At 44.6% G+C, this 856,876-nt stretch overlaps 4 protein-coding genes across 14 annotated transcripts; 2 read left to right on the top strand and 2 right to left on the bottom strand.

Annotated features, from left to right (window-relative positions):
- The first annotated feature begins 78,096 nt into the window (after positions 1-78,096).
- Positions 78,097-102,472, top strand: CRB2 (crumbs cell polarity complex component 2). 3 transcript variants are annotated; one of them, XM_032634237.1, is made up of 13 exons: positions 78,097-78,233; positions 84,562-84,885; positions 87,260-87,455; positions 87,586-87,725; positions 88,221-88,406; positions 88,581-88,694; positions 92,337-93,209; positions 93,299-93,807; positions 94,386-94,551; positions 95,334-96,117; positions 96,933-97,049; positions 97,678-97,795; positions 99,753-101,857. In XM_032634237.1, the coding sequence occupies exons 1-13, from the start codon at positions 78,140-78,142 to the stop codon at positions 99,975-99,977; spliced, it is 3,846 nt and encodes a 1,281-aa protein (XP_032490128.1). In that variant the 5' UTR covers positions 78,097-78,139; the 3' UTR covers positions 99,978-101,857. The 3 variants fall into 3 exon arrangements, with proteins under 3 accessions (XP_032490128.1, XP_032490129.1, XP_032490130.1); XM_032634238.1 differs by lacking the exon at positions 99,753-101,857 and adding an exon at positions 102,335-102,472 and having other exon boundaries at positions 78,103-78,233; XM_032634239.1 differs by lacking the exons at positions 78,097-78,233; positions 84,562-84,885 and having other exon boundaries at positions 86,620-87,484.
- Positions 102,473-104,235: 1,763 nt separating this feature from the next.
- DENND1A (DENN domain containing 1A) lies at positions 104,236-644,923 on the bottom strand. Of its 9 annotated transcripts, XM_032634248.1 has the most exons (25): positions 644,666-644,767; positions 600,490-600,560; positions 495,880-495,923; positions 472,507-472,556; positions 461,640-461,759; positions 454,600-454,656; positions 383,467-383,536; positions 364,105-364,185; positions 360,122-360,175; positions 345,025-345,135; positions 325,017-325,117; positions 308,209-308,254; positions 284,547-284,648; positions 253,265-253,390; positions 170,857-170,961; positions 170,397-170,484; positions 168,432-168,472; positions 165,999-166,070; positions 164,721-164,777; positions 156,044-156,175; positions 129,985-130,041; positions 123,595-123,683; positions 106,568-106,823; positions 105,060-105,457; positions 104,236-104,426 (listed from the first exon to the last, which is right to left on the bottom strand). In XM_032634248.1, exons 1-25 carry the CDS (start codon positions 644,680-644,682, stop codon positions 104,267-104,269), a joined length of 2,505 nt encoding a protein of 834 aa, XP_032490139.1. In that variant the 5' UTR covers positions 644,683-644,767; the 3' UTR covers positions 104,236-104,266. The 9 variants fall into 9 exon arrangements, with proteins under 9 accessions (XP_032490139.1, XP_032490140.1, XP_032490131.1 ...); XM_032634249.1 differs by lacking the exon at positions 454,600-454,656 and adding an exon at positions 109,566-109,694 and having other exon boundaries at positions 104,236-105,457; positions 644,666-644,923; XM_032634240.1 differs by having other exon boundaries at positions 104,236-105,457.
- On the bottom strand, positions 273,003-273,966 carry LOC116755202 (mitochondrial fission regulator 1-like). Its single transcript, XM_032634250.1, is given in 1 exon segment — positions 273,003-273,966. A coding segment is annotated over 1 exon segment (843 nt). The 5' UTR covers positions 273,846-273,966.
- Positions 644,924-707,059: 62,136 nt separating the features above from the next.
- On the top strand, positions 707,060-726,967 carry LHX2 (LIM homeobox 2). The gene is made up of 5 exons (XM_032635576.1): positions 707,060-707,770; positions 709,307-709,509; positions 710,477-710,880; positions 716,527-716,732; positions 726,097-726,967. The coding sequence occupies exons 1-5, from the start codon at positions 707,651-707,653 to the stop codon at positions 726,382-726,384; spliced, it is 1,221 nt and encodes a 406-aa protein (XP_032491467.1). The 5' UTR covers positions 707,060-707,650; the 3' UTR covers positions 726,385-726,967.
- The last annotated feature ends 129,909 nt before the right edge of the window (positions 726,968-856,876 follow it).

Raw genomic sequence — 856,876 nt, 5'->3', positions numbered from 1 at the left:
GCAGGGAGGCGAGCGAAATGCACGGAAACTTCGTAACTTCCGAATCTGGGAGCGGCTCCCGGCCGCCGCCGGGGCAAGCCGGCCTTTCCCGCCCAGCGCCCCAGTGCTCGGTATCCGCCAACTCAAGTAGTTACGCAAACGGAGTAGGTGCCATAATGCCTCTCCAGGTGGAGGAGGGGGAGCCCAGTGAGCTTTGACTAGTTAAAAGGTTGGAACCCAGCTTCCACCCCTCCTACACCAACCAGCTGTGTGACCTTGACCAAATTACAGAACCACTCATCCTCAGTTTCCTGGTCCGGGAAGCTGGGACAATAATTCCGATTTAGGAGCTGTTGGAGGGATAGAAAAAAGACAATAGGTGCGAATTCTCCTAGCACATTGCAGTTTAGTCAGCAACCTCCTCTCCTCCCACTCTTCATGGACCTCCCTGGGACTGAGTTGGGGCCAGGACCTCTCTGACCTCCTTAGAGTTAGGTCAGACTTTGGCTGAACCCCTGCCCAGCCTGTGCTGGGGAAGAAATGAAGGTTTGCTTTTTATTTTACGTTCACTATTCCGGCACCTTCTTGGTACCCAGCATTCTGCCAGCGAGGTGGGCCCCTACTACTGAGTACCTCATGCATGACAGGTGCTGTACTGGGGGCTGGGATGCACAGGTGAATGAGATAGGTCCTTGCCCTAAAGGAATTCCCACCCTAGGGTGGGAATGACCTGACCACACAGAGCCAAGGCTTGGAGAGCTGGGGGTACGGGAGGGATCTCCCACAGCAGCTCCATTCAGGGTGTTTCCATCTTTCTAACATACTAGGCTCAAATATTTTAACAGCTTTGCTTCATTCACAGGATAGAGTGTAAACACCCTTACTCAACTTAAAAGGCTTTGATGGGCTTCCCTGGTGGCTCAGTGGTTAAGAATCTGCCTGCCAATGCGAGGGACACAGGTTAGAGCTCTGCTCCGGGAAGATCCCACATGATGCAGAGCAACAAAGTCCGTATGCCACAACTACTGGGCCCGCGCTCTAGAGCCCACACGCCACAGCTACTGAAGCCTACATGCCTAGAGCCTGTGCTCCACAACAAAAGAAGCCACCACAATGAGAAGCCTGTGCACTGCAACTAGAGAAAGCCCACACACAGCAAAGAAGACCCAATGCAACCATAAATAAATATATTAATTAATTAAATACATTTTTTTAAAAAAAGGCTTTGATGATCTGGCCTTAAATTTCAAGTTACACGCCCTTGCCTTTGCCCCCTCCTCAGGCCAACTTGACCCTCCAGTTACAGTGAACTTGAGAACTGTGGTTGACATAATATGGCACTTCTGAGCCTCCTGAGTCAAGCGCTAGGCCCCAAATCCTTTTCTATACCCTCTCCCCACCTCCAACCAACATTCCTTTCTTTATCCTCCTGAAAAACTCCTTGGTGTTCTTATCAGTCAGCTCAGAATGTATTCTCTGCAGAACTCCTTGGCTGCCTTCAACACATTGCCTAAACTCCCTCTGCTTTGCACATAGCCCCATGAAACCATGAATTCTTATAACACTAGATTGTAGTTTTTTTGCTGTCTGTCACCTCCCTGGACTGTAAGCACCTTGAGGACAGCGTCATCTCTCTACCTTCGTGGGGTAGGAAGGACATGAGATGAGATCATTAAAGCTGGGCTTTGCAGGAAGGACATGAGTCTGTTGGGGGAGGAGAGACAAGTTGCACTAAAAAAGTCTGGGGTCAAGTGAGATAATAATATTTCATACCTAACAATATGCAAAGGGTTGTCCTAAGGATCCAATGAGAAATATATCTCAGGACCTAAGTATGGTGCTTGGCACTTGGTCAAATTTTAAACTTTTTTTAAATAGGAGGATTGGACAGAATTAAGCGTTTAATGGTATCTCTTATTCCAATATTTTTAAAAATATTTATTTATTTATTTGGCTGTGCCTGGTCTTAACTGTGGCAGGCAGGATCTTCCTTGCTGCGTGCGGGATCTTTGTTGCGACATGCGAAGTCTTAGTTGTGGCATGTGGGATCTAGTTCCCTGACCAGGGATCAAACCCGGGTCCCTGCATTGGGAGTGTGGAGTTTTAGCCACTGGACCACCAGGGAAGTCCCCTCCAATATCTTTTTTAGTTGAAGTATAGCTGATTTACAATATTGTGTTAATTTCAGGTGTACAGCAAAGTGATTCTTTTTTGTTGTTATTTATTACAAGATATTGAATATAGTTCCCTGTGCTATACAGTAAATCCTTGTTGTTTATCTATTTTATATATGGTAGTATGTATCTGTTAATCCTATACTCCCAATTTATCCCTCCCTTCTCCCCTCCTCTTTAGTAACCAAAAGTTTGTTTTCTGTGTTTGTGAGTCTGTTTCTGTTTTCTCTTATTCCAATATCTTTATTGGATTTAGAATTCCAAACATTCCTGACAAAAACATGCAAATGAAACCACAGTAAAGAAAGTAAAATTTTTCAAGTATGTCTCTTCCTTCCTGTCCCCCCTCCACTCTTTACCCCTAATCCCACCTTCCAAGGCAGCTACTTTTAAGTTTTCCATGTCCTATAACGTATGTCCAGAGAAAGAAGAAGATTGCAGAAAATTATGTACTTATAATGTGTATGTATACTTGTATTCTGCACAGAAAAAGGTTGGAAAGGATTAAACACCAGTTACTACTGTTATGCCTGGAAAGTAGAATTGGGCGTAGAGTTGGGGGACTAAACACTTCTGCACTGTTTTATTTTATTTTATTTATTTTTTCCGGTACGCGGGCCTCTCAGTGTTGTGGCCTCTCCTGTTGCGGAGCACAGGCTCCGGACGCGCAGGCTCAGCAGCCATGGCTCACGGGCCCAGCCGCTCCGCGGCATGTGGGATCTTCCCGGACCGGGACACAAACCCGCGTCCCCTGCATCGGCAGGTGGACTCTCAACCACTGCACCACCAGGGAAGTCCCTGTTTTAATTTTTTAAGAATACATGTACATTATACATAAAGCACATTTTTAAAATTTTACTGAGGTATATTTACGTATAAAATTCATGCATCTCAGGTATACAAATCAGGGATTTTTAGTAACTTTACCAAGTGGTGCAACGTCAGTATAAATCAGTTTCAAATCATTTTAGATTCCCCATAAACCCTTCATTCCCATTTACTGTTAACCCCGTTCCTACCCTTAGCCACAGGCAATGACTAGTCTACTCTTGCTCTATTTTTGCTTTTCTAGCTATACTAGGTGCATTTTTTAATCAAATAGAAGTTTTAGGAAAAGAAATAAATAAAGGTATCACCTCCTAAGCCCACCCAGTGATAGTAATTACTGTTAATATTTGTATCTAGGGCTTCCCTGGTGGCGCAGTGGTTGAGAGTCCGCCTGCCAATGCAGGGGACACGGGTTCGTGCCCCGGTCCGGGAAGACCCCACATGCCGCGGAGCAGCTGGGCCTGTGAGCCATGGCTGCTGAGCCTGCGCATCCAGAGCCTGTGCTCCGCAACGGGAGAGGCCACAACAGTGAGAGGCCCGCGTACCGCAAAAAATATATATATATATTTGTATCTGTTGTTCCAAGCTTTTCCTATGCATAAAAATATATAACTTCTACGAAGTGAGATTATAGTATACCTTCTGGGGTTTTTTTTCACTTAACAATATAAAGTAATTACACCTCTCTTTGTGTCACTGAATACTCTCTGGCATAATGTTGTACCTTAAGAATGATTTAATTAAACCAAACCTCTATGTTGGGTGTTTGAGTCTTTTCCAGTATTTTCACTGTTATAAACAGGGGAAGGTAATAGATGTTGTAAAGTTCTAGAACTCAGTGAGCTTTGATATCACACCTAAGTTCAAATACTAGCACTTCTTGTTTCATCCATTGGCTGCACAAATATATACTGGGAACCTACTATGTGCTAGTCCCTAGGGACACAAAAGCAAGCAAATAGCTACCCAGCCCTACCCTCATGGGGCTCAAGGCCAGTGGGAGAGAGACGTACTTTAATCAAATAATAACACTGAATGGCCCGCAGAGAGGGGAGCCTCCGGGCAATGGGGAGGGGAGGGGAGAAGTAGGGTCCTCTGAGGAGGCGTCTTTGGAGTATATACTTGGCATAGCGCTGTGCTATTCTTCCAGAAGGCACCTAAGAAAGGGAGGTGGATTGGCTGCCCTGCCTGAGCGATGTGCAGCCCTTCACAGTTCCTGGTGCTTTCACACTCTTAGCTCATTTGACCCTCTCATCTCCCCACAGAAGAGAAGAAAACAGAGGACATCGAGGCCCAGAGAAGGAAGTGAATTGCCCCAAGTCACCAGGCCAGGAAAGAAGGGCACAGCTGAAATTAGACTCTGGTCTGACTCCTAGCCCAGTGCTCTTGGTCTCAAAGGACACCAGCCTCTAGAGAGGGCGTTCATATTTGAAGGGCCACGTTGAGACAGAGGCAGAAAACACACAGAGCTGCAGTATCCGATACAATAGGCAGTAACTTAATATTCAATTTCTCTTCTGCATTAGATATATTTTAAGTGCTCCGTAGCTACATGTGGCTAGTGGCTCCCATACTGAATGGCTCTGATATAAAACTTTTCCATCATTGTAGAAAGTCCTATCGGTCAGGGCTGACCTAGAGGAACAATAATAATATATTCGTAGTAATAGTAGTATCTAACTTGTATATTATTTTCCAAAGCACTTGCCCTGGGAGGTACAGGTCAGTCTGCTCTCCCTCTTCTTCATTTCCCCACCATAGGCCAGTTGTATAGAAAGAAGCTGAAGACAGAAAGGTGGCTAGTCGTGCCCTAGGTCAGGGGGGTGGGACCTAGGGGATATGACATCCCTCAACTTTGTGCCATCGTGTTTCTAAATCTACATGTATCTCCAGCCATTCTCTCCTCCTTCCCTCCTTTTACAAAAACTGGCTCTTCTCAACCAAGGCCAGGTCCTTTGCCTGCATCTGGACGCCCTCCTTACCTACCCTCTAAGGAACTTCATGCCTTAATGTGCCCCTCTCTGCTGTGGTCAGCCTCTCCTGGATTCCTTCCATTATTATCCAAACAGTCTCTTCTATTCTTAAAAAAAAGGAGAAGGAGAAAAGAAACTAGATCCCCAGGTGATCACATGCACCTTGTAGTTTGAGAACAACTGACCCAAAATCAACAGCTTCAGGTGTCAATTGGAGGAGACTCAACTATCACAGCAAAATTGCCATTGCTGACATGGTTTTCTGAAAAGGTGAATAACTCTTGGTAGAGTCTGAACACAACAAGGTGTAATCTTCATTCACTTTGCATAGTATTTGCCTCCCTGGAATATTAAAATCATGCTAGAATATACTCTGTTTGAAAATGGGAGTTACTTGTTAGGTTCAGATAATTGTACACAGGACTTTCACCTATGTAAATGTCCAGTGTGACGTTCAAAAAATCACGATGGGGCTTCCCTGGTGGCGCAGTGGTTGGGAGTCCGCCTGCTGATGCAGGGGACATGGGTTTGTGCCCCGGTCTGGGAGGATCCCACATGCCGCGGAGCGGCTGGGCCCGTGAGCCATGGCCGCTGAGCCTGCGCGTCCGGAGCCTGTGCTCCACGGTGGAAGGGGCCACAGCACTGAGAGGCCTGCGTACCGCAAAAAAAAAAAAAAAAAAAATCATGATGCAGGGAATTCCCTGGCGGTCCAGTGGTTAGGACTCTGTGCATCCACTGCAGGGGGCACGGGTTCGATCCCTGGTCAGGGATCTAAGATCCCACATGCCACAGTGCAGCCAAAAAAAAAATCAATACAAAAATTCATGATGTGTAATTGTCCATACATTGCAGGGCATCTAGCATTCTGAGCTTCCTCCCGATAAATGCCATTATGCCTACCCAAACTCCACCATAAATGTCTAAAAGCTCCAAGTGAGAACTACGGCTCTAGACTCTCATTCAACAGCCTATTCAGGATCTCTATTTGGATGTCTCACATGCTACTCAACTGTCCATAAATGATGGATCTTTCCCCTAAACCCCAAACTTATTGCCCCTACTGTTCCCCATTTCAGCTCTGTTGTTGAGGCTATGATAGCTATTGATATTGAATGACCAGTAGACTGAAGGTTTCATGGGGGCAGAATGTTTCTTTGCTTTGTTCTCTTTGTATGCCTTGGAATAGTGCCAGGCATAGAGAAGTCACTTAAATATTTACTGAATGTGTGCCCAACAAGTTTTCCCAGTCCCCTTCCTCAGGTAACAAACCTCAAAGAAGACATGAAGATACCGGGGATTCCTGGTCAGAGAGTCCCCACGTCTTACAGAATGTCTTCTAATACCCCTGATACTTGTATCGGTGAAAGAAGCAAAACAGCCCAGATCTACTGCTGAAACTTTCCCAGCAAAGGAGGGAAAGACAGCCTCCCTGGAGGTTTGAGGATGAAGCCCAAATTCATCAGCTACAAGCATAAAATTTCTTTGAAGTCTCACATTTTATCTTTTAAATTCATGTACATTTCACTTTTTATTCCCATGTTTGTTTTAACATGAAAATAACATTTTAAATTACTTCCCTTTAGGAGAAAAATTCAAAGCCCATTTTTCCAACACTTGAAAAAGAAATTCACACTCTAGGAAGATGTTCCTTATCTATCAGGTGGCTCTGAATATTCCCTGGCACATCACCATCTAGCCCTGACGGTAATTATACTAACAGCCAACATTTATTAAGCACTTATTATATGCCAGCCAGTACATTAAGCACTTAACATGCATTATGTCTTTAATCCTTGCAACTACCCTATAAAGTAGGCACAGTTTTCATCTTAATTTAAGGCTCCCGGAAGGTAAGTAACCTGCACTATGTCACAGAGCTGATGAAGACCTGGGATTCAACTTGGTGTCCTCAATCACTGTGCTGTCCACCCCAGTCTGAAAAGCAAGTTTCTAGACTTTTAGAACAAGAATACTTTCAGACAGCAGGAAGGCCCTAAGAAATCACCCAACCCCTGTACTTTGCAAACCAGGGAAAGCACTGAGCTGTCTGGATCTCTGAATGGACACATTTTTAGGGTCCAATAGTTCTAACAGAAGTTTCTAAATGTGTGTCTTGGCTTCAAATATAATCTACAAATAATAATAATAAAAGCATATTCTGGATCACTGGGACAGCCATCCTGTAAATGATTCCTGACGCCCCAAATTTAGTGCTCATGTTGGTGCAAAGGTATTGCCTAAAATGATGAGTTTAACATTAAATGCAGATATCCTAGACTAGAGGTCAAATTTTCAAGCCAGCAAGAAATCGTTTCCCTTAAAACAGAGATTCTCAGCTATTTGTAATTCCCTCCCCATGCCCCCAACCCCTCCTTTAGGACATTTAGCAATGTCTGGAGACGTTTTTTTGGTTGTTACAACAACTGGCATCTAGTGGGTAGGATCCAAGAATGATGCTAAATATCCCACAACACACAGGATAGGCCCCGCCCCCCATAACAAAGGATAATCCAGCCCAAAATGTCGTAGTGCCAAGGGTGAGAAACCAAGCTTTAAAGGGAGTTCTGGGACTTCCCTGGTGGGGCAGTGGTTAAGAATCCGCCTGCCAATTCAGGGGACACGGGTTTGAGACCCGATCCGGGAAGATTCCACATGCCGCGGAGCAACAAAGCCTGTGCGCCACGACTACCGAGCCTGTGCTCTAGAGCCCGCGAGCCACAACTATCGAAGCCCGCGCGCCTAGAGCCCATGCTCCGCAACAAGAGAAGCACGACAATGAGAAGCCCGCGCATCACAAGGAAGAGTAGCCTCTGGTCGCCACAACTAGAGAAAGCCCAGGTGCAGCAACAAAGATCCAACGCAGCCATAAATAAATAAATAAATAAATTTTAAAAAATAGAAAATAAATGGAGTTTTACAGGGGCGAAAGAGAACAGAGTAGAGGGGAAAGGATTGGAAGTGAGGCTTCTCTGAATAAGCCTTGTTAGATAGCTTTGACTTTGAAATCTCATAAATGATTCATGTAAATATTTAAATCATTAAGTGATATAAAATTTTAAATAATCCCTAAAATGAAAAACAAGCCAAAACATGAACATAACTTTATATGAGTTGCTAACATGCCCAGACAACGAAAAGAATTACCCCAATTGACCTTAAAACAAAGTACTTTCAACCATACATCTTCAATGAGATATATTCTAAGGATAAAGGGAAAGAAACAATAACAAATCTTAAATTCCTCTCAATAATCTTATTGTTAGTAATGATATTAGTGTTGCTATTTTAAAATATGTCTATCATGGAATAAAACATATTGGTAATTATTATCTCTCATGGCCCTGTAGGTTGACTGGGCTTAACTGGGTGGTTCTCACTTGGGGTCTCTCATGCAGTTGCAGTCAGAGGTCAGCTGGGGCTGGATTCATCTGAAAGTTCAACGGGGCTCAAAGTCCAAGATGGTGCACTCATGCTGTTGGCTAGGAAGCTCAACTGAAATGTGAACTGGACTACCTATATGTAGTCTCTTCATATGTCTTAAGCTTCTCACAGCAGTAGCTTTTAAAGCTAGTCCCAGGACTGGCCCAGCGTCACTTTCCCTGTGTTCAATGGATCACAGTAGTCACAGGCCTGACCAGATTCAAGGGGGGGTGGAGGTATAGACTCCATGGTGGGGGAGGGGTAATATGCATGTTCAAAGAGGGAAGAAACTGACGACCATGACAGGCTACCAATACAGAGCTGAGTACAGCGACACTTCCAAAGCATGGGGAAATGGCCTTGCCCCTTGTTCCTTGCTCTATTTAAACTTCTCTCAAATCCACCCTCTTCTCTCCATCTCTCCCCACCACTACCTCTAAGAGGGTGGTGGCCTCATCTCCCCTCATTCTGTTATTCAATAATTGTTGCATACTCCCTGAGACTTTTCCAGAAGACCAGATAGCCAAGATAAAATGAGCACCTTAGTAAGGTGAAACTACTCACTGGCTCACTGAAACATTTAAAGGAAAGAATTGCCAGGAGGTCCTCTGATGCTGCCACCGCTGGCCACTATGTTCCTTTCCAAAGCTCACTTCTTAAAAACAGGTCACAGAAATCGTCCTTGCTGAGTCCCAGTGAGTTTGGATTTCTTTAAAAATAGCTTGTTCTTCAAGTGCAGAAAATAACATCTGAGACGTTTGTTTAAGTGTGAAACACACCTTTGTCATGACTCAGTACAGGCTGAACTGAAGTTTATTAAACTTTCCAAAAAGAAAAATTTCCTCTTGAACCGAGAAAGCCTGAGAGACAACAGCTTGGGAGTGGGGTGGGGGGAGCGGCAAGAAGAAAAGAGACAGACAGGTGGAGCAGGGAGAAAAGCAGTAAAAGGATCTTTCTCATCCTGTGAAAGCGGCTTTCACGTGCAGTTCCTTCCACCTTGAACAACCTTCCTCCTCCAGCCGGCCCTATAATATTCTCATCCTCCTTGAAGCCTCATTTAAATTTCACCTCTGTGAAGCCTTCTCTGACCCCTCCAGGCAGAGTTACTCCCTCCCTTTTTGTTCTCAAAACACTTTGAACGTGTCTTTATTATTAGCACATTGTATTGAAGTTGTCATTTTACAGGTCTGTCTCCCTTAGACTGTGATGTCTCATCGGCAGGGACACTGAGTGAGTCATCCATGACCCCCTCTGCCTGGCGCCAGGCCTGGAACGGACGGGGTGTTAGGAGAGGTTGTTGATAAGAGATGGTCTTGCTGGGAGCCGCCTTCAATCCTAAAGTCACTGCTTTCATTCCTCGTTCCACTTTCCAAATGCCTCCTGACTCTCCACACCCTCCTAATGCCAGATCTTTCAATCTACCTGCCTCTGAGCCCTTTCTGAGCTCTGCCCTCATTCTGGATACAAAGGAGCAACTGTCCTCGCTGCTACCTAAGGCCAGCTGCTGCCTGTGACCACTGGATCACGTGCCCTTTGTTTCTGCAATTGACCCCCTTTCTCCTGCATCATTGATAACTTTCCCTTTCTGGTAAATTATTCCACCAACACAAAAATACTCCACTTTTTCTCAGCTAAACACACACACACACACACACACACACACACACACACACACACACACACACACGCCTTTCTCTGCAATTATCCCATTCCCTCCTCATTCCACTGCATTCTGTTCCACTTAATCTTATCAAGGTCATCTGCGGCTTGGGACTTCCCTGGTGGTCCAGTGGTTAAGACCCCACGCTTCCCCTGCAGGGGACACAGGTTCCATCCCTGGTCAGGGAGCTAAGATCCCACATGCTGCGTGGTGCAGCCAAAAAAAAAAAAGTTAAAAAAAAAGGTCATCTGTGGCTTCCATGTTGCCAAATCCCAAAGGTCAGTTTTTTCTCTGCCTCAGTTTACCTCCTATCTAATGCACCTATCCTATCTTGGCACTGTGACTCTGCCAGGTCTCAGCAGCATTCAACACCATTGTTCCTGCTCTTTTCTAGAAACTTTTCTTCCTGGGCTTCCAGGACTCCACATGCCTTCCTTATCTTCCCACCTCACCGGCCACTCTTTCGCAATCTCATTGGGCTGCATCCTTCCCCTCAACCCTACTTCTAAATGTTGGAGTGCCCTAGGGCTCAGTCTTTAGATCTCCTCACTAGCAAACCTACTCTCTAAGTGATCCATCCAGTCTCAAGGTCTGACGTAGCCCTGGAGAACGCTCAGATTGCCATCTGCAACCCCAATTTGGACTCCAGACTCGGGGGCTAACTGCCTACCCAGTAACTTCACTTGGACATCTAAAAGGCATCTCAAGCTTCAGACATCTAAAAACAAACTTGTGGGAATTCCCTGGCGGGCCTGTGGTTAGGATTCTGCCCTTGCACTGCAGGGGCCCCGGGTTCGATCCCTGGTCAGGGAACTAAGATCCCGCAAGCCGTGCGGTGCGGCCAAGCAACAACAACAAAAATAAAAATAAAGAAATGTTTAAAAAATTAAAATTAAAAAAATAAAGCCAAACTTGTGATTACCCTCAATTCATCTATTCTTTCCCCAGGGGTCCTCACATCACAGTAAAGTAAATGGCACCACAATTCACCCAGCTGCTCAAGCCAAAATCTTTGGACTGCTCTTTAATTTCTCCTTCCCCCACACCCCATATCCAATAGTTCAGAAAATTCTGTTGGCTCCGTCTTCAAAATATACCTGGAAACTGATGTTTATTCACCACTTTCTCCACTACAACTGTTGTCCAAGCAATAACCTCTTAATTGGTCACCCTGATTTCAATCTTTTCAACCCAGTAGCTAGAATCAGCCTCTGGGAACAAAGGATTATGCTCAGTCTTACATACAATTCCAATGGCTTCTCCCTTTACCAAAAGTCTTTATCATGTCCTACAGAGTCCCACACCCTCTGACCCCTACCTGCCTCTCCCACCTCAGTCTTTCAATCTCTCCCTCACTCCCCGTGTCCCAGCCACATGGGACTCCTTGCCATTTCTCAGACAGATGAAGAATGCGCCTGCCTCAGGGTCTTTGCACTTGCTGGTCTCCTCCCAACCTGTAAACATCTGCGTGGTTCTCTCCCTCACTTCATTCAGGCTTCTGCTCAGATTTTACTTACTTAAAGAGGCTTTCCTGGACTACCCCATCTAAAATAGTTCTCTCTCATCCTTTATCCCACTTCATATTTCTTCACAGCACTTTTCAGTTTCACATTGTACCATAGTATTATTGTATGTCTCCCCTACCCCTAGATTGTAAGCTCCATAAGAGTAGTACTCTACCAGCATCAGCTACAGCTTTATCCCCCTCAGTGCCTAGAAAACAGCCTGATATACAGGAGGTGTTCAATAAATACTTATTGAATGAACGGCTACCTGACCGACTGAATGAATGTATTCACTTCTTTTTACTGCCCTGCCGTAGGCCAGGCTTCAGCATCTTCCATCTGCATGGTAGACCGTGAAATATGGCTAAAATTCCTCTTATCACACACACACACCCCTTTGCAATGTGACTTTGCCCTGCCTCCCATCAAGGGGTGGAGCCTCTTTCCCTACCCCTTGAATCTGGGCTGGCCTTGTGAATTGCTTTGGCGGAAGGAATCAAGCAGAAGTATTCTTGTATGACTGCCAAGGCTAGGCCTTAAGAGACTTTGCAGTTTCTATCTCCACTCTCTTAAAACACTGCCCTGAGATCACCATGCTGAGAAGAAGTCAAGGATGAAAGACCATTTGGAGAGAGGTTCAGCTGCTCCAGCCAGCCTGGCTCCCAACCAACCCACCAGCTGAATGCAGCTGCATGAGGGAGCATAGGTGAAACCTGCAGAAGAACAGCCCAGCCAATCCACGGAATCATAAGAAATAAATCATTGCTTTAAGCCACTAGATTTGGGGGCTGTTTTGTTACACAGCAATAGATAACTGATACAATCTGGATAGTTACAGTGGCCTCTACTCTAGGTTCTCTTCCTCCAAACTTATCAACTCCAGTTCAGCCCCAAAGGTCACTAGAGTGGTCATTCTAACTTGAACTCACTCTGGATGAACAATTTTGTTAAGTCTTCAGTAACTCCCTATCTTACAGGGTAACAGTGAGCCTCTGTGTTTTTGTTTTTTAATTTTAATTTAATTTTACTTTATTTATTTATTTTGGCTGTGTTGGGTCTTTGTTGCTGCACGCGGGCTTTCTCTAGTTGCAGGGAGCGTGGGCTACTCTTCGTTGTGTTGCGCGGGCTTCTCACCGCAGTGGCTTCTCTTGTTGCAGAGCATGGGCTCTAGCCGTGCGGGCTGCAGTAGTTGTGGCACTTGGGCTCAGTAGTTGTGGCTCGTGGGCTCTAGAGCGCAGGCTCAGTAGTTGTGGTGCATGGGCTTAGTTGCTCCACAGCATGTGGAATCTTCCCAGACCAGGGCTCGAACCCGTGTCCCCTGCATTGGCAGGCAGATTCTTAACCACTGCGCCACCAGGGAAACCCCAAGCCTCTATGCTGCAGTGTGTGAAACACTCTGTGATCCAGCCTCCACAGACCTTTTCAGCCTCATCTCCAAACACAGTGGCAACTTCTGCTGGGAAGAGCAGTTCTCAGATTCTCTAAGCCTCAGAATTACTCGGGGAGCTTCGAAAAATTCCAGGGCTCAGGCTCCTCCCCCAGAGACTCAGATTTAATTGGTCTGAAATGGGACCCAGGCAACAGTATTTTTTAAAAGCTCCCAGGGGGGATACTAATGTGCGGTCAGAGTGGAGAACCATTGAGCTAGAGGATCTAAAAGTGTATTTTAAAATTGCTGATCTTGCCTTCAAGGAAATTCAGAAGCTTCAAGGAAAGATTAAATTATGCTCAGTGTCCTTTTAGCATTAAGTAAGCAATATTGTGTTCTAAGTTTTGGGAAATTGGTAATAGACTCTGTGGGAACATTCTTTAATTCTCTGAGACGTTGAATTATCACTACTTCATTTCCTGCATTCTAAGACACGCCCTTTTCATAGTTTAATATTTCTGCATTCAGGCTCCATCTTATCATTAATGTGTACGTTTAATGTTACTTTATTTCACCAAAAAACCATAATTGGACTAAAGGTGTGTCTTTGTTTTGAATAAATTTATTTATTTACTTTTGTCTGCGTCGGGTCTTTGTTGCTGCATGCAGGCTTTCTCTAGTTGCAGCGAGTGGGGACTACTCTTCATTGCGGTGCGTGGGCTTCTCATCGTGGTGGCTTCTCTTGTTGCGGAGCACGGGCTCTAGGCTCGCAGGTTTCAGTAGTTGCTGCGCATGGGCTCAGTAGTTGTGGTACGTGGGCTCAGTAGTTGTGGCTCGCGGGCTCTAGAGCACAGGCTCGGTAGTCGTGGGGCACGGGTTTAGCTGCTCCACGGTATGTGGGATCTTCCTGGACCAGGGCTCGAACCTGTGTCCCCTGCATTGGCAGGAGGATTCTTAACCACTGCACCACCAGGGAAGTCCCTAAAGGTATGTCTTATTGCCAGTGGTGATCCCAATCAAGGAAACACCTTTCCGGGGCACAGCGCTGTGCATGTGCAAAGGGCTATAACTTCTTTGATCCCAGTTGATTTTCCCACCAACCTGGTGCGGCAGTTTTTAATTATGTTTTATATATAAATAACTGCTATGATTTTTTGAGCATCTCCCTTGGGCCAGACACTGTTCTAAGTATTTTGCGAATATTACTATCTCATTTAAGCCCCACGGTGACCCAAAATGTGACCACCTTTTATGCACAGGGAAACAGAAGGCTGAAGATGTTAAGTAAGTTGTTTAGGGGTCACACAGCTGAAAGGCTTGGGGAATGTGGACCACAGCCCACAGGGGCTCTGAGCATGCCATGGGGTTTTCAGGAGATGGTCCTCCCTGATTGTTTCTTAGAATAAAGGGCAAATGCCTTGACACAGCATTCAAGGCCTTTTATAATCCATCCCAAACTAATATTTCTTTTTTTTTTCTTTCTTTTTTTGCGGTACACGGGCCTCTCCGTGTTGTGAGCTCTCCCGTTGCGGAGCACAGGCTCCAGACACGCAGGCTCAGCAGCCATGGCTCACGGGCCCAGCCGCTCCACGGCATGTGGGATCTTCCCGGACCGGGGCACGAACCCGTGTCCCCTGCATCGGCAGGCAGACTCTCAACCACTGCGCCACCAGGGAAGCCCGGGCCTTTTCTTTCTGAGCCTGGCTCTTTGTCCTTGCCTCAAAGTCATCCATACTGCAGCCTTCCAATAAATTCCCTTTTTACTCATGAGCCAGAGTAGGTGTATATGACTAAGAAACCCTAACCAATTAAAGGAGTATTGCTTCTGCTTGTAGGTGAGGAGTCTGAAGATCTTAGGAGGTTAGGCAATTAAAAGCAACGCCTATTATTTAGTAATAACAACAATAGTCACAGTAGCTAGCATTTAAAAAAAATATTTACCATTTAATGAGTGCTTGCTACAAAGCAGGCTCTGTGCTAAATGATCTACATAAATTATCTCATTTAAACTTCACAACCCCCCTATGAGGTCAAGCTGGGATTTTAAATTGAGATATAATTCACATGACACAAAATTCCTTCTTTTAAAGTGTATAATTCAGTGGTTTTTAGTATATTCACAAAGTGGTATACCTATCACCACGATCTCATTCCAGAACATTTTCGTCACCCAAAAAGGAAATCCCGTACCCATTAGCAGTCATTCTCCATTCCTCTCTCTGGCAACCACTTAATCTACTTTCTGCCTCTAAGGATTTGCCTACTCTGGACATATCAGTGGAATCATGCGATATGTGATCTCTTATGACTGGCTTCCTTCACTTAGCATAACGTCTTCAAGGTTCATACACGCTGCAGCACATAGTAATACTTCACTCCCTTTCATTGCTGAATAATAGTCCATTGTATGGATATACTGCATTTTGTTTATCTAGTCATCAGCTGATGACGATTTGAGCTGTTTGCACTTTTTGGCAATTATGAATAACACTGCTGGGAAGATTCATGTACAGTTTTTGTGTGGACATCTATTTTCATTTGTCTTGGGTAAACGCCTAGGAATGGAACTACTGGGTTATATGCTAACTCTATGGTTAAACTTTTGAGGAACTGTCCAGGGCTATTATTATCCTCACATTATAGATAAGAAAATGGTGCCCAGATTGGTTAGGGCACTCAGAGCTACAAGGCTTAAAAGTGGTGGCTGGGCTTTGAGTCTGGTCTGGCTGTCACAGGAACAGAAAGGAAAGAAGTCTTTGTTCTAAAAAAGATCACAATAGGTGTGGGATTTTTCAGAAAATTTGACACCTGAGGAATTTAATGCCGCTTCAACTCTCAGCAAAACACACTTTCATCATCATCATCATCACCGTGATTATTTTTAGCTACTATTTGTTGAGTACCTACTATGTCACTGGTATTTTATACCTGTGAATGTTAAAACAGGGAAGCCTAGTGGGGGTTTTGGGGGTCAGACAGCCCCCAGGTTTGTGCCCTGCCTTGCCACTTGGGCAAGCAACGTAACCCCTCTGAGCCTCAATATTCTCATCCGTAAAATGGGAACAATAATAGTAACTATCTTATAAAATGATTGTGAGATTGCATGAGTTAGTCCAATAAGAGATCAATAAATACTAGTTTTAACAAGAGCTTGTAAAAACCTAAAGTCCATCTCCCACGCACATTTTCCAGCTGAGAAAATGGAGAAATTTGATGTAACCTATCCAGGGTCCTGAAGATAGAGGTGGAAAAGGTGATGCTTTTCATCTTTGCTCTTTCTGTTATTGGTCCATCCCTTGCTCTCCCCACTCCATCCGTGGACCACTCAGACACCTGGGATTTCTCCACTCTGCCCTCCTTATGAAAACTGAGTCAGTGCCAGCCTTTGGGGCCCCTACTGATTCCCGGCTTATGCTCCCTTTCCCTCCGCATCAGACTGTGTCTCCCAGGACATCTCCTCCCTCAGGCGCTCTGGCTGCAGCTTTGACTTCTCAGTACCTGGCCGCCAGGCATGCTCCAGGGAGACAACTTGGTGGAGCGGAAAGAGTGTAGGCTTTGCAGTCCTGAGTTCAAATTGTAGCTCCAGCACATAGAGAAATGGCTTCATTCCCCTGATTCTCAGCTTCCTCAAATGTCAAGTGGGGAAAATGGTTATACTTTGCGGGATTGCTGCAGAGATTTGAGAATGTATGTTAAGCATCTGGTACAGGTGCCTGGTGCACCATAGGCGCTCAATGAAGGCTCATTACCTTTCTCTAGCCCTGTTCCTGTCATGGGGTGGCAAGGAGAGGCTAAGGCTGCTAGAAGACAAAGCTCAAAGATGGAGCCCGCAGGGCTGGGGAAACAGCTTGGCAGCTGAGTGAGAGCAAAGGAGGATTGGGGGTGGCAGAGATCAAAGCCTAAATTATGCAGATTATTCCTTTGTTTCTTGTAGTTTGCACTTGCCTCCGTGCCTCCTGGGGCGTAAGGAGAGGCAAACTCACACCATATGCACACAGATACACAAAACCACATATGTGCAAACATGCACACAAACCCAGACGCACATGGGATACACCCTACCACACCACACACAAAAAAGCACATGGTCGTGGGTACCTTTGTTTGCTCACACGTATGTGTGTACGTACTCCAAACACATGCTCATCCACGTGCTCATGCAGTCATTCAGAAGCTCATGTTCCCATGAACACGGGTAAACCCACAACCATGTGGCTACAGGCAAGCACATGTGCGTGCGCAGGCACACGCGTGTTCACAACCATAAGCCCACACGAGAATGCACACAAATGCTTATCCATGTGTGCGCGCACCCTCTTTTCAAATTCCCAACTCTAAATAGAAGCATAAGCTGCAACATATGTGCTTCCCTGTCGATAGGAGAGAGGAGGCTTTAGAAAGACAGCTTTGCAAAATAATGTAGGGAAACTGGCAGGGGTTCCCAGCACTGCAGAGAGGGTTGAAGGGATGGGGGGTGTCCAGCAGCTGGGTGAAAGAGGACAGAGGATGAGACGGGTCTCTTAGGGAGAGGAGATGACCCCTGAAGTCACCCACCATCAACCTGAATCCAAATTGACCAAAGGTTTATAACCAGGATCTCCCAGACTTATCGATCACCACGGCTATTCACAGCCAAACAAGGCTCAATATGAACACTTAGCATCTCCAATAGGTCAGGCACTGTTCTCAGCCCTGTACGTGGATTAACTCATTTAATTTTCAACAAAAATAATGCTTAACATTAATATGAGAGTTACTAATATTATTATTCTCCTCAATTTTCAGACTGGGCCAGACTACCTGCCCACCTGACCCCACAAATGATGGGAGACCCAGATTCTGGCTTGACCTCCAACTTCTGAGCACCTCTCTGGACTTGCCATTTCCGGATTTCCTACTACGCCCCCTCCTCCCTCCTGGAGTCTCCGCTGCTCCACTGCCCTCTAAACACAGGCTGGACCTCCTTTGCTCTCATTCATTCATTCATTGCCATGCAAAACATGAGCCATTTACTCCTATTCATGGTACAGACTAAAGAAGGTTAATGTGGTTTGGGGGACTGCACATGGGGACAGAGGGAGCTCAAGACCTGCCCTACTGGGGAAGTGACCTTTTTTTCCAGCTTTGTTAAAGTATCATTCATATGCAATAAACTACACATATATTGAAGGTGTACAATTTGGTGTGTTTTGACATATATCAATGCCCATAAACCATCACCACACTCAAGATAATAAACATAACCTTCATCGCCAAAAGTAGGAGATAAATTTTTTTTTAATATAAATTTATTTATTTATTTTTGGCTGTGTTGGGTCTTTGTTGCTGTGCGCCGGCTTTCTCTAGTTGTGGCGAGCGGGGGCTACCCTTCGTTGTGGTGCGCGGGCTTCTCATAGTGGTGGCTTCTCTTGTTGCGGAGCACGGGCTCTAGGCGCGAGGGCTTCAGCAGTTGTGGCACACGGGCTCAGTAGTTGTGGCTCTCAGGCTCTAGAGCACAGGCTCAGTAGTTGTTGCGCATGGGCTTAGTTGCTCCGAGGCATGTGGGATCTTCCCAGGCCAGGGCTCCAACCTGTGTCCCCTGCATTGGCAGGCGGATTCTTAACCACTGTGCCACCAGGGAAGCTCGAGATAACTTTTAAGATGAAACAGGAAGCAGAAGTTGCCCAGGTGATGGAGGAGTGGGAAGGAGGAGGGAAGAATATTTCAGGGAGAAGGGACTCTACCAGCTAAGGTCCTTTGGAAAGAAAGAGCAAGTTTCAGCTGAGAAACTCAAGGGAGCTCCGAATTGCTGGAGTGCAGTGTTGGGGGGTAGGGAGCAGAGAAAAGGGGGCAGAAGCAGTTCCAAGGGGTCATATTACAAGCACCTGCACGGGCCCCGCCCTGTGGTCTAGAACTCTCCCAGCCTCGTCATCCTGCTACAGGTAGGTTTGGTCCCAAGGAGGAAGGCAAACTGGAAACGTTTTCTCCATGGACCAAGAGAGCAGGGCTCTCACTCAGCCAGGGAGGCTCCTGTGGCCTATTTCTAGAGGCTAACCCTGCAGAACCCATGGTAACACTTAGCTCTGAGCACTCAGCCTGAGTGTTAACTGGTAGGTTTTTGAATTTTTAATCTGTATTTCAAAATCTGTAAAGGTTTTTAAATTGGTTTTGAAGTTCTTATTTTGAAGATATTTAAAAATAGCCAGGGCTTCCCTGGTGGCGCAGTGGTTGGGAGTCCGCCTGCCAATGCAGGGGACGCGGGTTCGTGCCCCGGTCTGGGAAGATCCCGCATGCCGTGGAGCGGCTGGGCCCGTGAGCCATGGCCACTGAGCCTGCACGTCCGGAGCCTGTGCTCCGCGGCAGGAGAGGCCACAACAGTGAGAGGCCCGCGTACCACAAAAAAAAAAAAAAAAAAAAAAAAAAATAGCCATAATCCCGTCTACCCAGATATGACCAATATTAGCATTTAGGCATATATCCTTCCAGACCCTTTTCCATACCTAATTATTTTATATATATATATATATATATATATATATATATATATATATATATATATGTATTTTGTATATATATAATTTTTTAACGGATAACACCAAGGGCAGGTTTTTATCCATATTTTAAAATTTAATGATATGTTATACACATTTCCATGTCTATAAATACAGTTCTAGAACAAATAACTCTTTATTATTGTATTTTAAAAAAGTGCTGTAATAAGCTTTCTTGCTTATACAACTGTACACAATTCCTTAATTATTTCCTTAAGATATCCAAGGAACACAGTTATACATCTTTAAAATCAACTTTATTGAAAAATTATACATTTTTAATGATTTTGATATATATTGCCAAACTGCTCTTCAGAAAGCCTGACTCAAATTTTCAGTATATGAGTGTTTCTCTTACCAAACTGTTGCCAATGCATACTGTATACTAGCAAGTTTTTCCTCTAAAGTTGGTCAGTTAAAACATGGTATCACAAAGCTGCTTTAATGTGCATTTTTAATAGCTAGCAAGATTGAGCATTTTTCATGTTTATTAGTCACTTGTATCGTTTCTACTTGCATGGACTTCCTTTGTCTTTTTTTTTTTTTTTTTTTCGGTACGCGGGCCTTTCACTGTTGCGGCCTCTCCCGTTGCGGAGCGCAGGCTCCGGACGCGCAGGCTCAGCGGCCACGGCTCACGGGCCCAGTCGCTCTGCAGCACGTGGGATCTTCCCGGACCAGGGCACGAACCCGTGTCCCCTGCATCGGCAGGCGGACTCTCAACCACTGCGCCACCAGGGAAGCCCTCCTTTGCCTTTTTTTAATATATAAAAAAATTTTCATTGCTTTTTCTAATTATTAAAGCACGACATTCTGACTACAGAAAATTTAGAAAATAATAACTATAAAGAAGAAAATAAAATTTAGTCAGATACCCACAATTAACCATATTGTGGATTTTTTCCAGATAGAGAGGGTTAGAAACAGATCACATATTTAGAAAACCAAAATAGGATCATGCTCTATATAGCTTTATATACTGCTTTTAAACGCATTACAGAGCAGTCATTTTCCTATGCTATTAGGTATTGTTTTAAAAACATGATTTTAGTACGTGCAAAAATGTAGTTATACCATAATTTACTTAATAATTGCCCTGAGACATTTAAGTCCTTCCAATCTTTTGCTGTCATAAATAACAGAGTAATAAACATCTTTATCCTCAAGTTTTTTTTCATTTTTTTATTATTATCTTTAGCATAAATTCCCGGAGGCAAAATTTCTAGATAAAAAGGCACAAATAATTTTTTTTTTGTTGGTGGTGGTGGTTTTTTTTTTTTTGGCTGCACTGCACGGCTTGTGGGATTTTAGTTGCCTGACTAAGGATCAAACCCCTTGGCAGGGGACTTCCCTGGTGCTCCAGTGGTTAAGACTCTGTGCTTCCAATGCCGGGGGCACAGGTTCGATCCTTGGTCAGGGAACTAAGATCTCACATGCTGCACGGTGTGGCCAAAAGATAAAATAAAAAAAACAAAACAAAACAAAAAAAACCTTGGCAGTGAGAGTGCAGAGTCCTAACCACTGGACCACCAGGGAATTCCCACAAATAATTTTTTTTAAGGTTTCCCATAACTTAAACTCTGTTTCAACGAACACTGCCATTACCATATAAAAAAGTGCCTGTTTCTTGACACTCTTGCCAAACTGGGTATTGAAATACTAAGTGAAATAAGGCATCTCATTGTTACTTTCAGTTTTGTTCCTTTGATTACAAATGAGCCTGCATCATGAACTGACGGTGTGTCTTATTTTTCCAGTCCAGCTGGCGGTGATGGGGGCTGGAGGAAGTGTGTTCTCTAGGCTTGGGCTCTCCTCCGCCTTTTATCATAGAACTAGGCACAGATTTTTAAATGGTCTTTGTTGTTTAATTCGCATTTTTATATAATTTTAGTAACATTAATAGCTTTAGTTAAAAACATACAGGTCAGGGCTTCCCTGGTGGCGCAGTGGTTGAGAATCCTCCTGCCAATGCTGGGGACACGGGTTTGATCCCTGGTCCGGGAAGATCCCACATGCCGCGGAGCAACTAAGCCTGTGCGCTACAACTACTGAGCCTGCGCTCTGGAGCCCATGAGCCACAACTACTGAGCTCATGTGCCGCAACTACTGAAGCCCGCGTGCCTGGAGCCCGTGCTCCACAACGAGAGAAGCCACAGCATTGAGAAGCCCGTGCACCGCAACGAAGAATAGACGCCCATGCACAGCAACAGACCCAACACAGGCAAAAATAAATAAATTAAATAAATAAATTTATTTTAAAAAAAAATTATGGGTCTTTTCTTCTCTAGTTTTGCCCTCTTGTGAGTCACTCTCCGAATATCACCAGAGTGATCTTTCTAAAACATAGGTCTGATGGTGTCACCTCTTTCTAAAACCTTCAATGGCTCACTATCCCCTACCGGATAAAGCGTAAGCTCCTCGACCTGACATTTGTGGCCCCTTATGGTTTTACCTCAACCTCCCTTTCTAGACTCATCTCCTACGGACTTCCCCCAGACCTTACCTCCCCGACCCTACAGCTAATCTCTCAGCCACACGAGACTCTAACTTGCTGCTTCCCACTCAAATGGAGGGCCTTCACCCACACTGTTCTCCTTGCCCGGAATCCCTTCTCCCTCCCTCACCTGGCAAAGGTCTCCTGAGCCTTTGCGATCCAGCTGAACATCCACTTTCCTGACTCCCCAAAGAGAGACAGCTTTGGTTCTGTCCCCGTGCCCCCGTAATACAATGATCATACCTTGTCATCATTCTTTGCATGAGTCCCCAGCTCCTCCACTGCACTCTGCATCCTTGGGGGCAGAAACTTAGTGCCTACATTTCCCTCCCCTGGCAGAGAGTAAGGGCTTCATACATGTTTTCTGTTGAAGAACAGTGTCTCTCTGATAATTTAATATTTGATTATAGAGCACGCACTCTGACACAAAAGCTGTCATCAAAGATGTATAAATTAAAACACAAAACTTCTCATCAAGATGTCTCCCAGGAATGGCTGGGTCAGAGCGGTTGGCTAGCTGCTAAGGTGTTTAATAAAAAGCCCAGTTAATTAACAAGAAAAAGATTCCTTTGTGGTTTGCTTCAAGGCGGAGGACAGCCAGAAGCTGGTGCTGGAGACAGATCCCAGCTTTGCTTCAGGTTTCTTTCAGAACTTTTAGAGTTAAAAGAGCAATTTGACAGTATGACAATGTCTAACCACTTTGACCTTGCATCCCACTGCTAGGAACCCAAACTAGAGAGATACCAGCTCGTTGCGCAAGGACACGCATGTGGGGATGAGCTCTTGCTGCGTTTTTGGGGGAAAGATAAGCAAATCATGCCTTATCCAGCCGTAGAATCCAAACAAATGTTTAAAAGAGTAAGGTAGATCTGTCTGTCATGAGATGGGAGTGAAATCCTATATAGGATTCCATTTTGCAAAACAACAACAACAGTAAATTATATACATGGGTGTACACACACACATACAGAGTTTGTAAAGGTATTAGAGAAGATGTAGCTGGCTACACATCTAATCTCTGGGGAGAGAATTGTGGGGGAGGAAGGAGTACGCTCACTTTTTTACCATCCCAGCTGTGGGTGGTTTCCATTTTTACAAGCATATATTAATTTTGTACTTAAAGGGAAGATAAAGCCCTTTACAAAGCTGGCTTCCAAGTATCTTCTCAATCTTGACTCACAGGGCTTCCTCATTCCAGGGATAATCGAGTTAGAATAATCACTAACAACTGTCAGTTATGTTTTCTTTTCAAGCGTATCCTACCTGCTGCTATGTGTTTTGATTGTCACAACAAACCCATGATAGACGTCTTTATTATCACCATCATCTTACATCTCAGGAAACTTGGATTCATGAGTGTCTTGAATTTATTAAATTCACAAAGAAAAAAAATTATACAATGCTAGTGGAAATGATAGAATGGGCTCCCTGTATTCTGCTAGCAGGAGTGTAAGTCGGTACAAGCTTTCCGGGGAGCAATTTGACAATATGTATTAAAATTCTTTAAAACCTACATCCCTTTATCCTAGCAATTTATCCCAAGGATATAATTAAGGACATGCACAGAGTTTCAGCCACAAGGATGTTCATTTAGAACATGCTTATGATACTGAAAAATTAGAAACCACTGAAATACCCAAGAATAGAAAATTACTTGAATAAATTATGTTCCATTCATATGAGAGAATATTATAAGTTCATTAAATAGTGGTGAAGAAGAATATTTAATGACGGGGAACACAGTTCATGATGCATTTTTAAAAGTGGGTCACAAACAGTATTACATGAGTCTATTTTTGCTTTTAAAAAAAGAAAGAAAAAAGGAACATACGTAATATACACACATAGAGAAAAGGTGGCAAAAAGCACACCAAAATGTTAGTACTAGTGACCTCTGGGAAGTGAGACTACTGAAGATTTTTTACTTGACTCCTTTTCTTAATTGTATTTTTATAACTCCCCCTTGCTAAGTGTCCTACAATGAACGTGTATCATTTTGAATTGTATCACATTTTTTAAAGGAGATTCATCTCCTTGCTCTTCCTTGTGCAGCAACTTCTGTGCCTTCCTCCCTCCCAGATCCCTGCCCTCTCTCCTCCTGGCAAACACTGCTCATTCTGCAAGGCCAGCTCCTCCAGGAAGCCTGCCATGGTCTCTGCTGGCTTCTGGGCTCCCTAGCTCACACTCAGCTTTCTGTTCTTCTTGCATGAGACACAAGTGTCATGTGACACCGCCAAAGTACGCTGGGAAGTGGCTCATCAGCCCAGGAAGCTTAAGGCATCTCCAAAGCAAGCACTCAGTCCCCGGTCCTTTAAATAGATCTGGCTGCTTACACAGCAGGCATTTGGGTACCTTAAAGCCCAGCAGCCCTCAAAGTCCCTCCACAGGCTTTCGTCGGCGGCTCTCCCACTCAACCAGCCTCACTCTGTTCTTCATGCTCAGCTCACTAATCTCTTGGTTCTGTCCCCAAACTCCCAGCACCCTGTCTTGCCTTGCTCTGACCACTGGTCTGCCCATGCTTTGGAGTTCATCTTCTGGTTGCAGTGATGTCTGGGTAATAAGCCTTCCTTCTGGTCCTCAAACCCTTCACCAATCACTTGCACAAAGTCAGGGGTGGATAATGACCATAGCTTTCATGTACCAAATACCTACTATGTGCCAGGCACTCTGCCAGGTGCTTCACTGGCCAATCTCCTTTAACCTGCATAATCATAATAACCATAGCTGTCCTTTACTGAGTCCTTGCTCAGCTCTTTACAGGCACCCCATTCTCCCAAGCATGAAAGAGAGTCTCAGAGAGGTAGGGTGAGTTACCCAAGGTCCCAGAGCTAGTACGGAAGAGGCTGTGCCCCATCTCAAACCAATCCTCGTCTGAGCACCAAATTCATCCCCTTAACTGGTACCCGTTGCTGCTCCTACAACTACCCTCTGAGATAGGTGTGAGAGATGAGCAAACTGAGTTTTGACAAGGTTGAGTTATGGTTCAAGGTCATTTCAGCAAAGCATCAGAGGGGCCTGGGAGTTTAGCCCAGGTCTGGTCTTGGTGAGGCACTGGATGAATAGGAAGGTCACAAAAGGGGAGAGTCTAGTGGGGGTGAGGAACGGGGCTAAGGTCCCCACCAGGAAGTCTGAGATTCACTGCTGGGCTCCAATCTTGGCAAGAGAAGTAACAGCTGGGAAGGGGAGCTTCCCAGGGCTCCCCTCCACCCCAGAAACACCACCCACCTGTCTGGTACAGCACAGCTATTCTTAGATCATACGTGCCACTGTTCTCCTTGGCCTTGGGCTCCGGGATCTGCTGAGAGGGATGGAGGTGGGGTGCTCAGGGCCTTCTGGCATCTGGGGGAGCTCAGATAAGCTAGGGCTGTCACTGTTGACCTTCTAGAAAGCGAGCTGCCACGAGCAGAGGCCATGCCTCATACCACTTCTCACCCACTGGGGGCATAATAAAAAGACCCCGAATAGCCAAAGCAATCTTGAGAACGAAAAAAGGAGCTGGAGGAATCAGGCTCCCTGACTTCAGACTATACTACAAAGCTACAGTAATCAAGACAGTATGGTACTGGCACAAAAACAGAAAGATAGATCAATGGAACAGGATAGAAAGCCCAGAGATAAACCCACGCACATATGGACACCTTATCTTTGATAAAGGTGGCAGGAAAGTACAGTGGAGAAAGGACAGCCTCTTCAATAAATGGTGCTGGGAAAACTGGACAGGTACATGTAAAAGTATGAGATTAGATCACTCCCTAACACCATACACAAAAATAAGCTCAAAATGGATTAAAGACAGGAAAGTACAGTGGAGAAAGGACAGCCTCTTCAATAAATGGTGCTGGGAAAACTGGACAGGTACATGTAAAAGTATGAGATTAGATCACTCCCTAACACCATACACAAAAATAAGCTCAAAATGGATTAAAGACCTAAATGTAAGGCCAGAAACTATCAAACTCTTAGAGGAAAACATAGGCAGAACACTCTATGACATAAATCACAGCAAGATCCTTTCTGACCCACCTCCTAGAGTAATGGAAATAAAAACAAAAATAAACAAATGGGACCTAATGAAACTTCAAAGCTTTTGCACAGCAAAGGAAACCATAAACAAGACCAAAAGACAACCCTCAGAATGGGAGAAAATATTTGCAAATGAAGCAACTGACAAAGGATTAATCTCCAAAATTTACAAGCAGCTCATGCAGCTCAATAACAAAAAAACAAACAACCCCATCCAAAAATGGGCAGAAGACCTAAATAGACATTTCTCCAAAGAAGATATACAGAATGCCAACAAACACATGAAAGAATGCTCAACATCATTAATCATTAGAGAAATGCAAATCAAAACTACAATGAGATATCATCTCACACCGGTCAGAATGGCCATCATCAAAAAATCTAGAAACAATAAATGCTGGAGAGGGTGTGGAGAAAAGGGAACACTCTTGCACTGCTGGTGGGAATGTGAATTGGTTCAGCCACTACGGGGAACAGTATGGAGGTTCCTTAAAAAAACTACAAATAGAATTACCATATGACCCAGCAATCCCACTACTGGGCATATACCCTGAGAAAACCAAAATTCAAAAAGAGTCATGTACCAAAATGTTCACTGCAGCTCTATTTACAATAGCCCGGAGATGGAAACAACCTAAGTGCCCATCATCGGATGAATGGATAAAGAAGATGTGGCACATATATACAATGGAATATTACTCAGCCTTAAAAAGAAATGAAATTGAGCTATTTGTAATGAGATGGATAGACCTAGAGTCTGTCATACAGAGTGAAGTAAGTCAGAAAGAAAAAGACAAATACCGTATGCTAACACATATATATGGAATTTAGGGGAAAAAAATGTCATGAAGAACCTAGGGGTAAGACAGGAATAAAGACACAGCCCTACTGGAGAACGGACTTGAGGATATGGGGAGGGGGAAGGGTGAGTTTTGACAGGGCGAGAGAGAGTCATGGACGTATACACACTAACAAATGTAGTAAGGTAGATAGCTAGTGGGAAGCAGCCGCATGGCACAGGGATATTAGCTCGGTGCTTTGTGACAGCCTGGAGGGCTGGGATAGGGAGAGTGGGAGGGAGGGAGACGCAAGAGGGAAGACATATGGGAACATATGTATATGTATAACTGATTCACTTGGTTATAAAGCAGAAACTAACACACCATTGTAAAGCAATTATACCCCAGTAAAGATGTTAAAAAAAAAAAAGTGGTAATGAGGAAAAAAAAAAAATCCAAGTGATGGATCCTGGGTGCCAAGGGTGACATGGTAAATCTGGGCCCCAAGGTTCTTGGTTCAGCTCCTGGCTCTGTCACTAACGTTCCCTGGGGCTTTGAGCTTACTACTTTCCCCGCTGGTGCTATAATAGCCCCCCTTTGGGCTGTGGCATGATGGTGTGTGGGAAAGTGTTTTGAGATGTGGAGTCAAGAATAGCTGGTGCAGCCGTTCTGGAAAACAGCCTGGCAGTTCCTCAAAAAGTTAAACATACAGTTGCCATATGACCCAGCAATCACACCCCTAGGTACACACCCAAAAGCAACAAAAACAGATATCCACACAAAAACTGGTACACAAACGTTCATAGCAGCATTACTCAGCCCCAAAGTGGAAATAACCCAAATGACCATCAGCCGATGAACGAATACACAAACTATCCTTAAAACAGTAGAATATTATTCAGCCATAAAAAAGAATCAACTGCTGCCTGCATGCTACAAAAATGGATGAAACTGGAAAACATTATAAGTGAAAGAAGTCAGGCACAAAAGGCCACATATATATGTGATTCCGTTTATATAAAACATCCAGAATAGGGACGTCCCAGGTGGCTCAGTGGTTGGGACTCTGTGCTCCCAATGCAGGGGGCCAGGTTCGATCCCTGGTCAGGGAACTAGAGCCCACGTGCGTGCCACAACTAAGAGTTCGCATGCCACAAGTAAGGAGCCCGCGTGCCGCAACTAAGGGGCCCGCCTGCCACAACTAAGACCCAGTGTAACCAAATAAATAAATAAATATTAAAAAGTATATATGTATCCAGAATAGGCAAGTCCGCAGAGACAGAAAGTAGACTAGTGGTTGCCTGGGGCAGGGGAAGTTGGGGGGAGTGATTGCTAGTGGGTACAGGGTTTCTTTGGGATAATGAGAATGTTCTGGAAATAGTGGTGATGGGTGCACAACCTTGAGAATATACTAAAAACCACTGTACACTTTAAAAGGGAGAATGTTATGGTATGAGAATTAAAAAGAAGAGGAAGAAGAAGTGGCACTGACTTGGAGCTTACTCCTCCCAGCTCTGTGCTAAGCCCTTCCTGCATCTTACCTTAATCCTCCCAACAGCCCTCTAAAGGAAGGACTCTCATTATTGCTTTTTTGTAGATGAGGAAACTGAGGCAGAGGGAAGTTCAACAACTTGCCCGAGGTTGCACAGATCCTTGCGGTGCAGGTGCAAGGTCAGTGTGGACCCTGCGGTACTTTGTACCTTTTCCTGTGACCAGTCTCTCTGTCCATCTCCCCCACAAGGCCATGGGCACCTGGGGAGGAGATGTCTCATCCTCGGACACCCAGCCCAAGACCTGGTTCTGAGACGTTTATTGAATGGACAGAGAATTGTGCTATCTTTGCCCTCTTGGCTTCTTCACAGAGAAATCGACTTCTCACAAAAGCACAGCATCCGCTGCGAAACCTTAAGGCTGCCAGTTAGCCGCTTTGCACTCGCCCTGAGGTTGCTGAGCCGATAGGCAAGAACCACCTCAAATCGAGACAAAATGCATTTGTGGTTTCGAAGGAAAGTCGTTAGAAGACAAAGTCTGTCTTCCAAGGCCAAGGTTGCTCCAATTCCGTTTACTTAAAGTAGAAAGAAGACAATCCCGCCCCAGTGAGTCTGAGCCGGCTTGCAGGAAGGAGCGTTTTTTTGCTGAGTATCCACCACGAACCGCAGGAGAGAGCGGGCGGGAGACAGTGGGAGCCAAAGCAAACATTCTGAAGTCAGAGATAATGGGAGAAGGTAGGAGGAATGGGAATAGGTTTGGAGGCCAAGCAGGAAACAGGTCTGAAAGGAAGGGTGGGAAAGCAGGAAGCTTTCCGAGCTTTTATGAAAAGATGGCCCTTCTGAGCCTGGGGGGAGATCCGTTTGGAGCCGGGCTGTCTGAGACAGCACCGAGCCCACCCTGCTCCAGCAGCCGCCTCCCAAGCTGCCCACTCCTTGCCATCCTGCACTGGGTCCCAAGGGTTCCTTCTAACAGAGAGATTGCCCCACCCCCACCCCCCACTGCTCAAAATCCTTCCGGGGCTCCCTATTGCCTATCATTTAGAGAACCACCCAGATGAAGCGTTCCAGGCTTCTGTGTCCACACACTGGCCTCAGCCCTGCGTGTCCTTTCAGCTTTTTGTTGCCCCCTCTCTCTGTGGCACCACGCTAGGATCTAATGCATCCAACTGCATGCTCTTCCCTAAATGATCTCTACCTTTCCCAGCCTTTGTATTTTTTCTTCTTCACAGCTATGTCTTACCTCCTCAAAGAGCATCTCGAGGGACTCTTTTCTCCACTGCTTAACTCTCCCTCAGTGTCTAGTCTGGTGCTGGCCATACACCAAATCCTCAGTAATTGCCAGAAGAATTAACCAAGTCGCCAGAACGGTGGAGAGGGTTCTGGACAATCCACCTGTCTGGTCAGCTCTTTCGTAGCTGGATGTCTTACGCTGGGGTTCCCGGGAAGCAGCCTCTGAGAAAAGGACTGGGGTCCAAACAGTGCATTTTGGAGGTGAGCGTCAGTATAGCGTGCTTTCATAAGCAGGTCGCATTCCTAGCACTGGGGCTCCGTCCCACTGGGGACTTCTGGGAAGTGGGATGAAACACCAGTTAGAGTTGCTGCCACAGCAAGGGGCAAGGACTCTAGGGTATTTCCCTGCCATCGTCCTTTCGTCTTGGCTGAGGGCAGTTCTGGGGGTTTTACTCCTGGGCACCTGTGGCCTGCTCCTGGCCACACAGCTGATCATAGCAGGACCCCACGGGCAGATTCCAGATGAGTAGGAGGGGTGAGGGTGTGCGGCTTCACCTTCACAGGCTTCACCTCCAAATGTGGGCCCTGCTCTCCTAGCCTCTGCATCTCTGCCTGTGCTGTTCCCATGCCTGGACCGCCCTCTTCCGGGCCTTTCCCTCCAGCAGGTGACTTCCTACGCCCCTACATGGCCCAGCCACATGGTCTCTCTCCAGAGGCTTCTCCTGACCCACCCTGGAGGAGTCCGTGCCTCTCCCAGCGGCCCCATACCACCCAGTCTCCTTATCACTTGTGCAGGAGTTCCCACTGTACTGACCCTGTGCTATCACTGCGTCCACTAGTGAGCCCGGAGTTTTGTCTGCCTGCCCCTCTGGCCTGGGAGCCCCGTGAAGGCGGGGTCTCCATCTGATTCATCTGTGTGCCTAGCACCCAGCAGAGTGAAGGTGTCCAGTGAATGAAGAATTGAGTGAATAAGCAACAGTAATCTCAGATATTTGTTGACTGCTTACCATGTGCCTGACTCTGATCTAAATTCTTTATGCGTGATGACATTTCATCTACACGGCCACCCACAAGGGAGGAGCTATCATTATCTGCAACATACAGAGGAGACATCCAAAGCAGACAGGACTTCAGGAACGTGCCCAGGGCCTCACTGCTCTAAGTGGCTGAGCGGGGAATGATTGGGAGGAGCTTCCCTGGTCCCTCAGTAGTGTCACGCCCCCATAAACCAGGCGAAAATGGAGGCTCAGCTGGCCCAGGGCTCCTCCAAGCCACCTTGGGCTAGGAAGCCATCTGCTGGGAGGGTGGTGAGAAAGGAAAACAGAGGAGGCTGCAGAGAGGGACATGGAGGCTGCAGAGAGGGACCTGGAGGCTGCCCTCCTGCGAGCCGGGAAACCTGCCCAGGTCTTAGGTAAGTGGAGCTGAGTGTGGGGTCCTGTGAGGAGCAGCCTGGGTGGGTGTGAAGGGTGTCAGGTCACATGATTTCTGGAAGGGCAGTTGTGACAACAGACTCTCCCAGCCAGACAGCTCCTTACAGGCTTCTAAGCAGCTTCTTATCCGTGATCCCATGTGCCTCTCATGGTCCCTTCCGCAACCCCAGTGACATGGGAAGAGACGGGTCTGCCCAGGGTCACAACAGAGCTGGGACTTCAAATTAGATGTGTGTGACCCTGAGGGCAGTGCTCTTTCCACTGTGTCTCAGTCCTCAGTCAGGGTGCAGAGCAACCTTGCTTTCCTTCAGGGCTGGGGAGAGAGAGAGAGAGAGAGAGAGACAGCCAACATTAAGTCAGGCTCTCAGTACGTACCAGAAAAACCTCATTCCATTCTCTTCACAGCCTTACGAGAAAGAGATCATTACCCCCTTTGAAAGTTGAAGAAACTGAGGCCCAGAGAGGTTAAGCAGCTCAGCCAAAGTCACACAGCATGGGAGAGGAGAGCTAGGAGGGGGGCCAATTTGAAATGGCCCCAAAGCATAAAATCTAGCAGGTAGATAGGAGAAGAGGACATTGGAGGGATTGAAAATTAAGTTTTGCCAAATTGGATTCAGCAACTGCACTGTTTACCTACAACCTATTAATCTATATGCAGTTCATTCCAGAGAACCGGAGACAGGCTGCCTGAGAGACCTGCAACTCAGACAATTTACCTTACAGCAGGCATGAAGCATACAGCCAAGGTCATGAGTAAGAATAGGATACCCACCTCTCCTGTGGCCAGAGGCAGCTGAACAGGCTGGCTGCCTACATAGTGGTCCCTAAGGCTTGACCTTAAGAGGTGCTAGGCTCTGTGCAGCAACCCCTGGGGGTTAGGGAGGGGCAGACTCATGAAAGCGTCTCAGAGAACAAGAAAGGACTTTGCTAGCCGCTGAAATCCCAACTGTTTCGTGAAATTTTATTTGGCCTCTGGTGAAAGAACTAGCTGTGATCCAACAAGGGCAAAATTGCAGCTGCAGGGGCTTCCCTGGTGGCGCAGTGGTCAAGAGTCCGCCTGCCGATGCAGGGGACGCGGGTTCGTGCCCCGGTCCGGGAGGATCCCACATGCCGCGGAGCGGCTAGGCCCGTGGGCCGTGGCCGCTGGGCCTGCGCGTCCAGAGCCTGTGCTCCGCAGCAGGACAGGCCGCAGCGGTGAGAGGCTCGCGTACCGTTAAAAAAAAAAAAAAAAAAAAAAAAAAAATGCAGCTGCAGGAAAAAAACTAGTCTCTTAAAATGCAAAGGCTTGAAGGTGCTTTCCAGAGATTGCACTGAGATAAATTCAGTGGTGAAAGAGACATCCGTTCGGAAAGGATGACCATTTCGTAGGAATCACAGGTTTAGGAAAGATGTTTTTCTCAGTAATATGACAGTGAGCTTGCAGCAACCGTTCAAGTTGGCTGTTAAGGAGAGCTGGAATTCTCCTTATTACATTAGAAAGGTTTGGAATTAATAGGGAATCCACCATGCAGGGTGGAATGCACTTAACAAATACCAAAGGCATTTAAAAATTGAAGACCAAAGGTTACAGTTGTATTTTATCTTTGGAGAGCTTCCCAAACATTCTCACTTGCATTAAGTCACATGATCTGCAGAACCCTAACAGGGCAGGAAAGAGCAGCCAGCATTGCACGCATTCTTTAAACAAAACAAAACAAAAACAGCTTTTTTGAGATACAATCCACATGCCATACAGTTCACTCATTTAAAGGGTACAGTTCATTAGTTTTTAGTATACTCACAGAGTTGTGCAATCACCACCGCTATCTAATTTCAGAACACTTTCAAAAATAAACCCTGTATCCATTAGCGGTCATTCAAAATTCCTTCTGTCTCTCAGCCCCTGGCAACCACTAATCCACTTTCTGTCTCTATGGACTCACCTATTCCAGACATTTCATATTAATGGAATCATATAATATGTGGTATTAACGGGCTGAATTGTGTCTCCTCCCCACAAAATTCATATGTTGAAGTCCTAACCCTCAGTACCTCAGAATGTGACCCTGTTTGGAAATAGGGTTGTGTTGCAGATGTAATTAGTTAAAATCAGGTCTTTAGGGTGGACCGTAATCCAATGACTTGTGTCCCTATAAAAAGGGGAAATTTGGACACAGGGAGAACGCAACGTGAAGATGAATGCAGAGATTGAGGTGATGTTTCTGCAAGCCCAGGAACACCGAAGATTGCCAGCAAACCACCAAAAGCTACAAGAGGCATGAACAGATTTCCTCAGAAGAAAGCAATGCTGCCGACACCTTCATCTCGGGCTTCTAGCCTCCAGAACTAGGAGACAATAAATTTCTGTTAGTTAAGCCACCTAGTCTATGGTACTTTGTTATGGCAGCCCTGGCACTCTAATACACAGGGTCTTTAGTGGCTAGCTTCTTTCAGGTAGCATCACGTTTTCAAGGTTCATCCATGTTGTAGCATGTGTCAGTACTTTATTCCTTTGAAGACCAAGTCATATTCTATTGTATGGATTTTATTGTATGGATATATACCACATTTTATTTATCCATTCATCCATCGATGTAATTTGGGTCTTATTTGCTATTATGAAAAATGCTGCTATGAACATTCATGTACAAGTTTTTATGTGGACGTATGTTTTCATTTCTCTTGGGTATAGACCTATATTTCTCTTTTCCAGCTGCAGAAACTGAGCCCCCATGAGACAACTTGCCCAAGGTTACCAGCTAGAGCATGGAAGAACTGTCCCTCCAACTTAGAACTGTTTGATTTCAAACTCAAAGGTCTTTCAACTCTGTTAGGCTATACACACTCACATTCATGCAAACTCGTTCACACTTACACACGTCACACCCACATGACAGATAGTTCTTTGAGCCTGTTGTTTTGCCCAGGGTGCAGAAGTTCAACAAAAGCAATCAAACAGAAGTGGTGCGATACTGAGGCAGATACTGAGACTTCCAAAGGATAAGTAAGTCAGGACATTGATTTGAATATCACTGAGGGAAAGACCAAAAACATTTAAAGGGGTATAAAGAGGTTAGTGAAGAGCAAATGGCTCGAATGTGGTCTCCCGTAGGGCGCACACAACTTCTATCGATTGCGACCAAATGTAATTTACCAGAAGAATAGTATGCAAGTCAAAGATGTTTATGTGAAGAGAGCTGCATTTGAAATCTGTACGGGGCTCTGCTCTCACCATCCAGTTACTCAGTGAGGGCGGGAACAGCTTACATAAGCAAACTGCCTCCGATGGGGCTAGCGCAGGAAGATTTGATTTCACCGTTTCTGTGAGCGAACAGGATCAGAAGCTATTCTGAGCGGCCTCAAAGGAAAAGCGCCAGAAATCATAAATAAAGAAGAAGTCAAGCGTGTCCAGTGGCCATATCAAATGTGACATTCCTCCAGAATGTTTGAACGTGGTATCTTTCAAGCCCCTGATTCTTTAAAAAAAAAAATAGAAAATACCTTATTTCCCGGTGACAATAGCATTCACTACAGTTAAAACCTAGCAGAAGGCAAAGTGATTTGGGGCATAAAGAAAAAAGTAGCAAAAAAAAAAAAAAAGTAGCATTTGGAGGAGTGCAAGATTCAGCCTTTCATTTAACAAATATTTATTTTTGACACTCTCTCTGCCTGTCATTCTGTCCCCACTGTTCTCGAGTTCCTCACCCTGCTTCATTGTTTTCTTACTTTCTCATTGCTCCCTGAGCACACATTTTACGTTTACTTGTGATGGTTAATTTTATGTGTCAACTTGACTGGGCCACAGAGTGCCCAGACATTTGGCCAAACATTGTTCTGGGGGTGTCTGTAAGAATGTTTTTGGATGAGATGAACATTTGAATCAATGGACTGAGCAAAGCAGGTTGTTCTCCCTAATGTGGGTGGCCCTTATGCAGTCAATAAAGAGCTGAGTAGAAGAAAAAGACCAAGGAAGTGGGAACTTTGCCTTCTTGATTGTTTGAGCTGGGACATTGCTTTTTTTCTGCCCTCAGACTGGAACTTATACGATGGACTCTCCTGAATTTCAGGACTCTGGACTCAGACTGGAATTATATCACGGGCTTTCCTGGGTCTCCAGCTTGACAAATGCAGATTTGGGGGGTTCTAAGCCGCCGTAAATTGCATGAGCCAATTCCTTATCCTAAATCTCTTGATATAGATAGAGATATAAACACAGATGATAGAGATAGAGATAGAGGTGTAGATATAGGTATATATATATATATATATATAGGTATATATCCCATTGGTTCTGTTTCTCTGGGGAAACCTACTATATTGCCCATCTCCCCTACTGGAGTGTAAGCTATCTCACCTCACTTCAGGTGATGGCTCCAGCCTCCTAATTCATCCCTCTGGTTCTCCTTTTGCCTCCTCCCCAGTCCATTTTCCACCAGTTGGGTGTGTCATTCTCCTGCTTAAAGACATCAGGGTTTCCTCTGGGGTAGAGAAGGCCATAGAGTGAGAGCCGGCCAGGCTCCCTGTTCTGGAGACCTGACTTTAGGCGGCCACAGATGGAGACATCTGACCCGCTCTTTGACTTTTCTGCAGGTGGCCTCATGTCTCAGGGGTGCTCATCCCCATGATGTCAGCGTCACTTCCTTGGGTAGTGATCCCTTATCCATCTGGGAGCACCCGTCAGCCAAACTGGGCCTCTCTCCCTCTTTCCTCCTCACCTCCTTCCAAGAAGGCAGGATTCACCCGGGTCCAGCCCAGGCTCATCAATAGGTCAGCCCTGTCCCCAAAACCTGGTAATGAAGTGGGATCAAACGTGTACTCAGCTCACTTGCTGGCACACTGTAAGTGCTCAAGGATGGGTAGCACTTATTTAATAACAGTTTTATTGAGATTATAACTCACACACCACAAAATCCACCCCTTTAAAGTGTGCAATCCAGTGATACACTGAGTTGTGTAACAATTACCATTTCCTGTTTTTCAGAACATTTTTATCACTCCAAAAGAAGCCCTGTAAGCATTAGCAGTCCCCTCTCCTTTCTGCCGTCTCTCCAGTCCCTGGTAACCACGAATCTGCTTTCTGTCTCTATGGATTTGCCTATTCTGGACATTTCATATTAAAAAAAACCATACAGGGCTTCCCTGGTGGCGCAGTGGTTGAGAATCTGCCTGCCAATGCAGGGGACACGGGTTTGAGCCCTGGTCTGGGAAGATCCCACATGCCGCAGAGCAACTAGGCCTGTGAGCCACAAGTACTGAGCCTGCGCGTCTGGAGCCTGTGCTCTGCGACAAGAGAGGCCGCGATAGTGAGAGGCCCGCGCACTGCGATGAAGAGTGGCCCCCACTTGCCGCAACTAGAGAAAGCCCTCGCACAGAAACGAAGACCCAACACAGCCATAAATAAATAAATAAATAATCATACAACATAGGGCCTTTTGTGTCTGTGTTCTTTAATTTAGCAACATGTTTTCAAGGTTCATCCATGTTTTAGCATGTCTCAGTAATTCATTCCTTTCTATTGCCAATAATACTCTATTGTATTGGATATATACATATATTGTATTGGATATGGACATATCACGTTCTGTTTCCATCCACTCCTCATTTGATGGACACTGGGTTGTTTCTGCTTTTGGCTGTTATGAAAAATGCTTCTGTGAACACTCAGGTACAAGTTTTTGTGTGGACAAATGTGTGCATGTGGGCATATAATAGTAGTGGAATTGCTGGGTCATATGGTAACTGTATATTTTACTAGCTGAGGAAATGCCAAACTGTTTTCAAAAGTGGTTTTAGTTGGGAATTCCCTGGTGGCCCAGTGGTTAGGACTCTGAGCTTTCACTGCTGAGGGCTCGGGTTCAATCCCCAGTTGGGAACTAAGATCCCACAAGCCACACAGTGTGGCAAAAAAAAAGTGGTTGTAGTATTTTACATTCCCACCAGCAATGTAGGAGGGCTCTGATTTCTCCACATCCTCACCAACACTTGTTATTGTCTGTCTTTTTGTTTTAGCCATCCTAGTAGAGGTAGCACGTAATATTCATTGTGGTGTCTGGGGTAAATGTTGGGTACTCAGGAGCCCACCCAGCCTCCCTGTCGCCCATCCTTCTCCATATTGCCCCATCTCAGCCAACTCTGCTTCCACCTAGCATCCCTCATCCTTCTCCTGGCTCCAACCCTCACCTTCTTATGCATTGAGACACCCTTGTCTCCGCGCCCTTGGTGGCGGTCCCACTCCAAACTAGACAAACATCTAGAACCAAGTACGGCCAACTGCCTGAGGAATATGGCTGTTGTCTGAAGCCTCAGGTGTTAGGAGCCAATGTTCTTGGCTACAGAGTCCAGCCCACCTTAAGCCCAAGTATCCTGTCCCTTTAGATACTGCAAAGGGAGGAGGAGTTAGCCCTGATTAAGGTCAGTTCAAGAAACAGTTAATGATGCATGGTGATAGTGGTAATACTGGTTAACATTTATTTGTTCAGTGCTCCCCATGGGCCTGGCACAGTGCTCAGCACTGACACATATGCTGTTTATTAATCTTTACAACAATCTTATGAAGGAATATAGTTATCATTCCCATCTCACCAATGAGGAAATTCTGTTGAGAGGACAAATCACTTGCTCAAGGACACACACATGCAAACACTGTGATATAAACGCTGATCATCTGAGGCAGAATCTAAATGCTTACTTGGTATACAGCGCCTCCTTATGCTTCAGAGATGAATTAGGTGCAGTCCTGCTCTCCATTTCCAGGTACCAAAATCTGTATTAGTTTCCTATTGGTGCTGTAACAAATTAACGCAAACTTAGTTACACACAAACTTAAAACAGCACAGACTAATTATCTTATGGTTCTGGAGGTCAGAGTCTCCAGAGGGTCTTACAAGGCTAAAATGAAGAATGTGAGCTGGGCAGGGCTGCATTCTTTCTGGAGGCTCGGTGAGAGAATCCATTTTCTCATCTCCAGTCTCTGCAGGCTGCCTGTGTTCCTTTGCTCGTGGCCCCTGCCTCCATCTTCAAAGCCAGAAATGGCTTCTTTCTGCCTTTGGTTTTCATAATTTTTTCTAGGAGTCTTAAGGCTCTGCAACCATATGGACTTTTTTTTTAATTTAGCTCCCCTGAGGACCAGAAAGGGCCAAAGCTACCAAAAGGGGATTTAGGTTCTCAACCCTTATTAAAAATGTGGCAGTGTCTTGACACATGCTACAACATGGGTGAACCTTGAAAACATTATGCTGAATGAAAGGCCACATGATGTATGATTCCGTTTATATGAAATCTCCAGAGTAGGCAAATCTATAGAGACAGAAAGTAGATTCCTGACTGCCAAGGTTTGGAGGAGTTGAGGGGAAATGGTGAATGACTGCTAATAGGTACAGGGTTTCTTCATGGAGTGAGGAAAGTATTCTGAAATTAGTGCACAACTTTGAATATACCACTGGACTAGACACTTTAAAAGGATGAGTTTTATGGTACTGTAATAGGGAAGAACAAATCTGACTCCATATTGGATGTTTCTTTTACTTTAATTTTTGTATTCTATTGCTTTTGTTACAAGTTAATCACCAAAGGGACGTTGCCTATAAGCTTAAATTATACATAATGACCCATCTCTGGGAACCTGCCGCCCACGTAATGAGCATCAAGATAAAATACCTTTGTTTAGCTCATAGGAAACCCCCTTACCAGGCCCACATGTGAATGGCTGCAGGAAGGAAGAAATCAACATATCCCCTTCGGAGTCTGACTGGAACCAGGACTTTACCTCTTTCCCTTTTAGAAGCCTGAACTCTAACTCAGAGAAGATGATTCTTTGGGACACTGGTCCAGCATCTTCTCGGTCTGCTGGCTTTCCAAATAAAGTCGCTATTCCCTGCCCCAACAACTAGTCCCTAGATTTATTGGCCTGTCGTGCAACCAGCAGTATGAACTTGGACTCGGTAACTGTATGTGAATCATATCTCAATAAGGCTGTTATGTTTTAAAATGTGATAAGTGTAAAAGGTGTTTTGAGACACAGAAGAAGTCTCTTAGTCAAGTCTGGGCTTTGGGAAAGGCTGTCCAGATGATGCTATGGTCATGGCTGAAAGATGAGTTAAATGTCAAATGAAGGAAGATGGAAAGGGTATTCCAGGCAGAGGGAACAGCGTGAATAAAGATACGGAGGTATGAATAAGCATGGCATCCCCAGAGCTCCCCTCCTGGGCCCAGTCTGCCTGGATCCAGGGCTTGATAGATGATTGTTAGACAGATGAATGGACAGATGGATGAACTGACGAGTGGATGGATGGGTGAATAGATAGATGATGGATGAATGGATGGTGGGTGTGTGGATGCAGTGGCAACATAGGCACACGTAACCTAATTATCTTATCTTATCCAACACTTATCTCAGTCTTTATGGAGCACACCGTTGATGTTTGGGTCAAGAACTTAGGGAACATCAAAGATGAAAGACACAGCATGCCCCCTGGGGAGTTTGCAGTCCTAAGTGCAGAGCAAAGGGTCGGTTGTGGAGCCACAGTACTCTTGCTGCTAGGGTACTTCCCAGGGGAGGAACCAATGGTTACATTTAGGGGACGGACAGAGAAGGAGGAACTGGAGGAGAAGGTGGAATCAGAGAGATAGGCAGGAACCACTCTGAGGTAGCCTCACCCCTTAGCTCTGCAGGCAAAAAGTAGCCATGAAATAGGACACTTTCAAGGTGGCATGCTGTCTGGGGAGGGCCCTGGCCTGGGACCTAGGAGACCTGGGTGCTTGTCCCTTTTCTGCATTTGAATCCCTGTGTAACTATGCGCTAGACACTAACCCTCTCTGGACTCTACTTCCTTGTCTGTATGATGAGCTTGAAAGTTTCAAAGGCCCTTCAGTGAAACTGAGTTGGTGGAATCTTGAGACTCAGCAAAACAGGGGCAGAAACATCATTTCAAATTCGTGCCAGGCAGTGCGGTACAGAGGAAAGAGGAAAAGCGCATAATCCCAGGACCCACACCATCCTGGACTCTCATGCAGACACACACCCCTTCCTAGACCCAATGTCTTGGGCAAGTGCCTTAACTTCCCAAGTCTAATTTCCCTCACCGCACAACAAGGTTATTAACGCTTATCTCAGGGTTGTGAGGATTTAGGTAAACTAAAAACTGTATGTAGGGCACTCAACCTATGTCAGTTTTTGAAAATGTTAATTCCCATCCCCTGATTTTGTTTCTCTCTGTTTAGTGCACATATTTTAGGTCTTAATCTGCACCATGTTCCCTTTTCCTCCGAGAAGCCCTAGTACCAGGGTTGAACCCCAGCAGCCATATGAATATTACATAACCCTGTTCACTTGGTCATAGCTGATTGGACCAAGGGGGTCACCTAACCCAAACTGGGCCAATCAGATTGAATTTGGAATTGGGGCAAGAGACACCAGTCAGACTCTGCTGGGTGCTTGAGCCAGCAAGTGACACGTTTGAGAGTCAAGTTTGCTTGAGGAAACGAAGGAGGGGAGGGAGAAAGGGAGAGAATGAGGGAGAATGGGAGGAAGGAAGGAAGGTAGGAAGGAAGGAATGAAAGATTCGTTAATACCTTGATTTAATTTGATCAGCTACTAACCCAGGCTTTGGGTACATCTCCTGAGACTTATCCCTGAACTGTCCAGGCTGAAGGCCTGACTGATGTCACCACATCACAGAGGGTCTTTCCTATGGTCTGCCCCTGACAGGGACCCCTGTGAGGAAGAGAGGGTTCAGGGGCAGACAAGAGGAAGGACCCTGCCGAGATGTGCTGACATTGGCCAGGAATGGCCTCCTCCTGCTAGGCCAGAGATTAACCAGGGTGTGTGTGGCTGCCTTAAGGACTAGCGATGACTCAGGTGGTACCTGTTGAGGGTTCCTGGTGAGGATGCCCAGGACAAGGAAGACCGGAACCAAAGCCTCCTGACTCCATTTTGTGCAGACGGGGCCAGGAACACCCTTGAGGGTCCAGTGCGGTTCTGGTGCCAGGCCATGGGTTGCCGCCAGCCAAAGCTGGTCTGTTCTAGGGCCCCTGCGCTGGCTCCTCCTCTCAGCCGTCCTGTTCCCTGCCCCGCCCCACTAAAGTCTCTCTCCTACCTCCATCCCACCTCCTGGCTGCCACCACCACTTCTTATTCATTCTCGGCTTCTGCTTTCTGCTTTCTTTCTGTGTCTCTTGGCTTCTTGCCTTGCAAAAACAGAGCTCTGCCTCTCTCCAGAGGCTCCCTCTCAAGCCGCGAGAGCGAGGCATGTTGGCTCATTTGGTCACTGTTATCCGTGCTGGGTACTGGGCTCCCAGGCCACTGGCTGCCTTTGTGTCAGGTACACACCTTAATCCAGTATGCAAGGGTGGGTCACCCAGGTAGCTTTATTCTAGAAGGGGCTGTGGGCCTGGCAGCTCCCAGAGCACGACACATCTTTCTCCAATATACATGGGGAAGGAGCAAAGGAGAGTGCGGAGGTGAATGTGCATTGAAAAGTATAATGGGCCTGCTGGCACAATATATGTATTATTTACAACATTAACAAGGCCATCATGTCACTACTCAGGGATGTTTTCCTTCCCTAGAACTTGCTGGCCAAGGGCAGTGGTTATCAGTGGCCCTGGTCTTTGATTTCCAAACCCCTCTCCAGGGAAGTTGCTGGGACACCCAGCCTCCCTCCACCTCCTCCCCTTAGTGCTGCTTCACCAAGAACCCTCCTTACCTGCTTCTCCGCTGCCGCTCTGGTTGCTCCGGGCTCTCCCGAGGAGGCTCGCAGATCCCCACACTGCCTAAATGCTCCCAGGTGCTTTCACTTTAGAGCTCCTGCCATCAGCTGGGGAAACAGCTTCCTCTTCTTTTGAGCCCTGCCCACAGCGAGTTGGTCAGGGAGGCTATGGCTGTTCACAACCTTCTAGCTCATATATCTAGCCCTTTGGAGAGAAGGCCTCCTCCTCTGTCAAGATCCCAAATTCCAGAGGAAGGAGCATGACTGGTTCAGCTGGGGTCAGAGGTCCATACCTGCACAATTAGCTACAGCGTGTCAGAACCATCTCCGAAGACAGGGAAGGGGGACGAGTGGAGGGGGCCATCCAGGGCCAAGCCTTCACACCAAGGGACCCGGCACACGCCACCATGCTGCCCTGTGCCACCAGGTCCCTGATCTCTCCCCGGCGCTTGAGCCGGTGACCCAAGCTGTCAACAGTCACCTGGATCCTCTGCTTCCTCCTGGAGCGTCCTGCCCACCTCGGGCCTTGGAGACAGACTTTCTTCTCTCCCCTTTTTTGTTTGAGGGCTATTCTTTACACTCCAGGGCTGGACTCTCAGGCCCCAAATTCCCTTCACGTGTCTTGGAATCCAAGGGGTGAGGGGCAGGAAGGGCGGCCAGTTTATCAGACAGTTGGCCCTGACATCCCAGGGCTCCCAGGCTGCTATGCAGCTTAGGCCCCCTTCTCCTACCTCCAGTATATTCTTTTTTCTTCTTTTTTGGTAATAGCTATCCTGAGATATAATTCACATACAATACAATTCACCTGCTTAAAGTATACAATTCAATGTTTTGTTGCATAATTTGTATTCAAAATTATGAAACCATCACTACAGTCAATTTGCAGCATCTCCCTCCAAATCCCCATTAGCATTCCCTTTATTCACTCCGATTCCTTCCGCCACAGCTATAGACAATCCCTAATCTACATTCTGTCTCTCTCTTTTTTTTTTTTTTTTTCAGTTTTTTTTTTTTGGCTGCATTGGGTCTTCGTTGCAGTGCTCGGGCTTCTCTCTAGTTGCGGTGAGCGGGCTTCTCTCTAGTTGTGGCGTGAGGGTTTTCTCTCTCTAGTTGTGGTGCATGGGCTCCAGGGCACATGGGCTCTGTAGTTTGTGGCACATGGGCTCTCTAGTTGAGGCGCACGAGCTCAGTAGCTGAGTCACGCGGGCTTAGTTGCCCCTGCAGCATGTGGGATCTTAGTTCCCCGACCAGGGATTGAACCCACGTCCCCTGCATTGGAAGGCGGATTCTTTACCACTGGACCACCAGGGAAGTCCCTACATTCTGTCTCTATGTATTTGTCTATGCCTAATATTTCAGATAAATGGAATAATACAATATACGGTCTTTTGTGGCTGCCTTCTTTCACTTAAGATTTTCAAGGTTCATCCGCATTGTAGCAGGTATCAGTACTTGATTTCTTCTTATGGTGGAATAATATCCCATTGTATGGACAAACCGCATTTTATTTACCCATTCATCAGCTGGTAGACATTTGGGTTGTTTCTACTTTTTGGCAATTATGAATAATGCTGCTGTGAAGATTCATGGACAAGTTTTTGTGTGGACACGTTTTCATTCCTCTTGGGTATATAGCTAGGAGTGGAATGACTAGGTCATACAGTAGCTCTACATTCAACTTTTTGACGACCTGCCAGACTGTTTTCCAAAGCAGATGTGTCATTTTGCATTCCCACCAGCAGTGTATGAGGGATCTAAGTTTCCACATCCTCACCAACACTTGCAATTATTTGTCTTCTTGATTGCAGCCTTGAGAAGTTCTTACTGTCCATCCTTGAAGGCCTCGTTCTGAGGCCACCTCTTCCACGATCCCCTCCTTACTCCCTGGCTTCTTGCCTTGGAACTCCCCCGCCTCCTTATGATTCCATGTAATGGGGCCTTTATAATACTCAAATGATGCCATGGAAGGGCCTCATGCTGGGGCCACAGTCAGAACCAGTTCCCCTCTGGCATGTGGTATGATTTGAACAGAGATTAGAGAAAGCCCAAGCAAACCAGCTCTCCAGAAGCTGCTGTCACAGGTGAAAGCTTCCATTAGAGCTGTTCCTCTGGGACAGGGGGCTGGGCCTGAGCTTACTCAGGGCTGGATTTGTTTGTGAAACAGAAATTCACTCAGCACCATGTTAGAGACTTTTGGGGGGTGGGGGGGTGGTATTTGGCACTCATTCCCCATTGTTCCAAAAACAGCACTTTGATTTTTTTTTTAAAGAAAATCCATTCTTCACCCTCTCTTAGTCTACTTGGTTTAGGTGGGCCTGGACCCATCCAGAGGTAATGGCCCCTGTTTGGCCAATCACAATGAATGGTTCAGGGTGGTCACATGACCCAATCTGGGCCAGTGATAATCAGCCCTGGGACCTTTTCTAGATGAGCAAATGAGTCAGCAGAAACACTGGTCTGCAGAGGAAAAAAAAAGAAGGGGATATGCAGAGAAAAAGCAGAAATGGGAGATTGTGTGGGCTCAGGGAAAGAGATCCATAGAGAGACATGGAGTCAGAGGCAGCCTTTTCATTCCTGTGGTGTCTGATTATGCTTTCTGCAGTGGATTCTACGACATTCCCCCCCCCCTTTTTTAGAAATTTATTTATTTTATTTTATTTATTTTATTTTTGGCTGCGTTGGGTCTTTGTTGCTGCATGCGGGCTTTTCTCTGGTTGTGGCGAGCGGGGGCTACTCTTCATTACGGTGTGCAGGCTTCTAATTGCGGTGGCTTCTCTTGTTGGGAGCACGGGCTCTAGGCGCGTGGGCTTCAGTAGTTGTGGCACATGGGCTCAGTAGTTGTGGCTCGCGGACTCTAAAGCGCAGGCTCAGTAGTTGTGGCGCACGGGCTTAGTTGCTCAGCGGCATGTGGGATCTTCCTGGACCAGGGCTCAAACCCATGTCTCCTGCACTGGCAGGCGGATTCTTAACCACGGCGCCACCAGGGAAGCTCCCCCCACCATTTTATAATACACCCTATTTTTAGTTGAATTTTTTTTTAAAATAAATTTATTTATTTTTGGCTGCGTTGGATCTTAGTTGCTGCACGCGGGCTTTCTCTAGTTGCGGTGATTGGGGCTACGCTCTGCTGCGGTGCACAGGCTTCTCATTGCGGTGGCTTCTCTTGCTGCAGAGCACAGGCTCTAGGCACGTGGGCTTCAGTAGTTGTGTCACGCGTGCTCAGTAGTTGTGGCTCTCGGGCTCTAGAGCACAGGCTCAGTAGTTGTGGTGCACGGGCTTAGTTGCTCCGCGGCATGTGGGATCTTCCCGGACCAGGGCTCAAACCCATGTCCCCTACATTGGCAGGTGGATTCTTAACCACTGCACCACCAGGGAAGCCCATAGTTGAAATTCTTGATTAGTCAAGATTTATTCAATTTTACATGACAGAAGCTCAAATCAAATTAGTTTAAACAAGAAAAAGGGGATTTCCGGGCTCACAAAATTAGAAAACTCAAGGGATAAATCCAGGTATGGTGAAATTTAGGACCTCAAATTCTCAAATGATACACCAAGAAGCTGTCTCTCCTACCTTGTTAGGTAGGTTTTCCAATGAGGTAGACAAAATGGCCCCAGCAACTCCAGGCTGTGTAGAGAACCCTGAAAGACAGCAGCTCTTTCCCAGCAGTTCAGTAAGGTTGGAGACAGATTCCCATTAGGCCCTGGATCTGCCACTGCTGTCACTGCTGTTTACTTTCAGCCTAATGGGGCTGGGGGAGGGGAGGAGGAGAGAAAGAGGAAGAAAGGGCATAGCGTTTGTTTAGTATATACCAAAGTGGGGGGGGTCACTGTTCAGCTCATTTACCTGTGATGGAGTCCATTCACAACCTCAGCTGACTGCCTAGAGGATGACCTATCCTGTTCAAAGAACGCTCCTTCCTGTGCCTGAGACTTCCTGGGCTTGAATATGCAAAGATGGGCTGGGTTTGAGACAGGGCCTGAGGAGGTTGAATTGTTCTGCCTAGGAGAGTAGAAGAATTTGGAGGGGTAAATAATAATAATAATAATAATAATAGCAGCTGACATTATTAACACTCTTCTAAGTGCTTCCCGTGGATTGCTTTATGAAATCCTCACCACTAAGCCTATTCAGCTTTTATTATCCTCATTAACAGATGAAATTGAGGTTCAAAGAGGTTAGGTAACTCCCATCTTGTCACACAACTGATAAGATGCAAAACCAGGCTCACAGAGCCAGGCCATCTGGGAACAGAACTCTTGTGTTTAACTACTGGACTATTTTGATTCTCAAGGAAGAGAGATGTGAAAAGGAAGATGAAGAAAAGAGCCAGGACTGTTGTACAACACAGGGAATATAGCCAATATTTTATAGTAACTATAAATGAAGTATAACCTTTAAAAATTGTGAATCACTATATTGTACACCTGTAACTTATATAATATTGTACAGCAACCATACTTCGATTAAAAAAAAAAACAACAAGAGCCAGGATGAGACTGGGGAACTGGGTGAGGTAAAGGGGCCTGTGAAAGCTTCTCAGGGGTAGGTTGACCAAAGAACTTTTAAGAACAGCATTGTCCAACGTCCGTTTGAAGTTGTTTTCATTGTAGCACTTGAAACCATCCCTCTGACTTCCCTAAATCTCCCTCTGCCGGCCTTACACACAAATACCTTCTGTGGTGGGTTTCTGGTGGAAATAGCGGGAGGCGACGGCCACATTCCACGTCTCAGTCAGAGCTGTGTGGAAACAAAACAGCAGACCTGGGTCAGAGGCCCAATCCAGACACTAAACGAATTTAGCAGAAGTCGCCACTCTGATGCAGAGGGGAGTGTAACAAAATGTAAATCATTCCAGAACGTTCCAAAGCATTGGGGATATCTTTGCATTTCCACAGGGTATGGAATATAGATTTGAACGGATTTTTTTTTTTTTTTTGGCTGCACCGCGTGTGGGATCCTAGTTCCCTGACCAGGGATGAAACCCATGTCCCCTACATTGGAAGTGCAGAGTCTTAACCACTGGACCACCAGGGAAGTCCCAGATTTGAACTGATATTTTTGAAATCATAAGGGATGGGAGGCTCCAGCTGACAAATGAGTTCCATACAGATGGCAAACTGAGGCTTAGAGAGGCCCCAAACCCTGAGAATATCAGCTCCCCCTTTGCATCCCTGAGCCTCCAGCCTTGGAGACTCCAGTTTACGTTTGGCATGGGGTAGGCCAATGATGTATGTGAGAAAGGGACCAGGGAGATGATTGGAGTCCTTGGGTCTGTGTGTCTGATGCAGAGCATAAGCCCTCTTGTCGGAACTGACACAGAGAGGAGCTTCTAAGGGGGAGCGGGCTGGTTTTGCTGCCTTAGGTGGGAAGGGTCCCAGGGCCTGGCATGTGGCTATACCTGTAGATGGGCCTCAAATGGCTCCTGCTATAAGGAGAGGAGAGAGAGGGCCAGGGAGCCAGGCTGAACTTGGCCGGGGACTCAGGAGAGAGATTTAGACCTGCCTGGTAACCTCTGATGAGAAGACACTCTGGAATGCTGGGCCCCCCGGGGGACTGTCTCAGAGGCAGCCCTCAGCAGCAGCTAGAGCCCGAGGACGGCGATGCAGGAAGCAGGGAGGTAAACTTGTCCCGCTGCCCACCTGGGCAGACTCAAGGCCGTTAGGTTTCCCAGAGCAGCTGAGAGACGCATCTTGTCAGCTGCCAGAGAGGCCCGGAGGACGGCCAGGATCTGGCCGCTGCAGGGCTCTTAGGCGAGTTCCTGCAGCTTTTCCTCCCTCTTCTAAATGTTATGTTGGCTTCTCCGAGGCTCCCTTCTCCTCGCTGCCTCTTTCCGTCCTCTGCTTTCCCTCCAAGGCTGCAGCATCCCCTCTACCTGATGATGCCCGGGTGTCCACCTCCGGAGATTCCCCGACCTCGTGTCCACCCCCTCCCCCGGATTGCCACACACCCCTCACACCAGAGGCCCCGATCCACACTCCTCTCTGCAGCTCTAGGCGTTGGGAGCAGCACTCCTTGCTTCAGCCCCTTCCTTTCCTTACCCCCCATCCCGCCAGGAGAGAGCTAGACCTCGAGGTCAGGTCCCCCGACGGAGCCATGTTTTTCAGTGGGTGGGCGCTGGGGGAATCCAATCCCACACTTGGCCGTGCCCCCCACTTGGCTGAAGCGTTCCTCTTCCTGTGTCTTAGCATCTGTGCTCTCCCTCTGCTGCCTTCCCATCCCTGCTGCAGAGGTGGTTGGCTAAGCGTGGCCCAAGCTCGCTGCTGCAGGCTCCTTCCTCTCTGGAAGGTCATTTGCATGACCTTACTGCTTCAGGCCTGTCCCACTTCGGGCTTGGCCTTGGAGGGAGAGGCCTCCTTGGGCCTTAAACTGACCTGGGTGAGGGTGCTTGGCACTGGGTTGAGGGCAGAAGCCCAACCAATAACACAGTGACCCCGCGTTTCCTGTGATACAGCTGCCCCAGGCCGTGTGCCAACGGGTGAGTGGAGGAGAGACAGGTGTCCTTCCTGGGTCCCTCTGTCTGATACATTCAGTAACACCTCATCCCATCCTGATTTCTAACAGTCTTTCCCCTTCACATCTGATGCCCTTCTTGTGTTCCCCTTGTAAATGGTTTATTAAGGACTTTTAGGTCATTGGGTTACAACTATAGCACAGTTTTATTTTTCTAATAATGGCTACCAGCTGGACTCTGTGAACCCCTCCACCAGTGGGCAGTTATGCACCTTTGACAGTATTTGATCCAGTTTCTAACATTCAGACACTTTTGGTTATAAAAGCAAGCTCATTCTGGTTAAGATCGGGTTGTTTTAAAACTTTGGGCTAGGGCTTCCCTGGTGGCGCAGTGGTCGAGAGTCTGCCTGCCGATGCAGGGGACACAGGTTCGTGCCCCGGTCCGGGAAGATCCCACATGCCGCGGAGCGGCTGGGCCCGTGAGCCATGGCCGCTGAGCCTGCGCGTCTGGAGCCTGTGCTCCGCAACGGGAGAGGCCACAACAGTGAGAGGCCCGTGTACCTCAAAAAAAAAACACCAAAAAAAAACTTTAGGCTCAGATTTTATTCTAAACTTGCTTCTTCCTCCACAAGGTAAGGTAAGCTGGTAGCTCTGGGGGCTTGAGGTGTGAGTGTGTGTGCATGCGAATGTGTGGTCTGTCACACACACACACACACACACACACACACACACACACTCTCACACACACCCTTCCTCTGGGCTCACCCCCAGAGCCGGAGTTAGGGGAGAAGAAGGAGGGAAATGGCTGTCCCTCCAGTGGCACCTGGCCAGGCTGCGGTTCCCCTTTCGTGAGTCGCGTCTGTGGTGGAATTAGTTCAATGCCTGCAGGTCTGCTGGTAGTAGGTGGAGGCCCCCAGGGTCCCACTGACCAGGGACTTAATTCCCAGCCCCTCTCCCAGGCACTGGTGGTCCCTCCCCAGACAAACTACACCTTCCAGGGACCCCTCAGCCACATCCCTCCAGTGCCAAGACTGCAGCCCCAAGCTGAGAAGGTTCCAGGGAGCCTGCCGCCTCCGGCCCCTTCAACCTCCACCCCTGTGCTCTGCCCAACCTCTCTGCCTCCCAGGAGCCAGAACCCAAAGGACTTGACCCTGGCATTGTGCCACCACATCCCCCTCTGGGGGCCCTGGGGCAGGTGGCAGCCGATGGCTAAGCAGACATCCAACCGGGGAATGACGTGTCAATATCCCCTCTCGCAGTCACTCCCAGACCTTACAGGCAGTACCCTTGGGCTCCCATTTCTCCACTTGGGGGAGGAGAAGCACCACGGCACTTCCTCGCCCCTGCAGGGCCCTGAACGGGGCAGGAGTGTATTTTGTGATTGTTCATTCCCTCAAAAGGCGAGGAGTTTCTCCATGCTCTGATGCTCTCCACGGCAAAACCCACCAAATCTGTTGGGCCTGTCTCCCACTGGAGGCTCAGAGCCTCAGGGTGAACTCTGGGATGAAGATTCCTATCAGGACCTCCTGCTGTGCTGTTATACCTGCCTGGCTGACAGCGTCTGCCCACGCTGGCCTGGGACCCCAGAGGCCCAGGAGTCATCCTAACCACCTTCCTCTTCTTTTTGCTGCTCCATGACAAACTCTCCTCAGCCATCAGACCCACTTCTCTGCTCCCCATTCAATTGGGGCCCCACCCATTCTCACCTGGACAGGCCCCTCAGTGCTTCCCCTGCCCCAGTTCCTTCCATCAGTGGCAGTGACCTTCCTAAAACTCTTAAAATGTTAGTCTAGTTATATGCCTCCCCCTAACACCCTCTGATGGTCCCTAATACCTAGAGAATATTCTAGGCCTCTCTCAATTTGAAGTCCAGCCTCAGCTCCAGCTAAATCCACACTCGTACCCACTGCTTAGCCCCTGGTGGCTTCATCTAGTGCACAGCTTGACAACTGGTAGTGACCGGCCCCCGGATCTGTGTTGAGGGCTGTGAGGAGAGTGCTGTGATCAATTAGTGATGCCTGCCATGGGCCCAGGGTTGGCAGAACTGCAGGGTTTCTGCCACCCTGTTCTAGTTGTTCCAAACTGTGCACCTTTTCCCACCTGCAGTTCACCTTGGACTCTCCGCAGCACACATACTGCGTTATTGCCACCGTAAACTCGCCAGTTGTCCCCACCCTTGCACACGCCATTATCCCTGGCGAGATTCCCCTCTACCTGTCCTCCATCTGTCAAGTCGCCCCTCACTTTTCCTTCTTTCTATTTAACCGGGGTGACCTTGCATCTTGGTTTGCCCAGGTCTATGCTGTGGCCCCATCCCAATTATTAGCAGAATCCCTTTACTCTCATGCATGTCCCAGTCTGCACTATGAATCAAGTACGCTCACCCTGACTCTGGCACATATAATGTTAAAGGTGCCTGTGTCATTTTTAGGTCTGTCTTGCCAGTGCCCAGAGAGGGGTCTTGGACTGGAGTGGAAGTGAACTGGCAGGAAGAAAGAGAGAAAGCACACTGCAGGGTGAGAGATGGAGGGAGCTGGTGTCGATTGGCGTTGGAGTGGGGGCCCTGGGACCCCAGCGAACCAGTCGGTACCTGCCTCAGAGGAAACCGGGTCTTCCCATAAGCCCCACAACTCAGGTCCTTGGGGGGAGAGGCAGAGATAGAGACACCATGGTGGGAGACTATAAGAAACTGGCCGAGGGAAAGTAAGAGATCTAAAAATACAGCCGGCAGACAAAGAGGAAGTGGGTGCAGCCCTGGGCGGGGGCACTGGTGCCCCAGGGTCTCCACTCTGATAGTGCTCCCAGCTCGGAAGGTCCTTCCTTCCCTGGACTCTTTCCCTATCCAACTCCCCTTCTGGAAGTTCTCAGCTCCAAGGACACTTCTAGAAAGCCTTCTCTGACCCATCGCCCCTTCCCCCTACCTGGATAGATTGGTTCTGATCTCTCCTCCATGGCTCTGTCCTTAGATCATTACTTATGTGATCGTCCGACTAACCTTGACCAAAGCCCCTCATACCACGTTGGTCAGACGGCTTGAAGTCAGGCACCTGGGCTCAAATTCCAGCTGTGTGGCCTTGGGCTGCTTTGCTCCGTGCCTCATCTGTAAAATCTTTCCTCGCCTGTAAAATGGAGACAGTTCCAGCAGCCACCTTGCTGGGTGGTCATGACGGTAGTGTGCTTTGAAGCACGTCGCAAGTCTAGAACCTTCCCGGACACATTGTAAATCCCCTTGTTGTTAGCATTGAGCACTATAATTACTTGAGGGCAGGGCTGAATTGATCTTCTTGCCTCACCCTGTAGCCCCTAGTAAAGTGCCTGGCTTGTTCAGCAAGCGAACGCATTTTTGTTTATGTACCACCTGGTTCCAAAACAGACTTAAGGCCACACGATGACGTATGTTATTGAGAGTTTTGCAAATTTTAAAACAAGCTTAAACTTATTGCTCTTCGACAGCCCTGCTGTCTCCTCATGGATAACCATCCCTCCCAATCATAGTCTGCTATAGACTAGCAGGCACCCACTGGCACTGGGGCCTCCCTCCCTCCCAGAGTATCTGTTGCTGGTTACAAGAAAAGTCTGTGTCCCATGGAACTGAACTGAAATGTGCCTCAGGTCACTTCCTGCCACTGGTCCCAGTTCTGTCCTTTAGGCCTTGGCCTGAGAATACCTGCAAGAGATTTGAGGACAGAGAAGCTTGCAAATCCTGGACAGAGGTGCGTGCTGGGGAGTGGAGCAAGAGCCTGGGGAGGTGCCCTGGGCTGGCTGGCCATCCCTGCCCAGGCCTCTGAGGGCAAGTTGGGGGTGTGAGGACAACAGAGCTGTGTTTTAGTTAAACCGTTGCTCTTGCTAGAGTCCCAGGGAGCCTGAATAATTGACAGTGTGGTCAGCAGCTGACCGCTACTTCCAAGCATGGTGGAAATCAATCAGGTCGACATTTACTGCCCCAGCCCCGGGAGGCCTGGGGGTCAGAGGTGAGAAACTGACCCGTCCTAAGTCTTAACCAGGCAATGTGGATGGAGTCAGACAGACCCGTCTGTGCGCTCAGTCCTGCCCTTCTGCCAGCCTGTTTCCCTCTCTTCTGGGGGACCAGGCATCTGCCCCTCACTGGCAGGTAGAGCAGGAAAGTGCCCGTAATCAGAACTCGGATACAAACAGCGGGTGGGAGGGGGAGGGTGAAGAGTCTGGTCTGGGAGGGGTTTGAGTCTGAGGTGCCTGCCGCACAGCCGGGCACAGAAGGTCCAGTCACTGGGTAATTGGGTCTGGAGCTGATGAGAGGTGGAACTTCAGGAGTCCCCACCTCTAAGTGGTTCCCAAAGCCACAGGAGTGGATGAGAGTGTCCAGGGTGAGTGGAGAGTAAGGCGACTGGGAGGCCACTGACATTTAAGGAACAGCGGTGGACCCAGGGAGAGGAGACCCCAGGGGGACAGAGAAGGAGCTGCCAGGGAGGAGCAGAGTGGGGCAAGGTCAGAATGTGGAAAGCTGCTCGGAGGTCGGGGAAGATCAAGACTGAGAGGGGTCTGTCTTCCGGATCTAGGGGGCTTATGAGGTCCCTCTGTGAGGGTAGCTGTAGGAGAGTTGTTGGGGGGGGCCCGATTTTCCTGATATAAACAGGGCCACAGGGGGAGCTTAAGGGTGCCCAGGCACTCACTTACGTGGGTGATACCCGGATGGAGCTCTGGCATCATTAGGACCACTTAGGATTTAGACCTAGATCAGCCCCTACTTGTAGAAGTCCTAATTTCTTGTCTGATACTTAATCCTTTTCCAACCTAGTCCCTGTTGTCTTCTCTAGCCTCTTCCACCCAACAATCGTCATCCAGAAAACTCCTATTCGCCCTTCAAATCCCACTTCAAATATCACCTCCCACCCCAGGCAGTTCCTGACATCTGCCCACATAGAGTTAATCCCTCTCCCCTCTGTACCTTGGACATCCTTTCTTCTTTTGCATGTGTTCATTTGTTCATTCATTCATTGATAGGTGTTGACTGTACATCTACTATGTGCCAGGCTCTGTGAGGACCCTGGGGATTCAGTGGAAACAAGACAAATAGTGACATACTCCATTTCCAACTAGCCAAGGCAAAAAGGGGGCAACTCAAGGAGGCAATGAATAACCAGATTGCCAGGGGGGCAGGGTCACAGCTGGACCAGGGGCTAGGATGCTGCCAGCCCACTCCCCTCCCCTTCTCTTCTCTTTCTTTTTCTCCTCTCCTCTGTCTCTGTCTATCTCTCTTCAGCTTCCCTTCCTACTCAAATTGGCTTCCCCTACTTTGTGGAAAACAGAACTGCTCTTAGCTCCCGAATCCCCACCAGGGAGGGTATGACTAGTTCCCCCAGTTCTGGTTTTAAAAAGACAACTGCAGAGAAGGAGCTGGTTGGCCAGGTTTGGGTCAGGAGCCCACCCCTCCTTAACCAATCAGCCAAGCTAGAGAGTGAGGTCATGTGACAGTGTGGCAACTCCTGCTGGGCCCACCAAGCTCTTTAGGGTGGGGAGAGCAGCTGGCCCCCCCAAAAAGTAGGGATCTTTTTCCAGTAGGAACCATGCAGGGAGGATGGGTTGGTCCTCAAACCAGTAGGGGTCTCATAAGGCAAAGGAGCCCCATGTTGTGGAGGAAGGAATCCTGGTACCAGCAGTTTGGGGTCAACAGTCCAGAGAGATCCTCACCTTCTTGGGGCCCTGGAGCCCGCTGGCATCAAGTGAAGACTGTAGGCCTCTTCTCAGAATAATGGGCTTAGATGCAGAAAATAAAATACATGGGATTACAAAGAACACCAATTATGCTGGTTCTGTCCACAGCCCTCTTGAGGACCTTAACTGCGGAAGGAGTGTAAAAAGACATTAGAAATGTGCTCTGAAATCTCCTGGAGGGAAGAGATGGGAACCTTGGCCTTTCCCTTGAGGGTGGAAGCTGTTAGACCTGTCTGGGGCCTGGGATGGCCCTGGAGGAAGCTGCCAGCAAAGGAGATCCTTGCAGGGAGTGCGTTGGTGACCAGATGCAGCGCTGAGGCTACAGCAGGCAGAGTTCTTGGCAGCTGTCAGTGGAGACTGATTCTGGTTAGCCTAAAGGAGGTGTTTGGGAAAGTGTCAGGTGGCATGTGCAACTGATGGGGGCGGGGCGGGGGGGTTGGACGGGACTGGACAAACAGGCTTGACGGGAACGCAGAGTGAAGGCCCAGCCAAGGTGCCACGCTGAAGGCCATGCCTGCCAGATGGTCACCATGGCTCCTGCTGGCACCTGGAGACAGTGCCATTCTGCTGCAGTGGCCTTTAAAGTCCTGCCGGACACCGGGCCTGTGTCACTCGAACGATTCAAAGTCCCGGGAGGGTGTGTCAGTTCGCCACACTTTAGGCCATATTCTAGCTGCTGGGGGTGCAGAATACGTGCCCCGGTCAGCGTCTGTGGTGGTGGTGGGGTTCTTTCACCATCTTGGGACAAGGGTTGCTGACACCATTTGGAATGAGTTAGCAAGGACCCCGGGAGTCTTAGACTTATCATGGGGTGAGGTCTCTCTAGAGCGAAGTCATGGGCTTCCAGTGATCAATAGACCGGGCTCAAGAAGATGGGCCCTTACTCGGAACCTCAAACTGGGGGTCACCTGTGTCTCCATGTCAGCCATCTCTGCCCAGGCAGCTTGCAGCCCAGGGCCCGGCACCGAGACCCGGCCAGCTGTTCACCCGTCTGTCTCCTCTTCTTGCCGGGCACACAGCTAGGCTATACTTCCCAACCTTCCTTGCAGTTCGGTATCGAATGTGACCTTGGGTCGGCTGATGGAACATGGACAGAAGTGGCCTGAGACACTTCCAGGCCCAACATAAAAGTCTCCGTAAAGACACAGACCTACTAGAGAATGGACTTGAGGATATGGGGAGGGGGAAGGGTAAGCTGTGACAAAGCGAGAGAGAGGTATGGACATATATACACTACCAAACGTAAGGTAGTAGCTAGTGGGAAGCAGCCACATAGCACAGGGAGATCAGCTCGGTGCTTTGTGACCGTCTGGAGGGGTGGGATAGGGAGGGTGGGAGGGAGGGAAAAAAAAAAATGTCTCCGTAAAAATCCATAAAACCAAAAAAAAAAAAAAAAAAAAAAAAATCCATAAAACCCTGCAAGCCTCCGAATTCTTCCCCCATCCAGCCAAAAGCAGGTGGTTCTGAGGCTCTAGGGGAGGGTGTAGCCACAAGAAGGAGGGAGCCTGGGTCCCTGAATCACCACATGGAAGGCCCATCCACCCACCATCCACCACAATACCTGCCATGTGAGCCAGAAAGACAGCTCCTCTGTACCACAGAGACTGGGGGCCTGGCTAGAGCAGCAGCTGGGGATCACTGATACTCTCTGAAGATGGCTGCTGAACCAAGCTGCTCCATGATCCTGGACAAAGCACTGCCCTGCCCTGGGCCTCAGATTTCTTGGCTACCAACAAGGACCTACTGTATAGCACAGGGAACTCTAATCAATATTCTACAATAACCTATATGGGAAAAGAATCTGAAGAAGAATGAACACATGTACATGTATAACTGAAGCACTATGCTGTACACCCGAAACTAACACAACATTGTAAATCAGCTGCACTCCAATTAAAAAAAAAGTCACTCACACACACACACACACACACAGATTCCTTGACTGTATGAGAGCCTGGACCAGGTAGCCTCTAGGGACCCTCCCTTCTGGGGCAAGGGAGAATTTTAGCTACACACTTGCACGCACACACACACACACACTCCTTGCACTGGGGGCTGTGTCTGTAAGGATAGGCCCTGGAATGGCTTCTCGATACTACTTCTCTAAAGCACCCAAACGAGGACAGCGTTCCGGAACCTCATTTCTACCAGATATCAGTATAACAAAAACACATGCTGTAGACCAATAAAATGCGATGACCAACTCCAGCGATAAAATGTGTTTGTTTATATGTATTTTTGTACCTTCCTGGATCATAAAAGGAATTACATTCTCATCAGATGGTGTCCATGCACAGACAGCAACGCAGGGAGAGAGGAAGTGGCAGCTTTTGTTCTTATAACCTCGTGATCCTGTGGGGACTAAATGGCCACCCTTGTTGGCTGTTTTCTCTGACTCCTCCAGGGCTGGTGGGAGGAGGGGTGCGGCAGGAAGGGAAGAAGAGCAGATGCTGTCGAAGAGGACTTCTTCCCAGGCTATGGCCCTTCTCCCTTTTCTCACGGAGAGAGCGGTACCAGTGAGGCTGCGGTCTTGGGCTGGCACGTAGTCACAAAGGTCCTTGGATGGTAACAATGGCTCACACTTATCGGCCAGGCACTGCTCTCTGTGCTTTGCATATAGTAGGAACTCATTTAAACCTCATGATATATTACTTTTGCCGGGGGTGGGGCATTTTACAGATAGGGAAACTGAGGCACAGAGAGGTTGTGAACTTGTCCAAGGAGGTCACACAGCCAGTGAGTAAACAAGTTGACATTCTCACCTAGCCAGCTCTGGCTCCAGAGCTGCCTCTCTAGGTTGGGAGAAAGGTTCTGATCCTTATCATAAAAGCCACCAGAAGCAGAGGAAAGGAGTAGTAGAGTCAACACAGATTCTCTGCTGGGGGCAATTTTGCCCCCAGGGGACATTTGGCAATGTCTGGAGACATTTTTGATTGTCACAAGTGGGGAGGATGGACTGCTGACATCTAGAGGGTAGAGGCCAGGGCTGCTAAACATCCTACAATGCCCTGGACAGCCCCAGCCCCCAACAAAGAATTTTCCAGCCCCAAATGTCAACAGCACCTAAGTTGAGAAACCCTGCTCTGAGCTCAGGCAGGCCTGAGACCTGTGCCACTTCCTAGCTGTGTGGCCCTGGGAAACTGGCTCACGCTTTCTGAGCCTCAATGTCTTTAGGAGAATGTTGGGTAGTGTATTTAATGAGACAAAGCCTGACACATAGGAAGTGCTGGTTGTCTCCACCTTATTCTTCTTCCCTGCACCTCCACATCCTCACCCGTCCCAGGCCCTGTCACATTTCTTGACCAAGAAACAGAACCAGGCCCTTCCCAGTGAGCCTGGGAGAGTTAGGAGTTTATACTCCCCCGCTTGCTCCTGGATGTGCCGACGTCTTCAGCTCCTCTAATTACTTATTTAAAGGCTATCGATTCCTTGGCCGCCGCTGGGAGGCCTCGCGGAATTGCCTGTCTCGCAAAGAGCAGGTGCACCCTGGCCTAGCGACTGGGGCTGTAGCCTGACATAACCAGGCAGGGGGTTATTTGTGCCGGGGATGCTCTTGAAATATTCATGTACTGATTTAAATACTGAGGATGTCAAAGCTGGAAAGAGCCAGAGAGATCATATCAGCAAAGCTCGCCCTCATCCGGAAGGGGATGCAGCTGGGTGTGGTGGGAAGGGAGGCCAGCACATGAGCATTCAAGACAGATACCAAGGCCTCGGGCTCACTGTGTGACCTTGGGCAGGTCACTTGCCCATTCTGGGCCTTTGATTCCTCAACCGTAATGAGAAAAAGGGGGTTGTGAGGCTGAAATGAAACGGATATAGAAGAATAAACGTAGCACATCGTAGGCCTGCAAAATTTAACTGCATTTAAAGTCAGCAAGCCTCTGGGCTTTCCTGGCACAGTGGTTAAGAATCCACCTGCCAATTCAAGGAACACGGGTTCGAGCCCTGGTCTGGGAAGATCCCACGTGCTGCGGAGCAACTAAGCCCGTGCACCACAACTACTGAGCCTGCGCTCTAGAGCCCGAGAGCCACAACTACTAAGCCCACGTGCCACAACTACTGAAGCTCGCGTGCCTAGAGCCCATGCTCCGCAACAAGAGAAGCCACCGCAGTGAGAAGCCTGCACACTGCAATGAAGAGTAGCCCCTGCTCGCCGCAACTAGAGAGAGCCCGCACACAGCAACGAAGACCCAACGCAGCCAAAAATAAATAAATAAAATAAATAAATTTATAAAAATAAAATAAAATACAATACATAAAGTCAGCAAGCCTCTCTGAAACTGAATTTCCTCCTCTAGAAATTTCCTAGGGTTGTTAAAGGTAAATGAGATGACAGATGTGATCACCTTATACCAGGCCAGAGACAAAGGGAAGGCTGATAAGTGTTAAGTGTGTTTAACTATCATGTTAGTGCCCAGGTGCTGTGCTAAGTCCCAGGTACTATGCTAAGGGCTTAACAGGCACTAGCTCTCAGAATCTACCAACAGCTGTGGTGAAGGGTATTATTATCTGAGTCCCAGTGGCATGCTGGTAAACTGACTGGTGGGAGTGGGGCAGGGGAGTCCTGATTTGTAATGTTTGCCAATTTTCCTAATGTAAACACTCCCACCATGGCCAACTACCAGCATGATGTCACTGTACAGTTACGATGAGATGCAGGCTCCACTGGATCTCTATTTACAGATGAGGAAACTGAGGCTCAGAGAGGTTGAATGACTTGGCCCAGGTCACACATCATGATGGGCCAGAACCAGGAGAGTCCACACCTCCTTTCTCCCAGTCCAGTGCTCTTCCCACCAGGTACTCAGGACAGCGTTGGGGCCACCTTGTCGCCCCCTTCCACGCCAAAGCTTGTTCAGGAAGCCAAGAGAACCACACCAGCTCCAAGCTGTGCCCTGTGCCAGGTAATTAAAGAGGACATTCTCTTACTGATTGATGCCAACAGCCTGTGAGGCAGGAATTCTGATTGCCAATTAATGGAGGAGGGAAACGAGCTTAGACGGTGAAGTGTCTTGTCCAAGGCAATAGCACTGGAACGAAGTAGAATTGGGAATTTGAACCCAGGCCTCCAATGACTCTAAAGCCCACGTAACTTTCTCTCCACCATCTGGCCATACCCTCCCTCTCGACACCAGCCCCCAGACGGCCTGATCCATGGAGGGATCCATGTGGAAACTCCATGGGCATTCATAGGCCCATTTGTTTCCAGAACTCACCCTCTTGCTCTGTCTCAGTGGTGTAGATTTGGATCAACTAGGATTTTAAAGAACTCAATCAGGGCTTCCCTGGTGGCGCAGTGGTTGGGAGTCCGCCTGCCATTGCAGGGGACACGGGTTCGTGCCCCGGTCTGGGAAGATCCCACATGCCGCGGAGCAGCTGGGCCCGTGAGCCATGGCCACAATCATCAGGACCCCTGTTGGATCATTTGAATCAGAATCTCCCGGAAGAGGAACGAGAACCAAGTGGCCCTGGTGTTTAAAAGCTTTCCAGGGGATTCTGACGTGCAGCTGGTCCTGGGAACCACAGCCCTGTTTCTCTGTCACCCCCGGTGCCCCTCGGAAGAGGGGCACCGGGGGTGACAGAGAGGGGGAAGAGGGGCTGGACAAGCACACAGGGCAGCTTCCATTCTCCCCCTGACTCGGTAGCCCACCGCACTCATTTATTCATTTACTCAGCACATGTTCATAGGGTCAAACACTGGGTTGAGTGCTGGGGTACAACTGGTGACCATGGCGCACAGTACTGGCCCTCGAGAAATGTACAGACCAGTGCATACAACCAGAGGAAGAAACCTATATTCACCACTGCTAGGAATTTTCTGGCTTTGTTCAGAAAAATGAATTATACTGCAGGAGGCATGAGGGCAATGTTGATATCTTGCTTCTGAAAAGGAAGGAGAGGAAGAGAAGAAGGTAGGGCAGGAGGGAGAAAGCCTGAGTTGGGCTCAGGGGCAGGGTGATCAGAGCCAGGCCGCTGCAAGAGCAGGGTTCCGACAGCATCTGTTCAACTCACCCCACGTAGCTGCGGCGCAGACCCTCTCTGGTCTAGGAAATCTAGGGCAAAGGGCGTGTTGCTCTCGCATGGTTTGTGTGAGGGTCTCAGAGAGCTGAGTTGCACTTTGGGGTCAATACCACCCAGCTGAGGGACAAGAAGGAGAGGGGCTGGGAAAAGAAGTTTCTCTGAAGAAAGTCCAGGAATGGAAGGCTTTAGCTGCATCCAGAGTGCCCAGGGCCCCAGCTGCCGTCAGGGTGACAGGGGAAGGTGGGCTCTTTATCGAGTAATTGCCAACGTGAGGAGGCCCGTGAAGGAGCAGTGTGTGGCGTTCTGAAGTACAGAATAATGTGGGGAGGGGAGATCACAGTCACCACTGCCTGAGCAGGCCTTGTGCTCTGGATCTGGTACCTTGCATGCCATCCACACCACATCTTTGAATCCTCACCAACTTTTTATGAGGTAGCAACTATCATTATGCCCATTTTATAGATGAGGAAATGGAGGCTCAGAGAGGTGATGTGACAGGCCTAAAGGCACACAGCTGGTACGTGACAGGGTCAGGATTTGAATCCAGGTCTTTTTTATTTGCTTGTTTGTTTTGGCTGCACCATGTGGCTTGTGGGATCTTAGTTCCCCGACTGGGGATTGAACCTGGGCCCTCAGCAGTGAAAGTGCAGAGTCCTAAACACTGGACCACCAGGGAATTCCCTGAATCCAGGTCTTTGTGATTTGAAAACCCATGCTCATCACCCCTACCCTGTTGAAGCTGCCTCACCGTCTATTTCTCTTTCATTAGAAGGCCCGCAGGCCTATGTACACACAAAGAGGGGTATCGGTCCACGTTACGGCTGAGGAACTCTGGCTCAGAGAAGTGAGAGAACTTGCCCACGGTCACCCATGAGAAAGTGGCAGAGCTGGGATGGGAACCCAGGAACGTCACGGGCCAGGACTTCGCTCTGCCCCCACAGCTGTCAGAAGGTGGCAGCCCTCACCTGTCCTCAGCCTGTGAACCCCTGCTGCTCTGCCAGCGATGGGGCAGCAGGTACTCGGCCTGGGTCTCCGGAGCAGGCCCAAGTCTGGGCCTCAGGGCAAGGTCATCGGGCAGCCTGGGAGCCTGCCACCTTCCCAGTCACCCCAGGGAAATCTGTACGGGGCATCGGGTTCATTGCCTTTGTGGTAGAAAAAAGAAAAAAGACAAGGCAGGAACGCAAGGAAGATGGGGCTGATTCCTGCCGAACTCCTCCTGTTTGGCTGAGTCAGCAATGCCGAGAGGCCTCCCTGACCTCAGAACAGAATCGCAGGGATCTGCAGATAGGCTGGAGTTTCTCTGCATGGCCAGCAAGGGCAGGGGCGGTGACGGTGACGAGAACAAGGGGAAACGGTCTGCTGTTCTCTTCTAGCCCTGGTTGCTCTCTCTACCCACTCCCACCCTGCGACTTGCCCATGCTTTCGAAAGTCCACTTGTTTCAGACTTCACAGCACTCAACAGTCTAGAAAGCCCTCACAAAGAGCTCCACGGCCTCTAAAGTGGTTTATGATTCTGAAGTGCTTTTTGGATTATAAAAAGCTAATCCACAGTAGCCTCCTTAATGCGGCAACATTTACAAAACACTTTGCAAGTCACAACGTGTTCTATAGTTTGCATCGTCCTTTGCAACCCAAAAATGCTTGCCTCTCCGGAGAGACCTTTATAGTTTGCAAACCCTGGTCACACCCATCACCTCATCTGAACTGCAGAATTAGCACCATGGTGAAGGCTAATAACATCTACCCCTTGTACAGCACTTAGAGTGTGCCCGGCAGCCGTATGAAAGCTTTACGTCTGTTAACACACTTCATGGGCACAACAGCCGGTGAAGCTGGCATCCTTCTCATCCCTGTTTACAAATAAGGACTCTGGGGTACAGTGAGGTAAAGTGGCTTGCCCAAGGTCACAGGGCTGTTAAGTAGCAGAGCCTGGATTTGAGGCATTGATGTTTGATGGGATGCAGGCAGGTTTTGTGTCCATATTTCAGATGAGGAAAACAAAGGCCCAGCTCTGCCCTGCTCACTGTGTCTTGGCACATCTCTTGGCTTCCCTTTTCCTTCTCTGCAGAATCAAAGGGTTAAGCCTGCCCCGGTCTCTTCCCCGCTCCGAACGGATGTGAGGCACGGCAGTGACAGGGGCAGCTGGAGCAGGGCCAGGCCTGAGCACCCACCTTGGCCTTGCTCCCTGCGTGGCTGCCGTGTGGCAGGAGCCCTACCTTGGTTTCCCCCCTAGGGCTCGGCTCTGCTCTGCACAGAAGGTCACCTGGAGGCCTGTCACGAGACCTCCTGTCACCCACAGCAGGAGGGAGGGAAGGGTGAGGGGGATTGAGGGAGCAGGGAACTTCTCTGGGGACCTGACTCAGGGAAGGGAGCTGCAGAGAGAAGAGTGGGCTCCCTAGGAGAAACTTTACTGAGAGCCTGGGGGGAAAAAAATATCATACAGTCCAATCCCCCAACCCATTGTACAGATGGGGAAACTGAGGCCCAAGAGGCAAGGGACTCATTTACAGTCACGCAGAGCACTGGACGCAGAGGTGGGACTAGAACTTATTTCTAGGCTCTTCCATGGCCCATGAGGGGAATTGGCTTTTGATCTAACAAGGCCTCAGACATTTATTCATTCATTCATTCATTCAGCTAGTCAGTCAGCCAGTCATTCAACAAACATTCCCTTAGTCTCCATTACATGCAGACCTTGGAAATAACAGCAACGGGTACAATCATGGTCCCGACTCTCACGGAGTTTACAGTCTAGAGCCGAGCTCTCTGACCACAGCAGCCACGTGTGGCTCTTCAGCACTTGAGATGCAGCAAAATGTAAGTGTAAAAGACACACTGGATTTTGAAGATTTAGTAGGAAAAAAAAAATTAAAAAAACAATATCAGGGCTTCCCTGGTGCCACAGTGGTTGAGAGTCCGCCTGCCGATGGAGGGGGCACGGATTCGTGCCCCGGTCCGGGAAGATCCCACATGCCGCGGAGCGGCTGGGCCCGTGAGCCATGGCCGCTGAGCCTGCGCGTCCGGAGCCTGTGCTCCGCAACGGGAGAGGCCACAACACTGAGAGGCCCGCGTACCGCAAAAATAAATAAATAAAAATAAAAAACAATATCAGTGATTATCTTGATTACATGTAAAAATGATATTTTGGGTGAAATAAAACATTAAAATTAACTTCAGCTGCTTCTTTTTTTCTAAGTGGATACTAGAAAATTCAAATTAAAAATTACGTAACTGGTCATATTATGTTCCTATTGGGCAGCGCTGGCCTATAGGGAAAGTCTGAAAAGGAACAAATAACCCCATTGGCAGCCTTACCTTTATGCTCACACTGGCCAGAGGTGCAAACAGGCTCAGACCACTCGTGGAAAGCTGACCCGGGACACGATGAAGATCCGAGAGGTGGGGCCAACTTATCTCCAGTTCTTCTTCTCCTGGGGGCCCCAGGAGTCCCTTTCATCTTTCTTCCTCCTTTTTTTCCTTCTCCCGCCAGAGCCTGAGGCCAGCTCCCCTTCAGTCCCATTTCACGTCACCACATCCAGGCTCTCCAGCAGCTGCAAGGCCATCAGAGAGGAGTACCTACGTGGTAGTCACCTACTTCACCTCTCACAGGCCCTCCTGAGCAGCTGAGCCCTTGGGGGGGAAAACCCTCTGTGGCCACAGCGCCTGCGCCCGGGCCTGGCCCTGTCCCCACAGCTGCGGCCCATCACCTGTAATGACCCACCTGGTTACAGTTGAACTTCAGGCCTTGCAGGGAAAGCACGGGAGGATCTGACCAGTGCAGGAGGCCGGGAGGAGGCAGCACTTGAACTGAGGCCCCGGGGTAGGTGGATGGAACTTCTGGGAGCAGTAGGTGCCGAGGCTCAGCGTGCTGGGCCCTGAAGGGGTCCTGAGAGCGGGTCAGCGTGGCCTGACTGTGGCTCTGAAATCCTGGGCAGTGGCAGGAGGTGGGCTCTGGGAGTGGGCAGGGGCCAGATCACAGGGCCTTAAAGGCCTTGAATTTGGTCCTTATCTGGAGGGCTCTGGGGAGCCATGGAAGGTACGTAAGCAGGGGAGTTCCTGGAAGCCTGAAGCTTTCTCTGGCCCTGGGCAAGGATCAAGGGAGGCAGAGCCTGAAGCTGGCTCTCTCTTCTTCAGAAAGTTGGCCCTTTTGCAGGACTTGTTGGAATCCCAGCTCCACTGCTTCCCAAGGTCCACTGCTGTGTGACCTTGGCCAGATGACGTACCTCTCTGCGCTTCAGTTTCCTTATCTGTGAATCGGGGTGACAGTGGTGATTCTCTGAGACGGTTTTTGTGAAGACCCAGAGATGTGCCGCTTGTGAAGCGCTTGGCACAAAGTAGGTCCACACGTGGTTGTCCGCTTTCCCGTTCCCTCCCCTGAGTTCCCACCCCACCTGTCAAACTCCATGCCCCCGCTCCTCAGGCAGCAGGAAGCAGGATTGCAGGAACGTTTCCGCGCCCGTCAGAGTATTTATAGCTGTGTTCTGTCAGCTCTTTGTTTTTCGGTTGCATATATATTTTTACATTCTCCTCCGTCACACATGGTTTCTCAACGTGGCTGAGAAACAGTGTGGGTGGATGGATACACAGGGTGGAGGTGTAGGAGGTGGAGACAGATGGCCTGGACAGCACCTGGGCACCTGAGGACCTAGCCTGGGTCATTTCTCTCCAGCTTAGAAACCATCAATGGCTCCCCAGCACCCTCTGCACAGAGTCAGCCCCTTCCCTGTGGCATGAGGAGGCCCCCGGGCCCCACGGCATTTCTCTCCCCTTGCCCTCTTTGCTCCACTCCTCTGAGCCGCTTGCTTCCCTGGAAGTGCACAATGCAGGAGAAAGTGCGCTGGACTTAGCTCTGCCATTCACCGGCTATGCCACCTGGAGCAAGTGCCTTACCCTCTCTGAGCCAAGTTTCCTGTCCTGTGAAATGGGAGCAGTACTCCCAGCCTCATGGAGTTGCTGTGAGGGTTAAAGGCAAACGTGAATGAACAGTAGCTGTCGTTGAATGGGCTCCAGTCTCGTGCCTCCAGGCCTTTGCACGGGCTGTTCCCCCGCCCCGCTCCCTGCCAGGAATTCTCTCCTCCTTCTGACCCCCATCTCCACTTGGAAAAGTCTTTCAGGGCCCACCTCTTCAGGGAGCCCTCCAGGGTTCCCACAGGGCAACCCATCCTCTCTTGGAGAGGAACTCTGAGAGTTCTTTGCCCCAGTATTCTTTGTCCTCTAGAGCTAGTTTACACACTCCTTGCTTATAAAAATAACCCGTCCCCTCCCAGTGCAAAGCCTTCCCGTGCCGGTCCTATCCTCGTACCATCCCTCTGGGAAGCAGGCACCGTATCCCCATTCTGCAGATGAGGAAGTGGATTCAGGAGGGAAAGTGAGTCATCCAAGATCTCCTCCAATCAGGACTTCCAACTCAAGGCGCGTGGTCATTGCCATGAGCAGTCTTGGGCATCTCCACCTGCCCTGTGCCAGGCAGATGCCCTCAGAATAAAGGTTGGTCTAAACAGCCCTTCCCCACGGGACTCAGGGCTCTTCTCCCAGTCTTGAAGCCCACCCAGGCCCACCTCTCCGGCCTCTGAGCTTCCTTTCCCCAGCCCGGGACCCCACCTGCCAGGGCCCCAGCCCCACAGCTCTGGCTGACTGAAGTGGGGTGGGGCTGGGGGCGGGGGGGTGGGGCGTGGGGCGGTAACGAGGGCACCGTTGCTGGGCAACAGCGCGGAAAGGCTTCAAGCCTCCCTGAGAGGAGGGGAATGGGGCCTTTTCCTGGAAGCTGGAGGTGGAACAGCGGTGATGGCCTCCACTTCTGCTCCACTCTGCAAGACCAACCTCTCACCCTGGCTACTCCGTCACTCCTTCAAAACCTCACATGCTTGCTCACCTTTTCTCTCCTTTATTCCCTCATCCTGGCTCACGCTCATTTGTTCATCAGTTAGTTCATTAATTTATGCACTTACTTGCTGCCCGGTGAATCACGGCTTCACCACTTCCCAGCTGTGTCTCAGTTTTCCTATCTGTGAAATGGGGGTAATAATAGTACCTACCTCAAAGGCTTGTGGTCACATGGTGAGCACTTTATGAGTGTCTGCTCTTAGGATGATTATTCATTCACAGTATTTTCTAAGCACCAATTCTGTTCCTCGTGTCATGTGGTGACAGAGGTAAAGAAGCTCTCTGTTTAGGGCAAGAGATGGACAAGACCACAGGTGGAGCCAGTGTGGGCCTTGCCCACCCTGTGTCTGGATTTCCTCCCTTTGTTTCCAGGGCACGACAGGTGAGGGTTAAGGGCATGGGCTAATCCTTTACTTGCTAACTCTGTGCTCTTAGGTGACAGATTGCACCCCTCCTGACCTCAGTTTTTCTTTTTTTAATTTAATTTAATTTAATTTAATTTAATTATTTATCTTTATTTTTTGGCTGTGAGGTGCGGCATGTGGGATCTTAGTTTGCCGACCAGGGATCAAAGCTGCGCCCCCTGCATTGAAAGTGCAGAGTCCTAACCACCGGATCTCCAGGGAACGCACCATGACCTCAGTTTTTCCATCTGTAAAGAGGGACCTAGCAGTAACCACCTTACTGGATCTAGTGAGGAGGAAATGAGATCCAGCGTGGCCCGCCTTGGGCACACAGTAGTCAGCTTTCAACAACAGCAACAGTTACTGTTACTGGTGTCCGGTGGGACCCGAGGCTCCCCGAGGGCCGAGACCCAGTTTCCCACCGCCTTTCCTCTCCTTGCTGCACTGTCCCAGGTCTGCCTACTGTTTCCCACCTCCATGCCGATGTTCATGCCGTTCCTTCTTCCTGAAGTAACCTTTCTCCTGTCTCCTAAAGCTCTGATACAGTTCTTGGAGGCTTCAGGCCCCAGCTGGCATGGTTTGCAAAGCAAATCTTGGGGGGGAGATTTTCAAAAGGCCCCCACCCACCACTCACCTCCTGACTTACTTCCTGCTGCAGCCAAGCCCCCAGGACCCTACCTGCTGGAGGAGCCAGGTGGGCTGGCTACAGCCTCACCAAGCCAGCTGGCTCAGCTGGGGCATTATTCACACTTTTCTGGGAGCTTCTGTCCCCTGAGGCCAAGCCTACAGGGCCATCTCAGCAGGTTTCCTGCCTACCAGCTCCCTGAGGCCCAGGAAACACTCCCAGGAGAGATGGTCCCTGTTACACCCACTCACAGCGTCCTGGGCTGCTTCTTCCCAGCACTTAGCACAATGGTGATGCATTCGTTTTTTGTGAGTGTGTTTGTTTAATATGTGGCTCCTTTGCCAGCCTGTACATGCCACAAAGGGTAGGCCCTGCCCACCCTGTCCCCACACCCAGCCCAGACCTGGTACCTAGAGGATGCTCACTGCACAGCTGTGGATGGATGGGTGGATGCATGGATAGATGCATGGACGGAGGCATGGATGGATGCATGGATGGGTGGATAGATGGATGGAAGAATCAACAGTGTGGAACAGATGGGGAAAGTGGCTGCCTTAGCCACTTAGTCCATTCAGGCAGCTATAAAAAAATCCCACAGATTGAGTGCCTTTAAACAGCAGAACTTTTTCTCATAGTTTTGGAAGCTGAGAAGTCCAGGATCAAGGTGGTACCAGATTCAGTGTGTGGTAAGAGCTCACTTCCTGGTTCAGCCATCTTTTTGCTATAACCTCACAGGTGGAAGGAGCCAGGGATCTCTCTGGGGCTCCTTTTATAAGAGCACTAATCCCATTCTTGAGGGCTCCACTCTTAAGACCTCATCACCTCCCAAAAGTCCCACCTCTAAATACCCTCACATTGGGGGTTAGGTTTCAGCATACGAATTTTGGAGGATCCAGACATTCACTCTGTTGGCTATGGCCTTCATTCTTCCATATAGGTGAACAGAGGATGGAAGACTGAGTATCAGGAATTCTCAAAGTGAATCCCAGCTCTGCAAACCTGGGCAGGCGGTGTCCCCTCCCTGGGCCTGTTTCCTCATCTGTGCCATACCTATAACCATCGTGCCTACCTCAAGGAGATGGGGGTGGGAACCAGAGCAGATGAATCGGAGGGCCCTGAGAGGAGCGGGGGCCTGCCTGAAGTTGGGGTTGATTGCAGTTACACAGATTCACAGACTGCCCACCACTCTGTTCCTCACTGCCCTGCTGCCCTGGGCAGGCTCGGGGATATGGGGGCCTTTCTTTGGGAGACCAGTTCCTGCCTGAGCCTAGATCCCACAGAAGCAAAGAATGGTCCAGGGTTTGAATGCTGGTTCTGCCACAGCTGAGGCTTCCTCATCTGTCAAATGGGCGACAAGAGAACCCCACGTGGTTGTCCTGAGGAGACAGCAGGGTCGTGATGTATGATTCCGTGGTGCCCAGGACACTCCCTGCTTGAGAAAGGGCAGTGATTGTGATGTTGCTTATCATTCCTGCTTCGTATTTTTGTTTCACGAAGAAGATCCTGGTTAGCTGTTTCTGAAAATACCTCTCTGGGAAGTGAGATTCTGTGACTCCGCCGTCATGGCTGACGGGGTTGTCAGTCGGTCTCCTCCGGTGAGGTTTACTCTGGTCCTACCCTCGGTCTCAGCCAGACTCCAGTCCCTTCCTACCTCCCACTTACTGTCCCGTAGTTCTGTCTTAAGTGTCCTCTGACTTCCACGGGCTACTTGGGCTCAGCCTCCGTTCAGGCTCAGGGTTGAATCTGGAACCAGGATCAGGGCTCAGCCTAGGATCAGGGCTCAGCCTGGGACCAGGTCTATGGTTAAAGTCAGGGCTCAGACTGCGACAGACAGCAGGGCTCAGTCTGGGACCAGGATCAGAGTGTGGACCGGGGCAGGACATAGGCTCAGCCTGTAAGCAGTACTGAGTATTGGTGACCTGGATTGGGTCTCATTCAATGTTGAGGTTGGGCTCTGTCTGTGACAAGTACCTTAGGCTGGGTTCCTGGAAAGCGACTCCGAGCTGGAGGACTGTGTGCAGGTTTACTGGGGCGTGTCCACCTGGAAGGAAACGGGAAGGCAGGGCCGGGCAGAGAGAGAGAGAGGCTGACCGGTGATGAGGTTACAACAGAGACCCCTGCAGGGTTCACAGTTGTCCCAGTCTCAACTGGGAGCTGGGCCTTTGTACCCTCACATCAGTCAGGCACTGGCCTCCAGCTGCCCCGGGCAGGGGGCGTAACCCCGTGAGCCATCAGCAGCTGGGGTGGGTAATCGGCCCTGAAGGGGACTCTGGAGCCTCCAGGATCCCCTACAACCCGCCTCAGGGCTCTGGGTCAGACCAGGGTCTTAGCCGGATACTGAGAGTAGAAGGATGACACATGGAGATTGGACGTCCCCACAGGACAGGATCTCTGTCCCCAGCCTCCAGCACAGGGCCTGGCTGAGCAACACAGGCCTCAGCTCACAAAAGCAGGGAGAAGAGAAAGTGTGAAGTGGGGCCAGCTGGTCAGCCTTCCCCAGAGGCTCAGAGAGGGTAGGCCACCTGCCTGAGGTCACACAGCTGCTTAGGGCAGAGCCAGGCCTGCAATCCAGGACTGCCTGAGTCCAGAGCTTCTGTTCTCTTGACAACACCAGGCTATGAGCTTATTAGAAAGCAAAGGCTGGGAATGGGAGGAGGAAAGACGCTCTGCCCAGTTCCTGGTGCAGTGCCCCGGCGTTCGCCAACTCTGGCGACCTCTGGCTGGCCCACCAGGACCCATGCCCAGAGGAGGGAGTGGCATCTTGTGGGCGGGTGGCCCTTCTTGGGTAATGAGGCCCAGCCAGCGGTTTGAAGGCCTTACAATGTGAATAATTCATTTGCAACCAAGTCTGGGAATTAGAAACTGTTACTGGATGATTTATTTACCAGGGGCTGCTGCTGGGGAGAGGGGAGGAGGACTTTGAACTACGAGAGGAAAGTGCATGCCTTGTAGACAGATTCAGAGAGGCCTACAGACCTGGCTTCCAATTCCAGTTCTGCCTCCTACCAGCTGTGTGACCTTGAATAAGTGACTTGACCTCTCTGTGCCTCAGTTTCCTCAGTTGTAAAACAGGGATGATAGAGTTGTTAGAAGGATTAAATGAGGCAGAATTTGGAGACTGCTTCAAATCATGTCTGGCTCATAGTAGGTGCTAGTAGGTGACCAAATAAAGGAAAGCTGATACATAATAATAGGAACTAACTTAATGACCACTTGTTTTGTGCCAGGCCTCATGCCAAAAATTTTACAGGCACTATCCCACAGCACTCATATAAAGTGGGCATTCTTATTATACCTATGTTACAGGTGAGAAAGTAGGAGCTCAGAGAGGTTAAGTAACCTGCTCAAGCTCACAGAGCTAGTCCTGGAAAAGCAGGGATTTGAACCCAGCCAGGCCTCTCTGACTCCAGGGCCTGTGCACTTATCCACATTCCCATATCATGGGCCTGGCACACAGCTGGTGTCTAATAAACATCCAACTCTTATTTTACTGAAACTTCCCCTTTCTCCCCACATCCACTATTGAATTTTATTCTAATAACAAATCCAACAGGTGGTCAGGGAGATCGTGGTCCCCATTTCTCCGATGAGGAATCTGAGGCTCAGAGAAGGACGTGAATCGCTCAGTGTCCCACAGCCCCAGATGGAACCCAGGTCTCTCTGGGGCCTCGCAGCCATCGTCACAATTGTAATGTAGCAACAGCTCAGCTCTGGGTGTGCCTGCTCACCCCTGGGCAGCACTCCTGGGTGCAGAGGCTACATCTTGTTTTTGCCTGATTCACAGAAGGTCCTCATTAAATATCAGATGGAGGGAGGGAGGGAAGGAATCCTAAACCCAGGTGTGGTAGATGAGCTCTCTCCTTCCACTGTTACAGTGCCCTGCCCCGCCCCCATAGGACACACTGGAACACACCCGCTCACGCGCTCCTTTGGGGTGAGGAGGGGGTGGGGGCGGAGCCGGAGCTGGGGGCAGAGCTGCCTGCGCGCTTGCAGTGAACCACCCTGGCTCTTCCGAAGGGTGTGGTCCTTGGGCTCCCCCAGCGGGCAGCAGTTTGCCCATCTCAGTTTCCCAGGCCCTTGCCCAGGCAAGGCGTGGTCTCTGGACACTCCACGTTGACCCTGATGTGAGCATGGGATATGGCTGTTTAGCCCAGAGTGTCGGCCTGTGGCCATAGGACTGTGTGTGTCTGTGGACGAATGGGAGTCTGTGTGTCTGTTATGTGTGAGTGGTGTGTTTGTAGATGTGCGTTGAAGGATAGTTCTGAATCTTGTGTCTATCTGTAGCTATCTGCAGGGGGCGGTGTGTGTTCCATGTGGGTGTCTATACATATCTGAGCTTTAGATTTGGAATGATCAGAGGTACATGTGTGAGCACCTGTGTATGAAGGTGAGCATGTTCCTGTATATTTTGGGGTGCCCTTGGGGGGCACTATGGGGACGTCTGCACACTTCTATCCAGGCAGGTGTAGGTCTATGTGAGTGAATCTGTGAGCTTGTGGGATCTTGCATCCGTCCAGGTATTTGCGTATCTGAGTTTGTAGAGCATTTCCTGTGGGGTGTGTGTGTGTGTGTGTTTGGTGTGTGATGTGTGCAGACACACAGGAGTGTACAGAGAGAGACCCAAGCTTGGGAGTCAGGAGTCTTTGTTCCAGGTCCAGCTCTGTTGTGTGACCTCATATAGACCCCGCCCCATCTAAGCCTCAGTCTCCCCTTGGGAAGCTTTGTTGCTCATGAGGCCTCGGATTCCGGATTCCAGGCTCCTGGCTCAGCCCACGAGGCAGCTGGAAGTGAGCTCTGATGGTGTTGTGGGCAGGTTTTGTTACAGGTTATTAAAATCCTGTTAGCATTATTTTGGGCTTCGATTTGCTCTTTCCATCAGATTCAAAAGTAAATGGATTTCCTGTTTCAGTGTCTCCATTTGTTATTCATTCTTTGTTTTGATAAAAGTTTAAAAGATTGTACTATTTAGACTCAACTGGAGAGGCTGATCACTTTTCCAAAAATTGTAATTCTGCCACTCCCTTGCCTGCAGCCGGAGCGATCCTTTCACCCATCGCAAATGCCCAGCTGTCCTGGCATTGCCACCGAGGCTCCCTCCTGCTCCCTGGCGGCACCCAGCCTCCCTAATGGTGACCCATCCTCCCGGTCGCCTCTGGGCCACCCCTGCTCCCTGCAATTCTGCTACATTGCCTTCTGCCCTACTCCTGGAAACTGCAGCCTCCCCCTTCCTCCGTGCCTCTGCCCACGGACCCCCTCTGCCTGGAATGCTGTCTCCCCTGCCTCTGGGGGTCCCAGGTGATGTGGGAGGTGGCTCACGGGACCCTTCTCCAACCCCAGGATTTTGTAGGAAGGGTGGGGGGTAGACAAGTGGCTTGTACTCTTCTAGTTCCCGAGCTGCTCTGACCTGGGGAGCTCTGGTCCATTCCCATCCTCTAACTGCTGTGACAGTGGTGTGACCTTGGATGGGTCGCTCCCCTACTCCCATGGGGAGAAGGAGATGGGGCACAGAGTGCGACCGGGACGGGCTGTCAGTCCTTCTTGCTTGCAATCCCCAACCTCTGTCTCCACCTGCCCACCCTTGCAAGATGGCCCCCCACCCCTGCAAGCCAGTGGCTGGAGGACGAGGCAGGCCCGAGACTGTGAGCCACTGGGCTTGGTCCAGGCCCTGGCAGGAACCCCAGAGGCTACATCTGGGCCGTGGGGCGGGTCCCGTGCCCCTCTGAGAAGCGGGTGGAGGCTGGCGGCTGGTGGGAGAGGGGCCTGGCCTATCCTGGAGCTCCCTCTAGTGTCTCCAGAGGGGCCTGCAGCCTGTCCTTTAGAGTGGAGAGAGGACGGGGGTCTGGATCCCCCTCCCCGAGGCATCCTGCACACTCCAGCCTTCTCCCTCTTTCTCAGCCCCGGAAGACACCATATTCTGTTTTCTTCTGCCACTCAAATGCCCACTCTCATCCCTGTCCTCTACTTTCCTCCCTGTCCTAATTCAGACCCCGTGACCTTTCCCTGGAATATTTCTACTCTTGCCCTCCTGCAGTGCGTCTGCCACACTCCTCCCAGAGGACACTCTGCCACATGCAAACCTGATCATGTCACCCCCCTTCTTTAACCCCTTCTATGGCTCCCCAGTACCCCCGGCACAAAACCCAACCTCCTTGGTACCTCACAAGCTCTTCATGAGCTGTCCTCTGCTGACTCACCAGCCTCACCTCTGATCACAGCCCCTCCACATCTGACCTCGGGCAATATTCACCCGTCTGCCGTCCTGAAGGTACGATGGCACAATGCCTTCTCCCACACCTGACCTTTGCCCACGCTGGGTCTCCAGCCAGATATGTCTTCTGCCTCCCCTCTACCTGGAAAACTCCTGCCTCCTCTGGGAAGTTGCCCTCCGACAGCTGGCCTCTCTGTCCTTAGGGCTCTCACCAGGCTCTGAGCAACCACCTTCCAGCATTGTCTGTGCGTCTGTCTCTCTACTAGATGTGAGCTCCCCAAGGGCAAGGGCTCAATGGACCTTGCTTGTGTATTAACCACCTACTACGTGCCCTTGCTCAGGAGGGTACAGACGTCTATACTGGCAACTAGAACACGGCATGGTCAATCAGTCCTGGGGGCTTCGATCAAAGCCGTGGGGTCTGTGGGAGCACAGAAGAGGCCCTAACCAAGCCTGAGGGTAACCAAGACTGCTCTGAGGAAGTGATGCCAGGTCTTAAAGGATCAGCCAGATGTCAGCACAGCATTCAACCAGGGTGGGCTTTCCAGGGAGCAGAGCCCAAGAGCAAAGACTAGTCAACCAAAAGCCAGCCAGGGAGTGAGTGTGTGTGCGCGTGTGCGTGTGTGTGCGCGCGTGTGCGTGCGTGTGTGTGTGTTCAGTTGGGGTTGGGGACATGGCACAGCTGGGTGTAGGGTGGTATGCTGGTGGTATGGGGTCCGCATCTGTGGAGGTAAGCCGGCAGCTGCATGACGAGGATTTGGGCATCGGGTTCAGGAATTTGGACTTGGCCTGAGGGTAACTGGGAGTCGACAGTCTGGGATTTGGAAAAGTCCCTCTGGCAGCTGGTGTAGAACCCAGGAGCCTCCTGAGCGCCATTTGGGGAATTTGTGGGGGGTGCATTCAGTTTTCATGACTGGGGGCCCCACTGGCATTTAGTGGGTGGGCCCTGGATGCTGGCTGCCCTGCAACGTGCAGGACATTCCACACCATGGAGAAAGTTCCACGTGCCTTTTGACTTTTGAATGTCCTGCCAGACGTTCACATGAAGGAAAAACACTTGTGTCTGAGCCCAGAACCCAGCTCTGGCTTGCACAGAAATAAGAGCACTTTTGCATGAATGCTCTGAGCTTTAACATACACTGAATTTGCCAGAAATACAGCTTCCATGTAAATTGAAGGAAGATTGCTCTTTATTTTGTTCAGAACCTTACCCAGGGTTGCCACCATTTGGGAAAATTACCTACTTAATTTCAACAGTGCTTGTGGTACTTGAGTTGCCAACACCTCACTCTGCATAGGTCTGCATTTGGGGCTGTTGCATTCAGGGGGGTTCTATGAATAGGTGCAAGCTTCTCATTATTTTATCATGTCTTCTAGTGTAGTCAGTAAGAGTATTTACAACTTGAAAGACCTATCATCTTAAATTTAACCAACACTCATTCAGCTTGTAACATACACCAGGCACTGTTCTAAATGCTTCGTGAATAATTACTCATTTAATCCTGATAACAAGTCTATGCAGTAAAGTGCTGCACAGAGAAAAAACAAAAACAAAAAACTTTTTGACTGGGGAGGTAACTGAGCACAGAGAAGTTAGGTAACTTACCTAAGGTCACACAGCTGGGAAGTGGAGAAGCCAGGATTTGAACCAGTGTCTGTGCACTTCACCGCTAGCCTACAATGGCTCGCTCTGATATTTCAGTCCGGGCATTGGGATCATTTTCTGTTGGGGAATTGTATGCATACGCACGTCATTTCATTTCGGGGTAATAAGGAGTGATACAAGATATTTGTTACCAAGGGGGAGTGGAAACAGGGTTAAGAACCACAGGTAGAGGGCTCGTGAGAGAGCTGGGTTGGTCAGGAAGTTCACCCGGGGAGGGTCGTTTGAGAAGGGTAGGGGGCTGGGAGCAGACCCAGACACACCCCAACATTCTGGGGGGAAAGCGAGCAAGGAACAGCCAGGCAGGTAGGAGGGAAGCCAGGGGAGAGGGTTCCCAGAAGGAGGGAGCGGTTGACAGTGGAGAAGGAAGGCTTCGGAGAGACCCGGCCAGGTCAGGGCTGAAGGTGGCCCCGCGGCTGGCCACAGAGAGAACAGCATTACCTGAGCAGTGAGAGCTGAAGCAACAGAGGGGCCTCCGCTGCAGCTGTAGTCAGCGGTGCACCCAGTGCAGGAAGAAAGAGCGGCGGGAGCCCTCCCTGCTCCTGCTGCCTCCCCCTCCCGGGGAAGGGAGCCGTGAGGAAGGCCAGAGGATCAGCAGGGCAGAGAGGGAAGAGGGTGGATCTGGCTGGGGAGCGGGGGACAGACAGAATAATCACACAGGCCCTGAGAAGGGAGATGCAGGACCCTGGTGGGGGCATCCAGGGCAGAGGTCACCTTGGAAGGGTCTGGAGGCTTCTCCTGAGTGGGAAGCAGCCCCGCGTCACCATCCTCTCCCCCACCTGGGCCCTGCGGGCAGCAGCCCACTCATCACAGAACTCTGAGGTTGATACTGGTATTACCCCAATTTACAGATGGGGAAGCTAAGGTTCAGAAAAGTAAAGACAGACCAACAAAACCTCTGTGCCTAAGGGCACAGAGCAGAATCAGGATTCAAATCAAGGGGACTGATGCCAAAGCAGGCATTACCAAACCACTAAACTTTACTGTCACATCTCCATAAGGCTGGTGGGCACCTGCCCCAGGGCTGGCTGCCCTTGACCAGGGAGCAGGCAGCAAATAATTCCTGAGTTGAATGGAGCACAGTTAGTCAACCTACAGTCAGAGGCTGGGGAGGGAAAAGGGGTGGCATTGGGCAGCCCCCAGGTCGAATCCCACCCCTGCACTGATTAGCTGTGGGACCCTGAGCAGCCAATCTCACCTCCCCCAACCTCAGTTTCCTCATCTGTAAAATGGGGTCAATGCTGACCTTGCAGCGTCGTTGAGGAGGTAAGATGAGATTATGCTGGCTTCCTTTCCACTTCCTCAGCCCCACCCCCAGGTCGGGAGGACGGGGGAAGTGGACTCTCCTGAGGGACCACCTTCTCAGAGGGGCTGGCCCACTCTTACTGTCTCTTCTCCAGATCCAGGCTGGGAGGTGCGTCAGGATGATCGGCCCTGTCTAACCTCAGTCCTGCCTGCCGCCCACCTGACTCCCGGGCCCCTCCTTCCCGCTCACTTGTTTCCTCCTGCGGGTGCAGTTTAGTTCCCGCATCCCTCCCTCAGTGTTCTCATCGCTCGCCTGGGTGCCCCACAGACCTCGCAGGACACTCCCAGTTCTGGCCACAAGGTGGCGCGTGGCGGCTGCAGGACCCGGGCAGGGGGCAGGGGGCAGGGGGCGGGGCTTGGAAGGAGAGCTCAGGCGCCCTTCTGACCTCGGAGCTCATTGTAAAAACGTGGGTGTTTGTGTCTGTGTATCCAGAGACCCAGGGGGCTGTGGGAGCCTCGTGGTCCTCCTGTTTTCCGCTTGGGGCTGCCTGGATCTCTGAGAAGCAGAATAAAGAGAACTTGCACTGCTGCTTAAACTCATCATCACCCCCACGTTACAGATGAGGAAAGTGAGGCCCAGAAAAGGGATTCACGTGCTGGAGTCACTCCCTAGTCAGTGGTGGAGCTGGGCTCAAACCTGGATCTATTCGGCTGATGAGACTGTGCTTTTCCCAACAGAGTGGCGAGGGGCCGCCACGTGGAGGGGGATGGGCTCCTGGTATATGTGAGAGGCAGGGAATTAAAGGTGATTTGGGAGTATGGGGAGCTCCAGAAATCAAGAAGCAACTCCTACCCCAGAAGGACCAAGACTGGAGGGTGGAGATGGAGCAGGGATGTGGACAAGGGGTCCACCCAGGCCTTTGGTGTCCTCTCTGAGCACTTCCCCAGCATTGGAGAACCAGCGCCGCTGCCTATGCCCTGTGTGACGCCCACTCTTCCCTTCCTGGAAGTTCCACGGGCCGTTGCCCATCCCTCAAGCTCAGCCTGGAGCTCCACCAATTTACTCAGTTCTGTCTCTCCAGACTGTGCCCTCGAGGTGTCAGGGACACATCCAGAGCCCAGCATAGGGCCTGGGTGGCCTGAGTCCATGGTCACTGAATTGTGCCAAACAGGCACAGGGGCCAGCTGCTCATTTCAGGAAGTCCTTTCAGCAAGGGGATTCTCCTTTCACTGGAGCTGAGGGCAGTGGAAGAATGGGCTGTTTTTTGATGTTGTAGTGCCTTTGAGATGACCTAGATTCCTGGGTCCAGGTCCCCGCAAGAACTCCTCCTCTCCGCCCAAACAACATTTCCCTCTCCAGCCTGGAGCAAGCAAACATCAAGTGCAGCAGGAGACTGTAAGGTTAGACAACAAGAAGGACTTCCCAGCCAGCGGAGAGGGAAAGCTTGCTGCTTAGTGAGAGCTGCCAGTTCCATAGAATGGGCTGCCTTGGATCGTTATGAGGTTTTTGGAGTTGTAAACAGCAAAGGCAGAAGATCTAGGCCAAAGGGGAGAAGTAGAAAAGACTCAGTTTGGCGGTTGAAGGGATGGTGAGGGTCGGGGGAGCCGGGGGGCCTCATCCTGAGGGCGGGGGTGAGAGGGGCTGTGTGGGGCAGTGTGGGGCCCGTGGGAGTGAAGAGGTGGGGTGGGACTGAGGGACATGGAGGTGAGGAGCAGCCAGGAGCTCGCAGTGGATTGAAGTGGGGAGTGGGGAGCGAGGCGTCAGCTGCAGGGGGTGCTGGAGGGGGTTGGGGGGGGAGGCGGGATGCCTTCTCAGGTGGGCAGCCCTGGGAGGGAGCAGGCCGGGAGGAACAAGCTGAGTGGGAGGGGCTGGGGCTTCCAGTAGAGAGGAGGTGGGAGGGGAGCTCGGGCTGGGCTGGGGAGGGAGGCCTGGGCTAAGAGAAGATGGGGGTGGGCAGGGTGGGATCACGGACGACTTGGGAGTGGCTGGTATCATCTGGTGAGAAGAACAGCCCCCAGAACAGAAATGTCTATGAGGAGGCTGAGGCAGCAGGACCTGAGAGGTGGGAGGAAAAGGGGGGGAGGTCAGGAGGGAGAGAAGGGTGGGCCCTTGGACAAGGTCAGACACACGGGGGCCCCCAAGGCCTCATCTGGAGTCTGGAGCCCTGGGCTTGGGGAGCGGGCTGGGTCAGACCCCTCCTCTAGACCCTACTCAAGGTGGAGCCGCCTGGGAGGGCGGGGTGGGGAGGGGGAGGGGAGGGGGAGGGGCAGGCGGGAGGGGCCGGGCCTCTGTCCACGGCATTAGTGCTGGTTGGAGGGAGACGGGGGTGTGGAGCCAGCCAGGCCGCCCGTTCCCACAGCCGCCGAGCAAAGCGCTGCCATGGCGCTGGCCCGGCCTGGGACCCGGGACCCCAGGCCCCCGGCCCCTCTCCTGCTGCTGCTGCTCGGGGGCTCTGCCCTCGCCCTCCCGGTCGGTGAGTTGGGGGCCGAGCCTTGGGGGACTCAGGGCAGCACCCCAGGCCGTGGGGTGTCCGTGTGGGTGCCGGGCCCGACTGCAGGGTGCAGGGGGGTGCGCATCTGGGGGCCACTGGAGCTTGCGTGGTCACGGGGGACTTTGTGGGGGGACCGCCACCGGCCGGGGTCCGGGTAATGGGTGGGCCGTGTGTCTTGGAGGGGTGTTGGGCTGGGCTGTTCTGGCCTGTGAGGCCCGAGTCTGGGGGCTCTCATGTGAGTTGTGGGCAGGTTATGGGCTGTGGGCTGTAGGCACGTCTAAGCTGTGAGGCTGGGCAGCTGTCCCGCGCGAGCCAGGGGTTGTGTCTGAGGCTCTGTGCGTGTGGTGGGCTATATCCCAGCGCGAGTTGCGGGGTGCAACTTACTGAGTGGGTTGAACTGTGTCCTTGCTCTCGACACGGGGACGTGGGGTGGGGGCAGCAGACCCCAGCCCAGTGGATTGGGGTGGAGAAGAGGGAAGGAGACCCAGGGCTTCTGCCTGCATCCCCTCCGTTTGGCGATCACCCTGCCTGCACTGCGGGGCTGGGGGTGCTCTGGCGCCCCTGGGGAGTGGCTGGGCATCTGGGAACACATGTGTCCACCGCTGCCCCCTCCCCGCCCCCCAGCGTTCCCAGATCAAGCTGAAAGGGCTTCGTGAAGCCAGACCCCGTTCACCAAGAGGTTTTTGCTTTTGTCCAAGTGGATTCACGTGTGCGCCGGCCTGGAATTCTTCCTGGGGGGTCTGGGGATGCTTTGTCTTGGTCACTATAGCTACGGGGCCAGGCCTGGGAAGTCCTGTGCAGGAGGGCGGCCTGGGCCCCGCTGCAGCGGGGGAGCCCCCACCTCCTCAGAGTCCCAGGATGTGGGTCCAACCTCTCAGGCCCCTCCCTGGGGCCTTCCTCAGCCTCTCGCGTGGCCCGGCTCACAAAACCTTCGTCTCCTCTCCGCAGGGCCCTTGTGGAGGACAAGGCCCCTGTTTTGCAAGGGAGGAAACTGAGGCTCAGGGAAGGATGGGGGCTTACAAGCTGGGCCCCTGAGGCAAACCAAAGAGGAGCTGGGGGCCTGCTCTCTGCACAAGGGGCATGAAACCCTTGTGCAGCGCTGTCCCCTACTGTACAGTGCACACACACGTGCACTGCCCCCACACCAGCACAGTGGTGTGGCCTGTACAAGGGCACACAGAGGCGCGTGTAGACCCGCCACACACGCACTCGAGCACACACACCTAGCTGTACGTGACACGGGCCTGCACACAGGTGTGCACTCACACTCAGATGTACCTTCACATGAACCTGTGGCAAAGTGAACACCAAGTAGACGGATGCTACCGAAGGGAGCGGACGCTGATGTACACACTCACCTGCCCGCAGCCCTGCTGGGATTCCCAGGACCAGCCTTTCCCCCTGCAATGTTGGCACAGGGAGCCCCCTCCCTGGGGATCCCCGAAAGCTGGGGTGCGGTGCTATGGGTATGAACATTTCTGGATGCCAGGACCCAAGCCCTGACTGCCCAGAGGAGTTGGGCCAGGGATGATGTCACTTGAAAAGTAATTTCCATTCCAGAGGGGATGGGGGTTCTGGATGCCCTGGGCCCCTGGCTCTGCTGCCCACCCCTGCCAGGCCCTGAGCGGGGCCCCTCCCTCCTGGGCCTAGTCTGCCACAAAGGCCCGGCTGGTTGCTAGGAGAGCGCCAAGCATCTTGGAGCACAATGGGGCACTTCGGGGCTCTCACATCCTTCCCGGCCGCCTGCACACCAGGGAGCCCAGCTGACAAAGGGGCAGCAAGTCCAGCCCCCAAGTCCGGCCCCTCCTCCAGCCAGAGCTGGGTGGGGGCTTGCAGGACAGAGGCAGGGAGCAGGGAGCCACACACAAATGCTCTAACGTCAGGATTTGTTGGATAGTCAGTGTTTGCCCCAAGTAAAGATCTGTTGGCAAGTGAATAATACCATCAGCCTGTACGTGCTGCTCCTGGACTAACATGGTCGAACTTAATTCTCACAACAGCCCTATGAAGTCGACTCTGATACCCCCAGCTTACAGAGGAGGAAAGTGAGGCCCAGAGAGGGTCAGTAACTTGCCCAGAGTCACAGCTTGTGTGTGGCAGGGCCAGGATTTCACAGGCGCCTATGGGACCAGCCTACGTAAAGTCACATCTCCTCTCTGTGCTTCTGTCTAAAGGGGGCAAACCAGCTCACTCTGAGGGCTGCTACAAGAATCCGATACGAAAATGCAGCAGTTCTCCAACTTAGGTTTGGCATGGAATCCCGTTTCAAAGGAAATTTTAGAAAGGAGCCGGAAGCCACTAATAGTTAAAAGTGGCCTGCTGGGGTGGCAGGCCTGGGAACCCATCTGCCCGGTCTCACGCCCATTCCAGGAAGTGCCTCCATGGCCCCAGCCCTCTGAGACCATGGTCTGGAAACATTGGAATTTGCCAACGCTAGGCAAAGGGTAGGCAGTGGATCCGCGACAGCTATTGTGGGGGTTACCAAAATTATGTCTTTTAACCTCAGGTGATAAACATTTTTGTGAAAGACTATTCCAAACTCTGCTGCCTTATTAGAGGCATTTTAGCCCTTTCCCGATGGCTCTGCCCCAGCTGTGCTGCACTGATATTCAGTCCTACCCTTGGGGCCTCGTGCTATTAGGTGGGCAGTTTTTTCCCTATGCCAGAAGCACATCTTATGGGATCTTGGGTGGCTTCTCAGATGTATTCTCTTTTTTGCCTTGTCAAGATGAGAAGCTTTACAAAATCCACCCTCAGCAAACACTTCTCATTAGTCGTTGGCAGTTCTCATTAGGCCTGTTACAAGTGCAAATAAAGTAGGAGTAACTAGGCACGGAGTGAAGCCTGAAGCACCGTGCAACTGCTAGCAGCTGGATCTGGATAGACATAGAAGACTGCCCGCTCTGCCCAGGCTGACATTGGAAACTTCACTCTCAGGCAAGCCTTCTGAGAGACTCTTTCAGTGCCTGGGGGAGGCTGGGCTAGAATGCTCTAAAATGACAATACATGGGTGGCAATTTAGAGTTTGCAAAGTGGGAATTTCACATGCATTGGGAGATGTGGACTTCACAGAAGTCTGGAAATGATCTGCTTCTTAGTTTTTTGAGGAATGATCCTGGGCAAGTTTATCAACCTCTCTGAGTTAGAGAAACAGTTTTCTTACTGGCACCCACCTTTTCCAGTTTGAATCAAACACAATAATGTAATAATAGATGCAAGATGTGTAGCACAGCTACACGTGCACTCACGAAATGGTTCCTGTTATTATAATCCTGTCCTTTCCATGAAGAAAATTCTCTTGCCGGAGGTGGGTTCTGGGCCTTCCCAGGGCAGGGCAGCAGGTCCAAGGGGAGGGGCGGGTGTCCGTTAATCCTTTCCCCGCCAGGTCGTCCCAGGCAGCCTGAGAGGTCAGGAGGGATTTGTAAAGATAAGCACAGGCCCCTCGTCACCCTGGCAACAGGCCACGCCCCTCCAGCCAGGCTGGGAAGGCCCCTTCTCCATCCTGCCATCTTCACCTCTCCTCCCCTCAGCCCTGGGCTAGCCAGGCCTCCTGGGCTCGCTCCCTGGAGGCAGAGAGCCCAAGGTCAGTGCTTGTTCCCAGGCCTCAACGTGCAAAGGAGTCCCCAGGGAGCATGTTGCAATGCAGATTCTTGGGCCCCACGCCCAAGTGTTCTGCATCTCTGGGTCTGGAGTGGGGCCCAGGAATCCGTATCCTTTATATAGGTCCTGGGGTGATTCTGGAACCCCCAGAGTGGAGGCTCTGGAGCAGTGAGACCTGGGTTTGGATTCCAGCCCCTCCTAGGGAACTGTGAAGTCGCTTATCTCTGAGCCTCAATTTCCTCAACTGTAAAAAATGAATGATAGCTCTATCCACCCCCTAAGGTAACTGTGAAGACAGAGATTACACAAGAGAGACGGCTGTGCCTCCCATGCAGGCTTCTGGCACCACTGCAGGCCTCCTAGGGCAGACAGCTCCCTCCCTCTCTGCCTGCAGGAACTCCTTCCTCCAGTGGGGCTGGGCTCGGCCTCCTGGGGCTCCGTCCTACAGGGTCATGGCCCACCTGCTCCCACAGTGATGAAGCACCTTCCCCTGTCCCCACAAGTGCTGCCTCCTCAGCCTGCTCTGAATCAGGGGCAAAGCTCCAGACTGGGGTGGGGTCCCTCGGGTCACACAGATGAGGGGTGGCGCTTGCTGGGATTAAACGAAGGGCCTGTTGGCATAGGACCCAACAGCCAGGGCCCTTCAAGTGGGAGCTGTGGCCACTGTGCTGCCCCTCCCGAGTGTGCTGGGTCCAGGGACCCTGACTGTAATGGCCAGAGCCCTCACTGAAGGCCCGCTGGTGCCAGGGCTTCACTCACGTTCCCTCAGTGGCCCCTCACAACACTCACAAGGCGGGCACTGTTCACACCCCAGATACAAGCCGGGTCTGATGCCCAAAACTGTGTCCTTTCCCAAGGAAGCCTGATCCACTCACCCCCATCAGAGCATCTCCCCCTCCCAATCAGACCATCTTCCCACCCACATCGGACTATTTAGCCCTGGAGGACCAGGCTCTATACTGGTCCGCCACCATGGCTCAGGGTGGGAAGAAGAAAGACAAGCTGCCCATAAGCCCCTCAGAGAGGCCCAGATGGCCCCTGCCCTCACTGATGAGACCAGGCTTGGGGGAGGGGAGCTGTGGGCAGAGAGGGTCTGTGGAGCCCAGAGCCCTAGAAGGTTATCTTGGCCTGACAGTGTTTCAGACCCTCTGTCCCCTTGCCACACACCTGGCCCTGGGTGGGTGCTTGCCCCTACCCCCTCTTGGTGAGAATCTTGGAGAGTGAGCCCATGTTGAGCTGTACCAGGTGCTTTGGGAGCTGAGTGGTGGGGCTGACAGCTGGGCTCTCTCCCTGGGTCCATCGGTCGGTCGGTACCTCTGTCTCCCTGTCCCCCATCCTGCTTGGCCCTGGCTGGCAAGGGTGGGGGCTGGCTGGTGGACAGCCCTGCCTGGTGGAATGTGGATGACGCCTGAGAGGCTGTCGAGCCTTATCTGGGGGGGGGGTCTTCGCTGGGTGGGGGAGGGGAGGCACAGGGCCCGAAGCTGTTCCGGGGCCTGGTTAGTGTCTGGTTGACAACCTGGGTGGGGGAGGGGCGCCTCTCGGAGCCCCAGGTCCGTCTGAGGTGCCTCCTTCTCGCGGGCGGCTCCCGTTCCTCCATCACTTACTGAGTTCCTACCCCGAGTGGGCACTTGACTGCCGTCCCTGAGGCTCTCAATCCTTCCGTATCCTACGAGGCACATACTATTATTAACCCTCTTCAGATTGGGGAACGAAGCCTCAGTAGGAGAAATGACTTGCCCAAGGTCTCATAGCTTGTTGGCCGAGTGGGGATTTGAACCCAGGGCTGTCTGACTTCAAAGCTTCAAAAGTTCTTACGCTGGCATGACACTGACAGGCTCTTAACAAGGGAGGGTGGGAGGGAGGTGGGCTCCAGATCAGGAGATGACCCTTTAAGTGAGGGAGCTCTGCCTTGTGGAGATGTCGCAGTGGCTGGAGCCGGGAGTTCAGTCGGCTGGTCTCAATACCTGCCCTGAACCCTGTGACCCCAGCCAGTCTGGCCACTCACACTTGCTGATGGCGGCGGATACTGTGGGGGCCAGGGATCCTCTGAGAAGTTCCCAGGCCAGCAGGGCCAGGAGGGGAGGAGGGGTGGAGGGGAGAGAGGGGCCTTTGAAGTCCTCCATCTCCAGTTTCACGCAGGGATGGAGTTACCAGACCCCCAGCGGAAGCAGTGGAGTGGGCAGTGGGAGGAGACACCCTCCTGGGAGGGAGCAGGCCGGGGATCCCCTCCCCAGGTGGGGCTGGAGCACACAGACAGACCCTGAGGGCTAAGCCAGCACGAACTTGCTGTGTGACCTCAGGCAAGTCCTCACTTTCACTCTGGAGCCTGGATCCGCTCTCTTGTAAAATGGGCCTGACAGGGCCTGCTTCCGAGGGGCGCTGCGCGGGGCTGCACTGACACCTTGGAGCTAGCGAAAAGCTCACAGGGTTAGTGGGCGTCTGCTCACTAATCCTTCCCCGGGGAGCCAGGCATCCCGGGTCCTATTTCCCTGCTTTGGAGGCACCCTTGAAACCATTCCCAGTTCTGGGTGCAGATGCATGCAGCCTGCTGGCACCTGGTGTGTAGACCCCCTGGCGCTCCCTGCGTCCTCCTGAGTACTGACGGAGCCCTGCTGCTGACTCTGGGGTCTGGGGATGGGCCTGGGTGTGGGGAGGCGAGTGTCCTGGTAGCCCCCGTCCACCCTGCCCAGCCAGTTTCCTCTCTCTACAGGAACGGCGCCTTCGGACCCCCCGGGTGCCTGTGCCTCAGACCCATGTGCTCCAGGGACCGAGTGCCAGGCTACAGAGAACGGTGGCTACACCTGCGGGCCCCTGGAGCCCCGGGGCTGTGCCAGTCAGCCATGCCACCACGGCGCTCTGTGTGTGCCCCAGGCTCCAGACCCCAGTGGCTTCCGCTGCTACTGCGTGCCCGGATTCCAGGGCCCACGCTGTGAGCTGGACATCGATGAGTGTGCGTCCCGGCCCTGCCACCACGGGGCCACCTGCCACAACCTGGCCGATCGCTACGAGTGCCACTGCCCCCTCGGCTATGCGGGTAATGGCCCCAGCTCTTCCCAGAAGCGTGTGTGATGTCGACCCCATCAGTGGCTCAGAGTTGTCAAATCACGAATTCAGCTTTGACCTTAGAGGAGAGACACCCCCAGGCATCCTGGCAGCTCTAGGGTGTACCCACTCTTGGGCATGCTGCGGAATTAATGCTTCTCGGGCTAACCTGGCAGCTCTGGATAAGAGTGTGATGAGCGAGCGCTGGCACGGCGCCTGGCACACTACAGACACTGGACAAGTGTCATTTCAGTCCCTTGTAGGGTTCAGGTGGTGCTGGTAGTGGAGACACCCCTCAGGCATCTCTGGGACTAGAGTGTAGATATGCCTGGTTTGGCTTTAACGAGGACACATCTAGATAGACAGTACTTCTAGCATCGACTCACTCCAGACCCGTCAGGCTGTAGCACAGACATCCTCTGGTGGCTCGTCTGATGGTTCTGGAGCACGATACCCCGGTATGGTTCAGGTTGTCATGTGGACCCTCTCCCCTGGGGGGCGGGAGCCCCCAGAGTTCCTGCATAGAGACACTGGTGGACTTGCTCAAATTGTAACGTAGATGTACCCCCAGGGATCTCTGCTGTCTTGAGGGGGACAGTTCCCTCCTCCAGGGTATGGCCCTGTCCCAGTCCCATCCACCCTCCAAGGCGAGAGCATCCTGGAGCAACTGCCTGGAAGTCAGGAAGGAGGGCGCAGCTAGGGACAGGTCTGGGAGCGAGGCTAGGTCTAGGGCAGCTGGGAGCCTGCAGTGTGGACACTCCAGGTTCTATTCAACCCTGAATTCAGATGACTCTCTCTGAGGGCAGAGGGCAGTCTGAGGTCACCTCAGAGTAAGAGGTACAGACTTGGGGGCTGGGCTCCAGGAGAGGGGGCATAGAGTGGAGAGATGGATCTCAGCACACAGATGAAAATGAACTTTGGAAACGGGTTCCATGTACCTTTCTCATCATTTGAGAGTTCAGGTGTCTGGATAGATTAGTTGTGGATGTGAGTAGGTCACGTAAAGGCCTCTGTGTCTGCCAGTATCCACGGGTGTCTGGGATCCCTGAATGCGTTTGTGGGAAAGTCTGTGTGTGGGTGCCAGCAGGTGTGTGCGTGCCCAGATGTGCGGTGCTCAGACACTTTGGGTAATGCTTTCTGGGTGAGTTGTGGATGTGAGTGGGGGCAGCGTCTGCTGTGATTCATTTCCTCCTCCTTCCCTTCCTAGCCAGGCGGGGGAGGTTGGGATTCCAGGCGGCCTGGGCCTGTCTCCCCCTGGCACAGAGGGTGGGAGTGGGGCTGGGTCACAGGAAGGAGGGCCCCTGTTTTGTGCTCACTGAGCCAGGAAGGGGGGAAGGTTCCAGCTGGAGCCAGCTGGGTCCCCAGACCCCCACGACCAATCCCACTTAGGGGGTAGAGGCAGGGCCACTGGAGTGTACAATGACAAGCGGGCTCCACGATGTGCTCGGGCAGTACATTTCCAAACCCTGAGATCCTCCATCTCCCTTCATCTCCACAGCCCCTCCCCTGAGAGCCTTCCAACCGTCTTAGTTTTACCCAGGACTGAGAGGGTTCCCAAGACACAGGACTTCCAGTTGTAAAAGCAAGACAGTGCAGGGAAAGCCTGAAGGAGTTGGCTACCTTGGTCCAGCATCTCCCACCGGGTATGCCCCTCCTTGCTGGGGTCCCTCCTTACACCCTCCACAAAAAGCCAGCAGAGCGAAATGTAGAGAGGACTATATATCAGCTGCTTAAAACTTTTAGGATAAGCTCGGATTGTGTTACTTGGCCCCCAAGGCTTGACACTCCCCACTCCTGACCCACCTACTTCACTCTCCCCTTTGCTCCCGGACCCTCCATGCACCCCTGCCCTAGGGCATCATGCCCCTGCCCCAAGCAGGTCTTCACCAATAGTCTCTCTGGAGAGACTTACAGTCTCTCTGGAATCCAACTGCTCACACAGCCCCCTATCCTAGTCTAGCGAATGCCCCCTCATCCTTCAAGTCTCTTCTTCCAAGAAGCCTTCCCTGACTCTCAATACCCCAGGCTAAGACCCTGCCTCTTGCTGTCACAGCATCTAGCACGTACCCACTGCTGAGCTTATCAAAAGTAAAAATCAGTCCTCATTTACGTAATATTGACCTAATCCCCATCTCCTGGGCTAGACTGGTATGAGCTCAAGGGGGCAGGGATGTCTGTGTTGTTTCAACCCCACTGTTATTGCTGGCGCAAGAAACACCTGCTCTGGATGAATGGAACAACGGATTCTCTCTTTGGATCCTGACGTTCCGCTTCTGGTCAGTCTGGAGCAGGTTTCGGGTCAGCCTGGCTCGGCCTCATTCGCGCTCCCTCTGGGCGGCCATCTCTCTGTCTCGGTCCCTGTCCAGGCGTGACCTGCGAGGCGGAGGTGGACGAGTGTGCCTCGGCGCCCTGCCTGCACGGGGGCTCGTGCTTGGACGGCTTGGGCTCCTACCGCTGCGTGTGCGCGCCGGGCTTCGGGGGCGCCAGCTGCCAGCTGGACCTGGACGAGTGCCAGAGCCAGCCGTGCGTGCACGGGGGCGTATGCCACGACCTGGTCAACGGGTGAGCGGGCGCCCGGGTGCCGTCAAGCGGTGAGGCTGCGCGGTGGGCTGCGGGGTGGGGGGCGCGATGGAGACAGAGGGAGCTGGAGGTTCGGGCACGTGCTCAGCTCCGGTCGCGCGCCCCCCTGCAGGTTCCGGTGCGACTGCGCGGACACGGGCTACGAGGGCGCGCGCTGCGAGCAGGAGGTGCTGGAGTGCGCGTCGGCGCCCTGCGCGAACAACGCGTCCTGCCTCGAGGGCCTCGGGAGCTTCCGCTGCCTCTGCTGGCCAGGTGTGTGTGCGCGTGCGCGAGAGCGTGTGCGCGTGCGCGCCCGCACGCCCAGGGGGGCGGGGGCTCAGGCTAAGGAGGGCTGCCCTGGGACAACCTGGCCGTGGGCACACACCCTGAGTGGACTGAGCCAAGTGTGTGCCTGTGACTGCAACTTCTCTGAGCCTCAGTTTCCTGATCTGCTAAACAGGGCTAATCACAGCACCTGCTCCTGGGCTGTTCTGAGGAGAGTAAGAAGGTGTAGCGCCCATCAAGCCTTGGTACAGGGCCCCGCACGTGCAGAGCGCTCAGTAATGCTAGTAATAACAGTAACACGATGCTGACGCTGGTGAAGCCTGCACTGGTCGTTCCTACCCCCTCAGTGTGTCCCTCCCTCGGAATATCCGTGACCATATCTGAGCTGTTGTCCCCGCCTGGCCCTGGGTTGGCCTGGCAGCAGTGGAGGGGTGCTGCTTGGTGACCCCCTGTGACCTGACGCCCACCTGTGTGTGTCCCCAGGCTACAGCGGCGAGCGGTGCGAGGTGGATGAGGATGAATGTGCGGTGGGCCCCTGTCAGCACGGGGGCCAGTGCCTGCAGCGCTCCGACCCAACCCTCTATGGGGGCATCCAGGCCGCCTTCCCAGGAGCCTTCAGCTTCCGCCATGCTGCTGGCTTCCTGTGCCGCTGCCCTCTGGGCTTTGAGGGTGAGCTCCCTTCCCGGGAAGCAGGTCTGTAGTGTCCAGATGCGCGGGAGGGATGCCAAAGCTGGGTTCAAGCACCTCTCTCTGGCCTCAGTCTCCCTAGCTATAAGATGGGCCCTTTCCAGTTCCAGTCTGGCTCTGAGGGAGCTGTGGGAACCACAGCTGGGCTTCTTGCAGGGGACGACTGCAGTGTGGACGTGGACGAGTGTGCCTCACGGCCATGCCTCAGTGGAGGCCTCTGCCAGGACCTGCCCAATGGCTTCCAGTGCCACTGTTCAGATGGCTACACAGGTGCCTGGGGTGCGGTGGGCACTGGGGCAGGGCAAGGTCAGATGCGGTGGACCTGGGGCGAGAAGGTTCCTTCTGGCTGATGTGTGGAGGCTGGATTGATGGGGTCAAGGACATTAGGGAGGAGGTGGGTGTAGTGGCCAGGTGACAGGTAAGAGGACTGAGCTGGGACCTGGGCTTTGGAGGTGGGAGTGGGGGGAAAACCTTCTGGAGTGGAGGTTGAGAAATATTTATGAGGGGCACGCTACAGGCCCTGAGGGTTTTTCCAGGTGTGAGTGGGAGGTGTCAGGGATGCTGGCCGAGTTTCTGCCCTGGGTGACATTGGGTAGAGGATGGTGAGCTCAGCCTTGTCCATACTGAGCCTGACTGCCTGTGGAGCACCTACAGGGAGGAGCCTGGGTAGGGGCTGGTGATCTGGGGTCTGTGGCCCAGGAGAGGGGCCTGAGACTGGGGGTCCTGCAGCTGGAGTCTCAGGCAGCCAAGGTTATCCAGGAGAAAGTGTGGAGTGTTGGGCAGAGAGAGCCCTAGACACCTGACATCAAAGGGCTGGGCAGAGGCCGAGGGGCCTGCAGGGAGGACAGGGCAATTTGGCCAGGACAGAGGAGGTAAAAACGGTGGGTGTGTGGTGGAGGGAGTGTGGTGGGGGGGTGCGTGGTGGAGGTGGAGGAAGTGTGGTGGGGGGTGTGTAGTGGAGGTGGAGGGAGTATGGTTGGGGGTGTGTGGTGGAGGTGGGGGGTGAGGTGGAGGGAGTGTAGTGGGGGGTGTGTGGTGTGTGGTGGAGGGAGTGTGGTGGGGGGAGTGTGGTGGAGGTGGGGGGAGTGTGGTGGTGGGGGCTGTGGTGGAGGTGGGGGGTGTGTGGTGGATTATGGGGGAGTGTGGTGGGGGGGTGTGGTGGAGGTGGAGGGAGTGTGGTGGGGGGTGTGTGGTGGAGGTGGGGGGTGAGGTGGAGGGAGTGTGGTGGGGGGTGTGTGGTGGAGGTGGGGGGAGTGTGGTTGGGGGTGTGTGGTGGAGGTGGGGGGAGTGTGGTGGGGGGTGCAGTGGAGGTGGAGGAAGTGTGGTGGGGGGTGTGTAGTGGAGGTGGAGGGAGTATGGTTGGGGGTGTGTGGTGGAGGTGGGGGGTGAGGTGGAGGGAGTGTAGTGGGGGGTGTGTGGTGTGGTGGAGGGAGTGTGGTGGGGGGTGTGTGGTGGAGGTTGGGGGGGTGTGTGGTGGGGGGTGTGGTGGAGGTGGAGGGAGTGTGGTGGGGGGAGTGTGGTGGAGGTAGGGGGAGTGTGGTGGTGGGGGCTGTGGTGGAGGTGGGGGGAGTGTGGTGGGGGGGAGTGTGGTGGAGGTGGGGGGAGTGTGGTGGAGGTGGGGGGAGTGTGGTGGTGGGGGCTGTGGTGGAGGTGGGGGGGTGTGGTGGATTATGGGGGAGTGTGGTGGACGGCGGGGGCTGTTATGGAAACCTGTGGGCAGTGTCTGGAGAAGGATGAGCTTGACCTTTGGAGAGCTGGGCACACCTTTGGGGTGTGCTGGGCAGGAGCTGGGCCTGCAGAAAGCCTCTCCCTGCCTTGGGTACAGAGGATGCGGAGACACACAGACACCCTTCCCTGCGGATACTGATGAACCCGAGGACCTCCTCACACAGCACGTAGCGTCCCTGCCCCCGCTGGAATGCCTGTGACGCTTCCCCCACACCCGCCCGCATTCCTGCTCCGACAAGCTGCCTCCTCTCCCTGGCACGGCTGCTGGGCACAGGCTCCCCTGCCTGGGGGAAGGAGGTGGTGATCACCACCGTCCCTTCCACGCTCACCCCCCAAAGGTGCTGGGGGCTCAGCATCCCACTTCTGGGTGGCCAAAACCTCTGGGCACCCTGAAAACCCATCTCCTGCCCCCATGGGCTGAGGTTCCTTGAGTCCTTGCCCACTCCCAGGCACAGTGCCCCAGAAACAGTGGCCTCGTGGGTGCCTGGCACACACTGGGCCCACTGCAACATGCCCTGCATCTGCAGAGTATTCTCTGCATTGTTTTCCTCCTCACCAAAGCCTCACGAGGTAGGGTTCTAAATCCCCATCTTACAGATGAAGCCATAGAGGCTTTAGAGAGGGCGTGTCATCCCCCCAGGTTCGACAGTGTTGGCGGGAGCCCAGCTCCTCTCCAAGCTGAGCTCAGCTGATGGGTGGCAGGGAGGTCAGACCTCTGAGGTCAAGGACCCGGAGGGGGAACCCCGGCTGTGGGGCTGGTCCGCCCCCATCCTCCCTTGGGGTTGTGCTGGGCGTGGGGGAGGCCAGTGCCTGGCATTCCTGAGCCAGCTCTGAAGGAGGCGGCTGGCCAGGCGGGGAGCTCTGCTCCCCAGCCTTGGTGCCTGCCCACCACTCTCAGCCTGTCTGTGGGCAAATGCAATGGGGCTGCGGGCTCTGCGGACCTTCCTGGGGGTGTTGTGGCTCCTGGCAGGTATGCAGGGCTGGGGCCTTGGGCAGGGGGAGGTGGGACTGGCCGTTGGCAGGGGGAGGTGGGACTGGCCATCCCCAGAAGGAGGCGGTGGTGTTTGTGGGCTGACTGGTGCCAGGATTCAAATCCTGGTGGCTTCTCTGGGCTTGGGTTCCCCTGGCTGGGTTACATGGGCAGGGCTGGCCTCAGTGGTCTTGTGGAGGCTCTGGCTGAGCAGGGGTTGGGCTGTAGCCTCTTGACCCATGCTGGGGCCAGAGCACCTGGCGTGGGAGCCCCTGGAGGGGAGGGTGACCTCACAGCCAGTGCCAGGGCCCCAGGGCAGAGGGATGGGGGTGGGGGGTTAGAACCAGGGGCTACTCGAGTGCCACAGATGCATACATCCATCCCCACTCCCTCCTCCATTTCATCTCTCTGTCCACAAAGGCCATGCCAAGTCCTTTTCTGGGCACCAATGACATATCCAGGCCCCTGGAGGAGATCTCAGCTGAGTAAACAGATATTTTCAATACTGGGTTCTGGGGAGCTGTGCCTGGGAGTGGGCAAGGAGTTGGGAGTGACACAGCAGCTTGGAGTTGGGAGTCAGAGAAAGCCTTCTAGGGTACTGGCCATTTGAAGTTGGGCTTTGCAGGATGAGTCGGAGTTTGAAAGGCAGGATTAGGGAGAAGGAGGCATTCCAGAGAGAGCACTGAGAGCAAAGCCCCGGAGGCAGGACTTCCCAGGAAATGTCTGGAGGAACAGGCAGCTCAAGGTTTGCAGGGAGCAGGGCTGACATATGAACTCCTGGTAGGACCCAGGCCACGAGGAATCTCGAGTGCCAGGGTTAGTGATCGGACCTTAAGTAGCAAAGGAACCTGGCCAGGTGATGCTTTAGAAAGAGATCTCTGGCTACTTGTAGAGATGGATGATGGGGGCTGGTGAACTAGAGGACACTAGACTATGGCCTAGAGAGCTGGTGAGGCAGGGGAGGTGAGGTGGGAGGAAAGGGGGCATTGGAGAGTATTTAGGGGATTGAATCGACTCACAAGATATGGTAAAGGAAGGAGTACCTTGGATTCCAGCCTCTGGGGACTTCAGGGGACCTTGAGAAATCCTTTGGAAACTGGGAATGGGTTTGGTTGATAGATACTGAGGTCCCCGTCCCAAGAGGCAGCTAAGCTCTGGGTCAAGACTGTGCTTTTGGCCTTGGGTGCTGAGCCTTGGCCTGGTTTCTCCTGAAGGCCTGACATGTCAGGAAGATGTGGACGAATGCCTGTCGGAGCCCTGCCTCCATGGCGGGACCTGCGAAGACACCGTGGCGGGCTACATCTGTTGGTGCCCAGAGGCCTGGGGTGGACGTGACTGTTCCGTGCAGCTCACTGGCTGCCAAGGCCACACTTGTCCGCTGGCTGCCACCTGCATCCCCACCTTCCAGTCAGGGGTCCACAGTTATGCTTGCCACTGCCCACCTGGTACCCATGGACCTTTCTGTGGCCAGAATACCACCTTCTCCGTTGTGGCTGGGAACCCTGTGCGGGCTTCGGTGCCAGCTGGTGGCTCCCCGAGTCTGGCACTGAGGTTTCGTACTACGATACCTGCTGGTGCTTTGGCCACTCGCTCTGATACTCAGGGCAGCTTGGAGCTGGCACTGGTGGAGACCACGCTTCAGGCCACACTCTGGAGCCACGGCAACAATGTGTGCATCTTGAGGCTGCTGGACCTGCCCCTAAACGACGGCCACTGGCACCGAGTGGAGGTGATGCTCCGCTCTGGGGTCCTGGAGATGCGGCTCTGGCACGAGGGCTGCCCTGCCCACCTCTGTGTGGCCTCCAGTCCTGTGGCCCCGCCTCCTACGGCTTCCCTGGCCCCGACGCCTGCTGGGTTCTGCTCCACGCAGCTGGGTGGTGTGGCCTTTACGGGCTGCCTCCAGGACGTGCACGTGGACGGGCACCTCCTCCTGCCCGAGGATCTCGGCGAGAATGTCCTCCTGGGCTGCGGGCGCCAGGAGCAGTGTCAGCCTCCGCCTTGTGCCCACGCAGGGGTCTGCGTGGACCTGTGGACTCACTTCCACTGTGACTGCCCCCGGCCCTATAGCGGTCCCACATGTGCTGATGGTGAGGAACGAGCCAGGTGGGCCCCAGGGCAGGGGCTGTGCCTGCACCCAGCCCACAGGCCTCATGCCCGGCACCCTCTCTCCCTGCAGAGGTTCCTGCTGCCACCTTTGGCTTGGGGGGCACCCTGAGCTCTGCCTCCTTCCTGCTCGACCAGCTGCCAGGCCCCAACCTCACCATGTCCTTCCTCCTCCGCACCCGGGAACGTGCTGGCCTTCTGCTCCAACTTGCCAACGATTCAGTAGCTGGCCTGACAGTGTTCCTGCGTGAGGGCCAGATCCGGGCTGAGGTGCTGGGCAGTCCTGCCCTGGTGCTTCCCGGGCGCTGGGATGATGGGCTCCGCCACCTGGTGACGCTCAGCTTTGGGCCTGATCAGCTGCAGGGCTTGGGGCAGCAGGTGCACGTGGGCGGGAGGCTCCTCCCTGCTGACGCCCAGCCCTGGGGTGGGCCCTTCCGAGGCTGCATTCAGGACCTGCGACTCAACAGCCTCCACCTCCCCTTCTTTCCACCGTTGCTGGAGAACTCCAGCCTGCCCAGTGTGCCGGGCAGCAGGCGGTCCTGGAACCTCACCATGGGCTGTGTCTCCGAGGACACGTGCAGTGTGAGTGCCACGGGGAAAGGGTGGGTCCTTTTTCCGGGATCCATCCTGCTTCGCTGGAGGTTAGCATGTCCTTCTACTGGTCAGGTCGGCACCAGGAGGTAGAGTGCCCACCCAAGGTCCCAGTGCTGGAAAGAGACAGAGCAGGGTTCACTTTCATCTCCTCTCTGGCCAGCTGCTCTTGCCCTATGGTAGTCTCCATACCTCTCCTCTCAGTCCTAATCTGAGACAGACACCCTGACCCAGGCAGAGGGCTGCCCAAGCCTTTCTGCGGGAGTTGCTTGGGGCACAGGGACACCCAGGTTCATGAACAAAGCACCAACCAGCTCTAGGATTGGAATAGCCTGGGTGTGAACTCTGGCTCCTCTATTTACTGGCTAGGTGACTCAGCAAGTGATTTCTCCTCTCTGAGCCTCAGTTTCCTCATCTGTAAAATGGGAACGCTAGTTACTTTTCTGTTTGTTTGTGAGGAGGTAATGTATCTGTACTAGGTGCTCAGTGAAGAACCGCTGCAAGGATGGTTATGGTGGGGCGATGCTAGCCCCAGGCCTGAGCCAGTCCCTGCCCTGATTCTCCTGCAGCCTCAGCCCTGTCTCAATGGTGGGACTTGCCTTGTCTCCTGGAATGACTTCCACTGCACCTGCCCTGTTAACTTCACTGGGCCCACATGTGCCCAGCAGCTGTGGTGTCCTGGCCAGCCCTGTCTCCCGCCTGCCACCTGTGAGGAGGTCCCTGATGGCTTTGTCTGTGAGTGCCTGCCCTGGAAAGCCCACATGCTGGGTGCTGGACACTCAAGCTGGGTTAGATCCCACCCCTGCCTTCAGGACTCAGAGACAGTGGACCAGGATGCCAACAGCCCCAGCCCAGTGTGGTTGGGCCACCGCATCCAGAAGGACAGGCTTTTTGGAGGAAGAGAGCACTTGCTAGGTTTTCAAGGACAAATAAGACTCTGACAGGGCACAGGGAAGGACATTTCAGGAAGGGGGCAAAGCATGTGCAAAGGCATAAGGTTTATAAGAACTGAAACACAAGTAGAGGTATCAGCGTTGCTAGGGTCCTTGAATGCTAGGCCAGGCAGCTTGGGACTTTTTGCCAAGGGCAATGGGGAGCCATGGGAGGACCAGCAGGAGAAGACCATGGTCAGCAGTTTTAAAAGATGACTGTGTTATAATATTAAATTGATTGCAGTGAAGAGTGAGCCACGGTGATGACACAGGGCCACTTCACTAAGGAGAGAAGGAGGCAGATTTTCCAAGGTGTTATCATTGCCTGGTCTGTGACCTGGAGGGCAGGGTGGGCACAGGAGGGTAGGTCTCCCCAGCCTGGAGCTGGTTCTTTGGCGGTAGAGAGTTATGAGGTGGGGGGAACGGTTCCTGGGATTAGATGATAGGTGGGTGTGTGTGCCCCCGCCCCCAGACCGCGGAGGTGGGGGGAACGGGGGTTGGCAGGCTGGTCCCCGCATCACCCAGGTGTGCTTGGGCTGGGCTGGGTACCGATAGGCCGTCCTCTGACTCTCTCTCTCCCTGCAGGTGTGGCTGAGGCCACGTTCCGCGAGGGACCCCCGGCGGAATTCAGCGGGCACAACGCGTCATCCGGGCGCGCGCTCAGCGGCCTCTCTCTGGCCTTCCGCACGCGCGACCCCGAGGCCGCGCTATTGCGCGCCGCGGGCGCCCCCAACACCGTCTGGCTGGCCGTACGCAACGGCTCGCTGGCGGCCGGCGTGCGCAGTGGCCCCGGCCTGCCCGGGGCGGTGCTGCCGGCGCCCGGGCCGCGCGTGGCCGACGGCGCCTGGCACCGCGTGCGCCTGGCCATGGAGCGCCCCGCGGCCTCCGCGTCGCGCTGGCTGCTGTGGCTGGACGGCGCGGCGACGCCCGTGGCGCTGCGGGGCCTGGCCAGCGACCTGGACTTCCTGCGCGGCCCGGGCGGCGCGCGCGTCCTGCTGGCCGAGAACTTCACGGGCTGCCTGGGCCGCGTGGCGCTCGGCGGCCTCCCGCTGCCACTGGCAGGCCCGCGGCCCGACGCGGCCCCCGGCTTCCGGGAGCCCTTCTCGGCCTGGCCCGGAGCGCCGGTTCCGCGCCTTGGCTGCCGCGGTGCGCCCGTGTGTGTCCCCTCGCCCTGCCTGCATGGCGGCGTCTGCCGCGACCTCTTCGACGCCTTCGCCTGCGCCTGCGGCCTGGGCTGGGAGGGTCCGCGCTGCGAGGCCCGCGCCGACCCGTGTCGCTCAGCGCCCTGTGCCCGCGGCCGCTGCCTCACGCGCCCAGACGGCCGCTTCGAGTGCCGCTGCCCGCCTGGCTTCGCGGGCCCGCGCTGCCGGTGCGCACGGCCGGCCGGGGGGCGGCCTGGGTCCGAGGGGTCCGGCGTTTACGGGGCAGGGGTGGGGATCCCAGGGGCGGGGGGTGGGTCAGACTAGTCCGGAAGCCCGGGTGCGGATGTGCTGGTTCCGTGGGCCAGCCACGTCCCTTCTCTGAGCCACCGCGCTGTTATCTGTAACTTCGGAACAGCAGCCCCCTAGACTTGCCAGAAAAAATACAGGACACCCGGGTAAATTTGAATTTGAGATAACGCTGTCGTCTGGGGGTCGGGGTGGGGGAACCCCGAGCTAGTGTCGGAAGAAAGCCTAGAGGCTCTCCTGCTGAGCTGCCCACCACGGATGCCCTCCTTCGTCAGTCCCGTGGGATGGGGACAGGCAGAGATGGTCCGCGTCTTGACTGCTTCCCTTATTCAGTCTGGCCATGACTCCCCACTCCTTTCGGAGCCAAGCTTACGGAGTGGCAGAGGCCTGAATCCCCCTCTCTACGCAAAGAATGTCAGAATGTCAGGCTGCTCTTGCCCCGGGGAGACTACTTACATTTCATCAGCTCCTCGGAGGACTCAGCCTCGAAGGGTTCAGCCCGATGTTGTACACCTTGGTGGGGGTAGGGCTGGAGTCACAGAGTGGCAGCCCTATGTCCCACCCCTTCCACCCTAGAAACGGCTTCCAGGACTGACGGCAGGGTCTCCAGGAAGTGGCTCTTAATTCCTTGGATGACAATGCAGAGGCTCAGGTCACCTGAGTGACCCACGGGCGTGGGGGTGGGCCAGGTCCTAGGTGTCCTGTCCCCAGGCCAGCCTCTGTGCTTTCTCCTCAGGTTGCCTGTCCTGCCAGAGGAGTGCAGCCTGAATGTCACCTGCCTCAATGGTGGCCCGTGTGAGGGTGGGCCCCAGAGTGCCAACTGCAGCTGCCAGGAGAGCTTTGCTGGCCAGAGGTGGGTCTGGGGTCCAGGGGCCTGGGAGGTGGGCTGCTGAGTGTGGAGAGTTGGGCAGGGCGGGCCTCTGGATCCCCTCCAGCCAGGGCAGGTGAAGTGGGGTATGGATCCTTGCTCACCTTCTCAGCCCTCACTGTCGTCACAGTGCCAGACAGTGCACCTCTCTTGCTTGAATTCTTTCCCTTTGGGGCTTCCAAGACCATCCTGTGTTATGCAGACACCTGCTGGGAAGTAGTTGCCTGGTGGTGTTTCTTAGAGCTCCGTGCTCAGCCCACCTCGCACTCCTCCACCTGGGGAGACTGTAAAAATGCAGGTTCTGGGCCCACTCCAGACAGAGTCAGCATCCCTGGGCAGGTGGCTTTACACAGGCTCCCCCCGTGCTTCTGGTGGAGTGACAGTCATTCTGTCATGAATGCTGGGGTGAAGGGGCGTGGTAGGTGATGGAGATCGCTTTCAGCATCAGTCACCTGGCAGGGCCCAGCCAGGTAGGGACAGTGGATGAATGAGCTTTGATGCCAGTGTGTGTAGGGGGTGGGGGAGGGTTTGAGGAAGTAAACGAGCTGGGGGAACAAGAGGCAGCCTGGGAGGGAGCAGCTTTCTCAGCCCCACCCTTGTCCCTGCCTCCCAGGTGTCAGATCCCCTGTGAAGCCAACCCCTGCTTGAATGGCGGCACCTGCAGGACAGCTGGTGGGGTATATGAATGTATCTGCAGTGCAAGCTTCTCAGGCCAGTTCTGCGAAGTGGTGGTGAGTGATGCCCGAGGGGGTGGGTGCCCTGTTTTGGACTTTAGTGAGATGATGTTACGGGGGAGCGTATACAGCACCTGTGGAGCTGTTCCTGGGCCAGGCCTGTCACGGGGTCGGGGGGAGCAGGGAAAGGAGACTCAGGCTGCTTCCACACTCTCACACAGGAGGGGCCCCCAGCATTCCTCTGGGGGCTGCAGTGAAACAGCTGGGCTTTGCCAAGTCTGATCTGGGCCAGGATTCAGGGCCCACAGGATCTTGGAATTCTGGGATTTACGTTGGTGAATATGAGAGCCTGTAATTTCTCTTCTCTGGTGGTTTCTGAGCCACCAGAGAAGGAAGGAAGCTCCTAGAAGGAAGGATTCTAGAGTAGGAAGATGTGGGGAGCCCGGGATTCTGAGCCAGAGAAGGCTTGGGAAGGCTTGGCTGCCGTGAACGTAGCCCCTGACCCCAGGGAAGCTCAGCTGAGGAGGGGTCCGAATAGATGGGGGCCAGCCGGAAGCTTAAGCTTGAACCTCCCTCTGGCCCCCTCCCCACTAAGGGGCAGAACAGACTCTGCAGGCCCAGCGGGAAGTGAGCCCAGAGTGGGCGCAGCAGCAAGGAACGAAGCCTGGGGAGGAGCCTTGATCTCCACAGGCTTCTGGCGGCCTGGGTCATAAACCCTAAACCTCTCTGCTTCTGGGGAATGTTTCCTTTCAAGTTGAACTTTACAGCCGCTGGCACACATCACCCCACCCCCGCCCCCCACCCCGTCCCCCGCCACCCTCCTCCTAGGGAGGAAATGGCTTTACAGCTCCTCCTGAAGTGCCCAGGGCCGGAGCCTGGGGAGGGCCCATTCAGGGCTGGGATGAATTTTTCTCTACAGTCTTGGGCACCTTCCTCAGGGCTGGGGGCTGAGACTTGGGACCCAGGTCACAGTGGGCTGAGAAGTCTCATGGGACAGAGGGAGGGCCGGTGAATCTGAGGCCCTGGGCCTCTGCCCCCTGGAAGTCTATGATTCTGGAGCTTCAGAACTCCAGGTCTGTAGAAGCTTTGATGGGGGCATCCCGGTGTCTGTGACGAGCCAGAGAGGTGGTTTCCTGGGCCCCCAGAGCCTGGTCTGAGTGTCCGGGGTGGGTGGGGGCCCGCCCTGGTGGATTCTGAGCTCGCCAGCAGCCAGGTCGGCCTGCTGCAGCTCATGCCCTGCACGGGCCCCCTGGCTGGGGAGCCTCTCCTGCTACTGCCTGAGATGCCTCCCACTTGGGGGTTGAGCATGGTCTCCACAGACACTTAAAAACCCAGACTGCCCTTTGAGTTTGGGAGGGATCAGGTCCCATCACTTCAGATTGGGTGTTTATTGAGAGAGGCAGGGTGGCAGGGCTGGGCACTGAGGCCCACCTTGGCCAGTTGAAGGAAGGACCTTCAGCTGGAATTTGGGACTGAAGAATGGTGGTGTGAGCTGGGCATGGGCATGGCGTTGGGGGCGGACAGAGGGCAGTGCCAGTCCCGGCTTGACACCCACTAGTCATGTGTCTGGGGGGATCTGGGCAAAGCCTCTGTTTTCTCCTCTAATATTTATCGAGTGCCTACTGAACAGGCTCTGCTGTGCGTTTTGGGATACACGGGCAAACAAAATAAACCAAAGGTTCCTGTCCTCACGGAAGAAAGGGGGTGTCCTCGCTTCCGCTTCATCAGGTCATGTAAGGTTTACATGAATCCCACACTCGGTGCTGAGCTCCTAGTAGGCATTCAATAAATGTGTTTTCTCTCCTCCTAGCCAGAACCCCTTTGCTGTACAGGAATCCCCTTGTGGTGCCTCTAATAGGTAGCTCCCAGGCACTTGCTTGCATACCTCTGGGGCCAGGTCTCTCACTACCTCACAGGGAAGCCTCTGCTCAGCGATGCTTTTTCCTCTCCTCTGAAGGAACTGGGGGGTCTCCCCGCCCCCATGGTCTTAGGCGTGTTACTGCATCTCTTCCAGAAGGGCCTATCGCTGCCGCCGCCGTTCCCGCTGCTGGAGGTGGCAGTGCCTGCGGCCTGCGCCTGCCTCCTCCTCCTCCTCTTGGGGCTCCTCTCAGGGATCCTGGCGGCCAGAAAGCGCCGCCAGTCAGAGGGCACCTACAGCCCGAGCCAGCAGGAGGTGGCCGGAGCCCGGCTGGAGATGGACAGTGTCCTCAAGGTGCCACCCGAGGAGAGACTCATCTAGGCCCACCTGGCTGTGGCTCCAGCACCTGGGAGGTCCTCACCTTCTACCTGGAGACCGAAGGAGGCCACCTTCGGGAGCCTCCCGGGCCTCGGGGAGCTGCTGCCGGGCCCAGGATACCTGCTGGGGAAGTGGCCCCTTTGCTGGGGGCCCTTGCCCCGTCCTGGACTGAGGGGAAGGGGCGCGCTCAGGGAAGCAGAGAGAGGCCTGGCGAGGTTGTGGACATGCTCCATCCAACCGCCCGGTCTTAACCTTGGCAGGCACACGGCTGTGCCGGGAGGAGCACCTGCGGGTGCACACGTGTTCAGGAGTGTGTGAGTGCGCGCGTGCACGTGTGTTTGTACCTGGGCCTGTTGATCTGCAGGGACCAGTGAGTGTTGCGGATGGGGCTCACGGGCACGCCCACGTCTTTGCTGTTTGTGCACGTCACTGTGTAGTGAGTGCAGGTGACCCCGCGGAGGGGCAGCTGGGCAGTGGAGACCACCTTCTCAGCCCCGGGGCAGGGGCAGCCCAGGGCCACGAGTTCTCCTGGAGGCCAGGCCAGGGCTTGCCCAAGGACCAAAGCCCCGGCTCCCGCAACTTCTCCCACCTCCGGAGGCTGCCCTGGCCCTGGAGGCAGCTGGAAATCAGTGGGGTGGGGGGCATGAGCCAGAGGTTAATGTGTGAGCTCCTGGCTCCCCAAACAAGTGCTCCCTGAGGCAGGTCTGTCTCTGCCCTCTGCAGCAGCCAGGCACCCGCTGGGATGCAGGACTGAGGGGCAGACCTGCAGGAGCGGAGGGGTGGGGGGAGGGTGTCTGGGCCACTGCAGTCTTCCTCCTGCAGGCCTGTCACTTACAGAATGGGGAAAGCAGCCCTTGCCTACCTCACGGGGCTGCTGTGAGGATGGGCAGGGCAACAGTGGGGAAGGAGCTCTGGAATTCGTTAAAGTCCAGTCCGCTGTGAGGGCTGCCCGGGTCATCCCAAGGTGTCGGGAAGGGAGAGGGTGAGAGCGGGGAAGGGGCCTCCCTGAGGGGTAGCAAGGGGGCCAGAGGGCGATGATGACAGAGGAGCAACCCTCCCTGCCCACCTTGTGGTTCTCCAGCCCCTCCGGCATCAGCGCTCTCCTCTCCAGGCTGCCTGGCGAGTCCGCTCTTTCACCTGCAGACCAGTCACCTCTCTAATGGCCGCTGGGAGGACTCGAGGAGGGCCTCGCAGGAAGCCCTCAGGGTTGTTTGCTGAGGCAGGTGCTTGGCAAATGTTGGCACTGTCTCTGGGTCGGGGCTGGTCCTGCGGACAGACACAGATGAAGGGAAGAACTGGCCGCTTTGCTTCCAGTCCCTTCCCTGGTGATGCCATCACACTGGGATCTCTGATCTCTTCTCTGAGGGGCACTTGCCTGAGGGCCTGGCCTCTGAGCTTCAGAGTCCCTTGGTCCCTGACCTGGAGATGTGCCCTTCGGTCCTTCCCATTTCCCAGGCCAGCACCCGCTGTGCCAAGGCCAGGAGACCCCTTTCCACTTGTCGACTGGAGGTGGACTTTACCCATCTCCCCTAGGGGTCTCAGCCAGCTTCCAGAGGCACAGGAGTCAAATGTGAGGTGGAGGCACGTGGTGATGGAGGCAAGGGAAGGGGTGAGCGGGCTGAGACTGGGATGGGAAGGGCCCTGAACACTAGGTTACGGGGCTTGCTTGGTCCTTATCCTGTAGGAGGTGGGACCACCTTTTCCCCCATCTTTCTCCCTGACTCCTGGAAAAGTGGGGGAGAAAACATCTGGTAGCAACAACTTAGCCCCAGCTGGTGCCTTGATTAGTTTATTAAGTCAGAGATTTGGCAAACCTGTGTTCTTGCAGACTCCTAAGACAAGACATTCTGGGTGGAACCCCAATATATAAAAGCTGGGCTGTTCTTCTTTGTCCTTCTCTTGCTTCTAAGCGTTCTGGGTACCTGTCATTTTCAAGCGCAGCCCAGGGAGGGGGACACAGCCCAGGGAGCCGAGTGAAGGGCAGATAGGGGAACGGGGTGTGTCTAACACCCTCTCTGGGTGCTTGGTCCAGGTGTCCCTCCCCAGCACAGCCAATAGAGGTGCAGACTCCAGGCTCTCCCCTTGTTACTGAGAGGTCTGTGGGAGTAAAGCTCCAGGTGTCCCCTTGAACTTCCTTCCTGGAGCCTGGGTGCCTTAAACATCGTTGGTGACCTGCAGCCCTGCTCCGTGGACCCGGCAGGCCTGTGCACACCTGTAACCAGTCCAGCCCCTGGGTCCTGCTTGTAAGAAGAAGGGGCTAAGCTGAGCTCAGAGGCCCGAATGGTAACAGGCTTAGGAGTGGGCCGGGCGTCAAAGCCTCCCCTGACTGCTCCAAGCCCCGCCTCTACCTCTACAAACAGGGATGCTGAAGACGCCTGAGGCCTGGCCTCCCCGCAGAGCTTCCTCAGGACACAGGGATACCAGCCTTCTCCCCAAGAAGATTTTATTGAACGCACACACACAATTCATCCTTGGATTTTCACATTCAATCCAGCAAGTGGAGAGACAGCAGTGCTCATGTGAACATGGAGCACTTGCCACCAGGCCCCAGCAAGCCAGGGAGACCAGGGGGTGGGCTCCGCTTCCCTGGGGCCACCTGGTACCTCTTGCCTTAGACTCTGCCCACTGGGTGGGCTACCCTATACCTGATGGGGCTCAGGGGTCCGCCCAGGGTGGGTGGATCTGGAATCTCTACTGAAACACCTGAGTGTCCTAGAGGTGCCCACATGGCCCAGACATGACACGGCTCCCCCTCTTCCAGAAGCCAGAGGACACTGCCGAGATTTAGACAGAAGACTTGCCCGAGGGGCTATGACTGACGGAGGAAGGGGCTGCGTGCTGGGCCAGCAGCTCTTCACACCCCACGTCAGAGCAAACCTGAGGGGGTGGTCTCCTAGCCCCTCAGATGCTGACCAGGCTCCCCGGGGTTACGAGGTCTCCAGGAACTCCCCTGCCCCGCCAGACACCCGAGACTGTATGTCTGACCATTCACAAATAGGAAATGAGAAATGAGGTCAAAATGCTCACAATTTCCTGCATGTCTCAGATGGTTGTTTTCTTAAATGGTTGGGCCACATTTTAACTTGGTTTATTGAAACTAGTCAATTTCAAGATTCATCAAATCAATAAAGTAAAAAGGAAAAGAAAGATAAAAGAAACAATAACAAAACGTTTCAGCTTAGCTTTGGGGATGCTGGCCTCCGGGGAAATAGGGAGGGGCGGCTCCAAGCCCTTCTCCTGCCTCCAGGCTGCAACAAGTGCAAGAGGCCAGGCCTGCCCACTCCCCAGGGGCCTGGAGAGGGGCTCGGTGCCCTCCTGCCCCAAGCTGCCAAGCAGCTGGGACTCCTGCACCTCTGTGGTGCTAATCCTGGTCTTCCAGTGGGAATGTGGGTGTCTGCTCCTCAGCTCTGCCCCCTTAGACCCACTCAGCAAGAGGCCGAGTCCCACTTGAGAGTAACTCAAGACCAGGAGAACCTGTGGGGACCAGAGGGAGAGTGCGGGGCGGCAGCCTGACCCCTCCTGGTGCTCTCAGATTTACCTGTTGCCGTTTTTGTCGTCTACAGATCAGAGTTGCTGGTGCTCTCGGGCCCCACGCAGGCCTGTCTGGGGCTTGCTTTGGCTACCGGGAGGGATTGCAAGGATGCCTCAGCCCCCAAATCCCTACCAAGCCAGAAAAACGAAGTTTGGGGGTTGGGGTGAAGACTCAGGAAAGAACGAGTGTGCATATTGCTAGAGAGGATTTGGAAATGCCTTGCCAGGTAGCTCCTCCAGCCTGGGACGGGGGTTCCTTACTGCAAACTCCAAACCATGTGCATCTCGTGCAGACGAGCTCATGCCGAGGGTACTGCCAACGCCTGCGCCCATCAAGGTGGGGTATGCAGGGCTGGGCTGCAGTTGGGGCAGGAGAACAGGGCTCAGGAGGACACATCCTGAGGCGGCGTGGGGCTCCTGGTGGGCAGTTTCCAGAGGGAAGCTAGGTAGGATGGGGTCTGGGGCAATCATCGGCCCAGATGACCTCTCTAGTGCAAAACCCAATCAGGGGTGCAGGGGACGGGTGGTGGCAGGGCGGGACAAGTGCCCAGGAGCTGGGTTGATTCCCAGGCTGGAACTGGTGCCATTCTCCAGAGATGGGCAGTGTGGAGAGGAGGAGGGGCAGCAGAGAGGGCTCCCAACCCTTCCCACCAGTAGAACCTGGACAGAAACAGAGCAGCAGGGGAAGCAGGGCCGGCCAGCCGCAGAGCTGCCGCGGTGGGCAGCCGGGCCTCAGCTCGCCCCCAGCACTCAGCGCCCGCTCACTCGAAGGTCTCCCACTGCTTCCTGAGCTGCTCCACTGAGCCAGGGGCTGGGGCCGGGCTCACATCTTGCTTGGTTTTCCGTAACAAATCCTCAAAGGGGTCTCTGGCCTCTCGTGGAGCAGATGGCTGCAGCGCTGGCTCCAGGCCCTGGGGGGCTCTGGGAGGAAGGAGTGGGGTGTCTCCAGGCCTTAGCGCCAGCCCTTGCTTGGCCTCGGCGGCCCTGGCACTTGAGCGGGCCAGGGGCAATGTTCGGATCCTTGAAGGGGCGACTGCTGGGGGACCCAGGGGCTGCAGGGAGTGGGCACCCATGGGCATCTGGCCAAAGAGGTTGGGCATGGAGAGGGCAGACAGGTTGGGCTGAGATCTCTGTGGGGCACAGAAGCCAGAACTGGACAGCAGGAGGCTGGGGGCAAAAGCAGGCCCCAGGGAAGCAGGAGGGGCCCCAAAAGGCCCAGCTGGTGTGGAGACCAGGGGCATGGCAGGCAGTGTCGCTGGCACAGATGGGACAAAGGGGTTGAGTGATGGCTGTGGAAATGGGGTGGGGGTCCCCATGGGGGGGAAGCTAAACTGGGGAGTAAATGGGGTGGCTACATTTGGGGCTGTAGGACCTGGTGGAAGGGTACTGCCTGACCAGGCTGTGCTAAGTGGGTCCAGGAGGGCCAGCAGAGCATCACTGCCTGTGCCCGCAGCCCCCGGGGCCAGGCTGAGTGGCTGGAGCAGTTCGGTGGGGTCTTGGGGGGCAGCGCTGGGGTGGAGCCCGGGGATCGCGGCTGAGCCCAGGGCAGCCCACCTTTCCCGCTCCGCCTGCAGCCGCTCTGAGGAGAAGTCGCCGAGGGCAGTGCCGGCAGCCTGGAGCTTGGCCGGGCGGGCAGTGGGGGGCGGGGGCACGATGCCCAGCTCCGGGGTCTTCCTGCCCTGGGGCCGGGGGATGGTGATGCTGCCCAGTGTGGGGGTGGGCACCTCCTCCTTGTCGGTGGGGTTCAGGATGCCGTCCCGGTTCTGGGGCCTGCTGGGCAGGGCCGGGGATTTCCCAAGCAGGGCCGAGGGCTTCTCGGGGGAGGTGGCAGGAGGCTTGCTGGGGACGGCCATGTCGTCCTGGCCCAGGCTCCAGAGCTTGCTGTGTGGGTGGGCGAGCTTCAAGGCTCCTGGCATTCCACGGCTCCTCTCACTCCTGCCTAGGTCCAGCCTCTGTTAGAGGGAATGAGGGAGGCAATGACCACAGGCTGACCTTAGACAGACTGGCAGGCAGCATGTGCCCCTCCCCCCCACCCTCCTGTGTGCCAGGTGGACAGACACTGGGACTGTGGTCCCGGGAGTGTGGCTGACTAGTCCCTGGGACCCAGAGCGGTTGGGGGCTCGGCCCAGGTCAGCGGCAGAAAGCAAGCCCAGGTCTGTCTGCACTCGAGGCCGGGATTCTCTCACTGGGTGGCACAAAGGGCCTCCAGAGAAAGCTCTGTCTTTTCAAACCAGTGCTGCCAAGTAATTTTAGGAAAAGGACTCCACCTACTGACCCTCTACTGGGGTGGCCCATTTTACTTTTCAAAGCGTGCGGGCACTTTCAACCACCCATTAGCCCAAGAGGGCAAGTGAGGCTTGGGGCCTGGGTGAAGGCACACTGGCTGGGAAGGAAATAGGAGGGCTGGGCTCAAGTCCCAGCTCTGCCACCTATAGGGCCCACGACCTGGGCGTCACATCCCTTCTCCTGGCCTGAGCTCCCTCGTGGTCAGCCTGGGAATAGCAATTTCCTGCAGAGGGGCAAGCGTGAATCATCAGATACGTGGGAGCTTTGTGAATTCCACACTGTGACCCAAGGACTGCAGAGTCAGCAGCCCCCAGTCACAAGTGAGGAAACCGAGGCACAGAGAGGAGGTGTGCCTGACTGAAAGTCACAAGGAAGGTCAGGGGTCACACGCTAATGTCCAGAGCCCAGGAACTTTGATTCACAGGCTCTCCAAGGAGCCTTGGTGGGGTTGGGATCATTAATCCCAGTTCCACCAGGGGTCATAGCCCTGCCCACCTCTGATGCATAAGCAGAAGTGGGGGGGCAGATTTCCATCAGGCTCCAGCATCTTCTCCAGTGATCCCTGTGAGCGGGGTGGGGGGTGGGGGGGGCGGGTCTGGCCATTGGCCGGCCTGGCAGGATTTGCAGTCAGAGTGACTCTGAGTGTTGGCTGAGGACCTCAGAAAAGTCGCTGTTTCTCCCTTGGTGTCTTTGACTGTCACATGGGGAAATCTACCTCATGTGCAGAAAGTGCCCCCAGCCAGCGCCCCCCGCACCCCGCCCCCGCCACAGCATACCTGATAGTCAAAGGTCCCCGGCTGCTCCCTCAGGTCTTTGGGGGGCCGAAGGTCCTCCAAGCTTTTGGCCTGGCCCAGCGGCTGCAGTGGGACCTCCATGTCGAGGCTGCTGAAGACGTCCTCCAGGAGGTCGATGCTGGCAGCCCGGTCGGGCGGAGCTGGGGTGGGGCCCACAGGCTCCCGCGCTCGCTGCTCAGGGCTCTCCGCCTCGTCTCCGGCGCTGTCTGACTCCTTGAGTGTCCGATATGGCTGCGGCCTGGGAGGAGGCAGAGCAGGCTGGATTCTCCTACTCAGAGCCTCCCCGGGAGGAGCAAGCAGCCCTCACCCCCGAGAACTTCCAGGCCTCGGGGAGCACACCCAGGAGCCTTGGGAGAGGAGAGCTGTCCTGGGTCCCTGAGAGTGTAGGCGTCTGGGCAGCGGCACTCTGACAGACCTGGGCTGAACATGGCTTCTGTTCGCTCAGGGACCTTGGGCAAGTTGCTCTGGCTCTAGCTTGCACTGGGGGGCCCACTTAGTTTCCTCCAAACCACAGGACCCACCGCAGAACTGGCTAGTGGGCTCACACGCCATTCACACAAGGCGTGAGGAATAGGACACGTCTGGAGAGGGAACAGGCAGGAAGACTCAATCCTGAGCCCACTGTTTGCACTCCCACCCCTGCAGCAGGTCCTGGGAACAGCTCGTGGGAACTGAGCTGGGAGAACTCTCCCCAGTGCACCCTAGGATCCTCAGTGGGGAACCATCTGGGCCTCAGCCTGTGCAGACCTCAGTTCCAGCCCTGGTGCCATCTCTTCCTGTGGGACCTTGGGTAAATCACAACCTCTCTGAGCCTCATACGCTCCCCCATTCCAGACTGCACTCCCCTGCAGCTGGTGGTGGAGACTACATGAGCAAATACAGTGCCTGGTGCCCAGCAGGCATGCTGAGGCTGTTAGCAGCATTCATGCACCAAAACCTTGCAGTCAACCAGGTGCAGGTGACACAGGGTACCTCTTGCTATCCCTTCTCACAAGCCTGAGCCCCGGAGTACCTGGAGAACGGTGCCCAGACCTCTAGTGGAGCCCGGGCCAGAGCAGCATCCCACCTCCTCCAACCATGAGGCTCTGGCTCCTGGGTCAGGCAGAAACTGCCCACGGCTCTGGTAAAGTGGGGGAAGGGTGCCACCTGCTGGTCCCGGAGGCCCACTTGCACGGACCTGGGCAGGGGACAGTTGGCAGAGGGAAGGGGCTCAACTAACAGCCCTGACTCTTGGCAAGGACTGCATCAGACTGTACTAACTCCCTGAAGCCACACAGGCAGCCCACGAAGTAGGACTCACACCCCCCACTTTATAGATGAGGAAACTGAAGCTCAGAGAGGCTAAGTAATGGAACGTATGTCACACAGCACCTGGCAAGAGATGGAAATGGAAGCCAAGTATGAGAGACTTCTAAAGCCCCTCACTTGTTCTGACTAAGCCATCTGACCAAGCTCCTTTAACCAAGTTTGAACACAGTGAAGGAGATAAAGAAAAGCCAGTGTGCTTCGTAGTTAAGGAAGTAGAGTTCTTTAGAAGGAACCCATTTTGCTTTGAGTTAAGATGGCCACTTCCCTTTTAAACACACAAAGCCTATGCTTTTCATAGATCATGGCTCAGGAAGTGAGCATTATTTTAAATAATTAAGGCATCAATTAATTTAAAAAGAACGTGACCTGCTGGACTCCTTGGTGGGAGAGTCCATGGACATTACCTGTGTGGGTGCCTTTACCTGCAAGGTGATTTTAAGTTGATACATGGATGAACTTTTCTTATTCCAATGATGCTATCTTTACTTTAATTAATAATACAAATAACATATATTAAGCCTATGATACCCTGAATATTATTGCTTAGGACAAGGCTTCTCTTCTAGTTTTAAAGAATAAGATTCACTGTACAGACCAGGTGGCATTCCAAGCTTGGGCAACACTGGCTTAGGCCACTGCTCTAGGTGAGGACATCAGGAGGGGACTGACTTGCCCATGGTCACAGGTGAGCTGGTGGCAGAAAGGGCCAGGACCCTCCTCCCCTGGGGGGCGGGCAGTGGCAGGAGCAGAGCTGTTGGGTTTATCAGGTGCCCCGAGGAACTCACAGGCCCAGCCTCGGGGGAGAGACTGGGAGCAGGGAGATGGTGAAGGGGGCTGGGAGGGGGAAGGTGGGGGAAGAGTCCTTCTATAATCTGGCTGTAACGGTTTACTCCCCGAAGGGTCGCTGTGTGTGTTCAGCAATGGGCAGTTCCCTTCCCCTAGAGGCTTCCATTAAAAACACCATGCAAACAAATACACACAGAACCAAAGCTGTCCCTTTGCTCAGTCCCAGCCCTGAAAAGCCTGTGCGTGGAGAGGCAGGAATTGCAAAGAAAGGGCGGCCACCAAAGCCCAATTCCAGGGGCGGCTGGATCGTGGTGAACCTTCTTTTTCTTTCTTTCTTTATTGCAATTTGTAATTAGAAGAAGGCTTAGGCTATAAATAACAATGATAAAAATTATCTTAAAGTCAGGCAGGTCAGTAAAATCTTTGGACATGCCAGCATTAATATATACATTCCTCATCGGTAACGTTGTTTGAAAACTTAAAATCTGACGCTCCATCTCCATGGCTTTCCAAGATGTGCTGAGATAAAGGAAGACTCGGGCAGCAACAACCAGGCCAACTGTAGCTGAAACCGCAGCCACCAATTCCGTTAACAGCCAAGTGCATTTTCCCCAAAGGAATGAGACCCATGCTCCTGTCTCACACCTCTAGAGCCCAGTCACTCTTGTCACCTCACCCCATGGTCACAGCCCCCATGGGGCTGGCACAATGACGCCCTGAGAGGAGGCACACAGAGGGGGCGTCCGTCCTGCAAGCTGGCACCGGAAGGCAGCAGCCCCAGACCCCCTCCCCACACACAAGCGCAAGCTGGCCACCCCCAGCCCTCCAAGTGGCCCCGGAGAGTCACCAAGCCGAGCTCAGGGAAATGGAAGAAGGAAGGAGAGACCATTCAAAGGGAGCGGAGAAGAAAAAGCTTTCGGTGAAGCCAGAGCTCGGGCCCTCTTCCCGCTGGCATTCATCGTCAGAGGAGTCTTCGGAGAGGAAGACAGCATAGTGTCGCAAGGGCTTTACGAGGCTGGGGCGGAGGAAGACAAGAGAGAAAACAGTTAGGAGGCACCTCGGGACTCCACGTGGCGGGGTGGGAAGGAGGCCTGAGGCTCCGCACCTGACCCTGGCCTCCCTCTGCCGGCCGGGGAGGAGGCTGCCTGGAGAAGGCCTGACGGGCCCCACACTGAGGAAGCTGGTCCCAAACAGAAAAGAAACTGTGGGTTTGCCACCTGTGTCAAGAGCCTTAAATACATCTATGACCTTGTGATTCCATTTCCATTTAGATAACCCCAATGTAGCAACAAATTATGCACAAAGATGTTCATTACTGCTATGTTTATAAAACATGAGACAACCTGAACTTCCGCGGTAGGAATCTGGTGAGGTGAATTATGGCATGGTTGGCTGAAGAGTATCCTCCCATTAACTATAATGTTTATAAAGAAAAATCTAGAAGCCAGTGTGCAGAATTGCAGTTATACTGCATTCTCTCTTATCTGCTTATGGAAAAATGCACAGAAAAAAGACTGGAAAGGTATGTGTCTAAATGTCAACAAAAGCTAGGGGACCCATGTCCCCTGCATTGGAGAAGCCACTGCAGTGAGAAGCCCACGCACCACAACGAAGAGTAGCCCCCGCTCGCCGCAACTAGGGAAAGCCCACTCGCAGCAACGAAGACCCAAAGCAGCCCCCAAAAATAAATAAATAAATAAATTTAAAAAGCTAGTGGATTATGGATTTTTTCCCCTCTGCCAAATTTTATTTTTGTGTCTTCTCCGTTTTCTGCAATGTGCATATCTACTTCAATAATCAGGAAAAAATAAAAAATAAAAAAGGTAAAGAAGAAAGTGAGCCACGTGGAAGTGCACTCGCGAGAAGGCCCTTTTCTGATTAGCGGCCGCTCTCTGGAGTCTCCCTCAGATGCCTCTTCAGAGAGTCTTTTTCATCTGTGATGTGGAAATTAAATATTCATTGTTATAAAAAATACATCTCCCTTGTCAGCCACCTGTGAGCTCTACCTCTATAAACACAAACACATACACAGCCCAGAGAAACTCCACGCCAGCTTTTATGAATTATACACTGACCAGGGCCCGCGAGAGGTGTGTGCTTGGGAGAGGGGAGCTGGACCCCACAGCCCCTGGTTCAAATCCCGGCCCCACGGCTGCTGCTCCGGCACGCGGCTGGGGAGCAGGCAGCCCACGCCTCTGCCCTGTACAGCGGGCTGGACGCACACCGAGGATCCCAGGGGCAATGGTGGACTTTGGGGAGGTGGGTGGGGTAGGAGACACAGGGGTAACTGATGGGGGGCTATCTCCTCTCCCCTCCACCCCCAACCAGAGCAGTCTCCTTTCTTTGCCTTATATGATGCAATTCCTTTCCGGTTTCATTTCAGGAAGAGGGAACATGTCCAAAAAAGTGCATGGGAACCAGGGCTGGAGAGTAAGTGAGGGACAGCAGCTATCCCTGTGGGGATTGGGAGAGTGGATTGTGATCGGCTGCTGCTATGGTCCACCATCACCAGTCATAAGCCAGTTGTTACTCAAATATATGCTGCCCTTTTAAAAGTGGAACCAAAGCTGGCGCCCAGGGCTGTGAGTTCCCCAGCACTGTCACACCTGAACCCTTCATTTCCTCGCATTGTCCCTGGAAGTTAGCCAGGCAAAGACTTTTGTCCTCTTACTGAAGGGGAGGTTGAGGCTCAGAGAGGGGAAGCCACTTGCCCGGGGGCTGCACAGGGAGGTCACAGCGTTCCTCTCCTCTCCCAGGCTGCCTTGCTGCGTGTCAGGGACAAGACGTATCTCAGCCTGTCCTGGACTGGTGGGAGCATGGCCTAGGAGGCTCATTCTCCTCTGAACTCAGGAGAGAGGGTGGGAGGATCTGACTTGCAGAAATGTGCCCTGGCCAGCACAGGGGCTAGGCTGCCCAGTTCCTGCCTCGTCCACTGGAGGGCCACTGGAATCCTGTTCTGAATCACAGGCCTGACCTCGTCACTCTCCCGCTTCACACCTGCAAGCCTGCTGCTCTGAACTGCGGCTCCACGCGGTGGGTAAAATGTCAGCGACACTAATGTTCAGGTGTGTCTGGAACGACTTACGCGTCTGTTTAAAAGTTTGGGGGACCCGCTCTCACTCGCCAGCACTGCACTGTTCTCCCGAGCAGGGGGGCAGGCACCCCGCCTCAGGCTGCATTCTGGGGAGCTCGTGGAACACACTGGGTGGGCGGGGTGAGGGCCGCCAAGTCCAAGCTCCAAGCAGGGCAGACACCGTGCTTTGCGCCTGGCCCCGCCCACCTCTGTGTTCCTTCCCTGCCACCTCCTGCCACCTGCCCTTGCCTTTGCCTGGTGCACTGATTGCCCTTGGCCCGCAAGACTCAGCTCAAACCGCACTCCTACAAAGCTTTCCTGGAGCTCCCAGCAGAGTTTTCTCCCTAGACAGAGCTGGCTTCTCCCTGGGCTGCGTGGTTTAGCGCTTCGTTAATACAGTTGAACCTCTCGCAATTCTACTTCTGAGTGAAGGTCCTCGAGGGCAGGGGCCCTGGCACGTTCTTCTTTCTCTCCCCACCCATAGCACAGCGTTAGTGCAGAGGAAAGTTTGCTAAGGGAATGACTGGAAGCCAGCGTACTGGAGAGACTAGACCCCGCACACACCAGCTTCACCCCTCTTCTGGATCCCCCGCCAGGCACATGCCCCTTTCCTCAGCTCGTGGCTGCAGTATAAGAGGGTCCCCTCTCTGGTGTGGAGAAAAGGGAACCCTCCTACACTGTTGGTGGGAACGTAAATTGGTGCAGCCATTATGGAGAATGTTATGGAGGTTCCTTAAAAAACTAGAGTTGTCAAAAAAAACCACAAAAAAACTAGAGTTGTCATGTGATCCTGCAATCCCACTCCTGGGTATACATCCAGAGAAAACTCTAATGTGAAAGGACACATGCACCCCAATGTACATAGCAGCACTATTCACAATAGCCCAAGACATGGAAGCAACCTAAATGTCCATCGATAAATGAATGGATAAAGAAGATGTGATACATATATACAATGGAATATTACTCAGCCATACGAAGGAATGAAATGATGCCATTTGCAGCAACATGGATGGGCCTAGAGATTATCGTACTAAGTGAAGTAAATCAGACAGAGAAAGACAAATATCACATGATATCACTTATATGTGGAACCTAAAATATGATACAAATGAACTTATTTACAAAACAGAAACAGACTCACAGACATAGAAAAACTTATGGTTACCAAAGGGGAAAGGGGGGTATAAATCAGGAGTTTGGGATCAGCAGATACAAACTACTACATATAAAACAGATAAACAACAAGGTCCTACTGTAGAGCACAGGGAACTATATTTAATATCTTGTAATAAACCATAATGGAATAGAACATGAAAAAGAATATAGACCTGTAGAACGGGACCACGTCTGGGGGTGAGCGTGTTAGGTATATTGGGGCAGGTGGGAGTCTCAGAAAAATGCTTAATATCCACAAGTAGGCACTGTGCCACGGGCTTTACACAGGTTATGTCTACCACTCCCCCCAGCAGGAAGCAGAAAGGCGTCGCTGTACAGATTTTACAGAGGATGAGGCTGTCATTAGTCCATCCATCCACCTGTCCGTCTGTTCATCCACGCACCCAACCGAGAGGCACCTCCCGCGTGCTTGTAGTGAGCACTTCATGGTGAAGAGGAGAGGTGTGACCAAGCCACCCAGCCAGGAAGTGATGAGCAGGGATTCCAGTCCAGGGCCCTCTCTTTCCTGTCCTCTGGGCTGGTCGTAGATGTGTATGAGGGGGACCCACACCTCTGCTTGGGTCAAACTGAATGAGGCTTTGGGTGGCCCTCAAATCCATCTTGAATGCCTTTCCAACACCCATCCAAGCACAGCCCCCTCCTCCGGCTTTGACAAGTAAGCAGAGAGCACGGCGTGGCACATTAGCCGAATGCCAGGAATGTCTGGATTCACACAAGGGCAAAGAGCCTTTGTGCTGGACTGGACCTTGGCTTCATCAGCTCAGGCTGCTGTACCTCCCATCACTTTCAAAATCCAGTGCCTCCCACATGCGAGATCACGGAGGGCGCTTGTGGGGGAGGTGGGGGGAGACAGGGAGCCTCACTTTACAGCGCACCATTTTCCTCTCCAGACAGCTCTTCTGGCCAGGCCAGGCTGGTCGGGCAGTCTTGACTTCAAGAAGAGGTCCAGGGTGTCTCCTGGATACACCATCTGTCTCTCAAGAGTGATGGAACACCCAGATGAGAACTCTGCCATGTGGTTTGATCAGAGTTTCTTCAGGTCCAGGCTTTGGACCACACGGATAAGGATGATGACACCAGCAGTATTTCCAAGTGTTGGGCTAAATGCTGTCCGTACAGTTTCTGATTAATTACTCATCACATCCTCATTTTTCAGATAAAGCAGCCAAGGCTCAGAGAGGGGGAGTCACTTGCCCAGTGTCACACAGAAGTTAAGGGTAGAGCATGGAATCCAGATATGCCTAACTCTGAACCACTCTGCGATCCTGCCTCTTCAGTTCTGTGGACCCGAAACGGTGAAATAGGGTGTTTCCTCTTCCGCTTTTGATAAAAGGTGAGATTTCAAAATAAACTTATTTAAATTCAGCTGCTCATGTTCTCCCGTGAAACATACAGTCAGATATTTGTCAGAGATAAAGGACGAACCATCGAATATGTCCAGGTTTAAATTCTTTATTACTTAAGGCAGAATATGAAAAAAAAAAAGCGCGTACCTCTTCCCTCATTAACCCAATTCAGCTACTACCCTGCAGTCTGCCACCCACCACTTGCCTGGATTTTATTATACACAAAGAGCTGTGAAAAGGCAGGTTGTGGCGAACTTGGCTACCCAGCAAGGACTGCCGGAGTCTCGGCGAGAAAGAAAGGCCCGCTGTCCATCACATTCAGACCCCATCACCTCCCACGGCTGCTCCCGCCTCTGCCCACCTCATCTCGGCACGGAGTTCCCATGCAGATGACTCCCCGAACCCTTTCTAATGTTTGGTTTAACGTGTCGCCGGCTAGCGTGCGCGTGTGACAGTGGTGACAGGCGCGGCTGTTCCTTTTTAAATACCATGTCAGAGACACGGCGTCAGGAAGCGGGGACGTGCTCTGTGGCTCTCTGCCGTGCCGGGATCGCACAGGCTTATTTTTTAATGAGGAAGATCTGCATCTCGAGAGTTTTTTTCATGTGTCACATCGCGTGGACAAATCAGCAGCACGTCACGCTGGCCCAAAATGAAATGCTGACAAATGTAGATATTTCAAATTTAATTGACATTTAAATGTACTTGAGATAAAGAAGGGGAAAAAGTCAGCAGGGACTTGGTCTCCAGAGGTAACGAGGGGAGCTGGCGATCCTTTTTGAAAGGATCATTTCACCCCTGCACAAAGGATCTTTACTTTTAAATGTCTTGGCCGCTCGGCATCCCTTGATTACAGGGCTCCTGTGGGGCTGACAGGCAGGAACAGGCCCCTGGACGAGGCCCGTCTGTCCAGCCTTCCACCAATCCCCACGTGCCAGCCAGATGACCTCAGGAAAGTCATTGTACCTCCCTGAACCTTAGTTTCTTAGCTGCAAAATGGGGATTCTATAGCCCTCCAGTTAGTCTTACCACAAAAGTTGGATGAAAATATTCGTAAAGGGCTTTGCACAGTGCCCAGTGCCTGTTCAGTTACTACCCAGATGCCACAGTCACCTGCCAACAAAAAAATTCTGGGCCTCTTCACCCTGAGCAGAGTCTCCCCTAGGTGTTCAAGGACAAATAGGGTGGTCCCTGCTTTCAAAGACCTTCCCAGTCAAAGTCACCGGTCCCCAGCTGGGCATGTCACAGCACATCAGAATGATCTGCGAGCACCCCCCGCCTAGCGACGCCGCCATGCCTCACCTCCAGCACCATTACACAGGGCTGACACTCTAGAGCACACCTTAGCACGTGCATGGGTTAAAAACAGAGAAAAAGCCTCTGAAGCAAGTCAGAGGGGTCTCTGGGGGAAACAAGCTTGGTGCAGGACCCACGGGGGACGCTCCGGAACTTGCACTGGAGCTATTCCCTGTGTGGCCTGGGGCCAGGCTGGGACTGTTCCCAGGGAGGAAGGACTGATGACAGATATGGGAACCTGTTGGACATGGGATCTTTGTACTCAGCAGTATGTGAATATCTACTTAAGAACAGTAATGAGAGAGTCACGGCTGTAATGAGTCGTGATCACCAATGAGAAGGCGTCTTCCTGTCACATGGACTGGTCCAGAGGGGACGGGTGAGTATGAGGCCAGGTCCTGCCCACCCTGTTAGGGACTTGCTCTGCCAGAGTGCAGTGGTGGGCGTGCCTGGCTCAGGGGCTGCTGGACAAGCCTCCATTTGGGAGGTGACACGAGGCTTTTAATGTGAGTCCAGTAGAAGCCGCACAATGGCCTGGAGGTGTCTCTGTGGAGGAGGGGGCACAGGGGCTTGAGGCTGGGGTGGGGTTTCAAGAGAAGAGGCAGGCAGGGTTGGCAGGGACCAGCTGGAGGAGGGCCTCCCCCCAGCGTGAGGGCTGAAGGCCACGTGCGAGGTCAGGGGGTGATGGGGGGCTCAGCTGCCCTGATCTCTGTCTCTTGGATTGGTGGTGCCCTTTGCCTTTGCAACCTTCGTTCATCTATCCATTTATTTATCAACCCATCTCTGTCTGTCTATCTTCCTTCCTTCCACAGAGATCACTAGTGTCGACTCTCCCTGTCCACACCCACGCCCAGCAGGCTGAGAAGCCTTTCCCAGGCGCTGGGTGGACACTCACGTAGGCGCAGAGGTCTGGCTTCACTTTCCCACCCTTCATGCCCTTTGCTGGAGGGAAGACGGGGAAGGGGACACCTTGGGGGCACTTTCCCTACCTGGAAGAGCAATTGTGTAGATTGTGAGGAACTGCCCCTCACCCCGAGGACAGCCTCTGCCTGCTGAGAGCCAAAGTCTTTTCTAGGGACCGTGGCAGCAGTCGGTGGGGGCGGCTGGTGAGAAAGCAGTAGACACGGACATGGGACCCAGCAGACCCTGGTATCTGTGCTGGACCCAGGGCAGGTCACGGCACCTGTCAGAGCCTTGGTTCCCCCGTGGCTGAATGGGCTAACAGTGCCTTCACTATGAAGACTTTTGGGGAGCAGGGGGAGGTTCACCAAGATGACATATATTGAAGTACCGGGCCTGAAACAGGCACTTGGGAAATGGTGACGTGAAATCTGGAATGGGGAGGGTGCTTGTTGGGGTGGCGAAGCCTTTTGGAGGAGAATGAGCTCAATGACACCTTGAGGATGGGGCACCTCTTCTGAGGGCTTCCTAAAGGCTTGGCTTTTCAGCTGGAACTAACTCGCCCTACTGTGACAGCTCCTGGGAGAGTCCCTCCTTCCAAGCGGCAGGCAGAAGTGGTGGAGACGAGGAGGTCCTGTGTTTTCCTGGGCGGCTGCACATCCCCGGAGGCTCTGCGGCAGCTCCTGCTTTTCCAGTCTGAGCTCAGGCTCCACGCCTGGCCTCTGGCTTGGCTTTGTCTCCGGGGCCCGAACCCCACCGTTGGAGAGGGGAGGGGGCCCGAGTCAGGTCAGGAGCCTCTCACCTTGTTAACTGGGTCTGCGCCCTTCTGCTTGGTGTCCTGGCGGCTTGCCAGGGGGTAGTGCCCAGACAGCTGCCCCTACCCCCTGGGGCTCAGGGCCCAGCTGGCATCTTGGAGATTTGCTCCCGGGGCTGATCACAGTTTCTGGCTCTCACAGGGCCAGGCTGGGCAGGTGCTGGTAGCTTCAGATTCACATCCTGATCACACTTGGCTCATAGTAGGTGCTCTTTACATACTTGCGGTTGTTAACTGATACCCTCCCCCAACTCCAGGACGCTGGGCTGTAAGCTGCTCTCAGTGATTCCTTTGTTCACTCATTCAATAAATATCCCTGAGCAGAGCTGGGCCAGGCTCTGGTCGGGGAGTCGAAGAGTCAAAGCTGAAGGTCACACAACCCTGCCCTGCTCATAGGCTACCGGGGTGGGCAAGCGTGTGTGGGTGCATGCGGGTGACTCACAACACGGCAGGTCACGGTTATGCCAGAAGTCCCAGGCACGGTGACCCTGTGAGGAGGGAGCGTGCAGCTCGTGGGGGAGGTGCTGGGGGGAGGGTCAGACTGGTGAGGCCGCCGCACCCACTGCTGCTGGGGATGCCAGCGTGGCTCCTGTGGGCAGTTTCCCAAATTGTGTTCTTCGAGATGTTAACAGGCATTGCGTTAAAAAAAAAAAAAAAAAAAAAAGGAAGGCAAAGAGACTTGCCCACGGTCTCAGACTGGCATCTGGTGGGCCAGGGTGCTGCCCAGATCTGCGGACGCCCAGCCAGGCCTGCGCACCAGGCCCCCACCCTCGGGCAGCTCTGGGTCTGTGCAGGAGGGAGAGGGGTCCGGCTGTGACCCCCCAGCCAGGGGGCTGTGCTGAGCGCAGGTCTCGAGGAGGTACCACTGCAAAGTGTTCTGAGACCTGGTCTCTGGGCAGAGCTCCCACTAAGTGCTTCTGGCAGCTCCTTCTGATCTTATTTTAATCTTCTGGGGCTCTGGGTGCTGGGGTCACGCAGTGCAATTCAGATGCAGAGCCGATTCTCCAATTCCTGAGGAGCGTGGGCTGGCCGTTTGGTGCGCACACAGCCTGCCCAGGCAGTGCAACCTGCAGGCGTTCTCCTGGGCCAGAAGGATTTCTAATGCCAGCCACACGTTCCTCTGGGTCTCCCAGACCCAGATTCCCAGGGAGTCCACAGTTCTGATGGGAGTGTGAAGTGGTACAATTCTTTCAGAAAGTTATTTAGTAACACGGAGCAGAAATCTGCCTATAAGACGTTAAGGGTTGGCCTTTGGCGTTAGAGGCGTTGGAAGCTCAGCTCTGCCACTAACTAGTTGTGTGACCAAGGGCGGTGACCACCTCTCAGAGTGGCAGCTGCTTCTATAAAATAGAGCTAATGACACCTACCCCCGCCCCCAGAGTTCTTGTGAGGATTTAATGAAACAACATACGTAAAGTGCTCAGTTAATGGTAGTTGTTCTTACAGTAATATAAAACTAGAAAAAACTTGGAGAACAAGGACATTCACTTTGGCATTCTTCACATTTGTGAAAACCTGGAACAATCTACAAATCCCATAAGAGGAGCGTGGTCAGGCAGACCACACACATACACACAGTGAGATCTTCCGTGGTCACCACCAATGGGGCTTAGAGGGACATGAGGCAAGTCTGTACTGTGGGATATTGCAAGGAAGCTGGCAGCTCTGCAAAATATATCTAGAAAGAAGACTGGACAGGAATCTGCAGAAATGCTCGTACATTGTTGAGCTGAAGTAGTGGGATTCAGAATGAACTTGTCTCTTCTCCCTAACTTCCAGCCTGCCTATAAGGCTATTGGGTTATTTTTAAAAACAAACAAAATTACTGGAAAAGAGCATGTTTTTGCGTGGATCTGGCCAGGGAGGTGACAGGGCAGTGGCTTACGGGCCCCTGGTGGCTGAATCTGGACCTTTCTCACTTAGTACAACGGACTCCAAATAACCAGCCTGCAGCCAGTCAGGACGCGGGTGACTGGAGGGTGTTCTGTGCGCCACCTTTAGAGGACGAGGTGTGCATTGCAAGAGCTTGGGCTCTGCAGCGGGCTGGGACTGGGCAACGTCTCAGATCCACACTGAGTACAAGCCCCGTCACCATTAGGACTTGGAAGACAGCCCTACCCTTCTGGGTTATTGCGAAGATTAAAGAAGGTGGAGGCTGCTTGTGACTATCTCCCTCCCAACTCTCACGGCAGTGAAAGAGTGAAAGAGAGAGGCACCTGGGGACCAGTAGGTCACCCCCCACCCCCCGCCCCCGCCTTTGGCCTCTGTCTGCTCGCTGTGTGTGGTCCTGAGGGGCGGGCAGTACTTAGCACAGCACTGCCTTTTAGGGCTTGCTGTCGGCTCTTTCAAAGTCTCACATTCGATGAAATATAGGGAAATTGCCCTATATCTAGCAAGCCGAAGGGAAGATAAGCTAGGGCCTGGCAGCCATGCACGCTCCCGCTGAAATAACCAAAGCCCACCTTTAACAGGTGGGGAGCTGTGACCTCATCGTGCCTGCTGCAGCCGCCATCATCCTCACCACTCAGAGTAGCTCATAGTCATGATTAGGTTCTTAACAAAAAGCCTGGATGCTGAAGAAGAAAGGGCCAGGCCCTCCCCACTTTCCAGTCCTGAGACCTTGGGCAAGTTATGGAAAGTCTCTCTCTGAGCCTCAGTTTCCCCATCTGTTAAATGGTAAAGCTACCACCTACCCTTCATGATCTTAAGCGATGTTCAGTAAATGTTACTTCTCTTTCCTTCCCCAGATAGGAACACTCAGGCACCAGGGAACACTGCCTCCTTGGCAGGAAGAGGACTGAACAGCTCTGGTTCCCGACCCCAGGGAACCTTCCCCAGAGAGGAGGGTGGTGTGCGGGGCAAGTCATCTCAGGACACAAAGCTGTCTCCCTGGGCAAAGCCAGGAGAACAACGGACCCCCATGGACAGCAGAGTGCAATGGAGAGAATGAAACTGAGCAGCATTTGGAGTCCTGGCCATGCCGCTTTCTAACTGGATGACCCTGGAACACTGGTCAATACATTTTCTGAGCCAGCGTTCCTGTTCTGTGGAAGGGACGCCTAAGAGGACCTAGGACACATGAGGTGCTCCACTGAACTCACTGCTACCTGGCTTCTGACCCACAGCCCGAGCTGTCTGATTCCTCCTAACCCCAACTCTTACCCCAGGGGATCCTCGGGGCGTACCATCAGCCCTGTTCTGAATAATAATGTAAGTAGCTAACACTTCTTGAGGAGAAGTAGTCACTGAATATTAATTAGCTAATGTTAACAGAAAAACAGAGGGAATGTTTTCCCCAGAAGTCTTTGTAAATTGTTCTTCCGATTGCTATCACATGGTTTTGAGGGGCTAGGACACCTACCTTCCACTGGGGAAGAAAATTTGACATGGGAAAAATTTCTTTCTGGGAAAATGCAAGTCAAAAGAAGTCGGCACTGGGATTCCCTTTGGGGCCTCCTTTAAAAGTCCTAAGAAGCTCACACCTAGTAGGTTTTAGAAGATATTTGCTGAATGAATGGATGCAAGAATGGACGTGAGCTAGAAAGCAAAAAACGGACCTCAATGGGTGGAGTGGTCTTAGAGCTGCTGGCGACGCTACTGGGCTTCGACGAACTCCAGATGCTGAGCTGCTGCAGGAGGCCGTGGAGACTGTCTAATTCTTAATCAGCTCCGTTTTGCTGTCCACAAAGTTAATTACTTAATGTGCTTCTTTGGAAGCGAGAGCTGGGGCAAGAAGTCGGGAGGACTGAATCCTTCCCTCAACTTCAAAGATCCTGTGTCTCTTTCTGCCGCCCAAATCCTCTAAGTTTCCGATGCACTTTGATATTCCCAGTGGAGACAAAGATCTGTGATTCAAGAAAATCCAGGCCAGATTAAAGGGCCAGGCACCGAGTCCGTGTGCCCAACACTGAACCACCAGCAACAAAGGCCCATTAGGATGTGGCTCCTGCCCGCCAGCTTGTCTTCTTGTGTCTCCCGACACAATGCTGACAGATTGGTGGGGCTGGTTTCTTCCTCCCCAAAACAATATTTTATGAGGAGTCTGTTTTATTAAAATATTTTCCGCTGGATGCTTCCTGTGTTTCAAGAAGTTGGTCTTGCCAGCTGGAGCTGATGACAGTTGAGAAAAACACATCCAAGTGCTGTTGTGACATGGCATTTGGAAGTGGAGGAGCACAACGGGGGATGGGCGGGGGGAGAAGGCAGCATGGGAAGAGACGCAGGAAAACATCGGGGTTGCACCAGAAATGTCACTGGCATTATGGGAGAACAGCTCTGCCGGCCCCCCATGCCCCCCCCCATCACATTAAAAAAATGTGAACAGAAACTCTCGGAATGATGTTCTAAAACATACCTCCCTATCTCCTGGTGGACCCGGGTCACTGTTAGGTACGATCACAGAGAACCTGTCATTTGTTTTCTATCACTGCCAATTTGCAAACCCACTAAACTAGCCACCGCTGCTCCCTCTGGTTCATTTCAACCCCAAATGTTTCCCAAAAAGAAATCTAAAACAAGGTGTACTGCAAAAAAAAAAAAAAAAAAACCCAAAACAAAAAAACCCACAAAAAGTGGTACTGACATAGTTCTGGTAATCTCCAGAATGATGGGGTTACCAGACACTGTCTCTCTGCATATACTGATGAAGCAATTCCCTGTCACTGGGCTGGAAAAGCAACAGTGTAAATAAACGTGGTGAGGGAGTCGGAGCTCTAATCGGGAACCGGCCACAAAATGGGTAATGCTTTTCTGTAGAATGGGAAGTGTTGTTGGTCCAGGGTGTTTTCGGTGCAAAGCAAGGCTATTCTGGATTTGCATTGCAATGTCTACAGGACCATGACCCTGTATCCCAGTACAGTGTCTAAAATATTTAGTCCAGTTTTAAAGAGATGGCTCTAAAGAAAAGTGACTAAATTCATTCCCCTAAGGAGAAATCTTTGGGGTCTGAGGCACTCTGAAGACATGCAGCATTTTCTCCACAAGGGGGCAATCATAATCCATGGCAGGGAAATAGTCCTCAAGATTCCCACCGTCCTATTGTGCACAGCAAAAGTTAAGCCTACACCCAACTTCTGGAGTCCGACTTCCAAATTCTGCATCACCAAGCATCTCCCAAGACACGCGGACACACACAGGTTTGAGGGCTGTCTAGGTAGGCTGGTTCTGTAACAACGTGACAGTCTCAAGTGATACCATCCTATAAACCAGAGAACCCGGGAAGAGCTGAAGTGGACTGCAACCCGAGCTAGGCCACAGGCTGACATTTGGGAATTATTCCTTCCTTTTGGCTCCTTTTCTGGCTAGGACGTGCCATCTCCCATCTCCCTTAACTTCCTTCCCTGAGAACTTTTCTGAAAATAAGGCAGACACGAGGAGCATTCCCCTCTTCACCCAAGGGACCTCAGGGTCCCAGGGGCAAATTTTTTTTGGTTCCCCCAACAACCCCAGACCAAGACGGTTTCATGCACTTTTTCAAGGCATCACTGGAAGCCAGTGTGTAGCTGCTGAGCTGTCTGGGCAGAAACCACCGGCCGTTTGCCTTGGGGATGGAGGCACATTCCTCTGATGGAAGCAGTGCTACCTTCTCCAGCTGGCTCTGAAGTCGGGGCCGTAAGCAGCTTTAAGCCTCCCACATTCAGACAGCTCAGCCTCTGGCCACTGCTTGCCCACCTGCCTCGTCATTCCCCTCATCTACCCAATGTCTACCCAGCAAGTGATTCTAAGCTGGGCCCTATGCTTGGTACTGGGCATAAAACCCAGCACCTGTCCCGTGGAGCTCTGGGCCCAAGGGGTGGTAGGAAAGCAGAGTCATAATAAAATAAATGCTAAGGCACAGGTGAGCAAAGGTACTGGTGGGGGAGGGGCAGTGGATGAGGATAGTCCTGTGTATAAATCTGAGCTCTGGAGACCCGGGGCAGCCCAGGCCTAGGAAGGTGATGGCCCTCGTTAAGTAGGTTGCCTCCTCGACCAGGTTCCTAACTCTCTTTTTCTGACCAGCTATCTTCAGCATAATAAAAGGCCTAGAATCTTTTTCTGAGCTTGTTTGAGTACCCCTTGGGCGTCACCACTCAAAACCCAGCCCGGGTGCCCGGCTCCCTGGCCTCTGGGGCCTCCTGCTGGCTGTGACAACTGCTAGCAGAACTGACACTGAAGATCAAGCCGTGTTCCCCGACCGACCTCTTTGTGAAACACCCGCTCGGGGCTCCAGGGAAGCCTTTCAAAGGCCGGGGCTGCCACATGGTCTCCACAAAGCGCTGGCCCCGCTGGGCTCCTGCAGACACAGGGGAGGGGAGAACAGGGTACTCACTGTTCGGGGCTCGAGACGGACGTCCTCCGGCCTTCCACTGCGATGTTGCTCTTTGGTCTCTTAATGACGTGTGGCCGGGGAGGGCGCACCTAGAATGGGCACAGGGGGAAATCCCCAAGAAGGGCTCAGTTGGAAAAGCCACATAGGAACATTCTCAAGATGCAGATAAGTGGCCCTAAAACAAACGCTGAGGAATTTTCACAGCATAGGTTCAAAGGCTCTGCTTATCACGGAGACACGGCCGTTGAATTTGCAGCCGACCCGGGAATTGGAATTCTGTGACCTACTCAAAGGGGAAATGTTCTTCTGAAGGGCTGGGTGCCTCATCTGCAGGTCGGGGGTGGTACCACCTGCCTCCTCTCAGGGCTGCCGCGAGGGTTCAGTGAGACACTGTCTGTGCAGGACCCGGAACAAAGAGGCTCTCATTAATGACGAGCCCCTCTTGCCTTCTCCTGGAACCCGGAAACCAGTTTGGTAGAACAAAAAGGTTTCACTTAGACTTTGTTTTTGGGGTACATATGCCTATTTTGTTCTTTTTACAACTGAATTACAGGAGGCCTATTTTCCTCTCTAAGTGGGAGTGGGGAGACGCAAATACTAACAGCTTTAGAGCGCCAATAAAAGTCCCTGGGCATCCCTGCGTAGTCCTCCTGAGCAGGGCTCGGCCTGGAAGCCACACAGCCTGTGTGGGCACTGCACTCACCACGCGGACCTAGCTCAAGGGCTGGAGGTGGGCGTATTGACAGTGAAGTACACAGCTTCCCTGTCCACAACCAGGCTGCAGCGGCAAGGTAGTTTTTTTCTGACCTGAGGCCTCCGAAAGCCAAGATGAGGGATCATATAAAAAGACACCCCCTTCTCCCACCAGAGCCCATGATGAGAGTTAGGCTAAGAATTTCTAGGCGTCCTTAGAAGGAAACTCATTTGGTCCAGTCAACATTAGCTGGCTTTAACTCCGGCACCATCATCTGAACACCAACCGGAGAAGGACTGGAGAAAGCGAAGAAAGCCTGTCTGTGAATTTTGCTGCCAATAAGTAAGAATGAGCAGCCCAGTGCGGGGGCCGCTTTCTCTCTGCAGATGAGGGACCACGGCGGGAAACGCCACGGACGCTGAGCTTAGCAGGCAAGACAGGGAACAGGAGCACATACTCACTCCAATCCCTGCCGCCCTCTTCCCTGAACCCACCCTCCCACCAGCCCCCAACCCAGCACTGGTGGGCGACACAACACAATGGCTTCGGAACACAGATCACAGAAGTTGGCTGTGTAAGAGACACGTCTTTAATAATCTCATCAAGCCCTCACGTCTCCACGTGTCTGACCTAACCAGAGTTTTTCCTGTGGAACGGCCAGTCTGATCTCAGCCTGGTCTGGCAAATCAGAGACGTGGTAAGAGCCAAGTGCGTTCCACCAAACTTGCTGTCTGCTCTGGGATTACTGTGAAGATCCAATGAGGGGATGCGGGGAAAGTGCCGGCACGGGGCCTGGCACACAGTGGGGGCTCAATAAACGCTCACCTTGTTTCTCTGTGACCTTATCAGTAACAAAAAGAAGACGGGGTGTGGGTGTCTCCAAATTAGAAGATGGATCTATGGTGGCCTACCCTTGCCTAGCACGGTGCTCACTGCCTGGTTTACAGTGACCCCTCAGCAAGATTTTTAGAAATGGATGTTGCTGCCTGGAACCTAAGAAGTGCGTAATAATGTTGCTATTATGATAACTGTTATTAGAACAGTGCCTGCCACAAAGCAGACATCCAGTCACCGGCTGCTGAATAAACGAATGGATCCGTCCCCGACTCGTGCGAACCCTGAACCAGTTTCCCGGCCTAGAGCCGGACTCCTCTTGCAGCTGGTAAACAGGATCACCTGGTTTGCACCTGACTTTGCACCACAAAGGCGGGGTGCGGTCAGGGCAGCGCTGCCCTGTCCCGGAGGTCCCGGGGTGGGGCTTTGGGAAGGTCAGACATTAAGGCCCATTCGCCTGTCCTCGCCCACAGCTGCTCCTTGTACAATAGAGGCAGGTTAGGAATGTGAACTTGTGGCTGAAATGGGGGGATTAAGTTTGTGGCAACTTCAACTGAACTTGCAACGTGGTGAAACATGGGGAAAAAGAACAACAGAGCTAATTAGACGAGCTGAGCTGTCAGAGCGCCGCTGAATGGCTCAGCGCCAACAAACAAAAGGAATGGGTTGGCAATCAGCAGGATCGATGGAGAAGACTGCTTCATTAGGGATGATAAACCAGACAGAGCAGGAAGGGGGGGCCGGAGGGGGAGGGAGGCGGCAAAGCAGGGGAGGGAGAAAGGCACGGCGGACCCAGAGACAGTCGCCCGCGTGGCTGCAGACACACCCAGAGTCACACACACATCTGACTGGTGTGGACAAAGCAGACACAAAATAGCAGACACAAAATTATACTCATGGACAGACAACCACCCAGAGACACGCACAGGCCTCGAGATACCAACATGCCCAGTTTCACAAATACACACTCACAGAGGCACACACAGGAGGAGAAGGCACACGCACAAATCTCTCTCTCTCTCTTTCACACACACACACACACACACACACACACACACACACACACACACGGCCGCAGACGTACAGCTAGAGCCGTAACCAGGCACAGACACACACAGACAAAATGGTTTAATTAAGCCCGAATCACAAGACGATACAGACAACTGGCCTGTCATATTTCAGCGATCACATCCGTCTTTCCGGGGTGCTTAGGAAGGGCGGGGGCTGGGGATGAGGGAAGAAACCACATGCACACACAACTACGACCGGCCCCACCAGTGCTAGGATCCCAGCAGCGCTGGGGGAGAAAATGCTAAACAGGGGTTTGGAGCTCTGTTCAAGGGGGACTTGAGGGGAAAGTTGGGAAACCAGCCAATTCCCCACTGGATTTAAAACCTGAGAAATCTAAGTCGGCAGGGTTAAATGTGTATTGAATACAAAAGCACCGAGTACATTTGATTTTAATGGTGAGCAAGAAATAATAAATACAGAGCTTATAAAGCGCTTCACATGCAGCCGACCACAGCCTGCCTCTCCCCTGCACGCCCCGGCCCACTCCCCTGGGCCCACCAGACACTGGCAAGGCTTTCTTCTGCTTTTTCCTTTTTCTTCTTTTTAAAAAGAAAATGTAAATCCTCTGGTCACATCTGAACTCCAGCCACAGGTGCCAGGCTACAAGGCTCCTTCCAGAAAGGCTGAATGGCTAGCCCCCATGCTCCCACTACCCTGGGCCGATGGCCACACTTCTGCCCAGAATGTCTGCAGCTAAGTGACCCGGCAAAGCCTGGCTATGGGCCAGTGGCTCCTGACATGGGAGCTTGTCAGGCCATCTTCTTTGAGGCCCTTGAGGGGTTCCATAGCCCACGGGCCCCAGGTTCACCCCTAGTGTGCAGTGGTGCCCACTGGAAATGCTTGCGTGAATGCACTCGGAGTGAACAGACCCTGGCGCACTGGGGAACGCAAGGCCGAGAAAGCACAGAACTTCTACGGCTCCCAAATTAGTCCCATAGTGACCCTGCTTGGCAGAAGGTGTTTGGGTTGGCAGAACTGGGGTACGTGTACCCACCTCTTGCCAGGGACTGTGCTAGGTGCTACACATATATGACCTCATACCCCACCAGGTAGGTGTAGCAAGCCATTCTACAGATCATGAAACTACAGCTCAGAGAAGGTATGCGTCTGGCCTAACATCACACAGTCAAGAAGTGTCCAAGCTGTGATTCAAACCAGGACAGGCCTCTCTGACTTCCAGGCCCAGGAGAATCAGTTCTGCTAGGTACCTGCCTCTTCAAAGTCTCACAACCCAAGGGGGGTGCAGCCCTGCGTGCCGGGCTGGTCACCTCCTGCACCAGGGCGGTGGCAGAGGTAGCTGCTGCTCAGGCTTTGCTCAGGGCAATACTTGCCTTTCCAAGTCCTCAGTCGCCAACGGATATGGCTGAATTCCAGCCCCCTCGCCTCCCAGTCTATACGAGTCCCCACACTGGTGACACAACGTGAGCCCACAGTAGCTGTCTCCAGTACCTGAGTTCTTCCAAGGGGAGCAATCCTGCCCTGGATCACACTTTCTAAGGGACTCCCTGCCTGTCTTGGATCCTAGGTCTCTCCAAGGACTTCTGAGAGCTACCCTCTGGATGACTTTGGCTTGGGAGAAGCTGCTTGGTGAGGAGTGGGGAGAGGCAGGGCAGAGAGGCAGGCCTGGGCTCAAGGGCCAGCGTGGGCTCTCGTCATCTCTGTGGTCTCGGCTGCCACTTGGGGAAACAGCATCTACCTCCTCCAGGCTGTTGTGAGGACGAAGGAGCAGTCTAGGCACGTAAAAGGTGCTCAGGAAATGCCAATCCCCTTCACCTCTGCATGCCTGCCAGGATCTAACGCTGCCGTAGAGATTCCACAGGAAGCCCCAGCCGGCTGCTGATGAATTTTTTCTCACCTGAAGGCTCTGCCCCAGTCCTTTCTACTCCGTGGAGATGGAGATGAAGGGTCTGGGGAGCTTGGTATGCTGAAAAGACCATGTGTTCTAGAGTGTGGTGACCCCTTTGTGTAGTTGAGGGACTTGGGGTAAGTCACTGGGCTTCGGTTTTCTCATCTCTAAAACAGGTGGAGGCAATGCCTACTTCATAGCGTTACTGTGAGGCTCAGCTGGGTTGATGTGGCCAAGAATGATTCGCTGACTATGAAAATCCTAGGTGAATGATGATTATTAAGAAACTGGATCATTCCTTAGAAGCTGTAAGATTTAGAAACCTGTTAAGAAGAGTAAGAACTGCTACTGTGTGCCAGGCACTGTGCTAGGTGCTTTACAAATGTCATCTATATCATGCTCACCAAAACCTCCATGAATGAGGGTGTATTCGAGAGAGAGGAGAGAGGCTCAGAGAGCTTCAGGACCTGCCCAGAGTCACACAACTTTGGTCTCAAGCCTGGCTCTGTCTACTCTCCAAAGCCATGTTGCTAATGACTGTACTGAAATTCTCACTAAATCACACAAGTTTTGACCCAGTAGCTGGCTTCCTGTCCCCCAAAGCACTTTCTTTTTGCTGTTTGTGACTTCCTTCCAATGACAGCGAGCAGAAACATTCCAGCCCCTCGACAGCAGTGCTGATCACGGTTGGACTGGGGTACAGGATGGATCTGTCACACGTGGTTGGAACTGCAGTGTCACGGCTGCCTCCACCCCAGCCCTCTAACTCCCACATGCGGTAGGGAAGGGAAGGGAAACAGTGCCACAGAACTTTCCAATATCCGTGCAGAGAGCGGCCGCCCAACCGATGCTGGGTACGTGCGCCTAGGATTCAAAACAGACACAGTTCGAGAGCGCTCCTAACCACTTCCGGTTTGGTGCTGCCTGATTCGAATCAATTTTTGCTCAAATAAACTCTTAAATTAAAAAAAAAAAAAAAGCAACAGATACAGTTCCGCCTAGTCAGCTGCACCCCTGGGCCACCACACCTTTCGAGATGGACGTGGACACCGCAGTGGGGCGGCGGGAGGGAGTGGGACTCGGGCTCATGGGGAAGTCTGAGGGCCGCTTTTGCTGGACTGCAAGAGTGGTGGCCGCTTTGAACAAGAAACAGAAACTCTTCTCTTGGTAAACAGCCCTCACTCAGTGGTCCCGGCAAGTTTCCTTCCCACTTTAAGGGAACCTGCTAGAGTTATCAGGTCTCTCAGCACGACCAAAGTCAGCCCACAAGAAAAAGGACGTCACCGATGCTGAACATGGGACGCACACCCCGTATGTTCCCAAGGTATGTTCTCTTGAGAAAACACGGGTGGGTCTCTTTCCCTTGCCCACCCAATCCCAGGCGTTGGTGGGTTTATCACATCTCATCCTGCTTTTCTGCCCTTACTTGGAGCTTCGCGTGGGAGGGTGGAGGCCCACGTGAGGCCCAGGAGATGAGGCGACCCGGTCTCCATCTGAGCCGGTTCAATATTCTCTGGGCGTAGCCTCTACCCCCCAGGAAGGGATATCAAATGCATCTGCAAACCGAGATCTGGCGGAACAGACCCCTGCTGCCAGATTTCTGCTTCCTTTGTGAGGAAGAGGCAGCTGCAGCCTTTAAAGCTCATTGGCTAGCAACGTGGCTCAACCCAGGAGATGCACTCGAACGATGCACACACGGCAAAAACACCACACAGCGACCCTACTGCCTACAGCTCTGACCTGCGAGTCACCAAACTGATTCAGAAAAAGGAGAGAGAAGCCCAGAAAGTGCAAGTCCAGGGACATGCCACACAGAGGGAAGCTGAATAACCCACTTCATGGCTTTCTTTGGCAAGGCAGCTGAGTTCAGACCCCCGAGGTTTAGTCAGGCGGGGAGACGGCTCAGGCAGTGTTAGGCGGGAGGGCAGTACCACCGGCTACTCACGGGCCTCGAGCGCTGTATCTTGGGAGGCGGCGGGCGAGTGGGATGGAGTCTCTGCGGCTGCATTAAAGTGGAAACTTAAGGAATCAGTACACACGGAGATGATCTGATGCATTTCCCCACACGGCTCCAAGCATTCAGCCCCCAAGGCGGGAGCCCAAGGGCCGTCCTCGACGCCTCCTGCTGTCTCGGCCGGTCACCGGCTCCTGCACATCCCGTGTCCGAGGCCCTCCTCTCCACTTTGAGCCTGGATCACTGTAATCACCTCCAAACAGGCCCCCCGCCGCCGGATCTCCTCAGCCATTCTCCACACAGGCCAAGGGGGATCTCCTAAAACGCAATGTGACCCCGCCGCACCCCAGCTTCGAGACCTCTGCTGTCCCCTCCTGTCCTGGGGCCACACACAGTTCAACAAGGCCCTGGGCCCTGCCTTCGCGCAGGTCAGATGCTGCCTTCAGTGCTCTGACTCGTCGCTCACTACCACCACGTATCTTCCCCTCCCCACCCCCCATTCTCCTTCAGATGTTCATTTCCTTAAGGGATTCATCCCTGTGCCTCGGGAAAAAATATCTGCTCAGTAAATGTCTGAGGAACAAATAAAATTTTTGCACAAAATGCTTGACTTTTGAACTCAGGACTTGAATAAAAATCAACAGAGCACAGACCTCTTAGCTCGCTCCTCAAACCCTTTATCTCGAAAGTCAAGCTTTGTTCTGTCAATGGCCTGCCCATCTAGATGCCCTGGACAGTGGGGCGGATGGGCAGACAGAGTAAGGAGAGGAAAGGTCCACACTAGACCAAGGTCACAGACGCTCGGTGAGCCCTGGGAGGCTTCCAGTTGGGTCCTCTGTGACCCTCGCGGTTCACAGAGGTCCATCAGTACGCCACAAAGTCCAGACCTGCGCCGCCCACTACAGGAGCCAGTGGCCACACCTGACGAGTCCAAATTAAGACGCGCTGTAAGTGTAAAATGCACGCTGGATTTCAGAGACTTAGTTTGAAAAGAGAATGCAAAATACCTCAATAATTTTTTATATTGATTATATGTTGACATGAAAATGTTTTGGATATTTCAGTTAAATATATTATTAAAACTAATCTCATCTGTTTCTTTTTACTTTTTAAATGCAGTTACTAAAAAATTTAGAATTCCGTATGTGGCTTGCATGTGTGGCTCCTGTTACGTTTCTCGTGGACAGCACTTCAGAGCTTCACTTGGTTGGAGTGGTCCTCCAGGTAGTAAACTTGGCTCAGAACTCATTCTCTACAACCGGCTCCCGGAGAGACGGGCCATGTTTCAGGCGTCCCTGGATCCCTGGTGTCAGCAAAGGGCCCGTCAGAGCGGCCTATGGAGAAAATTGGCCGACTGACTTGGTGGAGAATTGGGGTCCCTCATGGCACATCGAGAGCATATGTGGATGGAAATAAAGTCTGGCTTCCCAGATCCTGTGCCGTTAGGAGTGTAGGCCAACCCGTGCTCGGTGACCCTTCTTCATCTGGAGGCTATCTGGGGTTAGGATGCCACCCAACGAGATGAGCATGGCCACCCACAAGTGCATAGGCTGCTGCCCTTGTCCCAACCCCCCGACTCTCACACACAACCCCCACTTCCCCCATCACCCTCAGCTTCCCTTGTCCTCGGCCACTCTGCTTCTGGGTGACCTCCTTCTCTAGCCCCAGAGCCCTCACCACTAGTCACCTCTGACCTGCATTTCTGTCCCTGCTGGCGGGGGTGGCAGCGTTCAGGAGGTGACCTCTGGGGTCAATCTCAGACTGAACCCCATCCCTCCACTCATCCTGTGGCCCAAGATTTAACCATCAAGCCTTACTTTCCTCATTTGTAAATGCAGGTAATGGCACTACCTACCCAAGGGGGCTGTTAGGAAGTTTCAATGAGAAGATGTTCACCAAGATCTTTAGCCCGTAGACGCCAGCAACTATCATCATTATCAGGTTTGCCTGCCTCCAGCCTCTCCCCTTCCCAATCTATCTTCCATGCTTATTCCAGAGTGGACTTAAAAAAATACACACCCAATTATGTCATTTGCTAGCCTAAAGCATCTCAGTGGAAGGCTGGCATCTCCCAAGGTGTCTTCTGAGAAACCATCCTGGGAGATGCATTGTATGAAAGAAGAAGAGGGGGTTCTCCAGCCAGACAAGTCTGGGAAGTGCTGTGTCTTGCTCCATTTGGGGATTCACAATGCTGGTTAGCACAGCAAAGGCTGCCAACCCTTACAATAAAACACCTTACCGTGAACAGGCAAAACACTATTAACTCCTTTTTTTTTTTTGTAAAAGACCCATTTCCCACATTTATTTGGATATAGACTCACTTCTCCCATAACACCCGTTAATATCCCCTGGAAAATGTTAACTGAAGTGCTCAAAGCCCTCCGGATTCTGGGCCCCACCCATAAGCCTCTGCAATCTCATCTCTGGTGCATCTCCCCCACCAACCCCGCCCCTCTCTCAGCCCCTTGCTCTCCCTGAAAGCTCAGGTGTTTTTTTAATTTTTATTTACTTTTGGCTGTGCTGCGTCTTCGTTGCTGTGCACGGGCTTTCTCTAGTTGTGGCGAGCGGGGGCTACTCTTTGTTGCGGTGCGTGGGCTTCTCATCGCAGTGGCTTCTCTTGCTGCGGAGCACCGGCTCTAGGCGCAAGGGCTTCAGTAGTTGCAGCACGCGAGCCCTAGAGCGTGCGGGCTTCAGTAGTTGTGGCGTGTGGGCTCAGTAGTTGTGGTGCGTGGGCTCAGTAGTTGTGGCTCGCGGGCTCTAGAGCACAGGCTCAGTAGTTGTGGCGCATGGTCTTAGATGCTCCGCGGCGTGTGGGATCTTCCCGGACCAGGGCTCGAACCCGTGTCCCCTGCATTGGCAGGCGGATTCTTAAACACCTTGCATCTCCTTTTGTCACACTCTTGGTGCCTCTTATTTGTCCTTCACTGTCTGGCTCAAGCACTGCCTCCCCCAGGAGGCCCTCCCTGCCCTTCCCTGAGGAGCATGGGTCAGGTGCTCTGCCCCCCATGTATTCACAGCACAAAGGTTGTAATTATCAGCTCACTCATTGCATTTCTCTGTTTATCTAGTATGGTACTGGCTAAATAGGTGCTCAGCAAAGATTTTTGGCTGAAGCTTCCTGGCACATGTAGAAACTCAACACGTTAGTTCTCTAGATTCTGTGATTAATTTATTTTGCTTTGATTGTCATCAGGAAGTGCTAGTTCTTTTGCAACTGAATTTATAAACGGTGGAAGGAAAGCAGCCTCTTGACCACATCTAACCTAGAAGCTAGTAAACCAGGGGAGTTTATAGACACTAAGAAATGGTAACGTGGTACAACTGTCCTGAGTGTGGCTGTGAGGACCCACTGCAGGGATGCCGGGTATATCACGGCAGCTCCCTCAGGGCAAGGCACACAGTGGATACGCTGCTAAGAAGCTTCTGCTTCTTGGAGGGGAGGAAGTAGTAGGGCTGTTGGGTCATGGTGGTTGCAGTTTCCCAAATGTGCTGGGTGGCATGAGAGTGGGGGACACAGCTTGCGGAGAGCTGAGTACTCTGGGGACAGTTAGAACAGCCCATAAGGGTGGAATGGTGGTAACTTGGACGGGAGGAGGGGGTGAAGAGAGAAGCTAGGGGAGAATCAACTCAACATACCGTTTTCTAGAACGTGGCTCCAGTGCTGGGGAAGCTGAATCAGGGAGTAACTGAATATGGGGCTGTAACAGGGTGAGGTGAGGTCCGACACGACTGCAGAGCTGGCCAGATACAGTGAAAGTCACTTCCGTGAGCCGGGGTCCCCACCCCCGGCCGCACTCCTTGAGGGCCAGGGCCAGTGCGCGCTTGTCTGTCTCTTTCCACGGCTCTGGTGCCAGGAGCTTATCCTTCCACGGACAAGGAGACAGACTGGAGGGGGGGAAAGTGACCTGCTCCCAGGCCGCCTGACTGCCAACCCAGGGCTCCTCCCACTGCTGGAGGAAGAGGAGACAAAACCAGAGGAGCCTTGGAGCTGACAATCAAGAGGTCTGGGCACTTTTGCAGAGAAATCATGTCACGTGTGATCCTCAGTACCCTAGATACGCTGACTGCTGATTCTTAAGCGAGCTCAGAAAGGCTGAGCCTTTGGCCATCTTTGGCTAATAAGGGTTCTGTTCAACAATTCATCTGGCACTTCGTGAGCTGAGCTGTGGCAGGAGGGATGGGGCGCCGGCACATGCCTTCCTGAGGGTCACGTGTAGTCGGGAAGAAGACTCACTCTCCCATGCAGAGTGAGGGAAAAACTACCTGGGGCCAGGCCCTGGGGATTCAGGAGACTAAGACAGACACAACCTGTCCTTAAGGGGTGTATGGTCTAATGGAATCTGACCCACATCACGGAAAAATACCCTTCTTAGAGTACAAAGAGCATTTGGGCTAAAACCCCAAGACACATACTTTGGTGGAAAGACTCACGTGCGTGTCTTGACTCTGTCATTTTCTAGTTGAGTTCAATACTGGCTCTGCCATTTGGCAAGTTATTTAATCTAAGCCTCAGTTAACCCTTCTGTAAAATGGAAATAACTCCTGAGTCACAAGCACTGGTGTGAGGGTGCTACAGGAGTGCATTACAGCTGTGGGAGGCTCTGGTCTGGCAACCTGCTGATGAAACAAGACCATCCAATCCTCTGTCCTTCCCTTAAACCCACCAGTCTTCCCAGAAGAGTCCTGTGAATGTGAGGACCTTGGTTTTTCAAGGGAGTGTGCTGTGAGCAGGGCGCTGTTGAAAGGGACTGGATTTTACTAATCTCTTCTATTTACATGATGCGTTTTCCTTTCAAAGCATTTCTACTTCCCTTCTTTCCTTTGAGCCTCACATTCCCTGGTGAGGCAAGTTAGAGGAGCGTTATTTCCCTGTAACAGAGGCAAGAAACAGGAGGCCCAGAGAGGCTAAGTGACTAGTATGAGGTCACAGAGCTAGTAGCAGGAACTAAAACAAGCAGGCATCCTTAGTCCATTGTGCTATCCTTGTCAACCAAAATTTCCAAAGTCATCTGGAATCCTTTCTGACTCGGTTCTTCTAACCCATATCCCTTCTGAAGTTGCACTATGTTGTTAAGAGATCTGTGCCTTAGAGAAAAGGCTGGTGAAAGAATGACTGACATCCTCCCTTTCCTTCCTTACTTGAGCATCTCTTTCCAGTGCTTTCCAAAGGAGATTCACGTGTTGATTCATTGAACAAACAATGCAGTATGCTTCGTACAGGCAAGAGGCACACCAGTGAATAAGACCCAGTCCTGCCCTCAGAGGGCTCCCACTCTGATGGTGGGGTTATAATACAGGTGGAAAGAGGTCTGTGGAGGCACCAAGGAGGGGCTCTTCTACCCGATGGGGGTGGTACAGAATTTAGGTGCGTGAGATAGGAACCCCAGTGATCCAACAAAACCAAGTGAGGGTGAATATGAGGATGGGGCAGGCCAGGAGGAACGGCTGGTGGGTGGGGTCACATAATACAAGGCCTTGACTGTCAGCCTAAGAAGTGTGGATTTCCTCCTGAGTGCAGTGGGAGGGATTTAGGCAGGGAGGGACATATCAGAGGCCTTGGAGTCAAAGATGGATGGGCTCCTGAGGACAGACACTCCCTTCCGGCCAAGGGGGCCCGCCCAGACCTCCATGCTGTCAACTCGCCAGCTGGCATGTGACTGCTGGGAGATGTGAACGTGAGAGGGTAAGCCCCAAAGTGTGATTGACATGGAAGTCCCAGAGAAGAGAGGAACTCTTCTGGCCTCTGACGGTCTCTGCCTGACCCTCGGCGTTTGTATCTGTCAGCCGTGTGGACCAGGTGAGTATGCTCATTGGATATGAAACCCACATTTATGAGGACAGCATCTGATTTGCAGTTAATTTGTTGATGCAGCAAAACACATTGTTTCCAAAAGGTCAGGGGGGGAAGCCGTGTTGGAATATCAACTTAATTACCTGGGTGGCATGAATGAACGGGCGCCCTACACGGGGCTGCAGGGCGGAAAATGCTTCACGGCCAGGCGTGGACGTGGGGCAGAGTGAAGCGGGGTTACAGGTGGGGGCAGCCTGCGAGGTGGGCAGAACCGAAGCTCCGGTGGCCCGCTGTCTTCTAACGCCTAACCAGCGCATTTGCTGTCCCGGGAATGAGGGTCATTATTCCATTTCACAGATGCGGGGAGGCAAAGACTTGCCCAGGGTCACACCAAGCAGTGGATGACAGGCCTTCAGAAGAGGGTCGAAGAGCTCCTCTCAAGTTAATTGTGCACTGGGGCAGGAGTCCTGTGATGGACGTGGGAGGGGCCGGCTGTTTGGGAACCAGTGCACGGATTTCCTCAGTCCCCATGGAGGACACACCTCGGACTATCCCTTTAACATCCCTTTAAGGTCAGAATCAGCCTCCCCTTTTCACGGCTGGTAAAGCAGACTCAGGGAGGGCAAACAGGCGCTACCTAAGGCCACACAGAAAGTGAAATGTCAAAGTCAGTGGGCGGACAGGCCAGACCCCAAGCGGGGACTGGTGGTGAGGGGAAGGGGGCAGAAGATGGGAGATGCCCGAGGCTACAGGGATCAAGCAGCTTCATTGAAGGCCGAGGTCTATGCATGCAAAGCTTGGGGTGGGGAGGCAACCTGCTTGAGGTGGCAGCCAGAGCCCCTGCCATTACCCTTTCTGAGGGCCAGAGAAGGTGGGGCATGCCCGATGGCGGCTGGAGGCATGAGAACGGTGGCCTCCAAGGTCAGCCTCAAAGGGGGTCTCAGGTCCTTTGGGTCTGAATGGTATTCTGAACTGTCCCTTTTCTGTCAGACTCCCATCTAGCTCACCTGGAAGAGGCCCTGGCATCCCCAAAGGGGAGGCTGGGTAGATGCTGCGGGCTTTTCTGTGCCAGGGATGTGCCCCAACCAGATACGCTTCCAGGAATGGAGAGGGTAAAAGAGAAAATTCACAATTAAACCCTGTTACTGTTTAACGAGGGAAGAGTTCACCTGGTTAATTTTCCTGGCTAGTAGCCACATCAATGCTCTGACCTGTGCATGAAACGGCCCTGGTTGGGAGAGGAAGACAAAGCTTTCTGTGGCTCTACAAAGGGCCTCTGGGCTGAGAGCAAGGCTCCTCTACTCCTCGGGAAGGGAGAGCCGCTATTATGCAAGGTATGAAAATAAAAGAGGGCTTCTTTTGATAGGCCTCCAAAAAGGAGTGTATTGAAGCTATATTTGTGTGGAGTGTCTCCTTTGAAATGCCCAACCAGCTCTCTCAGGCACAGCTCTCGCCTGTCCCCCAACTCCTGTCATTATCTTGAATCCTCCCGTCCACACTTGATAGAGCTGATCCTGCTTGTTGGGGAGGATCAAATGCTTGCCTCCGCTTCAGAGTGTCAGCAAGGATGCTGGAGAAGACTGAGCGCTGGTGTCCTACAGCACTCGCTCTGTGCCAACAGCACTGGGCAGGCCCTGGGCCCCCACAGGGGACCCTGGGGTCCTCGGGCCCTGCAGCATCCGCAGAGGTAACTCTCAGCTCCAGGCTGTCATCTGGGAGGGATGCTCATGGAAAGACACTGCAGGATGGACTTCTGCATCAGAGCTGAGGAAGAAGTTTCCATCCTGCCCGTACACGATGACAAGGTGCTTCTTATTGGGAAAGGGAGGCTGGGAGGGGCCTCATCCTGGAGCACCCTCAACGGGCCAGGTGTTACCCAGTATATCTCAGTCAGTCCTAAACCTCTGGATAGAAGCCCTGCCATAATCCCTCCAGCCCAAATTCGCACAATACATTAGGAAGCTGGCTGTCAGACTCCGGGGAGAGGTTCCCACATGCCTGCAACTCGCCGTCCTGAGGCACCCTCTGCAGGGGTGCTGGGGACTGAAGGTGGCCCTTGAAGAAAAGCTGTAGCACCTGCTGTCGGCTCTGTACGCCGTTGTCTCTGGAGAGGGGCTGCCGGGGACTCAGCCCCCTCAACAAGTCACCTTGCGAGGCCACTCTCCCTGCTGGGCCCAGGCACTCTTTGCGGCAGTGAGAGCTGAGCCGAGAGACGGTTCCTCCCGGTCCTGGGAGCAGTGCATTCTTCCCCGATGTTGACAGGAGTAGTATTTTGTAGCGGTGCTGGTTAATTTGTAGTGGCATTTGTGGTTTGAAGCCTTGTCAAGATCCCTGATTACTTCCCGTGCAAGGAGCTCGGCTGATGGGGAAGTTCACATGCTGAACAAAAGCAGCAAGGCAGCTGTGAGGGAAGGCTGCGAGGGGGCCGGGTGACCCCAGGCCGCTTGGGGGACAGAGGCGGGGGGAGGGAGGGGGACAGCAGTGGGGCGGGGGAGGGGAGCCCTTTGTTTTTAGTCAGGTGCAGCTGCTCGGTCTGAATAGGTGGCATCCCATTGGCGGCCCGAGGTCAGGCAGCAGATGCGGGCCGTGGCTGGGCAGGGGCAGGGAGCCTTGCTGACGCGTGCCATTCTCTGCCCAGACAGAAACAGGAGGCGGGGGCTTCGCTGCTACCTACATGGGGGCAGCCATCTGGGATGCCATCAAGGGTGCCTGGATGACATTCCCAGGAGGTGGGGGATGCCAGGAGGGGCTTCCAGATGTTGGGAGAGAGAATCCCCCTCTGACAGAGGCAGGGGAGCTGTTTTGAGGCACTTGCTATGTTCCAGGTTCTGTACTAGAAGCTCTACCTGTAAGGTCTCTAATGATCCCAACAACCCTGCAGAGAAGGTAAAACCCCCATTTGGGAGTTGAAGAAACTGAGTCTGCATGGCTCAGTGACTTGCCCAGGCCTCACCGCTAACAGGTGGCCGAACCAGGCTCCAGACCCAGGTAAGTCTGACCCCAAAGAAGCCCACACTCCTTCCATCAGACCCGATACACAAACGGCAGAAGGAAGATGCTGAATCTTATCCCCTTGAGAATGAGGGTGCTCCCCTCTCCCTGGGGAGTTCCTCCCCCCAATATCCTCTGAGTTTTTTGTCTTGCTAAGTCCATTCTGACCACACAGAAAGGTTTGTCTTTGCAGCCGCCTACATTTCACCAGGCCTGTGTCCTGACTTGGGGAGGGTTTGCTCGGTGCATTTAAGGGCTGGGGCCAGCTCAGCAAAACCAAGGCTAATTTATCATCTCTGGAATGGTGTCCACCCCAAGCAGTACTACCACTAGGAAATTAAAATAAAGATCTTCTCCCGATTTTGCAGTTGTACAGATAGGATCGCACAGCACCTTCCAGAAAGGGAGTCTGGTGATTACGACAGCTTCCACGCTGCTCTCCCTGCCACCAGCTCCCCCCACTCCGGTCCACCCGCAGCTCGGGGAGCTGGTCGTGTCCTGCAGACAGTTCTCGGCAGGCCATTCGAGACCCAGTCTCTGGCCCACCCACCCCATATTCCACCCTACCACAAGCAGCCCATTTTTCCAGCCCTGCAAAGACATGCCCTGCCACTCATGTGCCACAGCCCTTCACGACGCATGTGCTCGTCCTGGGTGCCCTTCCTGCACCTGCCTACCTGGTGGGTTCAGCTCATCCCTCAAGCCTCTGTCCCTTCCCTGGAAGCTACCCCTCTCTTCCTGGCTGGATAGAGCCCGGCTTCTCTCTTCTGTCCCTCCCCTAAAGACGAGGGGTTCCTCGAGAGTGCTGTGGCGTCTTGGTCACATCTGAATCCTGGGCTCTAGGCACACGGCCTGCACGCAGTCAGTTCAAAGTAAATGCTCGCCCAAGACTGTGGGACTAGACTCAAATGATCAGTAAGGCCGTTGCCCAGCATTCGACTAATGTGAACCAACTAGCTGTCATCCTATCACTGAGTCGCACTGTCCACAAGGCTGGCAATATTTCTGATCAGGAATGGCATGCTTCTGAACAGGAAAAAACTCCCAACCTAGAGATATCCTGGTCTAACAGGTTGAGCCCAAGGCCACCCTGAAGAGCAAGAGACTTTTCGAGGAGAATGCAAAGGTGGGAAGCTTAGATGTGAAATATCCCCAAATTTCCCCAGTGTCTGTTAAAGACAGTCAGGTTCGCCAGACAGAGGCTTTTTTTTTTTTTCCTTCCCTCAGAACAAATGGATGGAGAACCTGTTTTTAAAATTCCTGGACCCTGGCATACATTTCTATCTGTGTCAAAGTCTAGCCCTCCACCGCCTCAGCAGAGTTTAAAATCCTAGCTAATAGGTTAACAACTGTTTTTCTTCAGCTTCAAATGAAGAATATCAGAAGGCTGGGGGGGAATGCAGCTCTCCAATTTGTACGGACTGCACACAGCTCCCTGCAACGTGTGTTTGACAGGACTGACATTCTGTACCGCTGTGAGATGGGAAAACGTGTGACATTTTTATTCATGGTGGCGTACGCCCTTGTAATGATCAGCTCTGGTCGATGTGCTTACCGCAGCAGCCCCAGAGCCCTCCGAGAACAAACAGGAACCCAAGGTGCCAGCAGTTCGACTGCCTTATTAAACACCGCCAGGATCCTAACGAAGACCAACTGCTGGAAAATCTCACTGTCAAATCCTCAAGGACGTTGTCAGTGCACAGCTAACTGCATATATTTTTCATTTAAAATACTGAAATCCAGCATTGTGCCATTACAACCGAGGGGAGGGGCACCCACTCCAGCGGCCATTCTGTCGGCTGCCTCTTCGGAGCTCCAGATGCCCAGTGGGGTTCAGGGCTGAAAAAGGGGTGGTGGAGATGGGAAACTGACTTTCTGAAAACCCAGCCCAACCTTCAGGGTGAAAGGCTGAAAGTTACAGGGCTCTGGTGAGAGTCATTTTAACTTGGAAAGTCGATCCACTGGCTCCCTCCTAAGTCTGAGAGAATCTGCATAATGAGAAAATCCGTTTCCCCCAGCGGCCCTCTTCCTGTAGGTGCAACCCATCGCATCCTGCACCTCGGTGCTAATCAGCCTGCTGCTTGGCGGCAGACCTTCAGACATCTGCAGGAACACATGGCCGTGGTAGGTTTCACACCTTGGCAGCAAAGCTCTGGGTCAGGGTGCCCACCTGCAATCTCACCACTCGCCTCGATTCCAAGGCCTCAAGGTCAGTGTGCAGGAGGACCCCTCCCTTCGGCGGTCATTTTGAATCCGCATGCACACTGATGGATGGAAGCCAATCACATGGTAGACCCTGGAGCTTATTGTGGTTGTTACGTGGGGTGGTTTGGTTATGGCTGCACATGCTAACGTACTGTGTATTTACCTTGTAAACATGTATTATTTATGCAGTGCCTCTATTTCCATACTCCAGCCCTGATGCACCAAGACATACTCTGCTATTTATTTATGGGGTCCTTGGCATAACGGGCCTAACAAGATGCCCATGTGTGGTTCTTGCAGGTTTGCAACAAACCGTAAGTGGTTGGCTAAACAACTGGATGTTCTCCATCCATCACAGACAGAGGCTTGCATTTTAAGGGGCTGTCCGTAAAGCTGGTTTAGCATAATACTGTACATCATCCTTGGCAGAAATGCCCTGGGACGCTGAAGAGCTGGCAACCCAGCGAGAAGGAGCCCTAACCTTTCCTACCCTGGGATGGGGCATGGGGTAGATTAAGCCGTGGGTACCCTGGTTACAGGTCCCAGAGCAAGGGGGGAAAGGAAGGAGGATGGTAGACAGCCCCAGGGCAAAAGCAGGACAACGAGGGTGGAGGTGCCCTGTTCCTCTCAGCTGGCCATTCTGTCCTTCTGCAGAGCCTTTCCGCATTGACCCCGTATATCCCAACAGACACTCCTTTCATCATGGGCTGTGCCTCAAATCTCATTAAAGCATGCTGGTTAGAGGAAGAGAAATTCAGCCTGCGTCCAGCCCTGTGCCATTCCAAGGTGAACCTCAACAGTTCCCACGGAGGGCATCCGGCGGACCACGGCGTCCTGTCCCTTTGGTCCCCTGGACCTCTCTCCCATCGTTCCCTCATCCTCACATCCCACGAGCTCTCGTCTGAATGCTGGCAGCATTGTTAGTGGTCTCCTGGCCTCACCTGCTTCCACCCCTTCTAGCAGTGGCCCAGAGTGAATGTTCCCAGATGCCATTCTCTTGAATATAATCCCTCACTGGCTCCTGACACCCACAAGATATGATTCAAGCTCCCCCAGGGCCTGGCCCCTGTCTACCTCCGCCTACCTCACCAGCTGCCTCTACTAGCATTTCTCTTTCTGTATGGTTTGTTCACTGTGTCTCCCAGACAAAGAGTGCCATGAAGGCAGGACACACATCTCATTCCTTCGCGACCCTGGGGACTTGGACAGGGCTTGGAGTTCGACGTGCCTCCTAATATGTTGGATAAGTGAAGGAAGAATTAATGAAGGCATAAAAAAGTAACTCAGAGTTCTGCCTGGCAAAATACTCCAAGGCATCAGGATTTTTTTTTTTTTTTTTTTTTTTTTGTGGTACGCGGGCCTCTCAGTATTGTGGCCTCTCCCATTGCGGAGCACAGGCTCCGGACACGCAGGCTCAGCGGCCATGGCTCACAGGCCCAACCGCTCCGCGGCATGTGGGATCTTCCCGGACTGGGGCACGAACCCGTGTCCCCTGCATCGGCAGGCGGACTCTCAATCACTGCGCCACCAGGGAAGCCCAGGCATCAGGATTTTTAATCACAAAAAGCAGGGGAAGAATTCTTAGCTGGTCATCATGGTTTGGACAATGGAAAGTGTTTGGTAGATAGCTCTGGGGTGAAAGTGGCCCTCTGTCCCACCCTGTCTCTGTGGAGAGAACCATCCCCTGGTCAGCACACCTGGAGAGCCACCATCTCTGCTGATCGCTTCACTCCACCTGGCCTCCCGAGGCGCCGTCTTGCCAAGGCTCTATCTACTGCCCCTCTGGAAACATTCTCTATCAACCTCTCCAGAAAGTGCAAACAGGGATCCATCTAGAAGGCGTTAGGGAGTAGGGCATCCCTAGGAGGGCTGAGAGGTAGCTGTAACCATGGAACCATACCATGGTTATGGGCAGTAACATCTCAGAAATTCAGTTTAGACTGCTGCCAGGCAATGTTAATCGCCCATCACATTTTGCATGTTAAGTGGGATATAATCAGCGATCCCTTGGGAGAAGTCCCTTTTATACATTCTCTTTCAGTACTTTTATTACATTTTAAAATTCTTTGCAGTATGAACTAAATGTGATTCAATATTCTAGAAGACATGGAACTAAGCACACTGACAATAAAACTAAGCTGGCAAAAACAGTGACCCAAATTAGGGACACGGTCAGTGCCATCTCAGATCCAGTGTGCAGGAGGCTGGCAAGACAGCCTTTGCTGCCAGCGAGCTGCCGTCACCACCAAGCTGCCCCAGGTCAGCTGAGCTGGGCGGTATGATGGGAGAAGCCAGGGTTTTGAACCTGAATCCATCCTACCAGCCAGAGGATTAGGGCTGGACCCTAGTGAAAAGTGGGGCACTCGTGGTCCCTCCTGCATCAGCCTGGGGAAGATAACGTGAGAAAATGCAAACACCTGCTGAGCATTCTGCACAGCCCCCAGCAGGCGCTCAGAAGGGTAGCACCACTGTTGTTCTTACCCCTGGGTTAAGGAATCCAGAGCTCTGTTAGGCTTACTCTGGGGAGGAAGCAAAGTCTCAAATCCAGGAAGTAGCCATCAACCTTAGCCAGGAGTGGGGGAGAAGCAGAACAGTGACCTTGACCTCCCTAGCCACCCTAAGCCGTACTGCTGGAGTCGAAGCGTGCCCCAAACCACTGGCAGCCACAACCAGATACCCCAGGAACCAGAAGGAACTGAGGCAGAAGGCTCGATGAGAGGGGTACAGTGAGGGGAGGGCCTGGGGTCCAGCATCAGGTAGACCTGGTTTGGAAATCTTGCTCTGCCACTTACTGTGTGACCTTGGGCAAGTTGCTTAACTTCTCTGATCATCAGCATTCTCGGGAAAATAATAACTGTATCAGTCTCACAGGGTTGTTGGGAAGATGCAGTGAGATGATACTTGTGGAGGGGTTTGCATGAGAATGAAAACTGACCCGACCCATCCGATGCCTCCTCAGCCTGCCACTTCTCAGGTAGTCCTTGACACCCCTTCCCCCAGGCACGGCCAGGTTAATCATTTACCTCGTCCACAGCAGGGCTCAGGGACTGATGGGGGACAATGTGACAGGCAGCTCCGCGCACAGCGCTCCCGTGGCCACAGGGCGGGGACTCCCCACACCGGCAGCGACACTGAGTTGATTCTCCCGGAGGATTGTGCTTGTGGGATAGAATTTATTTTCAATATTTTATGTTTTATTTCCCCTTCCCTACTGGGATAAACTCTCCACCTTTGGCACATAGAATTCTAATCTGAGAAAATGCCTCCTCTGGTCTCGCTGAATCAGATTTCCTGCTCTTGTCCCGCTGGGCTCAATCTCTCCCTGGCAGGGAGCTGCATTCCGAGCTGCTCCAGCACAGACCTTAAAAGAAATGCTGTTTTTAGGCTCTGGTCAGTCCTCTGGCAAAGAGACCCTGCTGTCACACTGCTGAACGTAGACAGGCTTGGGGGACGCAGGAGGCCTGTCACGCACACACGGCACCGCACGCAGGGGTCCTCAAGTGAACTCAGGCCTGCAGACCAAGAGCCACCTCCCTTTTTTGATTTCTCCTGCTCTGAACTGACTGGTGGCTCAAGGGCAAGGGGAGTGCACAGAGCTGCCCTCACCCCCCACGACCCACCGCCTTCCGTGTATTCACCGCTCACCACTCGGTCGCTCCCCAGACTCACTGGGCAACTCATCTGCACCAGGCCCTGCAAGGGTGCTAAGGTCACGGAGATGAGGCCGACACGCTCCCTGTCTGGGGACAGTGCGTCAGGTGCGGGACGGTGCTGGCCCAGAGCGGGGACGGATGGCTCTGCTTGGAGGAGTCGGGGAGGGCTCGTGGGGCAAGAGGCGCTTGAGCGGGCCCTGAAAGGTTGACGGCATTTTGTCAGCTGGAGCAGAAGAAGAAGGCCATTCCTGGCACTGGAGACAGTAGGAGCCCATTCATCTCTGGGTTCCCCCAGCGCCCAGCACGAGGCCTGGCCTGGTGCAGACGCCCATGAGGAGCTGGTGAAGGAGTGAACACGGAATTGTGCTGGGCACTAGAGGAGAGGAAGGGACTCTGCCTGGGGTGGGGACACTTAGCAGAGTCTCACAGGGTGAGAAGGAACTGGCCAGATGTCAAGGACTGCAGGTAGCTCCAGCCCAGCAGGCCCAGCCGTGGGCAGGGGGCTGGGAGGGGGCCCTGGTGGCTGGGTAAATTCTCCTGATCATCCAGCAAGTCTGCGCCCCGGGGAGAGAATCCTGGAGAGGGACCCACATTGTGGAGGGCTGACGGGCCCTGCTATCTCACTACTTGCTGATGTCTTCTGATGCCCCTTGTGCCTCACAGACCAGTGGAGGAGAGCGACGGGTGACCCGAGGAATTTGAGGGATGTACGGGTGCGGTGCGGCGGACATCCAAGGGCAACTGGGGTGGGGCAAGTCTGGGGAAGGCCAAGGACAGACTAAGACATTGCAGCAAGTGGAGCTCATGAGGCAGGGCTGGATGAAAAGCGGACACTGGAGCTGCCAGAGCAAAGGTGGTGCTGGAAACCACAGGGGTAGCCGAGCTCCCCACTGAGTGGAGAGTCAGAGGGGACAGGCCAGAGCTGGGGAAGAGCTCTGTCCAAGGGAAGGAGGACCAAAGACAGCTCCCTTAGTGCAAAGTCCAGTTCAGACCTCCTGCCCTGCTGGACTCGACACTTCATCCATCCACCAGGCTCCCGCCGGCCAGCCCAATTTCCATGCCTTGATGTATTTTACTTGGACCTTTCTGGAGACTCTACCTTGGGCCAAAGGAGTGATTTAGAAGGCAAGAATTCTCTACTGCAACCAGCCAGAGAAAGCCATGGGGCAAGGTGCAGGGAATTCCACCTGAAGTCAGTTGCCACCCCATCCTAGAACAGGCTAGAACAGCAGCTCTGTTTGGTCTCTCAGGTTCAGAACCATCATCAGGTATCTGAGACACAGCCTGGAGAGGCTGCTCCCACCTGAACGAGGACAATGGGCTCTCTACCTAGTCCCTGAAGCTGACGGAGAGCAAGGGCAATAATTAAACATTGCATCTACTCTGCAGTGATCTCCAGCAAGTCAGCAGTGACGAGGTGACGGGCACCTCCTGAGCATGCTGGTGGGGAATCACCCCGAGGACCAAACTGGTTGGAGTTTAAAACAAACGAAAAGGGACTTTGAGATGCTCTGTGGCATGGTCATACAGCACAGGTCTGGACCTTTCAAAACCACCAGAGGGATTCTGTCCACCAGGATTAAGCTGAACCACTCACTGTGACACCGTGGTCTCCCTGAAGGCAGGGGCCTTGCGATCGTCACCGTTTTCACAGATGTGGCACAGAACAGGTATCCGTGATTATCTGCTGAACAAGTGACCTAGGTTCTTGGCTCTTTCTCCACCTCTGGGCCCTGGGTTGCAGCTGACTTGGCACACTCCACTCCCCAGAAGCTGTCACAGGCAACTGTGCCCATCTCTGTAACCTGCAAGCCCTGATTCGTACCTCCCTGCCATGCACTCACCTGTCCCCTCTCTATCTGGTGCCCTGGGTGACCTCTGACCTTGGCCCTCCACCATGTATACTCTTGATTTCAAGATCCCCACCACTCTGGGTGTGAACCTTTCTCTGCCATCAGACAAGAGGACAAGGGCCTGGGGCAATGTCTCCTGTTTGGCTTCTGTGCACATTTATCTGTTTTCCCTTCTTTTGATAATAGCCCCCTTATTTCCCTTCCAGGAACTACCCCTCCTGTGCTTCTTAGGTATGTGTTTCAGGTAGAGCCTTACTCGTGGCCAACAGAAAACCCTTGGCCACAATGATGGGTTCTAAGACAGGCAATATGATCAAAGTTGGTTCAATGAGTGAACCCATGTGGCAGTCACTAGGAAGCGACACCCTCCTGCTGGTCTCACCCCTGGAAGGATACAGTCTGGAGTTGCTGCAGCCAGGGAAAGCCTCCCTGAGAATGGTACCAGCAGAGGAGGCCAAGCCGGGAGAATGCAGCAAAAAACTGGGTCTGACTGACATGATTTAATGCCTGGATCAAGTCATACTTGAAGCTGGTATGAGTGAACAATTGTTTTTTTTTGGTCTCTTGCAATCCAAAGTAACCTAATTGATGGAGACTCCTAGTATAAGCCCTGCCCCTGGTCTCTGGGGGCTGGGCTGGCCCCTGACACCCCCAATACTAACTCCTACACATGCCCAGTTTCTATCCTGCATTCTAATCCCTCACACATATGAAGAGAGCACCCAGCATGCCTCTGGTGTCTAGTGGTGGGTTTGGTGGGCAGAGTCTACGCTGGGAGCAGAGTACTAACTTTCTTGTCTTGGTGCCAAACCGAGGCCCAGAAATGTTAAGGGAGGCCTGGGATCTGGAGGGAAGCCAGAAACAAGGCCTTACCTGTGCTCCAACATCCTGGGACCCTGGGCCACCTGCCAAGGCGCTGCACTGGCCCCATCACTGCGAGCTCAGCAGGGAACTGCCATGTTCTTAGCACAGAGCTGGAGCGTGAAGCTGGGGTCTAGTAACAGACAACATGGCTTTGAATCCTGACTGTTGCTCCTGAGCTGTAAACCTTGGCTAAGCCCCCAATCTCTCTCAGCCTGTCTCCTCTGCAAGAGGAGGTGATACCTGAGACCCAGTAGGCTGGTTAAAAGGACTCAGTGGACTCACTCGTGGGAACTGGCGTTGGAACACAGACCCCCTTTTCCAGGTCTCAGCACGGTGCCTGGCATGTGGTGAGCAATTCAGCCTCATGGCCCCCCTCCCCTCCCTCACTGCTCTTCAACCATAAGACGTGCTCAAACTGCTGTGAAGGTGCCCAAGACCTAGCAGGAGGGGGCTGGACTATGGTCCTTGGCCCTTTGCAGTCCTCCTTAACTTGTGCTGAATGGAGGTCAGGTGGTGGAGCTTAGAAAGCAAATTGCTATTTTGAACCTGGATTTTCATTTGGCCGCTGACATTTCTCAGCCCTTCCATGGCACATCAGGAGCCCCTGAGCTACCTGTGGCATCCTAGCTGAGAAGGCAACAACACACGCTTAATCAGAAATCGCCTGGATTTTTCAACCCAATCCTTATAACTGCCAGAATCTGATTTCTCTGTTTTTGACTGGCAAGTTTTTCCTCTTGAAATCGAACATGTCTGCTCTGCGGAGCAAAGCCTGGCCTTGTTAACCTGGCATCAGAAAGCTGTCTCTGGGCTACCTGGGCTATGAGAAAGTGAGGTCACCTGGAAAGACAGGATCAGCCAGCCACGCCCGCCAGAAGACCTGACAAACCCACTACCAGTTAGGGACCACACTGCTTCGGTATCGGCAGGGCACGAGTCAGAACAACTCTGCACAGCCACCAGCCTGCACTGAAGGCGGAGCTGCCTGCTGGCCACCCTGTAGGCGCACGCGGGAGCTGGAGGGAATGGAGCGGGAGGCCACCCCTGTTGTGCTCGCTTTCTCACGCAAAAATCTGGTTGAAAGAGTGGAAAAAGGGGCAATGGAAAAGGGGGCAATACGGTTTGAAAACAACAGGGCTTGAAGGAGCATCGTGCAGAGAGCTCTGCCTTGTGGCCTGTGAAGGCACAGCTGATAAGTTAGGCCAAGAAAACGACTTCGGATGGCAGACCACGACACTCACCTGCTCACTCACGCCTGGTGCCCCAACCTGCCCCCTGGCCCCTTCCCCTCACGTGTGTGAGTCAGACTTGGGCACCATCTCCCTGCCATACCCCCAGTGCCTCTCCCCCTGCCCCACGATGCCAGCCCTCCTCGGTTCAGGTGTTGACTTTCCCACAAGAGCTGTAGGCACGAGGGTCAGTTACACGTGTGCACGTGCAGGGGGGCTGCCACTGAGGGGTGTGTGTTCCGAGAGCCGCGGCGTGATGGGCGCTGGGAAGACAGGCTGACTGGGAGGCCATGTCAGCGGGTGACCGACATCTGGCTCTGCTTTTGCTCCACTGGAGAAAGAGACTGATGTTTACCGAGCGCCCATGTGTAGCGCTGATCCAGACAGACAGTACCTCACTCAATCCTTATAAAGACCTATGACGTGAGTATTATTATCCCCACCCTAAAGCTGAGAGAACTGATTTCACTAAGGTTAAGTTACGTAGTGAAGGTTACCAGCTTGTTAGTGCCAGAACTGAAATTTAAGGCCACGGCTGCCTGATGCTAAAAGCTGTGCTTTACCCTCAACCACACTGCTTTCATCAGCTGATCAGCCTCTGCCTTTCAGCAGCTCCATACTTGGGGGGATGGGGGCTGTATTTGCTTCCTCTCTCTGTGAATGGCTGTTACATATGTGCGTGCCTGTGCATGTGCATGTGTGTAGTTTTTTGGCCATACCATTTGAAAGCAAGTTTCAGACATCACCTAAATACTGCAGTGTGTACCCCTGAGGCATAAAGATAAGCCCCTAAGAGCCATGACATACATCAACAATAGCTCTAACATATCACCTAACACCCCAGCCCATCTTCAGATCTTCCAACTTTCCCAAGGATATCTTGGAAGCTTTTAAAAAAAAAAAAAATCCAAGTTCATACCTTGCATTTGGTTATATAGCTCAGTCTCTTTTACAGATAAAATCTTTACTTTTTTGATAGAATTCAAGGGACACCGGGCCTTTCCTTCCCTTGCCTGCTCTCTTCCCAACTTTCTTCCTTTCCAGGTCGACCCATCCTGGAAGTCTGGGGGTGTCCCAGTGCTCGCCTCTCTCCCCTCCCCTCCGTTCCTGGGGCATTTAGGACTAGACCTTAGGAGCTCATAAAAACACAGAATAAGACAGGATCTAAATTCCTATAATACAAATCTGTTTCTACTCGGAAACAGAACCCTTATTTATGGAAAGTGATTTGGAAGTAGATTTTGACCACTAATGGAATATTCATTTTCCTTTTTCAAATGAATGGAATTACAAGCATAGCAATGGAAATAAAACCAAGTAACCTGGACACACAACAAGTACTTAAACAATAATCAATTAATTATTAAGCAATTTGAAAATCCACATCAATAATGAAACCCCAAGACATCTACTGACTGCCAGGTCAGTGCCAAGCCCTATGGTGGATGTTCCAGGCTCACATTCTCATGGGCCTAAAGGTATAATTACAAGGCTGCGTGAGATGCACTGCATGTGCCAAGTTCTGGGGCAGCACAAACACAGGAGTGACCAAATCAGTCGGGAAGATTTACCAAAGGGACATGCTCTGAGGGTGGACAGGCAGATCACCCCGGGCCTCGCGGGCTCTGCCAAGGGTGAAGGTGGAATCTTCGGGGGAGACGGGAAGCAGGGAGGTGGCACGGCCACTTGTGTGTGAGGCTGTGTGGGGAATGCAGTGTGGGGGAGTCTGGAGGCCTGGAGGCCAGTTAGGAAGCTCTGGAGCGGTCCAGGTGAGTGATAATGCAGCCTGAACCAAAGCTGTCAGAGGCGCTGGAGAGGAGAGGGACTGGGCGGTGGCAGAGGGCAGAAGGGAGAGGCTCTGGGGCGTGGGGAGTGGACCTGAGCTTGTGGATGGACCTCGCTGTGGTGGGAGATGGAGGAGGGGGGTGAATGTGGCGCGAGTGCACATTCAGACTGCAGGCCTGTGGTGTGAGGCGTCTGGAAACATGTGAACATCTGTCTGAGGTGTTTGGGAGGCAACGGCTGAGTTGAAGGGAATCGTGTGTGACTTCCAGACTCTTTGGGACAGAAGGGGTTTCTCAGGTCGCTCAGAGCTGAGGGTGCTGAGAAGGCATTCGCTGGTTGGGCAGCTTCTCCAAAGCAGCACGAGACTGGCACTAAGTGACCCAGCTCACGCTTATAAAGCAGAACTCTCCGTATGCACAGACAAGCAGGCAACCGTATTCCAAGAGCTGCTTCTGGGGGTGTATCCAAACCACTCTGCCCCAGGTCCTGGAAGCCTGGTAGCGCTTAGTTTGAGCTTTGGTTTAACTGGCTTTTCAAACTTTATGTTAAAGAGGTTTAGAGAGCTTTGCTTAACCGGGAGAATAGACACCTTTCAATGCACACTTTTTGGAATCTAGCAGATTGGAAGACAGGCAATTACTTTGCTTGTAGGATCAACTCGGGGGGAACACGACGAAGGGGGCCTTGGAGTGGGTTTGCCCTGTCCTCCCACCTCCTGAGAAGGCCCAGCCCCTGGCCGAGGCCCACAGCATGTGGCAGCACGTGTGCAGGACTAGAATCCAGTGTCACTGGGTGCCGCTGCCAGTCCAGTACCTCAAGCCAGGGAGGGAGAGCTGCACTCAGCCGAGAGAAGCAGGGGTGCTGCTGGGGGTGGAGTATGAATTAGCTCCTAAATCAAGTAAATGTCTTCTGGGCCTGTTTCCCCAGCCGTACAATGGATATGAGGCCTTCTTCCTTACCAGCTGATGTCGATTCGATTAAACGAGTACAGAAGTGAAAGCGCCTGTCCTGTCCACGTATTAAACGCAGGGAGCAGAGCAGTTTCCATGGGGGTGCTGCCTCTTCTGATTTCTCACATGGGGAAGGGTCAAGCCAAGACGTCTGGCTGAGGGGCGCCCAGACCCTGCTGGGGAGGGCAGGGCTTCCTCACTCCTTCCCCAGCCACAGACTAGAGAGAATGTCCACTTCCCTGCCCAGGAGAGAAAAGTGTGGGGGGAGCCCTTAGCTTCTCTCTGTGCCCTCTTGCTCTCGGCTGCCCAGGGGAGGAGGAGTGCTTCCCTCTGACTTTGGGAGAAGGAACTGAGCAGGCTCTGTGCTCCCGGTGGCCCCGCCCCCACCCATCAGTCAGTCCACAGGCACCCTGGGCGCTGCCTGCAATTGTCCACGTCTCCTGTGGGGAGTAGCTCAGTCTTTTCAATTTGGAGGTGAGGTTTCAGCAAGCCCATTTGGCCTCAGGTCTAAAGCAGTATTCTCCTTTTAGCCTATTGGTAAAAAAGCTGGCATTTTTATTTCATTTGACTGTCTCCTGGGCCTTATTTCTCATTTGATTCTGAATTTGGGAGAATAAAAAAAGTTATTTATAGGGGGCTTCCCTGGTGGCGCGGTGGTTAAGAATCCGCCTGCCAACGCAGGGGACACGGGTTCGATCCCTGGTCCGGGAAGATCCCACATAACCGTGGAGCAACTAAGCCCGTGAGCCACAACAACTGAGCCTGCGCTCTAGAGCCCGAGAGCGCCGCAGCTGCTGAAGCTCGTGCACCTAGAGCCCGTGCTCCACAACAAGAGAAGCCACCGCAATGAGAAGCCCAAACACATTAGCAACCAAGAGTAGCCCCGCTCGCTGCAACTAGAGAAAGCCCGCGTGCAGCAACGAAGACCCAACGCACCCAAAAATAAATAAAAATTTAAAAATACCAAAAACACTGCTTAAAAAAAATAACAAAGAAAGCTATTTACAGCCTCCTAAACATTTTCCAAGGTAGGAACAGGTATTCTCAAGTCAGAGACTTTTTTAAAAAAAATTATTTATTTATTTATTTATTTATTTATTTGTCTGCACCGGGTCTTAGCTGCAGCATGCAGTATCTTTTAGTTGTAGCATGTGGGATCTTTAGTTGTGACACGTGGGATCTAGTTCTCTGACCAGGGATCAAACCCGGGCCCCCTGCACTAGTAGTGCAGAATCTTAACCACTGGACCACCAGGGAAGTCCCTCAAGTCAGAGACTTTTGAACTCTTTAAAGAAATCAGACATGATAAGGATGTAGAGGCCAACTAAAAATCCCTTTATTTGCCCTTGTCTGGAACTACTGACATGGCTCACGATGAGGTCTGAGGGGCGTTACGTATGTCTGCTTTAGAAAACAAATGAAATGCTAGTGAGTTCAGTTTGTTGACAAAATATCTTTCAGTTATAGGGTTCAGCTTAGGTCTACAGACAGTGGTCCTGCAGGTGAAGAGGCTGCCCCTGTGGGGCCCTCAGAGTGCCCTGAGCTTACCTCTCTCACTGTTGTCATCACTCTGAGTTGGGCTGTCCACTTGCTATTCTGTCCCCCTTATAACGCCCCACAAGTACTTTTTTTTTTTTTTTTTAAGCACATGGTAGGTCTCAATACATGGATGAATAGATGCAGAATTAAAGGGAGGAATGGTCATAGCCTTGAAAGAGGAAGCTCTGGTGCAGTAGAGGCAAGAGAGCACCTTTTCTCCCCCAGGGGGTCTGAAAAGGCCTCCCCTGGGCTCCCTGCCACCCTGCCAAACGTCTTCATGGAGTCCCCTGGCTGGCTCCATGGGCACTAGCTTTGCAAGGTGGAGGGATTAATGTAATAAAGACCTCAACAGTCTCTGCCCCGGTGGAAAGCTAACCGTTCTTAGGGAATGAAATCCGTGGGAGCACAGACTCAAGGTGAGGGTCCTTCTGAGGTCAGTGTGCACTGTCTGGCTGGCTGAAATTATTTTTCCAGGACACATTAGTTTTACTAGACATTTCAAACAGAAGCTGATGTCTCTGCTTGGTGACGGACCTGAAATGGGTTCTGAAGGTGAACTGTCCTGGGTTTCTGTGCTGGCAATGTGGCCCTGGGAAGGTCCCTGAGCTCTGGCTCTGGGTCCATAAAATACAGCTAATGATTCCTTCCTCAAAGGACTATGGCAGAGATGACACATGTTTTCCAAGAGGAGAATATGTACTGCTGGGGCTACATGAGTAGTTTAGGTGATACATGGATGGACACTTAAAAAAGTTGTTTTGGATACACCTTTGGAAAAAACTGGACCAGTACATCAAACTATGGTTTTACCAACAATCATTGCATAAGATGAGGGTAAAGTTGGTATAAATGTCAGGTTGGAGTCTGTTTAAAGAAAAATATCAAGTAAAAAAAATGGTACAGTTGGAGTACAGAGGAGAGTGTGGCAAAAAATTCTGAAATGGAACTCGAAGGACTTCTTTGAGAATACCTAGCCCCTAAAACTCATGTCTGCCGGTAGTAGGTGCTCTAGAAACGCTGCGTGTTCCGGTCAATGGCCCATCAAAGCAGGCGCCCAGGGAAGGACTGAAGGACAAGCTAGTACCAGGGCAAAGCTGGAAAGAGTTAAAAGAAAGAGGTCTGCGGTTTCTGTGGCCCGTCCCCCCTGCAGCTAATCTGTCACCTAATGAAGAAGCGGCCGGCACAAGTGAGCTGGCTGGCAGTTCACTTACAGCAAACTGATTAAGAATGTTCAACCAACAGCAGACTGTAGACCTTTCCAGAGAAAATAAATAGAGTGTAGACTGTATGCAAATGTGTTTGTCACTTTGACAGCACGTCTCAATTAAGGCATCTCGCGGCTGTGGGTAGGCTCTGCGGCTGCAGCTGTAAGGGAGAGCCCGCTGCATGGCTGATACTTGGGGCTTGACCTTAATCCACATGCATGCATTAAAAAAAACCCTGCCTTCCTGTACACTTGCATAATGCTGGCAGCCACGTGAGGGAAGTGACAAACTGGGGAAAAAAAGCCACTTTCATCCTCTCCAGTTTACAGACCTGTGAAGGCACAGACAGCTCTTATTTCAACAGAGTTTGGGGTGGCTTTTTTAATTGTTTATCCCCCACCCGTGCGCACACACGCTCTTATTCTGCATTTAGCTGGGAATGACATTAAAGCATCTCTACTTCTCGCTGAAATGGAAAGAAGGTCTTTCTCCATTTCAAATAGGGCCTCCTTTTTTGTGTTTCGAAAACGGAATGTTTAACACCATGAAATCCCTCCCCCCCCCCCGCCCCCTCTTTCTCTGTAATGGGCTCCAAACTCCAGAGAGGGGCTCTTTTCATGGGAAGGTTAGTGTGTGCAGGAATGAGGACAAAGGAAAGCAGGAAGCTGGCTCTGGAATGCCATGCTGGCGACGACCGAGGCTGTGCTTTCAGCAAACACAGCCAGGGAACTGGGGCGCAGATTTCTCCAGCCAGGCCTGAGCCCCAGGAGAAGGCAGCTCCTCAGGGGTGCAAACACTGACGCAATTTGAAGATAATCATTAATCAGATGAGCACTGCCCTGTGGATGTTTCTTTCTTGGGCTACATTTCAATTTTTATAACATCCCTTTTAAGTGTAAAATCAGAAAAGGGGGATGGATGTCCCCAAGTTTAAGACGTATGAATGTATTATCTAAAAATATCGATTACAGAGGAAGATTCTAATGTTTCAACAAACTCATCCCTCACAATAATAACCCACAGCAACAATTTCATTAGTTCCCTTCATTTCTAAATAGCTCAAAGCCTGGTACATAGCAGGCACTTGATAAATGTCTGCTAAAAGCAGGAACGTTTTAAATGCATGCTTCTAGATCATTTAGGTGATAAAATAGCATCATATTTAAGATAAAACCATGAAGATTATTTTAATCATGGGGATGGAATTCATCATCTAATAAATGGTTAAAGAATCAGGTGATTTAAGAATGAATAACCTTGCAAATTCTTGTTACAGTCATAGCTTGCTAACAGAGCCATTTCTCACAAATAAAAAAATTATGACTTTTGCTAATCAAGAGAGTTAATTCAAGAGTAGAGGAGGGTATACAACCTTTTTCAACCAAAAATATAACCACTGATAGGAAATGGATAAGAAAATTTTCAGTTTCTATATGTTTTACTTAAGAGCAAAAAATCAAACAACTGGACAATTTTTAAACGCTCAGGTCGAAAACAGTTGGTTACAGAATCGGATCATGAGAATCGTAGCGTGAGTGTTTACTCTGAGAAGCACGACACCCAGAATTGATTTTCAGGAAGTACATTAATAAAGAACTCCTAATTGATTTTTTTTAAGACTTTGCTTGTTACATTTTATTTGAAGGTGCAAAGAAGGGCCTGGGATGCTAAAGTGTTCTAATGAGATGCTTAGCTAACAGAGGCACCTTAAACGGAGTACCTTGGAGTGGGGAGGCAGCAGCTGCATTTAATGACTTCATTCAACAGTTCAGCTGGTTTACGACCAGAGCCATGCTGTCTCCTCAAAATTTCTGAAAATTCACCTTTTTGAAACATGTTTGCACCAAGCGAACTTTTGAGATGTGCAAAACTCCATGGAGTTGTTTTGTTTTGCCAGAGAGAGCCGAAATGAAAAACTGTTACATGTGCTATATCGTCTGCTGAAACATAACAAAAAGCCCAGATGGAAGGGCCAGGGTACATACCTGTCCAAAGTGGACTGTGATTGGCCTCCGGTCTTCTCGGAACTTGGGGTCCTTGGCCTCCACCAGTGGGGACGGCGCAGTCTTTGGCAGCTGCTCTTCTGTGGTGGGGACACAGCCATTCTCGGTGATGTCCTGCAGGGAGAAGCCCGGTCAGGGGGTTGGTGTCAGGGTCATGACCCCTGCCATGAGCACAGGGGCTCCATCCAACCCCATCGCTAAGAGGCCAGCCAGGGAACTCCCTCTGGGACATTCTGAGCCTATCCCCCCCACCCCCCGCTAAAGATGAAGGAAACGGAAGGCTAACTTGGCCCTTTGACTTTTAAGGAGTAGAGAAACCAAAATCATGCATATTAAATTACAAAGATAACATAATAATTCACAATAGTGTGTGGGGGGGAATGTTTCATCCTACTACCTTACATGGTTATTTTAATTTTTAAATATTCACTCTGTCCACATGCAGACATTTAAAAATTACTTGCAATCATAGCTCGTGCATAGTTTTACATTCTGTTTTTTTCTACTATAAGCATCTCCACGGTGCTCCATAGTCATTAGAATGATAATTAATGGATGCATAATATTTCACTGAGCAGATACTCAATAATTTAATAAACCATTCTTACTACTATTGGGCATTTAGATTGTTCCTAATTTTTTTTTAACTTTCTAAACATCTAAACATCACAGTGATAAACACTGCAGTCTTTCTTTCTTTTGTATTATTTCTCTTACAGAAATCCCTAGGAATGAAACTGCTTGATCAAAAGATATAAACATTTTTAAGGCTTTTTATTCATTCTACCAAACTGCTTTCCAATTTACACCAACCACCAGCAATGGATGTGTTATCCGTTTCACCGTGCGTGTTAGCCTCATCGTTTTAAAAATGTATTGCTAATTTAAGAGGTGAAAAATCAGACCTCATTGTTGTTTTAATTTGCATTACTTTGATTATTTGTGAGTGTGGACATTTTCTCCACATTTGTTTACTGATGATGTTACTGTTTGTGAAAACGATGTGTTTCTGCTCCCTCTTTCTTAGCCCTAGTCTTTCTGGCAGAGAATGAAGAAAGAGACCGAAGTCTAAGTTAGGATTCTATGACCTGGAGAGTATTTAGGGAGCCAATGTCATTTTTTTTAAATCAGAAATTTACATTTAATCTGTGCTTGTGATGAATGACGTCAAATTTTAAGGTAAAGAAAAATCCCAATGTGCCAAAGGCAGGTAATGGCTCCTTTGCCTAACGCTGGCAGCTGACTATACCCATGGGTTCTCTGGGACATGGATGGTGCCGAGTTGTGCAATATGGATCATATGGCTTTATTCAAGTCATGAAACTTGCTTAAATCTTCATTTAAGCAAGGCAGAGATTAAATGTACATGTAAAAAACATTTAAATCATTGTTTTTTTCTAAGTGAAAATAACAGCTAGAATAAAATAATAAATACAGTTTCCAATTATTTTCATTGCAAAAACAAATACACACTTTGGTCAACAAAACACACACCCTTAGTACTCATTAAATTCTGCACATAAAAGACAATTGGCTGTTCTTACTTAGTCAAATAGAGAGAACTGTGACACATGGATGAAAGTGATCCCTTACTAAATAATAATGCATTAAGGAAGAAACACATGTAACATCTTTGAGCCTCAGTCTCCTCATCTGTAAAATGGAGCTATGGCAGCTATGGGGAGTAAAGGAGATTAAACAACAGACGTGTCTTGAACATTTTTACTCAGTAGTGTCCTATATACAGGACTCAATAATAATAACTGAGTACCTACTAATAAGGGATTCAATAAACTATAGGGAGTAAATCAACTACACTTTAATAATAAAAATAAATAAACGATAGGGATCCCTCCCCCACCCCTCTTCTCTATATGTTCAACTCCACACACCCAGCTGAGTCTCTGCACTGCTTGGTAACAACACAGGGAAATGGTGACCTCTTGGTTGTGCGGGGAGGGCTTGCATCAAGTGGCCCCCCGAGTCTTAGCCTGGCTGAGGCTCAGTGATGAGAGAAGTTGCCGCCAGCCAATTAGAAACAGCTTTCTTGGAAAGGGGCTGCCCTAATGTGCTCAGGTCAAGTGGAACAAAGACGGGGAGGGGCTCCTTCTGTGTCAGAAAATAACAAAGGGCAAAAGAGGCATTTTGGATCCAGTGGGGTTACCGAGAGTACAGACATAAGAGGTTGAGTAAAGCCAAACAGAAAAAAAAATTAAAAAAAATTCACTTTTAGTTCAGGAAAAGTATTGCATGTGTGTATGATTGGTTGGGGGAAAAAATAAAGATGTGAAGCAGTAGGGTAATCTAGAAAGAAAATATTGATAGTAATGAAAACTATAAGATGATAACTATTTTTAAAAATATCTGTGGTAGTTTTGGGAAAAATGTCTTAGTTTAAGTTTTTAAGTTAAAATTTTAAGTAAAAATTTCTTAGGTTTTGTTTTTATCATTTAACTACCTGTCTGATCTTTCCAATTCACTCAACCTCTCTGCACCTATTTCTTTATTTTTGCAATGGACACCATCTGCTTGGCGAACTTCAAAGCTACTAAGAGAATGGGTTAAATGAGATGAGACGTGAGGAAGCGTTGAAAAATGTCGAAGTCCTGCACAAACTGAACGTTAGAGCCTTATTCCCTGCAAAATGGAAAAAGCACCATCTAAAAGGAAGAGCTTCCCTGTGCTGAGTGTCTACTACTTGAAGTCACTTTTCCAGACCCTTGACCTTCACTATCACACTTAGTTTCCAGAAGAACCACAAGGTAAATAGGATTATCGCTCTTTTATAGGTGACGAAACAGGGCTCAGAGAGGGCAAGTTACCCAAGGCTACACGGCTAGAAAGTGGAGGAACCCAGAGCAATGTGATTTCTGGCATTTATACCTTATCGACCCATGACCATAGCACAAGAGAAGGTGCTCAACAAATCATCAGGTGTGACCTCGTCCTCAGAAACCCCTTTGTCACACTGACCCCAAGCTGCCGTGCTGTGTGCTATCTGCACACTTATCTTATCCCTATAGACTGAATGCCTTGGGGTTCGGGTTCTCTGCCCCAGCGCCTGGAATATAGTACATGCTTTCTGACGAATCTTTGTTGAATTGAACATTTGGAGGGCAAATGTGTCCAATATACACACGTGCTTGTGCATCAGTAAGCAGCGCTGCATGCTAATTTTCTTTAGTTACAAGAGCCAAAGGTGCCCAAGGCTTCTTACAAAGTCCTGTAGATCGCCCCACCAGTCTGTTAACTTCTTCACTATTTCCTCCACCTGGGGAAGGATGGCTGCTTATTCCCAGGGTCCTAGAGAGCAGGGTGGGAGGAGCCCTAGTCAGGAAAGAAATAGGGCCCGTTTACGCCCTCTACTGTAGGTACCAGTAGAGACCTTACACACTGTAGGGATCCAAAACCACAACTCCTGGCGCTCACGATTAAAGAAATTGTGTTCCAAGAATTAACTAAGATGCCATCAGCAAAGAGTATGGGAGAACGGGCACTCTCATACCCTTCTGGTAGGAACACAAACTGCAATTCCTATCAAAACCCTAAAAGAGGTAAAGGGCCTTCGGCCCACTAATTCCACTTCCAGAAATTTATCTGGATGAAATAATTAAGAATTCCCGCATGGATTTACCTATGAAGACGTTTGCCTAGAAAAAATGGGAACTAAAGTGTCCAATAATGGGATTAATGAATGTATGTATGTCCATCAGATAAAATTATATGTAGCCATTTAAAACAACAACATGTGCAGGGAAACATTTAGTGGTCTGAGAAATGGTCAGGATACAGTTAGTGAAAATGCAGGTTATAAAATGAGGTTATTTTATTTTTACTTGCCGGATTTGTTGAATTTTCTCCAACAAACACGTTTTTCATTTGTAAATGTTCAAAGTGTCATTAAAAAAAAAAACCAAGGGCTTCCCTGGTGGCGCAGTGGTTGAGAATCTGCCTGCCAATGCAGGGGACACGGGTTCGAGCCCGGGTCTGGGAAGATCCCACATGCCACGGAGCAACTAGGCCCGTGAGCCACAACTACTGAGCCTGCGCATCTGGAGCTTGTGCTCTGCAACAAGAGAGGCCGCAACAGTGAGAGGCCCGCACACCGCGATGAAGAGTGGCCCCCGCTCGCCGCAACTAGAGAAAGCCCTCGCACAGAAACGAAGACCCAACAAAGCCAAAAATAAATAACTTAATTAAATTAAATTAAAATTAAAACAAAAAACAAAAAGAAACAAAAGCATGAATCTGGTGGGAAGTGTAAATCTGTTCCTTCCTGAAGAGTCACACAGGAGGAAGACACTAGACAGAGCTGCAGATCAGAGGCCACTGCAGGGCGGCCGATTTCTTCCCAGGAGCCTCCACAGCTCGGCTCAGAGCTGGGACACTATTAGTTCCCATCCCTCGGTAAAGCAAAGGAGTCAGAAAATAATCCGATTCGTATCACCTTCCCCAAGCTGGAATAAAAAATCATGACTGGGATCTAATTTCCACCTGTCTGCAGAGAAGGCAGGGCCAGAGTCCCCAGGAGAAGCCTGGAGGCAGGAACCCAGAGAAGGAAGGGGGCTCTGTGTGGCCTTGGGTGGGAGCTGGGGTGAAGGAGCTGAGGATGTGACTTCATGAGGCAGAGGTTCCAAGAGAATATTCCTGGCCCAGGGGAGGTAGGGAGCAGGGTGCCTGGAAGACTACTCTGTGTGTGGAGGACCAAAAGGGAGAGGATCCCACGCCAGCCATGTTCTCAAGGTTTGTGCCCACAGGTGTGTGGACAGATTGGTTGCTCCAGGTGTGGGATGTGAGAGGACAGATGGGATGGTAACTCCCACTTGCCGAGTGGCTACTACGTGTTGCTGTTTAAATCCATTACCTCTTCTAATCCTTACAACAATCCAGTAAAAATCTGTATTTCCCCTACTTACAAATGAGAAAAACTAAGTTCAGAGAGGTCTAGTAACTTACTCAATGTCACACAGTTAATATCCTACACAACCAGCACTGAACTCGGTTCATCCATCTGCCTCAGAAGCCTAAACACTACTCCACATTGCAGGGGGGAGCTTTAAAGCCTCCTGGGAGGCCGAGGCCTCCCATCTCTGACTCAGCTTGCTGGTCTCCATGTTCGGATTTGTGCAGTGCCCTTCTTTTCCAGTCTACTTCACACTACAGCAAATGCAAATTACAATATGAATATTGATATCGAAATAGTATCCAGAGTTGGAATGTCTGTGATTGAGGTTGCAGCGGAGACAGGGAGCTGACAGTTGTGTGATACGGTGTGAAAACGTCTGTTCTACAAGAGTCTACCAGGATCTCCCTGCCCCACACGTGCTTCCTCACTCTCTTCAATACACTAAGAAATGTTTAGCCGGAAACTCAAGCCTTCACTAACCCAACTGTGAGTTTGCTCCTTTCAATCACACAGACTCTAAATCAACAAGCTCAATTTATCTTTAAAAGATCAAAGATTTAAAAAGGGCTGTGAGGGAATTGCCTGGTGGTCCAATGGTTAAGACTTCGTCGGCCCTTTCACTGCTGTGGCCCGGGTTCAATCCCTGGTCTGGCAACTGAGATACTGCAAGCTGTGTGGTGCGGCCAAAAAAAAAAGGGGGGGCTGTGAAATGGACACAGTTGATTCAGTCATTTTGATTTTGACACTGAAGAAAAGAGATAATTTTTTAGGGGTTCCCCGACAGGCAAAAGAATGACATCCTTATGTAAATATCTTAACCTTTCCTGTAGGTGAGAAAGAATGTGTGTGCAGCCACTGCTTTTAAAACAGGGCATTCTGGTGCCAGCTGCGTACGGCGCTGCAATAGAATGCGATTTGTTGAGAGCCGCAAGCCCAGCCACACAGCATCCTCCTGCAGGCCAGCTCTGGCAGGGAGGTGCTCTGGACAAAAGCACTGCATTCTCCCTTTAGAAAGCGACGGCTGGGTAGCATTCTTTGCCATTTCTTCTTCTTCCTAATTTTGAGCAAGTTAAACTTCAAAGAAGGCCAAGCTATAGAAGAACTTGACCACCTTGTTCCATTTATCCAGAGAAATGTGTTATCCCTCCTTCTTTTTTTGTTGTTGGGCCGAAGCAGAGCAGGTATGGAATAAAGCCACACTACAGTCTCTATTAACAATTATTTGCCAATGGTCACACGGATACCCTGAAAGCGCCTCTTTCAGACGCTTTGAAAGTCTGCAGCACAAATGAACGAGGGATGGAGAAGGGGCCCTGCTCAGTCGTATTAGAGATGGACCCTCCACACACCATGATGACCTCTCCACAGGTCAGCCCCACATTTTCTATTTGCAATTCAAACCCAAGGCGAGAGTGAAGAGGGCAAGGTTGGGTTCTTGATTATACCTGAGGGGTCACCATTGCTATGCAGAGTGAGAGGAGGCCAGGCGGCAACCCAGTACATTTGAAAATTGGGTCTTTGTTGGAAATTGCCTCAATTTCATAGCAGAAACCAAACTTGAGATGTCTGTATTGGACGCATCTAGGGAGCCACACAGATATGTTGCCACGTAAAGGGGAAGGGGCAGAGGAGAGGAACAAAAAAGCCAAGGAAATATTTTCTACCGCACTGAGAGAGGTCAGACAAAGCCAAATCCTAAATTAGCTCAGGAAGGGGAGCTGCAGCACTGTGGAAGACCTGGTCCCATCTGTCCCAAACAATGCTAGAGTTTCAATTACAAAATAGCTCTTCCAAGAACAACTGCAAAATATCAAGTCTGAAGAAATCTGTAAAACCGAAGGGGGGGAAAAGTGAAAATTGAAAAGGGTGCACTAATAGATCTGTCAACAGTCCGATGGTGACAAGCCACATTTCTATGAAATGCCTTCACCATTTGTGTCACCTGAAATGTACTGACACTCTCTATAGAACATTATCTCCTGAAGCTATTCTTGAAAAGACTGGCAGGGGGAAGAGGAGAAGGGGGGAAAAGGCTCTGCCTCAGATACCATCAAGGAAAGGAAAGGGGGATGGCGTGAAGGAGAGTGATCTAGATTGTTTAAGTGAACCTTTGAACAACATCAAAAACCTGAGCTTAACTGGTTATCTGCAGAAATGTTACACATCATAAAAAGGGGATTTTCTTAAGGCCCGATGCTTACTCATACGAGGAGGGAGGCAATGGCCTGCAGAGAGTGGATCTGACCAAGGAGGCACACGTGTCCTCTGCTTGAGGAGGGACCCTTTCTTTGCTTACTTTAGGTAATATTCTAATACTAGCCCGATGCAGTTATCAAGGAGGGAAAACCTGGTGAGAGCTCCGCCCTCCCTGCCCCTCCATTTTATATCAGCAGTCCAATTCAGTTACATGTGACTGGGATAGGAGATAAAAAGGTATATTTAGGGACTTAAATAACATCCAAGTAAAGAATTCCACCTGCCAGTCTCTGGCAGGGTGCAACAGATCACAGTTAAGGTCTATGTGAATTTACATTAGCAAGATTTTAATTTCAGGACTTGAATCTCAGCTGCTAAAAATTCACTCTCAGCTGAAACTAAGCATTTGAAGCTTAGTCAGAACAAATTATTTTGCAATTAAAGTTAAGGAATCAATTCCTTTGACCATTTCAAGTTAATGAGAGGTCCTTTCTGACTTCCTAAAATTAAAACTGCTTTCAATTTTTAAAAAACTGCCGAGGCAGACGAAGGCCCTTATTAGCCTGGTAAATTTCGGGGGTGTGGGAATAATGAAATAAATGATCTCAAACACCTTTTGGAAAACAAAACACTTGTTTCAGGAAGGCAGTATGAAATACTATAGTGGTAAGAGCAAACACTGAGGTAGACGGATCTGGAATCGAATCCCGGCTCTGCCAGGCTCGAACAGCATGACCTTGGGCAAATTACTCCACCTTTGAACCGTGGTCCCCTTACACATGAAATGAGAATAAGACCCCCCAGTGTTGTTCTATGGATTAAATGTGAAAGCTCCTGGCCTGGACCATCCTTAGAAAGTGCTTAACGAAGGCTGGCAATGCTATTAATGACGATGATATTCATAACAATATAAAGATGCCCTCTCTGTTGTATGAACCTCTCTGTACAAGTCCAGAGAATCAGGTAGGGGGACTCTTAGTCAGGATGTAGTTTGTATGATTTTATACGATTTTACTGATGGTCCGAGAAGACAATCAGAGCCTCTCCCTGCCCCTCTGAGTCTCACACATGAACTGTGAGTAGAGCCCGAAGTGTCCTCCTCAAACCCACCCTCTGTGCCCTGTTCTGTGTGGCGGCCACGTGCATGCCAGAACCACAGCAGTCATTTCCTGGAGATGCTTCTTGGTTTTGGTTACAGTCAGCCCCAGAGCAGAGGTCAGCTGTAGGAGGTGGTGGTGCCGGGATGGGGAGGCTGAGCCAATTTGTATGGACCCTGGTGAAGCTCAGGCCCGGTGGGGCGGGCAGGGGACAGACTGACAGTGGTAACTCTGAACTTGCTTGCCTTTATGGGTTTAAGCCAGTCTTAATGTTATTTGAAGACAGTTTTTTGTCTGTGAATATTTATAACAGTGTGAAAACTCCCGGACAGCTGGTAATGCATTTTGAAGTGTGCTAACAACACTGTATCAAACAGCCTCTATTGATCACATCGTACTTTTTTGTGGCCACGCATTTCATACATGGTGCTTATACATTTTGAATAAGAACTTCAAGTACCTTTTGCTTCAAGCGGTTTTTCACCTCTTTTATTCCCATTTTTGCATGATCTTTTGCCTGCATGAAAAATTAATTTAAGTTAAGATTCCCTCTCTGTTTCCAGCAGGGACTATGCTTGATTTCAGTCCATCGTGAATCACCTTCTCTGATTACTAGAAAAAGGAAGGAAAAATGGGATCATCAAGTTGAAAACATAATGGCTATGAAAACAAATACAGTGTTGAAAGGTTAAAAAAAAAAATCCCTTAAAGAGGCTACAGAGATTTTATTTTCTGCATTTTGATGGGACTGATTTTTTTTCCCCTCCGAAGCCCTTCTTCTGCTCTCTGTAATTATTTATCTCCGCAGCCTGGTGACAGCTACCAGTAAGAGGAGAGCAGAAGCTTCTTCAGCTGCAAGATTCAGAATAGCTATTACACTTCACCAGGGCAGGGCCTCAGGACCAATTTTCTGTCCAGGCTGAACAGACACATCGCTGGGTTTCTCTGGTGCCATTTCTTAAATCTCATTTCGGCAGACACCCTGGCTTTTATTTTCTGTCATTCTAAGACCTGTGTGGTTCTCTTGGCAGCCACCCGCCCCATTAAAATAGCTACAATTTAAGCACAGAAAGGACTAACAAAATTAAAAATGGAAATAAAACAAAACCACCCCAGTTAAGTGGCTCAGAGTCAAATTAGCAAGCAAGAGAAATCATGAGAAAAAATACTTGAGGCCCGTAAAAGATGGAGCACCGGGAACTGGTGTGTTCTCTTATTTTCACTCTGCTGTGGGCACGAGTTTCACAAACAATGCATTTCCTATATAGGGCAGTGATGAGAGAGATGATGAAGAATTTGGGACAAAAATTCGGGGGTGTGTCCCACCAGGAGCACTCTTCAGTAACCTGTAAAGGAGCTGCTTTATTCTACCATTCTAACAAGGATACGTGTAGGAAAGGTCTGCCAGAACACCTGAGAGACCACACCTCTGGTTCTCAGGGATGCAGGCGTGGAGCAGCCTGAACTTTAGCCACCCTGTCTACATTTTAAAAGCTAAAACCAGTAGCCTCCCTTTTCTCTATTGCAGCAACTGTGTGTAGAAACATTTTAAATTAAAAATGTCACTGACCTGGTCATAAAACATCAATGCCAAATAATTCTAAGAGCATTGAGAGCTTTAGGAAATTACACAGCAGCCCCCGAATCATCTCTGCAACATAGGATCAGGTCTATTGAAGAGTTTCGTCATGCGAAGGAACAGATTTGTTGGGATCCTGAGACCAAGACCAGTACTTACGAACTTATAGACAGTCTTCATGGCTGGGTTTGCTTTCGTTTTTACAGTATTCAGAATTGCTCCACTTCCTTTCTATAATAAAAACGCCAGTTAGCAATTTGGACTGAAGATATAGTAGGCCAACACCAACAAAGACCTCTTCTCTTTAATCAAGTTAAGCCACATTTTGTAAGTGTGTAACTTAATTAGAGAAACAGCCCTAGATGGTGACTGGTCCCGGGCAATTAAGTTACGGCCACGGCGGAATCCCTCTGGGGGGGTATGGGAGCGGGTGGCGAATGAGGATGGAGATAAACTAGCTGAGCGGGGAAACCCCAGGCTCAGTAGTTTGCTTGGCGCCTGTCTGCTGGCTGGGAGGAAAGCTCGTCACAGGCTCTCTGAGGCAAGGGTTTCCTCAGAGTGATCTACAGCTTCTCAAGAAGTTCCAGTTACCACGGACAACATTAAGGGAAGTTTAATAACAATGGACTCTAACTAACACCGAGCCAGGGCAGGAAACTGGGGGCCCACTTGGGCAAGATTATCTGGCTACTGTGGCTACCTTAAGCCATGAACCCTTCTTTCCTCACCCTGGTTTTCTGTGTTGTTTTTTAAAAATCACTCTGGTAGGCTGCCTCCCTAACACGCACATCTTGACAAAGGGAAAGAATGAATAGCCACAGATGTTCATTGTTTATACTTTAGTATAAATCCAACACACCGATTCTTTGGCTCTGTTTTTTCAGGAGAGCAGGGGAGCAAAAGGAGGAGGGAAGGCTTTCCCAGTACACAGAGGAGGCAACGAATGTGTATGAAGCGCACAGGCTCTAGACGTTTTGTGAGGGCTCACTGTGGGGACGTCCTGGCTTAGGCTCTGAGGGTACCGAGCCACCAGAGGACCAGTCTCTGCCTTCAAAGACCTCCAGTCTGGGGGGTAAACAAGTGCAACCCAAGATGGTGAGAGCCGCACTGGCCGAGTGCACAAGGAGGGTGGTGGCAGCTCACTGTGTGGAAGGGCGGAGAAGGCTTTCGAGGATGAAATATTTGGTCCATGAAGGATGAGTAGGAGCTCATGGTGGGGAGAGGAAGGATAAGAACATTCTAGGGACAGGAAACAGCACATAAATAAGTGCAGAAGCTGCAAAGCCATGGTGTGTTCTGTGAGTAACAAGGGCCGTACATCACGGGAGGACTGGCAAGTGGGGCTGAGAGCCAGACAGGGTCAGCCCACAGAGGGCCAGCACAAGGAGTCCACACTCCAGAAGATTTTTACCAGATGCATCACACGATCAGATCTGTGGTAATTCCAACTGATTTGAATGGAGAGAGAGACCTGATCCAGTGCGTATACAACAGAGTAAGATACGCTATGTAATTATTAGGATTAACTTTTAGCACAATTTTTGGTAACTGCCTGCATTAGAAAATTTGAGCTTTAATTAAGAACTTCAAAATCTGACCTAGAAAGCATTCTCTGCTGTAGGATAATAGGAAATTTTCACCCACTCACATATTCCACACTGCTTTCCAAAATTACTCAGTATCCTATTTCAATGGTCCTTTAGAGTATTAAAACTCCCTTTATCAATCAATCAACAAGTCCTTATTGCTTGTCTGTGATTTGCCAAGTGCCATGTTTGGCCATATGAGAGGAACAAAAGAAGCCTTTCATTGAGGAATTGCTTACTCTCGGCCCACTGCAGACACTTCCAAGGAACCTGCCTTGGCAGTAGCACACTTGGCCCACAAGCAGGAGAGAATACTTGTCACACTATGTCGGAGCTGCCCGTCTATGTGCCTGCCTCCCCAGTAAGGCCGGGAGCTCCCCCAGGGCAGGGCCTGCGTCCTGCTCTCCACTGTCTCCCCAGCACCCAGCGTGGCGCCCAGCACGGCGCCCAGCACACAGCAAGCCCTTTGGTACACACTCACTAATGAACCCACGTAAAGGAAAGGCAAGCATCTGAATTCTTTAGTGGCTTCTGAAGCCCTAAGCACCTGGCTTCCAACACAATAAAAAACTGTTCACAACAACAGCGAGGGGATGAAAACTCTCAGGGATGCGCTTTCCATCCTCTCAGGAGCCTTTGCGGTGAAACACATTCAGAGCAGCAAGAGGGACGAATTTTTGGTTTTCCCAAGAAGAGTTCCCAATTGGTCTGGCCCTAGAAGGAGACCCCGCAAAATGCTCTAAGATGGCAACATCCTTTCAACACGCCTTGGCCTGCTTCCTGAGACACGGAATCTTCTCCTGGCTCTCATCATCCTCACCGAGGGATGGCTTTGGACAGTCTCATCCTTGGCCCCAGAACGGCCTGGCTTTACAAACAAAAGCATGTTCAGCTGGGAGAACAGAGTGCCCTGGGCCGAATGACAGCCTGGCGGGTGGCAGGGGAAGAGGAGGGCTGCCAGGAGGCTAAGGAGGGGCCCAGGTGGCTCTGCGGGGGTGACACTTACCCGGACTGTGGAGAGCCACTGGTGGTACAGTTTATCGCTCCCTGGGGAAGGAAGAAGCAGAGAAGCTGGTATTTAAGGAAGTCATGTGTATGCCCTCAGGAGTTCCTCAAGTTGCTTTCAGCATGCAGGACTTGGAAAGTTCAAAATCTAGAGAATCACGTGGAGGCTCCCATGTACCACTCCCCGAAGGAGTTGCTGCCACAGGTTTTCTTTCTCAAAGTGAGATCTGATCCTATCAGTGCCCCGAGTACAAACCCAAATCCTCCTCCTTGCCTACTGGATAGAGGTCGGGCCCCTTAGCAACCCTGCTCTCTTCCCCTGTCCTGTCTTGGCACTACCCACCCTCTGCCTCTCCATCCTGTGCTTCCATCCTGCACAACCTCAGGCTCCCTGGCCACACCTCCTCCAAGCCGTCCATGCCCTCGCAAATGCTGTTCCCCTTGCCTGGCCACCGTTCCCTGCTCTCTCTGCTGCAGGGACCAGCTCAGTCATTTCCTCTGTAAGTTTCTCTTACTCCTTCCTCTCAACAGCCCTCTAGAATAGGTAACACCCATTCAGAGGTCCACGTTCTCTAAAGTTCTGTGAGCCACGCCAGGGCAGGAACCACAGGGCCGTGTGTCCAGTGTAAGCACACTGCTGGACACACACTCGGCCCTTCTCATGCTTAAGCAGTGACAGGGAAAGAAAAAGGAGGTGCTGTGAGGAACTGATTCATTTTATCTGGTGGGATAAGTAGGTCTTATCAGCAGACAGCTTTTCTAGGAGTCCGAACGACTAGACTTAGTTTAGCAACACATAAAGCCTGTCTTCTCCCCAGAACCCACATTCAACTGTTAGAATGCTACTCAAAACCCGCCTCCTTTGTGAAGCCCTCATGTTATAGAGTGAGCATTAATAGAGCCCTACTCTACCTGCACAAAACCCCGTGTCTGCTCCTTTTCCTGCAGTGGCTTAGTCTGTATTTGTCTTTAGTTATGAGCTCTCCCCCATCAGTCTAAAAGTTCCCTGAGGGCAGAACTGGGCCCCCCGTTCTTACTGTACAGGGCTGTGGACACAGTAGATGTCCAGGAAATGCTCATCAACGACTCACACACCAGTTTTATTGATTACTGTGCTCTCCATGCAGCACAGGCTGGTAGGGCCTGACAAAGGGGTCTGTAGGTGAGATCACCCCTGGCTCTATGAGTTTATGGACTGCCAGTTGGATTATCAGCACAGTCGAGACCAGACACACGCCCAGCAGTAAGAGGGGGCTAGTACTGTGATTATTATTGCTTTGCATTTAGTTTTACTTTGCTGACAGAGACTGAGGCTTTGGGTCTTGGAAAGGCAGCCAGATTGGGATTCAGGAGGCAGGGTCAGCCACTAACATTTCTCTGGGCCTCAGATGCCTCCTTTGAAAAATGAGAGGATGATTCCTCTGGTTCTAAAGGCCTGCAGAGACAGGACACCCGCCATGATCTTCACATTTTAAAGAAACATCTTCTAAGCCGCGATCCTCTGCCAGGGTCTGTCCTGGGCGACTGCACAAACCTTTCCTTGGGGGTCTCTGATTTAATCTCAACAGGACTCCTGTGAGGTAGGCACTGTCACACTCCGTGCACAGATAAGAACACTTCAGCTGAAAGAGGTGAAGTGACTCGACCAAGTTCTCACTGCTGGGCAGTGAATCCTGGTCTCCTAATTCGATTCCTCATGTGCTTTCCACTGCATCGTGCAGGCCACTACGTTACCTAGACTTTGCCCACCCAGGAGAAGCAAGTGACCCCAGAACAGAGGACTTCAGATGGGCCAATGTGCCTCTCATCAGAACATGAAGAGGAATTCCAACACTTCAAGGCCAAGGTTGCAATCAGTCTCTCTAATCCCCGGTGAAGGAAAAAAGAAGTCATTGCCACTCCTAGCGAACACACCCCAATCCCACAGACAGCCCACAGCTCAGAAAGAAAAACGAAATGCCCTCACCAGCATACTCGCCCATGTTGATCTCCTCTTCAAAAACATCACTGAAGCCCTCACCGGAATTGAGAAGGTCTAATCTACCATCGATAAACTATACAAAGAAAGAACAAAAGCATAACAGCTAGTGCAAAGGAACGGGGAAAGGACGTTCAGCTGGGCTCCTCAGTAGATGACCAAAGAACCAAGACAGGAAAGGGTCTTTGGAATTGTGAGCTTAAAAAGGCGAGTTTCTGAAAAACTCGCTGCGTGTTTATGATAACTTATAAACCTGCACGGCATATTTGCAAAGGCTCCGTCTGGTGGCTGAGCTCCCTTCTCACCCGATCTCCCTCCCCAGACTCTGGGCCTCTCTGGGCTGAGGCCTGCGTTCCCCCCATGCCTGCAGCCTCAGTGCTTAGAGTGGAGGCAGCTGCAGAAACCCCACCAGGGACCCAGGTGCAGAACAGGCGAGGGTGCCGGGCACCTGTTTGAAGAGCTGCAGCTGTGTGGCGTTCTGCAGGAACTGCCTCATGGCTCCGGAGCGATAGTGGGACACGAAGGCTTCCTCGCAAAAGGTGATTGGCTCCTCCTGGGAGACAGAGATGAGATGGGGAGAGGAGGGTTAGAGGGATGGAGTGAGAGAGATCAGTGCTTGAACTCTGTTAGGTGGCACTTCTATATCTGCTGATTTATCTAATTCTCACTTACCTGTGAAGTGGCTGTTATGCTCGATGGCATTCTACTCTGGATGAGGAAGTTATTTCAGAGAGGAAAAGACATCTCCCAAGGTCGTAGGGTAAGAGGCAGGGTGGGAACCAAGGGCAGTATTCCAAACCCTGCCCTGCCCCTTCCATATTACCCACAGGCACACTCCAACAGCAAGTTAGTGGGATGTGCCCTTCGCGGGGGGCGGGGGATGATTTCCAAACTCTTCTTTTCACTTTTAGGAGAGGAACTCTTTCTCTGGACAGCACCTTAGGCAGAAGGAGACCTGCCGCATTCAACAGCCCAGCTGCTCTGGGAGGGCTGGGGGCAGGAATGGAGGCTCGGCTCTCCTTGCTGGATGGTACCCCGCCCCCCACTTGCCCCTTTGCAGTCCCTGAGGCACCAGCCGTGGAACGCGGTGTGGAAACTATTTACAGAGTGAGCTTAACCAGTAGCGAGTTATAATTTTAAAATAATTAATTATATTAAAAACCAGGGATGATCAAAAATAAGAGTTATCATCCAGTCAACTTTGTGCTTATGCTGCTTGATGAGGACTACATTTTATGAGTCAAGAAGAGACACCCTAAGCTTAAAAAAGCACCCATCTTTGTAGTCAGCACCTCACTCCTTCTTTGAAGGTATGTGGAGTACTCATCTACACAGACAAGTCTTTAATTTCAACAGTGTATTCTCAATTCTGAAAGATCAGACTTTTACATGTTGAACTAAATTAAAGGTACCTCTCCCTTCACAGACTTGGTGGCAAACACAGATGTTTGAAGCTCTACTTTTATCCTGCTTTAATGAGTTAGGTGAGTGTTAAAGTTACTGTGTAGCGGCTGTAAATTCCAAGAGTCCCTCCTGCTTAAATCCAGCCAATATTAGCTCAGCAACTGGGCAGACCTACTGCTCAAGGGTGATAAGGATGACCCTAAAATACTAGGGTGAGGGGAATGTTTATTTTTATACAGTTACACCTCACCTAATTTTACAAAGAATCTGAGGCAGCTTACATGAGCACCTAAAACAAAGAAAAAAAATCAGCGCTGGAGAATACATAAATATGTAAAACGTATTTATTTGGGAAAATAGTATCTGGATATGCAGATCCTATATGGTTTCTAAAATTCAGCTACAAAATTAGCTCTGAGCTTCCTGGCGGCCACCGAAGCAAGAAGGGAACAATGCAAATGTTATATTGTCTGTGAGGAAAAAACACATACCAGTTCCTCAGGAAAAAGGGTTTTCATGACATTTATTACTTTGGCATGGATTTATACCTTCCTTGCTGAACAGTGGAAAGATCAGCTGGTGAGAACCAACAGAAGCCCACCTGGAATTCCATTCCTGTGGCCTGGAAGTGTCGCTCCTCACCCTTGGAACCACAGCAGGGCAATTAATTCTCTCTCCAGGAGGCCTCATCCACGAGCACAGTGTCACCCATACACTGATCACTCCTGATAAACACTGTCAGCTCAGACGTCTCTTGTTCCAAACCCATAGGTCTCAATCCCCACCTGAATGGCCCACCAGAACCTCAAACTCAGAATGGCCAAAACTCCCAATTACTATCCCATCTGGACTGCACTCTAAATCTTTTTTTCTTTCTGAAGTTATCATTATCCATAGCTACTCACAGCAGACCTATCAATTCCCTAGTCTTTCCCATTTCCCCACTGCAACGTCTCATCTGTCTGTCCCCTGCTCTCTATCCCTTGGCAGGGGCCTGACTGCCATGGTGGACGTTCAGCTTCATGTCCCTCTCTTGTTTCGTTCCTCCCCGTCCACTTCAATCCTTCTGGCCAGAGTGATTTCTAAAATGCATATTGGATCACGTCACTATCCTATTCAAGAACTTTGATGGTGGAGATGTTACATTTGTGTGATTATTTAATTCTTCCACTAGACTATCAGCTTCATGGGGGCAGGAACAGTCCCCGTTTGTCTAACAGCAAGTGTCACACACGCGAGCTCCTGTGCGGGGGAGGAAAGAACAAGTCCTTGCTCCTTAGTCAGGCAAACAAACCTTTCCTAAGCTGAGAGAGTCCTTGCTTTTCCAGAGTCCTTTTGTGTCACTTTCCTATGCTCCCCCGTACACCTTATGCTTCAGAGGTATCTCCTAATCACAGGCCATGTCCTTTCCCACTTTCTTCCGTGCTTCTGCCAGTTCTACTCCTTCCACCTGGACTGTCATGCTTTAAACACAGGCCTGTGTGCGGCAGTCACTTACCCCTGCTCAGTGCTCCCACAGTGCCTTGTGCACCCTGGGTGCTGGGTAATCTTCACTGGTGTCCCTGTGACCAGAAGCTCGAGAGGGCAGAGGCCCTGCTGGATGCATCACTATACCCCCTGGGGACAGTGCAGCAGCCAGCCCCCAGGGAGAAGCTCGAGGATGTTGGTTAAAGAGCTGCAGAACGTGCTTGGCCTGGCTCCTGTCACATGAGCCCTGTGATCTCTGTGTGGCTGAGACACCGCTTAGTCTGATGGTGGAGAGGTCTCAGAGTACGAGGCCAGGCTGAGTGACGCTTATGTCCAGGGAGTTTAGAGCTGCTCAGAGGAAGTGCTCATTGGAGCTGTTAGCATTCACTCCTGGAGCTTTGGCCCAGTGTTGCCAGGAAGGAGAAATCTGCCGAGGGACCAATAAATTCAAGAGAGTTTGCAACCAAATTTGCATGGAAGAGTAGCCTGAGGCAGGCTTTAGCTGTAGGAGAGCAGAAAGAATCTCATCTTTGGGGAGACAAGAACATTTTGGGGCCTGTTGTCTACTTAATGGAGATGACATCCCCTGGTCAGATGTCTGCGCCATAAAAACGAACAGAAGGACATGGGCACGGATGGGAAAGACTCAGGGGAAACGTCGACAAGGGGGGCTCTTTCCACAGAGAGCTTAAAGAACAACATCAGCAGTGTCAGTTGGACATGGAAACGAGTACTGGCTACAGTGTTGTGCTGCTGGGCTGGGTGGCAAAATATGCACTGGAGTCAGAGAGGAAAAGGCTGGTCCTTGCAGGGCAGCAGGTGCGGACATATGACGAGAAGTCGGCACGTTCAGTGGAGTCTGGAAGGGTGAGTCAGTTAGGAGAGCCATTCCCACCCATTCAGGGCAACTGCTCTACCCTAACCCTGCACTGTCACTCAGAGTCACGTATAAAGGTCTGACCAGCAGCAGGCACAGAGGGCGCGTTCCCCTGCAGTACTCACCTTCTAAGGAAATGACAATGATCACGGCTCACCTGATCCTTACAGAACAGCAGGTAGGGTACCTTACCTGAGGTCACATGACCCGCACATGGCAGAGTCGGGGTTTAATACGAGGTGGCCTCCAAAGCTCAGCCGTCTCATGCATGGTCTGCTATAGACTTGGGTTTTCTCTGAGGCCTCAGCTTTGTTTGCTCTTGGACACCTGCTGGGGAGCACAAGCGTTCTCTTTAAAGTGGGAGCCCCTCATGTTCTCCTAGTGGACACTCAAGAGTACCAGCCCCTCAGAGACAAACAACTCCCGGGAGGGAGCAGGCGAGGCGTCGTGAAGGAGGTGCTCCTTCTGTCATGGAACCAACTGGACACCTAACCATCTGCACCCACTTGTCCACCTCCTCCTGCGGTTGAAATGGCTGCCCGCACTCTGCTCTCTGCAGCGGAGGGGAGAAGGCAAGGTGTCTCGTTAATTCCCTCCTTTACAAGAAGTGCTGATTTAGTTCTCCTGTTAGGCTCCTGTTAGGATTAAACCTTTTGTCTTCTTGGGCGACACTCTAGGCGCTGGGGTTACTGACTGATAGCGACATTAATTCAGGCAAGTCAGGCCGTGAGCGTTCAAGCTCAGATCGCATTAGTAGAGTTTTCCATCTATGACCCGAAGGACAGTTAAACACAGCTGCTTAACCCTATCAAGGACTTTGTTACGGAAAGACAAGTTTTACTCTTGGTTTATCCTCTTGACACATGGAATCAATTGGAAATTCCATTATTAATGAGTCCATCTACGTTAACAGGTGAAGTTGGTGATTCCAAAGGTTTTTGATACTTCCAGAAATAAACGGCTTTTATCCACAGCATTGTGGGTACTGGCATAAAAATAAAATCTCCCATCAGATTCCTTGGCATCTTTCCTTGTTCTGCTGATCCATACTCAAAGTATCAAATTCTTATTTTCCTTCACAAATTTAATTTTTATCAAAAATTTATGTGCACATTTACCCGGAAATTCTAAGGAAAAAAGGAGGTGTCCACTCTTTATGGACCTTGCTTAAATTTTAAAAAAATGATAATTTTGGAAGATTCATCCATCCAAACATTTTTAAAACACCTATTGTGTGCCAGGCTCTGAGTTAGGGGAATACAAAGATGAATAAAATACAGTTCCTACAAGTAATACCAATAATCAAATAACGGGTGGGAGTAGATGAAGGTATGTAGAGATGATACGAGAATGGCAGAATGTTATGTTTACAGCAGCATTATTCACAAAAGCCAAATGGTGGATGCAATCCGAATGTCTACAGATGAATGGATAAACAAAATATACATAAAATGAAATATTATTCAGCCTTCAAAAGGAAGGAATTTATGGCACAGGCCACAATATGAATGAAACTTGAAGGCATTACGCTAAGTGAAATAAGCCAGCAACAAAAGGGCAAATACTGTCTGATTCCACTTATCTCTAGAGTTGTCAACTTCATAGGGACTGAAAGTAGAATGGTGGTTGCCAGGGGCTGGTGGGAGAGACAGGGAGCTGTTGCTTAAAGGGTACACACTTCCAGTTTTGCAAGATGAAAAAAGTTCTAGAGATGGATGGTGGTGATGGTTGTACAACAGTGCGAATGTACTTCATGCCACTGAGCTGTCCACCTAAAAATGGTTGAAGTGGTAAAACTTATGTTATGTATATTTTACCATAATTAAAAAATTTTTAAATGATAGAATGTTTATGGTTGTAGAAGCTGGGCAGTGGATACATAGTTTATTTATTTTGTATATATTTGAATTTTCCGTAACAAAAATAAAAAAGAAAAGCTCCTGTTACCAAGGAACCTTGCTTAATTCAGGGAACAAATAAGTACAGTACAGCGTGACAACTGGCACACCAGAGAGCTGGTTTTGGTTTTTTTGGGGTAAAGTCATCTTTAAAAAATTTAAAAAAGAACTCTGATCCATCTGAGGTAACACAACATGGTGGGGAGAGAACATGTCTTGGGGTGAGAAAGACCTGGACTTGAACCTGGACTCTGATGATACTGGCCACGTGGTCTCAAGTGACTTGTTTTCCCTCATCTGCAACAATTACTCAAGGCTGGCCCACCTCTTAGGGTTGCTTAGAAGATTAAGACAGATGACAGCAAATAAATTTTGCACAAATAACCATTTCTTGAGGGCAGAGATTGAGTTTTACTGAGGCTGGTAACATAATTTAGGGGACCCAGTGCAAAATGAATATGCAGGAAAAAAGCACTGTTGAGTACTAAAATATGAAGCTTTCTTCTTTTTTTATGGTCTCTTTCTAGACCCTTTATGGTGTTTTTTAAGTTTGCTATTTAATGTCATTCCATGTAAAGAAAAAATAAGAATTTAAATTATTAGCATAGCTTTTATTGTTCAGCTTTTATCGTGCAATGCCAGTTCTGAATGCTAACATATGTGGAATCGTATTTTGTAAATCATATGTGCATTTGTATTTTGTTCTTACCAGACAGTGGAAATGCTGCGCAAAACTAACTCAACTGTTTTAATTTCAGTTCTTGATATACGCACATTTTATTAACACTCTCTGTCTTCGGCTTACTGATGAGAAAGGAAAAGGGACCACGGTTTCTCCACCTTTTCCTCTCCTTCCATGTCATCATTTTCGCAAGAAGCGGTTGGCTAACACAAGGATGAGTAAGGAATGTGATAGATTTCCGTGGTCATTGGTGCTTCCTAGAACACCACTGCCTTCTCTCAGTGTGAAGAAGTTCTGGTTCTGACGCAGAGTGAGGCCTCTGGGGGCTGTCAGTGCCCCGTGCCTCGGCCACAGACACTGACGCGCTTACCCTGCAAGTGAGCTCCACTCACACTGGGTGGGCTGGAGCAGCTCTGTGAGAGGAGGAAGGCAAGGCTCCTAGGAGGGTGTCTGTGCAGATCTCTGCTCCTGCACATGCTCTACTGTCCCATCGGACTTCATTCACAAAGCACAAGTTTGAAGGTAAAATTACTAAAAATTTCGAGACAGTGACGGCAGAGCATAAACCAGGCACGGGCCTTTCTGAGCGTGGGGCCCCAGTCGCACACCATACACCAGTGAGGCCCACCTGGCCTCACATTTCTCTTCTCCCCTCTCCCTTCAGAGGCTAATACTCCCTAGGAGCTCTGGTTATTGACTCTGTTTGCCATCTGATTGCGCAGGATAGAACAGCTTCAGGCAAGTTTGTGGGCTGATGGAGGTGGGGTTTCTACACTCCTGAGCATGACACTCAAGGTTCTTTGTGACCTTCCCCAGCTGATGTTTTTTTTGCTTACGATGCTGTCCACCTTTCTCCACATAACTCATTCCCTTCCAGAAATTCTGGACTGTGTCGATCACCCCCCAACCACTTTACACACTCTCACTCCTCTGGCTTCCTTCTTCACGTTACTTCCTGTGAGAACCTTACCTGATGCCCTCAGGTGAAGAGGGCCCCCCCCCGTTCCTCCTCCAAGCCTCCACACCAACACCACCTGTGCCTGTTGGCCACTCCCAGCCCACTGCAGACTCCTGGAGGCTCTGATCTACTCCCCACGGCTGGCATGCAACGGACAACAGCTGAGTCACTCCAGGAAGAGGCAGATGGGGGAGTGGGACACAGAGCTGGGTTCCAGTCCCAGCTCTGCCCCTGTGTGCAAACAGCTGCACCTCTCAGATCCCCATTCTCACCACTTGTCACATGGGAATAGCTGGGGGGGTTAAACAGGGATGAATGTGATAGTGTATTTAGCAATGCTCAACCTTGGCCATGCATTAGAATCACCCGGGGCACTTTTTCAGTAGTTTCTAAAACTCCCCAGGTGACTCTAATGTAGCCAAGGTTGAGAACCACGGGTGTAGGTGAAAGTGACCTGCACAGCACCCAGACCAATCAACACTCATATTTTAAGAATAAAGAAATATTATAAAGAAAGCCAGAGAATCTGGCCCCATTTATCACCAGCAGTCCCAACCCAACTGCATTTTATTTTTTTATACAGCAGGTTCTTATTAGTTATCCATTTTATACGCATCAGTGTATACATGTCAATCCCAATCGCCCAATTCATCACACCCCCACCCCCCCCAGCCACTCTCCCCGCTTGGTGTCCATATGTTTGTTCTCTACATCTGTGTCTCTATTTCTGCCCTGCAAACTGGTTCATCTGTACCATTTTTCTAGGTTCCACATATATGCGTTAATATACGATATTTGTTTTTCTCTTTCTGACTTACTTCACTCTGAATGATAGTCTCTAGATCCATCCACGTCTCTACAAATGACCCAATTTCGTTCTTTTTTATGGCTGAGTAATATTCCATTGTATATATGTACCACATCTTCTTTATACATTTGTCTGTCGATGGGCATTTAGGTTGCTTGCAGGACCTGGCTATTGTAAATAGTGCTGCAGTGAACGCTGGGGTGCACGGGTCTTTCTGAATTACGGTTTTCTCTGGGTATATGCCCAGTAGTGGGATTGCAGGGTCATATGGTAATTCTACTTTTAGTTTTTTAAGGAACCTCCATACTGTTCTCCATAGTGGCTGTATCAATTTACATTCCATCACCAACAGTGCAAGAGGGTTCCCTTTTCTCCACACCCTCTCCAGTATTTGTTGTTTGTAGATTTTCTGATGATGCCCATTCTAACTGGTGTGAGGTGATACCTCACTGTAGTTTTGATCTGCATTTCTCTAATAATTAGTGATGTTGAGCCACTTCTCATGTGCTTCTTGGCCATCTGTATGTCTTCTTTGGAGAAATGTCCATTTTTCCATTGGGTTGTTTGTTTTTTTAGTATTGAGCTGCATGAGCTATTTGTATATTTTGGAGATTAATCCTTTGCCCATTGATTTGTTTGCAAATATTTTCTCGCATTCTGAGGGCTATCTTTTCGTCTTATTTGTAGTTTCCTTTGCTTTGCAAAGGCTTTTAAGTTTCATTAGGTCCCATTTGTTTATTTTTGTTCTTATTTTCATTACTCTAGGAGGTGGGTCAAAAAAGATCCTGCTGTGATTTATGTCAAAGAGTGTTCTTCCTATGTTTTCCTCTAAGAGTTTTATAGTGTCCGGTCTTACATTTAGGTCTCTAATCCATTTTGAGTTTGTGTATGCTGTTAGGGAGTGTTCTAATTTCATTCTTTTACATGTAGCTGCCCAGTTTTCCCAGCACCCACTTATTGAAGAGACTGTCTTTTCTCCATTGCATATGCTTGCCTCCTTTGTCACAGATTAGTTGACCATAGGTGTGTGGGTTTATCTCTGGGCTTTCTATCCTGTCCCATTGATCTATACTTCTGTTTTTGTGCCAGTACCATATTGTCTTGATTACTGTAGCTTTGTAGTATAGTCTGAAGTCAGGGAGTCTGATTCCTCCAGCTCCATTTTTTTCCCTCAAGACTGCTTTGGCTATTCAGGGTCTTTTGTGTCTCCATACAAATTTTAAGATTTTGTTTTTGTAGGTCCTTTTCTTCTCTTGTGTTTCGCACTTAGAGAACTTCCTTTAGCATTTGTTGTAGAGCTGGTTTGGTGGTGCTGAATTCTTTTAGCTTTTGCTTGTCTGTAAAGCTTTTGATTTTTCCATCAAATCTGAATGAGATCCTTGCCGGGTAGAGTAATCTTGGTTGTGCGTTCTTCCCTTTCATCACTTTAAATATATCATGCCACTCCCTTCTGGCTTGTAGAGTTTCTGCTGAGAAATCAGCTGTTAACCTTATGGGAGTTCCCTTGTATGTTATTTGTCGTTTTTCCCTTGTTGCTTTCAATAATTTTTCTTTGCCTTTATTTTTTGTCAATTTGATTACTATGTGTCTCGGTGTGTTTCTCCTTGGGTTTATCCTGCCTGGGACTCTCTGCACTTCCTGGACTTGGGTGGCTCTTTCCTTTCCCATGTTAGGGAAGTTTTCGACTATAATCTCTTCAAATATTTTCTCAGGTCCTTCCTCTCTCTCTTCTTCTGGGACCCCTATAATGCGAATGTTGTTGTGTTTAATGTTGTCCCAGCGGTCTCTTAGGCGGTCTTCATTTCTTTTCATTCTTTTTTCTTTATTCTGTTCTGCGACAGTGAATTCCACCCCTCTGTCTTCCAGATCACTTATCCGTTCATCTGCCTCAATTATTCTGCTATTGATTCCTTCTAGTGTATTTTTCATTTCACAGTTATTGTATTGTTCATCTCTCTTTGTTTGTTCTTTAATTCTTCTAGGTGTTTGTTCTTTAATTCTTCTAGGTCCTTGTTAAACATTTCTTGCATCTTCTCGATCTTTGCCTCCATTCTTTCTCCGAGGTCCTGGATCATCTTCACTATCATTGTTCTGAATTCTTTTTCTGGAAGGTTGCCTATCTCCACTTCATTTAGTTGTTTTTCTGGGGTTTTATCTTGTTCCTTCATCTGGTACATTGTCCTCTGTCTTTTCATCTTGTCTATATTTCTGTGAATGTGGTTTTTGTTCCACAGGCTGCAGGATTGTAGTTCTTCTTGCTTCTGCTGTCTGCCCTCTCTGCATTTTGTTTAAATACCTCCAAATTCCTAATAAAATACCCAAGTCATTGGCCAAAGTGCGGCATAGCCAAAACCTTGCTCTGAAGTCTGAAGGGTGCTTCTGTAGCCTCCCCTGGGCAGCCAGTACGTCCCTACTGGCTCCTCCTCATGGGGTCAGCTGTGGTGGGGGCCAAGGAACCTGGGTGAGCTCCCAGGCAATACGGAAAAGGCTTAGTGCGATATCCAGCCTAAAGAATGCCAAATTCTTACTTACTGGAAGGCAGGGAAGGAGGGTGGGAGAGCTGGGACAGCAGGATTAGCAGGATCCAATCACTTCAAGTTAGCCAGAAGCAGGCACGAGTTTAGGGAGAGGGAGCCGATGCCAGCTGAGCACTTGCTCTGGACCAATGTGTACCTTCCCCTCCCTGAACCCTCACCAGAGCTGGGGGCGTCCATAAGTGACTCCCATTTTATAGATGAGGAAAGGACGCTCATGCAAGTGAAATGTTTTGCCCACGGTTCCAGAGCTGGTGGTCTGAATGACTCCCAAGTGCAAGCACGCTCTTCCCCAGCTTCAGAGGCACGCTGTGGTATGTGCTTGAGGGCCGCCAGGGGTACTGGAAGGTGGTCCCTGCATAGCCACGGTCATGGCTCTGGCTGGGTTGCGCTGAGCCACGTTTGGGGATGACAGGGCCAATCTGGCCTTCTGAACCATGGGTGTGGTAGTCCAGGTACACTGGGGATAGCCCCTCAGCCAGGGCCCCTGTGACTATATAATAAGCCCTAAACAAAAAATCAATGTGTCACTGTGAAGGCAGCTCACTATTGGGATGATTTAAGTCGGGGGAAATGTGGGTGCCCGACGAGGGCTGCTCGGATGATTTGCAGGGGCAGGAACAGCCGGGCTGACAGCATTCGCCCATTCAGGCGGGCCAGCCGCTCGGTACTGACAGAAGCCCCCCCACACACTCGCTAGATTACAGTAAAGACATTCAAATCACAGGCGCGGCGGCCCACGCCTGGCTCCTCTGTGCCAGCAGCCCCTTCCTTCTGCATTAACAGAGACAAACGGGGGGAAGTCAGGAAATCCTGATTAGCGCGGGATGGCAGACGAGCGGGGAGGCCGGCAGAAGCCAGCTGAGGAGACACAGTGAAGCAGGTTCTCGTGCATACCCGTGGAAGATTTCCTTCCCATAAGAATGCAGATGGAGGCGGCTCGACGGGGAAAGCAAGTGCGGCGATTAAAACAGAGGCTGCTCACTGAGCACCACCTGCCCTGGGTGTTGTCATGTGCATTATCTCGCTGACTCAAGGCAACCTGTGAGGTAGGTGTCGCCGCGACCTCCATTTTACAGATACGCTACTGAGGCTCAGAAAGGGGAAGTCACCAGCCTTAGGCTGCAGAGCTGGCCACTGACAGAGCCAGACTTTGAAGCCAAGTCTGACTGGCCCCTGAGGCTCATGTGACACAATGTTATTTAAAAGAAATAACCACGCGATAGTATTTGACCTATCAGCCGCCCCTGGGACTGTCCTAGCAATTCGGAGATGGAGCAGAAGGTGGCGATGAAGAGAGCAGGCTCTGGAGAGATGAGTGGGTTTGGGCTCCACTCCTTGCACGCAGGGGCCACCCATCCTGGAGCCTCCGTTTTCTTACCAATATGCCAGAAATAATCCCTATCGTCATCCTCTGAGCATTCACATCGTTATGTTGGCAGGTCCAGGGAGCAGCGGCTGGCTCAGTGAGAACTGGTGACCACCCCTCACTGCAGCGGAGCGCCGTGCTCTCCCCAGCAGGACACCAAACAGGGACAGGTCGAGATCTCTGTGTCAAACAACCTTTTGCTTGGCCACCAGAGCGTGCCTTGCTGTCACTGAGAGCCAGATTCTGGGTTTTTTTTTTTTTGCAATTTTTTTTTTTTTTTTTTTTTTTGCGGTACGCGGGCCTCTCACTGCTGTGGCCTCTCCCGTTGCGGAGCACAGGCTCCAGACGCGCAGGCTCAGCGGCCATGGCTCACGGGCCCAGCCGCTCCGCGGCACGTGGGATCCTCCCGCACCGGGGCACGAACCCGTGTCCCCAGCATCGGCAGGTGGACTCCCAACCACTGCGCCACCAGGGAAGCCCAGATTCTGGGTTTTAACACAATGACCCGTGCATTCCAAATCCCAGGAAAGGATGTGCCAAACTGACTAGAGAAGAGGATTTCGTTTCCTGAGAGTGAGGCGAAGACAGTTCGAGAGCGTGTACGGGAGAGCAGGTGGGTTTGGAGGGCCTGGTGGGCCCCTTTGAGAAATGTAAATCAATCTGAAGAGTGACCAGCACGAGAACCAATGTTAGCTGTGGCCATGGGAACACGGGACTCATGGATCGAAAGGTTTTTAAAGGACATGGAGATAAAACTGGAGGAACACAAATTAGTGTGTAGAGAGGAAAAATCCCAACCCCCTAGCTGAGTTAAGTGAGGGGAAAACAGACGGACCTCACGTAAGATACGCAGTCTGCCAGTGCTTGGCGACACGGCTCCGAGGGAGCTCAGCCACAGCACTGTCCACACGCTGGATTATTGGGCTCACTTACTGGGTCACTGATTTATGACCAGCCCTCTCCCGAATGTCACTTATTCAGGGCCAACCTCCAGTGTCTGGATGGGGTGTGTTGCCCAGAAGGCTTTGGCAGCAAGTTTTTAGTCATGAATAAATGGCAGCATTGTGAAGGGGAAAGGGCACAAAGAGAAGAGTTGAAACACTCGACTTGGCCTTGATTCCTTTTCCTTGTCTGGGCCTCAATTTCCTCATCTGTAAGATGGGAAGGTGCTGAGCTAACATGTGCTGTTTCTAGACACCCAACTAGGCCTTTCTAAAAAGGGCCTTTCTCTATGAGGTCACCGACAGCCCCTCACAGAGAATGTGTGCAGAGCCCTCGGTGCAGAGTTGGGAACAGGGAATGAACTCGAGTGGGAATGACCGCTCTGCCACTTACTACCTTGAGAGCACAGTGGAAGGCCCTGAGCCCTCTGAGACAGTCTTCTTATTCCCAAAATGTAAGATATGCTTCTTACCTCCTGGGGCTATGTGGGGATCAATAGGTGATTCATGTACAACAGTTAGCTCAGGGCTTGACTCCTAGAGGGGTAAGAAAAACCTGGTGTTCTACCCCAAATAGTTCTCTGCCCAGAGCATGCTTTCTGTGATTCACATCAAGGCACGTGACGTGCACTACCTGCCCAGGACATGTGTTGGGTCAGTGGAGTCAGGACCATGACGTGGAGCGAGGAGAAAAGGGATCACCGCCGCCCCGCCGCCCCCCCCGCCCCGCCCGCCCAGCTGCCTTCTGTGGATGGCGCCCCTGCCTGGCCGAAGGCTGGATCTGCATAATAACCCTATTAAGAGAAGCTCTTTATCCTCATCTTACAGAGGGACATGACTTGCCCAAGGCCACAGTGCTGCAAAGTGCCAGAGCTGTACTTGAAGCCCCTTCTACCTGCCCCCAAAGCCCAGGCAGGCTCTTCCTACAACACCCCAGGGCACTCTGAGCATGCTCAGTTGCCTGAACTTTTTTTTTTTCCCCTCTGGGTTTCTGGGGGAATTTGAGATACAGAATATGATTTCTCACACAACAAAAATCCTTTCCCACGTACTGCAGCCCCAGCCCAAGGAGTCTGGAGTCTCTAGGTGGGGATTATGTACTGCCCGGGGATTCAAAAGAGGCTCAGTGCAGCCCAGAGCTCCATGAATGGGGAAGCAAGTGAGCCTCTTTGAGCCCCGCTTCCTCATCTGTGAATTGGGGATATTACCTACTCTATATCAGGAGGTTTGAAATGGTATAATATTTGTCCAGGTGCCAATTCTGAGGGGCACACAGCAGGTGCACAATGGCAGTTCAGGTCCTAACAGCACTTTTCAGATGCCCTTTGAGAGCTGGGTGTTTCGTCTTGTGCGGGACCTTCTACCTCTTTCCCTCAACAAATACCTTTGACGGGGTGCTGGGAGAGCACAGACAGGGTGCCTATGCTGTGGCTGGGCGGGCTCCGGGGTGTGGAGTGGGGCGCGGCGCTGATATAAAAACCAAGCTCCAAGGAGGAACAGGCACTAGGTAGATGGAAAAGCGGAGGAGGCCACGAGCAGGGGAGCGGGGCCGTGACGAGGCGGTGCACATTGAGGAGGTGAAGTCCCTGGGGCTCAAGGGGCACGTCACAGATGGGGTGAGTGAGAGAGGTGCTGACTCTCTCCTTCCTTATTTGGGGGCATCTTCCCTGAGAGCCAGAGATCTGAGGAGTGGTGAATGCTGGACCCCTAGAATACACAACTGCCAAGAAAGGTGCAAAAAATAATTACTCAGCACATGCTGGTGGCTCGCCCCTGAGCAACCCACCCAGCCCTGAGCTGAGCTTCCCATGTCCGAGGAGCAGACTTCATTCACAGGGATGAAGGCCTTCATTTTCTCAGAGCCTCATCTTCGAATCTACCCCCTACACGCCAGGCTGCGGAAGTTCCCCCCTCGCCCTTCAAGGATTAACTGGGGGACAGCTGCCCTGGGACACTCCCCCTCGCCTTCCTTCTTCCTGCCTTGGTTGGGTTAGGTGTCCCTGCTCGGGGTTCCACAGCTCCTGTGCTCGCCTCTGCTATAGCCCTTCCTGCCATTTTTGCACTCCTGGCTGCCCGGGCGTTCCCTCGCTAGATGTGGACTCCGCGTGGGTACAGGCTGAGTCTTACTTGGCTCTGCATCTCCAGTTCCTAGCACAGTGCCTGGGTCAGCTCAGACACTGTCAGGCTTGTTGAATGAATTATTCACTGCAGATAAGGCAACAGGAACATTTCTGAGAAAGACGCCAACGGGGTGGAGAGCAAGACAAACAGACTGAGGATGCGAGGATGAGGGTTAGCAGGAGGAAGGGAAGAGAGAATGCGGTGTGTATGCTGGGAGGGGTAGTGGAGGGAGGCGGGAGGCCGGGAACACCATCTAATTAGACCACATGTGCAGAGCAGCATCTGGCTCAAAGCGCAGCAGTTTACACCGCTCCTGGAGTTGTCGTGGAGACAAGCACATGACCAGCCTGGAGCTGAGACTCAGGGGCAGCGATCCAGATGCACTCCTAACATATTCTGACAGAGAGCAGATGGGCAGCTATTTGCAGGGCCAAAAAATGCCAACTCCGCTCCCCTCCAGACCTGTGTGCCCTCACTGATCATTTTCATCTTGTAAAGTCATTCTTATCTGCCCTGGAACCACCAGTTCCTCCCGTGTAGGAATCAGTGTGAAAGCTGCTATTTCTGTAGTTCTCTGACCATCACAACTTCCAGCCTGCTCCTGTGGGTGAGGAAATGTCGCCACCTTTAATGAAGGGGTCCTCTACGCTGGGCTCCACTGCCGCAAGGCTCCTCCCCCTTCCAATCTCTTTCTTAGTGAAAAGTGTCTAAATTCCTCACTCTTTAGGCCCCACTAGACAGATCCTGGCTCGGGAGCAATGCTGAGCAAGTGTGGGGAGAACACAGGCTTTGTGGCTGAGCTCCTGCTGGGCCGGTACTCACCTGGGGAAGCACTGGGCCTCTCCAAGCTCCGTTTACTTCTCTGTAAAGTGGGCTTTGTAACACCTACTTTCACAGGGTTATTTCAAGGATTAAATTAAATAATCATGGAAGATCCCTGAAAATAATAAAACCTTATATACAATTTTTACCAGGATAAAAGTTCTTTATAAACTTCATTTTAGGCAGAAAGCTCATTATCATCTGAGGAGCAGAAAAATGACAAAACCTTAGGTTCTATATGACGCTTCATTACCCACGTATACGGCAAATTTCTCATTTATGTCTTTGGCGAGGTGGGAAAGCATCTAGTGTTGGAGAATCAGGTTGGGTTTGAATTCTGGCTCTGATGCTTACTAGCAGTGTGGTCTTTAGGAAGCAACTGAGAATTCTCTAGAGGCTCGGTTTCTTTATCCATTAAATGGGAATCATCATTTTTACCTCCTATGAGCTAATTCCAGTTGGGACAATATATGTAGGCACATAGTAGGCACTCAATAAACGTTTCCCTTCTTCCTGATCATTTAGCAGCATCAAGTAAGACTGAGGGTGAGAAAGAGTGTAGTGAAAAGCGTGGGTTCAGTTAGAGCAGGCTGGAGTCCCACCCCCTGGCTGTGTGGCCTTGGGGAAGCAGTCATCTTTTCTGAGCCTCAGTTTCCTCTTCTGGAAAAGGAGGAGAACAGGACATACCTGTCACGCTGTTGTGTGGTTTAACGGGAACAATGAACTTAAAGCAGTTAGTATCCAATAAAGGTAGTCATGATCCTCTCACTCTTACTGGAGAAATTCTCAACCCTTTTGGGAAAAATTACACCTTTCATGTGGGTCTAGCCTGGGGCCCATATTGCCATGCTATCTCAGGAGAAATGAGTTTCCTTTTCGGTGGACGGGGCACAAAGTGTAGTGAGGACCCGGACTGGAGGTGTTGGCTGCTTCGGGCTCCCATCAGGACGCGTCCCGGCCCAGCCTGCCGCCTGAGTGGCGTGTGGGGAGGGCTTGTCAGGTGCGTGGAGGCTTATTTATAAAGCACCGCAGGGCTTCCTGCTGCCTCACTTGCCTGCCATCGCAGGTGTGGGGAAGACCCGGCTAAAAATATTGCTAACGTGGGTTTAATGTCGCCCAGCAGAGACTAATGATTGTTTTAAGTAAATATTAATTATAAGAGTCACCCAGATAGAGTGCTGGAGTGGCATGAATATTTCTGCATCTACATATGCAGGTGAAGAGCCCATGTGGGGAGATAACTTCTCACACACCTCCTCCAAGGAGTTATTGAATGATGGGAGGACTCTAAATATTTGGGTGATTCCTGGTTAAAAGAGTTGGGAAATGTCTTAATGTGTGAGATATAGGGATTTTCCTATTTGAGAGATGGTCTTCTCCAGACCAAATAGCTGATTCAGTTCTACTGGACCCTCTACCATGAAGAATTGTCACAGTGGTGTGGAGAACCCAGATTTGGTTCAAGGCCCAGCACACTGGCCACCCGATCTGGGGCAAGTATCTGCCCAAGAGCCTGGAGGTGGGGGTCACCAGTCTGAGACGGTGTTCTGGTTCTAGTGCTTTACTACCTGTGTCCCCTTGGGCATGCTCCTTCCCTCTCTGAGTCTCAGTTTCATCACCTGTATGGGGAGCTAACATTTGTTGATCACTTTGATCAATGGTTCCTACATCCGGTATTGCAAGAAGACTCACCTAGGGAGGGTCTTTTTAATGCATATTCCTGGGCTGTGGCTCAGACCTTTACAAAGCTGCTCAGATGATTATAACGCATTTGGGAACCTGGGTGGGGAGTGTAGCAGTTAACAAGAGTAGTAGACACTTACACTTGCTTACCAGGTGCCAGGTACCTTTGTAAGCGTTTTACATGTATGCACTTATTTAATCCTCATAACAACCCCGTGAGGTAGATATTGCTGCTGTCCCTGTTTTACAGTTGGGAAATGGAGGCACAGAAATGTGAGTTAACTTTTCTAGGTTCGCACAGGCAGGATTTGACCCAGGTGGTCTGGCTCGGGTCTGTGCTTGACCTAGACTGTAAGCGCTAAGGGAAGAGCAGCTCTGCTTCTCTTCATCACCACCCTGTCCTCAGTGCCCAGTCTCAACCTCCATTGTCTCAGTTGGGTTATTAAGTCTTCCAAAGGCTTTTGGAGGTTGTCAAGGGGATTTGCATCCAGGGGATGGGCTGAAGTCTGTGCCAGGGGCACCATGGTGGCTGTGACTTCCAGCCATTTCCCTGCCTGAGACCAGTCCACAAAATAAGGACAGTTTGGTTCCCAGGAAATGGCAGGCCCCTCCCAACATGTGGCTAGCAGGTGTCTTACCTTTGGGAATATCAAATCACCATGACTGTCTTTCTTTCCTGAATAATAATAATAATTATAATTATAATAATAGTAACAGCAGTAACCATTTACTGAGTGTCTGCTCTTCACAAACAGTATTATTCTAGTTAGCGATTAACAGGCTGAATTGTTTAGGGGAAACTGTACTGATATCCGCAACTTACTCTGAAAATGCATCAAAAAACAGATGCAGGGCTTCCCTGGTGGTGCAGTGGTTGAGAGTCTGCCTGCTGATGCAGGGGACACGGGTTCGTGCCCTGGTCCGGGAAGATCCCACATGCTGCGCAGCGGCTGGGCCCATGAGCCACGGCCGCTGAGCCTGCGCGTCCGGAGCCTGTGCTCCGCAACGGGAGAGGCCACAACAGTGAGAGGCCCGCGTACTGCAAAAAACCCCCCCCAAAACAAACGAACAAAAAAGATGCAGTGATAGATGGACAGATACGTGATAAAGCAAGCATAGTAGAATGTTAATGGTACAACCTAGTTGGTAGGTATGTAGGTATTCACGGTAAAATTCTTTTGATTTTTCTGTATGCTTGAAACATTTTGCAACAAAATGTTGGGGAAAAAAACCCCACAGGGGGACATGAAATATCAGACTTCAGAGGGGCAAGGGTGGTGGCAGGCAGGATGTATTATTCCACAATCAACTAGTCTTGAGGGGACACCAAACATGACATTGGGTTATCCAATTTATTGCTGACCTAGTGACAGGGAAGTCTTTATTTATTTTGTGCGGTACGCGGGCCTCTCACTGTTGTGGCCTCTCCCGTTGTGGAGCACAGGCTCCGGACGCGCAGGCTCAATGGCCATGGCTCACGGGCCCAGCCGCTCCGCGGCATGTGGGATCTTCCCGGATTGGGGCACGAACCCGTGTCCCCTGCATCGGCAGGCGGATTCTCAACCACTGCGCCGACAGGGAAGCCCGACAGGGAAGTATTAAAAGTGAGTTATAAAAAAAAAAAAAAAAAAAAAAAGTGAGTTATAAATGAAAAACAAACTATTTATTGCACATCTACTATGAGCCAGGCACTGGAAGAGTAATGATTAAACTGGTCCGTCTCTCTCCCCTCGGAGAGTGTGGGGAGATTACCTCCCTCCCCGCCCCACTCCCCACCCCGCACACAGACGTGTACGTGACAGGCACGTGAAGGCACCCATCCTCTTTTTACAGATCTGGAAATAAAGCTCTGAAAGGTCAAGTGACTTGCCCAAGACCATGTAACAAGTAGGTGGCGGGTGAGGATTCACATCTAGGCACGTCTAAGTGTAAAGGCTCGGTTCCTTCTGCCACCTTTCAAAAGGTCGCTAACATCATCGAATCTCATCTGCTCTTGATGAGAGGAGCTACACAGAAAACTGACATTCCAAGATCACTTACAAGTTTCATTCCAATTATTCTTTTCAACCCTGCCCCTCATCAGACTGGGTCCCAGATTATCAGCAACCAACTTTTAATTCTCTTCACTTGGGAATTCTTTCGGCTTTTAAGGTGGCTTCCCAATCGTTACCTTATTTAATGCTTATGTGACCCCGAAAGATGACTCTGGAATTCCATTTGACCTGCGACAGGCTGTCTGCTTAGCCCTCCCTTCCCTCTGTCCCAGGGTTAGTGGGGGTCGGTGAGTTTGGCAGAAGGAAAAGAGAAGCTGCCCAAAGAGAGCATGTGGATGACAGAGTTTTGACTGGACAGTTCCAGGCCCTTCACTGCCCACTGGCCTGTCTGCCCCTTCAGGACCCCTAAGGCCTTTTGCCAATAACCTCTTCACAGGGACCAAACAATTCTCCCTCTTGCTCTGGTGGTACACTGGGCGCCTCTCACTTCTTGCTTCCTTTAGAAGATAACTGCAGGGTCATGTGTGGTTCCAGCCAGGGGGACTGTTAAAAGACTATCCCAAGAACCCCTGGAAAGAGCTTTTATTTGGTAATGATGAATGGGGAAAGCAAGTGTCAGCTAAGTTCATTTTACTAGCAATACATTCCCCGTGTCAGGATAGACAGGGAGAAAAGAAAAAAAAAAAAAAAAAAAAAAGAGAGCTGGTAAGCTGAGGTGCTTATGAACAAAGTTGTGTTAAGAGAAACACAAGATAACAGACTTTCTGCTGCAGGGCTTTACTTCCTAAACATCCCATCCTGCTGACCACCACCCGGAGGTGCACCACTCCCACCATCTGATCACATCACACCCGCTGAAAGCACTGCCCTGCTCCGGCTGCCTCTGTGAGGGCTCCGAGGCTCCTCTCAATCGGGCACGTGCCCAAAGGCACCTCCAGCCACACCTCCTGATACTTCCCCCTGCAGACCAGAAGTCTCAATCACTGCAAGCTGCCCGCAGCTCCCCTGCACCGACCATACTGTTTCGGACCTTCCCGCTCTTCTCTTTCCTCCCTTCTTCATCAGGCTAACTGCTACTCATCCTACAAGGCCAAACTCAGGTGTCATGGTCTGCAGGAGCGGCCCCTGTCCCCAGGGCCCCCCTCTCTGGAACTTCCGTGGGCTCCCATGGCACCCTAAGCCGACCTCTATCACCTCATACAGTTCCCTGCTCACCCACCGGCCTCCCCTTTGGGGACGTGAGCTCCTTATGGGTAGGCAGTGAACCGCCTTATTGGCCCACAGTTCCCTTAGAGAGCCTGGCACACAAGTGGCACTGAATACCTGTGTGTTAAATGAATGAATAAATGAATGAACCGTCTACAATCATATATGGGAGTGAGTCCCATGAAATGAAGCCGCTTTCTGAAAAGTAAAAGAATACCAAGATAGTTCGAAACAGACCCACACCATCCCAGAATTCTTCCTGGAGCAGACGGCTGCACAGCAAGGCTGCAATTATAGACACGCACACACACACACGAGCACACATTGTTTAAAAAAATTCATAGAATGCACTTAACACTGACTTTTTTTTTCTTATTGGAAACCTGTTTACAATCTTGTCCACTGTCAGTCTTAAATGTCACTTTTCAGAAAGATGGCTGCTGCCAGGAGAAATTTATTTTCAAATGGAATCACAGCATGTTCATGCAGAGAAGCACCTCTTTTGAATCTCTAAATTGGAGGGAATTCAGGGAAGAGAACGGGAGGTGATTAGAATCTGCACAGGCTGATTCAGGAAGAAAAATTATGAGGCTAAAATATGCACGGGTGAGCTAAACAGCAGCTATTAGTTGGTGGAAATGGTGAAGGCAGGACAGCAACTACCTAGAAACCTACCAGAACAGCGAGGATGCACAGGAAGAAGTGGAAATAGGGCTGAGGGAGTGGGAGAATGAAATGGTGGGGGAAGTCTAAGCTTCCTTCAGGAAGGAAGCGCACGTTTACTGATGCCCACCCGTGCCAGGTACTGTGCCAGGTGGCCTTGCTTGTTCAGCCTTTGCCCACTAGCTACGTTATTCCTGTTGTAAAGGTGAAGAGACTGAGCTTCCGAGAGAGGAAGAAACCCAAATAAGGAAGCGGGGGTGTGTGTGTCAGTGTCTACCAGCCACTCTGCCACCAGCTAGTGACTAAGACAAGTTTGCAGTAGGCATCACTGTCCTTGCTATTTGCCAGAGGAGGGTGATCAGGGAGGGCTTCCTGAAGGGGGAACACTTTAGCTGAAGCTGATTATGCTTCTTTGTTGCTGCTCAAAAGAGAGTTGTCAGCTTAGGAAAGTGAGCCGGACCTCAGCAAAGCCTCTTGAGCAGACCCCCACCCTGGGGTGTGTGAAGTACCTGTCCTCCACGGCAGATTCTGTGCCCCTGCTGAGCCAGCCAGCAGGTACTCTGCATCCTGGCTCTTGTACCTTTAAGCCAACTGAACTTGGGCCAGTCTGAGCCCAGCTACCTCCCCGAGAAGATGGAGCTGATGCCACCAGCCTCATGGGGATGCTGTGAGGATGAAAGCACTAGCACGTGGTTGGAATCCACTGTGAACACTATTCTTCCTTTTTTTTTTTTTTTTAATTTTATTTATTTATGGCTGTGTTGGGTCTTCGTTTCTACTAGAGAAAGCGAGGGCTTTCTCTAGTTGCGGCGAGCGGGGGCCACTCTTCATCGCGGTGCGCGGGCCTCTCACTGTCGTGGCCTCTCTTGTTGCGGAGCACAGGCTCCAGACGCGCAGGCTCAGTAGTTGTGGCTCACGGGCTTAGTTGCTCCGCGGCATGTGGGATCTTCCCAGACCAGGGCTCGAACCCATGGCCCCTGCATTGGCAGGCAGATTCTCAACCACTGCGCCATCAGGGAAGCCCCTATTCTTCCTTTTTAACACAAACATTATACACGTTTTCGATTGTTCCCTTGACCTGGCAATTGTGTACTCATCCATCAGGACCCAGCTCAGGAAACTATGCCTTTAAGAAGCCTGTCCCACACCACTGTAAAGCAATTATACTCCAATAAAGATATTAAAAAAAAAAAAAGAAGCCTGTCCCAAATTTGCACGGTGCTCCCGCCATTCTGAGAGTCCCGCAGAGGCCTTGAGTCAGGACTATGTTTTGTTCACCACTGAATCCCCAACCCCAAGGGCAGGGCCTGGCACACGGAAGGTGCTCCAGAGCTGCCGGTGAATGCCTGGCTGAGGGGCTCCTCAGCCTCTCCACCTGGCTGCTGATGACCCCCCAAGGCGGCCTCCAGGAACTCAGCGAGCAAAGCCTGGGCCTTGCAATGCCTGCTTCTGCGTGCAGACTCTCTATCTGGAAAGCTTAGGATTCCCAGCCCAGACCCGGGGCTCTGTGGGTTCCCCAGCTTTTAGCTGACCCGATACTTGAAAACTGGTGTTTGTCAGGGTCTGTCCTGCGCTCCATCTGTCGTGAAGGAAGTGCCCTCTGTTGACTATGTTCCACTCTGATGGCCTCTGAGGGAGGGTGTGCTCTGGCGGTTCAGGCTCCACAGGGGGCTGGGCGGGGCATCCCGGCTCTGTCACTCACTCTCCATGTGGCTGCAGGAACATTTTTAAGCTAACCAAGCCTCAGTTTGTAAAACGGAAACAATGCAACCTACCTCACAGCGTTGTCATGGGGAACAGACAGTTCCCCAAAGTACTTGACTCAGGGCCAGACATGTAATGGAGACTCATGGTTGGTAGTTGTTATTAATGTCCTATTCATTCCCAGTCTCCTAGGACTGCACAGTAAACGGGTCATCTCCTAGTAATTGTGGTCAACCAATATAAGCTATTAAATATTACTTTATTCATTCAAAAATCTGTCTAAATCTGGTCAGAGTGACTTGGTTGAGTTGGCAGCTCTGGTCTTTGGGAAGCCCGAGTGTCTATCCTAAAAGTTCCCTATTCAGAATCCAGGGAGCCCACGCCAGGAAACTCTTCGTGTCCCCATTCATTTAGTAAACGTCTATCTAGCAGGCCACACGGTGAAGGGAGTGGGCTTGGTTTCTGGAGACAGATGGATCTAGGTTTGAATCCCACCTCGACTCCCTAGCACCTGGGCAGCTTAGAGCAAACCTCTCATGTGGAGGCAAAGGGCAGTGATGAGGCCTTGACCCTCGGATCCCAGTGTCATCTGACCCATCAGAGCATGTGCAGACAGTGCCACCCAGGGATTCTTCCAGCCAGCCCTCTGATACTGTCCCTCCCCTGTCGTTTTTTTTTTTTTTTTTTGCTGTATGTGGGCCTCTCGCTGTTGTGGCCTCTCCCTCTGCGGAGCACAGGCTCCGGACGCACAGGCTCAGCGGCCATGGCTCACGGGCCCAGCCGCTCCGCGGCATGTGGGATCCTCCCAGACCGGGGCACGAACCCGTGTCCCCTGCATCGGCAGGCGGACTCTCAACCACTGCGCCACCAGGGAAGCCCCCTACCCTGTCTTTAACTTTCAGTGATTGTCCCGCCTTCATGGTGACTGTCCCTCCATTCACCAACACTGATTGACAACCTACTATGTACTGGGTGCTACCTAGGTCCCAGGGAGGGTGCAGTGTCATGAAGTCCGAAGTCTTCACCCTGCATCTGAGGGCTTCCCGCTCTGGCCCCTGCCTGCCCTTCCTGCCTCGCTGCCCCTCGTTCCCTGCTCCGCGGCCGTACTAAGTGCCTTCGGGTCTGTGAATGCGCACAGGGTTGCTCTCACCACTGAGTCTCTGCCCAGGTTCCTTCTGCTTGGATGGTCCTTGCACACATCATCCACCTGCCTGCCTGACTCCTGCCCCCTCTGGGGCCCTCAGTGAATGGTATGGCACGAAAGGGAGACCCTGCGCAAGCGTGGGGAGTCCACCGGCCATAGCGGCCAGCAGACCTGGCCCTGCTCAGCTCCATACCTTCCCACCTGTGGCACCTGGGGCATGTGACATCACCACTCTGCCCCCAATCTCCTCTTCTGTAACACAGAGGTGGTAATGTCTGCCTCAAAGTTTCATTTCAAGGATCACAGGAGACCCGTGCTAGGGGTGTGGTAAATGGCAGCCACTGTTAAGTGTCTCCGTAGTTTCTTGCCTGTCACTCTAAACCCTGAGCTTCCTGAGGGCAGGAGCTGTGCCTCTGCCATCTTGGGACACTCCATGTGAGGGGCAGAGTCTGGCACACTTGAAATGAGCAAGTGACAAGCCTTGGGGAAATGTGTCTCTTGACATCAAAAGCCTCTTTGGTGTTGAAGGAGTTAAGATCTGCTCATGCTTATAAACAAGCCCCACTTCAGCTCAGCACTATCACTGGGTGTGAGTCACAAGGCTTAGCAGGTGTGGGCAATAATTAAAGGCTTCAGCAATCTACCTGGGCAAGGTATTTTTGCCTCTTATTCCAAAGAGGAAACTCTCTCTATGGAGAGCAGAGGAGCTCATTAATGAGACTAATTAGGTGTAAAGGGGGTAGAGGCTGGCATCAGCTGCAGCTTGAAGGAGCTAATCATTAAGCTCTGTAATCTCCTCCACTGAGCACAAGCAGATCAGGCTCAGGGGCTGTGAGCAGGCTCCCACACCTGAGTACCTGACCACGGCCTTTGGAGAGGCTGGAAGGCCTTACCTCTCCCCCTGCCATGCTCCACCAGGAGATCACACACAGACACAGACACAGACACACACACAGATACACACAGACACACACACACCCTGCCCCCGTGGGGTCAGCTTCCAGGGAAAGGGGCCAGCTCATCCAAGAAGAGGCTTTTCTTTCAGTGTTCCCTCACCCCTGAGGAGCATGTGCTGGGAAGTTGTGCCTTGGGTTTTACAAGTTTTCCTGGATATAAGGAATGGATCAAAGAATCTCCTTCTTGGCCTCCACATGTGGAAGATGAAACTCTCATGCCTAGAATTCCAGATTTTCCAGCCACCATGAATGTTTAGCTGGCACCGGGAGGATTTCTCTTTCTGTATCCTTCTCCTCGCTGGCCTGTGAGCTCAGTGACCTGTGGGCCGGGGGCTGCTTCCCTGGGATCTTCAGTGGCTGGCACCCCAAGGTGTCATGGATACATTGGATGCGTGGTGGGATGGACGGCAGGGAGGGCAGTGGGGAGAGAACAGATGGATGGATTGTGGCACTGCCACTTTTCTCAGCTCTGTGGCTTTCGTCAGGTCACAGCCCTGAGCCCTAATTCCCTCATCTGTGAAAGGAGTGTAAGAAGATCATGGGCACAAGAGCATTTTCGAAAGTATAAACCACGTATAAAAGTAGTTCACAGGGCTTCCCTGGTGGCACAGTGGTTGAGAGTCCGCCTAACGATGCAGGGGACATGGGTTCGTGCCCTGGTCGGGGAAGATCCCACATGCCGCGTGGAGCGACTGGGCCCGTGAGCCATGGCCGCTGAGCCTGGGCGTCTGGAGCCTGTGCTCCGCAACGGGAGAGGCCACAACAGTGAGAGGCCCGCGTACTGCAAAAAAAAAAAAAGTAGTTCACATATAATTATTGTGTGTTTAAAATTTCGGTAAAAGAAGAGAGAGGCTGATCATCAGGGGAGTGGGAAAATAATTCCAATAAAGTCCCCACTCTGGGCTTGAGCTCGCCAAAGGGCAGGGCATCCCTGGGCAGGGCCATAGGGGCACAGAGGCTCTCACCTGGAAAACTGGGCTCTTGGATGCTGGTGCCGAGGAGTGTCTGCACTGTTTACAGAGCTCTCACCGGCTTCGGCCCGGCTGCCAGCCTCCCAGGAGGCTCTCCATCTCAGTGACATGCCCTCAGAGACTCCTGAGAAGCAGGGAAGGAAGCAGCTTGGCTCCTTGTCTCCCCCATGAGACCCACTCCACACAGCCCCCCTTCAACCTTCTACACCTGCAGCCATGTCCAACAGGAGCCCTCAAAGCCAGCGCCAACCAAGCAGCAAGTGTCCAGCCAACACACCCTGAGGGTCAGTTTGCTGGTGACACCCTCCTGGCCCTTAGAACCTCAGCTCTGCTATGAGCACCTTGGTGAAGTCTCCCCTGATATCCAACTCCATCCCTCTCCCAACCAATCTTCTGTAGTCCTTCCATCTTCTGGGCACCCTCCACCCCACCACTGACCACTTGTTCCCATGTTTTTCTCTCCCATTCCATCGTGAATGGGAAGTAAGAAAACTCCTTCTGGGGGCTTCTCTGGTGGTGCAGTGGTTGAGAGTCCACCTGCCGATGCAGGGGACACAGGTTCGTGCCCCGGTCCGGGAAGATCCCACGTGCCGCGGAGCGGCTGGGCCCGTGAGCCATGGCCGCTGAGCCTGCGCGTCCAGAGCCTGTGCTCCGCAACGGGAGAGGCCGCAATAGTGAGAGGCCCGCGTACCGCAAAAAAAAAAAAAAAAAAAAAAAAAAAAGAAAAGAAAACTCCTTCTTCCTAATGGAGCTGATCTTGCCAACCCCCAACCAGCCAAGGGGCAGGCATGTGACCTGTGTCTGGCCAACTGGAGGCCCCCATCCTCTGGTCAGTGATTGGCTCAGGGTGGCCCAGATGTAGCCAAGCTGGGCTAAGCAGTCTCCTCTGAGAGTTGATGCACAGACACAAGGGGTGGAGACTCATTTCAAGCTCTAAGGACCACACAGGCCCTCATGCCTCTATTGCAAAGCAAGAGAACGTCTGAAATAAAAACTAACAGGCAAAGCCAAGCTAGGCCAAGCCAAGCCAAAGAGTGATCGATGAGAGATGAGATAACATCATCTGAGCTCCTGAATCCAGCCATGGCTGTAGCAAGGGAAGACTTGGGGTTCTCAGCTATGTGAGCCAAGAAATTCTCCCTCCTGACTTTTTTGCCCAAGTTAAAGTTCTACCGTCTACAACCAAGAGAGGCCAAGCCAGGGTTTAACCAGGTCTAGGGCCGTTTTAGTCAGCCTGCAGGGTTTTTTTCCTCCCCAATATTATTGCTGCTATTGTCGTAACTAGAACAGACTCCATATACATTTCTCCCCCTCTTGCCTTTTAGTTATGAGGCAAGATCACAGTTCTAGACCAGAGACAAGCAAAGACATGGCAGGACCCGAGGCTGCTCTCAGACCAACGCCTGCGGCCTCCAAATAGCTCTCCTGTGGACATTTTCTGGCTCCACATGCTCCTTACAAAAACCACTGTTTGTTTCTCAGAGTTTTTCCCTGAGATCCCTTAGAATGTTTTCCACCATTTTCTCGGTCTGAACAACAAGTCACGAAAATATCAATAGACACAATGTCCCGTAAAATCAACAGCTTTAAAATAATTGGAATTAAAAAGGGGAGCAGAGGAGCCCAAAACCTGTTCCCAGTAACAGTATATGAAGCACTCTGAAAGGGGTGCTGGTATGTCTGGAGCTCTGGTGCTTTATGTACATATTATAATCCCCATTTCACAGATGAAGAAACTGAGGCTCAGAGAGGGTGAGTAAGTTGCTTCCCATCACACAGCTTGGCAAATGCCTACTTTTCCCCGTTTATGGCCCAGCTCGAGTGTCGTCTCCCCTGTGACCTGAAGCATTCTTCCTGGCGTCTCCAGCAGAGCTCCCACAGCCCTCCATCCAGCAGTTACCACGGGGTGTCCTCCTCATGGTTACAGGTGGGCCTCCACAGTAGGTAAGATCTCGAGGCAGAGACCTTTTCATTCATCTCTACACTCTGTCCATCAGCACAGGCCCTGGCCCTGGGCACGGCTGAAATAAATCTTTGCTGGAGTAAATGAATGGCTGAAGGAGTCGTGATTTGAACCCTGCCTGTTCAACTGTAAGCCAGACAGAGCTTTCCCTCCCCCAGCTGCCTCCGTGACTGCCTCTTGTTCTCCCTGGAGGGAGTCAGGCTGGGTAGGAGAAGTGGTTACAAGACTAGAGGGAGCATGGACAATGGTAATAAATATGTAAAACCCGGAATTCATTACATCCAGCTAATTCCAAATGCAAAAGACACCACATCCTCTGAGACAGACCCAAATGAAGGAGTCTGGTTTCTGGCTGGAGGAGTGGACCAGAATTGTTTGGTCCGACTTAAGAAATCATTCTCTTCTTGATGGGCAAGGTATCCACAAGGCTCTCCATCCTCCACTAATTCTGTGCCCAAGGGATCATGCCCCACCCCATCTCAGTTTCAGTTCTGTAAAAGACCCTCCTTTTGGTCCCTGAGAGGTCTCGCCACCTTATGGCTGTGAACTAGAGACTCTCTGGTCAGGAATCTCAAAATCTGCAAAGTGGAGGATGTTAATTCTCTTAAAGAGACAGTGTTACAGCAAGATGTTAACATTACACAAAGTAAACTCTGTCCTCTGGGGGGAAAATGCTCCATAAACCAGAAATAAAGTGAATATCCCTCATGCAGTGCACTTGAAAACAGGCACCTTCGTGTGGTGCCTGCCTTCATCTGTGAGCCCAAAGAAAGGGAGAAAGGGCCTGGCGAGCCACCCAGGAAAGACAGCTAATGCTTACAATTCAGGCAGGCAGGAGGTCTGCAAACGCTCCCCTCTAGCCTCCCACACTCAAAACATTTCCTATAGTGAGGGCTTCAAAGGTAGAAAGGGGAAAAAAGATTTCCCCTCTGCCCTACGCCAGCCAAGAGAATATCTTTCTGTTCCCTCTGACACACACACACACACACACACACACGCACACGCACACGCACACGCACACGCACAGACACAGCTACAGGAGAAAACCAAAACTACACACCTTGCTAGAAAGGAGGGGATTGGGTTTGAGACCACAGATGAAAGTCATGCCCAAAGCACGTGATCTAGAGTGAGAGGTTCAATTCCTATTTCTGAAACTTACTAGGACTAAAGGAGATTAAGCGAGAGTGTGGGAAGAGGCACTCCACGTGAACTGCTAGCACAGCAGTGGGCATACACACCTACAGATCCTGGCACTCACTAGATTGCATTGACTGGGTCTTCACTACCAACTGTAGGAAAGACCATTCTTCAGTAACAACTAATGAGGAAAGTCTTGAGGGGCACTGGACAAGGCCCCATTCCTCCTCCCCTAAGGCCCCAAACTTCTTCCCTATTGACTCTGCCTCAGTGGTATGGCTCCAAATAAAGTTCTCTGTCTGCCTGTAGTACTGAAGGTCCCAGTTAAATGTTGTATGCTCTCTTTTAAGAGACAAAAGTCATGTTCAGCCCCTATTAGTCGCTAACACTTTAGTGAAAATTAGTTAATCCATTTGGTGTCTAAAAGCAGGAGAATAAGTCATATCAGATTTTGTGTTTCTTTTCCTAATAGGTGGTGAGGTAGCTTGGGGGTAAGGCTGGGGCAGAAGGGGAGGCGGCTACTTTAGGTACAATACAGGCTGCAGTTAGTGAGACATTTGGAGAAAATCAGTCTCCATGTGGGCAAAATGGAGAAACATGGGCTGAACAACCACAGCTAAATGGTGGGTTTGTAGCTGTTATCAAAACTGTTGGCCAATGAGCTTTGTGTGTGGTAGAACTCTCTACTTTGTTCTGATGCCAACCAACATCATCAATAGCGACTTAGATAGAAGCACAGAAAACGCTGATCAAATCTGTAAAGGACATGGTGACAGCAAGGATTGAAAAAAATTCTCAGGAGACAGGAACAATGGGCTGAAACTAATAAGTTGAGATGTATTTGGGACAAATGTCATTTCCTACACTTAAGTTCAAAAAATCAACTCTACAAGTACCAGTCAAGGCTGACCCGTTTTAAAAGAAATTTGTATGGCAGGTGTAAAAGTGGCAGAATTTTATGTTCAATACATGTTCAGCAATGGCCGACAGCGTGATATGGTTCAAAAAAAGAATAATGCAACCTGCTACATTCACGGAAGTAGAAAATCTAGAGCTGCACTCAGGGCAATAGAGTCCAATAGAGATACAATGTCAGTCACACATGCAATTTAAAATCCTCTAATTTGGTTCTGGGGCAAATTTCTACCTCATCCTGCGACAAGAGAAATAAACAATTGAAAAGAAAAAAAAAATTCTCTAGTAGCATATTTAAAGAGTAAAAAAAGAAACAGGGGAAATTAATTCTAATAGTGTGTTATATTTTACCCAATAAATAAAGTAATTATAATTTCAACATGTAACTAATATGGAAAATCGAGTTTTACATTCTTTTTTCTTACTAAGTCTCAGAAATCTGTTGTATATTTTGCTCTTACAGCCCATCTCCTTTCGGCTAGTCACATTTCAAGTGTCCGAGGGCCGCCTGTAGCCAGTGGCTACTGTATTGGACACCACACGTCTTGAGTAAGAGTGGGGACAGGCCCACCAAGTTCTCTTCTCAGCAGACTGCATGTGGAATATCTGGTATTTTAGGCATTTAGGAGGGACAACGACAAACTAGAGCCCTCCAGAGACTAGCTGAAGAACTGGGATCAGAAGGCTGAGTGCAGAAGGACTTTTAGGACTGGTAGGAAAATCACAACCAAGTGATACTAGTGTTATGTGGCTACAGAGCATAAAACTAGGACTAGAGGATGAAAACTGTGATCAGAAGATCTGGCTCTTTAAGAGCGAGTTTTTCTGACACCAGGAGTGTGTAAGCACAAGCCAGCTGACCTGCAGAAGAGGATGTACATAGAAGTGGGTATCCTCTAAGGTCCCTGTCAACTCCGAGATCTAAGTGTGACCGTCAAGTAGAATGGCTGGCTGTCTAGCTGACAACCCAGAACGTACACTGCCAAAGCTGTTTTCTCCGGCGAGCAGTCTTCTTGGGGGTATATATTTATTCTGGCTGACCCTCACGGGCTGCCCGTGTGGTTCTGGTTGTCAGATGAAGGCACTGGCGGGCCTGAATTCGCATGGTCCCTGCCATCAAGGAGCTTACAAGTGAGGGTGTGCAGTGAACATTCCTCGTTAATGTTGTCAACTTGCTGGCTCCCAGCTGACTATGGTGAACAGAAGTACCGCCAGAAGGGTCTCTGTGTGAGCACTCCATCTGCCATGTCATGGGAAAAGGACACCTCCAGTTCCCCATGGACACCAAGGCTAGAGAGGCCTCCAGCCCATGGAAGATCCTGGAAAGCCCAGAGCTCTGCTCTGGACGTCTCACTACCCACCGGTCGCCTCTACCTGCATGTACCGTGGACACCCCAACATCAACATGTCCCCAACTCAACGCTTTATCTCCTACCCCCACCCACACCCTATTCCTCTGTGAGCCCAGATTTGGCTGAGTTCTCTGCTGAGCCAGTCGGCTGTCTCTGACCTGGGTACTGGCTCTCACAACCTGGTGGGAGAGGCACACGTAACTCTAATATAAAGCAAACTGGCTGGAAGAGAGGGCTTCCTTTCCTTCCCCTGACGTTCATAGGGGAACGTCTGTCAGCTTTGTACTGGACACTGGGCGCCGCCAAGGACTCTGATGGGGCTTCTGCCCTTGAGGTGACTGCAGCCTCCTGGGAGAGACAGGCACACAAATAAGGGTGCTAAAGGGTTTAGGTGAGGGGACACAGGCTTGCCTGGGCATAGAGAAGGCCTGGAAGAGGAAGGGATGGATCCCACTGGGGCTGTCATGGAAAAGCGACACAGAGGAACAGAGGGTGGGATGTTCATGCTGAGCCTTGAACCTGGTCGGAGGGAGTCTGGAGGGCGTTCCGGGCAAAGAGTGCACGAGCCAGAGCATGGAGCAGAGTAGCCCGGGGCCCAGGGCCCCAAAGAGCAAGTCCCTCCACAAGAGGATATGCGGGAGAGAGGAGAATGTGAAGGGAAGTGAAAAGAGGCAATCACCGGCCAGATCGTGAAGGTCTTAGATGCCAGGCCAAGGAGTTGAGATGCTATCCTCTACAGACTGGGGGGCACAGGAGGGTTTTAAGATCAGATCTGTCAGGAGTAAGTGTACATTTTTTTAATGCAAGAATTTTTTTTGCTCTGCCTTCATTTTAGTAAAAATGAAGCATTATGGAGCTGGCAAATCATCTCTGCATCCCAAAGACAGTGCGACATGTGATAATGACTGTGAAGCGAGGCTGGGCCTGTTAGCAAGAATGACCAGGGAGTGAGAGGCAGGGGTGGTGCATTACCCTCCGCCATAGTCTCTTTGTTTGAGCATCATTAGGAAAGGAGCCATTAGAAAAATACCAGCCAGGTAATAGGAGGGAAATAGGTCTTGGCAGGGCTGTGTTACCCATGGAGAAATTAGCAAATAAAATTCAGAGAAGGCAGGGGCTTCTGTGCTTGCCCATTGAGTTTCTTGGGGAATAACAGCACTGCCACCCGACGAACTCTTGATGAGACCGAGGACTTGCCCGGCATTCTGCAGCAGGCTTCAGGTGGGCAGAAGCAGACTTCCCAGGCAGGGCCGCGAGCCCCAGGGCCCTCCTAAGGGTTGGCCTTTCACCCCCGAACCACTCTCCCAGCCACCAGGTGATGCACCAGGGATGGTGTGATGACCCAGGAAGCTAACACTCCTCGATATGGTGGCATTTGAGCCTTGAGGGAGGCAGGGCGGGCCTGTCATCCCCATTCCACCACTGTGGGCAGTAGGGAGGGAGGGACTCGGGTTAGTCATGCATCCGTTCCCTGTCACTTCGCTGAGCCCCAAGTTCCTCTTGTTGAAGCGATCACTCAGAATACCAAGAGCGTAAAAAAGGGGAGGTGACTCACTGGTCAGAATGAAAACTGAGGGTTGGAGCTGCCAACCCTGTTTGCACGGCAAAGAGGGGTGACCCAGAGGGTGGAGCCATCACAGTGATAACTCTCTTCCCTTCCTAATTCTCTTAAGTTTCAGATACTCCTTCACCCAAGATTTCATGGAGTGCCTGTGTGACAAGCCAGGAGCCAGAGAAGAGTCACAGCCTCTGCCCTACGCCGTACAGTCCAGTGTGGCGCTTCTAACAGGGGTATGCATCCCTGAAGGAATTCAGCGGGGGCCAGGGGCCTGAGTTCTGGGGGTCAAAGTTGGGCATTCTGCCTTAGGGATGCACTGCCTTCTGAGAAGCACTGCTGGGTGATGAGGAACTGCTTAAGGGTTACAGGTGGGAGGAGGACAGGGTGTGGAGAACAGCTTGTGGGGAGAGAGCGGAGGCCGGGGGACTGGAGGGTGACTGCTTCATGAACAGCTTCTGGTTCTCTCTCCTGACAGCAGTTTGAAAGAGAAGCAGACATCTTGGCGGGGGGTGGGGGTGGGGCGGGTAGTTGGGATAATCTGTCTCTGGGACTTTAAAAACATTCTGCAAAGGTTGCTGGGGAAATCCCCTCCACTAAGGGTGCTATATCCCGGGAAAATGAGGATCTTGACATGCAGCCAAGCGCTCTTCCCCTTTCCTGGTGGGATGGTAGAGCGCATTTCTGAGTGGGCCAGGCCTGAGAGTCTCTTAGCTGACAGCTGCTTCAGTGCCAGGAATTTTCGTGTCACCTTGTACTACCTGAAGCAGTTCCAAATATGAGGTTAGGTACCCTAAAGCTTCCTACTTAGCCAATAATACCAACTTTTTACCGCTGCTTCAAAGGAAGCTGGAGCCGCATGGTGGAGGTGGGCCCTGCAGCTGGCCTCATCTGAGTGTGGCTCTTGGCTCTGACACTCCCCAGCAGCTGGGGGAGCCTGGGCAGATAACTGCACCCTCCTTAATCAAACCTGATCCACCCATGAGGCTGGCAGAGTTGGTGGTATCTCAGTTTCATTGATGAGAAAACAGGCCAAGTGACTTTTGGGGGATATACACAGCTTTTAGGGGTAGATTTAGGGCTAGAATCCAAGACTCTTGATACTGAGTTCAAGATTTTTCCATAGCCTCTGGGGAGCCTTGGCAAAGGTGACTCAAGGTTGAAGAACACACCCTCAAGAGAGCAGCTAAGAATACTATTTCAGTTTGGTCCTTGGACAGGTCATCAAGCCAGATCCTCTCTATTAAGGACACACAATCTGACAATCCCATTTCCTAGCCTCTGCATAGCTGCCCTCTCTCTAGAAGCTCCACCTCACCTCCTAACTTGTTAGCAAACGTCTACTTAACTTTTAAGGCCCGCCTCATATGTTACCTTCTCTTCAGACTTCCTTTTTTTTTTTTTTTTTGTACTTCTTCTATACATCCATCTACTCCAACCCATCACTGGTTTACTCATGTATTTTTTAAAAATGTCTGTTTCCCTCACAGGACTTGAACTCAGGGACAAGGTGCTGCACCCTATTCATCTTTTTACTGCCAACAGCCAGCAGTGCTGACACACAGTAGGAGTCAGCTGAGTGCTTCTCGAATGGACGGTCTTAGTTAGGCTGGGGTTCAGGGAGCTATAAATAGCCCTAGGAGGACATACTTTCATTAATACCCCGCAGCTCTTCCCTCCACGGGTAGACATTTGAATGGCCCATGTGGCTAAGTCACAACCCCCCAAGACAAGGCCCCTTTTTCTCCTCAAAGGAATAATTTAATAAACTATGGGCGTTCCAAACGGTCACTTTCTCCACTTTATGAGAGACACCTTGAGGAGGGGTGTTGGGGAGGAGGCAAAGGGGAGGGGCAAAATATCAGGTCTGTGTGGTCAAAGACCATGATTTTTACTTACCCTGAAAGAAGCCCTGGCCAATATTAAGCAAGCAGTGTCCCAAGAGAAGGACAATAGGTTAGACTTTTGGATTCTTTCAAAGACAAGCAAAAGTCATGCTATCAGAGACCCCTCCAGTTCCCATCCATTTCTTTCCTTCTAACTTCCCCCTCTGAGCCATCTTGCTGGCCCATGACAAGTATGGAAAGTAACTCTCTGAGAGTTTTTAAGCACTATGTTTCTATTGTTTTAATGGCCCCACTAAGGGCACCATTGTTCCTTAGCGGTATACACGCTTCATTCTATAATTAGCTGTCAGAGAGGACCCAACAGCAGCCTAGTGTTGTCCCCTCAAATCATATTAATGAAATGCAATCCACTCAAATGTCCTGAATGCATATCTGTAATTGCATTAAGCAGAGAGACTGGGGACATCAGGATCAAACTTCAGTCTCTGAACAGACCGCTACGATCAAGCACATTAATCCAATATTTCTTTAGAATCTGACAGCCAATTAATATACCAGGCCTTCATACACCAGGCAAAGGATTGATGTCCCTGTCATGATTTTGTTTTTTAAAAAAATCATTAAAATGACTGTTTGTACTCTGGGATGTCAAAGTAAATGCTGGGTGTAATGTTTCTAATCAAAATCAATTGTTCAAAGGTGGAAAGGTAAGAAACAAACTTTAGAGAAGCACTGTCATCTCTCCCAGAAAAGGAAATTTAAAGATCTGAGAGCCTCACTGCTTTCCCTGGTGTTTTTAACAAAAAAGTAGCTAAAATTAAGTACTAGTCAGAGTTCAAAAAGCTCAGCTTCATCAAGTGATTTTGAACAGGACAAGTTTGGCATGGACTCTTTTTTACTTTTAACGCAAACAGGTCTTCATTTTAAGGATTTCACTAGTATTCACAGCTTAAATGCATAAGTACACAGTGCGAGATGGCCCAGTCCTGAGTTTTCCTGCTTCAGTCCCCACAACACACTTTGTTAATTATCAAAGCTGCCTTACACACATTAGAACTTCTGCCGGACTGGGAAGGCAAAAATGAGAATAAATACCTCTTCAAATCTGCAGAATTGCACAAATGTCCTATGAATCAGACCTACTTGGAAGAGTGTGCAGGTCACTGGTGCATTCAGGACTGTGATAAAATTTAATTAGAAGCTGCTATTAGGACACTGTTACTGATGTGCTAGAGCAAGCAGAGATAAAACTGCAGCCTGTGTATTGCCTGTGCCCTTGGCGAGAACCGTCTTGCTGGGGCTGACTGCACCACGCTGAAATCAAACTCATTCTGGGTTGAGGACCAGAACGTGCACACCCCGCACGCCCCCGCCTCCTCTGGTATGTTCCAGACACACAGCAACCAGTGCTGCTCAGCTCCATGCTGGGTCCCTCTACCAATTTTCTTTGAGCGACAACCTTCAACACTGAGCCCGGCATCCCTTTCTCGAGCCGGGGTTGGTAAGCTTTCTGTGGGGCTCCGTGACCCCATGCTTCCCGCTAGTGCAGCACCTGCCAACACTGTTGTGGGAAGTGCCTGCTCCCAGGCTGACCTCCTTTACCTGAGCGTGCGCAGCTACAGCGTAGAGATGACCACCTAGTGTAGGGCCCCGCATGCAGCAGTGACTCAAGAAAAGCTTGCTGAATCCAACAGAGCCTGAGTATCTTTAAAGCTCTTGATGTAAACTGCCACGCTGCTTCCATGCTCCTCTCAGCAGCATAGCAGGGTGCCTTGTGGGAATTATTTCAATTGTTAAAAACTGGGTGTGCTGACTCTATCTTCTATGGCTCACCTCACAAATACTGGCTGTTTCTAGTTTTATTTCCATAGACCCATCTCCCTTCCACCTAAAACAAACAAACACACAAACACCTCCCCCCCACCACCAACTCCACCTCTCAAGTTAAGTCTCACCCAAACCTTGGGGAATGGGACACTGGTTTTATAAGCAACACCAAAAAAGTAGCAGTTGCCTCATCAACCCAGACCCCGCGCTGGGAGAGGGAAAGGTGGTAATTACTGTGCAAGGAGCCGTAAGAGTGGACGTGGTATGAAACAGGGTATGAAACAAGATGTGTGCAATTTTAGGGTTCATGTCAGAAAGACACTTTTAATAGAAGAATTTAAATGCTGACAACTAAGAGATGGTTTAAATATGCAAAGCCTTGGGTGAAATAACTGCTGGGAAGTTCTGATTATAAAGAAGAGTTCTGTACAACACAGGAGGGTGGGGAAGGAGAACACACCATTTACGTAGTGGCCACTAGGTGATTTTGCACAGGCTCACATTACATGCATCTCTCAGTCAGTCTCCACGACCATCCCTGTGAGGCAGGAATGACTGTCCCTGTTTTACTGAGGAGGCTCAAGGAAGTAAAATACCTTGTTTAAGATCCCCAGTGTGCTAGTCAGGGGCAGAGCTGGGATCTGACTTCAGGTCTCCCTTGTTCTAGCCCATCCTTTCTCTCCATGCCACGTCTTAGCAAAGGTCAACGATTTTTCTTTTGTGAAAAGAGTTTTAACCACCATTAAAGCAAAACTACTACTCAAAATATCCAGGAGCTTGGAAGAAGAAGCTACACAGTAAAGATGTGAGCAGAAGCTGTAACGAAGGGGGCCAGGGCTTTGAGGCCCAACAGGTTGGCGTTCAATTCCCAGCTCAGTCACTTACTAGATGCATGGTCTTGGGCAAATCACTTAGCTGTTTCCAGTACTTCGTTTCCTCACCTGAATTATGGGCATAAAACCACGTGTCATAAGGGGATCCCTATAATTTTATCCAACCACTTTCTCCTGCTTACAGGTTGATGGACGGTGGTAATTCATCCTTCAAGGCTCAGCTCTGTCACCTCCTCAGGAAAATGCCTCAGGGCACTTCTTGCCCACAGTAAACACCTCTGACTCCTCTACTCATCTCTGAGCACCAGGCAAGCATGACCTGGGTCCTCCCTTCTCTGCACCCTCAGAGCCCAGCATAGAGCAAGCATCCTCCCTTCACACCTGGGCAAACAAAAGCCCCACGCTTATATCAGCCACGTAGCCTACATGGGAGGGGAAAGTTTAATTAAAAAGCAGAAAGCCTGAAAATTTACTTATTTTTCCCCTTAGGTTTCATCATTTGTATGATTTTAAATGAAGCAGGTCACCTGGATACACCATGGTCTCTGAATGAATAAACATTTGTAAATGCCACTCAGAGAAGACAGAGGCAGAAGGCCTCTGCAGGTTCCTACATCTCAGGATTCCAATCATGTCAGGTTGGCAGGCAGGGTGGGACTAGATTTTCTTAAAAGCAAATCAAGACACCAAGAGCACCAAGAGTACCAGTTTCAAGCTCTCCATGAATTCTGCTGTTGTTCCTAAGTGGATCATCAACATTCAATCCAAGAGAGAAAAATAAGCTCAGACACGTTCCCCCTTCACAGTTTTGCAAACTCTATTTATCCTTTAAAACCCACTGTAGACACACCTCCTGTGAAACCTACCCTAACCCCTCTTCTGGGTTCCCTGAACAGCCTTCAATAACCACACTTAACATGCCGTGCTGAGAGTCCTCCACATGTCTCTCCCACATGACAGTGAGGGCAAAGGCAGGGTTCTGCTCGTGTCCGAGTCTCCAGCTCTGAGCTCAGTGGCAGGACTAGAGTAGGGGCTTGATAACATGTGCTGAATTTAATGTAAAAAGTCTTCACTCAAATCTGGGTTTCTCATCTCCAGCATCAAGGTCAGGATCTAACCATTGGGCTCAACTCAGCTCAGAGCCAGAGTACTGCTGCACCAAAAATAAAGCCTACCAACTTTCTAATATGTCTACAGAGAAATATTTCCGAGCAATTTCTTGAACAACCTCCTCAGAATTATTAAGGAGGAGTAGTGCGCAGGCTGACTGAAGTTCAGTACCTGGCTTTGCAACATCTAGTTGTGACCTTGGCTACTAAGCAAAGCCTTAGTTTGCTCATCGATTAAGCAGGGATAACACCACTTACCTTGTGGCGCTGCTGGGGAGAGTAAATTAAATAGTGCATGCAAGGTGATTTGCACAGTGCCTGGCAGTTGGTCAGGGCTCTTACATGGAGGCTTTCTGGGGCAGGCAGTACAGCTCAGTGTTAAGATCATGGACTTGGGAGTCAATTGGATGGGTTCGAGGCCTATCAGCCACGTGACTTCGGGACAGTCAACCACCCTCTCTCTGCCTCTTTCTCCTTATTCATCAAAGTGGAACAACAGCAATACCTGTCAGATGGTTTCAAGGAATAGTCGGGGAGTGTATGTAAAAGTACCTGGCACAGTCCCTGGCACACAGCAGGCCCCCAACAGATGGCTTCAGGGGACCAGGGAAACCTTCAGCATCAGTCTTTAGCAGAAGTCTTCATCTTCTGCCTCCAACCTCCTAACCCTGAGCCCATCCTGTGTCAGTCACCAATTCTATCTGCGGGCTCTGGCAAGGCTGCTAGGCAGATGACTTTGACTATCACCATCTGGCCAGCCTCCTGCCTGTAGGACTCCCGGAAGGCCCACATCCGTGGAGAAGGTGTGGATTGTATCCAAAGGGGGCTCTCCTTGAAATGCACCTTGAACACCTCCAGGTGTAACCAGGTGTCTAATCAGATACTGGTGATGCTCCCCTGCCATTCTCCCCCAGCTCCAGTCCCTCCTCCAGGTCAGAGTGATCTTTCTAAAATGCTGACCAGATCTTGTATTTCTACCAGCTGCAGCTCTCCGGTGGGACTTCCCATCTCAAGCTCTATGTCCTAAAGTTAGCTCCGCAGCATCAATAGGACTTCTGCCTCAGAAGGGTTTGATGGTTAAAAGTTTGAGAAATACTGGGTTAAACCAAATTCAGTATGGGTCATTGCTGAGCACACATAGAGTCCTTATTGTACACGGTGTACTTCCAAGAGGTGAATCAAGTCAACTGTATTCCCAGAGTCTGATGGTCACAGAACCCTTTTTATTGCAAGAACACCCATTACCACCAGTTTGAAAAACACTGGGCATACTCCTTGGAATGGAACTGCTAAGAGTCTGAGACTTTTCACAAACCTTCCTTTCTATTTTTATCCCTCCCTCTGGCCCTTCCTCAGCCCACCGCCATGTTTCAATACTGCAGAACTCATTGCTTTGCTCCAATATGTTGCACCCTCCCTTCCCTCCTAGAAAGAGTACCCCTTCCCCATTTGGTAAAACTGCACTTGCCTTTCAAGGTCCAGCCCAAATATCCCCCCCCTGTAACCCGTGCCCCTCCCCACCGAGTATGCTATAGGGATCCCTTTTAACAAAGGGATGACCTCTTTACTTGCTTTTCATACAACCCCCAGCCCCCCACCACAGGAGATAAGCTCCTGCAGGGCAGGGCCATGAATGATACAGCTTTGAACACCTGGCGCCAGGCCTACACAGGATAGGTGCTCAATTATGCTGAGTAAATACTTGCTATTCAGTCAGAAGGAGCCATTGCATGCAAAGTAACAGAATTTTTTTAATGTGGTTTAAGTGCCTTAGGTTTTATAGACTTAGACTTTTTATTTCTCAGAACATAAATCCTTAGCATCTGACTATAAATTCTTAGTGGATTTAAAAGCATCATGTACTTTCTGCTCTACTGAATACAGAATCTGAGAAAGGCAGAGCCAAGGGGCCTTCAGAGATCTGCTGACTCTGCTCTGTCATTTTAAAGATGAAGAAACCGAAGCCCAGAGAAGGGAGGGGCTCTCCCAGGGGCAGCTCTCCTGATGCCCATGCCAGCCCTCTTTCCCTGCAGCTCCGTGGACTATACAGGCAATTCCTTGGGGGTATGGAGGTGACCAATCAGGGTCTCGCAATCCAACTGCCTCCTCATGCCTAGCTGAGCTGAACTTCTCTGTAATGACACCAAAATGTGCTGCCTGGTAATTACGGACTCAACAGTCATGATAAGCTGTGGCACACATAGAAATGGCTACAAAAAAGCAGTGACAGCACGACACAAGAAAAGCCAACCCCCACCCCCGACTCCGCACCTCCAGAAAAGTTGGCTGGTGTTCACTCTTAATGTTAAATGATGGCAGTCACATATTTCTTCAATGTAACTCTGAAGGAACTTTGTGATAATTTGGCATCAATATCCAACTTATGTTACCTAGCATATTTTAAGAGCTACAACTCCTTGCATGAGATATTCTATATGGACAGATGTATGGTGATTGGTAAATTACAATATGTACAAGTACAAATGCCTCTAAGGAAACAGAACTTTATGTAAATATGTGATATTTTATACAGAATCCATGCTACCTACATACACAGGTTGCTGTAATAGATGTGTAAACAGACATATGTTGGAGAAGATAATGTTTGTCTTCACCATGACTTGGGATTATTTCTTTAAACAATGGATTGTGAAGTGGGATTTACAAGTACCCTCTACTTCGTGAGGCATGTAAGCGACACAGCTTTAAAAGAGTTAACATGTCTCTACCAGAAGTCTTAACAAATTGAATCTTATTTAATTAGATAATGTATTTGGGAGGGGGGGAATGAAAAAATTCTTTCATTAACTAAACCAAACTCCCTTAAAGGCAACAATATGTTCCTCTTTGTCAGGACAGAATGGAATGAAATCTTTATTTTAATTGGGGTCAGATGAGGAGCCATTTGGATTCAGATGCTTTGTTTATCAGCCCTGAGCTTTATGGCTGAACCGGAATGTGAAATATTCCATTACACAACCGTTCCACTTAAAAGCCCACTTTCCCAACGATTTTTCATATGTTAAATGCTGTAAATATAGCCTAAGCTTGCTTTGAAATTTAGAAATAGAATACTTAAAGATTCCCCAGCAACATGATGATCCCAGATGGCCCTGGGTCAGAGGTGCTAGTTCTTCTATCTAGCAATGTGGCTTCCCTTAGACAAGGGCCCTGTGGTGGAGAAGAGTAGGCTAGGAAGCCGTCACTGTGCCACTGCCCCTCAGCGTGCATGAGTGTGTGCCCTTCAGGCACCTGAGCTGACAGGTTCCAGATTTATCAACGAGCATTTACTAAACACGTACTACATGCCAGGCTCTGAGAGACAGCACAGTATGGTGATTAAGAGCTAGGACTCTGGAGCTAGACACTAACACTGTGTGACCTTGGGCAAGTCATTTAGTTAGGCTTTCCATGCTTCAGTTCTCTCATCCGTACAAAAGGAAAAAGAACATTATTCACCTCACAGGGTTGTTGTGAGGATAAATGATAACATGTGTCAAGTGCTTTAAGAGTGCCTGACACACACACACACAAAAAAAAAAAAAAAAAAAAAAAGAGTGCCTGACACAGAGTAAGTGCTATTATTATGATTACTGTTAATAGATATTTCCACATTTGCCCTCATAACAACTTACTGAGGTAAGGGTAAGCAAGGCCCTTTCACAAATGAGGAAACAGGCTCAGAGAGGGTAAGTTATTTGTCCAGGGTCACATAGCCACTTCAACCCAGGCTTGTCTTAAGTTCAAGGCTCTTTCCACAAAGAGATGTTGCTTTCAGGACAAAGAGAATAAACACACATTCGAACTTTAGAACCCAGAGGTGGCTCGAAATTTCTATATACTCTCTGAAAAGAAACACATACATTTCTGCATGGGTAACTGGGAAGAGGAGAACAAATTTGTAACCACTACGATTTTTTCTTATAACTTGTGTCTCAAAGGGAATTCTAAATAGATATTATCATCTACAAAAAGATGACCTACGTCATCTAATACAGTAAATGATTCAAATTTAAAAATTGGCATCTTTATTATAACTGAGGATAACATTAGTTATGATTAAGTGTATTAACTCATTCATTATGTGTTTATGTGCAAGGTTCTAGGCTGAGAGCCATTCAAGTTGATTATGTGAGATTATGATTTCCCTCCCCGCAAACAGATTAAGGCAGGAAAATATTAATATAGAAATACTACTTCTTGTCTTAAAGTAACTTAAAATAATAGTGTTCAGAGAGTCAAAAGACAGTTTCCATTTCCCCTGTGAAGTTTCATTTGGCTTTACTCAGTTCCCCATAAAATGTATTCACTCAGAAAACAACTTGCTTTTCATCTTTTAACTTCTAGCATAGAAATCCAGCTAGAGTTTCAGGATTCTTTTTCAAGCACATTGGCAATGGGTTAATGATGACATTATCTGACAGCTCCCAAATAACACAGGCAGAGAGATGGAACTAATCAAGAAAATACTGCCTCAGCTAGACTTGCCAAGTCCAGAGCCAATGTTACACTCGACAAGGCTCCTAAAATGAAAGTAGCAAAGTTTGGCAAAAGGCACATTTTTAACTTTCATTTTCAGTGTCTGCACCTGATAGGAGCGAGTCAAATTCCAGTATGTCTTTGAAATTTGCATTCATACATGCTTACAGAAAATACAGCTATTTCAAATTAAATGCATCATTCATGGTTCATAAATTCTAAGACGACACCTACGAAGTTCTCTCTCTACATTTTCCCATCTTCTGTGAAATGCTCTGCTGTGGAAAATGAAATAAAATGAGCTGTTTCTGCAACTTCACAGCAGGTAATTTAATTTGATGGCAAATCACTTTCCTTTACTATTTTCATATAATTGTGCCACAATCTTTGGACAAATAAAAAAGATAAGTGGACATCCACATGTATGTAATTCACTAATTGCACATCTTCAGTGAGGGAAAATGTTTATTTTAAAAGTTACTGATTCTCTTAACCAGAGTTCAAAGCGAAGGTGCCATGAACATCTAAATAAATGTCAAGGGAGGGTCAAAGGCAACGAAGGTGGAACCAGGTGAAGTGTGAAGTGTTAAACTGTATCTAAAAAAGTATAAAAGAATAGAGAAAAAAGACTGAATTTCCAATTATCATAATGTTGTCTTATTCCTAGCACATTCTCAAACTTGAAGAAAACACTGAAACCAGAAGAATTCAGAGGAGGGTGCCCCCGGCTGCAACCAACTACTGTAGCGGTAGTAGCAGTGCAGGAGAATGAGGCCCGGCTTCAGCGCAGACCTGGGTCTGGTCCCTGCTTGGCTGCTTACTAGCTCTGAACACTGGGAAAGTCACCTCTTACGTCCAATCCCCAGTTTCTTCAATTGAGGATGTGACCAATACTGGTACTTGCGCCTCCTCCCTGACAGTCGGCTGCATGTGTTAGGAGGGCTTTGTGAACCACAGAGCCCAAGCCAACACCAGTGATGGGTGCTGCAGGGTGAGGCTGGGATGGGGACAGGAGAGGCAGAAGAGCTGCAGTGCAGCTGGGCTGGGGGGCTGGGGGCTGGCTGTGGTTTGGGGTCCTTGGCTCTCACAACAAAACCCAGCAGTTATTGGGGCCTTGTGACTCGAGGGTCTCTGCTTTGCTCGTATGTGGAAGCTGTGTGCGGTCAATCACACGGGAAACCAAAATCAGAGAGGAAAATGACAAAGGGAGAGAGAGAGAAGAATACAGAAGATCGAGGAGGTCAAAGTGTTCCTGGAAAATAAAAGCTCCAAACAAGAGCCAGCAGAATAGCAAAAAGGCAAACAGACGATCAAAAGCAAGAGAACAAAATGCAGGCCGGGAAGTCAGTGCCAAAGAATTGATTAGTCAAACATATGAATCTCTCACGCTGAAGCAGAAATATCACAGCCCTGGCTCCTCACTGTGGAGCCCTCTCGGCATAATGGGAGCTATGAAGAAACCGGGGAATAAAGCAACTTTCATTTTTCCTCTGTGAACGCAGAGGGCCCGGCCCCATGAGGACCTCGCCTTGTGCTGGCTTCGAGGGGGAGCGTGGCCCCTGGCCACGGGAGTGGGGTGCGAGTGAATGGGCCAGCACTCGGCTCACTTCACTTGAAAGCTCGGAGGCCTCTATAGACGCAGATCTCGGGCAAGAACAGCATCCTGGGACGTGGACTTATAGATTCAAATGAGGAAAGGTGAGTGTCCTTCTTAGCACCATGGGGACTAGAGTTCCTTCGCTTCTCTTTTCAGTGCTCCTTCCTTGCTGCACGGGCCCACTGGTTACTCCAGCAGCCGGCAATGACAGAGCGCTGCAGATCTCTACAAAGCAGAAGCCAGAAACGTAGCAGAAATGATGCAACTGGAAGACTCCCAAATGTGTGGGGTGGCCCCAGAAAGGGTGTATATAAGTTTGGTTGGCAACAATAAAGAACTGTAGGCAGCTTGGAACAGTGGAAGGAGCAGCAGATTTGGAGCCAGCAGATGTTGGTTCTAATACTAGCTTTGCCATTAATGGTTATGTGATCTTGGCCAAATTACCTCATCTCTCTGAGACTCGGTTTCCTAAACTGGAAAATGGGGATAACGAATGATACATACCCTAAGGGATGCTGTGAGGATTAAATTAAACGAGATGTGAAGATGCCTCGAAGTGTGTTTGCCTCACTGCTGTGCAATTTACGTAATCTGAAGAAGACTTGCTGCCATATTTTAAAACATTTCTGGTGTTCTGGAAACTAGAGAATGAGCTACATATAACTTGTGGCTCTTCACTGAATGGGCTACAGGAACTTGGATCATTCAAGTTTACATCCATTGAAATGTCACTCTGAGGCCTGTTTACCTTTGGCCTTTCTTCTCTGGTGACCTGTGAGGCGGCCTGGCCTGAACTCTGGGATTGGAAGAGCTCAGGGCTCGCTTCTCTGTTGACTCTGATTCTCATTGCAGCCCAGGCCTCCTTGTTTACTCCACACCCAGAATGAGCCTGGCACAGGGGAAAAAGCTCAGGCTTTGGGGTCAGAGACTCAGGTGGGAAGCCCAAGTCTATCACTGACTCAGTGGTAAAGGTGTTTCTAAGTTGTCTATACACCTTGTATGCATGTGTTACTGGAAAGTTCAAGAAGGAAATACATTTTTTTTTTAGGGTCAGTCCCAATGGGACAAGTGAGATTCAACAGGACTGATGCAAGTGGCAGATTCTTTATACACCTCAGTGCTACACTGTAATTTTCTGTCAAGATCTCCACGTTTTTCCCTGCTTGCCAGGAAGCCAGCTAAGGCCCAGGGTCTGAGGACATCAGAGCTGGAAGAGTCTCTGGACTACATCCAGTCCATCTCTTCCTTTTACTGTTGGAGAAACGGAGGCCCAAAAGGACTAGGCAATTTGCACCCAGGTTACACAAGGAACTGCAAGTACTGCTTTCGGTTGGTGCCGCCCTGAGCTGGCTCCGAAGTCAACACATAGAGCGTTGCCCTTGACCACTGGTAGGAAGGGACTAGCTGGCTGCTTCATGGACAGGATGGGTTGGTCAGTACAGCTGAGCTTGCTGCTGCCTGGAAGGCAAATGACTACAGAGTAGTGGGACACACCCCTGTTGATAATTGCCTGCACTACCCACTAGGGTGTCTGCTTGAGATATATCTTAGATGAAAACTCAAAACCTTCCTCATCTCATTGCAGCCTTGCCCAACACCTACTCCCAAAGCCTCTATTCTCTAGGATGAAAAAGATAGGAAGGAATCAGCTGGGGACAAAGAGTATACATGACACTCAAGAAACTAAATGTCAAGAATCATCTAAAAGATTCCCCGACTGAAAAAAATATTTGTAAACTATATCATAAACAAAAGGCTTATTCAACCCAATACATAAAATGTTCCTAAAAAATCAAGAAGAAAAAGAATAATTACCCAATAGAAAATAGACATATAGTTTATAGAACCCCCCCCCCACAAATTACTCTTAAATGTAAGAAAAGATATTCAACCTCACTTGTATAATAGGGATGTATATAAAATTTCACTGAGATATCACTTCTTACCCACCAGATTGGAAATAATCCATAAGTTAGCAATATAGTCTACTGGTGAAGCTGTGGGATAACAGGATAGGAATGGAAAAAAATTACAACCCCTATGGAGGGGAATTTGGCAATATCTAGCAAAATTACATGCGCAATTACCATTTGACCCAACAACCTCACTTCTAGGACCTAACCCAAAGATATACTTAGAAAAATACAAAATGGTATATGTACAAGGTAATTCACTGTGACATCTAATAGCAACGTCCAAACAACATCAACATGGTACTGGCTGAAAAATACTGTGACACATCCATTCTATGGAGCATTAGGTAACTGTGAAAAAAGAATGATGACGATCCTTATACACTGTGATGGACTGATTTCCAGAAAAGATTAAGTGCAAAAAAGGTAAGATGCAGAACAATGTATGCAGCAGTTACTTTTTTTAAAGTAACAAATAGAAGTTATGGGGGAGGGAAGTATAAGGGTAGAAGGAATGGGGATGAAAGCCTGATTTCTCTGAATGAATCTTGTTATATATTCTAAATTATGTAAAGAGTTCCTAAGATTAAAAAAAAATTAAATTTAAAAGAATTCCTAAGAATTGAAAAGATACTGAAACAAATGAACCTAACTATATATTACATTGGTGACATAACCACTTGGAGAAAAGAATTACTGCAACAGACCCTACAGATAATATTCTAACTGTATATCCTCAAGGGGCATTCTTTTTTTTTTTTGCGATATGCGGGCATCTCACTGTTGTGGCCTCTCCCGTTGCAGAGCACAGGCTCCGGATGCACAGGCTCAGCGGCCATGGCTCACGGGCCCAGCTGCTCCGCGGCATGTGGGATCTTCCCGGACCGGGGCATGAACCCATGTCCCCTGCATCGGCAGGTGGACTCTCAACCACTGTGCCACCAGGGAAGCCCAAGGGGCATTCTTTAATGACGATAAGAACCAAAAAAAAAAAAAAAAAAAAAAAATCATAATTTGAAAATTATTGGCAGCAATAAATTTTATGTTTTAGTTTTAAAACTATTATCTAAATATTGATAAAACAAATAATTACATTGTATGAACATTTTTTAGGAATGAATAATTTCAAGACAGAATAATCATATAAGTATAAAATTTAAAAAGTAAAAATTATGAAATTTTAAATTTGAAAAGAAAATCAGTATGAACTCATTTTTTTCCTTCTTTTAAAAATATACATCTAGGGACTTCCCTGGCAGTCCAGTGGTTAAGACTTCGCCTTCTGGTGCAGGGGATGCGGGTTTGATCTCTGGTTGAGGAGCTAAGATCCCACATGCCTCACGGCCAAAAAACCAAAAGGAAAACAAACATAAATATATATATATATATATATATATATATATATATACATCTAGACTCTGTCCACTGAAAAGCTCTAGAAGTAATGACAGACCAGTAGCAATGACTACCCCCAGTATTCAGAAAATGGTCTCTAAATGCCACTCCCCACTAATAAGAACCAGGGCTCACTGAAGAAAGGACTGATTCCAGATCTGGGACAGGACATTTACAAGGTGAACCCGAGGCATCTTGTCATGCTGGAATATAGTCATGAGTTAACAATCAGAAAATCCACATTATGGGACATTCTATAAGACAAGTGGCCTGGAATCTTCAAAAATGTCAATGTCACTGAAGACCAAAACAAAACAAACAAAAAGCAAGGGGACCCTACTAGATTCAAGGTCACTAAAGAGACAATAACAACCAAATAAGTTTTGAGCTCAGGTATATAAAAAAAGAAAGACAGTTATAAAAGATTTTGGTGCCAACTGGGAAAACTGAATATAGACTGTATATTTGATAATATTTTTATATCGATGTCACATTTCTTGAGAGTAATAATGACTGTGTAGTTATGGTACAGAATGTACTGCTTCTGAGGAGACAAAGGCTGAAATATTTAGGAGTGAAGTATCATGACATCTGCAACTTACTTTCAAATGATTCAGCAAAAAAATAAACAAGAAGTGAGGTGTGTATACATATTTAGAAAGGTTATGTAAATGTGTAAAACATTAAGTGTTGGTGAACTTAGGTGAAGGGTTAAATGGGTATTCATTGTACTGTTCTTTCAGCTTTCCCACAGGATTGAATTTCTTTTAAATAAAAAAGTTGAGGGAAAAAGAAAATGCCAAATTCTTATTTTTTTTTACAGTGCTTACTAATATAACTTAAAATGAAATACAATACCTGAATTTGTCTTAAAATAGTTCAGCAAAAAGAGTGGGCAGAATAAAAGAGGAAATAAGTGAAAAAAATAAGACAAAATGATGGCTGTTGAAGCTGTGTGATGGATAGATAGATGAGGGATCTGTACTCTGTACTTTTGGGTATATTTGGAAATCTTTACATAAAGAGCTCACGTAAATAAAAAATACAAAACAATGAGAGCCCAGCAGATAAATGGGCAAAAGGCAGGTTTCGTAGCAGAAAAATAAGTATCTGGCTCATACACATGAGCAGAAGTTCAATGTCACTCGTAATCAAAAGAAATGAAAATTAAAACAGAATTCAATTATTTTCACACATTAAATTAACAAAGATAAAAAATAAAGACTCCTAGTTGTAGCCCAGGGTACAGTGTAGATAAGAATGGACAACAGTAAAACATTTATGAAAAGTAATTTGACAAGTATATCAAGAACCTTAAAAATATGCATATCCTTTAATCTGGCATTGAAATTGCTGGGAATTTAGTTTAAGGAAAAACTCAAATGCCAATGAATCTCTCTATATAAAGTTGTTCACATCAAACCACCAACAACAAAGATTTAAATTTCCCTCCAGAGGGGCACAGTTAAGTAAACTGTGGCAAATCTAAGCAAAGGAATTATATAGCCATTTATAAAGACACTATCTCATGGCCTGAGGAAAATCGGTATGATGAGGATCACACGAAAAAAGAAGAAAAAAAATGTACTGACTATATGAGCTCAATTATGTAAAAAGGCATAAAGACATTTGGAAAGAAATGCACCAAAATTTAACGCTGGTTGCCTTAGGGTGGTGGGAATGTGAGTGACATTTTTCCCTCATGTTTTTCTGTTTTTTCCAAATTTTCTAAAATGAAAATACATTACATTGACAATCAGAAAAAACAATATACATTACTATTTTTTGGATGTTGTTTCAACCTGGCCCTTTGCCCTGGTGTAAATTTTTATGGTTGCTACTGTTATTATAACAAGAAGAGAAACATCGTGACATGGGTAGCTCTGAGTGGCATTAGGGATTCACCTTCGTGGGTTGGATTTTATCTAGCACAAAGGACCCTATAAGTAGGAACATTCAAAGTCAATTAGCTGGTAACAATATTATAAATAGAAAAGCAGGCAAATAAATGTTTGCTGGATATCATTAATTTAGTTGTAAAATAGATTCAGTTACTCTGATAACCCCATATAAAGAAGGCACTCATTATAAAGACAGCCATGGGTTAAACAAGAAAATGTTAGATGCAGAGATGGCTCTGCTGTACACAGCTAAGATATTCCCACGGAGACAGCAGTTCTCAAAATATCACCCTCAAAAACAAAAGCTTCATCTAGGAAAACAATCCCAGTGCAATGCTAATTCAGTTGGTCCTGCCTACTTCTCTCAGAATCCAGCTCTCTTCCTCCTCGCTCTGGCTCTGTCTGAATGCTATGACCCAGTGCAGGCCACTTTTTGGAACTTTCTTATTTATAAAGTGGGTATAATAATCTACTTTACAAAAAAAATTTTATTGTATAGGAGTACAGAGAAGACTGGACAGGAGGCATGGGGACGCACCTAGCACATTGCCTGGTAAATAACATTGATCCCATCTCAAAAGAACTCATTCCCCTCCATTCCTACTGCCACCATGCAAGTCCAAGTCACCCCCATCTCCTGCGTGGGCGATCACAGTGACCTTCTAATTGCTCTCTGTGCTTCCGTTAAGGTCCCCCTCCCAGCAGCCAGCATGATTTAAAAAAAAAAAAAAAAGATTGGTTGTGTCACACCTATCTTAAAAACCCTTCACTGGATTTCCACTGACTTTAAATAAAATCCAAACTCCTTTCCATGGCCTCCAAAACCTGTGTGATCTGGCCCTGCCTAAATCTCCAGCTTCAACTCAGGCCACGTGCCTCCTCCACTGCTACATCCTGGGCTCCCTAGTTCCTTCTGGTTCAGTGCAGTGTTAACCCCTTCACTGTGCCTGGAACATTTTCTTGCCCCTACTCAACCTGGTTGGCTGATTCTTACCCTTCACCTCTCAGGTGAAAGGTCAGCTCCAAGAAGACTTCCTCAGCTACTCCATGTGAAGTAGAAGCACTGAAGTACAACTCAGAGGAAACATTTTAAATGATATAGATGTCCATCTCCTTGTTTACTGTGTCCATTTCACTAGACTGTAAGCTTCTTGAGGACATCTATCTCTAGTCACTACTATTGGTTGCCTCACTCCCTCCTCTTCTAACACAAACCCAATTTGTTCATGCCCCCATCCTCCTCCATGAGGACAAGTGTTTCAGGCCCCATCCCAGAGGCAGGGGGTGGGTCCTCACATTTAAGCCAATCCCAGTGGTCTCAATTTCCTTATCAGTGATTGGTTAGGGCATGGGCATATGACTCAATTCTGTTCAGTGATGCATGAGAAGTCACCAGGAGAGCTCTGGCAAAGGTTTTCTGAATCTTAAGAGATGCCAGGAAGAGAAGGTCCTTTTGCTGCCTTTTGAGATTGTTGTGAGGATGTAACGCCTGCAAGTGACACAGTCATCTTGAGACCATGAGGGAAGCCATCTGGTGGCATGGCCAGTAGGCTGGAATCAGCAGCCTCAAGAATGAAAGAATGGGGTACTTGATATCATCAATGAGTTGCTCAATTAGCCAGTCACAGAACTGCCTACCTCTGAGCTTTCTATGATCGATAATAAATTTCTTATTATTTCAGCCAGATTTCTGTCACCAGCAGCTGAAAACTTCCTGGTACATCAATCTGTTCTCTCCCGCCCACAATCCAGTGTAGTGTTTAGCACATAGTAGGCCCTCAATAAAACTTATTTGAATGAACGAATGAGAGTGTTTGTTGTAAAGTATTACCAAAAAAAACTCACTTCTCGAGTAGGATTCATATCATTTCTATGAGAAAAGTGTTGTTTTTGTTTTTTCCCTCTCCCACTTTTTTTTTTTAATTAAACAAACTACATTAAAAGAAAAAAGAGACAAAGAAAAAATTTTAAATACAATTCTACCATCCTAATGTAGTATAGGATTGAGCTGTTATAGTAAAGGGTTCCTACCGTAAACATGGACTCCTTGCACCGAGGCAGCTCACAGAGATGCAGTTCCCCAGTTCCTTTAGGCACTAGTGCAGTGGGAGTTAAAATTTTTTTTACATTTCTCAGGAATAGAAAGAAAGATTTCCATTGGCTATTAAGCTTCCTGGAATATTCACAGGAAAAGTTTTTAATGTATATGGAACATCCATTTCCAAATAAGCAGCCCAGTGGTTAAGAGGCTTTGGAGTGAGACCTGGATTTGAATCCTGGCTCTGCCACCCCAAGTTGTGTGACCTTGTGCAAGTCACTTACCGTCTCTGAGCTTCAACTTCCCCATCTATAAAGTGGGAATAATACCTAATTCATAGTTTGTTTGATTTTTGGTAAGATTAAGTATGATACTCATATAGACCTTAGCTTGGAGTTTAATATATTGTTAGTGCTCAAAATTAGTTATAGTTATGATGAAATTGTTCCTATGATCGTCCTTAAGTTTCATGATTCCTTAAAAGAAGCGCCTTTCATATTGACACAGGTGTTGCCTAAATGCCATGTGCCACAAGTCAATTGAGATCTGGCTTTCCAGGGTTGCCAAAGGCTGGCCACCTTCCTGGGAGACAGTGTGGCCCACTGAAAAGAGCACAGGCCTTGGAATCAGTGAGAACTGGGCTCCAGTCCTAGCCAAGAACTCAATGGCTATAACCTTAGGTCTGACATGAAATCTCCACTCTTCAGTTTCCTCATCTGTAACTGGGGTCCTACTATTCCCATCCGTACCTCCTGCCCAATGTCTTTGTGGACTGAGTGACAGAGCACATAGAAATTGTCCTGTACCTGGCACACAGGAGGGACACAACACACACTAACTCCCTTCATGTCTTTCAGTATCAGCTCTTCCTAATCAAATTCAGGTTGAAACCAGAAGTTCTCACTACACAATGAACTGGGCCCCCCCCCGGCAGGAGGGCGCGGGACTGGTAAGTTGGCTTTAAAAAGATGACTAAATTGCCCAACAATGGCACATACGTATAATAAACCTATCCCACAAAATGTTTTGTTTGGTTTTAAGGCCCTGCTGTGCCTGCATCCTACTACCCCCTTGAACACAGGGGTCTCTACGGCTCACTCACACAGGGAAAATTGGCAGACTGCTCTCCCCTACCCAGAGCTGCTTCTTGTGCCCTCTACCCGAGGATGGCAATGTCACAGGAGCAAGGGAGCTGCACAATGCCCAGAGATTTATGAAAATACGCATCTGAAAAAGGGAATGCTGTGCAGAGAGTGGTCGTGTGGGCAGGCCTGGTGCATGGGAACAATTAGAGCAGGTCTGCAACAACTCAGGGCTGTTCTATTCGATTGCTTAAAGAATTGCCATAGCAACAGCAGGCACACATAGTAAAGGAGCAGCAAGATGGAGCAAACACTTGAAAAAGACTCTCTTGTTAACCCTCCTCCCCTCCCCAAAATGAGGAAAGGGCCATCCTGTTTCTCTAAAATAGTCCTCCAATCGATGTCCATACTTCATGCCAAAGTGGGTGACTAGGTGCCCATCTTTCTTCTTCTTCTTTCTTTTTTTTGTGTGTGTTAATAACAGCAGCTACCTTTTAATGATCTCCTACTACGTCCTGGGCCCTGGGCTGATGAAAACTTCACCTAATAATTCTAGCAACTGGCATTTACTGAGTGCACACTATATCTGCACTGGGGACGTGAGACGTCCTGGACATTGTCCCCGCCTGCAAGTGAGATGGAGCCATATGCAAATCTGTTTATGAGTTGGGGTGGCATCTGAGCCAAGTCTTGAATGAACACTCAGTGGCCACTCTATGTGCTAGGGATATAGAGATGAATAAGAAACTCTCTTTTTCTTCAAAAACCTCACAATCTAGCGTGGGGGAGAAATATGGAGGTAAAGCATTAATGTGAGGCCACATCTAATTGCTTACATATGGAGTTAGGAGATCACATTCAGTAATTGACAAAACAAAACAGATTTCAGGAGGGGTGTGTGGGGAAGGTTGAGCATTTAGGGAGAGCTGCCTCCTGACAGCTGATGGGCTAGGTCCCTTAGCTACGTTACACATGGACAATATTATAACCCCTTACATGACCGGCAGATCCCCAACTGCAGGCCACGTGCTCTTCCTCGCCCTGTTGATGAGATGCTCCTCACCCAACAAGAACCACGGGAAGCGGTAATTCCAACTTCATGTGTACAATAAGATGTGGAACCAGAGCTCAACTAGCTGTGACTTGCTTTTAGGCTCATACAGCTAGTAAGTTAGAGATTTGAACCCAAGCCATCCTGATTAAAAAACCTGTCCTGTTTACTTGGTATGCTGAATAGATTCAGATTGACAGGTCACTAGTTGGAAAGTTCACAGCTAGTTCTTGGAATAGTAGAGGTTGGTACTGGAACCTAGACAAGTGGAGCAGTCTCTCTGGAGAGATTCTATGTAGAAAGGGGTTCTTTCCCCTGCTCTCAGGGCCGCTGTCAGGCACAACCTGGCCTGCTGGGTTCAATTCACCCTCACTGGCGACTGGGAAGGTGACTAAAGGAAGGAGCATAGCAAGAATTCCAGCCTCATTTTTTGAGGCCTTCCCTGAAATACGTGCTAACCGTCTAAATTCCACGAGAGAAGACACTGTTTGAGAGTTTGCCTCAGTCACCTGTGTACGTAGGTGGGTGGCAGACAAATGCCACAAGCCAGGGGGCAGAGAGAAGACTGCTTTCACCGGATCCTTCTCTTTCCGATCGATAACTCACTGGACAATAATCAGCTGGCATTATGACCCTTCTCCACAGGAGTCACAGAGGAAAAGCATTTAGGAACATCCTCCAAACACAGGACAAAACAGGCAGACCGTGGAAAGTCCACTTCCTCCTCACTAATGGGCAAACCCCCCAGCATTAGGTCAAAGAAAACCATACGCCTTCCAGGTTCACCCAGTGAGTGCTCTCCATCATTCTCTGGTCAAACCTTCTCTCCTCTCTCCAGCTGCTGATCTGTCCCTCTTGTCCCCAACCACTGCCCAACACACACACACACACACACACACACACACACACACACACACACGCCTGCCTGAACACTGCAGAGAGAACATCGCAGAGAACGTTAAAACCATCAGATGGACCCCCTTCCCCTCCCCCTCTTCCTTCGCCAGAATCCCCACCCCTCAGGCTTCCTTCCCCACTGATACTCAGGCAGAGGGCCTGTTCTCTGCTCCAAGGCCAACCTAACCACCCTGCTTTGCCAAATTCCTTCCTTTTCAGGGCCTTGGTTCTGTCAAATCCCCTTACCTCCCCTTCCTTTCTCATCAGCATTTCAATGTGCTCATGTTTCTTCCAGTGTTAAAACAAACAAACACTCTCCTCCTTGTCCCCAGTTTTCCCTCCTTCCTATAAAGCCATCTGGCTACCATGATCCCCTCTCTCCACTTCCTACCGGCCAAACTGTCCAGAGGAGTTGTCTAATCTCACCCAAGACTCCCAAGACCTTCTTGTGGCTAAAACCCACAGGAGACTCTCTGTCTTTATCTAATTAACTTCTCTTCAGTGGCTAGACACGTTTACTAAGCACTCTCATCTCTGGGCTTTGCTGTGTTAGCCTGGTTTTATTCTCATCTCTCTTGGATGTGCCTTCTCTGGCTCCTTCACTGGCTCCCCTTTTTTTGTTAGCCTCTTACATACAGACGTTCTTTGCCTCATGCTTTCTTTATCTCTTATGCCATATACTTCCCCTGGTTAAATATTTACCACCCACATATTGACATCTCTCAAATCTCTATCTCCATCCCACCCCTCACTTCTCATCTCATGGACGTTTCTTGGATGGATGTCCACTGACAAGTCAAACTCAACATGTATAGAATTAAACTCATTTTCCTTCCCAAACTGGTTCTTCCTTCATCCGAGGGAACAGGAATAGCCCTACCCAGTCACCTGGCTCAGCCTTGCTTTTCTTCTCTCTTCTCTCCATTCACTCAATTACCGAGACCTGGGGATTCTACCTCATCATGTTTCTCAAGCCCATCCACTTCTCTCCACCCCTTCAGTCCCTTCCCCAGTCCAGGTCGCCATCATCTTTCCCCTGGGTTATGGTAACAGCCTCCTGGGTGGTCTCTGCCTTCAAGCTTGCCTTCCTATTAATCGGTTCTCTTCTCACACTACCACCACAGTTGCCTTTAAAAAATGCCTGCATAGGGCTTCCCTGGTGGTGCAGTGGTTGAGAGTCCGCCTGCCGAAGCAGGGGACACAGGTTCGTGCCCCGGTCCAGGAAGATCCCACATGCTGTGGAGCGGCTGGGCCCGTGAGCCATGGCCGCTGAGCCTGCGCGTCTGGAGCCTGTGCTCCGCAACGGGAGAGGCCACAACAGTGAGAGGCCCGCGTACCGCAAAAAAAAAAAAAAAAAAAAAAAAGCCTGCATATTCATGCAGCTTCCTTGCTTTAACAACTCTTCCATCGCTGCCCCAGTGATACCAGAATTCATTTTAAGCTTCCTGACATGGCTTATAAGGTCCTCCCTGATCTGGCCCAAACCTGCCTTTAAATTTCACTTCTCACCACGCCGCTCCCTGTGCCAATGTCTGTTACCCTCAGAGGATGCCTCCCTCTCTCCTTTCCCTGGCTAACTCTCACATCTCAAGTCTCAGCTTGGATATCACTTCTCCTGGGGCACCTTCACTGAGCCCTAGTTCCTAGCTGGGTGCCTCTCCTAGGGTCCAACCTCATCCTCTACTTCCCCTTTGGAGCACCCATTAAACTGTATTATAATTGCCTATTTGCTTGTCATTCTTGCCACTCGTCTGTCTCATTCCCTGTTGCTAACCCAGTGCCCAGTGTGATTACTGAGGCATAGGAGGGGCTATTTGTGGTTAAAACAACGAACGGATGAGTGAATAGAGAGCTCAAAGAAAGGTGCATTTGTTTTTAAAAAAAGTTCATGCTGTTAAGAGTGGACGGGGCTTCCCTGGTGGCGCAGTGGTTAAGAATCTGCCCGCCAATGCAGGAGACACGGGTTCGAGCCCTGGTCCGGGAAGATCCCACATGCCGTGGAACAACTAAGCCCCTGTGCCACAACTAATAAGCCTGCACTCTAGAGCCCACGAACCACAACTACTGAGCCTGCATGCCACTACTGAAGCCCGCGTGCCTAGAGCCCCTGCTCCGCAACGAGAAGCCACCACAATGAGAAGCCCACGCACCTCAATGAAGAGTAGCCCCTGCTCGCCGCAACTAGAGAGAAAGGCTGTGTGCAGCAACGAAGACCCCATGCAGCCAAAAATAAATAAATAAAAATTTAAAAATAAATTAAAAAAAAAAAGAGTGGACGGCCATAGGATGGTAGGGAAAAAAACACCAGATTTCTGGTATGAATCAGCTTCTAACCTTGATTCTGCAAGTGACTTGCTTTGTGACCTGGATTGATCGTTTAATGTCTTGGAATCTCAGTTCCTCATCTGTAAAACTGATGTTACCACCTATCTCTCAGGTTGCTGTATTAAATGAGATGACATGTAAAAGCACCTGCCACCACGCAGGGTGCATAACAGGCATCAGAAATGTTTTTTAAAATTAAGTGAATCAGTCTAATTATTCAAAAAGAACATTCGAGGTACATGACAATAGAGCTGGCTGGTAAGACACATGACCAGCACTCTATCTGCAATGATGAAAGAGAGCTAAAGGCAGGAGTCACGAACCCAATATCAAAGCTATTCTGTGCAAAGGAGTGGATTCCTCCAAAGACGTTAAATTAGAACTAAGCTTCCACACGTTGTTCTCATTACTTTCCTAGCAAGCTGCTGAGAACGTGAAGCCACTTTTCTTGGGCAGCTTCTCTAGTACACTGTTCTTGCAGAAAACCAACGTTGGTGATTTCCTCCAGGATTGGGGGTTGCTTGACAGAAACCAAGATGAAAAGAAATATTTGCCATATTCATTGCTGGAGCCTGATGGTGTGAAAAAACTCTCCATACAGGCTCCCAAGCTGGGAGCCTAGAAGTCACCCTAGATCACTCCCTTTCCAGCTAGCCCTACATTTTTTTTTAAGTCTTTATTGAATTTGTTACAATATTGCTTCTTTTTCGTGTGTGTTTTGGTTATTTGATCACAAGGCATGTGGGATTTTAGCTTCCCGAACAGGGATCGAACCCACATCCCCTGCATTGGAAGGCGAAGTCTTAACCACTGGACTGCCAGGGAAGTCCCCAGCCCTATATTTTTTTGACTGACTGATTCTATCTCTTAACTCTCTCTCAGATTTGTTCTCTTTGCTCCATTTCCACTGCTTTAGAGTTCTGAGTTCAGTTTTTCTTCCCAGAACTATTAACAGCCTTCTCACTAGCCTCTGCTTTGGTCTCATTTCCTTCCAGCCAACTTTCTTGATGCCTTCAGAAATGCAAATGTTCCCTGCTTCAAATCCTTAAGTGGCTCCACTGACTGACTGACTGCAGGAGGACACCCAAACCTCAAATGAAGCAGTTAAAGGATTCCACAAACTGGCCCCTGCCTCCTAGCGTTATCATTCAGAGACACACCCTATAACCCAGCCTATGCGCCACGGTGAACCCATGCGTTCCCATGGGTCATGTGGAACAAATAAGTCTTTTCTAAAGGGTTACTACTCTCGCTGTTCCATCTATTTAAAGTAATCTTTTGCTTTCTGGAAAACTCTTTCAAGACCCATTTCAAGTGAGTAATCTACTCCCCTGGGAAGCCACCCTTAACGTATCCTGGCAGAGTTAATCACATCTTCTTTTGTGCCATTCCCTTATCTAGAACTTTCCTTCATGTTACTGCATTACAACTGTTTTTCATGTTTGTTTCCTCATGGGCCTTTGAGTTCCCCTGTCAAATAACATGATTAATATAATATTTTTAAAATGAATGAATGAATGACAAAATAATGTATGTGTCACCCTCATCTTTGGCTGTAATGCCCAAACTGGGTGATTGTGAGCTCCTACAAAATGTTACTGAGCTACTCGAGATAAACAGCAGATACAATATTACAAAGAAATTACAAGTGATGTGATTTGCACATAAAAGAATCTGTGTGAGTTTGGATTCTTCCTTCCCCCACTATAGTGATACTCAACACCCAGCATTCTGTGGGTGCTTAAAAAATGTTGAAAAATAACAATAGACTTTTCTTATTTATAGAATAACATTGTAAACATTTCAGCACTTTCCAGTGGCTGAAAAATTCTAAGTTTAACAACATCTGCCCAATAAAACAAAAACCAAAATTCTGCTACTGAGAAGAGATAAGTGGTACACAAACAAACCTTGGTGAACAGTCTATGTAGACAGCCAAAAGAATGGGAAAGATGGAAAATTTTGTGCACCATGAAAGATAAAAAGGAACTAAAGTTTCCTTTCTCAGAAACAACATAGGATGAAAATGGAAAAGAGGCCAAATATAACTCCTGACACTTCTCAGGTCTTCTAGCATGTGGTATCCTGCACAGGCTGAGGCTGAAGTCATATTCATCCTCCCAGTTACATCCACCCACATGACAGGAATAATGCAGTGATCTGAAGCTATTTCACTGTTTTGGGGTTTTAACTTCTGGGATGAACTCATTAATTCACAAATGATTGGACCCAGGTCAGAAGTTATGCAGATCTGGGTTCAAATCCAGACTCTTACCTCTTATTGGTTATTTTACCTAGGGTAAATTCCAATCTCAGTTTTTAAAAAAAAATCCATAAAATTAGGAGAATATCACCTATTCTGGAGATAATACTGAGGAGTTCAGTAGAATAAAGCAGAGAGAGATCAAGAGTAAAAGAAGATGAAAGAGTAGTTGGATAATAGATTGAAAAGTACCAACATATTTATATAGGAGTTTCGAGAATAAAAACCAAAACCAACCAAACAAAAGAAACTCTAGGTTTGGCAGAGAAGTAATATTTAAAAAGATAAGGGCTGAGAATATTCCAGAATTGAAGAAAGATGAGCCCTCAGACTGAAAACTGTGAGTACCAAGGAACATGAATAAACCCATCCCTAGATACGTGATAGTAAAATTGCAGAATATAAGGTGAAAGAAGTTCCCAGAGAGAAAAGATGGATTTTTATAAAAGAATGACAAGTGATTGATCACAGACATTTCACCAATAAAAACAGATGAGAAAAGACAAATTTTTCAAAGGAAGAAGGAAAATTGTCAATGTACAGTTCCATATCCAGATAAACTATCCTTTAAGAGTCATAGCAAAATAAAGATACTTCAGACATACAAAGATGAAAGGGGTTTGAAGATCCTCACTGAACAAAACATTAAAGATACGATTCAGCAAGAAGAAAAGTGAACCCACAGGGAAACAATGGTAAACACAGATGTTGATAAATTGTAAAACTACAGTCTGTTTTACTGTTAATGTTTTTTTTTAAAAAGTTAATATTCTAATAATGTTAAGATTTGTAGATATAGGTGCACGAGTATATTAAAATCCTTATATTGTTTAGGAAGAGAAAAAGGATGCTAAATAATTTAGAATTGTTAATTTATGTAACTTCCATATATGTAGGTTTTTCAGTATTCTGGGCTAGACTCCCAAAAAAATCTTCCTGGAAAAGCAAAATGTCTCCCTTTTCCATTTTGTAGATGTAGTCTTCCTATCATATTTTATAAACAGCTTGCCTTAAACTAAGCTCATGTTTCAAGCTACTCTGTAGAAGTTTTGTTTAGGATCTCTCTCCCCCTCTGCTTTGGTCTTTTTCCCAGCTGAGTCACTTCCCTTCCCTTTTAACTTCCTTCATTTTTCACATTTGAACTTCAATTAAAAAAATAGCTTCCCCAACCCTCTACTCTTTTTTTCTTTTTCAACTTTTTATTTTGACATAATTTCAGATTTACAGAAAAGTTGCAAGAATAGTATAAAGAACTCCTATTTACCCATCACCTAGATTCCCCAAATGTCAATATTTTACCACAATGGCTTTACCTTCTCTCTCTTCCCACACACATCTTATTATATTACATGTATGTTTTATCTGTATAAAATGTTTTTCTGAACCATTTGAGAATAAATTTAAGACATGATGTCCCTTTACCCCTACATACTTAAGTATAGTCAGTTCTGCTATAATGTGACATATATCTTCCTAAAACTCACCATACTTGGGGCACAATGCTCAAAAACTTCATCAGTGATATGTTAGAAATAAGACAGAAACCTGATAAAAACAGTACACCATTTTATACATGTTCAGTGGGTAAGAAATATATAAATACTACAATAAATGTCATCTTTACCTTTAAAAAACCTGAAATTTGCTGTGGAAGTGGGCATCAGAAGGACTACAGCACATGGGTAGATTCTGAAGTGGCGGAAGAAGGATAAAGAACTGAAAGACCACTGTGGACAGAAAGCGTGTGGCTCATCACACACATGGTGAACTGAGGTAGCTGTTAGAGGTGTGTACATGTGTGCATTCTGTGTACTGCTACATGTCTTGGTTAATTTGAAATTTTGGTTAATTTGGGTGCAGTTTTCTGCATTCACCTAGTATTTCTCATGGATATCATGCATAATCAAACATAATTGAACACGTTATGCTCAAATTGTTCCCTAATATATCAACTGCATTCGAACAACCTTGTGTTGTTAAAACAGGCATTACAGGGCTTCCCTGGTGGCGCAGTGGTTAAGAATCCGCCTGCCAAAGCAGGGGACACATGTTCGAGCCCTGGTCTGGGAAGATCCCACATGCCGCGGAGCAACTAAGCCCGTGTGCCACAACTACTGAGACTGCGAGCCACAACTACTGAAGCCTGCGAACCTAGAGTCCATGCTCCGCAACGAAAGAAGCCATCGCGATGAGGAGCCCACACACCACAAAGAAGAGTAACCCCCACTCACCGCAACTAGAGAAAGCCCGTGCGCAGCAACGAAGACCCAATGCAGCCAAAAATAAAATAAAAGTGAAAAAATAAATTTATAAAAAAAACAGACAAGCATTACAGCAAACTGTATTTCCTAAAATCGAGAACAGTGTCTTATATAACCACAGTATAATGATCAAAATCAGGAAATTAACAATGGTACAGTAAAAATCTAATCTACAGACTTTACTCGGAATTCACCAATTGTCTCAATAATGTCTTTTTACAGCAAAAGAAAATCCTGGCTCATATATTGCATGCAGTTGTCCTGTCTCTTAGTCTCCTTTAATCTAGAATAGTTCTTGGGTCTTTCTTTGTTGCAAGACATTAACATTTTTGAAGAGTACAGGCCAGCTATTTTGTAGAATGTTCCTCAATTCAGGTCAAACCCTCTACTCTAACTTCAATCTATCACTGTTAGCTGAAGCACTATTAACGTCTGAAATCTTCCTGAATGCAATTCAAGTGCGGAGGTAGGGTCTGCGTCTTTTATCGTAGCTCCCTTTGAAAAGTCAAGTAAAATCTGCATTGGGAAACCTAGACAATGGCAGTTATCTAACTGTCCTTAAAATAAAAATCCTTTCTTTTAAGAGAATTTAAAACTAAAAGACACATAGAAAGCCCATCTACCACAGAAGGTAATTGGCTTACCATAATCCGAAGTACAGAAGTACATGTCACTCACCGAACAGTCATTTTTAGAAGTCTGACATTCACACTAATATTTTAAGAAGGCTATTGTGACTGGAGGAGGAAGGTTGGGAACTAACATTTTTTTGAGCATCTACAATGTGGTAATTATACACATTATGGTAATATGCATTTAATCCTCATAACAGCTCTGTAAAATTGGTATTAATGTTCCAGTTTTACAGATAAGGAAACTGAGCCTAGATATGAACTCTTGCCTAAAGGCAGGAGGTATTGACATAAAATCCTACATAAAGGCATTGAGGTAACATCCTCCCCAAAGTTATAAGAAAAATAGGGGAAAGATATGTCCACAAAAATATATACTGAAAGATATGCCCACAAATAGATTAAAACTGCAAAAAATAGATTAAAAGATTTGCAAATGAATCAACAAAGGATTAATCTCCAAAATATATAAACAGCTCATGCAGCTCAATATTAAATAAACAACCCAATCCAAAAATGGGCAGAAGACCTAAATAGACATTTCTCCAAAGAAGACATACAGATGGCAATGAAGCACATGAAAAGCTGCTCAACATCACTAATTATTAAAAAAATGCACATCAAAACTACAATGAGGTATCACCTCATGCCAGTTAGAATGGGCATCATCAGAAAATCTACAAACAACGGATGCTGGAGAGGGTGTGAAGAAAAGGGAACCCTGTTGCACTGTTGGTGGGAATGTAAATTGATAGAGTCACTATGGAGAACAGTATGGAGGTTCCTTAAAAAGCTAAAAATAGAATTACCATATGATCCAGCAATCCCACTACTGGGCATATACACAGAGAAAACCATAATTCAAAAAGACACATGCGGGCTTCCCTGGTGGCACAATGGTTGAGAGTCCGCCTGCTGATGCAGGGGACGCGGGTTCGTTCCCCGGTCCGGGAGGATCCCACATGTCACGGAGCGGCTGGGCTCGTGAGCCATGGCCACTGAGCCTGCGCGTCCGGAGCCTGTGCTCCACAGCGGGAGAGGCCACAACAGTGAGAGGCCCACATACAGCAAGAAAAAAAAAAAAAGACACATGCACCCCAATGTTCATTGCAGCACTATTTACAATAGCCAGGTCATGGAAGCAACCTAAATGCCCATCGACAGACGAATGGTTAAAGAAAATGTGGTACATATATACAGTGGAATATTACTCAGCCATAAAAAGGAACGAAATTAAGTCATTTGTAGAGACGTGGATGGATCCAGAGACTGTCACACAGAGTGAAGTAAGTCAGAAAGAGAAAAACAAATATCGTATATTAACGCATATATGTGCAACCTAGAAAAATGGTACAGGTGAACCGGTTTGCAGGGCAGAAATTGAGACACAGATGTAGAGAACAAACATATGGACACCAAGGTGGGAAAGTGGTGTGGGGTGGGGGGGTGGTGGTGTGATGAATTGGGAGATTGGGATTGACATGTATACACTAATGTGTGTAAAACTGATGACTAATAAGAACCTGCTGTATAAGAAAAAAAATTAAATAAAATTCAAAAATTAAAAATAAAATAAAAATTGAGCTATGAAAAACCCCCCTGCAATCTACTATTTCAAAATGAGCTGAAGATGCTAAGAAGATTATACAAAGTATGAAAGAACAACATACATACAAATTATAAAAACTTAGAAATGAGGGGATAGAACTCAGGAAAGAATTAGAAACAAAAGAAAAACTTTTCTGAAATGAAGACTAAACTAGAGGGAATACAAGAGCATATCAACTCAAAAGATGATGCTTTAAGAAAAACAAAAGAAAAAGAGAAAAACTTCAAAAATCAAAAAGAAAGATGAGGGGCTTCCCTGGTGGCACAGTGGTTGAGAGTCCGCCTGCCGATGCGGGGGACGTGGGTTCGTGCCCCGGTCCGGGAGGATCCCACATGCCGCGGAGCGGCTTCGTCCGTGAGCCGCGGCTGCTGGGCCTGCACGTCTGGAGCCTGTGCTCCGCAACGGGAGAGGCCACCGCAGTGAGAGGCCCGCGTACCACAAAAAAAAAATAAATAAATAAAATAAAGATGAATTCCATCTCAATAATAATATAAAGTTTAAAAAGCAATTGAGATAAAGAGATTTTAAAGAAAGTGAAAAATATTGAAGATAGGCAAAGAAGATCAAATACACAAATAATTGGAGCCCCTGAAGAAGAAAAATAAAGCAAAAGAATGGAACCAATGCTAGAACCTATCATTCAAGAAAATTTTCTTGGTATTAAAAAAAAGACTTGAAATTGTATGTTTCATATATGTTGAAAGACCACATTATATACCTGAGATGACAGACCCAAAATGACCACCCAAGACAGTCTAATAAAATTACTGGACTTCAGAAGAGAAAAAAATACTTAGGCTCTAATATAAAAAAGAACATGTGATTTATTAAAGAAAGAAAATTAAGGTTATCATCAGACTTTGACAGCAACACTTTTTGCCAAAAGAAAATGTAGTAACACATTTAAGATATTCAAGGAGAGAAAGTATAAGTCAAGGATTTTATATCCAGCAAAACTGGCTCATCTAGAAAGGGCACAGAAAAATTGTTATCAACCTTTAACTACAGAGGGAATATTGTTCTCCTGAGCCTTCCTGAGGAATCTACTAGGGAGCCAGCTTCAGACAACCAGAAATGGCCAAAGAGTTATCACCATTAGAACTGGTTACAGTCACCTGAAGCCTGAGACTAAATGAGGGCTGAGAGGGAGACAGTCTAGTGTGTAATGGCTGTGTGTTCTAGCAAAGTAAATACAGTTCAACTAGCCAAAATCTACTGGGAGAATAGGGAGAAAATATGCAAAACAAAGTTAAAAGATAATCTGTAATCATGCTGGTGGTAACATTTGCAGTGTTTACTGAAGCTGCTGTATATGAAAATAAATGAGTAATTATGGGATATTGTAATTCTATTATCCCCTGTGCCCTTTAGAACCAGAATCCTCAGCACAGAAGAAAGGAAGTACCAATGTAATAGGGAAGAGGTTAAGCAAAAGGTATGTAATTTTGAATTTGGACTGGAGGTAACTATATATATATATACACATATGCACATGTATACATGTATATGTGTGTGTATCTCCCTCCTCTGTCCATTGAAAACGCCTGGAAACAATGACCAACCCAGTAGCAGTGAGTATCCTAAGCACCCAGGTTTTGGTCTCGAGACATTACTTCTCACTAAAAGAAACCAGTGCTTCCTAAAGAATTGTCTGATTCTAGGTTTGAGGGCAGGAAAGGTACAAGATGGGCCTGGAGCATCTTGTAATTTCAGATAACAAGGGAGCTAGGGTCACGTTAAAAAAAACAAAACAACTCAGGGCCAACCTGAAGAAATTCTCGCTGACCAAAATGGTACAGTGTGAGTTTCAATAACAATAATAATTGCAATGAACCCAAACCCATAAAATATGTTTAAATCCACCAGGTTATAATAATACACATACAAAAGAACTGTCATGTTTTGAGGGTGTTAGGGAACTAATTCTTATACTAAAAACTGGTAAATATAGGAAAGAATCAAGCATTTATCTTGTCTTTGCTATATGAACTGTGACACTGGGTAAGAACATATATAATAGTAAATGAAGGAAAGTGTCTCTTTATAAAAATATTCCAACCAATAGATGAAAAATAAACAATAAACTGAGAACATCATCATTTTACAACTCCCAATGAATAAAGAGATATAGGTATCAAGCATCACTGGCTACTAAAAATCACCAAAAAAAAAAAAAAAAAATGCAACCAGACTTAATATGTCTCACATAGACGTACCAAATACCACTTGCAATCTCACCAAAAAGACTGAACCTTAGTCTATCCAATCTCAAAACCCAGTCGCCAATTAGCAGGAAATATAGAGGACAGAGGAACATGGTGAAGAGCACCATGATCACGCAATCAGCATGAAAGGGCGGAGGAGGAACCTATAAGTTAAAAGAGAATTTTAAAAGCCATATACTTTTTCTTAAATGGATAAGGCTAAACTATAGCATCTAGGGATACACATTTGGGTAATAAAACTATTTTTAAAAAATTCTAAAGTCAGGATGGTGGTTACTTTTGGCAGGAGGAAAAGGATTTTGATTGAAGGGGTTTCCGGAGAGGGTGGTAAAACTCCACTTTTGTCCTGGGTAGTGTTGGTCTTTAGTCGTTTAACTGATTAAGGCAGTTTTCTTTATCTGTTTTACAATTTGTTGTACGATAGAAAGATTTTTTAAAATGTATAATGATACCTATCTAGTGGGAAATATTGTAATGATTGAATGTCAACATTTCTTTGTAAATATTGTCGCCATGATGAGAACTCTTACTATCTTTTTCATTAAAATACGCTATCTTGACTTTGAAAAAGAAACTTTCATATCAACTCCACTGTTTTCTCATAGGATAGAATGTAGAGAAAACTCAGCTATAAATTAAAGAGTTATTTTTGTCTACTTAAAAACTATTGTTGATAATGGAGGAAGCTCTGCATGAGTGGGGACAGGAGTTTATATGGGAAATCTCTGTACCTTCCACTTAATTTTTCTGTGAACTAAAACTGCTCTAAAATACGAAGTTTTTTTTAAAAACACGCCTAATATTAAGCTCTTTCCACGTGTGAGGCCCCATGCTGTATTATCTCATTTAATCTTCACAACAATCCTATGAGACAGACTACATTTGTACTCCCCCTTTTACAGATAAGGAAACTAAAGCACAAAGGGGTTAATAAACTTGCTCAGAATTACATCAATAGAAAAGTAGAACCCAGGTCTATATGACTCCTGTGGGCAGGTTCCATATTTGATCCATCTCTTGGTGCCCAGTCTCAACTTTTGGAATTAAACTGACTTACTGAATACTAAAGATCAGGAAACAGATATTAAGGTTACATAGGCTACTACCTATAGCATCACCTCTTGGAAGTGGAGAGAAAAGAGGCATGGGCTCCTTTGAGCCCGGTAGTCACAGAGAACCTCTTCTAGGACAGACTGATCTCCCCAGCACGAGGGCTTGAGTCCAAGCTGGCAAGATGCTTTCTGCATCAAGATTAAATGTGTTTGGGAAACCAGAGAGATGAAAGAAACAGCTCCGTGCTGCTGACAGCAGGGAGTGCAGCAAAAATGTTTTCTGTACCCTAGGAATGCAAAGTCACCACCCTGAGACATTGAATTATCAACTCCAGACTAAGAGGCGAGATGTTAGAGTTCACGTTTCTTCACTAGATGCTGTAAACCATCACCAAAGAGGATCAGAAGCAGCATGGGACCAGTGGAGAAAATGTTGAGTTCTAGAGGCAGACAGCCAGGGCCCCCAATCCTGGCTCCATCTCCTACCAGCATCTACCTCACCTGGGAGCTCTCTTTATCCCTTTCCTTGGCTTTCTTTTTCTGAACAACACTTATCACCACCTGATACAGTATATATTGACTTTCACCTTTGTTTCCTGTCTGTGTCTGCCTAGAATATAAGAGATGTGAGGGCTGGAACTTTATTTTGTTCACTGCTGTGTCTCCGAGCACCCAGAACAGTGTCTGGCATAGTAGGGTCTTGTTAAATGTCTGTTCAAAGTTGTTGGTTTAAATTATTTCAACTCTCTATGCTTTAAGTTCCCTATCAAACCGGGGATACATACCATGCACATTTAACCAAGAAAATATAAGTAAAGGGCAAGAAGTAGGGGCTCAGTAGATAGCGGGTATTCCCTCCCATATTTCTTTTGCCTAACATTCCAAAACGGAGGATAAAACTAATCAACTCAGGAGAAAAGTTCCCTTCAAAGGAATAGATAATGACCTTTTAAGCTGGCAACTGACTTGCTCAGGACACCCTCAAACCCACAGACCATTTTTAATGCTGTGAAGATGAGAGTAAAAGTGCATCACAGTAGGAATATGGGCAGAGAAAAGTCTCAAGCAAATGGCTCATGAATAATGCCAATGAGCTGTGACTGAGGAGAGCAGGGTGAGTGGAGATCTGCCAGGTCACATCACTAACAGGGACCAGCAAACCAAACATAAATAATCTCCAGTTAAAGGCTTTCCAAAATTCCTGCCACACTTCCATGGAATGTGACTGCTGGTGAATTGGGCATTCACTGGATAAAAGGGAAGCTGCCTCCGTAGTCTGTTGTGGATGGTGTGTGGGGGGGGATTAATAGAGAACAAGTGCTTTACATCCACCATCTCATTTAATTCTGAAAGTAATTTTAGGAGGGTGGCATTTTTATCCCCATAAAACAAATTAAAAACCTGTGGTTCAGCAGGGAAGGGCTTCCAGAGGTTTCACATCTCTTAAGTGGTGGCTTTCCTGGAATCGCAACTTTCTTTAGCCTGTACTGAACTGATAACTAACTACAACATATGCGGGGTACCTGGCCAACACTGGAATATTCCACTGCACACTTTAGAAGCTGCCCCCCACTCCAAAGCCCCTAGGAAGTGAATATATTAAGAAATTAGACATCTACGAGATAATAGTTGCTAGCTAACAAAACACCAGCCAATTCACTGAAGTCTGGAGTAGTCAATCAACATGTGCGGATTTCTAATACTCCTGTTAGTTCCAGGCTAAATCCCAAAAGTTTTAAATACCTTGTTCTTGTTTCATTGTAAAATAGGAACCAGCCAGACATATGTCAAAGATGCCCTGTGAAGGTATCATTTATGTAGAGATTCTCCTTCCTATTTTACAATTCAGGAACTAAGCTTCTTGAAAGTATAGTAACTTGCCTAGAGTCACACGGCTGGGAAGAGGCAGAGTCCAGGTTGGCACCAGGTCTAACTAGAAACCAGGTTTTTCTTTAACTTCACCATGTTGTTTATTATTTGCCAGGGGTGGGGGGTGTCACTAAATAGCCTTAATATCCAGGATCTGGGAGTGCTGATTCTGAGCCCGTCTGACCTCAGACCCACTCTCCACTTCTCTCTATTCTGTACAGAGAGCAGGCTGAGTTCCCTGGGCTCCCGAGTCAGCTGGCTTCCTGACTGGTTTGGCACGTGTGAGGTGCTGGTGGGAGATGAAGAGGAGGAGAAGAGGGAGAGGCTGAGTGTTTCTCCTCTCTACCCTGCTGGGGTGGGCTGTCCAGCAGTGGTTCACCTCCTCTCTGACCCAAGCGCCCACAACACGGACCCACAGGTCCCAGCTTTCATCAGGTGACCCTGGCCCTGGACACAGGCCACCACCTCTGCTGTTGCTAATCTCTGGATTACCTCTCTGCTCCCCTGTCAGCTGGATAACCATTTCCTTGTTTTCCCTCCTGTAAACATATGAAGGGGTTCCTGTTGTCCTGGTTAGATCCTGACTGATACACGGATCAAGTAGCTGAACTGAGGGGACAGGGACTGGTGGCCTGCGGCCCTGCGCTGAGAAAGCTGAGTGATGGCTAGGCTCTACGTCGCAAGACCACCTGTTGTCCACAGTCCTCTGTCTGACTAGACAAGAAATGCTTTGGAAAAGGAACATGCATTTTTTCCCTGAGGCTCATGGCAATGAGACTGGGGTGAAATGAATGCATTTGGTATCCTAATTCCATGGCCTAATAGCAAGAAAAATTCATCATCAATCTTTAGCTACAGCAGTGTTTTCCAAACTGTGGTGAGAAGTAGTAGATGCATGGAATGTTAATAGGTAGTCTGTGGGGAAAAGGGTTTTGAAAAATGCTGGGTTAAGCAAAGTTAACCTGATTTCTTTACAGCAGGGCTGTAGTAATGTACATTGTAAATATCTTAAAAAAAAAAGTTATAGTATGCAATATGTGACGATCACAAATTTTATGTGATCAGAAAACATATCAATATCTTGTGGATCTAATATTTCAAGGACCACTCTTCTAGAAATGCTGGTTTACGGTATTAATGCTAAACCCCTTTGTGGCCTTCGACAAGGTCTTTCACGGACGACCATGCCATGTAGTTTCAACGCCCCTTGCCTTTGCAAGGGCTACTTTCTGCCCCTGCTCCTGGGGAACTGCTATGCCTCCTGCAAGGCACCATCCCAGGTGCATCCTTCCCTGGGAAGCTTGCCTTCAGCATCCAGGTGGAAGAGACTGGTCGTGCCTTTGGATGTTTACCACCTTGTACAACGTTCCACTATAGCAGTTACCACACTTGGCGCAACTCTCTGCTTACCTTCTATCTCTGCCCCTCACGGCCCTTAAGAACAGAACCGAGTCTTACTTGTCAGTGTGCGCTAGCCAGTGCCCTGGGCAGGTGGTCTCCAGGTCAGGTTTGTGGGGTGAACAAGTACACCAAGATTTTAAATACTTGTAACCACTTCCCGCTAAGGTTTGCTTATAATTGACTTAAAATTCATGTTAAATCAAATAAAAGTTCCATTGTTATGATGACCCATAAAAAATTAACCTTATATTAGTGTAGCCTTTATTATGATGAAAATAATTGATTTTCTTAAAAATCCTAATATCAATTGAAAAACTACCACCATCAGGAATATTTAGCACCTGGATTAACACTGCTACCAGAAAGCTCGCCACTAGGTGTCAGCCAAGGAAAAGAGGAGGAAGGGCTGTACCTAAAAATGTTACTTTTTCATCCAATTATCGCCGTAAATATCAAATATTTAAACAACAAAATATTAGGCAACTAAAATTATCTATTAAAGCGATGTTTTTAAGAATACATCTAAAATTTTGAAATTTCCCCTTTGTAAAATTGTTTATAAATGGTTTTAGTTTACCTGTATTTTCAAGAAACATTTGCACAGATTAGAGACATTGACTCCTAAGAGGAGACCAGCTCAGTATTCTTCTGAAATGACCTCAAATTGTACATAACACAGACTATATGGTAATCACCATTGGGGTGAGCGGCCAGAGGAAAGAGCATGGTTGCTAGAATCAGACAGATGGGAGACAGCCAAATCTTGGCTCTGCCACTTCTTAAAAAAGTGACATAACCTTTCCTAGCCTTGGTTTCTCATCAGTAAAATGGGACCACACCACTTCCTCCATATGAGGACTGTAAAAATCAAATAAGGGAACATATATATAAAGAATGTAGCATAGAACAGATGCTTCATATTGTTTTCTTTTTCTTAGTATTTCAAGTCTCAATGATTTATTTAACAAAACTGTATTTTAGCTCCCAAACTACTAAGGACACTGTAACTAGGGACTATTCTAATTTCATTCACTCCACAGAGAGTTATCAAGCACCTTCTATGTACCAGGCTCCGTGCCAGGGATACATGAGTAATCACGACACTCCACTGTGGCTTCCATTCCTTTGTGAAAGGGTAGCATAAGGCTGAGTGTGACTGTCTATTTCTGAGACTATACCCACACCTCATAGAAGATCAGTGTGGATGCATGTCTGAGGGGTTGCGTGGTGGGGGAAGGAAATCTACAATTTTATCCCCTAATCACCATAAATACCATAATGTCCTCCACAGAAAAAACCCACTATCACTCCTCCTTACGTTACTGAACCTCTACTGTGTGCTGGGCGTATAAGAAGGAATAAGACAAAATCTTGTTCTCAAGAAGCTCACAGTCTAGCTATGTACATGAAGTCATGTAACAGTGCTTCAGGCTCTAAATTGTCAAATGTTGTAACTGCCTGAAAATGGATCAGAAAGGTTTCTTTTTCAGAGTCTCACTGAAAAAGTAAGAGACCCTAAAGCGAGATCATTTGACTTAAAACACTGGTAACAATAACCATTTCTCTTTGCCACTGCTTCCACAGAGATACAGTATTTAAAACTGTAGCTGGCGCAGTGGTTAAGACTCCGGGCTCCCGATGCAGGGGGCCTGGGTTCGATCCCTGGTCAGGGAATTAGATCCCACATGCATGCCACAACTAAGAGTTCGCATGCCGCAACTAAGGAGCCCGCCTGCCGCAACTAAGACCTGGCGCAATCAACCAACCAAATAAATAAATATAAAAACTATGTTAACAAAAATAAAACTGCCAGGATGGATTCAGCTTACTCCATTAATATACTCGCCTTGTGTATTTTCCTAACTAGAACTGAATATTTACTGCACGTGGTGATTTCACAGAGGATGATCCTCTCCAGATCCTAACTGCCTGGGGTTAGCTACCATGCAGATGCTGGTTGTGCTCGTTTTACATTTACATGTTCACGGTGTGGCGTTTGTGTCAGATTCTTCTTCTCATGCTCTACGATGAAGCTGTGGATGGATGATTTTTTAAAACTAAGTATCTATATTGTGCAACACTGAAATATGACCACCAGTCTTTCTGATGCATAGTATGAGGAAAAAGGGTATTATTCATTCATCTGTTCATCCATTTATTCAACAAACATTTAATGAGCACTTACTAAATATTAGACTATGTAAAGGACACCAAGGAGTACCAAACATGGTCCCATCCTATAGGAACAAAGTAAGGAAGGAGCCAGGATTGTTAAATGAGATCAAGTTAAAGCCTGGAATTCCTCCTGGATAGTCTAAGATACACTAGCTGTGTTTTATTTTTCAAGTATTTTAGAACATATGGGGATTTCATTTTGATCATATTCAGTGATGCTCTTTGAAATCATACAGTTAAGCTTGATCATTGTGTTGAAGCGGATTTCCTGCCAGTTCTCATCTTCTCTCACCTAAGGACCGACTTCTTACTTGGGCAGTCTACTTCTAGAACAACAGCTCTTAGTTCAGTGAGCATTCACTGTGGGGCTCAGGGTGCCAGGACTCCCAAACTGTGTTCCCAAGCCACATCAGTGTCCCTGGGAAGTAGACAGTGGAGATTTCGTGCCAATATCGAACAAGGGTCATCTCCCAATAGGCAAAAAAGGTTTTGATGAAATAGGAAAAAAGATTCTCAATTATATTTTCTCTTATGCATTTTAGAAATTAATGCATTTCTGAATTTTAAAACCTTGGTACCACCCCTCCCATTTGCCTGTAAGTGCTGGTGAGTAGTATCATGAATTAATAAATATAAAATAAATGCTGAAGGAAATAATTAAACGGGATTTCTTATAAATCCTTTATGCGTTATTTGAGATAAAAGCTGAACTTTCATAGTTAATTCAAAAGACAGGAATAAACGGGCCAGAATCTCGTGTTTCCACTGGTTCCAGGTAGCCTGACACCTGCTGAACAACTATGGCCACCACCACTGTTCTAGAATGTGGCAGTCTCATCTCCTCCCCTTCCTCCTTTACCTTATTGTCACCCAGGAAAGGTCATCCTCATTTAGTTAAAATCTCCTATCAGCAAAAAGCTACATTATTGCTATTTTTCTCAAGAGTCCTACAAGGTAGGCCTTATTTCCATTTTACAGATGAGAAAATTGAGACTCAGGTCATCTTCGGGCAGATGACTGAGCCAGGATTAAAACTCAGGTGACTCCAAAGACCACACTCTTTCCATCACACTCAGGAGCCTTCTTAGCCACTCGGAGGCACAGAGCTACAGTGCTGCTCCCCGGAGCCCTGGTGTTGGGAGCCCATCCCCTTAACCCTGCTTCACTCCCAGGACATGATCTTGACTTGGGATGAACACTGAAATGAGAAAAAATGGTAACCAGTAATTCACCAGCCCCTTCTCTAGTCTACCATATACTCCTGTGTCAATGCATCTATTTAGCTGAGGCCTGTAGGTTTTGGCTATAATACCCTACCTACTTGCCTAAAACAAACTGGGAAATAAGAAAATCTTTCACCAACTTTTCCTACAGAACATTCATGGATGGGTACCTATCCATGCTTCACAAGCATACCACTGTCCACTTAAAAATAGCATGGGCTCTGCGTGGAAACAGTTTGGTGGTTCCTCAAAAAGGTAAACATAAAATTACTATATTACCCAGCAATTCCACTCCTAAGTATATACCCCAAAGAATGGAAACCAGGGATTCAGACACTTGTACAGGAATATTCATAGTGGCATTATTCTGAATAGCCAAAAGGTGAAAACAATCCAGTGTCCATTAACAGAAGAATGCATACACAAAGTGTGGTATATACACACTTATGGTGGAATATTATTCAGCTGTAAGAGGGGATGTAGTTCTGACAGATGTTACAATGTGGATGAACCTTGAAAACATTATGCTAGCTGAAATAAGCCAGACACAGAAGGACAAATATGATATAATTTCCTTTATATGAAAATATCTAGAATAGGCAAATTCAGAGAGACAGAAAGTAGATTAGAGGTTACCAAGGGCTGGTGGAATGGGGGAATTGAGAGTTATTGCTTAACGATTCAGAGTTTCTGTTTGCGGTGATAAAAAATTTTGAAAATACATAGTGATTGGTGGATGTACAACATTGTGAATGTAATTAATGCCACTGAATTGTAACTTAACAGTGGTTAAAATGGCAAATTTTGTGTTATTTATGTTTTACCACAGTTTAAAAAAAGAAGAAAAGCAAGGGCTCTGGAGAGACAGACATGGATTTGACTCCCAGTTCGACCATTGCCAAGCTGTGTGGAGAATCTCAGAGCCAGCCCAGGGGCGTGCATATCAGCCCCTTCCAGGCTTCATCTAATTTCTCCTTTCCCTTGGTCACTTCCTTATCTCATCTTGTTTTACTGTACATATTGCTTTAAGGTTCCTCAAGCTTTTTCTTTTTTAGCACAAGATAGAGGCACAGACAAATTAGTAATATCCTTTATATGTGTTCTGGGTATACTCTGCTTGCCTCTGTGGAGGGCAGGGAGCGCACACCATGAAGCATTCTTAATTCTTTCCATTTTGAGCTGCTCCTAGGCTGAGTCAACAGAAATCTGCTTCCTAACCATGTTGTGACAAGTTAGCACCCAAAGTCAGGCTCTTGCATGCAGACTTGTATTTCTTCTACTCAGAAGACATCGAAATAAAGCATATCAAAGCTTTATTCACAAAGATGTTTGGTGGAAATATTAATGATAATCTCAAAAAACTGGGAACGATCTAAAGGTCCGACGTGAGAGAGTGTTTACAGAAATTAAGGCAGCTGTACTTGATAGACTATTCTGCAGCCGTGTAAAAAAGCCTAGGATGTAATAATGTTAAATGGAGGAGAAAAAAACTTTTAACTTAGATTTGAAAGCAACTTTGTAAAAACTTGACATAATGAAAAATAATAAGAATACACAAACTGCAGTTGAGGTAGTTGTGTTAGTTCAGTGGAACTACAGTGATATTTTAATTTTTCTAGTTTGTACATATTTTTCTACTTCTGTTACACTAAAAACATATAAATACAGTTTGGGTTTTTTTTTTTTTTTTTTTTTAACCATGAGATCAATGGTGTTACTCAACCAGGAGAGAGATATATATAGTATTTTTCTGACCTGCCCCAACATAACCCTGTCCATTCATGCTTGCAAGCCAGGCTATCAATCTGCTTTTATCTTAACTTCTCTCTCTTCAAGGGTTTTGGGTGGATAAATATGACTCAGCAGAATCATGTGACAAATCAGGGGCTGTATGGTGGATGAGGCCAGTGTACCCACAGCTGAATCTGGAAGCCGGGCCTCTTGGGAAGGACTAAGCAAGCAGCACTGGAGAAGCTGGCTGCTGCCTTCACAGCCTCCTTCGCGGTACTGATGTTGACTGCCAGTTTACTGTCCCCACCTCGGCCATCGCTCCCTGTGGGAAGGGCTGGGCTCCATGCATCCTGGGGAAGCCCAGCCAGCACACTGGCCCAGAGAGAGCCACACGAGCTTGTTGAATAAACAACTCTCACAGTGCTCCATCTATACTGGCCTTTCCACAGCTACTGGCACAGAAGAGGATGCATCTTAAAGCACCAATTCCCATCAGTTTTGCTCTTTGATCTAACATTCACCAGGGACCTGCAATGGGCCAGACATGGGAAAAGCACCTTCACAGGCACTGCCTTAAGATGATTCCACGTAGCCATGAGCTATGAAATAAGAAACTATGGACAGAAAAAAGGATGCAATTAAAGCACACAGTTCTATTTTTGAAAGTTCTTTAAAACTGAGGGCACTGTGTCTTCCAAAGAGAGGGTGGTGGTTTAGTTTTATTCAGATTTCAAGATGATATAATTTTAAACAAAGGAGTGAGGTAAAGTAAGATTCTTTTTAAAATTCATTCGTTCTCCCTAGGAGGGAGAAAGGGGACTCGAGGCAAATTCAAGACCCACACTGCTATACACATCCTCCCAAAGTTGCAATCTTCTACCCAGCAGAGAAAGGATGCTTGGCCTAGCAATTAAAATCATTTGTCTTTTATCCCCTTCCTGCCAAAAAGGACCCCAGCCCTAACTAGTTAATCCCTAACACACACTGCTACTCCCAGAGTTGCCTGGCAACTGCTAGGAGGCGTGTCAGAGAGCAAGAAAGGCCTAAATAAATGAGCTGGAGCCTGGGCTGTCGCTTGACACGGATAAAGGGGGTTTTTCCAAATGGAGCTTCCTGGCTGCTTGTGGTTCTGTCATTTAAGTGGAGAAGAACAAGTTGGCTTGGCCGATATTGTTAAATACCTTGGGCTTTGCACCTGATATTCTCTGAGTGATTGAAAAATGGGTCACATGCCCTTCTGATTTGCCTACACTCTCCCCTCTGCCAGGCAGGACCAATCTCCAAAGCCTAAAGACAGGGCAGGAGCAATGTGTATGTACTGAACAGGGGTCAAGGGCCAAACCCGGCCCCACACACTTCTCTGTTCTTCCATTTCTTTCACTCATCCTTCCAACCACTGTTCCAAAATACATACATTGATGCCTCTGCTATGCTATGACCCATGCCCGGCGCTGGAAATGCAGAGAGAGAGTTGTTAACGTGGAACACCAGGAAACCAGAACAAAGGCAGGCAAGAGGGTGGGGTGGAAGAAACCTGGGTTTTTGAGTCAGGCTGACCTGAGTCCTATTCCTGGCCTCTGCTACTTGCCAGGAAGTCAAGGCAACCTCAGGCCCTCTCCCAAATCTGTAACGTGGACAGCAAGGGGCAGTCACGGGGAATTACTGAGACTACGGATGCAAAGCAACTCAGGGGTGAAGCCTGTTGGAGGCCGCCGAGCAGGTAGGAGACTCGGCTGTGGTTGGACACCCTGGCGTCTCACTTTCTGATCCTCGGGAGGAATAGGTCACTTGGCCCTGAAGAGAGACCCTACCGGGGAGCCCACAAAGGTCCTCTGGCTCTGGGACAGGCACACGGCAGAAGGCACGGACGGAGAAGAGAGCAGCCTGGCACATGGCCGGGCCTCAGCAAGGGGGCCACCTTCCTCTTCTCTTCCAGGCAGGGGAAAGAAAATAAAGCTTGAGACTCCCCAGCCAGCTGCGTTTTAAATTTTTTCCAGTAGGAGAGAAAAAAAAGGCCAAGGAGTTGAAAATCCCAAGCAAGCTCTGGGCCGCGGAGGAGCTGTGGCCCATCTCTGCTTCTTGGGCTGGGGCTGGCTCCTCCTGAGGGGTCCTGCGGGAGCCGAGCAGAAATGAGCACCGTCGAGTCTGCGATGTTTCATGTTTTAAAAAACCCAAACCCTGTGACTTTTCAGTGACCCAGGTCCCATGATGGCAGCCGCTGGCCCAGGTGGGAAAAGCCCCCAGGCTGCACTGTGCGGTGCCCCTGCAGGCAGTCTTCGTCCTCAGCCACAGACTGTTCTCCACTTGACCTGTCCCAGAGTCTCCCCTCAAGGCTACCAACCACTTCTGGCCACCAGCTTTCTCCTTTACTTTATGAATCGAAGGCCTTAAGTGTACTCAGGTCCTTTGACCCAGTAAAACCACGTTGGGGATGCCACCAAGGGAAATAATTCAGACCATGGAATGAAGGTTTATATAAAGATGTTCACCACAGTGTGGTTTAAGATGGTGAAAGGTTACTGACAATCAAAAGGACCAGTGCTGGGATAATGTGGTGGGCCTCGGCACTGGTTTCAGATGGCAAGAACCTGATAAAAATCTCTGTGAGTAGGGCCCAGACATCTGCCTTTTTAAGAGCCCCACAGGTGATTCTGATCCACAGCCAGAGTTGAGACTCACTGGGGTCACCTGATGGGAGATGTGCAGCCAATGTTTAAGAAGAGTTTTTAGGGCTTCCCCGGTGGCACAGTGGTTGAGCGTCCGCCTGCCGATACAGCGGACGTGGGTTCGTGCCCCGGTCCGGGAAGATCCCACATGCCGTGGAGCGGCTGGGCCCGTGAGCCACGGCCGCTGAGCCTGCACTCCGCAACGGGAGAGGCCACAACAGTGAGAGGCCCGCGTACCGCAAAAAAAAAAAAAAAGAAGAGTTTTTATATGATATGAAAAAATGCTTACTATACACTAAAAGACAAAACTAAATAACAGGGAACTGGATTTCTTTGCCAGGAATATCTCAACTAACTAAAAGTAAAAAATTAAAACCCCAAACCAAAATGAAACAAAAACAACCCCAATCTTCCAACTTATCCCCCCTCCCCCTTGTATATAGAAGAGATAATAAGGACCTACTGTATAGCACAGGGAATTCTACACAATACTCTGTAATGGCCTATATGGGAAAAGAATCTAAAAAGAGTGGATATATGTATATGTATAACTGAGTTACTTTGCTGTACACCTGAAACTAACACATTATAAATCAACTATACACCAATAAAAATTTTTTTAAAAAGATGAGGAAAACAGGCTCAAAAACAAACAGACAAAACAAAACAAAATAAAACCCCCCCCAAACCCTAGAAGCTTGGTAGAAACAGGTTAACATGTTATCTCAACTCCAGATGGTAGGATTATGGGTATTTTCTCATTTCTAGGCCTGTTGCTTTATTTTATTTTTTAAAAGATTTAATTTAATTTAATTTTTGGCTGCGTTGGGTCTTCATTGCTGCATGCAGGCTTTCTCTAGTTGTGGCGAGCGGGGGCTACTCTTCGTTGCGGTGCACGGACTTCTCATTGTGGTGGCTCCTCTTGTGGAGCGCAGGCTCTAGGCGCGTGGGCTTCAGTAGTTGTGGCACACGGGCTCAGTAGTTGTGGCTTGCGGGCTCTACAGTGCAGGCTCAATAGTTGTTACTGCTCTGTGGCATGTGGGATCTTCCCGGACCAGGGCTTGAACCCGTGTCCCCTGCACTGCAGGTGGATTCTTATCCACTGTGCCACCAGGGAAGTCCCTAGTCCTGTTACTTTAAACCTTTTTTTTTTTTTTAAAACCAAGAGCAGGGTTTTTTTTTGGTTTTTGGTTTTTTTTAAATAATCAGAGAAACAACTAAAGACAATGTGGTCCCTATGCCCTCAGCACTGTGCTGCCTGTCACCCCAGCAGGCTCACCCAGTCACCGTTCCCCAGGCACCACCCCCACCATGTGGCCTGACTCTAAAACCCCTGACCCCTTCTTGAGCTCACATGCACTGTGCAGTCATTATTTTAATTAATCTCACAATCTGGCATTGGAAGTGTTGTTATTCCATTTTTTAGATGAGGAAAATTGGCTATAATTAAATCTATGGTTTAAAAACCATCTAGATAACATGGTGAGGCTTGGTCAGAAACTTTCAGGCCCTCTGGCTTCCCTCTTGGCCTTACAGAAAAAAGCCATTCTAGTACAGATAAATCAGACCAAAGCACGACAAGTCTGCCTTATTTCACTAATTCTAAGACACAAATTTCTTCACACTTTAACATCTCTGAAATCTGGATGTCTTACAATTGACGGCATCCTTCAATTATAATTGGCAGCACCCTTTCTTAATGATACATGCAATAGTGGTACATCTTATGATGGAATGACAGCTAAAATTCAATGAAATGTACCATGTTTACAACCAAACTCATCAGCCTATCCTCAAAATGCTACTTTTAATGGCTATATAATATTCTATCATATGGATATACTTTAATTTACTTAACCAGTTGTCTATCATTATGGACACTTAGTCCATTCCATGTTTTTATCATTATGAATCTGCTACTGGGGACACCTTTACTTCAAGCTTTCCCTTTTTCTACTATGGGCATCATCATTCTCTTCCTGATCCAAATCTTGGGAGATATTTTGACATTTCTTGCCCCTCATCTCCCATATTTTTTCTATTTCTAGACTCATCTAGCCATTTATTCTTCGTGGTACCTTTTCCTGATGTAACCACTGGAGGGCTTTCTTCTGAGTTCCCCAGCCGTCCCCCAGTCTCTGCTTCCAGTTTCCTTTTCAGTCCAGCACTGGATTACTGGTCAAACATGACTTCAGTCACACGTCATCTCTGCCCACACTCCTAGCCCACCATCCAAAGCTCTGTCAAATCTGGCTCCAACCTTTCCTGCAGCCCCACCTCCCCACCCAAACCCATGACTCCAGACAAAGGGGCCATGAAGGGTCCTGCCTCCAAGCCTTTGCTCACTCAGATAACCCCATGCCCACCACAGGAAGGGATGCTGCTGTCTTTCTTTCTCCAAGTTTCAGCTTTCCTATGAGAGGTTCTATGGCTCACTAGCTCCTTATAACCATCTGGAAATGCAGAATGATAGGTATGCTTATTCTCATTTCACAGTGAAGAAGCTGAAGTTTAGAGAGATTAAGTGCCCAAGTACAGAGCCAGGCTTTAAACTCTAGGACTTCCATCCTTAAATCCGATGCCTTTGAGAGCCAAGTGCAAGTACAACCATAAACGTCTCTGGAGGAGCAACTTTTGCCCGGATCACATACCCAGCAATATGTACCAGACTCAACAGCCTCTGGATTCTAGACGTATACATGACAACAATGATGTCATTGTAAGAGTGGAAATACTTCATGTCTATCAGTTCCCAGCAGCCTAAGGAAAGGACTGGGCCAGTTGTCCCATTCTCACTTTAAAGATGGGAAGAAGACAGAATTTTCCTTGAATTATACCAGCTCTCAAAACAGCACTGAACCTGACTGGTTTGGATGGGCCCAAGGTCAGGACAAAGAATCAGAGCCACCTGTCTTGGAGACAAGCAGGATGTGAGAAACTTGCTTTAAGCTGAAGGGCTTTTTAGGACCTAAGGGAAGTATTTCTTAGGAAGCAAAGAGAGTGCATCCCTTCTATTATGTGACCATGACATTGCCTGAAGCTGAGGCAGCCTAGCGAGTCAGGCCCAAGTGTTGGATGGAAGACAAGGAACAAGGGGGCATTAGGCTGCTGCTCCCTGAGCAGCCACTGCCCCAGCCACTTCACAGAGCATGCGCCCTGGGTGAAGGGAAAACAAGGTGTTTGCTATCACTCTGTGCTTCACTTACACAGGCAATGGACTCAAAATAGTGAAAAAGTACTTAGCAAGGTATAACTGTGGCTTATGAGGAAGCATGGTCAAGATTCACTGTCAGAGTCTGCACATGAAATGCACTGCCTGATATCTACTCATCTTCTGTCATTTAATCTAATAAAATGCTATGGGTTAAAACAAAAACAAACATCCTGACCTACAGGCAGTGTGACCTGGGCTGGTCCCTCACAGCCACTGTGACTAGGTTGGGTGTGGCTGCCATCTCCGCCTGTTCAGGATGAATGGAGCTCCGTGCTCCCTAGAGAAAAGGGCTGTCAGCAAGGTCCCCTCCAATGTCCTCTCCTATGCAGCGACCCAGGTCCCTGGGCCAATTTCTCCATTCTCCTTGGCCAAGAGGCTACAAGGAGGCAGATATCCGATGAAAGCTTCTCACTGAAGCTGGGAGAGCTGGTAGCTTCTTTGGTTTTAGGGATGACCTGGTGTCTTCATATCCACACTATAACTAATCACCTCACGGATGAGGCAACAGAGGCTCAGAAAGGTTGACGGGCCATGGAGGCAGAAGACATTTTTCCCCAGTCCTCAGTATACTTTGTAGTCAATACATCAAGACCACTCTGGGAACCTCTAAGAAGTGAGCCCCCTGGATGCCTTGCTTTCTCAAGTGTGGAGTAGAGGTCCCCGTGCAGGAAAAGGGAGCTGAGGCACAGTGGGAAAGCATGGGCACTGGGCCAACCTACCTGGCCCCTCCACTGGTCAGCAAGTCATTGCTTCTGTGAGCCTTGGTTTCCCCATTTGTCAAGTGGAGATGATCACTGCTACCTCAAAGGCTTACTGGACTCCTCAGTGAGAGCAGGTGTGTGTGCAGTGCTGAGCACTGTGACCCACAGAGGGTGCTGCTGACCAGGGAGGGGAGGGGCCCTAACGTTCACAGGAGCAGAGTGCGCTTCACACAGGGCAGCTCGGCTTCCTTGTGCTAAGAGGTAGCTCGAGGGGAGGCCACTCCCCCAGCCCTCCAATACACACACACACACACACAGAAACCTCTTTTGGTGAATTCAACAACCAGATGAATAGCAGGTTTCCTGTGGCCCTGACCAAACACGGATTTGTGACATGCCAAGAAGCTACTCACCGGCTCTATTTTCAGAGCGTTTCGGTAGCTGCCGAAGAAAGCGGCCTGGGCCTTGAGGAAGGCTCTGGCCACACCATCGCCAGTTGTTGTGGAGACCTTCTTCAGCCGGTTCTTCAGTGAAGAGATCTGGTGACACAAAGGAGAGAGAGGCTGAGGGCAGGGTCGGAGGAGGATGGCTGGCTACACCCAGCACACACAGAGCTCTAGAGAACCCCCAGGATGGGGATGGATTTGACACATCAACTGCTGGGAGAACAAACACACATTCAGTATTGGGGCAGGTTTTTGAAATTTAAATAAATCTTGCTCCTATTAGGGAGTATCTAATAAAAACAAAAACAAAACCACTTTCTAAGCAGTTTCAATGTGCCAGGTTAATTGCTTTCACATAAATTTTCTTACTTAATTCTTTCAACAATCCTGTAGGAAAGGGATTGTGCTCCCATCTTACAAGGGTGAAACAGTCTCAGAGAGGTAATATTACATGCCTAGTAACAAACCCAAGAAGTGACCAAGTTGGAATATTAATTGAAGTCTTATAATCTGAGCCCAAACTACACAAATTTTTTTAGTTCCAATTCCATTTCCTCTTCAGATTACTGACAAATATTAGAAATAAATGGCTTATTTATAACAGATTATAATATACCTCATACTCTAAATATGTATTTATTAAATGTACTATAAATTATATATTTATTAAATATATAAAGTATATATAATATGTATAATATATTATTTTAAACCTCATATTCTAAAGGAATAGTCATTATATAGACTTACAGAAACACACTTATATAGCTTACAGATATGCCACCCAACAGATTAAAACAAAATAGACAAGAAAGTCACGGCAAAGCAAAAAGGGAAACATGAGAAGTTGTGAGATTCTTTGGGTCCAAAGCAGTTGCACACATGGACACAAAATTTCCTGAAAGTGAGAATGAAAAGAGATTTTTTCCTGTGAGTCCTCAACGTAGGAAAGATTGTGTGACATGACGGTTGTTGCCCTCAACGTCAGAGACTACATTAAGCTTCCTGGTCTGTTTCCAATATGCCACCCATCTCAGGAAGCCATATTGCACAACTTCTGGGCACACCACTCACACTATGTTCCATGTGAAAAGTGTCCCTGGAATTGTGCAACTTGGTAGCCTTGAGTCAATGGTGATACAATGGTGAGCAAAACCAGACAAGGGTCCTCCCCTCATTAAACTTATATTCTCGTGAAGAAAATACCAATACATATGACATTGCTACCATGACAAGCCTGTGACAGAGCTCACCAAGGAGGTCAAGGAAGGCTCCCCGGAGAGAAACAGGCTTAGACTGAGATCTGAAGGATGAGCTGAAGTAATTAACTTGCAAAGAGGGGAAGGAACAGTGTACCAAACACGGGGATCAGCATTTGCAAAGACACTGTAGTGAGGAGGAGTTCAGAGACTAGGGAGAACTGTGGCTTCAGTGGAGAGAATGGAGAATATGGCTTAAAATGAAGATAGAGGGAAAGGCAGGGGTCAAGAGCTGTGAATACATTAAGAAATTCTTTCCTTCATTTTGAGATAAAGGTAAAGCTAATGACTGTTTTTAAGCATGTAGGTGACATATGAAGAGAACATTTCAGGAATCTGTATGGGGCTTAGATATAGGACTACTTAACGGGCCTGATATTATTTAAGGATAAAATTTAGGGTAAAATTTAAAGATGAAATAGGAAATTAGATGCAGGTGGTCCATGAATCATCTACAAATTTTTAATATGAATGAGTAATGATCATTTTTCTGGGTATAGGCTGTATAGCTATCCTCAGGTTCCTAAAAGTGCCTGCGAACCTAAAAATATTAAGAATCTGGGATGGATTACATATACTCTTTTTTTTTTTTTTTTTTTGGGGTATGCGGGCCTCTCACTGTTATGGCCTCTCCCGTTGCGGAGCACAGGCTCCGGACATGCAGGCTCAGCGGCCATGGCTCACGGGCCCAGCCGCTCCACGGCATGTGGGATCTTCCCAGACCGGGGCACGAACCCGTGTCCCGTGCATCGGTAGGCGGACTCTCAACCACTGCGCCACCAGGGAAGCCCGGATTACATATACTCTTGAAATGCTCCATGGACATTATTTCTTATTACCAAGCTTCTGATAAGGGAGGGGTTTGTGATAGCTTATTAAGATATATTTTACATATCATAAAATTCATTCATTTAAAATCTATAATTCAGTAGTTTTAGTATAGTGACGATGTTGTAGAACTATCACTATAATCTAATTCCAGAACACTTTCATCACCCCAAAAAGAAAACCCATCTTACTGGCAGGTACTTCTCACTCCCCACGAATCCTGCTCCCCTCCTTCCTCATCCCAGTCCTAGGTAACCACTGATCCACTTTCTGTCTCTATGAATTTGCCTATTCTGGACATTTCTTACAAATGGAATCATACAATAGGTGGTCTTTTTTTTGTGACTGGCTTCTTTCACTTAGCATACTGCTCATTATAAACATGTTTCATCCACATTGTAGCACTTATTAGTACTTCCTTCTTTTCCACAGTTGAATAATATTTCATCCTATGGAAAGACCACATTTTATCTCTTCATCAGCTTCATTATTAATAATATTAATTAATAATAATAATTAACGCTGCTAAAAACATTCATGTATATGCTTTTATGTGGAGACAGCAGAGATTCTGAGGCAAGAAACCAAATGGCAAGAATCCTCTGTTACCAGATCTTTTAAAATGAAAATAATCCGTGTTTACTGAGCGTAGGGGAAGAAACCCTGTGCTGCTGCTCAGGGGCGCGCCACATGCTTGGACAATCTAGTGAGTGAAGGTGTGATGATCTACTTCTTGGCTAAGTCAGAAGGGACGGGAACATGCGTTGAGGGGGCAGCCACCCCATCTTCACTCAGACGTGGGCCAAGGAAAACAATTTTCCTCTGGAAGCAGCCTGGAGTCCCGCCCCCCGATTCTGGCACACATGCGCCCCAGCACCACAGTGGTGAGAGCTCACGAGAAGCAGCACAGGCCACTCAGTGCCCTGGCAGTCTGTCACGGACCTCCAACTTGAAATAGCAATGTGAAAAAGAAACATGCTTTATTAAAATGTTAAAAATATTGCCCACTTCCCACCCTCCAAATAATAAAAGTCCTGCCTTTCCCAGGACGAGGGTGACATTTCCATCCTTTGAAACAGTACAAGCCAGTGTCTCTCTTTTGTCTCCTCAAAGCCCTTGGGCCACCTGTGCCGCAGATTATTCCTCACTTAACCTTCCTTGGCCTTTTGCTTTCATTCGGGAGGTGTTTAATTACCTTGGACTCACAAGGCTGCACTTCAGGTGAGCCTCTCCTAATGGCCTCATTACCATTTTACACAAAGAAGTCGCTGCTGATTGTAACTAAGCAAATAGGAGTGTGTGCCTTCCGGCCTGCCCCAGCTGCTCTGAAACCAGCCAAGTGGTCCTGGGCTCTTGGTGCCCCTGTGACCACTCAGGCCAAGACTTCTGAAGACCTCTCCTCACCCTACAACAAGGAGAAGCTTTTGTCAGCACTTCAAACTTTGAAACTTCAAGTATATGCACAACTGATAACTGGTGATAGCATACTGCCCTTTATATAAAAGTGAGGAAGGAAAATCTAAGGCTTAAATAACCCACAGTCATACATCTAAAACCCAACTTGCTCTGAGTGCTCCTGGGGGTGCTGGTCAAGTCATTAACATCAGGGATCATCAGGCATAATTTGAGGGGACAGAAAAGCCAGCAAGGGTGGTTTCCTCCTTTAACGAGGTATCAGGAGGGAGACAGAAAACAAAGGGAAGAGAGTACAAAATTGAACCTGTCAGCGTCTTAACTTCCCTCCTCCTCCTCTTTTCCCATCTTGGATACCACAGCATCATCCAGCCAGTCTCCTAGGCTAGATTCAGATGTTAGATTCCATTCTTCTCCTTCCCTTCCTACAGCCATTCTCCACATCTTACCACCCTCCTGCCAATATATCCTGAATCTCTCAGTGCCCATGACCTTGGCCCTGTGCTGCTCAGCTCTACCCATCTTCTCTGGCCCAGATCAGTGGAGTAGTTTCCCAGATCAGATAGGCTCTCTGTCTTTAGTTTTCCTTCAATGCCATCTACCCACAGCTGTCCCAGTATTCTTGGAAATATATGAATCTGATCTCTATCAAAATCCTTCAGTGCCCCTACCCTTGGCCATCACCACCTGCAGGAAAACATCCCAACTCCTCCGAGTAGTCTGTGACGCTTTCCTCAGCTGGCCTCGCTTCCCTTGGCCCCCCGTAATGGGTATTTGATTGATACTGAATTGCTATCTAGAAGCATATACTACCCTCCAGGCCAAACACATGCTGACAACTCAGATGGAGTTGTCCCTTGTCCCTTTCTGCCCTACTTGTGAACATCTATTTACCCTTTGAAAGACCATCCAAGTGTCCATGAGTAGGTGCCTATTAAGTAAATTATACCACATCCTTGAAATATTGCATAGCTGCTAAAAAAAAAAAAAAAAAAAGTGGCAGTACTCTGTGAACTAACATGAAAAGATGTCCACACACTACACCCAAATGGGGAGAAAACACAAGTTACAGAGCAATATATATAACGTGAATCATTTAAAAAAATATATATGTATAAAAATCATTTATATATATACGTAGTAAGAATCTAAAATGCCACATATCAAACTTTAACCATGTAGGGATGCTTTCACTTTCTATTTTATGCACTTCTGATTGTTTTGATTATGCTTTATAAAAAAACATGTTACTTTTATAATAAAGAATTTAAATGAGGTATTTTTCTTTAATAGTCAAATTAAACATTGCCTTGGGTTAAGGGAAAGAGGGAATCCAAATGACCCCTCCTTTGTGAAGCATTCCCTGACCACTAAGACAGGCTTAATGACGCCCGGCCTGGGCCGCCTTGGACTGCAAGTTGTCAGTGAATTGTAGTGTCTACTACCTTTCCTGCTAGACTGTGAGTTCCTAGAAGGGCCAGCAGTGGTCCAGCAGTACTTGGCCCAGTGTCATCATTCAGCACTTTTTGCTAAATAAAAGAACAGATGAGTGAGTGTTCTGACATCTTAAAAGGCATTTCCAATGGCCGAGCCTCCGTGCTTGGAGGAAAGTCTAGGATTACATTCTTCAGTGAATGATCATTGGAAGAAACAGTCTCAGCTGGGAAGGACTGGGGGAGAAATTGATACTCATCCATTTCCCTTTTGCAGAGGGTCATCACTAAGATGCAACCAAAACTGCAAGGAAAATGAAGCTCTGGTGGCTGAATGAATTAAAGTGGACAACGGGGCCAGTCTTACACAACACTGCACGTGCCACATGTCCAGTAACATATGCAGCGTTCCCCACCCCGTCCCGCACCCTCTTCCTGTTTGCCCTGGTCACTACAGGCTCTACCTCTGGGGTCTCTTGGCTTCACTTGCTCCTCTATCCCCGCGCACTCCTCAGGCAGTAGAGTGTAGAGCTTGAGTCATAAGCGCCAAGTCTAAGATTAGAAATCAGTCTTCCTTACTTTCTTAACCTTTCTGAGCTTCAGCTTCCTTTGCTGTAAAATGAGGTATTTGTAACATACATACACTGTGAGGATTAAAATATAATGGATGTAAATGGAGAACTGACATAACAAACTGCCTGGCTTTGTGTTTTGTTTAATTAGTACCTGGACTAATGCACCCGTCTTTCAACTGGTGGCCCTTCTCCTGTTTTCTTCCTGGTCTAATCCATCCTTTGCACTTTGAATTATCTTTCTAAAACAAGAGGTTGAATCATATCACTTCCTTCTCCTAAAATTTTCAGTGACTCCATGTTGCTAACATATAAAGTCCAAGTTCCTTAGCACAATATTCAAGGCCTTCTATGGGTCTGGCTCCAGCTCTGTTTCCAACTTTATCTTCTACTCAATCTCAGAGGCCTCAAAACTATCCCTAAGCCTGGGATATTCTTTATCTCATTCTCTAAAAAAACTCTTCTATTAAAAATTTTTTAAAAAGCCGCTGACTTTCTGTGATGCCCTGTCACAACAAACAGTTCTTTCTCCGGGCACATTAGTTCTGTTACTTTTGTTCATGCCTAATCTTTGCAAGCCCCATGCTGGAGATGTGCTGGGAACAGAGCTGCATATGTTCAGGGCCCAGCTCCTGAGGGCTTGCAGTCAAGCTCCCCCAGACCAGCCACAAGTTAGCTTATTACTACTTCAGAAGGGGCTCTCCCATTGTATTCATCATCATATTTAGCTTTTTTTGTATAACCAGCAGCTTACATATCTTCCTTCCCGCTACGGTGAAGACAACCCTTGCAATTTATACCACTCAACAAGTATAAGATTATTTCTTCATCACTTGGTTGCAACTTGTAGGGGGAGAGGAGAATAAGGACGGCACGCTATTCACCTAGTCACCTCTGAGACACTCCTATCCACCTCTTTCCATCAGTGCTGGCACCTTAAGATCTTTCAGCAGCTTCCCTGTTGCTCTGAGGATAAAGACAGTCCTAGCCTGGCCTGCAAGGCTCCAGCCTTTTTCAGATCCGAGGCTCCTGTACCCCCTCCATGGCGTCGGCCACACCAACCGGGTTCCAGTTGCCCTGGCCTCTCTTATACTCCAGGACCTTTGGATAGGCTAACTCCTCTGTCTGGAGTGCTCTCTCCACCGTCGCCCGCTTGCCTAGCATTCAGCACCGTGCAACAGGCCTTTCCACAGATAATCGGTCACCTGTGTTGTCCAGTGTGGTAGCTGCTATTGAGCACTTGAAATGTAGCTGCTTCGACTGAGGAACTGAATTTTATTTCATTTTAATCAATTTAAATTTAAATAGCCACGTGTGGATAGTAGCTACCATACTGGACAACCCAAGGCCCTAGATCAACTACTATTCATCCTTTAGATCTCAGCTCAAATACCACTGCCTCGGCCTGACCCCCTCAGATTAGGCCAAGGTTCCCTTGTCATATACTCTCCCTGTACCTTTCCTTCAGGGACAAACAGCAAAGTGATGATGTATTATGTGGCAGTCCATTAACGTCTGTCTCCTCCATTAGACTGAAGGTTCTAGGGAGGCAGGGACCATGGCCACCCTCAGTGCTGGCACAACACTGCAAGTAGAGGTACAGTTCTTCTCAAAATCTGACTCAAGTCATCCTGGGCAGGGGGTCCACTTGCATTAACTGCTCAGTGTCAGAACTGAAGTTAAAAGTTTTTTTTTTTTTTTTTTGATAAATCAGACACCTGCAGCAGCTGGAAGGGGGGCAATAGAATTACTTTCTCTCCCCCTTTATAAAATAGCCCTTAAGGACTAAGGCAGATTGATTCTTCCTTTTGTGAATAAACTAGACATCAAGGCTTTGTTATAAGATCTCCTGGGGAACGTCTGGGTCTGGAGAGGGGAGGAGGAACTTGCCTTGTTTTCCCATCCTCAGGGGCATGTGTATATTGGCTCCTCTGCTACCTTCACGTGGGCAATGAAATGGCACGGTGCATCTCTCTGTGCCTTAGTTAGTTCTTGCCTAAATTTGAAGCAAAAAGTCTTGATATGTAAGGGCAATCTCACCCCACTCTCTTTCCCAGTAATAGTTTCTGAGAAAACCAGGAATTCATCAGGAAAAAGGAACAGGAACTAGTATTTATCAAGCACTCTACTAGGTACCAATAGCCATGGTAGGTGTTTTCATGCCCAGCACTGTATTAAAATTTCAGAACAAGTGGGCCAGGCAGAGACAGTTATCCCCACTATACAGATGAGAAAAGTGAGCCTCAGCCCCATCTCACACAGATAGTACAGCAAGGGGCAGAGGCTAAAGCCAAGCACAAGTCGGTCTTACTCCAAAGTCTGTGCTATTCCATTAATTCTTACTGCTGCCAGGATTTCTCAGACCAGCAAATTAGATTTGTCCACGATACTGGTTTATTTTTTTCCACAACTTAATATATCTCCATTATTGCCTCCTTTCATTCCTTGCTTTTCTGTTTCTTACTTGAGAACATGGTTGTACCTTGACCTCGGTTGGCTTTAATTGCTTCTTCTGCATCCGATTTTCCCCTCAAAGAGCCTGGTTCTCCATGGGGGAGTGGGGACTGTGCTAGTTACGCGGAGCTCCAAGCTGGGGCCGGCTATGACCCCAGCGGCCCAGGTCTTTGCTCCCTCTGTCTCTCCTGACATCTTATGGGCCGAGTATTAAGTCGGAAAGTTAAGAGGTGAGCATTACAATTCTAAGCAGCTTTTTGTCAGACAAAAGGATCAATTTTCATTATATGAGTGGCTACTTAACTACATGCTATAATGGCTTTGTTGAGCATCCTGAGAACAAACTATCAAGTCCTCAGGATGACATTCTTGGAGTAAAAAAGTACAATTTAAAAACAAAAAGGTCCATTTCTACTATCTGCCAAATAAAGCTCAGGAGGAGTCTTGCACTCACAGTGCACTCCAGCCCCCTCCCTGCCTGGTTAATCCCAGTACCTCCGCATTGTGAATGGAAACACACAGGAGCAAAGATTTTTGCATTTTCCTATCTATTTGTAATACTCATCTTCCTCCAAACACATTTTTTTTTTTTGCCCGAAGTGAAACTGTCTTTGTTTTCCCTAAAAAACAATTAGTTTTAACACACCACACACACACACACACACACACACACACACACACACGCAATTAATGCAGCTGAACACTAAAGAAGGTTACAAGATTTGAGCTCAAAGTAAATGTGTATTTATAATATTAGGTGGTCATTCAATAAAGATTATTTCTATCCATATATGTTCATGCACGTATGCCTGTATATGTATGTATCCATAGAGTATTTTCAAAGAAGGGTTTTCTCCCCCATACTTCTGGCAGTTTAGGTTTAAAGGTCAGATTTAAACTATCATCATGTTTCACAATGCAATCTGTGCAGTGCTGGGTAATGAAATGGTTCAGTAAAGGTGCTCGTGGAAATTCTTTTAATTAGGTCTAAGGCTTTTCAGTTGTCAACATGAATAAACCAAGAACCAGTCTCTTGCAAACACAAGGCACAAAATACAAATGTAAGTTACCTTTGAAAAGAGAGATACACTCTTGTAAAAGGAAAGTTATAAAGCATGTTTTTTACAACATATACTTCAATTAAAAAAAAAAAATACCAGCATCTTTCAACAACAAAATGGACTGCAGATCAACAATAAAGCAGTTACTCTATTGCTAATGAACCAGGACACTAATGCTTGCTTCTAATGAAAAGTATTTGGAGGAAGACTAAAATTTTTCATACCTAAAAATTTTTATCAGGAGACTGACTTTCTTCATGAGCAAAAGCCACCTCTCCATTTAACTATCATTAATCCTACAGATCAGCGGTCTTTCACTCAGACATGTGAATGTCCCATAATGACTCCTGCAAATTGAATGATATCAATGAAAAATGCACTAGAATGCACTTTTGCCTTTAGCATTATCTGAGGCCCAAAAGATGAGCATATCACAGTAGGAACATCATCAAGACTCCTGCTTTTCAAAGCTGTGTTGACACACTAAACTATTTAGATTTGGAATTTTCAGCTGTCAGCTCAAAGCTGAATCTAGGGATTGAAATTCACAAGATGAAAACTGCAAGAAAATGGTAGGTTGCTTTGGGAAGTTGGATTGTATTTGCATTGAGCTTGATGGAAAAAGCAAAACTAAATAAATGATTTCAATCACCACCAATAGTTCATATTCAGATGGATACAAAGGTGTTCATAAAAGCCGATCAGCTGGCCTGAGACCTGACGTGGAATGGGACAACCCAAATGGAGCAATGGCTGCATGTAACGAACATGTATAATAAATCCATGCATCGATCAACCAATGAATGTATGTCTAGCAAACCCTGAGTTCAGATTCTGACTCAGCTACTTGCTATTAGCTGGATGTCTTTAGGCATCTTATTTTCTTCTCTTCATTTAACAAAAAAGGGGTAAAGTACCTCCCCTTCCCCTCAGGATTATTATGTAGATTGAATGTCAAGATTTTCAAAGCCTCTCACACAGTACCTGGCACACAGCAGGAGCCTAATAGATGCTGATTATTCTTCCACATTAACCCAACTCCAAAGCCAAAACTACCCAAGCCATTATTTTAGCATAAAAAAGAATAATGGGCTCACAATTAACATTTTCTGGGGCATCAATGACTGAAATGTCACTCATTATGCTAAGCCTAGTGGGTTTATCTAGTGACCCAAACTTATGTGTATTTGGGAGTTAATGAAGTGCTTGGTGTTTACAAAGATAAAAGCAGGATTCGGCTCAGCAACAATCCTGGGCTGAATGGATATAGATTTCCAGGCTTAGGGATGTAGCCAGGCCGGATCCATGGTGGATCACATGGATACATCCACACAGAGTGAGATATCTCCCAAGGGGATCTGGGCATCTCCACCTCCTCAGGGGAGAAAAAAAAAACAAAACAAAACAGGAAGGGGGGTGGTGGGAAGTGTGTATAATAGATGTGTTTCACAGTGTCCCTGCTGTGATGAACAACTTGATCCACTTACAGTTCCAAACACATGATGCATAAAAGAGCTGACAGAAATTCAATTCTTGCAAAGAAAAGCATCTGCTCTCTAGTGGGAACGGCCAAATATTAAGCAGTTTTAAGGCAGGGCAAAGACCTAGAGGAGCACACTTCATTATCTAGATAGCCAGAGTCAAAAACGCAGATCACAAATGAATGAAGAAGTAGCCGAGATTCCAAGCATTAATTACCCAGAGTAAAACGATTCAAGTTAAATCTTTGTTACGACAAATATTAAACCCAGCTGTGTTTATGTAGCAGTTGTGAAAAAGAAGGAAAAAAAGAAATCCGTGTATAATATCTGTGAGCTCTGCCAGTTAATTGAATTCGCTGGCAGCACTTCCTCTATCAGGAGCCAAACATCCTCAAGGATAAAATGTAGCTTTTAAACAGACCTGGGGAAAACGGAATCAAGAAATTTCAACCAATAAAACACAACTCTTAACTGGTATAAAAGTAAAGTAAAATTCAGTAATGAATGGAAGGAAGTCTCTTAAACATTTACTGCATTCCAGAGCTTGGAGTTGCGGTTTATTGCTGAGGTCTCTTCTGATGTCCCACAGTGCTTCTGCTCCAGCATCTTTAATGAAGTCCCATAAACTCCCATAAAATACTCGATTGTTGACAAATCCTACACACACACACTCAGGGCAAGGCACACTGGATCATGATGCTCCTTTCCTTCCTACATGAAATTTAGAAGTCACGGAGTGGACACTGTCATGGAGAGTGGTCCAACACAGAAGAGAGACCTACAGACAATCCCCTAAAGCATGAGGGACGAATGACTGGATAATGGTGATAGGTGATACTGAAAAGAATTCTCTTCAGCAAACTGTCCCCTGACCCAAGTCCAATATCAGATTTGGGGTGGGGAGAGCTTGGCTAGATTCTAGGAACCAGAGAAGCAACAAGAGGTTGGGTCCAACATTCCACCCTTAGTCTAGTCATTACCTGACCTAACTACCTTAGTTGATTCCCCACTGCCCAAAATATGAAGTCCAGACTTGTTTTTATGACAGAAGACCATTTCCCATCTGGTCCTTCCCATCTACTTCTTTGGTCTCATCTTTTGTCCCTCCCAAACACACACCCTGTGCTCCAGCTGGACTAAACTATTTTTCCCTGCCCAAACGCATTATACTTTTTTTGTTCACACCTCCAGCCTCAATGCATTCCATTCCCGCTCCCAGTATGCTCATCTCTCCTTTTCCAGGAACAGTGACTGTTTCTTGTACATCTTTATGTTCCTATGGTCCAAGACACTGAGCACACCTCCAGAAAACTTTGGCTGGATAAATAACCTCCAATCCTGAACTGGCTACTGATCTGCCCTTTGGGGACACTCTGAATGGTTCCTGTGGATGGAAACAAAGCTGCTGGTATAAGTGGGTAGGAGAGCGGCAAGAGATGTGCCAGGAGAGGCAGGCAGAGACTAGATTATAAAAGGCCATATTATGGAGCTTGAATTTTACTCAGAAGAAAATGAGGAACCATTAAAGGGTTTTAAGTTGAACAGTGACATTCATGTTCCAGATTATGCCTTCATTTACAGCAACAGAGAATGGTCTGGGATTGCAGAAGTGGGGGCAATACTGGCAGCCCAGCCTTCTGTTACTTCTTTTACTAACCAGCCAGTGACCTCACTGGGAATAAGGTGCATGTCTTAATCATCTCTGCATCCATTATACCCAAAACAAAGCCTGACACATAGTAGGTGCTCAGGGAATGCCTGTTTTGGTTTCTTTTGTCTTTTCTGGCTTTACTGAGGTCTAATTGACAAATAAAATTATACATATTTGAAGTGCACAAGGTGATGATTTGATAAATGTATATATTTTGAAATAATCATCACAATTAAGTTAATTAACATATTCATCACTTCACATAGTTACTTTTTCTTTGTATGTGATAAGGACACTTAAGATCTACTCTCTTAGCAAATTTCAAGCATGCAATAGAGTATTACTAACTACAGTCACCATAATGTACATTAGATCCTTGGAACTTATTCATGTTATAGTTTGTAACCTTTGACCAACATTTCCCCATAGGAAATACCTGTTGAATGAATAAACATTCTATTAGAGAATACTAACAATACATGTTTTACCGTGGCAGAAGGATCAATTCCACAAGGGTACTAAGTCTACAAGGCCTATACACATAAAGAGTTACATAAGATACTCAAGACAATCAGAGCCCGCCCATCTCCCCACTCGGCATTTTTCTTCCTATTGGGATTTTAAGAATGGGTTTTTTGCAAGGTTTACTATTAGTTCAGACATTTCCCGGGCCAGACTACTAAGCCAGACAGCCTGTGATGTCTGCTCCCTTGCTTCTGGGATTAAATGCATTGTTGACTCACAAGGTAGGATGGCACACCAGCACCTAGGAGGCCCTGTAGCAGCATCCCTAGGGTCTGAAGTTTCCGGGCCTTTGGAAAAAACATGGCATAGAGAAGCTCCAGCCAACAAAGCTGTTAGCAATGGCCTAACAAAGCAAGGCCATCTCTGAGCAGACTGCTCTCTCTCCAACCAGCATTCTAAGCGGGGGTACTCCAGAGAAGAGGCAGCAAGCAGACTCCGGGCTTATTTTTTGTTTTTTGGTTTTTTTTGCGGTACACGGGCCTCTCACTGTTGTGGCCTCTTCCACTGCGGAGCACAGGCTCCGGACACGCAGGCTCAGCGGCCATGGCTCACGGGCCCAGCCGCTCCGCAGCACGTGGGATCTCCCCGGACCGGGGCACGAACCCGTGTCCCCTGCATCAGCAGGCGGACTCTCAACCACTGCGCCACCAGGGAAGCCCTAGACTCCGGGCTTATTTGAATCTGGGCCCTCCTGAACCAAAGTTTTGCCTTTGGACTCCCACAGACAGTCACCTACATGGTATAGCCCAATTTTAATGTGATTTGAACCAGTCCTGAGGTCACAATTAAACAAGATGCTGTCATTCACTCAGTGAAAATTTACTGAGTACATGCTATATATTTAACTCAGGGGTAGATACAAACGTAAAGAAGGAAGAGTTTTTAGTCCCTACCCTAGAGGGGTTGGAAGAGAGGACACAAGAAGCCAAAAATAATTCCGATATAACATGACGAGCGCTGTAACAGAAGGATGTACCATGTGCTTTGAGAATACAAAAGATAGAGCAATCAACTACTGAGGGAGGGTCAAGGAAGACTTTACTCTAGAAAGACCAGAAAACTGATTGGAGTTAGAAGAGACTGAAGACAGGAATGTAATTAGGAAGCCATTGTCCATTTTCCAGTTTCACAGCACAGAAGAGAAGTACAGGGTCCAAGTGACTGCTGGGCCTCACACAGGTGACTGGGATAGCTACACATGCATATAGTTTCCAACAAAAAAAAAATTATATGAATTTTAAACAATTTTTCAAGAATAAGTGCTAACTTTCATGTTACTGATAAAAGTGAAAACTGGTATAATCTTTTGGGGGAGGTGGTGGTATTTAAAAGTATGTATCAAAAGCCTTAAATTTTTATATGATTCAGAAATTCTATTTCCAGCAATTCATGGAATTCAAGTAAGTGATATAGAGATTTAGTTACAAACATGTCCATCATACTGCTGTTTAAAAGAATGCAAGGGCTTCCCTGGTGGCGCAGTGGTTGAGAGTCCGCCTGCCCATGCAGGGGACACCGGTTTGTGCCCCGGTCTGGGAGGATCCCACATGCCGCGGAGCGGCTGGGCCTGTGAGCCATGGCTGCTGAGCCTACGTGTCCGGAGCCTGTGCTCCGCAACGGGAGAGGCCACAACAGTGAGAGGCCCGTGTACCGCAAAAAAAAAAAGAAAAAAAAAAAGAATGCAAAACTTGAGGGACTTCCCTGGTGGCTCAGTGGTTAAGAATCTGCCTGCTAATGCAGGGGACATGGGTTCGAGCCCTGGTCTGGGAAGATCCCACATGCCGCAGAGAAACTAAGCCTGGTGCGCCACAACTACTGAGCCTGTGCTCTGGAGCCTGTAAGCCACAACTACTGAAGCCCAAGTGCCTAGAGCTGTGCTCCACAACAAGAGAAGCCACTGCAATGAGAAGCCCGCACACCGCAACAAAGAGTAGCCCCCGCTCGCTGCAACTAGAGAAAGCCCGTGCGCAGCAACGAAGGCCCAACACAGCCAAAAACAAATAAATAAAGAAATTTATTTTTAAAAAAAAGAATGCAAAACTTGAAATTATCAGGCCGAATATATTATGGTGTATTATCCATACAATGAAATGGTAGCTCACACATTAAAAGGTATGAATTTTAATGATTAAAATGGTCACAATATATCAATAGTTTTCCTTTTTTTTTTTACTGTGTTGCAGAGTAATGAACGTATTATATTTTGTAAACCAGTATGATATGTATATTATGTATATTTAAGAGTTTCATGAATTGATGCTTACCCATATTATTTGAGATATACTCTGATATTCCTTGTTCAACTCCATTAAAAAAAAAAGCTTGCTGTGACCCACTAAGTTGATTTTATGGTTTCACTAATGGGTGACTACTTGCAATTTGAAGAAATCCATTTTTAGGGTGTAAAGTAAAATCCCAATGGCATTTAGTAATCATGACCAAAGAGTCAAAATGCTTGGCACTCAATTTACCCAGTAAATTGTAGCTGTAATGTACACTGAATTTCTCCTGTCTTTTTTAAAAAGGGAACTCTGATCTTTGCAGATCTTTGCTCTTCCAGATACCTGTACAAAGTGAAGAGTCAAATGTTGAATAAATGAGTTTTCCAAGATCTAGAGTTCAAAGCAGATTGCATATTTTGCTCACTCTTTCATTCATTCACTCATTCCACAAACACTCATTGAATGCCCCAGTGAGTCATGCATTGTGCCAGGGCTGTGTTCACAACCATGTAAAGCCCAAATGCTTAGGAGGGGAAAGAGTTATTATATAGTACATGGTATAAAAGTAGTATGGGAAAAATGTTATGAAATCCCAGTGCCGAGCTGTGGAAGCATCACAGAAGTGACAGGTGAGGAGTGCCCTATAGAGCAAATAGGTTTAGCCAAGTAGAGAAGGAACGGTATCCTAACCAGAGGGAATAGCACGGAAAGAAGCAGAGAGATGTGAAAGAGCATGAGGCCTTGGGGAATGGGATCACTCTCCTAGTGGCTGGGAAACGGGGTATGAGTACTGAAGTGATGCAAGATGAGGCTGAGAGGTTGCCTGGGGTCAGCGTCCAGCTTGTGAAGAAGCTTGGATGCAGCATAGAAGGACTGGAAACTACTCTGGCCTGGGGCACTGCAGGTGCTCTGTAAACAGTATCTTTCTTCCCTTGCCTTCTCCCCCTTCTCACACCAAGGAAGACTGCTCAAGATGGTTTCTCTCTCTTCACATGGTTAGAAACCTCTTGGATATCCCTCAAAAATTCCACCAAGGAAGAACAAGAAGTTTAAGTGATTTAAAACGCATCATTAAGTCATCTGTGATCTTTTTAAAACCAAAGTATATGGAGAAGAAAGAGAAACTACAGTCCTGAAGACATACAAACCATAAAGCCAAAAGCCAAGATTCAAGTGCTTCAGGAAAGAGGAGGAAAGATGAGTTTTCCATCATAAAACTAGTAATAATCGTATCACAGAAAATTTAGAAAATGAGAGAAAAAAATGTTAACTCATAACTTTACTATCCTAATATACCACTGTTGATAATTTGGAAGTTCTTTTAAAAATCTTACTTCTGAGTATCTGGCTGTTTTTCTTAATTGTAGTCATGGTAGATATATCATTCAATATTCTGCTTTTTCCACTGAATTGTATCCTTAGCATTTCCTGTGTTGCCCACATTCTTCATAGCAATCATTTTTAGTGACTGTGTATGGTACACTCCATTGAATAGCAGTGGAATAGATCACCTTAAACAGTCCCCTTAATTTTGGATATTAAGGTTGTTCCCAACTTCAGTTAACATAAACAATGCTATTTGGTTAGGTGGCTTTCTCCATTTAGAAGGATTTGCCAGAAAAAAACCCTTAAAAGTAGAATTATTGAGTCAAAAGGTAATACGTATTTTAAGGTCCTATTACATATATCACCACATAAGAAAGTCTGATTTAGAAGAGCACTGATCAGGTTACAGAAAGCACGAAGTAAAAGAAAGGAGAGTGTAAGCAGATGGTAAAGATCTCCACATACACGTGCATACACAAAAACCTGTGAGTTTCAGGCCAAAGAATATTAGAAAGGGCCCCGACTGAGCTCTGGGAAATCAGTGATGAGGTGTGGTATGTTCACCTCACTGGAAGCCTGGAAGCGTCTGAGCTCTCTTTTGCCAAGCTTTTAAAAAGCTCTACAAATTTTACCCGTTGGCTAAACAGTGTATACTTAACACTCTTGAAGGAACAAGAGATGTTCTTTAAATTTTAAGAGAGAAACAGATGAAGAGTGCTTGGTTAAATGGCTGCGGAGGAAGGGACATTATGTTTCTGTTCAAAGCATCCACATGGGCTTGAGATAAACATCAGCAACGAAGACCCAATGCAGCCAAAAATAAATAAATAATAAATTTATTTAAAAAAAATGAAGTCTGTAAACAGGCCTTTACACCAATAAAAGATGGACTATTCTTGCCATATTCCTTCCCCCAAATCCACAGCTAGGGAACAATACAATATTGTCAGTGAAAGCAGTACATTGCAAGTTTCATGGAACCCAGCAAAGTACAACAGTATTAACCTTGCCAACTCTTTTTTTTTTTTAATGGTACAAAAAGCTAACTAAGATTACAAAATTTAAGACTAAATTGTCTAGGTAACTAGTAGAAAGCCAGAGCCACCCTGCCTCCAAAGTTACCCCTTAACCCATGTTCATAAATCATGTGAAAATCAGCAGAGTTGTTCTGAAAGCTAATCAATATTAGAACTTCCTTTTTAAAATTAATTTCCAAGTCCTCTTCCTTTTTAAAATTTACTTTATCAAGTCATAACTAATATACAATAGAATGCATATATTTTAAAAGTACAGTTCAATGAGTTTTGACAAATATATACATCTGTGTAACCATCACCACAATCAAGAAATAGAACATTTCCTTCACCTCAGAATGTTCCTTCCTGCCCTTTTCAATCAGTTCCTGCCTTCTCCATCCCAGGCCGAGGCAACCACTGGCCTGCTTTCACCCACTCTCTTTTAGATTTTAAGTACATGAAATCATATAGTACATTCTCATGTGTCTGGCTTTTTTTGCTCAGTGTAATATATTCAAGATTCATCCATGTTGTTTTGTGTATCACAAGTATGTTACAATGAATAATGACTCATGTAGTAAAAAGTAGGGATAAAATATAGTGTTTCTCCATCTATCAGCTGATGGACATTAGGTATTGTTTACTGTGAATAAAGCTGCTATAAACACTCGTGTACAAACCTGTTTGGATATATATTTTCATTTCTCTTGGATAAATACCCAGGAGTGGGGTTATTGGGTTATATTGCTGGTGTACATTTAACTTCAGAGAAAACTGCCCAACTGTTTTCCAAAGTGGTTTTCTGTTTTATGCTCCCAATACCAGTGATGAAAGTTTCAGATCAGTTGTTCCACATCCTTCCTAACACTTGTTATTGTCAGTCTTTAAAAAAAAATTTTTTTAAGTCAGGTATGACTTACATATAGTAAAATTTACCACTTTTGGTGGCTAGTTTTATGAATTTTGAAAGATGCACATAGCCATGTAACCATCCCCACAATCAAGATACAGAACAGCTCCGTCACCCCAAATCCCCTCACACCCCTTGATAGTCAGCTGCTCCTCCCAGCCCTACTCCGGACAACCGCTCATCCGAGTTCTCGCTCAACAGTCTTGCCTATTCCAAAACGTCAAATAAATGGATTATTTCACTTAGCATAATGTGAGATTCATCCATTTTGTTGGATAGATCAGTACTTAGTTTCTTTTGATTGCCAAGTAGTATTCCATTTTACAGGCACACCACTGTCCCTCACCAGTTGAAGGACATCTGGAATGTTTCCAGTTTTTGGCAATTATGAACAAAGCTGCTAAAAACATTCACGTACATGTGTCTGCGTGTACATAAGTTTTCATCTTCTTGCGTGTATACCTAAGACTGAAATTACTTGGTCACAGAGTAAACATTTGTTTAAGATACTCATTTATAAGAAATGCAGTCTTTTTATTTTAGCCATACCAGTGGGTATACAGCAGTACCTTCCTTGTGGTATCAATTTACACCCTCATGGAACATCTTTCCCTGTGCTTACTGGCTATTGTTTTTCTTTTTTCTCTCCAAATCCTTCCTTTAATGTCAGGTAGTGCTTCAACCTAAACACACACAGGATACATACCGTAGAGAAAACGGACCTGAGGGCATCCGAGTCATGGACGGTGTGGTAGGTAAAAACCTTGGCCCAATGCAAAGGAGCAGTCAAGGGCCTGGAAGAAGGATGGTACTCTCTTTCCCCTCTCCATTTCTCTTTCCTACTGGGCTTAAACTAAAGTTTGTGGAAGAGAAAGAGCTTTCAATTAGTGGAACCAATGAGGCCCCAGGGCCTTGGAGGGTAGATTTGGTTGTACAGTATTACAAAATATATTTAAGAAAAAAAAAGCCCAGGCCTCCCAGCAGCCCAAGTGTCAGCTGGTCCAGTGGCCCGACCTCTATATGTAGGTGTTGGACCGGGAAGGGGGAGAGAGTGATTGCTGGACACTGGTGCCAGTTCATGATGGAGCAGCATAAGATTTTCCCTGCTCTGTGAACGTGCACATAAACATAGCCCCCTGCCCTCAGCCCTGCTCTGCTGCAAGGAAGCCACTCAGAGTAAGTGACAGCTGGGCACAAAGCGTTCAGTAAGACCAGTTATGGGGTCTAGTGCAGTGAAGTCAGTCATTCATTTAGGACCTATTTTCACACAGGGGCAAGGAAAAACCAGAAACTTCTATCTCACCCTTTAAACTGGGACATTCCAACCTACACAATTACCTGTAACGTGTCTCAGCTCAAAACAGGCCTTAGCGTCTGCTGAGGTCTGAAGCATGGAAAACATACAGTGCAGCTCTTCTCTTGGTCCAAGATCTAGCTTTCGGCAAGAGTGTTGCCGAAGATTTCTAACTGAGAGGCAGAAGCATCTGCGGTGAGGAAGGCAGCTATTGAAGGAATTCCAGGAGCCTGAGGCTGAGTTTGCAGAGCTGAGTGCTATCAGTTTCCTTTTCTACTGGTATCTTCTTCCTTCAGAGCAAACTTCCTCCTTAGGACCTCAGAGGTAAGCATGGCAGGGTCTTCCTCCTTCAATAAACTCCAGTTCAGGTCTTGGCTCTGCTTCACTTGGTGGAAGTCCTTTAGGATACCCATCATATCTGCAAAGCTGCTGGCCTTGGACAGAGAGACGCAGTCATCTTCTTCAGACGAGCTGCAGGTAGCTTTGTGTTCTGGTTTGCAACATTCAGGGCTGGCAGAACAAAGCAGGGGGACTGATGGAAGCTCAGGGACCTGTACCTTGGTCTCCTTGGTGATGTCACTAATGACAAAGGAAGTTGTAGAGTGGAATGAGGATCCAAAACAAGGTAAGGGAGAAGAGACATTTGAACTTCCTGCATCAGCTGACACTATTTTAGCAATCTGGCTGCGCAGGTGGCTCAGCTCATCCTGCAGCTCTTTGGTGCAGCCAAGGGCTGGCAGGGCTGGCTTCTTCAAGGCCAGAAGCCTCTCCTGCGACCCACGCAGTTTGGGCACTGAGGCATTGTGCTGAATGACGATCAGAGGGCTGGGCTTGCAGGTGTGCCTCAGGGGGCGTGTATGGCTCCTGACCAGGACATAAGTCTCCTCTACATCTGCAGGAATCCAGACGATGTCAGCCAGAGTAGGGACTGGCAGTACATGCCTCAGACACAGGTCAGAGATGTTGGGCAGGGTCTCAAAGGATGCCCGGGGACATGGCTTCAGGGGTAGGTCGGTCCCGATTCTTCTCACTATACTTTGAGCAGCCCCACGCGGCTTGTTTTGTCAGATTGGGATGGTTACATTGGCCTCCATTCCTGACATTTCAACTGGCTCCTGCACTTGAAGCACAAGGCAAGCCACAGGGCAGCTCTGGAGGCTTGGAATGGCAGGAGGCGTGAAGCCTTCGTATCAGGCCATTTTAAGAAACATCAGACTTATCTTCCTCAGGGCCCCTCCTGCCACAGCCTTATTGGCCATTTGAATATCTTTTATTGTTGAGTGTCTCTTCAAGTCTTTTGCCTACTTTTTAATTGGGCTGCTGTCTTATTATTCAGTTTAAGGGTTCTTTATATATTCTGGGGAAAAAGTCCTTTTGCAGATATAAGTATCAAGAATATTTTCTCTCAGTCTGTGGCTTGCCCCTTCATTTGTAAAACGGTGACTTTTTATTTTTTTGGCTGCATTGGGTATTCGTTGCTGCGCGCGGGCTTTCTCTAGTTGTGGTGAGTGGGGGCTACTCTCTGTTGCGGTGTGCGGGCTTCATTGCAGTGGCTTCTCTTCTGGCGGAGCACAGGCTCTAGGCGCGCGAGCTTCGGTAGTTGTGGCACATGGGCTCAGTAGTTGTGGCTCGAGGGCTCTAGAGCTTAGGCTCAGTAGTTGTGGTGCATGCGCTTAGTTGCTCCGTGGCATGTGGGATCTTCCAGGACCAGGGCTCGAACCCATGCCCCCTGCACTGGCAGGCAGATTCTTAACCACTGCGCCACCAGGTAAGTCCCTGTGCTTTATGTCTTAACTAAGAAAACTATGCTTACCTTAAGTTCATGAAGATTTTCTCCTATCTTTTCTTCTATTCATTTTATAGTCTTTGCCTCTAAGTTCAGGTCTATAATCCATTTTGGGCTAATACTTGAAAGAGGTAAAAGTCAACACTCATTTTTTTTCCATATAGATATCCAGTTCTTCCAGTAGCATTTGTTGAAGAAAACTATCCTTCCTCAATTGAATTACTTTGGCATGTTTGTTGAAGGTCAATTAACCATTTATGTGTGGGCCTAATTCTGAACTATTTATTCTGTTCTATTGAACTCTATGTTTACCTACAATGTTGATCTACATTTACTATAACTTTACTGGAAGTCTTAAAAGTAGGTAATACAAGTCCTACAACTTTGTTCTTTTTCAACATTGTTTTGGCTATTCTAGATCTTTCGCATATTCATGTGCATGTTAGAATCAGCTCAAGTTGTTTTTTTTTTTAAGCCATCTGGAATTTGGGCTGGGATTATATTGAATCTATAGATCAATTTAGGAAAAATTAACATCTTAAAAATATTGAGTCTTCCAATCCAAAAAGTGGAGTATCTCTCCATTTGTTTAGGTCTTTTAAATTATTTTCTGAGAAATGTTTTATAGCTTTCAGTATACAAATCTTGCACATATTTTGTTAAATGTATTCCTAAGTATTCTGTGTTTTGTATGCTATTTAAAATGGTACTTTAAAATATTTCATTTTTCAATTGCTCATTACTAGTATATAGAAGTACATTTGGTTTTTATATACTAACCTTATCCTGTACCTTTGCTAAATTTGTTTATGCAAATTTATGCAAATGTTTATGAGACCCCCTTTGGATTTTCCATATACATGATCATGTTGTCTGAATAAAAACAATTTTTCTTCCTTCTTTCTAACCTTTAGGGCTTTTATTTCTTTTCCTTGTCTTAGTGAGTGGTTAGAACCTCCAGTACAATGCTGAATAGAAATGGGAAGAGCTAACGTCCTTTTTTTGTTCTCATTCTCAAGGGGAAAGCATTCAGTCTTTCACCACGAAGTATGTTGGCTGTAAGTTCTTCCTAGATGCTCTTTATCACTATGAGGATACCTAGGTTTGCTAAGAGCTTTTATCAAGGACAGATGTTGAATTTTTCCTAAAATACTTTTTTGGCTTATGTTTTGATATAGTTTTCCTTTTTTAGTCTGTTGATATGGTAAATTACACTGATTTTCAAATATTTAACCAACCTGTACACATTTGATCATGATGTATTATCCTTTCTATATTGCTGGATTCAATTTGCTAATATTTTGTTAAAGGTTTTTACATCTATATTTATTAGCTATATTGATCAATATTTTTTTTTCTTGTAAATTCTTTGTTTGATTTTCATGTCAGGGTAATGCTGACCTCATAAAATAAGGTGGAAGGTGTTCCTTTCCTCTCTATTTTCTTAAAAAGTTAGTGTAAGATGTACCCTAAAATATATGATAGAACTAATCCGTGAAGCTATCTGGGTCTGGAGTTTTCTTTGTGGGAAAGTTTTAATTAATTACAAATTCAAATTTCTTTAATAGAAACAGTACTATTTTTCAACTTTCTATTCCTTCTTCAGAAACTTTATGTTATCTGTGTATTTCAAGGCATTTGTTCATTTCAATCAATTTGTCAAAATTATAGGCATCAAATTGTTCCTAATACTCCCTTAATTCCTTTTTTCTGTTTCTCTTTTTCAAAAATTATACATTTTGGAATATTCTTAGATTCACGGAAAAGTTGCAAAGATAGTAGAGAGAGCGCCCAGATACTCCTCAACGCAGTTTCAGTTTCCCATATCTTACATTACCATGGTGCATTTGTCAAAACTAAGAAACGGACACTGGTACATTATTATTAACTAAACTCCAAACTTTATTGTGATTTCACCCGTTTTTCCATTAATGCGTCTTTTCTATCCTAGAATTCAACCCAGAATTCCAATTAAAAAAAAAATTTTTGGGGGGGGCAGGGCTGCACTGCGCGGCATGCAGTATCTTAGTTCCCCGACCAGGGATTGAATCCGTGCCCCCTGCAGTGGAAGCACCGAGTCTTAACCACTGGACTGCCAATGAAGTCCCTGACCTTGATAGTTTTGAGAAGTACTGGTCAGGTATTTGATAGAACATCCCTAAATTTGAGTTTATCTGAAGGTTCTGTCATGATTTTACTGGGTTTCTGGAAAGAATAACACAAAAGTGACATATCCTCCTCATCACGTCATATCAAGTTTACAGTGATATTCACATGACATCACTTGGTTAAGGTAGTTTCTGCCATTTCTCCACTAAAGTTACTCTTTTTCCCTTTATATACACTAGTTTTGGAAGTGAGACACTAAGTCCAGCCCACACTCAAGTGGTGTGTGTGTGTGTGTGTGGGGCTGCGGACACAGCGATTAAGCTCCTTCTCCTAGACAGGACAATATCTACAGATATTAATTTGAAATTCTTTTATAAGGAAGATTTGTCTCTTCTCCCCTACCAATTCTCTTCATTAGTGTTTGTATGGTATATCTTCTCTACCCTTTTACTTTTCATCTGACTCTTTAAAGTGGAATTCTTGTAGACAGCATATAATTGGGTCTTACTTTTAAAATATAATTTAATAATCTCCAATAAGTGGAGTATTTAGACCATGTACATTTAATGTAATAATCACTATAGTTGGGTAAATCTATCATCTTGCTAACTTTTCTATTTGTTCCATCTGTGTTTGGTTCCTTTATCCTTCCCGCCTCCAAAATCTTTTGGATCTTCAATCTTGGTTTATTAGCTATATACCACTTTTTTTTTTTCCTTAGCAGCTCTTCTAAGGTTTACAATATACATTTTAAAAAATTTTATTTATTTTTGGCTGCGTTGGATCTTCATTGCTGTGCACGGGCTTTCTCTAGTTGTGTCGAGCGGGGGCTGTTCTTCGTTGCAGTGTGCAGGCTTCTTCTCACTGTGGTGGCTTCTCTTGTTGCGGAGCACAGGCTCTAGGCGCACAGGCTCAGTAGTTGTGGCTCATGGGCTCTAGAGCACAGGCTAAGTAGTCGTGGCACATGGGCTTAGTTGCTCTGTGGCATGTGGTATCTTCCCAGACCAGGGCTCGAACCTGTGTCCCCTGCACTGGCAGGCGGATTCTTAACCACTGTGACACGAGGGAAATCCTACAATATACATTTTTAACTTAATAGTCTACTTTCAAATAATATTATAACAGTTTACATATAATTTAAGAACCTTAAAACAGTATACTTCCATTCTCCCCCTGTCCTTTGTCCTACTGTTGTCATACATTTTACTTCTACGTATAGCACATAATACACTGATATTATTTACTTTAAATACTCATTTATCTTTTTTTTTTTTGCGGTACGCAGGCCTCTCACTGTTGTGGCCTCTCCCGTCGCGGAGCACAGGCTCCGGGCGCGCAGGCTCAGCGGCCATGGCTCACGGGCCCAGCCGCTCCGTGGCATGTGGGATCTTCCCTGACTGGGGCACGAACCTGTGTCCCCTGCATCGGCAGGCGGACTCTCAACCACTGCGCCACCAGGGAAGCCCTTGCCTTTATTTTTGAAGGATATTTACACTGGATATGGATTTCGAGGTTGAAGAAAATTTTCCTTCATTACTTTAAAAGTGTCATTCCATTATCTTCTGGTTCATGTTGTTTCTTACAAGAAGTCTTCCGTAATCACTTTTTTCTTTTACATAATGTGTCTTTCTTCTTTAGCTAATTTTAAACTTTTCTTTGTATCACTTGTTTTGAGTAATTATCATGATGCACCTTTGTGTGGTTTTGTTTGAGTCTATTATGCTCGAGGTTCATTCAGCTTCCTGGAACTGAGTTGATTGTTTTCATCAAAACTGAAAAAAAATTGTCTATAATCTCATTAAATATTTTTTCTGTCTCTCTCTACCCTCCTCTCCTTCTAGGATTCTAATTACATGTATGTTAGTCCTCTTGATATTGTGCTATGGGTCCTCGAGGTTCTGTCAACCTTTTTCAGTCTTTTTCCTTTCTATGCTTCATAATGGATAGTTTTTATTGCTATGTCTTCGAGTTCATTGATCATTTGTGCTGTAGTGTCTAATATCCTTTTAATCCTATCAGTGAAATTTTCATTCCAGGTATTACATCTTTCACCTCTAGATATTCCCTTTCATTCATTCTTTTTATATCTTCCATTTCTCTCCTCATTTAGTTCTAGTCTTCCTTTAAATTCATGAGCATACTGATAACTTTTATAATGTCTATCTTAAGGTTCTCATCTGCTAATTCCATCATATTGTCATTTTTGAGTTTGTTTCTGTTAACTAATTTTTCTCTTGGTTACGGGTTACATTTTTCCTGATTCTCAACATGTCTAGTATTTTTTTTTAACATCTTTATTAGAGTATAATTGCTTTACAATGGTGTGTTAGTTTCTGCTTTATAACAAAGTGAATCAGTTATACATATGTCCCCATATCTCTTCCCTATTGCATCTCCCTCCCTCCCACACTCCCTATCCCACCCCTCTAGGTGGTCACAAAGCACTGAACTGACCTCCCGCTGCTATGCAGCTGCTTCCCACTAGCTAGCTACTTTACGTTTGGTAGTGTATATATGTCCATGCCACTCTCTCACTTTGTCACAGCTTACCCTTCCCCTTCCCCGTATCCTCCGGTCCATTCTCTAGTAGGTCTGCATCTTTATTCCCGTCTTGCCCCTAGGTTTTTCTGACCTGTTTTTTTAGATTCCATATATATGTGTTAGCATACGGTATTTGTTTTTCTTTCTGACTTACTTCATTCTGTATGACAGTCTCTAGGTCCATCGACCTCACTACAAATAACTCAGTTTCGTTCTTTTTTATGGCTGAGTAATAGTCTGTTGTATATATGTGCCACATCTTCTTTATCCAGTCATCTGTTGATGGACACTTAGGTTGCTTCCATGTCCTGGCTATTGTAAATAGAGCTGCAATGAACATTGTGGTACATGACTCTTTTTGAATTTTGGTTTTCTCAGGGTATATGCCCAGTAGTGGGATTGCTGGGTTGTATGGTAGTTCTATTTTTAGTTTTTTAAGGAACCTCCATACTGTTCTCCAAAGTGGCTGTATCAATTTACATTCCCACCTGTCTAGTATTTTTTTTGATAGGATGCTAGATATTGTGAACGTTACATTGTTGGGTGTCAGATTTTTTGTCTTTTTTAAAAGAGGGTTGAAGTTTACTTTGACAGGTTAATTTTCCTGTATATCAGGTTGATCCTGATAAGGCTTAAAAAGAAATGGTTTTGTTTAAAAGTTTTTACTGAAGTTTAACATACATACATAAAAGTACACATATCATTTGTGTACAGCTTGATAAATTCTTGCCCACGTACTTGGCACTCAGATCAAAAGCCAGCACATTACCAGTATCACAGAAGATCTGTCTTGTGTTCCTCAAGGCTTGATTTTAAGCTGTGTTAGGGCAGGCCTAAAATCATCTTTACCCTAGAGCTAATTTAGACTACTACACCAAGGCATGGCCTCTGTGGGTCTCTAACGACTGCCTGAGTGATCAACAAGGTCTTACTCCGGCCAGCTGGAGCTTGCATGGCTCCTACCCTTAGGAGCTCCCCTCTACACACGGGCAGATCAGCCTACAGACTCAATTCAGATTTTTGCTGAGTAGCTCCCTCCTATCTGGTACTCTGACCGACACATTTAAACCACCTCTCCCTCAAACTCAGATCTCTACCCCCTTGATTCAGCAAGATGGTGTGCTTTGCTGGGGAGTCCCCTCTGGCAACAGGGTCCAGAAAATGCCTCAAGGCAGAAAGCCAGGGGGATCACAGGCCTCATCTCAATTGCTTCCTTTCTCTCAGGGATTATATTCCTGCACTGCTTGTTGTCCAATACGTGAAAACAGCTGTTTTCATATTTGCCCAGAGTTTTATTTGTAAATGGAGGGAGGAGAAATTCAGTTCCAATTATTCCATCATGGCTAGAAGCAGAACAAAGGCCTCTTTTAATAAAATTTCCAGCATGGATGCCATGTTTTGCAAGATTTCATCTACCAAAATAACCCAATCCACATGTCCCTTCCATCCTTCCATCTATCTATTCAGTGGCTGCTACATCCCTCGGAAACAAAGGGGAATAAAACTTGATTCCTGCCCTCAAAGAACTCACAATTAAAAGAGAAAGCCAGAAATGTGTAATAAATTATACCGCTGGATGGTAAGTATAATTTTATAAGCAATAGAAGGGTTTGAGAGGACAAAGAGAAAGGTACGGTCAAATCTACTTGGAGAGGTCAGGGAAGGTTTTTACAGACTTAGGTTTAGCCTAAGTTTTGAAAAATGAGTTTCATTTTTCATTAGTGATTGACAGATGGGGTAGGACATTTGGGACAAAAGAAACTGTATGCAAAGTATAAAGTCATGAAACAACGTGTAGGCTTGGGAGAACTACTAATTCCAAACACCTATAACATAGGGTTTGAAGCAGGGACAGGAAAGAGCTAAAGTTATGGGGAAAAAATGGGAGGATCCTATCATAAAGGAGGGCCCTGCATGCCACGCTAACCATCATCTGCATCCGTAATTCATCATCATTGACTACCACCTACAGAGCTCATAGGATAACTGCTTTATACATATTATATTCATTACATTTAATTCACACAACCACATATTGTAAGGAAACTAAGGCTCAGAGAGCTTACATAATTTTGCCCAAGATCACATGATTAGTAAGTGAAGAAGCCAGAATTTAAACAAAGGTCTGATTCCAAAGCCAACAAAAGGAACTTGCCTCTAATCTTTAGGCACTGGGAAGTTATAGAAGGATGTTTTTGTCTTCAGAACTTGTTTTTCGTTTTAAAAATTATATTGATTGATGAAATGGTTTTCAGTAGGAAGAAATAAAGTTAAATTTATGTTTTGGAAAGGGCTCTCTAGTACATGAGGAAGAAGGGCTGGAGTCTGAAGAACCAGTTCAGAGGCTGCTGGAAACAGTACAGGCGAGAAATAAGAGCTTGGACTAGGTGGTGTTTAGGAGGGATGGAGACAAGGATTTGGGAAAGTTTAAGAAGCAGAATCTGTCAGATGCAGTAAACAAGTAGCTTTGGCAAAAGGGGAGATTGTGAGGTCAACTGTGGACATGCTGATACACTGAAAGGACCTGGTTCTGTACCACGAGCAGAGGATGCAAAGGTGTACCGGACAAGATTTCCCCTCTCAAGGACTTGACAGCTCATGTAGCCTCAACGAAGGCAAGCACCTTTCAACACTAGATGGTGTGGACATCATCAGCGCCCCCTGCTTCAGCCCCAACAGACACTGGCTCTGCTGTCACAGGCCCAGCATCCAGATCTGGGACTTGAAGGGCAAGGTCATGGTAGATGAACTGAAGCAACGAGTTATCAGTACCAGCAGCAAGGCACGGCTGCCCCAGTGTGACTCTCTGGCTTCGTCTGCTGTTGGCCAGACTCTGTTTGCTGGCTACACGGACAATCTGGAACGAGTGTCGCAGGTGACCATAGACACCCACTAGAGATACATGGCAGAGCTTTAAAAATAAAAGACTGGCTTTCTGAGTTAAAAAAAAAAATCAAATCTATGAATTCCACTGAAACACAGTAAGTACTATATGGACCATATTCCCTCCTCACTACTATCTTGGAATCTTTGATGAGTCTAAAGCCCCAGTCTGGAAACAACTGCTGTGGAACATTCTCAACCCTCCACAAACCAGCTTGCAAATGGGAGGTCCTTTTCATGTGGGCTGAGAACTGTTCGGACATGGAGGGAACCAACTGTCCTCTAACTCTGGCTGTAATTATTGACAATGATTTTATTAAGAACAAATGCAGCACCATTTATCCAACACTGACAAGTGAGCACGGTGTCAAGCACCTGATGAACACCCCCATCTTATTTACCTGCCACAACGATCTAATGACAGGCCTAGCAGTCCTCTTTTGAGGATGGGAAACTGAAGCTCAGAGAGGGAAAATAACTTGCTCAAGTTTCCTTGGTTCCCTGAGGCTACCTCACTGATCACCTGAAAGGCATCTTGGAATGTGCCATCTTCAGGAAGCCTTCATTACCCTCTCCCTGGGCTCCTCTGTGCCTGATTCCTATTTTCTTTGTGGCCCCTGTTACGCTATACCCTGAGATATATGTGATTCACATGTCTGTTTCCGCCACTGGAATATGCTCTTTGAAGGAAAAGGACTAGATCTGCTTCATCTTTGCTATTTGATGCCCAGCCCTGGCTCAGAGCACTGCATATGGGATAGTCAGTCCACTCCATGGTTTCTGAGCCATCAGTCACTCATCTTGGGCTGCCTGGGGCCCCTGGCCATTCCTTGTACTTCAAATACCCCAGGCTCACTTGCCACATTTATTCAGCACTTGCAAGGTCCATACCTAAGACACCCATAACTTAAAGGGAGAACTTTTCCACTGAAAGGGAACCGGAATAGAAAGCTCAAATTCCTTGGACCAAAAAGAACTCAAATTACAGCCCAGAGGCCCTGAGACACCAACCACGTACCCTGTCCTGACATGATCAACAGCAAACCTCATAGGGTCTGGCACTTTTATTTTTCCTACGCTGTCATCTCTCTCTGCCTCAGAGTGGGATCGTGTACACGGATTGGAGGCAGCATGGGCTGGGTGTCATCCAGACTAGGCTCCAATCACAGCTCTGCCCCCACCAGCCTTATGATCTGTGGCAAGACACGTGCTCCCTGAGGTTCTTTTCTCCCTCACCTACTCCATGGGGCTAGGATGCCAACTGAGTGAGACCCCGAATGCAGAAGGCACCTAGGGGGTGGCGGGGCTCGGGGGTCTGTGGAGTGACAGAGCTGGGTTCACTTCTTGGCTCCCCCTCTTTTTAGCTCTGTGAGGTAAAGTGAGGATAAGAGAAATACCTTCCTCAGAGTTGTGTGAAGAGTAAATGGGAAGTCAGTGATGAGTGTTTAACACATAGAAGTCAATGAATTGTAACCACTGTTTAATTATGGCACAAAGGACACATCCTTACAGAACACAAAGGATCCCCCAAAATCTCACAGTGAGTTAAGAGCAGAGGAGTCTGAAACCCTGCTGCAAACCATTCACCAACAAGCAGCAATCTCTCCCAGACAACTAACCCCCAAGTGCCACTGGGACTCCTGGCAGTAATGCAGCGGCAGTGGCCACCTGCCACCACGCAAGCCCAGCCGCGCATCAGCACACACGGCCAGGAACACCCACTCCTTCCAGTCTGTAAGCCAGTGTGACTTTACAGACTTTCTCGCAAGCAGAGTTTTGGAGGCCAAACCACAAACATCAGAACTGTACTGCCCAGGGAGCCCCGACCCTCCTCATCCGTGTGAACAACGGGGGAGGCTGGGTCTACGTCGCACAGCCACCCACAAGGCAGCTCTGAGTGGCAACATGAGGCAGGTGTGTGGTCAGATGGCAGTGTGGCAAATGTGGCAGCCAGCTGCTTTTCGCTAAATAGGCCCACCTTCTGTCTAGACCTGAGGTAACTAAGAAAGATTTAGGGCACGTGGAGCCACATTCAGAGCGCTGGCAGTAGACACCCTGCTGCGTGGGAAACAGCTGCGTTTCATGATGGCACAGGAAAAAAAACGTAGGTCTGAAGTGCCCCAAATTGCTCACACTGAAGCCCTTCCACCCGCCTTCAGTGGGGTTACCCCGGGAGGCTGTCCTGCTCTCTGGACACGGCAATGGCAATGAGGATGGCAAGACCCCCAGGCTCCACAGAAAGAGGGGCCGTCTAGACCCTGGGGTCACTTCAGATGAGGGTTATGAGAGCAAAACAAGACTAAAAAAATGAACCACCTCCCAACTTCCTTCACTGAGACAAAGGTTCCAGAGGTAACAGAAACCAACCGCGGTTCTTAGGCTACAGGAAAACCACAGCTGTATCCATCCCTTCTCCTCCCCAAAGGCATGTTCACGTCCACTGCATGAGCTCCCGGGAGTCAGAACTCAAGGGCTCATTACCCACCACGTCATTTGGGAGGCTCTGGAGGTCATCAAAGGGGGTTTCCAGGGTGTTGGTGTCCACATTCAGAATCACGACATCATCCAGGGCCATGTTTCTGACTTTCTGCAAGTAAGAAAAAAATCCAGAAGAGAAAATCATTGAAGCCCCAGACATTTCTCTGGCTTTCTCTGGGAAAGGGGAGTAGGGAAGAAAAGTGACATTTGACAAAGGTATACTCCGTGGCAGGCTCAGTGCCAGGCAGTTCACATGTGTGAGGCCATTTAACTGTGACAAAAACTCTGTGAGCTTGTATGGTCATCCCCAAGCCCCAGGAGTAGAAAGGGTTTCAGAGACTAAGTTAACATGCCCTAGGTCACACAGCTAGGGGGAGAGATCTTTACACCCCAACATGATTTCTTTTCCTATATTTTCAAATTAAAAAAGAAGAAGAAGAAGAAGAAGAAGAAGAAGCTGAAGTCTAAACCTCTGGCTCCAGGAACTCTGATATACAGCTAAGGTCTTATGACAGCCCCATTCAATCCATCCCCTCTCATTTACCAAAGACTACTTGCCCATCTCTGTCGGCTCTTGGCATTTTGGGGTATGGAATACGTTGTACAGCCTAGTGTTAACACATTAACATTTCTCTTTAACATTAAGTAGAAAGGTCACACTTTCAAACTGGTTCCATTTTCCATAGAAATCCAGCTAGTGAATCACGGCTCCGAGGCTCTGGCCGTAACTCGTTATTCTACTGGTACAGTAGTAGGAAGGGTAAGGGAGACTTGTGCCTACTAGGTGCTCGTGTTTGGTGAGAGGATGAAGGTACAGTATGGAGAAAAGAAGAGCCCACCATCTGGGAGCAACTGTCCATCGTCTGTAGAAGTATAAGACTGTATGTAAGCTAGTTTTCAATCACACTGTTTACCCACCGCTAGAATCCATCTCTACTTCCCTCCTGCCTACCTACCACTTCCAATCTCATTCAATCCTCTTACCCCATCATATATCAAAGCTCATTTCTTTAGAGTCTAGAACTTTCATTTTGTCCTGATTAAGCAGAAATACCCATTTGCTAATGCCCTGGAAATGGACAACAATTAAAGTGTAGTAGATGCCTACTAGTGCTTGCTCTATGTTTTACTTACTAATTCTCATTTAATTCTTATCAAATCCTGCAAAGTGCACACTATTACCTTCATTTTAGGTAACTTGAGGAAAATGAGGTTCAGAGAGGTGAGGTGAGGTGCGTGGCAGAGGTAACGCAGCACCGGCCACCTCCACAGCTCATATTCTTGCACTGCACCTCAACCTCTTCGTCATCAGACACCCCCAGTGAAACTGACCTCTGCCATCCTTGTTGCTCTGAGCCCTAGTACCCCTTTGCCTGCCTGCCTCCCCCTGCTGGCTCCAGGAGCCCCCTCCCTCAGGGGCTCATCAGTTTGGTTCAGCACCGCATAATAACCAGCACCCAACAAAATGATTGGCACGGGCTTCCCTGGTGGCGCAGTGGTTAAGAGTCTGCCTGCCCATGCAGGGGGCACGGGTTCGTGTCCCGGTCCGGGAAGATCCCACATGCCGCAGAGCGGCTGGGCCTGTGAGCCATGGCCGCTGAGCCTGCGCGTCCGGAGCCTGTGCTCCGCAACGGGAGAGGCCACAACAGTGAGAGGCCCGCGTACCGCAAAAGAAAAAAAGAAAAAATGATTGGCACTTGGTAAGGGCTCATTAATATTGGTTGATGTTTGTTGTCTCAAATCCCAGCCTCTAGGACAGAATTTTCATACCTAAGTAAACATTTTGAGATTCTTGCCAGCAGGAGGGTTGGAACCATGCTGGTCAGAAGCCTCCTAGGGTTGAAATAACACTCCCAGAGGGCAGGATCCTGGAACCCTTCCGCTCAACAAGACCAGGAGCCTCAAATTTCTTCTGCTGTTGACTTTTCCAGCGGCTAGTCAGTCCACAAACCTATCAATCAATGCATACATTTACTAAATGCTTCCTGTGGGCTGAGAGCCACAGGGGAGGGACAGGTTTGCCTACTTAGAAGTTTAATCTTTCCTCCAAACCCCAAAACTGATATTACCTGACTGCTTTATTCACAGGGTAAAAAGCTATCAGCAAACAGCATTGATAGCTAGTGTTTCACAAAGCACAATCCCATTTTGCAGTTGAGAGCATTAAGCCTCATGGTGAATTGTCCAGGGCTCCTTAGCTGCCTCACTTTGCAGTCCAACAGGTTAAATACTTCGCAGTGCACGAGCAGGAAGTTACAAAACAGCCTCAACAAGAACCTTTTTCACTTACATCACACTTCAGAGCTCTCAGAGTACTTTCACACAGATTCTTTCATTTTCAACAGTAGCTGGAGGTGAGGAATCACCATTTCAGAGACGAAAAACTGAGGCTCAGAGAGGTGAAGTGGCTTGCCCAAGGTTATGTGGCTACTAACTGGCTTCTTCATCTGTAAAATCGAGAAGATAACTGTGACTGCTCACCCCACCCCAGCCCTCTTCCCCGGGGCTGCTGTGCAAATTAGAGGTGGTGTTTGCACAGCACAGGGCACACAGTAGGCCTTACAGTCGCTATTATTATTGCTTTTATAATACACACGTCACCCACGGCCAGTCTGGAAACTGTAGCGGCAGTGGCCTAAGGGCAAAAATCCTCTGGCCCCTCTTGGTAACTGCTGGGCTCTCACTTCAAAGGCTGAGACTGGCACTGGACACGGAATCGGAGAAGGGGCCACGAGGGACTCCGGAACTCAGCCGGTGACTCCAGGCCTTGAGGACTGAGCTGAGGGTCGCTGCACCTCACAATCGCCAATTTTGCCTCATCCGACCTCCAAAGAGCTCCAGAGAGCCCCAAACAGATGGAGGCAAGGGGCCCGGCCATTGGAGAGAAGCCTCGGTCTGAAAGGCCCAGAGACAGGGCTGTTGATTCTGGACCAGAATTGGGTGTTGTTTCTGCGTTCCCAGTGGGGGCCCAGTGACACAGACCAGCCCTTGTGGGCTCTCCACGGCTGGGCTGGAATGGGCTTTTGATTTCTTCCCACTCCTGGTTGGAGGACTTGCCGCTTAAGCTGTGTGGAGTGTTTACTTTTTGAACAATGGCAGCAGGCTGAAGAAGAGGAAAAAACCTGGCTCTTTCTTCTGACTTAGCAGGCCAGGGTCCCCTTAGTAACCAAAATGCCCGTGCACCAGGCTCCAGGAGGAGCTGGGTCGGCACAGTTTCCTCTCATAGGACAATGCTGCCCTCCTGGTGGTAAGGCCTCTTCCAAAGGGGCTGGCGTGGACTCAAGGGCCTTCCTGAAGCTCATGTTCCCAAGGAAAGAATCGGAGGCCAGCTTGGCCGGATGGTGCCCTATCCCTGAAAGGCTCAAGGAAACAAGAGGAACGAAGAAAGGCAAAAAACAAAACAAAACCCCTCAAACTGGGGGATGGAGTGGGCGGTGCTGATGGAGAAGGAAACTGGGCCATTACTGGGTGACCGCATTTAACCCTGACCATGCTATGAGGGAGGTATCACCAGCTCTGTGGTAAGGAGGAGGCTCAGAGAGGTCAAAGAAACTGGTCCAAATCACACAGCTAGGGAGTGGCAGAGTTGACTTCTGAACCCAGTCTGACTCTTCTGAAGATGTCCTCAAACCAGCTGCTCAGACTTCAGAACAAGTGTCTACGTAGGGAGTGCAGCTACACCAGCACCCTGAGGGCTTGCTTTCTCTCACGCAAAATGACACGTCTTTTGTACCATAAAAATTACATATGTTAAAAAAAAAATGGGAAAGACAAAAAAGTTCAAAGAAGAAAACTGTGGTTATCCTAATCCCTCTACCTGGAGATAATGTTTTGGTGTATTTCCTTCCACAACCCTCTGCCCCAATACCTACTTTTTAAAACACAGTTGAAACAATTCGTAATGTTTCTTTCTGATTTTCTCATTTATTACAATATAAGCAATATTTCACTTCACTAAAAGTTTTGTAAAGATCATTGCTAATTGCTACAAAATGTTCCACTTCATAGAAACAAACCCAATTAAGCCCCTTTTGTTGGCTATTTCCAGTTTTTAAGAAATTATTATAAATAATATTGTTGTGAAATCTGTAGGCATAAAGCCTTGTGCTTTAGCATGGATTCCTAGAAGTGGAATTTCCTTTCCACTTCTTAAAGAAATGTCCCTCTCAAATTCGACTTTGAGAGAGATATCTTTACTTCCAATTATTTTAAAGTCATTTTATCCACAGCTTGTGTTTCCTACTCTAAGTGAAGAAAAATCAGCAAAGACACGAGCAGATGTCAAAATAGTCCTCCAAAAACCCTACCCAATTAAAACACTTACTAGTACCGCAGCACACCGAGACAGCTCTCCGGTAGCTCGTCCCACCAACACATTCCCTCTCTTTTTAGTTACAACATATGCCAAAGCTCCTGCCAGCTGCAAACCCTCCCCCCACCAGACTCTATAGGCTTTTTCTCAGAATGAAAAAAAAAAAAAAAAAAAATGATACTGACATGCACACCAGCTTTCCAAATGGCATTTCTTACACAGAGAAACACACAAAAATGGCATCTTCCCATAAATATTATTAATCAAAAATGTCTTTCCCTTTATACTTTGTCACGGACAGACTTAGTCTGACCTCTGCCTTTCGGGACAAGAAAGGGAAAAATCAGAATATGGGAGGTGGTCAGGGCGGCTGAGTGGATACAGGCTCAACCTCATAAATTCTCCAGGTTTTCATCTGTAAAATGGGGATCACGATAGTACCCACCTCATAGAGTTGTCGTGAGGATTAGATAAGTGAATGTACGTAGAAGAGTTAGCAAGACTGCCAGGACATCCATAAGAGGCGTTCAACCAACAGCGGCTCTCCTGCCCGTCCGTCCCGTCTCCCTCAATGTTTCTCGGAACCTCAGTGGAGCCTGGCTAACCTTATCCCAAAGGGCCCGAGGGAGCAGAAAGTTTGCCTTTCCCCATGGTAGCCTATGGTTTACTCCCACAACCAGAAAAATACATCAATCTAGAGTCATTAATACAGGCATTTGACTCCTTCCCTGGTCTGTGGGCTTCTTGGGGCCACCAAGACAGATCTCTGTATTCTCAGCTCCCACCTCAATATTTGGCCCACAGCAGGCAATTTATGAATGAATGCATGAATGAACGACAGGAAGTAGAGCCTAGAGAGGAAGCCCACAGGATCCGGAAGCCAGTCTGCCTGAGTTCTCACTTAGCTCCGCCACTCACCAGCCGTGTAAACTTGGGTATTTCACTGCATCTCTCTGTGCCTCAGCTTTCTCCTCTGTACACAGTGCTTACACCTCATGTGTGTGATGAGGATTACATGGGTTAACATTTTTAAATCATGTAGACTAGTGATTGGCACATGAGGAGCTCAAGATAAAGTAAAATTTAAACGAAAGTGAATGGGGCTTCCCTGGTGGCGCAGTGGTTAAGAATCTGCCTGCCAATGCAGGGGACACGGGTTCAAGCCCTGGTCCGGGAAAATCCCACATGCTGCGGAGCACCTAAGCCCGTGCGCCACAGCTACTGAGCCTGCGCTCTAGAGCCCTTGAGTCACAAATACTGAAGCCCACTCGCCTAGAGCCCGTGCTCCGCAACAAGAGAAGCCACCACAATGAGAAGCCCGCGCACCTCAACGAAGAGTAGCTCCCACCCGCCGCAACTAGAGAAAGCCCGTGTGCAGCGACGAAGACCCAACGCAGCCATAAATAAAATAAATTTATTTAAAAAACCCCAAAGCACTGCAACAAAATATTTTTTTTAAAAAAAGGATGGGGCTTCCCTGGTGGCACAGTGGTTGAGAGTCCACCTGCCGATGCAGGGGACACGGGTTCATGCCCCAGTCTGGGAAGATCCCACATGCCGTGGAGTGGCTGGGCCCGTGAGCCATGGCCACTGAGCCTGCGCATCTGGAGCCTGTGCTCCGCAAGGGGAGAGGCCACAACAGTGAGAGGCCCACGTACCACAAAAAAAAAAAAAAAAAAAAAAAAAAAGGTCTTTTGAGGGTGATGGAAATATTCTATATCATTATTGGTAATGGTTTCATGAATGTATAAAACTCAGAATTCATTGAATCGTACTTTAAATGGATGGTTTGCTGTGTATAAATTACAGCACAATGAGTTGATAAACATATTAGTGTTATGTCCAGAACACAGAATAAAGTCATAACAGACAGTGAAAAATAACAACGCATGAATGATGGTGACCAAATGCCACACGACAAGGTAATTCTGCCCTGAACCAACACCGATGTAAATTCTGATTTGCAGCTGTGTTTGGCTCCCTGCTTCCTTCCTTTTTTGTCTAGCCTAAGGTTTTTAAAACTTTTTTTTCTACTCATACCCTTCTAGGATAAATACAGAATCCAATGCCCATGATATACATCCCTATGTAAAAGTGGGGTCCACTTGAGGATCACTATACCTTCAGTGTATCTTCTCGAGTCAAGAAGATTCTACTGAACCTTACTTTCTAAAGTTGGTTGTATGAAAACAATGGGTCCCCTCAACTCCTGCGCTAAAATATAAAGTATCAGCTGTACTTTTTCAAACCACACCAGTCCTCTGCACAGATGGGGCTCACCCTGCCTATCTAGGGAGGGGATTGGGCAGCTAGTGACAAAAGACAGGATTTAGAACCAGGTCATAAAATGAAGAGCAAAGACTCGTGCTGGTGATGCAATCCAGGGGATCCAAAGAATGGTCAGAAGCATGTGCTGTCTCCCTGGCTGAGGAAGCCGGGGGCTGCAGGTGGAGGAAAGAAGCTGGTGCTGGACCTTGAGGAGCAGGGGCCCAGATCCACCTCCGCTGCCTCAGCTGAGAACGGGGGTCCTTATCTTGTATGGGAGTTGTTGGGGGGGGGTTGTCAGTGAGGTGGCATGCATGGAATAAATGAGCCAGCACACGGTGAATCTTTTCTGTTGTCCTTTCACCAGGACCATCGTGAGGGCAGAGCTATGTCTTATTTGTCTCTGCATCCCTAGTGCCCAGCACAGTGCCTGACACAGGGCAAATGCTCATTAATTGGAGAATGAATTAAATATTGTGGCCTCTCACTCTACTGGGAGGCAGGCCTGGCACAGATGTCAATGTGAGCCCAAATGGACAATGTAAGCCCAATGTAAGAGTCTGCACAAGGAAGTGTGATGGGAGTAACAATAATAATGACAATGACAATAATCACATAAAATTATCATGATTAACGTGTGTAGAATTAATTCACAGTTGACACAGAAAGTAAGATAGGCATTACCATGGTAGCTTAAGACGTGGGTTCTGGAATGAGACAGCCAGATTCAAGCCTTGCCTCTGCCACAGGGTATCCTTCAGTTAGTTCTTCACTTTTGAGCCTCAGTTTTCTCATCTATAAAATGGGGATAATACTACCTACTGTCCAGCTGTGTTTGGAGGTTTAAGCGGGATAATACATGTAAAGAATTTAACACCGTACCTGACTGCAGTAAGTACAATGAATGGGAGGCTCTGAAAAGCGAGTTTCTATCCTTGCGATTTGAAAGTAGGATTAGAGTTCCAAGACTATACGAATTTGAACAACTGATTTTCAGACTAAAGGCAAAGGCTAATGACTCCACTATTATGATTCTGTGCCACTGAAAACTACCACCAACCTATTGTTTTTTCCTGGCTATGTCTCAGGGACATGAGCACATTCTCTGGAGCCAGACTGCCCGAGTCCGAATCCCAACTCCGCCAGTTATAATTGTGTCATTTTGGGCAAACCCTTTAACCTCTTTGTGCCTCAGTTTCTGCATGTGTCTGATGAGATTAAAATAGTACTGACACCCAGGATAATGGTTACTCTTGGGTCAGAGGGAGAATGACTACAAGGAGGCACAAGAGGGGCTTCTGGGGGCTGGTAACATTTTGTTCCTTGATCTGGTGGTGGTTACATGGCATGCCTGCCTTGTAAAAACTCACCCTGTTCTATACTTTGGATGAGTGTACCCTTCCCATAAATCTCATATTTCAGTGAAATGTTTAGGAAAAGCAAATAATGTAGATTTCACTGGATTGTTATGGTGGTTAAATGAGTTAATATATGTATAGTACTTAGAATAGTGTCTGGCATATAATAAGCACTGGGTATTGACTATTATTATTATGAAAACAACATAGCAATAATTCTATGGATAAAAAGGATTCAATCTAGAATATATCTCACTGTCAGAAAATTTGTTTGCAAAGGTAGACCCTTCCTGGACACCTACTGTTTCTCCAATCAGTCCTGTCCCCTTCTCCAGTTGAGGAGCAAAGCAGCAATATTACTGGGTACCTTCCGAGGGACATTTGCAGTCCTGAGTCAGCCTGCTTTGGGAGAGCAGCAGAACTGAGTAGGAGTCAGATTGGGCTTTGAGTTTTATCTTCTTTAATGCCTACTTACAGGACCCAGGGCAGGTTATTTAAACACAGCTGAACCTCAGTTTCTTCCTCTATAAAATGGGGCTATGACCACGTGCTACATAGGGTTGTGACAGGACTAAGTAAAAAGAAAAAAAATGAAAAAATTCATTTTATACTTATGTGGCCATGTTCCCATCTGCCCAGGGTACTGTTCTTGGCTACAGGCAGGCCCGTGCTCAGTCAGGGAGACAGCACATGCTCCTGACCATTCTTTGGATCCCCTGGATTACATCACCAGCCCAAATCCTTGCTCTTCATTTTATACAGGCAGGCCTTCTCCTTGCTGGAGTGACCCCTGAGGCCTGTAAGGAGTCTCCTCTCCTATGGCCGCGCCAGCACCTAAGGCAGCACCTCTGACACCAGCATCTAGACCACCAAGCAAAGGGCACGGGTCTACAATGACTTCCTGCAAAGACACTTTGCTTCAAGAGGAGCATTACGAAGTCCACAGAGTGCTTTGCTTTGGCTCAGAGAAAGTCCAGTGTTTGTTTCTCTCTGAAAAAGGCACACTAATATGGCTCCTGGCATTATAGTTTATGTCTCACTTAAGTATGACTTCTTGGCAGGTTTTTTTTTTTTAAGTTTTGAAAGGTAGGGAATATGGTTAAAACAAAACCAAAAATTACATCTTCATAGTTTGTCCATTTAAACTTTACCCTAAACGACTATTGCTGGCCTTCACACAGTCACCTCTTAGGCTGCCTATACTCCTGGTTACGTGTGGGCTGAGGCACAGCTAACTTCCCAGGGGCCTGCACGGCCCGGAACTGTGTTACACGCTCCGCATCCATCACGTGCCTGACGCCCACAGTAAGAAAATTAGAGCTGCTAGCTGATGTGCTCCTCCCGCAGCCCAGCCCTTACATGCCATACCATTTAACGCAACCCTCACGACACCCTTGTGAAGAGACAAGGAAATGCAGGGGCAGAGAGGTGAAATAACTTGTCCAAAGTCCTATGGCTTAGCAGCAGTGGAGCCATAGCAGTTGAACCCAGATGGACACCAAAAACTGTATTACCCAACGCACCTTACTAATTGCTCTGACACGTTGTTTCCATCACAAACATACTGAGCAACTGTAATTTAATAGATGTTTGTCAGGGACACACCAAGTGGCTTGATGGTTGGTCCGGACTCCATTAAAATTCTCAAGGGAGAGGGTTTCCTATGGAATACTGTACCCATTGGATGGATGAGGACACTGAGGCTAAAGAGATTAAACAGTTTGCCCATGTTCTCACATGCTTGTGAGAGAAAGGATTTGAATCTGGGTTCTCTCCATGTCAACGTTCTTTCTTTCCACTATACAGCCCACATCAAATGTACTCAAATGCATGCGCATGTATATGAGAACATAACAAAGAACAGCACGGGGAGCTGCTGGCCTCCTAGGAGGAAGGGAAAGAGAAATCAGAAGGAAAGTGGAAAGGACAAGAAGAGGAAAGGCAAATATGCAGGTAGTCTAAACTCTCTATTCCCTCTTGAAATCTCAGATACACACAGAGGGAAGAGTGACATTTTCCTTCCCCTCCTCTGGCCCCAAAGGTCACTGAGCTGCCAAGCAGTTGATAAACGTAGTGGCTTTTCTTTGGAGCCAGGAGTCACTGATTTGCTCCTTCCTGCTCTGCAAAATTAAAAATCTAAGCCTGACAGTTCAGAGGACCCCTGAAAACACTGCTGGAATTTCCCAGTGTGCTTTAAACAGAAACAGAAGCTTGGCAGGGGAGGGAAGTGGTGTAAGCGCCTCACAGGTCAGGCCAAATCCACTCCTCACAAGGTAGTAAGCACTGACTCTCATTAACAAGTCCAGAGATTTTCAACCCAGGTCAGCAAAGGGGCTATTTCTTCAATAGTGCTTTCCCTCCTTTCCTGACCATCCATCCATTGGACATTCATTCATTCACCCATTTAGTTAGTCATGTCAAACTGATGGATGACTAAAACATGATCTCTAAACTCAAGGGGCTCCCGGTCCACTTGTGTGTGGGAGTGTGGATAGGGGTAAATTATAATCAATAAGAAATTATAAATCAATAAGAAAAGGCACAGTCATATGGAGTGGAAAAGATCTCAATCTGGTGGAACATCTCCATTCACACAGAGCTTGCCCAGCTGCCTCCTCAGGATGGTCATGGCCCAGAGCTGCAGAGTCCCAAGGTTGGTGTCCTGGCTCACTCACTTACTAGCCAGGCAGCTTTAGGCAAGGCCCTTTGCCTCCTCTAGCATCAGTTTCCTTCTCTGTGAGACTGGGTCTTGATCCCCACCTTCAGGATTGTTGAGAAGATTAAAAGGAGTTACGGTAGGACATGTGCTTCCTAAAGGGCCAGCCACAGGGCAGAAGCTCAGTCAGTGCCAGCCAGCCTCCCTCTGAGATTTTGGTTCTGCCAGCTCGGCCAGCTCTGGGGCTCACTCTACAAGTCCACCCAACACAGCACCACCATCCACTCTGGCCTCCACTCTGGCCCCCAAAATGGAGGGGTGAGCCCATGTACATGCCTGACACTGCTGGGGTTTTGCCCCAAATTGAAACACCCTTCCTGCTGCTAGAGATTCAGTTTCCTCATGTGTAAAAAGAGGACAAGGAAGGTGTCAACACCTTTCACCACTGCTGCAAAATGCAAACGAGAGATGAGGTGGCAGAGCACTTGGTAAGCTGTGAAGATGGCCCAGACATGGATCACCATGATTATCTCCATCCTGCAAAACCCTGCTCTTCTACGAAACCTTCCTGACTATTCCTGCTCCCACAGCAAGTGGCCTTCTTTGGTTCTAAGCAAGTACAGTGGGCAACACATACTTGGATCCTCAATTAAAACCTGATTAGTGATGTTTCTAATTGGTTCATGTGTACCTGTCACTTTTCCCTTAAAGTAACTGGTTTAGCCATACTACATTTACACACACTGCAGTAACACTCACCACTGTCATCTATAAAATATCGAGTTTGAAAACACTATATTTTTAAATACCTGATTTCATTTGATCCTCATGGAATAGGCGTTATTATTCTCATTTCACAGAAGAGAAAAATGAAGCTCTTGTTCCAGGTCCAGAGTAATAACAGAGCCAGGACTTGAGCTTTGGACTGCCACTCCCCAAAGCCTGGGCCCCTTCTCTCTGTGGAGCCCCGTCTACATTCCTGGTTTAGCAAATACTGAGGACAGTGACCAGATCACATATTTCTTCTGTAACCTCCATACAGAGACTTATCATAGGCTAGATATATAATAACAAAAAGACCCTAAAGGCAGGGTCTTATTATTATTATTTGTACACACTAAAATATTTCATACAACAAAATAATTGGGTTTGAATCCTGGTCCTGCTAATTATTAGCTGTGTGACTTTGGACAAGTTACTTAACCTTTCTGTGCCCAAATTTCATCATCTGTAAAGCAAAGCCACCACTTCTATAGCACAGACTTGTTGTGAAAATTAAATGATGAGTGTAGTGCGTCCAGCAGTATTTCAAAAATAGTATCCATCCAATTTGAAATGACGGAACTTGAATTTAAGAGTTTCACTTGGGGTTTAAGGGGATGTTGATTCCCTAGTCCCAAAATGGTTTGGAGTCACCCTCTCATAAAATAGGGCCTTCCTTCCTCCCCCACAACTGCCACTTGCCATCATCCATTCATCACAAGCACAGCAAACCTGGACTCCCATCTCCACCTGCCTTTTATTTGAAATGTCAACTTTTAAAGAGTGGAGAGGTTGGAAACCCAATTTAACAAGCATGCTGAAACATTGTTTATTGCCCCCATAAACATGGCTTAGTGAGAATTACGGACTTAATCAGAGTGAACTTATCTCCCAGTGAAAAGGAACACTTTAAATTTCAGAAATGGCACCTTCACTGTGAAAATCTCTTAACTTTTCAAACAAACTACAGGGGGTCTTAAACATATGGGCAGTAAAGGGGCAGCCATTACTGTGATTTGTCTTGCCCGAGAGCCAAGGAGCCCTAAAGGTCCATAACAACTTTAAGATCTAGGAAAAATATTTGGAAAATCATATTCAGGAGACATGTCTCTCAAAACACCTGAAAGGTCTGCTGAGTGGGAAGTAATATCTGTATAGTTGCTTGGGGCTGCCTAAAAGAAAGGACCCTGTGGTCATTAGAACAGGGCCTGTTTAATAAGCAGCAGCACTGGGAAAGCTCACCTCTCATCCTGTTTGTACGATTAAGCATTTAGCAATAGGCAATATTTGGGGACCAGCTTTTCAGAAGAGAGGTGCTACATAAATCCCAAAGGCTGCTAAACAGTTTGTGTGATTTTTTTTTTTCTTTTTAAAAAACATGAGGATGAGGTCCTAGGAACCCCAACTTCCTAATTTGAGGGAGGCTTCATTAAGGCTGCTCTGATCCTTCCAGGAAAGGTTTTCATAAAGATGCCCCATTTTGCAGAGAATGTATCAGCCTGGCTGCCAGAGGCAGGAAAGGCAACAGATATAAAATTTTATTATTTCAATGCCCCAGTAGCAGCCAGGAGGACTTAATGAAATCGCCAAGATTTACAATCTGAAATAGCTATTGCACAGACAGATATGGTTAAGGAAGCTGTGCCTTCTGACCTTTCAACCCTTTGATCCTCACACAGCAGGTGGCCTGGAGCCCCCTCCTGGGCATCTTCCTTCTCTTCCGACACTGCTGAACCTTGATGTGCAATAAGCCTGACCCTACACAGGTGACTCTCACAGTGCTTATCACCAGCAGCTGCTGCTAATGGAATGGCCCAAATCACTTGGCCTCGAGATTCTAACTCAGAGATGAGGGGGAGAGGGATCTGCTGTGCAGTGTCCAAACGGTGCTGAAATGATGCCCAATAGTTCAGCCCCAAGTCCAGTTGTTTGGAAATGCTTAACGATGTCATTACCAAAAACTGTCCTAGAAATGGAACTCTGGTCTCCTCCGATTTATACTTTGAGTTAGAAAAAAAAATCACCTTTTAAAAATAAATCGCAAAGCTCAAAAAAAAAAAAAAAAAATCAACCCCGAAGTCCCAAATGCATCTCTCAGAACTTCCCTAAAACCATGTGCAGCAAATTTATACCAATGAAAATCAAAACAATTTTTGGAAACCTAAAATTGACTGTTTTCAGTTCCATGAAATTTCATTTAAAAAACCCCATATGCCAAAATGTCCAAATTCTCTTATTTTTAAAAATTGGGATGACTTCCAAAATCATAGCTATCTTTTTCTTCCTTTTTTTTTCTTCTAAAGCTAAGGATGGGTAATGTGCATATGTACTTATCAAGCTTCATAATTTAACCCGTTCGGTCAGTACAAAATACTTTCAATAAAATGCTGAAGAGGCAGGATATAAATTTATTACCACTGCATCTTTTAAAACAATTGACTCCCAGGCACCAGGGTTTAACAGATATTCTGTTTGGTTAAGGACATGTCCAGGAGTCTAGGCAGCCCTAGTTTGAAGCTTTTAGTTTTTGTCAGGTATTTGGGTTTATGGAGGAAAGGATTTTAGGCAGGGCACACAAACCATTCTGTGGGATGTTGATAACGTCCAACTTAACTGCCACTGTTGATCATACTTAGGAAAAGCCCTGAGCCCATGCCTTTGTTTCTAAACAAAAATAGTACGGTGGCCCCATTCCTTACCTGCAATGGCCTGAGCTTAGGTCAAAAATGTCTGAACCCAATGGGCAAAGAAAAAACCCACTTCTTTTGTAGCCTAAATGGCATATATTTTAAATATTCAACTTTAAATTCATTTTGAAATCAGCTGAGAATCAGACAGTATGTAGAGAGAGGTTTATAGGCTCCAATTTTAGTCACATTTTTCTCTATGGATGTTTAAGTTTAGTACGGAGAGCAGTTTATGGAGAAATCAGTTTAGTAAAGGGAAAAAAAAGGAATAGTTACTATATCACAGTTTGACCACTTTGTATAAAATTATTATTAAGTGCTCTTCTTCAGAGATGCCTATTGGAAATACTTTATTAATAATAATAGCTACCATTGGGTGAGGGCCTACTAATGTGCCTGGAACTTTAGCCATATTATTTCTAATTGTCATCACTTTGAGGCAGGTGACCCCATTTTGCAGATGGAGATGTTAAGCATACACTCACAGATGCTCGGCGACTTGCCCAAGTTACAGAGGGACAGATAGTGGAGCTCGAATTCAAACTCAGGATCACTGCCTGCCTTCTCAGCCCTTGGTCCAGCCACATTTTTCCCAACAAAAGCAAAACAAACAAAACAACAATATGCAATACCTTGTGCAGAAAATGCCAGGTTTCAGCGTGCTTACACATCGCCATGGCCCATTTAAAGGCCTTCCGAATCAATTATTTTAGGTCATTAAGAGGAAGTTTAATTTGGTTGACAAACACCCCTACTGTGGTGACCTCACATATCAACAACAAATGTCTCATGGTCACAAACCTGTACCATGAGTCTGCTGAGCATGGTGTTAAACAAAACCACATGTGCCCTGATTCCAAGTGGGATTTGACTAGGCCAAGGGCACTGCTTTTCAATCATCATGCTGCTGGTCTCTGAGCGCCCACAATGGCCCCACCCCTAATCACTTGCAAGGAGTTTGAAAAGAAGTCACCAGTCCCATGTGGCTGTATTCAGTTGAGAGTGTCTTTAAGCTAATGTTGATTTAGAAAAAGTCACTCAATAAAAACTACAAAAGGAGGCTGAAAAAAAGGGCAGGGCCAATTTTAGGTAGATGTCTCAGCTTATTTTAAAGAAAATTTACCAGTTCTAAACACACATAGTACTGATAATCACTTCCAATTACTTGGCGCCTACAACGTGTCAGGTACCGATTTTCTCATTTACTCCTCATTAAAAAACCCCTATGAAGTGGAGAATCTACCCAAGGAGTCTGAAGCTCAGAGACACCTTTACATCCCCATCTGCAAAACAGGAGCACCCCTCACAAAGGCGTGACAATGAAAAATTATACAGCTGAAGTGCCATGTATATTGGTAGAAGCTCATTCAATGGTTGATATTATTATTAAATATTTCCAATAGGCATCTCTTCAGAGGATAACATAATAGTAGTTTTGTACGGAGTGGTCGAACTGTGAGATTTAGTAGCCGTACTTCTCCCGCTGCTAAACTGATTTCTCCTTTAAACAAAGGAGCTTGTTTAAAGTCTCCCAGTAGCGGCGGACCTAGAATTCGAATCCAGGTCCCCACGATTCTAGAGCTCAAGAGCTCTTCCGCTCTGCTCCACAGCCTCCTGCATGCTGCTCCTTGTGTTAATCTGACAGGAATTTGGTTAGTTTAAGCTCCTCTTAGTAACAATTTAGAAACTTTGGGTCTTCTTTGAAGTCAGTTTTAACGTTGCTAAATTGACTGGCTAAGTGATGATAGGAAAATTGGAAAACAAAAGCATCAATGATGGTTTCACATTTTCTACTGGGACTCTCCCTCATAAATTACTCAATTTTTCTAATCTATAACAGAGGGCTATCTCATCTCACAAGAGAACATTTCAGTCACGACAAATTAGACTGAAAATGTACTGACTGCAAGAGATACTTAAATCAGCCAGAAGTACTTGTTCCCTTTGATAACATAAATTACTACTAGGGCTTTAAGTTGTTTCATATTAACTAATTCCAACATTAGGCTAAGTGCCATTTAAGAACCACACATTTTAAAAGCAGACGCCACATGAGGAGGAGAGAGCTTCCAGGGGGAATCCATCAGGCGAAATCCAGAACATTCTTCAGGCCCTAAGTTGAACAGAGCTGCTGAATTTTCACTCTGAATGCACTGGATGTGACAGATTCACATGTGATGATATCGCTTGATAACAGCACGCTAAGGAAATTCCAGCAAGACCAAGCTACTGTCCAAGTACTTTTCTCTTTATATAATTAAGCAGGCGTCAGGGTTTCATTGATCTAAACTTTGTCTCTTGTTTTTACTACTCACTATGAAGAATAATGTTTGGTAGAATTTTTTAAAAAGCTCTTCACATCCATTATATCCGTTAGCATATTATCTGAGATGGATAATATTACCTTAATTTCACTGATTAGAGAATGGAGCCTCGGAGAGGCTAAGTAACCCAGCCCCAGTCGCAAGTGTACTCAGAGCTTTCCTCTGGAGAAATATGAGGCTGCCAGACGTGAGCCCTCCGTCCCCTCACCACAGTGCTCAAGGCATGGCCTGGAGGCCGCGCCGAGAAGGAAGAGCTCAGGCAAAGGTCCTGGGAACCTCTGCCGGGACTGCGGCAGGGTTAGGCGTAACCCACACAGCCTGATCCAGGCTGGGGTCTGACAAACCCAGCACAGCGGAGGGACAGGATGCAAATTACTTTCTCTCTCTGAGCCTCAGCTTCCCCATTTGCAAATATGGATGTCTCCTCCTTGGCAGAGAGATTCTTAGGATGTGCAAAAGTGAGAACAGGTACAGCACTGGGCACTGTGTCTGGCATGGAACAAGGACACAGAAGACAGCAGTTTCTTCCCAACCTTCTCCCTTTCTTGCTAAATCTCTCCCCATGAACCTATGACTGAAACTACCAGGTGGAATTTTTCATGCAAATATCACCGTCTTACAAAGCAGGACTTTGATTACTTATCACTAACAAAGAGATCTCACATGGAGTTTCTCAATTCTCGTGAGAACACATGCACAAGTCACCACCTATACCTGCATATAATTATGGCTGAGAGTTTTGCATGAATCACAGTATTAACAAAGGCAAACTACATCTTATACTGTCTACCTGTGGAGTCCTGTGAAGAAGCAAAATGGTACAATGGTAAACAGGAAACACTCTTCTACACTGACCGTGAAACTTAAAAAAAAAAACATAAAAAAATGAACAAGGGATTAAAGACTTCCTATGCCAGAGAAAAATGAAAAGAAAAAACTAGTTAAAATGGCACCAGTTCAGCTGACAACAATTCAAGTTCTTTTAGAGGTAAAGGGGAAAAAAAAAAGTTATTTTTCTTTGTCTGTAAATAAGTCAATGCTGTTATTTTGTGTAAAAGCTCCACAGTTAAACCACTGCAGACACAGACAAATATGGCCTCTGGATCCCGGAGACGGAGAGGTGCTTCAGTGTGGACAGGGATGTGTCCCTGGAGTGGTGGCTCAGCGCTGCCCCCAAGCACTTGGTGCATCTGTAAAACCAGGCTTCCATGCGCTCCAGCTGAGCCTTCCTACATAAAGGATGGTGAGGAAGAGAGGAAAGCTGTGAGCTGGGCCTGTCTCCTCATGCCCCCATCACATGTCTCTTGAAATTGCATTGGTGGGAGAGGTAGGTAGACCCCTGTGGTACCTGGATCTCACTCCCCTGTTCCTACTGCCTGGAACTTAGCACTTAGTATATAACCTAAATTTATCCTCTCAAACTGCACTGTAAAAAGATTATCTAATTCATAAAAAGTACTTGGAAACAGAGAGGAAACAAAAATCTAGTTAAAATGGTGCTTGAAACCTCAAAGTAAGTCATCACTACAAACACCTCTGCCACAGTTTGGTAGTTTGGTAGCAAGGAAACCATTCGGAAGCTTGGGTTTGGGACGTTAACACATCTGAATTTTATGTACATGGTTGTGGTGTGTAATTTTTTTTTTTTTTTTTTGTGGTATGCGGGCCTCTCACTGCTGTGGCCTCTCCCGCCGTGGAGCACAGGCTCCGGACGCGCAGGCCCAGCGGCTATGGCTCACGGGCCCAGCCGCTCCGCGGCATGTGGGATCTTCCCGGACCGGGGCACGAACCTGTGTCCCCTGCATCGGCAGGCGGACTCTCAACCACTGCGCCACCAGGGAAGCCCCTTGTGGTGTGTAATTTTACTTAAGGATTACCTTGATCCTTACAATTTATGAACATGGTTAAGCCATTTCCAAGCATTTTATATGGAAGGACCGTGTTTCTAACGGCCCAGGAGGAGGAGGCCTGACCCTCCCCTATTTACACCCTTCAACGGCTCTCCATTGCCCTGTAAAGTTGAAACTCTTTAACACGGCTTACAAGGCCCTGGATGGCCTGGCCCTTGCCTGCCTGCCTCAGTGCTCCTCTCCCCTTCAGCTCCACGTTCCTGTCAGACACTGAACTGCTCATACTTCCTGGGAAACACCATGGTCTACACTCTAAGTCTTTGTAGATGCTGTTCCCTGTCCTCCTGGTGGAACTCAAATTTATCTGCTAGGTTTCCATTTAGGCATTCCTCTCCTCTGAGAAGCAGAGCCCACAAGGCTCAGTTCACTGTCTTCCCTACCAGAGCCTATAGCCTCTCAAATTCCCTGCAATTACTTTCTCCTTGTCTGCATATGTTCTAGACAGAACTCTGAAGGCACAGATTATGTCACATTCACCATTTTATATAGAATGCCTAGTGTGATACAATGCCTGGTACACAGAAGGCTACCAAAACATTACTATAGAAGGGGATGTGTATTGTGTACCGACCACAGGTCAGACACTGGGATATGCTGGACATATACAGGACTCATTTATTTAATCTTTACCACAATCTTAAGAGATGGGGACTAACCACTCCTATAGATGAAGAAAGTAAGATACAGAGACAAAGTACCACACCTGAAATTACTACTGTAAGGGAGTGGTCAAGCAGGGAACTGGAAGTGCATTTATCAAGTTCCTTAAAAACGCCACTCCCATCCCTGACACACTGCCCCCAGCATCGTCAACCAGAAGAAAACAGCAGGCACAAGCCAATTCTAGTGAAATTCTTTCCCTAGGGAATGAAGGTGATGAGCCCTGGAACCCAAGAGTCCCTAAAACACAATTTCAAAGGCATCAACTTAACAATGTAAACGGCTTTAAGGCCACTGAGGAAATAAAAATGGCAATGGTTGCTGACCTCTGTTGAACTCTTTATGTGCCAGGCACTGTGCTGAGTACCTGATAAGCATTATCTCACTAGATCCCTCAATGATACTATAGGGGGGAGCTATGGCCATTGCCCTTATTTTACAGGTGAGAAAACAGAGGTGCAGAGGTCCATCACCTTGCCCAAGATGAAACAAGCAGGAAGTAGGGGAGCCAGAACCCAGAGCCCACATTCTAACCACCACACTTTACTGCCTCTGTATATAGGTGGAGCTTCATTTGCAGTCTAACCTGAGCCTCTGTCTGCACTGTGTCACTGCTATAACCTTTCCTTCCTCCTTCCTGACCATTCCATCACCAGGAATGATACAAAACACCTTCTGCATGCATCCCTCATGTGGCTCTGAGGTCTGTACACAAAGCATTATTTGTGAGGCTTGGAGAGGAAGGTCTTCATTTATCAAAAAGGAAAAGGAACCCATCTACCAGAACTGACCTGGCACCTGCTACCAGACGTGGCACAGAGGAGGAGCTGCAGAGCATCTCCTGAACTCAACTGAGGTGGAGGGAATGAAAGGAAACAGTCACTGTGTAATCTGGCCGTGTTTTGGTGTTTCCTAGCTGCCAGCTAACATGATCACTCTCTCCAAGAAGAAACTAGGTCTATGCCAAAACCCTTGGCTATCCTGCTAACTTACCACCAGCCTCAAATTAGTGTTTGCTTAAATGAGAGAAAGGATATAAAAAGGCAGTGGAGGTCTAAGAATGACGATCAGCTAGAAACTTGTCACTTTAGAAGGAAGGTATACTCTTTTAGGTGACTAGGTTACCACTTAACAAATAGGACAGCCTATAAGAGCTTGAAGGCTAGAATTAGATCTTCCCCCCAAATAACCTTCTTTCAAATGAGAACAGTAGGTTATAATTTATATTTCTTTTTGTGCAACAAATTTGAGTGTCATAAAAATGGTTAAAAAGTCTTCCTATGGTAGCTTTTTCTAAACTTTTATGAACATCTGCCACATTCATTTGAAGTTTAAAAAATTCTGGCACATATGCAAAGGCATAATAAGGTGCCTATAGCTTTCAAGAAAAAATAACAAGACAGTCAAAAATAAGCCTTTTGCTGAATTGCCAGTAAGAAAACTAGTGTGCGAGAGGAGATGGGCCTTCCCAATCTCCTTCCCTAAAGAGTTTTCCTTTGGCCCCAGGTATGAGCTCCACCCCCAAGCATTATAGCCCATGGTTCCTGGAAGAAATCTTAGGGAACCATCTCTCTCACTTGAAGGTCTAATAGAACCAGATAAGCCCAATCAAAAAGCATGACCGGAGGACTCCGAGTCTGAGATGAAATCCATGGGAGGAGATCAGGAGACTGTACTTCATGACTTGGTAGTTCACAGCTGCCTCACACATGCAGGAAACGCTATTTTGTTTGGAAAGTGTCTTAGCTGGCTTCAAGAGTGGGGTAACTAGTATTTTTGTTTTTCTTTTAGTGCTGACCACATAGTAGTTCAGCATGGCAAACCCTCCCTAATTTAAATCAGCAGGGCTAAGATTTATCTTGGCCAGTGCTTCCCAAACCTTCTCATTTAAAACCCTTCAAAGGCCAAGGAGAGTGGACTTGCACCCATTCACGTAAGTGCAAAACTCTGTCTCAAGTTTTAGCTTCAAAATTTATGCCTGTTGTGCACGGCATGTTTTACTACAAAAAACCCTTGTTTTAAATTACTTACAGTCACATAAAAAGTAAAAAAATTTACTCCCTCCACCTTTAAGTAAAATTATGGTGCTGGGTTCCCTGACAACAGCAATGCCTACTGGAGGGCTCTAAATGTGTTCCAAATTCCAGCTTTCCAAGCACTCACTCAATCCTTCTTTTCAGAACGCACCTGCTGGGTATCCTGCTAGGTGCTGAGGACACCACAGTGAATGAAGCACAGTCCTTGTTCCCAAAGAGCTCCTGCTCCTAGGGCTGAAGGAGAGGGCAGGGAAGCAAACAGCTGTCATCCTGAGCAAGAGGTACATCAAGCAAAGACAACGGCCAACGGGAGGACTTCCTCCAACAGCTGGGGAAGAGAAGGTTTAGCCATGCAGGGGCGTGGGGATGGGGGTGTTTTAGAGACCAGCCAGAGCACTGGCTAACAAGGGACAGCGAGAGGACAGGAGGCTTGACAGCAGCGGGGAGCCTGAGCAGGACTCGGGGGTAGGGCAGAGGAGGCTGGAAGGCAGGCTATTAAAGGCAGAGTGACCAGAATTTCATACTCATCTTCATACCTCCATGACCTAGCAAAACGTTCGGAAAACAAGAGGCCTTGATCCTGCTTCTCGAATGAACGAATAAGGCTTTGCAAAAATCTAAGACAGCAAGGTAAAATGTCAACAAAGGCAGCGAGGAAGGAACAGGGCGAGAGACATGTCAGAGACTTGGTGACTATTTAGAGAGAAAGAAATGAGAAAGAGGACACTCAGCCATGCTCAGCGTGACCCACTTTGGTGCCTTTTCAGGCAGTGGTGCCACTCACGGGGACCGGGAACAGTGGAAGGGGAGTGGAGTAACTCGACGGGTGTGTGTGTACAGATAATAAGGGGTTTGGGGAAGACTGAGTTTGAGACATCGACAGTACATCTTGGTGACCTTCCACTGGCATTTGCAACTCTGGGCCTTAAGTTCAGAGAGAGGCATGCCAGTGTTAGAATCACAGTTGGGAGTCACTGACATTACCCTGGTGGCAAAAGCAAAAAGCCTTATAAAAGATGGCCAGAGGGCATATGGAAAAGAAAAGCAAGCCAAGACTAGAAACCTGGACAATCCTCAAGGTAAAGGGCTGTGAAACGGAGGCTGAAAAAACCCGTGCTAGAACAGCCTGGAAGGCAGAAGAGGCAGGGAAGAGCCGTGGATGCCGATAGACCAAATGGTCTTTAGATTAGAGTTTCCAACTGTACAACAATTGACACGAAAGTTCTATTAGCAAGTATTCACTTTCAATTTTTCACACAGGAGCTTTGAATACACCCCCAAACTTGACAAACAAAGGTAAAACACAGAAGAAATCTCTTCAAGCTGATCTAAATACACCATCCAAGATAGTCCATAAACTGTGTACTGTATGTGCTCAGGGCTGGGTGATGACAAGGAGGAACTGTTAACAGAATGTAGGAGCCACATGGCCGTCCTGTCAAATTAGAAATTTGAGCAGATTTCTGTGGTCTATTTTGATCAAGATTCTCAATGTCAAACAAACAGGTTTTTCGATAACCAACTTGTTTCATTTTCGTAAGCACAATAGCACAGTGTGCAACAGTGAAGAAGCAGGTGGTCCTCGTCGACGTGAAATGAAGGCAACAGAAGAAGAGAAGTAGCACTTCCTTTAAGACATGCAAAGCATCATCACAGACGGACATGGCTTTAGCTTTTCCCTCTGAGAGCTTATCTCCTGTGCAAAACAGGCAAGCCCCCTACCTCCTGCCCCATTTTGCTCTAGTGCAAATTTCAGCTCTCTCCTGAGGAGGGAAAAGCTTAGGGTTCATGTCTACAAACCAGTGGCACTTACAAAAGCACAGAAAAGTCCCTTAAAAGAACTGCTATCTAACCGGTACAGCCATGCAGAAAGCAATCTGGCCTTAGATTCATAGCTTTGACCAAGCATTTCTACTTTAGGGGTTCTACGCTAAGGAAGTTAAGTCAAGATGCAGACTAAGCCTTATGCATAAAGATGTTCACTGACATGCTATTTATAATAGTGAAATATTATAAACAGCTTTAAGTGTCCAACAGTAATAGGAAAATGGCTAAGTTGTGGCATATCCAAACAGTGGAAGGACCGGTAGCAAATTAAAAATTATTACTGAGAGTAGACAAAAGCATGTAGAAATCCCCATGCCATAATATTAAATGAAATAAAGACATAAAATTCTATACCATATCAGTGAAGTACATTTATACAAAATATATATTCACAGAATAAAGACAAGGGTGAAGAAAAATAAAATGCTAACAGTGGTTGAATCTGGAATAATGGTATTGTGGATAATTTTAATCTTCCTACTTATACTTCTGTATATTTTCTATACCACATTTTCTACAGAGAAAAAATGTAATATAATATTGTTGCAGTGTTTTAGAATAAACATCATTGTGAAAAGTGAATCATTTTCCTTCCCTCGTTCAAACCCTTAAAGAACCCTTTCCTCCTGCCTCTTTGAACCTCACTCCCTCACCCATGAAAATTGACAATCTCCAAACAAAGTGGAAAAACACTGGAAACAAGAGCCCAGTGGAAAGGGTCTAAGCTGAACGCTCCGCTCTGTGCACGAGGCGTTGCTCTGACACGCTCCCGTGTGTAGAGCTGTGAATCCAGAGACTGCGTCTTTTCCACTGCCACATAGCAAAACACAACCGCAAACAGAGGTATCTGGGGAGGAGAGGAGCCCACTTACCTCCATTAAACTTAAATGGATTCCTATGAGGTAGGGCATGGGAGCGCTGTGAAGAGAAACAGAGACACACAGCTGCTTTAATGTCTGTTGCTTCTGACAGAAAATTACACATGGTTCACTATTTGGAGAAAAACTGTTTTAATAAACGTATGCACAGTTACATTTCCTTTCACAACAAAAATCCTAATGTGACATTTTGTTCCCAAGCCTAGAAACTTCGGAAGAATTTCAACATGTGGGCAGCCTTAAAAGCATGGGTGGCGGGAAGAGTACTGACCCTGGCGTTAGTCCCTAAGTAGCAGCCATGCGATTGCACAGCCTCAGTTGCCGTATCTTTAAAATGGCACTTTGGAATCTAACTGGCAGCTTGCCATCAGAATGGGAAGATATATGTCGAGTGATTAGCACAGTTCTTGGTACAAATGGGAACCACTGTTGCCATGATTACAACAGAAAAAGCAGTTAACAATGTCAGATGGAGGGCATGATGTGCTTCAAAGAGGAATGATTTTTTATTTGCTGTTTCCTCCTGCCATCAAGAGATGTGATCTAACTGTTCATTCTGATTGGACAAAGTGCATCAAAGCCAGCAAGCATCTCCACCCCAATTGCACACATGCCATCTGATGACACTGTAATTCAAAAAGCCCCTTCCAACTGCTTCATTCCCAGAGCAATGGGCTCCCTTAGTTAGTGACTGAGCAGGAGATGAGAACCCAACTCCAGGGGCTTTAAAACCTGGGCATTATGGATTGACTTCCTTTGGTTTCAGGGGCACACATATAAATTATCATTATGATGCTACTTACCAACGATAAATGGGCTGGCCATTATACAAGGAACTTGAAATTCATCTTTCCTAACCCACACAACCTCACAAGGTAGGTATTATACCCATTTTACAGAGGAGGAAATAGGCCCAGAGAGCTTAAATCACTTCTCTAATGCCATAAAACAAGCGGCAACCCTAGGATTTGACTCCAAACCTTCTTCCTCCGTGCCACACTGAGTTTGTAATATTGGACTTAAAATCCCCAGGCCCGCCTCCCACCCAGTGTTTTTCCTTCAGGTAGGGAGGTCAACGAGTAGAGAGGAAGCAAGACATTGACAATGTTTCCATCTGTCTCTCCAGCACGTGATACATCCTGAGAAAGGTACAAAAAGGTATTTTATGAGCCCAGTGGAAAGATACCTGGCTCAGACTTGAGGTGCCCAGGTACCTTTCCTCTGGGGCAGCTGGTGGTGTGGAAGTGGACCTAGGAGGGTGGCTTTCTTGGGAACAGGGTAGGGAAATGAGGAGTGGTAAGAAATGAAAAAGGAGAGGTTTGCTTTCCACTGAATGCTGAGGAGTTTAGGCTTTATCCTGAAAGCAATGGATGGGCAACGAAGGTTTTTTAAACATCATATGTGCATTTTAAAATTGCTCAAACATTTAAAAATAAGAAAGAGCACAATTCCCTCATTACCATTCAACAAATAAAATTCTTCAAGCAAAAATCCTTCCCCAGAATATAAAATGTTCTCCTTACTACAGACCTCTGCAGTAATATATCTTGGGAGCCTGTAAAACAGTCTTGAATATTAGCAGCACAGTTTGGCAACTATTCTTCTAGAAGATTTTTGTATTTGATAATAGCCAAAGAAAGAATTAGACACAAAACTGCAGTGAAAGTGGAGTTGTCTTTCCTTTCTTCTTCTTCTTCTCTCCTTTTTAAAAAAGGTATCTGCTGTGCACATTCAGCTTCCCTTCGCTTCCAGGGGCAAGGAAATGCCCTATGATATTCTTTCCCCTTAAACTGTAAACCATTAGTTTAGCTGCCAGCTACACAAATGCTCAAACTTCCCAGTGTGCCTGGCTCTGCTGTCCAAGCTTTCTCCAGTGTACATTGAAATGAATGTGTTTCTAATTAAGTAGCTTCAGGAACACGACAGCTTCAATGTCAAAAATACAAAGTCTGAACCCTGGCAGGAAGTCTTAAGACTGCAAATGCCTCATCTAGTGGAACCTTGCCTAATGTAATGAAAGGAAGCAGGAAGAGTGCAGAATTCCAGAAAAATGGCCACTTATTAATGTGTCCAGAAGTACAGCCAAACACATAGAAGGGAGAAAACTCAAATCCATAATATTTAACCAAATCTTATAAACTTTCCCAGCTCCTACCAGCACTGTCATGCAAGTGACAAATGACCCTGAGTTTTAATTAGAATTTCTGAACTGAAACTCCAACAAATGAATTAATGTATAGAAAAGGACATTCAAACAACTGTGAGAAAAAGGTAAAAATAAATACCTACAGCAAAAGCCTCTGTATAATTTAGGCTCTTATCTGAGACTATAGGCTCTTATCTGAAAAAAAAAAATTTCTAGAATTTTAAATATCTAGGTTTTAATGCCATGCCCTTTTGTCCTGCAATAAAAATCAATGAAAGAGAGTAAAAAGGAGTCTTAGAAGTGATGGCAGATGTAGAAAGGGACAAAGTGAGACTCACTCTTCAGGTACCATTAGGTAGGCTATTTTTTCTTTTATTTAAGCCCAATAATTTACCAAAGGGTAATTATGGCCTGTCATAGAAATGTAGTTTCTTAGCCAACTTAGGGCGGCAACAGCTCTGTATTTAGAAAATATTTAAAACACATTTATTCTGAAATCACAGCACACCATGTTTTGTATGAATGCAAATTTGGACAAATACCTTTTACTGTGTCATCATTTGCTTACAAAACCTCAAATGTGTCCCTGAATCTATTGCATTTTTGCTCTGCAAATACAATGATTACAAATTTCAAGTGGGGAGAGGGAGAGAGGAAAAAAAGAAACCCCAGAGACTCCTTAACATCTGAATGTAGCAAATATGTAACTGGGTAATTCTACCTGCATTCTGAAAACAATTTGTATTCTCAATATACCTCAATAGTTTTTGCAGCTACTGAATCATTCTCTTTTGTTTGTTTTTTCTTGTTATTGTAAAGAGAAATTTGGGGGGAGGGGACACTCACCCACGATCAAGTCATCTTATCACAACTACTTTTATTTTTGTATTATTCTCCTCCAATATTAACATTAATATTTAAAAATATCTTTGAAATTATAGAGTGCATATATTTTATTGTTTTCTCACTGGCTACATTAACATTTCCCATATTATACTGTAAACTTTGTGATTATTTTAAAGACTATGTAATATTCAACCAAGTATGGATGTCCCTTAATTTGCTGAAGCCTATTGCTAGAGTTAGACATTAAGCCACTTCCAACTTTTCACTGTAAGCAACATCGTAATGAAAATGAACAACTTCATGTGTGTGAATTCCCAAATACGGAATTACCAAGTCAAAGGGCAGGACTGTTTTTAATATCTTTTGTTATATCTTGGCAAAGTGTCTTTTAAAAGGGCAGTACCAGCCCCAGTGGAAATCTTTCAAGATTGTTGCAAGGATTAGAGAGAACCCATGAAGTGCCTAGCACAGGAACAGCACATGGTAGGCTCAGTAAGCTATTATGTCCAAGTGGGTTCTCTTCACAGCCCTGGCGTGGCTGGTATGACTGGACCCATTCTCTTAGTGCCCAAAGAATGGTTTCTTGTTCCTTCCCTGGTTCTGAAGGATACCTGGCAAAGTGTTGGTGAGGACAGTCGAGACTCCGTGATGAGCGTGAGGTGTTTGACATGCATCACCTCTATACATGAGTTTCTGACCCCAAGCACACTCCCTTGTCACTTGTCTACTTACTGAGCTCAGTAGGGTTGTTTATCACTTTCTTCAGAGGGTAACATTTAAACTTGATTTTATGTACCACCCAAAATGCAAAAACCACCAAGTAAACTATGACTCATTACTTGCTTATCACACAGAATGACAAATTTGTAAAACCACTCATCACGCTTTCTTAAAAAGAAAACATAGCAAAAAATTGGTTAAGCTAGTCCTAAAAAACTTCACATTCAGAACCTGACTCTTCTGAATCATTTTCTGATTCAGAGTCATCAATGCCCTTGTTTTATCCAAGGTATGTCAGTAACAAAACATAATACTTTATCTAGATGCTATCTTCATTTGTTAGGTCCCAGAAAGAACCTGTTTATTGCTTATCAAGAAAATATCAACGCAAATATCTGTTTCACCAATAGTAAATGAACACCATGCTTCTCTGCTCTGGTGCCTTTCACCATTCACACTGACTTTACATTTCAGTGCTGAATCTGACTGCAATTTGGAAGACATTTTAAATGGCAATTAGATACAACATGTGCAGAACCAACAGTGCACATGATTAAATTAAAGGGGTGATAATATTAACAGCTACGACCAAGTTCATGCATAGGTGGGCCATCACAACCGTGTCACAACTGCCCTATGGCTGACGGCGATTGTGGGATGCCACTGTACATCTCTGAGTAGCGGGACAGGGTGTATCTGCCCTAGGCCTTTGTTCTCTGGGAATTACGGCACTATCTGACTTCATCACTGTCATCTTGGAAGAGTAAAAGCTATTCTTTCTTCCTTCTCCCCTGAAAAGGAGAGGGGTTATATTGCTAGTGTCAAGGCAGTGACAACATAATGACCTTTACCTGAAAGGTATGTTTACTTTGAATCCTCTTAAGGGGAAAAGGAACTAATATCAATTGAGTTACTATAACCCAGGTGCTTTTGTGCATCACTCATACATAATTCTTAAGGCAACTCTGCAAGGTATCACTGCTATCCACATTTTCAGATTGGGAAACAGGCTTGCTTGGAAAGGTGAAGTAACTTGCCCCAGGGTCACAAAGCTAGAGTGAAGCTGTAATTCAAAGTCAGGGCTGTTGGACTGAAAGCCTATACTGTCCCACAGCACATACTCAGAACTTAAGCCAAAAGAAAAGGCGTGCTGGAAAACCAAGGGGGCTATTCACCCAATCCTCTCACCAACTCCAGACCTGCAATGCAGAGCACTGCTCTTATAGGTAAGTCCTGCAGCATGAGCTCATTCCTAGCAATGGACAGGCATGAATATGGATACTGCAGACTTATTAATGATCCTAGAGTCCCCGTTCATTATTACTGCACTTTCTCAATTTGTTAATTCCTTTCCCCCAGATAACTAGAGCCCTTTTAATTATGTTCCCCTGAGGTGAGCGGCTACTAATTGGAAAAGAGTCAGGTGAAATAAAGGAACACTGGCTGCTCAAATATATAAAAGGCAGCTTCCCAAGACAAAGAGGGAGAGGAGGGGAGGGGAGGTGAGATGAGATGTGAAGAGAGGTAGGAGGGCCCCCACCCCCCCCCTCCCCAGGAGCAACACCTCTTTGACCTTAGTAAGGATACAGCGTAGAGCTACCCAGGGGTTTGGAAGGTCTACTCTTTTTCTTTTCCCATATTAAAGCATAGTGAGCATTACAGTGTACACATCACAGCACCCATCTCGCCTCTCAGAGGCACTCAACCTTTTTAGCCAAATACCCAGATCTGCAAAGGGAGCCCACAAGTCTTTCCTCAGCTCACTGTCTTTAAAGGAAAGGAAAACTCTTGGTCTTACTCATTTGAGCTTTCCTTCCTTCCTTCCTTCCTTCCTTCCTTCCTTCCTTCCTTCCTTCCTTCCTTCCTCCCTCCCTCCCTCCCTCCTCTCTCCCTCCCTCCCTCCCCTCCTTCTTTTTTGAAAAGAAACAAACGTGTAAACACAGTTTGTCTTACAGTTTAAAATTCTGCTCTGAAATAACAAAGCCTGGCATTGCTAGAGAGGTTAAAGGACAACAGAACGGGGGAAAGAAAGCGAACAAAGACCATACAACACACCTTGCTGGAGAACACAGATAATCCTAGTCTTCATCTTCCTGAAAGTGGCCAGACAGATGGGCCGCAGGCTAATGCGATGGCCAGTGTCGCACAGGGAGCCAGGAAGAGCCAGTGCCGTTCATGGTGCACTTGCCATAGCCAGCACTAGGCTAAGGGCTTGACAGGCACTTTCTCACTGGACCCTCAGGACAACGGTATGAGGTAGGTACCAGCACCGCCCCCCATACAGATGAGGAAACGAGGGCTGGGAAGCTAAACAACTCACTGAGGTCACACAGCAGCCCTGAGGCTAGAACCCAAGTCTGTCACACTGAGAGAGAGCAAGCTCACTGCTTCCCAGGAGCCCAGCACGTGCCCGGCTGTGGAAGAAAAGTGGAAGGAGGTTCGGAGGTTTGCTCTAACCTGCTCCCTGGGGACCCGCCAGCGGCTGTGCCAAGTCCCGGGCCCCTCCACGTTCTGTCCGAGACTCCGGCCAGCCCCTCACCACAGGAACCCCAACTTGCCTCTGAGCTGAGCCACGAGTGTCCCCGTGGGCCCCAGTCCCCGCCTCCTCTAAGTCCTACTGAACCTGTGCTGTCCGCCAAGCACCACTTCTCAGATCACGCCGGGCTTGCTAACACCTCCCTATTCAGAGGCTTTTGTCTGGGTTGCCCATTTGGCATAAAGCACACGCTAATTTGTATGGTTATTCCAGACTGTCAGTCACAGGAGAACCAAACTTTGTTTCTGATTCCCTAGAGTCCATGGCGGGGCTGTGTGCAGAGCAGGAGAATAAAGAGGCGGGTATGTGCCGATTGCTCACCAAATACCAAGGGCTGTGTGGGAGCCCTTATCTCATTTAATCCTCAAATAATACAATTTATACCATCCATTTTATAGATTAAAAAAGGGATTCTCAGAAATTTGCCCATGGTCACAGTTAATGGTGATTCCAGCCCATATCCTCCTACTTCAAGAGTCTCTTATACTACTGTTGCTTTACAATAACTTTTTTTTAACCGTTATGTTACACTTAAAAAAGAAAGGGTATTTGATAATTACAGCTGAAAAATAAAATAGCAAGTGGACATTTTGTAGCCAGAATAGAACTACATTTGCCAACTAGCTTAAATGAATTGACACCCTTTCTTGTTCTAAATAGAATTTACGGCAGTTTATAGAAATATGTTCAATACAGCAGCAAAAATAGGAAAAAAAAAATAGGGGCAAAGGGAAAAAGCATAAGCCGGAGTGAGTGAGCACTTCTATGTGTGCCATGAGGTGCTGCACACCTGCTGGGGCGGCCACAGGTTTGGCTCTGAGTCCTCCAGCTGCCAACCCAAAGAGGGAAACAGGGCTGTAATGTGATTCACGGTGTCCATAGAGAAAAATAAACTAGTCTCTCAGGAGCTTCCATTTTAAAAAGGCAAGCGGGGAGGGGAAAGAGAGAAAACGAACAACTTATGGTGCATTTACTATGTGCTCAGTGTTTTCCGTGTGCTGGTCAGTCAGTCAGTAAATATTACTCAGTCAGTAAATATTACTATATGTTGGGCACCACCTTGGGCTGAGGATAGAGGAGAGAAAAAAATAGTTCTGATCCCTACCTATTTGGAGCTTAACAATTAATAGCAGACAGCCAATAAGCATATTCTTGTATGTGTGTAGGCTGCCGTGAGGAGACTTACAAAGTGCTGTGGGGCGGACCTAAGATGACCTCATCTCGTTCCCACAGCAATCTTGAAAGGCTGATCTCCGTAATTCACAGAGGAACCCATGGCTCCAAGAGGTTAAATGACTTGACAAAGGTCACAGCTGGTGAGAGGCAGAAAATATGACTTGAAAGGTAGAAGGGGTGCGAATGCCATTAGTTAATCGAGGTTTTCTTAGGGGAAAAAGTATTTAACTTCTTGCCTGGTTTCCAACCGGCCCTCCCTGATTTATGAGCAATAGCAGAGGAGGAGGATCCCTACGTACGAGGACAGGAGCAACCCCAGATAAGGAGAGGCGGCACAGACTGCCTCATTTCCATCCGTGGTTTCGGCAGCCAGAGCATGGGGCTCACAGCAGTGGAGGAGCTGGGCGCGCTGGTCACTGGAAATGGCCTGCTAATGCGAGACACGTGTGTATCTGAGCTGAGGGTGAAAGTGGGGAGTGGGGGACGATGCCCTCCTAAGTGTGGCCCTGTGGCTTCCTGGGGTAACCTTGGGGGTTGGGAAAGCGCTCCAAGCCACCAAACCCAACCGAAACAAACACAAAAGTTATAAAGATAACGCCTGGATGAAAACCGAGAGAGGTCAACATCAAAGCCTAGAGTAGTCCGCCCTTTTGTGCCTCCTCAGTCCACCGGAAGGAGACAGACTTGGAAAACATCAGGAAGGGCTCCATGGCTAAGACCACTGCAGCAGGAGAAGTTAATCACAGAGGAAAGGTCAGGAGACAGGGCTCTCTATCGCCCCAGAGAGTTCAGTGAGAACCGTTAACAGCCAGAGCCAGGTCGCAAAAGGAAGTCTCAGGTTTGAGCCACCAGCAACCCATGAGACCCTCGTAGAAATCCAGGAAAGAATGATGTACAGAAGAAATAAGAAGAGAAAAAGAGGTTTATGGATAAATAAACCAAGAGAAAGTAACCCCCCAAAAGAGTGTAAACGTTGAAAACCCAAGTGGTAACAAGGGGGAAAAAAATCTCTTCTTGTTTTTCCAGGACTAAGATACGTCACATGCCAAGGTGCGCAGCGTCCAATTACCTTCTTAGCCTAGTCTCTCATTCTTTCAAATATTCACAGGGAAGACAAACCCACATTTGTTGAGAGATAACCCTGAGCCTAGCACTACGCTGGTGCTTCATGGATTCTCACTGTGGGAGAGGTAGCGACACGACCGCAAATCCCTGCCGCAAGGTAATCTCCTCCACAGCTGAAGCTTCTCTGAGGATGACATTACATGGTCTGTGGCTCCCGCTCTACTGGTGACCATGAACATGTGTAGAATGTCTTTGCTGCAGAGACCACTACACTATCTCTTAGAAGTTCCAGAGTTTTCTAAGTGTTGGATTCAAGGCAGGCTCCAGGTCAGGGAGGAGTGAGGAATTACATACAGGATGTATCACAAGAAATGGAAAACCAGGCCAAGGCTTGGTCATACAAGAACAGATAAGAGCCAGCTATGTCCCATGGAGGCCAGGCAGAAACTGGGGCAAGGGAGGCAGGCTGCTGCCCCTTACCACATCAGGCAGCAGAAAGGGGACTGGCAGGGTGGGACTGGCAGGGTGGGTCCAGACACTCAGATGTAGATGCTGCGGCAAAGGATGTGAAGGACCATGGGGCGGCGGGCTGCAGTCAGGAGAGCGCCCGGAAGGGTGGGTGGGCAAGCCAACAACCACCATCCCCGACTGCGGAGGGGTCACTTCCATGGTAAAGGGACACTATGTCTTCTCTAACCCTGCAAGCCTCAGCACCCTCACAGGAATGTCAACGCTGAGGCCGAATGAGCATCGTCACACACTGTACTCTTAGCATCTGTGCCAGCAGGGGCACCTTGGAGGGATCAGATTAAGGGTCTGATGCCAACCATCTACACAGACTACTCATTTTTATAGAACATTTGCTTTTTGCTTCTGAAAGGTTAAAAAGTATTATTTTAACTAATAAGGGTGGATTATTTTAACTAATAAGGGTGGATTACTTTACTAACAACGATAAAAATTAGGTATTAAAAACCTAATGGATCTGGAATTAGTGGTGATGGCTGCACAACCTTGTGAATACACTAAAAACCACTGAAATGTACACTTTTAAAAGGATGAATTTTATGGTATATGAATTACATTTCAGTTTTTTTTTTTCCCGGTACGTGGGCCTCTCACTGTTGTGGCCTCTCCCGTTGTGGAGCACAGGCTCCAGACACGCAGGCTCAGCGGCCATGGCTCACGGGCCCAGCCGCTCCACGGCATGTGGGATCTTCCCAGACCGGGGCACGAACCCGTGTCCCCTGCATCGGCAGGCGGACTCTCAACCACTGCGCCACCAGGGAAGCCCTACATTTCAATCTTTAAAAATCAAATGGAGAACTTGAAAAGGCAGTTTTCCTATAGAACCTATATAGTATAGATATAGATTCCTACAGAATCCACAGCGTAGATAATGCAAAGAGCCATCTCTTCTCTCTCCCATTTTTCCACCAGAGAGACAGTTTACTCAGAAATTGTCCAAAGCTTCCTCCAAAGGCTCCTGGCATTTTCAGTTTTAGGTGCTGCTGAAGAAAATGAAGGTGCATCTCAATATAGGGCTCAGTGACTGTCATCACCTAACAGCTTCCTTTTAGGTGCCTACTTGATGCCAGGCTCTTTACGGAGAACTATATTTTTACCTATATTCTGTGGATGAGGAAAGAGAGACTGTGTGATTCACCCAAAGACATAAATTCAGTAGGACCAGAGCCAGGATTTGGACCCAGAGCTTTGACTTCCAAGCCCGAATTATTTTCTACTCCTTACCCTCTCTGCTCAAATCTCAAGATCAAGTTCAGCCAAATCTTACTAAGGGATTTACCCAGGAATCTATAATTTCACTTTGTTCAACCAGCACACATTGTGCACTTTCTAACCATCAGGCCCAGCACAGACCCACCTTACCTCCTCCTTCTGTTTCAAACTGAAATCCTGGTCCTTATCCCCTCCTGCCTTCCCAGATGAGTTCCTGTTGCAGTGGTTGTACCCCCAGAGCAATGGACCTATCATGGCCCCTTGATGCCTCTTAGCTTAAAAAAAAAAAAAAAACCTCCCAACTCTTGCCTGGACACCTGAGTTCTTTTGTGAAGCAGTGCTTCCTCAGATCCGGAGCCATCTATAAGTTCCTATTTCCCTATGTCCAATGCCAGGGACATAAAAGGCACTCATAAATACTTGCTGCAAAATGGAAACGACACAGTTTTTACTTATGTGTTAGAATTCAATCTTGAACAAAACTTGCACAGCCCAGAGTTTGATAAATAGAAAAGAATTTCGGTCATACCTGTCTACCTAATCCACTTCCACCCTACCTGGGTCTTGTGAACTTGAATTGGATTGTTGGTTCATTTTTATATATACACATATACAAACACATACACGTTAATATATATTGACTACAAATACATACACATAGTCAGTAATAACAAAAATAGTACCTACTATTTATGGAACACCTGCTTTTTATCAGTAGCTTATTACTATTCACATTCAACAGAAGAGAAAACAGGTTCAGGGGTGTTCAGAGACCTCAAAACTAGTAAATGGGGAAGCCAGAACCGAAGCCGGGTTTTCCTGTTTCCACCACACCACACTTTGTTGATTTCTATCACTGCCACCAAGAATATCAACAATCCCACTTACTTTAGCATCAATCTATTCCCTGCGCAAAATTTCATGGCATCAGTGAAGACAGAGATTAGAATGGACCCAGCTCTGATCATCCAGCTGTCACTTCACAGCTGTGTCTGGACTGATGCCCCATCACCCACATGGACTACGCACCCTGTGAAAAGGCATATTAAGACTGTTTGCTAAAAATCCTAGGTGGAATACATGATGCAGCCTGTGGGGGTTGATTCAGAACCCCACATACAGCACAGATAAAGAGGCTAGAACTAGTACGTCTTACAGAGAATCTTCCACTCTGGGTGGAAGAATGGACTCCAGAGGCACCTAGAAATGTCAGAAAATATGAGGTGTTTTACAAAGTCGAATACAAAATCCAAACCTTAATTGTACACACTTGATTTAACTTTTCGGTTCAACCATGCCCTCAGAGAACATCAGGAGTTCGCTACTAACTTGGCTCTTGGCCTGGCTGCCTTTTTTGGGGTAAAATATGAACCTGTCCTGATCTGCTTTGGAAATATTTTATCACATACTTGAAAATATGTTAACAGGTGTCCAGAATAACCCAAATGTACAATTCAATTTGGGAACTGATTTGTGGTCCTCATTTAGGACTACTTCTGAAGGAGCAGGGAGAAAAAAGTATTTACATGGGAAATACCATATGGCTTCTACTGGGACCTTTTATTAGCAACATTTAATTAGCATAGCACAGCATAGTGCCTGGTACATATTAAGTGCTCTATAAATATTTGTTGAATGAATGAATAATGAATGATAACGTAAGTCCGAATTATTAGCAAGTCATCAAAAAGCCTATGTAAAGGATTTTTTTCACAAAATCTTGGTGATAGGTACAACTTATTCCATAACTCTTTAAAGGATATTACTAAGGAACACTTTAACATGAGATGGCCTTGGATTTCAAGCAGAGGCTCTACCATTTCTTAGTTGTGTCATGGTGGGTAAGTCACTAAACCCCTCTGAGCTTCAATTTTCTAACCTATACAATGGAGCTAGTATTTACCTTACAGTTTGATTTTAAAGATTTGCAATCATGTTTATAAAGAGCTTGACTTGCACGCTGTACTCGATAGATGGTGATTATTATTATGAAAGGGAACACTGATTTTCATCAGCAAGTTAATCCTTTTGTCCCAGAAATGGGAAAGCTCTTCCAACACTGGCCAAGGTCAGGGCTGCCATCAGCCAAGGTAGGGAACATTCTCATTTTCACTTTCAAAATCAAGAGAACGGCACAGATCTAAGTAGAAAGGAACCAGCAGCACATGTTTTTAAATATTCATAAGGGCTGGAAATGTCTTACTCCTTTCGTTTTCTCTGCCATCTGCTTTTGTTTCTTTTCTTTTCATTCTTATGCCACAGCTGCAAATGAAAACAACCATACAATAACCCAAGTTAAATAAAAAAAAAATCAAAATAAAAACAATCTGATGGGTAAAAAGAGAAGATGAATTATAAAGTTTTCCCTTGAGTTCACAAGGCAGCAGAAGCAAGAAGAACGTTTGATGTGAGTTAGACCTTCCGGAAACCAAAATCCATGCCCCATGTTTATAATAACCATAGTAAGAGCAACCACCATTTATTAAATGGCCCCTGTGTGCCACTTGATGATCAGTATCTCTAATTCCTAAAGCCACTCTTCAAAGTAGGTAAAGCGAACCCATTTCACAGAAAACGAAATGGCAGATCAGAGAGGTAAAACAAACTTTTAATGGTTACACAGCTAGTAAGAGATGAAACAGATTTGAACTTCGGTGTGTCTGAATACAAAGCCCAGGCACTTTCTTGACCACCCTCTCCAAAAATGGGAAGGAACATGAAAAAAAATTAATTTGGGAAATATTTAGGGCAGACTATTTGTATTTAATGGATTTATTCAGATAGTTAAAATCTGTGATTATAGCTCTAATTAAAGTTAACTTAAATAATTGGTTGTTGTATTTGTGAATGTGCAATTAGTCTTCCACATAATTGCAGGGTTTCAGCATCATACTTTCTATTTATTCACTGCATCCCAGAGCTTTGCTACACTGACTTCTGTTCTACCAAAGGCCGCATTACAGCTCTCGGGGTCTCTGGGTCCAAGGACCACGACCTACGATACCAATAGTAGGGTCTAGGCTCAGCCCCATTTAGCATGTCTTTGTCCAAAAGTCAATGAACACCTCATCTTCAATTGCAATGTAAAAAGCTCTTACAACCTACACTGTTGTCCTGAAAACTCCTAGCACCATGTACCTGAAGAAAAACTGGCAGCAGTGGTCTTCATGTGTTAATTACACTTGCGAAGTCTATTATGCATAGAAAGGGCACCTGCTGGCAGTGAAAATGACTAGAATCTGCCCTTCCTGTGCAGTGAGTAAATTGAGAGTTCATTTCTACAGGAGATAATAGTTTTCAGATTCCATCTCGTGTATCCCCTGCGTGGGGACGTACTTAACATTTAAATCATCTGCAGAGGAACAAACCTCCTTCAAATCTACATGTTTCAGGCTCCTAGCACATTATTTAAAATGCTAGTTATCCCTGCTGGCTCTTACCACCAAAGATTAAACTCAACGGTGGTGAAAGTCACCGAGCACAACAGAATAAAGTTATTAGCATTGACTCAAATTTCATGACATTTGTAGTTTCTGACCAAAGCAGTGGTAGTAGGCTGAAGGTGATCAAATCAAGCCTTGAACAGAGGATCTGTTTTTTCTCTTGGGGTCTTTTATTTCATCATTCCTACATCTTGCAGTTAATAAACAGATACCAATCTCCACAGGCCTGTAATCATCCTTATGTCAGATGTCAAAAAGTCCTTTCATGAAAACAAGAGATCAGGAGAGAGACTGCTATCACACAAACAGAAACTGCCAATATGGAGCCTAATCACAAACTCCACTCAGGCTCCAAAAATTACCAGCCTTAACTCTGAGTTTCTGGAGTGAAAGTTTGGGGTGACAAGGGCTTCACAGCCGTCCTTGCCAAGTCTCCCCTTCTCGGTTAGAGCTGTCAGCACCGTTGCTCTCGGTCAGGCTGGTGACAGTTCTTGAAAGGGTTAGAGTTTGAGAGGAAGTTGAAAAGAGGATCTTGGGTCAGCTTTCACGGGAAAGAGTGAAACAGCTAATAAATCCTCTAAGCAAACAAGAAAGGAGGGCTGCGACCCGAGATGGCAGCTGGAAAGAACAACTGGCCAGAATAAACACTGATTTTTTTCTTAAATGAAACTTTTCAATTATAAAAAATCTATACTTTTTCATTGTGTCGATAGAAATATTTGAAAGCATGGAAAATAAAGATCATGTGGAATTCCTCTCCTCCTCCCCAACACAAACCACTGTTAACATTTTGGTGTGTTTCCTTTCAGATTTCTTCCTCTCTATATGTATGTATGTATGTATGTGTGTGTGTGTATCTAATTTTTGTGTCATATATACACATAATTTTTGTTTGTTTTTGTAAAAATGGAATCATACATATATAACATCTATTTTAGGGTAAGTTATTAAGCCTCTAGGGGCCTTGGTTTACTGACCTATGAAATGGAACTAATAATACCTGCCTTACAGGGTTGCTGGAAAAATTAAATGAGATCACAGATGTAAGGAGATGGTCCAACGAGTGGGGGCCAAAGGAGAGATTCAGCAGTGGCAACTATTGTTATCACTGATGTTACTGACAGAGCATTTTCTTCTCCATAGTTCTGGGGCTCTAAGCTGCTGGTTTTCAACTAGCTAACAATTTGGCAACTGAAACCTTCCAAATAATGGAAAGTGAAAGCTGTACCATTAGGGAGGCAGAGGGACTCCAATGACTTTCTCAGCTCCACCAATCCCTGCACACAAAAGCCCCTGGGTGTTCCTACCTGAAGCATCAAGACACACAGGTGAGTCTCTTCCAGAGAGAACTCTAAGGTTTCCCTGTAGAGCACATGTCTGGGGTGAGGTGTGTGGGGAACCCTGAGGCACATGTCTGTAGGGAAGGGACCTCTGTCTGTGTGTGTAAGTATGGGGCCATGTATTGCGGAGGCGGGGGGGGGGTGGTGCCTGTGAAGGGTGCTGTATGTCAGGGCTGGGGCACTGTGTCAGCAGATCCTCTGTGCTTAAGGGGACTGGGTGTCACTGTGTGAGTCTGTCTTAGGGGACATATGTCCCCTTTCCCACCTCTTCTTTCTATCTCCCTTCCACCTTCCCTGGGTATGCTTGTTCTTTCTCTCCCCTTGCCTCTTTCCTCCTCTCTGGCGGCTGTGTCTACCTCTGCCCAGCCCCCCAATCTTTCATTCAAACAGAGAACTGGATAGAGAACACGGTCCTTTCCTTTGAGATACGTAACAGCAGAAAAAACCAATAGAGTTGGTTCAGAAGCTCAAAAGAAGCAACAAATCTATACAGAGAAACTGCCCTTTAATCTCATGAGAGGTAGGAGAAAGGCATGGATAAAGAGAACCACCTTGATAAGAAAGATACACACTAAAGAGAGAAATGAGCCAATTCACTTAGTGCTATGCACTAGAGAGGGCCGCTGATCTTCACTTCACGGCCCTGAGCTACAACTTTGCTGAACCCATGGCTTCTTGGGATGAGGATGAGCCCAACACATAACATGAGAAGGACTCTTGAATACCTTTAAATTCCCAGGATAATTTGGCTACCTGGGTGAACCTTTTCACTGAGAGGACTGCAAAACGGGCTAGAGATCCTGGCAAAAATTATGCCTGACCTGGACTCAATCTCTATGAACCAATGGTAAATGTCCTGAATCATCTGTTCTTAAATAACAGGGCTGTGACCCCTCAAATGGGGCCCTTTCTCCTGAAGCTCTCAATTTCTGGCAGACAGTGCAGAGCCTTTTCTATACATGTGTGTTGCTCCCTTATCAACTTCTGCTGACTTGAGCTGTACGGAGATAACGTCTTTAATCATAATACACTGGGGAAAGAAATTATTTATAAGGACATTAGATCACACAGTCTTTTTTGTTAATCTATTGGAGACAGATAGTGATGAAGATGATGATTCTGCAGAAACATTTACTGAGCATCTACTACGAGACAGCTTTTCTACATGGTATCCTTTCACGTTATTTCATTTCATCTTCACTTAATTATGTATAGAACAACTTTATTTTGCAGATGAGAAAACAAAGCTTTTAGCCAAGTGACTTGCCCAAGTGGTTAGCTGACTCTAAAGCAAGTCAGCCTCCCTCCCTCCCTCCTCCCCTCTCTCCTTCCACTAAAACACATTTCACTGAATAGTGAAATTCCCCTCAAAAGACTTCAGAGAGTTTTGAAGGCTGGTTTGTGCTCTCAAAGCACAGCTGAGGGCAAGTCTTACAAAACATGCCACGGCACGGCTGAAACTTGAAGACCTTGGGGATCTCAATTGTTCTTGACACCAGTTTCCAATGTGTCTTAGGAAAAAAAAGAATCACACAACTCCTTGGTTTCCCTACACTGAGGAATGCAGAAGGTATTATCTATCCACTTGAACTCTTAAGAATGCCATGACATATATGAAAAGCTGTTTGGAAACAAAGAGGCCATGCAATCAGGTGATCTAAAATTCAGATCACTTTGAAGTTAGTATTTTTAATTTAGAGTCACCAACTGCCTTACAAGTTATAGACCTAACTTGCCTGGTCATTCTCTGGAGAAGGAAAAGCAGAGGACAGGGTAAGCAGTGGCCTTACCAGCAGTAGTCCAGCAGATGTGGAGGCAGGACGGGGATGTACACGTGCTGCCAGAACATGGGGTAGAGCATCGCAGCAGACCCATGGATGCAGGCAGTCAACTGCAACGGAAACAAATTAGAGATTCAGAGCTAAACAATTAAAGTCAGGAGACACTGTCATTTGAGTTCAGCAATAAAACTAAATACATACTTATCAATATATTTAAAATTATAAGTTAACTCAATGACCCTAATTCAAATTTAATAAGAGCTTCCTTTTCCAAAAAATGTATTTTTTTCATGATTATGAAGCTAATTCACAATGACGGTAGAAAAATCTAGAAAATGGAGAAAGGGATAAAAGGAAAGTCTTCACCATCTGAAAATAATTTAACATTTTGGGGTATTACATGCATATGGATTTTTCTAATAAAAATCAGGATTACTGTAAAGACAGTGTTGATTTGCCCTTAAGTTAACATTATTTGCCAGCATTTTCCCCATATCTTTAAACATTCTTAGAAAACATGTTTTCATGCCACTCAATGAATTTCCCATACTATATTTAACCACTCTTCCATCATTAATTCATATAATCGGATCAGGTCAATAATTTTTATATATGGTTCCTAGATGCAGAATTTAAAGACAAAGGTTATAAATATTTTAAGGCACTTAATAAATATAATAATTGTATTAGTATAATAAATAGAGAAGGACTGAGGCTCCTTCTACCCCCCCATCCATGTACTGGAATGCTGGCCTCCCTGCACCTCACTGTACGTATCTTCATTTTATTTTTATTTCTCTGATCATGACTGAAGCTGAACATCTTGTTATATGTTCTAAACTATATTTCTTAAGTAAATGGTCTGTTCATATTCTTAGTCCACTTTTTCTAATGAGAACTAGCATTTTTTAATTGATTTAAAAGCAAATACTGGATATGCAAAGCATAGTAATCCTTTGCAATGTTTTTGAAAATAATTTATCCTTATTTAATTTTCTTTGAATTTTTGGCTAAAGAGAAGGCTTAAATAATTACATGGGCAAATATTTTCCTTCTTGATGGTGTCCACTGCTTTTATACTAAGAAAGTCCTCCAAATTTTTCCTCAGCATTTAACTCTTTAATCCAGCTGGAATTAATTTAGGTTTAAGGACTGAGGTGAGAATTTATTTTTTCCATTTAGTTAATCAAGTGCTCCAGCACTGTTTACTGACTAATCCTTCCACTCCCTCCTCTTTTGACTTGTCCCTATTTCATATTTCTTTATTTTCTTAAGAGCTAGACACTTCATACAATCAGTATTTTATATAACAGAAAAATTAGGAAACAAAGATACAATGGAATAAAATTGCTACAAAATTCAATATAGTGAAAGAAGGAAAAAAACCAACACCTTTGGAGATAGGACTATGAAGTGACAAAAGTCAACAGCAAATGTTTCTTTCTGCCTTTTTTCTTTAATGTTTCTTTGGTTTCTGGGAAGCCTGTTCCCCTGAGGACTTTGCTTCTTTTGGAAGCTGTTAACTGGCCTTTGCTGACAGAAGGACATTTACGTGGCAAAAGAGTGACGCGCCAAGGCCCAGTTAAAAGAATCCCAGAGGTTAGTGTAACATGAACAGCTTTAAACTGGATATTCTGCTGACGGTTCACAGTTGTGAGAGCTGTGTATTAAATCCAGGGCCTAAATTTCCCCCTCCTTTTCCCTCCAGACCCTGTTCTTTAAATCAGGTACATGCCATGAACAGGACCTTATCCAACAAGCTCGCAAGAGCAGTTCCCAGTGACTCTGCCAAGGCTTGTAGGTTTAATACATTTTTTCTCAACTCATTTCAGTAGGTTACAACATAACGGAGGCTGTCTGTCATAGTATACATGACTAATCTCTTTGGGCTTAGAAGAGATAAAAAATCTTTGCTGGTATTGAGTGAATGGAAAATGAACCAACTTTACTCCAACTCCACCCTCAAGTCAGGCTGGAGGGTTACCCTGGCCTTTGGCCCCAGCTCTTCCTCCCCATCCATTAACCAACTGCCAAAGTACTCTTACTAAAGTGCAGGTCCAGTCATGTAACATCCTGCTCGGAAATGTACTTGGGGGCACACCTGGAACAGGCATGTCTTCATGTCTTCACCAGTTCCCTGACTACCTGTAGAGAAGCATCTCCAGCCACAATCTCTACTACTTCCTCCAAGTTTATCCTTGGAATAAATCATTTGCAGATTTAGGAGTAGTTATGTACTCCTTTTCCTCCCTTCTGTATTCCCACTGGCCCAGATCTGTGCCCCTAGCAAACTCCTCCTGCCCCGGGTCTCTGTGCACTACCTTCCTCTGCAAAGCCTTGCATGGCTCCACTGGGCATGTGCCCCCATTATTAATGGGACTATGACTCTATGTTTGTCCTCTCACTGTAAAGTACAGAAAGACCCTGTCTCTCTTTTGCTCAGTGGCACAATATATATATACATATGCATGTATGTATATGTGCTAGATAATGCAATGTTTCTTGAGTAAATAAAAAACAATTCACACTTAGAATATATTCACAATATAAAGATAGTCAGTGGCTTGGCTTTTCATAGTACTGGACCAACATTTTCATTGAGTCTCACAGAGTAGGGTATATATATATATATGACTCAAATTCCAAAACGATAACAGCAAGCTTAGAAATACAAATATGCCACTTCTGGAAAATCAAGTCAACGGATTCATCCATCCATTTATTCAATAATATGCCTACTCTGTAACTCTACAACACAATAAATAAATAAATAAAAGCACTTAAAAATCTATATGGTGCCATACAAATGTAAGGTATCATCATCACATGTATTCATTGGTAATTCTCTTTGAAAAAGTCATTCAATAGAATGTTCCTGGTTGAGAGAGAACTTGAATACCTGCCTCTTTTTAGCTTAAATTGGTTTGAGTCAAAATCCTATTTCAAGCGACACAGTGGCAGAGATCTTATCTTCAGACAATGTTCTTTTCATGTCTCCTTAGCCTCAAAAAAAAACCCTAGCAAGCTAAATGACAAGGTTTTAAAATTACTTATCCCTCATAAAAATCAAACTTTTAAGATGACTGATCATCATTTCCATTGTGGGGTTTCTGAGGGCCAAAGCTCTGCAATTGGAGTAAAATGCTTTTACCCATTTGATTAAGAAAACAAACAAGGAGTTGTTTGGCTCTTTTCCAAAATACTAAATAGCACAAACAACGTGCATCATTTCTTGGAAATAGTGGCTAAGTGGACCACAGAAAAGTGTTATGACATACCTATGCTTAATCAGAAATAACATACATCCCATAAATTATCATTAGCCACTTACTTAAAAAAAACACAACAAAATTCTAAAACCAACCCCATTAAGAAAAAAGAAGGCTCCTAAAGGCCTATGCTCATTCCTTACAGAATACAAAATTTAAAAGTAATGAAAGTATACAATTTGGATTGTAGTCAACAAAGGAGTATTGTGAATATTTAACTGAAGTGCAAGTTGAGGAAAATGATCCTATCAAAATCTCACTCAGTGGGAGAATAGAAAGATAGTATGTGTAAAATTTGCCCAAAGTCATTAGTCACAATGAATATTCATCAGAAGCCAATTATCAATCCCATTTAATGACACCCCAAAAGATTTTGCCCTGAAGCAGCTGAATAGTCTAAGACTCCAGACAAAACTAGACAAATTACACAGCCAACAGCCAGTCTAGCCAGGACACAAATTGTAAAGTAAACCACTGGTGGGTTTTTGGACTCACTTTTCGCAAATTCTGTCCTCAATTAAAGGTACATAAGGTCAGTCTGATTTTGGAACTTTCTATATGGCTCCATAGTTTCCTCTGAGGCAAAGGGAGAGAAAGGAGAAGGCAGTGGAGGTAGGACATGAATGGAGAGCCATCAATGATAGGGTTTGAAAAATCACAAAGACACATTATTTTTTTCAGTTTGAGGTATTACTTAGGGATAATGCCCAGACTGTCACAATCTTACATACCAATTCAGCTGATTCCTCAGAGTAACTCTGCAATTAACATGGGAAAAGAAAAAAAAAAAAGGAATTTCAACAGAGCATGTGCCACGCACCACGCTGGGGGTTAGGATCTTGCAAAGTACTATTTTAGAGTTAGGCGTGTGTGTGTGTGTGTGTGTGTGTGTGTGTGTGTGTGTGTGTGTGTGTACGCACATATACACTCAACACCACATTTCACAGATAAGGAAACAGTTTCAGAGGTGAAATAACTTGCCCAAGGCCACACAGCTAGTAAGTGACAGAACTGGGACTCATATCCAGGTCTATCAGACTATAATGGCCATCTCCACAATGCATAAGTTAACTACTGTGTTGAGTGCCTATGCTGTGCCAATACATTATGCCCAGGATTCTGAGCTAGGTGAAATATTGTCCCTGTTGGCATGGCCAAATTATGTAGAAAATTATGTAGAATTTGCCTTGCTGTTAGATGACCAAATATCTAAAGCAAAATGCCAATTAACAGAAAATAATCATTTTAAAACAAACACAGAGCTGATCACTTCCTGAGGATTAGTTACATTTAAGTAAGATGGTATAGTATCTTTAATCCATAGGAAATTCTAGACAATGAGGTAACGAGTGTTAAAAGGTTTAGATTCCAATGTGGGCGCACCTACTGGAAAGTCTGGCTTTCTGTCATGTTCCTTTTCACATACTTTCATGGAGCTTCCACTAAATCTCTTTTTTTTTTTTTTTGCGGTATGTGGGTCTCTCACTGTTGTGGCCTCTCCCATTGCGGAGCACAGGCTCCGGACGCGCAGGCTCAGCGGCCATGGCTCATGGGCCCAGCCGCTCCGTGGCACGTGGGATCTTCCCTGACCGGGGCATGAACCCGTGTCCCCTGCTTCGGCAGGCGGACTCTCAACCACTGAGCCACCAGGGAAGCCCTAAATCTCTTTTTGATCTGAGCAGGTCACTTCCTCTCCTGGGTCTCAATATGGAAAACAAGAGACTGGACTACATGATCCCTGTCCCCCCTTCCAGCTTTGACAACTTTGATCTACAGCAATTGCCATCCTTTGACATAAAGAATTCTCCTCCCCTGCCCCAGCTCCCTTCCTCAGCCATACTTGACTAAGCGTAAGTACAACAGACTCAGTCTCAAAGTTGGTCTTGCTTTCTCATCTCTGCAGTCACAGGGGCGCACCTGAAATTCATGTGCTATCCAGGAACCACCACTGTTCAGCCACCCCATCTCCATCACCTGACTGTGGAGAGCACAGCCTTCCTCCATGCTTGGTCCCTGACACTCTAAGGATCTCAGAGGTAGATAATCTCAGGAGACCAAGGGCATGAGACTAAAGATGTGAGCTCCACAAGGACAGAGACCACATTTGATTCTCTCCTTATCTCTAACTATGCTTGACACAAAGCAGGTGCCGAGTAAATGTTTGGGGAATGCTAGAATGCCTCCAGCCTAACATCATGAGGAATGGTAGACAAGATTATCAGACATTTAACAAATCGCAATTGCTTAACAGATCACAACTAGAAGCTGTAAATTCTGAAGAGGTATGAGATTCCAGGTTCCAAAAGTTGAAAGAGGAAAAAAAAAAAAAATCAGAGGTCAGAGTCACTATTCACATCCAAGAACTCAGAATGTTAAAAGATTAAACTGACACCTGCTTCATCACAGAGTTAGAGCCATTTGGATTTCTCCTCTGAAAATAAACATCAGGAAACTGATAAAACAAAGAATATAGAAAGAGTACCACATTATTAACCTTAAAGACGGGTCACTTTTCAATCTACCCATTTCAACAAAAAATAATCCTATGTAGAACAATTGTAGAAAACCATATGTGTCTTAGAGAAGTTGTTAGCTTTCTCAGTTTGAGAACTAGATTCTTCTATTTAATCATAAACCACCCTTGTAGTCATAAGGAAATAAATGGTGCCATGATTCAGACAAGTGATTCAAACAGTGTTTTGATTTTTATTTATTCGTACATGTAAAACCCACTATAAGATCAGCAAAAAGTTTTAAGTAAAACCTTCAGGGACTCTGAAAGTTAATGTACTCAACCCTTTGAAGAGTATGAGAAAAACCTTTAATTATAAATGGTTAAAATTGTGTTTACTATAGTTAGTGAGGGAAGAGTTGGCTTTTTAAGAAACTACCAAAGATGCTTTAGCAGAAAGAGAAATTAGAAAGCCTCAGAAATCAAAGGCCTTCAGCTCTTCTAGACAGATGCCGGACATGTGAGTAGAAAGAAGGAATGTCCTGCTTTTTTTAGAAGTTGAAATGTAATGCTTTCTGTATTTATTTTTTGTAGGGTGGGAAGGGCAATCTATCTTCAAGTAGTTTTTCATTCAGTTGGGTGGAACTCATCATACCTCTTGCTTCTCCACTATTCTCTGGGGAAAGGGAAGGAAAAAATTCCCACAAAAACCAACACAGCAACATGGAGTCAGTCGAGTGCCCTACACTAAGAGAAAGGTCATCCAGGCAAGAAGGAAGCTTTTCCAGGCAATCACCTGCCTACTCAATCACTTCTCTTTCCGCCTTCTCTTCTTTTTTCTTAAAGCTACCTACTAACTAGAGTAATCACAGTAAGTTATTAACAAGGGTAACAAGTTTTGTGCCAAGATCTGACACTTCAAAACATCAAAGCAAATAAAACTGCCAGAGAAAAGCTTTAGCTACCAAAGCAGAGGCAGATACTGTGGTATAGTAAACTGCAGTGTAAATAAGCCTATAGCACCATACATGAGGAAGCTGCAGACTTTTTTTTTTTAAGATGAAAAAGAAAAAGGTAAAATTACATTGGGATTGATAACAATTCATTTAAATACATGGACAGCTACTTCTCCATTCTGTGCCTATGACAGATACTCTGACTGTGGAGTGAGGACATGGCCTGCGGATCCCTCTGAAAGTGCAACCATTGGCAGTGGATCCAAGCTGGCACTCAAGAAGAAATCTATTTTCATCCCCAAGTCTAGTATAAGTGGATATTTACATTTCTTTGAAAATATTTCTAAGATCATAATTTATGTTTAGCTAATTTATATATTGCTTTAATAAAGAATCTCATTTTTTAAAAGAAAGCAAGCATAACTGAACATAGAATCATGAGAACCTATCTGTCAGGCATCCACATGTGAAAAAGAAACTAAGAAACCTTCAGGTGGTAGGAGTTACTAGATTTGAAGGCATAGGGAAAAAAAAATTTCCCCTGCATAGTTTTGTCAGACAAATCCAACCTCAGAAAGTGACAGTAAATTCAGAAAGATTGAAGCTATAAACAGACACCACCATGACCACTTACTCAGCATTTACTATCTGCCGAGCACTGTTCTAAGTGCTTTACATGTACTATTTAACTCACTTAATCTTCACAGCAACCCTATAAGGTAGGTAGCATTATCGTTCCCATTTACAGATGAGGAAACTAAGATTCCTAGATGTTAAGGACTTTGTGTAAGGTCACAGTAGTGGCAGAAGTATGCTCTAAACCTAGGGAGTCTAGCTCTGGAGTTCGTGCTCTTAGCTCATAGGAAACTGCCTCAGTGCTATGATCTGTATTAATCCGACAATTACGGAGTATCCACTATGTGTACATGCCACGCCCTCAAGCAATTTAAAATAGAAAAAGATCAAAATGCGAATAATCAATTTCAACACAAACGCATTAGGAAAGAGGTGCTGTAACAGAGGTTCAACTGTGCTAGTGTATAAAGAAGGAATCGTTAATTCTGCCTGGGGCAAGAATCAGGCCTGCTTCCCAGAGAGAGAGGCAGGAGAGCAGAGCCTGGAAAGATGAAGACAGGAAGCGGTTAGTCTTCCTCTCTGGGAGGCTGGTCAGGTGGTAATGCTAGGTCAAGTGAACATAGCAGCTTCTTAGGCCACTCCAGCTCTACGTAGTGATGACTGGAGACTTGAAGAAGAAATGACAATTTAGTCAATGACTATGTGACTAGTGAGAAGTGGGTGGATATGGAAAATCTCATACGAGTTGCCATGACTATTCTCTGTTTTTTGGATTCATTCACCATCCACTCTCACCAGTTGTACTAATTAAATCTTCAGAGCTCTTCCAGGATCTCTATTGCCTTCTTTGCTTCTGAAAGTCAAATCAGACCTTACTGCCCTGACAAGGTAGGATTCAGAGTCAACATTTACTAAATGAGTAGTATGTGCCAGCAGTGGGCTACCTGCTTTCATATCTATGGCCACTGAATCCTTTCAACAACCCTGAGGCGCGTATTACTACTAACCTCTTTTTACAGAAGAGGACAGAGAGTCTCAGAAGGATTAAGTAAATTGCCCAAGGCGACGTGGCTAGGGAGGATTAAGTTACACAGGTAGAAATTGAACAAAACCATCCTGACTTGAAGTCTGGTGCTCTCTCCTTCAGCTCTGCTGTCCTTTTTCTTGGGAAAACACAGCAGAAGCAGGGCTGTCTGAATCATCTAGCTGGGAGAACACACAGATATCGAGATAGCAGAAGAGAAAAAATGTGAACTTTCACAAGGTCTATACTAGCCCCTAACTACCTAGTCTAACCTCACATCACACGACACTTGCTCACCAGTGACCACACTTTCAGTTTGCAGAAGCCATAGGAAATTACGAGTTCTTGTTCTCACTGACTCAGCACATAGTACAGCACAGCTCCAATTCCTTTAACGAAATCCACACAGATGCCTGCCAATGTGAGTGCCATTTAGGGCTTTTGCAAGTATATTAAGATGTCAGTGACTTGAATATTACCTGTTAGTGTTTTTTAGTAGAGATTTGATTCATAAGAGTCATATAAAAAAGCTATCAGTCTTATAATCTGAAGAACATACCATTTGTTTTACAAATTGACCACACTACTAAAATAATAAACAAGATACCCTGCCAATGTTCTCAATGCAATGGCTAAAAAGAAACATCACCTCTCTAGATCTATTTATACACATGTATCTAAAATTACACTGGTGGACTACATCAGCACCCAACATTACTGAGACCTTAAATAGGATATACTTAGCTCTGTCCTGTTCTAGACCTGCCAATGTCAAAACCAGAGGTCTCTCAAAGAGAAATATGGAAACAAAGGATTTTTTAGTGCTAATCTGTACTCACAAATATTTTCTAAACAAACTTAATCAGCCTCTATTACATAGTCTCAAAATGAAAAGAACTCTAATGATGCAAAATAATCAAAGAATAAATACTGTCTTAGAGAACTGTCTATTCACTGGTTCTGAATCTGCTTGTGTATCAATCATTTGGGGAACCTTAAAAAGATAGACATCCCACAGTCCCATGTTAGATCTTTTGAATCAGAATGTCTGGAGGTGGTGCCCAAGAACTTGAATTTTTAACAAATTCTCTGAGTGATTTCTAACACAACTAGTCCATGGATCAGAACTTGGGAATCACTAACAATCTGAATCCTCTGGCTAGTCCAAAACATGTGCTCAATGTGTTGAAGCAAGAGGCAGGAGAGGAAGGTAAGAACTAGTAGGGAGACCATGGCTGGTTGATGTCACAACAATTTTTAAAGTATTGCAAATTAAACTGTTGTTACTCTATATATTACATAGTTTATATAGTCTCCATAACATCAAGGTTCTTCATTCTAGTTACAGTTCAACATGAACAAGAGAAAACGAACTCACACATAATTACGTGGAGAACATAGTTCAAAAAGCAGTTAATTGTATTTACATTTAAAAACCACATAAATAAAACATACCAATCTTTACTCCTATTTCCTGCCAATGGAAGTTCCTTTCATCCATTTCTAAGTTTTTAATATTCTCTGAGCCACAATAAAATTTTATGTGATGGAGATTAGACAGGCTATGCTATTTGAAAGTTTGGCTGCAGAGTCTGTGTTTCATGCCACTTCATTACATTTTGTTAAGGATTTCCCTCTTCACCAAAAGGGATTAGTTTTCTTCTCACTTCTTTGAATACTCTTCTTAGGTTGTTAGTGTGAACTAGGTTAATCTCTCTCTTTTTTAACATATAAAAGATGAACAGACAAAATGTTCGATTTATTTTATTTTTTAAATGGAACACTAAATTTAGTCTTAGAATTCTCTGTTTGGTAAGTTTCCAGTTACAAGGTCTTGGCTTCCCTTGAGCACAGTTTGAAACAAAATAATGCAGTTTGTTCCTACGGCTGGAACATGCAGAGTGGAGTGCACAGGCAAAGAGGCCCTGGCTCTAGTCCAGTATTTCAAACCTTCTTAAACTGCCACTCTCATCTAGGCTTCAAGGGCTGCAGATAAGCAAACAGGATTAGTTACTTCTAGCCCAGAAGAGCTAGGAAAGCCTTACACACATCATTTAGATACCCAACCCACTACACAGGCTGGGGTAGTCACAGCCAGGTGGAGTTCATCAGGAAAGAAGTAAAGATGAAGCTAAATCTGAAAAACTCCCTAGCCCACAAATTGGCCCTTCTTAGGTCACAAGACCAGGTGGTGATAAGATAGTGGATGCTGTCAGTGGAAGTGGATGGGACAGGACTGGAGCAAGGCTGGGAAGTTACTCATCCCTTCACGCCAACACTGAAGTGTCTACTAAGGGTCAGACCTGAGGGCGCGGAGGGTGGGGTGGGTGGGGGAGAGACAAGTATCACCCACCACTCTCCAGGCCACCAATGTCCAAGACCTGCCCAAAGCCCACATTCTCTCGGACTAACAGGAAGACACTGACAGGGAGAAGATATTAGGTTTTTTTTTTTCCTTCTCTACATGACGTACTATCAGAAAAGTAGTAATTATTTTCACAGTTATGGGTACCACACAAATAATTAGGTGTGGAGGCTCAATTAATTAGGTAACAGTCTTGCCACTAAACTGTGCTTCCTTCCTAAGAACTTGTTTTAAAAAGCACCTGCTGAATAAAACAAATACACGTTCCTTTGTAAAGTAAATATGCTTTTGTCATCATTTAACTGGATATTCTTAGTTTTCACTTCTTGCAGCACCCCTATGTCATAGAGGGAGAGATTAGGGCCAAGACACACAGGGGCTGAAAGGAACTGCAGTACACAAAACCTGAAGCCACAGTGAGCTGGGGGAGACATGCCCCAGGGACGCACCAACGCTGGGCTCACAGCAGAGGAGCGGCACAGGTGGGGCTGGGAGAGTCTAACAACATGCAGACAGAGTGGACTGAATCTGAATGGTGCTCATGGAAATGGGGCTTTGGCCAATAGGGTCAGTATGCCAGTTAGAAATTCACATATTGGCCTTCCGCTTCCCTGGTGCCAGGCACATAGAAAATGTTCACTAAATCTGAAGTGAAAAGCTTAGGTGTGCATTCCAAGGCAATATCCAGACTGAAATTCTTTCTGTGATTTCAGATCCATGGTCAACAGAATCATACCAAAAATGTTTCTCTCGGTACAAGTGTCAAAGGGAACTCATGACAAACGAGCTACCAAGGGGGCAGTATGAGATAGTAAGAAGGGGGTTGGCTTGGAGCCAAGAGAAGGGGGTTTTAATCCCATCTCCGCTGCTCATCTTAGACAAGGCACTTCAACTTTCCAACTGCCAATATTCTCATCTGAAAAAGGAAAATAAAACCAACTAGTTCTTAGGGTTCCTGCAAGAACAAATGGGGGGAAAAAAAGATTAGCACAGTAACTGGCACATAGTAGGTGGCTCAAAAAGGTTAAGAGAATTTTTAAAGAGTGTGGGGGATAATTGGGGACCTGCCATATAAAATATAGAGCAAATCTAAAGAAGGGTGTCCTACATGCTTAATCTACAGATGCTGTCAATACGCCTTTGGTAGTCTTGGAGCTATGTACAGGCTACATAAGAAGCTTCCCTAAATACTACACAATCAGGATATACCTTTTACCCAAACCAGCCTTACCAGCTCCACCAGCCACATTATCCACCAGCTTTGACTCAGAGTATCTTTTTGGCTGTTTATGAGAACTTTCAGATTCCCTCAAGTGTGACAGATATTCTTAACAATGTGTCTCTGGTTCTTGTGACAGTTCCCACACAACGATTCTGATGTTCGTTTGAGAGGTGGCACCTGATAAACATAACCTGGTCTCCACAGCAAGCACTTTGAAGGGGCTAAGAGTCATTTGTACATGTAATTATTGCTTGGTTCTCCCTTTCCTGAAGCCGAAGGCTCCCTTCCCCTGACACTGCATCATAATGACCCACCTGCATATCTGTCTCTTCTATGACTAGGACGTGACCTTGGGCAAGTTAACCCATCTCTTTGAGTGGATGGGCCAGTCTGTAAAATGGGATAATATTGCTCTTCTAGGACTTCTGTTGCAATTAGATGATATTATCGCTACAAAGGTCTTATTTTAGACCTACTTGCTATCCAGAAGAGTTATCAAAAAAGCAATATGAGTTAAACTCAGATATGAAAATCTGTAAGAAAAATAGGACCTTTGTGTTAGAAGAAATCTCACTGAAGTATTTACATTAGAGAACAAGATGTAGTTAAGCCTTCCCTATTTATCATTTATAAAGGAAAACGATCAATATACATTAACTGCACAAAAAGAACAAAAACTTAACATTTTTCTTATACAGAATATGACAACATTATTGACCGAGAAAGCCTGAAATGAATATTACCTGACTCTGGACTAAATATGGCTGGGTTTGTCTCTATTGACGCACAGTCATTTTTATGGAAGACGGCACTCTGGGGTGTTCAACAGCTTTTATCTTTCAGATTCTTGATGGCTCTGAGAAGCATTAAGCCTACATCTTATCAAACAAAATTGAGAAAAATCTGGTTTGTCAAGGTATGACAGGCCACATCTGGATCTGTCAAGAGAGGGTCATCAGAAACTTCAGGCTAAAGTAGCCTTTGCATTCTCCTTCATCGAGAAGATAATAAAAAGCCAGTATTAAGGAAGTAAAAGACAACAATTAGAAAACTTCTTAATTCTGAAGTTGAAAGGGTCCAGAGGCTTGGATAAAACTGATGTCTGAAAAAAACCAAAAAAAACACAACAACAAAAAAACCCTGATGTCTGCTCAGCTACTTATCCCCAGAGAAACTGCACGTAACTGGTCAGGATGCTAATGATCCCATGTGAGGTACAAGGAGACCCCTCCCCTTCCCTAAAGAGATTTCTACCATCAATTAGTAAAACTCAGAACTCAGTTAAGAATCAACTGTTTGTTAAAAAAATTTTTTTTGAGTCAAAGTAATGTGTTTATAGTCTGAAAAACAAAACAAAAACTGCTAAAGGCTTATACTACTGGCAAATAGCAGTCCATCTCATGATTTCTTGATTTAAAATTTTAAACATTAGGGCTTCCCTGGTGGCACAGTGGTTAAGAATCTGCCTGCCAATGCAGGGGACACGGGTTCGGGCCCTGGTCCGGGAATATCCCACATGCCGCGGAGCAACTAAGCCTGTGTGCCACGACTACTGAAGCCCGCGCACCTAGAGCCTGTGCTCCGCAACAAGAGAAGCCACAGCAATGAGAAGTCCGCGCACTGCAACAGAGTAGCCCCCGCCTGCCGCCACTAGACAAAGCCGCGGGCAGCAATTAAGACCCAATGCAGCCAAAACAAAAAAATTTTTACACATTAACATTTGACTTCCCATTACAGATGTTAATAATTTGTCAAAAACATACACATACACCTTATGCCAGACTCTGTTCTAAGAGTTTTGCAAGTATTAATATCTACTCGTTTTATTTGACATGAGGTCACTGGTGACTGAACAAAAGCCGTTTCAGTGGAGGTGGGGGCTAAATCCTAACACAAGACAGAGGAAAGAATGAGAGGAGAGGAATTAGACAGGAAACAGAAATATCTCTCGAGGAATTTTGTTCTAAAAGGAAGAAAACAAATGGGATAAAAGGAATGTGGTTAAGGATGTTTTGTTTTGAAGTTTGGGAGACACTATACCGTGTTAGCAAGTGCCTACGAATGTACCAGTAGAGAAGAAAAAAATAATGATGCAGGAGAGAGGAGCTCAGTGCTGGAGGAATTTCCGTTAAGGTAACAGGAAGGACGCTGAAGTGTTACTTTCTCTATGAGGCACTCCTTGGCCATCTATCTGAACTGCAATCCCTGCCACCTCACCAGTCCCTATCCACTCTCCTCCTCTGCTTTACTGTACTCCTTGTACTTAGAACTAGCTACTGTACCATATATATATATTTATTTTTTTTGTGGTACGTGGGCCTCTCACTGCTGTGGCCTCTCCCGTTGCGGAGCACAGGCTCCAGACGCGCAGGCTCAGCGGCCGTGGCTCACGGGCCCAGCCGCTCCGCGGCACGTGGGATCCTCCCGGACCGGGGCAAGAACCCGTGTCCCCTGCATCGGCAGGCGGACTCTCAATCACTGCACCACCAGGGAAGCCCTACTGTACCATATATTTAATTCACCTCAGTTATTGAAGATCTACCCTACTAGAATGTAAGCTTTATATGAGGACAGGGATTTTTGCCTATTTTGTTCACTGTTGCATCACCAGTACCTATGAAAGTGCCACAAAAAATATTTGTTGAATGAAATCAGGTGGACAAGCAGAGTGGCTGGCCTAGAAAGGATGGACAGTACATCCACAATAGAGAAGGTGAGTGGAGGACTAGTGACGACAGGAGGTTGACAGGTGTGGTAGGGGCTGGTGCCACTCTCTCCTGAGCACTTCCATTAGATAAGGAGAGAATTTCAGGTTAGAAATAATTTTTCCTTAGAAGTTTAGACACTGTTTCACTATCTTCTGGTTTCTACAATTGCCATTGCAAAATCTTGTGCAAGTTTGATTCTTAACCTTTGTACAAGAACTATTTTGTCTCTATCCCTGTATTGTAAAATTTCATGATAAAATGGCTTGGTTGGGCTTCCCTGGTGGCGCAGTGGTTGAGCGTTCGCCTGCTGATGTAGGGGACACGAGTTCGTGCCCCGGTCCGGGAAGATCCTACATGCCGCAGAGCGGCTAGGCCCGTGAGCCATGGCCGCTGAGCCTGCGCGTCCGGAGCCTGTGCTCCGCAATGGGAGAGGCCACAACAGTGAGAGGTCCGCGTACTGCAAAAAAAAAAAAACCGGCTTGGTATCTTCTTTTTTAACTTTTCAAGAATTCTAAAAACTATATACATATGAAAGTATGTAGATCATATAAGTGACATTTAAAGGAGAAAAAGTTAACATGCCAAAACCCAGCACCTAGTTCAGGGTTGGCCAACTACAGCCCAAAGGCTAAGTCTGGTGTGCCTCCTATTTTTGTAAATAAAGCTTCTTGGAACACAGTCACACTCACTAGTTTACTGATTGTAAATTACAAGGTCAGAGTCCAGTAGTTGCAATATTGGACCCTTTACAGAAAGGTTTGCTGATCCCTAACCTAGCTCAAGACAGAAAATAATACTTCTGATGTCCCACATATGCCTCTTCCCAACTATACTCCTTTCACTCCCTTTGAGGAAACTACTACCTAAATTTTCTGTTAATCATTTCCCCCCTCCGTAGTTTGTATGCATCCCTAAATAACATACCATTTAGTTTTTCTTACTTGAATTTTATATTGATGCAATCATACTGTATATTCTTCTGTAGCTTGTTTCTTTTACTCAGAGTTCTGTATCAGAGACCCCACCATGCTGACAGTGTAGTTCACCTTCACTTACACAGTGTTCTACTCTATGACTATGCGACAATGTATGAGTTCTCTGTTGATGGTCATGTGAGCTCTTTCCAGGTTTAAAAAACAAAACCCAAAACAATGCTGCTATGAACATGCTCGCACATGTATCCCACTATACATGACCAAAAAGAGCGTGTAGGTATGTGTATGTACACACACACACACACACACACAATTCCACCCAGGAGTGGAACTGCTGAGTGTTGGGCATATGCAAATAGTTCTATGCCACATACTCTTCAAAGAGTAGTACATGAAATTCTCCAATACATCTGCAATATAACACTTGGCTTTATCAGACATCTAATTTTTGCAAACCTAGTGTTTTAATTACTGTAGTTTTAATTTGCTTTTCTGTGGTTACTAATGTGGTTGAGCATCTTTCCATATATTTATTAGCCATTTAGGTTTCTTCTGTGAAATGCCTATTTGTGCTTTTTGCCAATGTTTCTATTGATAGATTTGTCTTCTGCTTTTTTTTTTTTTTACTGTAGTAGTTCTTTATATATTTTAGATATTAATCCTCTGTCAGTTTTATATATAGCAAATACCTCATCTCAGCCTGTGCCTTGTCTTTCCATTCTCTGAATGGTTTTTTTTTTTTTTTTAAGATGTTGGGGGTAGGAGTTTATTAATTAATTAATTTATTTTTGCTGTGTTGGGTCTTCATTTCTGTGCCAGGGCTTTCTCTAGTTGTGGCAAGTGGGGGCCACTCTTCATCGCGGTGCGTGGGCCTCTCACTATCGCGGTCTCTCGTTGCGGAGCACAGGCTCCAGACGTGCAGGCTCAGTAGTTGTGGCTCTGTTGCTAGTTGGGGGCCTAGTTGCTCCGTGGCATATGGGATCCTCCCAGACCAGGGCTCGAACCCGTGTCCCCTGCATTAGCAGGCAGATTCTCAACCACTGCACCACCAGGGAAGCCCCTGAATGGTATTTTTTAATGAACAAAATTCACAATTTTAATCTTTTCCTTTATATGATGCATATTTTGGATTATTTAACTGAATCCATTTCCACTCCAAGATCACAGAGATTATTCTCCTATTTTGTCTTCTAAAGTTTAAAAATTTTGCCTTTGACATTTAAGTCCTTGATCCATTTGGAATTCAGTTTTGCAAGTTGTGTAAGATATAAATTATCTCCCTTTTCTTCCCCATGTGGATTATCAATTATTGAAAAGTCCACCATTCCCCCAGATTTTACAATGCCACCTCTGTTGTATATGAAGAACCCCCACACATGGTCCGTTTTTGCAATCTCTATTCCATTCCATCAGTCTATTTGTGTATCCCTATGCCGTTACTAGCATCTTAGTTACTAGAGGTCTAGAAAAGTCCTGATGTCTGGTAAAGCAAGCTTTATCACCCATTCTTTTTCTTCAAGTATATCTTGGCTCTCCCTTTGGCTTTCCATATTAATTTTAGAATCAGATTGCCAAGTACTATGTAAAACCCTACTGGGATTTTGAATGGAATTATATGTAATCTATAATATACATCATTTATACCTTTAATATAATGAGTCTTCCTATTCATGAACATGGTCATGCTTTTTCTCTATTGAAAATTCATATTGAACATTTGAATTTTCCCTTTCAATATGTTAATGTGGTGAGCTATAGTACCAGATTTTCTAGTATTATCAGCCTTACATTTCTGGAATAAAGTCAACTCAGTTATTATGAATTATATATATATATTTTTTTTTTTTTTGCGGTACGCGGGCTTCTCACTGCTGTGGCCTCTCCCGTTGTGGAGCACAGGCTCCGGACGCACAGGCTCAGCAGCCATGGCTCACGGGCCCAGCAGCTCCGCGGCATGTGGGATCTTCCCGGACCGGGGCACGAACCCGTGTCCCCTGCATCAGCAGGCGGACTCTCAACCACTGCGCCACTAGGGAAGCCCTATGAATTATATTTTTTATGTATTTGCTACTGTTTTGTTTAAGATTTTTACAGCTATGTTACTGAGTGAGATTGGCTGATAACTTTTCTTTCTTGTAGTGTCTCTTTGTGTAGTTGAATGTCAAAATTATGTAAGTGTCACAAGAAAAGCTCAGGGGGTATTCCTTCTTTTTTCTGGACTCTTAAGGAGTTTGTCTAAGATTGAAATTACCTGTTCCTTGAGATATTTGATAAAACATACCTGTAAAACCATCCGGGCTAAGTGTTTTGGAAAAAAAAATTATATATCGATTCAATTTCTATAAGTTAAATGACCTATTCAATTTTTATATTTCTTCTTAATTCAATTTTGGTAAATTATATTTTTCTGTTCATTTCACCTTAGTTTTTGAACATTGGCATAACATTGATAACAGCATTTTCTTAATATCTAAGATTTCTGCTACATCTGCTCTTTGTGCTTGTTGATTTACTCCTTTATTTCATTTTTGTTTTGGGAAGGAGCAGAAATAACTGTGTGTGTTTAATCCCCTACATTTATCTAAACAAAATCACGCAGAAGATACATTCTTCCTTATCTATTACATGGAGAAATAACAGAACCTACTACAAACTGTCGTAGTGACAATTAAATGAGTTAATAGATGAAGAGGGCTTAGCACATTGCCTGGCACATATTAAAGGCTCAAAAACACCATGGGAATTCAATTCCACTGTTATGATGTCCTACTTTTGTTCTACTTAAGTTTAATTCTTCAAAGCAACAGTAACTGGTTAGGGACTAGACTCTTTCAAATGTACTCTTAATCTATCCAGCCTCATAAAGAGGCAATGATAAATCTGGTTGGTAATATTCTCATTCTGAACCTCAGTCTGGGTGTTCAGGCCCTGAGATTACCAACTACACTTCCGAGTTTAAAACCAAATGCAAAACAAAGCAAGAGGTCTATTATGTGCTGTTTTTCCCTTGAGGGCAAGGGCCATGCTTTTATCACCTAGTATGCGTCGTAAGCCTAGCACCTAGCAGGCAATTAAAAAATTGTGCATTCTTGACAAGGAAACAATACCAAAAAAATAATAAAATTACAATGAAAACCATAAAGAAAACTCTAATGGTCTCACTAAGTTTGCATTATTAGGTGCCTTGAATTCATAGGTAAACACATTGGTAAATCATAGGCCTATGATTCTATCCATAGGAACTTCAATAGGGAAATTTCCACCATAAGAAGGTCTTTCTACCCTCTCAAACAGTCAACTTTTCCTAGTCAATATCTTTATGTAAGTTTTACCTCAAAAAGAAAAAAAAATACTGTAAACAGATATTGAACTTTAGTTAATAACAAGTTAATAACAAACATACGCAATTATTGGGGGGAAGCATAGTGATGTCTGTGATTTACTTTGAAATGCATCAAAAAATAAAATGGCTTGATGGATGGTATGAGGGATGGATAGATGGATAAAGATGTGCCAAAGCAAGCATAGAAATATGTTAATGGCAGAATCTAGATGGAATTACGTGGATGTTCACTGCAAACTGATTTCAATTTTCTGTGTTTGAGAATTTTCATAATAGATACTGGGAAAAATATAAACTCCTATACTTAGCAAGTTAAAAAAACTAACATAAAAAGAATAAGAAAAGTATTTATATTATATAGTAAAAGTTTTTACAATATAAAAAGAGCTCATTCCAATTTATTTTTTTTAAATCAAGAGCCCTATAAGATAAATGAGAAAAGACATTAACAAAATGCAAATGGGGGGGGTGGAAACGCATGGAAAATGCTGTTACCTTTAACCAAAGAAATTAAAAATAAAGCAAACCTGCAATACCATTTTATGCCTATTTTGTTAGGTAAATTAAAGCACATGTCCACGAGCACACACACACAATTCTGGCAAGGTTGCAGTGCAAATGGTACACTCATGCACAGCTGGCAGAATCCACTATAAAAAAGCACAGCCTGTTTGGGAAGCAATTTGGCATCCATAAGTCATAGCACTTATTCAGTCCTTTGACCCAGTGGTCCCAATGCTTAGAATACAAACTGTATCAGTCAAATGCAGCTGAAAGATGTTCACTGCAGTGTTAGCTACTAAAGGATTAAACTACGAACTACCTAAATGGCCATGAAGAGAAGAAAGATTTAGCAAGCGATGACACATCAGTATAATGGAATATGATACAGACATATGACAAATGACAATAATGGAAGAATGTGGAAATATGTAAAGTGTTCATAACACACGATCAAATGGGAAACTATTTATAATTGATTGTGAAACTACAAGAATAAATGAAATGTGCATTGACACTGTGAAGGAACATGAATAATTAATGAAATGACATGTTACTACCTGAGAGGATTGTGGCTGATTTCTTCTTCTAAACTCTCCTTTAATCTTTACGATACATCTTTCAATTGAAGTAAAATTCAAAAGCCCGCCTCGACTGTCTACTCACAGTGCTGAGCTTGCTGCAGATGATGAGGATCCGGCGCTCGCAGAGCATGCTCGCGTACAGATGCAGCATGTTGTTTACATCCACAGCCACGAAGTACTCTGTCAGATTTCTCTAGGAGAAAGAAGAAGGGAGGTTTGGGGATTACTTTGTTTGTTCTTATTAAAAACGGTATCTAACAGAAGCACCCGAAACAGAAAATGATCAGAAAGTATACTCCCCTCTTCCCCAGTCCTATGTTTTCTCCCTGGGAGGCCAAATCTCACTCACATGTAAAGCATGAAACGTAAAGCTGGAAGAGACCTTAGAGATGAAAGAGTCTGAGCAATCACACCTCTGGGTGGTGATTACAGTTTGCAACGTGAAGTCACATGCAGCACTGTGCTTGCTCTTCAGGTCAGCTCCGAAAGGTGAGCTGGACAAGAAGTCTGCGATCTTAAAAATGAGGACACCAAGGCAAGAGAGAGATGCCAAGATCAAAAAACCTAATGAGCAGTGAAGATGAGACCGCAGCTCATATCCTCTGACCCTGGGTCCTAGAACTTTCCCAATGCACTGTGCCATACGTCTAAGCAAAAGAAAGTACCCAGGGACCAAAATGCTTCTGGCACAGAGCCCGTTTCTGTCCAACAGGTCCCACCTGCAAAGGCCAGGCATGCTCCTCTCCTGTCATCACTGCTGGGGTCCCCTCCTCCACAGTTTACATTCTCTAAAATACCTCGGCTGGAAGTAAAGCAATTTCCAAGATCTACAATTTCCAGGTATTTCACTCAAAAGGGGGAAAAAGCCATTGAAGACAAGCAGTAGCAAGTCGTGACAAAGCAGTGTTTTAAACTAGCTTTTGTGTGTAATCCTTTTATTAGTACTGTAGATCGGTACTCTTCAGATTTCAGAAAAAATGTAATGTGTTTCATTTCTGCAACCTTTTCTATACCCACCTGACTTTAATAATACACATGAATATGCTAATTTCTTCAATGCTACAGGTTTTCAATGCCATACAATATAATCCTCTGAAAATGAAGGGGGCTGGAGAGGGAAGGATGGCTATCGCCAGGGGTTGCAGTTTATAATGATGAAAGATCCATAACCCACAAATTCAAGTAAACCAGGTGGATTTTATATGCAAAGTAGCATAAAGTGCTTTTTGACAATATTATGGGTTGGGAATAAGAATGAGCACTTATGATTTATTATTGCTTGATTTGAGTACCAGGTTAACTATCGACCTTTATAAATAAAGCATGAGTGAATTAATAGGTCTGCATACTGACTACCTACCAAGTCCCAGGCACTGGACCAGGTACTCTTAAACGTGTAATTTTAAGCAATCTTCACAAAAATCCGATGAGCTATTATTCTTTCCAACATATAGGTAAACTAAGTTTGGGAGAGATTCAGTAACTGGTACAGTCAGATTTTGGACACAGATGCAACACCATAGCCCTATACTTTCCCTTATATTACATTCTCCCTCTTAAATACTTTTAAATATCTACAATATATGAGGCTTTACATATATTATTTCACTCATCTTGAAGCCACTCCTTGAACAAACATTATCATCTCTATATACAGATAAGAAAACAGAGGCACAGAGAAGTAACTTGACCAAGGTCATATAGTAAGCGGATAAGGCATTGCTCAGTCTTGGGTGGGTTTGTCTTTAAACCTGTGTTGTTGTTGTTGTTGTTTTTCTTTTTTTTAACCACCACTAAAAATAGTAGATGAAACTTGTATTTGGAAAGAACATGCAGGATCAAAGTATGGCAAAAGAAAAAGTGTTTCTGTTAAAAATTGTTATTCCATTTATTGAGTAATCCTTGTGGGCCAGAAAATAGGTACTTTACCTGCGTTCTCTCTAATCTTCTCAACAACCCTGAGGAAGGCATTATCATCTCCATTTTATAGATGGGAAAACTGAGGCTCAGGAAGGTTAAACAGTCTTCCAAAGGTCACCCAGCTGGACAGGGCCAAGTTTCAAAACCAGGTTTCCTGAACCCCAAACTCTTGCTCTAACCGCCACACAAACTTGAAAAACAAAACTGAGCAAACAAGAAAGGCAGTATAAATTAGTCAACAAGTGTACCTCTGGCCCAGTGGACTGAGGAGTGCTGAGCTAATGAAGTCAGGGTGGGGTTTGTTCTGAAGACAGTGACATGGCAGAGTTATTCTCGCAAACAAAAATACAAGGCCCTCAGCTGAGCATTTCAGTAAAATGCTTAACTGCTGATGAATTACATGAATTTTTCTTTTAGGAGAGGATGGAAGTAAAAAGAAAATAGAAATGAGGAGCTTAAAGAAGGCCAGAAAGCCCATTAGCACTTTTGACAGATCCAAAGATAACTCTGAAGCCACCAAAACGTGGCCTCAAGAGTCTGCCAAGAAGCTTCACGCTGGGTAGAAATATGTTACACAGCTTGCCGTCCAAATAGGGAGACACAGCGTCAGAGACAAATCCTGCGCCTTATTTTGGTGGGAGAAAAAAAAAAATCACAAGGATACTTTTGTGGATGGGAAAGGGAACATTTCTGAAATAAAAACACCACTTGGTTGAGGCATAACCCCCAGGCCAACCAGGTTCTGAAGGATTCAGGTGCTTGGTCCAAAAACTCTACACAGGTATGTTAAAAATATGTAACATTTAACCAAATTCTCTCTAAACTGTCATGTACTTTTTTTGGTATTTCTCATCCCATCTGTGCTGATTACCAAGATATTTGTGTCTAAACAGAAGCTGTCTTTCTTATCTGCTTCCTCCCTGCCTCTTTCCTTCTGGGACGCCACCCGCCTAGGCAGTGGGAGTGGGTGGGAATGGACTGGAAACCTCGATCAGCCACAGGAGCACCTGTGGGGCAGAATGGACCCTGGGAACACCTGGAGGGAGCCCCTGCAGCTCCCATCAAGCCTTATCTCAGAAGAAAAGCCCTCAGAGAGAGGGGCCTCCTTCCCCCTGCCTTTAAGAATCCGGTAGCTTAAGCTACAACCACCCTCAATTTCTCAGACCTGCCATGCTTTTCACACCCCCAGGCCTTTACTTCCTCTGTTTCCTCTGCCTAGAAGGCTCTTCTCTTCCTTGAGGACACCCATTTACTTTTCATGACTCAGCTCAAATGTCACCTTCTCCTGAAAGGCTTCCTCAACTCCTCATTTGTCAAGCTGCCCTTTGTGATTCCATGACAATTTGTCTCTATCTTATAATCACTCAGTTACAAGTATGTTTTTGCCACCAGACTGAGATCCCTTTGGGTAAAATGATGTATCCCATCATCTTAGCAGTTTGATGAAAGAGAGAATCAATGAGTGGAAAAAGCAACTGACTGAAGACTACTGCTCGTTAGCTCAGGCGTGAGCAGGGTGGTATAAGAGAAACACGAGGGCCTCGAAGGGGGACAACGTGGTATGTTAGGAAGAATGGACCACTTGACTTCAGAAAACCTGGGTCTGAGTTGGATGAAGTGATCAATTACTTAGTAATGATGAAGGGCCCACAGGAAAAGAACTGACATTGGAGACTCACAAAGTCAGGTAAGGTAGCTGGAGGAGGGAGAGCTTTTAAAGGTATCAGTGGCTACATTCATTTTTGTTTGTTTATTTATTTATTTATTTGGTTGTGTTGGGTCTTAGTTGTAGCAAGCGGGCTCCTTAGTTGCAGCATTCAAACTCTCAGTTGTGGCACGCATATGGGATCTAGTTCCTGGACCAGGGATCGAACCCGGGCCCCCTGCATTGGGAGTGCAGAGTCTTAACCACTGTGCCACCAGGGAAGTCCCTACATGCATTTAAAATGTAAAGAAATAGGTGGTTTGTTCTTCAGGTAACTGGGGCAGGGGGGCAGGGAGAACTGTACACAGAGGCAGGTGTACATTTCACAGAGAGGTCAGGGGACGAGGAATAAGAAGAGAAGGCTTCCATGGCAAGTTGTCCTAAGTTAAGACTGTAGCCAGAACACACTGTGAGCTTATTATTTGTTAAAAAACACAGGTATGCCACTTTCTCCCAGCACTTGGCTTCAGTGGAACTAAGTCTTCAATCTTCCATTTCTGTCTCCTATAATCAGCCAGTCAACAAACACCTGTTTGACTCCTACTAAGTGCTTAGTACCACCCTGGGAGCTAGGCCTGCAGAGATTAACTAAACATGATCCCCATTTTCTAGGAGCAGCGTTAGACCCAGAAACCTCATATGCCAAGAACTGTGATCCAGGCTAGACATGCGCCAGGGCTGGCTGAGAAGGGAAGATTCAACTCTGCCAGATGGATATGGGGGGAAGGCTGGGGAAGACTTGACAGAGGAGAAGATACTTCTCTGGGCCTCCCAAGAGGGGCTTCACTTAGGGGACAGGGGGAGAAGCGTGTTCCAGCCAGAGGCAAGGCGGAGAGAGCAGCTCTATGCAGGTCAGTGGAGTGAAGGGCAGGGTGCAGGGGCAGGGGAGCTGAGTTCAGATCCTGTGGGAGCCTAGACTTGATAATAACAGGGAGGGAACAAGGAGCTGCTGAAGAATCAGGATGGTCCTATCGTGTTGCGGAAAGATCTTCCTAGAGGTCCTGTAGAGGATGCACAAGAGAGGGCAAGCAGGAGGCAGGGCAAGCAGCTAATAGGCTACTGCCACATTCAGGGAAAGAATGAGTACAAGCTATTCAGACAAAAGCTTTGAATATGAATGTCACAGATCTCTGTAAAGTGGAATCACAGGACCTGACAATGGATCAGACTCCGAAAGGGGGCAGGAAGCATGTGGGACAAGGCCCAGACTTCCAGGTTCCTGTGCTCCACATCTGTCCACCTGCCCAACAAGTTTTTTTTAAAGGGAGAGTCCAGTCTTTTAATGAAGGATCAATCCTCCTTCTAAAGAACCATCAATCCTGTCAGACATGGTATTGCTGTCCACCTAGTCTTAGGCCCAGTGTCCTGGGTTATAATGCCATCATGGCGAAGCCTAAATAACCATAACCACCCTCTATTCCCTGACAATTACTCCTCCATGTGACTCACTTGCTAAAAAGGAAAACCTTGCTTAGACGGACTACTTCCCAGTGTCCATGCTCAAAAGGGCTCAGTTTTCTCAGTGTTAGTAAGTTTTTAGGCTTAAGGAAGAACATTCCTTTTCTATTCATGGAGTTTAAGCATATTTTCAGTTACATATAGTTATGTGCCTCTGAGCATCCTCCTATATGCCTAGTAATTATTATTTGGGCCCACTCTGTAGGGCTGGGTAGCAGGGACACAAAGCTGACCACTTTCCAGGCCGAACAGGGCTCAAGTCCGAGAAAGGTCTCTGGTTAACAGAGAAAGAGCAGCCCGGAAGTTGAGCTTCAGAAGAGGCACGTACAAGGCTCTCCAGGCTTTTCATTTCTACAAAAGCAACAGCGCGGAAGAACACTTCCAGCTCTAACTCTCTGTGGCTCTAAATCCAGACAAAGAAGAAAGGAAGACACTTGGCAAAACCCCATTTCCCCCAGGAGAAGCCCCATAATGGCTGCTCCCTTTTAGCTGTCCCTGCTGGCTCCTGTGCCGATCCAGGTGGCTGGGGACTTCAGGCTCACTGCGATCCACGCCCCGGGTGAGGAAGCAGGTGGGGGTGGGGGTGGTGATGGGAGGTGGAATGGGCCTCGGAAGGGAGGGGATACAGTGGGGCTCAGAGAAAAAGGGTCTTAGGTTCAGTACCTTAGGGAAATGAGATAATCCCCAAACTAAAGAACTGACTCTAAGCTGGGTACTCCTTGGAGCCTTCGAAACAGATGCTAGTCCGCCCCACGGTCTGTCATTTTATTAGTCTTTGTCACTCTCAGCTTTATACACAGTATAGATGATAAAGACTTACTGTACTGTGTCTGGAGGAGGTTTCTAAGGCAAGAGGCTGGTTTTGTCCATGGGCCTTATTTCCTGAAATAACTCTTGCTCAGATTATTTTACCATAAAGTAAACCTTTAAAATCCTCAATTAATTTTTTAAAATAAGAATTTAGGTCATTTTAGTTGTGTAGGATTCTTAAAAAGAAATTATAAATTTGGATTCTAAAATAATCTGTTTGAGAAAGAATCCCACAAACTCACATAAGCAATCAAATCAGAGAAGTATCTTATAGGAAAGAAAGCAGAGTTTACCCGGAGGTCAACTTCTATCCCTCTGTATGAATGGAAAAACCATTAGAATAAACAATTACCTGACAACTCTTAACAGCAACAATGGAATTCTCTATAATCTCAGTACTTGAAAATAGGTCTTCTACTGCCACTTCAACTTTGTTTATTTTTGAAAGTCATGATGAGTTCATAAATCTTTTCTATATCATGGTGCATCTTTTGACAAAGTGGAGTCTGGGCAATGTTATATGTAACTGTCCATTCTAAATGCTTTCTTCGCATCATTAACCACTTGGTATGACACAGGCCAGATAATTAAGACAGGTTTGTTTAATATTCTAAAAGAAGGTCTATATGATTATCCATTAATCAAAAGTAAACTTCAAACCCTGGACACTAAAGAAAATTCCTTATAGAGCCAGTTTACAATGTAATTATGAATACATATCTGTTCATGATCTGTGACTTTTTTTCTAAATGCAGGTCAACTGTTTATAGAGATCTATGCTCATTTAATTATTGCCTGTATAAAATTCACTCCTACATGTGTTAACTTGATAGACAGAAAAAACCCTGAAGAGCAATTACATAGTGATAGTTTTTCAGTGAAAAAGAAGAAAATATTTTTACACAGAAATTGTAGAAATAATAAGAATTAAGTTCAACAGGGATCTGAAAGTGGAAAGACTTAATTTTCTCCATTTGCTTTTCATTAACATCTTGCAGACCCACTGGCTCAAAAGCCAAGTGAAAGGAACTGTTATTTTTCCTTCTCCTGAGAGTGAGTGCATTGCTAATTCATTCATTCATTCATTCAATCATTCAGTCATTCCGTAAATACATACTGAACATCTACTCTGTTCTAGGTACAGTGCTAATTACGGAGATGCAGTGATGAAAAAATCTGATCCCTATCCTTATGGAAGGAGAATTGATAAAAACAGTCACACAATTAATTCTATAATTTACACTTAGGATGAGTGATTTCTTAGGAAGGTACTGGGAGCCAAGGAGCAGAGGGCCAGGACCCAGCAGCGTCTTGGTGATGGAATCAGACTGACCTGAGCGTGAATGCTGGTTTAGCATTTACTGGCTGGGTGGCTAGGGGTAAGTTACTTCATGTCTCTGGGCTCTATCTCCTCTTCAGATCAGGGATAACAACCATACTGTAAGGCTGCTGTGAAGATTTCATGATATAGCAAATAGTACCTGATCTGATCCACGGTGGGTGTTGAATCAATACTACCTCCTTTCTCTCTCCCACATTAACCCTTCTCTGAAGCTGTCCAGAAGAACGTAATTATCTGCTGACAGAATCAAGTTCCATATCCCAAAGTCCTTTTACCCTTTTCTTTGCTTATTCTCTTAGTTCAGAAGTCCTTAAGAGGAGATAATCAATAAATGTGTACACAACATCTCCCACATGACAGGCACTAGAGTCCTGGACTCTATTTCTTGTACCATTTCCAGTCAATGGTGGCTGCTAAGAGACTTCTGTGGCCAAACATACACTCCATGAAAAGTGTTGCTCTTCACAACCAAAAATGTCAGCAAAAACCAAGAAAAGATAAGCTCCAAGAAGTAATGCTCCCTAGCCCTTGGCCACAACTCAAGAGAGGTTAAGACTAGAATTTTAGGAAAGCTGAAGGACAAAGCGAAAGAAAGGACCATCAAAAGCAGTATCTCTGTGGCACCAGGCATTGAACTTGGAACTTTACATGTAATAGTTCACTTGTTCCTCCCACTTTCCTTTATTAGATAAGGAGGCTTGAGAATATAAGTAAGTATCTCAAGGTCCCAGAGTGGTGGAACCCAGTGTCTGGCTGTCTCCAAAACTCATGTTCTCTCCACTACAGCAGACTATATCATATTAACAACCCCTTCGTTATTCCTTGTTTCAATTTGCAATGCAGCAATTTAGTCATTTTAAATTAATCCTTGAAAAACTGCCAAGAGATTAAAATGCAAATTTCAACATGGCTAGAGCTCAATAGCGATTCTATGTCAAAAATCACACAAATTGGTCCTACAAAAGTTCAGATTCTCCTTAGAGGAAAAGCTTTCCTGCTTCCTTTCATACTTGAAATATGAAAAATCATTTCTTTTCCTTTTTCCATTCCTCATGAATATCAAAAGTCAACTGTAGGGATGCAGGGGGTTGTAATGGAAACAAAATGTTTCGGTTCCTTACAAACCTGGGTCACTACACCCCATTTGGAAGCAGACCTTGTGCTATAACCTCAGGCCTGTGAGCCCTGGGTCCCAACATGTAAAATGAGGCTCACGTCTACCTCTCACAGAATAGCTGTAAGGATTTAAATGGAACCATGTATGTTAGGAGTCTGGCAGATTGTTTTTATTATTCTCACTTAGAAACAAACAAGGCCAGCCTTTTACTGGTCTGCAAAGGAAGATTTAGGGGACAATGGGTCATACACGGGGAATTGGTTCATTAGTGGCAAAACCAGCAGAGGGAATGCAGATTTTTTTTAAATGGCAGGGGCAGGGGAGGTGGCTTACAGTGCAAACAGGAATTGGAGGTGGGGTTATGAAGAAGATACATTTTTTTTTCCTACACTATTTCTAATCTCAGTAATTGTGGTATTGAAAATTGAGAAACTGTCAGGACTTTCAGGTACCTTAAAGTTCTTGAGTAATTCTCAGTCCTTAAAATTAAAAAATAGAAAGATGAACTTAACCTAGGCAATAATTGTTATTATAACATTATTATAATAGCAAAACATTAGAGACAATCTAAATGTCTGTTAGTAGGTGAAACACAGTTAAAATATGTGGGGATTTCCAGTAAAATATGGTGGATTAAACATATGTATTTGTTTAATACATATTTTCTCTCTCTTGATACCATGCAATCCTCACCATCCCCTGCCAGGAAAAGTCACAATGAAATAATTTTAAAAGATGTAAACCTCAAAGAACAGGAGAAAAGATAGTAATGGCAGAGAGATGTCAAATTTTTTGGAAGCCAGATGTTATTAAAGAAGTGGTTCTCAACCTGGGTCATTCGCCCCAGTGGACTTCTGGCAATGTCTGAAGAGATTTTTGGTTGTCACGCCTGGGGGGTGGGGGTGGGTACCATCTTACAGTGGGTAGAGAGAGCCCAGGGATGCTGTTAAACACCCCACAACGTACAAAACGATCCTGCACAACAAAGAATGATCTGGTCCCAGGTATCAAGAGTGTCAACCGAAACTTTAGTTGAGAAACTAAAGAAGAATGACTTGGCAGCCCAGAAAAGGCTGGGCCCAGGGCACAGGGCAGCAAGCATCCAACCCAACGCACACCACAGAGCTCCAAAAAAGTTCAGGAACTGGAGACACCGAGCACCTCTAAAGGCTAGGGGAAGGGTGCTAATAAAAAGAAGAGTAATTCGATCCCAAGATTCTCCTCTCCCAGCTTACTCAGCTAGTCAACTGGCCTTCTGGCACCCCTCCTGAGGAAAAACTGTTTACATTCTAGTAACCAGAAAGGTTTGGGAACACTAGGTACAGCTGAGGGCAGGGGATAAAGAATTAAACAAAAAATGGGAGGGGAGCTTAAAGTATACATGCTAAATGTTCATATCCTATAACTTACCAGCCACTCAGCTTCCAGAACACGTGTTATGAAGCTTACAGTCACTGGCAAGAGAAAATTGACTAATCCAAAAGAAAAGATTCTGATATTGACATTTAAAATCCTCCCCTCATCCCCAGTAGCCAGGCCTCTAAGCCATGATCTACAGTAAAGCCCACCAGGTAACAAGCCCCATTCATGAACACAGAGCTTCCAATTAGCTTTTTAAGGCCTCACGCAGATAGGATTGGGCAGCTATTTGAGGAAAGGCCTCTACAATCAAAGATACAGAACAAAACAAACAGAAGAGAGGACCTCTAAGGAAGAAAACAATGCAAAGAGAAGAAAAATTTTTTTAATTTATGAATAACAGTGTCAAAGAAATAAGAAGAAATGTTGCACCCATGAAACAAGATGCCATTAAAAAATGAATAATCTATTGTATAACACCAAAAAGCTCTTGGATATTAACAGTGATGGCAGAAGTAAAGAATTCAAAAAGGTGGAAAGATTAGTTGAAGAAAGTAGAAAGAAGACCAAAAGAGACATGGAAAATACAAAAGTTATGAAAATTAAAGGATCAACACTAGGAAGCTTAACATGCCACCATAGAGACCCCAGAGAAAGAAAAGAGAAAAAAATAAAGAATTTTTTCAAAGAAATAATGTGAGAACACTTCCCAGCTCTAAAGGACATGAATTTTCAGACTGTACGGGTCCACCAAATATCCAGCACAGTAGATGAAAATGGACCCATAGCAAGGCAAATCACTGTACAATTTCAAGATACTAGAGACAAATAAAGGATCCAAAAAAAACCCCACCCAAAATAAAAAACAAAAAAAGACCCCAGCAATCAGAATGGATCAAGACTTCTAAGCTTCAACGTGAAATCTAGAAGTCAATGGAGCTATGTCTTCAAAGCTCTGAGGGTAATGCCCAACCCTATCAAGAGTAGAATAAAGTCATTCGCAGTCATGCAAGGTCTAAACATGTTGACCCAACACTGTCAGGAAACTACTGGAAAATGTTTCACCAAAATAAAGGAATAAGATAAGCAGTAAGATGTGAAATCCAGGAACTCTTATTTGACTAATGTATAAGAAAGAAAACATATCATAATCTATCGTATGATTCAGCTTGCTCATTGAAATGTAAACATTAACTTTTGATTTAAATTTTTTCCTGAAGACAGAGAAAGGATGGCGGAGGGGAAACGTGAGTGAGAAAAGGATACTTTATGTATATGTGTGTTTCTGGGGGAGAGGGGATCAGAGGTAATAAAGACCTAAATTCATCTTCCATGAGAAAGTCAATAACTGTTATCCGAAACAGAAAAATTAAGAACAGCAATATGAGCATGTCAGGAAAAAACATGGAGAGAAATACTACAACTGCCAAAAACCTGAAGGTAGCTGCCTCTGGGGAATGGGAATAAAGGAGAATTTGGAAATTTCATCAACAATTATGTGATATTACGTGTTTGTTTAAGCCGTTAATATGTATTACTTTCATAAGAATAAAATACCACTAAACAAAAATATCACTTAACATAGATGAAAGATATGAACAGTTTTGAGAGTACAGTAAAAAAATAAGTTGCCAAACAGTATGAATAGTACTGTTTTATGTCTAAAAAATGTCTACAACACACAAGGATTCATACATTTAACATGTAAATTCATAGAGAAAGGTCTGAAATGACACTCATCAAACTCTGGATGGAGAATGGGATTAGGGCTGGGGGAGGGATGGTGGGGCTGGGATGGTGGTAATGTGGGACCTTTCACTTTTTTTAATATGTACTTCTGAATTGTTTGATTTTTTTTACAACAAAGATATTTGTAAAGAATTTTTCACAGGTAAATGTTCGTAATACATTGTCATAGAAAAAGCAGGTATAAAGGTATATAATTGATATGATCCTCCCCCATTGTGTTTTTTAAAATGTAGCTTCCAAGCTTTAAAAAAATCAAAAGAACCCTTTTATCTCAAACAAAATATTACCGAATTCCCAATTTAAGTAGATAGAAATGAACCTGCTCTGAATAAAGCAGAAGCATCCATGCCCTGGTGGGTCAGCCGTTTAGCTCCCTCAGTCCTTCCCATGTCCCAAAGAACCTCAGGCAGGGCTCCAGGCAGAACAATTTGAAAACTACTACTATCACAGAAATGAAGAAAAGAAAAACTCAGAACATGACTTTCTCAGGGATTACAACGATTTTTTCTTTTGCTTCTTTTTTTTTTTTTTTTGCGGTGCACAGGTCTCTCACTGCTGTGGCCTCTCCCGTTGCGGAGCACAGGCTCCGGACGCGCAGGCCCAGCGGCCATCGCTCACGGGCCCAGCTGCTCTGCAGCACATAGGATCCTCCCGGACTGGGGCACGAACCCGCGTCCCCTTCATCGGCAGGCAGACTCTCAACCACTGCGCCACCAGGGAAGCCCTCTTTTGCTGCTTATAATACACATATATACATACCATTCCTATGACTTGGAACAGTTTAAACAGTAATAATATCTGTTCCTTACCATGCCTATATAACCAACTAAACCTGACACATTCATAGCAGCGAGGGGTGGAGAAGGTCAATAGAACTCCATTAACCTTTCCAAGTTATGATTCTATACTCATATTTCCTATTTCTTAGGGTGACTTTGATCAGTTACATTTTTCTAGAAAATTTTATATTATCACAATTTTCAAATTTCAAATTGGCTACGTCCAAGATTATTTTGTTGTTTTTAGAAATTTAGTTTTTAAAAAGTCTTTTTTTCAATTTTACTTTAACAATATTTTCTAACTAATTACATTGTAACTTATTGTTCAAGTTTGGATTTTTTTTATTGCTATCCTTCTTCTGGCTTCTTGAATTGCAAGTCAAGTTCATGATTTTCTAAAGTTATTATTTATAATGAAAGCATCCAAAGCTATGAATTTTCACAAGAGTAGTTTTGGCCAAATCTGTTAGGTTTTTGTTGTTCAGTGTTCTAATTATTAGATAATTATTATTATCTAAATAATATCCAATTTCAATGTTTTATCTTCTTTGACCCAACCACTCCTTCAAGTAGATGAATCTTTTAAAAATCTTCATTCATCATTAATTTCTAGGTTTATTTCATTGTAATAAAAGACAGTGGCCTGTAAGAGTTTGAATTTTCCTATTTTGAATTCTTCAGTGCAATCTAGCACATAATCAATTTTTTTTTTTTTTTTTTTGTGGTATGCGGGCCTCTCACTGCTGTGGCCTCTCCCATTGCGGAGCACAGGCTCCGGACGCTCAGGCTCAGCAGCCATGGCTCACGGGCCCAGCCGCTCCACAGCATGTGGGATCTTCCCAGACCAGGGCACGAACCTGTGTCCCCTGCATCGGCAGGCGGACTCTCAACCACTGCGCCACCAGGGAAGCCCCATAATCAATTTTTATAAATGTTCCATGCCACAGCCCTGGCTTCTGCTCTTTCTGCAGGACTTTTCCAGTTCTTTTTGGGTTCCTTCATTGTCTACACCTTCTTGACTGCTCAATAACCATCTCCTTTACGTTGCAGAAATTCCTCAAATTTTCTAGCTCATGGTGGCTCCTTCTGCCATTACGTGGACATTTTTCTCCTTAATTTTATAGTTCTCTTATCATTTCAATGGAATTTTTTGAGAGATGAAAGGTAAAATTATGGGCTCAAAGTGTAGCACAATATACGAGAACTCAGTTTCTAGTATCAGAAAGATCAATGTTTGAATTCCAGTTCTACCATTTCTGTGCTGTAGGACCTTGAATATGTTACTTAAGTTTTCAGGACCTCTGTTTCCTTATATAAAATAATAATTAGGGTACTGACTACCTAAGCTTATTACGAGAGGTAAACGAGAAAATACAGGTAAAGCACTGAATACCTTATTTGAAAAGCACTAGTACTCAATGAACATTAGCTATTGTTGTTAAAATGGTAACTGTGGTGTGGATTTTTTTATTACTTAATGTCAAACAAAAAAAAAGCAATATTTTCCACCAGAGCCTAATCACGTAGATAGTAAACTTTGTGAATATCTTCGACAATCCCAGTTTATTAAGACTGTTACCTAATCACAACACTATAGCCTAACTTCATTAATTAAATGTGATTACCTGACTTATTCCAGTACTTTAAAAAAGTAATCAAGTACATACCCAAAAGAATCAAAAGGATTGAACACAAAGTTCAATCTGTACACCAAAGTTCAAAGCAGCATTATTCACAATAGCCTAAAGGTGGAAGCAACCCAAGCGTCCATCGACCGATAAGTGAAATGTAGTATGTTACGTATATATAATGAAATATTATTCAGCCTTAAAAAAAGAAGGAAATTCTGACACATGCTACAACATGGATGAACCACAAAGGCATTATGCTAAGTGAAGTACACCAAACACAAAAGGACAAATATTGTATGATTCTACTTAAATGAGGTGCCTAGAGTAATCAAATTCATAGAGACAGAAAGAATAGTGGTTGCCAGGTGATGATGGGAGGAGGAGGGAAATGAGTTGTTGTTTAAAGGGTTACTTAATGGCCACAGAGTTTCAGTTGGGAAAGATGAAAAAATGGAGATGGGTGTTGGTGACAGTTGCACAACAATGTGAATGTGTTTACCAATGAAATATATACTTAAAGATGGTTAAAACAGTAAATGTTACATTATGTACATTTTGCCACAATTTAAAGAGCAACCAAGTGCCTTAGTGGTGGTGATTCTATATTTAATTCTACGTAGTACTATTTACAATCCGAGTAAAACATTTTGAAAATACGTCTTAAGCCTAGGCTAGATAACATCATTCGGCTTGTTCAGAGGGCAAATATTACCCTCTGCTCCCTCAGACTCAAGTTCACTGCTAAGTCTTTAAGAGGTGGGGATGGGGGTCCTCACACTTCTACCCACAATTACTTTTACTTTCTTAAAAGTCAATACAGAAATGTAGTAGGAGCATAATTTTACTTGAGTATATCTACCCTAATAAAGAAATCTTTACATGGCAAGTTCTTTACATAGAAGCATTTTATTTACAACAGCAAAAACTAAAAACCCCTAAATTCACAACAGCGAGGAAGTAGCTAAATAAGCTACATAGCAAATTGAATATTATGCAGCCAACAAAAATGACTGTGAATGAAATGGCAAAATGCTTATGTAATAGGTGATTCTAACTATGTAAATAATACATTCTCAAAAGACTACAATCAGACATCAATATGTTAATAGGTGATTACCTTTGAAAAGTATGAATAATGATCTTTCCTTGTCTTTATACTTTCTACATTTTTAAAATATTCTCTATTTGGTTTTACTTTCATAATGCATTATTTTTATAATGGGAAAATATATCCTTTTATTTTCTTTCAAAATTAGTAAAAAAAACAAAGAGGAATAAAAATTTAATCCACCCCTGCCCAAGTACTCACATTCTCAGGGATGCTGGGAAGTTCTCTGGTGTCAGGCACAGTAAAATAAGAATGCTGGAAAAGAAAAACAAAAGCTATTTATTTCTGCAAAAGCATGCAACAAGCACATTATTCAGAAATCAGGTAAATGATCTGAAGATAATTCCTCACTCAGATGAAGAAACAGGGTTTCACTCATAGAGAACAGTCTATGGAATATTTCCTTAGGATAATGTTGGATTAAAGCCAGATGCATTAAATCATTCATTTGGTAGATGGAGTTCTTTTCTATGAAAGAGGAACTTCTTTGAGATACAAAAGAACAGCTCAAGGAAGTTAAAGGCCAAATTCTTTTACGATGTTTGCAGGTTTCTGAACACATGAAAGCTACAGACGTCATAATTTACTGTTCAGTGAGGCAAGTGGACACTAGGGACCAAATATCACTAGGTTCACTCAGGAATGGTCTTTACCAACCAAACCTGCCATTTCATTTCAGCACCTGAGATTATATCCATCTACAAGCTGCGGGCCAAATCTGCCCCGAAGGCCCAAGGGATGTTAAGGACAGCTCCAGCGGAAGGACTGCTGCCCTGAGACACTGCAGATGGCTAACAGTGGAGAAAGTCTCTCCACTATGCATGCTCTGCAAATAAGCCTCCTGACTTCCAGTGCAAATTCCAGTGAAGGGAGCTGGAGACTCAGTGGAGTCGAAAACCTGACCTGTTCAGAGAACTTTCAAGGAGGCATCTCCATGTTTGTAACAAGCATGTGTCTCTGAGTTAAATGAAAACAGGCTGAACTGATGACACCTCCTCCGTGCTACTAAAGACTCAGAGAACAATGGCAAGCAGGAATGGAAAGAGCCTGGTGCTGCCCAATTAAAGAAGGGATTGTGCAAAGGCCAGGAAGGGTCACATACAGAGAAAGTCAGCTTAGCCATGGTCAAAGTTCAAACCTAGACCCCCAAGTGACATTTCAGGAAGTTCTCCCCACTCCCCATTCTTGGATAATTGCAAAATAAGTAGGTCTCTGGAAAAATGAGTTGTACAGGCTTCCTGAAATGAAAGGCCTGGAGGACAACTGCAATAACGAAAATAGCAACAATAACAGTATAAGCTATTTGTCTAATATTCGGCAGATATTTATGAACACCTGCTGCATGAAAGGCTTTATATCAGGTACTTTATAAATAGTATCTCTAATTTCCACAGCAAAATTTAAGATAGATATTATGTCCATATTACAAATGGGTAAATTAAGGCTTAGAGAGGTAAAGTGACTTAAGGTCATACAGCTAGTAGGTGACAGAACTAGGATTGAAACCAGGTCTGCATAACTAGAGCTATGCTCTTTCCACGATAACAGACTGTTATACCTGTGCTTTTTAATGAGCAAATTATAGCTAAAGCCATTTGAATTAAACTAATAAAACTGAAAAGTAAAAAGAAAAAAAAATTAAAAGATAACTTAAAAAACACCCCCTGCAGTGCACTATTCCAAAATCTGTGGGTTTGTGTCAAAACATTATCTATGAAGAATTATGACAGAGATTATGTAGCATATTAGTTATGGGAAACTAACTGGAAACTAGTTAATTAATTCAAGTCAACGATGAGGATTAAAATAATAAAAGCAAAATACAGGTTAAATTTGATGCCATGAGATACCAAATTCTATACCAAATGGCTAGAAGGGAGTCCCAGGAAATGTTCAGTAATGGAAGTCCACATGGTGATGGAGTCACAGAATAAGGATCGGCACAGTGAGGGAGAAAGGACAGGGACCACAGAGTCAGACACTTAATAGTTATGTGATCTTAGGCCACTTCACTTAATAGCTCAGAACCTCAATTTTTTAACCTGTAAATGGGAATTGTAATATCTACTTCAGAACTGTTGTGAAGAATAAATGTTATATATGTGAAGTGCCTAGCATTCCATAAATGGTATTTTAAAAGAAAATTATTACTCTCTCAACTGTTAGTTTATATTCCTATTTTTCTCAATCACCTATAGAAGACACACAGAAACATTCTCTCGTGACTCAAGACAGAAAGTCCAAGACTGCATTTTATCAATTTTTCAGGCTCTATAATACAGTTGAGACTGACCCTTCAGAAATGCAACATGGAGAGAGGAATTCCTTGTGAAGAGGAAAGAAGAAAATATCTGCCTTTACAAATGCAACAGATTGTAAATAGTGAGCCTACTCAATCCCAAAACCAACTACTCCCCGGGCTGTCCTTTGAGATTCTGTCCTGCTCCATCGCCCATGAAATGCTGGGACCAGAGGAGGTCAGAAACATTCCTAGAAACCACTGGCATGAAACAGCTGCATGTCCCCCCACCCCCCCCGCAACAGTTCTTCCTGCCCCTGCGATGGCTTGTCCTTGAGGCCTGGCAGCCACTCAAAGGAAGGAGAGGCCCTTCCTCCCCAGTAGCTGGTGACCCACCCAGGCTACTCCCCAGCTACCTGTCAGATGTCATTACAGACTGAAACGGTGAGATCAAGCTGCTTAGGAAAAGGGACAGAGACAAAGGCAAAGTTGCTTCACTATGAGGCAATGACTGGGGCAGGTTTAAAGCTCATTTCTTCATCTTTTCCAGACACTCTTCCTTACACAAATTTCTGGAAAAAGGTTTCTTTCCTTCCTATGCTCCATTAAAATGAGCAAAAACCTCTACCAGTTCCTTCTTTCCTCCCTTTCTTTCAACACTCATGGCCTAGTGGAAAGAACATAGGCTTGGAAGTCAGCCCTGGGTTTAAAAGCCCCGATCTCACTTATTAACCACACGACCTTAGATGGGCAAGAATCTTTTTCTCTCTAAGCCTCAACTATGAAATGAGAATGCTAATATCTATTTGTAGAGTTGTTTTGAACACTAGAGATGCATACTTGGCATAAATTAGGAACTTAGTATATAACAGATCTATTATTAGTTATTGGCAATAATATTGCTTTCAATGTGATCATCATGAAAAAAAACCCCTATATGTTCATTTTCTTTAAGAGGGAAAATACCAAGTTAATTACCACTGAATACCAACACTGTACCTGGTTCTACTGAAGCTGAAAGACAAAACTTCTTAAACATTCAGACCCCACAACATGGGGGAAATAGCCCCTGGATAATCAATAGCTGGTCAGAGGGGATCCATCTGAGAATTCTGATGAAGGTGGTGACAAGGGTTTGACCTAGAGAATTGCAGTAACTGAAATATGGAAAAGAACTCCTTATCTGATGCCTTATCTGACAGATGAGGAAATTGAGACCCACGAAGTTAAAGGTTTTGATTAAGATCACTCAGGTCATTGGCAAAACTATGACTTGGGGATTGAAATCTCCCAATTTGTAATTCAGAGGCTTTTCCACCCTGGCACACTACAGACCACATAGCACGTACATAGAAGAGTTCAAGGAAACGATCTGGCCAGGAACTGTGCTAGACAGTCTCTATCCCTGTCCTTGAGGGCGTACAGTCCAGTGGCGGAGACAGGAAAACAGGTTGTTCCAACGTGTTTTGTGACTAAGTACTGCAAAGTGTACAAGCTGCTTGGGGCAAAAAAAGAAAACCTTAGCTAAGGGGGGTTACCCTGGTAAACAGGGGAAAGGCGGTGTTGAAGGTTCGGGGGTGGCAGGATGGGCTTCAGTGAAGGGGCAGACACAGCAGTGCTAGGGGGCTAAGCATGAGGCAAGGAGCCCCACAGGGGCTGAGGAGGCAGGGGTCAGCCATCCCATTCCAAGCCCAGCATCTGCCATTCAGGAGATGATAGCGATGGGATGACAGCCAGGAAGAGAGGAGCCTGGGGGCATTTGGGATCCATTTCTCATGGAATCCCAGAGAAAGAAAGAAATACATCTCCCTGGCCTGTCTTGAGGTCTCAGAGTACTTGGAGGTGGGGAAGGTACGGATGACAGAAGACAATCCCATTTGGCTCTTTCTTACTGTTAATTATGGAAAGGTTTCTCAGTGATTGCTAATATTCTGCCGCCACTTACCACGCTGAGATGAACAGATACTCCTGGGTCAGGGATAGGAAGTTTGTGCAGAGTTTCAAGAAGCTCATTCCACTGACTCTCCTGAAAGAAATAAAAGGCCTAAGTAACAAAGGCAGGGCTGAGCCCTTAGTCAGAGACCTGCAGGGAGGTCTGGGCACACAACAGAAATAGGTTTGATATTCAAGTAGGGTTGGACAAAAGACACTGCTTAGGCTCAATAAAAGAGCCAAACAGATCCACCCACACCAAGTTTGACATTTTCTACCTAGTGAGACACCTACCATGACCGCCTTTTATGGATCATATACCATAAGTTCTCAGCAAATCTATCCTCTCAACTCCATAGCAACAACTTTTAAATGCAAACAACCCCAGCTTACAGGGCGGGGGTGGTAGGGAGAAATAACGATGACACTATAGATCTTGTCTTCATCATCATTACCCTCAATTAATTTTATTGAGTGTTCACTGGATACACAGCAGCCTCCAATTATGGAAAGTTAAAAATGAACTACTACAACAGCATGGAATACAGAATGGTGGCTGTGCATTTTAATTAGTGAAACTGAGCCACAAAGTGAAATGCAAAGCAGTACAAATTCTTCGACGGAAAACAGGTTCACCTTTAAAATGCTCAAAAGAACACTGTTTACGGAATTATCCAAAAGCTATTTCTCCCACCCTGTGGAATTCTCTGTGCTGATAAAACAGTAATAAGCTTACATTTGTACCCATTTGGTAGGTGTTTGAGCCTCACAACTACCTCACTTTACAGGTTGAAAACTAAGGCTCCGAAGGATAAAGGAACTTGACTCAAATCATCCAGCTGGTAAGTTGCACAGCCAGGAGCTAATCACAGGTTTTCTGTGTTCAAACCCAGAGCCCTCTCTGCTCTTCCACAGCTGTCTTTGTTAGTGAATTTAAAGGAGAGGGAAAAGAGGATGGGCCCAAAGTAAAATCCTGTTTCAATCTGAATTCATAAGTTACTCAAATTTCTCAGGGGGTAGAAATGAACGTGTGCAGGTACACAAGTTTAATTTTGCTCTGAAACAATCTCAAATTTACAGAATAATCACACGACAGTACAAAAAAACTTTATTTCCATTTGAGAGTGAGTTACCAACATTATGTCCCAACATCCATAAATAAAAAGGACATTCTCCTACATAACAACAATTAATCATCAAAATCAGGAAATTAACACTGAAACAACATTACCATCTAATCCTCAGATCCCACCAAGTGTTGCCAACTGTGCCAATAATGTCCTTGAATAGCAAAATTATCCAGTTCAGAATCACATGTTGCCTTCAAATGCTGTGACTCTCTAGTTTTCATCAGTCAGGAACAGTTCCTAAGTCCTGGATTTGTATGAACCTGACAGTGAGACCAACCATTTTGTAAAATAACACTCACTTCTTTGATGTTTTCTATTGATTCAGATTTCAATTCATCCCATTTCTGATGATGTTCACTTTAATCATTTGATTAATTCACCTGAGGTCTCTATTGTGAGATCACTCATTCTCCCTAAAGTGAACCAGCTATACATATACATATATCCCCACTTTTTTGGATTTCCCTCCCATTTAGGTCACCACAGAGCATTGAGTAGAGTTCCCTGTGCATAGGTTCTCATTAGTTATCTATTTTGTACACAGCAGTGTATATATGTCAATCCCAATCTCTCAGTTCATCCCACCATCCCTTCCCCCGCTGGTATCCATTTGTTTGTTCTCTTCATCTGTGTATCTATATTTGCTTTACAAATAAGTTCATCTGTACCATTTTTCTAGATTCCACATATAAGTGATATTATATAATATTTGTTTTTCTATTTCTGACTTACTTCACTCTGTATGAGTCTCTAGGTCCATCCACGTCTCTGCAAATGGCACGATTTCATTCCTTTTTATGGCTAATATTCCACTGTATAAATGTGCCACATCTTCTTTATCCATTCCTCTGTTGATGAACATTTAGGTTGCTTCCATGTCCTGGCTATTGTAAATAGTGCTGCAATGAACACGGGGGTGCATGTATCTATTTTTAGTTTTTTAAGGAACCTCCATACTGTTCTCCATAGTGGCTGTACCAATTTACATTCCCAACAACACTGTAGGAGAGTCCCCTTTTCTCCAAACCCTCTCCAGCACTTACTGTTTGTAGATTTTTTGATGATGGCCATTCTGAATGGTGTGAGGTGATACCTCATTGTAGTATGTATGTATTTATGGCTGTGTTGGGTCTTCGTTGCTGTGCGCGGGCTTTCTCTAGTTGCGGCGAGCAGGGGCTACTCTTCGTTGCGGTGTGCGGGCTTCAGCAGCTGTGGCTCAAAGGCTCTAGAGGGCAGGCTCAGTAGTTGTGGTGCACGGGCTTAGTTGCTCTGTGGCATGTGGGATCTTCTCGGACCAGGGCTCGAACCCATGTCTCCTGCATTGGCAGGGGGATTCTTAACCACTGCGCCACCAGGGAAGCCCCCTCATTGTAGTTTTGACTTGCATTTCTCTAATAATTAGTGATGTCGAGCATCTTTTCATGTGTTTGTTGGCCATCTCTATATCTTCTTTGGAGAAATGTCTATTTAGTTAGGTCTTCTGCCTATTTTTTGATTGGGTTGTTTGTTTTTTTGATATTGAGCTGCATGAGCTGTTTGTAAATTTTGGAGATTAATCCCTGTCAGCTGATTCGTTGGCAAATATCTTCTCCTATTCTGAGGGTTGTCTTTTCGTCTTGTTCATAGTTTTGTGTGCTGTGCAAAAGCTTTTAAGTTTAATTAGGTCCCATTTGTTTATAATTGTTTTTATTTTCATTACTCTAGGAGGTGGGTTGAGAAAGATCTTGCTGTGATTTATGTCAGTGTTCTGCCTATGTTTTCCTCTAAAAGTTTTATAGTTTCTGGCCTTACATTTAGGTCTTTAATCCATTTTGGGTTTATTTTTGTGTATGGAGTTAGGGATCGTTCTAATTACATTGTTTTACATGTAGCTGTCCAGTTTTCCCAGCACCACTTATTGAAGAGGCTGCCTTTGCTCCACTGTTTATTCTGGCCTCCTCTGTCATAGATTGGGTGACCATAAGTATGTGAGTTTATCTCTGGGCTTTCTATCCTGTTCCATTGATCTTTCTTTCTGTTTTTGTGCCAGTTCCATACTGTCTTGATTACTGTAGCTTTGTAGTATAAAGTCGGGGAGCCTGATTCCTCCAGCTCCATTTTTCTTTCTCAAGATTGCTATAGCTATTTGGGGTCTTTTGTGTTTCCATACAAATTGTAAAATTTTTTGTTCTAATTCTGTAAAAAATGGCCTTGGTAATTTGATAGGGATGGTACTGAATCTGTTGATTGCTTTGGATAGTATAGTCATTTTCACAATATTGATCGTTCCAATCCAAGAACATGGTATATCTCTCCATCTGTTGGTATCATCTTTAATTTCTTTCACAGTGTCTTATACTTTTCTGCATATAGGTCTTTTGTCTCCCTAGGTAGGTTTATTCCTAGATATTTTATTCTTTTTGTTGCAGTGGAAAATGGGAGTGTTTCCTTAACTTTCAGATTTTTCATCATTAGTGGATAGGAATGCAAGAGATTTCTGTGCATTAATTTTGTATCCTGCAACTTTACCTAATTCATTGATTAGCTGTAGTAATTTTCTGGTGGCATGTTGAGGATTCTCTATGTATAGTATCATGTCATCTGCAAACAGTGACAGTTTTACTTCTTTTCCAATTTGTAATCCTTTTATTTCTTTTTCTTCCCTGATTGCCATGGCTAGGACTTCCAAAACTACATTGAATAAGAGTGGCAAGAGTGGACATCCTTGTCTTGTTCCTGATCTAAGAGGAGATGCTTTCAGTTTTTCACCACTGAGAATGATGTTTGCTATGGGTTTGTCATATACGGCCTTTATTATGCTGAGGTAGGTTCCCTTTATGCCCACTTTCTGGAGAGTTTTTATCATAAATGGGTGTTTAATTTTGGCAAAAGATTTTTCTGTATCTATTGAGATGATCATATGGCTTTTATTCTTCACTTTAATATCATGTATCACACTGATTGATTTGTGTATATTGAAGAATCCTTGCAGCCCTTGGATAAATCTCACTTGATCATGGTGCACGATCCTTTTAATGTGTTATTGGATTCTGTTTGCTAGTATTGTGTTGAGGATTTTTGCCTCTATGTTCACCAGAAAATTATGGTCTGTGATTTTCTTTTTGTGTGTGTGATATCTTTGTCTGGTTTTGGTATCAGGGTGATGGTGGCCTCATAGAATGAGCTTGGGAGTGTTCCTCCCTCTGCAATTGTTTGAAAGAGTTTGAGAAGGAAAGGTGTCAGCTCTTTAAATGTTTGACAGAATTCACCAGTGAAGCCATATGGTCCTGGACTTTTGTTTGTTGGAAGATTTTTAAATCACAGTTTCAATTTCATTACTTGTGATTGGTCTGTTCATATTTTCTATTTTGTCCTGGTTCAGCCTTGGAAAGTTGTACCTTTCTAAAAATTTGTCTATTTCTTCCAGGTTATCCATTTCATTGGCGTAGAGTTGCTTGTAGTACTCTCTTATGATACTTTGTATTTCTGTGGTGTCAGTTGTAACTTCTCCTTTTTCACTTCTAATTTTACTGATTTGAGTCCTCTCCCTTTTTTGCTTGATGAGTCTGGCTAACGATTTATCAATTTTGTTTATCTTCTCAAAGAACAGCTTTTAGTTTCATTGATCTTTGCTATTGCTTTCTTCGTTTCCATTTCATTTATTTCTGTTCTGATCTTTATGATTTCTTTCCTTCTACTACCTTTGGGTTTTGTTTGTTCTTCTTTCTCTAGTTGCTTTAGGTGTAAGGTTAGGTTGTTTGAGATGTTTCTTGTTTCTTGAGGTGGTATTATATTGCTATAAACTTCTGTCTTAGAACTGCTTTTCCTGCATCCCATAGGTTTTGGGTCATCATGTTTTCACTGTCATTTGTTTCTTTATTTCCTCTTTGATTTCAACAGTGATCCACTGGTTATTTAGTAGCATGTTGTTTAGCATCCATGTGTTTGTATTTTTTACAGTTTTTCTTTTTCCTGTAACTGATTTCTGATCTCACAGTGTTGTGGTCAGAAAAGATGCTTGATACAACTTCAATTTTCTTAAATTTACTGAGGCTTGATTTGTGACCCAAGACGTGATCGATCCTTGAGAATGTCCCATGTGCACTTGAGAAGAATGTGTATTCTGTTGCTTTTGGATGGAATGTGCTATAAATATCAAGTAAGTCTATCTTAATTGGTCTACTGTGTCATTTAAGGCTTGTTTCCTTATTAATTTTCTGTCTGGATGATCTGTCCATTGGTGTTAAGTGGGGTGTTAAAGTCCCCCACTATTACTGAGTTACTGTCGATTTCACCTTTTATGACTGTTAGCATCTGCCTTATGTATTGAGGTGCTCCTATGTTGGGTGCATTAATATTTACAATTGTTATATCTTCTTGGATTGATCCCTTGATCACTGCAGAGTGTCCTGCCTCAGCTCTTGTAACAGTCTTTATTTTAAAGTCTATTTTGTCAGATATGAGTATTGCTACTCCAGCTTTCTTTTGATTTCCATGTGCATGGAATATCTTTTTCCATCCCCTCACTTTGTCTGTATGTGTCCCTAGGTCTGAAGTGGGTCTCTTGTAGACAACATATATATGCATCTTGTATTTTTTATCCATTCAGCCAGTCTGTGTCTTTCGGTTGGAGCATTTAATCCATTTACATAATTATCAATATGTACGTTCCTGTTGCCATTTTCTTAATTGTTTTGGGTTTGTTTTTGTAGGTCTTTTTCTTCTCTTGTGTTTCCTGCCTAGAGAAGTTCCTTTACCATTTGTTGTAAAGCTGGTTTGGTGGTGCTGAATTCTTGTAGCTTTTGCTTGTCTGTAAAGCTTTTGATTTCTCTGTCGAATCTGAATGAGAACCTTGCTGGGTAGAGTCATCTTGGTTGTAGGTTTTTCCCTTTCATCACTTTAAATATATCCTGCCACTCCCTTCTGGCCTGCAGAGTTTCTGCTGAAAAATCAGCTGATAACCTTATGGGGATTCCCTTGTACATTATTTTTTGCTTTTCCCTTGTTGCTTTTAGTTTTTCTTTGTATTTAATTTTCGTTAGTTTGAATAATATGTGTCTTGGCGTGTTTCTTCTTGGGTTTATCCTGTTTGGGACTCTCCGTGCTTCCTGGATTTGGGTGACTATTTCCCTTCCCATGTTAGGGAAGTTTTCAACTATAATCTCTTCAAATATTTTCTCAGACCCTCTCTCTTTCTCTTCTTCTCCTGGGATACGTATAATTTGAATGTTCGTTTGTTTAATGTTGTCTCAGAGGTCTCTGAGACTGTCCTCATTTCTTTTCATTCTTTTTTCTTTATTCTGCTCCGTGGCAGTTATTTTCACTATTCTATCTTCCAGTTCACTTACCCATTCTTCTGCCTCAGTTATTCTGCTACTGATTCCTTGTAGTCTGTTTTTCATTTTAGTTATTGTGCTGTTCATCACTGTTTGTTCGTTCTTTAGTTCTTCTAGGTACTTGTTAAGTATTTCTTGTATCATCTCGATCTCTGCCTCCATTCTATTTCTGAGATCTTGGATCATCTTTACTATCATCACTCTGAATTCTTTTTTGGATAGATTGCCTATTTCCTCTTCATTTATTTGGTCCTGTGGGTTTTTACCTTGCTCCTTTGTCTGAAACATATTTCTCTGTCGTCTCATTTTGTCTAACTTACTATGTTTGTGGTCTGCTTTCTACAGGCTGCAGGGTCTTAGCTCTTCTTGTTTCTGTTGTCTGCCCTCTGGTGGGTGAGGTTGGTCCAAGGGCTTGTGTAGGCTTCCTCGAGGGAGGGACTGGTGCCTGAGCTCTGGTGGGTGGAGCTGAGTCTTGTCCCTCTGATGGGCAGGGCTGCGTCAGGGGGTATTTTTTGGGGTGTCTGTGAGCTTAGTACGACTTTAAGCAGGCTGTCTGCTGATGGGTGGGGCTGTGTTCCTGTCTTGGTGGTTGTTTGGCCTGAGGCATCCAGCAGTGGAGCCTGCAGGCAGTTGTGAGATCTTAGATCTTGGTGGAGACCTCGTGAGAGCTCACCCCAATTAATAGTCCCTGGGGCCGGGAATTTTCTGGCAGTCCTGGACTTGGCGCTCCCACCCTAGGGGCTCAGGCCTGACCCCTGGCAGGGAAACTAAGACCTTGCAAGTTGCATGGCGTGGCCCCCCCCAAAAAAAAGGAAAGAAAAAAAGGAAAAGAAGAGAAACAGACAAACAAAACCCAAGACAAATGATAAGCACAAAACCAAACAAAAACAAGCAAAAAAAAAAAGGCCAAAAACCCCCCCAAAACAGGAAAACAACTGAACCCCAAAATGAAAACAATGAAAAAAAAAACTAATAAAAACAGAAAACAAAGAAAAACAAAACCAAAGAAACACAAAAGAGTAAAATATAGAAAAATAAAAAATATATTTTAAAACGTTTTTCTTAAAGAACATATAAAAATAAAAACAGGGAGAGACCTTCAAGATGGCAGAGATGTAAGAGTGGAGATCACCTTCCTCCCCACAAATACAACAGAAATACATCTACACGTGGAACAACTCCTATGGAACACCTACTGAACGCTGGCAGAACACCTCAGACTTCCCAAAAGGCAAGAAACTCTCCACGTATCTGGGTAGGGCAAAAGAAAGAAGAAAAAACAGAGACAGAAGAATAGAGACAGGACCTGCAACTCTGGGAGGGAGCTGTGAAGGAGGAAAAGTTTCCATACACTGGGAAGCCCCTTCACTGGCAGAGACAGGTGGTGGACAGGGGGGAAGCTTCAAAGCCACAGGGGAGAGTGCAGCAATAGGTGTGCACAGGGCAAAGCGAGAAATTCCTGCACAGAGGATTGGTGCTGACCAGCACTCATCAGCCAGACAGGCTTGTCTGTTCACTGGCCAGGGCGGGCGGGGGCTGGGAGCTGAGGCTCTGGCTTCAAAGATCAGATCCCAGGGAGAGGACTGGGGTTGGCTATATGAACACAGCCTGAAGGGGGCTAGTGTGCCACAGCTAGCTCGGAGGGAGTCCGGGAAAAAGTCTGGAACTCCCTAAGAGGCAAGAGACCATTGTTTTGGGGTGGGCTAGGAGAGGGGATACAAAGCACCGCCTAAAGGAGCTCCAGAAATGGGCGCGAGCTGCGGCTATCAGCGCAGACACCAGAGACAGGCATGAAACGCTAAGGCTAGTGCTGCAGCCACCAAGAAGCCTGTGTGCAAGCACAGGTCTCTATCCACACCTCCCCGCCCAGAAGCCTGTGCTCCCTGCCACTGCCAGGGTCGCATGATCTGGGGACAAGTTCCCCGGGAAAACACACAGCATGCCTCAGGCTGTTGCAACATCACGTCGGCCTCTGCTGCCGCACGCTCAGCCCGCGCTCCATACCCCTCCCTCGTTCTGGCCTGAGTGAGCCAGAGCCCCCTAATCGGCTGCTACTTTAACCCTCGCCTGTCTGAGCAAAGAACAGATATGCCCTCAGGTGACCTACATGCAGAGGTGGGGCCAAATCCAAAACTGAACCCCAGAAGCTGTGTGAACAAAGAAGAGAAAGGGAAATTTCTCCCAGAAGCCTCAGGAGCATCAGATTAAATCTCCACAATCAACTTGATGTACCCTGCATCTCTGGAATACCTGAATAGACAAAGAATCATCCCCAAATTGAGGTGGTGGATATTGGGAGCAAATGTAGACTTGGGGTTTGCTTTCTGCATCTAATTTATTTCTGGTTTTATGTTTATCTTAGTTTAGTATTTAGAGTTTATTATCTTTGGTAGATTTGTTTATTGATTTGGTTGCTCTCTTCCTTTTTTTTAATATATATTTTTTCCTTTTTCTCTTTTTGTGAGTATGTGTATGCTTCTTTGTGTGATTTTGTCTGTATTGCTTTGCTTTTAACATTTGTCCTAGGGTTTTTTTTCTGTTTTTTTTTTAGTATAGTTTTTAGCGCTTGTTATCATTGGTGGATTTACTTTTTGATTTGGTTGCTCTCTTCTTTCTGTTTTCTCTTTTCTTTTTTATTACTTTTTAATAATTTTTTAAATTTTAATAATTTTATTTTAATTTTTTTCTTTCTTTCTTTCTCCCTTTTCTTCAGAGCCATGTGGCTGACAGGGTCTTGGTGCTCCAGCCAGGTGTCAGGCCTGTGCCTCTGAGCTGGTAGAGCTGAGTTCAGGACATTGGTCCACCAGAGACCTCCCGGCCCCACATAATATCAAATGGCGAAAGCTCTCCCAGAGATCTCCATCTCAATGCTAAGACCCAGCTCCACTCAAAAACCAGCAAGCTACAGTGCTGGACATCCTATGCCAAACAACTAGCAAGACAGGAACACAACCCCACCTATTAGCAGAGAGACTGCCTAAAATCATAGTAAGGTCACAGACACCCCCAGAACACACCACCGGACACGGTCCTGCCCACCAGAAAGACAAGATCCAGCCTCATCCACCAGAACACAGGCACCAGTCCCCTCCACCAGGAAGCCTACACAACCCACTGAACCAACCTTAGCCACCGGGGGCAGACACCAAAAACAACAGGAACTATGAACCTGCAGCCTGCTAAAAGGAGACCCCAAACACAGTAAGTTAAGCAAAATGAGAAGAGACAGAAACACACAGCAGATGAAGAAGCAAGGTAAAAACCCAGACCAAAGAAATGAAGAGGAAACAGGCAGTCTACCTGAAAAAGAATTTAGAGTAATGATAGTAAAAATGCTCCAAAATCTTGGAAACATAATGGAGAAAATAGACGAAACGTTTAACAAGGACCTAGAAGAACTAAAGAGCAAACAAACAATGATGAATAACATAATAAATGAAATTTAAAATTCTCCAGAAGGAATCAATAGCAGAATAACTGAGTCAGAACGGATAAGTGACCTGGAAGATAAAATAGTGGAAATAAGTACTGCAGAGCAGAATAAAGAAAAAACAATGAAAAGAATTGAGGACAATCTCAGAGACCTCTAGGACAATATTAAATGCACCAACATTCAAATTATAAGGGTCCCAGAAGAAGAAGAGAAAAAGAAAGGGACTGAGAAAATATTTCAACAGATTATAGTTCAAAACTTCCCTAATATGGGAAAGGAAACAGTCAAGTCCAGGAAGTATAGCGTCCCATACAGGATAAATCCAAGGAGAAACAGACCAAAACAGATATTAATCAAACTATCAAAAATTAAATTCAAAGAAAAAATATTAAAAGTAGCAAGGGAAAAACAACAAGTAACATACAAGGGAATCCCCATAAGGTTAAAAGCTGATCTTTCAGCAGAAACTCTGCAAGCCAGAAGGGAGTAGCAGGACATATTTAAAGTGACGAAAGGGAAAAACCTACAACCAAGATGACTCTACCCAGCAAGGATCTCATTCATATTCAACGGATAAATCAAAACCTTTACAGACAAGCACAGGCTAAGAGGATTCAGCACTACCAAACCAGCTTTACATCAAATGCTAAAGGAACTTCTCTAGGCAGGAAACACAAGAGGAGGAAATGACCTACAATAACAAACCCAAAACAATTAAGAAAATGGTAATAGGAACGACATTCTCCAGGATAGATCATATCTTGCGTCACAAATCAAGCCTTGGTAAATTTAAGAAAATCGAAACCGTTATCAAGTATCTTTTCCGACCACAATGCTATGAGAGTAGACATCAACTACAGGAAAAAAGAAATCTGTAAAAAAATACAAACACATGAAGGCTAAACAATACACTACTAAATAACCAAGAGATCACTGAAGAAATCAAAGAGGAAATCAAAAAATACCTAGAAACAAATGACAGTGGAAACACGATGACCCAAAACCTATGGGATGCAGCAAAAGCAGTTCTAAGAGGGGAGTTTATAGCAATACAATCCTACCTCAAGAAACAAGAAACCTCTCAAATAAACAACCTAACCTTAAACCTAAAGCAATTAGAGAAAGAAGAAAAAACCCCAAAGTTAGGAGAAGGAAAGAGATCATAAAGATCAGATCAGAAATAAATGAAAAAGAAATGAAGGAAACAATAGCAAAGATCAATAAAACTAAAAGATGGTTCTTTGAGAAGATAAACAAAATTGATAAACCATTAGCCAGACTCATCAAGAAAAAAAGGGAGAAGACTCAAATCAATAGAATTAGAAATGAAGAAGGAAAAGTAACAACTGACACTGCAGAAATACAAAGGATCGTGAGAGATTACTACACGTAACTATATGCCAATAAAATGGAGAACGTGGAAGAAATGGACAAATTCTTAGAAAAGCACAACCTTCTGAGACTGAACCAGTAAGAAATAGAAAATGTGAACAGACCAATCACAAGCACTGAAATTGAGACTGTGATTAAAAATCTTCCAACAAACAAAAGCCCAGGACCAGATGGCTTCACAGGCGAATTCTATCAAACCTTTAGAGAAGAGCTAACACCCATTCTTCTCAAACTCTTGCAAAATATAGTAGAGGGAGGAACACTCCCAAACTCATTCTACGAGGCCACCATCACCCTGATACCAAAACCAGGCAAAGATGTCACAAAGAAAGAAAACTACAGGCCAGTATCACTGATGAACATAGATGCAAAAATCCTCAACAAAATACTAGCAAACAGAATCCAAGAGCACATTAAAAGGATCATATACCGTGATCAAGTGGAGTTTATCCCAGGAATGAAAGGATTCTTCAATATATGCAAATCAATCGATGTGATAAACCATATTAACAAATTGAAGGAGAAAAACCATATGATCATCTCAATAGATGGAGAAAAAGCTTTCGACAAAAATCAACACCAATTTATGATAAAAACCCTCCAGAAAGCAGGCACAGAGGGAAGTCACCTCAACATAATAAAGGCCATATATGACAAACCCACAGCAAACATCATTCTCAATGGCGAAAAACTGAAACCATTTCCTCAGAAACAGGACAAGGTTGTCCACTCTCACCACTATTATTCAACATAGTTTTGGAAGTTTTAGCCACAGCAATCAGAGAAGAAAAAGAAATAAAAGGAATCCAAATCGGAAAAGAAGGTAAAGCTATCACTGTTTGCAGATGACATGATACTATACATAGAGAATCCTAAAGATGCCACCAGAAAACTACTAGAGCTAATCAATGAATTTGGTAAAGTAACAGGATACAAAATTAATGCACAGAAATCTCTGGCATTCCTATACACTAATGATGAAAAATCTGAAAGAGAAATTAAGGCAACAATTCCATTTACCACTGCAACAAAAAGAATAAAATACCAGGAATACACCTACCTAAGGAGACAAAAGACCTGTATGCAGAAAACTGTAAGACACTTATGAAAGAAATTAAAGATAATACAAACAGATGGAGAGATATACCATGTTCTTGGATTGCAAGAATCAACATTGTGAAAGTGACTATACTACCCAAAGCAATCTACAGATTCAATGCAATCCCTATCAAACTACCAATGGCATTTTTCACAGAACTAGAACAAAAAATTTCACAATTTGTATGGAAACACAAAAGCCCCCGAATAGCCAAAGCAGTCTTGAGAAAGAAAAATGGAGCTGGAGGAATCAGGCTCCCTGACTTCAGACTATACTACAAAGCTACAGTAATCAAGACAGTATTGTACTGGCACAAAAACAGAAATATAGATCAATGGAACAGGATAGAAAGCCCAGAAATAAACCCACGCACATATGGTCACCTTATTTTTGATAAAGGAGGCAAAAATATACAATGGAGAAAAGACAGCCTCTTCAGTAAGTGGTGCTGGGAAAACTGGACAGCTACATGTAAAAGAATGAAATTAGAACACTCCCTAACACCATACACAAAGATAAACTCAAAATGGATTAAAGACCTAAATGTAAAGCCAGACACTATAAAACTCTTGGAGGAAAACATAGGCAGAACACGCTATGACATAAATCACAGCAAGATCTTTTTTGACCCACCTCCTAGAGAAATGGAAATAAAAACAAAAATAAACAAATGGGACCTAATGAAACTTAAAAGCTTTTTGCACAGCACACGAAACCATAAACAAGATGAAAAGACAGCCCTCAGAATGGGAGAAAATATTTGCAAATGAAGCAACTGACAAAGGATTAATCTCCAAATTTACAAGCAGCTCATGCAGCTCAATATCAAAAAAAAAAAACAAACAACCTAATCCAAAAATGGGCAGAAGACCTAAATAGACATTTCTCCAAAGAAGACATACAGATTGCCAACAAACACATGAAAGGATGCTCAACATCATTAATCATTAGAGAAATGCAAATCAAAACTACAATGAGGTATCACCTCACACCAGTCAGAATGGCCATCACCAAAAAATCTACAAACAATAAATGCTGGAGAGGGTGTAGAGAAAAGGGAACCCTCCTGCACTGTTGGTGGGAATGTACATTGATACTGCCACTATGGAGAACAATATGGAGGTTCCTTAAAAAACTAAAAATAGAACTACCATATGACCCAGCAATCCCACTACTGAGCATATACCCTGAGAAAACCATAATTCAAAAAGAGTCATGTACCACAATGTTCATTGCAGCTCTATTTACAATAGCCAGGACATGGAAGCAACCTAACTGTCCACCGACAGATGAATGGATTTGGCACATATATACAATGGAATATTGCTCAGCCATAAAAAGAAACAAAATTGAGTTATCTGTAGTGAGGTGGATGGACCTCGTGTCTGTCATTCAGAGTGAAGTAAGTCAAAAAGAGAAAAACAAATACCGTATGCTAACACATATAAATGGAATCTAAAAAAAAAAAAAAAAGGTTCTGACTAATCTAGGGGCAGGACAAGAATAAAGACGCAGACCTACTAGAGAATGGACTTGAGGACACGGGGAGGGGGAATGGTAAGCTGGGACAAAGTGAGAGAGTGGCATGGACATATATACACTACCAAATGTAAAAGAGATAGCTAGTGGGAAGCAGCCGCATAGCACAGGGAGATCAGCTCGGTGCTTTGCGACCACCTAGAGGGGTGGGATAGGGAGGGTGGGAGGGAGACGCAAGAGGGAGGTGATATGGGGATATATGTATAAGTATAGCTGATACACTTTGTTATAAAGCAGAAACTAACACACCACTGTAAAGCAGTTATACTCCAATAAAGATGTTAAAAAGATAAAAATAAATAAAATAACAGAACAAAATGAAACCAAAACCACATATTTTCCTGGGGCCTCCGCGGTCAGTGTCTTTGCCCCCACAGTGAGCCACAGTACCCCGCGCCTCTCCAGGAGGCCCTCCAATACCTTTAGGCAGGTCTCTGGGCCCGCTTTGGGCACAGTGGGGGCAGCTGAGACTCTGACCTGGTCCAACTCCCGCGTGTACTTGCCCCCAAAGTCCACAGCTGCTAAAGCTAGACCAGTCTTAGCTGTGGGAGCACTCGTTGTCCCTTCAGATATTCCACAGACGCAGGGTATACCAAGCCGATCGCGGGGATTTAATCTGCAGCTTGTGCACTTGCAGAGAGAGATTTCTGTTTCTCTGCCTTCGTTGCACAGCCCCTGGGAGTCAGCTTTGGTTTTGGTCCCACCTGTGCCTCTGCATGTGGGCTACCCTCAGTCATCTGGTCCTCGCCCAGGTGAGAGGGGGAAAAAGCGGCAGCTGACTGAGGCACACTTGCTTGGCTCAGGCCGCGGAGGGATAAGGCGGCCACAAGTGGGATGCAGGCGCTTCCTCCAATGGGATCCTCTTCTAGTGCCTGCAGGGGCGGGACTGGCAGGAAGTTGCAACAGACTGGGGCATGCTTGCTGCGGTGGGAGTCCCTCCCAGTTCCTGCAGAGGCAGGGGCTGCCGTGTGGGGAGAGAGTCCGAAGATGGCGGCGCCGCCCATTGTGTGCCAGTCAACAATGGCGCCTCGCTTCCAAGGCAGCCCACTCTTCCTCCAGAAGTGCTCCTGGCCGCGGAGCCCCTCACTGCCATCCCCTCAGGTTGTCTCCACACAGCTGAGCTCCTCACTCCAGTCCCTTCCGCCTGTCTCCACTCAGCCAATTGCCGTTCTCACCCTGGGTCCGCTCTCCTAACCCCACGCTTTAGGACTCAGCCCCTGCCTGCCTTGGCCGATTCCTGTCTCAGGCTGGGGCGCCCAGGGCTGATTCCCGAGGCGGCTTTGGTGGGGGCAGCGCTCAGGATCCCGGAGCCTGCGCGAGCAGAGGTGACCTTGGCTTGAAGGAAGGGCAATCCTGCTCAGATGGGTGACCCTCCCAGTGCCCGTGGAGGCAGGGGCCGATGGGTGGGGAAGGGGGTTGCCCTGGCTGCCCCGCCCCTTGTGCACCACTCAACAGTGGCGCCTTGCTTCTACGGTGGTCTGGGCTTCCGCGAACTTGCCCGGTTGTGGAGTTCCTTACTCCCGTCCCTTCAGGCTGTCTCTTCACAGACAACAGCTGTTCCCTCCGTGGGTCCGCTCTCCAAACCCCACTTTCCAGCACCCAGCACCCCTCCATACCAGGAGACACACGACTCAGGCTGGGGTGCGCAGGGCTGCAGCACAGACCACGCACGCACATCTTACTCTCTCCTGCCTTCCACAGACCGGTTGCTGCATTCCCCTCCGATGCCCTGAAGCTCCTTCTCTGTCCCACCTGATTTACCTCCTTGAGGGGGTTTCTCTGAGTGCAGGAACCTCTCCTCACCTTCAGCTCCCCACCAGGGGTGCTGGTCCCTTTCTGTTTCCTCTTTTCTTTTTTTCTTTCTTTGGTCCTACCCGGTTGCGTGGGGATTTTTCTGGTCCTTTTAGGTGTCCGAAGTCTTCCACTAGTGTTCAGCAGGTGCTCTGTGAGAACTGCTCCATTTGTAGATGTATTCTTGATGTCCTTATGAGGAGAGGTGAATCTACGTGCTCCTCTTGCGCTATCTTGATTCCTCCCCTCTCTCCATCATGTTTTGAGCACTACATTACTTTTAGCACAAAAAGATATTACAGACTCATACTTTTCCCTGCCTCAGCTCTGGAACTAGACATTTCTTCAGGGAGTCCTGGCTCCTTTTAGTAGGAAATGAATTTAGAAACCAAGATTTGGGCACTTTGGTGTGCCCATTGCTACTTGTGTATAGTTGACCCCAGACCCTTTCCGTGGATAGAGACAGGGAATATATCACACACACACACACACACACACACACACACACACACAGACCTACAATACACAGTTACATCTCCGTTTTCTATATCACATATGTTGAAAGCCATGGGTTCATACCCATGGCTCTAATTCTAATCCAACATGGGAATCATTCTAGTTTCCTCCCTTCACATATTTGTAACAATAATCTAACAAAAGTGAAAAATCCTGCCCCTGTTTTCTTAATATATCTACTTGCTTGTATGTAAGCAATCTTTTTTCACTGCCCCTACCTCCCTCTCCATCTAGATGCCCTCCTTGCCCTGCTCGAACATTGACATCCAATGCTAGGCCACCAATGTCTGCCTCCCTCCCTCAGACCTCCCACCAATAAAAAATGCCCTCCTCACCCCAGGCTCCAACACCCTAGTGCTGGGCCACTGCTGCTGTCTTCTTTCCCACGTGGCTCATCTAGATCCCACTGAAGTTCTGATATCTGGTGCCCAGATGATGCCAAGCCACTGACACCACTGTTCCACAAAAATAAATGCCTCACTCCTCAGCCTCCAACACCCTCAGCCAGGTTGCTCTCTGGCTTAGATGCCCTCCTCACCCTCTGCCATCCCTTCCACAGGGATGCCATCATTGCCTTACTCAGGGCCTGATAACCCTGTTGTGTCAGTGAATTAAACAGACACTCTCATAATGTAGCTTAGGCTCAGGCACTCCATGCTGAGCCATCATGGTCACTCCCCACACCTCCAGCTGAAGCCTACCTACCCTGCCCAACTTTCCCAGTGACTTCTGGACTTGGGGAAGGGATTCTGTTTTTTTTAATGAAAGCTCTTTCCTCATGTTCTAATCTGATAACCCACACCTTGCAAACAATTAAGCCAGTTGTAGGCAGACTACCTATCATGTGTGTCATAATTCCTTTAACCAGAAGAAATTTAATAAAAAGAGTCCTTTGTAGAAGGGAAACAGACTTCACTAAAACGCATCACTAATCTCAGTCTTTAACACTCCAACAGGCAGGGTCCTTATCTGGGGCAACAGCGCAGAGTATGGATACACCAATTTTACAGGGTAATAATCCTATCTCTCCTATGCATAGTTTGTACCTACCCAATCTTTCCTGTATCCCAAGACATATTTTCCAAAGTCTAGTAAGTTGTTTTTTTTTTTTAACTGACTGGAGCTTATATATGGGAGAAAAAAAATGTGAGTTAACTTCCAATTCTAAGACTGTTAAGAGCCTACATGCTATATAATTTTATTTACTAAAGACCTCTTTTAATTTTGAATGAAAAACTGAATGTCTGACAAAAGTGAACTGTGAATCAGCAATCAATGAACAGACCCAAGGTGGCCTCTTGACTCATTCATCAAAGAGTACATCACTTCTTTTAGGACAGAATTCCCTGGTATCTAAGCATCCTTTCAGAGTGAGTGTAGTGATCTAGGGAGCCATTTCTATTAGTTATTCCTCACATTTACTGTGGTCTCTGGAATACATTTGCCAGTAAGTCAATCTAACTTAAAGATTTATCCATTATTCACACAATTTCCAGCTTTTCTCCAAAATTAGCATTTCCCAAAGTGTGTTCCAGGAAACACTGGCATCTCAGAATGTTAATACTTGTCATGGAATTAAAAGTATATGGGGCCAAATAAGTTGGGAATATTTGGGTGACACAGATTTCTCCACTGTAGGACTTTTCAGAGCCTATATTACATGAATCTTAAGGAGACAAAGATGAGACACAGCTTTCCCTTTCCCTGACCCAATATCACTCAACTATAGTAACCTTTTCTTTTTTTTTTTGCGGTACGCAGGCCTCTCACTGTTGTGGCCTCTCCCATTGCGGAGCACAGGCTCCGGACACGCAGGCTCAGTGGCCATGGCTCACGGGCCCAGCCGCTCCGCGGCACGTGGGATCTTCCTGGACCGGGGCACGAACCTGTGTCCCTTACATTGGCAGGCGGACTCTCAACCACTGTGCTACCAGGGAAGCCCTGGTAACCCTTTTTGAGTGGAGCATTTCTTAGAACTAATGTTCTGTAGAAGATATGATGAAAAAAATTCTCTTAACAGTTAATAATAATATATCTCTTTAATTAAAAATCTTAGGCCATTTACAAAAAAAGGAAAATATAAGAAGTTAGATATATGGACAAATATTCAACTTACTAATAATCAAAGGAATGCAATTAAAACAATGAGAACTGTTCACTTGTCAAGAACACAATGAATTCAACAAATGATACTGGTGAGAGTATGGTGACCCAGGCACTCTTGTACATTGCCAGTAAAGGGTATCTGTCTTTTAAGAAAACAGTACAATTCTTTTGGAAAGCAGTTTGGCAAATGTTTTTGAAATGTTTATGTCCACTAACCTTAAAATGGCCCATCTGAGATTCTCTTCTTAAGGAAACATTCCAAAATGAAGAAAATGTTTTATGCTCAAAGATGCTAATAGCTATACTTATAATAGTGAAAAAAAATCCCAAATAATGAAAATTTCCAGTAATAGGAAATGTCTCAGTAAACCAAGGTACATGGTATGCAGCTGTGAAAAAGATTTACAACGTTTTTATTAGCATGGGGGAAATGCTTCTATTATTATGGTACCTAAAAACTGTGGGCGTCAAAAGTCTAAATACAGATCCAGTTGCCCCTTGACGCCCATGGAGGATACTTCAACATACCATTTCTTCCAAAAGTACAGTGAGGTAGAGCTGAACTTTTAAAGTGATTTTCAGACCCTTAAAAAAATTACTGTAAAAGCACAAGAAAGCCCTACTGAAATGGGAAGTGGGACAGCTGGTTAGGTCACTTGCCAGTTAAGTGTTTTACTCACAAATCCCAGCAATTCAAATGTGTGCCTCAGCAAAATTATTATTTAATACATACGATGAACTTGTGGAGCTGCTTGGGAATGTAAGATGGTGACTATTAACTCCGAATGCGAAGGGTCTATTTATTACTTATTTAATTCAAAAAGTAAAGGAAGAAAACATCCCAAAATGCTAGCAATATTTATCTGGTCGGGGGGAGGGGGCGGGGGAGGGACACGTATTAAGAGTGATTTTTCTCTTCCTTCCTACTGCTTTCTGAATTTCCCAAATTTTCTGTAACGGGAATGCATTACTTTTTTAGTAAATGTTTTAGTGAAATACAAGGCAAGAAAGTTAAAGTTTAGTTGTTAAAAAGAATAAAATAAAAGGCAAATACCTGTCCTTTTGTCCTGTAATCTGCCAAGATGTTAAGCAGCTTATAAAATACTTCGAACCAGGGGAGATAGCTGGGGGAAGAAGAGGAAACACATGGAATATTATTAGTACGCAGGTCAAAAACTTTAACCAGGAGCTAATTGAAGATGGTACATTTTGGTTTCTCTCTACATCGTGAAGAGCCTTCCTGTCGTAGGCTGTGCTGGAAACGCAGACTGGTAAAATGTTAATTATTTCTGAGATTTAAAAAAATTGCCTGTGTAAGGCAGAAGATTGAATGTCCATTATAAATTATTCCCATGCCTCAGAGCTAGAACAGGTTCACAGAGAAGAAATTCAAAGCAGACTCTGCAATCAGGAACCATCTCTGAATAGCCCCCCAGGCCCCACACCCACCCCTTCCAGGAAAGCTTCTGTTCAAGTTTCTCATCATTGGACACACACAGCCACACACACATACAGCACTTCCACTGCTGCCATGTGCAAGGTGTCCCAAAGGCCCCATGAGCCTGTAACCACTCATTAAACCTTCTATTACAATGCACACTTCCCTGTACTTACTGCAGAAAGAGCTCTAACTCTGCACCCCACCCTGCCCTCCACCGGGTTCTGACCATCATGTCCCTTAACTCTGATGACAGCCTGGTCCTGACCTTACTCCACCCTCTGTGTGGCTCATAGAATGGTCTTTCTAAAGTGCGAATCTAAGCAGCACATTGGATTGAATTCCTGCAGTGGTGCCCCATCACTACGGGACTTCTTAGGACAGTGTTTAAGGCTCCTCTGTCAGGTCCTTGACTATGTCTCCGGCTGTCCTCGCCCTGCAGCCCCACATACATACTCCTCTCACTGCAGCCACGCTCTGAGGAATGTCCAGGCATCCTCAAGCCTGCCAGAGCTTGCACTGCATACACTCGGCACTTTTCTCCCTTTGACCTTCATGATCTAGTCTAGCTGATTTCTACTCATCCTCCTAACAGTTCCCCACCTCCTCCCCATCCCCACCTCTCATGCCCTAATTCCCTTTTTTCTGTGCTGCCCTGTCACGTGCAAACTCCTGTTAGAACAGTCCACACACCATGTGGCCCTCAATGGCGTGTCTGTCTTCCCAGCAGACTGAGCATGACGAAGAGGAAGGATCACATCTTTCTTTACTTTGTCTTCCTAGGACCAAGCATGGAGCCTAGCAGACCCTCAGTGCTCAGTGTTGATAGAACAAACAAAACCAAAGACTAACAACGAAGGCGCATTGTTGCTACAGAATTATTGTTGAAACATACCCCTACTCCCAAGAAGTTTTTTCACTTAAAATTTAAATGGCTTTGTTCTCCATAAGAAACTTTTCCAAAGCAATATCAAATACTCATGTGGGAAGAGCGTCATACCAAGCGCCTGCCGACCTGCTCACATCTGCCCTGCTGCGCTAACAGTATCCGTTACTGATAGAGTGGAGCACTGACTCCATCCTGCCAAGCAGAGGGAAATCAGCGCCCTGGACAGATTACCAGCTGTACCGTTGAGGGTAATAAATGAAGTGAGAGGCAATAGAGAGGACAGATAAAGCGCACAGTTCTCTGTCATTAACGTCTGTCTGAAGCCAGCACATGCTACTGTAAAATTTAAGTAGCTTATCACAATATACTGATAAGCAACTTAACTTTTCACTTCTATGACAGTATTATCACTTATGTTAATATGTTTCAATCAGCTCTGGCAGCTGCATATTGATTATTACAGAGCAAAGGACTGCTGCCACTTTACACAGCATTTACTTTGGCAAAGTAATGTAAACATTCAAGAGGGATTAGGGAGGAGATAAGTTTCTCCCTTCCTATTCTGTTAAATAAACCTCGGCTGAGTTAAAAGCCATTATAGAAGGAACAGTAAATCCCCTCAGAAGAAAACTCCTGCCCAGATTAGAGGACTGGTAGCAAACAAATTCAACCAAGGATTACAAATATCTTTTTTTTTTTCCCTGAAAGAAAAAAATACCACTAGTTAAATCCAGCAGGAAGGGGTCGAGGGGAAGCAAGAAGAGAAAATATTTTCTTGTAAGGAAACCATGGCTTCAAGTAAATGAGAGAAAACCTGAAGTTATTTTAGGAAGTCCTGATCAAGTGACTTGGGACAGGCTGGCTTCTCTGATAACTTAGGACTGTGGTATATAGGAAGCAGTTTTGGCCACTAGGTTCAACTGACCAACATAGTTTGGGCCCAGAACCTCACACCTCCGCGTCCTGCCGGGCTGTGAGGATGCAGGAGGTTGACATGGTACAGCCACCCAGCCCACAGCAGACTGTGCCCAGGTTCTCACACTCAGCCTCGACCTCACCAAATCGATTCTTTTTGGCTACGCTAAGCAGAACCCTCAGCCATGGGCGGTTTTATAGTTACCCTGGAAATCAGCCATCTCTTTCTTCCTTCAGCCTGACTGGACACAACTGTTCCCCACATGTTGTCCCCTGTGCACTGACAGATGAATATCTAGTGATGGCAGTGTTAAGGTCTTGAAACCAAAACCCAGCTGTCTTCTTCAAAGGATCCCTCTCTTCCCCTGTTGGGAGGCCAGGGTTCACAGCTGAACTTTATCCAGTGGCGTTTCCTGTACTGCTTCATTAGTGCGGACACAACAGCTTCACGCTGCCTGCAAGGGTGCAGGTGAGGATATGGAGACCCTCCACTCCATTTTGTACTTGTCTGTCAGCATGGAGTAAACACTACTTCCCAATCCAGAGACAGGAAACAAACACTCCATTACACTGCTCCTCCCGGGACGGCTAAAGGACGGCGCCTGCTCCACTTGCTACCTTAATGCAACTGCTCGAGTTTGCAATGCAAAGCATCAATATGTGCTGGGCTCAGTCCAAGGCTGGGGCCAAAAATCCCAATCACAAAGGGTCCCTGCACTCAAGAAGGCCACGGTCCCACGTGGTAAAAAGACATATACAACAAGGAGTAATAGTTTAGGTGGGGGGTTGGAACTCTTTCCCAAGTGTTTTATTTAGCGTAGGCTTTTGCATCAAATTATTAAACCAAAAGGAGCATTATCATGACCCAATCAGCAGAGACTTGATGGGAAAAAGCCAAAATGGGAAAAGTCTGCTTCCCCGGCACCGGCCTTGATCCAAGCTTCTCTTGCCAAATCATAGGTCAGGTAACTTTGTCCCAGGGTCTGTCCTTACTCCCTGACCTGACAGTCAAATGAAGAGGCTTTTGTTTTGTGTGAGGCAATATAAATTCTTAAACTTGAGAAGAGCTCAGGCAGCACTCAAGTATTCCTACACACATGACCTCACTAATGTGGGCTATCACAAGCCTTTGTGTGAAGTGCAGGGGCAGGTCCCAGAGATTGCACATAGAGTCAAATGGCTCACAGTCAAAATCACCTGTAAAATTCCCTTAAGATGACTCCAATGTACAGCAGACTTGGTTTGTATAGAAACAAAGCAGATGGCCCAAGTATAGGGGACCTATTGAATGAAAACTGCCTCTGTTCAAATCTGTCAGCTTGGTGAGCTGCTTACCCTCCAGGTGAACTTAGGAACTGAGTCCAACAGAGGATAGATAGATGACTCACTTTTCTAATCTCACTCCACTGAATGGACTTTCAGTATAATCATTCCCACACATGTACGAGTGACCTGGAATAGTGTGTATATGATGGGATTCCACTCCAGTGTCTTAAGTACTAAAATAGAAAACCATTACAAATTTTAAAAAGCTCTCCCACTTCACTTGCTAATAGTTCAGTTCAAAGCCATTAAATGAGCCCAAGCAAGGTAGAGGTGTGTGTGTGTGTGTGTGTGTGTGTGTGTGTGTGTGTGTGTGCGCGCGCATTTGTGTGTGTGTGTGAGAGAGAGAGAGAGACAAAGAGAGACAGAGAGAGAGAGATGGGGTGCAATGGTGGCAGAAGCGGATCAAGTTGAGAAAGGTGACCACCTGCAAGAAGAGTAGTCGTGAGCAGGACGTCACAGCACAAGCATGGAGAGGACGATATTCCCCAGATGGAACAAACTGGCACAGAGTTTTGGAGCCCAAGTGGGGGGAGGAGGGTTCCACGGTAAGGGAAAATCAGGGCTCCAGGAGGATAAGGAGGGTGTCTACACAGGAGGTGGCCTGGCTTGGAGGGTCAGAACTCAAAAGGGGTAAGAAGGGTGTATAAGTAGGGGAAAGGCCTGGCACTGGGTAACGAAAGCATCTATGTCAGTAGAAAGAAGTTGACTAGAGTAGTATTAGAACCCAAGAGGATTAAAAAAGAGCATCTGGAAGGCAGTCCAGTGTGGGATGCCAGAGCCTAAGTGGACAGGAGGGCTTCTATGAAGGATGGCCAGGCAGAGTTCAAGCAGTTGAGAAGGATGTCTATGGCAGGAGGAGACAGCAGTGACTGCCTTGCCTACAATGTCAGAGTTCAAATGGGGTGAGAACGGCAGCCACAGAGGAGGGGGGCTACAAAAGAGGGAGACTGGTTACACACAGGGGAATAGATCAAGACTGATCAAGTAAGTAAATATATAATGAAAACCAAGCTTATTACTATTAGAGAAGAGAGTTACTAATATGAATAGGGAGAAAATAAGAATGAACCCTACCACACTGAACTGGAATTAGATGTAACTATGTGAAATCATGGAGAGAGATAAAAGAAATACAAATGTATGTATGTACATTATTACAGATATTACAGATACATATATTCTCTAGCTGTAGCCACTGAAGGGCCTGGCACAGACATCCCAATTATAATAAGCACACTTAATGCCCAAATCCTGGCTTCTAAGTACCATTCTCCACTAGAAGGAACCAGGGCTCCTGGAAGAAATGTCTGATTCCAGGGCCAGGGCTGGGAAATACCTTGTGCTAGAAAAAAGGCAGTGCTCAACATATGCTTAGGGCATACCAATGGGACACAAAAGCTAGTATGGATGGGTTCCTACTGACCGTATCTGTGACAATTTGAGCATCAAAACAAATAAGGAGAGAAAGAGGTCATTTAATAATAACTAAAAAAGGAAATCATGAGTCTATGCTGGAATAAATGAGCAAATTAAAAGTTTGGTAAGGATAGGATGAGGATATTCCTAGTATACCTTTTAATTAAAAAGGGAAAAAGAATGGAGAATCCTAGGAGATATGTCCTCAATCAAGTAGTGGGACAAATTGAAATAGTGTACCACCTGGAAGAATGCAATGAAAAGAACGCAGAATACTATTATATTCCTGCCACAGAGTAGAACTTAATTCCTACGGAAACATCAGATAAATCCAAACTGAAGAAGCTTTTACAAATTAATAGCCTAAGTGTCAAGTTCATAAAAGTCTAGGAAACACTGAGGAGCTATTTCAGAATAAGAAGACTAAAGAAACATGACAACAAAATGCAACATGTGATCCTGAACTATATCCTTTATATACACTCACACTTACACACAAATGGGAGGTCCAAGTATTACATGGTAGTACTGCATCAAAATTAATACTAATTTTCTGATTTTGATGATTGTAATGTAGCTATGTAAAAAAAAAATCTTTTATAACACATACTAAAGTATTCGAGAGTTACTGGGTATTATTTTGGCAACATCTCCCAAATGAGGCATTTGTATTATACTCACACTTTTCTGTATGTTTGTTATTGTTTCAAAATTAAAAATAAAATGGGGAGGAGAGAATCTAAAGAGTCATTCTTCTATAAAAACTACCATAAGTAGGAACTTCCCTGGTGGTTAAGACTCTGCACTCCCAATGCAGGGGGCCTGGGTTCGACCCCTGGTCAGGGAACTAGATCCCACATGCCACAACAAAGATCCCGCATGCTGCAAAAAAAAAAAAAAAATTCGCATGCCGCAAAGAAGATCCCATGTGCCACAACTAAGGCCCAGCGCAGCCAAATAAATAAATAAACGGTAGACCAACTAGAGTATACAGAATAATGACATGAGTTGGGAAAATAAAATAAAAAATTTAAAACCATGGCTATAGGGAGGGGCATGCAATGGAGAGAAGAGCTGGTTGCAACTGTGAGTGGGAGTCAATACGCATCACAGAGAGAAGGTTGGGCTTCAGCTAAGTCTTGAAAGAGGTTGTTCTCTGCCTAAGGGAAGAAGGTTGGAATGGGTGGGGATAAAGAGCATTAGAGGCAGGGAAAACTCATGAGCAAGGGCTTGTAGGCACAAACCACTGGTGCAGTTGGAATAGCCAGAGAGTAGGGTGTGCAGGCTGCAGGAGGACAAAGATGAGGCAGGGGGCAGAAAGGCCAGGCTCTGGAGGGGCTCTCATATGCCAAATGCACGGGCCTCCCTTTTATTCTTGAATCGGTGGGGAACCAAAGGGCCAGTTAAAGAGAAGTAACATTCTGAAGATGAGTATTTAGAGCCAGGCAGAAAGTGATTATCTCCCCCTCACCACAGCCCAGTGGGTCACCTCAGCCTTACCAGAACCACTGTCCACTTTGCTACCCTAAAAAGAAAAACTTCGATAATATGATCTAGTTATGGGCTTCCCTGGTGGCGCAGTGGTTGAGAATCCGCCTGCCAATGGAGGGGACACAGGTTCGGTCCCTGGTCTGGGAAGATCCCACATGCCAAGGAGCAACTAAGCCCATGCGCCACAACTACTGGGCCTGCAGTCTAGAGCCCGTGAGCCACAACTACTGAAGCCCTCATGCCACAACTACTGAAGCCCACGCGCCTAGAGCCTGTGCTCCACAACAAGAGAAGCCACCATAATGAGAAGTCCGCAAGGAAGAGTAGCCCCTGCTTGCCACAACTAGAGAAAGCCCGTGCACAGCAATGAAGACCCAACAAAGCCAAAAAAATATATATATATATACATATATATATATATATATATATATATATATACACATATATATGATCTAGTTATACACATAATTTGAAAAAGATCAACAAAATGCCCTGGCTGTAGTATGAAAGTGAAATGAAAAAGTACTTTATAACAAAGAGTTTAACATTTAAACACTCAGGCACCATTATATTAGAAGATATAATGAAATAGTACCTCCCTGAGGGCTTGCCACAGATGTGCATCTACTCATGTTTGGAATGATGAGTTTAAACTAAGAAGAGTGACATGCAATACAGTCTTTCAACTTTTCTTTGTGATTTCCACTGCCTAAGAAGCTCTTAAAACTTCATTGCAGGTACTCTAAAAGAGGTATCCCTTCTTTTCTTACTTCCTGCCAGCAGATTTTGCCAAGATTCATTGGATGACAAAGCATCCCTTGGCTAAGGCTACTTGGCATATTACCAACCCCCAACCCCCAAATTTAAACAAGCAGAGCAGCATGGGACATCAGGAGAACACAGACTTGAGTCGAATAACCTTGTATGAATCTCAGTTCTGATACTTAGTAGTTGTGACACCTCAGGGAAGCAATCTCTCAAAGACTCAGTTTCCTCTTCTACAAAAAGATACACACCATCTAACTAATGTAACTGATGTATACAGAGACACCCAACCCCGAGCCTGGAATACTCTTCCTGTCCCTCTCTGCCTAACATTCCTGGTGTCTGCTTCAGAGGTTCCTCCAGGACTCTGTATAGGAATTCATCAGGCCCCGCAGTCACCAGAGCAGACAGGAAATTACAACCTGTTATAAGAGGAAGATACTCACAAATGATATGACCCCTTAAACCAGTAAGTCCCCACTTAGCCCTTCCAGTTTGACTAGCATCTATACCTACTCCTCTGTCAGTGTCTCGTTGGTCAAATGTCTACAATAAAATGCAAATAAAGGACTTCCCTGGTGGCGCAGTGGTTAAGAATCCTCCTGTCAATGCAGGTCGGGACACGGATTCGAGCCCTGGCCCGGGAAGACCCCACATGCCGTGAAGCAACTAAGCCTGTGCGCCCCAACTACTGAGCTGCACTCTACAGCCCACGAGCCACAACTACTGAGCCCGTGTGCCACAACTACTGAAGCCTGTGTGCCTAGAGCCTGTGCTGCACAAGAAAAGCCATGACAATGAGAAGCCCGTGCACCATAACGAAGACCCAACACAGCCAAAAATATAAATAATAAATAAATTTATTTTTAAAAATGCAAATAAAAGTTCAACCTTTGCAACGATGCAGGATTTTATGAAGCCCTTGTTAGAGATGCTGGACAACCGCTCAGAGCTAAGGAAAAGTGACTGATAAATAAAGATCTGGCAGAATTAGACCAGGTAACAAGAGACGAAGAGAAAAATCAAGAAAAACAAAGATGGTGGCACATCAAAAGAAAATGAATTCAATATCAAACGGTTAAGAGAGGCCTTGAGGAAATTGATGACGTCCTCAAAAACTTTTGGAAAAATGACTCCTTTTATGATTATGCTATGAAAGTCAAACATGAAGTGTTATTATGTCTGAAAAATCATACCACCACCGACAAAAATTCACTTGACTCATTATTCTAAGAATTAATGTGTTGTTGGGATAAAGGCTAGATTTTGTCAAAATGAATTGATTTTCAAAGTTTGTTTCATTTTTTCTAGATAAAAATTCTAAACAACTCCCCCATTTTTACTATAAAATTTTGGTCCCACTTAAATAAATGCATTTTAGCCCCAGCATATGAGGCCGTCCTGGGCTTACCCTATATGAAGACTCACCTCAGTTCTTGACTAGTATCAACTCCATGAGAGCAAGGATCATGACCGTATATTGACTGTTTAATCTCTAATGTGTGCCTGGCACATGTTAGACATCCACTAAGTCAGAACTTCCCTTGACAGATGTAACTCATCCCTATAGTTTCTACTAAGGCCATTACCACTAGAGCCACAGAGAAACAGTCAACCAACTCTTATTGGGAGGTGGGGCTCCAAATTTAGGAGGCAGCATTTTGATTAGAAAAATGATCCAGAACCAAAAACAATTCCTATCAATGGACTGCTGGAGTGACAAATAATTTAAAATAGAGTGAGCAAATAAATATTCTAAGCAGATCAAGAAGTACCCACAAACTTAAGATTTCTTGCTCCTTGTCTATCCCTTCAACGCAAGTAAACCCTGCTATCTACTTTTTTTTGTTTCTACTTCAAGTACTATGGGAAGATGTAATATGGGAAAATGTCAAAAACCGAGCTCAGGGCTTCCCTGGTGGCGCAGTGGTTGAGAATCTGCCTGCCAATGCAGTGGACACAGGTTCGAGCCCTGGTCTGGGAAGATCCCACATGCCACGGAGCAACTAGGCCCGTGAGCCACAACTACTGAGCCTGCACGTCTGGAGCCTGTGCTCCCAACAAGAGAGGCCGCGATAGTGAGAGGCCCACGCACCGCGATGAAGAGTGGCTCCCGCTTGCTGCAACTAGAGAAAGCCCTTGCACAGAAACGAAGACCTAACACAGCCAAAAATAAATAAATAAATAAATTAAAAAAAAAAAAAAAAAAAAAAAACCGAGCTCATTATTGTAGTTTGGCAACTTAATTTTTCAAGCACAGGTGAACCTCTAAAACTGCTCAAGAATCCTCTAATCCGTAGTGTATCAGGCCCCATGTTCCCACAGAGTCTGCTCTAAACTTACTCTTTTTCTCCCATCTCTAATCCATCTCTCCTGCTCTTCAGAAGATTTTCTTCTCTCCAAACTTACTGAAGAGAATAGCTCTAACATGAGCGTCCCTTTCTCCTACTCCTACACCTCTCATGCCCTCCCCTTTCCCTCCCAGTTGGAGATGGAAAGTGGGAAGACCCTAGTCTCCAACCACACTGCCTTCTATAAGACTCATCTTCTCTCTCATTACACTCAGCCAACAAGCATTCCCATCTTTAAGCCCAACAAAAACCACCCTTGTGTGCTAGTCTACAGTTCTCAAACTACAGCCTTGGCACCAAGGTGCACACATTCCTCCCTGTGAGAAAAACATACCACAACCTCCTGAGCTAACCACACTAAACTTCAACGAACATACTCTGGAATTTAAAATTGAGGTGACGCTTACAGTCCAAACATCACACATTTCCAGATCATTCACTTTTCAAATGTTGCAGTCAATCATCCATGAAATCACATATTCCTCCATATTTATTAAGCCGCATCCAATATATGGCTGGCACTGTGCAAGGTGCATGGGGAATGAGACCCAGGACCCAGCATTTGGAGAGCTCACTGTCTCAGGAAGGAAGCAGACACACTGGCAAATACTGTCGACAGCACTGGGTCAGTGCTATGACAGAGGTTCATAGAGGGAACAGAGGAGAGGTTCTGGAAAGTCTTCCCACAAGAAATGACGCTTCGCTGATCAACTTCACACAGACTGCAAAGTCAGGAGACCCACTGTTCTGTCACTAGCTGTGGCCTGAACTGTGTTTCTTCTGCCCCACGTGTGAAATGGGAATATACTATCTACACTCACATGGCTGTTGTTAGGGGGAAACATGCACCCACCATTGAGCCTGGAAGAGAATAAACAATGGTTTTCCCTGATGAAATTGTACTCTTTTGCCATTAAGTTTAAAAGTTGGAGGAACCTAAATAAGAAAAAACGAACAATCCCCTTTGGGAGATCAGAGCAAGTCTCACTCAATCTGAGCATTCTGCTTTGCTCACAGTTGCTGATCTCAAATTGTAAATTTATTATGGCATCTGGTTAAGCTCAAGAATCTCTGACTTGTGTCCATAATTAACATCCCATTGTGATACCTATTACATCTATGCAGGAAAATATGTTATATGCACTGCATGAGCAGAAATATTAATTTGCATTAGGAAAAAAACCAACAAGCTCCCATAAAACATCTGTGCTTACATAAATCTACCCAAACATACACTTGGATTTGATTTTGGAAACAAGGCTCTTTTCCCTCTTGATGGGTATTCAATAATTGTTGCTTTTAGACAGCGGATGTGTCGTCTTCTTTTCTATGACAGTATTACTATGATTGAGGGAGATGCTCAGGAGGAAAGCAAGGAGGCACTTTTCTGTTATCACCAGTGAAGTGTTGGTAACAGAAGATCTGTGGAGTAATGACACCTGCACTGACAATTCAGTGTAATTCTCTGATATTTTCCATTGAGCCTAGAGAGGATGAGCACATAGGCCTTTCATCATTTTCCTAAGAGAGTTTATGATGCAGCCCACTCCTGTATTCACACACCTGCAAGTTTTTTCCCCATTCAGAGCATCTTATTTTATGGTTTAAATTACTACTGTAATATAATATAATGGGTTAGGGAGGGTCTAACCATGGCCTACCTTACAGGAGCTTTCACAGACTAAAAGAGAAACACATTGTCTCTACTGAAAATGAAAAACACAACAAAAGGAAGAAATGGCTACACAAGAAGTCCTGTCCTACTTTCAGTAGTAAACAACAAAATTAATTATCCCACTGAGACACCATTTGATATTATTCTCATTTCAGAGCTAGGAAGTGGAAGCTAATGGAGAAAAGTGGGAAATTTAACAAGCAATAGGTGCTTTGAACTATTATTCTTTACAACAACTCTATGAGATGAATTATCATTCCATTTTACAGATGAGAAAACTGAGTCTCAGAGAAGTGAAGTAACTTACCTAGGACAGCACAGTTACTAAAAGCACAGCTCAGACACAAAACTAGTCCAATGTGATTTCTATCCTACTCACTCTATACAACACAGTATCAGTTGTACAACCTGATCAAGTACAATAGTCAATCCTGAGATTAGGATTTTAAATCCTTACCTTGCAGTTCTTACTGTAATGCCCTGATAAAATGAAAGCTTGCCTCCAAAGGTCCCTCAGCTCGAAGCGTTCTGAGCAATCCAACTTTGGCTGCCTCCCAAGAGTTCAGCATGTTTTCTTACTTTGCCAGCTCCAGGGACACTAGTCATGTGTCAGCTCTTTATTGCTTTAGGAATTAGCGTACATGTTATATTCGGAAACACAAATATAAATAGCTCAATTTAAAATGTTTTAATCAAGCATGGCAAAAGAGATATTTCAAGTTTCCAGTGCTGCGTGTCAAAACCCAATGCCTCTGCTACCTTAGAGGTGTATTTTTAAGAACTTATCTAAAAAAACAATGGCCTGTGTCATAGATTCTTAAACAGACTGTTGCCTTTTTTAAAATTTAAAGCATAAAGCTTTAAATGTATGCTTATGGTGACAATTAAGGAAATGCTAGATTAGACAGGGCATCAGTTTTCCACGAATAGCACTCATTTAAGTTCATTTCCACCCCAGATCTCTGCAGATCTCTGTTACGTCATTCAATCACAAATCTCTCTATAAAAGTGTCTGGCTGTCTCTTAAAACCATTTATGCTCTATGCTTCAATGCCTTTCCTTGGCAACTTTTTCCATATGCTTAACTTCTTTCAGGAAAGCAGTTCTGTCTCAATTCACAGGACAGCACGCCAATCAACACAAGCAAGCAGGCAGGTAAAGAAAGGAAAAAGGAGAGACGGGCACATAGAGAGAAGGTAGAATATAAATGTAGCTGGTCCAATAAAAGTAATGTTTTAGAAGGCAAAGAGTTTTAGGCCAAAAGAAAACTAACCAACCACCTACCCGCAAGCAATCAGAGAGCCCTGAACTTGAATTTATAACCCAAACACCCTGTACCATATGCAACTTGAGACACAACTGGTAGCACTACTGGGGATTTATGACTTATGACTTGTTCATATTTAATTTGTAACCAAACACTTCCCCTTCCTCTCTGCTACCTTAGAACTCTTGATTAACTCTTGTTTTCACAGGTCAGAGGTTAAATAAAGGAAGGGAAGCATTCTGGGGTGAGATTGCCCAGAGCACCACATCCAAGAGTGACCTGTGCAAGGAACATTAAAATAAGTGATAAGACTAGAGATTGTTCAAGACAGCTGATGTTCAAAGACTCCTTTGGGTACAAAGCAGGATCTTGTGACTAGAGAGCTGGCAAGAAAGGTGGACAGGAAACTGCTCTCAAGTTACCTTTCGTGACAGAGCAACTCTCTCACCAAGAGGTTTCTCCCAAAATGTTTTTGGAAATGAGACTGAGGTTTTAAGGGAAGGTAAAACAGGAATTTGTATAAGCCAAACAACCCTTCTCCTCGCTTCATTCTGCCACAGGCATCTGTCTTGCCCAGCAGATTCTCCTACTCCCAAAGAAAACCTCCATGGCTAACACAAGGGAAGCAAATTTCTTGTACACACAGAGGCACAGCTACCCTGCTGAACAGGGTATAATCTGTCCAACTGCAAGATCCACCTTGTACCAAGTACCTTTACCACTCATCATGTTCCAAACTGATTAAAAAAAAATAATAGTAGAGACCACCATTTATTCTGGAATACCAAATGCCAGGAGCTTTACATGCATTTGTTTATTTACTCCTCATAGTAATTTATTACGTAGGTACCATTACATCCCCAGATAACATATGAGGAAACTGAAGCACAGAAAAAGTAATTTGCTCAGACTCACACAGCCACAGAGTAGATCAGGGCTGGATCCAGGTCTATGTGACTTGCTATACCAGTAGGTACTTTTCTGAAAAAAATCTTCCTCAGGGAACAGTATCAGTGAAGTACACACTAGACAGCACACACACTTTACATGTGATCAGGTGTTTTCAAATTGTCAAAATGGGACAATGCTCATTTGTTTTATAGCTAGCTCTCGTTTGTTCGTTCGTTCGTTCCTTCTTTCCTTCATTCATTCATTGCCTGATATAAGCCAGGCACTGGACAGAGAGTTGACTAAGGCATAGCTTCCACTAAAGTAGGTCCCTGATTTAAATTTGTATGTGAAACCATTATGGCATTAGGAATGATCTGATAGAGGCAACAAAAACAAAACTTGGAAAATGTGGGAAGCAATGGCTGGGCCTCCATGCAAGGAGCTAAGGCATGCGTTTTCTCTGCACCATAATCACAGAACACAGCCAGAGCCTGGAGCAGTTTCCTCAGCTGAGCCCTTCAACAGGATGGAGGAACCCAATCCTGAGCAACCTGAGAAGGTGGGCGTCCACTACTGGGTGATCAGATTTGAAATATAAAGTGCCGTTAGTCACTCTCTGTTGTTTCCCTGACAAAAAATCCTGCCCCTCGGCCACGCCTTAGTTTTAAAACAATCTTTGTGCTTATGGCTTATGTTTTATTATAATCCAGGAGGAGTCCGTAATGCTAAAAAAGTCTAAAATTGGTGTTATTAACTCTCTTAAAGTATGGTAGGTTAGAGGAAGGTCAAGTGTTTGGTTAAACAAGTCATAAGTCAGCAGTCCCCAGCAGCACCACCAGTTGTGTGTCTCCCTCAAAAGAAACCCTAAAAACTAATTTTTAGAAAAAGGAAGCTTGGCCAGCAAAGCTGGCAGAAACAGGTTTCTCTGACATAAATTCTTAAACTCATATAATATGAAAGAGAGCAGGAAAATTATCTTTCAGTAACCATTAAAAGCAGAATATGGGGACTTCCCTGGTGGCGCAGTGGTTAAGAATCCGCCTGCCAATGCAGGGGACACGGGTTCGAGCCCTGGTCCGGGAAGATCCCACATGCCGCAGAGCAACTAAGCCCGTGAGCCACAACTACTGAGCCTGTGCTCTAGAGCCCATGCTCTGCAACAAGAGAAGCCACTGCAATGAGAAGCCTGTGCACCACAACAAAGAGTAGCCCCCGCTCGCCACAACTAGAGAAAGCCCACGCACAGCAACGAAGACCCAATGCAGCCAAAGATTAATTAATTAATTTTTTTAAAAAAGCAGAATATGAAGGTTAAAAAAATGTATGCAGGAATTATTTTTACTTTATTTCCACCAGCATTAAATGCTGTAACAATTTTTTGGTACTATATTGTAAATGGAAGTTCTTTACCATGTATATAATAGCGAAACATATGTATCACATCTAAGTATGTACTAAGGGAATGGCTAAATAAATTATGATAAATCCAGGCAACAGAAAATTAGGGTTTAGAATATTTTTAGTAATATTATAGGAAAATGCCCATGAAATAATATGAAATTGACTCAACTGTGCAGGTCCATTTATACATGAATTTTTTCCAATAAATACAGTACCTGTATTTTCATTTTACAGATCTTTAACTAACTGAAGGGAAAAGTGTGCATTCAATTACTGATCATAGTATGTGGAATCAAAAGAACTAGGGTTTGAACCCTGCTTCTAACCAAACTGTTTCAGCTTCCTGCCCTTGGGTGAGTCTGTTATCATTTCCTCTGTTTTTGAGGCAGTATGTGGATCTTCAACTTGCGATGGGGGTTGCACCCCTAACCCCATGTTGTTCAAGGGTCAAATGTAGATTGAAAAGAAGCAATGTTCGCAATTATAGAAAGATTATTAGATGAAAAATTAATAGTGGTTATCTCTAGGTTGTGGGATTACAGATAATCTTTGTTTCCTTCTACATTCTTCTCTACATTTTCTAAGGCTTATGTATTGAGCATGCAGTGCCTTAAAAATTAGAAAAAGGTTGTGTTGCATTTTAAGTACTTTATCTTATTCATGGTTGCAAATACTTGGAACCAAGCTAAATGTACAATAATAGTTCACAAATTTGGACTATCAAAATAATGGAATATTTTTTAAAACTTTCAGGTGTAAAATTTATTTTTTTTAAAGTTTGAGATTATTAGAAAAAATCACAAGCTTATAATTATAAGCATAAAATTTTATTTTTTATTTGTTTTTTATTGAAGTATAGTTAATATACAATATAAGTTCCAGGTGTACAATATAGTGATTCACAGCTTTTTAAGGTTATGCTCCATTTATAGTTATTATAAAGTACTGGCTATATTCCCTGTGTTGTACAATATTTCCTTGTAGTTTTGTATATAATAGTTTGTACCTCTTAATCCTCTATCCCTATACTGCCCCTCCCCCCTTGGAATATTATATATTCATTAAAATCAGACTACAGAAAAGTATTTCAACACAGAAAACTATTTACTATATATTTAGATATAAAAGCAGGCTCTATAATATATATAGATGATTTTTCATTTTGTGTGTTTTCCTTTATTTTCCAAACTTTCTACAATAAATATGCATTATTTTTAAGCACTTTTAAGTTTAAAAAAAAGCAACATGCGTGATCCTCCCTGCCTACCAACTTCCAAGTCATCTTGTTTGGTGGTAGGGAGGTGGACTGGATAGGGAGAGCAGAGTCGAAAGCCTATCCTCTTGTTTCCTTAAGTGTGCTTAATAACTGTGATGACTCAGTTCCCAAAGAGGTTCTCTAGCTGAAATGGAAGTTTGCACTCTTTAACAAACTGATCACACCAGTCTCATGCTCTTTCCACTGCACCACGCTTAACATGGATCTCAGCTCCAGGTTGGTTAATAAGGGTTTCAGTGACCTTCCTCACTGTGGGAGCAGTCAGTTTCCATAAACCCTGGTGGATCTCAGAAAGGAGGCACACTCACTTGTGCAAGGCCACCCTAAGTTGAGAGGGGGAAGAAAAAAGGGTCAGAGTCTTTTTTATCCCTGTTAGATTTTGAGGCCAAATCCTCAAGGCTGGATGGTTCATATAAACATTTAGCAAGCATCAATACACACCAGCCTGTGCTAGACAGCCAGGATAAATACATGAGCGAAACACAGCACTGTCTGTCCTCAAGGAACCTAGGTCTCTCAGGGTAAGACAAACGTGTAAACGGTTAATCTCAATGCAATGTGAGGCTGCTGTGATACAACGAGGCATTGACAGCTGTGGGAATACTGAGGAAAAGCGTCTCAACCAGACCGGGGTATTAGCTAAATGAGGAAGAGTAGTTAGATGAAAGAAAAGTGCACTTCCATCTGGAGGGGACAAAATATTCCAGAGGCATAGAGACAATGGACTACAAATGGCTTGGGGTGGCTGGTTTCCACTTAAAGGTAAGGGCAAGATGTTTCTCTGTGTGATTTTGGGGCGGGGGGAGGTTCTGTTGGGGGTGCAGATGGGATTCTTGGCAGAAGAAGCTGAGACTAGAGAAATCCAAAAAGACCGGCTTGTGAGGAGTTTTATGTGTAAGACTAGGGAGTTTAGCTCTTTTCCTAAAAGCAAAGAAGACTTTTAAGCAGAGGAGGGATTTGATCAGCTTTGTCTTTTTAGAAGCACACTTTAATGGCAGAGTGGGAGGTGAACTGAAAGGGGAAGTCTGGAAGCAGATAAACTCAAAGGTTCTAAGACCCAGGTAGCTGGCAAAGTCCTCTAGGAAGAAGGTTCTAACAGTGAAGGCTTATGTCAATGCTCTTTTAATCACTTAAAGAGACTACTGAATGCAATTAAAAAGAGGGTTTGGCTCCAAGAGAAGAACTAAAAAATGAGTTCCTATTAGGCAAAGGCTGGCCTGAAGAGCGAGACTCTTGCAGAAGCAGCATCCACTGTGTGATATGGTAGGAGAAGAGGATAGCCCGGAGCAACAGGTGTGCTTCCCCAACTTATCAGAGGGCTCCCCCGAGCTGTGACTTCATCTCTCCAAGCCCACTTTCCTCTGCCAAAGGGCAATACTTCCTATTTACCTAACAAGGCCATTGGTATGGAACGAATTAGGCAACTTAATACAAATTTACTAATAACTTTCTAATACAAATAATACAGAGTGCCCATCAGAGTTCACAGACCATACCAGGCACTCACAAACAGACGGCTTCTGTTATGATTGTTAGGTAGGAGATGTCTACCTGCTCTCTCAGGAGAACGAGTGGTTCTAAGCCATATTTTGGATTATTTTAAATGCCTTTAAAATGCTGAGCACCACAGGCATATGTATATTCCTTACAATTACTTTTCACACTGTATTTGTCATAAAAGAGGGAACTAGGGTCAATAGAAATTTTATTAATATTTACCCACTTGAAATACTACTCAGCCATGAAAAAGAATGAAATTTTGCCACTTGCAGCAACGTGGACGGACATGGAAGTCATTATGCTAAGTGAAATAAGTCAGACAGAGAAAGACAAATACTGTATGATATCACTTCTATGTGGAATCTAAAAAAATACAACAAACTAGTGAATATAACAAAAAAGAAGTAGACTCACAGATATAGAGAACAAACCAGTGGTCACCACTGGGGAGAGGGAAGGGAGGGCAATAACGGGAGAGGGGATTAAGAGGTACAAATTACTAGGTATAAAGTAAGCTACAAGGACATACTGTACAACATGGGGAATATAACTATAAATGGAGTATAACCTTTAAAATTGTGAATCACTATATTGTATACCTATAAATTATATAGTATTATACAGCAACTATACTTCAATAAAAATACACTATCTCTCCCCCCAAAAAAAGGAAAAAAATATTTATCCACTTGATACAAGATGATTTCATTTCAAAGACAGAATGAAAACAAAGGAAAAAAGATAGGGATCATAAATGTGTCACCAGTATTTTTCCAATCATTCCTCAATGAATGACTCTTTTCAAGATAACACTGTAAATAGTTCCTTAGGCTTTCCTGACTGAAGGAATATTACGTATTGTTCTTGACTAATTAAATAAGACTTAAGCCTAGAAGATTTAGTATGCTATAATGATATAAAAGACAGCAACAGTAATAAGACTCTAAGAGCTGTCGTTAAACATATGGATGTTAACATTTTTACCTTTCACAAATGTTTGAACTTAACTTCTATTCTAAAATAGAGCAACTTCAGCTAATTTAAAGATCAGTTCTCCACACTGAGCCATTCACAGGATGAAAATATCTAGTCCCTCAGCTATGGCAGGCAGTGACCCAGCAGTTCAAGGGCATTATCTCTACTCCCCATCTCTACTCCTTACCTGAGCTACATGACATGGGGAATCTTCAGCTATAACTAATAGATGAAGAAATGGAGGCTCAAAGATGTACAGCGACTTGCTCAAGATCACCAAGCTAGTAAAGCAGCGGTCAGGATTTGAAGTAAGGTCTTCTGGTTCCAAAGCTCATGGTCCTTTTTCTTTTTCATAAACCAACTTTAAATTATAATTTACATACAATAAAGCCCACCCATTCTATGTGTACGTTTAGAGGAGTTCTTTTTTTTTCCCCCGTACACGGGCCTCTCCCTGTTGTGGCCTCTCCCGTTGTGGAGCACAGGCTCTGTATGCGCAGGCTCAGCGGCCGTGGCTCACGAGCCCAGCCGCCCCGCGACACGCGGGATCCTCCCGGGCCGGGGCACGAACCCGCGTCCCCTGCATCAGCAGGCGGACTCTCAACCACTGCGCCACCAGGGAAGCCCTAGAGGAGTTGTGATAACCATATACATCTGTTTAACCACCACCACAATCAGTATATACAACATTTCCAGGACCCCAAAATGCTCCCTTGTACCCCCATCAATCCCCCTCACCCGCTGCAGGGTGTCTACCACACTATACTGAGATCACCTCTTTACCACCTGTTTTTCCCACCATTACCATTTTAAAATTTACTTCCTTTTAACATCAATTAAAATTCACTCTTTTGGTTGTATAGTTCTATGAATTTTGACAAATGCACACAGTTGTGTAACAGCCACAGACAATCAAGACACAGAACACCTCTATCCCACACCACCCAATTTGCTTATGCTGCCCTTTTCTAGTCAACACTTCCCCACTCCCAGCACCTGATCTGTTTCCTATTCCTATAATTATGCCTTTTTCAGAATGCCATATAAATGAAGTAATACAGTATGTAGCCACTATCATGATCTATCATGGCTTCTGTCATGACTTTTAAGTCACACTGTATATTTTAGCCTTTTCCCCACTGCTGACCCATGAAAGACAAATTTTTATAGTGACATATTCCCATGGACATTCCGATATATCACAACACCAAGGCACTAGCTATTGCTCTGCCCCAAGTGAGGAAATGTTACAGGAATACCTTCAGTCCACCTAATGCATTGAAACAGTATGTTATTTACAAACTTCATTAGCTATGTTATTTAATACTAATAAATTACTTAAGACACATCTCACATGTGAATGAAAGAAACTAATCTGTCTACACTGGGGTTGTAGTACATCCTACCTCTGTAGCACCATGCTTTCTCCTATAGCTATGAAACCATGCCCAGCCTGGAGGTCTGACCATAATACTATGGGTAGTGCCAAGGGTTTGCTCCATGACCAGAAAAAGCAGAACCCAAGCTCTCTGCCACCTGCCCAACCAGATGAGGCAAAGGGGGTGTGAGAGCAGCCAGTTGCTCTAAACTGTTCAACCTTCTCATTTTGTAGCAGAAGGAAGGGAAGTCCAGAGAGTGGAAGGGATTTACCCAGAGCCACCCATTTGCAGAATCAAAAGGGTATCTCAACAAACCCAGAATGTTATCCTCACTGAACGGATTAGCAATCCCTCAGTATTACTCTCTCGTTTCTTTTTCTGCTATACTTTCTTACCAACTAGGGTGCAAAAGAACATGGCTTCTCTTGTGTGAGAGAATCTAGTGTAGTTGCGGTCTTCAATATCTAGAATTGTCCTGAAACATCAAAATTTCAATCGGATTCCACAGAGAAGTCCCAAAGTCCCTTACTAACCAGGATTTGAAATAATGTCTGTTTAGCTCCAAACCTGATGATCTTTCTGTCTACTGTATATTTTGATATCTGTTCTGACACACATCTGGTTTTAGTATTCTATGGCTCATATCGACATCAAAAATGTATTGACTGTGAGGCCCTTTGCTGGGTCCTGGGGCTAACAGGTGAATCAGATGTAGTTTCTAGTTTTAAGGAGCTCAGTGTCTAGAGGGGAAATAAGACATATAAATCAACAAGGGTAATTACTGAGATAAGTGCTATGAGAGAAGTGTGCATAGGCACCGATTATCTGTTACAGGAGCTTGCGTGCGTGCGTGTACACACACACACACACACACACACACACACACACACACACACACAGCAGATGACCAGCCCCATCATATGTGACAGAATTTCTTTAAATCCTAACAGGGCTTAATAATTCTAAAATCAAATAGAAATGGTCACATTATAAGAAACTTTATTTTACAGAGAACAGTTGAACAAAGGCTACTGGAGCTCAGGTTCCAATAGTGATCGCCAAACAGGGCCACTTGATTTTTATGAACAATTTTCTTCTTCCTTTTCCTGTTAATACAGAAAAACTGGCACCTTTGTCTGGGTCCAGAATGTAAAATCAGGAAATAAAATGGCAAGTCTTACAACTGGGAACTTCAATCAGCTCATTACAAACCAAAGGGACATATTTGAATGCATGTTGCTACATTCATTTACCTATTCTGCCAAGCCATTCAATTACACGATTTCAGATTTTGTATAAAAAATACAGCCGTGTTTCTTTCAAAAGCTGGTATTTAGAGAAAAGTGATTAGAACAGCATGCTATGATACGTTAATACAGTGGTTTCATTTAATGGACAATGGCAGTTTCTGAAATGCTCCCTGTACTTTAAATTATTACACTTAGAATTCATGACTACAACATGTCTCAACTTTTTTCTTACTGCTGTACAATACACTCCATTGCCACTGTGAATGCAAAAAAACCCACATTATCAGAAGAGTTTTATTAGCATTTATAATCTTAACGAAAGTCATTTTTAAGGGTGGGGGGTGGGTATAGTGGGTTGTGAACACTGAGGAGGATAAGGCATCATAATTGAGAAAGAGTGAAAAAAGGGAGAAGAAAAGCTAAAGCAGGAGAAAAATCTTAAACCAAAATTTAACTTCTCCTTGGAGAGAGAGGGCACAAAAGAGACGGAGTTTATTCTAACCAGAAGCAGCTGTTGCTGTTCGAATTAGGAAGCATTCCTAATGAATCAGCAGTTCTTATAATAAATATACTCCCCTTTGAAATGTGAGGATTCGCTATGAGAATTTCTTTTGATATATTTTTTACACGAACTCATTAGACGGAGAAGAGGCAAGGATCGAGTATGTTCCTTTCTAAATTATGACGGAGATCTTATCCATATCATATCCTCCCAAGGTTAGTTAGGCGGGGCACAAGAAAACAAAAAATAAAAAACACAAATTTAAAACAGTTTCTACTGACCAGCACCCTGTTGTCACTCACTCCAAACAAACCTTGTAAGATGCTATGTTAACAGCACGCCTTACAAAATACCTGCTACTACACTAACTTAACAAGTGCCAGTTAAAGTTTAAAATGAAATCAGAGCTATACAAACAATGAAAGAGGCATGTCTTTTGCATTCATTAAAAGGAATCCCCAAATTCCATCATAGTGAAGAGCTGCTTGCAGAGTATATCCTGTTCCCCAGATATCCCTCTTGGCATTTTAAGAAGAGAAAAGGAAAAAAATTATGCATATTTATAAATACGTACACATACATATTTATTTCATCTCCACCTAGGTTCCATATTACTTTTTTTTTTCTTGCATTTAAAAACAGCCATTTTAACAGAGGTTTCTCCAAGCAAAACTCACTGTGTTCCTATCAATACAGACAGAAAATTTAAAGGGACATCTTCCCATTAGCAGAGGTGAGAGAAACTGGATGGACATTATTCTACCCACCAGTTTTCTCCAACTTTTAATCTATCAGTCTTCCTCCTCTTCTTCGATGGTGGGTTTCCAGGATTCTTGGAGCCTCAGTACTCAGTATAAAAACCAAGAACCACCGGAGTTGTAGAGTGACACAAGGAATAACATAGAGACTATTAAAGCTGCTTCGTCTTTCTCCCCTAACACCAATGGTACTTAAGCCTTAAACTTGGAGATGAAAATGAAAGGACATTCTAAACATAAACACCATCTTTAGGCTGCTTAAAAACAACCCTTTCACAAACTTAGGCATGACTTCCTATCTCAGGTCACTTGTGCTCTCAACAACAGGTTAAGAGAACGCAACGGATAGGTAGACCTGCAGAAGACAGAAATTAAGGACCAAGATGATTTAACTCTATCATTACCAAGTCATACAGAAGAGGTGGAACTCAGTAACTCCTTAGAGGAAAGAAGACTTGAATCATATGAGTGGGAGTGGTAGATTACCCTGCTTCTTCTACAGAATCAAAGCCCTAATAAGGATGAATCCAGGGAACAAACAGAGGAGTTTTGAGAAAAGATCCCTTTGCTAAAAGATCACTGTGCGCGCACGCTACATTCTAAGTAATTAGAACAGGGGGGCTCAGAAAGGCTCAGATCACTTGATAAATGTTAAATATTTGAACCCAAGTCCCTCCAAAGCCACAAGACCTTGTTGCCTCCCTAGTGACTTCTAAATCACAGAGAAGAGTCTGTCCACTGGGCTACACTACCTCTTTAGAACATTTCACTTGGCCATAAACTTAGTGGCCTTCTCTGCGGTGGAGAAAACAAGGTAGAGAGAGAGGGGTTGAGTGACTTGACCAACATTACGTAATTCCATTTTAAAGTGGGACTAAATGTCCTAGGGGGCAGACTACTAAAAATTATTCCCCCTTTGTTTTCCAAAAGGAGTAACCACCAGATAGTTCCAAATATTTAGTTAGATCCGTTCCCCTGCAGATTTGTATTCCTACAGAAATGCCTGTCCTGGCCTGGTGCTTATTTGGCCTCGGCCTTCATCAACCAAAAGGACAGCTCTGCAGTTTGTACACTGTTTCGCCTTGCGTGCTATGTTGGAAACCACACTGGCTTTGAAAATATTTCATTAGATGAGGATGGATAAACTAGATGAAGGATTGGCAGGGGAAAAGAAGTTCAGATGTCTGAAATGCAGACAATGATTTTTACACAATGATATCTACCTCAGAGCTACTTATGACAGCAAAAAAATGTAAAGAGCTTAAAAATTAGCAGTGTGTTTTTCTTAGGGACTGGAATAAAAGACATGTGATTATAAAACCCAGCTTCACACATTAGAGATATGCAAGTTACTTAAAAACCCTTGGTTTCCTTTTCTTTAAAATGGAACTAACTGCCGGAAAGAGTTGTCATAAGGATTCAACAGTATCATTCATGTGACGCTCAGCACAGTTTCCACACGGAAAGTAATCAATAAATGGCAGCTACTATTACTATAATTATTAATTCCAATAGTAAAGATAATGAGATTAAGTATGGGCCTCCTTTGCGATTTAGTTTTATGTGGCCATTAAAATGTCCTTCAGGGAGAAAATCGTAATGTTACAAAAATAGGTAAAAAGAATATCAAATAAAAACTGTATATGATCTCAAATATGTAAATTTTAGAATATGTGGAGGAAGGGGCAAGTTAGGCGTAGAGGATTAAGAGGTACAAACTACTATGTATAAAATAAATAACAAACAAGGATGTATTGTACAACACAGGAATACAACCAATATCTTATAATAACTTTAAATGGAGAATCTATAAAAATATTGAATCACTATGTTGTACAACCTGAAACGAATATATTATAAATCAACTATTATGTCACTTAAAATTTACTAGTAGCCACATAAAAGAAAGTGGAAAAAAGTTTATTATGTGCATATGCATTATATGCGTATTGCATATATTATTAGTAAAAGACTAAAAGGAAATGCACCACAATTTCTACTTTTGGATGGTGGAATTAAAGATATTTTCTTCTTCTGTACTGAAAAACACAGACATTCAGAAGTCAGCTGCGTTTTTTTCCTGTGGATATCCAACTGTTCCATCAACATTTTTTCCTAATAGACAATCCTACCCCATCCCTTTCAATCATCCTGGCACCTTCATTAAAAAAAAAAAAAAATCAATTGATTCTCTATTCTGTTCCATCGGTCTATACATCTATCCTTGTGCCAATACCACAATGTCTACTATTGATTACTATAGCTTTACAATAAGACTTGAAATCAGGCAATATCGTTCTTCCAAACTTATTCTATTTTTTCAAACTTAATTTGGCTAAGTCCTTTGCCATATGAATTTCCATACAAATTTTAAAATCCAGCTTGTCAAATTCTATTTAAAAAGCCTAGTGGTATTGCACTGACCCTGTAGATCAATTTGGGGGAACTGACATCTATACCATTAACGGTCTTCCACAGAAACAGAATCAATAGGACATATATAAATAAAGACATTTATTTTAAGGAATTGGTTCAAGCAAGTCAAAAATATGCTGGGCAAGTCGGCAAGCTAGAAACTGAGGCAGGATTTCTTTTTTTTTAATTAATTAATTTATTTATTTATTTTTGGCTGTATTGGGTCTTAATTGCTGCACATGGGCTTTCTCTAGTTGCAGCGAGTGGGGGCTACTCTTCACTGCAGTGTATGGGCTTCTCACTGCGGTGGCTTCTCTTGTTGCGGAGCGCGGGCTCAGCAGTTGTGGCTCGCAGGCTCTAGAGCACAGGCTCAGCAGTTGTGGTGCATGGGCTTAGCTGCTCCGCGGCATGTGGGATCTTTCTGGACTAGGGATCAAACCCATGTCCCGTGCATTGGCAGGCAGATTCTTAACCAATGTGCCACCAGGGAAGTCCCTCAGGCAGGATTTCTCTTACAATTGTGAGGCAGAATTCGTTCTTCTTTGGGAAACCTGTTTTTGGCTCGTAGGCCTTCAACTGATTGGTTGAAGCCCACCCACATTCTGGAGGGGTTTCTCCTTTATTTAAAGTCAACTGATTATAAACGTTAATCACAGCGTCATCTATACTAGTATTAGACCAAACAACTGGGCACCAGAGCCTAGCCAAATTAGGCATCACAACATCCTGACAACAGTGAGTCTTTGAATCCAGGAGCATGGTTTATCTCTTTACTTATTTAGATCTTCTTTTAACATATCTCAGCAATGTTTTATACTTTTTGGTGTCCAGGTCATGAAAATATTTTGTTCAGTTTACCCCTAAGTATTTACTATTTTGATGCTATTATAAAAGCACTGTTTTATTAATTATAATTTATACTTTTAATACCAATTTCCTTAACTCACATCATATACAAAATTAATAGAAATGGATCAAAGACCTAAATATGAGATAAATCTATAAAGTGTCTAGAAGAAAATATAGGAGAAAATCTTTGTGCTCTTGTATTATGCAAAGATTTCACAGGACACAAAAAGCATGAACCATAAAAGAAAAAAAATCAATAAACTGGACTTTGAAATTAAAACCTTATGACACGTGAAAGATGCTGTTAAGAAAATGAAAGGGCAAGCCACAGACTGGAGAAATATTTGCAAAGCACATATCTAATAAAAGACTTATAGCCAGAACATATTAAAAAAAAACTATCCTAGTTCAGTAATCATAAGGCAAAGAACCCAATCTTAAAAATGATCAACAGATTTAAACAGATGCTTTACCAAAGATGATATGCAACATCTTCTAGTAAATAAGCACATGAAAAGACTTTCAACATAACAAGTCATCAGGGAAATGCAAATTAAAGCCACAATGAGATACTGCCATAATTCAGTAGGAAGACTAAACTGAAAAAAAATGACAGTGTCAACAGTTGGTGAGGAAGAGGAGTAATTGAAACTCTGTATATTGTTGGAAAACAATTCTGCAGTTTCCTATAAAGTTATCATACCATAACACCCAGAAAAATCATATGTCCGTACAAAAACTTAAACGTGAATGTTTCCATCAGTCTTATTCACAGAAACCAAAACCTGGAAACAACACAAATGTCTATCAAGAAGTAAATAAACTGGGATACATCCATACAACAGAATACTACTCAGCAATGAAAAAGAACAAACTACTCATAAATGTAACATGGATGAACCACAAAATGTTACGCTGAGCAAAAGAAGCTAGACCTGAAAGAGAACATAATGTATGATTCCATTTATGTGAAATCCTAGGAAAGACTAAGCAAATCTATAGTGAAGGAAAACAGATCCGTGGTTGCATAGGGTTGCTGGGGGTGACTAAAAGGGGAACAAGGAACTTCTGAGGGAACAAAAATGTTGTATATCTTGACTATAGTCGTGGTTACACATTTGTATACATTTGTCAAACTCGCTAAAGTATACACTTAAAACTGGTAAGAGAGAGAGAGAAAGAGCGTGTGTGTGTGTGTGTGTGTGTGTGTGTGTGTGTGTGTGTGTGTTTACATTTCTTTAGATCTTCCATTTTGGCATATGGAGATATTTTGAAAAACCGTCCCAATCAATACAATTGAAATCACAGATTATATATTTATACCGACACAGACACAGTACAGACACACACACACACACACACACACACACACACACACACACACAAACTTTAAACACACTGCTAATCTGGCAAAAAGTAAAGGCTCCAGAGAGCAAAATAAATGAAATGGAAACTCGAACTCAGAGACGAAAATTAGCAACCAAGTTGGCTTTTACCCTGAAGCTCTTTGCCAAACTATGGGCACTCTGAGCTCCCAAATAATACAGATAGAAGGCAGAATTGAAACGAGGTAAAGCCTAGAAACCTCCTAAGGACACTACAACCTAAAGCTTGTGGACTACATCTTTAGTGGAAGGATAAAAAATTTGAATGCATTCTGCCAGTAGAGAATTTTTCATTCTTGATGCTCTCACAGGGTGGAAGGCAAACATCTCCACTGACGGGCTTCCACTGATGGTGGTGCAGTGGTTGAGAGTCCGCCTGCCGATGCAGGGGACACGGGTTCATGCCCTTGTCCGGGAAGATCCCACATGCCGCAGAGCGGCTGGGCCTGTGAGCCACGGCCACTGAGCCTGCGCGTCCGGAGACTGTGCTCCACAACAGGAGAGGCCACAGCAGTGAGAGGCCCACGTATCACCAAAAAAAAAAAAAAAAAAAAAAAAAACAGCATGAGAGGATAAGTGATTTCATTTAAGAACAACAATTAGATATAACATTTGTAGCAAGTAAATTAAACAAACAAGTAAAAGCAAATTAGAAACACCAATGGACCTCCATAATCTAATAAAGAATAATATTTAAGACCCATCCTACTGGAAAAATGTTAAAATACTTCCTTTAAAATCAGGCACAATAAAAGGATATTCACTATCTGTTTCTCCTCAACAATGCCCTGGAGATACAGGGCACCACAACTGAACATAAAAATAAAATAAAGGGTATAAAGAATACAAAGGAAAAACAAGACAAAACAGTCATTTATAAGTTACATGATTTTCTATCAGAAAACCAAAAGAAACTATAATAAATTACTAGAATTAATTAGGTAGCTGGGCAAAAAGATCAATATTCAAAAATCAATTGAATTTCTAAACAACAGAAGACGCCACTTGTAAAAGCTATTAAAAAGTTCTTAGGGGAAAAATGATACAAAGATATGCAGGATCATTATGGAAGTTTTTTTTTTTTTTTTTTTTTTTGGCGTGCCGCGCAGCTTACAGGATCTTAGTTCCCCAACCAGGGATGGAACCCGGGCCACAGCAGTGAAAGCGCCAAGTCCTAACCACTGGACTGCCAGGGTAGTCCCAAGAAACTTTTAAATGTTACTAAACGATATTAAAATAAGACCTAAAGAATCTTACATCATGTTCAAAAATTGGGTAGGAAGACTCAATTACAAACGATGTCAATTCACCTCAGACTTACCTCTGTATTCAACAAAAAGTCCAATCAAAATATCACTGTGGGGCTTCCCTGGTGGCACAGTGGTTGAGAGTCCGCCTGCCGAGGCAGGGGACACGGGTTCGTGCCCCGGTCCGGGAGGATCCCGCGTGCCGCGGAGCAGCTGGGCCCGTGAGTGGTGGCCGCTGGGCCTGCGCATCCGGAGCCTGTGCCCCGCAGCAGGAGAGGCCACAGCAGTGAGAGGCCCACGTACCACAAAAAAAAAAAAAAATCACTGTGATTTTTTATGAAACTTGATAATATCAGTCTAAAATTTACATGGAAGAATAGAGGAACAAGAAAACCAGGACATTTTTTGAGAAAAGTGAGGAAACTTTCCTGACAGGTACTAGTTAAGACTATCATAATCAACACAGCAAGTTATTGGCACAAGGATAGACAAATTAACTAATAAAACAGAATGAAAAGCCGGAAATAAGACCATGCATGTAGGAAAACTTGACCTATGACAGGACACTGCAAATCACTAGGGGAAAGACGGGATATTGAAGACATGTTACAGGGAAAACTGGATATCCAAACTGCGCACACGGTGGGGAGAAGAAAATGGATCCCAACTGTACAGTATCCGTAAAAAGCAATTCCAGGTGGATTAAAGGTTTAAAAGTGAAAGGAAGAAATGTCAAACTTTTGGAAGAAAAATAACTCTGATAACAACAAAGAACAAAGACATTATAAAAAAACATATAATGTAATATCTCTCATGAACACAGACACAAAAATTCTAAATCAAATATTAGCCAACCAAGACAAGTAATATATAAAAAGAACAAAATATAGTTACCAAGTGGATTGGTAGAACATTAAAAAATGAACGATAAGTTACCATTTTAAAAGAATAAAGGCAAAAAAGATATGTTTATAGCAATAGATGCAGAATAAACAACAAAACTCAACATCCATTCATGACAGAAACCATCAGTAAACTAGGAACAGAAGGAAACCTCCTCAATTTAATGGCATCTCTAAAATAATCTACAGCTCTTACTTGATGGTAAAACACTGTTCCCCACTAAGACTGAGAACAAGACAAAGGTATTCTCTCTTACCACTTCTGTTTAACATTCCACATGGCACTGGAGGTCCCAGCCAGTGTAATAAAGAAAGATATAGAAATGGAAGACATAAAATCCAACAGGAAGAAGTAAAACTGTTGCTATATGTAGATGACATGATTGTTTACTTTACCTAGAGAATCTATAAAAGAACTATAAGAACTAATAACTGAAATTAGCAAGGTCAAAGGATATAAGGATACAGGCTCAATATACAAAAAGTCAATTGTGTATTATATACAGCAATTGGCAAATACAATAAAATAAACAATTCTATTTGTAGCATTGTAATAAAAACATAAAATACATAGGAATAAGTGTAACAAAAGACAAGCAAGCCCTTTAAACTGAAAAATAAAAACACTGCTGACAGAAATTACAGACATAAATAAATGGAAAGATATGCCATGTTCAAGGATTAAAAGATTCAATACTGTTATAATGTTTTCTCTCTAAATTGGGCTACAGATTCAACACATTTCCAATCAAAATCCCACCAGATGTTTTTATAGAAACTGGCAAGCTGATTCTATAACATACATGGAAATGCAAAGGATCTAAAATAGCTAAAGCAATCTAGAAAAAGACCACAAAAGTTGGAGCATATTTACTACCAAACTTTAATACTCACGTTAAAGGTATAATAATAATCAACATTCACAGAAAGATAGACAAGACGAAAAGGCAAAGGGCTATGTACCAGACGAAGGAAAAAGATAAAACACCAGAAAAACAACTAAACGAAGTGGAGATAGGCAACCTTCCAGAAAAAGAATTCAGAATAATGATAGTGAAGATGATCCAGGACCTCAGAAAAAGAATGGAGGCTAAGATCAAGAAGATGCAAGAAATGTTCAACAAAGACCTAGAGGAATTAAAGAGTAAACAAACAGAGATGAACAATACAATAACTGAAATGAAAACTACACTAGAAGGAATCAATAGCAGAATAACTGAGGCAGAAGAATGGATAAGTGACCTGGAAGACAGAATGGTGGAATCCACTGCTGTGGAACAGAATAAAGAAAAAAAAAATGAAAAGAAACGAAGACAGCCTAAGAGACCTCTGGGACAACATTAAACGCAACAACATTCACATTATAGTGGTCCCAGAAGGAGAAGAGAGAGAGAAAGTACCCAAGAAAATATTTGAAGAGATTATAGTTGAAAACTTCCCTAACATGGGAAAGGAAATAGCCACCCAAGTCCAGGAAGAGCAGAGAGTCCCATACAGGATAAACCCAAGGAGAAACACTTCGAGACACATAGTAATCAAATTGGCAAAAATTAAAGACAAAGAAAAATTACTGAAAGCAGCAAGGGAAAAACGACAAATAACATACAAGGGAACTCCCATAAGGTTAACAGCTGACTTCTCAGAAGAAACTCTACAAGCCAGAAGGGAGTGGCATGATATATTTAAAGTGAAGAAAGGGAAGAAGCTACAACCAAGATTATTCTACCGGGCAAGGATCTCATTCAGATTCCATGGAGAAATCAAAAGCTTTACAAACAAGAAAAAGCTAAGAGAATTCAGCACCACCAAACTAGCTCTACAACAAATGCTAAAGGAACTTCTCTAAGTAGGAAACACAAAAGAAGAAAAGGACCTACAAAAACAAACCCAAAACAATTAAGAAAAAGGTCACAGGAACATACATATCAATAATTACCTTAAACATGATGGATTAAATGCTCCAACCAAAAGACACAGCCTTGCTGAATGGATACAAAAACAAGACCCATATATATGCTGTCCACAAGGCACCCACTTCAGACCAAGGGACACATACAGACTGAAAGTAAGGGGCTGGAAAAAGATATTCCATGGAAATGGAAATCAAAAGAAAGCTGGAGTAGCAATACTCATATCAGATAAAATAGACATTAAAATAAAGAATGTTATGAGAGACAAGGAAGGACACTACATAATGATCAAGGGGTCAATCCAAGAAGAAGATATAACAATTATAAATATATATGCACCCAACATAGGAGCACCTCAATACATAAGGCAACTGCTAACAGCTATAAAATAGGAAATCAACAGTAACACAATAATAGTGGGGGACTTTAACACCTCACTTGCACCAATGGACAGATCATCCAAACAGAAAACTAAGGAAATACAAGCTTTAAATGACACAATAGACCAGATAGATTTAATTGATATTTATAGGACATTCCATCCAAAAACAGCAGATTACACTTTCTTCTCAAGTGCGCATGGAACGTCCTCCAGGATAGAGCACATCTTGGGTCACAAATCAAGCCTCAGTAAATTTAAGAAAATTGAAATAATATCAAGCATCTTTTCTGAGCAAAACACTACGAGATTAGAAGTGAATTACAAGGAAAAAAACGTAAAAAACACAAACACATGGAAGCTAAACAATACGTTACTAAATAACCAAGAGATCACTGAAGAAATCAAAGAGGAAATCAAAAAATACCTAAAGAAAAAAGTTAATGAAAACACGACAATCCAAAACCTATGGGATGCAGCAAAATCAGTTCTAAGAGGGAAGTTTATAGCTACACAAGCCTACCTCAAGAAACAAGAAAAATCTCAAGTAAACAATCTAACTTTACATCTAAAGGAACTAGAGAAAGAAGAACAAACAAAACCCAAAGTTAGCAGAAGGAAAGAAATCATAAAGATCAGAGCAGAAATAAATGAAATAGAAACAAAGAAAACAATAGCAAAGATCAAAACTAAAAGCTGGTTCTTTGAGAAGATAAACAAAATTGATAAACCATTAGCCAGACTCATCAAGAAAAAGAGAGGACTCAAATCAATAAAATTAAAAATGAAAAAGGAGAAGTTACAACAGACACTGCAGAAATACAAAGCATCCTAAGAGGCTACTACAAGCAACTCTATGCCAATAAAATGGACAACCTGGAAGAAATGGACAAATTCTTAGAAAGGTATAACCTTCCAAGACTGAACCAGGAAGAAAGAGAAAATATGAACAAACCAATCACAAGTAATGAAATTGAAACTGTGATTAAAAATCTTATAAAAAACAAAAGTCCAGGACCAGATGGCTTCACAGGTGAATTCTATCAAACATTTAGAGAAGAGCTAACACCCATCCTTATCAAACTCTTGCAAAAAATTGCAGAGGAAGGAACACTCCCAAACTCATTCTATGAAGCCACCATCACCCTGATACCAAAACCAAAGACAGTACAAAAAAAGAAAATAACAGACCAATATCACTGATGAATATAGATGCAAAAATCCTCAACAAAATATTAGCAAACAGAATCCAACAACACATTCAAAGGATCATACACCATGATCAAGTGGGATTTATCCCACGGATGCAAGGATTCTTCAATATATGCAAATCAATCAATGTGATACACCATATTAACAAATTAAACAATAAAAACCATATGATCATCTCAATAGATGCAGAAAAAGCTTTTGACAAAATTCAACGCCCATTTATGATAAAAACTCTCCAGAAAGTGGGCATAGAGGGAACCTACCTCAACATAATAAAGGCCATATATGACAAACCCACAGCAAACATCATTCTCTATGGTGAAAAACTGAAAGCATTTTCTCTAAGATCAGGAAAAAGACAAAGATGTCCACTCTCACCACTAGTATTCAACATAGTTTTGGAAGTCCTAGCCACAGCAATCAGAGAAGAAAAAGTAATAAAAGGAATACAAGTTGGAAAAGAAGAAGTAAAACTGTCACTGTCTGCAGATGACATGATACTATACATAGAGAATCCTAAAGATGCCACCAGAAAACTACTAGAGCTAATCAATGAATTTGGTAAAGTTGCAGGATACAAAATTAATGCACAGAAATCTCTTGCATTCCTATATACTAATGATGAAAAATGTGAAAGAGAAATTAAGGAAACACTCCCATTTACCATTGCAATAAAAAGAATAAAATACCTAGGAATAAACCTACCTAGGGAGACACAAGACCTGTATGTAGAAAACTATAAGACACTGCTGAAAGAAATGAAAGATGATATCAACAGATGGACAGATATACCATGTTCTTGGATTGGAAGAATCAATATTGTGAAAATGACTATACTACCCAAAGCAATCTACAGGTTCAATGCAATCCCTATCAAATTACCAATGGCATTTTTTATGGAACTAGAACAAAAAATTTTTTTAATTTGTATGGAGATACAAAAGACCCCAAATAGCGAAAGCAGTCTTGAGGGGAAAAAGCAGAGCTGGAGGAATCAGACTCCCTGACTTCAGACTATACTACAAAGACAATATAGTACTGGCACAAAAACAGAAGTATAGATCAATGGAACAGGATAGAAAGCCCAGAGATAAACCCACGCACCTCGTCAACTAATGTATGACAAAGGAGGCAAGGATATACAATGGAGAAAAGACAGTCTCTTCAATAAGTGGTGCTGGGAAAACTGGACAGCTACATGTAAAAGAATGAAATTAGAACACTCCCTAACACCATACACAAAAATAAACTCAAAATGGATTAGAAGCCTAAATGTAAGACTGGACACTGTAAAACTCTTGGAGGAAACATAGGAAGAACACTCTTTGACATAAATCACAGCAAGATCATTTTTGATCCACCTCCTAGAGTAATGGAAATAAAAACAAAACTAAACAAATGGGACCTAATGAAGCTTCAAAGCTTTTGCACAGCAAAGGAAACCATAATCAAGATGAAAGGACAACCTTCAGAACGGGAGAAAATATGTGCAAACGAATCAACGGACAAAGGATTAACCTCCAAAATATATAAATAGCTCATGCAGCTCAGTATTAAAACACCAAACAACCTAATCCAAAAATGGGCAGAAGACCTAATTAGACATTTCTCCAAAGAAGACATGCCGATGGCCAAGAAGCACATGAAAAGCTGCTCAGCATCACTAATTATTAGAGAAATGCAAATCAAAACTACAATGAGGTATCACCTCACACCAGTTAGAATGGGCATCATCAGAAAATCTACAAACAACAAATGCTGGAGAGGGTGTGGAGAAAAGGGAACTCTCTTGCACCGTTGGTGGGAATGGAAATTGATACAGCCACTATGGAGAACAGTATGGAGGTTCCTTAAAAAACTAAAAATAGAGTTACCATATGACCCAGCAATCCCACTACTGGGCATATACCCAGAGAAAACCATAATTCAAAAAGACACATGCACCCCGTTGTTCACTGCAGCAGTATTTACAATAGCCAGGTCATGGAAGCAACCTAAATGCCCATTGACAGACTAATGGATAAAGAAGATGTGGTACATTATATACAATGGAATATTACTCAGCCATAAAAAGGAACGAAATTGGGTCGTTTGTAGAGAAGTGGATGGATGTAGAGACCATGATATAGTGAAGTAAGTCAGAAAGAGAAAAACAAATATCGTATATTAACACATATATGTGGAACCTAGAAAAATGGTACAGATGAACCAGTTTGCAGGGCAGAATAGAGACACAGATACAGAGAAGCAGCATATGGAAACCAAGGCGGGAAAGCAGCGGTGGGGTGGGTGTGGTGGGGTGATGAATTGGGCGATTGGGATTGACATGTATACAGTAATATTTATAAAATGGATAACTACTAAGGACCTGCTGTATAATAAAATAAAGTTCAAAAAACAGCTATAATAATCAAGACAGCATGGCATAAGGATAAATAAATATATCAATGGCATAGAATAGATTCATACTTAACACAATCACTACAAAGGCACCGAAGTAATCCAACAGGGGAAAGAAAGTCTTCACAATGAATGGTGCTAAAATGACTGGATAACCACGTGGGAAAAAAATGAACATTGACCCCATACCTTGCACCATGTACAAAAGTGAATTGCATATAGACCACAGACTTAAATGTAAAAGGTAAAATTATAAAGTTTCTAGATGAAAACATAAAAGAACATATGTTCTAAATGAGAACATAAGAATAAACATAGGAGTATGACTTGGGGGTAAGCAAAAGTTTCTTAGGACAGTGAAAGCATTAAGCATAAAAGGAAAATATTGGTAAATAAACTTCATCAACATAAAAAACTTCTGCTCCCCAAAAAGGCAGTATTAAGAAAACAGGCAAGGGACTTCCCTGGTGGTCCAGTGGTTAAGAATCCACCTTTCAATGCAGAGGATGTGGGTTTGATCCCTGGTCAGGGAACTAAGATCCCACATGCCACAGGTCAACTAAACCCGTGCGCCGCTACTACTGAGCCTGCGCACCACAACTAGAGAGCCCACATACCGTAACTATAGAGCCTGCACACCACAACTAAAGAAAAGCCCACGTGCCACAGCTAAGACCCAACACAGCCAACAAACAGATAGATAAATATGTTTTTTGAAAAAAGAAAGAAAATAGGCAAGCTCTAGAATGGGAGAAAATATTTGCAAGACGTATATCTGACAAAGGATCAGTATCATTAAAATATATAAAGAATTGCTACAACTCAAAAAAATAAATCAAAGATTTAAACATTTTCTTCATGTGCCAATAAACACATTAAAAAATGCTCATTAGGACTTCCCTGGTGGCGCAATGGTTAAGAATCTGCCTGCCCTCTCCCATCCAAGTACTAACCAGGCCTGACCCTGCTTAGCTTCCGAGCAGAAACTAACACACTATTGTAAAGCAATTATACTCCAATAAAGATGTTTAAAAAAAAAAGAAAAGAATCCGCCTCCCAATGCAGGGGAGTCCTGGCCCAGGAAGATCCCACATGCGTGGAGCAGCTAAGTCCGTGTGCCACAACTACTGAGCCTGCGCTCTAGAGCCCACGAGCTACAACTACTGAGCCAGCATGCCACAATTACTGAAGCCTGCGTGCCTAAAGCCCATGCTCCGCAACAAGAGAAGCCACCACAATGAGAAGCCCGCAATCTACAACGAAGAGTAGCCCCCGCTCGCCACAACTAGAGAAAGCCCACGTGCAGCAATGAAGACCCAACGCAGCCAAAAATGAAAATAAATAAATAAATAAAATTTAAAAACTGTTCATAAGTTACCAGGGAAATGCAAATTAAAACCACAATGAGCTACACCCACCAGAATGGCTAAAAATAAACAGACTGACAACATGAAATATTGGTGAAGATGTAGAACAACTGGACCTCTCATACGTAGTTGGTGACAGTGCAAAATGGCACAATCATTTAGGGAAAAGATCTGGCAACTTCTTATAAAACTAAATATACAACTATCTTATGATCCAGCATTTTTACTCCTGCGTTTACCTAAGAGAATGAAAATTTGTGGTCACAGAAAGATTTGTACAAGAATGTTCATAGCAGCTTTCTTCATGATAGCCAAAAACTGGAACTGCCCAGCTGTCCATTAAATAGGAGAAAGGGTAAACAAACTGTGATATAATCATACAATGGATGGATATTCATCAACAAAAAGCAAAGAACTATTAATAAACCAACAACCTGCATAAATCTCAAAAACATAACACTGAGTAAAAGAAGTCTTGCACCAAAGAGTACATACGATTTCAGTTATATGAAGTTCTAGAACAGGGAAAACACCTACTGAATAAAAATCATAGAAGTAGCTTCCTTTAGGGGACAGGCATAGGGACTGACTGTGAAAGACCATATAGGAACTTTCTGGGGTGACGGTAATGTTCTATGTCTTGATAAGGATTTGGATCACACAAGTGTATGCAATTGTCAACTCACCAAATATATAACTTTTCTCTAGGAAGGGAAAGAAAAAAGAATGGGAAACAAATACTGAATTCTAGTTAATAACATTCAAGTAGAAGTGTTTAGAGGTGAAGTGTACTAATGTCTGCAACTTACTTTTAAATGCATTAAAAAGGATATATTGATGGATAGATAGACATGTGATGGAGCAAGTATAATAAAATGTCAATTGTAAAATCTAGGTGATAGACATGGGTGTTAAATACTGGAAGGAGAAAGACAACGCTAAGTGAAGAGGTAAGTGGTAACAGGGAAATAAAATTTCCTAGGATAATGAGAGCAAATGAAAGGAAAAGAAAAAGAGAAAATAAAGATACCATTAAACAAATAAATCGGGGCAAGGGGATAGGGGCATTTGTATAAAGAGGTAATTTTAAACAGGTGGGTCAGAGAAGGCCTCACTAAGAAGGTGGCATTTTCAGTACCCAAAACTGAAGAAGAGGAGAGAGCGAGTAATGTATCCGGAAGAGTATCCAAGCAGATGGAACAACACAGAGGTCAGTATGGCTGGAGCAGAATGGGTGAGATGAAGAATAATAGAAATGAAGTAAGGAGAGGTAAATAGGCAGCCAGATCGCCTAGGGCCTTGTAATGGGAAGACTTTTCCTTCAGAAGGAAACCACTGGAGGACATGGGGCCAAGGAGTGGCCTAGTTTTGACAGCCTTTTCAAAGGCCCCCTCTAGATGCTATGCCAAATACAGACATTATCATTCTTTCTCAACCAGGATTTTAGGAAAAGAATTACGCCTCAATGCACTGTGATAATCATTTCACAATACACACATATGTCCAATAATTATGTATGTCGTACACCTTAAACCAATACAGTGTCACAAGTCAATTACATCTCAGTAAGACTGGGGTGGGGGGGTGATAAGCTTAACGCCTTAAGTATTCCTTTGTATGTAATGAACTAACTACTCTCTTATACATCAAGAATAATACAAGTTATGACCAGCCTTGGGAGAACTGAGAAAACAGTCATTTAAATCCTTTTCTGTGTTCTGGGATCAAATGAGGAATGCTGTTTGAGAAAAGTCGCATCTGGGAGGTTAAGACTGGAGTCAGGGAGAACAGCTGTAGCAATCCAGCAAGAAACGGTGGTGACTTGGACTAGGGTGGTAGCAGTGGAGGTGAAGAGAGTGATCAGGTCCTAGATATACTTGAATATAAGCTAAAGCTGACTCTGCCAAAGGATTTGATACACAGCATATTGAAGAGAAGTCAAGGACAGCTCAAGGTTTTTGGCATGACTGAATGCAAAGATGGCATTGCCATTAACTGAGATGGTGAAGACTGAGAAAATGAGATGCTCAACTTTGTTATGTAAAACTGCCTTTCGGACAGCCAAGAGCTGCTGCAGACAACTGGAGATCAAGGGAAAGCCTAGGTTTGAGGTTGTTATTTAATTTGGGGAGTTGTCAGATGGTATTGATAGCCATGACACCACACTGTATGTAATCAAGGGAGTAAATATATTTTAAGAAAAGACGACAAGGACTGAGCCCTGGAGCACACCACTGTTAAAAGATTTGGGGACCTAGAGAAGAACCGGAAAAAGGGACAGAAAGAAAAGGCTGGGAGATAGTAGGAAAACAGGAAAGTAGAGTTCCCTGGAGATGATATGATGAAATGCATCAAAAATTGGTTCAACAGAGTGGTTTCCTACTTCCCCCTCTAAGATGGGAGAAACAGCCACATGCTTGAACAATGATGGGAAAGATACAGGAGAGGGGGGTAAAATGACAATCCAGAATAGAAAGAGAGGAGTTAATGGAATCATATCTTGAGTAGGTAAGAGGGGATGGGATCTAGTATACAGATGCAGGGTTTTGTTCTTGCTGAGAATCTGGAAAGTACATCTGATAACAGGAGAGAAAGCAGAAAATATGGACAAACTTGCAGACAGGTCAGAAGATGTGGTAGCAGGAGCTCGCAGAATTTATCTTCTGATTGTTCATAACAGCAGTGTTTATTCTAGTAAACATACACACATACACACACACACACACACACACACACACACATGGAAATGACACGTGTCCATCAACAGGAGTACTTTTAATGCCATTGGTCATGTTCTCAAGTAAGGCAGTAGATTCTCAGGTGTTCATTTGATCATTCCTTATATATATATGTTTTATTCTTTCTTGTGCATCAAATAATACATACAATAACTATGTAGTTCTGTTCTGGATAGGGCACTGGAATCGAAGGGCAGTCAAAGGAGACTTGCATTATGTCTATATTATTTAAATATTTATGCATGATTTAAATGATTTACAAAGAAAACGCTGATATATTGCTTGTATAACATTTCTGAACACCTAAGTTTTCTGGGTAGATGACATTATGGGTCATTTTCTTCAATTTTCTGGTATGCTGTACATTTGCATCAGAGCCTAAATATATTCATGGCTGGAAAAATAAAATTTCAATAACCCTATATAAAATATTGTAAGTATGTATATGAAAAAACCCTAAAAGAATAATATGCCATAATTGTTACACACAGTAGAGGGTTATGTGGGCGGGGGGGGTTCCCTTCTATTTTCTTATAGTACCTTCACTTTGGCAGGTGCAGTAGGATGAGCAATCAGCATGTACTGATTACATAATTGGGAATAAAATTTTAAAAAAGAAAAACTCCTGGAGACTTCTGTTTTCCATCTCTTTTAGCATTCTCAGTATCCAAAATTGAATTTTGTTTTTAACTGGATTCTAACCTCTTAACAAATGATCACTCAATTTCCTCATGATGTCACTGGCTCCAGCACTCCACTTTCAGGTATTACCTACTAAATGGGTGACCCTGGGTTAAACACATGACTTGAATTTCATTTACAGCATTGGGATAACCACTCCTGCCTCAGGCCCTTTTGGCTATCGGTAGGTTGCCTTCTGTTCCTCTGGAATCGACCTTAAGCCACCTGATTAGCATGTCAAGAGCTATCACTCCACAAACCAGCAGGTTTTAAATGGTCAGGTCTGTTCTGTCTAAAAGTGAAGATGCCAAGCATTTATGCAACCAGACCAGGGAGAAGGCCTAAATGGTGCAGACAAGTCTCCTGGTGGCTCAGTGGGCCCTCTATATCAGCCTCCTCAATTCCTGGGACTTCTCTTCCCCAGCCCTATCCCCGCCTCTGGCCCCTCTCTGAGCACTAGTGCCCCAGTTTCCAGGTGAGAAGGTATGCTCTTTGTTCTGGTGCCTTTGGGATGGATTTCTTGTATTCATCAAGCATCAATTCTCATATAGGGATCAGCTCTGCTCCGAAGGCTTTGCTGCCTCATTCTCCCCAGACTAGATTACCCTCAGGTCTCTATGATTGGCTGGCACTGATTCTGCTTTGCTAAACTTCTGAACTTGACCTCAGAAAGCCAGAGGCCTCTTCCGCCCCACCCTCCTCCCCCTACCTCCAGGCACTTTCCCATATCCCATTAAGTTTTCTGCAAAGGCCCGCCTTCCGCTAGCATCAAAACTTACTATGTCCTTGGTACATGACCTACTGCTCAACAATGGCTACTGTCCACCCACCAACTCTGCAGGAGCCAGTTCTGCCAGATATAATGTACCTACATTGTGGACTGTATTTCTGATAGTACCTACTGAAGTTTCCCCTAAAACTTGGCCATACTCAAGAGAGCTAGAAAATGTATGGCAAATTTTCCACCTAGAATCTAAGGAACCTGAAACCAAGGTTTCCTCAAGCCAAACGATCTAAAATTCAATGGAATATGGGGAGAGAGGTATTTTAAAGGGAAAATTAGCATTTGTTCAGCAACTACTATGTGCCAGACATTTACCTATACAAGCTATTTAATCCTTGCCACAATTCAATGAATTAAGAATTACCACTAGGGATAAAGAAGCCAACACTCAGAAAGGTTTAATAACTTTCTCAAACTTACCAGCAACTGGTAGACAATGTTTTGAACTCAGGTCTTTCTGATTTCAAAGTCCAAATTCCTTAACTATATAAATAATTCCTTAGCTATATAAATAATATTCAGATTCGTACATTTATTTTTGCTAAAAAGCATTCATCTAAAATTATAAAAACGGAGGAAAGGTAATTACAGAACAATATAATGAAAGAGTTTGTTCTGTTTTGTTTTTTATACTGCTAAACAGATTTCGTAACAGGGTACCATGTATTAAGAGTTTTGAGGGCCTTTTGTTTGGTTACAGGTAACAAGCAATTCGGAAATCACTATCAGAGTTTGAATGGCAAATTCTGAAGGCTGAGTTCAACAAAACTATCACTCTAGGCAATCCTTTCTGATCACTCACCAGGCAAGGAATGATAACCCAAGTGCAGTTTGACTGTCAAGTCATGTAAAGGTGATTTATCTAAAGAAAATTCAGCATCATACAAATTTGGTTTGTGCTTTTAAGAAATTCTGATAACTTAAAAATGTTGCTAGGGTCCTCACACCCCCTAAAAATTATAATGTAACTAAAAAATCTTGAAAGAGATCATTTCAATTTATCTCTCCCATCTACCTTGGATGAGTAACAGGTATTTGAGAATGTTTATACAAAAAGGAATAAACAAATATCCATCAATATTTGTACATGAATTAAAAAAAATTATGTCTTCCAACTCCACTGCTACTGTGAAATACCGCCAAAACGCAGAAATACCATTTGTACATCTGACAAAAACAGACATCCAGCACCCTGGCCTTTCAGGTATTTCAGTGACCTGTCATCTTTCTGACCACCTTCTTTACTGCACCTCAGCCATCTCTTCCTTTGGTCTCCCCTTGACCTTCTCATTGCCAAATTAAGACTTCCCAGTTCTAAACCTACTTTCCGATCCTTGGTGTTTGTTCACCTTACAACTCCTGCTATACTCATTCTTAACCCTCATCACTGATAGTCTCTTCATTCTCTCCCTTTATCAGACCCTATCTTCTTCCCTCCTGCCATGCCCGGGAGGTCCATCACATCAACACCCTAAAGGTCCACGTCTCCTGTCCTTTCATCACGTATGCATGGAAATGCCTTATCCCTGAATGAATCCAACTATCTACCTTCTCTGTACCTATCTACATTTAGGCTGATATGCACAGCTGGGAAAAAATTCTCCACCAATGTTATACCTCTAAAAATTCTACAGCATCAACTAAGCCTTCAACACCACCCAGCAATTCTTTTTTCACTAGTCAGCCTACATTTTTTTTTTTTTCCCGGTACGCGGGCCTCTCACTGCTGTGGCCTCTCCCGTCGCGGAGCACAGGCTCCGGGCGCGCAGGCTCAGCGGCCATGGCTCACGGGCCCAGCCGCTCCGCAGCATGTGGGATCCTCCCAGACCGGGGCACGAACCTGTGTCCCCTGCCTCGGCAGGCGGACTCTCAACCACTGCGCCACCAGGGAAGCCCCCTACACGACTATTTTAAATCTTCTCCGTTATCTACTCAAACATCTACTCTCCATATACTCTCCTCCTTACTCTCAGTATCTGAGCTCACGATCTGCTTCATCAAGAAAGTAGAAACTAACAGACAGGAGTTGTCTCAACTTTCCAACAATAGTCATTCATTCACTCATTATTTATTAAACACCACTGGATATCTGGGCTCTGGAACCAGATCACCTACATTCTTATTCCAGTTTTGTCCTTTGGAGAAGTCACTTAACCTCTCTGTGTTTCCGTTTATTCATTTCTAAATTGGAGATAAGAATAGTACCAACTTCACAGGGTAGTCGTGAAAGTTAAATAAGAAGCATGTTTAGAGCTTTTAGAATGGTGCCTGGCACAGAGTAAGTACGCCATAAATTTTAGCCATTACTACCACCATGATGACAACTACATGGGCCAGGCACCAGATGTATACAAATCTATACCCAATCTTTCCTCTTCCTCTTCTGTTACAACATAAGAAATGTCTGTGCCTCCTCTATCTAAGGCCAATACCTCCACTCTCTTTCTTTCAACTGGGTTTAGAATAGGATAAAAACCAAAATAAATACAGCCTAACGTGAGAAGACTTGAAAGGCAAAGTAACTAGCCCAAGGTCATAAGGCTATTAAAATGTAGAGCTGGGATTAGAAATCAAGTTCAACTCTGTGACTACATCATTCTGCCTTCCATATTTCCTTCAGATTTGACAGAAAGTTCTCCCTAAATACTTCAGCTCCTGCTACAGAAGTGAAGCTCAGATCCGACAAATGAGTATTTCCTCCAAAGTAAATATGGGCCTTTAAAGGCCTGAAACTACAAGTATGCATAAAACACTCTAAATTATGGAAGAGGGAGTACTGAATCTGAAGGTGGTCAGGGAAGGCTTCACAGTCTACAGGATGCCAAGGGGAATACTGTGTGTTAACAGAAGTATGCAGAAAATCCCTGGCTGAGTGTTAACAAGGGGCAGGGAATGCCTTGATGGTGAGAAAAAGTTAGAGCTGCTACCAGCAGGAAATCTCCTGGACATGACAAAATCTGTTTAATAAAAAAGGAGAACATATTAAAACTATTTGGCATGTGGGCCCGAATCAAACGGTAGAGCATGAAAGTCTGGAGATCACCTGAGGACTAAAAGCGGCGTCCCTTCAAGTAGGGAGTTAGAGTTCCAACAGCTGTCAAGGAATCCCGATCCTTCAAATACTATTAAAGAGGTAATATAAAAGAACTTTAAGGAGTAACTGTGGAGGTGGCGGATAAGAGATTTCACTATGTTCAGAACACCTGGAATCACTTAAGAGACATCTGTTATCATCTGGGAATCAGAGATTAGAGCGCAGGACCACTGGTTTAGGTCAATTCAGAATAGCATTTCCATTTCTCCACAGAAACTGTTCATACGAGTAGGGCTATGGGACTTCGGGCTTTTCATCACAGCTTTACACAAATTCCTTATTATGGCATTTAAAACTATATAGTTCTCCCACAAATCAGGGTAAATACAATGAATAAATTTTAAAATTAAGACAAAGAGTGAGAATATAAAGAAAACTAGACTATGTTAAACATCCTGATATGCCAGTAATTCTCACATATAGTATATTTAATTCTCACAATGAGAGGATAATAATTATTTAGTTGATTAATTAATAATGGTATTATCTCTGAACTGACATTCGGAAGTGAAACATCTTGCCCAGAGACATATAGTTCATAAAAGATGAGCTGAGATTTGACCCTTGATCTATCTGGCTTTGCCACTATACCTTTCCATATAGGGAGAGGAGGGGGAAAAAAAAGTCACAAAATGATGTCCCTTTATAAAGCTAAACCAATGGCTTACAGACAAAAGTCATCTAAAGACTGGAATTTACTTTTAAAATTACTTAAAAAGTAATGTGTTTAATTAGAAGCATTCTTGCCTAGCAGGCATTTTGGAATTGATCAAATAAAGGAAAGACAAAGTAGTGGCATTTTATGCTGGACAATGTACAGCTGGCTGGATCAGCCTGGGTGGTGGTGACCAGCACTCTCACCCTCAGCACTGTTTCATTAGAACACTCCCAAAAGTGATTCTGATGGGCTGGGACTGGTGTTCTCTTCTATACGATGCTTCAGTCACAGATACTAGCACCAGTGGTGGGGGAGGCTGAGAAAGTGTTCAAGTGGCTCCCTCCAGGCCACCTTGTTCCTGCCTTGGCGGGACAAAAACCCTCAGAGCCAGCACTCTTATAAGAGAGCACCATAAGTGCGCTGGTATGAAAAAAGCAGCACAGTTTCACACACTTTTACATGCCTGTATATTACCATAACTATAAAACAATGGGGGAAATTGTGGAGAACAGATAAATTGAAATGGATTCCACTCTAGGCTCTCTCTTCTTAATTAGAGTCCACAGGTTGGTTGCCAGGAACAAACATTTCTCAGTAACAGATTTCACTGACTTCTTAAAAATTATTTTTTACTGACTTCCAATATATGTTTTGTTCACAGCTTAACTTTTCTGGATTAGCAAGAGAAATGAGAATACAACATTGTTGCAAAAAGTAACTCTTTGAGGTTCAGAGACCCTGGGTCAGCAGTATATCACTGGCATGAGGTTCTAAAATTCACTCATATAACACCTGCCTTGGTCAGATGATCCTATCAGAGACGGAGCTGCCTGAAGACAGAAAGCACAGCTCCTCCATTCTTCATTCACCCTTATACTAACTTACTTCCTTCCCCTACAGAGACACCTGAACAAAAGAGGTGTTCAACACACGCTTGGTTAGTGGGTGAGTGAGGAGAATTCTTTAGCAAACTACCTAGGGTTGGTTTTCAGAGGTTAAGCAGCATTTCTCTGGATTTAAACTCAGCTGATTCTAACCCAAGGTATCCAGATTCTAGGGCCATCAACTTCAGGACTGGAGCGCAGGGAAATTAATGCTCCAACAACTGGATTTTTTTAAAAATTTATTTATTTTATTATTATCATTATTATTTTTTATTTATTTTTGGCTGCACTGCGTCTTCGTTGCTGCACGTGGGCTTTCTCTAGTTGCGGTGAGTGGGGGCTACTCTTTGTTGCGGTGCGCAGGCTTCTCATTGCAGTGGCCTCTCTTGTTGCGGAGCACAGGCTCCAGAGCGCAGGCTCAGTAGTTGTGGCTCGCGGGCTTAGCTGCTCCGCGGCATGTGGGATCTTCCCGGACCAGGGCTCGAACCCGTGTCCCCTGCATTGGCATGTGGATTCTTAAACCACTGCGCCACCAGGGAAGCCTGACCAACACTGGATTTTAAAGCCACAACAACTGTCCCTTAAGAGCATGCCTTCTGCTGCCCTGGACCACTCTAGGGAGAAGCCTCTTTCAGGATATATGTGATCTTGGTCACTACCAAAAGCACCGCAGAGAAAAGCATATTTTCATGTATTCCCTTAACAAAGACACCGTAAGAAATTCTAGCGAGTGATGGAAAGGCACAGCATAAGAACAAGGGAAATTACCTTTCCTGCAATCATTGTTTCTCAGTTAGCATCTTCACAGATCTCTACTCCTAGGTCAAATTAGATCTGATCAAGTAGAGAGTGGACCCATGGACAACACTTACCTTCAAAGAGGAAAGAACACTTACGATGCCCATTTGTGTTTTAAAGGTTCCCATACGGTAACAGTATTAAGCTCTCATTTTCAGCATTAGATGAAAGAGTGTTCAAAGCCTTAAAAGGGAGAAGGGCGGAAGGAAGGGAGCCTGCCGAGGCATCACAGCTGTTTTGAAAGCTGGAAGACCACTGTAGTCACAGTCCATCAGTTTCATGCCTGTGGTTTCCTTTCATTCTCAGAGTCAATTTAAATTACTAATAATCAGAAAACGCACATGACAAGACATCTATTAAAGACAACTACTAATAAAATCAAAACTAAATATCAAATCGGATCATGGTATGGCTGGCTCCTGGGTTATAATTTAAGCTTGCATGAAGTGCAAACTAAGTCAGTGGAGGCACTGCTCTGAAGAACAAAATTAATTGCCTTTGTGAGTTCTCCCAACTCACAAAACTCCTTCAGGGAAGTTACTGCTTTGTTACAAACAGTAGCCACTTAAAATCCCAGATGCTGTTAGTATCACATATATTCTTGGTGGGACAGAGGAATAAGGAATAAATTTCTGTTCTCAATAAACTATGCCAAGATTTTAAAGTGGGGACCACCTTACCATAATCACATGAACCATAAATACAAATACATAATCTAGTTTTTTGCTTTTTTTTTTTTTTGTTTTTTGGCTGTGTTGGGTCTTCACTGCAGTGCGCGGGCTTCTCATTGCAGTGGCTTCTCTTGTTGCAGAGCACAGGCTCTAGGTGTGTGGGCTTCAGTAGTTGTGGCTCGCAGGCTCTAGAGCACAGGCTCAGTAGTTGTGGCACACGGGCTTAGTTGCTCCGCGGCATGTGGGATCTTCCCGGACCAGAGATCGAACCCGTGTCTCCTGAATTGGCAGGCGGATTCTTAAGCACTTACCACCAGGGAAGCCCCCATAATCTAGTTTTTAAGTCTGATACAAATAACTCTGTCTTGGTGAGTGAATATGCTACTTCCTATTTTACTTTTCCTTTTGCCTGCTAAGGTTACTATGTAAAATATACCGAGAAAGAATAAATATGCAGTTACATTACAGCCCAAGAAACTTGGCAGTGGTTGGTGGCAGTCTACATAAGATTTAATTGAGAGACCACCAGATGAGTCAGGTGACCCAGATACCACTCTCAGCTCTTATCAAACAACCTTGGACAAGTAACACCTTCTCTGGGTCTCTTTGGGAAACTGAAGGACAAAGAGGCTCTGATACTAAGTGCGGCTGTAAATTTTACGAGCGTGGAGATTTTCTTGATTACCACTGTAGCCCCAATAGTCATTTGTTGAAAAAACGAACAGAGTCCATACCATGGGCCAAATCCTGACTACAAGATGTATATAGTGTAACTCATTTAATCCCTATAACAACACCATGAAGGGAAATGATTATCCCCATTTCACAGATAAAGAAATGGATTTTAAAAAGCAAGCCAACTGGGCAAGATCACACAGCCACTGAGCGAAGCGGGGGTTTGTCTAACACCAAAACCTAACTTCCCATTTTTTTTTTCCCACTAAGAGAAAAATAAGTATTTCTGTGAACTTGAATTATTTCGCCTATACCACACACGTCCCATATCATTTTAGTCCACTCAAGAAAACAGGATATGCATCATTTTTAACTCCTAAACCCCATTTTAATTTAGGACTTTTACACTTTGCTTACATTTATGGCGTTGTGAGTAACCTAATGGACAGAGCATTGCAAGAGCCTTTCACACTCTCCCACAGGTTGCCCTCTGGCCACTTCATTTCCTCCAGCTTTTGCCAGAGTGCATAGTTTCTTTCCTACCATTCTAATCCATTGCTGAAATGCCAAACACTGTGCTGTTGGAATGGCCCTATCGCTCTAGCATGCACGGTCCAAATTTTTGCAAAGCAGCTACAAAAGCAAATTTGGAAACATACAACTCTTAACAACTCTCCCATCTGGTTTTCACACCGGCTCCTTCCTCCATAAGCCCGCAGAAGTCACAGGCAGCTCCTGTTTTCTGGGAAACTAGCTGTCTTTTCATCTTGCTGGGTGTCTGCTATGTCTGTCTGTCAGCAAATTGGGAGATGGCCTCCATCCTGACAGATACATTTCGCAAAGCCTTAAAAGCACATACACTAATGTGAAGAAAAAAAAGAAAAATTTTCTGGTTTTGGAATCTGGCTATTTGCTCTTTACAGCTTATGTGTCAAGGGAATGGGATTTCCCAGGTAGATGTACTAATGTAAAATGCATTAGTGTTAAGGTGGGGGCTCCCAATCCACCCAGGGCCAAAGGGTTAATACAAAATGACAGAATTTAATGACTGCTATTACGGTTGCCAGGCAACCAAGAGAAGGTGTGCCATAAAGGCCTAATTAATGAATGAGGTAGCAAGAGTTTCTGTTAACTTGGTAAGCAGTTCACAGTTCACCATTGGTTGGCTTTGCCCAGATGGTAATACTCTTAAGCTTTCTTAGCTCCACTGAGTAGCAGCAAAATAATGTGATTATACTTGCAGCTCTGGCTAAAGTTTTGACATCCATTCCATACTCAGGGCAATTTCTCAAGTCAGTTGAAACAAGAGTCTCCTACAAAGATTCATATTGGGGATTATATGCTTGCATTTGATTCCTCATACATTCCAGGTCCAGAGGAACACTGGGATGGTTATTTTCTGAGCACTCTTCTGCTGCAGTAACATTAAAAGTAATCAAAATTTGGGGTCAAAATTGAATGCCACTGAAATTAGAGGCTTTGTTGGGAAAATGTTCTTTTCAGATGACAGTAACAAAGGACTACAATGGGAGTGTCCACGACTTGCCGAGGGTCTGTACTAGTGCTTTACATTCATTATCTCTACTTTCCACAGCCCTGTAAGGTAGAGATCGCCACTCTCACTTTATAAGCTAAGGCTCTGAGACACTAAGTACCTTGCTCAGTATCACACACACTGCCAGAATGTGGCTGAGCCAGGATTCAAACCCTGTCCTGACTCCCAAGCCCATTCTCTCCACAGCATGCTATCCTGCTAGTGCTATGGATGACATCATGATGGCAACTGCCCTCCTGAGAGTACTCGCTTGGTGTCAAACACAGAACTAGTACTTAACATCTATTATTTTATCTGATCTTCATCCTTATAGCAACGGAGATTCTGCTGGAATTATTAATCTCCATTTAAAGAGAAGGAAAATGAAACTCAGGTATCCGCCCAAAGTCACAAATCTGGTAAATGGGGAAGCCAACACTTGAACTCAAGTCTGCGGGTTCAAAGCCGCTCTGCTTTCACTGTGCCACACTACCTCAGCTCTTAATTAAGGGCTGGCTCTAATTTCCATCCTGAAAGTGGACAGTATACTCAATTACTCTGTTCCCTCCATGCCATGATCATCAATTAAATATGTGAACGTTTCTTTAAAGAGTATACCTTCTACACCAGAATGTAGCTCAAAATCACCACCTATTCAGACAGGGGAAGGTCCCTGAAAGCAGGTGTAATGGATTGGCACGAGAGAAAAAAAGGTTTTTCTCCCCGCAACCCACAACTAAGTCTTGAAGGAAACAGAGGAAACAAGAGGGGTTGGTAGGGGGGGGAACAGAAGAGGCAGCAATCTCCGATGGCCTGAGCTCCTAGAGGAAATGCTCTTATTCTTTAAGGGAGGAAGGTTTGTGCATGCTGAGGGGCCAAGGTAGTGTTGGGAGGGGTTGGGGGGCAGATGGACAAAGGTGAAAAGAGGAGGAAGAAAGGCTGAGACCAGTTACTCTCATTAATGGGCCTGCAACTTCAAATGTCATCAAAGTAGAGGACCAGCTCAGTCTAGCAAAAGATCAGAAGAATTGCCCCTCCAATCCTTTCAGTCACCAAAATACAGTCTTTTCACCTGGCCCACAACTAGTACAAACGTTTTGCTTTTCCAACTATCAGGGCTATTTAAAATACATTCAAACCTTTTCGGACTAATCACGGCAGAGTTAATTTCACTTTTTTTTGAAATGGTTTGGTCCGTGGTTATTTACAACTAACTCGTGCTTATCTATGGCAAGTTTTAAAATCCAAGACTGGCTTCCTGGGGCCACTCAGTATCCATGTGGAATGCCTCAGTCCTGCTGTTTGTGAGTGTACACTTGGGGAAGACAAACAATACTAGTTCAAGCAAGATGGAATCAGAAGACTGAATTAATCGCCTTTGCCCAAAAGAAACGGCATTCATTCATTCATTCAACAAAACATCCCATGAGCATTTAAAGGCAAATGCTAGGGATTTAAGTACAAAAAATAGGCCTTTTAGATTACAAGCCTTCAAGATTGAGATTATAAATGATAGTCCTTCCAACTGTATAACTAAGTGAGAACTATCTTCTGCCTTAGACTGCAAAGCTCACTCACTTGCTCACTTACTCTGCCCTAATGCAGGCCCCCAGAGCTTCCCTTCTGCCCTATCAACTAATTCCTCTAAAATGGAGCCAAAAGAATTTCCAACACACACGTCTGATTTTGCCACTGCCCCAAGATTCTCCGGGTCATGCTTCACTGACGTCAGGCTCAAGTCCAAAGCCACACATGGCATGTGAGGTCCTTGTTCTCTGTTCCTCCCCACCCTGGGCCACTATGCTGCAGGCACACTGAGTGACTTGCTGCTCTGCAGTAGCACTGTGGTCCCCTGGTTCCGGTCCTCTGCTTGCTCTTTCTAATCTCTGTTCCTACCCCAATCCCCACCTACCTGGGTAACACTCTCACTTGCCCTTTTCATGTCATCTCACTTCCTGACTTCATCAAGTTAAATGCCCTTCCCTAGGGCTTGGTTGTTTTATACATTTATGACACTCAAATTGTTAGCTTTACCATCTTCTCCCACAAGAACACCCCATCTTTGCATTGCCCCGTTCATAGTAGAATGCAGTAAATATTTATTGAACTGATATTTATTGAATGAACGAAAGGACTATAGCTAACTACAGCATATGTAACTATAATATACTATCAATTTTATACAGCAATAACAGACTACTCTAGTTAGACCTTTGCTTGCTGCCCAGATTGTTAAAAAAGAAAATTCCAAATTTTCCTTCCTTCCTTCATTCTTCTTCCTTCCTTGAACGGGTCCAACCTTTGTAGTCTTAGCAGTGGTGCTCACTCTCATCTTTAAAGTCATTTGAGATCTTCCACTGAACCTGCATTTCTCATCCTTACCCCTGGAGTTGGAAATTGAGAGCCACAATATAAAACAAGCACCACCCCTCAGAAGAGAGGAAGGATCCCAGAGATCACACATGTGGAACATCTAATCAACTTCTAAAATCACACATACCTAAACTTTCCTAACGAGACATTAGTATGAACTTCATCCTTTGGAAGTACTGAAAAATAAACACTGCATTCTCAATGCTGGCTCCAGGCCAAATCTGTCCTCAACTTTGGCACTGAGAGTTCACCACTTGAAGTGAGGAGGAAGAAAGGGGAGGAGAAGAGAAAAGGAAAAGAAGCAGAGGACCATAAAATTGCAAAACTATCCACTGAGCACATTTGAGAAGAAAAGCCTGGTTGATTTAAAATGAAAGCTAGGATGCAGACAGGAGGTGGCAGCATGGACTTGAGGTCTGAGCAGCAAAATGCCTGGCCAGGCCTCTCTAGCCTTTTCTTCAAGGCTGTGCCACTGAAGCCAGAGCATAACCTCTCTGAGCACAGGTCTGTCCTCTAAAAAAGGGAAGAGCAACTCATTTTTCTTAGTCTAAAGGATGTTCTAAGAATAAAATGACAAAAGATCGTTAGTAATTCCTGTAAGAATCAAGCTGTAAAAATACAAATCCACTTCCAATGCTCTCACAGCTGATACAAAATTGTCAAAATCTGAACTTGCATTCTAATTTTGACTAATATTCTAAATTGATTTCTAATGACTCAAAAACATGAAATTGGCTTTATTGTATACCATTTCAATCTGGCTCAAAAGCCGTTAACAAATCTATCTACAAGAAAATTCTTAGCAAAGAGAAATCCAAAAGCAACTCTTAGTCATTTTTGAGATCTCAGTTTCAATGAGTTCTCTAAGTCTATAGTAAAACATCCCTGCAATTGTAATACCATTCAGAGAGCAATGACACCAATTAAGTATGCCCCAAGCCTCAGTAATTGTTAAAGATTTTGATATGGCTTAAAATTTAAAGAAGTTGAATATAAAACTCTCTCATGACCCTCATTATATTTTTCTTCAGAAAGTTTCAATATTAGTAGCATAATTGTGAGTTAAATGCTAAAATTCAGCGACATTCAGAGACAGAATTTACAAAGCCTTTTAAGACACTTAAAAGCTGAGTGGCTCAGGTCTTTGATGTGACTGAATGCTTTGCAAACCAACTGGAGAAAAGTTTCCTTCTCTCCAGTATGCAAAGGCAGCTGCCCATGACTACAGGTTCTAGAGTGTGATTTGGAAGCATTTTAGCATCACACTCCTCATAATTCAAACCCTGGTTTGTGTCTGTCTTTATAGGTCATGGTTGGCCAGATAGAAAATATTAAGGACAAGATATTACAACAAAACCAGAGGCTGTGGTACACAGTTGCAAGCCCCCAGTTAACCACAAGCAGACCTGCAGGTGGGCTCTGCTCAGCTACAAGCAGAGCTCTGGCGCATCCTCTCTGCCCAGCAGCAGGAGGGCCCCAGGCCAGCTGAGAGCAGCCACTGTGCCAAACAGACTGTGCGAGTCTCACTGCTCGGATGCTTCCAGAGAAAGAGGGAGAATCGATGGGCTCCTTTGTAAACAACTTCTTGTGCTTTCAGGCTGTGACTGACTTCAAAGGTGGCATAACTTAATCCTGTCACAAATTATGCCATGGAAATCCTGAGGCGGTTTTCCTCCTGAGGAAATAAATACCTATGCGGTCGCTTATAAACTGGATTCTAACAGGTAAACAGCAAACAACAAAAGAAAAACAAGCACAACCTTTAGCAAGGAAGAAAAACTGCACAGCCAAGTATAATTTCTACTCACTATTTAAACCAATTTTAAGTAAAATCTTGCTGGATATTTTTATTAGACCTCAAATTTAAAAAGTTTCGGTTGCACTATGACATTTCTTTCTATGTCTGTCTCCATTAACAGGTCCCGACTCACAGCATTCACTCACCCTCAAATATTTGTTGAATAATAAGTTTTAATTGCTAATAATGACTAAACTTTATTAAAGGCTTAGATTTCAACAGGCATTCTTCTGAAGTCTTTATGTGTATTAAATTTCTGGAAAAAGTCATTTTACCAAGAAAAGCTCTCATTTAGAAATGATGTAAGACAGGTGTTAATATCATTATTCCCTCTACACAAAGGCCTAGGATAATTCAATAATAACTAGCCTGAGATTTAATCTAAGTCTGACTACGAATCCAGATTGTTCCACCACTCCGTGCTGCCACTCTACATCATTTGAACGAACTTTAGCCATTCCGAGCATGGCTATTTCCGAAATGCACTGGACCGTGAAGCCCTTGAGGACAGGGATAGGGCTTTATTCATAGCTGAATCCCCAGTACCCAGCATGAAAGGATGAAAAGAATGAATGAAGATTAGTAGAAGGAAGAGCCTCATATGCCCATATGCAAGCACCCAGGATAGGTAGTGTTGACTCCAAGTGTCAAAGGAGAGAATACAGTACTGGGTGGTTCTGATAACTTGGGGGAAAAAAATTAGTGCATAAAAAAGAGGTCTTGGGCTTCCCTGGTGGCACAGTGGTTGAGAGTCCGCCTGCCGATGCAGGGGACACGGGTTCGTGCCCCGGTCCGGGAAGATCCCACATGCCGCGGAGCAGCTGGGCTCGTGAGCCATGGTCGCTGAGCCTGTGCTCCGCAACGGGAGAGGCCACAACAGTGAGAGGCCCGCATAGAGCGCAAAAAAAAAAAAAAAAAAAAAGGAGGTCTTGAGTATGGATTTTTAACCTGGGCTCCAGAGACCATAGAAAGGGTTTTGTGAAAAGCCTTAATGTCTATAAAACTTTATAAGGACATCCAAAAACTTTTTTTTAAGATAGTTGCTGGAGCTTTCAGCAGATTTTCAAAGGATACCCATCACTCAAAAAAGTTAGCCCTGTGAGGTAATAAAAATGGAGAGGGGGCTTCCGTGGTGGTGCAGTGGTTGGGAATCTGCTTGCCAGCACAGGGGACACGGGTTCGAGCCCTGGTCTGGAAGGATCCCATATGCTGTGGAGCAACTGGGCCCGTGAGCCACAACTACTGAGCCTGCGCGTCTGGAGCCTGTGCTCCGCAACAAGAGAGGCCGCGATACTGAGAGACCCACACACCGCGATGAAGAGTGGCCCCCACTTGCCACAACTAGAGAAAGCCCTGGCACAGAAACGAAGACCCAACACAGCAAAAATAAATAAAATAAATTAATAAACTCCTACCCCCAACATCTTTTTTTTTTTTTTTTTTTTTTTTTGCGGTACGCGGGCCTCTCACTCTTTTGGCCTCTCCCGTATGCGGAGCACAGGCTCCGGACACGCAGGCTCCGCGGCATGTGGGATCTTCCCGGACCAGGGCACGAACCCGCGTCCCCTGCATCGGCAGGCGGACTCTCAACCACTGCGCCACCAGGGAAGCCCCCAACATCTTCTTTAAAAAAAAAAAAAAGAATCTTTTACTTGCTAAAGACCCTAAATGATGGGAAAATACCTTCAGAAAACAAAGACTATAAATCAGTGGGAAAGTCATGAAAAATTAGTATTTAATTTTTTCACTGTATCATTTACATTAACAACAACAACAAACAGGAAGGAAACATTTAGGTATAAAGCTAACAATATATTGTGGGAGTTGTACACTGAAAACTATAAAACACAAAAGAAAGAAATTAAAGAAGTCCTAAAGAGAAAAATGATTGAAAGACCTGAAAATTTTGTTAAGATGTCAACTTTCCCCAAACTGATTTACATATTCAACCCAGTATTAATCCAAATCCCAGTAGGATTTTCTGTAGATATCAAAAGCCAAGGAGCTAAAAGAGCAAAATTTATGTAGTAAGGCAGAGGAGCTAGAATGGCAAACACAATTTTGAAAAGAACACAGCTGGAAGACTCACGCTGATTTCAAGAGTTACTGCAAGGCTAAAGTAATCAAGACAGTCTGGTGTTGATAGACACTTAGACAGGATTGAGTTCAGAAACAGATCCCACAAATACAGTCAATTTTCGACAAAGGTGCAAAGGTAATTCAATGGAGAAAAGATGGACTTTTCAACAAATGTTGCTGGTACAACTAGACATCTGTATGCAAAGAAGAAGAAAAAAAAACCTCAACCTCATACCTTGAAAAAAATAACTCAAAATGGATCATAGACCTAAATGTAAAATATAAAACTATAAAATTTCCAAAAAAGAAAAATAGGAGAAAATCTTGTAGCCTTAAGTTAGGCAATACATACGACACCTAAAGCATGATCCATAAAAGACTGATGTATGAAGACTTAATCAAAATTAAAATCTTTGAATAGACAAGCCACAGACTCAGAGAAAACATATGCAAATCGCATATCTGACAAAAGGTTTGTTATCAAGAATACTTTAAAAACTTTTAAAACTCAACAGACACTTTACCAAAGATGATACACAGATGGCAAATAAGCACCTGAATAGATGCTTAAAATAAACCACTCATTAGGGAAATGCAAATTAAAACCACAATGGATCCCACTAACACCTAAGAGAATAGCCAAAATTTTAAAATAGTGATAATACCAAATACTAGTGAAAATGAGGAGCAACTGGAACTCTCATCATAAAAACTAGGACAACCCAAACATCCTTTGTGAATAGATAAATAAACTGTTGTAACAGCCATACAATGGAATACCTACTCAACAATAAAAAGAATGAGTCACTGATACACACAACATGGGTGAAACTTAATCGCATTTAGCTATGTGAAAGGGCCAGTCCCCAAAAGATACAGATCATATGATTACATTTTGTGGCATTTTATAAAAGACAAAACTCTAGGGATGGAGAACAGATCAGTCATTGTCCAGGGCTGGGAATAGGAGGAGGGTTTAACTACAAAGGGAATTTGCAAGGACTTAACGGAACTCTAGTTTGATTACAGTAGTAGATATGTGACCCTGCATTTGTCAAAACTCATAAAACCGTATGTTACAAAAAGTGAGTTTTCTGTAAACTAAAAATGACAAAATAGGATTAAAAGTCATGGTATCTCTTAATTTTGAAAAAGAAATAGATTTAAACTTTTCTAATACATACACTTATCTAATTGAATTTGTTTAGGAATGTAGGCTCTGGAATCAGAAGATTTCTGCCACTTTTTAGTTGTATCACTTTAGGCAAGCAACTTAATTTCTGCAAGCCTCAGTTTCTTCATCTGTACCATGGGGACCATAGTGCCCTCTCCCAAGGTTATTATGAGGATTTAATGAGAGCATGCATGGAAAGCACTCAGCAAATTGTAAGCATTTAATAAATATGAGCTGTTACTTACTTTTATGCATATTTTAGCAAGTTTTTTTAAAATTATGGAAATAAACGATGTTACATTCACCCCCAAGGCAGAACTACTTTAAGATTATAATGTGGTAAGATTATATCGTGATACCTGAAACCAAGAGAAGTCAACTATTCAGAGGAAAGTGTTCAATATACACAGATGATGAACCATTTACATAGCCATCTAATATCCTGTGTTTTCTTTAGCAGGGCTCAATATTACAACTTATTGCTTAATTATGTGTCTGCCTTCAGACCCTGGGCCATGTGAAGATGGTTAATGTGAGTGTCTTGTATAATACTGCATCACCAGTGCCTACAGTGCAATACTCAGCACGTATAGACACCCAATAAATGTCTCCGTAACCTAAGTCAGATAAGGCAGAAAGTATGTGATGGAAGCAGCACATAAAAGTAGGAGGAATATGGATTTTAGAATCAGATGAGCTAACTTCAAATACTGACAATATAATATTAATAACTAATATTAACTTATTAGCTAGTAACTATTTGCCAAGGCTCCCTTTCCTCTTCTATAAAATAAAGATAATGTTTCCCTTGCAGAACTGTTGTAAAGGCTGAATAAGATAATGTATGTGAATATACAGAGCACTCAGTTCCCTAAACTCGATGGGCTTCTACTATGGCAAATCTCTGTCTCATTCTCTTATGTTAACACATCCCAAGAAAGGGAAGGGCTTGGGAACAAAGCTTGAGAAAGTTTAAAAAAAAAAGCCCTATTAGGTTTCAAGTTGGTCACCAGGTAAAACTTGTATAGAGATCAATTCAATTCTTACAAAGAAGTGTCATGTGTTATTTATCTGATACCCATAATACTTTGAAGGACTTATGATTGCCCTCATTATATAGATGGAGGAAAAGAAGTCCAGAAAAGTTAGGATATACTCACTCATGGAGATGTAGCTGGAAAAATAAGAGCTGGGACTTGAACCTTCTGAGTTTATATTCTGGGCTTTTTTCCCCAGGAGGATCAAGGGACAAATCAAAGGACACATTCATTTAAGGGCTCAGTGACCTTCACAATATTAACCAGTTGATGAAAATTAAAATACTCCAATCCTACTATAACTGTTTCTAGATGCTCTAAACCTGTTCATCCAGGGAGGAATGAGTAATTACCACTCACAGAGAGCCCCTACTGTTTACCAGGACTCTGCTGATTTGCAAACACTATCTCATACAACAACACTTCGAGGTGGGTTCTTATATCTGAATTTCAGAGATGAAAAAAAAACTTAGTTTCAAGAAGCGAGGTAACTTAACAAAGATCATAAGCTGGCAAGTGGGCAGCTGGCAAGCAAACCCAAACCTGTCTGATACCAAAGCTCCTCTGTTTCTACTCTATCACAGCACTCACTTCCAGAAGCTTTAAGATGCTGCAGACTTTTGAGAAGCTGGCTTCCTGATCTCCTCTCATCACCCTCACTGCATACATAGCACTCGGTATTTACCTGAACTTCTATAAATTATCCTTTCAAAATGGTAAGTGTTGAGGTATATTTCCTTTTAATAAGTTTTATTATTAACCAAGAATTCTGAATTCCCAAAACAACCTTTTAGAAAAATCACTGAAGACAGTTAGAACACACTTTTTCTACAATTATACATACTCATAGCCGCACATGTAGTTCTGATGAGAAATAAAATTCCTTACAATAATTATACATACTAATAGCAATTTTGTCTTTATTGAGGCTAAAAGCACAAAGAAAAAAAATGAAAAGGATGTCTCAGTAAATATTTGAGAAAAGATGATCTGTAAGAGCTGTACCGTGAGCTTGGAAGGGCTAACATTATCATTTACCATTTTAAACAGGGAGAAAACCCCAGCACCTTACCCAAAGGCACATAGTGCATGAGTCTCAGAGTGGGGTCCAGATCCAAGGTCTTTCCTCTCCTGATCCAGTGGTTATTCTCTTACTACGCCAGGGTTCCAGGCTAGGTCATTCTACAACATTGCAAGAAAAAAGTGCCCTGCCCTCTTAGTTTCCCCAGGGAGAGCTATTAGGGGAAAGACAGTAATAGCGTAGATCCACTGTCCCTACCTACTTTAAGAATGAAAGAGGTTTCATATTTAATGTTCCATCTAGAAGTGACAAAAATGCTAAGAATCAAAAGCAATTTAAGGGGCTTCCCTGGTGGCGCAGCGGTTGAGAGTCCGCCTGCCGATGCAGGGGACACGGGTTCGTGCCCCGGTCCGGGAAGATCCCACGTGCCGCGGAGCGGCTGGGCCCGTGAGCCATGGCCGCTGAGCCTGCGCGTCCGGAGCCTGTGCTCCGCAACGGGAGAGGCCGCAACAGTGAGAGGCCCGTGTACCGCAAAAAAAAAAAAAAAAAAGCAATTTAAAAAAATTTTAAATACGTCCATGCATTGGCAAGACCATTACTAAAACTTCTAGAATCCCTCTGATCATGCATCTCAAAAGCATTCAGGGGAATAAGGAAAGAATCATCCAAGAAACATGAATTATAGCAATAAAGCCCTAATGAACTCCCTGGAATTTAATAAGATGACTTGACTTTTAAAAAAAAAAGGTCACATAAAATTTGAGTCTCAAGGGACATTGACCACTATCTAGTCCAACTCCCTCATTTTATAGATGTGGTTGATACAGGTCAGACACCTTGCCCAATGTCACCTGGCCTAGCAGAAGTACATACAAAACTTGAACCCAAGTCCTAAAACTAATCTTTCCTATAGACTACACTGCTGCCAATGAAGACTCTCTTAATTAACTACCAATGCTGTGATGCTATTGATCTTAAAGTTATAGAATGTCAATGTAATTTATTGGCATTTTTAAGACAGACAAAAATTTCATTAAAGCCAGTGAGGTGAGCTAAGGGAGTATAGTAGTTAATCCTGCCTGAGTTAGAATTATTATTATACTAGGTTAGAATTACTGTTGGCATCAATATGGAAAATATTTAAAAATTTAACCTTGAATTGAAATCAGTCACTATGTAATTGTGTAGTTTGAATTAAATTTACTAAGAAAACCTAGTTGTGTTTGGAAAAAACATAACAGAAGCAAAGATTTTTCATGTGCATCCCTTGATCTTTAAAATACTATTATGATAACAGGATGTCCCAGGAAGAGATTTCAAACTCCATTTTCTTCAGGGGATTTAGCAGCCATCATAGCACTTCAAAGGGGGCAAACAGTGGATTGAGCAACTCCCATCCTTTGGAAATATTTTGAAAACAATACTCTTAAAACAAATACACCTGAAATCCAAGTGACTAAATGGACTGCTATTTGGTAACTGTTACTGAAGTTTTGCCATTTACATTCTAAGCTATTATGTAACCAGAAAATACAAATATCCTGGGAAATTAACATTCTGAGAAAATTTTTTCCAAGACCATTTAAAAGAGCCCACTAGGGCTTCCCTGGTGGCGCAGTGGTTGAGAGTCCGCCTGCCGATGCAGGGGACACGGGTTCGTGCCCCGGTCTGGGAAGATCCCACATGCCGCGGAGCGGCTGGGCCCGTGGGCCATGGCCGCTGAGCCTGCGCTCCGCAATGGGAGAGGCCACAACAGTGAGAGGCCCGAAAAAGAGCCCGCTACTTTGACGGTCTTACCTGAGAAAACTTCCTAGAAGAACGAGAAACTGAAATAAGAGGAACAATATCCAGAATGCAAAGCGCTAAACATGCTAACATTTATCAGGGGACTCGTAACCAGCATTTGTTACAGAGGATTTTAAGATTAATAGCTAAAATGAAATTACATTTAAAGCATATTTAAACTAATCTACGTTAGTTTGTACACACACACAGAATCTCAAAAACAGTCACTGAATAAAACTTATGATGCTAAACAACTGTTTGCTGATTCTCCTTTTACAAAGTAAACACCTGAAGATAAATAATCATCACAAAGCTGCACACTGCTGACATCTGGGCCAGATTACATCAAACACTGCCTTCCGGTTCAACACAGCACAAGAGAATAAAAAAAAATAAAAAAAATAAATAAATCCCAATTTAAACCTGTCCCTAGAGCCATAAAGAATGAAAAACTGCCAAGTCAACAGCTTCTGGGGTTGTGCGTGCGTGTGTACGTGTGTTGGGGGGGCAGGGGGGAGGTGATGTTTTTGTTTGCTTGCTTTTCAGTTTTTACTTCATGCATGTTCAATCCATCTATATACTTTTCTGTCCACCCCCCGCCCCTCCATTCATTGGCTTTGTAATGCTCTGAAAACTTGCACTCCAAATTATTAATGGAACAAACCTCATATCCTAAAGTGCCAAAAGAATTGGCTACTGGTACAGAAACAATTTGAAGGACACCAGCAACTTTTGTTAAGGCTATTGTTTTATAGTTAAATGCCATTCAGAGCAACTTGAACTAGACCCTTCTACTATCAAAGAGAGTAATTCACTGGGTTGCCTAGGATTTGGCAGGCAGGCCATCCTAATATTTATCTGAGGACAACTTTCACCTTTGGCTAGAAAATACTAACACAGAGCTTGAAAATGACCAAAGTAAGGAAAGTAAATACTATGGAAAAAACATAATCTGGATTTGCTGTGGCTATTACTCAAATGATGAAACCTGCAATATTTTGTTATAACACATTCACATGTATGCTTGTGCACATATAAATATAAAAGAGGCTGAAAACATTTAGTATGTCTTTTAGCTAGAGTATAACATTCCAGCCTTCACCCTAATCTAGAAATGCTTTCAAAAATAAAATCTGAAGGACATAACCAGTTTTCTGCCATATTCTCAAGAAATCTGTTGAATAACTCTGATTTCAGTGTTGCTTTTCATTAGCAAAAGGTAGGAAAAGAGGGATTTGCAGAATTTTCAGAGCTGACTTAAGTTTCAAATTAATTCCCTTATAGACCCTAGAGCAGTTAGTGCAGTGAGGGACTCTTTAAGAAGGCCTAGCACAAAACACATGTAGGAGAGGAGGGAGAGAAAATAACAAGCAAACTTCGGGCTTCCTTCCTAAGTGTGAGGATTCTTTATTTTCTTGTTAAAAATAAATTTTAAAGCATTTATCTTTCCTAAGCCCTACAACTAAGTTCCTAGTCTGAATAAGGATAATCTTCAGATATAATAAAACCAAGAGAGAAAACCAGACTTTCAAGCATCTGGGAGTGACAAATTGAGAAAAGAAATGTGGTAAACCACGGAAAAATCTCACTCCAGCTTAGATAGGACCTGTAGCTGAAAGTTATCTTAGGTTTTTAGGTCCCACTCTTCTGAGATGATGAACTCATAGTATCTTTTAATGAGAGGCTCATATCTGCCTTTGATGTGTGAGAGACACTCCCAGCTGGAGGAGAGTACAAGAAAGATCTAAAATATTTGCTTCAGCTGCAAAGAGCTATTAATGAAAGTTTGGAAAATGAGGTAGCATTAGGGGGAAAATCTTTAGAAGAAAAGATGACATACTCTCATTTTATGAACTCTTAGGGGAAAATATTCCCTTAAAATAAAACCTGACAAATAATCTTCCCTCTTCTACACATGAGAGTTGTTCACCCTCCTCCACCTTGTTCAGAGCACATTCTTAAATGCCTGGGATGTAGGAGACAGAGAAAAGGGCTTCATATAATTTGCTATTCACACAAAACACCAAGGTTGAGACTCACATAATAAATAGAGAGGTTATAAAAACCAACGGTTTCATCAGCTCAAATGGGGGAGAGCTTCAGAATTAATACTTGTAAAACAACCTTTAAGTGTGGTATAAGAATGAGAGCACTTACAGTGAAATCCTGTGTGAAACGGAACTCAACACAAGTTCAAAGAATTCTATGTAATTCTCTGTACTGTGTAACGTTCTAAAATTACTAGCAATTTCTTAACTGACAAAAAGCAAGGAAAAATAGAATCTGGCTTTCTTAATCATCTATTTATCTAAATATATTTTCTAACAATCTAATCTACTCTTAGTATAGCGCATAGGCACAGAAAACAACCATCATTTCCATAGGCTAATAAAGATTTTCTATTGTATTTAGAGTTTGGGTCTTCAGAGTAACTACGTTCCCTGTATGAGCAGGGAGAGTCTTAGACTCAGCAAAGTATCTGAGACCTTTTCTTACGACTCCCTCTGATAGAGGGTAGGAGAGAAACAAATGATGAAAATAAGTTCCTTTCTGAAAAACAATTCTGTGTTTCTAACGCCTAAATCAGGTGTTTCAGCTAACATTTTTACCTATATGTTAACAACTTTACAAAGTAGATCTCATTATCTTTATTTTATAGATGTGGGAAATGAGGATCAGAAAAAGTTAAGTGATTTGATTTGTCATGTGGCTAATTTGAATCTAGTTGTGACTAAATCTAAAAGCTTTGTGTTAGAACTTTAGGTAATTAAAATATGAGGGCATCATCTACCTTCTGTGGGAGTAATAAATGCTCTAAGGTAAGGGTTTTGAGGAAGAGATATTATATGTGTGTGAATGGGCAAATACTGAGACTGGGAAATAAGTTTCCTTTACCAATTTTATTCATTCAACAAATACTTATGGAGCACCTACGATAGATCAGGTTCTCTCATGAGTTCTCTTTTAATCATATCTAAATTCTTATAAAGTCTCTAGGAAATTATATAATTTCTCTTCGTAGAGTTTCCATATTCCTAGCCTATGTGCCATCGATTCTTAGGCCAATGTGACATTCCTTTTTCTCCTCACACATGCCTGATTGAAATCACACCGAACCTCAGCAGCTTTTAGAAGTGATAAGTTTGCTGGAGTATTTATGTTAAAAATAACAACTTCAACAGCATAACTGGAAATAAATATTATATTCCAACAACCAAAATTTTACAAGTAGTCAAGTAGACAGAAATATAGACTGATATGATTGTATATCTCAGGATGACAATTGATAACCAAGATAGCTTTCCTAGCCACCATCAACATGTTACAGTATTAAAATAAATCAACTTTGTAAGCAGAATAACTGCTTTCTCTTTCTAGTCTGATTAACTTATTCATTTTTTTCTAAACATTCTGTTTGCCTCCCTGTCTTTAAATTCACATAATGTAGTCTTTGGATTAAAGATGAAAACCAGAGAAAATATTAGTCTCTAGTCTCAATTACTATGCTGCTTTGCAGGGGCAGCAAATCATTTAAGGACTTTTCTTAAGATTCCTTTTGATAGAGAGCAAGGGAGAAGAAACTGCTTAACATCCTCATGCCTCAGTTTCCTCAACCAGTAAAATGAAGAGATATCCTGACTATCCCTTCAGCTTGATAGAAACTGAAATTTGTTAAGTAAAACTCCAGAGTGGATGCTGAGTACCATCCAAAAATGTGTTGTTCTATATTTGAGCAACACAACACCGATGAAAAGATTAAAACAAGGGTTTTGAGGAAAGAAGGGAAAGGCCAGAATCATCGCCATCAAAAAGAAAGTGCAGGGCTTCCCTGGTGGCACAGTGGTTGAGAATCGGCCTGCCGATGCAGGGGACACGGGTTCGTGCCCGGTCCGGGAAGATCCCACATGCCACGGAGCGGCTGGGCCCGTGAGCCATGGCCGCTGAGCCTGCGCGTCCGGAGCCTGTGCTCCGCAACGGGAGAGGCCACAACAGTGAGAGGCCCGCGTACCACAAAAAAAAAAAAAAAGAAAGAAAGAAAGTGCAGTCATTTTCTCTTTTTCCTTACGCTGAGAAAGAATTCTGAATTGTCTACCCCAGCCAGAACACTAGGAAGATGTGTCCAATTCAGGCCACAGTGTTGCTTTTGGAGTGAAGGGGTATCGCAGTGCTCTGGAGTTCAGTTTCCTCTGCACATACACAAACACAAGTGCACAGCGCCCCAACGCTGTTTGTCCCCTCGGCTTCACAGCCCTGCCAGTTGGCAAACCCAAGCCAGGAAGTTGTCAATTCCAATTGCGTTTAAGGCCATGTAGTCTTATTAAAGAAGCCTTGCTGGTTAAGGGGCGTCCTCTGTTTCCAAAGCATGGGAAAAAAAAAAAAAAGGGCTCTGCTTAGATTGGAGCTGGCAACTTTCACTGACTAGAGTTTTCAAAGAGCTATGAATGAGTTTAACAAAGGAGGTCTGTGGCTAGTTTCTGGCTGAAGTCCATGTCAACAGTTTTTAAGGTCACAGGCCACACTAACTAACATTTATTCCCAGCAGACCCTGTTCTAAACACAAGCTGTAAGTAGTACAAATTTGGAATTTTTCTGTAATCCCTTGAGATATTCCTGATCCTTCCACATGTTTCTGCTCAATTAGAAACAATTCTCACTTTGCACCACAAGAGAGGCCGTGCTCAGCAATCTCAGTCCATCCTTAGGGGAGATGAACAAAAACCTGGCAAATCAAAGGGCTCAAGTGGGGAAGGGAAGGAATTCAGCTGGATCACACTGAAAAGTGCAGACAGCTCCCCAGGGGCTCAGTTTGTGAAAGCATAAAACGGGTTATGACAGAGATCCTGAGGCCATAAAAAGCAGGTTTGAGGCACGAATTGGGAATAGGTTCCTAGTCCTTTCACACAAATACGACAGAAATTTCTGAGAAAATTAAAAGGTCAACTAGGTGAGTGTAAAACAATGATAATCTATAGGATAGGTGCTAAATATCCCACTGTGAAATTAATGCAATCATTTCTCAATTAAGATGAACTCTTACTCATTTTTAATGTTTCTAAAATCAAGATGCTTCGTGAAATCAATCTGAAAATTCAATACAGCCCCTTTTTTCCCCCTGAAATCTGTTTTTACCTCTATGGTACACTTTATAGCTGATAGCATTTTTAAATCTTGCAAGGCAACATGGGAATAATTACTTGGAATTGAGCACCAAAAATCTCATTTAATCTTCACGGCTACTGTGGGAAGTATTTTCTGTTTTACGGATGAGGAAACTGAGGCTCAGAAAGATGAAGTGACTTTCTTCCATTCCTATGGCTAGTAAGTAGTAGAACGAAAATTTGAAACACAGGTCTTATTCCAGAGCTCAAGTCCATTCTGCAAACTTAGGAGGAGAAAAACACATACTAGAGAAATCAGTGGTCATTTTGGTAGTTAAAGTACTACCATGTGTGGCATCCTATACTGGGAATCATGTTCTATATGAAGGTAGTTATCATTTTTCCAAATTAAAAAACACATAAACTGTGGTGCAATAAATATTTGGATTGAACTTGACAGGATAAAACTGCAAGAACTACTTCATTAAAAAATACAAAGAAGAAAATTTAAAACACCCGTGATCCCATTACCTAACTAGTCTCATTGTTAATGCTTTGATATTCAACCACCAGGTTTTTTTTCTATAAATTTCTTACAAAATAGAGATATCATATATGAAAATTCATCTCTTGCTTTTTTTGCATAACACTATGTCCTAGATATTTTCCATGTCATTAATCACCGAAAACATAATTTTAATGGTATTAACCTAGCTATCTCCCTCCATTAATTGTTTCTAATTTTTCATTCTATGTGCTATAATAGACATCCGCATACATGTATCTATACATATATTCGAGTTTTCCTTAGGAGATTCCAAAAATGGGAATAATTTTAAAAGTTTTGAATATACATTGCCAATTGTTTTCCAGGAATGTTGCATCATTTTCCACCCTGACCCACAGTGTGTAAGTGCCCACCTCACGGTCACCAAGTATCATCTTCAAGTTGATGTGACCAGGCTCACATAGATTTGGTTATGTACATGCCCACACAAATCACATCTATGACAATGACATGTGTATGTTACAACTGGTCTATCCTTCTTTTGATAACTCCTGCACTATGTAATGTTGTAAGGTACCAGTGACTACCTTACCAAGATTTTTTGCCTATATTATCTCTAGTCCTCACCCCAAAAAAAGCAGATATGAGGAAATTAAGGCTCAAAAAGAGTAAATGGAGCACCTAAAAGCACACCTCTACATCAGCTGGACTAGGATTCAAGTCCTGCTCTGATTCCAGACCATGCTCTTCATGCCATGCCACCTTACAGCTCATTTTACGTCAGAGATGATCAACTTGCCTCTTCCAACCCCAGCACTGTCTCTTTCTCCAGCAATGCCTCTTCAGACAATGAGGCCAGACTAATCTTTAGGGAAATAAAGAGGGACAACACCTAGACCTCAGACTTTGTGAAAGGAAAATAGCAAGCTGCATGTCTTCTTTAAAAAGCAAGATGGGGAAGCAGTGTAGGACTAGAAGCATGCTTATACACAGCTGGCAGAACCATAAAATGGCAGAGCCACTTTAGAAAACAATGTGGCATTATCCAATAAAGTTGAAGATGTATGTACCCAAGACATTTGGCTATTCAACTCCTAGGTCCATACACCAAAGAACCTAGTGCCTTTGTGTACCAGGATATCTGTTCAAAAATGTTCATTAAAGCCATGAACTGGAAACAGCCCAAATGGCCACCTACAGTTGAATGTATGAACAAACTGTAGTATGGTCATACAATATGGAACACCTATATAGCAAAGAAAAGAAACAGCATAGATAAATCTCAAAAATTAAGCAAAAGAAGACTTAAAATAACAATTCCAAATTGTATAATTCAATTCATACAGGTTCCAAGCCAGACAAAACCATACCATATTACTCAGGGATACATACATAGGCGAAAATATTATTCTGGGTGCTGGAAATTTCTTAACTTAGTGATTACTTGAGTATTTGCTACGTAAGTCTGTACTTATGTGAGTACATATAATATATATGTACACTTATGTATACATACTTATGTGTGTACATATAGTTAAAATCAGTGCTCTTTCTCTTTTCAGGTTACAGTTCACAGTTTACAAAAGAAAGACACAGGGTTGTAGTTAAACACTTACACAGTAGCTGTAACACACAAAGAACTTTATCAAGTGCTGTTTTATTAGTCATCACAACAAAATTCTCAGTTAGTACTATCCTCAATTCACCATTGAAATAACTGAGACAAAGATGAATGATGGGGGGACTCCCCTAGTGGTGCGGTGGTTAAGAATCCGCCTGCCAATGCAGGGGATGCGGGTTCCATCCCTGGTCCGGGAAGATCCCACATGCTGCGGAGCAACTAAGCCCATGTGCCACAACTACTAAGCCTGTGCTCTAGAGCCCGCCAGCCACAACTACTGAGTCCACGTGCCACAACTACTGAAGCCCACGCACCTTGAGCCCGTGCTCCGCAACAAGAAGCCCGCACACCACAACAAAGAGTAGCCCCCGCTCACTCAAGCTAGAGAAAGCCCGCGCGCAGCAACAAAGACCCAACACAGACAATAAATAAATAAATAAATAGATAGATATTCCTTTAAAAAAAGAAAAAAGATGAATGATGGGTAAGTGAAAATATATTATTAATCCAATTTTTAAGAAGATAAAAAGAAATCAAATATAGTACCAATGTTCATTCCAATTTAAGTACTAAATCTGAGGAGAGGACAAAGTCAGGGAGTCCCATTGTATGAAAGTTAAACTATCTCTTCAAATAAAAAGACCTGGAATTATAATCTCTGGGGAATTTTAATAAAGAGAAAAACGATAAAAACAAGTATTGTTTCCAGTAGTTAGGGAACAATGGCTACCTTTACTTAATGAGGATAATCAACATTTAGTATATTTCCACATACTAATAAAAAAGAAAAAGTACAAATTAAAAATTTCTTTAAAATGATAATGAAAATTACTATATATGTTTTTTTTTTTAAACAGATGATGATAAAAATCCTAGCTCAGCAGAAAACTGGACACTAGCAAATATAGTTTCTTTAGAGTCTTTTTGACTTGGGTTTTTTGTGTGTGTGTGTGTGGCTTTTAGTTTTTTATCCCCCCAAAAAACTTGTCATTTTCTTATAGGACTAGAATTTAAAAAATAAAAAATAATTTTTTAAAGGAAACCAGTCATTAGGAGCTCAGGCAAAAAAACTACAGGACACTGAATTTCACTCAACTTCTTTTTTCACCACACATTTAAATAAGTTTTAAAATGTCAAGTTTTTTTAGAGCCCAGCATTTTTGCTGCATTTTGGGCTCATTAATACACATAAAGAGCTAGTTAAAATACCAGACTGAATAAATGAACAATGGGACAATTAACCCCACATACAAAGCTCCACCCACCTTACTTCAAAGACATCTGAAATACAATGGATTAGAAACCATAAATAATGCCTCTCAGAATTAATTTTGTAATAAATATTGTTTTATATTATAGATAAGGGATTAAAAGTCTCCATAGTGGCAGTCTAACTCTTGTGAATTGAGTTAGAGGACAATTGCCTTTAGTTTTGCTGAAGGTTACTGGTAGTTACATGTCCCATGAATGAGAAATAAACACCTATTCAATTTCCATTGCATACTACAGCACAGAACTTAATTTTACCTACAACGTTTAAAAATTCCCTAAGTTATCTCTACATAAAGTTTTAAGATGCATATACTTTCTTTTCATTCAGAATGTAATATATTAAAAATCAAAATTTATATTGCTATGTAACTTTAAAAGTATTCCCTATATGCTACATTATTTTTGCAATTTACAACACAACTCACACTAATAAAAAGGATTACTTTGAAGATATGTCAAAGTGAAAATAGGAAAAGGAAAAGTGAACTAAATACATTATTTGTCATTTGATTTAAATAAGACTTTTGATACTATTTCCATACTTTTATGTTCACTTTTCATAAGTTAATAATTATTCTTCATTGTCAAGAATTGGGTAATAGCTCACACGTTAAGATAAAAAGTAGTTGAGCTTTTCTTTTAAACAAAAATACCAAAGTAATTAGCTGAATGACAAATTCACTGGAACAAATGCATTTTTTAAAAGCATGTTAAGTCTTAGCAAGAAATTTTTTTTTAAGATAACTAAGAGCTTCTTCCCTTATAAATCAATCTCACAAAAATAAGTTATACAGTCAAAAAGATTCTCAGGAAAGAATATTTAATGATATGGAAAGATGCTTGCTTACAATATGATAAATGGAAAAGCTAGGTAGAAAACTATATCTACAGCATGATCCCAATCCAAGGAAAGAAACACATCTAGTCATTATTAGAGTCATAAGATGATAGACTGCTTTTCTTACTTTTCTGAAATTTTCTAAAGTCTTCTAATGAGGAAGTATATCTTCATAATCTCAAAAAAATTACAGCTTAAAAATAAGTGACTCATAATTGATTGTAAGAATTGTGGGCTCTTCAAACTTCAGATGGCATAATGAGTTTTCTGTTTGAAATGATGTAAAGAGGTACACTATTATCTCAGTCTTCCGGGGCCTTTCCACGAGGGATAAATGTTAGGCCTCCTACTGCTTCTAAAACTGATCATTGGAAGGGCCAGAAAACCTAAATTCAGACTCTTCTTTGTATTCACAAATCTATCTTGCTCTTAAAATAAGAGTGCAGCTTAGATCCAAAGGGCAATTTTAGGTGTGAAGCATATTGAGTTATTTTCCTTTCTACCCCCTGCCCAGTGAAAAGCAAAGATAAGGCTCAAATAAATACATTCTGCTTATTGTTGCTGTTGTAGGAAAGTGGTTTGCTTGCAGGGAGGTCCAATAAAAATTGCTGACACTCAGACTCAACCAAAAAGCACCAACTGGCCTCTCCTATAGAATGTTTTCCCTGTCTCCCAAAAAGCGTCCCTCATATGGAATTCTTAAGACTCTCTTTCTCTCAGAAAGCAGGATCAGTTTTACTGGTTTTCCATTCAAACATACCCTGCGTCAGATTTAAACAAAACTGTATCATTTTCTTTATAATAGTATGGTTGGATTGTCCACACAGACTGCAATGACGCTGGCCAAAAGCGGATGTGACTTTTTGATGCTAACTGGAGGTTACTGAGTCCTGAAAAACCTTAGTCACAGGTGGTCTCGGGCTTATTCTCCTGAGTTGGAAAAATCATTGCCATATCCTGGACAAGACTCTGGATTGGGGGTCAGAAGATTGCTATTAGCCAGCTAAAGAACTTGGAACAGGTCTCAATTTCATCATATATAAAATGAGGATGGGCTGTAGTACATTATTCTTAAGAGCTCTTTAAACTCACCTCTGAGATCATTCTGCAAAGGCAAACAACTGATCATGGCTCTTTTATCTAAATATATATGAAGAGAAACAAACTTTTTTCTTTTTGCGGTACGCGGGTCTCTCACTGTTGTGGCCTCTCCCGTTGCGGAGCACAGGCTCCGGACGCGCAGGCTCAGCGGCCATGGTTCACGGGTCCAGCCGCTCCGCGGCATGTGGGATCCTCCCGGACCAGGGCACAAACCCGTGTCCCCTGCATCGGCAGGAGGACTCTCAACCACTGCGCCACCAGCGAAGCCCGAGAAACAAACTTTTGAAACCCGTAGAGCTTGCTTGGTGGCAAGAAAATAAAACTTGAAGTTTTGAATCAGACACAAAATAAAGGTATGGCAATAAGCCCAAAGCAGTTGAGAGTATGAGCTCTGGGTTGGATTTTAGGTTCCGAACCAAATTCCTTCACTTACTCTTTGTGAGATCTTGGCCAAGTCACTGTATCTCTTTCAGTCTCCAGCCCTTTATCTCTACAAGGGAGATAATTTCATAAGGTTGCAATAAGAATAAATGAGAATTATATAAACCACCTGGCATATTAAATAAATGCTGATTCCTCCCTTCCCTTCCAAATCCTCTATAGTGAGCTCTCCTGACTTAACTCTATCCATCTACAAAACGGTATAACATTAGCCATCAGCAGCAGTTGCTAGAGGCAGCAAGATGAATAAGCTATGGAGGGGAAACAACAAAAAAGTGCACTCCTGGAGTTCCTAGGGCGGTTTCACTTCCTGCCCTACACTAAGCTTCGTGAGCATTAGGAAAAGGAAGTGCTCCGCCTTCAAAACAGAGTGAGAAGATACCATGTCTATTGTAATGCCCAACTCATTCAATCTCAAAATGAAAATTTTCTTTTAGCCAAAGTCTTGGATTTGCAAATACTCACAACTCACAGGCTGGTTTCCTTTGTAAAGGACCAGGAGGAGAAAAGAAGCTTTCTCCTATGGTGGGTGGCCCTGAGGCTGGCTGCTGGTGCAGAAGACACACCTGTCCTTCCAACTGTCCAGCTTCCCAGCCCCTCAAACAGCAGGCTGCTAGGAGAGCAAGGGCAATTTTATTTATCTTCCTTTCTCCTCTTTAAAGGTGATTTTCTTAAAACTGTACAGCTTGTTACTATTGTTGAGTTGTGACTCCCTAGAGGATTATACATTTCTAAGCATGAAAGCATCTGTGTGGCAGTAAAACATGCAACATTCCCCAACCACTTCATTTTTTTTAATTAAGAAAGAAAAAGTTACAGCCTCCCACAAAGTGATGTTCTGATGAGCACATCCCCCTGCAAGCCTTTCAAAATACTCTGAGAAAGGGCCCTGGGCCTAGTAAACCAGAGCCTCTGCAAGCCCCATCCCGTGGGTTCAGTTTCTGACAGAGCCATGTGCCAGGACCCACAATGAGTGGAGTTATAATCTGCGTAGCAATCAGGCCTTCTCCCAGTTGACCATCCAGAAAACAACATTGTACCCATCGTACTTTTAAGGGAAGGAATTAAAAAGAAACCAAACAGCCCCAGAGAGATGGAAACACTCGAAAACCAGAGGAAAGTCTTCTGTTAAATAGTATGAAAGATCCAGGTTTCCCAAATGGCATTTAAGGCATTGGGAAGAAAGGCTGATTTCTCCCAGAGGGGCCCCAGCTTTGATGCCCAAACTGCCCTCAAACATCAGGCTGTGCATTGTTGTATAGCAGGATACCCTCAGGCGAGACAACCATAAATAGCTTAAAACAAGAATAGGAGGTTCCATCTGTTTCTGGAGTATTTCAGCAGCACCTGCTTTCAAGGTAAAAATCTGGGAGCTGTCCCCACAGCCTTCCTTCCCAACTCGCTTCCCCATCCCCCATAGACTTATTTTAAACCAAAGCAGCTAAAACACAATCCAAAAGGGCTTCTGCCACTGCACCTGCCTAAGGAAAGAGTCCTTTGATTTTTCTCCTAAACTGTATGTGTTGGAACAGTTAGAGAAGCCAAAGTTCTCAAAACCAGACTCTATTACTTCTAGCTTCTTTTTCTCTGTGAAAACTGAGCTTTCCTGTTTATAGGAGAAATGAGCACAATACAGATGAAAAAAGGATGCAACAGTTGTTCCTGCCATTAAGACAGAAAGTGTTCCAGAAGGAGGATGGTTCTCACTTAACACAATTAACGTTTAAACATAAGCCCACATGCCAATTTGCCTGGGAAGAAGGACAATAACTCCCCAACGAGGGCCAAGGAACATATTTCATTAAGGTATAATTTTTTAAAAAAACCACTAAAGTTGAGGCTTGAAAATTCCATCTAAATCAGGTGTTACTCCCAAAGTGATGTGCAGCATCCCTCTAACAATAAACAGGAAATCCCAAGCCTGTGTAGATAGCAATTTCATGTACAAAAGCCACTTTACCCTTGGTGTAAAAACAATATTTCTAACGCCTGCCCCAGACCATCGCATGGCACACCATTTCCTATGGGATAAATCCAAAATCTCGAGCATGTCCCACAAGGGCTTTCACAGACTGGCCCCAAGACTTTTATGGCATCATCTCTTGCTATCAGCCTCTCATCAGAATTCTCATCATTCTTTCACCTTGCTATACCTTTCATTTCTCTGAGCCTTTGTGTACCAGTTCTCACTGCCCAGAGAGCTTTTCTCCCTTTCTCCTCTAGGCCAGCCCCCATTGATTCTCTAAGACCCAGTTTAACTGGAACCCATCAGCAACACTTTCTCTAATTCTCCAAGTCAGACATGGGCACTGCCTAATCTGTGACCCCAAAGAACCCTACACATACATATTTTTTAAAATAGCACTTATCACATTATATTTTAATTACCTGTTTACAGAGTCCCTTCCCAAAGATTAAGTGGCTCCTAAGACAGTAAGGGTAGTAGAAGTGAAATGGGAAGTGGGTATCAAAATTAGAGGTGGCCTGGGAACAGTGCACCCAGAAATATATTCAATTTTATATTTGGTAAAGGACAAAAAGTATACATTGTTTTCAGTTTGTAATACCAAGTTCAGAAAATTCAGCTCACCAAAATCTTGGATGAATATGACATCTGAAAGGTTCTCATATGGAGAGCTGGGGCTAGATCTCTGTGTCTATTTTATGGGACCCCGAGGTAAATAAAGGCCAAAGACCACGTGTTATACGTTGCTCATTCCTGGTATATACTAGATACAAAGATACTAATTGAATAAAAACTTTAAATGTTAAACTAAAAAAATTTTAGATACCATCTTGATGAAACAAGTTATTTCTTCCCGAAATGTATAATAGGTTCTGAACAATCCTATTTGGGTATAAAGATAGTTACTCAGGCTTTCTCAAGAGCTGAAATAAGATCCCTATATATACAGGGGAAAATTGTAGAACACAAATATTTTTAAAGTTCCTTTATAAAGAGTAAAGAAATTTAATATTGTATGGCTTATCTTCCATAATCTACTCCCCCCAACCCCAAGCAATACAGTTATGGGTTTGAACTCTGGCGTTCCTTCTGTTCATCCAAAACCAGAAGTTGGCTATAAATAGCATATTTCATTACAGTTTAAGCCTTGATGGGGCATGTGTTATTTGGGCAATAGAAGCCAGGAAAAAAGTGATCTAGGTCACTCTGTCTTACAATATTTGAAAGATTTCAGAGGTAAATACTTATTATATCTTAGACTCAGATGGTGCTATCTAAAAATGCTAAAATACTTTCTCAGATTCCTGGGTTTATAATGAAGAACAACTAACTTACCCGTAACTCCTGTTCTCCTAGCTGGTGCTTTTAATCTAGTATTAACTAGATTATTTAACTAGCAGTTAGTTAAATAATATAATGGTGACTCTCAAGGTAAATTAAAATGCTTTAATAGAAAGAACCAGTCAATTGTGGGAAGAAATAGTGCATTTGACTTTATATACCACGGTACTTTCATTAACAAGACTTATACTTCAGTACAACTACATCTCTGTCAAGGTTAGCTGGTGACAAGAGTTCAAACCAACTTTGAAAAAATGTTTAAAAATAAACTCAGAGGGCTTCCCTGGTGGCGCAGTGGTTGAGAGTCCGCCTGCCAACGCTAGGGGACGCGGGTTTGTGCCCCGGTCCGGGAGGATCCCACATGCCACAGAGCGGCTGGGCCCGTGAGCCATGGCCACTGAGCCTGTGCGTCCGGAGCCTGTGCTCCACAACAGGAGAGGCCACAACAGTGAGAGGCCCGCCTACAGCAAAAAAAGAAAACAAAAAAATTCAGAGATTCAATCTTTCATAAAACAAGTATTACTAAGTGTCTACTATGTGCAGACATTCTTAAATAAATACACTTTGGGTGTATTTGTGAACAAAACAAACAAAGGTAAGAATTCCAAGCCTTCGTGGAGCTTACATTCTAGGGGGGAAGGACAATGCCCCTCACAATGAACCTAATAAGTTATATTGAATAAAGGATGACTAAGAACCTTTCATTGTGAAATTAAGTTCAAATTTTGTAAATACTGATGACCTAGTCCTTTATGGACATAATGTCTGTCCACTGTGTCGCTGAATCTCCACTGTGACCCTCAAAGGTGCACCTCTTATGACTAACATGAATTGTTTGGTAATATGAACCAATAACTGGATTTCATATTTTCTCTTTGAACTAGTGTCCAATGTGGCCTGTCCTCTCACTCAGAGCCCTCAGTATCCGTTTCCTGTTCTTCCAACCGAATGGAACGGATCTCCCTGTCTCTGAAGGCCATGCACACAATATCTTGGTCGAGCACTACACTAAGTGCTGAGGATACAGAGTTGTTTAAGACACAATCTTTACCCCTAAAGAGTTAACTGTTCAATAGGAGAAAGGCAAAGGAAGATCAAGGCTTATGAGTGTGTAACTGAAGTGTGCAAAGCATGCTGGGTGCATCTAGAGGATGGGATGATTACCTCTGCCTGGAGAAGGCTACTCTGAGAAGTGCCCAAGCTGAGTCTGGGAGGATAGGTAAATGTGTGAAGGCAGAAAGGTCCAGTCGTTCATATGGGCCAGGAAGCATATGAGCTTGGGACAGCAGCCAGAGAGAAAGTGACCCTAAGAAGCTAAATCCTAGAACAGTGGAGGCTATGTCTGCATGGATGCCATCACTAGGAACTACATCCCTCATGGGAAAAAAATGGAAAACAAAAGTAAAGGTGGCTTCCGAGCAGACTTGAGCTATAGTACTAGGCACACTGAGAAAGATGACTGGACCTCAAGACACAGGTTAACTAAAGGAAGGAGACCAAACAGCAAAAGAGGATGATACTTATAATGTAACCCAGACCCAAATCCCACCCATGTTCTCTTGGCAGACTTCTCCACTCTCCACTGGACATGTCACCAACCAGTCATCCAGGGTTAACAGAAACCATTCCACTCATATGCTAGTCTCGGCCCAGCAATGTTTCCAAACCAAGCACAGGGGAAGTGCCATTTTGTGTGCCCTGTATATAAGCAAAAGGTGGATAAGATAAAGAGAGCCTTCCGCCCTCATGTTAAATACCCATGAAATGCATGTCTCAGAATTCACAGAAGACTATTTTTAACTACAGCCACTATCCTCTGGCACTAGATTATCAACAGTAAGAAGACATTATGCCATGGGATCGTTCTATGTGTTATATATAGCATATTATAGCATAATCATCTGTCTCCCCAGCTCATCTTGGGAACTCTTCAAGGACAGGGACTAGCTAATAGTAGGCATTCAATTAAGGGCTGACAAACAAATGAATGAATTAACCCACCAAGTTTTTTTCCATAGTTCCAAGCTAGTATAACAGACAGAAAACACACAAATTGCTGTTATTTTTCATTCTAAATGATGACAGCAAGAGGCTATTCAACTAGCTTCTCGCAAACATGAAGTCCATGGCCCTACATGTAGACACAGAGTCAAACGCCAGAATCGGATGCGAGCAATCTTTAAACTTAAATGTTTAAATAAACAGATTTCCACTCTCTGAAATTTGCTGAGAGAATGCAATAATGGCAATTCAAGAGTCCCCTTTCCCCCAACACACACATCCAAGCTTTGAAAGAAACATCATAACCCAAAACACCATGGGACAAAAACCTTTCTGCAAAACTTCAAGAACGTGGTTTAAACCCTCACCTCCTCTGAATGACTACATAAATATGCAGTGTCCTAGCCGAGGCTGAAACATACCATTAGACAAAAATGGAAGAGAAAATTTTCTTGAAAAAAACACTGTTAAATAAAAAGTAAGTAGTAATTTACATCAGAGTCTAATACCCTGGGCAGGCAATCCTTGGGCCTAGACTACTGAGGTGTGCGTGAACACAGCAGCCTCACAAGCAGCCGGCTTTGTCCCTTCTTCTTAAGGTCTTTCCAGCAGTTGTTCTCTAGGGCCCAAATTAGATGCTATGCTTGATGAAGAAGAAAGTTGATTTCACTGATTAAAAATAATAATGATAATAAGATTTGCGTAGAGAAACGCAGAAGTAGCAGTCCCGACTGACAGTTTTCGAGCTCAGCCCTCACCCCCTCATGGTGTGAGGGTGTGTGTGTTTGGGGGGCGGGGGGGGGGTCTTTTCCTAGTGAGGAGGAGAAGAAAGTGCAGAGACTAGTACACCAGAGAACTACCCTTTCTGGAATTCATAGAGGGTCTGGCCCAAGCCTGGGGACCCGGGTTTTGTCAGGGGCGCCTCCCTGCTGTCCTGCTCTGAGCTGTTGCACATGAGCAGAGAGAGACAGGAGGCAGGCCCCTCTGACACCTACTTAACCGAGGCAGATGGGGAGGAGGGTGTGTGGGATGCCTTTACTTCCCCCTCAGGAGGCTCCCAGCAGGAGCCCAGAGCCAGCAGCTCCAAAATCAGATTTCCACACATCCTCCCACCCCAGAACATGCCTTACGTCTCTGGCAGGAGGAAACGGAGCAGTAAGCAAGTATGATTCTAGTGTATGAAGGGGGTTTTAGAAGACCTAAAGAAGCCTTCTTACAGGATTCTGCACTTTTTTCAAACCTCTACAGAGGGAGCCAAGTTGGGAAACAGTTACTCACTCATTGACCCAAAGGGGGCAGGGGTGTTACTCTGAGAAGGACACAATCAGTGTCTGCAAGACGTCCTGAGCTACAGACACATACTTTATTAATAATCTTACATACACAAAATGTCGAAGGGAAAGCCTAACAGGCTAATTTCTGACAGCTCCAGATAACAGCAGGAGGAACTGAAGCCATGCTGATTCTCCAGCTTCTACACACTCCCCAGAAGCACTGATCCCTTTTCCCACCCAAGGGATGTGATACAAATAAATAAATACAATTATCTGTAGAACTTAAAGTGCAAGGACAACACTGTGAAGTCCTTCGCCCCAAGTGCAGTGACTTTTGGGAAACAGATAGGAAAATAAAAAGAACAGCTGGAAAATTTAATTACAGAAGAACAACGCAAATGCTGACATTGCTTCACAGAACTAGCCAATAGCCAATGCCATTTTCCTTACCTTAAGATACAGAAGCAACTCTTGGCTCCTGAAGATAAGCGGCAGAACCCGAATCTCTGTTTGCTGTCAATGTCAGTGAGCACAAATGTGAAGTTCTGGCCAACTTGGCTAACTGAGAGGCTGCGGCAGAGACAGAACAAAGGGGAAAATGAATGTGCAGTAAGTTTCCTGATAAAGTATCTAATCACAACAAGTCGTTGAACCTGTAACATTTCCTTTCTCAGTGGAATTCTTTATAAATGAACTTAAAATTTACACACTTCAAGGGAACAGACTGTGAGCTAGTATTTAAAAACAAAAAATGACAGCAAGCAGTGACCACGTCATCACAGCTACCAAACCTCCTACTTGCTGAGCTCAGGCAGGTGTCCCTGTTGATCACTGCATCCAGTTCTGAAAGGTGGATTCTATTAACCTCATTTTATAGATGAAGAAATAACCTACAGTGGCACTGCCTAAGGTGCCAGCTGGTAAACTGCAAAAAGCTGAATTTTAAACCCAGACCCATCTGACGCCAAAGCCCTCTCTGCCAGCTCGCTGGTAATGATGCTCACTTGATCATTCCTCTAGTTCAGAAAATAACAGGGATTGCAACAGCAGAACTGAAGTACCAGCCACAAAGTTAGACACTTGATATTATACCATCTCATTGACTCTCCCAGCAACCCCGGAATTTAGAAGATGTTCCCATTTTACAGAAAAGGAAACTATAGAACTGAATAGGTAAATAACTGAATCAAGTTCACAGAGCTACTAAGGGGAGGACCTGGAATTCAAAAGAGGGCAAGGTTAGCTGTTATCTTCCTAAATTCCTGTATCTCTCATAATTTCCGAATTTATGAGGAATATATTTTATATCTTACAGGACAGAAATAGCAAATGTCTTATCAATGCAAGGTATTTTTTAAGAAATGGAAACAAGGTTTTAAAGAAAAACATTTAAGATAAAAGCTAAAAATTCCTGCATCAACACAAAAATCAGCAAACCACACATAAAATAGAAAACATCTGCTTCAAAAAATTAAAAAGCATATTACTAATCACATTAATCTAGAAACTCTTTTGTAAAGTTACAAAATGTTTAAAAAATCCACTTTTTAAAATCAGTTTACCAGTTAGCTTAGATTCCTTTTTAAAAAGAAGCTAAATATTACAAATACTAATACACAAATTTATGCTAACATAATATTTTAGAATGTGACATTGAATTATTCAAAGGAACTCATTAACTAGTATTGTATCTTATACAGAACATATTTTACAAAATATACTCAAATTGATAAAATATTCAAATTGATGCTCTCACCTATAATCTGTTATAAATTGTCAGTAGAAATGAAAAATCATGGTTCACCAGGCCTTTTCCAAAGGCAGACTGATTGAGTTTTTTGATAGGATGTGAATTAAGTTTTCAAATATGGATAGCCTTTTTTCCCCTAAAACTCCCTTATACAGGCCACATAAGAAAATTAAAGAGACTTTCAAGGTATTCCAGAACAAAAGGTCAATGGACCCTACTGGTCATATTAAAGGAAACAATTCCAGCCCTCAAGGAGTGGTTAGAGAGTACAAGAAAATAATTCAGAAAGAAAAGAATGTTCCAACACTCCTTTTTTAACTAGGAAGGTGAACAAAAGGTAGCAATTTAAAAGCAATGTGGTAATAAAACAGGTGTAAGTAAGTAATGCTATCCCTCCACCTTACACAAGCCAGGAGAAGGAACATATTTCTATAAAAGTTATAGAGCTGTCAAGGCGACACCAAACTACCTTCTTACGGCTGTTATGTTTTATCTATAAAGCTTGGATACTGTGTTACTATGGTGATTTAATACTATGTTTTAAAGGGGGATTATATGATTAATTTTAACAAGGTTGAGAACTAAAGATGTGTGAGAAACAGGATTCTAGCTCACATAATTAAAGTGATTGGGGAAAAAAGTGGGCCTCATTGCGGGAGGGGGAAAACCTGTATTATTGAAATATTTAAACAGGTCAGGATGATTCTAAGTTACAAATAAGGTCATGCTTTTATGAAATACTATCATGTGATCATGTAAAATATGACTGTTCATTATTTTAACTCATGGTTTGATTTCACTTCTAGACTGTTTAAAAAGAAGCATCCTAGAAGGAAAGGGTATTGATAGGACTAGATGAAAAGAAAACACCCAGGATTTCTAGGAAAAGGACACAGAAGGAACACAACTTGGTTTGTGATTTGAATGTCATTAATTTCTCTATTATCTTTTCACTACCTTTAAAAAGGCTGAAAATTCTTTCAGCTACATTGTAGGCTCAAAGAAAGATTCATTACTCATTTACTTCGTTCAAATCCCAATTCAATCACTTGCTAACTGGGCCTTAATTTAGCAAGTTACTTAACCTCTAAGTAGCTCAGTTTCTTCTCCTGGAAACTACCAACCAACCCAAAGCATATTTGAGGAATAAGTGAGATAAGCATTTGGTATAAAGGCTAGACCATTGTAGGAACAATTAATAAAAGAGATACAAGCTGCTACCATCTGAATGAAAACTAAAATTCATGTTAAAATCATCCATTTGCTTAGAATCTTCCTGACTGACTCAGCTTTGTAATACTTGTAAATGGAGGAAGGAAGCCTGCCTTTCAGCAAGGGGGAGTCCTCTGGGTGACCAAGTGAGTTACTCATTCTTGCATTAAAGTGAAAAAGATTCTTTTTGGGGTGCCACAACTTAGAAGGGGACACATTATTCTCAGTTGATTCACCTTTTAAATTCCTAGTAGGGTGAAGTACAAGTCATTAAAAGCCCCAGACCATTAAACTCTAAAATATTTTTTCCTTGGACACTCAAATTAACAGTCAAATTGAGTTCAGATTAACTCAAAGGAATCTGAATGTTCAAGGAATTTGTCATTCCCTCTCTACCATTTCTCCATAAAAAATGACTTTGGGGAAAGAAAGGGTTGGTTTCCTTAAAGGCTGCAGTTTTTGTGATTACCTCCAGGATCAGAATCCGTGCATTTTTTACAGGAATCAGAGATTTCATGATGATTAAAGGTAGTGGGAATCTTAGAAACCATCTCGTCCAATTCTCTTGTTTCATAGATGGGGAAACTGAGGCTCAGGGTGTTTTGTTGTGATGGTGGTTTGGGTTTGCTTTTTTCAAAGTAACCAGGATCAAAATAAAAACCCAAGCCCAATTCTTGTTCAAAGTCCTTTCCATTCTGCCATGCTGCACCAAACACGATGAAAACCCTCCAAAGAAGTTGTCAACTCGGTTTAAGGAAATCAGGTATGTGAGGAATTCAAATAGTTGTCTCATCAAACAGACTAATTATACTTCCCACTAAGCAAGAGAAACCAAATTTGAGTATTTCCAGAATTAAGCCAGGTGACCAGGACCAAAATCACCCTTAGCTGTGCTTCCCATGCCTAGGTGAATACGGAAAACAGAGGAGAAAAGTAATGACCATTCCAACCAGACTTTAAAATTCATGCTGCCTCTTAAATGCCTGTCAGCCACTCAAGACCCCTCCTACAACACTGTGCCTAATATTCAAGTTATTTATAGGTTCAGTGTATAAATGACATGAAGCAAGTGGATGGATAGTTTGATTCCAATCTTCCAGTGAGAAATCAGATTTTCTATATCAGCCTCACTTTTTTCTTTTTCTTTTGTTTTTTGTTTTGTTTTGTTTTTGTTTTTGCGGTACGCGGGCCTCTCACTGTTGTGGCCTCTCCCGTTGCGGAGCACAGGCTCCGGACGTGCAGGCTCAGCAGCCATGGTTCATGGGCCCAGCCGCTCCGTGGCACGTGGGATCTTCCCGGACCAGGGCACGAACCCGTGTCCCCTGCATCGGCAGGCGGACTCTCAACCACTGCGCCACCAGGGAAGCCCTATCAGCCTCACTTTTAAGGTTAGTTACCCATCTTACAAACTGAGCAACTACATTGGGCACCGTAACAAGTGCTGGATATACAACATCCATCCTGCTGTGGAGCTTCCTGTCTAGTTGAAGAAAGCATAATAAACTCAAAGCACACAGCTTGTGTTAGTGTTATATGAAACGAAAGAAAGAACAAAGACAGAAGAAAATGGAAGAGAAGGAAAAGCCCTACTGAGACAACGTGGTCAGAGACAGCTTCTCAAAAATGCTGACAATACTGACCTAAAGGATGGGATGGAGCAGCCACTCCACAAGCAGGGCACTGGGTGTTTCAGGCAGAGAAAGAGCTGCACAGAGATTCTTCAGCTGGAAAGAGCTGGGTATGTTCAAGGTACTAAAAGGTCACCAATACAGTTAAGGCCCCAGAGACAAGGAGGAAGTGGCTTAAGAAGGTGCAAGATAAAGCAAGCACCAGATCATGCAGAGAGCCCCATAGACCATGGTAAAGAATTAGGATTGGCTGATTGATTGATTAATAAGGGCAATGGAAAGGTATTGAATGATTTTAATCAGGAGAATAACAGTCTGGCCTACAGTTCTAAAATTTTTAGCTGACTCTTACGTGAAGAACAGTTTGGAAGAAGGCAAAAGTAGGAGCAGAGAAAACAGTCAGGAGGCTAGAGCAATAGTCCAGGTGAGATTGGATGGTGGCTTAACTCTTGTAGTGAGAGTGAAAATGGATCAGGTGGATAGATCCAAGTTAGAGCCACAGCAGATGGACTGAGATGGAGTAAGAAGGCAGCATATTACCATTTAATGGTAGGAAAGTCTAACGTGTTTGGGAAGAGTTCCAAGAGTTTTATCTGGGACATGTTAAGTCTAAGAAACCTGTAAATAGAAATGTCCAGTACATAGCTGAACATACTACGTAGGAAATCAGGGGAAAAGTTTGGGCTGGAGCTATAAATTTGGAAATCATCTATACAAAGATGGTATTTAACACCATGGTAAAGGATAAGATCACTTAGGAAGAGAACTGAGAGAAACAGAAGAGGATCTAGGACTAAGTTACAGAAATACCAATTTAGAGGATGGGTAGAGAAGAGATCATCAAAGAAGAAAAGAAGAACCACCAGGCAGAACAAGCAGGAGGGAGTGGTCGACCAAATCCACAGGCATCAAGATAAGAGGAAAAAATGTCGATTGAATTGAGCAACATGGAGGTTTTAGACAGTCTTGATAAGAAAAGCTCTAGTAGAATGACAAGCTGAAGAGGGCTGAGCGATAAATTAAAATGTGCAGGTAACTCTTCCAAGAAGTGGAGAATTAAGCAGTAATTGAATGGGAATGAAGAGTCAAAGATGGGTATTATTTTTAGGATGGAGGAATACCAGAGCTTGTTTTTAAGCTGTTGGGAATGATTCAATAGAGGCAGAGACTTATGATGTAGGAGAAAGAAGATGAAACAGTAAGGTTTGGATTTTGGATTAGAATCCCAGATATGCCACTCACTACGGATGTGAGCACAGGCAAGTTACTGCACCTCTCTGAGCCTCATCTCTAAAATGGGAATAATACTTACCTTGCAAAGTGGTTTTGAGGATTAGAAATAATGTATACAAAGTAACTGGCATCTAATAGGTACACAGTGAAAATAATTACTATTGCTATGAAATTATAAAATTTGAGAGATGGAATAGAAATATTTTGCTGTTCTGTTCATTACAGCTTCCTAGCAATTACCTGTTGGGCCATCTACTGCAAGGCATCCATAAGAGCTGCTTCTCCTTTCCTTCACTGTATATGAGACATCAGGCGGGAATCAAGTTTTATCAAACTACCACATCTCCCAACCTTTAGGTACATGAGCCTCAAAGTTTCTTTCCATAAACACAACTTCCATCTGCCTAAGACTCGAGTTTTTCACATTCCCTGCTCAAAGATCCCAGTGGCAAAAATGGCATTGACCCAAAATGCCTGGGGACCAAGAGTACGTCACACACTCTGCTCGAGAAACTCACTGGATAATTCTAAGAAGAGAGATCCCTCCACTCCCTCATCTACATGAGCCCGACAATGTAAAAATGAATCATAACTGGAGAATGAAAAAGTATCAAAACAAAACAAAGAATCAAAACTAGAAGGAACAGCAGAGACCTCGTTCAATTCCCTCATTTCATCCATGAAGAAACGAAGGTACTCATGGGAGGGGCCACTTGCCTCACGGCACAGAGCAAGTCAACGGCAGAACCAAAACCGTAACCTAGGTCTCCTCGTTGACACCCCCAATGCTTTGTCCACTAAAGCCCAATTGCTTCATGGTTCTCAAATGCTACAGAAAATGACCATGGGGCACAGCTTAACCAAGAGCTTAAGCTAAATCAAGGGACTAAACCAAGGGTGAAAAACAAGGGATGCAAGTGGCCAAATGGATTCAGTTTTGAAAAGCACAGCAGGATGAATGCATAGAAGTGGAAGCGAGAGGAGAGATCTGGGCAGACGTATACTAATGCACTAATCATGCGCCTTAGTTTCATTTTCTTTCAATTATCTGAATAAAAATGGGTTTCATTGTCTTCAGTTATCTGAATTTTCTACTTTTTTACAATAACTACATATTGCCTTTGAAATAAATGTTAAGAGTTTGCTTGGTGACTTTCTTTGTGGTGTGATGGATCTAACAACGGCAGTATGATATAGAACAAGTATGATGGAACTGGAAGTCAGACAAACGTGGGTTCCCACAGCAGCTCCGCCACTTACCAATGGTGGGACCTTCGGCACATTAGTGGACCTAGCTGAGCCTCTGTTTCCTCATATGTGGCATTATGATAATGGCAACCTTGCAAATGTGTAAGATTTTAATGCAGGAAAAGAACACAACAGAATGCGTGGCACATAACAGATACATAATAAAATGGTAAATAGCATTTGAACCACATTTGCATCTGTGATTACATCCTAAACCATTAAACTGTGCCTCTGCCCTTGAAAAGATCACTTCATGCTCATGTCACTTGTGTGTACTAGTATAATTAACAGGACAACTGAATAGTACCTGGTTTTCTGGGTTCTGAAAGAAGATAAGCACAAACATGGAGAATAGCTTTGCCACCATCCAGTGAGTCTCTTGAGTGCTTTGACTAACTGAAGCAGGTTGCCAGCTATCAAGAGCAAGTAAGTAGCACCACAATATGAAATGGGATTCAAATCTTTTTTATTTTTTTGAAGAGCCTGCTTTCATCAAGAATAAAAACTTTTTGAGAGTGATACAGGGATCTCAGCACTGTCGTTTCACTGCTCCTTTCCACCAAGTGCTTCAAGTGCAGGGTAGGGTAGAAATAACTCTGGCTTGGGAATAAGATTATCCGTCCCCCCGCCCCCCGGCTCTGTAATTACATAGCTGTGACATAAGGAAGTCATTTCACCTCTATGGATCTTACTTTCCCTTCTGTAAAATGGGATGCTTACGCCAGATGAATTTCAGCTTTAAAATCCTGTGGTCTTATTCCCACACATTTTCAAGGCCTCCTGTAGTCAGAGCCCAAGCTCTTACGGCACACATTACCCTCTCAGCAGGAGGCTCCATCTGCTCTGGCCAAATGATCTCTAGGCTCATTCGCAGTTTCTCCTCTACCTTGCTCTTCAGCGCATGTGGGGTGTTGGGCTCTCCCTTCCACTTACCCCATTCTTGCTGTCCTTGCAGTCTCAACACAAGCCTCACCCACTATATGATGTTTTCTCTGACCATCTCAGTCTTTCCCAACCTCATTATCCTTTTGGATAGATATTGTTTACTGTGTCTTTACAATACATTCTGGACTAGACTGAGAAATGCATGGACAGCAGAGCTCCAAGTCTGATACCATTTCCATACCACCCAACATAATGCTACACATTCTGAACCTTCCTTTGCCCTTTTGTAAAAGAGATACCACCGCCACCTATCTCCTAGAGTTGTTGGGAAGAATAAATGAGGTATTACTGTAAAAATGTCCAGCATGTTGACTAGAATCAATTAAGAACTGAAATATTAATTTCCTCCTTACCTCCCTCTATCTGGTGACTAGTCTTCCCACAAGGTGGTCTACTGAGAAATGTACTCATTTGGGAGATGGATGTCTAGACTGTGCTAGCAGCCTAAGCGGACCTTGGGCAAGTCAGGATTTCTCTACAGCTTAGATTTCTTCCAATGATAACAGCACTTGTTCTCATCTTTTATGACAGAAGGATAAAATGAGATAACACATGAGAAAGCACTTTCTTTTGAAGAGCTACCAGCATTATTATTTTTCATAAGTCCTAGTTTCAGAAAAAAAACCTTAAAACAACAGAAGAGACAGCAAGATGCCAATGTTAATGGGTGATTTGATGACGACTGTGAAAATCCCACTCTTGATATAGACTAGAAATGTCAGAAAGTTGTATTTACTGTTCCTTGAGGTAGAAAAGCACAGATACTGAAAAGATTAGGTAGCTTTCTTTTTTGAACATAATCACCCGGGGCATTACTCATCTCCCATGCCGACATATTTTCTAAGTCAAACAATATCATAAATACCTCTGCGGGGCATTGTGGGCCTCAGAATCTGGGCATATCCATTTGACAGTGCTAACTGCGAGCTAATAAAAAGCAGTGACGTTAGAACCTTTGTATTTTTTTGTAAACAAACTTAATTATTATTATCTCTTCTGCAGTGAAGTATGCCACAGTTAGAAGTGGGGCAACAGAAGAGAAAAAATATAGTCCCCCAACTAAGTTGATTTTTTTGTATCAATAAAAGTTATCAATGCCTACAGGGTGCATAATACAACACAATGTAAGAAAGAACCATTGTATACAATAAAGATTAAAATGTATCCATAAAGAGATATTTCTGTCCCAAATTGTTTTGTGGAAAAAAAAAAATGAGAAACACGATTAGGGGAGGGTAATTTGGAGAGAAGCATTTTAGAAGAAAGATGTTTTTCTAACAAAATAAAGACATCAGCCGTTACTGGTGACAAAACAGATTTTAGCACTATAACTTAAGGACTCTGTTTTTCTTCCATTTCAGAATGTAATCACCCAGACAGGTAGGTAAGTAAAGATGTGTGTGGGGCATGAGATAGGGAGGGTGTGTGTGTGTGTGTGTGTGTGTGTGTGTGTGTGTGTGTGTGTGTGTGTGTGAGAGAGAGAGAGGGTGTGTGTGTGTGTGTATGTCTTGGGAGGGATTTAATCTCATTGCTTATTTCTTCTAATATTAGTTTATAAAGTCAATTAAGGAATACCTATCCAAAACAGATCACCACTCTTATCAAGAAGTCATGTAAAGATATATTCTTATTTTTTTTGTTAAATACCTAGCGACATTTTAAAAACATTTCACCTTTATTAATTTGTATAAATATGCCCTTGCCATAATTTGTAATACATTTTATAAGCAACTGGAGGAGATTTCATGCATCACTAATTCATACATATAAATGTGAAGTTTGCATTAAACGTCTCTAAACAAAACCCTACTTCCTTGCTATTTTTAGAAGGAACAGGATAAAGAAGAGACAAGAAGACTCTCATTACAAAGGCTGACCCTCTTAAAATTAAGTCTATTCTGTTTTGAGCATCAACCTGCTACTAAAACAGCCCTGGTACCAGGATTTTAAAAGGCCCGAGTCTGGAAATACTACGATGGTTGATTGGCTTCAAAAAATAACATGTTAGAACCACAGAAAACAGTGATTATAAGTGGCTGGCAACATTCCAAAGCTGCTTTTTAGTACTCCTTTGCTTTTTAGTATTCTTTTAAACTCCTTTGGCTACCAGTTCTCATCTCACACCATTTTTAGGTTTATGCCAAATAAACCAGGACACTGCTACTACAGAGTGTAGAAAAGATCCAAGCAGTACACTACCCACACGCACTCTAAATCACTAAACTCTTTCAGGTCTGCCTCGTCTGGGTATACTAAAATATATGATAGAACCTTCCTGAAGATGGGCACATTGCATAGCTTTCTTGGAACAGATTATGCCACTTATTATTTATAATGATATTTTCTAAAACCTCTGTCGCTAAAAGTGGAACTTAACATTTATACAGTCTAATAGTTCAATTTTCCATGAAGACAACATTACGAATGGGCAGCAATCAAGTGAAAAAATAAATGATTGCAAAAACAATGCTTAAACTGTAATGAAAAATACAGTAGACCTTCCTTGAAAATAAGATCAAGATGACTGTTTTGTCATTTTATTAACATTATTAGTAAATTATAGTTTTATAAGTTAAAAAAGCTCTTCTAAAATTGTTTTTAAAAATAAGCTATTGGCTTATTTAAAAATAAAAAAAAGACCCTCAGACTATTTTAATTATCTTCAAGTTCTGATATTCATACCACTTCAAGAAACAGTTAATCATAATGCAAATACTAAGGAAATGTTTAGATGATTTTTATTTTTTAGTCTAGAAATCTACTGAAAATGCTTATTTCCCCAGAGATACCATTCTTAGACACCTAAACAAAATGCAAGACACTATTTGGCAATGTGCTTTTTAAATAGCTGAACACCTTTAAACAAGTTGGGCCTATGCTGATTTAAATTTTAAGTTGAAGTCTAAGAAAAACAAAGTCTACATAATACTCATAAGGCCATGGAGTTACACAATACTACTTGGTTAAGTCAAATATATTCCTATTTCAATAAAAATTAAATAGCACTGGATTAAATACCAACCATTCTTAATCATGGTTTGAGTCTGATAACCAAAATAAAAAATTTAATGTCATGCAAAATATATCTCACAAACTAACCAATGCAAAGCTCTAGGCTTTAAACTTTTTGATAGTGTCAATAAAATCCCCGGGAAAGGAGAATACTGCAACTCTCCTTGGAACATAGGTGTTTTAAATCATGGTTAAACAGACAGAATGTTAAGAATGGTATGGTTTTTATTTTCCATAGCAGGTTTATTGACACTTTTTTTTCTAGTAAAGTTTGAAAAGCTGACACTACCTGTCCACATAGAAGGGGAAACAAAACTTGGTCAAAGTCTGTAGAACTTCCTGTGGAGAGAAAGAGAGATAATTTATACATCTAATGGGACCAATAAATCTAACATTAACCATGGCACACAATCTAGCAACTTTACCCTAAAGAAAGAGGAGACAGATGAAGAAATATGGGCTTTATCAATTACATGGGAGGAGTACCAGGCAGTCAATCATGAGAAATAATAAACATGATCAAACTTCATTAAAAATGAAAAATTAATCAAGAATCACACATGGGCAAGCAGCAGGAGCCGTGCAGGAAAGCTCTGAAGGGAGGGAGGCGGGTGGGTTGCTGAGTGTTAACACCCCTCCAGGGACCATCTCCAGCCTGACCATATGGATCAGAGTGAATAACACCGAGCCACATGGGTTTGGCCTGGCAGGGCCGCTGTTGCTGGCACCGTTTTTGCCTGTTACCTAGGAACAGAGGGGGCCAGGATTAGACAACGCTTCCCAACATCAATAGGCCAAATCACAAGCAAAATAGAAAACCAACTGGAAGATAATTGTCCCCGAACATTGTCAACTACATATTTTTAGAGTTTAAAACTTTATTTACTTACTTTATAAAGAAGTTGCCATTTCTGGCATCAATTTATTTTGTAATCAAACTATAACAATTTTAAGTGTGCAGTATTTTTAGTCATTATCATTAAACGTCATTATCAAAATGGAACACACTTACCTGCTTGTAATTTATAAAAATCCAAAGCAAACTACCAGTTTAAATGTCTTTTTACAAATATGTAGGTACATAAAACCAAGCACATTACTCAGGGGAAGTATACAAAAAGGGTACAAAAAAAACCCCAGAGTGACATTTCAAAGACTTATTCATAAAAGAGAAACTTCTAACATTAAGAATACTATATGAGACACAACATACAGTGGTGTGTGACTTTTCCCAATAGATACATTTCACGTACACAGAATATATACAAACAGCAACACACAGACCCAAGTAATTAATCATTACTTCCTTCACAGAATTTTCTCTAACTTGACTTAATTTTAACTGCAGACTTGGACAGACCACAGTTGGTGCTTATCATAAGTTCATAGACCAATGTTATAAATTTTAAAAAAGTATTCCTTTCATGCATTTGATTTACTTTTTAACTATTTAAAATCCAACTTCAAGACAAAATGAAGAACACATTTTTCGGTCACTGAGAAGCTGGTTCAAATTAAAACAAACCTGCCCATTGCAAATCCTAATCCAAGTGATAAATTAAAGATCAGTTTACAAATGTAGCACTTTTCTAACCAATAATAATGAATTATCAATGCTAACTGAATTGATGCTTCTCGCTTCATTTATTTTTAAAACCAGTTCTATCACTCAAGAAATAAACCACATCAATCTAATAACCCACTCAATGAAGCAGAAAGCACACTGACTTTCTCTGCCAGAGCATGTTCTGCCTACATAATTCAATTGAGCATATCCTATTTTTTTAATATCATTTTGGGCTGGGTGTATATCACAGCACTGTTAAGGCATGTCATGATACAGTAAAGGAATAGAAAAGTGAAAAATGAAAAAGGGTGGGTAAGAATACTTCAGCATAGCCTGAGGCATTACTGATACATTAATTAATTTCATAATGTGGCATATTCATAAGACCGTACACATACTGTTTTAAAACTCATAGTAAAATAAATTGCAATAGGTAATGGGGAATCAGAAGAACAATAGCAATTTTTCAATGCATAATGTTATTATCAGGCAAATATTGGCAAAGAGATCATACAACACATTCATTTTAATGTCCGCAGTTTTCATTATAAAATATATTATAAGCCCCATAAACAAAACTCTTAGGATTTACACAAAAAAAGAAATTCCTTACAAATTCCTTTCACATCAAGTTTCAAATACCACAGAGCATTGCTTGACTTTAGTTTATGTACCAAGCATTCTCTAAAACTCAGTCCCCAGTGCTCACTCATTGTGAACACCAGCTACAAAGACATTTATCCTTTACCCTTCAAAAGTTACAGGTGCAGACGTACTCCTCTACTCTATGCTGGAGTTGAGCTGACAAAAGCCCTCAAGATTTTTGAAAGAAAGGACCCCCATGGCTACAGCAGAGTCAGAGAAATCTAATATGCCCAACTTATTACTCACTACAATACAGAAACTACTTACCACTTTCTAATGTCAAGAGTAATAAGCAACCATGAACTTGTCTGTCAGATAATATTAGGACAAATATCAAAATACCCAATGTAGGCTGAGTACAACCCACCTCCCAAGAGCTTTCCTTTTTACCCAAGAAAGCAGTGATAAGTCTAATTAAGCAATGGGGCAGGGGGATGGGGGGGAGGGAAGGGAATATAGGCAAATGTAGGCACATGTTTGTGCATTACAATATGTTTCCTCATGTTTGTGATATTGCAAGAGTTTGATATTCCAGTTTAAGTCAAACAGCACAGCAGTGTGCTGTCAGAGGAGAAAACAAAAATGAGCATTGCTCTGTGTTAGGCAAACTCACACATTATCTCAATCAGAACTGAAAAATCAAACTTCTCAGTTTGGGAAGGGGAGGACAGGAACAGGGAGGGGAAAACAAGTAATGTTTCCTGTAAATAAAAACTGCTGAAATAAACCAATTTTTCTTAATACTGATGTTTTCCCCATATATAAACAGGTAACTACCTTAACCTCTCTTTCCAAAGAAAAACACAATTACTTCAATATGAAAAGTACCACTCTCTGAGAGAGGGGACTTTAAAACACTGATCTAAACATATGTTGAGCATCACGCTTATAGCAGAGTGTCCCACAGTCTTTCAATATTAACTTTACTGGGAAAACAGTCACTAGCCAGTTACCAACCCATTTTTCTCTCTTGAACCTGTGTCTTTGGCTAGGGAACTTTCTTTGTAGAAAGTAATTCTCCTGTTTTCTTCTCTCTCTCTCTCTCTCTCTCTCTCTCTCCCCTCTCTCTCTCTCTCTTTCTCCCTCCCTCCCTCCCTTGCCTACACAAGCTCTTTCAGACAACCAGCCTCAGTACAACCTCAACTGCCACGTAAATCATAAATCGGATCTTGGAGATGCAATACAGCTGATGAAATGTAAATGACCTCGTTGCTAAGGCAGGGGGTGGGGAAGATTGTGCCAGCTCTCCAGATCAATTCCCAAGTTTATATTTTCACAAATCTTTTTATGTACAGTTTGATTTTTTAACATTTTAATGAGCAAAAAGTGCATCTATAGTAGCCAGTCACCACAGTTAAAGTGCAGGGCATGAACTAGATCCCAGGAGGGAACCAGTCCACCATGTCACCACTGGCTTTAGGACATTTGCCACCTGGTTCCATGTCCCCAGGTTCCAACTCTTTTCATAATCAAAACACTGCTGACATTATAAACCCCAGACGGGTTTTCTAAAATCCCTCCCAATCAATATATCCAACACATAACTTATTGGAGACAACACTGAGCTCATTGATTAAGGTGAGTTCAGTAGCAAAGTTTTCAAAATAAATGAGACAAGAATACAGAATTCAACCCCTTTGTGTCACCAGACAATTTATGAAATAGGCAATTTCCAAAAGGGCTTTTCTTCCCAACACAATATACAATACTTCATGTGGGAATAAGTAAGAGCAGAAGGGGCAGGGGGGGAGCGTGGAGGGCAGGCAGTTGCACTAACCTTTCAGTTATGGGTATATTAAGCAGCAGATCGCACAGTGCAGTAGAAACGCAACAACATCTACAAAGCTCTGCCCACAAGGAGATACCAAATCTCAGAGTGTGAACCAAAATATGAAATCAACAACCCTAACACTGGATTCATTTGCAAGTGAAAATCAGAAATGAATTCAAGTTTCGTCTCAGTCTTCTTTGGATTCATTTCACCCAGTTTGAATTCTCATACAGTCAGAAGGCCCATCAAGGGACCTTATTCCAATCCGGACAAAGCTGACTATGTTCTAATGAAACCGAGCTATTCCCTTAAAAACCTGGTAAAATTTTACATTTATAATATTATCCATAATAGAATCCTATCTGGAGGCAAAACTTCGAAGACTAAATTTGATGTAGTTAAAAAGGATTATTAATAATGAGAGGCTAAACCAATTCCCCCTGAATTTGGAGTGCGGGGTGGGAAGGTGTATGAGATACTGCAACAGCCATCAGTTCAGATGTCAAATACTTTGTTTTCATTACTTCATTGAAACCCATAAACAAAAATTAGTTGCATTTGGCAGATGAAAACAAATGACAGTCAAACACAGACATACGCACCCCACAAATAAATGCCATCTGAAAGACAAAAGTGCAGGCTGATTATAATGTCCACTGGGGTTACAGAATGTTGGGAGATGAGGCACATTCTCAGTAGTCCAAAAGGAAAAAGAAAATGTGTGCAGGAAAACATTTAAATAGAGCAAAGAGACTGCTTGAATAAATTAATGTATTTTAAAATATGTAAAGCTACAATCACCCTCTTTGGAAATTGCTGGTATAGTGGTCGATAATTCACCTTTGTCCAAAAAGGAGTGAAGGAGGAAGAAGCAGGAAGACAGTAGGAGAGCATTTCCTGAGTCTCTCATATCTAATTTATTTGTTCATTTCAGAATGTAGATGTGTGATGAAAAGATCTGTGGAGCCCAAATTCCTAAAATACTCTATTTCTATGTTTAAAAAAAAATTTTTAATAGCATGAGGTAAATGCTGACCCTCTAAGTCCTGCAAGTGAGATCAGTGCAACTGACTTGAAAGAAAAGGCTTTGATTGATGATCTCAAAACTCAAGTTGAAAGTTAAAAACAGAACACACATAAAATCCAAACATACAAAAAAGCTAGCAAAATTTCTACCTTAAGCCATTTCAAGTTAAAACCAGGGACTCCAAGTGAAAGCTAACAGAGGTTTTAATGCTTATGATTCAGAAGAGTAAAACAGAATGGTAAGAAGTTCTTAGAAGCTTAATTAGCACCAAGTTCAACAATGTTGACCAGAAATTTCCTAAATATGAAAACAGGAAATACAATTTTTCTCCTTCCCTATAAATGTCAACTTAAACCCAAGATCCATAGTATAGTTACAACCAAACTTTTATTTTTTTCCAATGAGAAAAGGCTTTGAATAAGGAATTTTACAGAAAGGCCTTTCAACACCCAAACAGAAAAGCCAGGTCAAATTTCTAACAACGCTGCTCAAATGCTACAGAGTCTGCTTCTTTTCTTTGGTATACTTCAATATTTACCCTCAGCTCACTTTTTATAAACTTTAATCTTGAGTCATGCATATGTTATCATTATGCTAACTTGTGTAATATCTAATATGCATAGTCAATGTTGTAATTCAAAAATTAAATTACAATAAGATATAGAAATTCACCATTTTCTGTACCATGTATCATGTAAACTTTATATCTAAATTATCAAGGACACTAAGTATATAGGTGGAATGCTTACAACAGCAGAAGAGCCACCTCTAGAACTACTTTTAAGTGTAAATCTTCATGACCTTTGAAGTCTAAAGTAAAAATACTGAATCTTATACAAAAATTTTTTTAATTTAACACAATCACTTTATCCTTTTGTATCCTTCCCTTTCTTCAAAAATTACTTAAAGTTGTCCCCAAATTACGATATTATATAACATTCTATATTCTCGGATTTCATTTTATTAACTTTAAACCTTACAGCAAAAGGTTTGAAAATGAGAGCTATATTTATAAGGTCAATGTTAAACACCAATAAACTTTGTGACACTGTTTCAAATACTTCGAAAATGAATAAATGATTTGGTTTGAATCTCTTGCAATTAGCATTCAGTGGTATCGGTAATATAATTCCTTGCACTTAATAGTATTACTCTACAATATTTTGCTTTGTTCATTTCCTTAGACATTTGAAATCCTATTATCTGAACATTTATGTTATGAATTTATCTAAAAGAAAGAAAGGTTGGGGAAAATGCGGGGGCGGGGGGGGAGGAATGGTTGGTGGGGGACACACAAGTCAGCACATACCAAAGGAACAGAGTCCCAACAGTGAAACTACAAACATGATTTCACTGAAGAAGCAACTTGCCCTCAGGAAGATACTATTAAAAAAAAAAAAAAAGAACACTAATAGAAATACTACTTTATAAGCATTTAAAATCTGTCAGCTTTTAAATATTTTAAATGCACACAAAAATGTGCACAGATGGGCAACTTTTTTACTTACATTTGTCTAGAAAAAAATCTTTCATTATCAAGCTCAAAGTCCTTGAATTTTTTAAACTTAATTGTGCCTCTATTTCTTAGAATTCATACCCCAAGGCCAAAGCTTTCCTGCCACCAGTCCTTCAAATCTGACTTGGACATTACACGGGAGGAGGCTCCAAGCCTCCCTGAGGTCTCACTGCTTTTACAACACGCGAAAAAGCAGTCGATAATGGGCCCATGCTGAATTCACTGCTCTCCACGTCTCCTCTTGGGACACAAGCCTAGCAGATGTGATAAAAACTGTGTCAGAGAAGTGGCTCTAGTTTGTGCCTTAATGACAACTTAAACCTCTAAACCAATACAACCAAAGGACTAACAGAACTGGCTGTTACCTCTCTCTCCTGCCAATCTTCGAATATCTCTGAACTAAATTAGCACCTCTACCCACAACATCCCTTGCCACCCCACAAAATCCATTCTAATTTTAAAAAATAAATGAATTCAGCAAACACATCGGCGGCATGAGTATCTGGGCTCTGTGTGTGTGTGTGTGTGTGTGTGTGTGTGTGTGTGTGTGTGTCCTATAATTAAGCCTTAACACATATTCCATGTAGTTTATATTTTCTCAAGGTATGACTGTACATTCAGATATCTTAAAGGACTGCCTGGTATATTTCCTCTGATTACCATCCCAATAACCATATTAACACGTACAACTGGTAGCCTTACAGTTTCCCAAAAGCCCCTAAAGGTCTAACAGTTATTTTTAAATATGTTCAACCATAGGAAAGAAAAGTGACATTCTGAGTTACTGAAACATTCTAACTATTAAAATTTATACAGTGGGTTTTTAAAACAGTGGGTAGTTATATTTTAACTTGTAAGAACCCTTTGTCTAACCTAATGATATGGTACCGAAAAAATAGATTTAAATGTGTACTTCTGATAACATTTTCTAAATTCTATAATTCAGCCTTCAGATGATAGGCCTTTTTACCCAGTATCTTGAAAGCCTATTCAATCACAATTGCATACCCACTTAATCAGCAATCATTGTTCTGGGATGCAGGACTTTGTTGTCAAGACAAGCACCAAAACCTTAAAAAATTTTTTTTCAGAACTGGCATAAGAAAAAAGTGATCTTTGTCAGACAAGGACAAATTTATGCAAATCTTTTATAAACATTCACAAACATTTATTTAGCTTTTGAAATGTTGGCCTCATTTGAGAGCATGAAAATGAGGGGGAAGTAGGAAAACGCAAAGGACAGCTTAGAAGCTGGCACGCTACATAAATATTCAGAAGGAAGATTATAGGATTCATGTTAGGCTGTCTTAGGCTTCTCCAAAGTCCACACAGAATAGCAAAGAACAAAACTAACGAGAAGTACAGCAGATGTTAGACAATGCATCAGCCTCTTTTCCTCTCTCACTTGGCTATACTTGGACGCTTTTATATTTCCTTTCAATATGGTTAGGTCATTCAAGGATTCTCCTATAGACTATGTATTGTGGCTACAGATCTATAAGCTGGAGGTCTGTCAGCCTTCCAAAAGTTTCCAATGAAAAGGCATTATGCAAATTCTACCTCTCTTACCCTCTTTCAGGGGGGAAAAAAGCCTCCAGTATGCAGTCATCAGAGTATTGGAAGCCCCAGCCTTCATTTCTGTATAGCTGTGTTTGCCTCAGGGCCACGCTGCTTGTTTTGACAGTGGATTCCCCTAGATAGTTGGGATTAGTCGAGCTTGTTTAGATAAACTTGAAATCAAGGCCTTCTCTAGGTAGACAGCTAGATGCAGCTACCAAGTTTCCAGCTGCCTCCTCCTTTCATCCCCAAACAACTGGAGATTCACAGTAGCTATCACAGCCACAGGCTATGTCACATACAAAGGTACAAAATTAAAGGCTGGTAAAAGAAGCCTTTGTAAGTCTTAGTGCTAAAATAAGGAATCTGTACTGCTTGGTTTATACAAATTATTCTAGCACTACCAGTATGGAACTGAAATCATCAGTTAACAAGGCATATTAATCAAGATTCCCAGCTTCTTCAAATAGACAGGATGATAGCTTGATAATATACTTAACCTTAGCTCTTGTATGAGAGTAATCACTTAAAATGTTAAAAAGGAAATAATAGGCTTTATTTATCCAGTGGCAGGGGATGTCAGACACTGTCAACAAACACTGTGAGCAGAATATGAAAATCAAAATGTAAATATCAAATCCACTTTTGAGAGGGAATTATTTAGCAATTGATTAGATAAGGCCTCGGTTCACAGTCATTTCCAATTACAGAACTGTTTCATAATCAACTTTTATTTCCCACAACTTGCAAATTCTGATGGAATAATATCAGGAGGATTCAAGAACTGAGGAAATTTATACTCAGAACAGAATAGATCGACGACATCTCATTACAAAGACAGAAGGCAAGTGATATGAAACACTATTGATATAAAAAAGTATACAATTCAAATAGTTTTCTAAAATCTAATACTCAAAGATTTTACTCTTTTGCAGCTAGAAAATGTCTCTTCAGAGGGCCAGCAAAATACAAAGAAAATAATTCAATTCCACATATATGTTTTATTTCACTTTACATATCTTGCTCCAACACGTCAATGCTAGTGTTTACCTGAGGCTGCCTGGGATAAACTAAACACAACCGAAATAGGTTTAAACATTTTCCAGAACTATTCTGTGATAAACCATATAGTACGAAGGCCTCTGACCATACTGTCAAGTCACATAAGGCAGTCTTCAATCAATCAAGTTCATATATCACCAAAGAAAATGTGCTCTCATAATTTAACAGCTAAGTCACTATTTAAAAGAAAAGCCTTAAGACATGTAAGACATTCTGGAACTGCAGTCATCATTTGAGGTTTTCTTATGAAATTTTTGGTTTATTTCATACACAACTTACAAACTAAAGAAAGACTCAGCAAACTTTTTCTATAAAGGATCAGGTAGTAAATATTTTAGGCTTTGTGGGCCACTTATGGTCTCTGTCACAGATTCTTCTGGTTTGTTTTTTTTTTCCCAACTCTTCAAAAAAGATAAAAATCACCTTAGCTCAAAGGCCACAAAAAACCAGCCCCAACCTCTGATCTAGAGTGTCAAGGAGCTGGTCACACACCATTACCCAAACAAACTCACGAACACCCCAAAACTCAAATTTAGAAATTCCTGAAAGGTAAAATGACAATGTCAATCATGTTGGTTCTCTGGTGATCCAACAATTCACACATGATTATTGCTAAATGGCCAAATGTCTATTGCATACTCTCTTTTGGAAAAATTACTTAAAATACAAAATAATACAAAGAATTAAAAAGAAAACATATTTCCACTACTCAGAATTCACAGCTGTTTTGTGGCATGGACTCTTCAGAGAAACAATTCCTTCTTATAGTAACAGTTCACTACTACAGTTTAGGTCCAGGAGTTTTCTTGACAGATAAATCATGCTCTCTGGATTCTCAAGAGCTCTTCAATTTGAGAGTTATTTTGTTTATAATATTTTTAAATTTTATTTTACTGAAGTATAGTTGATTTACAATGTTGTGTTAATTCCTGCTGTACAGCAAAGTGATTCCATTGTTTACAATATTTTAAAAAGCAATATTAAAAGAGAAGAAAGCTTTTTCTGGTGCTTTCCTCACCACATTCACTCAAATACGTTATATGTACACCCAACGTTCTGTTAGATGTAGAAGGGCCTCTTCCTGCCTCTCTCACTCCTCAATTTCTGCCCCCCCAACTCCTTTCCCTTATATGTATTCCCAGGAATTTATCTTCCTTCCTCTCTCTCTGTATCCTCCTCCATTAACATAGTCTACTTATACTTTAATTTCAATTACCATCACTGTGTAAATGACTCAAATTCAAATCTTCATTCATAAACTACCTCTCCAGCTCCGGGCGCCCATTCCAACTGCCTTTTGACAGTTCTGCCCCATGTCCCATAGTTACTTCAAGCGCAACAGGTCGAAAATCCAGATGTACCATCTAGGTCCTGGTAAGCTGGTGCCTGCTAATCTCTTTCACCCCATCAGAACAAGAAAGAATCTCACTACTAACACTTGCTGGGGGACAGATGATCCATTCATGTGACTTTGATTCAAATATTTGCTGTGGTTGTTGAATTTCAAAATAACTCTGGAGAAACCTTCCCAAGTGTCAATTAACAAGGAAGGAGACAAGGGAGCCCCAGAAATCAAGAATATTTCCAAGTCATCTTAGAAAAGAAAACCGATACATTTCCCTAGGCAAAATAATATATTTAGTACCAGACAATGTGCTAAAGACCCTGTCTGCATGGAGTTTTTGATCTAGTTGAAAGACAGATGCTATGCAAAGGAATACACTAATACATTGTTGGAACTGTGACAGAAGCTGTGAAAGAACACAAGAAAGTGCTCTAAGACAAAAAGACAGGGGCCTGAATTTAGATGGAAGGGTCAAGAAAGGCATCTCAGGAAGCGACATTTTGAGCTGAGACTTGAGGAATGAGCAGGTGTTTACCAGCCAAAGATTGCAAGAGGGATAGGGAGAAGAAGGCCAAAAATAAGTAAATAAATAACAGCATGAGCAAGGGCCACTGAACAACAGCCCTTGGCACATTCAAAGAACTAAAATAAGCCTGGCATGTTGGATCAGAGGAGGCAAGGGAGAGAGTGGCATAAGATGGGGTTAGACAGGTTGGCAGAGGCCAAATCACATGTGGCCTTAGAGGGCATGTTAAGGAGTCTGGACTTGATTCTTGTGCACTGGAAGTCACTAGGAGGGTTTGAATCTTTTGCATCCCACTTGCATGTCATTTCCTAACCCCGCTATCTACTCCCAAGTCTTCTAGATTCCAGGGGGATTCAGAAGCTATTCTCACTGAGCTCCTCTTGTCTCCTGAATTCCCATGCTACTCCTATTGCCGTCATTCCTATCATCAGACTGTCCATAGATCTCAAGACCCTCCGTTTCCACAGGAAGGGACAGACACACAACTGGATGCCTGTCAGATCACTGAGATGGAGGAGGAGCCTCACACAGGAGCCTTAATAATAACCCTGGCAGCAGGGAGAGGGGTTGTGGTTGAAGACAGCAACATAGGGACTGTAATAGATTTGAATAGGACCACCTTAAATCTCTCTTCAGAACCTAACAGTCTACATGTCTTCTTGCTTAATCTTCATAGGAAAGCAGTGAGACCACATGGACCAAAGGAGAATTGAGTTTGTCAGAGAATCAATATTTATTCTTGATGTAGAAAATGAAAGGAATAGAGAAAACTATTAAAGTCTGTATAAATGTAATATTAGTCATTCCTGTCAAGGGTTTACCATTTATGACTTAAAAGCTAAGAATTATGTGTACAATTTAAGGTATCTAATTGATTTACCTACGTTTCTTCTGTTTCAGCCTATATTTTGTTTCCCAAATACTCTGGAGGGGCTTAAGTGACAAGTGGAAGGAGACTGACAAAGCAGCTAATAAGTGTCACATCCTGTGCTAGAAGCTTTACATATATTCAGTGATCCTACCAGTAATCTGATGTTGATATTATCACCCTCTTACACATGAACTGAGGCCTTGAAAGCCAAGTAAAATTACTTTCAGGTAGAATGGTGAAGTAGCTTGCCTAACTGGAAATAGATAGTGATGGAAAAGCTAAGATTCAAACCCAACTTCATTCTCCTAGGAGCTCAAGCTCTTCCCACCTTGCTTTCCAATTGCAGCAGTGGAGTAAAAGATTTTTGTTGTATCAAAAGGTCTTAGGTTAGGGTAACGTTATGTGCCAGCTTGCCCAGAACATCCTGGTTATGCTCATTATCTCTGTGTAATCATGGTGCCTCCTTTTGCTCTCACAAGTGTCCTGGATTGGATACTATGGTCATTAGTCTTAGAGAGAGGGAAAACCATGGCTTGTCTGAAGGGTACTGAAAGAACAAATAGATGTTCCATCTGCCTTGTAATGGGAAACTGGGGAGTGGTGTTAGAAGAGTTAGTTTTTATCTCTTGACTCTAGGCTCTTTATCCACATTAAGGAGTTATCTACATTCTAGGGCTTAGTGCAATACTAGACATCAACAATGACATGGAAACGGCAAAAATCTTCCGTTTGCTTCATTTTCCTCACACTACATTAGAAAACATTTATTAAACTAGACTAATGCAGGTATTGTGTACACATCATGCCTAATTCTCCTACAAAATCCTCATTACTTCCTTGTTTTATAGGTGAAAAAAAATGATGCTGAAAAAGTAAAGCCTTTGCCCAAAGTAACATTTCCAAAGCCAAATCTCATATAACATGGGGATACTTGCCTTCTACTATTCTTTGGGCCAAACATACCCAAAAAAAGGCACTTAAAATTTTTAGAGAGGATGATATTTGTTAAGAAATAAGTGAATAATGAAAAGTATTTTAGCTGCCATTAAATGTTTATTATAACAGATACATTTTAAAAATGCAAAAATATTTCTCAATTTACCAGGGGTTTAGATCTCTAGGAATGATAAGTATCTGGCAGGTTGGTAGAGTTCTCTAATAAAAATAATGTTCTTATCAATTACTGCTGACACTTCTAAAACTAGATGTTACTAACGAGGCATCATGTTTGAAATATACTCAAATATAAGAATCTTAAATTCCTCTCTGTTAGGCAAGGTGAGATTTAATAAAGGCATGTTTTGGTTTGTCCTACTTTGTTCAAATTCTGAGCCCAAAGATCACAGTGTGAACACTATTTGGTTGTTTATTATTATATATCAAATATTTGGCCTATTAGCATCCATGTACAGTACCAGGTCCTACAGATGTGGACATGTGGCTGGAAAGAATCCCTGACTTTCTGCCTGGGAGAGAGAAAGGATACATAAACAAGTATGTGTAATAACGGGTTTTAAGGTTTCTGAAAGCATGGTCAAGGAAAAAAGGCAGGCACTGTCAGGTCTACCCGGGAGATATCAAAGACTCCTCAGAGCTGGTGACATTTGAGCTGACTTTTGAGAATTGGGTCAGCATTTACTAGACAAGCAGACTAGACATTTAAAATATTATATAAATATCTAATATTTAATAATACTTAGAATATTATATAAATAAAAGTATAAAATATTACATAAAAATATTCCAGGAATAAAAGCAATGTGAAACAATATTATATATTTCACAAGGTTGATATGAAAGTAAATGATTTTTGGTAAGCTCAATTTTATTTAAAAACAATCTTAATTATCTTTTCCATTTCTACCCCCCCCACACACACACATATACATACATAGTTCAAAGTCTGGGCTTCATGTTATCTCACATTTGAAATCTGAAACTGACAGTTTCAGTCAGACAGTTTGAAATTATGGTAGCTAGAGGAATCTTAACTCTACTGCATATATTTTTAAAATGAAAGTTAACACAATAATAAAAAGTACTACATGCAACCAAAAAGGCTAATTTACAAGGACAGTGGGACCCATTACTAAATTCTGAGGTTTTGAAAATGGAAAGTCTCAATACAGCTTTCACAACAGAAATAAACGTAATTAGTTATTTAAAATCCCTTCATCACCATTTAAAGAGTTTCCATATTTTCCGTACATTATAGAACATAAATATTGAGAAACTGTTTCTAGTTATCTCTTCATCTTTACTTGACAAATTTCTCTTACCTATGTGACTTCTCTAAATTTTGCTGTAGAACAGTGTGGGCTTAGAAAGAAAAGATTTTTCAGAATTCTTCCTAGGATCAGTCTGAAATTCTAGAGGCAAATTTATCACACATAATCCTAATACCTGATAAAACAAAAGCACCAAAGCCAGGTTACCCTGCTACCTTGAATCTACCCCCTAAAAATAGTAGGCACTCTATAATAATTGGTTATTATTAAATGCCAGGCATTATTCTGAGCACTCTACACATTTAAAATCACTTAAACCTCACAAGAATCCTATGATATCTTTACTATGATTATCTCTAGTTTACAGGTGAGAAAATGAAACTCCAAAGAGGTAAATCCCAGTAAATGACAGAGCTGGAATTCAAACCCAGTCTGGCTCCAAAGGCCATGCTCTGTACTATCCTTTCTGGAATCTGAACTCCTTAGCAATTATGTCTGTGTATTACATACTTTATATTCACAATCATTCACTGGCCCCTAATTTATCCTAGCTGCTGAGAAGAGCCAGTAACACTGATTATAGTCATTCCTGTACTTGAAGAGTTCATAGTAAATAAACAATACAATGTAAGGAGTCAATGCTCCAAGTGCACTCCAAGTGCTCTCCAAGTGCTGAGGATAGGGTGACTAATTCAGTCAGGGCAAGTTTCACAGAGGAAGTGATATAAGCAGGGCATTTAATGCTGAAAAGAAGTATATTGGGTGGGAGGGGGAACTGAGGAAGGCATTTTAACCATAAAAACATCTTGGACTTGCTGGGTCATATGGTAGTTCTATTTTTAGTTTTTTAAGGAATCTCCACACTGGTCTCCATAGTGGTTGTATCAATTTACATTCCCACCAAGAGTGCAGGATGGGCCCCTTTTCTCCACACCCTCTCCAGCATTTATCGTTTATCGATTTTTTGATGATGGCTATTCTGACTGGTGTGAGGTGATACCTCATTGTGGTTTTGATTTGCATTTCTCTAATGATTAGTGATGACTAACACAACATTGTAGAGCATTTATACTCCAATAAACATGTGAAAAATAAATAAATAAATAAATAAATAGTAGCAACACCCAAAAAAAAAACAAAAAGAAAAAAACCATCTTGGGCAAAAATATAGAGGTGGGAGAGAGCTAATCATGCTGGGAAATAGACATTCTATGTCTGGTTATGAAGGGAAGTGGTAGGAAACCAGGCTGGAGGTTGGGGCAAGGACAGACTGTGATGGGCCTCAAATCCAAGTAAAGAAATTTGCAGTAGATCTTGGGAACCATCAGGAGTTTTGACTTAAGAGAAATGGTGTGATTTGATTTAGGTTTTAGAAAGACATCTCTGGCCATCTTATAGAATGTAGTGATTACAAGGTCATTAGGCTGCAGGTCATTAGGAAAACTCCACAGGAGAGAAGCTGAGAGTGTGAATGCAGAGGGAAATAGCAGACTAGGACAGACTAGAGAGCAATTTAGGAGGGATAATGAACAGGGCAAGGGCTTGATGACTGCAGACTTGCAGATCCATCCAAACAAGCAACAGAGACTGATTAAATGAGGTTAAAGTTAAGACTCAGACTACAGCTCTCAAAAGCAGCCACAGTCCACTTAGTTATCATCACTGAGTAACTCACCAGAAATAAGACCATCCAGTAGTATTTAGAGATGTCTAAAATTTACCAGGGCTTTTTTGGAGCCAGAATAAAACCAGGAGAACACTTCTAATAAGAATGTATAAATAGGGATTGCCTACTTCCATTTCCTAGAGTCAGATTCAAGTAAGTAGTAGTACAACATAGCTCTATAGCCTGGCATGCCTTCAGAAAGAATAGCTCAAAAAGAATATGTCTTTTTAATGCGTTCCTTCTATATAACTGTAACAGCTGGGAAGTGACCAAATTGGGAAGAAATCTTCAACTCAAAAGAAGAGCCTTAAATCAGAAAATTTATCACTTTTTCAACTGAGTTTGGCTAAATGTTTAACGTTTTGAAATACAGTTTCATTAAGAAGCCAGTCCAGGGCTTCCCTGGTGGCGCAGTGGTTGAGAGTCCGCCTGCCGATACGGCAAAAAAAAAAAAAAAAGCCAGTCCAACCCCATCCCATTCTTTTTTTTTTTTTTTTTTTTTTGCGGTAGGCAGGCCTCTCACTGCTGTGGCACAGGCTCCGGACACGCAGGCTCAGCGGCCATGGCTCACGGGCCCAGCCGCTCCGCGGCATGTGGGATCTTCCCGGACCGGGGCACGAACCCGCGTCCCCTGCATCGGCAGGCGGACTCTCAACCACTGCGCCACCAGGGAAGCCCCCCATCTCATTCTTAAATTCACCCTTTTCTGGAAATGGGGGTGGGGGGGAATGAAAGATATAGATATGACAGAATAGCATCTATTATATACAAAGTGGTTTTTCTTCAGCAAACACTTGAAAAGCATTCATCCAACGTGATAAATTTGACTTGTAACAGCACAGGGAGAAATAAGAGGCAACCCATGATAGATTATTTTTTAGGATTATTTTTCCCCATCCATGAGCCTGTAACTTAAAAAACATTTAAACAAGCCAATCATCAAGAATGGGACACTTTTAAACATATAAAAGAAGTAGACATTTAATCTGGGATGCATTTATACATCTGCAAACTATCAATGAAAATCTTTGAATCTGTAATGTGGTCCGTCAAAATGGCTACATTTGGTGGCAATTGTGGATACTGACCCACTACTTGAAGAAAGCGGCTTCAGCAGGGTGCTTTGTTGCCATTACACTAAACAGTCACCTCCCAGGTTTTAGGGTCTGAAGAAATTAAAGAGTTTCTATCTGTGGATGAGAAAATTACATTTCTACCTACAATCCCAGACTGACAAGTTACTAAGAAATATGGAAACTGACCTTTTTGAGCAAGAGGTTTCAAAAAAATCCATGAATCAACAGTGACTTTTAGAAAAGCACACATCTAAAACAGACTTAAAAGATGATCTTCTTTAAAGGCAGTCCCAAGACTTTCCACTTGGGTTTCTCTGTACCACTCTGGCTAACTTACTAACTTCTATGGCTTCACAACAAAAAAAAACAAGAAATTGCAGAAATGTGATTACATTGTGGTATCACTACCCAAAGGTCCTAGTTTTCAAAGAGATATCCCCAATTTCTGGCCTTGCCATTGTTCTTCAAGCTATTGAAACAACCTGAACATGTATTACCTTTGTAGCCTAGCAGACAGTAAGGTCTTTCAAGGGGGAGATGAAATCTTCTACATCTTCCTTCATCTTTATCTGGTATGGTATCCAGCTCATACTCTGCAGACACTACACTTATTAAACTCTCACGCAATTAATGCACAAAATCGTATCTAGTCTCCAACAGTTTCTGCCACCAAAAACAGACATGAGGGGGAAAAAAACCCAGAAAGTTTAGCCACTTATAAGTTAGTCTCTTTAAGGCTGGGTTGTGGAGCCATTTTAAATGGTGACCCATTTGAACCTTATATAAATAAATCCTTTGGATAATATTCAAATGAAATGACAAATTCTGTTCCATGTCATATGGTGTCATGAAAAGTTTCCAGAACCAAACTTGACTTCACCATTTAAAGTGGATCAAATCTGAATGGATTGCATGAGTAGGCTGGAAGCATGACAGCACCTACTTTGGAGAAGAATGGGGAAAAAAAAGAAAGCTCAAAAGTTTCCAAGAGGAACAGGATACACCCAGGTCCAATTCCATTCTTTGTGAGCTTGGTGAATGCATGGCCCAAAAACCCACAAACCCAAATTTTCAATTCCAACTTGAAGATTCTATGGCTTAGACAAGTCACTATAGAAAGACTGGTGGAACCTTTGTGGAATCAATGTCACACTTTATACAGACCAGGTACACTGCTGCTTATGTTTCTCTGCCTGACAATAATGGGAAAATCAAATTTTATCATTTGTTTTCCATTTTGTGCAAATATTGTACATGTACGTCATATTACACAATGTTGGTGCAATGAAGCTTCCTTTCACAGTAACAAAAAAATGTATGAGCTGTGGATTATATCTATAATTTTCCTATTAGATAGTATTCTTTCAATGCATCAGGACATGAACAAGTTTTGAATAGAAATGTTTAGTCTCTGGATTATCAAGATTTTGAAGAAAGTAACTTGCAAGTTTCCATACACAGCTGCTCACTAAAAGAAGGAGGCAATCACCAACAAGCAAATAGGGAGCCTTGATTAAATATTATCTCCGTTGTCTTTCAAATCAGAATCTTTCAATCCACTTACATAGGTTACACTGTGAATAACTGAGTTTAAATGTTTTTTTTAGAGCATACCTGAAGCATGAACAAATGAAAACTCCATATTTAAGCAATTACATGCAACTCAGAAATGCCGATTTCCATCATAATTAGCCTAAGTTATGCAACATATTTTTGTTCCTTTTTAGTATATAGGTGATGCATGTTTTTCCACTTTGCTTAACTGCCTATAGTGAAATTTTAAAAATCACACAGACCATATATAACCATAAAAGAAAGGGCACCTTTTTATTTTTCCCAATGTACCATGTTTCTACATTGCTTATAGAGCTTAAACAAGAAACACTGTTGGTTTCTATATAAAGATTTCCATAAAATTTTTATAGTTTCTATAAATGCATAAAGACTGTTGGTTTCATTATAACCTCTGTTTCAGTGCCAGTGGAAAGAAAAATTACCTGCAGCTCTGAACAGTGATCTACATGTACAGGGATGGGTGGGTATGTTCAGACCTCTAGTTAAAGAGCTCTAAGACACTTGCTATATTTCATCAAAATATAGATGAGCACAGTGGAGAAGCAACTTCTAGCACACTAAACTCTAATCGCCACTCTTAGAACAAACAGGCTATAAAAAGTGCAATTGTGAGAACAAATTATTAATTCTTAATGTTTTAGTACAAGAAGTAAATCATATAATAAATAATGCATTTTTTTTTTTTTTTTTTTTTTTTTTTTTGCGGTACGAGGGCCTCTCACTGTTGTGGCCTCTCCCGTTGCGGAGCACAGGCTCCGGACGCGCAGCCCCAGCGGCCATGGCTCACGGGCCCAGCCGCTCCGCGGCATGTGAGATCTTCCCGGACCGGGGCACGAACCTGTGTCCCCTGCATCGGCAGGCGGACTCTCAACCACTGCGCCACCAGGGAAGCTCAATAATGCATTTTTAAATGGTAGGTGTAATGCCTATTGTACTTGACACATTACAAGGCTATTTATGGAAATCTCTGTGATATGTTATTATATCTTTATTCTAAAGTATCCCATACTACATGTTATAATTACTAAAGGCTCTTTTTTAATCTGAAAAATCATATGTTTTGAAACCAAAGATGAGGTTTTGATGAGAGTGGTGACCATAATTTGCTAACACGTTAATTTATCCTTTTCTCCTTTAATTCAATTAATATTCATTAAAACTGCACTAATCACAATGAATAAAGTTTTACCATTTATTTCCATAATTATGAATGAATACAGTAAACATAATAGAATAATTATAAATCCACTTAATTAATTACAAGGCTGTTTCCAGCAGGGAAAGATATTCATGTTTTGTTTTCTTATTTTTAATGCTAGATTGACATGTTGGTATCTTTGAGAAACCATTTCTAGAAATGAAAGAAACACATTATTGTGATTCTGTTCTTTAACAAAAATTTTCTATTAGACAGGCTTTATTAAGAGCCACATTATCTAAACTTGTAGTAAGAGAATGAAAAGAATCTGGTTTAAGCTACCAAACTCAAAGTAACTTGAAAATTGTGTCTGTAATTTAGTAATCTTAACGTTAAAAAAATGATTTAGACTAATTCGGATTACGCTTATGAGAGATACAATTTTTTAAATTTCACAAGTAAGTTGTTAGAGGTGTTTTTTTTTCAAATGCGGGATCCTTTCCAAGTCAGGATCCTACCAATGTTAATGTTTTAGTATTTAAACTAGGTAAACATTAAACAAAAGCAGATGAATAAATAATATGAACTATGAAAAGACCTTGCTTTTGCCTTTGTTGTTGTTTGTTTTTCCCTTTTAGAAAACATAGGCATTGCATATCTTTCAGGAATTAACAAAGCCTGTACTTTCAGGTTTTAAGATAGCAGGCCTACTAGATTTTAAATGAAATATTGAGTGCTACAGTGATTTAATGCTTTTAAACCATAGATGTCATCGCAGTCTGAGGGTGTCACAGACAACTTAAGGAAGAAAAAAAAAATGGGGCACAGAGAAATCACTTTGTCAGTAATTACAATCAAGAGTCCGAAAATGTGGCTCAGGCTGCTCATTACTTCTTCCTTCTGTATCAAGACCCTTATTTACATTTCAGATTACATTTTTTATGAAACAGTAAGATCTATCAGAGCTGAGAGGACTGAAATAATGAGGGAAAAACATTTTAATAAAACGTGTTGGGTCTGCATTACTTCCGTGTCAGAAAGAGAGGCTACTTCTGTAGTGATGGATCATTTATTCTGCTTCTAAACGAGAAGCAAAAAGATGAAACTGATGAACTTTTACTGCCCATTTGTCTTTAGCAGACAATTAAGACAGAGAAGATCAAAATGGATTATCATACCACACAGACAACTGGCCCAACAGTAATACATCTCTGGGACCACAGATTTGTAACTCTCTTTTATCCCTCCCCTTTCTTCTTACTTCTTTTTCCACTCTAAAGGCAGTGCTAGCTTTGTGGCTCAAGGAGAGCCAAAAGGCTGGTCATCATTATTCAGTCACAGATGTCAATCTAACCTCCCTTTTTTCTCAGTTTCTAAAGCAGTGAGCCACAATAATTTGTGACAGATTCTTTTACTGTAAGGTACAAAGAACACACAGAATAAAACATCTAGCAGCAGCAAGCGTCTCTGATCAAGTGTGCTGGTACATGGGAAATACACTATATGTAAAAACAAGCACTAGTAGTTTAAGCGAATGGGGAGAAAAACTGGGGAGGCGGGGGGGTTGTGTGTGTGTGTAGTAATAAGTGCTATATTTTGTGGTAAATTATCTCAAATATTCCTTATGGATTGCATCATAAACGTTTTAATACTAGAAATGTTGTCTAGATTAAGTACACATTCAGCATTTAAAGCTTGTTTTAATAGAAATATTTCTAAGAATCCCTTTATAATAGCACACCAAAGGGAAAGATAATTTGGCATAATCCAACAAATGCTAAAAAGAAAACACATAAGATCAGAATCCAAATTATAAAAATGTAAGTAAGAAATATGCAGGTCTCATTTCCTTTACTAATAGATCAACTCTTAAATTTCTTGGAATTTTGAGGTAACTTCTCCAAACAAAGTAGAGCTTTCATTCATCCTTCATTCTTGAGTTGTATGTGGTAAAGAAGGGAAACTGTGTGTCAAGTTGGAAGAGATGCTAAATAAGGCAGTGATGTGCATATCCTCCTAAGTCTACATCCAACCTATGAGCATCAACCTCCAAATTTCAAAACTAAGTCACTGATCCAGACAAAGAAAACAAATGCCTATCCTAAGAGCACTTTAAAATAGCTAAAAGTTATTTTTTAGATTCCTACTATAATTGAATTCCAACTTCAGTATATAAAATACTTGTAAGATCATCCATTAACTAAAGTGAAGAGAACTAAGTTCACAACACAACAATACTTAATCAGTAAACTGGGCTCTATATGCAGTGACAAAATTGATGATAATCTGTATTTCTATTTCTATCTCATATTTCACGTGTTTGTATGTGGAGTACCTGTATATATACATACTCTACCCAAACATAAACACATATATATACTCAAAGAACTAAACATGAAAAAATAAACACCAAATTGTCACAGTAGTTATCTGAGTAGTAAACTTTCAATGACTTGTAGTTTCTTTCTTTTCATTCTTTCTTTTATTTTTGCTTTATTTTTATTTCCTAAATTGCTTTTTGCTAATGAACATATTACCATGCAATTTTTTTAAAGTTACACCAAAAAAAAAAAAAAGATCATGGTGCTCACAAATTTTCAGATATAGCAAGAAACTATGTTTAAAGGAATAAACCCAGATGTTAACTATGTTATTTTAAGTTTTCTCCTACATAATTTTTTCTCATTGGGTAATTCAGATCATGGGACCACAAAGGTTATTTACCTAGACAACAATATTTTAAAAGAATGATTTTCTTAAGAGCTATGGCCTCAAGTCTATTCTAAGTAATACTTTAAGATCTTCCACCATTTAAACATTGTCAAAAGAAAAAAAAATTAATAAAAAGGTCCTATAATCTTTGGACTGTGTAAATTAAATCCAAAGGGCTCAATTCCATACCAACTTAGGGTAAGATAAAAATCTAACTCTCCTGTTGGAAGATGAGGCAAGGCGTAGAGTGAGAAAATTACTATTTTTGTTAAATCTCATTTTAAAGTCTTGAGATCACATGCAAAGCAATCCATACCAGTTTTCTTGGGCTCTTGTACAGTAAAATCTCATGACAAAGCATCTCATTATCCTGATTATCCACTTATGTTCCTAAAGATGTATCAGATACCTTGCCCTCTATACAGCAAGCCACATTGCAAAGGTGTTACTACTACTGTACTGGATATTTATATTCCATTGTACTTATCCTCATTCAAGGACATTCTTTTAATATACAAAATTAAATGAATGTACTTCAGAAAAATGTTTTTATTATGTACAATATCCCACATGTGAAAGGCTTTAAAAAGTTGTTTTATTGTATAATCAAGAATGCTTTTATTTCAAAACTGCTTTAAAAAAGCATACCAAATTGCATGTTTGAACTAAAAATGTAAGGTTCCCCAAAAAGCTACAAAACATTACTAATATTTCTCAAGATAGAAACTGGAATCCAGAATGTATAACCTGGATCTAATTATAAAGAGTAGAGCAGCTCTGGAACTTCAGCAGTATTTTGTGAGTACAATAGTTCCTTCTACTCCATTCATTCCATGTTTGCAGAATGCAGGAAATTCAAGATGGCAAGACCAATTGGCCAAACAACTTTCACTACCATCATTAGAACCACCCTCACCCTAAAGACCATTCCCGTATGTGTATCTTCTCCTTCAAGGACTACCATAACACAGTTTCATAATCTATTTCCAATTCCAGGAGATGTTATAAACTTCCATCCTTACCTTTTTGTTACGCTGGCTCTTGCCTGCTTAAATAGCATAAAAAAAAAAAGTTCACAGGCAATCCAAAAAAGATTTGCTAATGAACTGCAGACTGTAGCAAAATAAAAAGTAAAATTTGTGATAGGTTTTCTTCCTTACTTTCTGTGCATTTTTCCCCTGAAGGTAACACCCCAAATCTAGCACCAATATTTTCGATCCTACTTCAATATGTTTTACTTTTTGTCTTGGGTTCCTAATTACTGTTTCTCTTCCGTTCTAAAAATTCATTTATCTCTTTCAGTAAAAAGAACAGTAATAATATGTTGAACGACTCTGAAATAAATTTTGTCATGTAAAAAATTAATTACGCATTCCGAACCTGGTCACTGTAGTCCTCCGGGAATTGCCTCTGCACCTCAGGATCTGTAAATAATTGACAGATAATATTAATTGGCTTTGGATTAGTGAGCAAGCAGAGGATCACACATTAATATTTGATCAGAAGATGATAGCAGCCCTGGCAGGGGATCCAAGGGGGGCAGCTGAGGCTGCTATGTTGATGAGCACAAGGAAGGACTCGGCAAGGCACTCCCATTACCCTCCTCCAGAAATATAAAAAAGAAAAATTTTAAAGACCTGATACTACTGTTAACTTTAGACTATTACCTAATGCAAAAAATTCTGCCAGCTGCAAATTGCCCTCGATATATTTTTCCAGAGAAAGTCAATCGGAAACCTGCCTGGCTTTTCTTATCAGAGGCCTCCTTTTCCTAGTTACAGATGTGGGCTTGATAAACCACCTTAAAGGCCAGTTTCAGATCTTGTGTGTGTTTGGGCGGGGTGGGGTGGGGGAGAGGGCAGGGTGGAGGGAAGGATCAGATAAGAATTCTTTCAAGGAACAAATGCAAAACTCCCTGCTTTTAAAAATAAAATATATCCTTCTCAAAATACTTATTGTCTCTTGAAAATAGATGAAGTTTTCTTCAAAAGAAAACAATACACTTTTAGCTTGTCAGAGTTAACAAAATATCATGATATGAGATATTATGTTCTAACATAATTAGACTTGCTCAGAAACTATAAAAATACATAGGTGAAGATATCTTTCATGACCATCTGTTTAAAATAGAATTAGGAAAGGGGTCACTTGATTCTTCAATCATAATTGCAAGATAATCCAATGGCATCGTCTGTAAGTCAATACAGAAGTGTACTAATTAAAAGCTATTAGCACTCCACTTGCTATTGATTAGGAAAACATTCAATCTTTTCTAATAAGAGAGAGATCTGGTTCCTCAGAGACACATTAAGAAGAGTGATCAGAATAATATCTATTTGAGAAATCATGTATCAATGCAAAAGGCTGTGGAAAAGCACAATATTTGAAGGTCCCCAACCACAGTGATCACAATATATACTACTCAGTTTTCATATATATCCTTTGAAATACCAGTTTACTTCTCCATGAAAGTGAATCCATGTAAAAGTTAAAGCCCTCCATGCCACAAGATAAAAATGCGGTTAATTGTTCTGCAGTCAAAGAATCAAAAAGGGAGAAAATAATGGGCCTATTCACAAACTACATTTAAATCTTAGAAATACCAGTTTTCAAGTCATTGAAGTCAATGGATATTATTTTTCAAAACTCAAGACTAATAACAAAAGTAGGAATATTCAAAAGGTCACACCAAATGAAGAGCTTCCCAAAATGGGTGGTGCAGAAAAGTTGAAACTATTTGTAGATTACTTCGGCTCTTGAAGTGTCTTCTGGTTGACTTTCTTTACCCTCATCTTCAAATACTAGGAAGAGACCAATTACATGTCTAGACTGGGACTAGTAGAATTCTGGCATAATCCCTCCTGCAGTATCTTGCAGGGTTACCCTGGTAAGTCAGAGGAAGTAGCTGTTGCTTCTATTCTCTCTGGCCTAAAGGGCTGAAACCACACAAAGACTTGGCCCTCTTGTGACAGGAGGCCAGAGGGCGCTAATGGTGTGGCATGAAAAGCACTAGGTCTAGGCGGGGGAATTGGGGGTGGGCCAGCAGGATGCAAAGAGACAGCTACGAGCCCAGCAAACCTCTAAAAGTGTACTGTGGGGTTGGGGTAGAGGATCCAAAAAGAGGGCAGTGGCTGTGATTCCTAACATATATGTAAATGACTTTGTCCAGCAAAATAACTGGTATTTTAGGATTTAAAATTTGGTACTGAGACCTGCCCCCACCCCCCACAAAAATGCAGCTCTAAGTCCCTGAAGGACACAGTAAAACAGAGGCTGGAAAAGCCGCAAAATCATCTAAGGCTTATTTTTTTTTTCTTCCAGTTGTCACGTGGTTAACAATTACTCTTTACCCAGAAAACTTCACACAGAAATGACTCACATATAAATCTTTAATATCAGGTCCTCTTTCCTGCAATAGTTTGCTTCTTGGGAACTACAAAATACCAATGGAAATAAAGAGGGAATAAAACCAAAGACTATTTTTTATCACCATTTTCTGAGGGGATGAATATCAGAAACCAAAATTTGTGGTATATTCTCCAATTTAAAAAAATGTTTCTTGCTTGTAAGTGGGAAAGGAAAGGTCTTTAAATCTCTTTAACGAACTAAACCAACTGTTAACAAGAAACTACATTAATAATTAACTTGTCATTTTAAAAATGTATTTTATTCATATATACAACATAGAATTGAAAAAAGAGAAGGAAAATAGGTGAAAAGAAAAATCAACTTGTTTTAATACACTGAAGGTAAAGATGACCATGGAACCCCAAGATGGGGGTCATTCAAACCATCATGATTATCATCCTAAACACTGCCTCAGTGGTAGGCCACATCAACTAAACACCTTCATCAACTAAATCCCTTCAACTGCCCTAAGACTACCCCTAGAGTGAGATTCCCAGATTTTAACAAAATCATGTTCCAAGATAATACATGGATTATTATTTACTATGATTCAAGCATAAAGCTTTTGATTCCCTTTCTTTAAGGCCCTGAGACTTACAAAAGCAAACTTCATGGGTGTTTAACACTCTCAAAAGAAACATCAAAAAAAAAAAAAGGCAATGCTTTTTAAAATCAAAGCCCAACCTATATAAAGTTCCATTCAATTAGCTCAAAGATCCAGTCTGATAGTTAACAAAACTATGAAAGCCATTTTGTAAAAATTAACACAAAAACTAAAAATAATTTGCATGAATTTTCTTAAACTGTCTATTTTGCACAGGAGGCTGAAATCATGTTTCACATTGAGTCGATCATAATGCCATAATGTCACCAAAATATCGACATTGGAAACATCTGAGTTAAAAAGGTCCAAATACAATCTGCTTTTCTCAAGCAACACAACACCCGCCTTACTAACAGTTTCAGCATGGCACATGTACAAAACCTAGCACCCTGCAGTTCAGCAAACCGCCTTTAAATTTTCTGTCTGGCAGCAATCCACTTTCGTGTCTGTATGTTTTTACAAGTACTCTATGTATTTCATTGCATCAGCTGCATTTCTTTGAGTTTTAAATGGTCTGGTAACATTTTATGAAATGTTCTATATCTTTATATGGAAAATAACATACACTGGAAAACTGTGCATCGATCTAATATTTATATATCTATTTCTTTACCCACTATCCAATACTATAATTGCTAATGCTCCAAAACTTCTTCTCACATTCATACCCTCACTGCCAAATACAGTGTCACCAAACAGCTAACTTTCAACACAAAAATCTGCAGATGAGAGTACTACCATGGAAAAAAGTAACATAACAATTTGTTTAGGCAATTGGCAGTAAGAATACAGTTATCAGCATATGTCAAGCTTTCTCTCTAAGAACTGTCCCTCTGACAGAAAACTAAGAACATATAGTAATGCATTACCTTTCTTTCTCAGAAACTTTCTCCAGGTTCAAGTAATAGATTCTTACAAAATTAAAAATCAACTTCATCATCTCCCAGGAAAATACAATCTTTTTGTTGAAAAGTATTTAAAATATCTTGCTAGCAAGATGTATGGTACAGAAAAGTCCACACATGACTTAACCACATAAGGCTAAAAGAGACAGCTGGCTCTAGAACAAGGTTTCGCATTATGTCAATCTGACCAGCCAGTACCTTCTCCCAGCACTGCAACCATGCAAGAGGCTGACCCCACACAGACACATGTGCACCACTTCCACTGGAGGCCACAAAAGCATTTCTATACTTAAAACAGACATTTCACAGTACAGGACTCCCAACAGCACAGTCTCATTCAGGTGCAGAACATGACCATGCTTAAAAGCCTGTGTCTTGACAACAAAAAAAACAAAAACCAAAAAAAAAACTGATCTCAGAACAAACGCCTTAGTTTTTTTTAAAGAAAAGCTAATTTTCTTCAATCTCAAGAGTCCATGTTTTCTAGTCTTTTACTATAACATACTTTTAAATCTTTAAGATATACCAGATTGCCACAGGATGTTTAATTAATAGAATAAGAGTTTGGTCAAGACTTACTGGAAAGGCACTATAAATTATTTTACACAGGATCCAAAAAACCTTGAGTTCTGCCTTAGGCTTAAAGTTTCTAGAAAACGTGGTAGACAGATCTTTTACAACAGAAATGCAAAATAATTCATAAAAGTACTGTGCTTATGTATGAGGACTCATTTGTAAATTGGTAACTAATAAGCATACACACACACAAACACACACACCTTACCAAATTATTTTCCTGTTTTTCTCTGTCACACCAATGACTGACTCCATTTGAAGGGTCAAGGCATGACACTTTAACTGATTACTGAAAAATACACTGACTTCATTTTCTGTGAAAGCTGTCAAATGTTACAGTCTTATATAACTGGAGCTCTTTTAAGAAATATAAGGGAAACTGCAAATATAGCCATTAACACGGGAATCTACACTGCTTTCACTTTTAGCATGCTAGGTATCAAGGCAGAAAACATTACGTTTAATGCCTACTAAATTTATCCAGTCATTATCTCTAGGATATTTCAGTCAATAAGAGACAAAATACTGAACACATTTAAAGCTTACAATGATAAAAATCTGCTCCTTAAAAGTGAGACTTTAAAATTAGCTATAGGACTTCCCTGGTGGCCCAGTGGTTAAGAATCCGCCTGCCAATGCAGGGGACACGGGTTTGAGCCCTGGTTTGGGAAAATACCTCATGCCGCGGAGCAACTAAGTCCGTGGGTCACAACTACTGAGCCTGTGCTCTAGAGCCCACAAGCCACAACTACTGAGCCCACGTGCTGCAACTACTGAAGACCGTGCACCACAACAAAGAGAAGCCACCACAATGAGAAGCCCACTCACTGCAATGAAGAGTAGCCCCTGCTCGCCACAACTAGAGAAAGCCCACACGCAGCAACGAAGACCCAATGCAGCCAAAAATAAATAAATAAATGTATAAAAAATAAAATAAAATGGTTATGATAAATGTTATGATAGTAAATTTTTTAAAAATAAAAAAACTTTTAAAAATAAAATTAGCTATAAACAACATAATCTCATTGTTCAATTTCATGGAGTTTAAGATACTATCTTCCTCTCCCTAAAAACCATAAATGTTAATCCCAGCTGTAATCAGATTTAATTTTCCAGATGAGAAGATGGGAATATGCTGCAAACGGGTAATAGTCCATTACACTGCTCTTTCCCTAACGACATTTTAACTTTTATATATTAAAAATGTAGACCCTCAGAAAATAGTCCGAGAAGTTGTACATTTTGAGGACAAACTCAATCTTCCTCCAAACACACTTAAAAATAAACTTTCTTTTAATCTTCAAGAAGAAAAGTTAATTTTTTGTATAATGTAGAATTAAAGTTTCTTGACAGTACGATTGCAAACTGGACTGTACTAAACTAATAAAGAGCTTCAAGGACACTACCTATTAAATGTTATAGCTATAAAAAGTCAGCTTCGCTTACTTTATATTATAAAATACTTGAACCATTAATACAATTATTCTAGTAAATTATTTCATTTATGATAGTTAAAATTCACTTATTAAAAAAATATTTTTGGAAAGAATATTTCACATAGTAAAAAAAAAACAAAACAAACAAAAAAACACATTTTCCTTTTCCATGACAATAAAACAAAATGGTTTATGTTGTCTTTTTAATTTTTTTAAATTGAAAATTACTCTTTTCAAAAAAAATTACTGATTCCAAAATGCAGGTTTTATTCTGAAATTACAAAGGAGTATACTTCACTAATTTTAAAAAAATCATCTCAAAGTACTTTAAATGAAGTACTGCATGCACAAATGGAATTTCTTACTTTAAAAATCTATTCTAGGTATAACCTTTTTGCTATAAAACATGAAGACTGTAAGACATAAAAACTTTGAGTCATCACCAATTTTAAACCATGTTTCTATTCCAGCCTTTCCCCTCAACACTGGCATTTAAAATACATTCAAATACTACTTCACAGCAATCAGCCTGACAAACACAGGAACAGTTCACCATCTACAGCTATAATGAAAATCCAAACAGCATTATTCAGTAAAGGAGAGCACAACCCACCACAGTATGGCAAGCAATGGAACCAGATTCCTCCACAAACTAACATATTCTGCCTTTCAGATACATCCTGCTCTGATGTGACTATTTATGAATAAACAGAGGACACTGACCTATTGTTTTCAGTGGTTGGAGTTATGAATATAGTACAGTTACCAGTTAAGTGAACCAACAAGTACTAAATGCATCAGCTGTTCTACAAATAATGAGTTCATTGACTTTACGCAGTAAAATCTACAGAGTTTCATCTTTCTTCCTAGAGAATGCATTGATAGCTTTTGACCAGTAAATAAATGCCACTACTTACTGATAATCTGAAATATTTCTCATAACCAGTTTCACCTACAGGAAATATACATCTGATCGTTAACCAAACCTTTGCTGCATAAACCCAAAAATCAAACCTAAGTCAAATTCCAAAGGGAGCTTTTAAATGGAAAAGAGAGGGTGTGCTGGAAGGGAAAAAAAAAAATCAAAAGAACATGCTCACTTACACTTACCTTTTTCCCTACTGAATATACTAGTTTTCAACTTTCATTATTATTTAAGTATTTAGGGTTTCTTACATTGGTTCAAAGTTTGGAACACTAATCCATAAAAATCTATCAAACTGATAAATACTGATGAAGGTTTTTAATGGTTATAATCTCAGGCTTCCATTTAATTTCTCTATGAGTTAAGATTAGTTTTATTCCACCTTTTTGAATAAGTACTGTAAGTATAAAATTTTTATTCCAATGTGAATAATTACTTCAGACTTAACCTGAAGAACAGCTGTGCCCTTTATGTACTACAAAAGTGATATCACTGCATATGGTCTTCATTAATAGATATATCACATTTGTCAAATTTGGTGAAAAGAGATAATTAACCTACTCAAATACAACTATTGACTGAGTACCCACTATGTGCCAGGCACTATAATAGGCATTTTACATAAAATATCTGATTTTATCTTCATGACAAACCTATGATATTGGGACTATCACAATCAATTTTATCATAGTTAAAGAAAGCAATAGGTTATCACTAGTCCAAAGTTAGAATGTTAGTTATTTATACACAGTACGAATACTCTGATGTGACTGGCCCAGTTGATGAATACGCCATAGTCTTTGCTCTCTGGGAGTTTACAGTCTAACTCTAATAGAGAATACAAAGAATTAAACAAGCAATCATCACAGGGCCTGGTAAGGATTAGCAGAGGGGCACTGAGCCTAGTCCTGGCCGAGACAGAAAAAGCTTCAGGGAAGAAGTGGCAGAGCCAGGTGTAGAGTCCAGGACTACACCAGGGTTCATGTCATACCACCACACGCCCATTCTGAACAGCCTAGTGAATAAGTATTTTGTGAGTCCAGGGCCCATGTTTTACTTAGCTTTGTCTCCTACAAAATGTCTTGCCGATTATATATACCCAACAGATACGCTGGCATAATAGAATAAATAGAATAGAATAAAATAAATTCATTAAATACCCTGTCTCTCCAAATGAATGAAAGGCCAATTTCAAAACATCCAATTGAAAAGAAGCCTTTGAGGGGGGGACCTTGAAGATGGCGGAAGAGTAAGACGCGGAGATAGCCTTCCTCCCCACGGATACACCAGAAATACATCCACACGTGGAACAACTCCTACAGAACTCCTACTGAAGGCTGGCAGAAGACCTCAGACCTCCCAAAAGGCAAGAAACTCCCCACGTAACTGGGTAGGGCAAAAGAAAAAACAGAGACAAAAGAATAAGGACGGCACCTGCACCAGTGGGAGGGAGCTGTGAAGGAGGAAAAGTTTCCACACACTAGGAAGCCCCTCCGCGGGCGGAGACTGCGGGAGGCAGAGGGGGGAGTATCGGGACCGCGGAGTAGTGCACAGCGACGGGTGCGGAGGGCAAAGCGGGGAGATTCCTGCACAGACGATCGGTGCTGACCGGCACTCACCAGCCCGAGTGGCTTGTCTGCTCACCCGCCGGGGCGGGCGGGGCTGCGAGCTGAGGCTCGGGTTTTGGTTTTGGACGGAGCTCAGGGAGAGGACTGGGGTTGGCGGCTTGAACATAGCCTGAAGGGGTTAGTGCACCACGACTAGCCGGGAGGGAGTTCGGGGAAAAGCCTGCACCGGCCGAAGAGGCAAGAGACTTTTTCTTCCCTCTTTGTTTCCTGGTGCGCGAGGAGAGGGGTTTAAGAGCGCTGCTTAAAGGAACTCCAGAGACGGGCGCGAGCCGCGGCTGAAAGCGCAAACCCCAAAGACGGGCGCGAGCCGCGGCTAAAACCGCGGACCCCAGAGACGGGCGGGAGACGCTAAGGCTGCTGCTGCCGCCACCAAGGGGCCTGTGTGCGAGCATAGGTCACTCTCCACACCCCTCTTCCGCGGAGCCTGTGCAGCCCGCCACTGCCAGGTTCCCGGGATCCAGGGACAACTTCCCCGGGAGTACGCACGGCGGGTCTCAGGCTGGTGCAACATCACGCCGGCCTCTGCCGCAACGTCACGCTGCCTCTGCAGCCGCAGGCCCGCCCCGCACGTAGTGCCCCTCCTACCCCCATCCCCCAACCCCCGGCCTGAGTGAGCCGGAGGCCCCGAATCAGCGGCTCCTTTAACCCCGTCCTGTCTGAGCGAAAATACAGACGCCCTCCAGCGACCTACACGCAGAGGCAGGGCCAAATCCAAAGCTGAGCTCCTGTGAGCTGTGAGAACAAAGAAGAGAAAGGGAAATCTCTCCCAGCAGCCACAGAAGCAGCGGATTAAAGCTCCACAATCAACTTGATATACCCTGCATCTGTGGAATACCTGAATAGACAAGGAATGATCCCAAATTGAAGAGGTGGAATTTAGGAGCGAGATCTATGATTTTTTTCCCTTTTCCTCTTTTTGTGAATGTGTACGTGTATGCTTCTGTGTGAGATTCTGTCTGTATACTCTTGCTTCCACCATTTGTCCTAGGGCTCTATCCGTCCATGACATTTTTTTAAAAATTCTTTTTCTTAATAATTAAGTTTAATTGTAATAACTTTATTATACTTTACCTTCGTTCTTTCTTTCTTTCCTTCCTTCCTTCCCTCCTTTAGACAACGAATCACCCCAAATTGAGGAGGTGGTCTCAGGGAGCAGGATTTATGATTTTTCCCCCTTTACCTCTTTTTGTGAAGGTGTATGTGTATGCTTCTGTGTAAGATTTTTTCTGTATAGCTTTGCTTCCAACATTTGTCCTAAGGTTCTATCCGTCCCTTTTTTTTTTTTCTAAATATTTTTTAATTCAATAACTATATTATACTTTATTTTTACTGTATCATCTTTCTTTCTGTCTTTTTTCCTTCTTTCCCTCCTTCCTTCCTTCCTCCCTCCCTCCCTCCCTCCTTTCTTTCCTTCTTTGCTTCTTTCTTCCTTCCTTCCTTTCCTCCTTTTCTTCTTTCTTTACTCATACTTCTACTAATTCTCCCTACTTTTTCTCCCTTTTATTCTGAGCTGTGTGGATGAAAGGCTCTTGGTGCTCCAGCCAGGAGTCAGGGCTCTGCCTCTGAGGTAGGAGAGCCAACTTCAGGACACTGGTCAACAAGAGACCTCCCAGCTCCACATAATATTAAACGGTGGAAATATCCCAGAGACCTCCATCTTAACACCAGCACCCAGCTTCACTCAACGACCAGCAAGCCACAGTGCTGGACAACCTATGCCAAACAACTAGCAAAACAGGAACACAACCCCACCCATTAGCAGAGAGGCTGCCTAAAATCATAATAAGGCCACAGACACCCCAAAACACACCACCAGACGTGAACCTGCCCACTAGAGAGACAAGATCCAGCTTCATCCAGCACAACACAGGCACTAGTCCCCTCCACCAGGAAGCCTACACAACCCACTGAAACAACCTTAGCCACTGGAGACAGACATCAAAAACAACGGGAACTACGAAAGTGCAGCCTGCAAAAAGGAGACCCCAAACACAGTAAGATAAGCAAAATGAGAAGACAGAAAAACACACAGCAGATGAAGGAGCAAGATAAAAACCCACCAGACCTAACAAATGAAGAGGAAATAGGCAATCTACCTGAAAAAGAATTCAGAATAATGATAGTAAGGATGATCCGAAATCTTGGAAGTAGAATGGACAAAATGCAAGAAACAGTTAACAAGGACCTACAAGAACTAAAGATGAAACAAGCAACGATGAACAATGCAATAAATGAAATTAAAATCACTCTAGATAGGATCAATAGCAGAATAACTGAGGCAGAAGAACGGATAAGTGACCTGGAAGATAAAGTAGTGGAAATAACTACTGCAGAGCAGAATAAAGAAAAAAGAATGAAAAGAACTGAGGACAGTCTCAGAGACCTCTGGGACAACATGAAACGCACCAACATTCGAATTATAGGGGTTCCAGAAGAAGAAGAAAGAAAGAAAGGGACTGAGAAAATATTTGAAGAGATTATAGTTGAAAACTTCCCTAATATGGGAAAGGAAATAGTTAATCAAGTCCAGGAAGCACAGAGGGTCCCATACAGGATAAATACAAGGAGAAACACGCCAAGACACATATTAATCAAACTGTCAAAAATTAAATACAAAGAAAGCATATTAAAAGCAGCAAGGGAAAAACAACAAATAACACACAAGGGAATCCCCATAAGGTTAACAGCTGATCTCTCAGCAGAAACCCTACAAGCCAGAAGGGAGTGGCAGGACATACTGAAAGTGATGAAGGAGAATAGCCTGCAACCAAGACTACTCTACCCAGCAAGGATCTCATTCACATTTGATGGAGAAATTAAAACCTTTACAGACAAGCAAAAGCTGAGAGAGTTCAGCACCACCAAACCAGCTTTACAACAAATGCTAAAGGAACTTCTCTAGACACGAAACACAAGAGAAGGAAATGACCTATAGTAGCGAACCCAAAACAATATATAAAATGGAAATAGGAACATACATATCGATAATTACCTTAAATGTAAATGGACTAAATGCTCCCACCAAAAGACACAGATTGGCTGAATGGATACAAAAACAAGACCCTTATACATGCTGTCTACAAGAGACCCACTTCAGAACTAGAGACACATACAGACTGAAAGTAAGGGGATGGAAAAAGATATTCCATGCAAATGGAAACCAAAAGAAAGCTGGAGTAGCAATTCTCATATCAGACAAAATAGACTTTAAAATAAGGACTATTAAAAGGGACAAAGAAGGACACTACATAATGATCAAGGGATCGATCCAAGAAGAAGATATAACAATTGTAAATATTTATGCACCCAACATAGGAGCACCTCAATACATAAGGCAAATACTAACAACCATAAAAGGGGAGATCAACAGTAACACATTCATAGTAGGGGACTTTAACACCCCACTTTCACCCATGGACAGATCATCCAAAATGAAAATAAATAAGGAAACACAAGCTTTAAATGATACATTAAACAAGATGGACTTAATTGATATTTATAGGACACTCCATCCAAAAACAACAGAATACACATTTTTCTCAAGTGCTCATGGAACATTCTCCAGGATAGATCATATCTTGGGTCACAAATCAAGCCTTGGTAAATTTAAGAAAACTGAAATTGTATCAAGTATCTTTTCCGACCACAACGCCATGAGACTAGATATCAATTACAGGAAAAGATCTTTAAAAAATACAAACACATGGAGGCTAAACAATACACTACTTAATAATGAAGTGATCACTGAAGAAATCAAAGAGGAAATAAAAAAATACCTAGAAACAAATGACAATGGAGACACAACGACCCAAAACCTATGGGATGCAGCAAAAGCAGTTCTAAGGGGGAAGTTTATAGCAATACAAGCCCACCTTAAGAAGCAGGAAACATCTCGAATAAACAACCTAACCTTGCACCTCAAGCAATTAGAGAAAGAAGAACAAAAAAACCCCAAAGCTAGCAGAAGGAAAGAAATCATAAAAATCAGATCAGAAATAAATGAAAAAGAAATGAAGGAAACAATAGCAAAGATCAATAAAACTAAAAGCTGGTTCTTTGAGAAGATAAACAAAATAGATAAACCACTAGCCAGACTCATCAAGAAAAAAAGGGAGAAGACTCAAATCAATAGAATTAGAAATGAAAAAGGAGAAGTAACAACTGACACTGCAGAAATAAAAAAAAATCATGAGAGATTACTACAAGCAACTCTATGCCAATAAAATGGACAATCTGGAAGAAATGGACAAATTCTTAGAAATGCACAACCTGCCAAGACTGAATCAGGAAGAAATAGAAAATATGAACAGACCAATCACAAGCACTGAAATTGAAACTGTGATTAAAAACCTTCCAACAAACAAAAGCCCAGGACCAGATGGCTTCACAGGTGAATTCTATCAAACGTTTAGAGAAGAGCTAACACCTATCCTTCTCAAACTCTTCCAAAATATAGCAGAGGGAGGAACACTCCCAAATTCCTTCTACGAAGCCACCATCACCTTGATACCAAAACCAGACAAGGATGTCACAAAGAAAGAAAACTACAGGCCAATATCACTGATGAACATAGATGCAAAAATCCTCAACAAAATACTAGCAAACAGAATCCAACAGCACATTAAAAGGATCATACACCATGATCAAGTGGGGTTTATTCCAGGAATGCAAGGATTCTTCAATATACGCAAATCTATCGATGTGATAAACCATATTAACAAATTGAAGGAGAAAAACCATATAATCATCTCAATAGATGCAGAGAAAGCTTTCGACAAAATTCAACACCCATTTATGATAAAAACCCTCCAGAAAGTAGGCATAGAGGGAACTTTCCTAAACATAATAAAAGCCATATATGACAAGCCCACAGCAAACATCATCCTCAATGGTGAAAAACTGAAAGCATTTCCACTAAGATCAGGAACAAGACAAGGTTGCCCACTCTCACCACTCTTATTCAACATAGTTTTGGAAGTTTTAGCCACAGCAATCAGAGAAGAAAAGGAAATAAAAGGAATCCAAATCGGAATAGAAGAAGTAAAGCTGTCACTGTTTGCAGATGACATGATACTATACATAGAGAATCCTAAAGATGCTACCAGAAAACTACTAGAGCTAATTAATGAACTTGGTAAAGTAGCAGGATACAAAATTAATGCACAGAAATCTCTGGCATTCCTATATACTAATGATGAAAAATCTGAAAGTGAAATCAAGAAAACACTCCCATTTACCACTGCAACAAAAAGAATAAAATATCTAGGAATAAACCTACCTAAGGATATGAAAGACCTGTATGCAGAAAATTATAAGACACTGATGAAAGAAATTAAAGATGATACAAATAGATGGAGAGATATACCATGTTCTTGGATGGGAAGAATCAACATTGTGAAAATGACTCTACTACCCAAAGCAATCTACAGATTCAATGCAATCCCTATCAAACTACCACTGGCATTTTTCACAGAACTAGAACAAAAAATTTCGCAATTTGTATGGAAACACAAAAGACCCCGAATAGCCAAAGCAATCTTGAGAACGAAAAAAGGAGCTGGAGGAATAAGGCTCCCTGACTTCAGACTATATTACAAAGCAACAGTAATCAAGACAGTATGGTACTGGCACAAAAACAGAAAGATAGATCAGTGGAACAGGATAGAAAGCCCAGAGATAAACCCACGCACATATGGACACCTTATCTTTGATAAAGGAGGCAGGAATGTACAGTGGAGAAAGGACAGCCTCTTCAATAAATGGTGCTGGGAAAACTGGACAGGTACATGTAAAAGTATGAGATTAGATCACTCCCTAACACCATACACAAAAATAAGCTCAAAATGGATTAAAGACCTAAATGTAAGGCCAGAAACTATCAAACTCTTAGAAGAAAACATAGGAAGAACACTCTATGACATAAATCACAGCAAGATCCTTTCTGACCCACCTCCTAGAGTAATGGAAATAAAAACAAAAATAAACAAATGGGACCTAATGAAACTTCAAAGCTTTTGCACAGCAAAGGAAACCATAACCAAGACCAAAAGACAACCCTCAGAATGGGAGAAAACATTTGCAAATGAAGCAACTGACAAAGGATTAATCTCCAAAATTTACAAGCAGCTCATGCAGCTCAATAACAAAAAAACAAACAACCCCATCCAAAAATGGGCAGAAGACCTAAATAGACATTTCTCCAAAGAAGATATACAGAATGCCAACAAACACATGAAAGAATGCTCAACATCATTAATCATTAGAGAAATGCAAATCAAAACTACAATGAGATATCATCTCACACCAGTCAGAATGGCCATCATCAAAAAATCTAGAAACAATAAATGCTGGAGAGGGTGTGGAGAAAAGGGGACACTCTTGCACTGCTGGTGGGAATGTGAATTGGTTCAGCCACTGTGGAGAACAGTATGGAGGTTCCTTAAAAAACTACAAATAGAATTACCATATGACCCAGCAATCCCACTACTTGGCATATACCCTGAGAAAACCAAAATTCAAAGAGAGTCATGTACCAAAATGTTCATTGCAGCTCTATTTACAATAGCCAGGACATGGAAACAACCTAAGCGCCCATCATCGGATGAATGGATAAAGAAGATGTGGCACATATACACAATGGAATATTACTCAGCCTTAAAAAGAAATGAAATTGAGCTATTTGTAATGAGATGGATAGACCTAGAATCTGTCATACAGAGTGAAGTAAGTCAGAAAGAAAAAGACAAATACCGTATGCTAACACATATATATGGAATTTAAGGGAAAAAAATGTCATGAAGAACCTAGGGGTAAGATAGGAATAAAGACGCAGACCTACTGGAGAACGGACTTAAGGATATGGGGAGGGGGAAGGGTGAGTTTTGACAGGGCGAGAGAGAGTCATGGACATATACACACTAACAAACGTAGTAAGGTAGATAGCTGGGGGGAAGCAGCCGCAAGGCACAGGGATATTAGCTCGGTGCTTTGGAACAGCCTGGAAGGGTGGGATGGGGAGAGTGGGAGGGAGGGAGACGCAAGAGGGAAGACATATGGGAACATATGTATATGTATAGCTGATTCACTTTGTTGTAAAGCAGAAACTAACACACCATTGTAAAGCAATTATACCCCAATAAAGATGTTAAAAAAAAAAAAAAAAAAAACTACAATGAGATATCATCTCACACCAGTCAGAATGGCCATCATCAAAAAATCTAGAAACAATAAATGCTGGAGAGGGTGTGGAGAAAAGGGGACACTCTTGCACTGCTGGTGGGAATGTGAATTGGTTCAGCCACTGTGGAGAACAGTATGGAGGTTCCTTAAAAAACTACAAATAGAATTACCATATGACCCAGCAATCCCACTACTTGGCATATACCCTGAGAAAACCAAAATTCAAAAAGAGTCATGTACCAAAATGTTCATTGCAGCTCTATTTACAATAGCCAGGACATGGAAACAACCTAAGCGCCCATCATCGGATGAATGGATAAAGAAGATGTGGCACATATACACAATGGAATATTACTCAGCCTTAAAAAGAAATGAAATTGAGCTATTTGTAATGAGATGGATAGACCTAGAGTCTGTCATACAGAGTGAAGTAAGTCAGAAAGAAAAAGACAAATACCGTATGCTAACACATATATATGGAATTTAAGGGAAAAAAATGTCATGAAGAACCTAGGGGTAAGATAGGAATAAAGACGCAGACCTACTGGAGAACGGACTTGAGGGTATGGGGAGGGGGAGGGGTGAGTTTTGACAGGGCGAGAGAGAGTCATGGACATATACACACTAACAAACGTAGTAAGGTAGATAGCTGGGGGGAAGCAGCCGCAAGGCACAGGGATATTAGCTCGGTGCTTTGTGACAGCCTGGAAGGGTGGGATGGGGAGAGTGGGAGGGAGGGAGACGCAAGAGGGAAGACATATGGGAACATATGTATATGTATAGCTGATTCACTTTGTTATAAAGCAGAAACCAACACACCATTGTAAAGCAATTATACCCCAATAAAGATGTTTAAAAAAAAAAAAAAAAAGAAGCCTTTGAATGCTACAGGCTTCCTAAAGATACACTGGCTTATAGTAGGCACACAATAAATATTAGTTGTTATTATATTATTTAACTCCAGTGGAGAAATAAGCAAGCACTATAAATTAGATGGCTACAGATGTATAGGTGTGCCTCAAATTGGAAATACATGTGTTCCTGAAATAAACTTTTAAAAGCCCAATTAAAAATTTCCCGTGGCCTGCTACTAGTTACTTAGAAATGTTATAACTTTATCAGAAACTGATTTTCTCTCCATCATCAATGGTTCAAAAATCCTTTAGATACAGTTTATTTGCCTCCTGGCATCTGTTTGCTAATGATGTGTAAACATCAAACGCACTAGGGACTCTCCCAGACTTACCGAAACCCTGAGGTGAATCTTTGTATAAATTGAAGGACCTTTCTGCTAATTCCTTTGCTTTCTAAACTTGCATTCTGGATTTCAGAAACAGAGTTTCATTAAAGATTTTTGCAGTAATAATTATAATGCTATCAGCTACCACTTACTGAATGCCTAGATATACCAGTCGTTGCGCCAAAGGTAGTTTATCATCTTATTTAATCCTAACAACAACTCCACCAGGTAAGTAGATGAATCCTTTTTTTTTTTTTTTTTTTTTGCGGTACGCGGGCCTCTCACTGTTGTGGTCTCTCCCGTTGCGGAGCACAGGCTCCGGATGCGCAGGCTCAGCGGCCACGGCTCACGGGCCCAGCCGCTCCGCGGCATGTGGGATCTTCCCGGATCGAGGCACGAACCCGTGTCCCCTGCATCGGCAGGCGGACTCTCAACCACTGTGCCACCAGGGAAGCCCCCTGAATCCTTATTTTATAAATAGGAAAAGTGAGGCTCACTACGAACAAATTCAGAGTTAAGTAACAGAGCTGGGATTCAGCCTAGAATTATCAGACTCCTAAGAATCCAACACTGGTTTTCCTTTTCGGCTTTATTTATTTATGTCCTCCTGTTGATCTGTCTTCTAGTCATTATTGTGACTCAACAATAGGAATACATCTGGACAAATAACTAAAACATGTTGTCATGAAACAGGCCTAACAGATTATGAATGAGAGCTTTCCAATTTCTCTATTTAAATTTCTTTGCCAAGTTCAGGATATAAATAAAATGACTCCAAAGTAACTAGCACTCAATTCAACTAGTAAATACAGTATTTCAAAGATAAATTCATATTAAAAAACTTAAGAGTAATTTTGAAAGCTAGAGGTTATCCTTGTATCATCTATGAAAAAAAATCATTGGCTAAACAGAATGAATAAGAACACAGAAAAAATGTTTTCCTGTGTAAGAAAATGCGTTTCCAAGTACCTCTAAACCACACTGAAAACTAAGGCCAAACTAGTACATACAGCATAGATAAAGCTGACACCCCAGCAAGGGAAACATACTATGCCCGTCAACCAGAAGACTCTTATACCAAACTTCCACCTCTCTTCCCCGGAGAAACAAGCCATTGTTGGCTAGTTGTTATCTGTATCATTAGAGAAGCAATACCTACATCCTTTATCACTTTTGTGTGTGTGCATGGTAAAATATACATAACATAAAATTTGCCATTTTAACCATTAAGAGTATATTTCAGGGACTTCCCTGGTGTCCCAGTGGTTAAGAATCCGCCTGCCAATGCAGGCGAAACGGGTTCAATCCCTGGTCCAGGAAGCAACTAAGCCTCGGGGCAACTAAGCCCATGCGGCACAACTACTGAAGCCAGCGCTCTAGAGCCCATGCTCCGCAACAAGAGAAGCCACCGCAATGAGAAGCTCGTGCACCGCAAAGAAGAGTAGCCCCCGCTCACTGCAACTAGAGAAAGACCGTGCGTAGCAACGAAGACCCAATGCGGCCAAAAATAAACAAACAAACAAACAAATAGAGTACACTTCAGTGGCATTAAGCATATTCACACTATTGTACAACCATCACCACCATCCATTTCCAAAACTTTTTCATCTTCCCCAGCTGAAACTCTGACCCCATTAAAAAACTCCCCGTTGTTCCCTCCCTCCCCACAGCCCCTGGTAACCACCATGCTTCTTTCTGCCTCTATGAATTTAACTACTTGAAGTACATCATGCTAGTGGAGTCACACAATATTTGTCCTTCTGTGACTGGCTTATTTCACTTGGCTCATCACTTGGCTTCAAGGCTCATCCATGTTGTAGAATGTGTCAGAATTTCCTTTCTTTTTAAGGCTGAATAATATTCCATTATATGTACATGTCACATCTTGTTTATCCATTCATCTATCTATGGGCACAAGTTTCTTTTATCTTCTTGCTATTGTGAATAATGCTGCTATGAACATGGGTATACAAATATTTGTTCGAATTCCTGCATTCACTTCTTTTGGATATTTATCCAGATGTGGAAGTGCTGGATCAGATGGCAATTCTGCATTTAATTCTTCTGAGGACCTATATCACCTCTGATATGTTTTAAGACCTTTATGTTATTAAAAAGCTAGAATCCTTAGCCTGGCCGTTAAGACCAACCCACCCCATTTCATCTCTATCTCTTAAAAATAAATCCCCAAATCTAGACTGCCTGATCATTCACTTTCCCACAAAACTTGACATGCTTTGCTCATCTTTCTCCTCTTTTCACATCTAAATCAGATGCTTCCAAAACATGCTGTTAGGCATCAGAATTTATAAATGTGGCCAAATATATATTCTTATATGAATTAACATTCAATCACCCTAGTACTTAAAAAAAATTAAAAAACAAGGAACCATGTCCTCTGTCAAAAGTGCAATGCATTTTACATGTAGCTGGTAAAGGAACAGCAAAACTGGCACATTCACTGACACTGCTCCCCGACTCAAGAAGCTCCTTTACTTGCTTTCTAGCACTCGTGCTCAGCCGGCAGCAAAATTCTCAACCTCTTCGAAGTTCCCTTCACATTATCATACTCTTACTGTGGCCAAAAGCTGGCTTCCTCTGCAGCCCTCTCAAGTGGTGAAACGTTTCCTCTCCACCCCTCCTCAGACTGGCCTGGAGGTGGGGTAGGTGGCCTCTGCTCCTTGCTGACACTTCCAGAACTTTCTCCCTCATTTTCCAAAACCCCAGATTTCAGCCTCAAGTCACCAGACTACACCCCACTCCCCACTCTGCTGTCATCTACTGATCCCAGGGTCACTCCTCATTCCTTGAATCTTACGGATCCTGGTGCACTGCCTGCCCTCACTCTACCACTACTCCCACCACAATCCTACCGATTTTACTACATATTCACATAGATGATCTTTCTAAATCCTGGAATTCTTGATTCCTTGGCCTCCTCCCCACCAAGGAATTTGCCCTCTACCCAGTCTCAGCTACTCACTACCATGGTCATACCCAAACTCTACAGTTACCAATAACTGAAACCCCCTCAATAATCACAATTTCAAGTACCTCAGTCTCCAACCATGATCTACCTCCTTTCCTTCTAGTTCATTCCCTAATAGCATCCCAACTTCATTCTTCAGTCCCACAGAGACATTCACTCTATCAATCTTTTCTCTGCCCTTCATCCGCCTCGGGTCTACACTAGCCTCCTTACCTAGCTTAAATTCTATTTTGTAACTGTTCCTTTACATACATCCTTGACTCCTTCACGCCTCTCTTACTTTGTCATCCTCCCTTGGCAAAACCACAATCCTTGTTAAATCCAGCTATCTACCTGCACCGCAACAAGAGAAGCCACCGCAATGTGCCTGACTGTGGCTGAAGAAAACCACACAACTGTGCTGACTAATCTAACTTTAAGTCTGGATTACTCACTGTAAGAGAGCTTTAATGCAACTTAGTAATTATACCACATTTTCCTTAAGTCATTACTCTCTCACTCTCCTTAGTGACTATTTCATACTTTCTCCTCTCCCATCAGACCTCCAACTTTCCCCAACCTCAACTGCCACCATTTATCTTACTTGCCCCTTCACTGAGAAAACCGAGCAATCAGAAGAGAGCTCTCACAAGCTCCCTCCACCACTCTACCACTAGTTATCTCCAACCCCACAGACCTGCCTTCATCCCATTACCATGAAGAACTGTTCATGTCCCTTGCAAAGGCCCCTCCTCCACTTGTGAGCTAGGATCCCATCTCCTCTCAGCAACTCAGTCATTGCTCTACCAATTCTCTTGTTCTATTAATTTTATCTCTCTGCTAGATCTTTCCCATCAGCATGCAAACAAACTGTTATTTCTACAAATATTTTTTAAAAGGTCAAGCCCACCTCCCCACCACGGCTACCACCCCATTTCTCTCATTCTCTTTAAAGCTATATTCCTCAAAATAGTATCTATATTCACTGTCACCAATTCCTGTCCTCCTACTCTCTGGAACCCATGCCAACCAAGCTTTCAACTCACCACTTCTCTGAAACGACTCATATACCAATGACCTTCTTACTGTTGACATCAACTATTACTCCTCAGTCCTCATCTTACTTGACCTTTAGCACCACTGACACCCTTGATTGCTTCCCCCTCCTTGAACCACTTTCATTTATTTATTTATTTATTTATTTATTTATTTATTTATTTATCTATGGCTGTGTTGGGTCTTCGTTGCTGCGCCCGGGCTTTCTCTAGTTGTGGCGAGCGAGGGCTACTCTTCTTTATGGTGTGCAGGCTTCTCATTGTGATGGCTTCTCTTGTTGCAGAGCGTGGGCTCTACGCACGCAGGCTTCAGTAGTTGTGGCATGTGGGCTCAGTAGTTGTGGCTCACAGGCTCTAGAGCGTAGGCTCAGTAGTTGTGGTGCACGGGCTTAGTTGCTCTGCGGCATGCGGGATCTTCCTGGACCAGGGCTTGAACCCGAGTCCCCTGCATTGGCAGGCGGATTGAACCACTTTCTTCATGTGGCTTCCAGAGCATCCCACTTCCCTATCTCACTGCTGCTCCTTGGGCTTCTTGTTGACCTCTTCCTATTGAAGAGCCCCAGAGTTTAGTCCTTGGACTTCTTCACTTTTTCTTCTTGATGTCCTCCTTTGCTGGTCTCTTTCAGTTTCATCACTTCAAATACAAATATGCACTGTCAACTTTATATTTCTCCAGCTCAGACCTCTCCCAACTCCAGACTCATTTAACTGTCTACTCAACACCTCCACTCGGATGTCTAACAGACATCTCAAATTTAACATGTCCATAACTGAACTCCTGATCTTTTCCTTCACATTCAGATCCAATCTGTCAGCCAATCCTGTCAACTAAATTTTCAAAATATATTCAAATTCTGACCATTTCTCTCTACCTCCTTCACTACCACTCTGGTTTAAGTCACCATCATTTCCCTCTTGGATTACCACAACAGTCTCCTGAAAGGTTTCCCTGCTTCTGCTTCTGATTCCTTATAGACTCTTCTTGAAACAGCAGCCACAGTAATTCTGTTAAACTTAAGCCAGGTCCTCTTATGTCTTCCCTTCACCAGCAATTCTCTGACCTCACTTCCTAATATTCTCCCCATCCTAATTCTGTTCCAGCCAGGCTGGTCTATTTGTTGTCCTCAAACATGCAAGCCATGCTTGCACTTCATGACCTTTGCCCTTGCCATTCACTCTGTCAGATAAACATCAAGGAATGAGGCCTGTCCTATGAGTCTTCATTCACAAGTTACTTTCCCAGTGTGGTCTTCCCCAATCACCTTATTTAAAATTATAATTTTTCCCTACCCCCGCCATGCCATAGTCTCTTTTCCTGAGTTATTTTTCTCCTTAGCACATTTTACCACCCAACATACTATATACTGTCTTATTATGTTTTGCCTTACTGCTACGTATGATTTAAAATGGAAGGGATTTTTGCCTTTTTTGTTCACTACTTTATCCCCAGCACCTGGAATAAAGCCTAGCAAATAAACACTGAATGAATGAAAGAGGGAATGAAGGAAGGGAACAAAAATTCAACTACTCCTTCTGGCAAATAATTTGGTAATATATTTCCAAAGCATGTGTGTGTATATATAGACACATAATGTATTATTTACATCATATATGTTCTATATATTATATATATGTTATTATTACATAATGTTACTGTTACTATTATTACTACTACTTTTACATTACTATTTTGACACCTCTTATAATCTCCCTCTATGGGCCCTCCAGTATTAGAGAGGTGTTGGGCTAAAAATTATCTCTTACAGGATCCTGCAACTAGGATACCAGGTGCGAATCAGGTTCTGCCCATCAGATCCACCTGGTGAGACTTGAAATCAGCACAGGCAAGTGGGGAGCCAGGAGGTAACACGAAGAATCTACTTTTCTGATGCAGAACTAGCAGGAATGGCATGATGGCTCTGGAAGCACAACCCTGATGGAGACTTCCTGAGCCCAGAGGGCAAAGGTGGGAATATCCTGGGGCTGACATTTAGGATGACAGATTCCAGATTCCCCCAGCTTCCTGATGTGGCAGAGGTAGTAGTTCTCTTGGTGTGTTACTTCTGTAGTGTTTCTCTGCAAGTTATTCCTGGAGATTCAGCCTAAAGCCTGTTCTTCCACCCTTTCCAATTATTCTGTAAGAATTCTCTGTATTCAATCCTTTTTCTGATAGGGTAGTTTCTCTTATTTTCAACTGGACTTTGACTGATACACATCTCGTGTATACCTCTGTCCTGTATTTATCACACTGGACTGTAATCTTCCATTTACTACTGACCTTCTCTACCTAACCCTAGCTTTCTTGACGGAACCACTTTTAACTATCCTTGAATCCTCTATACCTAGAACAATATCTGACTCATAGCACACAGTCATTTTTTAAGTAAGCTTTTAGACAGTTTCAATAGCCATTATAACATGAGAAAGATCTGGCATGAATATTAAAGTGCTGGACTGGGAATCAGCAGGCCTAGATTCTGCCACTATGTGATCATTAATAAGTCTCTGAACCTGAATTCTCTCAAATACAAACTGAAATTTTTTACTAAACGATGTTTCTTGACTCTTAAATTCTACGATTCTATGATCTAAAATCCTTAGACAACTCATTGCTTTGGTAAGACATCCATGCCTTTAAGTAACCTTTAAAGCAGAGTGGCCCTGAGGAAAGCACTTCTTTCTGGTTTTCCCTGTGGCCAACCACCCTACAGAGTAAATAAGACTCTCACAAGCGACAGAAAACAATTCTAAAGTCCTTTCAATGAAGCAAAATTCTAAATTTAAGCAGCATGGCTACTTTAATATCATTCTACTTATGATTTTTAAATTAAGGATTTAGGAAATCTGAACACTAAAATAAATATTCCCCATTAAGAAGCCATTAACTCAATAATTATCCTAAACCAGACCTACACACTTGACACAACAATGAGAATTTTGAAGACTCCACTCATCCTCTCTGCCTGGCTCCACAACTTTGCTTCCATGCTTTCAGTTCATAAAGTGGAGGGGTTTCCTCCTTCTTGCCATTACTATGAAACTTGGATTCTGTAAAGGCCCAGCCTCCATTTCAAGAACCAGTAAAACCTGGTAGGAGATAACAGGATTCTTGGTTTGGAGTAATTCTATGATACCTCTCCTCCGCAATTTGCATTTCCACAGTAGTCTTATAAACACCATCACCTGTGTGCTTTCAGGTTACAAGGCAGTTCTTCCTGGGTTGAATTCATCAAGGTTTCCCTAGCTTCTGGGCTCTACAATGACGCTAAGGGTGTGATGACTCAGTGGAGCCAGGTGAGGAACCAGGGCTTGATAAGCAGGGCGTACAGGATGTGTGGGTTGTTGGAGGTTGGGGGTAGAAGGGCAGTTAAGTGGGCAGCAGAGACTGGTACACAAGGGGAAGGGGAGGGAAGAAAAACAATCCAAACCCCACGGTGCCTAAAGCTAACCACTGTCAAAGTTTCAGTAACTTTTTCCAGCTCTTCTCCAAGCCCGAATAAACTAGGATTCTCAGAGAACTAGCCTGTGCTCAAGGTGCACTGAGACAAAGGTATAGCAGCAAAAGCTGTCATCTTATTGCCTCTCAAAGACTTGCTCACACAGTCCCTCACACAGATACCTTTGAATAAACAAACAACTCATCCCTGAGAATAGGAATGAGGCTTTGTCTGGGTTGGTTCTTCCCAGCTGCACTCTGTGGGTGACTGAATTCACAGGAATGCAGCAAACACAGATTGAAGAATGCTTTCCCAAGACACTGACCACACATTCTCCCTACACATCCTAGTAGGGACAAACCAGCCCTGCACCCCACTGTACCACCACAGCCCTGTTCTACGTCCAGGCAGTATCTCACCCTATGAAGACAACCCATGTACTGCTGCCACAGTAGCTCAACATACAAGACCAAGTTCAGCTACACTCCTTTCTGGGGCCCCCTGGCACTTACAGGATTAAGTAAAATAATGGGTGTGAAGCACTTTGAACAATGACTGGCATCTAGTAGATGCATAACACTCTTTTTCCTCTCAAGGCCACTCACATGTAGAAAGCGTTAAAAACTATAAACAACTTCGAGGTAACCAACTATACAGTTCCTCTCACTGTGACTTTCTGTTTACGTAGCACTGGAGTTTTTTTTTTTTTTTTTGCGGTACGCGGGCCTCTCACTGCTGTGGCCTCTCCCATTGCGGAGCACAGGCTCCGGACGCGCAGGCTCAGCGGCCACGGCCCACGGGCCCAGCCGCTCCGCGGCATGTGGGATCTTCCCGCACCGGGGCACGCACCCGTGTCCCCTGCATCGGCAGGCAGACTCTCAACAACTGCGCCACCAGGGAAGCCCAGCACTGGAGTTTTTACCAAAGCTTTCTTTCCAAGCTGTACTGGAAATCCTGACCTTTCCCAGTCAACCCTGCTCTATTGTTGGCTCCCATTCCTTTCCAAGTGAGATGTCTGATCTTCTACATTTGTCCTATTATCCTGGTTACGCCCAACAGGAGCCCTTACTAATTCATCCTGGGCTCCTACCCTGTCCTTGCCCTCGGTTGCCCATCATTGGCCCTCTCCAAGAAGGTCCAGTCTTGAGAACCAGCAATGTGAGGCTGTCAAACTGTCCTGACAACATTTCCCTTCCCAAGTGAAAAAAAGGGGTCCAGTGCACTAGTGGGTCATTCACTGCAAGATTATTTTTATGCACTCACTACTAGTGGTGTGTTAGGCATTAAGAGGGCATCAAGAGACATGATATTGTAGTCTCTCCTTGATAAAACACAACAAATACTCTCCTAAAAGGGCCCAGGTACAACAGAAATTAAAGTTTGGAAAGGAAGGGTAAGTAGGTGAATTATAAGAAAGTAGTAGCCTCTACTAGAGAACTGTATCCGCTCTCCTTTCACATCAACATAATCTGGAGTTACCTAGGTAACCAACATTTCAATTTGAACTTGAATTCTTTCACCCTTCTTGCCTTAAGCCTTGACCAGATGCTGTTAAACAATCAACTGGGCCTCTCCTTCCCCTCACATCTTCCAAAATTGAAAGCATTTCCCAAAGAGATGGGACACCAAACCCCATACCTTACCATGCTGAAAGATGCCAGAAAAGGGTGGCAAAGAGATGCTGAAGTTTTACAATCTCCTAACTGCTGTCTTTTCCCCCCACCCCCTCAGCAGATTAGCAAAGGTTCAAAGTATGGGAAACATCTGGAAGTTGAAAATCTGGGGAAATAATCACTCTCATATACTTGGTAATTAAGAGTGTGGTTGGATGGAAAGTAATTTAGTATAATTTTCACCAGCACAAATACAATCAATTTTAAACGTCTATGCCTTTTAAACCACCAATTTTACTTCTAGGAAAGCAACCACGGAATTCAGGGAGATCACTGGCATATAGCCAAGAGAGATAAGTGTACATGTTTACCAAAAGACATATACGAGAATATTCATGGTAGCTTTATTGCTAATGGTAAAACAAAAGTGTCAATCAACAGAAGGATGGATAAATTGTGGTATATTCCTACAGTGGAATACTACATAGCAATCAGAAAGAATGCACTACATGCAACAACATGGATGAATTTTGATCAAAAGACACAAGATGATCCCATTTATATGAAATTCAAAACCAAGACTAATATAGAGTGATAACAATCAAAACAGTAGTTGCCTCTGGGGGCAGGAGGAGAAGGGAAGATACTGACTAGGAGGACACACAAAGGAACCTTCTAGGGTGCCACAACCGGTGTTTTCCCCAGCTTTACTGAGGTATAATTGACAAATAAAAATTGTATATATTTAAGGTACAACTTGATGTTTTGATATATGTAAACGCTGTGAAATAATCAATCAAGCTAAATAATCTATCCATTAACTGACACAGTTACCTTTTTTGTGTGTGGTAAGAACACTTAAGATCTACCCTCTCAGCAAATTTCAACTAGGTATACAATTCAGTACTGTTAACTATAGTCACACTGCTGTACCATAACTGAACTTGATCTTGGTAAGGGTTACACAAGTATATACATACATCAAGCTGTACACTTAACTTCGTGGATTTACCTCTTTGTAAACTGCAATACCTTTTTTAAAATAATGAAGTGATCAGAACACGTATAAGTGAAATGAAAAGGTGTCCTTTTTAATAATTTTTAATTGAACCTCTGAAATACTCTTAAATTGACTGCCACAGAGATTTAACAAATATTAACTTTTCTATAACTTGACTTTGGTATATTTCATATATCACATAATTCACCCATTTTAAGTATATAATTCAATGATTATTAGTAAATTTACCAAGTTGTACAATCATCATCAAGTCAGTTTTAGAACATTTTCATCAACCTAATGAAGTCTCTCATGTCCCTTTATTGTTAATCAATTTTCCTACTCCTGTTCCAAGCAACCATTAATCTATCTGCCCCTCTAGATTTGCTTTTTCTGGACATTCATCTAAATGGGATCATACAATGTGTGGTCTCTGCATCTTGCTTCTTTCCCTTAGCATAATGTTTTTCAAGTTTGTCCACGTCATGGCATATATCAGCAGTTTGTTCCTTTTTATAGTTGAATAGTTTCCCATTATATGAATATACCACATTTTGTCTATTAACTCACCAGTTGATGGACACAAATATTAACTTTTGCAACATTCCTATTTACAAATATAGCTAAAGCACCACCTCCCACCCTCATCCCATTCTCCTCCTCCTCCCCTTCCCAGAAGTCACCATTGTCTCGAGGTTGGTATGCAGCCTTTCCCTTCACTCTTTTATACTTTTAATACATACGAATGTACCCATGACAAAAAATAGAGTTGTTTTGTGTTTTTAACATCTGGTTTACTATATGTAATATTTTTAAACTTGCTTTTTTTACTCACAATTATATTTTTGAGGTTTGTTCGTTTTGTCTCAAGTAGATTGGATTCATTCATTTTAACTGCTATAATATTCTCCAACTATGAATAAGTCATAATTTATCCATTCCCCCTACTGATGGCCATTTAAGTTTTCAATATTTTTCTACTACAAAAAAAATGCTATAAACATTTGATTATGTCTTCTTGTGCACATGTGAGAATACCTCTACATTATATATATATAAGTGACACTGCTGGTTCCTAGTATATGAAAACCCTCCACTTACTTTTACTAGGTATTGCCAAAGCATTTAAGAGTTTTTGTTCCCCAACATGCTCACTGATACTTGGTATTATTCAACTTTTAAATTTTTCTGCCAGTCTCACATATGAAATAGTATCTCATGGTTCTGATTTGTATTTTTCCTTGATTTTTCATGATGTAATCTTTTCATATGATTATTAACCATTTGAATTTCTTCTTTTGTGACTTGCTATTTAATATTTTTGCCTATTTTTCTACTTATTTCTTTCAAATTTCTTATATATTCTGGATCCCAAGCCTTGCAAAATTTTTCCTTCAGTCTGATCATTTTCTTTTTGTTTCATTTATAGTTACTTTTGCCATACCAAAATTTTAAATTTTAGTGTAGTCAAGTCTTTTACATCATGATTTGTGCTTTTCCATATCTTATTTAAGAAATCCTTTGCTATCCATACCTTTAAAAATATCCTCACATTTTCTTTCAAAAGTTATGAACTTTTGCTTTTAAAATAGTTCTTTAATCCAGCTGCAATTTATTTTTCTGAATGGTATGAGCAGGCAGGAAACTTGTTTCAAATGTACAGCCAAGTGTCTCTCAAATAGAACTGCCTGGTGACAGCCATTTTGCTCCTTAACTCCTAAGAGCAGCTGGCAAAGCCCTCCTCATCCAAAAAATGCTTAGAGAGTTTCATATGTCTTAATTCCTTTATATATGATAAGTCATAGCTAGTGATATTTGGTAGGACAGAATATACCAGAATACATTGGGTCAATTTTTCTTAGACCAAAAGAAAGACCTGTTTCACCTTTATCCAACAAAAGCACAATGAATCCAAACAGATAACTGGACCACCTAGCAAGTGAAAATACTAAGCAACAGCAAAGTGGTCAGATGCTTCTACCAGCTTTCTTTCATGAATCATGAAATACCAAGTTTTAAGAGCATTTCATGGGGACACAAATCCAAACTTTTACCTAGCCCTCAAACTTCACAATCTCAAAGCTTCCTTCTCCTTTCCAAAGCTTAGGTTTAGAAAAAGGCCACAAGGTAAATGCTTACTTCAATAATTACAATATTAAGAGAAAAGAAATGGCTCATTTAACACTGCTTCAATCATCTCTAAACTTCATACACAGAGATACTTACATAAACAAAAATTATTTCACCGATATAAATCCTCATGTAACTACTTTGGAGATTTTTACATAATGTTACATTTACCACAATAATTTACATAATGTAGCTAGTTTCAAGCAGCTAAATTTGAATACTTTGTTCTCTTGAAAAAGGGAAAGAACACCATCTTAGTTAATGATATGTTTCTGAATGTGACGCTATACGGCATTCTTCAGGAGGTATGTAATACGAACATTGATAATTTACTAAATAAATTCACTGTGATGAATTCTTTTATAAAAATTCACAGGAACTGTTAATGAACGCAAATGTTAATTCAATATTTTTACCCCTTCCTTCTCCTGCCATCTATTAAAACCTAACTTATTGAGAATATAATTTTTTATGGCATTTCTTTGCAAATGCTAAACTGCAACTGCTGTATAATTACCTTTTAGGCTGCAAATTCTCATTCTACATACTTTATAGTATATTTTATATCCACTTAAAAATGTAAATGCAATGGTCAAGAAAACAAAAAAGGTACTCTTTGGTTTAAAAAATTCATTAAGCATAATAAATTCAATTAGACACAGTATGAGGTTCTCCTCAAAGCCATACAATAATAATACAAGTATTGTATTGTTCAAATATTCTCATTGTTATGCAGGTTGTCACATGTCACTTTTAATAGGAACTGACTCAAAGAGACCTTGAAACAAAAGTATCCTAACCAAGTAGCAGTTCCCAAAGTGTCATGCTAAAAAAAATTACTCTCCAATTCACACAATTCAAACAATCAAATCAGAGAACAACCATTTCTTTATTAATAGAACAATGCACACTAGTTTCCTGTGTCCACGTGATGCTACCTAAAAAATATTTAAAGAAAAACTAAAGAGGCAATAATTGGAATAATATTAATACTAACAAAATATTTTTTAAACTGATCAGTTAGATCTCATTCACTGAGTGATATTTTTGTGAGTCTAGCAATGATTCCAACTTTAGCTGAAAACAAATGAATTCCAATTCCTTAAAGGAATTCCTAATGCTGACAATCTTTTTCATTAAAAATATAAAACTGAAAATGATTCAATCTATAAAGGCCAAACCCCACTAGAAAAGAAGTGTTGTGATTGGGTAGGAAATTAAATGTTATTAAAACTAAGACGATGGAAATGAAACAGTACTTTCACAACAAAGATATCACAAACAGCTTTATTCTTTAAAATTATTCATTCAAGATATAATTTGCTCTCCTGCAGGGTCAGATGCCAACACAACCAATTTTATACAATCTAAGCACTGTCAACATATGCACCTTCTGTTTTTAAATCAGCAGGAACCATTGACCAGCATAAGCAGTATTCCTAACTAGATATTCAGCAAACGTATAAAGTCTGACACCTCCCTCAAATATACATTTGACCATATAACTACTTTAATAAATTCACATGACTACAGACAGTTGCAACACACTGAACAAGTCTAATCAAAAAAAGGATCAGAAAGTCACTTACTGCAAATAGCCATTGTACTGTAGATCAGGGATAACCTCTAATAACTGCCACCACCACAAAAGGGGGAAATGGTTTTAATTTATTAAAAACAAGTTTTCTAAGAGAATTCCTTAAGATATACAATGTTATGGCCTATCTAACTTCCAAACTGACTTTATTCTCCTTTATTACCTAATATCTAACATATGGGGAGGCTAAAACATATCTATAATTTAGTCTTTTGGGACAATCTAGCACTCTGAGCAACAACAACAAAAAAAAACTGGTGTAATAATTCAAAAGGAAAACTTACAGCAATATATCCAGAGGATAAAGAGAATGGAAACAATTATTGAGGACCTATTTGGCAACAGGTCCCAAACTGACTTAACATTTTCGTTTTTAATCTTCACAATAATCCCATGAGATAGGCACTATCATTCTTAATTTACAGATGAAGAAACCAAATTTTAGAGGTTAACTGATTTCCCCAAGGTTATGCAGCTATTAAGTGACAGAGTCAAGATTTAATCTCAAATTTGTATGACTTCGAAGTCCAAACTTTCATCTGCACCAAGCTCTCCCCATTAAAAAAAAAAAAAAAAAGGAAGAAGAAGGTGAAATAGGCTTCATGGGCTAGGCTGAAAAGTTAAATGCTGGGATGAAGTTCTTTCTAAGGAGATTTATAATTTCAAGTAAGTATTTTACGAACTTATTCAACATAACCCTTTGTTAACTGGGAACGTTAATTTGGAAATCAAAAATCTATGACAAATATCTGTAAAATCTATAACAAATATCAGAAGACAATTCGGAGGAATATAAATAACTACCTGTCTCTCTAAAACTACCCTTGGGGGCCACGGAGTGAGTCATTTCAATAGTTCCTTGAACAGAGAAAAAAAATCACGTTACTTTGAATTCACAAAGGACTGGACAGTTTTCAAAGAGCTTTCACAAGCTTTAGAATTCATAAAATCCTCAAAACAGGGGCTTCCCTGGTGGCGCAGTGGTTGAGAGTCCACCTGCCGATGCAGGGGACACGGGTTCATGCCCCGGTCCGGGAAGATCCCACATGCCGCGGAGCGGCTGGGCCCGTGAGCCATGGCCGTTGAGCCTGCGCATCCGGAGCCTGTGCTCCGCAACGGGAGGGGCCACAACAGTGAGAGGCCCACGTACCCAAAAAAAAAAAAAAAAAAAAAAAAAAAAATCCTCAAAACAATCCAGTGAAAAAGTTAAAGGAGTATAGTAGATACGTAAAAGAGGAAAATAAAGAGAGGTATTCTAAATTCAGACAGTAGTACTCATCAGTCCCACTAACTCTATCCCCACACCTTCTCAGAGGCAAAAACACGGCCACTGGGATGGAAAGAGCTGTTGATGGCTAACTGGTCTCTTGCCTGTGATCCTCCCTCAAGGCTGAGGGAGCAGGTCACTTCTGGCAGAACTCCATGGGCTACAGCAAGAGAATACTGCCCTGTTCTAAAAATATCCAAACTCTCTATATAAACAACTCCAGGTGTTACTATCATCCTTTCAGAAATGACAAGGTTGAGGTTTAGAGCTCAGATTATTAATGAGGTCACAAACTAAGTGGCAGGGACAAGATTCAGAACCAATCTTTGGCCTTCAAGATCAGAAATTATTACCATCTCTAGTACTGCTTTGAAAGATAACATCATTATACCAAATTATAAAAGGAAATGTAAAATTACAGAGATTTCACTGTAGGAGATTATAAATAATAAATAGCATGTTGGTCCACATGTTGGGAGGCTTGAGGAAGAACAGATCCTTTTATCTGAAGACATACACTTAAAAATGCTAATCATCCATATGTAAGGTGTAATTGTAATATAAGTTGATCAACTTTCTAATATACTGGAATTTTTACATCCAAATGACTATTACCCTCAAAATAATAACAAGGCTACACATTTATTTCAATGCTAAATTATTTGGGGAGTAACTTTCCTCAGAGACTTTAGAATGTTCATTTAAATCACTCATATCTTCGTAGATGGAATATAATGGATACAGTCGGAATATGATTAGGCATTATATAATAAAGGCCTTAAGAATGTGCCAACTCTTTGACTAGGTAATTCAACTTCTAGAAACATATTAAAAGGAAATGTTAATAAATGTACACAATGATGGTCATTATCATATTGTTTACAACAGCAAAACTATAGACAACCTGTCTTACAAGGGATTGACTAAATAATGATACATTTATGTGATGAACTAAAATACATCCATCAAAAATCATATGGTAGAATAGAAGTTCTCAAAGTGTGGTCCCTGGGCCAGCAGAATCATCATCACTTAAGAACCTACTGGGACTTCCCAGGTGGTCCAGTGGTAAAGAATCCGCCTTACAGTGCAGGGGACATGGGCTCAATCCCTGGTCAGGGAACTAAGATCCCACATGCCGCGGGCAACTAAGCCCATGCGCCACAACTACTGAGCTCACACACCTCAACTAGAGAGCCTGCATGCAGCAAACTACAGAGCCCATGCACCCTGGAGCCTGCACACCACAACTAGAGAGAAGCCCGCGCACTGCAGCAAAGAACCTGCGACAGTGAAAGAACCCGCATGCCTCAACAAAGATCCCGCATGCTGCAACTAAGAGACCCAATGCAGCCAAAAATAAATTTAAAAAAAGAAAAAGAAAAAGAAACATTAAAAATACAAGTTCTCAGGCCTACACCAGACCTACTTAATCAAACCCTGGGCATGGGTTCCAGCAAGCTGTGCTTTCACAGTCTCTCCAGGTGATCATCATGCACACTAGAGTTTGAGAACTGTGGCAGAGTAGCATTTAACAACTATCTACTGAGACCATTTCTCCATTCTAAATTTTAAAGAGCAGCATTACTATACACTCGATCCTTTGCCTCCTTTGCTTAAAATTACACACCATTTAACCACATGCACACATACGTACACATACAGAGGTGGCCTTCACTATCCAAACTCTAACCATCTTAACAGTCAAATAAATGTCTGGATGAGTCTCTCGAAAATCCAAGTTCTTACTATTTGTCATCCAAAATTCAGGAACCAAATATTATAGATTCAGATAATGCAGTAGCCTTGCCATCCAAACTCAAGAAAAAAGAAATTCAGAGAACAAGAAATATTTGATATAAATGGGGGGGGGGGGCGGTGTACATGTATGTTAACATATCCCAGAATCTTACCAATGATTATACCTAGGAATTGAGATTGGAAGCTATTTTAGTTTTTTCCTTTTGCTTTTCTGAGTTTCATAAATAATCTTCAATGTAGGTATTCTAAATTAAAACTTAAAAGATTATCTTAAGAAATAAATTCATATCAACAAGCAAACTAAATAATACATTATTTAGAGATACCTACATACCTGGTAAACTAATCATGAAAAGCAAGAAAATGTGAAAAAATATGGGGGAGTGGTTATCTGAGGGTGGGAATGAGGGACAATAGGAGGGCAGATTCAGGGAAGGAGCAAACAGAGGGCTTCAAGGCCTTAGCAATGTTCTATTTAAGCTAATGTGGTAGTTTGTCTCCAAAGATGTCACCAACAATTACTACCATCCCTTTGGCACATGCCACTCTTCCACCAAGTCATGGAGTCAGTTTGCCCTCTCCTTCAATTGGGCTGACTTCGTGACTTGCTTTGAACAACAGGATGCAGTGGAAATTATGCAGCCATTTTGGGGCCTAGACTTTTAGAAGCTTGGCAGGTTCTGCTTTCCTCCTTTTGGGATCTGGCTTCCATGTTATCTCAGGCTGGACTTCTGAATGAAGAGAGGCCACATGGACAGAGAAAGGCTCAGCCAGGATGCAGCTGCTCCAGCCACCCAGGTGAAGCATGAGGCACATGAGTGAAGCCATCTTGGACATCTGAGCTCCTGGCTGCATGAGCAACTCCAGCTGATACCTTGTGGAGCAGCAGAACCGCCTAGGGGAGCCCAGCCAATTCACAGAAACATGAGAAACAATAAATCAGTGTTGTGTTAAGTAGCTAAATTTTGGGGTGATTTTTCTAGGTAGCAATAGATAACCAAAAATAAAAAAATGTTTACTGCTGTTTTATATATCTTACAAGTAATAAATAATCTTTTGTAGGATTAAAGTTTTAATTCATAAGTTGTTTATATTCAGAGTGAATAATGTAATAGCATTTTATATTCAAAATATATTAAATTGATTTTCTTGTGGGATTTCAAAAAATAGAAGAATAGCATTATCCCTGATTATCCATGTCAGTTTCCTTGTCATAAATAAGATTAGTCTGTACTTTTCTTTTGTCTTATCTTTTTGTCCTAATATTTTTGTGTTTGGGTTACAACAATGTAGTAAGATGAAGAAGCATGCCATTGAAAAACATTTATAACAGTTTAAATAGCACAGGCATCTGTGCAAAGATGTGAATAGTGACTAGCCAAACCATCTGGAACTAGCAACTTTTTAGGAGTAGTATTTTGACAACTTTATCAAATTCCTCCATGAATGTTGTTCCAGGTAAGTTTTCTATCTCTTCTTCTTCTTTTACTTTGGTAATATGTAATTTCCTCTAAAATACTCATTTCATCTCAAATTCATTTAAAAAAAACACAGTATTCTCATGTATAAACCGAAAATAGACTGCATATATATATAATAAAATAACAGGAATTATCTCTCTGAGTGTTGGAAAATTTTTATATTGCACTTTAAATTTATCTCCCAAATTTGCCAAAATAAATGTCACCATTTTAAAATGAAAAACAATGTAAAGAATAAACAAGAAACCATTGTACAGCTCCTGTCCTAAGAGTAGGACAGCATCTAGCTCCCCAGTCTGCAACAGCTGACAGAAATTCGTAATAAGAAAATGTGAAAACTGAACTTTGTAACTTGACCACAGTCTTTCCTTATGGTGGATTACAGGAAAAAATTTGTATTATTTGAGCATTTGCCCCTAATACCTACAAAACAGATTAACTGTAAGGAAGGGGGTAATCTGTGCTTGCATGAGATTTTACAAGATCCTGAAGGGGATCAGATATGGAGAATGAACTAGAATTAGGCAAAGTTGAACCTAAGTTTAGTTAGGTGGCCATAACAGTAGTCTGATCATACTGTTTCTCACTTTGACACAGGTCACGGCAATGGAGGTGAAGAGAAGTTAGCAGACTTGAGATAAGAGGTAGAATTGGAGAGATAAAAGTGAGTGAGCGAGTGAGTGAAACAGAGAGACCAAGACAGAGAGACAGGGAGAGAATGACTCCCAGGTTTCTAGTACAAACAACTCTAAGATGGGCAAGCTACAGAATGAACAAAACTTGGGGGAAAGATCCTAAGTTCAGTATGAGATGCCTATAAGGAGAAATTCAAGAGGAGCCATTCAACAGACAGTGTGATATCACACACCTAAAATGTCAGAGACAGACTGGAATCCTGCCAGGGCTATTTAACACCAAAATCAAAATTCTTTCACTACATCCAAATAAAGATGAGAATTATGATTATGACAATGATGACTATGATACAGCATCAGCTAACAGTTATTAAACTTCTACTATGTTCTAGGTACTCACAACCACTCTGTTGAAGCTGCTGAGGGCTAGAAAGGTGAAGTACTTCGCAGAAGTTGACAAAGGAGCAACACCAAGATTTAAACTCAGATCTAGAAAGACTCTAAAATTTAAGCTCTTGAACTCTAAACCACAGTGCCTCTCAAACCCAGAATGGGGATACCAATACCTTTAACTCCCAATCACTTGCCAACAAGAGAATGAAAGTTCTTTGAAGGCAGAGCAGTGCTGATTCATCTTTGTAAACTCTACCACAATGCCTCATTAGTGGTTTGCTGAATGCAATATGAAAAGTATGTACTCAATTTGCTGTTAAATGTATTTTTTTTTTAGATTTGGAAAATCACCAAGAGGTTACATATTATTAACTTTTTTTCTAATGTGTATAATTTAAATTAAAAACACTTAGGTAACTTCAAAACTGAGAGGGTCACATAGTAAGTGAAAGATGTCAAAATGGCAAAAATACTCTTCCAGACAAGTTAGATATTCTATGCAATTTTTTCCTGACACCAGCACACCTTACAATCTATATCTAAGGTACTACTATAAGCTGTTATTTTGTTTTAAAAGTGAAGGTTTTAGCCATCTACTCTAGTATAAGATTAAATACTTAGAAAATAAAACAAAACTCTCCTTACCAAAATTTTACCATTTGGAGAAAAAGGTTAACTTCACTGTGTAGTCCCAAACAATGGAGTGAAATTTCAGTTCAAGAACACTGGTATAACTTACACATCTTATATAAATCTTATTTACAATTAGAATGCATAAAATTAGTTCAAAGTTAATTTCAAGGTATGTATTATAAGAAGGCCTTCTAAGAAAGAAACCTTGGCTCCATTTACCCAATAAATATTGAGCATTTTTTTTAATGTGCAGGAAGCATTTTTACCACATTCCATAGACTTTAATAAGCCACTGAGAGTAAGATGCACCACCAGTCTATTACTATCCAAAAATAAAAAGGTAGGGGGAATTAAATTACAGTGTAATGGTTTCTTACCATGTAAAATTAACTTATTTCTTCAGAACAGATTTTTTTCATCTAACACTATTATACATACATAATAAGTAAAATATAACCACAGTAAATCAATAAATTAGTGACAGTATTTCTAAAAGTTCTTCACATTCAGAGAGCAACTCTTCTGAATCACTTCAACTCAAAGTCCTCAATCCAGACTTTTTCTAACAGTATCATCCCCTGTGCTACCAGAAGCACTCGGTGATGCAGCTTTTCAAAAAAAAAAATTTTTTTTAATGTTCCACTACTGCCTCCAAGATTTTTTTCCAAGCTGCTGACACCCATACCACAATGGATGCTGATCTCACTAGAGGATGTCAATAGACAGTTTTCAGATGAAAATCTAGATTCATATTCCTTTCTCAAATGGTTCTGAAATGTCAGTAGTTGCAGGTGTCCAACCATATCACCAGGACTAAGAGCTAAGTTCTTCCATGCTTCAGCAATGACATCATGACAGCTGCCTGGCTTGCAGTGATTATAAGACCCCATCTATTGTAAGACGCATAGTGATTTCAGACATTAAACTATGGGAGAAAATGTGTTCCAGAAGTGATGAAATAAGGTAAATTGGCTCTAATTCTACAAGACGGCACACTTATCACACAAAAGTCTCACCTGGAAAGGAAGATGTGGCTGATTGTAATTTTGTACCCAATTTTTCACTGCTCCTCCCTGGAGAGATTATACATCCCTGCCTGTTGGCACATGACTTGCAGTGCCCTTCTCTGTGGAAGTAGTGGCCAAAGAAATGTGAATGCAAGTGACCTGTGCCAAATCGAAGCCAAAGCTGTACAGGCCATTACAACTGCATTGTTTCTCTTTTCCTTTCACCATGAGAAAAGCATGTCTCAGTTGAACGTTGCTCCTTCAGTCTGGGTCCCTGACTGAGATACAAAGCTGACCCTGGAGCAGAGCTACAACCAAAACATACTGTGGGAAAGTAATAAACTTGTTTTTCTCAGCTACTGAGATTTCTGGGGTCCTTTCTGTTAATTTGTTAAGGCAGCAGAACCTAGGGAAAGTTTATTAGAACAGAAGATTCCTGATATGAACTATGGACTCTAAAAACTTATTTCCAAGTGTCTGGGCCAGAAAGCCTCCTCTAGGCCACCGTGTTCTCCCCTGTGATCCTCCAGTCACTGCTGCGGCACACACTTCCCCTTCATCACCTTACTTCCAGACTACTTGAATCAAACCACTCCTCACACCACATTCCTTGATTCTCTTGGCTAAGCTTCTCATTACTAGCTCTCCTCTTTTCATTTTCTTCTTGCTCCTCAGGCTTGATTCAAGATACCATCTTCCCTTGGATCCCCATCTAATCTATTTCTGTTCTCTGCCATGGCCTGCCATCCCATCTGTCATGTCCCAGAACCCACCAACTTTGGCACATATTCTGTGGACAACCATCTCATTCATCAGACGTGAGGCTCAAACACCAACTAGATTCTCTTAGTTGGAGGTCTATCAAGAAGTACTTTAAAAATTCCTCTTTCAAACTGAATATGATCCAAAGCAAAATGAAAATTTTTAAAAAGTGTAAAGTATGACTCTAGAAATAATAATTTAAACCTAACTTAAAGCTGGAAAATAACTTCTAAAATTCTAACAAACCCCTAATCAATCATACATTATGGATTGAAAATTATACATACATAGATATTTAACAGGAAATCAAAGCTTGTAATGTATGGCAAATACTTGGAAAGTATTTTTCCATTGAAAAATAGAGAACTACAACTCAACTAATTGTGTGGGTGGATTCACATCCAATTATTCATGCATACAAAATTAATTATAGGTTTCTATAGTCTACATTACATATATACACCCACATAATACTGATTCTATTTGGACTTGTTTCTCTATCACTTAGATTTCCTGTGTACCTGCCATTTAATACCAAGGTACTTGTTATCCTTAAGTCCAAAGTCTGAAAGAGAAAGTGGACTAGAACAGGATTATTTACTGCCTCAAGGGAAAGATTTTGTTGTGATCTTGGACAACTTCATTAGCCTATTCAAACATCTATTTCCTCATAAGGAAAATGGGGATAGTACCATCTTCCTCAAGGAATGAATGTTATGATTATGAAACATTATAACCAACTTAAACCAGTGCCTGAATAAAGGGCTCCTTTTTAAAAAGCTAGCTGAATTTCCACTCCAGTTAAAGAGAACTAGGATTTAGATCTATGTTTCTATTCAGAAAAAATAGAACAGATGAATAAAATATAAAAAAGAACAACCGTTCAAAGGCATCAAAGAATTACCCAAAAAGTATCAAATTACATTGAGCCAAGATCCCAGAGATCCTTTAAAAAAAAAAAATTATTCTACCTTTGAGGCCACATTTCTCCTAAAGATGTGGGCTGATTCCAGGAAAGGCAAGTAAGAGGCTAAAAGGTGATCAGAGTTTTTAAATCACCAACAGGTTAACAGGATGAAACTGTAATTCAAGGCCCATAAAAGGGAGGTCATCTCAGGAAGCACCTCAGGCTTCGGGCATGAACCCCAAATAATTATACCCCATGATAAAACTGTAAAGGAAATAAATAAATCCTCAGAGACTGAAGCCCATCTTCAAATGATCTAAATCCCTGACTAGGAGACAAGAAGGATGAGGTGTTATGCAGAAAATCAGAGATGATAAAGAACTGAAATTTCAGAACTGGAAATATAATTAAGTAATAACTCAATAGACAGGTTTAACAGAAAACTCAGTTAGTTGAAAAGAAAAATCAGTAAAATGGTAGATAGGCCAGAAGAAAATATTCAGATTAAGTCCAAAAAGACAATATAAATATGGAATATAGAAAAAAAAGAATAAGAAATATATGACCTACTGTGAATAGGTCTAACTTATATGTAATTGGATTCCCAGGGCAGGGGGGTGGGGGCAATAGGGTTACAGGCAATAGATAAATAACGGTAAGAATTGTGTGAAAATTAATGTGAAAAATCAAATCCTAGATTCAAGAAACACCCTAAACCTCAAGCAGGACAAATACAAATACAACACAGTACAAGTGTTGAAAACGAAAAATGAAGAGCAAAACCTTAAAACCAGCCAGAAAAAAAGAAGAAAAATCACCATCAAAGGAATAACAATAAGACTTATAACTGACTTTCCAGTACAAGAAATGGAAGCCAGAAGATAATGAGATAATACTGTTAAGATTCTGGAAAAAATTAGCTGCCAAACTAGACTTTTCCACCCAAGGAAAATATCAAAGATGAAAGTGATATTCTGGAGCTTCCCTGGTGGCGCAGTGGTTAAGAATCTGCCTGCCGGGCTTCCCTGTTTGAGAGTCCACCTGCCGATGCAGGGGACACGGGTTCGTGCCCCGGTCGGTCCGGGAAGATCCCACATGCCGTGGAGCGGCTGGGCCCGTGAGTCATGGCCGCTGAGCCTGCACGTCCAGAGCCTGTGCTCCGCAACAGGAGAGGCCACAACAGTGAGAGGCCCGCGTACCGCAAAAAAAAAAAAAAAAAAAAAAAGAACCTGCCTGCCAATGCAAGGGACACAGGTTCGAGCCCTGGCCCGGGAAGATCCCACATACCGCGGAGCAACTAAGTCCATGCGCCACAACTACTGAGCCTGAGCTCTAGAGCCTGCAAGCCACAACTACTGAGCCCACGTGTCACAACTACTGAAGCCTGCGCACCTAGAGCCCGTGTTCTGCAACAAGAGAAGCCATGACAATGAGAAGCCCATGCACCGCAATGCAGAGTAGCCCCTACTCACCACAACTAAAGGAAGCCCACGCACAGCAACGAAGACTCAACACGGCCATAAATAAATAAATAAATAAATTTATTTATTTATTTAAAAAAAAGAAAGAAAGTGATATTGTGGGAAGAAGGCTGGGGGGCAGCGGCACAGTTTTTGAAACTCTGAATACTCATCTAGGGCCTTCTTCCAGGATAAGGCCCTACACTGAAGGGAAACTTGGGGGTGAAATTAAAATTGAACAGAAAAACTAGAGAGGAAGCAAAGAGAAGTGACAGAGAAGAACAGAGCCAGGAAAGATTAGGTAGAAAATCATTACATGCTTTTAACTACCAAATGCAAACACCAGAAGACAGAGCTTAGTGAAGTTATAAAAGCTCCCTAACCACTCGTCCTTCTACAAGTTCAGTAAAATTAACTTCACATATAACTAGAAGAAAGCCCGCGTGCAGCAACAAAGACCCAACGCAGCCAAAAATAAATAAAGTTTAAAAACAACATTAAAAAAAAAGAAAATTGTACAAGACACAAAAGAATGGAAGTCAGAGCTATAGAAGTGTACAAATGAGGTAATGAACTCAGGAAAGAATTAGAGTTAAAAGAAAAAAATCATTTCAGATATGAAAACTAATTAGAGGAAACATGAAAACAAACTCAAACAACAGGTAACACATGAAGAGAAACATAAGGTGGGAGAGTCCAAAAGAAATGAGAAAATAGAAAGAATTCAAAATAAAGTAGCAAATGTTGAAGAGAGAGACAAAGAAAATCAAACAGATGCATAATAAAGGACAAAAAGAAAACAAAAGCAAGAGAAAAAATACCAAAAATATTTAATTCAAGAAAACTTCTTAAAATGTACAATAAATAAATAAATTAAATATCTGAAATTACATATTGAATAAACACAAGTACCTGAGAATATTGACCTAGAACATCTAACACCAAGACATAGTCTAGTAAAATTACTTGGCTTTGGGTCAAGATGGAATAATTACAAAGACAAGATTTACTTCCAGCCTGAACCAAAAAAAAAAAAACAAAAACAAGCCAAAAAGAATGAAATGACAGTTTTCAAGACACTAGACATCAGGAAGTGAAGGACAGTGGTCCCTGAGAATGAGAGACAAAGTAAGCCTACAGTTGTACCAGCCTACAGTTGTACCAGCTTGCTGCCTAAAGAAAGTTTCCAGGCCAAGGCACTGGAAGGTAAAGCCAGGAGAATCCCAGCAGACTCCTTCAGTTGAAGAGACACAGCTGAGGAAGTCAAGGAAAATCAAGGTGGCTACAGTTAGCAGGGCAGAGTACCAAAGAGGAAAGAAATGCACAGAAAACTCTGGAAATCTTCAGAGGGTCCCCCTTGAGTATTCAGGACAGTGCTGATCTGCACATGCATGTGAGGAAATTATCCAAGGATGGGGAAAAATCATCAAAGAGGTTTAAAGGGAAGAATGCCCACACTTATACAAGGGCAAAAACAGTGACTGCTCCTCCCAGCTAGACTGGAAAAACACTCATAATCCACTGGACACTAGGTGGAGTACAAAGAAGGGTCTTACCTCAGTAATGGGGAATAATCAGTCCCAGATTAAATGTTGCTTTTGGCACTAACAAATCTCAAAAGCAAGACCCCAAACTATCAAATTGTTTCCAAGTAAATTAACTATGTCTCAGAAAAAAGCTCAAGAATATTTATAGGAATACAAAAATATCCAGCACCCAACAAGGTAAAATTCACTATCTCCAGCATGCAATCAAAGGTCACCAGGCATACAAAGAAGCAGGAAAATACAAACTAATTCATTATCCTGAAAATTGGTAAACAAAGGTGAAGAAACCACCATTTACCTTGCCTTTAATTATGAACAGTAACACATTGACCAAATAGTAGACAAATAGTATCTCTTTGTACAAGTATTCCTACTAACAAATTAATGGATCTAGGCAGTGAACAACAACAGCTGTTAACATAAAGGGAGACAACTGGACATTCTGTGCCTCCACACACACCACCACCTATGTCTTGACAAAGAGATCAAACATGATTCTAATCAAGCCTTTGGACCCAGGAGCCAATTTGCAGAAAATACAAAGGAGAGAGGAACATTTTAAAGTGCACCATGAGTATGCAATCAGCAAAACACAGACTATGGGAAACTAATAAGTCATATGCCTGGTGTCCTTCAGCAGATAAATTTCAATAAAAAGAACAGGGTGTAAGGTAAGCTTCTAGTTTAAAAGAAATTTAAAGGGACACATTAAAAAACTTTAAATGTATGAGACTAAACTACACTGCCTAGTAAGGCACACCTGAGTGATAAAATTGTAAAGAAACACAAGAAAGTGATTACTATAAAGTTAGGATAGTGGTTATTTTAAGGGAGGAGAGAGTTAAGATTGGGATGGGCCACATGGAATATTATTTCAACCATTAAAAAGGAATGTGGTAGTGATACATTCTATAATATTGATGAAACTTGAAAACATTATGCTAAGTAAAAGAAGCCAGGCACAAAAAGCCATATCCTGTATAATTCCATTTATATGAAATGTTCAGAATAAGCAAACCCATAGAGACAAAAGTAGATTAATGGTTGCCAGGGGATGGGGAGAAAGGTGAATGGGGAGTGACTGCTAATGGGCATGAGGTTCCTTTTTAAGGGTGATAAAAACGTTCTAGAATTAGATAGTGGTGATGATTGCACAACCTTGTGAATACACTCCCCCCCCCCGCAAAAAATCACTGAATAGTACACTTTAAAATGGTGAATTTCATGGTATGTGAATTAAATCTCAATTTTTAAAATATCAGATGATGTAAACTTTAAGACAAAAATCATTACTAGATATGAAAATGGTCCTTTCATAATGACGAAAAGTTCAATTTTCAAGAAATAATTCTCAATTAGTATGCACCCCTAATAACACCACCTAAAATGTATAAAGCAAAAGTTGATAGAACTACGAAGATAAATGAAATAACAAAATATCATTTCATGATTATGGTTAATATACATTTCTCCTTCAACTAAAAGAACAAGACAACAAAAAATTAGTAAGGGCACAGATGAATTGAAAAGATCTTGACCTAGTTAACATAGATAAAACACTGCAACCACAACCGCACAATACATATATTTTAAAGGACACATGGAACATTTACAAAAAATGACCAAATTCTGGGCCATAAACCAGGTCGCAACAAATTTCACATGATTAAAATCATAAAGAACAGGGGATCAGTAACATTTTTCTTAAAGGGCCACACAGTTAATTATTTTAGGCTCATGGACTAAATGGCCTATGTCATAACTATCCATTCTGCTGTTGTAGCAAGAAAGCAGTCATAGATAATACATAAACAAATGAGTATGGCTGTATTCCAATAAAATGTCACTTATAAAAACAGATGTCTGACCCCCTGGGCCATAGTTTGCCAACCCCCAACAGACTATGTACTCTGACCAAATTGAAATCAAGCTAAAAAATAAATAATAATTAGAAATATCTCTAGATGGTTGGAAATTGAACAATACACTTCTAAATAACATGTGGGTTAAAGTCAAAATAAAAATTAGAAGATATACTGAATTTTAAAATTAAAACATTATTAAATCTTGTGTGATACAACCAAAATCATGATTATAGGGGGAAATGTAGACTTTATTTTTTAAAAGATTTACCAGAAAGCAAGAAAGGCTGGAAATCAATGATGTAAGGCAGGATAGGCAAATTATAGCTTCAGAATCAAATCCAGCCCACCATCTGTTGTTGTAAATAAAGTTTTATTGGAACACAGCCCTGTCCTTTGTTCACATATTGTCTATGGTTGCTTCCCTTTTACAGCAGCAGAGGTGAAGAGTTGTAAGGGAATTGTAATAGAACCCATAAAGTCAAAAATTCTAATTAAAAGACACCATTTAGAATAGCAGAGAATACCAAATACCCAGGAACAGGTCTAATGAAAGATGAACAAGACCCCTATGCAGATAGCTGTAATAATTGAGAGAAATTACAAAAGACTTAAATAGAGAAATATGTCATATTCATTACATATTCTCCATGTGAAAACTAAATATGTAAATAATCAACCTGCTCCAAATTTACCAATTCAATAAAATCCTAATCAAAATTCTAGCAGGGTGATTTAAGGAAATTAACAAGCCAATTCAAAACTTATATGAAACTACAAAGACCAACAATAACCAAGAAAAATGTTTAACAATAACAGAATGGAAGAACTTACTCTACTAGATAACACAACTTATTTTAAAACTTCAGTACTCATTCAGTTGATATTCATACGAGCAAAGATGACTACATCAGGAAGAGACTCATCCATATATGGACTTTTGATTAATGAAAAGTAGGGGAGACGGGGGGGAGGGAAAGGTGGCATAGGCAGTAGAACAGCTGCCCTACACCTCATACCATACTCCCCTCCCCCCCAACAAAAAAATCAATTCCAGGTGCATTACAGACTATATATGAAAGGTAAAATTGAATGTTAAAACTTCTAGTATAAATATAGAAGAAAATCTTTTAAATCTTGGAATAGGGAAAGAGTTTTAAAATAGGACACAAAAAGCACAAATCATAAAGAAAATATTAATAAGTTGGACTACATGAAAAGTAAAAATTTCTACTCAGCAAAAGACCCCGTCAAGAGTAGAAAGACAGCCCACTCTTTCCATTCTTATTCAACATAACACTGGAAGTCCTAGCCAGAGCAGTTAGGCAAGAAGAAATAAAAGGCAAATTGTAAAGGAAGAAGTAAAACTGTCCTATCCGCCGATGACATAATTTTATAAATAGAAAACCCTGAAGACTCCACCAAAAATATTAGAATAACTGAATACAGTAAAGTCGCAGGGTACAAAATCAACATACAAAAATCTATATTTGCATTTCTATATGCCAACAATGAGCTAGCAGAGAAAGAATTAAGTACACAATTACTTATACTCATATCAAGAGAATAAAATACCCAGGAAATAAATTTAACCAAAGAGATGAAAGACCAATACACTGAAAACTGTAAGACATTACTGAAGGAAATTGAAGATGGCACACACAACCAGAAAGGTATTCCATGCTCATGGATTGTAAGAATTAATATTGTTAAAATGTCCATATTACCTAAAGCAATCTACAGATTCAATGCAATTCCTATCAAAATCCCAAGGACATTTTTCACAGAAATAGAACAAAAAATTCTAGAATTTAGATGAAAACACAAAAGACCTCAAACAGCCAAAGCAATACTGAGAAAAAAGAACAAAGCTGGAGGTATCACACTCCCTGATTTCAAACTGTATTACAAAACCACAGTAATCAAAACAGCATGGTATTGGCAGAAAAACAGATACATAGATCAATGAGCAGAACTGAGAGCCCAGAAATAAACCCATACACATATGGACAATTAATTTACAAAAAAGGAGCAAAAAACATACAATGAAGAAAGGATAATCTCTTCAATAAATGGTGTTGGGAAAACTGGACAGCCACATGCAAAAAAATGAAACTAGACCACTATCTCACACTATACACAAAAATCAATTCAAAATAGACTAGACACTTGAATGTAAGACCTGAAACTATAAAACTCCTAGAAGAAAACATAGACAATATGCTCACTGATATCAGTTTTATCAATATATTTCTAGATATGTCTCCTCAGGCAAGGGAAACAAAAGCAAAAATAAACAAATGGGACTACATCAAACTAAAAAGCTTCTGTACAGCAAGGGAAACCATCAACAAAGTGAAAAGACAACCTACCAAATGGGAGAAGATATTTGCAAATGATATATCTGATAAAGGGGTAATATACAAAATATATAAGGAACTCATACAACTCAAAAACAAAACAAAAACCCCAATTTAAAAAATGGGCAGAGAAACTGAATAGACATTTTCTCAAAGAAGACATACAGATGGCCAACAGGCACATGAAAAGATGTTCAACAGCACTAATTATTAGAAAAATGCAAATCACAATCACAATTGCCTCACACCTGCTACAATGCCTATTATCAGAAAGGCAAGAAATAACAAGTGTAGGCAAGGATATGGAGAAAAGAGAACCCTCATGCACTGTTGACAGGAATGTAAATTGGTGCAGCCACCCATAGAAACTAGTATGGAGATTCCTCAAAAAATTAAGAATAGAAGTACCATACAATCCAGCAATTCCACTTCTGGGTATTTATCCAAAGAATACAAATACACTAATTCAAAAAGATATATGCACCCCTATTTTCATTGCAGCATTATTTATAATAGCCAAGATATGGAAACAACCTACGTGTCCATCAATGGATGGATAGATAAAAAAGGATGTGGTAGATGTATACGAGAGAATACTACTCGGTCATAAAAATAAAAAAAGATGAAATCTTGCTGTTTTTGACAATATGGATGGACCTTGAGGGTATTAAGCTAAGTGAAATAAGTCAGGTGGAGAAAGACAAAAACCATATGATCTCTCTCATATGTAGAATATTAAAAACAAAGAAACAAAGTTAATGAACAAACCAAACCAAACAAAAACACGTAGATACAAAAAACAGAGTAGTGGTTACCAGAGGGAAAAGGTGTGGGGGGTATGAAATGGGTAAAGGGGATCAACTGTAGTGATGAATGGAAACCAAATTTTTGATGATGAGCACACTCTAGGGTATAAAGAAGTAGAAATATAATGTTATACACATGAAACTTAATGTTATAAACCAATATTACCTCAATTTTTTAAAAAAGAGTGGAAAGATAAGCCACAGAATAGAAGATAACTGTAACAAATACAACCATCAAAGGACTTATAAACAGAATATACAAAAAACTCCTAAAAGAAAAAAAAAATAGCCAGATAACCAATAAATATATTAAAAGATGGACAACTTCATTACTAATCAGGAAAATGCAAACTATAATGAAATACACTAAACAACCACCCAGAATGGCTAAAATTGAAAAGACTTCTTTTTTTTTGCGGTACCCGGGCCTCTTACTGTTGTGGCCTCTCCCATTGCGGAGCACGGGCTCTGGACACGCAGACTCAGTGGCCATGGCTCACAGGCCCAGCCGCTCCACGGCATGTGGGATCTTCCCGGACCGGGGCACGAACCCGTGTCCCCTGCATCAGCAGGCGGGACTCTCAACCACTGCGCCACTAGGGAAGCCCGAAAAAACTTTTGATATTAAGTGCTGGTGAAGATGTGGAGCAACAGAAACTCCCACACATAGTTAGATGAGAAGCAAACTGGTTTAACCACTTTGGGAAAACTGCTCGGCATTTTATGCTAAAGTTAAATATGCACAGACTCTATGACCTAGCAATTTCACTCCTAAGTATATTAAAAGAACAGAAATGTGAGTACGTAAGCACCAAATATATTCAAAATGATGACATATGGGGCTTCCCTGGTGGCACAGTGGTTAAGAATCCGCCTGCCAAGGCAGGGGACACGGGTTCGAGCCCTGGTCGGGGAAGATCCCACATGCCACGGACCAACTAAGCCCCTGCACCACAACTACTGAAGCCTGCGCACCTAGAGCCTGTGCTCCTCAACGAGAAGCCACCGCAGTGAGAAGCCCGTACACTGCAACAAAGAGCAGCCCCCGGTCGCTGCAACTAGAGAATGCCCGCGTGCAACAAGGAAGACCCAACACAGCCAAAAATAAATAATAAATAAATAAATAAATTTTTAAAGAAAAAAAATGATGACATATGCTTCATTATTTGAAATAGCCAAAAACAAGGGGGAAGTGTTAATGTCTATAGACAATAGAATAGATCAATTATGGCATATTCATATAATGGAATACTGTATAGCAAGGAAAGAAATGAGCAAACTATAGTACCACACAACAAGGATAATCTCATAAATGTAATGGTGAGCAAAAGAAGTCAAGTGAAGAAATAAATACACTCATGACTCTATTTATATGATTTCACTTATATATGTTCAAAAACAGGCAAAAATGATCAATGTTATTAGAAGTTAAGATAATGGTTCTCTTTAGGGAAAATGGAAGGGGTGATGATTGGAAGGACACATACGGATGGCTTGCAAGATGCTGGTAAATGTTCTCTTTCTTTACCTGGGTGGGAGTAACACGGATGGTTTAACTTTGTTATAATTAATCAAGTTTTTAACTTATAATTTTTTACTTTCCTGCCTGTGTGCTTAAATAAACTTTTTCTAAACATAAAAACAAAAATGATCAGCTGGAAAAAAATTAGAATGTAACATGTTTTGTCAGCCAATTTTCTTCTCTAAAATCCTTGAGGGTCAGGGAGGGAATGTGAAATTTCCTATAATGATCAAATGAGGACCCTATTAATTCTGAATCAACAGGATATAGTCTGAGCTTAAAAGGCATAATATTTGGATTTCAGAAATGGGTTATTTGGACTTCAGAAAGTCATCATCAGCTTCACCAGCAGTAAAGGTTCCTGCATTTGCCTCCATGTTTGATTTAACTGGGGGTAAAAAACAGCCCATATATTTTTCTGCACATAAGCTTTCCGGTAGGAAAATGAGAGAAATTCATCTTTTAAACTTTAAAAAGATAATTTGTATTGATAACACACAACAGTGGGTCTCAAAACCACAGTTTAAGCAGAATACAGTTGCTTATTTCTTATTATTACTACTGTTAAAAGAATGTGTGTTTGATTCTTATATCCTTGACACAAATTAAGACATTTGAAATTCCTTTGCCAAAAGAAAAACAGATGAAAGGTATCTACCTACTCCAAAATTTAGCAAGCACCAAAATAATTTATTCAATACATAAGGATCACAGCATAATAATAAAAAATAAATCAGTATCATTTACTGAGTTTTATTATGTGCTGGGCACTTGCTAAGCATTTAAGATACTTATTTTATCATAACAACACCACTATGAGAAAGATAGGATTACTTTTCCCATTTTATAGATGAGGAAATTGAGGCTTAGAAAAGTCAAATAATTTGTACACAGTAAGTAGCAGAGGGGGCATTTAATCAGTTCTTTAGTTTGGTGTGAAAGATCAGTTTTCTATTTATATTTTCTATTTTATATCATTCTTTTTATCTTGAAATTTTGAGCCTAAGTATTATGTAGGGCAGGAAACGTGCAAATATATGTACATACATACACACTCAAAAGGGTTTTAAAGACAAAAAACTACTCACATCTGCAAGCCCGCTGTGTAGCACTGCGCCAGAACAGAGCTTAGGTTTGCTCCAAGAAACAAAATGGACTTCTCAATTATAGACGAACAAGCCAAAGCACTGCATATAGTAAGTCTACAAAGCATTAACTGGATTAATTAGCAAGGGATTTGAGGAGAAGCTTGGAGCTAGGAAACCAAAACACTAAATTGTTTAAATACTTTGGCAAAAGATCAAGGTTTCTAAGCAGCACTGGATCTCCTTCCATCCTTTTCGTTCCGTGTTTTAACACATTTAACCTGTCTGAGGTACTTGTTCATTAAATACAAATGACATTGTCAAAATACCAAAAAGAAAAGTGAATTTAAAAAAATGCTGCAAGCTGTTGCCAATTCTGCCAACATGCGAGAGCCCAGGCAATATTAATTACAAATCAATCGCTTAGGACAAAAACAGCTCTTATCACTGGTAAACTCTCCCTCTAAAATAACTTGCTTTAGAGAAAAAAACAAAGCAAATGTCTCTTCTATTATACTTGGTGACCTAATGAGGACAAAGAAACAAAATAAAACGGGAGAAAATGCACCAAAGAGCAAATGTGAAAAAGGAATCCTAGCTAGATGAACGCCTGGAATGCTACAAGAACAGCACTATCATTTAGAAATAACGAAGAGGAAGTGGTCAGGGTAGGGACATTTACTGAATGGGTTTCTGGTTTCCAGGAAGTAAGAATTTTTACAACGCAACTGATTTTCACAAACACATATGGCAGCAAAATGATAAAAGAAAGCTTTCAACGACACAATCATGGAGGGAAAAAAAATTCTAGTTTTATGAGGACCAAGCACATACATCACAATTCCAACTCCACCACACACAAATACCCAATCAAAATAATAAACTCAAAAATCAAAGGGTCCTTCCACAAGTCTAGTTAATCTAGACTCTGCCCACAAACTATTAATTGCCCTCACTCTATCTTGGATATCTCTGAATTTTCCTCTTAATTTCCCTAAAGGGTTAGAGAAATCTAAGTACCTTTCTACAGCAAAAACTCAAAATTCCCTACTCCACAATGCACTTCATTTATTCCAATGGGGGGGAAAAATAAGTAGAAGGTAATTACTAACTTTCCATCAAAATACATTCTGATTTCCATTATCTACAGTAGGGTTTCTATGAATATAGGGTATAAAACTGGGGAAGAGCTCCAGCTATGAAGCTTGGCAAAAGCAGTATGGTTGGAGGCAGTTTTCTTAGCCTCCATCAATTAAATGATGAATATGCTCCATCTTGAAGCAGTATAAGGATTAAAGATACTATTTGTAAAGTATCCAAAAGTGTGTCTGACACAAAGTAGGTGTTTAACAGTTACTATTATTATTTCTTCTTGGCTCTAGGCATATGGTATGTAAAGTTTCAAGGATAATACAGATTCTTTGCTGAATCTGAAATTTTATTGACAATTACATAAACAAGGCACTGGCAGATTATTAGGTCATTCTGGTCATGAACAAAATTTATCCCAGTATGTGCAAGACACTGTGTTTCCAAAGAGTTCACAGCACTCTCACACCAATCGTGCACTTTTACAAAATAACTGTGAGGAAAGGCTAATAGGCAATGATACCCCTGGCATATCAATTCAATTCACATATGAATTAACAAGACTTGAGGAAATGAGAGTTAACAGTGCATCCAAGCTCATGTAAATTTCCTGACTATAGGTGTTTTATTCACTAAACTTGGCTGCCTGTAAGAGGAGGAAAAAAAAAACAACACACAAATTTATTTTTTCAAATAAAATTATAATGAAGAAAAATATGGTTAAAAAAAGAATACAGTTTTCAAAAAAATGAGAGGATATATCATAAAATTTCCAAAAGAAAAGTGGCCCAAAAGGTAGGTAGGTAGGTAAAATGTATTATACTTTGGGTTTAAGTTTTTTAATATTTCATATTCTAGAATTCTTTTGAAGTGACAATATCATACACTATTTATTTCAAGTTTGAGGAAATACTAAAATACTACTGCATTATAACAATTTTCCATACAGGTATACAAAGCTTTTTTTAAAATAATATTTAATGCTGTCTTTAAAATAGTTGTTTATTCACATTACAGAATTCACTACTTTTTCAAAAGAAGTTCTGTTTCATTTAACAGTGGCTAGTTTACAAAAAACACTAATACTACAAAATGTTTTGGGATATTTATTGCACAAAACAGGCTACAACTATATTTCTATTATCTTCTATAGTTCCCTTACTAAACATTTGTTGAATACCTACAGTAAGTGAGGTGCTCTGAATACCGTATATCATTAAAGGTCTTATGACATTAAATTCTCAAAATAACCTTAGGAGGCAGATGGCAATAATTCTGTATTACTGATGAGAAAACTGAGATCCAAAAAGATTAAGTGCCTCACCCACATTATACTGACCATTGAAGGGCCAGGATTTAAACTCTAAACTGAGCATAAAAACCCATGCATCTTAGACTATGCAGGCTGCTTTCCCATATTCCTACCTTCTCTGTTATTAAAATAATCAAAGAGATACACCATCCCACTGCCTTCACAGACACCAGTGTCTCATCACTCAACAAAGATACTGCACAATTAGCCCCCTTTGCCTGCTCCCAAAAGGACTGAGCATCTTTCAACAAACCAGGTCAAGTTAAAGGAGAAGAAAACACAACTTTAAAAGTCTTGTTGTATCAGCACAACCCAGAAGCAACCAGATTCTTCTATCCAGGATTAAAAATATGGATACAAACATACAGACATATATAGCTTTTCTGAAAATTGAAAAACTAAACTATTTTAAAATTATCTTTCAAGACTATATAATTTCTATCGGGAAAGGCTGCAAGCACAACTCAAGAGTCCTTGACTCTATCATTGCCAATCTCACCCCAAACCTCCCGGTCACAATCTCTCTTCCTAAAGATCTCCAAGAAAAGGCAAAAATAAAGAAAGTGAAAATGTGCTCAAATGTAAAGACCAAGAGAAACTGTTGGTCTACTTTGAATTCAGCTAATGTAAGTTGGAGGCATAAAACATACAAACCAATGCAACTTCTACATTATTCCAACACTCACACATTCCTCTTTCCAATTGCCTACGAGTGAATTTTCATTACAGAAACACATGTTGTAAAAAAAACCACACTAGCTCCTTTATTCCTCATACCAAGCCTCTAGGATGGGCCCCATTAATAATCCCATTTTACATATTAAAAAATAAAAAGCTAACTCACCCAGCCTATCATCGCACAGCTTATAAATGGTAGTAACTGAACTAGAACTTATGTTTTTAACTGAACCATACTAAAGCCAAACCTTGTTCCAACAGAGAAGTTCAGAACACACCTGAACCATTATCTTTAAACAGAGATATCGTAGACATAGGCATATTCTTTTGGAAGCAGCATGGTATAGTGGGAAGAAGCAGGCCTAGAATCAAATCACCAATCTACTACCTACTAACTATATTATCTTAGGGTAAGTTAATTTCTCTGTGCCTTGGTTTGGAACAAATATAAAAATAAAGACAATAATTCATATCTTATGGGCTCCAGGAAGAATACACACATGTGTGCATATACATGTGTGTACACATATGTGTGTATGTGTGTATATAAATATATTTATATTTATAAAAATATAAATATATGTATGTATATAAATATATGTATGTGTATATGTGTATATAAATATTTATATTTATAAAAATATAAATATATATATGTATATACATATATGTATATATATGTATATACATATCAAATAGAAGCTCAACAAATGCTGTCATATCCACACTCTTACCTACCTCTTAAGTTTGCTCCATTTCAGTACTCAGAAGAAAAATGATGATGACTGTTAAAGAGCAAATGCAGAACCTACCAGCACTTTTAACCAGGTCATCAGAAAATTGAAATGTTGACAAGGAAGTAGCCATATCAAGAGTCATTAGCCACAATGGACCAAACCCAAACACTGCAAAAACTTCCTTAAACTGCAATTCCTTAAATCTGCCAATCACTCTATGTGGCACCTGGAAAGAAAACCCAACTAAGAAAATTTATTTTTCTTTCTAAACTCAGTTTCCTTGCATAGTGGCAAGCAGGAACCAATTACAGCTATGGACTCTTGGGGAGTCCTAACTTAGAAATCTAATTCCAAAAGAAAATCACATCACCTGTCCTCAATGGTAAACCCCAAAACCTCCAACCATTTCCTCAGTTTCCAAACACTGCAGATGACTGAGAGAGTTCAAACACCTATTTACAGGGAAGTCCTCAGCACATTAAGTAGAAATTATCTTTACGTGTATATCATCTCCACAAAAGGCACACATGGGCAAGAGTCATGCCTTATCAATCCAGCCATGTTTCACTCTCTGCTCACCTATGGCCCCCAGAAAAGGCAGTGTAGCATAACACACCTGGGTGACCACAGGTATCATCCCAGGCCTGGGCTGAGCCACATGCTCTACGCTGGGAACAGACACAGAAAATGTCTGTTAGCCATGGGAAGCCAAGCTTGAAAGATTATATAGTCTGAGGATGCCAATTTGAACCATTATCAAGATAAGTAGTGAACCAAGGAAGCCAGTAGCGAAAGAAAGGAGAATGAGCGAAGCCATGATGAAAGAGATGGAATCACCCCAGTCCACGACTTTCCAGTTCTAGTTCGTCCTCATGAAGCCCAGCTACATTTTGCTTCCTGTTCTTCCCTGTACAATAGACTCCTCTACTTCCATCCCTCCCTTCTTGAGCTAGTTTTAGCGAAATTCCACTCCTTGCATTCAAAAAAGCCTTAACAAGGAAATTAGCCCATTGCCTGGCACACAAAAAGGATTCAATTAAACATTTAAAAACAGGAGTACAAACCTTATAAAATACCTGATGTTAGATGGGCAGTCCCGTAATTACAGCTCCCTCAACAGACAGGCCAATTTCCCTTAATCCACTTACCAAATAATTGTTGAGGAAATAAACAGTATTTGACACAACATGACAATTTATTCTAATTTATCATCCAATAATAATTAAGCAGTCGAAGCTTACAATGAAAGCACAGGTCTGCAGTTCATATTGTTCTTTTAAATTAAATAATTTGGAATCCTGTGAAGAGTTCCACCTTACAGCATATTCCCTCATTCTTGTGCAAATACAATCTGTCTATCAACATATTAGCATTTCAATCACCTTTGCTTTTTTCATAACTGGGAGAAGCTGTCTTCATTTATTCCTGTTGAGCATATACCACCTATGAATTATTTCTAAAGCTAAGCAGTAAAATTCAATTTAAATCCAAGTAAATGAGAAACTGGAACTATTTTTGAAAATAAATGTAGGACACTGGTTTCATATACATGCTCCTGAGTATTATAAATATGCTTTTCAATGATTAATTTACCTTAAGCTGCAAATAATTTCGTCTGAATTAAGTTGTTAGGATAGTCGGAAATGGAAAACCAACCCCACATTTCAAGAATTTTTTGTCTATTTTCTTAAGAATTCTGCATCAATTTATATTCCTGGAGTAAATACATCCACCATTCAAAAAAATTTTTTTTCTAAGCCCCCTTTAAGCATCCCTTTATGGCACTGACCATAAATGGTGTAATTTGCCTTGAACATCATTAAAATGTAAAGTTAATGAGGATTCTGAAAACAGAAGGAATGTAACCTATTTTCAGGCAAAAGTTCTAACACAGCAATCAGAGGAAAAAGCTCTTTGATGTTTCTTTGTCTCTTCTCATTAATCTTTTTTGTCTCAGAAAAAAAAAAAAAGACGACTATTTAAACTAAAAAAAAAATTTATACATATACATACATACCAAAGTTTAAATACGATAATTATGACAGAACTCCAGTGAGGTCATTAGAATTTCTTTATGAGATAAACAAGAGTCAGTCATGTACACACGGGGATAACACCACCTACCTGGCAGAATTGTTATAAGGTTTAGAGATATTGTAAGTAAACTGTATAGCACAGTAACTGACACATGGAAGGTACTCACTGATATTAATTCTCTCCCCTTTTGTCCCTCCCTGGTCTCCAAAGGCCCAGTACAGTGCTGGCACAAAAACAGTGCTCAAAGAGTAGCCATTATTATTATCACACACGATGTATTCCTTTTTCTTGCTGAAAAATTCACTAAATTAACCCTAACCTTCTTTTCAAGATTTATGCAAGACTCAGCACCTCCTGTCTCTAGGCAGGTGGGGCATTATCCAAATAACCGGCATGGAGTAAACAGTCCCGTGTGACATTTTATCATGTGAAGTGCCTGCACAGGTATAAATATTATATCCTCTCCGGTTTTATTGCCTCATTCTACAATTATACTACTAAAGAGCAAAATAGCATGCAGAATGTTAAGTGGCATTCTGCTGCTTGGAATTTTATCCCAAGGCTCCATTCAGAATAACAAATGTGGGAGCTATTTCATCTCTGCTGTATTGTGAAGAAAGTCATCACCTTTACTTGAATATATACGAGGATTTGGCTTTCTGCAACCCATTTTGTGCTAAGTGAAATCTTAAACCAAATATGCTAATTACCAAGAAGGTGTTATTTAAGAAGTATTATAGTGCTTTCCAGAGAGACTTTACCATATACTTTGTAACAGCTATACCAATTCCATAATCCCAGTAAACAAAACCTAATCAGCAATAAGTGGATCTATCAAAGATGATCCACCCTTAAATAACACTAAAATTTAGAATTTCTCTACATCCAAACAAAGAAATTGTAAATTCAATAAACTAATCAGTTTTCTAAATGTTAAGAGATCAAAACAATGTTTCCTTAGCAAATTTCACTTTAAAAGCATTTCCATATAACTTGTCTCATTGTCCCTGGTTCATTCATTCCAGAAGCATTTATTAAATCTTAGTACTGAGCACTGGTCATACAGTGGTAAAGAAAACAGCAGGGAATCCTACCCTCACAGAGTTTTAGCTCCAGTGGAGAAGCTCAAACAAACTAATAACCACACAAGTAACTTAATTACAAGCTGTGATAAATGCTACAAGAGGATACAGTATATGCCACAAGTTTACTTTGGTGATCTCAAAAGGGTTCCGTTAGGAAGTAATGTCTGAGGTAAGAGCTAAAGGAATGGGAGTTGCCTAGTTTAAAAAAATAAAAGGTGAGAAAGTTTTAGGACAGTGATGCTTCAGATGGAAAGAACAAGTTTTTAAAGACATTTAGGTAAATCAATCAAATATCTGTGATACACTGAACAGGCTGAGTGGGAAGGTAGGTGACCAGCATAAACGCAGTAGGTTTCTAGCATGCAGAACTGGATTACAATTTTTTAAAGTGTTGCTCACTGGAAGTAGACCAGATGTTCAACAGGGTTAGTGGGGAGATCATGAGTTAGGATTTAGACATTTTGAATTTCAGATGCCTCTGAGGCATCCAAATGGAATCGGAGCTCAGAGGAAGAATTTCATACCTCATTCATTTATTCGACATGCAATTCCTAAGAAACAATTATGTATCAGGCCCCATGCTCCTCATGAAGGAAAAGGAGATGAACAAGATGCTGAGCTGCTCTTTGAAAGAAACAAACACAATAACAAAGGTGCAGAAGTGCACTGAAGTTCAAAGGAAGGAGAAACAAAGTCTGCCTGGACAATCAGGGAAGATTACATGAAGAAAATTATCTTGAAAGATAAACAACAATCCCTCAAATGGAGAAAGGCAAAAGGCATTTTAGACAGAGGAAAAGCATCTGAAAATGATAATTAGTTTGCAGTGGCTGCAAGTACAAACTGTGTGAGTAGTAAAAGGAAAAAACATAAGGACCAAATTTGTACAAATAAAAGGATTTTAAGTGAATCCTATGAACAAATGTATGAAAACAAATTAGATAATTTAGATGAAATGGACAAATTCCTAGAAAATCACAAATTACCAAAACTCAGGAAGAAACAGATTATCAGAATAGACCTATAACAAGACAATGAATTACTAATTTTAAAACGTCCACCAAACAAACAAACCAAAAAAGCCCAGACTCACATTACTTCACTGATGAATCCTACCATACATTTAAAGAATAATTCATACAAATTCTTCACAAAGTCTTTCAAAAAACAGAATAGGAAGAAAAACTTTCCAACTCTTCTAAGAGGACAGAATTAATGCTGATATCAGAACCAAACAAACATATCACAAGAAAAGTATAGAAATGCAAAAATCAATCAACAAGGTATCAGCAAACCAAATCTAGCAACACATAAAAAAAGAATTAAGCCAGGGCTGAGCAGCTCCATCTCCACCCAGCAGAGGGCTAACAGACTCAGTGATACAGCAGGACCACCGCACCTGCAGGTATAGCAGCCACAGCCAAACTGCTGATTTAAAAAAAAAAAAAAAAAGAATTATACACAGGGTGGGCAGAATAGGTGAAAGGGATTAAGAGGTACAAGCCTCCAGTTATAAAATAAAAAAATAAATAAGCTGTGGGGATGTAATATACAGCATAAGGAATATGGTCAATAATATTGTAATAACTTTGTATGGGGACAAATTGTTACTAGACTGATCATGGTAATCATAAGGCAAATCACTATGTAGTGAAACTGAAACTAACATAGTATTGTATGTCAACTACATTCCAGTTAAAGAAACGATGGGGGAAAAAAAAAAAGACCCATACACCATGACCAACTGATATTTATCCCAAAAATGCAAGGTTGGTTTAACATCCAAAAACAGATGAATGTAATAAATCATATCAAGAGAATAAAGAACAAAATAACATGACCACCTCAACAGACACAGGAAACACATTTAATAAAACCCAACATCATTTCATGATAAAAAAGCATTCAACAAACTAGGAATAGAAAAGAACTTCATCAAACTGATGAAAGGCATCTACAAAAACCTACATCTAATACCATACTTAAGAGTGAAACACTAAATATTTCCCCTCAAGGTAAGGAACAAGACAAGGATATTCACTCCTACAACTTCTATTCAAAATTGTATTGGAGGTGCTAGCCAGGGCAATTAGGCAGGAAAAAGAAGTCATCCAGATTGGAATGAAAGAAGTAAAACTGTATTTGCATGTGACATGATCTTTATATAAAGAAAATCGTAAGAAATCCATTAAAAAACTATTAGAACTAGTAAACTAGTTCAGCAAAGTTGCAGCAGGATAAAAAAAAAACCACTACACAATAATAAATTCTTATTTCTATTCACTACAAATAAACAATATGAAAATGAAATTAAGAAAATTCCACTCAGAGTAACATCAAAAAGAATAAGATACATAGGAATAAATATAACAAGAGAATTGCAAAACTTGTACTCTGAAAACTATAAAACATTATAGGAAGAAAATAAGACCTAAATAAATTGAAATCACTCCACGTTCATGGATTGTAAGCCTTCATATTGCTAAGGTGTCAATGCTCCCCAAATGGATCTACAAATTCAACTCACTCCCTATCAAAAGCTCAGCTGGCTTACTTGCAGAAATTAATAAGCTGATCCTAAAATTCATATGGAAATGCAACAGACCCAGAAGGGCCAAAACGATTTCAAAAAAAGAACAAAATTGGGAGACTCACACTTCTCAATTTCAAAATTTGCTACAAAGCTACAGTAATCAAGACAGTGCAAAAAAAAAAAAAAGAAAGAAAGAAAGAAAACAGCACAGTACTACCAGAGGATAAGAATAGAATTAAGAGTCCAGAAATAGAGGAGATTGGTTCAAGATGGCACAGAGTAGAAGGACGTGCACTCACTCCCTCTTGTGAGAGCACCGGAATCACAAATAACTGCTGAACAATCATCAACAGGAAGACACTGGAACTAACCAAAAAAGATAACCCACATCCAAAGACAAAGGAAAAGCCACAATGAAACAGTATGAGGGGCGCAACCACAATAAAATCAAATCCCATAACTGCTGGGTGGGTGACTCACAAACTGGAGAACACTTATACCACAGAAGTCCACCCACAGGAGTGAAGGTTCTGAGCCCCATGTCAGGCTTCCCAACCCAGGGGTCCAGCAATGGGACGAGGAATTCCTACAGAATCAGACTTTGAAAGCTAGCGGGATTTGACTGCAGGACTTCGACAGGAATGGGGGAAACAGAGACTCCATTCTTGGAAGACACACACAAAGTAGTGTACGCATCGGGACCCAGAGGATGGAACAGTGACTCCAACGGAGACTAAACTAGACCTATCTGCTGCTGTTGGAGGGTCTCCTGCAGAGGCGGGGGATGGCTGTGGCTCATGTGAGGAGAAGGACACTGGCAGCAGAAGTTCTAGGAGGTATGCCTTGGCATGAGCCCTCCCAGAATCCGCCATTAACCCCAACAAAGAGCCTGGTAGGCTCCAGTGTGGTGTGGCCTCAGGTCAAACAACCAACAGGGAGGGAACCCAGCCCCACCCATCAGCAAACAAGTGGATTAAAGTTTTACTGAGATCTGCCCACCAAAGCAACACCCAGCTCTACCCATCATGAGTCCCTCCCATCAGGAAACTTGCACAAGCCTCTTAGATAGCCTCGTCCACCAGAGGGCAGACAGCAGAAGAAAGAGCAACTACAATTCTGCAGCCTGTGGAACAAAACCGACATTTACAGAAAGACATACAAGATGAAAAGGCAGAGGGCTATGCACCAGATGAAGGAACAAGATAAAAGCCCAGAAAAACAACTAAATGAAGTGGAGATAGGCAACCTTCCAGAAAAAGAATTCAGAATACTGACAATGAAGATGATACAAGACCTAGGAAAAAGAATGGAGGAAAAACTATGTGACAAGCACTGTTGTGAATGGTTTACATGTATTAGCTTATTTAATTCACACAGCACCTTCTCAGGTAAATACTGTTTTTAACCACATTTTACACATGAGAAAATAAATAACTTGATTGAGGGCACACAGCCAGTAATTGGTTGTGCCCACACTTAAACCCTGGTGGTCTGGTTTCATGCCTGTATAATACTTTTTAAAACTTTTGTTTTGGGCTTCCCTAGTGGCGCAGCGGTTGAGAGTCCGCCTGCCGATGCAGGAAACACAGGTTCGTGCCCCGGTCCGGGAGGATCCCACATGCGGCGGAGTGGCTAGGCCCGCAAGCCATGGCTACTGAGCCTGCCTGTCCGGAGCCTGTGCTCCGCAACGGGAGAGGCCCGCAAACCGCAAAAAAACGAAACAAACAAAACAAAACTTTTGTGTTGAAATAACAGACTCTCAGAAAGTTGCAAAAATACTACAAGGAGTTCCATGTACCCATCACCCAGCTGTCTCCATTAGTAACATCTTATATAATGATAGTCACAGCCTGCACTTTTAACTGCTACACATCCTGCCTCTTGTGCAGCAGTCATATATACATTCATTCATTTTTTTCAAATGAAGAGACTGAGGCCTAGATAAACTAATTTCCTCAATGATTATTCTAAGCATTCCATTTCTAACTCCATAATCCTGATACCGCACAGGAAATCACCGACATTACTGAAATTGCTTAGGTAGGGGAGGATTTCTGCCAAGAATAGTTTATTCCACTGCCAATTTTGTCCATGTTGATTTCGTATGGTTACAATTTCTGCTTGTTTACTGTTATCTGCCCAACACGGATTTCCATTCTTGTTCCTTTGATATCTTGTACCAACTCTTTTGACAGTCTTTCCATGACATACCTTTACCTACCTTTATCTATTATCTTCAGTGTTATTTGAATCGTGAGCACTCTAAAGTAGAAAAAAATTACTTCTAAAAGCCAAAAGTAGTGGCTTGGAAAGTTGTTTAGAAATGCAGTACCATCATCATCTTCTATATTTTTTAAGTTTATTGATGCTATGCAGGGGAAAAAAGTGGTGAATAGCTTTTAAATAAATTAAATCAGTAAATTCATTTCCCTAAAAAAAAAAAAAAGAAGAAGCAAAGATCAAGAAGATGCAAGAAATGTTTAACAGAGACCTAGAAAAATTACAGAACAAACACGAAGAAAAATTAAAGAACAAACAGAGATGCACAATACAATAACTGAAATGAAAAATACACTAGAAGGAATCATTACCACAATAACTAAGGCCGAAGAACAGATAAGTAGCCTGGAAGATAGAACGGTAGAATTCACTGCCGAGGAACAGAATAAACAAAAAAGGATGAAAAGAAATGAAGACAACCTAAGAGACTTCTGGGACAACATAAAACACAACAAAATTCGCATCACAGGGGTCCCAGAAGGAGAAGACACAGAGAAAGGACCCGAGAAAATATCTGAAGAGATTACAGTCAAAAACTTCCCTAACATGGGAAAGGAAATAGCCACCCAAGTCCAGGAAGGGCAGAGAGTCCCAAGCAACAAAAACCCAAGGAGAAACACACCGAGACACATAGTAATCAAATTGACAAAAATGAAGACAGAAAAGTTACTGAAAGCAACAAGGAAAAAACGACAAATAACATAGAAGGGAACTCCCATAAGGTTAACAGCTGACTTCTCAGAAGAAACTCTACAAGCCAGAAGGGAGTGGCATGATACATTTAAAGTGATTAAAGGGAAGAACCTACAACAAAGATTGCTCTACCTGGCAAGGATCTCATTCAGATTTGATGGAGAAATCAAAAGCTTTACAGACAAGCAAAGGCTAAGAGAATTCAGCACCACCAAACCAGCTCTACAACAAATGCTAAAGGAACTTCTCTAAGTGGGAAATACAGGAGAAGAAAAGGACCTACAAAAACAAACCCATAACAATTAACAAAATGGTAATAGGAACACACATATTGATAATTACCTTAAACGTGAATGGATTAAATACTCCAACCAAAAGACACAGATTTGCTAAATGGATACAAAAACAAGACCCATATATATGCTGTCTACAAGGACCCACTTCAGACCTAGGGACACATACAGACTGAAAGCGAGGGGACGGAAAAAGATATTTCATGCAAATGGAAATCAAAAGAAAGCAGGAGGAGCAATACTCATATCAGATAAAATGGACTATAAAATAAAAAATGTTGGGCTTCCCTGGTGGCGCAGTGGTTGAGACTCCACCTGTCGATGCAGGGGACACAGGTTCGTGCCCCGGTCTGGGAAGATCCCACATGCCGCAGAGCGGCTGGGCCTGTGAGCCATGGCTGCTAAGCCTGCGCATCCGGAGCCTGTGCTCCGCAACGGGAGAGGCCACAACAGTGAGGGGCCCGCGTACCGCAAAAATAAAATAAAATAAAGAATGTTACAAGAGACAAGGAAGGACACTACATAATGATCAAGAGAACAATGCAAGAAGAAGATATAACAATTATAAATATCTATACACCCAACACAGGAGCACCTCAATACATAAAGCAACTGCTAATAGCTATAAAAGAGGAAATCGACAGTAACACAGTAATAGTGGGGGACTTTAAGACCTTACTTATACGAATGCACAGATCACACAGAAAGAAAATTAATTAGGAAACACAAGCTTTAAATGACACAAAAGACCAGATAGATTTAACCGATATTTATAGGACATTCCATCCAAAAACAACAGATTACACTTTCTTCTCAAGTGTACAGGGAACATTCCCCAGGATAGATCACATCTTGGGTCACAAATCAAGCCTCAGTAAATGTACGAAAATTGAAATCATATCAAGCATCATTTGTGACCACAACACTATGAGATTAGAAATGAATTATGGGGGAAAAAACATAAAAAACACAAACACATGGGGGCTAAACAACATGTTACTAAATAACCAAGAGATCACTGAAGAAATCAAAGAGGAAATCAGAAAATACCTAGATACAAATGACAACGAAACCACAACAATCCAAAACCTATGGGACGCAGCAAAGGCAATTCTAAGAAGGATTTACAGCAATACAAGCCTACCTCAATAAACAAGAAAAATCTCAAGGAAACAATCTAACCTTACACCTAAAGAAACTAGAGAAAAAAGAACAAACAAAACCCAAAGTTAGTGGAAGGAAACAGATCATAAAGATCAGATCAGAAATAAATGAAAAAGAAACAAAGAAAACAATAGCAAAGATCAATAAAACTAAACGCTGGTTCTTTGAGAAGATAAACAAAATTGATAAACCATTAGCCAGACTCATCAAGAAAAAGAGAGGACTCAAATCAATAAAATTAAAAATGAAAAAGGAGAAGTTACAACAGACACTGCAGAAATACGGTCCTAAGAGACTACTACAAGCAACTCTATGCCAATAAAATGGACAACCTGGAAGAAATGGACAAATTCTTACAAAGATATAACCTTCTAAGCCTGAACCAGGAAGAAATAGAATATATGAACACAACAATCACAAGCAATGAAATTGAAACTGTGATTAAATATCTTACAAAAAAAACAAAAGTCCGGGCTTCCTTGGTGGCGCAGTGGTTGTGAGTCCGCCTGCCGGATGCAGGGGACACAAGTTCATGCCCCGGTCCGGGAGGATCCCACATGCCACGGAGCAGCTGGACCCGTGAGCCATGTCCGCTGAGCCTGCGCGTCCAGAGCCTGTGCTCCGCAATGGGAGAGGCCACGACAGTGAGAGGCCCGCATACCACACACACACACACAAAGAAAAACAAAAGTCCAGGACCAGATGGCTTCACTGGTGAACTCCATCAAACTTTTAGAGAAGAGCTAACACCCATCCTTATCAAACTCTTGCAAAAAATTGCAGACGGAGGAACAATCCCAAACTCATTCTATGAGGCCACCATCACCTTGACACCAAAACCAGACAAAGATACTACAGAAAAAGAAAATTACAGACCAATATCACTGATGAATATAGATGCAAAAATCCTCAACAAAATACTAGCAAACAGAATCCAACAACACATTCAAAGGATCATATACCATGACCACATGGGATTTATCCCAGGGATGCAAGGATTCTTCAGTATATGCAAATCAATCAATGTGATACACCATATTAACAAATTGACTAAAAACCATATGACCGTCTCAACAGATGCAGAAAAAGCTTTTGACAAAATTCAACACCAGTTTATGACAAAAACTCTCCAGAAAGTGGGCATAGAGGGAACCTACCTCAACATAATAAAGGCCATATACGACAAACCCACAGCAAACATCATTCTCAATGGTGAAAAAGTGAAAGCATTTTCTCTAAGATCAGGAACAAGACAAAGATGTCCACTCTCACCACTAGCATTCAACATAGTTTTGGAAGTCCTAGCCATGGCAATCAGAGAAGAAAAACAAATAAAAGGAATACAAATTGGAAAAGAAGAAGTAAAACTGTCACTGTTTGCAGATGACATGATACTATAAATAGAGAATCCTAAACATGCCACCAGAAGACTACTAGAGCTAATCAATGAATTTGGTAAAGTTTCAGGATACAAAATTAATGCAGACAAATCTCTTGCATTCCTCTAAACTAATGATGAAAAATCTGAAAGAGAAATTAAGGATACAATTCCATTCACCGCTGCAACAAAAAGAATAAAATATCTAGCAATAAACCTACCTAAGGAGGTAAAAGACCTGTACTCAGAAAACTATAAGACACTGATGAAAGAAATGAAAAATGACACAAACAGATGGAGAGATACACCATGTCCTTGGATTGGAAAAATCAATATTGTGAAAATGACTATACTACCCAAAGCAATCTACAGATTCAATGTAATCTCTATCAAATAACCAATGGCATTTTTTACAGAACTAGACAAAAAAAAATCTTAAAATTTGTAGGGAGACACAAAAGACCCTAAATAGCCAAAGCAATCTTGAGAAAGAAAAACGGAGCTGGAGAAATCAGGTCTGGTGAGTTTAGACTATACTACAAAGCTACCGTAATCAAGACAGTATGGTACAGGTACAAAAACAGACATATAGATCAATGGAACAAGATACAAAGATAAACCAACGCACCTACGGTCAACTAATCTATGACAAAGGAGGCAAGCATATACAGTGGAGAAAAGACAGTCTCTTCAATAAGTGGTGCTGGGAAAACTGGACAGCTACATGTAAAAGAATGAAATTAGGGCTTCCCTGGTGGCGCCGTGGCTGAGAGTCCGCCTGCCGATGCAGGGGACACGGGTTCATGCTCCGGTCTGGGAAGATCCCACATGCCGCGGAGCAGCTAGGCCCGTGAGCCATGGCCACTCGGCCTGCACGTCCGGAGGCTGTGCTCCGCAAAGGGAGAGTCCACAACAGTGAGAGGCCCGCATACCGCAAAAAAAAAAAAATTGAAATTAGAACACTCCCTAACACCATGCACAAAAATAAACTCAAGATGGATTCAAGAACTAAATGTAGGACCAGACACTATAAAACTCTTAGAGGAAAACAGAGGAAGAACACCCTTTGACGTAAATCACAGCAAGATTTTTTTTGATCCACCTCCTAGAGTAATGGAAATAAAAGCAATAATAAACAAGCGGGACCTAACAAAACTTGAAAGCTTTTGCAAAGCTAAGGTAACTACAAACAAGACAAAAATACAACCCTCAGAATGGAAGAAGATATTTGCAAATGAATCAACAGACAAAGGATTAACCTCCAAAATATATAAACAGCTCATGAAGCTAAATATTAAAAAACCAAGCAACCCAATCCAAAAATGGGCAGAAGACCTAATAGACATTTCTCCAAAGAAGACATACGGCCAAGAAGCACATGAAAAGCTGCTCAACATCACTAATTATTAGAGAAATGCAAATCAGAACTACAATGAGGTATCACCTCACACCAGTTAGAATGGGCATCATCAGAAAATCTACGAACAACAAATGCTCGAGAGGGTGTGAAGAAAAGGGAACCCTCTTGCACTGTTGGTGGGAATGGAAACTGTTACAGCCACTATGGAGAACAGTATGGAGGTTCCTTAAAAAACTAAAAATAGAATTACCATATGACCCAGCAATCCCACTACTGAGCATATACCCAGAGAAAACCATAATTCAAAAAGACACATGTACCCCAATGTTCACTGCAGCACTGTTTACAATAGCCAGGTCATGGAAGCAACCTAAATGCCCATCAACAGACAAATGGATAAAGATGATGTGGTACATATACACAATGGAATATTACTCAGCCATAAAAAGGAACGAAACTGGGTCATTTGTAGAGATGTGGATGGATCTAGGGACTATCATAGAGAGTTAAGTAAATCCAAAGGAGAAAAACAAATGTCGTATATTAATGCATATAGTGGAACCTAGAAAAATGGTACACATGAACCAGTTTGCAGGGCAGAAATAGAGACACAGATGTAGAGCACAAATGTATGGACACCAAGGGGAGAAAGTGGCAGGGTGAGGGTGTGGTGGTGTCATGAATTGGGAGACTGGGATTGACATATATACACTAATATGTATAAAATGGATAACTAATAAGAACCTGCTTATAAAAACAAATTAAATTAAAAATTAAAAAAAAAGTAATCCAATTGCTCATCAGTAGTCAATGCATTAAATAAATGATGGCATAGTCATATATGATAATCTGATGGAATCAACATGATAAAATAAATCTCTAATTGACCAAAAAAAAAAAAGAGTCAGAAATAAACATTTACAATTGTAATTGTCAATTGATTTTAAACAAAGGAGGCAAGACAATTCAATGGGGAAAGAATAGTCTTTTCAACAAATGGTGCTAGGACAACTGGATATCTACATGCAAAAAAAATGAAGTTAGACTCCTTCCTTATACCATATACAAAAATCAACTCAAAATGGATCACAGAACCAAATATGTAAAATAAAACTATTAAAATCTTAGAAGAAAACATGAGTAAATCTTCTCACCCTTTGGATGGACACTGACTATTTTACATACAACACCTAAAGCACAAACAACAAAAATAAATAGGACTTTGAAATCAAAAACTTTTGTGCTTCAGAGGACACTGTCAAGAAAGGTAAAAGGTAACCTACAAAATGAAAGAAAGTATTTGAAAATAATACACCTGACTGGGGACTTGTATCCAAAATTTACAAAGAACTCTTAGAACAACAACAACAAAAGTAACCCAATACATAGGCAAAGGTTTTAAAGAACAAAGAACATAAGAACATATACAACTGCCCAATAAGCACATGAAAAGATGCTTTTCATCATTAGTCAGTAGACAACGCAAATAAAAACCACAATGAAATACCACTTCACATCCATTAGTATGACTATATAATAAGACACACAGACAATAGCAAGTATTGACGAGGATGTAAAGAAACTGGAACTCTTGTACATTGCTGGTGGGAATGTGCTTAGGAAAAACCCGTTCTTCCTATGTCTCTCTCCTTTATTCTCACACTATTACCACACTCACAGCACTACTGTCACCAAATGTGTGTGTTTTTTCCCCCATGCCAAGCAATTCTCTACAATATCAGCTACAATTTAACTCAATTCTGACACTATCTCCCGGGAGATAGCATGAGAGCCCACAGGTTAAGGACTCAGCCCAAAAAGACTGCCACCCACCTCATTTGCCAATCACAAGTAGTAGGTCCCCAGATTATCCACAACATCTGTCCAACTTGGCTGCAAATTAGAGGTTCCCATGACCTCTTCCACTTGGATTCAGTTATTTGCCAGAACAGCTCACAGAACTCAGGGAAACACTTAGGTTTACCAATTTATTATTTAATAACGGATGTGATAAATGATACAGCTGAACAGCCAGATGTAGGTCTGGGAGGGTCCCAAGCGCAGGAGCTTCTGTCCCCATGGAGTTCGGTTACATCATGTTCCTGGTACACAGGTGTGCTCACCAACCTGGAAGTTCTCTGATCCCATAGTAAGGGGACTTCTATGGAGGCCTCATCACGTAGGCATGATCAGTTATTAACTCCATTTCTAGTCCCTCTCCCCTCTCTGGTGAATGGGCTGAAAATTCTAAGCTTCTAATCATACCTTGGTCTTTCTGATGGCCAGGAGCCACCCAGGAGCACACTCAGAGTTGCCTCATTAGAACAAAAGATACTCCTGTCTCCCAGGAAATTCCAAGGAGCCCTGTGTCAAAAACTGGGAGCAGAGACATATATTTCTTTTTATTTCATAGAATGTAAAATGCTGCATCTGCTTTGGAAACAACTTGGCAGTTCCTCAAAAAATCTAAAAACAGAATTACCATATGATCCAGAAATTCCACTTCTAGGTATATACCCAAAGAAATTGAAAGCAGATACTTGGATGCCACTATTCACTGCAGCATTATTCAAAATAGCCAAAGGTAGAAAAAACCCAAATGTCCATCAATGGATAAACATACAGTATATACATACAATGGAATATTATTCACTCACAAAAAGGTACGAAGTTCTGCTACATACTGCAACATAGACAAACAATGAAAATACCATAAGTGAAATAAGCCAAACACAAAAGAATATTGTATTATTCCAATAACATAAGGAAACTAGATTAGGCAACTTCACAGAAACAGAACGTATATCAGGCTCTTAGATAGCCTCATCCACCAGAGGGAAGACAAAAGAAGCAAGAAGAACTACAGTTCAGCAGCCTGTGGAAGGAAAACCACATTCACAGAAATATAATATGGTTATCTTTTTATCTTTTTAAAATCTAACAATTTTGGCTGTGATAATTTTGTTCATAGACAAAATGAAAAGGCAGATGACTTTGTACCAGATGAAGGAACAAGATAATACCCCAGAAAAACAACTAAATGAAGTGGAAATAGACAACATTCCAGAAAAAGAATTCAGAATAATGATAGTGAAGCTGATACAGGACCTCAGAAAAAGAATGGAGGCAAAGATCGAGAAGATGCAAGAAATGCTGAACAAAGACCTAGAAGAATTAAAAAACAAACACCTAGAAGAATTAAAGAACAAACAAACAAAGATGGACAATACAATAACTGAAATGAAAAATACGCTAGAAAGAATCAATGGCACAATAACTGAGGCAGAAGAACAGATAAGTAGCCTGGAAGATAGAATGGTGGAATTCACTGCCATGGAACAGAATAAAGAAAAAAGGATGAAAAGAAATGAAAACAACCTAAGAGACCTCTGGGACCACATTAAACGCAACAACATTCATATCACAGGGGTCCCAGAAGGAGAAGACACAAAGAAAGGACCCGAGAAAACATCTGAAGAGATTACAGTCAAAACCTTCCTTAACATGGGAAAGGAAATAGCCACCCAAGTCCAGGAAGGGCAGAGAGTCCCAGGCAGCATAAACCCAAGGAGAAACACACCAATACACAGTAATCAAACTGACAAAAATGAAAGACAAAGAAAAAATATTGAAAGCAACAAGGGAAAAACGACAAATAACATAGAAGGGAACTCCCATAAGGTTAACAGCTGACTTCTCAGAAGAAACTCTACAGGCCAGAAGGGAGTGGCATGATATATTTAAAGTGAAGAACGGGAAGAACCTACAACAAAGATTGCTCTACCCGGCAAGGATCTCATTCAGATTTGATGGAAAAATCAAAAGCTTTACAGACAAGCAAAGGCTAAGAGAATTCAGCACCACCAAACCAGCTCTACAACAAATGCTAAAGGAACTTCTCTAAGTGGGAAATACAGGAGAAGAAAAGGACCTACAAAAACAAACCCATAACAATGAACAAAACGGTAACAGGAACATACATATTGATAATTACCTTAAACGTGAATGGATTAAGTGCTCCAACCAAAAGACACAGATTTGCTAAATGGATACAAAAACAAGACTCATATATATGCTGTCTACAAGGACCCACTTCAGACCTAGGGACACATACAGACTGAAAGGGAGGGGATGGAAAAAGATATTCCATGCAAATGGAAACCAAAAGAAAGCTAGAGGAGCAATATTCATATCAGATAAAATGGAATTTAAAATAAAGAATGTTACAAGAGACAAGGAAGGACACTACATAATGATCAAGGGATCAATCCAAGAAGAAAATATAACAATTATAAATAACTATGCACCCAACAAAGGAGCACCTCAATACATAAAGCAACTGCTAACAGCTATAAAAGAGGAAATCAACAGTAACACCATAATAGTGAGGGACTTTAAGACCTTACTTACACCAATGGACAGATCACACAGACAGAAAATTAATAAGGAAACACAAGTTTTAAATGACACAATAGACCAGATAGATTTAATTCATATTTATAGGACATTCCATCCAGAAACAGCAGATTACACTTTCTTCTCAAGTGCGCATGGAACATTCTCCAGGATAAATCACATCTTCGGTCACAAATCAAGCCTCAGTATATTTAAGAAAACTGAAATCATATTAAGCATCTTTTATGACAACAACACTATGAGATTAGCAATTAATTACAGGGGAAAAAATGTAAAAAACACAAACACATGGGGGCTAAACAACACATCACTAAATAACCAAGAGATCACTGAAGAAATCAAATAGGAAATCAAAAAATTCCTAAAGACAAATGACAATGAAAACACAACAATCAAAAAGCTACGGGATGCAGCAAAAGCAGTTCTAAGAGGGAAGTTCATAACTATACAAGTCTACCTCAAGAAACAAGAAAAATCTCAAGGAAACAATCTAACTTTACATCTAAAGGAACTAGACAAAGAAGAACAAACAAAACCTAAAGTTAGCAGAAGGAAAGAAATCATAAAAATCAGAGCAGAAATAAATGAAATAGAAACAAAGAAAACAACAGCAAAGATCAATAAAACTAAAAGCTGGTTCTTGGAGAAGATAAACAAAATTGATAAACCATTAGCCAGACTCATCAAGAAAAAGAGGGAGAGGACTCAAATCAATAAAATTCGAAATGAAAAAGAAGAAGTTACAATAGATATCGCAGAAATACAAAGTATCCTAAGAGACTACTACAAGCAACTCTATGCCAATAAAATGGACAACCTGGAAGAAATGGACAAATTCTTAGAAAAGTGTAACCTTCCAAGACTGAAGCAGGAAGAAATAAAAAATATGAACACACCAACCACAAGCAATGAAATTGAAACTGTGATTAAAAATCTTACAAAAAACAAAAGTCCAGGACCAGATGGCTTCACAGGTGAACTCTATCAAACATTTAGAGAAGAGCTAACACCCATCCTTCTCAAACCCTTGTAAAAAATTGCAGAGGAAGGAACACTCCCAAACTCATTCTATGAAGCCACCATCACCCTGATACCAAAACCAGACAAAGATACTACAAAAAAAAGAAAATTACAGACCAATATCACTGATGAATATAGATGCAAAAATCCTCAACAAAATACTAGCAAACAGAATCCAACAACACATTCAAAGGATCATACACCATGACCACATGGGAATTATCCCAAGGATGCAAGGATTCGTCAATGTATGCAAATCAATCAATGTGATACACCATATTAACAAATTGAAGACTAAAAACCATATGACCGTCTCAACAGATGCAGAAAAAGCTTTTGACAAAATTCAACACCCGTTTATGACAAAATCTCTCCAGAAAGTGGGCAATGAGGGATCCTACCTGAACATAATAAAGGCCATATATGACAAACCCACAGCAAACATCAATCTCTATGGTGAAAAACTGAAAACATTTCCTCTAAGATCAGGAACACGACAAGGATGTCCACTCTCACCACTATTATTCAACATAGTTTTGGAAGTCCTAGCCACAGCAATCAGAGAAGAAAAACAAATAAAAGGAATACAAACTGGAAAAGAAGGAGTAAAACTGTCACTGTTTGCAGATGACATGATACTATACATAGAGAATCCTAAACATGCCACCAGAAAACTACTAGAGCTAATCAATGAATTTGGTAAAGTTTCAGGATACAAAATTAATGCACAGAAATCTCTTGCACTCCTCTACACTAATGATGAAAAATCTGAAAGAGAAATTAAGGAAACACTCCCATTTACCACTGCAACAAAAAGAATAAAGTATCTAGGAATAAACCTACCTAGGGAGACAAAAGACCTATATGCAGAAAACTATAAGACACTGATGAAAGAAATTAAAGATGATACCAACAGATGGAGAGATATACCATGTTCTTGGATTGGAAGAATCAATACTGTGAAAATGACTATACTACCCAATCTACAGATTCAATGCAATCCCTATCAGATTACCAATGGCATTTTTTACAGAACTAGAACAAAACATCTTAAAATTTGTATGGAGACACAAAAGACCCAGAATAGCCAAAGCAATCTTGAGGGAAAAAATCAGAGCTGGAGGAATCAGACTCCCTGACTTCAGACTATACTACAAAGCTACAGTAATCAAGACAATATGGTACTGGCACAAAAACAGAAACAAAGATCAATGGAGCAAGACATAAAGCCCAGAGATAAACTGACGCACCTGTCGTCAACTAATCTATGACAAAGGAGCCAAGGATATACAATGGAGAAAAGACAGTCTCTTCAGTAAGTGGTGCTGGGAAAACTGGACAGCTACATGTAAAAGAATGAAATTAGAACACTCCCTAACAGCAAACACAAAAATAAACTCAAAATGGATTAGAGACCTAAATGTAAGACCGGACACTATAAAACTCTTAGAGGAAAACAGAGGAAGAACACTCTTTGACATAAATCACAGCAAGATTTTTTTTGATCCACCACCTAGAGTAAGGGAGATAAAAACAAAAATAAACAAATGGGACCTTATGAAACTTCAAAGCTTTTGCTAAGCAAAGGAAACTACAAACAAGACAAAAAGACAACCCTCAGAATGGGAGAAAATATTTGCAAATCAATCAACGGACAAAGGATTAATCTCCAAAATATATAAATAGCTCATGCAGATCAATACTATAAAAACAAACAACCCGGGCTTCCCTGGTGGCGCAGTGGTTGAGGGTCCGCCTGCCGATGCAGGGGACGCGGGTTCGTGCCCCGGTCCGGGAAGATCCCACATGCCGCGGAGCGGCTGGGCCCGTGAGCCATGGCTGCTGAGCCTGCGCGTCCGGAGCCTGTGCTCCGCAACGGGAGAGGCCACAACAGTGAGAGGCCCGCGTACCGCAAAAAAAAAAAAAAAAACAAACAACCCTATCCAAAAATGGGCAGAAGACCTAATAGACATTTCTCCAAAGAAGACATACGGCCAAAAAGCACATGAAAAGCTGCTCAACATCACTAATTATTAGAGAAATGCAAATCAAAACTACAATGAGGTATCACCTCACACCGGTTAGAATGGGCATCATCAGAAAATCTACAAACAACAAATGCTGGAGAGGGTGTGGAGAAAACGGAACCTTCTTGCACTGTTGGTAGGAATGTAAATTGATACAGTCACTATGGAGAACAGTATGGAGGTTCCTTAAAAAACTAAAATCAGAATTATCATATGACCCAGCAATCCCACTACTGGGCATATACCCAGAGAAAACCATAATTCAAAAAGACACATGCACCCCAATATTCATTGCAGCACTATTTACAATAGCCAGGTCATGGAAGCAACCTAAAGGCCCACTGACAGACAGATGGATAAAGAAGATGTGGTACATATATACAATGGAATATTACTCAGCCATAAAAAAGAACAAAATTCGGTCATTTGTAGAGACGTGGATGGATCTAGAGACTGTCATACAGAGTGAAGTAAGTCAGAAAGAGAAAAACAAATATCGTAGATTAATGCATATATATGGAACCTAGAAAGATGGTACAGTTTGCAGGGCAGAAATAGAGACACAGATGCAGAGAACAAATGTATGGACACCAAGGGGACGGTGGTGGGACGAATTGGGAGATTGGGATTGACTTATTTACAGTAATACGTATAAAATAGATGACTAATAAGAACCTGTTATATAAAAAATAAATAAAATTCAAAAAAGAAAAAAAAAAAGGAATGTATATCAGTTTACCAGGGGCTGGAGAGAAGGGAAATGGGGAGTTAGTGCGTAATGCTTACAGAGTTTCTGTTTCAGTGATGAAAACGTTTTGGTAATAAATAGTGGTGATGGTTGCTTAATAGTGTGAATGTAGTCAGTGCCACTGAATTGTAAGCTTAAAATGGTTAATATGGCAAATTTTATGAGATATGTATCTCACAACTTAAATAAATTAATGTAATATACCAAGCACCATAAAACTGTACTCTTGGGCTTCCCTGGTGGCGCAGTGGTTGGGAGTCCGCCTGCCGATGCAGGGGGCGCGGGTTCGTGCCCCGGTCCGGGAGGATCCCGCGTGCCGCGGAGCGGCTGGGCCCGTGAGTCATGGCCACTGGGCCTGCACGTCCGGAGCCTGCACGTCCGGAGCCTGTGCTCCGCAATGGGAGAGGCCACAGCAGTGAGAGGCCCGCGTACCGCAAAAAAAAAAAAAAAAAAAAAAAAAAAAAAAAAAACTGTACTCTTTAAATGGGAGAACTGTATGGTATGTGAATTATATCTCAATAAAGCTGTAAAGAATTTATTTAAATTAAACATTAAATTGGTGTTTTAACAGCAATTTGACACAGCTATGGAGAAAACTAGTAAACTGGTAGAAAGATTTGAAGAATTTATTGAAATGCAGCAGACAGACAGACGGAAAATACAAAAATATATGGTTAAAAATTGTGATGGACAAAGTGGGAAGGTCCAATCCACGTCTAGTCAAAGTTCCAGAAGAAGGAAGGAAATAATGGTGGGGAGAAACAATAACCAGAGATATAAAAAAGAGATCCCAATCTCAAAGAGTTAAATCCTAATCCGGATATATAAGAAAAATCCACCAGTAGACATATGTCATTGCTACACTGAAGAACAAGAGAGCCTGCCTACATAAAAATAATAATTAGAATGGAAAGTGATTTTTCAACAGCAACATAGAAGCTGGAAGATAAATAAATGACATCTCCAATGTGGTTTAAAAAAGTACCAATCCAGGAAAAAATAGAAAACTTTCATATAAACAAAAACAGACATTTGCCAGCAGCAAAGGACTATTCAAGAAAGAATGAAATTATCCCAGATGGAAAAAGTCTGAGATGCAAGAAGACACCTAAGACAAAGAAAGTAGAATATATGTGGGTCAATCTAAATAACTGGCTATATTAAAAAATAATAATAATGTCTTACATGTTTAAAGTAAAATACACAACAATAAAAGCATTTAAACTGGGAGAGGAGTGATTAAAGTTAAACTATATAAAGTATTATTCAGGAGGAGGGTAAAGATGCCAATTAACTTTGCTAGGTTACATAAGCATGCTAAAATTTCTCAGAATCAGTTAATATCACAGACTCTGAAAGCACACTACCTCAGTAGTGTAGTAGTAAAGTAGTGCCTCTACTACTTAATAGTCATGTGGCCTTGGCAGTTAAATAATGTCTCCATCCCACAGTTTTCCCATCCGTAAAACTGAGACAAAAATAGTATCTCCGGGACTTCCCTGGTGGCATAGTGGTTAAGAATCCGCCTGCCAATGCAGGAGACACGGGTTAGCTCTCTCGTCTGGGAAGATCCCACATGCCACGGAGCAACTAAGCCTGCGTGCCACAACTACTGAAGCCCGCACGCCTAGAGCCCGTGCTCTGCAACAAGAGAAGCCACCGAAATGAGAAGCCCACGCACCGCAACAAAGAGTAGTCCCCACTCGCCGCAACTAGAGAAAGCGCAGCAACGAGGACCCAAGGCAGCCAAAACTTAATTACTTAATTTTTAAAACATTGTATCTCCTAGGGTTTTTGTGAGGATTAAATGAGTTACAGGTAAAGCATAGAGAACAACATCTGGTTACATAGTGAGCTCTATGTAGGTCATAGCCACCATGATTTTTAGTTTAACTATTAAAAGCATAGAAAAAGCATCTAAATTCTCATTATAAGAGGAAAAAAATAGAATAAAAATGCTTGACTAATCCAAAGAGGGGAAGAAAACTTAAAAAGCATTCCCAGTGAAAGACACAGATATCAGACTGCATTTTAAAAGATCCAGTTATGTGCTGCTTACAAGAGACATACTTAATAACAAGACTGAAAAAGTAAGAAAATAGAACAATGGAAACGTACAATTTTGACATATGTATTAACACATGAAACCATGACTACTGTCAGCCGCCCCCAAAAGTTTCCTCCTGCTCCTCTGAAATCTATCCCTCCCTCTCCACTCTCGACCACCCATCCCTAGGAAATCACTGATGGGCTTGCTGTCACAAACTATAGATTAGTTTTCACTTTCTAGGATTTTATATAAACGGAATCAGAAGTGCTTTCTGTCACAAACTATAGATTAGTTTTCACTTTCTAGGATTTTATATAAACGGAATCAGAGAGTATGTACTCTTTTGTATTCTGGCTTCTTTCACTCAGCATAATCATGTTGAGATCCATCCAAGTTGCTCAACAATTTGTTCCTTTTTATTACTTACTAGGATTCTATTGTACGCACATAACGCAATTTGTTTATCCATTCCCAGCTTCTCCCAACAACAAATGATGTAAAACTTAAGAAATAGCTTCTGGATAAAGATCAAACCCAGGACACTCTTAGGATACCACTGTCTCAAGATGAAGCTGAGGGCATAATTTTAAAATTCTTTCTAAGACCTCCAAAAGATCCAATGTGGTACTGTAGAGAATCATTCAGTCAAAAACAGGGCTTTTAGGAAGTCGAAGAGTATAGCTCGTCAGTGGTCTAATTAGAAACCCAAAGTAGAAAGGGGCTCAACTCATTTGTAGATATGAATATTATACAAAGGAGTAATTCCAATAGATTCACAAGAGAACCAAGGATTTTTAAAGAGAATTGTATTGGCAGAAAAACTGCCAGCTTGCACTAAAAGGAACAGAGAAAATACAAAATGGAAAAAAAATGCATTTGAATCACCAAACTCTACAGGCCTGAAGCAGGCTGAGAAAATTACTGAGTTGCTAGCACAGGTTCCCTTTTATTGAAAAAGAAAAGATGACTCAAAACCCAAATGCCTAGAAGGTGGAACTAAGAGCCACGGATAATTGTTTTCAGGCAGGGAGAGTACTGAGTGAGACTCCATCAAGAAACTTCCACCATGTGCCCAGCTGTATTTCAGAACTGCTATGGAGCACAGTCTCCTGTGTACTCCTATGTACTTCCCACTGCCCCCTTTCATTAGATGGGTGTCTCCAGTAGTTGTCTTATGCCTGTCCCACCATTATATGTTGGGGAAGGAATAAAGGAGGAAGTGGGGGTGATGGGGACAAATAACTTCTCTCTTTAGTTCACAAATTAAGAGGACCTGTGCTTGAGAAGCTGTAGTTAAGGAACTATATCTAAGGCGCCTCATTCTCATCTAGGCCTGATATATAGTTCAGGAGACTGAGGGGTATAAGCTGATGCTGTGATGGGATTAAATTTTGGGGGTGCCTTGGGGGAGATTGAGTGTACATTTATTTCCATAGCAACTGGGTACAAAATTGCTCGCTACTCCTCTACTGAGCTCCCACAGCACCTTGTGCCTATCTTTAATATATTTATCCCAAATATTTATAGTTGCTGGTTTACAATTTGTTTCCCTCACCAAATTTAAACTCCTTAAGAAACAAAGTGTTTATTTTATTTATAGCCATAACATTGAATAATCCCTCAAATTACTTGTTTGTATGAATCAGTATATGAAGCAAGCCCAGTATGTCAGGGACTCAGGTCATGTAGATCCACACTGATAGAGACAAGGCCACATTTCCAGGGCACTTGCGAGACAGCCCTCAAAGAAACAGTCAGGAACACTAAGCAGTTAAAAACGAGAATGGGGGGGGTTCCCGGGGGTTCCCTGGTAGCGCAGTGGTTGAGAGTCCGCCTGCCGATGCTGGGGACGCGGGTTCTGTGCCCCGGTCCGGGAAGATCGCACATGCCGTGGAGCGGCTGGGCCCGTGAGCCATGGCCGCTGAGCCTGCGCGTCCCGAGCCTGTGCTCCGCAACGGGAGAGGGCACAGCAGTGAGAGGCCTGCGTACCGCACACACACAAAAAAACAAAAAACAAGAATGATCACTTTATCGACCATAACAGCGTATGGAATACTGAAAATTAGAACTGATTCACAAGAACATCCTGAAAACATCACCCTTTTCTTTTTTTTGCAGTACGCGGGCCTCTCACTGCTGTGCCCTCTCACATCACCCTTTTTTTTTTTTTTTTGCAGTACGCGGGCCTCTCACTGCTGTGCCCTCTCCCGTTTCGGAGCACAGGCTCGGGACGCGCAGGCTCAGCGGCCATGACTCACGGGCCCAGCCGCTCCACGGCATGTGCGATCTTCCCGGACCGGGGCACAGAACCCGCGTCCCCAGCATCGGCAGGCGGACTCTCAACCACTGCGCCACCAGGGAAGCCCAAACATCACCCTTTAAACCTGTATTTTAGTAGCCTGACACAGCTCAAAAGCATTATCTGATCAGAGTACAACTGGTTAAAGAAAAAAAACCTTCAGAAGGTGATTTTTTTTTCATTTTTAATTTTACTGTAAATAATAAGTGATAGGTTATCAACAGGGAAGAGTAGAGTTGACTCCCCAGCTGTTGTGTAAAAGAGGAGGAGGAAGGGAAAAAAGGAGGGAAGGAAAGGGGAAGGAAATATTTCACTTAAAACAACACTTTCGTAAAAGGCTCCTGAATGGAAGACACTGAAATTATGAGCTCCAGGTAGTTTATTCTGCTAACACTCTGGTTTCAGGGAACAAATCCTTCCATGAGGGTTTTCAGGAGATTTCTTTTTTGACACAATAAGAGCTCAATGACAGAGTAAAGAAACCATTCAGCACCACTCCAGGGCAGCACTTAGAGACATCTTTCTGTCTTGAGGATGCTAGCTTCTCAGTAAGACTACTGCTCCTTTCACTGGCCTGGAAGATTTCTCAGAAGCAGCAGAACCTCTTTTAGATAATTACTGCAGTACACCTAAAAGAGCAACTTCTAAGATATCTTTCTGGGGAAATTAAGTATATACCTTCACCTTCAAAAAGTCACTTCTGTTGTCTGAGCATGTAATTTGCAAGAAAAGGGAAACCTTGGGTGAAACAAATATTGGGCAGCAATAACTGAATCAGATGAAAGTATTTATAAATCAGTTTTGAATTTGTTGCAGTACCTCATTTTAAGCCTGATCATTCTTAGTACTTTTCTTCTGGCAAATCAACCCTCCTGGTCTCTCTTAAACAAATGGCACGTAGTGAACATTCATTCCAGCCCTCAGCTAACTCTTCTGCCCAGGAACCTAAGACTGTTGCTTGACCCCAATCACAGCTTTCCTGAAGAACTACTGAGACCCTTGAGGTTTAATACTTTGCCTCATATCAAAAAAATAAAATTCAAACTGACCCGGAAAGCAAACCAAAAACCAAATAAATTGAGTGATTTAATCAATTTAGGCAAATGGTTAACAATCCAAATGAAGTCTGTCTCTCCTCTTCTGTCTCTTGGTCAAGCATATCTTTATCAGTTACCTGGATAATATCAGACACTGGACAGCCTACTGCATACATAGTGGCAATAAATGCAGTGGATGGGAAAGAGAAGATAATGAACCAATGCTTGATACATACTAAATCTCTTTTCCACCCTGCTAGGAAAAACAAGGGTAAGTCCCTGGAGATATTCTAGAAGTAAATGTAACTACAGGTAAAATCCCACTCTAAAAAACACAATTATAATGTCTAGTTCAGAGTAAATGGGGCCATTTCAAAAGCCTCACAAACAACTGATACTAACATTGCCTTGCTTATTTGGACAAAATAACTTCTACAGAATGAGAAATTCTCTAAAACAAATATTTTTAAATGTCTCTTCATTTAGGTAGCTACCTACTGAATAGGGTTACCCTTTGGAAAGAATTTAAGCAACTTCGTTCCTGACCTAAAGAATAAAAGAAAAGACAGTTATGATACAATATGCAGGGTATCAAAAGGAAAGTCATCTAACCAAGTTTGAATGGGGTCAGGGAGAGGAAGAGGTAAGGGTAGACAGAGAAAATGGATGATTAAAGAAGGTCTTCTGGAAGAGGGGGCACCTGATCTGAGTCTTAAATGCAAGTAAACCAGCAGGAAAGGAGAAAGAAGATGGTACAGAAAAAGGAGGAAGCAGAAGAGATTTAAGTGATTCAGCTAGAGCACAAGGTCAATGACAGGTGGTGAGAGAAGACAGAAGAGTGGGCACCAAGTCATGAAGGGCCTTGTATGATCCTAAGGATTTGAGTATTACCATATAGGTTATGGAAAGGCATCACAGAGTTTAAGCAAGATATGATCGTGATTACATCTGTTTAACATACACATCTCACTGACAGCAGGACAGAAGATGGGTTAGAAGGGGGAAGACTCCAGCCTAGGAAACCAATTAAGTGGCAATAATTCAAGGAAGAATAAGGAGAGCCAGAACTAAGACAAAGGCAAAGCTGGATGATGACAAAGAATGATAGGAAAGAGGTCAAGAAATTAGACTTCCCCTTTCTCTCCCCCTCTTCCTAATCAACAGTTTAATCCTAAAGCCAAGGTACACATCCACAGTTGGTGAGAAGTAACCACAGTGGTCCAGGGTAGTGTCCACATAGAAGGGCACCCAACACAGAGAGAGTGAGTCCAAGCATATGAGAAGTGTCCATACTCTAAGGGGCAATCCAGTATATGGTGTCAGAACCCAAGAAGAATAACGAGGGTATACACACAGGGGAGTTGCCCAGCATTGGAAGTCAAAGCCCAACCAGGGAGAAGAAGGAATCCACGGGGAGCAGCTGGCTGGTATGGGTTATCAGAGCCAAAACAGTTTGAAAAGAGTTTCCATGTAAAAAGGTGAACTGATGGGGTGTCAGAGCACCTAAGCAGGGTGAAGGGACTTCCAAGCAGAGGCCGCCTAATATAGGGGATCAGATCCTGAGCAGGAGGAGGAGGGCATCAACATGGAAGAAGGTGGCAGTCATGTAGGGTGTGTCCAAACCCAAGGTGAATAAGGCCTCCACAATGAAGGACCAGCCTGTCATGCATTATGAAAGCCCAAGCTGGATGAGGTAGGCATTCATATGGCAGAGGCAGAGTGGCAATGTGGTATCAGAACCCTAGTGGAGTAAGGAGGGCATCCATGCTGGGAAGGAGGTGGTGGCATCCATGATGAGAGATTGGTCATGTACAAGAGAATAATAAAATAAGTTAGTGTATTAAGAATAATGGGAACCAGGCTGCTTGCTGCCAAAAAAAAGAAGTTAATAATATGGAAAGGGAGAAAACCAGAATGAATCTTGTGGTGTTGGATTGAAATCGGAAGTACTGGAAGTACATTAATATTCACAGATGGATACAGAAATACACTTAGATGTAAATGTATGTGTGTTCACAGACACATCACATACTCTCTAGTTCTGTCCACCAGGAAGGCCTAGGGGCAGCAACACCTCAAGAGCAATGAGCACACCCAGCATCCAGATTTTGGCTTTTTTTTTGGCTGTGCCTCGTGGCATGTGGGATCTTAGTTCCCCGACCAGGGATCAAACCCATGTCCCCTGCAGTGGAAGCACAGAGACTTAACCACTGGACCGCCAGGGAAGTCCGAGATTTTGGCTTTTAAATAGCATTCTCCACTAAAAGGAACCAAAGCTCCTTGGAAATATGGCAGATTTCAGAGCTAAGAAAAGAAAAGTAAAAGATGAGCATGGAACATCTTGTGCCAGAAAGCAAAGAAGTACTCAAGGAATGGTGAGGATGTGTCAAAAGAGCATAGGTGCCCCTTCAAGCTGGTTCTTACTGATCAAAGGTGGAACAAACTGAATAATGCAATTTATTAAAATAGTCTGGGTAATTCAATAATAACCTTGCATAAAAAAGGAAATGATGAGTCCAAAGTCAAATATACAAATAAACTGAAAGTGTAATGAGGAATGGAATATTTATATCATTTCAAAATACTTTCCCCAAAAAACACTTATTACAAGGAGGTAAAGAGTAACTTTTCAATAGAGAAGCCTGGCAAACACTACCCTAATCAAGTGATCAAGTAATCATCCTCAGCAATGGTACAAGTCGCAACTGTGCACTACCTGACGTAATGAGATCACAGCATTACTTCTATGATTTTCCTGCCAAAGACAGATACTTAACTTAAATCTAATCATAAGGAAACATCAGACAAACACAAATTGAGGCCTACATTCCTCAAATATCAAGATAATGCAAATCAAGAAAAGACTGAGAACTGTTCTAGACTGAGGGAGACTAAAGAGACATAAAACGAAATGCAATTTGTGATTCTGAATTGAATCCTATTGCTTTAAAGACCATTACTGGGAAAACTGGCAAAACTGGGAATTAGATGGCAGGACTATATCAAGGTTAATTTCCTCATTTTGATGTGTATATCGTGGTTATATACAGGAGAATCGCCCTGTTTGCAGCAAATACTGAATTATTTGAGGGGGAGGTCTGCAACTTATTCTCAAATGGCTCAGGTTGGAGGGAGGGAGGGACTTGCTTGAAGTGTAATTACAACTTTTCTATAACTCTGAGATTGTTTAAATATTTTCAAAGCTTTTTAAAAACATGGGGAAAAAATACTGTGGTTCAAATGGATGTAAGGAGAGTCTAGTATGACTTTCAGGCTTCTGGAAGTGAGCAAATGAACGAGTACTATTCAGCAAGACCTTAGAATAGATGGAACAGTTTTAGGACTGGCTTTTCAGTTTTTCTTTGCTGAGTGGCCATGATTGAGTGTAGAAGACTGGGGGGAAGGGCTGCTATATTCAATTTGAGGAACCTGTGGGACATTGAGAAGCAGCAGCTGCTGGCAGAGGAGCCAAGTCTGGCACTCAGGAGTCTGGGTCAAAGACACAGACAGAAACTATCCGTCTGTAGGTGATAGCAGAAACCAAGGTGTGACTGAGATCACACTGGGAGAGTTTAAACTCCACCACATTCCAGAAACAATCTGAGATGACTTTAAAAAAATACATGAAGTTAAAAGGATTAAAAAAATACACATGTAAACTGAGGGACGAAGGACAAAGGGAAGATTAAAAGGGGGAAAAGTAAAGCCAGAGAAAATAATAGCATACAAAAACGCATAATAAAAAATGCATATAAAAATAATAGCTTACTGGGCTTCCCTGGTGGCGCAGTGGTTGAGAGTCTGCCTGCCGATGCAGGGGACACGGGTTCGTGCCCCGGTCCGGGAAGATCCCACATGCCGCGGAGCGGCTGGGCCCATGAGCCATGGCCGCTGAGCCTGTGAGTCCAGAGCCTGTGCTCCGCAACGGGAGAGGCCACAACAGTGAGAGGCCCGCGTACCGCAAAAAAAAAAAAAAATAGCTTACTAAGAAAGTTGCATATAGCTCACAGAGCTAGAAGGCAAATATAGCCCTAAGGTTCCTGAGAGGCCAAAGAGAACATACAGCAAAGAGACCACAAACGCTGCATGGACACTCATTTACAATACAGTATGCACTTCCTTTGTTAGCATTTACCAACAGTATAAATCTGACATTTTCCTTTTGAAAGAAAACTACAGTATACCATTTACTGTTTGCTATGAAAATAGGCTTACACTTTAACATGATATGAATAAAACAGTTCTGATGTTTTTTCAGTCATTAAAACACAGATCTGGACTTCCCTGGTGGTGCAGTTGTTAAGAATCCGCCTGCCAGCGCAGGGGACACAGGTTCGAGCCCTGGTCCGGGAAGATCCCACATGCCACGGGGCAACTAAGCCCGTGCGCCACAGCTACTGAGCCCACGCTCTAGAGCCCACGAGCCTCGATTACTGAGCCCACGTGCCACAACTACTGAAGCCTTCGCACCTAGAGCCCGTGCTCCGCAACAAAGAGAAGCCACTTCTCATCACAACTAGAGAAAGCCCACGTGCAGCAACGAAGACTCAATGCAGCGATAAATAAATAAATTCATTAATTAAAAAAAAAAACACGCACAAATCTACCTACGACCATGAATGCTTTCTCTTCATTTATAGGGCCTGGAATAAATTAAGAAGATTAACAACAGTAACAAACACTTGCATGGGGTTTACAGTTTGAAAAGCATTTGTATTTACTGTACATTATTTCATTCAGTCCACATACCATTTACTGTGACAATCAAGACTGGTGTAGACTTAATTTCACAGATTAGCAAATAGGTTCAAAGAGGTCAAATTACATATCCAAAATTACATGGCTAATAAGAGAATTTGGAATATAATTCCAGTTTTCTGACTCCATAGTTCACTCATTCATTTATTCATCCATCCAAATGTTTATGGAGCACCTCTCAGAGAGCACTGCCTATTCCGTACTGTTGCTGTGAAGATCAAATAAAAGAACATGGTACTGTTTACAAAGCATGAAGCCTAAAAAATGTTAGCTATTTTCAAAGCATCATCATTAGATCCCCCTTTTAAAGATATCAGCCCTTCATACATTTTTGGGAAACTAAATATGATGTGGAAATAGAAAACATGCATGAAATTTGGTTGGGACATATAGGAAAATGCATATCTAGAAGTAGAGGAGTGTGCCAAGATGAAGCTGGGATAGGTAGAGGATAGATCACGCAAGACCTCATTTGCCCTGCTAATAAGCTTGACTTTAGCTTGTGGTGAAAAGAGGACACAGAAAAATATAAGAAGGGGAGTGCTGTGGTCTCAGCTGTGCTTTTGAAAGATCCCTCAGATGACAACATTAAATATGGATGTGAAGGAAAGCATAAAGGCCAGTTAGGAGGCTATAGTAATGAGCTAGGAAAAAGAGGGTGAGCTAATTGAAGGTAACCACTTAACTTTCAGCTAATTTTAATCTGTAACATTAAGTTGTCTCTGGCCTCTAAAGATCTAAGGGAAACTGAGACAGCCCAATAGGCCCTTACAACAAGTTTTAAACAAGCTGCAAGTCATACTATGGACAACTGAAAAACTAAAACAGAATCATCCCTGGGACTTTGTTTCTGCAATGGAGTTACACAGTATAATTACTATTCTTATTAATCTACAGGGAGCCTACTTTAGGGCCATTAGTTTATTGTTTCTTTTTAATCTGAATGATTCTCAGTCATTAAAGTTTTTATCAGTTACAGAATTCTCTATAGTGAAATACAACAGCTGACTTCGGATGCATTAATGCTTTAAGCAAAAACTAACACTCATTAACAAGATTACCTGTTGTGATTAAATAAATACAAACTGTTTGCAAAGTTTGTAAATGAGTACAACAGCATAAAAGTAAAACTTAGCACAAACCTTATTTTCTTAACTCTTCAAGTCCATGTAGGAAACAGGGCAAGCCTTCATTTTTCAGTTTCCCACTTCCCCACTGCACTGCCTAATAAACACCTATACTCCACTTTCTGCTGCTTTAACTTCCTCAATTTTATCTGCTAATAATGCCTAAGCATGTTGAACAAAACAGCAGCACATGAAAGAAAGCCTGCTTCCTCCGCTTTACAGTGCTCCACATGGCACAATAGAGTTTCTAATAGTGCATCAGGTCGTAAAAGTTGTACATACTATGAAATCTCAAGACGGCTATTTTGCGGAAAACATTAATTATATTTACAAAAAGTTCTTAACAAATCTTTAGTAAAGGCTGCAATTAATTTATGGAGCCATGAACAGTCTGCAAAGGGTATCAGTGATAATACTAGAAAAGAGAAAGAGTTTCATCTGGCCTTAAACTGCAAAGTTCATGTCTAATTTGACTGGTAAGAGTCAGACCACAGACTATTAAACTTGGAAGGGATCTTAAAGGTAGTCCAGTCCATGCCTATGCCCCCACTTCAAGGATAAAAATCCTATGTAAGACCTGACCAATGCTTATGCAGCCTATTCTGACATCTCAATTTATTTAAGAAAAATTCTGCTTCAAATATTCAAGTTTCAATTTGGCAGTTAATTTCAGTCTGCAGTTAAAAGGCACTAGCTGTCAGTCAGATCTCTCACCCAGTTCCCTCCTGAAAAGAAAAACTGACAGATCACAGGAGCTTTCTTTTGTAAACCAATTCTGGAACTTTCATGCTTCTTATTTGTTAGGTTAAAGGTTAAATTGCTGACCTGTGCCCTCCTGCTTAGCGGCCTTCCCCTTTTTCTGTAAAGCTTTATTTTGGGGCTGTATTTACATGGATTAGTCCCTTTTCACGCTAAGAAGGAATCTGTTCACAGCCAAAGCCTTAGTTCTGGTTGTACAAAAAGCAGCCACAATTATTCACCACCAGACAATGACCATATTGTGGATTTACAAAAAACCCACCCCAGCCATGGAAAGATCTGTTCTTGCTGCACAAAACAATAGAAGAAAAATCTTATCAAGCATTCAAGAGAAAGCAAACAAAGCAGGCCCACTGTGAACTTGATGAAGATGTCAAGCTCCTTTAAAATATATATATATAAATCAACAAAGAGGGGTTTTCTTGTAAAGTCTTGGGAGTGAGACTTTTTCTACTCTGAGTTTCCCTTTCTGGTTAAACACAGCCCATAGCAGCAAGACATTGACAGCCAAGACCAGCAAATGCTGCCATTTTCTAAGCACGCTTACAGACACTTTTTTAAGCGCACAATGCAAAGAGCCTTTCCTTTCCAAATATGCCCAGTGCAAATGCCAGGCAAATCATTTTCAGGCTAGTCCCTTACCACACAAGCTCTTTCAGCAAAGGCAAAATTCTTGTCCCAATCTCTAAGGAGCAAGCATAGGCTACCTCCCCAACCCCTAACTTACTAATTCCTCTGAAAAAGAGAGAGAGAAAAAAAAAAAAAAACATTGGATTTAATTAAACCATAGCTCCAACAAGATTTCCTCATCTGACACCCATGAAGTATTATACACACCCTGTTTCTTTGGGGTGGGTTTGAATGACAGTCCCAAGTCACAGCAACAAACTTTCACTGGGAACATTTTAGGTAAGGTGAGGACTCCACAGCTGCTACAAAAGCTAACTCCAGTCCAGGACACAGCTGTCTAACAATTTATGAGAGCAAATACAAAGAATTTCTCCCAACAACAAGTCTTTTAGGTAGATGATTTCTATTCTTTTTAGGCTAAAATGACCTAAATCCACCATCAGAAGAATGCCCTTCAAGTAAAATAAGAAAGTAAAATAATCAATGTCAGAAAAAAGCACTAAAAGCACACCTAAGAATCCCTAAAATATAGCTAATTTTTTAAAAGAAATGGTACTTTAATTCATCATAGAGCAAAATACTAAGATAATAATACTTTATTTTGATCTCAGATAATGGTTCAATTTAAGGGTTCTTACAAATTTTGGACTTAGAAGAAAAAAACATTTCCATCTGTAACAGTTTATCTTTGACACAGCCTTTCTCAGCCCTCTCTCTATTCCTCTATCTGCCTCTCCATCTCCCTGATCTCTCCCTGTCCCCCCACCCCAAAAACAAAAAAAAATTTTTTTAAGGTAATACCAAAATTTTGGTCACAAATGTTTATAACTCGGGAGTGATATAATTTGTCTTGTTTTAAAAGGGGCTGAATTTATATGTATAATAACAGACAACTGGTTAATCAAACTATAAGACTCTGATGGAACCTTCAAAAATTAATTGAAATGTTGAAGATAACCATCTTTTTTTTGGCCACGTCCCACGACATGCAGGATCTTAGTTCCCCCCAACCAGCGATGGAATCTGTGCCCCCTGCAGTGGAGGCTCGAAGTCTTAACCACTGGACAGTCAGGAAAGCCCCTATGATAACCATCTTAAGGTCTTACTTTCTCTCATTTAAAAATGTACACCAAAAAATAAATAAAGTAAAATAAAATTTTTAAATTAAAATGTACACCAACTGCAAGGTTGTCAAATGGGAGTATTCGAAACTTGAAAGTGGGATTGCAATGGAGGTGATTTTATTCTCTCTCTTTCAAACTTCCTGTAATATTTTGTCTTTTTTATAGTATTTTTAGTGCGATCATCAATGCTGTGAAAATGAGACAATTCTGGCCAATGGCCCTACTTAGATGACTACGACAACTACAGAAAGTACTTCCATACAAAGCCAAAGCACAGTGTCTCAGAAGTTTGCTTACTTTGAATTAGGAAATTTATGATCCCTGAGAAAATTAGGATGGCGCTACAAGGACCAGAACACAAAGTAGGAAGTACTTAAACTCCTCACCAACTTCTAGGACGAACGAGATTAGGGCACAAACTACACTCAGAGTCGATTCAAATGTAAATGCTCTGCTTCCTCTCAAACAATGATAAACTCCCTCGGAGTTAATAGTTTCTCCCTAAGAGATTCATCTCTCTTTTCAGCTTAGAGGTATGTTTTGGAGAAAGGGAAGAAACACATGGTGGGGCTTAGAGCAAAACCTTTTAAATTCTTTGTCATAAAAGCTGCAGAGTAAACTACATTTCCTTTACTAATCCTTCGAACACTTGTTAAACTTGAGCGCGCTGACAACTTTGCCACTGCAATCACATTTTGGTTTCTAACAAGTTAAAAAAAAATACTGTGGTTGTACTAAATTGTATTACCATCTTCCTTGAACACCAAGTGAGAATTTATGCTGCCTTCACAAACTGTTGAAAGAGACACTCCCTAGGGAGAAATAACTTTTGGCACATTGCATAGCAAAGCTAAAGTTACAAAAGCAGGCTAAAATATCTCTTTCACCACATATATATTTTCATTCTCTTTTCCTCTCTCTCTTCCTCCCCACTCCCTCTCTCACTCACACACTCACCAACATGTAAACATGAAACCATGCTATGCCCTCCATAGGCAAAGGAGGACCCTTGGAAGACCCTTAATTTAAGTTTATATCTCGAAAACTTTTAAATTATGTATATAAGTTTTTTAAATTAAGTACATAAGTCTTTTTGTGAAGTAGTTTTTCCATGTCTTTGGAAATACATTAACAAAACTCCACATTGCTCATCAAAAGAAAAAGAAAAGAAAAGAAAAACACAGAGGGGGCTTCCCTGGTGGCGCAGCGGTTGAGAGTCCGCCTGCCAATGCAGGGGACATGGGTTAGTGCCCCGGTGCGGGAGGATCCCACATGCTGCGGAGCGGCTGGGCCCGTGAGCCATGGCTGCTGAGCCTGCGCATCTGGAGCCTGTGCTCCACAATGGGAGAGGCCCCAACAGTGAGAGGCTCGCGTACCACAAAAAAAAAAAAAAAAAAAAAAAAAAAACACACAGAAAATCGTTATCAAGCATTTCAAAGACTCTATAGTCCTCCAAGCTATGAAAAATAATATAGGTGTTCTTTCATGTCAGGAGGCTGAAAGAGTAGAAAACAATGACTTGACAGAAGAAAACAAACTAGGCACTGTTAATTATTTTATAGTGGTTTATTTAATCTTCACAGCAACTCTAAAAGATAAGCATTAACAAACTCATATTTGCAAGTGCAAAAACAAAAAAGATGAGTAACTTCCCCAAGGTCAGATCGCTATTAGTTGCGGAGCCATAATTCAGACCCAACTCCAAAGCTCCTTCCACTGCACCCACGGCTTCTGCTAGAGGAGAGCATGGGCAGCTTTTAGTAAGACAACTTCTCATGATGCTGGACCACCAGGCAGTTTCCCAGGGGTGGCAGAAAAAGCCTAAAATGCAAAAAGTATGGGCTGTCACCAAGGTCTGGAGTAAATGCCTCATTGTACTCTGGGAAGTCTGATGGACACGTACTAAATGGAGAGGAAAAGGCATTCCTCGCCTAGTGGGACAAATGTAAGCGCGCCTTCCTTTAAACTTCTCATCCTGAGCACACCTGCTCGTAGAAAAGGCAGAATAACATCTTCCAGAAAAATCACTAGAGAGAAAACTGCAAGATAACTCTTGCTTCTAAAATAAATGCCCTCCCCCTAGTTCTACCCAAAGATTTCCATTAAAAAGCAAAATATAGCAAATTGAGCAGCCATTCAACCTACTGGAAATGAGATATTTACCAACAATAAAACTGCAGAGACTAATCAAAATATCAAGGTTCACTGTAAACAGCTGGAATTGTGTCAGTTCATTTATTTGTCCAAAAAATATGTACTGAGTGCCTACCACGTCCCACTCACTGTTCTAGGTGCTGGGCGCACATCAATGAACTGAATAAACAAAGACCTCTGCCCTCAAGGAACTGACAGACTGAGTGTGATCACACAGGGTCCCTCAAGCTGATCAGAATCTGCTTAAAAGTCAGATTCCTTATTAATAAAAAGAAATAAACTATTCCTCCATGGCTTTGCAAATGCTTTGCCTTCTGTCTGAAAAGCCTCCTCTCCTCCCCAGTGCCTATCACACAGCAAGTTTTAATAAACATTGCTGAGGGACTTCCCTGGTGGCTCAGTGGTTAAGAATCCGCCTGCTAATGCAGGGGACATGGGTTCGAGCCCTGGTCTGGGAAGATCCCACATGCCGTGGAGCAACTAAGCCCGTGTGCCACAACTACTGAGCCTGCGCCCTAGAGCCTGCAAGCCACAACTACTGAGCGCACGTGCCTAGAGCCTGTGCTCCCCAACAAGAGAAGCCACTGCAATGAGAAGCCCGTGCACCACAACAAAGACCCAACACAGCCAAAAATTTTAAAAACCCGAATAAATAAATTTTAAAAATAAAATAAAATTTAAAAATAAACATTGCTGAACGGGTGAAGTATGATACAAAAACACCCTTCTAAACAAAATGGGGGAAATGTAGTAGTGGACAGACCTAAATCTCAATTTAAATTGGGTCTAGACCTGAACTTTTATCCTACAGCAGACCCAGAGAAGCCCAAATAAAACCTCAGTAAATTCAATCTCCATTCAGCAAACCCAAGAAAAATTAGGTCGGCTTGTTCCAGGGTCCAACCCCCAGGATTAAGAATTTTTTCAAAACCTAATCCGGACTTGCTAGAGCTACTAGAGGCAAGAAAGGGCCTAGTGAAGGCTTCCAAATGCCCTGGGCCTAGAACTGCCTTAGATCTGGTCCCAGTGCCCTGCTATCACAGTGTAGAAGAAATGAGCCTTCAGTAGGAACAGATGACATTTCCCCAGTTCAGACCCCCGATGACCCTCAACTTCTAGTTTGAAGAATCAAAACAAATGAGTCCAACTTTTTTTTAATAATAGTTCAAACTGAGGGGTGCTCTGTGCTGTGTCCTGTGCTTAATTCTTTAATATTTTTTTTCTCATTTAATCTTTACAATAACACTATGAGGTACTACCATCATCATCCCCATTTTACAATTTAGGAAACTAAATAAGACAAGGATAGGACTAAGTAATTTGCCCAAAATCACACAGGGAATTAAGGCATAGGTGGAGTTGGAATTTGAACCCAGATCATCTGATCCTAGAAACCATGCTCTTAACTAGACTTTTGCTAGTTATACTTTTGAAGTTTTAGGGGGAAGAGGAGCAGGAACTCCTATTAACCAAAATATTTAGCAGAAAGAGGGAATAAATTAAATGTTCTGCTGAGCTGATTTTCTACTTCATTGAGAGCCATGATGAAAATATTTTTCATTTCAGTCTTTGTAGAAAATCTTTCCCATATACTTCTGTCAATTTTCCTTTCATACTAAGTACAACCTAACAAACTAATGGAACCCTTTTCCTGTGATGTTCTAGAAGTCAGCTGCAACATTCTGAGTATCAGTGATGCTTACCATTGAGGACAGAAATCTGAGCTAAATATACACTAATTATAGACCATATTCCAGAAATGGGCTCTTTTAGTAAATCTCTGATACCAGCTTACTTTCTTGGCATTTGGCTCTTCTCACAACTAGACAGTTAAAACAAAAAAAGAAAAAACTCTGGTAACTGAGGACTGATCATTGGGTTCTTGTTAAAGTTGAACTGTGACATGAGGGAAAAAATATATAGGTTAATCATTTGAAATTATCCATGTGTCCAAAGTGTGCTTTTCTGGAAAGAATTCAGAATTGATCCTACATTTTCTGAAAGAGAAAACTGGTTATTCAGACAGTTTTCTTTTCATCAAGTGAGTTCAGTATCTTCACCTCACTACTGTTCTAGTATCTGAACCATTTCAAAAGGAATTTAAATTAATTATATCAGAAGGAAAATTTAATCTCTTAACAAAATCACAATTGCAGGAAGTTTTATTGTTTGGAGTTTGTTTGTTTGAAGTTTGGGCTTTTGGTTTTATTTTTCATTTAAGGATGATGTTGAATTAAGTCACCACAAGAATGCCTAATTTGTACTTGTTTGTGTGTTCGACATTTTAATCCATATTGTCTCTAATTCACAAATAGATATAAGTCCCATTTAAACAAGAAGCAAACTAGAATCAGTTTAAATAACTTTCCCAAGGTCAAACAATTAGTTGGTGGCAGAAGAAATCTAACTTCAAAGCCTACAGTCTTTCCATTACGTTGTTTCTATTACAAATTATCCATGAAGATACTTACTGACATTGTTATAATCTAGACAGCAATTCATCTGCATCTATTTTCTCTTCAAATAAGGCTTTGTGATAACATAAAATTCTAATGCCTAAGAACACATTAAAGGTTAAAAAAAAAAACTGTCTTAAATCAAGCGACTTATTAAAGTTTCCTGCTGGGCAAAGCAAGCTTATAGCAATAGCTTCTCTGAAGATTTCTTTTTCTAATGAAAGCCTTTGAGGAGACTGCATGTTTTCAATGCAACATAAAGAAGGAAATGCAAAACGTGTTGTGAAATAATGCCAAAATAAATGCAAAAACTAGAATATAATTTCTTAAAGGTTAAAAAAAAAAGTGTCCTAAGCATTTAAAACATTAGGTTCAGTTCCTGTCTTACAGAGCTCATATTCCACTTTCTATGGTCTAGCACAGTGCTGAACCTAAAGTGAGTGCTCAAAGAATAAGTGATTAAAGAACTCTAACCAAAAATTAGACGTATGATAATAAGACCTCAGTCATGTAGACTCCTGGGGAAATGAGGCTTATGTGGCAGTTTGAGAAAGCTGAAGACCCACATTTTTCAGCACTGAAACTTTAACTTTTTGGTTGTAATTCCAAACTACATTATATATCTCACTGCTTTTTTGAAAAGAATATTTTGAACAAAACATTTTCTTGATGACTGCAATGTATATTTATTTTGCCTGCCTAGCATCCATTCTCCCTTCCTCTGGTAATAGCACCAGATTTTCCTCTGAGTAACTACCCTGCCCCATTCTCAGGCTAGAGAATCCAAGTGGCACTGAATAGGCCTCCCACATACATACTCCCTCATTCCCCAATCAGCATCTGAGTCACCTACCCAAAACCATCATGAGTGGTTCATAGATCAGTCTATGACCCAAATGAGGCCTATTACAATGGTCCTTGGGTTAATGGCTCAGAAAAACATAAAACACTCTTCTTCTACTTGGGTGACTAAATTGGTAGAATATAATCTTCAATTTGCTAGTAGCCATTTTTGCCATTATATAGGGAGCACTTGATCAGAAATGAACCAAACACAGACGACAGAAAACCAAGAGATAAAGATATGACAAATCTATGAAAATATATGTAGAACACCTAGATCTAGTAAAACCCAAAACCAGTTTTACCACTGCAACTTCTCAGTATTGAGAGCCAACAAATTCCATTTTTTGCTCAAGCCAGATTTCGTTGGGTTTCTGCCACTTACAACAAAGAGCCCTAATACAATGATTTAATGTCATCAGCACAATCAATAACTGTGCTGATCAACATAATACAGAAGAATCCTCAGGGCAAAGCAAAGCACATAGGGCATAAGCTAAGTGCTTTCCCATGAATAAAAGATTTAAGTTTGAATGCATGGATTCTGAGAAATCTATTTTGGCTAGTTACTTTTACTTACTTCCCATTTTTCAGCTGTGTTAGACTGATAACAATTGTTGGACAGCAGAGTTCTTCACAGATAGGAACTCTTGCCTTAAATAAAAATAACATTGTAATTTAAAATAACAGCTACTCTGGAATAAATCTAACAAAAATACATACAAGAAGGCTTCCCTGGTGGCGCAGTGGTTGAGAGTCCGCCTGCCGATGCAGGGGAAACGGGTTCGTGCCCCGGTCTGGGAGGATCCCACGTGCCACGGAGCGGCTGGGCCCGTGAGCCATGGCCGCTGAGCCTGCGCGTCCGGAGCCTGTGCTCCGCAGCAGGAGAGGCCACAACAGTGAGAGGCCCGCGTACCACAAAAAAAAAAAAAAAAAAACATACAAGAACTATATGAGGGGAACTACAAAAAACTCTGATGAACGAAATCATAGAATTAAATAAATGGAGATATATTCCATGTTCACAGATCAGAAGATTCAATATTGCCAAGATGTCAGTTCTTCCCAACTTGATCTAAAGATTCAATACAAAAACGAACAAAATACCAGCAAGTTACTTTATGGATATCAACAAACTAATTCTAAAGTTTACAGAGAAAGGCAAAAGGCCCAGAATAGCCAACACAATATGAAAGAAAAGAACAAAGTTCAAAGACTGACACTAACTGACTTCAAGACTGACCATAAAGCTATAGAAACCAACACAGGATGGCATTGGTGAAAGAATAGACAAATGGATCAATGGATCAACAGACAGCCCAGAAATAGACCCAAAGAAATTAGTCAACTGATCTTTGCCGAAGCAACAAAGGCAATACAATGGAGCAAAAATGGTCTCTTCAACAAACAGTGCTGGAACAGCTGGACATCCACACTCAAAATACTGAATCTAGCCACAGACCTTTCTTACATCTCTCACAAAAATTCTCTCAAAATGGATCATGACCTAAATGTAAAACACAAAACTATAGAACTCCTAGAAGATAACATAGGAGAAAACCTACATGATCTTGGTTATGGTGATGACCACAAACATGACCCATGAAAGAAATAATTGATAGGCCAGATTTCATTAAAATTAAAAACTTCTGCTCTGCCGAAGACAAAATATCTGGACAATGAGAAAACAAGCTATAGACTGGAAGAAAATATTTACAAAAGACATATTTGATAAAGGACTGTTATCCAAAATATACCATGAACTCTTAAAGCTCAAAAATAAGAAAACAAACAACCCAATTTTAAAAATGGGCCAGGGCTTCCCTGGTGGCGCAGTGGTTGAGAGTCCCCCTGTGGATGCAGGGGACGCGGGTTCATGCCCCGGTCCAGGAAGATCCGACATGCCGCGGAGCGGTTGGGCGCGTGAGCCATGGCCGCTGGGCCTGCACGTCCGGAGCCTGTGCTCCGCAACGGGAGAGGCCACAGCAGTGAGAGGCCCACGTACCGCAAAAATAAATAAATAAAATAAATAAAAATGGGCCAAAGGTCTTAACAGAAACCCCCTCACGGGACTTCCCTGGTGGATGAGTGGTTAAGAATCTGCCTGCCAATGCACGGGACACGGGTTCGAGCCCTGGTCCGCGAAGATCCCACATGCCGCGGAGCAACTAAGCCCGTGCACCACCACTACTGAGCCTGTGCTCTAGAGCCCGTGAGCCACAACTACTGAGCCCGTGTGCCACAACTACTGAAGCCTACGCGCCTAGAGCCCGTGCTCCGCAACAAGAGAAGCCACCGCAATGAGAAGCCCATGCACCGCAACAAAGAGTAGCCCCCGCTCACCGCAACTAGAGAAAGCCGGCACGCAGCAACAAAGACCCAACACAGCCAAAAATAAATAAATAAATAAATTTATTTTTTAAAAAAAGAAACCCCCTCACCAAAGAAGATACACAGATGGTAAATAAACATATGAAAAGATGCTCCACATCATACGTAATCAGGGAGATGCAAATCAAAACAATGTTACACTACCATAAACCTATTAGAATGGCCAAAGTCCAGAACTCAGACAACACCAAGCGCTGATGAGGATATGAAGCAGTAGGAACTCTCATTCATTGCTGGTGGGAGTGTAAAATGGTACAACCACCTTGGAAGACAGTTTGGTGGTTTCTTACAAAACTAAACATACTCTTGCCATACAATCCAGCAATCAGGCTTCTTGGTGTTTACCCAAAGGAGTTGCAAACTTATGTCCACATGAAAACCAGCACGTGGATGTTTATTAGCAGCTTTCTTCATAATTGTCAATACCTGGAAGCAACCAAGATGCCCTTTAGTAAGAAAATGGATACATAAACTGTGGCACATGCAGGCAATGGAATATTATTCAGCACTAAAAAGAAATGAGGCATCAAGCCATGAAAAGACATGGAGGGACATTAAATGCATATGACTAAGTGAAAGAAACCCATCTGAAAAGGCTACATACAAGTATGATTCCAACTATATGACATTCTGGAAAAGGCAAAACTGGAGACAGTAAAAAGATCAGTGGTTGGTGGGAAGGGGACAGTGTGTGGAGGGCAAGGGGGGCTAAACAGGTAGAGCACAGAGAATTTTTAGAGCAGTGAAAATACTCTGTATACTATAATGATGGATACATGTCATTATACATTCATCCAAACCCACGGAATATACAACACCAAGAGTGAACCATGACATAAACAACGGACTTTGGGTGATTATGACGTGTCAGTGTAGGTTCATCAATTGTAACAAACATACCACTCTCGTGCGGAATATTGATAATAGGGGTGCATGTGTGGGACAGGCATATACAGGAAATCTCTGTATCACCCTCTCAATTTTGCTGTGAACCTAAATCTTCTCCTAAAAAAATTAAATCTTTCAAAACAAATGATAAATAACAACAGCTCCCATTAATTAAGAACTTCCCATGTCCGACGCACTGTGCATTGTACTTTAATCCTTTCAACTGAATAAAGTAGATACTACCAGGGCCCCAATTTTACAGTTGAGAAAAATAACGCTCTGAGATTGGCATTTTGTGGCAATTAAAAAAAAAAAAAAAAAATCAAAGGCTTCCCTAGTAGCGCAGTGGTTGAGAGTCCGCCTGCCGATGCAGGGGACACGGGTTCGTGCCCCAGTCCGGGAAGATCCCACATGCCACGGAGCGGCTAGGCCCGTGAGCCATGGCCGCTGAGCCTGCGCGTCCAGAGCCTGTGCTCCGCAACGGGAGAGGCCACAACAGTGAGAGGCCCGCATACCGCAAAAAAAAAGAAACGAAATTGAATTATTTGTAGTGAGGTGGATGGACCTAGAGTCTGTCATACAGTGAAGTAAGTCAGAAAGAGAAAAACAAATACCGTATGCTAACACATATATATGGAATCTAAGAAAAAAAAAAAAAGGTCATGAAGAACCTAGGGGTAAGACGGGAATAAAGACACAGACCTACTAGAGAATGGACTTGAGGATATGGGGATGTGGAAGGGTAAGCTGGGACAAAGTGAGAGAGTGGCATGGACATATATACACTACCAAACATAAAATAGATAGCTAGTGGGAAGCAGCCGTATAGCACAGGGAGATCAGCTAGGTGCTTTGAGACCACCTAGAGGGGTGGGATATGGAGGGTGGTAGGGAGGGAGATGCAAGATGGAAGAGATATGGGAACATATGTATATGTATAACTGATTCACTTTGTTATAAAGCAGAAACTAACACACCATTGTAAAGTAATTATACTCCAATAAAGATGTTAAAAAATATATATTTTAAGAACAACAAAAAAAAGAGTGCCTGCAGCAGGCTCAGAGATGCCAGCTGTAATGAGACACTTGTATTTGAAATGCATTCCAGAGTTTCAGCATGCCAGTACCATCTGATCATTGGACTGGGCAAGCTCATCCCTCTTGCAAGAGCACCCTCTTTCCAGACCTTCAGTCAGACAGGCTGAACTCAGCTCTGGGAGCTTTCACAACTGGAGGTGACTGTATTCATTTTCTGGTGGGTTCTTGAACAAACATATAAATTAGAGTACACAAAATGAAACTGGCAAAAAAAAAAAAGAAAGCACTAAAAAAGTAAGAACAAGATAGATCAAAGATCTACTCAAAATGATCCTACTTCTTTTTAAAACATTAAACTCACATACCTAAATAACAAGATTATACACAAAAGATGTTCACTGGCATTATTTACAAGAGAAATACCCTGGAAAAAAATCTAAAGATGTAATTACAAGTAAATATAGCACATAAACATGATGTCATAATTTATAGCAACTAAAATGATTTTTACAAAGCTATATTAATAATTTTAGGAAAAGTTTAATGATTTGAGGGAGAACATGGAAAACACACATGTAGCAGAAGTTGGGGGGGAAGTTTATATATTTACACACACACACATACACACACAAAAGAAGGCTACAAGGAAATAAATCAAAACATTAACAGTAGTTATTACTGAGTAATAATTTTTCTCTTCTTTGTGATTTTTAAAAATTTCTAAAAATTTATACATAGTCAAAAACTAGTAAGAAAACAAGCTACTAAAAATTTAAAGATGAATATGGGCTTCCCTGGTGGCTCAGTGGTTAAGAATCCGCCTGCCAATGCAGGGCACATGGGTTCGAGCCCTGGTCCAGGAAGATCCCACATGCCGCGGAGCAACTAAGTCCGTGTGCCACAACTACTGAGCCTGCGCTCTAGAGCCCGCGAGCCGCAACTACTGAGCCCACGTGCCACAACTACTGAAGCCCATGCGCCTAGAGCCCGTGCTCTGCAACAAGAGAAGCCACCGCAATGAGAAGCCCGCGCACCACAACGAAGAGTAGCCCCCCCTCACCTCAATTAGAGAAAGCCCACGGGAAGCAATGAAGACCCAACACAACCAAAAAATAAATTAATTAAATAAATAAATTTTTTAAAAAATTTAAAGATGAATAGAAAATAATACACACCAGGGATGATCTGTACTCAAATAATTGGAAAATTTTTAGTATTTTTTTTAATTTACAATGAGAACATACTATACCACAGTATAAGAAAAAATCATAAGAATGAAACTCCCACAGAAATTCATAGAACAAAATGTATACTAAATCCTCCAATTAAAGACCCATAAAGTAGTTTCAGTGCTTTCTAACCCACCTTCTCACAGCAGGGAATTAAGCCCTCTGGGGGATGCAAACAAACTTCAAAGAGAAGATTATGCCCAGACACTAGTACTGTATAGCATAAGGTTTATATTTAAGTTCGCTCAGATATTTTGGCAGAGATCAGAGATGCAGATCCAATGAACAAAGACTAATTTTAAGACACATTCTTTGCAATCATCTAAATGGCAAAAATAAGGCTTAAATAGTATCAGAAAAAGAAAGATATAATAAGTTGTATTAAAAAAAAAAGGTTGTAGAAGTAGACAAAAGTTACCTAAAATCAAATACTAAGTGACAGCTTATTCACTGGTATTAGGAACTAGGAAATCTTACGAATTCCCAAAGAAAGTAAGCAGCACCATGAGTTCAGTTTGTGTACCCAAATTTTATTTGCACAATCTTTGGAAGATGTCCCACTCAGTGCCACAGGTCTGGATGCAATATCTAAGTAGAACTGACAGAATACATGTCCCTTCCATGGATGTCATGGAATGCTTTCAGAGCAAAGAACACGTGAGAGTTGACAATACCTTCACCAGTTCAGACATTAAAAGTAATCGATGGGAAAAAGAACTGTCTTTAATTAACGTCTAGTAGTATTTCTTACCAGCCTTTCTCACATTTGTCACCCTTTCATTGTGAGGTAATTTTTTAGGTATTATTTAGAAGTACCTGACCATTTTATAAAAACACATTTTATGTAGAGGAATAGTGCATCTTAGTAATTTGGCTTTATTTAGTTTCCCAATTTTTAAAAATCATGGATAAGGAATCAAATTTAAGTTTAGCTTTTCTGGATATTAATCATCTAATAGAAAATTAAAATCCTTGATATATTAAAGAATGTGAAAGACAAAACTATAAATTTCTCAGAAGAAAATATAGGATAATAGTTTCTTATCTGTAGGGTAGGAAAACACTGATAAACTGTAGATATGAAAATCAAGAAGTTTTGATCAAAGATACCAGAAAGAGAGGGAAAGACAAATCATAGAGTAGGAGACAATATCTACAACACACTTGACCAGATAATTAATAGTAGCAGGACAAACAATTTCTTATAAATCAACAAGGTAAAGATAGAAAACAATTAAAAAATGAGTAAGCCTTGAACAGGCACTTTAAAAAGAAAGGTATTCACGAGGTCAATAAGTGTATGAAAAGGTGCTCAATCTCATTAGTCACCAGGAAAATGCAAATAAAAGCAACAAGGAGATACTACCACACAACTATCAGGTTGGCCAAACCCAACAAATTTAATTGTATTAAGAACTAATGAAGATGTTCAACAATAAAGACTATCAAACACTGCTGAAGGGAGTGTAGACAAGCACAATCAACTTTGAAAAACAGTTTAGCATTATCTAGTTATCAAATATGGTATATATCCTATGTAAAAGTATGTTTACATGCTCCAGGATTTATGTATAAAGATCACAGCAGCCTTGCTTGTAACAGCCAAAAACTGCAAACAACTTCAAGTGCTTTCAACAGTAGAATGAATAAACTGTGATATAATCTTAAAGTGTATTACACTGCAATGAAAATAAATGACACGCAACAACACAGAGGACCCTCACAGACTTGAGCAAACAAGCAGCAAAACTACACACAGAATAATTCTATAAAATTCAGATACAGGCACTACTAAATTAAATTTTTCAAGGAACTATACTTATGTGGTAAAGCTACAAAGAAAAACAAAGAAATGAGTATCATAAAAGTCAGGATAGTAGTTACCTCTGGAGAAGGGGAGTGGAGGGACTTCTGGGGCACTGGCCAGCCCCACCTCTAACATTTACAGGGCCTTGGCAAGAGTACAAACAGAGGCCCACAAACCATATGTCTAAATATTTACAAGATATGAAATAAGCTAACAAACTATTAAATAAAATATGTTCCATCCTCCTATCATAACTACTTGAAAGGACAGATTCACACTGAAAATTCTTGGATTCCTTAGAGTTCCATGTAGAAACATGGTTCAGGGAAAACTGGCCACTAGCCCACTGTCCATCTCCCCCTTTTCCATCCCATACTGCCAGGAACCTCACACACAGGGATGCAATCACCTCCACTCACAAGCCCAAGCTCCATCGCATACCCTACTCCCCACAAACAGATACCCTTAGGCCACCCCCTTGGGCCTAGGGGTGTGTACACCAGTAGCCAGTCTACCCTCAGAAGGACAAACCCTAGGGAAGACTCACACAGACTCTGGAAAAAAACCTGGGGCCACTGGGTCAAGAAATTCTTAGATCCTAGGTATTCAAAGTTTGTCTAGGATGGAAGGGTTTGGGCTCTAAATGGGCATGTCCCATAGGCCCCACAGACTCCTTGCCTGAAAGGGGCACTTCAGAAGAGGGCCAAAGCAGGGCCCTCTAAAGCACAGGGCTAGGGCAGGGGTCTTCTTGCCAGGACCAGAATTTCCTTAGAACCAGGCAATATTCTTTGTCTTAACCTGAATAGTAGTAACATGGGTACTCACTTTATAATTATTAAACTGTACACAAAAGGTTTATGCACATTTTCCCACAAATAATGGGACGGACATCATGTCCCTGCTGATATGATACACTGAGAAGGATACAATATCACGTTTGAAATATTCCCACCCAAAATCCATAACCTAATCTAATCATGAGGATACAATCAGATTCAAACCCAGGGACTTTCTACAAAACAAGAGACCTAATTTCTTCAAAAACATTTCACAAAGGGTTTAAAAAAAAACAAGGTTGCAAAACTGTTCCAGACTAAAAAAAACTAAATAGATGTGAAAACTAAATGGATTACATGATCCTGAATTCTGGATCAGAGGCGAAAGCGCTATAAAGGATATTACTGGGACAACTGATTGAACATGGACAAATGACATTAACTTTCTTATTCTGGTAACTGTACTGGAGTTATTTAAGAAAATGTCCTTATTCTTAGGAGATACATCCTGAAGTATTTAGGGATGAAGGATCACAATGTCTGCAACTTATTCTCAAAAGGTTCAGCAAAAAATACACACAGAGTAATAAAGCAAATGTGGCAAAATAGTAACAACTGATGAATCTAAGGAAAAGGGAGTATGCACGTAACTATTCTTGTAACTTTTATCTTTTAAAATATTTTCAGGGCTTCTCTGGTGGCACAGTGGTTGAGAGTCCGCCTGCCAAGGCAGGGGACACGGGTTCGTGCCCCAGTCCGGGAAGATCCCGTGGGCCGCGGAGCGGCTGGGCCTGTGAGCCATGGCTGTTGAGCCTGCGCATCTGTAGCCTGTGCTCCGCAACGGGAGAGGCCACAACAGTGAGAGGACTACATACCACAAAAAAAAAAAAAAAAAAACTTGAAATAAAATATTTTCAAAATTTAAAGTTTTTAAAAAGTAAACTAAAGGGTTAAACAAGAAAAGAGTTGTCTACGGGGAGAGGAATTAGATGACTTAAAGAAGAGGATAAGGTAAAGACTCCATTTCGTTCCTTTTTCTTATTTGTACTCAACAAACTTTGTTCACATTCCCCAAGAAAATTCATTTTAACTTTGGGGGAAAAAAATCCTACAGCATTGAAAGGGGGAACATTAGCAACTGTAGAAATAAGAAAAGTTTTTGTCCTTAAATCTGTCAAATCACAGCCATCACCAACTGGTTACTCTGACGAGTCAGCTCACAGAGGTACTGCTGCACGAACACACCTAATATCAGCTACTTCCCTTCCCAATCCAATGGTTTGCACAATTAGAGGTATAACTTAAGATGAATATTAACATTCTACTTCTAGAATGACCATAAGTTTATATAACATGTTTCACAGCCTTCATGAAATAATCCAGAAAAGTGGAGCACACGCAATTCTCACTTTTCATATTGAGAAATGCATTCATTTTAACAAATATTGGTGACATTGTACAAAGCCCTGCAGATGACAGGGAGAGATGTGTACAACATGGTCACTGCCCTCAAGAAGGCAACTTAGCAGAGTGAAGAGGACTTGAACCTAAAACCCTGGCTATTCCACACAGTAGCTGTATAATCTTGGTAAGTTATTTGACCTCTCAGATTCTGTTTTCTCATAGGCATAATGGAGACACCATCCAACTATCTTTAAGGGTTGTATTGTAAGGACTGACTATGTATGTCAAGCATGTAGGACAACAGAACAACAGATACTCAATAAAAGGTAACTATTTTATGAGTATTACAATCTAATTAAAATAACGAAGTAGAAAATATGTCCGAGGTTTGTATAGCCAATTACAGGCATAACTACCATTGGAATCCTGATTACTCCAAGTTTCTAATCCAAATAAATTCATCCTCCATAAACACCAAATAATACATGCAACTGTTGGTGTGCGGACCGAGAGCCGCTCCCTAACAGACCTTTGGCAAATGCATCACTCTCTTAAGCACCAGGAAAAAGAACACTAGGTCAGAAGGTTATTCTTTCTCATTAACCAAGAAGGATTTTAGGTCAAGAAGTGATTTACTCAGCCTGCACAAGATACTCTAACCTTATTCAAGACCCTGTTGCTCAGGAATACATGTCCAAATTAGTCCAAAAGCTAAAGCCAGAGGAGGTGTTTCCTTCAACTAAGTTCCAACCTTTCTTTAACCAGCTGACAAAATTTACTGAACTAAATCCATTTCAAACATCTCCTTCCAGTTTACTGGCAGAGATTTCCCTTTATATTATTTTGTAACCTAATTCTAAACCTTCCTTATTAGCAAGGTGACAATATTTCATACTAAACAGTTGACTTCCAGGCATCTCCGAAAGCTACAAACCAAAACCCAATGATTACAATGAATAAAGCCATATTTCAAGGCTGTTATAGTAAAACTCTTAATTTAAATTGTTCACTGCAATTATTCTCCATTCCCTAGGATGATGTGGGCACAGATAAAAGGGAAAGACACATAAACATACTTAAAGATAAGTAACAGTTTAGAATATTCACATATTATCTGATGTGCATGGCTAGCTCATACAATAAACAAACACGCCATATCATAATGGAACATACAAATACCTGAAACAGTGCCACCTGTCCTAGGATAGGCCACTTCAACATACACTTCAAACATGGTCTCTGGGTTTTGCCTATAAAAGAAACAGATTGTGATTACTGACAAGTATTGAGGGAGCATGGTATAGAATATGCAGGCTGTGGTATAGGGCAGACCTTGATTAAAATCATTAGCTCCGCAACTTAATGGCTGTGGAACTTTGGACAAGTTACTCAACTTCTCTGAGCCACGCCCTCCTAATCTATAAAATGAAAATAGCTAACCAGAAGAATTATTGTGAAATGTAAAGAAAACACACAAAAATTGCCTAGATACAATGTTTGGCATATAATAGCTTAGCCATTATTATGATTTTACAGATGTCATATTTCCAGTTTACACAGCTGGATCTCCAAAACCATAAATAGAATTTTGAGGAAACTCAAACCAAGGCAACACTAGCACAAAGTAATCTTCTCCCTCATATGCCAGGATAAAATATTCAGATGAAGTTAACTTGCTTATTTACAGGTTTTAAAGACTCAAATAAGAGAAACAGTATCCTATCTCATTAGGCTATAATAAAGACAGGATGCTAATAGGGGGCTTTGCCTAAATTGTCAATGGCAAGTATATGAATGTTCATTATTATATCCTTTTACCTTTTTATGCCATAAATATTTTATATTAAGTTTTTAAAAGATCATAGCACTAAGAGAATGTTAACAGTTGCTCATTCTGAGTGATAAGAACATCGGAGTCATAGTATCTTCAGATTTTCTCTTTGATTCTAAAACTACAATAAAAAGATTCTTTCCAGATTGCATGAAAATCATTTAGTAGAAGAAAATGTTACACATTCAAACATCTATGACTGAATTCTATTTTAAACCTGACAACAAAGCTCAGAGAAGAAGCTTTCTGAGTTGCCTAATCAGATCTAAGGATTAATTTCAATCAACTAAATACCCTGAATTTGCCCAGTAGATTCCACTTTTCAAAATAACTATCTCATTTATCTCATTTCATCCTCATTATAATCCTATGAGGTATGTGGATCAGTCATCACCCTCACCATACAGGTGAGAAACCTGAAGCAAAGAGATTCTAAGTGACTTGTCGGTAGTCTCACAACTAGTTAGAAACACAGTCAGAGCTGCAACTCAGACCTCCAGGCGCTCAAATTGTGTTTCATTGATTCTAAGATGAAATTTTTTCCCCACATTTTCCCAAGTCTTACAATCTATTGCATCTTACAATTCTAAATGGCAACATTTTTTTCTTTCTTAGTAGTACATATAGTAACAGTGCATCTTATAAATAATGGCATCTTAGACTCAGTAAAATACCGTAATACTCCCTCTACTTCCTCAGGGGTAGTTGTCTGTCGATCAGGGATCTACTTATTTCTCATGTGAAGGATCATTACTTCCTCACTGAGGAGAAATTTGGGCTTGTGCTTTAAATAAGTACCTAGAGCGAAAAGAGCTGGCTGCTCTAAAAGTCAAGGAATTTAAATATACCTTTGTCAAATATAATTTTTAAATTAGACATTAAATCAGAGTATCTTACTTAACTAAATAAAAGTAAACTCAAGTTTTAAGAAAGCTGTTTAAAAATGTTTCGTGCCTTTTTTTTCCTGCAAGAGAGTACAAAAAGACCTACAAGGTCAGCATCCTTTGGTCACCAAAACATCTGTGGAAAATACCATATGGAACATCCCCTTCATTCAAATAATCTCAAAGTAGAGGGTTTGTTGAAAGAAAGGAATGTTCTAAGGTCATCTGAAGAGTACGAGGAAGATTCCCTCTAAAATCTAAAAATATCTTTAAGCCTATTTTGCAACTGGCTGAATTTCATCTCAGAATTTCATTCCTCGGGATTAAGATAATGGCTTTCAAAATGTATTCTGCAGGACCCTAGGACTCCATGGAGATTCCTTGGAGATTCCACGCATTTTTTACCCAAATGCCCACTTTTAAGCTTATTTTTCCCCGTTTAAAAAATTGAAAGGAAAAAACATGAGCATACAAAGGTGTTACACACCAAATTTTTTAACACTGGAGCTCCAACATGTTAACCTGTGCCACTAAGTGAAGGTGGTTTGTACAGATCTGCTATCTCTCTAAGCGAAGAACATCCTAATGTTGTCTAAACTCATTATATCTCTGCTGCTTCTCCTCCCTTTCTCTTTAACACACTTCAACCAGGCTTCTGAACCCACCACACCACTGAAACAACTCGTCATGATCACCAATGACCTCCACATTGCTAAAATGTGCCAAAATGGTAAATTCTCGATGCTTGTCTTAACCTCTCAGCAGCATTTGACACAGCTGATTGATCTGCCCTCCTTCTCCAAACACCTTCTTCACTTGCCTGCCAGGACACCACTCTCAACTGGTATTCTTCCTGCCTTACTGGCTGCTCCTTTGCTGATTCCTTCTCACATAAGCTCTCCTACCCTTGAACTTAGTGCTGGACCTCTCCCTGTCTACACTCATTACTTAAATGATCTCATTCAGTCTCACAGCATTAATTACCAGGCAAATGCTGATGAGCCCCAAAGTCCTGTCTCCAACCCGACTTCTTCCCTGACCCCAGATTCCCTTAGCAACTGCCTGCTCAACTTCCCCATCTGGATTTCTAAGAAGCACTTCTAACTTAACAAATGGCACTTTTCTTCCTCAGACTTGCATTTCCTGATATCCACCAGTTAAGCGGGGGAAAAAAAAAAAAAAAAAGCCCACCAAACTCAGTTCTGGAGATGGATGGTGGCGATGGTTGCACAAGAATATGAGTGTACTTAATATCACTGAACCATACACTGAAAAGTGGTTAGGCTGATAAATTTTATGTTATGTGCATTTTATTATAATTTAAAAAATGAGAAGGAAAAAAGTCCTTACAAGGTCCTACATTATCTGGCCTCTGCCTGTCTCTCCAATTTCATTTCATACCTCTCTCTCCTTGCCCACTGCACTCTAGCCATACTGGCCTTCTGTCTGCTCCTCAACACACCTAATTCATTCCTATCTTATAGCCTTTTGTATTGATCTTCATATAGGTGGTCCTTCCTGTCATTCAAAATAAAGCTTATACCTGACCTCGGAAAGGCCTTCCCCAACACACTCGATACCATCGAATTTTAATTCTCCACATCACACCAATCACAACCTGTTTCCCTCCTCTAAATGTAAACTGCAGGAGAGCAGGGATTTTTTTTTTTTTTTTTTTTCCGGTATGCAGGCCTCTCACTGTTGTGGCCTCTCCCGTTTCGGAGCACAGGCTCTGGACACGCAGGCTCAGCGGCCATGGCTCACGGGCCTAGCCGCTCCGCAGCATGTGGGATCTTCCCGGACCAGGGCGCGAACCCGCGTCCCCTGCATTGGCAGGCGGACTCTCAACCACTGCGCCACCAGGGAAGCCCGAGAGCAGGGATTTTTGTCTGTCATACCCACTAGTTTTTCCCAGGCACCTAAACAGTGCCTGGCACATAGCCAGAATCAAATAAATATTGAGAAGGAATAAAGGAAGTACAGACTAGCTTTCCTGGGGTCTAAAGGATTTCAATAAATGACTGGAGTGATTATACACTTTTATGACTCAAACTTTACCATGTTAAAAGATAGATTTGAAGCCCCACCTCCAGGGTTTCTGGGGTAGGACCCAAGAATTAGCATTTCCAATAAGTACCCAGGTAATAGTGATGCTGCTGGACTAGTGATCACGCTTTAAGAACCACTGAGCTAGTTAAATGGAATTCTTCTTCCAAATAATTTGTACATATAACATAAAATAAACATAAGGTATACCTCAATAATCCATCATTTCAACAGTGCTTTTGCAATAAAAGATTTCAAAGAAAATAAGCATTTGTGGAAGCAATGAAGCTAACTTTTCTTCTAGTGTTACCCATAGTTACTGCCTCATTGAAATGCATAATAAAACTACCTAAGTTTCTTACTCAGTTCAAATAGCTGCCAGAGCTCTACATGGAGCCAAAGATTATGACAGTCTCTTTAGGAAAAAAAAAGAAAAAAGCTGACTACAACCCTAAAAACAAACTAAACTGGACTATACAAGTTATAGTCATGCTCATGCATGATCATTTACATGTTACATTACAGAAGAAGTAGTGAGAGAACAGAGCCCGCGTTTCCGCAGAGCTGGAACTCCTGGCTCGGGGTCTCTTCCCTCCACCGTCACGGAACTGCCCCGGAGCCCGAGGGGAGGGCGGCCTCACTGAGGCTGCCGGCTCTGGAGGTGCCCCGGCAGCCAAAGCCGCGACAGTCGTGGGGACGGCGGGCCGGTTGGTTCAACAAGTAACTTAAAGACAAAATGGAAAAACAAGGAGGTTTGTGCCTGAGATCATGTTGATGTGAAACCAGGGATGGCCACCTTGTGCCAGCCGTGTGGATGAAAGGCTCTTGGTGCTCCAGCCAGGAGTCAGTGCTGTGCCTCTGAGGTGGGAGAGCCAACTTCAGGACACTGGTCCACAGCTGGGATATTACCTCCCAGCTCCACGTAATATCAAACAGCGAAAATCTCCCAGAGATCTCCATCTCAACACCAGCACCCAGCTTCACTCAACGACCAGCAGACTACAGTGCTGGACGTCCTATGCCAAACAACTAGCAAGGCAGGAACACAGCCCCATCCATTAGCTGAGAGGCTGCCTAAAATCATAATAAGGCTACAGATACCCCAAAACACACCACCAGATGTGGACCTGCCACCCAGAAAGACAAGATCCAGCCTCATCCACCAGAACACAGGCACTAGTCCCCTCCACCAGGAAACCTACACAACCCACTGAACCAACCTTAGCCACTGGGGACAGACACCAAAAACAACGGGAACTACGAACCTGCAGCCTGCAAAAAGGAGACCCCAAATACAGTAAGATAAGCAAAATGAAAAGACAGAAAAACACACAGCAGATGAAGGAGCAAGGTAAAAACCCACCAGACTTAACAAATAAAGAGGAAATAGGCAGTCTACCTGAAAAAGAATTCAGAATAATCATAGTAAAGATGATAAAAATCTTGGAAATAGAGAAAATGCAAGAAACATTTAACAAGGACCTAGAAGAACTAAAGAGGAAACAAGCAACGATGAACAACACAATAAATGAATTTTAAAATACTCTAGAAGGGATCAATAGCAGAATAACTGAGGCAGAAGAACAGATAAGTGACCTGGAAGATAAAATAGTGGAAATAACTACTGCAGAGCAGAATAAAGAAAAAAGAATGAAAAGAACTGAGGACAGTCTCAGAGACCTCTGGGACAACATTAAACGCACCAACATTCGAATTATAGGGGTCCCAGAAGAAGAGAAAAAGAAAGGGACTCAGAAGAAGTAGTGACTAATGTTGTGACATTGTGACAAGTTATATAACATACCGACAAATATACATAAGGGCCAATGAAGCCAATGCAGATGGAAGCATTTTCTATTTCTCTGCACATCAAAAAATAAGTTTTAAAGTGTCTCCTCTAAATGTAAATGGCCAAGCAACTCTTACTTAATATTTTTATTAAACCACTAATACTGTAATAATTTCCAGAGAATCTCTACCTTGAGACTACTTATTTCCTCCATTACTCTTTAAGATGCTTAATATTTTTAACTACTTGGCTAAAGGAACTGAAAATCCTATTTCTGTCCTATTAACACTCCTGCTAATTCAGTATATGCAATGAAGTTAAAAATACTATATTCTGAGCCATTTTCCAATACAGACCCAAGCTTTCCCAGAGCACATCATATCTTAACATATTACCATGGAAATGTCCTGGTTCTGCCATGATATCCCATCATTAGTTGCCTTATACTCTTATACCTCCATGATCTGGAACTCTGCCCATCTGCCAAGCTCTTTTTTGCCACCCACCCTTACCTCGTGCAGTCTTGCACCCTAAGATCCAGCTATAGAGAACTACTTGTAGCTCTCTGAACAATCCATGCTCTGATTCTCTAATGATAACATCATTACCATACCACAGCCCGTATCTGTTTCCTAGGTGCCAGGCATGATCCTAAGCACTGTACATGCATTATCTCAGATAATCTTCAACAACCCTGTAAGTATTATTACCCCCAGTTTAGAGATGAGGACACTGAAACTCAGAGGATAAACTAGCCAAAGTCAAAGCAAAGTAGTGGCAGAATCAGCATGGATCATCCAAAGGCACTAACCACTTTACTGTTCTACCTTATTCAGCTGCTCTTCTGGAAGGAACTATCTGTCCAGTCTTTTTCGTCAAGCCTTAGCTCAGGCATTTCCTCCTCTCTGGGAAGTCTTCTCAGTCCCCCAACACTCACATCCTAGACTGGGTTAAGTGCCCCTCCTCCGTCCTCCCAAGGCACCCTGTACTTCCCCACTTTTGCAGCTCTTACCACATTCGACCCTGACACAATCACAACTACCTGGGGAGCTTTTAAAAGTCCTGATGCCCAGGCCACACCTCAGAACAATTAAATCAGAATCTCTAGGCATTGTTTGTTTGTTTTTTTAAAACCTCCCCAACATATTCCAATGTGCAGCCAAGGTGGAGAACCACCCGTGTGCCTCTAATTAAATATCTGTCTTCCCCACTAGACTGGCAGCTCCTTGAGGGCACCAAATGTCTTCTCATATCCTAGTCCCACACCTGGCACAATAAATGTCTGATGAATGAGTTTTCCTCCAACATCTGACACATAGTTTCCAGTTCCCAGTAACTGTTTCTCTAACAAGAGGTAACTTACTGAATATACACTGCTTACACCTGTTATTCTTTAAGATGTTTTCCTTTGGAGTCAAAGGTATCAATAAGTCACACCTGCTGACAACAGCCTTGGCTCTTAAATATGAAAAACGACACACAAGCAGTTAAAATGTGTTTGAAAGAAGGGAGGTCTGGTAGGTTCTTGCCTCTGGGAGAATGAAGCCTGAGAGTAAGGCAAGAGAGCATTTCTATTCAATACCACACTCTTCTGAACACAATTCTCAGTGATTGACTGGAAGGGCCATGCTCTGTGCTCAGGGCCATGTTCTCAAAATGATTAAGTACACTCAGCTTGAAGTCATGAAACAAAGGCTTTGACAATATTCAGGCAGCGGGAAAGCTAATTTTTTTAAAAGAGCATCATGCTATTGATCACTCTGCTGGATCATCAGCTTTCAATTAGGACCTACTTTTCTTCAATTACAACATATTATGAGATTAGGAGAAAAATGTAACACTAACTCCTCACAAAATGTATCTGCTGCATATGATAACTATGCCATCATGCTAGGCCCTCAACCCTTTGTTATTTAGAAGTACAAACTGAGACACACACAGTACTGGGATCCCTTACTCATTTCACAGCTATCAAATCTTCACACCAGCTAGTATTCTAAAGCAAAATAGCTATTCTCTATGGACTAGGGTAAAACTTCAGCACTATCTCCTTAGTTACAAATTTATATGCCGAGGGGGCCGAGGTATAGTATTTCAAAATTCATACCAACTGAACTGTCTTAAAGTTGACAACATGGGGCTTCCCTGGTGGCGCAGTGGTTGAGAGTCCGCCTGCCGATGCAGGGGACACGGGTTCGCGCCCCAGTCCAGGAAGATCCCACATGCCGCGGAGCGGCTGGGCCCGTGAGCCATGGCAGCTGAGCCTGCGCGTCTGGAGCCTGTGCTCCGCAACGGGAGGGGCCACAACAGTGGGAGGCCCACGTACCGCAAGGAAAAAAAAAAAAAGTTGACAACACGGTCAAAAGTAACTGTATACACTTCAGAAAGTGCTAGCAAACATCACCTAATAAACACTGATTCCTTTAAGCTAGATATACAAGCAAAAAAGGTAGTCTTAATATTTCCAACAAGTCTCCATTTGTTTCAGTAGACTCTGAAATGAAAGCCGCTCTTCCAGGCTGAAAATGCTGTATCAAAGGGTGCTTTCTAACCCATAACAAGTTAACACCTCCATAGCAGAACGCTGTCACTGTTGAGACTTGTCAGAAAATGATTAACTTAGTTGTGTAATTATACAGACAAGTCATTTCAAGATTTTGCACTTAACTTTTCATTTCTAATACTGTTCTCAGGATCAGATTAATAAAGATACATAGATACTACTATGAGAGGAGTTACAAAGTTTTACCTTACCATAGATTCCTATGGAAAGATTCTTACGCCACAATGAGCAAAGCAAGTTAACTGGAAGCAGCAGAGCTGGATCCCAAGCAGAAGGACAGAGCCTGCACATCCCTCCACAATGTGCAGTACCCCATGCGCTTTTAATAAATTCTCTCCTGTGCTGAGCAGCACTGTAAAATCTAGACTCTCCAATCGTATTAATGGCATTTGCAAAGATGGCATCCATTTCCTTGTCAATAAATATTTTTGTCCTTAAAAAAATTTTAAGAGCCTCCCCTTCCCTAAGTTTTCCTCTGCTCTTTCTGAACAATTTACTCCTAAAACTATCATGTGGGCAGAGCAGGGTAGATGCCCACATCGGCAATGGCTCAGCGTGAGATGTCAAAGCCTGAGCAGGGTGAGGAAAATGTCCCTCAGAGGGGGTGACCTAACAAGAGGCATCAGATCATGAGCGAGGTAGGAGAACGTCCACGGTAAGAGGTGGCCTGGCCAATATGATGTTAAATCAGAGTGAATGAGGAAGGCATCCACTGAGGGGAACCACCCTGGCACGTGGAGCCAGAACCTGAGTGGGCTGGAAAAAGCATTCATGCTCAAGGGCAGCCACGACCAGGATGTTGAAACACAAGGAGTGTGAAAGGTGCCCCATGGAGGGACAGCCCAACACGGGTATCAGAGCCCAAGAGGGTGAGGAGCATGTCCAAGCACGAGGGACCCTAGAGTTGGGTGGGGAGCCAGGGCAGGTATGAGGAGGCTATGTGGGGTGAGAGGAGACTTGCCTAGCATAATGAGGAATCAGAGGGCAAGCAGGGCATCCACAGGGCAGTGGGAGAGCAGGGGCATGTCAAACCACTGTAATCCCAGGAAAGCAAGGTAAATGAGTAGAGCATCCACATGGGGTGGAAGGTGATGGGGGAGCATGCCTAACGCAAGCCCAAGACCAGTAAGGAAGGCCTGCTTTCTCACAGTTGAGGTTAGCAGAAAACCATAATAGAATGAGTTCTACAGAGTTGAATTTGAATTGGAGATACTAATGTGATTTCAAGGTTTTCAGTAAATATATAATAGAGAACTGTAAGTATGACCTGACTTTTAACACACACATACTTCCTGGCTCTGTCTACTGAAAGGGCCTTGGCAGGAGTAACACCCCAATAGCAATGAGCATATCTAGGACCCAGACCTTGGCTTCTAAATACAACCATCCTCTAAAAGGAACCGGGGGTCCTTGGAGAAATACCTGATTCCAGGGCTGGGGCAGAGAAAGTACAAGATGAGACTGAAACATCCCCTTGTGCCAGAAAGCAAAGAAGTGCTCAAAGAATGATGGGGACATGTCAAAAAAGGATACAGGAGACAGCTTAAAAAGGCTCCCACTGCCAATCTGGGTAATGTGAGCATCAAAATCAATAATGATATTAACAGATTATTAACCAATCAAATAAACAGAAAACTGTGAGCCCACACGGATATAAATGAATAAATTGACAACGTAATGAGAAATGGAGTATTTACGAGGTTTTAAAGTATCTTCCCACAAAATCTTTACTAACTGCAATGACGAAGAGTAACTCTTCAGTGTAGAAGTTTGGCAAAAACTACCTTAATCAAGTCATTAAAGTGATCACCGTCAGGAATGGACAAACTACTAGAATGCAATGAGAAGAGCACAGCATCATGCCCATGATAGTCCTGTCCAAGGTGCTTAACCTGAATCTAATCTTGAGGAAACATCAGACAAACTCAAATTGAGGGACCATCTAAAAAATATCTGACCTGCAATTTTCAAAAGTGTCAATGCCATGAAAATCAACGAAAGACTGAAGATCTTTCCAGACTGAAGGAAACAAAAGAGACATGACAAATAAATGCAATGTATAATTCTGAACTGGATTGTTTTGCTCTAAAGAATGTTATTGAGACAACGACTGAAATATGAACGAGGTCTAATGACTAGAGATAGTAATGAATCAATGTTAATTTCCTGATTTTGATGGTTGTATTGTGGTTATACAGGAGAATGTCCTTGTTTGTAAGAAAAGCACACTGAAGTATTCAGGTGTGATGGGGTATCAGGTCAGCACCTCACTTAAAACTGGTTTTTAGAAAAGTTCTCTATATTGCCAACTTTTCTGTAAGATTCTGGTTTTTAAAAAAATTTAATAAAACAAAAACAACCATTAATAGCAATTTCCCTGAGCTGTTTTTTACCAAGATATTCTCACAAAAATAATATGTGGTTCTATGGAAAGAGACCCAGACTAAGTATCAGAGAGTCTGGGTTCCAATCCCAGGTAAATCCCTTACTCACTACGGGATTAGAACAAGCCATTTACCCTTTCACACATCAGCTTCCTCCTCCATCAAGAGATAACATCTGCCCTGCTCATCTCAAAAGTTGTTTTAGGGATCAAATGAAAGGAAAACAAGCAAGTGCTTTCTGAACTAAAAGATACTAAACCAAGGTAAAGAGTACTATTTATTATAAAAAAATAAAATTGCTTCACCTTACAAATCACAGGCTTTGTAAGTAATCCAGACATTATTGTGTATTTCAAAGATTCAAAACTCTTAAGCTTTCAAACACTGTTACTAAAAGCAATCCAGAAAATAAGGAACTATCCAAATAGAAACATTAATCTAGGGAATAAATGAATTTTAAGAACAAGGGGTAAGAGTTCACACTTAACAAAAAGTGAATAAAAAAATATCTCCTCTACAGGGAAAAATTCCTGAACAAATGCAATATATGAAAATCAAGAGAGTCTCTGGTATACAACTTTACTTCTCAATCGGTAATACTGTGACTGTCTGTATACTTTTATGGTTAATGTGGAACTCTCACCTACATTTCTAAACTTGCCTGTCAAAACCCTGTCAAGGTAGTGGGATAGTATTACCCTCCCTGTTTAACAGAAAAAGAAACTGAGGCTAGGATGTGGTAATACTCCAGCTGATTCCTGGTTTTCAGATTACAAAGCCCATAACTTTTCCATGACTTTTCAAAAATTACTCTCAGGTTGTTTAAAGTAGCAACTCTTAATCCTAGATTAGGGGTGGGGGGTGACAGACCATTCCAAAGAGCTCATGAAAAGCTTCACTAACTTCCCAGGGAAAATTACATATAATTTTCAGGGAGCTCATGAGGCTACATATGGAAATAAATAGCTTATATTACTGATGATTTGTTTTTATGTTCTTTCTCATTTAATCCTCAAGCCAAGCCTATGAGAGGAAGGTTAATATCATTACCCCATTTAAAAAGAGCAGATACTCTGCACAATAGCAAGCAGCTTCTAAACCTTGTTAATACTTGCTAAACACTTAACTCTGTGTCATATACTGTTCTAAGCACTTTTTTACGTATTATCTCATTTAATCTTCCCAACAACCTGTGAAACAGCTACTATTATCATTCCTATTTTACAGGTGAGGAAACTGAAATAAAATAAAAATAAAAGCTTAACTTCCCAAGGTCAACAGCTTGTAAGAGACAAAGCTGGGATATGAACTCAGTGTGGCCTATTTTTTAAACCAACTCTACATATATAATATACAATCGTGTCTATATTAATATATACACACTAAAATGCACCCATTTAAGTGTACAGTTCTAGGAGTTTTTGCAACTGTATACATTCATGTAACTTAATACTCCATTGATTTCTTTTAAATAAAGTATTTATTTACTTATTGGCTGTGTTGGGTCTTCGTTGCTGCACACGGGCTTTCTCTAGTTGCAGCAAGCGGGGGCTACTGTTCCTTGCGGTGCGTGGGCTTCTCACTGCGGTGGCTTCTCTTGTTGTGGAGCACGGGCTCTAGGCATGCAGGTTTTAGTAGTTGTGGCTCACAAGCTTTAGAGCACAGGCTCAGTAGTTGTGGCGCACAGGCTTAGTTGCTCCACGGCATGTGGGATCTTCCTGGCCCAGGGCTCAAATCTGTGTCCCCTGAACTGGCAGGCAGATTCTTAACCACTGTGCCACCAGGGAAGTCCCTATTCCACTGATTTTTTAAGACTTTTTTTTTAAAGAGAAGTTTTAGGTTTGTAGCAAAGTTGAAAGGAAAATTTAAAAATTTCCTACATACTTACTGCGTGTCGTGTGCACTATCAACATCTCCCACCAGAGTGGTACATTCATAACAGTTGATGAACCTACATTGATACATCATTATCTCCCAAAGTCCATTGTTTTACATTACAGTTCACTCTAGGGGTTGTATATTCTATGGGTTTGGACAAATGTCTAATGACATGTATCCATCTTTATAGTATACAGAGTATTTTCACTGCCCTAAAAATCCTCTGTGCTCCACCTATTCATCCCTCCATGTACCACCACCACCCCCAACCCCTGGCAAACAGTGATCTTTTTACTGTCTCCATAATTTTGCCTTTTCCAGAATGTCATAGTTGGAATGATACAGTATGTAGCCTTTTCAGATGGGTTTCTTTCAGTTAGTAGTATGCGTTTCAAATTCCTGTGTCTTTTCATGGCTTGAGAGTTCATTTCCTATTAGTGCTGAATCATATTCCATTGCCTGGACATGTCATAGCTTATCCATTCACCCACAGAAGGACATCTTGGTTGCTCCCAAGTATTAACTATTATGAATAAAGCTGCTATAAACATCCACATGCAGGTGTTTGTGTGGACATAAGTTTGCAACTCCTTTGGGTAAATACCAAGGAGCCTGATTGCTGGATTGTATGGCAAGAGTATGTTTAGTTTTGAAAGAAACCACCAAAATGGCTGTACTGGGACTTCCCTGGTGGCACAGTGGTTAAGACTCCGTGGTCCCAATGCAGGGGGCCTGGGTTTGTTCCCTGGTCAGGGAACTAGATCCCACATGCATGCTGCAACTAAGGGTTTGCATGCCACAACTAAGGAGCCCCCCTGCCACAACTAAGACCCAGTGCAACCAAATAAAAATATATATAAAAAAAAAGAAAGCAAAAAACAAAGTGGCTGTACCATTTTGCACTCACACCAGCAACGAATGAGAGTTCCTACTGCTCCATATCCTCACCAGCATTTGGTGTTGTCAGTATTCTGGATTTTGGCCATTCTAATAGGTATACAGTGGTATATCATTGCTTTAATTTGCATCTCCCTGATTACATATGATGTGGAGCATCTTTTCATATGTTTATTTGCCATCTGTGTATCTTCTTTGGTGAGGTGTCTGTTAAGACCTTTGGCCCAGTTTTTTAATTGGGTTGTTTTCTTATTTTTGAGTTTTAAGAGTTCTTGGTATATTTTGGATAGTGGTCCTTTATCAAATGTATCTTTTGTAAGTATTTTCTTCCAGTCTACAGCTTGTTCCCTCATTCTCTTGATATTGTCTTTGGCAGAGCAGAAGTTTTTAATTTTAATGAAGTCCAGCTTATCAATTCTTTCTTTCATGGATCATGTTTCATTTTGTATCTAAAAAGTCATCATCATACTCAAGATCATGTAGATTTTCTCCTATGTTATTTTCCAGGAGTTCTATAGTTTTGTGTTTTACATTTAGGTCATGACCCATTTTGAGTTAATTTTTGTGAGGGATGTAAGAAAGGTCTGTGTCTAGACTCAGTATTTTGCATGTGGATATCCAGTTGTTCCAGCACTGTTTGTTGGAAAGATCATTTTTGCTCCGTTGTATTGCCTTTGCTCCTTTGGCAAACATCAGTTGCCTATATTCTGTGGATCTATTTCTGGGCTCTCTGTTGATCCATTGATCCATCTGCCTATTCTTTCACTTTGCTGTTTTCTATAGCTTTACAGTAAGTCTTGAAGTCAGCTGGTGTCAGTCATATGACCTTGTTCTTTTCCTTCTATATTATGATTGGCTATTCTGAGTCTTCTGCCTCTCCATATAAACTTAAGAATGAGTCTGTCAATATCCACATAATAACTTGCTGGCATTTTGATTGCAACTGCATTGAATCTATAGATCAAGTTGGGAAAAACTGACATTTTTGACAATATTGAATCTTCCTACCCACGAAATTTCTCTCCATTTATTTAGTTCTTTGATTTCATTCAGGGTTTTGAAATATTCCTCATACAGATCTGGTACATATTTTGTTAGATTAACACCTATTTCATTTTGGGGGGGTCCTAACGTAAATGGTATTGTGTTTTTAATTTCAAATTCCACTTGCTCATTTCTAGTATATAGGAAAGCAATTAGCTTTTGTATATTAACCTTGTATCCTGCAATTTTGCTATAATACTTACCAGTTCTATGCAGTTTTTTTTTTTTTTTTGGTAAATTCTTTCAGATTTTCTACATAGATGACTACGTCATCTGCAAAGACAGTTTTATTTCTTCCTTCCCATTCTGTATACATTTTATATCCTTTTCTTGTCTTATTGCATTAGCTAGTACTTCCAGTACAATGTTGAAAAGGAGTGATGAGAGGGGATATCCTTGTCTTGTTCTTGCTCTTAATGGGAAAGCTTCTATTGTCTCAACATTAAGTATGATGTTAGCTGTAGATTTTTCATAGATATTCTTTATCAAGTTGAGGAAGTTCCCCTCTATTCCTCATTTACTAAGAGTTTTTATAATAAAAGGATGTTGAATTTTATCAAATGCTTTTTCTGCATCTATTGATATGATCATGTGTTATTTTTTCTTTAACCTGTTGATGTGACGGATTACATTAACTGATTTTCAAATGTTAAGCGAGCTTTGCATAACTGGGATAAACCCCACTTGACTGTGGTGTATAATTCTTTTCATACGTTGCTGAATTTTGTTGTTGTTTTTTAATGAAACTTACTATAGCCAATTTATTTTCCTCCTCCACCCCCTTCAAAAAGCAATCCAGGTGCACTGCTAACACCTAAGGACAACTGAAAAGGTCTTCAGAACACTGGGCTCAAGGCCCTGAGCACTCCATGGGCAGTCCTTTGGGCCTCCCTGAGAGCTGATTACCAAAGTTCCAGGGTATTCAGGAATGACAGAGTAGATCTGCTTTTTCTCAGCACAGAGTACTGGAGAGGAGACAGCTACATAGAAAGAGAACCCCAGAGATCTGCAAAAGGCCCCCTTTGAGTATATGGCTTAAGTTTTGATTAGTACATGTGTGTGAGGAAATTACTGTGGCTAGAAGAAAAATCATCAGAAAAGATTAGAGGTAACAGTGCCTAGTACTCACAAAGGGCCAGAAATAATGCCTGTTCCCACCAACCAACGTTAAAAAAACAAAAACAATAACAACAAAAAACCCTCATGATTCATAATGCATGGGGCAGAGTACCTAGTAGGGTATTACCTTAGTAATGGGCAATAATTATCCCCAGACTAAGTACTGCTTCAGTCCCACCTAACAAATCTTAAAAGCAAGACTCAGAAGGATCAAACTCTTTAAAAGTAACTTAACTGACAAAATATATGAAACAGTGGTTTTCAAAACATTAGGCAACATAGCACAACAATCCCTTAAGATATGGAAAACAAATAAGATGAGCCTATGGTTGCCTCACATTACTATACTGAGTAAGCCCAAGAATATTTATAAGAATACAAAAATACCCAGCACCTTACAAGGTACAATACACAATGTCTGGCAGTCAATAAAAAATTACCAGGCATGCAAAGAATCAGGAAAATACAAACCAAAGTGAAGAGAAAAAAGTTAATTGAAGTCAACCTAGAACTATATAGATGTTACAATTAGCAGTCGGGACATTTAAAGTTGTTATAGCTGTATTCTATGTGTTCAAAAAGTCAGAGACATGGGAGATTTTAAAAAGACCCAAATGAATTTCTAGAGATAAAAACTACAACATACTAGGTGGAAAATGCACTAAATGGGACTAACTACAGAGTAAACACTGCAGAAGACTAGTAAACTTGAAGACATTGTTTTAAAAATTATCCAAGATGAAACTGAAAAAAAACCTTCAAGAACAAAACAAAAAAAGAGCATCATGACCTGTAGGGCAACTTAAAGCAGCCTCAAATATCAGTAACTGGAATCCCCAAAGGGGGAAAGGAGCAGAAAAGATATTTGAAAAAAAAATAATGGTCAAAAACTTTCTAAATTTGATGAACACTATAAATGCACAAATCCAAAAAGCTCAGCAAACCCCAAGCACAAGAAACATGAAGAAATCTAAGACAGATGATAAGCAAATTGCTCAAAACCAGTAATAAAGAGAAAATCTTAAAAGCAGAACAAAAAACACGTGTTACATTCAGAGGAACAAAGAATAGAATGACAGCAGATTTCTTGTCAGAAACAAGGCAAATGAGAAGACAGCAGAGAAACATCTTTTAAGCACTGAAAGAAAAAACTGACAATGTTGAATTCTATTCCCAGAGAATATTTCAAAAGAGAAGGCAAAATAAAGATTTTTCAGACATTACAAATGCTGAAAGAATTCATCACCAACAAACCTGCACGAGAAATGTTAGAAGTCCTTCAAGTGGAAAGAAGAGATGCTAGATGGAAATACAAACCTGTACCAAGGAATAAAGAACATCAGAAATGTAACAACATGAACTAAAGTCAAGTGATCATCTCATAGATGCAGACAGTTTCACTGGAGAATTCTACTAAACATTTAAAGAATTAATACCAATTCTATACAATATCTTCCAGAAAACAAGAGGAAGAAACACTTCCCAACTCATTTTACAAGGCCTGTACTACTCTGATACCAAAACCAGACAAAGACAGTACCATAAAATAAATTCTACACACACACACACACACTATAGACCAATATCCTTCCCAAATATAGACATGCAAATCCTTAACAAAATTTTAGCAAATTCAATAATATACAACATGATCAAGTGAAGTTTACTCCTGGAATGGAAGGCTGGCTCAATATTGAAAAAAATCAATGAAGTCTACACCATATTAATAAGCTAAAGAATAAAAATCATAATTATATCAATTTATGCAACCAAAGCACTTAATAAAATTCAACACATTCACGATTTAAAAAAAAGTTCAGAAAACTAGCTTCCTCAACCTAATAAAGGACCTCCACAAAAAAAACTACCACTGACATTATACTTAATGGTGAAAGACTAACTATATTCCCTCTAGGATTGGGAACAGGGCAAGGATGTCCATCCTCACCACTTCTTTATCACACTAGAGAGCCTAGCCAGGGCAATAAAGAAAGAAAAAGAAAAGTCATAAGAACTGGAAAGGAAAAAATTAAATTGCTCCTATTTGAAGAAGACAACACAACCACCTACGTAGAAGAGAATCTGGAATTTAGATTGAGGTAATCTCATTCTCCCTTTTCTATCTACAATTTTTCCATTTCCAGCTGACCTCCTTCTAGGAATTTCTCTCTGTAATCGCTCCCTAATGGTGTCCAAAGTCAAAGCCAGAGACTTGGATAGCTAAGGATTTGAGACTTCAAAAGCACAAACCATAATGTGAAAATTTGATGGATTCGATTACATCAAATTAAGAATTCCTATTCAAAAAAGGAAAATTTTGCTTAAAATTGAAGTATTCTCTCCAGTTAGTTATTTTTTTCTGTGACTTGGGGGAAAACATCTAGCAACATTCAATTTTAACAGCAACCTTGAAAACTGCTATTAATTCATCCATCACTAAGAAGTGGATATATACATGCTATATCCGTGTGTGTGTATGTGTGTGTATGTGTGTATATATATATACATATATATACATACACACACACATACATACATACACACACACCTCCCCTTTTAAAAAGGCGGGTGGGGGGACGGACCAGGATTGATACCTGACATGCTGAGTCAGTCAGATTCTCTTCCCTGGAATCCAGCACTGAGTCACAGAGCTGGAGTCAGTTATATGACTTGTTCTAGAACTTAGGTCTATTAACTGACCAAAATCACCTGAGGAAACTTTTTGAAAATACAGATTCCCAGGTTCCAGAGACTGTCATTCACAGGGTCCATGATGGGGTCCCTGAAAAAAGTGTTAAGTTCCCCCAGGTGATTCTAGTACATAGCCAGCGGGTTTGGGACCTACTTAAATAATAGTGCCAACACTTATCACAAGTAGGAAGAGCCCACAGAGAGGAGGGAGATAGAGAAAACCCAATACAAGAGTCTATTTGGTCCTTGAGAGAGTAGAAGAGCCTAGAGGCTGTGGGAGTGCCTGAGAGACTGACTGTGGAACCTCAGCTCCCCCAAGTGTTCAGGTCCAGGCTCTATGTGACCTCCCAAGGACACCTATTCAAGTGTCTGCTACTCCCTTAATATAGAGATCACTAACAGACAGGAAAACTTTAATTTTCCATAAGATTTTCAGCTACAGTTGGTCTGCTTACTCACCCAGGTAAATAATAAAATGTCCATTTTTAATTTAAAACATCTTTACTTTTCATACAGTTTGCCTATGCTCTAGATTTATTGATAGATGGCACTTAATCACAGACATAAAAACTTATCGATATAAGGAAAGGCATCTTGGAATACCTAAGCAGCCCAAGTCCAAGGTCCTTCAGAGAACTTCAAGACCAACTAGAAGAACAGAAAACAATCCACAGACCACCAAATAACCCTTCAGAGCAAAGTCAACATTAAAGCAAAGAAAATCTCTTGCTGTTCTACAGTAGGTAAAGAAACATGAGTCCTAGAGTGATGAAAACTCTCTGCTTGCCCTGGTTTTGGCCATGAACTTACTGTGCATCTTTGAGCAAGAAATGAGAGAAAACAGTGGGCCAGGAGGACTAACACATGAGCACACGTGGACTGGCTGTAACATATCTTTAAAGACTTCTCTCTCTAGAATTCAATTTCCCCATCTCGAAACAGATCCCTAAGAATCAACTCTTCCAATTCTGACATCTTGTAGCTCTATTATTCTAAATCAAAAAGATTTGCAATCTTCTTTGCAAAATACAGTCATATTTTAGTTGTTAATATGAAGTTACATGATTTCTGTATAAAAATATTGATTTAGATTAATACAAATGATAATTTCCCAAGTTCCCAACTTATAAAAGTTCTTTGCCCTGAATATCAATTCAACAAATACTTAAGTGGAAGACATTAGGTCACTTGCTCTGGGGCAGTGGTTTTCACTGGGTAGGGCAGATATGTCTTACCGGGAAAGGGAGAGAAATGAAAGGGACCCACTACACAGAACTACTTTTACTGTTTTAGATGTCTAATTTTCAAATAAGATTGCCTCTGACAAAGACTTCCATAGCTTTAAAAACAAAAGTGGCTCAAAGAGAATACATGCAAACAAAACAAACATATAAGATAGGTATGTTTATTATCCAGTTTACCAATGAAGCTAAGGCACAGATAGGTTAAAGTACTTGCCTGAGGTCAGGCATGTAGGAAATGAAGACACTGGGACTACAACCCAGGCAATTTAGCTCAACTCCATGCTCTTAACTACTATGCTACAGCTCAGCATGCCACGACACAGTTTAGAAAATAAAGACAAAAATATAAACTCCAAAGCTCCCAAATGCATTCAGGAATAAAAAGATACTCATTAGCATGACATGCAAGGTTGTTTGCAATTCAGCCTTGGCTAGACCCTGCAGCCTCATCTGCCACCACCCCCTACCAACACACACACACAAGTATTACAGTCACAACTGCGCTTCTCATCAGGCCTTAATCACCCCGCATGCCGTGTATGTGCATTTTACCATTTATTGAGCTATTGCAGAAGGGCTGGGCACTGAACAAAGCACTTTATACACCACACCTCATTTTATCCACGTGACAATGCTGTGAGGTAGGGAGTATTTCTGAATTTTACAAAATTGTCTTAGAGAAGTTAAATAGCTTGCCCAAGGACAAATATCTTGAGTATATGAACTTAAACTCAGGCCTGTTCTTACCTCAAAGGACGTGTTCTGGATCCCAATTTCCCTGCCTAAATTTGCTCTATTCCCAAACAATGTCCAATTCATTCAAGATGCATCTAGAACAGTGGTTGGCAAGTAGCTGGCATTTCAGAGATATGTGCTGAATGAATGAATGAATGAATGCGTCCTCTCTGGAGGCTCCTCTGACTCCCTTACAAAACTCAGTTGCTCTCTCTACATTGTCACAAGACTTGTTTCAAAGCTCTATTATAAGGCTTCCCAGGAGGTAGGCTACACTTTCTACTTTTATGTACATATTATCCACTAGACTGAGAACCTTGTTGCACTTCAGTTCTATTCTCAGCCCTTAACAAAAGGCTTGGCTTTTAACAAGCACTAAGTTTCTTAACTGAACTAATTTCCCTGAGGAGGCAAAGAGAGATGAGTAAGAGATTCACAATTCCTATTAAAACTTCTTTTTTCTTGGGAAATAAACAACAGAGCTGTGATACACTCGAATGTGTGCTCTGTACATATTTCTAGGTTTCAGCTATCATCTGTGGCATCTAAATTTAACTCATTCAACACATTTATGAGTAATTTAAATACATACATATAATGGCTCTTAAGAAGCTTACAATCTAGTCGAGACAAAACAAAATATAAAGGCAAACAGTCAAACATGAGCTACCATGAGGAAATACATGACTAGATGTCACATAAAAGGTACAACAAAATGCTGTGGGTTTGCAAGTTGAAGACCACATTCTGGGCTAAGGCTGTGGGTCTGATTATCTGTGGACAGTCGGCACTGAGGCTATTTCCAGTCAGCTGCAAAATGAGGGGAGAAATGAGACACTGCAGTGTGTTTTCCATAGAAAGGTATTTAATTGAATTTTTTAAACTGTCTCTAATCTGACATCATGTTCCTCCTGCTCTCTTGATGTAAAAATGTAATTTCTTTTCAAAAATAATGGTGAGAGGAGATGACCAATTTTATGCAGTTCCACAAAACTTTGTTTTAAAATTTTTATTGGTATAAACATCCCAAGCATTTGGGAACTGCTGAGCTATATCATTCAAGAGAAGCATCAGAAAGAGGGAGAACCTGAAGCAAACACTCCAGGATGAACAGGATTTAGCTAGTTGGGGAAGAGAGAGAGATTTTAAGCAGGGGGAAACAGCCTGCATAAAGTACAGAGGTATGAATGTTCATGTAAAGTTTGAATAATAGCAACCAAATCTACCTGATTAAAACTTGGAAAAATTGCAGCTGCAAATTCCATTTCTGGCAATATGACAAGCTAAGTACCTTTCTCAACTTCCACTGAAAACAAGTATAAATAATGGATTTTTTCATCTCCTCAAATAAACACACTGATGAGCTTACAAGAAAATAAGGAAGATTCAGATAAAGAACTAAGTGAAGACTGAAACCCAAGAAAGCAATCAAAACACACAAACTAGCTTTCTCCTTGAGGGCATTTACATAGACCAATGCAAGCTTCATTCTCCCAATCTAATGGGGTTCAAGGAATGCAATAAAAAACTAAGGTTCAACCTAAGGTGGAAAGTGTAATAGATACCCCTCCCTCATAATTTAAACGGGAACTACAAAGGTGATCAAGATAGAAACCCATCCACACATGTACACATTCAGGAACTATAGTGAAAACCACTAGTCTCAAAACTTGGTATTGAAAAAAAGGAAAATCTTTCTGCATGTTCAACCACAAGGTGTCTCTCACAAGGGATTCCTACTGAATGGTCAAAAAAAAAAACAAAAAACCTCAACCCAGGAATTTAAGTTGAAATGGTCACAAACTAAAAGTGGCCATAGGACACTAACAAAAGAATTACATAATCTGTGGAAAAATTCACTTCAACCTTGGCCTCAAAATAATTTTCACAAAAAGTTCCAGGAATAATGAGCTCATGAGCAAAACTTTGAAAACCCTCAGGGAAACAAAGCCCATAAATAAGAACTTCAGAAATAAAAAATGGCAGAATCAGACTTTCAAAGACTTCAGATACTTGAATTATAAGTCTGGATATGCAATGTGTTTAATAAGCTTAAAGAAAAAAAAGGGATTGAAAATTAATAAAGAGTAAGACACTATGACATGATCAAGCAAAATTGAAAAAGAACAAAAAATTTCTCAAAATATGAGAGAGTAACACAGTGGATTTAGGAGTACAAAAGATACAACCAAAGAGAATTAGTGAATATACAGAAACTACATAGAATAGTACTCAGAAAGAGAGAAAAAATTTTTTTTTTTTTTTTTTTTTTTTGCGGTACGCAGGCCTTTCACTGTTGTGGCCTCTCCCGTTGCAGAGCACAGGCTCCGGACGCGCAGGCTCAGCGGCCATGGCTCACGGGCCCAGCCACTCCGTGGCATGTGGGATCTTCCCAGACCGGGGCACGAACCCGTGTCCCCTACATCGGCAGGCAGACTCTCAACCACTGCGCCACCACAGAAGCCCGAGAAAATATTTTTTTAATAAAAGCTAAAGACACAGAAGATAGGCACAGAAAATATAATATAAAACTAGTTAATATTCTAGAAGAGGAGAAAAGAATGGGTTATAACCAATAGCAGGTTTTAGAAAGCTGGTTTTAATACTCTGTTTACCCTTTTGGGTTCCCCTCTTCACTTAGTACTGGGTCTGAAAATAGCTGAAAATTTTCCAGAACTGACAACAGATACACATTCACACATTCAAGAAGCCCAATTAATGTAATTAATCCTCTCAGTCCTCCCACTGCTAGGTCCGGACTATAGATGCAGTCATGGCAAGAGCAAAGCAGAACAGGGTTAATAAAGCCCCTACTTTCTGACCAGCAGAACAAAAAGGGAGCCGTAGGGAACTGGGGAGATAGTAGAGAGAGGAAAGCTCAGAAAAATGACCCCATAAAGTTAGCTTTGAACTTCAAGGCTCACCTCTGAGTCCATCAGCAATGTATGAGGGTTCCAGTTGATCCAAATCCTCACCAACACTTGATACTGTCAGTCTTTTTAATTTTAGCCATTCTGTTGGGTGTGTTAGGGCATTCTCAATATTGTTTTAATTTGCATTTTCCTAATGATTAATGATGCTAAGCATTTTTCACAAGTATTCACCATCTGTATATCTTCTTTGATAAAGTGTTCAAATCTTTTGTCCATTTTTCTCTATTGGATTCTGTCTTACTAAGTTGTAAAAGTCTATATACTGAGTTTATATATAAATATATATGTTAGACAAATGTTTTATATGAAGGCAGCAGTGGAAATAGAAAGAACTGGTCAAATGTGTGAGTTTTTAGAAGTCTGTGGCCTGTCTTTTCATTTTCTTAAAGTGTCTTTTGACAAGTAAAAGATTTTAAATTTGATAAAGTCCAATTTATCAACTATTCTTTTTTTTTGTATTTCAATAAAATACCTTAAACACTGGTGGTTTGGGAAATAGACTAAGGTGCCATATATGGCCTTTTCCCAATTTGCATGAAAAAACCAAGGTAATATAATTTTAAGTTTTCCTACTATAAATTTTTCTTAAACCTCTTTCACCTGCTATTCCCTGTCTATTTTAGAATATGATATAAAGTAGTATCTGACTTAGGGAAAAAAAATGTAGTTTGAAATTTAATATATAAATATTTCATAGTATTCCTCAGAATACCATTACTTTTAGGTACACCATCACCTGAACATGTTTGAGCACCACTGAACTAATAATGTGCAACTCATATTCCTGCTAAATTGTTCTTTCCTGTGCAATATGGAACTTTTCCTATGAGGAAGTCAGACCAAGGTGGGAAAGGTCAGACCAATTTGCCTGAGAAAAGATTAAGAAGGGGCTTCCCTGGTGGCGCAGTGGTTGGGAGTCTGCCTGCCTATGCAGGGGACACGGGTTCGTGCACCAGTCCAGGAAGATCCCACATGCCACAGAGCAGCTGGGCCCATGAGCCATGGCCGCTGAGCCTGCACATCCGGGGCCTGTGCTCCACAACGGGACAGGCACAATGGTGAGAGGCCCGCGTACCGCAAAAAAAAAAAAAAAAAAAAAAAAAGATTAAGAAGTAGGCTGCAACCATACTCCAATAAAAATTAATTTAAAAAAAAAAAGAAGAAGAAGTAGGCCATCAGAACACTCTATAATTTCTTCCTTCTTAATTCCAGGCTATGACTACCTATTCTCTGGCACCAAAGAGAATAACCAGCTAATAGGCAGAGGAGAAACAACTTTCATTGATCAGTGTTAGAAAGACTAACTTTATATACTAGTCACAGCAAATGAGACACCCCAGGCTGCATCCTTCAGTTAAACCAGCACATTCTGAATTGTCTTTCTCTGCTGATAATCAGTATTTACTACCTCAGTAGTGCAAACACCTGCTAGTTACTAGGAATTCAACTGGGAGCAATGAACATGAATGACTTCTTCAACTACAGATCTGAGAAGGGGATCTCACTGTCACCCGTGGGAATAAAGAACAGTGCCCATGGTACCCCATTCATCCCACCTGTGGCAAACAGCAAATCTAGACAGAGCCCCCCTTGTTCAAGAGCATATGGAAAATAAAAGACCTGTTAAAAATATTGCAAATGGGGGAAAGAGAATATCATCTCTTGGTGAACAAACATACTTCTGAAAAACATTATGTCAGGAAAGTGGCATACTTAAATAGAACAGAAACATGACTTCAACAAAACAGCAACAGAAAGCTACAAGGGAGAGAAAAGAAGAGGATAAAAAGACAACAAATGAGAGCCTTTTAAATAAGGATGAAAGAAAAACTGGTGACTTCCAAGCAGAATACAAATGCATAGTATTAGACACATTACCTATGGTATGTGGTATTCCTGCTAAAATATTTAAACATGAACTTAAGCATGAGGAAACGATGAGACAAATCCTAAATGTAGAACATTATCCAAAACAATGGTCAGGATTCTTTAAAAAGTCAATGTCAGAGACCAAAAAAAAAGGCATAACTATTATAGCTGAAAGGAAACTAGAAACACGACAGTTAAAAGCAACATATGATCCCTAACTGGACTCAGACTCAAAAGCCAACAGCTACAAAGGACAGCATTGGCACTAGGAAATTTTAAATATGAATTTTGTTAGATAACATTATTGTATGTATGTAAAATCTCTTTATGGTGATAAAAGAATTGTAGTTATATAGAAAAATATACTTGTTCTTAGGAGATATATGCTAAAATACTAAGAGATAAAACATCATGATGACCATAACTTGATACTGAATTGCTCAGCCAAAAAAAGTAAAATAAATCTGTGTAAATAACACTGAGAAGGGAGAGTGAGTGTGAATGTGGAAGGGGGAAGGGAGGGATTACCTAACCCCTCATATTTTAGGGAAACACATATAAGCAGTTTCCTATTCTCATTACTTATGAGTAATACTTAGTTTTCTTAAATTCAATATAGACACCTCCCTTGTCTACCCAAAAAATCAATAACCACTGATAACTTCTTTTTACACTAAAAATCATACCACTTCTTGAATAGTTTTTTAATATAGTCCTCTTTCTCATGAGGCCAGTATGACCTTGATACCAAAATCGAAAAAGAACATTACAAAAAAGAAAAATTATAGCCAAAATATCCTATGACTACAGATGCAAACAAAAAAATAAAATATTAGTTAATTGAATCCAGCAATATGTATAAAAAGGATATCATAACCAAATGGGTTTATCGCGGCAATGCAAAGTTAAACATTTGAAAATAAATGTAATTCACTACATTAACAAAGGGAGAAATCATACGATCATCTCAATAGATGTAGAAAAAGCATTTGATAAAACTGAACATCCATTCGTGACTACAGCAGCTGGCAACCTGAAACACCAATCGATGAAGACCAAAAAGAGCTCCAACAAAAGTCAGCTCTCTCTAACTAAATAACCTGAAAAGGGGCAGCCTAACAAGTCAGAAAACTTTCAGAAAATAAGCACCAAACAATACAGCCAAAAACCACAGACAAACCTGTGTGGTCTCACACCACTGAAGTCAGCAAAGGACGAGCAGGGAGGGAACTTAGATTTCTACCCTTGCCAGGCTGTACTGTATCCCATCCACCCACCCCCTGCCCTGTTGGTGTTAGAGGAAGCCAAGTAGGGAGCCTGGGCTTTCATTATCCCCACTGCACATTAACGAAGACTCTCTCAACGTGGTTTCAGTGGAGGCTGTGGAGAGCCTGCCACTCTCATGTGGCAGTAAATGAGGCCATGGAGGGAACAGCAACAAGGCACCACTGCACCCAGCCAGGGAGATATCGGTGGAGGTCTCCTGGGAACCAGAACTCCCATCCCAACCCTGCAGTAAAGGGGAATTCTGCATCCTGGGTGTGAAGGAAGGCTTAACAGGGAACCTAGTCATATACCCCAACCTGGCAATATGAAGGCAGAGTGCCCCCTTCCCCTTCCAGAGCAGTGTCACAGGAAGCCAGCTAAAGGACAGTGGGAAAATGCCTTCAAAGTTCTGCAGGAAATTTTTCCAACCTAGAACTCAATGACCATATAAACTACTGATCAAGTGTGAGAAAGGAGACATTTTTCAGACATGAAAAGACTTGCAAGAACTCAAATGCACCCTTTAGGAAAGTCCACTGATGTGACTGTCTCCTACAAGAACTTAAATCTGTCCTCCAGCAAACAAATTAAAATAACACAGGGGCCAGGAAATAATGAAATGGGAGAGTGGTGAAGGGACATTTCAGAATTACAAGAATATAGCTGACTTTACACAGATCAGAACAGGAAGTTAGGAAGAAATCATCAGGAAAAAGGAAAAAAAAAAACAAAGTCCCAGTAAAACTGCAAGTATGACTGCAAGTTTGGAAAAAATTAAGGATATGGTGAAGCAACTAATGCAAGGGAGAAAAAAGGGATTTAAAAACTAGGGGAGGGAGGAGGGAGAGAATACGATTTTTAAAAATCCAAATTTAGATATGACTCTTTTCCAGTCTCAAGCACTTTCTGCGCTACAAACAGCAGTGCACATATGGCCAAGTCCAAGAACCACGCCACATATAACTAGTTCCAAAATGGCATCAATAAACCCTAATCATAAAGGCATCTTTTAAGGAGGAGGAACCTAAGTTCCTAAGGATCTTGAACTTTTTCAAGAAACACAAGAACGGTCTACAGAAGATGCAAACCAATAAAACGAAGACCATCAAGGCCTCTGTCAAGCTCAAGGTCCTGAAAGCTTGGGAGACATGCTTCTAATGACACTCCTCTGCTGATCTAAGGCTTCCACGAAGGCCAAAGTCGAAGCCAGAGCTCAGGCTCCCAAAGGTGTCCCAGCCCCCACAAAGGCTGCAAAGTAGAGGTTTCAGTTTACCAACATGAGGATGGAAGTACTCTTGTAGTGCCCTGGGCTGCTCTTTACACAAGGCTATTGTCCGGTGCTATTTTGTGCATATAAATGTAAAATATATATACATATCCAGATACAGGACAAAAGAAATTTAGCATAATTTAAAATTCTGAATGGATTATAAGAAGTTATATGACCCTGATGTTAAGAACATGCTCCTTCAAATGGGATCATGACAATGCACCAAAAAGGAAGAAAATGTTATTCTAGCACCCTACATGACCTATATTAAACAATATTTAAATATTCATAATAACACAATTTTCAGAGTTAACCTAAGGATAAATAAAGGAAAACTTGGTCCTGGTCTTGGATGAGAATGAAAATGACCACATAAAAGTAAAAGTATAAGCTAAGAGAAATTAGAAGAGCTATCCTTCCCTTAGAAAGTAGGGCATCAAAGACACTATTGAAAGTTAATGAGGGGCTTCCCTGGTGGCACAGTAGTCAAGAATCCGCCTGCCAAGGCAGGGGACAAAGGTTTGAGGCCTGGTCCAGGAAGATCCCACATGCTGCAGAGCAATTAAGCCCATGCACCACAACTACTGAGCCTGTGCTCTAGAGCCCATGAGCCACAACTACTGAGCCCATGTGCCACAACTACTGAGCCTGCACTCTAGAGCCCATGTTCCGCAACAACAGAAGCCACTGCAATGAGAAGCCTGCGCACCACAACAAAGAGTGGCCCCGGCTCTCCGCAACGAGAGAAAGCCCACATGCAGAAACGAAGACCAAATGCAGCCAAAAATAAATAAATAAAATAAAATTTTAAAACAAGAAGGTGAATGAAATAGAGGATTAAGTATATTACATTAAAATGTAACCATTATAAAAATTAGAAATAATATAAATATATAAAACAGTGGAGAGGGCAGACAGCAGAAGCAAGAAGAACTACAATCCTGCAGCCTGTGGAACAAAAACCACATTCACAGAAAGACAAACAAGATGAAAAGGCAGAGGGCTATGTACCAGATGAAGGAACAAGATAAAACACCATAAAAACAACTAAATTAAGCGGAGATACGCAACCTTCCAGAAAAAGAATTCAGAATAATGACAGTGAAGATGATCCAGGACCTCGGAAAAAGAATGGAGGCAAAGATCGAGAAGATGCAAGAAATGCTGAACAAAGACCTAGAAGAATTAAAAAACAAACAAACAGAGATAAACAATAACTGAAATGAAAAACACACTACAAGGAATCAATAGCAGAATAACTGAGGCAGATTAACAGATAAGTGACCTGGAAGACAGAATGGTAGAATTCACTGCCGTGGAACAGAATAAAGAAAAAAAATGAAAAGAAATGAAGACAGCCTAAGAGACCTCTGGGACACATTAAATGCAACAACGTTCACATTATAGGGGTCCCAGAAGGAGAAGAGAGAGAGAAAGGACCAGAGAAAATATTTGAAGAGATTATAGTCGAAAACTTCCCTAACATGGGAAAGAAAATAGCCACCCAAGTCCAGGAAGCACAGAGAGTCCCATACAGGATAAACCCAAGGAGAAACACGCCGAGACACATAATAATCAAATTGGCAAAAATTAAAGACAAAGAAAAATCACGGAAAGCAGCAAGGGAAAAACGACAAATAACATACAAGGGAACTCCCATAAGGTTAACAGCTCATTTCTCAGCAGAACCTCTACAAGCCAGAACGGAGTGGCATGATATACTTAAAGTGATGAAAGGGAAGAACATACAACCAAGATTACTCTACCCAGCAAGGATCTCATTCAGATTCGATGGAAAAATCAAAAGCTTTACAGACAAGCAAAAGCTAAGAGAATTCAGCACCACCAAACCAGCTCTACAACAAATGCTAAAGGAACTTCTCTAAGTGGGAAACACAAGAGAAGAAAAGGACCTACAAAAACAAACCCAAAACAGTGAAGAAAATCGTCATAGGTACATACATATCGATAATTACCTTAAACATGAATGGATTAAATGCTCCAACCAAAAGACACAGGCTTGCTAAATGGATACAAAAACAAGACCCATCTATGTACTGTCTGCAGGAGACCCACGTCAGACCTAGGGACACATACGACTGAAAGTGAGGGGCTGGAAAAAGATATTCCATGCAAATGGAAATCAAAAGAAAGCTGGAGTGGCAATACTCATATCAGATAAAACAAACTTTAAAATAAAGAATGTTACAAGAGACAAGGAAGGACACTACGTAATGATCAAGGGATCAATCCAAGAAGAAGATATAACAATTATAAATATATATGCAGCCAACATAGGAGCACCTCAATATAAGGCAACTGCTAACAGCTATAAAAGAGGAAATCAACAGTAACACAGTAATAGTGGGGGACTTTAACACCTCACTTACACCAACGGACAGATCATCCAAAATGAAAATAAATAAGGAAACAGAAGCTTTAAATGACACAACAGACCAGATAGATTTAACTGATATTTATAAGCCATTCCATCCAGAAACAGCAGATTACACTTTCTTCTCAAGTGTGCATGGAACATTCTCCAGGATAGATCACATCTTCAGTCACAAATCAAGCCACAGTAAATTTAAGAAAACTGAAATCATATCAAGCATCTTTTCTGACAACGCTATGATATTAGAAATGAATTACAGGGAGAAAAACATAAAAAACACAAGCACATGGAGGCTAAACAAAACATTACTAAATAACCAAGAGATCACTGAAGAAATCAAAGAGGAAATCAAAAAACACCTGGAAACAAATGACCATGAAAACACGACGATCCAAAACCTATGGGATGCAGCAAAAGCAGTTCTAAGAGGGAAGTTTATAGCTACACAAGCCTACCTCAAGAAACAAGAAAAATCTCAAATAAACAATCTAAACTTACACCTAAGTGAACTAGAGAAAGAAGAATAAACAAAACCCAAAGTTAGCAGAAGGAAAGAAATCATAAAGATCAGAGCAGAAATAAATGAAATAGAAACAAAGAAAACAATAGCAAAGATCAATAAAACTAAAAGCTGGTTCTTGGAGAAGATAAACAAAATTGATAAACCATTAGCCAGATTCATCAAGAAAAAGAGGGAGAGGACTCAAATCAATAAAATTCGAAATGAAGAAGGAGAAGTTACAACAGATATCGCAGAAATACAAAGCATCCTAAGAGACTACTACAAGCAACTCTATGACAATAAAATGGACAACCTGGAAGAAACGGACAAATTCTTAGAAAAGTGTAACCTTCCAAGACTGAACCAGGAAGAAATAAAAAATATGAACACACCAACCACAAGCAATGAAATTGAAACTGTGATTTAAAATCTTACAAAAAACAAAAGTCCAGGACCAGATGGCTTCACAGGTGAACTCTATCAAACATTTAGAGAAGAGCTAACACCCATCCTTCTCAAACTCTTGCAAAAAATTACAGAGGAAGGAACACTCCCAAACTCATTCTATGAGGCCACCATCACCCTGATACCAAAACCAGACAAAGATACTACAAAAAAAGAAAATTACAGACCAATATCACTGATGAATATAGATGCAAAAATCCTCAACAAAATACTAGCAAACAGAATCCAACAATACATTCAAAGGATCAAAGACCATGATCAAGTGGGATTTATCCCAGAGATGCAAGGCTTCTTCAATATACATAAATCAATCAATGGGATAAACCATATTAACAAATTGAAGACTAAAAACCATATGACCGTCTCAACAGATGCAGAAAAAGCTTTTGACAAAATTCTACACCCATTTATGATAAAAACTCTGCAGAAAGTGGACATAGAGGGAACCTACCTGAACATAATAAAGGCCATATATGACAAACCCACAGCAAACGTCATTCTCAATGGTGAAAAACTGAAAACATTTCCACTAAGATCAGGAACACGACAAGGATGTCCACTCTCACCACTATTATTCAACATAGTTTTGCAAGTCCTAGCCATGGCAATCAGAGAAGAAAAAGAAATAAAAGGAATACAAGTTGGAAAAGAAGGAGTAAAACTGTCACTGTTTGCAGATGACATGATACTATACATAGAGAATCCTAAAGATGCCACCAGAAAACTACTAGAGCTAATCAATGAATTTGGTAAAGTTGCAGGATACAAAATTAATGCACAGAAATCTCTTGCATTCCTCTACACTAATGATGAAAAATCTGAAAGAGAAATTTAGGAAACACTCCCATTTACCATTGCAACAAAAAGAATAAAATATGTAGGAATAAACCTACCTAGGGAGACAAAAGACCTGTATGTAGAAAACTATAAGATACTCATGAATGAAATTAAAGATGATACCAACAGATGGAGAGATATACCATGTTCTTAGCTTGGAAGAATCAATATTGTGAAAATGACTATACTACCCAAAGCAATCTACAGATTCAATGCAATCCCTATCAAATTACCAATGGCATTTTTTATGGAACTAGAACAAAAAATCTTAAAACTTGTATGGAGACACAAAAGCCCCCAAATAGCCAAAGCAGTCTTGAGGGAAAAAAACAGAGCTGGAGGAATCAGACTCCCTGACTTCAGACTATACTACAAAGCTACAGTAATCAAGACAATATGGTACTGGCACAGAAACAGCAATATAGATCAAGGGAACAAGATAGAAAGCCCAGAGATAAATTGACGCACCTATAGTCAACTAATCTACGACAAAGGAGGCAAGCATATAAAATGGAGAAAAGACAGCCTCTTCAATAAGTGGTGCTGAGAAAACTGGACAGCTACATGTAAAAGAATGAAGTTGGAATACTCCCTAACACCATACATAAAAATAAACTCAAAATGGATTAGAGACCTAAATGTAAGACTGGACACTATAAAACTCAGAGGAAAACATAGGAAGAACACCCTTTGACATAAATCACTGCAAGATCTTTTTTGATCCACCTCTTAGAGTAATGGAAATAAAGACAAAAATAAACAAATGGGACCTAATGAAACTTCAAAGCTTTTGCACAGCAAAGGAAACCATAAACAAGACGAAAAGACAACCCTCACAATGGGAGAAAATATTTGCAAACGAATCAACGGACAAAGGATTAATCTCCAAAATATATAAACAGCTCATGCAGCTCAATACTATAAAAAAAAAAAACCCAATCAAAAAATGGGCAGAAAGCCTAAACAGACATTTCTCCAAAGAAGACATACAGATGGCCGAGAAGCACATGAAAAGCTGCTCAACATTACTAATTATTAGAGAAATGCAGATCAAAACTACAGTGAGGTATCACTTCACACCAGGTAGAATGGGCATCATCAGAAAATCTACAAACAACAAATACTGGAGAGGGTGTGGAGAAATTGCATTGTTGGTGCGAATGTAAATTGATACAGCCACTATGGAGAACAGTATGGAGGTTCCTTAAAAAAACTAAAATCAGAATTACCATATGACCCAGCAATTCCACTACTGGGCATATATCCAGAGAAAACCATAATTCAAAAAGACACATGCACCCCAATGTTCACTGCAGCACTATTTACAATAGCCAGGTCATGGAAGCAACATAAATGCCCATCAACAGACAAATGGATAAAGATGTGGTACATATATACAATGGAATATTACTCAGCCATAGAAAGGAACGAAATTGGGTCATTTGTAGAGAAGTGGATGGATCTAGAGACCGTCATATAGTGAAGTAAGTCAGAAAGAGAAAAACAAATATCGTATATTAGCACATATATGTGGAACCTAGAAAAATGGTACAGGTGAACTGGTTTGCAGGGAGAAATAGAGACACAGATGTAGAGAACAAGCGTATGGACACCAAGGGGGGAAAGCGGCAGGGAGGTGGTGGTGGTGTTGTGATGAATTGGGAGATTGAGATTGACATGTATACACTAATATGTATAAAATGGATAATAAGAACCTGCTGTATAAAAAAATAAATAAAATAAAATTCAAAATAAAACAGTGGAAGAGGAAGGAGAGAAGTATTATAAAGGTACTCATCATCTTTCATTTCAGGGTATCAACAAATACTATCTAAAGTTAATTAAATTAAGAGACAGAGATGTATCTAAGCGTTATAGGTTAACCACCAGAAGAACTGAAAATAAAATCAGTTAGTAGAGGCTGTTCCTGAAGGAGTGTGGGGTAGGGTAGAGAATTACTGCTCTTCATCATGAGCTCTTACAACTATTTGATTTGTTAACATGTGCATTTATATCTTTGACTAAAATAATTTTTAACGTTCGACAAACACATTCTGTTGGTGAAGCTGTAAGGCAACCAGGCACTATCATATATGGGTATATGAACTGGCTCAACCTGTGTGGAGGAGAATCTGACACTTTTCACTATAGTAAAATTTTACTTTACTATTTTACAATTTTACTAAAGTGAAATTACATATAAATTTACTCTATGACCCAGCAATCCCACTTCTAAAAATCTATCCCAATGGTATAATGGTATAAATACAAAAAAGACAGATACACAAGACTATTCATTATAGCATCATATAACACTGGAAGCAACCTAAATGACCATCAGCATGAGACTGGTTGAATAACCAACCCATGGACCATCCATCCAATGGAGTACTATGCTGTCGCTACAGAGAATAAGGATGACCTATATGTACTACTACAAGTGATCTCTTTAGAGGGTATAAAATGAGAAAAGTAAAGGAGAAAAGTGCACACAAAATGCTATCATTTCTCTGAAGGGTTGGTGAGGGGAAGTATGAATATACTTACGTGTTTACTTTTTTCTAATGAAATTAAAAATGAAAAAAAATTTTTAAACTAGTTACCTACAGAGGAGGGAAGAAACAGGGTGGTGTGGGAAGGATAGAAGTTAGACTTTTCTGAATATACCTTTTTTGTAGATTTGGCTTTGAAACCATAGAAGTTTTTTATATAATTATAAAACAAAATTATTTTTAAAAAGAAATCCCAAAAGATTGAGAGAAAAAAAAAAAAAACACTATGAATTGAGTTGGTGACACAACCACAGAGGAACTATTTCTAGTTTTAAAACAGTAACTACCATATATTCCTAATGTGATATACTCTAAGGACAAAAAGAATCGCCAAATTGAAAAAAAAAACCAAAAACCTGTTTTCAGTACATATTATTGGTGGTAATGTTGGTATTGCTGTTGAGTTTTTGGATATTGTGGGATAAAGCAAAAAGAGTACTTCTGTTGGTGTCACTGGAAATCAGGACTTTCGACATGAGTGATAAGAGATTCAGATGTAAGAATAATGAGGTTAAATTAAAATGCTATGGTCTTGAATTGTAAATACCAATGTGAACATGTGATGTAGTTACCTTAAATACACAGACACACACAGACACACACACACACACACACACACACACTCTTCCTAGTTCTGACCCCTGGAGAAGCCTAGAAATAATGCTACTAGGTTATTTCTAGTAGCAAATAATAATATTTGCTACTAGAAATAACCTAGTAGCAAATAATAATATTTGCTACTAGAAATAACCTAGTAGCAAATAATAATATTTGCTACTAGAAATAACCTAGTAGCAAAAAAAAAAAAAAAAAAAAGTTCTAAAACCCAGACTCTAATCTCTAACACCATTTCCCACCAAAAGGAAGCAAGACTCCTTAGAGGAACAGCAGAAAACAGGTCTGGAGCAGGAAACATGCAAGATGAGTCTGCAACATCTCATCATACCAAAAGGCAAGGGAGCTACTAAAAACTACTGAGATTCTGTCAAAAGGACTCTAGAGGGCTTCCCTGGTGGCGCAGTGGTTGAGAGTCCGCCTGCCGATGCAGGGGACACGGGTTCGTGCCCCGGTCTGGGAGGATCCCGCGTGCCGCGGAGCGGCTGGGCCCGTGGGCCGTGGCCGCTGGGCCTGCGCGTCCGGAGCCTGTCCTCCGCAGCGGGAGAGGCCGCAGCGGTGAGAGGCCCGCGTAACGCATAAAAAAAAAAAAAAAAAAAAAAAAAGGACTCTAGAAATTAACTTAAAGAAGCTTCCACTAGACAAAGACAGGGCAAATTAACATCAATGAGGATAACTACAGCAGAGTGAAATATAGCAAACAGGTTTAAATCTATGCGTTTCACGTGACAGAAAGAAAAGAATCAGTCACCTTGGGAAAATGCTAGGAAACTAACTCGGTCTGAAAAATGAATAAACTGAATCAAATATTTATTCTGCCTTTCCTATATGAACTGCACCTTAGGGTAACCAAACAGTTGATATGAAGAAGTTTTTCTTTATAGAAGTATTCTAGCTAATATCAAGAAGAAATGATGGAAATAAAATATCACCATTTTATAGCCCCTAATAAATTAATGGATCAAAAAGAGATAACCAGACATACTTTACTTCAAAATAATCTAGGACTAGGAGGCAGAGGAGCATTATGGTCAGTTATCTATAAATGGAACTAAGAAAGCCATAAATTAGTAAGTGCTGAAACTGAGTGATGGGCATTTGGGGGCTCATTATACTATTCTCTCTACTATTATAATGTTTAAATTTTTCCAAAATAAAAAATTTGAATAATTTTAGCACTCAGAAAAGAAGGAATGAAGTTATATTAAAAAGACAAGAAGTGAACACTGATACCAGCTAAACAGATAAATATAAATGGGGTAAATCTTTTCTAAAACTGAATAAAATTTTTAGTTATTGGTGAAAGAGGAGGCATAAAATATTCTTAAATGCTATTATTTTAATTATTTACATGCTCATCTTATCTCTCTTAGTAGACTTTAAGCTTCTTTTCTCCCAACCAGTAAGAGAAATAGTGCTTTGCACATACCAGGATCACAAACCTTCCAATAAATTCAGTAAAATATACAACACATCATCCTAACATACTCACAGAGAAAAAGCAAATACTTTGTCTTTTAAAAAAAAAAAAACTATAAAAAGGAACACTTGCTTTCTTTTGACTTTTTTTTTTAACCCTAGGTTCTTCAGATAAGAGTGTCCCATCCACTCCAAACAATATTAATGACAGCTGCCATTTACTAAACGGTCATTTTTCTGCTGAGGGCTAGACATATAAGGTTGCTTTTAATCCTCACAACAACACTAGAGGTGAATTTATTAGCTTCCTTTTATAAATTAAAAAACTGAGGCTCAGAAACTTAGAACTCAGATGGGGATCGTGCGTGTTTGTGGGGACTCAAAGCCTAGCGTCTCCGAGGCCCACATCCCCCTCGCTCCTCTCACGCCCTGGAGTACAAGAACTGTTTGCTTGAAGTCAAACAGCATCCTTCTCTAGATTGGCTTCCTTCCTCCTATTTATTCATAGTCTAGGCGAGATCAATGCAACATCCCTGAAACCTTTCCTGTGGCTAAAGTGAGTTCAGAAGTTTATTTTTTCTCTTCCTAAATCTAACGTGGACAAATTTCCCCTCAGCAACTTGGCCCAGCCCACTAGAAATCTTACTCATCTAACCAAGCACACACGTTCACTACGGCGCCCATAAAGATTTCTTCCTTTCTCACCACAGACTAAAATGCCTTCTCCCAATTATAACTTTTCACTTCTCCTCAGAAAAGCAAACACATTATATAACCAGTCCTCACCTTCCAAACACTCATTTATAATATAACTTTGCTAACCTTGGCAAGTCATCTTTGATTCTTCTCTCACCTCTTACATGTAAGTTGTCACCAGGTCTTGTTAATTCTCCCTAAAATCTCTCTCAAAGTCGTCCCTTTTCTTTTGAAAACTAAAACCTCACTTTGGACCTTGATCTTCTGCAGTATAAACACTTCCATAAACCAGTGGTCTCCAACTTTTTGCACACATTCCTCCCTATCAGTAAAAAAATTTGAGCATACATCTGATATATGTATTTTTATTTATAAATTATAAGAATGTCTTACTACACTCATCTATAGTATATTATTAGAAAACACAAAAACAAATTTTGAAGATTGATATAGAAACAAATATAGGTTCTAATATATTTTTTTCACACCCCCACGGATCATGCTGCACAACCCAGAGACATCACTATCCTAAACTACTGCTGCCCGAGTAATCTTCCTAAAAACCCAAGTCTCATCATACTACATTCCCAACTCAATCCTTCAATGCCATGAGATCCCAGTAGCACAAACCTGCTTTTTCAACTTCAACACCTATAATCTTTTCCCACATATTCTGTATTTCAGCTATACCTGTAATCTCCCTATCTCTTTTACACACACAGTTCCTTTCATCTGGAATGTCCTCATGGCTGACATACATAACAGTATCTCTAAGAGAAAAATACATTTTGTTTGTTTGGTTTGGTTTGGTTTTGGCTGCACCGTGCTGCATGTGGTGTCTTAGTTCCCCAACCAGGGATCGAAACTGTGCCCCCTGCATTAGAAGCGTGGAGTCTTAACCACTGGACCACCAAGGAAATCCCAAAAATACATTCTAACTGCCATAACCAAATTACAAATAAACTTTTGGGATGTAACCTACCTTTTCTATAAGAACTCATATATTTTGAACATTTATTTTGTTACTTCCTTTATTTGGCTCCTTTTCAAGTCCATACTTAGAAATACTTAGAAAGAATGGGTATGGATTTCAATTAAAGTAGAGGAGACCAACTTTGCTTTGTTTCCTTTGGTTTACTTCCTTGTTTATCTTTCCATTTTAGAACAAAATCCTATTAAGCAGAAAGGATGTTTCAAATCCAGAGATTAGTTCCCCCTAGGGCCAGGTAAAAGGCTGAACCTTTGCAACTCACAAGAATTCCAGCCGGGAACTTACACACAGATTTAACAGTGTGAATAAAAACATGTTTTCCTACAGCAATACTACAGGTTTTTATCTTCCCTGTTTCAACCTTCCTATCTGCTGTGCAAACCCCTCCAAGTTGACTGCAATGACTCAAATTAGAATGATGGAGTTGCAGCAAAACATTTTCCAGAAAAGTCATGAAAATTCAAGGGACTCCTTCTGGGTACTAATAATGGGGAGCTCAGTCTCCAGCAAGACTTCTGTTCTACCACCCCAAGTCTTTGTACTCTCTTCTATGGAGACTGGGAGGGGAGCACCGTGGTGGAAAGAGGAAAAAGAGGCAGGGGACGGCCCTGGAGAGGAAGTCACATTTCAACTCCCTAGTCTTATCCCACAGAAGGAAGATATGTCAGTTGTGCTACACAACAGGCCCCAAGAAGAAGCCAGCCTGTGGTGCATTTTGGTAATGGAATCTTTTAATGGGCTATCCAGAAAAAGCGTGGAGCAGAGCAATCTTAAAAAGCCAAGGCTGCTTCTCTGTATCAGAAAACAATGATGGGCTTATCCCCATTTCCAAGTCATAAAACTTCCGCTGTTCTTCCCCCAGAAATCCCTCCTCCCTTCTCGAAATCTCACTTTTCTTTCAGTTCCAGTTTCACCCTCTTCTGAGAGCCTATCTCTGTCTACTCTGATCTTTCGTTTTCTACACAACTCATGTGGACCAAATCATAACCACAATGAGATATCACTTTACACAAAGTGGTGCAATTGCTTTGGAAAACAGTTTAACAGTTCCTTAAAAAGGGTTACCATATGATCTAGCAATTCCACTCCTAGGTATATACCCAAGAGAAATGAAAACATATGTCCAAACAAAATGTTCACATCAACATTATTCCTAACAGTGAAAAAGTGGAAACAACCCAAATACCTAACAACTGATGAATGGATGAATAAAATGTGGTTTAACCATACAATGAAATATTATTCAATGATAAAAAGTAATGAAATGCTCATATATGCTATATCATTAATAAACTTGGGAACCATTACGTTCAGGGAAAGACAAAGGATTATATTTTATATGATTCCATTTATATGAAATGCCCAGAATTGACAAATCTATAGCAACAATAAGTAGGTTAGTGCTTGCCTATGGCTGAGAAGGTTTGGGGGGAATGGGGAGTGACCACTAATGGGTATGGGGTTTCTTTCTGGAGTGATGAAAATGTTCTGGATTTGGATAGTGGTATTTGGAGTATACTGAAAACCATTTAATTATATACTGTAAAAGAATAAGTGTTATACTACGGTTTATTTAATAAAGTTGTTTGCAGATTACCACAGCCTACAAGGCCCTGCTCAGGGCCCCAGTCTCTCTCTGACCTCACCCCAGCCCCCCAGTCATCAGTCACTACCCAAACCCACTAACAGTTCCTGGAATCCCTCTAGGGTTTTCTTGCCTCAGGTAAGCCCCACCCTGCCTGGAATGAAGTCTTGTGAGTTTCTTTACATGGCAAATGACTTCTCATCCTTTAAGTCTCAGCTCAAATGTCATCTCCACAGTAAGCCCTCCCTCACTACTTTTATCTAAAATAGGACAGCCACTCTCACCATCCTCTCTCAGCATCTTGTGTTTATAGCACATCCAGGTAGCTTTACGTGAACTGATTTTTTTTAATCTGTCAGGTCCACCAGATTGTAAACTCCATGAAAGTAGGAATAAATATTATTCCCATTAACTCCCAGTGTCTAACAATTACTGGCATTTTAGTGTCTTATTAGGTGGTAATTAACATTTTTATTTCCCTAATGTGTCCTGTCTTCACACATACTGCACCCTCTATTGAGACTACTACCACTACTGCCACCACCGTCACTACCATGATCACCACAGCCATCACCATGGCTTCTACTCCCTCTGCCACCATTCTTACCCCTTTCACACCCTTACTCATCTCTCCTGTCTCAACTGAAACATCATCTTGATGAAGCATTCTTTCTTTGGAAGCCCTCCTTAGGAGACAGTCTCTCCTTCACTTATTCACCTATTCATCACAGGCTCCATCTCCACTATAGCAATGATCTTACCGTCTGACACTCAGGTTTCCTGGTGGGGAGGGGACTTGGAGGGAGTTGGTTTTGTTTTACACTCCTGTCTCACTACTACTTTGGAGAGCCTTAAAGCAAAATCTTTTCATTTTTGTGTCCCTAGTACTTAGCATACTACCGGGCAGAATAAACACCACCACAAAGCCCAATCAGCGGCCCTGTCCTGTCTGTATGCCTTCATATCTTTGAGTATGCTTCTTTCCAAGCCCATAAATGTCGGGTTTCTTCAAACTCACTTAGAATACTTCCTTCAATTACTTACAATCCACTTCCTGCCCTTGGTGCCTGGAAACAATTTCTAGGATGTCACCACAAGCAATATTCAACTGCCACAGTTTCCTGCTGTGTGTCTACATTATCAGTTAAATTGCTTCATATTAACCACATTCCAGTCCACTGGGATCACTCAAACACTAAATAAGATTTAAACATACCTGTTGAAGACTGGCAGTTACCATTGCTCCTTTTATCTCTCTAGACAAATAAATGTCTGCTCAGGTTTAAGGTTTAGGAGCTTTCCAGAGTGCTACCTGCATACTGGTGACCTTTTCTTTCCTTTGTCAAGTAGATGTTTGGTCTGAGGCAAGACAAGTTTCCTTTATTAAAATGAACATGAACTAAACACTCTTCAGAAAAAAATAAGGAACTGCTGCCTAGACCAGGGCAATTTGGCTTAAAAACTTAACACTTAAACACTCTTCCTCCTCAAGAGTTCAAATAGCAAACTTATTTTTTAGCTCTATGTACATTCAACCCAGAGCCTTTAGTTAGGAACTTAATTCAGATCCTAACATATTTCTTAAAAGCATTCCATAAACTCTTCCTAAACAGCATTATGTGTCAGGTACTGGGTTTGACACAGGGAACTCAAAAGACAAATAAGATGGTCCCTGCTCTCAAGAAGTTTATGTTGGGCTTAGTATAGGAGACACACAAGGAACTGGATTTAGTGCTACGACAGTGATAAACACAGGGAGCCACAGAAACAGACGAAGGACACCTGGCCTAGGTGGGGGGAGAGGGTCCACAGATGAAGGACACCTGGCCTAGGCTGGGGACGAGGGGGCACGGATGAAGAACACCTGGCCTAGGTGGGGGAAGAGGGGGCACGGATGAAGGACACCTGGCCTCGGCTGAGGAGGGGTGAGGGTAGGGCACTGTCATCAGGGTAGGATTCCTCGGGATGGCATCTGATCTAAGGCCTATAAACCCCCATTCTCTCATTTGAAAAATGTAGCCAACAGTAGCTACATCACAGGACAGTTGTGAGGATTTGATGAAATGGTTCACATAAAGCACTACTACCATGCCTGACCCAGAGACTGTGTTCAACCAGCCTTAGCTTAAAAGGAAAGTCTGAACAAGCACTGAACCTCAACACCTGTGCCTGGCAACTCACCTGCTTTACTACTGATCACATAACAGACCAGCTTCACAATTATGCAGAGTACTGTTTTTAATCAATTTTTATGTTTTAATGAGAGAATGTTGAGTCCTGCTCTGCATGTTCAGTCTAATTCCTGGATCATCAAAACCTTTTTCTCCATTACCTGAAACTCACAGTTCTCTGACATTTCTGGTATAAAATATAACAGTTTTCTTAGTCTTTTGATAGAGAAGGTGTAAAAGAAACTAACAATTACCGACTTTTTAATATGGGCCCAGCAGTCACGCTGATACTGTGTTTATTGCGCATAATGACCCTGCAACAGAGTCTTCCCCATTTTACCCTCAGAGCAAGTGAGGCAGAAAGAGGTATTTGTACAAAGTCTGTACAAAGTTTCCGAGTCAGCAGACAAAAGAACCGGAATAGGAATCCAAATCTGATTCCACATTGTTAGCGTGACTGGACCACACAATATCAGAGATGAGGAGAGACAGCACAGGCGGCCAGAGCGCTCTCCTGCTCAGAGGGGCACCCCATGCTCTCCTCCCCCACCCCCAAGACTGTCCTACAAAATAGAGCCTGCACACTTAGACTACACCTCAGCCGGGTGAACACCTTGAGCTCAGTCTGTTCTTTCCTATCAGGATGGAACAGACGGTCAGTAGTAATCAAAGCCCTGTTTCCCCCCAAAATTAAGGCAGCGCCTAAGAAGAAGATGGCTTCCTCACCACCTGTCCATCCTCATTCCTACCTGCAGGCAGAAGCTACATAGTCAAAAGTCACCATAAATCACAACTACTTCTCATAATTTCTCTCTTCATACTCTTTCAGCCTCACCACAAGCTAACATAATTCCCATGTCTAAGTTTTTATCACTGAGCAGTCCAGTTTCAAGATCAAAAGGGCTATTCCTTATACTAATTTGCTTAACAGAATTGCACGCATTAGTATAAGTTCTCTTGCCCAAGCGCTGAGATAAATAGATGGACTCCACAAAACACTCTTAAGGTATGTATTTGCCAACCTGCAACGTTCAAAAGCAAGACAGAGACCTGATGCCTAGTCGTCTGAACTCCCACTTGAATTTTCATGCTGATTCTGACACGGACTTGCCCCACATCTGGCAAGTTTCTGAACTTCTCTGTAACAAGAAAGGTAAGCATCCTCACAAGTATACTGTGCAACTCTATGGTGGCTTTTGTGAAGCATTTCTAAGTGCTATTGAAATCCCAAGTTTACAACTCTTACTTGGAAGCAGGAGCTAAACTTGGAGTGCCTCTTTAATCCCAATGCTTCACACACTACGTCTTTTTACCTCCCAAGCTTCTTAAGCTCTTATTTGGAGCATGCTTCTTTTTCCTCTCATTTCCACAAAAATTAAGAATTAACAGTGTACTCATCCAACTCTTCCATTTTCATTATCATCAGCAAACTTTTCTAGTCTCCAGGCTGCTGCAGCCTGTTAAAATATATTTTGTGAATGGAGGCCTAAGCCGGTCAGGGGTCTACAAGGCTGGGCAAAGGAAACACTGCATGGACATTGACGGGACAAGAGACGCAATGCTCGAATAATTATTAGATTTCACTCATAAGGCCCCTCCCCTTTCAAACTTCCCTAGCATAATTCTCAAAATGCTGAAGTAAACACATGTCTCAGACTTTCTTACAAGCGGGTTTAAAGTATCCTACGAAAGCTGTTTTAAGGAAAAGCCTGTGCTGCTAACAGGGTTTTTAAGTGCCGTTAAACAATTCTATTACTCATAGAGAAAAAGTGAACATTTGTTAGTGATTAGAGATAAGGCATCTCATGTTCTGGAACTGAGGAAGGGAGAGGCCAAAAGAGGACCTGGCTGGGAGGGGAGATAGAGTCCAAACCAACACACCCAAATGGGACTGCATAAAAGTTGCACTTTCCAAAGTCAACTTCTAGGTCTAGAAAGAGGGCAACAGTGTTTCAATGGGTTCCCAAGTCAGATGTATCAACATTTTCCGGAGAAAACTAACCCCTCACCAGGGACTCCAGATGAATGAATGAGTGAGGGAATTTGCCAGATTGAATTACAAAACCTTTCCAACGGTTATCAAGATCAGGTGCTCGGTTACAGCACAGAGGTATCTTCCCTCACAGCTTTTGGCACTCGCTGTGGGGAGACTTGCATAGATAGAAGGGGCACACAGGAGCAGAGAGAAAAGGGCCTTCCTCCCCGGGCCATCCAGACCTTCAGTCCTTGAGTGGCCCCTCCCTCTGAAAAATCTCACGCGACTTTTATGGGGGCCCGCAGGCCTTAAGCAGCCAGGACCTGCCCGACTCTCAGGGGCGCCCCAAACACCCATTTGGGGAGTTGCTTCTAGAGATTTCTCGCCCTCCCCCCAACAGTTGTGTGACCATTTTCAGAGGCTCTCTGTAACCCCGGGGAGGGGGCCACCTAGTAATCTCAGCTGTTCCCGCCCTCAGGTGAGGAGGGGACAACTGACCACCAGCGCCCTTCCACCCCGCCCCCGCGCCTCCCTGGATCGTCATGGCAACCGTCCCCCTCCCCGCGTGACGCCGGCACGGGGGGAGCCCCTTGGGCCCCGGCAACAAGTCCCCCGCGCGGCCTGAGGCCTGCAGCCCTTGCCCTGCAGCCCTTGCCCGGCCTCGCCGCCCCTCGCCCGGCCCGGCTCCGCCCGGCCCGGCCGCACTCACTTGATCCTGGAGCCCATGGTCCCCGGGCCTCCTCATGGGCCCGCGGGCCCCGCTCGGCGCTGCGCTGCCCGCCCGCCCGCGGCCGACCGGCCTCCCTCCGGCGCTCTCCCCGCCCCTTCCTCCCTTCCCTCAGGCTGGGGCCCGCCCGCTCGAGGCTCGCTCCCCCGCCGCCGCCGCCGCCGCCGCCTCCCGGGCTTAATGCACTCCCTTCAGCCCGGCGAACGCCATGGTCGCCGGCGCGCGCGTGCCCGGCGCGCGCCGCCCCCTCCGCCTCTCACACCGCCGCCCCCTCCCGCCCGCACCGCTGCCGCCCGTGGGGGCTGCCGGGAAGTGTAGTCCGCTAGCGGGAGGCAGTGCCGCGTGACGGCGTTGGACTCATGGAGCTCGGTGCGTGGTGCTCTCCGGGCGCAGGACCCTAAAGACCTCCCCTCCCACTGTTCTCCTATAGAAACCAACACCTACAACCCCTCTGAAAAGATCTTCATCCCACAGAGACCCCCCCCAAGCTCACCTGAAGAAACCTTTACCCATTCCTCTCCTGTGGAGTCCTCCCAGCCAGTGGCTCTGGCTTAGAGATAATCTGTCCCCCATTCAGGCTTCCAGGAAGAGACAACTTTTTCCTTTGAAAATCCCATACCTTGCAGTAAGTTCCTTAAGGGAGCCATAGCCCCTCTTCTCTGTCACACCAGCCACTTCCCCAACATGGTTCTTGATGGAGACCCCCTTAGACCTTAAACCTCTTAGACCTTTAAGGAGACCTCACATCCCCACAGGAAAGCCACCTGAGGGCTTCATAGGACCCATTTAGTCGCTCTGCTCTGCCCTACCCTTGAGGATCTCTGCCTCCCTTTGTTAGCCATCTGGGGGCCTCCAGTAGAGAAATCTCATGTCACCCTAACAGTCCCTGATAGAGACTAAGTCAAGGCAAATGAAGGTATTTGAGAGCCAAGATCACCAACCTGCTCCCCCTTGGGGCTCATTTTAATGAATGCCCCAATATCATCCCCTCTAGGCCTGGAGGAATCACAAAGCCAGTAATGATCACTACCATTAGCTACTGTTCAGTGCATGGGTGAGTAAGTGCTTCTCTGAAGCAGGCACTCTTATTTCCCCTACATGGTTAGCACCAATGCTCACAATAATCTTATGAGTTTACCCCCTCTTTTCACAAAGAGGAAACTGAGGCATGTGTTGAAGGTTACATAGCAACTGGTGGAGTGGAGATTAGCATCCGGGCTGAATAATTCCAGACACGTGACATAGTTATGCTTTAGGATGGCACCTTTGGCCACAAGTCAGAAGACACTGTAGGTTCATGGTTCACTTTTGAAATTAGGCTTTTCTTCTCTTTTTTACACTTTTCCGTTCTGAAATTCCATTCATCTCTTCTAACATTTTAGCTCTTATAAAATCATGGAGTGGCTCCCCACCCCACAGTCACTACAGTAACTAGTCCCAGCCAGGCAGGGAACAGAAAGCAAGAACTCCTTTTGGAGTTACATTCTGGATAAAGATAATATCTCTCTTTTGCCTATGCCCTGAGGCTATTGAAAGCACAGAATGAAGTTTTTTGAATTCAGACAAACAAACAAAAATTTTAAATGTCCAAACTGCCATTTTGAATTCAAATCTTTTGCATCCAGACACCAACACTGACTTATAAACAACCCCAGGAGCAAAGCTCTGCTAGACAGGCAGGGCTTCTGTGGTGTTTATTCACCTAGTTTCCTATGAACCCTGTCCAAGGAACAGTTGTTATCAAGATCTTGCCTGGAATGAGCAGCCAGTTCAAAAGCTCTGAGCAGGAGACTATAAAGAAAACAGAGTTACTTGGTAGAGGGCAAAGCTGGCTGCTTTTCAAAGGAGGTTGTAGCCATCCTGGCCACAAAAATGTCTGAGTGCCTGCTGGGTGGTGGTGGTGGTGGTGGTGTGTGTGTGTATGACAGAGGGGGAGACTGGATGGGGAGGGCTATATATCTGTCCAGGTGGCCTCTGAGACTGCAGGGTGGTCTGGGGAGAACGCATTGAACTGGGAGTTAGGAGCCTGGCTTCTAATCCTAGCTCCATCACTGACTAGCAGAGAGATTTTAAGCAAATGGTTAGACAATCAACTGCTTCAGTTTCCTTCTCAGTAGAATGGGTAGAGAGCTCAAGGAGGAGCTCACATCATAAAAGAGAGTGTGATGGAGGAATTAAGAGGGCAGGCTCTGGAGCCAAATCACAGCTCTGTCTCTTACTAAATATATGCCTTCGGGTAAGTTATTCCTTTTCTTTGTGCCTCAGGTTCTTTGTCTGTAAAATGCAAATTATGGTAATGGCTCTATCTTACTGAGGTGGCATGGGAATTAAATGAGTTAATGACACTTACAAAGTACGTAAACAGTGACTAATATATAGTAAGCACTCAAAAATTATCAGCAACTATTATATGCAAGACGCTTAGCACAGTTTGGCTTCTATTATTAATAGTAATAATCTTCATAATAAATAGTCCTGTACTTGAATTCAGTAGACCTGAGTTCCCAGCCCAGGATGTAATTGTTTACATTCTAAAACAATTAGAAGTCAGTTCAACTGTGAATGATAGAAGACTGAAATAACAGTGGCTGAAAAAAATAGAAGTTTATTTCTCTTTCACATAAAGTCAGGAGATGAACATTCCAGAGCTGGTATGACAATTCCATAAATCATACTCTAAGATTTGAAGGCATATCAACAGGACAGGGCAGCTGATTTGGTCTTGGGTTGGTGTTTATTCTGCATTAGGTTGTTAACGTGTCTTCTGTTCCTCAGACTGTGACCTCTTTGAGGTTGGTTAGCCAGAATTCTACTTTCTTGCTCCCCTATTCTCCAGATGCAGCTTCCACCTCATGGTCCAAGATGGCTACTTGAACTACCTCGCCATCTAATCTGTGACCAAGCCAAAGGAAAGGAAGACGGTCATGCCCCACCCCAAGCCCTAATCTTTAAGTACATTCCCCTGGAGTTGCACCTACTGCTCCATTTACATTCCATGGGTCAGAACTTAGTTATACAACCACATCTCACTAGGAAATATAGCCTTTATTTCAGAAATCATGTGCACAGCTGAAGCCGGGGTGGGTGGTGTATTTCCAGGGAAGAAGGGGAGTACAGACATTGCAATCTCAGCCAAGCCATGCCTGGCTATGTGACCTTGGACAAGCCCCTGACTTTCTCTGGCCCTCAGTTTCCCTATATCCAAAGTAAGAGATTCAAGCCAGATGACCTCTCTCCAAAGTCCTTTTCAGTTCCAAAATTCTCTAATCAGTAGCTTACTGTTTTATAATTCCTTTACACCTAGGTGAATCTGATGTCATTCAGACAGAAGGAGACCTCTCTGCCAAGTACGTAGCAGAATCAACTGTTGGAATTAAAACCTGCTGGTAATGAGAAGGGGTTTAGGAACTTTACCTTCTAGACTATTGTCAGAATAGGCTAACTAAGCACATCTAGCAGATAAAAAGTCCAACAGTGTGTGTGATACCACCCATGCAGACACTGATGCTCCTGGGTTTCCAAGCTGGCTCTCACTCCTCTGTACCTGTTTGCTTTTTCTGCTCAGGATTTAAAGGATTGTGTCTATTGAGGGGAGAAGAGCAACCCCAAGGAGTTTTAATACCCCACTAATGACACGGTATGAAACGGCAGGACTGCTGGGCCAGTGGTCTATTATTCCTAGTATACTTAGTTATGATTATATATATTTTTTAATTGAGATATAATTTACACGTCATAAAATTCACCATTTTAATGTGTACAATTCAGTGGTTGTTAGCATAGTCACAAAGTTGTGCAACTACCACCAATGTCTAATTCTAGAACACTTCATCCCCCAAAGATACCCTGCACCCATTAACAGTCACTCACCGTTCCTGCCCTCCCCCGAGCCCCTGGCAGCCATGTGGATTTGCCTATTCATACAAGTGAAATCATTTAATAATATGGCCTTTCTGTCTGGCTTCTTGTACTTAATATAACATTTTCAAAGTTCATCCATGTACCATCTATCAGTACTTCATTCTTTTTTATTGTGTAATAATATTCTGTTGTATGGATAGGCCACAATTTGTTTGTGCACAGTTGTTATTGATGGATATTGGGGTTGTTTCCACTTTTTGGCGATTATGATTCCTATGATTATTTTTGTGTGGACATCTGTTTTTAATTCTCTTGGGTGTTGTGGTTATATTCTGCAGGAAGAATCCACAGCTCAATTAAATAGGGGAGCTGCTCCCCTCACCCAAAAAAGGAGGGTTATGTAATGAGGTAAATTTGGGATATGCAGAATCATACCAAGTTAAATGGGTTTCTTTACTGAACTTCTCAGGAACTTTCAGGTTGGCAAAGTGCATTGTGGATCACCTAAGAGGTGAATGTAGGCAATACGTACCAGTCGTTAAGAGAACCAACTCTGGAATTAGGCAGACCCAACTTGCTAGTTGAGTGAACTTGGAGAAAGTTAAACTCTCTGAGCCTTAGTTTCCTCATCTTTAATAAGGAGATTATAATACCCACCTCGTGAAGATGAAATGAAATAAAGAATATAAGATTCCTGCTTTATATTTGGTATTTAATAAATGAGATTATTGTTCTTGTTTTGTTTTTTTGTTTGTTTCTTTTTGGCCTTGCCGTGCGGCTTGCAGGATCTTAGTTCACTGACCAGGGATTGAACCAGGGCCCACAGCAGTGAAAGTGCTGAGTCCTAACCACTGGACCGCCAGGGAATTCCTGAGATTATTATTCTTCTAAACTGTCATATTGATAAAGACAGGGAAAATATCAGCTTGTCCATATCTAGACCTCACCATCTAGTACAGAGCCTGGCACGCAGGCAGTGACTAATAAATATTAAATTATTTACTCATTTGAGGCACATTTCCTAAGAATAATAAGCCTCAGAACAAGATTTGGTACTAATTTTTTTCTTAAGTTTGAACTTAGTAAACTGAATTAGTACATCTTTACCTTCTGTTTTTCGTATTTTCTTTTTTACATTGTGGTAAAATATGCATACCATAAAATTTACCACTTTAACCATTTTTAAGTGTACAGTTCAGTGGTAGTATGTATATTCACATTATTATGCAACTATCACCATTGCCCATCTCCAGAACTTTTTCCAAAATCGTCCTAAACTGAAACTTACCTATTAAACAATATATCCCATTCCTCCCACCCCCAGCCTCTGGCGGTCACATCCTACTTTCTGTCTCTATGAACTTGACTACTGTGCCTCATATAAGTGGAATCATACAGTATTTGTCCTTCTGTGATTGGCTTATCACACTTAGCATAATGTCTTCAAGGTTCATTCATGGTGAAACATATATCAGAATCTCCTTCCTTTCCATTGTTTATCCAATCATCCGTCACTTGGGTTGCTTCCACATTTTGGCTATTGTGAACAATGCTGCTATGAACATGGGTGTACAGATAACTGTTTGTGTCCATGCTTTCAGTTCTTTTGAGTATATACTCAGAAGTGAAATTGCTGGATCATGGCGTAATTCTATTTTTAATTTTTTTGAGGAACCACCATACTGTCTTACATTCCCACCAGCAGGGCATAAGGGTTCCAATTTCTCTACCTCCTCACCAACACTTGTTATTTTCTGTGTGTGTGTGTGTGTGTGTGTGTGTGTGTGTGTTTTGTTTTGTTTTAATATTTTTATTTTGGCTGCGTTGGGCCTTCGTTACTGCGCACAGGCTTTCTCTAGTTGCGGCGAGCCGGGGCTACTCTTCATTGTGGTGCGCAGGCTTCTCTTGCTGTGGAGCACGGGCTCTAGGCATGCGGGCTTCAGTAGTTGTGGCATGCAGGCTTCAGTAGTTGTGACTCCAGGGCTCTAGAGCGCAAGCTCAGTAGTCGTGGCGCATGGGCTTAGTTGCTCCGCGGCATGTGGGATCTTCCCGTACCAGAGATCGAACCCATGTCACCTGCATTGGCAGGCAGATTCTTAACCACTGTGCCACCAGGGAAGTCCAGTTCTTTGTTTTTTGTTAATAGTAGCCATCCTAATGGGTGTGAGGTGGTTTTGATTTGCATTTCCCTAATTAGTGATGCTGAGCATCTTTTCATGTGCTTATTGGCCATTTGTACACCTTATCTGGAGAAATGTCTAAGTCCTTTGCTCATTTTTTAATCAGGTTGTTTTGTTGTTGTTGTTGTTGAGTTGTAGGAGTTATTTATGTATTCTGGATATTGACCTCTTATCATTTACATGATTTGTAAATACATTCCCCCATTCTGTGGGTTCCCTTTTCATTCTGAAGTGTCCTTTGACAGAAAAATTTTAAATTTTGATGTAGTCCAATTTATCTATTTTTTCTCTTGTAACCCGTGCATTTGGTGTCATATCCAAGAAATCACTGCTGAATCTAATGTCGTAAAGATTGCCCCCTATGTTTTCTTCTAAGAGTTTTTATAATTTTAGGCTCTTACATCTAGGTTTTCAGTTAACTTGAGTTAATTTTTCTATAGGGAAAGGTCTTTGTTTTCTTTGGGAGCTAAAGGTGTGCTTGAGCCCTTCCCCTTACTGGTCAGTAACCCCAGCCAGGGTGCTCACCTGCTCTCTGATTATATGATTCATTATTCCATTATTGTTAACAATACTATTCAATACCTTGCAATACTTATTCGTTTATATTTTTCCAACTGCTCAATAATCAGGGAGAGCTATCGTCCTTGCTTTAAAAATGAAGATGCTGATACACAGCAGGCATAAGCGACTTACCTGAGGTGACACAGCCAGAAAGTGATGGAACCAGGACTCAGCCCAGATGCCCTAACTACTATTGTGGGTTTATTTGTTCGTTCCCTAAGATAGAATGTTTTATTTTACTATGGTTTTCTTTCACCAATTTATTCATTAATTCATCAGATATTTTCTTTAGTGATAATAATAACTTCATATTGTTAAAAAATAAAAAAACAAGAATAAATAGCACATGTAATTCCTTTGTAGTCCTCTCCTGGCCATACACGAATGGAGATTGATGTATTTAAGTCTTTTGTTATAGAAGCTAAGAGCATGGGCTCTGTGTGCATGACCATGGGCAAATTAGTAACCTCTCTCAGACTCAGTGCCTTCATTTGTAAAATGAGGATAATAGTGCCTTCCTCACAGGGTCATTGTGAGAATTAAATGTGTTAACTCATGTGAAGCACACAGATTTACCTTGCTTTCAGTAAGGGCTCAATGTGAACTATTGTCTTCTTAACAACAAACTACCAATAAAAGCCAAATGCTAAGAAAGGCCAGTGAGAATTGATGATTTAAGGCCTTGGTTCCCATAATTAGCCATGTGTATCAGCATCACCTGTGATGCTTGTTAGCCATATGGAGTCCAGGGTTCTGATCCTGAATATTCTGATTTAGAAACAAGATCAGAAACTCTGTGGGTTTAACAAGTTCCTCAGGTGATACAGCTCCATAATCACTGGATCTGTGGGAACCACTGATTTAAGCTTTACCCAGATGCCAACATGAATTGAATTCCCATTAGAACCTACAGGGCCTCAACAGGCCACCGGCTCCTCGACCAAGTGTCACCAGCCTCCAGCTCCGGATCCTGCATTCCTCCTGCTGTCTTCCTAAAACAATCAGTGCATCTGGCTTAACATTGTTAGTACTTAGAGACCCAAGGTAGGTGTCATCAACAATCCATTCACTCACGTACCGAATCCCTCCTATGTGCCGGGTCCCGTGCTTAGAACTCTTCTTTTGCTCCCAGCGGAGGCCCATTCCTCTCCCCAGCCCCTCAGTGTAGCACTGAGCAAACACTTTCAGTGGCCTTACTGTGTGCTTGGTGCCTAACGCTTGTTGCCGGGTATACCTCCATAAATAAGAGGGTCTGTGGGTTAGACACAGTACAGAGTGGACACCCTGGAAAAGGATCTCTGTGTTCCTGAACTTGCTTCTGACCCCCTTGCCTTGCCCCTGGTGCCCAGATCTCTGGGTTTTCCAGCTCACTACCTTGCAATTTGTTCTTCCACATTCCTTCTCTCTGCACCTCTATTTTTACCTCTATTTTAAATTTTATACGTGCATTGTCTACCCAGCGCTGACCTTGGCTCTTCTCAAACCACCTTGGGTATTAATTCTGCTTGTCAGGACTTCTAGGGCCCCCTGCTCTAGAGCTGCTTCCACTTCCACCTGATTTACCAGTATTTTAGGCAAGACTCAGGCCTAAACTCCAGAGGTCCTGTTCTCCTCTTCCATGTTGAAAATGGTCACCATGTACCCCCACCCTTTTGGGAGTGAGCTGGAGAGTTTGTAGGATTCTGCTCCATTGTACTCTTGGACTCTTTTGCCAGTTTTCCTTTATTTTATACCTTTCCCCCTATGTATTTATATATATCACTAATATATATAATGTAAATTATTTTCCCTACTTACTTCAACTGCCCCTTTTCCTAAGGCTCACATAACCATTTTAGTATTTTGGTTATGAGCAGAAAATATAGTTGATGGAATTCTAACGTTTCAATCCTAATATATCTCCCACTTCACAAATCAAGGAACACAAAGTGAGTGATGGTAACATACTTGCCTTAGCATCTGAGTGGAGATTAATACCACAGTTCTTTGACCTCTTGGCCTGGGCAGGGTTTTTGTTGGTCAGTCAGAGTGGCCATGACACTGGGGAGGAGATCCTCTGATCCAGTTCAATGACAGAGTTGTTCTTAATTTGTAGGTAACTTACTGAGGTCCTCAAAGGTGGCTCTACCTCCTGAAAATAATGACCCAACCTCTTGTGAGCTCTGCTTCCAGTGGCGAAAGTCAAATCTCTTTAGGAACAATAGAGACAGTATGTGTGATGGTTAGGGCACAGGCTGCCTGGGGTTGAATCCTGGCCCTACTAGAGCAAATTACTTAACCTTAACTTAGTTTTCTCATTTGGGAAACGGAGGTATTGTTAGTACTTGTTTCATGGGTAGGTAACAAGAATAAAATTATTATATCCACAATGGAATATTACTCAGCCTTAAAAAGAAATGAAATTGAGATATTTGTAATGAGATGGATAGACCTAGAGTCTGTCATACAGAGTGAAGTAAGTCAGAAAGACAAAGACAAATACCGTATGCTAACACATATATATGGAATTTAAGGGGAAAAAATGTCATGAAGAACCTAGGGATAAGACAGGAATAGAGGCGCAGACCTACTGGAGAATGGACTTGAGGATATGGGGAGGGGGAAGGGTGAGTTTTGACAGGGCGAGAGAGAGTCATGGACATATACACACTAACAAACGTAGTAAGGTAGATAGCTAGGGGGAAGCAGCCGCAAGGCACAGGGATATAAGCTCGGGGCTTTGGGACAGCCTGGAGGGGTGGGAGGGGGAGAGTGGGAGGGAGGGAGACGCAAGAGGGAAGACACATGGGAGCACATGTATATGTATAGCTGATTCACTTTGTTATAAATCAGAAACTAACACACCATTGTAAAGCAATTATACCCCAATAAAGATGTTAAAAAAAAAAATTATTATATCCATAAACACTGAAGACTCAGCAGTAAGTATTTGAAAAAAGAATTATCATAGGTGCAATTGGTGACCATTGACCACATACTTTACTCACATTATCTTCAATCTTTCAACACCCCTGAAAGTTTGGTACTCAGATATAACATTTTCAGAGAGGAGAGGTGATTTGCCCACAGTCACCCAGCCAAAAGCAATTTAGGAGCTGAGAGCTGTGCTAAAGGGCTGTCTGATTCCCAAGCTGCCTCTTCTTCCAAAACAACTTCCTACCAATTCTCATTCTCTTCTCTCTGTCTCTCTCAGCTCAGCTAAAAATATCCTGAGCAGCATCCTCATTAGCTAATATGCATACATTATTTTTTTGCTTTCTGAACATAATTGGCTCATTCAAAGGGAAGTCTTTCACCTACATGAAGGAAGGAGCTGAGCTGCTCTGTGAAAACCCATCTGAATTCAGAAAAGTCAGCTGCCTGGGGAAGCCCCTCTGCTTCCAGGCTTGTGTCCCTAGCTGGATGGCAGCATGGCAGAGTGGAAAACAAAACTTCCATTCACACACTCCCGCCACATTAGAGCTGAGTGACTTTGGGCAAGTCCCTTCCCATTTCCCAAGAGTCAGTCTCCTCAGCTGTTAAATGGAGCTCTTAGAAGCACTTGCCTTAGAGTTGTGGTGAAGATTAAATGAGATAATACGTGGGGCCTGACATTTAGTATACAGCCCCTCAAAATCTGGGAGCTTCTACGACATAGGCATCCTGTATAGAATAAACAACCAACACTTGCAGGAGAGGCAGGGTGGCTTAGTGATGAAATGCCCAGGGTCTGGAGTCTGGGGGATGATGGATCAAACCCCAGCATGTACCAGGCTCTTGTTCTGTGACACAGTTTCTTTCTCTCCCCAAGCCTCAGTTTTCCTGTAGTAAAAAAGATATAATATATATAAAGAGCTCAATAATGAACAGTGGCTGCATTCACAGCAAGCCTCCCCAACCAGATCATCTCTCTAACAGCAGTGGGAGTAATTGATTTCTGCTTTTAGGGCAGCGCACGCACGGACACCACAGAGTACTCATCCTGGGGCAGAGCATGTGTGCTCCGGGCGGCTAAAGCCAAACTGTCTGCCCTGACTTCTCCTGCTGGTAATGTGGCTGATGACAGCTTAATGGACTCTTTACCCTTGAATGCTAAGGGGGAAATAACTCATGGTATTATAACATATGAATGTAATGTGGGGTTTTTTTTCTTCTTCTTCTTCTTGAGCAATGTAGAGAGAGAGAGTCAGAAACATATGCAGACTTGAGCCAGCAATCTGAACCTCCCTCTTCCTGGTCCTGTCTGTATGGGGGGACAGATTTAGCCATTGTAATTAACCAAATCATTCAGGTTTGTAAAATATAGCCATAGCCATGTGCGTGTGTGTGTGTGTGTGTGTTTCCCTGAATGGTCTAGACGCAGGACGCAGTCAGTTTATGATGAGAGGACGTGAATGCCCCTAAATTATTGATTTTCCAGGGACAAGCCACATGGGTTGTCCTTGGAATGGATGGGTAAACATCCACACGCACACACAGATACAGATACACACACACACACACACTGTTATGGAGAAGCTGGTCAAAGATCCACCTGCACGACTTTCAGAAATCCATGCCATCCTGACCAGTCAGGTAGGGAATCCCCGCTGTGGGAAGTTAACATTTTCCTCAACCTCACAGTCTGAGGGAGGAAGTAGTTCATGGCAGCCACAGACACCTCCATCAGATTGAGAGGGGCCAGGGAGGCAGGGCTGAGGGCAGAGAACTGTGTGGAAAGGTGGGGAGACCACAGACTTGAAGAGTCAGGTTGACCTGGTTTCAAATCCACCATCCTGACTTTGGGCAAGCTTCTTCCTCATCTCGAAGCCTCGGTTTCCCCAGCTGTAAAATGGATTTCATAACAACCCCTGGCATGGTGCTATGAGAACTAATGATGAAACAGGTAAAGCCTTAACAGGACGGGAGGGCTGGTGCCAGGCTCAGGGTAGTGCAGGGTACAAGGTGTCTCTGCTCCCTTGGGAGGAAATCCAGGCCAGGCAGGAGGTGCTCAGAGTCCCAGCTCCCGTGCAGTGCAGGGGGCGTCCTTTCCAGCCACCCAGAGCCTTTCTGAAAAGGAAGCGTGTGGAAGCGTGCAGCTCTCCATCTGGCTAATGTTCACTTGTGTTTTCTACTGGAGAGCATCACTTTTTTCACCTCACCTGGTTTGTTTACCCAAACAAGATGCTCATTAACAACACGAATTGCATTTTCTGCAATTCTGTTGACAGCACAAATGTCTGCAGTCAGCTTGGGAGTTTGGAGGGAACTGTTGCCGGATCCCAACCAGCCCAGCCAGCACAGCTTCTGAGGAAAGAAGTCAAGGCCGTGCGGGGGGTCTGAGTGGCTGGGGCCTGCTGGCAAGTCCAGCCCCAGGTCTCCAGGCCCTGAGTGGAGACAAGGCCCTGGGCCCTCCTGGGAGAGATGAGGCACTTACCCAAAAACAAAGGTAGACAGAAAAAGATTTTCAAGCAGCGGGGAGGCGGGTGGGGGAAGGAGCCAGACACGAAAGAGTAGATGAAACCCCAGACAGAGGTACAGGCCTGGCAGTGAGGAGGCCCAGCCTCAACAGGGAGACCTTTAGGGGCTTCCCTTGTGGACCGAGCAAAGCCTACATTCAGCTGCCTTTGGCGCATCCGGCAGCAAGAAGCAGATGAGAAAAATAAAAAATAATTCTCTCTCTTCTTGTTTTGGCCCCAAAAGGCCGAGCTCAACCGGGTTTGCCAAAGCTCTAGTCTCTCATCTCTGTTGCTCAAGTTGGAAGAAAGATGAGGCTTTTTGTTTTGTTTTGTTTTTTTGAAAGATGAGGTTTTTAATGTGTATGTTCATTTATTTTAAAGGATTGCCCTCAGAATGCTTTCTTTTCCGTCCATTTCCTCATTCAATACGTTTCTATTGACGGTTTCCCGATTGCCAGACAATTGTTGCTGAGGGGTATGGAAGTGAGAAAAGGCACAGCCCCTGCCCTCTTGGAGTTGGTAGTCTAGTGGAGGGAGTGATATTAAATTATAAGACACATAATGGCAATTCGTGATGAGTTGGATGAGGGAGAAGTCCAGGATGGAAACATGTAACAGGGAGACTTGACCTCTGGCAGGGACCATCAGTGGCATCTTCTAGAAAAAGTGAGATTGAAGCTGACACCCCGATTAAGAGAAGAAGTTATCTAACCGAAGAGTGGCAAGGAGCGATGGGTCTGTGTGTTTGGTTTCAGATTTTATCAAGACACCAAAGAAAGTCTTTGGGTTCCTCCTCTGTCTGAGGGAAATCTTACATGGAACCTGAGAAGTAGATGGTACCTGCCTGACTATCTGAGATAAGCTCTAGGAGGCAAAGCCCCGGTCAATACCATGGTCTGGCGTATAGTACACATACACACATATTTGTTAATTAAAAAAGAAAATAGGAGGGGGTGCGGGTAGGAATTTCATGCAGGGAACAGCATATGCAGAGCCTCAATATGTGCCCAGCCCCCCACCTGTTAATGTTAACAATAAACCAATAAGCAATACTGTTAAACATGTACCTGCAGTGGCTCTCTGTATAATCAGAGTTCAAATTCGCAGCCTCTCCATGAGGTTAGGTCACCATCCTCACAGTTAGGGAAATTCCCAGTTCAGGGTTCTTCTGCTCCTTTATGATGATAACTCACAATTTGCTCATGCCCCCTCCTCACCCTGGCAGACCAGGTTCTTAACACAGCTCTTATCTCAAGAATGGGTGATGCCAATTATCCAACCAGACCCCAATGCCCAGAGCCCAGAGGTAGGACAGAAAACACTGGGGCCTAAGAGCCAGAACATCCTTCCCCTCCTTGCTAGGGGATCAAACATTCCTCACTGTGGCTTTTACTTTCCCCACCCGCTCCTAACAAATGATTTATTCTGTAGGGCCTCCTGATCCAACCCAAAGTCAAGAGGGTTAGGAAAATAATAGCAGAGATGTGTTGAGTGATTATCCCACACCAGGCACTGTTTTAAGTGCAGTTACTTGTATTAATGCTTTTAATTCTCCCACTCTCCCTGTGAGGAAGACACTTGATCATTCCCATTTAACAGATGAGGAAACTGAGGCATCAAGCTATTAAGTGACTTGTGGATAACAGCACCCATTGTACTTCCCCCACCCCTTGTCCCTCCTCAACTCTTTCTGGTGGTGGATCAACAATTGTTGATCTCTTCTATGTACCACACACTGTACATACATGGTTTCATTTAATCTTCACATGAACCACCAGGTAGAAGTGGTTCTTATCCCCATTTTACAGAGAAGAAAACTGAAGCTTAGAAAGAGAAGTGACTCATCCCATGTTCCTGGGTTGGAGAAAATCTTAAACCCTGGTCTGTTTGATTCCAAAGCCCACATGCTCACCCCAACTTCCAAGTCAGGCAGGATTCTAGGGCATGCTACTGTCTCCTGCAGTCCTCACCCAGGAAATGTATCCACAGTGGTACCATCACACCTGACACAGTTGGGAAAAAGAGCATCCAGCCTAGACTTCAATCTCCTCACTTGATAATGGAGATAAAAACCCTTAAATCCTAGAATTATTTAGCAGATTAAATGAGATCATGTCTGCTAAGTACTGGGCACATAGAGGCACTTGAGAAATACTTTTTTGCTCCCTTCCTCCAGCTCTTCCCAGTCATTCAGACAGTCTTGGTTTGTGTGAGTCTGTCCAGTTCCAATGGGCGCCCATCCTCACCATCAGGCAAGGCAGGATGTACCTTGAGGGTGGAAACATTGCCCTCTGTTCCGGTTTCCTCTGGGCATTGTAAGGTGCTGTGTACACCTACAGCCCCACACAAATAATCACTAGTAGCAGTAATAAACCACTCAGCTTTCATTTAATGCCAAGCACAACACATTCTGACACGAATAGAAAGGCAAGTCCATGGCTGCACAGACATGGGAAGTCATTTTCCAAAAGGGCATTTTCTTTGGAAGAACTAATTTAGCCTCATTTCCGGAAGGCTGCATTCCTAAGGCCTCTAAGTACAGAGATTCGAACTGGCCGGGGTATATCCTGGGCTCAAGCTGGGGCCAGTGCTCAAGAGAAAGAAGACCATCGACTCCAAGAAGCACATGTTGGCTGGAGTGCATCATACAGGTGGGGAAACTGAGATCCAGAGATGAGAAAAACAAAGTAACACTAATAATCATCCCAGCTACCATTCACCTAGCTAGAGATGATGGTAGAGACAGTTCCAGAAGAAAGTCTCCTCCAACAGGAAGCAATCAGCCACCAGTTAGAACAATCTAAATGAGCCCAAACACTCTCCAGATTGGTCATGAAAAAATTTGAGCCTTTTCAGAAAGCAATTTGGTGGATGTGTCAAAAGACTTTTAAAAGTTTATGCTCTTTGATATAGTCATTTCCCTTCTCAAAAATCTGACATCAACAATCAATGATGGAGACAAAATAAATGCACAAAAATGGTCTCTGCAGCATTACTTATATATATGTGTCTCAGTATTTTACTGAGCACTTACTATGTGCCAGTCAGTGCATGGCACTGTCCTGCGGTAGATAAGACCTCAGGTTACCCAGGGGCCATTAAGTCCCCTTCATTCCCTAGGGAGGTAATGTGACAGAATAGAGGGAGCCTGGGAGTTGGAAAGACCTGGATATTTTTTTCATTCTTTCTTTCATTCACTCACTCGCTGATTCATTCTACAAATATTTATTTAATACCTTTATATGTAAACATAGAATTATCTTATGACCTAGCAGTTCTACTCCTAGGTATACAACCAAAATAACCGAAAACAGGTATTCAAGCAAATACTTGTTCATGAATGTTCTTATCAGCATTATTCATAATAGCCAAAAGGTGGAAACAGCCCAAATGTCCATCAACCAACAAATGAATGAACAAAATGTGGCATATTCGTACAATGGACTATTATTCAGCCATGGAAAGGAATGAGGCACTGATACGCGCTACAACATGGATGATCCTTGGAAACATTATGCAAAGTGAAAGAAGCTAGACACAAAGGTCACACATTGTATGATTCCACTGATATGAAATGTCCAGAATAGGCAAATCCATAGAGACAAAAAGCAGATTGTTGATTGCCAGGGGCTGAAGGGAAGAGGAAATGAGGAGAAACTACTTAATGGGTGCAGGGTATCCTTTTGGGGGGATGAAAATGTTTTGGAACTAGTTGAAGGTGATGACTGCACAACATTGTCACTATACCAAATGCCACTGAATGGTACATTTTTAAATGTTAATTTTATGTTACGTGAGTTTCACCTAAAAAAAATCCTTATGTGGGCTTCCCTGGTGGCGCAATGGTTGAGAGTCTGCCTGCCGATGCAGGGGAAATGGGTTCGTGCCCCAGTCCGGGCAGATCCCACATGCCGCGGAGCGGCTGGGCCCGTGAGCCGTGGCCGCTGAGCCTGCGCGTCCGGAGCCTGTGCTCCGCAACAGGAGAGGCCACAACAGTGAGTGGCCCGCGTACCGCAAAAAAAAAAAAATCCTTATGTGATTTTTAGGGAATTAGGCAGTTGTTCTAAGAATGAGACAAAATCCCTGCCTCCATGGAGCCTGGGGCAGGCAGTCAACAAATGAGTAAACAAAACAAAACAAAAACTAGACGATTGCAGCTTGTGATACAGCTAAAGCAGGGTAGGGAGAAAAACTGGGTGGGAAGGGGAATTTTTTTCGTCATGTGCTCGGGGAAGGGCTCTCTGAAGAGATGACATTTAACAAAGAGCTAAGTGAGGTGAAGGAGTGAATGATGTGGATACCTGGGGGAGAAGAATGTTCCAGGCAGAGGGAAGGGCAGGTGCAAAGGTGCCGGAGGAAGGAAGGATGAGCTTGGCAAGTTTTAGCCCAGCAAGGAGGCTGGTGTGACAGAAGCAGAGGGAACGAGGGAGTGTCCGGAAAGGGGCAGCCCATGACCTCCTCTGAACCAAATCCTCATTTCTAAAAATGGGCCAGAATCCCTACCTTGAAGGTCAGCCGTAAGGATGGGAAAAGGTCCCAGGCTTCGTCAGCCTGTGAGAACAAGTGCATTAGTACAAAGTCTTCTCTTTCTGGGTTCTAGAAAACCAGGCTTTCACAGTTCCAAGCAGGTCTGGGATTCACAGGGGTGCTTACATTTGTCCACATCCCAGACCTGGACATCGCACACTGTCTCGTCTGGACACACTAGGACTGGTGGGGCCCTGTACAGAGGGCACTTCTGGTACCTCTGGGCCTGCAGCTCGAGCCACCATCCAGGGATGCTCATCACCCTGTGAAGTGAGGAGAACGCTCCCCTCTGTGTGCTCAGTTGGTGAGGGCGGGTCCCCACAGCAAGACTGTTTGAGACCTGAGTGTCACAGAATTCAGCGAAGTATTTAGGTTCTTTCAATTCAAGGATGTAGCCCTTTGTTCTCTGGGGCACACGACAGAATGGGTTTCATTAGTGCCTGTTCTCACCTTCCTTTTAAAGTCTCTCTCATTATACCAAACAACTTGATGGGAAGTTCTCTCAGAGCTCTCATCCTTCCCCTGCCATGTAGCAGGGTCTCCACCACCCCAACTCTGGGTAAGTCCAAACCTCTGTGGGGGGCAGGGCTCAGTGCCTACTGGGTATTCTCCATGTGCTCCCCAGATCCACTCTCCCCTCTCCATAACTCTGCTCTGTGCCCCCGGCTCCGCTACTCTCTGGCTTCTGGTTGGGTTCAGCCAATGGGGAACACCAGCAGAAGATTGGAGGGCAGGAGGGGAGAGGGATGGAGCCTCACACCCTGTACACTGTGATTTGGCAGAGGCTGCCTCTTCTCTCCATGGCCACGACTCCACATCAGTGGCACCTGTCCACAGCTACAGCTCTCATCAAATTCAGGAAGCCCCCCCTCTCCTTGCCTCTCACACCAAGGATAGTAATGGCTCCCTTCTCTTGCTAATCCTGAGGTGCTTCAGCATCCCATAGCCCTGCCTGCCCATGCAAATAGTCTCTTCATTGAACTCCTTTTCAGTACCCCCTCTTGAACATGTCCCCTCTCTCCATCTCAGACCCTGAGTGATACAAAGTCTTTTCCCCCCTAGAGCTCCTCAGCACCTACGCAATCAGTGAATGAAGCAAAGAACATCATCAACTCAAGCGCCCTTCTCGGTCCAGACAATCAGCCTTGTTACTTGTAGAAATAAAGAGTGAGCTCTTCCAGATCTAGGTTAGAGATGAAGAAAGGATAAGGATAAGCACTTGGAAAGACATCTGAGGATGAACTCCTTTCAAAGCAAACAGAGCTTTGGAACAGTGGCAAGTTCTGTTATGACTGGTGAAAGCAGGGATAGACTACAGCTTCTCAGTCCCATAGTTCCAAAATATACAGACATTCTGGAATGAGACGGAGAAGGACTGCAGCTAAAATCCCAGATCTGATTGGGGGAAAAGATGACAGGATGCGAGCGTGTTGGAAAGGCCCAAGTTAATAGTTTGATTTCTCTGAGCTTTTCACAGAGAAAAAGAAGCAAAGGCGAGATGTTTATTTTCAAAGCAAGCAACGTATTTCTTATGTTCTTATATTTCTTATGACAATATCTCCGCTTAATAGCCTTATCATGTCTAATAACTTAGGAGATAAAATACGTTTCTTTGATCTGAGCTAGTCAAGAAGAGTGACAGCTGGCATTCTGCACACAAATTTAGTGCCTTGTCTAATTGTGTTGACTTCTCATTATTGGAAAGTCTCACAACCATGAGAGAATTTTTTTTTTTTACTTTATCAAACTGTTAACCATTTCCTGGCTCCTACCCCACTCCACCCTGGACACACACAGCCTCTTGGAACTGACACCCATTCAAGAGTGGAGTCAAAGCTGAGCATGACTCGGCTCTGGGCTACAACTTGTATGAGGGGCTCTCGGGATATTTGCTGATCAAGAGGTGCGCCCTCCCCATCCTCATGTGTATCTCCTTTTCCAACCTGGGGCTGTTATGCCCATTTGAACCCGATGAGAGCATACACCTGGGTTGATTTTTAATGGATGTGTATGATTTTTATCCAGCCATCGGAGGTCACAGAGCACTTGTAGCTCAGGCTCACTTGTATATAAAGTCTGGAAAATAGAAATGTATCAGTATTGGCCTCTGCCAGGAAGGACTCAGTATCTAGTGGGAGGGATGGGCTCATGAACAATTGTCCTACCTTTTGGGGACTGCATTGGAATCCTGATTTGGTCGTTTCCTCCCTGGGTGATCTTGGGGACGTCATTTCCTGTTTCTGAGCCTCAGTTTCCCCAAAGGCGACACAGTTCCCTCACTAGGCAGTGGCTTGCCAACTTTAGGTTACATCGGAATCACCTGGAGTTCTTTGTAAAACACAGGTTGCTGAGCCCCAGAGTTTCTGATTCAGCCTGAGAATTTGCATTTCTAACAAGCTCCCAGGGGACCACACTTTGAGAGCCACTTTCATGCCTGGTGGGGCAGATTACACGAGCTAAGGTGTGTGAAAGACCCAGTGCAATGCCTGTCTGAGCTTTGCTCAGTGATTCTCTGTATAAACCATAGACCTACATATGCAGCACTGGGCAAGCACATGGAGCATGGAGAAGAGGAGTGAAATCTTCCTAGAGGTCGTTTGGCCACAGAGGCCAGGAGGAAGCGAATAGCGAAGCTCATCTGAGGGCTAGCCATCCCTCTTCTCTGCTGAGGAAGACCATTTAGCATTTCCCTTCTGAGGTAATGGCTTTCAGACTTTCTACTGTGACCCACTGGAAGAAATTCATTTTACATCACCACCCTGAACACATACATGCATATGTGTTACAACGGAAACACAAAACAGGGATTCTCCCTGCTCTGTGTGATGCACTCTAAGATTTTTGGTTTTATTGAGCATTAAAAACATTCATTGCACAATCGCTAATATTAGCTGACTTAAATAGATACTGTAATAGATTACACACAGGGTGCCTCTAAGTCAGGTTTAGAGGGGCATTTAAATTAGAATTGGGCTGGGGGGAGAGAGGCGGCAGGGAAGGTTTCTTATGATAGCTAACCCTGTGAAGTGCTGACAATGTGTCAGGCTCAGTTATAAAATTGAGCTAAGTTCCAGATGAACAGATTAAAACACACACACACACACACACACACACATTTGGGGATGTGTGTGTGTGTGTGTGTGTGTGTGTGTTTTGACTCACTTAATCCTCATACCAGCTCTCTGAAGTAGATAATATTATCACCATCTTCATCCCTCATTTTACAGACAGATAAGGCTAAGTGACCTGCCCAAGGTCAGACAGTTGGTAGGTGGCAGAGCTGGGACTCAACCCTAAGAGCCCTAGCCCTAGATTCTGTATTCACAGCCACTCTGGCCCACTGCATCTCTTTGCTAACGGATTGCAATCTACAGACGAGACATCTATCCCCGGAGACATTAATCATGGCCCATCCATTGGGTCAACAAACATTTAAAGGATTTCAAGTGCCAATTCGAATCCTGCATGTTGGCACAGATCTAAATAAATTGATTAATTTCTTTTTTTTTTTTCCACGAGTCGCTACTAGGTGCCATGTTTTGTACCAGGTACTGGAGTACATGTGAGTTAGTTAGTTCACTTGCTCACATGCTCAACATGTAGTCACTGGCACCTGCTGTTTGCCCAGCCCTGTGTTGGAGCAGCCATACCTGGGCCTGACACCCAGGGCTTGGGGGTCCAGGAAGGATCAGAGAGCCCTCCCTTGGATTTCCATGCACTGACTGTTCCAACTGGTTCCCTTCTTTCCCACTAAAGAAACGAAAGACCAGGACTCTCCTCTTGTTTCTTCCTCCCTGCAGCTTAAAGACCTAAAATGCCGGACAAGCCGAGGTGATTTATGGGAGGTATTAATAAGGCCGCATTTGCGGTGGCTGGTTTGGGTGCAGCCACTCCTTTCTGTGCTCTGGGCAGTGAGAGCCACCACAGAACACATGTTAAATGAATTCTGTGGTCCTGTCTTTGGCCCCCATCCTGCTGACCTCCTGCCTCTATCAGGATGCTCTGCAGCAGGCTTTGCTGCCAGGAAGTGGGCAGCCTGGCCCTTTGGGGGAACCCCCTCTGCTAGTGGCTAAGCCGGAGCTTAGCTTGATTCATTCGCATAGCTCCTGAGGTGCACACTCACCAGCCTGAGGCTCTTCCTCACTGGACATTTTGCCCGGAGTTTGGCTGTGGCTTGAGGAGATCATGCTGAGTTAGTATTCCAAAGCTGTGAAGCCAGTTCTCTATGCTTTAGTCTTTTTTCTCCCTCTGAGCTTCACATTCTCTGTGTGCTGATCTGATTCAGAACATTGGATTTCTTTCTGATAATTTCTTTATGAATGGTAAAGACTTGGACTTTGAATCAGACAGGCCTGGGCTTGAATTCTAATTCCACCACTTAGGGGCTCTGTGACCTTGACCAGTGACTTTATCACCAGAGCCTCAGTTTCCTCAACAGAAAATGAGGATGAAAGAACACATGTAAAGATGAGCAGAGACTAAGGAGACATGACTAAATGCAGTGTTTTATCCTGGACTGAATCATGAGACAGAAAAAGGACAACAGTGGGAAAACTGATGAAAAGTGAGTAAAGTCTGTAGTTTAGTTAATAGTGTCATACCGATATTAATTTCTCAGTTTTGACAAATGTACTTTGGTTATGTTAAGATATTAACATTAGGAGTAAGGTGAGTGAAGATGATACAGGAGCACTTTGCAACTTTTCTGTAAATCTAAAATTATTCCCAAATAAAAAGTTGAAAAGGAGTGTCTGTAAAGCACAGAGCACAGTATCTAGACCCAGTAAATTCTTGAAAAATGTTAGTTATTACTCTCGTCATGATGACAATCTCATTTATTCCTTGCAACTCCATGAAGTAGGTATGATTATTAGTCCCATGTTACAGATTTGGAAACTGAGACCCAGAGAGGTGACAGACTTACCCAGGGTCACACAGCTAGGAAGTGGCAGAACCCAAGTTCAATCTAGCTGTGCCATCCATGCTCTTACAAGCTCTGCCTCCCACTCCAGAGTGCTATCATTACTATAATAAACAATAAGTAATGATCATTACTATGATTAATAATAAGGAGGAGTGGGGCAGAGGGGTGTAAAACAAGCTCAGATTTTAGACCCAGAAAGACTTGGGTTCAAGAGCTACCTCTGCTGTGGACCCTGGGCAAGTTGTTTAACCGCTCTGAGCCTCAGATTCTTTGTCATTAACATGGAAATGAACTCTCAGGCATAACTAAGATGCCAGTAAATAGACTAATACATAGGAGAGGCTCAGTTAATACTAGTTCTTGCTCCAGCAACATGTCTGACCACCTGGTTCGGATAACTGCCTCTCACTCAGGGGATCGAGCAGGGGTTCTTACCTAGCTGTCAACTCTGATGCTGCTAGTTACTCACTGTGCACCTTTGAACAAGCTACTTCGCATCTTTGAGTGCCAGGTTGCCCAAGTAGTAACTGAAGACAAAAGTCCCTGCTTTGGAGGATTGCTGAGGGAATTTAGAGGTGTATCTGAAAAACCCTCAGCACCAGATAAATGCATCCTGGCACGAGATAAATGCTCAGTGAATGGTAGATACCATTTAACAAGTATTTCTGATTCTCTCCCCTTATAGGCACACAGTAGAGTTGCACCTCTTGAACCCCTGATGACTGGGTAGGACCATGTGAAATGTTCTGGCCAATGAATTGTGAGTAAAAAGTGATATGTGTCATTTCCAGGCCAGGACACCTGATTATCCAGGGGAAAACCTCCAAATCCCCTTTTCCCCTTAGAGACAATAATCATAAACAAGAAGATGGCTGCTCCTCAACCTGAGTCCCTTTGTAACCAGATGAACAGCATCCTCATTTTGACCCATGACGGACATGGAACATGAGTGAGAAAAAATCATTTATTGCGTTAAGCCACTGAAGGTTTAGGCTTGCTTATTATTATTGTAACAAAATGTAGTTTAACCTATATAGCAGTTATATTAAACTATAATATATTAATAGTTTATTATAAACTATAGTTTATTAATTAAATAAACTAATTGATTAGTTTATTAATAAATTAATAATATTAATATATTAAACTATTATATATATATACATATACACGTGACATGTTCATTTATAAAGCACACTCATCATCCCAGCAAGCCACAATTTATCTCCATTTTACAGACTCACACATAGAGGTCAAGGATGCTTGTCCAAGGTCACATAGCTGGAAAGTAACTGAGTTTGGACTTGAACACGGCTTCAGATCTTCAAATCTGCCTGTTTATAGCATGGTTTCCAGCCACACGCTGTACTATTCAAGATGAATTTGGGTCAGAAACTTGGATCCTTGAGAGGTTTCTAGGAGGTGGTGACAAGGTTAAACTTTACTTTGTTCTCTTTCCATCTCAGCCTCTCACATCTTGCTTTGCTCTTTCATAATTTTAATATCCGAAACCTCACACCAACCATGTTAGTGATGTGAATGTTTTCAGAAAACATGTGCTGGGCATATGATTTCAGCTTAAGCTCATATGATTTCAGCTTAAGCTCTAGTGCTTTGTAATTTCCATATTTTTCAACCAGATTGATACTTCTCTGCTCTGCAGCTCCATTGCGTGCTGTGTCTTCACTGTGAGTTTGTTTGAGTCGAATCCAAGCTCCAGCCTCTTATCTATTCATGGCCCTGAAATGCGTTATTTACCCTGCAAACTGCATCTATAAAGCGAGGTCATGAAACCGACCTTCCCTGTGAAAAGCAGTTTGCAAACTGTAGAGCATCATACAAGTGTTAGTGATCACCCAGCACTTCAGGTATATATTCAACAGCAAGCAATTATTGAGCACCTACTGTATACGGCACTATGGGCCTGGTGCTAAGAAATGAATGAGATGCTGGCCTGCCCTCAAGAAGGCAGTATGATGTCATGGTTAAGAGCACACTCGGTGAAGTCAGAGAAACCTGGGGTCCATTCCTTACTTTGACACTCGCTTGTGCCCTTGAGTCTTTTTTCTTCAACTGCAGAATGGTGATGATAGTAACATTTACCTCAAAGCACTCTTGTAAGGTTTAAATGAGATGATGCCTAAAAAGTGCAGTGCCTGACAGGTGGGAAACACTGAACAGGGTGACCAAGCAGTGTTTCGGGACGTAGTAGGAGCTCTATAAATGTCTGTTGAAAGAAAGTAGGAAGACCAGTGCATGGACACGAATGAAAGTGAGCTTGCATGAGGGATCTGGCCAAGCTGACTTCAATCTGAGCTAAAATGAGGCCCCCGGGCCTAGACTGAGGGGAAGGTTCAGCAGCCTTGAGACCCTCCACTGTAGGAGCACCCCTCAGTGTCAGGAGCCCTCAAAGCCTCCAGGATGTTATAGCCACCGTGGTGTGTGAGAAAACATGCTTCTAGTCAGCACTTCTCACCTGGGCAAGCAAGTGTTAACAGGATAGTGAGAAATGAGGAGTGAACATATGGAATGCCATTATAATGCAGAAACCTGGGATTAAACAACTCAGTGGCATGGAGCCGCCACCCTCCAGGCTTCAGTGGCTCCACTGGGCTCCCTCTTTCTGTCTCTGCTGGGGTTGGCATATACTGCCGGCTTTGGTTTTAGGAAACAAACTTGCATCCAGGGAACGAGGCCACTGGTGGGTGACCAGGGCTTTGGGGTCAGGCAGAGCAAGTTTGAATCCTGGCACCCCACTTTCCCTCTGCAAGATGATGGCAAGGCGCCTCACCCCTCTGAGCTCGGATTCCATATCTGTCAAGTGGGGTTGATACCACCTTTCTCACCATGTTTGCCTGTGTTGTTATTAATGGCTCACATTTGTTGCATGAACTCTGCTTGCATTTCCTACATCCACTCAATTACTGCTGGCAATAACCCTAATATGAGTTATTACAGACCCCATTTGACATATTGGGAAACTGAAGTTCAAAAAGGTTACAAAACTTGTCCACAGCAAGCTGGGATCTGACACTAACACCTATGCTTTCTCCACCTCATCATTGGAAGACATTTGGCCCACATTTCCTCCACTTCAAATATATTTAAATCTGGGAAGACATGGGGAGAAGGAACCCAATTTTTTTAAACCAATTTGAATAATTAAATTTGGAAGCAAAAAGCTCAGTATTGGAAATACTTTTCACCACCCCATTGCTGAATCTGTTTAATGTATTTTGAACCAGCTTAGTTCGGCTACTTAGGAAATAGAGCAGGAGTTTAAATTTTAAAACTAGCAGCGAGGGGTCACATCTATATGTTGTTTGCAGAAGTCTATACTCAAAGTCGGCTTCCCACAGGAGTCGTGGGGAGGTTACTCTTACCTCTGAACTCATCCAGGGCTCTTTAAAGGCAAGAACAGCAAGAGAGGAGGCGTGAAGGAAGACTTGAAGAAAGCTTTGCCTCTCAAGGCGTTTATTTCCATAACAAGTGTGTTTCATCTTCAAAGCCCTTTACGAACCATAATTAATCTTCAGAACACCTTAGTGAAGTGGGTGCATGGTATTACCTGGGTTTTATAGGCCAAGGTGGCCCAGGGGAGGCCTTTGGATGGTCTGGCAGGCCAGTCTAGGATTTCCCAGTCCCAAACCAGGCCCATTTGATTAATCTTCAGAAACTGTTTCCGGATGTGAAGAAAGGTGGGTAGGAAGAAGAGGCAGAAGAACTCGGGACACCTGCAGAATGTAAACCCTGGTAGTGGTGTTATTTAAATATGTTTTAATTTATTGGAATTATACGTGGATTGTTAATTTTATTCACAGAACTGTTAATAAAACTAACTCATATTTGTATAGGTATATTTAGCATTTCCAAGGCGCTTTCATATGTAGTATGTCAGGTGATCCTCACAACACTCATTTTATTCAATGCATATTTATTGAGCACTTACTTGATGCCAGGCTCTGAGAGGCCTGTGGCTGGAGCAGTAAAGAAGGCATGTAAGGGGCTGTTCTCACTGGGCATGTGGCCTGGTGTGAGAAGTCACTATTATTCTCCCTCTCCTTTTTTTTAATGGATGATGGAACTGCGGCTAAAGGTCACACAATGAAGGGGCAGTGGAAGCAGAATTCAATCCAGGTTTGGTTGATTGTGAAACTTGTGTTCTAGCCAAGTACAAAGATGCTCATGGCAATGGTGCTTAAAGTGACAAAGAACTGGAAGCAACCTGTACGTCCCTTGGTTAGGAAATGGATAAATAAAATGTGGGAAATACATGAGATGAAATATTACACCAGTTGAAGGGAATGACTTAAGTTGACTTACGGATAATATCAAAAGGAAAACGTAAGAAACAGAATTAGATGTATAACATATCACTTCCTTAAAAATTTAAAGGCACACTCAAAGCAATGCGATATGTTTACACATATGTGAATAAAGATATAGAAGATGGGTTGAAAGGTCACATTAAATACACAAGCATGGATGCCTTGGGGGGTAGGAGCAGGGCTATGAATTAAGGGTAGGGGACTGAAAAACTAGGGGTGAGTGGTCACGCTAGATGAAGACAGTGGGGTGCCACAAACCAGGGGACCTGGCTGACAGACTCGATTTGTGTAAGGGCCCTCCTAGGGCCCCTCTAAAATTAATAACATCACAAGACACACACATCATCTGCTCTTTTACAGGCGATATTCTCTCCCCTCAATCTCAGTGTCGAAATTGCCTGTCGAACTTGAACCAGCCAAAAATCTAAATGAAAAACAGGAACAAAAAGAGCAAAATTTGAAACCAAATTGAGAAGTGAACAGTGTCTGTTTGGGCTGCAAATGGGTGCTGTCAAGCGTGTGTGACAGCCGTCACAGAGCAGAGACCAGGAGCAACTGAGCTGTGAGCCCTTCCGGGGCTGGGCCTGTCCTGTGGGGTCAGCCACGATGCCACAGAAGCCGTGGGGTGGCAGGGGAATCAGGGTTGGAGACTGCCCGCAGAACCTTGCTTCCCCACTCCCCAGAGCCACACTTGCCTGCTTACTTGTTGGTTTCCTGCCATGGCATGATCGATTCTTACAGATACGTTTTCTAGAAGTTGAGTTGTGCCAGGCAAACCATGCCAAAGAAGCCTCATTTCCATGTGTGGTCTGGGTGGATTGGGGGAGGCTGGAGGCAGAGTGATTCTGAGTTCTAGCAAGACACTTGGAGGAGTATTTTGCTCACCTGGATCTTCCTAAAATGCAACTCTGACCTGGCCCTTCCGCTGCTGAAACTGGATAGGGTGGAAACCCCTCGGCTCTGCACACGAGGCCTTCAGTGCTCTGGTGGTCTCTGCCAAACTCCAATCCTGGTGCTCTCCCCTCGCCCTCTCCCCGCCAGCCCTTCCCTGCCTTGTTCCCATGGTTGATCTGCACCCAACTTTGAGACTCAGCTGAACTGTCACCTCCTCGCAAAACTTCCCAGACCTTTCCCCTTCTCCGGCAAAATACATACCGACTACATCAGTTACTCTGTGTGGAATGCTGAGGACAGTAAGCCTTAGGGCTAGATGTGCCTCAAAATTCAGGATTTTTCGGATTTTATCAAATAGCTAAATTTCATATAACATACCTTACCAAAAAAAAAAAATCTTGGGCAGAATATGGAGCAGGCCACCATTAAAACTCATTACTGTTTCTGCAGGACATTCGTGAATATTCACACACTAAATGAAGATTATAAATAGTTTCATGTCAGGTCAGGCAAGGTTTTGTCACTAAACTTCTGGGAAAAAAATGTTGGTGTTCTTTTTCAGAGCATTTAGGATTTTGAAATTGTGGAACTATATTATTATGATTCCATCTTTTGTTCTACCTTTGTAACAACAATCCTGAGGACCAATGCGAGCACTTACTACTCACTAAGAATTATGCAAAGCAATAGACATAAATAATCTCATCCGTATGCCACCATGAGGTACAAGAAGTTCAGTAACTTGCCCAAGTAAATGACAGAGCTGAGACTTGAACTCACAGCTTTTACTGACACCAAAGCCCACACTCTTAGCCACTACCCCATACTGCAATTCCTCGCTGCTCTTTACACATCACGGTACTTACCTCATTTCACTGCAATCTATTCTCTATGAGTTTCTCTCTCCAACTTGGCCATGAGCTCCTCAGCTGTGGGCACTTGGAGCTGCTCCATCCCTGCCTGTGAATGAATGGATGAAACTCATATGCATGGGATGGTTACTGCTGTGAGCTTGATGAGACTGTCCTGACTGGCTGTTAATGAGTGGACTGATGCCACCCATGTGTTCGCACACCAACATTAGTTGCCTACCTGCCTGCTAAGGGCCCCAGAGTCAGGCAAAAACATCAAGCCAGATTCCCTGCCCTCAAGAGGTTCACAGTCTAGGAGGAGAGTTAGGATGCATCTCCCTGCCACTGCAACATGAGATCAAGGTAACACAGATGTCTGCATAGTGCTTGGGAACTTGAGGAAGGAAAGGCCATTCCGCTGGAGCTCATACAGGGCCTTGTGGATATATCCATTAGCTATTTTTGCATTAAAAACCATCCCAGGGTTTCCCTGGTGGTGCAGTGGTTAAGAATCCGTCTGCCAATGCAGGGGACACGGGTTCGAGCCCTGGTCCAGGAAGATTCCACATGCCGTGGAGCAACTAAGCCCGTGCGCCACAACTACTGAGCCTGCACTCTAGATCCTGCAAGCCACAACTACCGAGCTGAGCGCCACAACTACTGAAGCCCGCACACCTAGAGCCCACGCTCCACAACAATATAAGCCACTGAAATGAGAAGCCCGCGCACTGAGATGAAGAGTAGCCCCCGTCCACTGCAACTAGAGAAAGCCCGCATGCAGCAACAAAGACCCAACGCAGCCAAAAATAAATAAATTATTTTTTTAAAAAATCCCCAAACTTAATGGCTTAAAACAATCATTTCTTTAGCTCTTCAGAGAGACACCCCTTCCCCACTCCAACCTGGCTGATCTGAAGGTGCCACCAGGGCTCCTCCTAGAGTGTGCAAGGCACTGGGAAAATACCTTTTGCAGGCCTCCTGTCTGTACAAACAATTTGAGTCACTCAAAATCAGCAAGTCAGCACTATTCTGGTGGCCCAATCTCACAAGATTTTGCAAAATTCCACATGGGCCACCAGGAAAGAGTTATCTACTCACCGGACTGTCTTCCTAGAACTGGAGTATGTCTGGTCCATGTGGGCACAAGTCTGGAAGCTCGTCAGTCATCTGATAAAGGGGAGAGATGAATCCTAGGGTCCATGAAGGCCTTAAGCTCAGAGTACCACACCCAGATGGCACAGCCAGCTTAGCCAGTGTCAGCCACCAGAAGGGGGCTTAGAAAATTTCAAGGCACTTCAAGCAGGAGGATCCTCTGAGAAGCAGGTGTGGAGGAGGGTCTAAGGGTAATTCTGGATGCAGTGACACCAGAGTGAGGTCAGGGGACCCTGGGAGACCTTCCCTAATCAAACCTTCACAGTCCAGTTTCCTGTCTTCTTCTTCTTGTTTGGATTCTGTGTTTCCCGAGAGTCCCATTATCTGGCTGAATTCTTGGTCTACTGGCTTTCAAGCTCATAGGAAGTCACAGCTTCATTTCCATTTCTCCTTTGGGTAAGTGGTATACAGTCAGCTCCCCTTCCCTCATCTCCCCTCCCCGCTCCTCTCATCTCCATCTAACTTTCTCTGCCTTCTCTGTTTCTTTCATTCTCCATCACTTTCTCTTTCTCCTCTCTTCTTTCCCTCCTCATTTATCTCTCTACTTCCCCTCTGTTCTCCTCCTCCTCCCCTATCAGACACACACACACACACACACACACACACACACAAACACAACACAACACAACACACTCTGAGCTCTGCAGCCCCCAGACTCCTCTGGGCTCAGCCCCTCTCCTGGGCAGGCGTATAGACCGTATGTGATGCCAGGAACAAGCAGGAGCCTGGTGGACGTGGCGTGGCAGCCTGGTAACCATTTGTTTTCACCTGGTCCTCACGCTGCTAATACTTTGGAGCATCTCCATGCTTTAACCGTCTTGGGGCGGGTTACACAGTCTTGAAAGAAGAGACAGAAAGGAGAAGAGTGTGGGAAAGCATTTGGGGTTCCCTCATTGGTTTATTCATCCACCCAGCAATGACTGGTCCAGCCCTAACCTGCCCTCCATGGGACCTGGCTGGGCTCAGGGGAAGTAGAGGTGAAGCAGGCAGGCTGGTCCTGCCAGAGAGGAGCTCATAATATAAGGAGGGAGACACACAGCAAAACAGTTCATATCCAGCCTGATAAACACAGTGATGGGGGAGGGGGGGTGCTAGAGTACCAAGTGGGGCACCTAACACAGCTTTGGGGTCCCTGAGGCTTGCTGGAGGAAGTGTTGCCAGAGCTGAATTGTGAAGATCAACATCAAGGTCAGGTAGGTGTTACCTGGGCAAGGAAGGAGGACAGAACATTCTACACAAAAGGAACAACAGGTAGAAAGATACAGAAGCTTAGAGAGCCTGGTACCTCCAGGACACTACGTTCAGAATGACAGTGTGTGTGTGTGTGTGTGTGTGTAGGGGGGGTGGAAGATATGTAGAAGATGAGGCTAGAGAGGAAGGCAAAGGCCAGGTCATACTCTGAGGACCTTGGAAGCCAAGCTAAATAGCCAGGTCCTTATTCCAAAGGTCATTAACAGAGAGTGGTAGAGTCACATTTGGGTTTTCAAAAGATCCCTGTGGTTTCAGGGTAGAAGAGGAATAGGAAAAGGGGTAGTGGGACGCAGGGAGACTAAAGAGGAGTCCCCGCCTCTCTCTGGTGCCTCTGTTCCCTGCACTGGGGACAATGGGCCCCCCTTCCATCAGCATCTGTCTCCACCTTGGGCTTGTGTGCCAGGGCAGCTTGTTCCTGGGTAGCTACATTCCCTTCTCAATGAAGGCCTTCAGGACTGGGCCAGGACAGGCAGCCCCAAGCTGGGTTTTCCTGGCCTCAGCCTGCCAGGCTTCTGGACTGATCCTGACCTCAGTGGGGTGGGGAGGGGAGGGACACAGAAGCCCAACCCCTCGGGCAGGTGGGGCCTGGGATCAGTCTGACCATTACCCATCTGGTACCCATGTGTCTGCGTGAAGCTCTGAGGCCCCAGGTGGCCCCCTAGTTTCGGTTTTTAACCACCCACCTGCTGACTGGGAGTCAGCTTTGTAGAAAAGCCTCAAAATCTAGATTCAGACTGCCAGAAGGACCTGGGCTCCTGTCTGTGTGTGCTTGGGCAAGGCTCTGCACCTCTGGGCCACTTTCCTCACTCCAAAATGAGAGTCTGGTCTTCACCCTTGGAGACTTGGGAGATTTGCATGAGATGTTGGAAGCATTGTGCCCAAAGTCAGACACGTGTGGGTACTAAATGCATGGGACAGTGATTGTCATCCTTGTATTCTCTGATGACCCTGGCTGGGGTCCTTACTAGTCGTGTGACCTTGGGCAAATTACCCTCAGCAGAACTCTGTTTCTTCGCCTGTAAAATGGGAATAATACCAGTATGTATTGTAGGGAACTGTGAGTTAATCCAGGTAAAGGGCTTACGACAACGCCTAGCATGTAGTAAAAATAAAATGGTATCTTATTTGAGCTTCTCATAAGAATTCTATTTTTTCTCTGATTTGGAGATCACCACTGAAGCCAGAACCCCTTGAATAGTGCCCTGAGACACAGCTTAGGTCCAAGCAGCCCCCAGACTCCATATAATACAACAAAGTATTAGCTGTGGAAGTGTGCCTGGTGTGATTATGCTTAAGACATTTCACAGACAATTTTACAAAGACTATCTGGGGAGTGAGGTGTGGATTTCGTTCAGCGACTTGTTCAGCTGAGTTTCACACTGGCTGAGCCGTAAGTCACTTCTAGGTTGGAGTAGGTAGTTCATTTATTCAGTCAGCAAACTCTGATACTTCCTCTGTGCCAGAGAGGGATGCCGAGGGAAGCACACTGAAATCACTGCTTCTTATCAACGAGCAGGCATGTTACTGAAATTTCCTAGGTGGATGATGTAAGCAAACTCCACTTCCCTGCAAGAAGAGCCAAGAACAAAATTATTTTTTTTCTTCCAACAATTCCATATGATGCTTCCAGGTCTGGCAAAGGCATTCCCTCTATTTAGAATCACCGAGTTGTAGCTTTCCAAGAAAATTCTAATGTAGCATTCCATTTAATCTGCAAACAACCCAGTGAGGAAGAGATTATTCTAACCTTCCTGCAGGAGAGGAGACCGAAACCCAGTGACCTACCCAGATCAACCAGCTAGAGAACTGAAGAGCCAGGATAAGAACCCAGTTCTCCCCAACTCTGAAGTTCACATTCCATTCACTGCATGATGCTGACCTGTAAAGTGCCCTCAATGCCCCCAGTTACTGTGATTCTTTCTTTAAAGTTAATCCTAGGTGGAAGGAAATTTGTCTTCAAGAAGGAAGATTTTACTCTCTGAATGCCCTTGATTCTGGTTGGTTGGATCATCTCAAGAATGATCAGCAAAAAAAAAGAAAGAAAAAGTGATCAGCGTCAGTTTTTGCCTCAAATCTTTATTTTTTCTCTTTATGAAGGTACTTCATGCCTATTTTTTTTTTTGCGGTACGCGGGCCTCTCACTGTTGTGGCCTATCCCGTTGCAGAGCACAGGCTCCGGACGCACAGGCTCAGCGGCCATGGCTCACGAGCCCAGCCGCTCAGCGGCATGTGGGATCTTCCCGGACCGGGGCACGAACCCGTGTCCCCTGCATCGGCAGGCGGACTCTCAACCACTGCGCCACCAGGGAAGCCCCTTCATGCCTATTTTTAACAATTCAAATATCACTGGAACATTTAAAAAGTGTGAGTCACAGGTATTCCTCTCCCCCGAAATAACAGCTGTTAACAATATGGAACATATTCTTCCAGTCTTTCCCCATGCAAATATTAATAACACACACAAATAATTGTTAGCACTTCAGAAATAAAGCATACCATACACCTTTAAAAAATGTTAACACTATATTGAGAACATTGTTCACTGTCAGTTCATATAACCGGCCTCATTCTTTCTTTTTTTAAATAAATTTATTTATTTATTTATATTTTTTATTTTTGGCTGCACTTGGTCTGCGTTGCTGCGCGCAGGCTTTTTCTAGTTGTGGTGAGCAGGGGCTACTCTTCGTTGCGGTGAGTGGGCTTCTCATTGTGGTGGCTTCTCTCTTTTTTTTTTTTTTAAAGAAGATGTTGGGGGTAGGAGTTTATTAATTAATTATTTTTGCTGTGTTGGGTCTTCATTTCTGTGTGGGGGCTTTCTCTAGTTGTGGCAAGCAGAGACCACTCTTCATCGCGGTGTGCGGGCCTCTCACTATCACGGCCTCTCTTGTTGCAGAGCACAGGCTCCAGACGCGCAGGCTCAGTAGTTGTGGCTCATGGGCCTAGTTGCTCCGCAGCATGTGGGATCCTTCCAGACCAGGGCTCGAACCCGTGTCCCCTGCATTAGCAGGCAGATTCTCAACCACTGTGCCACCAGGGAAGCCCACGGTGGCTTCTCTTGTTGAGGAGCACAGGCTCTAGGTGCACAGGCTTCAGCAGTTGTGGCTCGTGGGCTCTAGAGTGAAGGCTCAGTAGACGTGGGATCTTCCTGGGCCAGGGCTCGAACCTGTGTCCTCTGCATTGGCAGGTGGATTCTTAATCACTGCGCCACCAGGGAAATCCCTCATTCTTTTTAATAGGTTGCTATAGACTGAATGTTTGTGTCCCCCAAAATTCAAATGTTGAAACAGAATCTCCATCATGAGGGTATTTGGAGGTGGGCCTTTGAGAAGTGATTATATCATGAGGATGGAGCCCTAATGAATGGGACTAGTGCCCTTATAAAAGATACTCTAGAGAGCACCCTCCCCGCTTCCTTCTGTCATGTGAGGTTATAGTGAGAAGATGGCCATCTGTGAACCAGAAGGTAGGCCCTCACCAGACACCAAATCTGTCAGCACCTTGATCTTGGACTTCTCAGCTTCCAGAACTGTGAGAAACAAATTTCTATAAAATTATTTTTGTAAGTCACCCGTCACCCAGTCTATGGTATTTTTGCTATAGCAGACCAAACTGACCAAGACATAGGTGCATGGTAATTCAAAGTACAGATCTACAGTTTTTCTCACCACTCCCCTATGGATGCATATTTCGCTTGCTGCCTTTTTTCACTTACAAAAAACATTGCTGGAAGGATTTTTTTTTGAATTTTATTTTATTTTATTTTTTTTATACAGCAGGTTCTTATTAGTCTGGAAGGATTCTTGAACCTTTTCCCACCGTGCCCTGCACTTCTCACTTGCAGTACTTAGTATAATCTCAACTAAGGATTACTGTGAATAGCTTATTCAATGTTTCTCTCCCTTACTAAGCTCTGAGATTTTTTAAGGGAAACTAAAGGGATCATGTCTGTGTGTTCATGAGAATGTCTCAGTGCCTAGTTCAGTGCCTGGTACATAGTGGAACCTCAATAAATCATTTTGTGTGAACAACTAAAGGAGCACATTACTAAGTGGATCTATGCATACTTGTGTTTGTGCCTGTAGGGCACATTACAGATCACGGGGTGTGCGGCTTTGAAGTGTGTTTACAGGCTGCAAAGTTGTCCTCTGGAAAAAAAAAATGAACCAATGTGAGCTTAGGAAAGGGCTGGTTTCCCCACACTGCAAGGAAGACACACTTTGGGAGGACGTGAGAGTATAGTTGTACTCCATTTTGTCCCATATAGGGTGCAGAGAACCCAGTGATGAATCTTCCCCAGGCTGCCCTTCAGGAGCTCTCACCTGTCACCTGCTACCGAGAGAAGAAAGGAAATATGAAGCCGCTTTGCCTCAGCAGGGGAGACAGCCCCCTCCCCAAACTCAGCACGTGTGGGCACTGCCTGCTCCCAGCTGCGCCCCACCCTGCCTCGAGCCCCTTGGTCTCCCAGCTACCTGGCAACCGGCAGTTAAAGACGCAGCCTTTGAAGTCTCTGTCTGCCCTGCCAGCTTTGCTATGGCTGCCCCGTGCCCTCTCCTCAAAGGCAGAATAGGAGCAACACCCAAGCCTGCTTTAAAACTGGGGATTATGCCACAGCTGCATGGGGCTGGGAGCTCAGGCAGTGGGCAGAAATGCGGCCTGGAGCCAAGAATTAGGTGAGCAAGGAGAAGGCCTGCAGGACCTCTCTGCTCCAGACCAAGTACTTTCTTCTGACCTAAGGGGTGGCTGCACGGGGTTCATGTGTATGTGTGCATCATGAGTGTGAGTGTCCTAACTACTGTATATAAAATAGCTAACTAATAAGGACCTACTGTAGAGTGCAGGGAACTCTACTCAGTGACCTACCTGGGAAAAGAATCTAAAAAAGAGTGGCTATATGTATGTGTATAACGGATTCACTCTGCTGTACAGCAGAAACTAACACAACATTGTAAATCAACTATACTCCAATAAAAATCAATTTTAAAAAAAAGAGTGTAAGTGTCCTAGAAGCACAGGTGCAGGCATCCGCCCCCAACATCTAAGGAAGCAATGGAAGGCCAAGGGATTCAAGACTTCTGGCTTGGTTGGCAGGCAGGAAACAGCTGAATCCCCCCATTTAGGCTGCACCCCTCTTAGAGAATATGTCACATTTACCTTTCACTCATTCTTTCCACAAATATGAATTGAGCAGCTGCTCTGTGCCAGGCACTCCTCAGGGCTCCGGCGACAGCACTGTCAACAGACCAGATGAGATCCCTGAACTTCATATTTTAAGAGGGAGCCGACTATAGGAACACAAGCAAATAAATGAACTAAATAACTTCAGATGGAGAGTGTTCTGAACAGAATAAAACAGGCAATGTGCTCAAGAGAACAGTGCGGACTGCCTTTAGACTGGGTGGTCAGGGAAGGGCTCCCCAAGGAGGTAGCATTTGAGCTGGGGCTAGAATGAGGCCATGGAGCCAGCCCAGTGATTAACTGGAAACAGAGCATTCCTGGAGGAAGGCATGACAGGTGCAAAGGCCCTGATCCAAGAATGAACTTGGCGTTTGATGGTCTGAAAGATGATCAGAACTGGAAGATGGTAGGCCAGGGTCAGATCAGGCAGGACCTGGTAGGCTGTGGGAAAGGGTTTGGATTTTGTTCTACATGCAGTGGGAAATCATTTCCTACTTTGTATGCAAGTTATTGTTGAACATCCATTCATTCATTCAATCAGCTGGTTGGCCAGTCAGTTAACAATATTTCTCTGAGCAAAAGCACAGGGGCTGGGGAGATAGATGAATGAGAGACAGGCCTTGCCCTTGCAAAACTCATAGCCTAATGAGCAGACAGTGTGGACACAGATACTTACAAGCCAAAGGGACACGCAGAGGGATGATGTTCAAGGTGCTAGGAACCCAGGGCATTTGTTTCTGAAGTGCGAGGATTGGGGAAAACCTCCAAGAACACATGATATACTTGAGCTGGATCTTGGAAACACGAAGCACCATGCTGGCACATCGAGGTGCTCAGTATATATTTATTTAAGTGAAAGAAGGAAGGGAGGGAGGAAGAGAAGGAAGAAGAAAGGGTGGGAATTTGCCAAGTGCTGAAGAGAGAAAGGGCATTTGAAGCAGAAGAAACTATGTGTGCAGAGTTTTGGCGACATGAAACAGCATGGAAACGGGTCATAGGTGACATCCCAGAGGTAACAGGTGAGCAGAACACTCTCCCCCTCCAGTTCTGGAACTCCTGCCATGTATGCCATGCAGTAGTAGGTGCACAGTAAAAGGTGATGGGTGGAGTGGTACTTAATGTAATTTGCTAAATATTTCAGTCTCTCAGCTTCCAAGGCACATGCAAGGATTGCAGCTCTCTGCCTTATGTAGAATTGGGTGTGGTTATGTGACTTGCCTTGGCCAGTAAAGTATGAGCAGAAGTGATGTAAGTCACTTCTGAACAGAAGCTTTAAGAGCCGGTGAGTGATTTACGGTGCTCACTTTTCCCTGCCTCAGCAATCACAGAAGCCCAGAAAAAGAGCCTCGCTCAGCGTGGGTCCCTGAGGGGAACAATTTAGAGCAGAGGTCTCCAGCCGACCTGCAGTGTACCTACAGGATGAACCACGAAGACTCTTGGTGGGGGGGGGGGGTTGTTACTGCAGCAGAACCCAACCTCTCCTGACTTACAGAATGGAGTGAGTGAGTGAGTGGAGCTGAGGGAAGATTTCTGAGTTAAGGCAGTGGCATGAGGCCCCTTTGGAAGTTATGGGTGGGGTGAGGCTGTCAAGGAATGAGTCATCTGAAGCCCATTAAAAATATTTCTTGAGACAAAAATCTTGGAGTCTCTTAATTTAGCCAGTCAAAGGTAACCGGACTAACCCTCCAGCCACCCTGACCTCTCCCATGGGCTTTCACTTCTTTTCTTTCCCAGGGACAGCATTTTGAGATTCCTATGAGCATAGCTGTAGCCTTGGTCCATTCCACTGGCTCATTAGTTGTTTCCCAAACATTTCTTGTGACCTAGTCTCTGCTAGAGATAGAGAAACACAGAGAGACACAGAGAGTCTCTCTCTCTCTCTCACTCTCTCTCTCTCTCTCTCTCTCACACACACACACACACACACACAGAAGTACCAAGTAGGAGAGATTGGCTTGGCTTCCCTGACGTGAATGGGCCAGGGTTCATCAAATGGAAAAGGCAGGAAGAATCAACATGTGTGAAAGCATAGGATTGTGAAAGAGAAGTGAGGCTCTCCTGTGGGCTGAGGGGCAGTGGTGGAGCCAGAGGGTTAGGCATGGAAGCTTGTGAAGGGCCTTGAGTGCCAGACTGAGGGATTTGGACTTTGCCCTAACATCAATGGAGAGCCAGAAAACGTGTTTGGGCAAAAGATGGGTTAGATGAGAGATGAGTTTGGGCTGTAAGAAGCATCAGTCAGGGGTCCCCCAGCCCCCTCTTCCCACTTTGGTGTCTGGCAGTACAGCCCCAGTGAGACAAGTCCCTGCTCTGTTTCTAGTCTATCCATCATGTTGCTTAGCAACCTCCCACAGACCCCCTTACCTGCCTCCCAGATGCCAACTGAGCCCACCCTTTGCCCAGCTGATAGCATCTTTTCCTCCATCTCCTCATCTAGACAGGGGCTTTTTTTTTTTTTTTAAGAAGGATGATTTATTTGTTTATTCATTCATTTATTTATTTGCCATGCCACACGGCACGTGGGATATTTGTTCCCCAACCAGGGATTGAAGCTGCACCCCCTGAAGTGGAAGCACGGAGTCTTAACCACTGGACCACCAGGGAATTTCCTAGACAGGGGATTTTTATTTATTTATTTATTTGTTTGTTTATTTTTATTTATTTATTTTTTTTGCGGTACGCGGGCCTCTCACTGCTGTGGCCTCCCCCATTGCGGAGCACAGGCTCCGGACCCACAGGCTCAGTGGCCACGGCTCACAGGCCTAGCCGCTCCGTAGCATATGGGATCTTCCTGGCTGGGGCATGAACCCACGTCCCCTGCATCGGCAGGCAGACTCTCAACCACTGCGCCACCAGGGAAGCCCCTAGACAGGGGCTTTCTAAACAAACAGTTTGGGATCTGGATTCACGTCCCAGTCAACCAATTTCCAGATGGCTGATTTGGCAAGTGAAGTAACCTCTGTGAGCCTCAGTTTCTTCATCTGTGAAATGGGACTGACAACTGTATATAGTTCACAATGTTTAAAGAGGAACAGTCCAAGGAAAAACTTAGCAAGATGCCTGGAACGTAGTAAGGCTCGGCGAATGGTCGACATGATTATTGTTAACAAAACATATGACCTCTTAGGGGAAAAGAGCAATGTTTAATGTGTTTACAGTGCTGGGAGGGAGGGAACGTTACATATTCCCAGCTACTCTGTAAACTCTTTGGACTCGTAGCTTGTGCCCAGTATGCCTTGAATTTCCTTGAAGGCCCTCATCTCCCTGCATCCTGGAGGGTGTGCTAGCCAGGTGGATGGAAGGTTTGCACCAAGGACGTCTCCCTGAGCACGAGGGTCTGTGTCACTCGGTCTCTAAACCCTGGGATCAGGGGTGGGCAGCTTTGATGTGCAGCTACAAAGGTCCACCTGCCTCTGCCTGAGACGGCTAGGTCTACACAGGTGATGGCACCCCACCCGCTTTGGAGGATGTCTTTTTTTTTTTTTTTTTTTGCGGTACGCGGGCCTCTCACTGTTGTGGCCTCTCCCGTTGCAGAGCACAGGCTCCGGACGCGCAGGCTCAGCGGCCATGGCTCACGGGCCCAGCTGCTCTGCGGCATGTGGGATCTTCCCGGACCAGGGCACGAACCCGTGTCCCCTGCATCGGCAGGTGGACTCAACCACTGCGCCACCAGGGAAGCCCTGGAGGATGTCTTTAATAAGGGGTATGCTCTGGAAAGTCCCAGAGGCTGCTTCTGGAATGAGCCTGGCTAATGGGCATAAAACAGACCTGGAGCTTTGGTCATACCCAAGTCCTTGGGATAATTGGGGTAAATTTTTCCTTGGACCCAAAGAGGAAGGAGCCAGACTTGGTTGTGTGACTGCTTCGTGGGACACTTGCACCCCCAGAATCTCGCCAAATCCTCTCAGCCACACTTGCAAGTCACCTTTCTTGTCCCTGACTTACAGATGGGGACTCCAGGCTCAGGAAGGGCCAGCCACTTACCACAAAGCCCTAAAGCGAGGAGCCAGAGGAAGCAAGGTCTACCTGACCCCCAATCCCATTGACTTTTATTTCTATGAACTTAGGGGGAACATGTTCTAAGGAATCTCTTCTGCCAGGCTAAGCCCTGTTCACACTCTTTCCAGAGAGCAAATCTGATGATGTCACCCTCTAATATTCACCCCCAGTCTGCTTGGAACTTTGCCATGGCTCCCTTTGGCCTACTGGTCAGAGCTCTCTTAGCATGGAGGCTCCCTTACATCCCCTCACTGGCTGGCCTCAGCCTTCCCCTGAGCCCCCTCCAGCCCGCAGCGGGCACTTTGTCCTGATTGATTCACCGTTCTCAGTAATACCTTCAGGCCTTTGCCCATGTTCTTCCCTCTGCAGACAGGACTTCCCTCCACCTAAATCTCTGCCTGGAAAACGTACTTTTCCTTCCCGGCAAAGCTCCAGCCTCACATCGTCTGAGAAGCCATCCTTGGGGCTCCCATGAGAACCCCTCTACCACAGCCCGCTGACACTCTGCTGTTTATTTAAGGTCCTTCTCCTCCACTGAATCACAAAGTCCTTGAAGGCCAAGGTGCTTGTGTGCCTCAAACTTCCAGTTCAAGAGCTCACAGATTTCGGAAGCAGATATTGATTTCTGCACATATGATTTTTCTCCTCAACAGAGGGTACTTGAGGGCTATGGTGAGGGCACAAGCTTCAAGGCACAGCAGTGCATAAGGTTCACTAAGGCCCGGCTATGACCTAGGTCATGGCCGAGCACTTTACATAGAATCCCTCACTGACTCCACGCACCTTTGTGAGGAAGGTTCTTTTTTATACCCATTTTACTCATGAGAAAACTGAGTCCTGGAGAGCTTAAACATCTTGCCCAAGGCCTCTTCATTTGCTTGGTGACAGATCCAGGATTGTTAAATGAGTCTGATGGCATTCTTCTCGTGTATGTATTCAATCTGTCAAAATTTACTGAGGGCCTGCTCTGTGCCGGGTGGCGTTTTAGGCACTGGGGACACAGCCATGAACACTAGATAAGGTGTGTGTGTGTGTGTGTGTGTGCGTGTCTGAGTGTGAGTGGGTATGTGTGTGTGTGAGAGTGAGTATATATGTATGAGTGTGTAGGCGCATGTGTGGTAGTGGGTGCAGGTGCTGACAGGGTAAAGATCAGGGGAAGCTTCCCAGAAGACATTCAAGCTTAGACCTGAGAATGAGCCGTGGTTAGGTCAGCAAAGTAGGGGGTGGGGTAGCCTCTAGAAGGGGGAGCAGCAGAGATGAAGGCCTGGAGTGAGAAAGAAGACAGTGGTTTGGAGGAACTGGGCGAGGAGGGAGGGCAGAGGCTGGTGGGAGATGGGGCTGGAGAAGGAGGCAGAAGGTCCCACCAGGGAGGGCCTTCCCAAGAAAAGTCACCATCATAGATTTTTTTTTTTTTTTTTTTTTTTTTAATTTTTATTTATTTATTTACTTTTGGCTGTGTTGGGTCTTCGTTTCTGTGCAAGGGCTTTCTCTAGTTGCGGCGAGCGGGGGCCACTCTTCATCGCGGTGCGCGGGCCTCTCACTGTCGTGGCCTCTCCTGTTGCGGGGCACAGGCTCCAGACGCGCAGGCTCAGTAGTTGTGCCTCACGGGCCCAGTTGCTCTGCGGCATGTGGGATCCTCCCAGACCAGGGCTCGAACCCGTGTCCCCTGCATTGGCAGGCAGACTCTCAACCACTGCGCCACCAGGGAAGCCCACCATCATAGATTTTTGATGACTTGGCGATTCGGTGGCCACAGGCTGCTGAGTGTTCCTCCATTAGAAGAACAGAGAAGGGAGACCCGGAGGCTGAGACGGAGGCAGCCCCAACTCTCAGACAGCTCCGGAGTGGAGTATAGTATATGCTGGGTCCTGGGCCAGAAGCCAGGCACCCTGGGTTTGGATCTTGGGGGCTGATCTGCTGTGTGGGCCTGGGCAAGCTGCTTTACCTCTCTGAGCTGGTTATTCTGTGTGAAATAATGAGACCATTCCCTATGTAGTTGCCCTAGAAATGCTTGCCCCTTCATTTCCACCTGGAGAAAGGAGCTTATTTTGCCCAAGAGGAGGGCCAGCTCAGGATGGAATAAAACATTTATTGGACATGCTCTGATTCCTTGCAACTCCCAGCAGGCAGTAAAACACAGGGTGGAAAAGCTGTCCCAGGGACTAAGATGAAAGATATCTGCTGTAAGGCTGGGCTCCCTACTGGCCTCTTATAGACCCTCTCTGCCAGTCTCCAGGCTGCTTTTCCACTCTGCCCAGAGGTTAAACATGCCAAAGTCTTCTGTGTTTTCCCATTTTTTTTCACTCTGCCCCTGCACCAAGGCAAGTGTGACAAGCCTGGAGCTGCCACTTTCTGGATGTGTGCTCCTGGTCTAGTCGATTTCCCCCTCTGAGCATAGTAGTTTAAGGGCATGGGTTCAAGGTCCTTCCTAGCTGTAAGGCCTGGGGTGAGTCTCTGGGAGACTCAGTTTCCTCATGTGGAAACTAGGAGAAATAATTACCACTGTGATTGTCGCAAAGGGCTAAATAGATGATGAATGGAATGCATTCAGTATAATGCCTGACACATAGCACTCAATAAGGATTATATTTTTGGGGGGGTTGCCTTTGCCCTTTACTTTAGGAAGTTTTTTATTAGAAGTAAGGGAAATGTCAGCTTTGTGGGGTTTTTTTAACTATTTTAAAAATTATTTTATTTTATTTTATTTTCTGGCTGCACTGTGTGGCTTGTGGGATCCTACTTCCCCAACCAGGGATCGAACCCCGGGCTCTTGGCAGTAAAAGCACGGATTCCTAACAACTGGACTACCAGGGAATTCCCAGCTTTGTTTTTTTTAATTGTGGTAAAGTATGCATAAAATAAAATTGATCATTTTAACCATTTTTAAGTATACAGTTCAATGGCACTAAGGACATTCACGTTATTGTGGCGTCATTCCTGTCATCCATCCCCACTTTCTCATCTGCCCTCATTAAACAGTAACTCCCAATTCCCCCTCTCCCCAGCCCCTGGCAACCACCATTCTATTTTCTGTCTTTAGGAATTTGACTACTCTAGGTGCCTCATACAAGTGGAATCATACAGTATTTGTCCCTTTGTAAGTGGCTTACATATATCATTTAGCATAATGTCCTCAAGGTTCTTCCATGTTGTAGCATTTGTCAGCATTTCCTTCCATTTAAAGACTGAATAACATTCCACTGTATATATATATATACCGTATTTTGCTTATCCATTCATCTATCTCAGACACTTGGGTTGCTTCTACCTTTTGGCCATTATGAATAATGCTGCTATGAACATGAGTGTACAGATACCTGTTTGAATCTCTGCTTTCAATTCTTTTGGATGTATACCTAGGAGTGGAATGGCCAGATCATGCGGTAATTCTGTGTTTAATTTTCATATAGTGGGTTTTAAGGCCTCCATTTCTTCAGCTTAAACAGGTCCTCCCTCTGCCCACCACCAGGCTTTGGTGCCCAACTCAAGGCTCCTCTGAGTTATGCTGACTTCTACTGTGGTGGCTGTAGCTGGTGTGTTTCTGGCCCTCCATTGACACGTGGCATCCGGCCATCCCTTGTAGGGCAGCTCTTGCCTCTGGCTCCCACTTCAAAGAGGAATTTAGGGGCCCCCTCCTGGTTGATAGAGCTCCCTAGATGACGCTAAAGTACTGCCGCCTTGGCTTGACACCATTAGAGGGATTGCCTCTTCCTGCTGCCAGCCTGGGAGACCCCAGACCCACTGGCCCTGCAGAGTCTGCACCCCAGCAGGTTAGTGCCCTAGTCACAAGCGTGGGCTTTGGCACCAGACAGATCTGGGCTGGAGACCTGGCTCTAGCAGTTACTGGCTGTGTGACTTTGAGAAAGCCACTTCCCCCTCTGAGCCTCAGTCTCCTCTTCTATAAAAAGGGGATGGTAATAGACTCCGTTAATAGGAAAACTGAGCTAATGCATGGAAATCCCTGAGTCTTCTGCCTGGCACAGAGCAAATGGTCAGTAAATGGAGCTGTCATGACCATGCTGTTCACCTGGTCAGGCAGGAGACTGAAGGAGGCAGAGCTTCCAGATGGAGAGGAGCTGAGATGGGGAAGCACTTCTGAGCAGGGTCCTCAAGGTCCCAGCTGAGGACACTTGGAAGGAGATTCCAGGTTGGTGAAACCCAACTCCTCTCCTCCCCATGGGTCTATCTTAATTTGAATTCCCTTTCCTTATTATGAGTTGAAGGTGGGGAAGGGAGCGCACATTTATGGAATATCATTATTGTGTCTCAGGGAAAAGGTGGCAGTCCTTACAACTTCATCTTTCTTTAACTGAATAGAAGAATTTTTATGAGAAAATTGGTCCTGTTTTTTGCCATCAAAATACTCCTCAAAGGGCATGAACAGGAGGCAGCAGTATGGAAGTTGCTTTCTCATTTCTCTTTAAATCCCTGTATTTGAACTGGATGTTAGTGTTCACACAATTCTGTCACCTAGTGTGTTCGTCATCTTGACCCTCTTTACAGATGGTGACACTGAGGCTCTGAGAGGTGAAATGGTCTCCACAGAGAACTGGAGTTGGAAACACTTCTTTCTGTTTTAGGCAGTCCTCACTAAGGATGCTGTAATGGGTTGAATGGTGACCTCCAAAATGATATGTACATGTCCAGGAACCTATGAATGTGACCTTATTTGGAAAAAAGGGTCTTTGCAGATGTAATTAAGTTAAAGAACTTGAGATGAAGTCATCTTGGATTACACAGGTGGACCCTAAGTCCAATGGCAAGTGTCCTTAGAAGAGGCAGAAGAGGAAAACACACAGACACAGAGGAGAAGAAAGCAATGTGAAGACGGAGATAGAGGTGGGAATAAGCAGCCACAAACCAAGGAATGCCTGGAGCCAGCAGCAGCTGGAAGAGGCAAAGAAGAATTCTCCCCTACAGTCTTCAGAGGGAGTTCAGCCCTGCTGACACCTTAATTTGAGACTTCCAGTCTCCAGAACTGTAAGAGGATAATTCTCTGCTGTTTTAAGCCACCCAGTTTGCGGTGATTTGTTACGGCGGCAGTAAGAACCTAACACACTGGTGGTGACAGAAGTCCCTAGCTCGGCCTGCTCTTCATCATAAGCCCTCTTTGGGATGACCACTCCAGCCTCCCCTCTGGCCTCCTTGCCTCCAAGCTCACTCCCTTCAGTCCCTCTGCTGCACTGTGACTGCCAGAGTGACGTTACTTAAACACACGACAGCATCGCACTCCTGTTTGAAGCCTATCAGCTAGAACTGTCTGTTCCAAGTGACAGAAAACCCAACCCAAACTGGCTTACACAAAAAGGAATTTATTGGCTCATGAAACCAAAAAGGCCAAGAGCTAGGGCTAGATTCATCTTGGCTGGATTCAGGGCTCAAACGATGTCACTGGGACACATTTTGCTCTGTCATGCTGCCTTCTGTTCTCTTGGCTTTGGTTTCAAGCTCCACATGACGGTAAGATGGTGGCAGCAGCCCTAAACCCTGCATCCTGTTAGATTAGAGACCAGCAGAAAGGGTCAAAGACCTCTGTCAGGTCCTCAGGCCAAAGTCCTAGATTGGCTCCCATTGGGCCCGCTTAGCCTTCCCTCAACCAATCACTGTGGCCACAGGAATGGAATGTGCTGACTGGCTTAGGTCTAGGTCCTTCCCCTGGAGTCACGGTGGTGTTGCCTCTACTAGAACCACATGGACTGGGAGGGACGAAGGGGTAAAAAGGGGGAAGATGCAATCCCAAAAGAAAAGTCCCACTCCAAGTATAGCAAATGACCGCTGAGCAGCCAAAACAACAACGAACAAACGGCAACAATGAAAAAGAATAAATGTCCACTAAGATGCTCTTCACTGGTCCTGCAAAGACACATCAAGATCTCAGTCCCTGGTCTCCAGCCTCACCTCAATTCCAATCTGCTTGACATCTCCAGGTACATCCTGTCATTTCTTGTCCACATGCTTTTGTTCACATGGCCCATTTACCCAGAATATTCTTTTCCCTATCCCCATGCCGTTCATCTGACTGATTCCTACTCCTCCTTCAAGATTGCTCTGCTGGGGGCTTCATCTCCACTCTGGACCCCCAAGAACATCCTGAAGTGTATCTGTAATGGCTGTTACCCCACTGGACTGAACTTGAATGCTAATGAGTCTGTCTCCTCCACTGAACTCTGCACTCCCTGAGGGCAGGGATTTATTATATTTCTATTTAACAAACACAAAGTCCTTTCCAAGGGTCAGCCACCGTTCCGAGCTCTTCACATATATTAAGTCATTTAATCTTATAACAAACACATAAAGAAGGCTCTATTATTAATCCTACTTTAAAGATGGGGAAATTGAGATAGGGAGGCTATATCTGATTCAACTCTGTATTTGTTGGGCCCAGCTCAGGGCTAGGCACATGGCAGGTATTCAAAACACATGTGTCTTTCAGGTTGTCTCTCCTGGTTGTCCAATCTTACCACGATGGCCACGTCCTCGGATTTTCCCATTTCCCAAAGTTGCCCACATTCTTGGTTTTCCCAGCCTGGAAAGTGTTGCCGCTTGGACAGCCTCAGCCAGAGCAGCCTGGGCTGGCATCTCTCTGGCTCTGCATCAGGAGCCGGGCTAGCGACCCAAGGGCTGGCACAGAAACCTGTGACATGAGGAAGGGACCTCAGTCTGGACTGTTTAGGTTCATAAAATCCCTGCAGTTTGAGGATGAGCCCAGGAGACCACCCCAGGTGTTCTCCTGTCTCTCCCACCTCAGTGCCACCCTCCTCCTCTGTGTTCTCAGAGCCCAGTACAGGGGTTCTGTCCTGATAGTCACTTACCTGGACAGACTCCTGAAGACCACTCTGTCCAGAATCCTAACCCGAAACCTCCTGAGCTTTAACTGGATTGAAATTAACATGTGTTTATGTCTTGTCCTCACAGGAAAGATGATTTCCTTCAGGCCAGTGAGCCTCCACTTCTGCAGACCCGCCTGATTCTGTCTCTTCTGTCTCCCTTCTGCCACCGGGGCTCAGTCCCCATCCCTCCTCCATCACTCTGTTTAAGCTGCCTCTTCCTCGCAGACTCTTTACTCTATCCATCCTGTCCGTCTGTCCATCCCTGGACTTGCTCTCCCTCTATCTCCCTGTCTCTCGTCCTGGTCTCTTTCTGTCTGCCTGTCTCTCTTTCTCCTTGTCTCTTTCTGCTGGACTCATCTCTTCTGTGTCCCCTGGCATGTGTCTGACTGTGTCTCTTGTATATCTGTCTGTTTCTCTCCTGGCCTCTCTCCCCATCCTTGGTTATTTGCAACGTCCAGAAATGGGCCTGGAACCTCTAGTTTTCTCATCAGTTTGAGAGAACCCTTGTGTAGCAGGGCAGCCTCGGGGCTTCCCAGCCAGGACTCTCTCCTGTTCTCTGAGCCTCCTCCCCGCTGCCCTCGCTCCTCAGGGCTCCTCTGCCCAGCCGAGGGGGGCAGGAACTCTCAGGGCCACCTGGGCAGGATGGCTGTCTGCTGCCCCGAGGACCCAGGCCGCTGTGGCTTTCCTTAATGAATGTGTCTTTGGTGACACATTCATTATTCCTATTTGGTCGCTTGGAGTCAAAACTGATTAGTTACACTTACTGCCGCAAAGACGGAATGATTTTATTGTTTATCTTCAATTTACTTTGATTAACATCTCCATTCTCTTCCTTGCAAGCGCAATTAGGTGCAATCTAACAGCGACTACTTTAATTTTGTTGAAATTAAGATGAATAAGTGATGGCTTATGGTGCTTTGTTTAACAAATAAATCATAGTTAAGAGGAGTGTATTCGTAATAAATGAAAAAAGACAGCTTAATTAAAATGCATGGAGCCCGCCTCTTGATGTACATCCAAAATCCAAATCTGAATTCCAAAAATCAGAAGGAGCTGAGGGTTAGGAAGACCCTTGCCACCTCTCACAATGGTGATCAGATGACAGACGGTGTGTTGTGGTTTGGAGCCTGCTGGGCAGAGAAGAGCCAGGCACACATATGACCCTTGTGAGCCAGTCACACCTGTCAGCAAACACCACCAGGAACCCAGTGAGAAACCAGGCTTGGAAGGACACAGGAAGAGAAGCCTCATCCCCGCCCCCCCCCCCCCCAGGAGGGATCAGCTGCCAAGCCCACACCCTGAATTCTCCCTGGGAACCCACTGAGGGCAGGGGACAGGTTCCCCCTTGCCCCACCCTCCAGGTTCCCTTGGGAGGTGGGGGAGCTTGATGCCAAGCCTGGAAACCCAGAGCCAGACTCTCAGTGAGATCTCCTCCCTGCTGGGCTGACAGGGACTTCCCCGTCTCTTGATTTGGAAACAAAGTGCAAAAAGTCAACCCTGGAAAGTTTCCCGTGTGAAGTTTAAAAGCGCCTGTACTGAAGAGGCCGGCTTTGAAGCAGCTCGCTGGGGCCCCTCCGCAGGCTCCTGCAAGTCAGAGGGCCGGCTCGCCTCAGATCGACCCGCACCAGCCTCTGCAGAGTTAGGAAATGGGAATTGTTTTTAAGCTGAAAAATTCCTTGTAGAGTTCATTCCTTTGCCACTGCTCTTCTTTTGTTCTCAGTCATCTCCTTCCTCCTCCCTTTCCTCCTCTTTTGCTTCCTCTTTTTAGTGGAGAGGAGCAGGCAGACCTGGGTTCAAATTCAGATGCAGGCTCTTACTAGCCGTGTGACCTCAGACCAGTGACCTAACCTCTCTGGACCCCAATGCTTATTCAGAAAAGGGAGAGCAACAGGGCCTCCAAGGCAGGGGTGCTGTGAAGGTTAGTCAAGATAACTGCACAAAAGTGCCCAGATCCTGCCTGGCCCAGAGGAAGAGCTCAATAAGCATTCGCTCCCTCCCTCTCTACAGATCCTCCTCTCTCCTCCTGTCTGTGTATTGCTCTTAGCTAGATTTTCACAGACAAGTTTCCCCATCCTTTCTCCTGGCTCACTTAACTCCGATTTATCCTTAGTCCTTCTGCATTTAAACTTCACTTTTCTTTTTCATCCTCTCAATGCATGTTACTGAGTGCCCATCTTGTCCCAGGCCCTGTGCCACACCCTGAAGACTGTACAAGGTGAACAGACCAGGACAGGCTTCCCCTCAAACAGCTTCCATTCCCACACCTCAAGACCCCTTCATAATGGCCATTACCATCCTGTGTGTTCAAAAGTGTCTTCCCCATGAAACAAGCACTTTGGGAAGGCAGGGACAATGCCCAGCACAGAACCTGGCACACAGCTGGCACTCAATGGCTCCCGACTGTTCGGACCAACAACAAATGCCGGCTGAAGACACTCCTGTGCGGCTGACTGTAGGGGCACAGAGAGGAAGGAACCAAGCCTGGATGTGTGGTCTGGGGGAGGTCACACTCATGGGGCGACACAGATGCCAAGGCAAGCAATGACACTGCGGGTGGACAGTGCTGGGACGGAGCAGAGGAAAGGACAAGAGATGACAACCCCAAAGACAGACGACAGGCAGAGGACATGTATGGGGACTGAATCTGGCTTCCCCCTTCCAGTCAAGAAAAGGGAAATCAGGACTCATGCGGTTAGCATGTACTGAGGTGCAGGCTCCTCCTCAATCTATAAGCCCCTCCCCCTCTAGGCCTGGCCCTGCCCACCTCTCCAGCCTCACACACGCTGGTCACTCTTCCAGGAAGTGTTCCCTTTAGCAGCACCTTCCCACTTCCTGCCAACTGCAAGCCCCACACCTGACTTCAGGTCTCACCTTGAGAAAGCCCTTCCAGAGCCTCCAGCCCAGGTCAGTTTCCCTGGATGTTTGGTCTCAACTGCACTCTCTACTTGGCACTTGTCATGAAAGAATAATGGAATTGCTTTTCATAGTCTGTCTCCCCAGCTAGACTGCAAATTGCATGAAGGCAGACAGATGTGGGTTCAAGGCCGCTTAGTGTGTGGCCTTGGGCAAGTCACATCACTCTAAGTTTTGGTTTCGTCATCTGTGAAATGAGAACAATAACCACCTCCCTTTTAGGATTGTGGTTGGGATCTTCCATGGTATCCATCATGTGCCTGTAGAAGGTTATTTCTTCTGTCTAGCTTTTATTCAACAAATTCATAATGAGGATTACACTTAGGGTACAGCAATTCACAAGGCAGGCTGTCTGACTCTGAAGCTGCACTCTACCCAGGAAACGTCTTTGAAGCTTAAAAGTCATTCATTTTGTGTGTGTGTGTGTGTGTGTGTGTGTGTGTGTGTGAAGGCAGGGAGGAATAATCTTTCTCCTGCTTGGGTTTAAGGACAGGAAAGAGTATTGCCCTTCTGCTTGGTGTCAGTGAAGGAGGAACCAGCAGGTAACAGGGCCTGAGATGTCAGATCCAGCTCTGGGATCGGCCCTGGGGACCACAGATGCTCCTCAGGAGAGGCTTTCGAGACCCCAGAAGAAACCACCCTTGACTTTCCCTGCTGAACTGGCCTTTTGGTACTTGTCCTGGCCCAGGAAGCTAGCGACAGAGGTTTTGTGGGGCCCATTTGGCACCTGGTGAGCCCTGGTAGTAGGCGGCTGCCACAGTGGCTGCTGCACTTGGGTAAGTATGAACTCCAAGAGGGAGAACCAGAGTCCTTGAGCACTTCCCGCATGCCCTGCCTGCGGCGCCCCTCCCAACCACATCACCAAGAGCAGCGTATTAACTCCTTTCAACACGGAAACTGCAGCTGGCAGGGAGGAAGTGACTTGTCCGAGGTCTCAGAGCAGAGAAAATGCATTAAGTTGGATTCTGGGGCTGGGGCTGCTGTTCCAAGGAGGGAGAGATAAATAGTCCTCCTGAGCAAAGGGAGCAAGGGGTGGAGAGTGAGCGTAGGTAGCAAGAAAGAAAGAAGAGAGAGTGGGAGAAAATGGTGAGAGCGACCGAGGAGAGAGGGTAAGAGAGCACCACGGCTGCAAAGAGAGAATACAGAGGCGCAGTGAGCAAGAGAGCTGGGGACATCGGGAGGGACCGAGAGAGGAAGGGAGACAGAGAAACGCGACAGAGACCGGGAGATGGAGAGAGACAGAGGGAGGCGGGCAGAGACGGACAGACGGAACGGCCAGAGCTAGTGACAGTGACGGGGGAGCGGGGGTGAGGGGGAGCGCGCAGCGGGCCCGGGCCAGCGGCGGGCGGGGGTGGAGGCCGGGATGCGGCGCCGCTCGGCCCCCGCCCCCGCCCGGGCCGCACGCGCCCGCAGCCTAATGACCACCGCCCCGCCCGCGACGCCGGCCCGAGCGGACCCGAGGCATCCGGCAGCTGGCGGCGCCGGGCCGGCCGGGGAGCCGCGAGCACCGCAGCGCCGGTGGCAGTGCCCCGGCTCGGCGGGCCCTGATTGATTTGTCAGCCGAGGCGACAAAACCGTCCCCCGACCCCGATCCGCGCGCCTGGTCCTCGGCTTCCCCGGGGTCGGGGTCTCCCTCCCGCGCCTCGCCCGGCTCCCTGGCCGGTCCCGCAGGCTGGAGCTCCCCGCCCGCCGGCCAGGGCCCTGGCGCCCCTCCTTGGGCCCCCGCCCCCCGCCCCTCCTCCGGCTCGGCCGGGCTCGCCCGCGGGACCTGGGGCAGCCCGCTGCCCCCTCGCCCCCCTTGGGCACGGTGCCAGCCCCCCCAGCCCTCACCCTGCCGCTCCCCCCCAGCCCGGCGCCCCTGCCCCCCGCCCCCCGGCCCTGGCCCGGGGCCGCCCGCCGAGCCGGCCACACCCGCGGCGGAGGACTCGGAAAGGTAAGAAGGCGCCCAGGCCGCCCGAGGGGCAGGGGGCTGCGCTGGGGGCGCGTGCGGATGGGGGCGCGTGCGGACGGGGGCACGGCGGGCACCCGCGGGCCGGGGACCGGGAGCCGCCGCTGCCACGGAGCGGGGACACGCGAGTCCCGCCGGGCCGGGAGGGCCGTGGGAGAGTTAGAATCTCATCGGGAGGACCCGGTGGGAATTGGGTGAGATAGTTACCCATCTTTCTGTCCCGGGACTCGGGGAGTCTCTCTCTCAGCTACAGACATCTCGGTCTGTATCTTCTCTTTTAAGGAATTCTCCTCCTCTCTCACCTTCATCTCGGAGTCTCAACATTTACGGGACCATTTTCCTATGTCTCTTTTGAGGAATCACCTCTTTACCTCTCTCTTTCTCAGTCAGAAGGAGTCTCTTCTCATCCCTTTCCCCAAATAAGCATAGTCTCTCCTTGCCCCATTGAGAAGGATTTTCTTTCTCTTCCTCACTGCCCAGTTGAGAAGCAAATTCTGTCTGCTCACAGTTTGCCACCGTCTTCTCTCTTACCCATTTTGAAGGCTAGACCCCCTTCTCTGTCACCCTTTTACGCCTTACGCCGTGTAATTCTGAGGGTGCTGACTCCATTTGAGTTTTCAACTAGGGGGTGGACCTTCTGTTTTTCTAGTGCAGGGGCCAATTATGGGGACTCCTCATCCAAAGCAGGGTACCAGCCATCCCTGTTAGCCTCCAGGCAAAGGGCAGCTGCCCAGGTGAATGGGGCACTTGTTTCCAGGGGCGAGCGGGGAAGACTTCACCCAGAAACAAAGAATTGAGATCGACTGAGACTGTCCCAGCCTCTTCCAAGGCTGAAGAACCCCAGCTTCCGGGCTGAGGGCCCACCTGGAGCCACCCTCCCCCATCCCTTTAACTTTAAAATAGTTTAATGAACACAGAGAAATCTTTTTTTTTTTTTTTCTACGTGGTGAGCAGTCTACAAAGAGAAAGGGGAAAGGAGGGAGAGGGCTTTAACTCTGATCCCCGCAATTAGTTCCCTGGGAGTGGGAAGGGGGGGCAACCGGAGCCTCAGTTCTTCAGATACAAAAGCATTTAGATCGCTTTAGACCGGTTAATCCTGAGTCTGGCTCGGGTCTCTTTTGTTTCCCAACTCCATTGTGGGTTTTGTGCAGTTTCTCTCTGTTCGAGTGATTGACTAGCCAATGGATGGTAATTATCCAAATGTCCCCTCTGTCCTTTGACTGACTTCTCCGTATTATGGGCAACCGTCATGCATTCTGTCATTCTATATCATATTACATGTATTATCATATGAAGTCTCCCACACACACACACATAAAGGAGGGAGCCTCAGCCCAGATGCTGCTGCTTTTAGAAGGAAGGGCCCTGAGAAATTTGTCCTGGGCACGATTCGGAATACAGAGCAGGGGAGTCCAGAAATGGGAGGTTCTGCAGGTAATTTGTTTTGCTGGCTGGGGGTGGGGTGGGAGGTCTCTGGGGTTGCGGTTAGAAAGGCTGTGCTGCAGGCTTGGAGCGGGCCTGCCAGCTGGTAGTCCTCCGGCCAGATGACTGGAGCGGTTTGGACAGATCTGGCATACTTTATGGAGAAACTTAGAACCAGCCTTTTGACCCCAGACTATCAGAAAAGTCTGCAGGGCTGAGTCTTTTTTTGGATACTGGAACTTAGTGGCATGTGCTCAGGACATCAACCCTTGAGATCCCAAAATACCCCTCTTCTACTTGTGGCTCTTCGTAGGACAAGCCCTGTGGACTCTTGTCCCTGTTTGCTGCCAAGGAGACTAGGGACAGAGGAGCCAGCCATGTCTATTCCAAACCCCCAGTAGCTGATGCTGAAGGTCTGAGAAGGGACAAGCTTTTCCAACTATGCCTTTTATTACAGATAAACTGAGTGCCCCTTGGTGCAATTGTGCATGCCATCACTTAAGAGGGAGGCAGGATTTATAAAAAGAAGGCTTTGCAGACGGAGATGCTGGGGTCCTCTGAATCTGTGGGCAGGACTAGCCTTTCTTCTGCTGAAATGGGAAAAATTTTTTTATTATTACAATGGATATGAAGTGCTGCCCAGATGTACAGCCTTGCAGTTAATTACCTTGTTCTTCATCAAATATATGAGCAATAAACTCTCCAGGAAGGGAGGGGTGTGTGTGTGTGTGTGTGTGTGTATGTGTGTGTGTGTGTATGTGTAAATAGATAGATGGATAAATGCAAGGGAGAGAGAAACCGGCACTCTTTTTAAGACCACAGAAAAAGACTATTTTATGGGAAGCTTGATACACTCTGCAAGATGCTTTGAATTTTTCGATGATCAAATATACATGATCAAGCTGTGCATGTTCGGGTGTGAGGTGCGCTGCCAGTCAATGGCTATTGATCAGGCTGCTAAGTGTTTCTGCTCAGTTTTATAAATATAGATGGATCCCAGATGATTTAAAGAATTGGATAGTTAAGAAACTGGCATTCTACATTTCTTTGGAGAAGGGGAAATGGCTGATTGGTTACAAAAAACACAAACCATTGTTTACTCCCACATACACAAACACACACACGCCTTCGAAAAGGTGAACTTCATTTGCAGGGGTGTTCACGAATAGAGTAAAAATATTCCAAGTGTTTTGTTTGGAATAGTCACTTTACTTGAGCATTATTCACAGGCTGGGAGTTTACTTCCCTCTCTGTCTCTGTCTGTGTGCCTCTCTGTCTCTCTCTGTCTTTCTATCTCTGTCTCTCTCTCTCTTTCACACACACACACACACACACACACACACACAGAGGCAACCACGATTTTCACCCAGACTGACATGCTGCTGAAGAGATGGGGAGAGTGTCATTTTGGGGAGTAGGGTCTAAGGTCCTTAAAACCCTTCTGGTTAAGAATAGGGTGAACTGGCCACATAGCCTTTCCTGATTAGCTAATTTCTCACTAATCTAAAGATTTTTTAGAAAGGTGTGGGGTGTATGGGGGTGGTGGTGAAGATTTAAAGATAACCTCTAATTGGTCTGGAAAAATTCAGTGGACACATTAGAAAACCTCTCTATTTCTCTTTCATTCTCTCTTTCATCCTCTCCTCTTTTTCCTGTCTCTTTCTTTCAGTTTGCCTTCTAGAAATTAAAAGTGGACTTTGAAAGGAAGGGGCATGAGAAATAGTTGGGAAGGGGGAGAAGAGAAAGCGGACTTTTAATTTTTTTTTATTGTGTTGCATGACAATCTTATTTGTAATCATCCAATTAGCTATTTTGTAGAAAGATCATGTTCAAGAAAATCAGCCTTCACCCAGATCAGCGAAACTTAAGCATACAGACAATTTATAGTTATGTTTTAGTTTCACATCTGAAAAAGACAGAGAGTATGGATTTTAGATTTTTCTGTCTGGAAATACCTTTTCCAGCTGAGAGCCCCTCACTGGGGGAGCTCAGGCATTCCTATTGATAAATTCTCCCTGGAAATGGAACTGAAATTGGCATCCCTCAACAAAGTTGATTCACCTAGAAATGGATGAATCAGTCCTGATTGGGTGGACATGCCCCTTCACCTCATTGTGTCTGACCTATCACTTAATTAATCTCTCCCAGATGCAGAGCTGTTGACAATGCCAAAGATAAGCAGTATTTTGAACAAAGCAGAAAGCTTTATAAGAACAATGCACAGTGAGGTTTCAAGCTCCTAAAAATGTGTAAATCATCAACATTTTGATGGAGTTTGTTATAGCTGAGGCTCAGAGATGGTCCCATCTTTGCTACAAACTTTCTGTGCTTTTCCTTAACCACTGGTATCTATCTACATTCATTTTCTGCCTCTCCTTTCTGTCTCTGGTTCCCTTCCTCCTGCCACTCCCTCTCTCTGGATTCAGATTATTCATGGCTAGTTTTCTGAAAATTGTCCTCTGTTTCCCAGCTTTGTCCCTGGCTCTTCAGATCCTTTTGATAGTATTAGGGCTATCGAGGTGGTCAGCTTCGAAGGCTTTGGGTGACAAAATATTGACTGCATTTTCTAGTACCTTATGAAGGAGGACGTTTGTGCTGGAGGCACCTTGGTGACATACAGGGAATAGTTCATTAATTAAAAGACTTGCTAATTGCTGCTTGAATTACTGTACAGAGAGAATGAAATGAGTTTATAAAAAACGACAATTTGGGGAATTTTTTTTTTTTAGCTTAAAACATTCTTATAAGCAGGTCCTAGAAAATCTGTTACTTTTACTCATGCCTCTATCGTCAACTATTCAATTGAGCTTCAATTAATGATAATATATGGTCTTGGATCCTTACTGGGCTGACTGATGGAAGAGCTTTGTTGAATTTGGTGCAGGTGGCACTGTTTAATAAGCACAGGAAAGAGTGAATAATGTAGTGCTTGCAAAGAGAAGTAAATGCAAAATAGATCGCTCTAATTATGGCAGCCCCCAGAAATGGAGATGCAAGCTGAAATGGCCAACTAGCTGGGAAATTCCAAATAGAGCTGATTGTCCCCTGCCTCTTTACTTTTGAGGACTGATGGTAGCTTAAAAGTAAATTTGGATGAGCTCATCTGATTCAACACAAGCACAAATTCAAAACCTAGGTCTGATGACCTATCAATGTTTTCCTTAACTGTCTAGAAGCCTTTACCAGATAGTATAATTCAGTTCTAAAATGGGGCCATCTGAACATTTCTTCCTGCAAGAGATCGGCACAAACTCATTACTACTGGTCTTCGTGCTTTACTGCAAAGTATCAGGAGATTGTTTTTGTTTTGTTTTGTTTGAATTTCTTTATGCCTGAGAAAATGAGTCTATTGGAAATCAAAGTGTGAATACTTAAGCAAACAGAATTTCCCATATACCTGCAAGGACCCGTAACGATTTTCATTCATGCAAAGATAATCGATGGAACATTAGTTGTTTTAATTAATGGAAGAATAAAAATGGGGGAGGGGGCAAGAGGTTGGGCTAAGGCTGAAGCTTATGTGGGAAATGACTCACTCCTCACCTAAGGAGACAATGCCAGCTCCCCAAATAGCAGTAGAGATTTGCTAATCAAGCCAGTGGAAAGTTGGGCTGGGGTAGAGAAAGGGCTCTGCTGAAAGTGCAGGGTGAGAGAAGGTGGTGATCACGCTGAGCATTTTCCCTTCCCTGCAACCTCACTGTTCCCCTTGGAAATGGACCACGTCCTACATCACCTCATAGGAGAGGATCCTTCTTACTTCCCAAGAAGGTGCGATTTGTGCTTGGAGCGAGTATGTTTTTGTGATGGTAAAACAGTGCCAGTGGCTGGGAAACCAAAATCAACATTCTTTAGCCTGGATTAAGGAAAGGCTGGGGCTGAATACTTGTGAGCTTCGTGAAATGGGCTGACAGACGTATGGAGTGTGCTAGGTATGGGGTGATCCATATCCTGCGAGTGTGCAGAGATCCTCTGGTTGGGGACTCAGGGGAGAGCCAAGTCCAGCATCTTTAGCCAAAACCCCCTCTTTTTGTTCTGTGGAAATGTTTACCAAATCCTCCTCCAGTCTAGTCAGCGCTGGCTGGGTACCCCTGTCGATTAGTGTAAGTGAAGCTCATAAAATGTTTATGAGGAAACCTTGCTTGGAAATAGAGTTTAGGGGTGCCCTGCTGTCAGAAAGGGGTGGCAGAGATGCCTTTGAATGGAGAAAGACCGTGGTAGGAATTTTTCCAGTCTCAAATGCATGTCAATACAAGAGTTGTCAGTTAGTCAAGAGTTCAGCTGCTTCCTCCCCCATCCCCACTTTTTTTCCACGCAATCTTCCTGATTCTCCTGTTAGCAAAATGCGGTTCCCAGTGTGAGGAAATTTACAGCTGTTAGCTGTGCTTCTATCTAAAAAACAACCAGATTAACAAAATGGGCAGAATTCTAGGACTGGGGCTCTTCTAGGACTGGGTAGTATTCTGGGTTAGATTAAGAAGAATTACCCTCAAGGAATGGTGGTAGTTACACCCGTTGAAAAAAAAATGACATCTTGTTGCAATATTTACTTTTTTTTTCCAGAATAGTTTACATCTTTGCATGGAAATTAGTAGGTGGAGAGATGCAATTAGCTATTGTGTATTTTGTTACAATTGTTCTTTAAGAATAATCTGATCTGACAGATTTACATTGTTGACAATGTAATGTGATTCAAGCAGACCCAGATACAAATTTTCCCCACCCTAATCAATAATGGTAAATCCTTTTGCTGAGATGAACAATCTCCGACTTAGTATATTCATGTTTCTTTTGCCGATTCCCTGTAATAAAATTGAACGTTTTGTCACCACTTTGAGAAACACTGCCAAACACCTTAAAACACATGTCACACGCCAGCAGCCCCTCATTTCCCTCCTCCGGGAGTTTCTACATCTGGAATCATAATCACAGATAAAAACCTTGACAAAATTGCATCTGAGTACATTCCTCTCCGCAGCCCTTACTTTCTCATAACATTTAATACAATATTAATACCTGCTACCGAAAGGCAGGAGGGAGGAAAGGGCTGCCAACCTCCACGTTTCCTGATGCATCATGTTCAAACCTGAAATTCACACTTCGTGTTTCATTTTAAGTTCAGTGCATTTAACAGGGCCCTAGAGAGAGGGCCCTGGTTAGTTCCCCCAACCTGCTCAGCTGACGCTCTGGGAGGCAGTTTCAGAACTGTTCAGATCGCTGCAGGGAGAAGAGGAGGAGGAATTGGGCTCCTCCATGCCTGAGTCGGGCCAAGCCACTTATCTATCCACAGACACTGGGGTTCTTCTTCGAAACAGCTAAGGCCCCACTAATTTGTATTGTCAATAGTGGTAACCAGCAGATTTTCTGTAAGGTGTGACCAAGGCAATGAGTTGATATCATCAAGAGGTGGCCATGCCTGAGCTGATTTGCTGACTGACAGCCTCTCACATAATATAAAACACTCTCCCCTTCACCTCCTCCCCCAGGCCTGGGAAGGGGGGTCCTTGTTGAAGATATGGGGCTTTTCTGCCATCCTTGTGACTCAGCTTCACCCCATCTCTTCTTGGAGAGGTCCACAACCCCACATTCCTGCGTGGTGGCAAGGCATCACCATTCCTCTGCTATACAAATGAGAGACAGAGGTTAGAGAGAAGGGGGAAATGCAGGGCGCTTACCCCCCTGGGGGGTTCCTGGGGGCATGTGTGATACACTGGAAGTGGACTTTCAGATATTGGTGGCTTTGTTCAGTCCTTGCCATTCTCTAACCAGAATTAGGGTTGAGACAGACCACAGCAGTTCTAGAGAGCCCAACCAGGAATGCTCCCTCCCTTTTAAAGATTTAAACCACCAGGTTTCTGAAATGAATAACCAGCACCTCCAGTAGCAGCCTCACTGTAGAGGGACACACCCCCATACACACACACACACACACACACACACACACACACACAGAGTTCCCTAAGCAAGACCCACTTTGCAGCTGAGCAAGGAGTACAATTTGCTGAAGGGTGCGACCCTGAGAGCGGGAGACATTACACTTTACTCAGGGAACCGAGGCAGGCAACTGGCCCTGTGACTGCAGCCAACAGCTTTAAGAACACAGTTCTTCCTGCTGCAAGGCAGAGAAGAAACAGTTGTCTTTGCTTCTTTCTTCTTTGCAGTTATTATCCAAGAGGCTTTCCCCACCCCAGTCCACGGCACCATCCTCAGTGTTTCAGATAATCCATTGGCGGTGCCCAAAGGGGGTCCCCAGGCAGGCGGGTCTGGGGCCAAAGAGGGCGGCTCTCCCTGCGCGGAATCCTTCCCTGGTGGCTCCCAAATCAGGCGTTTTCTCTGCCTGCATTTCCCTCGGGGGAGACTCGAGAGGCTGCAAAAATCTGGGCGCCCGTTCGCTCGCTTGTCAAGAAGCAAACTGTCTTCACATTCTCCAAGAGCAACATCCCTGCCTAGGAAAAGGAAAGAAGAGGCAAAATAAATAAAACCAGTTAATGTTGTAGTTAACTTGCAAATCAAGTAAATCTGTTGGTGCCGTATTTGAGAAATAAACCATCAGAGCGTCACAGCAAACACACACTTCTGAACGTCTTCATTTTGATTTAATGGTATATCAGCGTCAACTATCGCTTCCTCTGCTGGTACACACGGCCTGATGCCGCGGGAGGAGGGTGCCCATGTTTATCACCGAGTGAGATGACTAATTACACCTTGTCAATCACCGGCTATGAAGACATAAAACCAGCGCGCACAATGAAGTAGTTGCCTGCAGCGTCAATTAGTTGGCGATTCGGCGGTTATTGCGTGGCCCTGGTTTGGCCGCCTCTAATAACGGGACGGAGCTCCGGGAACAGCGCACTGATCAATCACCCTCCTTCCGCGGCTGCCGGGCTCCCGCCCCCTCTTCCCCCGCCAGGCCCGGCCTCACTTTCTCTGGGCGGCTTGTGCTTCCTCCCTCCGCGGCCCCGGCTCTGTGGCGCCGGCAGCCCCGGGAGCCCCGGGAAGTTTGCGCGCCCGCAGCACCGCAGCCGGCAGCCGGGAGCCCCGCAGCCTTCGGGGAGCGCCGGGGCTGGTGGCCCCTTTGTTGGAAGAGGCGTGGAGGGAGCGCTTTTGTTCTGAGTTAGTCACGGTGGCCGGCTGGAGGCTGCTACCTCATTATGCGCCCGGTCTGTCTGTCTGCGAGGAAGCAGATGGTGGGGAGGTAGGCAGCGGCGAGAGTAGCCAGACCTGAATTCCGTTCACCTGTCACCTCCCACAAAAGGCAGGTTCAAGGGACGTAGGGAGTTTCTTCCCCTACCTGGGGGAGGGCGTCGAGGGGCCGCTGTTTCCGGCGCCCCAGAAGGTTCCATTTACCCGCGGTTGCCTGCGCCCCCCACCCCCTGCCATCCCCTCGGCTGCGGCTTCTCGCACCGCGTAAATGTCACTCACGTGTCAGGGTGTGTGTTTACAGCCTGTTCCTCTCCTTGTTTAGTCTCCGCGGACAGGGCTCAGCGGTTGTACCACGTCCCCCCGCCGCTGGGGGAGATTAGCAAAGTTACCGGCCTCTGAACCCGGGGGCGGGGAGGGGTCCCCAGATCCCGTGGCGGGAAATGGGTTTGAGCCTTTTGCAGACCGGAGCCCGTCCCAGCCTGCCACGGAGGGATAAATAGGCGGGCGCTCCCGGCGGGAATCCTGACTGCCAGGGAATTTGGGGTAGGTCAGCGATGGGTGTGGGCTGCTGGTCAGTGAGGTGTCGAAGAAAGCGTGCGCTTACAGATACGAGGGAAGTGAAGAGATGCAGGGTGTGTTTCCACGTTTCTTGGGAAGCCCGCGGCAAGAGTTACCGAGTGCTCCTCCCCCCGCCCCGCAGCTCCTAAGGCAGCCCCTCGAGTTCTCGAAAACGTATTGCAACCACCAGCCTGGGCGCAGAGCTGCACCAAGGACAAACACTCCAGCGTTGTTAACAATTTTTTTCCTACACGTTGGGCGATCTCCCAATGAACCCCACTGACTCCCAGATTAGATTTTCACTCCCTACGTTCTTTGAAAGAAAGTACCCCAGATGCGTCAGTTAGACATGCTTGTGTTTTAGGCATCCGTGTGGCTGGGCGCTGGCCGTGTGCAGGCGCCAGAGCACACGTCTGTGTGAACACTCGCGCACGCGCACCTTTGGGATTATGGTCCTTTCCTTGCCTCGCCTTGGGGCATCTGTGCATGTGCAGCATGAACACACATACTTGTAACTTCAAGAGTTTTGCCAATATGCAAAACATGGCCTCAGAGAATCGTGTGGCCTCGGAGAATCTTTCGCAGGGATCTAGGTAGAGTCGCCTGAGTGTGCAACTGTACACTAACTGTGCAAGTTTCCAGTTTATAGATGCACCCTCCTGCCTGGCACTGTACACTTCTACTGGAAGCGCACGCGCTAGCTCTACATTCCTGCTGGCCGTGTTTTTGCCAACAAAGATGAACGTGTGCATTTGCACACATGAGCATGACTGTGCTTGGACATTACAAGCACACGTACATTTATGTCTGAAACTTACATAAGATTTGTGTAAAGTATGATTTTGTGCTGCCTCAATTCTATGCCCTGTAAGATAAACTACACAGATCCTGGCTAGCCCCTTACCTCCTGTTGGCAATCAAGTCACTTCACACTAACCCGCCTCCAAAGCAGAGCCAGGAGACGGGACTCTATAACTGACTAGCTCATTCAGTTTTTCTCTACAATCACCTTTTATTTCCTAAATCCCGCTTCACCACACACCCGGGTATCGCTCCCAAGAGATTCTTGGTTGAGCCTGAAGTCTGGGGGGTGGGGTGGCAGTTGGGATTTAGGCGGCAGGCCAGGTTGGTGGAGAAGTGGTGCTGCCAGGAGGCAGGATGGATGCCCTTCAGTAACTGGGTCTGTGGCATGAGGCACCCAGCGGACAGAGAATGGGCCTGTGGTTTTTAAGAACCTCACTGATGCCTAATGTAGCTCGGAGTGGGAAAGTTTTTGAAAGGGGGGAGAGGGAAAAGGAAGTGATGAAAGAATTTGCTTAGTGCCTACTATGTTCCAGGCATTTTACAGCCGTGATCTCTTTCACTCATCACATCCAAGTGGAGAGGGCTTTCCTGTCCCTCACTTAAAGATCAGAAACAGGCTTAGGGAAGTTAAGTCACTTGCCTAAGGTTACACTGCAAGTGAATGGCAGAACTAGGATCCGAACCCATGCCTTTCCTAGTTCCTACAGCCATGCTCGCACCCACTCTTCCAGGCTGGAGAGAGACAGGGAAGAGCGAGGAGCTGCATGCTGGACCATTAATTGGGCCCTAGCTCACTTGAAGGGAGGATAAGCTGGCTGGCCCCACTCCCCAGGAGCCACAGCTCCCACCGGTTCTTGCCTCTCTGGCTCAGCCGGGTCCGCGGGAGTCCTGCGCGGCAGTCCGCAGCCCGCGGCGCGGAGCCTGGGCCGAAGGCAGAACTCGGCGGGAAGCGGCCCAAGGCTCTCCCAGCTCTGCTCCAAGGCCTGCCTTCCCAGGCCTCCCCAGCCGGTGCCCGAGGGGCGGCTCCGGGCCGAAGGGAGACCAGAGTGAGACCTCCTCAAGCATCCTCTGGCGGCTGCGCCTTCATAGGATGGAGACGGCGGGGAAAGAGGGTTTAAATTTCCTTCCCGAAGCAATCGCAGGAAACTGTTTGTAGCTTAAAACTCTAAACCCCGCGCTCTCCCTCCTCCCTCCCGCCCCCGCCCTCCAGCCTCGCCCACAAGCTCCCACCATCTCGTCGCTCCTCTCCTCCTCTAGCTGCTCCCCTCCCTCTCGGGTCTCCCGCCTTCCCGGAGCACGCGCTGCCAGGGCCCGGGGTGCCGGGCGGCCAATGGCGCGGCAGCAGGACGTGATGTCAGGCGCGGCTGTAGAAAAGGCGCGGACGCTTGGCTGGCGCGGACTGCAGAGCCGGGGCTGGGCTCGGCGCGCTCTTGGAGAGCATTGCGCGCGGCTGGGCCCGCGGCCGGCGGCTCCTCCTCCCACTCTGCTCCTCCTCCTTTTTTCTCCTCCTCCACCTCCTCCTCCTCCACCTCCTCCACCTCCTCCTCCTCCTCCTCCTCCTCCTCCTCCTCCTCCTCCTCCTCCACCTCCTCCTCCTCCTCCTCCTCCATCCTCCTCCTCCTCTTCCTCCTCCTCCTCTTCTTCAATTCTCCCGGTGTCTCTGCTCCGCTCGCCGGCTTCCGAGAAACCCCTACTTCAGTAGCCGACCCAGCGCCTAGGCGGGTTGCCTTGGGCTGGGGGCACATCCCGGGGAGGGGAGCGGTCCAGGCAGCTGGGCGGCCGCGGGCACCTAGTCGCTCCCGGGTGAGCCCCGACCGCAGCCGTCGCAGCCTCGGGCAGAGTTTGCGCTCCTGCTTTGCGCCGGGGGCGCCGAAGACGGGCGGGCGATGCCCGCGGCGTGAAAGCGCCCGCGGCGGGCGCTGACCTCTGCCCTGGTCTCTCGCCCCCTCCCGCACCCACCCCCCCACCCGCCCCGTGCCCTTGTGACCCTGGCTTTGGCGCCGCCGACCAGGCGCCCCGCGATGTAGCTGCCCCCGCTCCTCGGCGGGAGGCGTCCTGGCCCGCGGGCGCCCGGGGCCCGGAGCCCGGCCTGGGGGCACAGCCGAGCTCGGGCGGGGCCGGGGCCGCGGTGGCTATGCACCGGGCCCGTTAGCGCGGGGAGCGCCAGGCAGCTGAGGCGGGGGGCAAGCCCTCCCGCGGAGGAGCCGCGCCCCCGGCCCCGCCGGTCCCGCCGCGATGCTGTTCCACAGTCTGTCGGGCCCCGAGGTGCACGGGGTCATCGACGAGATGGACCGCAGGGCCAAGAGCGAGGCTCCCGCCATCAGCTCCGCCATCGACCGCGGCGACACGGAGACGGTAGGCGCACAGCTGCGGGGTCGGGGCCAAAAGCTGGGACGGGACCGGCTCGGTCTGCTCCTCTGCTCTCCTAAGTTTGGGGGCAATTTGGGGAGCGTCCTTCGTGCCGCACGGGACTGGACGCTGGGGCTCCGCGGACAGGATGCAAGGCCCGTAGCTCCCGGCTCAGGGGAAACCCGGCTGCTGGCGGAGGAGGGAAACAAGGTTGAAACCGAAATTTCAGACACTGAGGGTGGAAGAGAGCATTTCTCCCGAAGTGGGAGCGAAGTCCTACCCGCGGCCCGATGGCTCTCTTCTCACTTCAACGGGCTTTTTGGTCGCCAGCCCTGCGCTCTCCTCCACCACTCGGCTCTGGCTGCTGGCGGCGCCGCCTGCGGCGCGGGGAAGGCGAACAAACCGGCAGCACTGGGGCTCCAGCCGACTTGGGCCTCTCCCCGCCTCCTGGCAATCGGGGTTCCCGTCCCAGCGCAGTTTCAGGGGTCGAAGTCTTCTAGGCTAGGGCTTTTCGTTGTTCGCATCTTGGGCCTCCTGGCTGGCCCGACTTGGCTCGGTTAGGGCCGGGAGTTCAGGCTCTGGCCTGGCTCTTGTGGAAGGAGAGTCCGTTCGGATCTCCACACCTGGCTCCACCAGCCCAGCCCCAAATAGCCAGTTCCTTGCCTCAGACCTCCCTGGGGGCCCGATGAGCAGACGCTGCCCAAGCCAGGCCCAGAAGTGACCTTTAGAGGCCAAGGAGGTGGGGAGCACGAGCGAAGCTTCTCTGCTTGGAAAGCAAGAGCAGCAGCCCCAGTGCTTCTGCTTCTGAGCTCTTCTTCCCCAGTTAAACCCTCTCAGCCTGTCAGTTTGGTTAGGAGAGGATTTGGATTGGGCCTATCCTGCGCTCAGAGACTTTGAGGGTGCCCATGCACCCCACTCACCATCTCCCAGGACCCAAGAGGGCCCCAGACAATGTGGCAGAGGTGGTGGAGGGGCAGAGGTTGCCCCGCGATTTGCCCTGGCCTGAACCTTCGGCTTAAGGATCCAGAGATCACTGGGATTAGGGGCCAGGAGCTCCACCGAGTCTCTGGAGAGGAGTCTGTGTGGAGGGTGACTTTTAATGGTCATCTTACCCCTTTTCCTGGGACCCAGCAGAGTGGCTCCTTTAAGAAACAGTTTGGGGGAAGCTTTTGGAGGGCTTGGCTGAAGTAGCCACTGCTGCCCCCAGTCCCCAAACACAGCATGAGCCTTTCTGGGAAAAGAGCAGAGGGGACAGGAAGGGGGAGAAGTAAGGAGGAAGATCTATCCAGGCCAGCAGCCGGTCCTGGGCCTGTGGCCGGCTTGGGCTGCATGGGCGGGCCTGGGTCCTGAGGCCCCTGGATACGGGCCTTTTGGGGTGCAGGAAGAGCACCGCACACCCTGGCAGGCACCCCACCCCCACCCCCGCGTTTAGGGCTAGCTGGAGCCTCGGAGGGAGCTGCAGGTGCCCGGTTCCCCGTGGCGTGGCGGCGGGGTCGCAGGCTGACGCAGGCGCTGCGGACTCGCGCCTCCCTCCCTCCGCAGACCATGCCGTCCATCAGCAGTGACCGCGCTGCGCTCTGCGCCGGCTGCGGGGGCAAGATCTCCGACCGCTACTACCTGCTGGCGGTGGACAAACAGTGGCACATGCGCTGCCTCAAGTGCTGCGAGTGCAAGCTCAACCTGGAGTCGGAGCTCACCTGTTTCAGCAAGGATGGAAGCATCTACTGCAAGGAAGACTACTACAGGTAGCCCCCACCTCGGGACCCACTGCCCTGGGCACCCAGGACCCCTCATCTCAGATGCAATCTTCTCCGGTTGCCTTCCCTCCAGTCCCAAGGGAGGGTTCCCTACCTAGGTCCTCCCTTCTCCAAGCCAGTACAAATTGGATGACATCCTTTTTAAACAGCAATTTGAGGGAAATCTTGGAAAGATCTGCGAAGTGTAGGGACCCAGAGAAAAGCAGAAAGTGTCCTCTTCTTAGCTTAGACCAAAAATAAGCTCGAGTTGGGGGTCCTTGCACCCTTCTCCCTTTGAAATTTCTTGGGTCAACTAGAGGGAACAGAAACAGGCACCCCCCTCCGCCCAAACCCAGGCAGTCTAGGCTGGTGTGGAACAAAGTTGGAGGGAGAGCTGGGGGATTGGATTGGGTGCATTTCCGGGTCTTTCCTGGAGATGGGAGTGAAAACTGGCCAGGACTGAAGAACGGGAATCACTAACAGACTCCGGGTTCCTTGGTTCTCCTCTCTGGGTTTAGGGTTAGGTCTGCTTATTCTCTCTCCCTCTTTCTTTCTTTCTTCCTCTCCCTTTCTCTCTGTCTGTCTGTCTGTCTGTCTCTCTTTCTCTCTCTCTCCCTCTCTATGTTTCTTACAAATTACAAACGTCTGTAGGATGCCCAGGCACTGCTGTGGAGGTTGAGGAAGGGGTAACTGGGAAGTTCCCCTTACTGCCGAGCAAAGGCTTTCCTAGGGCTTGCTCAGACTCTGGGTAAAGTCTTTGTAGGCATGAAAATGGTTAAGGGAAACTATATTTCAGGGTAGGACCAGACCTGGGCCGAAATCTAGTTCCCTCTTCCCCCCATCCTCCAAGTTAAGACCTGGTTGCCAGTCTTGAGGAGTGGAGTTCCGCCAGTGGCAGCAATGGTACTTGGAGGAGGGATATGGGGGGGTACCCAACCGTGTGTCCCCACAGTCCCTCCCTCGATGGTCCCTACAGGCGGTTCTCTGTGCAGCGCTGCGCCCGCTGCCACCTAGGCATCTCGGCCTCGGAGATGGTGATGCGAGCTCGGGACTTGGTTTATCACCTCAACTGCTTCACGTGCACTACGTGTAACAAGATGCTGACCACGGGAGACCACTTCGGCATGAAGGACAGCCTGGTCTACTGCCGCTTGCACTTCGAGGCGCTGCTGCAGGGCGAGTACACCGCGCACTTCAACCACGCGGATGTGGCAGCCGCAGCGGCGGCAGCTGCCGCGGCCAAGAGCGCGGGGTTGGGTGCAGCCGGGGCCAACCCTCTGGGTCTTCCCTACTACAATGGCGTGGGCACGGTGCAGAAGGGGCGGCCGAGGAAGCGCAAGAGCCCCGGGCCCGGGGCGGACCTGGCGGCCTACAACGCTGGTGAGTGCGAGGCGCCCCGAGCGCCCCGACGGGTTGAGGGAAAGTGCACTGCGTCAGTGGCCAAGAGCCGAGTGAATTTCAGTGTCTTATACATGTATACTTATAGCACTCTGGGTACTCCAGCCTTTAGCTTCCCCAGGCCCACCGGACGACCTGGCAGAAGGGACATTAGCTCCCTGGTCTCCAGCCCTTGCGCTCTCGGCTGGAGCGGGAGGAGAGGGTGCATTAATGGTCCTGATGCTCTGGGTGCAGGACCATGTCGCTGAGAAATTTTTTAGAAACAGCTTTTTGGTTTGGGCCTTTTACCCACTTTGCTGTGCAGAAAGTGCAAGGATAGAGAAAACAAGGCAGAGCCGACACCAAACAGGCTCTAGGTTGGCGTGGCTGAGGGAGAGGATCTGGGGCGATGGATGAGCGAAGCAGAGTGGCTGGGGTCCCAAGAGAAAGCACTGGCTGTGGCCTCGGGCACCGAGCTTGGCCTGGCCTGCAGCCAGGGTCATGCGAAGTGTCCTGAGTGCGGCAGGCTCGGGAAACTTGGGCCCAGGAGCCTTTGAGAAAAAGTGGGTCGTAGTGTCCCACCCAATCCTCCTGCTCTGCCAGGTCTCGGTTTCCCCCGGGGGCTCTTACTCTGAGTTCCGGGTGACAGTGGGGCGCTGGGATGAGATCCGCGACCCTCCAAAGTCGGCGCCCCGGGTTGGGACCCAGTAGGCCTGGCCTTGAGCCGGCGGGGTAGGGTGGAGGACTTGTTTCGCATTTCCGGCATCTTTGAACCCTGGGTTGTTCCGGGAGAGGTTCTGCCCCCTCCCGCGTCCCTCCGCGCTCAGGACAGCTGCGGGGGTTCTGAGGCCCAGCAAATTGAACCATTAACATCTGCCCGAAGTCTGCACGGCCGGGAAAGGTTTATGACTCCCTGGGCTTCTGAACTTGATAGAGTTTATTTGCAATTACTTTCTTTATTTCGTCTGCGACAGGATTGGATTCGGAGACTTTGTTTTCTTTCTCCTTTTCCCCTTAGTCCAATGCACAAGTGGAAACAAAACAAAACAAAAACCCTGAACTGTGCGGAGAGGGCTGTGGTGGGGAAGAAGTCAGGATTATTTTGATTTTTAAAAATCTGAGCTGGCTCGGGGCGGGGAGGGGGGCGGGGGGTGGGATGGGAGGCGGGTGGGGATCCCCTGTTCGCTCCAACGAAGTTGCTTGTTGGGTGATCGTGGGGCATGTGTGTCTTGGTGTGCGGAGCTGGGAGGAAAATACAGCCCCCAGTCTGGTAAATGGTGAGGGGGCTGCGGCCAGGTCTGCGAGGCGGATTTAATATTTGTTGAAGGCTCTACCAGAGATGCGGCTCTGCAAAACTTCCATCCCTCGTCACCCACCACCCTGAATAGACCACACGGAGTCCAGATCAGGTCCCCCAAAACAAAGCCGGTCTATTTATCAAGTGGGGTCGGCCTCCAGTAGGAACAGCAGGCGGGCTGGGCCACAGGGCGCGTGGTGGTTGGGAGCGGGATTGTGTTTTCCCGGGCAGAGAGGTTCGCAACCGGGTTTGCAACTGAAAGGTAGGAGGTACCGAGGGGTATTTGTGCTTTTTGCTGCTCCGCCGCCCTGCCTGGCGAGGCCGCGCCGCACCGAGCAAGATGTGGCTGGAGGCTGAGTTTCAGAGGAGCTGGCACCTCTACGAGACTTCCCCACGCATGCCATCTCGTCATTTTCTCTTTGGTCCCTCTCTTCCTTTTTTTTTCCTTTCGGCTCTCTAGGCGCCACTTTCTCTCTCTGCGTGCGTCTCCCGTTTCTCTGTTCCTGTCTCTTTCTCTCCCGACGCTCACGTCTCTGGCCTTGGCCCGGGCTTAACCGCGCACTGCGTGCCGCCGGTGGCTTTGCGGCTCGCTTACTCGGGGCTCCCGGGACTAGGTTGGGAAAAGGGGGAGCCTCCTTCGCCGCTCCAGCCCGGCCAGGCCTCCCCCGGTCTGGCTGCTGTCCCCCTCCCTCCCCTCCCGGCGCTGGCAGGAGAGAAATGGCCGCAGTGTTGGCCGCGGGGCCTCTGGGACTGGAAAGAGGGCCCCGTGGAGGGTGAGATTTCGGAGGTGTGTCCGGGCAAGTGTGTGTGTGCGTGTGTCCGTGATTCTGACTGTGAGGACTCGAGCTTGTTTGTGTGTGTCCCGCACCCAGGGGCCCAGCCACACGGACCCCCTGCAAAGCCCATCGCTGTGGGGGACAGTCCGGTGGAGGAGCGGCGGCATCTAACTACAGCGCGGTGAGCTCGGGCAGTGTGGCGAGGGGGCGCCGTCGGTGCGCCCGGCGCTTCGCTCAGGGAAGGGCAGTCAGAGCGGCGGGGCCGCAGGGTCGGAAAGTCCTTCCGGGGCGATGGCCGCGGCGGTCCTTCTCTGGCTGCCCCTCTGGTCCGAGAGCGCAGCCCAGGTCCCAGAGGCGGAACTGAAACCTACCCCACCCCAGAGCGTGGCTGCCCGCCGGCCGGGGTCGCGAACAAGGCTGCCGGAGCCCGTGAGGGGCCCGGGCCGCACGCTTTGCGCCCGGGTTTGCGCGCCGCGGCCACGGGAGTCCCGCGCGGACCGGCCGGATGCCCGGGCCTCCCCCAGCCCCAGCTTTCTGTGTGTGTGTGTGTGTGTGTGCCTGGCGGCGTAATTACTGATTTGATTCCAATCCATTATTTAGACAATTGAACCTACAATCTAGTCTTTAGTAAAATGAGGCGAAGTCAGATTTGATTACAGGTTCAGTCCCAGCGACAAGAGCTCGAAACCCGATGGGTTAATAACAGATCACGAGTAAATTATTCATGATTTTACGAGCTCTTTAGCTCCATTGAATCGGCCTAATTGAGAGGAAAAAAAAAAAAGGAGAGAGAAAGCTTGATCCTCCACCTTCCCTCATCCCCTTGCTCCTCCCTGGACCCAATCCTGGGGAACCGCGATCCTTCTGGGGAGCTGGGGGCGAGAGTGCGGGGCCTGGGGCACCGACCAAATCTGGGCTCAACAGCCTCTTTGCCCCCAGCGCATACCCCTGCCCCAGCCGCTGGCCGGCCTCGGCCTCCCTGCCTTGGGCCGACTCCTTTTCTGCCCTCCTCTCCTTTTCTCCCTTTCCCCTTTTCACCACTCCCCAGCCTGTAACAGCTTCGAAAAAGCCACCCCGCAGGGACCCAGTCTCCCTGAGACCTGGGATTCAGTTCCTTGGCCTGGACCCTCCACCACACAACATCCCTGCTATTTCTGGGCCTTGCTGTCCCCTCAGGCTCTCTCTGTGTCTCTCCTGGTTTCTTTCTGTCTTTGTAGCTGTCTCTCTCTGGTTCTCTCCATATCCACTGCTTTCTTTTCCTCTGCTCTTCTCTCTTTTTTCCTGGCTCTGTCCATTTTCCCTCCCTACCATCTCTCCTTTTCTCTCCATTCTCTCTGTCTTTCTACATCTGTCCCTTTCTTTCCTTTCTCTGCCCTTTCTTTCTCCCTCCCCCAACCACCTCCCCCCATCTAGGCCTCACTCAGGGCACGTCCCTTGGGTTCGTGGGGCGCCAGGGTCCCCATGGAGCTCATTAACAGCAGCAAGGCCCAGGCAGGGGCTGGGCGGAGGAATGGGCCCAGAGATCCCCTGTGGGGAGGCCTGCCCCCCCCTCCCGTGGAGCTGGGGACTAGGGGCAAGAAGAGGGTTGCTCCCCACAGTGGGGGCAGGGCAGTTTCCATGGATCCCACTTGGAGTCATTCTGTGATCCCCTTTAAATTGCTGGATCCTTGTTGTTCACCCTGAGCACTCTCAGTGGGAGTAGCCTGGCTGGAGGACTTGGGTGCCTGGGTGCCTATGGGAGGAGCCCTTAGGAGGTGTAGCCACTTGCTGACAACTCCTAGGTTAGGGACAAGACCAACATCTTGTGAAATTTTTCTGCAAGGGACCACTCCTCACTTGGACAGGGGAGGAGTAGGTCACCAGGAGAGCAGGAGTACTTCTGAGGTAGTATTGCCAGATAAAATGCAGGACTCGCAGTTAAATCTGAATTTTGGGTAAACGACAAGTAAATTTTTTTAGTGTAAGTGTATCCCATACAACATTTGAATTTTAAATAAACAATGAATAATTTTTTAGTATGAGTGTATACCATGCAATATTTGAATTTTAGGCAAACAACAAAGCAGTTTTCAGTATAGGTATGTCCCATGCAGTATTTGAGACATCATACTAAAAAATTTTTTATTGTTTATCTGAAATTCAAATTTAACTGGACAATCTGTATTTTTATTTGCTAAATCTGCAGCTCTATTATGGGCATGTGATGAGACAGGAGATATATTCCCAGTTGCCCACTTTAGGGGGAATGAATTAATCTCTTATGAGGCATTCCCCAAAGTAAGACCTTATGTGTGGAATGGCTCAGGATGTATTGAGGGGATCTTGGAGAGGGGTCCTGCGTGTCCCCATCAGCCACCAGGTTGCTAAGCAACTTTCTGAGGCCCAAGTTTTCCATACCTGTCCCCCACTCCAGTGCCTTCCAGGCATTGGCAGGCCCAGCTGGGCCCCTTCTGGATGGGGACGGGCTCCCCAAAGAGTCATGCTTCATCTTTGCCTGCCTTTATGGTGTAGGGGAAAGAAACAGCAAGGAGGCAAGCACTGCAGTGTTGAATCTAGGCTCAGCCATAACCAATGGTGTGGCTTTATTTTCCTTAGCATTAGTTTCCTCATCTCTAAAATGGGGTGAATAGCAGTAGCCACCCCTTGGAGCAGTAGTGAAGCCCCCCTCCCCCCATGTATGTAGAGCCAAAGGCATACCCTGGGTGTGGCATACATGTTAATATTTTCCTCCAGCTTCCTTCCCTTTTGGTTAGAACTCTGCCACTCCATGAGATTTCCAAAGATAGCTTAACCTCCCTGCCTCATTCACCTCATTTGTCAAACTGGGAAACAACTGCCTCATAGGGCAGTGGTGAGGATTAAGCTACAAAATACAATTTCCAACCTTCGACCCAGTGCCTGTGGCCCAGGGCTAAGGGATCGTGCAGTACCTTTGGTTGTAGGAACTGATGAGGGAGAACTGAAAGTGAGTGGAGAGTATGGAAAGTGAGTTGAAGCCTGTGACTTCCAGGTGCCTGCCCCAGACACGGTGTGGGGGGAAGGGGCAGGGGAGACTGGAGACTGCATTCCTCCTTAGGGAGTGCAGGGAGAAATGGGGAGATCATGGGCCTGCGTCTGCAGTCAAGTGACTTCCCTTTCGGAGCCTCAGTTTCAATATCTGTAAAAAGGGGGAAATAATGCTTGGCTCAAAGGGTTGTTTTGAGGATGAAAATGTGCATGTAAAGCCCTTTAGCACATCTTGTGGAGTTGAATGTCATTGACAAGTTGTAGCTGTTGTTATTATTACTATTATTATTGTAACATGATGGCTCAGAATGGTTTTTGGATTCTCCTAGAGCTGGGTTTGAATCCAGCATTTCCTAGCTGAATGACCCTGGGTAGATGGCTCTCTCAACCTCAAACTCCCCTATAAATCTATAAAATGGGATAATACCTCCACCTCACCGGGGTGCAGCACCCACCGTGTGGTTCTGAGGCTAGAAACATTTGGCGAAGCGTGGGGTGGGTGTGGACTTGGCAGTGTTGTGGGGGTCCGGGCCAGGAGGTTCACCTGCTGCCTCTGCGTTCCTTCCCCAGCCCTGAGCTGCAACGAGAACGATGCGGAGCACCTGGACCGCGACCAGCCGTACCCGAGCAGCCAGAAGACGAAGCGCATGCGCACCTCCTTCAAGCACCACCAGCTTCGGACCATGAAGTCTTACTTTGCCATTAACCACAACCCGGACGCCAAGGACTTGAAGCAGCTCGCGCAAAAGACGGGCCTCACCAAGCGGGTCCTCCAGGTCAGCCAGGCCGGGGCTAGGGGTGGGGGCATCTGCGGCGTCAGGACCTGGGGTGGAATCCCACAGTGGCCGTGGGCCTTGGAAGGACCTTCTGCTCTACGTCCGCCTATCTCTTTATCTTTCTCTGTTCTCTTTCTCCATCTCTTCAGTCTATCTCTAGCTGTATTTCAATCTTTTTTTTTTCCCATTCTAACTTTGTCTTCTCTCCTTCAAGTTTTGTCCCTCAGTGTTTCTGTTTTGTGTCTGTGTGTCCCTCTGTCCTCTTTGTCTACACAGTCTCTTTTCTTGCTTGTAAGCAATTCTTAGTTGCTATTTATTACCCAAGTGACACTCAAATATGCTCATGTTGTAAAAGGTTCAAGCATTTCAGTTAAACCAGAGCTTCCCCCCACATCCCCACTGGCAACCTTGGCCCCTTAAACCAGGATGCCCGTCCAAGGCACCTGCTGTTAGCCATTTGCTCCTTCTGCTTCTTGTTCCTCACTTGCTCTCTCTAGTTTCTCTCTCTCTCTCTCTCTCTCTCTCTCTCTCTTTTTTGTCTCTCTCTAGATTTACCTTCTGTTTCTTTGTTGCTTCTCAGACTCTCCCAGAAGCAAGGTTTGTAAGGGAGAGGGATTAGGGCAGATCCCCTGGGTGGAAGTAGATGGGTGCCTCTGAAAACAAGCAGCATTGCACTTGTATGTGAGGGTGCTTTCTTGATAGAGAGGATCCAGAGCTTTCACCAGATACCCTAAGGGTCTGTCCACCACCCCCAAAATGTTAAGAACCCCATTTGGGGATACAGGTATCCCAGCTGCCTGTATGACCCAAACTTGTGGCAGAGCCTTGGGTCACCACTTTTTAAATCTTCAGCTCCTCCTCTTACTTGTTTCATGGTCCTGGGCAAGTCACCTAACTCCTCTGAGCCTCAGTTTCCTTGTATGTGAAATGGGCACAAGAAATTACACTGAAGGCTTATTGGAGGAGCAATTGAGATAATGTAAGTGCCCATCACAGTAGCTGACAACCGCTCAGTGGATGGTAGCTAGGATAACATTAACTAGAATAATCAATTAACTGATATTAACTAGTATAAACAATTATTCTGGTGGCTGGACTTCAGTTTCCACATCTGTACAATGATAAGGTGGGAGAATATCTCCCTTTATAGTTAGTTTAACCAATTTATTCCTCAGAACGTGTGACGGTAGGGATAACAATGCACATTTTTGGGTAAGAAAATTGAGAGATGAAGTGAGTTGACTATGGTCCCACAGCAGGAGGAGTGGTGCTGGAATCTGAGGGCAGGCCAGTCCGACCGACCCCCTAGCCCTAAGTCTTTGAGGACTGAGGGCCCGGGGGTGGGTGGCGACACCGAGTGGGTGAGGGTGATGGTGACGACACCGAAGGCTGTGAAGCCACCCTAAGCTTTCTTGCGAGTCTGTTAGAACTTTTAAGAAAGCATTTTGGAGGTGACATTGGTGGCGGGATGGGACTGTGACGCGGGCGAGGGTCCGCAGATCACCGGGAAGCCTGGAGTCCAGGCGCCCAGGCCCCCGGCTGCCAGCCAGGCGCACCGCGACGGGTCTGGCGCAGCTTGGTCTCGCGCGGTCTCAGTGACGTAGCGGAGGGAGCTGAGGACCCGCCAATGAGATGCCGATGCGCCTCTCTGGGCCCGCCCCCCGCCCTGGAGCTCCCCGCAGGCCCCGCCCCTCCTGTTTGGGATCCGTTTTGCCCAAGGTCCCTCTGACTAGGGCTCTAGAAGAGGCGGCCCCTTGGGGTCTCAGATCCCGCTGGTCCGTTTGCCTTCGACTTTTCCTTTTGGGGATTAGGTCGGGCGACTCTTCTTGGCGCCCCCTCTGTTCCTCAGCCCTGGGCGAATTTGGACGCAGGATCTGTGGTTGCTGCCTTTTCTCTGGTTAGTAGTCCTTCCTCTCTCTAGATGCCCTTATGGTGAGTTGGTGGGGGAAAAGGGACCCGTGAAAAAAGCCCTAAGAGCAGGCAGGGGCAGGAACAGGGACTTGAAGTCAGGCAGAGCTGGGTTCCGTTCTGCCCGTCTACTCACTGGCAGTGTGTCTTGCACAAATTAGTTACCCTCTCTGAGCCATAGCTTTCTCATCTGTAAAATGGGCACCATTAGGGCACATACCTCGCCAATTATCCAGATTAAGTGAAATAAAGAGTAAATGTCCATGGTTGGGTCTGAATCTGGAGTGGGGAGCTGATCTCTGCTGGCCTTGGTAAGGCAGGAAGCTTGATTTAGGAACACATTGGATTTCCAGCATAGTTATCTCTCATTCTTTCATCTGACCAAATAGCTATTGGCACCAGGCCCTGGGGACACAGAGGTGAATGAACCACAGTCCTGGCCCTGAAGAAGTTCACCTATTAGGTGTCGAGACAGACCCACAACCAGTTTCCCCATAGTGTGATCAGTCGGGAGGGAGTTTCTGTGGGAGACCAGGGGAGAGACCAATTACCTACCCTGTATGTGAGGAAGGGTTCATCTGTGTGACCTGGGTCTAGACTTGCTCTTCCTCCCCTAGACTCCTGAGCCAGGGCTGTTCACACCTGCATGCCCTCTCCACCATGGGGACTCAGAAAAGCCAGGGCATGGGACTAGTTGAGAGAGAGAATCACTGATAGAAGCACTAATCAATAAATGTTTGAGTGCTCTACTATGTGTCTACTATGTGTTGAAAGACTCATGAAGTACACTTGCTCATTGAGTCCTCACTATCAGGCATCATGCTCCCTTCTCCTCCACTGTACAGATGAGAGAACATTGAGGCCCAAATGATTTCCACTTGCCCCAAGTCACACTTTGCTGGTAGGTAGCAGAGCTGGATCCACATCCAGGCGCGTCTGATCAGTGGGCATTGCCCTTTCTCCTCTAAGCCAACCCAGCAGTGACAGCCTCTGAGTGTGAGTATCGTTTATGGCCTGTACGTTGTTGGGGTGAGGGCAGTCGTATCCACAGGACACATCAGACCCCTGTTCTCCCTCCTCCCAGACCTCCCAATCTCCTGCACAAATGCTTAGTATTCCCTAACAGCACAGCAGCTCATGACTATGCAGCAGTTTGCAAAGCCTTGTCTTTCCGGCCACTCGTCTTCCTTACCTTAATATTTTCCCGCCCATTTTACAGATGAGAAGCTTAAGAACTAGTGAGGTGAAGTGATTTACTTGAGGACACAGGAGCCAGGCATTGACAGGGTGGGGCTCTCTCCCAGGTGTTCTGACTACTGATGGGCCAACTGGGGGAGATGGGATGGGGGCAGTTTGGGGCGAGGCAGCTGGTGGTGTGGCTTTGGAAGGTAACATATAGATTAAAGTCCTTTCTGACATAACAACAATGTGATTTGGGCACTTTAACTTCTCCTCTCAGAGCCCAGTTCCTTGTCTTTGAAGTGGAGATAATAATAGCTTGTACCTTGAGGATTCCTGAGGATTGAGACAATGAATGGGAAGGCTCCAGCATGGTGCCTGCTGGTACAAAGTAGACAAAGTAGGTGCCCATGAAATGGCTTCTCATCACTGGCTACACAAACTTAATTGTGCTAGGCCTTGGGTGCCCCCTGCAGGTTGTGGTCCACCGCGACCCTGTGGAGAGAGTCTGCAGGGCAGGGCATGTTGAGGTTGAGGCTGTGTTCCCAGAAGTGGATGATGTAGGGCGTGTGTGTGTGTGTGTGTGTGTGTGTGTGTGTGTGTGTCTGTCTGTCTGTCTGTGTGTGTCTGTGTGTGTCTGTGTGTGTGTGTGTAGGGATTCTAGGCTGTTACTGAATCTGTAATGCATAAGCATCAACATGGCAGGCCCGGGATGCAGTATCCCTGCTGGAATTTGGAGCTGATACGAGGCCCAGACTCGGCCCTCCCACTTACTCTCTGAATGGTTATGAGGGAGTGACTTAACCTCTCTAAGCTTCAGCTATAAAATGAGGATGGTAACCATGCTTCACTAGGTGGTTGCAAGGCGTAAATAAGATGACATAAAGCGTAATTTATAAAGTATATGTGAGGGACTCAAAAATATTAATTTCATACACATTTACCTAGTAAGGTTCAGTCTACCATCCCCTTTTGCACACATTTAAAAATTTTAATTATCTTCATTTTGCAGATGAGGAAACTGAGGTTCAGAGAGGCTAAAACCCTTAGCACTGAGTCTCACAGCTAATAAGTGATGGGAGGGGTCAAGCCCAGATTGGTTTGATTCCACAGCTCTTTCCAATACGGCACAGTGTAGGGACTGTGATTCTCAGCACCACCCCCCCCTTGGATGTAGCTGCCGAATGCAGCAGGACAGATGGGGGACAAGGGGAGGAGTGAGTCATAGATGCCATGTCTTGGTAGGAAAGCAGGAATTCTGTTGTAAAGCCCTAGGGGTGTAAAAAGTGCTCAGAATTGTCACCAGCAGCAGCAGCATGACAATCACAGTACTCACTTGTCACCAGCGGGCAAGGTGACCGGGAGACAGAATGGCTCCTCGGACCGAAGTCCATTAAGACATTAAGCTTTACCAGTTCTTGGAGAGCATTGCTCAGCACATCCATGCGCCTCTGCATTGCCTCTCTTCCTTCCTGGGGAAGGATTAGGAAGGCAGAATATTAAGGTGCCCTAGGCTGGGGAAGGGGCTGGTGAGCTGATGGATTTGGATGGGTGAACGTCTCCTTAGGGGTTCCCAGTGTGACTTTGAAGGAAAATACATTTTAACAACCAGCAGTTTAAAAGCATTCTTCAGATGACCAGTTAGTCATCATTAACCTATGTGAGAACTCAAGAACTGAGGACACTAGCTTTCCTCCATTCGCTCACTTCAACAAATACACTGACCTGCTGTGTTCTGGGCGGGGCATGAGGTACTGAGGATTCAGTGATGACCCTGGCAATGAACAGGCGCGGCTGGAATGTACAGTCCACAGGGGAGACAATGTCCAGCAAGGTACTGTATAAATAATTAAAATGGTGATAAGATTGACCTCTATATTTTTCTGTATATTTGAAATATCTCATAGTAAAGATATCTTTAAATGATTCCAGGGCCAAATAAGTTTGGGAAATGCCAAAGATTGACTGCATCCTTCTCTTAGAGATCAGAGCACACTGGCATTAATACAGGCATTGAGAAATCTTGAAGAGATTCAACTTTGTCTAGTCCAACATTTCCCAAGTGTATTTGGCCACAGAACCCTTATTTAACTCTTGACAAAAATAAAATAGAAGAAGTGCTAGGGTGGAAAAATATAGGGGTGCAACGAGAGCATAAACACGGGGACCTGACCTGGGGAGGGAGATGGTCAGGAGTGGCTTCCCTGAGGAGGTGAGGTTTAAACTAGGACTTCAGTTCATTGAGCCTCAGCTTCCCCACCTGTAAAATGGGGAGAGTGAGCATTGTTCTGCATGTCATTTGCACAGGGCTGTACAGAGTGTTTGATCTAGTCACAGATGGTTGAAGTTGGATGGAATTTCATAGGTGATTTGGCCCAAATCTCTCCGTTTAGAAGAGAGGAAACTGAAGCCCAGAGAGGTGGAGTGACTTGTTCAAGGCCCCAGAACAATGTAGTTGTAGCCCTGGAACTGGACCTAAGGGGTCCTGATATCCAGTCCACTGCTCATTATTTTTTATTCTTTAAAGAAAACTTTCTTTAAAGTTTATAAAATAATAGAACCACCATACAGGCAGGTTAGAAAACTAGGGGCAAAAGTTACCCATATGAAGACACAGGAAACCAGTAATCCAGGTGTGCAGTTTGGAAGTTAAGTAGTGGGTAGGGACGTGGGCCCAGCTTGCTGGGATGCACATCTCATCTCTGCGTCTTTGGCTGGGCTCTGGGCCTCAGTCTCCTCACCTGATGATAATATATCAGTGCTGACCTTGTAAGGCACTAACAGGGGTTCATATGTGTAAAATCCTTAGAACTTTGCTTAGACGTTGCCTTCTGAGTGAATATTCGTCATTATTATTTGCTTTATGAAGTTGCAATACCAGAGGATGTCATTTTGTTATCCTTTTTTTTCTCACATAACATTCGTCACAAGACATTTCCTCTGCGACTGCGTGGAGTGGCTGTGTGGTGACTTCCACTTGTCCCATCTGGTCAGATGCTTTGGATGCAGCCATTGGTTTTGATGTCATAAAAAGAAACCGCCAGTGGACACTTTTGGTCTTGAAGCGTTGGTATTTTGGCTGGTTTCCTTAGTGGCCCTGGAGGGGATCTGTGGGGCAGAGTGGGTTTCCCACTGACCCTCCTGGTCTCCTTGATGAAAGAATCCTGGGGAAGGGGATTTGCGAGGCAAAGCTCAGCCTTCAGGGCCAGGGGGTGTCTGAGGAGGAGCCATGTAACCATGTGGGCTTCCTCCTCCACCCAGGACCTACTGGGGATCCCCTGGGCACCTGACTGAGGCACTCCCTGGAGATGAAGAGAGAGGGCTGTCAGTTCAAGAAGACGGGTGGGTAGAGCAGATCATCTTCCTTGTTGCAGCTGCCAGAGAATCGCAGCCTGTCAGCACTCCAAGAGGCCATAGAGATCATATGGTGTGGTCCAACTCCCTTGTTGTACAGGTGGGGAAACTGAGGCAGACCCAGAGGTAAGGGACTAGCAGGGGTCACTTGATTGGTCAGTGGCAGAACCAGAGCTGGAAGCTACAGCCTGTGCTCTTTCCACTACATCATAGTTGCTTCTGAGTTTATTCACTCATTCATTCATTCATTCATTCACTGACTCACTCCGGATCATGTGGTAGGGAAAGCATGGACTTTTTATGGCAGATAATCCTGGATCTTAATCTCAGTTTGGCCTCTGTGTGACCTTGGGCAAGTGACTTTGCCTCTCCAAGCCTCTCTGGTTTTAAATCTGTAAAGTGGGGATAATGATAGTACCTCCCTACTTGGCCTATCATGGAGATAACCTGTGACCGTGCATGTTAGAGGATGGCTGGGTGCCCGGCATGAAGAGGTCTGTAAATGTTATCTGTTAGTATTACTATTAACTCAATGCATGTGACTGATTCTTAATCTTTGCCAGTCCCTCTGCCATATCCCCAGGGATATAAAGATGACTTAGACAAGGTCCCTGTCCCAACAACCTCTTGGGAGGGGATTTGTTTTGAAATACCCAGGAGAATTCTGGTGAAGCCTGGCTTAAGGTGAGAAACAAACTCCACACAAACCCCCGCAGCAGCTGGCTTTTAGTTGAGTTGTTGACTTTTATCCACCAGATTCCCAGCGCCTCAGATTCGGTAAAGCAGAGAAGGCAGTTGTGGAAGATGGTGTCATTGTTTACAAACCTCTGTTAGGGGCAACGCCAGAGAAATAGCAAACAGCCAGCAATTAACTGTTCCCGCCCTTCCCAAGGGCTTGGAGCCCCGGACCGATGGGCGATGCACTGCCCCCGGGGCTTCCCGCTCCTGCTACCACTTGGAGAGTCAGGCCCACGGGGACGCTCACAGGGCCACACATGCTCAGGACAGGACGGTGGCAAGAGAGTCACAGCTCCAGGCTTCCTCATCCCCAATCTGCAGTGTTACTTTGGGGAAGTCGCCTCTTCTCTCTGAGGGTGTCTGGGGGCTTTCTCCATCATTTTCTCCATCGGTCATTCTCTGGGCAGACGGACACAGAGTCCCACCTCTGTAGATTTCTGTAGGCCAGGCAGGGAAGGAGCCCCCATCACAAGAAGTGCCTATCGAGGCTGGTCTTAGAAGCGCTGTACTTATTTGCAAGCCCCCAGAAGAGGTGATGGGCTTGCTTTGGGCAAAGGCCAGGGAAAATGTGCTTTCTTCCTGGAAAGATCCAGCGGGAGAGAGCTTTGTTTCCCGACTTCACAGGGTCTGCATCTCCCTCCTTACTCCAGGATTCTAAAGGCTGTGCTTTTAAATTGAGCCCAAGTTGTATCGGGCCACCAAAAAGAGGGTTTGAGGCCACAGGCCCCTGGAGCTGGGGTGGTCCCCAGGGGAGGGTGGGGCCGAGGGCTGGCCCTTCTGATCCCTGTCTGAGACACTGGGAAGACAGGAGATGCAGGTGCACCTGGAAGGACGCAGCTGGACACCCTAGAATCTGTTCAGTTCTCCAAGGCCCTCTGTTTTACCGGGAGGCTTCCGGCGAGTGTTTTCTTCACGCGAAGGGAAGGGAAGGGGCCCTGCCCTTTGGGCTTTTTTCTCTGGGAGATACAACCTCCCACCCCATCCCCCAACCCTCCTCCCCCCAGATTTTCTTGGCTTCTCCCAAAGTACTTTGAGGACCTTGGGGTACAGCGGGATCTCTCTGTGCACTTCGATGGGTGGGCATACTGGCTGGGAGGTGCTGTGTAGATAAGTATCGATGCTTCGTGTGTACAGGCTTGTGTGCAGTGGTGTGGGTGCGAATGTGTGCATGTGTCGGTGCTCAAGGGAAAATGAAAGCAAACCCTTATTCTCTCTCTTGGGCATTCTTTTCACGCAGAGCTCAGTAACTGGGCCCCCCACCCCACCTCCCTCGTAAAGGATACTGGGACATGGCAGGTCGGGAGAGGGAATCTTTCATCGGGCAGCTCTTCCCATTCTGTCCACTCCGCCCTGAGACCTGAAACCCAGTGGTCCAGGATGCTGGCGGCTTCTCCAGCAGATAGCGGCAGGGATTAGGAGCTGCGTCTTTTTCTTCCTCATAGTAACTCTTTATTGACTGCTTCCTGTGTGTTCTTTACATCGTTCTGGTATTTCCCAGACTTGCCATGAAAAACTTGAAAAATGGTACCCACAAGAATTTGTGGGATCTCTTGCCCGCTTAAAGGCGACTGCCAAAAAAACAAACCTCTCAACCATGGTGAAAAATGATCGAGATTTGGTTTGTGTGAATCTCCCAGAACAGAATAGAAATGCTATGTGAGCCACATATGTAATTTTACATTGAAAACTTTCCAGTAGCCACATTAAAAAAGCAAAAAGAAACCTGTAAAATTAATTTTAAGGATATATCCTGTTTGGCCCAATATGTCCAATATATTGTCATTTCAGCGTGTAATCAAAATAAAAATTACCATCGAGATATTCTACTTCCTTCAGATCTGATGTGGTTCTCACCTATAGACCAGCCGTCTTGGGGCTACTAGCCACATGTCAAGTGCTGGGTGGCCACATGTGGCTAGTGGCTACAATATTTGAGAAACTTCTAACAGAAGGGGAAACCCAGTAACAGGCAATTCGAGGAAAGGACATTTTTATTGTATTAACAATAAAAATACAAAACAAAATATTGCCAGCCCAACTTTTTAATACACAGCTCCCCCACCCCCCATTCCGTCAGAACACCGATTGGCATCTCTGAGTTAAGCAGTCCGGAGGCATGCTCTGCCCTTCTTCTCCTCGTCCTGCCCGCCTTCCTCTGACCAGCCTTTCCCTCTCCCCGACGCAGGTCTGGTTTCAGAACGCCCGGGCCAAGTTCAGGCGCAACCTTTTACGGCAGGAAAACACTGGCGTGGACAAGTCGACGGAGGCGGCGCTGCAGACGGGGACGCCGTCGGGACCGGCCTCAGAGCTGTCCAACGCCTCGCTCAGCCCCTCCAGCACGCCCACCACCCTCACAGACTTGACTAGCCCCACCCTGCCGACTGTGACGTCCGTCTTAACTTCTGTGCCTGGCAACCTGGAGGGCCGCGAGCCTCACAGCCCCTCGCAAACGACTCTTACCAACCTTTTCTAATGATTCTTGGCCCCCCGCCCCCGCCCCACAATTTCTTTAAAAAAGAAATTATCTTTAGTTGAATTCCAAGTGTATTTTAAAATAGAGGCTTTGAGCAACTAACTAACCACATTTTAGGATCTCGCCTGGAAAATGAGGAAGAAAATAACTACGCCCCTTGCAGACACAGCGGTGTGGACTGGAATTACTTGGAAGATCTATCTGCAACACAACATTTGTGTCACTGTACAGTTTTGTGGACTGAGCGAGGAAAAACAACAAATAATTTAAGTTGGCTAGAGCTTCTGTATTTTCAAAGACTGCCACGTGCCTTAGGAATACTGTTTTATCTCCATACTTTGGATGACTTGTTCATTTTTCTCTCCCTCTTTTTCTCTCTGTATATTTATGACCAGAGCAAAAATGTAAAAAAAAAAAAAAAAAAGTTTGTTACTTTGAATAGTCCTAAAAAAGAAAAAAAAAAGGAAAAAAATCAAACCCCCTCCAACAGTCGCTTTGTTGTTTTAGAATTTTAAGGTGGAAGTCTGTTCAAATATCAGAATTTGTAAAATCTAACCAGTAATAAAACCACTTACTGAAACTAGCTGGTGCCACTGCTGTTTAGAGGTGTGCCAAATTCACAGGACTTAAGAGTCTTACTGAAGCCCAGGGATCAATTCCAAGGTCTTCCCCTATTTATAATATTTATTTATAATAATGTGTAATATTTGCGGGGACCCTCTTTTGTGCCAGACTTCGGGCTGCTTGTTGGGATCCAGAGATGAAGTAGACACAGTCCCAGCCCTTAAGGAATTTAGAGTGGAGGCAGAGACAGACAAGAGATCATCTTAGCACGTGTGCTATGTGCTAAGTGGGGAGCATGTAAGCAAAATACCATTCATTCATGCATGTGTTCTTTCAAATATTAAATAAGCACGCCCTGCTGGATCCTTTGACAAAGCTCAAAGGTCATTACACCTGCCTCTTCTGCTCTTCTCTGGGCTGGAAGGGTATGTCAGGCAATGAGGGAGGCCTTTCCCCATGAGGAGTGAACGCTGTCACCAAAGGGCAGCATAAGCTCGAGTTTTCCTAATATAAGACACAAAATTTCAAAATCTTCCAAGAGGGCAAAACCAAATGAATTTGGTTCCTTTACTAAAGCTTCAGGTAACCTCAGAAACCCAGAGAAAAGATGCATCCAGAGAGGATGGAGGTTGAGAGCCAGGCAGAATGAGGTTGGAATCTCTACTGTTGAGCAGTGTGAGCTGAAGGAAGTCATTTCACCTCTCCAGGCCCCAGTTTCCTCAGCTGGAAGGTGACAGTCATGACCTTTATATGACAGTTGTAATGAGGGTGAAGTGAGGTGTGTTGAGGGGCCCAGCGGAGGGCCTGGCATGTAGGAGCTCAATATATTTTATGGAATGACAAGTGACAGGTCAGGACCTTGCAGGTGGAGAGCAGGAATGTGTGTATCCAGGCACTGCCTGTCATTGCTGGATGCATCAAGCAGGTGTGACGTCTGTCCACTGAGCATCTTATGCCCCTTGTTTCTTGCCCTGAGCCCTACTGCAGAGTACTCTGTTACCAGCTTGATCGAATGCCAGCCGTCGTCTAGCAAAATGCCCCACAGTGCCCACCAATTTGAAAACCCAGAGGGAAGATCATAGCTGCTTTGAGGAGAACACAGCCAGGCAAGGTTGGGCAGGGCAGCAGTCCAGCCCAGGACTGTGGTCCCTCTCCCTTCCTCCTCCTGCCATCATGATTGGGACCATGTGGGGAAAGGGAGTAGGGCAGGAATGGGTTGAAAGTATGTAAAGCCTGAAGCGACTCACTTTCTGAAATGTTAAACACACACACACACACACACACACACACAAAGCACTATTGTTTCTATTGCAATTTAATGCCTGGCAAATAGTAGGAGCTCAATAAATTTTTTGTAAACTTTTATATTGATGTATAATGTGCATAAAGGGCACATTTCTGAAATGAACAGCTTGATTGCTGTTTTCCAAATGAACACACCCATGTAACCACCACCCAGATCAAGATACAGGACATTTACAGCACCCCGAAGTCTCCCTTGGGCCCCCTCCCTGTCAACCCCTCCCAAGGTAGCTCCTATTCTGACTTGTAGCACCATGGATTAGTTTTATCTGGTTTTGATTGATACATTTTTGCTGAATGAAGTCAGGATTGCCCAAGATTAACCACCTTGCCTGGGGTCAGGCAGCTAGTGGTGGAGGAGCCAGGGTTTAAACCAGGTCTGTCTCCAGATGCCAAGCTCTCAACCTCAAGCAGACACATTCGTAGTCACACATCCAAGCATGTGGGTTAAGAGCCTCAACTTTTCTATCTGTCAAATAGGGTAACAGAATCTACACCTCTTTGATGACTAGGTAAGAGAAGGCAAGCAGAGGGCCTGGCCCGTGGTCAGCCACACAGATACAGCCCGACTCCAGGTACTCCCAGGGACCCACAGACACAGGCACACTCTTGAGGCTCTAATGGATGGATAGACCCACAGGCTAATGTGCTCACACTCAGACAGCTCCACACAAAGAGGTACGTGCACAAATCTAGCAGATAAACAGGCCCAGACGCTCCCAGACACCCACAGCACCCCACACAGGGAGACCCGCATACAAACCCAGATGGCACACGTGCAAACATTTGCAGGCACCCAGATGCCCCCACATAACCCGGCTGTGCTCCTTGCTCAGGCCTGGACAGACCTGAGTCCGATCCCTATCTTGTCTGTCAGCACTGCCACCCAGAGGGAGCAGGCCCTGGAATGATGCCCAGGGGTCCCCTGCCCTCTACGCGGGAGCAACTTTGGAAGCAGGGCCTGCTGTTGGGCCAGGGATGGGGGGTGCTGTGGAGAAGGCACTGCTCTCCCCTGAGTCCAGACTGAGAGCACCACACACAGAGTGAGACACTCAGAGAGAGTGACGGAGACGGGGAGATGGGGAGAGAGGCAGAGAAAGCGTGAGACACAGAGGCAGAAAGGGACAATGGCAAAGATGTGCACAGACGCAGAGACAGAGAGAGATGACAATGGGGACAAAGATACAGGGCAGAGAGGCGGATCCGCAGTGGACTGGGAAAGAGAGATGGAAAGAGAGAGAACAGCCACAGAGCAGTGAAGAGGCAGAGAGACAAGAGACAGGGATCCAGGTTAAGAGACAGAGTCAAAGTCACAGGTGGAGAGATGACAAGATGGAGAGAAAAGCAGATGGAGATTGAGAAGACCCAGAGAGAAAGGGAGCTCCTGGGACAGACTCAGAGGCTGACAGAGACCTTGACAGAGAGACAGAGCGAGAGGAATAGAGATGGTCGTTTTGAACTGGTGAAGAGTGACACTCAGAGAGGGAGAAGGTGGCACCAAAAGGGCAGCAGAAATAAACAGAGACTCAGACTGGAAAGCAGGCGCTCGCTGGGGCAGGGGATGAGGCTGGGCTTAGGCTGCCAGCCCAGCGCTGTCCCCTGGTGATGGGAGGGAGGGAGAAGACGCCGTCATCACTGCTACCTGAGACTCTGGGGCAGTGTTGCCACCTCCCTGCATGCGGGCTCCAGAGGGGACCAAGGGACCGTCACCAAAACCTTTTGGTCTCCAACCTGCTGTGAACATGGAGAGCCTCCTCGTTCTGGGGACCTATACCCGGGCCTGGCATTAGGCAGTTTGCAGGGGCTGAGGTTTTGACAATGACTGTCCCCTGCCCTGTCTCATCCTATGAAGTCTCCTTTTCCCTAGAGAGGGGAGGCCTGGGGCAGATGGAAGAGACCTTCCACAGTCTTCTCTGCCTTGCAGGAATTTTGGCAAGGTACTTAGCCACTCTGAACCTCAGTATCTTAATCTGTAAAATGGGGCCAACGCTATCCGCCTTGTAGGAGAATTGTTAGGATTCCGTGAGAGAATGTATGCATGCTATATTCATGTTTGACTAAATATGAGAGGAGCTACAGGGGAGGGGTGAGGAGTTGTCTCAAGAAGTTGGGAGAGACTCCAAGGAGATGTTATGTGAGTTGGGATCTTGGATGAACCAAAGGTGACCGGGTGGAGGAGGGGAGCAGGGTGAGAATTCCTGGCAAGGACACAGCCTGGGCACAGGCAAGAGGATACAGAGAACAGTGGGGAGTGGAGAGTAATTTAATGGCCGGGGTTGCCCCTGTGGAGGTGGGTCAGGTTCAGCTCATGGACAGCCTTGAATACCAGCTGGAGCTTGGCCCTGGGGGCCTTGGGGAGATGCCTCTGATTCCCCTGTTCTTTCCTGGGCTGCAGACCCAGGATACAACCAAGCAGGTCCCCTTGCCACCCCTGTACTCAGGTCAGAGTCCCACATGGCAGAACCAGCTTCCTGGAGAGGAAGTGTTGGCCGCTATGGCTTGTGTGTTCTGCTGGCAAGAGTGAACACCTCCAGGCTTCATCTGCCAGCTGAGGCCCCAGGGAGGGGCCGCCCTGGACCCTCTGGCCCCTGGGGACTCTAGGAGGGCCAGTGGGCCCTTCACACCTTCCTTTCCATCTTCCCCCTCCTCTCTTCCTCCCTTTCTCCAGGGCCCAGTGCTGGGCATCGAGGTCTGGGGAAGTGGAGATAATTTGGCCAACGGCCCCTCCCTATGGCTCCCAGGCTTTCTGGGAGACAGACACGTCAACAGCCAGACACTGTCAGCATGAGGGAAGCCCGGGGGCTTACAGGAGCCCCAGGGAAGGAGAGTCCGGCTCTGCGTGGGATGGAAGCCCTACACAACTTGCCATGCCTTTATGCTCATTATCTCACTGAGCCCTTCCCACAGCATCAGGAGGCAGGGAGTGTCATTCCATTTCACGGAGAAGGAAGCCAAGGAGGGGTCATTTGCTCAGGATCACACAGCTTGGGGGCCACAAAGAGATTTTCATCGCAGTTCTAGAAATTCAGCTAGCACCTATCAATCCATCCATCCACCGTGCCAGGCACTGTGGCTGGGGGCACTTAGACAATTCCGGCCCATCCTGGGGTCTTGTGCACCTGGACTGGAGGTTCAAGAGGCAGAGGGAGCCCAGAAGAGGGTCCTAACAGGGGTGGATGTTTGGGGAAACTTTTTGAGTTGGAAGATCAGGCGACTGACCTGGAAGTGTTTGAGGCCACAGGGGGATCCAGGGAGAGGGCAGAAGGGTGCTCAGGTTGTAGGATTTTTCCACCAGTGAGCAGCACTCATGTGGGCAGGAGAGAATCACCGAAAATCTGGAGATGGAAGCTGCCTTGGAGAGCCTCTAGCCAGACCTGTGCTTCAGACCTAGCTTCCTCAGAACCAGCAGCTAATCTAAAATACCCACACTGCGGGGGAGCCCAGGTTGGTGTATCTTACACAAAGCTTTTTTTTTTTTTTTTTTTCGGTACACGGGCCTCTCACTGCTGTGGCCTCTCCCGTTGCGGAGCACAGGCTCCGGACACGCAGGCTCAGCGGCCATGGCCCACGGGCCCAGCCGCTCCGCGGCATGTGGGATCTTCCCGGACCGGGGCACGAACCCGTGTCCCCTGCATCGGCAGGCGGACTCTCAACCACTGCGCCACCAGGGAAGCCCACACAAAGCTTTTTATTATGGAAAATTTCAAACATCGATGAAGTAAACAGAAAAGTATAATGAACCCCTATGTACTCATGGCCCAGCTTCTGTAGGTATCAGTGTTCACTCATTATTGTAACATCCATACCTCCACCCACTCTCCACTCCCAATTCGATGATGATGATTACCTGTGCATCTTTTAAAAATCAGGGATTCTGATAGGCAGCCTGAGTTGGGGACTACCCACCTGGCCCCTTCATTTTAGGGATGAGCAGTGTAAGCTCAGAGAGGGGAAGGGACTAACCTAAGGGTACCCAGCCAGTAAGCAGCAGAAGTTCATCTTGCTAAAGGGCATTTATTGAGAGCCATGTCCTGTGCTGGTCACTGGGTATACCAGTGAATAAGACGGTACCTTATGGAACTCGGAGTCTTGTGGGGGATACAAATGTCAAATAGCCTCAAAAGTAACTAATGATGTATGTGATAAGGTGTATGTGAGACCGTACACACAGGTGAGGGAAAGGACAACTTCCTGGAGGAAGGTGTCACTGAGAGATCAGATAAGTGAGTGGGAATTAACTCAGCAAGTGGGAGGGGGAGGGGGAGAAGAAAGAGTAACAGCATGTGCAAAGGCCCTGAGCCCAGTAGGTCCAAGGCACTCAAAGGTAGCTAGTATGACTGGAGATTTCAGGGCAAGGGCCAGAATGGTGGGAGCTGGGGCTGGAGACATGGCCATGGGCTTTCCAGGCAGCTTGCCTGTATCTTTATTCCAAGAGCACCAGGAAACTGGAAAAGATGAATCAGGGCAGTTGGGGACAGAGACAAAGGTGCGGTCACTCAAATGATGGGGCACCCGACTGCATGGGAGCAGAAGAGGTGGGCTGGCTATGGGGAGGGAGAGCGAAGAGGGGGCAGCCACAACTGGGCAGCTGGTGGGACCCTTCGATGCAGTGGGAAAAGTCACTGGCAAGAGGATGGGGGGAAATGACCAGGGATTTGGGGTTTGGACTTGTCAAGTTTTCGATGCCTCTAAGACATCAAAGTGCTGGCCCATCCTTCCCATCAGGGGCCTCTGAGTCACATGATGGAGGCATGAAAGGGATCTGGGACATTTACTCATTGCTTTGGGTTTCCCATCCCTCCTGAGCAAGTTGGTCCTTAAGCTGGTGTGTGAGACTCAGTCACAATCTGGTCTCTCTCCTCTGGTGCAGGACTCGGGACCATCTCTGGGCTTAATGCTTGCCAAGCACACCAAACTCATCCATGATTTATATGCTGGATGGGCCCTCTGCATGGGGGTCCTACCCCCCTTCTCTCCTCAAAAACTGCTGCTCAGAAGCCCCTTCCTTTTTGGAGCCTTTCCTGCTTAGCCTTCTTCCCTCCTGACTGTGCTGTAACTGTGTCCTTCAGAATGAACTCACCACACAGGGCAGTAATTGTCTGTTTGTCCCCACTCACCTCCACCCTGCAACAGGGGCACTCGAGGCTGGCCTCTTCCTGCCTAGGTCAGCACTGCCAGCACACTGCTGGGCACAGGGTCCCTAGTAACATATCTTTAGCAATTGAGCAAATCAATGATGAATCTATTTTATTCTCTTTCCTGCCACTGTAAGCTCTATGACTCAGTATCCCCGTGTTCTTTATATTGCATCCAGCACAGTGCCTGGCAGATGGTGGGTCCTTAAAAAATATTTCCTAGGTCCTGGAGAGAATAAATGTCAGCACGAACCTTCACTGTGGCTGAGAATCTTGCCTTTAGAGCTTTGGACCTAGACTCTGCTGCTACTTAACCTCTCTGAAGGTAATGGTAACGCCTACTTCATAGAGTTTTGCGGACTCTGAAGCATGTAACTCAGAGTGCCTGGCCCACAGGATGCTCTGCTCGGCCCGAGGGAGCTGTTGCTCTTTATTCAATTCAGTTCAGTCTTTCACTTCAGGCACCTTTATGAGTCTTTGCTCCAAGAGAAGAGGCGAGGGAGGAGGCTCCACTGTGGGACGGCCTCAGAAGTTCTCAGACAGCCTGGGGTGGGGCTGGGCTTGGGGGGCGGCTCCGGCTCCGGGCACAGGGGGCGGCTGCGAGCCCGGAGCTGTCCGAGGAGGCCCCTGGGAACTGGGGAGGGGGCGGAAGCCGGAGCTGAGGTCAGATCCGGCAGGGTGAGGAGCCGAGACATCCTGCGGGGGCGCCCGCGGGGACCTAGCGAAGCTCCCGGGGGAGCCGCCCTGGCACAGCGGGAACCGGCAGAGGGACGCCAGAGCCCCCGCAGGGGCCGGGCGGAGGGCGCCGCCTGGCGGTGCACCGCGACATTGTCCCGGTGGGGTCTGCACTGTTGAAATGCCCCGCAGGGAGGTCAGAGACCTATCTCTATTCTATTCGGGGCTCTGGACGCTTTCCTCAGCTTCTGCTTTGGAGTCCCTAACGTGTGCCAGGCACTGCGTTAGGCAGAGTCAAGGGGCTGTGACAGCATGGAAGCACACAGCACAGGGATCGGCACACAATAGGTCCCCCCAAATACCCTCCTTTCCTTTAGGCTCATTCCTGCGGGCCTCTGGGCAGAGGTGCTGGGCTCAAGCCTGAGGGACTCCCCAAGTATGGGAAGAGAAGAGAAGGTGCAATTCCAGGCACCCATCCTGGGCTCCCTGGGGGGCTCACTCTGCCCCCTGCCGACCCCGCCAGTGGCCTCCACGAATGAGGACTGAAGCCCATCTGCCTGGTGTATGATGGGTAGGCAGGGTGTGAGGTGTGCACTGAGGTGTGGTGGGTGTGGGTTGGAGGGAGGTGTGTTTGGATGTCAGTGTATCTGTGTGTGTAGTCGTGTTGGTGTGTATGTTAATTTGGGGCTGTCTATGTCTTCGTTGAGATGTGTGTGTCTGTGATCAGGTGTGTGTGTCCGTGTGTGAGTCTGTTTTCAGGGGTGTTTGTCCATGTGTGTCTATGACTAGGAGTGTGTGTCTGTATATGTCTGTGATCAAGGGTGTGTGTGTGTGTGTGTGTGTGTGTGTGATCAGGCGTGTGTGTCTTTGTTCAGGGGTGTGTTTAAGTCTGTGTGCTTGCACAGGGATGAGAGCTCAGGTGAACACAGGGGTTCAAGGTGGTGTGTGTGTGTGCTGCAGATTGCGGCGGGGAGCTGAGGGTGATCTGGGCCTGTCTGAGGAGGGGGTGAAAAACTAATCACGTTTGCACCCAACAGAGGGGTGGCCAGGCCCCTGCCCTGTTCCCTTACTGCAGCCCCTCAGGACCACTACTTTCCTTTCCTCCCCCTTCCCTAAGCCCTACCTGTACTGAGTCCAGCTCTCTATGCCTCCCCTTGGAGATGAGGAAACCAGGCCTAGAGCAGGGAGGGACTGGACCAAGGACCTCAGCCAGAAGGCAGTGGAGCCAGGGTACTGGCTGGACTCCCAACTCCATCCTGAATTCTTTCCTCTTCCAGGAGGGCACTGCACACCTTGTGCCCAGCCTGGGGCAGGGGTGGGGATGGGTTTCTGGGCTGGGCTGCGTGGGGAGTAGGACACAAAAGGCCCAGTGTCTGCCCCAGCTTCTCCAGCCCGGCCCCGCCCTGTTCCAGGAGCCAGGTGGGTGTCCAGCACCAGGCTGGGCAAAGGGGGCCATCTGTGACATCCATGCTCACCGGGGGCCAGCCCCAGTGCCGGACCCACCTGCCCCACCGCCCCATGCACTGACAAGGAAAGAAAGCTTTGCCCACTTTTTGGGCTCATGGTGCCAGCTCTCAGCTGGCACCCACTCAGGCCCAAAGCGCTTCAGCTTGCCCTGTTCTGAGGAGGGATTGATGAGTAATTAAGATCGTAATGATATCAACACATATATTAATAGAATCATAATAATGTGTACTGTTTGCTGAGGCCGGACTGTGTGGCATTTCTAAGCTCTTTAAACAGGTTCCCGGGAGGCAGTGAGGCAGGGTTGTTAGGACCTTGGGCTCCAGTGACAGCCAGACTGCCAGGATTATTTCCCAGCTGTGTGACCTTGGGCAAGACCTTAAAATCTCCCTGCCTCAATTTTCCCAGCTGTAAAATGACGGTAGATGAGTTAACATACAAAAATCACTTAAAAACCCTGTCTGGCATTGATTAAATGTGCAACAAATATTAACTCTTATCATTGTGATCTCCTCAGCTCCTCACGGCATCCTAGGAGGTACACACTGCTATCCTTGCTTTACAGATGAGGAAACTGAGGCTGAGCCGTTAGCCATAGGTTGCAAAACAAGGGGGTGTCCAGGCTGGGTCCTGAAACCAAAGCCTTTGTCCGAGGCTGTATTCCCCATACTGGCCTTGACAGGATAGTTTGTAGCTGATAAGGTTAACCTCTGATAGAAAGTGCTTCCACATGCATCAACTTGTTTGAATTCCACCAGGGCCTTAAGGTGGGGATTTAATGTTAGCATCTCCCCTGATAAATGGAGAAATTGTGGTCCAGAGAAAGTGCCTTGCCCAAGGTTTACACAGCAAGCAAATGGTAGAGCCAGCATTCGACTCCAGGTCTTTCCACTGTTAAACAGCATCATTTTATGTAATTATGGTTTCGGGGTGAACCTACTGTGTGTCAGGTAGCATGCCAGCACTGTGCCCACATAAGCCTTTGTAATTCTTATAATATTCTCATAGTGATTCCTTGCTCTCTGTAGACATCTATCTCTACCCTCCAGGCGGAGTCCCCTTAGAAGACAGGGCTAGAATGTGAGTTACCTCTGGGTGCCCAGGGCCAGCACAGAGCCTGGCACAAAATGAGTGAACAGTCTGACGGGGAAGACACACATCTGGGTGGTGACATGGGTGGGGAGGGCTGCCAGAAGGAGTGGATGAAGGGGGACTTGGAAGGGAATGTAACTGGGGCACCTGACCCATGGTGGGGATCAGGAAAGCCCACCTTGAAAGGCAGATATCTGTGTTGAGATGGAAAGGGCAGGTAGGCATAATATATTTATATCTATAGTGACATGTTTCTGTGTGATATTTTGTGCCTGACGTTACGATAGTTATGATTTTAAAGTTTTAGGGAGCTCCCTGGTGGCCTGGTGGTTAGGATTCTGGGTTTTCACTGCTGAGACCCAGATTTTTTTTTTATTTTAACATCTTTATTGGAGTATAATTGCTTTACAATGGTGTGCTAGTTTCTGCTGTATGACAAAGTGAATTAGCTATACGTATACATATATCCCCATATGCCCTCCCTCTTGTGTCTCCCTACCTCCCACCCTCCCTATCCCACCCCTCTAGGTGGTCACAAAGTGAGACCCAGATTTAATCCCTGGTAGGGGAACTGAGATCCTGCAAGCCGTGCAGCATGGCCAAAAGAAAGGTTTTATAGTCATTACCACATTTAATCCTCAAAATGTCTCATTTAATTCTCAATACTTGAGGTTGGCACAAGAATTAGCCCTATTTCATAGATAAAGAGACTTGGGCATAAGGTGGTGAGATCATGGAGCTGGGATTTGAAACTTGGTCGTTTGCCTCCCTCCAGGCAAAGATGGGGATGGGATGGGGAGTGGGTAAAAGACCCCCTCAGCAGTCTCATTTCTTTTTTCCAACAGCTTTGTGAAGGTCTGCCTTAGCTCTCCTTACTTTTAAAAGCAAGGGAGGAGGCACCATGTATAGATGAGATTTCCCCCCTAATTTCCTGCTAGCTATGCCCATTCTCAGTTCTTTCCTGGTTCCCATACCTCCGTCACCCGCGCTGCCCCAGAACAGGGCCAGGCATGCAACGAGCACTCAACCGAGTGGTGCCGATGGATGCCTGGATGGGCCCCACCTGGGCTCCAGGCTGGGGCGGGGACAGGGCTGGAGTTGGGTCCTCAGGAGGCCCAGGCTGATGCTAGGCCCCGCACGCAGGAGAAAGGTTAAGAACAAGCATTAATTAAACGCCCCCTGCATGTTGGGCTCATGTGCAGGGTAGCTTGGGCTTTGGGGCAGGAGCTATGGGTGGCCTCCTGAGATCCGGGCTTCCAGCATATTGGACCCCCAGAGTTTCGCCCGAGGCCCCAGGGGAGCTGTCAGGACGGAGCCGCTCTGGGGTGAGCCAGCGTCTGGGGCCGCCGCGGCTCTGAGCAGGCCAGGAAATGCCCGTTTGTGCGTTTGTTTTCCATCAACAACAGGCTTACGTAAACTTCTCGAGGGCTCCGAGGGCTGCCAGCGCGGGGGAGGCGGCCTTATCCGATAGGGGCTCTGCCAGGGCCAGGGTTCCCTGCGTGTCCCGGCGCAGCCCACGCGGAGAGAGCCCTGGCGGTGGGTGGGAAGCGGGGCTTGGCACTGGGCTCCCCTCCTCTCCCCCAATCCCAGAGCAGGAAAGTGCAGGGCTCCCTTCCCCCAAGATAACGAGGGGGAGCTAGTGTCTGCCCCCAGACCCCGATTCCCAGTTCCCAGTCCTGCACGTGCCCACCTTACCTGCGCCCCACGGAGGAGGAAAGCAGCCTGCAGTGAGTTGCTGGGGTGCCCCAGTCACCCCAGGTTTGGGCTGGTCCAGTGGTTCTCAGAATACAGCTGGCTTGGGAGAAAAGGTTGGCTCACCAGCTTTACCTCTAAAGATTCTGATTTAATAGAGTCTGGGGTGGGACACACTATCAGCAAAAAATAAAAACAAAAAACTTTTTATTTTGAAAAAAGTTCAAAATCACGGGGAAAAGTAGTAATACAATAATACAATGAACACCCATATAACCTTCCTGGAGTCACCAGTTGCTAACCTTTTTTTTTGTTTGTTTTTGTTTTGCGATACGCGAGCCTCTCACTGTTGTGGCCTCTCCCGTTGCGGAGCACAGGCCCCGGACGCGCAGGCTCAGCAGCCATGGCTCACGGGCCTAGCCGCTCCGCGGCACGTGGGATCCTCCGGGACCGGGACATGAACCCGTGTCCCCTGCATCGGCAGGCAGACTTTCAACCACTGCGCCACCAGGCAAGCCCTCCATTCTTTTAAAACAGTCCAGGTAATTCTCGGGCAGTCCAGTGTTTAGGACTCGGCACTTTCACTGCCAGAGCCCGGGCTCCATCCCTGGTTGGGGAGTTAAGATCCTGAAAGCCTCTGTGAAAAACAAGCAACAAACAAAAAACCCCACAAAAAACAGTCCATAGTATTTCACCAAATAGATGTTCCATAATTCATTTCACTAGTGCCCTACTGATGGGAAATTAGGCTGTTTCCAATCTATTGTTATTATAAGCAAACCTGCAATAAATAGCCACATCCATACAACTTGCACATATACAAGTGTACCTGTATGGAATGGCTGGGTTAAAGGTTATGTAGATTTCTAATTTACTTACATATTGCCAAATCACTCTTCGCGGAGGTTGTACCATTTTGCCCTCCCACTTGCAATGAATGAGAATGCCTGTTTCCCACACCCTTGCCAATACAGCATGTTATCAAACTTTTTGATCTTTGTCAATCTGTTAGATATAAAATGATATCTAGTAGCTGTAACTTCATTTTTCCTGCTACAAGGGAGGTTGACCGTGTTTTTATAAGACTAAGAATCATTTACATTTCTTTTCCTGGGAGCTGTTTGTTTATACACTTTTCCTCTTTTTAATTAGGTGTTTATTTTTTTTCTCCCTGATAAGTAAGAACTCTTAAAATAGCAAGAATATCAGGCCCTTGTCAATAGCATATGATATGTCTATAATATATATATATATATTTTGACTTTGTTTATATTATTTTTCATGAAGAATTAAAATTTTTTGTGTGGCCAAATTTATCAAGTTTGTCATTTATGGATTCATTTTTTCAAATTATACTTTTAAAGGCTTTCCTTACTCTAAGAATCCTTTTGAAATTACTCCCAGGTTTTATTCATTCTAGAATTTGCCTTGGTGTATGGTGTGAGGTAGGGTTTCAGCTGTTTCTCTGGCAGGCTATCTTTTTGTCCCAGTGCTATTTCTTGAATAATTCATCTTTTTGTTATTGATTAGCAATGTTACATTTGTCATATACTAAATTCCTGTAGGCATTTAGCTACTGTATTAGTTTCCCAGGGCTGCTGTAACAAATTAGCACAAACTGGGTAACTTAAAGCAGCAGAAACTTTTTCTCTCAAAGTTCTGAAGGCTAGAAGTCTAAAATCAAGATGTTGGCAGGGGGTTTCCCTGGTGGCACAGTGGTTAAGAATCCGCCTGTCAATGCAGAGGACACAGGTTCGAGCCCTGGTCCGGGAAGATCCCACATGCCGCGGAGGAACTAAGCCCATGCGCCACAACTACTGAGCCTGTGCTCTAGAGCCCGCATGCCACAACTACTGAAGCCCACGTGCCTAGAGCCCACAAGAGAAGCCACCTCCATGAAAAGCCCATGCACTGCAATGAAGAGTAGCCCCCGCTTGCCGCAACTAAAGAAAGCCCGCGTGCAGCAATGAAGACCCAATGCAGCCAAAAATAAATAAACAAACACATAAATAAATAAATAAAAGATGTTAGCAGGGCCAGGCTCCTTCTGGTGACTCTGGTGGAACAAACCATCCAGTTGGTCTGTCCTAGCTTCTGGTAGTTGCCACCAACCCTTGGCATTCCTAGGGTTGTGGCAGCATAACTCCAATCTCTACTTTGGTCTTTACATGACCTCTCCTCTCAGTGTTTATGTCCAAATTTCCTTCTTCTTATAATGATACCAGCCATTGGATTAAGGCCTAATCCAATATGACCCTAATTCAGTATGACCTCATCTTAACTTGATTACATCTGCAAAGACCCTATTTCCAATAAGATCATACTCCCACTACTAGGGGTTAGGAGTTGAGCATATCTTTTGAGGGGACACACTTTTACCCACTACAAATATGCTTTCAAATTTCCTATTCTGTTCTATTGATCCATCTGTCTAAAATGCACCAATAGCACACTGTTTAAAATATTGTAGGTTTATACTATGTTCTAATATCTATTAAGACTAGTCCCCACTCATTACTCTTCTTTTTCAGAATTCTCAGAATTTCCTTACTTATGTTGCCATAAGGAGTTCAGAATCAGCTTGCTTCTTTTAAAATTCCTATTGGTATTTTACCAGAATATATATATATGACAATAATGTTCAAGTCTTCTTCTGTTCCCCTCAGCAATTTATTAAAGTATGTTTCTAATAAATCTTATACATTTTATTTTTGTGAAATTCATTTCTAAATAGTCTATCTTTTTGCTGCTATTGTACAGGGACTTCTCTTTCATTATCTCTTCTAACTGGCTGTTTCGTATTTATAAAGGCTATTAATTTCAGGTATTAAATTTTGCACCCACTACCTCACTGAGTTCTCTTATTATTTATAATGGTTTTTAAGTTGATTTTGTAAGTAATGATCAATTTTCCTCCTTTTTTCTGATTTTTATACTTCTCATTTCTTTTTCTTGTCTATTGTGTGGGCTGGTACCTCCAGAACTATATTGAATAATAGTGTTGATAATAGACACACTTCTCCTATTTTTCATTTTAATGGGAATGCCTTCAATGTTTTCCCTTAAAGCATGATGCTGGCTTTTGCATTGAAATAAGTATATTCTATTGTATTTAAATATTTTCCTATTTTATTAAGAAAAAAATTCTTTCTCAACTGCCTAATTCTCTAGCCTCCTCTACATACAGCCTAGACTCTGCATTACTGAATTATTTGTTACTCCCTGACAGGAATTCTGTACTTTTTGTGTTTTTTTCAGCTTGTATGTACTTTAAATTTTTTAATTTTTGAATGTGGCATAACATACATAAAGTGTGTATATAAGTGTATTTTTGATAACTTTTTTACATATGTATGTATACCCACATAACCACACCCAGATCAAGGTGTAGACATCTCCAGCATCCCAGGAAGTTCCCTTCTGCCCCTTCCCAGTTTTCCCAGTTACCTCCAGAGGTAGTCACTATCTTATCTTCCATCATCTCAAATAGTTTTATTTGTTCTTGAACTTCATATACATGAAGTAAGTACTCTTTGCGTCTGGCTTCCTTGGTACAACATAATAAACATGAGATTCATCCATGTTGCACGTGCCGGTCGTTCATTCCCTTCTCATTGCTGTGTAGTACCCTGTCACAGAAATGCACCACAGCTCATTGATCCAGTCTCCTGTTGAAGGCATTTAGTTGTTTCTAGTTTGGGCCTGTTATGAACAAGGATGCTGTGAACACATGTATCAGGTCTTTTGGTGGATATATGCACTCACGTCTCAGGCATACACCCAGGAGTGGAATTGCTGGGTCATAGGGTAGGTGTATATTTAGCAAAGCATATACTACCTTTGTTATAAATTTGGAAAGATTGACAAGTGATTTGTTATCACTTTAAAAGTACATAGAGAGTGTTGTGTGGGAAGTGAATCCGGAGTTCTCTGGGGCCCCAGTTCTAGCATCTGGGATGTGTGGTTCGATTCCAGAGGGGAGGGTCAAGCACAGGCATTGGGGGTGGGGCATGGAGGGCATAAGCTGTGTCTGGACCCTCTCAGGCCCCCTCCCAGGGAGGAGAGGGCAAGGTCTGCTAATATATGTCTCCAAGGGCAGATCCTATAAGATTTCTGTAAAGAGGCTGATTTGGGACTTCACTCTCCCCACCTGTGCAATGGGTTAGAGTGGTAGACTCAATGGCTTCTGAGGCTTTGGGGTCTTTGAGCATCTGCCTGGCAGTTCACTCTTTCAGTCCCTTTCCTCTGATCGCCAAGGCTGCTGTCTGTGGCAATATTGACTCTGGCAGATTTTAAAGGGGTGGGGGAAGGTCCCTGAGCCCCAAAGCTTCTGCCAGGGTGAACTCTGTGATCAGGGCCCCAGAGGCCTCTTTCTACCTCAACCCAGGCCTCAGCTGTGTCTCAGTCTCCCTGGGAACCCAGGGAAAGAAGGGATGAGGTGTGCCAGCCTCAGCTATTTCCAAGAAGTCAGAGCAGCTGCCGTGCAGAGTTTGGGAAGTTGTTGTTCTGCCAGGGGGCACCCCAAGGGAAATGCTAGAGCCAGGGCCCTGGCCATGGCTGGGCGATCAGATCACCCCCCAGATGAGCTCAGGACTTGCCCCTATACCCAGCAGCTGAGCAGAAGTACTCATCAGCTCAATCAAATACTCTTCAGTCTGGTGAAAACAGTCAGCAGTGCAGAAAACTCCACAGCCCGGCGGCCCTACTTACAGGGCCAGCTGAAGGCACTCGCTAAACTTGGAATGATACTTTGCAGTCCATGATAGCAATCACTCATTTGGAAAAAAACAAAAACTAAACTAAGAATCTCAGAGTGGCTCTGGGATTCACATCCTAGCCCTGCCCCTTCCTGAGGTATGCTTTCTCTACAGGGATATTCACTTCCTTTGTGGTTTGTTGGGAGGATTAAATGGATAATGTCTACAAAGTGCTTCTCTTAGTGCCATCAGCAATGATACACCAGATCCTATTGTTGCAATTCCCACAGCCCTTGGGGGGTAGTCCTGGGAGCTGGGGCTTTGGTCAGGGTAGGATTTTATGAACAAAGCGCACGAATGTTATCCACAGCTTGAAACAGTATGGGACTTTCTGGAGTCCTTTTTGGGTGTACTCTCTGGTTCTCCTTTGACTGTGTTTACCAAGCCCTTCCTCACACCCAGATGCATTTCTCTTGCTTTGTCAACCATACCCAATGTCCAGCTCTCTTCTGGGCATTGGGCTTCGTAGATGTTGGACTTGAACCCTGTGTAAATAGTCGATTAGAGTGTCTTAGGAAGAGCAGTGGTACTACTAATAATATCAGTAAAATTAATATTATTGCATGTCTGCCCATTTGTCTGTTTCCACATTATGAAGAAATAGCTACATGAATTGTTTGAAGGGTATATTGGGGATGGTCTGAGTTGGTCTCTTAGCTCACTTGGGCTGTTATAACAAAAATGACATATACGAAGCTAACAAACAACAGAAATTTATTTCTCACAGTTCTGGAAATCTGTAAGTCCAAGATCAAGGAGCTGGAAGATGCTGTGTCAGGTGAAGACCTCTTCCTGAGTCAAAGATAGCCATCTTCTCACTGTGTCATCTCATGGCAGAAGGGGTGAGGGAGCTCTCTGGAAAGCTCTTTTATAAGGGCACTAATCCCATTCACGAAGACTTCACCCTTTTGGCCTAATCACCTCCCAAAGGCCCCACCTTCAAATACCATCACATTGGGGTTAGGATTTCAGCATATGAATTCGGGGCGGGGGGCACATTCAGTCTATAGCACTTGATGTTCACCAAATTACTCAGAGTGGTTCAGGATGTGGGGGCATGGGGCAGGGTCAGAAAGATGGGCAGGTGTCCTCCAGGCTTCTCATATCGACGGTCAATGACAGGCCATTTGCTGTCTGAATGGGAGGCCATGTATTAAAATGGCACAGACAGAGAAAGCAAATGGGTTTCAAATGTGAGCTCCAAATCAGCAGTAACTAGGGCCATCACTGATTATGGGGGATAATTTGTGATCAAGCTGCTTTAAACACTGGCAACTCAGTGTAGCTTCTCCATGATGAATAGAGTCAAGAATTGATTTATTTTACTATGGGTAATTATCTCCCTGGTTATGCAGGAGAAGCCGGTTAGTAATAATTACAAGAACCAGCATCAGTTCTTTCTCTGTGCTAGGCACTTTTATGCATTTTATCTGCCTTATTCCTTGAAATAACCCAGGGAATGGGTGTGATCATTAGTCCAGAGAGATTAAGTAACTCACCCAATTAGTAAGTGGCAGATCTAGGATTCAAACCCCATTCACCTGTCAGATGGCCGAGTCCATACTCTAAACACCTAGCCTAGGGACTTCCCTGGCAGCCAGGTGGTTAAGACTCTGCACGGGGTGTGGGTTCGATCCCTGATCGGGGAAGTAAGATCCCACATGCCATGCAGCACGGCCAAGAAAACAAAAAACAAAAACAAAGCAAAACACCTAGCCTGCACTGCATCCTGCCTTGGGCCCTGCAAATTACCAAGTCCAAAGCTCCCCATCTTTCTGGTTGGAACTGGAAAGGAATTGAAGTTGCTGGATATGAGATCAACATAGAAAATCCATAGTGTGCTTCTCCATCAGCAATAACCAATTAAAATGTAAATGTAACAGAAAAAAGATAGGTGTGAAACTATAAACACTACTAATCAACTAACAAAAGATGTTTCTCAATGGAGAAAATGCAAAATATTATTGAAGAAAACACACATGCACATAAGAAATAAATGAAGATATGTATTAAGTTTATGGAAAGGAAGACTCGATATCATAAATACTTTAATTTTCAAATTAATTAATAAAATCAATGTAATTTTAATTAAAATTTCAATAGGATTTCTCATTAAACTTGTTAAACTGATTCTAAAATTCACACAGAAATGTGAAAGGGCACAAATAGCTAAGACAAATCTGAGATAGAGTGAGGTAGGGGTCCTACCCTAACAAGTACCCTGATTTACAGAACAGCATGGTATTGGCAGAAAAACAGATATATAGGTCAATGGAACAGAATTGAGAGCTCAGAAACAAGCCCATGCACATATGGCCAATTAATTTACAATAAAGGAGAAAAAAACATACAATGAAGAAAGTATTGTCTCTTCAATAAATGGTGTTGGGAAAACTGGACAGCTACATGCAAAAAAATGAAACTTGACCACTATCTCGTACCATACACAAAAATCAACTCAAAATGGATTAGAGGCTTGAATGTAAGACTCCTAGAAGAAAACATAGACAGTATGCTCTTTGACATTCGTCTTAGCAATATCTCTCTAGATATGTCTCCTCAGGCAAGCGAAGCAAAAGCAAAAATAAACAAATGGGACTACATCAAACTAAAAAGCTTCTACACAGCAAAGCAAACTCTCAACAAAATGAAAAGACAACCTATTGAATGAGAAAAGATATTTGCAAATGATATATTTGACCAGGAGTAAATATCCAAACTACAATATATGAAGAACTTATACAACTCAACAATAGCAACAACAAAACCCAATTAAAAAATAGGCAAAGGAACTGGATAGACATTTTCCCAAAGACACACAGATGACCAATAGGCACATGAAAAGATGTCCAACATCACTAATTATTAGGGAAATGCAAGTCAAAACCACAGTGAGATGTTACCTCATGCCTTTTAGAATGGCTATTATCAAAAAGGCAAGAAACGACAAGTGTTGGCAAGGATGTAGAGAAATGAGACCCCGCAGGCACTGTTGGTGGGAATGTAAATTGGTGCTGCTGCTATGGAAAACAGTCTGGACATTTCTCATAAAACTAAGACCACAGCTACCGTATGATCCAGCTATCTCACTTCTGGGTATTTATCCAAAGAATAGGAAAACACTAATTTGAAAAGATATATGCACCCCTATTTTCACTATTTACAATAGCCAAGATATGGAAGCAACCTAAGTTTCCATCAACGGGTGAATGGATAAAGAAGATGTGGTATATCTATACAGTGGAATACTACTCAATCATAAAAAAGATGAAATCTTGCCATTTGTGACAAAATGGATGGACCTTTAGGGTATTATGCTAAGTGAAATAAGTCAGATGGAGAAAGACAAATACCATATGATTTCACTCATGTGTGGAGTTAAAAAAAAAAAACACAAAAATAAATGAACAAACCTAACCAAACAAAAACCAACACAGGGATACAGAGAACAGAGTAGGGGTTATTAGAGGGGAAGGGGTGAGGGGGAGGGTGAAATGGGTAAAGAGGATCAACTGTGATGATGAAAACTAAATTTTGGGGAATGAGCACACTTTTGGGTATACAGAAACAAATATACAATGTAACATTGTACACGTGAAACATATTACAAACCAATGTTACCTCAATAAAAATAAATCATTAAAAATCCCGATTTATTATAAAGCTTTGATAATGAACACATCTTAGTTATTAGCACAGAGGTAGACAAATAAATCTATGGAACAGAAAAGAGAGTCCAGAAACAGACCCAAGTTATATGGGACCTTGGTGTATGATCAAAAAGCATTACAAATTTGTGAGGGAAAAGGATGGACTATTCATAATTAGGGTTTGGAGAAGCTTTCCAAATGGAAAAAAAATAAAATTAGACCCTATCTCACACCATACAGAAAAATAAATGAGACGAATTAATGAATTATTAATACATATGGCATCACTTATGTAAAAATTTAAAAGACAATCATATTATGTATTATTTGTGGATTTAAAAAACCGACTGTGGGACTTCCCTGGTGACGAAGTGGTTAAGACTCCGCACTCCCAACGCAGGGCCCGGGTTTGATCCCTGGTCAGGCGACTAGATCCCACACGCATGTCGCAACCAAGAGTTCACAGGCCACAACTAAGAAGCCCGCCTGCTGCAGCTAAGACCTGGCGCAACCAAATTAAAAAAAAAAAAAAAAGGACTGGGAGGGTGCATACCAAATTCTTGGTGGTCGTTGCTTCTGTGTAAGGAAGGGAATGGTACCGGAGAGGGGTATAAAAAAGGGCTTCAATTTAAAAATCTTCAACACCTGTTCTTTTATTTAAAATGTCTAAAGCAAAAATGTTGAATCATCTACATTTGTTAACTCAGAGTGGTAGGTGTGTGTGGGTATTTGTTACTTTATATTCTCCGGGTTCTCTGTTATTGAGTATCTGTGACTATATACGTATCTGTGTACACAGATGAATTTCAAATCTTTGCTTAAGGGTGTGTGCATTTCCGTGCATTTCCCGTGTTCCTGCTTGCTCTAGCTGCCTGGCCAACATCTTCTGCTGTACACATTTGCATCGTGCTTGTACAACGGTGGGAGCAACCCTGTTGGGTCACCCAGTGACCCTGGGTGATGAATACAGCTGGATGGTGTACCAGAGACCTGCTTTCTTCATAAGTCTCCTTGGGGGCAGCTCCTGAATTTTCTGGATAACAAATACCTCCAGAGTGGTAGCCCATAGGGGCACACGAGGCACCTCTGGACCTGGCAGGAGCAGCGGCAGAGGCAGGGGCTGCCACCCACTGGCTCCTCAGTCCACTCTGAATTCCTTGATTCCTATAAGCCAGGACCACAGAGGGTAGAAGCACCAAGTAAATATCTCCCCAAGAAAGCGGAAATGATGCAGTGCCAGGCAGGGGACAGATCCTGGGCTGGGCAGCTCCACTGTGCACTGTCTTCTTTGAGACCATGGGCAAGTGCCTCCCATCTCTAAGCCATACACTAAGTAGGGGGGATGGATGAGAACAGGTTGACCAAGGGTGCGCATCTCCACATAACACGCCTGCCTCCTTGGAAGACATCACTAATCAATCACAGAGCACTTTCTGTCTCAGGTCCCATCTAGCCTCCAAATCCTTCTCAAGCAGGCCTCTGAGACCAGTCAGCCCCAGCTGCACGGGAGATGAAACCACCCCTGGGGTGGATGAGCCCTCAGGGTCTTTCTGACTTGAATGTTCTGGGATCCTAACTTCTGGGTGGCAGTAAAACACCCTGGAAACTTTCTCAGTTACCTCATCTGGAAAATGGGAATGAGGAAAATCTGGAAAATCCTTCTGAGGTCTGCTATTAAACTAAATGAGGGAGAAGACATGGAATGAGCTCACAGCAGACAGTACAGAGCATGGGAAGGATATCTATGCCCTAGAAAGTACAGTAGAGTCTGGTTCAGGGGCTGGGCAGCTCCCAGGTCTATCACCATTGTGTCTTCCCCACCTTCTCCCTAGGCTGGGAGGGGTAGCCGAGATGTCCTGGCTCCTGTGGGCATCATGTTGGATCCATTTAATTTCCTGCTCACCCACAAGGTTAAAAATTATTATAATGATGGTAATGCAGACAGATATAACTCTATGTGTCTTGCATCCTTATTCTAAGTTTTGTACACGTATTAATTCATTTTATGTTCACAACTGCCCAACAGACTGGTACTGTTATCATCCCCACTTTATAAAGGAGAAAAACTAAAGCACAGGGTGGTTAAGTCACCTGCCCAAGCTTACACAGCTGGCAAGTGTTAGAACACGAGTTTGGACCTAGATAGTCTGAGTGTGAGACTTTCCTGCCTGTCGTAAGGTGGGTGCTGCCACCCCCATTTAACAGATGAGAAGACAGCCTTGGGGAGGACACATGCCCACGTTGCCCAGGCCTCCCTGAGTGGTGGGTTCAGCCCAGCCTGCCTGGTTTTCTTCCTGCACCATCCCAATTTGCCGTGGGGCCTGCATGCTCTCAGGAAGAATAGCAGAGTATAGGGGCTCCAAATTGGGGTCCTTTGAGCCTGGAGGTATCCCATACAGAAGCTACGTCCACCACCTTCGGGAAAGGGTGAGGCTGCCACCTGGGAAGGTGTTGGTCCCTAGTGGGCCCATGTGGGCAGCCTCATCATGGTTGAGGAGGGGGTGGGGTTCGAGATTGCCAACATGGCTGGGCCCCTCCTTAGGGTGTAGGAGTTCGTAGGGCTGACCAACTTCTGCCTTCATTGGACCAGGAGGACAGGCAAGCTGGGGGCCTTTCTGGACTGTGTCCTGATTGCTTATGTGCAAGCCTGCTCCTCAGAGCCTAGATCCCTTAGGCTCTTCCCTTGGGTTGTCTAGACCTGCCTCTGCATGGAGGTCACACAGGCGGGACCAGGGCTGGTGTCTGAGCACAATTGTAAAAGGAAACTTCAGGTGGGCCAGGCAGGCACTGAGCCCGTGTCAGAAACACGTGCATGTGCATACACACACACACACACACACACACACACACATACAAACAGACACTCATTCTCACAACCACACCCTCACACTCAGTTTCCAGTTCACACTCAATAGACTCGCCCACCAGAGGATCCTGGCTGGGAAGCCACTCAGCCTGGTTTCCAATACCAGGACCTCTTGGCTGTGTGACCTAGAACAAGACACTTTGTCTCTCCCAGCCTTACTCTCCTTATCTGTAGAATGGGCATAATAGTCCAGTAGAAAACTCTCAGGTAACCTGATTGATCCAAGTAGTTGTTTAGATAATCAAAATGTTGGCTAAGAAAGGCAGTTATTAAAAATGTAGTCATAAATACTTTAAACATTTTGTTCTAACATAGAACAATCAGTATAGGCCAAAGCTACTGCTTTGAGTTCAAGTCCTCTGGCTGGAGTGCTGCTTTGCCTGTTTTGCCTGTACCCACAGAGCAGCACTAAAAATATCCAGTTCTTTTTTTCTTTTTAAATGGAATGCAAGGACACTTATGAAGCAATCTGAATTTGTAATTCCACATTGTTATTATCCCCTCCCTCCCAGAAACTCTCCCACACGAAATCAACAGATTTATTTTTAGCAATTCATCTTTATTGCATATTTCCAAAGCATTGGACTTAGTTTTTCTCAAAACATTACTTTTTCTCTCTCTCTTTCTTGCAGTCAGATTTCATGATTTTTGTTTTATTTAGCTAAATTATATGATCACAACAATAAATACAAATTGGCCGAACCTTCTGGGGATCAGACTCTCCTGATTCAGCCAGTGGGAGCAGAGCTTGGGTAAGGTGAACAATGCTACGGAAGCTTGAGCCACCAGCGCTGGTAGGCTGCGTCAGTGTCTTCTGACCTGGGATTGGAAGGCAGCCAATAGCCTGGTAAGCTGGTTACATGCAGGTCAGTTAAGATAACTTTTACTGAACACGTGTCACAAGGCTGTTGGGAGCATAAGAAATAATTCAGGTCCAGCCCATGGGGGCACTCAGTGACCTGTGGCTCTGGCTGCTGCCCTTGTGTATCTTGTCATAGCACGTGTCACCCTGACTTGTCAGGGCCCGTGACTGACACCCTGCACTGTGGGGACGTCTTGAGGGCGTGGTCTTCTTCTCTGTCTCTTCAGAGCCCAGTGCCAGGACTTGATATGGTGTCTTGTTCCAAAGCCCGTGCTCTTTACCACTGAACACACATGCATAAGTACTGGAGGCACAACGGCACTGCCTAGGGCCAGACATCCTTCTGAAAACCGGAGAAAGACCCTGACTTTTACACCCAGTTTCCAGGTCCCTTGTGAGTGCCCCATGGAAGTTCCCACAGCCCAGGTGGGCCCAGGCAGTGGTGGGCTGAGCTGACCTCACGTCTAGAGCTATGTTCCCAGGTCCTGAGTGGAAGGAAGGAAGCAGTTGGGGCAAACAATTCCACCTGGGTACCCCCATGGTGGTCCCTGAGGTTTGTGACCTTCTAAGATGGCATGCCCTAGGCTCCCATTAGATGAATTCCCAGAATGAATTTAACCCCCTAATGAGGGATGTTTAAGTTGTCTCTAGTCTTGTCAAATTACAAGCTATAGTACAATGAACATCCTTCTATACACATATTTTCGGTCACTGTTGTATTTCTGTCGGTTAAATTTAAAAGTGGCACTGCTGGCTCAAAGAGCATATGCATTTTTCTTTTAAATAACTATCTTTAGAGTAGAACTGTAGTGGCAGCCTGGCCACCCCAGACTTCACCAGCCTGTAAATACAAATGCTGCCCCACCGACATTAGCCCCCAATCCCCAACTGGTCCTGGTCTCTGCTAGCCGCCTGCAAGCCTTCAGCCATGCCACCAGTCTCCCCAGATGTTTGGTTTGTCCCCAGCAGTGGAAGGACCGGTAAGTGCTCAGAACACATCCTCCCACTCCAGGCACCACATGGCCATTCACCAGCCCGCAAGGGAGAAACAGCCACCTGTGCTGCAGGTGCCCCTCGTGGTCCCTGTCAGGCACAGCAAGACGTCCTTTGCTGTCCCCTGCTGCCAGGAGCCCTCAAGATAGCCAAGTTGCATTCTGGTTTGTGGAGGAGAAATGGGGGCTGTGGGCAGGGGAGCAGGATTCTCCTTTCTCCACCTCTGGGTCTCTGGGTCACTTTTTGTCTGCTGGGCCCGGAAGCAGCATTACCTGGGCTGGGGGCCTCATTGGATCTATCCCAAACCCAGTTCCTTCAGTCTCTTCGGCTGATCCTTCTGGCACAGAGGCCTAGAGAAGACTGGATTATAAGCTCTTCGTTGCTTCTGTGAAATACACAGTCACACGCTTTCCCGTCCAACTTTGCAGTGCCTCCCAGTAGAGCACGTGGTGTATTTTCCAGCTTGCTTTGGGGTTGGGCCTCCTGGTAACATGCTTCAGCCAATGAAGAGTTAGCAGTCATGGTGCCAGCAGAGATTTAAAGGTACTCCTGTTGTTTGCTTGGCCTCCTGGTCTTAGCCATCCGTCATGAGAGGAGTATGCCCTGGGTAGCTGCTGCTCCCAGAATGCGAAGCACACAGAGCAGACTTAAACTTGACCTGCAGCCTGGAGCCAAACCCAGCCAGCAACAGGAGAGCCCAGCAGAGCTGGCACAGCCACAGGCTCATGAGTAAAAAGTAAATACTTATTGTTACTTGCCATTGAGTTTGGGGGCTGTTTGTTTTACAGCTTTATTATAGCAATAGCTGACTAATAGAAGGCTGAAAACCATCCCTTTTGCTACAAGGTCTTTGAACATCCACACTCTTTTTTCTAGGATCCTCTGCATCAAAGTAATTTATTCTTATTCAACAATCACAATACTAAAACTTCCATGATGTCAACCCTCGCTAAGGATGACTAGTTTAGCAGTTCCATGATCAACCAGACTCTAATTTCTGGTTTGGACTTAGCTGCTACATAATAACAGCAATAGCTATTCTTCTTCAGGAATTTCTAGCATAAAAAACCATTTCCCAGCCATGATCTTCATTGATGTTCACAAACAGACTCGTGATGCAGGTATCCCCATCTCCATCTTGCAGGAAACAACTGGGATGACTTGGTCAAAGTTCCAAGACCTTATGAGGTCTCTAAGGAGTGATGGATCCTATGTCCTCTCTATCAAGACATGTTCCTGTGCCTGCATCCTGTCAGTTCCATCCAAGCCCTCTTTCTGCCACCTGCCCGGGTCCTTGAGGAAGCTGCGTCTTAGCCATGCCTCTTTCTTCTTGTCTATGCTGAAGGTAAAATGAATGTTTCTCTGCCTTCAGGTTTCGTCTCGTACCTCCAGGGTTTTCTCAACATTATCTCTGCCTAGAATTTCCTTCTTCCCTATCTCCATATGTCTAAATCCTACCCATTCTTTTTTTTTTTTTTAAATGTGGTTAAATATACGTAACATAAAATTTACTGTCCTGATCATTTTAAGCGTACAGTCCAACAGTATTACATACAGCCACAGTGTTGTGCAACCAACCTTCTGAACTCTCTTCAACTTGTACATCTAAAACTCTATACCCATAAATGACTTACTGTCCCCCTCCCCCTCCCTCTCCCCTGACAACCACCGTTCTACCTTCTGTCTCTAAGAATTTAACTGCTCTAGGTTCCTCATATAAGTGGAATCATACAGTATTTGTCCCTTTGTGGCTGGCTTATTTCACTCAGCACAATGTCCTCAAGATTCACTCGTGCTGTAGCATGCATCAGAATTTCCTTCCTTTCTAAGGCTAAATACTATTTCATTGTATGTGCATACGGTATTGTATTTTTTATTCATTCATTCGTCAGTGGACCCTTGGGTAGCTTCTGCCTTTTGGCTGTTGTCAATAATCCTGCTATAAACACGAGTGTAAAAATATCTTTTTGAGACCCTGCTCTCAATTAATTTGAGTGAAATTGCTAGATCATGTGGTAATTCTATTTTTAATATTTTGAGGCTCCTCTGTACTGTTTCCCACAGCGACCGTGCCATCTTACATTCCTCCAAACAGTGTACAAGAGTTCCAATTTCTCCACATCCTCTCCAACACCTGATACTGTATGTTTTTTTTAGTAGTCGCTATCATAATAGGTGTGAGGTGGCATCTCACTGTGGTTTTGATTTACATTTCCCTAATAAATCCTACCCATTCTTCAAAGCTTAAACCAGATGTTGTTACCTCCTCCATGTAGTTTTCCCATATCTTCCTGTCTCCACACAGTTCCTCTTAGACTGTGATCTCTCTCTCTCTCTCTCTCTCTCTCTCTCTCTCTCTCTCTCTCTCTCGCTCCCCCTCTTTCTCTTTCTCTCTCTCTCTTTGTCTTCCTCCTTCCCTCCCCATCCTCTCTCTTCATTTTCCTGCTTTGATTCCTAACGTCTATTGTTCGCATCTCTTTGAAGGCCCTGAAGACTTGCATTCTTGACTACCTCTGTCTCCCTTCAGACTTAAGGTGGGCAGGGACCTTGACTGAGTCACCTCTGGGCCCCCAGAATCCAACTGAGACATTTTCACAGAGTGGGTTCCAAGGGTTTTTGGAGTGACTGAACAATGAAAGGATGGGTGCACAGATGGTGGGAAGGAGACGGAAGCACAACGAGTTTGTGGATGGTGGGTAGATGAATAAGATGGATGGGAGATGGAAGTGTGGATGAGAAAACGTTCCTCTCCATCAAATGCTCTCCTGTCGCTTCTGGACACTGAACATCTTCATGATTCTACTTGAGGGACCTCCAAAGACAACCCCTCTTGGGAGCTCTCCTACTTCTCTTGAACCCATTCACACTGGAACTTTTTTCTCTTCTGATTCACCTCCCTCAGTATCGCCAAACAAGGGACAAAGAATGTCTGAAATCCAGCCTTCATTCTGCTTGCCAAGCTGCATGCCTTGGTAAGAGTTTCATCCATCAACAGGAAGAGGCATCATTTTCTTTACACACAATGTGTTCCTCCCAGCCAAGCTTGTAGGGCTGTGACGGCTCAGAGGGGTGCCTCTTCCTAATTTAGATGAAGACAACTGTTAGGTGACAGGTGGTTCTGTTCCCACGGGTTCTCCTTCTTCTGCCTTGTTCCTCTCCTTTTCTTCTTCCTCTTCGCCCCTCCTCCCCCTTCCCCATCTCTTACCCATTTCTTCTCCTTTCTTTACTCTTTCCTTCACCACATGGCTGGGGAAGAGTCAGGACTTTGGATTTAGATCAACTTTGGTCTTAAGCTGCTATATCTTTGGTCAAGTTACTGCACCTCTCTGAGCCTCAGTTTCCTAATCTGTAAAATGGAGCTAACAGTTTCCAATCATCAGGGTTGTTGTGTGAATTAAATGACAAAATGTGTGCAAAGTGTCTCATAACAGGGACAGCAAAATTGTAGTTATTGCTTTTATCAATACAATTGTCACCATCAGCCTCTCTTACATTTATAAGAATATCACCCTAACTACCAAAAAAAAAAAAAAAAAAGAGCTGCCATTAGTATCATGACACACTCTAAATATCCATCTGTTGCATTCTTTCTACCCTTTCCCTGGAGCTCTTCTTCTTCTTTTTCAATTGAACCTTTAATCTTTTACAAGTGTGTCTTTTAAACAAAATGCCCAGGCACAGGTTCACAGAAGCATCATTTAAATTAATTAATTAAATAAATAAAGTCTGCTTCTAAAGTGTTTGTTATCCATTAACTCAACCCAACATCTGTTGCTATTGTGAAAGCAGCATGATCTACTCTTCTGTTTCAATGAAGTACAGTCATGAGAGCCCGCCCATGTGCAACTTCATGAGGGCGGGGCTTGAGGTGGTCAGTCACCTCTGTAGCTCCAGCGCCCAGGACAGGACCTGGCACAGAGGAGGCTCCTATATGGATTTGTTGAATAAAGGAATGAACGGTGTGGCTATTAGGAACATGTTGCCAGTGCCCTACCCATGTCCCATCAGCCTATCCCAAGGTCACCTGCAGACAATTCCCTACAAGCTGGAGACCTACCCTATCTCTCCACCTGAGGGCGTCTCTGGTCATTCTCAGCCCACCTGTGGGTAGTCACAAGTGATGGAGAGTTACTGCCCTAGCAGAAATCCTCAACAACAAGGGAAGGGAACTAGTGGATAAATACCCCAGCTTGGGATTTCCCTGGTGGTCCAGTGGTTAAGACTCAGTGCTTCCTTTGCAGGGGGCATGGGTTAGATCCCTGGTGGGGGAACTAAAATCCTACGTGCAGCACCGTGCGGACAAAAAAACCCAAAACTCCAGCTTCCTTGCCCCTCAGCCGGACACTTTTAAGGCATGCATGTTCCATACAGCCTCTTGAGGATCCTCGGTGAGATTAAGACCCAGTTGCCCACAGTGGTCACCCCTGCATAAATGGACCCTTCCTTTATCAGCTTTTTCCTTTCTCTCTGTCACTTCTCTACCCCCTCACCACGTTTCCTGGGATCACGTCCCAAATAAATTATTTGCACCCAAATCATTGTCTTGAGGGATCCAAGCTAAGACAAATGATATGAAAATTTTGTCTTTCAGCACATGAATCACTCAATGTAAGAAAGTTAATTTAGGGCTTCCCTGGTGGCGCAGTGGTTGAGAGTCCGCCTGCCGATGCCAGGGACACGGGTTCGTGCCCTGGTCCGGGAAGATCCCACATGCCGCGGAGCGGCTGGGGCCCGTGAGCCATGGCCGCTGAGCCTGCGCGTCCGGAGCCTGTGCTCCACAACGGGAGGGGACAAAACAGTGAGAGGCCCGTGTACCGCAAAAAAAAAAAAGAAAGTTAATTTATTTGAGTAGTTATGAATCAACGCATTGTTCTAGGGAACAAAAATAGTTACGGTGTTTTATCCTGGCGTTATAATCTCCCCCCATCTTCCAAATGTACTAACTTTTCCGTATGTGAGAAACATGAACCAGCCTAATTCCAAATTATAAAGTACTTTTAAAGTAAATATCACATGCAAACTATTATATACGGGGTGGATAAACAGCAAGGTCCTGTTATATAGCACAGGGAACTATATTCAATATCCTGTGATAAACCATAATGGAAAAGAATATTAAAGAGAATGTATATAGATATGTTTAACTGAATCACTTTGCTCTACAGCAGAAATTAACACAACGTTGTAAATCAACTATACTTCAATAAAAATAAAGTAAATATCACAGAACGACTTCAAATAGTCAAAGTGTTTCCAACAAGTGATTGTATGAGAACCTGTGTAGAGGGACACATACACTGGCTCACCTGAGAGTAGTGAAAAGAAGGCAAATTCTACGATTGGAAAGTCCTGGCTCAAATCCCAGCCCTGCACCTTCCAGCTGGGGCCTTGGGCAAAGTCATTACAACGCTCTGAGCCTCGGTATTCCTTTCTTTCAGAGAAGATGTAAATAATCCCAGTCTTGCCAAGATGTTGTGATAATGAAAACAGATAACGAAAGTAAAAGCTCTTTGAAAGCTGAAGAGCAGGATTTCTGTGCTTGTGGAGATGTTTTTTGAATGTCAAGGCAATCAAGTAGAGAACGATGAAGAATGTGGGCTTTGCAATCAGATGAGCTCAAATCTTGGTTCATCACCCAGTAGTTGGGTGACTGTTGAGAAGTCCCTTTACCTCCCTGGACCTCAGTTTCCTGTTCTATAAAGTGGAGATAATAATTCTATGCAGTGGATCTCATTTTGGTCTCTGGATTCCTTTACACTCTGAAAAATTATTGTTTTTGTAAACAAGAAGAGTTTTAATTTATGTTAGTTATATTTATTGATATTTACTATATTAATATTAAAAGTAAAAAGTTAAGAATATTCATGAATTTATTGAAAAAGAACAACACAAAATCCATTACCTAGTAACATAGATAGCACATTTTAATGAAAAATAAATATATTTTAAAAAATATTTGTTAAAAGTGTGGCATTCTTTTACATTTTGCAAGTCTCTTTAATGTTTGGCTTAATAGAAGAAAACTAGATTCATATTTGCTTTGGCATTCAGTCTGTTGTGATATGTTGTTTTGGCTGAATTATGTGAAAAAAAAATCTGATCTCATGCAGGTATGTAGTTGAAAAAGGGAGGAGTATTTTAATAGACTTTTCAGATGGTTATGGCTATTCTTCTTTGATACTACACCAAAACTTGACAAGTAGTAGTTTTTAAAAGGTTAGTTGCAGGGACTTCCCTGGTGGCGCAATGGTTAAGAATCTGCCAGCCAATGCAGGGGATACGGGTTTCAGCCCTGGTCCAGAACGACCCCACATGCCGTGGAGCAACGAAGCCCGTGTGCCACAACTACTGAAGCACACACGCATAGAGCCTGTGCTCCATAACAAGAGAAGCCACTGCAATGAGAAGCTCACACCGTGCGACGAAGAGTAGCCCCCGCCCACAGCAGAGAAGACCCAACGCAGCCATAAATAAATATTTTTTAAAAAGGTGAGTTGCAATGTAGACTCTGAATCATATCAGTAAACATTTTGTATTCTGTTTCATAAAAATATATTGGCCTCTCTTGCATTTTGAATGGATCTTTTACGTACACATTCATCACTTGGAAAATATTGGTTGACTGTACTAGGCATATCTTCCAAATAGTGACACATCTCAATACATAATATCAACAATTTATACTTGACAACACCTCATTAGTCTTTAAGTGTAAGGAAGCAAACTCAGTTTTCCCTTGAAAGCTCAAATTTTATCATTGGCAAAAAACACCAAGAGTTGTTTTCCTTCTTTCATTTTTGAAGAAATGTCTGTCAAATGCCCAAGTCTGATTAATCAAAATTTATACAGCACGTGAAAGAACTTTCAGTGAAAATCGTATTCCGTGAAAAAGAAGTGGGTAGTTGAGCTCGCAATTCAAACGGTCACACAGTGCTTTTCCTTGAGACAAATGTTGTATTGAAATATGCAGCAGAAGGGCTTCCTGTGTACTTCCCATTTTTTTTACACAGCATATTAAAAAGATATTTACTCCAGGGTTGAAACTTAATAATAGTAATTTTTACCGATTCATCAGGGACATTTTTTATACTGCAGCTTGTGGTGATAAAGAATATAATGATCACTAGTACAGCTTGATGACACTGTCTCGATTCACCTTTGCTTGTTCACCATCAGCACTGATGTCAGACTGCAGGAAAGAGAGGCAAATAACTTCCAAGTACTGCTATGAAAATGTTTGACTTGCAAAGCCTCCAAAAGAGTCTTGGGGATGTCTAGGATCTGCAAATCACACCTTGAAAATTGCTGACCCTATTTAGTGAGATGTTGTAATAACTGTGATCATATATTTAAATGGCATCATGTAGGTAGGTTCTCAACTCAAGTCGTTTCCTTTTCTTCTCCAGCTATGCCCCTATGACCGCTTCTTTAAGAGGGCTGTTCATCAACGCCTTCCTTTATTAATTAGAAACGATAGGATCAGGCCTCCCGCCCATCCACTCTCCCACATCTGGGAGACCTAGGGAGACCTAAGTCTCAGGCTGTTTGACTCACAGATCTACAGAGAATTCATTGATAGTTGGAGCTGACTGATGTCTGAGTCCTAACCTGATTCTGAGATACTTTGACAGATATTTTATAGCCTCAATCTTATATTCTTTAGTCTTCTCCTGATTCTGCCCTTTTGTGACCATGATAATTGACTTCAAAAGAGGCAGGAGGAGAGATTTCTATTCCTATCTTGTCCAAAAGCATTGCCTATGTTGTACTCTCAGTAAGTTAAAAGAAAAATAAGAAACATAATAAGTTTTCCATAAGTTAAAAGTAAGCACTTTTGAAGATTCCAAAGATTATCTGAACTTTACATATCAATGAGACTGGTGTCTATCAGAAGGATGCCAATATCAGCAATATTCTAAAGTAGTTAGGGGGCTTCCCTGGTGGCGCAGTGGTTGAGAGTCCGCCTGCCGATGCAGGGGACACGGTCCGGGAAGAGCCCACATGTCACAGAGCGGCTAGGCCCATGAGCCATGGCTGCTGAGCCGGCACGTCCGGAGCCTGTGCTCCGCAACGCGAGATGCCACGACAGTAAGAGGCCCGCATACCGCAAAAAATAAATAAATAAATAAATAAATAAAGTAGTTAGACGGGGTGATAGAGAAAGCAAAGGAACCATAGAGAATCTATTGTGTAAATTTCTGCCATTCAAAGCTTTTGTAAACATTAGGAAAGTGCTTTTTGTCTGAGTTCACTTCCAATTCTGTTTTATTGATAAATCCCTTTATTACTAATATTTCTCAACTCCTTTCTTCTCCTTTGCAGAGATCTCTAAGAAAGTTGAATGAGGTCCTACTCCTTTACACATTTTTATGAGTCAGATTGCTTTCCCAACATCCAAGACAGTCTGTCTCAATGAGAGTAATGGAACTTTTCTGGAGATTAAGGTTGAAATAAGTTATTTTAGAGCTTTAGGCCACAAAAAGAAAGCAAGCCTGGTGGATGCTTTAGGTATCAGTGAGTTAGCAGGATTGGGTGTGAGAGTGGAGCTGTCAGACAGTGGGAGGGGTGGGCCAGAAAGGACTGAGCTAAGATCTTAAAGACACATTTGACTGAATTTTATGAATTGCTTGAGGGTGACTTCTTAATTTGGCCTGGAATTCAATGCCATGCTGGTACCATTCTTTCTTTCACTTCTCCAGGGACAGGTTGGCCTTCCGGACCAGGGTTTCTGCCATGGCCTATCAGCAAGTCACTGTGCAGGGCATTCATTCAATGAACATTTCTTCAGAACATTTTTTATTTCAGGCTCTGAGTTAGATGTTGGGGATATAGACATCGCTCAGTCTCTATTCTTGCCCTTGATTGCTCTTGATGTTTTAGGGGAGTCAGATCATCAGCTTCAACTCATTGTGGTAAGATTTATGACCAAGGGATGTCCAAGAGGCTGTGAGCCCAAGATCAGCTACTCTGCCTGTTCTGTGATATTAGAGTAGGGTCTTGAAGGATGAGTAGGAGTTTGACAGGCAGAGAAAGGTCTTTCCAGAGAAAAGCACGTATGGAGGTGTGAAAGGACATGGCTTACTCAGGGAGAAAGAGAAATTACAGGATCACTGGTTAATGGGAAGAGATGGGGATGAGCATGGGAAGGTGGAAAGAGATCAGGTGGTGAAAAACCTTGAATGCCACTATTAGGAGTTTGGATAAGGAGGAGTCAGGGAAGTGTCAGACTCAAACCTGGGTTTGCTGAATACTCAAGGCACCAACTTAAAAGAGTGAGAGTCAGCCTGACCAGGAGCATCTTATATGCTTCCTGCTGCAGTAGAAACCAATTCCAGGATATTAGAGGTTCCAGAGTAGCTGGATATTCCTTGTTGTGAAAGGCAGGGATGAGACAAGAATAATCCAATGCATTTCTAAGCCGTCCAAAGCAATGCAAATCTCATTTAACAAATATTTGTTTAGCTCCTACTATATGCAAGACAGAGATGATCAGTGTGTTCAAGTCAAAGCTCAAATACTCATGCCTGAGAGCTGGGTTCTAGCCACAGCTCTGCCATTGATTTGCTGTGTGAACTTGGGCAAACTGCTTGTCCTTTCTGGGCCAAAGTTTCCCCATTGGTACAACGTGGGAGTTAGATTGGGAATTTTGACCATGACTTATAGCTCTCATGCTCTGTGACTCTGACTTGCTCTCTGATCTTTGGCAGGCCCCTTCCCCTTTCTAGGCCTCAGTTTCCTCATCTGTAAAATGGGAGGTAGGGCGATACTTAGCCCAAGATACATAGAGCCTGTGTGATATGGGCACCCAAGTTTCCCCCTCCTCCCAGCCCAGGGTCCTGAGCCATCCCTCCAGCACACTTTAGCTTCCTCTACATTTCTCATCAAGATGCAACATACTTTAAATAGCATCTGCATGACTGGTTGGTTTTTTTCTTCCCGGAGAAGCTCTCTACAAAGTGTGCCAAGTGGCAGCTGTCAGGGCCGAGGTGGCATTTCCCTCAGTGATGCTGACAGCAGCTGTCCCAGTGCAGGCTGAATGGAATGGAAATGACATCATGTTTATTCAGGAAGGATGTTCCCAGACCCAGATCAGTGTCAGCAAGATGCTGGGATGCTCGAGGATGGAAAACACGCCCGAGACCAGTCGCTGGATCTCCTCTGCTGGAGCACACACTGCGCCACTCATCCCCCACGTCTCTCCCTCACATGCACACAGCACAACATGCCTTGAAGACCCATACCACCCCATACAAACAGATCTCCACACATGCCACACCACCCACACACCAACACACACCACACACCACACACACTCCCCCCATACATCACGCAGACACATACCAACCACGCCACACACCACACACATCACACAGACACATACCAACACACACCACACACACTCACCCCCATACATCACACAGACACATACCAACCACGCCACACACCACACACATCACACAGACACATACCAACACACGCCACAGACACTCCCCCAACATACATCACACAGACATATATCAACACATGCCACAATGGGAGCACACACATATGCACCACACGTTCACAGATACACAAACACCCAGAGGCATATACAGATGCACACGGTCACTCCCAATCTCTGTATAGACAGCCACTCCTCACATATGCATTCAGGTAGTGGCAGAGCAGTTGGGACGGGGAAGAAGCTACAGGTATTGAGGTGCATAATCTGAACTTTCTCCTTCTCTGTTAATTCTCAAAAATGGGTGTTACACCATCTAGTCCTTCGTACTGTCTCAAGGACTGAACAGCAGAGGCAATATCTTGCGTTAGGAAGACTTTGGAGTTAGGCAGACTTTGAAATGAGTCAGGACCATGAGTTCTAGCTGTGACTCTGGGCATGTTCTTTAACTACTCTGAGCCTCAGTTTCCACATCATTAAAATGGGTTGTTTAGAACAATTGGGATGTGTAGAAAGCCCTAAAGACTCCACCAAAAAAACTGTTAGAACTAATAAACAAATTCAGTAGAGTTGCAGGATACAAAAACAACATACAAACATCAGTTGCATTTCTATACACTAACAATGAGCTATCTGAAAAATAAAGAAAATAATCCCATTCATAATAGCATCAAAAACAATAAAATGCTTAGGAATAAATTAAACCACAAAGGTGAAAGATTTATATAATAAAAACTGTAAGACATTGATGAAAGAAATTGAAGACACCCATGGAAAGATATCCTGTGTTCATGGATTGGAAGAATTAACATTGTTAAAAATGTCCATACTACCCAAAGCAACCTAAAGATACAATGCAATCCCTATCAAGATTCCAATGGTATTTTTTACAGAAATAGAAAAAAATCCTAAAATTTGTGTGGAACCATAAAAGATCCCAAATAGCCAAAAGCAATCCTGAGAAAGAAGAACAAAGCTGGAGGCATCACACTTCCTGATTTCAAACTATACTACAAAGCTGTAATCAAAACAGTATGGTACTGGCATAAAAATAGACACATAGATCAATGGAACAGAATCAAGCACCCAGAAACATACGCACATATATATGGTCAACTAATATTTGACAAGGGAGCCAAGAATCATACTTTTCTTCAATAAGAAAAGACAATCTCTTCAATAAATGGTGTTGGGGAAACTGGATATTCACATGCAAAAGAATGAAACTAGACCCCTTACCTTCCACCAGTCACAAAATGAACTCGAAATGGATTAAAGACCTGAAACCATAAAACTCCTAGAAGAAAACACAGAGAAAAAGCTCCTGATTTCTACAGAGGCTCCACTCCAACCAAAAAGCGATACCCCAGATGGGTTTGGCCCTCCTTCTGCTTGCCTGACACCCCAGATCCCCAGCTTAGACTAGCCTGTAGATTGTACTGCCCACCCTCTCTTCCATATGACTTTCCTGCTGCTAAAAAAAACAATGAATGGCTGCTATTTGTAGAGCACCTACTATATGCTGGGCATTTTTATTATATGTGTCAGTGAAAACTGACAACAATTCTATGAAGTAGGGAGTCTTATTCCCATTTGAAACACGAGGGACCTGAGGTCAAGAGAGGGACAGTGACTTACCCAAGGTCACAGAGTCAGCTATAGCAGAGCTCCTGCTTCTGACTCTGCTATTTCTACTCTGGCACTGACAGCACTTAACCTCCCTGGGTCAACACTCATTCCAAGATGGGTCCAAGATGGCAGGAAGTGTTGAGATTGGGCGTTGCTTGCAGGGAGATGGGGGCATCCTCCTCTACTCCTCTTTTGCACACAGCTGGGGTTAATATAAAGCACAGGGTCTGGAATCATGTGGTCCTGGGTTCAAATCCTAGCATTGCCACTTCCTTGGGCAAGTGACTTCACCTCTCTGAGCCTCAGTTTCCTCATCTAAAAATTGGGGATGATCAGAGTATCGACGTCATGGGCTTGTTGTGAGAATTCAACAAGATGATCTATGTATAAACAGAGAGTTTAGAACATGCTGGTGGGGGATGCATAAATGGGGCAAGATTAGCAAAACATCGATAGCTGTTGAAGCTAGGGCATGAGGACGTGGGAGTTCATCCTATTTTTATGTATGTTTTAAATTTTCTGTCATAAAAGATTGTAAAAGAGTTTTTTATACCAGTGCCTGCCACTAAAGTTAACTGTGATTATAAGTGGAGCCTGTTATTGGAAGGCGGGGGGAGGACAGGAGTGGGTGAGGGGAGGGGGAACCCTCCCAGCAGGAGACTACACCCTATAACACAGGATTACTGTCACCTTAAAACAGGTGAAGCCACCCAAAGGGTCAGGAGTAACTGTTAAAAATGTTCACTGACCTGCCCTGTTTGTCTCTTTTCCTTCTTGTGCCACCTACCCCCCTACTCCTAATTAGGTCTCACTTGTCCCCCACCCTTACCTCAGCTGGCCTGGGTCCTTCCTGCTTTGTCCTGGCACTGCACCACAAATTAAACGATGATATTCTGGTTTCATTCCATCATTTTTTCCCCATCTGTTTTCCCTCTTATTTTTAAACATCTCTATTGAGATATAATTCACACATCGGCCATTGTATATCTTCCCTGAAGAAATGTCTATTCAGATCCTTTGCCCAATGTGTAATTTTTAAAATTTGTCTTTTTATTATTGAGTTGTAAGCATTCTTTATATCTTCTGAATACAAATCCCTTACCAGATATATGATTTGCAAATATTTTTTCCCGTTTGTGGGTTCATTCTCTCTTAAACTGGAGTTTCTCCTTCCAGATTCCACCTGATCTCAGCTTTGCTAAATCCTGGAAACTTCTCTGGGGGATGCTGCTTCCTGACTGTGTGGTCATGAGCAAGTAACTCAATTCCTCTCAGCTTCAGTTCCTTCATCTGCAAAGGGTGGACCATGATGCCTGCTTCACAGGGTCATTGTGAGAAACAACGTGGTAAGGAAATGAAAGCTACCTGGTTAAATGTAGTTCCTGACAGCCTTTACAGTTGGAATCTACCTGAAATCTACTTCAAATGTGTAAAGACATCATCATTGTGGTGGGTGGTCATTTACTTAATGTAATCTCTACAATATTAAATAATCTTATTATACAAAATAACTTTAATGTAAAGTCATTAATATTTAGAACCTGTAAAATATGGTACTTATCAGTCACTCCTGGTAGAATCCAGGCATTCAGCTCTTCCACTCCAAGATGCACAACTGAGTCCATGCCTTTGTCTCCCATCTCCTATCCTGACAAAATAAAAATAAAAGGAGAAAAGTTAAGTTAAACAAAGAATAAGTCCACAGGAGCAAATGTTGAGAGGGAGAGGGTTCACCATCTTTCTCTGGAAACAAGGAATTTCAACATATGTGTGAAAGGTAGAAAACAGATGGGAGTGGGCTGATGGATGGAATGGGCACAGCCTAGAATACACTCCAAGAGGGTTACAGAGGAGGTGGCAGTGGACGCCAAGGGAGAGATTCTGCCCTAGAGTCAAGGCAGAAGAGGTGCTGAAGGCAGTGTACTACCTGTAGGTCTGGACCTGGGATTACAGCTGTGTGCCTCTCCAGCTCTGTCTTTAACCTTGTGTAGAAAGTAGCCTGCAGCATTTACCCCAGGCTGAAAAGCAGAAAGCTCTGTGTAAAGAGAGTAAGCATGTTGTCTGGGAAAGCTCCTGGTATGCATTTTGGTGATCTAGAGTGAAGGTGTCCTCATTCTGACATCTGGGGGGCCTTCCAGCTGGCTCTCAACATATTTGCCTTAAAACAAAGCCCACAAGTCACATGCCCCACCTTACCCCACCAGACCACACAGTCAAAATCTTCAGTTGGTGAGAGGCCTCAGAGAAAACTAATCTCCTTGCAAGACAGCAGAGGAAACCCAGTTACCCATTCCTTTTATAAATATGAACAGACACCCAAAGAGCAGCAGGCATATGAAGAAAGCCAGCATCATGAAAGAGAAAGATGAAGCTCAACAGAAAAGTTGACCTGGAGTTCATTGCAGCACTGTTTACAATAGCCAAGACGTGGAAGCAACCTAAACGTCCATCGACAGAGGAATGGATTAAGAAGATGTGGTACATATATACAATGGAATATTACTCAGCCATTAAAAAGAATGAAATAATGCCATTTGCAGCAACATGGATGGACCTAGAGATTGTCATACTGAGTGAAGTAAGTCAGACAGAAAAAGAGAAATATCGTATGATATCCCTTATATGCGGGATCTAAACAGAAATGATACAAATGAACTCATTTACAGAACAGAAACAGACTCATAGACTTAGAGAATGAACTTATGCTTACCAGCAGGGAAAGGTAGGAGGAAGGGATAGTTAGGGAGTTTGGGATCGACATGTACACACTGCTATATTTAAGATGGATAACCAACAAGGACCTACTGTATAGCACAGGGAACCCTGCTCAGTGTTATGTGGCAGCCCGGATGGGAAGGGAGTCTGGGGGAGAATGGATACATGTATATGTATGGCTGAGTCCCTTTGCTGTGCACCTGAAACTGTCACAACATTGTCAATTGGCTATACTCCAATATAAAGTTAAGAAAAAATAAAGTCCTCAACTATTTAAAAGAATAGATCTGGAGAAAATAGAACTAATTCAGAGAATGGAAGAGAACTTTTAAAGATCCTTAATTAATATACTCAGGTTAGAAAATATTATAGCCATGAAACCAAGTCAGGTTGTCATGAAAAAATGAATAATCAGAGGACAAGAAATAACTCTGAAGAACTAAAATTATGACTGTAGAGAAAAACTTCACCAGAAAGCCTGGAACATAAGGTTGAAGATACATTCCAGAATACAGAGCAGAAGTTCAAAGAGTTTAATTTATATAATATATAATATATATTATAAAGATGAGTTCTATATGGACCATCTTGAGCCCTAGAAAGAGTGAACAGAAAACAGAAGGGAGGAAATAGCCAAAGAAATAGAGAATTTCCCAAAGAGAATCTTTATAGTGAGAGGACCCACAAGGTACCTAGCACAATGAACGAGAAAATACCCATACCTAGGCACATATTCATGAAATATCAAGGTAAAGGAGAAATCTTAAAAAATTTCAGAGAGAAAAAGCAGTCCAACAACATAAGAATGGAATCAGACGAGCACTAGCCATTCCATCAGCAACACAGGGTTCTAAGACAAAGGAGAAATACTTTTAACATTCTGAAAGAAAATTATTCTCAACTTAGATTCTAAATCCATTCTTATTGTCAGTCAAACACAAGGGAGAGGATTTTTTAGACACACAGCAATTCATAATTCCATGTGCCCCTTTTTAGGATGTATTCTAGCAATAAAAAGTAAATACACCCAGAAAGAGGAAGACATGAGACTCGGGAAGAGTGGGCCCTACCCAAGGCAGCAGGATGACCATGAGTTTGCAGGGTTAGAAAGCAACCTGTCCAGAAGGAAGAAGGAGAATGGATGGGTCAGAAAGAGGAAATGGGGAATTTGATAGACTCTTAGTAATTTGAAAAAAAAAAAAAAAAAAAGGAAGATATAATAAAGCGTATGAAAGAAAAAAATGCAATTAAAAACTCCAGGAAAAGCAAAAATTTGTAAGAAAATCATGGTCCAAATACAAAGCAAACTAAAATGTGGCAATGTTTTGAGTGTTTGTTAGAGCTTAGAAAAGAGAATCAGTTTGACTGTGATGCTAGGAAACGTCTCCTACCAGTGACCCAGGGGTCCTGACACTGGATTTTAAGAGAAGAAATGGAATCCTAAGATATTACTTGACTCATTAATGGATAATATTTACACAGTCACAATAATATAAATGTCCTTTCTTGAATATCAGTTTTTAGAGTCAAACTGTGGCCAAAGCACAGAGGTATTGGCTGTGACTGAAGATCAGAATATAAATACTAGCAACCTTGACAATGTGAAAATAAAAGTGTAGCTGGAAGAAAGGAGGAACAAAGGGCAGGGGTGCAAAGTCCTCGCTTTCAAAGTAGGGAGCCAAGAAATATTCTTTAAAATAAATGATGGTTTAACAGTAGTGAACAAGAAATGGTTTAAAGTAAATTATTTACGTACCATTTAAAGTTTCAAAGGTTAACATTTGGAAGATTTAAAAATAATTATTTAAGTTCCAAACATTGGAAGAATAAGAGGAAAAGAGGTAGACTAAGAAAGCTAAATTTCCATCTTTCAGATCATGGGGCTGATGTTGTGTAAAGATGAGAAACCAAGAAACAGAAAGAAAAGCAAATTAGCTAGACATATCGAGTTACCCACCAGAGAGTCAGAAAGACAAACTATTTTTTAAAAAAGTTGTTTTTCCCAGGTGGGATGGGTGGCTGGGGTCGGGTGGAAAAGGTAGAAGCCTTGCTTTTTATCACAGCCTCTTCTGTACCATTTGTTACTATGTAGGCACAGTGTTGTTTAATAGGAAAAAGAAGGGTTCCAGGTATTCTAAAAAGAAACGACTCAGGTGGGTTCAAGGCTCCCTGGCTGCCATCTGGCTGCCATTTAAACAATTTCCCTTTGTGTTGAAATCCCAGCTTTGCTTCCTGGCAGTTCTATGATTTAGGCATGTCACTTCTCTCAGCCTTAGTTTTATCTCCTGTAAAAGGGGAACAATACCCCTGCCTAGTCAGGTAGTGTAGACTACATCATGATGTACAACTATCCCTGTGCCTTCCTTCTTCCCTCCCTGCCTCCCCTCCTCCCTCCTGACATCCTAGGGGCCTGTTTGGAACCTGAGGTGTAAGACTACTTTAAACATTCAATAGAAAAAAAAAAAAAAAAAGGCCTCAGTCCCTGAGAAACATTCTTTACTGCACAGCGGGGAATGGACGTTTTGCCTCGGTGTTGCTCTTGCCTTCCAAGGAATGGTCTGGACCAGCTGGTGTGTGCGCTCATACCTCTGTGTGTGTGTGTGTGTGTGTATCACAGCCTAGTGGTCCCTATTTAATACTTGGGAAGGGGTGTCAGCTGGAGGCTGACGCACTGCAAGCTTCTCACTGAAAACGAAGGGCAAGGGGGTGACTGCTTAATGACTAGATGTTAAATGTTCCAAACAATTTATACATTTAGAATCCTAAGTTTTCAAAACTCAGCCCGCCGCGCGGTTCTGCAGATCTTGTTTATAACACATTTGGCTAAAATTATCTCAGTGCATACTGCACCTCCTATAGCACAGATGCTCCGGAACCTGCAGCTCTGTTTTGATCCCAGATATTCGTGCTGAAGCTATTTGTGTTCGCCGTAAATGAAACACGAAACCGAGGAACAGTGGCTCTGGTGGTTTTTATAAATATATGCCTCATCTTCACGGCGGGCACTGAGGTTCAAGTTTTATTTATGTGTGTTTTTGCCTCCTGGTGCCCTCAGGGGCTTGTTTTCCCATGTGCCTACAGGGGCTGCTGCCTGTGCGGGGAGAACAGGCAGGACGGAACGGAGCCTCCTTCCTGAGGACCGTCCTCGTCCTTGTCCTGGAAGGCAGCTCAGAGGAGGACAAAGATCATGGGCTTTGGACTCTGCCACTACTTTTGGCAATTCTTCCCCCCTGCCTGAGCGTTACCTTCCTCATCTATGAAATGGGGACAGTATTATTTCCTACCCACAGGGTTGTTGTGAGGAGTCTATGAAATGCTCATTAGATGTTAGTTCATTCATTCAGGGCTATTTACTGAGCAGATCAGGGATGCTTAAGCCCTGCTCTATATTAGATCACGTGAAGAGCTTTAAACAGGCCAGACGTGCAAGGCCCCCCTCAGATCAAATATGTCAGAATCTCAGGGCAAGGGGACCCTGGCATCAGCTTTTTAAATTCCCCAGTGTTTGAGAATCACTGACCTAGATAAGTGCTTCCCAAACTTTCATGTGCACACAAGTTCCCTGGGATTTGTTAAAATACAGATTGTGGTAGAGTAGGTTGGGGGACTGGGGCAGGGCCAGTAAGAGCCGCATTTCCAACAAGTGCATGGGTGATACTGTTGCTGCCACACTTGAATAGCAAGGTTTAGGCACTGTCAGGTCCTGTGGATACCAAGTTAGGCTGGGCAGAGGTAGTTACTGCCTACGCAGATCTTACAAGGATTACAGACAATTAAATAGGCGATGACCATGATAAAGGTTACAACAAGAGAAGTACAGGGCCCTGTGGGAGTGCATAGGGGACCATCAGATCAGTCTCTGGGAGTGGGGGTGGGAGGGCAGCAGGAATGACTTCTTGGAGCAAGCTACGTGTTAGCCAGAAGAAAGAGGAGGGTTGCTGGGGAGACTGATGCAGGCAGACAGAATAGCGTGTGCAAAGGGTCAGAGGCAAGAGAGGGGAGCAAGGGCTAGTGGTTCAGCGTAACTGGAATTTCCAGGTGAAGCTGGATCTGTAAACAGGGCCCAGATCAGGAAGCAGCTTACTGACTCCTAAGGTTAGAGTGCTTGACCTTTATCCAAAAGGAATGGATGGGGAAAACAGTGACAAGCTTAAGGTGGGGAGAGAGCAATCAGCTTTGCCTTGTAGAATTATCAGTCATCCCACGGGCTCCAGCTTCTCACCAAACCCCATCAGCAAAGCATCTCTGCAGAATACAACTGGATTACCAGCAATCAATGAGGAGGACAATCAAAGCCCCTGCTATACGCACAGCTCAGGGCTAGCTGCTGTTCTGCGAGGTGAAGATAAGCCTGACCTCATCTCCATCTGCTGAAAGCTCTCGACCTGTGTGCGTTTAGGGTGAGGGGTGGTAGAGACAGACACCCAGAGGACATGAATATAAAGTGAATTCCAATAGATTCAGGGAGAGGAGTATGAAGAGTGATGGGAATAAAAGGGACAGAGGGAGGTTCTGAGAGGTCTTCTGAGAGGATAAGCTTTGGAGGCTGTTAAGAGGTCAGGGAAGAAAGGAAAGGGACTGCTGTGGGGCATGCTGACAGAATGGTGACCATCAGTAGAGGGCAGGGACCAACTACTGATTCCCAGCACCTGGCACTCAATAAATGTTTGTTGAGTGAATGTTGAAGGTAGGGTGGTGTCATGGACTGAATATTTGTGTCTCCCCAATATTCATATGTTGAAATTCCTATCCCCAATGTATTTGGAGGTGAGGCCTTTGGGTGGTAATTGAGGTTAGATGAGGTCATGAGGGTGGGGTTCTCATAAAGGGATTAGTGTCTTTATAAGAAGAGACACCAGAGGGCTCTCTCTCTCTCCCTCTCCCTCCCCTCCCCTCCTCCCTGCCTACCCTTCCCTGGCTATACGAGGCCACAGTGAGAAGGCCATCTGTAAGCCAGGAAGAGAGCTCTCGCGAGGAATCAAATCAACTGGCACCTTGATCTTGGGCTTCCCAGCCTCCAGAACAGTGAAAAAGTAATTTCTGTTGTTTGAGCCACCCAGTTTGCGGTCTTTTGTTATGGCCACTCAGGCTGACTAAGGGGCAGTCTGAGTGTGAAGGGTCTGGCTGTATTGGTCTGGTTTGTTCTGCTGCCATTTTCTTCAGATACTGTAACACTTCTGTTTGGTTGGTAAATCGTTGCTGGCCCAAATCCCTGGACAGCAACCACTGCCACTTCTGACACCAGGCCACCCTGGCTCTCCCTGGAACAGCTGGATCTTTCCATCCTCAAGCAACAAAAGGGTTAATGTCCTGAATACCAGGTGATCTTTGAGACCAATGTCACTGATTGTTAGGGCCACATGGTCCAACTGTTATGTATTTGGAATCTCACTTTTGGCTGCTAGCAATAGAAGGCACCTCTGGGAGACTCAAGTCCAAGTGAAGGTGAGTTGGAGGACCTGGCTTGCTCCCTGAGGGCAAGGGTTGGGTGCAGACAGAACCAGGACCTGAAGCCCCTAGTAGCCAGCCCAGGAAATGAGCTCTGTCTCATGCCCCACTTCTCTCTGTGCTTCTCTGTCTGCTCTCTCTGACACCTGACTTTTCCTTCTCCTGGGTCCAAATGGCAGGGGATGACCAACAAGGCCTCTTAAGTTTATGTGTCCTAAGGTTCAGCCATCCAAAGAGCCTGACCTCTCATCCATTTCAGGGCCCAAATTCCAGGGACGGCCTCTGATTGATCCAGCTTGAGTCGCGTGCCCACCACTGGGCCAATCAACTGTGGCTCAGGGTGGGGTCATGCTGCCTAATATAGTTGCTTATGCTGTAATCCTCTGGATGAAATGTACATTTGTGTTGGGAACGCGAGATCAAGGGGAGGTTTCCAAAAGAGGACAGGGGTCCCCGAAATGGGAAGAGGCTGGGCAGCCAAATAATAAGTGTCCACTAGACTAAACTAAGGAATGTGGGCTTTGTAAATAGGCCATGGGAAGCCATGGAAGGTTTTAGAGGCACAGCACCGTCTGAATGAGGAAAGATTATTCTCATAGGTATGTAGAAGAAGGAGTAGAGAGGGACCAGTGGAGGCCACTACAGTTTTCCAGGACAGAAGTGATGAGGACCTGCATTAAAGGGTAACAAAGCAGGAAGAAGAGGTATGGGATGCAGGAAATCAATGGGGAATGAGTGACAGGAAGGAGTCAGGATGAATCCTGTCTGTGGTCTCGGTGACTTAGGGCCCATCCATTGTTTGGGAGTCATTCCTGTGGTGGGTGATGGGTCTGAACCCTGGTGAAGGCCAATATTTCACACTTGGAATCCACCTGAATCCCTTCCCAGGGTAGTTAAAGAGAAGAGGAGATCTGAGATTAATCCTCAATACAAGGAGAAAGCAGTTGGTGTGATCTTATTAATCTTGTGAAGGGAATATGGACCTGATGTTTTCACAGCCAAGAGGCTCAAGGAAGTTCTCAAAGGCTGCATATCTTCTGTATCAAGAGCTGGAAAACTACTCTTGTAAATACAGTCGGGTTTTTTGTTTGTTTGTCTTTGTTACTGCTAGATTTTTTTTTTCTTTTAAAAAAGTTATTTATTTATTTGTATTTAGTTTTGGCTGCATCGGGTCTTCGTTGAGGTGTGCGGGCTTCGCATTGTGTTGGCTTCTCTTGTTGCGGAGCACGGGCTCTAGGTGCGCGGGCTTCAGTAGTCGTGGTGCACGGGCTTAGTTGCTCCGTGGCACGTGGAATCTTCCCGGACCAGGGATCAAACCCGTGTCCTCTGCATTGGCAGGCGGATTCTTAACCACTGCATCACCAGGGAAGTCCAATACAGTTTTATTTGAACACAACCCCACTCATTCATTTACAGACTGTTTTGCCTGCAAAGCCCCAGATATTTACTCCCTGCTCGTTACAGAGAAGGTTTTCTGACTCCTGTTCCATAGCAGTTGATCCTAGCTCCCTCTCGTTGCCTCTGTCACCCAGCCCCAGAGACCAAGGACCACAAGTCTCTTGCCCCACAGTGAGACCCGGACAGCCTCCGAGATGCACAGGTTAAAATCTGTTTTTAATTCAGAAGTGTGAGTCCTGGTTTACCAGGGCCCACCTGTCAGTTCTGAAGTCACTACTGGGCTGTATCTCTGGAGGCCTGGGGAGTCCTCGCACAAATAGGATGCCCGGTGTCCCCAGCTGTGCCAGCATTCCAGCAGCGCCTAGATGAGACTGCTCCCTGAGCTTTCTCTGCCCTTGGAGAGTAGATGTCAAAGAATTCACAGGAAAGCTGAGGCTGATTATGAAGTTGCAGAATGAGATGGCAGAGAGGAAACGCTGACAATCCGACTGTGAGGGTCCGGCGAGGAGGGGAGGGGCAGCCAGAGACATCAGCGCGAACACCCCGGGCGCGCTACCCAGCCCAGACAGGACAGAAGGAGGAGAGTAATTAAGGAGGACCCGGGGGAGCACGACAGGGTAGGAACAAGGGTTTGAAGGTCTGAAGGCTGGGGGGAAAGGTCAAAGCTTGTGAAAAATGTTTAGAACAGAACCGAAGGGTTTAGGTTCAGGGTTGGGTCTGGGGAGAGAGACATGAGGTAGAGGCTCACTGCTGGGTGCGAGTATAATGCTAACGGAAAACAACATTCTGGTTTTTTTCCCTCCCCCTCATGAAGGAGAATGTTCTCAGAGAGAAGGAAGAGCTCATCCTAACGGGAGTGGCTCTTATGAACCAGGCGCGCATCAGGCATCCAGCATCAGTCTTCTGTTATTTTAGAGTTTTTGTTGCTGTAACACATCCGTACAGAAAACTGCACAAATAGTAAGTGTACAGCTCAGCGGCTTCTCACAAATTGAACACACCCCTGTGATCCGTCCCCGTTTTGTCCCCTTTCCAGTCACTGTCTCCCCCAAGGGTAGTCACTACCCTGACTTCTAGTGCCCTAGATTGGTTTCTGCTTCTTTTTGAACTTCCTGTAAATGGAATCACAAAGTATGTTCACTTTTGTGTCAGGCTTCTTTCACTTGATTTTGCGAGACTCATACACGCTGGTGCCTGCAATTCTAGACGGTTCTTTTCCATTGCTGTATTGTGTGAATACACCACAATGTGTGTATCCAATCTAGTCTTTTTTCCCCTTCTATTCTACAGTCCATGTTCAATCGGGATTAAATTTTTTTGAGTAAGAAAAAGGTATGAAAGAGAATGTCCTTGTGTTAGTTCAGAAAAAAAGTATGTATGTGTGTGTGTATATCGAGAAAGAGAAAGAGAAGGAGAAAAAGGGGAGAGAGAGGGAATCCATTCTATTCTGATGGACGTTTGTGTAGTTTCCAGTTTGGGCTGTTATGAATAGCTGTGCTGTGGACATTCTATAATTGTGCTTTGATGGAAACGTGTATGCATTTCTGTGGGAGATACTTAGAAGTGGAGTTGCTGGACATGGGGTGGGTGTAGGCTTAGCTTTAATTGATACTGATTAGGAAAAATTCTTATTCACATTTTATAAACAAGGGGACTGAGGCTCAGAGAGAAGTGATTCACCCGAGGATGCCCAGGTTCCTGTGGCTGCAAAATCTCTGTCATCTCCTCCCACGCTATCAGCCTTTGGAGAGGTCTCTAGTGATGTGCTATAGGGCTCTACATTGTTAACTAACGTTTTCAGACAATTGAATAGACTTGTCAAAGACACCAAAAAAATGGATCTGTGCTGACGTGAAGCTGGAGGGGATGGTGCAAGTGCTGGGACTTTAAAAAGTGTCACAGATTTTACTTGAAAAGGAGCTGCCAGTCACACTGGGTGGAGTCTAGGCTGTGACAAGACCAAGGCTGGGGGAAGGGGTGGTGGGTGTCCATCTGGGGGTGGAGTCAAGGGATCAGGCCTGTGCAGTTGCTGGGAGTATGAACAGAGGGTGGAGAAGAGGTGGGACCAGGAACCAGGAAACCAGAAAAGGCCACAAGAGGCAGTGACGTGGGGAGCAGGTGCTGGGCAGTGTGTTTGCTTCTCGTTTCTGAGGGTGTCTGGCCACCAGGGTGGCTTTAGTGTCAAGGGCTCATCTGTCTGACCAGCCTATGTGGGACCTTCCAAGGCGGCCTGGATGTGGCTGTGGGCGTGTACAGGGTTGGTAAAGGGGTTGGTGGATGGTCTTATGCGGTGTGTGATCTCTGAGTGTGTGCATCCAGGGTGGGTAAGTAACGCGAGCAAGCGACGTGGGACTTCTGACTTTCTCCTAACCGATAGAACATGGCAAAGGTAATGGGATGTCGCTCCTATGATTAGGTACATACACATAATACACCACACACACACACACACACACACACTGCTCCATCTTGCTAACACAAGCCTGTGCTGGCTGGATGAGGTAAGCGGACATGTTGAGGGAGCCCATGAGACAAGGAGCTGCAGGCAGCTTTCAGCCAACAGACAGCAAACAGCTGGGGCCCTCCATCACAGGCCGCAAAGAAATGCGTTCTGCCAACAACCTGAGTGAGTCTGGAGAGGGATTTCCACCCGCTCCACCCACCTCCTCTGCTGCCTTCTGAGACCTGGAGTTAAGCCACGCCAGACTCCCAACTCACAGAAACTGTGGGATGATAAATATGCATTGTTTCGGGCAACTGTTTGTGGGCATTTGTTATGTGGCGAGAGAACACCAATGCAGCTGAGTGTGTTTGAGGTGTGGGTCACTCAGGGGCTTTGTGGCTTGGGTGTGGATTTGGATGGCATGTGTTGGAAAGCGCGTTTGTGTGTTTGGGTGTGCACCTCGGTGTGTGGATGTTTGGGTCCGTGTGTGGGAGTGGCAAAGGGGTGTGCCTGTGTGTGCTAGTACATGTATGTGTCTATGAGTGAGCAAGCATGTGCGTGCACACACGTGTGTGCAGTGCCCCTCCCCAAGCCTCTTTTATTACTTCCTCCATGGGTTTGATGTTGGGGGTGAATAAAATTTAAAGAGCTCTAAAATTTTTTAGAAGAGCCCTAAAGGGAGTGGAGCTTTCCGTGCCTGGGTCATTACCAGGAACACCTGTGAACTGTTGATTTTAATTGAGCCACAGCTGTCAGTCTGCAAGGGAAGGGATTGGTCCCTTGGCTGGTCTGTCTCAGCCACTACCTCCTGTCAGATCTTTGGGTAGGTACAGAGGCAGGAGGGCAGGGTGGCCCCTTGAACCCTTGTCTGGCCAGGCCCTCGGTCCTCCCAGGAGGCAGCGGGAAAGGGCTCAGTGCCTTTGGGACACTAGCTGAGCCTGGGTCTGGCCTCTCGGGCTTTAGCTAGTGCCTCACCTAGGCCTCGGGTCTCCCATCCCTCTGTCTTCCGTTTTCCTGCGCCAGGAATCACGCACCTGAGACCTGGGCACCTCCACCCCTTCACATCCACACACCCACTCACACATGCGGATGTTAATCCGCATGTGCAAACCACACCTGCAATAATAGTAGCAAGTGCTGGTAGAGCCCCACTGCGTGCCGGACACTCTGCTAAGTCTCTGTACACACGATCTCATCAGACCCTTGAAACAAACCGGGAGGTGGGTGCTCACCACCCCCAGTTCACCCACCAGGAGACTAAGGCACAGAGGGCTCACAGTGAGTAATGCATGGTCACCGGTGCACTGATATGCACACACACACACACACACAGATGTGAACACGCCTGCCCCTCCAATCACACCACACACGCTCCCACTTACAGATATTCACAAACATTTGACGAAAACACCCAAATTCTCGCCTGCCTTCCCAACCAATGCTCACACGCACACACACGTGATCACACATGCAAATGTGGCCCCCTCAAGCACACAGGTGTACCCACCACCTCCATGCATTCCCCCTCAGACGCGAATACACCACATTCCCCCTTACACAGCCACTTGCACCAACCTCAAGCATGGTAAAGCACGATCCCAACCTCAAAACCCCTCACAGGCTCACCTCTTACAATTCTGAACACAGACCAGGCACAGTCCCTACAGATCTGCTCGCTCAGGGCAGGGCTGTGTTGGCCTCTTTGGGGCCTGCGGTGGGGCCGGCGAGCTCCTGGCGTTCTCACCACTGCCCGGCTGCAAGGGCTGGAGGAGGCAGTGTCCCGCACAGCCCCCCCCCGAGATGGCCAAACCTGCCCACCGTCCACCACCAATCTGGTCGTTTGTCTACGTGCACGCCAGCGAGACGCGACATTTTCTCCACTGTCGCACACATGACATGTGACATTCACAAGAGTCATCTGCTCACACCCTGGCATCTGCAGGCATAGGCTGATAGGCCCACCCTCTCTCTCACACTCAAGAAGTCGTGACAGAAGGCCAGTGAGCGGAAGCGATGTCATCCTAGCGGTGACCCTAAATCGTTGGGCACGTGACTCATTATTAGTGTTGCCCGTGGGCCTACGAGGCCTTCAGGATCCTGGAGTCACCTTTAACCTTAGTATCTAGACAAAACGACCACCCCGACTCCTTGAAGAGCAGGACCTAGTCCCCCCTCCTGCCTCTGCTCCCTCACGGTCACCTTGTCACTTTCCTTCAGTCTACTGGGGGGGGGGGCTTGTCTCAAGCCCACACTGCAGCCTGTTTCTCCAACGGCTCCACATTTTCGTGCCCAGCTCCCTCACGGGCCATGGTTTCCCCGGCTGCTGGGCACAGCAAGGCATCCTGGCGCTGCCAGCTCTCTTCCTTCATTCCCCAAAGAGTGACCCATGCAAAGCTGTTGCGTGTAGAGGAAGCAATTTTGCATGGGCGTCAGGTGGTCCCTGCTGGCAGGCATCAAACCCTCCCACCTCCCACCTATGCCATCTCCCCCCATCACAGTGGGGGCCCCCTCTAGACTCTTCTCTTCCCCAGCCCCTCCTTCTCAGTGCCCCTGAGCAATTCTGAACTCCTTTCCAGGCAGAGCTGTTTGACCCTTCACTGTCTGACCTCCTCCACCTGAGTGGGCCCTGTCCAGAGGCCTGGCCTGACCAAATGGGCTCACGGGGGGGCCTCCTTAATAAAGGAGCAGAGTTCCCCAAGAAGGGTTTCCGCACCCTCCCAGGCCAGCCAGCTCACAGCACTGCCACCTTTCATAAAAGCAACTTCTGCCATCTCATTGCATCAGGACACAGGACTTGCCACCCGTCACACAACAATGCTGATCTAACTCACCTGGCTGAGGCCACGTCTGAGTTGGAGAAGAAACTGAGACATGAACCCACACCCCCACCTGCAGTGGGGGGCAAGCAGGTCTGTGTTCAGTGAGAGACTCAGCCGTTTCAAGAAGGAAATTTCATGCTGCCGTAGAGAGAAGGGCTTGCCTCTTCCTCTCCAGCAATGATCCACTCATTCAACAGACCTCCAGAGACTCCTCTGGACTGGGAGATGTGGGCAGAAAAGAATCAGAAGCAGGGAGCCGGTGGGTTAGCGACACACAGCCGACCTCAGTGCAGCGACGGAGAGAGGAGACGGAGGCTTTATGCAAAGTTCCTGCCACTTTTCCTAAAGCCGCTTCTTCTTCTTCCTTTTTTTTTTTTTTTCAGTGAAAGAGCCGAGTCCTAACCACTGGACCACCAGGGAATTCCCACTTCTTCCTCTTTTGCTCAAGATATCATTTAGAAGCAAGTGAGAGGGAAGCTTCGACCCTGGGACTCCTGCACCCTACGGCAAAGCAAACTTCTCCACCCACCAGTCGCATAGCACCTGGGTCCCCCGCAGCCAACACTGAATCCATTGTCCTCCCCAAAGCCCGCTTGTCTCTCTGGCTGCCCCATTTGTGTGCAAGGTATTTTGGGGTAATGCCAGGTGCCGCCTTGTGCCTTAGTGCCTTGTGCCTTAGTGAGTGTAACTCGTGGCTCCCTCGCTCCCTTCACCCTCCTGCCCCAGAGGAGGCAGAGTAACTTTTCTGATTGATGAGTTTGGGAAGAGTCAACTGGGCTCAGGGCTTCCCTTTTATCCCTGGGAGCGAGCTGCCCACAGGAAACAGGGCTTCTCTTCTGCTCCTCTATGCCCCCAGAACTTCCTGGGCAGGCTCCCCAGTTCAGCACTTCCCAGGGGTACATGGACCTTATTCTGAGGCTCGGCTTGCAGGCCTGTTTGGCTCTCAGCCACAAATATGCTTTCGTCAGGAACTAAGGTGACAGCTGACCTTCATCAGCCTTGGCCTTATTTCTTAATTTGATCAGAACTGAGATGGGGAAGAATGTCGTTCTTTATTGGACTTCATCCAGACCTCCAGCAAAAGGCACCACCGTCCATCCTTCCCTTAAATAAAAAGTCCCCTTTACCTCTTCCCTCACCTTCATGCCTCGAGTTTAACCAATGCTTGTCAACACAATGCTTGCCAGACTCAACCACTTCACTCCACCACCACGCTTCTCCCTTGTCGAGGACGCCACCATGTCCCAAGCAATCACAGCTTCCTCACTGTTCTCCCTGCTGGCACCCTCTCTGTCCACTGTCCTCTTCTCTCCTGGCCACGTGACAGGTGCCCAGAGTCTGCCTCCGTCCCATGTACTCACTCACTACTTGAGGCATCCACATTCTATTCAGAGAGGACCACTCCTCATGTCTCCCCCTTTGTTTCTCACTTTCCCTCTGGACAGGGAGTCTATTTTTATTTCATTCCATGGATTTTGCCTTTTGAAATAATTAACCACCTTCTTGCAGCAATTTTTCTTCACCCAGGAATGCAAAAATCACATAACACATTGGAATATTTTTTAACACCCACTTTAAATTATGCAGTTGCTGTATTGTGATAAATATGTAGATCAGGGGAAGTTGGGGTAACATGTTCTGAGCCTGAAGCTGGACTCCATCCATCCCAATCCATGGAGGAGGTTGGCTGGGGGAGGGGCATCAGGCACCCTCCTTGAATAGCCAAAAGCAAGAGACGTCCTCAGCCTTTCTTTCTTTTGCAAACCCAAGATCCAGAACACGGCCCATTCAGCCAGTACATTGTCCCCTTCTCTGGCAGGATGCTTCATGTGCCTGACCTCAACTCATGCTTCTGATAACCTTGGAATCAGAACTCCGATTTTACAGATGTGTAAAGTGAGGCTCAGAGTGGCCAAGCGAATTGCCCAGGGGCGTGAGGCTAGGGAATGGGCTCCCAGCACTGCTGTACAAGCCATAGAGTTTCTTGGTCGACATGACTTTTCCATGACTCCAAGACGACTGTCATACATCTCTCTCTTTCTCCTCAAATCTCTAACACCCCTCCCCCTTCCTCATGCTCAGCTCACTGTCTTGCTTTCCAGGCTCACTGATACATTGAGGCAACTGGAAGAGAACCATCTCTTTGGATTGGATGTGTTGGAAAATGTTAGACAATGGCTCTCTGGATAAGGAGGCATTGATCTGTAGAACTTGCCTATTTCCATGGTGTAAATGTTCCCACTGTAGCCTACTTCAAGCTGCCAATGGTTTACTAACCAGCTCACAAAACGTTCCTGAAAATGCAACCGTCAGCTCTTCCAAGCCAGCTCCGGGGCACCACCAGGCTGAATCTACCTGCCCCAGGCCCTCCAACCTTCTTGCACCAATGAATTTGCACTTTCTCCACCTTCCCTGCTCTCACAGAGTGTTCCCCACTGCCCCTGCTCCTTCGTGAGGCAGGTGCCTGCTTGGGAATGCCCCAGAACCCTCCCCCTCACCCAGCAAGGATCGGACCCCTGCAAGTATTGCCTCTCCTTCTTGAGCCAGCAATTTCCCGCTCCACTCAATCCATCCCACCATCACACAAACATGTTGTGATATCTCCTGGAAGAAAACCTTCCCATGACCCTGCATCCTCCTCCAGGCACCACTCCATTTGGCTGATCTCTTTTTGAGCAAAAAGTCTTGCAAGAGTTGTCTGGAGCTGCTGTTTCTGCCCCTTCCTCTTCCGTTCACTCCTCAGCCTACCTGATTAGACCTTCATCCCTACCACTCCTGAGGACGCTCTGGTCAAGGCACACCAGCCCAGGAACTGTGGCCTTTGGCTCTTTGGCTTCTGCATATTCCTAGAAGTGTTGGAAAGCAGCTACGAGTCTGTCTGCCACACCTGCCGAGACTTTGCCCCTCAGTCCCACCGCCTGGGATACTCTTAGAAACCCCAGATCTTTGTACGACGCAATCCCTCACTTCCTCCAGGTTTCTGCTCCAATGACCGCCTGGTTGAAAAAAGTGTCCCTCTTCCCCTCTGTGTCCTTTCCCTGCTTTGTTCTCCCCACAGCTCTTGTCACGGCCTGACATATTACACATTTACTGATGAACTTGTTTATTGCGTATGGCAGAATGTAAGCTCTCTGAAGGCAAGGGCTTCATATTTTAGTCATGGATACATTCCCAGTGCCTAGAACACATAGTAGGTGCTCAGTTAATATTTGTGAGCCAAGTGAATCAATGAATGCATGAACAAAATAGTGGAACTGAAATTCAAATCCAGATCTGTCTGATTTCATAGCCTGTGGCCTTCGCTCTCTGCTGCAAGGCCTTCTTTGTAGTCATCTCCATGAGCCAGAAGCCTCAGGGGGCCACTCCTAAGATTTCTTTGTTCTGTTATTATGGTCTTGTTGGGTTTTTTCCCCCCTTTTGGGTACTGATAGTTAGAGACCTATTTCTCTCTAGCTTAAAAATTTTCATGGTACCACATGGCCTTTAGGAAAAATCTAAAATCTTGAGCCTGGCATACACAATGCCCCGATCTTCTGATCCTGGAGTCCTTCTCTAGTCTTACTCTTACCCCCACCAACCGTGCTCCACAGCCAGCTGAGCGCGCGCAGCTCCCCTCACATGACAGATTCTGTCCTCGTGTATTAGTTTGCTCAGGCTGCCACAACACAGTATCACAGACTGGATGGCTTAATCAACGGAGATGTATTTTCTCATGATCCTGGCAGTTAGAAGTCCAAGATCAAGTGTTGGCAGGGTTAAGGGAAGGAACTGTTCCAGGCCTCTCTCCTTGGCTTGTGAACAGCTGTCTTCTCCCTGTGTCTTCACGTTGTCTTCCCTCTGTACATGTCTGTGTCCTAATTTCCTCTTCTTTTTTTTTTTTTTTTTCCGGACGCGCAGGCTCAGTGGCCATGGCTCACGGCGTGGCATGTGGGATCTTCCCGGACCGGGGCACGAACCCGCGTCCCCTGCATCGGCAGGCGGACTCTCAACCACTGCACCACCAGGGAAGCCCTAATTTCCTCTTCTTATAAGGACATCAGTCATATTGGATTAGGGTCCATCCTTAGGACCTCATTTTACCTTCATCACCTCTTCAAAGGCCCTGTCTCCAAATACAGTCACATTGTGAGATAGTGGGGCTTAGGATTTCAATATGAATTCCTGGGGAACACAGTTCAGCCCCTGACACCTGGTCTGGCTAACTCAACTCCCTATCCCTCCCCTTCCCCGACTCCACACCCCGAAGGGTGGCGTCTGCCACCCTATTCTGCGATCCCTTGAACTGCCTGCCCTGCCCCTGCAGGGCATGCTAGGTTGGAGTAACTGTTTTTTATGTCTCCACCTCCCCTCATTAGACTGTGAGGTCCTTGGGTCCAGCTGACAGACCCACTTGGGAGCCTGCCTTTGACCTTAGCACAAGGCCAGCACACAGTAGGTGTTTAGGAGACGGCTGAACATAGGCAGAAAAAATGGAAGGAGGCACAGAGGAACAGGTTTTTGAGGAATTCCTTCCTGTTGCTAAAATTTCTGCTTCTTACTATTTCCTGAAACAATGCCTTGGGGCAGATGAAATGACAAACTGCTGAGAACTACATCTTTCCTGCTCCCACAGTCAAGGGTGAGAGTTCCTTCTGAATTTTTGGGGGGTCAACTCACTGTGTTTTGAGAAACTGAGTCCACTGAGACTCCTTGGATTTAATTCTGACTGCCTTCACTAACTGACTTTGTGAGCCTGGTTTGCAGCTCACTTCACCACCGTGAGCATCCATTTCCCTCCGACAAACAGGCATCATCACCCCGACCTGTTATGAGAATCAGAGAAAACAATAGGTGGCTAAGCGCCTTGAAAGAATTCAGCTCTACTCAGATGAAGATCTTATGTTATTGTTATTGAATTCTAAATAGTGACATAGAAATTATTTCCCTTGAGTATTGTACATATTGCTATTAAATAATAGAACTTTCCTGATTTGGAATAATTGGGGGGAAGGTGTTTGTGAATTAGTGATAAGTCTGAATTATGGGACACTGTGAAATTTTTATTACTTTCAAATTAATGCGAATTAATGACTAACCCTGTATTGTCAAGACACGGTCCCTTAGGAGCATTGCTTTAATGAACAGATAAGAATCATGGGTAATTAAGCGTTCACTATAAACAAGAGGGTACAAACTGAGTGATGTTTAAAGCACTGGAAAAATTTCTTTAAAAAGCTAACCATCCTCCCAGTATACCATTGGTGTGTTTGGCAAATATTTTCATGATACCCCACTTAGGTTGGATGATGAAAAATTCCGAGTAAGCAGGATTGTGAGTCATTGAAGCGTGCTATTCCAAAACGACAGGCTTGAGATGGTGCTCAGAGTGGCAGGTGCTGGCAACCGGCAACCTTGTGAATTGCCCAGGACCCCTCAAGCCTGCAGATGGCTGAAGAGCTGGCATTACATCCAACAGCTGCACCCCTGTTACACACATACACGTAACCTTACACACACAACCATTTCTCATTTTCACATGTTCTTCCATACCCAATTACATGTGCACTTCCATAAAAGTCACACACAATCACACGACACACCTATTCCTACACTCACAGATATACATGCACATAATCTGACGTGTGCACGCATACACACACAACATAACAAAGACAACCACAAAGGCTGAGTATTCCACTTAGGATCCCAACCCTAAGTAAGTCCCAGAGGACTCAGGCTGTGCTCCATGCATGTCTTTCCTGAAGAGATGAGAGTACACAAGATGGGCTCCAAATACAGTGTTCACTCTGCTTCCAAAGAGCTTGAGGTAAGACTCTCTACTCTCCGACTTGTCAGGGAGAAAGCAGAGCATCCCTTGAAAAGAATGATGGAAACAAAAATCAGGAAACCAAGAAGAGCAACAATAATGGCTAATAGGCATTTGGCACTTGCCATGTGCATCTGTGCTAAGAACTTTAATGCATTTCCTCCTTTGCTCCTTGTAAGAATCTCATGAGGAAAGAGATATTATCGTCACCATTTTACAGATGAGGAAACTGAGGCTAGAGAGGCTAAGTGACTTGTCTAAAGTACCACATCTAGCATGTGCTGAGCCAGGATTCAAGCCCAAGTTTGCCTGTCTGTCTCCAATAGATATTAACCAAACTCTGTATGAGATTCAGAAGAGGTGGACTTGTACTAAATAAAAATTGACAAGATGGGCAGTATGCATGTGTGGGGAGGTGGGGGTGTTATACTGAACAGGGAAAGAAAGAGGAGTAAACTGGTGCTCTGGGAGGTACAACAGCCCATGAGAGTGGGAGGAAAGCCAAGCCCCCAGGACAGCCTCCAACATTAAGGAGTCTAAAGCTGACTTCACTAGAAGGGACACATGGTGATGGGTGTCTCCTCTTTGAGTCTCAGAGTCAGATACCTGAAGTAATTATAGTTACCAATTAATGGAGCATTTATTGAGATACTACTAAACACTTTAGGAGCAACATCTCCTTTGATCCTCCCAATAACCCTATGGAGGAGGTGCAGTTACTAACTTCACTTTATAGATAAGAAAACTGAGGCTCAAAAAAAAAAAAAAAAAAACTGAGGCTCAGAGAAGTTACCAAGTCAGGGAGCTAGTGAGTAACAGAGCTAGGACTCAAACCCAGATCTGGCGTACTCCAAATCCCGTGCTCTTTTCTTGCTTTGTCTGTATCTGACTCGCCCTGCTGGAAGATGTGCTGAGAATCATCATGGCTTTGACCACACCCCTGAATGGAGAAATGGGTAGTAACAGAGATTTGGGAGACTTGGTGCTTTTTTCTACAGAGTATCAGTACTGGAAAGGAAGAGAGGAGGCAAGCATTATTAGGTGCTGTTGAAAATGTTTGGATTTCTGGACAGTGGTTTATGAGATTGGAGTAATGAGAAGACTTGGTTAACAATCCGTGGTCAACAACCAGTATTGTGCTTTGTTCTTGTTTTTATTATAATTCTACTTATTAAGCTGGAGCTCTTGGACCCAACACAATGGGCATTCAATGGAATGTACAGGAGGAGAAAGACACACATCTGCCCACTGTGGCAATGAGAGCTTTCATTCTACAGCTGTGTTTTAAGCCTGGTGATAATGGTTTGAGAGAAAATTGTGAAAGCACTACCCTTGATCTCTAAGACCTGTGAGAATATCACAGAGGTCAATGGACGAGGAGCGAGGGGGAGAGAATGGAAAAGACTGTTATCTTTTATCAGCACCGTGGACAGCAGCCAAGAGGGCAAAGATGGGGAGCTGTCCTGGGTACTAGTGCTAAGAGCTGGGAGAAGAGGACATTTATCAAGTCGGCTATGTGCCAGGCACTATTCCAATGCTGTACATATGTCATCTCATTTAATATGCCCAATGGGGACTTCCCTTGTGGCGCAGTGGTTGGGAGTCCGCCTGCCAATGCACGGGGCACGGGTTCGATCCCTGGTCCCGGAAGATCCCACATGCCGCGGAGCGGCTGGGCCCGTGAGCCACAACTACTGAGCCTGCTCTCTAGAGCCCATGAGCCACAACTACTGAAGTCCGTGCACCACAACTACGGAGCCTGTGCTCTAGAGCCCGTGTGCCTCAACTACTGAAGCCCGTGAGCCTAGAGCCTGAGCTCTGCAACAAGAGAAGCCACCGCAATGAGAAGCCCGAGCACCTCAACGAAGAATAGCCCCTGCTCACCACAACTAGAGAAAGCTGCGCACAGCAATGAAGACACAATGCAGCCAAAAAGTAAAAAATAATAAATAAATAAGTAAATAAATAATATGCCCAATGGGTCTGCAATGTAGATGTCATTTCTCCCATTTTACAAATGCAAATATTGAAGATCAGTGACAGAGAGCATCTTGTCCACATGCATACAGCAAATAATAGAGCTGGGATCTGAATCTACAAGTATCTGGCTATTGCTCTAGCCCCTTTTCCTTGTTGCCTCCACAGATACTAAAGACCTCCCACTCTCCATTCTCACTAGAGTGGGGAGTCCACCTTGGATCTCTCTAGGGCAATCATCAAACATAAGTGATCTTGAGCTCAGGCTGGTGAGGGCCTGATTTGTGAGTCTTTTAGTACTGGGAACAGGGCCACTGGGAAATGAAGTGTCTTATTCACTCCCAGGCACACACCTGTCTTCCAACCATGGCCAAAACTTTGATCAGCGGGAGATAGTGGCAGCCCTAGCTGATAAAGGTGAAGAGGTGTCATGCAGACACCTCTCATGAAATGGAGGCACAGAGATCTCCACCCACAGGCTCAGATACCCCATCTCAGAGCCCTTCCAGACTAGCAGAGGTTATAAGGCTGCATTAGCAGTCTCAGCCCCTCTCCCCCAGGGGGTGCTGCCCAGTGGACAGCTAGAGCCTCCTGCCCCCCGAGTCCCACTGCTGAGTCCCACTGCTGAGCCCCACTGCTTTCTGTGGGAAAGATAAGTCTGAAGGGCTGGGCTGAGGTCTGATTTAGAAGAGATTTGAATTCTGAGCTACAGAATTTAGATTCTTTTTTTTTTTTGCGGTTCGCGGGCCTCTCACTGCTGTGGCCTCTCCCGTTGCGGAGCACAGGTTCTGGACACGCAGGCCCAGCGGCCATGGCTCACGGGCCCAGCAGCTCCGCGCAATGTGGGATCTTCCCAGACCAGGGCACGAACCCGTGTCCCCTGCATCAGCAGGCGGACTCTCAACCACTGCGCCACCAGGGAAGCCCCAGAATTTAGATTCTTTTACACAGAAAATATGGAGCCCTCTAAAAATCACCATCCAATTTTAAAGTCTTTACTAAGAGCCAGGCATGGTGCTTGGCCATTTCTATACATTTTACCATTAAATCATCACTACAGTATTGCAATAAACTACCGTGAAACAGTTAACAATCATCCCGATTCTTACAGTTGATGGAATTGGGGTCCAGAGAGGGGAAGGGACTTGTTGAAGTCACAGAGCTGATTGTGGGGCAGAATCAGGATGAAAACTCTGGCCTGTGTAACTCCTAATTCTGTGCTTACTCTCTCATGGCCAAGGTACATTGATCTGCTGAGGACCAAGGACCCAGGGCTCAGGAGAAAGCTTGAGCTGGAGGCTGGACAGAAAGGGATTTAGGGTCTCTCTCATGAGGGGTGGAGTCACCACAGTTGCAGCCATAAACCTACTTCACAGGGAAATTACTTGGGAACCATACAAATTAATGGCATTTTCTAGGATTCTTAAAAAGATTTATTTGGGGCTGTCTATATGGCAATGGGGGGCTGGTCTCCGGACTCTCAGGGAAGGGGCTAAAGCTGGGAGTGGCATGAGAGGTCACTCCAAAGACCAGAGACCCACTCCCATCCAAGGGAATCCAGCCTCAGTCTTTGAGTCTCTGTTCCCAGGCCTCCCAGCCCCACTAATTCTCTCCCGCCCCTCCCAGATGAAAGAACAGTCCTTCCAGGCCACGCCCAGAGGGATCTTTCTGCTCATGGCCAGCTCTAGACAGATCAATCTCTTGCTTTAAAAAGATGTCTCTGCAAGACTCAGTTTCCTCACTTGTAAAGTGGGAATAGTAATATCCACCCAGAAGTGTCACTGGCCTGGCTCATGAGGGTGAGACACGGCCACCGGCTTGGCTGGGCAAGCCCTGGGCTGCCAAGTGGCCCCAGGACAGTGAGTCAGTGCTCTGGGTCCGAGAGCGTCAGTGGCCGTGCTCTGTGGTCTGGTGGCCAAAGAAGGGAGGCCTAAATTAGTGGCCACTCTGGCAGCTGCCCAAGGACTTTGTGGTTCTGAGCTCACCCCTACCCGCCCTGGGAGGGTTCAGTCTCATAAGACTCAAAGCACCCCATAGCCAAGGCCTTTGATCACTCTGCAGTCCTCTTTGTTCTGCTTCGGGCGTGACAAATCAATTGCAAGTCCCCAGAGGTGTCATTTCCTCTCACTTCTGGGACTTGGCATGTGCTGCCCTCTGGCTAAAGCTCTCCTCCACTCTGACTCAACCGTTAATTCCGGTTACACCTTCAGGTTAAGACCTCAGCTTAGACCCCTCTTCCTTGACTCCTAGCTGGGGTAGGTATCACTGCTCTGTGCCCCATGTGCACTGGGGCGTGGGGTGACTTGGGGGCTGAATGGAAAGTGAGGCAGGAGAGGTGGGGGTCATTGCCTCCATAATCCACACCTGTGGCCGGAGAGGGAGCTGCAAGCAGCAGGAGGCGTGGGCTGGGGCCGGGGTGCGCCACCGTGGCAGCCTCCTGGAAGGTTTCCTGAGCTCAGCCTCTCCTGGGAGGCTCCCGGGGGTGGCGCTTTGTGAAGCTGGCCCAAAGGGTGGCGGATTGGAGTGGGAGGCGTCCTCAGAGGATCGGGACCACCAGCTGGCAGGGCTCAACGCAGCACTGCCCAACCCCGGAGCTCCTACCTGCCAAGAGGGGGCAGGCAGGGAGGAAATCTATGCGAGGACCCAGATCTGAGTCTGGACTTAGCTCTGCACAAACTCAAGTCAGTAAACTCAGCGTGTGCCGCTGCAAGTGGCCTACATTAAAATGTGTGGCTGTGAGCCTACCGGGAACTGACTGCGTGTCTATGTGCCTGTGTGTGTCTTTGCACACAAGTATGCCATAGGTGGGGGTCCACGGGCATGTGTGTGCCTACAGGTGTGCGTCAGTGTGTCAGTACCTGTGGTCTGTGTGTGAACTTGTGGGTTTGTGACATATGCAGCTGTGCGTTAGCAAACTGTCTAACGATGGTGCACGCTGGCCTTGGACTTTCACCCACTGGGATTCAAATCCCACTTCAACCACTTCCAAGCTCTGTGACCTTAAGCAAGTCACTTCACCTCTCTGAGCCTTGTTTTCCTCATCTGTAAAATGGGGGTGAAAATTATAATGCTCATCCTGACTGATTTTTGCAAAGGGATTAGGTAGCAGTATGTGTAAAGTACTTAACACCGTGCTTGGTTCACTGGAAATAATAAATATTGGCAATTGGCCTTTGTATCATGTGTGGTTGTCTGTGAGTTCATGTGTATATCTAAGCATGCGCTTATGGGCCAGTCTGGGGTTAGTCATACAGTATTGTGTGTTTATGTGTAAGCACATACGTCAGTGTGGACATACGTCTATATTTCACCTTAAAAAAAACTCTCTATGGTCCCCTGGAAGCTCAGGTGCCAGGGCAACCACTAGGAATGAGATTTATATTCCTAACATGCCTTAAAACCACCTTCCCTGACCCCTAGTCTTTGAAAGGAGATGATTGTTCTTTCAAAAAATCAAAATTTGAGTTATCTGGAACTCACACACATATCAAACCCCCATACCTAGGAAACATGTATGTAGTGCACACGTGTGTACGCATATTAACGTCCATGATCGTCCATGGCTCACCTGTGTAGCCCAGCCCGCAGCTCAGGGGCCAACACAAGGTGGGCAAAAACTGGTACTCCTTGACTGAGTGATTCCATCTTGAGCTTGGAAGGGAGCAGAAGCGCCTGCAAGCGGGAAGAGTCCTGAGCATGGCGGCTAGAGAGGGGCAGGCCTTGAATGCTGCCTCCAACTCAGGGCCAGTGTCACTGCATGTACCTTCCAACAACGTCAGATAGACACGAGTTGAAGCCTTGCTCCTGCATCGGCCCCCAGACACGGGAGTGTTCACCTGGCTGCAGTTTCTCTGAGCCCTTTGCCTGGGCCTGACCCCAGCCCCAAGGGGTCAGCTAGAGAAGACTCAGACCTAGTCTTACCTCAGGAGGCTCTGGATCCCAAACAGACCATCCCAGCAGGTGTGACACACCCAGGGGATTGTGAGGGATGACTGGGAGCTCAGGAAAGGTAGAGTCCAGCCAGTCCAGGGACCAGGCTGGCTTTGCTACTCCAAAGGCAGACTAGGGAGATGGATAATGAGACTGAGAGAAAATGGACAGAGTAATTTTATGTCTGTTGAATCTGATACATTTTTAAATGGGGCTTGTATTTGTACATCAATGTTTGTAACAGTCTGACTATCCACAATGGCCAAAAGGCAGAAACAACAAAAATATCTGTTGACGGATGAATGGGTAAACAAAATGTGGTCTATACATACAATGAGAAAGAAGTAGAATGGTGATTGCCAAGAGCCGGAGGGAGAGGGAATGGGGAGCTGTTGTCTAATGGGGACAGAGTTTCAGTTTTGTAAGCTGAAAAACGTTCTGAAGGTAGAGGGCGATGACGGTTATGTAACACGGTTGTACATGCACAAGTACTTAGTGCTACTCAATTGTACACTCAAAAAGGGTTCAAATGATAAATTTTACATTATGTAGATTTTACCACAATAAGCAAATGGAGTTTGTATTTACATTTTTTTAAAGTCAGATTTATTGGAGGTATAACTTACACTAAAATACACCCTTTTGAATGTATCCTTCTATGAATTTTGACAAACACTGTCATGTAACTACCACCTCAATCAAGATACGGAACATTTCCATCACTCAAAAGTTCCTTCATGGGGCTTCCCTGGTGGCGCAGTGGTTGAGAGTCTGCCTGCCGATGCAGGGGACACGGGTTCGTGCCCCGGTCCAGGAGGATCCCATATGCCGCGGAGCGGCTGGGCCCGTGAGCCATGGCCGCTGAGCCTGCGCATCCGGAGCCTGTGCTCCGCAACGGGAGAGGCCACAACAGTGAGAGGCCCGCCTACCGCAAAAAAAAAAAAAAAAAAAAAAAAAAGTTCCTTCATGATCCTTTATCATCAGTGCCCTCCCCTCCCCAAAACGCAGCCCCTGGCAACCACTGATCTGTTTTCTGTCACCATAGTTTTGCTTTTCTTTAATGTCATGTAAATGGAATCATACAGAATGTAGGCTTTTGAGTCTGGATCCTTTCACTTAGCATAAGGCATCTGAAATTCACCCGTACTGTGGGTATCAATAGTTCTTTCCTTTTTATTGCTGAATAGTATTCCAGTGCATAGATGTACCATAGTTTATCTGTTCACCATTGAGGGACATTTGAGTTGTTTTCAGTTTACAATGATTGTAAATAAAACCACTGTGAATATTATCATATAGGTTTTGTGTGGACATAGGTTTTCATTTCTCTTGGGTACATATTTAGGAGTGGGATTGCTGGGTCATATGGTAAGTGACTATTTAACTTTATGTAAAACTACTATTTTCCAAGGTGGTTATACCTCACTTTGTTTTTAAGTTTTTAAAAGTAACTTATTTTATTGTATTCTACAAAAACATCTCTCCATCATGGGATGGAAAGAGAAAAAAAAAACCCAGCTTGGTTCCACCTCATAGTTAGTTTGAGAAGCTCTAGTTTGGGAGAAGTCAGTAGATGAAGTATTGGGGTAAAGGCTTTTAAGCAGAGAGAACAGCACGTGCAAAGGCCCAGGGGAAGGAGAGGGCTTGGCACACCTAGAGAACTGGGAGCATGGGGTGGGGCAGGGGGCAGCTGGTGAGCCTTGACGCTGGGAATGGAGTCAGGGACCAGATGGTGCAAGAAGAGGCTGAGTTGGGACTTTATCTGGCATGGGGTGTGGGAGAGCCTTTGAAGGATCTTAAGCAAGAGAGGAAAATGATTTGATTTACATTTCAGGGAAGTTCCTCTGGCTGGGAGTGGCATGGATGTCCATGTGGGTATACACGTATGCATTTTTTATTGTGTTTCTGCATGGCCGTGCGTATGTCATTTGTGTTTGGTGTTTTGGGGTGGGAATGACTGTGAGTGGCTATGAATGTGGGCTGCCAGAGCCACAGCGGGAAGGAGGCCTGACAGTGGCTGGCACAGGCTCCTCCTGCAGGCTCCCAGGCAGCTGAGGATCAACAAGTGGCTCCTCCCAGGGTCCCCCTTGGGGCCTCTTAAGAAGCCATGCCCTTCCAAAGGGACCAGCTCCCAAGAGTTCAGCTTGTTTTGTTCAACAAACATCACTGGGGGCCCTCAGTGCCTCCATTGCTACCCTCTGGGATGCCCCCTCCCCCATGCCAGGCTGGGGGTAGGTGACTTCCTTTGGCTGCAGTCTCAGGACCTCAAATCAGGTGCAGCATCAGACAATGTTCAGAGAGCAAGACCCCTTCTTACTGAAAGGGTTAATATCTTTACTCCATAAAAGGCTTGTGCAAGAAAGACATGAAACCCAGGAGTTATAAAGAAAATGATAAGCAGATCCAACTCCACAAAAATAAAATATTTTATGCAGTGAAAGGCACCAAAGAAATTTAAAAGACAAACAAATTGACTGGGAGTTAGTATCTGTAATTTATATTGCAGACAAAGAGTAATATCTACAATATATAAAGAGTTCCCACAAACAAATAAGAAAACAACAGCAATCCAATAGTAAAATGGGCTAGATATATGGTCAAGTATTTCAGAAAGAAATATTACAAATGGTCAGTAAATAGATGAAGAAAATTTGAGCTCATTAGCAACAATGAAAATTAAAACATGTGAGGAAACCACTTTTTGCCCAACAGATTTACTAAACTAAAAAACTGGTGATATTCAGTGATGGAGTGGGGTGGGGAAATGAGCACATTCACATGCTGTTAGAGGAAATGTAAATTAATTTTACATTAATTGTAATTAATTAAGGGGGCAATTTAGTAATATCTATCAAAATGAAAAGTATGTATATTCTATCTGTCAGCAATTCCACTGTAAAAATTTATCCTACAAAATTACTAGCACATGCATGCAAGGATCAGGTTACTCCCTACAGCATTGCCAGTAATACAAAAATATTTGAAACAACTTAAATGTCCTTCAGAAGAATTATGGTTGGATAAATTGTGGTATATCTACAACTCTGGAATACTATAGCACTATCAAAAAAGAATAAAGTAGATGTATATTACTGATATAGAATCTCTAATATGTTTTCTAATATGAAAAGCAAAATTTACAACAATATGTGTTAGATGATTCTACTTGTGCCTCTGAACAATTCTGTGTGTAAATGGGCTTAATAGTTTGAAAATTATTAATGTACTTTAAAAATAAAATTCTGATCTTTGCAACAGTTGGTCAGGGAACATCCATTGGCCTGGGGGGAATTGGGAACATTATAGAAGAAGTAAAAAGAGAAAGGCACATTCAACTTCAGACATTCAAAAATAGGATTTTGTAGCTAGACGATAGTCAACTACCTGTAGCTCCTATTTATCAATTAAAGATTTAGCCATGTGGTTAGAGTTGGGAAAGAGGAGGTGACACTGGGGAAATCCTACCCCAAAGATGGAGCAGTGAGAGAAAGGCAGGAAGGCAGTGAGGCAGCGAGACAGGAGGGCCCCAGTTTCCACCTTTTGGGGCCTGGCTTAGAGGGATGGCAGTGGGTTAAGGGGGTAAGTGAAGGGATGTTATAATTAATAACAAAGAGGCTATGGCCTCCACTCCCCATTTTCACCTCAGGAACAGATCATCTGAGGATGCCACCTTAAAACCTGGGCTGTGGTACCCAGGCTCTGAGATGACCCTCATGGTCACCTTCTGGCTAATCCCTGTTGGGACCAACTCTCCTGGAGCTTGTTATGGACTGAATTGTGTCCCTCCAAAATTCATACGTTAGAGCCCTAACCCACAATGTGACTGTATGTGGAGACAGGGAGATAAGGATTAAGGTTAACTAAAGTCATAAGGAGATTCTGAAATTTCCTGAAATCCCATGTGGTGTGGAAGTTGAGGTGAGAGCTGGCAGAACTGCCAGAGGGCCTCTGAGCCTCAGTTTCCCCATCTATAAAATGGGGGATGCTAAGAGTATCTTCCTCCTAGGACTGTAGTAAATATTCAATAAGATAATCTATGTAAAGCATGTAGCACAGTGCCTGACATGAAGTCAGTGTTAACTTTTGTGTATAACAAACTCCATCATGAGCATGTATTGCTTTTAATGATTTTGAGAGGCTAAAAGTTCAGAAAACCCCAAAGGACAGTACAATAACCACTCAGAATTACACCACCTAGATTAATAACAAATAACTTTTTGGTCACATCTGCTTCAAACCTTTTTAAAATTAGACAGTGATATATGCATATATTCTTCTTTCGAGAAATGAACCCAAATGTTGCAGATGGAGCTGGGACCCTCCTGACCACTTCCCAAGTCCCACTCTTCCCCCCTTTCCCCTGGACAAGCTTCAGCAGGAATGTGGTGTGTTTACCTCTGGCCCAGTTTTTTTTCCCCAATGCCATTTGCGATGTCACCCGCACAGTTAGCCCCACCTCCAGGGTCAGCAATACAGAGTCACACACAGTGTCACCTGTAGAGTCAGCCGCATCACCCCGTGTCAAACCACACACACCAACTATGCATCACCTGTGTGTAGTGAGGCTCACAGCCACGCAGTGTCCCCAGCTCAGTGACACACAACCCCACAGTCACCTGCCAACAAAGAGCCACACACAACGATTTGCAGTCCCATACTCCATCCGTTGCGCCGCGTGGTGTGACATCACACACGATGTCAGGGGACACAGGCAGACCCCTCCCTCCGCGGAGCCCCGCCCACAGGCCTCACTACACCTTGGGCACTGCCGCAGGCCAGCCTGGGGCCCGGGTCTTCCGGCTCGGAGGCCTGGACCCAGGCCCTGCCTCCGCCAGCAGGACCACTATTCAGGCTGCATCTCAGTGGGCTGAGGAGGCCCGGGCGCTGCTGCGGAAGCAGAGCGGATGCAGAGAAAAGGCTTTGTTCTTCGTGGGCAGGTCATTAAGAGGAGCTGGAGCCCCTCTGCCTGCCCCTTCCTTCCAACAGAGGAACAAAACAGCGGCTATTTGTAGATTCGTGTCAAACTCCCTCAGACCCTGGGGTGGGGAGTCCCGTGAGAGAGGCATTTGTGAGGACTCTAATGGCCAGCCGGTGCGGCCCGGCTCTCCGGGCAGCTGGCCCCCATCTCCGCCAGGGGAGGAGCCAGCCCGGGAGGTTCCTGAGACAAAGAGAGGGCCGAGACAATGAGAACAATGCCTGGGCTCTAGGGAGCATCCCACTTGTGCGAGGAGGTCCCACTGGGCACAGGGCGTGGGCATCAGGACACTCCCTCCCCCCCTGTGGGACCCCCAGGCCCCTCACAGGCCCCATTTCCCGAAGGAGGCTACCCGGGATGAGTCGTTTGCCTGGCAGCACGTGGGCTCTTCCTACTACACACACATCATGTGATGGGCAGCTTGGGGATCATCCAGACCTAGGAATGAATCCCAGCTCTGCCCCTTAGAGCTGTGTGGCCTCGGACATAGGTTTCCTCACCTGTAAAATGGGAACGATCATTCTCACCTCCCAGGAGTCTTGTGAGGAGTCCAGGAGATAAGAACTGGACACATAGTAGGTCCTCAGCCCGCCGAGCTGTGAGCTCCTCGCAGAGCAATGCCTCACTTTCAACACTGGGCTGGAGAGCCCAACATGCTGCCTGGCACACAGTAGGTGCCATTGAAGAGGTTACTTAAGGGTTCTTACTAGCCTTCCGCCCTATAGGCTTGCCCCAACTTGGGTCACCCTCTTTCCAAGCCCTGCTACCAGTATTCTCTTGGAAAGAAATTTGCCAGAACCAAGCCACTGGTCAGCGAGTGTCACCTCCCCGGACTGGGAGCCCTGTACTGCAACGACAGCGCCTGGCCACCAGGGGGCGCAGTCTCTTAAGGTTTCCACACCAGCCGGAGTCGTTCCCACTCCTCAAGGGGCCTGGAGGGCTGGAGACGGTACCGGATGAGGTACCTGTCCACCCCGTCAGCCAGAAATCTTGGGGCCGTTCTCCTAGAACGCTGTGGAGGAGCAGCATTATAACCAAGACTGTAATCTCACAATGGTTAGAAAGAAGCACTTTTCAGGTCTGACCTGCTTCTCCCACTTTGCAGTGTCCTGTCCTCACAGACTATGGTGACCCACTGCTACCCATGCTTACCCCACCAGACTTCAGGATTCCCTGTTCTGTCACCCTCCCCTCCCCAGAGAAGCCCAGACCATCAGAGCCAGAAGGTCCTCAAGTTGATCTGAGTGTCTCCAACCCCACTTAACAGATGGGAAAGCTGAGGTCCACAGAAAGACCCCAGGAGTACACAGTGGGGAGGTAGCTGGACCAAGACCAAAACCTGGGTTCTCTTTTTCAACTTGTGCCATCTCATGCATGAGCTATTTTACTCTTGTTCTAGGGGAAGGAAAAAAGGAGAAGGAAGATTTTCGAGGCCTTCTTATGCTGTTCAGATCTTTGGCCTTACTCTGTACCTGCATTATTTCATTGAATCCTCTACCAACCCCTTAGATAAGAAGTTGTTATCTCCAATTATGGATGAGGAAAGTGAGGTCACACGAGGTTGCCCAAAGTTTCACAGCTAAGAAATAGCAGCGCTGGTATTTGTCCCTGGGGCTGTCTCATTCCCACATTCTTTCTGCTCCATTAGGTAGAACCGTATAACATTGCCATTCCCATAGGTCAGAGTTTTTAAAATATCTGCTATTATATGCTTAAGCTCAATACTGTGCCAAAGAGACTCTCTTATCCTGAAGGAAGGGGTCATCAGTTGGAATATTCTGGTGGCAGCGGGGGATGGGAGAAAGATTTCTTTGGGAGCAAAACACCCTAAGGAGATGACTGTTGCTGGAGAGATTGTCTCCTGCAACCCCAAAGCCCAGATCAGGATTCTGGAATGGCCAGTTGGCTCTATAGGCCCTAGTTCAAGGACCTCTGACCACAGAAGGGTCATGCATCTTGGGCAGGAGGAAAACTGAGGAGGGTCTTGAGGGGAGATATGGTCTCTCCGGCTATGTCAGGGAGACCCCTTGGAAGAGAGATAAACCCACATGATATAAATTTAGGATGTCACATAATGTCACAGAATATCATGGCTAGAATGCCATAGAGTGCTGTTGAATGTCAAGGAATGTCGTAAAATGCTCTGGAATGTCAGAGAATGTCACAGGATATCGTGAATTCTTGTAAATGTCATAAATTGTTGTAAATGTCAAAAGATGTCATAGAATGCTGTAGATGGTTGTAAATGTCATCGGATGTCAAGGACTGCCTTCCAATGTCATCTTAGAATGCTGTAGATGGCTGTAAATGTCATGGAATGACTTAGAACGTCATCCTAGATCTCCTAGACTGTGGTAGGCTGTTACAGAATGTCAGCATCAGAGAATGTCAGCATCACAAAATGTCATGGAAAGTTCCAGTCAGTTGGAAAAGACTTTGGGTTCCAGGTTCACCTGCTCATTTTGCAGATGGTAAAACTGAAGCCCAGAGGAGAAAAGGGGCTTGTCTAATGAAGCTCACCCAGATAGTCAGTAGCAGATGCAGACTTAGCATCTGGGTCTCTGGACTCCCAGCCCAAGCAGCCTCCCTTGGCTGAGGCTCCTGGGGACTAATTAACCCTGTGATGGAAACAGTGGTGTCCAGTGGGTATTCAGCAAATTTCCCAATTCTGGCTGGCCCTAGCCCTATGTCAGGATGGGAAATTAACTCCACGTGTGGGGCTTTCTGGTCTGGAAAGCAAAATAATGAGGTCTCTACACTGAAATCAACAACATCCCCTCTCTGCAGCAGAGAGAGGGTGGGTGTGTTGGGGGAGCTCTCAGAGACCTCTCCCAGGCCCTGGGCCCGAAAAGGTGCCCTCAGGCTGTCCTGGGAGCCGCTCCTTGACAGCCAAGGACTCAGAGGTGCCCAACTTTGTAGACAACTCTTGGCGGAGGCTCTGGACCCAGGAGCCTGCGTGTGTGTCTCAGAGGTGGGAGAGCAAGGAAGGGACCCTGGGAGGGTCTTTCCAGCCAGATGTCAGGCTGGTAGGAAGGACATCACTTTGGCTAAACTGATTGCCCTGAGTGGAATAGAAGTTATCAATATGAATCCAAAAAGTCATTCTACTGTCTCGGCAGGCTGATGGGTGAGGGGTCATGGAGGTGGGTGCGAGATGGCAAGATGAAAGTGTCTTCAGGAGGTGGTCTTCCCTGGTCTCTGCATCCAACAGGAGACTCCACCCATGATGGGACACACTCTGCTTCCCTCCTTTTGTCCCCAAGCCCCAAGTCTCTCCCTCTCCTTCTCCCCGACTCTCTCCTTCCCTCTTGTGAAGATCCCCACCCAGAAATAGCTTGCCCCCCTCCAGGCTCCTGGGTGGGCCCCTTGGTCCTACGAACCACCCTGCAGTTTCTCTGATCCACACAAATGGACAGAGCCCTGAAGCTCTCTGCCCTCAAAGGGGAAGTGAATCAGGGAGATTCCAGGGATCTGCCTCCACCCTCACCGATGCAGAATCCCCTTCCCCTGGCTGCTGGTCTAGGGACGTTTCCAGGCCCAGAGCCAACCCAGGGTGTCCCCAGCCCCGAGGGGAGAGTTGGCAGGAGCACTGAGTCAGCTTGCCAGGGAAGGTCCCTGTAGCAGACACTGGAGCTGGTCCAGGCTGACCACAGCCTCATCTCAGCTGAGCTGGGGAAACTTCGCCCTGCAGGGCTAGGCTGGCAGTGACTCAGAGCCTTAGGCACCCGACCTCTTAGCAAAGCCTTCCCTTCTCTCTAAGGGTTTGCTCCCTGCAGCTGCAAAAATAACAAGGTCCCAGCAGAGTCTGGTGGCAGAGCTGAGTTCAGGAAGGGGCACAAAGAACGTACAGGAGGAAGAGGGTGCAGAGGGGCTCAGGCAGGGCAGGCCATGGTACTGGGGGATCCAGGAGTGATCAACAGTGATACAGGACCACAGGGGGAGCTGTGGGGTTGGCCCCGCTCTCGTCCATACTAATGAAACTTTCTAGTGGTGCACACACGTGTGTTGCCTGAGACTGTACATTTGCATGCGGACACGTGTACCCAAGTTTGTGTCCTCACTCCTGCGGGGTTCTGTGTATGTATGTACCAGTGGGTGTCTGCAAGTCATTTTTCGCATTGGAGTGTATGTGTGTGTAAACCTGGGTGCATTTCCATGTGGGTGGATGTGACTGTGCACGTGTGTGTATCTTAATATAAAGATGGTGGTCTCAGCATCACAGCTGTTGAGAGGATTGCATTTAAAAGACAGTGGAGAGCAGTGTTGAAGAGCTCTACCCTGGACTCAGGAAGGCCTGGGTTCAAATTCTGCCGGTGGCACCTTGGGCAGGTGATTTAGTGTCTGTGAACTTTAGTTTTCCATCTGTAAAATGGGGACAATACTAGTAGCACCCTCATAGGGTTACCGTGTAGTTCTAGGGAAACAGGGAATGTAAAAGGGCTTTGTGAACTATGAAAGGCTGACAGGGTGTGGGAAAAGACAGGTGATACGAGGCTTGCGGTGAGTCCTGAGGATAAATACGGTAATACTATTCAAATCGCTTGTGAGACTCGTATCAGGAATAAGAGAATAATAGAAGGAAGTGCGAGGCCCTAATATGCCCGGTCTCTGGTGTACATGTTGGGGACAGTATTTATTAATGTGCCAGTGTCAAGTGCATTACATACCCTGCCCGGGCCCTCCATCCGCCATTTGCCAACCTGGTTCCCAGATCTTGAGTCTTGAAGAGTCAGAAGAATGGATATAGGAGACAGGAGCAGAGAGAAGGAAGGAGAGGCAAGAGGCTGAGATGATGTACATGATAAAGAACTGGGAGGAAGGGAGAAGAAGGAGAGGGAAACTGGAGGGGGCATCATGGGGAGTGGGTGTGGAAAAGGCAGTGTGAGAGACTGGGGAGAACAGAGGGGTTGGTGAGAAGTTGCAGTGTGAGCTTTAACCTGGATCCCCTTTAATGTTCTTGAAATTCAGGTACAGGCTGGAATTCTTAATATCCTGTTGGACGGCTGTTTCTTGTGTCTTTGAATGTGATTCTGGGCTGAGATTGGACCATTTGGGGTCACCACCTATAGTCTAATCAGCTATGTCCAAGTCTGCCTCTGGTGGGAGAAAAGTTTGGGGAGAAGGGGATCATTGTGAGCTAGGCAGATCCCTCCAAAGGTGTCTTCCAACGAGGGGCACTCCCAATCCTTGGTGCCAGAGCATCCTCCCTGGGCAGGTGCTTCTCTATCTCCCCAGGGAAAGAGATGGAAAGCTTGCTTGGAAGTCCCAAGTGGCCCTCGGAACCCTGGGGGCAGGGCCACTTGGGACTCCCAACCTCAAGCCAGGCATGCTTCATCTGCATACGGTCTCTGCCTCAAAGAGCTTATATTCTAGTAGCAGAGACAGAAACCACAACTCCATAAGACATGGCAAGAGTAACAATAAAGGCGTTACAAGGCTGGGTGGAGGGGAAAGTGTTGGCCAATTTACCCAGGAAAAGAAAGGGAGCCACAGGGGTGGTGAACTTCAACTTGAGTCTTGAGGTCTGAGGCAGAGAGTGCCAAGAGGACATGGAGGGGAAATGTGCCCTGGGGAGGCTGGAACAGGCTGTGCAGAGGGAGGGGCGTGAGGAGTCTGGCACGTAAGGGAAAAGGCGGGGGGATGAAGCGTGGGACATGAAAGGGAGGGTCCAGATCAGGAGGGGCTGGAGGAGGAGAGGATTTGGGGAAAGAACATCAGAGGCCAGATCAGGGAGCACTTGAATTCCAGGGTAAAGGGAGAGGATTGTATCTTGAAGCAATGAGGAGCCTTGGAGAGATGTGGAAGGTTTTAATCAGGGAATAATGGAATCAAGATGGCATTTTAGAAAGATTACTCAGCCTGCTGGGTGGGACACAGAAGAGAAGATGGGAGGCAGGAAGGCTGTCAGTGATGAAATAATAGAGAACATCCATTGATTTATGTGTGTTATTTCACCTTACCTTTTCCACAACTCAAGGTAAGATCAATATCCTGGTTTTATAGATGAAGAAACCGGGACTCGAGAGATGAAGTGAATTTCCTAAGGTCACACAGCTTGCAACCCAGACACGTCTGATGCCACAGCCCTCGTTCCAGTCTCTGAGCCTGGGGTGAAGTGCATGGGCTCTGGGTCCAGGCTGCCTGGGTTCTAGTCTTCACTAGAACATGTGACTCTGACATCATGCTGGCAACTGACAGAGCTCTGGGCTTCAGTCCCCTCATCTGTAAAGTGAGGTTAGTAATAGCGTCCACCTCACGGGGGCTTGAGAATCAAGCGAGCTGATGCATGTAAAGGGCTCGTCACAGAGCCTGGCAGACAGTGATCACGCACTGTGTCACGTGCTGTCCATCACAGAGCCACAGCCATGAGCTATTCGGCCCGGGCAGGCAAAGTGGCTCTGGGCAGGAGAGAAGGGGGAGGACTTGAGAGATGTAGGGGGCGTAGTGGGTGGGACATGGCGGGAGGGCAAGGAGGGAGGAGTGGAGGATGTGTCCTGACTATCTTGGGGGCTCTGGGCAGTTGGCAGGGCTCTTCACTCACTTGGGGGACTGGAGGATGAGCTCAACCTGGGGATACTACATCTCCAGCTCCTGTGAGAATCCCGCACCCACCCACCAGTACCCACCTGCCTCTGCAGCCTAGGAGAAGACCCATGAGCTTCCTCCTGGTCCTGACCCTCACTCAGACAATGGTCTCCCAGGAGAGCCCCATGTCCTTGGCAGAGTCTAGGGACAGACCTGGTCTCACCAAGGCCAGCCAGAGGCTGTCTCCTCGCCAGATCTGGGGTCCCCCATCCAGCCTCAGAGACACTCCCAGCCCCCTGCTGGACTCCCAGCAGAAATCCATGCTGAGTGGGCCTGGCGGCCCTGCAGGGCAGGTGCACTTAGAGGCCTTGGATCTTTTCCTTGTGTGATTCCAGTGTTCTCCCTGAGTCAACATGAATACCACTACGAGAAAAGTAAGAGCTTCTTTAAAAATGTAAGATTTCCTCCTAGTATGTCATTTGGGGAGTGTTTTCAGTGTTTTAGAAAGAATAGATATATTTGTGAAAAAGCCTGGCCACACGTTTCTTTCTTCTGAGCCTTCTACTATAAATGCCATTACAAAAAATTTAAAAGAAAAAAATCAGGCAAAAGGTACCAAATAAGAGTCCCTGTGGGTGGGGTTGTGTAAATTAGGGATGAAGGACCCACTTTTGAATTCGGACAGCCCCGGTTGTGAATTCCTGCTAGGTCTTTCCACATCTTGAACAACAGGCAAGTTATTTTCATCTGTTGGAGCCTCAGTTTGTTTATCCTCTAAATGGGCATGGGAATTCTGCAGTATTTTCTGAACCCAACAACCAATTCTTCAGTTCTCCAGACACCCACTGGTGTCCAATAATTCAACTCAATTCTTTTTTTTTAAATATTTATTTATTTATTTGGTTGCGTGGGGTCTTAAGTGCAGTAGGTGGGCTCCTTAGTTGTGGCTCACAGGCTCCTTAGTTGCAGAAGGCAGGCTCCTTAGTTGTGGCATGAGAACTCTTAGTTGTGGCATGCATGTGGGATCTACTTCCCGGACCAGGGATCGAACCCGGGCCGCCTGCATTGGAAGCGCGGAGTCTTAACCACTTTGCCACCAGGGAAGTCCCAATTCAACTCAGTTCTGACACTACCTACCTGGAATTAGCATCAGGTCCCACAAGTTAAAGGTCTGATAAGACTGCCCCCACCTCCGATGTCAGATGCTTCTGTATTTCTGACCGACTGGCTATAAATTGGTGGTCTCACGACCCCTATTTCAGTTCAATAATTTGCTAGAACAGCTCACAGAACTCAGGAGAATACTTTACTTGCATTTTCTAGTTTATCATAAAGGCTATAACCCCAGAACAGCCAAATGAAAGAGATGCATAAGGGTATGGGGATGGGGGTAGCCCAGAGCTTCCATGCTCTCTCCAGGACCCTCCCAGCACCCTGATGTTCCTGACAAGTGTAGACAAGAGGAATAAAGAAGCCAACGCCAGAGGGTGAGGCCCAGAGTGAGGGCTCGAGAAACGCGGGCCTCTGTGAAATGCTGTGCCTGCTGGAACCACAGAGTCAGCAGAGGGAAGGGCAGGAGGGCTGGGCCGGTCAGGGACAGGTGGCATGGGGTTGGCCTGGTGTCTGGTATGTGCCTTATTCTCTTCTTTCCCCCGAAAATTAAATCATCTTTAAATAAAAGTAGTCTATTTAAAAGATTCCTTGGAAACAAAAAGATTCACTGGACAAGGTTCAGATTGTACAGAAACATGAAAGAAAACAAAAGTCAGAAAAAGCCCATGTCTAGATATTAACTAATAACAATATTTTGGTATAGTTTCATCCATAATCATTTCTTTCACTGTATTTATCTATCCATCTGTCATCTGTCTATTCATCTGTCTTATCTACCAACCTACCTATCTATCCATCTATCATTTATCCACCCATCCATCCATCCATCCATCTATCTACCTACAAAAAGGCATCACTCGATAAGTTCAGTCTGCCTTTTCACGTTATGTGTGAGCATTTCCCATGTTATCTAACATTCTCCTATAACACCTTTCCCTATTTTTAGGGAAACATAGTTTCTTTTGTAAAAACCTTCTTATTATAAGATAAAATAGAGAGATAGAATCTGCACAGCACAATGTATAGCTTAATGAAATAATAAACAGACACCCTTGTGGCCACCACCTGGTTCAAGAAAGAGAACTTAGCCAGCTTCCCAAATGCCTCCTGGTGCCCTGCCCAGTCACAGCTGCTTCCTTCCCTGCAAAAGAGCCACTACCCTCATTTTTATGTCAGTTACTCCTTTGCATTTCTTTGTAGTTTTATCACTCTAGTGGATACACTTAGACACTATAGTTTAGTTGGACATTTAAAAAAATTCAATATGCCTAAATTCTTTTAATCTACAGCTTCCCCCTTCAACTTGTTCTTTTCCTTAAAATCTATGTGTTGAGGAAAGCTGCCCGTTTGGCCTGTAGGGTTTTCACAGTCTGGATTTTGTTCAGTACAATTCACCACGTCCTCTGTCTGCTGTAGTTCCTGCAAACTGTCTTCATTTTTAATGGTCGTGCCATGATTTGTAATCAATGCCTTTGGATTGCCCAGCTTATTTATTTATTTATTTTTGCCGTACGCGGGCCTCTCACTGCTGTGGCCTCTCCCGTTGCGGAGCACAGGCTCCGGACGCACAGACTTAGTGGCCATGGCTCACGGGCCTAGCCGCTCTGCGGCATGTGGGATCTTCCCGGACCGGGACACGAACCCGTATGCCCTGCATCGGCAGGCGGACTCTCAACCACTGCACCACCAGGGAAGCCCTATGCAGACTTCTTAATTGCAGCATGCAGACTCTTAGTTGTGGCATGCATACGGGATTCCCCGACCAGGGATCGAACCAGGGCCCCCCTGCATTGGGAGCACAGAGTCTTACCCACTGGACCACCAGGGAAGTCCCTTTTTAGGGATTTTTTTTTTTTAAGGATATTTATTTATGGCTGCGTTGGGTCTTCATTGCTGCGTGCAGGCTTTCTCTGTTGTGGCGAGCAGAGGCTACTCTTCCTTGTGGTGCTTGGGCTTCTCATTGAGGTGGCTTCTCTTGTTGTGGCACGTGGGCTTCAGTAGCTGTGACACATGGGCTCAGTATTTGTGGCACATGGGCTTAGTTGCTCCGCAGCATGTGGGATCTTCCCAGACCAGGGATCGAACACATGTTCCCTGCATTGGCAGGTGGATTCTTAACCACTGCTCCACCAGGGAAGTCCCCCTTTTTTGTGATTTTTATATTTACTTTCTTCATTTCAGTTTTCAACTAGGTTTGTTGTTTTTTTTAAGTCCCTTTGACAAAAAAGGGTTATTATTTTTAAACCTAAAAGAGCTCATTTGATCAGTAAAACTCTCTAAAAAGTCAGTGGAAAAGTAGACCAAAGAGCCTAAAAGATAAATCACATTAAAATAAAGGCAAATGGCCAGTAAAAAGTGAAAATGTGGTCTTCCTTTTTAGTGAGCAAAAAAAAAAAGCAAATTAAAATGACAAAATACCTTTCTAACTTCAATAAAATAAATTTTTAAAAAAGACAAAATATCGTCTTTTGTCTATCAAATTGGCAAGGATTTTAAGATGTTAAAAATGCCTAGACAGGGCTTCCCTGGTGGTGCAGTGGTTGAGAGTCCGCCTGCCGATGCAGGGGACACGGGTTCGTGCCCCAGTCCGGGAGGATCCCACATGCCGTGGAGCGGCTGGGCCCGTGAGCCATGGCCTCTGGGCCTGTGGGTCCGGAGCTTGTGCTCCACAACGGGAGAGGCCACAACACTGAGAGGCCTGTGTACCACAAAAAAAACCAAAAACAAAACAAAACAAAAAACCCAAAAATGCTTAGACAGGGACTTCCCTGGTGGCACAGTGGTTAAGAATCTGCCTGCAGGGGCTTCCCTGGTGGCACAGTGGTTGAGAGTCCGCCTGCTGAGGCAGGGGACGTGGGTTCGTGCCCCCGTTCGGGAGGATCCCACATGCCGCGGAGCGGCTGGGCCCGTAAGCCGCGGAGCAGCTGGGCCTGTGGGCCATGGCCGCTGAGCCTGTGCGTCCAGAGCCTGTGCTCCACGACGGGAGGGGCCTTGGTGGTGAGAGGCCCGCGTACCGCAAAAACAAACAAAACAAACAAAACAAAACAAAACAGAAAAAAGAATCCGCCTGCCAATGCAGGGAACACGGGTTCGAGTCCTGGTTTGGGAAGATCCCACATGCCGCGGAGCAACTGTGCACCACAACTACTGAGCCTGCACTCTAGAGAGCCCACAAGCCACAACTACTGAGCCCACATGTCACAACTACTGAAGTCTGCAAGCCTAGAGCCCGTGCTCCACAACAAGAGAAGCCACTGCAATAAGAAGCCCGTGCACCACAACGAAGACCCAATGCAGCCAAAAAATTAAAAATAAATAAATTTATTTTTTAAAAAATGCCTAGACAGTGTGACAGGCTGCCATTTATTCCCTCAAAAACATCCTTTCTTTCTTCCATCACAGCAGAGTTGTAGGTGGGCACATGCACACCCACCTAGAGACTATATTTCCATGCTCCTTTGCAACTAGGTATGGCCATGTGACTAAATTCTTGTCAAAGGAAGTGCTAGAAGTGATGCGTTTCATTTTAGTTTCACTTGTACTAGTCAGGGTCCCAGCAGGAAAGAGACGGCATGCTCAAATTGGGTAAACTGGGGAGAGCTAAACATAGGGACAATTTATGAAGGTATGGGCAGTGTGTAATAAAGAACTTTGCTGGCCTTTATCTCTGGTTCCCAGAAGGTAACCACCAAATCCTTCTCATTTCCTGAGTGATAGGATTATCTTTGTTATTCATGATGGCCTCCTCAGACCACATATGATAGTTTATGCTAGTAAGGTGACTTGTGGTGGGCCCTTAGAAAGTTTATGCTAATGGGATGATGCAGGATGGAGGCTGACCATGCCAGAAAGTCAACCATGTGATTAGAGGGTTGAGGCTTTGAGCCACATGATAAAAAAGTATCCATGAAGAAATAAGTATCAATTAGCCAGCAAGAGTCTGTCCACTTGAATTTAATCAATGTCCACATAATTATTTCTAACTCCCCTTTCCCACTGCTTGAACTTGGGTCTGATTTCCTGTCTCTAAGACCTGCCCCATCTTCACTCTGTCCCAGGTGTGATACCTAGGTTGATATTATTGGATTCCCATCCCCTACCCACACTTTCACTCATGATTTACAGGATGCTCTAATGTTCATCACAGCTTCTCTGATTCTGACTCCCACAATTGCCTGGGTTCTGGTCTTGTTAGATCCTACCTCATAACAAATTCTAACACTTCCCTTTCAGAATTATTTACTTTCAAGCTATTCTTTTCTCATCCCTTAGCATAGTCTGGGTCCTGTTTATTTACAAGGTGCATCTCTGGTAGCGTTGGGAAATTTGGTCCTAATGAACAGTGGTGGCAGCGTGAGAAGTGGCAGGATCCATCGCAGGGAAATTCAGACCAAGTTTCAGCACCAAGGAGAGCTCTGAGGGAACAGGATGATCTCGTACTGACAAAAGTTTTTTATCTTGGGAAGCTCATGAATACCTCTATAGGTCACATCTACAGGAAAGAATTGTATACCACTGGAGTGTCAAAGTGTTTCACCTTTTATGCTAAGTATGATGGACTGGTAGTGTCTGTCCAAAGTGTCCTATTGGAGAGAACTGTAAAACCTTGTATAATTTCAACAGCATATTGTTCTAAGATTGATTAATGATGTCTGCCACAGGTGGAAAATGAGTAAGCTACGGAACGTTTGTTATTCGTTTGTTATTCTTTTGTCTAGTCTAGCTCTTAAGGTACATATAGAAATTTTATATATGTTTTGCTATATCTGTCTATATTTTCCTTTTAGGTACTGTTTGCTTTTTACTTTATTTTATTTTTTTGTAATGAAGGTTTTCCTGCCATGAGATTATGAAAATATTCTTTTACTATTTTTTCGTAAAACTTTTATAGTTTTTTTATTTTCATTTTTGGCTGCATTGGGTCTTTGTTGCTGCACGTGGGCTTCCTCTAGTTGCGTCCAGCAGGGGTTACTCTTCATTGCAGTGCCTAGGCTTCTCATTGCAGTGGCTTCTCTTGTTGTGGAACACCGGCTCTAGATGTGCGGGCTTCATTAGTTGTGGCACGTGGGCTCAGTAGTTGTGGCTCGTGGGCTCTAGAGCACAGGCTCAGTAGTTGTGGTGCATGGGCTTAGTTGCCCTGCAGCATGTGGGATCTTCCTGGACCAGGGATTGAGCCCATGTCCCCTGTGTTGGCAGGTGGATTCTTAACCACTGCACCACCAGGGAAGTGTCTATAGTTATTTTTTTAAATCCCATATGTTTTGGTGGTCCACTGATATCTTCCCTCATCAATACCACAAAGCTTTCATAGATATAGCTTTGCATTTGGATAGATTATAGTGGTCTCTTTTTTTTTTTTTTTTTTTGCGGTACGCAGGCCTCTCACTGTTGTGCTGTCTCCCATTGCGGAGCACAGGCTCCGGACACACAGGCTCAGCAGCCATGGCTCATGGGCCTAGCCGCTCCGTGGCATGTGGGATCTTCCTGGACCGGGGCACAAGCCCATGTTCCCTGCATCGGCAGGCGGACTCTCAACCACTGCGCCACCAGGGAAGCCCCATGAAGTCTCTTTAAAAAGTCTCTTTTTAAGGTTTCTTGTATATATTGCCTCCTCCAATAAACTTTAGAATCAGCTTGAAAATTCCCATTAGAATTTTAATTGGGATTGCATTGAATTTATAAATTAATCTGGGGAGAACAGAATTTTTGTGGTTTAAAAATCTTCTTCAGGAACACTGTATATCTTTCTTTAAGTATTCTTTTACTTACATCAATAAAGTTGTGCCCTTTTCTTTATAGAGGCTAGACACCTTTCTTATTAGTCTATTCCTGAGTACTCTACACTTTTTGATACTATTGTGAGTGAGATTTTCTGTGTAAAATGTTATAATTGGTTAGTACTAATGGTTTGGAAAGTCATTGATTTTTGTACGTTGTTCTAATATCCAGACTCTTTACTAAATTCTCCTACTAGTTTATCACAGGTTTTCGTCATTTTCCCTCTTGGATTTTCTACACTTATTGCCTTCAAACAGTGATAGTTGGTCTTTGCTTTTCAATATTAATACCGAATCATCAATCTATCTTATATTTTATGTCTTTAAAGGTAAGTTTCAGGCATCAGTACACCTCATCCTTAAGCAATTTAGCATGCATATTTTTAATTAGTATTCAATATTTGTTTATGAGTCTTTTTCCTTTTGAATATTATACTGTTTCATGCATATGTAAGGATCATACAACAGTATGTTTCTAATTTCTCTCTCACATCCATTGTGCTATTTAGTCATACATTTTATTTTTTATATGCTATAAACACACAATACATTGAATTTTGTATTTAACTTAGGCTATTTTCTTTGTTCTTCATTTATTAGCGTAGATCCAAGCTCTGTCTGGTATTTTGTTCCTTCTACCTAAAAAAATCTTCCAACATGTCTTTAGTGTGGATCTGCTGATTGTGAATTTTCTCAGTTTTTGTTCATCTAAAAATTTTTAATTTCTCCTAAATTTTGGTTTGTTTGTTTTATGGTACGTGGGCCTCTCATCACTGTGGCCTCTCCTGCTGTGGAGCAACAGGCTCCGGATGTGCAGGCCAGTGGCCATGGCCCATGGGCCCAGCCGCTCCACGGCATATGGGACCTTCCCAGACCAGGGCACAGACCCGTATCCCCTGCATCGGCAGGCAGACTCTCAACCACTGCACCACCAGGGAAACCCTCTCCTAAATTTTTGAAAGATATTCTCGTTAAGTAGATAATACTTGGTTGACATGTTTTTTTTTCTTTTAAAACCTTATTGATGTCATTCTAAGGGCTTTTGCTTATGTAGTTTCTGTGAGAAGTCTGTTATAATTCCCATCTTTGTTCCTCTGTATGCAATGTGCCTTTTATCTCTGGCACCTATAAGATTTAAGATTTTTTTTATCTTTAATTTTTAGCAGTTTGAATATGTTGTAACTCTCTCTTAAAAAAAAAAGTATCCTCCTTGGTGTGCTCTGAGCTTCTTGGATCTGTGATTTGGTGTCTTTCATTAATTTTGGGAAATTCTCAGTTCTTATCTCTTCAAATATTTCTTCTGACCTTATTTTTCTCTCTTTTCTACTCCTGGAATTCCAGTTATATGTATATTAGACCATTTGATATTGTACCACAGCTGCAGGTCCTTTTACCATCTTCTGAAGGATGCAAGCATCTTACAGCTATTTAACCCCATTTATCACTTCCAAACCTTTGTAGTATTGTTGTCATATATTTTACTTTAATATATTTTATAAGCTCCACAACACATTTGTATCACTGTTGTTATAAACAGCGTTTACCCTTATATTTATCCATTTTCTTCATTCTCCATTTGTTCCTACAGTTCCATATGCCCATCTGGGCTCATTTTCCTAATCTGAAAAAGCTTTCTGTAGTCTGAAATTTTTTCTTTAGTATTTCTTATAGCACCAATGTGCTGACAATGAATTTTTCAACCTATATTTATATGAAATATCATTATCTCACTTTCAGTTTTGAAAGCTATTTTTGTTGTGTATAACGTTCTATGTTGCCAGATTTTTTCTTTCTACACTTTAAGGATTTCATTCCACTGTCTCTGGCTCCTGTGGTTTCCATTGAAAAGTCAGCTGTAAGTCTTACTGTAATTCTTTGAAGGTAATGTGGTAACGTGTCTCTTCCTCTTCAGTGTCTCTTTTCCCTTTTAAGATGATCTTTCTTTTTTGTTTTCAATATTTTGCCTATACTGCCCTCAGATGTGTTTTTTCTTGGTTTTATATGTTTGCAGTTTGCTGGACTTCCTGTATTTTGGGGTTACTGCCTTTCTAGCTTTGAAAAATTCTCAGATATTATCTCTCCAAAATACCTTTTCTGCCACGTTACCACTCTTCCCTGCTTCGTGAACAACAATTACACAATTATAACAGGGAAAAGAGAGGAAGACTCCCTGTTCTTGTTGTATCCCATAGCTCTTTGCCACTTTTCTATATATTGCCATCCTTGCCTCTTTCCATGCTGCTGACTTATCTGAATATTTTCTTCTGACATATTTTCCACTTCACTAATTACCTGTTCAGCTGTGTCTAAACTGCTGTTAAGCCCATTTAATGAGTTCTAATTTTCGTTTTCATAATTTTGTTTTAGAATGCTTTTTTGATTGTTTTTATAAATTTCAAATATCTTGAAATTCTCCATCTTATCATTCATTTTGTCCTTCTTTTCCATGATTCAATTTAACATATTACTCATAGTTATTAAGTCCTTGTCTGATAATTCCAATATTTCATTTATCTGAGTGTTTGCTTCTATTTAAAAAAATTGATTATTGGTCACATTTCCCTGCCCTTATACATGTTTAGCAATTAAAAAAAAAATATGCCACACATTGTATATAAAAGAATCATAGAGGCTCCAGATGAAGGTTTCCCCAATCCTCTGTTAGGCAGATAGAATGGAGGAACTGATCACTTCAATACAATGAGGGATTGAGCTGAGTCAGGGCTGAGTTGCACTTTTAGTAAGTCTCAGCCTACCTCTGATTTTTCCAAACCCCTGGGGGCTTTTGATTAAGAGACTGGAATGTCTTTGACTCCTCAGCTCTAAATGACTATGAGAGATTCAGTTTTTCTCTTTGGAGTTTTGAGCCTCTTGATGATGAGAGCACCAGTGTTTGTGGCAGTCTCCTCCTTCTAGTGTAATAAAGCACTGTTAAAGCACATATTTCACTCCACTTTTTAGAAGTTTTGGGCTCAGCCACTCATCCTCCCACATAACCCAGAACTCAAAAAATGTTCTGTGGGCACATTGCATTGTGTACTCCTATAGATTCCACCCATTCCACTGGCTCTACAGGATCATCGAAAGTTTTGTTCTCTTCTCTTTCCTTATGTAGTCCTCAGCCTGAGCTAAATAAGATCCTCAGGTCCAGCTTAGAATTGGAAAATTCTCTTGAGGCTGATCAGCAACTCGTCTGGGAAGGGCTCTTACTCCTCTAGATTTTAGTTCATCTAGTCCTCATTACCATAGTTCTGTGATATTTTTAATAATACGATTTTGCAATTTATCTCTTTTATTCCTAGTTAATGTAGTGAGAGGCCTGGCCTGCCATAGCCTACTACATCCTACTCAGAAAGAGAAATCTCCTTCTCTTAAATGTTTAACATATATTTAAACTTACATTTTTCTATATGTGTCTAGGGTTCCTCAGTATCTACATTCTCTCCTTGAACAAGTTAAGAACACTTTCACTTCCCATCCCCACTCCTGAATACACCCCACATTGAGATCATCTGGGGTTTTAGTTCCTGGGTGGTTGTTGCCATTGCCACTGCTGCTGTTTTATTATCTATTAAAAATTAGACTTAGCCACAAAGTTTTATGATTCTTTTTTATTTTGTTTTACTTTAAAAACTTTTTATTTTATTGACATATAGTTGTGTTAGTTTCAAATATACAGCAAGATGATTCAGTTATACCTATATATACATTACTTTTTTCATATTCTTTTCCATTATGGTGTATCACAAGATATTGAATATAGTTCCCTGTGCTAAACAGTAAGACCTTGTTGTTTGTCCATTCTTTTTTTGGAATTTTTGAATTTTATTTATTTTTTTATACAGCAGGTTCTTATTGGTCATCAGTTTCATACATATCAGTGTATACATGTCAATCCCAATCTCCCAATTCATCACACCGCCGCCCCACTCCCCTACTGCTTTCCGCACTTGGTGTCCATACGTTTGTTCTCTACATCTGTGTCTCAATTTCTGCCCTGCAAACCAGGTCATCTGTACCATTTTTCTAGGTTCCACATATATGTGTTAATATAGGATATTTGTTTTTCTCTTTCTGACGTAATTCACTCTGTATGACATTCTCTAGATCCATCCATGCCTCAACAAATGATCCAATTGTGTTCCTTTTCATGGCTCAGTAATATTCCATTGTATTTATGTACCACATCTTCTTTATCCATTCATCTGTCAATGGGCATTTAGGTTTCTTCCATGACCTGGCTATTGTAAATAGTGCTGCAATGAATGTTGGGGTGCATGTGTCTTTTTGAATTATGTTTTTCTCTGGGTATGTGCCCAGTAGTGGGGTTTCTGGGTCATATGGTAATTCTGTTTGTAGTTGTTTTTTTTTTCTTTTTGGCTTTTTTTTGTGGTACGAGGGCCTCTCACTGTTGTGGCCTCTCCCGTTGTGGAGCACAGGCTCCAGATGCGCAGGCTCAGCAGCCATGGCTCACGGGCCTAGCCAGTCTGCGGCATGTGGGATCTTCCCAGACTGGGGCATGAACCCATGTCCCCTGCATCGACAAGCAGACTCTCAACAACTGCGCCACCAAGGAAGCCCCCTATTTGTAGTTTTTTAAGGAACCTCCATACTGTTATCCATAGTGGCTGTATCAATTTACATTCTCACCAACAGTGCAAGAGGGTTCCCTTTTCTCCACACCCTCTCCAACATTTGTTGTTTGTAGATTTTCTGATGATGCCCATTCTAACTGGTGTGAGGTGATACCTCATTGTAGTTTTGATTTGCATTTCTCTAATAAGTAGTGATATTGAGCAGCTTTTCATGTGCTTTTTGGCCATCTGTATGTCTTCTTCAGAGAAATGTCTATTTAGGTCTTCTGCCCATTTGTGGATTGGGTTATTTTTTTTTTAGTATTGAGCTGTATGAGCTGTTTATGTATTTTGGAGATTAATCCTTTGTCCGTTGATTTGTTCGCAAATATTTTCTCCCATTCTGAGGGTTGTCTTTTGATCCTGTTTATGGTTTCCTTTGCTGTGCAAAAGTTTGAAGTTTCATTACGTCCCATTTGTTTATTTTTGTTTTTATTTCCATTACTCTAGGAGTTGGATCAAAAATGATCTTGCTGTGACTTATGTCAAACAGTGTTCTTCCTATGTTTTCCTCTAGGAGTTTTATAGTGTCCGGTCTTACATTTAGGTCCCTAATCCATTTTGAGTTTATTTTTGTGTATGGTATTAGGGAGTGTTCTAATTTCATTCTTTTACATGTAGCTGTCCAGTTTTCCCAGCACCACTTATTGAAGAGACTGTCTTTTCTCCATTGTATAACCTTGCCTCCTTTTTCATAGATTAGTTGACCATAGGTGCGTGGGTTTATTTCTGGACTTTATATCTTGTTGCATCGATCTATATTTCTGTTTTTGTGCCAGTACCATACTGTCTTGATTACTGTAGCTTTGTAGTATAGTCTGAGGTCAGGGAGTCTGATTCCTCCAGCTCCGCTTTTTCCCCTCAAGACTGCTTTGGCTATTTGGGGGCTTTTGTGTCTCCATACAAATTTTAAGATTTTTTTTCTAGTTCTGTAAAAAATGCCATTGGTAATTTGATAGGGATTGCATTGAATCTGTAGATTGCTTTGGATAGTATAGTCATTTTCACAATACTGATTCTTCCAATCCAAGAACATGGTATATCTCTCCATCTGTTGATATCATCTTTAATGTCTTTCATCAGTGTCTTATAGTTTTCTGCATACAGGTCTTTTGTCTCCCTAGGTAGGTTTATTCCTAGGTATTTTATTCTTTCTGTTGCAATGGTAAATGGGAGTGTTTCCTTAATTTCTCTTTCAGATTTTTCATCATTAGTATATAGGAATGCAAGAGATTTCTGTGCATTAATTTTGTGTCCTGAAACTTTACCAAATTCATTGATTAGCTCTAGTAGTTTTATGGTGGCATCTTTGGGATTCTCTATGTATAGTATCATGTCATCTGCAAACAGTGACAGTTTTACTCCTTCTTTTCCAATTTGTATTCCTTTTATTTCTTTTTCTTCTCTGATTGCCATGACTAGGACTTCCAAAACTATGTTGAGTAATAGTGGTGAGAGTGGACATCCTTGTCTTGTTCCTGATTTTAGAGGAAATGCTTTCAGTTTTTCACCATTGAGAATGATGTTTACTGTGGGTTTGTCAAATACAGCCTTATTATGTTGAGGTAGGGTCCCTGTATGCCCACTTTATGGAGAGTTTTTGTCATAAACGGGTGTTGAATTATGTCAAAAGCTTTTTCTGCATCTATTGAGATGATCATATGGTTTTTATTCTTTAATTTGTTAATATGGTGTATCACATTGATTGATTTGCATATACTGAAGAATCCTTGCATCCCTGAGATAAATCCCACTTGATCATGGTGTATGATCCTTTGAATGTGCTGTTGGATTCTGCTTGCTAGTATTGTGTTGAGGATTTTTGCATCTATATTCATCAGTGATATTGGTCTGTAATTTTCTTTTTTTGTAGTATCTTTGTCTGGTTCTGGTATCAGGGTGATGGTGGCCTCATAGAATGAGTTTGGGAGTGTTCCTTCCTCTGCAATTTTTTGCAAGAGTTTGAGAAGTATGGGTGTTAGCTCTTCTCTAAATGTCTGATAGAATTCACCTGTGAAGCCATCTGGTCCTGGACTTTTGTTTTTTGTAAGATTTTTAATCACAGTTTTAATTTCATTACTTGTTATTGGTCTGTTCATATTTTCTATTTCTTCCTGACTCAGTCTTGGAAGGTTATACCTTTCTAAGAATTTGTCCATTTCTTCCAGGTTGTCCATTTATTGGCATAGAGTTGCTTGTAGTGGTCTCTTAGGATGCTTTGTATATCTGCGGTGTCTGTTGTAACTTCTCCTTTTTCATTTCTAATTTTGTTGATTTGAGTCTTCTCCCTCTTTTTCTTGATGAGTCTGACTAATGGTTTATCAATTTTATCTTCTCAAAGAACCAGCTTTTAGTTTTATTGATCTTTGCTATTGTTTTCTTTGTTTCTATTTCATTTATTTCTGCTCTGATGTTTATGATTTCTTTCCTCCTGCTAACTTTGGGTTTTGTTTGTTCTTCTTTCTCTATTTCCTTTAGGTGTAAGGTTAGATTGTTTATTTGCGAGATTGTTTATTTGTGATTTATCTTGTTTCTTGAGGTAGCCTTGTATAGCTATAAACTTCCCTCTTAGAACTGCTTTTGCTGCATCCCATAGGTTTTGGATTGTCGTGTTTTCATTGTCCTTTGTCTCTAGGTATTTTTTGATTTCCTCATTGACTTCTTCAGTGATCTCTTGGTTATTTAGTAACGTACTGTTTAGCCTCCATGTGTTTGTGTTTTTTACGTTTTTTCCCCTGTAAATCATTTCTAATCTCATAGCGTTGTGGTCAGAAAAAATGCTTGATATGATTTCAATTTTCTTAAATTTACTGAGGCTTGATTTGTGACCCAAGATGTTATCTATCCTAGAGAATGTTCTGTGTGCACTTGAGAAGAAAGTGTAATCTGCTGTTTTTGAATGGAATGTCCTATAAATATCAATTAAATCTATCTGGTCTATTGTGTCATTTAAAGCTTCTGTTTCCTTATTAATTTTCTGTTTGGATGATCTGTCCATTGGTGTAAGTGAAGTGTTAAAGTGCCCCACTATTACTGTGTTACTGTCGATTTCCTCTTTTATAGCTGTTAGCAGTTGCCTTATGTATTGAGGTGCTCCTATGTTGGGTGCATATATATTTATAATTGTTATATCTTCTTCTTGGATTGATCCCTTGATCATTATATAGTGTTCTTCCTTGTCTCTTGTAACATTCATTATTTTAAAGTCCATTTTATCGTATATGAGTATTGCTACTCCAGCTTTCTTTTGATTTCCATTTGCATGGAATATCTTTTTCCATCCCCTCACTTTCAGTCTTTATGTGTCCCTAGGTCTGAAGTGGGTCTCTTGTAGACAGCATATATATGGGTCTTGTTTTTGTATCCATTCAGCAAGCCTGTGTCTTTTGGTTGTAGCATTTAATCCATTCACATTTAAGGTAGTTATTGATATGCATGTTCCTATTACCATTTTCTTAATTGTTTTGGGTTTGTTCTTGTAGGCCCTTTCCTTTTCTTGTATTTCCCAATTAGAGAAGTTCCTTTAGCATTTGTTGTAGAGCTGGTTTGGTGGGGCTGAATTCTCTGAGTTTTTGCCTGTCTGTAAAGCTTTTGATTTCTCCATTGAATCTGAATGAGATCCTTGCTGTGTAGAGTAGTTTTGGTTGTAGGTTCTTCCCTTTCATCACTTTAAGTATATCATGCCACTCCCTTCTTGTTTGTAGAGTTTCTCCTGAGAAATCAGCTGTTAACCTCATGGGAGTTCCCTTGTAAGTTATTTGTTATTTTTCCCTTGCTGCTTTCAATAATTTTTCTTTGTCTTTAATTTTTGCCAATTTGATTACTATTTGTCTCAGTGTGTTTTTCCTTGGGTTTATCCTGTATGGGACTCTCTGTGCTTCCTGGACTTGGGTGCCTATTTCCTTTCCCATGTTAGGGAAGTTTTCAACTATAACCTCTTCAGATATTTTTTCAGGTCCTTTCTCTCTCTCTTCTCCTTCTGGGACCCCTATAATGAGAATGTTGTTGCCCTTAATATTGTCCCAGAGGTCTCTTAGGCTGTCTTCATTTCTTTTCATTCTTTTTCCTTTATTCTGTTCCACAGCAGTGAATTTCACCATTCTGTCTTCCAGGTCACTTATCTGTTCTTCTGCCTCAGTTATTCTGCTATTGATTCCTTCTAGTGTAGTTTTTATTTCATTTATTGTATTGCTCATCTCTGTTTGTTTGTTCTTTAATTCTTCTAGGTCTTTGTTAAACATTTCTTGCGTCTTCTCGATCTTTAGCTCCATTCTTTTTCCGAGGTCCTGGATCATGTTCACTATCACTATTCTGAATTCTTTTTCTGGAAGTTTGCCTATCTCCACTTTATTTAGTTGTTTTTCTGGGGTTTTATCTTGTTCCTTCATCTGGTACATAGCCCTCTGCCTTTTCATCTTGTCTATCTTTCTGTGAATGTGGTTTTCATTCCACAGGCTGCAGGAGGGTAATTCTTGCTTCTGCTCTACTATTCTTTTTTAAAATCAGTGTTTCCTGTATCCCATGTCTTTTATGGCCTTGTGTTCATTTTTGTTTTCTGTTATGACTGTGCAATCTTGAGTAGTTCCTTCACAGATTCTGTGAATAATAAATTTTGTTCAGAGCATCTGTCCCAAACATTTTCATTTTCCTCTCACTCTTGAAGGCTAGTTGGGTTGGGTATAGGATCTTAAGATCAAAACAATTTTCTCCAGAAATTTGAAGCTCTTTTTCCATTGTCTTCCAAAGAGAAATTATTTGCCAATTGCATGAGCCGTTCTCTCTCTCTTTATCTCTCTAACTTTAGCTTTTAAGACTTTTCTCCATGAAATTTTACCACGGTGTGCCCAAGGGATGAGCCCCCCTCCTCCATTTATCTGTTTAGCACTTGATTGATCCTCTCACCCTGAAGACTCTTGCCTTTCTTCAATGGAAATGTTCTCTTATTGATTAATTAATTGTTTTCTTTTCTCCATCTCCTGCTTACGGAACACCTACAAAGTACTGGATGAATCTTGAAACTTCTGTGTCTAGTCTCTATGTCATTTCACTATTTTTGTCATTGTCTTTATCTCAGTCATTTTGCACAACAGTTTGAGAGAATCTCTCAGCTTTTTTTTTTTTTTTTTTTGCAGTACGTGGGCCTCTCACTGTTGTAGCCTCTCCCGTCACAGAGCACAGGCTCCGGACGCACAGGCTCAGTGGCCGTGGCTCACAGGCCCAGCCACTCTATGGCATGTGGGATCTTCCTGGACCGGGGCACGAACCCACATCCCCTGCATCTGCAGGTGGACTCTCAACCACTGCGCCACCAGGGAAGCCCCCCTCAGCTTATTTTTAACTCACTGATTTTTTCTTTTCTTTCTTTCCATCTTTCTTTCATTTTTTCTTTCTCTCTTTCTTTTCATACTGTGTGGCTTGCAGGATCTCATTTTTCCAACCAGGGATTGAACCTGGGCCATGGCAGTGAAAGTGCTGAATCCTAACCACTGGACCAACATGGAATTCCCACTAATTTGTTCTTTTGACAACAACTTTGAAGTATTTCAATAATACAGAAAGGTATAAAGAATTAATAATACAACAAACATACTGGTACACACCACCCAACTTTGTCAGTTATTACAATTTTGCCTTATTTTTTACATATTTATATTTTTAAGAAGTAAAACATTGCCGATACAGTTGAAGCTCTTTTTGTTCTCTTACCAATTCCATTCCCTTCCTTCATTGTCTAGGGATAACAGTTATGTTGAATTTGGTCTTTATAACTTTTAAATAGCTTTTATGTAGGTATTATTTCTATAGTATATAATTCACTTATTTTAAGTGTGCCATTTGATAAATTTTGGCATTTGTGTGAAATTGTGTAACCACCAACACAATCAAGATGTAAAACAATTCCAGAACCCCCAAAAGTATCCTTGTGCCCCCCTTTTTTCTATATTAATTAATTAATTTATTTATTTTTGGCTGTGTTGGGTCTTCGTTGCTGCGCACGGGGCTTTCTCTAGTTGAGGCACGTGGGGGCTATTCTTCCTTGCGGTACACAGACTTCTCATTGAAGTGGCTTGTCTTTGTTGCAGATGCCCTTTTTGGCCAACCAGACATGCAGGAAATGCAAATCAAAACTACAAAGAGGTATCACTTTGTACCAGTCAGAATGACCGTCCTCACAAAGTGTAAAAACAAGAAGTGCAGGAGAGGGCGTGGAGAAAAGGGAACACTGTTACGCTGATGCTGGGAATGTAAACTGCTAACAGCCACTGTGGGCTCTAGGTGAGCGGGCTTCAATAGTTGTGGCATGCAGGCTCAATAGATGTGGCTCATGGGCCCTAGAGCACAGGCTCAGTAGTTGTGGTGCATGGGCTTAGTTGCTCTGCGGCATGTGGGATATTCCAGGACCAGAGCTCAAACCTGTGTCCCCTGCACTGGCAGACAGATTCTTAACCACTGTGCCACCAGGGAAGTCCCTCCTTGTGACCCTTTGCAGTTGATCCTCTTTGCCAACCCTGGTCCTAGACAACAATTGCTTTCTGTCCTCATAGCTTTGCCTTTTCTATAATTTCATATAAATTGAATTATACAATGAATGGTCTTTCAAGTTTGGTCTCTCGCTTAGCATAATATTTTTGAGATTCAGCCATGTTTTTGCATGCCTTATTTAATGTTTAATTACTTTTTATTGCTGGGTAGTATTCCCAAGTATGGCTATACAATAATTCATTTATCCATTACCCAGTTGATAAACATTTAGATTACTTCCCGTTTGGGTCTGTTCTGAGTAATATTCAACTATGAACATTTATGTACAAATCTTTGTGTGGATATATGTTTTAATTTGCCTTCGGTAAATAACTGGAAGTCGAATTGCTATGTTATATGTTAAGTGTGTGTTTAACTTTATAAGATGCTAACATACTGTTCTCCAAAGTGGCTGTGCCATTTTGCATTCCTGCCAGCAGTATATGAGAATTCCAGTTGCTCTATATCCTTGCCAACACTTGGTATTGCCAGTCTTTTTAACTTTAGTATGTAATGGTACCTCATTATTATTTTAATTTGTATTTCTCTAATGACTAGTGAAGCTGAGCATGTTTTCATGTAACTATTTCCATTCTCATATACTTTTTGTGGAATTTCTGTTAAAATCTTTTGTTAAAATCTATATAAAGAACTCTCACATCATAAGAGTTCTTTACGTACTTTGGATACACACTTTTCATGTATGTTTTTTAATGTAAATTTTATGGAGTATAATCATCCGTGTTACAGCGAATGCATCAAAAATATACACTATTATATTCATGTTTTAACTTTATATAATAGGTATTATACCAATTTATCATTCTGCATTGCTTTTTTATTTCACTCAGCATTATATTTCTGAAATTTATCCCTTTGGATACATATAGCTCTAGATGATTCATTTTGTCTGTTGTATAGGATTCTATAATGTGACCAGACCACAAGGTGTTTATCCAGTCTGTTGGATTATTGGCTGTTTCCAATTTTTTGCTATTACAAACAGTTCTGCAGTGAACACTCATACATGTTTCCTTACACACAGAGTTTCTCTGAGCATACACCTAGAAGTGGCATAGGGGCTGCATATATTTAAATTTATTCCAATTTCTCTTTGGCTATATTCATTCTACTATTCAGCCAACCTACTGAGTTTTAAATTTGAACAATTATTTTAAAATTTCAAGATCTCTTAGTGAGTCATTTTAGTAACAGCCTGTTCTCAATTTATGGGTATGATATCTTCTCCAATCTCCCTAGGGATGGTAATTATACTACTTTAAAGTCTTCTTTTTGTTTGTGTTGGCTCTCTTGGGTCTATTCCCTTTGGTCTTAGGTCTTCTTTTTGCTAAGTTTGATGCCTCTCTTGCAGAGTGTTGATTTTCCTCAAATGCTTGGGTATTCTTGGCTTTCTGTTCACCTTTGCTTTGAGAATCTCTTTTTGCCTGTCTCTGAAGGATGGTTTCAATCACAAAAGCTTGTCTCTGATCATCACTGTGAAGGAGTTCCGCCAATGGTATGTGATAGAAGTTGGTCTTCTTCCTACTTCCTAGTGTGTCACTGGATTTCCCAGGGCATGTCCTTCACTCTCAGACCCAAATATATCCACTCACTGCTCTGACTTGTGGGTAAACTCCCTTGCTGTCAGCTGCTCACATGAGCAATGGTGGGGGGGGTGGAGTAGTGGGGGGCAGTTGGGCAGAGGTGGGTCAGCCTGGCTGCTCTAAATGCAGCTTCTCAATTGCTCAGTCTCATGATTTCCCAGGTCCCCCTGCTGCTCTGGGTACCCCGAAGTCCTGTTGTCTCTGAGCTGGGAGCATTCCTGGAGCCAACCCTCACCCCCTGCCTCCTTGCACAGTGATGCTCTCCTCATGTGTTTTAGGCTATGGGCTCCTCTGTCAGTCCAAGCCTGTCTACCTTCCATCTTCCTGGAATTCCACAAAGTTTCTGTTCACTGAGGACTTTCTTTCTTGATTTATACAACTATTACAATAGAACACATTTACATCAATACATATATATTTTTTCTGTTATAACTAGAGATTTGAGGGGATAGGACTGGACGCAACCTGTCATTTTAATCCAACCTCTCATGCTTCTTATCTTCTTTAAATTCTGTCTTCTCTGTCTTCCTTGGAACTCTCTGTCCTTCGGACTCTCTGTCTCTCTCTGTGTCTCTGTCTCTGACTGTGGTTCTGTTTCTATGTCTTTCTCTGGCTCCATCTCAGTTCTGCCTCTCTCTATTTACATCTTTCTCCTTGGTTTCTCTAAGCCTTTCTGCCTCACCGTCCCCTAATCTCAGTGGCTGCTCCGCATCAGTGGGAGGCTCCGGCCCCCACGGCTGGCTGGCTCTGGAGCAGTTTGTGGGTGGGGGAGCCCCAGATTGCTGCAACGTGGAACAAGGATTTCCAACACATGCTCCCTCTGGCAGCCTGCCACCACAGCTCACTGCCTGCCAACATCACACTTCAACTTAAAGAGGGAAAACTGCCAGACCAATGTTTTAGCTACAGCCCCGTGTCAGGGTTGCACGGGGAATCTCACAGCAGCCTCTGCCAGAAGCTAGAGCTGTGAGGGGATTGGGAAGGGGCTCAGAGCTGCTTGGTATTGGTGGGGGGTCCTGGCTGCCACCCTCTCTGGTCTCTTTCTGAGTATCAGAAAGTTTGCTTGGAATACACTCTGGGCATCTCCCAGGATGGGGGCTCTTCCTTTCCTAGTTTGTGCCTGGGCAAGTAGACAGCTCGTGGTCCTGCTTTGTCTCCTGCCCCATGCCATCCACAGCATGGCTGTCTCCTCCATCTCTGGGCAGAGGACCTCTGTGTTGTGAGCTGAGACACCGTAAGCTCAGGGAATGGTCTGGGACTGAGGAAGTCAGAGGAATCACTCTGGTTTTACTGGTCAAGAGTTAGGAAATATCAGAGACCAGTGTAGAAGCGCTCATTCTCACCAGTGAAGAGAATCCCCTCCCTCTCAGTGCAAAAACTTTATTCTTTTCTAGGACCATACCCCTGCCAGCATAGAAGTGCCCATCCTTGCTAGTACAGACGTGTCCATCATTCTAGCAAATTTAGGGATTCCTACTCAGGTAGAAATGCCCATCTCTACTTGTGTGATGCACCCTTCCCCGCCAGTACAGATTCACCCGTTCTTTCTGATGATCATTCCCAGCTCAACCACTGCAGATGATTTTGTTCTGATCAGTGTAGAAGCATCCACAGCTGTGCCCTCTATTCTCATCAATACAGCAGTACCCTCTTGCTAACTCCCACCAGGACTTAATTTAGATGTCTCTTCTTCCAGGCAGCCTTCCCATTCTTCCCTGCATGTGCAGAGGCTCTCATTCAGGGCAAAGGAGAAACATGCTCATCTCTATAGTATAGAATTTCCTAGCACGGTCAATTCACTATTTATTATTCCTCCCAATATGGATTTGCCAAGGGTTCCAGCAGGAGTGAGCCCATCCCAGACCTGGGGCAACACCTCCTCTTAAGAGTACAGTGGTTCTTAGAGCTTCAAATATAAAAACATATATGCATATAAGCACAGAAGTACCCATTCTAACTTGTGTAGAAACAGTGATCCTTGAGAATACAGAGGTTCCCAATCCTACCAGTGCAGAAGTGCCCATCAGTATGGAAGCATTTCCTGGTGGGAGTGTAGAGACTCCCAGCCTTGCCAATGTGGATGCACCCCTCTGCCACCAGAGGCAGGCAGGTCCCTTGAGACACCTGGCAGACCCAGAAGGAGCATGTACCAATGAGGGAAGGCAGCGTGGAGAGGCGGGGTGGGGAGAGGGAGCCACTTGATCAAATCGACAGCCTGGTGGAAGTGCCGGCTGCCATACAAACAGATAAGCACTAATAATCACTCTTTCTTAAAAGCCCCACTTGCATGTCCCATTTTCCTGAAGATGCCACCTGCACAGCTGCTCCTAATCAAGGACCATTTAATTCGTTCCCAGATCATTGTCTGCACTAATTGTCTTAAACAAACCGAAGTTCATTTCACCTTATTCCCTAAGAGCCTGGAGGGCTTCTAATTACCTGTAGGTGGTTCTCCACACAGCCCAGCTTCATTAAAGATCACAATATGTTCCTCTAATAGGTTTCCCATTAAAATCCAATGGGTTCCCATCAAAATGAGTTATGCCACAGGAAAAGAAATCCACTAAAATATATTTTAATTAAAGTGAATTAGACATTGCATATGTCTGTTTCTGCCAACAGGTTGCACTTGGGACCGATTCTGGCAGAAAGCTGAGGGGAGAGATGGGAAAGAGAGGGAAGGGGAAGGGGAAGAGGGAAGAAAGCTCAGCTGTGGGGTGAAGAGCTTTGGAATTAGACAGTGGCTCTGCCAGTCCTAGCAGTGTGACTTTAGGCGGTCACCTCACCTCTTTGAGCTTCAGTTTCCTCATATCTAAAATGGAGATAATAATCCTCAAGCTAGCAGTTTACTTTTGCTAGGAATAGAGATCATTTATATATATATAGTGCTTCATACATAAAAGCACTCAATAGAGGCCACTATTATTATATAATATTATAAATAAATATTGTATTAGTCAGCTGTGCTGTGTAACAAACAACCCCCCAAATCTCAAAGGCTTACAGCAACAAATTGTTATTTCTCACAAGAAGGACTGCAGGTTAGCCCTGCCCCATGTGTCTTCTTGTTCTGCAACCTAGGCAGAAGGATCAGTTCCTCCCTGGGATATGTCATTCCCATGGCAGAGGGCAAAGGGCAAGAGAGCAAGGTGAATCATGCAGCTGTGTTCAAGTCTTGTGCTAGACATTTGGGTGTCACATCACTCACTTTGCAAAGGTCAGAGAAACTCACACAGCTGAGCCTGGCAGTGGTGCTGAGAACTCTATCCACCTACTAGGAGGCATGGCAAGGGTGGGGCTTATAATCCTCTTACAGGGAAGGGAATGAATAATTGTCAACAATAAAATAATATGCCACAACCCTATCACTAATTATTATAGCAGTGTTTCTCAAGTTTGCCTGGTAATAAAAATCTCCTGGGGATCAAAATATAGAGACCTGAGTTACTAAATCAGAGCTAATAAATTAATTATCAGGAGGAAGGTCCTAGGAATCTGTATTTTAATGTGTCTCAGATCATCTTTATCATGAGAAACACTTGAGAAACACAGCTTTATAGAATAATGGATAAAAATTTTGATTCAGAGAGATCTGAGATTGCAAAATGTCTCCGCTGTGTATTAGCTGTGTCATCATGGGAAAGATTCTTAACCTCTCTGAACCTCTTCATTTGTGATATACGATAACACATGAAAACCACATAGCATGGTATCTGGTACAGGGCAATCCTTCAATAAACATCAGCACTTCCTATTTTTAAAATAACAATAATAATGATAATCGATGGTGATAATCAATGCACTGCAATAAATAGTAATGCTAAGAACAATAGTATTAAATAATGATAATAATAAATATACATAATATAAAAATAATATACATGTAAGAATTCAACAGGAAGAACTATCTACAGCCACTGGCTTTTGCTCTGAACTCCTTAGTAAGAGTCCTTGACTCCAGCTACACATTAGAATCACCAGTGGAAATTTAAAACATCCCAGTGCCTTGGCCCCATCCCTAGAGATTCTGATTTAATTAGTCCCAGATGTGCTCCATGCTGTTCAAGCTCCCCAGGTGTTGCTACCATGCAGCCAAAGGTGAAAACCACTGCCCTAGGGTCTTGCTACTCAAAATGTGGTCCGAGGACCAGCAGCGTCAGCATCCCCTGGGAGCTTGTTAGAAATGTGGAATCTCTGGTCCCACTCTGGACCTGAGGAATCGGAATTCAAAGGTGGAAAAGACCCCTAGGTGATTTTGTGCATATTATAATTTAAGAAGCGCTGCCCCCGAGGACCTCATCCCTCATCCCCAGCCCCACTCCTGGCCCAGTGGTTGCATCGCTCACCCTCTTGGCAGCACTCAAGGCTGAGGAATGGTTCCATCTTGAAAACCCCTCTCCCCCATCACCTTCCATCATACCACACACTTCTGGTTTTCTACATTTTTGCCTCCTCATTTTTTTCCTCACAAACACATCTGTCTGCCTTTCTCTTCCTCTCACTGTCTTTCTGTCTCACTTTCTTTTCTCTGTCTCTCTCCTTGTCTCATGATCTCTCCTGTATGGCTGTATCTCTCCCATCTTTCTCTCTCTCTCTCATCTCTCTGTCTTGTAAGCACATTTCAGCCTCTCTATGATCGAGTCCTTTCTCAGCTATTTTATGAACAGGTGGCCAAATATGGCCCCCAACTCAGCCTTATGACTCATTTCAAATAACCAGCCAAAAAGGAAGCCAAGAATTTCGGAATCTCAATGCCAAAGTCACAAGAGAGAGAAGCTGGTTGGCTCAGCTTGAGTCAGCATCCAACCCTAGTCCAGCCAGCTGTTGTCACGGGAGCAGAGAGATGGGGTACTAACAGGATCTGTGGGACTCTGCCCTGCGGTGGGGGGCGGGGGCAGGTCTCAGAGAAGAGAGATGGGAGGCTGGAGGAGCACAAAGGATGCTCACCACACCTGCCTGCCCAGGTGGACCCTCTTGCCGATCAGTTTTGACTTGAATCAATCTTGAATCCCCTGGCCCTTTGGCCATTGCCATCTGAGCTGCTGGTGGGTCCCCATTCTCTTCATTCCAGCACAAGCTACTTCCTGTCTTGGAGCCTCAGCTCCTTCATCTGTGAAATGGTGACAATGACCCCTCCCAGCAAGGCAGTTGCAAGATCTTATGTGACATCCTGTGGGCACAGTACCCATGGCCCTGTTGGTCACATTGACCATGACACATTTGAGTTCCCTAAAGTCCCAGAAGTTCCTCTGGGCTTCATCCGCCTACCCTCTCCTCCTTTTTCCTCTCCTGCCATCACCATCCTCCCCCACTGCCAGTGTGGTCCCTGGATGCCTTGTGGTCATGCTCAGTGAGACACACCGGCCCCCCTCACCACACACGTATAACTAATTTGGGACACACACCAGGGTGCCTGTGCTCAGCTACTGAAACCACAAACTCTGACCATCGTTTTGGTCACTGAGCCTCATGGCCAGCCTGGATGGGCTCCTTGTGGACCAGCCTTTGCCACCCAGCCCCCCTGCCTGAAATCGGGTAGGGGGTACCAGACATCAAAGGGAGGGAGGCAGGAAACCCCAGTGTCTATAGGACATCAAACGCCCCGGGTGTCTCTAAAGTCCTCCTGGGACACCCTCCACAGCCCCTGGATAGAAGCAGCTATTGCTTTATGTTTCTCGTTGTTGTTGCCGTTCTTTCCTCATCCATTGAGCAAATGTTCCCCATTGTCTTCTGGCTGGGGGCTGGGCACTGGAGTTTTGGAGGTGCAGCCGAGTGGGTGCTGAACTTGAGAACCTCAGCCAATGACCTAAGGCTGTCCAGGTCTCACCAGCCTATGGGTGCAAAAATATCCCATGAAGATACACACCAGTCCCCGGCCCACCTCCTCGCCCCAGAATGCCAGTCCACCTCAAACCCCCTCTCTGCCACCCCCATGAGATAGTTCCGGTTGTCCCCCAGTGGAGTCTTGCATGGGCCCATGAACCTGACTGGGCTGTGTTGGCCTCTGTTGCCTCTGTCTCTCTCACCGGGCCGTGGACCTCTCCGGGCCCTGCGGGCACCTCGGCTGGCCTCTGAGACACTGCATGCAGCGCCTGCTCCACCCAGACCCTGCCTCTGCCTTGGCCCAGCCTCAGACCCTATTGAAGTCTCCCAGCCCAAAGCCCAGGCAGCTCCTCGGTCTGCGACAAATCGCTGTATGCTCAGTCAGGAGGTGCCTACAGTGGAGGTGCTTAAGCCCCAGCGTGATACAGATGTTGATGAAGATGCTCTTTCAGTTAAAACCACAAGACAGCTTTCTCCCTGTCCTTGTGTGACACACACCTCACTGGGATAGTAGAATTAGGGGGCCTTCAAATCTGGAATGCTCCGTTTTGCTCAGGCCCTGTTGCTTACTCCAGAATCCATGTTTTCTAAAGATTAATTCTCCCTATGAGGCCCTGCAGCCCCTCCCTGTACCCCAGCTTCTGCTGGCCGTTCCCATCTGCAAGCAGCAGAAACCCCAACTCTGCTGGCAGAATGTCCTGTCTCACAGATGAGAAAGCTGAAGGGGGGCGGGGCTGCCCCCAGGTCCACGGCTCTGTGCTAGGCTGCAGTGTGTCAGTCAGCAGATATTTGCTGGCCCCCTTTCCCCTGGCGGGCAGGGTGTATATCCCGACCCGCTGTGCTGGGTGGGGCTGTGTAGCTCTCTGGCCATTGGAATGTGAGCCAAGTCTCTAATAAAAGTGCTTGTGTGAGTTGCTTTGTCTTCAAGTCCCTGTGATCTGCCAGGAGAGGAGCTGTCTTCTGCTCACTGCGGCCCCTTCAGCCCGGACCCCAGAATAAACACACGCTGAGTAGACCGGAACCCAATGCAGCCTGCAGTGGAGTGCCCAGCCCAGCCTGAATTAGCTGAACCGCAGTAAACCTGCCGACCCGTGACCTTGAGGTGTCACTCACTGCGTTTGGGGGACACGGTTGTTTTGTGGCATTATCATAGCAACAGCTGACGAGTCCGGGCACTCTGGGCAGTGGCGTCAGTTTCCTCAGGCCTGTCCCCTCAGGTCTCAGATGGCTGCTGGAGGGGCAGGAGTCATGTCTTCACGCAGCCACGAGGAGAGGCAGGAGAAGGAAGCAGCTTTTCTTCATGTATCTTTTGGTTTTCATCAAAGGGGACACATTCCCCAGAAGCCTCCTCCCCCATACATACATACAGGAAGCCTCCTCCTGTCTAATGGGCAAAGTCACGTCACGGGCCTGTCACCTGTGCTCTAACCGATCGCTGGCACGAGGGATGAAATCACGGAGATTGGTTCATTAGAGAACATCTCCTCCCTCCTCGCGGTGAGGAAAGGGCTCTGTGAATCATAGCAGTGTCCAGTGGTCAACCAAACCGAGAGGGTTCCATTAGCCAGGGAGGAAGTAGCCCACAGCAACTGAGTGGGAACCCACAGATGCAGCCACAGTCTCCTGTGGCCCCAGGAAACCGACAATCAAATGTAATATTTCTTAACGCGTATGTCAAACGCGTAACAAATGCATGTGTTAAAACAGCACCGTGATTCTTATTTCTCTGTAATCCCAGTAGGTCCTCTCTATGTTTGCAACCTGAAGGCAGAGGTGGACTGCTAGAGTTTTAGCAGAACCATTAAAAAAAATTAAGCAGAACTCCAAAACGTAAGACAGATAAAGACAGAAATACTCTGGTCTGTAGGGGATATGTGTGTGTGGCAGTGGGGGCAAGGGAGAATGGCGGGGAGCCCCAAGCCCCATTTTCTCGGCCTCCTTCTTCACCCCCTCCCACCCAGGATCACTGAGATATGGTTAGAGAGCCCAGGATTCTGCCAAAGTCAGTTAGGAAATCATTGTACAGCAAAAACAAAAGCCACGTTTATTGAGTATCTACTATGTTCTAGGCAATTGTGTACACATTTGCACATTTAATCTGACAATATCCTTTACGCAGTGCCCTATTCCCTCCCCTCCCCGCCAGGGGAACTGGCTGCCGGACAGTGCCCCAGGCTGGCAGTGAGGTATTTGGGAAGGGCACTCATTCTGGAGGCAAGTGGTAGCTTTCGGGGAAGCCTGGGTTTGAGTTCCAGCTGCGACTTTGACTTGCTGTGTGGCCTCAAGCAAGTCTCCTGACCTCACTTGGTCTCAGTATCCTCACCTGCAAAATGACACTTTGGGTTCTCAAGCTTTGACGTCCTGGGACCTACATTTAGGCCACGCCAGCTGGCCTGGATTGACACGTGCTGGGCAAGTCCTGCCCACCAATGAGGCAGAAGTAGCATCCAGGGGCCTGGGCCTCTGAGAGAGGAAGTGGCTCTGGAGCCTCTGCACCTCCACCCGCCCTCACGCCCTGCCACCATCTGACCTGATTAAAACCCAGCTGGTGGGGCCCGCCAGTGACTCAGCCCCTTGCCCTATCTGATTGTCAAAGCCGATTCCTAGAAGTTGAAAGTCACTTCTCTTCTGCAGCCATCGCCACCCCCTCCCCCATGAGGCAGGTTCTAATTCTGTCCTTTCACCACAGAGCCAGGACAAAGGCAAGTGACAGCAATAAGGGGCTTCAGGGGAAAGTCTGGGTTGGAAATCTAGAGGCCAGGCGAGGCTGAATGGGGTGAGAGAGGCGGGGGACCGCGTCCTAGCCAGGGAGGAAATGGGATGTGTAAGCCGGAGCGGCACAAGGCCTCAGCTCTGCCGCTCAACAACTGTCTGATCCTGGGCACATGACATAATTTCTCTTTGCCTCGGTTGTATGTAAAATAAACAGGAAAACTCTCCTTCTCTATTTTACTTCTCAGAGATAACCGCTGCTAATGGTTCAGAGTGTGTTCTTCTGGATACAAACCAGAAGAGAGAGATAGAAACCAAAGATGGAAATAGAGAGAGATGGGAAGATGAATGGCCTTGACTGTTGTAACCACAACAATGGGATCACACCGTACAAGGAAGTGGTTGAGGATACAGGCTTGCTGTGAAGAACCGGTTTTGGAAGCATTTTCTGGGCCCCTCACTGACCTCCAAGAGAGTTATAAGCATGATAAAAAGCAGGAACTTGGCCTGTCTTGCCACATCCCGGCACCTGGGGTAGTGCCTGGTGCACAGAAGAGGCAGGAGGCGGAGAAGCCGCGGACCCGGCTGCTGCCCTCGACAGGCGGCCCGGGAGTCAGCAGCTCAGTGACGCCGCTCGTGGGCCGCCCCAGCGCCCATCCCGTGCACCCGCCTTCCAGGCGTGAAATGAACGGGCTGCTGTTCACTTCCATCTTCCATATCTCCCTCTGCAAGTCCTGTGACCCACTACCCCAGAGTTACACAGTGAAAGAAATTCTGGGAAATGCAGTTTCGCTTAATTAAGGTGACACAGTGCAAAACCACCCCAGTTCAGATGCTCAAGATCCCTTCAGACGACACTGTGACAGGGAGCACGAGAGTTAACGTCATCTGGGGTAAATCAGTGAAAATGTACTGCCCTCTGCCCAGGTGGATATGAACTGCTTCTGAGCCTCCTCTCCAGTGGGGATGGAAAACGGCATTCTACAGATCAATAGCCACGCTAGGTGCCAGCGGCTATGGCACTCTGATGCAGCACTGTGATGGGGCCTACCGCGCTCTTGAGTTTGTGGTGATTCACTGTCATCTCTGATCCGTTGGGTTTTTACAGGGGCTCCACTTGCTGAACCAAATGGGGATATAATAGGAGCCACCACTCTTGTATCCTTCCCATCTTTTTTTTTTTTTTTTTTTTTTTTTTTGCTGTACGTGGGCCTCTCACTGTTGTGGCCTCTCCCATTGCGGAGCACAGGCTTCGTCCTTCAGGAGCACAGGCTCAGCAGCCATGGCTCACAGGCCCAGCTGCTCCGTGGCATGTGGGATCTTCCTGGACCGGGGCATGAACCCGTGTCCCCTGCATCAGCAGGCGGACTCTCGACCACTGCGCCACCGGGGAAGCCCTATCCTTCCCATCTTTGAGGGTGGCGCTAATCTCTGCCATTCCTGGCTCTGATTTACTATCTTGGCTGGGGTGGGGGCAGTTTAGGGCCCTCCCCTCCACCTTCCCTATTATGAAGTCTTTTACACCACAGGGCACGGAGCCAAGTGAGGGTTCTGCCAACTGTTAGGTACATCCGTCCCAATTACACGCTCAGGGACTGGAGAGATGACCATGGGAGGGTCCGTGGACCCATTAGACCCACTGTGAGATGGACTTAAGCCGGCACTCATCTGTGGCCTCTGTCCACCCTAGGATGGCATGTTGGTGATTCTCTGGTCTTACATGATGCATCCATTCCCACATGTCCACCCTCTGAGCCTCCTGGCCCCTTCCCCAGGGCTCTGCCAAGGTGGTTTTGTCATTTCCATCTCCCTGTAGACCAACTAAGCCTCATGTCTACATGTCTCAGCCTCATGGAGCCATCCCAGCAGTGTCAGGAGTGGCTCAGGGCTCCTGAGTCATTAGACAGTGCCCCCTGTCAATCCTCTCCCCAGACAGCCTCTATCCTCCCTGCCCTGATATAGAACATTCGAGACCCCCCTCCCGGGGGTGTTCTACACATGAGCCAGGTCCTGCAGTTCTTTGGGTAGATAAGTTGTTCCCTCCTACTAAAGAGGAAATGCTAACCCCCCTCAGACCACGTTGAGAACTGATTTCAGTTACCAGTCTGCATAGCCATTAGGAGAAGTAGGGGATGCTGTGGAGGAACCCACATCATTCTGAGAGGCAGCCACCCCAGGTGTGGCCTTTGCATTACCTCCCACCACCGGGAGGCTGTAGCAAAGAGGAGGAATCATTTCTACCATCCAGAGGTTCAGGGGACGTTGGGGCTCAGGTTCCCATCCCAGGTCTCGGGGTCCCAGCCTTTCTATACCAGCCCTTCTATCATTGGGGCTGTGAATTTAGCCCCCTGTTCCTCCACTACTCTTTCAGTTAGGTCTTGGGTCTGATTTTCAGCACAGTCTGCCCTCCAGCTTCAGGAATTAAAAGGCTATTATTTAAGTGCTGCCCTGGCAGCCTTCTGGCTTTCTCACTGGGCCCCATGTCGATAGTGGGCTGACCTGAGCCTGTCATTTTCGTCCTTCAGGGCTGTCATGGCAGTTGCAAAACAACTGCAGTCCTTTGAGTTACCATTGCCCCCTCATCTCTCAAGCGCTGGAGCTACTGGATAAATCAGCGCCTTCTCTTTCACCTGCACCTCTAACCCAGTAAGATGAGAGTCTCAGCAAAGGTGAGGCTACAGCACTCCAGGGGTTAGCACCACTCCACTCACCACCAACAATACGGTCATTGTTGCCATCTGGCTGGTCAGTGATTCCATTCCCGAAGCCCATTCTGAGAGTCTATTCCTAGGACCATTTGAATTACCAACTGTCTTTGGTTGGGTGTCCCCGGAAGCAAATCCTGAGACGAGGGTGGAGTCTAAGCAGCTAGTTTATTTTAAAGTTTATCCCAGGAAAACAGAAGTAGGGAAATGGAGAAGGAACACGGAGAAGGAAAGGCAATAAAGTATGTATTAATAAGGAGATTCCCACTATGGACAACTGAGGCTCAGTCTCCCTGGGAGACCAACAGAGTAGAACATGCCCTAGAGTTGTCCTGCCTGAAGGGCAAGGAAGCTGGGGTATTTATCTTCCCACTGCTATGCACCCTTGGCTGACTGCTGCCCCTCGAGGTGCGAACAGCTCAGTGCTTCTGGCCTCTGATAATCAACTCCGCGGCAGGGTAAAGAGGAAGCACTCGGGCAGAAAATCACAGGTGCCTGCATCAGACACCATCAGCAAGTGCTTAGGGGATGTAGGTGGGGCACCCACAATGGCTGCTGCAACCAGTCTTTTGAGAATCAAGATACACATGCATTGAAATTACTAAAGCATACAAACAGTTGACAGGAACTTATTGAATAAATGAGTGAATGACTTAGGAAGAGACCAAGAGCTAGGAGCTTCTCCCTCAGCTACCAATAACTGTGTGACTTTGGAAAAGTCTCCTTCCTGGCGTGGCCTCAATTTCCCACCCTATGAACACCCCACACAAACCCACGTCTCCTAGCCATCCAGCCCCTTGCTCAAGTGCCACCACTACAGTCGTTTCCAGATTTTCGTAGAGCCTTCTCCAGGGAGGTTCTCCAGGGGGTGAGGCAGAGCCGAGCGGCCTGTGTCCCCCACTCTCTCTCCAGCTTCAGCAGCAATGTGCTCATGTCTCCACTGGTCTGATCCAGCTTGAGCCATCCAGACTCCCTGTTTGATCTCCCAAATGGAATCTCAGCTTCTCTTCCCTTTGGGGCTCCATCTGGGGACACACCCCTTGACTCTAGATCTGGGCCTAATTTCAGCCAGTTCAGAGTGGTTTGAGCTAGTTTAGGACAAATGCAACCAGCGAGGGCCAGCTCCAAAAGGTTGGAATCAGATGCATCTGTTTATGTAGCTCAGAAAAATTCCGCTGATCCAGCAGGGCTGAAGCAGGCCAACACAGGGAGCTGTGGACAGGTAGAGTCAGGGAGCCCCGCCCCCCATAACATGTAGCTTGAGCCAGTCCAAACCTGTTTGCTGGTCCCATCCGGTTTGCTCTGGTCGTAGTAAACTTTTTAAGTATACTGGGAACCCCATACATTTTTGCTTGGAAACAAAAAAAGAGTTTGGAAACCACCAGGGGAACACTTGCTTAAGATGCCTTCCAGTCTTGCTCTTTTTTTAAAAAAAATAATTTTTATTGGGGTAGAGTTGATTAACAATGTTGTGTTAGTTTCAGGTGTGCAGCAAAGTGAATCAGTTATACATGTACATATATCCACTCTTTTTTAGCCCTGCTCTTTATGGCATCTAAGGAAAAGGCCAGTGCTGACCTCTGCCCAGTGTTTTTTTATTATTATTATTATTATTTTTTTTTTTTTTTTTTTTTATGCGTTACGCGGGCCTCTCACTGTTGTGGCCTCTCCCGTTGCGGAGGACAGGCTCCGGACGCGCAGGCTCAGCGGCCATGGCTCACGGGCCCAGCCGCTCCGCGGCATGTGGGATCCTCCCAGACCGGGGCACGAACCCGCGTCCCCTGCATCGGCAGGCGGACTCTCAACCACTGCGCCACCAGGGAAGCCCCTATTATTTTTATTTATTTATTTATTTTTTATTTTGTGGTACGCGGGCCTCTCACTGTTGTGGCCCCTCCCGTTGCGGAGCGCAGGCTCCGGACGCACAGGCTCAGTGGCCACGGCCCACAGGCCCAGCTGCTCTGCGGCATGTGGGATCTTCCCGGACCGGGGCACGAACCCGCGTCCCCTGCATCGGCAGGCAGACTCTCAACCACCGCACCACCAGGGAAGCCCTATTACTAATTTTTAGACCTTTTTTTTTTTTTTTTAAAGGGAACTTTACTTTTTTTATTTATTTATCTTTGGCTGCGTTGGGTTTTCGTTGCTGCATGGGCTTTCTTTAGCTGCGGCGAGTGGGGGCTACTCTTTGTTGAGGGCACTGGCTTCTCACCGCGGTAGTTTCTCTTGTTGCAGAGCACAGGCTCTAGGCTCGCGGGCTTCAGAAGTTGTGGCTCGAGGACTCTAGAGCACAGGCTCAGTAGTTGTGGCTCGAGGACTCTAGAGCACGGGCTCAGTAGTCGTGGTGCACGGGCTTAGTTGCTCTGCGGCATGTCGGATCTTCCCGGACCAGGGCTCGAACCTGTGTCCCCTGAATTGGCAGGCAGATTCTTAACCACTGCACCACCAGGGAAGCCCTAGACGTTTTGTTTTAATTTTTCACTATTAGAGACTTTGATTTTCTGAGCAGTTTTAGGTTTACAAAGAAACAGAAAGTACACAGAATTCGTATACAACCCCCCATTTTCCCTATCTTGCATTACTGTGGTTTATTTGTTACAACTGATGAACCAATATCAATACATTATTATTATCAACTAATGTCCGTAGTTCACATTAGGGTTCACTCATTGTGCTGTGCATTCTGTGGGTTCTGGAAAACATGATACGACATGTATCCACCATTATAGTATTACGTGGAATAGTTTCACTGCCCTAAAAATCCTCTGTATTTCATCTACTCATCCCTCCCTCCCCTCCCCCACTCCCCACCCCTGGCAACCACTGATCTTTTTTACTGTCTCCACAGTTTTGCATTTTCCAGAATGTCATATGGTTGGAATCATACAGTACGTAGCCTTTTCAGTCTGGCTTCTTTCATTTAGCAATATGCATTTGTTTCCTCCAAGTCTTCTCATGGCTTAATAGCTCTTCTTTTTTTTTGGTAGTAAAATATACATAACATGAAAGTTTTCCATTTTAACCACGTTTAAGTGTACAGTTCCCTGGCCTCAAGTTGTGCAGTCATCCCCACTACCCCTCTCCAGAACTTTTTTCCTTCTCCCGAACTGAAACTCCATCCCCACTAAACAATAACTTCCCGTTCCTACAACTCATTTCAGTTTGTTTATCCATTCACTTATTGAAAGACATCTTGGTTGCTTCCAAGTCTTGACAATCATGCATAAAGCAACTATAAACATTTGCTTGCAGGTTTCTGTGTGGACCTAAATTTTCAGCTCACTTGGATAAATACCAAGGAGCATGATTGCTGGACCCCTGTTCGACTTTATTTCATCAACGTGATTGAGCACCTGGAGTGCGGCAAGAGCCAATCCCAACTCTCTACAGATGTTATCTTCTTTAACTGCCACGGTAACCCTGGAAATGGGCACTGTTATCCCCAGTTTATAGATGAGCAAACTGAGGCTCAAGGAAGTGAAAAAAAAACTTGCCCCCGGTCATGTATCTATGAACTGGCAGTCACCAATCCAAGCTTCCAGGACACCAATCCAAGCTTTCAGGTTTAAAGAAACATGGAAGACACAGGAGGAAGGGCAAAGAGATGATTTCCAGTTTTCTTTTGCACCCAGCTCTGATTTGCTCCTTTTCTCTTTTTGACAAAACAAATATATGTTTTCCAATCTGGTCGTTCTTGGAAGAGCGTCCTTCCCTTCCTAGTGGCTCTCTCTCTGGAATAGCTCTCTGACTCAAAGCCAGCAACCCACGCCCCTATCCATATACACACTTCCTTGTGAATCCCCCTTTCTCACCCAGCCACAGCTCTGGACTCAATTGGAACCAACAACTCCTGGTTGTGGAAAAACAAACATCTTCTAGTTGATGAACCCCTTTCTCTTACAGACCCCTTTTCCCTGGGCGTCCCATGACTGTGGACTCCCTGGGGAGGCCAGGAGGGGGCAGGCCCATAGGGAGACGTTGCAGACAGCAACTGCTGTGGGTGGTTTTCCCGCTATGCTTGGAGGTGGACTCGGGCAACAGAGCCGAGTTTCCTGAGGTCATGTCGTTCTGGATTCAAAGGATTCTCGAACAGAAAATGGACTGGGCCCGTCCACACCCACAGCTCAGCTTCCGGGCCCAGTCGGTACCCCGCAAATGGCCTCCCTTCTTTTCCCCACGCCCTGCCCGTTCCCTCCATCCCCAAGCCCCCTTAAGTACCAATAATGGAAGTGCTTACCAGACCCCACAACAATTCACCCTTATATTTTATTTATAGCTGACAAAGCTCCAAGCAGGAAAAATATAATCACACTTTAAATAATGGAAGTTGTAGGTATTAGAGCTACACGGGCAGTTACCGGAGTTGCTGCGATGTCTCCCTGCAGACCTGACGGGGCACATGCCGACTGCATTTTTAATTTTGAAAACATATTTCTTCCCAAATTATTCCACGTTACAGAGGAGCCACATTTATGGGGGTGATAAATTACTGCAATAAAGTGCCTCTCTCTCAAATGCACGGGATGAAGCCACGCTGAGCCCAGCCTAGTGTAGGCGGCCCCGAGAGAGTGGCGGGAAGTCCCACTGCCACGCTCCTCACTTTAATTATTTGGCTAATGTGTCCTACATTTTTAATACAGTCACAACTTTTCTTTAAGCAAAGAATTCGAACCGGCCACTGATTTGTATTTGTGTGTGTCGTTGTGCACAGGGGTCCACGGATGCGGCCACCTGTGTGTGTGCCCATGGATGGTGAGACATTCATGGGTGCAAATAAAGGTGTACGGTGCACGCGTGTGCATCTGTCTGTGCATATGCACGTGTGCTGATGCCTGTTCGCACATGCAGACGTGTGTTTGTGTGGCAGCCTCTGGACGCCCCGATGCATGCACCTATGTATAAACACATCCCCGAGTGCGTGAAGCATGTGTGTATTTGCACACTTATGTGATACATCTGCATTGGCAAAACATACATGCCTGTATAGACTTGTCTTTGTGTACACATGGCACACTGGTGTGGAAGTGTGGGTTCAGGCATGTTATTCTAAGCTGACCTGCCTTCTCCTCCCAGACCCTCGTGTGTATTTGAATCATTTCTTCTGCATCAAATCAGTTCCCCTCCTGTCTTCCCTCCTTCTTCAAACAGTAAAACACAGATGCTAAACCACAGGCTCTGAGGTCAGACTGCCTGGGTTGAAATGCCTCATTACCTAGCCACTTTGGGCAAGACCCTTGGTACCTTACTTTCCCCATCTGTAAAATGGTGTTCGGATTAAGAGTACCTACTGCCTAGGGCTGCTGGGAAGACGAATGCATTTTAATATGTGTCAAGCAGCTCGTGTGCAGGGGGTACAAGTGTTAATTATTGTTCTTCCTTCCTTCCTTTCGGCCATGGCACAGGCTGCTGGAAACTTCCTTGGAAAGTTACATGCAGGAGAAAGCCAAGGGTGGGGAACCACGAGTCGCTGAGGAAGTGGCTTAGCGTGGCACGTGTTCGCCTCTTGCCCCAGCTCATCCTGTGGGGGTTGTGGTGCTCAGGAGTACCCCTCGGGAGGCCACGTCGACCTGCACAAGCCTGTGGGCCCTGAGGGCAAGGCTGTGCCCATTTCATCTCTCAAAGCGTCCAGCAGAGCAGACACCGTGAGCGTGTGCTGCCTGGGCAAACACGTGAACAGATGAGCGGGAGGGGGATGGGGTGGCCAAGGGGTGCAGGTGGATTGTTTGGGAGACAGTGATCTCGGGAAGTAGAGGTATGCAAGTGAACAGGTTACTGGGTGGGTCCTTGGAGCTCAGTCCCGTGGGGATCCTGCAGGATGGTTTATGAAATGTGCCCAGACTCGGCGATGGGCAAGCTGGAGTGCTTTGCCAGTGTCCTCTGTTCCTCACTGGGCGAGGGCTCCCTCTGGGGACATTTCCAGCCCTGGTATTTCTGAGTGCCCTGCAAGAAAATGGTCAGGTTCCTGTGGTACCAGAGAAAGTTCCAGGCAGGGAAGTGGAGATGTGGGAGCTGGGGATGGGAAGATGCCTCTGTGGTGGGGACACCATCACTGCAGAGCAGGGACCTCAAAGGTGGACCAAGGGGATACGGGCAGTGCATGAAGAGCATCTGCTCTGGGTAAGCACTGCAAGTATGGACTCACAGATGGACATGAGGGTGGACAGACACATGGATGGACATGTGGAGGTCGGTGAGCTTTCTCTGACTGGGGAGGAGAGAAGCTGGTCATTGGGGTAACCAGGGGCCCACATCTTCCCCTGCAGGACTGGCGAAGACCCCTGAATTGTCAAAGCTAGAAAAGCAGGAGGGGAGGCAGCAAAGGGCCATTCTATTGGATTGGCCCAAAAGTTCTTTCGGGTTTTTCCATAAGACGTTATGGAAAAACCCGAATGAACTTTTGGGCCAATCCAATAGACTGGTGTCAGGGACTGCCTCTAGCTGAGGCGCCAGGTCCTGCCCTTGATCATCACACGGCAGGCCTTTCCCTCATGGACATTTCTTCCACCGTATTGAACCTGCTGCTTGGGCGTGGAACCCAAGAAGGAAAGCAGAAGTCAAAAAGCTAATTCTTCAGCCTCATCTGTGCTACTCCTGGCTGCACCCCCAGATCCGTAACCTCCTGGTTCCTTCCCTTCCCCACAAGCTCTCTTCTGCCTCCTTGTCTTTGCGTCTGCTCTTCCCTTTACCTGGAACGTCTTTCCACTGTGATCAACCTAGAAAATTCCTCTAGGCATCCATCAGGGCTATCCTCGAATGCCATCTTCTGCACCAAGCCATCTGGTCAAAAGGAATCCCTCCCTCCCCTCTGCTCCCTGAGGATTTTCCTGGGACCCCAAACCAGCATCCGTCTGGGGTTCTAATAATACACACGCTGACACCTCTGTCCCCACCAGTTTTGGGCTCCTCAAGAACACAGACCGCGTCTGTGTCACATCTGTAGTCCTGGTGCCCAACTCGGAGCCCGGCATGGATCTGAGGCCTCAGTTTCCTCATCTGGAACATGGGGTTGATTATTTTACGCACTTCATCATATTGTTGTGAGGGTTAGGTGACTGAGGGTTTAAGACGCTGTACTTAGAACAGTGCCCGGCACGAGGTAAGCGCTAGGTAAGTGTTAGCCTTTACTATCATCAGCGTGGTTTGAAATGAACTTAGAAGCCCTGAATGGAAGAAGAAACAGAACTGCCACGTGCCAGCTGCCCTACATCACCCCATCTTACGATGAGGACACCAAGGCTCAGGAAGGGTCACACAGCTAGAAAGGGGCAGAGCCTGTGTTCTCTCTGTGCTGCGCTGCCCTGGCTCCCTGTCTGCCCATCACTCTTCCCTCCTCCCTAATGCCCTCCTCACCCCGGTGAGGCTACGAGGGTAATGGGTAAAACATGGGCATTGATTTTTAACAAATCTGGGTTCAAATCCCAGTCTGCCGCTCACCAGCTGTGTGACTCCGTTGGGCTGGTGACGCCCTCTCCCTTTGCCTCAGTTTCCCCATTGTCTCCCAAGGACTTTGGGGGCCCTGTCCAGAGGCAGTTTTGCCACTATGCTGGAAAAGCTGAAGCTTCGTGGTTCCTCGGTTGCACTGGTTCTTTCTAAATAAAAATTCACTTACGTAAGTTAATTTGTATTTGTGATTCTTTTCTTTTTATTAAAGATGGACTTTCAAAGTACTTTTCAAAGCTTCAGGTCCCCCGAATCTGATCTTCCCCAAGACACTCTCTCAAGCCTTTCCAGCCAAACGCCAGGCCGGCTTGCAGTACATCCACCCCTACCCAACCCCATTCTCTGCCCAGAGGTCAGTTCCTGCCTAGTGTCAGGTCCTGTAGCACAGATGGGGACATGGGGGCTTGGAAGATGAACTTGGAGAGCGTACTGTAAGTTAGCGTCAGGGCTGGGCTTGAGTCGTGTCTCCCAGCTCCAAGATCAGGCTGGCTCAGCTGAAGGGAGGCAGGTAGAATATTCCTCACCCCTGAGTGCTCTGAGCTGAGGCTCAGAGAATAACTTGGTGCCTCTAAAGGGGCCCGGGCACAGGGGCAGCTGTGGGTGGGAGGGTCCAGGGATCACTGCTAAAATAAGTAGCAGCTTCCTCTGAAGGGCTTCTGCGGTCTGTGCAGGGGAAGGAAGTGGGGGCCTGGAAACGGGAGGGGGCAGAAAGGTGAGAGGCCTGAAACTGCTGCCAGCACCTCAGACACCAAGCTGGGGCGGCCCCCACCCACCCAGACACAACAGGGGCCCTCAGCCAGCCTGCAGCCTTGGGGCCTGGGGAGCTCAGGCCCAGCCCTAACTCAGCCCAGAAGCTGGAGAACACCTCAGGCCACTCTTGGGATCCCCCAAAGCCTCCTCACTCCCCAATCATGTCTGCCCTTTTCTCTTTGCTTGGAATGCTTTTCCCCACTTTTTCCTTTAACACCCAACACCAATGTCACCTCTTCTGGGAAGCCTTCCCTGATCACCCCCTAGACACACACACACACACACACACTCGCAAGCACGCAGGATCAGGTACTCACAGACCCTCATCATAAATAGTAGCATGCATTGTGACAGCAGGTATTTCATGTTTAGAGGTCCAGGAGCTCTGCCTGGATGATCTACTGACTTCTTAAGAAACACAATGCTGGGCTTCCCGGGTGGCGCAGTAGTTGAGAGTCTGCCTGCCGATGCAGGGGACACAGGTTTGTGACCCGGTCCGGGAGGATCCCACATGCCGCGGAGCGGCTGGGCCCGTGAGCCATGGCCGCTGGGCCTGTGCATCCGGAGCCTGTGCTCTGCAACCGGAGAGGCCACAACAGTGAGAGGCCGGCATAACCCAAAAAAAAAAAAAAAAAAAAAAAAAAGAAACACAATGCTGTGTTTCTATCAATAGCTTCATTTTACAGATGAGTAAACCAAGACTCAGAGAAGATGACCAACTTCCTTGAGATCGCACGGTCAGACAACGGCCGAGCCAAGAGCGTAACCTCCACAACTGGGTCATTTCACCAGGTGCCATCCACTTAGACTAGGATGTGAATGTTGCCCCCAGTGTAGTAGAGCACACCTGCACCCGGGAGGCTGGGCTGAGATGTTAAGGAGGCTGAACTTTCAGCCGTGCCCCTGCCTGCTTGCTGGAGTAGCTGGGAGCTATCGTGTGCTCTAAGGGGAGAAAGGAAGCCAGGTTGTAATCAGGAAGCACTTCGGTGTAAACATTTCTGATAAACTGTGTGACGAGATCTCAGAAATAGCTCCAAGGCTTTCCTACTGAGTTGGGTTTTCTGTTTATGGATCTGCCCCCCGGCCAACCCCACCCACCACCCTGCCAACTGTGAGCTCCTCACGGGCAGAGACCAAGCCTTGGGTTCTTGGTCCGCTGGAGCCTGCCTGGTACACAGGAGGCTAGGATGGATTTGTTAAATGAGGGAATGAACGAAGGAAGATGGGTCCCTCCAGTGTCATCAATAAATACGAATGGCATCATTCCAGCTTCAAAATCCTAGGATGGGAACTTCGCTGGTGGTCCAGGGGTTAAGACTCTGCACTTCCACAGCAGGGGGCATGGGTTTGATCCCTGGTCAGGGAAGTAAGATCCCCCATGCCGTGTGGCGCAGCCAAAATATATAAATAAATAAATAATTTAAAAAAAATGCTAAGTTGACCTCCCTGTGTGCCAGCCTGCGTAGGTGCTGGGGGTGACTGACCATTTGGACAGAGTCCAGCTCAGGTCAGTGTCTGGCCAGGAGGCCCAGGAAGTCTCTCACCACCCTGCCCCCAGCAGAGGCAGCACTCCAGCCCCTCAGGCCTGGGCCCACGGACACCCCTCATGGCCTTTCAAGCCCCCAGTGAGGAGGCCTCCTTGCTGCAGCTGCGGCAGGTCAAAAACCTATTCCAGAGAAGGAGGAAGTGAAAGTGCTGTGCGGGTGAGTCATCGAGGGTCCTGGGAGTGTCCAGGGGCAGCGTGGAGGGAAAGGCTGGACGGGAAAAGACGCCAGAGCGGGAGGTCTTCCCGGAACCCTGGAGGAAGACCTGGGAGCGTGCCTGGAAGGGAAGGGCCTGAAATCACCTCCTGTCCCTCCCCAGACCCTGGGGTCTTCAGCTTGGAGAAGAGAACATGTGGGAGACACCATCCTGTTGTATCTCTGAGCACTGTTGCAGGGCGTTTGGGGCTAGACAGGGAAGTCACAGAGGCCACTGTCCACCATTGGGACAGGGTTCTGAGGCTGAGCGGTCCCCTGGCAGTCACGATGGCTGACAGCAAGTGAGGCAGTACCGTGCAGTGGTCAAGGCGTGGGCTCTGGGTTTGAACCTCCTGACTTGGAGCCCCAGCTCTGCCCCTCGTGAGCTGCACGACCTCAGGCAGATGCTTCCCTTCTCCGTACCCCTACTTCCTCTTCTGTAGAGTGGGATAACGGTACCCAACCTAGGCTTAGTGCAACATGATTAAATACATGAACACATGGAAAGTGTGCAGAGAGGGCCTGGTCCAAGGAGACCCGCAATGGGGGTGATGACTGTATCAGACAGGGTCTTCTCAGGGAAACTGAAACACTCTAAGTTCTCAAACGAAGGAAGTTAATACAGGGACTAGTTAGTCGAGTGTAGAAGAGCCGAGACACTATACTAGGGATGCTGCCACCACCCAGAGATCAGCGACAGCAGGAAGCGTGGAGGCCGGCAGGAGGAGGTGGCTTATCAGGGTGGAGTATGAAAGGAGTGGAGAGAATCCACATGACAGTGGTGAGGGGGTGTGGGCTTGTGGGCCAAAGAGGAAAGAGTCTGGGGGGCCAGGCAGAGAATGAAGGGATGCAAGAGAGTGCCACAGATTCAGTACAGACTTCAGTCATACATCCTCGTAGTGCCATCTTCATTTGTTTGCTTTACCTCTCAGAGCTTTCATTTCCTCACTTGCAAAAATAAAAATAAAAATAACACATAATGGTGAAAACAGACCCGTGAAGCAGGTACTACTATCACTATTACACCCATTTTACAGGTGAAGGAATGAGGCGCAAAGAGATCCTGTCATACAGCTGGGAAGTGGCAGAGCAGATGTGACCCAGTCTGTTGGGCTCCAAGGTCCCGCTCTTCACCGCTACGCCACGCTCCCAGATTTTACCATCAACGGCTCTCTTCCTAGCTGGCCTCACCCGGTTCAATTCCTCTCTCCGTCTCAGAATTTTACCCAGAGCCCCCAACCCAGATTGATAATCAGCATCGGCTCCCAACGGTAGCACCTGACACCTGACATAACTTTTCTCCCAGGCTCCGGTCCCTGAAGTCCCCGCGATGTGGGCGTGAGCCCTAGTTCTGCCTTTTTTCCAGCTGTGGGGCCTGGGAGAAGCCACTTCCCTTCCGAAAGCCTCCGTTTCCTCACCTATGGCCCAGGGAGTCTTGTCCTGCGTTTGCTGGACTGTGGTGGGGACGGCATGAAGCTCCACTCAGGGAGCCTGTGGCACTGGGAAGGGTGTGCGGTCCATCAAACTCTTATCAAAAGTTAATCATATCCACAGTCCTGGGGATGGTGGCAGGTATTGCTTTGCTTTTCCCGACAAGTCTTCAGAGTACATCATGAGAAAGCATGCTGGCCACTGCCCGTTTGCTTTCAAATGCAACTGCCCATCTCCTGCAAACTGCTTTTCCCCGGCTCCTTTGCCAGGGTGAGCCAATGGGAAGTTCTGGTGGGAGACTGGGGAGTGGGAGGAGCCAGGGTATTCCCCCCTACCTTCTCTGCTTAGTGGGGGCCGGGGTGGGGGGGCCGCGTGTCATTTTTCCAGCACTGGCTGCTGTTTTTTGTGCCTTGCGCCTGCAGAACCACCCATTCCTCGGCGGTTCAGGTGGGTGGTGGCTCCTGCCATGATTCAAACTACTGCTTGGCAGTATCATTACCTCCCCCATTTGTCCCTCCAGCCCACAAGTGGTAGCCGCTTCTGCCATTGCCCGAATGGGATTGCCTCACCGTTTGCTGTCTGACTTTTCAGCCCTTCCCTCTCCTGTGTAATCAATTCCCTGTATTAAACTTCTTCTGTTTCAAATACTTAGAGAGGCTTCTGACTGGCCCTGACTCTTATAGCAGGCGTCTATCTATCTATCTATCTATCTATCTATATATATATATATAGAGAGAGAGAGAGAGAGAGAGAGGCATCCTCCCTCTTCTCCAAGCCCAGAGTCTTTATACTGGAGGGCTGGAGTTAGACCCCCGAGGGCACACGACAGGGCGGCTGGACAGGGCTCTAGCTCCTTCTAGCTCTCTGCAGTGAACCTGCTCCAAGGCGAACAAAGCTGTCTGGTGCTAACACCGTCTCCTGCAGCTGGAGTGTGTCATGTGCGGCGAGGCTGTCTCTTCACTATGGCTTCCCAAAGGCTCGCTTGCACAAAGTCAGGGGTAGAGAAGAAAGCAGTGAAAGAGGCAAAGGAAGCCCCATCTGGCCACACTTGCAGAGGACCTGGACAGAGCAGCCGTTCAGCAAGCCTACCTTGTCCTCCCCCTTCAGGATCGTCCCTGGGACTCAGGCCAAAGCCTTGAATGTTAAAACCAGCCCTAAGGGGAATGAAGGCTTTCTCCAAGCCAGGACAGCTGCCCCGGGGCCCCACTCCCCAAAGAGCAAAGGAGTCAGGGACAGACTCGTTTGAGTGAGTAGAGGGGTGGAGCCCTGCCTCCCAACCATACCTCTGGGACTCCTACTGGGGGCTGCTCACAGAGGTCCTCCCCTCCCTTCTTCCCTTCCAGAGCCCTGGGTAGAGGTCACTTTGGCCAGCCCCCTGCCTCTAGGCCACAGCAGAGGCTGGTCAGATGGGAGGCTCTGGTGGGTCTCACAGGCCCTTCCTGGGTGTGTCCCATCTGAGGCTCTGGGTTCCTGGCTTCATCTGTCACTTTGAAGCCTCTTGCCCCTCACCCAGCGACCACTGTAAATCCTAGGATTTCTGGGCTCTCAATTTTCCCCTATTTGCATGTTTCTGGGGTGCTTGCACAGGCTCCCACAAGGTAGGAGGAGCCTGAAAACTCCCCCAGGCTAACCTCACCCTCCGTGGTAAGTGGGGAAATGAAGGCTCAGAACAGAGACTTGCTGGAAGTCTGCAGATTGATTGGCAGGTTGTGGGGAGCCATAGGGGTGAAGAATGTGAGAAGCTGGACCAAGGCCCAAAGGACACGTGTCCTGCACCAGCACTTGGAGGAACATCTATACTTCACGTCACTCACAGGTACCAAAGAGGCCACACAAGGCCACACACTGTCATACTCCCACAGAGGCCACAGGCTCAGCAATCTGGGGACTCACACATGCATAAGTGCACGCACACACGTGCACCCCAGTGGGCAGTGGGCAGACACACCCACCCCCAATGCACACACACACATGGATTTGCACACGCATGCGCACTCATCAGCACACACAGCCTCACACCTACACAAACCCCCAGGGAACCACATCCACATGCACAACCTCACATGTATGCAATCTGCTACACGTCCCATAACATGTGTGCATGCAAAGAGCTCACACACACACACACACATCAGCTCGCCAAGGTGCCCTCAAACACCAGGATACGCTTCCCACCGTGCAGGCTGTTGCGTTCATCCCTGTCCCCAACGCGAGCAGACAGACAACCCTCCAGGACTGCGCCCATGCAGGTGACCGCGGGGATAACCACAGCTGCAGGCACGGCGCAGCTGCCCACGTGCACACAGACAGTCACAAGGAGCCTCCTCCACTTTCCCTGCGGCAGGTGTTCTGACACCTCTTGGTGGGACCCTCCTCAAGGAACCAGTAGCCACCTGACTGCCCTTGGGACTAAGAAAGCACCTTGTCCGCTCCCCAGCCCTGTCCCCTAAGCTGGGTGGCCCGGGTCCTGGGGGAAGGGGAAGGGCTGCCCAGCTCAAAGTCTGGGGCCAAAGTCTTGTTTGCAGGCGCGGGGCGGAAGTTGCATAAACCTGCCCCAGCGCCCAGTGACCCGGCTCATTGTCTCCAGGTTCCCCTTGGCTGCAGGCCCAGGTCCAGCCGGCTGACCTGTTTCTCTGGGGAGGATGCGGAAGGTGGCTCCTGTCTCCCTTGCCCTGGGAACTGACGGCCAAAGAGGACTCTACTGGTCCCCAGCTCTATGTGTCACCCACCTGAAGCAGAGATGCACAGAACTTAGAACCTAATCTCTTCTTTGCCAGCTGGAGAGCTGAAGCCCAGGGAAGGCAGGAGGCTGGCCCAGGGTCACAGCAAGCTGGAGGCACAGCAGGGCTTGCATCCAAGCTCAATTTTCTCTCTAAACCTAAGAAAGATCACTCAGAATCTCAGTAGTTCTAATGCAAATGAGCAGAGCCACTCTGAGTTTAGATGCAGGGACCCCAGAGTCTGTGAGTAGAGGCTACCCTTCACCCCTCAGCCTCCACCATGACTGAGTTAGTTCATCAAAGGATCAGTTTGCCATATCACCAACTCATTGAGCTAACCAAGTTTACCCCAACTTAAAAAAATTTGTTTTTAATTTGTAACGTTTCTAGCAAGGTGTATGAGATGAATTGGCAAGGCCTTTGAGGGCCATGGGAAGCCAGACCCCTCTCCACCTCCGGGAGCTGCAGCTCAGGCTGGGGTGCCGCCTCTTTTCCCTCCTGTCTTTATTCCAAGTCCCTCCGACGGCAGCATCAGGGAGGTGGGGTAGAGACAAACTGAATATTCCTGAAAATCCCTGAAATCTACAGCTATTCAAAACCATCCCATCTCCGGCAGCCTATCTTCTCCCCTTCCCTCCCTCCTTCCCCTCCCCCTTTCCTTTTTTCCTCCTGCCTGGGTGCATTCCTCATCTCATCCAGCTGAAATTCACAAGGCAGTTCCTAATGGGGCGGTATGGTGGCCGTTATGGTCAGAGTTAAAGTCGGGTGGGCAGCAGCCCGGTAGCTCAGAGAACGGGTCTATACAGGGGATGGAGAAGATGCATAACCCACTGAGGATTAAAGGAGCCAGGTTTCTCATGGACAAGGGAGGTACAAGTATGGAAAGGAGGACCCTGAAGAACCTTATCGCATTGGACTACCAGTGGACCTATGAGTGACAGACATGGTTTAACGTGTGTGTGTGCTTGTGTTTTCTCGGCTCTGTTCACTGAGAAGGACCGAGAGCAACAACGCTTCAGTAGCAATGAGCACACCTAGTACTGAGGTCATATTTTCAAAACACCATTCTCCCCTAAAAACGAATCCAGTACCAATCATAGTACTCTACATGGCTGGGCTGTCAACAATATTTACATTGTCACAAACTAAACCCAGAATATTTATCTAACCAAAATGTATAATATGATCATATAAGGAAGATGGACCAGGAGAAGCAGGGAAAGGGATTGTATGGGAAGAAAATTCTTATCTTCCAAAGTAGGAAGACAATAGATTATGTCTAAAACTGAAAACCAAGAAATAACACTAGGACTTCCCTGGTGGCACAGTGGTTATGAATCCGCCTGCCAATGCAGGAGACACAGGTTCAATCCCCGGTCCGGGAATATCCCAGATGCCACGGAGCAACAAAGCCTGAGTGCCACAACTACTGAGCCTGCACTCTAGGGCCCGCAAGCCACAACTACGGAGCCCACATGCTGCAACTACTGAAGCCCGCCCGCCTAGAGCCCATGCTCCGCAATAAGAGAAGCCACTGCAGTGAGAAGCCCGCGTACCGCAATGAAGAGTGGCCCCTGCTCGCCGCAACTAGAGAAAGCCCGCGCACAGCAAGGAAGACCTAAAGCAGCCAAAAATAAATAAATAAATAAATTTAATTTTTTTACAAAAAAAGAAATAACTCTATATGTGGGATAGAAAAGAACTTTTTATCACAACTTGCATCCTGACTTTTTAAAGATAATTGTATATATTATGTGTTAAATCCTTCTATGTATACATTGCTATTTTATACATTTAACTCAATAAAGAAAATAAGTCAGAGTAAACAATAAATTCATGTAAAAATTTTAAAAAGAAAGAACCATGCAAGCCTGTTATTTAGAAGTATAAAGGTAAAGGAAAAAGAAACTGCTCTATCTTGCTAAAAGCAGCTGCCTCTGGTGGTTGGGAATTGGGGGCAAAGACAGATTACACAGGAGACTGCATCCAGAACAAAGTGCATGTATAATTTTAATAAAAGTTGAAATCAAAATAGAAAAATATAATTAAAAGAAATATATTTTGAGCAAAGCAGTAAATGTGGACAATTGGTGGAGTTAACTCTTTAGCAAAATCTACAAAAGAATCTGCCAGATGCTAAAGTGCTGATGAAACAGAAAACGACTTTTGAAGGGATTTAAAAAAAAATCAGTCTCTAATGAAAATTTTCCACGTGAAACTATGAAAAGCTATTCATAGGGTATTATTTAAGAAGAATAAATGCACTGAAAGAGTAAATATGACCCTTAGCTTTGGCCTCATTGAATAGTCCTTGAAACACTGCTAGGTGTTCCGTTAGAAAAATGTACATTGAACATAAAAAGAATATTTCTTAAACAGATTTTTGGAAAATCAGTCAATTTAGTAATATGGGGCAGTGGTCCTTCAATGAGCCTTTGGAGAACTAACTTTGGCCAAATTGGCCTTTGGAGGTTTGGTGGTTTCCCCTGCATCCAAAGACCCTCCCCAGGACCCAGGCCATTCTCAACCAGGTCCAGCTCCAATCCGATTGGCAGCCTCCCTGAAGGAGAGGACCCACACTCTTCACGACAGCACTGCGTGGTGTAAATTTATAGCCCTATTTTACAGATGAGAAAATGAAAGCTTGGAGAAATGAACCGACTTGTCCAAAGACTCACAGTCAGAAAGTAGCCTAACTGGACTTGGCACATGGGCTGATGAACTCTAAGGCCGGGGTTCTCTTGCTCCCTCGCCTTTTGGCTGCCCCACCTGCTGACGTCAGACCTAATTAGAGCCTCGCTGGCCCCGGAGATGAGCTGGGAAGCAGATGTGTCATTAGAGCATGAGATGCTGGGAGCTCACACCATGTGTCATTATGTTTAATTACATGAGTTGAGGCTTCTGCGTGGGCTGGTGGAGCCAGAGTGTCTCTGTGCCCAGGTGGCCAGGGAATTTCTGTAGCTGAGTGTTGGGGCAGGGGCTGCCAAAGGTCCTTACAACAGCCCTGGGAGCTAGGCCCATGTTCCCTGCATCTGCTGGAGAAAGCCAACCTCCAGGCTTCTTTCTGAGGCTGTGGGGAAGGTCTTGGTGGAAAGGTGCTGTCCTTCATGCCTTGCTGGATGTTCTTAGCCAGACTCCCACCTGGGCAGACAAAGGAGTAGAAGGAGATGGCTACACAAAGAGAACAGCCCCCAGTTCCCCTCATTCCATCCCCAGACAGACAGACAGGCACACACACACACACACACACACACACACACACACACTTTACACCAAAACATGGTTTTGGAACTTGTATCTGAACCTTTGAGTAAAGAGATGCTTACACTTTTATCAACTGCATTGTGTGTTTGCTTTGGTGGAAGGGTAGGTCAGAAGGAATGTGGAACAGGAAGAAGATGGAGTTTTTTCCTCTCTGAGAAGAGATGGCCAGTGAAAGCAACCTTTTGCATGTGTTCATTTAATAAACAGGTATTAAATTGCTTCTGCGTGTCGGGCATTGTTCTAAGCACTGGTGTTATGAAATAAAGTCCCTGATCTTAAGGAGTTTACCTCTAAGGGATGAAGGACAATAAACATACAATAAATATATAATGTACCAGATGGTGACAAGTGGTATAAAGAAGTAGGGCTAGGAGCACCTGTTCATAGATGATGATCCGGCTGGAGAAACAGTCAAGCCTCTCTCCCCTGATTTACCCAACCAAATCCAAAGGATAGATGGAGAAAAATGTGGGTTGTAGAACAAAGGAATTCATCTCCCCCGTCGCTTCTTCCTCTTCAACCTCCTCTCTTCCTCTAATATTTCTTTTCTTTAGAAAATTAAATATTTGAAACGCACAGAAGTTATAGAAAATTTTGTAACAAATACTCATGTACCAACTACCCATGTTAAAAAAATGAATTTTTAGATTTGTAAAAATCCAAAACCAAAACGTAACAAATACAATCAAAGCTCCCTATATTAGTCAGGAAAGACTAGGTTATGTAGTAATAACAAACAATCCCCAAATCGCAGAAGCTTTAAATAAGAAAGGTCTATTTCCCTCTCATTCTCTGTATCCAATGAGGGCTGACTAGAGAGAGCTGTATTCACTGTAGTCATTCAGGAGCCCAGGCTGATGAATGCCCCACCATTTATGATGCTGTGATCTCAGCAGGAGACTTCAGGATTCACCATGTAGGAAAAGGAGCACGAAGACTCACACATTTGCTCTTAAATGTTTACAAATGGCAGTGGCGTAAGTCAGTTCTATGCATGTTTCACTGGCTAAAGCAAGTCATGTGTCTATGTCCAACTTCAAAGGAGCAGTGAAGTGTAATCCTCTCGTGCTTAGAAGAAGAGAAGAACTGACATGTTGGTGAGCATTGTTAATATCTACCACTTTCCCCTCCCATTTCCATCTATCCCTCACTCCCAGGGATAAGCCCCATTTGGAAGTTGTTGTGTATAATTTTCATCTATGGATTTTGTTTTAACTTTTAATATACCTGTATGCATCAGTAAATAATACGTGGAAAGAAATCACAATGAAAATTAGAAAGTATTTTGAACTCAATGACAATGAAAACACAACATATCAAAGTCTGTGTGATGAAGCTAAAGCCGTATAATAGAGGAAAACTTATAGTATTAAATGATACATTTAAAAAAGAAGAATGTTCCCAAAGTAATTATCTAAGCCTCTAGCTTAAGAAACTAAACAGTGCAGAGCAAATTAAACCCAAAGCAAGCAGAAATTTTAAAATAATGCAGATAAGAGTAGAAATCAGTGAATAGAAAACAGAAAAACAAAAGAGAAAATAAATGAAACCATAAGCTGGCTCTTTGAAAATGTCAACAAAATTGATAAATCTCTAGCCAGACTGAACAGGAAAAAAATGAAGACACAAATTACCAATATCAAAAATGAAAAGGAACATCTCTGCAGATCCTAGGAACATTAAAAAGCTGTAAGGGAATGTTTATGCCCAACTTTATGGCCATAAATTTGACAACTTAAATGAAACAGGGAAGGGAATTCCCTGGCTGTCCAGTGGTTAAGACTCACCGCTTTCATTGCCAGCTCCCCGAGTTCGGTCCCTGGTTGGGAAACTAAGATCCCACAAGCCACGCGGTTTTGGCCAAAAAAAAAAAAAAGAAAGAAAAAAATGAAACAGGCAAATTCCTTGAAAGACACAAACTATCAAAGCACATTCAGGAAAAAATAGATAACCCAAATAGTTCTATATCTATTAAGGAATAGGAATGAATGGCTAATAAAAGATTTCCCATGAAAAAAATTCCAGGGCTTCACTGGAATTTCACTTCACTGGAAATTCACAGTGAATTTTTCACTGGTAAATTCTCCAAGTTAAATTAACTTAAGAAAAAAATATTATTATACATAAACTCTTTCAGAAAATAGAAGGGGATGGTACCTCTCAACTAATTCTCTGAGTTCAGAATTACTCTGATAACCAAAACATGACAAAGACATAAGAAAGATAACTATAAATCTATATCCCTCATGAATATAGGTACAAAAATCTCTAACAAAATACTAGAAAACAAAATCCAGCAATATCTAAAAAGAATAATGCATCAAGACCAAGTGGGGTTTATCTCAGGAACATAAGGTTGGTTTAACACTAAATAATCAATCAAAATAATTCATCATATCAACAGATTTAGAAAGAAAAAAACATATTATCATCTTAATAGATGCAGAAAAAACATTTGACAAAATTTGAAACCCACTCATGATAGAAAAATGAAATTCTCAGCAAACTTGGAATAGAAGGGAACTTCTACAGCCTAATGAAGAGCATCCATGAAAAGACCTGCAGCTGACACCACACTTAACGGTGAAAGACTGAATGCTTTCCTCCTGAGACGGGGAACAATGCAAGGATATCCACTGTCACCACTTGTCAGCATTGTACTGAATGTCCCAGCCTGTCCAATAAAACAACAAACAAATAAACAAATAAATGGCAAAGAGATAGGAAAAGAATAACTAAAACTCTGATTATCCATAGATAACATAGTCATCTGTGTAGAAAAATCCCCCAAATCTACTAAAAATCTAACAGAAATAATAAGTAAGTTTATCAAGGTTGCAGCCTACAGGACTGATATACAAAAATCAATTTCATTCCTATGTACTAGGAATAAATTCTTTGAAATTAAAATTAAAAATCAATACCACTTACAATAGCATTAAAAAAAACCACGAGGGCTTCCCTGGTGGTGCAGTGGTTGAGAGTCCGCCTGCCGATGCAGGGGACACGGGTTCATGCCCCGGTCCGGGAAGATCCCACATGCCACGGAGTGGCTAGGCCTGTGAGCTGTGGCCGCTGAGCCTGCACGTCCGGAGCATGTGCTCCGCAATGGGGGAGGCCACAACAGTGAGAGGTCCGCGTACTGCAAAAAAAAAAGAAAAAAAAAAGAAAAGAAAAAACTAAGGGTAAATCTAATGAAGTAAGATTTGTACACTGAAAACTGAAAATCATGGCCAAGAGAAAACAAAGGTGACTAAATCAATGGAGAAATATACGATGTTCGTGGATCAGAAGACTCAGTACTTTAAGATGTCAATTCTACCTCAATTATTTATAGACTCAACACAATCCCAGTCAAAATCCCAGAGGACTTTTTTGTAGATACTGACAAACTGATTCTAAACTATACACAGAAAAGCAAAGGACTTAGAATAGCCAAAACAATTTTGAAAAAGATGAAGTTGAGGGACTCACTCTACATTATTTCAAGACAGTATAAAGCAACAGTAAGAAAGACAGTGTAATAGTGGCCTAAGTTTGGACCTATGAATCAATGGGACAGAATAGAAAGTCCTGAAATAGATCCATACACATGTAGTCAGTTGATTTTTGACAAAGGGACCAAGGTAATGCAATGGAGAAAGAATAGTCTTTTTACTTTTCAAGAAATGATGCTGAAACAATGACATCTATTTAAAAAAAAAAACAAACCCTCAACCTTTACCTTTCACAAGATATAAAAATTCAAAAATGGATCTTAGACGTAATGTAAAATATAATACTATGAAAACTATAGAAGAAAATATAGGAAAATATATTTGTGACCTCGACAGGTAAAGATTTGTTAGGATGCGAATAACACAAACCATAAAAAACAAAAAATTGATAAACTGGACTTCCTCAAAATGAAAAACTTCTGCTTTATGAAAGTCGCTGTTAAGAAAATGAAGAGACAAACCAAAGACTGGGAGCAAATGTCTGATAAAGAACTAGGATCCAGGGACTTCCCTGGTGGTCCAGCAGTTAAGACTCCATGCTCCCAATGCAGGGAGCCTGGGTTCAATCCCTGGTCAGGTAACTGGATCCCACATGCCGTAACTAAAGATTCCTCATGCTGCCACTAAGACCTGACGCAGCAAAATAAATAAATAAATATTAAAAAAAAAAAAAGAACTAGGATCCAGAATTTAAAATTTTTAATGTTCTTTTATTTGTTTCTTTGTTTGTTTCTTTAGGCCATGCTGCACAGCTTGTGGGATCTTAGTTCCCCGACCAGGGGATTGAACCCAGGCCCTTGGCAGTGAAAAGTGCCAAGTCCTAACCACTTGGCAGCCAGGAAATTCCCTTAAAGTTCTTTTAAGTTAGACAAACGACCCAATAATAAAATGAGCAACAGCTTTGAAGAGACACTTCTCCAAAGAAGACATATGGATGGGCGGCAGATAAGTGCATGAAATACTCAACACCATTATTCGTTAGTCAGTGCAAATTACAGCCACAGTGAGTCAGCACTACACACCTACAGAATGGCTAAGATTTTAAATCCTGACAACATCAACTCCTGGTAAGGGTGTGGAGCAACTAAAACATACATTGCTGGCAGATCCCTGCAGTTGTACAACCACATTGGAAAATAGTTTGGTGGTTTCATTTAGTTAACTGTATGACCCAATGATCCTACTCCTGGGTATTTACTCAAGAGAAACAAAAACACATGTCCATACAAAGACTTGTACATGAATATTCAGAGCAGCTTTATTCATAATAGTCAAAAACTGGAAACAACCCAAATGCTCGACAACTGGTGGATGGATAAGCAAAACTTGGTCATTCCCACAGTGGAATACCACTCAGCAATTAAACACAATGAACTACTGAAACATGGGACAATCTCTACATGGATAAATCTCGAAAGCATGATAATAATTAAAGTCAGATAGTAAAGACTCACACTCTGTGGTTCCATTTATATAATGGGCTGGAAATCACAAAACTAAAGGAGCTGAAACCAGATCACTGGTTTCCAGGAACTTGGAGATGGGGTGAAGATTGACTACAAGGGGGCACGAAGAACTTCTGCAGTAATGGAAGTGTTCTGTATCTCAGTTGCGGTCGTGGTTACAAGACTGTATTCAATTTCCAAGACTCATCAAAGTCTATACTTAGAAAGGATGAATCTACCATATGTAACTCATTCCTCAATAAACCTGACTTTCAAATGGCTCAGAGAAAAATGATGTCTTATGTATATGTGGGTATATATACACACACAAACATGCCTCTCACATGCATATGTATGTATGTGTATATATGTATGTGTGTATATATCTATATCTATAACTATATCTATATGCCTACCGAGTGAGATTGGAGGGGAAAGAATGATAAATCAGATATACATACGAATATATATGTATAGATACACATGTATATGTATATAGATATATTTTTAATATGGGGGAGAGGATGATAAGGCAAGCGTGGTACAATGCTAACATTTGGGGAAACTGAAAGTATACAGAAATTCTTTGTTCCGTTTTTCAACTCTAATCTGAAATTGTTTCAAAATAAGAAGTTAGAAATTATATATGATTGCTTTTGTATGATAAAAATTTGCATATATGGCATTAGACAACATCCGTTCTTTTACAACTTGATTTTTTTCATACCACATCACGGTCTCAAAACATGTCCATGTTGAAACATGCACGTGTAGTCATTCATTTTCACGGTCATGGGATCGCCTACTGTGTGCATGTTTCAAACTATAGTTATTCTTTTCCTTGTTGAGGGACACTTAGGTTGTGTCCTTTTTCCCACCCCATCGCAAACTGCTGCAGCCAATGCCCTTACTCAGTTTTCTTGGGCACAAATACAAAAGTTTCTCAAGGGTTTCAATCAGGAGTGGAATTGCTGGGTCATTAGGCATGCGAATCTTTGCCTTTACTAGGGACCGTGAGGTTGCTCTCTTCAGCGGTCCAACCAAACACCCCTCCACCCATGACTGCACAGGGCCTTTTGCTGCCATGCTGCTTCCTGGTTTAGGCTCACCCCCTCCTTCCAGAAATTCCTCATCCCTGTAGGCATGAACACTGAGTCATTGATGCAGAGGCCAAGGGCTTGGGGAGGGGAGGATGGTTTCTCTTTTGGTGATTAAAAATGTCCTAAAATTGACTGTGCTGATAAGTTTACATATCTGTGACTATACTAAAAGCCAGATTTTAAATGTGTTTCATTTCCAGCTTTATTGAGATATAATTGACATATAACATTATGTAAGTTTAAAGTACAATGAGATGACTTGATATACGTATATGTTGTGAAATGATTACCACAACAAAGTTAGTTAACACACCCATCACTACACCTAGTTATCATGTGTGTGTGTTTGTGGTGAAAACTTTTAAGATCTATTCTTTTAGCAACTTTCAAGTATACAATACAGTATTATTAACTACAGTCACCATGCTGTACTTTAGATCCACAGAATTTACTCTTCATATAACCGGAAGTTGGTACCCTTTGAATACTCAAAACCACTGGCTTGTACACTTTTTATAAATTTATTTATGTACTTATTTATTTTTGGCTGTGTTGGGTCTTCGTTGTTGTGCGCGGGCTTTCTCTAGTTGCAGCGACCGGGGGCTACTCTTCGTGGCAGTGCGTGGGCTTCTCACTGCAGTGGCTTCTCTTGTTGCAGAGCACGGGCTCTAGGTACGCGGGCTTCAGTAGTTGTGGCTCGCGGGCTCTAGAGTGCAGGCTCAGTAGTTGTGGCTCACAGACTTAGTTGCTCTGGGCATGTGGGATCTTCCCGGACCAGGGCTCAAACTCATGTCCCCTGCATTGGCAGGCGGATTCTTAACCACTGCACCACCAGGGAAGTTCCTGCCTTGTACACTTTGAATGGGTGAGTTGTATGGTATGAGAATTGTATCTCAATAAAGCCGTTTAAAAAACTGAGCCTGGTGAGTTTTCTCTTCCGTCTCCACTTCCTTTCTCTATAATTTTTCTTCTCTTCATTAAGTATTTCTTGGCTGTTCCCAAACAATTCCTTTTCTTAATTCTCTGTCTCTGCCTCTTTTTACCAAATGTCCTTATTC

This window comes from Phocoena sinus, chromosome 6 (assembly GCF_008692025.1).
Source record: "Phocoena sinus isolate mPhoSin1 chromosome 6, mPhoSin1.pri, whole genome shotgun sequence".
NCBI lineage: Eukaryota > Metazoa > Chordata > Mammalia > Artiodactyla > Phocoenidae > Phocoena > Phocoena sinus.
Note: the sequence above shows the minus strand (reverse complement) of the source record. Positions and strands in the feature narration are given on the sequence as shown.

Bases quoted from the DNA above. Each gene is read 5' to 3' on its own strand.
- CRB2 (XM_032634237.1), top strand. From the start codon at position 78,140: ATGGCGCTGGCCCGGCCTGGGACCCGGGACCCCAGGCCCCCGGCCCCT. The intron at 78,234-84,561 runs GTGAGTTGGGGG...CTCTCTCTACAG, and splicing joins TGCCCTCGCCCTCCCGGTCG to GAACGGCGCCTTCGGACCCC. The intron at 87,726-88,220 runs GTGTGTGTGCGC...GTGTGTCCCCAG, and splicing joins CCGCTGCCTCTGCTGGCCAG to GCTACAGCGGCGAGCGGTGC.
- DENND1A (XM_032634249.1), bottom strand. The intron at 156,176-164,720 runs GTACTTGAAGTT...TTCTCCCTGCAG, and splicing joins AAAACCGCTTGAAGCAAAAG to GACATCACCGAGAATGGCTG. The intron at 130,042-156,043 runs GTATGTACCCTG...ACTTTAATGCAG, and splicing joins TCACAGTCCACTTTGGACAG to CCGCAGAGACTCCATCCCAC.
- LHX2 (XM_032635576.1), top strand. From the start codon at position 707,651: ATGCTGTTCCACAGTCTGTCGGGCCCCGAGGTGCACGGGGTCATCGAC. The intron at 707,771-709,306 runs GTAGGCGCACAG...CTCCCTCCGCAG, and splicing joins ACCGCGGCGACACGGAGACG to ACCATGCCGTCCATCAGCAG. The intron at 716,733-726,096 runs GTCAGCCAGGCC...TCCCCGACGCAG, and splicing joins TCACCAAGCGGGTCCTCCAG to GTCTGGTTTCAGAACGCCCG.